The sequence below is a fragment of the Malaya genurostris genome, chromosome 3, assembly GCF_030247185.1.
Source record: "Malaya genurostris strain Urasoe2022 chromosome 3, Malgen_1.1, whole genome shotgun sequence".
NCBI lineage: Eukaryota > Metazoa > Arthropoda > Insecta > Diptera > Culicidae > Malaya > Malaya genurostris.
This window is the reverse complement of record NC_080572.1, coordinates 209,530,741-210,625,315: the sequence shown is the minus strand read 5'-3', so window position 1 is coordinate 210,625,315 and position 1,094,575 is coordinate 209,530,741. Positions and strand designations below refer to the sequence as shown.

At 36.8% G+C, this 1,094,575-nt stretch overlaps 19 protein-coding genes, 1 non-coding gene and 1 pseudogene across 34 annotated transcripts; 13 read left to right on the top strand and 8 right to left on the bottom strand.

Moving 5' to 3' along the window:
• Nucleotides 1-2,775: 2,775 nt before the first annotated feature.
• Nucleotides 2,776-3,639, top strand: LOC131435904 (transmembrane protein 70 homolog, mitochondrial). Its single transcript, XM_058604173.1, has 2 exons — nucleotides 2,776-3,341; nucleotides 3,398-3,639. The coding sequence occupies exons 1-2, from the start codon at nucleotides 2,901-2,903 to the stop codon at nucleotides 3,599-3,601; spliced, it is 645 nt and encodes a 214-aa protein (XP_058460156.1). The 5' UTR covers nucleotides 2,776-2,900; the 3' UTR covers nucleotides 3,602-3,639.
• Nucleotides 3,640-7,399: 3,760 nt separating this feature from the next.
• Nucleotides 7,400-51,319, top strand: LOC131434895 (catalase). 2 transcript variants are annotated; one of them, XM_058602141.1, is made up of 2 exons: nucleotides 7,400-7,561; nucleotides 49,603-51,319. In XM_058602141.1, the coding sequence occupies exons 1-2, from the start codon at nucleotides 7,508-7,510 to the stop codon at nucleotides 51,064-51,066; spliced, it is 1,518 nt and encodes a 505-aa protein (XP_058458124.1). In that variant the 5' UTR covers nucleotides 7,400-7,507; the 3' UTR covers nucleotides 51,067-51,319. The 2 variants fall into 2 exon arrangements, with proteins under 2 accessions (XP_058458124.1, XP_058458123.1); XM_058602140.1 differs by lacking the exon at nucleotides 7,400-7,561 and adding an exon at nucleotides 20,913-21,328.
• Nucleotides 51,320-64,694: 13,375 nt separating this feature from the next.
• On the top strand, nucleotides 64,695-90,215 carry LOC131434685 (deformed epidermal autoregulatory factor 1-like). 4 transcript variants are annotated; one of them, XR_009230379.1, is made up of 6 exons: nucleotides 64,695-65,157; nucleotides 76,783-77,449; nucleotides 77,516-78,109; nucleotides 78,328-78,560; nucleotides 84,667-85,060; nucleotides 85,130-90,215. XR_009230379.1 is itself a non-coding variant. In XM_058601676.1 (5 exons), exons 1-5 carry the CDS (start codon nucleotides 65,089-65,091, stop codon nucleotides 84,835-84,837), a joined length of 1,734 nt encoding a protein of 577 aa, XP_058457659.1. In that variant the 5' UTR covers nucleotides 64,695-65,088; the 3' UTR covers nucleotides 84,838-90,215. The 4 variants fall into 4 exon arrangements, 3 of the variants coding, with proteins under 3 accessions (XP_058457659.1, XP_058457660.1, XP_058457662.1); XM_058601676.1 differs by having other exon boundaries at nucleotides 84,667-90,215; XM_058601677.1 differs by lacking the exon at nucleotides 64,695-65,157 and adding an exon at nucleotides 65,285-66,317 and having other exon boundaries at nucleotides 84,667-90,215.
• A 4,969-nt stretch (nucleotides 90,216-95,184) lies between these two features.
• LOC131439366 (roquin-1) lies at nucleotides 95,185-156,653 on the top strand. Of its 2 annotated transcripts, XM_058610289.1 has the most exons (5): nucleotides 95,185-95,322; nucleotides 120,905-121,067; nucleotides 145,158-148,013; nucleotides 148,077-148,670; nucleotides 148,764-156,653. In XM_058610289.1, exons 2-5 carry the CDS (start codon nucleotides 120,906-120,908, stop codon nucleotides 149,172-149,174), a joined length of 4,023 nt encoding a protein of 1,340 aa, XP_058466272.1. In that variant the 5' UTR covers nucleotides 95,185-95,322; nucleotide 120,905; the 3' UTR covers nucleotides 149,175-156,653. The 2 variants fall into 2 exon arrangements, with proteins under 2 accessions (XP_058466272.1, XP_058466271.1); XM_058610288.1 differs by having other exon boundaries at nucleotides 145,158-148,670.
• Nucleotides 156,654-197,599: 40,946 nt separating this feature from the next.
• On the bottom strand, nucleotides 197,600-226,881 carry LOC131435408 (1-acyl-sn-glycerol-3-phosphate acyltransferase delta-like). Of its 2 annotated transcripts, none has more exons than XM_058603252.1 (5): nucleotides 226,647-226,881; nucleotides 211,640-212,130; nucleotides 199,440-199,969; nucleotides 199,016-199,373; nucleotides 197,600-198,947 (listed from the first exon to the last, which is right to left on the bottom strand). In XM_058603252.1, exons 2-5 carry the CDS (start codon nucleotides 211,821-211,823, stop codon nucleotides 198,817-198,819), a joined length of 1,203 nt encoding a protein of 400 aa, XP_058459235.1. In that variant the 5' UTR covers nucleotides 211,824-212,130; nucleotides 226,647-226,881; the 3' UTR covers nucleotides 197,600-198,816. The 2 variants fall into 2 exon arrangements, with proteins under 2 accessions (XP_058459235.1, XP_058459237.1); XM_058603254.1 differs by lacking the exon at nucleotides 226,647-226,881 and adding an exon at nucleotides 212,334-212,487.
• A 12,619-nt stretch (nucleotides 226,882-239,500) lies between these two features.
• On the top strand, nucleotides 239,501-240,579 carry LOC131437237 (transmembrane emp24 domain-containing protein 1). The gene is made up of 3 exons (XM_058606451.1): nucleotides 239,501-239,620; nucleotides 239,674-240,129; nucleotides 240,194-240,579. The coding sequence occupies exons 1-3, from the start codon at nucleotides 239,612-239,614 to the stop codon at nucleotides 240,413-240,415; spliced, it is 687 nt and encodes a 228-aa protein (XP_058462434.1). The 5' UTR covers nucleotides 239,501-239,611; the 3' UTR covers nucleotides 240,416-240,579.
• A 148-nt stretch (nucleotides 240,580-240,727) lies between these two features.
• On the bottom strand, nucleotides 240,728-243,068 carry LOC131437236 (F-box and leucine-rich repeat protein 13-like). The gene is made up of 2 exons (XM_058606450.1): nucleotides 242,089-243,068; nucleotides 240,728-242,022 (listed from the first exon to the last, which is right to left on the bottom strand). The coding sequence occupies exons 1-2, from the start codon at nucleotides 242,914-242,916 to the stop codon at nucleotides 241,165-241,167; spliced, it is 1,686 nt and encodes a 561-aa protein (XP_058462433.1). The 5' UTR covers nucleotides 242,917-243,068; the 3' UTR covers nucleotides 240,728-241,164.
• An 11,452-nt stretch (nucleotides 243,069-254,520) lies between these two features.
• Nucleotides 254,521-255,674, bottom strand: LOC131436794 (small integral membrane protein 12). The gene is made up of 2 exons (XM_058605710.1): nucleotides 255,396-255,674; nucleotides 254,521-254,721 (listed from the first exon to the last, which is right to left on the bottom strand). The coding sequence occupies exons 1-2, from the start codon at nucleotides 255,523-255,525 to the stop codon at nucleotides 254,588-254,590; spliced, it is 264 nt and encodes an 87-aa protein (XP_058461693.1). The 5' UTR covers nucleotides 255,526-255,674; the 3' UTR covers nucleotides 254,521-254,587.
• Nucleotides 255,675-255,861: 187 nt separating this feature from the next.
• LOC131434186 (transcription initiation factor TFIID subunit 2) lies at nucleotides 255,862-260,010 on the top strand. The gene is made up of 6 exons (XM_058600840.1): nucleotides 255,862-255,892; nucleotides 255,972-257,790; nucleotides 257,859-258,482; nucleotides 258,558-258,950; nucleotides 259,009-259,669; nucleotides 259,733-260,010. The coding sequence occupies exons 1-6, from the start codon at nucleotides 255,862-255,864 to the stop codon at nucleotides 259,961-259,963; spliced, it is 3,759 nt and encodes a 1,252-aa protein (XP_058456823.1). The 3' UTR covers nucleotides 259,964-260,010.
• Nucleotides 260,011-266,143: 6,133 nt separating this feature from the next.
• On the top strand, nucleotides 266,144-703,740 carry LOC131436744 (cyclin-dependent kinase 14). The gene is made up of 11 exons (XM_058605629.1): nucleotides 266,144-266,862; nucleotides 269,994-270,499; nucleotides 413,001-413,078; nucleotides 559,165-559,356; nucleotides 623,275-623,471; nucleotides 640,251-640,342; nucleotides 667,741-667,915; nucleotides 682,479-682,740; nucleotides 682,814-683,026; nucleotides 683,093-683,272; nucleotides 689,237-703,740. Exons 2-11 carry the CDS (start codon nucleotides 270,304-270,306, stop codon nucleotides 689,311-689,313), a joined length of 1,662 nt encoding a protein of 553 aa, XP_058461612.1. The 5' UTR covers nucleotides 266,144-266,862; nucleotides 269,994-270,303; the 3' UTR covers nucleotides 689,314-703,740.
• Nucleotides 696,258-696,403, bottom strand: LOC131439698 (U4 spliceosomal RNA). Its single transcript, XR_009231176.1, has one exon. It is a non-coding gene; the product is annotated as a U4 spliceosomal RNA (small nuclear RNA).
• A 2,136-nt stretch (nucleotides 703,741-705,876) lies between the features above and the next one.
• On the top strand, nucleotides 705,877-732,414 carry LOC131435230 (puromycin-sensitive aminopeptidase). Of its 4 annotated transcripts, none has more exons than XM_058602895.1 (5): nucleotides 705,877-706,070; nucleotides 709,404-709,999; nucleotides 729,307-730,944; nucleotides 731,019-731,296; nucleotides 731,354-732,414. In XM_058602895.1, the coding sequence occupies exons 1-5, from the start codon at nucleotides 706,004-706,006 to the stop codon at nucleotides 731,901-731,903; spliced, it is 3,129 nt and encodes a 1,042-aa protein (XP_058458878.1). In that variant the 5' UTR covers nucleotides 705,877-706,003; the 3' UTR covers nucleotides 731,904-732,414. The 4 variants fall into 4 exon arrangements, with proteins under 4 accessions (XP_058458878.1, XP_058458881.1, XP_058458880.1 ...); XM_058602897.1 differs by lacking the exon at nucleotides 705,877-706,070 and adding an exon at nucleotides 709,181-709,321; XM_058602898.1 differs by lacking the exon at nucleotides 709,404-709,999.
• A 3,474-nt stretch (nucleotides 732,415-735,888) lies between these two features.
• LOC131437528 (GATOR complex protein Iml1) lies at nucleotides 735,889-765,156 on the top strand. 2 transcript variants are annotated; one of them, XM_058606931.1, is made up of 13 exons: nucleotides 735,889-736,285; nucleotides 736,353-738,106; nucleotides 738,163-738,376; nucleotides 738,439-738,567; nucleotides 739,178-739,195; nucleotides 746,620-746,837; nucleotides 746,890-747,107; nucleotides 747,183-747,357; nucleotides 747,416-747,622; nucleotides 747,971-748,039; nucleotides 750,718-750,785; nucleotides 756,791-757,162; nucleotides 763,784-765,156. In XM_058606931.1, exons 1-13 carry the CDS (start codon nucleotides 736,240-736,242, stop codon nucleotides 764,931-764,933), a joined length of 4,638 nt encoding a protein of 1,545 aa, XP_058462914.1. In that variant the 5' UTR covers nucleotides 735,889-736,239; the 3' UTR covers nucleotides 764,934-765,156. The 2 variants fall into 2 exon arrangements, with proteins under 2 accessions (XP_058462914.1, XP_058462915.1); XM_058606932.1 differs by lacking the exon at nucleotides 739,178-739,195.
• On the bottom strand, nucleotides 764,994-900,782 carry LOC131437529 (sodium/potassium-transporting ATPase subunit beta-1-interacting protein). 4 transcript variants are annotated; one of them, XM_058606935.1, is made up of 7 exons: nucleotides 899,649-900,782; nucleotides 829,361-829,498; nucleotides 821,025-821,105; nucleotides 813,041-813,238; nucleotides 812,823-812,883; nucleotides 789,335-789,511; nucleotides 764,994-772,658 (listed from the first exon to the last, which is right to left on the bottom strand). In XM_058606935.1, exons 1-7 carry the CDS (start codon nucleotides 899,700-899,702, stop codon nucleotides 771,613-771,615), a joined length of 1,755 nt encoding a protein of 584 aa, XP_058462918.1. In that variant the 5' UTR covers nucleotides 899,703-900,782; the 3' UTR covers nucleotides 764,994-771,612. The 4 variants fall into 4 exon arrangements, with proteins under 4 accessions (XP_058462918.1, XP_058462919.1, XP_058462916.1 ...); XM_058606936.1 differs by lacking the exon at nucleotides 789,335-789,511; XM_058606933.1 differs by lacking the exon at nucleotides 764,994-772,658 and having other exon boundaries at nucleotides 781,083-789,511.
• A 7,624-nt stretch (nucleotides 900,783-908,406) lies between these two features.
• LOC131438213 (spermine oxidase-like) lies at nucleotides 908,407-910,162 on the top strand. The gene is made up of 4 exons (XM_058608082.1): nucleotides 908,407-908,597; nucleotides 908,650-908,871; nucleotides 908,923-909,142; nucleotides 909,198-910,162. The coding sequence occupies exons 1-4, from the start codon at nucleotides 908,425-908,427 to the stop codon at nucleotides 910,026-910,028; spliced, it is 1,446 nt and encodes a 481-aa protein (XP_058464065.1). The 5' UTR covers nucleotides 908,407-908,424; the 3' UTR covers nucleotides 910,029-910,162.
• A 6,541-nt stretch (nucleotides 910,163-916,703) lies between these two features.
• LOC131434185 (spermine oxidase-like) lies at nucleotides 916,704-919,776 on the bottom strand (annotated as a pseudogene).
• Nucleotides 919,777-942,223: 22,447 nt separating this feature from the next.
• LOC131435148 (putative mediator of RNA polymerase II transcription subunit 26) lies at nucleotides 942,224-951,367 on the bottom strand. 2 transcript variants are annotated; one of them, XM_058602736.1, is made up of 8 exons: nucleotides 951,213-951,367; nucleotides 949,418-949,654; nucleotides 945,349-945,638; nucleotides 944,955-945,283; nucleotides 944,540-944,662; nucleotides 944,354-944,475; nucleotides 943,942-944,265; nucleotides 942,224-943,861 (listed from the first exon to the last, which is right to left on the bottom strand). In XM_058602736.1, exons 1-8 carry the CDS (start codon nucleotides 951,223-951,225, stop codon nucleotides 943,746-943,748), a joined length of 1,554 nt encoding a protein of 517 aa, XP_058458719.1. In that variant the 5' UTR covers nucleotides 951,226-951,367; the 3' UTR covers nucleotides 942,224-943,745. The 2 variants fall into 2 exon arrangements, with proteins under 2 accessions (XP_058458719.1, XP_058458720.1); XM_058602737.1 differs by lacking the exon at nucleotides 951,213-951,367 and adding an exon at nucleotides 949,765-950,180.
• A 190-nt stretch (nucleotides 951,368-951,557) lies between these two features.
• Nucleotides 951,558-955,665, top strand: LOC131435147 (WASH complex subunit 5). The gene is made up of 6 exons (XM_058602735.1): nucleotides 951,558-951,889; nucleotides 951,942-952,236; nucleotides 952,306-952,789; nucleotides 952,846-954,466; nucleotides 954,521-955,345; nucleotides 955,410-955,665. Exons 1-6 carry the CDS (start codon nucleotides 951,765-951,767, stop codon nucleotides 955,561-955,563), a joined length of 3,504 nt encoding a protein of 1,167 aa, XP_058458718.1. The 5' UTR covers nucleotides 951,558-951,764; the 3' UTR covers nucleotides 955,564-955,665.
• Nucleotides 955,666-961,159: 5,494 nt separating this feature from the next.
• LOC131438699 (peroxiredoxin-6) lies at nucleotides 961,160-962,121 on the top strand. Its single transcript, XM_058608875.1, has one exon. The coding sequence runs from the start codon at nucleotides 961,326-961,328 to the stop codon at nucleotides 961,980-961,982; it is 657 nt and encodes a 218-aa protein (XP_058464858.1). The 5' UTR covers nucleotides 961,160-961,325; the 3' UTR covers nucleotides 961,983-962,121.
• Nucleotides 962,122-967,939: 5,818 nt separating this feature from the next.
• LOC131435555 (uncharacterized) lies at nucleotides 967,940-990,405 on the bottom strand. Its single transcript, XM_058603569.1, has 6 exons — nucleotides 990,303-990,405; nucleotides 987,739-990,202; nucleotides 970,923-971,098; nucleotides 970,657-970,867; nucleotides 970,454-970,597; nucleotides 967,940-968,727 (listed from the first exon to the last, which is right to left on the bottom strand). The coding sequence occupies exons 2-6, from the start codon at nucleotides 990,145-990,147 to the stop codon at nucleotides 968,572-968,574; spliced, it is 3,096 nt and encodes a 1,031-aa protein (XP_058459552.1). The 5' UTR covers nucleotides 990,148-990,202; nucleotides 990,303-990,405; the 3' UTR covers nucleotides 967,940-968,571.
• On the top strand, nucleotides 969,439-970,437 carry LOC131435556 (U-scoloptoxin(11)-Sm6a-like). Its single transcript, XM_058603570.1, has 3 exons — nucleotides 969,439-969,640; nucleotides 969,699-970,095; nucleotides 970,160-970,437. The coding sequence occupies exons 1-3, from the start codon at nucleotides 969,527-969,529 to the stop codon at nucleotides 970,360-970,362; spliced, it is 714 nt and encodes a 237-aa protein (XP_058459553.1). The 5' UTR covers nucleotides 969,439-969,526; the 3' UTR covers nucleotides 970,363-970,437.
• Nucleotides 990,406-1,094,575: the final 104,170 nt, after the last annotated feature.

Below are 1,094,575 nucleotides of genomic sequence, written 5' to 3'. Positions count from 1 at the left end.
ATTGTTGTGATTAGAAATATGTTTGGATTAAGTAACGATAGCTTATGAATTATATTTAATTCAATATGACACAAAGATGTTATGATTGGAAACCTAAATAACTGTTTCGTAACTAGTTTTTGTTATGATGAAACATTGCTGTCACCATGTTTTAACCAGTATAACATAAAACACATATTCGTGCTCTTGTTGCAACATAGTTTGGACTTTGTCGTATTAGAACTAGTTGCGGATTGCTACTTGGGATGTCTGTCACGTCATCATCAATCACTCATAATTTTTCGAAATTTCACTACTTGTAATATTCAGTCCTAAACATACATTATCAACTTTAAGCGCATACAAAAGTGATATTCCTTTGTTATGTGCTCCGAAAAAGAAGGCAAGAAAATTTATTTATTTATGTTAAAGCACGTAATTCATAATCAAAATAACAAAAAAATATATATCAGTTGATGAATAAGAAATGATAGTTCAACTGATGTTGTTCGAAATCGTCGCTGCGCTGGACTTCTCAGCGAATTGCAGTTTAGTGCTGCAGCGACAACAATGCTCGCGAACGACGAATTTGTTTCTGTGGGCGACATTGAATTCTCGCGGTACCTACAATGTAGGTATAACATATAACAAATGACACGTTATATTCATTCTAGTCAGCACCGTTGACTTTTTTTATATCCGTAAATAATTATTCAATTATTAAAGAACCTTTCGATATTTTATTCCGTTAAAATTATTCTAATTCGTACCGTGTGTGCAGGCGTACACCACGAGAGATGTCAGATCTGTAGATTTATCTGTAAATCTGCAGATTTCGTGTATAGTTGTGCAGACTTTTGCAGACTTTCGAAAATCGAGGTTTTCGCAGACTTTCGTCCAAATTTACTGATTTTTTAAATTGACGCGACCTTTTTTTGTTTTTTTGCTCGCCAAGTCAGTTCTGCGTGTCATACTTTATAGAGAAATTGCTGCCAACAAGACATACTTGCAGACTGCAGATTTGTTTTCAGATATACAGACTTTTGCAACCCTGTCTGCAGATATTTGAAATTTTCACCTGGCATCTTTGTACACCACAGACCCTGTGGTTGTGTTAAATGCGCAGGCAACTTTGTACATGCATTTTGGACCATTTACGCATCCATTCTACACCAGACGGCGCTTTTGGTGTCACGGGTTGCTCAACTACAGTACTAAAAAATACAAATTATTTGTATTTGGTACTAATACACTGGTGAATCTAGGTTTATTTGATTTATAACAGTAGCTAATGGAAAAAAGTACAACCGTTTCTTACTAGAAGCGCTGTTAGTCTTTCCATACAATGGGAAATCTATGTTTATTTGATTTATGCTATTACTCTGTCATATTAATTTGTGTGCTAAAATAAGTGGGAATTCATCGTACTTTAGTATAGAAGTACACCCACAGACTAACAGACAGGACACTCAAATTAGATTCTTCAATCATTTTAACGGTCATTTCGAATATTCCTTTATTTGGGACAGTACTCACATGTGTCATGATGGCGCCACGTTACTCTATCAAAAACATCCTGTCTGTCATCTAGACTTTGTTTATTATTTTCATTTACCAACAGAGTTGCCATTCATACAGAATTACCTGTAATGTATTGATTTGTATACGTCCATGCGAATTTCATGCAGGATACAGATTTAATACATATTGCCAAAACTATACACATAATTGTGCCTACTTCTCATCCTCCAACGCAATATTAAATCGAACCCGTTTTGTTACAATATTTACTTGCTTCTGGTCTGCCGCCACTTAATTTCGGGTGAAAACTACCAACACAATAAAAATAGTCTAGATGAACAACGTTGAGTCAAATAAATGGTTACCTTCCAACATCGCGAAAAAGTTAAACGTGACGATTCATTTTCAAATATTTTGATGAAATCAGGCATCCCTGCAAGCAGCTGATCGGTGTTGACAAACGAGGGGAAACCAACTAGTAAAAAAAACTTGTACATAACACAAGGGGTGTACAGATAGTAAATAGTTCGCGCAGTACAATATAGGTGGAACTAGTGCATAACGAAAAATTATTTTTATAAGAATTTACTCATACTGTCATGTCTGTTAGTCTGTGGTACACCGTTGCAATTCTGTGTGTAAAGAAATGAAGCCTTGCATAATTCATACTTTATATCATCCTATAAGAACGATTTTAGATATTCAGAAGTGTGAAGAAATTAGATTTTTTTCCAAAATAACTACTCGACTGTCTAAAGTTGAAAAGTTGAAATAATTCAAGAGATTGTCTACGATCAGCCCCTGTCAGCTTGGAGCGAAATCAATCTTCAGTTCAGCAACGCCATCGCATGGCATCACATTCAACATATCATGTCAATTGTATGCTGCTATTTCGGCGCGAACGAATTTGAAAATGATGTTGCCAATGATTTGTTCGGGAAATGTGAGAGCTGGATATCTTGTTAACATGATGTCTTTGCCACGACCTAAATTATGACGCTCTTGGCTTGGGGCTCACAGAGGTGGGCATAAATCCATCGCTGTAGCTAGCAGACCAACAAGATTTGCAAATCGATTAATTTACAGCATCGATACTACACAATAGATGCAATGGGGGTTTTTATAACATATGTCCGTTAAAATAAATGCTACTAATTTCATTTCTACGAGAATCCAGAAAAAAAATTTAACTTATCGCACTGGACTTCCGTTGCTGGGTACTTTTCTTGCTCCGTGTAGAAATCATCCCACAGTTTATCAAAACCGTCATATACAAAATTGGATTGTTTTGATTTTCTTCAGCTGTTCACTATTATACAACAGTCACGAAACACGAAAACAGTTGTACAAAAATTTAATAGATCATAAACAGTTTATTATTACTAGAAGTAGCCTTTGAAATGCTTCCTACACGGTTCTTTTTTCGAGGATATAGTAAACAGTTGCTTCATCAAGTGAACATCCAAGTTGCGAGCCTATCATGCAGCAGAACCGGTGTTATTCAACGTGTACAGGCAGATCGACAGTTTTGTTCAAATGCTCCTACAGACAATCAGATTTATCACGGTGTACTTTCGCCGCAAATTCGAGCAGTCAAGGTATTTTCTTTAGTCACCAGTATTGGTGGAATTGTGGCCCAACCGATACTGCTAGATCAGGCGAATAAAATTGGCGGAACACCGATGATAGTCGCAGTTTGTGGCATTGCCGGATTTTTCACATTCGTGACACCGTTTCTGCTTCATCTAATTACGAAACGATATGTAATTGATCTGCATTATGATGTGCTCAATAAGGAATACACGGCTACTACTATCACGTTTCTACTGCAACGACAAACGGTAAATGAGGATAATATACTAAACTAGAATTCGGTAATATTTTGTTTCCCCCGTAGACCAAGTTTAAACTGGAAGATGTTGTTGTACCGGAAGTACCCGGTATGTTTACCACATTCATAGTAGGAAACAAATCACTGTTCGTAGATCCGACGCTGTTCCCGGATCCAACGCACTACATAAAAATCATGGGATATGACAAACCGATTGATTTTAAATTTGAAGAAGCGCGACAAGGCTCTGAGTCCGAAAGTAAAAAATAAAGCTTTAATTTTAGGTAAATAAAATTATTGAAAAAAAATCAATATTTTATTTTTCATAAGTGAACTTCGTTTTAAAATCAAATTCACTTGTTAAAAGGAACTGACTGGAATCGGTTTAGTAGTATTAAATTAATTTAAATTCTATCTGATATATAGGATCTGAAATGCTATCATATACGTATTCATACAGATTTCTATATCATGGGATATGCGAAATATTATAACATTTTTTATATTTCATTGGTTCTGTTTTACGTTTCGTCTTTGATTCATCAGTGCCTTAGCAGTTTATGTTGAACTGCAAGCGCAATTTAGCAGTTCAGTATAAACCGCTAAGCAGACATAAAGTTTACTGGTATTTGCAAAAAACGAAATTAACAGTGAAGTTATCTGACATCACGGACGAAATATTTTTTGGCTCATTGTGAAGTCGCGCTAGTAATGAGTCGATGCCGAAACGTAATCCATAATCAAACGGGCTATGTGCATTTTTCAAATGATGTTTAGGGTTTACCCTAACTTTACGATAAGAATTGCCGCTGCTGCAAGATTTTGTATTATTTTCGTACTTTACATGCAAATTTGTCTACATCCCGTTATAGTGCAATCAATTAATTTTCTCTAAGAATATGTATTTTCATGGATACAATAAGACTGACGTTCAGCAACGATTTGTTTTCAATATACCAGTGAATTAAAAATAATAGTTCACTGGTTTTTTTTTGTATATGTTAAGAATTATTCAAATAAAAATCTAATAAATTAAACTTATTCAATTATTTGAAAATTTGACTGATTTTCATATTCAATAGCGATTCTTGTTAACCTACTTTGAAGATGTTTGTAATATAACAGTTAAACATAATATCTAATAAAATATAACTATTTTCAACACATTGGCAGTATGTGCTATGAGCTGAGTGTTAAGAGTAAAATATTTGGATTTAATCGGCTGTGCCTGAGATAAAATTCCAAATTTAAGATGATTCAATTTTAAAATTATTTTGAAATGATTTACATTTTAAATTATTTGATCAACAAATTGCCAGGTATTATTTTCTTTTTCTGATCGGCTGTCAACTTCTTTTTTTAAAAGGGACAAACCGTTGCAAATTAATAGTCTTAATATTAGCACCAAACGAAAGAGGAAACTTTTCTTTTTCGCTTACTGTTTTGACTTACTCTCAGCAAATACCAATACTGGCCATTATAACAAAGCGCGATTATTGTTCCATCAATTATTACATCGCAATGCGATATTTTTTAAATATGTCACGAACACAAATGTGTTCAAAGTTTTGTCGATAGTATTGAATATAACAACATTCTACAAAGGATATAAAAAAGAGAAACTGTCAATTGCAAATCGGAATAACGTGACAATAAGTGAAACCCTTTAGTTCAGGGGTTCCCAAACTATTTTGGGTCATGAACCCCTTTACTAAAATTAACCTAGGCCTCAGACCCTCATCAACAAATTTCTTTTGAAAATTCAATTTCTTGTTTTTTTTTTAATATTGATGTAATATACTTACCAATATCTGCGGATGGTCAAATAAACACAACTTTTTAGCGTAAATATTTCAAATAACAACTTATATCAAACAATAGGGGGTCGAATTCTAGACCTCGTCGACACCCATAGCAGACCCTGTCAGCTTGGAGCGATATCAATCTTCAGTTCAGTAACGCCATCGCACGACATCACATTCAACATATCATGTCAGTTGTATGGGTGCGCATTGCTGCTATTTTGGCTCGCATTAATTTGACATTTCTCTTCCATACTTCTATGTACTAGATTCGATGCGGACTCGCCTGAGGGCGCCGTGTTCGCAAAAAAGGATGTTGTCAATGATTTGTTCGGGAAATGTGAGAGCTGGCTATCTTGTTAATATGGTGTCTTTGCCCATAGTCAATTTTCTATATCGACCACTTTGGGAACCCCTGCTTTAGTTGAGCATAACGATTTTCTATCAGTGTACATGAGCTGGGATTGTCATTTATCTAAATTGTGTTTGGCATCCCTGGATCTAAGCTCGTCAAGTTAAAGCAGACATGCCAGGTCTGCAGATTTCTTATAAAGTGTTGCAGACTTGAATATCGAGAATTTCCTAGACTTTTGTCAAAATTTACAGACCTTCAATTAGCCGCACTGTTTTTTTTTTGCTCGCCAAACCAGTTTTGTGTGTCAAACTTAGGCTGTGAACCATTTCGTGGTTACTTTTAACTTTTGGTTAAAATCTGACACTCGAGCGGTTAATTTGATGTTGTCCAAACTAACCCTGCTCGAGAGCATGGTTATTTTTTACAAATCGATGGTTATTTTCCGACACTAAAAAAAATCTTGCAATGTAGATTCTAATATTAATTCTTCAGTTGAAATTATTGCCAGTGTAAAATAAACCCAAATAACTTTACGTCCGTCAAATTTTGAAATGGGCCGCAGTTTAAGTTAAATTGAACTGCTCGACACAAAATAACCACTCAAGTGTCAGATTTCAACCAAAAGTTAAAATTAACCGCGAAATGGTTCACAGCCTTAATAGAGGCTCATACACGAGAATTATTGATGTCATCTTTATTGATTACTTTAGTAATGACATTCTGAATTTGTATGGAGCAATCATAATGACTGCCCTTACACGTTCATTAAAAATAGCATTACTTTTTAGTAATGACACTTGTCCGTAATGACACACCTGTCCGCTTTAGAGTGCCTATAACCAGAGCGACGACTTCTCATCCGTAATGTTGGCAGCAATTCAAATCCGAAATGTTGGCGGTGTCGTTAGGTTTACATTATAATTGACAGGTCGTTTGCTCGTTTGGAGATGGAAGCTGTCATTCCAAAGAACAGCTGTCGTAACTCGGGTTGTAAGCACTCTACGTCACATTAGGGGTAGCGAGATAAAATTTTTCAAAATTAATATCTTCAGACAGGGTTGAAAAAGTCTATGAACTAAAAAAACAAAGTCCGTGTGGCTTCATATGCTTTGTAAACTACGTTGCATGGTATCATAACAAGCAAAAAAAAAAAGTTTGTATGTGTTGCCAAATGACTGCAAATGATTACGAAAAGCTTAAGAAATCTGCAAACCTGACATCTCTGATCACATTATCATAGAGATGACTGGTAAAAATTTCAAGCATGATACAAGAAAGTATGATACACTAAACTGACATGGCGAGCAAAAAAAAAATTCAAAAGCCTGTAAATTTTGTCGAAAGTCTGCGAAAAACACGATTTTCAAAAGTCTGCAACAATGTCTGCAGCACTTTATTCGAAATCTGCAGACCTGGCATCTCTGCATTATCACATCAGGGATGCCAGGTTTTTTTTCAAAAGTGTGAGAAAATCAAATATCGTTATATATCCCATAACATTGCAAATTGGAATCATTTTGTCGAGCAAAAAAGAAGGAATAAGTCACACCACTCATTTCTATAACCAAAAATAAGGTCTTGCCACTTATTTCTCTGAGCAAATATATGGTCTCAAAACTTCAAAAAATAAGAAAAAGGCTCGCCTTAAAAAGTAAGGTCTCGTCATTTCCGAACGCTCTGTATTTTCCACAGAGCGTTCGGAAATGGCGAGAAATTTGCACTACGTTTTTTCTCACTTTGAGGATTCATTGGCAGTCTGTGATCGATTTCAGAAATCTTTGAAAATCGGTGTTATTTTTAAAATGTGTGCAGCATATTGTGAATCTGCGAACCTGGCATCTCTGCATCACATTTATGTTTATTATATTCATATGTTGCATTTGAACTGGATGACTGTCAAATACATTCCGGTTTTGACATTCTTTTCCAATTAAAAAGAAAAATTAACTATATTTGTGTACTTCGTCCGGTAACATTTTTGGTGAATAAGTTAAGAAATCGGTTTGATACGAGTATAACATGTCACGTAATCCTGCCGAAAATCAATTAAATTTGTTCAAAGAAAATCAATCGGTAAGCGCAAATAAACACTCCTAAACCACGGAAACCAATCTGGAGCTCGTAGAATAATTGGTGAAAACGAACAATTAAAATATAACTAATGTTAATCGGAATGTTTCAGTAAAAATATTTCGCATAACCTTACAAAACATAACTATTTTTATGTCTATCACAACAATGGACCACTGTCAGAACCAAAATAACTTATAGTTGATAAATTTGGTATGATTTAATCAGCAGAAATAAATCTAAGGAATTGCACTGATCACATGCAAAAAAATTAATAATAATCGTCTAGTCGACCTACAAATCCTATTCATTGAACGCAACATGAAAGAAGCCGATAATTTAAATATTGGTTTCCAACGCCTAACCATTCGTTAATAATACCATTATTGTACATTATGTTAACCCTCTATCTACTCGAAAGGGCAAACCTTTTGAACCAGCAACGCATAAAAGTATAAAATCTCGTTCAATCACTTCCCATAGCCTACTCATTGTTACCTGGCTAGTGCTTATAAAATCGTTATCAAGGGTTGTTATACATGAACCCTAACCATATGTGCAATAGATAAGATGCAGAATTTGAGCAAATACAGCAGTGTATACAAAGCTCTTATCTTAAACATGGACACGAGTTCATCGCAGCAAATACATCTAAATTGTTGCAACATTGCTAGTTGGAACTGACTTGGTAACTATGGTTCAATCAGTACCATTAAGTTCACCAATAGTTGTGCAAAAATCAATAAATGATTGAAGCTGTTTGCAAAGGCTTAAAGGAAGGAGAGTCCTTTCGTATTGTTTTATTTTTAACCTTGGGACTAATTTTCAGATAGACCAATTTCATGAATAAAATACTTGGTTTACGACTGATTTAATGTTAGTCTTCAATAAGACTGATTTGTTAAGAAAACAATTCTTTAGCTAAGTGGCCCTAAGAAGGCTGTTCATTTATTGGACTCTAAAAAAACTCTTAGGGTTTCAGCATAAATCAAATAAACATAGATTTCCCAGTATAATAGTAATGTAGTTGAGCAACCCGTGACACCAAAAGCGCCGTATGGTGGAGAATGGGTGCGTAAATGCTCCTAAAATGCATGTATAAAGTTGCCTGCGCATTTAACACAACCACAGCAGCTAATGGAAAAAAGTACACCCGTTTATCGCTAGAGGTGCTGTTAGTGTCACCGTACAATGGGAAATCTATGTTTATTTGATTTATGGTTTCAGCATAAATTAAGTAAACATAGATTTCTCACTGTACGGTGACACTAACAGCACCTCTAGTGAGAAACGGGAGCACTTTTTTACATTAGCTACTGTGGTTGTGTTAAATGCGCAGGCAACTTTATGCATGCATTTTAGGAGCATTTACGCACCCATTCTACACCAGACGGCGCTTTTGGTGTCACGGGTTTCTCAACTACAGTACTATTACACTGGGGAATCTAGGTTTATTTTATTTAAGGTTTCAGGTAGCCTTGTCATAATCAAAGTAAATTGAGGTAGGCAGAAAAAAAAATCTAAACGTCAAGAATTATTCGTGGGCGATGTAATCGACTGTCCTACAATAACTAATCTAACTAGAAATTTGGTAGTCATTCACATAACCTACTCACCTGGAAAGTGTTTATACATAGTATATTGACACAATCGTTATCGAAAGATGTTTTGCGTGAACCATAACCATATGTGAATGAAATAGATAAGATGAAGAATTTCAGCAAATACTGCAGTATGAGTTATGCGCACAGCAAAATCTAGTCATGGTTTATTAGCCATTATATTCTATTTGTCAATATAAAGCGTTTGTGTGTAAATGTTTTGACATACGGTTTGCTGCCACAAAATAATTGTCTTAAAAATGACATCGATGACTCTCGATCGGGAACCATAATCTGGCGACAAGCGAAACGTCAGCTTCAATAAATCCCACCAGAATGCTAAACACAGTTGATGAAGCGAAACCTGATCATACCCGATCAGATGGTAATAACAGAATGATAACAACTGGAGTAATTTATTTCAGAAATATTTTGTAATAAATTTTGAAATATTTTTGGCTGGTAAGCTGTTAAAATAACAAAAATCATAACAAAAAAGACTCTAGCCGGAACAAAATCGTAACAGATTTTGAAACGTTCGTATCACAATTATTATTGAAATTGATATAACTACAGAAGTCCGAAAGCAGAAATTTATAACAATAGTTGTAATAAATTAGATAGCAAATTTAACACAGAAAAACTATATCACAGCCAACTGTTAGCATCGTTTCAATCCAAAATTGTTGAATGTTTTTTATATTAAGTTAATAATTTATTTAGTGATCTGGTTTCTTCTTTTAGTTTGTCGACGATACCTCTCGCCGATTAGATTCCACAGGGTATAAAAAGCAATTTCTAACAACCTTGACAAATGTCACTAGTGCAAGAATCAGATAAAGACAGTAAAAACATTGAAAGCGATCGTTTGTGCAATTTGTAGTCGGTTTGGATTTAATTTCAATTCAGTTTGGAATTTCTGAATCTAACTTGATTCATCCACGTAGTAAGTGGAACAGTTAGTACAATTGAGGTACGTTTAGAGTAAAAGAATTATTACATGTATTACTTACCTTACCACTAGTTAAATACTTACCACAAATGTGTGAATTAAAGCTTAACCTAAAACTTACCGTTGCTATTATAGATTACAATTAGTCATCCTTCCGCGGTGATACCTGAAAAGAAAGAAGAAGAAACACGGAAAATGTAAGAAACGATTATACTTACCCTTTATATATCTACTAAATAATTCAATAAATTACAGCCTTTTAGCTGCATAGTAAGGCAACTACAAAGACGGTGTTTACTTTCGGGAACATAGTTCTTTGAAATTATGATCATTATATTTCGATATGAAACAACGGAAGAACTCATTTTTTTCAATTAATGAACTTAATGAGTCTTGCAAATGAAAATAAAACATCATAACTGATTTTGTTATTATATAGTTGCCACAAGTTATAACTTTTAACTGTTCTCATTTGTTAAATATCTCAAAATAACACTAATTGTTATACATATCAACTGTTGATATACTTGTGTTATGATTTTGTTATGTGTATCTGATCGGGTACCGTTCGATATGTGTCAGCACGTCTTATGCATTCGCTTAAAAAGTAAAGCAATCAGCAATATATAGTTCATTCAAGGTAATTAAAACCCTAAACAGGAACAAAAAGCAGACTGCGTAGTTATGGATGGTGAATATTGTCAAAACAGACTTCTAGCAACTTCCTGGTCTTGAGACTCATACCGCAATAACACTGTGCTAAAGTCGGCGTTATTTTAAGGCCAGAAACTTGTCGAAGTTCTCTATTAAAGTACATGGTTTGGTAGGCTATTTATCATTGTAGTTTGAAGAATAATAGTTTCATATCTATTTCATATCATATCGAATCACCGTAGTGATTCGTGAATGATTTAATTATATTTTCATCAAGAAAAAAATTCCTACTGAATAAATTCGCAACTGTATCACATCTATTAGTGATTATAGAGACGAAAGGCTAATTCAATTTCAGCTGTACTATTTAGATTAAACCCAATAAATCGCTATCTAGCATGAATTTGATTCATAGAAGTAACAGGAGCGCAGCATAGTCAGCAAGTCTCGAACACGTTTGGTGCATTTGAATTGGCATAACAGTAGTCTGCGCTCCTGTTACTTCTGCGTACGTTATTCAAGCTAAATTGCATGACATTGCTAATATTTTTTAATCAGCTGCATAACATGCTTTGTGATAGTTTTTATTAAGGTTTTTATTATCATTACAACTATTATTAATCACATCACTTGCTTCTTTTATTAATGAATTTTATTAGTGCTCAATAAATTTCAAATATCACCACTATTGATCCACTTATCAATCACCCTACGCACACTGAACATTTTCAGAAAGGTTCAGTTTTTGTTCATCGGCACATTTATTCGCCATGTATTCTGTAAAGGGTTAAGATACAACGGCTATGAAAATTCATTTCCCAAAAATCTTCTGATCGAGAATCATATCAGATATATTCAATGAGCGAACTTTTTTCTTGAATATACACAAACAGAATGTTCGCTAGTGAACTTTTACAACTGATTTTTTGTCATGCAAAATCAGTTTCAGTGAGAATCACGTTGTCAAAAAATCAGTATTGGACTTTTCTGCCGTGATTTTTCTGATCGATGATTTCATTTCGCGATTTTCGAAATTTTGATTTTTTTTCCCAACACTGCTACTGAGAATCTTGGCAATTCTAATTTTGAAAGCTGTCAATTATGGGCGAGGTTGCCAGCAACAATTTTGCTGTTAACCTTCAGGATTAAATCATGAATTTCCGAGTCATCAGTAATCTTGCATAGAAAGGATTTTGCTTTATTTTTGTATGATAGCTAAGATTGGAGCAAATGGGAGTGAAAATTAATGTCTATTTTAAATAAAAATAGCAAAAGAAAATCAAACGAGAAAAAAACGTCTGTCTCTGTGTTCATCAGCGTCTCTACCTGGCAATAAGAGAACATTTTTAAGTATATGTATATAAAAAGTAAATAGTTTTCAATTTCACTGATCTTCTCACAAAATATCGGAATCTTTTCCCTCCACCCAACTCATATATATTTCCAGCTCCACAAGAAATGGCAACGAGATGTTTTGAAAAATCGACAGGTGACATTATTTGGCAAATGTCTAGCCGGATTTCAATAAAAGCTAGCACACTGTTCAAAATTTCGGTACATTTGTTGTCTATTGACAAGTTCAGCAATATATTATGCCAACTTCGGCAAAAAATGCGTTTTACCGAGATTTTGGAATTATTGAATTGAAAAAAGGAATGTGGTTTATGTGACAATCAGTCAAATCTCGTGTTGCCGATTAAATTTGTCGTCAAAAATAACCCTGCTCGAAAGCATGGTTATTTTTGACAGTTCGCTAGTTATTTTTCGACACCGAAAAAAAAATCTTGCAAAAGTAACTCTAATTTCAAAGTTTCAATACATTGTCAAACAGCGTATTTTTTCCGTTCTCTGTATCGCAATAATTATGTCAAATTCTCGAGAGTTAAAATAATTCTCGAGATGGTCCACAGCCCAAGTGTGTAGAAGCAATGTTGTACTGCGAGTTTTTCGTTGACTCGATTTTCCTGTGCGCATATCTTGCATAGCTCTTATCTCAAACGGGGGCTGATTCCATTGCAGTACATTCATTCAAACTGTTGCAACAGTGGTAACTTTTTGTGAAAGTCGAGTGGAACTTGCTTCGTATGAATCAATGTGTACCATTACAATAAGCAATAGTTATGCAAAAAATCATTCAGAGATTGGACACATTTTTCGAACAATAAATTAATTAGTGCATTTGCTTTGTTTATACAATATTTTACAAACAATGCAGTGTACAAAGGAACTGCGAGCGTTCAATTCACACAAGATAAGATGAACATCCAGAGCTAAGAGAACAATGTTCTACTTCATATAACACAAAATTCGACTGAGCGTGTCTGACTTTTCTGATTATGATAATATTTGCTTAAGTAGTACCACTAAAGAACGCCACAATGCCATGATATCCTTGCGTTTAATGCAATGGTACACTACATATAGCATTGAACCACTCTTGGATGGATGGCTATATGACTGAAAAAAAAGTTCGAATTTGTTCTGGTTCATTTGAGCTAGTGATTAGCATACTAATTAGTTGTAATGGTTTGCTGTATCAATGGTTATTTATATACAAACCAATTTGCTTTGTGTTATAGAAATCAAACATATTTATTAAGATGTTCGGACACAGATGATGATCATTAACGGACAACAATATTTTGTATGTCTTCATTGAATGACGGCAATCTGCTGATCACCGGTATGTTTTCACTTTGTTTCGTTCTTCTTTGGAAAAAAAAAACGAACTCCTCCGGTAGATAGTATATGCTAATCCTTCACCCGATTTCTGTGGTGAAATCAATCAGTGCAGCGCATTACATATCAGTTTCTATTGATGACTGAACTACCAGCAACCATAACATTTAAATTTGTTGTGCACTATAAATAACACAGATAACAAATAATATGCCTTATTTCAGTACAGAAAGCACCACAAAATCCTTTGAAAAAAAAACTTGCTTTGATTGATAAGCCGTCCGTGACGTGAATTGTCCCCTGGCTCTGAAGTGTGTGATCCCGTTTATAGTGCCTAAAACCAGAGCGACGACAGCCATTCGTTTGGGAGACATACACGGATAAAATAAAAATTTCTTTTTCAGGAATGTGTCGAGAAAAATAAAGACTGTCCCAGAAAGTATGGACGCACTTTGATTTCGCTGTAAATAATTCACAAGTGTTAGATATTCAAATTTTATTCGATATACTGATAACATTAGACTACAACAACAGAATATTATTCTCAACATTTGCTACTTAGCCATTGTAGACTAGCTGGTGCACCTTCTTGCGAACGTTCCTTATTAAATTCCGTACTGACTTCTTGGCGACAAGTTTTGACACTTTTTCCAATCTTTTTCGAACTGTTGAATGATTTCGGCTGCCGAGACATGTTTCCTAACATATGCCTTCGTTAATGCAAAAATTCCTCAATTGGTTGAATTTGTGGGCAATTTGGTGAATTCATGTCTTTTGGGACATTTTTGGTAGTATACCATTCTACCATTGATTTCGAGTAGTGGCAAGAAGCAAGATCTGGCCAGAAGACTACAGGATCCTTGTGGCTTCGAATCATGGGTAGAAGTCGTTTTTGTAAACATTCCTTGATGTATATTTCGCTGTTCGTTGAAGCAGTGGTGATGAAGGGTTTCGAAATCTTACCGCAGCTACAAATTGCTTGCCAGACCATAGCTTTCTTATCAAATTTTTCGACTTCAATCGATGTCTCGGACTGGTTTAACACTTGCCCTTCTCGCACCGTACAATATTGTGGTCCCGGCAAGGATTTGTAATCGAGTTTCACGTAGGTTTCGTCGTCCATGATTATGTAGTTCAAATTTCCAGCAAGAATCGTATTGTACAGCTTTCGAACCCTCGGCCTGATCGATGCTTCTTGTTTCGGACTACGTTTTGGTTGTTTTTGCTTCTTATAGGTTCGAAGATTCAAACGTTTTTTAGCACGAAGAACATTTTACTTCGGAGTGCCCAATTTTCTGAACAAAAAAGTTTGTTTGGAAATACACAGTGCGTCCATTAAGTTTCGCGACAGATTCCATAAATCGCAGAATAAATAAAATTTCATGAGTTTTTCAAATTTATGTATTCTCTCTTCGATTTAATGCATTTCTTACAGCGATTCAATAGCGATTCAAATGCGTGCTCCAGCTCATTTTGTGGAATATCATCCACTGTTCGTGTCGAAGCCGTTTTGATGTTTTCAACTTCTTCAAAAAGCTTCCTTTCAACTTCAACTTTGGAAACAAGAAGAAGTCACACGGTGCCAAATCAGGTGACTACGCTGGGTGGTCAAACACACAGACTTGATTTCAGCTCAAAAACTGACGAACAATGATTGATTTGTGACTTGTGCAACCAGCACCATTTCTCTGGATGACGATATTTGGATCGAGTTCGACGGATTCTGGCCATCAAATGCTTTAAAACTTCGATATAAAATGCGCCAGTGATTGTTTGATCAGTTGGAACGAACTCTTTGTGGATGTTTGATTCTTGAAGACTTTCGCGTTTTTTTTTTGCTTGTGAGTTTTTTTTGACTTCCATTCCGAACTTTGACGCTTAGTTTATGGATCGTACTGAAAGCGTCGCGTTTCGTCGCCAGTAACAATTAATTTCAGGAAGCGTGGATTATTTTTGGCGGCTACAACGACTTCTCTGGAATGATTGACACGAAGTGATTTCTGCTCCTACGTCAGTGTGTGCGAGACAAACTTTGCATAGACCTTTATTTTGCCCAAATCCTCGTGAAGAATGAGATGAATCGGTTCTTTACCAATATTCAAAGCCTCTTCTATCACTTTTAAAGAAGCATTGCGATCATTCGCAACATAATCACTAACTTTTGCAATCATTTTGGATGTGTGAGCTGAAATTGGTCTGCCTTCACGTTTATCATCCTTTAGCGACACTCGGCCCTTCAAGAAACGTTTGTGCCTCAAAAAACATTTGCTCGATGCAAACACTGATCCCCGCAAACTTGTTGCATCAATCGGAATATTTCTGATGCACTTTTACCAAGTGTTGCGTTTAATTTATTGATCGTTCTTTATTCTATGTTAGAATTTCAACGCCAGATGAAAAATTGTTTAGGGAGAACTGTCACATTCTTGTTATTTGAAGACGAACACGAGAAAAGGTCCTCTCTTTGTTTACTTTCTTTTTCGAGTATTACGGCTCAATCAGCAATCCTTCCATCTAACACTTCACATAGGACAATAGCAAAAACCATCAACTTTCGATAGAAACTATAGAATTTGTTGGAAATTATTGGAATTTACCGTAATAATTGAAAGAGAAAGTAAACCAAGAGAAACTTTTATTTGCACTTGGGACCTTGTCTAATGTTCATCGAGATTTGTCAATCAAATTTAATGAAATGTGACACGTAAATAGAGAAAGGTACAAGCTTGAAAATGCGCGTTCGAACACATAGATGCCGCTATTATCTACTGAGATATGATTCGCCTCATGAAACTTAATGGACGCACTGTGTATATTAGCATAACCTTTTCAAATTTTAACAGTTTTGACCCAAAGTAATAGGAATTATTCGTTGTTTGAATTTTCGCTCTGAATGAATGTTTGAAAGGGAGATCTGAAGAAAGGTCAAAAGCAGTCTATCTTTATAGACATTGACCCTTATTTTTGAGTCTCTTAGTTTGTGAAAATCGACTCAGATGTTTCTGAGAAAATGAAGAGTGCTCCGTTTCTGGGTTTTCGACTGCCATTTACGACTGCCTATTTTCCTATTAGTTGGACCAAATTCAGAAGATTTTCTACGGTATTTGCATTATCGTTCTATATGACAGGTTGCCATTTTATACAATCTGTAAAAAAAACTGCAAATTTTGTCATAAAAGTATATAAAACTGGGAAAGTAATTATCAGATCCATAAAACAATAGCGTACATACTTTTAGGAAAATTAAACTTTCATTAGTAATTAGTTTCATTAGTAATTAGTTCGGTCAAAATACACACACAGACATTAGCTTAGTTCGTTTTCCTAAGTTTGAGCGAATTCTATGCCTATTTTTTTATATTTATATAAATTGTAAACCTACATTTTGGGACCTCCGGTAAACAATGCTTCATAATCTCGACACCAATACATTTTAAAGAATTACATCAAGAGAAGGGGACAATTCCAATCAAAATTCTGAAGGCATTTAGGCTACAAAATCAACCTCTGAAGTGCAAACAGAAACACGTTTTGGTTTAATTGGGACCACTGCACGGAAAAGCCAGGGATCGCAAAACAACTAAAATGTTAGTTGTTTCTCTGAATTTGATTGTTTAAAATTTGGTACAACTGAACAATTGTTGTTTTAACTAAGCTGTCATTTTTTATTTATCGTGCGGGCAGTTTAGCATTGACATCCAGCAAAAACGAGTAATGAAACGTTACAGTTACATGCACCAAAAACGAGTAATGAAACGTTACAGTTAAGCAATGGCATACACCCTAAACAGAAAATGAAACGTTTCAACGAGGTGTCACTCGTGCAACTGAATAATGACACACTCCCAGCAAAGTTACCTGAATGCACGAAAGCAAAAACTGTCTCAGTTGTTTCAACCAGTTATTCAGTAATTTGAACTTAAGATATGTTTTTACTGTTAGTCTCTTCGGGGGCAGCTCATTCACAACTGAAACTACGAAATGTTGCCTAAGTAGCTGCTTATAGCTTTAACAGTATGATGTAGAAATGCGACAATAGATTATAATTCCGAAGATGGAATTAACCAGCAAAATGTCCACAGGGCATTAAGAAATTTTTACTCCACTTGCGGAATGGCTCGCTAAAGAGCATTTCTAATTCCGTTTTCAAGAATGTAGTTGATAAGCCTAATGCTAGAGGTGCACTTTCAGGAAAATACAAATACTACCGCTTCACTTCAGTAGTAAATTTTAAGTGTTCAGTGTAATTAATAACATTGACATGAACTGTCAGAAAATACATACCACGCAGATGAAATTGCACCATTTATACTGTATATCTATTCAGTACATGGAAAATATTGTTTTACAATTAATTCTTATGATCATTTGCATACTTTCACTTACATGAAAAGGCCACTACGTGACTGGCATAAATGACGTTCAATTGCCATTGAAAATTTTCAATATGAAACGTTTCTGGTGAAAGGAAGAGGATTTTTGTTTCGCGTTTGGCTGTTTTTGTGACGGTATTCGGATACATCGATTTCGTTTACCTGAATGGTCATGACAAAATCAACAGATATGTTAGTTAAATCAATAACAGTTTAGTTGAAACAACCAGGGCGTGAAACAACAATTGCATTATTCAAATTTTGTGATCTGCGGGTTCTCCGTGTGTGCACTGGAATAAGGGGAAAAATCGCTTGCACAACAGTATCGATATTTCTGTTAAAACTGGACGGATTTTGACAATTTAGACTTGTTGGATAGCTTTTACCGTGTAGAATTTAGGTCTCAAAACATATTTTCTTCACAAGGTCAGTTGTGACAGATATTGTCAAAAAATTGATGGTTTGGTCGAAATCGGTCCAGCCATCTCTGAGGAACACGCCTTTTTAATTTTGCACACACATACCTACACACACAGACATTTACCGGGCATCGGAAAAGTTTTCCGAAGTTCGAGCGAATGCTATATCTATTTTCTAAATTTAAAAAAAAGGTAAAACACACTCCTGAAAATGAAATTTGTATACCTATAAGCCTGTAATTCTGAAACCGGAAGTCGTATCCGGATGAAATTCGGCAGGCTTATATGGGGTTGTAAGATCTTTGATTTAAACCCTAACTTGTGAAGAACTGGAAGAGCGGTCTCTGAGAAAATCGAGTGCTCTATTTTAGTTCATTTTGCACGTTTTATCCCGTATCTCCGGAATCGGAACTTAGTTCTACATTGAATTGAATATAAATCTATGGGACTATAAGGTCTTCAATTTTACTCTAAGTTCAAGAAAGTCAGTTGTGCGATCTGTGGGAAAATCGAGTGTCTCATTTCTCGGAAGGACAATGTATGGAACACTTGTAGAACTAATTTGATACTATCATTTTGCCAAAGGAAGTATGTTGATACGTTAAGACGTTTAAAAGTTATGCAATGTTTTTGAGTTTTTTGACGGTATTTTTATAACTAATTTAAATAAGTTAAAAAAATAACACCCTTCCAATTTTCTCTTAAACTTTCACTTATATTTCAGGAACCGCATACTTACCTTTCAGGACCCTAATGAATATTGATATATAATCATAACTTTTTACTGGTAGCTCATATGAAAAGGCTTGGTTTAGCTTGGAAATTGTGCGCAATGATTAGTACAACAACTCTCTTGAAGACAACTTTTCCATAGAACGTTTCAGAAAAAAGTTAGAACAGAAAAAGTGAATTTTCAAGAGCAACCCTACTTTCATACGGGAAAATTGATGTAACTCTATCAAATGAAAAGCCAGAGAAGTGCTTTTTTCAGCAAAGTTGCTCAAAATAAAATTTCCTACAACTTTATTGTACAACAAAATCATTTTTGAGTTCAATTGGGAATGTTAGATTTCAGATTTCAGTCTAAATGAGGACCACCCTAGTAACATTTTTCATCAAAAGGAGCGCCATTTGATTACAAACAACTTTTGTGAAGACACCAACTACAAAAAACTTAAATATTAGTTTAAATATTTTTGTCACGCTAATTTCACGTTTCGGACCACTGTGCAATGGCTCGAACAACCTCATGGGGCTGATCCTTGTAGTTTTTTTTCAAAGATATTTTTATTCAGGCCTATTTGCGTACAAGCTTTACGTGGCAGAATTAGCCGATTTTTTAAATAAAGAATTTTTTGAAGTGGATCTCGTCACTCTTTTTCTCGGAGGAGAAGAGCTTCCATTTCCCTCCTGCGAGGGTTGAGGGGCACTTTGTTCGTGGCTCGTCTCGTCATCCATTGCCGCATCGGTGGTTTTGTTGTTGATTTCCGTCTTCTTTTAGTTTTCCTTGTTGTTCGCAGTGTTGAGCTCGTTGCTAGTTGCTGTAGATGCGCCTTGTTGTACATTGGTTGCAGTTGCTAATTGGTTTGATGGTGAAACAGGAGTACTGCGCTCACTAGTTTTCGTTGTTGAACGGTTGACCTTGTCTTTGGTTGAAGATGTTCTTTTCGCAGTGCAAGGTTTACCGTAGTGTGCAGGTTGTTCACAAAACTGACATGTAACCAGCTGATTTTCATAGGTGATCAGCGTTTTACACGGATGTGTCCCACCTTAACCACAAATGATGTAAGATGGAATTGCCTAGTTGCATACGTACCACTTGCACGCCATTCCGGATGCCGGGGAAATAATTCCGCCATACTTCTCTTTCGATGGAAAGAACTTCACCGTACTGCGACATGATTTCCCGAACGGACTGATCGCTCGTCAGCGGTAGAAGGTCATGCACGCGTACTTCTATGGCATTGTCCATCATGTGCACAGGGATTTTGTATTTAATGTTGTCACACTCAACGCTGTGCACCGCGTTGTTAACCGAAGCGAATGCAATTGCATCGCCTTCACGTTTAAACATAATGTACACACAGTTGGACGCCTTGATGAATTGAATCTCAGTTACATTATTAGCGTCTAGATGCATTCGTTCTTCAAGTAAGATTTCAATTTAATTTGCTGCTGGTCTAACTTTGCAACTTGGCCAAGTTTCAGGCTTTGTCAAATCGTATTTGACCATTCCGTATACTCTATTGTTCACTACACTGTATTGTCTTTCTTTCTGTTGTTTCGACTGCAAACGATTTTCGACTGTGTCGGGTGAGATGCGAGCACGAACTGTGTAAAGCGGCTTGCTATGACAAAATCTACATGTCCAGAAAGTTCTACAGAAATCTGAGAGTGGGTGCTGTCAATATTAGTTCGAGTTGACGCGAAATTCGTTTAATACCAATGGTTTTAAGAATAAAATTGAGAATATGAAACTAATTTGAAATCTGATCACATCTAAAGAGTTGCACCAATTCCAGCACTGCTAAATACAAGATGCTCAATAACAGTTCAAGCGCATCATTCACCGGGAATAGATAATTAACGTGTCTACTAAAACCACCGTGAGGTTCATTCGTGAAAGTTCATCGCATCCCTGGCCGCGTTGATCCATAAAAGCGCAATGTTTCGCCGCTAGTCGCCAGTCGAGTTCAATATTGCATACCAGTAACAACACCCAACTGCGTGAGGTTCTCATTTTTTTCGCGTGACTTAACTATTTGCTTGCATCGAACCATCTATATTTTTGTTTTACATTAAACCTTTCTTCTGCCCACAACCCCAACCCGATTAACACTGTTCCGCATACATTGCGGGGAGCTTTTTCTTAATTTGTAACCGGCTCCAGCAGAGAGTGTGTGAGTGTGTACGTGCCACCGTGGCCGGCTGTTTGCTTATCAAAAGATTGAGTTTGAGGTATAAAAACCGCGTTACGAACAAGCGGAACACTCAGTGGACCAAAGTGTAGTGCTGCAATTCGAAAGTGTTTGAGCAAAATGTCTCGCAATCCAGCGGAAAACCAATTGAACCTGTACAAGGAGGGCCAAAAGGTAGACGTAGTTTTCGTTTCGTTTATATCTCTGGAAACGATGTGATTTTTCGACGAGATGGGTTTATTTATTATAGTAAAAAAACGAAGAATGATCTGTGTTTTCAGTACTCTTCATGAACATGTTAATCGTTGAATGGTGCAATCGATCGCAATTCATCAATGATTCATGCGTAATTAGTTTCTGTGTTCTAACTAACAAACTGTTCAGTGAAATGTTTGTGGATTAGGAAAATAATGTCAGTTCTGTTAAAGTGAAATCTAGAAATACACATTTTTAAAACGTTTTGTTCTATGTTACCATTCTTCAACTCTTTTCGTTCGAGCTTTGAGCCTAAAAAGCAGTATGACTGCATTCTTTTCTTCAGCCCGGCAACCAGCGCATCCAGCCGGTTGCGACGCAATATTCTTCATTTCTGCAAGTAATGCTACTAAAAAAACATTCACACTACTATCCGTCTTCTATTTCTGGAACCTGTCAGAGGCTATGAATTCTTCATAACACGACTTAAGCTAGTGATTACATAAGACATGTAATAAACAAAAATGTGATTGTTTTTACGTGGTCAGTTTTGATAAGATATGTGTGTGCGTGTTATCACAACGCTGCTTAGATTATTGATAGCAGGCAAAGTGCAAAAACCAAAACACTGCCAACAAATTTCGATTCATTTCTCATGTTAATCATGGTTAATTCAGATAACACGAATTAGAAACACCTGACGGTAAAATGAACAATAAACGATGAGTGCGGTGGTTTTTCTATTTGGCGTTCAGTCCTAATTGGCTGATTGTCTGTTTTCTGTTTCAGGTGCACCCAACAATTCTCGATCTTTGTGGGTGGAAAGTATTTGGATTGCATCCTATTTAAGAATTATTTAGCAATTATGTAGATGATTGTATTGGATTTAGTTCTTACTTAAAAATCATCGTATTTTCCCGTTTAATTTCTGAAAAATTGATGAATTGTTTATAATATTTTATTTATTGAATTTTAGTTCGGTTTTCGCTGTCTAAATTAACAAAAATGAGTTTCGTTTTTTTAATTTTGCTCATTGATATTTAAAATTTTAAACATACTTCACCCTGTTGTGTTCGAAACCGGATGTCGGATCCGAATGAAATTATAAAGCAAATGTCTGATGTTATAAACTCTTTTATTTTTTAGTCTATGCTTGTGAAAATCGGTGAAGCCGTCTGAGAAAACGAAGTGAGTTTCCTTTTTTGAGATTTTGACAACTATTTCCCGTATTTCAAAAACCGGAAGCTGGTATAACAAATTTGGTTTGAGTTTTGAGTCTAATTTGGATTTTTTCTCCGGAGCCACGATGCAAAACGAAAATATGACGGTTTGAGATTTTAAACTTCATGTTGCCGTTCCGGAGCCGTTTTCAAGGGGGAAGTAAGGGACAATTTGAATCGAAAAACATTATTTAGAGAATATTTAGTTAAATTTCCGTATATTAATATTGAAAAATAAGGCGGTAACAGAGCATTTCCCAAAATCTCTTTTGAGAATCACGTTGCGCGGTGAACACGATAACTCGGTGTAGAATTATTTGAAATCAAATATGTTCTTAAATTTACTTAAAATGCGAGTTATTTCTCCCCCCTCCGTCGTTCTCAAGTTATTATTTTGATTTTTTAACAGTTCGTTATATATTTGAGCAAAAAATGCGATCTTACGAAAAATTGTCCACCATTTTTTAGCTTGAGCGACCACCCCTGGTTGCTACTCCGTTACTGATCGGGATTAGCTGAAATTGTAAAAGCAAAGCCTTGGTATTACATTCCTGTAGTGGAATTTGACCTTCTGTTTCAACAGACTTCGCAGCCAATTCAGAGTGTACAGAACCATTGCATGGCTAGTGCTACGATTCTACTGACACTACGAATCCTTCCAGGTCGGGGCTCGAACATACGACTACTGGTTTGTTAGACCAGTGTCCTATGCATTGAACCGCCAACCCGGGACAGGGCTGAAATTGTACAGGGAGTTTTTAGATGATCCGACCGGGGACTGGTAAATCATCCTTCAATGTACATCTTCTGGTAATCCCAGAATTCATTGATCAGTACCGGCGCCGGTCAGGCCCGAACGTAGATCGTCTAAGGAATGGGAAGGGATGTTAGTCCAACACTTGTTGTTACTAGAGGCCGTATATACTACTGCGCACTCCACAATTGTCACGGGAGAAGGATATTTGTTAGTAAAAATCTCAGTATTGGTATTATTCGCGCGCGACTCAATATGTTCCGGTTTCAAGATTTCCCGAGTGAACGTTTCAACAATATCCTATGTTGAAGTCCCGGGAAGTCTTGATTCACAGCTCTTATTCGTGGAAACTGAAGAAAAATTTGCAATACTATCGCGTAAAGAATAAAAACTTCCCTATTTTTTATAAATGAAATTACAAAATAAACGAGTGAACAGGATTTAGACAAAACAGTTGATTCATTGCTTTGACATATTCTAAGCAGTAGTTATAAAATCATTTTAAATCACCAAACAGTGATCTTTTACTATTTTAATTATTTAATAAGATTATTAATTGGTTATATTGGTTGATCTGGGCAGCCGGCTACCGAGAAAAATAATAATTCATTGTTTGAAATACTAATATCAAGTTTATTTTTACTATGTATTCAATATACCGAAATATGTTATCTCTGTTATTAACTTTGTAATATCAACGGATTTGCGCATTAGTTGATGTTTATCATTCAATTCACAATCCTGAAAGACAATCAATAATATAGAACATTCCAAATAAAACTTTTCTCCGAAGCTAGACGGAAATTGATAGGTTGAATGAAGAGATAATTTAGTAAAATAGAGTAATCAGAAGTGAAACATTGAAAATATCTGATAACTGAAAGGAAAAAGAAACTCCTGCAATTGTCGCCTCTTACGACATGGAAGCAGGAACCCACTGGATCTATTCTTGGTTCATTTTTTTTCCGCCAGATTCCACACGGCATCTAGGCTGGTACTGTCCGGAGAGAGCTAATAGGTACTATCAATCTCCTAGTGGACCTCAGTCCCTAAAAAAAATATTGTCCTCCATTTTTTGAGGTGAAAAACTACGATAATATGAAAATGGAAAAATTTCAAAAACGTCGGGGAAAGGCATTTTATACCAAGAAAATATGTTCCAAGTTTGAAAAGAATTGGTTCAGTAGATTTTGCAGGATCGTGTTCACGGACTTTTTTTTGTAATAAAATTTTTATTCTGGCCTTTTTGCGTAAAAGCTTTACGTGGCCGATTGCCTTACATTTTTGTTACTAAAAAAAAATTTTTTTTTTGCTGTTGGATCTCGCCCTTTTTCTAGGGGGAGATAAGTTTCCTTTTCCATCCAACGAGGATCGGAGGTCACTTCGTCTGCGGCTTATCTCATCATCCATTGCTTCATCGTCGGTGTTGTGTGTGATTCCCGTTTTCTTTTCGTTGTCCTTGTTGATCGTAGTCTTGGGTTCGTTGAGAGTTGCTGTAGATGCGCCTTGTTGTACATTGGTTGCAGTTGCTGGTTGGTTGAAGGGTAAGTTGTTAACTGCAGCTGGTGTACTTTGTTCTGTAGGGATGGTTTCGTTGAAGGGGATGCTTCATTGTTGTTGGTGGCTGTCACAGGTGTACTGGGGTTGGTGTGAAGGAAGCACCGTTGTCCTTTGGTGTAGTTGTCTCCTTGTCCAGTTTATCACATGGCTTACCGTAGTGAACAGCTTTTTGACAATATTGACATGTGGCCATCTGATTGTCATAGGTACCAAGTGATTTGCACAGAATTCTTGTACCTTGACCGAAAATCACATAAGAAGGTATAGGCCTCTTCAAATGAATGCGTAACAAACGTACGCCATTTAGAATACCGGGGAAAAAGTTCTTCAACATTTCTTTTTCGATAGAGAGAATCTCTCCGTATTGGGACATAGTTTTGCGAATATAAGAATCGGTGACGCTTGAGGGAAGATCATGCACACGCACTTCTATAACACTATCTTCCATATATACTGGAATGTTGTACTTAATGTTCTCGTGCTCCACATTATTATTGTCTTTAGCGAATTGAATTGCATCCAACTCTTTATAGAACTGGATATAAACAACATTATTGGTCTTATTGCATTGAAGTAAATGCACACGTTTAATGTCAAGATGCATTTGCTCCTTAAGCAAACCTTCAAGTTCTCGTATCGAAGGTCGAATTTTGCACTGTTTGAAGTCAACAACAATTGTATTCTTTTATATCGGCGGTAGCTTTTGTTCGTTTGGTTCACTCATTTCGAGGTCGTTCTATTGTTCACTACACAATACTGTACTTGGGTTCTTCCGTCCCGAACGTAAGCGGTTTTGTTACATCGACTGACTTGGGTGAGATGTGAAAGCGAACTAAGTGTTCACGGACTTCGAAAAATTGGTTTTTAGAAAAATGCGTATAATTTTTTTTCTCAAAAAGTTAGCAACAAATATTTTTGGTAACTTATACTAAATATTTTTACAATATTTTTGAAATGTTAAACTACAAGAAAATATAAAAAAAAACGATTTTCCGAAACTGTTTATCCCTTAATCCTCCCCTTAAAAACTGGTTTAATGGTTGGTGGGAAAATGAAGTGAGTGCCGTTTTTTGAGTTTTTGGAATATTTTTTTTCCTATTTTGCTCTCAATGTACAATGCCGGATCCGAACTAATTTCTACATTATTATAATCGCATACAAAATATTTTTATTTGAATCTAAATTTGTAAACATCAGTCTGGCCATTTCTGAGCAATTAGAGTGATTTTAGATTTGGAGTATACAATCACTTTTCCGGTATTTCCGGATCTGGGGCTGGTTAAAAGCATTTTTCAGTGTTTTTACACGCTCTTGGAATTGGAATTAGTATGCTTATCAGCCCGTAAATCCGGAACCGAAAGTCGCATCCGGATAAAATTCGACAGAGTTCTAAGACCATTCGATTCAAGCTGGTCCAGCAGAAATCAAGTGCACTTTTTTCATACTTTATCCGTTTTACCCCATTTGTTCCGCAAGCGGGAGACGGCTCCAGATAAAATTTATTCGTGACAGAGCTGTCATTTTCTATTCGATTGCAATGCGTATCGAATGTTTGTAAGCATGATTTGACGGCACTCGAGTACAAGGACATATAACGGTTATGACAAACACTGTTGGAAGTACACGCTTTTTTGTTCAAATATTTGTCGTTCACTTCATGAGACCAAGATATCAATTGATGAATCATGCCAACAATTCATGATTTTTCCTGCTCAAAGCGATTCCTCTATGACAAACGTGTCTAGTCTATGACGACACAAAATTGAATCAATCAGCACTTAAATATGTCGGGCTGCGTAATCCTACCGCGTGTAACTGGTAATAATACATGATTTTTAATGGATGTTAATTGTGAGTAATAAGTTCAAGATACTTTGTTTAAAGTAAAGGGTGATTTTTGCTGGTATCTTATTGGCATCACTGTTTTTGACAGAACACGCGTGAATCGTGCCTTGTGTCATTATCAAACTCGTTCATTTTGGTCTATGATTTAATCATGAATCGTCGTTTGGTCTATAATTCAATCATTAATGAGCGCTGGTAAAGTTGTTGGAAGATCTACTTTTTTATCGAAAAATTGTGTTCAGCAACGAAGCTCATTTCTGGTTGTATGGATACGTCAACAATCAAAATTGCGCATCTGAAGTGAAGACCAGCCAGAAGTATTGCAGGAGCTACCAATGCATCTAAAAAAAGTCACTGTTTGGTGTGGATTATAGGCCGGTGGCATTATTCGTGAAATACCGACCAATATGTTGGAGAGAGTGTGCCAAAATTGCGGAGCCGCGGGCAACATTTGCATGACATCATCTTCAAATATAATATTATTTTGAACGTTCTATCGATTCTAATATAGATTTCATCAATTCTCTCAATTTTTTTGATTATTTTTTTAAATCAATTCACCCTTTAGTTCCCTTCAAACGCTATGCATTTTTTTACATCCTTCCATCAACTCACGAACTCCACATCGAAAGAACTGTTGCGCTGGAAAACGACTTTATCATGTCTTGTGAAGAGATCTGTTCGTTTTTTGAGCAATTCTCGATGGAATTTCATCATTTGCTATCGGTGGCGCTTAGTATTTACTTTTTCCCCATGTTTCAGAAGCTCGAAGTACAAGACACCATTTTGACTCGTTGGGGAGGATCGAAACAAGATTTTCTGCACTTGGCTTTCTCAAAATAAATCCATTTCTCTTCTTTCGTCACAAGTTGGTGCAGAAAACCATTTGTTTCATGCCGAGAGAGCATAATTTTGCTCTTCCTACTGTCTATCATTCAGTTCATGAGGAACTCATTTTCCTATCTTCACAACCTTTCCCATGACGCGTAGACGATCAGAAATGGCTTGAAACTTCATTTTTACGCGTTTCATGCAAAGTTATATCGATAAAAGAGATAAAAAATCGACATTGCGCATTTAAGGGTTGAAGCACATCTACCACTAAAAAACGAGAGGTTTCACAATTTTTTCGACAAGGATACAATATATTCAGCCATCCATAATTTCGCCCAATTGCATAATACGAGCAAAGTACAAAGCGGAACCAGAAAAAAATGGAAAGAAAACTTAGAACGACACACAAGTAAACTTGATCTTCGGTAGAATTAACTAAATTTTCTGGTAGAAAAAGTTCAGTAATTATTGAATAAAGCGATACATTACCAATCTTCGAGCGAATGAATCATAATATTGTCATAAATAATATTTTGAGTCACACACTTAGGAAAATTTAATTTATGGTTAAGAATCAAGTGAGCATAAAAATTATGTATTTTTGCTTTCATCATATAGAAAGGCTATGCAATCACTGTGGAAACCAACTCTTCAACCGAGGCCCGATTTTTTACAAACTAAGATTCAAATAAAAGGTATTTGAAATTATTTAAAAATCCCCGAAAAATCAATGCGGATCTGACTTCCGGTTCCAGTATTACAACACGATAAGCGAAAAGTTTTCAATATCATTAGTATTTTTTCACAAGTGATGGCGTAACGAGGTGCAAATTTGTATAAAACTTACTGGTAAGTTCATCTAGTTGGCAGATCTTGTTAGTTGGTGGATCTGAAAATATACTTTGCGATTGCTATGTTCCCCCGGTATCCGTGAGGAGAAGCTCCAAAAACGGAAGTCACATCGATTTCCCAACAACGGTTAAACCGATTTTCACAAATTTTGATTCAAATTAAAGCTCTAATTGTCTTAAAAATTACTGAGCAATTTCATCCAGATCCGATTTCCGGTTCCGAAATTATATAGCGATGAGTGTCAAGACTTTCAAACCGTCATACAAAATGTCGAAACAAAACCGGGTACGCATCGATACGGAAGAAGAAAACACTACTGCCTTTGCGAATGAAGCACACAGCGTGCTTTGTTAGATTTCGAATAGCGTGCAGAGTTGCCGCATTTAAATCTATGTTTTTCAGGAGAAAAATCGATAAATCTGTATCAGGGAATCAAAAATCTGTATTGAATATCGGTATACGAAAATGATAAGAAATTAAAGCTCGCGTTGAAAAAGTCATTATATTGAATCTGAAAATAACAGCTAGTTGATTATAACGTAATCGGCAATCATTTCTTTTTACTATCTTACATTAAGACCAAGGCCATTATCTTTTCATCTTATCAAAAAAAATATTAAAAAATATGAAGAATTATGCTAAAATAATTGCAAAAAAGTTAATATAGATAAGCTGGGATTTGCCGATTGGACCATTTGTGGTGTTTACCATGTCTGATATTCTCTTTCAATCTATTTGTACCCACTTTTTAGTATTAACAAAAAAACATTATAACGATTCTATTCTATAAAAGTACACTTTATGTCTTTCTCATATAGAAAAGTTATCACTTGAAAAATTGACTAATTAAAATTTTCCCGAAGTGTTCGACACAGCTCATCGAGCTGAACAATGTCTGTGTGTATTTATGTATGTATGACACATAGTGAGTGTATGTGTCAAATAATGTCACTAAAAACTAATGGCTTGTCCGATTTTCACAAACTTAGGCTCAAATAACAGATCTTCTAGTCCCATAGGTAGCTATTGAATTTCATCATGCTTTCATAGGGTAAAGTGTGTTTAAAATTGCATATTGCCATTTAGAACGGCGATGCAAATTAGGGTTAAATTCTTCTAGAATTAATTCAAAACCTATTTTATTTGTAGGCTATATTAGTTATTTACTAATCGCACCGACCGCACCGAAGTACCGAAAGGAATGATTTGATCGATTTTCACAAACTTAGACTCAAATGAAAGGTTCTATAGTCTCATAGGTTACTATTCAATTTCATCCGGGTCCGACTTCCGGCTCCGGAACTATAGGGTAAATAGTATGTGTGTGTAAGTGTGTTTAAAATTTTAAACCGTCATTTAGTGCGATATGTTAGTTTATACCTTAATTCTAACTTTATTCAAGTTTTATTGATTTAGGAAAACAATCATTTCACAAATTGTTTGAATTGCATCACACATAGGGTATTCTGTTACCAGTAGAATTCATTTGTGTTGCGGCATGTTTGCAAAAACACCCAACCATTCTAATAAGTAACCATTTCTAATATATAATTCAGTAGATTGCGCAGTTTGCGGATGTGTGACTAATAGCAGAATAATATCGATTTTTGCCAGTTGAAACACGTGTTCGACATTCGCATTACACGCTAGGAAATGTATCAGAGAAAAACAGTAACAAATGGAATTTTCCGGCAGTTGAGTCAATCAGTTTGATTATCACAAACTTGAAATCAATTATAAATTAAGCTTACCATAATGGCTAATGTGTATTTAATCTCTCGCTAGCGTTGCGAGAACTATCGCAACCAATGCATACGTGTTAGGTTTGCAGGCCCATATCTGCTATGACAAAATAATTATCTTCACGATATTTTTTTTTACTTTTAATGTGGATTAAGCCGATGATCGATTCATTGTCATTTGACAGATACAAGTTTGTAAAACAGAATGTGTTTGTGTGTTGTCGAAGCATACTCTACGCTCGCCTAAACTATTTTAATGACGATTGTTTTCGAGTGATTACACACTTGGATAAAAAATTTTGGTAATTCGTATTCAGATATAAACCCGTGAAAAAATTTCATATTTTAATACCAAGAGCTGATAGGAGAAAGTTTACGTCATCATAAACTAGGCATGTGAACTACAGATATTTGATCAAAAAAGCATCTACTTCCATCTAAATTTGGCTAAAAACTGATTCGTTATGTTAGTTGCTGACCAAACGTATCGATTTTGACTGAACCAGCTTCCGGTTCCGAACATAGTGTTCAAAAACTCTAAATCCGAACTCGCTTTATTTTCTCACAGACGGTTCAACCGATTTTCGCAAACTCAAATGAAAATTGGTCTTATGATTCCATAGACTGCTATTGAATTTTATCCGAATCTGACTTCCGGTTTCAGAACAAACCGACGTTAGAATAGTTTTGCAAAATACGCAAACATGAATGCGATGGATTTTTAGTCGATTTGAAACTTTTGTTCTAGAGACGGGAAAATTGGAGCCGAATGTACCAATTATCATCTTATTATGGGAGTCAATGAACTGAACAGAGATAGTAGAGGAGCCGAAATAATAAAAAGTACGGTTATCTAATATACCAAGGGTATTTATTGAAGCTTGTCGGTTTGACTGTTAGATGTCGCATTTCTATGATTTGATATACGAGGTCTGTTCAAAAAGTTCCCGGAATTTTTTAATTGCGCGCGTCTGGAGAGTCCGGTGGTCAAAAATTTTTTTTTATTGTGTTGGTACATATGTCCCTAATGTATGGTGAAATTTTCAGCTGTATTCATTGTTTACATTCTGTCTTGTAGCGGCTGGTGTAGACGTGTTTTTTTGAGCTCGGCGATTTTTGTTATTTTAAACAATGGAAGAATTGACGAGTCAAAGAATTTGTATTAAATTTTGCGTAAAAAATGAAATAAAGTGTAACCAAGTGTGCGAAATGTTACAGAGAGCCTACGGTGAGTCTGCTATGAAAAAAAAACAAGTGTTTACGAGTGGTATAAGCGTCTCCAAGATGGCCGCGAAACGTTGAAGACGACGAACGCTCCGGTCGACCCAGCACGTCAATAATCGATGAAAATGTGGGCAAAGTTGAAAAAATGATTATGGATGATCGCCGAGTCACTATTAGAGAAGTTGCTGATGAAGTTGGCATATCAGTTGGCTCTTGCCATCATATTTTTTCAAATGTTTTGGGCATGAAACGAGTGGCAGCAAAATTCGTTCCAAAACTGCTGAATTTCATCGTTGCTTATTCGTGATTTTTTGGCTAAAAACAAGACTTTAATCATGCCCCAACCTCCTTATTCACCAGATATCGCTCCGTGTGATTTTTTCCTGTTCCCAAAGTTGAAGAGACCCATGAAAGGACAGCGTTTTTCATCGATTGAAGAGATAAAGGCAGAATCGCTGAGAGTGCTACAGAGCATTACAAAAGTGACTATCAGGGGTGTTGTGAAGACTGGAAAAAACGCTAGCATAAGTGTATTATATCTAGGGGGGATTACTTTGAAGGGGACCATATAGATGTAGACGAATAAATAAATATTTTTTAGAAAAATGAGAATTCCGGGTACTTTTTGAACAGACCTCGTACCTGTCATTTTTTTTCTGCTGGCATTAACCAAAAACAAGTCACAAAGTCGTCGTAATTGTTTACATCGGTAAATATGTTGAGTTTCGTTCCAAGTCGCACTGGCATTTGTGACGCATTATTTCACCAATAATCACATTTGCAACGCATTATTTAACTAAAAAATAGCTACCGAAGCTCATTGGTTGTTAGTAGAAACGTGTGATAAACAAGTTTCAGGTATTAGAATATAGGAGCAAGTTAAATTATATAGTAACATGAAACTTGTATTGTGAAATTAGACTTAATTTTCAATAATTATCTGCGGGAAATTCCAAAATTGTGTCACCAATATTCAAGTAATGATATTCCCGCTGTTTTGAAACGTTAACATGAAAGTTTTCATGTCACAGTTTTTCATTATATCGATGAAAGAATGAGAATTGAAATACGACTAATTCTCCCTGCCGACGTAATTGTTGTTTCGTCTTGTCGTAGAGTAACGAGTGACGTTAACATTGATACTCTCTTCTGTTGCAATGAGAGACGGAAATACTTTATTTCCAATGATTTCTTCTTAGACACCATAGTTTTCAAGTTACAACAATTTCAAGAAAAACAGCGCAAATCAACAAAAAACCCGAGTTCTTTGATTTGTCTGTTTCAATATTTTGAGAACGGCTACTTTTGGGAGAAAAGTCATTCAAAACAAATTTATTTCTTTTTAACTGTAGAATTCTAGTGACTTTTTTCATTAAAAACTGGACTTTTTCATTATCCAATTAAAGGCATTAATCAAAATAACATCGAATGCAGACTTTAATATTAAAACCTGTTTTAATCCACCTTATATCCATCGTTCTATCATATATAATACTGTGGAATTCTTTAAAATAATTTTCTTCGATTCTTGAAGGAATAACCGGAATCGCTTTCTTAGGCCGTCTACTGATAATGACTACCGATTTTAACAGTTTTGATGTCGATTTAGAATATTTGGTATAAAATTTTTAACACACTTTACCCCATAATTCCGAAACCGGAAGTCGGGTCCAGATGAAATTCACAAGTTTTGTGAAAACCGGTCACGCCATCTTTGAGAAAAATTAGTATGCCTACTTCCATTTTTTGCACATTTTACCCCATAACTCCGGCACCGAAAGTACTATCCAGACAAAATTTTGTATGGAATTTGAATCTAAGCTTGTGAAAATCGGTTCAGTCATCTCTGTTGGTGCACTTATTTCAGCAATTTTTTGCACATTTTACCCCATAACTCCGGAACCGGATATCGGATCCGGATTATATTCCGGAATTTGGTATGGGACCACAAGATCTTTCATTTTAATCTGAGTTTGTGAAAATCGGTTCATACGCTTCTTAGGAATTGGAGTGATTTCCGATTTGGTGTACACGATCATCGATTTTTTCGATGCTTCCGAAATCTGAAACGAAGATCCGGTATATCCAAAATCAATGTACTAGCCAAATCATCAACTAGCCAAATCTGACCGGAAGTGGTATCCGAAGACCTTTTATTTGAACCTTTTTTACCGCTCTAATGTATATAATGGTGCCAATATTTTGGGATCGCCTCTAATTTCATAAAGCGCTATTGTTCAAAAGTTTAAGCTCCTCTAAAAAAGTTCCCATGCAAAATTTGAGCTGAATTGAATATAAGCAAGGGGTGCTACCCGGCGGTTGAAGTTTGAAAATTTTCGATCTTGAAAAATCACCATTTCCGAAATCGAAAAAAAATTTCATGTCAAACGTCTTAGAATTGCATGAAATATTATTTCCAGCTACCAATATTACCTCCAAATTGGAACAGTTTTGAATCTAGTTAAACCTAGACTTACTATCTCATGCTCTATTTCGATTAAATCAATTAAACGAAATTTAACAAATGAAACGAACTTGCGTTTTTGTTACTTCTGCATATGTAAATCAAGCTAAACAGCATGAACCAGCAGGATAAAACATGTAGTAGGATTTTTATTATTATCACTACTATTATCATTATTATTGACATCACTATACCACCGGCACGGTATTGCTGCACTACCGGCTATGAAAATTGCATATTTTTTTCAAATAAACTTCAATTCATTGAGATTCTTTATTTTTCTATATATGATTTATTTTACCCCGGCTTTACATTCGTTTTTTCTTTCGGTCGCACTTATAAAAATAGCAAAAATATTTATCAACCGCAGCACCGTCTTATATCAATATCGCACACTAGTAGCAGACATCCGTAACCGTTTCGTTTTCTTTATAGCGTGTACGGAATAGTACAAAGCACGCATCGTTCGTTTTGTGTTTTCTTCTTCCACGCCGCTCGCAAGGGCGTAGAATTTATCTGCAAGTAAACTTAAATAATTACCTTCCATGGGAAATTTATCAAAAGCAATCACCTGGCTTAGTTTTTTTTATCACCATCCGAAAAAAGTCAATTGTTTTTAATGCAAACGTTATTCAAAATGGCGAATCTATCGAGCATCTCCCGAAATTGGTTTTAAAAAAGCCGACTTCCGATTCACACGATATCTTCCGAAATTTAACTCTGGTTTGAGCAGAAGAAATTTGTTAACTTCAGATACTTGGTAAATGTTCAATACTTAGGTGCTTGAACCGATCAAACTGCCATAGTAAATTCGACCAGTTAAAAATTTGTGGCGTGGGCGAAGGGACATTTTAGGGAACAAATCTTAGCCGCCGAAACAATTCAACAGTTTGAAAAAGAAGTCTGTGCTGAATCTAATGAATCACGTTCACTAGAAGGCGCGCTCGCTAGCTAACCTACACAGAATCGCTAGATAGCAAATTTGATAGCTAGATTTAATAAAAATCAAATATCCAACACTTTTGTATTGTACTTCCACTGAAAACAAGGCGCGTCCATGTTTTCTGGGACAGTCTTTAGACAAGCCGCAAATGATCCCAACATCGTCATATGAAAAAAAAAAAAACCGCTCTCGCCGCCGCAGCTCATTATCTCATTTTGTGACAACGTTTTTCCTCATTCGGTACATTACAACGAATGCAATTTCACACATCTTTCCGGTTACTTCATTCATTTTTTGCTAGCCATGCATGAAAGTTGGTTGCGGTTCAGAAAAACGAATAATAATTAGAATCCAGTCATTTGGGATACTTTCAGTTTATAATCGATTGGAATCGGGAGTTGTGAGGAACATTTTTTAATTTATATCGTTTATTTATACCCGGCTTTAACCTAGGTGTGGCCGTTCGCCGAGTTGTGAAGAACATAAATTGTTCAAAATAATCAATTATGCAAAATAATATTGTTTTCGACATGACCTTCAGCTCCAACAGACCGAATTAATTATCAATTATACATGCATCATAAATTTATAATATAAAATAATTATCGTTTTTTTCTCTTCTGAGGATGGTTGAACAATACATAAACTTGTTCAAAGTAGTTGTATATGGCTAAAGGATGTACCATTTGTTCTTACTTCCAACTGATGTGGTAACCAGGTTCAATTTCCCTAGACCGGCTCTATTGGCCTATTGGGTTTGGCGAGAAAACGCAAAACCGTGGTCTTATTGAACTATCAATTCCTTAATGCACAAACAAGACGGATACATAATGTTTATAGTATGTTGCACTTCAGCCCATGCTTGCTTCGGTATGTAGCCGGTTTAGATGGTCGCGGTTGTCTGACTGCGCACCGGTCGTCGTCGTCGTCGTCGTCGTCGGTGAGTAAACGGAGTAAGCCAAGCACCGAATACGAAAAAGGTCTTGTGTTGGTTATGTAATTATCGACGGTAACCACGTAAATAAGATTGGATCTTATCGCACGGTTCAGTGTAGTGTGAGTTTGCGAGTTTTTGTTCCATCGAACGAATCGTCATTTGATTGCTAACGATATTTTTGTGCTGGATAGAAAGTACATATCATGAATACGGCAGTCGTCAATATGCGTTCTTTGTAATGAATTATTAATTTATAACAAAAAACCACTTCACTTGAGTGTTTGCAGCCCAGTATGTGTGAAGGTTTCCTACCATTGCCATTGTCGGTCGGTGTGCAGGAGGATCCCTTTTCCGTTCAAACGTTTAATTATTCAATTACACATACATGGTTTAACACTGAACTTGGACAGGAAAAAAATTTGCTAACTCATCGGGTGTTGTACACTGGGATATTCCATTAGTAACAATTTGGATCAGAAGTGCACTATTGCTCATAGTAGACAGTGATGCAATGCATTCTCCAAGCAAGTAATCTTCATTGGAACCATCCCGGATTCCAGACAAAGCACATTCAATTAGAAGAAATACTAATGGGGGCTCATTAGCAAATAACTTGAATCTATTCGCTAAAAATATTAGAATTACGTAATCATCCATTACATGTTCCTGTCACTAGTCGTTGATAAATGAGTTGAGTTCCACTTTTTTCACAATGAGGTGTGACCTCACACAGTCACACAGGGCTTATCAGCAATCTTTAATGCTATCATTCTATTCTTGTTACCTTCCTAACTAAACCTAGCGTGACCAGGGACTATCTATGCTAATCGATTCCCAATAACGTTCTAAAAAGATACAAATCTGCTTGGCACACTATACTTTCAATAGTGCCCCCGGGGGGTAGTGTTACAATTTATCGAATCATTGACTCATTCGGTCTGCTGCCCTCGCTGGTCGGGTCACGAATTAACGACGCAAGTATGCATTTGGCGTCTTGGGATGTATGTGTTTTATAGAGCAGTGGATTGTCTTCGAAATTTAATCCGAAGAGAAAGTTAGCAAAATTCGGTTTTTACGTAACGGACAAATCCGTGGTACAATTGGTTCCATGATCATGTGAGCTGGTATAATGTCAACGAATATAAACACTAAAATGGCATTCTTCAGGGCATGCTACACTTTTATCTTATTTTGCATGTAGATGATCACAAATTTGAGAAGAGATTGAAGTTTTTTTCAGAGGGGCAATTCCAGAAATTACCTGTAGAAAAGATGGCTAAATCAAAATCGACTCTTTCCAATTTGAATGAAACTTTGCACTTTTTTTGTAGAATGGCAAACCAATTGTTTTGCACGTATGGAGAGACGCAGTTGTAGGAAATCGATTGGGCATTCTAATGAAAAAACATGCTTAATCCATCTAGCAGTGAGGTGATACCTTTTTTTTTATCAATCCTTCTGTGTTTTTGCATGAATATTCTTCGGTGTTTCAGTTTTCATGACGTTATTTTAAAGACCGTCGTTTTAAGCGACAATTTGAGATTTTATTCACTCATTATTCTATCTAAAAGTGGGACAATCGATTAAACATTCCATGATATATCGAAGTAAGTTCCACTTTAGAGTTTAGGGTAATTTAAGGTACTTTTCCAGAGTCGGTATTCAGTAACCCAAACCGATTCGTATGGCCATATGACGAATAAATAGCAATAGTTTTGAGTCCAACTTTAAAGCTTTTCGGGATTGTCATCTTCTATATCATATAATTCATTATCCTGTAATTCCAGAATCGGAAGTCAGAATTGAATAAAATTTTGTATGGGACTATAAGATTATTTTAATTTGAATTTTTGTTTCTGAAATACGATTTGGCTTTTTTTGAGAAAACGATTGAGCTTTGAGAAATGATTCGATACTGGAACCGGAATTCGAAATTCGGTGTAGTCGAAGTCAGACAAATTCACCTGAGTAGCTGTATAATTTACATTGGTTTCAAAATGTTTGAAAATCAATATAGACATATTTGAGGAATCGTAGTGCGAATTAAATTTCTGGGTGCCTTTCGAAACGAAAAATGAATACAACCAAAAATGAAATAAGTTTATTTATTTCGACTATCCAAATCTGCTAATCCGATAAACCTGATTAATTTATGTGAAATCGACATTTTTATACTAATCACCTAATTTTTATACTAATACTGTATCCGAAATCGGAAGTTGGATCTGACTGAAACAAGATGTTTTATAGAATCTTAAAACTTTTCATTTGAATCTCAGATGATTCTTAGATTTCATTTGAATCTTAGATCGGATCAGCCATCTACGCGAAAACTGAGTTACACAGTTTTTTCGTCTTACATATCATCCTGTAATTCCGGAACCAGAGGTCGGAACCAAACATAATTCAGGAACCTTGTTTGGGAGTATACCACTTTTCATATGAATCTGAATTTGTAGAAAACTGTTGAGTCATCTCCGAAAAAAATTTAGTGAAATTATTTGTCACACACGCATTTGCTGATGTCGACGAACTGATTCGAATAGTATATGGCTGTTATGTTCTTCCAGCACTTATTGCTGTAAATAGTTTAAATCAACATATTTATGGAATTGCTTCCAACTCGAAAATTCTGCCATCATCTGGTTTACATAAGGCATATTCGAACGATTATGTTGCCAAAAACGAACTGTGCTAAAATCGGTCCAAGGCAAAATATTATGCTGTATACAGTCTTTTGGGTACTTAGAAACAAATGTATGTAACAGTATAAAAAAATGTGTTTTATGTTGCTCTCAAGCATTTCTTTGCCAGACAGCGCTCAAAACTTCTACTGCTGGAATAGGGGAAGAAGTCGCTTACACAAAAATTTCGATATCTCCGTTAGAAATGGACGGATTTTAACAATCTATGGCTTGTTGGATAGGTATTACCGTGCGGAATCTAAGTCTGAAAATATATTCTGTTTTCAAGGTCAATTGTGACAGATACTGCCAAAAAACTGAAAATTTTGACATAAAACTTCGTATAACTCAAAAAGTAAACATCCGATCTCAAAACCATTCAATAGCGTTCAGGGTGACGGAGAGACCTTTCATTTGCGACTAGCTTGATCAAAATCGGTCCAGCCATTTCTGAGATCTCGACCTGTGTTGACAACACACAACTTCTTGTCGCTTCTGTTTTCGACGCGGCGGGGTGCCGTTCTTTGAACGCACACACTTCTGAACGGAGTTGCTTCACTGTTTTTACCATCACGATTAGAGTTCGACTGATAGAGCTGTCAAATTTTGTCTGCTGACTCATGGGTTACTATGATTGATGCTCCATGGATAGTTTCGTCAGTGCGGGTGAAGGTGAACTCATGGAAAATCGACAACTTTTGTTCATTTTTTTATATGCAAACGTTATTTTCATTATAAAAAAATGTTTTTCTTATCCTCAAATGTACATCTATAGATACTCAAAAAGAGATGTTCCTGCCTTCTCCGGTTTCTGTACAGTAAAATAATGAAATTTTGCCATATTTTCTACCGTGTCATGGAGTGCTCCCCTTAAGGCACATAACGTTAGTCTTACGATGTCGAGGGAAAGGATTACCAAATCTTACCGCAGCTACAAATAGCTTGCTAGGCCATAGCTTTCTAACTAAATATTTTGCCTTGAACTGATGTATATGAACTGGCCCTTGTCGCACCGTATAATACCGCCACAGTAAAGATTTGTAATCGAATTTCACGTAGGGTTCGTCGTTCATGATTTTACATGTTCGAATTGCCAGCAATTATCGCATCGTACAACTTACACACTCTGGGTCTTCGATCGATGCTTTTTGTTTGGGACTACGTTTCGGCTGCTTCTGTTTCCTATATATGAGCAGATTCAAACAATCTTCAGCACGAAAAATAGTCGACTTCGAAGTACAAACTTTTTTGACCCGAGCCCGCACTGAATGCCTTTAGTATACGTTTATTCGAACAAGGTTTAGCTTAGATGTTAGCATCACCTTCCTAATCGCTCTTCGCACTCTTCTGCTTTCTTAGTCACTCCTTCCATTTTTGATATTATTTTCAGAGACAGTCCGTGTTCTGTGCACAATTTTACGACGTTGTTCTGCTGAAAAGTGGATGGACAGATTCTCAATTATTGCGCTATGGCAGCTATTTTCGTCCTTACCTTCACGAACAATCTTTACTATTATATCTAACGTGTGATTTTTTTTATCATGACTCTGGTTCATCCTTTTTTTTCAAATAATCTCTGAAAACAACTACAAGGATCAGTCCCATGGGGTGTTCGAGCTGTGGAGTGGAGTAAGGCAACCAATATTTTAAATTATCAATATGTAACAAGTTCAATTAGTTGTCACAATATTTCTGTATTAATGTTCAATAGCGCGAACGCGACATTTAATCGATTCTTTTTTTTATATCGTTTCTTTTTACCCCGGCTTTAACTATTTTGGTCGTTCACCGGGGTAAATCGATTCTAATTCACCAAACAAAACTTTTAGATTTCGTGAAAATATTCGAAAAACATCGATCACGCGATACAGTTTTCCATGATTTATATTTGTTTTACCAGATGTGTCAGGAGAAATACTTGTCGATTGTAAGCATCAGGTTCAAGATACTTTATTCAAGGCAGATGCCTTCGAAAACTACGTTTTTATCTTTCCACCAACTCACGAATATCACGTCGAAAGAACTGTTTAAATTCGTGAAGTGATTTTTCCACTTTTTCATAGCCACTGAAGTGCTGTACAGCAAGTGTGAGAGACATCGATGCAAACAAATGATAATCGGAAGGTGTCAAGTCTAGGGAGTATGGCGTGTAGGGCAAATCTGAGTTCAGATTTCCATCAGAAATGATGTTTTGACCGCATTCGCTGTCCCAAATTAGCCTCATACCGTTCCAGCACACTTTTCCAATAATTGTATATAGCTAAATCAAGCAAAAATTGGGGTTTTTATAGTGCTACACTTAAAATTACGTTTCTGAAAACATTTAGCTCAGTGAATTTCACAATTGAAGTTCAGTAGATTTCATAATTGATGTGGCCTGTTTTGACGAACTTTTTACTTCGTTTTGCACAGGTGGAGATAATTGCCAAATAATTTGTCTAATATTTATCTAATCAAATTTATCTATTCCGATTTAAAACTCCTTTCGTGGATTTTTTTTGGAACACTGCACGGAATTTCACGCTCTTAATTGATAACTCATAGAAACGTGGTTTTTGAGGTACAGTATTTTCAGCAAAGTTGCTCAGAATGGCAGTCGCCATCTTTTGGCAAATTTTATTTATGTGATTAATCCCCCAAAAATAGAGGAAAATACTATTTTTGCTCAGGGCCAACATAGGGGCTAAGTTACTTTGACAAAGTTGTACAAAAAGTCATTTCAAACAAATTTGCTGAAGGTACTATTCCCGTAACTTAAGTGTATTTCATGATATAATGTATTTTCTGAAAAAGGTGTCCTAAAACAAGGTTCTAAGGGCAAATGGCAGTTTCTCTTTGTTTACATTCATATTCATTTATTACGGATTATTCCTGTATTTTTCGATAGTTTCTTCTTTAGAGATTTAACGATGATAGTTTTAGATATTATTTTTTGCAAATAGAGAAAGTGAACAAAAAGAATCTGTCATTTTCACTAATTCATCGAAACGCGTTTTTGACGCGGTCTTCAGATTGCTTCGATGCCATTGTCAAAACTGAAGAGCGAACGTCAGAATCAAATTGAAGCATTATTCCACACGCACACACATAAGATTTTAAAATGAGGGGTGTGCAGATTTTTAATGTACGATGAAGAAATACATCAAATTAAAGTTAACCAATTTTTAATCGTTACGATCCTTTACATAAATCATGTGTTTTGCACATTACATTTAAGTGAAAAACCACATGCTCGGTTCTTGAGAAAAGTGAACAAGTAAATTTCTTATATAATTATTTTCAAACTTCAAAATGGTTGACATCTTGCTTGCAGACTAGGACATTTCGTATTCTTTGTTGGAAGTTTCTAGACGTAAGTACAGTTTCAAAACTCGCGCAATACTTAGAATTCAAATTTTGTTTTATGTTATGGTTTGAGAATAGTCTGGTGAGTGGTGATTAGCAGATCGTGATCAAGAAGTGTTCGGCTTCCATGAGGTCAACTGCAAACATCGGCCTCAAGTCATTTTTATTGTGTAAATAAACTAATGTTCCATTTCACATTAACTTTAATTGAAATCCATTTGCGGTGAACTTATGCATCATTCCATTTCATTGTTATATGAAGGAATTCACTCAAATTTTTTTTTGTTAATACATGTTTAAAAAACACAGTTCTCTGTTAAATAAAAATTATGGTATATGGACAACATGATAAATTTCATTTGTCTACCTAATAGAAGCATTGTAGTTTCGATTAGCAGTCTTTATAAAATAGAAAATCACATTATTTATTGGAGTTGTAAAGGCGAAACAAAATGTACACATAACCGCTTGTGAGGAATTCTGGCAACCGTCAAAACCGTTACATTCCGGCTGTTGTCAAAATTGTCCAGGCGAAATTACGTCATTATCTCGCCGTACGTGTCTTGTTTATTTCTCTCTTCCTTCTTTTTTCTTTGTTTTTTATTCGACTTCATTTGATATTCTCCAATCCCGCATGTACATACAAAAAACGAATCTTGAGACGAGGTATATGAGATTGAAATGTTGGGTATGTTTGGTAGTAAAAAAGCAATGTTATTGACAATAACATTTTCCAAAATTAGTACATATGAAAGGCATAACTTATTGCCTTTCACATGAACTTTTTATTGAAAAAATAAAACCAAGACGCTAAAAATGTAGAACCGATTCAAAACGGTTCTACTAATCTTGTATGGCAAGAATCCGACAGGAACAGAACCGTTAATAACTGCTAGGCGAAATTCTCTGTCGGAAACGATTGGTGCATTGTTGCCAGACTTTCTGGAAGAATTCCGGCAAAAATGGCTGGCAGACATAACCAGTCGTCTTGGGGGAAATCTGCCCGCCGCGTACAAGTGGGTACGACTTGTCACAGTTGAAGGTGGCGAAATGGAAGCTCATACCCGCTTGTGAAGAATTCTGGCAACCGGCAGAAACCTGGCTGCATTCCGGCTGTTGTCGAGATCGCCCAGGCGAAATTGCGCCATTCTCACGCCGGACGTGTCTTGCTAATTCGCTCTTCCATCTTTTTTTTGTTCGAACTGTATTTGATATTCTTCAATATCACATCAATTCCACATATCATGTTTGGTAGTGAGAAAGCTATGTTATTACCCTTCATTGATACATCTCATGGAAAACAAAACCAAGGGCGCAAATAATGTAGATCCAATTCAAAACGGCTCTGTCAGTAATGTATGGAAAGAATCCATCGGTTGTCCACCGTTCCCGCCGTTTGGGGGAAAATCTGCCCTCTACGTGCGAGTGGCTCCGACCGATCATGCCCGCTTGTGAAAAATTCTGGCAGCCGGCAGAAGCCTGCCAAGATTCCGGCTACTATTAAAGTTTGATTTTATCTTCAACATGAAAGGTAAACAAGGTGATTATGTCTTTCATTGGATGATTTCATAATTCATCTTTTCCTGAAACTTTCTTGAAAATATACTTATCTAAAAAGGCAATCAAAGCTTCTAATAGTGCATATAATCCAACAAAGTGAGTTATTTTTACACATTTTCTAGCAAATTCTAAAGCGTTTTGATTTGTTCAATTAAAACTAGTTCCAGTTCCCAAGAAAACCGGTATATGTAGCACGCTTGACTGCAAAAAGAAAAACAAAATCGGTGGACGACAGAATAACAATCAATCACTTTTCTCTGTGGACCGAACCTGTCGCCCAATCACAGCTCCATTTGTCAACGAATTTTACTATCCTGTCAAATATTGTTTAATGATCAGTTTGCTTTTTGGAGCTTGTTTCATGTTTTCAATTTAAATATGCTGGACAGTGTATTCCGTTCCTCTTGGATATTTCTTCATTGCTCCTTTTGCACATATGTTTAAAGTTCAATCGTTAAACAATTATCATGTGATCATTACTACATTGCTACATTTCAATCTGATGAACGATGGAAAACGAATATTGCTTATGATGTGAAGTCACAAAAATAGTGCAGAATACAATTAAAACGTTAATAACGGGTTACTTGTTTCAATGTACATCTTATATTTCTACGTAAAGCAATGGATATTCTTGGAAGTTAGGTTAGCTTTGATAAAGAATGTTAGAAGAAGACATTTGTCAAACTAGAATGTGTGTAGAATTACTGCATATTTCTTTTTCAAGTTTATACAGAATTTAAAAATTATTCACTCAAGAGTCCACCTTAGCGCATGCGGAACAATTATGTAGTTTGGAAGAAGGCAATTGCCGTTTTTCCAGGCACTCCTGCACATAAATTTTCTGAATCAGGGTCATTTCGCCGAAAGAGTCATGTCGCCGAGTGCCATTTCGCCAAAAAGCAAAGTCTTGGCATTACATTCCCTTTTGTGGAATTTGGCCTTTCTGTTCCAACAGACTTCGCATCCGACTAATACCGTTTTCGCTTTTGAACCAACACGCGGGCGACTCTGACTCCGAGTAAAACGAACACGTGGTACACACCCTAAACAACAACTCATAGAAAAAAGAAAAAATAAATAAACTCGCATAGATATCGTGATGCGACCCGAGAAAATTTTCAAAGCGAAACTACGTGATTGGAGTCCGATCTAGAGCGACTCCAGGTTCCTTAAACAAACATCTCAAAAGTTGTTTGGGCGACTCTGAGCCAGCTCTCGGGCTGCTCTGATAAATAAAGGAAAACGGTATAAGAATCCTTCCAGGTCGGGACTCAAACATACGACCACTGGCTTGTAAGACCAGCGCCCTATGCATTGAACCGCCAACCCGGGCTGATTTTTTCATATCGTCGAAAGGGTCAAATACAGACAAATGAAACATGATATTGCCTACGACCGTTTTTAACTACAATTGTACTTTTTAAATTAAAAATAATCGATAAATTCATTTTCCCGATTTTATTCCAGGCAAACTTTTCGCTTGATTAAGTTTTTTAATCTGATTCATTGAGAACGGAACTTGTTGAATTTATAAACTACTAAGAATCAATATTTTCCGTCAACTGATTGCAAATCAAAAAATGTCTAATGCGGCTTCGCCACATCGTTTTTGCTCGTGTGCTGTCCGATCTCGCTGCCGTTTCGGTTATGTGGTTGCGTCACATCAATTTTCTAGTCAATATAAAACCAACAAAATATGTTTCATGAATTTTTGACGAAATGTCGCTTTCGGTGAAATTACCTTATCGTCGAAATGACACAGTCGGCGAAACGGCTTTCGGCGTAATGACCGGCTCCCAATTTTCTGATGGAAGGCCCCGGTCGCGATGTAAATGTCACTCTTCAAGCCACAGGATCAGATGGCTTGCCACACGAGATATATTTGTAATGATCAGTTTCCGCATATTATTTATATCCAGAAAGCTTCTAAAAGTCATCTTCACGTGCAGCTCCCGTGATCGTAGTCTGGTTGACTTGTTCTACTTATCACCACGATTTATAGTCACCGATTTCTTGTAAATAAATAACCTGGACAGTTTTTAATTCCATGCATGATTGTAGACAACACTTCCACTGCTTGTGACATCTTAGAACTTGAAACAGCTAACCACACTTTCCGGGAGTTTTGTGTAGAGATGGGCAATTCGTTCGCGAACGGCTCAAAAGAACTAGTTCTTTTGAAAGAATGAATGACCAATAGTTCTTTTTTTGAGAACGGTAGTTCTTTAGTTCAAAGTCGTGGACCTTTTTTTTGCTCGCTAAATCTTTTTCGAGACTCCGAAGCGAACGGTGTCTCGGTTATTGTCATTCGCGAAACAAGAGAACGAACGAACGGCTCTCGAGAACTAGTTCTTTTTATCGAACTCTGTAACACTGAACGGTTGTTTGAAATGAACTGTTTTGCCCATCTCTAGTTTTGTGGTCTCCAACTATTGGTTTTCCCCCCAATCCAGTCTTCCTGGCTATCGACTTACGTTCTCCGAACACTTTTATAACAAGTAACAATTTCGCCAACTTGGCGTGGAAGCAGTTCAGTTTTTCGCAAAGTACGAGCAAAATTTTGATGTGCTTGAAGAGAAGATTTAAAAATTTTAAAATCAAACCTTATCTGCCCATACTCGCATATCAGTCCCATATCGATTTTCGCCAATTTTGAGTTAGCTTGAGGAATGAAATCTATCCTCAACATACTCTCAGAAATTGCAATAAAAGTTGAGGGTTTGTTCAGTAAAATGTGAAAAAAATATCGACTCATGTCTGTCCCATATGCTAAAGTACCCGTCCCATTCAGTGTAAATTTCCATAATTTCATTTGTTGCAATATTGGAATAGCAAAGATGTATTACAGATATTTCATGTAATAATATCATGATTTAGCATTAGGTAGCACAAAAAATTAAAAAACTCGGAAATGAACTTTTGATCGTCTTTTTCTCGACATGCCGATTTTCCATATGGGACTGATAGGGCAGTTATGCACAATGCTAAACACGCAATTCTGAAATAGGGGTTATTCAGATTTTATTTAAATTGTCGATGAATCAAGTTGAAATTGACCAATGTTTTATCGTAACATTCTTTAGTTCTCGAGGTTAGAACTGGAACCTCCATCATAAGCATGTTCAATGATAATATCACCAAGATACTTATTTGTATGTATGTTTGTGTGCACATTGCTACGATGAAATTTTCGTGAAGATGCTTGAAATAAGTTCGACCATTTAAGTCTCGTTTGAAAGCTACTATTGGATTATTGATCAAATTCGAATGGCAAATAACGAATACTTCCGGATTCTAAAATATAATCGTATAAGTGACGTACCCGACAGACCACCCTTTTTATCTGTTCACCTAACTGTTTCAAAGACAAGCTTAAGCGTGTTTGAAAACCAATATCAGGTATTAGAAAAATTTTAGAAGACTCATGAAGAGTTCCGGTCCCTATCAGTATCGTATAAGTGGCATAACCGATAAACCGCGTGTTTTCGATTCGCTTAATTCTCTCGAAAGGTGGCAGAACTGATTTCGATTAACTTAGGTTTATTCGAAAGACACTACTTTTGCATTGATCAAGTTGGAAGGATGTTGGTGGACACTTCCGCTTTCGGATATAAAGGGTTTTAAGAGCTTGAGAACTTTTTTAAACAATAAAACGCATAAAATTTGCAAAATCTCATCGGTTCTTTATTTTAAACGTTAGATTGGTACATGACATTTACTTTTTGAAGATAATTTCATTTAAATGTTGACCGCGGCTGCGTCTTAGGTGGTCCATTCGGAAAGTCCAATTTTGGGCAACTTTTTCGAGCATTTCGGCCGGAATAGCCCGAATTTCTTCGGAAATGTTGTCTTCCAAAGCTGGAATAGTTACTGGCTTATTTCTGTAGACTTTAGACTTGACGTAGCCCCACAAAAAATAGTCTAAAGGCGTCAAATCGCATGATCTTGGTGGCCAACTTACCGGTCCATTTCTTGAGATGAATTGTTCTCCGAAGTTTTCCCTCAAAATGGCCATAGAATCGCGAGCTGTGTGGCATGTAGCGCCATCTTGTTGAAACCACATGTCAACCAAGTTCAGTTCTTCCATTTTTGGCAACAAAAAGTTTGTTAGCATCGAACGATAGCGATCGCCATTCACTGTAACGTTGCGTCCAACAGCATCTTTGAAAAAATACGGTCCAATGATTCCACCAGCGTACAAACCACACCAAACAGTGCATTTTTCGGGATGCATGGGCAGTTCTTGAACGGCTTCTGGTTGCTCTTCACTCCAAATGCGGCAATTTTGCTTATTTACGTAGCCATTCAACCAGAAATGAGCCTCATCGCTGAACAAAATTTGTCGATAAAAAAGCGGATTTTCCGAATGGACCACCTAAGACGCAGCCGCGGTCAACATTTAAATGAAATTATCTTCAAAAAGTAAATGTCATGTACCAATCTAACGTTTAAAATAAAGAACCGATGAGATTTTGCAAATTTTATGCGTTTTATTGTTTAAAAAAGTTCTCAAGCTCTTAAAAAATCACCCTTTATAATTTCATAGGTGACGTAACCGACAACGCGCATTTTCGTCTATTAGTGCAATTTCCTAGATGAAAGCACAGCCGATTTAGACAATCTTAGGCTCATTTGGAAGCTACTGTGGTCTCACATAAAGCTTATATAGATCAAGGTGGATAACACTTTTTGGGATCTAACATCCAAAAAATTGCTTCATCGAAAACAATCGCGATATTTTTCTTCATCCCAAGCCTCACAGAACTGATGAATATGACAAACAAAAAGCATACAATAATTCCACGCATCTGCAATAGCCGTTAACCTGCTACTTCAGAATCTGCAAAAGCAGAAACCGGTTGATATTGCTATATATTGCATATGAAGAGAGACAAAATAAAAAAATACAACGTCGCGCCTACCTCCTAATAATGTTTAAAAGGAGAGTAGGTAGTATTGAGTTTTCAGACTTTTGATATATTTAATGTGGCTTACATCGGAAAGCTGAGGCAGTTCGATCTCACGATTGATATTTCCTTCATTTTACTAGCAAAAAAAATGGATCGAACGTTTTAATTTAGTTTTCTTTTCTTTTCAAAACATTCATTTTTACACAATATTCGCGTTAAAATGTGTCAAATTGATCATGCTCCATAATTAATACCTGCTAACATGGTAACTCCAATAGCCCCAGTTCCCCTCAGTACCAGACACAGACCGGATTTTTCGAACCGGCACTATTAAAGTCTGCTCGAGGCAACAGTGAAAATAGCATTCCCAAACTGGTTGTGCACTGTCCGGCGAGATGAACCAGTTTTATGTTTTGTTTGCGAATCGGTATTTCAGTGCTGATCGCATCGTAAATTTGAATGGCCGCAGACGAAGGAACGAAGTCTTGTCAGCACAAATTCTTCTGAAGTATTGAATGTACAAATTGGGTAAAAGATTTCTTTTATTTTCATATAGAAAAGTTCGGAAATCTGAGCAAAATGTTGATTCCGTTCACCATAATGGATGAACTTTTTTTATCCTATGGTTTGTAATAATCAGTTTTTGAATGCAATATTCAACGTATTGTGCTTATGTAAAATATGTTCTACATATATGAAACTTGTTTAGTTCATCATTGCTATCTTTAGGAACCGTATCGTATATAAAATTGAGATGTTTGTCACTACTCAACCATCCGTTATATACCTAATTTCGGTAGAATTTATAGCCAATTTAATACTTGGAGTTCTTGAAAGATCTCTTCCGCTGCGCTGAGATCAACGAAAGTGAAGAGATCCGACAATTAACGCAGTGTGTTAAACAAAATTCAAAGGGCAAGTCCAGGGAAGCAAATCGATTATATTTCACGCAGCCTACCTGGATTCGACTCACAACCATGCATATAAGGATAGAATTATTTTCAGATCACAAAAATGACATGACAGTAATCGATCATGACCGACAGCATGCTGTGGATTACCTATCTAGCATACGTGTATAATTTCTGGTAAAACTGACCTTTCCCCTCGAAATTTTCAAGACAAATTCTTGGATGCTCGTAATTCTTTGTGTTCCGTACTGTTTAAATGCGTAGAAGTAGTAAGCATTTGACGTTCAGATCAACTTCACCATCTTACTGAAAACATCTACTAGAATATGATAACCTGAACCTTTTCCACCCTGAAATCGAGAAGTAACACAGACCATAAAAACCCATCACATCATAATCACTATCTGTACCTTCGAATATCACACTTGACTTAACAACGCATTTCCCTTTCTGGTCCTTTTCTAGGAGAAATCCGTCTCAGTCACCAGCAATGGCGCTCCGGTAGGAACCAAGACTGCCACCGCAACGGTCGGTGAGCGTGGCCCAGTGGTGCTGCAGGATGTGCATTTTCTGGACGAGTTGGCCCACTTTGACCGGGAACGCATTCCGGAACGTGTGGTACATGCCAAGGGAGCCGGTGCTTTCGGTTACTTCGAGGTAACGCATGACATCACCAAGTACACGTCGGCCAAGGTTTTCGAAAAAGTAGGCAAAAAGACGCCCCTGGCCGTGCGCTTCTCAACCGTCGGAGGTGAAAGCGGATCAGCGGACACCGCTCGTGATCCCCGTGGTTTTGCTGTAAAATTCTACACCGATGATGGTGTGTGGGATTTGGTCGGAAATAATACACCGATTTTCTTTATTCGTGATCCCATACTGTTCCCAAGCTTCATTCACACCCAGAAGCGTAATCCTGCTACCCATCTGAAGGATGCCGATATGTTTTGGGATTTCATCTCGCTCCGGCCAGAGTCGACCCATCAAGTTATGTTCCTATTCGCCGACCGTGGTATTCCCGATGGCTACCGATTCATGAACGGTTACGGATCACACACTTTCAAATTGATCAACGCCGATGGCAAGCCTGTGTACTGCAAATTCCATTTCAAGTGCGATCAGGGCATCAAGAACCTGGAGGCCAGTAAAGCTGATGAACTTGCTGGAGCTGATCCTGACTACAGTATCCGTGATTTGTACAATGCTATTGCTAAGGGTAAATTCCCCAGCTGGACTCTCAAAATTCAGGTTATGACTTTTGAACAGGCGGAAAAGCATCCGTTCAATCCATTTGATGTAACTAAAGTCTGGCCTCAAAGTGATTTCCCGCTTATCCCTGTTGGTCGTATGGTGCTGGATCGCAATCCGAAGAACTATTTCGCTGAGGTTGAACAGATTGCCTTTGCCCCGTCTCATTTGGTTCCCGGTATTGAACCATCCCCCGATAAGATGCTCCAAGGACGTCTGTTTTCTTACGCAGATACCCATCGTCATCGTCTCGGTGCCAACTACATTCAGTTGCCGGTAAACTGTCCGTACCGTGTTAAAACTACCAACTATCAACGTGACGGTCCAATGAATTCTACCGACAATCAAGGAGGTGCTCCCAATTACTATCCCAACTCTTTCAGTGGTCCAGAACCGTGTCCGCTTGCTCGTAAGCTTCAGAATAGCTCGTTCAAGGTGTCCGGTGATGTCAACCGTTACGAAACTGGAGAAAGCGAAGACAACTTCACCCAACCAGGCATTTTCTATCGCAACGTATTGGACGAAGCTGCTCGTAAGCGCATGATTACCAACATCGTAAATCACTTGAGCAACGCTTCATCGTTCATACAAGAACGAACAGTCAAGAATTTCACCCAGGTTGACAGCGATTTCGGTCGCCGTTTGACTGAAGGTTTGAAACTACGCCGCACCGCTAACCTTTAATGTGGAAAAATGTTTTGATAAATGGATTGCAATTACGCCTTATAAATCACACACATACAAATTTTATTTTTCAAATGATTATTATTTTATATTGTCTTTGCACACACGAAGGAGAGTATAGGGTTAAGAGATCATATTACGGGCGTTGATTGTTTTAATGGTTCTACAATCCGATTACAATTTTTACTTTGCTAGCTGTTATCAATCTTTGGGATAATATTTGATTCCAATAAAGGTTAACGATTTCCTAAAATGCTGTTCATAACATATATCACAATGTCCTACTAGCACTAAGCTATTGCGAAACTTAATTTAAGGAACAGAGTCAGTTAATTGTCGAATTAAGTAAAAGCAAAAATGATGACAGATCATTTAATCATACCACTTATTATGCTAGAACACGATACATTTTTCAATCTAATACCCAAATTATTCATGATTCTGTTTTTCTATTGGAAGTCAATACTTTTAGCCTTTCTCTATAGAAAGGTAATAGAATTGCTGGAAATATGGACTTTCGAACGATTTGTTCTTACAGCGCAATTTTCTCGAAAGTAATTGAAATGTTTCCCGCAAACTTAGACTCATTTGAAAGTTACTATCGGACCATTGATATAATAATACAAGTGACGTAACCGACAAAACACGTAGTTCTTCACCGCTCCATTTTCTCAAAGATGGTTGAAACGATTTCAACAAGCTTAGACTCGTTTGAAAGCAATTATTGATTTGAGAATCAAGTTTGAAGATCAAATGGCTGTCACTTCCGCTTCAGAAGATATAATGGTATAAGTGGCGAAAGCAACTAAACCCCCTTTTTTAACGCTCAATTTCATCAGAGATGGCTGAGCCGATTTTAAAACGTTTAGGCTCATTTGAAAGCTACACGCAGAGAAATGGAGCGGATTTTAAGTATTGGTTCGTTTGTGAGCTGTTATTGAGCCAAGGATCAAGCTCGAATTTTTTCCAAAGATTTCAATCAAATCGAAAGTTTGTGGTTTTGACTTTAGAGTTATGCGAAGGGTTAAGCTTCAAATATAAAAGAATATTAAAATGAACGTAAATCAAAATAAAAATGTAATCAAATTTTATTGTTACAAACATACAAACATGAATGATATTAACAAACAAAAGCGTAATTGAAAAAAAACTAATGTTAAATAAATATTAATTTCATCCTTTCAGTGATTGTAAATTTAAAGTACTACAAATATTAACTTTATCTATAATTCGTTCATTTCAAACTACATTTACTGGAAAATAGTTTGTCAAAAAATGGACAGGAACGCACAACTTAAATATTTGTTATCAAAATATTGATAGAAACAAACTAGAACGTTTGTCACTATTTCAATAAAATAAATAATATTGTGAATCTCAAACTTGTTTGGTTTTACATTTTTTTCTTCTGTGTGGAAGAGGTAAAACTGATACGATTCATTTGAACAATAAACTTTTTTGTAGCATAAATAAAAATAGTCATTTTTTTCTTGACATAAAAATAAGCAGAATTGAATCAACATAGGTATCACCAATAAGATCAACTGAACTTTTGTTGATCTATATATATAAAAATGGATGTAAGTTTGTATGTTTGTAACGCGATAACTTCGGAACTACTGAACGGATTGCCACCAAACTTAGCACAAGTACTTCTTGTATTCCAGAGATGGTTTAAGGAGTATATTTATATGGGAGAGAGCGTAGCAAGTGTCATAAACAAAGGGGGGTCATGGAAAAATTCATATAACTTGACAAGAATCGATGCGTTTTGAAGACCGTAGAACCATTTTGCATACTTTAGATATGACTATATGGGGGGTGGATGTAGCAAGTTTCGAAACTACTGAACGGATTGCCATCAAACTTGGCACAGATACTTCTTGCTCTTCTGAGATGGTCATAAGGATATTTTAATGGGGGAGGGAGCATAGTAAATGTTCTTAACAGGGGGAGGTCATGAAAAAAATTGTCTAATTTGACGAGAATCGATACTTTTGTAAGACCATAGAAACATTTTGCATATATTAGATATGATTATATGGGGGGTGTAATATCTGTAATGGCATAACTTCGGAATCTCTGAACGGATTGATATCAAACTTGGCACATGTACTTCTTGTTCTTCAGAGATGGTCATAAGCGTATTTTTATGGGGGAGAGAGCATAGCAAGTGTCATAATCAAGGAGGCATCATGAAAAAATTCATATAACTTGATGAAAACCGATATTTTTTGAAGATCTTAGAAACATTTTGCATATCGTAGATATAATTTAATGGGGGATGGATGCAGCAAGTGCCTTTAAAAAGAGGGGTGTAATGTTTGTAATTGCATAACTTCAAAACTACTTAACGGATTGCTATCAAACCTGGTACATGTACTTCTTGCTCTTCAGAGATGGTTATAAGAATATTTCCATGGGGGGAGGGAGCGTGGGAAGTGTCCTTAACAAAGGTGGTCATTAAAAATATTATCTAATTTGACGAGAATCGGAACTTTTTGAAAACACTTTTTGCACAACTTAGATAAGATTATAAGGATATTCTGTGGGGAGAGGATGTAGTAAGTGCATCTAAAAAAGGAGTGTAATGTTTGTAACGGCATAACTCCGGAACTATTGCACGAATTGCTATAAAATTTGGTACAGTTATTTCTTGCTCTTCAGAAATAGTCATAAAGGTATTATTATAGGGGGGGAAGCGTAGCAAGTATCATTAACAGGAGGGGCCATGAAAAAAAATTCAAAAATTTGACAAGAATCGATAATTTTTTAAGATCATGCAAACATTTTCCATACCTTAGATATGATAGATATGGGGAGTGGATGTAGCAAGTGCATTCAAAAAGAGGGATGAAACGGCATAGCTCCGACACTACTGAACGGATTGCTATCACACTTGGCATAGCTGCTTTTTGCTCTTCAGAGATAGTTGTAAGGGTATTTTTATGGGGGAGAGAGCGTAGCAACTATCCTTAACAGGGGTCATAAAAAAATTCATTTAATTTGACGATAATCGATACTTTTTGAAGACCACAGATACTTTTTGCGCAACTTAGGGTATTCGTGTGGGATGGATGTAGTACGTCTCTCTAAAAAGGAGATGTAATGTTTGTAACGGCGCAACTCCGGAACTACTGAACGGATTGCTATCAAATTTGGCACAAAGAAGCTCTTCAGAAATGATCATTAGGACATTTTCAGGGGGGAAAGTATGTAGGAAGTGTCCTTAACATGGGGGGAGAGGGTCAATGACGAAATTTGATGAGAATCGACATTTAGACTAGAAGGAACGTGAGTGTATTCAAGTCTCAGTATAACTACAAAACAACTAAACGAATCGCCACCAAGTTTGGCACATGTACCAAAGGTGGGAATCGATATTTTTTGAAAAGCACAGATACTATCTACACTACTCAGGGTAATCATGAAGGAGATCTGTAGTAAGTTCACTGACAAAAAGGAAGTTATATAAAAATAGATTATAAGGATATTTTAATGGTGAGAGAGTGAAGTAAATGCCCCGAACATGGAAAGTGAAAGAGAAAATTGATCGGGTTTTACGAAAAATTGGTACTTCTTTACGAGTACAATATATTTCTAGCAACTAAGTGAGGTTCACAAAAATGTTCACGAGAGTGAGGGAGAATAAGTATTCTCAACATTGATCTGAATTGACGAAATCATACAATCAATGTGCATTTTATTATGTAAATTGAAAAAACTGTCGACTCAAGGTAATGGAAATAAGTTTACAACCAGATTTGTATTAACTGGATCATTATTCCATAAGTTTTCCTCCCCGATAAACGGCCAAAATGGTTAAAACCTTGGTAAAATGAATTATATAAAAAGGTCATTCTATAGTACGAATGCAGTTATGATGTTAAACAACCTTTCGTTATAAAATAATCATTATCAGATGGAAAATTTTGAACCATTCATGATGTCATAAATGAACCATTCATGATGTCATAAAATTTTTATAAAGAGGAGGGAGTAGCAAGTGATTATATCCATGGAAGCCAAAGGCATTGTAGATCGATTGTGACGAGGAAGTACGGAAGTACGTTACAAGCACATATACACATGAAACTCGGAGGTTACTAAGAAGGTATTTATAGAGAGAAAGGTGTTCTAAATGTTTCTAACAAAAGGGTTCAAATATAAAACTGACCCAGTTTGTCGAGAATACCATGAAAATTCTGATTATTGTGAGATCTGAGATGGGACACTGATCATTCGCAATCTGAACATGAACGGAGTATTGTTCAATCGAGTTGCCGTCTAAGTTATGTTTCACTACAAGAGTATTTCACTAAGCAGGACAACTTCGAGAATTTTTTTTGGCCTTCCCTTCACGAAACATTTCCGAGCAACGCCGAGTAATTCAGATAGTAAGTGATAATTTCAACAATAAAATCAACTAGAAGAATTTTTTTTCGTTAGACTAGACCAAAATTTTGCTTTGAATCAAACAGAGTTGATGTCGAAGGGAGAAATTTGTTTGAAATAATCAAATTCTAGCTTGAAGTTGTCATAAACCAAAATCATAACCTGGAAAAATATGCATCAGTTTTCGTACCAAGTCGCGCAGAAGTGGAGCTAAACCGGACTCGTTATGGGATAAATTAGATTATAAGGCTTCACACTAAAATTACGAACGAGTTAAGTGCCAAATCTCAAGATATCTTAATTTCAACCTTTTGTGAGACTAACGTCTCAACCCTTAGGTAAATGACGTCTGTCTATCACATAAAATCGCGCTTACAAAGTCAAACCATGGATCGAAATAATTGCTGGTTTGTAAGATATTTAGGCTGTCCGGTTTAACCCCAAGTCCGGTCTAGTGTCTGGTCTTCCTAATTTTCTATTATTTTTTTGAGAGGAGAACTCCCCACAAGACATTAGAAAGTCATTTTAAAGCGTGACAGCACACACAGCGAAGGTGATCAAAACATCATTTTCGAACTCAGATGGGATCTTTTGTCCCATCCACCATACTCTTCAGACTTGACCCCTTCCGACTGTCATTTGTTTTCATCGATGTCTCACGCACTCACTGAGCAAGGCTTCACTAGCTGTGAAGAAGTGAAAAAATGGTTTCACAACTGACTCGTTTTAAAAGATAAACAGTTCTTTAGACGGAAATGTATGGTATTTGTGAGTTGGCGGAAAGACGTAAAGTATGCATAGCTTTTGAAGGCAACTACTTCGAATGAAGCGGTTCAATGCATAGGGCGCTGTCTTACAAGCCAGTTGTCGTATGTTCCAGCCCCGACCTGGAAGGATTCTTAATGTCAGTAGGATTGTAGTATCAGGTGTACAACTTTGCTTCCACCGTTTTCCGATAGATGGCTGTACCGGCTGAGGCTGATCAAAATACATAGATGATAATGCCTTTGAAGTAAGTGTGTACAGTACCTAACGAATTGTCATCGCCGTTTCAGTAACAGTTGTTCTTGTTTTCGTATTATTCACGCTCGAAAATGTCTGTTTATGTGCCCAATTCTCGCCATTTGCGGGAAGTTTTACTTTTATGTTATAATTCGAAAAAAATGCAGCTGAAGCGCATCGAATGCTCTCAGAAACTTACGGTGATGCTGCTCTAAGTAAAAGAACGTGTCGGAAGTGGTTTCAACGTTTTAAAAATGGTGATTTCGATGTCGAAGACAAACATGGTGGTGGAAGAGAAAAAACCTTCAAAGATGAACAACTAGCATTGCTTGATGAAGATTCGTGCCAAACCCAAAAGAGCTTGCCTATTCGTTAGTAGTGAGTCAGCAAGCTATTTCAAAACGTCTCTAGGCCCTGGGCATAATTCAGAGAGAAGGAAACTGGGTGCCGTACGAGTTGAAGCCGAGGGACATCGAGTGTATGTGAGCAACTGCTTCAAAGACAAAATCGTAAGGGGTTTTTACATCGAATCGTAACTGGTGATGAAAAGTGGGTTCGATACGATAATCCTAAACGCAGAAAATCATGGGGAATGCCCGGGCATACTACTTCGTCGGAGGCAAAACCGAATATTCACGGCCCCAAGGTTATGATTTGTATTTGGTGGGATCAGATCGGTGTGATTTACTACGAGCTCTTAAAACCGGGTAAAACCATCACAGGAGATCGCTACCGAACGCAACTGATGCGCCTCAGTCGCGCACTAAAAGAAAAGCGACCACAATATCAAGAGCGACATGACAAAGTCATCCTCCAACACGCCAATGCTCGGCCTCACGTCGCAAAAGTGGTTAAAAAGTACCTGGAAACGCTGAAATAGGAAGTCTTACCCCACACGCCGTATTCCTCAGATGTCGCCCCTTCTGACTTCCGCCTATTCCGTTCGGTGGCACACGGCCTGGCAGATCAACATTTTCAATCCTTCGAAGAGTAGAAAAAATGGATTGCCTCATGGATAGTGTCAAAAGAGGACTCCTGTTGTCGCTAACAACTGACAATACTTTGAATAATACATCTGAAAGCACTTTTTCGCAATAAAGCTTTTAATTTTGAAAAAAAGGGCGGAAGCAAAGTTGTACACCTGATACTAGCCATAAAATGATGCTGTACGATATGAGTCGGCTGCCGAATCTGTTAAAACAGGAAGGTCGAATTACACAAAATGAATGTAATGCCAAGATTTTTCTTTACTTCGAATAAAGTATCATGAATCTATTACTGATTATAATCATTTACCCATCCAAAAAAGCCAGAATTATAATATGACACACCGAGTAAAAGAAGCGAATTCTCGAAAACTGGTAAGCACATTCTTCTGATTAGCAGATTTTGTGTAGTGATTGCCAACAAACTCACCTCCCCAAAATTGGTTTCAGAAACAGTGCTAAAAACTCAAAAAATGGAACCTACTCATCACCCTTTAATTCCGGAATCGGGAGTCGGATTCGAATACAAAACAAGCCTGTGGAACCGTGTTGTATACGTTGTGCTGTAAGGACTTGTAAGCACTATACCAGAATCACCAAGAGATCCGTTTTAGTGTGGAATCAGGAATCCATACGGTAACACGAGGAAGAAGAGGTAGATGACGAAGATGAAAGACAAATCACAACGACAAGCACCTCTTTATCGATACACATCGAGAAGATAGCGGCCCTACAAATATGGATTCATTTGAGTTAACGGAAACGCTAACGAGAGCCTGTGACGCAACGATATCGAGGAGACTGGAGTCAATATGTAGCCGGCGAGCAGCTTACTGGTGGGAAGGAAATATTATCAGTATTCGTGTTACTGGTCTTCAAACCAGAAGAAACGTTCAAAGAAAAATATCTGAAACGGTTGAGGAAGAAACTAGAACATACAACAACTGGCCTGTAAGACAAGCGCTAGAAGCATTGAACCGTTAGTGATAATTGGAGATAAGCAAATCTCCAATAACGAGCTGTCATCGGTGGCGGAAGGTCTGAAGATAAATAAAGCTCCTGGTCCTGATGAACTTCATAATGACGCTTAGAAAACCGTGATAAGGTGCTTCCGGACGTATTCAGGATTGGGATACAGAAATGTCTGGAAGACGGCTACTTCCGGGAAAGTTGAAGATTCAGAAACTGGTGCTACTGCCTAAACCAGGAAAACTACCGAGGGATCCAACAACATTCTGGCCAATATGTCTGCTAAAGACATTGTACAAACTCTTGGACAGGTTAATGTTAGCCACGGAGAGCGAGAGCGTGTTGTTGAAAAAGCACCTTCGGACATCGGAAAGGCATGTCGACGGTGGATGCAATCAGGCTAGTAGTGGTAATCGATTCTGCGTTGTAGTAACAATTGACTTCAAGAAATTTTTTAACAGTGTCAGTTGAGAGCCCAACGTCACAGCGCTTGACAGAAATTCTAAGGCTGAAGCTATTTCCAGAACAGTTAAACTGCGGTTGGTTCACCACAAAACAGAAGTGAGGCTGGACAGCAACTGTAGAACGTTTTGGTGAGTGACAATTTGCGTCGGAGGCGTGCAGTTTCTGTGGCATCTAGGAGCGGTTATCGTCGACCAGTTGACGTTCAATACCCACTACTCCTAGAAAAGGATAGTTGAAATTATCAATACACTAGCAAAGATCATGCAAAACTTAGATGACTCAGAAGACAACAATAGGCGTCTTCTGACTAGCTAATACTGGGGAACATAACTAAACAACCGTAAATTCCACATTCCCTTTAAACATCTACGTTCTTGCTGCTTAAAAGAGTACGCGGAACTTTGAAGTACAGAAAAGATCCAACGTGAACTCTCCCGCTCCTAAAAAAAATACGTAGTTATTTTTTACAGCTGTTAAGTTGACATAACAAGTTCCACGTTAATTTTCTCGCTGCACAGAAGCGAAACAATGTATTCTAGAAGCTGCTTAGAAGTTTGATCGCTTGCGTAGGGTAAACTTTCAAGTGTGGATAATGAAAACCGAGCTGCTATTCATGATCTTTGTAAGATTCTTAAGCCAAATCAATCTCTTTTATCCAAACTTTTGGTTAGTTGGAAAACGAAGCGTAACCATATGACGAAAGCAAACACATGTATTTGGTTTTACTTGGATTGCTGAAACAAAGTCTATTTTACTAACACAAAAGTGTTATGTTTGCTCCACCTGTTTCTACCTCAATGATTTCCACCTGTATCACCCTGATAGAGGACATCAATGTTACCGGTAGAGAGGAATCAGACATGTAAGAAAGACGATAGTACTAGACTCTATGGTCAGAGCTGCAGCGAAAATGGTAAAGGAATCAACGAACAAGTGTCGCTTGGGTAGAACTTTTTTCATCGGGGAACTCTTTGTCGGTATACAGGGTCCGCCATGTAACTTTTTTTTTAAACATGCAATAAAACACAAACGGTTCATCCGATTTCAAAATTTATTTTTTCATATTAAAGTACAATCCTTCCGGTTAATTGTGGAATATAATTTAATCCAAATGGCTGCCTCGGCTGGCCTTGCAGTACGCCATACGGTCGGTCCAGTTTTTTAGTACATTTTCGATTGTATGCAGCTTTATTTCAGCTATGGTTGCACGAATGTTTTCCTTTAAGGCTTGAATTGTCTCTGGCTTGTCTACATAACACTTAGCTTTGACAGCCCTCCAAAGATAATAGTCTAACGGCGTCAAATCACAGCTCCGAGGCGGCCAAACGACATCCGAATTTCTACTGATAATTCGATCTTCGAAGACTGTGCGCAGAAGATCGATCGTAGCATTGGCTGTGTGGCACGGAGCGCCGTCTTGTTGGAACCAAATGGTGTCCGAGTCTTCCTCTTCAAGTAACGGAAAGAACCAATTGCTAATCATGGCGCGGTAGCGCTCGCCATTGACCGTGGCGGCGGCTCCTGCCTCATTTTCGAAGAAAAATGGCCCAATGATGCCGCCAGATCAAAATCCGCACCAAACCGTCACTCTCTGAGGATGCATCGGTTTCTCCATGATAACGTCCGTGTTTTCCGTCCCCCAGATGCGACAATTTTGCTTATTAACATAACCACCGAGATGAAAATGTGCCTCATCCGAGAAGATGATTTTTTGGCACACATTCCGCAAACTTACCATTATTTTCAAAGTAAAACTGCACTATTTTCACGCGTTCCTCAAGCGTATACACAACCATTTTCGTTCAGCGGAAGGATAAAACTAAGTTTCTGTCAAATCAGAAGTGACATTAAGGTTACCAATGTCGAAATAACCGCTAGTTCAAAAAAAGTTAGATGACGGACCCTGTAGTGTAGCGACGTAGCACCGACTAAAATTGTTGAGGCGCCATTGAATTGAAAGCCATTCTCCAACCAGAATCGCTTGACCAATCCGGACGTGTATCGGAGGCATTTTTTTCATAGGGTTATTCACCGTTGGTGTGGACTTGATCCTCCACCACGCACATCCCATCTTTAGTCGTCGGGTAGCCAGCGAACTAGAAGCCATGCTCCACAGGAATCGCCGGACTGTCTTCGGCATCCAACTGGTCGAACCCTAAAAGAGAATACAAAGAAGTCTTGCCTGAGCACAGCATCCCCCAAAGTATTGGGCATCGCTTAGTTCCGATCGGATCGAGGTAAGTAAACGGTTTTTTCCAGTGGGTAAGACTTGTCAGTCTTACACTCTGATTCATAATTGCGGTAGGTGTGCGAATTGCATTCAAATTCCTACAAGACAAAGAGCGGAACCGTTCGCGGAGTTGATGTTTCATGAATAATTGTATTTATTATTTTTGATATTTTTCCGCTGAAATTTGCCACAACTGCTGATGGGAACCCGGGTTGGCGATTCAATGCTTAGGGCGCTGATCTTACAATCCAGTGGTCGTAATACTAGCCATGCAACCCGATTCTGCCGCTATGAATCGGCTGCAAAGTCTGTCGATGCAGAAAGGTCAAATTCCACAAAAGAAATGTAAAGCCAAGACTTTGCTTTGCTTTGCTGATGCCCAGCAATTACTCTAACTCTTTTGCACTGGGATTAGAAAATAGAACCGAAGAATAAACATTATTTTTTGTGACATGTTAAAAAGGGTTTATCGTTCTAGATATACTTTTTACTTGCTAGTACCGGTTATCAACTATTGTACCCCTTAACTATACAATAAAAACTTAATATGACCATCAAGTGAAACAATAGAACCTATTTCCCAATTCAGCGGTTGATAGGAAAAACAATTTTTCCTAACTGAGCAATGAATACAAATGTTTGATAAACACTGTTAGAATTTCGCTAGGCTTAAAACCTAATACGAAACAGCTAGAGCTGGAAAAGAAATGTGTCTTTACTAGATGAATGATTTAAGTTTAACCATTACTTTTGCTTATAATTCCAGAATTTACAACGATTTCTTATATCACCAGTATAGAGAACAGAAATCCATAAACCGATTTCAATGAGTCGCTTACGGGCTCTTGCGTTTGAGCTTGCATACAACGGAAATTCAAGCGTGTGCGCAACGGTGTTATTTCAGCTGTTTTTTCAAAGAACGGTCAATGTTAGATTGACAGCAAATGGAGAAAATCATCGATGAATGTTTCGACTTTGGTTTCAAATCGTGTTTAGAAATTATCGTATATTCTCAGATCAATTTATGATTAGTCGATGAATTGTTAGTTTATATTCAAAAGGCATGCAAATGTTACCACTTTCCTTCTATAACCTCTGAATAAATCAACATAAAAAGAGTTTCGCCCTTTTTCGATTTGTTTACTTTTATGCTTCCTGTGCACTCAGGCAAAAAATATATGGAATTTCATAATGATTTCGTATGGTTTTTAGCCACAAGAATATTGTATGCGAATCATAAGATTGCCTTATGAAGTCACGAAAATTTGAATTCCAATAAAACGCCTTATGAAATTCATACGAAATTTTTAGGAACATTGTGCGAAATTTCTATGACAAACATAACTTCTCTCATATACTGTGGAATTCATAAGTTGTTCGTATGAAAACTATAATAGTGATAGATGAGATGTATACTGCAGAGGTATATTTTTCATATTAATCTTCTGAAATGATGATTTTAGTGATTTTTGATGCATCATAAGATTTGCCTTATGATTTTCACTACTCAATTTGCCTGAGTGTGTGAATTTTAAAGATACGCCCTTTTGCATTTTTCATGAAATTTGCTGGTTTTAGCGACTAAGACAAATCTGCGAGTAATTTTATTGTCTCCTTTACTATTTCCAGTAGTAAAAGGTTCGGAAACCTTCTAAAATATACCTATAAAATAAATAGTTTCGCCCTTCCTTACTAGCAATTGAAGTATCGTCATGTTTGTTGGCATGGAACACTGAGGGCGAAATTTGCGTAAACAAATGGAATGACAGTTTCGCCCTTTATAGTTCTTTGTATTACTAAGATTGAGATTTTTGTAGAATACGATTTTTAAGCATTTTTTGTTAGGAGAGAGAAACTCGATTTGTTTACTTTTGTAAGATTCGTCCTTCTTTGAAAAACAGCTGATTTATGCTATACATAGCTTTTTAAAAATTGTACTAACAGTTCGGCTGAAAAGTTCGTATCGTTTAATAGAAACACACATTTTTTTGCCAAAATTCGTTTTTATTATTCAACATAATTGCCATCAGAGGCGATACAGCGATTATAGCGATCTTCCAACTTTTCGATACCATTTTTGTAGTACGATTTGTCCTTTGCCTCAACATAGGCCTCAGTTTCAGCGATTACCTCTGCATTGCTTCTAAATTTTTTACCAGCGAGCATTCTCTTGAGGTCTGAGAACAGGAAAAAGTCACTAGGGGCCAAATCTGGAGAAGACGGTGGATGAGGGAGCAATTCGAAGCCCAATTCGTTCAATTTCAGCATGGTTTTCATCGACTTGTGATTGTGAGCTCACGCGGCACCCATTTTGAACAAAGCTTTCTCATATCCAAATATTCGTGAATAATATGTCCAACGCATTCCTTTGATATCTTTAAGGTGTCAGCTATCTCGATCAACTTCACTTTACGGTCATTGAAGATCATTTTGTGGATTTGTTTCACGTTTTCATCGGTAACAGCCTCTTTTGGACGTCCACTGCATTCATCGTCTTCGGTGCTCATATGACTAGTACGAAATTTTGCAAACCACTTACGAATTGTTGCTTCGCCCGGTGCAGAGTCTGGATAACACTCATCAAGCCATTTTTTGGTATCGGCGGCACTTTTTTTCATCAAAAAGTAGTGTTTCATCAACACACGAAATTCCTTTTTTTCTATTTTTTTTTCACAATAACAAAAGTAGCTTTACTCAAAATGCAATATCCCACAAACTAATAATCAGACAGCTGTCAAATTTATACACGTATCTTTTGAAGGTTGGTACTAACTGAAAATGGTATGGATTTAATTTTAGTGGCGCCCTTTCATAGAAACGATACGAACATTTCAGCCGATATGTTAGATTGGATATCGATTCTCTGTGTCACCATGATCGGTGATTCAAAGTACATTGCGCTGATTACCATATATTTGAGCCTCGACCAGGAAATATTCTTAGTGTCAGTAGAATCGTAGTATGTACTAACCATAAGATACAATAGCAGTGATATCTATTGAAAGAGAAGGTCAGTTTCCGCATAGGAATTTAGTACCTCAATTTTGCTTTGCATTGTCTATCATCTTATTAACTTTACTTCGATATGACTGTTTCGAGAATAGTGTATTAAAAATAGAATTAAAGTTATGAGAATAAATATACAGTAATGATAATAATAATAAACTTAATAATAATAATAATATGTATTCCAAAAATAAAAAGCATTAATTTATATTCCTATTAACTTAGCAGCATCACAAATAAAATCAAGTCATACTAATTCATTATTCAAAATTATCGACCTTGTAAAACTCAAAGCTAGAAAAAACAATTGTAAGATAAGATATGAAATATTTAATGTAATTAAATATGAAATAATAAATAATATAAACAAATATGATTGCAGTCGTAGTTTCAGTTATTAAAAACACATTTTGTAAAAAAAACAATAGCTTGTAGCGTTTTATATGGAGCGCCCCTTTATTCTGTGACTTTTACCATACGCACTCGAAAACAAAGCACAATTCCAACATGAATGTATTAACACCACTACACCAAGTACCGTTGGATTGTCCAATATGATACAATTCATTCAATCTAACTGGCAACGCTGTATGGAAGAGTGGTTGATTGCTGCACTTTTTTTTCTCTACGTCAGTATAGTTAACCATCGTCTTCGTGCAAGCAAATGGCATACAAAGAAGGCCAGCCACATTCGCGTAGTAAGTTTTGTAGTGGACTAGAGCAAAATTAGGGTCGTCGAAACGAACGCGTACTCGTACACATTCTCGCTTTGGTCGTGTCAAAAAGGCGAGCTTTTCCCGTATTTTTTCGCTTGTTCCGTCTCGTCGCCGTCGTCGTCGTCGTTGTCGTTTTCATCGGTGTGGTGAGTTCTACGGATATTTTATCCGCGCGCTCCACGATCGGGAGGCAATTAAATTATCGCTAGCTACATCAACAAAACTCCGTTCGCGTTCCCGAAACCCGAAAAAGATGGATTCGGAAATTCCGGAACTTTCCGACGAAGCCGAAGAACATGTCAAACTTGAAAATGGCGATGAGGTAATCAATGCACGAGCACTAGCAACCAAACCTGAGGGGAAATGGAAAAGTTGCGCTGCTTCGTTCCGCAACAATTTTTTGGAGGTCTGCCGCTGAAATTCTAGTAATGAATAGTGAAACATTCTGTGTATAGTGTAAAAACGGGATTTCCGAAGGATCTGCAATGATCGGGGATCGATGTTTTGTGCAATTCGCGTGTGTATTGGGTCACACGGGGAAAAGAGAAAAAAAGTGGACGTGGAAAAATGGTGCGCCGCGCGTTGGTAGTTGTGTCAGTGCGAACGAGAGGAAAGCAGTCGGTAGATCGACATCGCGACACGAAAATTCCTCCATCATGTGGGCCCCATTCGGGAACGACGAAAAGTGTTGCCAATCGACGTGTATTGTGCGAAATCGATTTTTTGACATATCTAGTATATGAAATGTGATCTGTGCGAAACACAACATTAAATGGAACCATAAAGCCAACAACAGCTCAAAACGATAACGAATTTCTACTTTTCAAATTACTAAATCAAACCAGTACATTCAGGCGAAATTGTGTATTTTTATAGATCGTTAGTAATCTTACGAAATCAATTTCTGTGTATCATAAGAAAGCGTTTTATAATTCTACTTTAATTAGCCTGATTTTACAACTGGTTTGAATAAAATAGTCGTAAGCTCAATATCCTGACATAGTGACATTCAAAACTGATTTTCTGAATGGGTTCCATTATTGTTCGAGCGTCCATTATTCTTTAAATATGTAGAGTGCCGCGGTGTATTTACTGATCAATGAATTTATTCGCAACGACCAAGGAAATGTTTCGTTCCCAAGTCTGCATATAAAACCCACACCAAATTTAGTGTCGAATAATGTATTGTGTACGAACACAATGTATTTGGCAACTTTGCCCTACCGGAGCCATTTTTGATTTTCGTTTCGCTGTCGCATTCGGTGTTCACGATTTCGATAGATGGCTACGAAGTAGCCAACATCGGTCGATGGCCACGACGACGTATGCGCTCTGAAACTGATGCGTGTGAGCGAGAGCGCATTGAACGAGCACGACCGAAAATGTTATGGGAACAATCTGTGGATGTGTGTTGGATAACGCGAAGAAGGCCGTGATCTTTCGTTCTTCACTCCGAGTGTCCGAGATATGGGAGTCGATGATGTACGAATATTTTTCAAAGTATTTTTGTTTACATTTTTTATGTTCGATGGTCGGTTTCTCGTGATTGCGCTACATCTGTTTTCGAAGCTCTTCGGTTTGTTCCTGCCACTGAACATGTGGCGATGGAAACAAATAAACAAACCGAAGTTCCGATTGAACTCGGTTTACCGCCGAGACGAATCCGTTCGGCCGCTAGTTTCCTATAGGAATTTTTGTTTACATTTTTAAAAGTCCTTTTCGTGGTTGAAAGCTTGGTTACTACTTCATGGAAAAGCGAACAATCCCTTTTAGTCAACAAGGTTACTAAATTGTTGAAAGTCGAGCAAAGTGTAACAGCTTTCGATTTCTTTTTCGGCATATGTATTAGTATTGAACTGTATTTTTATTGTGACCTACAATTTAACGTAAACCGATGTAGGGGAGTACGGAGAAAATGGACCACACAGTTGGATATGTGCAAATAGTAACCCGGGTCAAAGATACAGCAACGTAATAGAAACAATTCTCGATTAGTACCGAGTTTACCCCGATTTCTTCTATTTTGTTTCGCGAAACACACTGTACAGATAATTCGAAAACGGAGCCGCAAGCCAAGGTAGTCGACTTAGTTTTATAACAAATTTGCATATGCACTGAAATAGATTTCTGTGAGCATGAGCCCCATGCTAGCTAGTAGTGAGCAACATTCAATGAAATGTCTTGTTTTGTGTACGAGTTATAGTATAACAAAACGCTCGAACAAACGGCCTGCCACATGAACATGAAAGTGACAGCAAACTGGTATAATAATAGGAGAAACTTAAAAGAGTATTGGCAATATTGTTCCAGTACGGGTGTCGCAGTTAAGTAATCCCTAATCATAGTCAGTCGATTGATTGAATAGCAATCATACTCTGTGTATTAAACTTATTCTGTAGTTATGTTCTTGTTGGCCACAGTGCATAAAAATGTCAATCTCTGCAGATTGATGACTGTTTTTAAATGGCGCTCAGCGATGTCTGATTTTTTTCATGTAATCGATTATCTTATAATCGATTACTTGTTCGAAAGCTTGATTATTGTCGATTAATCATGTTCGCTAATCGATTAGTAGTGGAAAATATTTATAATTCAGTTTCAACGGGAGCATTTTAAATAATAGGGGAAAATAATGATCAAAAAAGTTCATTTCATTATCATTCAGTTCAAGAGATTTTCAAAAAAAACTCAGTGACTGGAAGAAATCACTTTCGAGATTTTCATTCACGAAACAAATATCTACAATAATCGGAAGCTCGAAGTTCACAAGAGATTTTTTCTGTTGGCGAAACTTGACGAATTTTTAACCTTTACGTTTTAGTTCGACACCGAAGTGATTCGTGCAAGATTTAATTATTATATTTTCATCATAAAAAAAAACTTCAGAATAAATTCGGAACTGAGAAATAGTTTTCAATGCACGTAGGTCGGTCGATATGAACAACAAAAATTTTGTCCTGGAATAATGATTATAGCGACGAAAGGCTGCTTTAATTCAAGCTGGTTGATTACACTGCACTATTTAGAATGAACCTTATAAAACGCTATTTAGCATGAAATTTGCCGGTTTCGAACACACAGCAAGCGCTGCGTTTAAACTGGCGTAGCGATAGCCTGCGCTCCTGTTACTTCCGCGTATGATGTTCAAGCTAAATTGACTAATATTTTTTAATCAGCTGCATAGCATGCTTTATGATTGTTTTTTTTTTCAATGTTTTTACTATCATTATAACTATGATTAATCACAGCACTTTCTGCTTTCATTGATGAAATTACCCCACCACCAAATAAATTTTGAATACATCACCACTTATCAATAGAACATCAAATTTCAAAAGCTCAAAATTGAGCACAGGAAGGTTCAGGTTTGTACAATTGATTTTTTGTTATATGATATCAGTTTCAGTGAGAATCGCGTTTGCAAATAATCAGTACTGAACTTTTCTGCAGTAAGTTTTCTGATCGATGATTTTTTTGTCTGAAAATCACTTGTGAAAAAGTTCTTTCGAAATTCTGGTTTTTTCCCAATACTGAAACTTAGTCATTTCATAATATAAGCAATAGAATGCAAAGTAGTACGCATGAATCTCACCTTTTTGTAGGGATGTTAGAACGATAAAGTAAATCTGAATCAATAGAGCACAAAGGGTTCTTGATGTCAACAGCTACTCGATTGATTAAAGTACTATACATCTAAGCTGTGCACGGTTGTGTAACATAAGTATTTACAAACTGTATGTCTTTATCGAGCGAATTATTTTTTCTTGCCTTATTCGATCGAACACTTCGAAATACGATTTCCCACTACACCTTCAAGTAGGCACAATAGGAAGAGCAGTTCCACCGATTAAAAAAGATTATAGTTAACCTAAGTTGATTACAGATAAAATACCAATCAAAATCTAACAATCAACTGGTTATGAACATTTTTGAATCTTGAAATTTAAATTTTAGAAAGTAATTAGCCTTGATCATCTTACATTACCAGCCAAATTTTATTTTCCCACTTTAAATAAAATCATATCGATCAATTCGATTAGCATTCGTGCTACTAATCGATTACAAGCTCTCGAATATTTCTCCCAATAAATCGATTATTTTCGGAAATCTTAAAATTTAACAAAGTTATTATTTAAACAAAAAAAAAATGATTTTTTAGATTACACCTGATCTAGACGTTTCAGGCATTTCTAAGGCATTTGGAATGATAATTTTTTTAGTTATTTTTCACGGATTTACTAAGTTACCCGTTTTTCTACGTGGATTTGAGAAGCTACGCGGTTTTTTAGGTGAATTTCCGAAGTTATGCGAGGTTTTGGCGTGATGTTTTTTAAGCAGTCCCCAAGTAAAAATTTTCTTAAAATCTCCCTTGCGTACGATTTTGCACGCATGAAGCGAGCTCGAGCGCATTGCTGGGCTGCTCAAAGCGCCTCTATAGGCGAATTTCTACTTGGTGATCACAATGCCAAACAACCGTTAAATTTCTTACACACACTGAAAACTCTACTTGACGTCTGTTCTCTGTGTTACGTAGAACCTAATGACACTAAGAAGAGATTGAGATGTGAAGAGGTTATCGAGAAAGCTTCCATGAAAGAAGTGCATCGACAAAGGATTATGGGTTGATGTTGCGGATAATTTAGATCAGCCTCATAGGGTTGCGCGAAACAGTTGCGAATCGACAATTCCACTGTGTCTTGTATGGTAAAATCGTTCAAGGATACCTAACCGAATCGGCAGCCGTAAGAAAATGAATTCGACCCCGTGAACGCAAGGAAGATGAGGGATTACTTCAAGTGCAAACCGAACTTTCCGACTCGGGACGTAGCCAAGAAGGAAATTTCATTTGTTTGGTTCGTTCGGATAACTGAACCAATAATTAGAATAATAAGGTGGGCAGAAAGCAGCACCGCGAGTGGTTTGTGCAGCCGAAATACAAAGTCATGGTACATTACATGTAGTACATTAAAGCAAAGACATCATATTAACAAGATATCCAGCTGTCACATTTCCCGAACAAATCATTGGCAACATCCTTTTTTGCGAGCACGGCACCCTCAAGCGAGTCCGCATCGAATCTCGTAGATAGAAGTAGGGGAGAGAAATGTCAAATTTGTGCGCGCCAAAACAGCAGCACTGCGCACTCATACAATTGACATGATATGTTGAATGTGATGCCGTGCGATGGCGTTGCTGAACTGAAGATTGAGATCGCTCCAAGCTGACAGGGTCTGATTAAAGGGAACTGCTGTCTGGAGTTTTTCATCGGCAACTCCCGCCCGGATGTTCCGAAGAAGAAGTCGACAAATTTACCAAAATTTTCTTGGTGTGTTAGTTGTATTTGTGCCGGAGGAGGCAAATCCACCAATCTCTCCAGAAATCAGAGAAGGTTTTCATAAAGGACTAGGATTTTAGGAAAGGGTGGAGGAAATTGTGTAACAGCGACTGAGGCCAACGTGCGGCAATTTAGTCTAGCAGAGGAAGTTGAATAAACTAACTTTGCAAAACCATAGCTAATATGCTTTTATGTGTTCCCTGTGAATTTCAAAATTTTCTGACTTGAAATGAGTATTTCGTTATCACTTTCTTCTGTAGCAGTTTCATCGAATACAGCCTTCATGTAGTTCAAAGAATATTGAGATTACGAAAATCGAAGTGAACTCAAGCTCGTTCGTCGGTAATGAACATTTGGTGTGAAGGATACTTAATTTTTTTGTTGGTATGACATCTGTCAAACATATTTAATACGTAGTTTGTTACTTATGTATTTAGCACTAAGTGTTGCTCGGTAGATTTGACGTTTCCATCATGAAGTTTGACATTTTTAATCATTACCATCTTCAGAACATGCTGTCATTTGAGCGCTATTTGTTTTGTGCGCGAGTTGAAAATTTTACCTCAGTAAAAAAAATAGAATTAAATCGTAAACATTTTTGTGCAATGATTTATTACGATTTTTTGTCGTGGATTATCAAGACAAGAGTGATCCAATCAACTTAGTTCGACTTTTGGCAATGTAGCACCATCCTATGCGACTGTAAAAAAAAACTGATATAACGAATTCAAAAGTAGTCTTAGTTCGCTTGCCAATAAATTAAAAAAAGGTTGTCTTAAATCAGTTGTTTTGCCAGAAACCATCGATGCTATGAATAATCTGATAATGGAATATCGCCATGTGACGTACCGTGAAATGGAGGCAGCCTTGGACATTAGTGTGAAAAGCTTATGTGTTATTTTGCATGAACATTTTGGTCCAACGTGAACAAAGGATACCACATAATTTATTTTAGTAAAAAATACATAACTAGGCGTTTCACTTGGTTGATGCTTCTTTAAAGAAATGTTTCCGTTTAATGATGGCTTTGTGTGTTCGGTACTATTCGATTCTACTATTACTACTTCATCAGTTCTTCCTAACAATATTGGAAACGATTCTAAATTGTGAAGAAAACCATTCTTCTTTGAATAAATTTTGAGTTATTCCAGTGGAAACTAGTGTTAGTTATCGAAATATCTTTAACTAAAAGAAACATTTCTAATATTCAAACGGCATTTTGAAAGAATTAGGTTACTGTCTATAGCAATACAAGAATTTCACTGCAAATATTTTTGTTTCGAACAATCAAAACTAAATATATCTGGATTGGTTGGTGTTGAATTTTTGTACGCCTCTCGGAATAGAAAAAAAAAATCCTGCAGGTGACGGATTGGTGTCTTTTAACTATTGCTTAGTACGTGTCAAATATGAAATAGGCAATAAACTTATAAAACCGATACACTGAAGAAGGATGTAAATAACATTCCAAAATACGTATCTGTATTATAGCGTTTGATACACTTTTATGAAAATCGTGACTTTGTGAGAGTATAATGACGTGACATATTGGAATTAAACGGAACAACAACAGTATTTTTATTGAAATAGGCGATAGTATCCATCAACAACATAAACGTATAACATTAGACTACCATTTTCAAGAAGGATTAATATCTTTATTTTGAATAACATCCAAATTTCCTAATAGGAAACCTCTAAGTCTCTTGTTGATTCCTGTCTCAGATGTCACCATTAACGTGAAATACTTCATCCATGCATATCTTTTACATTGCGATGGCGTTGCTGAACTGAAGATTGATTTCGCTCCAAGCTGGCCGTGTCTGGTGATAGGTAAGACCATCGACTTACACGCTGACTATCTGGGTTCGATTCCCTTTTGCGTTTCTCAAAACGCTATTGTTGCTTAGTTTGTTTTTAAGGAGTCTGACTGTCCTTTTCTGTGACTTTGACCCCATTTATCACATGAGTAAAATTGCATTCATACAAAATTGGAACAAAAATTGTTGGTGAATTGATTAAATAACGGAAGCCCGAACTCCTTAGGAACCGTTCATACACACTTGGAAAAATTTGCATGCACATAAAAGGAGCGTTACGATTCACTTACATTCACAATTCAAAACATGTATAGATAAGTCATATCGTTAACTTCACAGTTAGTTTACCTGAAGCTTACATCGATACAGACGCAAAATTTATGTTTACATGTTAATAGTAGATGTAATATTGTGTCATCACCGAAGAAATTACGTCAAGCGTAAATTTCATTTTTTCTAACCACTTAGACTGAAATTTTTCATTTTTAAACCTACAATTTTCTTTCAATCAGTGATAATATAGCTGGATCAAACATATTATCAGGCCACGTTTTTTCAATTAAAAATGATTGAAATTTTGATTAGTAGCGAGCAGTGTCATATTTTCTCTGCTAAAAATCTCCGGCATATCGGATTTCCCTGCCATAGACGACGGTTTTGAAAGAGTAAGTATATTAAAGGGACAGTATGCAAAAGCGAAACTGTTGGAAGCACGCGAATTTATAAATGGAAGCGAAATTATAGCTAACGTTTCAGTTCTACGCGTAGCGTCATTTCGCCTGAGAAATTGACACTGCCCCAGGATAAATTTTGAGTGCTTATGATTAATTTCTAATTTATATAAGATGAACTCGATTGATAATGATAAAACGTTTATCGTTTCAACCGAAACCGCAGAACGGTAGAAACTTAACGCTATAAAAACAACTGCTTGCATACAAAACTTGAACACAAGCTTGGCGAAGAGAAGCCTTAATATCGAAATCTGTATCGCAAGTATGTACAAAGATATAATTGCATACATTTGGGATATTGGTGTAATTTCGTCGGCTATAAAACAAATACAAATCAAGAGAAACAATGTTCGGTGTTGGTTCCAAATCAAGACCAATCTAAGCAAACTCTCGTGCAATTGCGGATTCAAAACAGTGACGATTGATTGAACTGTTTGATTGTAGATCACTAGAAATTTTGGTTGCCTTGTTCCACATCAATGGTTCGAACAACCCCATGGGGCTGATCCTTGTATTTTTTTTTTTTTGAAAAATCTGTATCCGGCGCAAAGATCGAATACGTGAATACGAATAAAACTGGCGTGTCTCTTTCATAAACATCCGAATATCGATAATCGTTCATATTAGTTGATTGATTGTGTGAATTTCGCAATTTTTCTTCTTCGCTTTCAGAATTGTTACGATGTATCACTTCTAAAATACGACTTATTTACGACAAATATAGTTAACCAAACAATTGAATAAAGCGGAACAGCAATTCATTCGCAAATTCATTTAAATATGAAAAATGCACGACAATACGTTTGTCATCTAGGTTCGCTGTATTAAAGTGAAGAATTAGTGGGACATTAATGTCAAAGACTTACTTGTCAAACCCGTCCGGAAAATAAAACAAATTATATAACGATTTAAAAGAATATCATCAAACCGAAAGCCGCCATTTTGAATTATACGCCAGCGTAATATTTTAGAAGTATGAAAGAATTTTGTCAGTTTTATTCGTATTCACGTCCACCAGTTATGTCTTTGACATTACCTACCCGCCTTTTTCGTAGCTTTAAATACTTAGTGGAGGAAAACTGCATAATTCGTTTGAAAATAGTTTAATGGTTCTAAAAAGAATCGATTTGTGGAATTTATCCGATGTTTACAACTGTTGCCTTTTTTCCTGAGTATTTTCTACCATCATTTGTTTATCTACACCAGAACCTGAATTCTTCACAGAATTTAGGAACTAAACGCAAGAGCTAAATTCGGAAGCTGGGACTGGCTCAAAATTCAGGTTCGGAATCTAGACCAAGTAGAGTTTCTAGAACTGCATTATGAACTTGAATTCCGAACCTGAGTTAATGAATTGAATTCAATTCCGAAATATAGTTCTAGAATCCAAGTTCCGTTGAGTTCTCAATTTTGCGAATCTGAATATTTGCGCTTTAAAACTGAATATAGAAATTTAATTCTGAAACTGAATTCAGGAATTTAATTCTGAAACAGAATTCAGGAAATGAATTCTAGTTCAGAAGTCAGATAAAAACTTCAGGTTCGGAGTTCAACTCAATAATTTAGCTTCAGAATCCAGATCTAAAAGTCATATTTTGACCCAAAATTTAGAAGTTCAGTTCTGGTTTTGAATTTCGAACATGAATTAAGGAACTAAATTCAGCTCCCGAATCTAGTTGAAAAACCATTTCCAAAAATCAAGTTACAGAATGCAGAATTAGGATTCAGTTCCAGAATCTTGTTTTTTAATCGAAACCTATATTCTGGAACTGGAGTCCAGTTTTTTAATTCAGTTATAGAAACCATGCCGAAATTCAGTTGCCGAATCCAGATCCAACATTCAGAAGCTGAATGCGATTACTAATGATCTGTTGTCGCTACTGCTAGGTGAGAACTACTCGTCACGACGTCCGAAAAGCGAATGAGTGCACGACCTGAGCGTTTGAGGCTTTATACAACGCAGAATGTCTGTTTTTTGCTGCTGTTTGTGGAAGCTCCGTCCTTACCACGACGTCCAGTTCCGTGTCAAGTCCAAGAAGAAATGATCGATTTTTTATCATGATTTTACTACATGGAATGGGAAGTCCCGGGCCTAACAAAGGAAAAGTCGATTTTTTACCGCGAAAACTATTTTATTCTTCAGTATAAGCTCCATCCAGAGCGATACACTTGAATCATTTCAATATTTTGATGTCCTTTGGAAAAGGCCTCCAAAATAGGCTTCCGTTTCTGAAATGACTACAGCAAATTTATTTCTCTGGACTAACGTTTTCAGGTTTGAAATAGATAATAGTCGCTGGGGGTCAGGTCTGGAGAATACGGGGGATGGTGAACCAATCCGTACCGCAAATCATTCAATTTCATCGTTGCTTTTATTCATATATGCTCTGGTGCATCTTTTTCCATAGCTTGATGAAAACTAGAACTCGTCGGACACGATCAGCTGTTATTCAAACACTAGTGGATGGATTGTCATGAAATTCGATATTAGGCCATCTAGAGGCTTGTTCTCAACAAAAATATGCACGGTTCGAAACTAAAACACACTGCCTTTTCTGTGAGAGGCCCGGGACTTTTCATTCCATGTAGTATACTTGACCAGTTGAACATCGGGACTGATATGTGCCTGACTATCTCACAACGTGATAAGTTTGCCTCATTGTTTCCAAAAATTTAAGAAAACCTAATTTTTGAGTTATTTGTGGTTGTCTCGCACTGTTAAAAATTTAATTATAGTTCATCATATTTCTAATAGCATGGTGAAAGAATTATATTGTTGCGTTTAATACAACTCGAAATATTCACGATTAAGTTCTGCCCATTCTTCCACAGGGCGAATGTTGAAAAAACGCCTCAAGTAAAGTAAGACCACCACCACCCTTTGTCATACCAACCTAATTCAAAACCGAAAATCGGTATTTATCTGTATGGACAGTGAATTATTTGAATTTTGTCGAAAATCTGTATTTGGCGGAAATATCTATCTCGAAAAATCAAACATCGATTTAGTGAGGAAACTGATTTTGCGAGCAAAAAAAAGAATGAAAATTGAAATATCGGTATTTTGAGGGAGAATATCTGTATTCCTGTATCGAGTACAAAAATCGGTATAAATACCGATGAATCGGTATAGTTGGCAGCGCTGGAATGGCCCCTCAACCAGCGCTCTAAATACACTGAAAATAATTTGCACGCTAGCATCATGTGCAAAACATTTGAACTATCATTACTTGTAGAACACATGAAATTCATAAAAATATACACTTAACTCATAAAATGAGTGTAAAAACTGTTAATATTTAGTGGAAATCATGCTACATTAATGTGAAATGCACATCAAAACGATAAAATATATCGTTACCTCTAGATGAATTTCATATGAATGTCACATTGTTTTCAATATAGATTTCAATTGAAACACGGTTGAGCGAATCAAGTGTTTTGCACATGCAGACATTTGAAGAGTTTAGCACATGTAGTTCGATTCAATAGCAAAACACATCACATCCAAAGGAAAAACTCATCAATGCTAAGTGAAAAATAATCTGACCTGGCATCTTAGTGAAATTGCACATGAAATCTTAAAACAAATCGCTTTGGTTGGAAGTGCTGCTTACATATGAATCGACCGTGCAAATTTTTATCAGTGTATAATTACACTGGCACTGATGTAATTTCGTCGGATAAAAGCAAATATAAAATAAGGCGAACAGAGTCTGTGTTCTCGGTTGACATGTTTGTGGTTTTTCAAATTTTCACACGAAAACTAAATGCTTTGTATTGTAGATCGATCAAATGTAATGCACAATACTTAATAGAAGACTTTAATAGAAAATATCAAACATTCAAAATTTTGGCGACCTTGGTACTATCAAAAATAATCTAATAACGCGATAAAAATAGGAAAGAAAATCTATTTCGTTAGCGGCAGACCTCCAATAAAAACCTGAAAAAAAAAACTAAAAAACTGTTCACGTGTTTTGCCTTTTATCAATGAAATCAACACGAGGGCAGTTCAAACGTGAACTTCAATGCATTACTAACAAAAATATCCGTAGGTTGCCTTACCTCCTCGAACGCGTCTCGTTACCACAGCCGATGTACAGTCGGGTAATACGGTTGTCCAGGTGCCGGTTTCGCTACCCGTAGGAACACTGATCGGCGGTACAACGTTCAATGTGCTCACTCATGATCAAATCCAGCACTTCAAGCCGATGATTTGTGTGGATAACAATGGTTTTGTGTCGGGAAGCACCGTTGTGGGGGACCTGACGGGTGATCTCAAGCCAACACATATCGTGATCCAACAGCAAGGATCGGACCAACAGCAGCAGATTAACGCTGGACAAGACGAACAGGATCTCGTGGACCAGCAGCAAATACAAGCACAGTCGCATTCCCAGCAGCAAGAATATCGCATAGAAACCAATAACCTGATTGATCGACTGAGTAACCTGGATGTACTGCCGGTACGATGTAAGACATCAACCGGTGACCTGTACAAAGACCGTCTCGGGTCTGGAGGGCGTGGGAAGTGCATCAAGCATAAAGACGTCTGGTACACTCCAAGTGAATTTGAAAATATCAGCGGTCGAGGCTCGAGCAAAGACTGGAAGCGTTCGATACGCTACGGTGGGCGCAGTTTGCAGGCACTGATCGATGAAGGAATCCTGACGCCACATGCCACCAGCTGTACCTGTTCGGCTTGTTGCGACGACGAATCTGGTAAGTTCAACGGAAAATCCTAGAAAACTGTTTCTAAGTACGGTTCTATATGTTTTCTAATTTCAGCCGCTTCTGGCCCTGTTCGACTGTTTACACCTTACAAGAGGCGGCGACGCAATCAAATTGAGCCAGATCAAGCAGAGAAAAAGAAACGAATAATTGTAAATAACAATACTAATACTAGTAATAACAACATCCACATCAACAACATCAGCAACAGTACGCTCAGCAACACCAGTACCACGACGGCAACCGTCAATCAGCAAAACACCACCGTTAGTCATCAACATGTCGTTCAGCAGCAACAACAGCAGCAGCAGCAACAACAACAACAGCACCACCACCAACAACAACAACAACAGCAGCAGCAACAACAGCAACAACAAGTCCAACAACAGCATCAGCAAGTTCAACAGCAACATCAGCAGCAACAGCATCAAGTCCAACAGCAGATCCACCAGGCGACGGCAACCATTAATGCAACGCCGATAATCACCAACAACACTAGTACAACTACAACTACGACGACGGTTAAAGTTGTACAACAAGAGCAGCAAGAGATTGAGAACGAAATGGCCATAGCTACCAAAGAGGAACCATGGCAGACTTTGACCGAAGGAATCGAAAGTGCCACAGAGTACGTCGACCAGACGACACAGTGTAAGTGTACTCTAAAGCTGGAGGTAATGGCCACAACAAACCACATTACCACCCCACATACACACACAAACATTGATACAAATATTTTGCAACGTGCGCTGTATGTTATTGTTTTTGCTAACTACTTGTGGGAACCCAATAAAATGCAGTGCATCCCTCTCTCAAACGTATCTGTTCTAATGGTGTTTGTTTTTTTTTTTTTTGCTTCTCCATTTCAGTGGTTGCGGAAGCCAATTTACCCTTTGAAAACCTGAAATCACTTTGCTCCCAGGTGGTCAAGGCGATGCAAGAAATGAAGAAATATATCGGTGAAGCCCGCGAGATTCATACCCGGCAGCTGGAGCGATTACAGCGCGAACGAGATGCTGCCATTTTGACTGTGACGCAGCTAGAGGAACAGAACAACATCAGTAGTCAATTACCACCCGGATCGGTTCATGCTAACAAAAAGGTACGGTTGAGTTCAATGTGATTATAGTAGAGATCTAAAATCAATTCGGTTTAGCCTAAATCTCGGTGATTGTGTTGCAAGAATCTTGAAAACTTTCAAGTAATTTTCAATCGAGTCGTTAAATAAGGATCTAAATTCACAACCTAAGCGCGCATTTCACAATGTAGCAATGTCTGGTCTGTTGCTATTTTCGATTTTCGTTAACGACCTTTTCCTACTGTTACCACGACGCTCTCATTAAATGCTTCGTTGTGTGAACTGTGCAAGATTTCACTTCGCATTCACAATTGTGATACCTCGCTATTTGATAAGACGGAATCAAATGAGAATAAAAAGTTGACCTGCTAAAGAACTGTGCGAATTACAACAGGTGAACATTGTGAATATGTTTACGCAGCCTTGGTCTGTAAGCTCGGAAAAAAAGCCAACGGACTTCAAGTTCTCTGTGAAGAATGATGCACGGAATCGGCTAAGTGAGCCAAAAAAAAACGTCCGCAGCGTATTTAAAAGTCTGTAAACTTTGATGATTTTCAAAAGTCTGACAAAAAAAACTGCCACAAAACCCTGGCATCTCTAGCTGACACCAGCTTTTAAATGGAAGAAAATAACTAGTTCTTTGAGATCGATATTGGGTTCTCACAAGAACAGTGCTGTCGCATTTCTTTCGTGCTAACAAGTTCGAGTTCATATTATTTGAATGCAAAGCCTCTGCTAATATATCTACCTACTGATTCTCTCTCGATAATAATAACGATGAAAAAATTTCAACATGTGTAGGGCGAATGTCGTTCAAACCAAATCGGCATTTGGCAGATGGAATTCAATGAAATGTCGCAGTTCTTTGGAGTAAATTTATTGGTTTTAAAAACTTTAAAAGTTATTTATGGTTGTCTCATACCACTGAAAGCTTTATCATAGATCGTTGATAATATTTCAAATGACCTGAATCAAAAATTATGTTGTAACTTTAAGTACAACAAGCGATAATAACGATCAAAAACTCACAGAGGAAAAAATTTGAAAAGGCTCCAGTGTTAAAAACCAAGAAAACGTGAAAAAAATCCAGTATACTTCAAGAAACCGAAAGTTTAAGAATTTGTGTAATTTTGTTGCCTGGTTCTGAAAACAACACTGATTTTTTACATGGTTATTATCATCGTGAAACGAACTCGATAAAATTCAAACTTTTGTTTAATTTCATTGTTTTTTTTTTTTTTCTATAAAATGCTTTCACGTCCAACATGTTTTCTCCATCTCTAGGGTAATTTATGGAGACCATCCGTAAAAAAAAGATCTTCTCCTTTCATTGACATGCACTCATCGAGTTAGAGTTGCTCAGCCAGTGCGTGTCCCAGGTGGTAATCAGAAAGTACCAGATCTGGTAAACACAGTGGGGTATGATAGAAGTTTCCAATCAAGCGAAGAAATCATTTCTTTGACCACTTTAGCTAGATGAACAGAAGCGTTGTCATACTGCAGAATGATTTTGCCATGTCTTCGAGACCATTCCGACAGTTTTTTATAATTATTACGTTCTTCAAGTTGATCATTTGTTGAAGGTATTAGCTGTTTCACCAGGTTTTGTAAACTACTTCCTTCTGATTCCACCAAACGTATAGAATGGTTTTATTTTACAAAAATCTGTAGTTCCTTCAGTTTATGTGAATCCCATTTACCAACCTTTTGAATTTTTTATCCCATGGCTCTCAAGCAATCAGAAATTGCTTGCTGAATGACATTCATTTTGTTTTTTGTGTTTGTGTATCATCTTCGTTCAATAACGATTGTAGTTCGTCATCTTCCACCGATTTTCGGGCGAATTTAACGTTCTAACCAGCGTTCACTTGTCGGGGATGTCGTAATATCGACCGAATCATTGAGTAAGCGAGAAATTTTTTACCGATTAGCTTGAACATAATATTAAACTAATCGAATAGTTTTAAAAATTCAATAACAATGATCGAGTAATTAATCGAGTAATCGATTAATAATTCAGAAACCTGTTTTAATCCATCTAGTGGTTCCGGAACCGGAAGTAGTATCCACAACAAATTTAGGAATTTCGTATGAAACTGAAAGACTTTTCCTTTGAACGTATAAATTTGTAAAAATCGATTTGGCCATCTTGAAGGAAAGTGAGTGAGATCCTTTTGCAGTTTTTAATCTTCATTTTCAATTCATCCGAACCCGGATTCAGATGGCCGGTATAGCCGAAGTTGGTTTGTTTGCCAGCAACAAATATGTCTTAAAAATTGGAACAGTTTTGAACCTAGTTAAACCTAGACAAACGAAGCGAGCCTGCGTTTCTGTTACTTCTGCATATGTAAGTCAATCTAAACAGCATGAATCAGCAGCATAAAACATGTAGTAGGATTATTATTTTGATTATTATTATTAACATCACTACACCACCGACACGGTATTATTGCACTACCGGATGTGAAAATTTCATATTTTTTTCAAAACAATTGAATTCATTGACATTTGCTTATTCTTTCGGTCGTACTGATCATAAAATAGTTATAATTTTTATCAACCGAAGCACCGTCTTTTACCAATATTACACACTAGCAGCAGATATCCGTAACCGTTTCGTTTTCTTCGTAGCGTGTACGAAATAGAACAAAGCACGCATCGTTTGTTTTGTGTTTTCTTCTTCTTTTGGTGTGGTACATATTGTCATTCTATATGGCGATCTGAAAACTTTGACAGTTATCGTCCTGTAACTGCGGAACCGGAAGTCGGATCCGGATGAAATTTAACAGTAGCTTTAATGATAATATGAGCTTTAATTCAATTCGAGATATGTGAAAATCGGTTCAAGCATCGCAGAGAAATCGAAGTGAGTTATATTTTTTAAGTTTTTCTGCACCACTTTCGGTGCTTCTGGAACAGGAAAAGGGAGGTCCAGTAGTGCCGAATTATTTTTTTAGGAAACTACAAGAGCTTTCATTCGAATCTTAGTTTGTGAAAATCTGTTGAGCTGTTTCAGAGAAAATTGAATGCACACTTTTTCTCTAATTTTCACATATTACTCTGTAACTCTGGAACCGGAAGTTAGACCCAAATGAAATTCAATAGCTGACTTTGGAACCATAAGACCGTTTATTTGAATCTTAGTTTGTGAAAATCGGTTTAGCCATCTCTGAAAAAAGTGAGTGCATATTTTTATCATTTTTTGTGCATATCATCCCATATCTCCGGAACCGGAAGTCGGATCGGGATGAAATTCAATAGCAGACTATGGGACTATGAGACTTTTTCATTTGAATCTTAGTTTGTGAAAATCGGTTCATCCATCTCCGAGAAAAGTGAGTGCATATTTTTGTTACATACATACACACATGCACACACACGGACGAACACTCACACATACACACACGGACATTCGCTCAGTTCGTCGAGCTAAGTCGAATGGTATATGACATTCGACCCTCCAGGCCTCGGTTAAAAAGTCGGTTTTCACAGTGATTGCATAGCCTTTCTATATGAGAAAGGCAAAAATCGATTTAAATTGAATCCAATAGTTTTAAATAGTTTGTGTCTAACACGTGAATCAATGAGTCCCGGTACTAACTTTTCTGGAAAAAGTTAACTTTATTCATCAACATAGTCCCTCTCTAGAGCATCACAAACAGTCCAACGATTCTCTAATATTATAATACCATTCCTGTTCCTGTGTTTATCTTTTACCTAGAAATAAGCGTTAGTTCTAGCGATGACTTCCTAGTTGCAGTAGAATTTCCATTGAGCATTTTTGAGGCCTCCTAACAGGTGGGGGCGAAATCCGGTGAATATGCTGGGTGCGGCAGCAATTCGAAGTCCAATTCATGCAATTTCGCCATTGTTATCGTTGCTGTTTTTGGGCCACCGTAAGTAAAGTACTGCACACCCTGTGATCAAAAACGTTTTGGTGTTTTTTTTCTCGGTTTCCGGTGTAATTACCTTATTTGGACGGCTTGACATTTCTGCATTTTCAGTGTCAGTACAAGCCCGTTTAAACTTAACATATTACCGACAGATGGCTGTTCGTTTCAGCAGAGTCCCCGTAGCTCTTTTTAAGCCATTTCTTTGCTTGCACTTGCTTTTATCAAAAAGCAATGATGAATCAACATACGAAGTTGTTTCGAAGCCATTGTTTTGAGAATGTCTAGACTACCGTCGTTCACTGCACCTCGTGGAACATACATCAGAATGTCATGAATTTTTGGCAGGTCATAAAAAATAATACTCAATACTTTGTTGGCAACTGCTGCGAAGCATTATGGAAAGCCAAAGTTCTTTTTTTTTTTATAAGCGACCTTTTAACCGACGTGTCATTCGGGTTCGGCCAAGGTTCTTGAAATCAACAATACCATTTACTTTATTTTCTTTGGTCAAAGAGCAATTTGTTAAATGCAGTGGAAAGAGAATTTTTCAGATTTGTTTGTGGAACTCTAACAGAATATTGAAAACTGTAGATTTTTCTATGACCAACAATGTTGAAAGACTGCGACATTCCGCAAAGAAATCAGATTAGGTATCGAACTAATGATTAATAAAATTGCACTATTAACTAAGCTCACTAGTTTACGGTTAATAATTTTATATTTTCCATGGAACGACTTTGTTATCTTTGCTTTCATAAACTTTTTCTTGATCCGATTATCGATTCCGTAGTTACAAGATGATAAATGAAAAAAAAAATAAAATTCAAGAGTGTGATTGAAGGATGTAAGTAGAAGTTAATTTTTGATAACAATTCAGTAAATTTTTCACGTCTTGTTTCAGTTAATGATCACACAAACTTACTTCGGCTATACTGGACCCTAGTTTCCGGATACTGAACACAGACTTAGATTTAAATGAATGTTGGAAATTTCACACAGTCACTTGAAGTGAATCATCCAATGATTTAGAATACCGGGTCAATATTCATGAACATTTTGGAAATAAAGGGTGATTTTTTCCTGGTATCTTTTTGGCAGCACTGGTTTTGACAGATCACGAGTGAATCGTTTCTTGTGTCATTGTCAAACATGTTTAATTTGGTCTATAATTTAAGTATGAATCATCGATTGATCTATAATTTAATAATGAATAGGTGCTGGCAAAGTTGGAGGAAGATCCACGTTTTTACTGAAAAATTGTGTTCAACGACGAAGCTCATTTCTGGTTGAATGAATACGTCAACAAGTAAAATTTGTGCATCTAGAGTGAAGACCAGCCAGAAGCATTGCAAGAGCTACCAATGTGTCCCAAAAAAGTCACTGTTTGGTGTGGATTATGGGCTGGTGACATTATTCGTGAAATACCGGCCGATATGTTGGAGAGAGTGTGTCAAAGTTGGACCTTGCGTATGGTTCATCTAAAGTGGAGCCGCGGCCAACATTTGCATGAAATCATCTTCAAACATTAAATTATATTGATCGTTCTATCGATTCCAATGAAGATTTTATCAATTTGTTCAAAATTTTTTGTGTTTTTCTTGAAAATCAAATCCTATACTGCTAAAAATCACCCTTTATATTGTTTTTTCAAGTGGTTTAATGGAAGGTTTCCATAGTAAGATCATGCAAACGTACTTCTATATCACAATTTCAAGTACACTGGAATACTGTATTTCACGTTCTCGTAATGCACATAGTGCACATTGTTTTTGATAGCGAATTCAATTGATTTTCCCTTTGTAGTGGATTGAATGTTCATAACACTATTAGTTTTATTCAATTGCAACAAATAGTTTTTGTTAGCAACTTCAGGGTTCTGCTCAATAACCAAATTTTAGATAAAGTGATTCTAAATGGTTTCCAAAAAACACTTACAATTTACTGAAAAGTACATCTACTCACGAGTAAGTTAACGGTTGAGTCGTATTGATTCAATCCAGGCTAAATGTTGTTTAACTAAGTTTAGCTCGCTCGAAAAATTTGAATGTTAATTATATTATTTTCTATTATAAACGTCAATGAGAAAGGCACATTTGTCATCGTCACTGAACTGATGGCCGATCGGATTATTCTTTTTAGATGGAGAATAAGCTGAGTGTTTTGGCATTAGGTGCATTTTTTCAAGCAGAGCACTCAAAACATATTCTACAATAACATTCCCATTTATATCATTTCAGTGCGCCAATTGTAACCGGGAAGCACTGGCAGAGTGCTCGCTGTGCCGGCGGACACCGTACTGTTCAACGTTCTGTCAACGAAAAGACTGGATCACTCATCAAAACGAGTGCGTGCGAAGTACGCAGGAAGCTACCCATCAGATCATGTTAATAGTGGACGAAACCCAATAACCTTTAATTTTCTAATTGCGATCGGTGCGAGCTGGAAAACGAAATATCGTTCAGAAACCGCTGAAAGACAGTCCCCCTGGTGGCTCAACCGTAATCGAAGCTGGTGTGTAATTGAAGGGGATCAAATTGCGCCGCCGATCAAACTAGCAAAAAGCACTACGAATTACGGTCGCAATATTGTGAGATGATCAACGGACGTGTTGCGTTGCTGGCCGGAGTAATGGTAATCCTGAAAACTATTTTTATATTTAAATAGTATAAATCTGAAGTTCTTTTTTTGTAAATGTGGAAGTCGGATCGAACTGGATTCACGTGGAAGGGATTAACTGATGGATGCCAAAGAGCATCTTCTCCTGTTCGTAATAGAACTTTTTTTGTTTTTATTTCACTAGGCAAATGCGGAAGTACATATATTTAAAGAGTAAAGTGTGTATTTAAGGACCGAAAAAGTTAGAAGAAACTTTATTTAAAAAATAACGGACATGAAGAATAATAAGAGATAACAACTCTTAAATGTTTTATTTTTGTTTATTGTTTTATTTTTGTTATATCACATCATTGTTTCAAACATTATGTTCGATTGTTATTGTTGTCATTTTGTTCTGTTATGATTTCCGTTATACCATATGGAATGGGAAATCCCGGGCCCAACAAAGAAATAGTCGATTTTTTACCGTGAAAACTTTTTTTATTCTTCAGTATAACCTCCATCTAGAGCGATGCATTTGACCCATCGGCCCTCCAACATTTGGTGCCCTTTGGCAAAAAAACAAAGATTTGTCAAGGCCTTCAAAGAAGATTTCCGTTTCTTCAATGATCTCAGCATACAACGAAATTTTTTTCCCGGAGAAACCTTTTCAGGTTTGGAAATAGTTATTAGTCGCTGAGGGCCAGGTCTGGAGAATACCGGGGATGGTGGACCAATCCATACCGCAAATCATTCAATTCCACCGTTGCTTTTATGCATGAATACGCATTCTACTATTCTATTCTATTCTCGTCTTTTCTATAGTAGGCCCGGGACTTTTCATTCCATGTAGTACTGTTAAAAAAACGGATACATCAACTACTCGATTAGATTGTTCTCAGATTCTGTTTCTAAAACGAATAAAATTATACCAACCACCAAAAAGATTAAGGTACCCAAAATTATCAGAACTTCTTCATTAAAGAATATTAGAAAGAGTTAGATCTGCTATATCTAACTAACGCATAGACTCAAAGGATAAAATGGAAATATGTGTAGTGCATATTTGACATTAATTAAGCTTTTACGCCGCAACCCGTTCTTTTTAGACTGAATCTAGACAATTTGGCAGTTGTTCTAATGAGAGTATCACAATGTTCAGTAAATTATTCTACCAAACTTCGCTAAACGGATGCGCTCTCCCGAAATAACTACAGACGCCCATACACGTTTAATTATACTCACAGTTTTCCGCCATTCTGAGACGAAATTCTTTACGATTCATTAATGAAAAGGATTCAGGTGCAACAATTAATTTCTAGTCCCGATGTGAACGATGAAACGCCATTTCGCCGAACGACATTTCGACGAATTAGTCATTTCGTAGAAAGCTGTTTCACATAACTTAAGTTTCACTTTTTTCAAACAAGATAAAAACGACAGTTAATACATACTACACTGTGCATTCGAGTCTAGTGGTCTTTTAAACAAGATCGGCTGTTTTACTGCCTAACGCTTCGAACACTGATTCTGCTCTTTAGGTAGGGAAATATTGAAATTACGATTTTCAGACGAAGAAATATGTTCCTCGTCTGAAAATCGTAAGCCCCGGAAAATTCGACGAACTCACGCTCACAAACCTGTAGCCACCTCGTTAGCACGGTTTACTCAAAGTTAGGTTCCTGTGCCTTTGCTAAGTCCGAACAAGCGGTAGCGAGGTCAGACAGCACACGACTACAAAACGATACGGCAAAGACGCATTAGTCATTTTTTTCACTAGCGCCCAGTTAACGGAAACGAGCTGCCAAATTTTGTCTGGTAGATACACCAATTATTTTGTATGTAAAATTAGAGCAACGTGCAAATGGCAAGGGGCCTTTTCGGTAAAATGGCATCCGGGGAAATGACACTAACGGCGAAATACCTCTGCCCCCGTTGAAACACTTCTGTTCTGTATTTCGTTCGAGTTCGTTTGTGGTATATGACACGCCGCCCACTCGGTTTTCACAGTGATTACATAACCTTTCTATATGAGAATGGCAAAAACTATAACCTTTCTCTTGTCATTCAAATAGTCTCATCAAAACATACTTTTTTCATAGATTCTGACACGACTTTAGGCTAATTTTTGGCCCAAATTCATATTCGCATCCCAAAAGCTGCTTTCAAACAAACTTTATTTTATTTAATTGTTCAGCCATTGCTACGAAATTTAAGTCAAGATGAAAATCTTTATATTGGTGCGACCGTACAGCTTAAACGCAGCGCGCTGATAGCAGAATCGATGACTATCTCGAGCTCGGTAAAGCAAAACGCTGAGACAGATCGACAACACACAAGTTTGCTGATTGTTCAGTAATCAATATTATGATTTCCTAGATTCGTCTAAAATATTTACTGTTTTTATGGCAAAGTGTATTTTTTTGCCGAAATTCGGCATAACTTTTTGCTGAACTCATCAGTGAATGACGATTATGCCGGAATCAGCAAATACGTTTGCCGAAATTTTGAAATATGTGGTAGCTTTTGCCGAAATTCGGCAAGACAACTGTCATTTACGCTTTACATTTTCGCTTGGAAGGAAGCAGTTATTTTCTGACGTAATATTTTACAGAAGTTTTCCTATGACCACTCGTAAAAATGAAGTTTATATTTTGGAAGTAGTCCAAAAGGAAGATGTGAGAATCTACTATCTTTTCAGTGAGTACAATAACTAAAAATTGTTATTATTATTTTTACGTTTCGTCTTTGACTCATCAGTGCAGAGCAGTTCAAATTGAACTGCGTAGTGCTAAACTCGGCAATTCAATTTGAACCGCTAAGCAGACGTAAAGTTTCTGCTATTTACAGAACACTTTTTGTTTTGCAACGGAGTGCAATGTCTTTTCTGACGTACCGAACGAAAACGTGTTTCGACTATTTCTGGCCGATGCAGGTTTGGTCATTTAGGGGTTAGCCAAATTTTGTGCTAGGGCACATAACCATTTTTATTATTTTTACGTTTCGTCTTTGATTCATCAGTGCAGAGCAGTTCAGCAGTTCGGCACGTCAGAAAAGACATTGCACTTCGTTGCAAAACAAAAAGTGTTCTGTAAATAGCAGAAACTTTACGTCTGCTTAGCGGTTCAAATTGAACTGCCGAGTTTACAACACTAAGCAGTTCAATTTGAACTGCTCTGCACTGATGAGTCAAAGACGAAACGTAAAAATAATAAAAATGGTTATGTGCTCTAGCACAAAATTTGGCTAACCTACAAATTGTTATTTATAGAAATCGCCTTACATAGCCTGCTTTTACTGTCAAGAACTTATTACGGGATTTACTGTCAAGAAGTTATTACGGAATTTGATGAAGGTGTTTGCTCTCTGGTCCGGAGGAGTATCGAAATCCCTATTGAATCGGATATGTTCACTGTGATTTGCGTGAAATGCGAGTCAACGGATGAACTATTTTTAATTTTTGATTTTTTAATTGAGTACTACCGGTTACAAATTCATTAACCTTCTTTTTTTGCATCTTTTGTATTTTTTCACGTTTATACTAGAATAGAACGAAACCTTAACCACACATTGAATATTTATAATTTCGATAAAATAGAACTGACTTTTTTGTTTACTTTCAATAGCTGGAATCTCGGTAATTGATCAATTCTTACTTGCTGGACATACAGTAAAAGTTTTGGCGAATGTACAGTAAAATTTTTATTTACAATTTAGATAATAACAGACGTTTGTCAAACTTGAGGTTGCTGAGACTCCACAATTTTATCTGCACCAGCGTAGTGCAATATAAAAACGGAAACATTACAAATTGCATGACTCAACAAGGAATGTAGGGTTTTTAGAATTATTCGATTATTAATTAATCGCATATAATTTTCCAACAAATCGAATATATTTTTTATCGATCGATCGATCATCCGACATCCCTCGGGAATCACTCCGAGTATCGCTTTACATCAGTTCTCGCTTTCACTGTAACGATTTGCAATTGAGTCGGGTATGGATGACGATATTTTATTTTTAATCAGATACGGGTCGGGATCGGATTAAACAATTTGAATTTATAATCGAACGGGTTTCGGGTATTCAACCCCGAAAAAAGATTTGCGGGTTCGGGTAAAAAATTTCATATTGTTTTTGGGTACGGGCCGGGTTTGAAAAAAACTCCGGGTTCGGGTTGCGTACGGGTAAAGATTTTTTATTTTCATTCGCATACGAGTCGGGTTCGAGTTTCAGAATTTACATACTCGACTTTCTCTTCTACGCTGATACATTCCCATCACTATTTTATTGTTTCACACTTGTTCTACCTTGGAAACTTTTGAAAAAATTAAAAAATCAATCTTTTCAGTCGAGTCGAGTAGTCACTGTATCCAAAATGAAAATCGGATTGTATAAAATTTTACGCAATAATATCAAACGAAATGAACCGACTAGATAATTTACCTTCGATTCGCAAATAAAGACATACGCAAAATAAAAATTCAACTACACTGTTGTACTTCCAAGAATATAAAAGATACGTGGTAGCTATTGAATGGTGCCATAAAAGCTCGCTCGTAGTAATTAATTTTAAACTTTTTTTTCTGTTTATATTCGATTATTTTCATTTATTCGTCGAACTATTAAAATTTCTTTGAGGTTTTACAAACGAAAAATGTTCTACAAACTGTTATCTATTTTGTAATTTAATCGTGAATTTTATCTTCGAGATTCAATCACAGTATGAGATCTTTGTGTTTTTCATCATCCTGCTTGTGTGTAACAAAGTTTGAAACGAAACTTCTCTTAGGTTTACGAACGAGCATACGCAAGGACAATGCATTCGAGAATTTATAAGCAGTAGGCAAACTAGCACAAATCGGAAGTATTCTCTAACACGAAACATCTAGAAGATGAGTAAAGCACTTGTATCAATTTCATTAGAAAGAACGTAAATTTAATCAATATATTTAAAATTTAGCATCTATTGCGAAAGATTCGATTGATGAAATTTTATAAAACTTCGAATTAGGTGAATAAATGTGTAAAACTTATAAGTAATTAAGAAATAAATTGCGAATTACAACCAATACATAAAATTACCAAATTTTCTATGTGAAATTGTGAAAATAGTAAAGAAACTTGATAAAAAAAACTCTTTAGTATAAAAAAAAAAAAAACAAAGTAAGGGCTAGATGTACGTAAACTAAATATACAATTCTGTGTAATAAACTTGGTTTTCATATTAGCAAATCATCCGAAACTTCTTTAATTCTTAGTTCAGAGTTGAAAATAAACATTATAATCATTGGTACCTGATCGTTCGATCGCGCACACAGACATTTTTGAATTTAGTGTCAGAAAGAATTAAATGTGAAGGTTAACGGTACCCCTATTCATCTCAGCTCCCCAACTCATTTTACATGAATGAAACAATTCTGAAAAATTCTGCCAGCACTGTTTGATTGTTTCATGGCTCTTGGTCCCATTGACCATCCAATTACCTCTAGCGACACCAGGATAGTCCCACGACAAAAGGGCAAATGAAAGCCTCTCTTTCTTTACATTCTCTTTCGATAATTACGGAGCCATTATTTCAATTTCGTGAAAGTTTCCAGTATAAATCGAAAGCTTGTGGTTTTAACTTGCAAGTATTGCTAAGAGTAAGGCGTCAAATATAAAATCAATCCAGTAAATCATGATAGAAAAAGTAAACAAAAAGAAACTATTATTTGCAGATAGGCCGTTTAATCGTGGGACTATCGATTTGTTCGTGAAGAGTGAAAGCTTGATATCTTGCAGATCCTGTCAACTTGAAGTGAAATCAATCTTCAGTTTGGCAACGCCATCGCACGGCATCACATTGAACATATCATATTAATTGTATGGGTGCGCTGTGCTTCTATTTTCAAACCCTGTAAATGCAAAGTCATTTACATTTATAAACACAGTGCTATTTTTGTGTGTCTGCATTAATTCGTCAAGATGATGTTATGGACAATCTAACGTTGTGTTTTACAACTAGAGCCATACACACTTAGTTTTCTTTACCGACTTCAGCAATATTCTACCGACTTTTACACAGCTGAACGTACGGTAATCTGTTCAGTAATTTATTAATTGACGAACGTTCAGTAAAACCAAAGACATCATATTAACAAGATATCCAGCTCTCACATTTCCCGAACAAATAATTGGCAACATCCTTTTTTGTGAGCATGTCGCCCTCATGTGATTCCGCATCGAATCTCATACATAGAAGTAGGGGAGAGAAATGTCAAATTCGTACGCGCCAAAATAGCAGGGCTGCGCACCCATACAATTTACATGACATGTTGAATGAGACGCCGTGCGATGGCGTTGCTGAACTGAAGATTGAGATCGCTCCAAGCTGACAGGGTCTGGTAAAACTGAAGTTTGTTCGAATTGTCATTTTTAACTGTACTGGTCAGCAAATGTTGATGAGGATTCAGTTAATATTGCTGTTTAGTCAGCATTTGTTTTACGTTGAAAAGTTACCGAACCAGCGGTTAAACCAACTGATTGAATCAGTAATTTTTACAGTTCAGTGCAGCAGAAAATTAATTTTGAATGATTAAAATATTTTATTTGAAATTTCGGAAAAAAAACTTGAACAACTGATTGCTCTACGTCCGTTTTATTTTTGATTTAAAAAACATTAATTTTCTTTCATCTCATAACTTCGGCGAAAGTTTTCACCCGTTGTAGTAAGAATTCCAATATCATATAAAGTGTTCATAATGAACAAATAAAACAGTTTATCTGCAGGATGGCTTTTACAGTTGAATACTTCAAAACACTGGCACAGCAATCCGAAGCAGTACAGAATATATCCCTCTACTGGAATTTTAAGATCGCGCCAAATAATAGCTCCTCCTTCAGCTTTGTAAAGTAGTATCAGGATATAATAATTAACCTCAGGAAACGGGTCATCAACCTGGAATAACACATATAAATTCACAGATATAACAGCGGAATTAATTAAAACTAATATTGTATTCGCTCTTTGTGATGGTATTAACAAGACGGAATTTAAAAAAACAAAAAATACAGTTATTTACCTTTAACCACTGAATTATACCGTTTAACGGGTTTATTTTTTCTGTATCTGCATCCTTTGTTCTTTTAGCGCCACGAGAATTTTGAATTTCATCCGTTTCGGTATGTTTAGTGTCTTCATTAATTGAATCTGCTGGCTCATTATCCGCTAGTTCCGCATATTCAAATGCAGATTGAAATGACGGGGAATTCACGAGAAATTGCGGTTCTCGGGGATGTTTATCCAAAATATGTCTTTTTTAAGACCAGAACCGACTATAACGCATATTAAATTTCGAAAATGTACAGTCGTAACGTACAGCGTCAGGAAATATATTCCATTTTACTCACTTCGATCACAGTATACAAAAACCAATATGGCGTGCTATGTGCTTGCGTTTTACAAATTGATTCGGTACTCTACCGAACAATTCGCTAAAAATCGATAAATTACTGAACGATCAGCACGATTTCTATTAAATTTACCGAATAATTTCAAAGTGAAGACAGTTCGGTAGATAATTACCAAATTTTCAGTACATGTTTTTGAAGAGCTGAATTTCGGTAACAAAATATGCTGAATACGTCAATTTTTATAAGAACAGCAGACTAATCGGTAATTTTTATAAAAATAGCGAATTTTCCAGTAAAAATATTACCGAACTGAAAATCCGAAAATAAGTGTGTACGTGTGCGAGGATGATGATTGCAAGTTTATCTGTCAAAATGGAAGAGAAAACAAATTTACACTTGTAAAATCATTTATAACTTATTTGCAACGTCATTTGTTCAAACCAAAAGTTAATTTTTGTGTGAGAAAAATCACAATCAGGCGGAAACCTCTGTTATTTTTGCAGCACCCAAGATTCTGTTTTAAACAATGAACATTTTCAGTTCCATTTTTAGCATGCAAGAAAGTGTTATGTTGATCATTTTCAAATGATTTTATTCGTCGCGTACGTACCTAATATGCGATATTTTTCATATTTGACAGTGTTCGTGACCCTGAAATTTTTCAAAATAATTAAAATTATATGATTGTTAAAAAAAGAAATTTTATAAATTGATTAATAGGAGATGTCAGTTCAACTGACGTCGCTCGGAATCTATGCTGCGCTGGACCGTGACAGGTAAGTGCTGCAGCGACAATATTTAATACGTTGTTTCGATGGACCAACATGTGATTTATCGTCAATATTTCTCGAAAACAGAAAAATATTGTGTTTGATGTTCAGTAAGGCTAAATTTCGTTTACATCGTAATTGTAACTCGCCTCGAGGTTGTTACATTCCTCTTTTTATGTTTATATGGAAACGTTCATTTCAAATATAGAAATATGGCACGACATCTTATCTGTTATGTTAGTAACAACTTAGAAGATTTCAATTGAAATGTTGTCAGTCTTCTATGATTAATTTTAAATTTAAAATATAGCCTACCTAGAATGACACAGTAAATATTTCTTCCAAACAAACAGCCGTCACTTTTCTTACATCCAATCTATGTTTAAGTTTATGTTGAAGGAAAGTCAATATACTTTGGAGACGCATTCAAAAGGATTTTTACGGAGAAACAGCTTAAACAAATTTATTCAAACTTTTTTTTTACATTATAAAATATCATTTAAAGAATATTTAGTTAAATTCCCGTATAATAATATTGAAAAATAAAGCGGTAAAAGAGCATTCCCCAAAACCTTTTCTGATCACGTTGCGCGGTGAACACGATAACTCGGCGTAGAATTATCTGAAATCAGCAATGTTCTTAAATTTACCTAGAGCAAAGATAAACTCAAAATGGAATAGTCTATGACTTTCCATATACCATTGAAATAGGACCCCTCGATTAAATGAAATGCAATTCACTTATTGTTAGAATTAATATAACAAGCGTCGAATCGTTACATGCGACAATGTTTGTTTATATAGAATTAATCTTAAGTTGAAATATGAAAGAAATCACTGTATTTTGCTGAATATCGAGTGGATCTTAAAACAGGAAAGCATGATTCAACTAGAATTATTACTAAGAATCTATTTAATTTGCTGTATTCTTTTCTCACGTGGCATTAAAGTGAATGGAAATAACAAAATATTGTGTGCGATATGTTCACATACTTCCTTCCAAACTTTGATTGTTGCTATGGAATTTTACCGTCGTTTTCCAATGTTTATCGACGCTTATTAACGAAGGGTCAACAAATTGCATTATTATACTAAGTTCACTGGTTCACGGTTACTGATTCAACATTTTTGGATGGACTGTATGGAGCATCGTAATCTTGAATTTATCTTTGCCTAAAACACGAGTTATTTCTCCCCCCTCCGTCGTTCTCAAGTTATTATTTTAATTTTTTTAACAGTTCGTGGTATATTTAAGCAAAACACGCGATCTCGCGCAAAATTTTCCTCCAATTTTGAGGTGAAAAACTACCATAATATGAAGATGTAAAAAATTTTAAAACGTAGGGGGGAGGCATTTTTTACCAATAAAGTATGTTCCGAGTTTGAAAAGAATCGGTTCAGTAGATTTTGCAGGATCGTGTTCACGGACTTCGAAAAAATTGGTTTTCAGAAAGTTTTTTTTTTCAAAAAGTGAGCAAATAAATTTGTTCAGTTTGATTTGAAATATTGACACAATATTTTTCAAATGTTAAACTACAAGAAAATGTAAAAAAAGCGATTTTCCGAAAATGTTTATCCCTTTCCCCCACACACATAGGGAATACCATAATATGAAATAAACAGTAAATATTTTTTTCAAACAAACAGATGTCGTCATTTTTCTTGCATCCAATCTGATAGTAACATTTCGAATAGAATTCAGACGGATAAAAAACCTGTATCCTTCGTCTCGTGTTAAAATTATGACTCAGAAAGTCATAGTTCGCATGCAATTTCTTTTCAAAGTGGTTGGTCTTTATCACAAAACAAGATCATTTGTAGATAATGTATTTTTTCCGTGTGGTTTCAATTACTAACACAAGCATAAACATGACATATTGTTCACCTGAACGAACAGAGTCTTCAGGAAACGTCAAAATAAGAAACGTGAACGACAGCAATGACAGACGAAAAGTAAAACGACAGCAAAAAGTGAAGGCGATCGCCAGTGTCAGAACAGCTTAGAAACGAAGCAGAAGTGTGAGACGTGTGTGCGAGCGTGTGAAAAGAGAAAAAATATGTCTTGAAAAATAACTTTTTTGCTTGCGCCAATTAGGAAATGTGTAATGTTTTTTAAAATTGCTGTTCAAGGTGAATGAAGAGCCCAATTTATAATCGAATCAAATGAGTGCTTTGTGGAAAAATCTGACCTGCTGCTGGGTGGTTGGTTGAGTTGGAAAAAAGAGTTTCATATGATGAAAATCTCGCCTGGTTGGCTACTTTAGGGAAAGGCCACAGGTGAAGGAGAAGAAAGAGCACCAAAAAGAGCAAAAAATTAATCAGGAAGAAGAAAATCCGTGAATGGTGCGTGTGTAGGAAAAAAATGTGAATCATGACTTCCGAAATCCGGGTGGAAAGTTGGCAGTTTGACAAATCAAGAATTTCCACTACGTCGACGTGCAAAATTGCTGGATTATTCGACGAATTCCGATAGCAAAGAAAGGTTTTTCAACAACGGATAGGCCGATTTGTCACATTCGAATGTGGTGTAATGGTCATATAAAGGAAAATTTCCGTCTTCCCAGATAATCTTTCTGTCTACAGTGCATGGATTGGAATGAATAGTGCCCCCACAAAGTAGCTGCAAACGCAAGAGGATATCACTTGAAAAAGTTAGCTCTCGGTCATAGTAGTCCGGCAGTGCTGTAAGACTGGCTGATCTCGTTAACACGTATACAATTCTCAGCGGCGACTGTCGAACTATAGACAACTTTGGGCATAAATCGTCGCCCCTCGTGACACATAAATATGGAAAACAAAACTTGTTTTCACTACACTTTGAGCATGATTCGCATTTCCTTACATTATTTGCGAATGATAGTGTAAGCTGAAATATGTTACACGTAGCTGCATTGCTACGCAATAGGCAGCACTGGTAATTAGACGACATTATCGAAGAATTTGCTGAACATTTGGTAGGCTGTGCAGAGTTAATGACTCAATTTTGAAACTCGAGACATTTTACATAGTTTACGAACTGAGTAGGAATAAAAATTCTTTAATGGCTAAATCTCTGAACCAACAACCTAATTTACAGTCATCACGGATATGCCATTTTTTTCTTCAACCATAATTTTCATATTATGAATAGTTCAAGGTAAACGCTGTTTACTACTGATTTTTCACAATTATGAGAATTTCTGTTTTTGATAGTTAATGCCAGTAACGATCTGGCTACGTTGATCATATTTGGTTATTCCATAGCAAGAAATTGATCAGGATGACTCATATGTGATACTTAAGCAATACTGCTGTTCAGAATAAGAATAATTGGTTTAAGTAAAACGTTCCCCTAGTTATTTACAAAACAAACACGTCTTTCGATCTGTACAGAAAAATTCAGAAATATTTCATAACAATCGAAGAAGAAGATAAAGAGAAACTTCAATTTTCAAATACAATCTTTTCTAATGAATGCAATGATAGAATGATAATAACTATACATTGCCTAGGAACACACGTGAAAAGTATAATTGTCTTATTAGGTGGATGATTGTATTTTTATTCTCGCTCGCAAGCTGATCCGTAACGCACGAATTCTAATGGTAGTGTTAATTTTAAATCTAGACCATAAAGGTGTAAGCTACTCATACCAGTTTAGTTTATGAAAGACAAAAGAACAGTAAGGCGCAAATTTGAACGGTGGTAGGGTAACTGTACCCTTTAACAATCTCTGCTCCACAATTCATTTCAAATACTAGCCCATTGTTGCCTAGAGTGAGATGTAAATTATCACTGACGAAATGTACCTATTTCATTGATAATTACATTCAGACTCAGAAAGGCGCGGAAACTATGGGGGGTAAAGCACTTTTTTATTGAAGTGGCCATGCCCTTCCAATATATTGGCAACTGGAATAAGTATTAGAAAATTTGCTAGAAATATCTTATGATATAACACTTCTTTCTGTTATCCCCGCAGTTCGCCTCCGTAATCCACATTTCTTACAAAAATATTTGCCGCCTCTCAGATGACTATGTGAAATAGAAATCTGTGACCTAAGGGCCCGGGCATAAATGAGAGCCTTCTAGTGTTTACTTTCTCTTCCGTGAATAATACGTATGCTTTTAACACTTTGCATAACATGATCAAAAACATACATAAAAAATAAACGGAATTTTTCTGGTTTCACCATAATAAACTAAAGTGAAAATAAAAAGAATAGTTTATTTGCAGATGCATTCTTTCGCTCATTCTGTGCTAGAACTTAGACTGCACCTTTTTATTGGATACAAGTTACTTTGGTACTTGTAAAATTACTCTGTACCGTTTCTGTACTGGTTGTGGTCCCGCTGGAAAAGGTTCCCACGGCAATTGGACAATCCAGTCTCGGTATAAGATAGAAAGAGATATCCGACGATGGTCGGCGAATAAATTGGGCACACAAAAGTGGATATTCCTTTCTCCGTTCGTAACAGTTCAATCGGGAAAAGCTTTACACTGCAGATCGTAGCTGACAAAGACTGTTTTCGGCTTCTGTGCGCGAACAGACCAGTGCCGACGCCTACCTTATTGAAATTCCATTTTTACACTGTTTTCGCTTTCATGCCGTTCAAACTCGAACGGGGTGGTAGATTGGTCTGTTGATTTGTTGGTATAGATTTGCCATAATAGAAAATTCTGTTGTTGCATGTGTAAGTAACAACTGATAGGGTTTTCTCTATTAAAACGTGAACCCAACATTCCATTATTCAGTTATCCAATGCCATAATAAACTTAATACATTGTTCTTAAGAATCTATTACTTTTAACATTTGCGCCTGCAACACACAATCCTAAACATCTGAGCACCGAGAAGTTCAGTTTATTCAGCTTCAAAAATTAGTTGTTTCAAACCAACCAAAAAAAGCAAAGCCATGGTATTACAGTCTTTTTGTGGAATTTTATCTTCTATATCAACAGACTTCGCAGTCGATTCTTAGCCTACAGAACCATTGCATGGCTGGTGCTACGATTCTACTGACACTAAGAATACAAACAATGAGAAGGTTTTATGCCTGCTGGAGAAAGAGATCACCAAATTTCATCTCCATCGGGCTTTTCGCTTGCTCCAAATAAATAAATAAAAGAATCCTTCCAAGTCGGGGCTCGAATATACGACAACTGGCTTGTAAGATCAGCTTTCTTCTGCATCAATTTGATACATGCCATCGAAATGAGTTACATTCATACCAAAAACGAATCAATAATAGGATCTTTCAAACTATTTTTATCGCAATGTTGTTACTGAACGATATGATATTTTCAAATATAGCCACCGGTCACCGATTTAATAACACCGATTAATACTCACTTGGATATCTAAAACTTTCACGACAATTTTCGTTTCATTATAATAATGTATTTTATCGGTGTTATAAATAAATTCTCTCGTGTGTAATGTACTCAAAGAAACTACAAATCGGTATTTACAGACACAGCCTACATCCTCTTTCTGTGATTCTTCGGCTACCTTGCGGATCATGCTTTCTTGTAAAGACGATCAGCTCTGTTTGCTCTGTGGAGAATACGAAACCAAGCGTGGTAACCACACTAATTGTTCAAGGTAATCTGGCAATGATTTTTGCAAATGGGTGAATTTTTTAAATTCCTTAATTTTGTTTGGATCTGACTTCAGGTTCCGGAATTATGGGGTAAAATGCCCAAAAAAATGAAAACATGTGTACGAATTTTTCTCCGAGATGGCTGAATTGATTTGCACAAAATTAGATATAATTCCGGAAGCATAGGGTAATCCGGAATTATAGGGTGATAATTGTAAAAATTTCAATTACAAATTACTTACCCATCTCGAAGATGTTCTTAGAGTTGTATACAAAACTTCTGAGTTTTATCTGGATTCAACTTCTGGCTCCTGAATAGCCGAATAAAGAATGTTGAACATTTCAAGCCGTTATATAGAGCAGTATTGCGAAACACGGAAAATGGACTCACTAGGGACTCAAATCAGTTCCAATCGATAAGCCTTGTCAGATGACGGCCATACGTATCCATTCCGGCAATATCAGTCCCCGGCTTCCGATTTCGGAAATAGTTATAACAAATTCTAAAATGGAATGAACTCACTTTTCTCAGCGATGGCTTGACCGATTTTAACAAACTTAGGATCAAATGAAAAGTCTTGTGATTCAATACATAACTCCTGAATTTCATCCGGATCTACATTCCGATACCCCAAAAAATTAACTGTGCTAACTTTTCCTGGACATTTCACTATTTATCCTATATTATCCTAAATTCCTGATCATATTTTTGATGGAATAGTAAAAGAATTATGTTGCTGCCGTCAATACAAGTCGAGATAGAGAGTTCTGCCCATTCTTCCATATAGCTAATTTTGAAAAGGCGCCCCATAGTAAAGTAAGTCGTATTCACGACAAACCTGCTGAATTTCATCTGGATCTGACTTCCGATTCCGGTGTTGAACATTTCAAGCAGTTCTACAGAGCAGTGATGCTAAACACGGTAAAATGGGGTTCCTAAAATGCGATGGTTTGGCCTTTCCCAGCGATAGTTTGGCCGATTTTGACAAAGTTAGGAAAAGTCTTGTGATTCCATACATAACTCCTGAATTGCGTGCGTATCTGAGTTCCGGTTCCGGTTGCGGAATTATAAGGTTACGAGTGTCCAAAATATTAAATCGTCTTATGACGGGCACCGGTACGGAAGAAGAAAACACAACACCGCCTCTACGAACGAAGCACGCAGTGTGTGGTGTTTGATTTCATGCACGCGGTAAAGAAAACGAAGACCAACATCGAAGCTCGATTTTGAAAACACATGCGAGTCCATCGGCATAAGCCCTAGTTTTCTACCGGTTTGAAGAAAACAAAATCACGGCACAGGCACGAATGTCTGCTACTGGTGTGTGATTTTTGTCGAATACGATGCTGATGTCGAGACAAATGATAGCTAACCTTACTAGAGACTTTTTTTCTGTAATCAATATCTAGAATGAAATAATCTTTGAATTTATTGTTATTGGATATTTAAAATGGAACAAATTCCTTAAAACAAGCTTATTAATTCTTCTAGCATGAAGGTCTTATTTGTTTATAACCAAACAAACTAGCCGTGACTGAACCGGTCGAACTTTAATTCAAACAATTGTCTTCTTATCCTATTGAATGAGACTTCCAGGATAATGAAAGATAAAAATGTTTAATTTTCATATAGTTGATGACACAAAAAAGTACGAAATTTTCGAAGCAGATTGTAGGCCTGGCTATCTTTTCGAACATGTAGGCCTGGCTATCTAATGACTCCTAAAACTTACTGCAACTGTGACAGTCTCCCGATTCCGGTTCCGGAAACAGTTGTTCAAAATGTGCAATATGAAACTAGCATCGATTTTTCGTGAATGTTAATGAGAAAGGCATCATGTGGATTAAAACAGGGTTCTTATTTTCAATCGGTGATGGGTGTGAAAGTTAGTGAAAACAAGAATCATACAGGAATTAATAACTAAGAGTAACATTTAAGATCATGAAAAATTGGCAATTTTGTATCGTTAGAAAAACAATAGTTACTGTCAATTTATATGCGTGAGGATGCTTGAATAGATGAAAATTTTTTACTTTGAGGAATTCTCCGTTAACATCCCCAGAGTTGAGAAAAATTTCACGCACGGTTTCGGTACGGCACGGTATATGTAGTTTCAATACAAGTTCTCATTTGACACACACCGCAACCGGTTGTTAAATTCGCAATAAAATGAATACTTAATGAAAGAAAATTAATGCTAAATGAATGTTTAATGAAAATAATCAGTTTGGATCTTAATCACATTGATCATGTTGATTTAACAGTTTTCACTACGCAATAGCAAATGCAAACTATCAGGTGTACAACTTTGCTTCCGCCGTTTTTTTTTTTTCAAAATTAGAAGCTTTATTACGAAAAAGTGCTTACAGATGTATTATTCAAAGTATTAGTCCGTCGCTAGCGACAACTTTCTCCCATCTTTCCGGCAATTTTCGGATCCCGGCTCGCTATCCATGAATCCGTGTGCCATCGAACGGAATAGGTGGAAGTCAGAAGGGACGACATCTGGGGAATACGGTGGGTGGGGCAAGACTTCCCACTTCAGCGTACTTTTTGAACACTTTTGCGACGTGAGGCCGAGCATTGTCGTGTTGGAGGATGACTTTGTCATATCGCACTTGATATTGTGGCAGCTTTTCTTTTAGCGCGCGACTAAGGCGCATCAATTGCGTTCGGTAGCGATCTCCTGTGATGGTTTCACTCGGTTTTAAGAGCTCGTAGTAAATCACACTGAGCAGATCCCACCAAATACAAATCATAACCTTGGCGCCGTGAATATTCGGTTTTGCCTTCGACGAAGTAGCATGCTCGGGCTTTCCCCATGATTTTATGCGTTTAGGAGGTTTCATCACCGGTTACGATTCGATGTAAAACCCCTTACGATTTTGTCTTTGAAGCAGTTGCTCTTTGTATGTGAGCACGGCATGCAATGTCCCTCGGTTTCAAATCGTACGGCACTCAGTTCCCTTCTTTCTGAATAATGCCCAGGGCCTTGAGACGTTTTGAAATGGCCTGCTGACTCACTCTCAACGATTCGGCAAGCTCTTCTTGGGCTTGGCACGAATCTTCATCAAGCAATGCTTCTAGTTGTTCATGTTTGAAGGTTTTTTCTCTTCCACCACCATGTTTGGCTTCGACATCGAAATCACCATTTTTAAAACGTTGCAACCACTCCCGATACGTTCTTTTACTCAGAGCAGCATCACCGTAGGTTTCTGAGAGCATTCGATGTGCTTCAGCTGCATTTTTTTCGAATTGCAACAGAAAATTAAAACTTCCCTCAAAAGGCGAGAATTGGGCACATAAACAGACATTTTCGAGCGTGAATAATACGAAAACAAAAACAACTGTTACTGAAACGGCGATGACAATTCGTTAGGCACTGTACACACTCACTTTAAATGCATTGTCACCTATGTATTTTGACCAGCTTCAGCCGGTACAGCCACCTATCGGAAAACGGCGGAAGCAAAGTTCTACATTTGATATTTTACCGCCGATGGACTCGATGATGGTTTAAAAACCAAGCTTCCGGGATCGGGTTTCATTTTCTTTACCTCATCCTTACCACATGTGCGACATCTTTCTGGCAATTTGTGTATACATTGCAAGTAGAATTGACTTTGCCCAGTGAGGCAAAGGGGTGGAAATCGGATGGGTCCAGATCTGGAGAGTAAGCCGCATAGTCAAGTGTTTCCCACTGGAGACTTCTTAGACTCATGAACGTCTTTAGATTTTTGCGATGATGCATTGTTATGAGGCAATATAACATATTCTGGTTGATTTATTGCAATTGCTCGGTTTAAAATTGTTCATTTGTTGTTGGTGACGAACGCCGTTGACAGTTTCACCAGAATTCAGAAACTCACAGTAGGTCACACCTATCTAGTGCAACCGCACACACACACATACCGTATCGATTTGGATCGATTATCAAATATCCATTGATACGAGTATTCTTCACTCTCATTAACCATTAACCAATGGTTCCTCATTTATTTGGTAGTGTTCCAATAAGAATGCTCATTGAGATCTCCATCCCCGACAAAGTGTCTCCGATTACTACACTTTGTATTCTAAAGACGAGAAATTTTAAAAATTCTCATGAGTTTCTCCGCTAGGCTTCAAAAACGCTATGTAAGCATATTTAGCATATGAACACTTTGTCCCACCAATGTTTTGAGATTCTCTATTGATCATCGGACCAGGAAATGACGTCGATAGGTGCCCTTGGAAAAGGATTGTTTGATCCATTTTTTAAATATTCTTGAAGTGTTATGGATTGTCTGAAAATATGGTGGTTTTAAACGAGGCAAATATTTTCATCTATTCAGTACTCGTTTTTTTACAAACTTTAACTTTCCTTGCAGAACTCGACGAGACAAGTTCTGATCGGACAAAGCAAGATCATCTATCAACTTTCTGGCATTCTTTCTAGTCACGATTTGAACATATCAACGATTGGTGTAAAAGTCGACGCATTATCCATCCAGCCCGTTACCATCGAATTAGAATGATTAAGTCACATGGGATCGTATGGGCAGCGTACGGCGGCGGCGGCGGGTATACTCGATCGATTACACGTCCTACATGCGGCGTCGAACACAGTTGGCAACAGTACGAGTACGCCCGAAACAAGTAAACCTAACACGGAGGCTCACGTAATGAACGGTAGTGCACCGCAGTGCCCTGTGTAATCAAAAAAACGTAAGAACAACAATGTACTCAATGAAACTCTGAACATAGAGGGACCCACGGTAGTAAATGGTACAAGCTATTACGACGAATAAAACCAAAGTTGTTTTTCGTTTTCGATGAAATAAATTTCCATTCGGCCTAGAGAAGGTCTCAGGTAGCGAAAACCAGCTAGGCCAACGAGTTGTGCCTATTTATGTACAAAATCTCCCAACCGTAGAGAGAAACTTTCACCTTGCAGTTTGTCTACTGGTGAAGTGACTTTTTGTCTCTTTTTTTTCTGTGTACCATTTTTACCGGAGGAACGACAACACAACATTGAACGACTTGTTGATGGGACACGCGTCTACTTTGGCTTGGCATATTATTTCTCTGCCTGTGTGCTTCATTTTGCCCGTGGCTATGAAGACGAATGAGTTATAAAATCACTAGTTGAAAAGAGTAGCCGACAACGTATCTAACTTTACAATAGCCCACTGTGGGACCAGGCTCGGTGCATTCGTTGCGCAATTTCCCAGCGAAGAATTTTCTATAAAACTATGTCATCCAACTGATGAATCATCCAAAACTCGTACTGTAACCGTCCGCAAGTTGTCATACGGCATGAACCGGTAACAATGGAAACTAGGACCCAACATTTAGGTTAGTTAATTTTAGGAAGACGATCAAAGGAAGGATGAATTCATTTTGTAAGGTTTAATTACTTTGATAGATAAAAAGCATATTTCTATTCACTCATATGTTTGAGTGATATAATTACGATATTGCTCGAAACATTTGCATTCGAATCAGAATGTAAAGTTTCTGTGTGAATTTTTTTTGGATATTCTTGTCAATAATATCCGCTTTACTCAGTATCACATCAGTACCAACTTATAGAAATGATGGATTTACTCCTAGCCCCGCAAGATCTGGGCCTAGGATGGGACGATTAAGGGGGCAGCAATTTTTGCAGAATGCCAATGAATTTAAAAATTGATTCTGTTTTGCCTTTCTCATAAAGAAATGCTATGCAATCATCGTGAAAACCGACTTTTGAACCGAGGGCCGAGTGTTATGTACCATTCGACTCAGCTCGTCGAGTACGCAAAAAGTCTGTGTATGTATGTAACAAAAATATGCACTCGTTTTTCTCGAAGATGATTAGACCAATTTTCACAAACTTGGATTCAAATGAAAGCTCTCTTGGTCTAATGACCTGCTATTGAATTTCACCCGGATCCAACTACCGGTTCAAGGAAAAAAAGGGTAAAATATGCCGATTTTTTATGGACCGCTTAGCCGATTTTCTTTAACTCTGAATCAAGTTAAAGACCTGATAGTCCCATAGCCTGCTATCGAACCTCATATGGATCCGACTTACGACTTCGGAGTTACGAGGTAAAATATGTCAAATGAATTAAACAAATTCACTCGATTTTTGCTGAGACCGCTCATCCAATTTTAGCAAGCTTAGATTCAAATGAAAGACCTTACAATCCCATATAACTCTACAGAATTTTATCCGGAAACGACTTCCGGTTCCTGAATTTCAGACTGATTAGAAAAAAATCATTTTCAGGAGCGTTTTTCTACACATGACACGGAAAAATCGAGGCATTGGGCTGGTTATTTTATGACCAAATACGTTGATTTTAGGTGTACCGAAACATCATTCCTGGTTCCGGAAGTCCCGAGAAACTGTTTGTGTGCTCGAAACCAGAAATCACTCCAATTTCTCAGAAACTGTTTGCAAACTCAGATTTAAATGAAAAGTATTATGCTTGCATAAGTTAATAAAGAATCTTAGTTAAAATCTGCCATGTAGAGCAATAATGCCAAAAACGTAAAAATTCTTCCAAATTTAGCTAAAAAATTGTTTCAATTTATCGGTTATGCTAGTTGCTGGTCAAACGAATCGATCTTAGCTATACCCGATCGCAGCTCCCGTTTCCAGAAGTGCCGGAAATAGTGGCCAAAAATTCAAAAGCGGAATTCTTTTCATTTTTTTCAGAGACTGCTGATTCAAATTACCCGAGTTGGCATAGGGAACTGGCCTTACAAATCACACTAAAAAAAATTGAATTTTACAGGTGACTTAATCTCTTATGCGATGTAATTCATAAAGACCTAATTTGCCAAATAACGGAAAATCTCATTTGTAATGACTTAATGTTAGATGAGCTTGAATTTTACTGGTTTCGACTGTAACTTGCATTATGCTAGCAGGTGCGACTGTATGAATTCAAATGCACCTTTTACCAGCCTAGCAGATGCATGCTTCTGTGGCTCATTCGATTAACAGACGTACTTGCGATCCAATGATTCTCGGTTCAAGTCGCGGCGTTGCTATCAGTATTCTTTTTTTTTTCAATGAATTTCATGGCATGGAGTTTTAGACACAATATTAAATGTTCTTCGACGTAAATTTGTGTGAACTGCGCCGCTCCATTTATGTGCATCTAATAAGATGTAAAATAAGATGTAATTATTAAAATAAAGTACTGCTGACAATAAATACATTATAAAACAAAAAAGTACATTAGCTAAATATCTCAGCCAGTCTGTGCATAAAATGGTCAAATATTTCTCAATTGGGTGTAAATTGAGGCCAGTTGGGTGATATCCAACTGCTCTCTGTTGTCTCGATATCATTGTAGCACCTTTCACCGCTCTAGCGACAGCTTGACAAATCAGGCCAAAACTAATGCACTTTACATGCACTTTTGTTTACACCTTTGGGAATCAATTGTCGTATTAATCACAAAACCTTGAGTTTTTTGTCCGCAGGTGCAAATACCTTGCCACAAGTTTTTTTTGCGAACTAATAGGCAAAAATGAATTTGCTAGTGACACCACCAAAAACTCGGCTTTATAGAACTTTTGTCCGGAAATTTACCCATGTTCCATCTTCGCGTACGTTTCGTTGTCCAGGATGATGCATCCTTCATATTTCGTAAGAACCCTCATTGCACAACTTTTCGACAATGTTTTTGGCGCTACTAAATGTTGTTTCAGTGTTCTGCTTTATTGGTTACTGAGCCCAAAAGAGCGAGATCCTTCTCTTGTTGACGGTATTTGATTGGAAGGATTGAATTTTATGGCGATCAAATTATATAAATTGAATGACTGAATTCTTGGTTCTCGACGAATGACGAAACGGTTAAAGCCGAGGTCAGATAAACGAATAATCATAATTTTAGTTTGACATAAACATTTTTGAAATGAATGAGCTGATCACCCCGATTCTATATTTCGTTCTAATCGTATTGTTTCGATCGAATACGAAATTTTGCATTTTGTAGTTCGATCGAGTTGGAATTTTCCATACAAAAGCATCACTCGATCGAATTACAGAATGCAAACTTTTACATTCGTTCGAAAAAATCAGATTCGTTCGAAATACAGAATAAAGGTGGATGAGTTGATTAGAGTTGGTGCTACTAATGTTTTTCAAGGTCCTGAACCAGCTTTACCCCCTGTCAACTAGTTGTGTTGAAACACAAAATACGTTCCTGGGCTGCATCCAAACATGCCAGCCACGGCAAGGCACAAATCTCTAAATAACTAGGGGAACGAGCCACTTGAGCCAATTAATTTTGATTTCTGATACTTCTCCAATTATGATAAAGTCAAAAACGGGATCGATTCGTGAATTGCGGCCAAACCAGTATCCAGAGTTTTTCAAAAAAGTTATCCATGAATTTCCAGAAAGATGGGAAAAAGTATATTTGGAAGCTGCTGTCAACATTCTAGATCTGACAACTAGGATCAAAAGTTTTGATTATGATTACGAATACGAATTCCTTCACGAAAATGTGTTTTTTCTATCCCAGCTACTTGAAACCTCCGTTATTTGGTTACGGTTTACTATAACTATAATCAACCTTTTTCATAACTGTACGATAATGTTGTTTAGTCTTTCATTTACATTTGAGCGTTATTTTTATTTCAACTAACCGGCTGAGCTATGACTTTTTTAAAGTTGGCCTGGAGTAGAAATGCACCCACGAGAGCGCTTACGTTAGTGTTTTGTTGTAAGTGAAAAATATGGAAATTTGATTATAACTTTTTTTGTGAGCAAAATGTCTACACATGGTAAGCGAGAAAAAAATGTAAAGGATATTGTCAACTATAACATTGTTGAACAATAGTAATGTCTATCTTGTATATTGAAGTAACCATTCGATAAAAACATATTAAAGAGTAGTGGCATATATGAGTGAAGCGATGTCAATATTTAGCTTTACGCAGGGGTGCGAAAATTTGACATTTTTTTATACTGTTGCCAAGCATAAGACAGTCACTGCCAACGATATGCGCAGCTGCTACGTTCAACAGTAGCCAACTCGCAATGACACGAGAGCTTGGCGCAATCATGAGAGCCACGACACACGACAGCAACATTGAGAGCAGTTAATTTCGTCGCACTCTCTCACAGCAGTCAAAGCCACAGCGTTCGCTTTGCAGTAGTGTAGGTACATACTGGATAAGTAGCTGCTTTGTTCATTTTTGGTCACGGGTTTCGAGAATGTCACGACATTTTCATAACGAGACTGTTATATCCGCTGTGATTGATCTGTGGCGATAAATTTAATGCGAACGGCGGTGCTTTTATTACCGGTTCAATTTCAGTTTTGAAAAAATTCAATCACAAAGCTTGTTCATGCAGATGTTTCAAAAATATTCCAATTATTTACATAAATTTCATACACGAAGTGTCAGGAGCGCAGCTTTTGCCTTTTTAATATGACGCAAAGGCAAGAAATCTTACAGCAGAGATAATAAGTTTTGCGCTCCTATTACTTCTACAATTCTGGTTCATGCTAAACGAGGTTTAATTGTTTGATCGAAAAAGTGCATCCAAATTCTGGAAGTCAGAGCATTTACTTTGCTTTTCTCACTGAACCGCTTCCTTCCAACGGAAGTGCAGAGAAACAAAACACGTAAGGATACACACAAAAAAACCGTCTGCATTGGGAAGCAAGACTTTCTTGTGCATGTCCCCCTACACCTCATGAGAATCGACATAAAACGAATTTCAAAGTTAAGCCTTGTTGGCGACTGTCTCTCGAAAGTTGTTGAAATTGGAAGGAGCTACTGTTTATTGTGCACTCTTAGAAAAAATGAAATTTACGCTTGACGTAAAACCAAATATGCCGTAATTTCTTCGGCGATGACACAATATTACATCTACTAACATGTGAACATAACTGTTGCGTCTGTATCGATGTAAGTTTCAGCTAAATCAACTGTGAAGTTGATGATATGACTTATCTTTACATGCTTTGTATTGTGAATGTAAGTGAATCGCGACGCTCCTTTTATGTGCATCTATAAAGATGTAACATTTTCTAAGTGTGTGGCTAGCCATTCTCAGATTGAAAAGATTAGAACAGCTATCGATGAGAGCAAACGGCGACACTCACGAGAAAAAATGTCATGAGACCTATGACATTTTTCATCTCCTGCAGTCGTGGCGAAGTACAATCGGCGACTGCTGTCATTTGTGCGGTTTGAATGTCTGCTGTTTCGTGTCATTCTCCAGTACCGTTCGCAACCCTGGCTTTACGAATAACCATGCTGCTGAAATTGGGTTTTCAGAGTTTGTAAAAACCTTAGAACGGTTTAGAGGATGATTTGATTTGTTCAGTGAATCTATGTTTAATTTTTTAAGGTTATCAGCTATGATGAGGATATTGATGTCGAAGTCGAAGATTGTCGATAGTAGGAGAATCAAATTTAGATCATCTCAGTCACAAGAGGCATAGACTAGAGGATTATGTTCTGTCTCGCAAAAACCCAACTTCGAAAGAATATCATATATGTTGTTAGACGGAAGCGGTTTTACGGGAGGAGAGTTGTTTTTTAGTTCATTCACTTTTAACCTTATACTTTTTCTAGACTATACTAGGCTAAAATAGTATTGGAATACACTAGAACTAGTAAGGAGTAAGTGAAGTGGAGAATGATAGTTCTATATTCTTCTCAATACAAATTAAAGTAATCGAATTCTTTGAATATGTATACAAATAAGTTGCAACTTTCGAAACGTTTGTTGGTTTGAGGAATCTGGTAGAAGTTCGTGAACTTTGAAAATGTATACAAAAGAGAATGGTAGGACACATGCAATAAGCACTCACTATTATTGAATCTGTTTACTACAAAATATAATTTGTAGATCGCATATTATTTTCAAAGAAACATACAACGTTTCGGAAAAACGAAAGAGTGGCTCAATAGAACTAATTCTTTTGGTACAACTATTAAGTTTTCAACGGTATTGCCCATCTCTAGAATACACTCCTAGTTTGAATAAGTTTTAGGGACTGATTTTCCAGATTGCCTTAAAAAGACTGATTCAGTGGCAGTCTTGCAAAAGATTGAATAGTTCGAACATATTTTTATTTGAATTGTAAGGCTTTAAATTTTATTTTTCATTATTAGGCTTTAAAATGTCGGATGATATTTCTGGTAACCTACAAAACACCAAGAATAATCGAATTTTATGTGAAATCTGCGTTTATGAGCATTATTGGAAAAAGCATGAAGTCTGAATAAAATGTGTTGATTTTTCGAGAAAATTGCAAGAATTTTGATCCTTCATTCCTTCGTGAAATGCAAGACTGGTCACTTTAATCAACGTTGGCCAGATATGTGATACTGTCTCCTCAGAAGATGAACGTTTGGACGAACTGTGGATGAGATTTTTGCACGTAGTTCCAAGGAGATACCCGAAAAATACTTAATTTCTCAACTCTAGATGTTCTTTTGGACATGGGGTTTCTACTTAAAGCTTGAATAAGAGAAATATTAAAAAAAAAATACTGCATCTAGGCTATTGGGCTGTTCTAAAAACCGGGAATTTTTTATATCGCGCACCGGGAAAAAACGGGAAATTGATATCGCTAATTCACTTGCCACCCTGATATTGTGTCTAAAATTCCATGACATGAAATAAAAAAAATGAATACTGATAGCGACTTGAACCGAGAATCATTGGATTGCAAAGTGCGTTTGTTAAACGACTGTACCACAGTTACAGTCGAAACCAGTAGAATTCAAGCTAATCTAACATTGAGTCTTTACAAATGAAATTTGCCGTCATTTGACAAATTAGGTCTTCATGAATTACATCGTATCACGAGATTAAGTCACCTGTGAAATTCAATTTTTTGGGTGTGTACATATGGCGTTAATGAATACATTGGTTGCTCATAAATACATCGGAATGGATACTTTTTTCAACTAGTTAGGAAAACATTTGCAATTCAGCAGAATTTTTTTTTCCAAACCTTTATAATGTCACAAAAATTTTCAAAATCGTTTGTGAAAGGCTAGAGTTATAGCAAAATTAAAGTAAAAAAGGAATTTTGACCTGTTTGAGGACTTGTTTTATGAAAAAAACTCGAATTATTTTATAGATGCTTTCTTGCGATTGGTTTTGGAATGAAGGTGTACCGTTTATTTGTGAATACATTGAAATTTAGTAATTATAGACAGATTTCAATTCTGGAGTAGAAATTTACCCCAAAGAGCGTTTACGTATAGAAAAAGTAATGAAGGCGTTCTAGGGTTAATCTTATATTTAACCGCTGAGTGACGAATGTTGAATTGAATATTGATGACGGGCACAAAATGATTGGCTTTTACGTAACTAACCCGGATTTGATTCCCAAATTCTCATTTTGACTCAGAAAATATACTGACCCGTGAGGACTTCAAGGTTAAAACGTTTATAATCGAATAAAAAAAAATGAATAGACAGCGAACATTTTCTATAAACATTCAGGATCCCTGCAAGCTTGGTTCGAATCTGTAGGTCAGTTTGCTGGTGGATTTTTCGAATTGCTTTTCACGAAGCCAAATGCGGCTTTCAGCAAAGCTGTGCTCATAAAGTTTTATTCTGTGAAATCAGAAGACCCCCTTCGAGCAGGAAAATAATACTCACAAGAAAATTTGGAAAAAAGACCTTTTGATTGGGTTGTAATACTGGACGGACAGAGCGACAACTACAAGCTTTTATATAAGTACGAATCGGTGTGCGTGAACAATGTATGTACATCGAAAAAGACGGTAATGCGAAAATAATGCAATCTGTGCTGTTGGCCGTTCTCACTTATCATTATCGCATGCCGCGTGAAGGCCTTTTGAGAGCCCCAACCCAATCGAGCGGAGGTGGATTTAAATTCACTTTCGGTACAACTCTGTTGAGTTGATTACGTCGGGTGGTGCGCCTACGGTCGGCAAACCGGGTGCTGGTTTTCCTTATTCGTGTCGTACCTAGCGGCCAGCAGACCATCCAAGGGTACCCGTGCCACGCCGGCTAGTGAAGGGGCACCTTTCAGGAATTGGCTAACCGTTTCCGAACACATCCTGCCCGACTCATTATATGCTGTACGTATTGCTGAAGCGACGTGAACTGGTTGAAATTGTACCGTTTCATGGTCTGATAAATCCATCGGTCGGTGCCGGTTGCACCCCTCATCCTAATCCGCGACAACAGATCAAAGATGGTTCGATTAATTTTCGTAGTCGCCTGGTCGTTGCGTGGTTTGCTGGCACGAATGAAACGAAAAAATCCTCACGCTATGATCAATCGTTGTTGGTGAGAAAATAAAACATAACTCTTCGGGCAAAAAGGTATAATATAACGAATTGTTTCATTCCGAACCTAATTGGTAGAAGAAAAAAAGACCTTGCAAGGTATTGCGTGATGCGCGAACGAAAGAAACAATCTGTTACGATACAGAAATTGTATAAACGATAAATAGGACACCAAATCGAGTCCGGCACTTCGGCGAACCACTCACGGATGGATCTGGGCCATAAGAAAGTGAAATATGTACTCGTCTGTTTGGGTTCCCCTTTAGTGGATTCGTGTCAGAATGGCCACGGTTTATTTCAATGATCTAAGAGTTACATTAATTATATACGACAGTTTTCGATTTCGACTGTTACTCGTATGTGGGAATTTTGTGTGGATGAACATTTAAAGATCTCACAACAAAACATTTTCCGTAATGAATGTTTTCTAAAGAATCTATTCGAGATATCTGCTATACTCGATCTAGTTCACGACGATATTGTGAAATATAAGGAGAAAATCTACTCAATGTAAATGTTTGCCCAAAATATATGCTTCGATTATGACAAAGAATGAAAAAAAATTGAGATACTCAAAGATACTTCAAATGAAGGCTCTTATGGTTCCATACAAAGTTCCTGCATATCATTTGAATCCGACTTTCGGTTCCGGAGTTACATGATTATATGTACTAAAAGTGTGAAAAAAGTGTCACTTTTCTCGGTGATGGCTGAACCAATTTTTACAAACTTAGATTCATCTGGAAGGTCTTAAATTGTCATCAATTTCGAATCAATTCCCAATCTGTTGCACTACAGAAAAGTCGGGTTCTAATCGACTTTGCCAACCTGCATAATTGTGAATAAACTTGCTTCTGATATCTTTGTGATATCAGCTATCTCCTAAAACTTCACTGTTCGATTTTCCATAGTGACTTAAGTTTTCGCAATTAAATTTAAATTTTAAATTTTTGAAATTTATAAACGATTACGGTTCCGTTCCACGGGGTTGATTTTAGAACCGAAAATTAGTGTTTGAAGCAAAATATCACATAGAATCTGAAAAGGCAACTCAAAATTATAAAAATAGCTGAAATAACCGAAATTTAAAAAAAATTCAAGGGAATTTCATAAATTTTTCATCATTTTTTAGCGCGCGCTGTTTCGTATGGTGGTAGTGTGGAAAATGCACAGTGGATTCGGTGGTGTTGTATCATGAGCAAAAATTTCATTTAAAAATAATGACACGATTTTATGCATTGGATTTTTTGTTGAAATAACGAGTTGAATTCAATAAAAATGAGTATTATAAGAAATCGTTCATTTTCTAAGACAACTGACGTTTAAAATACTAATGATGTCCTTCAACTCTGTTTAGCTCATTGCATTGATGTTGCTTTGTTGTGTAATATCATATACTATATATTGCTGCAGATTGTAGCAAAACTAAAAATTTAACCTAGACAGGCTACTGAATGGAATGAATTAAAACCAAGTATTAACATTCAATTCACTTGGTGCAAGAATCACAATTCAAAAATATATACGTTTATCGAAAATGTATTAATTTGATACACTTTCGTTGCCTAGTGAAAGTCCAGTAATTTCTTATATTTCTACAGTTTTTTAATCGATAATGAAATTCGACCTCGCTAATGAAATTAAACCGTGTAGGGGGCAACGCGGTGTACTTTATAAAATCTCACGATTATGCCGTTTACATTAACAAGTACTTATGACTATTTGAAAACCCAATACTTCATTTTCACAAGAACTGTTCAAAAATTATATCGAGTAGAAAATTGATTTTTTCGAACTTGTTAGTGTAAAAATGTTAGTGTCATAAACATAGTACTCATAGAAGAAAATTGACGAAAACGCATGGTAATGTTCAAGGGTATTTCAAAACTAAATTCGAAATGTTTTCGGTAGTTGGCATCCAGCCATCTGACACCGGTATGTGAGCACCAGCCATTTGAAAGTACACCGATTACGTTGAGCCCCTCGCGTTTCGAGACCCAAATACTGCGATGTTTTGATAATCATCGCGATTCTCAAATTGTGAAAATTACCTGCACTTGATTTCCCAAAACACTGTCTGCTGTATTTTAACTAAACCGACAAGATATTGTGAGAGAGTCGACCCTAAATTCACTAATTTTTGTGCACTAAACGAGGTAAACCGTAAAGCAATTGCATTACGGATTCTTTGTTTACGTTTCAATCAGCTGATTTTGAAGTTCCGATTTTGATCTCATCAAGATGGCGTCGTGACAGGGGGCCGTTGGCACCATAAACCAGAAGAGATATAAAGAAAACCCCGCTTTGCCCCCTTTTCCTCTACTTATGAACCGAATGTCATGGAAATTTGACAGATGACATCTGAAGAATGTCTCTATTGAAGCATGAGGTTTTTTTAAATAATGACACCATCAGTCTGTCAGACCGGGGACTTATCGACCGATGTGTTAGTTTTCCGAAACCTTAAGGGAGACTCTCTATGAAACGCCAGAAAAATGGTCAATTGAATTTGTTTTATTGTATAGAAACAATAAAAGTTAGGGAAATTCCGATTTAAAATATCATGCAAAGACATACAAATGATATATCAAATTTATCAGGAGACTTTAATCAAGTGCGTGAACCTCTAACACTAACTATATCAATTCTCGAAATTTAGCAATTGACGACAATTGACGTGTTTCCTTGATACAGAATAAATTGAGCAAAATAAAAACATTTTATTTCAAATTCATTCAATTTTACTTGCAAATAAATAACTTTTTGGGGACGGGTATAGTGTGTTGGGTAAGTCGATGCCTTTCACGCAGCCCGCCTGGGTTCGATTCCCATAGGAAACTTATTGTGACCCGAAGAAGCGGATGACCTTAAGGTTAAAACCTCTATATTGAAACAATCAAAATTTGCTGGTCACTGTTCGCCTTTTAGTTCAACTTGCCCGGAGATGACCAAGAGACGTATCATATGAGGTACTCAGGAACCCTCATATTTTATCCCACCGTCCAAAAAATGTTCCGCAATTATGAGCTGACTTTTCTTCAAGGAGACGTGCCCACGATTCTATGACGTTTTGTAGAATTAGTTTCCGATATGTATCTTGGTCCCACGGGGCAAAAACCAACGAAGCCCAGCAAACGTGGGCAATCCCTGCCAAAACCATCACTGATGCTGGTTACGTACTTTTTCTGGCAATCAAACTCTGTCGTTCTACTTATTCACGAATTGCTGTACGGCGAAGAGTCACCCGTTGGTAAACACGTCGTTCTCCAACTTTCTTTCCGTGTCACTTGAGAATCTCGACGTCCCTCGCAATACCGTTATTTGGCACTAACGGCCTCTAGGTATCAAAACTTCCAGCAAAGTATGAGTATTACATTCATTTGGTGAAATTTGACACTAAAAACCCTATAGGTCAGTTTGTTTAGAGTCTTTACAGTATTCGAGAAAATGCTCCTCAAATTTTAGGCGCTCCGAGATAGCTGTTCCAATGAAAGACCGTCTTATCCAATAGATTCAATCTAAGTTTCATCTGGATTCGACTTCGGTTTCGGAAGTACAACAAAAATTTTGAAAAATATGCACACACTGATCTCCAAGATGGCTCCACCGATTTTCACAAACTTATATTCAAGTGGAAGGTCTTACGAACTCATCTCAATCTGGCTTTCAAGACTCAACCAATTCAAGAGTGTTTTCATTTAAAAAAAGATGTGAAGCTCATTTCTCAAAAATAGCTACCCGAACAAAATAAAGTAGTAAGAAAATAACATGTTTGGTTACTTTGTTTCATTAATACAGTTTGATATGATTGATGATCCGTTAGTAACTTCAATTCCTTATTAGCCAGTTGTCGTATGTTCGAGCCCCGACCTGGAAGGATACCTAGTGTCAATAGGATTGTAGTTCTAGCCATTCAATGGTTCTGTACGCTGAGAATCGACCGCGAAGTCTGTTGAAACAGAAAGTCCAAATTCCACAAAAGGAATGTAATGCCAAGAGTTTAGTAACTTAATTAACAATATTGGCAACAAAAATCGTATAATCTTGATAAGCTGATAAGTCTGTAACAAAAAAAAACGATTTGACTAAAACCTTTTATGACGTAGAGTCGTCTTGAGCTAGTTTTAAATACGATCAGTATGTAACGGGGAAAACAAATTGGAAAATCGACATTCGAATGCAATTATGTAATGAAAACCGTGAAAATGTTACCCCAGAGACGGAACTCGAACCCATAGCTAACTCCTAATCGGGGAAATTAATTTACAAATTAAACTACCCTTCATATTTATTCAAATGTGAAGAGATAGCCCAATTGATTAGAATAACCAAACATGCTTCGCTGTACTTGGTCACCACGGCATCCACTTGCAGTTCTATATCTACGGAAACAAATTCAACAGAACACGTCTCTGCGGTAACTTTTTTGCGGTTTTTATTACATAATTGCATTCGCATGTCAATTTTCCAATCTGTTTTCCCGTTATATAATAATAATAATTTTAGGGGCGGGTAGGGTCTAACACTTTTGAAAAATCATTTATTATTTTCTTTATATTTTCTTATAGTAAAACATTTCAAGAATATTCTGTGAAATTTTAAAGTCTATTGGAACGAAACTCTGGAAGTTATGGACCTTTATCTATGGCTATCTCATTCTACGAAGAAGCAAGAGCTCGGCGCATAGGTCCAAGATTTCTACTTCGATTGATTTCAAAACTTGACAAAACATTCTTGAAATGTTTCGTTATAATAAATTATAAAACAAAAAATATGATTTTTTGAAAATGTTGTACCCTATGGGTTCGCTGGAGTAATTAATTGTTTCCATTGATTTGATAGACAAAAAACTTAAAACGCGTTTTTCTCGAAAGCAGGTTTTGAAAGTCCGTGTCCATCGTCATTCAAAAACTACTGCACCAATTTTTTTCAAATTTTGCACACACTTTCTACATCTAAAAAACCAGACCCAAACGTTTTCCTTTTCGTTGTTTGTTACTTTGAAGAGGTTTCACAGCTACAAAATTTTCACTTTGAACTCGTAGTTTTCACTTTGAACAACCACCAAAAATTTAAAAAATTAACAAAAAAATCAATCAGAAACGTTGGGGTCTAGAAAAACTTGTTCTCTTACTATGCTGCGTTGATTTGTTCACTTCTGATTAGTCAGCGCTGAGATACAGTGGACACCGCAAATCATGATTTTTAAGAAGCGTTCTCAAAAATACCTCTTCACCGACTTATTTCTCGATATTTTTCCGCAAAAAAATTACAAAATGTTGTTCGAATGATGCTTTTCATCATGCAAAACATTTAAATTTATTTTGTTGAACGATAATTCTGCAAAAAAAATTCGCAAATTGCCGATGCGATTGATATTATCTTCATTTCTCCTGTCACTGCATGAATACGATGTGACTAAATATTAATCAAACATCATAAACATTGAATTAAATTCATTTACACCAATAAACTCCGAAGTCCGATGACTTTTTGCAAAGAACAATGAACTTTATCAATTTATGTTTATGTTAGTACTCTCATGGATTTTTTTCACTTCAACAGAGAATAGGAGAAAGAGAGAGAAAACAAAAAAGTTCGTCTGTCTTTGACTGAGTATCTCATTTGACAGACACTTTGACCGTACCGATTACAGTTGACGATGATTTTAGTCAGTCTGTCAAGGTCATTTGACATGACTGACAATTTGCAGCTCTGATTCCAAGTCTTTAAAATGGCTTCACCTCACAGAAATCCAGTTTCGCAATTTTAATAAATTTTTCGCTCTTATTGTGCCTGTTCGCGTTTAAACAAAGCCCATTCATAACTCAAGAGTCGGTATCGAACCGACTCTCATAACCAACGCCAACAAATTAAACGGTCCTTTTGAGGCATACAAAAATTCTCAAAGAATTGTTTTCGAATAAGTATTTCGCATAGATACAAATAAGTTTATAAAAAGGGGCTGGGGTCCACTAGGAAATTGATAGTACCTATTAGCTCTCTCCGGACAGTACCAGCCGGCGGAATCCGGCGAAAAAAGTGAACTAAGAATAGATCCACTAGGTTCCTGCTTCCATGTCGTAAAAGGCGACAATTGCAGGAGTTTCTTTTTCCTTTCAGTTATCAGATATTTTCAATGTTTCACTTCTGATTACTCTATTTTACTAAATTATCTCTTCAATCAACCTATCAATTTCCGTCTAGCTTCAGAGAAAAGTTTTATTTGGAATGTTTTCTTCTTCTATGTTATTGATTGTCTTTCAGGATTGTAAATTGAATGATAAAAATCAACTAATGCGCAAATCCGTTGATATTACAAAGTTAATAACAGAGATAACATAAATCGGTATATTGAATACATAGTAAAAATACACTTGATATTAATATTTCAAACAATAAACCAATATAACCAATTAATAATTTTATTAAATAATTAAAATGATAAAGTGGGAATAATAAAGGATCATTGTTTTGTGATTTAAAATGATTTTATAACAACTGCTTAGAATATGTCAAAGCAATGAATCAACTGTTTTGTCTAAATCCTATTCACTCGTTTATTTTGTAATTCCATTTATAAAAAATAGGGAAGTTTTTTTTCTTTTCGCGATAGTATTGCAAATTTTTCTTCAGTTTCCTCGAATAAGAGCTGTGAATCAAGACATCCCGGGACTTCAATGTAGGATATTGTTGAAACGTTCACTCGGGAAGTCAGCGAGTTTAGTGGTGGATCCGAGCATCTTGAAACCGGAACATACTGAGTCGTGCGCGAAAACTACCAATACTGAAATTTTTACTAACAAATATCCTTCTCCCGTGACACTTGTGGAATGCGGAGTAGTATATACGGCTTCTAGTAACAACAAGTGTTGGACTAACATCACTTCTCATTGCTTAGACGATCTACGTTCGGGCCTGGTCGGCGCCGGTACTGATGAATGAATTCTGGGATTACCAGAAGATGTACATTGAAGGATGATTTACCAGTCCCAGGTCGGATCATCTAGAAACTCCCTGTACAGTTTCAGCTAATCCCGATCAGTAACGGAGTAGCAACCAGGGGTGGTCGCTCAAGCTCAATACAAATAAGTTTATAAAAAGCGAAGTCTACTGCCTAAATATTCAAAACAAAATTATTTAGACAGTGATTTTGAACATAGTTGTGTAGTCCTACGTCAACAGTTCGAACAACCCCACGAAATAATCTCCTTGGACTCCGCACAATCCCTCATAAACTTTCCTAAACCCGCAAAATCTTTTCAGAAGAAAACGCTTACGTCCCAATGGACTGCTGATCATATCATATCAATGGACATATAAAATAATCGAGTTGATGATCAAATGTTCGGATGTCGCATGTTTAAAACTAGAAAATTAGTTAAATTTAAATCCTCTAGTTTCCAAATCGACTATATAAACATTCGGCTCCGTTGTTTTATTTTCACGATAATGATCACCTTCCAAATCCGTCTTTTGATAAGAACGCAAAATAATCGACTCCTACGAATGTTAGTTGTATAACTCCATTCTAACCCATCTCGCTCTATCGGGAAATCTCTTGTGTTGAAATCAAAAACTAATTGACATTTATGTGTGCACCAACGGCTTCCCCCGGTTGGTGTTACCGCCGATCACCGAGAAATGCACCCTCATCAACCGGAGCTCGAACAGTCGAACGGGGCGAAAGTACGATTTACATCATCGCTGCCGTGGACCGTCGTGAGGCAACATCTCTGTATCATAGCCAGACGAGTTGAACTGCCATCAGATCAGCGGTCCGGATATGCCAACATGTTTAGCGGGAATGGGGTGGGAGGGAAAACAACAATCCAAGTGCTCTGTGCTTTTCCTTTCATTTGTCGAACGTGGCACACACACGGTGCTCGAAAGAGAGTAAAAACTTAAGCACGAAAAACATCCACGAGCAAATAAATCAGACCCTAACCGGCCTGGTGCTAGTCGCGCTTTCATTATAGTGGAGTGGAGGTTGAGAAGCTTTTAACGACGCGGGATGTAGTTGTGTACGCTATTGCTAGTTTATGTGTATAAATCTTTCTAGTTTCACGATTCACCACGACGATGATGACGTCTAATGCCAGTGTTGAAGAAAATGCAGAGAAGGGTGATATTTACCCGTTGAGAAAGAAATAACGAAATTACATCGGAATGTGATTCGTGGTGCAAATTTTCCCATGTGTTTAGAAGCAATGAAAAAAAAAAGAAACAGGAAATCCGATTTTGATAACTTTCTGGTATGACCTTCAGATCGGGTGAGTCGACTTATTAACCGCATGTCGTCCAAACCGCGTCTACGATATTATAGACATCGGTTTCACAACGAAACGCGTTGAAGCTGGTATTTTGAGACCAGAGCGAAAAGGTCTACCGACGATCACAAGCGTGTGTCAAGCGACAAAATTTTCTCTCTGAATGCAAGAAATCACCGCCATCATGGGAATTCCCTCGCCACCAACTTCCATTTTTACTCTTTCCGAATGTACGCCACATTCGAACAGTTGTCAACGTGGCAATGGACGTTAAATCGCAGACCGGTTGATTCATACTGCTCGATATGTCGCTCCTACCTGTTGCCTTTCGCGAAGAAGCTGCGTATTCGGCCTTGAACGGCCTCGACGCTTTCAAGTGTTGATATGTACATACATTACCAACAACGAACCAACACAACCACCAGCAAGCAACGGCAGATACATTTGGAATCCAATGAACTCGTTTATTATTAGAATCTAAGCTCCACGGTGTCTGATTTTCTAATGTTCTTTATTATTGGCACTCACTGTTCGGCTGATCGGCCGATATTACTGGTGCCACTGTTTGCCATTCTAGAATGCCGATTCAGGCGCCCCAATGGACAGAGTATCTCAGCTGTCCAGTTTGCTGCAACGAATTTGCGGCAAATCTACGTCCACCAATCAGCCTAGGATGTGGTCACACCATATGCCGTACTTGTTTGGCGACCTTGCACAGGAAGCAGTGTCCCTTCGATCAGGTAAGTGTTTCTGTTCTACAGCAAATGACAATTTTGGGTTATTAATTTCCTCGGTGACAAAGTGTACAAAACTGGAAATACAGTCTTGTTTGACATTTTAAAAGCTGCATGATATTTCGATTTTGGCGATTTTTGCCTCCCCCGTAAAACTCGTTTACAATTATTTCATTAGAAACGTGTAGGCACACAGAACGAAAAAAATGTGTAAATTTACGTTTCGATAGATGCACATAAAAGAAGCATCGCAACTGATCCAAATTTACATCCCAAAAGATGTAAAAATTTAACTAAATTTAAATCAGACAGAAAGCTCGCATTTTAATGTAAATCGATGTGATATCAAATCTTCTTTCCCATAAATACGGTGAAACGTAAGATTAGAAACATATTCAACTGACCTAGTTAATCACCCTCATTCTTGTTTACGGCCGTATGCGATACGTTCGAAAGTGTGTCAAATTTGTATTACCGTTTACGTTCGAATCAATAACACTTTCAAACATCGTAGATGCATAAGAACAATGCCAATCTAACTTTAAACCATCAGTTTTGGTACAAACTTAAGTAGTAATGAAAAATGCTTGATATCATTTGGTATTTGACTTGTTTTCTCGCTGGTTTTGTATAATCATGCTTGTTTACGTCCGTATCGACTATCCGACGAACACATACTTTCGAACGAATGCGAACAAGCCATTCTTATTTTCACTCGAATGTGTACCAACGCAATTCCTGTACAAAAGAAGGATCGACATCGGAGATAGTTTTTATGGAAGATTCCAAGCACCAAAGAAGTGACGAATGCTACATATTAAATAAATATCGCACTCAAGATCAATTTTATTCAAGTCAGTCAATAAAATTTTAAAATTAAACTTCGTGCAAAGCAAAAAGCATTGAAAATAGCAATCAAAATCAGTAGTTCCTGCGAAAAAATATGCTGCCTTTTTCTTGCAAGTTTGTCATGTTTTCGATAGTTTGCATATTCATTGCATTGGTAAAATCATGCATTTAATATACAATAAAGTATGTTTACCCATTGCGTATTTTCCATAAAGTGCCTTATAGATACGGTAAAATTTGATGCGTAAAAACTTGGAACCGCGCAAAAACAAGCATTTTACTATAACTGCTATGCTTTCTAAATGTTTTATTCACAAATTTGTCATTTGATTGCAAATCACATTCACATTCGGAAGGCAAGTTGTTGGAAATCGGTTGAACTGTTTTCAATGTATTCCAACGGTTGATTCGCAACATTAAACTGTCCAGTCCCAACCACGGCATTTCGTCTATTCGTCTGCAAACGAGAATGGGACTTTTCGTTCGTACGAATGATGCTCGAATACACGTATTTTTCGAAAATCAACTTCAATTTATTTGAAGAAGTTTAATGATACTTAAATATTTTGTGGCAAACAAGTCTTGTTCGAATTCATTAAAGTGAAACCAGGAATGATTTATTCATATTTGTTCGAAAGTATCCTTTCGTTGTAGGGTCGATACGGATGTAAACCAGAATGAGGGTGAATAGCTGTATAAGTTTCTAAATTGTGTAATTTTGGCACAGCGAAACCAAACCGAAGTAATAGTAGAACTCGAAGTAAAAGTATAACTCGAAAATATTCGACACGTATTTTTTTATTTCAACATGGTACGTGGAATTTTCTAGATATAATTTTTTGAAGTTTCGTGTTTTCAAAAAAGAGCCTTTTTTCAACAGCCTTTACTGTAAAATCTAATAAAGATACAAAAATTCGTCCAAGATATGAAATGTGAGCCTTTTCCTTAGTTTTCAAATAAGCGTTTTTGTAAAACAACTTATAAAGTTAATTTAATGAAAAAAGTAAAAAACTAATAAACAAATAAAAAAATTCAAACTTGGGCCTAATTGTTTTCTTTTTTTAGTTGAAAAAGAAACCCTAGGGGTTTAACTCAATCTTGGCAAAGTTTCAGAGTGGAAAGATTAATACTTTCGGAGCAGTGAATTTTTCAATCACGACCCGCACGCGCGAAGCGTACCGCAGCGCAAATCGCTCGAATACGGGCATAACATACCGACATATGTCGCGTCACTGATCGTATCCTAACTTTGACAATTTATTGTTATCAACGTTTCAGCTAAGATCGCGGTGTAAAAATGATTTCAAAAATCAAAAATCTTTACTGCAATCCGTTTAACTTTAACACTCATGTTAGCAAAAATCAATCGTTGCGTCGGGTTTCTTCTTCCCTGCTTGAGAAATTCGATTATTTGCAAGCAAATGGTGTTTTGTTTGCATCGTGTAAAATTGTTTGACTTTAATTGTTATTTCAGGGGAAATTATTTTTCTTTAAAATATGAATATTCATGATTTTTAATATAAAGACATCAAAAGTTTGATAAATCAGTTTTCACTTTTTGATCCCTGAACCGAAAATTTTTTTTCCCACGAGATTAGCTACTTTCGTAACAAAATATCTTGATGTGTTCGAATAGTTTTTTGGCAAAACAGATTTAGTTGCATCTTTTGCATGAAATTTTTGTTTCAATTCGGTAAGAAAATATGGTTCATTCTGAAAAGGCAATCGATGTTTTAAAATTTAAGAAATGCAATGTTACAATGTAAGTTCCGCTTTCTGCCTACACGGTGGACACAAAACATCATTTCCTTGCAAAAGATGAAGAAGGGAGAAAGAAACCCGATGCAACGAATGGTTTTGTTTTTTGCTAAAATGAGTCTTAAATTTAAACGGATTGCAGTAACGATTTTTGATTTTTGAATTCATTCTTACACCACAAGCTTAACAAAAACGATTCTAAAAATAAACTGTCACAGTTAGGATTCCATCAGTGGCGCAACATATGTCGGTACGTTAAGCCCGTATTCGAGCGAGTTGCGCTGCGGTACGCTCCGCGCGTGTGGGTCGTGATTGAAGAATTCACTGCTCCGAAAGTATTAATCTTTCCACTCTGAAACTTTGCCAAGATTGAGTTAAACCCCTTAGGTTTTTTTTTCAACTAAAAACAAAAAAAATAGGCCCAAGTTTAAAATTTTCTTCAATTTTTTATTAGTTTTTAACTTTTTAAAGGTTGTTTTATTTTAAACGCGAAACTTCAAAAAATCATATTTCGAAAATTCCACGTACCATATTGAATTAAAAAAAACGTGTCGAGTATTTTCGAGTTCTTTACCGAAAAATTATTTAGATAAAAAAATGGGTAGCTGATTTTGCGTGGAATGCCCCAAAAGTATAAGTGACATAACGGACAAAACGCGTTGTTTTTTACTGCTCAATTTTCTCAGAGATCGCAGAGCCGAATATTACAAGTCTAGGCTCGTTTGAAAGCTACTATTGATGTTTGGATGAAGTTGAACAATCAAATGGTTTCCACTTCCGGTTCTGAAGATATAATTGTGTAAATGACGTAACCAACTAACCGATCATTTTTCATCGGCTGAGTTTTCTTGAATTTCGATAAACTTAGGCTTATTTGAAAGCTAGCAAAGTTAATCGAATTTGGAAGAGTTATAGCGAACATTTTCGGTTCGAGAGATATTATGTTATATGTGACGTAACCGACAAATCCCAGTGATTTTTAATGTACCAAAATTTCTCAAAGATAAGAGAATCGATTCCGAAAGACGTAAACTCGTTTGAAAACTGCTATTAGGTTATTTGATTTGATAACTCACAATACTACCACATGTAATGAAAAGTCCCGGTCCTTTCACAGAAAAGGCATGAGTTGCATCGAACCGTGTATATTTTTGTTGAGAACAAGCCTCTAGATTGCTCAATACCAAATTTCATGACAATCTATCCACTAGTGTTTGAATAACAGCTGATCGTGTCAGACGAGTTCTAGTTTTCATCAAGCTATGGAAAAAGATGAGTTTCATATCCTGATAAAGCATGCAACGTTGAAACTGAATGATTTGTGTTACGGATTGGTCCACCATTCGCCACATTCTCTAGACCTGGCCCCCAGCGACTATTATCTATTTCCAAACCTGACAAGGCTTCTCCAAGGAAAGAAATTTTCGTCGAATGCTGAGGTCATTGCAGAAACGCAAGCCTATTTTGTAGGCCTTGACAAATCTTTTTTTTTTTTCAAAAGACATCAAAATGTTATAGGACCGATGGGTCGAATGTATCGCTCTAGATGGAGATTGTACTGAGAAATAAAACAGTTTTCACGGTAAAAAATCGTTAATTTTTAAATGGCAAGTGAAAGGCTTTATCGCACCACTAGGTGGATTAAGAATGACCTAATAGTAGCTTTCAAACGAACTAAGTCTTTCAACATCGATTCTGGAATTTATCGGTTACGTCACATATAACATTGCATCTCTCGAAACGGAATTGTCCGCCATTACCCTTCGAAATTTAATTGACATCGTTAGTCTTCAAATAAGCCTATGTTTATCGGACTTTGTTGTCATTTCGAGAAAATTCAGCTGAAGAAAATTGTGCGGTTATTCGTTTGCGTCACTTATACTATCATATGTAACCACAAGTGAGAGCCATTCGAACTTGATTCATAATTCAATAGTAGCTTTCAAATGAGCCAAGACATGTTAATATAGGCTAAGCCAACTTTGAGAAAATTATGTGATCAAATACCTTTGAAAATTGCACACATACATACATACACACATACACACAGACATTTTCCGATATCGTTGAGCAGAGTTGAATGGTATATAACACTATGGGTCTCCAAGGCTTACGATTACGCTTACGTCACTTATACAATCATATCTCCGGGACCAAAAGTCAGAGTCATTCCCGGGTAACCAGTAAGCACTAATAATGGCATTAAATTGGCCTTTTATGAGCACCAAAAATGCTTAAAGCCTTATATCTGCAATCTGAAAGCTCATCTATTGTAACTCAATCAGAATTCAGCTTTCAGAATGCACACCAGCCATTAATAAGCATTATCTATGAATAGCCGTATATTTGGCCAAAATCGGCCCTAATTCAGTCTCAAGTGCGATTGAAATGACAGTTAGCGATTATTTGCTGTCATAATGCGGCATTAGTATGTGCTCATTGGTTACCAGGGTTTGATCTTAGAACTTGATCAATGGCTCAATAGCAGCTTTCAAACGAGTTTACTTGGCTTTTCCGATACTGGAAATAGTTGTCAAAAATCTTAGAATTAACTTGCATCCATTTATCTTATTAGTGATTATTAGAAAGACATCTTGTACGTTTTAGGGAGTTCCGAACTTTGATCCGTTGAATCATTCCGATGCCTGTGTTGAACTGCTTGGCCATCCCGCGTCGTCGCCGATGGGTTTTTCCTGATGTACTCAACCACTTTTAAGTCCCGGCCGGGCTGGTTGGGACCCGTTTTCCTACCGGATTGGGGCAAATCCTTCATGGAAAGGGTCTTACCGAACTTCTCGATAATATTTTTGACACTGGTGTGGTGCACTTTCACCCGTTTTGCAATTTCGTTGTACGTGACACCACTTTCTGAGCACCAAGTGTGCAGATTTTTCTTTCGCGTTTCCGGATCAATTCGACTCATCATTGAAACGATAAACCGTACCGAAACCAATCGATTGCGCAGCTGTTATTGACATGTAAACAAACATGTCACCGCAACACACTCTGCAAAAATTAAGCCATTTCAGAGTAATAACTGTTTGAATGTTGCTAACTACTTATCGATACACTCCTTATTGAATGAATTGCATCAGAATCAGATAAAAGAAATACTTATGATATTATTCTATTCTGAATGCTAGAATATAAAACAACTGAAAACATCGTCTTCTATAAATATTTTGTTCTTGGTTTGATATTACAATGACAGAATTTTATATTTTGTTGCTGTTTTGTATTGTAGGCTTCGTTATGATTTTCGATATTTTAGCTCTTATTTTAAACTAAATAATGTTAATTTCTGCCATCGAGATGTTAGGTTTTAATAACAAAATTTGCTATTGGTACCCGGAAAGGCGGAGCTAACGAGAGCAAAAATACAACAAATAGAATTTTTTCATTGATTATTCTTGTGTAGAAATGGAAGAAAATATGAAATATATCTTTGAGATCGATTCCTTTTCTTTTATGTTAAGCAAAGTCGAGTGTTTTTTCGAATACGAAGATTTTACTGCTGAATATTAATCAAAATAATTGCCCTTTGCTCGGTGGAAATGACGCACGATGTGAATCGACTCATTATCCATAATCTATGTTAAGGATGATTCTTCTCCAGTGAGTGTCTTATTGTGTGAAACCGCTTGTCGCAGGGTCCCGTTCCGTCTAACTTTTTTTATAGGGGCGACCGGGGCTAAGACGGGCACCTTTTTGGAAATTGAAAAAAAAAAAGCATCCATTACAACTAGATTTGTACCCAAGTTATCTATACCGCTGCGTAGCTTGAACCTTCAGCTACGATTCCCAACTTGTGGATTAGAGAAATATGCATTTGTTTTCGTAAAAAGTCGCGATGAAGTGACCAACCCAAAATCCAAAATTTCAAAAACTGCGGAGCTAAACCGGACTTTAAGGTTTATCGATTTTTAAGAAAACTGAATGAGTGCAAAAGAAATGAAATCGTGTTCGAATGAGTTGTCTGTTGGTTTCAACCTTGCATAACATAATCCTGCTCACTGGGAACCATCCGAAACGCTTCTTGTCATCTCCACTGTTGTCGATTTTTCAATCTATTCGGCCCTAAAAGCAACTAGACGTACACGACGAACTTCTGAAATTTTTTCAAGAGCTTTTCAATCCGTTCTTTCGAAGATAATACGAATCTATCAATTGTCTCGAATTCATCATATGTTGCTTTAAGTTGGTCTTTTCAGTAGATGACAAACAGAATATTCCAACCACACGACTTTTAGAATATGAAAAATAAAATTCGAACTGAAAACTAACACAATTTAATGTCGCCATATGTCTAAAGCTGCAATGAATCAACCAAAGTGAGCTGCTGTCTCACCGTAACCGAAGTAAAACATGTTCACTAAAAGCGAAACCCTGTAGCATACTAGGACTAACATCATTATGAAAATGAAGTGAACCCAAGTTTTTCTTTTACCATGGTCGACAGACAAGTACAGTCCTTCCTTTGCCATGTCAGCTGTTGCTAGGAACTCAAGTGTTGGCTTCAAGTACAGTGCAAAAACAACTTCATTTCTTTCTTCCCAACATGATTATATGAAAGTTTTTGTTCTAGTTTATCGCTGTATGGTTATAACTGAATTAATCTAGTATATCCATATGTCATTCAGTTTCATTTGGTTCGATTTTTTTTGTCGTCTTTTGTCGCAAAAATTGAACAAAGAGAAATATTTACTGTTTAATTATCTGGAAAATTTTGAAGCTTATGATTTCTAGATCCTGATTTAAACAACATTGAAGAAAGTAATAAACAAACTCTTATATTAAAATTTGTATCTATGAAAAAGAATGTGGTTGATTTGATAGATCACTTCGACCAGACACCCATACTTCCTACGGGGTTGTTCGAACTGTAGGTGGCAGGACGCAGTTTTTTGTGTTCCAAAGCGAAGTTTTGGAATTACATTCCTCTTGTGAAATTTAATCATTCTGTTACAACAAACTTCGCAGCCGACTCTTAGATCCGTTGCATGGCTAGTTCTACGATGCTACTGCCACTAAGAATCCTTCCAAGTCGGTTGTCGAACATACGACTACTGGCTTGTAAGATCAGCACCCTACACGGAGAACCCTTCGGTCATAAAATTGCGATATCGCAGTTTTTGATTTTTGCGATAGTTGATTTAACTAATTTCTTTTTGATTCAACCAATATGGTTTTTGATTTGCATTTATTCAAGTAGTTGAAAAATATGTTGTTTTGAATGCTGTCAAATGCCGGAGACAGTTGAAAGCAAAACAATAATCGCAATGCAAAATCAACAACTTTTTTAGTTGAAATCTGTTCGCGTCGCTTCAAAATGTCAATGAAAACAACATCGATGGTTAAAGCGTTTGGTGAAATTGTGTTCATTCGATTTGAGAAAATTTATGATAACAAGTGTTTATCTAACAGCGGTGTTGTGATAAAGTTAACCTTGTTTAAGATGAAAAAGATTTGGTGACAAATTAGAAAATGTTAATGAATGATCATCTCGTAATGCTTCAGGTATGCGCAAAAATTTTATGCTTCAAATTCGATCATTATTTACTTCCAGCAGACTGTTTTAGTTCCAGCTGTTTGATACCGATGATGATGTTCATGGATTAGCAATAAAACGCTTTTTGACATGAATTGAATTTATGAAAGTAACAGGAGCGAAGGGTTTCAAACACATAGAACGCGCTGCGATTGAATGGCGCGTTTGAATTGCCGTCGCAAAATTCCAATTCCCAGCGGTTGATGCACCCAAGCTCATATAAATTGACTCAAATTTTCCCAAATCAATAACATTATTCGAATTGATTCAACTATTTGCAATGTCTAAAACAAATAAAACCGATTTATTTTTCAACTAACAGAATTTTGTTTCAATAACAACACCAGTTATTTCAACTAAAATATTTGTTGAATTGAAAGGTATGTGTCCTCACTAATTGACAGCATTTTTTTCAAACAGTTAAATTAGTTGTTTCAACCATCGTTTCTGCTAATCGAAAAACAAAAATGACAGTTTAGTTAAAACAACAATCGATTAGTTGTACCAAATTTTAACCAATCGAATTCAGAAAATTAACTAATATTCTGGTTGAAATGGGATCGCGGGTGGTTCCGTGTAGTTCTGTACCGATTTCCATTCACGGTAACGGGATGTCTTTCCTCATTTTTAAATAAATAAGGATAATTCCACTAGCCTATAGACCGCACCAAACAGTATATTTATCGGTAATTCTTGAACCTGCATGTGGATTATCTTTGCTGCAAATACGGCAATTTTGCTTCTTGACTTATCCATTCAACCGAAAATGCGCCTCATTACTGAGGAGAATTTGGCACTATAAACAGTTTTAATTGAACATTGATTTTGAAAATAAACAGCTAACATTCTGTTCAAAATCTCGACACAGGAGTTTCGGATTCCGGTTTATTTATAATTTACTGACAAATACAGCAAATTTTCATGCTAAACTTTGTCAAACAGATGCACTTTGTTTCATAAGATATCACAATATTACTTTAACGAATATTAGAAACGCGCGTTTGGATTACTGTATGCTTTAAATGCTGATTTGGCTTGGTGGATAATAAGCAACCATTAAACTTTACGTTATGTCTTCGACTCACCAGTGCAGCAGCAGTTTATGTTGAACTTCTTATGCCACCTCGCGGCACAACATAAATCATTAAACGCTGCGCTTAAGAGCATTATTGGAAAAAGCAAGAAGTTTAAAAAAATTGTGTTGATTTTTCAAGAAAATTGCAATAATTTTGATGCTTTATTCCTTCGTCAAATGCAAGACTGATCACTTTCATCACCGTTGGCCAGATATGTTTCTTGTTTTAATCCTATTGTTACATCGAAGTTACTGGCTAAGTAAAATACAAAATAAAGATGGAATACATTGGGCTGGATGATACTGTTAGTTCAGAAGATAAACGTTTGGACAAACTGTGGATGAGAGTTTTTTATCGTAGTTCCAAGGAGATGTCCGAAAAATACTTATTTCTCAACACTCGATGTTTTTTTGGACATGTAAAAAAACCGGGATTTTTTAGTCTCGCGCATCGGGAAAAACGGGAAAAAACCTGGAAATTGAAATCGCTAATTCACTTGCCACCCTGCTTAAATTACACTAAACTCTAAAGTGAAAATTACTTCGACATATCATGGAATGTTTAATCGATTGTTACACTTTTAGATTCAAACTCGATCCGATTTGCAGTTTCGACATTACAGAATAATTAGTGATTAAAATCTCAAATTGCCACTTAAAACGACTGACATTAGAATAATGTCATGAAAACTGAAACACCGAAAAATATTCATGCAAAAAACACATGCGGATTGATAAAAAAAGGTATCATCTCACTGCTAGGTGGATTAAGCACGTTTTTAACCATCGTTCGTGGAAAAATACTAATAAAATTTGTAATTTTCCACTTATCACGCTTTAGTTTCGAAACCGGGAGTTGGATCCTGATAAAATATTCCACAAATTTTTAGGATATTATAATACCTTTCATTTGAATCTTAGTTTGCAAAAATCGGTTTAGTTGTTCCAGAGATAATTGAGTGTAAACTTTTTCTCAAATTTTCACATATTACCATATAACTCCGGAACCGGAAGTCACATTCAAATGATATTCAATAGCAAGCTATGGGACCATAATACCTTTTATTTGAGTCTTAGTTTGTGAAAATCGGTTCAGCCATCTCTGAAAAAAGTGAGTGCACATTTTTTTCACTTTTATGGTACATATCATCCTATATCTCCGGAACCGAAAGACGGATCGGAATAAAATTCAATAGCAGACTATGGGAATATGAGACCTTTCATTTGAATCTTTGTTTGTGAAAATCGGTTTAGCCATCTCTGAGAAAAGTGAGTGCATATTTTTGTTACATACACACATACGGACCCATACACACACAGACATTTGCTCAGTTCGTCGAGCTGAGTCGAATGGTATATGACATTCGGCCCTCCGGGCCTCGGTTAAAAAGCCGATTTTCACAGTGATTGCATAGCCTTTCTATATGAGAAAGGCAAAAATGGAAAAATGGTTTCAAGTGATGATGTAATCTCCTCGTGCTGGCTTTATGTCAACAGACATTTTTAAACCATCAAAAAAATCCCCGAAAATCTTCGATAAATATGAAGCCTTCTGTACATTTCAACGATAATGACATGATTGGTACCGTTGAAGAAGGGTCATTTGAAATGGAACCTAGTTAGATTTAAACATTTCAACTAGCCGAGACATCCAGTGTACAATCAGTTGCTATTCTATTCTCAGCCTGTCAGCAAGAAAGTGGAAGAGAATTCCGAAAATAATAACCAATCGGAACTACTTCTGGAAATAGAGCTTTGAAAACTAAAACTACTACATCGCCACGCACACTTTAAAAAAATCCTGTGATTTTACATCTTAATAATAAAAGGAGCGTCACAGTTCACGCAAATTTACGTGGAAGACCATTTGATATTGTTTCTAAAATTCCATGATATGAAATTCATCGAAATAAAAAAAATGAATACAGATAACGACCGCCGTGACCTGAACTGAAAATCATTGGATCGCAAAGTACGTCTGTTGATCGACTGAGCCACAGAAGCACACATCTACTTGGTTGATAAAAAGTGCACTTAAATTCATACAGTCGTTAGCAGGATGCAAGTTACAGTCGAAACCAGTAAAATTCATGCCAATCTAACATTAAGTCATTACAAATGAAATTTTCCGTCATTTGACAAATCATGTCTTAATGAGTTACATCGTATTAGGGGTTAAGTCATCTGTAAAATTCATTTTTTTTTGTTGTGCGTGAGAAAGATTTGCATTCTGTCATAAAAGCTATAACACATGGATCAATAAGTTCCGAGACTAACAATGGAAACAACATTTTTTTTGCAAAATTTTTTTTTATTCATCAACATAATCACCTTTTAGGGTGATACAATGGTTCCAACGTTTTTCCAATTTTTCAATACCATGTTTATAAAAAAATGTATCTTTCGCTTCAAAATAAACTTCAGTTTCAGCGATGACCCCTCCTCATTTGAGCCAAATCTTTTTCCCTGGAGCATTTTTTAAGATCAGCAAAGAGCCAGTAGTCACTGGGGGCTAAATCTGGCGAGTATGGGGGGTGGGGAAGCAGATCAAAGCCCAATTCGCTCAATTTCGCCATTGTTTTCATCGACTTGTGACAGGGTGCATTTTGTCCCATCGAAAGCAATCGCGGCACCCACTTGGAAAAAACCTTTTTCATGCTCATTTTTTCATGAAGGATAGTAAATACACTTCCATATGATATCTGTGTCATTTCAGCAATCTCACGGAGCTTCACTTTACGATCTTTCATTATAATTTTTGTCACTTCACTTACATTTTCCGGTGTAACGGATTCCACAGGTCTACCCGAGCGTTCCGCGTCATTTGTGTCAGTACGACCACGTTTAAACTCGGCGAACCACCAACAAATCGTTGCTTTTGATGGACAAGAGTCCGGATAACATTTTTCAATCCATTGTTTCGCTTGCACGGTGCACCTCGATAACTCAGCTGTTTCTGGTCGGATCGACTTAAAATTTTGACCCGTTTCAAGCAAAAGTTAGTACTCTAGAAAGACGTGGTTACTGGTTTACCACGAGCGCCATCTCTGCTTTAGTCTCGGGACTTATTGATCCATGTGTTAACTTCGGATAGAGCTGCGGCAATTGAATCTACATCTACAGCATGTAGATCGCTTAAATAAGAGTGAATCCAGTTAAGATGATTTCGTTTGATTTTATCAGAGTATTTTTTTAATAAATATGAACATAAATAAATTATATTGTTTTGTTACTGCTATCGCTTTGTCTCTGGCTATTATCTCTGAAAACTTTCGCACTACGCATCGCGTCGCGTGTCGCGCCCACTCTGGCTTCACCCTAAGTTACAATACAATACAATAACAATACTTCGTATTTTTGGACAATGGCAACCGAGAAGGCAAAGCCTTACGGCATGCATATATTTTAAATAAATAACGATAAATCTCCATTCCTCTCACATACTAAAACGATTAGATAGAGTAAGATCTGCTACCTCTGTTCGATAATTTGGCTCAAAATGTAAGACGAAATAATTGCATTCGCCTGTCAGTTTTCCAATCTGCTTGCCCTCTGATCTGATCATATTCAAAGCTAACTCAAGACGGCTCTACGTCTTAACAAAGACTAAAACACAAATCGTGGCAAGATGGAGATTTTTGCAATCACTTCGAATTGTCGTGTCGCTAAACCGATTGTATTTCATATTTGTCGAAACAATTTTTCCGGGATATTACTTCTTAGAACCGAAGCGAAGATAATATGTCCGATTTTATCACAATTCGTTAATTGGAAGTTGAGTAAACCGCAAAATAAATTGATGAGATAACTATTGGTAAAATAACATCGGACGATGCGAAACTTCAAGCGTTGAGCCTTTTTTTCTTCTGGAATAATTGAGAACAGTTCTGCAATGTGCTACCGCGCGGAATATTACGGAAAACGTTTCCCATTTCATCAATTATGCGGTTCCCGGTCGTCGGAATAGGTATCAGATGAGATATAAATTTTTAAAAACTCGATCCCAATATTTAGCATTTTATACCTCTTTGAACGATAGTTTTACTCGAGGGAAATAACCCGAAACAGAATTTAGCACAAATTATTCATCCTCACGAGCTATCACTAATCGCATGTTTAGCCCATGTTTTACAGAAATGCTGTGCGCACAAAAGACTGTGTTTCGATTACTAAACAGAAAAGCTGTTAACCGAAAGTCAATGCTGTCAGGTGCTGGCAGAACGATGCTGCTGTAGCGCAATTCAGTTGTTTACGTCAGAAAGGAAAAAAAATACTGTGAATCATCATCTTAGCGTGTATTGAAGCCTCTGCGATATGAAGCTTAAAACATTCATAAAAGGACTATGAAAGATTCAGTCTGCCAATGGCAAAGGCAAGGCAATCTTTTGTCGGTTGTTTCTTCTCATACGTTCGATTCGGTGCGAGACTGCCTGCATAGTGGGAACAGCACTGAGGGATGTTGGTGATGACGTCAACATCAAAAACTGTTCGGAAGCATGATGTAATGCGCTTTGATTTCGTATCAATTCCAATACGTATCTGATTGTTTTGGTTGCAAAAAAAAGATTGAAGAATAACCTAAAATGTCAAAATAACGGGACAATATTTTTGTTGATACTCAGTATTGTCAATCCTTCGTCAATACGTCCAATCCATTTGAATGCACATGGGCATTATTCATCATACTGTCAATAATATTGTCAATATCACGAGTGTTGACAATAATATTGACTCGTGTGGGGGCCCGCTAATTAAAAACATAGATTTGTATCTCATGATTAGTGAACTAACTATTAATTCCTTTTTCGCGGGCAATTTTGTTCAATTACTCATATTATTATGACATGTGTCGCACCAAGTAAATTGAACTGAAAACTTGTGAAAATTTCACGTTTCTGGAATTTTTATTCATTTACTCTATCATCTATTGAACGAATAGATACTGTTTCCGACGTGAAGAACTATTTCGATTCAGCAATATCGCTTAGATCGATTCGGATTTGTTTGAACGAAAATCTCCTTGTGATACACAAGGTGCTTATCTAGTGCCACTTGTTTTTAATTTTTACATCCATGATTTCTGCAACTGTGTACAGTTTCGAAAAATGTTACACGAACTGAACTCATACAGATTCACATTTTGCATAGGGACTTTTTTGAGGCGATGAATTATTTGGGCACTGCCGATTTTGTGAAATTAGAGATGACCTTTTTTGTTAGGTAAACAAATAACTAAACGACAAAGTGTGCCTCATCAATTCAATGAGATAGTTCGTAGTAGCAGCGCTATGTATAACGCAACTCCCCCGTATAGAAAAATCTTGAAAAAATTGACTCTGTAACATAGGTATTAGAGGTGGGAAATATCGACTAAAATCAGATATCGATAATATCGTTGCACCTCTGCTTAATTCAACTAGTGCTGAGAAGATACCTTCCTCTAGTCATTCAAAAAGTCTTCCTTAAACATTGTATTTATTACGACAATTTCTGACACGAAATTTTTCTAATTTTTTTATGAATTCATTCAGATTGATCTTCTTGTCGGTTATCGCACTTGTATTATTATATCTCAGAAACTAGTGATCTGACAGCCAAGTGATCTGCGAACTTTATTCAAAACCCAAGAGTAGCTTTCAAACGTACATAAGTTTGTAGAAATCGGTTCAGCCATTTCCGAGCAAATTAGGAAGAGAAAGATCTATTAAAGGTCCACATTCATACATACACACACTTACTCGCACACACACACATTTTGCGATCTCGTCAAACTGAGTCGAATTGTATATAACACTAGGGGTCACCGGAACTTCGATCAACAGTCGGATTTCAAGCAATTCTATTAACTTTCTATAGATAAAGGCAAAAAATTATCATACTATCTCTAATTTTAGGAATACTTAAAAACAATAGCGCTTATTTACTTATTGCGTAAGCTTGTGTACTGTTTTGTGGTCACATGCCCAGCGACCAATACGTATTCAAGCTAATATTTTCCAGGGTCACAAAGCAGACAACTTCTCTTCCTCCCGTTTTGAGACTGCTCAAATATATACAAGGATTTCGAACAAGATATCTCGAAGACGCGTATGATTTTTCTTGAAGATGCGTTCGTATTACTCACTGTACTCTTTAGTCATTATTTTATTCTCCGACTAAAAGATGCTGTTTGGGGAGGGTCCTTCGGTGATTTTCCGATATCGGATGAACCATTCTTGTTTTCACTCCAATGAATTCGAACACGACTCGTTTGCCACAACATAGGGTAAGGGCTCCCTATTAGATTTTTTATCGTGACGTCACAAATGAACAAGAATTCATCCTTGACAGTTCACCAGTACTGTTTACAAACAAGCTTAAACAAAAATCGAAGAACACATCTCGAACAATCATCTTCACACTTTCCAACTAGTGACTTTCATTTAATAAATCTCAAAAACAAACCGTATCCAATCGTGAACAAATGTTTTAAAACTCTATTTGAGCGATATGGACCGTAAATGGTCTCATCAAATTTGTCAACAGACAAACAAACAAAAATATATGTTTACAAACAGTACTGCTGAACTGTTGAAATGTGTTCATTTGATTGAGGTTAGCAGTGACGGTAAAAAACCTAATTTCATCGCATTTGTAAGGACGTTGCCCTAAAAACCTTATTTAGCCACTAAAATACCACGATTTTTTCATAATCCTGTTTAGTTCACCTTACTCTACATTGGGAATTGATTCACATTCCTCGGAAATTGAAATAATATTTAAAAAAAATCAGCTAAAAACACTTCTGATATGTGCTCACTACTGTGCTCCTAATTTCATCGCAAAGGTTTTATATTCATTCTATAGTTGGTCCTTTATTCATCCCATGAATTAGCAATGGCGACAACAGAAGCAAAGCCTTGGTATTACATTCCTGTAGTGGAGTTTGACCTTCTGTTTCAACAGACTTCGCAGCCGATTCAGAGTGTACAGAACCAATGCATGACTAGTGCTACGACTCTACTGACACTGGCGACAGCAATCAAAACCAAAATATTGTACTATTACACTCTCAGGTTCAAAATGTCAGAATTTTCCTTAAAAAGGGCCTAATGCCAACTATGAGACAACACACGATATTTTTAGAAACAGTTTGGAATCATTTCGACGTTTTAATTTTTTTGGATCGTTTTCGTTACCTCTCGTTTTAAGTTTGAAATTTTACAGTGCAGTTAATTTGGAGAACTTAAAAAAACACAAAAAAAGAATTGTTCCTGTTTAGGCATTAGCCCTTCAAAAAACAAAATGCAGAACCAGAGATGCCATTTATACAGATTTATCTGTATTGTTTAGATTTTTGCGTTCGTATACAGATTTAAATCAGATTACATATTTTATACAAATTCTACATTTAATACAGATTTCGAAGCCGAAACGGTTTTATTGAAATATAAATATCAGCAATATAATTAAACTACTGTCACGGATACCATGGATGGACTTATGGATGATAGAAGGAAAACCATTTTTTTCGTAACATTATGAGAAAACTTGGCAACTTTGCGAAACCAAATGAGATGAAAAGAAAGCGCAACTAAGTGCACTAAGTGAAAAACTTTCATTTCATATTCTTCAAGACTTATCGCTTGTCGGGATATTTTTTTACCTTTTTTACCTTTTTTATATATATATAAAAAATAGGTATAGAATTCGCTCAAACTTTCGAAAAATTTTCCGAGTCATATACCAATCGATTCAGCTCGACGAACTGAGCAAATGTCTGTGTGTGTGTGTGTATGTGTGTGTGTCTGTATGTGTGTTGTCAACTAAGAGGTCGAGATCTCAGAGATGGCTGGACTGATTTTTAACGGAGATATCGAATTTTTTGTGTAAGCGACTTTTCCCCCATATTCCAGCAGTAGAAGTTCTGAGCGCTGTATGGCAAAGAAAGGCTTGGGAGCAACGTAAAACACGATTTTTTATACTGTTACATACAATAGTTTCTAAGTACCAAAAAGACTGTGAACAGCATTATTTTTCATGACATTTTGCCTCGGACCAATTTTAGCACGGTTCGTTTTTGGCAACATAATCGTTCGAATATGACATATTGGAAAGATGGCAGTACTTCCGAATTCTGAACAATTTCATAATTATATTGATTTAAACTGCTTACAGCAATAAATGCTGGAAGAACAAAACACCCATATACCATTTGAATCAGTTCGTCGAGATCAGCAAATGCGTATGTGACAAATAATTTCACTCAATTTTTTACCTTATTTTCGAAGATGACTCAACCGTTTTCTACAAACTCAGATTCATATGAAAATTCGTATGCTCCTAAACAAGGTTCCTGAATTATGTTTGGATCCGACTTCTGGTTCCGGAACTACAGGATGATATGTGAAACGAAATTAAAATTGTGTAACTTATTTTCCTCGTAGATGGCTGAACCGATCTAAGATTCAAATGATATCTAAGAATCATCTAAGATTTGCTGATTTGAATAGTCGACAACCAAATAAACTTATTTCAGTTTTAGTGGTATTCAGTTTTTGATTCGGAAGGCACCCAACAATTTAACTCGTACTACGATTTCTCAAAGATGTCTATACTGATTTTTAAACATATTGAAACAAATGTAAACTAATCAGGTGAATTTGTCTGACTTCGGCTACACCGATTTTTGAATTCCGGCTCCAGTATCGAATCGTTTCTCAAAGCTCAATCGTTTTCTCAAATAAAGCCAAATCGAATTTCAGAAAAAAATTCAAATTAAAATAAACTTATAGTCCCACACAAAATTAATTAATTTTATTCAATGCTGACTTCCGATTCTGGAATTACAGGAGGATGAATTTTGAAAATTCAAACCGATATAGAAGATGATAATCCCGAAAAGCTTGAAAGTTGGACTCAAAACTATTGCAATTTATTCGTCATATGGCCATACGAATCGGTTTGGTTTATGCTGGTTCCTGAATACCGGCTCTGGAAGTACCTTAAATTACCGTAAATTCTAAAGTGGAACTCACTTCGACATATCATGAAAAGTTTAATCGGTTGTAACCTTTTTAGATAGAGTAATGAGTGATTAAAATGTCAAATTGCAGCTTAAAGCGACGGTCATTAAAATAATGTCATGAAAACTGAAGAATATTCATGAAAAAAACACATGCGGATTGATAAAAAAAGGTATCATCTCACTGATAGGTGGATTAAGCACGTTTTTAAATTTTTAATCGTTATTTAAACAAGTGGCAAGTGAACATTACTAATTATGAAGTCTTCCAGCATTCAATAGTAGTGAAATTGTGCAAAATACTGATCATGTTTTGAGACGAATCGATTAGTAGATATTCAGTAACATGACGAACTGTCAATCTTGAGACGAAAATGTGTCCTAAATTGAAAAGTGGGTTTGTTTTAAAAGAAAAAAAACGATCACCGAAGAATTTAAAACCATTTCTTTCAATGAGAAAGTGTGACAATAGCTGGGTGGTTAGTGGTGGATGCTATGTGGAATTCGGTGAAAAAAAAACTTAACCAAGAATGGATGCACTGGGTTCCTGCTCGTAAAAGGCGACAATTGCAGCAGTTTATCTTTTCCTTCCTTCAGTTATCTGTTATTTTTTTCAACTCTTCACATCTGGTTACTTTTTTTAACTAAATTATCTTCATTCAACAGTTTTTGTTTTACAAAAATAATTTCTCATTATTCTGCGACAAAATTATTTCTTATCTATTTTAGTCTAGCTTCTGATCTTCTTTCATGTTATGTTTTGTCTTTCTAAATTATAAATTTAAATCAACTATCGTGAAATTTCGTCATATTGTAATGTTAATAACAGCAATAACATAGATCGATTTGTTGAATAACTAGTAGGGAAATTCTTGATATGTTTGATCGCCTAAGGCCTGATAATCTATAGAAGGGGTCACTGTTACTAGAAATTGTCTGTACAATTTCAACTAATCTCGGTTAATAATGGAGTGGCTCAAGCGCTTAAGCTCAAGCTCCAACGATGTGAGGTCGCTGAAAGCATAATTGGCATATTGTCGCGAAACTGAAATGTAGAGGTGCTGCTTGTTTAGAGATGATACTTTCAGCAAGAGCTGTCAAATCGGTAGGAAAATTTTTAATTTCTCCACCTTTTCAACGAAAGGCAAAAAATTATCATACTATCTCTAATTTTAGGAATACTTAAAAACAATAGCGCTTATTTACTTATTGCGTAAGCTTGTGTACTATTTTGTGGTCACATGCCCAGCGACCAATACGTATTCAAGCTAATATTTTCCAGGGTCACAAAGCAGACAACTTCTCTTCCTCCCGTTTTGAGACTGCTCAAATATATACAAGGATTTCGAACAAGATATCTCGAAGACGCGTATGATTTTTCTTGAAGATGCGTTCGTATTACTCACTGTACTCTTTAGTCATTATTTTATTCTCCGACTAAAAGATGCTGTTTGGGGAGGGTCCTTCGGTGATTTTCCGATATCGGATGAACCATTCTTGTTTTCACTCCAATGAATTCGAACACGACTCGTTTGCCACAACATAGGGTAAGGGCTCCCTATTAGATTTTTTATCGTGACGTCACAAATGAACAAGAATTCATCCTTGACAGTTCACCAGTACTGTTTACAAACAAGCTTAAACAAAAATCGAAGAACACATCTCGAACAATCATCTTCACACTTTCCAACTAGTGACTTTCATTTAATAAATCTCAAAAACAAACCGTATCCAATCGTGAACAAATGTTTTAAAACTCTATTTGAGCGATATGGACCGTAAATGGTCTCATCAAATTTGTCAACAGACAAACAAACAAAAATATATGTTTACAAACAGTACTGCTGAACTGTTGAAATGTGTTCATTTGATTGAGGTTAGCAGTGACGGTAAAAAACCTAATTTCATCGCATTTGTAAGGACGTTGCCCTAAAAACCTTATTTAGCCACTAAAATACCACGATTTTTTCATAATCCTGTTTAGTTCACCTTACTCTACATTGGGAATTGATTCACATTCCTCGGAAATTGAAATAATATTTAAAAAAAATCAGCTAAAAACACTTCTGATATGTGCTCACTACTGTGCTCCTAATTTCATCGCAAAGGTTTTATATTCATTCTATAGTTGGTCCTTTATTCATCCCATGAATTAGCAATGGCGACAACAGAAGCAAAGCCTTGGTATTACATTCCTGTAGTGGAGTTTGACCTTCTGTTTCAACAGACTTCGCAGCCGATTCAGAGTGTACAGAACCAATGCATGACTAGTGCTACGACTCTACTGACACTGGCGACAGCAATCAAAACCAAAATATTGTACTATTACACTCTCAGGTTCAAAATGTCAGAATTTTCCTTAAAAAGGGCCTAATGCCAACTATGAGACAACACACGATATTTTTAGAAACAGTTTGGAATCATTTCGACGTTTTAATTTTTTTGGATCGTTTTCGTTACCTCTCGTTTTAAGTTTGAAATTTTACAGTGCAGTTAATTTGGAGAACTTAAAAAAACACAAAAAAAGAATTGTTCCTGTTTAGGCATTAGCCCTTCAAAAAACAAAATGCAGAACCAGAGATGCCATTTATACAGATTTATCTGTATTGTTTAGATTTTTGCGTTCGTATACAGATTTAAATCAGATTACATATTTTATACAAATTCTACATTTAATACAGATTTCGAAGCCGAAACGGTTTTATTGAAATATAAATATCAGCAATATAATTAAACTACTGTCACGGATACCATGGATGGACTTATGGATGATAGAAGGAAAACCATTTTTTTCGTAACATTATGAGAAAACTTGGCAACTTTGCGAAACCAAATGAGATGAAAAGAAAGCGCAACTAAGTGCACTAAGTGAAAAACTTTCATTTCATATTCTTCAAGACTTATCGCTTGTCGGGATATTTTTTTACCTTTTTTACCTTTTTTATATATATATATAAAAAATAGGTATAGAATTCGCTCAAACTTTCGAAAAATTTTCCGAGTCATATACCAATCGATTCAGCTCGACGAACTGAGCAAATGTCTGTGTGTGTGTGTATGTGTGTGTGTCTGTATGTGTGTTGTCAACTAAGAGGTCGAGATCTCAGAGATGGCTGGACTGATTTTTAACGGAGATATCGAATTTTTTGTGTAAGCGACTTTTCCCCCATATTCCAGCAGTAGAAGTTCTGAGCGCTGTATGGCAAAGAAAGGCTTGGGAGCAACGTAAAACACGATTTTTTATACTGTTACATACAATAGTTTCTAAGTACCAAAAAGACTGTGAACAGCATTATTTTTCATGACATTTTGCCTCGGACCAATTTTAGCACGGTTCGTTTTTGGCAACATAATCGTTCGAATATGACATATTGGAAAGATGGCAGTACTTCCGAATTCTGAACAATTTCATAATTATATTGATTTAAACTGCTTACAGCAATAAATGCTGGAAGAACAAAACACCCATATACCATTTGAATCAGTTCGTCGAGATCAGCAAATGCGTATGTGACAAATAATTTCACTCAATTTTTTACCTTATTTTCGAAGATGACTCAACCGTTTTCTACAAACTCAGATTCATATGAAAATTCGTATGCTCCTAAACAAGGTTCCTGAATTATGTTTGGATCCGACTTCTGGTTCCGGAACTACAGGATGATATGTGAAACGAAATTAAAATTGTGTAACTTATTTTCCTCGTAGATGGCTGAACCGATCTAAGATTCAAATGATATCTAAGAATCATCTAAGATTTGCTGATTTGAATAGTCGACAACCAAATAAACTTATTTCAGTTTTAGTGGTATTCAGTTTTTGATTCGGAAGGCACCCAACAATTTAACTCGTACTACGATTTCTCAAAGATGTCTATACTGATTTTTAAACATATTGAAACAAATGTAAACTAATCAGGTGAATTTGTCTGACTTCGGCTACACCGATTTTTGAATTCCGGCTCCAGTATCGAATCGTTTCTCAAAGCTCAATCGTTTTCTCAAATAAAGCCAAATCGAATTTCAGAAAAAAATTCAAATTAAAATAAACTTATAGTCCCACACAAAATTAATTAATTTTATTCAATGCTGACTTCCGATTCTGGAATTACAGGAGGATGAATTTTGAAAATTCAAACCGATATAGAAGATGATAATCCCGAAAAGCTTGAAAGTTGGACTCAAAACTATTGCAATTTATTCGTCATATGGCCATACGAATCGGTTTGGTTTATGCTGGTTCCTGAATACCGGCTCTGGAAGTACCTTAAATTACCGTAAATTCTAAAGTGGAACTCACTTCGACATATCATGAAAAGTTTAATCGGTTGTAACCTTTTTAGATAGAGTAATGAGTGATTAAAATGTCAAATTGCAGCTTAAAGCGACGGTCATTAAAATAATGTCATGAAAACTGAAGAATATTCATGAAAAAAACACATGCGGATTGATAAAAAAAGGTATCATCTCACTGATAGGTGGATTAAGCACGTTTTTAAATTTTTAATCGTTATTTAAACAAGTGGCAAGTGAACATTACTAATTATGAAGTCTTCCAGCATTCAATAGTAGTGAAATTGTGCAAAATACTGATCATGTTTTGAGACGAATCGATTAGTAGATATTCAGTAACATGACGAACTGTCAATCTTGAGACGAAAATGTGTCCTAAATTGAAAAGTGGGTTTGTTTTAAAAGAAAAAAAACGATCACCGAAGAATTTAAAACCATTTCTTTCAATGAGAAAGTGTGACAATAGCTGGGTGGTTAGTGGTGGATGCTATGTGGAATTCGGTGAAAAAAAAACTTAACCAAGAATGGATGCACTGGGTTCCTGCTCGTAAAAGGCGACAATTGCAGCAGTTTATCTTTTCCTTCCTTCAGTTATCTGTTATTTTTTTCAACTCTTCACATCTGGTTACTTTTTTTAACTAAATTATCTTCATTCAACAGTTTTTGTTTTACAAAAATAATTTCTCATTATTCTGCGACAAAATTATTTCTTATCTATTTTAGTCTAGCTTCTGATCTTCTTTCATGTTATGTTTTGTCTTTCTAAATTATAAATTTAAATCAACTATCGTGAAATTTCGTCATATTGTAATGTTAATAACAGCAATAACATAGATCGATTTGTTGAATAACTAGTAGGGAAATTCTTGATATGTTTGATCGCCTAAGGCCTGATAATCTATAGAAGGGGTCACTGTTACTAGAAATTGTCTGTACAATTTCAACTAATCTCGGTTAATAATGGAGTGGCTCAAGCGCTTAAGCTCAAGCTCCAACGATGTGAGGTCGCTGAAAGCATAATTGGCATATTGTCGCGAAACTGAAATGTAGAGGTGCTGCTTGTTTAGAGATGATACTTTCAGCAAGAGCTGTCAAATCGGTAGGAAAATTTTTAATTTCTCCACCTTTTCAACGATTTCTTAAAACGGGCAAATTCATTTTAAAAATCATAGTAGAAGTTGAGAAAAAAAAAGATTCCGAAAGATTCCTCCTTTTCTTGGTTCAAATTTTCATTGGCAGGTGTCGCTACCGATAAATCAGCTTTGCGACAATGTGCCAATAAACAACACACAAATGAATCGAGGGATTTTTCATTAGTGACGCCATCTGTCTGTCAGATTAGTGACTTACTGACCGACGGTTTACACGCGTAAATATCTTGGTTAAATTTGAAAATTATTTTCATCAATAAAATACAACTGTTATAGTTTGGTTCGTCACCTTTCTTGCATATAATATTTGTTCTAAATATTTGCTATAAGAATCAGGATATATAATTATATTTTATAAATTTTATTGACTTTTTCTGTACCATTCAACAAAACAACTGTGCTTTTTTTCCTCATTCCAGACCATTATAAGTACAGAACTAGACAATCTACCGGTTAACAATGCCTTACTGCAGCTGGTCAGCACTAGCACCATCACCGGCACCAGTCCCGGAAGCGGCGGCGGTAGTGCAACGAGCACCTCTTCGCCGGGGTCGTCCCTTGGCGGCAGTGGGGGATCCGGAAGTACTGCAAATGATCCGGATATCAATTCGCCCAGCGTACAGAATCTGAATCCGGATGATTTGCTGTGCTACAAATCCGCTCGAAGCTGCATCGAAGAGCTGGCCCTTTATCTGAAGCCGTACCCGAATGGGAATGCCGGTGGACTCTTGTCGCGTCCGATGCAGCGCAAACTAGTCACCCTGGTCAACTGTCAGTTGATTGAGGATGAAGGACGTGCGCGATCGTTGCGTGCCGCTCGCTCGTTAGGCGAACGGACGGTCACCGAGTTGATCCTACAGCATCAAAATCCACAACAGCTAAGCACCAATCTGTGGGCAGCCGTTAGGGCACGTGGCTGCCAGTTCTTGGGACCAGCAATGCAGGAGGAAGTTCTGAAGCTTGTTTTACTCGCACTGGAAGATGGCTCAGCACTCTCTAGAAAGGTGTTGGTTATGTTCGTCGTGCAACGGTTAGAGCCTCATTTCCCACAAGCTTCCAAAACGAGCATCGGACACGTTGTACAGTTGCTCTATCGCGCAAGTTGTTTCAAGGTATCTAAACGAGAGGGAGACTCATCACTAATGCAGTTGAAGGAAGAATTCCGTACTTACGAAGCACTGAGACGGGAGCACGATGCACAAATAGTACAAATTGCAACCGAAGCTGGTCTCCGGATAGCTCCGGATCAGTGGTCTTCACTTCTTTACGGCGATACCGCTCACAAGTCGCACATGCAAAGCATTATAGATAAATTACAAACGCCGCAATCATTCGTGCAATCTGTACAGGAGTTGATAATTGCTCTGCAACGGACGGGGGATCCGGCCAATCTGTCTGGCTTGCGGGTTCATCTGAAACATCTTGCTGGTATCGATTCGAATGCCGAGAATCATGTGCCAACATGGCGTGAGTGCTCGACAGCACTGGAAGCGGTAAAACGGGTCGTTATAGGCCTGGTAGATTTTGTACAGCATCATGGCAACCGAAAGCTACAGGAACCAGGTCACTTGGCTCATAATAGTAAATATAAAATTAGTCTGTGTCGCGACCTGAATCTCCGAGGAACCTGTCCTCGTGGACCAAACTGTACATTTGCACATTCAGAGGAAGAACTAGAAAAATACCGTACTAAGCTGCGTAAGAATAACATCCGTACTCCAAATGGGAAAGATCATGGTGAATATATGGGAGAACTCGGGATGCCATCAGGATCACACGGATATCACTCATCCGGCGAAGAAGCTTCGCCAATGCGATATCCTAAGCCCACCCCTCCAATGCGATATTTGGATAAATCACCAATGAGCAATCACAGTCATGCAAGCGGCAGTAGCAATAGTAATAGTAGTCACAACAGCCACTTAGCGCCGATTCCACCCCATCAACACCCTCCATTTGCGAATGTTCCGCCTCCACCGACGGCTCTTCAACACGGTGCCAATGGAAGAAACTTCAACTTTAATCCTAACTTTGCCACCGGAAATAACAATAATTTACCATATGGAGCACGTCCTCCTCCTCCGCCAATGCCACCTCCTCCCGTTCATTCTTCAGCGGGTATTCGAGGAAACTTTATTCGACCTCCAAATGGGAACTTCATGGGTCATCCTCCACCACCTCCGCCCATGCAACATAATCCTGGCAATGGACCACCACCTCCGATGAACGTGTTACATGGTGCAAATCATCCTGCATATCCAACCGCACAGCCTCCACCGCTTGACCAGGTACATCCACCAATAATAAATGCACCGCCACCACCTTACGTCGGCAATCAAGGATTTTCCGAGTATCCAGATAAAATAGATCAAAGGCGAACCTTTAATCCATGGGATAATCAACCTGCTCCGGTGGTCAACAATCCAGTATCTGGCACTTCTGGTCCGCAGCAACATTCAATAGCTCCAATCAATCTCATTGGTCCACAGCATGCGTCCAAATCTGGAATTAATCAACCGTATCCTTCGTCTATGCATGGTACCAAAGGACATCTTGCTATGCCGCCTATGGTGCCACATTCACAGCATCCAATGCCCACACTGCCATCTCATCATCATCAGCAGCAGCAGCAGCAGCAGCAACAACATCAGCAAATACAACAACAGCAACATCAGCAGCAGCAGCAATCGCATCCTGTGCCGGGCAACGTTGGCAAATTTTTTCCAGGAAATGCCCAAATGCAACATAAACTGCGTGATCGTAGTAACAACAATGGGCGAATGCATTTATCTCATGCACATTCGCAGCCGCCACAAGGTGTCCCCTCGATGCACCAGCCAACATCATCATCGTATGGTAATGGTAGCAGAAGTAATTTGCACACACCACACTCACAATCTGCATCAGGCATGAACAGTAATGGGGGGATGGCTACTGGCAATAATGGAGTAACGAATGGCTATCATGGTAGCACTTTGCCATCCACTCGTAATGAAACTTTAGAATTGTTCAAGATGCTCAACTTGAACAGTGGATCCGACATAGCACATTACGTGGAAACAGCCAAGGATTTGTTTGTCCGTTCTGATTCTCTGCTAACTGATGATGATATGAATATTTCAGAGAATGATTTTGCTAATGCCGCCAACAACAAGTATGGTCCTATTTCGCGTATGAGTAACCAACCCGGTAAACAAAAGGGCGATTTCCCATTCGCTGCTAGTTTTATGGACAGCGAGTGGTTACTAAATATGCCACAGCAACTTTACAACGAGGTTGTCGCTTTAGGTGACCAATCTTCTTCTAATTGCTCATCAAATTCATCCTCGTTCTATCAGCACTCGCAGCAACAGCAACAGCAGCAGCAGCAGTCTACAATAACGGTTGGGACAGGGACCAAATCAGAGCCAAATAACAACACCCTGGAGCTGGATTTGTTCCAGGTCGATCATAAGCTTTCTGATTACGGTGGTGGTGCTGGTGTCAATCAAGTGAATACGTCCACATCACAGCTTCTGCATCATCATCAAGTTGAGGCCCAATTGTTGCAACAACAACAACAGCAAGAGCAACAGCAGCAGCAGCAGCAACAACAGCAACTACATCAGTCGCAGCATCATCTTCACGCGTCATCGACCCCCCAGCACATGGCACCAACAACTCAATTGCCAGTCCATCATTCATCTGACGCGGTGGCTGCTGCAGTAGCGGCTCTAGGGTTTCTGCAACAGCAACGAGCGGCCCACTCTCATCATTCGTCACCGCAGCCAAATCATCAACAGTTGCACCATCATCAACAACAGCAACATCAGATGCAGCAACAACAACAACAACAACAGCAACAAGTTGTGCGATTCAACAACCTGATGGGTACTACTGATGGAGGAGCCGATTTAAAGATTCACAACTTTAAAGAACTGAAGGATTTAAAGGTAATATTGTTACCCATCAGTTTTTTCATAATTTTTAATATCTCACTATGTTCGTATCCTGCTTCCACGTAACTATTCATTTACTTCTGGCAGAATCAACATGCGATGGTCGGATTATCACCCGTATCGGGAGTACTGACTGCATCCACCTCATCTTCATCAGTTGTGTCTGCAGTTACTCCACTGTGGAGCAATCTACTGGATCTTTCCGGCTTGAAACCATCGGCAGAAAGTGGTAGCGATCTAGTTGTGGTGGGACATGCCAACAGCGCCGGTTGTGGTAACAACAGTAGCCATACTATCCTGAACAGCAGTACTGCGAGTAGCAGCATCGGTAACCTTAACAACAGTAACAGCAGCAGCAACAACATCAACAACAACAACAACAACAATAATAATAATAGTAACAATGAAGATTCCTATGAAGCAGGAATCGCCGATGATATGCGCGAGCTTGCTCTTCGTCTCGAGTCCGAGTTGGAATTGGACGAGACCGGAGCATGAGCCCCAGCGTGTTCATACACTCATTATGTAAAAAAAACACACATACTTTGACTGATTGTGATCAATATCTACTAAATAAATTGTAGGCGTAGCTAGAGCGTAAGCTGGGAAACAAGGCTTACACACTCCTGAGTAGGTAAAATCTGACTAATCAACAGCAGAATAATATTTCATTAAATGAAATGCAAGATCGATACCAATTTTAAAAATTATGCAGGAAGAAACTATCCAGATTATCAGGATTACTGGAAGGACGCGCTATCGTGTGTTGCACAGTTTACGAAACACAAAGAAAAAAAAACATTAGATAAATAAGTTGCAAGTGAACTTGTGCGCGTAAAGATTAGAATGAGGAAACGCTTGGATTCAGGAGCGTTAACCTATTCAGTGCTTGTTTTAGTGATTTTTTTTTCTGTTTTGCAGAAAACAAGTGTTTTAGAGATATTTTTTCGGATCGAAACAAAACTGCTATTTAGAAGAAGAAGAAGAACAAAGAACGGACAGTATAGGTTTGTTTACTAAAACAGATGATGCACTCTACGTACGAAAACATTCAAGATGATTAGCTAATATAAATTGTAGATTGCGCTCGTAGTACACAGCCGATGGAGAAAGGTAAGCAAATTATATATGAGGAAATGTTAAGAACTAGTGACAAACAAATTGTATAGAAGAAGCCAAGCAACTGATAGCGTGATAGAACCGGAAAAAAGGTGATTCTTTATTATATTATTGATGGTTATATTGCAAATTAAAAATCTATTTATTAACGTTCATATTACTAATATTATCAATTATTCGCTATTCGTTCGTTGTAATTATTATTCCGATTCACTAAATGTTCTAATTCGAAACTATTGCTAAGGAGTGTTAGGGAAGATTTTCGATCAATTGAGAAGTGATTCGGGCACGTTTTAATTCATTGATGTTTTAGTTCATTTCTCGTTTTGAAACAACAGAAAATATAATTATGAATTATATTTTTCTCTATTATTCAAATGTATACATATTAGCCAATTATTAACCCTTTTAATTATACGTTTCATCGGTTTATTACAGTTGTTAGTGTAGACCCGTCTTTTATGCGACATTTTAATATGTAGCTCTTTTATATAATACTATTTTTACATGATTGCCGAATGGTTTGTGTAAAAGCAAGAGTAAAACTATGTTTTTTTATATATATTACGTAAACGTAAATGACTCTATCAGATAAAGTAACAGAAAATACTTACCGCCACTGTTTCCTGTAGTAATTGTTACTACAAATGGGTAGTTAGTTGTATTTTTTTCTTTTTTGAATGACGAACTCAAACGAATTGTTTTTTTTTTGCTTTCTTCTTTCACATCTGCAGAGAAAGGATATTTGCTTTATTGATAAACTTAACTGGTTGATTTTTATTAAATCGAACAATAGCTTTCTCCGAGAAAGACAGTTTTCCGCAGCGTCAGATAGATTATTTTCAAATTATCCGGAACACACAAACGTCCAAGGAAATCCAGTAGCAAAACAAAAGAAAAGTTAGCAGGCGAATTTTGGCATTCATACCACTGCAATATAGCTAATAGTAAGTGGTTCTAGCATAGCTTAATATAATTATAATTACTTCTTATGTTTATCCAAACAAACGAGAAAGAAAATATAATCGGAAATCGAAGGTTAACATGAGGAAGGGTTTAGAGGAACAAATATAAGAACGCGAATGAGATTGAAAAGTTTCTTGTTTTAGAAGAGATTGTATATTGAGAATGGTTAATGCAAATACTGTTGTGTTGCCGCTAATTCGGTTAGAATCCCTTTTTAGAAGGAACAGCATAATAATAAAGCATACAATAATTTTTAATAATAAAAATAAACAAAACAAAATTATATACTAATGAAAACGTACTATACACAAAACATATTTGTTTCGTTTACTATTGTTACTGAAAATGCAATGGCAAATTTTATTCAATTAGGTGACAGTTAGCAATATGCAGCAAAACGATGAAGGATCCACAAACGAACGCATAGACTGTTTTGTTGGGACATAGAAAACCAAGTTTTTTGTGTGATTCGCATACCAGAGCGTCCCATGCTTTCATGCGTTCCCATCCGGGCATCATGCACTTCTTGTGTGGAAAGAGAAAGAGATGCGACAAAATATTGATAAAAAATATCGCAAAATGACAAAATGTTTCGGCTGTTGAATCACAATGTATTCCGTGAACGGTGGGTGCAGGTGTGGGTGGTTGAGAACCGAGAGAGATTGTACCAGATTACCACGCAAAGGGCGATGAGAATATACTGCAGATCAGCGATTCGAGTTACAATTTTGTAATGTACATCTGCTACTAAATTAGCTGAAAATCATACGGTTTCTCAAATCTTCGAACTCTGCTGGGTTTTATTAAATATTAAGGAAAAAACAGATTGAAACATAGCAAACAAATTGAGCTCAGAAAAAGTATCCCGAAAAAGTAGGATCCTACTAATTTGACAACTCTCCCTCCGTCTAGAATGTGTCCCTCCGAAAACTGTTTGCGGAGAATTATAAAGCAGTATTTCTACTTCCCAGATACTGCGAATTTTACCTATGTGAGATACTGCTTCCTTTCCACTGCTTTAATCATACACTTTTTTGAACTGTTTGACTCAAGTCTATTGTAATGTTATGTCATACTTGGTCATTCTTTTTTTTTTAAGTATTTCCAAACAATTTTATCCCGGAACATCTACGTTTTGCAACTTTCCAATAAGTTCCGTGTTCAAACAGACATCACAGCCAGTGCAGTAAAACTTCATTCAATTCAATTGAAACTGAATGTGGAACACATTGACGATCTCTCTACTGCATTAAACTTCACACTCTGACAGACACAACGTTTGCTGATGGCTCGAACGGGCAGCATTCAGTTCATCACTCGTTTCTTTTCCAATCGAGGCTCAGTACTACCGTCAGTTGATATCATGAAGTAGCAAAATATCTCTTCCAATAGTGTGAGAGCGGTCTTCAAATGAGGTTCATGTAAACATTCGAATTGGTTCAAGATAATAGATGAAATACAAACCAGATAGCTAAAATATCAATTACAGAATAAACATAAATTCTTAGTTTCCTCCTTCAGTTTTCATTTTTAATACTTTACTCCATTTATAATTCTATTCATTCGAACTTGCTTACTACAAAGAGCGAAAACAATGAAGCAGCTAGACCACTTGGCACTTGAATCTGAGCAAGCAAAACTTCATATGACTAGGTACGATTATTCAACTGACGGTGAATTCTGGGAGCTTCACTTGAAAATGGCAGCAAAAATCTAATGAATTAGTAGGGATATGCTGACGGTCAGTGACCATAAATTTCATTTTCATCTTATATTATTCGATAGAAAATGAAATTTTACCGCACTGATCACGGCTATCAGTTAAAATTTGAGGTCATTGATTAACTCTGTGTTTGAGTGATCATGTTCGATTAGAGAATTAGTGAATCTGACTCCCTCCTATTGAGATATCAATGCTTTCTCTCATTTTTCTGGCAGTATCTGAGGTTTTTTCTTGATCCAACTAATTTTAGGAAACGTTGCCATGTAGCAACAGTTCATTCATGAAAAATCTTCGTTTAACGTTTTTTGGCTGCAATTGATCGATCCAGTACGACTTAGAAGAACTCCTTTATGTTGTACAGCTTCTGTTAACTTATATTCCTACGAATAATTGGGAATCCTCTACCTTTACGTTTCGTCTTCGACCGATTAGTGCATTAGCAGTTTATGTTGAGGATCAGCAAACCGTCACTAAATGTCGTTCTTTCGGCACTGCAGTAAAGACATGGTGTTTCTGTGCAAGTGTTTTGCAAATAACATTAACCTTATACTATGTTCACACCTGCAGAAAATAACACGTTTTAACGATAGTAATATAAAGTTAGAACCTAACTGTTCACACTTGTATTATGTTATACGCATGACATATTGTTTGTTATTGAGTTTGTTTATAAACAAACTGCAAAATGTTTACGTCGCAAATATTAAGCATTTGTTAAGAAGTAAATTACTGTGGAACTTTACTGGGTTCCGGAATTCTCATAGAATAGTTTGTAGTACTTCGGAATAGGAAAATCTACAGTGAAAAAATTGAAGATTGCATTCCCGGTTTCAAGAAGCATGGTTTTTCACAATGCCTCGGAAAAATTGGTAAAAATATTATGTCAATCGCTTTAATTTTTCCACTTCTTCACTCAGAAAGTTTTCTTCTACGTATTAAAAAGTCATTTTTGGCCATTTGTTGGTTTTAAATGTTTATATCACGTTAGTTGTCAACGTTTCGAAGGATATTTGCTTCGAAACTTTGACCATTCACGTGAAATAAATATTTTTAGCAATAAATGATGTCTTTAAACAAAAAAAAAACAAGCATGGTTATACAAGTTTTCTGTTCTGTTTTGTCATGGCTACTCTGAAGGAAAACTGTTTCGATAAAAGCTTGTCAATTGGCATAGTCGAAAAATGACGGAAAATGCTAGCAGGGTTGTGCTTGACTGATCATTATATCATGTTATAATGTTTTAATGTGACGTTTCTGAATATGGAATAACACGGAAGAGAAACATTTTATTTCGCTTAATATATGAAATCAGAGTTAAAACTCGTTTTAACTCGTAGTGTGAACGTGATATTACGTTAGCTTATCGGTTTATGTTGAACCGTTAGCAGTTCAACATTAACTGCTAATGCGCTGATGAACCAAAGAGGAAATGTATCAAAATCTCGGCCCAAAAACCAAATTATGGTAAAATTTTCTGTCAATCTTCCGTCAAACGAAGGAAATCTACCTGTACTTCTAACAGGATATTGATAGAAGTCTGCAAACCGCGACTGAGTTTTCATAATTAATTCACTTGGGCCGGTGGTTTGGAGCATAGGCTTATAGTTATCGTCATATCTTAGATATAAGATATAAGCCGATGATATGCCAAAATCCGAATATCTTTAAATCTATTTTTTCGGTTTTTTGTGGATACGTATTTCGAAGTGTCCAAGTCAGAATGGATAAAAAAGATAAAAGAAAAGGAATTTTATTTCTATTAAAACAGTAGGTCAAGTTCCGAAACGGAGGTGCTTCTGGGCCGTTACCCGAAGCAAATAGGATCCGAACAAAATTTTTTCATGAGTTCTGTATTCGGGAGTTTGAATTTGCATGCAATAAATGAATCTTTCTATGCCTTACTCCGGCGTAGCTCCAGCACAGAGAACCACTAAAAACAAAGCAATGTTTCAACAACGCTTACTATCCTCATATAAGGACTGCTTTCTAAATGATACTTTTCTCCGGATCGCTCCGAATGGTAAACGCAAGACAAACCACAGTCAACCACCTCACCTAAACCGACGGAATTACATTATCGTGGTGCAGTTTTCCTTAAACCCAATGGGTTCATTGTGAATGAATTACATTCATTATTATTTATGTTTATTATAAAGCAAAAAGCAAAAAAAAAGTATATATGTACCAAGAACAACATACGCAAATGGTGGAGCAAAAAGCTTGCAGCAAGGGTGATCATACAACGGAACTTACAGCGCCTAGAAGTGCATCACAATACTCTCTAGAAGTATAGAATCACACCGAGTAATTATTGCGAAAGGCATACTGAATTGTTTTTCCGTACATCGAAAAACGTATTACCTTCTCTTAAGACGATCCTAGTTCAATACATAACTGTTTGGTTTTCATGAAAATGTGTTTTGAAGACCTAAAATTTGCTTAATAACAAACAAATTGACTCATTATTTCTTCGCAATATGACGTGGATGACTCAAATGACAAAGCAGTTCTAGGTGATTAGTGTTTCACATATGCATATGACGAAATCGTTATTTTTCGTGTATTTCTAGTTTTTCCTGCTTCAGTAAAACTAAATCTGAATCCGTCGTCTATCCAATCGAGATTTAATTATCACTTCACTAGATGATAGTAAAAATAGGCGTTCTGAATAAGATATCTAGAATTATTCGACTAGAGGGTCGTTTTTTGTCTTCAGAGCATCATTGCCGTGGAGAGCAGTTGTGCAGAATAACTAAATCTTGGGTATGTAGCATTATGGGAACCGTTTTAGAGAGAAATGTTTCAATTCTGCTTTGAGTGATTCCGTACTTCCAGACGGTAGTGCAATTCTACAGCGAATCAAAGAAGCGATACAAATATCATGCTTATTCTAGAGAAAGAAGAAGAAAAAATGTATCAAATGTATATCCCATCACCCACCTATCATAGAGGGTGTGAATCGCAACACGTACTAAGATGGGATCAGTGAGAAGCACATTTCAGAAAGGAAAATTCTTACATATTATATAATTCTATGAATATAACATAAAAGTATCTATTGAAACTTTAAAACATAACTACTGGATGCGATGACATAACTAAAACATTTTGATCTTTACATTTATAAATAAATAAAGCTAAATTCAACAGTTAAACAAAATGTTTAAAAAAAAAATCTAGAAGTTAAAAGCAAAATTTAAAAAAAGGTTAAGGTTTATACATTAATACAACGCCTGTGTGTGAGCATTTTTGATCGTTTGGAACATCATAAGTAAACCAAGAACAAATAGAAGAAAGATAAGAAACTATATACATTTGATTATATACTAGGATTACTGAAAAGGAAAAAGAAAACAGTTAACATTTGATATATATTACGATGAGGAGAAAATGCATAGCAGAGTTAAACTTTATCAGAAAAGAAAAAAAAATATATGAACCATTTTAAGCATACCAGATAAACCCGAGCAAATGCAAAGTTACATCTTTTCAAACTGACAAACCGGTGATCGACCTAAACGGAAATCCCTCATCAGTACAAAACAACAGCAAACACATACCGACAACGACGGACCGATACAATCTCACACACACACACACACACATATTACGTCTACTGTGGCACAGACTGTTTTTTTGATTTGAATGAAATTCATGCGTCGCCTTCAGGTCTGATTTTATTAAACGTTGATAATAGCGAACTTCAGACGAGTAACATATAAATAACTGTACTAGTTTCGCATATTGTATGTGTTCTTTCATTTCTTTGCTCCGATTTGCTAAATAGAACAAGTTGTTAAACAAAATAATAGAACAAGGCGAACATGCCAGAGTGGGAAGTGGGAAGATTTTAAACGTTCTTTAGATTAAATTGTTTTCCACGTTGTAATGCTGCAATATAATAGGAAGAAGCTAGGAATCGAGTTTTTTTTAACCTACTGGGAATAAATTCAATCATTGGATATTATTTTAACTTATTGCCTAAAGCTTTTTTTATGTTGACCGCTAAAATGAACGTGAATTATCGCAATCAAAACAAACGACTAGCGAAAATATAAGATTATTTCCACACGACTTTATTTGTCTTTCTATACTGCGCTACTATCATTATTATTACTATAATTATTATGTTTATTACTAATAATATATTTTCTATTTGTTGGAATGTTTCCTTTGTCGTCTTTTCATTGTTGCTTACCGTTTAGCACCCGTCCCTTATCCAGCTCCCGGTCTTATGTTATCCGAAATGTCCTTCTTTAGAGAGCTATGTTTTGTATCCTGGTTTTGTTCCGATAGGTAGACTCCGTCTCGTAACGTTTTTTAATTGAAAATTTTAGCATATAGAAGAATAAATGCCGTAATGTTACGACAAACGAAGTTGTATTATAGAGGGTTATTACGAAAACGACATTAGAGTGTAGTGGATATTATTATGGTTCGGGATCAGATGAAATTATTCATATGACTTTTCCTTGTATGAAAATCTAAAGAAAATATTTGTATTAATCGTTGGAAACACGAGGTTTGAGAACTGAAAAAAAATTGTCAAAATTCGTTTTTAAAAAACTGGAAATTTTTTTAACTCCATGAACTTTTCGACAATATTTCCATAACGGAGCAGAGAGCAAAAAGGCTGGTGGATCTGACATTATCAAATCAAAAATAACCGGATGACGCGAATACGAATAAAATGTATGGTTAAGTTTCATTGGTGTTAAAGAATTTTAATTCTGGACCTAGAATTTTGGAGCCGACTGCTAGAGCTGAATTCTGATACTCAATTTTGATGCTAGATTCTGGAACTGAATTCCGAACCTGAACTCGAGAACTGAATTCTGGATCCGGATTTTTGAACTGATCACTGAACCTGTGTTATGGAATTGTATTTTAGAACGGAGTACGAGATTGAACACTGGACCTAGATTCCGGTCTGTAGCTGAATTTTAGTTCCAGAACCCCAGTCCAGAAATCAGTTTCCAAATTCGGAATTCAGCTCCAAAATTCAGTTCTATAATCCAGATCTGGAATTTAGTTCAATAAATTGTTCCTCAATTTCGTTTTTTTTTTCAGTAAACCCTGATCTGTACCAACGCATGTAGGTTGATCGACGAATAGTTGGGAATGTAAGGTCTAGAATTGCCACCACCGTGATTGCATCTCACACCAAGCTAAAAAAAAACGATTCGGACCCTATGATTTAGGGTCAGAATTTGTAAAATGGCTCAGAAATAAACTCAGTGTTGATAGTTTTGTTCTATTTGATCATTGAAATAATTTTTCTAAAGAAACACAGAAAAAAAATTATTGTTTGAATGAAATTTTTTGTCACAAGACAATCATGCCATTCGTTAACATGGCTTCGCTACACCCGACGCGTGTGAAAGCACCATGTCGCAGAGTCATACTTTTCGTCATAGTTTTTAAAATAATTGCTGGCCCACAAATTTTTCAACGGATTAAGATTTAACAATGTTTTATTGTACTAAGATATTTTTCCTGAATTTTCAACGGTTCAGAATATTGAAAACCAAAAATCAATTGTTTTCCAAAACTGTAGGGGAGACCGGGGTGAAAATAGTCACTCGAAATAATTCGAACGCTAAGTGTCACATCCCATCGGCTAAGCCAGTTGTAGAATATATTCCCAGACACAAGTAAGACCTAAAGTAGGTCATTTTCGCTCCGGTCTGCCCTATAAAAGAATTATTGAAAATAAATCATACATTAAGTAAGTTTATTGTACTATCTGCGATCAGAGAAAATTTTATTGAAATGTTTTTATTTGATTATGCTGAAAAAGTGGCGAAAAGAATCATGTACAATAACTTTTAGAAAAAAAAAAGTTTTTGAATGTTTCCTTCGGATAATAATATTAATGATCAAATAGAACCAAAATATCCACACTGAGGAAAAAGTAACTAAGGGTTTCATAAGACTTAGACTTATGAACCAAGCAGAAATCAATTCCATTAAAGGATCGAGATTATCATGAACAGTCTAATGATTTTCGTAATTATTATCTATACATGTTATAATTATTCAGTTTGTGTATTTTATTATTGGTTCGTCATGTGCAAAAGTCGGAATTTTTCTTAGAGTTTCATGATTTGCAAAAAAACGCCAACGAGGAAGGAAATTCGGATATGAACTTTTCGGTAACTTCAAGACAGTCAAAACAAAAAATGAGGTTATGTCGTCAATTTTGTTTTTCCACACTTGACACCAACTGTATGAATTAACTTTGGATTTTTCCGAGAACCGTGTATCAAGAATGTCTCATAACGACTGTGAAATCAATTGTCTTTTGATTAAGGCGAAAACTTGATTTGTTTGCTCAAGTTATGGAAACCACGAGTCGTCAAAATCGCAAATGCCTGTGATGACTAGTTTTTAGTATGGATTGGTTTATACTTAAAATATCTTCGAAATGTTTTCCAACAGTTGGAACATGAAATTTTAGTTCTGATTTCAATTAGAAAACAGAATTTACTATATTACAAAAAATGATTGTTACAGAAATATTCCAACCACATCAATTTGAACACTTCTTATGTGATTTCCCTAAGAGTAAAAGACAACTTTATGTCGATGTCGTTTGAATAACACGTGAATTCAATCGGAATAAAATAAAATAAACTAGTTATTTTAACCAACAGCAAAACAAAAATTTTGTGTGGAGTGAATGCAGCACCTAATAAAAAAACTGTGCAGTGATGTGAATGCTGCACTCAAAATAGTGTCGATCGTGGTGACATCAGCAAGTATTCGCCACGCTGCTTGAGTAAATTTTACACACAGTTCATATGGGAGCCAAACTCATACATTAATTATCCTTACGTCTGAAAGTCATAATTCGTTATTATGGTTTTCGGAGATCATTTTATCTGAGCGCACAATTGAACAGCAAATAAAAAGAGTCATTTTTTTCTGGGCGTTTTTACGAATACCTTCACCTTTGTAAGCAGGAGAGAAGTTTTTCATATGTAAAGCTGTAATGACATTTGATACTGAAACCGCTTTTACGAAATTTTCCACATCTCCTTTTTATAATCTGAAGTAGGGGCACAATTTCGATCTGATATTCAGCTAAATGTGAAAAAATAGCGACCTCATTATCGAAAAACCAACGGTGTGTTAGATCTGCGAATTGGTTTATTAGGGTGCGATGATTCTATACACAGCTCGAAAAAAATCTTGTGATTTTACATCTTACACGATGCACATAAATGGAGCGTCGTATTTCACTCAAATTTATGTTCGTAGAATTATGTCACCTGCAAAATTCATATTTTTTTCTGTGTATTTAACAATTAACAACACTTGCATCCCCATTGAATTGAATCTTCCACTGACTAAATTGCTAAAAGAAACCAGGATCCCGATAGTATATTCGTCCTGAAAACCGTGCATCGATCTGGACTTCATAGTACTGCGCTCGAAAGAGAATCAGAATGTCATATGAAAACAATTTCCAGATCACTCACAACCAACTTATCAAAAGATAATATTCCAACTCATAGAAGACAGCACGACAATTTCGTCATGGAATAGTTCGTTGCACAGAATATTCAAATTAAGCTAACTTTTTTTTTCATATTTAGCAAGTGATTTATACTTGCGTTTGAATTCACGCATTTGCGAGCTCAACAGTTAGGAGCAGGTTGAGGAAAAAGATATCTCTTATTTGGAAGTGAACTCCAACATTTCATTTTAAATGTACCGGATTGTTTGATTTGGGTAAAATATGTACCGTTTTGTGCTATAAATTGTTGCCATTTCTTCCCTCTTAGAAAAAAACGTTCAACGGTGGTCATTCAGTGGTCCAATACGTTGGATCATTGGTCCAATGAAAGTCCAATCAATCGTTCAACGGGAGGCCATCACGGGACCTTCGTTTGCCGATTTTGAAACAGACCGTTGAACCGAATGCCATTTTTTTCGTTCAACAAACCCGGCAGACAGAGGTCAATTGTTGAGCCATTTTTAACATGAGGAGTTGGAGCCCCGTTGGACTAGTTTTACTGCAGAATTTCTGAAGTTTTTTCCACTTATTTGTTTAAACTAACACTACATACCTGCACAATACTTCTACTTCACGTAGAATAACGACAAATTTTCTTTCTATGTAAAGGTAACACCTAATTTTCACACTATTTTTGCAAGAGAAAAAACAACAACAAACCGTTCCAGCAAATTGAACGAATATTTCGTGCAATATGTCGTTCAACAAGCGCTCAAAGACCAACAAAATAGAACGGCCTGCTGAGAGGGTTGTCAGAGTACTGGAAAATGGTTTCAAACAACTACCCAGTAAATCCGAACATCGGACGCATCGTGCAAGAAAGCTTTTGATTGCGTTTCGAGCTTACATTGTGTATCGGTAGAACAAAAGAGTGAAGAAATACCAAAGCAGAGAGCGGATGTCTGATACTCAGGGGATGGGATATACCGTAAGGTCAGTTTTTCTTGCCCTAAGAGACGAATGACCTTAAGGTTAAAGCCTCTATGATTGAAACAAAAGAATATATTTCACACCCTATCGGGGAGACGACGGCTCGAAAATGCCTTGTTTAATGTTCCCTGGCTCTGTTTCTATAGCGATACATAATGTAAACATAAAGCTTTTTCAGGTCGACGCGGTTGATGCAAATGGTGCAGAATTGTCCGATGACGGGCCGATCGAAGCGCTACGATCGGCCCCATATCGTGCTCAATCGGTCTGATAATCGGACCTATGATCGGACTTATGCGGGTCGACGAATTTCACTGGGTACATTTGGTTTGAAGGAAAACCATTCGTTATGTTGTTTTAAACAATAAAGATATATCTGCGTGTAGGGAAACAGGGACCCTCTCAGCAGGCGGTTCTTTTTTGTTGGTCGTTGAGCGCTTTTTTGAACGACATACTGCACGAAATATTCGTTCAGTTTACTGGAACTGTTTGTTGTTTTTTCTCTTGCAAAAATAGTGCGAAATCTAGGTTTACCTTCATATAGAAAGAAGATTTGTTGTTATTCTACGTGAAGTAGAAGTATTGTACAGCTATGTAGTGCTAGTTTAAATAAACAAGTGGAAAAAACTTCGGAAATTGTGCAGTAAAACTAGTCCAACGGGGCTCCAACTCCTCAAATTAAACTCTTTTATCTTTTGGCATTAAAAATGCCTTACTCTTCACTATATGGGGCCGGGTGTCAATTAAAAGTTTCAAAAATAGTCGCGTAACCTTTTTGTGTCATAATTTTGAACGTTAATAACTCGGTCATTTGTTGATGGATTGTTATAATTTAACAACCAATCGATTCGGAAACTTTTAACTTAAACATGTACGACGACGTCGTTTCAGTATTTCAATAGCATACTATTGAAAAAATGGTTAGAATCGACCTATGTTTTCATCCACCAATCCCCGTTGTGCAAAATGACGTCAACTTCTTGTTCGGCATAGGAGGCTTTGCGTCATGCATAAAAAACACCGCAACGTTATGCGTAGTATGAAGAGAAATCTATAAATATAGGCTGCACAATATTTCTTTGCCTAGTTGATGTTTGACTGTGAATGAACCAAGTAGCTCGTCCAGTGAGCTGATTACTGGATTGTCGCTTTTGCATTATGTGTTGGTGAAATTTCCTGTTGTCTGCGCAACACCGTGTTCGCTTGAGTATCTTATATATCATCTAGCTATTGAAGAACCGAATTAGCGTGGTTACCGATTCTTTTGAAATATCCCTTGTATTCAGCAAATTTTTGGTCGATTTTGCCATTAAAAATGCCTTACACTTCGCTTCCCGAGGCTGGGTGTCAATTTAAAACATGCAAAACTAATCGCGTAACATTTTTCTGTCATAATTTTAAACGCTTATAACTTGTTGTGTCATTTGTTGATGGATTTATATAATTCAACAACCAATCGATTCGGAAACATTTAACTTAAACTTATGAGATGACGTTATTTGAATATTTCAATTGCATACCTCGATGATTTGTTAATGGATTATCCTAATTTAAATGATTCCAAAGCTTCAATATTGTAAGCTTGAAAATGTTTTAATTTGTCAACGGATCGGTTTGCATACTTAAATCTCCATTCCCATACGAACAAAACGGTGGCGCGAAAATGGATTCAGTATAAAGTTGTGTTATGATGATAATCATAGATACTTTTTTTTTTTTTTTTTTTTTTTTTTTTTTTTTAAATAACTATTTATTGGAATATGAGTTAAAATTAAATTATTAAGATTTAAATTGGGTGTTCAGCCACAAGTGGTGACTTTTCAGCCCTGTTATATATATATATATATGATTTGGTTATTACCATGAAGACATCATTTGCTTCCGCAATTCTGAGATTTTTGTGTAGGGAAAATTCTAAACCTACTTGTATTGTGTAATGGGGAAAAGGAACTTATATACTAACTTACTAACTAATACAGAGATCGAATCGATTCAATTGAAGATTGCATCGATTTTTGTCGGAATTTGCTTATAATATTATGTGACATTACATCTAATGGTTCTATATTTGTGAGTCTGTGTAACTCATTTGTACTAAACCAGGGAGGACGCTTCAGAATCATTTTCAGAATTTTATTCTGAATCCTTTGAAGCGTTTTCTTCCTGGTGGAACAACAGCTTGACCAAATTGGTACCGCATAAAGCATGGCTGGTCTGAAAATTTGTTTATAAATTAACAATTTGTTTTTTAGACAGAGCTTAGAATTTCTGTTTATAAGAGGATATAAACATTTAATATATTTATTACACTTTGCCTGGATTCCTTCAATGTGATCCTTGAAAGTGAGTTTTTTGTCATACGTTAAACCTAAGTATTTAGCTTGATCAGACCATGTCAATTCCAAGCCATTCAATTTGAGAATGTGATTATTGTTTGGTTTAAGAAAAGAAGCTCTTGGCTTGTGAGGAAAGATAATTAATTGCGTTTTTGCTGCATTTGGTTTAATTTTCCATTTTGACAGATAATCACTGAAAATATTTAAACTTCTTTGTAGGCGACTGCAGATCACTCTTAGATTTCTACCTGTGGCTAACAGACTTGTGTCGTCACAGAATAGCGATTTCTGACAACCAACGGGTGGATTTGGAAGATCAGAAGTGAAAATATTATACAAGATTGGAGCTACACTCGAACCCTGCGGAACACCGGCTCGTACGGGTAGCAATTCAGATTTACAATTCTGATAGCTAACCTGAAGAGTACGATCAGTTAAATAATTTTGAATCATTTTGATCAAATAAATAGGAAACTGGAAATCAGACATTTTTGCTATTAAACCTTTGTGCCAAACACTGTCGAATGCTTTTTCTATGTCTAGAAGAGCAACTCCAGTGGATAACCCAGAAGATTTATTTGATTTTATCATGTTCGTTACTCTGACAAGTTGATGAGTAGTTGAATGTTCATGACGAAATCCAAACTGCTCTGGTAAAAAAATTGAATTCTCATTTATATGAGTCATCATTCTTAACAAGATAATTTTTTCAAAAAGTTTACTGATAGAAGAAAGTAAGCTAATTGGGCGATAACTTGATGTTTCTGCTGGGTTTTTATCAGGTTTTAGGATAGGAATTACTTTAGCGTTTTTCCATCTTTTTGGGAAGTAAGCTAATGAAAAACACTTGTTGAAAATTTTAACCAGGAGTCTCAAGGCAACATCGGGAAGATTTTTAATAAGAATATTAAAAATTCCATCATTACCAGGAGCCTTCATGTTTTTAAGTTTTCTAATAATTGATTTAATTTCATCAAAATTCGTCTCAATAATGTCATCGTGTGATAACACTTGAGTTGAAATATGATCATATTTCAGTGAGACTTCATTTTCAATAGGACTCACAACGTTCAAATTAAAATTGTGGACACTCTCGAACTGCTGAGCAAGTTTTTGAGCTTTTTCGCCATTTGTAAGAAGTATTTGATTTCCTTCCTTGAGAGCAGGAATAGGTTTCTGAGGTTTCTTAAGAACCTTAGAAAGTTTCCAGAAAGGTTTAGAATATGGTTTAATTTGTTCAACTTCTTTAGCGAAATTTTCATTTCGCAAAAGAGTAAATCTATGTTTAATTTCTTTTTGTAAATCCTTAACTATGTTTTTCATAGCAGGATCACGAGAACGTTGATATTGTCGTCGACGAACATTCTTCAACCGAATGAGCAGTTGAAGATTGTCATCGATGATAGGAGAATTTAATTTAGTTTGAGCTTTGGGAACTGAAAGATTTCTAGCTTCGATAATATAATGATTCAAATTATCAATTGCTGTGTCGATATCCGCAGAATTTTCTAAAATAGTTTCATGATCCACATGATTTTCAATGTGAGATCTGTAATCCAACCAATTTGCTCTATGATAGTTGAAAATAGAACTAATTGGATTAATTATCGCTTCGTTGGAAAGTCTGAATGTTACAGGAAGATGATCTGAGTCAAAATCAGCATGAGTAATCGGTTCACTACAAATGTGACTTTGATCTGTTAGAACCAGATCAATTGTAGACGGGTTTTTCACGGAAGAGAAACAAGTAGGATTACTGGGATGAAGAACTGTAAAGTAACCAGCTGAGAGTTGATTATGAAGTATTTTACCATTACTGTTATTTTGCCTACAATTCCACTGGACATGCTTAGCATTTAAGTCCCCTATTACGAAAAATTTCGATCGATATCTTGTAAGTTTTTGCAAATCGCCTTTAAAGAAATTTAATTGTTCGCCGGTGCATTGGAATGGCAAATATGCTCCAGCGATGAAATAAATTCCATGAATGGTTTCAACTTCGATTCCCAAGCTTTCAATAACTTTAGTATTGAAAGAAGGTAAAATTCGATGTTTAATTTGCCGTTGGACAAAAATGGCAACTCCACCACCAATTCCAGTAAACCTGTCAAATCGATGAACCACATAATGTGGATTACTTTTCAATTTTACATTTGGTTTAAGAAAAGTTTCTGTCACAATGGCAATATGAATTTTGTGATCTTTGAGAAAATTATAAAATTCATCTTCACTCGATTTCAAAGATCGAGCATTCCAATTTAAAATATTCAAATAATTATTTAACATCACTGTTAAATTTTAAATTCATTATAATATTATTTGCAAATTTCCATCCGATTTGAAATGCTTCAAAAAGTGATGAAGTCGAATTCATTTGGATGATCATTTGAAAAAGTTGATCTTGTAGGTAGATCATTTTATTTTCAGTTATATCGCCTAAATCGACTTCATTTAAAGAAGCGAATGGCATTGAAGGAATATTTGTAGGTAGACTGCCATTAGAAGAAGATGATTTGGCCGGTCTACCTATTAATAAATTGTTTTCGTTAGAAGAAGAACTGCAAGGCGGTCCTGTGTTTTGATTATTTACATTAGAAGAAATAGGAGATAGATTTCTACCTAATATACCAGCATAACTGACATTAGAAGAAGATGATGACGAGGTCGATCTACCTGTCAATAAATTGTTTTCGTTAGAAGACGAATTGGCAGGTGCCTTAGAAGAATTTTCAGGTATGTTCTGTAAATTTAAGGTCGTTGATTTGACTTGTTGTCTAAGCGAACGAGCGTTTAAAATTTTTTCCCTGACAGGACATTTCAAATAATTGGATTTATGATTTCCATTGCAATTTGAACATGAAAATTTATCAGTGGTTTCATTCATTGGACAAGCGTCTTTCGAATGCGATTTACCACAATTCAAACACCGTATATCCATATGACAATTTTTGGTTCCATGACCGAAGCCTTGGCAACGACGACATTGCGTTAAGTTTGCACTACGATTATGCCGTTTATAATGTTCCCAATGAATTTTAATGTGGGAAATGAAACGTACTTTTTCTAAAGTTTTCAAATTGTTTACATCACTTCGATTGAAGTGTATTAGGTAAAGTTCATGGGAAATTCCAGAGCGTGGTTTAGAAGTACCATTCGCTCTTTTTTTCATAAGTATTACTTGGGAAGGGGCAAAAACAAGCAATTCTTTTAGTTCATTTTTAATTTCATCAATACTTTGATCATTTGATAATCCTTTCAAGACAGCCTTGAAGGGTCTGTCTGATTTTATATCATATGAATAAAATTTATGAAGTTTTTCGGACAAATATCGAATAAGACGTTCGTAATCTTCCAATCCATCCACCAAGACTCGACATTCTCCTCTTCGTCCGATTTGAAATGAGACTTTTACTTCCGGGAGAAAAGTAGAAAGCTCAGTACGGAATGCTTTGAAGTCGGAAATCATCACCGTCACTGGTGGCATAGATTGATGTTTCTTCCCAGAACGACAAGCGTCCATTTTGGGAATTTTTGAAGAATTTTCTTCTATGTCGCTACAATCGGATTCAGGAAGAATCTCGTAAATATTGTTAGACGGCATAGGATCAACGGAAGGGAAATCCGTCCGTTGTCTTTTATTTTTACATTCAGATTCTATAAGATCGTGAATGTTATTAGAAAAATGTTGAATAACGGATTGTGATTTATTCCGTATTGAATTATTTTTAGCCTTAGGCTTGTTGCCTTTCCGGTTGGACGCAGGCATTTTTGAAATTAATGAAATTTTAAATTAAATTAACTAGGCTAAATTAGTCTTCGATTAGACTCCTAGCTAGCCTTAAAAAAGGCTGATTAATTTCTTAGTCACTCTAATATCACTCTTTGTATCACTTAGTCACTCTAATATCACTCTTTGTATCACTTAGTCACTTAGTTAGTGATTCAGGTAGCCTTGAAAAAGACTGAAGCCTTGAATCAATGAAACTCTAGGTAGCCAGAAAAAAAAAAAAATTCCAGGAGCCAAGAGCTATACGCGTGCGGTGCGAACGACTGTTCAACACCGACTGAATCATAGATACTTCTTCTTCATTATATGTGACTGAACAAGTTGTTGTCTCACCAGGAATTAAACGCTTCAAAAGATTCAAAATTAAATTCTGAAACTTATCTAAAAGCGGCCTCCTCGGTTTAGTAGTATAAATGAGTTCCACAGGCTCACATATACAGTTCAATTAGATGCAATATCATATAGTATCAAAGATAAACTAAAGGTAAGTTTACCTGCGGTTTTACATGTATCGTTTGAATAGGAACCCTCGCAGAATTTGGTTAACCGCCAGTTTAAGTTTAATTATTATTTGCTTCAAAACAATAAACGTCTGATGACTACACGCGTTGTAACTATGACAATGTTCATTCATATGTTAATAACATCAAGTTACAATATTAACAAAATTTCGGAATTTTGTTGCGTATCCATTCCGTATATTCCTAATATGCCAAAGCGAAAATCAATGTAAGTAACTAAATATTTTATGCGGACTGTTTCACATGCTTCCTTCCTCGTATTGTTGCCATATTATTTACCGACATTTTCCGAAGATTATTGACGATTTTGAAGAAGGATTAATAAAATTACACTATTACTGAGTGTACCGGTACAACATCTTTCGTTAAAATAAATAAAATCTTTTCTTGGATCAATTAACTGTTTATAAAATTAATAAGTTTGTACGTTTCTCGAAAATTATCATAAAATAAAAGTTTTATTTGTTCAGGTTTAAATGTTTAGGTTGTTTGTATCTAAAATTGAGCTTTCGGGTAACTTTGAATTCATCATAATTAACTTCTAGTTAAAGGACGTTATTCAAAAACTTAACAGTGTAAAAATTTGTGGAAAGGGATCAAAATTGAATAGAATCAATAATCAAGAAAGATTCTAATTGTCAATTTTATCATTCGCTAACAATCTCAGCGCTTAAACTAGAGCAAGTTTGTAATTAGTCAATTGAATATGTTTTTAGTCTAGTGTGTCATCATCATTATCATCTTTATTTTTGTATTAATTATGAAGACCCTAGAAACGTTTCATTTTTAATGTTATTGTGCTCGGTCGTATCTTGAATACAACCCTCTAATTTTTTTTTTAACGACTAAGTTTAGTAGTCAATATTTCGTTTTTCTTTTTGTGATATTCTCCTAACCAGAGACCTTTTTTTTGTAGAAACAGACAATGAAAATTATAGAATGATAGTACTCAAGGGAGAGCAAGGATGTGAACATATAGAACGGAAAAGTGAGACGTGACAGAGGGTCATTTAAGCAAGCAGAAATCTTCTAGTAACTTAACTTTTACCTTCTACCAGAGGAGTTGGGCTTAGGCATCTGAACAATGCGAATCACCCAAGTCTCTGGTATGTCGGAAAGTAGTGATAAAGGTCTTTTACCATTTACTATCCGAACCGGCAGATTAAAAATGGCTCAACAATGGACCTTTGTCTGCCGGGTTTGTTGAACGAAAAAAAATGGTATTCGGTTCAACGGTCTGTTTCAAAATCGGCAAACGAAGGTCCCGTGTTGGCCTCCCGTTGAACGATTTATTGGACGTTCATTGGACCAATGATCTAACGTATTGGACCAATGAAGGACCACCGTTGAACGTTTTTTTTTTTCTAAGAGGGGAAGACCAACTCAGAACTGCGTGTAAGCAAACTGCCTGAACCAACTCAGATCTCAAAATCCAGATTTGGATTCCGTTTAACAAATGAAAGTTTCCATAAATTTCAAATTATGTTTGAAAATATTATTCGACATGATATAACTGTTGTGCGATTCTAGAAACTAAGAGCAAAAAAGGTCCCAGAGTTGCGGAAGCAAATGTTGTCTTAATGGTAATAACCAAATCGGGTATATAATTGTGACTGATCACAGTACTTAAATCTAAATTGAAATTTAATTCATATTGCTATAAATAATACATGAAACAGCAGAAAAGGTGGCATCAACAATCGACTTGCTCCGATTTGGATGAAATTTTTGCACAGATGGAGAAATCAATTTGACTCAATATATTTTAAATACTTTTCAAATCGTTCAAACTCGGAAACTGTTTTTGGTGGAAAATTGGAAAAAAGAAGTGAGAGGAAAAACAAGTAAAAGGCTTTTTCATGAATTTAAAAATTGATTGAAAAAATATAATTATGAATAAATAACGCACTCGACATTTTATTTTCGATATTTTATTTGAAACCATTACATTGACAATAGTACGATCCGTGTCTTTTGAATAATTAAGTAGTTAGTTACTGATGAACAATGTTTTAGTTATTTTCAAGAATTGAAGTTCTTAATGAAAAACACCCAGGTAAACTTTTTTCCTAAGAGTAGCCGTTGTCAAAATATTTAGATGTGAACTTGAGAAAACTCAGTTTTTTGTTCTTTTTCGAAAACAGCGTCGATTTTACAAAAATTGTGTCGATGAAAAAGTTTTATGAAATTGTTCGGGCACTCTTATAAAGTATAAATTGAAGAAAATTACTAGATCTCCGTGACGTTAACGCATTCCTGGTTTAATGGATACGTTAACCAGCGAAATTTCCGCATCTGGAGTGAATACTAGCCAGAAGCATTGCAAGAACTACCAATTCATCCCAAAAAAGTCACTGTTGGGTGTGGATTATGGGTCGGTGGCAACGTCGGGCCGTACTTCCTCAAAGGCGACGATGGACAGAACGTTATTGTGAATGGCGAACGCTGCCGTGTAATTATTGATGATTGTTTTTGCCCAAAATGGAAGAATTAGACATACCTGACATGTTGGTTCAACAAAACGGTGCCACGTCCCACACGGCATCCAGTAACGATGTTGGACATGTTGGAGAGAGTGTGCCAACCTTGCTCATGGGTATGAAATCATTTTCAAACATTAATTTATATTGATCGTTATATCGATTCCAATAAAGATTTCATTTTTTTCTATTCTATACCTCTTAAAAATTCACTCTTTACAAAGAACTCAGATTCGGACTGCAGTCGGATTTTGGGTTTCCATCTGCGATAATTAATGTTTCGTCATATGGAAGACGTTTGCTAAATTTCATTTGCATCGGAGTATGTGAAGTCTGATGATCTGTTACACATTTCTGAAATTGCTTTATTGTATTGTTTTGCAATTCTGCTTTTTATTGCAATGAATTAAATGAATTAAATTTAAACTGTTAAGATTTACGTTGGGTGTTTAGTTACAAATGATGATTTATATACATGATTTAGTTATTACCATTAGGACATCATGCTTTCGTAATTCTGTGACATTTGATAGGGAAAATTATAAACCTACTAGTGATGCGTGAGGGGGAAAAGGAATTAATAAACTAACTTATTAACTAATACAAAAATCAAATCGATTCAATTGAAGATAGTGTCGAATTTGTCGGAATTTGTTTATAATATTGTGTGACATTACATCTAACGATTCTATATTGGTAGTCTGTGTAACTCATTTGTACTAAATTATTTTCAGAATTTTATTCTGAATCCTTTGAATCGTTTTCTTACTAGTGGAACAACCATTTGTCCAAATTGATACTGCTTAAAGCATGGCTGGTGTTTTCAAATCTGTTGGGTTCGAATACTAGGGCGCATTCTTAGGCCACGTATTAAATTGTTATAGTTGAAACGTTACGATACGAAGTCGGGTGAGTATATGATCGTATGTTTGATTGAAAATTGATTTTTTTTTTAATTAAAACAAATTACTGATTTTTACACGACACAACCGAACGCTGGAAAGATGTAAAGATTACTAAGATGAATGCTACTATCGTAGCCAGATTTATTTTTGAAAAATAAATATGAAATGCATTTTCGCATATTGAATAAAGAAAAACATTATAAACATCGTACATAGAACATTATCCATTCTAATGTAGCTGTAAAAATAATAGTAATTAAATAAATTAAAAAACATGCTAAACTAAATGTCTGTAGGACAATGTGGTAGAATCAGATCCTTCTCTTGGAGCATAAATAATAAAATAACGATAATATAGAATGTGCGTAATCTATAGCTTAAATATAATTGTTGTTCGTTAACATTTTGCTAATCACACTTATAATGAAAAACATAATCTAAACATAAACGATGATGAAGAATGTAATAAAAAATCAGATCTGTCTAAATAGCGTTACTAAAGCCTAAACACTAAACTAAGCTCACTTTTATACATGGACTGCTTTTAACTAAAATGTGGAACAAATGCATAAATCAACTTGCAACAAAAAAACATCTACAGAAGAGAAAAATTATATTTCATATTACCTTTTTCTATATTGTTAAATCGCCATAAGAGCTACATTGTTACATTGCATCTCGATTTAAAACCAATGACAAAACACTTACAATTCATCCAGTGTCAGAAACTGGTGTACGCTTAATTAAGAAAAACTAACAAACATTGTTACACGTCTCCCAATCCATCCATCTACGTTACTAGAAACCGTGTTTACTATTTCTCTCCACTACGTTTCATTTAATCTATCTTGCCCTCTTGCTCGCCTTAAACTAAATGAAATTCATTTTCCTACCAGTTTCCAGAATATTCCACCGTTGTTCCCTAAAATTCTCCTCTTGATGTACTTAGGCTTAGATGAAAGCACTATTTGTTAGACAATAATATTTCTACTAGTCCCACACGTGACCAGTTTAGTTTCCTGCTGTGAGCTCGGCTGTTTCTGGTTGGTGGCGATTCATTGCTCTAGCTGCGGTGGATTAATCATTCTTAGGATTGAGTTACTTTGATAGGTAAAATAATGCGCTTAACTTCATATTTTTTTTAATTTCTTATATTTATTTGATTTTAATTAATGAAAATGCAATGCTAGCTTAGCTCGTTGGATATAAATTTTTAACCCCGTTTAAAGGTTTTAATACTTATTATAATTTATACTTGTATTGGTAAACAACGTCACGGCAGAATGTTTTCATGCGGGGTTCATTCGATGCTCTTTTTCTTGGAGGAGAAGCCAGCCGTCTTGTTTGGTTCACTACTCGCCCCATAGTCCACCGTCCTCGTTTTTTCGTCGTCGCAGTTGTTGTTGACATAATCGTTGTAAGGTCCTTTTGTCTTACACATTGATAGCAGTTGATGGTATACAATGTAGAAGTCACATTGTCCTCGACTGGTCCAAATGATTTTAGCTTCGCGATTACGAACCGAACTCTGTCTGTTCCGTGCCTGAGAATCGCTCATCGGTAGTATTTTCGTTATTATTCGTACTGGAATCAAAAAGATGTCGCTTTAGTTTTCTGTTTGTTGGTCATGTTATCTCATGACGAACTTACCGATAGATGTCATCCAAATACCTTCTGCTTCAAAATACCATTAAGAAAATTTCTCGTAGTACCACTTGCAGACATGAAGTAAGAGCTTATGATTTGGATCGAGATTTTGAATGTGTTTCAAAGCCAACCCGTTCTCAAGCAATGAATCGCCATTAGTTATCAATGTACAGATGGATTGCAGGAACCAATGAACAGCAAATGTGATTACCTGGAAGCTATACCGTTCATACATGATACACTCACATTATGTCATTGGAGGCCGATAAAAGAAATAGAAATATCCAGCATAACATGTATGGAACAGAACAGATACAATTCTAAATGAAGGTGAAACTTACGAGTTGCAAGCCCGTAGAGAAAGTTATGTCATAGCCATAACGAGCAACAATCGGGTCTGTACTAAACTAAATGAAGTATGCTAGTATAAACCTCAAGTTTACCATAGTGAAAACGGAAGAGAATTACAATCAGCGATTAATACAAACAAGTTTTTCAGCCACAACCAGACATAGGACAACATTACCATCAAACACTATAGGCGTTGAACGATTGGTTGAGAAAAAGCTAACAATAAAGTCCAAACAACAGAAAATATCCACCTTAGCATTGTACAGTGTGTAACATCGAATCCAATTGCATGCATAAACATAGTTCCGTATTGTGTGACCATGCAGTAAAGTAACATTTAAATATAAAAGCAAAATATACATTTCCTACAATTTATACAAACCATTGCAACAGCATAAATGAAAAAAAAATAAGACAGAATGCCCAGTTAGGTTTTGCTCCCGATTTTTCCTTCAAACTTGTGATGTGAAATTTAGAGTTAACACACATTTTCTCCAGTTTCATGGAGGAAACATATTTAGGAAACATTATAGCTAATATACCAGTGAACAACAAGTGCGTAATACACCGTTAGTTCCATAATTCTATACAAAGAAGCACGTGCAAGCTTCATACACATACTGACAAGAGAATCCGAAAACAGAAACACTCCTGTAAAGCCATCATAGGTAGGATGTTCTATCGCAAACATAATAGAATTTAAAAAAAAACAATTTATTCGACACGTATTCCCGATGAATTGCGGTAGAAAAGGATGATTGTAATATTTTTGCTTAGATGAAGTGAACACGTAATAAGAGGAAAACCATATGAAATGATCAGTTAACATTTTTAGAGTTTCTCTGGCTGTTTTGTATACACATGAAACATTAAAAAAAAATAGACAGAATACTAAAAAAAATAACGTTCGAGCGAACAGAAAAATATATATATATTTATCATATTTACATTTTAGCTTAAAGTATATTTAGATGATGTAAGAAAATTTGTCGGAAACCTTTATCCAATTCAATATAAGATCCATTGTAAACAAATAGTGTTAGCCAATCTACAAACACTTGAAACTCATACTTACCAGCTCTAATTCTTCTAGAACTGTATTGTATTCTGATTTATATTACGATAAATCAAACCGTTCTTGGGGAATGTTTCGTATTTCTGTTAGTAAATGTTAAACTTTGTAAAATTATGCATAATACCTATGGTAGAAGTTTGTACGTTATAGTTCTTCATCGATCTGCCGCTTTCCGCCCTAACGGCTATCAAACCGTTTGTTTGAAGCCAATTCTGAATCTAGTTTCCAGGTTCTTATATCGGGTTTACTCACACCCCTGGGGCTAAATGCGAACCCAGGTCAGTTTCGTGAAAAGTATTTGTTTGATGAAACTGAGTCAGCATCAGTTTTCTCAAACGGAAACGACATTCAATCACTTTTATTTCTTTCGAAAAGATTCGAGAATTAACTTTCTTCAACAAAGAATTATTGTTCACTCATTCTTCCAGAAGAACTAGTTCTTTTGAACCGTTCAGGAACGGATTGTCGGAAAAAGAGAATCGATACAAGGCGTTATTGGATTTATGGAGAAAAATAATTCAGCATTTATGGAGAACATATAAAGTACAAAACTCTCACCGCATTGACTTTTGGTTATACATAATACATGTATACAAGTGATAAAAATGTCTAATCCAGTTTTTGGTAAATCGTAGAACTCCCATTTATTAAATGATTCATATCATCGTAGATTCAAAGATTCTTCTGTTGAACTGTTTATGTTTATGATTCTTCTGTTGAACTGTTTATGTTAACACACTACTAGCATATCATAGTTAAACCACGCGTATGATCGCAAGATGTACGAATCGGTTGAATAGGTAAACGGTTCATTGGCCAAGTTACATTCAAGGCGCGGAAAAAGTCGTTTCAGATTTTTTTCGTTTGAAGCTGAGCCTAACCCAGATTCAACCCTAACTGCCGTCAATTGTCAAAGGATATGACAGCTGCTTGTTAAATTCGGCTTCAAGCGAAATCGAAATACGATTTTCGTGGAATACTTGATCGAAACCGTGCAGACATTAATACTTGAATCAGAGTGGATGTAAGGAGTTGACAACAACTCTAAAAATTTCATCCGAAATATTGGAATGACACTGACAGTAAATATGTTTTTCAAACGAATCGCCACTCTCTTTACAACCACTCTGACGATTCTTACCGATCATGGCAACCTAAAACCAATATTTGAATAAAAGAAAAGTAATGACCAAAGAGTAACTTAAATAAGAATAAGTTTAGTAAATGGCTCATATTCTTCAATTATGATGATGTTGTTTCTATTTTGTTCGAAAACGATGGATTGTTTTGATTACATACAATTAACGCATTGTTTAGGATAACGGCAAGTAAAGTAATTCCGTTTACTTTTATGTTATGTGTTTCAGTAAGTACTGAAATTCCTCTTCAAAGTGGATGTTGACAGCGACTCATTGGCCGTGATGTTCATAACTACATCATATTCATCCAAGTAGTTACTTTTTTCTCTGAGGCCACAATCGTAATAGAGATACGTTAACTTCACTTGATTTACAATACATAATTGTAGCTATAATAAGAGACTTTTCTCCATAATAACTTCAATCATTTGTCTAACTGTGACAGTAAATATACACTGAGTTTCATTCACTGTTCGCTAGAAAGCTTGCAAGAGACAATTCCCGTGGATCAGACATTACAGTCTTATTAAAATCAGCTCCACCTTATTGGCACGAACGTCATGGGCCCCAAGAGGAAACACCTTGGATTCAGATTTTGTTACTTTTTACGACATGGAACTAGACACCAATGGATATATTCTTAGTCTCAACCATTTCGTTGAAACCATTTATGTCATCAGTTTTCGCAAATTTCACTTTTTTAATTATTCACTACTGAATTCTACTAGTCACGATGATGACTAACAAAGTTAAATTTGTGAATGAAAAGGTATGCGGCAAAGTCCGAACCAGTTAGTACATTGAACCTAACCTTAACCTTAACTAAGGAAGCTACAGAGAAGTAGACGGGCGAATGAAAATTCTAAACCTTGACCGTAGTATTTCCAGCCACCGGTAGGCACCGCTAACGACACTACATGGCTGTCTAAGTTGTTCGGAAAAGGAAGTTGACTTTGCGGGGATGATAAAGCAAGAAACAATGTGGTTCAAAACGCACAATTTCGGAGCAAAACAAATTGACACCCTGAATCTATTAACACTATCCTGAATTGACCTTTTATTTTGGTGTTTGAATCACACAAATATCAGCACAACCTTGAGTAACTCGAGAACCACGTGTCATCACCCTCTTTCTTGTTTACGGCCTTATGAGATACGCTCGAAAGTAAGTCAAACTCGTATTACCATGTACGTTCGAATTAATCACACTTTCAAACATCGTACATGCATAACAACAACGCCAATTTAACTTTAAACCATCAAATCTGATATAGACTCAAGTTGTCATGAAACATGTTTGATATCATTTGTTATTTGACTTTCGTTTCCGCTCATTTCGTATCATCATGCTTGTTTACATCCGTATCGACTATTCGACGAATACATACTTTCGAACGAATGCGAAAAAGTCATTCTTGTTGTTTCCAAGGAAACAATTATCCGTACGTAAACGAGAATGAGCACATTTGAACGGCTGGAAGCAAAAATCGGATAAGTGCAACTTAGTTTGGAAAACCGGATAAAAACATTGAGAGCAAAAACCGGACATGGATTGTGCAATGCAAGAATCGTTTAAAAACATCTTTTTTGAAAGAACCGGACAGAAAAACTTTGAATGCAAAAACCGGACAAAAACTTAACCGGTTCTTGCAAAACAAATGTATTTATCCGGTTTTTGCATTCAAAGTTTTTACAAACTGCCGCTGTGGAAACGCATCGAGAAGCATAGATCAAGTTGCCCGTAACAAACAAGCAAACCATGCTTCGTCCACTGCGACAGTCGATAAAAACTTTGAATGCAAAAACCGGATAGATACATTTGTTTTGGAAGAAGCGGTTAAGTTTTTGTCCGGTTTTTGCATTCAAAGTTTTTCTGTCCGGTTATTGCAAAAAAGATGTTTTTAAACGATTCTTGCATTGCAAAATCCATGTCCGGTTTTTGCTCTCAATGTTTTTATCCGGTTTTTGCATTCAAAAACACTTAAACGGGTTTTCCAAACAAAGTTGCGCTTATCCGACTTTTTCAATCAGTCATTCATTTGTTACGTACGTAAACAATAATATGAATTTATCATACTTTCGAACGTATCGCATACGTACGGGTGAATACATCTTTTAATTTAAAACTCAATATTTTTCGTATGTAAGTAACTAGTCATTGAACAGCTCATACTATAATTTCAACACGAATTGTTTCAATTTACCGATAGAATCTGTAAAAATTTAAATAACTATTTCCATCATCCACTTTTATAGCTAAAATGTAAGGAAATGGCGTACGTCACTTGACTTGCGAAGTAACCCGCTGGCACGTGCCTGGTAGATTTTCCCCCAGATGCCTGGCAGTGTCTGGCAGAATGCATTGCCGGAATGCTGACAGAATTCCGGTAAGAGTCTGGCAATAATGCAACAACCGTTTCTGGCAGAGAATTTCACTTAGCGGTTATTAACGGTTCTGCTCCCGCCGGCAGTTTGCCATACAAGACTGGCAGGACCGTTTTGAATCGGTTCTTCATTTTTAGCGAGTTTGGTTTTATTTTTTTCATCAAAAGTTTAAATTGAAAGCAATAATATAGCTTTTGCACTACCACTACCACATGATATGCAAAGCTATTTCTCTCCATATACCAGTATTTTCATTTCATTTACCTGGTCTCAATGTTCGTTTTCATTTTCTGATGTACATACCGGATTGACGAATATCAAATGAAGTCGAACCAAAAAAAAACTAGCTATCTTACAAGACGTGACGGGACGAGAGAATGACGCAAATTCGCCTGCAAAATTTTGCCAACTGACGGAATCTTGCCAGGTTTCTGCCGGCTGCCAGAATTTTTCACAAGCAGGAACCAGTGACTGATTGTATCATATGCGTAAATATTCCAAAAATGTGTGTATAAAGTTGGCTCCACATTTCACACAAACGCAGTATGTTTTGGAATCACTGTTAGTGTCTCCGTACTGTGGGAAATCTAGGTTTAATTCATTTATGGTTTTATCATAAGTCAAGTTAACCTAGATTTCCCACTGTACGAAGACACTGACAGCGCTTCTAGTGAGAAACGGATGTACTTTTTTCGGCCTCCTGTCACGACGCCATCTTGATAAGATAAAAATCGTAACTTCAAAATTAGCAGATTGCAACACGTAAATAAACAATCAGTAATGCAATTGTTTTACGATTTACCTTGTTTATTGCACGAAAATTAGAGAATTTTGAGTCGACTCGCTCACAATAACTTGTCGGTTTACCTAAAATACAGCAGATAGTGTTTTGCGAAGTGGAAGTAATTTTCACAATTTCAGAGTCGCGATGAGTATCACAACCAGCGTTGCTAGGTTCGCCAGACACTCTAACGAACCAGATCTTTTGCCAGATTTTACAAATTTTCCAAGATTTTGGTCAGATCTTACCAGATCTTAACGATTTTTGGTGAGACCTTTTTTTGCTCACTGAAAATGAAGCCCGGTCAAAATTTCCTTGTATGTAGTTGGACCCAGACAAATCCAGATAAATTTTTAATTCAAAGACAGATTTTTGAAAAAAAAATATCGCAGTGTTTGGGGCTAAGGAAAAAAGAGTATTCTATAATGATTTTGCTTTTTGAACAAAATAGAAACAACATCCAACAACAAAACTAGATCAGTCTTTAGGCTGAGCAGATTTTAATTTTCCACCCAATGCAATTCGTTTATTAATAGTTATTTCCATACCAAGAACTGTTCAACATTCCTATTCTATATTCCGATCGAATCGAATGGAAATTTTAACATTCGATTGAAATACAGGATAGGGGTGCAAACAAAACCTCTGCTGGTTTGATAATTGAATTACTGACACAGCAATCAAAGAAAACGACAGCTGATTGTTATTTCAAACGATCAGAGTTTTAGTCCACTTTTTCCCTAGAAGTTTGTTCAAATAAACGATTACTCTAGTTACAACTACTTTTAGTTTACCCAACAAACAACGTTAACAGAGTGGAAATATATTAAAGCACTCTTCTATACTGCTTCAAAATCGATGAAACGCGATCGTGAGTGGTTAAATCATCACATTTGCGTTTCTATGTTTGCAAAGAGTAATTAACAATCTTCAATGATTTCATTCTAATATAAACATAAAGATTAAATATGAGCGTTTAGAGAAAAATAAACCGTAACAAACAACCTAAAACTACGAACAACTCTATAAAAGTAAATGTTAAATATTCAAATATAACATTAGATTTTTATAACTTTATTTAGAAATGATAGATGTAAAAGAACTAGCATAACTATGAACAAACCCGAAAAGAACCACTTTTGAGTAGAATTAGCCTAAAACATAAGAGCAAGGCGAATACAACTAGCAAACAAGGTTTGTCAAAACTCTCGAATATATCAAATACTCTCCGAAGATATACAACACCGCATCTTGATTGTTTGGAGCATGATCTTTACTTGCATATAAAATGCATAATTATTGACAAATCAAGTAAATCAAAGTTAGCAAATTCAGCTAGATATTCAGTATAAAAACAATAAGGGTGCGGATTTGGATAGCTTTGAAGAGCCTAGACTCTTAGATAAACCAACTTCTTACGTGAATTATTCAATACAACAAACAGTCCATTGAACGGTTTAGCCAATTGCTAGACGAACTTCCTTTTCGGAAAGTTTTATCACAGAAGGCAATACTAGGAATAGAATAATAGAAACTACAGTCGAGTTGATAAAAAAATGTGGAAATGCCAGTTAACTAGCATGTAATCATAGCGGGTTTTGACAAATTTATTCGTTTCGTAGTTCTACTTTGGTTATACAAAGACACATGACTCTATTATGGAGATTTCGGCGAAAGATAATTGCGATGAAATGTTAACAAAATAATTAAGCATGCTTATCGACAAAGGAAAAAACATCAGTGAAGTTTGGAGATATAAATTAATATGATTACAAGGGACATGCCGGCTACTTCTAATCAAAAGTTAGACAACAAAAAGGACGAGATTATAAGAATCATAAATTATACTGATTACATTAATCACGAATATGTATTTGGTGGACAGTATATTCATTATAAATATACGTTATACGAAAACTGTGTTTTTTAATGCAATTCGAAATCATTTTCTCCGAACGGAAAGCGAAAATAGGGTGGAAACCCCAATAACAGAACTAGTAAGTAAAATGCACTGGTAGCCTTTTTGCAAACGTTTATTTCATTTATGATAATATGCATATTATTTTCTTCATCGAGCATAATTTTTTTTAGAATCCTTAGTAGAAATAATGTTTTTTTCTAAAAATAACTAAAAAATCACATTCATTGTCAAATAACATTGCCGTTTCAACCTTCTGAGCGAACAGACGTGATTTGGATTTACTGCGAAAGCATTGAAAACCAGTTGTGTGTGTGATAAAGTGGTCGGACGATATTGCGTGATAGACAATAGTGCTTTTTCCTCTGAGAGGTTTTTTTTTTCGCATTATATAATAGAACAGTGCTTTATTGTGAGCGGTCGATCGAAACGGTACCGTTAGCCGGTTATTGTTCCGCCGATCAAGGCCAAGTGTGCGGATTATAAACAAGCGGCCATTGTTCCCTGTGTCGATTGTGATCGAACATTGAAGTGAAGTGATACCGTTAGTCCATACAAACTATAAACAGTTTATTTGTGCCTTTTTCTCGGTGAGGTTTTTTGCACCTTCGCACCGAACCGTTAGCTGGTGCTTTGTGCTTTTCCTCGTAGAGGTTTTTTGGCATCAATTGAAGTGGCAATCGACCAAGAGCAGGTCTTGGCGACCGTTCCTTGCAACTGTACAATAAGCTAAGTATTGCTTTTTTCTTTATTCTGCCCTTATTACAGTTTATTGTTGCATCCCTCTTATAATTTACCACTTGCCTAAATATAACCTCGTGCTACAGTAAGCACAATGAGTCCTCCCCCTCCATACGAAGAAATGAAGACAGATCCTAATCCGCCTGTTGTTGACAGTAATAAAACCCCCCGGATTAAGGAATATTCCGATGAACCCTCGCTATCGACCGGTCCATATGTGGTGTACTTCCGGACCAAATCTAAAGATAAAGCATTGAATTTATTGACATTAAATAAGAACCTGACGTCACATTACCCGACTATCACACAAATAGTAAAAATGCGCTCCGACAAACTCAGGGTCTCGTTGACCAGCTTAAAGCAGGCTAATGAGATCGTTCGAAATGAGCTCTTTACGCGGGATTATCGCGTATATGTACCAGCCCGCGAAGTCGAAATAGACGGCGTGGTCACAGATGCAGGTTTGACTTGCGCAGATATTCTTGAGCACGGGGTTGGCGGTTTCAAAACCCCCTTACTCAAGAATCTGAAGATACTGGATTGCAAACGCTTGCATTTAGTATCGATCGCCGAGGATGGGTCAAAATCTTATCCTCAATCGAACTCGTATCGTGTGACCTTCGCTGGTTCGGCTTTGCCAAATTATGTCCTTCTGGACAGGGTTCGTCTACCTGTACGTCTCTTCGTGCCGCGGGTTATGAACTGTACTAATTGCCAGCAATTAGGACACACAGCCTCCCATTGGGCGAATCGGCCCCGTTGTTCGAAGTGTGGAGAGCGTCATGCGGATGGCTCTTGCGGAAGAGACATTGAAAAGTGTCTCTACTGCAGTGAGGGTCCGCATGATCTCTCAGCATGTCCCACCTACAAATTGCGTGGAGATAAGCTAAAGCACTCTTTGAGGGAACGCTCCAAGCGCACATTTGCAGAAATGCTAAAGAGTGCTACACCACCAAGCCCATCTGCAAATCCCTATGCTTGCTTGTCAACAGACGAGTGCGATTCAGACGACCCTCTCGAAGGCACATCTTCGGCCATCCCTCGTAGCAACAGGAAAAGGAGAAATATTTCCTCTCATAAGCTACCTAGTAAGGGTTCGAAGGTGGCCCTTGAGGGGCCTCCAAAAGTAACAGCTAATGGTAGTGTTAGTAAAACACCGAAGCAAAGAATAGCTCCTGATCTAGAAAAACTGAGATCTGATAAGGAGTTTCCAACACTTCCTAAGACAAACAAAAACTCAATTGCCCCTAAAGACCAGTCAAAGAATCAACCAAATGCTGGATTTATTAAATTCTCTGATATAGTGGACTGGATTTTTAAAACTTTCAATCTGACCCCTTGAAAGGTATTTTGATGACCTTTGTACCCGTAGCTGAGACGTTTTTGAAACAGTTGACTGTAAAATGGCCCCTTCTTTCAGCGATTGTATCCTTCGATGGCTAATTTATCCAATGAGGTCAAGGATTTGATCACTGTTTTACAATGGAATTGCAGAAGTATCATCCCAAAAATTGATTCCTTCAAACATCTATTATATACCACGAATTGCGATGCATTTGCATTGTGCGAAACTTGGTTAACTTCTGAAATATCTCTCAACTTCCACAATTTTAATATTATTCGTTTGGATCGAGAAACCCCCTATGGAGGAGTGCTTTTGGGAATCAAAAAGTGCTATTCCTTTTATCGAATTAACCTCCTCTCGATACCAGGTATTGAAGTTGTCGCATGTCATGTTACAATCAAAGGTAAGAACCTTTGTATTGCTTCCATCTACATTCCCCCTAGAGCCTCGGTTGGGCATCAGCGGCTCAGTGATATCATAGAACTCCTTCCCGCACCACACGGTACGGGATGGGGTTGTCTTCATGACGATAACAGATCAGCTATGATCCATGATATTTGTGACAACTTCAATATGACAATATTGAATACGGGAGAAATGACACGGATTCCTGCACCACCAGCAAGACCAAGTGCGCTGGATTTATCCCTTTGCTCGACATCGCTACGGTTGGATTGCAAGTGGAAGGTAATCCCCGATCCCCACGGTAGCGATCATCTACCTATCGTAATTTCAATCGCCAACGGATTAAGACCATCGGAGACAATCAATGTTTCGTATGACCTCACACGAAATATTGATTGGAAATATTACGCAAATTCGATGTCTGAGAAACTGGAAACAACACAAGAACTTCCTCCGGAGGAAGAGTACACGCTTTTGGCTGGCTTGATTCTCGACTCCGCGATTCAAGCTCAGACGAAACGTGTACCCGGCGCGAAAACTAACATCCTTCCTCCCAATCCGTGGTGGGACAAAGAGTGCTCATCACTGAACGCGGAAAGATCTTTAGCATTCAAAAAGTTCAGAAAATATGGAACACCTGATAATTATAGAAATTACGCAGCGCTAGATAAGCAAATGAAGAACTTAGTTAAAGCAAAGAAACTAGGTAACTGGCGACGGTTTGTTGACGGATAAACAATAGAAACATCGATGAGCACTCTTTGGAACACAGCCCGACGAATGCGAAACCAAAACACCACGAACGAAAGCGACGAATATTCCAACCGTTGGATATTCGATTTCGCTAAAAAAGTATGTCCAGACTCTGTTCCGGAACAGAAGATCTCCCGCGCCGCGACATCAAATACAAACGAAACACCGTTTTCGATGGTAGAGTTCTCACTTGCGCTCTTGTCATGTAACAATAAGGCCCCGGGGTTAGACAGAATCAAATTCAACTTGTTGAAGAATCTGCCTGACACCGCCAAAAGACGCTTGCTGAATTTATTCAACAAGTTCCTCGAGGGTAATATTGTCCCACACGACTGGAGACAAGAAGCTGCACCAGCATGGTCTTTCGCCGGTTTTGAACACCTTTTTATATAATCTATTGTCCGAGAAACACATGTATTTCGCACATGGTGATTTGTCGACAATACGATTTAGCTACATGGGTCTTCCTCAGGGCTCATGCTTAAGCCCCCTTTTATACAATTTTTACGTAAAAGATATCGATGAATGTATCAACACATCTTGCACGCTAAGACAACTTGCCGACGACAGCGTTGTGTCCATTATAGGATCCAAAACTGCCGATCTGCAAGGACCATTACAAGATACACTCCACAACTTGTCCACGTGGGCTCTTCAACTTGGTATCGACTTCTCTACGCAGAAAACTGAGCTGGTTGTATTTTCAAGGAAGCGAGAACCAGCACAACTACAGCTTCAACTAAGGGGTGAAACCATAGCTCAGGTCTTCACATTCAAATATCTCGGGGTCTGGTTCGACTCCAAAGGCACCTGGGGATGTCATATTAGGTATCTGAAACAAAAATGCCAACAGAGAATTAACTTTCTTCGTACAATAACCGGATCATGGTGGGGTGCCAGACCTGATCAGGCTGTACCAAACAACGATATTGTCCGTAATGGAATATGGATGCTTCTGCTTCCGATCCGCCGCGAACACCCATTTCATTAAACTGGAAAGAATTCAGTATCGTTGTTTGCGTATTGCCTTAGGTTACATGCAGTCGACTCATACGATGAGTCTCGAAGTGCTCGCGGGCGTCTTACCGTTGAAAAACCGATTCTGGGATCTCTCATATCGATTGCTAATCCGATGCGACATCTTGAATCCGATGGTGATTGAAAACTTCGAAAGGCTTGTCGAGCTCAATTCTCAGACCCGTTTTATGTCCTTGTATTTTGATTACATGGCTCAGAATATTAATCCTTCTTCGTTTGTTTCTAACCGTGCTCATTTGTTGGATACTTCTGATTCTACTGTGTTTTTCGACACATCCATGAGAGAAGAGATTCGTGGAATTCCGGATCACGTGCGCCCTCAAGTGGCCCCAAATATTTTTTATAATAAATTTAGAACAGTCAACTGTGAAAAGATGTTTTACACTGACGGATCAAACATCAACGAGTCCACAGGCTTCGGCATCTTCAATCAGAACATCACCGCTTCGTACAAACTCAGTGATCCGGCTTCAGTTTACGGGAAATGAAAAGGCAGACTCATTGGCTAAAGTGGGCGCATTAGAAGGTGATATTTATGAAAGATCAATCTGCTTCAATGAATTTTTCAGTATTTCTCGTCGAAGAGCACTTGAAAGTTGGCAAACTTCATGGAGTAATGACGAACTGGGACGATGGCTACATTCCATTATCCCTAGGGTATCGACGAAACCTTGGTTCAGGAGGATGAACGTGAGTCGCGATTTCATTCGTGTTATGTCTCGGCTCATGTCTAATCACTACACATTCAACGCACATCTTCGGCGTATTGGGGTCATGGAGAGCGGTCTCTGCACCTGTGGCAACGGTTATCAGGACATCGAGCATGTCGTATGGTCATGTGTGGAGTATTGTGACGCCAGGTCTGTTTTAAAGGACTCCCTCAGGGCCCGAGGTAGACCACCTGATGTTCCGGTTCGAGATGTGTTGGCGAGTCGGGATATATCATATATGTTACTCATATATAAATTCCTTAAACACATTAATATACAAGTGTAATCTGCGTTAGTTACCCCTGTTCCTCGACTGATCCTAAGAAGAAACTCCACCCACAGGTTCGACACTAACATCCGCCCGAATCTTCCCATCCCTCGTCTGTCCACCATCTTCATTGGAACTAACAAGATCTTTCTGCTGTCACTAAATTTTCTGCTTCCCCCCTCCCACGTTTTTTCACCATCTCGATGTCAACTAATTAGATCTTTGTCGTTCTTAGTCATTTTGTTCCCATATCCCCTTTTTACTCTGTTCTCCGTAATATTTACTTCTCTGTATTTTTTTTTTCTTTCATTTTCCTCCGTAACATCATCATCATTGCCCACGGACGGCCGCTGTAGTCTATGAGATGAATATGGGCCACCCGCCTGGTATTCGTAGCCTGGGGGTGTTCCCCGCGAACCCACACGGACAGAAAAAAGCGGCTAATACCAAGATACTTACCAACGTGTTACATTCAGTACGCCGGCCGGTGCCGATTGCCAGCTGAAGGCGGGATCTGCCAAAGTCATTACATTATCTTAATATACTATCCTAGTTTTAAGTTATTTGTTAATTAAAATTAGAAAAAGCCCTTGGCATCTTAGAGCTTAAGCAGTGTGCCTTAATAAATTATATAATTGAAAAAAAAATTGTCAAATAACATAGGTATTTATTTCAATCGCATATTATTTTTTATTTAAGTAGAAATATCGTAATATAAGTATACATGCTTTTTATTGAACTATTAATATGAATATTGTGAAACTTTTGATTATTCTCATGCACGGGAAGATATCCGAAACAAGCTCTTGAGTGCTCTTATGAAATCATGTCTATTATTCATGATTTTTGTATGAATATGATTTCTATCGTGATCGAAATATGCGTTACATGCGGAAGGTATTTTATGCTTAAATTCTTAAGTCCCATTTTCATCCTGGTTTCCACTCTGTACCTTCCGAATCTGATGAAAGCTAGTTAAAATGATTCGAGGTAAAATAATGAAAAGTAAGACAGCAAATTATAAAGGCAGCATTGAAACTGCTTATTTTGTTTGTTTCATTCTATGATTCACTAATTATAATACTGTGATTAATTCGCCTACATTGACAATGCGCATCACACAGGATGACAAACGAGCTAAGTATAGCAATACCTTATATTCGGCAAACATATTTTAATTATTCTGACATAGGAATACCATTCCGACAGCTAGCGAACTTCTTAAAATGATTTAGAATAATTGGATTCAAACTGAACTCCGGAAGAACAGACTGAACATATAAACGAAAAACCCAATCAAATAAGGAATCATACGAAAAAAAAAGCAACCGAACAATATTTCAATCCTGTTTTATGATGTCTTTCTCATATCACTCATACTCTCATAAATATTGGTAGTACAAATTAGTTCGGTCCATTTTCAAAAGCTGGCTCTGACTGTTATGAATATTAAACAGTTACAGCTGAAGTCGACAGTTTCAAGAGGTTAGTCATCTGTCATTAATGTTGAGTTCATTTTGCTTTGAGTTTTTTTTAAACCTTGTTTTTGACTGTGTTAATTATAAGCAATTTTGCGTTCAAATGTTTATGGTGATAATGCTGTTAATCAAGTAGGGAATGGTTTCGACGTCTCAAGAATGGAGATCTCAGCGTTGAAGACAAGCCTCACTCTGGACAACTAAAAAAAATCGAAGACAAACAGTTGGAGGCATTACTCGATGAAGATCCGAGTCAAACGTAAGAGGAGCTTGCAGAATCGTTGGAAATGACTCCACAAGCAGTTACTGTACGATTAAATGGGGAATGATACCAAAGCAAGGCAGTTGGATGCCTTAGGAACTGAAACCGAGAGACATTTAAAGGCGATTTTTCATTGGAAAGCAGCTGATCCAAAGGCAACAAAGAAAGGGGTTTTTACATCAAATTGTTACAAGGGATAAAAAATTGATATTCTATGATAATCCCACGAAGAAAAAATACTACGCTATGCCCGGTCAACTGTTGCCATCGACACCAAAGCCGAATATTGATCGTTTGAAGGTCCTGTCTGTTATGCATCTGGTGGGACCAAAAGGGTGTTGTGTATTATGACCTGCTACAACCAGGCGATATTATAACGGGCAATCGGTATAGGCTGCAATTGATGCGTTTGAGCCGTGCATTACGATAATAACGGCCGAAATACAAGCAAAGACATGATAAAGTTATTGTCCTGCATGACAACGGCCTCAAGTTTACAAAAGTCGTGGAAAAACGACAATTTGGAAACGCTCAAGTGGCACATTTTGCCGCACACGCCGTATTCTCCTAATATTGCTCTTTTTGATTACTGGTTGTTCTGACGGATGCAGCACGATCAGGCAGGTCATCGGTTTACTTCTTTCGCAGAAATCGAAAATTGGCTTCAAACTTCCCAATTAATTTGTACTCGAAATATTACTGTGGTATTGTTTTTTAAACTATTCATTGAATCTTCAAAATCAATTTGATAAAGTTTTACGGTTATTAGGTCCCATTTTGGAGTTTTTAACCACTATTTCCGGTACTTCCGGAATCGAGAACTGAGGATCAATAAATCCGAAATCAATTTTTTCGGCCATCAACTAACAAGACGTTCATAACACAAGAATTGTCAGGCTAGTTCAAAGGATTTTAGTCGTTTTTACAGCATCAATTTCGGAATCGGAAGTCGTATCCAATGAAAAATTTAATTCAATTCTATGGGTTTGAAAGACCTTTCATTCGAATCTTTGTGAAAATTGGTTTATTCATCTCTGAGAAAATGGAGTACAAATTTCAAAAACATTCTACGGGAAAGTAGGACCTTTCATATGAATTGGAGTTTTGGAGAATCGATTCAGCAATCTACGAGAAATTGAAGTGCATATTTTTGTAACATTCTCACATTTTGCGATCTCGACGAACTGATTCAAATAGTATACGGACACTCGGTATATTACGGTATATGCAGTACAAATTTCAAAAACATTCTACGGGAAAGTAGGACCTTTCATATGAATTGGAGTTTTGGAGAATCGATTCAGCAATCTACGAGAAATTGAAGTGCATATTTTTGTAACATTCTCACATTTTGCGATCTCGACGAACTGATTCAAATAGTATACGGACACTCGGTATATTACGGTATATGCCACTCCATTCAAAAAGTCGGTTTTTCTATATGAGAACGACAAAACATCACGCCTGAAAGTATACTGCACAAAAGAGCAACCGAAGTAAGCTTCAAGGTATATGGGAGGGTGTGCCAGAGGGGCACCACTATTTTCACATAGAATGAGCATTTATCATAAATATACCTATTTGGGTTTGTTTATTGAATATCCATTTATTTGGTGGTGAAATCCAAACAAACCAGATCGTGTAATTAGCACACCTATAATATAAGAACGACATCTTACAAAATGAGAGTTTTTCAATTATTCTTAATTTGCTAGGGTTTCATTTTAACGTCAGATCATTGGTATACATTTTAGTTGAATATTTGCTCAAAATTGAACATCGATAATTGATTTATTGGTGGTACCAGTGGCATACCGAGAAAACTTGGCACCCGGGACAAAATAAGAAATTTGCCGCAGTTCACTTTCAGTCGATATAACAAAACCGCTTACGTTCGGGACGGAAGAAACCAAGTACAGTATTGTGTAGTGAACAATAGAACGACCTCGAAATGAGTGAACCAAACGAACAAAAGCTATCCCCGCTACGAAAGAATACAATTATTGTTGACTTCAAGCAGTGAAAAATTCGACCTTCGATACGAGAACTTGGAGGTTTGCTTAAAGAGCGAATGCTTGACATTAAACGTGTACATTTGCTTCAATGCAATAAGACAAATAATGTTGTTTACAACCAGTTTTATGAAGAGTTGGATGCAATTCAATTCGCAAAAGACAATGACAATGTGCACTAGGTGAAGCACGAGACAATTAAGTACAACATTCCAGTATATATGGAAGATAGTGCTATAGAAGTGCGTGTGCATGATCTTCCCTCAAGCGTCACCGATTCTTATATTCGCAAAACTATGTCCCAATACGGAGAGATTCTCTCTATCGAAAAAGAAAAGTGGAAGAACTTTTTCCCCGGTATTCTAAATGGCGTACGTTTGTTACGCATGCGCTTGAAGAGGCCTATACACCCAAACCTCCATTTACTAACCTTATATATGTATGTATGTATGCTTACACACTCACCCGTCTGCATATACGTGTATATATTTATACATATAAATGATCGCTTTTACTTCACTAATATTTATATGTATTAAGAAATACAAATATTTGCACACATGCGTACGTATATTAATACATATATACATATATAAGTTACGTAAATGGAGGTTTGGGTGTACATTCTTATGTGACGTTCGGTCAGGATACAAATCACTTGTTACCTATCACAATCAGATGGCCACATGTCAATATTTCCAAAAAGCTGTTCACTACGATAAGCCATGTGATAAACTGGACAAGGAGACAACCACACCAAAGGACAACGGTGCTTCCTTCACACCAACCCCAAGCAACCCCAGTACACCTGTGACAGTCACCAACAACAATGAAGCATCCCCTTCAACGAAACCATCAGTATCCCCTATAGAACAACCCCCACCCCCTAAAAACGTTGCGCCCGGACGACTGCCCCCTTCGCTTCACCCATTGAACCCCCCCCCCTCCCCCTTTATACGCTACTGGATAGTACCATGATTTTGCAATCGGTACATGACGTAGCAAGTTCGCCATATTGCTATCGGCAGGTGATGATGATGAACAAACCTAACCTCAAAGTCGATCAGTCTTGAAACATTCAATGTAAACAAACAACTAAAAGCAGATTGTTAACGATGGTACGGACATATAGGAGGGTTTCTTCGCGTAAAAAGTGGTCAATTTCGGAGAAGTATGTCAACCTTCCGGAATCTGCATTGGAAAAATTGCACTTAGGCCGATTCGAAACAATTTTTACCAACCAGCAGGAAAGCGTGTTGATGCATCATATTTTGAAATTATAACAGAGCTGTTACGGTATTAGTACTCGAGACCTGCAGAGTTTGACGTTTGAGTTAGCCGAAAAAACGGTATAGAACATCCGTTTGATCGGGAGACTGGAATGGCTGGTAAGGATTGGCTCTACGGTTTTCGTCGACGATATCCTGGATTGACGTTACGGACCCCGGAAGGTACATTCGCGGCACGTAATCACGGTTTTAGCACAATTGCAGTTGAAATTGTTTTTTTCGACCTTTTGGAGAAGTGTTACGATGCTGAAAATTATTCTCCTAGTCGGATTTTCAATGTCGATCCCAAATAATTTTGGATTAATGCATTGCAGGTTCAAACGAAACATTCCAGGGTTATGGTCTTGAAGAGGAGGGGCCAAGTAGGAGCAGTTGCTTCTGCGGAACGAGGAATTTAAACTATTGCATGTCTTCGTAGGTTCGCTTCAGGGTACTTTTTACCACCTCTTATTGTATTTCCGAGAGAAAGAATGAGTGAATCATTACAAAAGTGAGCTCCGTCAGAACCGATATTTTGCTGCAACGGAAGTGGAAGGTGTTTAACGCTTGGTTCGATTATTTTTTATGCGTGTGAAGCCGTCGTCTTCCAATCCAGTGCTTCTACTGCTGGATGGATCACATACTAAAAATTTCGAGTTTGCAGAAAAGGCAAAACGAAATTTTGTAACCATCCGCAGCTTTCCTCTACATTGTAGTTACCGACTTCAATCACTCTATGTCTCATTCAAGGCCTCGCTGAATACTTATTTTTCACAGAACACAGAAACAAGTTTCCGCGAAAACAACCCGGAAAAGTTGTAACGAATAACTGTTGAAAATAACAAAGTAGGCAGTTGTTTATTTTTAGTCAACAACTCGTACAATAGCAACGGTTGCCATCAGTAACCAGATGATATAAAAGTAGTTGTCAGTCTTTGGAAATACTCAGTCGTTAAATAAACTTTGCTCTTAACGTTCAAACCGTATTTCTTTACAGGTTATGGGCCCAGTCGCGCCATACCTACGAGTAAAGTGATAAAGTTACGTTTCGTGAAGCTGTTACAGATTCAGGATGTCCAGTGCAAAGAAAGCAGGGATCACCCAGATTGCTGGTGAAGGTTACGATACGTGGAAGTTTCGAGTAGAGTCTCAACTTTCGGCTCAAGGAGTAAAAGAAGCGATTACGGAAGACCCACCTGAAGATGAAGAAGCTAAACCGGAATTCCAGGAAATGGATAACAAGGCCAAAGCGCTTCTGGTGGCGTATATTGCAGATAGTCATCTGAAATATGTTCGCGATAAGCAAACCGCGAAAGCAATGTGGAAGTCGCTAGAGAACACGTTTGCTAGAAAGGGATTTGCTGCTCAAACATACATCCGGCGTTCAATGGCCATGCTCCGAATGGATGAAGGAACGTCACTGGCGGATCATTTTCGTCGTTTTGATGAACTTGGACGACAGTTGAAAAATGCAGGTGCTACAATATCAGAGCTCGACATGGTGAGTCAGTTGTTTATTTCTTTGCCACCTAGTTACGATGTGGTTACCACGGCGATGGAAAATTTGGACAACGAGCAACTAACGATTGAAACCGTCAAAGCTCGTCTTCTAGCAGAGGAACAAAAGCGTTGTGGAAGGGAATGCAATTCGACTCCTACTAACGGATCAGATGGAATAGTGCTGGCAACCAAATTCAAAAAGCGAAACAGTAATCCATCGAAGTTTCTGGGAAAATGCTATCTTTGTGGAGAGGTTGGACACAAGAAATTTGCTTGTCCCAAAAGCAAAAATTCGATCTGGTCTAGCTCACATAACAAAAGATCCAATCGATAAGGAGATTGCACTAGTTTCCGGCGCGGTAGAACCATATAGTAATCAAGAAATCTTATGGGTTCTAGATTCAGGTGCGAGCAGTCATATGGTTAACAATGAACAATACTTTCAAGAAATCCACGAACGAAATGAGCCTTTGCATATAGACAGTGCAAAAGATGGTGAGACACTTACAGCAACCAAGGAAGGAACCGTAAAAGGCAAGTTATGTGTCAAAGGAAATCGATTTACGTTATCATTCGGACATGTGCTATATGTAAAAAAGTTGAAATACAACCTACTATCTTTGGCAAGACTGCTGAAAGCGGGAGTACAGGTGGAGTTTAAACCAGATCGGGCAATTTTGATAAAGGATGGCGAAACCATCGGTATTGCCAGTTTGAAGGGAAATTTATTCTATTTGCGAATGAAAAATGTTTCAATTGAAACAGATTTGGCAGCTGATTGCGATGCGGATCTACAGACTTGGCATAAACGGTATGGACATCTCAGTTATAAAAGTTTATTGAAATTAAAAAATTCGAAGATGGTAAATGGATTGAACGATATCATCAACGGTGATAGTAAATTTTGTGATGTATGTATTGAAGCCAACATGGCTAGACAGCCGTTCAACAACACAAGACCGCAAACGCGAAGACCACTGGAACGTGTACATACGGACGTGTGTGGACAAATAACTCCTCCTACATTTGATGGACATCGATATTTCCTTTCTTTCATAGACGACTATACACACTTCGGAGTCGTTTATTTGCTAAGAAGAAAAGATCAGGTATTCGATTATTTTGAAGCATATGAAGCAATGGCGACAGCAAAATTTGGTACAAAAATAGCAAATCTGCGCTGTGATAATGGTAGTGAGTATTTTTCAAAGGAACAGTTGACTTACTACAAGAGAAATGGTATTCAAATAGAATCAACGGTAGGATATACCCCGCAGCAGAACGGCGTGGCGGAACGTTTTAACCGTACCATTGTTGAAAAGATGCGTGCAATGCTGACCGAGTCAAACGCACCAAAATATCTCTGGGGAGAAGCAATATTGAATGCTGTGTATGTTACCAATAGAAGCCCGAGTGAAGCAATAAAAGGTAATCAAACGCCGGCGGAACGGTGGCATACGAGTAAACCGGATGTGAGCAAGCTGAAAGTGTTTGGATGTGAGACTTTTTCTTGGATACCGAAGCAAAAACGGAATAAGCTTGATCCAACGGGACAGAAATGTGTTATGCTTGGATATGCTCCAACCGGATATCGACTCTGGAATCGAGAATCACGAAAAATGTTTGTGGCTCGTGATGTCCGATGCAACGAAGTAGTTTTTCCATTCAAATCGTCGAACGACGATGTTGATCGTCGAATGGTAATTCCTGAGGAAATATCGCCAGTTTCTGAAAGGAAAAATGAACTGAGGTTAATGGATCAAAATGAAACTGTGGAAGATAATTCTCGAGATTCTAATACTCCAACTGAGGATGAAGGAAACAATGATGAAGGTGCAGAGGCACTCCCACCACAATTAAATAGGAACGAAACCAACGTTGATGTTCCAAGGTCTAGTGGTAGGGAGTGCAGGAGATCAGGTTGGTTTTCTGATTTCATTGCTTACGGAGCTCTTTCTGCTGGTGTAAATTCCTTACAGATTCCCGAATGCTACTCTGATGTTGACGGTCATCCAAATGAATCAGAATGGAGAGAAGCAATTTACGATGAATTGGAAGCAATGCGGAGGAATCGTACTTGGACTATAGTGAAATGTCCTACTGAAATACAACCCATACAGTGCAGATGGGTGTTCAATATAAAGACAGATGCTGATGGGAAACCTTTACGTTACAAAGCAAGGCTGGTCGCCAAGGGATACACACAAAAGCGACATATAGACTACGAAGAGACGTTTGCCCCTGTAGCGAAATTGACTACCATTCGAACGTTGTTAGCAGTAGCCACAATTAATAACATGAAAATACATCAGCTCGATGTAAAAACTGCTTTTTTTAATGGAAAACTTAACGAGAAAGTTTACATGCGGTGTCCAGAGGGGGTAACAATGCGTTCTGAAGAAGTATGTTTGCTGCATCGATCACTTTATGGACTGAAGCAGTCATCCAGGTGTTGGAACAGTTATTTCAACAATTTTCTAACCACCATGGGTTTTACACGGTCTAATCACGATTACTGTTTATATGTTGGAGCTCACGAAAAAGTTCGAAATGACGGATATGAAACAGCTCCATCATTTTCTGGGAATTAAAATTGATAGAGATTTTGATCAGGGACTAACGAAACTGTCTCAAAAAGGACATATTGAAAAGATACTTGCTCATTTTCCTTAAAAAGGGCCTAATGCCAAATATGACACAATACACGATATTTAAAAAAAACAGTTTGGAATCGTTTCGATGTTTAAAATTTTTTGGATCGTTTTTATTACCTTTCGTTTCAAATTTAAAATTTTACTCTGCAGTTAATTTGGAGAAATTAAAAAAAAACAAAAAAAGAATTGTTACTATTTAGGCATTAGCCCTTCTAAAAACAAAATGTAGAACCAGAGATGCCATTCATAGATTTATCTGTTTTGTATAGATTATTGCGTTCGCGTTCGTTAAATCAGATTATAGATTTTCTAGATTTAATACAGATTTGTAAAGGTTTGTTTAAAAAGTGAGAAGTAAAACCAGTAAGGATACCAAAAAATGCTCGTTGATGATAATTTAAAGAAGAAAATATAAGTTTTTTTATTTAACATTATGAGAAAACTTGGCAACCTTGCGATACGAAATGAGATGAGAACAAAGCGCAATCAAGTAAATTAAGTGAAAATTTTCATCTCATATTTTTCATTGCTTTTATTGTTTGTCAGGTAATTTCAGAAGTCTTCAATCGTTGAATAAACAAGTGGAAAGTGAACATTACTAACTATAAAGTCATCCAACATTGAATAGTGGTGTAATTATGTGAAATAGTGATCATGCTCTGAGACGAATCGATTAGTAAATATTCAGAAACATGATGAATTGTAAAACTTCAGACGAAAGTGGTTTCTAAATCAAAAAGTGAGTTTATTCTAAATGAAAAAAGCGATCGTTGAAGGTTTTTTAACTATTTTTTTCAATTGGAAAGTGTGTCAAAACCTAGAATAAATGTTTTAAAACGTTCAACAGTTTTGTTTAGGTACGTTTAAAGATATTATTAATGTTCAAAGTTATGAGGTGAAGGAATGAGATAGAAATTGGAGCTGAGATGAAATAGGGAGCCGTTACCCTACTGATTACCGAATTGTTTTGTTTATCAATAATGGGCCACATCGAGAGTATTCCTGAAAGTGCTCCATAGACGTATCAATTATCAAAATCAAGCGTTAATTTATTGTAGAAACACGAAAATTTTTAGTATGGCATACTTGCCCCACAATCCCTTACACACGTTTTTCTTTACGTTTCAGGGGTTGATTGGAGAATTTTGGTTTGGAGTTGTCCCCTTTTATTGATATAATCAAAGTTGCTACTTACCCACCTAGAAGTGAGTTAAAAAATAGCTTACATACATTACGAGATAGAAAATTAATGTCTTCAAAAACATTATAGACCATATTAGTACAAGAAAACATGCCGAAGACACAAAATCTTTAAAATGCATTGGTTTCGAGATATGAAGCATTGTTTGTTGGTGACTACCAGAATCAAGTTTTCCTATCATAACTTTTTCTATGGTTTTTTGAATTTTCAAATTTTCTACACATGTTTTAATTATTGAAATACTTATTTTTGTCGGAGGTTGCATATTTCCACGTTCACAAACTAAACACAATTTTCAAAGATAATGCTCAATGTATTTTTGACTACGTCATTCTTTACTTTGCTCACCTGGGTGCACTTTCAAAATTTCAGATCACGAAAATGCAACAAAATTACTCAAGATTTATTTTCTTAATAACTTTTTCCCTGTTCAAGTATTTTCTCTCCTTTCACGAAACGAATGGAAAAAGATGTAATATTGTTATTAATACTACGTTTATTACGAAAACATTGTTTAAGTAGTGAAAACGAAACATTAAAATCAACCGAATCTATGGGGAACATTATACAAAATCAGTCGTTCGAATGGCTCTAAATGTTATCTAAAGAACTATTAAGATTACTTTCTTTGCAAATCGAAGGTAAAAATCGTCAGTTTAGTGCAAATCTAGAATAATTTAATAGCTTGTGCACTTTTCGCTGTGCGAAATTCGCACCAAACGAATGCAAATAAAACCAGCATACGGTATATTAATATCGAAGAAAATAGCACATAGAACAATAGAATCAAGCAAAGAGTTAATTGTATTCCTCGTATACATTAATTTGGTTTTATGAAATCGATGGTTTGAAATTTCAAATCAAAATTCTTCTGAAGATATGAACCACTGAAGCACAAAGAAAAAACGCGTGTTTTGATAAGATTGGGACCACTGTGAAACCGTACCAAGTTATTACAAACAGCGTTCTGTTTGATCTCCATCTTTTTAATCGGTAAACCAGTTTCTCTAATGGATGAAAGTTCGAGCTCTGCTTTTGCGATTATATTTTCGCTATTTAATCCATGTAAATTTACTTAAACTGTATAGCAATCAAACTAGAATGTTGGCAAATACTTATTGTAACAACAAACAAGCTGCGAGAACAAGTGAAATATCTTTTAAAATTTTGAAAATGAACATAAGTCTACGTAAACCCTTTCCTATCCCATGAGTCTTTGTGGTTTATGAAAGACTCTTAATCTTCATGGAGTACCACGAGTCAGAACTATATTATCAAAAGTAATGCCTAAATTACATTGAGGATTTTTTTTATCAAATGCTCGCTGCCACTCGTTAGAATTAAACTAGCTTTTGGTGAACTTATCCAAACGATCAAACCTAGACAGGTTTATTTTCTGCGAGGGCTGTCCCCGCAATGGCCAGCGTTTCCGACTGAATCATCATGAGGAAACGTTTATAAATACATTCGATTAGGAGTCCTAGTGTGTTTATTCCGTAAAATTTGAAGTGCAGTTGTTTATTACGATTTTCTACAATCTCACCTGAAAAACTGTCCGGAAACGATATGCTCCATCATTTCGCTCCTACATTACAGCAATAGTAATTACTAGATCATTAGTCAAGCGAAACTCTCACAGTGAAAACATCTGAGCTTTTGAGTGAAGACTTTCTTTTTTGTTCTAACCAACCCATAGAGCGAACTAACAACTACAACATGATTTATTCAATTGTCTGCAGCCTTATCAGTTTTTAGTATGTAAACCTTTTTAAAAGATAGACATGATGCTAGTTGGGACACATGCAGGGACTCTTTAACAATGGCTCAGTCACGTTAATGGTTTGAGTTATTATCATGAACAGTTTGACTCTAGTACTCTCATCTCAACCGCATCTTAAAACTGATGTCGAACTCCGTCGGAAGAATGTTTTACGTGGTGAACCTAGGTTAAATCTAATCGAATTATAATGCGTACATTCTAATAAAATGGAAGCTCGGCTTCAGCATTCATAGCTTTGTCAGGGCAGCCGCAATAGTGTGCGATAATTTACCGTTTCGCTTTTGGCTATATTAAGTTTCTTTTGCATTCAAAATTCTAAACTAACAATTATTTTAACAAATTTGAACGGTTGTGTATGCAAACGAGTTGTTACTTGGATAACCGAAACATGGATTTTGGAACGCAACCAAAAAGAAACCCCGTTTTTGTCCTAATCACCTGGCAATGGTAATATTTCTGTGATAACATAGATATATGGTTTGTGCCGTTATACAAATGCGGTGAAAAGTCCAATGAACAAATATATAATTCAGTTTGAGAGAAAATTTGTACTGAGTATTCAAATTTTATGCATCCTTCCATCACTTTCAGTTTATTTCCTACCTCTAACTGTTTAGAAATCCATGTCATAATTTCATTGCATCGTGTAAAATATATTAAACCGAAAAGTCGGCTATAAATAGTACACTATATTTCCACTCATTTTGCGTGTTGATGATAGTTCATTTTATCCGGGCAATAGTTTTTTTTCTCTTTTGTATAAGGATATATACAGGTGTATGTAAATGATGTTATCTACAGTAACAGTATATCTTTGAGAAACTGAACCAAAAAAAAGTGCTCCGAGCTTCGCTGCTATCATCTGTTTAAAAACCGTTGAATATAAAATTGTGTAGCAAAACTTTGGCTCACAGGTTAAATGGTGGTTGAACGTGCGTCCGTGTTTTCTTTTTTTTTAGAAAATAGCAATTCAGCGAAAATGGTTTAAATTTGCTCATAGCAAAACTAGTCTCCAAAAATTGGAGCAAAATATTGTTCTGAGGTGGGGACACTAATCTACGATTCGGATATTTCTCGAAGGTCCAAAGATATACAACATACAGACCACATCCGTACTAGTGTGTACTACGACAGCTGGTTCTACGTGTCTTTAGACTTCTCATCAGACGTTGCTCCATTCTGGATACTGTTTCCACTTACCTTACCTGAACCATACGCGGAAGCTTTACTTATTTTCGACATACCAATCGCCTTCACCATTAGCGCATAAACTGAAGAAAACAAATAGAAAACGTACGATTAGCAGAAGGAATTATTCTTTTTAAATATGGTTACTTACAAGCAACTAGAACCGATGAACCAATTGAAAAGTACAAAATTTCTCCACTGATCAACAGCTGCACAAGATAGTACGACATGGGAACAACAGTTATCACATTCCATGCTACCATATTGACGAAGGAAGAAATACGTGGTTGAAATTTGATTGGCACCTTCTTTTCAACACCGGAACCGGTGAAAAAGTCTCCGTGGATGTGGAAACTATCCTGCATACGGTCCTTCTGACGGAAAAGTTCCTGCAACCATTCGGCGGCCTCTTCCTCTTTTTCGGGTAAAGTTTCTGTCGGGATGCGACGTACATGCATGTGCGCAGTAATGCCTTTTCCATTCAGAATATTAAAAATGGTGGGTTTAACCTGAGGAAAAATAGAACTTAGGTAACTGCCATCAGAACTTAATTCAAACTTGTAAATTTCTCTTACAGTTGAGTTTTTCGAAATAGCAAGCTGAATATCTAGAATTGAGCATCTTCCGCGCAGGTACGGCAAACTAGCAGTGAAACCCTTGGTGCGAGGAATCAAATGATGTTTTAACTCAACCATTCCGCGGTCGCGAGCAAATTTAACCGACGCTTCGTGTTTCTTCTCGGTAAAACGCGTACCTTCCGCGTTCAATAGCAACCAGCCCGGATCGGGGTAATCCATGATTTCCTTGATTTGAAGACCGATAATTTCCTTATCCTTATCAAACGAACGCTCCAGAAAAACGAATTCTGCGAACTTCCAAGCCCAACCAATTGCCGGGATGTATTGGATGACTTTTTTCGCGTAAGCCTTACAGTTGCCCAGCACACCGACCTTGTCGCAGAACATCCACCCGACAAGCCAGTCGATTTCGTATGTATGATTCATGAGCAGCAGAACGTGCTCCTTACCGCAATATTTCATATCTTCATCGCTAATGTACACGTATAATGTACAACCCGACCACCAATCGGCTAGGAAAACCAGCTCTGAAAAAAAGGATTAATCAGTATCAGAAAATAGATTTTTTGCAGAATATTAGACCCCTAATAATAATTATTATTATGCTTTAACCTCCTTTTAAACAACCTTTTCAATTATAATAATCTTATCAATGATTTTATAGTACTTGTTCTATTTTTATATCAAGATTCCATGAGGTATATTGGATCCAAAGCAATTATTATTATCATTGGTATGAGATAAGCATTGCATTATTTCATCACTAGTAAATTATTGATTTATTAAATATTTTGTGTTGAGGTGTAAAATTGTCATGGCCATTCGTAGCAACTTCTTCCAACATAGCCCCCCTTATCGTTACACCTGGAGATCACCACAGCAGACGGAATCGCAAATCGACCACGTTCTGATTGATGGAAGGCACTTCTCCGACATTATCGACGTCAGGACCTATCGTGGCACTAACGTCGACTCTGACCACTATCTGGTGATGGTGAAACTGCGCCCAAAACTCTCCGTCATCAACAATGCACGGTACAAACTACCGCCACGGTACAACATAGAGCGATTGAAGCAACCGGATGTCGCCTCAGCATACGCGCAGAATTTCGAGGCAGCGTTGCCAGACGAGGTCGAGCTCGATGTGGCTCCCCTAGAAGACTGCTGGAGTACAGTAAAAGCAGCCATAAACAATGCAGCCGAGTGCACCGTCGGGTACGTGGAACGGAGTCGACGGGAGGAATGGTTCGACGAAAAGTGGAGAGAGATTTTGGAGGAGAAGAACGCAGCGCGGGCGGTCAAGCTGCAGCATGGAACCCGGCAGAATGTGGAACGATACGAACAGAAGCGGAAACAGCAGACCCGCATCTTTCGGAAGAAAAAACGTCGCCTGGAAGAAGCGGAGTGCGAGGAAATGGAACTGCTGTACCGCTCTCAAGAAACACGAAAATTCTACAAGAAGCTCAACAAATCCCGCAACGGCCCTGTGTCGCGAGTCGAATAAGGATCGCAGGGATAAGGACGGAAGCCTCTTAACGGATGGACGTGAGGTGATTAAAAGGTGGAAGCAGCACTTCGATGAGCAACTGAACGGCGCTGAGAACGTAGGCATGCGGGTTCAAGATGACGGGAGAAACGACTACGTCAGTGCAGCAGAAGACGGAAATGATCCAGCTCCCACACTGAGGGAAGTTAAGGATGCCATGCACCAGCTCAAAACCAACAAAGCAGTTGGTAAGGATGGCATCGCAGCTGAACTCATCAAGATGGACCCAGAAAAGTTGGTTACGTGTTTGCACCGATTAATAATCAGGATCTGGGAAAACGAACAGCTACCGGAGGAGTGAAAGGAAGTGGTAATTTGCCCCATTCACAAAAAAGGCGACCATTTGGAATGCGAGAACTTCCGAGCGATCACAATTCTGAAAGCCGCCTACAAAGTGCTATCCCAGATCATCTTCCGTCGTCTATCACCTAAAACGAATGAATTTGTGGGAAGTTATCAAGCCGGTTTCATCGATTGCCGATTGGCAACGGACCAGATCTTCACCGTGCGGCAAATTCTCCAAAAATGCCGTGAATACCAGGTCCCAACGCATCACCTGGTCATCGACTTCAAGGCGGCATTCGAGAGTATCGACCGCATAGAGCTATGGTAAATTATGGAAAGCTGACTAGAATGATCAAAGCGACGATGGACGGTGTGCAAAATTGCGTAAGGATCTCGGGTGAACTATCCAGTTCATTCCGATCTCGCCGAGGACTGCGACAAGGTGACGGACTCTCATGTCTACTATTCAACATCGCCTTGGAAGGAGTAATGCGACGAGCCGGACTTAACAGCCGGGGTACGATTTTCACGAAATCCAGTCAATTTGTGTGCTTATCGCGAGAAACTTTGGAACGGTGGCAGAGTTGTACACACGCCTGAAACGCGAAGCAGCAAAGGTTGGACCGGTGGTGAATACGTCGAAAACAAAGTAAAGGGTGATTTTTTAAGAGCTTGAGAACTTTTTTAAACAATAAAACGCATAAAATTTGCAAAATCTCATCGGTTCTTTATTTTAAACGTTAGATTGGTACATGACATTTACTTTTTGAAGATAATTTCATTTAAATGTTGACCGCGGCTGCGTCTTAGGTGGTCCATTCGGAAAGTCCAATTTTGGGCAACTTTTTCGAGCATTTCGGCCGGAATAGCCCGAATTTCTTCGGAAATGTTGTCTTCCAAAGCTGGAATAGTTACTGGCTTATTTCTGTAGACTTTAGACTTGACGTAGCCCCACAAAAAATAGTCTAAAGGCGTCAAATCGCATGATCTTGGTGGCCAACTTACCGGTCCATTTCTTGAGATGAATTGTTCTCCGAAGTTTTCCCTCAAAATGGCCATAGAATCGCGAGCTGTGTGGCATGTAGCGCCTTCTTGTTGAAACCACATGTCTACCAAGTTCAGTTCTTCCATTTTTGGCAACAAAAAGTTTGTTAGCATCGAACGATAGCGATCGCCATTCACTGTAACGTTGCGTCCAACAGCATCTTTGAAAAAATACGGTCCAATGATTCCACCAGCGTACAAACCACACCAAACAGTGCATTTTTCGGGATGCATGGGCAGTTCTTGAACGGCTTCTGGTTGCTCTTCACTCCAAATGCGGCAATTTTGCTTATTTACGTAGCCATTCAACCAGAAATGAGCCTCATCGCTGAACAAAATTTGTCGATAAAAAAGCGGATTTTCCGAATGGACCACCTAAGACGCAGCCGCGGTCAACATTTAAATGAAATTATCTTCAAAAAGTAAATGTCATGTACCAATCTAACGTTTAAAATAAAGAACCGATGAGATTTTGCAAATTTTATGCGTTTTATTGTTTAAAAAAGTTCTCAAGCTCTTAAAAAATCACCCTTTACATGCTAGTAGACGGAACCGAGGAACGACAGGATTCGTCTAGGAGGTAATGTCACGATAAACGGGGATACTTTCGAGGTAGTGGAAGAATTTGTTTACCTCGGATCCTTACTAACGGCTGACTACAATGTCAGTCGTGAAATACGAAGACGCATCATCAGTGGAAGTCGTGCCTACTAAAGCTTGCTTCAGATAGAATTGGAACAAAGACAATTGTCTGTATTTCAGTTAGTTATTATTGAATTCAAGATCTTTTTTTTATACAAATGTAGCGTTTTTTTTTCATACTTTTAAGAAAAAATACGGATAAAATTATTCGTCACGGTTTCGAAGGAATTCTCGAATTTTTCCCGTAACAAGGCTCATTAGGCGACGCACACCTTCTTCGTCCATCGTTTTATCTATCTTATTTCACCAGGTCGTCATCTGATTGATGTCTTTGACAACCTTTCCCTTTGCCTTGAGTCACCTCTTCGTGATTGCCCAGTATTTCTCAATAGGAACTGGGGGCAGTTCGGTGGGTTAAGGTTGTTCGGAACAAACTAGACCCCTTTCTCTGCATACCATTCTTGAACGACTTTGCTGTAATGACAGCTTGCCAAATCTAGCCAAAACATTACGGGATGGTCGTGGGATCGAATTAACAGCAAAATTCGTTTTTGGAGACACTCTTTTTGGTATAGTTCCGATGTATTAGTATTATTTGTAACGAAAACTTTCGTTTTTTTGCCACAGCTGCAAATGCCCTGCCAAATCATAAATTTTCTTGCAAATTTGTCAGCAAAAACAAATTTAAATTTGGCTGGAACATCCCCCCGAGCCGTTACCAAGTAAAATTTTTGACCTGGGATTTGCCCGAAATCAGCCTTGACCCGTCGAACTTGGTCAGCACCTGATCATATAGTTTCCGAGCACGAATTTTGACCACACTATTCTGTTTTATGGTCTGATTTGGCTGTTTGCTAGCTCGATACGACTTGATTCCTTCCTGGAGTCGAGTTCTCCTCACGGTACTACGGGCAGCACCAAATTTTTTGGCCAAATCACGGTCCGACAGATTAGGATTCCTCCTAATCGTTTTCAAAATCTTACCACGCAGTTTCCGGTCGACAGTTCCACTCCAACGATTGGTTTGAGGCTTCCGAATCGTCGTCAATGTTTCCTTATACTGTTTGATAACGCGCCATACGGTATTTCTGGAAAATTTCAGCTGTTAAGCTAGCCTAGATGTAGATTTTCCAAATAACTGTGCACAATTTTTTCCCTTCTTTCGGCTTCCATGTTGATTGTTTACAAAGTACAGTCGATTTGCGGAATGTCAAAAATCATACGTGAAGCTGACGAAATTCCCGACACGTGGGCGCCAATAACTTCTAAATCCGTCCACCAGGAGCGCCACAATATGAGCAAAAGTTTGTTCCAATTCTAAATGAAGCCAGCTTTACGGGCATAAGAATCTGCGGTCAAAAAAACCCATGCACGAAATGTACCATGTACAAACCGCTTATAACACCGGTGATCCTCCACGAACACGAAGCATGGATCATGCTCGAGGAGGACCTGCAAACACTTGGAGTTTTCGAGCGACGCGTGCTAAGGACAATCTTCGGCGGTGTGCAGGAGAACGGCGTGTGGCGGCGAAGAATGAACCACGAGCTCGCTGCACTCTATGGCGAACCCAGCATCCAGAAGGTGGCCAAAGCCGGAAGAATGCGGTGGACAGGGCATGTTGCAAGAATGTCGGACAACAACCCTGCTAAACTGGTGTTTGCCACAAATCCGTTTGGAACAAAAAGCCGGGGAGCGCAGCGGGATGGATGGACCAAGTAGAACGTGATCTGGCGAGTATTGGGCGTGATCGAGGATGGAGAGAGGCAGCCACAAACCGAGTATTGTACACTAAGTATTTACACTTGGTATGTGATATTATAGTTCAAACTTCAGTCAAGTCAATTAAAAAAAAATTAGTTCCAGACATCGCCATTTTTCTTTTCCCAGAGTCGACATTCTTCAATTTTTCGTCTTTCTTTTATAGAAAGGCAATGCGATCACTGTGAAAACCGATTTTTGAATCGAGGCTTGTAGGACACTCGGTCCTCCACTACCATTCGACCCAGTTCATCGAGATCACTGAATGTCTCTAAGTGTATGTAACAAATAATGTCACTCAATTTGCTCAGAGATAGCTGAACCGATTTTCACAAATTCAAATTCAAATGACAGGTCTTATGGTCCAATAGACTGCTATTGAATTTTATCCTGATCCGATATCCGGATTCACAGGGTAATATGCACCTGAAAAATCAAAAAAATTGTCACTCACTTTTCTATAATAGTCCTTTAGCTTGTTACTGAATTTTATCTTAATTCGACTTTCGGATCCGGAATTACAAGGTAATCTACTAGAAAATGCGCACCCAATTTTCTCGGAATTTTCTTAACCGATTTTTATAAACTAAAATGCAAATAAAAATGAAAAATTTTCATTTTCATGAGTATTTTTACACAAGTGATGGCGAAACCAGGTGCAAATTTTAGGGCGGAAGGCATCCTTGTAAATCGCTGGTTACCTATGTGAATCAGCTGACTACATGTCAGTTTTGTGAACAACCTGCTCACTACGAAAAGCCCTGCACTGAAACTGCGAAAAAGACATCTTTAACCAAAGGCAACCGTTCAGCACAGGTATCTAGCGAGTCCCGTACTATTGGTTCAAGAAACAAAAATATTGCAATAACCGAACAAACTTCCCCAGCTAAAGAATCAACCGCAACCGTCGTGTAACAACACAAACCCACTTCAACTTACATACTACGGATGGTCAAGAGATGTACCAAAAAAATGTGTACGAAAACACTAGAAACAACAGCAATGACGACAACGATGATAAAATGGATGAAGATGCGACTCGCGAGCCAATGGCCCCTCAACCTATGGTGGATAGGAATGAGAGTAACTCTCCCCCGAGAAAAAGGGTAACAAAAAGATCCATAAAAATCTGTATCTTGATTTTATTTTATATATACCAATGTAATATGATAAACCGGCTCTGCTTAGCTGTTATGATCTTGAGCTGCATAAACAAATGTATGAATAAAAAAAATGCAAGATTGTTCATCAAAATCGATATTGTCTCCTATAAAGTACGCCCCATCGACTGCAACACACTTATGCCAGCGCTTGCCTCGAAGCATTTTTTATATTCAGTTTTCGGTATGGCCATCAGAGTCATCTGCGATTTTCCATAATCTCATCTCGGGTGCTGAAACGCGTTCCACGGAGCGGTTTCTTGAGTCTACCGAATAGGAAAAAATCGCAGGGAACCAAATCAGGTAAATTCAGTGGTTGCTGAATGGTATTCGTTTCGTTTTTAGCGAAATTTTCACGAATAACGATGACATTGTGTGGATGCAACATCCAAGAGTTGTTTGCCAACAAATCTGGTATTTTTCTGTGAATTGCCTCACGCAAATGCCTCATAACGCCCAAATAATACCCCTTGATGATGGTCTGGCCTTGTGGAGGAAATTCATGATACCCAAAACGGTGTACGCCATTCACTCGATTTCTGGATTGCGTGTCATACTCATAAATCCACGTCCAGTCTTCAGTAATAATCCGTTTGATGAATGTTGGGTTAGATTCGGCCTTGAACAGCATGTCTTTTGCGACGTCAACGCGATCCCTTTTTTGCATGAAATTATACAAATTCGAGGACACGCACAACCGCAGATGTACTCAATACATCGTAGCTTTCACAAATGTACAGGTAACAAGCTGAAAATTAGATAGAATATCAATGATAGATGTGGCAACCTAAAAAAATCGAATCGAGTGACTAAGAGCGCCACACGGTGGCGATTCCGGGATCTTTTTGATCAAGCTAGTAAGTAATATGAGAAAGGCTTCATTACACCACTAGGTGGATTGAAAAAGGTTTCTCTTCAGTATAACTCCAGACGTTTCTGGCATTTCTAAGACATCTTGCTTCAACAAAAAATCTATTTCGGAAATTTTATGGTGATTATTCAAGATGGAATATTCCCAAACTTCGATTCCGCATAAATTTGCATTAGGACTTTTTTGGGTGCTTAATCTTAACCTTGAAAACTTTTTTTTTCTTTTACTGAATGATTACGATCAAAATTGGTCCTTATCATGTATGAAACACCTGTGATCCAAATACATGTGGTAGAAATTACAGCACTTGAACAATTCACATCCGACTTCTTTCAGAATTTGGGTAAACATGATTCGTGCGGTCAATGAATTTATTTGTTTTCGGGAGAAAGTTTAAGTGAAGATATGGGTAATGAAAAAAATTGGGGTAGAACTGGTTAAACGGTTTAGTGTAGTAATTCCTACAGTATGTACTCGGCTCGCAGAAGTTCTCTACGTGCGGTCATTGAAACTGTCTGTTATCTACGTTCTAGGGTTTTCTACGTAATATAAATCGATCTTAGTCGTCTACAATCAGCCTTTCGAATTCCGAATAAAATAAATTGGGATGGTCTGGTGCTGTCGTCCCATGTATCACATTTCAACTGAATATATTTACTGAAGATAATTGGAGTAGAACGGTTCAACCGGTTTTGTACGGCCATTGAAAGTGTATGCATTCGATCTGTCAACGTTTTTTTTAATCAAAAACACTGTATTTAGTATTCTGTAGGTATCTCGGTTTTATGTTAGATAGTCAAACTAAAATGTAATCAGTGTCATTTTTTTAACAACCCAACCGGATGTGCAATGGCTGGGCCTCACCCTGGGGGAACCGCCTTGGTGATCACGGTAACCCTTGTGCCAGGTAAGTATGAAGGTTGGAAAAATCATGATCAGAAAAAGTTCATTTCGGTATCACTCGTGAAAAAATCGGTTCTAGAGAATTTCTAAAAATATCAGTGATTGAAAAAATCCTTTCTGAGATTCTCATTCATGAAACAAGCATCCACAAAACTCAGAAACTCGAAGTTAACAAGTGATTTTTTGTGTCAGCGAAACTTAATCAGGGTGGCAAGTGAATTTGCGATTTAAATTTCCCGGTTTTTCCCGGTTTTCCCGGTGCGCGAGACTAAAAATTCCCGGTTGTTTACATGTCCAAAAAAAAACATCAAGAGTTCAGAAACAAGTATTTTTCGGGTATCTCCTTGGAACTACGATCCAAACTCTCATCCACAGTTTGTCCAAACGTTTATCTTCTGAACTAACAGTACCATCCAGCCCAATGTATTCCATCTTTATTTTGTATTTTACTTCGCCAGTAACTTCGATGTAACAATAGGATTAAAACAAGAAACATATCTGACCAACGGTGATGAAAGTGATCAGTTTTGCATTTCACGAAGGAATGAAGCATCAAAATTATTGCAATGTTTTTTAAAAATCAACACAATTTATTTAAACTTCTTGCTTTTTCCAATAATGCTTTCACATCATATTCGACGATTATTGGTGGTGTTTTGTAGTTTTCCAGAAATATCATCAGTTATTTGAAAGCCTAATGATGAAAAATTAAATTTAAAGTCTTACAATTAAAATGAAATAATTATTTTTCGAACTATTCAATCTTTTTCAAGACTACCACTGGATCAGTCTTTTAAAGGCTATCTGAAAAATCAGTCCTTCTTAAAACTTATGCAAGTTAGGAGTGTATTCTAGAAATGGGCAAAACCGTTCATTTCAAAGAACTGTTGAAAACTTGATAGTTGTACCGAAAGAATTAGTTCTATTGAACCGTTCTTTCGTTTTTCTGAAACTTTGTATGTTTCTTCGAAATTAATATGAGAGCTATAAATTATATTTTGTAGTAAACAAATTCAATAATAATAAAGTCTTTTTGAATGTGTTCTACCAATAATCATTCTCTTTTGTATACATTTTCAAAGTTCGCGAACTTCTGCCGGATTCCTCAAACCAGCAAACGTTTCAAAAGACTATTCTATTGAGAAGAATAGAGAGTTATCGTTCTCCAATAAAGAACTCCAGTACACTCAATCTTCGAGGAAAACTAGTTCTTTTGAACCGTACGCGGACTGACCATCTCTAGTAACTAGTCCAAAACTTTTTTAGCCTGGTATAGTATAAAGTTAAAAATTAAAAATGAATGAACTAAAGCACAACACTCCTCAAACCCGATTACTTCTAACAACGAATGGCGTCTCGTGACAAAATTTACGGGTTGTGCACTGCTTATATGGTATGATATCAAAACCGTTTCGACGTTGCAACTGAGACAGCAATTTGTTTTCAATTGCCATAAGCATAAGCCACTGAAGCCTCTCCTGAATGTGTTCTCACACAAGTTCTCACAGAGCCTATTTGGCCAGCTGTGCAGAGCACGAGGTGCACATGAGGACGAGAGGACATTGCTAACAACATATACGATATTCTTTCAGAGTTGGGTTCTGGCGAGAGATCAAAATCCTTCTAGAATTCTTAAAATGTACGCTTGTCACTTTGGAAAAACAACAACAATCTAAGCCTCTAGTGACTGAGATGATCTAAATTTGACTCTCCTATCATCGACACTGAACAAGCTGTTACGAACTCTGAAAAACCCAATTTCAGCTGTCAAAGAAGGAAATCAAAAATACCTTGCAAACGGTGGATAAAATGAAAGCGACAGCTTTGTCGATTTTGCGAATCCCATTGAAATCAATACCAAGATTACTAAACAAGTATTGTCACAATTTGACATTACTGAGACAAATTTTGGTGAAATTAGGGAAACCATTGGTTGGCAACTAAAAACACGGCCCCAAAGAATTCTTAAAAAAATTATCAAACATGTTACCTGATGTTACATTTACCATTATGCGTACTTATTCTGAAATTTGAAGAAAAACACTAGAAAAGGTCCTAAGTGCAAATTACAGTTCCTCTTTCTTTACTCTTTCTTTCGATTATTACGGTCCTATAGGCGATCATTCTGTCCTACACTTTGTATAGAATAACGACTGAACCTATCAACTTTCGATCTGCTGTTAAACATTATAATTTAAAGAGAAAATAAACAAAGAGAAACTGTCATTTGCACTTGGAATCTTTTCAAATATTTTTCGAGATTTAATAGAAATCCAGCAGAAGCATCCAAATTATACTTATTTTTCATTATGAGCATTGATTATGCTGTTATTGATGACAATTAAGAAAGCTCTTATTGATTTAAAATTGCTGAGGGACAATAAGAAGTTTCAAAACTTGTACTGAACTTCTAGTTCAAATACAAATCTTCATCTTTTCATTTGTTGTATCAGGAAAATCATGACGCTGAAAATAATCGAAAGGGAGAAGAGTCTCCGATGATATTTCGGTGCTGAATTTCCTTTATGCTTCAGTTCGACACCGAAGTGATTCGTGCAAATTTAATTATTATATTTTCAGCAATAATAAAATCTCTGCTGAATAAATTCGCAACTGAGAAATAATGACTGCAATATTTTCACATTCCAAATAGTGATTATAGCAAAGAAAGGCTGTATTAATTCCAGCTGGTTTATTACACTGTACTATTAAGATTTAAATTCAGTAAAACGTTGTTTAGCATGAACTTTATTCATAGAAGTAACAGGAGCGCAGCATTGTCAGCATGACTGAAACACTCAAACTTGGCGAAGCGATAACCTGCGCTCCTGTTACTTCTGCGTACGATATTCAAGTTTAATAGGGTAATATTTTTAGTCAGCAGAATAACATGCTTTGTGTTTGGTTTTCTATTCATGTTTTTATATCATTATAACTATTATTAATTACAGCACTTGCTGCTTTTATTGATGATATTACTCCACCATCACGGTATTGCTAACTAAATCTCGATTACATTAACACTATAGATCCACTTATCAACCACCTTACGCGCACTGAACATTTTCAGAAAGGTTTAGTTTTTGTTCATCGGCGAATTTATTCTGCAAAGAGTTGAGATATCTGCTGATTGAGAATCATATCAGATATATTCAATGCGCGAAATTTTTTCTTAAATATCATCGAGCAGAATGTTTGCTAATGAGCTTTTCACAACTGATTTTTGCCATGTGAAATTAGTTTCAGTGAGAATCGCGTTTGCAATAAATCAACACTGAACTTTTCTGCAGTGACTTTTCTGATCGATGGTTTTTTTTGTCTGAAAATCACTTCTGAAAAATTTCAATCGCGATTTTTTAAATTTTGATTTTTTCCCCAACACTGAATTTAATACCAGTACAAAAAGGAAATCTGGTGATAAATGAGCATTAGAGCGAATTTTCAGACCAATTTACACCAAAAATGATCACGTCACGTTTTTTTATCCATTTTCCCCCTCTATGCATTGTTGAGATAACTTGACGAATGAACACTTTTCTTATTAAACTTTAAGAAATCGCGGTAACAGTTGACGGTTTTTTCAGTAAAATGCGGAAAAAATATCAACTCTTGTCTGTTCTATGTAAAAAATATCCGCCTACCAGTCCCATGCAGTGCAAAATACATTAAAATATTTGTCGTATATTATAAAGATTTCTGGAACAGAACCGAGACTTAGTGTCTTGTAGTACAAAACAAATAGACAATTTAAAAAAAAATCGAGTGTTGATATGCGAAAATGGGCAGTGTACTCCTACTTCATACATTCTGTCTAGCACTTTACTGAGCTCGACTGGAAGCCGTTCATCAAGTGAAAGTGACTTGTTCTTTCTCGCATTTTTCGTTTTCGCTGTGCCATATTTATCTATTCTAATCTGTTTCCCATTGAAAATTGCAAAAAAGTTTACAAAAAACATAATACGAAACACTCAGGTTGTATACTTACGACAGTAAAAGGAGTAACATAAATAGTATCCTATCTTCCTATAAAGTCGCTTGTTGAATGGCTTCAGTCCAAAGTACAGCACACACTGCGCCGAGTTGATGATCAAACCAGATGTGAAGTATGATATTGCGAAACAAAGATGCACTAACGTTGACTGCTTGATGAGTGACCACATACCGGCCATTATTGCACTGCTCGCGACTGTTATGATTCTGTATCTAAACCATTCACTATCGCAAACCGATGACGTAACTGATGAAACGTTTGTCCAAAGACAATCGTTATGCACACGACTTAGATTTACTAAAAATACGCTCCTATTTTCCAACTTCCAATTATAGTTCCCGTTCTTTGGCGTTAGGATAGCCAGGAGTGACGGTCTTGCAGAATCAATCAAACTGTTAGGTGGGCTACAAGTGATAAAATTGATTCTCGAAAAAAGCCGTTGGTTTTCACGAATGTGTATTGATATGAAGCGTATATCTGATCATCTGCAATGAAACGAGATAAGGAAACAAACATTTGTAAGAAACGAACGAAAACAAATGATTGAAATGCACAACACACAAGTGCAAGTGATGACACACACACAAACAATTGAGATACGACACAATATCAATCAGATTTTTAATCTAGGTTCAGCAACAGAAAATTGAAAACAGATTAAATGATAAGAACGACGGATTAAAGTTACCAATATTTCCTGGTACTGGTTGACGACCTCACGGTGTTTGACTTTATTCAAAACTGATTTGCGTATCTCTACTGCGTGTGTAATCGACACCGATGAGAACTCCAGTACACACATGACCTTTGTGTTGCCCACTTGAGGTGTGCGATTGTTGATTATAGTAATAAGCCCCTGCCTCATGACCAGTATCAGTCGCGAAGTGGTGAAGAAACCGAATGAAATATTGTACCGGCAGTGTTGAACTGAATGTCGACTAAATGTCCGTCATTGCTGCGTCACTTGTCTAAGTTTGATGAGTGGAAGAATCGAGAGATGTTGATATTGCAATTAAGAAAACATCATCTGTTTATAACCGATTATGGGACACACTCAACAAAAACTTTCGATTGGTTCAAATCTGATGAATTCAGACGCTTTTAATTAGTCAAATTAGTTCTAAGTTAGTTTATTCGTCGTGCTAGGATTCGACTTCGAATGATGAGAAAAATAACTACGTCAACAAAAAAAACGGTAATAGATTCCTATAAAATAATTCGAGGTGGCCATTTCAACATTTGATTAACGTGAAGGTACTCTCAAGTCTCCTTTTATGCGAGATATACGTGCCGCATAACAAAAATTGCATGAAAAAACGGCATAACTTTGAATACTCACATAAAAACTACAAAATGGGATTGTTCGAGCTATTGATGTGGAACAAGGCAACCAAAATTTCAAATGATCGACAATTTCAATCAAACGTCAAACTAGGGTAACGGTTCCTTCATTCATCTCAGCTCCAGTAGTCATCTCATATACAAACCTGCTTTTTATAACTCCTAGTGGTGCTATAATGCCATATAACAACATGTTTTCATTATTATTACTAACGGATTTTTCAAGACTTTTCTTTAAACATTGACATAAAGACTGTCCCAGAAAGTATGGACGCAACCAAAAACCGCTGCTATTTCGCAATGGTTCAGAATCTGTCAATTTTTATGGCTGCGTCCTGTTGTTTACACTCTTCTCTAATCACTTGTGCAGTTGTTTATTCGTTTTCATTAGTTTGTTTCGAAATGCGTGGACTTTCAGCAGAGCAACATCGAAAAATTGTGTACAAATGGCCGTTCCTGAGAAATTGAAGTGATTTCCGGTTTTGAGCACACGAGCACTTTCCCGGTACTTCCAGACTCGTGAGGGTCCGTGAGTGATTCACCTCCAGTTACCACAATATTGAAAAACCCCTTGGTAATTATCAATAAAACTATTTCCAGCAACACTTTTCCGGTGATCTCATTAGCAATAATCATAGCAACAAAAATAAACAAAAACAAACTGTAGTTTTGTTTCATTATATCAAATTTTCGATTCGGCTACGGAGATTTGATATAGTTTTATCTATATAAAATACTAGTATCTATAGTTCAATTAGAATTGTTGAATGGGCAAAATTCTATTGCAATTAATAGTCACCGCCGAAAATAATGTAAAACCACTATTAATTTGCAAGGGCAAGTAAGTTTATACTTTTCTTTGTTTCCAAAGACGTTCAGTCCATAAAACGATTTACTCTCGGTTTTGTCAGCAGAATAAAAACATCATTAAAGCATTGCGAAAGTCGTTGAGGTAAGACGAAGATCTACTGGCTTCGAATCAGTGGATAACAAAATACACACAACTGAATGGAGATGTATCAACCATTCTCAAAAAGTTTTTTTTGAATAACTGAACTGAAGGCTCACCTTCAGCAGGACATGCAACTGTTTTGATCTTCGTAAGACTCGACTCAGACCCAACGATTGATTCAACGGTAACAAAATGCATATAACAGAGAGATCAGATGATCATAAAAACCTTCGAAGAGGCCTTGAAATCAATGCAGAATGAAAAGAACGATATGAGACAGTTGATTCAAGCTATGCGTTTGTACCTGATAAAGGAACTTAACATGAGTATCCGTAATGTTGAGTAGATAATGAAATTATAGCTTTGAGCTTTGAAATATAGTTTCAATGTTGTATTGCTGTATACTGTTCATTGAACTCCAAATTATTATTGATAAGTAAGAAAGTGTTGATGTCACGTAATTTTCAATGTTATTCCATTGCACTGGTTTGTTTTATAGGTTTCCTTTTATTCATATTCTATTCATCATTCCAATTGCTATTTCTGTTGAAAGCAGGTCGAAGATCAAGAATTTTGGACTCCTATGTGTTTCTTACCAAATTAATGATGCAACTAAAACCAAAATTTCGAGTAGTTTTGTTAGCTTTTATTTCCATGAGAGTCCTAGCATATTAGCTCCTGTTCTAAATCTCAATTTACTATCGAAAGTCGGGCAGAAACAGTATGGATGATTAATTTTGGTGGGCTCGAAAGTTATTCAAGAATTCTCCACTTTAAAGATTTCTCCAACATTTTATACATTTTTTACATCAAAGATTTCACCACGATTTAGCACCTTTTTTGGTAGCAGTCCAGCTAAAATATAGTAGCAGCTTCATTCTTGTAGCCACTTGTTCATCTTTACTGATCATAGTATCGGATGGTTATGGATCGATTGTCTTCTGTTGGGTTTGATAACAATATTTGCTTGTGTCAATGAAACTGCAGAATTGTCATTAGAATCATGAATGAGCTGAACAGAAAGACTGATCTTAATTGGTTTTTTTCTAGAAGATACGTATTCCAATCAATTCCTTGTCGAATGTAGGAATCAATATCACATTGTTCGGTGATTTTAATTACACAGCTCCTCTGTAGGATTTGCTCCAGATTATCAATAAACAGTAAAATCAATGCAATATACTTTCTATTTGTGGGTTGTGTCATTTCAATACTTTGCTCTGCTTCTGGTAAAGAAGTGGTACTCAGTGATCAATACTTCCGAGACTACCTGTCAACATTTCTTTTCAGCCATGAAGGTGACCGCTATCAAACCATCAATAAGCTCAACGCGAAGCTTTATTGTTTTGAGGTTTGAGCAACAAATATCCCAGTCAGCAAATCGAATTTCATAATCCTACTCTAAAATCTCAGTCTCGCGTTCATGTTCTTAGTTCTTAATAAACCAAATTATTAAATTCTTGAAATTTTTATTAAATAATGCATCACAAAACGATTTTTTTTTGTCCAGCATTTTATTTTCTTGGTTGGTTGCGTTATGTTGACAATTCGTTAAATGTCATGAAAATATGAGGCAAATTTAGAAGAGATCGCATGAGCTTAGACCAAATACAAATTATAATACGGAGTACTCCGACAAATTTTCAAGGACACATTTTGCATCGTGATGTACATTGTCATGATACACTGTCAGAGTGACAATGTACTTTAACGAATTTCCTATAAAACTAGCAACACTGAAGGGTAAGAACAAGTTCACAATAGAGCTGTGCGCCGATCAAAATTGTCAACATTGGCGGCTAAAGCGTCTTTTTGACCAGCGGCGGCGTCGAATCGGCGTGACGCCATTTCCTGAAAATATCGGCGGCGGAGGCGGCGCGATTCGGCGTAATCAATTATAAACATATTATTAATTTTAATATTGATTCACACAGGACAATTTCCCTATCTTACTGTTTTGTCGACCTACAATCAACGATCCTAATGTTTATGTGATCCATTAAAGCCAACGTAGTGAATAGAGATCGTAAATTGTTTCGAATGCATCGAATTAGAGGAGAAATTGAGATGAAAATAAATACAAAGGGTTTTTTTTTATTATGAGCAAGAAATATGAAGTTTCATTCGGAACTATTTTTCAAATCGCTTTTTACATAGTTGATAATTATCATGTATAAAAATCGTTTTATCAACTCGTTTCGGGTTGATACTTGATCGTTTCGCTGAAACGGTTAGCCCAGCAATATTGAATACTCTCTCGCTTGGAGTACTAGTAGCAGGAATACACATAATTTTCATTGCTGTAGTTGCTACTAAGGCGAACTGAGTTTGACGTTGCTCCCAAAATAGAAGAATATCGGAATTTTCAACTTGATTTGGATGAGACGTAGATATGTAGCCTGTGACTTCCTGTTCAATCGCTGAAGTTGCGTTGTCTGTTGTGTCTGAATGCTTCAAAGCTAATCCAATAATTGATTTTGTAGTGGTATCCTGAGCCTTCATGTCAACAGTTGTTTCATGGGAGTTGATTTCTTGAAGTCTTATATTATCGTTTATATATTTTACAAGAAACTCAATTTTAGTTATTCCGCGAGCTTTCAACTCATTGCCAATACACGATAGATTATTGAATCGGGGGTCAACTAATGCAGCTACAAGCAACTTCGTAGAACTTTGCTCAAGACCGTCACTCATTACAAGATTGTGTAATCCATGGCCCAAGCAATGATGATTCTCTACGCCAGCCAATCTGCATGCTAATCTGACATTAGCTCCAGTAACAGCACACAATGTTTTGTTTCGCAGTCCGAAATCTTGACGCACAGCTATAATTTCATTACGAATATTTTCTCCAGTTTTCCGTTCCGACATAACTTTTGTGCGCAAGGTGACATCGTCCAGCGCATCTCTTGATATCGTGGTTCGATTTGGAAGAGTTTCATCGACGCCAACTATGCCCCATTTCTGAAATTCATTATTTTCGTGTATATTCAACAGAAATATTGAATAATTGAATAAATAAATGCATCTTACTCGCATAAAATCCAGCATCCCTTCATCACCAATGGCACTAAATGGTTGTGAATCACGACAAAACCAAAGTGCATGGTAAACTTACTTCCCAAATCGGTCCAAAGTAGTTGAAACAGTTTTCAGGTTAGAATTATCATCGCAGAGCTCCGTAGTATTTTCCTTAGAACATGATTTTTTTGCTTCCGCAAAACACAATGAGCAAAACACTTTATCAGTAACAATATAATCAAATTTTCATTCTTTATGTGCTGAAGTTTTCCGAAATAATTCCATGCGTTACTTGATTTTCTTACACAAGGCAAGATCCATAATAGGAACTTCGTTTAAATTTAAAATTAACGGCATTGCGTAATTAAAGTTTACAGCGATTAACTTTCGAAAGAAAATAAGTACACACTCATCCACAACTACTTAGCATGGTAAAAAATTAGAGGGTTGTATTCAAGACACGACCGAGCACAATAACATTAAAAATGGAACGTTTCTAGGGTCTTCATAATAAATACAAAAATAAAGATGATAATGATGATGATACACTAAACTAAAAAATTTTCAATTGAATAATTACAAATTTGCTCTAGTTGAGGCGCTTAGATTGTTAGCGAATGATAAAATTGACAATTAGATTCTTTCTTGATAATTAATTATATTCATTTTTGATCATGTAAAATCGCAAGTAAACTTACCTATAGTTTATCTTTGATACTATATGATATTGCATCTAATTGTACTGTATATGTGAGCCTGTGGAACTAATTTATACTACCAAACCGAGGAGGCCGCTTTTAGATAAGTTTCAGAATTTAATTTTGAATCTTTTGAAGCGTTTAATTCATGGTGGGACAACAACTTGTTCAGTCACATATAACGAAGAAGAAGTATCTATGATTATCATCATAACACAACTTTATACTGAATCCAAAATAAAATACTCAATTCAAATAAATTTTTCAATGGAATGCAATTGAAATATTCAAATGACGTTATCTCATAAGTTTAAGTTAAATGTTTCCGAATCGATTGGTTGTTGAGTTATATGAATCCATCAACAAATAACTGAGGTATGAGCGTTCAAAATTATGGCAGAAAAATGTTACGCGATTAGTTTTGCATGTTTTAATTTGACACCCAGCCTCGGGAAGCGAAGTGTAAGGCATTTTTAATGGCAAAATCGACCAAAAATTTGCTAAATACATGGGATATTTCAAAAGAACCGATAACCACGCTGATTCGGTTCTTCAATAGCTAGATGATATATAAGATATTCAAGCGAACACGAAGCGGTGTTGTGCAGACAGCAGGAAATTTCACCAACACATAATGCAAAAGCGACAACCAGCAAGTGAACGCATATACAATCCAGTCATCAGCTCACTGGACAAGCTACTTGTTTCATTCGCAGTCAAACATCAACTAGGCAAAGAAATATTGTGCAGCCTATATTTATAGATTTCTCTTCATACTACGCATAACGATGCGGTGCTTGTTATGCATGACGCAAAGCCTCCTATGCCGAACAAGAAGTTGACGTCATTTTGTACAGCAGGGATTGGTGGATGAAAACATAGGTCGATTCCAACCATTTTTACAATAGTATGCTATTGAAATAGTGAAACGACGTCGTCATACATGTTTAAGTTAAAAGTTTCCGAATCGATTGGTTGTTAAATTATAACAATCCATCAACAAATGACCGAGTTATTAACGTTCAAAATTATGACACAAAAAGGTTACGCGGCTATTTGTGAAACTTTTAATTGACACCCGGCCCCGTATAGTGAAGAGTAAGGCATTTTTAATGCCAAAAAAACTACTCAAAAATGAGTTTTGTTTTAACTGGGTATTACAATTTCTGATCATTAATTTTTACCCGATGGCACTACTGATGAACTATTGACAAATAAAGTTAATCTTTGACACCTTTCGGTGGTTTGATCATCCTGGAATGCAGTGGAATGACATAAAAATCTTATGAAACAGAATGGAATTAACATGCAAACAAATATTTGGCAGTTGGTAATCGATGATTACCAGCTTATTTTATGAGGTTATTTTAATTTCGTATAAAACCAAATTGTGTTTTTATCGTGACGTCAAAAATGAACAAGCATTCATCCTTGACATAGAGTATAGACTAAATTGAATTATAAAAGCGTTTTTAGATAAGACTGCTGAGACTCCTTTTTAAATTGAAGGGTAATGAGTGAAAAAAATAAGTATATCTTTTTCGTACGTATGTAATTAACATAAAATTGATTTGGCGCTCAAATTCATTCAGATATCATAATCAAATTTTAATTACTTTACATTTGTAACGATTTCTTATAAAAACGGGTAAAATCATTTGAAAAATCATAGTAGAAGTAGAAAAAAATATTTTTACTTTGAGTTGGTACCGTTGATCTTAATTTATTGTGCGAAAACTAATGTTTATTTAGAATGGAACATGAAACTTTGTTCAATACCATTTTTCAAATGCCCGGAAATAACAAATAAAGTATCCAAAATAAATGGTACTCGATCGCTAAACATTCTAGTACCCTAGAAATCAACACTACACTGGTTTCTAAAAAAATGTTATTCCGAAAAAAACCTAACATTATTTATTTTTTTCTACTCTGAGTTTACTTTTATTGCTGATATCTAATTTTACTCTTGAATAAACGAAAATCCTTTCCTTGGTTCCATTTTTCAGATGTCGCGACCGGTAATTCAGTTTTGCGATAATGTGCCAATAGCGCAAAACCTTTTAAATAAAGATAGAAAATAGACTTTGAATCAAATGACATTGGTTTCGGTTGACATCGGTAGTACTGATTTTCAGTATAAGTAGGCGGAAAATGCTTTAGTGACTGTACTGTAATTTTCAATGAATTTTCATGAAAACTGTAAACAATTTTTCGCATTGATAAAATCAATTTTTCGGCTGATGTAATATAATCGGCGGCATGATTGAAATGTGATAACCGGCGCGCTGATCATTTTTTTTTAAATTGGCGGCGTGTCGAAATTATCGGCGGCGGCGGCGCACAGCTCTAGTTCACAATAGTTACTGTTTATTATAGTGAAAAATATGTAAACATATTACTTACATATTCTGATCCTTAGGAAAACTATGGAGCGAAATTTCGGACGACCCTGTTCGTGTGTCACATCCCTCTACTAAGCAACTTCTCACCATTTCGAAAGCTTCTCGGTTTATTAGCCGGCGATATTTAGACTGATTGTTGCAGTTTAATACAGCAACGATAAACAAACAAGTTTGTTTTGCACCGTAGCAACTAGCATAAAGCGTTGCCAGAAACGATCTCCTTTCACATTTTCACACTATCGCAACGAAAGGGAGATAGTTGCTAGGCTTACTTGTTCATGCTGTGAACCAAACATTGGCGATTCGTTTATATGGGACTTAGGGGTATTATTATTTGTATTTGCTTAGACTTTCTTATCAACGGTTGGATGCGCTTTTGAACGGTTGGATGTTTAAATGAGGATAAATGCAATTTAATTAGTTTCCATCAACTTTTTGAGTTTTATTGATATTATCCGGATCTGTCGCCCCCCTCGCCAAAATCAACGTATTTGTTCATCAACTAACCATACCTGACTAGGGGACGGGTGTAGCGTAATGGGTAAGTCGATGCCTTTCACGCAGCCCACCTGGGTTCGATTCCCAACCCCGCACATAGGGTCAGAAAGTTTTTCTGGCCCGAAGAGGCGAATGCCCTTAAAGTTAAAACCTCTATAATCAAAAAAAAAAAAAAAATAACCATACCTGACTAATTGAAGAATTATGCGGCTATTTGAATGCATTGGGATTGATTTTTCCGTGTCATGTTTAAAACACGCTTCTGAAATTGAAATTTTTATACTTATCAGCCTGTAATTCCGGAAACGAAAGTATCCGGATGAAATTCGATAGGTTTATATGTGGTTGTAAAACTTTTCATTTGAACCTAAGATTGTGGAAATTGGATTAGTGGTGTCTGAGGAAATCGAGTGCACCGTTTTAGTTCATTTTGCACAATTTAACCCCATAACTTCGGAACCGGAAGTCGGATCTAGATTAAATTCAATAGCCAACTTTAAGACTATAAGACATTTTATTTGAATCTAAATTGAAAAAAACTGCTGACATTACTAATCGTTTGTGAACAATGAAGATTGAAGCGACCATTATTATGGATTAGTAAAAGAAGTAAGGCGGTTTTTATGAATTGACAATAATCTGAGTCATTAGGAAGAAATAACACGAGAATCAACAAGTACCGGGACTAACACATAAATGACGTAGCCAACAAAATATCCGTGGGCTAACCATAGAAAATTTCATGACATTCAGATGTTTGTTCAACGAGACACAGTGAGCGACGCTAGTCTCAAAACAATGGCTTCCGAAACAATTTCGTGGGTTGATTTATCATTGTTTTTTTCTAAAAGCAACTGTTAGCCAAGGAAACATTTGAAAAATGCTACGGGGACTCTGTTCAATCAAAAACAACCATTTGTCGGTGTTTAAACGTGCTTGTACTGACACTGAAGATGCTAAACGCTTAGGCCGACCAAAAGAAATAATAACACCGGAAGCCGTGAAAAACGTCCATTAAATCGATTTTGAAAACCGTAAATTAAAATCGTGCCATCTTGAAGATATCATACGGAAATGTGCATACTGTGAATATCTTAATATCCACCGAAAAGGAATATGCCGAAACACTTCTTACCTGTGTTACCGCCGTATCGAAAATGGTGGTAGCAGACTAGCAGTTGAGTGCTTGGAATAATCAAACGCAGCTGTACCCACCGTAGTAGTCATGGCTTGCTATGCATCGATTATTATAAAATCGTTTATACCCACACATTATCCCTCTTCCAAAAAAAATGAAAGCGATGTAGTAGGTATTCATATAGATAATAAATTCAAATGATCGTGTATTTCTTAACCGAAAGGTCGCGAGCATTGCCAAAGTTGCCATGACAACACTTTGGGTACTCTTTCGAATAATTCACCGAAATATTGAGGTCATCACTCGTTAGTCTGGTTTATGAAATACGCTAATTGCCTAAAAATGCAGATTGATTTTGGGTAGTAAGTGTGTGTTTCTCACTCAAATATTGCTCAGACCTATTTGGCGAATGTCATACACTCAAATAAAAATTCACGTTCGATTCACTTGAAAAATGAATGGTTTCAAATGTCAAATTGAATATTTTACGTGACGAAAATGAATGTTATACGAACATCCCCTAAAATGAATATAGTCATCACATAAGGTTTACGTGAATTGACCAAACGTGCAATGTTAACATTGTGTAAGTGACAGTAGTACACTGAGGAAAAAGCAACTCAGAGTTTCATAAGTCTTATGAACCAAGCAGAAATCAATGCCCATAGGGTGTAGAGATTTTCATAAACAGTCTGATGATTTTCTTAATTATTATCTATGCATGCAATTATTTGCTTTGAGCGTTGTTCCAAGTTTTTACGTATCAAATATTTTTTTGGCTTCCTTACCGCAATACAGATATGTACTCCCAAATACCGATAATTCAGGAATCCTACAGATAAATCGCAGATCGCATACGGCCGTAAACAAGAATGAGGGTGATTGTAACAGGTTTTCTCACAATTTTTTGATTGGAAGTCAAGTAATTCGCAAAATAACGTCATGGCTATGACTATAGGTTCAATAGCCCCAAGTTTGTATTACTTTCAATGGGTCATTCTTTAAACTTCATTGATAGCGTACTCTCTACCTCTCATTCGGAAGATTACCGCATTTATAGACAAAATTTATGTCGAAAAATGAAATACCACAATGGGTTAAAAAAGAAATCTCACGCTGCTGTTATACTGCGAAAAGCGATGAAATATGTGAGTAAACAATGCTAGCGTAAATATTTATTTTGCACAAACTGATAGGACCAGAGCGTACTACTTATCGGTTGTCAGTGTGACCCGAGGAGGTAAATTTTGCAACAACGATCGGACTAATCAATGTCGACCAAATGAATGCCACCGGTGTTCGTGGGAGGCCGTTTGCCGTTTCCGAATTGAACCTAAACCAATCAACGGAATCAGTCTGGACTCACGTTCAACCGATGACATATTGTCAACACCTAATCTATCGGAAACAAGTAAGGTTGTTAGCAAAAATGCAATCGCTAAGATGGCTCTGGAGTCTTATAGTCCATTAATATACATAAATTTCAGTAATATACATCTCTTTGTTTTGTCAGCCTATTTTTGTTTACGTATTTGACATCATGCTGAATACGGAAATCTACATAGTTGTGTAATGATGCCTTTCTCATTATCGTCAATATAAACCATTGACGCAAATTTCATTCAAAAATGAAAAATGATTGATCACTTCTGCCGATATTTCCGGAACCGGAAAGTACGATCATCACATCATATCATTTAATTCATATTTGAAATCTTCATATTTTAAAACATAACGCCTGAATTTATGTTGCAAAGACCACCATTGTAGCAGAGATACACCCATCAGTGCAAGGTGCGTTACGCTTACATGAAATTCAGATGCCCCGTTTACACTTCTGCTGGCTGCCAGCATGTTGGTGTCAGTGTACTGCCCTCTTAGGAAAAAAACGTTCAACGGTGGTCCTTCGTTAGTCTAATACTTTGGATCATTGGACCACAGTTGAACGTTTTTTCCTAAGAGGGCAGTACACTGACACCAGCATGTTGGCAGCCAGCAGAAGTGTGAACGGGGCATTAAGTTTCAGCAAAATCGATCCAAAAGGTTCATGATCCGAGAGCCAGAGCTGCTAAATGTCACTATCAACGAGCAACTTTGCACGACGAAGATTGGAAAGTTTATGTCACTGGCAGAGGTGCCAGATATTTTCATAAGAAATCTGTATTACGCTCTATAAAAAATCTGTATTTATCTGTATTCACTAACAAAATTAAATTTCAACAATAAAATGATGTTGAAAGATGTTATTTCAACACATTATTGCTGTAGAATGGTAGATTCGATGAGACCAAGACTTTGCTTCTCGTCACTGCAATCAAATACTAATAGATTGCTCATACGAAAAAGTTTGTATTTTGCTTCTTTTGAGATTCGTATTAAATTTAAGAAATCTGTATCAAATCTGTATTCTGTATGCGTATGTAAAAATCTGTATAATACAGATAAATCTGTATAAATGGCATCTCTGGTCACTGGACTGCTGCCAACCAGGCTCTACCAATCATCATAAGTGTCTGAGAGCCGATCTGTCATAACTTAAATTCTTTTGTTATTATACTCACCAGGACGCTCATTGATTGCCGATGCGATTGATATTATCTTCATTTCTCCTGTCACTGCTTGATTACGATGTGACTAAATATTAATCAAGCAGCATAAACATTGAATTAAAATCATGTACACCAATAAACTACGAAATCCAATGACTTTTTACAAAGAACAATGAACTTTATCAATTTATGTTTATGTTAGTACTCTCATGGAATTTTTGTACTTCAACAGGGAATAGGAGAATGAGAGAGAGAACAAAATGCGTCACCTGTCTTTGACTGAGTATACTTCTACTTGGTCATTGAACTATCGAGTATCTCATTTGACAGACACTTTGATCGTACCGATTACAGTTGACGATGATTTTAGTCAGTCTGTCAAGGTCATCTGACATGACTGACAATTTGCAGCTCTGCCGAGAGCTTTTAATTATTTTGTACAAAAATACAAAATACACTCTTCTCCCCAAATCATGACTCGTTTTGCTCATTTATAGAATCGGAATTTTGCCCGTGTAGTTACTTAAAAATAACTTAAAATTGAAAATTTTGCACTATCCACCCTGTATCTCCGCAACCGGACGTCGAATCCGGAATGTCACATACACAGATATTTGCCGATCTCTGAGTCGAATGGTAGATGACACTCAGTCTTCTATGAAGACATCTTTTACTGATTATTTGGGTATATTTGATTTCTGTGCTTTGTAATGACGGTCTGGTTAGTTCTGTGAAATGTTCATTCCGTGCGGAATCCAGTGATTCTCTAGTATTTTCGATTATGTGGAGAATGAACTTATTACATCTGGAAAATGAAGTGACTGCGCGATGCTAAACCGGACAAAAAAGTGGAGCTCAACTGGACACGTAATTTTCGACTTGAAATTCTTAACGGATTCTTGAAACATAGCTAAATATTGGTATCTACATTTGTATTCTACTTCTTATCACGTATTAATACTAGATTTACTATAAACTAGCGAAACAATCAAATAGTCTTCAATAAAGACTCTAGTCAGTTTCAACACTTTTGTGTGTAACTTTAAGGTCCGGTTTAGTAGCGCAGTTTCTGAAATTTTGGTCTTTGGGTTAGCTACTTCATCACGACTTTTTACGAAAACTAATGCATATTTTTTCAAACCATAAGTTGGGAATTTTAGCTGAAGCTTGAAAGTACACAACGGTATAGATCACTTGGGTAAAAACTGAGTTGTAATTGATGTTTTTTTCAATTTCCATAAAGTGACCGTCTTAGCTCCGGTCTCCCCAACTGAATGAATATTTAGTTAGTAATATACAAGTTTTGATTGGTTATTTTTTTTGTTGTCTTGATTTTCGCAAAAAGATGCCACAGCAACAAGGCTTCCCGGCAGAGGTTGATCTCTTCACTTTAGGTGACGCAGGTTGCTGGTACAGCATCTAAGCTCTTGTACCAGTTCATTTTCATTTAGAGTTCAATGGACTTTACTTTCACAGAAATATCCTCGCGATGCCGTAACACCGTGTCACCCCAGATCGAAAGGTTTTTTTTTGTTTTTCGACAATTACGCAAAAATTCACCACATTAGAAGTATTTCCAACCAGATGCGACTAAGTTGAACACGTCATTATACAAGCGCTCGTAGTAAAAACTATCAGTTCGACGCGCACGATGTGTCCCTAATTGCACTCGTTTCGCTAGTTATTACGCCTTATTACCTCACTGACCAGCGCAAAATCTGATTGGAAGCGTGTTTAATTTGGTAGCTCAGAACAGATCGAATCACAAATGCTTCTAGCTTTCGAAAATAGCTGATTATGTTACCTTCCGACAAAATATTGGAATAGATAAGAGACAAATAATTTAGTTTCGAATAAAAATTAGACGCAAAGATTAGTTATTAGTTTATCCTCAACCGGTTGCTTTCCTTCGAGCTTGAGTAAAGTAGAATGACCAAATCGAACGGGAATTTTGCAATCCAAAACATTCGATAGAAATAATCTGTTTTTAGTAGACTATACATTCGTAGACAGTACAATTAGGGGCCTCTTATATTTCTATTTCTGAGCTAGTGTAATAACGACGTAATACTCTTTTACGGTACTATGTTTATTATTTCAAATTGAACATTTCGAAATCTAGCTTTCGAAGATAACTTTTGGCTCACCAAACTACTCCTCTTCTATCATTTTTAGGTGCTTATTCATGAAACGCATTTTTTCCGAAAGTACTTTATTGGAATGACATGACGTTCATTACTGATATTTTCAAAACTTAGCAGAACCCATGTAAACTATATCATTTCATTACACGGTGATTAATCCGCATTCTTATCATTGCACATTTTCTATAATTTCGTACACCCGAGTTGAAGCAATTTCCAGATCAATCACTTTTGTCGTAATGCACCGTTACTCACCTTTCATGAAACAGAATACGAAACATGAGAATATCACACAATAGCTAAAAATATTTTCTTTTTTTTTAGGAAAGCAATGCACCATGCAACTTGGCTATAGAACTGACGAGTTGCGGATGAGGAACAAATGAAATCGCGAACAAAGTCCTAATCACGTCATTTGCGTCTGTTGAGCTGATTGTGATTCGCGAGATGTGGTTATGAAAAACAGTGGACAACAGGGATGCCAGGTCGAATTTTCGAACCATAAGCACAATTTTCGCATAGTTTGCTAACACGATTAGCCTCAAAGAGAAGAAATGAATTTCAACGCAAACACTAGCAATGTCATCTAAACTAAATATCATAGAAATTTGCAAATGTCAGTTCAATATAGACGAAAATACAGTAGAATGTAAAGCTACCCTTACACGAGACAATATTATTGTCAATACAAGGAGTATTGACAATACTTTTGATCGTGTAATGGAAACTTCATTGGATTGATGAAAATATTGTCAAAAAATCAAACCTGCTCATCAATCCTACAATACTTTCTCTCCAGAGGGGAAACAGTTAAATATGTACAATGACCGTTTCTCTCAATGTTACTATATTCAGTTGCAATATTTAAAGCTCCAAACGCATGATTTTTTCGAAAAACGCGGACTCAAGTTACCAAGCCAATTGGATTGACGGTATTGACAATAAGCAGCCCTTACACGAGACAATATTATTGTCAATACAAGGAGTATTGACAATACTTTTGATCGTGTAATGGAAACTTCATTGGATTGACGAAAATATTGTCAAAAAATCAAAACTGCTCATCAATCCGACAATACTTTTTCTCCAGAGAGGAGACTGTCAAATATGTACAATGGACTCTTCTCTCAATGTTTCAATGTTCAGTTGCAATATTTGAAGCTTCAAACGCTTGATTTGTTCGAAAAATGCGGACTCAAGTTACCAAGTCAATTGGATTGACGGTATTGACAATACTTTGGATTGACAATAATATTGTCACGTGTAAGGGCTGCTATACTTTGGATTGACAATAATATTGTCACGTGTAAGGGCTGCTTAAAGAGCACAGTAGGATGTAAGTAATTTCAAAAATACTGCAATTATTTAGAAAAATCCGCAAAAGTAGCATCACTGGAGCTTGGTGACGGATCAGTAAAGTTATGACAGCATTTTGAAATAGGGTTTCCAAATCACAATGTTCGCGTTGTGCAAGTCCACACTGATCAAAATTTGCACGTTCGATTCATATGTAAACAGCACTTCAATTTCATATGCTTTTTAATTTCAATACATAACCAAACCCAAATAAAAAATATTGTAGAAAAACAATACGCAGTATGTTGAAACAGAGAGGTAAAGTTCCACAAAAGAAATGTAATGTAATGTGGTTCGCCTTGCACGCGCGGAAATGATTTTTTCTCTCTCTGTGCGTGTGTGTTTGTGTGTGTGTGTATGTGTGTGTGTGTGTGTGTGTGTGTGTCTGTGTGTGTGTGGTGTGTTCGCGTATGAGAAAACCACTCCTACAGAATTATAATCAGTATCGAACCGACTTGTTCTTGGTGCGGTTGATAATGCGATAGAGAAGGTTGCTTGTACATTTTCAATGTCATCGTGGTGGTTGTACACAATCCTGTATTTTTTAAATTTCTTTGTCATTTGAAAGCTTACAGTAAGTTCAATGTGTTTCGCAGTGTTAACTATCAAAATTACTGAAAAAAAGTGTTTTAAATGTATTGGAGAAGGTCATTCAGCAAAAAAACTAATGGTGGCGGATTAACCCCACTTTACCTAACTTATTTTCATCAATATTGTGCATGCGACAGAATCAATGTCAAATAGCAAAAATAATGAAAATTGCTATGTATTATTCAAATTTAAATAGATTCATGAATGAATTTGAAGATTACATTTTAAATGTCATCATAATCGACCGTGTCTAGCTCGTAACTCTGTAATTTTTCGGTCTCGGCTTGTTTCGCTCTATATGTAAGGTAGAATATGTTCGTCATAAATAAATCGTACTTAAGTATAGATGCATCGTACACACGATTCTGGAAGCAAAGTAGTAGAAGCTTACATGGTGAAAGCGAGATCCAATAATAAAACGAATCGTTTTAACTAACAAAAAACAGTTTAATTGGCCACGTAAAGCTTGCACGCTGATAGGCCCTGATAAAAAAAATTTGGAATAAAAAGACTGCTCAAATGTCAAATTTTAACTAAAAGTTAAAATAATTCGCGAGATGGTCCACAGCCTTGTTACACACTAAGATTCGATTCCGTTGATCGGTAATTTTTTGGATGAAAACTTTCGGTAATCAATAGGAATTACTGATATTTCGGTACATGAACTTCATTTTACAACAATTATGCAAATTTTCACCGGACGATTAGTAGATATACAATTCATACGATAAATCTGAATAGTCGTCGAGTACGGTAAAAACCATACCATCCATATGGTAAAATTATCTTCCAATAACCGAACTTCTGTGAAAACTGATTATCGTGGAACTAACTGTCAAACAGTTATTGAAATTTTCAGTGTCTTTTTATTATCCAAACGAAAAAAATCTTGAAGAGTTCATCGAATGGATTGAGATACAGGTGCTAAAATTTTAAAAATATTTAAACCACTAAAAGCTTTTTGTTTACTTATAGGCGAAAAAAAATTGTATCACTTGCTACTTGCTGCCTACACAAATCGTTCGAGGGTAATTTCTGGTGGACTCGACGGATTGTGCAGTGTTCAGGAAGGCGCTAATAATTCCGGTCAACCGGAACATTTGACCCTTTTGTGGCTGACAGCTTCACCAGCGTGCCTAGATTTATGTCCCATACTATGATTCTAAATTTAAGCTAGCGAGAAATGAAATCTCCCGTATCGTCGAGCATCGGCATCGAATCATAAAATCCGTTAGAAATAAGTTTAAAGAGCTAAAGTAAAATAATGTAAGCACTTATCTCGGGCAGGGTTATGACCACAGACTAACAGACATGACAGTATGAGTAAATTCTAATAAAAATTATTTTTCGTGATGCACTAGTTCCACCTATATTGTACTGCGCGAACTATTTACTATCTGTACACCCCTTGTGTTATGTAAAAGTTTTTTTACTAGTTGGTTTCCCCTCGTTTGTCAACACCGATCAGCTGCTTGCAGGGATGCCTGATTTCATCAAAATATTTGAAAATGAATCGTCACAATGATTTATTGGATTACGTTGATAATATATTTAACTTTTTCTTGATGTTGGAGGGTAACCATTTATTCGACTCAAATTTGTTCATCTAGACTATTTTTTATTGTGTTGGTAGTTTTCACCCGAAATTAAGTGGCGGCAGACCAGAAGCAAGTAAATATTGTAACAAAACGGGTTCGATTTTTTATTGAGTTGGAGGATGAGAAGTAGGCGCAATTATGTATATAGTTTAGGCAATATCAAAGATAAACTCAAGATAGAGTAGTCTGCGATTTCTTAGGTATCATTTGAATAGGACCCCTCGATGAGCTCGGTTCACTGTCAATTTGAGTATTTTGAAGCAAAACAACAAGTGTCTGATCACTAGATGCGTCGTAACTATGACAATGATTGTTTATGTTTGGAAAAATATCAAGTTACAGTATGAACGATATTGAGAAATTTCGCTTTATATCAGTGATTCTTAGAATAAGAAAGTGAAAACTACTTAGAACCATTGTCTAGAATTTATTTAGTTTGTTATAGCCTCATCCCATGAAGCATCAGTTGTGGCAAGAAATCATTATATGCTGAATGTAAACATATGTGTGCTTCCTTTCTAACTTGTATTGTTTCCATGGCATTTTGTCGGAACTAGTCGACGCTTGTTAACGGAGGGTCAATAAAATTACATTATTACTGAACCAACTGGTTCACGATTACTGACCCAACATTTTTCAATGAAACGTATGGAACATTGTAATCTTCAGTTTATCTTTGGCAATATGTATTAAATCTGTATCCTGCATGAAATTCGCATGGACGTATACAAATCAATACATTACAGGTAATTCTGTATGAATGGCAACTCTGTTGGTAAATGAAAAAAATAAAGACAGTCTAGATGACAGACATGATGTTTTTGATAGGGTAACGTGGCGCCATCATGACACATGTGAGTACTGTCCCAAATAATGGAATATTCGAAATGACCGTTAAAATGATTGAAGAATCAAATTTGAGTGTCCTGTCTGTTAGTCTGTGTTATGACCTCCTCGAAGAAGGAAGGAATAGCATAAAACACATGCCTCGAGACAAGTGAATGACCTCCTTGAAGGGAGGAGAAGCAGCGTGATTTAACTTGTCGTAGTTGGGATCGCAAACTGAACAATGTAAGGGAAAGAAGGAAATAGGGGATCGTTTGTAACGCCTGTGTTCTCTCTCTTCCTTTTAGTATAACCGCGCATGCGCACAAGCCAAGGAAGGTAAGAAACACGAAATTCAGGCTTATGCGCAAGCGCAGAATAAAATAAAAACTAACATTAGACGTAAGTCTTTTCTAATTTATAGTATATAAGGAAAAAATTGTTATTAATAAAATGTAGTACAAAATTAAAACTTGTTGTGACAAATAGAAAGAACTCACGCAGCCAACACCTTTTTTCGTGGAATGAAACCATAGCCACAACAGGTTGGAATTTTCTTCATTCGTTTTTGTGAATTTGTGTTGTTTTTTAAAATCCGAAAATCCAGAATTTTAACCAAAGGAAAACAAAGAAACAAAAAATTACCAAACAATCAGTTAGATTCATTTGGTTTACAGTTTAAGGTAATTGTTTGACAGTTCAGCAATTACCGTACGATCGGTAATCAATTTAATTCCCGAACGTTCAGCTGTTCAAAATTCGGTGAAAAATTACCGAATTCTTCGAAATTTTCTAAGTGTGTAGATTCTTTTTTGTGACGTAACAAATGAACAAGAATTCATCCTTGACGGTTCAGCGGTAGCTCAAACAAAAATCTCAAACAATCATCTTTACACTTGACAACTAGTCAATTTTATTTAATACATCTCAAAAACAAACCGTATACAATCGTGAACAATTTTTTTTAAACTCTATTTAGACGATATGGACCGTAAATAGTCTCATCAAATTTATCAACAGATAAACAAAAAAATCTCTGTTTACAAACAGTACTGCTGAACTGTCAAAATGTGTTCATTAGATTGAAGGTTAGCAGTGACGATAAAAAGCCTAATTCAATACACTAATTTTTATCAGTGTACGAATCTTTCGGTCTCTCAGCAGGCTGTTCTATTTTGTTGGTCTTCGAGCGCTTGTTGAACGACATATTGCACGAAATTTTTGTTCAATTTGTGTAGCACTCATCAAAAGTTTGGTGTAGCTCTGTGCAATGGAATCGTTTATTGTAGTCAATGGTTACTGTTTATGTTTTCGTCATTTTTGTTCGTTTATTCATGCCTCAGTGTAGCACTGCACCGGTGTAGTGCAAATTAAAAACGAATACGCCATAAGTGTTACCTTTACATAGAAAGAAAATTTGTTGTTATTCTACGTGAATTAGAAGTATTGTGTAGTGTAGTACAAAATTAAAACTTGTTGTGACAAATAGAAAGAACTCACGCAGCCAACAACTTTTTTCGTGGAATAAAACCATAGCCACAACAGGTTGGAATTTTCATCATTCGTTTTTGTGAATTTGTGTTGATTTTTAAAATCCGAAAATCCAGAATTTTAATCAAAGGAAAACAAAGAAACAAAAAATTACCAAACAATCAGTTAGATTCATTTGGTTTACAGTTTAAGGTAGTTGTTTGACAGTTCAGCAATTACCGTACGATCGGTAATCAATTTAATTCCCGAACGTTCAGCCGACGACACGACCAGGCACTCCGAAGAAAAATCTGAACAAAAAGTGTTCGTGAGTGATTTACCGCCAGTTACCATAAATATAGCGACCCCTCAATAATCATGAAAATAAACTTCTTTAGCAACACTGTTTAAGTTGCTATGAACTAGTTACCAAGGAGCGCTATAATAAATAAACAAATCATTTGAGAAAGTTGTGAAACTTTTATATAAATTTAAATTTTGTTTCAACGTTCTTTTTAGATTTACACCGACCACAATAGTACAATAACCAAATCTGGTACTAGAAGTAGTGTTGCGACAGAAATGCGTCATCCTATATCATCCACAGCTACCCATTAGCTCTATCTTCAGTGTAGTCATCTAACTCATCCATGATTATGGTCTTTCTTTTTAGAAATAACCAGTCGAGTTTCCGAAACACGTCACTTTTGCTTAACATACTGTCTACCAACCCGGAAGTTAGTACCAGTCTTCACGAAATGAAAATGAGACTTCATTGTTAAATTGTATCCGATACTGTTTACATTCGACTACTTCAACAAGTTCCAGCAGCCTTACGGTAGACCTTAGTTACAGTCTGTTTTCTGTTTGAGACACAAATAATCAAATTATTTGAAGGAGACCTGTTTGCACTCTCCAGCTTGCGATGTGCACTTCAAAACCTATAATTTCGATCAGATCTAATATACTGAGAAATTTGATTCCCGTGCCTTTCATATTCATCAAGTATACACGCACTTTGTGAAGACCTCAAATCACTGAGAGTAGAAGTAGAGGAGTTTCCAAAATATGACAGCGCATTGTTTCACAACATGTATGCTGATTAGCAACGAGGGTTGAACGATTTGGAACAAAGGGGGAATTGAAATGGTTTTACTTTAGAAAGTCATTAGAAAATAACAAATATGCTTTTAATACCGAATTCTCATGATAGGACTGATTAAAAAATTTGGCAATGACGGATTGAATGACTGCAAAACTTAACACCATTTATAAACTCATTTACATAACAGAGAGTCATTATAGATCTAAGTATGGTTACGTTGAACTATTTAACAAACATCCATGAATATTGAATTCTCTGGAAGTCATTTTTAATATGTTCGAGCACCAGCAAGCTTTAACGAAGACCTCTATCCGATTAAACTAAATAATAATTCCACTCGAGACAGTTTGTTTTGTTTACATTTCCCAAGTTTCCAATATGCAGTAACCAAGGTTATGGTAACTGTTATTTAAAATCAATAATCTATCAACTTGTGTTGCCAGTTTCAATAGTTTTTCAGGCATTTTCGTTTTGACATTACCAGTTACTGAGGGGTAGTTAAATTTGCGAGACAGTTTCGATAGACGAGTGGCAGGTCGTGTCGTCGGTTCAGCTGTTCAAAATTCGGTGAAAAATTACCGAATTCTGCGAAATTTTCTAAGTGTGTAGATTCTTTTTCGTGACGTAACAAATGAACAAGAATTCATCCTTGACGGTTCAGCGGTAGCTCAAACAAAAATCTCAAACAATCATCTTTACACTTGACAACTATCAAAGACATCATATTAACAAGATATCCAGCTCTCACATTTCCCGAACAAATCTTTGGCAACATCCTTTTTTGCGACCATGGCACCCTCAGGCGAGTCCCCATCGAATCACGTATATAGAAGTAGGAGAGAGAAATGTCAAATTCGTACGCGCCAAAATAGCAGCACTGCGCACCCATACAATTGACATGACATGTTGAATGAGACGCCGTGCGGTGGCGTTACTGAACTGAAGATTGAGATCGCTCCAAGCTGACAGGGTCTGCAACTAGTCAACTTTATTTAATACATCTCAAAAACAAACCGTATACAATCGTGAACAATTTTTTTTAAACTCTATTTAGACGATATGGACCGTAAATGGTCTCATCCAATTTGTCAACAGATAAACAAAAAAATCTCTGTTTACAAACAGTACTGCTGAACTGTCAAAATGTGTTCATTAGATTGAAGGTTAGCAGTGACGATAAAAAGCCTAATTCAATACACTAATTTTTATCAGTGTACGAATCTTTCGGTCTCTCAGCAGGCTGTTTTATTTTGTTGGTCTTCGAGCGCTTGTTGAACGACATATTGCACGAAATTTTTGTTCAATTTGTGTAGCACTCATCAAAAGTTTGGTGTAGCTCTGTGCAATGGAATCGTTTATTGTAGTCAATGGTTACTGTTTATGTTTTCGTCATTTTTGTTCGTTTATTCATGCCTCAGTGTAGCACTGCACCGGTGTAGTGCAAATTAAAAACGAATACGCCATAAGTGTTACCTTTACATAGAAAGAAAATTTGTTGTTATTCTACGTGAATTAGAGGTATTGTGCAGGTATGTAGTGTTAGTTTAAACAACTAAGTGGAAAAAACTTCAGAAATTCTGCAGTAAAACTAGTTAAATGGGGTTCCAACTTTTCATGTTAAAAATGGCTCAACAATGGACCTCTGTCTGCCGAGTTTGTAGAACGAACAAAATGACATTCGGTTCAACCAAAGATAAACTCAAGATGGAATAGTCTATGATTTTTCATACACCATTTAAATATGACCCCTCGATGAAATCGGTTCACCGTCAGTCGGAGTTCAATGATTAGTTGAACCGAAACAACAAACGCTCAGTCGCTCTATACGTCGTAACTATGATGATGTTTGTTTTCATATTAGTAACAAATCATCTTAAAATATGCAACATATCGAACAATCTCACAACACTTTCTGCGGTTCTTTGTATTTGAATGTAGAAGTAATTTATTATATTCAACTGGCCTTATATTTAATTCGTTTAAGACGGTTTAATCTGCTTTAGAAGCAATCAGATCCAAAAAATTTTTACGCAAAACTTGCAAACTTTTGTTTATTTTCTTTTGGTTTTGTAGCGTAACCATGGTATTTTTGCGACGCATTTCTATGTTTATCGACGCTTTTTAACAAGGGGCTTCTAAAAGTATACCATTACTGAGTTCTCGGGTTCACGATTACCGAACAAGTTTTTTTCTTTAATTTATATGGGACTTCGTAATCTTGAGTTTATCTTTGGTTCAACGGTCTGTTTCAAAATCGGCAAACGAAGGTCCCGTGTTGGCCTCCCGTTGAACGATTGATTAGCGGCCCTTACACGAGCATTATTTTTGTCATTTTTAATGATCGAATCAAATCAGATAGAAATCTCGTCAATACTGCACCATTACACGTTCATTAAAATGATATTATTTTTTAGTAAGGACATTTTTAATGACTCGTGTAAGAGCCGCTATTGGACTTTCATTGCACTCAAAAAAAATGATCACTTAGTATTCAAATGCAAAAACAAATAAATATTTTCCATAATACTTTACACGTAGATATTACTTAGTTCATATATAATAATCATATGACTCATAAAATAAAAATCATTGTCGGCAACACGTATGGTTTATGTGAATTTCACATGCATTCTATTTGAAGCCGATATATCTTTTATCGGAATCTCATTTATCTTGTATATGTTGATTTAGTAAGCAAATGATTCTATCGTTATAATTGACTAAAGAAAAATTATTTAACATTCCATTCAGTGAGACATATATTTCCCAAAGAGCTCATTATTCTTATAGTATTTCTTATGAACACTCCATAAATGATTATGATGAAATGCACATTGAAACAAAACATTTCATTGCCTCCATTATACTTCAAAAGAAATCATCGTAATTCCGCATAGTTTTTGTAGGTTTCTAGTATGTTCGACCGTTATCGTGAATAATTAGGCAATATTTAATATTCTAAAACATAATCTAATAATTTCTATTATGATATTCGATTACAAGTATTAATTTACCTTCCAGAACTCAAGTAATTTAAATCAGTTCGAGAATCTCAAGCCTGCTAAAGCTAACTTCTATCATGCTAATTACCGCCATTGCTATTTTGAAGAATTTTTTCACAGCTTACAATCACATAATATGTATGTGCTTTAGACCTGAAACAAAATCTGCTTGAGTGCTGCACATATAAAGAGTAAGTGCTGCACACTTAAAAGTTATCGACCTATCATTTAAAAATTATGAATGTATATTTGTATTCTATATGATGCATATGAATGTTATGTGGTAGACTGTTTTAATTATTCATGTAGTTTTTCACATGAAACTAATGCGAGGGTTTGGCTCAGTGTGGACCAATGATCCAACGTATTGGACCAATTAGGTTTTGCACGAACATGACATAACCTCACAAAAATAAACAGAATGAACTTTTTTTGACAGTCGACGTGTACTTGTTTACAGTTTAAAAGTTCATCAGAAGTTCATCGTCCGAATGTAAAAATTGCAACTCGCCTCACACTTAACAGATTCATACATATATCGCTCCTTGATGCTGGAAACACATACAGTGCAATCTTTTTAGTTATTTTCACTGTGGAATACGTTTTTTAAAAGACACTTTTTCGTCATTTGTTCAATTTTTAACTTGCAGTCGCAAAACAAAACAAGTACACGGCAACTGTCAAAGATGAACTTGATTCATCGGCAGTTCATTTGTGTCGTCATCGTGCAAAACCTAATTAGGTTTTTTATCGTGACGGCCAGTGATGCCATTTATACAGATTTATCTGTATTATACAGATTTTTACATGCGCATACAGATTAAATACAGTGTACAGATTTTATACAGATTTCCCAAGTTTAATACAGATTTGTACAGATACCACAAAAAGAAGCAAGAAATAATGAAACTTTTCCATCTGAGCTATCTATTAGTGTTTGATCACAGACTAACAGACAGGACACTCAAATTAGATTCTTCAATCATTTTAACGGTCATTTCGAATATTCCTTTATTTGGGACAGTACTCACATGTGTCATGATGGCGCCACGTTACCCTATCAAAAACATCCTGTCTGTCATCTATATTGTGTTTATTTTTTTCAATTACCAACAGAGTTGCCATTCATGCAGAATTACCTGTAATGTATTGATTTGTATACGTCCATGCGAATTTCATGCAGGATACAAATTTTATACATATTGCCAAAACTATATACAGAATTATGCCTACTTCTCATCCTCCAACGCAATACAAAATCGAACCAGTTTTGTTACAATATTTACTTGCTTCTGGTCTGCCGCCACTTAATTTCGGGTGAAAACTACCAACACAATAAAAAATAGTCTAGATGAACTACGTTGAGTCAAATAAATGGTTACCTTACAACATCACGAAAAAGTTAAATATATTATCAACTTTTTTCTTTTTTTTTGCGATATTCTCCTAACCAGAGATCATTTTTTTTGTAGAAACAGACAATGAACATTATAGAATGATAGTACTCAAGGGAGAATCAGGAATCAGAACAAATTGGCTCAAATGGCACGTTCCCCTTGACTACAAAAAAAATGATCTCTGGTTAGGAGAATATCGCAAAAAGAAATATTGACTACTAAACTTAGTCGTTAAAAAAAAAAGAAAAAGAGTATATATTATCAACGTAATCCAAAAATTTATTGTGACGATTCATTTTCAGAAATTTTGATGAAATCAGGCATCCCTGCAAGCAGCTGATCGGTGTTGACAAACGAGGGGAAACCAACTAGTAAAAAAACTTTTACGTAACACAAGGGGTGTACCGATAGTAAATAGTTCGCGCAGTACAATATAGGTGGAACTAGTGCATCACGAAAAATTATTTTTATAAGAATTTACTCATACTGTCATGTCTGTTAGTCTGTGGTTTGATTGCACACAATAAAATTGAAATCTTTCGTGTAGCTATTTGATGATGAACACTGAAATACATTTTTATTGTAATTTTGAACCAATTTGAACAGATGTTCAAGGAAGTCATGGCATCATGAAATTTTTTTCAGACAGAAATTGTATGACCTGACTTGAAATGAATTTTAAAGTCAATATTTTCAAACGAAAAAAGGATTATGGAATTACAATTCAATTGTGGTTGATAACAAAAACTATTAAATTCCGTCGTTGAATGTTCTTGTGGGTGCGTCAATTACGGACAAGTATATGAAGGAATGTTCATTGAATCTACCATTCTATAACAACAATCTATTGGTATAACATCTTTAAAAATCATTTTATTGTAGAGATCTCGTTTCATTAGTAAATACAGATAAATACAGATTTTTGTTCAAAGCAATACAGATTTTCTATGAAAATATCTGGCATCTCTGGTGACGACACAAATGAACAAGTATTCATCCTTGACAGTTCAGCGGTACTGTTTACAAACAAGCTTAAACAAAAATCGAAGAGCACATCTAAAACAATCATCTTTACACTTTGCAACTAGTCACTTTTATTTAATAAATATTAAAAACGAACCGTATTCAATCGTGAACAAATGTTTTTAAACTTTATTTAGGCGATATGGACCGTAAATGGTCTGATCCAATTTGTCAATAAACAAACAAAAGAAATTTCTGTTTACAAACAGTACTGCTGAACTGTCAAAATGTGTTCATTCGATTGAGGTTAGCAGTGACGGTAAAAAACCTAATGAAGGACCACCATTAGGTTTTGCACGATGACGACACAAATGAACTGCCGATGAATCAAGTTCATCTTTGACAGTTGCCGTGTACTTGTTTTGTTTTGCGACTGCAAGTTAAAAATTGAACAAATGACGAAAAAGTGTCTTTTAAAAAACGTATTCCACAGTGAAAATAACTAAAAAGATTGCACTGTATGTGTTTCCAGCATCAAGGAGCGATATATGTATGAATCTGTTAAGTGTGAGGCGAGTTGCAATTTTTACATTCGGACGATGAACTTCTGATGAACTTTTAAACTGTAAACAAGTACACGTCGACTGTCAAAAAAAGTTCATTCTGTTTATTTTTGTGAGGTTATGTCATGTTCGTGCAAAACCTAATTGAACGATTTTTTCTAAGAGGGCGTGCATTAACTGAGTAGGTGAGTAAAATTTCACAGATTCAAAGTAGCTCAAAAGTCGGTTATCGTGTACATTATTAGTTCCCAGAATAGACTGAATGATTGTGTTTTGATTCTTCCGATAATTTATACAACCTTTACATTATCCTAATTTTCTGTTTCAGTGTCATAAACAATTAGTATATAATGCAACCGGTTTGTCAAATTTTGTTTTATATATTCTGTTTTAACAACGTCCGTTATTTTAGCCTCATCTGGTACTAGGAGCTGCTGCAATGTTGCTATTGCCGGTCATTTCTTGCTTGCAGAAGGATATGACCATCATCATTTCGCCGGGCGGTAAAGATTGTTTCTACGAGACAGCCAAAGCGGGCCAAACGGTTGATATTGAGTATCAGGTGATTGATGGGTCTCATGGTGATTTGGATATAAGTTTCAGTGTGGCAGACGCCTCGGGTCGTCTAATATATGCCGACTATAAAAAGTCGGATAACATTCACCGTTTCCAGCAACAGCATGACACGGAACTGACATTTTGCTTCAGCAACGAATTCAGTCGTATCAACAGCAAAACGGTGTTCTTCGAAATCATCATTGAGAAAGAAGACGAAGATGCCGGGTGGAGTAATTTCGATATTCTGGAAGGCCTAAGTCCGGAGGAGTTTTATGACATGAAGGTGCAGGATATAGAAGATATTATCAAGGTAATGATTTACAGTGCTATAGAAAATATAACGTTGACTAATTGAGTTCCGTTTGTTTCGATAGCGCGTCAGAAACAATTTAACAAAGGCTCGTCAGATCCAGGATATGCTTCGGTCACACGAAGCACGCGATCGAAACATTGCCGAAGAGAATTACTTCAAAGTAAATGCTTGGTCTTTTTTCCAAGTCATAGTTATGATAGGTGTAGGCTTTTGCCAAGTAATAATGGTAAAAAGTCTGTTCGATATCGATTCGAAAGCGCACAAACTATGGAGCAAAATGTGAAACGTCGAACATGCGACGTCCTTCTCCTGATATAATTTTCTGGATTTTTTCTTTCTACTCATACCGAGCGGGAGTGTAAATGGCGAAAAGCTCGAATATCTAATACCAAAGTGATTTTGAAATCGATTGAATGGTCAAATACATGGTGCCAGTTATTTTTAAAACTAGTCTTATTGATGATAGAGAAAATAAAGTTAATACTTTGGTGTTCGAGTATGAAATGCCATATGATACGAACATTGAGAGTTATTTGAAAGCAACGCTTTTTGGTTATTTATATCATTAAACGAATATTGGGCATTGTTTTTCTTGTCATTTGTATGGAGTTCATCTTATAACCAAACTACGAATAGAAGATGCTCTCTACATTGATTGAATTCATACGTTGAAACAAGATTAATTTAAAATATATATATATTTCGATATGCAAGTTTATGCTACATTCTCTACAACATGTAATGCGTAATTGATTCTTTCACGTCCGGATTCACTTTTTGCTGTACACGGAAATTGTGTAGACTAACCGGAACACACAATCAATCTAAAATTACGATTTAAAATTGTCTCAATTTCCGTAATCAAACCGTTCGTGAAAATGTTTGAGTTGTAAATAAGTCCGCTTCGAATCACACGGGTAGAGATTTGCTACTGGATGCAAATTTATTGTGCTCAGTTTTACGAGACTTCGGATCTACAATAAATAATTACCCTCCACCAACACCAGCATTCTATTTCTCATCACATTATTACTAAACATACAGCGATCGTATGCTTCTCATGTTTTCCAATCGATGCTTAGCATCCTCGCTTAACAGCGGACAGTTCATCATATTTAGCCACGCCAGCGTTCGTCCGTAATTCGCCACGTGATCTACCGAGGCATCCGTTATCGATCGACATCCATCTAGATTGAGCAGTTTGAGTCGCTTCAAGTCACGGCACAGCAACAGCACCGCATTGTCACATACTCGTTTGCAAGCATCCACATGGACATACTCTAACCGAGGACATTGCCGAACCAGCGCTCTGATTCCGAAGGCAGTGATGTTCAGACCGCGGAGGTCGATTTTTTTCAATCGTGGAAAACTCAACGCTACCAGTGTTTCATCTGAGAGATCCCTGCAGCGGCTCAAATTTAAATAGCACAGCTTGGTCAGATTAGTCACTGGATAAAATCGTATACGCTCGAACGGCATGTTTACGCTATCGAACACACTTCTACTGAAGAAACTGTCGTCGATATCGAACGTGCGCTGAAGGTTCAAGTATTCCAGTGCTTTCAGAAAAGCAAACGACAGCTGCAAATCGTGGATGTTTTCGTACGAACATTGATACAGCGTTAAGCTTCGAATGTTGGGTGTCTTTTCGAAAAATCGTGGCAAGGTGTTTCGTGAGAACGTTGCAGCCGAAACATAGAGCTTTTCCAGGTGAACGTTTTCGTACGCACTAAGATCCAGATTACCTGCCACGTGTGTGGCGTCTGTTATCTTCAGATACTCCAAGCGTTGCATGTTGCATAAAAACGACTGCTGTAGATTATGCACCCTACAAATGTGCAATTTGATTCGTTTCATGTTCGGAAGGTTTCGACTTATTTCACTGAGTATCTAAAACAAAATGAAAATCTCTATAAACAGCTGCTATCATGAACTGACATAATAATGAAAGTTTACTTGATCATCGGCCGGAAACAGGTTATCGATATTTAGGTGCACTATCGAGGGTTGAACTCTGCTAAGTTGAATGATGTCCCTCTGTTTCAGATCATAACTTGACTTAAGAGAAATTTTCTTCAACCTCAATCGTTCGATTGTTGAAATTTTGTGTAGTAGTGTTGCACCAACTTTGGTATAGCTTAAGTTGATTCCCTCTAATGAACTTCGTACCGTTTGAACAAACTGGACAAGCTTTTCGCCCCATCCTTCAAACGAAGAGTAATTCAATTTCAAAACTTTCAACCGTGGACATATTTTCATAAACATATCGAAGCATTCATCGTAAACGAAGATGGACCGAAGGGTGAGTGTTTCTAGTTTCGTTAATCGGAAGTCTACGGTGACATTTTGAAGCCGAAACTCCTCGAACTTGGTTGTTTTCAGGGCAAAGTATTTAAGGTGTGGCGTGAGCCGTAGCATCTGGACCATTGTGTCCCCCGAGAGAGAGCAATCGTTCAGGGTGAGGTCTTGCAAATGTCGGCCTAGTGATCGCCATAAGGTATCCGCATCTTCGATAGATACTGCCTTCAGTGTAACCTTGGAATAGCTGCTCTTAGTTTTCGATAGCACTCGTGTCTGTTCACAGCCTTCATAGAGACGGCAGTTTTTGAACGATAGCATAAATCTTTCCATTAGTGAAGAAGTATGGCAAACAGTGTCATACCAGTGGTGGCAAGTAATGCGCACCTTGGCCAAGTCGGACATTGGTAAATGTTGGAAAATCATCACCAAAATTTCCGTGGGTAATCGGGGCAGCAGGTTTGTTTCAACGTTAGGTGGCTCCATCGCAACGCTGACGATTGCTAGAACCCACGGATTAACTGGAAATGAGCGATAATTATATTATTATTGAAAATATGACACGAAGCAACAAAACAAAGCCGCAATCACGGACACTTTCACGGAATTAAATGTTTACAAATACCGAATGTCACAGAAAGATCATAACCAGTGCTGCCAGAAAAGGCAGGGATAACTGACAGCATACAATCTTTAGATTGCAGTCGATAATTACAATCTTTTGATTGTAGTCAGCAGCTCGGTGGCAAGGATAGGGCGCTGCAGCAAGTGCTAGCGTAGCCAACACCTGGGGCATTTGGTGGGCAATCAGAGCGCTCAGAGTACGGTAAACAAACATTCGAGCATTTCAATTCGAGTAAAATCTTAATTTTCTTATCGTAGTGATGATATTCTGATCGATTATTTGCGGGGAAGTGCTTTAAAGGGTACTGAATAAACAAGTAGTTTGTAATATCCAGTTTTTTGTTAGCCATTCTTCTTCATTGTTCTGGTTTTTGCTGAATGATGCCCCCTGCTATGACGTCATGAAACTGTGGCTAGCATCATTCAGCAAAAACCAAAACAATGAAGAAGAATGGCTAAAAAAAACTGGATATAACAAACTACTTGTTTATTCAGTACCCTTTAAAGCACTTCCCCGCAAATAATCGATCAGAATATCATCACTACGATAAGAAAATTAATACCGTTTTCGTTTATTGATCAGAGCAGCCCGAAAGCTGACCCAGAGTCGCCCAAACAACGTTTGATATTTTTGTTTTAGCAACCTGAGGTCGCTCTAGAGCGGACTCCAATCGCGTAGTTTCGCTCTGAAAATTTTCTCGGGTCGCACCACGCATCCAGCCGAGTTTGTTTATTTTATCTTTTTTTCATGAGTTGTTGTTTAGGGCGCGTAAAACGTGTTCGTTTTACTCGGAGTCGGAGTAGCCCGCGTCTAGGTTCAAAAACGAAAACGGTATAAGATTTTACTCGAATTGAAATGCTCGAATGTTTGTTTACCGTACTCTGAGCGCTCTGATTGCCCACCAAATGCCCCAGATGTTGGCTACGCTAACACTTGCTGGAGCGCCCTATCCTTGCCACCGGGCCGATTGTAGTCGGTAAATTTACCATACACGCTCTTTGAACATAACTCATGGTTTGAATTGCGATCACTCCAATTCATAAACATTAACAATATGTCAAAATTTGAATATGGATTTGAGTAAAATTTGCTCAGGCCATGAGTCACGCATTTAATCATACAACAGAGTAAACGTAGAGTTTTCAAACATTTGAGTGAAAAAAATACTTCTAGCAGTTTAGTGCGTTTTCATCATCGGAATATTCTAATCGAATTCAGGAATGCGTCGTCGAATTTACGAATATGTAATTCATTGCCGTTTCTAGATCCGGTTTTTGAAACCAGAAATCACCAATCATAGTTGTTTTCAATAGAAAATTTTATTAGTTGGTGGAATCACTTTGCCAAACAACCGTTAAATTTCTTACACACATTGAAATCATTATTTGGATGTCTGTTCTCTGTGGCTAAATTTCACATAATTTTCAATCGACCGGCATTCAGAAGTTATTCAAGGCATAATCCAGAAAGTTAAGTGTTTCATAGATAAAATGTAGGGGATGGTAATAGCATATATGGATTATGTTGATCCGCGAGGTCGCTTTAGCATAATGCACTGATGTGCCGATGGCGAAACATAAAATAAATTATAATTAGTAATGCATGCGGGCCACCCGCCGGGCCTTCGTAGCCTGGGGGTGTTTCCCGCGGACCCTCACGGACCGAAGAATGCGGCCAACATAGAAAATTACCATCGCCATCTGGAATCATCTCATCCTAAATTCAATTCACCGGCCACTACCGATCGCCAGATACTATATTACATAATGATACTACTCTAGTTTTAAGTTAGACGATAATTAAGATTAGTAAATACCCTTGGCATCTTAGAGCTTAAGCAGTGTGCCTTAATATTATATTATATTATTGAATAAAAAAAAAAAAAATAATTAGTAATGTGCATTTTAGCACTATATTATCCTTTATTAACACTTTCTTTTATACTTTTCAGCAAGGGTTTCGGACGATCGAAAACACGACTGTACTCAACGATTATCAAGAAGGAAGTAAGTATATTCTTTTTTTTCATTTCGCTTAATCCTATTCTTTTGTTTCTACAATTGGCAGCACTGTAGGTTGACAAATATATCGACCATGTATTAATATTGTGTAGGTATACACATCAGCTCTTCCCTTATTAGAGTTTTGCTTATAATATTTACATTATATTTTTAAATATTTACATTACATATTATAATTTTATTGTTCTAATAAACAAGTTCAGAATGGACTTATTCATCCAAAATAATTCATCAATGTTTTATAAATGAATATAAATATCCGAAATTCATGTTCAGAATGGACTAATGTTCGAAATAGTTGGTGTTACTAAATTTATCAATCAAAGAAATAATCAGGATCATCTTTCCGCTTTCGAGGGCGCTTTGAGCGTCTTAAATAGCTTCCCGGCAAGTTCGCCGTTGAAGCTTTCCTTTTCCGTCCAGCCTTTGCCAGATCTTGTTCCGAGAATCCCCGGAACAGGTTTTCCTCCGAACCGCTTTCGGTCCCGTATAAATTCTCCTCGCTTTGTATGTCGTCGCGCCTCTCCTGTTGTATACCCGGCATCATTATGATATTCGGCCTTGCATCCGGGTCGTATTGGTAGTAAGGTTTAATCTGTTCGCGATGCGCCATTATGGCCACGTTTCCAAGCCAAATCTGGAAAGTATTTAATGAAAACTGTTTTGAAAAGGTTGCCTTTACCCATCTGTTAGGTATGTGATGATGATGATTTTTGTACCAAACAGTATCCCCTTCCATCAGATCATCCAAGTTGTCATTTGACCTCTTGTTGATTTTAGGAAAATCATTTCTTTCATCATCAGGGGACTGTGGCAAATTTAAATAATTTTTATAATGACATTTAGGATTTAACAAATCAAGCATCGTCTTTGGTTTATAACTAAAAACTTTTTCAGAGGGGAATTGCCCGCTGCTGGTCACTATATTATTTCTATAGTTCATTAAAAATAAATTAATCTGATTCTCCATATCAACGTTAGCCAAATCCGGCTCTAATAAAAACTTTTTTAATACTTCTTTCGTTGTTCTTACAAGTCTTTCGGCTTGGCCGTTGCTTGAAGGGTTATATGGTGGACTTTTCAACACCTTAACTCCTTGCCTTTCTAAAAAGTTTGTAAATGAGTATGAATTGAATGGAGGACCGCCGTCAGAAACCAGAACATCTGGTAAGCCAAATCTAGCAAAATAAGCTACCAATTTCTTCACCACCTTTGCACAATCCGTGCCTTTCCTCATCCATTCTACCTCCAACCACTTTGAGAATGAATCAACAATCAATAAAAAAGTGTGGTGAGAAAAATGAAAAAAATCGATATGAATTCGACTAAAAGGTCTTGTAGTAGGTGTCCAATGAGACAAAACCTTTGTTTTTGGCACTACTACCATGCTACTACAAACTTCGCATGTTGTAACATAATTTTCAATATCTTTATTTATCCCAAACCAGTACACTTGTTTTCTTGCCAACTGTTTCATTTTAACCATTCCCGCGTGATTGGCATGCAAAAGTTTAAGTATCCCGCTTTTCATTTTATGTGGAATCACCACCCTATTTTGATACAATACGCATCCGTCAATTATCTCCAAATCATTCTGATTGGCATAAACGTCTAAAAAGCGTTTGTCCAACTTTTTCGGCCAACCATCACGCATAAAAGTCATAATCTGTTTTAAGAAAATGTCGTCATTTGACTCTTTGGCAATAATAACAAAGTCAATTGGGAAATCGTTGCTAAAATTTATGCTTCTTATAAAATTTTGATCTAATTCTACGGGAACCGACTGATCTAATGGGAATCGCGAACAGAAATCCGCATTACCCATTTTCGCAGAAGGCCTGTACTGGATTTCGAAGTCATAAATTGATAATTCGAGAATATACCTTTGAAGTCTTGTTACAAATATTGAATTTTTGCCTTCTTTGCCGAATATTCCTATCAATGGCTTGTGATCAGTGTAAGCGATGAACTTTTGCCCATAAAGGTATTTGTGAAACTTTTTAATTGTACAAACTAAAGCCAAGGCTTCTAAATGAAGAATTGGATATCGCTTTTGCGCGTCATTTAACGTAAAAGAAGTAAAGCAAATTGGCTTTTCTGTGCCATCTATCACATGTGCAATAACACCACCCAGACCATAGCCTGAGGCATCGGTCACGACCACAATTTCTTTCCTGGGATCATAAAACTCTAGTATGTTCGCTGATATCAAAGATTGCTTACTATCTTGAAATGCTTTTTCGCAATTTTTATCCCAAACGAATTTTACATCTTTTCTCAACAAATTGTAAAGATAAAACAATTTGGAAGACATATGAGAAACAAATTTATTATAATAGTTGATTAATCCTAAAAAGGATTTCAACTCATTCTCATTCTTAGGCACTTTTGCTCTTTGAATAGTAGATATTTTTTCTGGACTAGGTAGTAACCCTTTTTCACTTATTATGTGTCCTAAATAATTTAATTGAGAAACAAAGAATTTGCATTTTTCTAGATTTACTTTTATATTTGCCTTCGCAAGCCTATCCAAAACTAAATACAGTTTATCACGACAATCATTCAGGTTTTCACCCGCAATCAGTACGTCGTCTAGATAGCAATATACTCCAGTAATACCATTCAGTATTTGATCCATAACTTGTTGAAATATTGCGGCGCTAGAAGATGCACCCTGTGGTAACCGGTTATAAGTAAACAAACCTTTAATAGTGTTTATTACCATGAATTTCTTAGACCGCTCTGTTAAGGCTAGCTGTGTATATGCGCCTTGCAAGTCAAGTGAACAAAAAACTTTGCAGTTTGCCAATTTAGCAAATAAATCGTTAGCAGAAGGTAAGGGATAAGTATTCGGTATTAAAAGTTTGTTTACCGAAACTTTGCAATCAATTACTAGTCTAATTTGGTCATCTTTCTTTATAACTACTATCACAGGTGATGCCCATTCGCTGGTCTTTACCGGCGTTATCACATTCTCTTTCTCTAATTTATTTAAGTAAATTAAAACTTTCTCCCTCAATCTGAAGGGTACGTCGTAAGCTTTTTTAAAAATTGGGATTTCCTTCTTAAGAATCAATTCCGCTTCAAAACCTTTAATCGGAGTCGTAAAATCCTTCCGAAACACTTCAGAATACTTAGTTTTGATTTCATCTATAAAAATATCACCATTGGGTGTACTCATGTTGTTAATATGTTCGTTTATAATCAATTTGTTCGAAAATGTTTGCCTCCATTGAGGAAAGAAAATATCTAACCAGTTTCTACCCAGTAATGGTATAAAACGGTAGTCTGTATCTAAAATCAAAATATTTAAATGCTGCTGCAAACCATTTAGTTTCACCGAAACATTTACTTCTCCTTTTATTTTTAGTTTAGAACCATTTACTACTAAAAGAGTTGTATTGCATTTGTTTAGACATTTATCAAACAGTTTTTTGTATTGCATAAAACCCATTACCGTAACTGTAGACCCACAATCTACTTCCATTTCTATAAAAATATTATCAATCAACACATCAATTAAACAGGGTTTACTTATTTTATAAGTTGACTCAACATGCATGCATTGTAAATCACCTGAGTTCCACTCATTCCATTCCTCCTCACTGTCCGTGTCCATCCTGTTATCTGTCGTCATCCGGTTCATAAGAGAAGTCAGGTCTTTCTCTGCACTAGTTCCAGGTTTTACTGTATCTATAAACCTTACAGCGTCTCTTTTTAAATTTTTTAGCTTAAAGCATTTTCTCTTAATATGACCTCTTACCCCACAATGATCGCAAATCATATCTTTGTAATTTCGTTTAAATTTATCAAATTGATTGTCCTTGTATTGACTATTCCTGTTATCGTGAGGTTTGTATCTGTTATTATTTGTGTTATGACTGTATTTGTTATTGTTTCTAAATATTTCATGTGTGTTTTTATTGTAATTGTTGGTGCTGGGTCTGTTATTGTACTGTGTTTCCCTATTTTGTTTATATTTGTAACCTCTGTCACCTAAACGCTCATGCACTGGTCGTTTAATATAGTTTATGCTTTCAGGTGGACCATATTGACTATGAGTGGAAACCGTTCCATAGTTTGGGAAAAAACTATTCACTTTCAAGGTACGGGCATTATCTTTCGCCATGCACCATGTTGTAATGAATCTGTCCATTGTCTCCACGGTCAACTTTTCCTCGTTTAGCAATAATTGTTTTAAATTCTCATCCCTAAGACCCGCCAAAACTCTATCCTGTATCGCCAGGTTCTTAAATTCCCCAAATCCGCAGAATTCCGCTTGCAATTTTATTGCCTGTACGAAATCCTCGGCTGATTCGTCAGGTTGCTGAACCCTGCTAATGAACCGAAAGCGTTGAACCAGGTCTGGCTCCGTCTTATCTAGCTTTTGTTTTAATTTGTTAATTATATCAGCATAAGTTGCTGCTATAAGAGCGTCTTTTGTATACAGCATTTTTAATTGAGCATAAACAAATGGCCCACACAAGTTCATGAAATGTGATTTTTGTTTAGCTTCAGCCACCTCATTGGCTTCGAACGTAAAAGATAACCGCTCGGCCCAATCCCCGAAGGAGGTACCTTTACGGTATGGCTCTATTGTGGATGCCAAACTCATGGTTATGAAATAAAAAAAATCTTGCGAAAATATTCAGGGAACACTATGGGTTGAAGACGTGGTAAAATAAATATATAATAAATATAAATATATAAATATGACGCAATAATATTTAAGAAAATATCAATACAAAATGCAAAAAGGAGAAAAAAACACGAAATATTCAAATCAATTGGTCTCACTTTTATAAAATAAGTATAAAATGACTCACCAAAAATCGTGGTCCGGCCTTTGCCAGCTGTCTATTATGATTCAGTTAAAAAAATCCACTGGTTACTTATCATCAAAATTTCCGAAATACTTTTTCCGATTAGTGTGTTTCCTCTTTAAACTCGTACACTCTCTGCTTGACTTTTTTTAAACTTTGAATACCTATCAAAAGAAAACACTCTTATTATTAGGAACAATAATTGTCTTTATCAACCAACAGTAACAATATCAGAACAATAAAATATTGTTCAAGTATTGTAACAGCCTTTGTTCTGCTCGTTGTCTCAAATGAAACCTGCTTCCATTTGCTCAAATTTTCCTTTGAAAATTATTAAGAAAGAAATATATGTACTCCACAAGAAAGTAAAATAAAATAAAAAATTATAAAAAATACAACTTTTTTTTTTTTAAGAAAATTTTTCTTAAATCTTGCTTTTGGCTTACCGAAACACCATCGGATTCCAATCCGCCCTTAAAATACAATGGCTGCTAATTGTATAGCTGCACTTTTTTTTTTTTTTTCAATACCGTGATGCAAAATGTCTGCGAAAACGTCCTCGTGCAGGAGCAGCGTTGAAATCAGGAAATTTCCTAACAGCCAGAAAAAATAATGTTTGAAACAAACCGAAGTCGCTGAAACACGTTGAATCACAGACTAACAGACATGACAGTATGAGTAAATTCTTATAAAAACTATTTTTTGTGATGCACTAGTTCCACCTATATTGTACTGCGCGAACTATTTACTATCTGTACACCCCTTGTGTTATGTAAAAGTTTTTTTACTTGTTGGTTTCCCCTCGTTTGTCAACACTGATCAGCTGCTCGCAGGGATGCCTGATTTTATCAAAATATTTGAAAATGAATCGTCACAATAATTTATTAGATTACATTGATAATATATTTAACTTTTTCGCGATGTTGGAAGGTAACCATTTATTCGACTCAAAGTTGTTCATCTAGACTATTTTTTATTGTGTTGGTAGTTTTCACCCGAAATTAAGTGGCGGCAGACCAGAAGCAAGTAAATATTGTAACAAAATGGGTTCGATTTTGTATTGCGTTGGAGGATGAGAAGTAGGCACAATTATGTATATAGTTTAGGCAATATGTATTAAATCTGTATCCTGCATGAAATTCGCATGGACGTATACAAATCAATACATTACAGGTAATTCTGTATGAATGGCAACTCTGTTGGAAAATGAAAAAAATAAACACAGTCTAGATGACAGACAGGATGTTTTTGATAGGGTAACGTGGCGCCATCATGAAACATGTGAGTACTGTCCCAAATAAAGGAATATTCGAAATGACCGTTAAAATGATTGAAGAATCTAATTTGAGTATCCTGTCTGTTAGTCTGTGGTTGAATTTTCTCCGGATCGTTTATCACGATGGCCGCCAAACCAAAGGACGCCGATGAAATACAATTCTCTCTATGGCTGACAATCCGAAATTTTCCAATTTTTGTCTGAATCACGCCTACTGTTTTTCACTATCGTGGGAACATCAAATCACTTTTTCTGTGCTAAATATTCACCAAGCGCTTATTTGAGAAAAAAATTATCCGCCTCGTCGCCAGTTATATTATCCTTTATTAACACTTTCTTTTATACTTTTCAGCAAGGGTTTCGGACGATCGAAAACACGACTGTACTCAACGATTATCAAGAAGGAAGTAAGTATATTCTTTTTTTTCATTTCGCTTAATCCTATTCTTTTGTTTCTACAATTGGCAGCACTGTAGGTTGACAAATATATCGACCATGTATTAATATTGTGTAGGTATACACATCAAGCACAAATCAGGGTGGCAAGTGAAAGGGAAAAAGTCGAAAATTTCATTTCTCCCGGAAAAATCGTGAAAATTAATGTAAAACCGGAAAGAAATATTACTAGCCCAAATATGAGTAACAATTTTCAGCATCATCAATTAGTAAGGAGTAAGAGGCAATTACCGATTTTTCGTTGAATCGTAAATCATTGCTTTATTTAAAATCCTGGATGTTATTGGTAGATGATCTGAACTAGAGATGGGCGATACCGTTCTTTTGAAGAACGGCTCAGAATTTCCTAATTCTATCGAAAAACTAATTGTTCTGAACCGTTCTTTCGTTTTTGGAAAATTATCCGAAAATAGTAATTATTATCATTTTGTTGTAAGGAAATGCAGCAATGCCCAAGTAGCAATTCGAACTAGAGCTGTGCGCCGATCAAAATTGTCAACATCGGCGGCTGAAACGTCTTTTTGACCAGCGGCGGCGGCGAATCGGCGTGACGCTATTTCCTGAAAACATCGGCGGCGGAGGCGGCGCGATTCGGCGTAATTAATTATAAACATATTAAAAATTTGAATATTGATTCACACAGGACAATTTCTCTATCTTATTGTTTTGTCGACCTACAATCTGGTTTCACTGGTTTCTAGATCCTAATGTTTATGTGATCCATTAAAGCCAGCGTAGTGAATAGAGATGGTAAATGGTTTCGAATGCATCGAATTAGAAGAGAAATTGAGATGAGTATAAGTGCGATTATTTGGAGATGGTTGACTATTGTTTAAATAAATATTTCATTCATATACAAAGGGTTTTTTTTATTATGAGCAAGAAATATGAAGTTTTATTCGGAACTATTTTTCAAATCGCTTTTTACATAGTTGATAATTATCATGTATAAAAATCGTTTAATCAACTCAAAAAATAAGTATATCTTTTTGTACGTATGTAATTAACATAAAATCGATTTGGCGCTCAAATTCTTTCAGATATCAAAAATAATATCAAATTAACAAATTCAAATTTTAATTACTTCACATTTGTAAAGGTTTCTTATAAAAACGGGTAAATTCATTTGAAAAGTCATAGTAGAAATAGAAGGAAATGTTTTTACTTTGAGTTGGTAACGTTGATCTTAATTTATTGTGCGAAAACTAACGTTTATTTAGAATGGAGCATGAAACTTTGTTCAATACCATTTTTCAAATGCCCGGAAATAGCAAATAAAGTATCCAAAATAAATGGTACTCGATCGCTAAACATTCTAGTACCCGAGAAATCAACACTACACTGGTTTCTAGAAAAAATGTTAATCCGAAAAAACCTAACATTATATATTTTTTTCGGAAGAACCCTCCTTTTCTTGGTTCCATTTTTCATTTTCAGATGTCGCGACCGATAATGTTGCGATAATGTGCCAATAGCTCAAAACCTTTTAAATAAAGACAGAAAATAGACTTTGAATCAAATGACATTGGCTTCGGTTGACAACGGTAGTACTGATTTTCAGTATAAGTAGGAAGAAAGTGAGTGTACTGTAATTTTCAATGAATTTTCATGAAAACTGTAAACAATTTTCCACATTGATAAAATCATTTTTTCGGCTGATGTAATATTATCGGCGGCACTATTCAAATGGGATAACCGGCGCGCTGATCATCTTTTTCTTAAATTGGCGGCGTGTCGAAATTATCAGCGGCGGCGGCGTGGCGCGGCGGCGCACATCTCTAATTCGAACACCTCATGACAACTATAATTAGTATCTCGTGTTCATTGCTTCACTTAGGGATGTCGGAAATTTCGAATTACTCGATTATTTAATAATCGAGTATAATTTTGAAACTAATCGATTGTAATTTATTCGATTATCTAGGTTATTAATCGATTACTCGATTATTCATTCGATTATTACTATGGGAATTTTTTAACTATTCGATTAGCTCAATAATCGAATATTAGTTTTAAGCTAATCGATTAAATATTACTCGATTATCTGGGTTGTTAATCGATTACTCGATTAATCGATCGATATTACGACATCCCTAGCTTCACTCATAGTAAATTCGATGCTACTGAAGTAAATTTACAACACGTTTGTCGTGGTCTATTTGATTTATTACTCATTAGGTTATGCATTATGGAAAATGTCATGGCCACAATTTTGATGTTATATACCGTAGCCTTTATTGACATCGAATAAACTTCCAAATACAAAAACGAGGAAATATGATAGACTTTTATGACATGACACACACACATATTAAAAAAAAGTTATTAAAATGGCCAAAAATGCATCATGCCAAATTTTACGAAAATCGGTATAGCCGAAGTCGATTTGCTTGGCCGTCAACTGACAAGGCACGTCGACTGAAATTTATTTGAGCCGTTTTGAAATATATTTTCGTGATGCAAACCGCTTTGTATAACTGTTTTAAATTTTCAATACTATTCACACTGTAATTTTGAAACCGGAAATCGGATCTAAATGATGAACTTTGTATGAGGCAATTATACCTTTCATTTGAACCTATGTTTGTGAACATTGGTTCAGCGCTCTCCTTGATAAGTGAGTGCAAAGAACGTTAATAACATACGAACATACACACATTTTGCGTACTCGACGAACTGAGTTGAATGGTATACGGGCCTCGGTTCAAAACTCGGTTTTCACAATGATTACATAACCTTTCTAAAAACGCGAAAATAGCAAAACGTGCTTCTGAAATTGCCTTAATTGTGAGTCTTCTGAAATTCGCTTTAAAAAATTGCGACTATTTTTTATGTTAAATGAATGAAGCATAATATTTCTCATGACTGTATGATCGACGACGTATGATATTATTTTTAGATCGTTCAATTACTCTTTATTTACACATTGTTTATTTAAAACATAAAATCTTTACAGCTATTTTTTCTCGAGCGACGGAGAAAGGTTTCTTCCCAGAACATTCTCTTTGTAGACAAGTTTTTCCACATGTGTAGCATCCTTTAAATGCAGATCGTCCGTTACTCGATCAACTCGTTTTTCTTCAATGGATGCTGAAATGACACATTTTGTGGATTAGTATTTTGCATAATTCTTTTTTTATTTGTGTTAAATTACGATATCTATTACTGGTATTGCTGACAATACCTGTCAGACTTATTCAGAAGTCAAAATATCTTGACTAGGCGATAAGTAATTAAAACAAATATTCTTATAATCCTATAAGTTGTAACCGTTGATTACCACAACATGCAGGATTAAAATATAATTTCACCGACCATGCCTAGTGGCGATGTAAGTTTGTAAAATTCAGCCCAACTATTTCTTAAAGTCGGTTCTTACATTGATTGCATAATCTTCCTTTATGAGAAGGGCAAGACCAAAATGTATCTTTCAATATCATGAAATTGGTGCTTGACTGCATAATCTTAGGCCTAGTGGAAATTTGCACAGGTTATAAAACACAAAATAATCATTAATACTATGAAAATAATGTCTTTGAATTTAATAAAAGCGGCTTGGCAAAGTATTATAGTTCTGCAGATGGGTTTTTGGTGTTGGGTACATCGCTGCCCGGCCTGCGTTCGAATTTTCTCGGACCCTAACCACATGGTCAAAATCCACTGAAAGCTGAAATTGCAACCGCGTTATTTACAAAAAAAAAAAACGAGTTTCGGTTGAATTAACTTTCAATCATTAAAACTAAATATAATATCTGTATTCTTACGGCTGTATGGAGTGTATTTATCCGAAATTAGACTTTCGATGTTGTATCCAATAATACCGATTACCGCGGCAATCGGTAGCGTTACGTAAGGAGCTCTAGAACGTAGAAAACTCAGTAAAACGGGCCACATTTCTACAGATTTTTTTAAGTTCAAAGTTTCATAGAATCACAATAAGTTTAATACGATAAAATTTAATAAGCGCCGCGTGCAGCTATCGTAAGATGTAATCTATTTTTGTTTGTTGTTTCAATTATTTTCTGACCGGCTGTTTTTGACAACTTCACTGACAGCTAGCATAAATGAATGCTGTCGGTTTTGACATTAGTCTTATGTCTTAATACATTGTATTCCATGTTCGGAGGGTGGCGTCGTTCTATCGTGCAGAATGTAAACAAGTAGTTTTGGTGTGATTTATTTAGCAATTTGCGATTAAAAACGCATAGAATTGCATAAAAACTATCAATGATGCGTCGTGAAAAAACTGCCGATACTGTTCGTCCGTTTAAACTATAAGTATCAATCAAAATTTGTTTGTCTGAAAGTTTATTTTGATTGTGTTTTTTCGTCCTGCACAGCGCACCAAATACTCAGCTTAACCGGTATCAGTTTCGAGCGAAAAAGTATTATTGGATTTGTGGAGTTGACGATTGTTCCGGTGAAAGAAGTTCTGAAAATAATTCGGCTTAACTGTCGTCAATGCCGTATTTATCGAGTTATATTGAACGACAGTTATGAGGCAACTTTTCACTATTTTGACCCGTTCCTCGACATATGTCAGGGAGAAATAAAGTCCAAATCCTTGGATGTATTTTCAAAATGTCATCTGGAAGCAGCGAAAAAAACAGATCCGGACAATAATGCCGGTGAGCTGGTTATAGTTATTCCTGAACAGGCATCACACTTGATAGGAGAAGGCCGTGGATTACGCGTTGGAATCGAGTTTTCACTGGAGGATCCCTCCGGTGGAGTGCATTTTGTTATTCCTGATGGCGAAGGGACTATGGAAGAGCGAGCGGCACATATGTTCACCTACGGTCATGAGAATTCTTCGAGACTATGGTTCCCATGTGTGGATAGCTATGCAGAACCATGTACCTGGAAGTTGGAATTCACAGTTGATAAGAATATGACTGCCGTGTCTTGCGGAGAATTGGTGGAAGTCGTTATGACTCCTGACCTGAGAAGAAAAACTTATCATTATACTGTATCGGTTCCGGTTTCAGCTCCCAATATTGCGTTGGCTGTTGGTCCTTTTGAAATATATGTTGATCCACATATGCACGAAGTAACGCATTTCTGTTTACCTCAGCTGATGCCACTATTGAAGAACACGGTTCGCTATATGCATGAAGCTTTCGAATTCTATGAGGAGGCACTAACCCAACGTTATCCGTTCAGTTGTTACAAACAGGTTTTCGTTGACGAAATCGATAACGACGGAAATGCATATGCAACGTTAACGATTCTTTCAACACACTTACTTCATTCGATTGCCATCATCGATCAGACCTTTACTTCGCGCAAGGTAATGTCCAAAGCTATAGCAGAACAGTTTTTCGGTTGCTTCATCACTATGCAAAATTGGTCTGATGCTTGGTTGGCTCGTGGAATTGCTGAGTACATGTGCGGTTTGTATTCTAAGAAATGCTTCGGCAACAATGCCTATCGTGGGTGGATTCGGGATGAATTGGCTGAGGTGGTAAAATACGAGGAAAAGTTCGGAGGAATTATCCTGGATTGCAGCCAAGCGCCAGCTCCACCGGCGGTTTCCAGCATCAATCAATCACCAGCAGCGCCCGCTAAAGCCTACAACGATAATCCGTTTTACTTCCCGATCAAAAATTTGCACACTATTTCTCCAAAGTATGTGGAAATCATGAGGAAAAAAGCTCATTTGGTAATACGAATGTTGGAACATCGAATCGGCCAGGAATTGCTTTTGCAAGTGTTCAATAAACAGCTAGCGCTGGCTTCGAATGCTGCTTCGACGAAAATCAGTAGCGGTTTGTGGCATCACTTGCACATTTCAACCAACATTTTCACCAAGGCCATATTCACGGTGACCGGAAAGGATATGGCAGTTTTCATCGATCAATGGGTTCGAACGGGTGGGCACGCGAAGTTTACGATGACATCGGTGTTCAATCGAAAGAGAAACACTATTGAGCTTGAAATTCGCCAGGATGCTGTTAATCAGAAGGGGGTTCGGAAATATGTGGGTCCTTTGTTAATTCAGCTGCAGGAATTGGATGGAACATTTAAACACACCCTCCAGATCGAAAATATTGTTGTGAAGGCGGATATAACTTGTCATTCGAAAAGTAGGAGAAATAAAAAGAAAAAAATTCCATTATGTACCGGAGAGGAAGTCGATATGGATCTTTCCCCCATGGAGTAAGTCTTTTGTCTTATTTATTTCCTTAATTAAACACATATGCTTACTATTCCAACACCTATTTCAGCGAATCTCCTGTGCTGTGGATTCGTTTGGACCCCGAAATGACCTTGTTGCGTTCGGTTCACATTGAGCAGCCCGATTTCCAGTGGCAGTTCCAACTGCGTCACGAACGTGATGTCACCGCTCAGTTGGAAGCAATCGATGCGCTGGAGAAGTATGCTTCCCCTGCAACGCGCCTAGCGCTCACGGATACAATCGAGAATGAACAGGTTTTCTACGAAGTTCGTTGCAAAGCGGCTATTTGCCTGACAAAGGTTGCCAACGCAATGGTCACCTCCTGGCAGGGTCCTCCTGCGATGCTAACCATATTCAAAAAATTTTTCGGATCATTTAGTGCACCGCACATCATCCGGCAGAACAATTTCACCAACTTCCAGCATTATTTCCTACAGAAAACAATACCGGTAGCAATGGCAGGTTTGCGAACCGCACACGGTATTGTTCCGCCGGAAGTAATTCGGTTTTTACTGGATTTATTCAAGTACAATGATAATACAAAGAACCACTATTCGGATAACTATTACCGGGCGGCTTTGGTAGAAGCACTTGGAAACTCAATCACTCCGGTAATTTCTGTGGTGCACCAGGGAATGGCACTCACATCGGAGAATTTGTCGGCGGATGCAAAGTAAGTCCTTTATCGAATGATGCTTGTATGAGCTTTCTTTAAAATGTTTGTTCCAATACTCTATCTTGCCCGCAGATTGGTCCTGGAAGAAGTCACCCGAATATTGAATCTGGAAAAACATCTTCCCTCGTACAAGTACACAGTATCGATTGCCTGTCTGAAGGTGATTCGCAAACTGCAGAAGTGCGGTCATCTGCCGACGAATCCGAAAATATATCGCAGTTACGCGGCCTACGGACAGTACATTGATGTGCGTGTTGCTGCCATGGAGTGTTTGGTGGATTTCGTCAAAATCGATGGACGCTGGGAAGATTTGGAGCATTTAATTGATCTGCTGGAAACTGATCCGGATCCGATGGCTCGACACAAACTGGGGCGATTGCTAATTGAAAATCTACCCTTTGATAAAAGTAACAGACATCGGTTGGATCGTGAGGAGCTTGCTCTTCGAATTTGGAATAACATGAAGTTGATTTGAATGATAGTGAATCTGTGAAACAAGTGTTTTAATGCCTTTTTCTTCCAGTGGCTTGCTATCGCACGACACGCGACTCCGTTGCGATATGGTGGATTTATACTACACTCTGTACAACGTTCGCGTTCCTATTTGTCTGCCGAATCCGGAACTGGCGGCAATATTGAAGCCCCAAAAACTGGCTTCTTCTTTTGCTGTTGTAGCTGACCGACATCAAGAACCCGAGCGAGAAAAATCTGTTGAACTTGAATTGAATCCCTTTCCACCAAAACGGGCTAGATCTGTTAGTCCGTTGGATATTAAACCGCTGGATCTTATGGACATAGGACCGACTGAGCTGCTTCTGTCGAAAAGCCGTCCAGGATCCCCGATGTTGGAAGACATTCGAGAAGATATAATTCTGGAAACTGTTGACTCCACTATTAAAACGGAGATTGTGGAAACGGAAAAACCACCAGAACTAAAAGAGGAAATAATCGATCTCGAAGACAACAACTCAATGTCCCATGTCAGCACCGAGCAACCTTTGTTGAAAAAATCGAAATCGGATTTCTATTCGGACAACTCTATTTCATTGCCTGGAATAACTCCGACCAGCAGCTCGGTTACTGGCCCAACTGGTTTCGAGCCGGGTATGTTTGGTAATTCGTCGGAACCAGTACTCACGGTGCCATCTGAAGCAAGTATCAGTGGCAAATCGGACGGCAGCAAAGTAAGCTTCCAGATTTTGAAGTTTATTTTTATTTTCGTTTTGTTAATTATTGTATTTTTTCAGAAAAAGAAAAAGAAAGAAAAGAAGAAACACAAGCACAAACACAAACATAAGCACAACAAAGACAAGGATCGAGAACGAGATAAAGATCGTGACAGAGAACGAGAAAAAAGTAAAGAGAAAAAGGACTCCAGTGCGGTGCGTTCAATCAAAGAGGACACCCAGGAAACGTTGAGCTCGGCAGATAGTTCTAGTAGGGATAGCAACCCAACTACTTTGGATGTGACGTTGTAAAATGCAATGAGGAAATAAAATATATACATGTATTTTGGTACAGCCTACATTATTTCGTTTTTAGCATAAATTTTGGGAAGATTTGGTTACCATTCAAATTAATCATTTATTCATTCATTATAAACGTCATCACTGTGGTTCTATACATAACTAGCTGATCCGCCGAACTTCGTCTCGCCCAAAAATAATTTACTTGAATTCTGTGAATTTTTCAAATAGGTATATAGGCAAGTTTGTTTATCTTTTCTTCAATTAAGTACTAATCCGGGCCTAACTTTACGGGATTAAATGGCTGGCTACTCAGCAGAGGAATTGGAAATGTTCAAAATAACAACTGTTACAAGATTTAAAAATTTGATTTATGATGATTCCTAGCAACCCTTACACGATAATTATTATGGTTTTGTAAAGAATTACTGAAGTAATGACATTCCAAATTTGTATAGCGGACCTTACACGATCATTAAAAGTATCATTACTACAAAATAATATTTTAACGAACGTGTATGGTGCAGTAATGACGAGTTTTCTATGCTAATTTGAAATATCATTACTTAGTCATCAGCCGCCACAGCCAGCTATCGGAAAACTGCGGAAGTAAAGTTGTACACCTGATATTTGTTTTAAAATTCCTAAAAAACAATTATGTTTAATTTTGAAATTTTTTAAGACATTTAACCGTTTCGTCATTTCCGTTGCTTCACGATCGAATTATTCACAAACCACAGTAATTTTTTTTTAGCTTCCAACGATTCGGTCAAAATAGAAGAACCAAGTTTTTTTCTTTTTATAAAGGTATAGCAGGATTCAGTTAACAAGGACATTGCCGATAACATTAACTCAACTTTGGTTGACATGTAATAAATAGTTAGTTTATTTCAACAATAAGCTTAGCCAGAATAAATATATTTTTCGTTAGGTTTTAAACATTTTGAATTCTAATCAAACAGAGATCATTGTTTTTTGTTAAAGGGAGAAATTGGCTTGTAACAATCATATTCTAGCTTGAAATAAATATAAATCAAATTTAAAAATCTACTAACTGTTTTGTTATTTTAAACATGCTCAGTTTTTCTGCGTGAATGATCTCTGCTTGGTTAGAATTGAAACTTTGGTCTAGCCAAAAGAAGAATACATTTGTTCTGGCTGATTTTATTGTGGAAATAAACTGTTTATTACATGTTAACCCAAGTTGAATTGATGTTATCAATAGCTTTATGACAGTTCGAATTTTAAACCTTATCATCACTCATGTAATTTCGAAATTGGAAGTCGGAATCGGATAAAATTCACCAATTTCGAATAGGACCATAAGTTTATTTAAATTTGAATTTTTGTTTATTAAATTCGTTTTGACCTTCTTTTGACTTCTCTAGTCCCGATACTTTCGGAAACGGAAATCGGTGTAGCCGAAATCAGTTAAATTTGCTGAATATATTGTTAATCATTTCAAAAGATTCAAAATTTTTGAAAATCATTGTAGCTATCTTAGAGAAATCGCAGTACGTTCCACATAAATTTTTTAGGTATTTTCCGGAATCGGAAACCGAATATCGGTAAAACTGCAATAACTTTATTTGGTCGTCGACTCTCAAAATCTGTGAACCCGGAAAACCCGATAAATTTATGTGAAATTTTTACACTAATCACCCTGTATCTCAGACAGGGAGTTTTTATGGGACCTTAAGACCTTTAATTTGAATGTTAAATAGACGAAATCGAACCGAGTCATACTAGCAAAATGAGTGACATTATTTTAATTTCATTACATATATCAACCTGTAGTTCCGGAACCAGAAGTTGGATCCAAATAAAATTCAGAAACCTTTTATGGGAGCAAAGGACTGTTCATATGAGTCGAAGTTTGTAGAAATCAGTTAAGCCATTGCCGAGAAAAATATTTAAATTATGTTTCTCACACAAATTTGCTTACCTCGACAAACTTCTTCGAATTGTATAAGGGTGTAAGAAGTTGTGTTCTTCCAGCAATTATTGTTGCAAACAGAATAAATCAATATAAATGTGAAATTGTTTTATGTTTGAAAATACTGCAATTTTTCTAATACATATGACATGTTCAAACGATTATGTCGCCAAAAACGAACCGTGCTAAAGTCGAAACGTTATGAAAAACGGTGCTGTGCATGGTATTTTAGGTGTTAAAAAAACAATTGCATTAAACAGTATTGAAAATCGTGTTTCACTTTGCTCCGAAGCATCGCCTTATCATCAAGCGCGTGAAACTCCTATTCAATATTTCAGCTTGAGCTTGAGCTTGAGCGACCACCCCTGGTTGCTACTCCGTTACTGATCGGGATTAGCTGAAATTGTACAGGGAGTTTCTAGATGATCCGACCTGGGACTGGTAAATCATCCTTCTGGTACATCTTCTGGTAACCCCAGAATTCATTGATCAGTACCGGCGCCGGCCAGGCCCGAACGTAGATCGTCTAAGGAATGGGAAGGGATGTTAGTCCAACACTTGTTGTTACTAGAGGCCGTATATACTACTGCGCACTCCACAAGTGTCACGGGAGAAGGATATTTGTTAGTAAAAATTTCAGTATCTGTATTATTCGCGCGTGACTCAGTATGTTTCGGTTTCAAGATGCTCGGATGCACCACTAAACTCACTGACTTCCCGACTGAACGTTTCAACAATAACCCGATATTGAAGTCCCGGGAAGTCTTAATTCACATCTCTTATTCGAGGAAACAGAAGAAAAATTTGCAATACTATCGCGTAAAAAATAAAAACTTCCCTATTTTTTTTTATAAATGAAATTACGTAATACAAAATAAACGAGTCAATAGGATTTAGACAAAATAGTTGATTCATTGCATTGGCATATTCTAAACAGTTGTTATAAAATCATTTTAAATCACCAAATAAAGGTCAACAAATTTCACACGCGTCTTATTTTTTTATTATTTCCACTTTTTTATTTAAATTATTTATTAAAATTATTAATTGGTTATATTGGTTGATCTGGGCAGCCGGCTACCGAGAAAAATAATAATTTATTGTTTGAAATATTAGTATCAAGTGTTTTTTACTATGTATTCAATAACGGATATATGTTATTTCTGTTATTAACTTTGTAATATCAACGGATTTGCGCAATAGTTGATTTTTATCATTCAATTTATAATCATGAAAGACAATCAATAACATGGAAGAAAAAAAAAACAAATAAAACCTTTCTCCGAAGCTAGACAGAAATTGATAGGTTGAATGAAGAGATAATTTAGTAAAATAGAGTAATCAGAAGTGAAACATTGAAAATATCTGATAACTGAAAGGAAAAAAAACTCCTGCAATTGTCGCCTTTAACGACATGGAAGCAGGAACCCAGTGGATCTATTCTTGGTTAATTTTTTTCCGCCGGATTCCACACGGCATCTAGGCTAGTACTGTCCGGAGAGAGATAATAGGTACTATCAATCTCCTAGTGGACCCTAGCCCCTAAAAAATTTGTAGCAACCCACCGCGACTTGAACCGAGAATCGTTGGATCGCAAGTTCGTCTGATAATCGACTGAGCCACAGAAGCATGCAGGAACTCCTATTCAATATTTCAATTGAAAAATTTGATTATACAATTTTTCAATCTGCGCGCTATCATAAAAATTGATTCCACAAATTTTCAACTTAATCGCCATTGCACGTGCAGACGCAATATAACATTTCAAACCGAAAGTCGAATAGTTGGAGACCATCAGGAGGAAAACAATTTTTTTCACTTCCCTTTGAGAGTCCATCACCGCTAGTCTGGTGCCAAAACAGGGTAGGGTCTAAATGAAGAAAAAAAAATCATAATTTTTGCAAATTTTTTTTAGAACTATCGTTCAACAAAATATATTCAAATATTTTGTATAATAAAAAGCATAATTCGAAGAACATTTTGTAATTTTTCCGTGAAAAAATATTGAGAAATAAGTCGGTGAAGAGGCATTTTTAAGAACGCTTCCACGTGGTGTCCACTGTATCTCAGCGCAGACTGATCAGAACGTTTCTGTTGGATTTTTTTTTTAAATTTTTTGAATGTTTGGTGGTTGTTTAAATTCAAAAGTACAATTTTTCATGAAAAAATCGACAAATTTGTAGCTGTAAAACCTCCCCATAGTAACAAACAACGAAAAGGAAATCGTTGGGGTCTGGTTTTTTATATGTAGAAAGTGTGCGCAAAATTAGAAAAAAATTGGTGCAGTAGTTTTTGAATGACGATGGACACGGACTTTCAAAACCTGCTTTCGAGAAAAACGCGTTTAAAGTTTGTGTCTATAAAATCGAACGAAACATATTTTTTCTTTTGTATTTTGTTATAATGAAACATTTAGAGAATGTTTTGTCAAGTTTTTAAGTCAATTATCATGTATTTTTTTGTACAATGTGAAATGCATTTACGCACGGAGTGTGGGACTCTCCACAGGACTACCCAACTGTTGATTGGAACTACCCATCTCCAACCCAAGTATTTTGTGTCGAGTAGTTAAATTTTACTAAAACTGCAGCCCATTTCAAAATTTGTCGGACGGAAAGTTATTCGGGTTTATTTTCCACTGGAAATAATTTCAACTAAAGAATTTATATTAGAATTTTCATCGCAGGATTTTTTTCAGTGTCGCAAAATAACTATCGATCTGTCAAAAATAACCATGCTCTCGAGCAGGGTTATTTTTGACATCATCAAATTAACCGCTCGAATGTCAGATTTTAACTAGAAGTTAAAATTAACCGCGAAATGGTTCACAGCCTCAGCAAGAGCTGTCAAATCGGCAGAAAAATTTTCAATTTCTTCACCTTTTCAACGATTTCTTATGAAAACGGGCAAATTCATTTGAAAAATCATAGTAGAAGTTGAAAAAAAAGTTTTTACTCTGAGGTGATAATGTTGATCTTAATTCCTTGTGCGAAATCTATCGTTTATTCAGAATAGAGCATTAAACTTGGTTTGATACCATTTTTCAAATGCCTGGAAATAACAAATAAAGTAACCAAAATAAATAGTACTCGATCGCTATACATTCTAGTACTTGAGAAATCAACATTACACTGGTTTCGGTTTAAAAAAATGTTGATCCGCAAAAACCTAACCTTACTCAATTTCACACATTTCTGAAGATTTTCAATGTTTAATCGTAGTTTACACTAAAAAATGTAGTAGTAATCACTCTGAAATCGATTTTCTTCTACTCCGAGTGTACTTTTATTGCTAATATCTATATCTATTTGTACTATTAAATAAACGATAAAAATATTGAAAATCACTACTGTCGATATGAACATTTTCGAAAGAATCCTCCTTTTCTTGGTTCCAGGGATGCCTGTCTGTAAAAATCTGTGACCGTTTTCCGTACCCCAAGAGCAGTTCAAAATCAATTTGGTGAGCAAAAAAAAAGGTCTCTCTACCCATTATTCGTACCATTAATAGCAGATCGAATTTAATTTTGTGAGCAAATAAAAAAGGTCTCACTATCAAAACGCTCTGTACCTTTTTCCTCAACCGCTCAGTACTTTTTGGTGCTAAACTGTGCTCGATTTCCAAAATCTGTGATTTCCAGAATCTGTGAAACTCTGTGATCATTTTCAGAAATCAGTGAAAATCTGTGGCATTTTTAAAATCTGTGCAGAAAATTCAAAATCTGTGAAACACAGATTAATCTGTGAACCTGACATCCCTGCTTTGTTCAATTTTTCATTGACAGGTGTCACTACCGGTAATTCAGCTTCGCGGCAATATGCCAATCGAAGCAGATCTGTGGGCCAGTGTGCGCAGCTCTTATTTCTTCGTAGTATGAGATCGGCAAAGAGAAAGGCCCATAACTTGCTGAATTTTGTTCCGATATTCTTCAAAATTTCACAGAATATTCATGAAATGTTTTACTATCAGAAAATAGAAAGAAAATAAAAAATGATTTTTCAAAAGTGTTAGACCCTACCCGCCTCTTAAGAGAATTACATAAGATCAATTGGGAATCACTTGGATTTTGGTTAATATAGACATGTATATTAAATGTATGTATCGTTAACCATAATTAAATTGCATAATTCGTTTTCATCGGTTCTTCGTTGTATACCATTTTTTTCCAAAAAGTCACATGGCATCCCTGGCACTATGACTGCGGTCAGTTTTTACTTCACAGTCTGCTCGAATTATGTTGGACCGACAGTGAGAGCACATCATTCCGAGTGATCGAATATATTTCTCACAGCAAATATCGCCAAACAAAAGTTCTTACATTGATCAACCATTTGTCGTACGAAATATCTTGAACATCGGACCAACGTTAGGCTGTTCAGCCGAACGTCGCACGACACATCCGTGTGTAAATTTGTTAGTGTTAGGTGCATAAGATTTATGACGGAGGCGGAGATGTCTCTTGTGCTAGTGATGCTGTAGGTTGTGTGCCCGTCATCAGGTTTGCCTGTCGCCTTTCAGTGTGGTCGTCCACAAGTCGGAAGCGGTCGTTGTCTTGTTACCGTCGCGGTGCATTCTTTTCATTCAGTGCTATCAAATCAAAAATCCATTAAGTGAGTAACAGGATTGATAGGCATCTCATTCCAACAGTTTGGTTTCGAGAGGAAGATTCTGTCAGTGAATCCGGTAGGGTTCCAATTAATCGAACCAGTGTACGGATTATGGAGCCCGATTCGAACTCATTGCGTGGTGGATTGAAAATAGTAGCAAAAGTGTCACATTTTCTAGAGTTTGCCTAAAAGTAGCTGGAATATTTCATCCTGAATCGTGTGCTTGTGTAACATTTTATTTCCGGCAAGGTGGCTCATAGAAGCATTTCTACGGGATAGCACTGAACCGGAACTGGTGATTGATGCAGTATCAGTTTTCCTTTCTTGGAAAGACATTTTCGGGATTTGTTGAAGGCAAAAAGAGAATGGTAATCATTATTTAGATATGCATACATCCACATATAAAAATAAGTATTGGAGAAGTGTTGCAAGTTTGGTATATTTTTTCACCATAATCGAACTGAGCGATCTATTCTATAGTTTCTATACCTGTCACACGCAATTTACAAAAATTGTTGATGAATTTTTCAAACTAACGTATAAGGAAGTAATAGTTTATCCCTGTTTATGTTCTCTTCTATTGATTAATGATCCGTTTTCTCCTAAACTCTCTGGTTTCCTTCAATACTGGAAAGTTGTGAAATTCTTATTCCACAATAATTTAAAGAGAAAGTAAACAAAGACAAATTATCAGATGTTTTACGATTATTAGAATTTAAAAATTCATGGAATTTCCCATGTATTTATTACTACACGAATATTAAAAACAACCTAGTTTTGAGGTTTAACCATCCTACTTAGAGTTTCGTAAATTTAATTTTGTTTGATGCTACTCAATACTGTTTCCAAATTCTCATGAAAATTTTATTGAAAGTCAAGTTTCTACCCAATTTAAGATAGAATGCGCTAAAACTAACGGTTTTGGTTCTTTTTTTGATATCAATGGAAAACCCAAGCTAAACCTAAATTCCAATTAAAAGTTTCTTCTCTGGTTCTGTGCAGCAGAAAGGAATCAATCAAATCCAATGTATTTTTATTCAAATGTAAAATAATAAAAATTTCTTCGTAATCATTGTCAAATACTCAATTATCCGGTGACTTATCTTTGGATAGATTGGTCAAACGTAACAGTTAATATGCGCAAAATATTAAACACAATTTATGAAACTCCTTGTTGGAATATTCTAATCATCAAATCGGAGCGAAAATCATAAACTTCGAATTTATTTAATTTCAGTAGGATTAGACTGTTAATAATATGTTATTTGAGCCAATGAGAAAATTTAATTCGTTATAATAAACTTGGTTTCTCCATTGTACTAGTTCGGGTTTCTGACAACTCATTTACAGCTATAAACGTAAAGGTAGGGCCCCAAGTAGCAAACAGTCAAATAATTACAAGATAGACAAAAATCATTATATTTATACCGTTTATTTATACCTGGCTTTAACCTAATTTTGGTCGTTCGCCGGAATATCAATTTGAGAATACGTTATAAATTAGGATGTTTTCAGAATAGAAAATGTCCATAGTAAATTGCTTTCTTTGGAAGCATTTATTGAAGAAAAGAAAAACTTGACTCAAAGGAATACTATCGCAGGTATTACTCTCCCTAAACAAATAGCTAATAGAGAGGGTAATTTGTGAATTATTTAAAATACCGTTTGAAGTCTATAAAAACGACATTCAAATCAATTCAAATGTTAAATTTTGAAAAAGTGTCCTCCGTAGAACTATATGCAGTTATCGATACCTTTCTCTCAACCTTCGGGAAGAGACAATTTGATTTTTTTTTTATTTTCTTTCCATTTACCACTCGAGTATCCTTCTTCGATTTAATAGAAAAATGTATGACCTAAATCATATCTACAGGACATATGGAAAGCTCGATTATGAAATGATTATATTTACTTATTTAGTTCATTTATTTAGAAATTAAACTAGTATCAGACTAACATTCCTTTTCTTTCTCAGTAGCTCTGCATTTGATTATGATTGGTGTCCTTGTTTACCCTTTAATGAAAGTCAATGAGATATAGGGTAACAGAGGTATTTTGGCCCGCTTTAGGATCGATTTTATTTTGGCCCACTTTGTAAAAATATCCACCAGATGTTTTAATATCTTTGAAAAATCCTTCCGCAATAGGTAATTTAATGTGATTAGCTTCAGACAGATGCAACATGGGTTACCTAAGATCGATTGAATCCATATAGTTTGTTAGGTGGGCCAAAATATATGAAGTGGCCAAAATACCTCTGTTACCCTACTCAGTGATAATAATTTGCTTCCCCGAGTATAATTTACCTATTTCAATGTTTATTTTTACCCAATCGGTCAATCACGAAGCGCTACTAGAGGTAGTTTACCGCAACCTAATAGCATAATATGACTAATTCTCCCTGCGATTATAACACAATTAGTTTATATAAAGTACACCAGAGGTAATCGATTTATATGAGAATGATAGAATATGGAACGACAGACTTGTAACTAGTTGAACATTGTGTGTATCCTAGACTATTTAAATTCAAAGTTTTAGTGGAATTTGATTCATTGTATTCATTTTTGTTAATTTGTTTCAACTGACTTCGCAGCCGATTCTTAGCGTACACAACCATTGCATGGCTACTGCTATTTTCCAATATAAAACCTAATAAATCTATTGATTTTATTATTTACTTTTGCAATTTGTTATTGCGGAAATAATAGAAGCTTATTTGCATATATTTCACGCGTTTATTCCAATTTGAACGATTGCAAACGATTGAAACTTACATATATGGGTTGAAGAATGATTATTCAAGCGTTGTCATCAAACGTATGATTAAAAAACGCCGTATTATTTAATATTGTTTAAATACGTATTTGATTTGGATGATAAAGCTTGTCTAAACAAACGCATAAGATCAATCTCAATCAAAAATTTATCAAATCTGTATAAAATATTCAAACCGACGAATGTAACAATGAGACATTCTCTTTGTTCACTTTCTCTTTCGATTATTGCAAAATATTTCTGCTTTTTTCGGGAATTTCTTCAATGCAGATTAAAAGATGATAGCTTTAGTTATTATTTTCTGTAAATACCTGGAGAGAAGGATTGCTAATAGTACCGTAATAATCGAACGAGAAAGTAAAAACAGAGAATCTCTCATTGTTACATTCATCGTTTTGCACATTTTATACAGAAATAATCTCTAAATCCGACCAACAAAAACTAAGAAATTCCCGCGAAAAGTTTCTGAACTTCCATGATTCAGTATTTTTGTACCAGATGTTTACAATCATGAGAGTAAAATATGAAACAATTACACATTTTTCATTTCAAGATTGATCTGAAACTATCACCACTTGGACAATACAGCAATCGCAAAAGAGTTGGTTGAATTCGTCAATTGCACAGTCTTGAAAAAAAATAAACAATAATTATGTACAAAACATTCACAAACTTTATAAATGAAGTTTCTGATTTTGTGACTTTTCTCTATTTTTTGCAGGATTTTTGAATTGTCAATGTGATTCCAGACACAGCATATTTGGCAGCCCTGCACAAACAGGAATAAAGTGAATCAAGTGCGTATTGTGTGTGAATAATAGCAGCAGGAGTCGAGTGGTCATTTGGTCAATAAAAGTGTGTTAGTGTTTTCAAAGAATTCAGCAAAAGCAAGAATAGTGATAAATGAAAGGCTGAATCACAAAAAAAAAACAAATTCATACCCTGGAGAGAACGGGAAAATACTTCGGTGTTTTGTGTTTTGAGCATAGTTTATAGTCACGGGAGTGCAGTGCAAGTTACTAAAGTGAAATATGTATTGTTCAGTGGATAAAAATCAATCATCTGGTATTGTCAGTGGTATGGGTGGGGGAGGCGGTAATACGGTTGGTGGGAGTGCCGGCATAGTGGGTAGTGGCGGTGGTAGTGGCGGTGGTGGAGGTAGTGTCGGTAGTGGTAATGGCAACACGACCACACCACAGCAAAACAACATGAAGACTGTCAAAGAAGGTAGGAAATTATGACTCTTGTTTATCGAAAGTGAAATATGTTTCGAACACTTATTCATCAACTTAAGTTACATTTGTTTGGAAGGCATCCCAATACAGTTCTCATGAGAAACTTGTAAAGATTATTCAGAAGTGTGATAGTCGTAAAAGTTAAATTGTTAAAGTAGTATCAACATTGTAGCATAACAACATTAGTTGCCAAATTTCACCGGTTTACATTCGGCATGACATCTGATCTAGCAGCGGTGCACTCAAGTCTAGTGCATAATATGCATCTGTTTCATTGCTTTTCCTTCATGGCAACGTCATTGGGTTGATGGGCTCCGAAATTAGGGTAATCAAAATGTTGATAGTCTGATAAGACTAGTTCGTCGGGAATTCTAAGCTTGATGCTCATCCAAAACCTATCGAATCCGGTTCGAAATATTAAATTATCGATGTAATTGTGAAAGGACTTTTGTAAATTCTCAAGCACTAGCTTTTCGTACGACAATCGTAGATCATTGCATCACCTTATTTGTGCCAAAGCAAGTATGTATCGTGCTTTAATTGCGTTGCATTTAGGAATAGTGTGTTTGTGTAATCTTCTTTTTCACGAAAAAAAAAATGACCGATGAAAGCTGGCCGCTTTTTGCACTGGTTGCGTTTCACGTTGACGTCATTGCCATGCAGAGCGACGTGTGGCTATTAGTTTACGACAATTGTAGGAATTATTAGGTGCATATCGTGCAAATCGTTGTGCAAATTTGAAGTTTTATTCTTGGTTCAGTGAAAGCCAAGTTCGATTTGAAGTGTGTTGTTTTTATCATCGGCAATGCTTCGCTATTGTTATCCGAGAAAAGTCGAAGCAAATATCTGTACAGTTTGTGTTTGTGCTTACAAAATACTGTTACATATCCTCTCAGGTCATGAGATTTTCGCTGGTTCCTAAAATATTAGTAATTCTTTGTGAGGTTGAATAATTTGCTAATGCACTGATAAGTCGAAGACGAGACGAAGAAAAAATTAAAAAAATTATTGTTGGACGGGACAGAAGGTGTGGAAAAGTGGGCATCAAGCGGCTACCTTCTATCAGAGCTGTGGCACAACCAACGTGTTAGGAACGGTCGCTTCTTCAATTACAGCATCATTAACGTACACTGCCCACATGAAAACGAGACCCGATGAAGAGAACGAAGCATTCTACGCGCATCTGGAGCGAACCTAGGACAGCTGTCTACGGTGAGATGTAAAATTCGTCATCAGTGACGTAAACGCTCAAGTAGACCGGAAGGCAATCTACAGACCTGTGATAGGCCTGGAGAGCCTTCATGCTGCATCAAATGACAACGGACGATGTGTAAACTTTGCAGTCTCTCGAGGAATGGTAGTTCGAGGCATCTTCTTCCCTCGCAAAGATATCCACAAAACCTCCTAGAGATCACCTGATCAACATAAGGAAAACCAAATCGACCACGTTCTCATCGGCGAGAAATTCTTTTTCGATGTCTCTTATGTGCACACCTATCGCAGAGCCAACATATATTCCGACCATTATCTTGTCGAGGTTTTTATGCACTCAAAACTACTAGTCGAACACGAACGCTGAGACTCAATATGGAGTTCGATATCAACGGAAGAGCAGCTTGACGCGGCGACTCTTGAAGACGGCTGGAGGAATATAAGGTCCGCCATAAGTAACAACGCAGCCGAGGTTATCTAAACGACGTTTACGGCGAATGCCAATAGTTGGACGAAGAGAAGTATGCAGCAAGGACGAGGATGCAGCAACACCGCACGAGAGCGAATGAAGAACCATACGAACAGGAACGAAACAGACAGAACTTGGTTTCCGGAAAAAGCGCCACCAAGAAGATCGTGATCGAGGAAGCGATGAAACAGCCGTACTGCGTAAATAATACACGAAACTATTCTTTACGTTTCGTCTTCGACTCGTCAGTGTTGAGCAGTTCAAAATAAATTGCTTAGTGCAAACTTAAACAGTTCAATTTGAGCCGCTAAGAAGACGTAAAGTTAACGATGTTTGCGAAGTACTTTTATATTGCACTGAATCGCTTTCCTGACGTCCTGAAGGGAACGATTTGACGACTGAACTGGCCGACCAGAGATTTTGGTTATTTTGGGGTTTGGCGAAAAGCCCATAGCACAAAAATGGCTTTTAGTCAAACTCCAAAATAATGATACACGGAAGTTCTATAATAAGTGAATCGCTTACGTGGAGGCCATAGGCCGAAATGTGCAGAGATACCGGTAGTAATCTCCTCTCGAACAAATGGGAGGTTATCGACAAATGGAATCAATCTGGGAGCATGTTCAGCCAACGACAGCTTCCTAGCACCAGATCTATCGGAGATAAGTGAGAAAATCGGTAAGCTGAGGAACGAAAAAGACGCTGCTCAAACATGAAGGATAGGCACTGGCTAGAGCACTGCACTGGGTGATTTCTAAGATTTGGGAGGAAGAGATTCTACCGCAGGAATGGATGGAAACAGTGGTATATCTAATCTACAAAAAGGATGATAAGCTTGACTGTTGCTACTACTGAACGCTGCCTACAAGATACTCTCCCAAATCCTATGCCGTCGTCTATCACCAATAACCAAGAAATTCACTTGGACTTTTGTAAATTCTCAAGCACTAGCTTTTCGTACGACAATCGTAGATCATTGCATCACCTTATTTGTGCCAAAGCAAGTATGTATCGTGCTTTAATTGCGTTGCATTTAGGAATAGTGTGTTTGTGTAATCTTCTTTTTCACGAAAAAAAAAATGACCGATGAAAGCTGGCCGCTTTTTGCACTGGTTGCGTTTCACGTTGACGTCATTGCCATGCAGAGCGACGTGTGGCTATTAGTTTACGACAATTGTAGGAATTATTAGGTGCATATCGTGCAAATCGTTGTGCAAATTTGAAGTTTTATTCTTGGTTCAGTGAAAGCCAAGTTCGATTTGAAGTGTGTTGTTTTTATCATCGGCAATGCTTCGCTATTGTTATCCGAGAAAAGTCGAAGCAAATATCTGTACAGTTTGTGTTTGTGCTTACAAAATACTGTTACATATCCTCTCAGGTCATGAGATTTTCGCTGGTTCCTAAAATATTAGTAATTCTTTGTGAGGTTGAATAATTTGCTAATGCACTGATAAGTCGAAGACGAGACGAAGAAAAAATTAAAAAAATTATTGTTGGACGGGACAGAAGGTGTGGAAAAGTGGGCATCAAGCGGCTACCTTCTATCAGAGCTGTGGCACAACCAACGTGTTAGGAACGGTCGCTTCTTCAATTACAGCATCATTAACGTACACTGCCCACATGAAAACGAGACCCGATGAAGAGAACGAAGCATTCTACGCGCATCTGGAGCGAACCTAGGACAGCTGTCTACGGTGAGATGTAAAATTCGTCATCAGTGACGTAAACGCTCAAGTAGACCGGAAGGCAATCTACAGACCTGTGATAGGCCTGGAGAGCCTTCATGCTGCATCAAATGACAACGGACGATGTGTAAACTTTGCAGTCTCTCGAGGAATGGTAGTTCGAGGCATCTTCTTCCCTCGCAAAGATATCCACAAAACCTCCTAGAGATCACCTGATCAACATAAGGAAAACCAAATCGACCACGTTCTCATCGGCGAGAAATTCTTTTTCGATGTCTCTTATGTGCACACCTATCGCAGAGCCAACATATATTCCGACCATTATCTTGTCGAGGTTTTTATGCACTCAAAACTACTAGTCGAACACGAACGCTGAGACTCAATATGGAGTTCGATATCAACGGAAGAGCAGCTTGACGCGGCGACTCTTGAAGACGGCTGGAGGAATATAAGGTCCGCCATAAGTAACAACGCAGCCGAGGTTATCTAAACGACGTTTACGGCGAATGCCAATAGTTGGACGAAGAGAAGTATGCAGCAAGGACGAGGATGCAGCAACACCGCACGAGAGCGAATGAAGAACCATACGAACAGGAACGAAACAGACAGAACTTGGTTTCCGGAAAAAGCGCCACCAAGAAGATCGTGATCGAGGAAGCGATGAAACAGCCGTACTGCGTAAATAATACACGAAACTATTCTTTACGTTTCGTCTTCGACTCGTCAGTGTTGAGCAGTTCAAAATAAATTGCTTAGTGCAAACTTAAACAGTTCAATTTGAGCCGCTAAGAAGACGTAAAGTTAACGATGTTTGCGAAGTACTTTTATATTGCACTGAATCGCTTTCCTGACGTCCTGAAGGGAACGATTTGACGACTGAACTGGCCGACCAGAGATTTTGGTTATTTTGGGGTTTGGCGAAAAGCCCATAGCACAAAAATGGCTTTTAGTCAAACTCCAAAATAATGATACACGGAAGTTCTATAATAAGTGAATCGCTTACGTGGAGGCCATAGGCCGAAATGTGCAGAGATACCGGTAGTAATCTCCTCTCGAACAAATGGGAGGTTATCGACAAATGGAATCAATCTGGGAGCATGTTCAGCCAACGACAGCTTCCTAGCACCAGATCTATCGGAGATAAGTGAGAAAATCGGTAAGCTGAGGAACGAAAAAGACGCTGCTCAAACATGAAGGATAGGCACTGGCTAGAGCACTGCACTGGGTGATTTCTAAGATTTGGGAGGAAGAGATTCTACCGCAGGAATGGATGGAAACAGTGGTATATCTAATCTACAAAAAGGATGATAAGCTTGACTGTTGCTACTACTGAACGCTGCCTACAAGATACTCTCCCAAATCCTATGCCGTCGTCTATCACCAATAACCAAGAAATTCATACGGCCTTACCAAGCCGAATTCACTAAGGCCCTGGCCACTACGGATCACATATTCCTGAAAAGACAAGTACTTCGGAAGTGTCGTGAATACAACGTGCCCACGCATCACCTATTCATTGACTTCAAAACGGCATACGACACAATCGATCGAGAACAGCTATGGCAGATCATGCACGAATACGGTTTTCCGGATAAACTGACGCGATTGGTTAAAGAAACGATGGATAGACTGATGTGCTACGTCTCGAGTATCTGGGACGCTCTCGAGTCCCCTCGAATCTCGGAGTAGGCTACGGCAAGGTGATGTTTTATATTGCTTTGGAAGGTGTAATTCGAAAAGAGAGTGTAACGATCTTTCGGAAGTCTGTACAGCTTTTTGGTTTCGCTGACGACGTTGATTTTATGACATGTAACCTTGAGAAGATTATGGAAACATACATCGGACTGAAAGCTGAAGCTAGGCTAAGATGAAGAAACACTACGTCTCCCACCACGAATATTGATAGACGGTGACGATATCGAGGTGGTTGAGGAGTTCGTGTTCACTGGCGACTGCCGATAATGATACCAGCAGAGAAATTGAGAGGCGTATTTTTTCAGGATACCGTGCATACTTTGGACTTAGAAAACTCCTTCGATCGAGTAAAGTACGCCACCGCACGAAATTAACGCTCATTAGGCTGGCTGTTCTCTTTGGTCACGAGACCTGGACTATATTGGCAGAGGACCGACGTACCCTTTGTGTTTTCGAAAGGAAGGTGAAGAAGTGAAGTCTTTCTGTTTCAACAGACTTCGCATTCGATTCATGGCGTACCGAATCATCACAGGGTTAGTACTACGATCCTACTGACACTAAGAATCCTTCCCGGTCGGGGCTCTAACATATGCATTGAATCGGCAATCCGGGCTAATAATAAGGGAATTAGTGTAAAAAAGCGTAACCTTTCTTCAAGACTGTGGTTGAAAGCTATTCCAATTTATTGGAAGTACAGGACAATATTCCAAAGCGATTTTTCAGAGATTGTTGAGCCGATTTTATACGCTTAGAGTTAAATGACTGGTGTTATGGCTCCATATTATTTAATCGGAATCCGATTTCCAGTTCCGGTACGAGAGTTGTTACTTATGTATTTAGCCTAAAAATGAAAATAGTATGATATTTGATCGAAAATGGTTTCATTGTTTTTCAAAATATTCTTCAACATTATCGATACACTTTCGCCTACGCTTGAACCAATTATTTTTCCACTCTTCTCGAGCTACCCCCAAAACATGGTTTTTTAACTCTTCAACACTTTCTTCAGGAGTATTCGCGCTCTACGCAGTTTATTCGTCACGGAAGGGAACAAATAGAAGTCATTAGGTGCCAAGTCAGGACTATACGGTTGTTCGAGCCGATGTGTGGAGACTGCTGTTTAGTTTCGGGCTCATATGACTAAATCCATGTTTCGTCACCTGTGTAGATGTTATACACCAAATTAGAAGTACCACGATTGAATTTTTTTCAGCATTTCTTCGCACCAATTGACACGAGCCTTTTTTTGAGCGTTTGTAAAATTATGTGGGATCCAACGCGAACAAATTTTTTTCACGACTAAATGGTCATGCAAAATATCATATAAGCGTTTCACGCTAATGCCCAAGACTGTCTCCATTTCATGGTACGTCTCAAGGCGATCTTCCATTATCAGATTTTTCACAGCATCGATATTTTCTGGCAAAAAACTGATTTTGGACGACCTCTTTGAATTCATCGGCAAGCGAAGTCGACCACGATTGAATTCGTTATACCAGTTTTTTACAGTCGCATAAGATGGTGCTACACTGCCAAAAGTCGAACTATGTTGATTGACGCACTCTTGTTTAGATAATGCACGGCAAAAATCGTATTAATCATTGCACGAAGATGTTCACGATTCAATTTCATTTTTTTGCTGAGGTAAAATTTTCATTGCACTGTAAACAAAAAAAAGCGCTCAAATGACAGAATGATCTGAAAATGGTAATGGTTAAAAATGTCAAACCTTATGATGGAAACGTAAAATCCACCGGGCAACACTTAGTGTTGCCAAAACTAAATACATAAGTAACAGTCTATGTATCATAAGGTCGTTCATAGTGACATAGTTCATAGTGACGATGAGCAAAAACTGTTCTAAACTGTACCTGAAACTATTCCAGTTTAAGGATCTTTGTGGATGATATTCAAACAAACCGAAATTCGCTTTACAAGTTTCAGAAACTTCGAGGTAAGGGTTATCCGTTTTTCACGAACTTAAATTCAAATGAAAGGACCCCCAGTACCGGTATAAATGGAAATATAAAAAGGGTGATCCGGAGCCTAAAACTTTAAATACTGTTACAATATATGGGCATTGTTTGTGATGACCACTAGGTAGACTAAAACAGATCTTTTATTGTAACGTTACTTAGGCAAAGAACGTTAACACATTTTGATTGAAAAAGATCAAAACCAATATTCGAAAATTTGGGCAGTGTAAAACAAGCGTTCTAACTTAGGATACTGCTAAACCGGAAACTTATAACGTTATTTTTGTGAAAAAATGGAAAAGATTCGAAAATTATATTCATTTTTATGTAACTTCGATCCAAATGAAGATGTACATCTATGCATACATTAAAATGTACACACATACATTAACTCAGCGCCATTTTCTGCTCTTTTAGAGCTGGGTTCAATGGTATATAACATTAAGGGTCACCAAAGCTCTGATGAAAAAATAGGTTTTTCAGAAATTCTATTACTTTTGTATAGAGAAAGACCAAAAATTATGCCCGAAACGTCAGAAGGGATATTGCCAAAAATTTTGGAACCATCGACAAAACGGAATGAAAATCGAGACACCTCATACATCTTTGATCGTCGCATTTTCCTTCCGTTTTTGGACGGTTCCAAAATATTTAGGGATGCCGAACAAGAAATCTCGAAGACGCATACACACGTAGATTTTTTCCCACGGAAAGACCGAAATCAGCATTTTGGCGAAAAAAAATAGTTGATTTTCTGATTTTAGTTAGTTATTTTTTGAGACAACTTAAAAAATCTTACTTTTGCGAATTTCGATTTTCTAATTCTCATTCCCTTAATAATAATAAAATATTTGTTGAAACGACTATTTTGTTAGTTGAATTCACCAATTAAACGTGCTGTCATTTCTTAGCTAAGGCACACTTCATTTCAATTCAACTAATTTTTTAGTTGAATTAGAGAAATAAAACGTTATTTTCAACCAACATAAATGGTTGAATTGGCTTCTTCAATTTACACCTATATGGCGCACAGTCACCGAAAAAAAGTTAACACCGTAATGACTACTAGCCACTAGATGGCACACTACTACCGAAAAAAAATTGAGTCGCGGTTGTCTTTTCTATATTGGCAGGTATAAATACGATGTTGTATTGGAGAAAAAGACATGAACGAAACATAAACTTCTTTTTGAATTTTTTTCTTCTAAATCGCTGTTTTCTTCATTCGACTTCGCGAAATTGACTCACTCACTGAAAACTTTGAGCACACTTTGAGTGCAACATTCGAAACTCACTTAACTGTTCCACTTAAAAACATTATTACGCACAATCGCTTCAAATGCGCACCAATTGTGAATAAATACACTTTCCACTAAGAGTTTACGGCATTTTTACATATCGGTTTATATATGGATATATCGTAACACATGCGAAAAACATCAAAACAATTTGCAAGCAGTTTCAATAAGACTGTCCTTTTTAGCTTTTTAATGGATTGTTTTACTTTGACACTTCTCACACTCATTTTATTTTTGTTTTCTCTGTGCTGTCCTTCAGTAATGATGGTGATAGATAAATAGAAACAAATTTTCTGATTTTAATAACAAAATTAGTTGTCAATGAGAATTTCATGTTGGATTGAAATATTGCTGGTTTGTGTACAGGATATTCGCCAACTAAACACATTCCTAAAAATAAGAATTTTTTTCAGCAAAGTAAATTCTCAATTTTAACTAATTTCATAGTTATTTTGGAAATTTTGTTGTTAAAATTAACTAATTCAAAAACAGTAATACGAATTAGGCGCAGAGCTAATTCCGGTCGTTCCGTGCCGAATCTTTGTGCTCGGCAATTATTTCGGCAAACTTTTAACCAACTGAAACTTTCATCTGACAGGTAATTTGCATTTACCAAGATTTTTGGTTTCGAGAAGACTATAAGTTACCGAGAACTTCGTCGCTTCTGGAGAGAAATTACCGAAATTGTCGCTATTCATGCATTCAATAACTTGCCGAGATTTTAAGCAATGAATGAAAAATAAATTTTATATATGAAATAAACATTCCAGTTATCATAGATTTATTGATTTTAACATTATGTTGGCGGTAGAACATTTGTAGTAGCAAACACAATTGGATTTCCGCATAAAATCAGATTCCGGCTACAACGATAGTGATGGCTCAGTAAAAAATTGAATATTTAAGAGCAAATTCAGCAGCTGCAAGATTCATATGGGTGGTCTATAATGCACGGAACGACCGAAATTAGCTCAGCGCCTAATTCGTATTACTGTTTTTGATTTAGTTGATTTTAACAACAAAATTTTTTTTCGGCAGTAGTGTGCCATCTAGTGGCTAGTAGTCATTAAGGTGTTACCGTTTCGGTGACAGGGCGCCATATAGCTGCAGATTGCAGAAGCCAATTCAACCATTCATATTGGTTGAAAACAACATTATATTTCTTTAATTCAACTAAAAAATTAGTTGACTGGATATGAAGTGTGCCTTAGCTAAGAAATGACAGTACGTTTAATTTGTGAATTCAACTAAAAAAAATAGTCATTTCAACAAATATTTTATTATTATTAAGGGAATGAGAATAAAAAATCTAAATCAGCAAAAGTAAGATTTTTTTAGTTGTCTCAAAAAATAACTAACTAAAATCAGCAAATCAACTAAATTTTTCGCGAAAATGCTGATTTCGGTCGTTCCGTGTGTAAATGAAACTGAAACAAACGTATCCCCAGTAATCCGTTTTAGTTTTATTTATGTCGTTTTCGTTTTTAAATTGCACTACACTGAAACCGTTCGTTTTTGCCAATTGCACTACACCAGTGCTACACTTTTTCTGCACCGATACCACTGGTGTAGCACTCATCAAAAGTTTGGTGTAGCTCTGTGCAATGGAATCGTTTATGGTAGTCAATGGTTACTGTTTATGTTTTCGTCATTTTGGTTCGTTTATTCATGCCTCAGTGTAGCACTGCACCGGTGTAGTGCAAATTAAAAACGAAAACGCCATTAGTCGACCAGTTCTACTGTCAAATTTAAAACTGGTATACACTGCCGTTCTATTTTTTCTACATTTGAAACACAGATAAAACGCTGCTGGGGCTGCCAGTTTATTTTGTTATAATTTCTAGATTTAAATTTTAAAACTGACATAAATTATGCATCTAGAACTAGAACACTCCTGAATATGCCCTAAGAAAATATATCATACCGGAATCCAATCAATAATTTAATGCAATTGATTAACGTTACGAGGATCCTTTTTACGTGTGCGTTGGGATTCTCTGGGGGATTTCTTGTCACGAATAATCGCCGGACAAATTTGTTTTTAATATCACGATTGTTTTCTAAAATCGCGCATTTTTGCAATGAAAAAAAAAAATGGTTACTTTGATGAATATGATTAAGTATTTTGGAAGAAGCTATATTTACCGAAATTGTAGTAAAATATAGCTTCGCCGTTCGTTTTCGACATCTTTTTTCGCCGAAATTTAGATTTCACTCAACTCCACGGTTGTACTATCGAATATTGATATTTTTTGTCAACGCTGCAAATTATCGATGTCGTCGATTTTAAAATTATATTGATATTATTGCAATAGTGTCTCATATACTCTACGTTAATTGGCATCAGAAAATTTCTGTGCTCATTAATTCAGTATTTTGCTACATGTGAGCACCAAAAATCTACTAATTTCAGCAACAACAGAAAAATATATCAAGTACCCACAGTTCCAATTCGAACAACCAACACAGTCATTTTGCATCTTATGTTTGGATAATAAGAGAAAAATTCATACATGTCGCATTCCAGTGCCACAGGACAGGACATCAGGCATACATTGCTAGGCAAAGTGACCTATTTATTCGGTTGATAATTGCAGCACAATGAATACAATTACAGAAGCCTGGATTCAAACGGTACAATGGGCAAACAGAGCCTACATGTTTGCCAAAATGTTTTTTTTTCTCTTTGTGGAACCGTTCTCTTGTAGATGTGTGCAATTATGGAAATTCTCGACAAGAAAGAAAAAATAACTTTGAACGTCCAAATAAATTGAGCTTGTATTTAATAGAAACGCTGCTTCGAATAAATAATGTCTGTCTTGTACAATCGAGTGTAGTACTCTGTCTCTCAGTGAGATTTATTCTTCGACATCCTGTTTGGTTTCGGAATAACGTTTGAAACTCGTATTATGGAATCACTTTCTTCCCCTAAATATACAACATTTCAAATGAATAAAAACCTCACTATTGGTTGGCAAGATAAAACGATCCTTTCCTAGTCCTCTCGGCTAATTTCTGTTTTATTTTTTGGACTCATTTTTTGTGGACCAGCATTACATCCGTTAAATACCCGGTAAATTGTTCTCAAGTGTTTCTAAATTATAAAAAAAGGAAGAATGGTGCACTGAAATAAATTGCATCCAAATGCTCAGAGTGTTTATAAATGGTACGTGTTTGCCTTTTTTTTGTACTCGTTTGGATGTGGTGAACTACAAATCGGTTCCGTTGTTCGACTTGACGACTATAGAAGACAAAACTTGGTCGCCGTTCGACAATTTGTTTTTTTGCGTTAGATGCAATACTACAATTATTTGCTATCCGAAGAAGCATTATCGATTTTCACGAAGACCATCTTCAAAATCGTTCCATGAAAAAATTGTCATCCTCAGTTTATTGGCTGGTTTGCTTCGTGTACCAATTATTTTCGTTGATATGCAGCAGTAGACGCTTAGTATTCAAGAAAAATGCCCTCGACCTTGTTTATTATGGATCAATAGTATCAATTCGATCCATTTAAGGATCAGTGAAATATATATTTCAAATATTCCAAAGAATTTTTTTAACGAACCAGACAAATTTGTTTGAGTCGGATATTGAAAGAAAAATGACCATAATTCGAGATTTGACAGTATCTAGTTTTACACACGAATGCTCGGTTACATGATGCGACTTGCGTCGTAACCTACTTATAAGGAGTGTATCGATAAGTAGTTAGCAACATTCAAACAGTTATTACTCTGAAATGGCTTAATTTTTTGCAGCGTGTTTTGCGGTGGTATGTTTGTTTACATGTCAATAACAGCTGCGCAATCGATTGGTTTCGGTACGGTATATCGTTTCAATGATGACTCGAATTGATCCGGAAACGCGAAAGAAAATTCTGCACACTTGGTGCTCAGAAAGCGGTGTCACGTACAACGAAATTGCAAAACGGGTGAAAGTGCACCACACCAGTGTTAAAAATATTATCGAGAAGTTCGGTAAGATCCGTTCCATGAAAGATTTGCCCCGATCCGGTATGGAAAACGGGTCCCAGCCAGCCCGGCCGGGACTTAAAAGTGGTTGAGTACATCAGGAAAAACCCATCGGCGTCGACGCGGGATTTGGCCAAGCAGTTCAACACCAGCATCGCGATGATTCAACGGATCAAAGTTCGGAACTCCCTGAAAACGTACAAGAAATAGAAGGTGCCGAAAAAGTCCCTGGTACAGCAAGTTCAGGCCAAAACAAGAGCGCGAAAACTGTATAACCGGATTCTACAGAATAAAGACGGATGCATCCTGATCGACGACGGAACCTACGCCAAGGAAGACTCTCGAGCGCTGCCCGGACCGCAATATTATACGAAATCGGTGTACCAGGACCTGGACGACGCTGACACCACGGTGGCAGTGGAAAAGTTTGGGCAGAAGATGTTGGTCTGGCAAGCAATTTGAACCTGTGGTTTGCGGTAGTCAATTTTCTTCACGAAGGGCACAATTAACGCCAAGGTGTACGAGGAAGAATGTTTGAAGAAGAGAATGCTGCCACTGTACAGAAATCATAAGGCTCCTCCTCTCTTCTGGCCGGATTTGGATTCAGCCCACTACGCCAACTACGTTCTACAGTGGTTGTCAAAAAATAATGTACAATTCGTGGAAAAGGACATCAACCCACCGAACTGCCCGGATCTTCGGCCAATTGAAAGATATTGGGCAATTGTCAAGCGGCACTTTCGGAAGGAAGGTACAGTGTCCCAAAACATGCAGGAGTTAAAAAAAACTGGACAGCTGCCATCAGGAACGTCACAAAAGTAACTGTGCAGAATTTAATGAAGAATGTCAAGTCCAAAGTGCGAGCGTTTCACAGAAACTAGGATTTTCTTCAATATAATCAGTGAAATGCTTAAAAATGTAATTTTGCTACAATATATTGAAAACTGATGTCAAAATATGTTATTTTCGCTTTTTTATTCAACAATCAATGTTGTTAACCACACTCGATACACTCTTTAGAGTAGTGAAAAGAAAATTAGATCTCAAGAGGCATTGCAGTCCGCAATTGACGCCATCCAACTACAGTTTGTTGTTTTAATTAATGTGCAATGTTCATAGCGGAATACACATTATTTCGCTTGGTATGTGAAAAGACAAGATGGCTGAACTGATTTTCACAAACTCAGATTCAAATGAAAGGTCTTATGGTCCTATAGATCGCTATTGAGTTTTATCCCAATCCGACTTCCGGTTCCAGAATTACAAGGCAACATGTGCAAATCTATGAGAAAAAGCGCATTCAATTTTTTCGGAAATTTCTCAACCGATTTTTACAAACTAAGATGCAAATGAAAGGCCTTGAGATTCTTCAAAAAGTCCTCGAAAAGTTGATCCAGATTCGACTTCCGGTTCCGGTATTACAGCGAGATTAGTTCAAAATTTCAATTTCAAAAAGAATTTTTCATAAGCGATGGCGAAACGAGGTGCACATTTTTGTAAAATTTACTGGTAAATTCATCTAGTTAACAGACCTTATTAGTTAGTGGATATATAAATCTACTTTGGAACTATTGGTGCCCGGTTACCGCTACTGAACGCACCGGTAATATATCACTTCGATTTCTTAGCAACGGTTAAATCGATTTTCACAAATCATGATTCAAATTAAAGCTCTCATTGTCTTAAAAGATACTGTTCAAAGGACTATTAGCTCTCTCCGGACAGTACCAGCCTAGATGCCGTGTGGAATCCAGCGGAAAACAATGAACCAAGAATAGATCCACTGGGTTCCTGCTTCCATGTCGTAAAAGGCGACAATTGCAGGAGTTCCTTTTTCCTTTCAGTTATCAGATATTCTCAATGTTTCACTTCTGATTACTCTATTTTACTAAATTATCTCTTCATTCAACCCAGCAATTTCCGTCTAGCTTCGGAGAAAAGTTTTATTTGGAATGTTTTCTTCTTCCATGTTATTGATTGTTTTTCAGGATTATAAATTGAATGATAAAAATCAACTATTGCGCAAATCCGTTAATATTACAAAGTTAATAATAGAGACAACATATATCGGTATATTGAATACATAGTACAAAAAACACTTGATATTAATATTTCAAACAATAAATTAACATTTTTCTCGGTAGCTGGCTGCCCAGATCAACCAATATAACCAATTAATAATTTTAATAAATAATTAAAATAATAAAGCGGAAATAATACAGAATCAAGAAGCGTGTGAAATCTGTTGACTTTTATTTGGTGATTTAAAATGATTTTGTAACAACTGTTTGGAATGTATCATTTGGATGATTGTAATATGTTAATGCTAAAGATGAGGAGGTTTTATGCCTGTTGAAGAGCAAGTTTGACAGAAATTCACTCCACCGGGCTTTTACCTGCTCCAAGTAAACAAATAAACAATGCAATGAATCAACTATTTTGTCTAAATCCTATTCACTCGTTTATTTTGTATCACGTAATTTCATTGATAAAAAATAGGGAAGTTTTTATTCTTTACGCGAAAGTATTATAAATTTTTCTTCAGTTTCTTCGAATAATCAAAACTGTCCGGGACTTCAATATAGGATATTGTTGAAACGTTTACTCGGGAAGCCAGTGGCCAGGCCCAGAGTGGTGCATCCAAGCATCTTGAAACCGAAACATACTGAGTCGCGCGAATAATACTAATACTGACATTTTTACTAACAAATATCCTTCTACCGTGACACTTGTGGCGTGCGCAGTAGTATATACGGCCTCTAGTAACAACAAGTGTTGGACTAACATCCCTTCCCATTCCTTAGACGATCTACGTTCGGGCCTGGCCGGCGCCGGTACTGATCAATGATTTCTGGGATTACCAGAAGATGTACATTGAAGAATGATTTACCAGTCCCAGGTCGGATCATCTAAAAACTCCCTGTACAATTTCAGCTAATCTCGATCAGTAACGGAGTAGCAACTAGGGGTGGTCGCTCAAGCTCATTGTCTTAAAAGGTACTGTGCAATTTCATCCAGATCCGACTTCCGGTTCCGAAATTATAGGGCAATGAGTATCTAAACTTTCAAACTGTCATACAAAATGATGAAAAATCGGTACGCATCGGTACGTGCCTGGTACGGAAGAAGAACAAAACACATCCGCTTAGCACACAGCGTGCTTTGTTCAATTTTGTATAGCGTGCAGGGTTGTCACATTTAACTCTATATTAACTTGACATTTACAAATTGAAAAAGTGATGTTAGTTTATACAGAAGAAAGTTTTTGATTTTATTCAAGTTTCAAAAAAAGAAACTTGGCAGAATCTTCTAGTGGTGTATTTTGAAAATATAATTAATATGAGAAAGGCATCAGTACACCATTAGGTGGATTAAAAAAAGAATTTTTTTGAAAAGAAAAGTAGTTTTTTTTGCCGACTGACTGGATTGATTTTCACGAACTTAGACTCAAGTGAAAATAATTTCATAAAAAATTCCAGAATTTTATCTGGATTCTATTTCTGGTTCTGGAATTTATAAGCAACAAGTGGAAAAATTATAATTCCATGAGTATTTTGCCGTAAGTGACGATAGAAAAAGGTATAAATTCCATAAAACTAATTAATAGTTTTTTCTTCTTACGGATCTTGTTAATTTGAACTTACTTTGGTACTATCGGCTTTGCTCGATACCAATACCGACTTTCAGGAACTTAGATTTAAATTAAATGCCCTATGGTCTCATAGTCTGGTGTGCAATTTTATCTGGATTCGGTTTCTGGTCTCTGAACTAAAGACTGTCCCAGAAAGTATGGACGCACTTTGATTTCACTGTAAATAATTCACAAGTGTTCGATATTCAAATTTTTATTCGATATACTGATAATATTAGACTACAACAACAGAATATTATTCTCAGCATTTGCTACTTTGCTATTGAAGACTAGCTGGCGCACCTTCTTGCGAACGTTCCTCATTAAATTCCGTACAGACTTCTTGGCGACAAGTTTTGACACTTTTTCCAATCTTTTTCGAACTGTTGAATGGTTTCGGCTGCCGAGACATGTTTCCTAGGATGTGCCTTCGTTAATGCCCAAAATTCCACAATTGGTCGAAGTTGTGGGCAATTTGGTAGATTCATGTCTTTTGGGACGAAAGTGACATGTTTTGTAGTATACCATTTTAGCGTTGATTTCTAGTAGTGGCAAGAAGCAAGATCTGGCCAGAAGACAACAGGATCCTTGTGGCTTCGAATCATGGGTAGAAGTCGTTTTTGTAAACATTCCTTGATGTATATTTCGCTGTTCATTGAAGCAGTGGTGATGAAGGGTTTCGGAATCTTACCGCAGCTACAAATTGCTTGCCAGTCCATAGCTTTCTTACCAAATTTTTCGACTTCAATCGATGTCTCGGACTGGTTTAACACTTGCCCTTCTCGCACCGTATAGTATTGTGGTTCCGGCAAGGTATTGTAATCGAGTTCCACGTAGGTTTCGTCATCCATGATTATGCAGCTCAAATTTCCAGCAAGAATCGTATTGTACAGCTTTCGAACCCTCGGCCTGATCGATGCTTCTTGTTTCGGACTACGTTTTGGTTGTTTCTGCTTCTTATAGGTTCGAAGATTCAAACGTTCTTTAGCACGAAGAACATTTGACTTCGAAGTGCCCACTTTTTTGGCCACATCCCAAACTGAAACCTTCTTCTTTTGCTCGAACGCCTTCAGTATACGTTTATCCAACTGAGGGTTAGCAGGACCTTTTTTTCGGGCCGTTTTCGGTTTATCCTCTAAGGTGTTATCCTCACCGAACTTCCTGATTGCATTTCGCACGGCTTTTTCACTTACTTCTTCCATTTTTGCTATCTTTCTCAGTGACAGTCCGCGTTCTGTGCACCATTTGTACACAATTTTTCGACGTTGTTCTGCTGAAAGTCCAAGCAAACGTTCTGCTTGAAAGTCCACGAAACAAACTAATGAAAACGAATAAACAACTGCACAAGTGGTTGAAGAAGAGTGTAAACAACAGGACGCAGCCATAAAAATTGACAGATTCTGAACCATTGCGAAATGGCAGCGGTTTTTGGTTGCGTCCATACTTTCTGGGAGAGTCTTTACACGATGACAAAGTGACTATTTATTACTTTTTGCATTTTTTTTCGAACGGGATTTGAATCTGCTCAGATTTAGAGATCTTGTTAATTGATGAACAAACGAGCCGATTTAGGTCATACCAGCTCCCATGAAGAACGATAAAAATTGGTCGAATACTCTTAAATGGAACTCCTATTGGTTTCCTCAAGGTGACTGTAGCGGCTTTCCCAAACTCAAGATCATTTAAAAGGTTTGACGATCTTATAGGTTATTATAGAGTTTCATTCGAATCCGATTTCCGGTTCCAGAACTATAGGAATATGTGTGCTAAAAAATTCAAACCGCCCTTTAAAGTGGCGTTGTATAAAACGTGCAAAACTGTTTCTATTTGTAAGTCTATATAGTAGTTGGTCACGCAAACTGACTTCGGGTCTACCCATGCCGGTCACCAGTTCCGAAAATACGAGAAACAGTTATCCAAAACTTCGAAAGGAACTTTCCACTTTCGCGTGAAATGTTAATGTAAAAGGCGCCATTACACTAGGTCAATTAAAAAGGTTATTCAATCAATGTGAAAATCGATTTTTGAACCGAGGCCGCGTGTCATATACCATTCGAATCAGTTCGTTGAGATCAGAAAATGTCTATACGAGTGTGTATGCAACTATGTAACATTTTTGAGCAAAGTTTACAAACTTTACAAAGTTCCAGAGTTTTACACTGAGGTATTTTTTTGTGCGAGGATACATTCAGCGTAAAAAAACGGCGTAAAAAAACGCGTAAATTCAGAAATCCGCGTAAAAAAACTGCGTAAATTCGGAAATCCGCGTAAAAAAACGGCGTAACTTCAGAAATCCGCGTGCAAAAACGCACAAAAGAAAATCGTGTAACTTCTGAAATCCGCGTAAAAAAATCGCAAAACTAAAGAAATTATTTTATGCCAAATTTTTTTGTTTGAAAAAATCGATTTTAGGACTTGAAGAATTTTGAGATTTCGACGTGAACATTATTTCCTAAGGTCACATAAACGAGTAAGAGATTCTCTTTTTTACTTACTCTTCTGTTAATAACTCCTTAATTTTCACGTTTACTTACAAAATATTCATGTAGAATAAAAGAAAATATTTCCAGCTTTATAACAGTAGCATATATGTAACGAACAATAGCATAATAACGCTGATGTAGTCGAAAGAGAAAATAAACAAAGAAAATGTGTCAATTGTTTTTAGGCCCCTTTGAAATGTTCACGTCGATTTCCGAAATCGAATTTATTTTTTGATGCCAAATGTCTTAGAAATGCATGAAACGTCGAGATCTGGTGTAATTTGAAAAAATAACAATTTTTGGAAAACTCTAAAATCGACGTGAAATGCATTGCGAAGACAAAATACGCGTAACTTCGGAAACCGCATGAAGAAACAGCGTAAAAAAAACTTTAGCGTATTCAAATCCCATTTCAGCTTCTGAAATTACAGGATGACATGCGCGGAAAAAAAAAACTATGTGCTCTAACAATTTCTCAGTGATGGCTAAAACGATTTTCACAAACTTACAGTTTTTGATTTTTTCTCGAATCTGACTTCTGGTTCCGGAAATACAAGGTGATATGTGCAAAAAAAAGTTTCTGGTTCCGAAAGTACCGGAAATAGTAGTACAATATTTCCTAACGGAGCTCACTGCTATTTCTCAGAGATGGCTATCATAGTCATATACAAAACTACTCTATTTGATCCGGACCTGACTTCCGGTTCCTGACTAACAAGCAGCGATGCCAGATAGAAGTAGTGTCATTTCCGTAGATTGACATTTTTCTCGGATGCTCTCGCGGTGAAAAGCTTTTGTTTTGCTCGCCAGACAAAACTAGTTTCCGTAGGTCTCCGTTGATAAATATAAATTTCCGTAGATTTTCGCAGAAAAAATCCAATTTCCGTAGATTTTGTCTACGGATTCGTAGATCCGTAGAAAATGTTCGAATCCGTAGATCTACGGAGATTTCCGTAGATCTGACATCGCTGCTAACAAGGTGGTGAGGGTTTAAACTTTCGAACCATCGTGACTCCACATTGTTTACAAATTGAAAAGGTTCTACTATGTTATGATCAAATTAACTTTCTTGGTATTATGCAAGATTCATTGAAAAGATTTATGAAGAATCCTTTAGTGATATGTAACATGAGAAAGGTATCAGCACACCACTAGGTGGATTAACGTTGTTTTGCCTTTCTCATATAGAATCGCAATCGCTGTGAAAACCAACATTACAACCGAGGTCCGGAGGGTTGAGTAGACTCAGTTCGTCGAGATCACAAAATGTATGTGTGTATTTATGTTTGTATGTGACAAATGATATGATATGATATCAATTTTCTCAGAGATGGCTGGCTGAACCGACTTTCACAAACTCAAGATTCAAATGAAAGGTCGTACAAAGTTCCTGAATTTCTTTTGGATCTGACTTCCGGTTCCGGGGTTACAAGGAAATGTGTGCGGATTTATGAAAAAATGCGCACTTAACTTTCACGTAAATTTCTCAACCGATTTCCACAAACTAAGAAGCAAATAAAAGTTCTCAAAATTCTTTAAAAAGTCCCCGAAAAGTCGATCCGGATCCGACTTCTGGTTCCGCTTTAAATTTCATGAGCATTTTTTCACATTGATGGCGAAACGAGGTGCATATTTTTATAACAACTTACTGGTAAATTCATCTAGTTGGCAGACCTTGATAGTTAGTGAACATATAAATTTCTTTTGGAACTTCTAGTCGCCTGTTTCCGCTTCTGCAAGTACCGGTAATAGTGAAGAATAGCTCTACAAACGGAATTCATTTCGATTTCTCAGAAACGGTTGAACCGATTTTCACAAATTATGATTCAAATCAAAGCTATCATTGTCTTGAAAGATACTGTGCAATTTCATCCAGATCCGACTTCCGGTTCCGAACCTATAGCGCGATAAGTGTCGAAACATTAAAACCGTCATACAAAATTACTTGGAGCGCACGTAGACGAAGGTGATTTTATTTATTTATTTTGGTATAATCAACAGACACAATATGGTCCTAATGATAATTTCTAGTAATATATAAAAAATTTCCAAGTATCCTACTGCGTGATAGATTGAAGTCAAATCCTGATGAAACGCGGTTGAATGATCTCTGCAAGCCAATATTAGCATTGTTAGCACCGTAGTTAGTTCGTCGTAAAGGAAGTCGAAGAAATGCACTGTTGCGAAGAGCCCGGGGTCGGACGTTGATATTAATTTCACGGAGCAAAGCAGGGCAGTCAATTCTATCGGTCAGAACATCTGCTATCAATAAAGCACGTGCAACATCTCGACGAACTTGTAGTGTATCAAGACCGATTAATAACCCGCGACTTTCGTAGCTTGGTAGTTGGTGAGGATTGTTCCACGGTAAGCGCCGTAGAGCGAAGCGAATGAATCTGCGTTGTATCGATTCGATTCTAAGAGCTCCGTTTATGTAGTGAGGGTTCCAAACGACAGAACAGTACTCCAAGGATGAACGAACAAGCGAGCAAAACAGAGATTTTAAACAGTGCACGTCTGTAAAATGTTTAGCCATCCTCATTACAAATCCTAGGTTGCGAAAAGCTTTAGAAACGATATAGCTGATGTGTTGCTTGAATGTCAGTTGCTCATCGAGAAAGACTCCAAGGTCTTTAACAAACGTCGTTCTGACTATCGGGGATCCTTCCAGAAAGTAATCAAAATGAAATGGATCTTTCTTCTTCGAGAACGTGATGGTCGAGCATTTGTCAGGATTCAATTTCATACGGTTTACTTTACACCACTCGGCGAAGCTCAACAACTGTCGTTGAAGAAAGCCTGCATCTTCTGGGCTTCGAATGTAATAGTAGATCTTAACGTCATCGGCAAACGATAGACGAGGGCCCTCTAGAGTAAAGTTGACGTCGTTGAAATACAGTAAAAATATTAAAGGCCCGAGATGGCTACCCTGCGGAATTCCGGACGAAGCGATAAACTCATTGGAAACGTGATCACCGATTTTCACTGCTAAACGACGATCTATAAGATATGACTGCAGCCTCCGAAGGATGTTAGAGCCGAATCCAAGTCTTTCCAATTTAGCAATTGTTATATTGTGGTTTATTATATCAAAGGCAGCAGAGAGATCGGTGTAAATAGCGTCTGTTTGTAAACCTTTTGACATACCATCAGTCACGTAGCACATGAATGACAATAGGTTGGTGGTTGTGGAGCGCTTAGGCATAAAACCATGTTGAGTGTCAACAATATATTGCTTGCAGTGGTTGAAAATCGGTTACCATGCAAACCCGGTACACGTCGGCACGTGCTGGTACGGAAGAAGAAAAAACCACCGGCTTTGATCCGTTCGCAGCGTGCTTTGTACAATTTCGTATTGCTTTGTTCAATTTCGTGTTTCAGGAATTCTTATTAACTTGACATAACTGTTTACAAATTGAAAAGGTTATGTTAGTTCATACCCAAAGAAATTTTCTTATTTTATTCAAATTTAAAAAAAATTTTTTTGACAGAATCTTCTAGTGATATTTATGAGTACTATGAGAAAAACATCATTACATCACACTCGTTGGATTCAAAAAGATTTTTTGAATCAAAACACAACCCGTCAGAAAAATACGTGCGAAACCTATCGCTAGCGCTATAGGAAGGTCAACAGTGCTTTCAGATACTAAGTGAACTTAGACTTTGACTTACCTCAATCTAGATAATTAATTCTCTTTTCTCGTTTCGTCGGGCAAAAAACTTCTTCATCGATACCTCTTGAAATTTGCCATTCCCAAATCTCTAGTGTAATTCAATAGTAGAACAGTTCGACGGATATAAGAAGATTTGGCTTATATCCAAACTCTTATTTATTATTCGCTTTTGTCCTTCTCGTTACGTTTAGTCTCCGATTCGTTAGTACATAGAAATTTAAACAACTTAGCTGTAAACTTAGTACACTCAAGTTTCTTTTTGTGCGTTTCTTATACAGTTGTTTTAAGCGAATTTTCAAAGTTATGCGGTTTCTTCTATGCAAATTTTCGAAGTTATGTGGTTTAAATGCGTTCCGAAATATATGTGATTTTATAATTTCTGTAATATGTTAAATCTTAATCTGTATAATTAACGAATTACGTGTGGATAAAATTGCTGCATATAAAATGCACGTTCAACGTAGATGATTTATTTTACAAATGTAAAACCATGTAACGTGGTACGCAGAAGTAGAAGTGTAATGAACCCCCGAGTCTCGTTATTGGAATGCCCGTGAAGCAGTTCATGTGTATAACAGTGTTCGCTCCGGTAGCAGCAAAACGTGTAAGTCATACCTCATTTGCAGCGATTAAATATTCCAACGAATCGCGCTTCCGATGTGGCTTTAACATCGTTCACTCATTGAGCACGAGTACTGAACTTTATCGCTCCTCCAAATCGGCTGTGCGTCGTGATTCCACACACTCCTATCGCAAACGTAGCGTAAAATTTGTGCCCATTTTACCATCCATCTCACGAACAGCATCCGCCGCATCGTTTGCTGTGCGGCCGGGTTTTGCCGAGTGTACCCGCAAAAATTGGAGCAGTCACAAAATGAGGTAAAGCACTACCATGGGTATGCCATGCATTCAGCGCGTTACAATAATGCTTGCACATTGTGCATTTTCAACAACAGAACAGCTTCGCTCGCTCCCCCCCACACCAGAGATCGCAATCGTTTAGTAATTCCAATTCCGTTTCGATCTCGAGTGGAAGCAAAGGATTTTCCTACCCGTCTGACACGATACACTTATTGTGTAGGCTCTGCTCGAATGCATTTTGCTTCAATCTTACGTACATCCGTTTCTAGAGCGGTTTTTTTGTTGCGTTTCTGCCTTCTTGTGGTGTTACGTAAAGTATTTTTTATTCCTATATGCCATTCCTCTTGATAACATCGCACACGGACGGATTATTTCCGTCGATGTATCGACGTTTGCTTGAGTGAAATTTGAAGAGCGTTTTTATTCCCAGTCCCAGTATTTCGCTGTTTAGAAAGCTTCGATGTATGGCAGGGGTCTCTAAAGCATGCACATACCGTCCATTACTTGTCTTGCAATTACACTCTACCCTCGAACTCGTTTGATATTAGTAACGGAATGCCACTACCCGCCTATTTTCGCTGTCTTGAGGTAAGGTTGTCGTTACGGTTTCCTAATCTCTTTGCAACATTGATGTTTTTTTTAAATAAGAATGTTTGTAATCTGCAATCTAAATCTATTTTTTTGTAACAATAGTCTATGGTTTCCAGTAATTGTATTCAACATTCTAAATTATGCACTGTTCTAAACTTCCCTAATTGTAGAATTGATATTGATGAATTCCAGAAAAACTAACTGTTACTGCTTCGATTCTTTAGATAGCCTAGATCAAGAGTTGTTAGGAAATGTTAATGAATCACATATGGTGAAAGTTAGTATTTCCATTGATACTTCTAAATACTCTCTTTGCCATACAATCTTAAAGTCCAAATATATTTTTCTCCTTCACAATAAACTGTGTTTTGAAAGTTTAGACTTAATGTAAAGACATCAAATCTCGTTATGTAACCTTAACATCAGGTTGGCCTTTCAATATTGTTTTGAAACTAATTTTATCTCTTTCTGATCTGTATGAAGATTAGTTCCTTTTTTCCCTAAATACGTTTATTTCATAGACAATATACATAAGTTTGTCTTCGCCGTGGCATCCACAATACATATGTTAGTACTTCAAACCTAATACATTTCGAATATCATATTAGTATGTTTTTATCAAGTGATTTGTTATTATAAATTACATTAAATAAAATACATTTATTTTATGCATGACCTTATAACTGTTTCAGGTTTGTTTGCATTAGTTTATCACTTTTATTCATATAATATAGCTGGCTATTGTTTGAACTCATGGAAAAGAAAGGGATCTAACATAAAATAAAATTTAAATTGGAATTCCAATGGACTTAATGAAATGACAAAGAAGTTTCATGTTAGGAAGGTCACGACAAGCAAGAATGTCGCGAATTGGGGCATTGGGATAGTCTATCTTGGATACGCAAGGAATTTATTAGTTGCACGGAGAACCCGCAGATCACAAAATTACAATATTGCAATTGTTTCACGCCCTGGTTGTTTCAACTAAAATGTTGTTGATTTAACTAACATATCTGTTGATTTTGTCACTTGGCGAAGAACGAAGACAGCAAAACGCAGAACAAAAAACCTCTTCATTTCACCAGAAGCGTTTCATATTGAAAATTTTCAATGGTAAATGAACGTCATTTATGTTATGTTATGTAAGTGAAAGTATGCAGAAGAATATAACAGTTAATTGTAAAACAAGTTTTCCATGTGTTAAATAGATATTCCTACAGTATAAATGTTTCAATTTCATCTGAGAGTAATGTATTCTAGGACAGTTCATGTCAATGTTATTAAACCGCTTAATGCTTAAAAATTTGCTGCTAAAGTGAAGTGGTACTATTTGTATTTTCTTGAAAGTGTATCTGTAGCATTAGGTTTACCAGCGAGCCATTCTACAAGTGAAGGAAAAGTTTCCTAATTCCCTGTGACCATTTTTCTGGTGAGTTCCCTTTTGAGAATTGTTATCTTTTGGTTCATTTCTATATCCTTTGTGAGTTTAGTGATAAACATATAAGCAGTTAATTAGGTAAAATTTCGTTGTTCAAGCAGTGAACGATTAGATGACCCCCGAAAAGGCTAACAGTAAAACATATTTATTGCAATTGACGTCTTAAGTTCAAATAACTGAATAATTGGTTGAAACAACTAAGTGATTTTTATATCTTTCATGCATACAAGTAACTTTGCTGGGATTGTGTCTTTGCTCAATTGCACGAGCGACATCTCATTGAAACGTTTCATTGTTCGCTCAGGGTGTTTGGCATTGCTCAATTTTAACCAATCAAAATCAGAAAAACAACTAATATTTTAGTTGTTTTGCGATCGCTAGCTTTTCCGTGTGAGATGTCGCGATAACCTTCGCCACAAGCACAATGATTAGTCTTGGAAAGTTCAATTCGAAGGAGATGTGCATCTAACGTGTAGTGATTGGACATGAGTCTGGACATCACACGAATGAAATCGCTACCCATATCCAGATCATCTTTATCCCAAGAAGCTAGCCAGCTGGCAATTGTTCGTTGGCGAGACGCGCTATAGAATTCGTTGAAAGCAATCGGTCTCTCATAAATTTCACCCTCAATAGCACCACGTTTGGCTAAAATATCGGCTCTTTCATTGCCTGCCGGGACCCAAACTATTGTGATTTGATAATTATTATTCAATATGACGTTCAGGCACTGTTTTATTTTGCCCAAGAAAAACGGTTCATTTTTGCCAGCAGCGTTTGAGCGAATGGCTTCAATTGCAATTCACAGACTATCTGTGAAGAGAAAATAATGGTTTGGAGATAATGTGACAATCACACTCAAGCTATAATGAACTGCTGCTAACTCTGCTAAAGACTGTCCCAGAAAGTATGGACGCAACCAAAAACCGCTGCCATTTCGCAATGGTTCAGAATCTATCAATTTTTATGGCTGCGTCCTGTTGTTTACACTCTTCTCTAGCCATTTGTGCAGTTGTTTATTCGTTTTCATTAATTTGTTTCGAAATGCGTGGTCTTTCAGCAGAACATAGTCGAAAAATTGTGTACAAATGGTGCATAGAACGCGGACTGTCACTGAGAAAGATAGCAAAAATGGAAGGAGTAAGTGAAAAAGCCGTGCGAAATGCAATCAGGAAACTCAGTGAGGATAACACCTTTGAGGATTATCCGAAATCGGGTCGAAAAAAGGTCCTGCTAACCCTCAGTTGGATAAACGTATACTGAAGGCGTTCGAGCAAAAGAAGGATTGTTTCAGTTCGGGATGTGGCCAAAAAAGTGGGCACTTCGAAGTCAAATGGTCTTCGCGCTAAAGAACGTTTGAACCTTCGAACCTATAAGAAACAGAAACAATCAATACGTAATCCGAAACAAGAAGCATCGATCGGGCCGAGGGTTCGAAAGTTGTACAATACGATTCTTGCTGGAAATTTGAACTGCATAATCATGGACGACGAAACCTACGTGAAACTCGATTACAAATCCTTGCCGGGACCACAATATTATACGGTGCGATAAGGACAGGTGTTAAACCAGTCCGAGACATCGATTGAAGTCGAAAAATTTGGTAAGAAAGCTATGGTCTGGCAAGGAATTTGTAGCTGCGGTAAGATTTCGAAACCCTTCATCACTACTGCTTCAATGAACAGCGAAATGTAAATCAAGGAATGTTTACAAAAACGACTTCTACCCATGATTCGAAGCCACAAGGATTCTGTTGTCTTTTGGCTAGATCTTGCTACTTGCCACTACTCGAAATCAACGGTAGAATGGTATACTACCAAAAATGTCACTTTCGTCCCAAAAGACATGAATCCACCAATTTGCCCTCAACTTCGACCAATTGAGTAACTTTGGGCATTAACGAAGGCACATCTTAGGAAACATGTCTCGGCAGCCGAAACCATCCAACAGTTCGAAAAAGATTGGAAAAAAGCGTCAAAACTTGTCGCCAAGAAGCCTGTACGGAATTTAATGAGGAACGTTCGCAAGAAGGTGCGCCAGTTAGTCTACAATGGCTAAGTAGCAAATGTTGAGAATAATATTCTGTTGTTGTAGTCTAATATTATCAGTATATCGAATAAAATTTGAATATCTAACACTTGTGAAATATTTACGTGATCCGTCCGTGTAAAATATTTTCTCAGAGTCAATATGCCTGAACTTACTTGTAAATATTTTTGGGATATCCATCGAGCCTAGGTGTTCCGGGATTCCACGCACTTCACGCTGCATGTGGATGTGTCGAAAAATAAAGTTGAGTCAGGAACATTTAGGAGGCTGACGGGTAGGAATATATCTTGAAGGGTCGATTTCCTGTGACATATTGTTAAAATATACTGTCATGAATCTTGTTTGGGATTGAAGCTCGACTAGTTTTTCGAAGTTACTAATAACCAGGGGGATTAGTTCCCTTGTCGAGTATGATTTCCAAATAGGGTTGTTCGGTTAAACTTATATTATTTGATACCAAAAATTGGCGATGCTACGAGTTGAACCACTGAATTCCTGCTTTATGTCGTAAACTGCCACACATGCAAATGTTTTAAATCATATTTCTCTAATTTACATAAATATCTCATCTTTTAATAAACAATTTTTTTTCAAAAACTTTCATTTATATATTTTTTAAATAATTCGTTCTCATCTATTCCTTCGAGCTTTTAAAGCTGTTTTTATTGCCTTTCTCTATAGAAAGGTATTAGAACTACTGGAAAAACAGCCTCAAATGACTGTGACTTTTGGTTCCGGAGATATGATGATATAAGTGACGTAACCGACAGAACACGTTGTTTTTTACCGCTCTAATATATATAAGGGTGCTAATATTTTGGGATTTCCTCTAATTTCGTAAAGCAGTAGTGCTCAAAAATTTAAGCACCACGAAAAAAGTCCCCATGAAAAATTTGAGAGCTAAATCGGATATGGGTAAGGGGTGCTACCCTGCGTTTAAGGTATGAAAATTTTGGATCTTGAAAAAAAAGATGCAATGTTTGCATCAATTGGATTTATACGCAATAGAGAGACTTTCGATCTCTTGTGAAAGACAAGCAACCGATGCGTATCTAGTTTATATTTTCAGTTTCATATAGGCTTCCTATTTCATCTGAGCTCATATTTCCATCTCATAACATGAATGAATCTTTCAACGTCCCTGAACCAGACTGTTAAATGTTTTTTCATGTTTGTTCAAGTTTTTGTCACATTTTACTATTAAAAAAATGGTTTCAATTCCTTCTGTGATCGTTTTTTTCCATAAAAAAAAAACTCTTTCCAATTTAGGAAACATTTTCGACTTGTAAAACTAGAGTTTGCCATGTTTCTGAATATTTACTAAATGATTCGTCTACAAACATTTCACATAATTACACCACTATTCAATGTTGGATGACTTCATAACTAGTAATGTTCACTTTTAACTTGTTTAATCAATGATTGGAAACTTCTAAAATTACCCGCTCTTCAAAAATATGAGATGACAATTTGCACTTAATTCACTTGATTACGTCTTGTTTTCATCTCATTTCGTACCGCAAGGCTGCCAAGTCTTCTCATAATCATATGAAAAAAGTTTTTTTTTCTTCATTAAATTTCCATCAACAAGTATTTTTTTACATTAGTTAGTACTTCGCTAACTTCATATGAACTTAGTGAAGTACTAAAAAAACAAAAAAAAAAGACTAACCCCTAAATGACCAAACCTGCATCGGCCAGAGATTGTCGAAAACACGTTTTCGTTCGGCACGTCAGAAAAGACATTGCACTCCGTTGCAAAACAAAAAGTGTTCTGTACAGCGATGTCAGGTCTACGGAAATCTCCGTAGATCTACGGATTCGAACATTTTCTACGGATCTACGGATCCGTAGACAAAATCTACGGGAATTGGATTTTTTCTACGGAAATTAAAGTTTATCAACGGAGAACTACGGAAACTAGTTTTGTCTGGCGAGCAAAAAAAAAAGCTTTTCACCGTGTGAGCTTCCGAGAAAAATTCCAATCTACGGAAATGACACTACTACTACCTGGCATCGCTGGTTCTGTAAATAGCTGAAACTTTTCGTCTGCTTAGTGGTTCAAATTGAACTGCCGAGTGTAGCACTAAGTAGTTCAATTTGAACTGCTCTGCACTGATGAGTCAAAGACGAAACGTAAAAATAATAAAAACGGTTATGTGCCTAGCACAAAATTTGGCTAACCCCTAAATGAAAAAAAGAGAAACAAATTCAAAATTACCGTAACTCATTATTCATTGGGCTTCGATTTGTTTTGAAGAATATTTGGAAGGAGGGCTTCGCTAACTTCATATGAACTTAGCGAAGTACTCATAAAAAAAAGTGAGCAACAAATTCAAAATTACCGTAACTATTTAGCAACAAATTGCTCACCTATTTGCGTAATCATCGGCAAGAGGTGCCTCGCTAAGTTCATCCTCATCTTTTCAATTTGTAAACAGTTATGTCAAGTTAATATAGATTAAAATGTGGCCACCCTGGACGCTATACAAAGCAAACAAAGCATACTATGTGTGCTAGGCGGTGGCGTTTTATTCTTCCGTACCAGCACGTACCGATTTAGCATCATTTTGTATGACAGTTTGAAAGTTTTGATGCTCATTGCCCTATAATTTCGGAACCGGAAGTCGGATCTGCATGAAATTGCACAGTATATCTTAAGACACAGAGAGTTTTAATTTGAATCATGATTGGTGAAAAACGGGTTCCAAGAAAACTGAGTGCGTATTTTCTCATATATTTGCACATGTCGCCCTGGGGATTCTGGAACCGGAAGTCGGATAAAGATAAAATTCAATAGCGTTCTATAGGACCATAAGACCTTTCGCTTTAATCTAAGTTTGCGAAAATCGGTCATGCCATTTCTGAGAAAATCGACACATACATTTGCTCAGCTCGTCGAACTGAGTCGAATGGTATATGAAATTCGGCACTCTGGGCCTTGGTTCAAAAGTCAGTTTTCTCAGTGATTGTATAGCCTTTCTATATGAGAAAGGCAAAAAAAAATATTTGAAATATTTCCTCTGCCATTTTTATTTCGATAGTTATTCTTGAAAAAGATTTTTTTCTTTTGTCCCAACTTTAAATATAACAGTTTCAAAGTGACCTGTTTTTTAACTCATTTTTCCATTCACTCCAGTTCCAAAAGCACTATCTGAATGCTTCAGGTACGAAAAAAATTGTTTTAATTTGCTCTACAAATTGTTCAAAGACACCAAACACGAGAAGGGAAAAATATAAAATGTTAGAGAAAAAAGACTGATTTTCTCAGGAACACCCTGAGTTGCTTGATTAAAATAGCGTCTTCAGGAAAGATGTTTGATGTAAGTTGTTTCTCAGTTTTGCCGAAGAAAGTAAACCTCTATCTCAACACGTTCGGAAAATAATTTTTCGATCACTTCAATGATAAGAGCCACCCTAATACCGTATATATCCAAAGAAGGCTCCTTTGACACTGATCATTTGTCCTGAAGACATCACAGCTCTAAAATATAAGGCTAGGCCACACATATTTTTGACCGTCGAAATTGTGGATCTGGACCACTGTGCAATGTGGAGCTAGGTGAATTAAGCAGAAATATGAAATAATTATAGTAACTGATTTTTTTTTGTAATGTCCTCACAAATGAGATGAAATAGGGAGCCGTCACCCTATATATTGATGACATTTTTGGATCTTACCAATAGTCCAGCTAGGATCCAATGTTTTATTTGGTACCAATCGTACCCATACCTTTAGTCTTCATAACCAGCTAATTATAACGATTTGTGTTTTAGTCTTTGTTAAGACGTCTTAAGCACGTTTTAAATATAATCAGTATTTAACGGGGAAAACAAATTGAAAAATTGATTCTTAAAAAAAACAAGTTATAAATAAAAACGCGGTGAGCGAAACTCCAGTGTTCCATGATGGAAAACTACTAGATAAAAATAAACCTTAATTCTTCTACTTTTCGATGCCGTGTTTGGTTTCTTCCTCCCTTGTTTGTGTTCTAGTGTAACTAGAGAACAAAATGTGCCAGTTTCCTTTACGCAACCCTGTACGCCTAATTACATTCTGCCTACTGCATACTCCGAATCGACAAGACAATCAGTTTATCAAGTTGATAACGATTTTTAGGCATCCAGAAATAAAAGGCTTAAATAAACATTCTTCTCAGCGAGAGATGGTTCGATGATTGTGTATCTTTGTAGATGTTGCTTGCGATATAGCACCAGACAAGACCATTTTAATATTCGTTTCATTAATTTATCTTTTTCAATTGGTTTCGAGTTGGTTCGGGTCTTTTTCTGAATTTGCATATTTGAAAGCTTTCGTTATGTTTTACGGTAAGTAAAAAAAACAGTAAACGAGATATGGTTAGAAAACTGCAATACAGATCTGAAGCAAAATGATACGGTAACCAATCTATCGAGCTATCGGTTCATTCAAATAACTATAAGAATATCAAAGTATCGATCTCAATAGAAGTGAAGTATTCAAACTGTTTGAAGTAAAGAAAAATTAATAAAATTACGGATTTTTTTTTCAAAATTTGTCGTATATCTAAAAACTAATTTATCATGCCATTCTTCGAATGTGATGCTTAAAGCTTTGTTGAAAATCTGCAGCAGATGTTCCAAAATTCGCAAGATTTCTGCTTTTTTGCTTAAATACAACATAATGCTAACCGCATCGGAATCGCTCATTATTCTTTGCTGCATTCACAATTCATTAGACTGCGATTTGCTACCCACAGGAACGTTCCCTTCGCAAACGAGAAAGTGAAGATTATGTCGGTGGTACTTTTCCCCCTCCACCGCTGCACGTCTCGATGGCTTGCATTTTCACGGTGGTGCACTTTATGTTTCCCGTCGCGTTTTCTGCGGGTTAGAAAATTGTCTTGAGAAGGAAAACACTGCAATAATGGTGATGTAGGTCCACCCGGCCGCCTCCGATATGGCTGGTCACATTTTCGACTCAGTTTCCCTTTATTTATAGAGCGAGCGTGTCCGACGTGTTCTTCTAATTTTGAGCATTTACGAGTGCTATTTTCGGAACGAAGCAAGTCTTCTTCATTCACCACTGACTCCGATTTGGAGGCACTTGTTACTTCTCTTGGAACACCAATTCTTATTGATTTGACGATGACGATCCGGCAGGTCAATATAAACAACAACAACAACAACAAATATATTATTGATGATAGCTCAGCTCATTCAGATCTGTTTTTATGAATTTTTCAAGCACGTGATAAATGTTCCACTTGCTTTTCGCTAGAATAGTAAATCAGCTTCGTTCGATTTTCCACCGGAAGAGAATGAAAAGCGAAATCAGTGAAGATAAGAGATTAAGTTTGGACGCTTGTTTTTAATTAATGTCTTCCGATTCTTTGTCGCTTAGTCGTTTTCCGCAGGATACCATACATTTTTATGGCACTTTATGTTTGTGTTTCTTCGGTTGGTTGAGTGAACATCCTGATTTAGTATTCGGAAATCGTTTTCCTCAGTGCGAAAAAAAAAACACTTCTTCACCGGATTTGATCTTGGCTATTTCTTACAGTTTGCTCATTTTGACTGAAGGCAACGATGCATGGAGGGAGCGGGCGACATCGTGCGTGACTCCTGAACAAGATAAACATAAATTTCGCTATGACGGAGTAGGAAAAAGTAATTAACACTCGAGCGTAGGAAAGATATATTCATATCTATTGAGAAGATTTACCATCGAAAGCGTATGAGGTTGGGAAAAAAATGATACTTATTGATTATATTTCAGCACATTTAACAACTAATCCATTAAGATGATTATTGATTATTTGTTTCTCTGTGGTCATTACGCGAATTTATGTTTTTCTTCACTTTAAAATAAGATAATCAGGAAAACGAGTAATAAACGATCGAGGCTTTCAATTTATTTTCTTTGATTAAAATTCCTACTTTGTTCTGGAACATAGAATGAAGTAGATTTAACATTAAACCATCTGATGTTTTCTCTATTGGCAAACATTTAAAACAACAGATTTTCCCAAAATTTCATTCGACACTCTCTTGATCAAATATTTCAGAAAGCTTTGTGATTCTCAGATTCAGGTACAGAAATTCAACTTCATTGGTTTCAAGTGTTGTGAAGATTGGCATACTTTGCAACCAATATCAATTGAATATATCTGATAAAAAGTAGCGTTTCACGTCCAGTAATGCATTATTTCACAGTTATGTGTTGGATTACAGCATAATGAAACCTCATGGAATGGAAGACTCAATATCAAAACCAGCTGGATGAGTCAAGTACAAAATACAGAAAAAGAAGATCTTAAGAAGAAATACTCTGTTTTGTACTACCCATAAACTAAGATTTGGTGTAGCATTTCGGTAATTTTTGTTTTGAAGAAAACTTCCGGAAAACATAACACATGGACTGAAAAGTCCCGGGTATAATACATAGATGGCGCTACTTTTGGTGCAGTCAACTTTTTTTCAGGTAATACTAACCTTTAAAAGACAGCTGTTGAAATTTCATGATATTCTAGTTATTAGTTTGTGAGTTATTGTGCGAAGTGTGACGCTACTTTTGTTATTTTAAGAACAATGGATCAAATACAATTCTGTGTTTTAACTTTACACTGCTTCTTGATGGGCAAAATACCATTCAAGTGAAGTATTGGTTGTTATGGAGCCTTTGTCCCATCAGAAACAACAATATAACGTTGGTTTGTTGACTTTAAACGTGGTCGTAGAGACACCGATGATGCAGAACGCAGTGGACATCGAAATGAGACGGTACCACCAGCAGTTACGTGAGTTAGCTAACATCGTAAATATATCAAAAGAACGTGTTGGCTTTATATTGCATGAGCATTTGACTATGAGAAAGCTCGGTTCAAAGTGGGAGCCGCGTTTGTTCAGTGTTGAGCAAAAACGAGAACGTGTCGATGATTATGAGCAGTGTTTGTTTAAACATGTTTAAACGTAACAAACCGGAATTTTGGCGTCGATATGTGACAATGGATGAAACATGGATTCATCACTTCACTCCGGAATCAAAACTGGTGAACCTCATCCAAAGTGGCCGAAATCACAACAATCGGATGGAAAGGTTATGGACCCGATATTTTTGAATGTGCGTATTGTAATATTTATCGACTATCTTGAGAAAGGAAATACCATTAACAGTGAATATTATATAGCTTCGGCGCAATATAAAAAATATGTTTTGCAAGTAGCATTAACTTTTCGTCTACTTAACAGTTGGCCATATCATAATTTGGCATGTGTTTCATTTAGGTTTCGAATCAGCAAGCTCTTGAAAAACACCTTTTAGTAACATTCAAACGTGTCTAAGATTTTCGCAATCCGTACGGGCGCCTCCAAGAACATTAAGCGTGTTAGAAAAGCTGCGTAAGTTCGAGCCTCGACCTGGGAGGATTAGTGTCCGTAGAAACAGAGAAGTCGAATACCACAAAAGGAACGTAATGACCGGGTTTTGCTTAGCTACTTTCTCAAGAAAACTTTGTAATAATTTTGATATTTTATCTCTTGTTTCAAACGAAATAAAGTAAATCTCTTCCATAGAGATATTTGGTTTTAATAATAAAATTGGCTATTGCTTTGCAAATCATTTCTACCCGGGTAGCTTCCAAACTGGCTTAAGCTGGGGTTCATCCCCGCAAAAGTTACACAGAGACAGAAAAATACGTTTTGTCAGTTATGTCACTTATACCATAAAAACTCCGGAAACGTAAGTGACAGCAATTTGAGCATAGAACTTATTCAATGAACCAATAGTAGCTTTCAAGCGAGTTGAAAATTGTAGAAATCGATTCAGCCATTTCCGATATATTTTCGGATCTTCGAAACTGATCAATGAATCAATAGTAGCTTTCAAGTGAGCCTTGGATTGTTGAATTTTGTTTAGCAATCTCCTTGAAAATTGAGAAATATTCTGAGATGCACACATACACACACATATATAGAGACTTTTTCAGTCTCGTCGATCTGAGTCGAATGATATAGAATACTAGGGGTCTTCGTGGCTTCGATCAAAAATCGGTTCCGATAATTCTTTATCCTTTCAGAAATGAACATGAACATAGTGAGGCACCTCTCGCCGATGGTAACGCAAATAGGTGAATAATTTGTTGGTAATTAGTTACGGTTCATATGAAGTTAACGAAACACCCCTCCCAAATAGGATTGAAAACAAATCGAAACTCAGTGGATAATTTGTTGCTTATTAGTTGCTGATTAATTGCGGTAATTTTGTATTTGTTGCTCACATTTTTTAATTATTTCAAGTACTGTACTAAGTTCATATAAAGTTGACGGAGCACCTCTACCAAATAAGCTTGAAACCTAGTGGATAATTTGTTGCTAACAAGTTACTAATTAGTTACGATAATTTTGAATTTATTGCTCATTTTTTAGTATTTTGCTAAATCCATATGAAGTTAACAAAACACCCCTTCTAAATAAGCTTGAGAAAAAAAATAAATCCTAATAGATAATTTGATGCTTATTAGTTGCTGATTAGTTACGGTAGGTTTGAATTTGTTGCTCATTTTTTTAATTATTTCAAGTACTGCACTAAGTTCATATGAAGTTAACGAAGCATCTCTACGAAATTAGCTTGAAACCAAATCGAAACCCAGTGGATAATTTGTTGCTAATAAGTTACTAACTAGTTACGATAATTTTGAATTTATTGCTCAATTTTTCAGTACTTTGCTAAATTCATAAAAAGTTAACGAAACGTCCCTTCTAAATAAGTTTTAAAAAAAATTGAATCCCAGTAGATAATTTGTTGCTTATTAGTTGCTGATTAATTACGGTAGTTTTGAATTTGTTGCTCATTTTTTTTATTGTTTCAAGTACTGCACTAAGTTCATATAAAGTTAACGAAGCACCTCTAACAAATAAACTTGGAACCAAATCGAAACACAGTGGATAATTTGTTGCTAACAAGTTACTAATTAGTTACGATAATTTTAAATTTATTGCTCAATTTTTCAGTACTTTGCTAAATTCATATGAAGTTAACGAAACGCCCCTTCTAAATAAGCTTGAAAAAAAATTAAATCCCAGTTCAAAGGAGGTTTTCAACAATTCAAGTGTACGTATTGATAATTAAGAATATTTCACAAATTTGTATATCATTACATAATACATTTTTTTACATAAATTGTTTGATGCAGGATCTTTTTTTTGGCCGGATTGATGGAACATCGAACCGAATTGTGGTATGTGAATCGACCATCTAGCAACGGCAATGGTGAAACATCTTAAAAAATTTCAAAATTGAAAATAATTGTTTTTTTCAGGAATTTTTAAACGAATACAAATATTAATAAAAGTAGTATAAAAAACTACATTGTAAATTATTAGTTTGAAAGAAATCATTTTATTCTTAAAAAAAACAAAAATGAATGATTTCAACAAACAAAAGCGTTAGTTGAAATAGCTAAATTTAAGGTAATTTATTTCAACTAAAATGTTTGTGAATTTAAAGTGCAACAATTCTTAACTTTATCTAAAGTTCGTGCATTCATAACAAATTTTTCAAATTGAATTCACTGTGAAATTGTTTATCAAGAAATTGACAGGAACGCACAAGTAAAATATTTGTTGTTTTTATCAAAATGTCGTTCGAAACAAACTAACCCACTGAGTAAAATTGATTATCATGTTTAGTTGTTTCAAGCTGCAATGTTTTCTAAATCAAACCAGATTTTCTTTTGTCACTATTTTAACAAAAAAAAATAGTTGCGTGAAACCCAAATTCGGTTATATTTACAATTTTTTTCTCTGCGTGTAATTTTGAATCAAGATTTCAGATTGTGAATCAGAAATCCGAACACCGTGAATTAAAAATTGGGTAACAAAACTAAAATGGCGATTAGTTTTTAAATGGTGGGAACTGTATATTACACACAGTAGCGGCAGACCTTATCCATACGCGCTCTTTTTATTGCGAGACAAATTTGTTCTCATTCTCAGAAGACAACCATGCGCAGGCGAAGACCATTAGCTGCTCTCAAAAACACGTAGCTGCTCTCAAAAACACGTTCGCGCCTTTAAGTACCGCGGCAGAAATGGATGTACAACGCTTCGTTCGTTCTCAGCGCATTTAGCCAAGAAAGGAGTTCGAGTGTTCCATTCGCATGAGAACAGGTGTAATAACTTGTGCTAATTAAATCTCCGACAAGTCCCCGATCACAATGTAATATTCATACAGTTTTGTAATAGTATTAAATCCTACATTTTTTAGCAATTTTGTTTTCTGAGACTTGTTCAATTACTTTCCTTGGCGTACGGCACAATTGTTAATAATTAGGTTTTCGAAAGCGGGGGAAAATATCTGTAAATATTCAATCATTCTAAAGTTTTTTTTATCTACTTCTTGAAAATCCTGATGCGATCTTGCTCAAGATCACCTTTAGATTTATTTCAAATTGTTTACGTGGTCATACATAAAAACTATTCAAATACGATCTAGAATTAAATATAGTGATCACGTAAGTCATTTTAATTATATTAATCTATCTTTTAAACCTGAAAATATCGATAATTGAAGTAATTTTTGACACTTTTATGAATTTTGATTCCGAAAAATATTTTAATAGACATAGGGTAAGGGCTCCCTATTTCATCTCATTTGTAAGGACGTCGCCTTCAAACCTCGATTTAGCCACTAAAATCACTATAACTATTTCATATTACTGCTTCATTCGCCTTGCTCCACATTGAGATTTGATTCACATTCCTTGGACATTAAAATAATGTTCATAAAACAGCAAAAAACGCTTATGAAATGTTCACTACTCTGCTCCTAATTTCATCTCAATGGATTTTTATCCATCCTATCGTTGATCCTTCATTCATCCTATAAATTAGCAATGACGACAGCAATCAAAACGAAATATTCCACTATTACACTCTCAGGTTCAAAATGTCAGAATTCTTCTTAAAAACGGCCTAATGCCAACTATGAGACAATATACGATATTTTTAGAACCAGTTTGAAATCATTTCAACGTTTAAAATTTTTTCAGTCGTTTCCGTTACCTTTCGCTTTAAATTTAAAATTTTACTGAAAAGTTAATTTGATTAACTTTAAATAAAAACAAAACTGTGATTGTTACTATTTATTCATTAGCCCTTCTTAAAACAAAGTGTAGAGCCAGAGATGCCATTTATACAGATTTATATGTATTGTATAGATTTTTGCGTTCGCATACTGGTTTAAATCGAAGTACCGATTTTGTAAAGATTTCCTAAATTTTAAACAGATTTGTACAGGTTCATAGAAAGAAAGAAGTAAAAAATTAGACTTTTCTTTCTGAATATCTGTTAGTATTCGATTGCAGTGATTCTTTAAAAGTTTATTAATCAACGGACAAATTACATGTTAAAGTGGAAATCTTTTATGTAGATAGTTGATTATGAACACTGACAAACATTTATATTAAAATTTGGAACCAATTTGAACAATTTGAAGCCAGATAATTTCATAGAATATGTATTACGTTGCATAGAAAGTCTATATCTGGTCTATCTGTTTTCACTAATAAAATGATGTTAACAGATTTTATTAGTGAAAACAGATAGACCAGATATAGAGTTTCTATGCAACGTAATACATATTTTCTATGAAAATATCTGGCATCTCTGTGCGCAGCCGATGAAACACACACACACACTTCACAGCGTTATGTTGACGTATAGTGGAATGAAACCAGTGCTACTAGATTTGCCACAATGGTTATTTCATTAGTATTTAACATGCTCTTCCTGGTAATATTCGAAGCCAAAACAGTTTTATTGAAATATTAATATCAATAATATAATTAAACTAATGTCACGGATACCAAAAAACATACTTTTTGATGAGATTTTGAAGAAGAAAAACAATTTTTGTTTTGTAACATTATGAGATAACTTGGCAACTTTGCGAAACCAAATGAGATGAAAGCAAAGCGCAATCAAGTGAACTAAGTGAAACACTTTCATCTCATATTTTTAAAAACTTTTATTGTTTTTCGGGTAGTTTTTGAAGTATTAAATCGTTAATTAAACAAGTAGAAAGTGAACATTACTAATTATGAAGTCATCCAGCATTCAATGGTAGTGTAATTGTGCGAAAAAGTGATCATGTTTTGAGACGAATCGATTAGTAGATAATCAGAAACATGACGAACTGTAAATCTTGAGACGAAAATGTGTCCTAAATTGAAAAGTGAGTTTATTTGAAATGGAAAAAACGATAACCGAAGAACTTAAAATCATTTCTTTCAATAGGAAAGTGTGACAATAGCTTTTATAATCATTTTAAAACATATCACAGTTTGGTTCAGGTAGGTTTTAAAATATTATTCATGTTCAAAGTTATGAGGTGAAGGGATGAGATGGAAATAGGAGCTCAGATGAAATAGGGAGTCGTTACCCTATATTATAGAATTGTGATATTTCCCAATAAAGATCACTACTGATCTATTTTTTTAAGATCAGTTGATCAGTGATATTTGAATCACATCGATCAAAATCAATACTAATCTGTGGTGATTTTGAACTGCTATTATCACTGATTCCTGTAAGATCAAAGTACTGTACGATTCAGTCAGCGTTGAGCATTTTGGAAGAAAATCACATACGAGCAAAATCAGACATGAGTGCCGATAGATTTACATCTAAAATCGTTGATCTCAATGAGGGACGTGAAAATTAGTGGCACCAGTACTGCCCATACTCACATATCAGTCCCATATCGATTTTTGCAAATTTTGAGTTTGCTTGAGGAATGAAATCTATCCTCAATATACTCTCAGAAATTGCAATACGAGTTGAGGGTGTTCAGTAAAATGTGAAAAAAATATCAACTCATATCTGTCCCATATACAAAGTACCCGCATATCAGTCCCATTCAGTGCAAATTTCAATAACTTCATTTGTTGCAATATTGGAATAGCAGAGGTGTATTACCAATATTTTATATAATTATACCATGATTTAACATTAGGTAGCACAATAAATTAAAAAAAATTCGGAAATAAAATTTTGATCTCACCTCACCAAATAGTGATTATAGAGACAAAAGACTTTGTTTTATCTCCAGATGGTTGATGCTGATGATGCTAATGATGATGATGCTTATGCACTATCTAGATTAAACCCAATGAAACGCTATTTGACATGAATTTGATTTTAAGAGGTAACGCAGCATTTGACGTAGCGTGCGTGGTACGTTTGAATTGATGTTGTCAAATCCAGCACTCCTGTTACTTCTGTTTATGATATTCAAGCTAAACAGGGTAATATTATTCAACTCCATAGCACGCTTTGACATGTTTTTATTATAGTTATAATTATTATTCATCGCAGCATGTATGTTAATAATATTAGCTGTTTTACCTTTTTTTATATATATAAAAAATAGGTATAGAATTCGCTCCAACTTTCGAAAAATTTTCCGAGGCCCGGAGGGCCGAATGTCATATACCAATCGATTCAGCTCGACGAACTGAGCAAATGTCTGTGTGTGTGTGTATGTGTGTGTGTCTGTATGTGTGTTGTCAACTAAGAGGTCGAGATCTCAGAGATGGCTGGACCGATTTTGATCAAACTAGTCGCAAATGAAAGGTCTTCCCGTCACCCAGAACGCTATTGAATGGTTTTGAGATCGGATGTTTACTTTTTGAGTTATACGAAGATTTATGTCAAAATTTTCAGTTTTTTGACAGTATCTGTCACATTTGACCTTGAAAACAGAATATGTTTCCAGACTTAGATTTCGCTCAGTAATACCTATCCAACAAGCCATAGATGGTTAAAATCCGTCTATTTTTAACGGAGATATCGATTTTTTTGTGTAAGCCTTATTCCAGTAGAAGGGATTTTGAGCGCTGTATGAAAAAGCAATGCTTGGGAGCAACATGAAACACGATTTTTTATACTGTTACATATAATTGTTTCTAAGTACCAAAAAGACTGTGTACAGCATCCTTTTTTATGACAATTTGCCTCGGACCAATTTTAGCACGGTTCATTTTTGGCAACATAATCTTTCGAATATGGCATATGTAAACCAGATGATACCACCATTATCGAGTTGGAAGTAATTCCATAATTATATTGATTTAAACTATTTACAGCAACAAATGCTGTTAGAACATGACTTCCATATACCATACGACTCAGTTCGTCGAGATCAGCAAATGCGTGTGTGACAAATAATTTCACTCAATTTTCTCGGAGATGGTTAAACCGTTTTCTACAAACTCAGATTCATATGAAAAGTTGTATACTCCCAAACAAGGTTCCTGAATTACGTTTGGATCCGACTTCTGATTGCGGAACCACAGGATGATATGTGAAACGGCTGAACCGATCTAAGATTCAAATGAAATCTAAGAATCATCTATGATTCAAATGAGAGGTCTTAAAATGCTATAAAACCTCTTACTTTTTAGTTAGATCCGACTTCTGGTTTAGAAAATGCAGGGTGATTAGTATGAAAATGTTCATTTCACATAAATTAATCAGGTTTATCGGGTTTGCAGATTTGGATAGTCGATTACCAAATAAATTTATTTCAGTTTGAGCGGTATTCGTTTTTGGATTAGGAATGTACCCCCAAATTTTAATTCGCACTACAATTTCTCAAAGATGTCTACACACTCCTCAGGTGAATTTAACTGATTTCGGCTACACCGATTTTAGAATTCCGGTTCCAGTATCGAATCGATTCTCAAAGCTCAATTATTTTCTCAAAAAAGACCAAATCGAACTTCAAAAACAAATACTACAGGACTTAAGGTCCCATACAAAATTGGTGAATTTTATCCGATTCTGGAATTACAGATGATGAGTTTATAAATTTCATGTAAATTGTTTGGCGTAATAATTTATGGCCGTTCGAATCATTTTGGGCTATGCTAATTCCTGAATACCGGCTCTGGAAGAACCATAAATAATGACGAAAAACTCTAAAGTGGAACTTACTTCGACATCTCATGGAATGTTCAATCGATTGTCACACGCTAAGATTGAAATTCGATATGTTTTGCAGTTTCGGCATTACAGGGTAATGAGTGATTAAAATCTCAATTTGCCGTTTAAAACGACGATAATTAAAATAATGTCATGAGAACTAAAACATCGAAGAATATCCATGCAAAAACACATGCGTATTGATAAAAAAAGGTATCATCTCACTGCTAGGTGGATTAGTCACGTTTTTATTGGTGATATTACTCCACCACGACGGTATTTCTGAATAAATTTCAAATACATTACGAAACATGGAATTTCGATGCGACCGACGAAATAAACTCACTTAACTAGTCTAAAATTATTGATATCGGATAATTCATATCCGATAAAATTGAGCGGTAATCAGTTTCGACATTAACGTTACTTATACCACTACATCACAGGAACTGTAAGTGACAGCCATTTGAACTTCAAACCTGTTTAATGAACACATAGTAGCATTAAAACGAACCAAACTTTGTTGAAATGTTGATTCCGAATTAGACAGTAATACTGATAACGATGAAGACATTTATAAATTCTAATTAAAATCAAAATTTATCTTATCAAAAATCATTCGTTGCAGAATTCATTATAATATCTACTATAAATATGTGATATGAAATAATAATACTAACTATTTTTATTTGCTGTGAATCAAAAACTTTGCTTATTTCCACCTCTGTAATAAACAACAAATTATCCGCTGGTTTTCGATTTGTTTTCAAGTTTATTTCGGAGGAGCGCTTTGTGAGCTTCATATAAACTTAACGAAATGTTCGAAAAAATAAAAAAAGTTGAGCTGTAAATCCCAAACTACCGTAACTAATTAGCAACTAATGAGCAACAAAGTTTTCACTGGGTTTTGATATATTTTCAAGCGTATTTAGAAGAGATGCTTAGTTAATTTCATATGAACATAACCTTGAAAAATAAAAAAAATGAGCAACAAATTCAAAATTCCGTAACTAATTAGCAACTAATAACCAACAAATTATCCACTGGGTTTCGATTTGTTTCCAGGCTTATTTAAAAGGGGTGCCGTTCTTGAAAAAAATTAAAAAAGATTAAGCGAATAATAAGCAACAAATTATCCATTAGGTTTTGATTCGTTTCCCCGCTTATTTAGAAGGGGTACTTCGTTAACGTTAACGTTATAAACTTAGCGAAGCAATTAAAAAAAAAATTGTGCAATAAATTCAAAATTATTGTAACTAATTAAAAACAAATTATTCATCTATTTGTGTTACCATCGGCGCAAGAGGAATTTAGAACTGTTTTCATGATGTAAGGGTTTGGTTTCGGTTATCAGAGCGAGCGGTTCACAAACTTAACCGTGTCGAATTTACTTAAATGTTGCATGGATTTTTTTTATGGGTTTAATCTTTTGGCACCTTCCGCTTTGGGGAATTTCATGATTATCCATTTTCCCATAGGCACCCCCTAATCCACAGTGGTATGAAAAATATGCTCATCTTAATCATCATTTTGTTGATTCATTGTACGTCGTCATTCTTTTGGCCAACCTCGAAATGTAAATACGATCTATCTACTCCAGCTTTATTCAGTTTCAATAATTGATTTGCTTATTGATTGATCCCATTCAACGTCGCGCGTTTGATCAAACGTAAGCATGTGTAAATTTGACTATTCGAATGAATAAATATAAATACTTGTTCCTTCTCAAAGATATATCAACCGTCCCACTCTGAATGAGACAAATATTGCCGGTACCATTTTCCATACATCCGATTGCTTCCGTGTGATCGATATTTCCACGGCTTAGACACGCAATTGTTGATGGCACACGATTGTGGGTGCCGTCGAGCGAGTCGAGCTTATGCAAGGCGGGTGGCTTGTGGATAGAATTTTCCTCACGCATTTCCCTGATATTTCCTCACGCATTTCAAAGGCGGGAAACATCCGTGCTTGGGTCATCCATCATGGGGTGTGGAGTGCTGCCTTCCGTCATAAACCTCAACCTCAACTGTGTTTCCTTGGTCGACCGTCTCGAGAAAAATAATCGATACTATTTTGTTATGGCACATTTTCGGTGATTTATGCAACCGAGATTATTTTTCCGGGAACGTTCGTTTGTATCATAAAGTAACACTAGAATTATCGGGTAGTTTGCTGCTATGTGCTTCGCCTATCGCTTGCTCACCTTAAATATTGTTTTAACAGACAACTACTCAGAATGTGTAGATAATGATTGTGTGAATCGGAAGTAATATTTCATAACAATACCGTTATTTTGTATGAATCAGTGGCAGAATTGTATTGTTCTCTTGCACTGACTGCAAACTTTTAATTCTATATTTGTTCAAAATGATACGTCTGTCAGTTTATTGTAGAAAGTTATGAGTTGGTGCAAAGTAATTTGTTTTTTTTTGGGGTAGGGAAATTTGGTTTCCATAGGTATCCCTTACTATTGATTATGTGAATGACATATTAAAGCAAACTATAAAATGCTACCGAAAAACTGATTGACAGAGCCCATTAAGTCATATCTTGCTAATACTAACCTAAATGGTAGTGTCAGTACTCCAGCGCGAAACTATTCCTTCATCACTTACCAAAGAGCTTAATCGTAACCATCGGAAACTTTTCATACTAGTAGTGGCGACAACGAGCTACAACGACGCGACGTCGGATCTATGCTTCGCTTCAGACGGAAGCTCATGGGTTAATTACCCCATCACAGTGATAAGGGAGATAATGAGTGTTGATTGAAATTGATTTAAGTTTAAGGCGGCTACCTTTCCAACGGTTTGTCATTTCCTTGGAAGTGGTTTCACGTAGAAAAGGATCCCTACGAAATCTATAGTACCGGAAAAGTATGTGATCCGTCCCGTTATTCCATTCACGTCCACGGTCACCTTCGCTGATCGATTGGGCGGAGATGAGTTCCTAAACGAAGCGCGGGCTTCAACAACAATAGCGAACCTTTGTGAAATGTTTCACTTTTCCCATTCAACGTGATTACAACTCTAGTGAGATGACAACGTCGCACAATTTTTTCGATGATGTTAACAACAACAGCGGCGTCAGTGCGCTTCCGTGAGCACGTTATTGAAGATGACACGTGCTTAATCAGTGATAGCTTAGGGTGTTCTTGCTGTGAAAGTGAGTCTCGTAGGACTCACCCACCATAGCGCGGTAAATGAAACGTGAAATACGTGGCAACACGTGAGCAACATCGCGACCGGATTTATAAATTGTGCAGTGAAAAGTGCAGTGCAGTGCGAGTACAGCCACGTTCGTTGTATTTAAATCATCATTAACCCCTGCATATATTTTTCCGGTTCAAGTTAGCTTATATGAATTAAAGCAGGTTGTTAGCAGGTTCTTTAGGGATTGGTGAAACACTGCATAGGTTGCGATGAAATTATGTTTATGTGAATGTTACCTTTTTTTTGTTACCACGTGGACTTTGTTAAAAATGCGAAATGTACCTTTTTAAACGACTTTAAAATATTGGTAGAGAACCAAAATTTTTCGCTCAAACTTTGTACATCATTGAATGGCAAGTAATACACGACCCAATTGACACTAAGAATCCTTCCCTGTCGGGGCTCGAATATACGATAACTGGCTTGTAAGACCAGTGCCCTGGCATTGAACCGCCAACCCGGAACGGCAAATTGATAACCGAAAATTTCTACAATCCTATGTTTGGCAACTGTCAATCAAGGAGAGCATCTCCTGTAACGGGATTTTTCGTTCTTTTTTTCGAACGTGGAACAACTCGATATTTTTGCATAAAATTTACGTTTTGCATAAAATTTACGTTGTGGAATAATAACTATATAAAACCTGTTTTAATCCACCTAGTGGTGTAATGATGCTTTTTTCATATTACTCATAACATCAAAAATATTACTGTAGAATTCGCAAAAATAACTGTTCATTGAATAAAAATAGGAAAGTTTGTTCGGACTTAATCTATCAAACTCTACAAATCCTGTTTACCCTGTAGTTCCGGACATGGAAGTAGTATCCACAATAAATTTAGGAATTCCGTATGAAATTGTAAGACTTTTTCTTTGAACCTATAAGTTTGTGAAAATCGATTTGTCCATCTTGAAGAAAAGTGAGTGAGACCCTTTCGCAGTTTTTAATCATCATTTCCAATTCACCCGAAACCGGATTCAGATGACCGGTATAGCCGAAGTTGGTTTGTTTGCCACCAACAAATATGTCCTAAAAATTGGAACAGTTTTGAACCTAGTTAAACCTAGACAAACGAAGCGAACCTGCGTTTCTGTTACATCTGCATATGTAAGTCAAGCTAAACAGCATAAATCAGCAGCACTTCCGTTTATTCTTTTAGTCGTACTGATCATAAAGTAGCTATAATTTTTATCAACCGCAGCACCGTCCTTTACCAATATTACACACTAGTAGAAGACATCCGCAACCGTTTCGATTTCTGCGTGTACGAAATAAAACAAAGCACACATCGTTTGTTTTGTGTTTTCTTCCGCTTTCTGGTGTGGTACATTTTGTCATTCTAAATGGCGATCTGAAAACTTTGATACTCATCGCCCTGTAACTGCGGAACCGGAAGTCGGATCCGGATGAAATGTCACAGTAGCTTTAAAGATAATATGAGCCTTAATTCAAATCAAGTTATGTAAAACGGATTCCACAGGACTTTATTTGGAAGTAACGAACCTATAATTGCGTGCACACGAGCTTTTACTTCCGTTGAAACAATTTTCGAGTTTGATGAGCCTTCCCGTCGCTTCGCAGAAAGAATAAAACGAACTATATTATAAGGACATTTTTTATGTGTTAATTTATTTTACTTGACTTAAGACGCATTGTAAATACTTTTTGTTTTGCGTTTGTTGTTAAAAGATAGTGGTTTTTGCGCCTGTCTGAGACTGGCATGAAATTTGTTCAACTCATATAGACTTTTTCCCACTCTGTCGGTTCATTTAGATATATTTCCGATAAATCCAATAAAAAATAAATGAATAAATGAATAAAATCGGTTCAAGCATCGCAGAGAAATCGAGATAAGTTTTATTTTTGAAGTTTTTCTGTACCACTTTCTGTGCTTCCGGAACAGGAAAAGGGGGGAACAGTAGTGCCGAATTAAGCTTTTATGCACACAAACTAACAAGCTCTGCCAACAAGGAAAATTTATCAGACAGTTTTATGGGAATTGTACCTGTTTTTGACCATCGTTCGTGAAAAAATACTAATGAAATAGGTAATTTTCCCCTTATTACGCTTTAGTTCCGGAACCAGATGTCAGATCTGTATAAAATGTTTTACAAATTTTTAGGAAGCTATAAGACATTTCATTTGAATCTTAGTTTGTGGAAATCGGTTGAGTCGTTTCAGATAACATTGAGTGCACAATTTTTCTCTAATTTTGAATGCATATTTTTTACATTTTTTGGTGCATATCATCCTATATCTCCGGGACCGGAAGTTGGATCGGGATGAAATTCAATAACAGGCTATAGGACTATGAGACCTTTCATTTGAATCTTAGTTTGTTAAAATTGGTTCAGCCATCTCCGAAAAAAGTGAGTGCATATTTTTGCTACATACACACACATATACACACATATACACACACACATATACATTTGCGAGCTGAGTCGAATGGTATGACATTCGGCCCTCCGGGCCTCGGTTAAAAAGTCGTTTTTCACAGTGATTGCATAGCCTTTCTATATGAGAAAGGCAGCACTAAAGATCAAGCAATCCATAGTTTCGCTCGAGAAGATGGATTCCGTTTTTGAAGATTTACCCCCTAAAGTCCAGATTGTTCGCAAAAATTTTTTATTTTAAACTTGGCAAAAGCGCCAATTAATAAACCATTGCTGTGTCATCAGTTATAGATTTTGTTTTATTACTGTATGAAACAATGAACACAAAATCTGGCATTGAGAGCTATGTTTTAACAATCCTTATTTTCATTTAAAATGTACAAAATGAATGAAGAAACAATTGCCAAAAATTAGATAGCCTAACATCATTCGTTTCTAGTATTGCTCAATGCCTTTGCCATAAATAAGCAAAGTAAAGCAAAGTCAGGGTACTTCATACGGATTCTGTTTCAATAGACTTCTCAGTTGACAATGTAAAGGACAAAAAACGCAGTTCGAAATAAAAAGTGTATCGATCAGCCCCAAAGTTAGAAAGTTGTACGATGCGATGCTTGCGGGAACGTCGAATTGTATAATGACGGACGATGGAACTTACTTGAAATTCAATTACAAATCCTTGCCGTGGCCCTAATATTATACAGTACAACACGCGCAAACTTTGCGCCGTTTCGCCAAGTCGAAAATGTTGGTAAGAAATATTGGTAGGCTATTTGAAGTTGCGGTAATATTTCACAACTCTTCATCACAAGTGATTTGATGAAAAGTGAAATATACCAAGTATACCGGTATGAGTGAGCACATTTTGTTATTGTTAAAATGAAACTTATTTTTAATGGTAAAATAGAAAACAATATTCAAAGTAGCTTTCTACACGTCTTGACTACTTTTCTGTCAATTTATGGATACCACGCCAGCAAAAATATTGGTCTTTTGAAGTAAAGCAATCAGATACCCTATATTCGACTTCTTTGTTTGAATCGAAGTGCTGCTCAGCCAATGCATTACCCATCGATGAAAACAAATGGTAGTCGGAAGGGGACAACTCTGGTGAACACCGGGGGTGGAGTAGCAGCTTCTAGGTGAGTGGTTTGAATGGTTTTTTATTTGTGCGCAGGTGCATCGCTGTGTAAGAAAATTACTTTGTCGTGTCTTTTTGCTCATTCTGGCTGTTTTTTTTTACTATTTCGTGGTTTCACTTTTTGGCTATTGCGATTGACACAGAGCATTGCCTTCTTTTCGAAAAGATCCGGTTTGGCAGTCGATGTTGATGGTTGTCCCGGATAAACCCATGATTTTTTTCCGTTTAGGATTCTTGAAATACATTTTTCATCGCCAGTAACAATTCGATGTAAAACTGATTTTCATTCGTATTTTGCCTTTCTCATATAGAAAGGGTATGCAATCACTGTGGAACCGACTTTCGAATCTAGGCCCGGAGGGCCGAACGTCATATACCATTCGACTCAGTTCGACGAATACGCAAAATGTCTGTGTGTATGTGCGTATGAGTGTATGTATCGTTTTATTGCACTAACTTTTCACGGAGATGGCTGAAACGATTTTCACAAACGAAACGTCTTGTGGTCCCATACAAAATTCTTGAATATTATTTGGATCCGACTTCTGGTTTCAAAATTATGGGGTAAAATGTGCAATAAATGGTGAAAATAAGTGCACTAATTTTTCTCAGAGATGGCTGAACCGATTTTCACAAACTTAGATTCGAATAAAAGCTCTTCAGGTACTACATACTAAATTCCTGAATTTCATTTGGATCTGACTTCCGGTTCTGGAGTTATGGGGTAAAATTTGCAAAAAATGAAAATATGTGTTCTAACATTTCTCATAGATTGAAAGTTAAAATGAAAGGTCCTGTGGTTCCAAACATAATTCCTGAATTTCATCCGGATCCGACTTCCAAATTTGGAAATATAGGGTAAAGTGTGTTAATAATTTCATACCATCACTGAAGAGGGCAAAAATGTTTTTTCTGGTTTTTATGTCTTTCATTCAATTCATGTGGCACCCATTTTTCATAATTTTGTACCTTACTCTCAGCATGTAAGCGGTATGGTTTTCTTTTGTTGTGTAACATTTAACATTGCTTCCATTCGCTTCTGACTGGAAGTGTCATTTTCATCCGATCTTGCTGGCAATTCGGTCGGACATAACGGAAGTAAAGAAACCTCGCTTTGAATAGACTGGGCAAACGAGGCGGTTACTGGTTTGTATGCAAGAGGCCGCCGCTTCCGATGGCGGTTCGGCGGCCAGCTAAGCTGGCGTCGCCAAGCCATCTTGGTTTCGGTTAATTTTCCAGGAGACATTAAAGCAAATAGATAAATTTGATGAATAACCAGAATTTGCAGTTTTCTAATTCATTATGTTATATGAACGAAACAACCCTTTCGGCGAAATGGCATTCGGCGAAACGACTTTCGGCGAAATGACCCGCTCCCCTTTTGTATGATTTCCATTGAAAACTAGGTGCGTTCGGAAGAGTCAATTGTAAAAATCAAGAAAATTAGAGGTAGAGACTCTTTTCCTAAAGTTACGCCCTCAGGATTTCGTTTTCGCGAAGAGTTTACATCTGTGTGTAACTTTATTGTCAAATTTATTACTACCAATTCGTCCTTTTTCCTGAGCAATCGAGTACACGAAAGTTTATTTTTAAAGTTTTTTGTCGTGAATACGACTTACTTTACTATGGGGTGCCTTTTCAAAATTTACCCTCTGGGAGAGTGATAAGTTTTTGATCGTGAATATCTCTTGTAATACTTAACGCAAAACATAATTTTTCCTCCACGCTATCAGAAATATAATCAGGAATTTGTGATCAGATTGTCAACAGTGTAAAAGAACCATACTTAACTCAAAATCTATGTTTTCTCAAACTTTTGGAAACAACGAGGAAAACTCATCACGTTTGCTTGACTTTTTCGCACCAGGACGACGGTTTTGAGGTAGTCAGGCACATATCAGTTCCGATGTTCTACTGGCCGAGTGTAATAGGTAAATCTTAACCGAGAATTGTTCATTTTTTCTAGTACGTTAGATGGAACTGGATATCGTGCTGAGGTTCTTTCACCAACATCAGTAATAATGAGGTGGTAAAAACCTCAAATGCTCAGGTGGAATCAATGTAGCTCTTCGTCGCACGTCGCACGTCGGACGTGTCGTAGCTAGCAGTAAACCAGCAGTACTACAGCAGAGAACTGAATTTTTAGTTAAATTCAAGAACTAATCTCAGAAACTAGATTCTGGTCCACCTGAATTCTGAAGTTAATTTTAAGTTCATACTTCTATTTAAATATTTAGTTCCAGATTACTGATTCAGAATTTAAAACTATGACTCTAAAACTGAATCCTATTTCTGGATTTGGAAAATGGTTTCAAATTCAGTTCCTTATTCAGAGACTCGAATCCAGAGATATGATTTAGGATTTTTCAGAATTCATGAACTAAATTCAGGATATGAATTTTAGATCTGGATTCTGAAACTAAATATTAGGTCTGAACACCGAACCTTGATTTAAAAACTGAATTGAAAATTGCTAAAAATAACTTCAGTTCCTTACTTCTAGACCTAAATTTATGACCTGAGTTTTTAATCTAGATTCCGAAAATTTGCAGCTGAAATCGTAGCGTGCCCCAGATTTATATATTAGTTCTTTAATGTTGACAGTTATAACCATTTAACAGCGGTTTTATAGAACCACTAAAATTTGGCCAAAGGATTTTGAGAAGTTTATTTCTACTAGTATCTAAATCTACAAAACTGTACTTGTTCCGTGTTATTTAATTGTATGGTATAATATGTTTGCCGTCAATTAGTTGTACTGTAGTATAGATGCATCGTTAAAATTTTGGAAGTGAAGCAATGAAAGTTGAAAAATATACACAATCTAATACGAATGATGATCTTTATCCAGAAGTGAGAAAGAAACATATCAGTTTTATTCGTATTCACGTCCTCCAGTTATGTCTGTGACATTACCCACCCGCCTTTTTTTTGTTCTACTAAGATTAAACATTTTGGATAATCGAATTTTTTATATTTAATTGTTAAGGTTTAATTGACTGAAATGAAAGTTTTGTTATTTGAACCAAAGAACAAATCTAGTTCAAGTTTTGAATTCCATGAGTGAAGTGAAGAGTATTCCGGTAATAGTGTTAATTTTCAACAACGGAACAAATCCGGGAATACAATTTACGAACTTATCATCGGTATGAAGATTTTAAAGCAGCGTACGATTCAGTACGAATGGTACGTTTGAAGCGAATTGTGACAGATCATGGCATATCGGAAAAGTTGATTAAACGAATTCGTGTTACGATCGACGGATTCAAATCAAGCGCCATAATAGGTGGTATGACCTGTTTGGGAATATAAATTTGTTTCAGTAATTTTTAATTGATCTCGAAATGAATGTGTTAGTGCATGATAATACTCATGAACATTAACATAACAGACATCTGAAATAACTTCCACTTACGTAATCGAATTTTCAATCATAGTGATGAATTACTGCCAGGAAGAATGAAGAAATAAATATATTATGTAGTCCGAAACATGATTAACAATTTCTGCAGAGTTCCGGAAAACCGGAATACACGACGTATTGAGAAGCTCAAAAACAGTAGTAAAAATTTGTTAGACTTTCGGTGAGAACAGCAAATGGCGGCAAAGAAAGCGAAGTGAATAATCATAGCATTCGTAATTCAAAGCTGTACCATGTTAAGTAATTGTCCGCTTTCGCTGACGGCTTGTTTATCCTGTTAGCATAGCTTTTGTATTTACGATTGTAATGAAAAGATTCTTTACCAATCGTTTTATCGTTCAATTTTCAAATTGCAGGACTTTCGATTGTGCTCGCTTTATGATCCGCAATCTGTGGAAAAGATGAATTCAAGGATGCTTGTGTATACTGATAATTTCAATAATTTAAATGGTTCCACAAAAAAGATGTGTGTTCATACAAAATGGTACAAGTTTGACGATGCTACTGTACGCGTGACATCTCATGTATTCTGTTTATGTAGCGAAATCGACAAACTTTTGACAGTACAACTAATTGCACATACCGGTTTTGACAGTGTACCGATACGAACTCAGCTATCGCAGCATGTTTCTCGTGAGCTATGGTAAGGAAAGAGCATGGCGGGGCAACCGCATTGTTACAGGGAATCGTTTACGTTTGTGTTCAGTGGATTCCGTGATAGTGTTTTGCTAGCGCATACAATGCCTCTCAATTTTCTATACCGATGGTTGGGAATTCAGTTCAATAATTTCCGGCTTTGTTACAAGTTCACTAAAGTAATTAACAACTTCTTCTGTGTGGTGATTGATAGTATCCTGATCTTGTTTGTTCCTTTCGGTCTATAGATTGTAAATTGCAGCTATAGTAGTTGGCTTCTGTGTGCGATTCAGCGCGGGACCGAAACATCCTTCAGGAAAATTGTTTCTCTAATTGAACTACGCTGTATATGATGGAACACCGCTCAGAATGCAACCCGTATTACGAAAAACTTCCGTATTGTGTACATCTTGGCACGGCTAATGCGTGGTTCAATTTTTTTTCAGTTTTGTGGTTGTGTCCAAAAATAGAATAGGGGAACGGGTATAGAGTGATGCGTAAGTCGATGCCTTTCACGCAGCCCACCTGAGTTCGATTCCCAACCCCGCAGATAGGATCATTAAATTTTCTGGCCTGAAAAGGCGAGGTTAAAACCTCTATAATCGAAACAAAAAAAATAGAATAATCCCCACCCGCAATCATCATTAGATTTGACATACTACTCCCGCTAAATTCAGCATGAGAATTTCATTATGGTAACATACGACTTTTTTTAAGAATGCAGCAGGTTCATCATGCTAAGGACTGTGCTCGGAAAAAATGCATCAGACGAAAATAATCACCAAAAATTCATTTTAAATCGGATACTTTCGAAACTCTCAGGGAATATTTCAACACATATGACAAAAGTTTTTCAAATATAAGTTTATTCAAACTCTTTTACGAGGACAAATGCCTGGTTCTTGGATTTAACCATCAGATTCTGTGCAACACTTGTGCCATCTTTCTTACACACACTCATCCACTATATCTTCAAATCCTTATCGTTTTTGTTTTTGAAACCTTTTCTGATTTCCGATGCTTTCTCTTCGAAATTTCGAACGTGAATACGTCTTTCTTTACTATAAGGCACCTTTTCAAAATTTACGCTGTACAAGAATGGGCAGAACTTAATCCTGAATATCTCTTGTTGTATATAACGCAGCAACATAATTGTTTCTCCGTACCATCGGAAATATGATCAGCAAATAATGATAAAAAATTTTCAGTAGTACCACAGATAACTCAAAATCGAAATTTTCCAAAATGTTTGATATGAACAAGCATTAGGGTGAAATTCAGTGCCGAAGTATGGCGCGCAAAATTCCAACCGCATGAATTGAACGAATCATCGCACAAAGCGCATTGGGCAAAACCGGAGCATAGAAACTTTTTTGTGAAACTTGTTGATTTTGTCATAACCATTCAGGTAAACGAAATTGCTGTATTCAAATGCTGTCACTTGGTGGAGAATGAAGACGACGAAAGACAGAACAAAAATCCTCTTCATTTCACCAGAAGCGTTTCATATTGAAAATTTTCAATAACATATGAACGTCATTTATGTCAGCTATCTAGTGGCAGTTTCATACAAGTGAAAGTTTTCAGAAGAATATAATAGTTAATTGTAAAACAAGTTTTCCATGTAATAAATAGATATACCTACAGTATAAATATTTTAATTTCATCTGTGAGTAATTTTTTTTTTCGAACAGTCCATGTCAATGTAATTAAAAACGCTTAACGCTTATAAATTTGCTGGTAAAGTGAAGTGATACTATTTATATTTTCATGAAAGTGCATCTGTAGCATTAGGCTTATCAGTAACATTCTTGAAAACGGAACCACAAAAGCTCTTTGGAAGCTTTGGAGCTTAGTGATAAAGCTATAAGTAGCTATTTTGGCAAAAATTCGTTGTAAGTTTTACAAGCGGCGAACGATTAAATCCCCCCGAAGAGACTAACAGTAAAAAATATTTATTGTAATATGTATCTCAATTTCAAATAACTGAATAATTGGTTAAAACAACCGAGATATTTTTTGTTTTCATGCATACCGGTAACTTTGCTGGGATTGTGTCATTGCTCAGTTGCACGAGTGACACCTCATTGAAACGTTTCATTTTCCGATTAGGGTGTATGTCATTGCTCAACTGTAGCGTTTTATTACTCGTTTGTGGTGTGTGGCTTTGTTGGGTGTCATTGTTAAACTGCCAGCACGATAAATCAAAAATGTCAGTTTAGTTAAAACAACAATCGATTAGTTGTACCAAATTTTAACCAATCAAATTCAGAAAAACAACTAATATTTTAGTTTCGTAACCGCGTAACTTCGGAAATTCGCATAAAAAAACCGTGTAACTTCGGAAATCCGCGTAAAACAAAACCTCAAACTGAAGATAAAACATTTTTGATGCCAAATATCTTAGAAATGCATGAAACGTCCAGAAACGTTATTGGTAAAAATCGACTATGGAACTTTGAGAATTTGAGACCGCGTAACTTGGGCAATCCGCGTAGCAAAAACCCCAAAATGGCAGATTTGTTTTTTAATGCCGAATGTCTTAGAAATGTAGGAAACGTCCAGATTTAGTGTAATCTGAACATTTTTTTTTCGAAAAAATCTAAGTGTCAGAGTTGACTTTAAAATTTTTCGGGATAACACCAGATCTCGGAATTTTATGCAAGTTCAAAGACAAAACAAGAAAACCGCGCAACTTCGGACATCCGCGTAAAAAAAACCGAGTAACTTTGGAAATACGCGCAACTTCGGAAATCCGCGTAAAAAGAAACCGCATAAAAAATCGTGTAAAAAAGATCCCATGTAGATTAGTTTTTCGGTTGAGGAAATCTGGGGTGAAATATATTATTGATTTGTTTCATTTCGTTTTATTTACGTGCAAAAACCTTTGGTTATAAGTGAATAATATTTTACTATTTTTCATGACTTTTGGGAGGAACTATAGAAACTTTTTGTCCACGCTTGGCGAGTGGATATCAATAATTCATAGTTTTAGAATTCCAAAAACTTAAGATGGCGGCTTTCGGTTTGTGGAAATATTCTTTCAAATTGCTATATAATTTTTATTTTTGAGGCGGTTCGACAAGTGAATTATTGAAATTATTCTCATAATAATTCCTAACTTATATTCAAGAACCCTAGATGGCCACACACGATTTGTTGTGGATATTTTTCATTTGGATGAATTCATGAATAAATTTAAACATTGCATTTTCAATGTCATCATAATCGGTCTTGTCCCGTACAAAAACCCTGTAATTTTTTACCTGTCGTGTGTGTTCCGTCTTATACCGTTAGAATTCTGCCAGTAAAGCATTGAAAGTTCGAAAAATTTAATTATCGATACTCGGAAGTGTGGATAAAGCATGTCAGTTTTATTCGTATTCACGTCATCCAGTTATGTTTCTGACAGTACCCACCCGCCTCTTTTTTCTATTGGGTGAAATTCTGGCTAGCTTAGTGGATTTGCTATATTTGGAACAAAAACAATATCGCTGGTTTCGTATCATTCGGGTTTGCGTAATGGCACGATGCCAAATACTGTGTTACATTCGTGAAACCGGAGGAAAGACGGCAGGTGCTTCTGGAAGTATTTTTTTATATATGTATAACACATGGATCAATAAGTCCCGAGACTAACAATGGAAACAACATTTTTTTTGCAATTTTTTTTTTATTCATCAACATAATCCTTTTAGGGTGATACAATGGTTCCAACGTTTTTCCAATACCATGTTTATAAAAAAATTATCTTTCGCTTCAAAATAAGCTTCAGTTTCAGCGATGACCTCCTCATTTGAACCAAATCTTTTTCCCTGGAGCATTTTTTTAAGATCAGCAAAGAGCCAGTAGTCAATTGGGGCTAAATCTGGAGAGTATGGGGGGTGGGGAAGCAGATCAAAGTCCAATTCGTTCAATTTCGCCATTGTTTTCAGCGACTTGTGGCGGGGTGCATTGCCTCAATCGCGGCACCCACTTGGAAAAAACTTTTTTCATGATCAATTTTTCATGAAGGATAGTAAATACACTTCCATATGTTATCTATGTCATCTCAGCAATCTCACGGAGTTTCACTTTACGATCTTTCATTATAATTTTTGTCACTTCACTCACATTTTCCGGTGTAACGGCTTCCACAGGTCTACCCGAGCGTTCCGCGTCATTTGTGTCGGTACGACCACGTTTAAAGTCGGCGAACCACCGACAAATCGTTGCTTTTGATGGACAAGAATCCGGATAACATTTTTCAATCCATTGTTTCGCTTGCACGGTGTTTTTACCCATTAAAAAACAATGTTTTATCAAAACACGAAACTTGTTTTTTTTCCATTTTTTAAACAAACTTCAAAACGACTTTACTCTAACCTCGATAACTCAGCTGTTTCTGGTCGGATCGACTTAAAATTTTGACCCGTTTCAAGCAAAGGTTAGTACTCTAGAAAGACGTGGTTACTGGTTTACTACGAGCGCCATCTCTGCTTTAGTCTCGGGACTTATTGATCCATGTGTTATATGTATATAAGGAGTACCAATTAGTTCGATCCATTTTCAAAATATGGCTCTGCGTTTTATGAATAGTTTAATGTTTAATAGTAACAGCTGATGTCGATAGTTTCAAGAGGTTGGGTTAATATTCAATTTAAGGTGGATTTTTTTTAAAACCTTGTTTTTCTCTGTGTTAATTATGAGCAATTTTTTGTTAACTAAGCGGCATTTGCGGAAAGTTTTATTTTCTGCTTAATTGGATGAAAGTGCAGCTGAAGCGCATCAAATGCTTGTGGATGTTTATGGTGATAATGTTCCAACTGATAAATCATGTAGGAAATGGTTTCGACGTTTCAAGAATGAAGATTTCAGCGTTGCAGATAGGCCTCCCTCTGGACAACAACAAAAAATGTGAAGACAAACAGTTGGGGGTATTACTCCATAAAGGTCCGAGCCGAACGCAAGAGGAGCTTGCAGAATCCTATGTCCGGTCAATTGTTGCCGTCGACCTCAACATCAACACCAAAGACCATTGGTATAGGCTGCAATTGATGCATTTGAGCAGCCCATTACGAGAAAAACGGCCAGAATACAAGCAAAGACATCATAAAGTTATTCTACTGCATGACAACGCTTGGCCTTATGTCGCAAAACTCGTGAAAAAAATATTTAGAAACGCTCAAGTGGGACATTTTGCCGCACCCGCCGTAATCTCATGACATTGCTCCTTATGATTACTGGTTGTTCTGACGAATGGCAGGTCATCCGTTGACTTCTTCCGCAGAAATCAAAAATTGGCTTCAAACTTGGATCACCTCAAAAGACGAAACATTTTTACGAGATAGACATCGAAAATTGCCTGAGAGGTGGCAAAAAGTAGTTGGACGATACTTTGATTAATCTTCAAATTGCCTATACAATTGAAAGTTACACACGAAAGAATGCGTTGTATTTTTATCGAGTGGACAAACTTTGTTTCAATTGATTATCGTTGACCAACTAAGTTTAAAGATTCGGTTGTTACTATTATGTAGTAATGATGACACTCTTCTGTGAAATTTCTTGTAACAAAATGAAGCATAGTTCGGCACATCATGCGTTTTTCACTCGGATTCTATTTATACAGATTTAACGATCTTGACCAAAAATATATATGCTTTCGAAAAAAATTTTTCACATGGACATTTGTCTAAGTGTACGGTTCTAAGAACAAATCAGTTTTTCTTACACCTTTTATTTTAAATATACAAACTAGCTTCGGATACTGCCCTTCGTCCTCCTTGCTATGTTTGGATAATCCTGACAATTTAATAATTCACAATTACATGTACTAGAGGCCACTACGTACGGACTAACGGACTTGAATGAATATCATCATGAAATTTGGAAAGAAAATATTACCGTTAACATGACAATTTTTGTTGCCAATGATCTAAATATTTTTATTAATCAAAAATTTTAATTTTCTTCCTATATTTTCAGGTAAGACGCAATTCAAAATGAACATGTTTAAATGGAAAGGGTATTAAATTATTACTCGTGAAATCTGACATTGAATGCTTCACTATTATTTGGTAAGATATGACTAAAGTCCAGAAAAAAAAATCTTCAAAACTGAAATGGAAACAAAATCGTTTTTCGAGTTATTCTAGTGATAATAATTCTCTAGATTTATTACATTGTTTTTGGTCTTTGTTAAATATATAAGTTAAGATTTTCCCAACATTTGTTCTATGTATCTTTAACTCATAGAAAGTGGTACACAATACTCCTTTCGATGCATTTTGTTTGATAACTTTTATGAAGGAGAACTGTGCTTCATATTGTGCGATGCAAATTCTCTGCTGAATCCATAGATTTATGTACAAATAGACATTTGAAATGCTCCAACGAGTACTTCATTACCATTCTCAATGTTCTTCGAACTTAACGAATTTCGTTCACTCGTGAAAATAAATTGACCCAAATTCCGCCGATCAAAAGCAGTGCCATTTCTGTGCTGGAAATTTTTGGTTTTTTTTTTGCTTGATGAAGTTGTTTCTTTTCAGAACTACGCTCCGGCACAGAGCATCATCGAGCTTGCAAACGAAGCTGCCGGAAATGGTTCCGAGTTCAGTTGATTGGAATTTTGAATTAGTAGTAGGAGAATGGTCCACTGTCCGCGCTGGATGGCACCGTCGGTGCTGGTGCTGGCTATCAAATGGGGCATCAAGGTGAAGGTTTATCCATGAATAATGAACGATGTGATAAATTGTACCTACCAATTCTTGTAGGGCACCCTTTTTTCTGGATGACTCGTCGCTTTTTATGAGTTGACTTTTTTTTTATTATTGGTCCAGTCTATGAATAAAAATCGTTTGTGCACTGTTAAAGTGCGAAGGGTCGAAAAAAAAATCTAATTGGATTGCGCATCGGAACTGCCGCGTCTCAGCATTGTTAAATCGTTAAGTTTATAACAGCAGTCCGAGTTGATTAGGTGATATAGCGACGAAAATGCGGAAAGACAATCATGAAGTTGATTGCTGCTAATTTCCATACCATAGAAACTGAAACCCGCAGAAGAAAAATTAACTATAGCCAATAAATTTATCGTTCGTCGTTGAGATCTATATTTCTCTTTCTGATACTTTCTTTCGGTTGATGGGTGCTTAAGCATTTCGTTCATTTAGTTAAGCACTGTTCTTCCATTCTGCTTATTGACAATTGTCTTACGAGCCAACGCCATGTCGTTTGAATCTTCGACACAAGTAAACGAAGCATTGAATCTAATGATAGAACGTCCGTTAATCATCATTTGGACACTTAACATACATTGGTTACGTAGGGGAAAAATCGTATTTCATACTCAGGGCAGTCGGCTGCCCCGATCGTAAATAAAAAATAGCTACAATTCGGGTAATCATGTACACAAAAAATTATTCACATTTTTTTTCCCGCTGGAATGTTTTTGAATTACTCTTATGATGTTTGATCAATTACTCATACTGTTTGACTCAATCTAGATGGAGTACAATGATACTTTCGTATAAACGTAAACTATATTATAACCCCATGGAAACGAAAGGATAAAATGTAACATGAAAAGGGCTCGTGTGGTTAATTAAGTGAAAAGACAACACAAAACAAATAGAAAACATCGTTCTGCATATCTGGAAGGACGGTGGACAGTTCCTAGGTACCAAATGCACACTTTCCCAAAAAATCCGAGCCCTGGAAAGATTCCGAAATTTTGCAAGGAAGGCCACAGAACGATTGACAATATTTATGAGCCTGAATCCGGAACTCATCAACCAGAATGGCCCATTAAAATTAAGCATAATTTGAAATGTTTATGTACTCGATATAAGAACGATCACTAGATTCAACAGTGAATCGTTCAAATTGAGTACCTTCGAAGCAACCTGACTGTCGGAACAAAAATAAATTCATCCTCCACACAGTATCGTGAAGATGTCTGGTTGGTATACAGTACAGTATGCACCTTGTAAACGGGATTGATTTAATCTCATTTCACGACAGTGGACGCCAGCACCAGCGTGACCATCGAACGGAGAACTTCATAATTTCGAGAAAGGCATCTTGTTAGCTAAACAGTGCTTAACAAGATAAAGTAAGTAGCACATTTGAAAATATTACTCTACGAAAGCATCATAAAATATTCAATGTCCATCATTAAATAACTACATTTGCCAAATCTGAATAAAAAGAAAAAAATTGAAAGAGAATATCGTTAACATGTGATGAGCAGAGTTGCCATTTTAAAATCCGTGTTTCTATTTGAAAAATCTGTGTTGTATATTTTCGATCATAATCTGTGATAATTTGTGAAAAACATTTTGAAAATCTATCATTTTTATGAAATATTCAATAGGCAAAAAATCTGCGGTTGTCCAGAAAAATCTGTGAATGTGGTGACTCTAAACTCTGTAAAGCGGTAGTACTCAAAAGTTTAAGCATCTCAAAAAAGTACCTATGCAAAATTTGAGCTAAAGAACCATTTACTTATGTCAAGTTTAGCTCAAAGTTTGCATAGGGACTTTCTTGAAGGTACTTAAACTTCTGAGCATAACCGCTTTACGAAATTAGAGATTAGCTTTAGCTGTCCTTAAGATAAGTGGCTCTCCAAGCAGTTATTGCAATTGGTGATTGATACACCGTCTCCAAGTTCCGTGTTCCATCTGTACACCGCCACTTTTCTTTCGAAAACAGTCGGTCTAATAAGCGTAGATGGTCAATTTCGTGCAGTGGCGTACTTTTCTCGATCGAAGTGTTTTGATGAATCCGAAGCACGCACGATTTCCTGCCAAAATACGCCTCTGAATTTCTCTGCTGGTATTGAAGACTGTCCCAGAAAGTATGGACGCAACCAAAAACCGCTGCCATTTCGCAATGGTTCAGAATCTGTCAATTTTTATGGCTGCGTCCTGTTGTATACAATCTTCTCTAACCACTTGTGGAGTTGTTTATTCGTTTTCATTAGTTTGTTTCGAAATGCGTGGACTTCTAGCAGAACAACGTCGAAAAATTGTGTGCAAATGGTGCACAGAACGCGGACTGTCACTGAGAAAGATAGCAAAAATGGAAGGAGTGAGTGAAAAAGCCGTGCGAAATGCAATCAGGAAGTTCGGTGAGGATAAGACCTTTGAGGATAAACCGCAAACGGGTCGAAAAAAAGGTCCTGCTACCCCTCAGTTGGATAAACGTATACCGAAGGCGTTCGAGCAAAAGAAGGAGGTTTCAGTTCGGGATGTGGCCAAGAAAGTGGGCATTTTGAAGTCAAATGTTCTTCGTGTTAAAGAACGTTTGAATCTTTGGACCTATAAGAAGCAGAAACAACCAAAACGTAGTCCGAAACAAAAAGCATCGATCAGGCCGAGGGTTCCTTACAAATCCTTGCCGGGACCACAATATTATACGGTGCGAGAAGGCCAAGTGTTAAACCAGTCCGAGACATCGATTGAAGTCGAAAAATTTGGTAAGAAAGCAATTTGTAGCTGCGGTAATATTTCGAAACTCTTCATCACCACTGCTTCAATGAACAGCGAAATATACATCAAGAAATGTTTACAAAAACGACTTCTACCCATGATTCGAAGCCACAAGGATCCTGTTGTCTTCTGGCTAAATCTTGCTTCTTGCCACTACTCGAAATCAACGGTAGAATGGTATACTACCAAAAAGACTTGAATCCACCAAATTGCTCACAACAATTGAGGAATTTTGGGCATTAACGAAGGCACATTTAGGAAACTTGTCTCGGCAGCCGAAACCATTCAACAGGTCGAAAAAGATTGAAAAAAGTGTCAAAACTTGTCGCCAAGAAGTCTGTACGGAATTTAATGAGGAACGTTCGCAAGAAGGTGCGCCAGCTAGTCTACAATGGCTAAGTATCAAATGTTGAGAATAATATTCTGTTGTTGTAGTCTAATATAATCAGTATATCGAATAAAATTTGAATATCTAACACTTGTGAATTATTTACAGCGAAATCAAAGTGCGTCCATACTTTCTGCGACAGTCTTTATTATCTGCGGTCATCAGTGAGTACAAATACCCGAACTAGTCAATCCACTCGGTATTGTCACCGTCTATCAATATTCGTGGTGTATTTTGTTTTTTGTCGCATTTATAGCCAGTCCGATACGCCTGAGTTCGGTTCTAAGTCCGATGTATGTTTCCACCATCTCCTCTCTACCCTTTGGCTCAGAAAGGGGATTGGGCGCCTTGTATCAATTTGGTTGTGCCACAATTCGATTGTCAGCTAGTGTTTACTGGATGCGCCAAAGAGCCTGAGTAAACCCAGGCAACGACCAACTGAAGGTAATAAAATGTAACGTGCAATAAAAATAGCTTGTCAAATAAACACAGTAAAATATAAATTAGTATAATAAGATAATATTCAATTTATGTTACGTGACAAATTTATGATATGATCACGTTTCTTATCCGTTGAACCATTCTGAACGGCAATCGGTTGCGTATTCATAAATGATAAAATGCGAACTTACACTTATAATTCAAAAACCTAACCCCTGAAATTTCTTCTTTTTTATGTCCATCTTTTGAAAACCATGAGACATAATATAATGAGATAACATCGAGAATAATGAAAAATACTTTACCCAATTTCAAGAAGATTAATCAAAATTAAGCGAAAAGGTTTCTAAGTTATCTTTCTAATGATTTTTCAATGTGGTAAGTTACTACTCGATGTCAAAAAAGGGTAATAATAGTTTATTATTTTCATTCTTGTTATTATTATAACTCATATTACTGCCACTATCAATAATGAACTTGGATGTTATTTTATAATTTTATTTCAAGTTTTTTAAAGCCACTAAGTAAACTCATTATTATGTCGACGTGAACATTTCTGTTATTAATTGCTTAGTTTTCACGTTTACTTACAAAGTATTCGTGTAGAATGAAAGACAATATTCTCATCTTTCTAATAGTACCAAATAGAGTACCAGATATAGTCAAAAGAGAAAGTAAACAAAAGAACTCTTTCAATTGCTTTTAGGCCCTTTTGAAATGTTTACGTCGATAAATCTCGTTAGGGTATGTTCAGGAGTGTTCCATTTCTAGATGCATAATATATGTCAGTTTAAAAATTTGAATCTGGAAATTATAACAAGAAAAACTGGCAGCCCCATCACTCGTGTTTCAAAAATACAAAAATAAAGAAACGGCAGCGTATACCTGGCTAAAATTTGACAGTAGAACTGTTCAAATAAATAAAACTAAAATGGCTTGCTGGAGATACGTTTGTTCCAGTTTTAGTTCTATTATAGATCTACCATATAAAACTTCCAGCTGCTGAATATGCTCTCATAATACAAAACAAAAAAATAACATGTAGATGGATTATAACAAAAAAAGATACATAGCATTGACAAAAACTGCAACTAAAGCTATGAGACCGAAACAAGGACACACATAAAAACAAATTTTATATAGTCTATTCGAATCAGTGAAAAAGTAGACACCATAGTCTAGGAACGTATGTTTGTGGTTTTAAAATAAAAGCAAATCTTATCAAGGGCTCAGTGTGGAATTAGAGCAACGGTTTGCTGTCACTGTGACTACCTAAAAAAGATGTATGTTTCCATCATCTTTGCAAAGCTACGTGTCACAATCAGTGCAGTAAAACTTCATTCAATTCAATTGAAACTGAATGTGGAACCACCGTCAGTTGATCTCTTGAAGTAACAAAATATCTCTTTCAATAGTGTGAGAGCGGCCAAATAATCAAATGAGGTTCATGTAAACATTCGAATTAGTTCAAGATAATAGATGAAAGACAAACCAGATAGCTGAAATATCAATCACAGAATACACATAAATTAGTTGTTTCCTCCTTCAGTTTTCATTTTGTAATACTTTACTCCATTTATAATTATATTCGTTCGAATTTGCTTACTACCAAGAGCGAAGGCAATGAAGCAGCTAGACTACTTGGCACTTGAAACTGAGCAAGCAAAACTTCCAATGACTAGGTACGATTATTCAACTGACGATGAATTCCGGGAGTTTCACTTGAAAATGGCAGCAAAAGTCAAATGAATTAGTAGGGAAATGCTGACGGTCACCTGTCATAAATTTCATTTTCATCTTATATTATTCGATTGAAAATGAAATTTTACCGCACTGGTCACAATATCAACGTCATCGGATTGTACCACTCGTACCACTCTTGTCGATCCTCGCTCTTCGAATCACACCTTCCAAAGCTATATTAGGAGGGCCACGCTATGAACAAAAATATCTTCCATTTTTTTTTCACTATACAGAAACCGGCGAAGGCAGGAGGATAAGAAAAACAATTTTTATATAATAAAACTATTCAAAATGGCTAACATATCGAACATCTCTTGAGACTGGTTTTAAAAAATTGAGATTCGGAGATTCAAATGTCGTGCAAAACTAGCTGAAGTCTGAAAGAAGCAAAAACAAAATATTTGAGCTTGTTTTCAAAATACCGTTTTATCGGTAATTTTCTTCAATTTTTTTATATTCCAATACGATATACCTAACATTTATTTGGTTTAGGAAAGATCTTATATCTCTCTATTTCGAATGCCATAAAGCGGTCCGGCTTAGTTTCGATAGTCTTCGCTAAAAATCACATCGACTAAGATGTGCCCGGAATATCATAAAGCATCACATGCCCTTCCATTCCGGTACTTGAATCGGACCGCTTTGATCCAGTGGTAACGCGTTTTGCTTTCACACTTCCGCCTCACTCACCGGTGAAAATTGCTGTGTCTGCTAGCTCTCATTTCCAATCAAAAAAACGGTGCGATTTTTATTCGGTTTGTCACGGTGGCGTCGTGTTCGGTTTTCTAATAATAACGGATGGTCCAGACAGACGTCATGTGAGTTCTTTTCAGGGCCCGACGTGCAGAAAAATAACAACCAAGGTTTTTCAATCATAAATATTATCTGAATCTTTTTCGCAGCACTTCTCACGTGCAACGTTTTTTTTTGCCATTGCTAAGCCGCCACCGTGCTTGACGTCGGGCGTGTGAATATGGATGGATACGAACCGAGCCCGTCGGTGTATGCAAATGACATTGAAATGCAGGAGAATCAAAGTGCAAACGGAACCGAAAGGAAGGAAGTGTTTGTTGATTCTACCATTGCTCAGGGTTGCGAATCTACGCCAATAGTTCGGCTTCTGGAAGTAGACAGGAGGAGGTTCAATCAAGGAAATGCAAAGAATGGATGAAGTGCGGTGTTCGGAATATCTTTGAAGATGATACTCCGGGATACGATACAGTGATGAGTGAGGAAATTTATTTCTTCTTTGCTCGTTACTCGCTTCTGCTGGGTAAATGCATTTTTAAAGCAGGTGCTTGCGATGGCATGGTAATTTAATACGCTAACAATCATTTTTACGATTGTACCGGCAGTGGGTAAAACGTTGTGAATTAATCCGGTTCTTTGGTTAATTTGTATGATTGTATAAAAGTATCAGTTGAATCAAGTAGAATTCCCTTATTTGAGGGTTCATGCCAAATGAACAATTGGTGTCTGACAGTTAATTTCTGATTGTTAAGACTATAAATGAATCCCGTGAAATAAATGATCGATTAATCGTCTCAGCATTGCATTTATTGCGCATGAACCTTTTCATGGCAATGTTATTTTAACATAGCAATGTATCGATGACGCAAACGGCCAAACGATAAAATCACAGAAAATATACGAGTTTCGAAACAAAAGAATACGCCTAGTGTCTACTTCGATGCATAAAATTTACTCTGGACTAAGATTAATCGAAGATTATGAGTATTCAGGGTTTCTCGGTTAAAATATTCATCTAAGCGAAAAGTAATGAACTTTTTTTTAATTTTGTTCATTTTTTATGTTTGAATATAATTAACCTAAAAGCCGTATGTTATCCGGTAGTTGAAATATTTCAGCCAAGAATTGGTATACTGGGTTTCTGTTTCCATGTCGTAAAAGGGTACAAACTCAGAGGCTTTTTATCTTTTTTCATCCTTAAGTGGTAGTTCACTGTTTTGCGTATCACATTTAATTAAGTTTTCATCATGTATCTATTCCTCGTTTGTTATTGAACATTATAGTATTAAAGAAACTTCTTAATCAACCTAGTACTGTCTGAATGCCTCTTCTTGGCATTTAAATAGTTTCGTTAAAACATTACTATGGTAGTATTATCGGAACGAAAAAATAACATTATGATAGCTTTTAAACAAGTTGAAATCAACCGTCTCCGAGAAAATTGAGCGCAGGGATAGAAAAGTGCGCTTCGGCGGATGCGTCATTTATACCATTATATCTCCGGGATAGAAAATGGTAACCATCGAACTTGACCAATGAACCAATAGTAGATTAGAAACGAACCAAGTTTGTTGAAATAAGTTCAGCCTTTTCCGAGAAATTTGAGCGGTGTAAAAAATGCATTTTTCGGTTGCGTAATGCTATCTATTTAAACACCGATATTGATCGACAGATCAAGAGTAAATTTTGAATGAATCTAAGTTTATTTGAAAAATTCAGCAGAAAGAAAAAAGTGCGTTTTGACGATTACGTCATTTGTACCATTATATATCCGGAACCGGAAGTGACAGTAATTTGATCTTCAAACTTGACCATTGCACTAAAGCTTGCTTTCAAGCGAATCTAATTTGTTGAAATCGGTTTAGCTATGTTCAAGAAAATTGAGTGAATATTATTCTATGTTTGAACTTGATTCATGAACCAATAGTAGCTGTCAAATAAGCTCAAGCTTATTGAGATCGGTTTCTCTTTCATATGTACCGTAACCCCTGCGGCATTGTACCCAACGAAAGACAGGTGGTGGTGAGCTCAATTTGCCTCACTCATATAGAATTCTAATTTTTATCTTTCTCATATGGAAAGGCTGAAATCACTGTGACAACCGACTTTTCAACCGAGGCCCGGAGGATCGAATGCCCTGTACCACTCGAGCAAATGTCTGTGTGTGTGTGTGTGTGTTTGACAAATATTGTCACTCAATTTTTTCAAAGATAGCTAAACCGATTTCCACAATCTTGGATTCAAATGTAAGGTCTTTTAGTCATACACAAAGTACTTAAATTTCATTTGGATCCGACTCCCGGCTCCGGAAATACCGGGTGATATGCATAAAAAAAGTGAAAATAATGTCTTAAAAAAAATAAAAAAATTTCTCGAATATGGCTGAACCGATTTAAAAAAATTTAAGTTCAAACGGAAGGACTTACAGTCTTATACGAAGTGATATGCGCCGTAAAAGTGGAAATAATATCATTGAGAGCGGGTCATTTCGCCGAAAGCCATGTCGCCGAAAGTCGTTTCGCTATTTTGACAAAAATCGTTTCGCCAAAAGGGTTATTTCGTCGGAAGGGCCATTTCGTCGAAAAAGTCATTTCGCCGAAAGAGTTATTATAATTTGGTTTGATGTAGAGCACATCTTTATTTTCTATATAGGGGTGCAAATCAGAAATTCAAGGAATAATACACTTAGAAATGTCGCCAGGTTTTAAACACTTACAGTTCAGTCTATTCTTTATCATTTATTGATATTATTTCATCATTTGATTGGAAATATTTCGATTTAAATGAATAAAGCCACGTATTTTCAATTATAAATGATTGAAATTTTGATTAGTAGCGAGCAGTGTTTTATTTTGTTTGCTAAAAATCTCCGGAATACCGGATTTCCCTAGCATGGACGGCGGTTTGAAGGAGTAAGCGATATATCAAAGGGAAAGCATCGCGATTGGTCAATCGATGCAAAAGCGAAGCTGTTGGAAACACGCGAATTTATAAATAGAAGCGAAATTATAGCTAACGTTTCAGTCCTACGCGTAGCATGCTAGAGGTAGGTTGTTGCTAGACAGAAAGTGCTATAAAACGATTTGAAGCTTTAATTGGTATGCTCTGATCTTGTGTCATGCAAGCTCGGATGAAATTCTATGTTAGGTCGTTTCGCCTGAGAAATTGACAACTACCCCAAGGTAAATTTTGAGTGCTTAAGATTAATTTCTAATTTATATAAGATGAACTAGATTGATAATGAGAAAAATTTTATCGCTTCAACCGAAATCGCAGAATGGTGGAGAAACTTGACGTTATAAAAATAATTGCTTGCATACAAAACTTGAACACAGGCTTGGCGAGTAGAAGCTTAAATATCGAAATCCGTATCGTGAGTATGTACAAAGATATAATTGCATACATTTGGGATGTTGGTGTAATTTCGTCGGCTAACCGGCTAAACGTAACCGCCTCGTTTGCCTGGTCTACTCAAAATTAGGTTTCTTTGCTTTAGTTAGGTCCAAACGAGCGGTAGCGAATAGCACACGAACAAAAACGATGTGACGAAACCGCATTAGATATTTTTTCATTTGCACTCAATAAAAGGAAAATACTGCAAAAATTTGCCTGGTAGATATACTTAAGCAGATTCTTTGATGCTTAGTATCTGATAATATCAACAAGCTTACTTGGGAACTCCGTTCTGAAGATCATGAATCAATGTTCATTCAGTAGTCTTTCAGGGTTAAACGCGGGGACATGAATTTATCCGTTATTTTAAATATGAGATATTTCAGAAGTACAATTATAGATCAACAAAACGGGCGTTAACGCAATCATCTTTTGTTTGACTTCATTTTAAATCAATTCCAATTACAAATTACAATTACAAACTGCTTTCGGCGATATGACCCTGACCCGATTTTTCACGGAGACGGCAGAACCGATTTTCACAAACTTAAATTCAAATGAAAGCTTTTGCGATAACATACAAAGTTCCCGAATTTCATTTAGGTTCGACATACGGTTCCGGAATTACTGGGTGATATGCACCAAAACAATGAAAATAATGTCAGTAGCCTTTTTCGAAGATGACTCAACCGATTTTAACATCTTAACTTCAACTGAGAGGTCTTCAGATACCATATCCCGATTTTTATTCAGATCCAACTTCCAGCTCCAGAGATAGGGTGCATAGAGTGAAAATGTCAACTTAAAGAGTATTCGTTTTCATAAGTAATTCTTTAAATTGGATAATAAATTTCTCTAGTTTGTAGATCACGATAAACTCATATTAGATTTTTTTTAATCAAACTCAAATTAACCGGTCTGACAGTCCCATAAAAACATCCAAGTCCGAGTTCTGATTCTAGCATCACAAGGTAATAAGTATTCAAAGTTTCAAACCGTCATAGAAAATCGTATAATAAGGAGTGTATCGAAATATACACATTTATGTACGTATTTGTGATGGTTTTTTATGCTCAGATCATAGCATGCTGTTCGTTTGGCTGTCAGCTTTCGTTTGTGTACTTGTTTGTGCGGTTGAAATTCTGCGTTTTCAAAATGTCGCGTATTGAAAATTAAGGTTCTGGACTCATGGCTAAGTGCGAAAATTGGTGAAGCGGTTTGGAATTCATAATGCCAGTGTTAAACCCATCATTAATAAGTTTGGAAAACACTATCCTTGCACGGAGAACCCGCAGATCACAAAATTACAATATTGCAATTGTTGTTTCACGCCCTTGTTGTTTCAACTAAAATGTTGTTGATTTATTTAACTAACATTACTGTTGATTTTGACATAACCATTCAGGTAACCGAAATTGTTGTATTCAAATGCTGTCACTTGGCGGAGAACGAAGACAGCAAAACGCAGATCAAAAAACCTCTTCATTTCACCAGAAGCGTTTCATATTGAAAATTTACAATGGTAAATGAACGTCATTTATGTTAGTTACGTAGTGGTCTTTTAAGGAAGTGAAAGTATGCAGAAGAATATAACAGTTAATTGTAAAACAGGTTTTCCATGTGTTACATAGATATTCCTACAGTATAAATGTTTTAATTTCATCTGAGAGTAATGTATTCTAGGACAGTTCATGTCAATGTTAGTAAAACCGCTTAACGCTTAAAAATTTGCTGCTAAAGTGAAGTGGTACTATTTGTATTTTCTTGAAAGTGTATCTGTAGCATTAGGTTTACCAGCGAACCATTCTGCAAGTGAACAAAAAATTTCTTTATTCCCTGTGACCATTTTTCTGGTGACCTTTTGAGAATTGTAATCTTTTGGTTCATTTCCATATCCTTTGTGAGTTTAGTGATAAAGATATAAGCAGTTAATTAGGTAAAATTTCGTTGTTCAAGCAGTGAACGATAAGCTGCCCCCGAAGAGGCTAACAGTAGAAAATATTTATTGCAATTGGCGTTTCAAGTTCAAATAACTGAATAATTGGTTGAAACAACTGAGACATTTTTTTGCTTTTATGCATACAAGTAACTTTGCTGGGATTGTGTCTTTGCTCAATTGCACGAGTGACATCTCATTGAAACGTTTCATTGTTCGCTCAGGGTGTTTGGCATTGATCAACTGAAACGTTTCAATACTTGTTTGTTACTTGTTGGGTGTCGTTGCTAAGCTGCCAGCACGATAAATCAAAAATGACAGATTAGTTAAAACAACAGTCGATTAGTTGTACCAAGTTTTAACCAATCAAAATCAGAAAAACAACTAATATTTTAGTTGTTTTGCGATCGCTGGCTTTTCCGTGTGGGATGAGGAAGAGGCAGAAAACCCGGTTCTTCCAACCCGAAACTGGACCAGAAAGTGGTATCTCTAATCATGAAAAACAAATCAATGTCAATACGTGATTTGGCCAAAAATGCAGGAACGAGTATCGGAATGATCCATCGTATCAAGAAACGAAATCACCTGAAGACCTACAAGAAGCAGAAAATCTCGAAACAAAGTGTAGAACAGAAGAAGCGAACAGCAACAAGGACCCGGGAATTGTATTCGCGTCTTTTGCAGTGTCCGAATGCATGCATTTTGATGGACGATGAGACTTATGTTAGGGAAGACTCAAAAACCCTTCCAGGTCCATAATACTTTACTGTCGTCGTTGGGGAGGATGTGAGCGATGGGGACAGGTCGATTCAAGTGAAGAAATTCGGTCGAAAGGTACTGGTATGGCAACCAATATGTTCCTGTGTAAAAGTATTTTTTACACTACCGGAACTATAAATGCAAAAATCTATCGATCTGGGTGTCTCCAGAAGAGATTGCTGCCTTTATATAGGAAGCATAGTACACCTCCACTGTTTTGGCCGGATTTAGCGTCGGCTCACTATGCCAAAACCATTCTCAATTGGCTTGCGGAAAAGGGTTTAAATTTCGTTGAGAAAAATATCAATTCACCAAATTGCCCTCAACTTCGACCCATCGAACGTTACTGGGCAATCGCTAAGAGGGTCATTAACAAGACTGGTAAGGCAGCTGGGAACATGCAGGAGTTCAGAAAAATTTGGGCTCAAGCGTCCAAAAAATGCGATGCAACACTTGTCCGGAACTTGATGAAGACCGTTCGATTAAAAGCTCGAAAATTTGTGAAGGAATAATGCTCAAGTTTATTCTCGTACAATAAAGGATCAATTTTTTGTTGGAAAAAATATGGATTTTTATCATAGTTTGAGAGAAAAATTTGTGGATAGCTTATTTTCGATACATTCCTTCTCTTCTAAGTTGTGCTTGAAACTGTTCCAATTTGCATGTCATGTTAGTTTTTAGTTATACTGGACTGGTGTAATTTCATTCCAATTATTTAATGATAAAGTAGCTAACATAAAATGGGTGCTGTTGAAAAACAATCATTCAAAAGAGCAGTAAATTTGAAAAGTGAAGTTCTTAAAAAACTACGAAGGAGCCTTTTTGACTGTAAAGACGCTACGTTTAATTTCATCGGTGTGAAAATCTGCCGTTGAATCTTTGATCGTCTGTTCTTGGTCTTTTGTGAAAGCGTGTCCAGCTATTTTTGATTTATAATGATTTTAAATAGAAAAGTCGCCTTGATTATTTTAGCCATGTGATCTTTGAAGCGGGTTTCCGATGTTCTCTTGGTTTTCAAGAGATAAACACGGTCACAGTGAGAATTTGCTATTTAGTTGCAATGTTTCAAAAAAACCTTTTGTCGATTTTAGTTGAACTCCTACTGCTAAAAACAAGATCGAACAAGATGATCGATTATTCATTGATTTTCCATTTCTTGCGAAGTGGTAGACTCTCCATCCTGCGGATTATGTGGTGAAAAGCTGCCATTTTATGTTGGTGAGAATGATTTGAAGTTTTTGTACTAACCGTCTCCGCACGCTCAACCAAGGAAACTGTTTTCTGACTTCTCATTTGAAGAGAACTTCTAAGGTATTACCAATTTAAATAATCTAAATCTACATTTCACATACAGAAACACGAGTTCAGCAATGAGTTCATCGGCAGTTCGCTTATTTCACATAATAAACTCGTCAAGCAAGTAATTTAAAGAAAGATGTTTATTTCATAACCATGTAGCACAACCATGAACCCGAACCAACGAATCTGTTTTTTTTATTACATTGTATCCCATGGTTAGTTAGTTTGGTTCTAGTGCAAAAATGCTCATAGGTTTACGTTGTACGGACCGGTCGGATTGGGGATTGTATTTTTTCATATCCTCTAAATTGCCGTAACAGCTACTAGACTGAAATAAATTCAATTTTAACACTCTTTCCATTACTTCCAACAGTCCCAGGCTCTATCCCATAGCGCTACCATCGTAACTTTCAGAACTCTCAGTGAGAACCATTTCGTGGCTTCATTGGTCTCCGCTCGGTTGACGTGCGGGTCGTTGGAAAAGAAATCCGCAGAATAAAAAATCTCCATCCTTCCACATTCACATTCTATACTAACCAAGTCATGAAAAGCACGGTCTGTAACCCTCACCCGTTTCAGCTTTCCGTAACTGACAATTGTTATCTTGTTGGAAGTCCCTGATAGTCCTGGTCAGTACGGTCATCGTGGATTTTATTTTTCATACCTCACCTCTACGTCCGTATGTTCTTTGTCGAAACCTCGGTCCTAGGGTTAGAATAGGAGATCTAACCGCGCCAACGGTGTTCGTTCCTTAGTACCTTAGAACTCAGTTTTTCGCGTTGCTTGTTAAAATAATTCGGTTAGCTTCGTTCCAATGATGGAAGCGCAGAAAGTAGACATATTTATAAATAGATTTCACCATGCTATCGTCATGGTGGATTTATGGGTTTACGAGTTCGAGCTTCACTAAGCCACAAAGGTAAATTTTTAGCGATAGATAACTGAATCACTCATGGCTAGCGAGTTGACTCTTCCATTTGTGATCAGTTTAATTTACGCGTATTTATTTTTTCAATCTGTTGCATTTGGAATTATTTTTCCATTGCTATAGGAAAAAATCTTCTACGGCTGCCCTTTCGAAGTTGATATTCGTCACAATGAAATAGATTCTAGTTATCCATGTCATGCCAAATTGGTGTTATCCATGTGATTTGAATTAAAATTTCTCTGAAAAACCACCGCTCGCTGAATTTCTTGAAACCATGTTTCCAGGGCGGTTTCCTACTTTCGGCATTACGCAGATGTTCAGTCGGTCATACAGTAATCGGCTCATATCGGCGTCAATTGATTTCGAGCTTGTCTGCACGTTTTACTTAATTGAACGGTTACGTTTTCCTCGCAGAGAGAGAGATGAAGAAATGAAACTTTAAATTAACTGGAAATCATTCCTATAGTGATTTTTTTCTATCATTTTAATGATTTGATTAGCTACTTCCACTCATAATGTGAGCCAAACATGATTATACTGGTTTACGCTCGGTACGCTTGAACGGCACCATAATGGTTAAAGCCGGGTCTAAATAAACGATATAAAAAAACTTGAACGTCAATGGAAAGCGTGGATGGAAACGCGTGAAATATAAACGTCGAGCTAATTTGAAGGAGGAAACACAAAAAAGATTATACTCTCAAGTCTCGTTTCATGTATTGGCAGAAATCGCTTTAAAAACCCTTCTCAATCCACCTAGCGGTGTAATAATGCCTTTCTCTTGCCATTTAAATAACCTCATTAGAACATTTGTAAGATTCTATCCTTGGCCATTAGTATTGTGAGCTTCTCAAATAACTTAAATAGTAGCTTTCAAACGAGTCTAAGTCTTTCGAAATCGATTCTTTCATCACCGAGTAATTTTGCCATAACCCTTTCAAACTTCGATTGACACTGTTAGTTTTCAAATAAGTTTATCAGAATTGGATGAGACATTTTCGAGAGGATTAAGTCAATAAAAAATATGCGTTTTGTCGGTTACGTCAATTATACCATTATATCTTCTGAAAAAGAAGTGATAGCCATTTGAACTTTGAACTTGATCAATGGTCCAATTGTAGCTTTCAAACGAGCCGAAGTTTGTTGAAATCAGTTCAGTAATTTCCGAGAAAATTTAACGATAAAAAAACAACGCGTTTTGTCGGTTACGTCATTTATACCATTATATCTCCGCAACAGGAAATGCCAGCCATTTGAACTTCGAACTTGATCCACAACTTGATTCAATAGTAGCTTTCAAACGAGCTGAGGCTTGTTAAAACCGACTGAGCCATTTCTGAGAAAATTGAGCGGTAAAATAACAGTGCGTACTGTCACTTGCGTCGCTTACGTCACTTATACCACTATTTCTTCAAAAAAATTGAAAACTAAGCGGTAAAACAACAACGCGTTCTATCGCTTTCGTCACTTATACCATTATATCTCCGAATACTATTATATTTCATTCGATTCAGTTCAAAATTCGGAAAATGTCTGTATTTGGTATGTGTGTTTGTATGCTTTCTTCTATGATTTATTTATCCGCCATTTTCTCCAAAATAGCAGAATAAATTCCAACAATCTTCGACTTGTTTAAAAGCTACTACCGGGTCAAGTAGGAAGATACGTTCGGTTCCGGAGATATAATGCAATAAGAGGCGTAATCGTCAAACTGCATTTTTTCTATAAGCCCAATTTTCCCGGAACCGGCAACAGTCTTAGTCTCGTTTGAAATATACTATTGGACCTCACTCATAATTCCGCAGATGTTACGGTATATGTAACGTAACCGACAAGTAACATTTTTTATCTTTTAGATTTTCTCCGATCGGTTTAAATAATTTTGGGCTCGTTTGAGGGCTACTGTTAGGTCAGTGATCAAGTTCAAAGAACAAATAGCGAAAACTATTGCTTCCGGAAATAAAACGGATTAAGTGACTTAGCCGAAAAATGTTATGTTTATGATAATTAAGCTCTTGTTCTAGGAGATGGCTAAACCAATACCGTTTTAAGCTTATTCAAGAGCATTTATCAGGTCATTAATGAAGTTTGGAAGGTTAATGGTGATTATTTCAGGTTCCTGCAATATAATCGTATAAGTGACGTAACCGACAAGCCATACTTTTTTCTATCCGCACAACTTTCTTAGAGGTCATTAAACCAATTTGGACAAACTTGGACACATTTTAAAGCTACTGTGGGTTTACAGATCATGTTTCAATCAAATAAGTGAAACACTTCCGCCGGTTTTAGATAAATAATCGTATAAATGACGTAACCGACAAATGACACTTTTTTCTCAGAGAAAGCTACATTGATTTCGCTTAGACTTGTTGGAAAGTTGGAAATGGGTCAATTATTTAGTTTAAAAGTATTGTTGCTAATACTTTTGATTTCGACAATGATACTAAAGAAGCGAAGTACATAACCGAACATCAAGTTTTATTGCGTTGAGAAGCGCGGAGTAATATAATTCAATTTGTCAAAATGTCAGCAGCTGTCTATTCCAGCAATGAGTCAATCAGCATCGCAGGGCTTTCATACCTCAGTAGCTGTTAATGTTACAGGAATTCGGCATCAGTTATTTTCCGGTTTACGTTGTAAATTTTGAGATCATCAGCAAATGAAAACCGTGGTCTTCTCAGAGCAAAATGAACGTCGTTAAAGTACAGCAAAAATGATCAGTAATCCTAGATGGCTTCCTTGTGGGATTCACGATGGAGCACAAATATCATCTGTGTTCTGAGTGCGCATGATTATTTCCTATTCTTACGTTTCGTCTTTGATTCATCCGTGCATTAGCAGTTTATGTTGAACTGCTAATGCTACCTAACGGTTCTATATTAACCGCTAAGCAGACGTGAAGTTATAATAAAAACTGAGAGCTAAACTGGTAGAGCATTTTCGCAAGATAATGAAGAATTCAAGTAACTTCGATGTAATGCGTATATAAATCCCGGAAACTATATAGCATAACAGCAAATGATTCCCACATATTTCAACATGTAAGAAGCATTCCTAAAACCTGAATTGAAATTGAGCCACAGGTGCTTTCTACTGCACGTTCTGCAATTCAAAAGGCACATAATTCTCATGAATGGTGTCAACACTATCCGCAAATTATCTTAAACCAATCATAGAAATTTATCATCACAAACCAACCAAGCTGTCCTGTGAGGTAATGTTTTCATATAAGCTCAAACTGAACTGGTGATATCAGCTCTCTGGTCGTTATTCATCATGTATGAAGAACAGCAATTAGTAAACCACAACATGTAGTTGGTCTCCCATTTTCCTGAACCTCTGTAGCTCGGAGTATTTGATAAATTAATTTGCTGTTCAATTAAGACAACCCTGCAAGGTGCTTATGCTGACCACAGTTCACTGAATTAAGAGTCTGTTGCTATTTATAGTTCCATAACAGCTTCTTATCCGGTCGAAAAAGTGCCCTAGGCCAAAATTTTAATTGCTCTAGGCCTCCAATCTGTTTGAGAAATTTAAAAGCTGTTGAATTTTCGTCGGTTCGTTCAATTAGGCTGTGAGATCCTTGATCAGTAAGATTCTCCGCTTATTAAAAAAATAATTCACGTGAACAAAAAACGGCCTTGCTGTGAATGAGCCCCCTTACCAACGAGACCATACCCAACTGATTGAATGTTTTCGATTATTTAATGCCTCTGTCTTTTGGCACCGTCTGTTCCAGCATGAAATATTGGCAAGTGGTTTTGTAAAATTATTTGAAAAAAGTGAAACATGAAAACGAGACTAGACATGTCCATAGTCAGCTTCAAAAGAATTGAATGAATATATGTAATATTATGACCATAGTATTGAATATGACGTTAACGCTGCTCGTTTCATTGTTTCGTCATATATTGAAAATTCACGTTGAAAAAAAAAAACAAAATATAATCGTTAGGACAATCATTTTCATCTCAATGGCTTATGGAAAACAGATTGAAACTAATAGCTGATTGAATGACATCATAATATCCCATGAAAACTGGGTTTCAACTTGCAAATCTCCTTGCAAATGAAATTCGGTAGAAAAAACAATACCCGTGTTTCGGAGTAAGGGTAATTGAGCATTTAAGCGGAAACTATAAAAGTGACGGTGGCCTAAGAAGAAATTGACGATAGTGTTACGGTAGGCCTTAACGAGCATGGTTTTATAAATTCCGCGAAACTAAATTGCCCAATAAAAATAAAAATGGAATAGTATAAAAAACAAAAATCTGAATCAGAAAGTGAAAAGCTACGAAAAATTCCGGAAATGCAACTATTCGAGCTGTGCTTTACTGATACTGATGTACGACTTAATGTTGGATGCATACTGGGTTACACTGATTTGTTAGTAAGCTTAATCAAAATATATTTTGTGTTACAAGTTGCGAAGAATGTGAGATTTCGAATTCGATTTATTTTAATTATTCGTTTTATTCCGGATTTAATCACCGATTTTTGGTAGAACTGAGTATCACTGATTCGCATATAAAATTTACTTCTATATTATATTTGGTAGCCCTTTGACGTCTTCTTCGATTTGAATTAATTGTCTTTAATATCTTCCCAATTATCTATTTGACGCGGTCGTATAGGTCATATGAAACTGGATTGTCGTTATACATTTTCAAACGTATTAGTCAGCTGACCATCTCTTTTCGATCATAATGTTTGTAGAATTTTCGATCATAATGTTTGTAGATTTCCGGAGGAAGGTGTAGTACTTTCATGCTTATTCTAAAATTTGATGAATATATTCGACACTATACACTTTTTTCATTTGCAGCAACAAATCAAGTTGCTTCAAGCTTAGAGCTCGTCCGAAACGTATCCAAGTTCAGGCGAATTCTATGAAAACTCCGACTCTTACAGCTTCCGACAACGTTTTTAGCAAAAATGACATACGTCAAATTGTACCACACGACACTTCCAGGATCTAACACTGTTAAACACCACGGGATGAATGTTTCGAATTCATTGGTTTGGGAAGCGATTCGCGTATGCGGTGTAAAATCAACACATTTTTTCACGCTCGCGAATATGAACGCCGAAATGTAGTGGGAGGATTGATTTTAGAAACGAATTCTGATATATTTCTGAAGGCATGAAGGTCCGAAGCTATTTTGGCTTGATTTGGCATCCTGACACCATACGTGTGCCGCCTTAAAGTGATATTCATATAATAATGTCCAGTTTGTGACAAAGGATACGAATGCTCCGAATTACCCACAAATAAGTCCCAGTGAAAGAATTTGGGTTTTGATGAAAGGAAAGCTTAGGAAGAAGAAGAATAGAGCGTCGCCGATTAAGGTAGCGCATCGCCGTGGTCACGGGAGTTCGCTGCCTATCCCGGGGTTTCACGCACTTTACCCAAAATTGTGAGAAAACGGTAAAGAAAACGGAAATTCCAAGAACATACGATTCTAGATAATTAATTTTTCTATCGATTCGTATATAAACTGTGCCTGATAAACGTTTTTATCGAAAGATTTCGTGCGAGTTTTAAAAATAAATGAGTTTTTCCTTATTCTTTCGCACGCACACAATGTCAACGCATGCATTGGGGTGTGAAAAATGCCACATGCGGTAGACGCTAACAACATTTCTTTTGTTTTCGTTGTCCGTTCTCTCTGTGTAAACGTTGAATAAAGATGAGTAGAAAATGTAAGTAAGTGTTACTACTTTGTAAAATAATTTCTATTCATGTTTCAGTAGAACCAGAAATCAGTAATGATTTTCATCGCTACTAGCTTTGAAGCTTTGTTGAAAACGTAGCACATCCCTACATATGCGAGTTGTTTATAGCGAGAAATGGAAAAAAGAAAACAAAAGGTTTAACAAAACTCACACGAAATCTCGCGAAAGAAAAGCTTTCTAACTAATATTTTTCGCCAAATGCATAGTAAAATCATTTACCTACAATCGTATGTTTTTGATTTTTCGTGAATCGGGTTAGTATTGGAGAAATTTGCAATTTAGAGTGAAATTTCGGCGACAAAGCAAGAGGAAGCAGTGAGTTGTCTCGCTTCGACTTGACCACGGCGAAGCGCTACCTTAACGTCAATAAATCAAAAAAAAAACTGGATAAACGCAAGCAACGCCATCAATGGATCGGTTTTCCAAAACCTCCACCGCAAAAGGGCGAGAATTGTCTAGATCTAAGGAAAAATAAACGTGCTCTATGTGCTTCTTTGATGACCAATTATAAATATAATTTAATCTGGAACGAAAAATAAACATCCAAAAAGGATTCTTTTGTTCAGTTAAGCTGTTTCTTTGTGCGTTTTACATGCAGGGTAATTTAATTGGTAGGACGATTTCCCCGGAGAGGAGAAAGTTATGAGTATCTTTTTCGTAGATTTTTATTTCATATTCGTCAGTCTTTTTCTAACCCATTTTTTTCTCGCTTAATACAGATAAAAATCTTAAATAAAACATATTCAAATAGAGCAATTTCTGATGTGCTCTTAATTACCGATGCAGTTCTTAGCAATCTAAGAGTTTGCTGTTGGGGAGACAGGGGCAAAAAGTGAAATATTCAGCATTTCAGCATTCGGGTGGTAAATTAATTATTTAATTAATATAATTTTATTCATTTTGTAGGCAGATCTCTTCTCTATGCTTGCTAATAATATTTTATGATTATATTTCGAAGAATTTGTTTTAATCCTGGTTTCAAACCTATTGGTGTGATGGTGCCTCATATTACTCATATTTTCATGAATATAACTAAGAAATTATTCAAGCAACTTTTCATTGAATTTTGAATAAAAACAAGAAAGTTAATTTGGTTATAAAATAGTATTTCATTTTGTAAGCAGTGTTGAGCCAAATTTAATGGATTTTTTCCGTTTTCCACATCATCGCTCTAAATGACGTTATGAAAGTTTAAGCCCTCATCACCTTGTAATTCCGGAACCGGTTAAAATTCTAGAGTTTTGCATATGACTGTATTATCTTTCATTTCAATCTAAGTTTATGAAAATCGGTTTAGGAAAGGTCCAAGAAATCGGAATGAGCTTCTGTGGGGAATATTGGACTACTATTTCACGTGCTTCCAGAACTGGAAACTGAGGACCAGTATAACTGAAATGAGATTATTTTGATGTTTGACAACAAGGTGTATAAACTAGAGAATTCATGAACAATTTTCAAAGAAATTGTAACTCTTTACATGCATGGTCATTTATGAATAAACACCTTCAAAAATCACAATTTTTACTCTAACTATCCTGTTATTTCGAAACCGAAAGAGGTATCATAATAAAATACAGGAATGTAGTGTGGTTTTTTTTTAATACTTTTCATTTAAATCTAAGTTTGTGAAAATCGGTTAAGCTATCTCTGAGAAAAGTTAGCGCACAAATTTTCATTTTTTGTGAATATCACGAATATAATTCCAGAACCGGAAGTAGGATTCAAATAAAATTTAGGAACTTTGTATGGGACCACTTGACCTTTTCTTTGAATCTAATCTAGTGAAAAACGGTTAAGCTCTCGCTGAGAAAAATTAGTGCACACGTTCTCTTTATTTTGTACATATTATCCTGTAACTCTGGAACCGGAAGTCGGATTTGAAAAAAATTGAGGAACTTTGTATGGAACTACGAGTCGTTCATTTGAATATCGTTCAACCATCTCTGACATTTGAATCACATACACTTGCTTATCTCAACGAACTGATTCGAATAGTATATAATAGTCGGCTCTCCGAACCTCGGTTCAAAAGTCGGTTTCCACCGTGGTTGGATAAGCTTTCTATATCAGCAAGGGTATAGAATGTTATGGTCTTTTTTCCGCAGTGTAATTATTGAACCATTTTACTCCACCGCGAGGTAACTTTTTTTGGATATATTAACGAACCATTCTTGTGATAAATATGATAAAAAATTATTTCGACAAATTTTTGATTTTTATAAAAATGATGACATAAGAAAATAAAAGTTAGTGTATCGATTTGCACTATCAATTTTTTACCAACTTCCCTCACGGAATGTTTTAGCAACTACGGCAAATGCATACAATAGGTCGTCAAACGGTGAGATAACTAAGTCCTCACATGTTCCTATCTCATGCCTCCCCGTGTGTCTATGATGACATTGGTCAATAGAACGGCGTCGACTGGGTGCTATCGCCTTCTGCGTTAGTAGCAGAATAAGAGGGTACGAAATGGCTTATAAGTTAAAGCCCATCCTAAAGTGCAATATTTATCATAGTATATGGCAACGTATAAATCAGTTGTTTTTTACATTATTTATTATATATTGAATTGAATTATATTACATTTTATTTTATATTGTTATTATTATTATTATTATTATTATTATTATTATTATTATTATTATTATTATTATTATTATTATTATTATTATTATTATTATTATTATTATTATTATTATATTTTATTTCCTGCAGTACTGCGACGAAAGAAGAGTATAACTTACACTGCGACATCAACTGTTATATATTGTATATTATTTCATATATTATTGTCTTATCAGGTGTACAAATTTGTTTCCGCCGTTTTCCGATAGGTGGCTGTACCGGCTGAGACTGGTCAAAATACATAGATGATAATGCCTTTAAAGTGAGTGTGTACAGTGCCTAACGAATTGTCATCGCCGTTTCAGTGACAGTTGTTCTTGTTTTCGTATTATTCACGCTTGAAAATGTCTGTTTCTGTGCCCATTTCTTGCCATTTGCGGGAAGTTTTACTTTTTGCCCTGGGCATGATTCAGAAAGAAGGAAACTGGGTGTCGTACGAGTTGAAACCGAGGGACATCGAGCGCCGTCTATTTGTATGTGAGCAACTGCTTCAAAGCCAAAATCGTGCGGGGATTTTACATCGAATCGTAACCGGTGATGAAAAGTGGGTTCGATACGATAATCCTAAACGCAGAAAATCATGGGGAAAGCCCGGGCATGCTACTTTGTCGAAGGCAAAACCGAATATTCACGGCGCCCAGGTTATGATTTGTTTTTGGTGGGATTAGCTCGGTGTGATTTACTACGAGCTCTTAAAACCGGGTGAAACCATCACAGGAGATCGCTACCGAACGCAACTGATGCACCTTAGTCGCGCACTAAAAGAAAAGCGGCCACAATATCAAGAGCGACATGACAAGGTCATCCTCCAACACGACAATGCTCGGTCTCACGTCGCAAAAGTGGTCAAAAAGTACCTGGAAACGCTGAAATGGGAAATCTTGCCCCTCCCGCCGTATTAATAAATTCTTTATTATATTAATAAATTCTTTATTATATTAATAAATTCTTTATTATATGGCTGGACGTTCTTGCTGGAAGGCGCCGGGTCCTCAAAACCCATTTTGGCCTTCTTAACAGCAGTTATATGAAAGCTATCTGATAATCAAATTCGGATCTACCCGCATACACTGGTAATGCCTTGAAATGATGGTGGCTTCACACATACATACATACATACGTACATACATACATACTACGGCTAATGCGTACAATATGCGTATAAATGCATGGATAACTCTATTATATTCGTGTTTAGTAAATTAGCTGTGAAATTCACTGTTAGTGAAATCCGTTTTCAAAATGTGGTTTACAGGTTAAACAATTGGCAGTGAAAAATCGTGCGATTCCACTGTCAAAATACACGCTGGGTTATGTATCCCTCAATTTTCATGGGAACGATTAGGAACTTTCGTTGAATGTATCAAAAGCCACTCAAAACAGAAATTTCAAGTCGGCAACTGTTATCGATCGCGAGATAATGCAGATTATTGATTTCGACAATTTTCCATTTTGCCCCAGTCTCCTCTATTCTACGGAACTCAATAGGAATATAAAACGGAAATATTTCTTTCAAAAACACCTAGTATTTTGTCCCGGGTTGGTGGTTCAATGCATAAGGCACTTACAAACCAGTTGTCGTATGTTCGAGCCCCGACCTGGAAGGATTCGTAGTGTCAATAGAATCGTAGCACCAGCCATGCAATGGTTCTGTACACTCTGAAGTGAAGGCTGCGAAGTCTGTTGAAAGGTCAAATTCCACTACAGGAATGGAATACCAAGGCTTTGCTATTTTGAGTGCATGATAAATAAAGCGGGATATTTCTTTCAAAAACACCTAGTATTTCAAGTGCATGATAAATGTAACTCTAACTGTTCTGTTTGCATACTTTTGATACATTTTTCACTCGTTTACCACCAATTTGGATACGTCCTTGCGGTCATACAGTTCTGTTCCGTTTTGGAATTTTTCAATGTTAAATACAACATGGACGACAAGATACTTTCCGATTCAATTGAACATTAAACATTTTCGATCATATAACACAAAAAATCTTCTGTTGGATCCATATACGTATATCTCCTACAATTTCAACCGACTGAAACGGGAACCACTCGCGGTCTACGATGCATCCAGACGAACGCGACAGAGGCACCGAATTAATTCCACTGACACTGATGTCGCCAACGGACCGTCGCATTTTATGCGTTGTCGGATGCAATACCGACATGTTTCCTACTACCGAGTGCATAGCATCGGCATCGTTTGGCATGAATTAATGCATGCAAATATACGGAGGCAACACGATACACACTGACGGTGTCCGATGTTCGTGTATGTAGAGCTTGAACAGTTGAGCTCAGCGATTCTATCTTGGTTCCATGCGTCACATATGTTCAAGATGTTCAAAGTACGGTAATGTTTTCGAGATGTTTGAATTCGAAGTGCTATCCAAAGATGAGCCATTTGCCTGCAGGACGTGAAAAGAGAACGTGATTCGAACATAAGTGGCGCTCAGACGATGTCTTCAAAAAGATTGCTTCCTTGATGTTCATTTTGTTAGATAAACAAGAATAGGCTTTGATCAATTCCGTGAAGTTAATAAAAATGAAATTTCCTGCCATGCATTGCCCAACCAGCGCAAAGTGTACTACATAGGAATCCTTCTGGCATTCACCGGACGGTGCCTCTAAAATTAGCTCACCAACGCTGCACTTTGCAAGCTCCCACGCTCATTATGCTGCCCTCATAATTCAATTACCACTAGCGCTCGGAAAATAGCGTTCATTTACACCTTTGCTAATTTGCATGCTTCCAGGTATGCAACCTACGGACGCCGGTCAAGCTAGGCCACAAGGCGTAAGGAATTTCTTTCAAATGACGGCCAAGATCATTGCCTGATGTTGTTGGGTTTGGAATGTGCTTTCTGTATTACGTTGATCTGTAACCCACAATAGGTTTGATATTCAACCTTTTGTACCTACCAAATCATATAAATTTTAAAAGGGGTGGTAATTCAACGGAACGTATCTGAATTCCTTTCGAGCATTTTCCCTAAACCATGCGTAACAAATGCCATTTGTATTACTTCTGAGTTGCATCGCCAAAAATTTGTCATCACTTGAAATGCCAACGTTTGGCGTCATTTAAAACTTGAACCAAAAATGAGTTGGTGTTGGCGCGGCAGTAAAACAAACAATATTTTTGCTTCAAACAAATAAGCCAGAGTCAATGATCTATCTTTCAGAAACAATAAATAAGCAAAGTATGAAAATAAACAGCGAGCAGCGGGATTTTAGAAGTACGCTGGCAGCAGATCACTCGGTTGGCACTTGCAAGTTGGGTGGTGTCATAAACTGGGGAAGTTAGTATGATGGTGTGTAATTTCGCTTGTAACGCCGCCGTAGCAATTCTGCATTCCAAGCTCATAAATAATTGTTGGTGAAAAGTGAAAAAGAAAAGTGCAACATGTGCACTAGAAAATTAGGCATTAGAAAAAGACGAAGGTTTTCCAGCAAGGTGAAGTACACCTACGCAACGTGAAGACTAAAAGAAGGAGCAGTAGTTTGCCTACAGTTTGCTCTGTTTTGATCAACCTGAGTTACCGTATGGCCATATGACGAATAAATTGCAATAGTTTTGAGTCCAACTTTAAAGCTTTTCGGGATTGTCATCTTCTATATCGGTTTGAATTTTATAAATTCATCATCCTGTAATTCCAGAATCGGAGGTCATAATTGGATAAAATCAATTAATTTTGTTATTTGAATTGGAATTTTTGTTTCTGAAATTCAATTTGGCTTTTTTGAGAAAACGATTGAGCTTTGAGAAGCGATTCGATACTGGAACCGGAATTCGAAAATCGGTGTAGCCGAAGTCAGATAAATTCGCCTGAGTAGCTGTATAGTTTACATTTGTTTCAAAATGTTTGAAAGTCAGTGTAGACATCTTTGAGAAATCGCAGTACGAATTAAATTTTTGGGTACCTTTCGAATTGAAAACTTAATACCACTGAAACTGAAATAAGTTTATTTGGTTATCGACTATCCAAATCTGTAAACCCGATAAACCTGATTAATTTATGTGAAATAGACATTTTTATACTAATCATCCTGTATCCCCTAAACCGGAAGTTGGATCTGACTGAAAAGCAAGATGTTTTATATGATCTTAAAACTTTTCATTTGAATCTTAGATGATTCTTAGATTTCATTTGAATCTTAGATCGGTTCAGCCATCTACGAGAGAAATGGGTTACACAATTTTAATTTCGTTTCACATATTCACTGTAGTTCCGGAACCAGAAATCGGATCCAAACATAATTCAGGAACCTTGTTTAGAAGCATACGACTTTTCATATGAATCTGAGTTTGTAGAAAACGGTTGAATCATCTTCGAGAAAATTGAGTGAAATTATTTGTCACACACGCATTTGCTGATCTCGACGAACTGATTCGAATGGTATATGGGTGTTATGTTCTTCCAGCATTTATTGCTGTAAGTAGTTTAAAACAATATAATTATGGAATTGCTCTCAACTCGAAAATTCTGCCATCATCTGGTTCACATATGTCATATTCGAACGATTATGTTGCCCAAAACGAACCGTGCTAAAATCGGTCCGAGGCAAAATGTCAAACATTGCTTTGTCATACAATACACAAAAGTCCTACTGCTGGAATGGGGGAAAACGTCGCTTACACAAAATCTGTACGGCCAGCAAGCCGAAACTTGCTTCGTTCGAGACGTCAGTTTAGACGTTACACTACTTGTGTAATAAAAAAGTGTCTTGCAAATAGCATTAACTTTACGTCTGCTCAGCGGATTATGTTGATCCGGGGGTTTGCGTCAGCAGTTCAACATAATCTGCTGACGCACTGATGAGTCGAAGACGAAACGTAAACGTATGAATCTATTGCTTGTTGGATAGCTATTACCGTGCGGAATCTAAGTTTGGAAACATATTCTGTTTTGAAGGTCAAATGTGACAGATACTGTCGAACAACTGAAAATTTTACATAAAACATTGTATAACTCAAAAAGTAAACATCTGATCTTAAAACCATTCAATAGCGTTCAGGGTGACGGGGAGACCTTTCATTTGCGAATAGTTTGATCAAAGTCGGTCCAGCCATCTCAGAGATCTCGACCTCTTTGTTGACAACACACAACACACACACACACACACACACACACACACACACACACACACACACACACACACACACACACACACACACACACACACACACACACACACACACACACACACACACACACGGACATTTGCTCAGCCCTCCGGGCCTCGGAAAATTTTTCTAAAGTTTGAGCGAATTCTATACCTATTTTTTAATAAATGAAAACAGGTAAAATCTAAGCAAATATTTTCAAAGTTGGTATTTCTTATGCAAAAATCAATCCAAAAATCGTCGAATCCAATTTTTCTTTTTTCTGACGTTTCTTTTGTTTCGATTATAGAGGTTTTAACCTTAAGGTCATTCGCCTCTTCGGGCCAGAAAAATTTTCTAATCCCATGTGCGGGGTTGGGAATCGAACCCAGGTGGATTGCGTAAAAGGCATCGACTTACCCATCACGCTATACCCGTCCACCCTTTTTCTGACTTTACCAAGAAAACTAGCTGTGAAACTCTTAAAAAATGAATTCGACTAATCGGAAGCTACTCATGACATGTTCATAAGTTTGTTAAATTGATTGTTTTTAATAAAAATGACCGCAAATAACTGTATTATGTTTTACCCCAAATCATCTTCTTCTATGAATTTACAGAAAAAAGTTCTACTGATTGGTGTTTGGACCAATTATGGTCAAACAATGATGGTTCTATGTTTCGCATATAACCTCAAAAATAGTTAACAGATAGTTTCAATGATCGCATGCTTCGTGCTACATCGTTTTACCCCTATTTTCCCTCAAATATAATTTTATGTTGAATTCAGATTTAGATTCAGATCCGGAAGCAGATTCAATATGACCTAATAATATTGGTCCATATTGCGTAGAAAATTTCAGTGATCCAAGAACATGTAATAGAATGACAGTACTAGCACGTTGAACCCTCTTTACCCTCTTATTTATGTCATAATTTGTATCTCTGAGTGAACTTTATTTCGTATTTCGATTGGATGCTGATTGCGGTTGATGAAAATCGATTGATGTTTTGAAGAAAGACCTCAGTGGTCATAGTTCGTTCTAGCGGAAGGAATGCGTAAGAAAGGATGAGCTGGAAAACAACGTCGCTTATTCGATAGCATTTCCGTAATCGGATGTGTTAACAATAATACATTTGAGCTGAATTTTTTACCCATTTTCAGCTTACAAACGAGCTCAAGTTTTTCGAAATCGGTTGAGAGAGTAGTATTATTTATCGGATACGCCATTTATACGTTTATTTATCCAGAACCGGAAGTCCTGCATAATTCAGTTAAATATGGTCTGTGGCCACACTGTAGTTCTCAAAAGGGTAAGTTTATCCAAATCGGTAGATCTCTGAGAAAACAGTACAAAAAAAGTACGGTTTGTCGGTTAAGCCACTTATACCATTATATGAAGGAACAAAAATTATTCACCATTGTCCTTCTAATCTTGACCAATAACCTGATAATGGCTTTCAAACGAACGTAAGATTGTCGAAATTGACTCAACCGTTTCCGGAAAAATTGGGCGGGTGGAAGAAAATGCAATCGGTTACGATAATTATTCTATTACATCTTCGGAATCGGAAATAATCTCCTTGATATCAGGGTCATTTCGCCGAAAGGGTAATTTCACTGAATGTCATTTCGCCGAAAGGTACATTTAGCTGAATGCCATTCCACTGAATCGTATAATTTGCTTAATATCGTGTTGGACTTGATTTAAAACTAAGGAAAAATGAAAGTTGATAGTGTTCACACCCGTTTTGTTGACCTTGATGAAAATTTTGGTCTGATGCCAACAGTCTTAGAATTGCATAAAACGTCGAATTGTTTCAAAATTATTTTTCCGAGATGACACTAAATCTCGACTTTTTATGTAATTCTAAGACACTCGACCTCTGAAAAAAAAAAATTCGATCTCGGAAATTATCCCCTACGATGATTTTTCAAGATCGAAAATTTTCAAACCGTAACCGCCGGGTAGCACCCCTTGCCTATATCCGATTTAGCTCAAATTTTGCATGAATTTTGAACTTTTGAACAAGGTGCTTTACGATTTTAGAGGTGATCCCAAAATATTGACACGTGTTTTGTCGGTTGCGTCACTTCTACTATCATATCTCCGGAACCAGAAGTCGCAGTTATTTGATCATCGAACTTGATCAATGGTCCAATAGTAGCTTTCAAACGAGCCTGAGCTTGCTAGAATCGGTTCAGCTATCTGTAAGAAAATTGCGCGGTAAAAAAATTACGCAAATCGTCGGTTATGTCACTTTTACCATCATATCTTCGGGGCCAGAAGTCACAGACATTTGATCTTCGAACTTGATCAATAACCCAATAGAAGCTTTCAAACGAGCCTAAACTTGTTAAAGTCGGTTTTCCGATCTCGTCGAACTGAGTCGAATGGTATATAACACTATTGGTCTCCGAGGCTCCGATCGATAGTCGGTTCTTCCAGAAATTCTAATACCTTTCTATAGAGAAAAGCAAAACATATTCATACACTCCCAATAGTAATTATGTAAATTAGTTTTTCTTACATCAATTTTAACGATTATTTTCTTTCATTTCTTTGCAGGTAATGAACACATGTTTCGGACCCTTTTGCAAAGCTATAGAAATGCTGGCAAACTGGTGTGTGAATAAGAAAATAGAAACGTTTAGTTCTACCCGATGTTTGGAACAATCAATAAATTCGTGTATGTATTTAGGATTAGCTGCACCTGTGGTTAACCTCAATTTCAGTCAGTTTCAGTTTGGATTTCAAAACTACGACGGAAGTGGGTAATTTTATGTAACATTGCAATATACTATTTTGACAGTGATCGAACGACTGAGGGGTTGAACAAGTTGTCAGAAAGTCGGAAGAACAAATAAAAAAAGTTAAGAGTTAAACTAAAGAAATCCCTACTTTATGGACTTCTTCGTTCCATTCGATCACCAGATTTGAGAAATTTTTTAGTACATAACACAAAAACCAACAGCTACAGGGTATAACTCTATCCAATTTTCGAACCCTCCATTCAAATACTTTTTCCAGAAATTTCCCCTATTCAGCCTAAACATTGATGATGTTAGCAGCGTCTTTGATTCGTAGGACCACAGCAAATAATCCGGCTTTCCTGAAATCCACTGCACAGTACAAAGTACACCGTTGAGCACGAATGATTGAAAACAAAATCCATAACGTAAATATTAAATCAACCTCCCACGGTGAGCAGACTTCTCTTTCCGTCAATCCAAAGTTCAATCTCGCTCAATTTGTCATTGTTGACATCAGGATACCGAGGGAAGGAGCCTTGCCCGGATCGCTTGGTGGTCTGAAAAGCTACATAACGGACAAGACGCTGTGCGAATGAACAGATCCTCGCAAGATGTTAATTGACTTGGGATCGGAAGAGATTTTTCAAAGCTCGGTTTTAATTAACGACTTATGAATTGAAAGGCCTGCGTTAGTTTGGCAGCTTCACATCACGTATATAATTGTATGTACAGAGATAGCGATACAACTCGGCACAGTGATCATAATCTGTTTAGCGAACATGCATGTTTAGTGTGAGAATTATTTCTAATTAACAGGTTGATAACTTTTGCAATTGACACATTTATTGAACTCGTATTTCTATGCAGCTCTTTGTTTTTTAATGAATAGCGAAACTCACTTATGATGAAGATGTTTAGTTATGTCTTTATGTGTAGTATGTAGAGGTGTAGTGATATTTTTTTGAAACCGACAATTGGCAAGAGTCAAGTCATCAAAAACGGCCACGAGTGAATGTTACACATCATTATTGAGAAACTTAAGAGTCGTAGTTGAGATAAAACAACCCGAAATGAAAAACAAGAGTTTTCTCATCACGATAATCACGATCACGAATTGCTCTCACATCCACCATATTTGCCTGGTTAAGCCCTCAGCGACTGTTTTCTGTTTTCAGATTTTACAATGGAGCTTACTGGAAAGAGAAAAATAAAAGTGGTGTAGCAATATGATCAGTTTCTAACAGCGAAAAGAGATTGTAAAATTGACATGTGAAAGCAATTATGCAATGAAACCCGCGAACATGTTACTACAGAGACGGGACTCGAACTCCTAAACGGGGAAATTGTTTCCCCAATTAAACTACCCTGCATATGAAAATACATGAAGAGATAATTTAATTGACCAGACGAAACCAAGCATGCTCCGCTGTACTTGGTCACCACGGCATTCACTTTCCAGTCATATGTCTACGGAAACAAATTTAAACTAGCTCTACGTTCTAACAAAAATCAAAAAAAAGAAAACAAATCGTTGGTTCAGAAATGCTGGAACTTCGTTCGAATGATTGTTTTGCTCTCCAATGAAAATACATTGATAAAAATTTTAGAAAAACAAAAGATGTAGCTCTCTTTGTCAGACCGGGGATATCTCAAACGACGTGTTATGTTGTAGCTGATATTTGAAGGAATTTATTGTACTCCAGATCTAGATAGAGAAAAAATGGACAAAAAAGCTACATCCTTTTAACAGAACTGTCATAAAATTTGATCGAAAATTCTTTAAAAAGTATTACACAAATTTTCAAAAATCCACTTTTTGTTGTCCATTATATCTCCTTAAATACCTAGAGTGTAATTAAATTTTTCAATATATATGCTACGTCACATCAAAAATTACTGCATTGACATAATTGATTTTAAGTTTCATTTTCGATGTACTATATAAATACAACGGTTTTTCCGCAAAGCATGCTGTCTCTATATAACCTCAATAATTACTTAAAACATTGCCGAAGACACCAAATCAATCAGAATTTGCTAAAATTTTTGGTCTAAACCCTTCTCAAAGGCTAGTTTGCTAGTATTCACTAGTATTCACGCCGCACTTTACTATGGGGAACTTTTTTAAAAATTACCCTGTGCAAGAATGGGTAGAACTGAATCATGAGTATCTCTTGTTGTATTAAACGCAATACAATAATTAATATAAAATAATCACATTTAGATCAAAGTCCAAGTTTTCGAACATGTTTTGTTTCAACGAGCATCACAGAGAAAAACTCGTGACACCTGTAACTTTTTCGTGCTTGGGCGACGGTTTTGATGTAGAGATTTATTCCCGCGTTTTCAATTGGGTATGTATAAATGGTTAAAATTTGATCCATTTCATTTAATTAAACCTGCGCAAAACTCAGCTCAGTCCTTATTATTGTAGTTCGTACCGCGTGTTATTTTGCGGCTGGTCACTGTTTCAACTCTCGTTCCGTCTGGTAGAATAGGTCTTCAATCAGTCATACTTTAATATAGACGCTCTTTCACAATTCTGGAAGCGAAGAAGAAAAGGTTTAAAAATCCACATAATCAACTAATACAAACGATTTTCGATTCGGGAGTGTGAAAGAAACATGACTGCTTTATTCATATTCACGTCTTCCGGTTATGTCTCTGTCATTACCCACCCGCATTGTTAGTTATGAAGATTGAGTATGCCATATTTGAGTTGAAAAAAGTAGCCAAATTCGAGTAAAAAAAAGTGGCCACAAATCTCCAAATAACTTGGGGAACGTTTCACTTGAGCCAATCAGTTCTGATTCCTAATACACCGTTGAATATCTTAAAACGTCCTCTTATTTCAACACACAGGTTAAAAAGACAGGGCAAGAGAGAGAAAAAAATGTTCGCATGCACGGTACGAATTCCAATAATTTTAGGGGAAAAATATCAACACACTCTTTAATAATTGTTTTACTGATATTAACAGTGAACTGCGCAGGCTAGAATGAATGAAACGTGTCAATTTTTAAATTTTATACCTACCTAGTTGGTAACGCGAGATAGCAATGTCTCTCTCTGTATCAAAACTGTCGTCCCAACACGAGAAAGACAAACAAGCGTCATGAGATTTTGTCTTTCATACTCGTTGATACAAAACATTTTAGAAAACTTTAATTTTGAGTTATTGGATGGTAGTACTGAACATTTTCTCATAATTGCTCGTACGATTGCTGAGCAGGGAGAAAAAATATGTTGTTGAGTTCAAGGATGGCTTTTATCGTATCAAAGAACGCTCACTAGCAACTCTTCACACGATTGAATCAGTGCCATCAAAGAGAGACGGACATCATCGCAATAACAAAAACTTGGCATGGCTCATTTAACATAGAATAGACACCAGTGCGAAAGCGAATTTCTCTCGATGACATTTCTGAGAATCAAAGGTTAGCACGCTGCTGTGGGGATCCTCTCTGAAGCATCAAACGGTCGCTTATTCTCGTTTCGCGATTCGATTCTATACAGGCAGTTGATAATTGCGATAGAATTATTTTACTATTGCCGCTTATTCTAACTATGTGCATATAATCTTTGTATAAGTTGTGTCTATGAACATATCTGTGAATGCTCCACACAAGGGGTTTGAAATATTGCAACCTAGTATTAGAATCATCAAGTTGAATCATCGATTCGATTTTCTGCGATAATTGTCAACTTGCGATTCTCTCTTGGGAAATTCCACACAGCAACGATCATTATCAGACTGTAATTTTTTAAGGGCCGTGAAATACTCAGAGTATGTATTGGAGCGAAGAAATGTAGTAAAATTCTCTCGCGGTTCATGCATTGAGAGACTCGAGTTCTTGTAGCATCTTCTACCGGATTGAAAATGTTGTATACAATATAGATAGCAATATAGCAGCTTCTGTCAAATTTTCGGGAATCACCAACACTGGTTGAGTTGAGTAGAACAAGAGATTTTCACGATTGAGTTCTATCCACTTTTAAAAAAGTGAATTTTAAAAAGGTGCTCCATAGTAAAGTGAGTCGTATTCACGACAAAAGATAAAATCAATTTTCGAATTTAAATGGAATTTCTTTATATAGAGCGATATTTGACATCGAGAGAAAATTGCAGAAGAAATTTTCGCGATATTTTAAATGATGAGGATGTTTTGTCCACCGAAATTCCTTCTTATGTCATTTACGAAAGGCGTCCACGTGAATCGCTGGTCACATGCGAAAACCAACCAACCACATGTCACTTCTGTTCGAAATCCGTATACTACGTGTAAAAATAAAACAATAAGGCATCCATACCGAAAGATAACTTTTTCTACGGGTGACCCTAAGTAGCCCCAGTAATATTGGGACAGCAATTAACAATTAACTATCGCCTGCAACTAATAACGAGTTTAACACCCCAAAATTAATAAAAACTGGAAGAATCCAATAAAATGGCACAAAGATGTTATTCATCTCATCAAGAAAGTCATACTATCACAGTGAGAACCGACTTTTGAATCGAAGCTCGGAGTGCTGATTGTCTTATACCATCGGAAATAGTCGAGAAAATGTCTATGAATTAATGTTACAGTTTTGTTCTCTCACAAACCGAACTGAACCGAATAGTGTAAATAGTGAATACTATACAAATTTCTTTTTGTAGGTTTTCCTATAAATGATTTAAAAAAAACTGGTGAGTAAATTCTTCCAATTTTTGGTTATTGTTAGTTAATTCCAAAATAAACTCATGCCGGTTACGGAAGTTCGTGAATAGTGATCAAAAATTTGAAAATGGAACTCCGATTCCCAAATATGACTAAACAGATTTTCAAAAACTTATATTAAAAAAAAGTCTCTAGTAGAGCAATGTCTCTGTGTCAAATACTGTCACTCATTGTTGTCAGAGACGGTTACACCGATTTTCATAAACTTAAACTCAAATGGAAGGCCTTATAGTCCCATAGGTTGCTATTGAATTTCATCCGAATCCGACTTTCGGTTCCGAAATTACAAGATGCAGTGAGTTAACCGTTGCAAACCGTTATTTAGAGCGACGATGCACAAAGGAAAAAAATCGTCACAATTTGGCTTGAAACCATTTAAATTTGTAGGATATTTTAATTACTGCCGAAAGTCATAGAATTGCATCAAACGTTGAGATTATAACACTAAATCTAATTTTTTTATTTTTCAAATCGACTTTCTGGGACATAGAAAAAATATCAAAATATCAAGTCCCACAAAGTCGATTTGAAAACAAAATGGTTTTTTAGATGACACTAAATCTCAACGTTTCATGCAATTCTAATTCTAACCCCTTACCCATATCTGATTTAGCTCAAATTTTGCATGGGGACTTTTTTCAAGGTGATTGAAATTTTGAGCTGTACCACTTTACGAAATTAGAGGGGATCCCAAAATATTGGCACCCTTATATTTTGGTGTTTGTCGGTTATGTCACCTATACCATCATATCTCCGGAACCAAAAGTGACAGCCATTAGGCTTTCGAACTTGGTCAATGGCCCAATAGTAGCCTATGTTTGTTAGAATCGGCTTAGCCATCTCCGAGAAACGCGCGGTAATAAAACAACGCGATTTGTCGGTTACGTCACTTATATCATCATATGTCCGGAACCAAAAGTGACATTTTTGATCTTCGAACCTAGGTTTGTTAAAATCGGTTCAGCCATCACAATGCATATGGGTTAAACATATCTACCTCCTCATATTGTTCACCTAACCCGCAACAGTTTCATCTTGTGTACTTTACATTATAATTGCTGAGGTAAGTGTAAGCGTTTGAAGATCTCGTCTTTGTTTTCAAAGATGTCGGATATGTTTTGATGTGTGGTTCACCATATTCTCAAATCCGTTTGAATAAAAGGAAACATTTGCTGGCGAAGAACAAAGCATTGCAATACTGCGTTTTCCCTCCGTAGCGCTCCGCTGAGTAGTAAGTATTTATTGTATTCATGCTTTTATCTTCATGCTTCAAACATTGGGGAAAAGCCTTAATATTATTGACAGCCGACACCTTGTCAGCGTATATTTTTTATGCGACTCGTATTTTATATAAAACTTTTCAAATACATCACCTAATCAACATATTTGAAACACACACTTATTTTAAATTTAAGCCATGGCACTAAAAGTACTTTTCCTAAGTATGCCCTTTATTCCGAAGCGCATTCTTTCAGTGCAAAACATTTGCTATTTACTCCTTCGAAAATGTTGTCTAATATTTTCCATGTTTAATTACATAATAAATTGAAAAACCAGCTACACTGCACAATCGGCCCCATACATAAAGAATACACTTTCAGTAGTAGTAAATATACTACCTACCGCTGACTGGCAGTGATGTGGGTCTGGCATTTGCTAGTCTGATACGACAGACGTCAGTTAGTATGCAGAAGAGTGAAAACGCACAACCGACAGACCTGGCTGGTAGAACGTCGCTGTCTCGCATTTGCTCGGTAGAACCAAGGATGATTCATGCTTTTCGGTGCTCGCTGGAAACACAAAACATAGAGGCAGCACACGGTGTACTGCGTTGAGGTAAACGGTAAGGGGTTCGCCGAGCGCACGGGGCAAAACGTTAAACTCGCCGCTCACGTTCTCTCAGTGAGCAGGCTCGAATTGCCTGACAATTTATTTACATTTTCCAATGTACCCCTTTCGGAGGTGTCCGATGTTACCACTACAGATGTTCCTTCATTCACGGTTAACATACATACTTTAGCATTTTTGTTTGCCATCTAACGCTGTTGATAAAATCATGCCAGGAAAGCGCGTTGACTGGGAATCAATGTTACGTGTGCGGTTTGAGGCGGCCTTTTCTCTCGGTCGAACTGAAAAACAAATGAAAACATTGCGGGGTGATTGGTAAACTGTACCCTTAGAGAGAGAGAGAGAGAGAGAAATAACGTATCATACATAGTATAAGCTCAAAACATACACATATATTCGAATTTGTTAGGATCGGTAAACTGACTGATGTGGGTGGGCTGTCAATCAAGTCCCGGATAGTGGGTTTCTGCTATAGTTATTCGTAACATACTCGTTAGCTTATGGTTTAAGCTGTATCAACTCTTCATAAGGTAGTAACACTGCAACCGAACCTTCAGACGATGCATATTATGCTTTAGATATTCACAAATATAAAATGAGAGCCGTACGTATGACAGAGGATGCCAAAATTCAAATGTTTAGAGCAGAGTTGCACAAAAAGATTTGAAGAACTTTTCCTTTTTTGCGCTCGATAAAATCGAATACAATATCTCTGATTCGCCTATAAGAAGCAATAACTAAAAAAAACGATCGAAAATTGTGCAATACTGCAGTAATAACGTCGCGAAAACTCCAACTGAATGCACCTAAGTTCATACTACCCTCAAAGCCAATCTATCGAACAGAGACGGCAGGCCTCACTAATGGAATTCGTATATGAGATAACTACTGGAGCTGAGATGAATGGGGGTACCGTTACCCTACTGTTTTTAGATTCACGTGATACCTTCTTACAAGTGTTAAAAAACGACAATAACCGATCGTTTGAAATTATAAGCAGCACATTGCTGTGAATGATCTAGAAGTAAACAAACATGCGAGTAGTTGGGATTTTCGTGATGCGAGAGCAAATATTTTAGGTGTTACTTCTGCAGCTTCGATGCCATTTTCACAACTGAAGAGCGCTCTAAAACGAATAAATTCAAATGTTTTGCAAAATACAAAGCATTCACCATTCAAACAACATTTTGTAATTTCGTGGAAAAATATTGAGAAATAAATCAGCGGAAAAGTATTTTTAAAGACGCGTTTTAAAAATCATGATTCGCGCTGTCCACTGTATCTCAGCACAGGATTATCAGAAATCAAAGAAACAAAGCAACATAATTGTAGTAGATGTGTTTTTAGCGTTTTTATTTGATTTTTTAAATATTTTTGAGTTTTAAGTGGTCCCAAAGTAACAAAAAATTAAAAACGAAAACATCGGGGTTTCGTATTTTATATGCTGGAAGTGTGTCTCAAATTTGAAAAAAAAAATAGTGAAGTACAGTTTTTTTTCCGTTTCTTCTTTGACTAATCAGTGCGTAGCAGCTTATGTTGAGCTGCTAGCCCGACCTGGTGGCTCAACATAATCCGCTAGACAGTTAATATGTTGCGGTCATAAAGTTATAAATTCGAGGTGCCATTAGCGGTCAACATAATCTGCTAATGCACTGATGTGCTGAATGCAAAACGTAAAACATTTAAAAAATAAGCTTTTTTTCCTTTTCAAATTATCAAAATCTGTACGGCTAGATAGTCGAAATCTGTTTCGTACGAGACGTCAGTTCAGTATTACACTTCGGTGAAATAAAAGTGTTTTGTAAATAAATAGCATTAACTTTACGTCTGCCTAGCTGCCAGGTCGCTCAACAGAAGCTGCTACGCACTGATGAGTCAAAGACGAAATGTAAAATAACTGTGAAAATGGGTATGTGCACCTTGCATAAATTTGGAGGTTAAAAGAAAACTTTTTTTCCCCCTTCAAATTATTGGTAAAGTAGTTTTATTTATTTATTTATTTATTTATATATTTGGAAGCAGGGAAAAGCCCGATAGAGATGAAATTTAGCAATCTTTCTCTCCAACAGGCATAAAACCTCCTCATCAGTATCAACAGATTACAATAATCCAACAGATACATTTGAACTTAACACTAACAATTATAACTAACAATCAAAACTAACAATTAAAGCTAACAATGAAAACTAAATCTATGATCTTATAACTAGTTGATGACACCAAGCATTACATGGCAGTAATAGTGCTCTTTCTTAAAAGGTGAGAGAGAAGAAAAAGGTGGGTAGGCGAATGGAGTACCAGGGTTGGAGGAGGAAGTGGTAAAGGAGCGTGGACTAACGACGATGTTAGAATCGGCATGTAGATCTAATTAGTGATTAAAAAGGTGGTGGAAGGAAAAGAAAACGACGATGTTAGAATCGGCATGTAGATCTAATTAGTGATCGAAGAAAGCATGGTGATAGACAGAGAAAAAGAGGAAGGGACGACCGGGTTAATTTCTGCGAGCAAATCTAGTTAGTGTCCAATGAAGATGGTGGAGAGACGAAATGGGGGTTGAACGAAAAAATAGTATTGTTGGTTACAAAACAAATACTGATCTTAAGCCTAATCTGACAAGTGATTACGAAACAATCGTTTGATCATATTTCGAGATAAATGAAAGTCGAAAACATTGGAACAGTTGTTGAAAGTTCGGCACATACTGGAGAATGGTTCATTATACCCATAATTTGTTCTTGCAATAGATAATCTGAGAAAGGGGTGGGAACGTAGATTACATAGATGAATGTCGAGATTAATCAACTGCAATAGCTCGAGACAGTCGATATGTGATTGAAGTAAATCAGCAACTAAAGTTGCCTTGGAGATATTTCGACGAACAAATAACCGATCCAAGTCAATAAGCTTACAGCGATCTATGTAACTAGGAAGATTAGCAGGATCTCTCCAAGGTAGGTTACGCAGGGCAAATCTAACAAATTTATGCTGAATGGCTTCAATCCGCTCTATGTCGATTTGATAATGAGGTGACCAGACAACAGCTGAATATTCAAGTGTCGAGCGGACTAAAGAACAATATAATGCTTTTAGACAATGTACATTGACAAAGCTCTTGGTGATGCGGAAGACGAAACCTAAAAGCTTGGATGCCTTAGAAATCACATAGTCGATATGACTTTTGAAATCTAGCTTGATATCAAGAATTATACCTAGATCTTTAACGATAGACTCACGTTTAAGTACATTCTGCGAAATGTTATAGTCGTACCTAATTAACGAGTGTTTGCGAGTAAACGACATAACGGAACATTTCGAGGCATTTAAAAGCATTTTATTGCTAATACACCAGTTCACGAATATATCAAGCTGTGACTGCAAAAATATGGTGTCGTCAGGTGATTTTATTGGATAATATAGTTTAAAATCATCTGCGAAAGATAATTTGTGGCATTTCAATATAAAATTGAGATCGTTGAGGTAGAGCAAGAATAAAAATGGTCCCAAGTGACTGCCTTGAGGGACTCCAGAGCAGACTGCGAAAGGTGTTGTAATGCAGTCTCCAATTTTTGCTGACATTTCACGACCAATTAGATAAGACTGTAGCCATTTAAGTAGTGATCCGCCAAATCCAAGCCTATTGAGTTTTGCAACTGTTATTTGATGGTTTATTTTGTCGAAAGCAGCGGAGAAATCAGTATATATAATGATGGGCACAGATTTTTAGAGCGTGTTCTGAAGAAAAATGCGTTTAAATTTTATTGTCTGTTGAAGGAAACAATTTTTCTAGGGGATTTGTTTCGATAGGCTTGAAAATTTTACAAAACGTTCCTGAAATGTTTTATTATAAGAAAATACAAAGAAAGTTAAATGATTTTTCAAAAGTGTTAGAACCTATCCGCCCTTAAGTTTTCGAATCGTAACACTCTTTAATATAGCTGGTATGACATCCGATTAAAATTCCTTAACGATGATAATTTTTTTTTTAATTTTAGCTCATCGGTTCAAATCCATGTAACTTTTATTCCATAAGATTTGACCGCGGAAAAATAGTGACACTGTGAAACTTCATTCAATTCAATTGAAACCGAATGTGGCACACATCGACGATCACTCTACTGCAGTAAACTTCACATTCTAACACACAACATTCGCTGACGTACAGAATGGGTAGAATTCAGTTACTCATTCGTTTCTCTTCCAATCAAAGCTCAGTTTAACCATCACCGTCAGTTTCTTAGAATAAAATATCTCTTTCAATTGAATGAGAGAAAGGTTTCATGTAAAAAATCGAATTGGATTATGGATGAAAGATAAACCAGTCATGATAGCTGAAATATCAATTACAAAATAAACACCAATTAATAGTTTCCTTTTTCAATTTTCATTTTTAATACTTTGTAACACATCTCAGTACATTTCAAACAGTCGAAAATTATCGACTCAAACTTGTTGGTGATAATCGAAAACTCAAATGAAAACCGCCATCCTATATTTATAGTTCTGGCTGGAGGGAGTTTTTGTTATCTAGTTTATGTCCATACCTATTCATTCTAACTTGATCACTACCAACAGTGAACACAATGAAGCGGATAGACTACTTGGCACTTGAAACTGAGCAAGCCAAACTTCAAGTGACTAGGTACGGTTATTCAATTGACGATGAACTCTGGGAGCTTCATTTGAGTATGGCAACAAAAGTCGAATGAATATGCTGACGGTCAATGGCCATAAATTTCATTTTCAATATTATAATATTCGATTAAAATAAAGTTTTACCGCACTGGGTGAAACTATCAGAACTGTGTCAATGGATTAGGTAACCTTTTATCAATCCTCGATTTAAATAGAAAAATCAGTAAAAATTGTCGTTTTTCAAAAATTATCAACACAAATGGTCTGTTGTTCCATTTGCTGAATGTCGTGCATACTCATTTGATCGGAAAACAGAGTTTTTCTAACCATTTTTCAAGTATTTCCAGTAACAAAATCCTTACATCTAATTATATCGATCTCTAAAACACTAACCGAAACATTTCATTGACGAGTCTTGAACAAGATTCTGGTCCAGTTCGCATTCACATCTTATCCAAGTCAGTCGATAAAACAAAACCGCTTACGTCCGGGGCGGCAGAAACGATAGAGCGATTCCGAAATGAATGATCCAAATGAACAAAAGCCACAACGAAATAATACAATTAACATATTATTGTCTTCAGACAGTGCAGAATTCGACCTTTAATACAAGAACTTGAAGGTTTGCTTAACGAGCAAATGCATCTTTATCTAAAATGTGTGCTCGTTCTTCAATGCAACAAAACAAACAATGTTGTTTACATCCAGTTTCATAGAGAGTTGGTTGTCATTCAATTCGCTAAAGAAAATAGCAATGTGCACTACGTGGAACATGAAATCATCAAGTACAACATACCAGTGTATGTGGAAGATAATGTGTGAGTGCATGATCTACCCGCGTCAGTTAACGATTAGTATATTCGCAGAATTATGTCCCAGTATTGAGAGATTCTTTCCATCGAATAAGAAGTGTGGAAGAACCTTTTCCCCGGTGTTCTAAAGTGTGTACGTGTATTACGCATGCGCTTGAAATAGCCTATACCTTCTTATGTGATTTTTGGCCAGGATACAAAAGTTCCGTGTTAATCAATTCTTACTTACGACAATCATATGGCTATTTGTCAACACTGCCAAAACACTGCTGTTCATTGCGGTTAGCCATGTGATAAAGTGATATCTACATCATATACACCAAAGAACAACGATGCTTCCTCTATAGCAACCCCAAAATCCCCAGTACATCTGTGACAGCTATTAAAAAAACACATAAAAAACCCGCATAACTCTGAAAATTCTCATAAAAAACCGCATAATTCTGAAACTTCGCATAAAAAAACCGCATAACTCTGGAAATTCGCATAAAAAAGTCGCATAAAAAACCGCATAAAAAAGACCGCATAAAAAGACCTTAGTGTATTGCTTTTTTGTGTCTTTCGTTTACTATTGCGCAATTACCAATCCATTGTTTTTTTTTTATTCAATATCAATCGAACATTCGTGTTATACAATACAATGAATAAATGCTAAACGAAAACTGAGCAGTAACTGGAAAGAAAATAATAAAAAAACAGCATTCGTTTTTCTTCTTTGTTTCATCTGATGAAATTTTAAATTTTTCACTACTGAATCATACACGATTGCTTTGAACTATTTTTTCCCTTCAATATTAACAGTGTCCTTTGTTTGGTTTGAATGAAAATTTTGGTCAAGTCAAATGAGTAAACCTTTTTTAATCCACCTAGTGGTGTAATGATGCCTTTCTCATATTACTTATATTTTCAAAAACATCTCTAGTAGAGCCCCAAAGTAGATTTATATATTCAGTAACTAACAAGGTCTGCCAATTAGATGAATTCATCAGTAAATTTTATAAAAATTTGCACCTCGTTTCGCGCGTTTACTTTTGAAAAAATCCTCATGAAATTGAAAATTTTTCACTTATCGCGCTGTAATCTCGGAACCGAAAGTCGGATCTGGAACAACTTCTCGGAGACTTTCTAAAGAATTGCAAGACCTTTCATTTACTTCTTAGTTTGTAAGAATCGGTTAAGAAATTTCCGAGAAAATAGAGCACGCATTATCTCATAGATTTGCACACATTGCCTTGTAATTCTGGAACCGGAAGTCGGATAAAAATAAAATTCAATGGCGAACCATGGGAATACAAGGCTTTCGTTTGATCCTGAGACGTTTCGCCATCTCGGAGAAAAGGGAGTGACAATTTTTTTTTCTTTTTTTTGTGCATATCACCCTGTAACTCCGGAACCGGAAGTGGGATCGGGATAAAATTCAATAGCGATCTATTGAACTATAAGACCTTTCGTTTGAATTTTAGTTTGTGAAAATCGGTTCAGCCATCTCTTAGTAAATCGAATGACATTATTTGCCACATACACACGGACATACGTACATGTCGCACACACACACACACACACACACACACACACACACACACACACACACACACTCACTCACTCACACATACAGTAATGGTAGTATTCGCGTGCGAGCTAGTATGTTTCGGTTCAAGATGCTCGGATGCACCACTAAACTCACTGACTTCCCGAGTGAACGTTTCAAAAATATCCGACACTGAAGTTGTGATTCACAGTTCTTATTCGTGAAAATTAAAGGACAATTTGAAATTCTATCGCGCAACGAATAAAAACTTCTATATTTTTGCCTTTCTCATATAGAAAGGTTATGCAATCACTGTGAAAACCGACTTTTGAACCGAGGCCCGGAGGGCCGAGTGTCATATACCATTCGACTCAGTTCGTCGAGTACGCAAAATGTCTGTGTGTGTGTGTGTATGTGCGTATGTGTGTATGTAACGTTTTTTTGCACTAACTTTTCTCGGAGATGGCTGAACCGATTTTCACAAACTTTGGTTCAAATGTCTTGTGGTCCCATACAAAATTCCTGAATATTATTTGGATCCGACTTCCAGTTCCGGAATTATGGGGTAAAATGTGCAAAAAAAAAGAATATATGTGTTCTAACTTTTCTCATAGATGGCGCGATCGATTTTCACAAACTTAGGTTCAAATATAAGGTCCTGTGGTCCCATACGTAATTCCTGAATTTCATGCGGCTCCGACTTCCGGCTCCGAAAATATAGGGTAAAGTTTGTTAAAAATTGTAAACCATCACTGAAAATGGGGAAAAACCTTAAAAATATTTCTAAATCGACCTCAAATCTTTTCCAATTGATAGTTTTTATCAGTAGATGGTCAAACAAACCGATTTCGGTTATTGTTTTAAGAATCGAAGAAAATTATTTTGAAGAATACCACAGTATTATATATAATACTATGAGGCATCATTACACCACAAGGTGAATTAGAACAGGTTTTTCTAAATGGAATTATCGACTACAAAATAAACGAGTGAATAGTATTTAGACAAAATGATTGATTCATCGTAGTGACATATTCTAAAAAGTTTTTGTAAAATCATTTCAAATCTCCAGACAAAGAACAAATTTCACGCGCGACTTGATTGTTTATTATTTTCGCTTCATTATTTTAATTATTTATTAAAATTATAAATTGGTTATATTGGTTGATCTGGGCAGCCGGCTACTGGGAAAAAAATATTAATTTATTAAACAAACAAGTATTTTTTTACTATTTATGAAATATGTCGATATATGTTACCTCTGTTATTAATTTTGTAATATTAATGGATTTGCGCAATAGTTAATTTTTATTATTCAATTTATAATTTATATATCATTCAATCTTGAAATAAATGCACTGACATGGAAGAAGAAAACATACTTTCTCCGAAGCTAACCGGAAATTGATAAGTTGAATGGAGTTGAATGAAGAGATAATTTAGTAAAATGGAGCAATCAGATGCGATGTGGTCGAACATTGAAAAACATCTGATAACTGAAAGGAAAAAGTAACTCGTGCAATTGTCGCCTTTTACGACATGAAGCAGGAACCCAGTGGATCTATTCTTGGCTCATTTTTTCCACCGGATTCCACACGGCATCTAGGCTGGTACTGTCCGGAGAAAGATAATAGGTACTGTCAATCTCCTAGTGGACCCCAGCCCCTTGTTCCGGCTGACTTTACTGTGGAAATAAACTAACTATTTATTACATGTCAACCGAAGTTGAGTTGATTATATCGGCAATGTCTAAGGTGATTGAATCCTGCTTTTTGGTACGATTTATCTAGTATCTTATTTGTGTAATGATGAAACTACCCAAGTAACAATTTTTGTTACGCTAGCTTGTTTGTGACTAGTTTGCAACCAGATATTTGAGTGATTGTTACTAACATCTAACCACTTGCATGACTCAAAAAGCGCAGTTTCTACTAGTTGTTAGGTCGGCTAAAAATAAGTTGTCGTTACGTTGTAATGTCATACTGAAAGAACTTATCTTTTCATAACTTGAAAATAACTTGTTTTCAAGTAAACTAGTTGAAACTTAGTCACCATCGACATTATAAACATTGAATGAATCCAGAACACTTTTCTATCATCAATAAAAAAGTAGAGGAGTACTTTAAATCACAAACTTTATACAAGGTACAAATTTCACAACGATTTTGAAACTGTCGAGCGGAATTAAATTTTACTTAACTGTTTTTTATGCGCCTTCAATCAAAATCTGTTTATAAAGATATAAAAATAAACAGCAAAATAACACTATGTCCAGAATGCTCAAAATTATTCCAAGTAGAGTGATTTCTCATCATTTTAAATTCATATATCATGAGAATTATAATATTATCACAATCGATGTTCTTTCCCTATATTATTTTCTTCGTGTTTTTGACAGTGCATAGAACAAAAATGACTATTCTGCCATTCAGTATTTTCGGCAAAAAGTAGTTTTGAAACAAGTAATATCCTGATTTTATTTATGTTTCATACACTTCTTGAGATTCCATATTGTGTTCGCCATATTCAAGCCAACAAAGGTTGTTATGTTTGAATTTTCGTTATCATAACGTTGGGAAAATCTACCGATAACTATCTGAATCAATGAAGAAATTATATGTTATAATCTTATAATATCTAAGTTATTGTTATATAAATTCACAGTAACAATTCACATAAACGTTAACGTATTTATAATGGTTTCGCAACTGAAACTAAACCTGAAACTAAACTAAACCTTCAACTAGTAGCTAAACACATAACTGTGATTAAAGATATGTTAGAATCAAGTAACGATAACTTACAAATGATAGTTAGTTCAATGTTTACGTTATAAACAAACACTGCTGTCACCTTGTTTTAACCAGTATAACATAAAAAAACATGTTCGTGCTCTTGTTGCAACACAGTTGGGCTAAGTGGTATCAGAACTAGTTACGGGTTGCTACTATTGAAGTAAAACAAACTTGTTTTCAACTAGTAGCTAGAAACATTGTTGTGATTAAAGATATGTTTGGATTAAGTAACGATAGCTTATAAATTATATTTAATTCAATATGACACAAAGATGTTATTATTGGAAACATAAATAACTATTTCGTAACTAGTTATGTTATGATGAAACATTGCTGTGACCATGTTTTAATCAGTATAACATAAAAAACATATTCGTGCTCTTGTTGCAACATAGTTTGGACTTTGTCGTATCAGAACTAGTTGCGGATTGTTACTTGGGTAAGTTTACTGTTTAAATGCATCGTATTAGTTTTATATCTCCAAAACCAGACAAGTTTTTGTTCTCCCACCGATAAAGTTTGTGCACGGTCTATAATTAAAATTTTATCTGCTTCTTTCACCTCGTAGGGGTGGTTCAAAAATTTGAACGTATGTAAGGAGTGTATCGATAAGTAGTTAGCAACATGCAAACAGTTATTACTCTGAAATTGCTTAATTTTTCGCAGCGTGTTTTGCGGTGACATTTTTGTTTACATGTCAATAACAGCAGCGCAATCGGTTGGTTTCGGTACGGTTTATCGTTTCAATGATGAGTCGAATTGATCCGGAAACGCGAAAGAAAATTCTGCACACTTGGTGCTCAGAAAGTGGTGTCACGTACAACGAAATTGCAAAACGGGTGAAAGTGCACCACACCAGTGTCAAAAATATTATCGAGAAGCTCGGTAAGACCCTTTCCATGAAGGATTTGCCCCGATCCGGTAGGAAAACGGTTCCCAGCCAGCCCGGCCGGGACTTAAAAGTGGTTGAGTACATCAGGAAAAATCCATCGGCGTCGACGCGGGATTTGGCCAAGCAGTTCAACACCAGCATCGGGATGATTCAACGGATCAAAGTTCGGTACTCCCTGAAAACGTACAAGAAACAGAAGGTAACGAAAAAGTCCCTGGTACAGCATGTTCAGGCCAAAACAAGAGCGCGAAAACTGTATAACCGGATTCTACAGAATAAAGACGGATGCATCCTGATCGACGACGAAACCTACGCCAAGGAAGACTCTCGAGCGCTGCCCGGACCGCCATATTATACGAAATCGGTGTACCAGGACCTGGACGACGCTGACACCACGGTGGCGATGGAAAAGTTAGGGCAGAAGGTGTTGGTCTGGCAAGCAATTTGTACCTGTGGTTTGCGGTCATCGATTTTCTTCACGAAGGGCACAATTAACGCCAAGGTGTACGAGGAGAATGTTTGAAGAAGAGAATGCTGCCACTGTACAGAAAGCATAAGGCTCCTCCTCTCTTCTGGCCGGATTTGGCTTCAGCCAACTACGTCAACTCCGTTCTACAGTGGTTGCCAAAAAATAATGTGCAATTCGTGGAAATGGACATCAACCCAGTATTATATTATTCAATGTTAGATATTAAACGTGGATCCCTTAAAAGGAAACTTATTTCCACTGGGATTCCACACCAATAAATAAAAAAAAAAAAAATAAATAAATAAAAATAAAAAAAAAATAAAAAAAAAATAAACCACCGAACTGCCCTGATCTTTGGCCAATTGAAAGGTATTGGGCAATTGTCAAGCGGCACTTGCGGAAGGAACGTACAGTGTCCGAAAACATGCAGGAGTTAAAAAAAACTGGACAGCTGCCACCAGGAAAGTCACAAAAGTAACTGTGCAGAATTTAATGAAGAATGTCAAGTCCAAAGTGCGAGCGTTTCACAGAAACTAGGATTTTCTTCGATATAATCAGTGAAATGCATAAAAATGTAATTTTTCTACAATATATCGAAAACTGATGTCAAAATATGTTTTTATAATCAATGTTACTAACTACTTTTCTAGGGGCTGGGGTCCAGTAGGAGATTGATAGTACCTATTAGCTCTCTCCGGACAGTACCAGCCTAGATGCCGTGTGGAATCCGGCGGAAAAAAATGAACCAAGAATAGATCCACTGGGTTCCTGCTTCCATGACGTAAAAGGCGACAATTGCAGGAGTTTCTTTTTCCTTTTAGTTATGAGATATTTTCAATGTTTCACTTCTGATTACTCTATTTTACTAAATTATCTCTTCATTCAACCTATCAATTTCCGTCTAACTTCGAAAAAAAGTTTTATTTGGAATGTTTTCTTCTTCCGTGTTATTGATTGTCTGTCAGGATTATAAATTGAATGATAAATAAATAAATGATCTGTAACTATTACGCAAATCCGTTGATATTGCAAAGTTAATAACAGAGATAACATATATCGATATATTGAACACGTAGTGAAAAACACTTGATATTAATATTTCAAACAATAAATTATTATTTTTCTCGGTTGCCGGCTGCCCAGATCAACCAATATAACCAATTAATAATTTTAATAAGTAATTAAAATAATAAAGCGGAAATAATAAAGATTAATAAATAATAAATAAAGACGCGCGTGAAATCTGTTGACCTTTATTTGGTGATTTAAAATGATTTTATAACAACTGTTTAGAATATGGCAATGCAATGAATCAACTATTTTGTCTAAATCCTATTCACTCGTTTATTTTGTATCACATAATTTCATTTATAAAAAATAGGGAAGTTTTTATTCTTTACGCGATAGTATTGCAAATTTTTCTTCAGTTTCCTCGAACAAGAGCTGTAAATCAAGACTTGCCGGGACTTCAATATAGGATATTGTTGAAACGTTCACTCGGGAAGTTAGTGAGTTTAGTGGTGCATCCGAGCATTTTGAAACCGGAACATACTGAGTCGCGTGCGAATAATACCAATACATTGAAGTCTTTTTTTATGCGAATAAAAAACCGTATAAAAAAAACCGCATAACTCTGAAAATGCGCATAACTCTGAAATGTCGCATAAAAAAAACCGCATAACTCTGAAATTTCGCATAAAAAAAACCTCATAACTCTGAAAATTCGCATAAAAAAAGTCACGTGAAAAAAACCGCATTAAAAAATGACCGCATAAAAAAAAGACCTTAGTGTACTGAAAGTTTTACTAACAAATATCCTTCTCCCGTGACACTTGTGGAGTGCGCAGTAGTATATACGGCCTCTAGTAATAACAAGTGTTGGACTAACATTCCTTCCCATTCCTTAGACGATCTACGTTCGGGCCTGGCCGGCGTCGGTACTGATCAATGAATTCTGGGATTACCAGAAGATGTACATTGAAGGATGATTTACCAGTCCCAGGATGGATCATTTAGAAACTCCCTGTACAATTTCAGCTAATCCCGATCAGTAACGGAGTAGCAACCAGGGGTGGTCGCTCAAGCTCAAGCTCAAGCTCAATGTTACTAACTACTTTTCGATACACTCCTTATTTATGATTATTACCTAAAAAATATTTGATGCAGAGATCTTGACCGGACTGATGAAGCACCAAATCGATGCAATGGATACTAATTAAAATACCAGTGCGAGTAATTCGATCGTCTGGCTACAAAAGGACTAAATGTCTTGAATAGCGAGTGAAAATTGGCAATATCAATCAAAATCTTGGTTTTAAGGATTTAAACCTTGAAATGAAAGTGGTATCAAAAATAACCTTGCAAATTAGTTTGAGAATCATTTTATTCTTAAAACAAAAAAATGTATGATTGTAATAAACAAAAGCGTTAGTTGAAATAGCTAAATTTAAGATCATTTATTTCAACTAAAAGTTAGAAATTTAAATCTCTACAATTATTACCATTTCTAGAGTTCGTTCATTTAAAACTATTTTTAGAAATTAAATTTACTGTGAAATTGTGTGTCAGCAAACGGGAACGGCAAGTAAAAAATATTTGTTATTTTTATCAAAGTATTGATTGGAACAAAATAATCAATTAGGAAAAATTAATTATAATGTTTTATAGTTTCAAGCAACAATATTTGTTATATCAAACCATATTTTCTTTTGTCAATATTTCAATGAAAAATTCCTTGTGTGAAACCCAAATTTAGTTATGTTTACATTTTTTTATTTGTGTGTAATCATATCCGTTACGAAGTTTACGATGAATAGCCATAGTAGAACCAAGTATTTTGTCCAATTTATAACTCTTTTTTATGGCACTGTGCTATCAGCTGGCGCCGTTTCCAATGTAGAGAAGAAACTCACATGTAGAGCAATGTTTTCATGTAACCCAATTGAGAGCGAATCAGTAGTAGAGTATCAGTAGAGTGAAAATCAAGAGCGCAGAAGCATAAATTTCGCTGCCAGCTCGTGGCAACGTCATTTCAACAGTGGGAAAAAAATCATATCTGTTATACCCTCGAGATCCATTCTTGATAATAAACGATAGCCAGCCCGTACGCCTCAGCGGCCAAACGTCAGCGAGCTGCTGAGATGTAGTGATACCGTAACGTTCTCTCATTTCGATTGAATTTCTCTCTCCTCTAGCTGCTGCTACCAATGCCCAACGAGAACAATTTTATAGTGTGCGTTTCAGCAGCGCAGCAAAAATTGTGGGGTGGCTTTGCACTGAAAGTGTCGGAGAGCCAAGAGTAACAATCAGGTCAACAGCGCCTGGTAGGCATCACGATAGTAGGTTCCCAAGTTTGCTGTGTTCAGTAGCAATTTGTACTCCCTCGTAGAAGTGTCGTTATCGAACCGCGCACGGTGATTGCATTCCGGTTTGTGTGTGTATATGTTTGTGTGCATCATTCCTTCCTCCTGGGTAACAGCGATTATCCACTTTGCTGTTCAGAGTTTGCCGTTTGCGAAGAAAGTGATTGTGTGTGAAAAGTGGTGGCTGCGACAGTCCGTTCAGATCCCACTGTGTTCTAACGGAGCATGTGTCACGTCCGTTTTCTTGCATATTGCAGTGCAGATAAATATGATCGCTAATTAGTTAATTAATTTTTAACTCCTCTGGTAGTTGGTACCGGCAGGCTGACCATCCGTGGGGTGCGGAAAACCGAGTGTGTTAGTTATAATTAACAGTTTCATCAGGAGAATCATGAAAAATAGAAGTGCAAATTTGATAAACCTCTCGAGAGCTGCTAATGCAAAGTTGAGTGCTTTACCGTGCTAGTTCGGCTTCCGATCAAGGCAGTTGCAAGAATACAACAATTCACAAGGAGAGACCCACGCTCAAACGGCTTCGCCAACTGGTCCCATTTATGGCGCGTGGCTATTAGTCACAGTTTGTGTTGTTCAATCAGTACCGTGTTCGTAAACAGGAATATTTGCATGAATAACATTAAAAAACATTAGGTTGTCTTGGTCGGTGTCGTGTTCTGTGTGGTGTTCACCATTTACCAGCGTAAGGTGTCTTAACTGTCGTTGATTTAGGATCACGAAAAACTCAGAAAATCTCTGCCTCTGACGTTCTTCGTCGATGACGACGTAGAAGTGTGTTCCATTCCCAAGTACTTACTGCTTCCCTAGCCGAGGCATGTTCGAATAAAGAAAACCGAAATTCCCCGTCTGAAAGATTGTCAAAACAAATCACTATCAAACCGACCTTTCGTTAGAATTCGACCGTGTCAAGAGTTACGGTGTTTAAAAATTAATCTCACAAAAGTGAAAAAAGATTTATCCTGCCACTCGTTGAGTTACAAACACGTCTGAAGATCGAAAAGATAACAGTTTCACCAAAGGAAAGGCTTGACTGTCAGAACGCTGTTGTCGGTGGCAGAAACAGCATACTTGAAGATTGTAGCAGTGCAGAAACAACCGACAAGTGAAAGTTCGTGGAAGAGTTGTTCCGAGATGTCGGAGCTGTCTGATTGAAAAATTAATTATTAATTGATGTGTGGAAGAAAATCGCATTTTTCGGGAACCCAGTTGAGGTGTGGATTGCGGCTGTAGCTTCGTAGCAGTAGCAAGTGCGGTTGGAAACAACTACAAAATAAAACAAAAAAAAAGCAGAAGTATTGTGAAATTGAAGACATAATCAATAACCCGTTTGGTTATTACTTCATTCTGCTATTCAGTGTTCTGTGAAACGCGGAAAACGCGTTGGATTCGGTCATAATTGAGCCGCCTATGTACATCAAGAAGGAGCGGAAAAAAGAAGGTGCGTTGTGATTATTGTGGTTTACCATTTAGCTTAGTGTGATGGTTCCATTCCAGTATGGATCAAGCAGCAGTAAATGTAGCGAACTTTGTTTGCTAGATATAAGCTGTTTGCCTTTTCACTGTTCACTGGCCATATATTGTCTATAAGCCAAGGCATGGATTTGGATCGGAAACCAAATTGATATGACAATGACTTGGGGAATTTGCGAGTACCATTCTGGCACGATTCACTGGGAGAATGTACGCACGGATACAGCTTGTCTGTTGTTATTCTAATGATTATTGTTTTGTATTGAAATGTACGTTTCGTGTTTTTGATATTTAATAATCTCACTGCGGCATTCTCGTTTGCTTGAATTTTGTTATGAAAGTTATAGTTTAGCAGTTTAGGTGAAGGTTTCATGGGCTCCGCCTTTTTCATTTGTACATATTTTTAGCACGCTGTTGTTTATTATGTATCTTTTGTTCCACTCAAACATCTTGAGGGTTTATTTCGTATCACGATCACGAAAATCTTTTGCTTAAAATTGACATTGCGTGATTGTCATGAATCTTTGCTGATTTAAATACATTGTCTTAAAAATATCACCATAATTTTGTACAAAATTCTATATAATTGCAATACAATTTTGAATATTTCAAGTACATTTTGATATATCTTCGTCATACGTACCGTTTAGTTATAAGTTTTGTGATCACATGAAGCTTTACGTTCAGTTTTCTGGTCATACGAAGATTAACGTTTTAATTTTTAACCTATTTTTCGAACAATCTTTTCTTCAACTTCAGCTATGAAATATCACTGTATGCCTGAAACATACAGCGGATAATCTTTCCAGACTTTTTCAGCTCCCGCTCATCAATTGTCTAATATTTTTCGATCGAACGGAATTGAAGAGTATGGCTTGTTCGCGATAAAATCTGGACAGATTAAATTTGGTATAAAGTAAATTTTCTGTTAGTTCAATCCAAGATGTTTGTTTTTCAAATTTAATTGTGCGTTATTACTCATCTTAAAACTAATTACGACTACTCAATTAGGCTGTACGAAGAGGCTACGATTTTTTAGTTTACTCCAGTCATTACGGATTGTAAAGACTTCTCTGCAACCGATTTAGCTGCTTTAGTCCAAGATTTTCGAAATTTTCCCATATTTGTAGTGATAAGATGCCAAACCCAACCAAAACAGTGAGGGAGCGTAGCAATGGTAACAATCGCTTCTTTAGACATTCTTCGCGGTATGTTTCCTTGTTTAGCTTTCCGGTAGTGATGAAGCTTTGATTACTCGACCACAGCTGCAAATTGCTTGCCAAATCAAATATTTGTTGGGAAGTTGGGCCTTTTTTTCGCCACAGTACGTACGTTTTCGCCTCAATACGTACCGAAGGATCTGGTCTCTTCTGCTATATTTGCTTTACATTCACGTCCTTCTGGTGGTTCCTGAGATCCGTTTTTGTTCCGCATCCAGCCATCCTGGCCGTTGTCAAACGCGTATCGAAAGAATTAAGAACGTTATGAACAGTTTTTTTACTGGCAGATCCGGATTTTCAATGCGACTAATCATAATTGTTTTTCGCACATACTCTTCTTCCGACGTCATTATTGATCTAAAGCTTTTGATTTTGCACAATCATCAGTCTGCGAAATATTTCACTTGTTGATGAAGTATATCCAGAGATATACTATTTTAGAGGTGTCCAGATTTTGTCACGAACAAGTCTTAGTGTCAGTTTACCAAATCTGGTCAACGCATTACTAGGATCTAGTGTGCTTTTATGAATGGTAGTTTTTCAGGCACTTTTATTTCAATTTATTTTGGTAATGAAATTTTTTTTTATCCGCATCGCTTATCCAATTAGAAGTTTTTTAATAAACTTGTAGGCAAAAGTAGGATTCGAATTTTCATTTCTAGATTAATTAATTAACTATCTGTTCACGGAGAAAAAAACTAAATATCAAAGCGAAACCATAATTTTCGGTAATTTAAAAACAATTTGTGATTTTATTTGAATTGTTTATTTGGACTCAATGAGCGCAATTAATATTACATATGCCCTGAAAAAGGTTGAATGAGAACTGGAAAGTTGGAATCGTAATTTTTCTATTTTTTTTAGATTTAGACTTCACATTTGGGCATTTCCTGCCAGGTCTGCAGATTTGTCTGTAAATCTGTAGATTGCTTATAAAGTGCTTACTTTTTGCAGACTTTCAGGAATCGTGTTGTTCGTAGACTTTCGTCAAAATTTACAAACTTTTCATTTATCCGCTTTGTTTTATTTTTTGCTCGCCAAGCCAGTTTTGTGTGTCATAGTTTATAGAGAAATGAAAGCCCGCAGACCATTTCTTTGATTTACAGACTTTTGCAACCCTACCTGAAAATTTTACGAGTCATCTCTGGGCATTTCTAATTATGTTATTACCGGTTGTGCAACATGTGAACGAGCATTGTCATGCTGTAAAATTACATTGTCGTGTCTATAGGTGTATTGTGACTGATGTCTTGCAATGCTCGGCTCAAACGCATCAATTGTCGTCGTTAAAGTTTCCACGTGATCCTTTCACTCAGTAGCAGTAGCTCATAATACACCACACACAGCTGATCCTAGCATATCCTGAGCATAACCGTAATGGACCCACTTTTCAGAGGAACTCCCCGCAAAAACACTTTATTCATCACAAAATTCGACATTTTTATAGTGAAAAAAAATTCTTGTTTATGCTTCAGCAGAATGACACATACGGATTCTGAAGTTGTACGACAGTACCTATCTTCCCAACGCATATTTAAAAAGTCATGCATAAAAATCAAGTTACGCCATTTGTTAGAAACTGGGACGAACTTGTTTATACAACTATTGTTACACTTGCATACCTTCTGTTGCCATCTGAGAAAAGCGTTTTGAGATTGTCTCTCTGTGCACTGACGCAAAAGGACTGAAATCCGGCGGTATCTAAAATCATCTAAAAGTTGAAGTTTTTCGTGAAGAAATGATTTAAACTTATATGGAATACAACGCCTTAGCTGAGTGATTTTTCTCGGAAGAAGCAACTTCTTGGAAGTGGGTCCGGAAGAAGCGTGCCTGGTTGAGAAACAGTACCGATTTCACTCTCCGGTGAAGTTGAATGTTTGGGAGTGCTTCTTTGAGCGGAGATTCGGTTACATGGAGCTAACCACGCAGAAGTTGAATGCAGTGAAAATGTTCGCAAAATTTACAAATGACGCACTATGGAGTTAGAAAGCAGCTGTTTGGATTCGGTAACAGAAAATGGTTCGTTCAAGAGGACAACGATCCGAAACGCCGAAACTGCCGCGGTCGACCCTGGTAGATGGAATCTCCACCTTAAACTGGCACTCTCAATCGCTTGTCACACACCTTATGGGAAATGTTTGAGGTATCATGAAGAACACACATCGCACGAAATATTCATAAAGCCCCGTCTTACTTTCCATCGATTTCCTAATAAGGATATTTGAGCTTTTCTTAGGCTTGAATTGAATTCTTAGTGATTTACAAAGTTGCGAATCAAAAAATCGAAATGTTTTTGTATATTCAGAAATTACATACTTTCACAAATAGCTGTGAGAAATTTCATCTAGGTCAGAGCGCGTTTGCCGCAGCTGGAATAGCGGTTTTGAAAAAAATACCAAGGTGTACGAGGAAGAATGTTTGAAGAAGAGAATGCTGCCACTGTACAAAAAGCATAAGGATTCTTCTTTCTTGTGGCCGGATTTGCCTTCAACCCACTACGCCAACTCCGTTCTACAGTAGTTGTCAAAAAATAATGTACAATTCGTGGAAAAGGACATCAACCCACCGAAATGCCCGGACCTTCGGCCAATTGAAAGGTACTTTCGGAAGGAAAGTACAGAGTCCCAAAACAATAATCAATGTTGCTAACTACCTTTAGATACACTCCTTAGTATTAAGTCCTAGCAGAAGAGGTTGAATAAACCAACTTTGCGAAAACATAGCTAATTTTTGCTTCTTGTGCCTTAAGAATTTCAAAATATCCGACTAAAAATGAATTTTTGGTGATCATTTTTGTCTGTTGCATTTTATTCGAGTACAGTCCTCAGCAGAGATGGGCAAAACAGTTCATTTCAAAGAACCGTTCAGTGATGCAGAGTTCTGTTGGAAGAACTAGTTCTCCAGAGCCGTTCGTTCGTTCTATTCGTAGTTGGTTTGTTTGTTCAAAGACTAATCTAGAACTTACTTTTGTAAGCTTAAGCGAGGAAAAAAGGTCCCTCGAAGTAGAACTGAGGTTCCGTGACGAAACTTTCTTATTAGTACCATTCTTGAAAAAAGGTTGAGCGAGCTCAAAAAACAAAAAAAAAAGATCCCTTTACTTTGAACTGAGGAACTACCGTTCTCGAAAACAGAACTATAGCTCGTTCATTCTTTCAAAAGAACTAGTTCTTTTGAACCGTTCGCGAACGAATTGCCCATCTCTAATTCTTTGCTTATGTTTTGTCACGAATTGGTTGCCCAATTTTACTATTTCAGATTTCTTTATATTTTAGTCAATTGTAACCAAAATTGGACTAAAACGTTCGACGACGCGAAAAAAAATGTTTGGAAATCCCACCATCAGTAATTTTATTGGTTTTGATCTGCAAAATCATATTCTAGTGTTTATGTTTCATAAAAAAAACTTGAAAAAAGTCTTTCAGCTATAATTTATCTAGTAGTCGAAAGGCACTAATAAATATAACTTTATATGCTTGTTTTAATAACTAAAGATAAATAAGATTATTGTCAAACAAATTAAAGAGGCACTTATCTTAATTTTATTTTATCGGAGAATAGAGAAATATCCAATTTTTTGTTTGGTGTATATTTTACCTTTTTTTTTTACTATGCTTGGAAAGGTGTTCAAAGTGACAATTATTTTTCACAACTGGAAGATAGGTTTTATGAATCCTAAATCAGTGCGAGAACTGTAGGCATCGCCCCCAACAGCAACATTTTAATTCGCAATCGACATCATTTGCATAGTGACCCACACTTCTGAAGACGAGTCGACTGTTTCACTTTAAAGAATCTAGATGAACCGTTTTCATAAGGATTCGATTATAAATGCATCATTGAAAATACATACACATACGTACAAAACATTATAACAAAAGCAAAAATCTGCCGTAATTGATTAAAAACTGATGTTTTTTTCGATAAAAATGTTATTATCAATTTTTCTCCTTTAATTGGCAATTTTTATCGTTCGAAAACAGTCTCACGCTTGCTATTCGGTTACAGGTTTCCCTGCCATAGGAGCTGTCCGCGCGGGACGATTTAATTCCGATGGCCAATTGAGCATTTCCATCACTACCGAATAGCAAGTCCGAAAATTGATAGCTTTTTATTAATGAATGTGATCGTTTCACATACACACACACACACACACATACACTTTTACACACGTACTGCTTCGCCAGCGATAGCGTGCTTCACTTTCCAAGCGAATCCAATTACAGCTTCCCTCGCCTTCCACCGAACAAATTTCCGAAGGATTCATTTTTCGATTCGATAGCTCGGCTTTTTTCGCGCCCATGTATAAAGCTGAGTAATGACAGTAATTCATTATCGCATACAGCCTCGAACCCATCCAATAACCGACCGGAGTTGATCTGCTGACGCGAGAGGGAGAAAAAAATAATAACAATCACTATCATCACGTGGTTAGCCGGTCTTGCCCCGTCGGAAGCCTCCACGCTGTACGCGACACGATGTGGAGTAAAACTCGAACAAAGCAACAGCTGCCGCAAATTGGATGCGAAAAATGACTGAACGAAGCTAATTTCATACCAAAATGTGTAAATAAATGTCAAATTTCTCTAGGCTCATTCACGCTGGGATACGACGGTACGAATTCGGCCCGGTACCGTAATTGGAAACGTATTTCAGTCACCTTGCGCCAGGCCCTAATTATTGGTGGAGAGGTCTGTGAGTGTGAGGTTGTCTAGATTATGCATAGTTTCTCCGTCTACTTCTGAAACGATGGCCGTTACACCATCTGGTAGATTCAGTTGCATCGTAATTTTACTTTCAAATCACTGTCGGAGATAGTGGTTTTTCACCCAACTAACCACCCACCGCCAAGAGGGATAGTGATAGATATCGGTAGGAATCGTGAGAATGAGATCGTTCGGGCTAAATTATCGTGCTGGTGGAAAATCAAGATAGCAGGTAAAAGTTCTATTCAATCTAGTCAGGTGAAATTTTCCGGAATAGTTAATGCGCTGTTCTTATCAAAGTGATTAGTGTCATCGTATTATTTAGTCTAAGATAGGTTATCTAGATGGCGAATAATGTTGATTTCATTCGCCGAAAGATACGCTGTCGTAATTTATGACCATGCTTCACCGTTTGGAAAGGTATTCAAAACGACAATTATTTTCCACAACTGAAAGATAGGTTATCGAATCTGTGCAAGAATTGCAAAGGCGTTACCCGCTAAAACCACATTTTAATTCGCAATCGACATAATTTGCATAGTGACTAACATATCTAGAGACGAGTTAATTGTCTCACTTTGCAGAATCTATGAGAACCGTTACCATTAGGGTATGCTTAGAAATTATGACTTATAATTACATTATTAAGAATACATTGAAAAGTTAAGTAGATTTCTGGGAAGATGAAAACAAGCGAGTGTCTTTTGTGCACTCTGTTTTGGTACGCTTTCCATCGTGATAATTGTTTAGCCTGAGAGCATACTAATAATTAATAGTCATCTCATTAGTAGAGTCGTCATATTATTTTTTCCCGATTACTTGACATTCAATCAAAGAATGGTGACAAAATCGGATACAATATCTTTGCTTCGGTACTACACGGAGAACCCTTCGATCATAAAATTGCGATATCGCAGTTTTTGATTTTTGCGATAGTTGATTTAACTAATTTCTTTTTGATTCAACCAATATGGTTTTTGATTTGCATATATTCAAGTAGTTGAAAAATATGTTGTCTTGAATGCTGTCAAATGCCGGAGACAGTTGAAAGCCAAACAATAATCGCAATGCAAAATCAACAACTTTTTTAGTTGAAATCTGTTCGCGTCGCTTCAAAATGTCAATGAAAACAACATCGATGGTTAAAGCGTTTGGTGAAATTGTGTTCATTCGATTTGAGAAATTTAATATAACAAGTGTTTATCTAACAGCGGTGTTGTGATAAAGTTAACCTTGTTCAAGATGGAAAAGATTTGGTGACAAATTATAAAATGTAAATAAATGATCATCTCGTAATCTTTCAGGTATGCGCAAAAATTTTATGCTTCAAATTCGATCACTGATTTACTTCCAGCAGACTGTTTTACTTCCAGCTGTTTGATACCGATGATGATGTTCATGCATTAGCAATAAAACGCTTTTTGACATGAATTTAATTTATAAAAGTAACAGGAGCGAAGGGTTTCAAACACACAGAACGCGCTGCGGTTGAATGGCGCGTTTGAATTGCTGTCGCAAAATTCCAATTCCCAGCGGTTGATGCACTTAAGCTAAAATTATCAGTGCAGAACTTTAGTTCAACCGTTTGAAGGCATCATCTTCCAATACTCATTTTAGGTAAATTTAATAATTTCGCACTCGCCCCTCCGGGCACTTTTGCTGATTAAAAACGTTTTTCTACATCAATCATTTCCGATCGAATCAGAAGTATTTTTTTTTTAATTTAGATCTCGACTTGACATGATCATGATCATACAAAAATCAAAATCACTTAGAGATCAAATCAGTACTGATTTCGTAATGATAATTTATTCCAACTATTTGCAATGTCTAAAACAAATAAAACCGATTTATTTTTCAACTAACAGAATTTCGTTTCAATAACAACATAAGTTATTTCAACTAAAATATTTGTTGAAATTGAAAGGTATGTGTCCTCACTAATTGACAGCATTTTTTTTTCAAACAGTTAAATTAGTTGTTTCAACCATTGTTTCTGCTAATCGAAAAACAAAAATGACAGTTTAGTTAAAACAACAATCGATTAGTTGTACCAAATTTTAACCAATCGAATTCAGAAAATCAACTAATATTCTGGTTGGAATGGGATCGCGGGTGGTTCCGTGTAAGAAGTGATACCGCAGAAAAAAAATAGTTCAAAACTTGTTCAACACTGCTGTTGAGGCGTTGCGAAAACTCGAAGCGAATGCACTTATTTTCATCATATCCTTAAAGTTAATCTATCGAACAGAGACTGCTGATCTCCCTTTAACTATTGGTTTGCTTATATGAGATTACTACTGGAGCCGTTACCCTATTTTAGATAAAATAATTTAAAACGGTTTGTTTTTTGTTCGTGTTTCTCGATGTAATAAGTAATATAAGGATATAAGGATTCTTTCGCAAGGAGTCCAATGACAAGAAAAGATTAATTCTACATAGGAATGCAATATTTATTTGAAACCAATTCCATACATTCGATACTTCGAGGTTCAGTCGGTCCGGACCGCAGGCGTGAAACAGAATAATCAGCAAATTATTGAACAAATCAGTTTGACGATTGGCGTGAACTAGAGATGGGCAAAACAGTTCATTTAAAAGAACCGTTCAGTGATGCAGAGTTCTTTTGAAAGAACTAGTTCTCCAGAGCCGTTCGTTCGTTATATTCATAGTTGATTTGTTTGTTCAAAGCCTAAACAAGAACTAACTTTTGTAAGCCTAAGCGAGGAAAAAAAGGACCCTCGAAGTACAGGGTGATTTTTTAAGAGCTTGAGAACTTTTTTAAACAATAAAACGCATAAAATTTGCAAAATCTCATCGGTTCTTTATTTTAAACGTTAGATTGGTACATGACATTTACTTTTTGAAGATAATTTCATTTAAATGTTGACCGCGGCTGCGTCTTAGGTGGTCCATTCGGAAAATCCGCTTTTTTATCGACAAATTTTGTTCAGCGATGAGGCTCATTTCTGGTTGAATGGCTACGTAAATAAGCAAAATTGCCGAATTTGGAGTGAAGAGCAACCAGAAGCCGTTCAAGAACTGCCCATGCATCCCGAAAAATGCACTGTTTGGTGTGGTTTGTACGCTGGTGGAATCATTGGACCGTATTTTTTCAAAGATGCTGTTGGACGCAACGTTACAGTGAATGGCGATCGCTATCGTTCGATGCTAACAAACTTTTTGTTGCCAAAAATGGAAGAACTGAACTTGGTTGACATGTGGTTTCAACAAGATGGCGCTACATGCCACACAGCTCGCGATTCTATGGCCATTTTGAGGGAAAACTTCGGAGAACAATTCATCTCAAGAAATGGACCGGTAAGTTGGCCACCAAGATCATGCGATTTGACGCCTTTAGACTATTTTTTGTGGGGCTACGTCAAGTCTAAAGTCTACAGAAATAAGCCAGTAACTATTCCAGCTTTGGAAGACAACATTTCCGAAGAAATTCGGGCTATTCCGGCCGAAATGCTCGAAAAAGTTGCCCAAAATTGGACTTTCCGAATGGACCACCTAAGACGCAGCCGCGGTCAACATTTAAATGAAATTATCTTCAAAAAGTAAATGTCATGTACCAATCTAACGTTTAAAATAAAGAACCGATGAGATTTTGCAAATTTTATGCGTTTTATTGTTTAAAAAAGTTCTCAAGCTCTTAAAAAATCACCCTTTAGAACTAAGGTTTCGTGATGAAACTTTCTTATTAGTACCGTTCTTGAAAAAAGGTTGAGCGAGCTCAAAAAACAAAAGAAGATCCCTCGACTTTGAACTGAGGAACTACCGTTCTCGGAAAAAGAACTATAGCTCGTTCATTCTTTCAAAAGAACTAGTTCTTTTGAACCGTTCGCGAACGAATTGCCCATCTCTAGCGTGAACATTCTACACTGTACACTTCGGGTACGATTAACTCAAACACAAGAAAGAGAAAGGAAAACGAAATACAAATACAAGCAATAACCAAATCTGCTACTGATAGATTGAAATTGAAATTCACAAATTAAACACCATGATTGTGTACTGTACAGGCGATAACTTCAATTTAAACGCATTCTATTCTTTCTGTAGAGCATCAAAAGCTATTACGGTTAGTTTGTGTTTTTCTCTTTATAAAGGAAATACAATTCTTGGAAACCCGATTTTAGATCGGGTCTTCGGAGTCCTAGTGTTATATATCATTCGACTCAGCTCGGCGAAATCGGAAAATATCTGCACAACCTTTCAAGAATTTTTCACTCCGTTCGAATTTTCTCGGAGATGTCTGAACCGATTTCAACAAACTTGACCTCGTTTGAAAACTACTGTTAGGTTTACAATTATCGTTGCTCGAAGATCAATTGATTGTCACTTTCGATTCCGGAGATATAATGGTATAAATAACGTAACCGACGGAACACTTTTTTCTGCTCAAGTTTGAAGATCAATTGTCTGTCATTTTTCCTTCAACGAAACGTGTTTTTTCCTTTTTTCGGAGTTGGTTGAACCGATTTCAACAAACTTGAGCTCGTTTGAAAAAGTATGGACGCAACCAAAAACCGCTACCATTTCACTATGGTTCAGAATCTGTCAATTTTTATGGTTGCGTCCTGTTTTTTACACTCTTCGCTAACCACTTGTGTAGTTGTTTATTCGTTTTCATTAGTTTGTTTCGAAATGCGTGGACTTTCAGCAGAACAACGTCGAAAAATTGTGTACAAATGGTGCACAGAACGCAGACTGTCACTGAGAAAGATAGCAAAAATGGAAGGAGTAAGTGAAAATGCCGTGCGAAATGCAATCAGGAAGTTCGGTGAGGATAACACCTTTGAGGATAAACCGAAAACGGGTCGAAAAAAAGGTCCTGCTAACCCTCAGTTGGATAAACGTATACTGAAGGCGTTCGAGCAAAAGAAGGAGGTTTCAGGGATGTGGACAAAAAAGTGGGCACTTCGAAGTCAAATGTTCTTTGTGCTAAAGAACGTTTGAATCTTCGAACCTATAAGAAGCAGAAACAACCAAAACGTAGTTCGAAACAAGAAGCATCGATCAGGCCGAGGGTTCGAAAGCTGTACAATACGATTCTTGATGGAAATTTGAACTGCATAATCATGGACGACGAAAGCTACGTGAAACTCGCATACAAATCCTTGTCGGAACCACAATATTATACGGTGCGAAAAGGGAAAGTGTTAAACCAGTCCGAGACATCGATTGAAGTCGAAAAATTTGGTAAAAAAGCTATGGTCTGTCAAGCAATTTGTAGCTGCGGTAAGATTTCGAAACCCTTCATCACCACTGCTTCAATGAACAGCGAAATATACATCAAGGAATGTTTACAAAAACGACTTCTACCCATGATTCGAAGCCACAAGGATCCTGTTGTCTTCTGGTCAGATCTTGCTTCTTGCCACTACTCGAAATCAACGGTAGAATGGTATATTACCAAAAATGTCACTTTCGTCCCACAAGACATGAATCCACCAAATTGCCCACAACTTCGTACAATTGAGGAATTTTGGGCATTAATTAAGGCACATCTTAGGAAACATGCCTCGGCAGCCGAAACCATTCAACAGTTCGAAAAGATTGGGAAAAGTGTCAAAACTTGTCGCCAAGAAGTCTGTACGGAATTTATTGAGGAACGTTCGCAAGAAGGTGCGCCAGCTAGTCTACAATGGCTAAGTAGCAAATGTTGAGAATAATATTCTGTTGTTATAGTCAAATATTATCAGTATATCGAATCAAATTTGAATACCTAACACTTGTGAATTATTTACAGCGAAATAAAAGTGCGTCCATACTTTCTGGGACTGTCTTTATGGTATAAGTGGCGCAAACGACTAAACGTATTATTTCTCTCCGTTAAATTCGAAAAGTCTTAGAGATGATTTATTCGATTTTGATGATAGGTCTAGTTCAAAGATCAAATTGCAGGTACTTTCGGTTTCGAACATTCAATCGTACCAAAAAAAGGGGCATAATCGCGATTTTTTTCTATCCACACATGTTTTTCAGAAAGTGACTAATGATCACGTTCAAACTGATGCTTTTGGTTTAGAAAAAGTTGTCGGATAAGTGACGTAAGCGCTGTACCACGCTCTAAACGGCCAGAATTATTAAATAAAGAAAAAAACCGACACTCAAGTCAGCACATGAGCCAGCAGATGAGCCTGCATCGTGAGCTGGTTCTTCGAAGCATACGACTCCCGATCTAGCAGCAACACAACACACGAGCGTGTGCTTCAGACTTCGTGTGCGTCTTTCTGAAAAGGTACAGCACACGGGCTTTATGAGAGCTGGCTCGTGTGCTGGTCCATCACTGATTGGACCAGTCATCAAGTTAGAGAGTTAAATGGCTGCCACTTCTAGTTCTGGAGATATAATGGCGTAAGTGACGTAACCTACAAAACGCGTTGTTTTTTTCATCGCTCAATTTTCTCATAAATGGCTTTGCCGATATTTACAAGTATAGGCTCGTGTGAATGCTTCTATTGAATTGTGGATTAAGTTCGAAGATCAAATAGTTGTCACTTTCGATTCTGAAGATATAATAGTAGAAATTACGTAACCGACTAACCGCTCATATTTCATCGACTGAATTTCCTCGAATGAATTGACTCAATGAATTTTGATAAACTTATTTGAAAGCTAACAGTGTCAATCAAATTCAGAAGGGCCATGCCGAACATTCCCGATACGAGAGATGTAATGTTAAATGTGAAGTAACCGACCAATTCCATTGTTTTTCAATTCAACAAAATTCCTTGGAGATAAAAGAATCGATTTCGAAAGACTCGTTTGAAAGCTACTATTACTCACTATATTATTAACTAGGGGAACGTGTCACTTGAGCCAATTAGTTCTGAATTAGGACTGCCACTTTGAAGTCTATATTTTTGACGAATAATGAAGCAGATGCAGATTGCAATTTTTTTTCAACTCAAACGTCATGAATTTCCGTCCAACTTTGTGTTCATTTTTTATTCTGTAGTGACTTCTGAATACAACAACACTCAGTGCTTCTGTCCAATTCTGTGCTTCTAGTTCGCTTTCATATTTCGCCCTGTACATACTTATGTTTTACATTAAAGTTCACTGAAAGAAAGACAAAATTGGGGAACAAACCTAACAAATAAAAGATCTTTTCACGACCAAGATCAGTCGTTATTAGCTTACAGCGGTTTCTTCCCGTATCAGCAAGTAGAGCAACATTTATAACAAAAAGCTATTTCCGTATTAGATTCCAACATAAATCAGGTCTGGTTAGTAGTCATTAGTAGTCATATATTATATGCGTTATTTCATCTTTGGTACCAAATATAGAAAATTCGCTTAACAAGAAAATTCACACCTAGCTAAAAATACCTAAAAGTACCATATAAATGATCCCGTAATTGAAGTGCGTGGACATGATCTTCCTCCAGGCGTTGACATGAAAATTTGTTCGAAGTGGTATATCGCAATACGTAGAGTTTCACCTGTGTTTTTGGTGATGTGCATGCGCTTGCATGCGGGACATTAACTCCTTCGTATATGAGTTCAGATCAAAAGGAAAGGTGCCCATGTAGATCGCTTATCACCTAAGAAAATCAGTCTGTCAGGTGTCAATAGTGTCAGTCTAGCTTGCGCTATGGTCGATTGCATCTAACACAGACTGATAACAACAAGATCTAGCACGAAGAAAAAATTAATTTCTTCATTTATGAAACAATCGGTCGCGTTAAGCATATCGCAAATGAGCGATTGGGTAATGCCAGAGACCTAATTGGATGACGTTTATATAAATAAAACTGAAATGCTCTTTGAATATTTTTAGCTTAAAAGCAGTACAAAACAATCAACAACTGAAGTTGATATATTAAAACTTCAGTAGTTGATAATTTAAGTGAAAAAATGTTGTTAAGGTTGAAAATGCAACTGGTTGTGTGGTCTCAGTGTCGTGAATACATTGGTTTTCCGAATAGTTTTTTTTGGTTAGAGCAGTTTAGTAGAATTAGAGGTGAAAAAAACTCCCTTTTAATTGACGTAAAGTGTAAAATTATGTACTCTTCCAGAAAACAAAACACTTCTAAGTTAACAAGGTTCGAGAAACATTTGAAAACAACCGAAAGTTATAGATAGTTAATTTGAATTTAATGTATCTTGAGAATAGTAGATTTTAGCAGAATTTTGTTGAACATCATTTCGATTGAAAATTTGGTATTCCTTTACAAAAAAATCTTAACAATTTTCAAAAATTTAGTCATATTTAAGAGATTATAATATTTTAGCTCATTTTTCTCCATCTTGGGCTATAGTTAAATAAACTTCATCTGTGGTCAGCTAAAACATATCAAAAACTAAAATAAATCAACAAACTTTTTTTTGAGAAAATTGGTATTTACTTTTTCTGTTAAAAAAAAAAAAAACAAATACACTTATTTTACAGTGTATTCTGGTTCCATTTAGTTCCAATTTGCCTAAAGCATTGCCGAAAACACCAAATCAATATAACAAACCGTTTTTGAGATTTAGATGTAGCAAATACGTGAGTGAATTTCAAGAAAAAAAGTGTTTCCCGATGGAACCGGTCAATGGCAAGATACTAAATCCTTACCGACAAAATCGTGTCGTAAAACGCTAAAAAAATTTGAACAATTTTCAAAAATTTGTCCTATTTAAGAGATTATAATATTTTGGCTCATTTTGTCTCCATCTTAGGCTATAGTGAACTAAACTTCATCTGTGGTCAGCTAAAACATATCAAAAACTAAAATAAATCAACAAAGCTTTTTTGAAAAAATCATCAGTTACTTTTTCTTTAAATAAATAAAAACACTTATTTTACAGTGTATACTTTTTTCCATTTAGTTCCAATTTACCTAAAGCATTGCCGAAAACACCAAATCAATATAGCAAACCGTTTTTCAAGAAAAATTTTGCTCAGACCTTTCTCAAAAGTTAAGCTAGAATTAAAATGGAGAAGTGATGATGCAAATTGTTACTTTGGGTCATGAAGAATCCTTAAGAAAAATTTGACCCGATTAAAATACGTGAATGAATTTCAAGAATAAAAAGTGTTTTCCGATGGAACCGGCCAATGGCAAGATGCTAAATCCCTACCAAAATGGATCGGAACAATTCGATCGTCCCACGACGATTGGCGATAATTTCTGTTTGTTTACTATTTCTTTCGTGGATTGATTTTTTTGACATTTGATTCTGCGTATTTGAGCTAGAACCAACTGCTTTCGATAAACATCATACTCTTTGCATAAATTTCAATAATGACTCCGTAATAATCGAAAGACCCTTTTATCGTGGAAAGATCGAACTGTGCTGCCAAAGGCCAGCATACGATTCTAGAGGCACTCCTGCACATGAATTTCCTGGTTAAAATATCGTTCCTAAAAACACTGCAACAGATTATTTGACACACGAGATATTTCTTTGTGAATTACGATAGCTTAACATGTTCGAAAATCTCTGCCATTTTTTTTTTCTCCTAGTTGCCACATAATATTTCTGTTCAGTTTGTTTTGACGTAGATTTCGTCATTCAGGACATCGCAGTCAAACAAAATTTACAGCTTCCGCAATCGAACTCTAACCGATTTGTTTTGTTTATCGTCACGATTTCGAGTCACCACCTTTATTTATTTAACATGGGCAGCTTGGTTTGTTTTTCAGTTCCATGCACGGCATTAGACCATACTCACAGTTTGCTTGTGATCCCTCCGACAGGAGAGGTTGGGGCTCCTCCTGAGATAGCTGATTACTCTTTTCAACGCTTGTCGTCTTCCTAGCGATCGTAAAACGTTCTCCGAGCAAAATTATTACGTTGGTGACTGGTGGCCACATTCAACAATTTCGCCAACTGAGCTTATGAGTAGTTCGGATTTTCGCGATGCACGAGCAAAACCTTGACGCGTCGCTTCTCTTTCTTCGATGTCTGAATGTAGAAATCAATTAGTAGATATTCTGCTACACTTATCATTGAAATAAGGGTGTGCGAATTTTTTTAATGTGCGGTGTAAAAAAATGCGTCAAGTTCAAGTTGACGTTTTCAATTTGTCCTTTCGGTCGATAACGAATTCTTGAGTAACTTGGTAGTCATTCCACAGAACGATTTCCGTACCGTGTCGGCTGAGATACACCCTGTTAATCATTATAGTTGCTGTCGCTCTACCAGTGCGGCACTAATTTCATTGTTAAGTAATCGCCACTAATGAGAGGAAAATCAGTTTTCACAATACAGCACAAGCCCGCAAGAAGAAAGTATGGCGTGGAAATGTGTTTTCTGTTAATTGTCATAAAAAATCGCCTCAGCTATCCACGACGTTGAGCATTTTTTTCATCTCGCAAACATTATACGCTTGTTGGCTGTTATTACTCGTACTCATTCAACGGCACAACGTGGTTTCCGGTCGAAATATTGTTGGCAAAGTTTCCGGTGGCTGCGTGGTTAGAGCCGTCCAACGGGGTTCATAGATTCTCTAGCTCTAGCTAACGCACTGGCTCGGGTTCGGGTCTTTCTTTGAGTGTTCGAGGAACATCCATCGGCTGTCCCAGTAGCGAACACTAATGGAAAACGAATCCCATGCACTGCTGGGTAGTTTGACTGTAAGCAACTTTATTTTTTTTTGGTAAGCATTATACCATTTCAAACCAGTCGAGCGTAATTTGATGCACTTTGATTATGCGGTTATTGTTTCTCGCCGTCTGCTTTTTATTCGCCGACAACGATGATTAAATAAAGCCAATGCATGCGATGGCGATGATTCCATTTGTGCGAGCCTTTGGGAATTCAGCTGCAAATAAGCGCACAAAAATAAACTATGGCATTGCAAATAATTAAATTTTCTTCCGGCGCATTTGAGTCGTGGTGGATTCTCAATATAATTTGGTTCAATTGAGTTCACTGAACTAAGCCTTTAGTACTTGATATGGACTTTATTATAAATAATAACTTATATATGTAATATCAGAATGTTAGTTCCTGCATGCGTTATTTTAATCTATATTGGACAATTTAACAATTAACAACCAACCGATCCTCACTTTACGTACATGTCGGCCGGAATTATATCGGCTTCCATCGGATGGCCATCCAATCCTTGCTTCATCACGTGCAGAACCGTTTCCTTCGGTTGACATTGGAAAAATCTCTTTTCAACCAGAACGTAGTTGCATCCACATCCGCCGTTGGGATATCCACCGTTGGGAAACCCACCGTCGGATACAATTTGTTGACTGTAGATTTGTCTCTTACTGGTTCCGGGACTTTTGGTCTGGTCCTCCTCATCGAATGCCTGCTCGATAGGGTTTGACATCGGTGAATCGCCGTTCGGTTGAGGATTTCGGGCTGCATACATAAATGCTGGAGATGGTCGTCTCATTTGCACACCCTGCACTCCTGACTGTTTCGAAGGAGCCGCTTCTTCGGAACTATCGAAATCCATTCCGTTTGGCATCGGTAGTGATCGCTTGATGAATACTGAATCGATGGCATCCGTTTGACTAGGAAACACCGTCAGTGCCGTGATGAGGCACAGGAAAGCCATCGCCAACTTCATCGAGCTATTGTCCATGTTGGATTAACTTATTTTGGGAACTGGTACATTTTCGGGTAGTTTCAATTGTTTTTATAGGCCAGCAGGTTTTTGCGAGTACAAAACCGATTATGTCGAACTATCGTACGTACGTACGAAATGAACGTGCCGTTGAGTTCATTGGAACATTTATCAGTTTGGCAGTAGTTCGAGCTTGCCGCTTTTTGAATAATCAATGGTTTAGAATGTTGATACAAACTATTGATTGCCGTTAGTTGAAATATTCGACATAGATTGTTTTTTATTTGACGTTTTGAATTTGAATTTAGTTTCAATGAATCGTGAAGTACGGAACTTTTACCAATTTGTTCAGAAGGAAGCTCTTGAAAATACATGTCGATATCAAAGATCATTTTAGGTCCTTAACCTTAAAGGTTTTCCACGAATATGGTATATCTATAGATTGTATTCAGAGCATATATCCGTTTCTGTTTTTCTTGAGGTTTAGTGTCCGACTCATCAGTGCATAAAAGTTTACATAGAAAGTAATTTCAGAAATTATCAGCTGAAAAAGTGGGTAAATCAAGATCGACTTACTCTGATTTAGGTGATTGTACACCTTAAAAAAATCGATTTGATTCAACAATGTTTTTTTTTTTAAAGGACAGGATGCGAAAACTTAAAAAATAAAATTTAGTAGAAATGTATTTTGCCTTTTTCTATAGAAACGTAATAGAATTGCTGAGCCTCAGACACCCATAGTATTATATACCAACCGACTCAGCTCAACAAGATCCTAAAATGTCTGTGTGTGCACCTTTAAAAAAAAAATTTGCAGCTCAATTTTCTCGGAGACTCGTTGGAAAGCTATTGTTGGAGCTCGAATATCAAATGGCTGTCACTTCTGGTTCCGGAGATACAAACGTATAAATGACGTAAACGACAAAACGCGTTAGTTTCTCATATCTCATTTTTCTCGGAGATGGCTGAGCCGATTTTAACTAACTAAAAACTTGAAAACTTTTCTGTAACTTTTTTAACAATACGATCATACTATATTTAAACAAATAAACTAATTTGAATGAATAGGTAATACAATAAACTTTAACCCATAGTTTAAAAATTATGCCTGAAACTTGTCCTTCGTGATCAACTTTAATTTGTGTTTATTTCATGTACTGCAACGTTAGCCCGGCAACAAGTGAAATGGAAATTCTTGCTAAAAGAACGAATGCATCTTTATGTAAAAGATGTATATGCAATATTACTCCACAGGGCCTGTAAATCAGTGCATAGATGTGAACGAGACACACTTGTAATCGCTTCGATTAACAACAAGGTGCACAGTCTTGAGCAGTGGCGTCTCATCCTCATGTGCACCTCGTGCGTTGCACAACCGGTCGAATTGAAGGAATGAGCTGCGTCCCCAACTCTATCCAAATTCAATTATTTTTTTGAAACCTTTATTTATTCGATGAAAGCGCATCTCATATACATCAGACATAAAATTTCAAGTATCTGTTGTTATGTTGTATCTGTGTTAGTGTCTTTTCCGTGCACATGAGTTACTGCACAAATTCAAGAAGAGAAAGAATTACTCAGCTCAGCTCTGAGATTTGTTTGTTTAATATAAAATCCCATCCGAAAGTATATCGTTATCTCATTATATTGAAAAACACAAGCGAATTTCCATTCTTTAGTTTTCACTTACAACGAATCGTTACATCTGCTATCATACCACATAAGCAGTGCACAACTAATCAATATTGTCACGAAACGCCACTGGTCTTGAGTATGAATAGTGTGCGACTGTATAATGCAATTCCATCTTACGTAATTTGTGATTAGGGCGGAAGGCATCCTTGTAAATCGGTAGTTACCTGCAAGAATCAGCAGATTTCATTTCAGTTTGGTGAACAACCTACTCACAGTAAACAATGCACTGAAACTGCGAAAAGAACATCTTAAACTAAAAACAACACACAACCAGAACTAATGAACCTAGTTAGTATAACTAAAAACAGTTCGTATGGCCATTAACCAATATGATCTACAAATTGGAACAATTGGAAGATATTTTTCAATTTTCTATGCTAGTTTGAAATTTTAAAAACTTTTTACCGTGTCATGTTAGAATCGAAAGTCGGACTTGTATATTTTGATGGATCTTTCAGACATGTTAGTTTGAGTTTATTTTATGAATATCTTATGAGTTTATTTGGCCCTAAACTATATGATCTGCAAACTAGAGAGATGTATTAGCCATTTTGAAGAATTCGCTACTCATCACAATGTCACTTATGAAAAAAAATCTTGAAATTGACATGTTTACTCTGCTCTGGTGCCTACTTTATCTCCGGAACCGGAAGTTGAATCTGAATAAAAATAGAAATATTCTTATAGGATCTGAAGACTTCACAGTTCAATCTAAGATGGTAAAAATCGGTTGAGCCATCTCCGAAAGAACCGGAAGTCAGATTTCAATTCAGGAACTTTGTAAAGGACCATAAGTCCTTTCATTAGAATCTATGTTTGTGAAAATCGGTTCAGCCATTTTCGAGAAAATTGATTGACACTATTTTCCGTTTTTTGGTCCATATAACTTTGTAACTCTGGAACCGGAAGTTGTACCCAAATGAAAGTCAGGAACTTTGAATGGGACTATAAGATCTTTCAGGTTTGTGAAAATCAGTTCAGCCATCTCCGAGAATACTGAGTGACATTATTTTCACTTTTTTAGTGCATATCACCTTGTAATTCCGGAACCAAATGTCGGATCCAAATGAGCTTTGTAAGGAACCACGAGACCTTTCATTACAATCTAAGTTTGTGAAGCCTCACTGCAGAGCAGTGAGCATCATCAATACGATGCTGTTTAAAAGTAATAAATCAGATTTTTTGAGTCGATATGTGACAATGAATTCAACACGGATCCACAACTTTACTCCGGAGTCGAAACTGTAGACGGTGAACTACGACCGAAGCGTTCCAAGGCACAATAGTAAGCATGGAAGGTTATGGCTTCAGTATTTTGAGATGCCATGGTATAATTTTCATAGAGTATCTCGAAAAAGGAAAAAACAATAAATAGCGGTTACTACATAGCGTTGTTAGGTCGTTTGAATGCAAAAATCAACGAAAAACAAGCTCATATGACGAAGAAAAAAACATTATTTCACCAATACAATGAACCGACTCACAAGTCGATGGCAGCGATGTTTGAATTGAACAAATCGAAAAAAAATCTTAAAATTGCTTCCTCATTCACCGTATATCCAGAACTGGCCCCCAATGACTACTGACTATTCGAAAATCTCGCAAAAATTCTCGCCGATAAGAAATTCAACTCGAATGAAAAACCAAAAAGCTGAGAGCAAGGCATAAAGAAGTAGGAGAGGCGTTGGATTGATTGTATTGCAATTGAAGGAGATTACATTGATGAATAAAATTGGTTTTTGATAAAAAAATGTATTGTTCTTAGTTAGTCACACGACTTATTGAGTGATGTGTTATCCAGAGCTGCCATGTGAAAATTTTAAATATCTCCAGGCAGGCTTGAAAAAGGCTGTAAACTTGAAAAAAAGTCTACAAACTTCAAGTTTTCTATAAAGAATGATGTACAGAATTAGCACAGGTTCAGCGGGCAAAGAAAACATAAGTTTTGATTGTAAATTTTATACAAATGTCTCCGATAAACGTGATTTTCAAAAGTCTGCGAAACCAGTTTGTAACTAAAACATTTTTGCAGCTTATTTTTTGTCTTCATTGGTGTTATCTCAAGCTTCATTGTCTGGCATCGATTTAAAGCACAAAAATTAGTGTTGATATGTTTTGTAAGCTTAATCATATTCTTATCATTTATTTTGTGTACATTTCAATAACATTTTTTGGTTCTTGTCAAAACTCCAGCTTGCTTCTAATGTCCTAAGCAAAGCCTTGGTATTACATTCCTGTAGTGGAATTTGACCTTCTGTTTCAACAGACTTCGCAGCCGATTCAGAGTGTACAAAACCATTGCATGGCTAGTGCTACGACTCTAATGACACTACGAATCCTTCCAGGTTGGGGCTCGAACATTCGACAACTGGTCTAATGTCCTACTAATCGCAAATATTTGTAACTTTTACACATTATAGGATCTTGCACACATTGAATATCATTCTGGTTAAATACGAACTCATACTCATTATTCAAAATACCGAACTTCTACAGTATTCTAATCGAAAATTTTCCCGCTTTGTTCCAATGCACAGTTAAATCGTCTCCTTCAACTTCAACTTCCAAAATATAATGTTGTATCGTCGTAGCTAGGCAGATTCGACTCGGGTTGTATAATCAAACGAAGGCGAACAGTCCAAATCAAAAGTTGTGGAACTTCATAAAAGTGAGCTTACGATTCATCAAGTCTAAATGTCTGAAACATTTCGACAATAATTACTCCACTGGCATACTGAAATACGATTTCAAGTACGATGGCAAACTTTTTGCTCTACTCTTTTCTTTTATGAACAATCCGTCACTGCACAGTGAAGTATAGTTCAGCGAGCAACTTTCCACGATTCTATAAATCATATCTAACGGTAGCAGCAAGTTCTGCAATTAGCCTCTTTAATTGTTAATGCAACCTGCGATAGCAACGCCCAGGCAGGCACTTCGCGTTCACCCCTGAACCTGACCTTTGTCGAAGTTTTCTTCCGGAAGAGAGACAGAGAAAGAAGTACAAACTGCACGCCGCTTCAGAATCAGCAGCACACGCACACAATTTATTGTTAAGCGGAAGGTTACAGCGGTCGCAACTTTTCAGTTGACTCAGGCTACATGAAACAAAAAAACTGTTCGCAGTAAATTACCGTGGCAATTACAAATGCTCGCGATTAGCGACACATAGGGAACGAACTCTCGGTACCTGATTTATCAACTGCACTTGTTGATAATACTTTTTACTTCTATCGTGTTATCAGTATAAATCACAAAGAAGTACATTTTAAAATTGGAAAAGTAATAATTCTTCTGATATATAAAGTGTTTCGCAACAATTCCAATCGTGTTATTCAAAATAACGAATTCGTGAATTTGCTGTGACAAATCGTCCACTGTAGTGAACGTGTTACTGATGTGGAATTGCCAGTTTCAATGGCAAAAAAACGGAAGCAAAATGGAGCGATAAATTGCACACATTCATTCATTCATTCATTCATTCCAAAATGATGACGTCTGTCGCGATGATCCATTGTCAACTGCAGTGCATAGAACGAGTCACGCCAGTTGACTGATAAATGGTAGCAGCGGTGGTCAGTTTTGTTTATCATTTCCTCGATTTGTGTAGCAAAGTGCTCGAGGACACTGCAACCGATAGTGCTTAATGAGCTTTTACATGCTGTTTTTTTAAGCTAGGTGTGTTGTAAAAAATAGTTCTATGCTTAGGAAGCATTTAATGAGTGGCGGTTAATGGTGGGTTTGGAAAAAATGACCTCAATTTTGTCTTATGTTTTATGGTCATCCGTGAAACAGTGCAATTGCTGTATTAAATGCATGTGTCATTGTTCTGTCGATTGTTCTATACCAAATGATGGTACACGAATATCGTTGTTTGCAGTTTGTGATTTTTGTATATAAATTGTAATTATAGTGAAATTAGGACTGAGGTCGACTAGCAAATTGATTGCGTCGATTATGTTTCTCTGGATAGAATTAGTCTAGTGGCAGCGTGGTATATGGCTGAACAAATATAACAGCGTTGCCTCCCCGGTCAACGACTAAATAGTTAAAACCGGGGTAAAATAAATCTAATCTAATCTAAAATAATAGCGATCAATAGGCTACTGCTTCCATGTCCTAAAAAGCAACAGTTGCAGGATTTTCTCTTTCCCTACTTACAGTTGCTATATTCTTCTAATGTTTTTGACCTAATCGCAGTTTTTGCAAAGATTTTCATTCCATATTGATTTCGGTCATTATTTCTTATCAATTACTCTAAATTCAAGCATTCCGATGTTTTGCATCTATAAACATATGAAAATAATGTTTGTGTCTGTATCGATGTAAATTTCAGCAAAATAACTGTGATTTTAAAGATAGGACTTATCTTTACATGCTTTGAATTGTAAATTTAAGTGAATTACGACGCTCCTGTTATATGCATCTATAAAGACTTAAATTTACCCAATTTTTTCTAAGTGTGTAGTTTTACTTGAACAATTTATTTTTCACGTGTCAGACAATTTTACATCATTCAGGACTATGATTTTAATGATACAAATCATCTTTCGCGACAGTCCATTACTGTTACAATGTAATTTAAATAATTTGAGAAATTTAGCTTCACACCTAGAGAAATATCGTATAAATTTACGTCTTCTGAGACCGACATAATTGAGCGTCAGAAATGACTCATCTTTACAGTTGATTTAACACGTATTTGTTGCATTCTAACATATTTTTAAGTACTGGAACATATAAGTTTAGTCGGTAGTCGGCTGCCCAAATCAAACAATGTATTAAGGGTATATAGTGTGACGGATATTTTTAAAGTCTATTTTGGGGTTTTTTCTTCTGATGGATCAATATAATGGATATATTTCATGTTTTTAAGTACATTCAAACAATGTTTGGAATTTTTTGAGAGTCGTTACATAGAATATTTTCGGAGATACATTGATCAATAGGAACAGATGTAAAAGAAGAGGTGCTCCACTGCTGCCATGATTCCGACTGTTCTGTAAATCGGAAATCAAAAAACCATACACCATTTTATTGGTTTCTACTATGTTTGGAACTAAAATAATGAAAAAAATATTTGATTTGGATAGTTCGGATTTTTTCCTTTCTCTAAAGAAAAATAAAAAAAATTGCTGGAAAAACCGACTTTAGAGAATTGTTTCAGCATGAATAGTGAGGTTGATCATTGATGTTATTGCTGGAATAGACTAGAGTGTTTAATAATTCAGCAAAATTGTGCGCAATTATTAGCTTGATAATTCTTCGCAAGACGATTTTTTCGTAAAACTGGTCCCAAAAAAGTTAGAACAAAAAAGCGATTTCTCAAGAGCCACCCTACTTTTACTCAGAAAATTTATATAACTCGATTAAATAAAGATCTAGGGAAATGGCTTTATATAATTTATATAACTCGATTAAATAAAGAGCTAGGGAAATGGCTTTCTCATCATTTCAATCCAAACATGGGCAACCCCAATTACCATCTAGGACCACCTCCATTACCAGTTCTAGAAATGCTTACACTGAAAGAAAATTATGAATATGCAGGGTTGTTACGTCGCGCGGATTTCGCGGATTTGGCGCGGTTTCTGCTAAGGTTTTGATGCTATGGCGCGGATTTCGCGCGAATTTTGTTCGAAGAATAAAAGTTCTTTGTAAATTTTTAAGCTTGTGAGTTTTATGAAACCCTAAAAAATTAAAGATGGGCGACCGTTTCAGCAATTGGTCGAGCTGGCCGAATTGATGAATTTTCACTTTGATAAAACCAAAATTTACTAGAAGGTGGTTCTAGTAAATGTTTTCTTTAGTGGACAAAATTTCGATTTTATGCTTTTCGATTTCGAGTGGTACAAATTGCTATTTCAACAGTGATGTTACCAGGAATTACAAAAACTTTTCGATATATGTGAGCGTATTCCAATGCGGAAATAGAAAGAATATTTTAGCACTCAAAGATATTGATGTCTGATGGAAGATATCGTCTCAGTGAAAACACATTCAATAATGCAAATTTGAAATTATAGTTCTGGATTTTATAACACATAGTTGCTCTGATTACATATCTGAGACTCAGCATGGATTCATGCCAAAGCCTTCAACTTCCCCAAATTTAGTAACCCACACTTCCATAATCATACGTTCTTTACAAGCACGACAACAAGTAGATTCTATATACCGATTTTGCTGCTGCGTTCCACAAAATTAATCATCACATAACGATCTTCAAATTAAGTAGACTGGGATTAAACGGACCATTTTTAAATTGGTTTCGATCATATCTAACTGGCCATGAAATGATAGTGAAAATAGGAGACTGTACAACCTCACCATTTGCTGTTACCTCTGGAGTTCCTCAAGGAAGTCACCTTGGACCGTTTATAATTTTATTGTATTTCAACGATCTATTTTTTCGATCCAGTCTATGAAGCCATCGTTCGCCGATGACTTTCATATTTCATATTTCAAAATGGGTTTAAATGCCACTCAATTCTCCGTCATCTCTTTTAGTAGCAAAAAGTTTGTATTTAAGTTCGACTATAATATTCCACAAACTGTTCTCGAACGCGCATCGTCTGTTAAGGACCTGTTAAGGTCTGTTAAGGGTGTTCTTCTGGAATCCAAGTTAAATTTCAAAGAGCACATAGAGCTAAGCTATTAGGATTTATTTTCTGCGTTACTAAAAAATTCTCTGATGTAGATTGCTTGTAAGCTCTGTATTGCGCTTCGGTTCGCTCAACGCTCGAATATGCTGCTGTTATCTGGCCACCTTAGTACCAAAACGAAATCCAACGCATTGAAGCGATTCAACGCAAATTTGTCCGTTTAACTCTCGTCTTAGACGTCTTCCATGGGGATATCCTTCAAACTTACCGAATTAACATGACCGCTGCAAACTGATTGGTCTCGATTTATTATCTGTCCGTCACGATGTTTATAAGGCTAGTTTTTTGGCAGACATACTTCAGTCGCAGATCGATTGCTCCGAGCAATTGCAATTGTTACAATTTGACATTCGACGTCGTAATTTTCGATCCTATTTTTCCCTATGTTAGAACTTATTATGGATATAACAAGCCCATTGCTAGCATGTGCCGCATATTTAACAAATGTTCAATTCTTTCGGATTCCATTTATCACGTAATGTTATCAATAAATCTGTTTTTATGTTACTGTCTCATTAGATTTAGCTACTATAGAAGCACTATATTTAAGGAAATGTATCATTTGAATGATTTTAATCTATTTATACAAAAGATGAGGAGGTTTTATACCTGCTGGAGAACAAATTTGACAGAAACTAACTCCAGTAGACATTCAGAGTAAAATCTGACAACAGAAGAAGGCGCTATTATAATTGGAATTGAAAATAAAAAGAGTAAATCAGATCATCCTGATATGGTCTACCTTATAATTCTTCTTACAAAGGAGGAAATGCTTGTCGAGCAAGAAGATGCTGAAGCAAACAAAATGTCTTCGCTGAAATCTGAACTTCTTTCAAAATCGCAATTGTTAGCATTTTTATTTTTGTTGTAACATTTTCCGTACATTAGAGGGTTATAATTAACTTAGGACATCGTAAAAGATGTAGAATAAAAATGAAATCGTTTTCATGGGGTATATTTAAGTGAGTTTTCAAGTTCTGTGGTGGTGTAATGCTTCGCTCGAATATCGCGCGTTTTAGTTTCCAACTTCGCGCGGATTTCGCGCTTTTTAGTTTTTGGCTTCGCGCGGATTTCGCGTGTTGATTTTGAAATTTTTCGTAACAACACTGAATATTACAGCAAACAAAATTCTACAAACGATACAATTCACAACTACTTAATTTTTTAAATGACTCAATATTCCACTCGCACAGAAGTTTACACTCGGCTACCGAGTGCCGCTGTATGGATATATATGTATCAATTATCCTACGAACAGATAAGAGCTTGAAAGATGATTCTGTGGAAAGGTGAAGTAGAAAGGCTACTTTTAGAATATCCGTTGTATGAAAAGTTGTACAGTCCTGTTCCGTATCTTTTTCTAATATTCATCCACTTTCTAAGAATCCTTTATGTTTAGTCTTCATGAGTTTCCGCATAGCTAATAGTAACTCGAAGCAACTGAGTTGAAACAATGAAACTCATTTTGCATCATATCATTCCAGCAGACCCTCAGAATAGTGATTTGAAGCTAAATCTACCCAAAATAGGATTCAATTTATTTTGCTTCAAAATTTGCGAAAATTTCACGAGGTTTTTCTGCGAAATAAGATGTTTCAATGTGAATAGCGAAAGTTTTTTCTTTTTGAAACTTTATGTAAAAAGCTTCTTTGCTGGGGTATTAGCAGTAGCTCGTTGCCGTTAATCACGCTTATGTTGCAATAATTCCGTGTGCGCCCTTTGATATAGTGCCACTATTATTCTGCGGTCAAGTTTTATGGTAGAAAAAAAGTTTTCATTGTCGTTAAAAAATTTCAAAACCGTGAAAATTTTCTCATAAAGAAATTCTCAATTATTCAAGATACTCAAGCCGAAAATGAATACAAAATTCCTCACCCTTTTTACCGATTGAACGGTAGGAAACAATAGTGTATTTTTTTTTTCAAATAGTGGTTAAAATGAACAAGTAAACGGTTTGCATGTTCGAGTTTAGCCTCAAAGATGTATTTTTCCCAACGTTTTACTCTCAACAATCATACTCATTTATCCGAACCCTTTTTTCACTGAGTCACGTTGAGCTTATGATGGTTTCACGACATAACAAAAAATTGAAAAAAATTCTGACAGTGTTGGTTGAATATCAAAGTTATTTTTATTTTAAATACATGAAATTCTGAGAGTACGTGGATTTTGAACAAATGCCCCCTCATAGACAGACGTAGACTTTTATGAAATTTTTAGCGATTCTGTTCATCTAACCTGCCTTTGTTTAGTGGAATTGATTTTTTTTCACTTTATTCAATTTAAGATTCCCGTGTTTTGTGTTTACTAGCTGGCAATTAGGAAAAAATAATAAGCAACACAATAAAATCTCTTTGACATAATTTTTTTTTCAATTTTCTTTCTATATATTTCAGTTGAAGAATAGGTATTGACTTGCTCAATAATCGCATGTCCTTCAAAGCAAAAATTGATTGTTTAACAACACAAAACGATTCAGTATATTAGAAAACTATTGATTCATACTTCGTTCTAAGAAACCTGATTCTTACCGGCCCTTATAGTGAAATTGGTTTGTAATGACATTATTTTCGGATGAATTCAAGCTCACTTAATTGTTTTGCGGGAAGCCAAAAATTCGAGACCTCGCCTGGTGTGTAAATGCGTAAAAGGTTAGCTAAGCTCTTGCAATTAATTGCTTGAACACAATAACAATCGTTTTTTTTTTAATTTTTTAATGTGCAGCAAATCAATAAATTAGCTGTTTTTATGTCAATACTTTTTCTGGAAGTGTGAAGTGTGAAAATCACCGGCTAATTTAAATCAATATTTTGTTGACACTAGATCAACAACAAATGTTCTGTATTTGTTAGATTTGTCTGTGAGGAAACTTAGTTACGGGAACTACGATGTTATCATTGTTATTGTCAATATTCTATATATCGAATAGCTTGTCACACGTTTTTCTAATGTCAGCCTTCTTCAAATCTTGTTAGAAGCGAGTGCGTCTACTAGAAAATCTGCACGTGCATACAACTGGTACATATTTACATTCAGATTCAGTTAATAAGTTTTCGATTTGAAATACTTTACCTTGAGTTATGCGGTCGATTGTGTTTTGTTTGTTGACTTTGAAACGATCTCGATATTCCATTGCCCGGTGTTCCGAACTGCTAAATGTTTACAATTTCCATTCCACTGCCTTCATTCCCACCTCACTGCCAATCATCCATTGCTTCATAACAGCTCATACCAGCTCGATGCGATGCACGCTAATTTCATGCTAATGATTCTATCGTTTAGCACCGGTTACACTTTTTTTGCATAGTTGCTAACCAACTTCTCCTTTTTCACCGTAAAGCGTTCTTCGCGTGCTGTGGAATCCAAGAGATATGTTGACATTTTCTAATTCCGTGCTGGTTGAAATCTTTTAAAACGTGTAGCACGAAACCAGCCTTTGGATGATTTAATTTAGATTGATCTCAGTATTCAAGCAATTTAGAAAGGTTATGACAATCTTATGTTGCAGAAATAACACTTCGGATATAACATATTTAGATTGATTTCTAAAGTGACATTGATAGGAACTGCCACAGCTGCCGCTTAGTTTCATTATGAAAGCAGTGGTTGATTTGTAGTGGGTAATTTGAAATTGAATTCAAGTGCTTCGAGAGGATTGACTACAAAAACTGATTAAACTGCAATTGAAAATTCATTTCCCTTTATGTTGAAACTAATCCATTTACTTCTTTGGCAATGCACAGTTTGAATTGTTATACGACTGCTCTTCGGTGTTCGATATACATTATTCATTCACTTCGGAAGATGTCACAACTTGCATCCTTCCTACTCACCCATGTATATATAAAATCCACTTTTGTTCAACTCTCTTGGGTGTACCGATAGAAGCTAATGAATTCGTCTGAAGCTACGGCACTATTATTCGTTGATTGTATGCAGTGTATAATTAAAATTAACATTTTGCCTTTGCTCTTCTATTTCCAGGAGTAACAATGCGTGAGAAAAAAGGTGGAGCCCTGCAGAAGCTGAAAAAGCGACTCTCCCACAGCTTCGGTCGATTATGTAAGTACTAATGAAGCAATGGTTGGTTGGAACGCTACGTTATGGAAATGTTACATTCATAACGGGGCTAAACGTCATCCGAAATTAAGCTTTCCGATTTTCATTCTAGACAGCTTGTTGAAGCCGGGTGAGAAAACGTAGGTGTTATGAGTCAGCCTTTTTTTTCCAGTGGGACTTTAATGTCTCGTTGAGTAATAATAATCGGTTTCGTCAAATTATTCCTTGCATGCAGCACGAAAATATGAATAATTTAATGTCCACGAATGAAGATAATGGGATTTAGTTTTTTCCGAGTCACATGCTACTTTTCGTCACTTATTTTCTCAAAGCAAAATTTAACAAGATACCTAGAATATAACATATGCGATTTTTGTAGAAAACATTCTTAAACTTTGTATGTTGAGTGTGAACAAAAACAAAATAGGGGTGTTACATTCCGATGCGGAATTAACTGAAGCTTTTATTTCAGCTTGCTTCCCAGCCAATTTATAAATCTGCATCCGTTTGACACTACGAATTCTTACGGGTTGACTCTCAAACGTACGACGACTGGTTTTTGAAACTAGCGCGTCATATTCTAAACCACCGACCCAGTAAGAGTGGACATTTGAAATAAATAAAGTAATGTAAGGGCACTTCAAAATTTAGCTAAAGAAAAACTCGCAGTAAAACAATGCTCTGGTTAAATGACATCAAAGATTATTTTTCGGACTTGTTACATCCGAATGCTGTATCCTTACGTTCGATTCCACCCAATAAGTTTTATTCAGTATCCTCAGTCATCTGTCTGGAGGCATTTTCATCTGTTTTTGAGAATTGACATCCTCTGGTACAATAACACGTCGATCAATAAATTTCCGGTCTGACAGACAAATGGCGCACTCAATAAAAAAAACTAATAGAAACATAATTCAAATGTGATCTGTCAAAACTTCATGACATTCGGTTCATTGAATTTTCAATGACGCTACTATTAGATAATTCGAAAACCATGAAAAAAAAACGATTTCATTATATTACCAACAACAACACTATTTTTAATGAAAAACATATTGTGCAAACAACAATATGGCTCAATAAGCATTATCCGGGCTCAGCTTCAAGTTAATCAACCATGATTAACTGGTAAAGACTGTCCCAGAAAGTATGGACGCAGTTTGATTTCGCTGTAAATAATTCACAAGTGTTAGATATTCAAATTTTATTCGATATACTGATATAATGGTCGAAGTTGTGGGCAATTTGGTGGATTCATGTCTTTTGGGACGAAAGTGACATTTTTGGTAGTATACCATTTTACCGTTGATTTCGAGTAGTGGCAAGAAGCAAGATCTGCCCAGAAGACAACAGGATCCTTGTGGCTTCGAATCATGGGTAGAAGTCGTTTTTGTAAACAATCCTTGATGTATATTTCGCTGTTCATTGAAACTGCTACAAATTGCTTTCCAGACCATAGCTTTCTTACCAAATTTTTCGACTTCAATCGATTCCAGCAAGAATCGTATTGTACAGCTTCCGAACTCTCGGCCTGATCGATGCTTCTTGTTTTGGACTACGTTTTGGTTGTTTCTGCTTCTTATAGGTTCGAAGATTCAAACGTTCTTTAGCACGAAGAACATTTGATTTCGAAGTACTCACTTTATTGGCCATATCCCGAACTGAAACCTCTTTCTTTTGCTCGAACGCCTTCAGTATACGTTTATCCAACAGAGAGTTAGTAGGACCTTTTTTCGACCCGTTTTCGGTTTATCCTCAAAGGTGTTATCCTCACCGAACTTCCTGATTGCATTTCGCACGGCTCTTTCACTTACTCCTTCTATTTTTGCTATTTTTCTCAGTGACAGTCCGCGTTCTGTGCACCATTTGTACACAATTTTTCGACGTTCTGCTGAAAGTCCACGCATTCCGAATCAAACTAATGAAAACGAATAAACAACTGCACAAGTGGTTAGAGAAGAGTGTAAACAACAGGACGCAGCCAGAAAAATTGACAGATTCTGAACCATTGCGAAATGGAAGCGGTTTCTGTTGCGTCCATACTTTCTGGAACAGTCTTTATGCTGAATTTTCACGATCTCTATGTTCCGTAAATCGACTCAAAAGATAAAAAAATCAAAGTTGTAGAAGATAACTGACATCGTAAAGCTATCAAAGGGAAGTGTAGATACAATTTTAAATGATAACTGGAACGTTAAAAAAATGTTTGCAAAGTATGTGTTGCATTTTCTCGCAGTTGATCGAATGCCAACTTATGAATCATAAGTTGATCGCTGTGGATGGCTGAATTCAATGAACTGAATCTTTGCATCCACCGTATTCGCCAGATTCAGCCCCCAGAGACTATGTTCTGTTCTCTGATTTGAAAATGAAACTCGTTGGAAAGATTTCTGCATCAAATGATGGACCTTACTGAGATTGTAGTGTTTTTTTAGGCTAAGGAGAAACCGTGGTATAAAAATACGGTTAAAATACATGAAAATTGTATTGGTCTTCAAAGAGAACACATTGCTGAATAAAGTCGAAATTTGTAATATACAACACTTGTTCGACCGGTTTTTATTTATCAACGTATTATTGATGTTGTTTTCAGCATACCACTCCTAAGCTGCTTTACCATAATGTCAAGACGCTAAATCAGTTAAAAAACCTGTTTCAATCCACCGAGTGGTGTGGTGATGCCTTTTTATATTTCTAATATTTTTAAAAATGTTACTAAGGGATTCTTAACAAAATCGTTGAATCTTAATTAAAAAGTTCATTTGGGAATGAAGTAGTATAACCTTTTAAATTTTTTATGTTGTTGTTTTATGTGTTGAGTAAACATTAGAAGATATTTATCCGATTTTCACGTCGTTGCTCTTAACGAACGGAAGTTTAAGCCCTAATAATCTTGTAAATCTGGAAGCGGTAGTCGGATCCGGATAAAACTCATGTATGATCATAATATCTTTCATATGAATCTAAGCTTATGAATATCAGTTCAGCCATCTCTGAGAAATCGGAGTGAGCTCCGTTGTAGACCACTGTTTCTGGTATTACCGGAAACTGAGAATCGGTAAAACTGTAGTAGGATTATTTCGATATTTGCCACTAAAATCTACATACCTACTAAAGAAATTTATGAACAATTTTCAAGGGTTATTTATGATATAACATCTTTTTAAATCCAAATGTTTGTTATTTCAGAATCGGAATTCGTATCAAAATAAGACTCCGGAATTTTGTATGGCATTTTAATATCTTTCATTCGAACCTAAGTTTGTAAAAATCGGTTCAGCCATCACAGAAAAAAGTGTTTTATTTGTTTGGACATGTCACCCTGTAATTCCGGAACCGGAAGTCGGATTCAAATAAAATTCAAGAACTTTTTATATGACAACAAGGCCTTTCATTTGAAGTTTGCAAGGTTTTGCCATCTCTGAGAAAATTGAGTGCCTAAAAATATTGCTTACATACATACAGACAAACTCATACATTTACTGATCTTAATGAACTGATTCGAATGGTGTATGAAACTCGACTTGCCGAGCCTCGTTTCAAAAATCGGCTATTCACAGCGATTGCATAACCTTTCTTTATGAGAAAGGAAAAAAACAGAGCTCGTGTGCTTTTGTATGTATGATAGTACCTGTTTTTGCAGACACTCGTTCGCGTAAACTTGTTGGTTAATCATATCTCTAGTTATGACGATCTTACTCTTCATACCACTATTTCAAAACGCCTGCCAAACCATGTACTTTTAAAAGAATGTTTGGCATGTTTTTTGCTACTGTCGTCGACTATGCCACGTTGTAATGCAGCATAAACTCAAGAACATGATGCTGTTTGAAGTCTTCCTTGACGTTTGTTACAGCATCTATTTGTCATACAGATTGGGCGCTCTTGTTTTCAATCTGCTTTTTGCTTGCTTTCCGTTTCTGTTTGGAAATTTCATTACTTTGAACTACCTATATCCGATCTGTATCATTATTTTTTGTACGAAAACAGCGTTAGTACTGAATTCCGCAATGATTTGAAATTGCCGTTCCGCTTGCCGCCAGTCAACTGAACATAGAATCATTAAAAAATTTCTGCTTAGTATCGGACGAGGGACTCTAAGTACTTCTGCTGTATCATGATGTGAAATAGACGAATTTTCCATACTTCCGTGAATTTTTTTTTCACGACTCCATTTTCAAAGCAATGTTTTGTTTTATCGGAAAACCATATGTTAAACGTTAACCCACACAATGACACTGTTAGCAGAGTAGTAAGTGAGCCGTGAAATCGGGAAAACTAAAAAAAGTCGGGAATTTGAATTCATCTGGAAAAATCGGGATATTTTTATGCAAAACCGCTATACTAACCAAAATAAGGGTTGTTCGCGACCAAATCAGTCAATTTAAATTTGAAATAGAAAAAATTGAGGTTAGTTCAATCCAAGATGATTTTTTCTTTCAATTGTGCATTATTAGTCGTCTTAAAACTAATTACGGTTACCCAATTAGACTGCATGAAGACGCGACTAACTGTTTATATTGAGAGAGTTTTCTCTTCCCGAGAGCCCAATACCACTGGATAGATCGCAACTCCGGACAGTTGGGTGGATTCATCTTTTTCGGTACAACATGGAATCGACTCGCTTTATACCATTCCAAAACATCTTTGGCGTAGTGACAAGATGCCAAAGCAGACCAGAATAGCGAGGGAGCGTCATGGTTACGTAACAATTGCTTCTTTACGCATTCTTCTGTTATCAATAACAACACAATGGAAGCTCATGATGAAAAATAAGGATAACAATACTTCAATCCTCAACTAGCGGGCTAATTATAATTGAAAATCTTGTTTAAAGCTTGGGTAGAAGGAATATTGAAAAAACAAAAGAGACGATTTGGGTCTATTCAAACAAAGCGGGATTTTTTTATCTACCAAACCGGGAAAAATTAATGTAGCTAATATACCATGGCTAGATTTCGATGTGCGCAATAAAGGCAAAAAATAACAGGAAAGGTTCCAAGAATCGATTTACCTGGAATTTTTAGGGAATCATTCGAATCTGAAAACTATTATTACACTAGATAAGTTAATATTTACACACTAAATAAGTAGATTAATAAAAAATATATTGAATTATGGCCTCTATGGAGATTTTGAGGAGATTTTGATAATCGTAGCGTAAACGGAGGTAAGAGTTTGAGAAAGATTTAGGTTCATTCCAACGAGTCCCGTTTCGCCGAAGAATGTTTCGTAGAGTCATACATAATCTTACTTCTTCAAAGGCTATAGCAAAATAAGCATGTGAAATCTGCCCTCAAAGGGAATTCATATTGTTATACCATAATCGAAAGGTCATATACTGGAAACAATTGTCTCAAAGTTTCAACCCTTTAACTGCCATATTGACGAAGTTAGGGTGGTTCTATTGATTTTTATTTTATTTGATTTTCTAAGAAAACGCTCCTCCGAAAAATTAGAAAAAAAATGTTTAAGGCATTATGTGGAAGGTTGACTATTTTTTTCAAAATTTTTGAAGATGTATTTCTTTCATTAAAAATACTTGAAAATTTTGAAACATATTTTTTCCCTCTTCTAATTTTTGCACCACCTCAGATTTTTTGGTGATAAATAAAAAAAATTGGACATGTTAAAGTGGTATGTTTTCATATTTTTAAAAAATATTTGATTTTTTCCAATCAACACGTTAAAAACTGACACCTGCTCTAGTTCTTGACTGCCGTAACCGAATTTCATATGTGTGATATCGCGATGTTCATATATTACTACCATTTATATATAAACCACATACCAGTAAGTTATTGCTTTGTAGCTTTCTAGGTTGTACCCGAAGTATGATCTAAATTTGACAGCTGTCTGATTATTAGTTTGTGAGATATTGCATTTTTAATGAAGCTACTTTTGTTATTGTGAAAAAGAATGGAAAAAAAGGAATTTCGTGTGTTGATGAAACACTACTTTTTGATGAAAAAAAGTGCCGCCGATACCAAAAAATGGCTTGATGAGTGTTATTCAGACTCTGCACCGGGCGAAGCAACAATTCGTAAGTGGTTTGCAAAATTTCGTACTGGTCATATGAGCACCGAAGACGATGAACGCAGTGGACGTCCAAAAGAGGCTGTTACCGATGAAAACGTGAAAAAAATCCACAAAATGATTTTCAATGACCGTAAAGTGAAGTTGATCGAGATAGTTGACACCCTAAAGATATCAAAGGAACGTGTTGGACATATCATTCACGAATATTTGAATATGAGAAAGCTTTGTGCAATATGGGTGCCGCGTGAGCTCACAATCGATCAAAAACAACAACGAATTGATGATTCTGAGCAGTGTTTGGAGCTGTTGAATTGCTCCCTCATTTACCGTATTCTCCAGATTTGGCCCCCAGTGACTTTTTCCTGTTCTCAGACCTCAAGAGAATGCTTGCTGGTAAAAAATTTAGAAGCAATGAAGAGGTAATCGCTGAAACTGAGGCCTATTTTGAGGCAAAGGACAAATCAGACTACAAAAATGGTATCGAAAAGTTGGAAGATCGCTATAATCGCTGTATCGCCTCTGATGGCAATTATGTTGAATAATAAAAATGAATTTTGGCAAAAAAATGTGTGTTTCTATTAAACGATACGAACTTTTCAGCCGAACTGTTATGCAATCTCTTCCGTAAACACTTCAGCAGTGTTTTCTCCGACGAAACTCTATCTAATCTTCAAAACTCTGAAGCCATCAACAATGTTCCGCACCGCTCTTCTATCGGCCCTCACCCTATCATATTGACTTCTATGATTGAGTTAGCGTGCGTCAAGCTGAAGTCATCTTCGAACGCTGGACCAGATGGTATTCCTTCAATAGTGCTAAAAAAGTGTTCGAGAAGCCTTTTAGTCCCACTCTCACTGCTATTCAACTCATCACTCACCCTTAGGAACGTTTCCTGATATTTGGAAGAGTTCATATATCTTTCCAGTATTCAAGAAAGGAAATAAGACTGACGCTTCCAATTATCGTGGGATTGCGGCATTATACGCAGTTTCCAAGTTACTCGAAATCATTGTCCTGGATTTTATCACTCACAATTGCAGTAACTACATCTCCGAAACTCAGCATGGTCTCATGCCCAATCGTTCAACTTCAACGAATTTACTCTCCTACACATCTTTTATCATCCGTTCTCTTGAAGCACGTCTCCAAGTTGACGCAATCTATACAGATTTCTCCGCAGCCTTCGACAAGATAAATCATCAAATAGCAGTAGCTAAGCTCGACAGGCTTGTTTTCAATGGATCCTTACTGAACTGGGTCCATTCATATTTAACTGGCCACAAAATGTCTGTAGAAATTGGAAACTGCTCGACGACACCCTTCGCCGTTAGCTCTGGAGTACCCCAGGGCAGTCATTTGGGACCATTTATATTTATACTATTCCTTAATGATCTAAATTTTTTGTTGAAATGCTGTAAGCTGTCCTTTGCTGACGATTTCAAGCTATATCACCATGTTAAATCTCAAGCAGACACAATATTTCTACAATCACAGCTTGATTCATTCACCAATTGGTGTCAAATAAACAGAATGACATTAAACGCCTCAAAATGCTCTGTTATTTCCTTCTCTCGCAAACACTCGTTTATAAGATACGAATACAACATTACGGGAAAAGTGCTGAAACGCGAATCATTTGTAAATGACTTAGGAATTATTCTTGATGCCAAGTTAAACTTCAAAAACCACATTGATTATATAATTTCCAAGGCCTCAAAGCTTCTAGGATTCATTTTTCGCGTAATCAAAAACTTTGTCAATGTACACTGCCTTAAGGCATTATATTGTGCACTAGTCCGTTCGACGCTTGAATATGGCGCTATTATTTGGTCACCTTACTATCAAATCGACGATAAGCGCGTCGAAGCTATCCAGCGAAAATTTGTTCGGTTTGCTCTACGCAATCTACCATGGAACGACCCTGCAACTCTACCTAGCTACCAAGATCGCTGTAAACTTATAGGCTTGGATCTATTATCTGTTCGTAGGAATGTCTCGAAAGCAGTTTTTATAGCCGATTTGTTACAATCACGTATCGATTGTCCCGAACTCTTACAATTAATTAATTTCGACATTCATCGTCGTAGTCTGCGTTATCACCTCTTTTTAAGATTACCTTCCGCCAGAACAAACTATGGGTTCAATGAACCATTTACTAGTATGTGTCGTTTATTCGTTAACTTGTAATGTCTTCGATTTTCATGTATCTCGAAATGTAATCAAACGATTGTTTCTTAGTCACTTATCATGTTAGTTTTAGAATCAAAGAGTGGTACAAAGATGAGGAGGTTTTATGCCTACTGGAGGCAGAGGTTTAAAAATTTTCAACTCCAGTGGGCTTTTCCCTGCTCCACATACATGCATACATGCATACATACATTATTGTATTTTCGTTCAACCCCCACTCCTCTCCACCATTCTCCATTGGAAACTAACTAGATTCGCTCGCCGAAATTAACCCGGTCGTCTTTTCTTCTTTCTCTCTGTCTTCCACCATGCATTCTTCGATCACTAATTAGATCTACATGCTGATTCTAGGCCCGTCGTTTTCTCTGCCTTCCACCATCTTTTTGGCCACTAATTAGATCTTCATGCCGATTCTAACACAGTTGCTAGCCCACGCTCGTCTCTCCACCAACCCTTGTATACTATTCCAACTCTTTTCTTCTCACTCACTTTTTAAGCAAGAGTACTATTACTGCCATGTAAGGCTTGGCGTCATCAATTAGTTATAGGGTTATAGATTTAGTTTTAATTGTTAGTTTTAATTGTTAGTTTCAATTGTTAGTAATAAGTCCAAATGTATCTGGTGGATCATTGTAATCTGTTGATACAAATAATGAGAAGGTTTTATGCCTGCTGGATAGAGAGATTACCAAATTTCATCTCCATCGGGCTTTTCCCTTGCTCCATAAATAAATAAATAAATAAATAAACAATCACTATCTTGATGAGGTCGGTTCGTGAAGAGTTATAAATTCCAAAAATGAAAATGATAACACATAGTTTTGTTGAATTATGACACTAAATAATCATATCTTATGGTGTTTGCAATACCGTTAAATCCATCAACCATAGCAGATACATTACTATGATAGCAAGTACAATATACATGATGAGATAGTATACTGTTAATGTAAGCACTAGATATATGAAAAAATGAATCAATTACTCTACTATACAGTCTCCAGACTTAATCAGGAGCGTCATGCAACCAAACTACTAGGTGTGCGGTTTAGTAATAAAGCGATTCACAAGGTTTGTGTCGACAAATGTGATTTTTGGTCAAGTGTCAAGATTTTTCAACAGTCCCTCATCGTAGAAACAGAATACTGCGAAAATAGATAAGACTTGTTTAATAGCATAGTATCAATGTAGTATCGACAATGTTTGGTATATTTGGCGTAGTCAGAATTAGGAACAAACAAACCCATCATTTTCTTGCTCCTCTTCTGAGTATTTTTTTACCTGAGTTTGTCAGACATCACTCATGGCACCTTCAGTATGCATCTTTCTCCATTGTGCAAGGCGACATACAAGTCCAGGATTCAAGTTAGCATCATTTAATATGCCGTAAGCTTGTGCTCATTCCTAGCGGTTCTCTCTTTAATGAAACTTGTTCAAAACAATGTTTGATAGCTCATTTTCGAAACACTCCAATGAAATGTTGTACAAAGCATCAAATGTGCTAACGTGTCGATACATTGTAGCAAAATTGTAAATCGTGCATAACCGGATCCAGTTCGTTGCTCTTTTTCCACTTGTTCAAAGTTAATGAACTCATAGATGTATTATTCAGTTATTGTAATGGTATTGTAATTCTTTATCACTTTCGAGCTAATCGATGTGGTGACTGTTTTTTTTGTTGTTGTTCTGATAACAGAAGATGCACAGACAAAAGATATGATTGCACGGCGCGAGTTCCTGTGATTTACTTCCCGTCGGCTTGTTCTATTACGTCAGTGTTCTAATCAATGGTGGCTGCATCAGCCTGTCAGTTACGAACACATCGACCTGAGCACTATCAGGGAACCGGTGTCGATAAGTCAACGCAAATGTGTCAATCCGGTCACGCTTGATGTGGTTTTTGTTACGTTTTGTTAGCCATTCCCTCAGCACGGGTCGATTCCAGGAGCATGAACAAGAGATTCGATGGCAATGATGGGAGGTGGATAGTTGATTGAAAATTGTCACCTTCCATGTCCCCGGTGGTTAGTTTCCTCTTATACCTAGTTGGAACACGAAGCTGACAACGACAGTCTCCTCAGCAAGAAAGAAAACTTTCAGCATGATTTTCTGTTGTCGTTTTATACTAGGTTATGTACATTGTGTCGAGTGTTATGGCAAATATTGATGTTGGCAAGGATAGCATCTGAGGCGCTGTCTTTCGATTCTTGATGAGATCGGTCCATGAAGCGTACTTCATGCTGATAGGATGGTGTGTGATTTGTATCGAAAATTGGGAAATATATCGATGATGTTTGGGCGGCGACCGTCACACGTTCAAAAGGTCTACCGTTATTGGTTCAATGTATTTGAAAATTGAATTCAGATATATTTTATATACCCACTTCGATAAACAATCTTATCACCGTTATCGTCAAGCTGCAACGATTATCAAGCTAAAAAATTCGAAGAAATAATAAACGACTTATACATTCCAAGATGCTTTTTGTGTATCAATTTCAAAATTTCAAAGCCAGATTCTACCAAAATGGAATGCTGGGTAATCATTCTCGTGTTTATATGGGGGCCACAAAATGACGTTTGAAATCGCGGGGCACTTCCACCGGATATTGTGTTAACCATCTCTACCAGCACAATGACACCAGCACTCCACGAGCTACCGGCGCTAGAGATGTGGGTGTTACGTATTATAATTGAACGCGAGCCTGGACATCCCGCGAATGGAATTCCGATCCCCTCAATCATGCTTTTGTCGATATAACGAATTGTGTATTAATCAACATCAATCTATTCCGTTCCGTGGTGACGTGCGTAAAAATAGAAAATTCATCAATTTTTACCACCCACGTTTTCATTATACTAGCGATACCAAAGCTGTGGAATGATCCCAGAACGCCTGTTTTTATTTTTAAATGTACCCGAAAAATTACAAAGAAACTATTGAAATTCAAAATATATCTTGTATAGTTCAACAAGAGCTCGTTTCTTCCACTTTCGTAGCTAGGAAACAAAATTGTAGGTTAATCGTACTCATATTTATCTAACCTCCCCTTTTGTTTCTTACATTCTACAAAGTTCACTGGATTGATGTCTTCTCTTTCCGTTCAAAATATTGATGCAAATGGTATGATGAAAAATGTTGCACTCGATTGGAGTTTTTTGCTTTGCTGAAGCTCTTCGCATTTTTGTAGTAATATTAACAAACAAGCTGCTGATATCTCATACCAGTAGCTGTATGTTCGAGTCTTAACCACCTAGTGCTGTAATGACGTCTTTCTAATATTACTCATATTTGAAAAAATATGTACTCGGGAAAACATTTTTCATTGAATCTTGAATAAAAACAAAAAGTTTGTTTGGGCGTAAACTAGTGTAACTTTTTAAGTTCGTAACTTGTTATGAATCGAATGTATAAGATTTTTTTCGTTTTCTTGCATCATTTCTCTAAATGACAAAATTTTGTACGCACGCCGGAAGTCGGATCCGAACAAATTTCAACAGCAGCTTTACCTTTCATTTGAGCTTAAGTTTTCAAAAATCGGCCTAGGCTTCTTTAAGAAAATTGAGAGGGTTCTGTTGTTCGAATTTCGGAGCACTATTTCCGTTACTTCCGGAACCGAGAACCGCTATAGTCGTAATCCATTCGTTTGGCCAGCAAGTAACATAATCTACGTACCTAGAAAACATCGTGTAAATTTACGCCTTCTGAGACCGGCATATACGAGCGTCAAAAATTTACTCGTTTTTTCAGTTGATCTAACACATTTTTCATGGAATCTAATGTATTTTTAAGTACCGTTTTTTACCGGTACTTCCGGAACCGAAAACTACACACACTTCGAAAAAACTTTGTGATTTTATTTCTTATTAGATGAACATAAATGGATCGTCGCATTTCACGCAAATTTACATGGAACAACATTCAATATTGTGTCTTAAATTCCATGACAAGAAATTCATTGAAATAAAATAAAATTAATGCTCATTGCGACCGCCTCGGCTAGAACCGGGAATCATTAGATCAGAGAGTACATCTCTAATTCGACTGAGTCACAGAAGCACACATCTTGGCTTGGCTGGTGAAAGGTGCATTTAACGAAAGTGACATTGGTAGTATACCATTCTACCGTTGATTTCGAGTAGTGGCAAGAAGCAAGATCTGGCCAGAGGACAACAGGATCCTTGTGGCTTCGAATTATGGGTAGAAGTCGTTTTTGTAAACATTCCTTGATGTACATTTCGCTGTTCATTGAAGCAGTGGTGATAAAGGGTTTCGAAATCTTACCGCAGCTACAAATTGCTTGCCAGATCACATCTTTCTTACCAAATTTTTCGACTTCAATCGATTGTCTCGGACTGGTTTAACACTTGCCCTTCTCGCACCGTATAATATTATGGTCCCGGCAAGGATTTGTAATCGAGTTTCACGTAGGTTTCGTCGTCCATGATTATGCAGTTCAAATTTCCAACAAGAATCGTATTGTACAGCTTTCAAAACCCTCGGCCTGATCGATGCTTCTTGTTTCGGACTACGTTGTGGTTGTTTCTGCTTCTTATAGGTTCGAAGATTCAAACGTTCTTTAGCACGAAGAACATTTGAACTCGAAGTGCCCACTTTTTTGGCCACATCTGAACTGAAATCTTCTTCTTTTGCTCGAACCAGTATACGTTTATCCAACTGAGGGTTAGCAGGACCTTTTTTTCGACCCGTTTTCGGTTTATTCTCAAAGGTGTTATCCTCACCGAACTTCCTGATTGCATCTCGCACGGCTTTTTCACTTACTCCTTACATTTTTGCTATCTTTCTCAGAGACAGTCCGCGTTCTGTGCACCATTTGTACACAATTTTTCGACGTTGTTCTGCTGAAAGTCCACGCATTTCGAAACAAACTAATGAAAACGAATAAACAACTGCACAAGTGGTTAGAGAAGAGTGTAAACAACAGGACGCAGTCATAAAAGTTGACAGATTCTGAACCATTGCGAAATGGCAGCGGTTTTTGATTGCGTCCATACTTTCTGGGACAGTCTTTATGAGGTGTTAGGTCGTAGAAAAAATGAAACTTACTTTGACATAAATTCAACCAGGCCGTATATTCTCGGGCAATGACAAAATATTACATCTGTTAGCATGTGAACATAAATTTTGTGTCTGTTCCGATGTAAACTTCAGCTATATTAGCTGTAAAGTTAACGATATGATTCAATTCTACATGTTTTGAATTGTAAATTTAAGTGAATTGCGACACTTCTTCTACGTGCATCTATAGAGACGTACATTTACACGATTTTTTTTTCAAAAAGTATAGGAACCGATATGTCCGAAATTAGGGTTTTGGGTGTTAACTAACAAAACACACACAATTTAAAAATTGTATGACTAGTTAAGGGATTTTGTTCGATTCAATACATAGTCATATAGAAACATGCTCTTGAAATTGATTTTTTGTACTTATCACCTTGGGATGTCGGACTTTTTTAATTACTCGATTATTCAATAATCCAGTATTATTTTCAAACGAATCGATTATATCGATTACTCGTTTAATTATTCTATTATTATTATAGGTCTTTTCGAATTATTCGATTAGCTCAACAATCGAATATTAGTTTCAAACTAATCGACTAAATATTACTCGATTATCTGAGTTATAAATCGATTAATCCCTATTATCACCCTAACTCTGAAACCGGAAGTCGTATCCAAATAAAATTCAATGGCGTTCTATGAGGGCGTACTTTTCGTTTGAATCTAAGTTTGTTAGATTCAGTTTAGCCATCTCTGAGAAAATTGAGCGCATATCACCTTGTAACTCTGGAACCGGGAGTCGGATCCGGATAAAATTCAATAAGGATCTTTAACATGAATCTAAGTTTTGTAAAAATCGGTTCTTGCAACTCCGAGAAAATCTACTAATCCTGAAACTGAAACAGGTACTATACCTGAACCTACCATAATGGAGATCCAGATCCAGTAATATGGTACGATAAGATCTAATTCCATGATCTTGATCTGGAGTAAAATGGTAACTTTAGGGTCAACTGCTCTTTTGCATGCGAGTGTAGTGCCCTCAACAGTGTTTAACATTGAAGAACTTGTATAATTCTTTTTTTATTTTAATACACGTCATTCGGGTATGACTCTGAAATTTCCCACCCGCCTGTTTTGTTGAAGCAAAAAACGAAAATTCTTTGTTCGAATGCGATCATTTACGAGCTGAAACGATTCATTTTCTATTGAGTAGATAGCTTTGAATTACTTTTTGTTTTCATATTGTGCTAGTTTTATGTAAAGTATATCCTGTTTAGCTACAGCAGTAGTGAGTTGAACTAAACGTTGAACCAATTCAAATTTGGTTTATTCTGTGTAATACACGTAATAATCTTTCATTACGTCAACTCCGTGACCGTGAGTGACTCAGCAATTCCGTTTATAGATCCCACAAATTCGTCACATTGTCTCACTGCTCGTACGCTCATTTCAACATTTGGCTTCAAAGTTCAAGCGTCCAAATTCCTTTCATCAACTTGTCTAATCGACTGCGCTATTGTTTACATCCAGTTACATGTTAAATCATATGCATGAACAATACACATAACTGAGGAATCTGGCAACTAGAACCGAAATTTGCATTTTTCAGCATCATATAGGATTCCTTCTTGCACTGAAAGACTTCCCATTCACCGGAATCATTGACCTTCCTCTTAATATTATGCCATGCCGGCAATAATGTTCAATGTTTATCTTTACACAGCTATGATGCAAATAAATTCTATTTGTATAGTTTCGTGTGGTCACGGTGGGTACTGTTTGGACTGTGGCCGGCTGCATCGTGTTGAATGCATGTGGATGACGCTGTGGCAAACGCTGTCGTAAAAAAAAACATTTTGATGTTGTGTAGTGTTTACAGCACTTCTTCGACAATGTGCTTCAGATTGTTGATACAAGCATGAATGTTGTGCTGAATTCTGCTTAGTAATTCTGTACCATGTTCTTCTCCGAGTACAATAGATAACTCAAGTGTAAGGTTTAGGTACCGGTATGTGTAATTATTTGATATGTTGCCTTGAAGCCAAACTCATTTCATGCTGGAAAACAAATTCAAGTGGAAATAATAGAAAGGGACGTAACAAAGACTTGGTAATTCATTCCTTTCGCAGAATTTGACATTCCACAGATATTGCAACCGATTCTTGGTATATAGAATCAGTGCATGGTTGGTGTTACGATTCTACTGACACTAAGAATCTTTCCAGGTTGGAACATACGATAACTGGCTTGTAAGACCTGCGTCCTATTCATTAACCCGCCAAATGTTGGTTAAGCTTCTAAAATTTGCGGTTTTTTATGTGGTACGTGTCCACCACATAACACATGGGCTGAAATGTTCTGGGCTTAACAAAAAGAAAACACTTTATTCACCAACGTAATCTCCATCAAGAGCAACGCAATCATTCCACCGCAGCTCTAACATTTCAACATCACTTTTTATAGGGGACGGGTATAGCGTGATGGGTAAGTCGATGCCTATCACGCAGCCCGCCTGGGTTCGATCCCCAACCCCGCACATAGGGTCAGAAAGCTTTTCAGGCCCGAAGAGGTGAATGACCTTAAGGTTAAAATCCCTATAATTGAAACAAAAAAAACATCACTTTTATAGAACGATTTATCTTTTGCCTCAAAATAGGCTTCAATTTCAGCGATAACCTCTTCATTCGTGCGAAATTTTTTACCGGCGAGCATTTTTTTCAGGTCTGCGAACAGTCAGTAGTCGCTGGGAGCCAAATCTGGCGAATACGGTGGATATGGGAGCAATTCGAAGTTCATTTCATGTAGTTTTGCCATTGGTTTGGTTAACTTGTGACACGGTGCGTTGTCTCCATGAAACAACGCCATATGCGGTCGGCTTTCAAACGCTACAGTAACGCTATATAATATTCACTGTTAATGGAATTTCCTTTCACAAAATAGTCGATAAGTATTACACCACCCACATCCCAAAATACCGAGACCATTACCTTTCCAGCCGATTGTTGTGCTTTGGACAAGGTTCACCAGTTGCTGTCCACTCAGACCGTTTTGATTCCGAAGTGAAGTGATGAATCCATGTTTCATCCATTGTCACATATCGATGCAAAAATTCCGGTTTGTTACGTTTAATCAGAATCATCAACACGTTCTCGTTTTTGGTCAAGAGTGAGCAAACGCGGCATCCACTTTGAACAGAGCTTTCTCATAGTCAAATGATCATGCAGTATAAAGCCAACACGTTCTTTCGATATCTTTAAGATGTCATCTAACTCACGCAACTTCACTTTTCGATTATTCAAAACGATTTTGTAGATGTTTTTAAAGTTTTCTAATGCTACCGCCTCATTTGGAAGTCCACTGCGCTATGCATCATCGGTGTCTCTCTGTTTTATTGTTGTTCTTGATGGAGCGAAGTCTCCATAACACTTTTTAGGTCATCGCTTCACTTGAACCAATGTTGCACATATTCTTCGTGTAACTAATTCATTCACCCATCCTCGGTACGTATATCCTGTCTTCGAATATGCCCGTCTCGAACAACGTTGAACTATTCACTGCACGAAAGAGAGAAGGATGAAAATGAATAAGCAATAATCGTAGAGAACCCGAATCTACTAATACAATCTTCGCTGCTGGTATACATTGTGCATGTTCGTTTTATACTTTACTCTTCGAATTGGGTCGAATAGCGTCACACACACACACACACACACACATGACTATGATACTAATGCATGGGAAAACATCTTAATTTGCTTGTTTCAAAGACAGCACGAACGATCATCGCGAATTAGGTTTTGACGATGATCGCTGCATGAATATTCGTTCCATATTCGCGTTAAGTCATTTGGGGTTATTATGTTCAATGCGAATGACAACTGCAAGGAATATATCTTCGTACGAGCAACGAAGCAGCATCGGCTTCGCTCGCACCCGAATATACGGACAAGTCCGAATATCAAAGCGTTTATCGAACAAAGGCGAAGGAAAGCGAACGATGATCATTGGCGTACGTTACATTTTTGATATTCGAGCAACATTGGCTTGAACGGTATTTTTTCCCATCAAGAAGCAGTGTAAAATTAAAACACGAAATTGGTTTTGATCCATTGTTCAGAAAATAACAAAAGTAGCGCCATTCTGAGCACAGTAACTCACAAACTAATAAATAGAATATCATGAGCAGCTGTTTTTTAAATTAAGTATTAATTGAAATATTCAAATTCTCGTTGAAAGATAATCATTTAAACAGAAGAATATTATTCTACAGGTTAAAGGCAATAAATTTGTTCATGATATCCTTTCTTCTAAAAGTAGCTGTTCTTGAGATACTTGGATATTTAATTATAACACCATTTTTTATATTTCCATGAATTGTTTATTTGCTTGCTATATCTACAATTATTACATGTACATGAATAATTCTCAATTATATTTAAGGTTTTATTTCTGTCTGACGGAGCTGCCTCGCAGTACAAAAACAGAAAAAAAATTGCAAGTCTCTGTAAATTTAAATCAATGTATAACATTGATGATGAGTGGCATTTTTTTGCAACTTCTAATGATAAAGGACCATGTGATGCACTCGGGGGTAATTTAAAGCGACGTGAAAGCTTGGCTTAACTACATGAACACCCAATCACAACTGCAAAACAATTATATGAATGGGCAGAGACGTCGAGATGCATTGACGACCATGTTTTTTTGTTAAGTGTCACAAGAAGAATATGAACGGGGTGTGAACGAGTGGAATAGTGTGTATAAGGATACCAAAATGATTTCAAGCACACAGAAATACCATTCTTTCGTTCCGATTTCAGAAACCACAATCGTCACAAGACTGTATTTGAATGACGATGCACGTAGATTTGCAACTCATACAATTTTCAAAAACTTAAAACCTTAAATATAATTAAGAATTATTCATGTACATGTAATAATTGTAGATATAGCAAGCAAATACACAATTCATGGAAATATAAAAAATGGTTTTATAATTAAATATCCAAGTATCTCAAGAACAGCTACTTTTAGAAGAAAGGATATCATGAACAAATTTATTGCCTTTAACCTGTATCATAATATTCTTCTGTTTAAATGATTATCTTTCAACGAGAACTTGAAATTTCGAATACATCTGTCAATTGTTTTAGCTGTAACTTCTTCATTTTTCAAAAGGCACAGATGGAATAGCCATCAATCTGTAGATTTTAATAAGAGCTTTAAAATTCAAATTTTCAAAAAAAATCGAAACTCTGATTTTTTTTTAAATTTAATTTTTTTGGTTCATTTTTTAATTATTGAGAAAAAAAATCAAAAAGTTTTTTCAGTATCTATTTTATTTAGAGTGCCCTATTGATTCCCTACAACTTCTTCCTGAACGCCATTTTTGTACGATGAACGGTTTCCGAATTACAACGAGACCCGTAAGCTGTTTTAGCTGTAACTTCTTCATTTTTCAACAGGCACGGATGGGATAGGCATCAATATGTAGGTTTTAATAACAGCTTTAAAAAAAATTATCAAAAAAAAAATTAAAACCATGCCTTTTTTTTTATTTAACTTTTTCGGATTATTTTGTAATTATTGAGAAAAAAATCAAAATTTTTTCCAGTGTATATTTTTTTAGAGTACCCAATCGATTCCCTACAACTTCTTCCTGAACGCCATTTTCGTACAATTAACGGTTTTCGAGTTACAACGATTTGAAAAAGGCAATTTTGGTGAAATCCAAAAATACATACGCTCTTTTTAAAAATCAGTCGTGAGTCGGATTGACCTCTCAATCGGTTCATAACTTATGGTTTGCCATACTGAAGCCATGTGCAAAGTTTCATCCAAATCGGAGAAGGTCGATTCTGATTTTGTCACTTTTTCGTCTACTCGTTCCTGGAATTACTCTTATGTAGATGTATGAAACCGTCGTCTACCTCCGTGAATAGCAAAAATTGACAAAAACAAAATTTTGGCGGCAAAGTAGAAGGGAAGTTGGTCTTCCTCTTCATGTGTTTTCATATACAGGGCAGTTTAATTGGTAAAACAATTTCCCCGGTTAGGAGTTAGCTACGGGTTCGAGTCTCGTCTCTGCGGTGACATTTTCGCGGGTTTCATTACATAATTGCATTCACATGTCAATTTTCCAATCGGTTTTTCCCGTTAGATACTGATCATATTTAAAACAGGACCTAAGTCTTAACAAAGACTAAAACACAAATAGTTCGTACAGTGATTTTATTTTACTTTCCCGTTTTGTCTTTGACTCGTCAGTGCCTAATCGTTTGTGTTGAATGTTCTGATAAATGTATCTAACCATATCTAAATCATCATTATGCAAGATTGATCAGCAATGATTTCAAGGTTAATTTAATGATCAAGAAAGCATCTTCCCATCTATTTCGGGTATTTTCCTGAAAACTGTATTTATTTAAAATAAAATGGAAGAGGAACCAGAAAAATTTTATGATTGAAGAAACGAGCGCTGGTACCGGATGTTTATTATTTCTATTTTTTTTATAAAGTTTGGAACCACCATCCCACGATACCATCCACATCATACACACACACACACACACACACAATCGCGCTCGCTGGTAGAAGGAAACACATGCTGCTCATATTCGAGTTGCCTGCAGTATGTTTAAAAAAAGGCAACACTGTGTGTACCGAAGGAAGGAAAACAAGAACGCGGCTCTGTATGTAATATAAACATGATAGTATGTACTGACTAACGAACGCATGCTGGAATGATTTTGCATACACATGTTTGCTCAATCTCCCTGGTTGCTAGTGCTTTTCAGTTGTTATTAAATATCAGCTACTGGGGCCGTCGGGCTCGGCTCTTGACGTCGGCAACTGTAGCAGCCATAAAATCTTCGAAGTTCGAGGGTTGCTGGCGATACTCAACAGTGCATATTTCAATACACCGCAAAAAGGATCCGAAAACTTGACTCTTGTCGCTGTGTGTCGCTATGACGGATTCTCGAAGGTATAGCAAATGTATGTAACCATGTGTGCATAATTTAGCTACCGACAAACTGTGAGTAAGCAACTGGAGAACCAAACGAACAGGAAATGATTATGAGTTCGGAACATGAATTCGCATCGTGTATTCGTACTCTCCGGCTCTCCGATCTACCTCTATTCAACATCGGTTCAAACTACATACCCACACCACACTGGTTGTTTGATTGCGTCTGAGGTGCAGCAAAAAGAGGAAAGAACGATGACCTTTCCAAGGGTACTACGGGCATCGTCACCGTTGTCAAATTAATACCCGCAGGCGACTCGGCGATCAAGTATTTCTGTACAAACTTTATGAGCATGAAATGGTTTCCTCTTTTGGGAATAGATCCGATGTTTGTCGATGAGTTTTACTGCTTTGGGTGAGAAGAGATAGACCCGAGGTTAAGCGAGGAATCGATCAAGAATCGTTAAATGGCTTCTGGTACAAGTGCTAATGGAATATAAGCTAGGTTTGTTTGAATCAAATATAATATTTCTGGGACAATTTTTTTCTTTTTCGCGCACTCGTTTTTGTTATAAACATTGTTCAAAACATTTTCAGTTTGAATTTTTTTGTGTGTTCTTCTCTACAAGTCAGTCGAATTAATATCTTAGTGAAAGCACAATGAAACCTTCATTAATTCTATATCACGATTTATAAGGAAAATAGCGGCATTTTTGTACTATTCTGTCAACCACGTACTACTTCCGGCGTCACTCAAAACCCATCAGAAACAACAAAATGAAGATGAATCCAACGGATTCCATTTATCCTGCTTCCTTGAATTTACAGCTGTTGAATGCTGGTACTGGTGTGTGAGGAATAACAACGTGAGCACAGGGAACGTGATCCGACATAACATATACTTTGCCTATCACTCCGGCGGCTGATACCATGTGACGTAACATAACACGCTCGCTCAACCTTCATCATGCAAACCAGCTTACGGTGGCTATAAATGATGCTCCAAATTACCGAGCAAAAACATCAGCCCAGGAACTGAACGTGAATATTCTTGTATTTCGCGGAAATCATCTCTCAAGTATCGAGGGGAGAGATGATGTACGTGCAAGGGTTTTTTTTTTGGCATTTGATGGGTACAATTCCGGTCATTGAGCGAAATCATATCAAATTGTGATATCATAATAATGTTAATGAAATGTACAATATGATATGATTAAGATGTTAGGAATATTAGAACTTACATTGAGGATAAAACAACAATGCTCAACCCAATGAAACTTTTTCCTAGATCTTCCTTCGCACCTAAAATATGCCCTTCGAGCTCAGATGAAAATTAATCGAAAAATGTGATGTATTATCTTCTGATTTATACACGTCTTTTGCGACTATCGAACACCACAGAGCCTAGCCAGTTGGCAAGTGTGACGCGTTGCCAACCGCATTGAAGCTCCTCCCGATAACGAACTTCACCGCATAGCGCCACAAGGACATAGAATACGACATAATACCGGTGTCTGTCTTTCGGAAAACCTGGCAGGAACACAGCTTATGTGTGTTTACCTGTGTTCCCAGCTCGGTAAATCTGGTGCTGCTGGTGTTTGTCTTATGTTTTTTACCCATCCGAACTTCCCAAACCCGAATTTTGCCATCAGAACAGCGACTCAAAAAGGGAACAGCCCACGACAATGAAGCGGCATGCAGTGTCTTTTGTGTTGGATGCAGCTTTAACAAATCCTGTGGTAGGACCTTTCGCTCTTCGCCGACGGTTTTGAGCTGTCACAAAGGGGAATACATCACCAAACTCAATCTTTCGTCGGATGTTGGGTAAGCCGTAAATTTACAGTGCTAGTTGAAGCATAAATTCTGCAAGCTTTTCTGGGTCGCTTTCGGTATGTCGATTCTTGATGCACGTAGGTATTTTCAACTGCATACTAAATCTCCTCGAATCTTTGAATAAATGAATCATATTCTTTTTCGTAGACTGGTAGTCTACTCGAGGGAGGTCCCGTAGTCATCTAAATGCTGTAAGCCTAATATACATACATACTCTGCATTCAATCGAGCTTCTCAGTAAAAAAAACAACTCTCAGTTAGTTTACTTCACACAAACTGACCACAATGTGTCAATTTTTAATAAATCAATTTCGATATATTAACTAATGTTGCTCAATTCAATAAATATACTCCTGTCTTGGCATTTCTGTGTATAGAGCGCTGATCCTACAAGCCAGTTGTATGTTCGAGCCCCGACCTAAAATGTTTTTTTCTTTGAGTCTGTAGAATCGTATCACTAATCATGCAATGGTTCTGGACGCTACGAATCGGCTGATACAATAGAATGGTCAAATTCCACAAAAAGAATGCAATACAAAAAACATCATTTCAAACCACTTAGAGGTGTAATGATTCCTTTCTCATATTACTCATAACATCATAAATATTACTGTGGAATTCGCAAAAACAACTGTTCATTGAATATAAATAGGAAAGTTTGTTCAGACTTAATCCAACAAAATCTAAAAATCCTGTTTACCCTGTAGTTCCGGAACCGGAAGTAGTATTTCGAACAAATTTAGGAATTCAGTTCTCTTTCACATCTCATCCAAGTCAGTCGATAAAACAAAACCGCTTACGTTCGGGACGAAAGAAACCAAGTACAGTATTGTGTAGTGAACAATAGAACGACCTCGAAAATGAGTGAACCAAACAAACAAAAGCTACCGCTGGTACGAAAGAATACAATTATTGTTGACTTCAGGCAGTGCAAAATTCGACCTTCCCTCAAGCGTCATCGATCCTTATATTCGTAAAACTATGTCCCAATACGGAGAGATTCTCTCTATCGAAAAAGAAAAGTGGAAGAACTTTTTCCCCGGTATTCTAAATGGCGTACGTTTGTTACACATGCGCTTGAAAAGGCCTATACCTTCTTATATAACTTTCGGTCAGGATACAAGAACCCGTGCAAATCACTTGTTACTTATGACAATCAGCTGGCCACATGTCAATATTGCCAAAAAGCTGTTCATTACGGTAAGCCATGTGATAAACTGGACAAGGAGACAACCACACCAAAGGACAACGGTGCTTCCCTCACACCAACCCAAAGCAACCCCAGTACACCTATGACAGTCACCAACTACAGTGAAGTATCCCCTTCAACGAAACCATCCAACGTAACCCCTATAGAACAAAGTACACCAGCTGCAGTTAACAGCTTACCATCCAACCAACCAGCAACTGCAAACAATGTACAACAAGGTGCATCTACAGCAACTAGCAACGAAATCAACAACAATACCACGGTCATGGATGACGAGATGAACCACGAACAAACTGCCCCTCAATCCTCGCAGGAGGGAAATGGAAGCTCCTCTCCCCCTAGAAAAAGGGTGACAACGAGATGCAATACAAAAAAATTTAGCTAAAAACTCAGCTCAATCGGCCACGTAAAGCTTGTACGCAAATAGGCCTGAATAAAAATATCTTTCATAAAAAAAATAGGAATTCCGCATGAAACTGTAAGGTTTTTCCTTTTGAACCTATAAATTTTGATCAACCACAGCACCGTCTTTTACCAATATCATACAACATTTGCAGACATCCGTAACCGTTTCGTTTTCTTTATAGCGTGTACGAAATAGAACAAAGCACGCATCGTTCGTGTTGTGTTTTCTTCTTCCACGTTGCACGTACCGATGTTGTACATATTGTCATTCTATATGGCGGTTTGAAAACTTTGACACTCATCGCCCTGTAACTGCGGAACCGGAAATCGGATTCGGATGAAATTTAGGAGTTTTTTTTCACTACTTTCGGTGCTTCCGGAACAGGAAAAAGGGGAGCCAGTAGGACCGAATTAAGTTTATATGCCTACAAACTAACAAATTCGGCAAACTAGAATAATTTATCAGGCATTTCAGAGAAAATTGAGTACACATTTTATCTCTGATTTTCACATATTACCCTGTAACTCCGGAAATGAAAGTCGGATTGGGATGAAATTCAATGGCAATGGGATCATGAGACCTTTCATTTGAATCTGAGTTTGTTAAAATCGGTTCAGCCATCTTCGAGAATAGTGCGTGCATATTTTCGTTACATACATACACGTATACACACACCCACACACACACACACAGACATTTGCTCAGTTCGTGAGAAAGGCAAAAAATAATTTAGTAAAAACATCAATATGGCTGTAGATGTGAACTGTAAAATAATTTCGGTCGCATTAACTGAAATCTCATATTAGTTACATATTTCCCGGTACTAAACATGTTGGTACAAAAGATGAGGTCATCTCCATCGGACTTTTCTCTGCTCCCCAAATAAAAAAATAAAATAACGAAACCGCATTACTGTGTAATGGATGACGGGACATATGAGAAGGCGGATTTCAACCAGATTCCAGCAAACCTGTTTGTGACTGTCAAGGATAATTGTGATGTTTCCGTGTACCTGCGGACCCCGGAGATGTTGAAATTCGCCAAGAAGTTTCTAATTTTACTAGCGATTTGAACTTGCGAAAAATGTATTTTACATTTCGTTATCACAAGCACCATGAATGGAAAGGTTTATTTGGAAGAGTGTCTCCAAAAGCAGTTCCACCCTCTCCTGAATTCTCACTACAGTCCGACGATCTTTTGATTGGATTTGGCATCATGCCACTGATCAATGGACGTGCTTGAGTGATACAAGGCGAATAATGATGATTTCGAGCCAAAAAATCTGATTTCGTGCTTGACAATATGCTCATTATTATTTTCAGTAGAAAAAATCTGCATTGTACTGATATTTCAATTGTATGAAATATGAACTGCTTGGTTTGCCTAACTGTATTCATTCTACTTTTTTTACATAAAGATTCATTTGATGTTTAAGTCAAACTTTTAGAAGATTTTCAGTAGGATGAACACTGTGACGCTTAAAATTTAAAAAAGTCTTGCTCCGGCTTCTGTTTGCAGCAGCCATGTAGTGTCGGTAGCGGTTCCCAACAGGCTAAGGTGTTATCCCGGTCGCCTGTCTCGGTGGTATAAGCCGTTTGGCATCCGGTGGAATTATTTCACCCAAGAATTGATCCACTGGTTCCTGTTCCATGTCGTAAAAGTCCACTAAAATAGGAGCTCGCAAGACAAGGTGTATTTCCGTGCCGATGACTGAATGACTGCAAGAGCCCAAAATTATGCAGTCGTAAACGGAATATTTGTGGGCTTCACTCTTTCGGAGCCTTAAACTCTGTCTCACAGTTAGACTGACTGATTGAAGGCATAGACAGAAAGTATGTCTATTTTGCGGAATATTTTCCGTTTAACCGGTCTTCGCCGAGCAATGAGTTTTTTCTTTTTGTTTGGTCCTTTTTTCTACCTCACCCATTTCACAATTTTCTTCCATGTCCCTTCTATCCTTCCCTTTCCATCAGGAAAATGATGAGAAGCCACGGCAAGATGCAAATCTCCAAATAACTAGGGGAACGTGCCACTTGAGCCAATTAGTTCAGATTCCTGTATTTATTGTACTTTTCCTACATTAAGAGGTGGTAGGGTTTAACGGATGAAAAAAAATGCGGTGTCCACTGCATCTCAGCGCAGACTTATCAGAAGTCAACAAATCAAAGCAGCATAGTTACAGTAGATGCTTTTCTAGACCTCAACGTTTCTGTTTGATTTTTTCAATTTTTTTAAATTTTTTTTGTTGTTTAAAGTCAAATGTATAAAGTGTGCAAAGTTTGAAAAAAAATGTGAAATAGTTCTAGAATGACGATGGACACGGACTTTCACGGACGTGTTTTCGAGAAAAACGCGTTTAAAGTTTATTGTCTATAGAATCGAAGGAAACAATTATTTTTTCTAGGAGGCGCATAGTAATAGTAAAATCATAGTTTTTCTTTGCATTTTGTAATAATTAAATATTCCAATAATATTTTGTTAAATTTTCAATCGAAGTAGAACTCTTGGGCCTGTGCGCCGAGCTCTTGCTTTTTCGCAGTCCATAAAGGTCCATAACCTCCGGGCCACGTCTGGACTGTCCGGACACCAAAGAATGTTGAACGAGTTCGATCTTGTCGTTCTTTCCATCGAATGGTCAAGGAACATTTGTCCAAATACGATCATAATCAACCAGTAACTGAAACCGGTAGATTATTGTTTATCGTTCTTGAAGAAGATGCTCGAAACGCTAGGCAGCGGGGAGATTTCTCTAAGCGATATAATTATGAGCGACGAAGCCCACAGGTTGTGGAGCAGCTCCTTCATTCATTTAACATATACTCGCGAACTCACGAATAGTTATAACGTACGACTGATTCTCCAAAAACGAGTTATAAATAAAAACGCAGTGAGCGACACCCTAGTGCTCCATAATGGAAAATTACTAGACGAAAATTCAACACTTAGTCTTCTACTTTCCGATGCCGTGTTCGAATGGGTTCTCCCTCTCTTATCTGTTTCCAGTATACCCGGAAAACAACACGTGTCAGGTTCTTTTACGCAACCCTGTGTTATGATATAAGTGAAGTATCCGACAAATTGCACTTTTTTCACTCTCCGTTCAAATTTATTGGACCATCTTAGGCTCGTTTGAAAGCTAATTTCTCAGCTCAATTGGCTATCACTCCCGGTTCCGGAGATATAATCGTATAAGTGACGTAACCAATTCCAGCAATTTTAGGTTAAGTTTTGTTGAATTTGTCAGCAATCCTCAAAATCCAAAGTAATAGACTTTGGTCGAAAAATGTTCCCGGCCGGGGCTATTTTGCTCATTTCAGAATCTTATTCCTATGGTATCGGCTTGTGAAAGTATCGAACGAAACATCAACATTAACTTTAACCATATTTTTAACTCAATTTATTTAGATCGGAGTTTCACAAATAATTGAATTAAATCCCGATTGGTACTGATCTAGCTTAGGATGTAGTTTCGTATTAAAAATTGGAATGCTCTGCAGTTATATTTACGGGCTCTATTTATTGATTTGATATAGCTATATGAAAGTAGTGATAAAACAAGTGGGAATTCCCATCAATATCACTTAGGGTTAGTATACTAAACCACGTCGTGTAGTATCTACATAGAATTGTGTTGAAGGAGATGTTACGATTGTGATTAATGCGTGTACAGTAATCGGCTTACTAGTTACAGTATCTCACTTTTTCATATTTTCAGTTTTACTAAAATTTTTCACCTATTCAGGCCAAAAGTGATTTTCATTTCGTTTCTTAAAAGTAATAAACTTATAATTCCTTACGAAAAATGTTGAAATTTTTACTTGGGTTTTTTTCTGCAATAGGACTAGAGTGAAAATGAGTACCGTACCCTACACCGTACACGAAATGCAATGGTATTCATGCTAGGATCGATGCCGCACCTGCTTCGTTTGATTGGATTGTGGTTCGCAACCGTAATTCGTCCTATCTGTTCGAGTGCATACACCTACGACGCTGGGCCATTATATCGCTATTCCGACTGGGTCCATTCAAGTGCCGTGAGGTGACGTAAAACCTCAAAGTGTGTGAATGTGTGGCTGTATTTTCGAAACCGTTCGACGTTCCGTCGCTTTGAGTACGTGTTGATAAACCGGGATTCTGTGTTTTCCCGCTCTGTTATATAACGGGCGGAGTGGGATCCGAGGGATGCTGACTTTATTCCGAATTGATGGGGAATGTGATTGAGTTCCGCTTCGGTGCAACATTCCGTGCAGGTTGTTATACAAACTTGCGGTACAGCGGACTGGTCGGTTTCAATTTTAGCGTGGACGTGGAATTATTTCATAGATTTCGGTGCGCTTATTTCAGACCTATCGGGTAATAAATGCACAACTGTTTGCGTCTCATTTCCCAATCGTGTCGTTGAAACCGTAGCAGGTTTTGACATGAGAGAAAACCGAAACCTAAGTGCATAGTACCATAAATCATTCCCTCCAGTTATATGTTGGCAAGGTAAGCCGAAACAGTGATGATTCCTAAAAAGCAATCTCCGAGTGAACTTCATCTCTCCGGAGCAAAGTGATGTTTATGTTGTGACATTGCACTACTGGATCGTGACATGACTGAATGAGAACCGCGAATCGGTTATTCAACCTAATAAATTATTCAATTGAGCGATTCATTCCTTAAGTTTCTTTTTCGTTCACCGAAAATGTGATTTTCTTGATTTCTAACTGCAACGCTTGTTCGAACAGTCGTTAAGCTTTGCGGGAGACGGCTGACGTAAGTTTTTTTTTGGGAGCATATGTTCAGCTCTAGCAGTTGAAAAAGTCATTTTTTTCGATCAATCAAAATGCTGGCCGCAGCTACCATCTGCTGTATTTTCATCGTCTGATAAATGAATCATTCATTGGCGATATTAGTTTTTGATATAGCCAGGGTGGTTCAATGATATTAATAACGTCGGGTGCTTCGTAAATGTCAAACAAACATCCATTCGAGGTTGGAGAACCACCAAGCCCCAAAGCTATTTATCTTAGAATGATGCTTCTCGCCTTACTACGTTCAAGACCTACGCTTTGTGCGCAACGTGATGCGTATTTTGCTGTGTCAAAAATGTGTTGAACGAAATGAATCGTTTTTTGATTAGCTCCATCGAGTGCCAACTGCTGTTTCACTAGCCCACGGAAAGTAGGTTTCGCTATCATGTCGGAGAGATTGGCTTCAGAATTAATAACTTCATACGAAATACGAAAGGGTCACTCGGCGGTTGAAAATGTTTGTTTGTGGGAAGTGTTTGACAGTACCTGCCATCGGGAGATGTCACGATGTCCCATTTATTCGTTCATAAATAGTATGGCTCTCGAAATTTTCTCAGCTGTCCTATATTCATCCTTTGAGTTCTACATGAATTCGATTTTTTATCAACTACTTTGAATTGACATGTTCAGCGTTTAAAATTTAATCAATTTCAAAAAAGAAGTTAAAAGCTGATTACAAACACCGGCAATTTCGCCTGAAAATTGCAATCTATCGACACCAGGATTAACTATAAATTGTTCGTTTCATTCAATTTGCTCGTACGATCGGTAACACAATGTCGGAACAGAACGTTTCCAACTACGGTTTATGTCGAAAGTTACAAAAAAAAATATCGTTCCATCGGTGCATTGTTTATTGTACGCACTCACTGGCAATGGAAATGAAATTATATGCATTGTTGATGTGAAACAAAAAATGATTCTTTTAAGGAAAATTGAACATTTTCAAACTGCATGGAATAACCTTTCATTTACTAGCGAAACTCTGCCGGTATACTTGTATATCTCTGGGTGAAATGACTGATTGAGTGTTTGAAAAAGTGCTCTGGTTATGCCGCATGTTCACTATATTTCGTGCAAAAGTAATATGCGCACACAGGATACAATAGCTTCGAATGCTTTCCACAACCCGCCGTACAAGAGTGTGCAGTGCAGTGGAGCATGTATGGATGAAACTGGAGTAAATGTAAAGTAGAGGTAAATACAGTGCCGGACAGTACCGTATTATCTATTGGTGAGGTTAGTTTACTTTGGTGCTCGTATTTTAGCAATAATGGAATGAATTAATTGAATTTATTGTTGCCGCGCTTGGCTTTGTTAGTGTTATGGAAATAACACTGATAATACTTGTTCAGTTCGTACACAATATAAACTTCATTTTCCTCTATGAACAACGAATTAACATGATTGGATTTATACTATGAGTTCAGTCTGCTGAATAATTAATTTGTATATTCATAATTATATTAAATATCAAACATTAAATCGATTTAAATTTTCATCAATGCCTTATAAAATTTAGACAAAGAAATAATATACCATTTACTATCCGAGCCGGCTTTGGTAGAAGTTAAAAGTTTGTATGCTTGAAGCCTTCTGCTTACTTATCACTTGTCCTTGTCACGTCACACTTTATCTTCACATCCTTGCTCTTCCTTGAGTACTGTGACTCTATAGTTTTCATATTCTTTCTTGTTTCGTAATCTCTAGTTAATTTGGTATCGTCAAAAAACCGAAAAATAAAAAAGATTTTTGAATTACCAGAAGTTATAAATAAAAACCTCACTAAATTTCTGTTTGAGCTGTTAGTAGAATATTCTCACTAATAGTACTGTTGTTGTACCGTTGAATTCCACTATATCACGTCATTACACTCTCACAAAGTCACTATTTTTCCGAAAGTGTATCAAACGTTATAATATAGATACGTATTTCGGAATGCTATTTACATCCTTCTTCAGTGTATCGGTTTTATAAGTTTATTGAAAGAATGTTGCAGTGAAGTTCCTTTTATACAAACGTAAGTAGGTAGAAACCAATTAAACGTGCTGTCATTTCTTAGCTAAGGCACACTTCATTTCTATTCAACTAATTTTTTAGTTGAATTAGAGAAATAAAACGTTGTTTTCAACCAATATGAATGGTTGAATTGGTTTCTGCAATTTGCAGCTATATGGCGCACTGTCACCGAGAAAATGTTAACACCGTAATGACTACTAGCCACTAGATGGCAAACTACTACCGAAAAAAAATTCAGTCGCGGTTTTCTTTTTTTATATTGGCAGGTATAAATACGATGTTATAATGGATAATGATATAAATACGAAGGAGACAAAGACATAAACGAAACATAAACTTCTTTTTGAAATTTTTTCTTCTAAATCGCTGTTTTCTTCATACGATTTCGCGAAATCGACTCTCTCACTGAAAACTTTGAGCATTCGGAAAACAAAAACGGAATACAAGTAGTACACCGGACGGCGTATCCCGGAAGTTTGAAAGATACAAAAACATCATTTGACATATACAATTAGAGTGCAACATTCGAAACTCACTTCACTGTTCCGCGCAAAAACATTATTACGCACAATCGCTTCAAATGCGCACAAATTCTGAATAAATACATCTACCGCTAAGAGTTTACGTCATTTTTACAAATCGGTTTAGAAAATTATATATGGATATATCGTAACACATGCGAAAAACATCTAAACAATTTGCAAGAAGTTGCAATAAGACTGTCCTTTTTAGCTTTTTAATGGATTGTTTTGCTTTGACACTTCTCATGAGTTTTTGGCTAATAAACTTGTTAATAAAACTTTCTTTCTTTTTCTAATTGTTTTCTTTGTGATGTCCTTCAGTAATGATGGTGATAGATAAATAGAAACAAATTTTCTGATTTTAATAACCAAATTAGTTGTCAATGAGAAATTGATATTCGCCAACTAAACACATTCTCTAAAAATAAGAGTTTTTTTCCAGCAAAGTAAATTCTCAATTTTAACTAATTTTATAGTTATTTTGGAAATTTTGTTGTTAAAATTAACTAATTCAAAAACAGTAATACGAATCAGGCGCAGAGCTAATTTCGGTCGTTCCGTGCACAAACTAAGATGCAAATAAAAGGTCTTGAAAATTTTTAAAAAGTCCCCGAAAAGTTAATTCAGTCCCGACTTTCGATTTCGGTATTACAGTGCGATTAGTGAAAATTTTCAGTTTCATGAGTATTTTTTATAGCAAAACAAGGTGCACATTTTTATAAAATTTACTGCTAAATTCATCTAGTTGATAAATCGTGTTAGTTTGTGAATATATAAAACTACTCAGGGACTACTAGTCCCAGGTTTCCGCTTCCGAATGCACCGATCATAGTGAAGAAAAGCTCCAAAAACGGAACTCACTTTGATTTCTCAGCAACGGGTAAACCATTTTTCACGAATCATGATTCAAATTAAAGTTCGCGTTGTCTTTAAATATACTGTGCAATTTCATCCAGATTCGACTTTCGGTTTCGAAATTATAGGGCGATGAGTGTTAAACCATTTAAATCGTCATTCAAAATGACGATGCAAAACTGGTACGCGGTACGTGCGGCTTTGCTCCGTTCGCAGTGTGCAAGATTGCCACATTTATGGAAAAAAATTTAGTTTTATAAATCTTTTATTCAATTTGTACCTACTTGTTAGTGTTATTACAAAATCATGATAATGATGCTTTTCTATAAAAGTACACTTATTGCCTTTCTTAACAGATCGGCTAAAAAGTTCGTATCGTTTCTATGAGAGGGCGCCACTAGAATTAAATCCATACCATTTACAGTTAGTACCAACCTTCAAAAGATACGTGTATAAATTTGACAGCTGTCTGATTATTAGTTTGTGAGATATTGCATTTTGAGTGAAGCTACTTTTGTTATTGTGAAAAAAATGGAAAAAAAGGAATTTCGTGTGTTGATGAAACACTACTTTTTGATTAAAAAAAGTGCCGCCGATACCAAAAAATGGCTTGATGAGTGTTATCCAGACTCTGCACCGGGCGAAGCAACAATTCGTAAGTGGTTCGCAAAATGTCGTACTGGTCATATGAGCACCGAAGACGATGAACGCAGTGGACGTCGAAAAGAGGCTGTTACCGATGAAAACGTGAAAAAAATCCACAAAATGATTTTCAATGACCATAAAGTGAAGTTGATCGAGATAGCTGACACCCTAAAGATATCAAAGGAACGTGTTGGACATATTATTCACGAATATTTGGATATGAGAAAGCTTTGTGCAAAATGGTTGCCGCGTGAGCTCACAATCGATCAAAAACAACAACGAATTGATGATTCTGAGCAGTGTTTGGAGCTGTTATATCGAAATAAAACCGATTTTTTTCGTCGATATATAACAAAGGACGAAACATGGCTCCATCACTTCACTCCGGAGTCCAATCGACAGTCAGCTGAGTGGACTGCACGCGATGAACCGAACCCAAAGCGTGGAAAGACTCAACAATCGGCCGGTAAGGTTATGGCGTCTGTATTTTGGGATTCGCATGGTATAATTTTCATCGACTACCTTAAAAAGGGAAAAACCATCAACAGTGACTATTATATAGCGTTATTAGAGCGTTTGAAGGACGAAATTTAAAAAAAAACGGCCTCATTTGAAGAAGAAAAAAGTTTTGTTTCATCAAGACAATGCACCGTGTCACAAGTCGATTAAAACCATGCAGAAATTGAACGAATTGGGCTTCGAATTGCTCCCTCATACACCGTATTCTCCACATTTGGCCCCCAGTGATTTTTTCCTGTTCTCAGACCTCAAGAGAATGCTCGCTGGTAAAAAAATTAGAAGCAATGAAGAGGTAATCACTGAAACTGAGGCCTATTTTGAGGCAAAGGACAAATCGTACTACAAAAATGGTATCGAAAAGTTGGAAGATCGCTATAATCGCTGTATCGCCTCTGATGGCAATTATGTTGAATAATACAAACGAATTTTGGCAAAAAAATGTGTGTTTCTATTAAACGATACGAACTTTTCAGCCGAACTGTTATATAGAAAGTTTATACAATCACTTGAAAAATTGACTAGTGAAAATTGACCCGGAGGGCTAAGTGCTCTATACCATTCGACACACTTTATCGAGATGAGTAATGTCTGTGCCTGAGTATGTGTCAAATAATGTTTCTCATAAAATAAAAAATCTCATAGTCCCATAGGTTGCTATTGAATTTCATCATGCTTTAATAGGGTAAAGTGTGTGGGAAATTGTACACGGTCATTTAAAGCGACGATGCAAAAAAGGATAAAATTCTTCTAGATTTGGCTCGAAACTGATTTAATTTGTAGGCTGTATTAATTACTTACTAAACGAACCGACTCCGGCTATACTGGTTCCAAGTTTCCGGTTCCAGAAGTACCGGCAATAGTGGCCAAAAACTCTACAACGACACTCACTCAGTTTTCTCAGAGTTGATTTGATCGATTTCCACAAACAGGCTGAAATTAACGTTCCTATAGTCTCATAGATTGCTGTTTAATTGCATCCTGGTCCGACTTCCGGATCCAGAACTATAGGGTAAAGTGCGTTTAATCATTTGGTGCGACGATGCAAAATAAAGCAACATTCTTATGAACTTGACATAACAGTTTACAAATTGAAAAGGTTATGTTAGTTCATACCCAAAGACAGTTTCTTATTTTATTCAAGATTGAAAAAAAAATGTGCATTGAAAAATAAATTTACCCGATTACCCGATATGAAATTCAATCGCAGGTTATGGGACTAAAAAGTCTTAAATTTGAACCTGAGTTGAATAAAATCGGTTGAGCGGTTCCTGAGAAAATCGGTGGTACTTCTTCATTTTTTTGCACGTTTCACCCAGTTACTCCCGACCGGAAATCCGATCCGAATTAAGTGCATTAGCGACCTATGGGACCAAGAGACCTCTCATTTGAATCTAAGTTTGTAAAAATCGGTCCAGCCATGTCGGAGAAAATCGAGTGCGCATTTTTTTGTTACATTCACTCATACGTACACACAAACACAGTGACATTTCGCATACTCGATGAACTGAGTCGAAGGGTATATGACTTTCGGACCTTCGGGCCTCAGTTCAGAAGTCGTTTTTCACGATGATTGCGTAGCCTTTCTAAGTGAGAATGGCAAAAATGCAACAAACCAAAGTGATGTATGTATGTATGTATGTATGTATGTATGTGAGAGGCCATCATCAGTTCAAGGTATCACCAGTGTATGGGGGTAGACTTACAATAGATCCGAATTTGATTATCAGATAGCTTTCATATAACTGCTGGTAAGAAGGTCAAAATGGGTTTTGAGGACCCGGCGCCTTTCAACAAGAACAAGAATTTCGATGTACCAGCTTAAATCCGCCTAATGGTTTGTTTGTTAGAAAGATGCGGCGTCTTACTTATTTCAGACCTTCAGAGAGAAACACAAAGCTTTCTCCATGTGACTCAGGTTGGTAATCCACTCCATTATCCAGTCATTCACTTGTAAGATACCCTGATGTACTCTCTGTCCCTCCCCGTTGTCGATATAATTGAGCATAATATAATATAATATAATATAATATAATATAATATAATATAATATAATATAATATAATATAATATAATATAATATAATATAATATAAATTAATATAAAAAAATAATATAATACACTACAATATAGCATAATATAATGCAATACAGTAGACTAAAATATAATATAATACAATATAATATAATTTAATTTAATATAACATGATATAATATAACTACAGAGAACTTTGCACGCATGGATATCTGTTAGATATCTGTTCTCTGTGATATAACATAATATAAAATAATATAATATAGCACAATATAATATAACATTACACAATATAATATAATATAACATAATATAATATAATATAATATAAGACGATAATATATGAAATAATATGCTATGATACAGTATATAACAGTTGATGTCGCAGTGTGAGTTATGCTCTTCTTTCATTGCAGTACTGCAGAAAATACAATATTTGTTTTTTAATAATAATAATAATAATAATAATAATTGTTATTATTATTAATATTATAATTACAATATAAAATACAACGTAATATAATTCAATTCAATATATAACAAATAATGCAACAAACAATAGAACCACATGTTGCAATATACTATGATAAATATTACACTTTATAATGGGCTTAACTCTACAAGCCATTTCGCACTCTCTCATTCTACTACCAACGCAGAAGGCGATAGCACCCAGTCGACGCCATTCTATTGACCAAATGTTATCATAGACGCTCGGGGAGGCATGAGATAGGAACTTGTGAGGACTTAGTTATCTCACCATTTGACGACCAAAATGCAACAGACAAACATGATCACCAAAAAGTAATTTTAAGTCGAATATTTTAGAAATTCTCAGGAAATAAATAAACACGTATTATTTATGTTTTTAGAAAAGTTGATTTTTTCAATTTCCTCTCCAAAGATATATGTCCGCACTTTGGACCTAACACTATCCATTAAACTCTGAGTAAAACTTGTGCTACCTTTCACTTACTCTTTCTTCTAATCCTTATAGATTTTGAAGACCGCTCCTGTTTTCTACATCTTACCGTTCATAATTGCCCAGATTTTTACTATTGTGCGAGGCTCAGATGAGTTTGGCGGAATTGCTTCCTTTGGTACAAAACTACATCGATGGCTTAGAACCAATCCATCGCCAATGTGGCACGATGCCAGATCCGACCGCAACAGAGCGTCATTTACATGGGACCGGAGGAAGGGTGCCTTTTGGAGACATTCTTCTTTTTATATTTAGCCGTTGATGTTGTCGGTCGTTATGTAGGGCTTGCTGATTTTACTGCACCCTCAGATCGACTGCCACACCAAGTACTTCTGATCAAATTCCCCGTCATTACCTTGAAGGTATGAAGTCCGGCCCGCTTCCTTTGCATGTTGAGTATACCAGATGGACGAACTAATCTTTTTGGTTTCGTCACAAATCAAAAGAAGTTCCTCACCTTCCTTGCATTCACAAGGTTTCATTTCTTCGCTTCTGATCCGCTACCAGGCGCGGGGTTGTCTTGGTCTCGCTGAATTGTCGAATTGTCGATTCCCAACTGTGTCACGATCCACCTGAGAGACTGGCCTAGATTTTCCACAATTGCTCACAAAATTTGTTGTTGAAACACTTCTTACTGGGAAGGCATCTTGATTGCAATGAAATTTTGCATATGCTAACATTATACTCTAAACTAGTACTCAAGATTTCCCATCCAAAGTTATACACAAAAGAAAGTGCTGAATTCTTTTTCGAGTACAGTCCTTAGTGTGCATTATTTCATATAATGGTACCTAAGACATGATATCTTTTCATTTTCAAGGCCGTATAATGGCAGAGCTGCTCCATTTTTTTTAAAGATATTTTATTCAGGCCTATTTGCGTACAAGCTTTACGTGGTCGATTTTTTGTTCTGGATCTCGTTGTCACCCTTTTTCTAGGGGGAGAGGAGCTTCCATTTTCCTCCTGCGAGGATTGAGGGGCAGTTTGTTCGTGGTTCGTCTCGTCATCCATTGCCGTGATATTGTTGTTGATTTCGTTGCTAGTTGCTGTAGATGCGCATTGTTGTACATTGTTTGCAGTTGCTGGTTGGTTGGATGGTAAGCTGTTAACTGCAGCTGGTGTACTTTGTTCTATAGGGGTTACATTGGAGGGTTTCGTTGAAGGGGATACTTCCCTGTTGTTGGTGACTATCACAGGTGTACTGGGGTTGCGTGGGGTTGAGCAGCTCCATTGATTGATTCGTATTGCATTTATCCAAAATTAAACCCAAACTTGACGTATTATTTTTCTATCGTTCAATAAAAAATCGGCATACCGAATGAGGGATACAAGAAATCAATCCGCAAAAATTTTGCTTGCACATCACAAAAATCCAAACTATTCACTCACCAAGTTAGCAAAATTGTTGAAATACTGGACATGTTGGAGAAAGTTTGCCAAAATTGGACCTTACGCATGGACCATCTAAAGCGGAGCCGCGGCTAATATTTGCATGAAATCATTAAATTATATTGATCGTTCTATCGATTCCAATAAAGATTTCATCAATTTTCTCAATTTTTGGTGTGTTTTTTATGAAAATCAAATTCTATACCTCCTAAAAATTACCCTTTGTAAGGATGAGATAAAAATACTAATCTACGAATGTTATAAACGGCTTTTATAATATGTTCACAAAAAGTCTGGATAATTTAGACTACAATAAAGGGTTTAAATACACTTCAGGATTTTTTATAATTTTCGCATTCCAAATGAGTTATTACATGCAAACCAATTCGCACCCTCTCATTCTGCTATTAACGCAGAAGGCGATCGCATATTTTCGCCAATGGCAGGACCTTATTTAAAAACTGATCTGACATTGAAATATTCTGGAGTTGCGGAAATTCTCAGAAAAAAACTCGATGAGGCGACGCATTAGACTCTGTGTTCGGGTAATGAAGTTCAAATTTAGAAAAAAAGACTATGCAATCACCGTGAAAACCGACTTTTCAATCGACGTCCGGTGGGTCGAGTGTCATATACCATTCGACTCATCTCATCGAGATAGCAAAATATGTGTGAGTGTGCGTGTGTAAGTGCAAAAAATATGCACTTGAGCTTCTCCGAGTTGGCTGGTCCGATTTTCACAAACTTCGATACATATGAAAGGTCTTCTCGCAGTAATGTAATCGTAGATCTTGTAATTTTCTTCCTCTGTAGAGACGAATCATTATAATGAAGAGTCGCCCCTGTATGTTTGTAGCTTTCGAAAGACAACAAAATTGGAATTCATATGAACTTAGCGAAGTACTCAAACAAAAAAACTGAGTAACAAATTCAAAATTTCCGCTACTAATTAGCAACAAATGGGCAACTGGGCTTCGATTTGTTTTGTTTTTCATTGGGCTTCGATTTCTTTTGAAGCATATTTGGAAGGGGGCTTCGCCAACTTCATATGAACTTAGAGAAGTACTCAAAAAAAAATTATAATAAGTTGAGCAACAAATTCAAAATTACAATAACTAATTAGCAACAAATTATTCACCTATATGTGTTATCATCAGCGAGAGGCGAATCATTATAATGAAGAGTCGCTAAGTTCATGCTCATGAATACTTCCGGGTTGAAGCTCGAACATACAACAACCGACTTGTAAGATCAGGGTCTTACGCATTGAACTGTCAATCCGTTTGGATCAAATACTATTTTTTTTGTTTCAATTAGAGGTTTCAAACTTGAGTTTATTCGCCTCTTCGGATTAGAAAAGCTTTCTGATCCTATGTGCGGGGTTGGGAATCGAAATACAATTTTTTCAAATAATATGATAACTTATTCATTAATGTTTCGTTGTTGGTAGTAGAAGTGCCATTCATAGCTGAAATACTCAAACTTATTTCGATGTGCTAACAAATAGAAACAGTCTCAACAAATTTATAAAACAGTCACATTCGAATAAATAATAGAAGAACAGAATTTCGTCATGCGTTATTTCGAATACTTTCAAGAATGGGCGTGCATTATGCTATTATTAACGCGATCAAACCCCGAAACAGTGAAATAATTATCCATTTCTACTCAACTCAAAAAGCTGTTGACAAACTTTACAGCACGTGCAGACAACCACCGAGACTTGTTCTCAAATGAAACTAGCCGGTTTATGCCCGCGACAAATGAACAGTAATTGCGCTGAAAGTGTCTCTTTCAATCCACCCACCTGTCCGTGTCTAGAAAATTCAACCCGTTCCGCCAAATTGCCCTCGGCAAATTCTACGAAAGGTCTTTACTGGCTAAACGCGCTTTAACCAGCCTGACTGCTGCTGCTGCTGCTGTTGCTAATGAAAATGTGGGTTACTTTCCGCTGTGCTGATGAAGCAAATGCACTCCATTCATACCATAAACTCTTCTTTGTATAGTCCTGCCGCAGAGACGTATTGCCTGGCGAAGTGCACTGCCAACACCCTCGGTGCAGGTGTTTCCAGGTTTGAGCTTTGTGTCTCATTTATTCCCGGGTAGAAGTGTTTTGCAAACCAATAACAAATTCTGTTATTAAAACCAAACATCTCAATGGTAGAAATTAACATTATTTAGTTTGAAATAAGAGTTAAAATATCAAAAATCATAACAAAACTTGCATGAGAAAATAGCTACAAAATATTAAATTCTGTCATTGTAATATGAAACCAAGAACAAAATATTTATAGAAGACGAATTTCTCAATTATTTTATATTCTAGCATTCAGAATAGAGTAATATCATAAGTATTTCTCTTATCTGATTCTGATGCAGTTTATTCAATAGTATTTTATTTGAAGATAGAACTACTGGATCAATTTACTTAATGAAATTGGAATAGCTCATCAATAACGAAATAAGATATTATAACTAATTTTGATGTTAAACAGATATTGTATAATTTCTTGATTCCTTGGACGCAATATCATGAAAATATCAAGTATCGCTGTGATAACACAGAAACAGCAAGCCAAGATATGATGGTAAAAGTTGTTATTATTTTGATCTTTGTTTGCTATTTACACCTACCCGGGTTCACCTCACTTCTACTGCCCCTAGCCAGGACTGACGGTGGAGGAGCCACACTCGAAGTGCATAATGTATTTATTTATTTCTCCCATTTTCACGATGAATATATATTTTATTAGATCTATTTATACTGCTGCAGCACAATTGATGCTAGCTTACAGAGTGTATTTTCGTATCTAACCGTAAAGACACTGCTTGCTTTGGATGAATTGGTCGGGATGGAGGAATTGTGTACATATGCGAAAAGGGTTCACTTTCTGTTCAATCTATTGGCCAGGAATTTCTGCAATGTGTTGGCAGTAAAATGAAATATTTAATAAATGCACAATTTTTATTGCTTTATAATCTGGTGAGAAATTTCTTAACGATACTTTTGTTTCCTGTGTGAGTGTGTGTGCGTGTGTTTTTTGTAAACACATTTGAATAAGCAGACGTGTCTTTATTCTTACAATGCAACAATCCAATTGAGTTTGCATGAACTAATTACGAATGCGACACTGTTGGGAACACTTCCTTAAGAAATTGTTTCGTTTGCATAAAATGCACTTCCATTACCGGTTTGTATTTGCACAGGTGGGTAAGTATTTGTCCGTAGGATACATTGAATGCATTGCATTTGTCCTCATAGGCGTAAAATACTTCTTTCTTGCTAAGCTGCTTCTTGACCGGATACCGAGAGGTATTTGCAAAACAAACTCATGAACAGAAGTACAGAGACTACAGAACCAAACCGAGTCAATAAGTTATGCGGTAGCTTCCATAGAAAGGCAAATACTTAACTAGTGCTTTCGGCTGGTTGCCGTTTGTTGACTTTATCGTTGAGTCGGTATTTACAGTATGCAGCAATGTGATAAGATTAAGACGGTAAATTCCGCTTCAATATTTAGCAGTCGATTCTTAAACCATAAGCTTAGTAACGCAGATAATTTCATTGAAATTAAGGTTTACATCAAAATAAATAATTATTCTAGGTCTATGTACAGATATATTTTTGGCATCTATTTATTGCCTTTCTCACAGTGAAAGAGTATACAATCACTGTTAAACCCGACTTTTGAATCAGTTCGTCGAGATTGCAAAATGTCTGTTTGTGTGTATGTGTGCATGTAATATTTTTGTGCATTCACTTTTCTGGGAGGTTGCTGGGTTGATATCAACGACCTTAAATACAGATGAGTAGTATGGAACTAAATTCCTGTATTTTGTTTGGATCCGGCTTCCGGTTTCAGAGTGACATGATGGTAAGTGTAAAAATTTAAATTTCAAGCGTGTGTTTTGCAAAGAGGACTTTCTAAAAGAATCGGCTTCGTAGGAACTGGGTCACTGTAATATTCTAGATTACAAATCCTGTTAGTTGATAATAAAACAAACTCATTTCTGCAATATCGGCTGCCAGTTTCCAGCGACGTCAAGTATGTGGGGGGTGCCCTCCAACAATTTTCGTAACTGGAATAAGTATTGGAAATAAGGTAGAGATTCGAGCACTTCGCCTTGTGCACCGAAATTGCGTGTTTTCACACACATCTCATATAAATCCAACATAAAATTTCAAACATCTCGTGTCATTGTGTTAGTGTATTTTCCCTGCACATGAGTTACTGCACAGATTCAAGAAGGAATGAATAACTCAGCTTAGCTCTGAGATTTGTTGTTCTCTTAGTCACGTTTGGTTCTGTTTGGCTGCAGTGGTTTATGCTTATGGTAGTTAAAAACAAATTGCTGTCTCAGTTGTAACGTCGCAGCGGTTTTTTTTATGAAGTTAATAACAAATTTGCTCAACGTTCAGAGCGCGGTATCGATATAATAAAAATAGGTTTTAAAAAAAATCCCATCCAAAAGTAAATCGTCATTTCTGTGTATTCAAAAACACAAATGAATTCCTAAATCTTTAGTTTTCACTTACAACAAACTGTTATATCTGATGTCATACTACTTAATCAGTGCACAACCCGTAAATTTTGTCAGGAGACGCCACTGAATTTTTCACTAATTCACTACAATAACTGATCTGCCTTTCCCACATACATTTGAACAGATAAGCAAAAGTAAGGATGAGAAATATGGATGGAGGAAACATTAATTGTGCCGCATGGTATTTAAAAAATTCAATATCCTGTTTATATACCATCAACATATGATTTCATGCTTTTCCCTACGTTTCCCTAATAACCCTACCGTCTCCGTTCCTTTAAAAAAATGTTTTTGTCTTTCTCCAACATTTTTGGAATTAGCTTTCAATTCCGGGAGTACCGGAAATAGTGACAAAAACTCTAAAATGGGACGTGCTTCGATCTGTCGGAGTGTTTTGTGATTCCAAATCATTTGACCGCAACGTTTGACTGTTAGCAGGTTAGGTTAGCAAGTGGAGCAAATCGAAAAACATGTTCTCGACAAATGGTGACAAGATGGTGGCAGAAAAATCTCGATCTTTCTGTGTGAAATGTGACTCGTAAAGTTGTAAAGTCAAAATCGTACGTCCAAAAAGGAAAAAACAGAGGTAAGGACTGAAGTCATATAAGGTGAAAAATAACGGAATATTACTGCAGTGTACCAAGACCTATGCCAAAGTAAGAAATGTAAAATGGGAGCACTGCCCTCAGATGTCATACGAGCTGTAAAAACTTTTGCAACTTAAATCCAATTATCTGAAAAAAGTGAGAAAAAAAACAAATTATCTCCACCTTTTTGGTTTACCAAAGCATGTCTCTAGAAGAGATGATTCATTTAAAAGTTCTAATAAGAAATTATGTTGTGAAAATCTTCTGCATACTACTTGTCACATTAGATTTTGGAAAAGTATTAATTAAGGAGGGGTATGGTCTAAACGATGAAAAAAATCATCATTTTTGGAATTTTTTCCAGAATTATCGTTCAACAAAATAAATTCCAATGTTTTGCATGATAAAAAGCATCATTCGAACAACATTTTGTAATTTTTTCGTGGAAAAATATTGAGCAATGAGTACCTCTTCACCGACTCATTGCTCAATATTTTTCCACGAAAAAATTATTTTTGAAAACGCTTCTTAAAAATCATGATTTTCGGTGTCCACTGTATATCAGCGCAGACTAATCAGAAGTGAACAAATCAAAGCAGCATAGATAGAGTAGAAGTTTTTCGAGACCCCAACGTTTCTGTTTGATTTTTTTTAATTTGTTGAAATTTTGGTGACTGTTCAAAGTGAAAACTACGATTTTTCACGAAAAAATCCGCCAATTTGTAGCTGTAAAACCTCTCCAAAGTAACAAACAACGAAAAGGAAAACGTTGGGGTCTGGTTTTTTTTATGTAGAAAGTGTGTGCAAAATTTGAAAAAAATTGGTGCAGTAATTTTTGAATGACGATGGACACGGACTTTCAAAACCTGCTTTCGAGAAAAACGCGTTTAAAGTTTTTTGTCTATAAAATCAATGGAAACAATTAATTACTCCGGGGAGCCCGTAGGGTCTAACATTCTCAAAAAATCATATTTTCTGTTTTAATAATTTATTATAATGAAACATTTCAAGAATGTATTGTCATGTTTTGAAGTCAATCGAAGTAGAAATCTTGGGCTTGTGCGCCTAGGTCTTGCTTCTTCGTAGAATGAGATAGCCATAAATAAAGACTCATAACTTCCAGAGTTTCGTTCCAATAGGCTTGAAAATTTAACAGAAAATTCTTGAAATTTTTTATTATAAAAAAGTATAAAGAAAATAATAAATGATTTTTTAAAAGTGCTACACCCTACCCGCCCCTTAATCTAATTATGGGCCGCACCAAAACAATGGACCAAATATAATTCATAATTAATTAAACAAAAGAATCTGTTTTACAGAAGAAATTCCTATTTCACTAATATAATTAAATAACTTGTTTTTCACAAATTAATAGTCTAATATCTTCTTATTCGGTTTTTAATAAAGTTATGGAGAAACTTCTTCTGAATAGAATGCTCGACTTTGTAAATTTCAATAACATCTTGTATCGTTTCCAATACAGATTTAGATCCGGATGTAGTGTCAACAAGGCTTTTGACATAAGGGAGAGTGTTCGGTTACCGGCACCCTTTTATTTTAGGCTCATAACTTTTGACTTAGTGCACATTATGCGGACATCTATACATCAATGGAAATCTAAAGTCACTAGCTTAAAACTGATTTAGAAACTAATGTCGTTTTCGTTTTTAAATTGCACTACACTGGTGTAGCGAAATCTGCACTGAAACCGTTCGTTTTTACCAATTGCACTACACCAGTGCTACACTTTTTCTGCACCGATACCACTGGTGTAGCACTCATCAAAAGTTTGGTGTAGCTCTGCGCAATGGAATCGTTTATTGTAGTCAATGGTTACTGTTTATGTTTTCGTCATTTTTGTTCGTTTATTCATGCCTCAGTGTAGCACTGCACCGGTGTAGTGCAAATTAAAAACGAAAACGCCATAAGTTGATTCATTTGATTGAAAAAAATTATTATCAATTTAGTGAAGCGATAAATTTTGGCCATTTCAGAAACTGTGTTCGGTTACCGGCGCTTAAGGAATTTTACTAAAAATGGAAAAAATATAAGTAAAGACTGCAGTAATTCAAAGAAAAAACAGATTTTTTCCTTTTTGGGAGCGTTTTGGACAAAAGCCTTCATTGTCCAATGGTGACTTTGGCCTTGGCTCTCTTATTTGATGATTTGTAAGGTGGAGTCTTTGGTGTTGCTTTGGCCGGTCTTCCTCGTTTTTTCTTAGCCGGTCCATCTGCTGTATGATCAGCTAGGTGTTTGGCCAAAACTTTGAGTTGCTTTGTCTTGACAGCAGCCTGACAATTTTCCACGATTTGTCAAAAAATGTAGTGCCGGTAACCGAAAACGTTGGGATGCCGGTAATCGAAATCGGTAGACATTTTGAAAACGACAAAACAAATCTTTGGTTGCGAAAATTTTGATAGCATTCGATATAAATATTTAATCCACTCAGCTTTCCGATTGATTCTCTTCAATTCATGATACTATAAAAAAATCAGAGAAAGCTTTTGTTTTGATTTTCGCGCAATTGAAATTTGTTTTGAATGCAGCCAAAAGTACAAGCGTCTGTTTGCTTCGGTATTTGGCACAAAAAGAACGTGCTGCTATGACAATTTGTGAAATTTGTCGAAATGACGTTATCTGCTTTCTGTCAAAAGTTACGGTGTGCAACCGAACATCTTCCCCTACTAGATTACAAAATTCTTCTAAAAAACATCGATAGGATATGGGAGGGGTGGCAAAAGACATATGTCGTTTTCGTTTGAGAAAACTGAAACTGACCCAGGGTAGTTTCATCAAACAAACACTTCACGAAACTGTTTTGATTTCGCACTTAGCAACGAGGGTTTGAGCAAACATGATATAAAAACTAGGTTCGAAACTGACTCGATTTTCAGTTCAACATCGTTGAAACTAGGTTCGAAACTGGCTTCAAACAAACGGTTTGACAGCAGTTAAAGTGGAAACTGGGTTAGGTTTTCCATCAAGCGAAAACGACAATAGTAAATCATTATCTAACCATCCGAAAACAGTTTGTGTCTATTGGTCATTCCTATCCAGTTCCTATTGCTCTATTAGTGTAGGAGTACCGCAAATCAGTAATATCAGGCCGTTAGAATTTTTCATTTATATTAACGATATTGAGAATTTGAAACTGATAGGAATACGGCTGATGATACTGCTCTGTTTCATTCGTGCAATGAAGGTACAAACATTAATTGAGTATGACCTTCAGCACCTATTAAATTATTTTATTGTTTACTTGTCATATTTGAAGTTATAAAAGACGCAATACATGGCATTTCACTCTCCGAGAAAGAAACAACCAGTTCATTCTCATCCACACCTTGATACGACGACATTAGAAAAAGTGAGTGATCTTAAATACCTTGGTCTACATCTCGATTCAACACTTTGTTGGGATGCGCATATCGTCACTATCCAGAGTATGGAGGAAGGTTTGCTATTTTGTACCAAGGAGCAAACATTACTTCACCTGCAAACATTTTCACATTTAGTATCTAATAATTGCCTGGGGCCATGCACCCAAGTCCAGGTTGAAAAATGAGAAAAATGAGATATTGCAAAATAGATGCCTTAATACCATTTTTCAGTTGCCCCATTTGGATCCTACAGCTCTATTGTACTCCACTCATAGATCACTGCATGTTTCAGATTTTGGCGTTAAAAACATGCAAAGAATCTATACCAACAAGGAACTCATATTAATTTTCGGTTATAGGACGGCAGTAAAATAGCAAGTAAACTAGCTCTGGTACTGCGGTCTAATCTCGGTCGAAGTCGGATAATCTACCGATAGGACATTCTACACAAAATTAGCCACCAAGACTAATCATATTCTGAAATTCTGCGTTCACAGAAAAAACTTTCTTTCAAACGTATAAACTGAAAAATCTAATAAAGATACAAAAATTCGTCCAAGACATGGAACGTGTGTACTTTCCATAGCCTTTGAATTAGGGATCCTGAAAAAAAACCATATTGTTTATTGAAAAAAAAATTAAAAGAAAATAAACAAATAAAAAGGTTTCAAACTTTGATAGTAATTTTTCTTATTTTAATAGAAAAATTGAAACTTAGGGGTTTGTTCAATTCTGGTAACAATTTAGAGTGGAAAGATAAATAATTTCGAAGCAATGAATTTTTCAATCACGAATCTCACACGCGGAGCGTACCGCAGCGCGACTCGTTCGAATACGGACCTCACTTGTCGCGCCACTGATCAAATACTCAGTTTATCAGTTTATTGTTAGCACCGTTTCAGTTATGATTGCAGTGTAAAAATATCGTTTTCAAAATTCAGTATTTCAGAGCGGAAGTTACAGTATTGGTGCTACACATTCCTACCGTTAATTTCACATAATGGCAAGGTGCAAAATCTAACCAGTCTTGTGGAATCATGAGTAGAAGTAGTTTTTGTAAACATTCCTCGATGTATATTTTGCTGTTCATCGAAGTTCAATAATTTTTCTTTTCAAAACCACGTTAAACACCGCGGTAAATATAATGTAAAACACATAAATTCGTAAATTTTTGTTTAGGGCTGAGTTCCAATATAGTTTTGCGTTCCTTCTATTCCATCATACGAGTCTAACGTTTTGTGATTATCTAGCTGTTTATTCATTCATGGTGACCGAAATTTTTGTATTCAACTAGAATTAATAAAAAGTCGAAGGTTTTCGGTGGGAAGTTATTGCAAAACTTTATCTTCGAAATTGAAAAGCTCAATGAATAATCGGAGCGCACAATCCAAACAACCCTCGATAAAAAATTAAGACTTCTGAAAAAGCAATCGCTTACAACTTTGACCTTTTTTTCGGAAAATTTGAAAAGAATATCCCTAGACTTCAATCAGCAGTATGAACTACCAATTGAAAACTTTACTGGGTTCCACAAACGGTCCTGCAGCTAATTTGAAAAAAATCTACAAAATCTCGTGTTCTCTTTGTGATAAATTATACATGGGATAAACAAAAAGAACATTAGACATTCGTTTCGAAGAGCACATCGCAGAGATAGTGAAAACATCTAGAGAATCAGAACAGGGATTACCTCATTATTTCATATCAAAGTAGCAGAACATGCTTTTTCCGAAAATTATGAGCTCACTGTCAATGATTTGGTTTAGAATAGTTCCACTTCTTTATTAAACCGAGACTAAGGGAATAGATCTTCCTGGTTTTTCCAGTACCTACATACAATACACAAACAAACATCGGAAGCACTTAACCCTTCTAGTCCTAGTAACCTGTTTCTTTCAGTCCCTTCACTCTTCCAGTTCCAGTAACTGGGACCCAGATACTGTTACATTCCATTAACAGTTACCGAATAGATTAAAAGTTTCAGTTACAATTAGTGAAAATTGAACTAGCCAGAAAGGGAATTCATGTTAACCTCAACACGATCAAGTTATGCTTACAAGAAGCCATGCTGCAATACCGTTTTACAAGCTCAAAACCTTTGCTTGGTGCGACTCATGAGGAATAACACCTGAGTTGGGCGGAGATGCATAAGGATCGCGGTTGTTCGAAAGTGATTTTCTCGTATGGAAAAACATTTTAGGCGTGGGTTCCAGAGAAGCGTATCTGGTTGAGAAACGGTACCAATTTCGTTTAGTTCACCAAATTTTAGTTTCTTGAAGCTATCCAGTCGAATTCGAATGCAACAAATACGCTCTAAATTCGTAAATGATACTTTATTAAGTAGGCCGAGAAGATGTTTTTGGCCCGAAAACAGAAATTAAACGATTTAAAAAGATAATGACTGGAAGTCAGTTCAGTATCGCCAGATATCGGTGCCTTGGATGTCAGAGCCATCATGAAGAGCAAACTGGTAGATTAATTTGTTCACAATTTGAAGTATATTTCTCGGGAAATTCGAATTTTGCGTTCTCTTTCAACAGGCTGTGCTGATCATCTGATGACTCGAATATGCAAAGTTATTCTTAATGGTGGTGGTGACTTTAAATTGAAGGATCAATCGAAGAGAAAGATATAAAATTAATTTCGAGCAGAGAAAATGTAGTTAAATAATTTTCCACTAATTTATTTTGGATACTTTTAACCAATTAATTTTGGATACTTATCCGTTAGCCGGGCGCTTATATGCTTGGCATTCAATCTTTTGAAATAGTTTCCATGAGTTGCCATCCGGTATTACTAACTGTTACTAATATCCCATATCCCATTCTACGATGTTGAGGCAGCTGAATTTTCTCTTGCCGGTAGTACCGCCATTTCTTTTACAGGTAGTATTGCACAAATAATACCTCAATTGCTCCTACGTAAAACTTTTTTGATACACAGTTCGAAAAAATCTAGTGATTTTACATCTTATAACATGCACATAAATGGAGCGTCGTATTTCACTCAAATTTATATTCAAGAACATGTAAAATTATGTGATTTGAAAATCATATGGTTTGAAATCGAATGAAATAAAAAACAAAAGATCGATAGAAACAGCGCGACTTGAACCGAGAAATATTAGCTCGCAAAACACGGTAGTAATCGACTGTACCATAGAAGCACATATCGGCTCGATGGATTATTGATGCATATAAATCTACATAGCGACTAATGGTAGCCGAATGCAAATTACACTCGGAGCCTGTAAAGTAATGTGGGAATGGAATATTTAGTCTTTTGACAAGTTAAATTGCTATGAATTGTGTCGGTTGTAGAATTACATCACCTGTAAAATTCATAATTTTTTTCTGTGTAGCTTTGCTGAATTTTATCATTAAAAAAATTGTCTTTCAGAATTTCTTTGGCTACAACGTTGATGAGAAAATTAGTTTATTGTTCCTTTTCAAGAGTCATGAAATTTCCTCTGGAACTTGTCGGGAATTTCAAATAAAGTAAACATGCGAAATCTCCTTATAACTTTCTTTTCATTGAGGATTTTTTTTTATCAAAACTCGGGTGCTGAATTCGTTGAGACGAAAAAAACAGTTTAGTGAAGAGAAATACTTTTTAAGATTTTCGTCTGCGGAGATCGGCTGCAGTAATTTTAATCAGGTCTTGTATTTGCTGCATCGATTTCAAAGAGAATGTCATGAGAAGATTTACGTAGCCAATTACATAGAGCTTAACTTTATTCTCCTTCGTAAGATTCATATTCTATTTGCAGCATAGTTTTTCATGCACAATCGTAAATCCTACACCGAAAAAACTCTAACCATGAAGCAAGTTTTTGAAAACCAAATAATCTGTATATCTACAAAATATAGTCGAAGAATCCGACAATCTTTTCTTTGCCACTATAAATCAACACTATTCAAACCGCCATAGGATCACTTCCAAAGTAGTCAGCCACTATAAAATCTCACTATTGACTAGCAGAATCAAATTCTCAGCTCGTTGTCGTTGTCATTGTCTGGCTACCAGAATAGCTCTCCGTTGTAATCTAAAACCGAAGATGGCAGTCTTTCGTCATGCATATGGCGTTCTACTTGCATCCCTAGTTTTTTTTCCCTCTAGCTTGCCACATTATGCTAACCTCGTTTGACGGAGAAGATTTTCTCGAGTATCCTTTCACCACCACGATACAGGAACGGTTCGGTAGACAGTAATGGCATGTTCCAAGTTTCTTCTACTCCCCGCCACTCAGTAGGGATTGTGCGTTTTGTGGTCTCCAATGAGCATTGCATAATGCGCTTAAGTGCCAATTCCTGACAATATAAATATAAAATGATATCGATAGGAGTTTGAATTGCTGGGCGATGTATTCGCCGATAATGTCCTTGACTATGGGTGCCGACCATGAAGAGGAAAGCTTTTTTCACAGTCTGCTATTCACATTGAACTGTATAGCACCATACAGCGAACAGGGTATGGCAGTTTGTGTCACCATCATTCTTATTTTTTTTATCAGGATGAAAATTGATTTTCCTAGGGCACTCATCGCAAATGTTTCAATTTTCATTGTTTTAGGTTTGATTCTTAGATTAACTGTTAAACAATGATCTGTAATGAGTGCTTTATACTATGAAAATTGATTTTATATCATCGTTTGAAGTAAAATGTTATGAAAAATTTCTTTACTATAATGTTTTTCTCTTTTTTTCCAGGTGAGTACAATTGAAGTTTTATGCAAGGACAACTGGACCTGTTGGGGTATGATTTGAAAATAACTCTTATTTTTGTACTCAACAACTCTAGCGAACTGAAAACCGAAAAATTGATTTATCTTGAGACCATGCTAACACGATACACGGAAATAAATCCATTACTGTTGTCATGTTAAAAATTCATAAACCCCAGGTTTTATTTTCCCATGAAGTCATTATAATTGTTCATGATTTTGAGATTAAAAGAAGCAAAATCAAAGGTAAAAGCCTTCTCCTATGAAAATTTTGTCATTATAAGATAATGTGTTACTTGAGGAATGTATTTCATTCTTCGATTTTCGACCCGGATATCACTTTGAACCTTCGGAGTCAAGTGATAATGTGATAGATTTGGTTAATGATGAACGGGAAGACGCAGAGTAGGTATTGAAAAACAAGGACTACTTAAAATGTTTACTTAATTCCGAAAAATATTCATTTAAAAATTACAAATTAAGAATGATTTTTTGTACCGGCCGACAGAATTGACACCATAAAAGATAATGTACGGACTACGCCTTTTATTTAGCAAACAAATAGCAAAGTAATGTTTTGTGTGATTACATCTGAATGTATTGTTATATATGTATGTAGTTAATTTTATTAACATAACATAAATCAAATGAAAGTCAAACTAATTTTCTTGTTCAACAACATTGTTTAATTTGTTTCATAGATATGAAAACGCGAGCTGAAGCAGACACGCTTTTTTGAAAAAAATATCATTCTGCGGTTTAAAAAAATACAAAAGTATTGATAAAATTTCGATATGCACTCTATTTTTATAAGGTTTGCATCGCGTTTTTTTGTTTCGCAGTTCGTAAAACAGAATTCTCAAATACGAAATCAAGCCCGGAGTAATGAACTGTTTAAATAACACGTTATTTTCAGTGGTGTTCGAAAAAACCTCTATTATTGAAACAAAAAAAGAAATAAAATGAAATAATTACGTAAAAATATATTTATTTATTTATTTATTTTTAATTCATCCGACAATAAAAGGTCTTAATGAATATGATGTAGTCAAGTTATAAAAATGTGGATCGTAACACTTTCTGTGCAAATTTATGTGTAGGTTCGCCGAAATCGAAGAGGTGTTCAACGGTCCCAAATGTTCTGATGCATGCTGTTATCGGTTTATTGAATCCAAACGTCGTTCGGTGAAATCTCGGTTGAAGTAAACCAGTAGAACGTAGCGATCGTTGTGAAGCACGGAAGTCAAGACTAGATAAGAGCTTCGGAGAATCAATATCGCCGTTGAGTATTTTTGCAACAAAAATTGCTTGCTGAATTTTTCTGCGCCGATCCAGTGAGTCCAGACCAATCAGACCACAGCGATCGGGATACGATGGAAGATCATGCGGATGTTGCCAGGGAAGGTTTCTTAGAGCAAGTCGAACAAATCTTTTCTGCACACGTTCAATTCGTAAACTCCAAGCTAGCTGATATGGACTCCAAACTATGCTAGCATTTTCAAGTATAGGCCGAACTAGCGAGCAATATAACGCCTTCAAACAGATCTTTAAAATCCCGTCCGATTTTAGCGATAAAACCTAATTGTTGAGTCGCTTTTGTAATTAGTGCAGAACGATGCATATTAAAAGTAAGTTTAGAATCCAACAAAACACCAAGGTCATTAACACGATCAACTCTTTGAAGCGATTGTCCGTCAATTTTATAGTCGAGATGTAATGGATTCAATATTCGGTGGAATGTTATGACCTGACATTTTGCAATGCTGACTATAAGCCAGTTCCTTCGACACCAGGTAACGAATTCGTCCAGAAGCTTTTGAAGACGGATGCAGTCGTCAATAGAGCGTATCTCAAGGTATAGTTTCAAATCGTCGGCGTAGACTAATTTGCAGCCTCCACTGAGCATCAAAATAGCGTCATTAAAAAACAGCGAGAACAGAAGTGGACCTTGTTGCTGCCTTGAGGTACACCAGATATGTTCGTGAACGAAGATGACACACAGGAATCTAACTTGACTCGTAAGACTCTACCACTTAAGTAAGAGCATAGCCAGTCAATGACCTTATGTGTTGCACCGAGACGCGATATCTTGTACAAAAGAATTCGGTGATCAATTCGGTCGAACGCCGCTTTCAGATCAGTGTATACGGCATCAATTTGTACTTTTTCCTCCAGACGCGAAATACAGGTCGAGGTAAAATCCAGAAGATAAGTGCTGACCGAACGCCCGGGCATAAAACCGTGTTGATCAGTGGAGATGTAATTTTTTGTACCAGTGAACAGCTCATTACTCACTATTATTTCGAAGAGCTTTGAAGCAGCCGACAAATTTGTTATACCACGGTAGTTACTTACATTGTTACGATCACCGGTTTTGTACACAGGAAACATATAAGACTGCTTCCAAATCAACGGGAAAATTCCTTATGTTCTTCATACCATTGAATTTCATTTTAATTTTAAGCTTTTTTTAATCAGGTAAAAACTTTACAGGTCCATTGTGAGCTTTAACGTACAGAAGAATAAATACGCCAAGGCACTCCTGCTTGTACCTACAGTATTCTTTGCCACGAAAACTCGGATTTTTTGTCCGCAGCTGCCAATACCTCATCAGATCCTAAGTTTTCTTACTAATTTATCCGAAAAAATGTCTTTGAGTTTACTAAGGACCAAATTTCTGTGGGGCAAAAAAAAAATAAAAAAAACGTGACGTAATTTTTGGAAGCATAATACAGTTCACCAAAAATCATTCTTTTGTATAGCATTGTCAGAAAAATCGATTCCACAAATATTCAATTATAATGGTTGCTCTGGATTGTATTCTAGTTTCATTATATAACTTGAATCCGAGGTACCTGCAAATGATTAACTAAAGACTGTCCCAGAAATTATGGCCGCACTTTTATTTCGCTGTAAATAATTCACAAGTGTTAGATATTCAAATTTTATTCGATTAACTGATAATATTAGACTACAACAACAGAATATTATTCTCAACATTTGCTACTTAGCCTTCTTGCGAACGTTCCTCATTAAATTCCGTACAGACTTCTTGGCGACAAGTTTGGACACTTTTTTCCAAGCTTTTTCGAATTGGTTTCGGCTACCGAGACATGTTTACTAAGATGCCTTCGTTAATGCCCAAAATTCTTCAATTGGTCGAAGTTGTGGGCAATTTGGTGGATTCATGTCTTTTGAGACGAAAGTGACATTTTTGGTAGTATACCATTCTACTGTTGATTTCGAGTAGTGGCAAGAAGCAAGATCTGGCCAGAAGACAACAGGATCCTTGTGGCTTCGAATCATGGGTAGAAGTCGTTTTTGTAAACATTCCTTGATGTATATTTCGCTGTTCATTGAAGCAGTGGTGATGAAGGGTTTCGAAATCTTACCGCAGCAGAATTGCTTGCCAGACCATACCTTTCTTTCCAAATTTTTCCATACCTTTCTTTCCAAATTTTTCCGAATTTTTCGACTTCAATCGATATCTCGGACTGGGTTAACACTTGCCCTTCTCGCACCGTATAATATTGTGGTCCCGGCAAGGATTTGTAATCGAGTTTAACGTAGATTTCGTCGTCCATGATTATGCAGTTCAAATTTCTAGCAAGAATCGTATTGTACAGCTTTCGAACCCTCGGCCTGATCGATGCTTCTTGTTTCGGACTACGTTTTGGTTGTTTCTGTTTCTTATAGGTTCGAAGATTCAAACGTTTTTCTTTAGCACGAAAAACATTTGACTTCAAAGTGCTCAAGTGAAACCTCCTTCTTTTGCTCGAGCGCCTTCAGTATACGTTTATCCAACTGAGGGTTAGCAGGACCTTTTTTTCGACCCGTTTTCGGTTTATCCTCAATGGTGTTATCCTCACCGAACTCCCTGATTGCATTTCGCACGGCTTTTGCACTTACTCCTTCCATTTTTGCTATCTTTCTCAGTGACAGTCCGCGTTCTGTACACCATTTGTACACAATTTTTCGACGTTGTTCTGCTGAAAGTCCACGCATTTCGAAACAAACTAATAAAACGAATAAACAACTGCACAAGGAGTTAGAGAAGAGTGTAAACAACAGGACGCAGCCATAAAAATTGACAGATTCTGAACCATTCCGAAATGGCAGCGGTTTTTGGTTGCGTCCATACTTTCTGTAACAGTCTTTAAAGTGTTTTTGATGTAAAAATCTTTGACAAATTGAGTGCATGTGAACAAAAGTGGTTGATCTGTTTTACCTCAAATGTTCTCTATAAATAATATTTTGTTCCTACTAATAGTACGGTTGTTGTACCGTTTAATTCTACTATGTCACGTCATTACACTCTCACAAAGTCACTATTTTCACAGTCACTATTTTAACAAAAGTGTATCAAACGTTATAATACAGATACGTATTTCGGAATGTTATTTACATCCTTCCTCAGTGTATCGGTTTTATAAGTTTATTGAAAGAATGCTGCAGTCCTTTTATACAAGTGTAAGTAGTTTTGATATACTTCTGTGGAAATAGTGACTTTGTGAGAGTGTAATGACGTGACATAGTAGAATTAAACGGTACAACAACAGTACTATTAGTGACAACATTCTACTAACAACTCAAACGGAAATCTATTGATTATTCAGTTGCTTTTTGATAGATAATAAGAAATAGATCAAATACAACCTATCAGTTGCCCCCCTTCTCCATCTTTCAACCATCTGTGGAGTCAGTTAACATGATCTTTTACCTCTTTCAACTTCTTTCGTAAACGAATACCCCCCAGTCCTTCGAACTTCATCGCAATTCCATTTACTGCAACATTCACTTCTTTCTTTTTTTCTTCATCACTATCAATCAACGCTCGCCGAGGGCCGCTCTCAGCTCTAATCGATGTTCAGCATGCCAAGTTTTCGTGATTTGGGTGTTTCCCGGGGATCCACATGAACAGCAGAATGTGGTCTTCAACGACATGTACCAACGTCACCTGACTGAGCTCCAACCCATCATCAACTCTTGACCTTCGCGTGGAGGCATAATTTTCCTTAGTATTAAGCCCTTAGTATTAAGCAATATATCTGTAGGATTTTAAAATCTGTTCATATGAAAAGATGAAGAGGTTTTATGCCTGCTGGAGAGAAAGATTGTAAATTTCAGCTCCGGCGGGCTTTTCCCTGCTCCCAAATAAATACATAAATGTGAGTTCATGTTACGAAAAAGTACAGTACGGCTGACAGCACTAGACCATTAAACCCGATTTATCCCCATTCTTTTCATTATACTCAACGTTGTTTAAACTTTCTGCCGCATTTGGGAAGGAGACTGATTGTAGTTGATTTAAATTACGTAGATAACAGACAGAACTCGGATCACTATTGTTTTCTACGTAACCTGGACTAATTCATCTAAAAACTCAGTTTTTTGACAAAATGGAGGTTAAACGATATGTGCGGTCCTTGAATAAAATTTGTAGTCTACTTTTTAACGTTTTATACGTTATACAAATCGTTTTTGGTCAATCACAATCTGGTAAAATGGATTGTATGGTCCAGTGATGCCATTCTCACTGCATGAATTTTGATTAGTAGAGTTTTTGCTACGTAATATGGATAAATTCAGATCAGAATTTAACTTAAAGCTAAGTTCAAGGAAACATTGGGGTAGAATTGTATAACGCAATCCAATTACATTACGATCATTGAAACTTTCAATGATTTCGCGTTTTTTAACATGATCTTGACAGCTTCCATCACATCTAACTACATTTAAATGGGTCGTGACGAAATTTCAAATTGCAAAACGAACTGTTGTCAACATATTCCAGATCTAGGAGTTCTGCAACAAAATAAACACGAGTGTCTAGATATTGAATGACTTAAAATCTACACAATTTCAATGAGCGAATACCGGACGAAAACAGATCAAATGTTTCTTCAAGTAAGAATGAGGCCCGGGTTGGCGGTTCATTGCATAGGGCACTGGTCTTATAAGTCAGTTCTCGTATGTTCGAACCCCGACCTGGAAGGATTCTTAGTGTTAGTAGCATCGTATTACTAGCCATGCAATGATATGAATCGGCTGCGAAGTCTGTTGAAACAGAAAGGGCAAATTCCACAAAAGGAATGTGATGCCAAGAGTTTGCTTTTAAATAAGAATGCATTGGGTTTATGTGGCAAAAATTAGAATCATTGAAATTGACATTATTAATTTCAGTAAGGACTATACTGCAGCAATTACTCGACTCATTTCGTTATCGTTTATTAAACATTAAATCTGAAGAAACATTCGTACACGAATTGTTTTTTTTGTCCTGGAAATAATTCTTCCTTTCACAGCTCTTTTAAGGAATATTGAATTACAATCACGAATTGAAATCTCCAGAAATACCTGTCGTCCAGGTAACAAACTGCCTAGCCTATTGTTCTCCAGCACGAGACATACCCCAGGCGATAAACTTTTCTAATTTAGAGAAAGAAAATGGATCACTCGAGCAGTGAGTTGCTAAAATAAATTCACTAGAAAGTTTTATTCTCTTATACTCAGTAGCAGAATCAATCTTCGAAAGATTACTTTTCGTCCTATTAACTCATTTCCCCAGAGGGCAAAGCTGCCCCCCCCCTGGTCGAAAAAAGAAACAGCCTCCTATGTGTGGAGTCTGGGAGTGTACTTTTTATGCTTCTCTTCGGTACATTACACAATGCTTATCACGGCCCACAGAAAACATAACTTTGCCCAAACAAGACTCACGATGACGACGTTTGTTCGGTTTGGGGGCTGCGTAACCTGCTTGCTCCCACAGTTTGGTCGTGTCAGTGCGTCGGTCGGACTTTTATTCGCAATGACGAAGATGAATGGGAAAATGTTTGATCCAGCTCATTTCCTGGGGGGATTTCAACGCTCAATGAGAAGTGCTCACGTGCGAGGTGTTCTATCACCGGTCCTCGGAGTGTTGTTCCATGTCAGATTACTAGAGGTTTCTGAAGTCTTATCATACCCATAAGTGGAATGCTCAGCACATTCCCCTGCATTGTTTGTGATAAATGTTTGTTTCAAGATTTACTGTGGATGATAGCTTATGATTGTAAATGTTTTATTGATTCGGTTGGTTTTGTGAGATTTATGATGTCATTTGTTTCATGGACTGAATGCTTCACTAAATATTACTAAATTTTGAATGCGTTACCTAACACATGGATCAATAAGTCCCGAGACAAACAATGGAAACAACATTTTTTTTGCAAAATTTTTTTTTATTCATCAACATAATCACCTTTTAGGGTGATACAATGGTTCCAACGTTTTTCCAATTTTTCAATACCATGTTTATAAAAAATTTTATCTTTCGCTTCAAAACTTTCAGCGATGATCTCCTCATTTGAGCCAAATATTTTTCCCTGGAGCATTTTTTTAAGATCAGCAAAGAGCCAGTAGTCACTGGGGGCTAAATCTGGCGAGTATGAGGGATGAGGAAGCAGATCAAAGCCCAATTCGTTCAATTTCGCCATAGTTTTCATCGACTTGTGGCAGGGTGCATTGTCTTGATGAAAAAGGCAATCGCGCCACCCACTTGGAAAAAACCTTTTTCATGCTCAATTTTCCATGAAGGATAGTAAATACACTTCAATATGATATCTGTGTCATCTCAGCAATCTCACGGAGCTTCACTTTACGATCTTTCATTATAATTTTTGTTACTTAACTCACATTTTCCGGTGTAACGGCTTCCACAGGTCTACCCGAGCGTTCCGCGTCATTTGTGTCGGTACGACCACGTTTAAACTCGGCGAACCACCGACAAATCGTTGCTTTTGATGGACAAGAGTCCGGATAACATTTTTCAATCCATTGTTTCGCTTGCACGGTGTTTTTACCCATTAAAAAACAATGTTTTATCAAAACACGAAACTCGGTTTTTTCCATTTTTTAAATAAACTACAAAACGACTTTACTCCAACCTCGATAACTCAGCTGTTTCTGGTCGGACCGACTTAAAATTGTGACCCGTTTCAAGCAAAGGTTAGTACTCTAGAAAGACGTGGTTACTGGTTTACTACGAGCGCCATCTCTGCTTTAGTCTCGGAACTTATTGATCCATGTGTTATATTTTAAATGTCGTTTCGGAACCCGAAGTGAGAGCCGAACAAAGCTCAAAGGCAGTATATTTTTATAGACTTTGACCCGTTTATTTGAACCTAACTTTGTAAAAATCGATCTAGCTGTTTCTGAAAAAATGAAGTGAGTTCCGATTATGAATTTTCGTCCAATATTTCCAGTGTTTTCGGAACCAGGAGGTAGAGACCGGTATAGCTGAAATCGGTTTGTTTGGCCAAAAAAGCCTTGGTATTACATTCCTGTAGCGGAATTCGACCTTCTGTTTCAACAGACTTCGCAGCCGATTCAGAGTGTACAGAACCATTGCATGGCTAGTGCTACGTTTCTAATGACACTACGAATCCTTCCAGGTCGGGGCTCGAACATACGACAACTGGTTTGTAAGACCAGCGCCCTATGTATTGAACCACCAACCCGGGACCCGGGTTTGTTTGGCCAGCAACCTATAAATTGAAACAGTTTCGAACCAATCATCGCTCTATATAACAAATTGCAATTTCATACACGCCACTCTCTATATCCGGAACCGGAAGCCAGATTTGAATAAAATTTTACATGAAATATAATATTTTTTATTTAAATCTGAGTTTGAGAAGATAGGTCTGGCCGTTTCTGAAAAATATGGATTCCGATTTGGAGCACACGAGCACTTTCCCGGTACTTCCGGAACCAGGAGCAATGATCCGGTATAACCAAAATCAATGTATTTGGTCATCTACTGACCATACCTGCCTAATTGAAGAATTGTACGGCTACTTGAATGCATTTGGCTTGGTTTTTCTATTTCCTGTATAAAACACGTTCCTGAAAACGAAATTTTTATTCTTATCAGCCTGTAATTCTGGAGTCGTATCCAGATGAAATTCAGCAGGTTTATATGGGATTGTAGGACCTTCAATTTGAAGCTTGAAGCTTGTGAAAATTAGATGAGCGGTCGCGAAGAAAATCGAGTGCACTTTTTTAGTTCAAGTTGCACATTTTAACCCATAACACCGGAACCGGAAGTTTAAATTCAATAAATCCTGTTGAAATTCAATAAATTGATTTTGAAATTCAATACAAACCTTTGGGGCTATAAGGCCTTCAATTTTAATCTAAGTTTAAGAATATCGGTTCAGCACTCTCTGAGAAAATCGAATCTAAGTTTGTGAAAATCGGTTCAGACATCTCTGGGAAAATTGAGTGCGCATTGTTGTTATGTACGCACATACAGCTGATGATTTGGCAAGAGATATGCAGCTGAGGAGCAAAGACCAATGTGTTCGTGACGAATAAGACGAAGGATTCGAAGATGTACAAGGAAGAATGTCTCAAAAACCGTGTACTACCTTTCATTAAAGCTTATAAAGGTCCTGAAAGTTTTGGCGAGTTGCCACTACAGCTGGGAGGTCATCCAGTTAAGCAAAGTCTTGGCATTACATACATTCCTTTTGTGGAATTTGGCCTTTCTGTTTCAACAGACTTCGCAGCCGATTCTTAGTGTACAGAATCATTGCATGGCTAGTACTATGGATCCTACTGACACTAAGAATCCTTCCAGGTCGGGGCTCGAACATACGACAACTGGCTTGTAAGACCAGCGTCCTATGCATTGAACCGCCAACCCGGGTCATCCAGTGGTACCGCGATAATAAGATCGAGAGATTTTGGGCAATAATGACGCGGAAGCTTAAGAAAAGTGGAAAAACGATTCGGTACGCGACTCAGATGCCACATTTTGGGAATTAACATTAACAAATGTACCAAGTAAGTTGACTTCTGAGGTGTGCAGCCTTTTAATGGGAGAAGAAAGTTAGAATTATTATTGGATACGAAGAGAAATGATTTGTATTGATTTTTTCCCCTCAAGTACAGTGAATTGCTTTGGTTTTGATGTATTACCCTAATTTGTGCATCAATTCGTTACCGAGATACAGATGTTTTTTTTCATTCCGAATTCTAAATGACATAGCTTTAAGTGATCCTTGTAAATCGAATGAAACGCTTTTACTGTTTTTATGAGTGCATTTTCTTTGCTCTCTGATCGAGTAATTTAAATATCTAACCAAATACATTCAAGATCGAGTTATTCTGATTAAAATATTTGTTCAATTTTTGGATTAGTTACGTGATGCGTACCACAAAAAGGCGAATATGTTGAGGCCTACTCAGGCGGTCTTTTATTAATATAATATGTACTTCCATTTTATATGGGGAACCTTCAAGTGCCACTTACGATTGAAGCACCAACACGACAAACAGCAAGGGAAATGTATTTTCGTTAACTGGGAATGATTTCAACAAAGTCGTTACGCTACACTGATGTGACTGACTCTCAGAAAGTCTCTATGCACTTGCAATGGCCCAAACAGCAGATGTTGGCGGAAGTTTTGTGCAATGTTTTATGAATGGTTTAATTTTCCGCCTGCCAGTAAACCGCGCTGACACAGAGTTTTATTTTACGCCCCTAGTGTGGAATGATTCATCGTGTAGATGCAAATATTGAAGGTTAAATTTCAAGTATATTCAGCAACGAGTCCGAATAAACCCAACAAACAACAACTCAGTTCCCCCCGGAACGTTTCACGCAGAACACGTGTGCCCAAGATGAAAACGGGTGGATGAGTGATTTGTGAGTTGCTACCGTCCGAAGTACGGTAGACTTTTTATGAGTAATAATGGTTGTAATATTTCTTTTTTATATTCATGCTTTCATCGCAAAGTAAATTGATTTGGCCGCGAACGAACGATACCTGGAAGCTCGTTCGGGTTCCTTCCATAACCATTTGCGTCAAAAGATATAGTGCATAGTGAAATATAAAATTAGTTGTTTCAGGAAAACGAATCACCTGTGCTATCTTTCATCTAGAATACCGAATATTTTATTTTGTGAAACAGTCGGTGCATTCTGCTTCAAAAAATATATATATGTCAAGTGGTAAGAGTTGATTACATTTATTTCTTAAACAAGATTTTTCGTCTATCCGAGATGCTATCTACTGGTCCTACATAGACCTCAAAGTTCAAATGTTCGGTACGGAACAGCCAATGACTTTTAGACGAAATCAAATCTTGTAATATAATAAAGCTAATGAACTTACCTTTTACCTGCAACGACTTCTGTAGAACGAATGCACTTCAAATAGTTGATGTTTTCGAACCATTTATATCCAGAAAACGAAGTTTTGTAAATATATAATTACTAAAACTCTTTTATCGACAAAAAAAATCAAAGCCATTCCACCAAACACACTACAGTGCAGCGCTGTACAGGAGAAAGTAATCGTCAGGTGACATTCTGCCAGTTTGTAGTATGCACCTCTCACAGCTAATTAAATTTCTTTAGAGACCGGAACCTTTCATGTGCCAGTGTCCCCAAGAGGAGCAGTCACCATTCAGTCACGGTTTTCCTAGCAAACAGAATGCCGCACGTAAAAACCCGATTCAGCTCGGAACGGACGTCTGGTGGTCAAAGGACCGAATGGAATTTTAAAAATTTCATCCCAGACCGTCGCCGTTTTCGTTAATGACAACTTTTGTTGGCAGCCACTGGAAAGGTATTCCGAGGGATGTTTGGTTAATTTAGAAAAGCGAGGGATACTCGTAAATTCAGTTACCCATTGGGGATCTCTAATGGAGACCTAACTCAACCGGAATGAATAGGATGTTTTTTCTCGGGATCAGCAAGTTTTAAGGGCTGGTATAATTTGCATACGTGAATCTGGGAACCGAAGCTGTAACATGCATGTTTTATGTGTATAATACTGTTCTCTTGCGGGTTTATTCCATACCGGTCCGAACATTGATGCTCTACGGATGAATTTCAATACCTGAATTTTATACGTTGATTGGGGCTGCTTTTCCCCGAGCGATCGAGCGACGGGATGTAAAATCATGACATTTCGTACGATTGGGTGATGTGCAATGTGTGATGAGTAAACATCAGGAGCAATGAAATTGCATATTTTTTCTCCGGTATCAAACATTTAAACCCTACTGCTTTTTTTCGGATGGCATATGGTGGCTGGTACCTACTTCGGAACATTTCAAAGTAATACCTTTACCCCTTTTTAGCATTTTATTTGACAGCTTTGATTGCATGTAAACTTTTTACCGTTCAGTTTTCCCTACCTCTAGAAAATTTTCTTAATGTATAGAAGTAACTTTAAATCGGTTAACCGAGCATTTTCCATTTGATATTTATCATTAGAAGTTGGGTTGAAACCTTATATCAAAAGGTAAATTATGAATCAATTTGAACTTACTGTAAAGTTTTGTTTTGCAGTTCTATGAAGTGTGAGGTGAAATATTAAAGTATTGAAGCATACAAGTTTTCAGAAAAAAAGTTTCTGGCTTTATTGTACACGGATGACATTTTTGTGTGTTTAACCAATCTTACTTAGAAAATTTCTGAAAGAGCTTACTTTTGAACGAATCAAATGTTTATTTGACTGTTCTTTTCTGTACTATGCCCTTTTATCCATTAAGCAATAGTGCATTTGTTAGGGCCCGAAAAGTTTCAATTGGTCTTACCTCGGACACTTTGGAGGAATTAGCTCATTAGATACACATTTGACTCCGTTGATTTGTACCACCTTTGTAGATAACCGAAACCGATTGCTCTGATGCCAAATCCGGCCAATACAGTATTGTACAAAGGAGTTACACCACTGTAGAAAAAAAGAGGACTTTTTCTGGAAAATAAAGCACTTTTTATTATGTATATTTAGGTACAAAAAAATGATCAGTTTGATCAAAATGGCGTCTTGGCGTGCTGCATTTTGACGGCCGGAAATTCAGCTCTCTCAATTTCCGATCTAGAACAAAAAACAAAACATTTTCAATTAACAATTTCATATTACAGTGTGCATAGAGGTGTACGTAGGGGTTTTATTAATTAATTGATTTTCTGTAAAATGGCAGCCCTTTGAAAATAAAACCGCATTTTTCATCACAAAATTGTTCATAAAAAATTCACAATTTTATAAAACCCCTACGTACCTCTGTGGAGATAATCATCGAGAATTTTCCCGCTTTTGATCTTTTGGAATATTATTTTTAGACCATACATGACCTTTTGCAATGAAAAAAAAATTTCCGATTTTTTGAAAATTCTACAGTGGTGTAACCCCTTAAGATATTTTAGGATCATGGGGAGTACACGTCGGTGCAAGTATTCCCAAACGTAAACATTCGCCGTCATCGTGTTTTCATGTTATTACAATTGTATTCAAAAACATTCCCCACTCACAAATTACTTGCCAAACCAATGTTTTTCTTTTCTTATGTTTTTTTTTCTGTTTCATGAAAGTTCCCAATCAATTTCGTGTCTCTGCTCCATCGACGACGCTACTCTTGAAGATACCCAGCTTTTTTGGTACGTACGGATCTCGTACGGAAGCACCATTTTTGCGGATGAAAACTGGCACGATTTTCTGATACAGTTTTTGGTTAACAGAGTCAGATTTACGTCCAAATATTTCACTGTCCCGTAAGTTTAAACTCCATAACATACTTCCCAATCACGTTACGAACTGCTCCGGTGCTCACACCTTTCATTTTCGCCAACTGACTCGGCGAAACGTAGGGAATAGTGTATCATTTGTGCTCGATCTACTTGAGCTTTTCCGTTTCGCATTTTGGGTAAAACTGAATGCAACGGCAATTAAAATTTTTTTTGTTATTATAATGTCATTATAGAGGTTTTAACCTTAAGGTAATTCGCATCCTCGGACCAGAAAAACTTTCTGACATAAGGTGCGGAGTTCGGAATCGAAAAAAGGCGGGCTGCCATAATACCAGTCCCATATTCACAGTTTTACAGTCATCTAAAACAATAAGGATTCATCAACATTCGTTCTCAAATTTTCTGTGAAACCCTAACATATGATTTAGATCTTAATATAAAGTTAGGTGTTATCTCAATCGAAATCCGTTTTTCAATCACCTATACAAAGGAAATTCGAATTCCGAATTCATCTCTTCTTCGACCAGTCCCGTCTCAATGCAATTTTTGCTTCAAGTGGATTTAATAAATTACAAGTGGATTTAATAAATTACACGAGATATACAATCTCGTGTGGAAGGCAAGCCATCTACGTGTATTTAGTTTATATTTTCGGCAAAATATACATAAATAGTTTTGTTTTGGCCACCACTTGCAGCTTGTTTCTCTTACCAATCATATCCAAAACTGTAGTCTTCTTAACATACTAATTATAACTTCTGGACCTCAAATGATATTGCACTGCAATTCTGAAAGATGGTTTTAAAATATTTTCTTAGGGATCAGATAAAGTGAATCCCTAAAAGAACAAACCTGAATTGGCCAGTAAAAATCGAAATAAAAGTTTTTGTTAGGTACGTCAATAAGGACATTGCTCTTCGGTGCAAAACCAAAAAGTGTTCTTCAAATAGCAGTAACTTCGAACAAATCAGAAAGAAAAGCAGTTTTCACATTTACAATAGTGACCAACATTTGAGAGGGCGGGTAGGGTCTAACGGATGAAAAATAACACTATTCTTGAGAGTCCAAAAAATAAATTTAAATGTTTTGCATAATAAAGGGCATGATTCGAACAACATTTAGTAATTTTATCGCGGAAAAATATTGAGAATTAAAGCGGTGAAGAAATATTTTTGAGGACGCTTCTTAGAAATCATGATTTGCGGTGTCCACTGTAACTCAGCGGAGACTATTCAAAAGTCAACTTATCAAAGCAGAATAGTTGTAAAAGATGTTTTGCTAGACCCCAGCATTTTTGTTTGATTTTTTTAAATTTTTGGTGGTTTTTTAAACTACGATTTTTCACATAAAAATTCGCCACTTTGTAGCTAGAAACCTTCCCAAAGTAACAAAAAACGAAAAGGAAAACTTTGGGGTCTAGTATTTTACATATACAAAATGTGGAAAATTTGAAAATAATTGTTGAAGTAGTTGACGTGACGATGAACACCTGCTTCCGAGAAAAACGCTTTCAATGTTTATTGTCTATAAAATCGAAGGAAACAATTTATTGTTCTAGGGGGCCTGTAGGGTCTAACACTTTCAAAAAATCGTATTTTTTCTTTTATATTTTGTTATAATAAAACATTTCAAGATTGTATTGTCAAGTTTTTAAGTCAATCGAAGTAGAAATCAGGGGAAATGTTTTACTATATGGAAAGATAGAGAAAATAATAAACGATTTTTCAAAAGTGTTAAACCCTACCCTCCCCTTAAAGGGTAATAAATACAGTACAGCAACAGGTCGGCAAGCGTTGATATATGCGAAGCAATTTAAAATTGATTTCTAAATATCGAATGACTATCACATATAAAGTAATTTGCACCCTCTCATACTGCTACTAACGCAGAAGTTGATAGCTCACAGTTGTCGCCATTCTGTTATTATTCATTTATTCTCGATAAACAATAAAACAGGTCCCAAGTGCAAATGGCAGTTTCTCTTTGTTTACTTTCTCTTTCATTTTTTCCGGCAGATATTTTCCAACAAATTCTTAAGTGCAGATCGAAAGTTATTGGTTTCCGTAATTATTCTTTGTAATGTATTAGAGAGAGAGAGGGATTACCGATAGCACCGTAATAATCGAAAGAGATAATAAACAAAGAGAACCTATTATTTGCTCTTAGGACCTTTTCTAGTCTTCTATTATCCTATACAATCGAGGAGGCATGAAATAAGAACTTGTGAACACTTAGTTATCTCTCCTTTTGATGACCTTACTGTGCACTGTTAATCTTATTTACGAAACGATTTATGTCGTATATAACCATCTAACGTCTTATCGTTGGCAATCAACGTCTTTGACAAAAACGACATGACTAAATTTCCCTTGAGCCGAAACGTCCGGAAATCTTACAAATAAATCGTTTGCCAAGTAAAAAGTGGCTAAGAGAGACGTGGAAAATCATAAAAACGAACAAATATCAATTATTAACTATGAATTATTACCAATGTGACTCTTCGAATAATTTTAACTTTTGGTTAAAAACTGTCGGGTAGTTATTTCCTACATCTTAACGAAAGCAGGGTTGTTTTTGACAGTTTGATATACTATTTTCAGAAACTGGCAAAAATATTTTAAAAAAAGTTCAAGCAGATGGCGAATTTAATAGAAATTTGAAACAATTAATAAATAAGTGATTTTAGTGAATAAATCAGAGTTTTGAGGCAATTGTTTTTAGTGAAATTTAATTTGGGTCGTAGATTCAGTCTAATTTAACTGCTCTTTAGGAAAAAACTATTAGAATGTCTAATTTAAACCAAAAAAAACTAAACTGTGTTATGCTGGTTTCGCACTTAGCAACGGGGATTTGAGTAACAGCAGAATTTCAATTCTCATTCTTTCATCGATGTATTGAAAATATGTGACGCTTGGCTATAAAAAGTGACTAAAATATGACAAATCGAAGTAATTACATCCCAGAACTTCTTTTTAAACCAAAACTACTACAAATTCGAGCACCAACAGTTAAAACTTATTGTGAAACCTTTTTCTGTCGTTTTCAATTATCACAGCTTTGGTTCAATATCGACACTGCATACTATGGGATTTTCACTGAAAACTGCAAATGATTGAAAGGCCAATGAAGGAAAAAAAAACCAATTTTGAAACTACTATCCCGCTTATGTCATTGACTGGACATGGATTTCGTTCTCATAGTTTGCAAGCAAAGCTGAGAGTGACAGTGATTTCTTGTAATTTTCGTCTATTTTTCAGTCAATGAAAATGACTTTTATTAGCTCTGAACCTGATATAAGTATCAGGTTAAAAACTGACTCGATTTTCAGTTCAACAACGTTGAAACTAGGTCCGAAACTAGCTTCAAACAAACGGTTTGACAGCAGTTGGGGCGCAAACTGGGTTAGGTTTGGCATCATAAGAGCAAATTCAGCAGCTGCAGATTCATATGAGTGGTCTATAATGTAAATGAAACTGAAACAAACGTATCCCCAGCAATCCATTTTAGTTTTATTTATTCGACCAGTTCTACTGTCAAATTTAAAACTGGTATACATTGCCGCTACTGGGGCTGCCATAAAACGCTGCTGGGGCTGCCAATTTATTTTGTTATAATTTCTAGATTTAAATTTTAAAACTGACATAAATTATGCATCTAGAACTAGAACACTCCTGAATATGCCCTAAGTATGGATTTATACCAGAAGAGAAAAGATCGCAGTAGGCGTGCGCGTCATATGCGAAAAAAATCACTTTTGTCAAAAGTAAGTTTTGTAATTCTAGAACCGGAAGTCAGATGCGATCTCGACGAGCTGATTCGAATGGTATACTTGGTCACGCCGGGCCTTTGTTCAGGTGGTTTTCACAGTGATTGCATAGTCTTTCTTTACGAGAAAGTAGGTAAAACATCAATATATCTTCTCCTTTCATCCGTTATTTCCTGTGAACAAGACTGATGGGACCAGCCGGCAATGTTGGCTATCATGCTCATCATCATGGTGTTCTGTTTGATTTGAAATGGTATCAATTCCCAATACAAGTCAATCAGCATAAAACATGACGCAACGCAACACAACAAAGTGTGGGTTCATACCAGAGCCCTATGCCATTTCCGTCACTGCGAGGCCAGATCGAATCTAACACTGTAAACCGAACCGATCTCTTCATGCTTCTTCGTGACTGTTGGTTCATACCGAGGCCAATGCCCTCGGCTAGAGGATCGCCAATTGTGTAGGATGTCCGTTTCAATTGGCAGTGACATGAATTTTAAGCAGCTGCCATCGGTTGAATATCGGGTACACAATAAACATCAACAATCTTATCGACTCAAACATACGTACATGCAAATCAACAAACAGTTTTTCTATGAGCAAGAAGACACATTTCGCAGTCGAAAGCTAGAGTAAAAAAGTGATCGTTCGACTTAAACCAAACGAAAAAAATGAGCTTTTTAAGTTGAACGGATTTTTTTGAAATATTATATAAATTTACATCTATTTTCATGCACATATTTGGGGTAGGCAATTAGATGGAAAGTTACTTCATGATTTTTAATATTCAATATACTTTGAAAGAAAAACTAAGCGTCTTGTTAATTAAAAATCGATGATGCAATACAATTTAATTTTACATCGATCATGGTTTAAAATCGGATTTTCGAATCAACTGTTTTTCAATCTATTTTATAGTATTATTTAGTTACAAGTGGTATAAATTTCAAAACTTCCTGTCAATTATTTGTTGACTGTTATTTGAAAGTGAGGATATATCAAATTTCAAAGTGAAAATGCAGCTTATCCATAAAGAATAGTTTGCAGTAAGTTTGTTTGCAAGAGAATAGACATTTCAGGTATTCTGTTGGCACTAGACAAATTCCAACGGAAAATCGAAAGTTCAATGGCAAACAATTTTCAAACGTCTTCGAGACATACGGAAAGTGAATGTCGCACGAAAAAGGCGATTTTGCTCCACGATAGTGCACACATGTTTCTCGATATGAGTTTGGCTTGCGCTATACAGATCGAACAAGTTTTGTGATTTTACATCTTTTAAGATGCACATAAATGGAGCATCGTATTTCACACAAAATAAAATTCAAGAACATGTGAAATTGTTATTTGAAAATTACATGGCTTGAAATCGATTGAAATAAAAAACAAAAGACCGTTAGCAACAGTGTGGCTTGAACCGAGAAACATTAGATCACAAAGAACGTCAGTTAATTGACTGAACCACAGAAGCACATATATACATGATGAATAATTGATACATATAAATCGATACAGCGGCAACTGCAAATAACACTCGGATCCTGTAAAATTCTGTACGAATGGAATATTGCGTCATTTGGAACGTTAAGTTGTTATAAATTGTATAGTTTGTAGAATTATGTCACCTGTAAAATTCATAATTTTTTCTGTGCATGCTTGTCGATGCAATTTCTTTTGTTCGTTAGAAAAAAAAACTCAAATTAACACAAGCAGCTGCTACGTAATGTGCCCGATCAGATGGTGATAACAGAATTATAACAACTGGAGTAACTTATTTCGGAAATATTTTGTAACAAATTTTCAAATATTTTTGTCTGGTAAGCTGTTAAAATAACAAAAATCATAACAAAAAAGACTCTAGCGGGAACAAAATCGTAACAGATTTTGAAACGTTTGTATCACAATTATTATTGATTTGTTATAACTACAGAAGTCCGAAAGCAGAAATTTACAACAACAGTTGCAAGGATGGCTTTTATCGTATCAAAGAACGCTCACTGGCAACTCTTCACACGATTGAATCAGTGCCATCAAAGAGAGGCGGATATCATCGCAACAACAAAAACCCGGCATGGCTCATTTAACATAGAATCGACACCAGTGCGAGAGCGAATTTCTCTCGTTTCGCGATCCGATTCTATACAGGCAGTTGATAATTGCGATAGAATCATTTTACTATTGCCGCTTATTCTAACTATGTGCATATAACCTTTGTATAAGTTGTGTCTATGAAAAAGTCTGTGAATGCTCCACACAAGAATTTTGAAATATTGCAACCTAGTATGAGAATCGTTAAGTTGAATCATCGATTCGATTTTCTGCGATAATTGTAGTTGTAGTTATTTTTTTTAGGGCGTGAAATACTTTATTCATTATCAGACTGTAATTTTTTTTTAAGGCGTGAAGTGGAGTGGAGCGAAGAAATGTAGCAAAATTCTCTCACGGTTCATGTATTGAGAGACTCGAGTTCTTGTAGCATCTTCTACCGGATTGAAAATGTTGTATACAATATAGATAGCAATATAGCAGCTTCTGTCAAATTTTCGGCAATCACCAACACTGAATAGTTGTAATATATTAGATAGCAAATTTAACACAGAAAAACTATATCACAGTCAACTTTTAGCATCGTTTCAATCCAAAATTGTTGAATGATTTTCTTTATTAAATGAATAATTTATTTAGTGATCTGATTTCATCTTTCAGTTTTTTTGCAATTTTGATCATTATATTTCGGTATAAAGCAACAGAAGAACGCATTTTTCCAATTAATGAACGTTATCATAAGTCTTGCAAACGAAAATAAAATATCATAACTGATTTTGTTATTATACAGGGTCCGGAACTCGAAGTGTAACCAATTAAAAAGGCCATAAATTCAGTTTGGAAAATTACTTTTACTTAATTCAAAGTACAAAATGTGTAAAAATAATACAAAATTCAGAATCAATTCACTTTTGCTCGATATGACCACCTTTTGCCTTGACTATGGCCTTGAAACGCTCAAAAAACGAATCGCAAGCTGCCCGAATGTGACTTGCAGGTGTATTTTGGCCCACTCGCGGACAATAACTTTTTTCAGTGCCTCGAGACTGGTGTATCTTTTAGTTCGGACTTTGCTCTCCAAAATGGCCCAAAGAAAATAATCCATTGGATTCGCATCTGGTGAATTCGAGAGCCATTGTGTGGACGTGATGAAGTTCGGAACGTTGTTTTTCAGCCATTCTTGGTTCACTCGAGCTTTGTGAGACGGTGCCGAGTCCTGCTGAAACGTACATGGTCTGCCACCGAAATGTTTGTCTGCCCACGGCTTCAAAGCAACCTCCAGAATACTTTCCCGATAATATGTCGCATTTACCTTGACGCCAGGCTCGAAGGTCTGAAGTTGGTTACACTTCGAGTGCCGGACCCTGTATTGTTATCGTAAGTTTTAACTTTCAACTGTTTTCATTTGTTAAATATCTCAAAATAACACAAATTGTTATACATATCAACTGTTGCTATACTGCCCATACTCGCATATCAGTCCCATATCGATTTTCGCCAATTTTGACTTAGTTTGTGGAATAAAATCTATCCTCAATATACTCTCAGAAATTGCAAAAAGAGTTGAGGGTTTGTTCAGTGAAATGTGAAAAAAATACCAACTCATATCTGTCCCATATGCAAAGTACCCGCATATCAGTCCCATTCAGTGCAAATTTCAATAATTTCATTTGTTGCAATATTGGAATAGCAAAGGTGTATTACCGATATTTCATGTAATAATACCATGATTTAGCATTAGGTGGCAAAATAAATCAAAAAATTCGGAAATAAAATTTTGATCGTCTTTTTCTCGACATGTTGATTTTACATATGGGACTGATATGCAAGTATGGGCAGTATACTTGTGTTATGATTTTTTTTATGTGCATCTGATCGGGTGCGGGAAAGAAGAAGCAGCTTGTAAGCGAGTGGGTGAATCGTTCTAAAAGGGCGGTAACGGTGACGATTTCTCTATTCGATAGTGTCGAAGTGCAACTTCGAATCCGAGCATACAACATGCGAAGTACTCAAAAAAATTGAGCCACAATTGAGTAATGTTGCCGTAACTAATTAGCAACTTATTAACAACAAACTATCCATGGGGTTTCGATTTATTTTCAAGCTTATTTGGAAGAGGTGCTTCGTTAACTCCATATGAACTTAGCGAAGTACTCTAAAAAAATCAAGTAACAAATTCAAAATTACCGTAACTAGGTAGCAACAAACTATCCACTGGGTTTCGATCTGTTTTCAAACTTATTTGGGAGAGATGTTTTATTAACTTGATATGAGCATGCCGAAGTACTCTAAAAAATTTAAAAAAATTAGCAACAAATTCAAAATTACTGTAACTAATTAGTAACTAATTAGAAACCAATTAGCAATAAACTATACACTAGGTTTCGATTTTTTTCAAACTTATTTGGGAGAGATGTTTCATTAACTTTATATGAACTTAGCGAAGTACTAGAAATTGAGCAACAAATTTGAAATTACTGTGACTAATTAGCAGCAAATTATTCACGGGGTTCAGATTCGTTTTTAAGCTTATTTGGGCGGGGTGCTTCGTTAGCTTCATGAGAACTTAGCGAAGTACTCAAAAAATAACAAAAAATCGAGCAGAAATCAAAAATTGCCGCAACTAATTAGCAACAAAAGGTGTAGTCGGGTTTGCATATAAAAACTGCCCCCAAACAGAAAAAAATAATATACACTGTTTGAAAGGGTTTATATTGGAGATGTTTTTCCCAAAATTTTAACCCTTTAACTGCCATATTGGTGGAGTTAGGGTGGTTCTTCTGATTTTATTTCATTTAAATTTTTCAAAAATCTCTATAGCAAGAAAATTGAAAAAAAAAACAGGAATATTTTAAAAATTATGGGAAAACTTTCTAATTTTTATTCAGAATTTTTCAAAATGTATTTCATGTGAAAAAAAAAGTTCAATATTTTCGAATTTTTTTTTCTCACCTACAATTTTGGTACAACTTTAGATTGTACATTAAAAATAAATCGTTTATGAGTACATTACGCTGTAATTTTCTTAGATTTTCAAAAAAAGTGGACGGGGATAATATCAGACTTAAAAAAAATAAATCATTTAGAAAACCATGCGTTCCCATCAAATTGTGATCATCCGATGGAGACGCATGGTATTTAGTTCTAAAATTATATATCACATGCCCTTAGAACTTAATACCATGCGTTTCCATCTACAACTTGAATTCAGAGCTTAAGAAAGAATTTTCATAGTAAGGACCAGTGAGAGAAACATGAGTCAGAAAAGTAAGCCACCATAAGACATTAATCAACGGCGTATAAGCCACGGTTTTCAACAAGGACGTATAAACCACGGTTTTCAATCAGGATAACAGACGGCAAACATTTGAAAATTGTTCTAGAATGTGATTCGGAAGGCTCAAGAATAAAAGAAGCATAGCGAACAAGGTGGATGGAGGCAAAGAGTGGTCATAGTCTGAGCTGTATGGAGGCGACTTCTAGATACATAATAAACGGGCTTGAGCTGATGCGTGAGAAAAGTACTTCACGAAACACCAGAAAAGGACCACTAAGTGCAAGTAAATTCGATGAAGTATATTTGCGAAAGCGCTTGATTTCAATTTTTATACATAGCTTAGTTTCTCATTCATTCTTGGTTAATACATATTTCGATTAAAGCAATAAAACAATACAAGTTGTAGATGGAAACGTATGATATTTAGTTCTAAGGGCATGCGATATATGATTTTAGAACTAAATACCATGCGTCTCCATCGGATGATGACAATTTGATGGAGACGCATGATTTTCCGAATAATTTAATACAGCGTAATGTACTTATAAACGATTTATTTTTTATGTAAAATCTAGAGTGGTACCAAAATTGTAATTTTTTCACATAAAATACATTTTGAAAAATTCTGAGAAAAATCAGAAAGGTTTGCCATAGTTCTTAAAATATTCCTGATTTTTTTCAATTTTTTTGCTAAAGAGGTTTTTGAAAAATTAAAAAAAATGAAAATCTGAAAAACCTCCCTAAATCCTCCAATATGGTAGTTAAAGGGTTAAAATAAAGTTTTTATATGGAAACCCGGCTACACCCTTATTAACCCTTTTGCGTTTTTCTCGGCGAGAGGTGCCTCGCTAAGTTCATGTTCATGTTCATCACTTATAAGAAAAATGAGAACTAGTTCCTTCAAGATGACAACGACCCAATACATTGCTGCCGAGCGTGTAATAAGTGGAAAGGGCAAACCGGGATTGTCACCTTAGATTGCAGTCATCAGATTCAATAGAGAATGTGCACGCGGTAAAATTAACATTTAATTAAAAATTCTTTATAAATTCAAGCAAAACACTTCCGTATTCTTAAGCTTTGGTTTGGTTTTGTTTGTTCCTACTCATTTGTTGTTTTAGATCTCTTTCTCATTGTGTATAAACAAAATAATTAACATTCAAGTTTTAACTACTTCTTGGGACGAACAAACAAACAAACATTGTCATATTTTGAAAGTGCAGTAAAATCAACATGAAGGCGAGCTTTTTGGATTCATAATGTGTCCGCATTCTAACCGAACCATTCAGCGTTTCTAAAGCTATGCGGCAAATTCAGCACCGACGGCTCTCGTAAGCAAAGCCGAAACCCGCATCCAACGGAGCCAAAAACAACAGCGCCTGTAAGAACACACCGCAGACATACTGTCCCGAAATCCCAGGCGGCATTTCAGATCGATCCCGCCGACCCGAAGTGAGAGATTTTTGACCCGCACCTCCTCTGGTTGCAACGAACGTACTGCCGTTGTTCCGACGGTGGTCGTGGTTGCGTAGAATGCAAAATTTATTATCTTCCGTCTGCTACTTCATTTCCATATTCGCGTCTTATTTCGCATAGCAATCAATGAATTCAGAATGCGCTTCCACTTTGTCTGCCAGTCTCTGCCCTCCTGGGAGACATGCAATTGAGCGAGATTATTCTGTGCAGCAAATTCGTTGTAAGCTTGTACCAGCATACCCGATCAAAGAATCGTTTTAAAATGCCAACAGAATTGTATCGTTTGTAAGTGATGATTTTTCAATCTCCGGAGGATTTATTTTAAAATAAATTGAACAATGTTTTTGTTTTTGGTTTGATGGTTACAGGTGAATTACCTAGTAAAACTGAAAATAAATAAATTAATGTTTTCCATTCTATAAAACTTTTATGGTATAAGCAAACCTTGGAAATAGAAAAATTGTATTTCGTAAAGCGCTTTGGATGATCGGTGAAGTTTTTGTTATATCTTGTCTAACGGATCGTTTCATAGCGCAAGTAACATTGAAAACTATCTAACTAAAAAATCAAGTTATTTTCTTCTATCTACTCTTGGAGCAGAAATATTAAATTGTAGTTGTTTTTCAGCTGCCTTATTTTTGGATATTTAAAGAATCGCATTCATTTTTGTAATTTCACACTTCAATTTATCGCTTGTAAAAACAGTAAACGATTAATTAATCTTTTTATTTCTCTTCAATCGGGTGCCGATTTGTTTTTTCGTCCGCGTGGAAATTGGTATGCTCGGGACTGAAATGGGAAAAATTCTGCCAGTAAAATTGATTTCCAGCTTTCCTTTATAACCTCATTCATTGATCGGTGCTTCTGGCCATGGCCAATTTGTAAAAAGTGTCTATCCAACCATCCAGTTAACAAAACTGACACAGTGTCTTATACAGCGTTGTTATTGGGCTCTTTTTAGCCGACAGATACGCAGTGACAGAGCGCCAATGGTAAAACCAAAAGAAAAAAAAACCAATCCAATCTGCAATTTCGCTGCAGTCACGAAGGCTTGCTTCTGCTAATCCAACCGTGGCGCTTCCGGCGCGTCAGTATGCTCTCGTTCCCACTGCCATCATGCAGACGGATATCCGGAATCCGTCTACGGCGGCCCGTCTCAGGGAGAACTTTATTCAATTGTGAATCTGCAGCGAATGTGGAAACAATTGGTCAAAGTTTTGGCTGTGAATGAAATTGAATTTGCGACAAGTTAGTAAGAATCGCTTCGGATGCCACCAAAGAATCACATGCGGGTCCACGTTCGAGAAGTGAATCATTTTCCGGTTTGTTGCGGTTCAAATGGCAGGATCTCCAAATGGCCTGTTCTGGCTAGATGCGGGCGGCTACAAGTAGCAAGATGCCACAGACAAGCGATGATTCGTTCGTCGTGAAATTGAAATTGTTATGCGGTTGTTTGTTTTGTTAAATTGAATTCTATTAGAGAAGTGTTTCGTGGTAAATAAGGATAAAAAACATGACTTCACGCAATAGTTTCATAGAAGTACAAGCAAAAATTTCAAATTGAATGTCTTTTGTGCAAAAAATTCCATAGAACTGTATATCGATAGCTAGACTGGTCACAGGACTTACGATCATCCATGTTTTCCCGCATTTTTACCTTATTTTAAAAATAACATATATTACAAGTTTTGATGTTTTTGCGCTGTCATAGCAACACTTGATATTTTCTTGATATTTCATCGAAGGAATCAAGAAATTGTACCATATCAGTTTAACATCAAAATTAGTTTTTATATCTTATTTCGTTATTGAGGAGTTATCCCAATTTCATTATGTTCAATCTTCAAATAAAACACTATTGAATAATCCACATCAGCAGCAGCTAAGATAAATACTTATGATATTATTCTATTCTGAATGCTAGATAACCAATTAACTGAGAAATTCGTCTTCTATGAATATTTTCTTCTTACTTTGATATTACAATGACAGAATTTTATATTTGTTTGCTATTTTCTCATGCAGATTTATGTTATGATTTTTGATATTTTAACTATTATTTCAAACTAAATAATGTTAATTTCTACAATTGATAGTTTTGTTTTTAATTATGAAATATGTTATTGGTTTGCAAATCACTTCTACCCGGGTTGTGACAAATAATATCACTTCATTTTATCGCAGATGGCTGAACCGTTTATCGCAAATTTAGTGAAACTGATGTCCCTAAATTTTCTCGAAGATGGCCGATTTTTGCAAACTTAGATTCAAATGGATGTTTATCACCCTCATTCTTGTTTACGGCCGTATGCGATACGTTCGAAAGTATATCAAATTAGTATTCCCGTTTACGTTCGAATCAATCACTATTTTAAACATCGCACATGCATAAAAACAACGCCCATCCAACTTTAAACTATCAGTTCTGGTACAGATTTTATTTGTTATTAAAAATCTTTGCTATCATTTGTTATTTGACTTGTTTTTTTCGCTGACTTTGTATCATCATGCTTGCTTACGTCCGTATCGACCATACGTACGCGGTTCCTGTGCAAAAGAAGGATCGGCAGCGCAGGTAGTATTTTTTAAGGAAGATTCCAAGCATCAAGGAAGTGACGAATGCTACATAATAAATAAATGTCGTACTCAGGACCAATTTTATTCAAGTCGCAAATGAAATTTTCAAATTAAACTTCGTGCAAAGTAAAAAAAGCAGTCCGATCAGTACTATCTGCAAAAAATATGTTGCATTTTTCTTGCAATTTTGTCATGTTTTCGATAGTCTTCATATTTATTACATTGGTAAAATCATGCATTTAATATAAAATAAAGCATATTTGCCCATGGCGCATTTTCCAGTACCTAATGGATGTAAAATTTGATGCGTTAAAAACTGCGCATATATTCGAAGGCTCGCCAGAAAAAAAACAGCATTTTACTATACTGCTATGCTTTCTAAATGTTTTCTGCAAAACACAAATTTATGATTTGATTACAAATCACCTTTAGATTCGAAAATAAATTTGTTGGAAATCGCTTAAACTTTTTTCAATGTTTTCGAACGATTGATTCGCAACATAAAACTCACGAATCGAAACCACGTCATTTCGTCTATTCGTCCGTAAACGAGAATGGGACTTTCCGTTCGTACGAATGATGTTCGAATACACGTATCGTTTGAAGTTAAACTGCCATACATTCTAGTGTTTCGCATGTGGTTAATCACAAGAATTGGACTGATTTCATCAAGGTTTAGCATTTATTTGAAGAAGTTTACTGATATTTGAATATTTTGTGGGAGACGAGTCGCATTCAAATTCATTCGAGTGAAAACAAAAATGGCTTATTCGTATTCGTTCGAAAGTACCCGTTCGTCGTACTGCCGATACGGACGTAAACAAAAATGAGGGTGTATATTATCCAATATAAAATTCCAGAATTTCGTTCAGAACCGACTGCCGGTTTCGGAGTTACAGGGTGATGTGTTTAAAAATGAAAATAATGTCAGAAAGTAGGTAATCAAATAACTGTTCAAAAAGGTCTCAAAATTATTCCAGTCTATTGTCATTGTCAGAAGACGGCCAAGAAAATCGATTCTGGTTACTCTGATTCTCGGTTTTCGATTTCGAAACCTACCGAAATAGTGGTCATATCTTACTAAATAAAGATCACTCACTTTTTTCACAGATGGCTTGAGCGGTGTTCACAAACTTAGATTCAAATGAAAGGTATTATGGTTATATACCAAATCCCTAAATTTCGTCCGGATTCGACTGCCGGTACAGAAAATACAGGGTAAAAAGTATGAAATATCATGTACCGTAATTTATAGCGTCGTAGCAAAAAAACGTAAAAAAAATCAACATGTTTCTCAAAACTATTTCAATTGGTAGTAATTGTCAGTAGATGGCCAAGAAAACCGATTCCAGCTATAATGATTCTTGATTTCCGATTGCGATAGCACCGGCAGTCGTGATCGTATACTTTAAAATGGAACTCACTCACTTTTCTCAGAGATGACTTCTCCGATTTTCACAACCTTAGGTTCAGATGAAAGATTTAACACTCTCGTACGTAATTCCTGATTTTTTCCTGAACCGATATCTGGGTTCGGAATTACAGGGTGCTTAAAATGTCAAACCGTTGTTAAGACTTACCTTTCCTAACAGCTAAAGTCTTTGGGTGCCCTTTGCTGTATCAAGCATACGTCTCCACATCAGTGATGGCCTAGCACACGAGCCAGCTCTCATACAGTCCGTGTGCTGTACCTTTTCAAAAACACGCACACGAAGTCTGAAGCACACGCTCATGTGCTGTGTTGCTACTAGATCGAGAGTCGTATGCTTCGAAGAACCAGCTCGAGATGCTGGCTCATCTGCTGGCTCATGAGCTGGAATGGGGAGCTAGCTCATGTGCTAGCTCACGAGCTGAGTTGAGTGTCCGTTTTTTTTTATTTAATAATATAATATAATTTTTAAGCACACAGTGTCCGCTCTTGTATTGTCTCTTGTCAGTAGGTGGACTACACAAATAGCACACGCTCATGAGTCTGGTTTGAAAAGTACAGCACACGAGTTAAATAGGTCTACACTGCAGGTATAGCAGCTATAGCAGGTATAGCAGCTCGTGTGCTGAGCTCGGACATCACTGCTCCACATAACTCGGTCCATGGCTGCTCGTCGCCAACCACTCAAGGCACGGATGCTTCGTAGATCAACATATTCCTGGTCTCGTGGTCATAGAGAACAACCGGTCTAATGAACGTTTTGTAGATGGTCAATTTCGTGCGTTGGCGTACTTTTCTCGATCGAAGGGTTTTTCTAAGTTGCCAAAATACGTCTCTGAATTTCTCTGCTGGTGTCATTATTGGAGGTCACCAGTGAGCCCAATTACACGAACTCGTCAACCACCTCGATATCGTCACCGTCTATCAATATTCGTGGTGGAAGGCGTAGTGTTTCTTCTCTAGAGCCTCTTCCTTTCATTTCCTCTCATGTATTTTGTTTTTGACGCATTTATGGCCAGAAAATTCTTTTCATTAGGCTCAAAACAGTCTCAATTTGATGGCCATATTTGTTGCTGGCCATATTTGTTGCTGGCCATACGGACCAAATCCAACTATAACGGTCCCCGAAATCCGGTTCCAGAAGAACCGGAAGAAAGGCCAATAACTGCAAACTGAGTGAGATTCTACTCACTTTTTTCCAAGATGGCTAAAACGATTTTCACGAACTTAGATTCAAATCAAACGTCTTACCGTTTCATACGAAACTCTTGAGTTTTTTGCGAATCCTACTTCCTGCTCCAGGACTACAGGGTGTTTCGATTTGCAGATTATGCTAGTCTACTTTCATACAATTTATCAATGAACAGTTTTTTTTAGGAATTTCTCAGTATAATTTAGGTATTATTAAAGTCACTAGGTAGATTGAAACAGATTTCTTAATTTTTCGAAAATCATATATAACAAAAAAGATTGAAATTAGATAATAAATTTCTTCTCGAATAAGACTCAAAAACCAGTCATAAAAGGCCGAAAGTTTTAATTTTGTGTAAGTTATTTTGCAATCGCTACAATTGAAAACGGTAGCATTTAGCAAAATTTGAACATTACAACATGACCAAAGAGAATTTTGATATAATTGCTCCTACTGATTGGATAAATTTCTACGCATCGAATTAAAAAAATTATATATTCTAGGGCATTTGTGGTCGAAACTGCAATTAACAACAATCAATATGTAATTGATAATAGGTTCCCCTAACAGAGACGACAATTTGGACCGGTTCCGGAATTACAAGACAATGTGTGCAAATCAATGAAAAAAAGGTCACTCAATTTTCTTGGAAATTTCTTAACCGATTTTTACAAACTAAGATGCAAATCAAAGGTGCTGAAAGTTCCCGAAAAGTTTCTCCAGACCCGACTTCCGGCTCCGGTATTAAAGTGCAATAAGTGAAATATTTTAATTTTCATGAGTATTTGCAGATTGGCAGATCTTGTTAATTGGTGGATATGTTAATCTACTTTGGGACTACTAGTCCCCGGTTTCCGCTTCCGAATGTTTGGGACTAATAGTCCCCGGTTTCCGCTTCCATAAGTTTATGTTGAACTGCTAGGTTACATAACATTTCAACGTAAACTGTTATGTACTGACGAGTCGAAGACGAAATATAAAGTATATAAATCGGCCCTATGCACAAAACAGGATAACCCCTAAATGATTTACATAACTATTTACAAATTGAAAATGTTATGGTAGTTTATACCCAAAGAAAGTTTATGATTTTATTCAATTTTGAAAAAAAATCTTGATAGAATCTTCTAGTGATGGTTTTGAAAATACAAGTAATATGAGGCAATATTTTTTATGCTTTCATTTTTCCAGTTCGCTCGACTAAGTGAAATCCAAAAAGTAACAAAAAATATTGAAGAACAATGCAATGAGTAAAATTGAACAGTTCGGGCTCCTCAAATTTTTTTTTTCTATGAAAAAAAACCATGTTGACAGAAAATTCTTTTTTTGAGGTGTTAAAAATTCAAAAAAATAATGTAAGCAAAAGAAAAATTGTAATAAAAGTATTGTAGTCCTACGTAGATTTTAAACGTCGTTGTGTAGTCCTACGTCAACAATCTGAACTACTCCATATATGGTATTGTATTGAAAATTTGCATTTTTTCTTGGAATTGAATCAAGATTTTTTTTATATCATTCATTTTATCCAGGCTTTAATCTTTTTGGTCGTTCACCGGAGGGAGGAAATCATAAATCATTTTAAAAATATAATTTTATACTACTTCCATTCTTTCTTCATCTTGACCATTTTCGGAACTGGCAATTGAAAGGAAAATTTCTGTACAGTTCTTTAGTTTCCAATATACTTTGAAGGCAATGTTTTTTTTAAATATACAGTCTTGTTCATTGAAAAATATATGCATTTAAATTAAATTTTACATCGATCATGGTTTTAAATCGGATTTGTTATTCAACTGATGTCTATTTCATAGTGCTACTTATTTACATGTCGTGTAAATTTCATTATTTTTTCTATGTACTTCGTCGGCTACAATATTTCATAAAATACAAAATTAATAAAATATACATTTTTTGAGAGAATTGATTTTCAAGAGTTGTTTTCGAAATAGAATAAAAATATTATAATTTTTCAGTGGGAGACGTGTATAGTGTGATGGGTAAGTCGATGTCTTTCACGCTGCCCACCCGGGTTCGATTCCCAACCCCGGTTATAGGGTCAGAAAGTTTTTCTGGCCCGACGAAACGTCTGATCTCAAGGTTAAAATCTCTCTAATCGAAATAAAATAAATTACACTGAAAACTTTTGTTCACATAGTCCCATTAAGATTATACTTACAATCTTAGGGAAACAGCCATTAAAATTAAAACGCTGAAGCAGTTTTCTCCGCTAAAGCTTGAATCTTCAAGAAAAAAAATCAGTTTATTTAGGAAAATAAATTAAACAAACTGATATTTTCTCTTTGGATTTTTTTCCAAACGACAGCGAAAAAAAATGCTTCTGAATTTAGCAACAATTCCAGTTTTCCTAAGGTTGTAAATACCCGATCATCAAGCTGTTACAAGTTTATAACAAAAATCTGTTTTCGTAGCAAGTGCTGATATAAGTCTGGTCTCGTTAGAAGTTAGAATTTTAAAATTTTCTTGCAAAGAATCAAAAAGAGAAATGGGTACCGGAGACACAAAAAAATAATAAAACGATTCTGATGTATATATTTTGAAAATTTTTTAACAAGTTTTTATTTTTTTTAACAAGAATTTATCGAAAAAGTATCGCTAGAGTCAAAATGGCGAGCTGAAAATATACAGTTAATCTACGTAGTACACTGATGAATCGACTTTTTGTTGAACTTAGTAAACTGATAAATCGGAAGTCTGTTGGAACAAAAGGTCGTGGTGCAGATATTTGAAGTTCCCATAAAACTTATCCACCAATTTTCCGTTCGTTGTAAATAAATACAATCCTCGTTCAAACTTCATCAGTTTCAATCCCAAGTGGCTAGGTTTCAAAACGATTCAGTTGACTTGTAATCAGAGATTTTTTCACCCGCAACTCGTGTTTTGCATCTCGTAGGTTGCATCCGTTCGTTACTACGGTTGCGATGATTATGCTGGTATGCCTGTAATATAACATTCATTATCTTCCGTCTGCTGCTACGTCCTATTTTGCATATCAATCAGTACATTCTGAACACGCTTCAATTTCAGCTTCCTTTCCATACTGGGAGACTCTTGAGATTATTTTTGTACAGCATATTCGTTACGAACAAGCTCGTCGTGCAATTGTTGCTACCGTAATGGCATAGGAAGGTCGAAAAGGTCTTCTTCGTTTTAAGATTGCGATATATATATATATATATATATATATATATATATATATATATATATATATATATATATATTGGTCCAGCTCAAAAGATTTCCCAACTGACCAGAATCCATGCTATCACTACTAGTGTATGGCCCTTGTTTTGAACGATGGAAGTGCATGGTTAATTTTTAATAAAGAAAACGAGAAAAAATAAAAATAGTTCGAATGATTTTGGTTTTCATGAACAAATAGTCACATTGATCTATTAGGCAACAAGATCATTTCAATTAAAAACTTTCTATCGTGTTGGCATTGTTCAGAAATGCGAACCAAACACAGATAAATATGGGTCCTAAAATTCTGTAACAAAATAACAAGATTTTTAATGAATTGAAATGATTTTCATCTATGTTTGGTTATACATAACGCTCATATCCGTATTGTATTTTACAGTATTGTACTGAACTGAGCTGAGCTGAGCTGAAGTAGATCATCCGTAGTTGGACTTCGTGATTGACCGAATGAGTGGAAATGTACAATGAACCAAGAAAATGAAGCTTGGGAGAAGCAAATCATTTTCACTGTACATACCCACTCACTCCTAACTTTTTATTAAACGATCAATAAAGACGCTGGCTACGACCAAAGGATGTGCTACTGAGGGAAAGGAAGGAATGTTAGTCCGATACTCGTTGTTTCTAGAGATCGCATCGCACTCCCAGTGATGCAAACTCTCCTCATATTTTACTGAATTGTACTGTATTATTTACAATATTTTCGACCCAATTTTTTTTTCTCTTTCATGTACTGTATTTCAATTTTAATGCGAATATACGAGGTCTGTTCGAAAAGTTCCCGGAATTTTTTAATTGCGCGCGTCTGGAGAGTCCGGTGGTCAATTTTTTTTTATTGTGTTGGTACATATGTCCCTAATGTATGGTGAAATTTTCAGCTGTATTCATTGTTTACATTCTGTCTTGTAGCGGCTGGTGCAGACGTGTTTTTATGAGCTCGGCGATTTTTGTTATGGAAGAATTGAAGAGTCAAAAAATTTGTATTAAATTTTGCGTGAAAAATGAAATAAAGTGTAACCAAGTGTGCGAAATGTTACAGAGAGCCTACGGTGAGTCTGCTATGAAAAAAAAACAAGTGTTTACGAGTGGTATAAGCGTTTCCAAGATGGCCGCGAAGACGTTGAAGACGACGAACGCTCCGGTCGACCCAGCACGTCAATAATCGATGAAAATGTGGGAAAAGTGGAAAAAATGATTATGGATGATCGCCAAATCACTATTAGAGAAGTTGCTGATGAAGTTGGCATATCAGTTGGCTCATGCCATCATATTTTTTGAAATGTTTTGGGCATGAAACGAGCGGCAGCAAAATTCGTTCCAAAACTGCTGAATTTTGATCGTGATTTTTTGGCTAAAAACAAGACTTTAATCATGCCCCGACCTCCTTATTCACCAGATATCGCTCCGTGTGATTTTTTCCTGTTCCCAAAGTTGAAGAGACCCATGAAAGGACAGCGTTTTTCATCGATTGAAGAGATAAAGGCAGAATCGCTGAGAGTGCTACAGAGCATTACAAAAAGTGACTATCAGGGGTGTTTCGAAGACTGGAAAAAACGCTGGCATAAGTGTATTATATCTAGGGGGGATTACTTTGAAGGGGACCATATAGATGTAGACGAATAAATAAATATTTTTTTAGAAAAATGAGAATTCCGGGTACTTTTTGAACAGACCTCGTAAATACATGCAAACAGCAAATGGCGAGTTATTCATAACAACGGGACGAATGGAAATGTCACATAGTCTTTCCCTGCTTTTTAGCTTGGTCACAACAATCTTCGTCAAATCTTGTTTCTCTAAAAAACAGAAAAAGGATTTTTTTCCCTTGCAAGTGGTGGCAATTCCGATTGTTGATTAATTGTTTTTTGTTAGTGTCTATTGGACACCTCTTTTTTAATTGAAAAATTAGAAAAAAAAACTATTGAAATGATGAAAACAAATCATCTGGTATTTATTTTCTTTTGTTTTTATTCACTGTGCACATCTTTACACGATAAAAACCTGTTTTAATTCACCTAGTGGTGTGATTATGCCTTTCTCATTACTGTTTCACGAGATATCGATTCAAGTTTCACACTGGATATTTTGAAGAACTGTTTCCGGAACCGGAAACGGAAGACTGTTGAAGTTGCAGGTTCATTAAATAGTCATGTCAGTCATACAGTTTCAAAAATTTCGTACCTAGTTGTTTCGTAAACTATATGAATGTTATGCAGTTTTATCGTTCGTTATCCTGTATTTAACGCGGTGCTGAGTTAAATACAGGATAACGATAGATAAAAATGCATAACCTTCATATAGTCGACGACACAAAAAAGTACAAAAATTTACCGTTAACCGATATCCGTGTTTGTGACGTGATTCTGTTTTATTCAAAATGGTTGAAAAATCTGACTCATAAGTGCTCGGTGCCGACGGACTCGATTGTGTTTGCAAAATCGAGCTTCGGTGTTGGTTTTCGTTTTATTAATCGCGTGTACGAAATCGAAAACCACACACAGCGTACATCGTTCGTAGAGGTGGTGTTAAGTTTACTTCTTCCGTACCACCGCATATACGTACCGGTGCGCTTTATAAGATGGATGAAATTTCGGACATTTATCACCTTGTAATTCCGAACCAAAAGTCAGATCCGGATGAGATTCAGAAGTTATGTATGGAATCATAAGACCATAAGTCATCGCTGAGTAAAGTGAGTTCGTTTCATTTTAGAGTTTGTGAACAATATTTCTGGTGCTTCCGGCACCGGAAGTCGGGAACTGGATCAGCCAGAATCGATATGTTCGGTAGTCAACTGACAAGGCCTATCGATTGGAACTGATTTGAGTCCCCAGCAACCCCATTTTTCCGTGTTTTGCATGACTGCTCTGTATGAATGCTTGAAGTATTCAGCACTTTATCCAGTAATTCCGGAAGTCGGATCAAGATGAAATTCAGCAATTTTCACTTGAATCTAATTTTGAGAAATTTGGTTCAGCCATCTCTGAGAAAAGTTTTTACACATATTTTCATTTTTTCCACAATCGGTTAGAAAATTAGATCCATACAAAATTCAGGAACTTTTATGGAACCGCAATTAAATCTAAGTATGTGAAAATCGGTTCAGTCATCTCCGAGAAAAATGAGTGCAAACAACGTTACATACACATGTACACACACATGTACACACACATGTACACACACACTCACACACACTTACACACTTACTCACACACACACACACACACACACACACACACACACACACACACACACACACATGGTTTTTTCAAGTCCGAACCAGACCCGAACCCGACCGAATATAAAAAAAATTTGCCCGGACCCGACCCGAACTCGAGATTAATTTCCCGTACCCGATAAAAAAATAATATTCTTTACCAGTACCCGATCCAAACCTCTAAAAAGTCTCGAAATCCGACCAAATTATTTAACCCGACCCGCACCCTTTGAAAATAAAAAAAGAGTATCAGATTTTACAAGGTATATCCCATAGATGAAACTTTAATAATCCACATGTAATGGAGTGCATTTGGGGTTAAAACTAAGGTTAGTTTTTGCTCAGAATGAATCATTGCTCCTTTCATTGCAGATATTTTTAGTTTATTTAACGTGGAAATGTTTTTGATATGCTGCGTAAATTCTTGTCTTTACCTACATTACTTAATAGTCAAATCCAAATTCCGTACAAAATCTTGTGAGAAATATTTTTCATCGATAACATCGGAACATTTTTTTTTGTAAATAGACGAAGATTTGTGAATGTTGAATAGACTGGAAAAGATGAGATGAAAGATTCTTGTCAAAAATTTATTATAATTATCGTTTATTTATATCCGGCTTTTACCAAATTGTGGTCGTTTTAATGAAACTGAAAATTCATCATGACAAGATATTCATTATTTTTATGAGTTAATGGGTTATGAAGAGGATCAGCTCACGTAGTTGCGAGGAAATATTGCAATTGTCTCTTCAAGTGGGTGCCATTATGGGAATTATTTGAAAATCTGGATGTTAGGATTTATAAGGTAACCGTAAAATACAGAATAGACAGATAACATCACGTCTGACTTTTAGAATAGAATGCATAGCGGGAGACGGACTCAGCCTGATAGGTCTCACCGTATCCTACCTGAGTAGGCTCAGAATATGCGTTCTCGTTTGATCGACAGGAACTAGTTCATCCAAATATAGACATTTTTATTTTTGTTTCATGGGTCGCATCAATGCAATAGTTGGGCATGTCATTAAGATGATTGACGACAACCCAATGAAAATAGTTCTTAAATCAGATTCTGTAGGCACTATATAAAGAGATATCAATAAAACTGTTGATCATAATTGTTTTATGGTTCCAGACATCCTCTTTCAATGGCTCCCTTATGTAGCCTCTGGGTATTAATATTCATTGGAATCCGTTGATAGTGCCGAAGTTATGAATCAATAGGCGCGAAATGGGGAAAATTCAACAGATTTTTTGATTGATTTACTAGAAGTTAAAGTTCTAGCTCACAAAGCAACAATCTTAATCAATGTCTAGACTATAAATATACAGTCTGTATTATGTTGTCATACAAGGGTAAAATAAAAACTTGTGTCTATCTATACACATTTTTGCACGCACAAAACTACCTTGCACTTGATTCCAACGGTTGCGAACGGCTCTGCCAGATAGCATGTTCCAAAACCATACCATTTAAATGCAAAGCCTTCATGTTGCCTTATATCAGAATTCTTACTGATATTAGCTCGTTCACGTTTAGAGGCTTTCATTAAAAAAGTAAACGTTCCTCATATCGCTGATTTCGGTATGGTTCAACGACGTCATCCGACCGGTTGTGGGTGACACCGCCTGCTCTGTGCCCTCGGTTTGAGCGGGGAACAAAATCGCTCGCTTCGGGAATTTTATGTACCACGTACGCGCCGTGATGTTTACTGTTATTGTTATTATTATTATTGTTGCTATTATGGTAATTCCACGATTTGAACGCTGTAATTCGTGCCTGCATTGTAGTATTGTACGGCTAGGATACCAATATTTCATTTCATGTACGATTTTAGAACGCTCACGTCTGTTACGAATGAATAAATTTGGCTGTACTCGAGGGCACATTATTTCGCTACTATCTTAGGATTTATGATTAAGAGAGCCAACCCGACTAAAAATAATCTAAATTGATGTTATTCGATTTTGTGATCTATTTACATCCAAATCAAATTTGTATATTCGTGACGTCTTCGATTAGTCATTAATATCAAATATTCGAATCATGATACCAGTTTCCTGAATCGAATCATATGTGAATTGTTGGAGATTACCTTTCACGCAGTTTCTATGGGTAAAATAAACCTCTACGTAGGATCAGAAAGGTTTTCTGACCCGACAGACGTGCAACGAAAATGGGCGAAAAGGTTATGGCCTTTACGATCGAAATCAAACGAAATAAAAAAGGAACGATTCTAATAATTAGATGCAAAAAAAGTTACAAAATCAGGCTTGACTTCCCTCGATATGGACGTCTTCGGTATGACAAATCCTTTGTTCAGCAGCAACGGAGAGACCAATTCGACTCAAGCCTAATTTTCAAAAAAAATGCTAATGGTTTTGCATGAAGATTCGCACTTTTCTCGTTTGACTTAATCCCTAAATATTAAATCAAACCCGGAGCAATTAACGCAAAACTAATAAGAATACACGTTATTTCAAGCGTCGCTCTGCAAAATCACAATATTTTAATTACAAATTATAAATAAAAAAATTAAAATTAGAATAATTGAGGTAAATTGATAATTAGAAGAAAATCGCTTTTTGATACTCAATATTGAATAGAATCTCAAACATTAGTTAGTGTAACAAATTATTAATCCACTTAGTGGTGATAATCTTTCATCGAAACAGTCTCATTAAACTATTTATGCCTTTTTATTGAGATAGTTTCTGACATCAATTTGAGCTCATTTTTGACACGAATTCACTCAGATTGATTCGGGTAGTTTCTCTGAAATAATTATACGGATGAAATAAAATATTGTGTCGATTACGTCCCTTGTACGATTATATCTCCAAACAGTGCGGTAAAATTTCATTTTCAATCGAATAATCTAAGATGAAAATGAAATTTATGGTCACTGATCGTCAGCATATTCCTACTAATTCATTAGACTTTGGCTTCCATTTTAAAGTGAAGATCCCAGAATTCATCGTCAGTTGAATAATCGTACCTAGTCATTTGGAGTTTTGCTTGCTCAGTTTCAAGTGCCAAGTAGTCTAGCTGCTTCATTGTCTTCGCTCTTGGTAGTGAGCAAGTTCAAATGAATAGAATTATAAATGAAGTAAAGTATTCAAAATGAAAACTGAAGGAGGAAACTATTAATTTATGTATATTCTGTGAATGATATTTCAGCTATTTGATTTGTCTTTCATCTATTAGTTTGAACCAATTCGAATGTTTACTATTGAATTCACACTATTGAAAGAGATATTTTGTTACTTCAAGAGATCAACTGACGGTGGTAAAACTGAGCTTCGATTGGGAGAGAAACGAGTGAAGCTCTGAATGCTGCCCGTTAGGTACGTCAGGGAACGTTGTGTGTGTGTGTGTGTGTGTGTGTGTGTGTGTGTGTGTGTGTGTGTGTGTGTGTGTGTGTGTGTGTGTGTGTGTGTGTGTGTGTGTGTGTCAGAGTGTGAAGTTTACTGCAGTAGGGTGATCGTACATGTGTTCCACATTCAGTTTTAATTGAATTAAATAAAATTTGACTGCACTGTCTCCAAAATACAGCCTTGAACGAGCCTAAAATCATTGATATCGGTTGATTATTTGAGCGGTTATGAGTTTTGATGTTTACGTCACTTATGCCACTTATGCCATTATCACCGAGACCGCAAGTAAGTTACAACCTGTTCAATGAACCAATAGTAGTTTCCAAATGAGCCAAACTTTATTGAAATCGGTTCAGCCATCACGAGAACATTGAGCTAGGAGAGAAAATGCGTTTGGTTGGTTACGTCACTTGTATCATTATATCTCCGAAACTAGAAATCACAGCCTTCTGATATTCGAATTCGATCCCGAGCTCAATAGTAGCTTTCAAACAAGCCTAGGCTTGTTAAATTCAGCTCAGTCATCTCTGAGAAAATTGAGCGGTAAAATACAACGGGTATTGTGGGTTACGTCACTTATACCATTAAATCTCCGAAACCGAAAGTGCTAGCCATTTGATTTTCGAACTTAATAATTAATACTAATGGACCGTTGTATTTTTTCAAACGAGTCTGAACTTGTTGGAATCGGTTCATCCATCTCAAAGAAAATTGAACGATAAAAAGTAAAGCGTTTTGTCGGTTACGTTATTAACACCATTATATCTCCAGAATCAGAAATGACAGCCATTTGATCTTCGAACTTGATCCACAACTCAAAAGTGGCTTTTGAACGAGACCAGGCGTGTTAAAATCGGCTCCGCCATCGGTAAAAAATCAACCCGTTTGTCGGTTACGTCATTTATACCATCATGTCTCCGGAACCAGAAGTGACGAGCCATTTGGTCTTCGAACTTGATCCACAATTCAATAGTAGCTTTCAAACGAGCCTAGGCTTGTTAAAATCGGCTCAACCATCTCTGAGCAAATTGAGCGGTAAATACAACGGTTTTTGTCGGTTACGTCACTTATACTTATCTTTGAAATCGAAAGTGCCAGCCATTTGAACTCCGAACTTGATCAATGGTCCAATAGTTTTAACGAGCCTAAGTTTGTTGTAATCGGTTAGTTTTAACGAGCCTAAGTTTGTTGTAATTGTGTGGTAAAACATTAACCCGTTTTGTCGGTTACGTCACTTATACCATTACCATCCGGAATCAGAAGTGACAGCCATTTGATCTTCAAACTTGATCCACAATTCAATTCAAACGAGCCTAAGGTTCAGTGGAATAGGTTCAGCTATCTTCGAGAAAATTGAGCGGTAAAAAACAACGCTCTTTATCGGTTACGTCATGTACATCATTATATCTCCGGAAACAGGAGTGACAGTCATTCGATCTTTGAACTCGATCTACAATTCAATAGTAGCTTTCAAACGAGCCTAAGTGTGTTAAAATCGGCTCAACCATCTCTGAAAAAAATGAGCGGTGAAAAAAACGCGTTTTGTCGGTTACGTCACTTATACAATCATATCTCCGGAACCAAAAGATAACTATGTAAATAGTTCAGATGTAGTGTTTTTCTGTAAAACGTTATAACTCAGAAGCAGAAAATTGTATAAAACTGGTATTTTAAAAAACCGTATGAAATCGGTTATACATTCAAAATTAATATATTAGAAGAATTAGAAAGAAGCCGATCAATTCAAAAATTTTTACAGTTATTTTGTTTTAAACTTAAATGTTAAACTCTTTACAATACGATTAATGTATTTTTAAACATGAAGATTTTGCGATATCATTTTTGTACAATCTGCAGTTTGTCAAATTACAACGGTTTGAGAAAGTACAATTCTTTCAACTCTTTCCAAAAACCAGTGTTGTATCGAATTAGTCTTTCCATTTAGTTAAAACAAAGGGTTTGTTATACTGAAAGCGTGGAGAATGTTTCATCCAAATCGTATCATCCAAAGGCTTGTGAAGCGAAAATTCTTTTTATTATGCTACGTAATTTTACGATGTTGTGTGTCTTTGTTATATTTATATACCACAAATGTATTTTTCTTCCCTTTCAAAATAAATGAGGGTTATCTGACAAATGTCCAAATATTCTTTATGCTCAATATCTATGCGAATTTAAGCATCGGGCCTTTTCCCAACAGTGCATCGTTGTTGCTCATCACATATGACAGAGTGACTGTATGTTCCCTAGAAAAGGAAAAGATGAATAAAAATAATAACTTTCCGACAGAACAATAACAATCTTAAGATCTATCCTCAAAATTTTCGTTCCGATGTTCAGAGTAAGTTTGATTATTTTGCATCTCACTTTGTCTCATATCACATCTTGAATTAAAGTAATCAGAAACGTGCACAGAAAAGCAATAGCAAAACCATTCATTCGAATCCGAACTGGCACTGAAAGTATCTCAAGAGGTTCGCCCAATAATCAGACATTCCTTCTTTAATTGGTGAATTTTACCCTTGTGCTTCCCGTTCGATCGGGCAAAAACTAAGAAGAATTTTATCCATTCCCGATAATCATTTGCCAGGCAATAATTCACACCATAATGGAAGTCGACTCTTTCGCTAATTTCCTACTTGAAACAAAGCAAGCGAAGCGATCTGCTTGTCGTAACTTTTTGCCACCCAACTAGGCACAATTGGGATCGAATTCACCATAAGTAGTAATTGAATTATACGTCTGTGAGCGTATAGCTTATTCCTTCCGGAGCTAACTTTTTCCCTCCACAGGTGCCATTTGCCGTTACTCCGAGCCGTCCGTCGTCTCTGGGTCGCCAGCTCAGCAGTGGGACATAGCTACGATTTGTTCGCCCAGGCGATAACAATAAACTGTACGCTTGATTTTCGCAGCAAATTCCTTAGCACCACCCACCCAAGCCGATCCAACTTTTCCATTTGGCAGTGAGGATGCCGGCTGGAAATAACATTTCCAATGATTGGTCTTGGTCGGCAGTGCGGCCCGGTTGGGGGATAATTTTATTGGGATTTCGTGCGGATTTATTAGGGAATATTCACGAGTAATCATAAATGTAAAAGTGGTGAGAGCTGAGCTATATTCAGATGATTACCACAAATGTATGTTTATGAATATTAATTCGAAAAAAAGATTTGATTGGTTGAATCAAAATGACGATAGATGTTACCAGATTATTTGGAAATTATCAGTTTCGAGTATTGAAGGACTATCATGTTTCCGGTTCTTTATTACTCTGAAAGTTATAATATGCGTGGATTGATTTGAGAATCTCGGTTTACCGAATGTCCATTCTACTTCTTGGGTTCGTTTACTTTGATGATAATAGGATACGTAAGTTTGTGATGATGATGAAAATATACTGTCTTACTTGATAAAAAAGTGCACTATCGATTACTGTTAGATTTTATTCATAATACTTTGTAATTTTTCTTCAACTCTAATCTTAGGACCGGAAAGTCATCATTTGTGACTGAGTATCCAGATTGATACACCGATCGAAATAATCTTGCGATTCTATATCTTATAAATACAAATAAAAAAACGTGATTAATCCACCTAGCAGTGAGATGATACCTTTTTTTATCAATCCGCATGTGTTTTTTGCATGAATATTCTTCGGTGTTTAAGTTTTCATTACATTATTTTAATGACCGTCGTTCTAAGCGACAATTTGAGATTGTCACTCATTACTCTGTAATGTCGAAACTGCAAATACAATCGAATTTAAATCTAGAAGTGTGACAATCGATTAAACATGCCATGATATGTAAGTTCCACTTTAGAGTTTACGGTAATTTAAGGTACTTCCAGAGCCGGTATTCAGGAACCAGTATAACCCAAACCGATTCGTATGGCCATATGACGAATAAATTACAGTTTTGAGTACAACTTTGAAGCTTAATTGGATAAAATTCATTAATTTTTGTATGTATGTATAAAACTAATTAATTTTGTATATATGTTTAATTCAATTTGAATTTTTGTTTCTGAAATTTGATTAGGCTTTTTTGAGAAAACGATTGAGCTTTGAGAAACGATTTTATACTGGAACCGGAATTCTAAAATCGGTATGGCCGAAGTCAGATAAATTCACCTGAATAGCTGTATAGTTTACATTTGTTTCAAAATATTTGAAAATCAGTGAAGACATCTTTGAGAAATCATAGCACGAATTAAATTTTTAGGTGCCTTCTGAATCGACAACTGAATACCACTAAAACTGAATCTTAGATGATTCTTAGATTTCATTTGAATCTTAGATCGGTTCAGCCATCTACGAGAAGAATGAGTTACACAATTTTGATTTCGTTTCATATATCATCCTGTAGTTCCGGAACCAGAGGTCGGAACCAAACATAATTCAGGAACTTTGTTTGGGAGCATACGAATTTTCGTATGAATCTGAATTTTTAGAAAAGAAATTTTCAGAGAAAATTGAGTGAAATTATTTGTCACACACGCATTTGCTGATCTCGACGAACTGATTCGAATGGTATATGAATGTTATGTTCTTCCAGCATTTATTGCTGTAAGTAGTTTTAAACAACATAATTAAAAAAAAATCTGCCATCTTCTGGTTTATATATGTCATATTCGAACGATTATGTTGCCAAAAACGAGCCGTGCTAAAATCGGTCCGAGGCAAATTGTCATGAAAAAGGATGCTGTACACAGTCTTTTTGGTACTTAGAAACAATTGTATGTAACAGTATAAAAAATCGTGTTTTCCGTTGCTCCCAAGCATTGCTTTGTCATACAGCGCTCAAAACTCCTACTGCTCGAATAGGATGAAAAGTCGTTTACACAAAAATTTCGTTAAAAATGGACGGATTTTAACAATCTATGGCTTGTTGAATAGGTATTATCGTGCGGAATCTAAGTCTGAAAACATATTCTGTTTTCAAGGTCAATTGTGACAGATACTGTCAAAAAACTGAAAATTTTTACATAAAACTTCGAATAACTCAAAAAGTAAACATCCGATCTCAAAACCATTCAATAGCGTTTTGGGTGACGGAGAGACCTTTCATTTGCGACTAGTTTGATCAAAATCGGTCCAGCCATCTCTGAGATCTCGACCTCTTAGTTGACAACACACATACAGACACACACACATACACACACACACACACACACACACACACACACACACACACACACACACACACACACACACACACACACACACACACACACACACACGGACATTTGCTCAGTTCGTCGAGCTGAATCGATTGGTATATGTCATTCGGTCCTCCGGGCCTCGGAAAAATTTTCGAAAGTTTGAGCCAATTCTATACCTATTTTTTATATATATAAAAAAAGGTAAAACGGTGCTATTCATGCAATTCACCATTCAAGAGCGTGTTAATTAAAGATGTGGGATTCAAGAATTACTTGGCTTGAAATTGAAGCGAATTAAAAAAAATGACAACGACTGCGACTTGAACCGGGAATCTTTCGATCATAAGGGACGTCCCTTTATCGTCTGAGTCACGGAAGTACATATCTGCTAGACTGGTAATTGGATCATATAAATTCATACGATATCAATTGTTAGCTGAGTGCAAATTATGGTCAGCACCTGTAAAATTCATTCAAATGTTACATAAAATTATTACGAATGGAATTGGGTTTTATTATATGTAGCGTATGAGGATATGTATTTTCATATTCAGCATATATTGAAGTTTTCAAACAGGATGTTGTAAATGCGATACCCTGATCGGAACTTTTAATGAATCCTACATGCGTGCGCTTGTGTCAATAAACTGTAATATGCGCAAAACTGTATTGCAAAAATATTGATTGTCTCTCAGTGGCCATCATAAATATCACTGTTTTTCAAGTTTCCATCGTTACTCAACGAGAAAGAGAATGTTTCTTTCGATATCGAATTCAGTGAATTTGATAAAAAATTAGTAAAAATATGTAACAGTTCCATTTGTGTGTCCTCATATCGCTAGTGACATTCACAGTTTGTATAACTGTCATCGGTCCATCTCTCCCCATCGTTCGTTGAATTTATTTGGAATCTTTCTCGTGAAAACAGCACCGTTGGACTTTTAGTTACCTTATTGAGAAGATTGTTTCAGCAACAACCTTTGACGATGTTTGTAATCATTTCTCGAAGCTAATTACTCTAAGCTAAGTACTCTAAGAAAAATGAAAAAAGCTTAATCGCATCTGAATTTTTCCCCTGTATAGAAATGCAACTAATAAATAAATAAATACTGCGAAAAAGTCATCGTAGAGACGGAACTCGAACTTGTAGCTTTCTCCTAGGCAGGGAAATTGTTTTGCTGATTAAACTACCACTCGAGAAAAAAAACAGCCTAATAGAAACAGAAGAACCGAGCATTTTGAGGTGTTCTCGGGCGTCACGCAGTTCAGTTTTAGTCATTTTTCTATGGTAACCCCTCAGCTAGCAATCGCATCGCAAATCTATTTCAAACTCCGCTTTGCAGTCAGACGCTGATTTAAGATTTTTGTTTGTCAATTTCGATTTCCCCGGATAGAAGAAAGTTATGGGTTCGAGTCCCGTCTCTGCGGTGCAGTTTTCATTAGTGGCATTCCTATGTCTTTTTTTCAATATGTTTTCCTCGTTAGGAACTGATAAAATTTAAGACTAGCTCAAGGCAGTTCTTAATAAGACTAAAACAATTTGTTACTTAGATTTTAGTTGAATTGTCCAGATTCAACAAACTTTTACATAATGTATATTTAATTTTACTTTACTTTTACTTAAATTTTACTAATTTAAGCAAATTCATTACTTTAGGTTAGTAGAATCATATTCTAGTATTTTAAAGATTATTTTGCACCAACAGCTTGAAGGTTTGCAAGTGCCTGTAAATACTAAATACTGTAAATAGCTGTAAATACTGTAAGAAGGGGCTAATCGCAAGAGCATCTAGAGTTGACTCAATACCTCATTTCAAATTTAAAGGTAAGGAGACACTTTTCCTCTCTTTGTTTTATAACGACTAAGTATAATAATGATAATTCCTTTTTGCGATATTCAGCTAAGACGAGACTATTTGGTTGAAAGACCAAATGATAATTGTAAAAGGTGATTATTTTGTTTGTATCCTTTTGTCAACACTGTTTTTGACAGTTCACGCGTGAATTGTGTCTTGTTAAACTTGTTCAGTTTGGTCTATAATTTAATCATGCATGCGCGCTGGAAAAGTTGGATGAAGATTCACTTTTTTATCGAAAAATATTGCTCAGCGACGAAGCTCATTTCTGGTTGAATGAATACGTCAACAAGTAAAATTGCCGCATCTGGAGTGACTGGTCTTCACTTCAAGTATTGCAAGAGCTACCAATGTACCTCAAAAAAGGTCACTGTTTGGTGTTGATTATGGGCCGATAGCATTATCAGGCCGTACTTCTTTAAAGGCGACGATGGACGGAACGTTAGTATGAATGGCGAGCGCTACTGTGTGATGGTTGACGATTTTTTTGTGGTCCAAAATGAAAGAATTGGACATGCCTGACATGTGGTTTTAACAAGACGGTACCACATCCCACACGGCACGCGAAACAATGACCAAATTGAGAGCCGCCTTCGGTGAACAGTTTATCTCACGTGTTGAGCCCGTCAATTGACCGCCTAAATCGTCTACAAGGATAAACCAGCAACAATTGACGCACTGGAACCCAATATTAAAGTATTTATTTGTGAAATACCGGCCGATATGTTAAAGATGGTGTGCCAAAATTGGACCTTACGAATGTGTAATCTAAAGCGAAACCGCGGCCAACATTTGCATAAAATCATCTTCAAACATTAAATTATATTAATCGTTCTATCGATTCCAAGAAAGGTTCCACCCATTTTCTCAATCTTGTTGTGTTATTTTTTGAATCCAAATCCTACACCTCTTAAAAATCACCCTTCAGAATGATAGTACTCAAGCATTTTATACAACTGCTTCGTAGACACCCTTGTCGTACAAACAATGGTTTCCGAATTACAATAATTTGAAGAATGCACATGCCAAAGATATTTGCTCTTTTTAAAAGTCAATCTTAGATCATCCTGGCAAAATAAATGGTTTGCCATGTTGACGACGTGTGCAAAGTATGTATGAGGAGTTCACATTAGCTAGTATTACTAGTACTATCATAAACCGTATCGGACATGTTCATGATTATCTTCACGCTAGAGCATCTCATAATTTTCTCCTAGCTGCCAGAGACCCTGTAGTCTCATAGCCTGCTATTGAATTTTATTTGGATCCGACTTTCGCTTCCTGAGTAACGGGTTGAAGTTTTGGAAAAAAATAAAAAAAAAAATTCACAAGCTTAGGTTCAATTGAAAGGTCCTAATTGCCATTCTATACTGACTTTTGTTCGGATGCGACTTCTGGTTCCACATTTTCCTAACTCTGGTTGTCGCTTTTCTTACAACGACTGTAATAATCGCTATAAGATAGATTTATACTTTTATCCATTGCATGAAATTATAAGCACGATAACTAAGTCAAAATCTCCCACATTTCACGTGATACAACTTTTAAAAAAAACATAGAGCATCACTTCATCCCACTGGTTCTGGCAACACGTCTCGTTGGCTTCCGGCATCGCTTGATCTACTTGTGCCGAAAAATGTGAAGTAATCCTCCCTAAATGAGCCGTTCTCTCACCTTTTTCGAGTGACATCCTTTGACCGAGCAACGGCAGTAGGCAGACGAGACATTTCGTTGTCTAGTCAACCTGTGTCCGCTCCCGATAGGGGAGAATGAAATGCCTCCGGTGAAGGAGCACAGCTTTCACCGCGTACGGAGGAGGGAAAAATTCAAGAGGATTGCCTGAAGAAGTTCTTCTCTTTGCCATTTTCATTACCGAAACCAACAGTAGCAACAACCGAGTGCCTCCGGGTGACACGTGGCTTTTGTCTGTTGGCACCGAGGGCTAGCAACAGTAGCTCGGAGGGTGGATGGACAAAGTTTATCCACAAATTCCAATGATGATGTAGCGACGACGGTTGGTGTTGTTGTTGTTGTTATTGGTGTTGCTATAGTTGTAGATGGGTCTTAGTCCGAAAGAAAAACTCAACACGGCTTTTCGTTTCTGCTGAGTTAATTCAATTTGACACTGCACTGCTCCGAGCAAAAGACAAAAGTGCCGATAAGCGAACGACATTCAAAAGAGCAATTATTTTGTTTTTGGAAAGTTTCCTAATTGGAAGGGATTTGACAGAAGGAATTGGAAATCCTTTAGTGAAGTTATTTTATATGCCGCATGATGGATTCGTTTAATCCAGCATGATAAATTGAATTTCAGAATTTACTTTATTGCTTAATCTTGGAGAAAGATTTCAAATTATTGCTGTCTCTAAATTTATTCCTAATTTTTAGCATTAATATTAGAGATCGCTTGCGTGTTGTTACTCCGTTATTGAGCTTGCAAAAAAATTTTTTTTTCTGAAACAACATGCTTGGGAATAACATGTTCAATGATTTGTTCTAGTCTTGTTAAGAGTCTTGTTAGATACGAATTTGATCAGTATCTAACAAGGAAAACAGATTGAAAAAATTACATGTGAATACAACTATGTAATGAAAACCGCAAAAAAAGCTACCACAGAGACAGGACTCGAACCCATAGCTAGCTCCTATCCGGGGAAATTGTTTTGTCAATAAAACTACCCTGCATGTGAAGAAACAGTCTAATTGACTAGAAGAACCGAGCATGCTTCGCTGTGCTCGGGTGCCGCGGCATTCAGTTATACTTATATCTCTCATATCTCTAGGGAAACTTTTTTAAAGGAGCGATCTTACCAGTGTCTGGCAACACCGATCTCAAGCTATTTCCATAATGCTTGAATTTTAGAACCCCGATAATGATGTGCCGATGGCACTTTGATCGGTTATAATCGTTTACTTTTGGGCGGTAAATTCTCAGTAAGTTTTAATGTTTCGCAACACAAAATGAGACAAGAAATAACAGTTTTAACACTTTTAGCACTATTAAACAAAGTATCACCAGCCACTGTGTTCAATGTGTTTAAATATTTTATTTGAAATTTATTTCATTCGAAAAAAAAAATGAAATTTATTTCTTTTGAAAAAAAAAAATTCCGACACTAATAATCCGTGTTTGTCAATATGGCATAGTCCGAGCATAATGCAATACAAAGCTAATTAACAAAACACAACAAAACGAATAGGAACGCATTAGAAAAACTTTATTTATTGAAACATTGATTAAACAATTGCAAATCTTGTTTAGAAAAAAATACTGGAGCGAGCGGAGTGTATTTGTGACCGACGCACACGCCTGCTACGACCCACTCCGGTACTAAATTTATTCCATTATTTTATTACAAACAACTAGGCGTTGCTCGGAAATGTTTCGTGAAGGGAAGGCCGAAAAAAATTCTCGAAGTTGTCCTGCTTAGTGAAATACTCTTGTAGTGAAACATAATTTAGACGGCAACTCGATTGAACAATACTCCGTTCATGTTCAGATTGCGAATGATCAGTGTCTCATTTCAGATCTCACAATAATCATAATTTCCATGGTATTCTCGACAAATTGGGTCAGTTTTATATTTGAACCCTTTTCTTAGAAACATTTAAAACACCTTTCTATAAATACCTTTTTAGTAACCTCCGAGTTTCATATATATATGTGCTTGTAACGTACTTCCGTACTTCCTCATCACAATCGATCTACAATACCTTTGACTTCCATGGATATAATCACTTGCTCACTTGCCCTCCTCTTTATAAAAAAAATTATGACATCATGAATTGTTCAAAATTTTCCATCTGATAATAATTATTTTATAACGAAAGGTTGTTTAACATCATAACTACATTCGTACTGTAGAATAAAATTTTTATATAATTTATTTTACCAAGGCTTTAACCATTTTGGCCGTTCAACGGGAAGCAAAACTGATGGAATAACGATTCAGTTAATACAAATGTTGTTGTAAACTTATTTCCATTACCTTGAGTCGACAGTTTTTCCAATTTACATAATAAAATGCACATTGGTTGTATGATTTCGTCAATTCAGATCAATGTTGAGAATACTTATTCCTCCTCACTCTTGTGAATATTTTTGTCAACCTCACTTAGTTGCTAGGAATATACTGTACTCGTAAAGAAGTACCAATTTTTCGTAAAACCCGATCAATTGTCCCTTTCACTTTCCATGTTCGGGGCACTTACTCCACTCTCTCATCCTCAAAATATCCTTATGATCTATTTTGATTTAACTTCTTTTTTGTCAGTGAACTTACTACAGATCTCCTTCATGATTACCCTGAGTAGTGTAGAAAGTATCTTTGCTTTTAAAAAAATATCGATTCCCACCTTTGGTACATTGGTGGAGATTCGTTTAGTTGGTGGAGATTCGTTTAGTTGTTTTGTAGTTATGCTGAGACTTGAATACACTCACGTTCATAGGCAGACAAAGATTATTTTCCCTTAATTCTTTGAATTCCCCGGCAAAATGGAACCAGATCATTTGAAATAATTTAAAGAAAAATACGACCTTGAAATTCTTGCCACTCTCTTGTTTTATATAAAATGGGAGATTAAAATTTATTTTCAAAAACCCCTCCTTCTAGTCTAAATGTTGATTCTCTTCAAATTTCGTTATTGACCCTCTCTCCCCATGTTAAGGACACTTCCTACACACTTTCCCCCCTGAAAATGTCCAAGTGATCATTTCTGAAGAGCTTCTTTGTGCCAAATTTGATAGCAATCCGTTCAGTAGTTCCGGAGCTGCGCCGTTACAAACTTTACATTTCCTTTTTAGAGGGACGTATTACATCCACCCCACACGAATACTCTAAGTTGCACAAAAAGTATCTATGGTCTTCAAAAAGTATCGATTCTCGTGAAATTAAATAAATTTTTTCATGACCCCTGTTAAGGATAGTTGCTACGCTCTATCCCCCATAAAAATACCCTTACAACTATCTCTGAAGAGCAAAAAGCAGCTATGCCAAGTGTAATAGCAATCCGTTCAGTAGTTTCGGAGCTATGCCGTTACATCCCCCTTTTTAAATGCACTTGCTACATCCACTCCCTATATCTATCATATCTAAGGTATGGAAAATGTTTGCATGATCTTCAAAAATAATCGATTCTTGTCAAATTTTATGATTTTTTTTCATAGCCCCTCCTGTTAATGATACTTGCTACGCTTCCTCCCCAATAAAAATACCTTTATGACTATTTCTGAAGAGCAAGAAATAACTGTAGCAAATTTTATAGCAATTCGTGCAATAGTTCCGGAGTTATGCCGTTATAAACATTACACTCCTTTTTTAGAGGCACTTACTACACCCTATCCCCTCAGAATATCTTTATAATCTTATCTAAGTTGTGCAAAAAGTATCTTCAAGAAGTACCGATTCTCGTAATATTTTTAATGACACTTCCCACACTCCCTCCCCCCATGGAAATATTCTTATAACCATCTCTGAAGAGCAGAAAGTACTTGTACCAGGTTTGGTAGCAATCCTTTAAGTAGTTTTTAAGTTATGCAATTACAAACATTACACCCCCCTTTTTAAAGGCATTTGCTACATCTATCACCCATTAAATTATATCTACGGTATGCAAAATATCTCTAAAATCTTAAACAAATATCGGTTTTCATCAAGTTATATGAATTTTTTCATGACCCCTCCTTGGTTATGACACTTGCTACGCTCTCTCCCCCCATAAAAATACGCTTATGACTATCTCTGAAGAGCAAGAAGTACATGTGCCAAGTTTGATAGTAATCCGTTCAGTGATTCCGGAGTTATGCCATTACAAACATTACACCCCCCTTTTTAAAGGCACTTGCTACATCAACCCCCCATATAATCATATCTAATATATGCAAAATGTTTCTATGGTCTTAAAAAAGTATCGATTCTCATCAAATTAGACAATTTTTTTCATGACCTCCCCCTATTAAGAACACTCCCTGTTAAGAACACTTACTACGCTCCTACGGACCATTAAACTATCCTTATGACCATCTCAGAAGAGCAAGAAATATCTGTGCCAAGTTTGGTGGCAATCCGTTCAATAGTTTCGGAATTATGCCGTTTTAAACATTACACCCCTCTATTTAAAGGTACTTGCTACATCCACCCCCCATATAGTCATATCTAAGGTATGCACAATGGTTCTACGGTTTTCAAAAAGTATCGATTCTTGTCAAGTTATATGAATTTTTTTATGACCCCCCCCCCCCTTGTTTCTGACACTTGCTACGCTCCCTCCCATATAAATATACTCCCTAAACCATCTCTGAAATACAAGAAGTACTTGTGCCAAGTTTAGTTGCAATCCGTTCAGTAGTTCTGAAGTTATCGCGTTACAAACATACAAACATCGTTACAAACATATTACATCCATTTTTATATATATAGATTGAGTTGACAAGTCATGTTCGAATTTTTTGCTCAAATTTGGTAGGAATTTATTATCACAATCCTTTTTTTCGATGTTTACAGAAAAACTGAATACATCCCCATGTGAATCTGGAAAGAGTGAAACAAATGATAATCTAACAGTGCAAGTTGTGGGTCATACGATGGATGCGGCGATTCCATTTTCATTTTGATTTTTAACAGTTCGTGGCATATTTAAGCAAAAAACATGATCTTACGCTAAATTTCCCCGCCAATTTTGAGGAGAAAAACTACCATAATATGAAAATGGAAAAATTTCGAAAAATAGAGGGGAGGCATTTTAAACCAAGAAAGTATATTCCAAGTTTGAAAGGAATCGGTTTAGTAGGTTTTGCAGGATCGTGTTTACGGACTTCGAAAAATTGGTTTTCAAACAAAAATACGTGTTTAATTTTTCTGTTTCTCAAAAAGTGAGCAAAAAAATATGTTTGGTAACTTACACTGAATCATCGATCCCATTTTTAAAACGTTAAACTACAAGAAAATGAGAAAACCGCTTCTCCGAAACTGTTTGTCCCTTACCCCTTCCTTAGACCCTATACATGACGTTAGGAATCGAATCCAGGCAGGCTTTGTGAGTGGCTTCGACTTACCTATCACTCTATCCCCATCTCCTTCATTTAAAGTTTTTTTAACCCATCACTCAATAAGTCATGTGACTGACTCACACCATTGCCAAATCCAAATAATCCATATAATGGTTAAATCTAATCTTAAATTGATATTGCGTGAATTAGCTGAGGCCGTAACGATATCAGAAGACAGTGTGTTTCTAATTATACATGAGCATTTGACCATGAGAAATTTGTTTTCAAAGTGGGTGCCGCGTTTACTCACAGTCGATCGAAAAACAACAACCTGTCGATGGTTCAGAACAGTGATTGGTCATGTTTACAAGTAATAAATCAGATTTTTGCGTCGATATGTGACAATGGATGAAACAAGGATCCATCACTTCCCTTCGAAATCAAAACGATTATCATCTGAGTAGACTGTAGCCGATAATTGGTTTTCGCGTTTTTTGGCTTGTGGTGAGTTTTTTGTCTTCCATTCCGAACTTTGACGCTTAATTAATCGTACTGAAAGCACCGCATGTTGTCGCCAGTGACAATTGGCTGCAACGACTTCTCCGGAATGATTGACGCGACGTGATTTCTGCTCCTCTGTCAGAGACGAATCGTTTCTTCACCGATATTCAAAGCTTCTTCTATCATTTTTAGAGAAGCATTGCGACAATTCGCGACGTAAAAACGAACTTCGGAATGTTTATGATGAACTATTACCAAGTTTTGCGTTGAATTCAATGACCGCTCTTTATTCCCAAAAATTCGGGAATAAGATAAATTATTAATGACGACACTTTAGCATTCTTCGACGGTTGGCGCTCAAACTGAGCGGACGATAAGTCAATTTAAAATTTTAGCAAATGTTCGAGCCCGCGTACAGAGGGCTTACCCATTGGGATGTGTCATTTAGTGTTCGAATTATTTCGAGTGGCTATTTTTACTCCAGCTTCCCCTATAAAAATCGCAGAAAAAGAGACTTTCTAACGTAATTAATATAATATGGATAATGTTCTTCTGATTAGGATTACGTGATTCGAATAAAAAAAATGTAGTCCTACGTCAAAAATCTTAACTTAAGTGATATAAAAATAGTGGAGTCCATCAAAAATTAAAATCTGACTTTCACATTCACCTGAATTCACCGTTTCACATTCACCTGAATATATATTTTAATTCGGTACTGAACAGTAAAAACGGAAGATTATTTTTTTACTGTGGCATCTAGTTCATTTTTACGATAGTGAATTTATCCGAAACACTATTCAATTCATGCGATATCTGATTTTGTTTGCACTTGCAAAATCGATATGGTATATCTGCATTGATTCTCAACAGACTACGGCTTTCTGATTCAATGTCACGCACCCGAATGATACACCATATCGTCAATAAACATATCGCCAAAATGGTCCTAACAGCAGAAACGTGTCCGGAATATTGGTCACCGTACAGTGAAGTTATATCAAGTCGTTTTTGTTTGTCATGCAGTTGGAAAGGTAGAACAACGGAGCTAGGTTAGTCAATTTCTAGCAAATTTCCCAGCTGAAACTGTTATGTTTGGAAGCGGTGATTACAATAAATATCTCACTTTCAGAGTATATTGCTGGCAGAGCACGATAATCGATTTGATCGATAAATATTAATGTTGCCATAATTACTAATAAAATGTCTTTTGCGAGTGACGGCATCGATTAATAAGCGAGCCTTCCTAATATACAATAACGGGCTGAAACATTGCATTTATATTTCATGTGTACGCCGTATATAAACACAATTTTATTCTAGCCGGGAGTTCCGTCACCACTTCCGACCATTCTATTAATCATGGTAACGATCTGCTAAATCTTGTTGGCAACTATGTTGCTGCTGCCTGCTACCTTTGTGCTCGCCTGACATTATTCTGTGAGCAACGTAGCATGAGTACGCGTTGGAGCCACTTATAAATTTAATCTCCGGTGCGGTCTGGCACAAGTAGAGCTGAAATTGTGAACATAGGAAACGGTTCGTTTGAAATGACTAATTAGGTGGTCGACCACGACTTTTTCCCATGTATAAATTTAAACTGAAACTTATTATCATTCATCTTGATTTCAGTTATTATTATCATTCATCTTGATTTCAGTTCCAGAAAAAATTTTTTTTTGTTCGGAATACCAGAAAACACTTGTCGGTGCAATAAATAAAACTTTTATTATAGTATGGTCATACTTTACGCCTGTCAAACGATTCAAAATGAACTGATATGATGCACTAGTAGTTCAAACGAGTCGGAGACAAAACCTGAAAATAATTAATTAGATTGATAACTGATAGCTTCTTACTTCACGAGTCACATATTCAATTTAAATGTATGTAAATTAAATACGTTTGAATGAAATGTTTTCACGAGGTTTGCTAGTAAACAAATGTTTACTCCTACATTGAAATGAAAAGTTTTGTGACGTCGATCCTCTCTGTTTGTAGTGGTTCTTCCCATTCGGCTGAAACGTAATTTTCAAACACCAACACAATCACTGCTATGCTGGGTGGAGTTCATCCGTTTCATCACCCCTAATATATGAAGTGCTAGATTAATTTTGATTACATTTCTTGGTGTAGATTTATTCGCTTATTTCCTTCTAACCTTGCCAACTGGATGAATTTTCTAATTTCAAAAGATTTTTCGTAATGGAGATATTTTTTTGTAGGACGTAGCAATGAGTTAGGGAATTGCGGTGGAAAGCGATGCTAATCTCTAAGTTTTTTTTTCTAAAACAATAATAAATCGAATAAACAAATTCAAAAATAATGTTATCCAAGTTCAAATCGGACAAAATAAAGAACAAATATTCACTCTTGCATCCTTTCTAATGATTGCGAATTGACTCCTTTCATCAAGTTTTGCATAGCCTCTTTGGCCATTTTCCTCGCTGCAGAACGCCAGATTGCCTTGAACTTCATCTCGCTGACAACAGTTTCTCGCGTCTTATGGTTTTGCTTGACGATAGCCCCGATATAGTTCTATTCTATAGAGATCTGGCACGTTGGGAGGGATCATGTCTTTGGGCACCATCTGGAAGTTGGCCTCTTTTATGTAATGGTAAGATAACAAATCTTACCAAAAAAAAGTACGGGTGTGTTATGTCAGAGATAACTGGATGTCGTGAATACGAATAAAACTAACACTCTTTCTTTATGCTTCCGAATATCAATTAGTCGAACGATTGTGTGAATTGTGCAAGCTTTCCCCTTTTTCACTACTAGAATTTGAAACGATACACATACACTAAAGTACAGATTAGCTACATTAACATTATTCTGACATAAAATTAAATATAACGAAATAACCAGTATAATTCTTTACGATAAAATAATGGTGGTTCCTAAAATAACCTTTTGTGAGTACGTTCGTGATGGAGAGTGACGAGTTGAGTTTGAATCTATTCTAAGTCGGTGCTATGCATTTTATATAGCAAATCAGCAAAAAGTTTTACTACAAACTACAACTTGTTGAAAATGGGCTGTATACAATATAGTGACAGAAAAATTCGCATAATTCTTTGGCTATTCAATTATTGTTCTAAAAGCAATATACAGAATAGCATGTCGATTATTTCATTTCGACTTTGAATGTTTCAATGAAAGAAACTGTAAAAATTATGTACGAGATAAATTTCTGGCATTCAGAAGGGCCAAATTGTGTAATTCTACAGTATCAAACACTGTTCTGATATTAACGATTCTTCTAGATTTGCACTTCACTGATGGTTCTAATTTTCGACATGCAAAGAAGCAATCTTTATAGTTCTTTAGATGACATTTGGAGCCAAAAGAACTGATTTTACATAATGTTCACCATTGTCCGTTTTTCGATGTATTTTGCTTCAATGCAAACGACCAACAGCAGGTAGATAATCGGATCTGATATTTGCCTGACTACCTCAAAACCGTCGTCCGGGTGCGAAAAAGACAAGCAAGCGTGATGAAATTTCCTCATTATTTCCAAAAGTTTTTTTTCAGGTATTTATAGTTACCTCACGCTGTTGAAAATTTAATCACAAATTCCTGATCATATTTCCGATAGTTTGTAGTAAAAATTATGTTACGTTATGTTAATACTAGAATCCGCATGATGGTTTGTTTGAGGAGGGCGCTTCAGATTCGTGTCAAATTTTTAGAAGGAAACAAGTTTCAAGTGATATGGGCTGGTTAATCACAATTTCCTCCTCCAGTCATCCATTCGTTTGATGCCCTGATGCTGATATCCTCATATTTTTAATCATTTAGTTAGGTGAGTCATGACACAATGGAATTATAATTATAAAAAAACTGTTTTAATTTACCTAGTGGAGTAATGATACCTTTCTCATATCAATCATACAACATATATAATACTGTGGTATTCTTTAAAATAATTTTCTTCGATTCTTGAAGAAATAACCGGATTCGCTCTGTTTGGCCTATCTACTGATAATGACTACCGATTGGAGCAGTTTTGATGTTGATTTAGATATTTTTTTACGTGTTTTGTTTTGCCTCTTCAAGTGATGGTATAAAATTGTAAACACACTTCACCCTATATCTCCGGAACCGGAAGTCGGATACGGAGAAAATTCAGGAATTCTTAATGGGACCACAGGACCTTTCATTTGAATCTAGGTTTGTGAAAATCGGTCAAACCATCGCTGAGAAAAGTGAGTGAGATCCGTTTGGGAAAATATGACCACTAATTCCGGAGACGCCGGAATTGGAAACCGGAAATCATGATTAATTATGAAATCATGAGAATTACTATCGAATAGAGTAGTTTTGAGCAGAGCTAATAAAAGTCATTTTCATTGACTCAAAATAGACGAAATGACGAGAAATTAATATCACTCTCAGTTTCGCTTGCAAGCTAGGAGAACGAAATCCATCTCTAGTCAATGACATAAGCGGAACAGCAGTTTCAAAATTGTGTTCTCTCTTTCATTTGCCCTTTCAGTCAATTGTTGTTTTCAGTTAAAATCTCATAGTATGCAGTGTTGGTATTCAGCCAAAGCTATGAGAATCGAAAATGACAGAAAAAGATTTCACAAAGAGTTTTATCTGTTAATGCTCAAATTTGTAGCATTACCATATTTTAGACACTCTATAGCCAAGCATCGCTGATTTTCAATACATCGATGAAAGAATAAGAATTGAAAGTGTGCTGATGCTCCCTGCAGATGTTGGTTTGATTTCGTCTTGTCATAGAGGAAAGAGTGACGTTGGCCATCATACTCTCTCATTTTTTCGATGAAAAACGAAGATGCTTCGTCTCTCTTCGTTTGTTATGGTGTCGGTCATTTATGAATGAGACAGTAAAACATTAAAAATGAGACTGTTGGAATGGTTTCTTTCATTGAGAATGCGTGACAATTTTAAGCTCTGGTTTTGAGACAAGCTTAGAAAAATTTTCAAGTGTTTGTTTCTCCCACTTAAGTGATGGTATAAAATGGTTAACAAACTATACCCTATAATTCCGAAACCGGAGGTCGGGTCCAGATGAAATTCAGATGTTTTGTATATAATCATAAGACCTTTAATTTAAATCTAAGTTTGTAAAAATCAGTCACGCTATCTTTGAGAAAAATTAGTACACATATTTTCATTTTTTTGCACATTTTACTCCATAACTCCGGAACCGGAAGTCCTATCCAAACAAAGCCTCAGTTCAAAAGTTGATTTTCACAATGATTGCATACCTTGTTTATATGAGAAAAGCAAAAATGATGTTTATACGTTATGTACAACAAGAGATATTCACGATCAAATATTCAACTTATTTTGAAAAGGCGCTCCATGGTAATTAACGACAAAATCGGTTCACCGGTCTCCTAAAAATTCGAGTGCACTTTTTCATATTTTTGCACATTTTACCCTGTTACTCCCGAGCCGAAAGTTCGATCTGGATAGTATTCAATAACAGGCTGTGAGACTAAGGACTATTTAAGATTATGAGAAATGATTCAGCCGTTTCTAAGAAATTATAGTGATTTCCGGTTTGGATCACATTTTTTCGATGCTTCCGGAATCTGGAACGAAAATCCGGTATACCCAAAATCAGTGTATTTGGTCACCAACTAATCAAATCTGTCCAATTCAAGAATTATACGGCTATTTGATTGTATTTAATTGAATTTTATGTGTCATGTATAAAAACACGTTCCTGAAAATGACATTTTTATACCTATTAGTCTGTAATTCCTGAACCGGAAGTTGTATCCGGATGAAATTCAATATCAACCTACAAGGGACTACAAGACCTTTCATTTAAAATTGAAGAAAATCGGTTGAGCGGTCTCTGAGAAAATCGAGTGCATTTTTTATTCATTTTTTTGCGCATTTTACCCCAGTACTCCCGAACCGAAAATCCGATCCGGATAAAATTCAATAACACCCTATGAAATCAAGAGATCTTTCATTTGAATCTAAGTTTGTGGAAATCGGTTAAGCCATCTCCGAGAAAATCGAGTGCACATTTTTGTTACATTCGCACATACGTACACACACATAGATATTTGCTCAGATCGTCGAGCTGTGTCGAATGGTATATGGCTTTCTGCCCTCCGGACCTCGATTAATAAGTCGGTTTTCACAATGATTGCATAACCTTTCTATATGAGAAAGGTAAAAATGCAATATAATATAATATGATATAATATAATATAATATAATAGATGTAATACAATAAAATAAAAAATAGCATGATTAGTTGCAATATATGATGATAAATATTGACATGTCGAATGGGCTATAACTTTTTCACACTCTCTCATTCTGTAAGAAAACTTGCATCCTCTCATTCTGCTACTAATACGTAAAGCAATAGCACTCAGTCGATCCCGTTCTATCAACCAAATGTCATCATAGACACACCGCGAGGCATTATATAGGAACTTGTGGGCACTTAGTTAGCTCACCTTTTAACGACCGGAGTTTTTCGAAGTTTATTTACATTAATATTCTCAAGAACGCTTCTTTCTAGAAGAAAGCTGATAATGAACAAATTTTTCGCCATGGAGTTGTAGAACATCAAGAACATTAACATCAAGAATTTGAAGGGTTTCAAATACCTATACATTGTAGTTTTAACCAATTTCGGTTTTTCAGTTGATTTCTATGAGAAATTTCAAGTTTTACAAATGTTTTTTGACTGTTTAGTTGTTATTCCTGTTTCAAATGGTTGTGATAAAAACAAATTTGAAATAAAAATATTTCATGAGAAAATGTAAAACCTTTTTTTAAATTTATTTTTTATCTCATTTTCTTATTCTGAAAAAAGTAATATACTTTTTTTCTTTCGGTGTATGATTTGTTCAGAGTGTTCAATCGATTTCCTACATCTTGTTCTTATACATTATTTGTGAACAAATAGCGACTTCGGAGTTACAACCATTTTAAGAAAGTACCTGAAAGAAATGCATTCGCCGTTCTTAAAAATCAGTCTCAAGTCGAATCGGTGCCTCTATTCGTACAAAAGTAATGGTTTACCATACTGAAGACGTGTACAAAGTTTCATTCCAACCGGAGCAAATCGATCTTGATTTTATAAATTCCTGGATTATCTCAAATGAATTAAAAATTATAATTAAAATAAAGTGGCATTCACATTTGACTTAAGGAAAAAAGAGAGCCGTATACTCTAGAAGAAATTTGAAAAATTACACATGATTTTACGTATTTTTGGGAATGAAGACTTGATATCGCATCGATTAACATTTAAATGTGAGCTTTCGGTCAGCTTTGATGTCAAATTCAGTTAAATTAGCTATAGAATTACTTACTTGAGATATTGTTACATCTTTTTTTATGTAAATTTAGATCAATTGCGACGCTCCTGTTTTTGTGCATCTATCGAAACGTAAATTTACCTGATTTTTTCGTACTATGTAGACTGTGAGAGTGAATTGCGTTGCTTACTTTTCGTCAAAGATTTTTTTGTTTATATATGAAACATTTGTGTTATCATAATTGCAATAGTCAATTTTTCTTAATTATGTAGTTTTTCACTACTGTGATAGTTTTAATTTGAGCAATGTAATTTGAGATAGAAAGGCAAACAAGAATGCAAACAATATTGATAAAATTTACTTTAATTGTGTTTAAATTTCAATGCTATCGGAAGTAAATGTTACGACAGCTTCTTACAGATGGGGACTCGAACATACATTTGACTTGTGAGACCAACATCTTGTCTCAAGATTTTCAACCCAAGATACTTTACGGCATGTAAAACATAATTGATTCTTTCCGTTATTATGCAAATACAAGTACAAGTGTAAATTTATGTTGATCGGGCCATCTATATGTGCATGTGAATTTGCTTATATTTACATTTTCTTATGAGTATATTTATCCTGAAAAGAAGAACCACGCGCATCCCTTCAATAAATTTTGAGTCAGAATCAAGGCTTCCGAGATTTGTTATGCGAAACAGAGCTGCTGGAATAAAGTGTCTCCCATTGTTAATTCTTCTAATTCATTATTTTGATAGTTCTAGTATGTGGTCTCAAATTGATCAGTGCACGGTTTATACTTTTACTGATAAAAATAATTAATAAACAAATAACGTATAAAATTACTAAGTTTAAAGCTTGATTTCTTAATCGTTAACAATGACAGTATGGCACTACATTTCTATGCGTATATAGAATAAATGCAGGACTGTGTCTAACAATCTACTGACATTTAAAATATCTTCCCGATCGAAATTGGCTTTCGGTCGGAACTGGCTTTCTTGGCCAGCACCTTGAGCTTCCATGTAATAAAAACAAAAAAAAACAGTCTTTTCCAATAGGTTTGATAATAAAGTTATGTGTATATATTAATAACTTCCCCAATTATCAAGACGAAATATGAACAACATTAATCATTACGTCTCGCGCAATTTCATTTTATGTATATTGCCGAGGCTGCCAAAAATGGACGTGGCAGAACGAAAAGCTAGGCGTCTCAATAAAATCGCATGGTTCAAAGCACCAACCATGAATAATGAGAAAATAGCTGGCCAATAATCCACGCTGGCTGGTTAGATGCTCCATAAATCTTATGTTTCGCTCAACGGGCAGTCCCAAAATACGGATTTTTCGCTCCAATACTTTCCGTATGTTCAAGGTTAGCATAAATGTTATCACTTTTATTTGTACTTCGGCGCAGTGCAGAAATGTTTTAATACTCTAGTCACCATACTGTCACATTGTGTTGCCGCCATGCAGGCCTAGATTTACGCAACTTCACGTGGTGAATAATCATTACACTCAATGGTTGCGTCGTTTCATTCCTTCACTACCAATCGACTCGCCATCCGATGGTGAATGGAAGGGGATCAACGTTTAATGAAGGGTAGAATAAAATCTCCTTCCATATCCTATTGTATTAGTAATCGTATAAGCTTAGGGCTTGTATCAGTTTTACTCCCTCGCTCGTTTTTCATCCACTGTGAACAGTAACCCCAACATTTTTCAGCGCCTGTCGGTGCCATCCTTACGGCTTAAACGGATGCCTATCTTTGGGATGCCAAGGGACGGTATCATTCGTCACACATTTTTATTCATTGAAGAAAATTTTTGCTAAAGTTGTACCAGAGTTGCTAATTTTCTGTTTCGTGTGTTTTCATTATCAAAACATTTTGCAGACCTTCATAGAACGAAGAAAGTTCCAATATGACGTCCGCCAACCGTAGCTGCTGTCAGCAATTGAGTATATTTCCAAAGTTTGGCTACACTGTTGGATTTATTGTGCCAATGATGGCGCTATGCGATAATCCAGACTTGGGGTCATTGTAAAATTTTCCCCCTTCGAATAAAACATTCACATTCCCGCTGAATGCGAACCGTTCGAGAGCTCTATACATTCTCCCTTAACATTTCACCAGCAGCACACAAACCCCGCTGTGAGCACCGACGGATTGCATACCAAACAGACGTCCTTCGGTTATATCAATCATTTTAAACAATTTCCAAATGTGATTTCGACCCTCGTCCCCCCTCTCTGTTCGCACTGACGGTTTTCCTGGCAATTCACCACCGACAGCAACATAAAAATGTGCGGAAGCCATAAGATTAAACGAAACGAATCGGCGGGGCGACGCTGCGGGCGTCCGAAGTATTCAAAGACGATCCATTCGAACTTCTTGCCCTGTAGGCTTCCGGAAAAACGATGCTTTCATTGATGTCACAAATTGCACTTTTCGGAGTGCTTGGGTGGCATATTTCGGTCCATGGGATGCCGTGGATTTCCGACGGAGGGGAAATTCAGCCAAGATTATCGCGAAGGTCTAACGCACGTATTTAAGGTTTTCACGACCGGATAGCCAATATGATACTGGGAAAATTGTTTTACTTTTATGTTTTTTTCATGACTTAACGGTTGGAGTATATTTTATCGATTCGTTGATTTATTAAATAACCGAAAAAGTAATGGTTCTTTTTTTTCTTTTTCTTTGCAGGTGAGTTTAACCAATGGATGCTGTACATAAAACTATGTAATTGTCATTGATGGCTATCATTCCTTCGAAGTGACATCGCTTTTGAATTCATTTGATTTGTATGTATATTTGTGGCCAAAGAAAATATTATGTATTTAAGTAAGCACTTTTCTTGTTCCATGGATAGTCAATAAAAAAACAGTGGGTAGATCATTGCTAATCAGTGTTATCAGTCTTATAACTCAGAATGGATGCTTGCCCAATTCGTTTATTCAATCCTCCATTAGCGGGGTATAATAATAGTAGGAAATAACTGTGTTACCTGTTGTCCTTGGGAACAAAGTTACCAATGCAGCACGTTTATAGATTGGTCTCATTCCTTTCCAGCGCACTTTTGGTATGGACGGATACAGCTAAATCCGCCCAAAATAGTGTTTTTGAATTATGCTGCACCAAAATCGGCAAAAGACGTTTCCGGACACATTTAGTTTTGGCGGCTCAATGCATACGACGCTGGTCTTACAAACTTGTTTGCTCAATCCTCGACCTGGAAAGTACCTGTATGCTGCAAATGGTTTGCGGAGTCTGTTGAAACAGAATGGTCAAATATGGGTCAGGAAATATGATACCAATTTCAAACTAAACTACCTTCAATGTTCGCCTTTGTCTATCTACCTACTGTTCTCGATTTCTTCATGCTCCGCACTTTGTTTGGAGATTGTTCTGCTGTTTTTGTTCATAAAATTTTGAATTTCGACTCATTTATGTAGGCTAGTGTGGTGAACATTTTCAAATAAAGAAAGTACTTTGTTTTACTAAACCTTGTTGCTATCCTATCCCTTGTGGGAGATGTTCTTTCGAACAAACATCCACACAGCTTTTGAAGGAATGTGTTTTACTTCACGGTTTCATGCATGTTTGTTGGTATTGCTGGTATCAGCAGAAAATTGAATGTGTATTGTGCTTTTAATTTTGTTAAGTTGTACCTCAAAAATATTCTTTGCGCAAATAAGCTTTCGCTTCTTAAGTAGGATCTCTAGTTCTTGTAACGAAGGTCGAATGCGATACACTTTGAATTCAAATTTTCGGTCGTTAAGTTTGCTCATTTCGAGATAATACAAATGTACCCAACACTTTATTCTATATCGATTTTGATTGGTTCTGGGAGAGGCGAAAGATATGAAATGAAAAGTCGGATAGGTATTCTAGATTGAATCAGTTATAAATTTAGAACGGAAAAGCTAGCCTATATATTGATAGGTCGCATTTGATCTACTTCAGTATTATAACACATGTGCTGAAAGTCCCGGGCGTAACATATAGAAGACGCTAGCTTTATTGCAGTCACCTTTTTTCAATTAATACTAACCTTTAAAAGACAGCTGTAAAAATTTCTTGATATTCATGATATTCTATTCATTAGTTTGTGAGTTATTGTGCTAAGCAGTGTTGGTGATTGCTGAAAATTTGACAGAAGCTGCTCGATTTTTATCTATATTGTATACAACATTTTCAATCCGGTAGAAGATGCTACAAGAATTCGAGTCTCTCAATGCATGAACCTCGAGAGAATTTTTCTACATTTCTTCGCTCCACTTCATACTCTGAGTATTTCATGCCCCTTAAAGAAAATTTCAGTCTGATAATGATCGCCGCTGTGTGGAATTTACAAAGAGAGAATCGCAAGTTGACAATTATCGCAGAAAATCGAATCGATGATTCGACTTGATGATTCTCATACTAGGTTGCAATATTTAAAAACCCTTGTGTGGAGCATTCACATACATTTTCATAGACACAAATTATACAAAGGTTATAAGCACATAGTTAGAATAAGCGGCAATAGTAAAATGATTCTATCGCAATTATCCACTGCCCATACAGAATCGGATCGCGAAACGAGAATAAGCGACCGTTTGTAGCTTCAGAGAGAATCCCCACAGCAGCGTGCTAGCCGTTGATTCTCAGACGGTTCACCGAGAGAAATTCGCTCTCGCACTAGTGTCTATTCTATGTTAAATGTACCACGCCGGTTTTTTTGTTGTTGCGATGATTTCCGATTCTCTTTGATGGCACTGATTTAATCGTGGAAGAGTTGCGAGTGAGCATTCTTTGATACGATAAAAACCATCCTTGGTGCTAAGGATGACGCTACTTTTGTTATTTTCAGAACAATGGATCAAACACAATTTCATTTTTTTTATTTTACTCTGTTTGCAATGGCAATGTTATGAAGAATCCGCTCTATTAGAAAAAAAAACAACAAAACGTTAGTCTGCTGGCTTCAAACGTGGTCGTAGAGACACTGATGATACAGAACGCAGTGGACTTAATGAGGCAATAACACCAGAAAACAAAAAAAAAAATCACAAAACCGTTTTAAATGATCGAAAAGTGAAGTTGCGTGACATAGCTGACATCGTAAAATATCAAAAGAATGTTTTGCATGAACATTTGACTATGAGAAAGCTCTGTTTAAAGTGGGTGCCACGTTTGCTCACTGTTGATCAAAAACGAGAACGTGTTGATGATTTTCAGCAGTGTTCTGCCATGTTAAAACGTAACAAACCTGAATTTTTGTGTCGATATGTGACAATGGATGAAACATGGATTCATCACTTCACTCCGGAATCAAAACGATCGTCATCTGAGTGGACAGCAACTGGTGAACCTCGTCCAAAGCGCCCGAAAACACAACAAAGGTTTAATATTTCTCGACTATCTTGAGAAAGAAAATACCATTAACAGTGAATATTATATAGCGTGGAATTTGGTTCATCAAGACAACGCACCGGATCACAAGTCAATCGAAACAATGGCAAAACTACATGAATTGAACTTCGAATTGCTCGAATAAAGAGGTAATCGCTGAAACTTGACGCCAATTTTGAGGCAAATGATAAATCATTCTTCAAAAGTGGCATTGAAATGTTAGAGCGCCGCTGGAATGATTGCGTTGCTCTTGATGGAGATTACGTTGATGAATAAAGTTAATTTTGAAACAAAGAAATCGTGTTCGCTTTGTTAACCCTGGGACTTTTCAGCCCATGTGTTAACATAAAACTACTGAGCCAATTGACACCATTTTATTCTATTTTGTCTATATCTAAGTATAGGGAAAAGATTGCAAACCTCTGAAATGCATTTGTTTTGAATATTTTATTTTTAATCAAAACAACAAGAAAATATTTTTTTACTGGCAGCTATTTACTTCCATTTTGATGGAAAAATTGTCCTGATTCAACGAAGTTTTTTGAAAAAAGTTCAACCCTAACTTCAATTTCTAGTTTTCCAAACTGTAATTGTACTGAATTGCATAGCACCGCTACATATTTCGAAGAGACTAACAGTAACAAATATTTATCACAAGGACAATGAAATTAAAATTTAGAATAAAAAAAACAAACAACTTTTGTGTATAGCTAAAACAATTTATAAGTATTTGCACAACTTCATTTTCTTGATATCATTTTAAGGTTAAAATTTACTCATAGTGATATATTGCCTAAAAACCCTTCTCGATTAGCTTTTGGAGTTCCCTATCGACTTCCTACAACATCTTGAACATCAATTAACTGTATCCGAGTTACAACGATACAACGAGGTTCATGCAAAGATACCTCCGCCATTTTTACAAATCCATTGTGAGTCGAATCGGTCTCTTCGTCCATACAAAACCAATAATTTGCCAAACCGAAAACGTGAGCAAAGTTTGATACGAATCGGAATATGCGATGTTTGTGTTATTACCCATTTCTGGAATTGCTCTGACGCATAATTTCCTTTCATTCCATACCCTTCTCTGAATCCCAAATAGCATTCCCAAAGCAACTTTCATAAGTACATCAGCAAGATACATGCGAGAAAATAAGTGTACAACACGTCAAGAGCATCGTCCTAACTTCAGGATCAAGAATAAACCAAGTTTATTTGGGTTGGTAATTTGTGTATTACGTACATTTCATTTGATACGTATGTCATAGATCTATGTATTCATATATCAAGTGCAACTAGTTTATCAAAGTGGCTTGCACGATTGAGTTTCAAACAATCTTTTTTAACAATAATTTATTCTTAAATGAATGTTAAGCCTGACTTTTTGGATGGAATATCAGTTTTGATCAATTTTTCACCATTGATTTAACTAATTTCTTTTCGATTCAACCAATATGGTTTTTGATTTGCATATATTCAAGTAGTTGAAAAATATGTTGTTTTGATTGCTGTCGAATGCCGGAGACAGTTGAAAGCAAAACAATAATCGCAATGCAAAATCAACAACTTTTTTAGTTGAAATCTGTTCGCGTCGCTTCAAAATGTCAATGAAAACAACATCGATGATTAAAGAGTTTGGTGAAATTGTGTTCATTCGATTTGAGAAATTTATAATAACAAGTGTTTATCTAACAGCGGTGTTGTGATAAAGTTAACCTTGTTTACGATGAAATAAATTTGGTGACAAATTAGAAAATGTTAATGAATGATCATCTCGTAATCTTTCAGGTATGGGCAAAAATTTTATGCTACAAATTCGATCATTGATTAACTTCCAGCAGACTGTTTTACTTCCATCTGTTTGATACCGATGATGATGTTCATGCATTAGCAATAAAACGCTTTTTGACATGAATTTAATTTATAAAAGTAACAGGAGCGAAGGGTTTCAAACACACAGAACGCGCTGCGTTTGAAATGCCGTCGCAAAATTCCAATTCCCAGCGGTTGATGCACTCAAGCTCATATAAATTGACTAAAATTATCAGTGCATAACTTCAGTTCAACCGTTTGAAGGCATCATCTTTCAATACTGATTTTAGGTAAATTTAAAAATTGCGCTAATTTACTCGCCCCTCCGGGCACTTTTGCTGATTAAAAACGTTTTTCTACATCAATCATTTCCGATCGAATCAGAAGTATTTTTTTAGAATTTAGATCTTTACTGATCTCGACTTGACATGATCGTGATCATACAAGAATCAAAATCACTTTGAGATCAGATCAGTTCTGATTTCGTAATGATAATTTATTCCTTGGTTAAGATCACTTGAAATCAGCAGTGATCGGTGGTTTTCCCAGCCCTAATGATATTACATGTCAATATAAAATACTGTATTTTAACAACGATGTTTATTTCATGAATCTCAACATACCGAACTTATTTCAAATAGATTGTGACGTGTATCAGTAAGTATATTTTGATTATATTCGCAAATCAATAACATTGTTCGAGTTGATTCAACTATTTGCAATGTCTCAAACGAATAAAACCGGTTTATTTTTCAACTAACAGAATTTTGTTTCAATAACAACACCAGTTATTTCAACTAAAATATTTGTTGAAATTGAAAGGTATGTGTCCTCACTAATTGACAGTATTTTTTTTTCAAACAGTTAAATTAGTTGTTTCAACCCTTGTTTCTGCTAATCGAAAAACAAAAATGACAGTTTAGTTAAAACAACAATCGATTAGTTGTACCAAATTTTAACCAATCGAATTCAGAAAATCAACTAATATTCTGGTTGAAATGGGATCGCGGGTGGTTCCGTGTACCAATAGTCATCTCATTAGTAGAGTCGCCATATTATTTTTCCGGTTACACGACTTTCAATCAACGAATTGTGATAAAATCGGATGCAATATCTTTGCTTCAGCTCTAAGAAGCATTTCCCTAGAAAAAATTGTTCGAAAAATGTTCATTGCTGTTGTTATGCCGACGCAATAACTCAAAGCGAATGTATCTATTTTCATCTTATCCTTGAGGTCAATCTATCGAACAGAGACAGCAGATTTCACTCTAAGTATTGGGTTTCGTCTATGAGATAAATACTGGTGCCCTGCTTACCCTACTTTGTACATGAATGATTTTAATCTTCCATTCGCTATTGGTCAAGATGAAGAGCATAGTTTTTGCATTTCCTGTGAGCGCTAGTCGTTGCTTTCAACATCAACGCTACGGAAATTGTGTATAAACTGATGGGAGCCTTTGCTAGTAATATTGATAAAGTATTTTGAAATTGCATCGGCAGGAAAACAAACCAACCGAACCGTTTTTTTTGTTCAATATTTGAAGTGTTCATAATCCATAATCGATGAAGTATATTTTTATACAGCTGCTGTTTTCCGCAACGACAAAATATTTTTCAACAGGATACTTCCTAGCCAAGTAAACGGTAACGCCAACTCTAGAGAAAGCAATAAAAATACATCCTAGCATACTGCAAAAAAGTGAGGGAAGTACATTCTCCATAAGATGATAACAGTACGTTCCAGGCACAACGTCTCAAGTGAGCGTCTTTTCTCCAATCTAGTTGCATTTTACTTTTCAATGGTTTGTTATTGATCGATAAAGTGTATTGTACACAGCAGAGCTTCTTCCATGCACTTGGTCAGTGGAGAATAAATTTTCGCCCCTTCGACGAGTTAACCCGTAAACTTTTCCATGGTGAATTGCTCAATCATCTGTTCGTAGGAGGGCTTTTACAAAGTTCAGTTTATTGCTAAGGAACTACTACTCGGTCATTGTGTTTTAGAAGTTCTGAGAGTAAGACTGTTACCTTGAAGCATACTTTCTTGTATGCTATATTTTTCTGCTATCAAGTTTAGCATTTTTTCACCTTCTCCACGTGTGTGTTCAATATATCCCAAATCCCAGGTCTCTAAAAAAATTGTTTTATTTGCTGGTCAAATCAAAATCCGATGAACAATTTCGTATAGAGAGCAAAACGTGTTCTGAGTTCATAGTTCCATCGATCAGCCCCCTCTCAATCAACAAACATGGCCTATAACACATGGATCAATAAGTCTCGAGACTAACAATGGAAACATTTTTTTTTGCAAAACTTTTTTTTATTCATCAACAGAATCACCTTTTAGGGTCATACAATGGTTCCAACGTTTTTCCAATTTTTCAATACCATGTTTATAAAAAAATTTATCTTTCGCTTCAAAATAAGCTTCAGTTTCAACGATGACCTCCTCATTTGAGTCAAATCTTTTTCCCTGGAGCATATTTTAAGATAAGCAAAGAGCCAGTAGTCACTGGGGGCTAAATCTGGCGAGTATGGGGGGTGGGGAAGCAGATCAAAGCCCAATTCGTTCAATTTCGCCATTGTTTTCATCGACTTGTGGCAGGGTGTTTTTGTTCCATCGAAAGCAATTGCGGCACCCACTTGGAAAAAAACTTTTTTCATGCTCAATTTTTCATGAAGGATAGTAAATACACTTCTATATGATATCTGTGTCATCTCAGCAATCTCACGGAGCTTCACTTTACGATCTTACATTATAATTTTTGTCACTTCACTCACATTTTCCGGTGTAACGGCTTCCACAGGTCTACCCGAGCGTTCCGCGTCATTTGTGTCGGTACGACCACGTTTAAACTCGGTGAACCACCGACAAATCGTTGCTTTTGATGGACAAGAGTCCGGATAACATTTTTCAAACCATTGTTTCACTTGCACGGTGTTTTTACCCATTGAAAAACAATGTTTTATCAAAACACGAAACTCGGTTTTTTCCATTTTTTAGACGAACTACAGAACGACTTTACTCCAACCTCGACAACTCAGCTGTTTCTGGTCGGATCGACTTAAAATTTTGACCCGTTTCAAGCAAAGGTTAGTACTCTAGAAAGACGTGGTTACTGGTTTACTACGAGCGCCATCTCTGCTTTAGTTTCGGGACTTATTGATCCATGTGTTACATTGGATTAGTTTTTAGTCGAATTTAGAAAACTTTCCGAGTTTTTGCATATTGCTTCCATCGACGGTTCGAAATTTCAATCACTCATCATCGAGTAATTCCGAAACCTGAAGCCGGATTCGAACAAAATTCAGTAGCATTGTTTAAAACCGTAAAATCTTTCATTTGAATATAAGCATTTGAAAGTCGGTTATTTTTATCGGTGATGATTTTTAACACTATTTGCGATACTTCCGTAATCGGAATCCGGGGTCCGGTATAGTTGAAACCGGTTCGTTTTGCTGTCAACATAATTTACAAATTGTACAAATTGTGAGTCCAATTTAGAAAAAATTTACGAATTTGGAATCATCGTTCTAGACAACAAAGACAACAAAGTGCTCGCAAGTTTCTATCTCATGCCTGCTCGTGTGTCTCTATGATGACATTTGGTCAATAGAACGGCGTCGACTGGGTGCTATCGCGTTAGTAGTAGAATGAAAGGATCCGAATTGGTTCATTTGAAAAGCGATAATTATTGAAAATTCTTCAAATAGGTTATGTACTTCGCCTTGACGTCCTATTGCTGAAGTGTATTTAAGCCCTTAATGTGACTTTAAATTGTCAATTTGTTTTCACGAAAACCGTTTGCAGCATTCCTTGCAATTCATAAATTAACATTTTGCATATCATCCTCATATAATTTGACGCATAAAAAAAGACGTAAGAATAAGTTTTTGTGCGTAAATAATAATTCTATTTTTATTAGAAGTGTTCTATGCAGGAGCGTCTATTCCAAGGATGTAATTGGCTGGTTTAGAACATTGAAGGTTAGGAAATTAAATATTGAATGAAAACTCGAGTATTGGTAAAATAACAAAATGTGAATTATTCATTCAAAACTGAAGAACATAAACTAATTAGGCATCGATTGCTTGTCAATGGCAAGGGATCGAAAGTCTATCTGTAATGTAAGAATCCATTTGATGCAAACATTTAATTAAGGCGGGGCTGGTCGATGGAACGGTGATCCCGGAACACGATTTGCTCTGTATATGAAATGGGTAATCGAAATTCGATTGAGTCAACACCTCGCTGATTCCTGGACTAAAGTTTTTTGCATGTATTAACCTAACACATGTAAACATTTTTTTCTGTAACACGGCTAGACAGTGGGACAGTGACAGTGGGGCTTGGGAATTTTCCGCACTGATCACTCTGCAATCCAGGAGCCGGAAGTCGGATCCGGATAAAATTCAGCAGATTTATATGGCACCATAAGGCCTTTCATTTGAACCTTAGTTTGTGAATATCGTTTCAGTCATCGCTGAAAAAAATGAGTGATTTACGTTTTAAAAATGTGACCACTACTTCCGGGTCTTCCAAAACCGGAATTCGGGAGCCTGAATAACCAAAGTCAGTTCTTATAGCCAGCAACTAACACACGGGAAGACATGTAATAGGATCTTGTGAGCATTCACACCCGTTTTATCACCTTTAGTCGGTTAATTTTTCACCTGTTTAAAACTTTATGTCGACTATGGCACAGTACTGAGGTTAAGGGTGGTATGAACATCGATATGATTTTCAAGAAAATTTTTTGATCATTTATATATAAGTCACAATTCTTTGAGTTTTGTGTCCTCTTATCAGATTAGTTAGATTGATGATGAAATTAGATTAGATTGACGATGAAATAGCTAGAGAAATTATTGGATTTAGTTCTTTAGAGAAAGAATTTTTACTGGAAACATTTAAGGCACCTGCAAAGACATCCCAGGTAGCAATCAAAACTTGTTAAAATTGACATATTTCACAGAAGTACTTGATGACCCTGTCGAGCACCAAGATTAGTTGTGCTAGTTCCTGTTAACTGATAGTGAAGCATATTAGTGAACGTTTCTATTTCATAATTTAGAGTTGGCAATCAAAGTATGTCATTAGAAAGTTACGCAAATGGAAGCGGAAAAAGTTACTTGAGCAAAACTGAAATCTATTCCACTCACAGAACTCACCACTCTACATTTTCGTTAGAATTGGATTTGCCACAAAATCAATGCCCTATGGAAAAAGTCTTAAAGACCTGAAGATGTTTTCGGTGATCACACAAAATTGAAACGATTCATCAACAATTTTTAGCAAACTGAAACACATTTCAATTCAGAACAGCTTTCGTTATATGAGTAATGAAGTTTTATTTTTGCGAGCGCTCTTTGTTGAACATTAGACAAAAGTTTGGTATCGATCAGTGTTTCAAACATAGTTCAGTCAACATACATTTTCCACCATGAGTTAAAGTCTTGCGAAAATTTACCCGAAAAATATTGCAAGATGCACAGTTCAACTGACACAATTGTGTTGCTTTTCCGCTAACTTGGTCATCGAATTTTAATAAGCAGTTTCCTTGGTATCATTTGTTTCGAACAAAAAAGTCTTCTTTCATTAAACAACCGGAGCGGACTATAAAATCCATCATCAGCGAAGCGAAAGGCGAAGGCGATAAGGTAGGGGAGTGGTATCGTTCGATGATAAATTACCTGGGAAAACGGGCTCTCAACACCAGCTTGAGCGGATATCAAAAACGTTCCACTCACCATTTATCTTGCTTCGGGGTAAAAGTTTCCATTCTGAAGTTGAAAGGATTAGGATCCAGCCGAGCTACGAACAGCCGTGATCTTTTTAATAATGATGCTGGGGTCGCAGTTATGCTGCCAGGTCGGTTGTTTCATGGTAATTAGGACGAAGGACAAGAAAATTCCAGTAAAAGTCAACCGAAAATTAGGATATAAAAGTAATATTTCAAAGATGATAAAGCTCGTAGAGCCTTCAAATTGATGAATCTCAGATACGTCTTGATTGCTGTACAGGAAATTGGCCTCCTTGAAATCCAGGTACAACACCCATTTATCAAGAAGTACCTTTTGAATGCTTAGTTTCGACGAAATAAAAGACGTCATCCGGTCAGGTTGAATTTTTGACTAAGAAATTGATCAGCAAGCTGTATGTCAGTTCGTGTAAACATCTCATCCGATACAGTAGAAAACCAGCAGCAAAAAAATTAAATCTTTCTAAATGAACGAATGTTTCAATGCACAAAAGATGTATATGAAATACAATTCAAAAACGATTTGTAATTTACTTTATATCAAGCATAGACATTATATTCGAGAAAATATGTCGCAAAACGAGGGTATTCTTTCCTTCGATTGGAAAGTGTGGCCGATTTTTCCCCGGTATCTGCAATGGTGTGCGAGTGTTGTTACGTATACGACTACAAAAAGCAATTCCATCTTACGTGATTTATGGTCACGGTGGGAGACATCCTTGTAAGTCCTAATAAACTAACTCACTCACTTCTGAATTTTATCCGAATCTGACTTCCGATTCCGGAATAACAGAGTGGACAGTAGGAAAGTTTGTATACCATCGCTTAAAAAGGTGTGCCAAAAAGTTATTATGTCGTTTATTTAACCCTGGTTTTACGAAGCAAAAAACGTAAAAAAATCTAAACAGGTTTAAAACTTATTACTATCGATAGTCAATTTCAGAAGAAAGCCGAACAAAAGTATCCTGTTTTCCGACTCCAGAAGCACCGGAAATAGTGGAACTCATTTGTATGTTGTACTAGTTGTATTTTGTATGTTGTACTAGTTGATAAAAAAAATAAAACATCTGAAAAAGCTTTTTTGTTCTCTTTCAAGAAACAAAAGAAATAACGTCGAAGAATCTCACATTATCATATGTAGGAATAAGAGAAAGGCATCTTTACACCACTAGGTGGATTAAACTGACGAGTCTTAGACGAAACGTACGGATAATGAAATTGGTTATATGCAAGTAAGGTTAATCCCTGAATGACCATCCGAATCGGCCAGTGTTAGCTGGAACATGTTTTCGTTCGGCACGTCAGGAAGGAGTTGGCACTTTGGTACTATTTATTGTAATTGTATTGTAAGTAGCAATAACTTTAAGTCTGTCTAGCGGTTTATGTTGAACTGAAAGGTGGCATAACAATTCAACACAAACTGTTATGCACTGACAAGTCTAAGACGAAACACAACAATAAGGTTTTTATTATCAAATAGATTGTATTGAAAATTCATCATTCAACATGTCCCACAATATTGTTTGTCTTTGTAATACATCCTTCTTCGAATCACACAGTGCTGAATCAATTGATATTCTGCAAATAACTTGCCTTTAAAAAACCAATTTTATTTGCAAGTTATGGGTCGAGTTATTGTTGCTTGTAGTTCATCTGGAAATCGATTTGATTTCCAATCATTTTAATAACCCCATTGTAGACTGCTCTGTAGTGGAAGTAATATAAAAAATTTCCTTAGGGACATTTCCGAAGCTATTTTGTAGCAATAAAATAAAACGATTTGAATTTCTTTTTAGTTTAGAAAAACAGATTGAAGAAAGTCTGACGAAAGTGGAAATTTACGAAAAATTTATGGCATAGCATAGCGCAAAAGCTTCAATCTGTTTTTTCTTTAGATTGTGATAAAAAAAACTTAAACCAAAATCTAGATGATAATAAAAGAAAACGGATGTTAGGTAGCATGTTTTAATTCGAGTTCATATTTTTTTATTTCTGATTGTTTATCTTTTCCTCGTGCAACATTTATAGCTAAAAATCAGAAATGTACAAAAAACATAGTCGTGCAAAATGAAAAGGCTTATTCAGCTGAGATTTAAAGAGCCGATAATATCCAAACATTATCATAGTTTCGCTCAACTATGACTAATCTGATGACGTTTGATCCGATGCTAAGAAGTGTGGAAAAACGTCCGGCTATAGACACCATATATATAGCATTCTTCGAAGCTCTAGACAAAGTCCCTGACAAAGTAAACGTAACGAAAATGAATTCGATTGAAAAATGTTTATATTCCTATCTAGACGGGTAATAGGCATTTGTAACATAGAAACGCTATCGCAATTACATTCATTTTTATTTTGTTGCCTCCGAGTTTCCAGAAGGTAGGCATCTACGTCCCTTGATATTCATTCTATTCGTAAACGATATCTGTAACATGATTGGGTCTAGAGAATTACTTTATTTCGATGAGCTCGTTCGATTTCCGTGCTCTCCAACAAGTTCTTCAGAACAAGCATTCTCTTGATTTCAATCATGTTTTTTTCCATATTTTTATGAACCTCTGGATTCAATTTCCAGGAAAGCTAGTTGACTTAATTAATTATAAAGCATCAATATATTAGCCTGAATCAATCATGAAATGGAAAAAGTCCTTCGTCATTCGCGCAGCCTAACGGGGTGGAATTACATCCCTGCACAAAGAGCCAGAAATTATTATTCTATCGATTATTCAATTCCGATTTTAACCTTACAGGTCGTTCATGTTTTCTAACCCATGAGTTGAATTATCATAAGGTCGACACTTCTAAAATCTAAATTTAAAAAAGCTAAAAGTTAAATTTTTCGGTTCTTTACTGTTAACTGAATTTACCTTTCTGTTAACTGAGCGCAAGCGAAAAATTTAATGCTGTCCGACCTTACTGCCGCTTGGCATTTCCAAGGCTTAGAAAGCTAGGTTTGAATGCCAGAAGCCGTCGTTTCCGATATGATTTCCGGCGAAATGGCTCACTGTCAATTTAAATCTCGATTAGACAACCAGTCGGTTTTTGATGCATCTATAGTATCTATTTTTAATTGAAATTACTTTTGATTGAAAGTTTAAGTATTCTTCATTTGTCCACTTTTTTCGATATTTTTTAAAACTTTGATCGTGTTTAAACTGCAGTGCAAATTACTGTGAATAAGTAGGATCAATAGTCTTCTCTCAATTCATTGTCTTCTTGACTAAGTTATACGAAACCTAACTGGGTTCTTTTTTCAAGTGATTATTAGATATAGTCAGAACATTCATCTGACCCGAGATGTTTTAACCTCTATAATCGAAACGAATGGAAACATTTTTTCAAGCTCTATAATTTCTTGATGAGAACATACAGATTGCGCCAAATACTATGTTTTACAAAAATACAGACGAAAGTCTACAAAGTATTCTTTCAATTAAACTGGCAAATAATCGTTCCAGATAAATTCTTCTAGTAGAACTGAAACCTATGTCCGATATCTAATCTATAAATTTTGAATTGAATAAAATGATAATCGATTTGGTCCCAAGCTGATTTTGACTCATTAATAATCTACATTTCAAGTGGTTTTATCAATTGCACTGTAACCGTTCCCAGAAACGCTTACGAAAAACTTCAACAGTATTGGAATATCAAGGAAAGAAAAGATAATCTATCCAGATAATGCTATCGAAATAAAATTTTAATTAGGTGACAATTATTGCTCCGAGACAACGGATCCCCGGCTACCGTCGACGCCTATGTGTTTACACCCGTCGCCGCCCACGAGCAAAATGCGAAACAAAATCAAAGGACGAAACAAATACCGTAAACAGTTTCCTGCTGCTGCTGCCGCCACTGATAACAAACCGCGTGCTTCGGAATCTGTTTACGTATGCAAATGCTTGTATATAAAACGAATGACTCGTTCCTTCCCTTCGCTGCTCCCCCCCTCTTGTCGGCTACGGAACAGTTTTGAACGAACTTCTTCAGTACTTTGAATCATCTGTCACTTGGGGAGAAACGACGGTATCCATTGCGATAATACAAATTTCCACAGAGAACTTGCCAACTAGGGTGAAATTCGTATCCGCGTGGATTGAAGTTGTAATATCTTGTTGATGAGGAGTCTTTAGGCTGAGTTGAGTAGAACAAGGGAAATACCAAATTTCCACAAAAAGTGTACATGGAAAACCTTTTCAAATTTACCCATGGCAAGTTATCGTTAGTATTGAGTGTGCTAATAGAATATTTTATCACGGATTAAGGGGTTGGGAATATTGCTTCCAGATGGTTGAATTCTTTCAACAAACGCTCTCGTTATTCTCAAAGAGGTTGGAGTAAAGTGTGTCGTCCATCAGAAGATTGTTGCCATAGATACGAAGAGGTTGTTTGATAATAATATGATACAGTTTCAAAAGAGGTTTCTTCGTCGAAATTTTTAAAATATACCCTTTGAAACATAACAATAATGAAAACAGCAAAGGTAAGTAGACTGCACATTGTGTAAAAATAAATAATATTAAACCATAGAATAAGTGGTAGTTAGAGATACACTCCTAAAAAATTTCGCATGACGTAAATCGAAGCATTGAAATCTGAATTTTAGGTCTGCTATGATGTCGAAGCCAGTTAAATTAGCTGTGAAATAACTGAAGTGACATATTTCTTCATCCTTTGAATTGTACATCTGGATTGTTTGTGACGCCTATAGTTATAGCTGCTGACTTAAAAGGTCAATTTTTTTGGCCTTTTATGACATGAAACAATAAACCAATGGATGAATTTTTGATTAAAACAATTTTACTGGATATTACTTGGTGAAAATGTTTTATACTTCTGTTATAGCACAAATTTCAAATGTACCTGTTTAGAATTACCATACTTACCCACCGAATTACCTGCTAAAGAAAAATTTGAGTGTAGAGTATACCTTGTAACCCCAGTTTAATTTTTTGATCGTACATGATTGACATTCCTTCTCACACTTTCGTTGCACACTACTACTACCGTGATTTACTGCTGGGGTGAAGCAGAAAATTAATAGAGTAAACTTATTATAGTCTGACCGTCTAAGAAAGCACATCGCTGAAAAATAAAAGTTGCTGTTAAATTATTGAAATCCTGTTTCTTACTTGTTACCGAAGAGTCCGTTAAGGGTGAAGGTGCGCGATTTTTCTCGAATAATTATACCGGATACAACAGTACCATTTTTTAATCATATGATCCCACGCATTGAAAAGAAAACCACATCTCATTCTAATTAGCTATTGCAATATATTACATCTGTAATTCCCAAACTGGTCTTTACTGCCGCTGCCTATGGGCGCTAGCTTATTTTTAGTGGACAGTAAATCAGAATTCTATCTGAGAAAGGGTCAAAGTAAATGTACCTATTCATGACAAGTTTACATAAACATGTAAAATTTTTTTTTAAGAAATCATTACTAAATCCCGTTCAGGATCAAGCCAGCATGTTATTTGTGAATCATTCAAATCTTGTAAGATTTATAAGAAAGACAATAAAAGCAAGCATTTAAAAGCTGAAAGGGTGTTATGATCGAAAGTTGATCAAACAAGATTCGAATCATATTCGTATTCCAAGTTCCATTCATACAGAGAACAGAAAAAAATATCCTGTAAGCTTTCTTCTTAGCAAATGAAATTATTTGGGCACTGCGTCAGTTTTCTTCAGGCGCTGACATCCGCTTGTCATTTCTTAAGTTTTCACTATATACCATTGCATGATGCCGAGATGACAAATCCAGCCAAAACAGAATTGCTTGAGGAAAGGTAACAAAAGTATGTGCGGGCGCTTCGCTTATCAAGTCATTTGAACAGATGGCTTGCTCGTAATTTGAATATCCCTCTTCCAGTAGCCGTTGAATGTTCCTGTTCAGGAAGCTCTTTAAAATTTGGATGTAGGTCTCATCATCCTATACCCTGAAATCAAACTTCTTTAGCTACTTGCACGACCGACCGATTTTATTTGCTTATCGCACGATTCAGAGTTATCACAATCTTGGAAGTCGTCAGTTCTGCTAGTTTGCGAAATCTTTAATGGGAAAGTTTGGGTTCCGCTTGAAAAAGATTACCTCTTTTCGACAATTTTTCGACATTTGGTATTCGATTTCAATCACATTATCTTTCATTGCATTAGTAACAGTTAATTTTGTCACATAAATCAATTTCGATTCCTTCCCGTGGGAGTAGTTTGGATTTTCGCAATGGGCGAGCAAAATTTTGACATGTTTTAACTCTTGCTTCGATGCCATTCTAACAACCGAGAAGAAAATGTCAACATTAAACAGTAGACATTATGTTTGATTAGGTCGAAAGCGACAAAGGGAAATCTAAGTACTTAAGTTAATTTACAATTGCAACGCGATCAATTTAATAATGACAAAACCTTTTAAGCTTCACATGCAAACTTTTGAAGCTTAAACGCAATATGGGATGTGGGAAGTTCACACAATCTCCGTATCGTGTCCAACGACAGGCTGAAGATGGCGATCTGCAGGAATACTGCCCACATTTAATATTCCCCCAATAGGACATTATTTCTAGATTTGATGATATCTTTAATATGTTCGATAATATATGGAGATAACGGGTAATAAAAATTTTTCTCCTATAAATCGGTTCAATTGCGAAGTCAAACTTATTCAACGTTTGCACCAAAGAATTAGCTATTTACAAATTTAAACTACTGATGGTTAGCTGTTTTTTGGGATGTTGTGGATTTACTTGCGAAAACCAATGGATTGTATGAAACTGTTAATATTTTTGTATCAGTTCTACACCAAAATTTTAGAAAACTTTCCCGCATCTAAGAAAAATACACCGTTTTGGTCACATATGTGTAAAACAATACTTGGCATGGTAACACACTCAATGTTTATCTTTGATGCATTGCCCAACAAAAAAAACAATGTTTAGCTTTGAAGCATTGCCCAACAAAGACTGAAGAAAAGTCTAATAGTCAATTGTCAATTGAACTATACTAGATGTGATGAAACACAATTTAGTAGACTCCCTGGTGAAAAAAAAAACTTGGCATATGGTCTGACAGTGCACGATCAGTGTGGTTCAATTCAAGTCTCAAACCGATGAACTAACACGCACGCAAACACTTATCATCAGTGTTGGAAAAAAAATCAAAATTTCGAAAATCGCGCCTGAAATTTTTCGCAAGTGATTTTCAGATCGAAAAAAATCATCGATCAGATTCTAACTGAAACTGATCTCATATGAAATCAGTTGTTAAAAGTTCACTAGCAAACATTCTCCTCGATAATAGAACAAAGTTCGCACATTGAATTTATCTGATATGATTCTCGAACAGAAGATTTTTGGGAAATGAATTTTCATTGCCGTTATATCTCAACCCTTTGCAGAATACATGATGAATAAATTCACCGATCAACCTTTCTGAAAATGGTCAGTGCGCGTGGTTGAAATGAAAAAACTTGTTTCAATCCACCTAGTGGTGTAATGATGCCTTTCTCATATTACTCATTACATCATAAATATTACCGTGAAATTCGCAAAAATTTTGTTCATTGAATAGAAATAGGGAAATTTGTTCTGACCTAATCTTACAAACTCTACAAATTCTGTTTACCCTGTAGCTCCGGAAGTAGTATCCATAACAAATTTAGGACTTCCGTATAAAACTGCAAGATTTTTCCTTTGAACATATAAGTTTGTGAAAATCGATTTGGTTATCTTGAAGTAAGTTTGGTGATTTGCAGAATTTCAATCACCATTTCAAATTCTTTCGAAACCGGATTCAGATGACCGGAATAGCCGAAGTTGGTTTGTTTGCCAGCAACCAATATGACCTCCAAATTGTAACAGTTTTGAACCTATTTAAACCTAGACTTACTATCTAATGCTCTATTTCGATTAAACCAATTAAACGAAATTTAACAAATGAAACAAACCTGCGTTTCTGTTACTTCTGCATATGTTAGTCAAGCTGAACAGCATGAATCAGCAGCATAAAATATGTAGTAGGATTATTATTATAATTATCATTACTAAGTATTATTATTATTACTATCGACATCACTACACCACCGGCACGGTATTACTGCACTACCGGCTGCAAAAATTGCATATATTTTTCAAATAAACTTGAATTCATTGACATTCTTTTATTTTTTTATATAATTTATTTTACCCTGGCTTTTCATTCTTTTATTCTTTCGGGCGCTCTTATAAAATAGCAAACATTTTTATCAACCGCAGCACCGTATTTTACCAATATCACACACTAGTAGCAGACATCTGTAACCGTTTCGTTTTCTTTATAGCGTGTACGAAATAGAACAAAGCACGCTTCGTTCGTTTTGTTTTTTCTTCTTCCACGTTACACGGTATTGTATTGTCATTCTATATGCCAGTTTGAAAGCTTCGACACTCATCGCCCTGTAACTGCGGAACCGGAAGTAGAATCCGGATGAAATTTCACAGTAACTTTAAAGATAATATGAGCTTTAATTCAAATCAAGATTTGTGGAAATCGGTACAAGAATCGCAGAGAAATCAAAGTGAATTCTATTTTTGGAGTTTTTTTATCACCACTTTCGGTGCTTCCGGAACTGGAAAAGGGAGGATCAGTAGTTTAAGTTTTTATGCCTACAAACTAACAAGCTCTGCAAACTAGAAAATTTTATCAGACAGTTTTTTGGGATTTGTACCTGTTTTTGACCATCGTTCGTGAAAAAATACTAATGTTATTTTTCACTTATCACGCTTTAGTTCTTGAACCGGATGTCGGATCCAGATAAAATGTTTTACAAATTTTATAAGACTTTTCATTTGAATTGTAGTTTGAGCTGTTCAAGAGATAATTGAGTGCAAAATTTCTAAAATTTTCACATATTACCATATAACTCCGGAACCGGAAGTCGGATCAAAATGAAATTCAGTAGCAGGCTTTGGGACCATAAGACCTTTAATTTGAATTTTCGTTTGTAAACTCGAAGCCATCTCTGAAAAAAGTGAGTGCATATTTTTTACATATTTTTGGTGCATATCATCCTATATCTCCGGAACCGGAAGTCGCATCGGGATGAAGGTCAATAGCAGGCTATAGAACCATGAGACCTTTCATTTGAATCTTAGTTTATGAAAATCGATTCAGCCCTCTGAGAAAAGTGAGTGCATATTTTGGTTACATACATACACACACAGACATTTACTCAGTTCGTCGAGCTGAGTCAATGGTATATGACACTCGGCCCTCCGGGCCTCGGTTAAAAAGTCCGTTTTCACAGTGATTGCATAGCCTTTCTATAAGAGAAGGGCAAAAAACCTGAATTGTATTCGAAATTTATTCAGTAATACCGGGATGGTGGAGCAATATCATCACTAAAAGCAGCAAGTGTTGTGATTATTAATAGTTATGATGATAATAAAAAAAATAGAAAAATAAAACAATCACAAAGTATGTTATGCAGCTGATTAAAAAATATTACCCAGCCTTGCTTGAATATCATATGAAGAAGTAACAGAAGCGCAGGTTATCGCTACGCCACTTGAAATGCGCCATTCAAACGCTACGCCTGCTGTGTGTTCGAGACATGTAAAATGCTGCGCTACTGTCACTTTTGTAATTCAAATTCATGCTAAACAGCGTTTTATTGGGTTCAATCTAAACAGTGCTGTGTAATCGACCAGCTGCAATTAAAACAGTATATATAATAATTAAATCTCGCACGAATAACTTCGGTTTCGAACTGAAGCGTAGTGGGAATTTAACATCGCAATATCATCTGAAACTCTTCTCCTTTTCTTTTATATCTAAAGCGATATTTCTGTGGGTGAAAATTCATCATCAAGTTTCGCTGACACAAAACATCACTTGTGATCTACGAGTTTTATGTTTTTTTTTAATGAAAATCTCGAAAGCAATTTTTCAATCACTGAGTTTTTTTAGAATATCTGTTGAACTGGCTTTTTCATAACGTCATTATCACGTGAAGTTTTTCTGATCGTGATTTTCCCAATACTGCTTATCATTCATCCCAATCAAATATCAACAAAGTTAGATTTTGCTGTGACTTAGTCGTCTAGTTCGCTTACCCAATGTTTGCTCGAAAGGACTAAAATTAACGTTCCATTTTTTGTAGGAATGAAAAAAGTAGCCTTTTTTACAATTTCTCTCTATTTTACATTCGAAATTTGAGTCAACTCCAAAATAGGCTAAATGTTAATCTATCAATCCAAAATTTAAATATGTTTAAACTTGGTGGGTAGAAGAAAGAACAATAAATCCAAAGTGGGCATTCGACCAAAAATGTTTGCGAACCACTGATCTAAGTACGGTTATCTTACAAAAATATTTTCATCACTTATTATGACATGTGATCATCAAGTTCAAATTAATCATTTTTTGGTATATTTTGAAAGACACTAAGCCGCCTTATCAACTCGACTTAAACGGTAGCGTGTGAACGGAATAAAACATTGAAAACATAAATCCAATTGATCAACTTCAAGTATAAATCAAACGAAACCTTAATTGTTGGAACAATGTACAGTAAATATGATTGAAACAAACATTGACTATACAAACTCAATTTCCACATCATAACTACGGTAATGAGATCCTCTCGAGCGGGGTAATGTCATATTAATTATGGTTGTCATTCGATAGTTCAATTTGCACATAATCACGTTTCGAACATTCGTTCGAAGTGATTTTATTTTGAACGATGATTACAGGTATGATGCAAAAAAAAATTACATTTCCAAAGGATGATGGATTGCAATAATGATATGTCAGGATATCACACTGAAACGTATGTATGTACAATCGGTGTTGCAGATTTACTGGAGTGCCTCGTGATATTTTAACTTTATGTCACATTCCACTATTCTCCACGTCTGACCTCTCGATGGCTGAAATCACAGGGTCAGATACGATTCCGAACGGCATCACATCTCCGCGCGTGCTTTCAATACAATTAAACTAATTGCAATTAGACTAATTGCAAAACGCGCGATTTGCATTCAATTACAGCATCTATCATCCCTAACGCAACCACAGCAGAAATCGTAGCATGCAAAATTGTCCACACCAATTTATAGTGGTACGTTCGTTAGGTTCGCCCAAGTAAACAAATTATGTCACGTAGATTTTTCCCCCACTTACCTCGCTTACCATTTTGACTACTGTGTTTTTTTAACAATAATGTATAAAAGTTGTACGTAAAAAAGTTGAACTGAAACAATGTTTCCGGATCATAAAACATAAAACATATGATATCAAATTGTATCTATGAACAGATCCAATGCTTTCCAGATTCTGCAACGTTGTCAGAACGCTCAACCAGAAATTTGATTCAATTGGGTATCATCGCCGAGTTCTCTTTGTCCAGAGGAGGCCAACAATGGCCACAGTAAGTTCTCGACCGGGTTTTTTGATGTGGGAAAACTGTCCGACTAACGCTTCAATAACTCTCTCATCCGGATGAGTCGTAAACAGTCTGCATAATTTTCCCCATTGCATCGTGGAAAGCTGTTGTATATTTTTGCTGGAAACTCCAACTCTATGTTGGACTTCCCGTTGGGGTTTCTCGATTTGCGAGGACGAAGGAGGAAACACTACAACCGGCGGTTACGGTGGTTGTCTTCTGTGGTGTTGTTAATAAAACATGTGAAAATGGCTTCAATTTCCGCTCAGTAGAACGTGATTCAATTGCTAAACGGAATCTAGAGAGATAGATTTTCTAACTGTCTATCGTTGGCTTAAAAATGGATCGAGAACGATAAACATTGTGTGCAGTGAAACAATTCATGCCACGTATACAAATTTGTACAAATTTACCATATCCGGTGTAATTTGCACGTAATCGAATTTCAATCAGGAAGTCTAACCTTTGGAAGGTCACCACTAAACGTTAACAAGTAGAGTTGCTCACTTACCGCCGCACGTGCCGCTAGTGCGAACCGCAATCCATCGCTGCAAATGATCGCATTTTAATTAACAATCTCGGTAAACCGTTGAGTGGTACTGAATTTGCAGTCATTAGATAATGTAACTATAACATTGCAGTGCAAAATCACATTTGCCGGTGGAAAGCAGCGACATGACAGACACAAGAAAACAATAAAGCGTAAAATTAATAACATCCTTCCGCCCCATAGACGGGGAACCGTAGCTGCTTGCTCGGTCGGGAAAACTGTCCGAAGAGAGGCACTCGAGGCTAAAATGCTAATATTGTTGATGAGTGGCTGATGAGAGTGAAAGTAATTGTGCACACTTGAATGCTTTGTCTTCCCGAAATGATTTCATGGCATCACCACCACTACCATCATCATCACCATCATCACTACCATCATCGTTTCTTCGACGAAGCTTTCCTGACGAACCAAATGAAGAAAACTCGTGGCACGTGAATGCAAAAAAAAAAAACGGAAGCGTGATGATGGAAGTAACGTTTAATGAATATATGAAGTAGTGCATTAGTTTATTTGTTTGAATCATCAGTTATTGCACCGAAGCATCTACAATATTCCCATCGCACCTGAAAAATAGCGTGAGCAACAGCCTCTGTTCACTTCCGCATACTTTCCAGTGTTAAGTCGAAAGTTTGAAATGCCTATGAAATGTACAATTTAAAATTCTCCATACTGCAAAATGGGCTTGTGATGTTGGTTTCCGTCGTCAACATTGCTGATAGAATTAATTATTCAGCTTAACAGCCTTTCAATTGTGTCGAGTTCAAAAACTGGGACTTCCACATCCACAGTTCCAATACGGGCTAGCAACTAGCTTGCCTCCAGATCTGCCAGGAATCGGGTCGTTTTAACTTCATCACCTACGCCGGGTCATTCCAAAGTAGACTTCTGACTCATGAATGAATAATCATCTCCACGGGGCAATCATGAGCGCCATGCCGTATCATATTTATGGGTCTTTATAGTTAGCTGGTACCGACAACGTCTGCACACAGATTCAATGGTGCCTGTACCATAAAACCGGCTTTTCCGTATCACGTGGAACTGACACACGACTGCCGTGCAACATCGACAGTCTGTCAGTGGCATATACCTAGAGCTAAACAGTGCTCAAATTGACATATCACTCTCTGTCAGGATTTTTTTTTGTCGGCCACTAACTAACTAACTGAGCTGGTTCTGAAACGGCACTGTAGGAAAACTGGGTCAATTACTTACATAAACTATGCGGCGAACTGGCTGGATTCTATTTTCCCCCTTTCTCCCTGACTGACTTTGGTTTTCAACTATTTTGGGTGAGAAACTATGGACGAATTTAAATTTAAATTGAAACTGGCTGCTCCGTGCAGTCTTGGGCTTAGTGTGACCAAGTACGCATTGTTGATGTAAGCTCCTCCCAGTCAGTCAGTATGCAAATGTGGCTAAACTTTGACGAACATTATTTCTACAAAAAAAAACACATAACTAATTTTGGCTGTCTTTTCCAGTGACAAATATTTATACTTTTCTGTTGTCTCTTACTGTAGGGTGTGGCACGATTCTGTTTACTTTGTTCACTATACGGTAACTCCACTGTACTCTGCGTGGAGCAAAGCGCACTTTCATATTGCATCAGAAATGCTTGCTATTAGGTCAAGTATTTTGACTCTGACTGTTTCAAAGGTTCGTTGTTTTGCAAAGATGAAATTATTTTCATGAGATCAGCCGGTGTTTGCAGTCGTGGACTTCTGTACAGTTTGACATGATTGTTATCGGTTATTTAATTGTTCTAATATTCTCGGGAAGGTAAGGATTAACAAATGAAAAATACTTCCTTTATATGTTTCGTCTTCGACTCATCTGTGTGTGTGTGTTTTTTTTTAATAAAAATTTTTATTCAGGCCTTTTCGCGTACAAGCTTTACGTGGCCGATTGGATTACATTTTGTTTATTTTTTTGCTATTGGATCTCGTTGTCACCCTTTTTCTAGGGAAAGATGAGCTTCCACTTTCATCTAACGAGGATCGAGGGTCACTTTGTCCGTGGCTTATCTCATCATCCATTGCTTCATCGTCGGTGTTGTGTGTGATTTCCGTTTTCTTTTCGTTTTCCTTGTTGATCGCAGTCTTGGGCTCGTTGAGAGTTGCTGTAGATGCGCCTTGTTGTACATTGGTTTCAGTTGCTGGTTGGTTGGAGGGTAAGTTGTTAACTGCAGCTGGTGTACTTTGTTCTATAGGGGATACTGATGGTTTCGTTGAAGGGGATGCTTCATTGTTGTTGGTGACTGTCACAGATGTTCTGGGGTTGCATGGGGTTGGTGTGAAGGAAGCACCGTTGTTCTTTGGTGTAGTTGTCTTCTTGTCCAGTTTATCACATGGCATACCGTACTGAACAGCTTTTTGGCAATATTGACATGTGGTCATCTGATTGTCATAGGTAACAAGTGATTTGCACGGGATTCTTGTATCTTGACCGAAAGCCAAATAAGAAGGTGTAGGCCTCTTCAAGCGCAGCCGTAACAAACGTACGCCATTTAGAATACCGGGGGAAAAGTACTTCCACTTTTCGTTTTCGATAGAGAGAATCTCTCCGTAGTTTTGCGAATAAAAGGATCGATAACGCTTGAGGGAAGATCATGCACACGCACTTCTATAGGACTATCTTCCATATATACTGGAATGTTGAACTTAATGTTTTCGTGCTCCACATTAGTGCACATTGTTATTGTCTTTTGCGAATTGAATTGCATCCAACTCCTTATAAAACTGGATGTAAACAACATAATTTGTCTTATTGCATTGAAGTAAATGCACACTTTTAATGTCAAGATGCATTTGCTCCTTAAGCAAACCTTCAAGTTCTTGTATCGAAGGTCGAATTTTGCACTGCCTGAAGTCAACAATAAATGTATTCTTTCGTAACGACGGTAGCTTTTGTTCGTTTGGTTCACTCATTTCTAGATCGTTCTATTGTTCACTACACAATACAGTACTTGGTTTCTTCCGTCTCGAACGTAAGCGTTTGGTTTTGTTTTATCGACTGACTTGGATGAGATGTGAAAGCGAACTGAAATCATTTGTGTGTTAGCAGTTTATCTTCAATTACTAACACCATTTCACTGTTTTTAGATAAACCACTGTTTCGTTCAGCTCGTCAATAAAAACGTTGCACTTAGGGGTAAAACAGTTCAAGTAGCATTAACTTTGTGTCTGCTTACCGGATAACATAATCCTACGCTACGAGTGCCACTGCGCAGTTCAACATACAGGGTGGCAAGCGACCGGGAAAATCGGGAAAACCAGAAAAAAGTAGGAAATTTTAGTGCAAATCCGGGAAAAAAAATTACTTATCCTAATCTTAGTAACGATTTGCAGCAACATGATTTTCCTTATACAACAAATGAAACGTTGAAGGCAATTTTGTGTTTGAACTAGAAGTTCAGTACAAGTTTTATGACATCTTATAGTCCCACACAGGTTCAATGGTGCACAATCCATTGAAAATGGGGCCAACAATTCATGTCTCAATGGTTTTTGTATGCACGGAACCACCCGCGATCCCATTTCAACCAGAATATTAGTTGATTTTCTGAATTCGATTGGTTAAAATTTGGTACAACTAATCGATTGTTGTTTTAACTAATCTGTCATTTTTTCGATTAGAAAAACTATGGTTGAAACAACTAATTTAACTGTTTGAAAAAAATGCTGTCAATTAGTGAGGACACATACCTTTCAATTTCAACAAATATTTTAGTTGAAATAACTGGTGTTGTTATTGAAACAAAATTCTGTTAGTTGAAAAATAAATCGGTTGTTTCAGACATTGCAAATAGTTGAATCAACTCGAACAATGCTATTGATTTGCGAAAATAATCAAAATATACTTACTGATACACGTCACAATCTATTTGAAATAAGTTCGGTATGTTGAGATTCATGAAATAAACATCGTTGTTAAAATACAGTATTTTATATTGACATGTAATATCATTAGGGCTGGGAAAACCACCGATCACTGCTGATTTCAAGTGATCTTTACCAAGGAATAAATTATCATTACGAAATCAGAACTGATCTGATCTCTAAGTGATTTTGATTCTTGTATGATCACGATCATGTCAAGTCGAGATCAGTAAAGATCTAAATTCTAAATAAAAATACTTCTGATTCGATCAGAAATGATTGATGTCGAAAATCTTTTTTAATCTGCAAAAGTGTCCGGAGGGGCGAGTAAATTAGCGAAATTATTAAATTTACCTAAAATTAGTATTGAAAGATGATGCCTTCAACCGGTTGTACTAAAGTTATGCACTGATAATTTTAGTCAATTTATATGAGCTTGGGTGCATCAATCGCTGGGAATTGGAATTTGGCGACGGCAATTCATACGCGCCATTCAATCGCAGCGCGTTATGTGTGTTTGAAACCCTTCGCTCCTGTTACTTTTATAAATTAAATTCATGTCAAAAAGCGTTTTATTGCTAATGCATGAACATCATCATCGGTATTAAACAGCTGGAAGTAAAACAGTCTGCTGGAAGTAAATCAATGATCGAATTTGAAGCATAAAATTCTTGCGCATCACCAAATCTTTTTCATCCTAAACAAGGTTAATTTTATCACAACACCGCTGTTAAATAAACACTTGTTATCATAAATTTCTCAAATCGAATGAACACAATTTCACCAAACGCTTTAACCATCGATGTTGTTTTCATTGACATTTCGAAGCGACGCGAACAGATTTTAACAAAAAAAAGTTGTTGATTCTGCATTGCGATTATTGTTTTGCTTTCAACTGTCACCGGCATTTGACAGCATTCAAAACAACATATTTTTCAACTACTTGAATATATGCAAATCAAAACCATATTGGTTGAATCAAAAAAAAATTAGTTAAATCAACTATGCCCAAAATCAAAAACTGCGATATCGCAATTTTATGATCGAAGGGTTCTCCGTGTGGGTTTGACAGCAATCTTAAATCAATAAGAGCTTTCTTAGCACAATGAATGTTCATAATGAATAATAACGATAATTTAAATGCTTCCGCTGGATTTCTATTAAATTTCGACAAATCTTAGAAAAGGTTCCAAGTGCAAATAACAGTTTCTCTTTGTTTATTTTCTCTTTCAATTATTACGGCGTATTCTTGTATTTTCCAAAATTTTTGTTTACAGCAGATCGAAAGTTGATAGTTTCAGTCGTTATTCTCTGCAAAGTGTAAGATAGAAGGATTGCCAATAGGACCGTAATAATCGAAAAAAGAGTAAAGAAAGAAGAACTGTCATTTGCACTTACGACCATTTTTAGTGTTTGTCTTAAAATTTCAGAACATCATGTAACATGTTTAATTTGTTTTTAAGAATTCTTAGGAGCCGTGTTTTCAATTGTCAGCTAATGATTCCCCTAATTTCACCAAAATTTGTCTCAGTAATGTCAAATTGTGAGAATATTTTATCCTTCTTTGACAGCTGAAATTAGTTTTCAAGAGTTCGTAAGAGCCTGTTCAGTGAATCTATGTTTAATTTTTTTCGAAGATTATCAGCTATGATGAGGATATTGATGTCGGCGAAGGAGCAGTCGAAGATTGTCGATGATAGGATAATCACATTTATATCATCTCAGTCACTAGAGGCATAGATTGTTGTTGTTTTTCCAAAGTCACAAGCGTACATTTTAAGAATTCTAGCAGGATTTTTCTCTCTCGCCAAAACCCAACTCTGAAAGAATATCGTATATGTTGTTAGCAGTGGCGTTTCGTCCTCATGTGCATCTCGTGCTCTGAACAACTGGTCGAATAGGCTCAGTGAGAACTTATATTCAGGAGAGGCTTCAGTGGTTTATGCTTATGGCAGTTGAAAACAAATTGCTGTCTCAGTTGCAACGTCGAAACGGTTCTGATATCATACCATATAAGCAGTGCACAGCCCGTAAATTTGGACATGAGACGTCACTGGTTGTTAGAAGGAATGGGGTTTGCGGGAGGAGTGTTGTTCTCTAGTTCATTCATTTTTAATTTTTAACTTTAATACTAACTAATAGACTATACCAAGCTAAAAAAGTATTGGAATACACTAGAGATGGTAAGTCCGCGAACGGTCCAAAAGAAGTAGTTCTCCTCGAAGATTGAGTGAACTGGAGTTCTTTATTGAAGAATGATAGCTCTCTATTCTTCTCATTGGAAATGAAAGTAATCGAGTTCTTTGAGTATGTATACAAATAAGTTTCGTCTTTCGGAACGTTTGCTGGTTTGAAGAATAATTGTTGAACACATGCAAAACGCACTCACTACCATTGAATCTGTTTACTACAAAATATAATTTGTTGCTCTCATATTATTTTCGAAGAAACATACAAAGTTTCAGACTGATCACTTACATCACCGTTGTCAAGATGTGTTTCTTGTTTTAATCCTATTGTTACATCGAAGTTACTGGCGAAATAATAGACAAAATAAAGATGGAATACATTGGGCTGGTACTGTTAGTTCAGAAGATGAACGTTTGGACAAACTGTGGATGAGATTTTTAATCGTAGTTCCAAGGATATACCCGAAAAATACCTATTTCTCAACTCTCGATGTTTTTTTTTTTTGACATGGGATTTCAACTTAAAGCTTGAATGAGAGAAATATTTAAAAAAACCTGAGCATATTTTGGGCCTGTTAAAAAACCGGGAATTTTTAGTCTGGCGTACCGGAAAAATCGGGAAATTGAAATTCACTAATTCACTTGCCCCCCTGAACATAGAACTGCGCAGGGTCATTCGTAGTTCAACATAAGCTGCCAATGCACGGATCAGCCGAAGGTAAAATTAGTCAAAAAACAAAAAGGTAAAATATGTCATGTGCATTTCGCATAAATCTTCTGAATGAATTAGGCATACACGGATAAAAATCTATTACCGGTACCATGATTTTTTAATCATGAAATCATAAACTATGCCTTCTCATGAAATTTCATGAGCAAAATTATTGATATCATGAAACTTTTCATGAATGATGTGCTATTGTTCATAATATCAATCATTTTTCTCATGAAATCATGACTTATTATTCATGATACGCATGATTCATGATTTCATGATTTTTAATCACCCGTGTACATGGAAATTCAATTTTTGCGCAGAATCGGCGGTGCGTAAATCAAATCCAATTCGCGTTATTTCGAAAAGTTTTTTAAATATCATTTGATGTAAGTATAAAAAACATAAAAAATTTAACTACGCCCATGAGGAAAAGTATCGAGGGGAGCCCGTATGAGATGAACAACTAGGTGTGTTGTTCTCAGAGTTGACACTGCTCCTCAGTAGGAAATAAAACAACTAATGTCTATTTTTTGTTCGCTCTTAATAGTTTTGGAGCAACATACTGCTTACTTGTACATTTTTATCTGTTATACGGATGTTCGCAGTAGTCCAATTTAACGAAACATTTTTGGAATGTTTTTTAATAACAAAATACGAAGAAAAAATATGATTTTTCAAAAGTGTTAGACCCTGCGCGTCCCCTAGGAAAATGAATCGTTTCCTTAAATTGTATAGACAATAAACTTTAAACGCATTTTTCTCGAAAGCACGATTCGGAAGTCCATGTTCATCGTTATTTAAAAACTAATTCACCAATTATTTTCAAAATTTGCACATTTTTTACGTATGAAATATCGAACCCAAACGTTTTCCCTTTCGTTTTTGAGGCCTAAGTTAATTTTATTAAAGTGGTCCATGACTCAACATAGTTTGGGAACCCCTGTTCTACAGCATTCTAGAAACCAAAAGTATCTGCAATAATATATTTTAACTTGATCAATGGTTAGTTTTATAAAAAAGTAGGAATAGAAAAAAGCGCGTTTTGTCGAATACGTCCGAAAGTGATCTTTGAGCCTGATTCACAACCCAAAAGTAGCTTTCAAACGAGATTAAGCTTGTAGAAATCTGTTCAGCCATCTCCGAGAAAATTGCGCGGAGAGCAATTTTTAAAAAGGTACACACCGACATTTTCCGATCTGAGTCGAATGATACATACCACTAGAAGTCTCCACAGTTCCGATCAAAAATCGGTTTCTCCTGCAATTTCCATAGAGAAAGACAGAAAGAAAAAAATCTTCTGAATTGAACTCAACACTTTTCGAACAAATTTTCTTGTTTTATGTTCAAGTATCAAAGAAAAGCGTTTACAGAACAAACAGCTTTCAAAGATGAATATGCTGTTTTACAGTATCTGTCACAATTCAGTACCGAAGTTTTTATTTCATTCAAACATTCTCAAAATTGAAAATGTTCGATCTTGAAAAATCACCAGAGGGGAAATTTCTGAAATCGAAATTTTTTAAATTCATAATACACAGAAAGAAAAGATGAAACTTACACGACATGTAAACCAATAATACTATTAAACAGACGTCAGTTGAAACGAAAATATGATTTAAAACCATGATTGATGTAAAATTACATTGAAATGCATTTACTTTTTCATTGAACAAGGATGTATATTTACAAATCGCTTAGTTTTGTAATGTAACTTTCCATTTAATTACCTGCTCCAAATATGTGCATTAAAATAAATGTAAATTCACAAAATATTTTTATCTGTGTAGCAATAGGACGTTAATACGGAACAGTTGATCTATTTGAAGAATTCAAAATAATTTTTACATTTCATAGGAGCTATTACATACAAATCAATTCGCACCCTCTCATTCTGCTACTAAGGCAGAAGGCGATAGTACCCAGTCGACGCCATTCTGTTGACCAAATATCATCATAGACACACGGGGAGATAGGAACTTGTGTGCACTTAGTTATCTCACCTTTTGACGACCTACCGCTTAACAAAATTAGAGATAATCCTAAAATGTAAAAGCAAAGTCCTGGCATTACATTCCTTTTGTGGAATTTGGCCTTTCTGTTTCAACAGACTTCGCAGCCGACTCTTAGTGTACAGAATCATTGTATGGCTAGTACTATGGATCCTACTGACACTAAGAATCCTTCCAGGTCGGGGCTCGAACATACGACAACTGGCTTGTAAGACCAGCGTCCTATGCGTTGAACCGCCAACCCGGGACGGTCCTAAAATGTTGGTACCCTAGTATTCATGTGTGATGTTAAGAAGAGTTGGTTCATATTTTTTTAACACAAATCCAATTTAGCTGTGTTATCTTCGGCTCAATTCTATGGTATAATAACTTTGGAAATAAATCGGCTGTACTTTCAGATTCTTTGTTAAGGTATCTTACAAACTGTGAATTCATCGGATGGTAAGCAAACTGCTGAATTTCTTAGTTCATTGCAATATACATATTTTTTGCGAATCACCTTATCCACTCAACCCTTATAATCCACATTTCGGGTCGAATATTTTCTGAGCTCTAAATGCGAATTCCGAAAGCCCACCCTAACTTGACTCATCAAATTTTGTCATAATTGTGACCGATTTTGTTTGTGCTATCTCATCATTTCCCCGTTAACTGATATTGATTTTGTCAACAATCGAAGGATAAGCTTTCTGAACTAAAACAACAAACACTGAGCCAAAGTCATTTTCGTTGTTGCTCATGACACTTGTTTCTTTTCCCTCCTCTCTTCCAGCGATATCACGGGAGGAGAACGATGACAGCACCCAGCACAATAACCACCATCTTCCTCACCATCACCACCACCATCACGGACATGGTCACAATCGTGGCGGTAAAGTGCCCTTCAATGGTTACACATCCGAGGAGTATCTGGACCGGCTGGAGCCGAACGGAAACATCCCGGTCGACAAAACGTACAACAAACGTAAGCATTTTTTTATTTGTCATGGAATATTTTGACGTAGTCGTATTATGAGAACTCTGGTTAAGAAATCAGTTTTAATTTGGTACATGTGAGCAGCATACATCGCTACTAGATTACATTTATGCTCGAAAGAGTAAAACATTTGGCTTCAGTGTCACAGATACCGAGCATCTGAAGCATCAGTAACGGGTTCAAAATAAGACTGCCTGTTTCGGCAGTAGCAGAAACCGTCCTCAATCCAGTAACATTTTTCATAGAGGAATCTAAAAAATTTGCTCAGGGCGTTAGGGATTCCGAGAGCATTTAAGCTTTTCTTTGAGAATGCAGAATAGCTATAGCAGACTTGACATTTCCAAATCCCATTGTGGTTGATTATTTGGCCCAGCAGAGCATTGAATATTTCCTCCGTCGTACAGAATACTTTATTAATGATCTCTATTTGTGTTGTTCCCTTTTCTAAACATCCCCATCCCAGATTCCATTTCCACCGGGAAAAAATGATGAGAATACATTCACGGCAAAGCACAAATATCCGATAAATTTGAGATACGTCCCATATGAGCCATTATGTTATGATTTCTGATTTCTGATTCCTGATGACACATCGATCATTTGGCACCGATAGCGAGACCGATTTGATTGAAGATTAATTTTTAAATTAGTTACTCGGAAATATGTACAAAAAATGGTGCCCGAAAAGAAATTGCAGGAAATCAATCGAACACTCTAAAAAAATATACATACACTGAAAAAACCTAAATGCTTTTTCAAGAATTTAAAAACTTAGGAGAAAAATTTAAAAAAATGCGTGGAGACGGGTATAGCGTGATGGGATAGTCGATGCCTTTCACGCAGCCCACCTGGGTTTTATTCCCAACCCCGCATATAGGGTCAGAAAACTTTCCTGGCCCGAAAGCCCGAAAATGGAATGTCTGGCATATTTTTTTACATATTTTTAGGATTTTTTGACTTTAACTAATATTTGAAATATTCGAAAAACGAAAGAGTGAATCAAAAATCAAATCAAATTCAATTAATCTGAATCATATCAAAATAAAAATACTAAAATTCCGTGTTCTCTGAACATACGTTCGTTTCTTGTTACTGATACGGTTTCGTACTGTTTTGCACAAACTTTCAAGAATCCACTCAAATGAGTTGCGAGAAAAACAAAACGTAGGTTATATCAAAATTTTGAATTTTGTTTTGCTTCAAACCGCTGTACTTAGTCTGTTCAGGATATTTTATCACGTCAATTTTCTATCGATCGGTTAATCAATTTATAATAATAAAATAAATATTTCTCAGCGCATGTACTTCAATTGAAGGCAAACATCACCTTCTACTTTTTCGATTTGTAATCTATCGCATTATCACTTGATTAAAAAGATTGAAAGTATAATTGGTTTCATGAATTCATATAGAAAAATTCTGCACTCAATGTGAAAACCGACTTTTGAACTAATGCCCAGAGGGCCGAGTGTCATATACACAGAAAAAAATTATGAATTTTACAGGTGGCAGAATCCTACAAACGATACAATTCACAACTACTTAATTTTTTAAATGACGCAATATTCCACTCGCACAGAACTTTACACGCTAGGAGTGAATTTTGCAGTCGGCTACCAAGTGCCACTGTATGGATTTATATGCATCAATTATTCAATGAACAGATATGAGCTCTGTGGTTCAATCGAGTAAGCTTGTGATCTAATGTTTCTCGGTTCAAGTCCCGCTGCTGCTATAACGATCTTTTGTTTTTATTTCGTTCGAATTCAAGCCTGTAATTTTCAAATCACATAATTTTATATGTTCTTGAATGAACATTTGTGTGAAATACGACGCTCCATTTATGTGTATCTTATAAGATGTAAAATCACAAGGTTTTTTTGAACTGTGTATCATTCGGCTTAGTTTGTCGAGTACGCAAATTGTCTGTATGTGTATGTGTGTATGTAACGCTTCTTTGCACTAAGCTTTCTCAAAAATGTCTGAACCGATTTTCATAAACTGAGGTTCAAATAATAGGTCTTGTGGTCCCATACGAAATTCCTGAATATTTTTTGGATCTGACTTCCGGTTCCAGAATTATGAAAAAAAATGTGCAAAAAAAATGAAAAATGTGCACTAACTTTTCTAGGGTATGGCTGAATCGATTTTCACCGAAAATTAGATTCAAGTGAGAGGTCTTATGATCCTATAGAAATTTCCTGAATTTCATCTTGATCCGATCTCTGGTTTCGGAATTATAGGGTGATCAGTGCAAAAAATAAAAAAAAAACTTTTCTCTGAGATGGCCGATTTTCACAAACTTAGAAACTTAGAACTAGTCATATACAAAACTTTCAATTTTCATCTGGATCTGACATCCTATTTCGGATTTACAGGATAAAGAGTGTTGAACATTTCAAGCAGGTTGCCGGGGGCTCAAATCAGTTCCAATCGACTATTCCGACTATACCACTCCCCGGCATATGGTCTTATGATTCCATACGTAACTCCATAGTTTCATCCCGACTTGACTTCCGGTTTCGGGATTACAAGGAGATGAGTGTCCAGAATTTAAAACCGTCTTATAAAACGCACCGGTACGTACATGCGGTGGTACAGAAGAAGAAAAAACAACACCGCCTCTACGAACGTAGCACGCTGGTGTGGTGTTCGATTTCGTACACACTATAAAGAATACGAAAACCAACACCGAGGCTCAATTTTACAAAACCCAAAAAGGGTCCATCGCACTATGGTCCGAAACGGGAAATTACCGTGACAAAAATATTTTCACTATTAAATATTAGTTTTTTGTAGTTGGTGTCTTCACAAAAGTTGTTTGTAATCAAATGGTGCTCCTTTTGATGAAAAAAGTTACTTGGATGGTCCTCATTTAGATTGAAATCTAAAATCTAATTTTCTTAATTGAACTCAAAAATGATTTTGTTGTACAATAAAGTTGTAGGAAATTTTATTATGTGCAGCTATAGTTCGGCTGTAGTTTTTGTGTGTCTCATTTCTCGAAAGGACAATGTATGGCGTTTAGGAGTTATGCAATGTTTTTGAGATTTTTGACCCTTCCAATCTAATGAATATTAATATTTGAAGCTTGCCAAGTTTTTGGTGAAAAAAAATAATAACTTTTTACTGGTAGCTCATATGAAAAAGTTTGGTTGAGCAAAATTGTGCACAATTGTGAGTCCAACAACTTTTCTGAATACAACTTTTCCATAGAACGTTTCACAAAAAAAAATAAACAAAAAAAGTGATTTTTCAGGAGCCCCCCCTTTTTTTACTCAGGAAAATTGATGTAACTCGATCAAATGAAAAGCTAGAGAGGTGATTTTTTCAGCTAAGTTGCTCAAAATAAAATTTTCTTACAACTTTATTGTACAGCAAAATCATATTTGAGTTCAATTAAAAAAAATAGATTTCAGATTACAATCTAAATGAGGACCACCATAGTAACTTTTTTCATCAAAAGGAGCACCATTTGATTACAAACAACTTTTGTGAAGACACCAACTACAAAAAACTAATATTTAATAGTGAAAATATTTTTGTCACGGTAATTTCCCGTTTCGGACCACTGTGCATCGGCATCGAGCACAAATGAGTCCGAGTTTTCAACCATTTTGATGAAAACATAATCAATGCACAGTCCTGTTACCGGTGTGTGATATTTGTTGAATACAATGCTAAGGTAAAGACAGGGGGTTGACAGATAAAAATGCCTAGCCTTCATATGGTTGACGACACAAAATAGTATGAAATTCGAAACAGATTGTAAAACTATTCGAACCTGTAGGCCTGGCTATTTGATGGCCCTAAATACTTACTACAGTTTCGACAGACTCCCGATTTCCGTTCCGAAAACAATTATTCAAAATGTCCAATATAAAACTTGCATCGATATCTCGTGAAATGCTAATGAGAAAGGCACCATTACACCACTAAGTGAATTCAAATAGGTTTTTTTATCATGACAACGGTAATGGATTTCTTTCCGTGCACTTAATACATATTAAAAGTCAGTCAAAATTTGAAACAAATCTCAAAAAAATGTCTTTCAAATCATCAAACGTTCGACCAACAATTCATCTCGTTCGAATTGAACAAAAGCAAAAAATACGCCTAACTTGGGTAAAAAGAGAAACTAATTGAGCGGAACAGTTTTCATCTCAACGAAAGTAGTTTTCGAGATTAATCCAGCTCATTCTGTTGGAAGTGGAAAATTCGAAGTTTGAAATGATTTCAACTTTTCTCGAAAACCCCAGCCAAAAACTGTTTAGCCAGATGACAAGTTAAAATGTAATCTTGAGGGATCTAGCAAATTAAAGACATAAACCTGACTTTTGTTCCACCACTGAAAGTGGCGAAACACCATCAGAGCATCTCACCGAAATGATTTTTCTGCGGCACATTGTACGCAGGACTCTCTGTAACGAACCCAATCAACTCGATTCCATTTGCTACACAAGTACAGACCCACACACACACATCCACCGACGACCTAGTTTCGCTCAAAATCCGGTCTTCGAGACATTTTTCCTTTGATAAAAAGGAAGTAAAGTAGATGGTAAATCGAGCGGAAAAACAAACCTAAATTTGGTGAGGAATGACGCTATCAACACTCCATTTGGATGACCTTTCTCTTTTCGTTCTCCTTGATAGTTTACTGTTTGAATATGAATATATGGTTAACCTTCACCCTTCATTTGGATTTACAATACTGAGATCTTGGATAGGCGAAGAAGAAAACAGAACTAACGATGGTAGTTAGACAGATTAACACGCAAAGCAAGCACGCGATGGCCTTAAGGAAAAAGCTTGCTGTCATTCAATCAGGGGGCAACACGAGAAAAGGAAAAGTTTATTCAGAGGTAAATATCCGAATAATTATAGAATTCTCGAGGAAACTTTCTCTTCTCTTCTCTTCACATTACCGCCGAGCTCGCCGTTCGTCATCATTCATTTAGAGGTAGGATGAAATGTCGTGACAGAAGTGACATTTATCGGTTTCAATCAGATGTTAAGTACCATGCGTTTCCATCATCATTCAAAGTTGATGGAATTGCGATGTTTGCCACTAAGATTTCATACGTGATATCCGACGTGATCCGAAGCAACACCGAAATCTCCACCTTCATCATCATGTTGATTTCAGTTGACAAATACTATTTTTTGAAGGCAACAATTTCGGCTTTCCCGAACCAGAATGCCCTGTCAGACAAACAAAACCTCATTACTGGACAGACTGGCGCCGTTGGTCTGACACGAAACACGACACTCAAATCGGGCACGTTCCTTGGTCAGCTTTAAGTATTTCCTATCGGCTCGTATCGTCCGGTATCGCAAATAGACCGTATTCTGGTAACACGTTTGGCTAAATTTTGGCTCAACTCCATAACCTTCGGAGCGAATCCGCTAACAAACAAGCAAATGGATCGGTTGGCGTTTTTCGACAGGGAAAGTTTGTGGGGAAGACCATAAACATAAATTTATTCATCCAAACACATTCTTCCTACCCGGGATTACTTGGCTACGGGGACATCGTCGGTACTTTGTTGACTTGCTCAGTGAGTGAACTAGAATCGACACAAAATTCCTATCGATCGCATCACCTTCATCTGCGAGGCTATTCCGGGCTAATTGTTGTTGATGACATTCGAATGTGTGCGAAGAACAGTCGATTTTAGATAATGGAATGACTATTCCGAAGATTTATTTTATTTCAAAATATTGTGTATCTTTCCCTCAATAGAGAGGGCATCGTAGCATTTCAGTAAACTGTGAAAACACTCTTTTAATAAACATGTGCATAAATTTAATAGCAATTACTCAAATTACAAATTACAAATTACAATTACAATTTACACCAGCAAAACCAACTACCGCTGACAGGTCGTCATTTATAGACGCCTCCGCTCCCCTGTTTTGTTGTATTCGACTCAAAAAGTAAATAAACTTTGTCTAATGATTGTGCAAAATTTCAGCAAAGTGTACCTCTTATATATAACCGTAAAAAATCTATAAGAAATAACATGATTCCGGTCCCACAGGGTAGAATGTCGTCAGAGGAAAACAGTTCAAGTTATTCAATTTGAACCGCTAGGCAGTGCAAATCTACTTGAGTGTCACTATGTGAAATGTCCATTCTGGTGTTCCGATCGAAAAGAATGTACGTCTTACTATTCGACCCCAAATTGTGATTAGTAAGGGTTAAGAGTGATCGTTTTGCGCTAAGGGCACTTTTCATTTCCTTTCTTTATGTTTCGTCTTCGACTCAATAGTGCAAAACAGTTCAAATTAAACTGCTAGTACTCCATAACAATTCAACTTGCATCGCTAGGTAAACGTTAAAAACAACTCTACTTGGCAATAAATATGACATCTTTTGATCATTTCGTCAGCGAAATACGTTTGATGGAAAATTATTACTTTAAAGCTAGGTTCCTGCAAATAATAGATAAAATTTTTTTTACCGTTAATTGGTAGGAATTTCTCTTAGAAATGATATAGAATTAGTCCCGAAGATACACGCGACCGAGAAGTTGATAGAAAAATTGAGGGACGGTGCGCGCCCATGCAGGTTTAGTCGCAAATAAAAGCTTTGTTCGAATTTTTCTTGAAACTACGTTTTTTCAACAGGATGTCACTCGTATTCCAAAACTATTGCACGTGTCAACCATGAACTTAACGGCATTTTACTCGTGAGAGGTCTCTCTATGGTCGGAACTACAACCAAAAATATACATTGTTATTGAAAATAGTTATTAATAAATAAAAGTGCAAAAAGGGGTTGAAAATCGAAAAATTACCGTCATTTTGTTTTTTCTCGGTGGAAATTTCCGACCATATCCAATTTGATACAGAATATGAAACTGTTTAATTTAATATAAATACTTTTATCTGTAAAAAGTATAATCTGGAAATATTGTTCAAACAATTAGTGGCATTTAAAATTAAACACATTTTTGGAAGAACCTGGCCTTAGGAGTCCTTAAAAAATATGTTTTTTCGTGTAGACTTTCGAAGTGTTGTGTTTTGAATTATAAAGATCCCTATTTTTTTATATATCACACAAATTCACGAACTTAGGTGTTTTTATATTACTTTATTGTATTTTATTACATGAGTGTTTCTTCATTAAAGTATTTGCCACCTGCCTCATTGCTTTGAACATGGTTTTAGCATATTTTATAGTTAGTCGGAGAAACCATTATCGTTGAATCTTTAGTTTAAAGGGCGTATTCGTTTAAATTGTAACATGTACTCTCCAAAACTAAACCGATTATCTGATTTTAATGAATTTTTCAAGAAATGAAAAACTAGTTACGGTGAAATTAGTGAGTTCATATTTGTTGACCTAAATAAACTCCGTTGGCTCGGTATCGCTCCAACATGTTTCAACCGTAGTGGCATGATGCTAGATCAGGCCAAAACTGAGAAACACTTTTTAATGCACTCTTTCGTTTGTTGATTGTTTCCCCACATCCAAAAATCATCTGACAAATCAGGAAGCTCATTTAAAATTTTAATATTTTTATCGAACAATACTGCAATTTTTCCTTCGGCCATGCCGTACAGTTCTCAATGTATTTTGTGCTAAACGTTGGCATTTCCACCATTTCACTTTATTTGCCAGAAAATGACTTTAAACCGTTCCGCATTACAAGCCAAAACTTTTTGCTCTCAATTTCTCAGCATCGCTGCGTAGAATTGGGTCTTTCTAAAACCCTGTGCAAATTTTTTATTCCTCGACATTGTCGATCTTTTCGTAGTGAATAATTCTTCAATAAAGTTGAGGTGATTCTATGTAATAGAGAATGAAATGAATCGCTACGATTTTCGTATTTACAACATTCACTTCAACATTCATTGAAATTATCTTTAAGGTTATCTTTGTCTTAGACTCGTTAGTTAGAAAAAAATATTCTGCATACGAACGAAATCTGCGGGATATGGGAGAGTTTAATCTAGTGAATCGTCTGGATAGAAGTTTTAAGACCTTCAAGATTTAGGCTAAGAAAGTCCAGAAATTAACAACAGAAAAGAATTTGGATCGACTTATCTAGATTTGGATAACGTTTCGCACATGCCCGCAGTATGCAAACCAGTTGTCGTGTACGAAATCAATTCACCCCAAGACTGAAAGGCAAAAGAGCGATTGTGTTTTTGCGTGCAATTGATTCAAATCGGTATATCTCAAAATAATTAATAATTGAATAAAAATGATGTCCAGGAAACAGGTGTCAAACGTCGAATGGTACTTCTGAATGTAGTAAACACTGAAAAAAGTTGAATTCATTTCCGAGTTTACCGAAAAATTAAATTTTAGAAAAACAGCATCTCTAATTTCTTTGAATATTTTCAATTAATACTTGTTATTAAAATCAACATTTAACGTAATTTTAATTAGTGCCTTTTACAAATGAAGAAGTTACTGCTACAACCATTTACAGACACTTGGCAAATTTCAAGTATTCGACGGAAACTAGTCATTTGAATGCTACAGATAAGAATCAATAAATTTACTCATAATGACCTTTCTCCTAGAAGTTGTCGTTCTCTAGATTCTTGGACTTTTTTTTATAAAATTTTTATTCAGGCCAATTTGCGTACAAGCTTTACGTGGCCGAATGAGTCATGTTTTTATTAGATAAAATAATTTTTTTACCGTTGGATCTCGTTGTCATCCTTTTTCTAGGGGGAGAGGAGCTTCCATTTTTATCTTGCGATGAGCGAGGGTCACTTTGTTCGTGGCTCGTCTCGTCCTCCATTGCCGCATCGGTGGCATCGTTATTGGTTTCCGTTTTTTCTTCGTTTTCCTTGTAATTCGCATTCTTGGGTTGGTTGTTAGTTGCTGTAGACGCGCCTTGTTGTGCATTAATTGCAGTTGCTAGTGGGTTTGATGGTACAACAGGAGTACTGCGCTCACTAGTTTCCGTTGTTGGGCGGTTGTCCTTATTTTTGTTTGAAGATGTCCTTTTTGCAGTTTCAGTGCAAGGTTTGCCGTAGTGTGCAGGTTGTTCACAAAACTGACATGTAACCAGTTGATTTTCATACGTAATCAGCGTTTTACACGGATGTATCCCATCTAGATCACAAATGATGTAAGATGGAATTGCCTTACTTAGTTGCATACGTACCACTCGCACGCCATTCCGGATATCCGGAAAAAAATTCCGCCATACTTCCCTTTCAATGGAAAGAACTTCACCGTACTGGGACATACTTTCCCGAACATACCTATCGCTGGTCTGCGGGGGAAGGTCATGCACGCGTACTTCTATGGCACTGTCCACCATGTACACAGGGATTTTATATTTAACATTGTCATGATCAATACTGTGCACCCCGTTATTATCCGAAGCATCTTTTTCACGTTTGAACATAATGTACACACAGTTAGACGCCTTGTTGAATTGAATCTCACTTACATCAGTAACATTTAGATGCATTCGTTCCTTAAGCAAGATTTCAATTTCGGTTGCTGCTGGTCTAACTTTGCAGTGCTTGAAATCAATACAAATTGAATTTGGCCAAGTTTCAGGCTTTGTTAAATCGTTTTTGCCCATTTCGTACACTCTATTGTTCACTACACTGTATTGTCTTTGTTTCTATCGTCTCGACCGTAAGCAATTCTCGACTGTGTTTGATGAGATGCCAGCACGAACTGAGATTCTTGGACTTGAAATTCAAAGAACTTGGGTTATTGTTTTGAAAAGTTTTTTTCAAGTCTAGTGATTCTATCAAAATTACTTTTTTTTAAATTTTTTGAGCGGTTAGTGGAATGAACTTAATCTGTTTATAAGAAACTAAATTCCATTTAATTCCACTTCATTATATATAGTGGAAAAAAATGGAATTTATTTAATTTAAAGTGATTCTTTCGAAATTTGAAACTTTATTGATAAAAAGTGATTACAAATTGAATATTCAAAGTATTGTCCATCGCTAGCTATCCACACCCGGCTGGTTTCACCTTATACAAAGCATAACCTTCAGGTCATGATTATTCTGAACGGACGTCGATGATGATGCATGACCGGGATATTCGACATTTCGGATTATCGTAATGAAACCACTTTTCATCACCAGTAACAATTCGATGCAAAAAAACTTTTTCTTTATACCGTTGAAGCAGTTGTATGTGTAGACGGAGTTCGATATCCCTTGTCTTCAACTCATACGGCGTCGGATTACCTACCTTTCGGATCGTTTCCATTAATTTTGAACGTTGACTGGCTGAGTAGTTGATTTAGCAAGTTTTTCTTATGCAAGTTTTTCTTATGTTTGCGACGGGTCTTGATCGAGCAATTCCTTCAATTCTTCATTTTCAAACTTTGTTGGTGCTCCGGCTTGTATTTCGTCTTCCAAATCGAAATTGTCATTTCTAAATCGTGCAAACCACTTCCGACACGTTCGCTCAGGTAGACCATGCTCACCATACTCTTCCACCTAAATATGATGGTTTTCGGTGGTTGTTTGCTTCATATTGGAAAAACAGTTTATTCGAAATTTTCATACTGATTAGGAAAGTTAAATCACTGGAATAAAAATCAAGGCATGCCACCTATTAAACATAGAGTATTTTTTCATACGTTTCGTGATCGTGAAAGCTTAACAGAGCTGATTTATCGTATTAAATTGTTTGTAATATTTTGGAATATTTTTTCGCGGGATTTTGTTGAAACCCGTGTGCCTGGAGGAGAGATAATCTCACTCCTACCCAGTATGGGATCCGGGGGCAAGGGAGGATAACCGGCGGCTCACAAAGTCGCATCTTCATCCATTTTTTTTGACATCGTCATTGTTGTTGTTGTTTTTGGAGTCGTCTAGATCACCCGTAGCACTGCTCGAAATGTTCAAGTCAATGTCAGTACCATATTTTTGCAATCACTTTTGTCGGAGATGGCTGGACCGATTTTCATAAATTTAGTTTCAAATGAAAGGTCCTATACATAATTCTTGAATATTATTTGGATCCGATTTCAATTTCCGGAAATAATTAAACAATTGTGAAAATAAGTGCACCAACCTTTCTCGGAGATGGCGTAACCGATTTCCACAAATGAAAATAAAAGGTCTTATCATGCCATACAAAATTTCTGAATTTAGTTTGGATCCGACTTCCGGTTCCGGAGTTATTGGGTAAAATGTGCGCAATGATGAAAATATGCGTACAAACTAGATTCAAATGAATGGTCTTATGGACCTTTACAAAACTTCTGAATTTCACTTAATTTCAATTTCAAATTTCTTACTCACTTTTCTCAGAGATGGCGTGACCTATTCTCACAAACTTAGAATTAAATAAATGGTATTATGATTCTATACAAAACTTCTGATTTTAATCTGGATCTGACTGTCGGTTCCGGAATTATAGGGTGAAATATTGTAAAATTTTATACCATCACTTATAGGAGCGAAATAAAAAACTTAAAAAAAATTCTAAACTGGTCTTAACACTACTGTGTTTGATAATCATTAGCAGTAGACGGTCAAACAAACTGATTCCGATTATTCTTTCAAGGATCGAGGAAAATTATTTTGAAGAATACCACAGTATTATATATGATAGTATGATTGGTATGAGAAAGACATCATTACACCACTAGGTGGATTAAAACAGGTTATTAAATATTACTCATTCTGAGTTTTGGTTCCGAAATTTTACGAAATAAGCAGGCTGTTCACAAAATTGACAAAATGTTAGCTGATTATCGCTGGCTATCAGCGATTTAATAGGATACCTTCCGCCCTATTCAAATGTCGCATAAAATGGAGTAGTCTTATGTAGCTACATGCGTAACATACGTACGGCGTTTTGGATATTAGGAAGAAATCCGTTACACTTGCTGTTCGACAAAAGAAATGTCTTACTGTGACTAGGGATGTTGGATTTTTCGAATCACTCGATTATTTAATAATCGAATATTATATATCAGACTAATCGATTATCAGGGTAAGTAATCGATTACTTCAATTGAGAAACTTATTCGTACGTGATCTAAAAAAATCATCTAGCCTCATGCCGTACTATTCAATACTATTGTCTATCTATGCATTGTATTAATCCTTGCAAAATTTGTTTCGTAGTTCAAATTTGATATTTGGCAAACCAAGGAAAATATCCGTTGAAACATTTTCTTGTGATAGGAAAACGATAGATCACACAAAGGGTATTTAAAGTTGGATTGTGTAACATGCACAATTCTCGCGTGTGTGTGTGTTTTTTTATAGTCAAATGAACACTATAGGTAATGTAATATGAAAAACCATTCTCATTATTTATGGAGCAAAAGTTTACCACAAAGACCACCGTGTCCATTATTTATTCCATTACGATTTCCTTAGTAACTCCATAATTCTACAACTTTGCTACCAAACGACACTACCGAATCGCAGGCGAAAAAAGATTTCACCAAGTAAAAATTAAGTGCCTACATTAAAAATTTCCCTTCGCATTATTCATCCGAATTTCGTGCATTGTCGGGAGGTGTCATTGAGTTTGTGGCTTTTCTTGGGCATCGGACCGAAAAGGTTTTCATTCTGGAGAAAGAAGCCTACCAGAAAGATGCGATGATTTCGTTGTGGTTGTGGGTTAGCAGCTCCGGTGGTTGCTCATTCCTGTAATGAAACCACAGTCCACAGAAGGTCGTCTTCGGCCTGTTAGCGATGTATGTTTTTGAAACTCCTGAGATGTAAATCGTTGTCATCGCCAAAGCTTGCGGTTTCTGTGACCGAACAACGGTGTTTCGTTGGGTGGAGGTCGTTAAGGCTAAGATTTATGAACCATTTAGTCAGATCCTATTTCGGTTGTTGGAAACAGTTAATGGTACTTGGACTTTCCGGTCTCGTTCTGGTTGCTTTTTACATCACAGGTTAAGGTGTGATTGCCGTGGGGTAGATTATGCTTTCGGATCTAAGGTACATGAGTTCTTAAGTTTAGATTTCACTCCTTTCAGGCGATGAGTTCGTTATGGAGTCGGTTGATGGGATGTAAAAGTATACAAGCTATCATTTTGTGTCATTCAGCCAACCGTTTTAGATGAGAACTTGCTTAATGAATCTGTTGCTTGTGCTAGTGGTGTTTCGATGTGTAATGCAGCTTTTTCCTGTACTGTCCAATGCTGTCAATGCGTTAGGTAAATTTTCAAGGGTTAATTGAAAACAATAGTAGTAATAATATCAGAATTAAATCAACCGATCACAGTAACAGACTGGAACATTTTATTGCCATTGAGCTCACTGTAGTCGTTGTTTAATGCAGTTCACCCGTGAACTACGTATTTTATTGCTATCTAGTAATATCTAACCACCCGGAACGACTTGGTCCTTTAATTCCACATGGAAGCAGAAACCTGTCAAGTCATCTGTACGGGTTGGCAAAATAATTTATGTTACCGATGCTGCTTTGCGAGAAGTAGGACTCTCTCGGTATCTACTATCATCCCTAGTTCGACTACGTATCGTTGCTTAGTGAGATTGAATTATGGAATGAGTGAGGGCTGATTCAAGTTTGGTTAATTTGCTCAACGACGGAGTAATAACAGGATCATCGTCAAGCTTGTAAATTGATTTCTGATAAGCTTCAGACTGGTACCAGTAAAACCAAAAGTTGTGTTATCCCTCGATTACCGAACTTTGGTTATTGTTTAGATTTTATTTCAATTGGCAAATGGTACTATTAATGAAAGTCGTCAAACCCTCTCATTTGGCGTTACGTAAGTTGTGATTTTCTAAAACTATTTCTTTGGGTATTAAGAGTGGCGGTAACGCTACAAGCGCTACAGTTCGCTCAAGAACGCGATTTCATATTTTACTGAAATATATCTCATCAATTAAATCGAATTGCTTTTTGAACATAACGTAATTTGGCAATGAAAGTTCTTTGACGAAGACAGGTAATTTTAATAGTATAAAAATATAATATTTTCTTCTATTGCACCTGTCTAAATCACAGAGAGTCACGAAAACAAAGATTCGTGACTGAATAATCCGATAACAACAAAACAGGAAATAGATATAGAATACGCTCAAAACCTGGAAAAATTTTCCGAGTCTCGGAGGGCCGAGTATCATGTACCAGTCGATTCAGCTCGACGAACTGAGCAAATGTCCGTGTGTGTGTGGGTGTGTGTGTGTTTGTGTGTGTGTTTGTGCGTGCGATTTTGATCAAACTAGTCGCAAATGAAAGGTACCCCCGTCACCCTGAACGCTATTTAATGGTTTTAAGATCAAATGTTTACTTTTTGAGTTATACAAAGTTTTACGCCAAAATTTTACGTTTTTTGACAATATCTGTCACAATTGACCTTGAAAAGAAAATATGTTTCCAGACTTAGATTCTGCACGGTAATAGCTATCCAACAAGCCATAGATTGTTAAAATCCGTTCATTTTCAACGGAGATATCGACATTTTTGTGTAAGCGACTTTTCACCTTATTCCAGCAGTAGGAGTTTTGAGCGCTGTATGACAAAGCAATGCTTGGGAGCAACGTGAAACACGATTTTATATACTGTAACATACAATTGTTTCTAAGTACCAAAAAGACTGTGTTCAGCGTCTTTTTTCGTGGCATTTTGCCTCGGACCGATTTTAGCACGGTTCATTTTTGGCAACATAATCGTTCGAATATGACATATGTGAACCAGATGATGGCAGCATTTTCGAGTTGAAAGTAATTCTTTAATTATATTGATTTAAACTACTTACAGCAATGAATGTTGGAAGAACATAACATCAATATACCATTCGAATCAGTTCGTCGAGATCAGCAAATGCGTATGTGACAAATAATTTCACTCAACCGTTTTCTACAAACTCAGATTTATATGGAAAGTGGTATACTACCAAACAAGGTTCCTGATTTATGTTTGGATCCGACTTCTGGCTCCGAAACTACAGGATATGTGAAACGGAATTTAAATTGTGTAACTCATTTTTCTCGTAGATGGCTGAACCGATCTAAGATTCAAATGAAAAGTTTTAAGATCCTATAAAACATCTTGCTTTTTAGTTAGATTAGACTTCCGGTTCGAGAGATACAGGGTGATTAGTATAAAAATGTCTATTTCACATAAAATAATCAGGTTTATCAGGTTTGCAGATTTGGATAGTCGATAACCAAATAAACTTATTTCATTTTTAACGTTGTTCAGGTTTCGATTCGGAAGGTATTCAAACATTTAGTTCGCGCTACGATTTCTCAAAGATGTCTACACCGATCTTAAAACATTTTGAATCAAATGTAAACTATACAGCTCCTAAGGTGGTGAATTTAACTGACTTCGGCAACACCGATTTTCGAATTCCGGTTCCTGTATCGAATTGTTTATCCAAAAAACCCAAATCGAATTTCAAAAACAAAAATTTAAACTAAGGATTTATGATCCCATACAAAATTAATGAATTTCATCCAACTCTGGAAGTACAGGGTGACGAGTTTTTCAAATTCAAACCGATATAGAAGATTAGCATCCCAAAAAAGCTACAAAGTTGGATTCAAAACTATTGCAAGCCATTCGCCATATTAGTTTATGGCAATACGAATACTTTTAGGTTATGCTGGTTCCTGAATACTGACTCTAGAAGTACCGTAAATAACCGTAAACTCTAAAGTGGAACTTACTTCGCCATCTCATGGAATGTTCAATCGATTGTCACACGTTTAAATTCGAACCGATTTGCAGTTTTGACATTACACGGTTTTGGCGGAATGACTGAAATCTCAAACTGTGTCTTAAAACGACGGTCATTAAAATAATATCATGAGAACTAAAATACCGAAGAATATTCATGCAAAAACATATGCGGATTAATGAAAAACAGGTATCATCTCACTGTTAGGTGGATTAAGCACGTTTTTTCAATACATCTCCACAAAGGTAATATTGTCTGAAATATTATCATTACAAATTTTCACTAAAACTTAGATGAAAAACATATCTTAGATGTTAAGCTTCAGTTCGATGGAATCAAACAGTGATTTTGACAGTGTGTTTGAAAAACAATTTTTCGTTTGCGATACCGTTTTGGTAGCGATTTCGATCTTCAATCTCTCTATTGATACGCAGTAATATTCACTGTTTTTTGTATGCAATTGCAATTCCAGAAAACCAACACTACACTTTTACTTTTACATATAGACGACATTTCCTTCGTACTCAAATATCTAAAAGTGCTTATATATGCAGACGATATGAAACTCTTCTTGGAAATTGAAAATATCAACGACCCTGTAATATTCCAGAATGAAATCAATCTATTCCAAATTTGATGCAAAAAAAAAGTCTACTCCAACTCAATATAAAATAAATGTAACTCAATACCTTTAAGTAGGAATAACCCAATCTATAGACATATATTTAGGGAATCAAATGGTGGCAAAATGTTAAATTTTACGAGATTCAGGCGTAATTTTAGATTCCAAGCTCTCATTTGTGGAACATTACAATACAATAAATAATGAAGCGTATAGCATTTTGAAATATTGCAGCCTAGTTCATGATCCATATAATATTGCTAGTAAAGAACGCATTGAATCGATCCAATAACGATTTCTTTTATACGCACTTCGTAAATTAAACTGGGCAGCATTTCTTCTACCATCATATAAAGCACGCTGCATGCTCATCAATGCAATTTTAAACAAATTACAATTGCTACTTCGGACTCGCAGTGGAATATTATTTCTATTTTTTTGTACATCCGAAAAATATCGTTGAAAAGAATTAATTGGCGATACATTTACATCAAAATATGATTATTAGAACTTTTTATGTCCGTATACACTAACTTTACGGTTGATTCCTCCCATTAAGTTATAAACAGTTTTCTCAGTCACTTGTCTGGAGCTTTTTTCCACTTTTTAGTAAAATCTTTCTGATTATCTACCTGTTCTTCCGCTTCACAATGACCCAATATTTCTCTATTGGACGAAATTTCCGGGTGTTTTAAGCAGTCATTTTGATACAATGTTAATGTCGTTTCCTGAATACCATTCCTGAGCCGCTTTAGCATAATGGTATGACAACAAATCAAGACTGAAAAACACAGCATTCATGTTCAAAATTACCATTACTAATTAGCAACAAATTATCCACTGGGTTTCGATTTGTTTTAAAGCTTATTTAGTAGCGGTGCTTCGTTAACTTAACATGAATCTAGCAAAGTACTTTAAAAAAAATGAGAAACAAATTTAGAATTACCGTAACTAATTAGCAATAAATTATTCACCCATTCGGGTTATCATCGGTGATAAGTACTTCGCTAAATTCATGTTCATACCAATGACACATAAATGAAATATGAAGTTTTGAGATTATTTTGATCCGCTGAGCAAGTAATGAGCATGTTTATAACACAACGAAGTTTTCTTTTGAGTTCTGATATGAGTCTGATCTTATTAGTCGGTATGAAAATAAAATAAAAGTTGAACATAATATAAAAAATCGATATAATTTTAACATAATTTTAACATAATTTTAGGGAACGTTATTAGTATTCAATCGCTCAAGAACATCATCTGCACCTTCGGAGCAGAAATGCCTGTGAGTAATTCTTATCCCCTACTCAAGAGACGCGAATGACCACAAGATCGTAACTTCTGTAATAGAAACAGAAGCAAGGAACAGCTTCACATATAATCTGATACATGTATATTTAGTAAAGCAATGTTCTCTTTATTATTCAGTCCGCTGCAATCTACATAAAAAGAAAACTCGTAAAATTTAACGTTTTAACTTTTCTCTCTGCTTTCATAACCTGACAACGAGAGTAAATCGTTTCATTGTAAATAACTTGCTTTCAGTGTTTAAAGCTTTATGCATTCAAACAATGAACGACGTATGTTTCGTAATGAAATAAATTTGAAGGACTTAAAAAAGCAGTAAAATTTTTGTTTAAGATTTGTGGAAGTTTAATCATGAATATTGTAAAGCATAATTTAACAGTTTAATTCAGTTGCATATGATTCGATCTGACATAGCATGATATAAATGGTTGAATGAATGACACTGGATTCTCAATTTACGATACGATTTTGATGCCAAAAGTCTTAGAATTGCATGAAACGTCGAGATTTAGTGTCATCTCGAAATTTTGTTTTTGAAAATATCGACTTTCTGGGACTTAGTAAAAATATCCAAATTTTTCTAAGTCCCAGAAAGTCGATTTTTTCAAAAATAATTTTGTTTGAGATAACACTAAATCTCGACGTTTCATGCAATTTTAAGATTTTTGGCTACAAAAAAAATTTTCGATTTCGAAAATTTTATGTACCATAGGGGGCCTTTTACAAGATCGAAAATTTTCAAACCTTAACCACCAGGCAGCACCCCTTACGCATGTCCGATTTAGCACAAATTTTGCATGAGGACATTTTTCGAGGTGCTTAAACTTTTGAACAATAGCGCTTTACGAAATTAGAGGTGATCCCAAAATAGGAGCGGTAAGAATCAACGTTTTTTGTCGGCTACGTCACTTATACCATCATATCTCCGGAACCAAAAGTCACAGCCATTTGATCTTGTAACTTGATCAATGGCCCGACAGTAGTTTTTAAACGAGCATAAGTTTGTTCAAATCGGTTCTGCCATCTCTGAGAAAATTGAGCGCGTAAAAATACAACGCCTTTTGTCGGTTACGTCACTTATACAATCGTATCTCCGGAACCAAAAGTCACAGCCAATCTTTGAATTTGATCAATGGCTCAACAGTAGTTTTCAAACGGGCCCAAGTTTATTAAAATCGGTTCAGCCATCTCTGAGAAAATTGAGCGCGTAAAAATACAACGCTTTTTGTCGGTTACGTCACTTATACAATCATATCTCCGGAATCAAAAGTCACATCCGTTTGATCTTCGAACTTGATCAATGGCCCAACAGTAACTTTCAAACGAGCCTAAGTTTGTTAAAATCGGTTCAACCATCCCTGAGAAAATTGAGCGCGTAAAAATACAACGCTTTTTGTCGAATACGTCACTTATACAATCATATCTCCGAAACCAAAAGTCACAGCCATTTGATCTTTGAGCTTGATCAATGGCCCGACAGTAGCTTTCAAACGAGCCCAAGTTTGTTAAAATCGGCTCAGCCGGTTCAGTAAAAATACAACGCTTTTTGTCGGTTACGTCACTTATGCAATCATATCTCCGAAACCAAAAGTTACAGCCATTTGATTTTTGAACTTGATCATTGGCCCGACAGTAGCTTTCAAACGAGCCCAAGTTTGTTAAAATCGGTTCAGACTTACACACAGACAGACATTTTTCGATCTCGTCGAACCGAGTCGAATGGTATATAACATCTTGATCTTTGAACTTGATCAATGGCCCAATAGTAGCTTTCAAACGAGCTTAAGTTTGTTAAAATCGGTTCAGCCATCCCTGAGAAAATTGAGCGCGTAAAAATACAACGCTTTTTGTCGGTTACGTCACTTATACAATCATATCTCCGGAATCAAAAGTCACATCCGTTTGATCTTCGAACTTGATCAATGGCCCAACAGTAGCTTTCAAACGAGCCTAAGTTTGTTAAAATCGGTGTAGCCATCTCTGAGAAAATTGAACGCGTATCTTCCAAAAGTACACACACACACACACATTTTCCGATCTCGTCGAACCGAGTCGAATGGTATGTAAAGTCAATTCTAATACCTTTCTATAGAGAAAAGCAAAACCCAAACAAATCTTACAACCTTCATACGCAAAAGCACCTGGAACCATCTGAGTATATTTTAAGACTACAGAAATCCGTAAGAGATACTCCAAGTTCCGAGAACTACATGGAATATTGTCCTACACTCTTACTAGCCGCTACCTAATTTTGGGTTAAAACCTACCCAAAATGAAGTGCATCTCCCAAATTTTAAGTAACGAGTGATGACCTCAAAATTCAGGTAAATGTAGGTTTGCCCAAAGTGTTCTGCCATAACAAAGCACGCTACCCATTTTTTACGATCAAGTCAAAAGTTGAGTAGATAACGACCTAATTTTGGGTGGCTTATAGAAGATACAGGGTCCGTCATCTAACATTTAATTTTTGAACTAGCGGTTATTTCGACATTGGTAACCTTAATGTCACTTCTGATTTGACAGAAACTTAGTTTCATCCTTCCGCTGAACGAAAATGGTTGTGTGGTTGTGTGCCAACTGGACTTGCGATCAGCTTGAAGAAGACGTCGATTTTATGTTAATAAGCAAAATTGTTGCATCTGGGGGACGGAAAACCCGCACATTATCATGGAGAAGCCAATGTATCCTCAGAGAGTGACGGTTTGGTGCGGATTTTGGTCTGGCGGCATTATTGGGCCATTTTTCTTCGAAAATGAAGCAGGAGCCGCCGCCACGGTCAATGACGAGCGCTACCGCACCATGATTAGCGATTGGTTCTTCCCGTTACTTGAAGAGGAAGACTTGGACATCATTTGGTTCCAAAAAGACGGCGCTCCGTGCCACACGGCCAACGCTACGATCGATCTTCTGCGCACAGTCTTCGAAGATCGAATTATCAGTCGAAAATCGGATGTCGTTTGGCCGCCTCGGAGCTGTGATTTGACGCCGTTAGACTATTATCTTTGGGAGACTGTCAAAGATAAGTGTAATGTGGACAAGCCAGAGACAATTCAAGCCTTGAAGGACAACATTCGTGCAGCCATAGCTGAAATAAAGCTGCATACAATCGAAAATGTACTAAAAAACTGGACCGACTATTTGAATGAAATTATATTCCACAATTAACCGGAAGGATTGTACTTTAATATGAAAAAATAAATTTTGAAATCGGATGAACCGTTTGTGTTTTATTGCATGTTTAAAAAAAAGTTACATGGCGGACCCTGTATATAAAATTCAAAAAATAGGTAAAAATTTATTTTCAGTGTACACTGTGCCACAACCAGAACTACAACGGCTAATACCTATTTTTTGTTTGCTCTTCATATTTTTAGAGCTACACATTGCTTACTTGTCTATTTATAGCTGTTCCAGGTATGCTCTCAGTAGTACGGTCTTAAGATCTTCACGAGCAATCAGAAACTTATGTATAATTTTTCAATGCTGTTCCTAGTCGTGGGGCTATAAGTCATCCAAGAATATCAGTAGCTCTGGGTCACATAACAGTTCAACATAAACTGTTATGTACTGACGAGTCGACGACGAAACATAAAGTATGTAAAGGGACTGATTTTATAAAAAAAAATCAAATCGGTATTTTTTACCACAAGAAGTTTTTGGAATGTGGAAAGCAAAAATTAATATAGTAGAATCTAATGGTACAAAAAAGTGAAAGTTGTCAAGAATGTGTTTATTAAACGAGATCAACGGATAAGTGCACCAACAGTTACTACAGCACTGATGAGCCAAAGACGAAACGTAAAGACAAAATAAGTTCAAAGTGTTAGTGTTAATCATTATTCTTAAAATATGACATTGGATATAAATGTTTCTCCAGCGGCATCGATGTAAACTTGCAAATATTCCCCAAACCGCCATAATATTATTTTAACGAACCGCAGGCAACATTTGCAAACCAACCCTTCCTGAGGTTATGGGTGTAGTTTTAGGCAGTGCGTGCTCCTGCAATAAATTAATTTATTTATTCCGGCAGCCATCCGTGGAAATTGTCAGAAGGACATACTTAGAATAATTGAATTTTCCAAGAAGGCTGGTGAACCAAACCTCTTCCCATCAGCAGTGTAGTATTCTCGGTAGACACTTAACAAAGTTTGTCTGCTTTCGCACGTTTCAGTTGAAGGATATTCACTCCTTCGTTGCGTGGGTCCTTCGTTCGCACTCAACCCATTCAAAAGTTAATTACGAAGTTTTTTAATAATTAATATAGGTTATAACAGTGTATTCGCAGTTTCCAAGCACTGCTTCGGTTTGTTACTCTCAAAGGCGCACCCGACTGAAGAGCAGCCTCAAGGATTCCACCGGGTAGAGTATAAAGGATCCTCTGTGCGTGAACCAGAACTCTTCAAATCCCCACCACCAGTTCCGAAAAACCGACTACAGAGCTGTGATGTACTTGCACTGTTGCATTAAACTTTACACTGAACTGAAGAAACAAGTTTCCAGACGCGGGAGTGTTTGTTGGGCTACAATTTCCAACTTATACAGTATATACAGGACACGAGTCATGGCTTTGTCTGGATTAAGGAAGTCCTCTTCGTGGCCTCGGGGAGTGGAAGAAATCTTGTTTGTCGAGTGCTGTTAATGGAAATTGAATACAATAATGATACCTCCCGGAACACTTTGTCGTCACAGTTTTTTTTTCTTCCCGCTAGCTTTCACTGGATTTCAATGTAGGACATTTTCAACACTTTCTGAGCGACACGGCACTTGAGTTGCTCAGTTTTGTTGTTTCTGATGTTTTTTTTTTTTTTCAAATAAAATTTTTATTAGGCTCATTTGCTTTAGCTTAACGTGGCCGATTGTCTTGTTGTTAGGGGGAGAGAAAGGGATGCCGTATTACGGGGCGGCATACTCCCCAGTTAGTAAGGGGACATAGGGAGGGTGGGACCTACACAGTATTGAATTGAAATTTGAATACATCATTGGTTTGTGGCATACATCTTTTAGACACATTTTGCGTTCGATGAATCTTCATGTTTTTCAGCTTGTAGCAATGAAGAGATTATTCTGGATTGGGATGCTTCGTTGGTGTGTTCTGACGTTGATGTGACGTTTTTGGGTAGCTTCCAGCAACTCAGTCAGTTCAAGGCAGGTGCATGCTCCGAAGCATCGTTTACACAGGCCATACTTCCAGCAACGTAAAGAAGAGTGCGGTAGAGCTGTAGACGAGAAAGAGATAGGGAGAGCACTAAATTTGAGCATTGATGGTTTTCAAGAAGTTATAGATGAGAGTCATATAAGGAAGATTTCGAGTTGCCAAGACGTCGCGGACTGGTACGAAGGGTGGTATACCTCGGGCCCGAAGGGAACCTATGAGTTGGGACCTGGCATCACAATACTCGACACATGTCCAAACAACATGTTCGATGTCATGATAACCCTCACCGCAAACGCAGACACCACTCTCAGCGAGCCCCACACGACGGAGATGCGCGCTGAACATATAATGATTAGACATGAGCCTTGACATTACACGAATAAAGTCTCGGCTCACGTCTAACCCCCGGAACCAAGCTTTCGTCGATACCTGTGGGACTATTGAGTGTAACCATCGTCCCAGAGTTCCACTATTCCATGTATTCTGCCAGCTGGCTAGAGTTTTCTGACGACAGCAACTGAAAAATTCATTGAAGCAGATTGGTCTTTCATAGATATCACCTTCTAGTGCGCCCACCTTGGCTAACGAGTCCGCCCTCTCATTGCCCCGTATGGAACAATGTGAGGGGACCCAAACCAAGGTAATCTGGTATGATTTTGCAGATAAAGCACTCAATTGTTCCCGTATTTTCCCCAGGAAATACGGTGAGTGCTTTCCAGGCTTCACTGAACGGAGAGCCTCAATGGAACTGAGACTGTCCGATACAATGAAGTAGTGATCTGTGGGCAGAGTGTCAATGATCTCAAGGGTATACTGAATTGCAGCTAGTTCTGCGACGTAAACTGAAGCTGGATCACTGAGTTTATAGGAAGCGGTGAAATTTACATTGAATATACCGAAGCCAGTGGACCCGTCTAGATATGATCCGTCAGTGTAAAACATTTTATTACAGTCGACTTCTTTAAATTTATTATTAAAAATTTTTGGGATCTCTTGAGGTCGTACAGGATCCGGGATTCCACGAATTTCCTCTTTCATGGATGTGTCGAAAAACACAGTAGAATTAGAAGTATCCACAAAATGAACACGATTGGGAACAAACGAAGAAGGATTTATATTCTGAGCCATGTAGTCAAAATACAAGGACATAAAACGGGTTTGTGAATTAAGCTCGACGAGCTTTTCAAAGTTTTCTATCACCATCGGATTCAAAATGTCGCATCGGATTAGCAGTCGATATGAGAGATCCCAGAACCTGTTTTTCAACGGTAAGACGCCCGCCAGCACTTCAAGACTCATCGTATGGGTTGATTGCATGCAACCCAAGGCAATACGTAAACAACGATACTGAATTCTTTCCAGTTTAATGAAATGAATATTCGTAGCGGAGCGGAAACAGAAACATCCATATTCCATTACTGACAATATCGTCGTTTTGTACAACCTGATCAGGTCTCCTGGGTGAGAGCCCCACCAAGTTCCGGTTATTGTACGAAGGAAATTGATTCTCTGTAGGCATTTTCGTTTCAAATACCTAATGTGACATCCCCAGGTACCTTTGGAATCGAACCAGACCCCGAGATATTTAAATGTGAAAACCTGAGCTATGGTTTCACCCCCTAGTTGAAGCTGTAATTGCGCAGGTTCTCGCTTCCTTGAAAATACAACCAGCTCAGTTTTCTCCGTAGAGAACTCGATACCCATTTGAAAAGCCCATGTCGACAAGTTGTCGAGGGTATCTTGCAATGGTCCTTGGAGATCGGCAGCTTTGGGTCCTATAATAGACACAACACTGTCGTCGGCAAGTTGTCTTAGCGTGCAAGATGTGTTGATACATTCATCAATGTTATTTACGTAAAAGTTGTATAAAAGGGGGCTTAAGCATGAGCCCTGAGGAAGACCCATGTAACTGAATCGCTTTGTCGTCAAATCACCATGCTCAAAATGCATGTGTTTCTCGGACAATAGATTATATAAAAAGTTGTTCAAAACTGGTGAAAGACCATGCTGATGCAACTTCTCAGATAGAACGTTAATGGAAACTGAATCGAATGCCCCCTTGATGTCGAGGAAAACTGATGCCATTTGAATTTCTGTTGAGAGCAACGCTAGACAATCGTTCGTTCCTTTGCCCCTGCGGAACCCAAATTGTGTACCTGAAAGCAATCCATTTGTTTCGACCCAATTGTCTAGACGGAAGAGAATCATTTTCTCCAACAATTTCCGGATACAGGAAAGCATAGCAATCGGCCGATACGAATTGTGATCGGAGGCTGGTTTTCCAGGTTTTTGAATAGTAATAACTCTCACTTCTCTCCATTCGTGTGGGACAATATTACCCTCGAGGAACTTGTTGAATAAATTCAGCAAGCGCCTTTTGGCAGAGTCGGGCAGATTTTTCAACAAGTTGAATTTAATTCTGTCTAACCCCGGGGCTCTATTGTTACACGACAAGAGCGCAAGTGAGAACTCTACCATCGAAAACGGTGTTTCGTTTGTATTCAATGTCGCGACGCGGGATATCTTCTGTTCCGGAACAGAATCAGGACATACTTTCTTAGCGAAATCAAATATCCAGCGGTTAGAATATTCCTCGCTTTCGTTCGCGTGATTTCGATTGCGCATGCGACGGGCCGTATTCCAAAGAGTGCTCATTGCTGTTTCTCTCGTTAATCCGTCAACAAACCTTCGCCAGTAACCGCGTTTCTTAGCTTTAATAAGACTTTTCATTTGAAATTCTAACGCCGCGTATTTCCGATAATTATCTGGAGTTCCGTTCTTTCTAAACGAGATGAAGGCTGAAGCTTTTTTCGTTTTCAGCTCTGAGCACTCTTTGTCCCACCATGGGTTGGGAGAACGCATACTAGTTTGCGCGCTAGGTACTCGTTTCGTCTGAGCTTGAATTGCGGTGTCAAGAATCAAGCCAGCCAAAAATGTATACTCTTCCTCCGGAGGAAGCTCCTGTGATGTTTCTAGTTTCTCAGATATCGAGCTCGCGTAACGTTTCCAATCAATGTTTCGTGTGAAATCGTACGAAACATTGATTGTTTCCGATGGTCTTCCACGGTTGGTGATAGAAACTATGATCGGCAAGTGATCGCTACCGTGAGGATCACAGATTACCTTCCACTTGCAATCTAACTGTAGCGAAGTCGAGCAAAGGGATAAATCCAGCGCACTTGGTTGTGCTGGCGGTCTAGGGTTCCGTGTCATTTCTCCCGTGTTTAGAATTGTCAAATTGAAGTTGTCACACAGATCTTGGATTAACGAAGAACGATTATCATCATATAAGCAGCCCCATCCTGTACCATGCGAGTTAAAGTCCCCTAAAACCAGCCGCGGTGAAGGAAGAAGTTCTATGATGTCTGCAAGCCGACGATGCCCTATCGAGACTCTGGGAGGAATGTAGATAGAAGCTATACATAGATCTTTGCCTTTAATATTAATTTGGCAAGCAACAACTTCAATTCCCGGTGTCGAGGGGAGGTTAATACGATAAAATGAATAGCACTTTTTAATCCCTAAAAGTACCCCTCCATAAGAGTCTTCTCGGTCCAGGCGGATTATGTTAAAATTATGGAAGTCGAGGTTGATGTTAGAAGTAAGCCAAGTTTCACTCAAGGAGAATACATCGCAATTATGAGTATGTATTAAGTGTTTGAAAGAATCAAGTTTTGGGATGATACTTCTGCAATTCCACTGAAGCACAATGATCATATCTTCGATTCTCAGTGGTAAATTATCCATCAAAAGATACGATCGCTGCAAGGAGGGGCCATTGTTCAGTCAACTGTTTTAAAAATGTCCTTACTGTTGGCAGTAGAGCAGTTAGGAAGCTTTTCAGAGGATCAGTAATATTGAAGGCTGTTAATATCCAGTCCACGATATCAGAAAATTTCAATAATCCAGCGTTTGTTGGATTTTCTGGTTGTGCTTTGGGGTCATTCGGGTTTTTTGATGCCCCAGGAAGTGCTGGGTACTCCTTATCATCCCTAAGTTTTTTGAACCCAGGAGGTGTTTGCTTCGGTTTTGAGTCAGCACTTTTTGTTTCCGTTTGGTTCTTTTGTGACGAAGAGGACAGTCTGAGGCCTTTACGAGGAAGCTTGGGAGAAGCCAGATTTTGTCTTTTACTGCTTCCTTCAACCTGTGTGTAGGAAGGTCCTTCGCCTGGGTCGTCAGAGGTATCCTCTTCAACTGGCAAGATTGCAAACGGGTTCTCAGGGGTCGATGGAGTGGTTCTTTTTAAGATTTCCGCATAAGAACGTTTGGAACGTTCTTTCACGGATCGCTTCAATTTCTCCGCACGCTGTATGTACGTAGGGCACACCGAAAGATCATGAGGATTCTCCCCGCAGTAGCAACACTTTTCCACTGCTCTTCTGCAGAGATCGTCCTCATGGGCCTCTCCGCATTTGCCGCATCGCAGTTTGTTGCAACAATAGGTTGCCGTATGACCTAACTGTTTGCAGCTTGTACAATGCATTACCCGCGGTACATACAGCCGAACAGGTAGACGAACTCCACTCACTACCAAGTAATTTGGAAGTGCAGATCCGGCAAAAGTCACGCGAAATGAGTCCGATTGGTAAAATTTACCATCTATCGATTTGGAGTGCAATTGCTTGCACTCCAAAATTTTCACTGGATGAAGGTCGGGGTTTTTGAAACGGCCTACCCCGTCCTTCATCAGATCTTCGATTGTCAGACTTTCGTCACGGACCACACCGTCGATCTCCACCACATGAGACGGGACGTACACGCGGTACTCCTTCGTGAACAACTCGCTGGTAGCAATCGCGTTTGCTTGCTTCAGGTCGGACACAACAACGCGTAACTTGTTTGGCGAAACCTTATCTATTGTTTTTATTGCCGAGTAATGTTTTTCCAGGTCCCGAGCAATATTTAAAACTCTGAGAGACTTTAATTTGGGCCGGAAGTATACCACCCACGGACCCCCCGAGCCATCGTCTTGGTAAACTTTTTGGCGGGCAGGCAATATCTTAGAGGGAGATGGAGGCATCGGAGAGGGAGATGGCATCGGAGAGGGAGATGGTATCGGAGGGGGAGATGGTATAGGAGGGGTAGATGGCATCTCGGAAGCAAACTCAGCCTCTAAATGTTCTTCGTTCATTCGTTCAGCTTCGCCCTCCTCCGAGACACCCCCACTGTCATCAATATTCATATTTAAAGTGCGGGAGTAAAGAAGTCTCCCGCACTTGAAATGAGAAAGAAAGAAATAAAATGAAAAGAAAATATATGAATAGTAAAAGTTGAAAGAAAAAGTTTGAGAAAATACTTAACAGTATGTCACGGTAAGCTGTTAGGTGAGTTGCTCCTTCACTCCTTCGTTGTGCTTCAGCGTGACCTTGACTCAGGATTTGGCTGCTGCGATGCGGAAATAACTGCTGCCCGAGGATAGCACAATAGCGTCTACTGTTGATACCGATACAAAACCGGTGCACAGACAGAACTCACTTGCGGGGATGCTACTTTTTATCACTTTTATTTAATGCCTATACTACAGCCTCTGCTGTGATAGGCACCTTCGTCTTACCGATGTCGATTGTTAAAAAAACGCGTGTGCTCACTTCGAACATTCGGTTACGAATGTTTCTGATGTTGTAATGGCATTGAAAAGAGATCAACACTTTTCACAACACATTCTGTGGTTGTTTGATAGCGTTTACTTAATGGAGGGATATGTGGATATACAAAAAACACGCACTTGATATATTTTTGTTAATGTTTTTTTTTATTTTGTCTGTGTACATTACATAACTTGTGAAAATAGTTGAGATGGACACTACGAATTACTCACTTTAAATTTCATTGTGCACCTTTGTCTTTACAATAATTTGTATTGACACGTATTTCAGTCGATTAATCAGTGTTCTAATTCAATTGCAATGTTAGTGCTATACAACCAAATTCCAGTAAAAGGTTAAACAGTGAAAACATACATTTTTTATCTGTTCTCGAATCGTAGTTTAAAAACATTAACTAGTGTTGCTTTATAATGTTTATCATTATTGTAGTATTATTTTGTTTAATAAGTTTTCAGTTAAACTAACAAAGTACGGATTTGGACAGTAAATGAGTTTGGACGAATTTGGACGAATAAGATATTCAGAAGCTTTAAATTTCTAACGAAAGCAGCGTTATGTACAAATTTTAGATAGATAGTAGGGCACTGGTCTTACAAGCCAGTTGTCGTATGTTCGAACCCCGACCTGGAAGAATTCTTAGTGTTAGTAGGATCGTAGTACCAGTCATGCAATGGTTCTGTATGCTATGAATCGGCTGCGAAGTCTGTTGAAATTGAATTTCAAAATAGCAATGTAATTCCATGGTTTTGCTTTGGTACGGAAAAGTTGAGTTAAGCCCTTACTTTTAGACGACGAAGTCTGATGAGTTTCATTCCTTCACTCAAGGTTTCAATTAAACAAGAGCTAGTTTTTTTTAAAAAAATTCATTTTTTTCGCATCTAGAAGATTCTCGCATTTCTGAAACGTCCGGCATCAAACAAATACTTCTTCGATTACGCTTGTTTTACGCGAATTTTAGAAGCATGGCGGTTTTTTATGCGAATTCCCGAAGTTATCCCTCACATGAAAAAAATAAATCAGATTATTGCACAATCTGTTTTGTAGATGAGTTTTTTAAACTATAGACAATTAGTGTGCCCAGAGATGCTACACATCAAACGTGTATAATATAAACAACACAGACAATGCAAAAATAACCTTGAATCAGTTTATTTTCTGCGGACCGACGATGTAAAATTTCTCCAATACAGGGTCCGCCATGTAACTTTTTTGTTAAACATGCAATAAAACACAAACGGTTCATCCGATTTCAGAATTTATGTTTTCATATTAAAGTACAATCCTTCCGGTTAATTGTGGAATATAATTTCATTCAAATATCAATGTCAGTCCAGTTTTTAAATACATTTTCGATTGTATGCAGCTTTATTTCAGCTATGACTGCACGAATGTTGTCCTTCAAGGCTTGAATTGTCTTTGGCTTGTCCACATAACACTTATCTTTGACAGCTCCCCAATGATAATAGTCTAACGGCGTCAAATCACAGCTCCGAGGCGGCCAAACTACATCCGAATTTCGACTGATAATTCGATCTTCGAAGACTGTGCGCAGAAGATCGATCGTAGCGTTGGCTGTGTGGCACGGAGCGCCGTCTTGTTGGAACAAAATGGTATCCAAGTCATCAATACACTAGAAGTTATATCCTCCAACTCAATTTGCGTTACGCTACAGTTTCAGCCAAAAAAGATCAAATAATTCATGATCCGAGCACTTTCGATCAAGGTGTATAATCATGACATGAAAATAATTTTCTTTTTTCCAAATCATGACTCAATTGGCTCATTTGCAGAATCGGAATTCTGCCCGTGTGGTTTTTCCGTGAGTTGGAACTTCATAACTTCATGTTTATCAATAAAATCTGAACTTACATCAAGCTGCAAAATTTAACGGGTTTTGTGTAAAAAGGTGCTCGGATGAAAACATTCCATACGCTACCGAAAGCTTTAAAGCAATTTCAGAAATGGAAAACTAGTCATCTGACTTCATACACTTCGATTTTGATGTGTAGAATCATATTCTAGAGCTTAATTTGAATCATAATTGACTTTACGTCTTCTTACCGGATTATGTTGATCCGCGAGGTGGCATTAGCAGTCAACATAATCTGCTAATGCACTGATAAGTTGAATGCGAAACGTAAAACAATCAAAATAGTCATGTGTACTTTAGCACAAACAGGTACCCACAAGGTACCAAAACCTAAATGACTACCATTTGCACAAGTTTTTCCAAACATACACTGGCTACATTATTAACAGCTGCGATTAATGTGAACTAATACATTGCTCCGGTAGTTAGGCTCTCATTATCCTTATATATTGACTCCGGAACAAGCTAACAAGAGAAATTTTCTTTTTTTCATTCCTAGTTCGGTGCGGTAAATATAAAGAACAAAAAAGAGATTCAAATGATTCAGAACAATCTTTTGTAGAACTGACATTATAACAAACCACTTGAAACAAAGAAAAATCGGTTCAACCTTTATCCGTTGTTGTTCTTATAATACTATCGTTTTAAAGTGGTACTCCTACCGAGGGCAAAGGCCACACTCAGTCCAAAGTGAAAAGGAATATAAATAAGAAAAAAAAAACTTTTGCAATTTTTGGTCTGCCACAATGTCCAGTAGATGCTACTGGCTGCAAGTACTATAGAAGCTACGGGCAATGAATAAGAATTATTCTTTTTCCAAGAATAATGCCAATTACATTTTGAATCCATTTAGGTCTACCGTGTGATCTTGAATGCACAAGAAAAAAGAGGAAGGTAAAAAGAAAATTTGGTATCATTTTAATTGCATGCAGTTGTCCGTTCATTATTGAGGGTACTTAAGAGAAACCATCACAATGTCGTTATCATTCATTGCAGAGTTGGTCCAGGCTGTGATTGCCTTTCATAAGGGCTTAGCTGATCACCAAATCATTCCAGTTTTTTTCTGTCTATATCAAGAGCTAATTGTCCTAGAAGCCTGAAACTACGTGTCGTAAATGTCTAGACGCAATTACTGTTTTTGTTTCGAGCGAATTAAATCTTAGCTTTATATTATTCGCAAACATTTTGACAATCTGGGTTGCAATTTTATTCTGTTTACTCTTATGTGATGTCGGTTGATATGAAACGTGAGGGAATGTTTAGACCATGAATGCATAAAACGGAATAATCCAATCTGTAGAGATCCTTCGCGTATCGTTTCTGTTAAGTCTAGAAGACAGTTTCCAGTGTTTCATTTCAAAATTTGTATTGCGAAATAAATGTTACATTTTTTTTGTTAAAAGTATTTTTCTTTGATCAGAATAAGTCCATTTTGAGTCCAAAATAGAATGGAGCTAATTTTTTATTGCTTCTTATTAAATAAAGCGTGTCCCGAAAGTGCGTTCTGCTTTGATCGAAACAAATGGTGCTCGAATGGCATCCTTTCTGAGTTATAAAACGGAAGTTGCAAACTTTAATATTCACCGGAGCGTCCCTAGGCATATCTCAGACATGTAATACCGACGTTGGATATATCTCGACTTCAACCAGTACGGCATGCAATTCCCCACCTTTCGGTGAAATTCCGATGCTTTTAAGGAACATTCTTGTCTACTGATGACAGTAAAACGATCGAAATTCTCCTCTAGACCACCTATTAAAATAAACTTTTAAACGAAAATTGTTAGAATGAAACATGAAAAGATAAAATGTTAGTATTGAATTTTGCCAATCGGTTTAACTTAATACGTGAACATAACACCCAAACGGACTCGAAGAGGATAAAAAAAAGTAGCAGTGTTAATGTCCACAAGACGAAATCTCCAGTTTGCTGTCGCTTTTTGATAGATACAGTGCAATATCAAACCAGCCCCTGATATATTAAGCGGATAATCGGAGAAAAATAATGCATCACATCAAATTTGCGAACACAGGAAAGTTAAAAAAACGACTTAACCGAGTACACTGAAAGTTTGTCATTGAATATTTTGCCGAATATACCAACATGATATTCAAAATTCCGGTAAATTGAGATAAAAAGGTGACAGAATTATGCTCAAAAGACTTTTTTTTTGACTGTGTTAGGGAAAATTTGTCAATTTGATTCTCTATGATACTCGTAATTGTGTTCATTTAGAGTAAATACGCTTAGCTAAAATTCTTCCTTTCTAAAGGGTGATTTTTTAAGAGCTTGAGAACTTTTTTAAACAATAAAACGCATAAAATTTGCAAAATCTCATCGGTTCTTTATTTTAAACGTTAGATTGGTACATGACATTTACTTTTTGAAGATAATTTCATTTAAATGTTGACCGCGGCTGCGTCTTAGGTGGTCCATTCGGAAAGTCCAATTTTGGGCAACTTTTTCGAGCATTTCGGCCGGAATAGCCCGAATTTCTTCGGAAATGTTGTCTTCCAAAGCTGGAATAGTTACTGGCTTATTTCTGTAGACTTTAGACTTGACGTAGCCCCACAAAAAATAGTCTAAAGGCGTCAAATCGCATGATCTTGGTGGCCAACTTACCGGTCCATTTCTTGAGATGAATTGTTCTCCGAAGTTTTCCCTCAAAATGGCCATAGAATCGCGAGCTGTGTGGCATGTAGCGCCTTCTTGTTGAAACCACATGTCTACCAAGTTCAGTTCTTCCATTTTTGGCAACAAAAAGTTTGTTAGCATCGAACGATAGCGATCGCCATTCACTGTAACGTTGCGTCCAACAGCATCTTTGAAAAAATACGGTCCAATGATTCCACCAGCGTACAAACCACACCAAACAGTGCATTTTTCGGGATGCATGGGCAGTTCTTGAACGGCTTCTGGTTGCTCTTCACTCCAAATGCGGCAATTTTGCTTATTTACGTAGCCATTCAACCAGAAATGAGCCTCATCGCTGAACAAAATTTGTCGATAAAAAAGCGGATTTTCCGAATGGACCACCTAAGACGCAGCCGCGGTCAACATTTAAATGAAATTATCTTCAAAAAGTAAATGTCATGTACCAATCTAACGTTTAAAATAAAGAACCGATGAGATTTTGCAAATTTTATGCGTTTTATTGTTTAAAAAAGTTCTCAAGCTCTTAAAAAATCACCCTTTACCTCGCCTTAGATCATGATTATACTTACAAAAATAGTCAGTAAGCTATGATAATCGAATGGCTGCTCGTTAGTTTTTTTTTCATAAACCTATCATTTACGAAAGTCCTAGCGAACCAGGACAACCAATTAGGAAAATGAACAAAAATAAGTAAAAAATTTTCCGCATTCTCAGACAAATTACAGTCACCAAAAATTGATGCAACAAAAGGTAACGTTTAACTAATAAGACCAACCTAGAAGCAGTTGCTTCCAAGATTACAAGCTATAACAGTACTTTTTTATGTCTGTGACAGATTCCTTTTAGATTCGTTGTCGTAGAAAAATTACCCATTTCGTTTACAAAGCAATACATATTCCTCAACTATCTTTCTAACGAGCAGCCCCGCCCAAATGCAATGTTTTCTTCAAACGGATTCAAACGTTAGAGAAAGGCTTTCAAATTCCTAGATATCGCACGATATCAATGTGAAATGAATCCATACGAGATAATTTACTTGCAGCGTTTTTCCTTTCAATTGTGTATAGGTTTCCAGTTTAAAAACAATTGTCCTCAGATCGAAAAAAAAGCTTGTAACTTCACGTCGTGCTATATTCGGTTCTTTTAAAAACCCTTTATTTAATCACAAAGAACTCATGTAACTCGAACTCACAGAAAAGATGATTTTTAAGATAAAGATACGCTCAGAGGCAGGACTCGAACATGCGTTCTTATGAAATCCGTGCATACGCGTTTAGGGGCTGTCCATAAAAGACGTCACGCTTTTTGACGATTTTTGACTCCCCATCCCCCCTTTGTCACAAATTGTCACATAATCAAATACCACCCCCTCCCCCCCCCCCCCCCCCCCCCCTTTGTCACATGTCACGAATTCAAACTAAACAAAATTCATCTCAATACAATACAATACAAATATGAGGGAAAAATCGATTATTACATGCTGTCATTAGATTAAAAAATATCCCTAAAACTACAAAATCGTCGGAATTATTTTATTAATATCAATTATATAAATTAATAAAAGTATTTGGTTGGAATTGGTGAAACATTTAAATCATCTGTTTTATTCCTCCTAGGGGTACACAGATATATTATTGTTTTAGGTAAAGAATAATATTTCCTTAGTGTAGCATACAGGGCTGAGAAAATTAAGAAAATAAAGACCTCATCAAAACGAGATCACTGCCGAAAAATCTTTTCAAGATATGTTGATCAGTGAATCATATCGATCAATATCGGTACTGATCTTCCGTCACACAATAGGTAGTGATTTTAAGCTAAAATGATTCTTGATTTTTGTAAGTTCAATCATTGGATGATTCGATAAGCTTTGATGTTGGTGGAGGAAAATCACATATGATCAAGATAAGACATGACATGATCTACGTCTGAAATCGTTGATCTCCCGCCCTTTTTCAAATGGAGTACAATTGAATAGACTGCATCAGAATCAGATAAGAGAAATTCTTATGATATACTATTATTAATGCTAGAAAATCAAATTACTGAAAAAATTGTCAGTGCATAATTTAAGTTAAACCGTTTGAAGGCATCTTTTTCTTTTTTACTCATATTGGGAAAAATTTATTAATTTCGCTAATTTACTCGTTCCTCCGTGCACTTTTGCTGATCACAACAGAAATGATTTCCTGCATCATTCATTTCCGAATTTACAAGAAGAAGCTTTTACATCAACAAATACACATTTCCCTATAGAATGTGAACGTTTATTGTGTAGTATAATGTATAGTTCCGATGTAATGTAAATCATATTCAATACCAATCTTATGCAGTTAGAATTAGAGTGTAGGATGTACTGTTATGTTACCTGTTTGCAGTCAGCGTGTATGAAAAGCTGACCTTCCTAGCAACACTGTACCCCGGAAGTGGTGTTTACGAGGAAGTCAGAGAAAATCATTATACAGTTAACCTCGATCGCGTACACACGTAAAATGAAATCCGTGCGAAAACCACGTGTCCGTATTTAATTCTATCTGTTACAATTGTGGAGATTTTTTTCAGGAAATAGGGCAAAGCAGTAATATAATTAGGTATTTCAAAAATGCGCTCATTGAAAATATTGGACGTCACATTCCAAAAACCTCCCCCCCTTCCTCCTGTCAAAAAGGTCACGTTTTATGAAACACACCCCTCCCCCTTGCGGCGTGACGTCTTTTATGGACAGCCCCTTGCCATTTCCGCCACCCTAAGCTATGGTGTGACAATAGACAGGCAGCGACTGGCACTGTAGAAAAGGTTACAAGCGATTATAAATATAATATCCTACCCAGTGCTTGAACGGAAAATAGGTCTAGAGCGAGAAAACTAATGTTGCTTTTTTTGGTGTCTGATGAATAGAGAAGGTGTTTGGATATAAGGTACCGGTCGTGAGACGGTTAGGATTTAGATCATTGTTCGATGTACGCTTACCAACTCGGTGATGTTGTAGAACTGTGTCTACCAAAGCTCAGGGTGGCGGAAATGTATGCACGGATTGCATGAGAGCGCAGTTCCGAGCTCTGCTTCTGAGTGTACCTTATGATAAAAAAGAACCGGAGTTTTATTAAAAAACGTGCTTAATCCACCTAGCAGTGAGATGATACCTTTTTTTATCATCCGCATGTGTTTTTTGCATTAATATTTTTCGGTGTTTTAGTTCTTATGATATTATTTTAATGATATTCAAGCGGCAATTTAAAGTTAAATTCACTCATTAACCTGTAATGTCGAAACTGCAAATCGGATCGAATTTTAATCTAAACGTGTAATAATCGATTGAACCAAGAGATGTCAAAATAAATTCCATTTTAGAGCTTACGGTTATTCACGGAACTACCAGAACCAGTATTTCAGAACCAGCATAACCGAAAACGATTCGTATGGCCATAATTTAATATGACGTATAAATTGCAATAGTTTTGAGTCCAGCTTTGAAGCTTTTTTGGAGTGTCATCTTCTATATCGGTATATAGAAGATGACACTCCAAAAAAGCTTCAATTGAATTTCGAAAACTCATCACCCTGTAATTCCAGAATCGGATAAAATTCATTAATTTTGTATGGGTCCATTAATCCTTTAATTTGAATTTTTGTAGTTGAAATTTGATTTGGACTTTTTTTGAGAAAACGATTGAGCTTTGAGAAACGATTCAATACTGAAACCGGAATTCTAAAATCGATGTAGCCGAAGTCAGTTAAATCCACCTCAAAAGCTGTATTTGATTCAAACTGTTTGAAAATCAGTGTAGACATCTTTGAGAACTCGTAGTGCGAATTAAATTGTAGGGTACCTTCCGAATCGAAAACTGAATACCGCAAAAACTGAGATAAGTCTATTTGGTTATTGACTATCAAAATCTACAAACCCGATAAACCTAATAAATTTGTGCGAAATGGACATTTTTATACTAATCACCCTGTATCTCATAATCCGGATGTTGGATCTGCCTAAAAAGTGAGATGTTTTATAGGATCTTAAGACCTTTCATTTTAATCTTTTATGGTTCCTAGATTTCATTTGAATCTTAGTTCGGTTCAGCCATCTACGAGAAAAATGAGTAACACTATTTTGATTTGGTTTCACATATCATCCTGTAGTTCCTAAACCTGAATTCGGATCCAAACGTAATTCAGGAACCTTGTGTAGAAGCATACAACTATTCATGTGAGTCTGAGTTTGTAGAAAACGGTTGAGTCATTTCCGAGAAAGTTGAGTAGTGAAATTATTTGTCACACACGCATTTGCTGATCTCGACGAACTGATTCGAATGGTATATGGGTGTTATATTCTTCCAGCATTTAATGCTGTAAGTAGTTTAAAACAATATAATTATGGAATTGCTTTCAACTCGAAAATGCTGCCATCATCTGGTTTACATATGTCATATTCGAACGATTATGTTGCCAAAAACGAACCGTGCTAAAATCGGTTCGAGGCAAAATTTCTTGAAAAAGAATGCTGTACACAGTCTTTTTGGTACTTAGAAACTATTTTATGTAACAGTATAAAAAATCGTGTTTCACGTTGCTTCCAAGCATTGTTTTCTCATACAGCGCTCAAAACTCCTACTGCTGGAATAGGGGAAAAAACGCTTATTCAAAAATGTCGATATCTTCGTTAAAAGTGGACGGATTTCAATAATCTATGGCTTGTTGGATAGCTATTACCGTGCGGAATCTAAGTCTGGAAACATATTCTGTTTTCAAGGTCAAGTGTGATAGATACTGTCAAAAAACTGAAAATTTTGACATAAAACTTCGTATAACTTAAAAAGTAAACATCCGATCTCAAAACCATTCAATAGCGTTCTGGGTGACGGGGAGACCTTTCATTTGCGACTAGTTTGATCAAAATCGGTCCAGCCATCTCTGAGATCTCGACCTCTTAGTTGACAACACACATACAGACACACACACACACACACACACACACACACACACACACACACACACACACACACACACACACACACACACACACACACACACACACACACACACACACACACACACACACACACACAGACACACACACACGGACATTTGCTCAGTTCGTCGTGCTGAATCGATTGGTGTATGACACTCGGACCTCCGGGCCTCGGAAAATTTTTCTAAAGTTTGAGCGAATTCTATACCTATTTTATATATATATAAAAAAGGTAAAATGCAAAATTTCAATTTTTAATAAATTTATTATCGCCTTCAAAGTACTCTCCTTCTGCGGCAATACATGCATGCCAACGCTTGATCCAATTTTCCAAGTTTTATAGGCCGCCGAAGGTATGGCCTTAAGTTCACGCAGCGAATTTGAGCCTGGGGAAGAGGAAAAAGTCACACGGGGCCATATCTGGAGAGTACGATTCTTGGTTGAGTTTTTGCCCAAAAACTGCAACACAACCAACGCTGTGTTTTTTAATGAAATCCATTTGCAACACAAAATTTGATGCACGCACGTTGTTCTAAATTTTCATCCATTATAAAAATCGCCACACGAAAATTTTTCAACTTCTTTGTATAGACGCCAAACAAAAACTAATCGTACGATATGCGTAAAAATTTGACAGAATGTGTATAAAAGTGTTGCCAACGTTGAGAGAATAAAAGTTTACCGATTGGACAAGCGCGGGAATTTTAAAATGAAAATTCCGGTTCTTTTTCTATCATAAGGTATAAATTTTACAAAACAGAAAAGAGTGAGTTTCTCATTCATTTGGCCTCTTCGATATTTGTTTCCATTCTGTCATTGCAAAACTGAATTTATTTATGATTACTTTACGTCAAACCAACTTAAAATTAATAAATCGTGAATGAGTCGTTCCTTAGTATAGATGCACTGTTCAATTTCGCACGTTTTCAGTTTGCGCAATTCACTCAAACAATCAATATATTTGCATTCGCATCCGAATCTTTTTAAAATAAAATAAATTCCATTTAATTCCATTATGAAATCTTTACTATTTTCCCACTTATGTCACTCGATAATAACAGTCACGTCATCCAGTTATGTCTCTGACATTACCCACCGGTCACTAAGTTATTGTACTTTTGTAGCTTCTATGTGTCTTTTGAATGAAAATAATGTTGGTTGTCTTATTAGAGCAATATTCAAAACTATTTAAACAAACCTGTGTAAATAAAAAATATCACATGTTTCAGTAAAACATATCAGAACGATACCGTGTGCCGCTACAGAAGGGTATGGACCAGGGTTATTTCGACAAATGTTATTCCATCAAATGTCATTCAATTGAATTTGTTGTATGTCTTGAACGATCATTTTGTTGACGATGATAATGATGAAGTTGATTTGGTAATTCAAATTAATCTTAATGGTTGAATACATTTAGTCAAAGTTTGGAATTATTTGTTTTGCTATTATGCGACCAATATACAAAATCCAATCTTGAATAAAAAAAATTGAATAATGTGAAAAGCTATTATATTTAATCTAATGTATTTGTTAATTTGGTTGTTGAAGAACGTTCCAGAGAATCGTTCAATTTTCTTGAATACCAAATATAGAATTCAGTGGCTACTTGGTCCGACTAATGTTAATTTGATTTTAACGGGCTCATTTCGCTACCCTTCAGCAGTTGCCTTAATTCCGGAAGCCATTCTCGAGCTCATTTAAATGGTAATCATCCGACCAACCGCATGTCGTTGTCGTCACCGTTGTGTAGCTATTTTGACCGGAAAAGATTTCCGTTCTCGTCAGTTTTCCTTTCTAAGCGGGCGTCACAAACAATAGCAACACTTGCACACCGTCTAACTTCTAGGAGAAGCGGAGGACGATTATAAAAGGGTCTGTTTTAATGCCCCATTTAAAACAATGATTTTGTGCAAGTGATGAGCATGAAACCTGCGGTTATGAATTTTGTTTCTGCCTATGTCATGAATACCATCTATATGACCAATAAAAATTTGTCTTGGGTTGCCCACAATGAGCCTCCGCAAGACAGTACCGAAATGGTTTAGGAAACGACCGTTTCTGATAGAATGCGAAATTAGGTCATACCCGAATCTACTGCTGATTCCAGGAATAAACCCCACCGCGCTTCGTTCTTATTTATGGCTGTTCGGCACGACATTACGCCATCAGCCTCCCAGGACGGGCCGGTGCAAAGGATCAATTAGTTTGAATAATAACCCTCATCAAATAACGGGCAACCTGTGACCACTTTGAATCATTATGGGATCGGTAGCGTTATAATCTTCTAATGGAGTACACTTTCTTTAATGAATATTTTTGTTTCTTCAAATTTGTGTATTAGAAACGGTATAATCAATACAAAGGAAAATTACTTTTCGTTGTCGTAAATCGGACACATTCTAATATTAAATTCTTTGGGTGTTCTATAGTGAAAGTGTTTGGTTTTCCATTGCCTATTGCACGTACTATTTTACCAGTCAAGGTCAAGGTATTCTTAACAAGACTTTCGTCAATTGCTATTCCTTTGTTTTCCTGCAGCTCAGTATTGTCGATTCCAAAAAGCGACATTCGTTTCAGCAATCACAATAAACCTCATGCAGCTTCAGAAATCATTACGAAAAAAAATTCTGATCAAAAGTTTCAGAATATTCTAAAGTGCGGATTTCACTTCGCAGCAACAGATCGCTTGCCAAATCAAAATATTTGAAAGAAATTCAGCTTCTTTTTCATTTTGCAGCTAAGAAAAGTCATTTGAACGCCATACGAGGTATAAGGAATTGTTTTAAAATGGAAATGAGTGTCATTATGCATAAAAAGCTTTTTTTTCAGAAAAATTATTTACTAAGGCACTAATCTGCTTGGAAAGAGTCTTATAAATTTGGCCATAATGATCTAACAAACATCAATTTCAGTACTTCTCTAAATTATATGCCGATTTGATTATTAAAATTGTTTAGAGATTATACCTTTGTACTGCATAGCAACCATCTTTGGATAATTGTAGCTTTTCACTAAAATGAAATATTCACTTCATAGAAAAAATACATTTCCAAATGAGAAACAGTTCTCTATTAAAACATCTTATGAACGCCAACTCTATGATGCTATCTTTCTTCCATCATCATCGTGCCACCGAAAAAATCAATTCGATCGAATAATCGAACTCTGGTGGTAATAAATTTTGCTGTTATGATTTTTCTTGAAAAAACACCAAAAAACCTCGTTGCAACGAATCAATCAAACCCCTACGAAGATGACTGAAATTGAAACTCTTTGTTCTGACAGTGAAAATGGTGTTCGTTCTCGAACATCGTGCTCAAGTGGAAGGCTGATGTTTCTCAGGGGGAAAAGCTGTCAAGCAAGCTGAAATCGGTGAGATAATTCATGCGAACGAAAGCGGATTCATGTTGAGACACCTGTCCTATTTGGCATCGTATTGAGCCCAAACGTGTTCATTCATATGCGACAGCGGACTGTTCCGCGTTCAACTACTGGTTCAATGGCACCACAATCGATCGGTCTTCCATCTTGTCGGCAGGGAGTGGATTGAGTTAGGAACGACGACACACAAAAAATGTTGCCTTCCCAAAAGGCAACATTTTTTCAATGACATTTTTATTTTTTCCAATATTTTAGGGTGAGTCGACGCACGAAGACGATGGGAACTGGCTAGAAGGTTGCCGGTGTCTGGGGACTTGCTATTGCTATTGAATGGGGGGAAAATTCGATTTACTTCGAATCATGTGTCAAAATGTGCTTGTAAATTAAGATTGATTTAATAAGTAATGAAAAGGCTCTTGAATGATGCTGTCGTGGTGGATGGGTATAGACATTTTTTTTCTTACAAAATTATTAAAATTCTGCACTTATTTTTGTTTGGTTGTTTTCTGCAAATGTGTGTATAATAAAGTTAAAGTTGTCAAATTGAAAGTCGGATTGCTTATCAATCATGTCTGGATATTCAAGTTACAGCTCAATGACTCTCAGTTGCAAGAATAATAGATTTAATTGTGATTAAAGCCGTTCAGATTGAACTGCCATCTCCGCCTAGCAGTTCAATTTGAGCCGCGAAACGCGAAAAAATCTAAGCAAAATGTGTACTTTTTGCACAAATTAAGAAATCCCTAAATATTCACATTCTCCGACGGCCAGTAATAAGTCGTCTGCTTAGCAGTTCAAATTGGACTGCTAGGAGGAGATGGCAGTTCAATTTGAACTGCTTTAAGCACTGATGAGCTGAAGGCGAAACGCGAAGAAATCGATACTGAAGGGTGTTCCGTTTAAAACCGCACTCACTCAAATTGCTCTAATTTCTTATCAATTGGGTAAAATTATGAGGATCTTGCGTAGACCTAGTTTAATGTGTATTATTAACTCTCTATAACCTGATTTTATCGAGTGTTTAACAGTTTATGAAATGGTGACAAAAAAACACTGCGTTCGCGAATAAGTTTAGCACGAGTACTTTGAAAATAAGGATCTGTCTCATCGCGCCAGCGGAATTTTTTTTTGTTTCAAAAAAGTGGGGGGGTATATCAGAGACATAACTGTAGTACGTGAATAAAAACAAAAATGACATGCTTCTTTCACACTTCCGAATATCAATAATCGTTCGTATTAGTTAATCTTTTGTGTGAGTTTTGCTACTTTGACTGCTTTGCTTCCAAAATTGTAACGATGCATCTATACTAAAGCATGACTTGTCGACGAGAAATATATACTACCACACAAATAACGCTGATTAAATAAAAGTAAAACAATACGACAAACAATATTATTGTTCAGTTTTTGCAATGACTGAGTGGAAATATATATTGGAGAAGCCAAATGAATGAGAAACTCACAGAAAAGATTATTTTTTGGAAAAAGATACGCTCAGAGACAGGACTCGAACCAGCGTTCTTATGCATTCCGTGCATACACGCTACCATTTCCCCACCCTAAGCCTTGTGACAGACACAGCTTCAACACACGACTGGTTATGATGAAGCGTAGCCGCCTCACGACCAATATCCCATATGCAAACATCTTCTCTGTTCATCAGACAACACACATTAGTCTTATTGCTCTATATCTATTCTTCCGCTCAAGCACTGGGTAAAGCAAAGTCCTGGCATTACATTCCTTTTGTGGAATATAGCCTTTCTGTTTCAGCAGACTTCGCAGCCGATTCTTAGTGTACAGAATCATTGCATGGCTAGTACTATGGATCCTACTGACACTAAGAATCCTTCCAGGTCGGGGCTCGAACATACGACAACTGGCTTGTAAGACCAGCGCCCTATGCATTGAACCACCAACCCGGGCCGCACTGGGTAGAAGAATACATTTACAATCACTTCCTGCCTTTGTCATTTTTCTTGTAGATTTACTCGACTCAACTGGTGGAGTACTCATCTAGTCGGCAGATCAATTATGTGTTCGTCTGCGCACGACATTGCAATTCGCTATCAATTATGGCTCACCGGTTAACGATGGGGTTGAAGAAAACGCTGTACTTACATAGTAGAAACACAATTACCGTAATTTTAAACACTTCTAACTAGGTGATTTGATGCTGGATTTATATTATTCCTCGATGAACATTCGTTTAGGTTCTAACTGAAAATGACAGAATTTCTTTGTTTGCTTTTTCTTTCGATTATTACGGTACTCTTAGTAATCCATATCTCTATTTGCAGAGAATAATGACTATCATATTTTAATCTGCACTGAAAAAATTATCGAAAAATACTGGAATACTTCGTATTCATTGAAAGAGAAAGTAACCAAAGAGAAACTGTCACTCGCACTTAGGACCAATGTTGGTGATTGCCGAAAATTTGACAGAAGCTGCTCGATATTTATCAATATTGTATACAACATATTCAATTTCATATTCAATTGTATACAACATAATTCAATCATATTCAATTTTTAAATATACTTAGAAACAATCATTAGGACTTAAATTTGTCTGTTGATTAAATAAATAAATAAATAAAATAAATAAATAAATAAATAAATTCAATCCGGTAGAAGATGCTACAAGAACTCGAGTCTCTCAATGCATGAACCGCGAAAGAATTTCTACATTTCTTCGCTCCACTACTTCATACTCTGAGTATTCACGGCCCTTAAAAAAATTATAATCTGATAATGATTGATGCTGTGTGGAATTTACCAAGAGAGAATCGCAAGTTGACAATTATCGCAGAAAATCGAATCGATGATTCGACTTGATGATTCTCATACTAGGTTGCAATATTTCAAAACCCTTTTGTGGAACATTCACATACATTTTCATAGACACAACTGATACAAAGGCTATATGCACATAGTTACAATAAACGGCAATAGTAAAATGATTCTATCGCAATTATTCACTGCCCATACAGAATCGGATCGCGAAACGAGAATAAGAGACTGTTTGTTGCTTCAGAGAGAATCCCTACAGCAGCGAGCTAACCTTTGATTCTCAGACAAGTCATCGAGAGTAATTCGCTCTCGCACTTGTGTCTATTCTATGTTAATCATCATGCCGGTTTTTTGTTGCTGCGATGATATCCGTCTCTCTTTGATGGCACTGATTGAATCGTGTGAAAAGTTGCTAGTGAGCGTTCTTTGATACGATAAAAGCCATCCTTGCTTAGGACCTAAGCTAATGTTCATCGAGGAGTATTATAAATCCAATTTTCAAATCACCTAGTTAGGATGGCTTGGAATTACGGTAATGCTGAGCCTGTTCATCGCGATTTATCAACCAGTAGGTTTGAAAACATTCAACCTAAACAAGCATAGCAAAAGTATTTGCTATTTATAATAAGTAATTATAATAAACTGGATTGAATTAACTCAATCAAAGCACGCCAACCATCTTGATGAGTAGATTTCCATGATTATTGTCGATACTGTTTCAAATCTCTACACATGAGTATTTTGAAATGGGTTCGACGATAAGGTTTTAGTTTATCAAAAAGTGATATTGATGTCAATTAGATTGTAGATTTGTGATAAGAAAAACCGGCGAGAAAAATTGTTCTTTAATTAGGCATTTAAAAATTATATGATTGAATAACTCTCAATTTCAATTTTCTGTATTATCTTGGAAGGAAAGGAAACAAAATGTGGTTTTTCGTTTACCCCCAAATTTATGCTAGGTACACATACCCATTTTGACTAATTTTACGTTTTGTCTTTGACTCATCAGTGCGTAGCAGATTATGTATGGGTATGGGGGTACGTGCACCTAGTATACATTTTTCTTCCTTTTCCATCAAATTACCTCAATCTGTACGGCTAACAAGCCGATATTTTTTTCCTCCGAGACGTCAGTTTATACCAGAGATTCCCAAAGTGGTCCCTACAGCCCACAGGTGGGCTCTAGCTCATTTTAGTGGGTAGTAAACTCAAAATTGACAACATGTAGGCAATGAGTCGCGAATAGTAGGCTTCACGAATTGAAAAAATCTTTCTGAGATAGGCTCTGAGTAAATGTGGAAAACTTTTCAATATATCATTGCAAAATACAATCCAGTATCAAGTCAATCTATTAGTAGTAAGAATAATGTGATTAATAAATCATTGAATTCTTGTGAAATTTATGAGTAATAAAATGAAAGTGAGAAGATTAATGCTTAAGTGGTGTTGTACGGCCAAAATTAAGACCCAGAATCCTGCTTTCCGGATCAGAATTTAGGTTCAGATCCAAAATTTTTCCAGGAATTCAGATTCAGAATCTAGGTCTGGGATAAGAATTCATGTCCGAAACTGAAGTCTAGGTCCATGTTCAGGTCACGGAATCCCTGCCAGGAGTTCAAGTCTAGAACCCAGGTACAAAATTCAGGCCTAGAATTCGGATCCCGATTTTCGCTCTGGAATTCAGGTCCATGTTCTAAAACTAGGCCCAGAATTCAGATGAAGAGGCAAGGTTCAGGATCTAGTTTCAGGTTCCAAAACTCTGTTAGGAGTTCCGGTCCTGAATTCAAATTCGAGATCAGGATTCTGGAAGTCCAGGCTGAGAATTATTTTCCAGAATCCAGGTTCATGTACAAACTTTATCAAGAATTTTGGTCCAGAATCGAATTCCCGAATTTAGGCTCAGAATTTAGATTCTGCACTCAGATCTGAAATTCATTCTTGAATCCAGGTTTTGGTTCAGAATTCAAAATCAGGATCAAGTTCCAGGTTCACGATTCTGGTGCATGTCAAATTATCAGAGTAAAAAAACTTGTTTAGAATCCTGAATCCAGGTCCGGAATCCTGCTCCAGATTTAGACTCAAAATCTACGTCAGTAGTTCAAGTCAAGAAACTAGGTTCAGGTCTGGAATCCGAATCCATGCTTAGAATCCCAGTGCAGATTTCTGCTTCAGGTTCAGAACTTTTCTGTTAGAATACTGGTAAAAAATGCATGTCCAGATGCAGTGTTTCAGATCCAGAAAACTTGTCGGACCCTGGGGTTCAGAATCCTAATCTAGATTTAGAATCTCTGTCAAAGGGCCAGGTTTAAGTTTAAAATGGAGGGATCCTAGAACACTCAGGTCCAGAATACAGTCCAAATTCACAGTTCAAGGGCAAAATACTGGTCAAGAATCCAGAACTCCAGAGCTCAGGTCCACAGTCTAGGTTCAAAGTTTAGTTTCAAAAACTCTGTCAAAAGTCCAAGTCCGAGCCCATGTTTCGAATTCAGGTTCAGGTTTAGAACCTAGGTTAAGGTCTCTGTCAGGAGTTCAGGTTCACAATCTCGGTCCAGGTCTAGAATCCAGATCCATGTTCCGAATCCAAGTACTGAATTTTGCTTCTGGATAAAGAATCTCAGAAATTCAGATTCAGTATTCTGATTCAGAAACCTTTTCGATAACCAGATCCACTGTTCAGGATCAGAATACAGATCTAGATATCGCCTAATTATTAATTGAATGAGAGGACTTGCGAGTTTTCCTAATAATCATAGAACCAAATACTACCAAAAGTAATACACACAATCATTCACATCTTTACCCTCAAAACTTCAGTTTTGTCATTATTTTCTCCGTAGAACCTTGTTTGTCGCAAATAAACTGTTTGATTTCAAATGTTTTCGTTTGTGTCTCTAACACAAGTAAATCCAAAACCATATATGACCCGAAAAACCCGAATTCTCTCAGAGACAGTTACAAATCGAATCGTTCTGCCAACTGAACTACTGTGGATGTGATAATACACAACTCCCGGTAGAAAAGAACTTGGTATTTGATCTGACTGTACATGGCCGGTGTGGTTCACATTTTTGTTGATCCCCTGTGGTAGAATTTCGCACACAAACACTTATTGCACATTTCCCCAACCAGGCGATCTCTGTTTAATGTACCCGGTTGGCCAATTGTGTGTTAGATTTCGTTGTGTCTCAATTGACTTTTATTTTGCTTACCCAAAGATCGATAGGATCTTGAATTAATCATTAATCTTGACCGCGTTGAGAAAATTATTTTTTGTGCTATTTCTATCTATTTTATATTTTAATCTTGAGTGTACTGTAAAACGATGATTTGTTTGCCGGAGAATTTTAATAACTTTATTTTCTACTTAGTCGGCAGTAGAACGAATAATATATTCAAAATGGGCATTCGACCAGAAAAGTTTGGGAATCACTGGTTTAGACCTTATGCAAGTGTTTTGCAAATAGCATTAATTTTACGTCTGCCTAGCGGTTTATGTTGAGCTGTCAGGTCGCGGTAGCAGCTCAACATAAACTGCAACGCACTGTCAAAAACGAAACGTAAAATTTCCTGTAGTTTTTTTAAAAGCTAGTTCTAAGAAATAGATCCGTAGAGAAAGCAAAATTCCGTAGATATGCATCAGCGTTGGGAATTTTTATACAGGCTTGGCGGAAACACCAATCTGTTGTGGACTTTACGTACGACCATTATTCAAAGTTACCCAATAATATGCACCAAACACAGCAAACAAATCACCGGTGGCGCTTGTTGTGAACAGAAATCTCTATTTACGAACGGATGTTTGAAAAAAAAACTTTTATTATGATTATTATTATAAATACTTTTTGAACACACTTGACAATGATATATTAGTAACTGAAGTTCTAACCTCCTAAAATTAGTCTTAGAATCCTAGATAGAGTTTCACAATTATTTGCCTATTTTTTAAATTTAAATCTGTTTAAAGAGAGAGTTTTTTAAATTGGATTTTTAATGTCATTATGGTCGGTCGTGTCTCGCACACAACCCTGTAGATTTTTTTCGATTTGAAGTAGTCATCACACCGAATTCAAGAAAATTAGTGGCACAAACTGGATGCATGTGGGCCTAGATTTGTGTACACTTTCTTCTGATACATTCAAGGATTTTTATGAAAGTATGATGATTAGGGTTTTATGGTACAGTACAGTGTGTTTTGAGTCGGCGATGTTGCGGTTAGGACGCTTGTCAAGCCGCTTGTCGAAAGATTGATCTTTGACATGGAAAGATTCATAGCATTATTAAGGAGTGTATCGAAAATAAGCTATCCACAAATTTTTCTTTCAAATTATGCTAAAAACGATATTTTATTCAAACTAAAAATTGATCCTTTATTGTACGAAGTTAAACTTGAGCATAATGAAAACCGGATTAAATTTAAGTTATTTTTTCACGAATTTACAAACTTTTGATGGAACGCTCTTCGTTAATCCGACCAAAACAGTGGAGGTGTACTATGCTTCTTATATAAAGGCAGCAATCTCTTCTGGAGTCACTAAGATCGAAAGATTTCTGCATTTATAGTTCCGGTAGTGTAAAAAATGGTTGACTTCAAACCACTGGAACATATTGCTTGCCATACCAGTACCTCTCGACCGAATTTCTCCACTTGAATCGGCCTGTCCGCATCGCTCACATCCTCCCCAACGACGACAGTAAAGTATTGTGGACCTGGAAGGGTTTTTGAGTCCTCCTTTACATAAGTCTCATCGTCCATCAAAACGCATGCATCCGGACACTGCAAAAGACGCGAATACAATTTCCGGGCCCTTGTTGCTGTTCGCTTCTTCTGTTCTACACTTTGTTTCGAGATTTTCTGCTTCTTGTAGGTCTTCAGGTGATTTCGCCTCTTGACACGCTTGTCATTCAGACACTCGTTCCTGCTTTTTTGCCAAACCACGTATTGACATTGATTTTTTCATCATGATTAGAGATACCAACTAACTCATCCAAAGAATAGTGTTCCCCAAACTGATTAATGATGGTTTTAACACTGGCATGATGAATTCCAACCGCTCCGCCAATTTTCGCATAGTATTATCCTTCTCACTTAGACAAACTGACATCTCACTTGTGTCCAGGATCCTAATTTTCACTTCCTTTTCAATACGCGACATTTTGAAAACGCAGAATTTCAACGCAATCTGAGCATAAAAAATCATCACAAATACATGCGTACAACACAAATGTATGTGGATAGCTTATTTTCGATACACTTCTTAGGATAGTTACTAGTCATACAATTGTCTTGTGGACTAATATTCCACTACGCAGTCTTTCGACACACTTTGGAGTACCGAAGTGCAGTACCTCGACTTTTTCTTTACGTAGTAATGTATTCAACTAGTCGCAATGTTTGTATTGTTCCAAAGCAGCTGACACGATTTAAAAATCAAAATGAGCTCAAAGAAAATGAAAATAATTCTCATAATTAGGTTAAAACTCGAAAATTCCGTTCCATTCGTAACATGAGCATTACATACCATGATGGACCGACTCAAATGCATGTACAAAATTTTGTCTTTCCATCAATCTGGTTTGTTGTTCTAGTACTCTAGTAACTCCATGTTTACACGAAGGTATCTCGCATAACATCTCACGAAGATGTGCAGGTGCTAGTCTAGCCACAAGATTTTCGTTTCCCGTCTAGTGCGCATTTGTTTGTTTGTTTGCTCCAATAATCATTCTTACCGACTGCAGTACGCTTCGACATAGGTTCTGACACAACAGAACAAACAAACAGCACTCTCAAACGGAAAGCAAGCAAACAGAGTTTGCTTCACTTTTCGTACTACCGTTCTTGGAGTAGCGGTAACAAACTGTTGTTCTAGTTACCCAGCAATCTGGAAAAAAATTTCTCATATAATTACGTAAAATGATTAATGTATTTATAAGGAGTAAGATAATAATATGTTTTACTTTTCTTTAGAAGAATTTTAAACAGAACTCTCACGACAGTACGACAGCGATTAAAAAAAAGGTAACATGCAAATGTCATAGAAAGTTATTTGATACCAGATTAAGTTGGGATTTAATTCGTTCGGAATACTAGAGTTTTTATTTTTCAATTTTTAATCAGGTCTGTGCTTTCCATCTTCAAGCAGGAGAAATAAATAATGGAAATTAAGTTTTTGAAACTTCATCAGTTATTCGCCAGCGAGACAGACAAGCATATGGCAAAGTACATAGCATGCCTGCTTCCTAGCGCAAACAGCTCTCAAAGAAACCGTAAATTACCGACGAATAACTCAGACAACACATAGCGCCTGAGAAAAGAATGAAAATTATACCAATGATTTCCCCTCAACATGGGAGGGGCTGGTTTTGACTGAATTGGCTGAATTGATAACGTCGTACATTGAGGTAGTTTTGCTGCGTAGAATACTGAAACATCGAGCAAAGACATTAGTGACCCAATTTTCCTGTGTAGCATGAATTTATCTCGAATATAAGAGCCACCGAATGCATCGTCACATCAAATATAATGGGGAAACTTGGTGTCGTATGTATGATGCGGACGCTCGGTGGCTCAAACATAGCACCAAAATATTGCCTCAACGATCATAGTATGGATCCTAGTAGGAACGTTAATGCTTTTACATTGAAACACGAAGTGATGTGGAAACTTTTCCGTTTCAGTTGGCCCAATTTGTCTTTCAAATTCGTGAGCCATGCAAAATTACCATTGATGTTGAATTGTGTGAACAAAGTGAGGGTGAGATAATTTATTCCGTACAGTCATCGTGTTGTCAATAGTTATGGCATTACGTATTATTGTGATTTTGTTCGTGTTCAAGCTTCTGGGAGGGATGTTCAGATGTTCAACAAGGTCACGCTGCCATAGAAAACCGAAGTTCGTGCCGAACGTCTCGTAGCAGAGTTGTGAGTACGCTATATATTCTGGTTACGCGGGGTACAAAAAAAACAGAAGAACGAATCTCAGCGTTCAGCTTAGTATTACATAAAAACTTTGCATTTTCGCGAAAAGTTTGATTGAATAAATCATCTCTCTTTTTTATCTGAAAGCGAGAAGAATACTTGCATGGCTACAGTAACTATGCTGTAGCACAAACATGAAAGATTCAGATCCATGAAACACTGAAACTAAGATTAATTTGGTGAATGTTTCAGACTTAAAACGATTTAAAATTTAGTTGTTACAAAGTTTCGCAAACTTTTTAATGCATTCCTGTCTACTCAATGTAGAATTTAATAGTTCGTATCTAATGAGAAAACAACTTGTTGAAAGATGCATTCATAACAAGGCGTAACCCGGGTCAGTGTGAATACCAAGTGAAGACAAACCGATTTTTTCCCCTTATTTACCTTTTCCTTCAATTATTTCGGTACTATTCGGTAATCGTTATCACTTCTTATTTTCATATAATGTGATTAACACCATCATCTTTAGATCTGACGACACACTATTTTTTATAATAATTAGTGAAAATTTGATATAAAAGTTATCTATAGTAAATCTGTCGTTAGCCCGTAGGATCAATTGTAATGAAAATCTCATCTTACCTTTTCTTCTAATACAAGAGGAAATTACTTCAAATTTTAGAAAACCATGTTGCTATGGTGGAATATCATACTTTATGATATTTTATTACAGGATTCACTTGCTATGAAAATTTATTTACTTATCTCATTGTGTAATTAACGAAATCTATCAAAGTCTCTCTAAATGTTAACTCTATGAAAGTTATCCATTTTATTAATCTTTTGTAGGGAAACACAAAAAAAGTTGTCAAACTATTTTTAGAGTTTTGAGTTTGAAAGAAAATAATGTATCAAATAAAAAATCAAAATGGCGAAGGTGGCTGTGAAAATGTCTTCTTCCCATTCACAGAATGTCGTTCAAAGTTGAACTCTGAAACACACAAATGATGTATCATATCAAACAGACTTGTTCCCAGTGCTTCAAGCTCAAACACTACATGAATTTTCTAAATTTTGTCGATTTATAAATTTTCTAAATTCTTTCGTTAATTTTTTTTTTGTTTTCATACGTCTTAGTCCAAAAGTCTCTATTCAATATCCTACAAAATGAAAAAGGATGTCATGTCGGTTAGTTTGCTAGTACTTTTTAACAGTGGAACGGGATCTAGTAAACTCGCTTCAAAGCCATGGGTGAACGCTATTTAATTCGAAGAACTAAATCTTTGAAATCATTCGAAATTTGGATATGAGGATTTGAAATTACACAGAAAAAAATTTTGAGTTTTACAGGTGACATAATTCGACAAACGATACAATTTACAACTACCTAAATTTTCATATGACGCAATATGGATTTATATGTATCAATTATTCAACAAACAGATAAGTGCTTCTATGGTTCAGTCGAGTAACGGGTGAGCTTATGATCTAATGTTTCACTGTTCAAGTCGCGCTGCTATTATCGATCTTTTGTTTTTTTATTTCATTAGAATTGAAGCCATGTAATAGTCGAAACAAACAATTTCACATGTTCTTGAATATAAATTTGTGTGAAATAAGACGCTCCATTCATGTGCATCTTATAAAATGTACAATCACAAAATTGTTACGAACTGTGTATATTCTCGCTCAAAGCTACGAAAAAACAAAAACAAAATTGGTTGTCCATAGAATGATCCCCCTGAAGTATAAAGTACCTGGTAATTCTAACTTAGAGTAATAAACAATGAAGGATTTATTTATTTTGCTCATCTTGAACACTTTTATTCGTACTCAAAAAGAGAACAGATGAAAAAAGCCTGATTATAGAAATAGCAAAAGTGGAAATTTCCTTTGAATAATCTGGATTTAAAATTCAATTCCAGAATCCAAGGCCTGAATCGAGCTCCAGAATTCTGAAGCTGAAAGCTAAGCCAGGGTTTGGAAACGAAATGTGGGTCTGAGATCAGGATCTTGATTCTAGACCTAGACTTTGGAACTAAATTTCGGAAATGAATTCCGGACTTAGATCTCAATTTTGAAACTAAATTCTGGATCATAAATAGAGGCTCGGATCAGAATTCAGTTCCAAAATTTCTGTTCGGAACTTAATTAAGTTTCAGCATTCAGAACTTAATTAAGTTTCAGCATTCAGATTCATATAAACTGAAATTCTAGAATTTAAGACCGAAATCCAGGAACAGAACTCAGATCCAAAAGTAAATTGTATTTCCAGAATTCAGTCCCAAACTTTAGTGTATATGTTTGTATGTGACAAACAATGTCACTCGATTTTCTCAGAGATGGCGTGAACGATTATCACAAACTTAGATTCAAACGAAAGGTCTTATAGTCCCATAGATCGCTACTGAATTTTATTCCGATCCGACTTCCGGTTCCAGAATTACAAGGCAGTATGTGCAAATCTATGAGAAAAAGCGCACTCATTTTTCTCGAGAATTTCTTTACCGATTTTTACAAAGTAAGATGCATAAAAAAGGTCTTGAAATTCTTTAAAAAGTCCCAGAGAAGTTGATTCAGATCCGACTGCCGGTTCCGGTATTACAGTGCAATTATTGAATATTTTCAATTTCATGAGTATTTTTTCACAAGCGATGGCGAAACGAGATGCACATTTTTATAAGGTAACGGCTCCCTATTTCATCTGAGCTCCTATTTCCATCTCATCCCGTCACCTCATTACTTTGAACATGAATAATATTTTACAACCTACCTGAACCAAACTGTGAAATGTTTTAAAATGATTATAAAAGCTATTTTCACACTTTCCCATTGAAAGAAATGGTTTTAAATTCTTCGGTGATCGTTTTTTTTCATTTAAAATAAACTCACTTTTCATTTTAGAACACATTTTCGTCTCAAGATTTACAGTTCGTCATTTGTCTGATTATCTACTAATCGATTCGTCTCAAAACATGATCACTATTCCGCACAATTACACTACCATTGAATGCTGGATGACTTCATAATTAGTAATGTTCACTTGCCACTTGTTTAGTTAACGATAAAAAACTTAAAAAAATATCCGACAAGCAAAAAAAGTCTTCAAAAATATGAGATGAAAGTTTTTCACTTAGTTCACTTTATTGCGCTTTGTTTTCATCTCATTTGGTTTCGCAAAGTTGCCAAGTTATCTCATAATGTTACAAAATAAAAATTGTTTTTCTTCTTCAAATTATCATCAAAGAGTATGTTTTTGGTATCCGTGACATTAGTTTAATTATATTATTGATATTAATATTTCAATATCACTTCGCTTTCACATCTCATCCAAGTCAGTCGATAAAACAAAACCGCTTACGTTCGGGACAGAAGAAACCAAGTACAGTATAGTGTAGTGAGCAAAAGAACGATCTCGAAATGAGTGAACCAAACGAACAAAAGCTACCACCGACACGAAAGAATACAACTGTTGTTGACTTCAGGCAGTGCAAAATTCGACCTTCGATACGAGAACTTGAAGGTTTGCTTAAGGAGCAAATGCATCTTGACATTAAACGTGTGCATTTACTTCAATGCAATAAGACGAATAATGTTGTTTACATACAGTTTTATAAAGAGTTGGATGCAATTCAATTCGCAAAAGACAGCAACAATGTGCACTATGTGGAGCACGAGAACATTAGGTACAACATTCCAGTATATATGGATGATAGTGCTATAGAAGTGCGTGTGCATGATCTTCACTCAAGCGTCACCGATTCTTATATTCGCAAAACTATGTCCCAATACGGAGAGATTCTCTCAATCGAAAAAGAAAAGTGGAAGAATTCTTTCCCCGGTATTCTAAATGGCGTACGTTTATTACGCATACACTTGAAGAAGGCTATACCTTCTTATGTGATTTTCGGTCAAGATACAAGAATTCCGTGCAAATCACTTGTTACCTATGTCAATCAGATGGCCACATGTCAATATTGCCAAAAAACATGTGATAAACTGTACAAGGAGACAACTACACCAAAGGACAACGGTGCTTCCTTCAACCCCAACCCCAAGCAACCCCAGTACACCTGTGACAGCCACCAACAATAAATAAGCATCCCCTTCAACGAAACCATCAGTATCCCCTATAGAACAAAGTACACCAGCTGCAGTTAACAACTTACCCTCCAACCAACCAGCAATTGCAACCAATGTACATCTACAGCAACTAGCAACGAAAAGAAGACGGAAATCGACAACAATACCATCGATGCGGCAATGGATGACGAGACGAACCACGAACGAAGTGCCCCTCAATCCTCGCATGAGATAAACGGAAGCTCCTCTCCCCCTAGAATAAGGGTGACAACGAGATTGAACTCAAAAAAAAATATTTCAAAAATCGGCTCAATCTGCCACGTAAAGCTTGTACGCAAATAGGCCTGAATAAAATATCTTTTGAATAAAAAAAATTTAATGAAACTGTTTCGGCTTCGAATATTACCAGAAAGAGCGTGTTAAATACTATTGAAATAACCATTGTGGCAAATTTAGTAGCACTGGTTTCATTCCGCTATATGTCGACATAACGCTGTGAAGTGTGTGTGTTTCATCGGCTGTGCACAGAGATGCCAGATATTTTCATAGAAAATATGTATTACTTTGGATACAAAGTCTATATCTAATAAAATGGTGTTAATCATAATCAATTATTTGCATAAAAGATTTCCACTTTAACATGTGATTTGTCCGTTGATTAATAAACTTTTAAAGAATCACTGCAATCAAATACTAATAGATACACAGAGAGAAAAGTCTAATTTTTTACTTCTCACTTTTTATGAACCTGTACAAATCTGTAATGAATTTAGGAAATCTGTATAAAATCTGTACATTGATTTAAATCAGTATGCGAACGCAAAAATCTATTTAATACAGATAAATCTGTATAAATGGCATCTCTGGATCTGAATTTTGTTTTAAGAACGGCTAATGCCTAAAGAGTAACAATCCCGTTTTTGGTTTAATTTAAAGTTCACCAAATTAACTTTGCAATAAAATTTTAAATTTTAAGCAAAGGTAACGGAAACGACCGAAAATTTTTTAAACGTTGAAATGATTTCAAACTGGTTCTAAAAATATCGTGTGTTGTCCCATAGTTGGCATTAGGCCGTTTTTAAGAAGAATTCTGACATTTTGAACCTAAGAGTGTAATAATGGAGTATTTTGTTTTGATCGCTGTCGGCAATTGCTAATTTATAGGATGAATAGAGGACCAACGATAGGATGGATAAAAATCCATTGAGATGAAATTAGGAGCGAGTAGTGAACACATCATAAGTGTTTTTAGCTGTTTCATGAATATTAGTTAAATATTCAAGAAATGTGAATCCATTCTCAGCGTGAAGCAAGGCGAATGAAGCAGTAATATAAAAAAGTTATAGTGATTTTAGTGGCTAAATCGGGGTTTTGAGGCGAAGTTCTTACAAATGAGATGAAATAGAGAGGCTTTACCCTATAATTTTGGTTGGTGGCTTTTTGACTACTAGTGCCCGGCTTCCGCTTCCGAACGCACCGGTAATAGTAAATAAATGCTCTAAAAACGGAACTCACATCGATTTCTCAGTACGGTTAATCCGATTTTCACAAATCATGATTCAATTAAAGCTCTCAGTGTCTTAAAAGATACTGGGCAATTTCAACCAGATCCTACTTCCGGTTCCGAAATTATAGGGCAATGAGTATCAAAACTTTTAAACTTTTTAAAGAAGACCGGGGCTAAACCGCACACTTTTTGAAAATTGAAAAAAAAAATCCATTACAACCAGGTTCCTACTCAAGTTATCTCTACCGTTGTGTAGCTTCAACCTTCAACTGAAGAAAATTATTGACATTACAATCCTCAGTTTTTGCAATGATTAAGTGGAAACATATAATGGAGAAGCCAAATAAATGAGAAACTCACAGAAAAAATAATTTTTTGGAAAAAGATACGCGAACCTGCGTTCCTATGCATTCCGTGCATACGCGCTACCATTTCGCCACCTTATGCATGTGATAGACATGGCTATACCACACGACCGGGTTTGGTAAAGCGTACATCTAACATGATCTAAATCCGAGTCGCCTCACGACCGGTATCATATATTCAAACATCTTCTTTGTTCATCAGACAACAAACACTAGTCCTCTCGTTCTATACCTAGTCTTCCATTCAAACATTGGGTAGGAGAGTATATTTATAATCACTTGCTGATTTCTCAATTGTGCCAGTCACTGGCTAGTTATCGTCATAAAAATTTGCGTAAAATTACTTTTGAAATGATTTTGAAACTCAAATCCGCAACCTTCTGCTAGCAGGTGAAACCGTTCTGCCATTTGGAACATCCGTTCAAAGAAAATGATCTCGCCGATGACTCGCTATCCGAAGCATCGGCTCCATGCAATATCATAGAAATGCCATGGCGTATCATGGGAATTTTTTCGAGTGTTGTACTAACAATAAAAGTAACGTATCATAATAGCCTATCAATGTGGTAACCGAGCAGCATTCAATATCCGAGTCGGCCGCACGTTGACGTCTGGTCTACTCAAAACTAGATTTCTAGTTAGGTCAGAACGAGCGACAACATGGTCACACAAACCTAAGTGCTTAGGTCGTTTTTCATTTGCGTCCACCGAATAGTACTGCGAAAATTATTATTCAATTAGGAGGATGATTTTTATGAATAACAGTCTTATAACTTAAAGTTGAGCAAAAATGCAAAACCTCTAATCGGAGAAAACCAGAAGTAGTAGAGTCTCTGGGAATAAATGCTACACACTGAACAACGAAATTAAAAAGTGATATACTTCAATCTTTGTTTTAATTGAAAAGATTTATTATCCTTAAGTGAACTCAAGAACAAATGATCCGGTCTGATTTATCCGATAAAAGCACGCACGTTCTTCCACGGTCATTCACCATATCCATCTTATTTTCCTGGATATACGTTGTGCTTCTATCAAAATTCTATTCGGCTGAAGAAAGCCTGTTACTGTAGTTTCTTCCGCCTAATTAATAAGATTAGCGAAGACAGGCTCTTGATGTTAATTATTTTGATCTTCCCACCTACCAAGCACTCGCTGCGACTGATCGGAATGGCAGCAAATTTCTGGAAGGCTAGCTACCTACTTACTTTCGCGATAATGTTCTGTGTTCTACGATGGTACTTTGCTCCTATTTGATTAATTGTTGTCGAGTGCTTATTAGGCAAAATTATGGTTGACGTTTTCTGGTTGTAGCTGAAATCTGCGCGACCAACATGGAAATCAATTTTCGTTTCGTCAAACATCTTCTACAGAAGCACCAAAACCTCAATAGTATTTGCAATCCACTTTTGACGTCTTCGTCAAATTTTGTACGTCCGAATGCATACACCAGTCTTGCAAATGTTTGTGTTTGTTTGTGCATCTCTGTTCGGAACTGAATTAATGGAATACAGCAGGTACATTTCCATTTCCGAGACGTTTCAAAGAAGTTACACGGAAATCTTGGAAAAAGCTTTTACTTCACTGTTTCAGTTCCTTTTCACATTGCTCGATGAGGATGGGCGTTTTGCGTGTTGTGTTACCTTGGCTGAATGTGCAAACAAATTAAGCTGAGTGAATTTCTTGCGCTAAAATTGTTAGACAAATATTTGAACGTTTTTCTTCGGTGTGCAGTTACAGTATCGCATCGTGGTTGTTTTAGTCGATTAAATCGATTCTCGCGCTGCGGAAATAGCACTTGACACAGTTGGCAAGCACATTGTCGGCGCAATAAAACCGCACGTAGAATAAATAACTTGGCGTGCGTTATCTTTTTGTGCCAACGTGATCGTGTGGTCTTCGCTTGCTGGAATAACCCTGCTACAAGAACCCTTTCATCCTAAGGATCAAGAGTAATTGCGTGAGAAGAAAAGTTTTGTTGGTATACGCGCAGACAAAATGTCCCCTAGCATAGAGATTAAATTAACATTGTTTAAGGTTATTGTACCGATAGTCATCTCATTTGTAGATGTTACTTTGCGAATTTAATCAACGATTATTCCAGAAATTAACAGTAGTTATGATGGCAAAATCAGGATCGACTTTCTCCGATTTGAAAAAAATGTGTACACGTCCTCGGAATGGTAAACCATTAACTTTTCACGGATCGAGAAATCTATTCGACTCAAGACTAATATTCAAATAGACGAATGAATTTGTTTATATTTGCTTTCTCTTCAAATCGTAGTAACTCAAAAAGTTGTGCAAAGATGGCGTACAAGGAGAAGTTAAGGGAATTCACTTCAAAAAGATTATACATTGAAAAAATATTTTCAATATTTAGAAAAAAAAATTTAATCCACCTAGTGGTGTAACGATGCGTTTCTCAGATTACTTATATATTCAAAAATATCACTGGAAGATTCCGTCAAGAAATTTTTTTCAATCTTGAATAAAATAAGAAACTTACTTTGGGTATGAACTAACATAACCTTTTCAAGTTGTAAAAAGTTATTTCAAGTTAATAAGAATTTTTCTTTATTTTGCATCGCCGCACTAAATGGCTAAACACATTTTACCCTATAGATCTAAAACCGGAAGTCGAACCAGGATTAAACTAAAAAGCAACCTATGAGACTATAGGAACTTTTATTTGAACCAGTTTGTGAGAATTGATCAAATCATCTGTGAGAAAATTGAGAGAGTCTCGTTTTACAGTTTTTAACCACTATTTCCGGTACTTTTGGCACCGGGAACTTTGAACCTGTATAACTGAAGTCGGTTCGTTCAGTAAGTAACTAATATAGCTTACAAATTGAATCAGTTTTGAACCAAATCTAGAATTTTACTCTTTTTTGCATCGTCGCTCCAAATGACGGTGTGAATTTTTAAACACACTTAACCCTATGAAAGCATGATGGAATTCACTAACTATCCATGGAACTATGAGATTTTTTATTTTATGAGTGACATTTTGTGACACATACTCACACCCATACACACATACATAATTGAATAAAAAATTTTCAGATCTACTAATTTTTCACCTGAAAAATTTAGATTTAAATATGGCAACCATGCACGCTATACGAAATTGGACAAAGTACGCTGCGAGCAGAGCAAAGCCGCACGTACCGACGCGTACCAATTTTGCATTGTCATTTTGAATGACGATTTGAATGTTCTGACACTCATCGTGCTATAATTTCGGAACCGGAAGTCGGATCTAAATGAAATTGAAATGTATATTTTAGGACAATGAGAACTTTAAATTGAATCATGTTTCGTGAAAATCGGTGCAACCGTCGCTGAGGAATCGAAGTGAGTTTTTCGAGCTTTTCAAAGTAGTTTTATATATTCACTAACTAACAAGATCTGCGTCCTAGATGAATTTGGCAGTAAGTTTAAAAAAAATGTGCACTTCGTTTCGCTATCGCTTGTAAAAAAATAATCATGAAATTGAAAATTTTCACTAATCGCACTGTAATACCTGTACTGGAAGTCGGATCTGTATCAACTTTTCGGAGTTTTTTTTAAAGAATTTCAGGACCTTTTATTTGCTACTTAGATTGTAAAAATCGGTTTGAAATTTTTCATAAATTTGCACATATTTTCTTGTAATTCCAGAACCGGAAGTCGGATCCAAATGAATTTCAAGAAAATTGTATGAGATCATAGGACCTTTCATTTGATTCTAAGTTTGTGATAATCGGTTCTGCCATCTCAGAGAAAATTGAGTTACATTATTTGTCACATACACATATGCATACATACATACACACATACACACACAGACATTTTGTGATCTCGGTGAACTGAGTCGAATGGCATATGACACTCGACACTCTGGGCCTCGGTTGTAAAATCGGTTTTCACAGCGATTGCATAGCCTTTCTATATGAGAAAGGCAAAAACCAATAAAAATTCAACAATAAAATTTTTTCGTCATATTTTATTCTATACTGGTTTTTTTACCGAAATTTGATTAGTGTCATTCAAAAAACTAAAAAGTTACTGCTGAAACAGTTTACATCAATTCACAAAGCTTTTGATAAAAAAATAGTCGATTGAACACCGAAATACATTTTTACAGATTAAATGCAATAAATTTGCTTATAGAGATTTCCTAAGTGGAGCCGTTCTCGAGGTATTTGGATATGAAATTTAAAAAGCTCAAATTTTTTTAAATTACGCCGGATTTCATTAAAGTGTTCAAAAACTTGTAGAACTATTGTGCCAATAGCAGGGTTTGGAAGAAATGAAGCAGTGAAGATGAGCATACATGCTTCACGGCGTATGATATTCATGAATATACCTGCTTTATGAACCATGTCGCTTTTGAAGAAACGTGAACCTTGTTGCTTTATTGGAATGGCTGTCCATGCACGAGAGTGGAAGAGAGCAAACGATATTCACCCCTACTACTGTTTTTCCTTCTCACGGTTTCTCAATATTCACGGGGCTAGAAAGTGACGAAGATTATATATTCAGTTTTCGCTAACAGACTGATGACTGGCTCTTAACTGTCGAATCGCTATTCAGCAGGAACTTGATTTACAGAAGTAACAAGAGTGCAGGAGCTAGTTTCTCTATAACACCCAGCAAACGAAGCGTTTGTTCGTTTGCAGTATTTGCTGAGATCACCAGATCGCCATTGCTAATTGCTGCACTCCTGCTACTTGTGCTTCTTATATTCAAGTATAACTAAGAATTCTCACCCTCTATTAACTTGACACGAATTAAATAAGTGATATGCAACAGTTTTCGTGGCAAAAAGTCATCAATAACATCCGTTCGCGCTCGGAGAGCCATTCATCAGTCTGTTAGCGAAAACTGAATATATAATCTTCATCACTTCCTAGCTCCGTGAAGATTGTTAGCTTGCAGTTAAATATTTTGTGAGAAGAACGACGCTCAAACCAACGAGAGAGAAAATTTTAATCACGGCTTCTGTGCTTTCTTAAGACTCTAACACCAGCACACTGTACCATCTGTGCATATATGGAATAAATGTGCTTCCACTAGCGTTTTGTTTGTGTGGTTCTTTTTGGATGGAAAGGCGTCCTCTTTGTGAGCGGTGGATTTGTTCATTCACAATGCAATGGAAACTATATATTCATTCACCGGTGAATTAATATTCCGAACCCTGGCCAATAGTCATCTCATTAGTAGTGCCACTATGTTATTTTACCGATTACTCGACTACGAATCAAAGAACTGCGATAAAATCGAATACAATATCTTTGCTTCGACCCTGAAAAGCAATACACTCAGGTCTTTTTTATGCGTTTTTTTTACGCGACTTTTTTATGCGAATTTTCAGAGTTATGCGGTTTTTTTTATGCGAAGTTTCAGAGTTATGCGGTTTTTTTATGCGAATTTTCAGAGTTATGCGGTTTTTTCATGCGGTACGTAAATTCGCATAAAAAAGACATCAGTGTACTGCCGAAAAAGTAGTTCGAACATTGTTCAATGCTGCTGTTATAGCGACACGAAACTTCGAAGCGAATGCTCCTAATTTCATTTTAATCTTGAAGTCAATCTTTCGAACAGAGACAACAGATCTCACTCTAACTAATGGTTTTCGTATATGAGATGACTGATGGAGCTGAGATGAGTGGGGGTGCCGTTACCCTACATTAATGATTTTCAAGAGGATTTTGTACGAAATCAAACTTAAAAAAAATGCACTGGAAAAAAGTGGAATGTTATTTCCTCTAACCTGAAAATTATTCGAAAAAAAACTGAAAATACTTACACATCTTGAATTTTTATTGCAATATTTTTAGTTTGAACGTAACATTTGATTAGTGTCTTTTTAAAAATTAATAAGTTACAACTAGAGCAGTATAAAGATACCTGTTAAATTTCAAGTGTTTAAAAAGTCATTTAAACATCAGACCATGATTTTAAAGGCTCAAGAGCAATACATTTGCTTATGGTAATTTTTCTCCTAGAAGTAACCGTTCCTGAAATATTTAAACACGAAATTCAAAGTACTAAGATGTTCGTTTAATTGCGTTATTTTAACAAATTTTATTTGGAATTAGACTTTTTAAACAAACGCAAATAATCGAAAACCGTAGCTCCTCGATTTTCATATCTAGATATGTGGATGAAAGTCACTAAGTGTTGCTCTCAAGTTGTGAAATCATACTCTGGTGTTTGATTGAAGAACTCGAAGTTTTGTGAATTCTTGTAAATTGTTCCAACTGTAAATTCGTTTTTGAAAAGACACTGAACTTATTTGAAAAGACACTAAGCTAATTAAAAATATTTAATTTTTTTTATTGTTTTCTCATTGAATGAAAAAAACACCAACTTTTTTTTAGTGAATAATTTGTTAAGAGATTTGAAGAAAGTACCGACAAAATATATCCGTCCTTTTGAAAAGTCGAATTTGGTATTTCGGATTGAGCAAAACAAATGTTTTTTTATGTTGAGGACGTATAGCCAGAGGATTTGCTACTTATTTCTGGAATTGCTCATACATTTGATGATCTCGACGAACTGATTCGAATGATATACGACAATCGGCCCTCCGCGTCTCAGCTGAAGAGTCGGTTCCAGGTGAAATCATTGCCTTTCTTAATGTGAAAGGCAAAAATGTGTCCCAAAAACTGTTTTTTCATATGGGTTTAATGAAAACATTGACTTCGACCTATTTTTTATCTCTATCGTTCGTTCGATAAAGATGTTTGATTTTTTTTTTGCTTGTTGCTAACTGGTTGGAGTTTTGCCTCTAGGGGGAACACTGATACATATCGCAAACAGTGTCCGAAATACTTTTTTCCGTAATTATAGTTCAACTACTGTCGTAGCTTATGCGCATAGTGATAGTATATAAATGGTATAATTTTATGAAAAAGGAAAATTAATCCCGATTGAAATAACAAATAAAAACAGTTTTCCGTTTCAAAGCCGTTGATAGTAGCAGTTAGTTTACATGGTATTAACATGGTCTTTCTGTTTTCTCCTCTGTTTCAGATTGGAACCGTGTCGGAGATCACGAACGAGTTCACCGGCAGCTGTCAGTATCCTCCGATAGCAAACTGCTAGACGACGACATTCGGGAAGAAACACGTGTGATAATGCGACCTAAGAAACCACCCCGACCCAAATCGGAAGTGTTCCTGAACAAACATGACCCGCATCCCAGAAGGAAACGGTTTAGTGCATTTGGGGTAGGTTGATGCGCTCAGATAGATGGGGCTGATAAATAAATTCACAAACATACAGGGTAGCAGCACAGTGATTTTTCGGTATAATACCTCCAAATGGCAGCTTCTATATTTTTTAGGAAATGAATGCCTAGACAGTAGAAGCGTGCCAACCTCTGCTATCCGGCCACTTTCTATGTTGGCAAAAAAGCTGTAGAAGACAATTTACATTCAAACGTCATATAAATCGTAGCACTTGTTAGCTCTTTTGTCTGCTCTGAATAGAAAGGAAGAATCACATGAACGGTATGTTTGTAGTCGCACCCTTTTGAGCATAGACAAGCTTTGAAGAAAAAAAAACTTTGCGAACTGAGAAAGACTGGCAAAATAACAGAAAATGTTTCCTTTGAAATTCGTGATTACTGGTCTTCGATTTCGATTTCCGCCGTTGTTCAAAAGGTTCTTTTGAACATTTTCGTCTTGAATCGAACAGTGGTTTAGATTTTTTATTGATGACTTATTTGTGATTGATTCTTATTGTTTTGAGTTAAATGTTGAGATCAAGCGCATTCTTTTCTAAATTCAAAATTCTATTATAAAATTGTACTTCAACCATGCTGTGAACATTGGAGTCACTTTTTATGCGGGTTCCATTTTATTTAAATGTTCTCACTAATTTCATGCAATATTTGAATCTGTTCCAATTACGATGTTTGTTGATGAGCCTTCGCTCATTTAATGTTGTGTGTTTTTATTCTACACCGCACGTATTTCTCGCTTAACTAATACTTCAGTGTATTGCTTTTGTGAGTGCAGAAAGTGCTCATTTTTTCATGGCTGATATGATCTGACATCCGGTGGGAGGCCGGGTGGCAATGATACTGATAAAACATAACTACAAACACAGGACAGGATGACGTTCATAGTTATGAATTATATCCCTAATGGTTGCTATTGTCATATAGTCGCTGCTCGGCACGGCTGCCACTGATGTTGAAAAGGATATGAATACACGCTGTGCTTCGCAATTGTCAACCATGGAAGGATGACAATATCAGCAACTAGCATAAATGTTAACTATGCACTGCATGCTGATTTACAGGAAGACAAATGCTTGCACATTGTATTTTTTTCCGAGGCATTGCAGTAAAAGCAGCGCAAGCTTTTTTGACTAAGTGCCTTGTTGTATAGTCCCACAATATATCATTGGTCAACTTCCGATATCAAGTGAATGATAAACACAACGAAGTAAATCTCTGTGCAGTCAGTTTCCTAGTTGAACGACCTAATAATCTGGAAACACTCAGGTTTTCGGTTATCGTTATGTAAATTATTGTTTCGGTAAAAAGTTGTTGGATCGATTTTATTGACTGTCAATTGAAATGGTATTGCACTAATCTTAAGTCTTATATTGGTAGGGTTTGAATCCATTTTTTATCAATGTGATACTTTATTTATGGGTAACTGTAACTCCTTAATTCGTTAAAAAGGGCTGACGATTTGAATAGCAGAAATGAAAATATGCGGAACAATACAACAGATGTAAGAATCGATTGCGCAGTTTTCACTATACGAAAAAGTGGTATTTTTCGCAAATTTTCATTTCTACTGTTTCATTCGTCAACTTTTTTCTACTTTGTTCTCTCTTTGATTAACGATAAAAGATAAAACTAAGCTCAAAAAAAAATGTATCATGAAAAATCGTTCAGTTATTCATATTGCATATTGCAAAACCAGATACGGTAAAATATTTCTTGAATCAGTAATAATTATTCAAACAAGTTCCATATAATTCTATATTCATATTGAATTACAATTTATATGACAGACACTACTTTATATAGCGTCGAAAAATTTCATCTGTGTAATAACAGAGTCATGCGATTTTTACGAATTGTTAAAAAACTGTCCTCAAAAGTACGGACGCAGTTGAACATCACTGCCTTTCACAAAAAAATGAAAGTTTGTCAATGGTTGCACCCTTTTGTTTACTCTTTTTTCTCACCACTTGTGTATCCGTTCATTTGTTTCCATCTGGTTGTTTCAAAATGTGTGGAGTTTCAGTGCCGAATTATTGTGCACAAATAGGTCTCTGAATCCGTACTACCACTGAGAAAGATAGCGAAAAATTAGTGAGAATGCCGTGAGAAGAGCGATCAGGAAGTTTGGTGAATTTGATGTTATAATATCTTTTAGGATAAACAGAAAACAGGTAAAAAAGTGGTCTTGCTAACCCTTTGTTTGTATGAAAGGTAAACTGAAGGCGTTCGAGAAGGTGTCAGTGCGGGATGTGGTCAACAAAGTTGGCACTTCGACTCTGCAAGAAGCAGAAACTATCAGAACACAGCCCGAAACAAGGACTATCGACCAGACCCAGAAAGTTGTACGATGCAATGCTTGCTAGGAATTCGAGCTGTATAATCAAAGACGAAGAAACTTACGTGAAATTCGAATACAAATCCTTGCCGAGTCTTCAAAATTATAGGGTGCGAAAGGGGTAAATATCAAACCAGTGCGAAATATCGATTCAAGTCGAAAAATATGGTAAGAAAGTTATGGTATGGCAAGCTATTTGTAGCTGCGGTAAGATTTTGCAACCCTTTACCACAGCTGCTACGATGAACAGCGAAATATGCATCAAGGAATGTTTACAAAAACGACTTCACGACCAATGATTCGAAGCCACAAGGATTCTACTGTCTTGTGGTCAAATCTTGCGTCTTGCAATTATACTACATCAACGGTAGAATGGAATATCAACAAAAATGTTATTTTCCCATAACATGAACTCACTAAATTGCTCGTAATTTCAACCATTTCAAGAATGTTGGGTATTGACGAAGGCACGAAGAAAATGTCGAAATTATTAAGCAGTTTGAAAAAGTTTGGAAAAAAGTGTTAAAACTCGTCACCAGTGTTGGTGATTACCGATAATTTGGCATAGAGCGGCTTGATATTTATCTACATCGTATACAACATCGTCAATCTAGTAGATGTTACTACAAGAACTCGCTGCCTCTCAATGCATGAACCGTGAGAGAATTTTTCTACATTTCTTCGCTCCACCTCATGCTCTGAGTATTTCACGGCCCTTACCAAAATAGATACAGTTTTGCAATGATCAGCGCTGTGTGGAATTTACCAAGAAAGAATCGCAAATTAATCATAATCGCAAAAAATTGAATCGATGATTCGACTTTATGATTCTCATACTAGATTACAATATTTCAAAATCCTTGTGTGGAGTGTTCACATACATTTTCATAGACACATCTTATACAAAGGTTATATGCATACAGTTAAAATAAGCGGTGAAATGATTCTATCGCAATTATCCACTGTCCGTATAGAATAATCGGATCGCAAAACGAGATTGAGCGACCGTTTGTTGCTTCAGAGAGAATCCCCACAGCAGCGTGCTAATCCGTGATACTCAGACGGGTCATCGAGAGAAATTCGCTCTCGCACTAGTGTCCATTCTAAGTTAAATGAACCACTTTTGTTACTGATATGATATCCGTCTCTCATTGATGGCACTGATTGAATCGTGTGAAGAGTTGCTAGAGAGCGTTTTTTGGATACGATAAAAGCCATCCTTACTCGTCACTAAGAAGTCTGTGCATAAAGAAGATGCGCCAGTTAGTCTACAATCGCTAGATAGCAAATGTTGAGAATTCTACCCTGTTATGCTAGTCTAATGTTAACATATTAAAAAATCTATAACAGTATTTATTATGTTCATTTTTTCGGACCCAAATTCTCCATGAACTTTTCATAACCTTTTTTGCTTCCAATCGCCAATGATCCACAGTTATACTCGATGTTTGTGGTTTTAACTGTTGTGAGATAAAAAAAAATATACCGTGACAATCCCAGAAAACTCTTTAGACCGCTTTGAAGTACTCGTGACGGCTTCAGCCCATTGCCGACAATTCTTCGGTTCTCTAGCTTGTAAAAATGAATAAAGGTTGATGAAACACATCATCATGGCTATATACGCTTCCGGAGTACGCTAGTGCTCATGTTTTTGGTTCGAAGTCAGTCTATGGAAAATCCAGCAGCAAGAAAAATCTAACCTAGAATGTATTGTGTAATGTGTATTTGCTGTATTGAGTAATGTGTATTTGCTCACTGTAAATCCTTGTGGCATTCGATAGTTTGCGCATTTTCACTTTCCGGTCGGTAAATTCCATGTACTTTTCAGAATTTGAAATTTTTGATCGCTTCGGAGGGCTTGCCGTTGCGGACTTTGGTAGAGCATTTCACGGCTTTGTATGAAGGGGCACTAGCTTCATAATATTCCTCCAACTAGTTTTTGGTTTCCTTCACTGTTTTGACTTTCAAAAGATAATGTTTTACGAAAGCACTATGGTCCGAAACGGGAAATTAGCGTGACAAAAATATTTTCACTATTAAATATTAGTTTTTTGTAGTTGGTGTCTTCACAAAAATTGTTTGTAATCAAATAGTGCTCCTTTTGATGAAAAATGTTACTAGGGTGGTCCTTATTTAGATTGAAATCTGAAATCTAACTTTCTTAATTGTACTCAAAAATGATTTTGTTGTACAATAAAGTCGTAGGAAATTTTATTGCGAGCAACTTTGCTGAAAAAAGCACCTCTCTAGCTCTTCATTTGATTGAGTTACATAAATTTTCTCGGAAGGACAATGTATGGAACATTTGTAGAAGTAATTTGATACTATTGTTTTGCTGAAGAAAGTATGTTGATAGGTTAAGGCGTTTAAGAGTTATGCAATGTTTTTGAGTTATTTGAAGGTATTTTTAAAACTAATTTTAATAAGTTAAAAAAATAACACCCTTCCAATTTTCTCTTAAATTTTTACTTATATTATGACCTTTCAGGAACCGCATAGCATACATTTTTATCGATCTGGCATCTAATGAATATTGATATTTGAAGCATGACTAGTTTTTGATGAAAAAACAATCATAACTTTTTACTGGTAGCTCATATGAAAAAGCTTGGTTGAGCAAATTTGTGCGCAAAAATTAGTTCAACAACTCTTCTAAAGACAACTTTTCGGTGGAACGTTTCACAAAAAAGTTAGAACAAAAAAAGTGATTTTTCAGGAGCCACCTTACTTTTACTCGGGAAAATTTATGTAACTCGATCAAATGAAGAGCTAGAGAGGTGATTTCTTCAGCAAAGTTGCTCGCAATAAAATTTCCTACAACTTTATTGTACAACAAAATCATGTTTGAGTTCAATTAAGAAAGTTAGATATCAGATTTCAATCTAAATAAGGACCACCCTAGCAACTTTTTTCATCAAAAGGAGCGCCATTTGATTACAAACAACTTTTGTCAAGACACCAACTACAAAAAACTAATATTTAATACTGAAAATATTTTTGTCACGCTGATTTCCCGTTTCGGACCACTGTGGAAAGGAAAAATATTTTTCTGTTCTCGATTAAAGAGGTTTCAACCTTATGGTCATTTGCTTCTTCGGGCAAGAAAAACGTGATGGGCAAGTCGATGCCTTTTACGCAGCCCGCCTGGGTTCGATTCCCAACCCCACACATAGGGTCAGACAATTTTTCTTGTCCGGAGAGGGTAATGACCTCAAAGTTAAAACCTAGAATAATCGAAACAAAAAAAATGCAGATTTGCGTTCAGATTGTTCATTTAGAGCTAGAAAAGTGTTTGGTGCCTAATAGATGTTACTTTACTGCCAATTTAATGAATTTATTAAAAAGTTCGCTTTCGTGTTTCGTTCGATGTATCTATAAACCACCTTCAGTTGATACGAAAAAAAATTATTAAGGAGTGTATCGAAAATAAGCTATCCACCAATTTTTCTTTCAAATTATGATAAAAAACGATATTTTATTCAAACTAAAAATTGATCCTTTATTGTACGAGGTTAAACTTGAGCATAATGAAAACCGGATGAAATTTAAGTTATTCCTTCACGAATTTTAGAACTTTTGATCGAACGCTCTTCATCAAGTTCCGGACAAGTGTTGCATCGCATTTTTTGGACGCTTGAGCCCAAAATTTTTTGAACTCCTGCATGTCCCCAGCTGCCTTACCAGTCTTCTTGAAGACCCTCTTCACGATTGCCCAGTAACGTTCGATGGGTCGAAGATGAGGACAATTTGGTGGATTGATATTTTTCTCAACGAAACTTATACCCTTTTCCACAAGCCAATTGAGAGTGGTTTTGGCATAGTGAGCGAGCGCTCAATCCGCTCAAAACAGTGGAAGTGTTCTATGCTTCTTATATAAAGGCAGAAATCGTTTCTGGAAACACTCAGATCGATAGATTTCTGCATTTATAGTTCCGGTAGTGTAAAAATGGTTGACTTCAAACCACAGGAACATATTGCTTGCCATACCAGTACCTTTCGGCCGAATTTCTCCACTTGAATCGACCTGTCCGCATTGCTCATACCCTCCCCAACGACGACAGTAAAGTATTGTGGACCTGGAAGGGTTTTTGAGTCCTAATTTACATAAGTCTCATCGTCCATCAAAACGCATGCATCCGGATACTGCAAAAAACGCGAATACAATTTCCGGGCCCTTGTTTCAGCTCCCTTCTTCTGTTCTACACTTTGTTTCGAGATTATCTGCTTCTTGTAGGTCTTCAGGTGATTTCGCTTCATGATACGCTGGACCATTCCGACACTCGTTCCTGCTTTTTGGCCAAATCACGTATTGACATTGATTTGTTCTTCATGATTAGAGATATCACTTTCTGGTTCAGTTTCGGGTTGAAAGAACCAGGTTTTTTGCATCTTCATGGTAGCTCATCCAAAGAATAGTGTTCCCCAAACTAATTAATGATGGTTTTAACACTGGCATGATGAAATCCAAACCGCTTCGCCAATTTTCGCATAGTAATACCCTTCTCACTAAGCCATGTGTCCAGAACCTTAATTTTCACTTCCTTTTCAATACGCGACATTTTGAAAACACAGAATATCAACCGCATAAACAAGTATACAAAAGAAAGTTGACAGGCAAATGCACAGCATGCTGTGATCTGAGCATAAAAACTATCACAAATACATGCGTACAACACAAATGTATGTGGATAGCTTATTTTCGATACACTCCTTAGCTCGAACAAGATTGTATTGTGAATTATGAGACGAGTCCCAATTTTGCTTTCTATAAATGTGGTACCAATATTAAAATGTAAAATAAAATGTAAAATAACCTAAGAGAATCTGCTGATAACTGATCTAAAATTAAAACCACTTCCTCCTGTTTGAAATTCCTTTAGCAACAGGTAAACCGAAAAAAACAAATTATGTTTACGATATATTTATTAAATTAATAAAATTACTTGCCGCCGGTGTTCGTTTTTCAACTGATCGTTTTTTGTTGCCAACAATATGACATATCAAACCATAAGATCGCATTTTATAGGTTTGATATATATCTAATAATCTTTCATAAACAAGATAAATGTGGCAGCAATCGCCAATATCATTCAACTGAAATAGGTGTTTTTTTATTACGTGATTCAATACAAGTAATTTGTCAATGTAAAGTAATATATGAAAGCAGGAATTCATCAGATCAAAATCATATCCTCAATCCCATCAAATAAACACAATCGTTCCTGGTATTCTGTCCGTTCATTCCACTTATTACGCTCAATTTCCTTTTTCGATTATAGCTAAAATGGAAAAGAAGCATGAAAAATCCACTTTGCTATATTCGTGCTTCGACTGGATGGAAAATTCCTATGGATTCCGTGTCCTCGCCGATGTGCTTTTCATTTCCAATGTCAGCAAGCTGGAAATTGATTTTCCCACTCTCCTCAGATTCAGTTGAACTTATTGCTGCCTGTAAATCTCTGCATAGAGGGGGAAAATATATGCATAAAAGGGGAATAATATGAAGCGGTTTGAGTTCATTGTTTCAATCATAATTGTAATGTGGTCTTGGCTTTGTATGTAGCTGTTTCATTTGACGTACCCAGTCGTTGGACAGAAGCTAGCACCAAGAACTTATCGGCAACGGAAAGAGGAATAAAATTTGTCATCTCGTGGGTGCACTCATTTTCCAATGCCTTCAGGGGTGGTTTGAATAGTTTATATTACTTCATTTCTGTCGCTGTGCTACATACGGAAATGCAGTAAAATTTTACCCAATGGGTGGTAAATGTAGTGTCACCGATCTGTATGTACTTTCCGAACCGACCAATAGAAAATTATTTCTACCTGAATTCTATAAAACTTGTAGAATAGTAAAAGGAGCTTATGTTTGAAACTGATTTTTTCATTTGCTTTTAATAACATTCAACGTAACTTGCATTTACTCAGAAATTTTCTCTTTGAGGAATCGTAAAAAACACACACCGTGAAACCTAATCTTGCTCTTTATATATGTTCGGATTTTTAATTATGGTTCTATTTCATACACCATTTCACTGATTCGGAACACATATAAAGAATTGTTTGTTCAAATGAAGCAGTTTTGTTTATTTCATTTATACGTAGAAAATCTGTACATTACTTGTTTCAGTTTTATAAATTTCACGAAGATGCATTCTCATATTTCTCTTTTTCTTGTTACTACCTCACATATTGGTACCTAAAACCTGTTTCCAGGATACTGAGAAGATCAAAACAACCGCTTAAATTTCGGAACGAAACGGCTTTACACAATTGTAACAAATTAATGTATACAGGATCAATCCACCCGTTGTAGGTTGGATGGCATCAAACAATGAATAGAACCGGAAGCCACAAAATTCATTTCCTGTAGGCAGTCGTTCCAGATCACTTGTAACGACCTAAATCAAAGTGATAATTTCCTTCCGTCGGTGTGTGGTTTGGTTGTTTCAAATTTTCAAACCCATCCCGCGTTTTAGTCATGTAGCTTTTCTCTTTATATCTAATTCAAATACCGCAGCGAAATTTGCAACGAGAGAACTTGAAGTGAATGCACTAATTTTCAATTTATCCTTCGAACCAATACATTGAGAAGAGATAATAAATCTCACTCTAGTCAATTGTTTCAATACATGAAAGGGAAGGTAAAGTTGAGATGATTAAGTCTATCTTTACCCTAATTGATAGTGTGAATTTAAGGTTAGGTTGATGGTAAACACAGTAAAAAAAATTATTATATCAGAATTTCATTTGATTATGATGACATAAAAAGTAAAAATTATAATTTGGGCTAGACATAATTTTCCATAAGATGTATTGTAAATTTTGAAATAAATCAAACGCATATTTATGTTAATTAACTGTATTTTACGTCATCACTGATTGAATTTTACATGTTTACCATGTAATTCTCCCATACCTAGCACTAATTCTCAAACAGATATGTGTTTCCGTTTCTCAGTGGACAAATGGACGTGTTTTGTGATCTAGTGATTCTCGGTTCAGGTCGCAGTTGCTACTGTTTTTATTTTGTTTTATGTTTTATTGAACTTCGAGTCATGTATTTTTTTCAAATGGTTCTTAATGTTATATATAATTGATGCCTTTTTTTACAGTTGACTCCATGGAATTTTACAGGTGTTTTTCGAACTGTGTAGCATGCAACTATTATCTGAACTGATTGATTCGATATGGAACATTAGAGATTGAAATTATGTGTAAGGACAGAGTACGATAACATAGAAGACAAGAAGCCCTCTGAGATTTATTTAGTGTAGTTCCGCTACCACATGAGTAACCGGTTTGTGCTAAGTGCATATGACTAGGAAAGCCTGGGACAATTTGGTAAATTGTCAAAATCCGGAAATCTTCATTGTCTTTAAATCGATAAAAGTAACTATTATACTGTTTTAATGTAGGTACCAAGAATGATTGACGAAAATTGTGAATCGTTCCCTTGAATATTAAGGTCTAATGTTGTATAATGTTGAAAATTTACCCAATTGTCCCAGTCTCCGCTATTTTGCTTGTTTTTCGTTTCGTCTTCAACTCATTGGTACCTTAGCAGTTTATGTTGAACTACTAACGCCATCTCGCGGTTCAAATTAAACCGCTAAACAGACGTGATGTAAATGCTATTTGCAAATCACATTTTTCACGGAAGTACAATATCTGTTTTTTAAAGAGAGTGATTTCACAAGAATTTTTTCATCTTTCTAATGTATATTTTCTGATTTAACTTAACTATAGCATAAGCATTCTTTATGGTAAATATTAAGAGTACAAATAAGTTCGGTCCGTTTCAAAATATGACTCTGACTGTTATGCATTTTTAACCATTACCATCTTCAGAGCATTCTGTCATTTGAGCGCTATATGTTTTGTTTACAGTGAGTTGAAAATTTTACCTCAACAATAAAATGGATTTGAATCGTGAACATTTTCATGCAATGATTTATTACGGTTTTCGTCGGGGATTATCAGTTACTTCCATCAACTTAGTTCGACTTTTGGCAGTGTAGCACCATCCTATGCGACTGTAAAAAACTGATATAACGAAATCAATCGTGGCCGTAGTTCTCTTGTCGATGAATTCAAAGAAGGTCGTCGAAAATCAGTTGTTTTGCCACAAAACACCGATTCTGTGAAAAATCTGATAATGGAAGATCGCCATGTGACGTACAGCCTTGGGAATTAGTGTGAAAAGCTTATATGCATGAACATTTAGTCGTGAAACAAATTTGTTCACGTTGGATCCATTATAATTTGACAATCAATCAAAAAACACTCGTATCTATTGGTGCAAGGAAATGCTGAAAAAAATCAATCGAGGTGCTTCAAATTTTGTGTATAACATCTACACAGGTGACGAAACATGGATTTACTCATATGAGGACAAAACTGAACAGCAGTCGACTGTATGGGTGTTCCAGGAAGAACCAAATCCAACAAAAGTTGTTCGCGCTCGAAGCACTTTAAAGAAAATGGTAGCTTGTTTGTTTCGGTATAAACGGAAATATCGCTACGGTTGCTTTAAAGGATTGTAAGACCGTTAATTCTGATTGGTATACAACCATTTGTTTGCCAGAAATTTTTCGTGAAATAAGGACAACAAAAGCAAGACGCAAAATCAATCTTCATTACGATAATGCCACGTCGGCTCAAACAACCGAATATTTTAGCACCCACAACGTCGAGTTTATGGGCCACCCGTCGTATTGTCGTGACTTGGCACCCAACGACTTCTATTTGCTCCCTTCCGTGAAGAACAAACCGAAACCTTGTTTTTACTCTGTGTTAATTATGAGCAATTTTACGTTGCCTAAGCAGCACTTGTGGGAAGTTCAAGTTTTCAGTTTTAAATGAAAGAAAAGAGCAGCTGAAGCGTATCAAATACTTGTTGATGCTTATGGTGATAATGCTTCAACTGATAAATCATGTAGGGAATGGTTTCCACGTTTTAAGAATGGAGATTTCAGCGTTGACGACAGACCTCGTTCTGGACAACCAAAAAATTCGAAGGCAAACAGCTGGAGGAGCTTGCAGATTTATTGAAAGTGACTCAACAAGCAGTATCTGTACGATTAAAATTCATGGAAATGATCCTAAAGCAAGGCAGTTGGGTGCCTTATGAACTGAAACCTAAAGGTATAGAAAAGCGATTTTCCACTTGCGAGCAGCTGGTTCAAAGGGAACAAAGAAAGTTGTTTTTACATCGAATTGTTACTATGGATGAAGAACGAATGTTCTATGATTACCTCAAGAAGAAAAAATACCACGCTATGCCGGGTCAGTTGTTGCCATTGATCTCAACATCAACACCAGAGCCGAATATTCATGGTTCGAAGGTCATGTTGTGCATCTGGTAGGACCAAAAGGGTGTTGTGTATTATGAGCTGCTATAACCAGACGATACTATAACGGGCGATCGGTATGGGCTGCAATTGATGCGTTTGAGCCGTGCATTACGAGAAGAACGGCCGGATTACAAGCAATTACAAGAGTAGAAATCGAAAATTGGCTTAAAAATTGGATCACGTCGAAAGATGAGATATTTTTTCGAGATAATATGCGAAAATTTCCTGAGTAGTAACTAGCGATGGACGATTTCCTGATTGATCTTTGAATTTTGGCCTTTCTCATATAGAAAGGTTATGCAATCACAGTGAACAGCGACTTTTGAACCAAGGCCCGGAGGGCCGAATGTCACATACCATTCGACTCGGTTCGTCGAGTACGCAAAATGTCTGTGTGTGTAACATTTTTTTGCACTAACTTTTCTCGCAGATGGCTGAACCGATTTTCACAAACTTAGATTCAAATGAAAGGTCTTGTGGTTCCATACAAAATTCCTGAATATTATTTGTATCCGACTTCCGGTTCCGGAATTATGAGGTAAAATGTGCAAAAAAAATGTGAAAATTAGTGCATCAACTTTTTCCGGAGATGGCTTAACCGATTTTCACAACCTTAATTTGAAAAGATAGCTCTCTAGGTTCCATACTAATTTCCTGAATTTCAGATCTGTGGCTCCATACTAAATTCCTGAATTTCAGATCTAGATCTGATTTCCAGTTCCAGAGTTATGGGGTAAAATGTGAAAAAATGATAAATTCTAACTTTTCTTATAGATGGCGCGACCGATTTCCACAAACTTAGGTTCAAATGAAAAGTCCTGTGGTCCCATACGTAATTCCTGAATTTCATCCGGATCCGAATATTTAGAGTAAAATGCGTTAAAAATTTTATATCACTGAAAAGGGCGAAAAACCGTAAAAACAAATCTAAATCGACCTCAAATCTTCTCCATTTGATAGTTTTTATCAGTAGACGGTCAAATAAACCGATTTCAGTTATTCTTTCAAAAATTGAAGAAAACTATTTTGAAGAATACCACAGTACTATATATGATAGTATGATGGATATGAGAAAGGCATTATTACACCACTATGTGGATTAAATCAGGTTTTTTGCCTTTCTCATATAGAAAGGTTATGCAATCACTTGAAAACCCGACCAGTGAAAATTGGCCCGGAGGGCCAAGTGTCATATACCATTCGACTCAGTTCATCGAGCTGAGCAATGTCTGTGTGTGTGTGTGTGTGTGTGTGTGTGTGTGTGTGTGTGTGTGTGTGTGTGTGTGTGTGTGTGTATGTATGTGTGTGTGTATGTGTCAAATAATCTCACTAGGTTTTCTCGGAGATGGCTGAACCGATTTTGACAAACTAGGATTCAAATGAAAGGTCTCGTGGTCCCATACGGAATTCCTGAATTTCATCCCGATCCGACTTCCGGTTCCGAAGTTATAGGGTAAAGTGTGTTCAATATTGTACACCGTCACTTAAACCGGCGAAACAAAAAACGATAAAAATTTTATAAACTGGTCTCAAAACTACACAAATCGATAGTCATTATCAGTAGGCAACTAAACAAACTGTTTCCGGCTATCTTGGTTCCCGGTATCCGGTTGCGGAAGTACCGGAAATAGTGGTCATATATATAAAAATGAATCTCACTCACTTTTCTCAGCGATGGTTTGACCGATTTCCACAAACTTAGATTCAAATGAAAGGTCTTCCGGTCCCATACGGAATTCCTGAATCTGGATCCGACTTCCGATTCCGGAGTTATAGGGTAAAGTGTGTTCAATATTGTACACCGTCACTTAAACCGGCGAAACAAAAAACGTAAAAAAATTTATAAACTGGTCTCAAAACTACACAAATCGATAGTCATTATCAGTAGGCAACTAAACAAACTGTTTCTGGCTATTCTGGTTCCCAGTATCCGGTTCCGGAAGTATAAATAGAATACCACAATATTATATGTACATGAGAAAGGCATCATTACACCACTAGGTGGATTAAAACAGGTTTTTTTATTATGAAATAAATGCCTTTTTGATTCCAGAAATGGACCGAATTAATTTGTATTCCCAATAAAAACGATTTGCATCGTCGGTTCGCACATTTAGCCTTACATTTAAGAAGAGCTAAGATTTCCTAAATATTTAAAAGATATATCTTGCGATTAGTACGATTGATGTTTTCTCAATGTTTTGTGTAATTATAGGTAATGTGGACAAAAGTATGCACTGTAATAAAAATTTATGTTAGTAATTAAATGAAATGTTAAAAGTTTTCACATTAAAGTTTCACGTGTTTGAATGTTTGACAAGAACTAGCTCCCGTCAAAAATAATCCGGAAATACCATTCCGAGAAATTATATTCTTTGTCTACAAGATGTTTTCATTCATATGTCCAGTAGAAATCGGCGAATGAAGATGTGGACAGTGGTCCGAAATGGGAATTAGCAAGACAAACATATTTTCTATTTTTAAATATCATTTTTTTTTAGTTGGTGCCTTCACAAAAGTTGTTTGTATTCAACTGGCGCATCTTTTGATGTAAAAAATCATCAGGGTGGTCCATGTTTGGATTTGAATATGAATTCTAACTCTCTTAATTAAACCTTAAAATTTTTGCTCTCCACAGCAAAGTTGTAGGAAATTTTATTTTACTCAAGAAACCATTTTCTCTCTACCTCTTCATTTGATCGAGGTACATCCAACTTTCGGTGTAAAAGTAGGGTTGCTCTCAAAAAATCATCTTTTTTGTGAACAGTTTTACGAAAAAACTACAAGGATCAGCCCCATGGGGTTGTTCGAGCCATTGATGTGGAACAAGGCAACCAAAATTTCTAATGATCTACAATCAAACAGTTCAATCAATCGTCACACTTTTGAATTCGCAAATGCATGAGAGTCTGCTTAGATTGAACTTTATTAGGAACCAAAACCGAACACGCGAACCCAGAATATAGACTTAATTTGTCGTGATTTGTATTTGTTTTGTAGCCGACAAAATTAAACCAATAGCCCAAATGTATGCAATTATGTATTTGTACACGATATGGATATCGATATTTAAGCTTGCGATATGAATATCGATATTTAAGCTTCTCTTCGCAAACTTGTGTTCAAGTTTTGTATGCAAGCAGTCATTTTTATAGCGTTTCTCTACCATTACAACCATTCTGCGATTCCGGTTGAAGCGAGTTTCTTATTATCAATCGAGTTGATCTTATATAAATTGAAAATTAATCCTATGCACTCCAAATTTACCCTGGGGTAGTTGTCAATTTCTCAGACGAAACGACATAACATGAAATTTCATTCGAACTTGCTAGGTGGATTAATCACGTTTTTTAATTCAATTAAGAAAGTTAAAATTCAGATTTAAATCTAAACTTTGTCCACCCTATTGATATTTTACATCAAAGATGCATCAGTTGAATACAAACAACTTTTGTGAAGACACCAACTACAAAAAAATAATATTTGATAGCGAAAATATTTTTGTCTCGCTAATTTCCCGTTTCGGACCACTGTGCAGTGGGAAGGAAATAATCTATTGTTAAAAAAGATGGCGAAGTAAATGCTAGTAAATGTAAACTATACGTTCCAAATGCTCTGAAGTGAGCAAAGTGAAATTAGTTTTTCTATAGATGCCGAGGCTTTAAATAATGCCAAACTTTATTGTTCGGTAAAAAGTAACTTAACTTTTTTCAAAAAAAAAAATCTTTTCGGTAAGTTTCACTTGATCTTTCAATCTTTTTTTGTGCTCAAGCATTGCAAAGTTAAACACAGTTATGGTGACTTTACGACCAACCAACTGAAATATTTAAATCGTAAAAAGTCTTCTTTCATGTCGTCACCAGTTCTTGTAAAGCTATACTACATCGACGACATCGGAGAATTTTTATTCATCCCTTCATCAATGAAAATCGAAATTTGTGTCGGTTGTACTGTTGCACTAGCACTGCTTCGCACAAAGAATCTACCTTACAGCTAGACACATATGAATACCATATTAAATTTTGCCCCGTAGTACCAAAGGCGTTGCCTTTTTTTTGTTTGATAAGATAGGACACGAAATGTGTGACTCAGGAACATACGAAATTCGCCCTTGGCTACAATAACCTCGTGAAAACAAAAGTGTGGGTTATCTTAAGATTGAACTCGAAAAGGCTAACCGAAAATGACCAGCAAACAGAAGATCAAACCGACAAGATAGGACAACTAAACCGAGAGCTTTCCTCAGCAGCATCACAACAGTGTCTTTACAAAGCACTGAGGAGCATCAGAGCATTCTTCTTGTCATATCAAAGCAACGTCGTTATTTACTGCCCGGAGAGAGGGTACTGGGCAAACACAAATAAAGCTTCCTTATATATATCTGGGAGCGTTAATATCTGAGCAAACATTCGCCGGAGATTTTCTTGCAAGTGAAACAGAGCATTGTTGACAACGGTGATAGCGAGCCCGATGATCGTTCTGCTCCTTCGAGGACGTCCCAAGTATTCCGATGGGGACGCATGATGATTGCGTTGTTTCGCTTGAGAAGAGTTCGTTTGGATTTTATGCAAGTCAAAATAAATATTTACCATCATTCAAATAACCGCCGAAGAAAGTTGCAAATTCAATCTTGATTGAGGAGGGATTGTGAGCAGAGTCGATTCTTTAATTAGGGACCTAGGGCGTATTTTGATTGCGAGAGATAACGACAGCACGGTTTCAATCCGGTTTACTCATGCATCCCGTCGATGTTTAGTAATTATTTATCAATGAGTATAGCTACTAAAGTTTTAAACGTTTTGAGAATTTTTAATAATTTGATCCATTATGGAACTTCTCGTCCAAAACAATGTTAGTACATTTTATATTCATCTCAGTTGAAACGAATACGTTTTAAACCATTTCAATCTAATATTTTTTTATGAACGGCTTTAGAATAAACTATCTGACTATACTATACTATATTATTTTACTGATTAGATTTGGCAAAAATGTTGTTGATTCAAAATTGCAATAAATCAATCATATACTGACATGTATTAAATTATGTACATTTCTTTTTTTCTTTCAGGGAGACTCGCCTTTCGGTAAAACAGAAGCATATATCAAACTAGAACAACTTGGAGAAGGGTCTTATGCAACGGTATTTAAGGGTTATAGCAAGTAAGTACCACTGACTTTTTCAGTTTGTCATGTAGGAGATTGGAAAAAGAATCGCAAATAATCGATTTCCTTCGATAAACGACAGCCAAGTCATAATTTGTTGTGCACAGTTTGAAGCCTTGTTAACCATGAGCAATCCAATTGTACGGTTGAGCAACGAACAACTCGAAGCGATGGAGGCTGTAACGGGTGCAAAATTTTCGGTATATTTTATTACATTATTTATGAGCACAACACCATTTGACCAATAAATTTAGTCGAATATTTCAGGCCCTCGAAACAAAGCAGAGATGACGATGCTTGTGTCGTCTAGTAGCAGATTTTATTTTTCATATCCAACCGACAAAAACCGTTTCTTCGTATGTACAGGTTTCCCATTTTCTTTCGGGTTACCGACTAAAGCCACTGACATAAACACTAGTAACGTAAAGTAGACGGCTGGAATAAGTAGTATGCATTTAAAAATTTCGCTATATTGTGAGCATATGAGATATAAAAACAGAAAATTGGCAATTGGACTGGTCTAACATGAGCTTTTCGGAACTGCATCTTTGGCATGTCCGTGGACAGGATAAATAAGACATCCTCCACAGACAGCGCGTCTACAGTCTAACAAATGGTCAATGGCTTTTGGCATGTTTGTTTCAGTTATTTCAAACAATTTTCCCCTTTATGGATGCCATAAATTATGTCCACATTCTTCCGCCTCGTTTCGTCATACGATTCGTGCCTGCAGTCTCCATGGCTACCAGTGTGTTGTGCAAATTCTAATAGTTCATACAGAAGCTAGGCGAATTCGAGCAGCGTAGCACGAGACATAAATTTTGTTGAGCTCTAAATAAATTCCAAGATGTTCTTATGTATCCTACATCGTAGGTTGCGACACTGCAGACGAGCGATAAAAACTGAGATTAAAGTGTGTTTTAAAGATCTTAGATATGTTTAAACGCTAATTGAAAGCTTCAATCGCATTCGGTTTATCATACATGATAAAAACAGAAGATATTAATCAGTATCACGCATTATCAGTGCCTAGATAGCCAAACATAGATTGCATTAGGTTCGGTTAATTTGTGTAGGACATCCTGAATGGAATAATTCCAGGGATTGAGGCTGTTGTTTAAACGGCCGCAGCACTCGTGCTTCCGTCTAAAAGTTTCCGGCCTGACAAAGAGACAATACAACTGTTTCAACGACATTCCAATATTCTAACGCCACATTCTATAAAGTTATTTCTTCTGAGCCTCAAAAAACCACTTCAGGTTCAGTGACGACTTCATCATCCGATGCAAATCTCTTCACATGAAAGCTTCTTTTTTAAATCTGAGAACGGAACTTTACTTTGCTAACTGACCGAATGTCATAATGACTTCTGAAGGATGTCACTAATGAACGCTTAATTGATTTTAATGTGGAACACATTTTTGTTTTCTATATAGGAGTGCAAATTAGAAACTCAAGAAAAATACACGTAGAAATGTGGTCAGGTTTTGAACACTTACAGCTCAGTCTATTTTGTATTAATTATTAATATTATGTCACCATTTCATTGGAAATATATCTACGTATTGATTGGAATGTTCATAGCCATGTATTTTTAATTGTATATCTTTGAAATGTTGATTAATAGCAGTGTCCTATTTTGTCTGCAAAAAATCTGCGGCATACCGGATTTCCCTGCCATAGTCGACGGCTTTGAAGAAGTAAGCGATATATCAAAGGGAAAGCATCGCTCTGATTGGTCAATCGATGCAAAACCAAATCTGTTGGAAGCACGCGAATCTAGAACGAATCTAGTAACGTTTCAGTCCTGCTCGTAACATGCTTGAGGTAAAGCTTGCTTCATTTAGAATTGGAACAAACTTTTGCTCATATTGTGGCGTTCCTGGTGGACGGATTTGGAAGTTCTTGGCGCCCACGTGTCGGGAATTTTGTCAGCTTCACGTATGATTTTTGACATTCCGCAAATCGACTGTACTTTGTAAACAATCAACATGGAAGCCGAAAGAAAGGAAAACATTGTGCACAGTTATTTGGAAAATCCATTGTAGTCTGCATCTAGGCTAGCTAAACAGCTGAAATTGCCCAGAAATACTGTATGGCGCGTTATCAAACGGTATAAGGAAACATTGACGACGATTCTGAAGCCTCAAGCCAATCGTCGGAGTGGAACTGTCGACCGGAAACTGCGTGGTAAGATTTTGAAGACGATTAAGAGGAATTCTAATCTGTCGGACCGTGATTTGGCCAGAAAATTCGGTGCTGTCCATAGTACCGTGAGGAGAACTCGACTCCGGGAATGAATCTACTCGTATCGAGCTAACAAACAGCCAAATCGGACCATAAAACAGAATAGTGTGATCAAAATTCGTGCTCGGAAACTATATGACCAGGTGCTGACCAAGTTCGACGGGTGTCTTCTGATGGACGATGAAACCTATGTCAAGACTGACTTCGGACAAATCCCAGGTCAAGAATTTTACTTGGCAACGGCTCTAGGGGATGTTCCAGCCAGATTTAAATTTGTTTTTGCCGACAAATTTGAAAGAAAATTTATGATTTGCAGCTGTGGCAAAAAAACGAAAGTTTTCGTTACAAATAGTACAATGACATCGGAACTATACCAAAAAGAGTGTCTCCAAAAACGAATTTTGCTGTTCATTCGATCCCACGACAATCCCGTAATGTTTTGGCCAGATTTGGCAAGCTACCCCAGGGTAAATTTTGAGTGCATAAGATTTTATATTTTTCGTTATATTGATCTGCTAATGCTACGTCACGGATCAACATAATCCGCGAGGCAGACGTAAAGTACTTGCTATTTACAAGTCACTTTGTTTACATCGAGGTGTAAGGTCTTTCCTGACGTCCCGAAAGAACGAAACAAATTGACGGCATTCTGACCGCCAACAGGTTGTAGTCATTTAGGGGTTTTGGTACCTCATGGGAATCGGTTTGTGCAAAAGTACACATGACTGTTTTCCATTTTCTACGTTTCGCCTTCGGCTCATCAGTGCAATAGCAAGTAAATAGCAAGTACTTTACGTCTGCTTAGCGGATTATGTTGATCCGTGACGTAGCATTAGCAGATCAACTGTGTAACAGTAGTAGTTTTGCTATTGTTGCAAAGACAGCAGTGACGTAAAATAATGTTGCGCACATACCTTGAAACTACGGATCTCTCTCTCTCTCTCTCTCTCTCTCTCTGTTTCTCATGAGTTCGCTGTGGAAAAATTGAGGCGAAGTGGATTTCCTGATTGGTTAACCAATTGAATTCTGTCGTATCTCACGTCATAATGCCTCCGTACGAATCGGATCTATACTCTCGGATTCATTTCTTTGGGTGTACCCCAAGGAAGCCATCTCGGACCACTTCATTTCGTGTTATTCGTGAACGATCTTTACAGTGAATTGTTATCATTTAAAGTAATTCATGCTGAAGATCTAAATATTTACCTTTACAAGCCTTGTGGATTACTGAATATTGACCGATTACTAGATGGAAGTGACAGAAACGGCATGACAGTAAACGTTAAGAAATGTAATTTGTATATTTGTATATTTTTAAAACTTCATCTGACATATGTTGTCTTAATGAATAAAAGCAGTCAATTAAAAATTAAAAACTAAACCAAACTATCACTATTAACTACGTGGAAATTGTTAATTGGAAACGTTTATGAAACACGGTTGACGACACATTAAAATCGAATAGTTGAGAGAATTCGTTGAAACTCATACAAACTGTCCGAAAAGGCTCATGTTGTCCATACATTCTATTTCGTGGTTCAAGAGACAGGATGTTCCGCTGGCGAAGTGATCTTTCAGGTGCGTAGAGGTTTAGGCGCATGAGTAACGTTATACTATTCATGTCGCCCAAAAGTAGTTTGGCAGCGAAAGTTGCTTGAGCAGTTATGTGTCGTACCTCCAATGGCTCGAGATTCAACAAACGGCAGCGGTCTTCGTATGATGCTAGGTTCATAGGGTCACGCCACGGTAACAGGCGCAGAGCGTACCTCACAAATTTACGTTGAACAATCTCAATCCTAGTGATCCAGTAAGCATGGTAGGGGCACCAAATCACAGCTTTTGACTCTAATATTGAACGAACAAGTGAACAGTACAATGATCTTAAACAAAGTGGGTCTCGAAACTCTTTGGCTACCTTGAAGATGAAACCAAGTTGACGGTTTGCTTTGGCCAACATATCGTCATAGTGCAGTCTAGAGGTAATTTCACGATCTAGAGTGACACCAAGTTCCTTAATACATTCCACTCGTGTCATGGACCTTTCTGAGATTTCATAGCCATACAAGATAGGATCAGTTTTCCGGTGGAAAGATTTGATCTGATACGATCTAAACCACTCCACACTCATCGTTGAGACATCCAGTAGTTGAACCTTGGACAGAAGTATTTTGTTTTCTACTCGATCAAATACCGCTTTAAGATCCATACACGCTGCATCGATTTGCCATCCAGAGTCCATGGTATGCACACATTTTGAGGTGAATATCATAAGATTCGATGTAACCGATTGCGTCGGGTAAAACCAGTGCTGTTTATTATCTATGTAGGTTCTGCTACTGGCAAACAAAATATCGTTCACGATAATTTCGAATAGCTTCGAATATGCACACAAAGACGTAATACCGCGATAGTTGGAAATGTCACGTTTATCGCCCTTTTTGTGAATAATATATTATATTGTGATAATATGGTGTTCATCAAAATAAAACGAAGAGAGTTCCACTATTGCAGATACTTCCGGAATCAAAATCCGGGAAACGGTACAATCGAAGTCGATTCGTATGGCCATCAACTAACATGACCTATAAACTCTAGGAGTTTTTAGTCAACTTAAGAAGATGTTGGCATCCTACTTTTAACGACGATTAGAACTTTCAAACACTTATCATCGGGTAACTTCAGAGCCGGAAGTCGAATCCGAACAAAATTCAGGAGTTTTGTATGAGACCATAAGACCTTTCATTTGAACCTAAGTTTGTGAACATCGGTCATGTCTGAGGAAAGGAAGTAATCAATTTGAAATTGAAACTTTAACACTAATCACCCTTTATTTTCGGAACTGGAAGTCGGTTCAATATGAAATTCAAAGAATTCGTTATGGCATCTTAAGTCCTTTCACTTGAATCTTAATTTGTGGTTCAGCCGTCTCCGAGAAAAGTTAGTGCACATGTTTTCTTTTCTTCACACATATAACCCTCTAGTTCTTGAAACCGGAAGTCATATTTCAGTAATATTCAGGCATTTTGTATGGGCTACACGGAGAAATTGCCTTCTTGCCGAATCGATCGGAATTTGCAGTCGATGTTGATGGTTGTCCCGGATAAACCCATGATTTTTTCGTATAGGATTCTTAAAATTCATTTTTCATCGCCAGTAACAATTTGATGCCGAAATGATTTTCTTTCGTGTCTTTGAAGCAAGTGTTTTTAAGGTTTTTCATCTGTCTTTCGTTCATTTTATGTGGAATCCATTTTTCACACTTTTAGACTTTTCCCGTAGTGCAAGTTGCAGCGTGGTATTTCTTGAGAAGATTTTTAATTCATCAATTAATCATCATTGAAATGAAATAGGACTGTGAATAAAGCAGATTTTCATTGAAAAAAAGTGCGGTATTTGTCATCTCCTGAAACAAAATAATAACAGTATTCAACGGGCTATTGGACAATAAACGATTATATGTTTTACCACAAAAGAGCCTCATCTAAAAATTCTTTCGTTGGCCTGTTGACAATTTTTATCTTCTATGTTTTTCTTATTGCAAGCAGTGCCTGAGATAACTTTCTTCTCAAGTTTTATTTCTTTCAAGTACTTTCCTAGTCGTTTCAAATTCAAGTGTAATATTTGTCTCCCATGCATTCTATATTGATAACAGTGTACAGCCCAAAGTTGAAGTTTTGGCTCGCTCCGCACCAATCAACAAGATTACGATTCAGATTGTTGCTTATCTCACGCACGAAAAGTTGGAACTGTCCAATTGGGAATAAAGCGATAGCTGCGGATTATATATCTCTGAATGTGTAGCATACAACCCAAAAATAAGACGTTCTTGGATTTTTTTTTTCCATAAATACGTTTATTTCTTAAGGCAGTTTACATAAGTTTTTCTTCGCCGTAGCATCACTTTTACATAATATTCTTATACTAATTTAATTCTAACATAGTCACAACGTTTTGAATTTATTAAAACATATTCTCTTATAGCTTAAATATCATCTTAGGTAACTCGTCATTAATTATGAAATCTACTCGGAAATATTATTTGAACCAAACGATTAACTTCTATAAATTATAAAATAAGCTGTTATTTTCAGACATTTTGTTGATAATTTCATAAACTGTTTCGAGTTTGTTTGTATCATTACATAATTTTTATTCTAATTTAGCTATTGGTTGAACTCATGGACGCAGCTGGGATCAGAACTAAGTCTTAAAAGTGGCCTTTATTAAATTGAAACTCCAATTTTCTTTATGAAATGATAAATAAGTTTCATGTATGAAAGGTCACGACAAGCAAGAATGTCTCGAACTGGGATATTGGATAGTTTATCTTGGGTACGCAAAGAATTTATTAGTTGAGATCTGACATCACGATACTCCACGCATGTCCAAACGACATGATCAATATCCCGATAACCTTCTCCGCAAGCACAATGATTAGTCTCGGAGAGCCCAATTCGAAGGAGATGTGCATCTAACGTGTAGTGATTGGACATGAGTCTGGACATCACACGAATGAAATCCCTACTCACATCCAGTCCCCTGAACCATGCCTTTGTCGATATTTTCGGAATAATTGAGTGCATCCACCGACCCAGATCATCTCTATCCCAAGATGCTTGCCAGCTGGCAAGTGTTCTTTGGCGAGACGAACTATAGAATTCGTTGAAAGCAATCGGTCGCTCATAAATTTCGCCCTCAATAGCACCACGTTTGGCTAAATTATCGGCTCTTTCATTGCCTGGAATGGAGCAATGAGCCGGGACCTAGACTATAGTGATTAGATAATTATTATTCAATATGTCGTTCAGACACTGTTTTATTTTACCCAAGAAAAACGGTTCATTTTTGCCAGCAGCGATTGAGCGAATGGCTTCAATTGCACTCAGACTATCTGTGAAGAGGAAATAATGGTTTGGAGATAATGTGACGATTACACTCAAACTATAATGAACTGCTGCTAGCTCTGCTATATAAACAGATGCAGGTTCTTGAAGCCTAAATGAGGCCGAAACATTATTGTTGAACATACCAAACCCTGTCGCTTCTTCAATTCGCGATCCGTCCGTGTAAAACATTTTCTCAGAGTCAATATGCCTGAACTTACTTGAAAATATTTTTGGGATTTCCGTCGAGCGTAGATGATCCGGGATTCCACGCACTTCACGCTGCATGGATGTATCGAAAAATAAAGTTGAGTCAGGGGCACTTAGGATGCTGACACGGATAGGAATATATCTTGAAGGGTTGATTTCCTGTGACATATGGTTAAAATATACTGTTATAAATTTTGTTTGAGATCGAAGCTCGACTAGTCGTTCGAAATTATTAATTACCATGGGATTCAGCACCTCACATCTTATTAGCAGGCGTGATGAAAGCTCCCAAAATCGATCTTTTAATGGAAGAACTCCCGCCAGAACTTCAAGACTCATTGTATGTGTCGAGTGCATGCAGCCTAAGGCAATTCGCAAACAACGGTACTGAATTCGCTCAAGTTTGATAAAATGAGAGTTTGCAGCGGAACGAAAACAAACGCATCCATATTCCATCACTGAAAGTATCGTTGTTTGATACAATTTTATTAGATCTTGCGGATGAGAACCCCACCAAGATCCTGTTATTGTTCGAAGAAAATTTACTCTTTGTTGGCATTTCTTTTTTTTTTTTATTCAATAATATAATATAATATTAAGGCACACTGCTTAAGCTCTAAGATGCCAAGGGTATTTACTAATCTTAATTATCGTCTAACTTAAAACTAGAGTAGTATCATTATGTAATATAGTATCTGGCGATCGGTAGTGGCCGGTGAATTGAATTTAGGATGAGATGATTCCAGATGGCGATGGTAATTTTCTATGTTGGCCGCATTCTTCGGTCCGTGAGGGTCCGCGGGAAACACCCCCAGGCTACGAAGGCCCGGCGGGTGGCCCGCATGCTGGTCATTGACTGGAGCGGTCTTCCGGTGATGGTGATGTTACGGAAGAGAATGAAAAAAAGAAGTAAATATTGTGGGAAACGGGGTAAAAAAGGGGTGTGGGAACAAAATGTTTGAAAACGACAGAGATCTAATTAGTTGCCATCGAGATGGTGAAAAAACAGGGAAAGGGGAACGAAAAAGTTAGTGACAAAAAAAAAGATCTTGTTAATTCCAATGAAGATGGTGAACAGGGACGGGGATCGAGAGAATCGGGCGGATGTTAGTGTCGAACCTGTAGGTGGAGATTATATTTTCTGAGCGAGGAATAACACATTACACTTGTATATCAATGTGTTTGAGGTACTGGTATATGAGAAGCATATATGAACTATCCCGACTCGCCAACACATCCCGAACCGGCACCTCAGGCGGTCTACCTTGGGCCCTGAGGGATTCCAGTAGCTTCGACCTGGCGTCACGATACTCTACGCACGACCACACGACATGCTCGATGTCCTGATAACCGTCGCCACAGGTGCAGAGCCCGTTCTCCACGATCCCGATACGCCGGAGATGTGCGTTGAATGTATAGTGATTTGACATGAGCCGTGACATAACGCGAATGAAATCACGACTCATGTTCATCCCCTTGAACCAAGGTTTCGTCGATACCTTAGGGATAATGGAGTGTAGCCATCGTCCCAGTTCGTCATTCGTCCATGAAGTTTACCAACTTTCGAGAGTTTTCTGACGAGAAATACTGAAAAATTCATTGAAGCAGATTGGTCTTTCATAAATATCACCTTCCAATGCGCCCACTTTAGCCAATAAGTCTGCCTTTTCATTGCCCGGAATGGAACAATGCGAAGGGACCCAGACTAACGATATTAAATAAGATCGTTCAGATAAAGTTCTCAAATGTTCCCGTATTTTCCCCAGGAAATATGGGGGATACTTTCCTGGCTTCATTGCCCGGAGAGCTTCTATTGAACTTAGACTGTCCGTGACAATGAAGTAATGGTCTTTGGGCATGGTTTCAATGATCTCGAGGGTGTACTGAATAGCAGCTAATTCTGCGACGTAAACTGAAGCCGGATCACTGAGTTTGTAAGAAGCGGTGATGTTTTGATTGAAGATGCCGAAGCCTGTGGACTCGTTGATGTTTGATCCGTCAGTGTAAAACACCTTTTCACAGTTGACTGTTCTAAATTTATTATAAAAAATATTTGGGGCCACTTGAGGGCGCACGTGATCCGGAATTCCACGAATTTCTTCTCTCATGGATGTGTCGAAAAACACAGTAGAATCAGAAGTATCCAAGAAATGAGCACGGTTGGAAACAAACGAAGAAGGATTAATATTCTGAGCCATGTAATCAAAATACAAGGACATAAAACGGGTTTGAGAGTTAAGCTCAACTAACCTTTCGAAGTTTTCAATCACCAGAGGATTCAAAATGTCGCATCGAATGAGCAAACGATATGAGAGATCCCAGAACCGGTTTTTCAGTGGAAGAACGCCTGCCAGCACTTCGAGGCTCATCGTATGAGTCGATTGCATGCAACCCAAGGCAATACGCAAACAACGATACTGAATTCTTTCCAGCTTGATGAAATGAGTGTTCGCCACTGATCGGAAGCAGAAGCATCCGTATTCCATCACGGACAATATCGTTGTTTGATACAACCTGATCAGGTCTCCTGGGTGGGCACCCCACCATGATCCGGTTATTGTACGAAGAAAGTTGATTCTCTGCTGGCATTTTTGTTTCAGATACCTAATGTGACATCCCCAGGTGCCTTTGGAGTCGAACCAGACCCCGAGATATTTAAATGTGAAGGCCTGAGCTATGGTTTCACCCCCTAGTTGAAGCTGTAATTGTGCTGGTTCTCGCTTCCTCGAAAATACAACCAGCTCAGTTTTCTCCGTAGAGAACTCGATACCCATTTGAAGAGCCCATGATGATAAGTTGTCGAGAGTATCTTGTAATGGTCCTTGGAGATCGGCAGCTTTGGGTCCTATAATAGACACAACGCTGTCGTCGGCAAGTTGTCTTAGCGTGCAAGATGTGTTGATACATTCATCGATATTACTTACGTAAAAATTGTATAAAAGGGGGCTTAAGCATGAGCCCTGAGGAAGACCCATGTAGCTGAATCGTATTGTCGACAAATCACCATGCGCAAAGTACATGTGTTTCTCAGACAATAGATTATGTAAAAAGTTGTTCAAAACTGGCGAAAGACCATGCTGATGCAACTTCTCAGATAGGATATTTATAGAAACTGAGTCAAAAGCCCCCTTAATGTCTAGGAAAACTGACGCCATTTGTTCTTTACGAGCAAATGCCATTTGAATTTCTGTTGAGAGCAACGCAAGACAATCGTTCGTTCCTTTGCCCCTGCGGAAACCAAATTGTGTATCTGAAAGTAAACCATTAGTTTCGACCCAATTGTCTAGACGAAACAGAATCATTTTTTCGAACAATTTCCGGATACAGGAAAGCATAGCAATCGGCCGATACGAATTGTGATCGGAGGCTGGTTTCCCTGGTTTTTGGATGGCGATAACTCTGACTTGTCTCCAGTCGTGTGGGACAATATTACCCGTGAGGAACTTGTTGAATAAATTCAGCAAGCGCCTTTTGGCGGGGTCAGGCAGATTTTTCAACAAGTTGAATTTTATTCTGTCTAATCCCGGGGCTTTATTGTTACATGACAAAAGTGCAAGTGAAAGCTCTACCATCGAAAACGGTGATTCGTTTGTATTTGGTGTCGCGGCGCGGGTGATCTTCTGTTCCGGAACAGAGTCTGGGCATACTTTTTTAGCGAAATCGAATATCCAGCGGTTGGAGTATTCCTCGCTTTCATTCGTGGTGTTATGGTTGCGCATTCGTCGGGCTGTGTTCCAAAGAGTGCTCATAGATGTTTCTTTCGTTAAGCCGTCTATAAACCGACGCCAGTAACCGCGTTTCTTGGCTCTAATCAAGTTCTTAGTTTTAACGTCTAACGCCGCGTAATTCCGGTAATTATCAGGTGTTCCATTTTTTCTGAATTTTTTATACGCGGAGGCTCTCTCCGCGTTTAAATTTGTGCACTCATTGTCCCACCACGGGTTGGGAGGACGGATGTTAGTTTTTGCGCCGGGTACACGTTTCGTCTGAGCTTGAATCGCAGTATCGAGAATCAAGCCAGCCAAAAACGTGTACTCTTCCTCCGGAGGAAGTTGTAGAGTTCTTTCAAGTTTCTCAGATATCGAGGTCGCATAGCTATTCCAATCAATATTTCGTGTGAGGTCATACGAAACATTGATTGTCTTCGATGGTTTTAAGCCGCTGGTGATTGATATTACGATCGGTAGATGATCACTACCGTGGGGATCAGGAATTACCTCCCACGTGCAATCCAACCGTAGCGATGTCGAGCAAAGGGATAAATCCAGCGCACTTGGTCTTGCTGGTGGTGCAGGAATCCGTGTCATTTCTCCCGTATTCAAGATTGTCATATTGAAGTTGTCGCAAATATCATGGATCATAGCTGATCTGTTATCGTCGTGAAGACAGCCCCATCCCGTACCGTGTGAGTTAAAGTCTCCTAAAACCAACGTCGGTGCGGGAAGGAGCTCTATGATATTACTGAGCCGCCGATGCCCAACCAAGGCTCTAGGGGGAATGTAGATGGAAGCAATACAAAGGTCCTTACCTTTGATTGTAACATGACATGCGACTACTTCAATACCTGGTATCGAGGGGAGGTTAATTCGATAAAAAGAATAGCACTTTTTGATCCCTAAAAGTACTCCTCCATAGGGAACATCTCGATCCAGGCGAATAATGTTAAAATCGTGGAAGTTTAAGGATATTTCAGAAGTTAGCCAAGTTTCGCACAATGCAAATGCGTCACATTTCAGATCATTTACTAGAAACTTAAAAGAATCTATTTTTGGGATGATACTTCTGCAATTCCACTGTAAAACAGTGATTAGATCCGTGACCTCGGTGGATGATTTAGCCATCGAAGGATACAATCGCTGAGAGAAGGGGCCAATTTGCAGTCAACTGCTTCAAATATGTTTTTACTGTTGGCATGAAAGCAATTAAAATGCTTCTAAGAGGGTCTGAAATATTGAAAGTTGTAAAAATCCAGTCCACAACATCAGAGAACTTGATAAGTCCAGCACCTAGTTGGTTCTCTGGTAGATTTTCTGGGACGCTTGGGGATTTTGTAGTCCCGGGAAGTCGTGGGAATTCCATCTCGGAATTGAGTTTTCCGAGACCAGGAGCTTTTTGCTTCGGTGTTGTGTCCCGATTCCCGTTAGCTGTAACTTTTCGAAGCCCTTCGGAAGACACCTTCGAACCCTTACTAGGTAGCTTATGAGAGGATTTATTTATTCTTTTCCTACAGCTATGAGGGACCGCCGAAGATGGACCTTCCAAAGGGTCGTCAGAATCGCTCTCGTCAGTTGACAAGCAGGCATATGGGTTCGTTGTCTGTTTAGGAGGGGTGGCACTTTTAAGCATCTCTGCGAAAGAACGCTTGGAGTGCTCCTTTAGGGAACGCTTCATTCGATCACCTCGCAGTTTGTAAGCGGGACAATCAGAGAGGTCATGCGGACCCTCCTTACAGTAGAGACACTTTTCAGCATCCTTACCGCAAGAGCCGTCCGCATGAGCTTCCCCACAGTTAGCACAACGTGGCTTATTGCTGCAATGGGTAGCTGTATGCCCCAGTTGTTTGCAATTAGTACAGTTCATTACTCGGGGTACGAGTAGGCGAACAGGCAAACGAACACGGTCCAAGAGGATGTAGTTGGGCAAAGCAGAACCGGCGAAGGTCACACGATAAGAGTCTGATTGGGGATAGGACCATCCCCGGCGATCGATACTGAATGCAATCGCTTGCAATCCAGTATCTTGACATTCTTAAGTGAGGGATCCTTAAAACAGCCCACCCCGTACTTAAGAACGTCCTCGCAAGTCAAACTCGAATCGGTGACCACACCGTCGATTTCTACTTCGCGAGCTGGCACGTAGACGCGGTACTCCCGCGTAAAAGGATCATTTTGAACGAGCTCATTAGCCTGTTTTGAACTGGTAAACAGGACCCTGAGCTTGTCTGGACGTATCTTATCAAAACTTTTTATAGTATTGTATCGCGAGGACAGGTCCCGCGATATTTTTAAAATATTTAATTTTTTTTCTTTCGATTTGGTCCGGAAATAGACCGCATAAGGACCGGCCGGTAGTGCGAGCCCATCCGGATAGCTCTTTATGCGAGACTTTTTATAGTCAAGGGAAGTCTCCATTTGATCATCGGGAACGGGGGGGTCAGAATTTACACTAGACATGTTGCGGAGCTACCTCCGCACAGAAATAAGTGAATCGGGGAGAAATAGAACAGTCGAATGCAGGAAGGAAAAAAAAAACTAAATAATGATACTTAACTTAAATCCAACGGGGGCCACCAAGGCCTAGCCCTCGTCGATCGGCGTATCGCCGCTGCGATGGTGTGCAAAAAACCTCCGAGAGGAAAAAGCACACTCTTTTTTAATCCGCACAGTGATATCACGTACACCGCTGGGCCTGTTTTGATCGATCGAACAATCACCGGCTAACGGTACTGTTTCGATCGTCCGCTCACAACAATACACTGCTTCAGTATATAATGTGCATAAAACCTCTCACAGGAAAAAGCACTATTGTCTATTACACAATAGCAATCTAGTTTTGATCGTCCGGTCACTTTATCACACACGGCACTGGTTTTCAACGCTTTCGCAGTAAACACAAAGCACGTCCGTTCACTCGGAAGGTTGAAACGGCAATGTTGTTGGCATTTCGTTATCAGATACCTAATGTGTCCTCCCCACGTGCATTTGGAATCGAACCACACCCCGAGGTATTTAAAAGTTAAAACCTGTTGGATCATTCTTCCCATCATATGGAGCTGAAGCTGCGCGGGATCATGCTTTCTTGAAAAGACGACTAACTCTGTTTTCTCCGCAGAGAATTCGATACCAAGATGAACAGCCCAAACGGACAAGTTATCTAAGGTATCTTACAATGGTTTATGCAGATCAATAGCTTTGGGCCCAGTAACTGAAACCACGCCATCATCTGCCAATTGCCTTAGTGTACATGGGGTTACTAGACAGCTGTCAATGTCATTCACGTAAAAATTATAGAGGAGCGGACTGAGGCATGAGCCTTGCGGGAGACCCATGTAGCTAATTCTGAATGTTGCCAAATCACCATGTGAAAAATACATGCACTTCTCTGACAAAAGGTTGTGCAAATAATTATTTATAACCGCTGGAAGTCCATGTTGGTGGAGCTTGTCTGAAAGAACATCAATGGAAACTGAATCAAATGCTCCTTTAATGTCTAAAAATACAGATGCCATTTGTTGCTTTTGAGCGAAGGCAATTTGGATGTCAGACGAAAGTAATGCAAGGCAATCATTCGTCCCTTTATTTCTACGGAAGCCAAACTGAGTATCTGACAACAAACCGTTCGTCTCGACCCAAGTGTCGAGACGTCGTAGAATAATTTTTTCGAACAATTTTCTGATGCAGGACAACATCGCAATGGGTCTATATGAGTTGTGATTGGAAGCTGGTTTCCCCGGCTTTTGAATGGCGATAACTTTCACTTGTCTCCAGTCAGGCGGAACAATATTTTGCTCAAGAAACTTGTTGAACAATTCCAACAAACGTCTTTTTGCGAGGTCGGGCAGATTCTTCACCAAGTTGAATTTAATTCTGTCCAACCCAGGGGCGTTATTGTTACAAGACAAGAGTGCTATAGAAAATTCCATCATTGAAAATGGGTTATTAATAAAACCATTATTTGGAGGAGATTCCCGTATAATGCTTTGCGTAGGAACAGAATCTGGGCAAACTTTCCTAGCAAAGTCAAATATCCATCGGTTCGAGTATTCATCACTCTCATTGCCCACGTTACGATTACTCATTCGTCTGGCCGTATTCCAAAGAGTGCTCATTGAGGTTTCTCTTGACAAACCTTCGACAAAATGTCTCCAATAGCTACATTTTTTGGCTCGAAGTATGCTCTTGTACTTGGTTTCTAAAACCATAAGTTTTTCAAAATTCTGAGGAGTTCCTCCTCCCCGTTTTAGAAACGTCTTGCAAGCATTTTGTTTTGCGAGTTTAGCCTCTGAGCACTCTTTGTCCCACCAGGGGTTGGGAGGCCTTCTGTTAGTCGTTGGCCCAGGAAAGCGTTTAGTTTGGGATTGTTCTGCTGCCTCCAGAATCGAACAAATGAGGAAGTCATATTCTTCAAGTGGAGGGAGCTCTTCCATTGAATTCAATTGAAAAATTCAATTCAAAATACTAGAGATTCTACTTTGGTATTTAATCCAGTCGATATTTTTTGTCAAATCATATGGAATACTAGCTGAATTAGCAATACATTTGTTACAGCTAATTGAGATGATGATTAGTAAATGATCGCTACCGTGTAAATCAGGCAATATTTTCCAGGTGCAATCTAGTCGAATTGATGTTGAGCAAAGAGATAGATCTAATGCACTTGGGCGTGCAGGAGGTCTTGGGATCCGTGTCATGCTACCCATATTTAATACCGTCATGCTAAAATTGTCACAAATGTTTTGTATTAAAGATGATCTGCTATCATTGTAAACGGAACCCCACATCATTCCGTGCGAATTTAAATCCCCCAGAATCAATCGTGGAGCAGGAAGGGCTTCAACCATTTCATTAAGCTGTCGCTGTCCAACTTGTGCTTTTGGAGGAATATAAATCGAAGCTATGCAAATATCTTTGCCTTTAATGTTTATTTGGCAAGCAACAACTTCTATACTAGAAGTTGAAGGGATGTTTAATCTATAAAAGGAACAGCATTTCTTAATTCCCAAAAGCACTCCACCATACGGAGAGTCTCTATCGAGACGTATACAAGGTGAGATGAAAAAACTGCAACCAACTTCAGACTGCTGTCATTTCTAAACCGCTCGTCCCACAGCTGTCAGATTTATTCTAGTGACAGCTCATTATATTATTTACAAGCGCACAAAAGCATTTTGGTGGGAATTTTTCAGAAAAAAAGTTATTTGTGATGGAATTCAAGTGTGATAGTGTGATTGCTTTGCATTTGGCTGGAAAACCACAAGTGGCTATCGTTAGAGCCCTCCAGCATTTAAAAGTGAATAAATCTTTTGTGTCTCGTACCATCGCTCGTTACCGTGATACTGGTAGCGTAGCCCGACGTCAAGGAAGTGGACGAAAAAAAACAGCAACATCGGCAGAAATGGTTCGAAAAGTGAAGAAGCGAATTGAACGAAATCCGCGTCGCAGTGGCCGAAAAATGGCTCGTGAGCTGAACATATCGCAATATGCCATTCGGCAAATATTGAAAAATGAGCTTGGACTAAAGCCATTGAAGTTCCAAAAAGTGCAAGATCTTACTGATGCGCAAAAAAAAGTTAGACTCGAAAAAGCTAAAGAGTTGCTTCGCTTGGCCGAAAGTGGTGAACTGCCGAATTTGGTTTTCTCCGATGAGAAACCATTCGTTATCCAGCAGTTTGTAAACAAACAAAATGATCGTGTTTACTTGCCAGAGAGGTCAGCTGAAAATTTGCAACTTCGGTTGGCCACCAGAACTCAAAAGCCGGCCATGGTGATGGTGTGGGCCGCCATAACAGCCGATGGTCGCTCGCCGCTCGTATTCATCGACCGTGGGGTCAAAATAAATGCGCAAATCTATCGCGAAAATATTTTGGAGGGAGTTCTGAAGCCCTGGGCACGCAAACATTTCGGCCGCAGACCTTGGACATTCCAACAGGACTCAGCACCATCGCACTCAGCACGCGCCACCCAAGAATGGTTAAGAAATGAGGTTCCTCGCTTCATTTCCACCGCACAATGGCCACCAAAATCTCCGGATGCCAATCAGTTGGACTATTGTGCCTGGGGTATTTTGGAAAGCAAGGTTGGCACTAAAAAATACCAAAGTGTCGATCATCTCAAGCAAGCGCTTCGCCGAGAATGGGACAAAATACCGCAGAGCCACTTTCGGGCAGCGTGTGATGGTTTCATTGGCCGTTTGAAGGCCATAGTTCGTGCCAAAGGTGGCCAATTCGAACAAATCTAAACCGATTCTCAAATTTGATGTTATTTCCGACATTTTTTGCTTTCATTCAATAAAATTTAAAAAAAAAATGAAAAAATTATGGCGTTTTACTTTGTTGCAGTTTTTTCATCTCACCTTGTAATGTTAAAATCATTAAAATTTAAAGCTATGTTTGAAGTAAGCCATGTTTCGCATAAAGCAAATACATCACATTTTTGACTATGCAATAAAATTTTAAATGAATCAAGTTTTGGCATGATGCTTCGACAATTCCACTGCAGGACAGTGATTGTATCATTTGCGGCGGGTGATAAATTATCCATCAAAAGATACAAAACCTAAGACAATTGGCCATTGAGCTGATAACTGCTTCAAAAAATTTCTAGCTATTGGAAGGAATGCCATTATGAGGGTCTTTAAGGGTTCAGATATATTGAATGCTGAGAAAATCCATTCAACAATTTCCGAAAACTTCAGTAATCCTGTTGGTGGCTGTGAAATGGAGCCCACAGGATTATTACCTTTTTCTGTGCTAGATCCTGGATTGGTTTGTGAATTTGACAAACCAGGAGGCACAGTCTTTGGTTTTGACTTTTTTTGTTTAACACGGGGATCTTTTTTTGAAGATGAAACTTTAGGTGTCTTTTTTGGTAATTTGGAAGAAGACTTCTTTCTCTTAACTGACCCTTGGGTAGTGATAAACGAATTACCTTCACTATTTTCGTCAGAGTCAGAGTCCTCTGTTTCCTCTAGATTTGAAAACCCGTTTTCGGTTTCCAAAGGGGGGACATCAATGACCGTTTTAAGCATTTCTGCATATGTGCGCTTAGACCGTGCTTTTAAAGAAAGCTTAATTTTGTCTTTGTGCACTTTAAATGCAGTGCATACTGAAATATCCTCATGAAGACTTTCCCCACAATAAATACATTTTTCAATTTCCTTGTTGCAATCATTATCTTTATGAGGTCCTTCACACTTAATACATTTTGGTTTATTACTACAGTAAGTAGCTGTGTGTCCGAATTTTTTGCAGTTCGTACAATTCATTACATTTGGAACAAAAAGCCGAACAGGGAGGCGAATTTTATCGACATAGACATGCAGGGTTGTTACGGTCGCGCGAATTTCGCGGTTTTCGCGAATTTCGCGATTTTCGCGGATTTAGCGCGGTTTCTACTAAGATTTTGATGCTATGGCGCGGATTTCGCGCGAATTTCAAAAACCATCATTCCACATTTGTGAATCATTTGTTCGAAAAAAAAAAGTTCTTTGCAAATTTTTGAAGCTTGTGAGTTTTATGAAACCCTAAAAATTAAAGATAGGCGAACGTTTCAGTAATTGGTCGAGCTGGCCGAATTGGTGAAGTTTCACCTTGATAAAACCAAAATTTACTAGAAGGCGGTTCTAGAAAATGTTCAGTGGACAAAATTTAGATTTTTTGCTCTTCGATCTCGAGTGAGACAAATTGCTATTTTAACAGAGCTGTTATCAGGAATTACAAAAACTTTTCGATATATGTGATTGCGTTTTCCCATTTCAATGCAGAAATCGAAAGATTTTCGCACTCAAGGATATTGATGTCTGATGGAAGATATCGTTTCAGTGAAAACATTTCTTCAATAATATGGTCACAAATTTTGAGTGCGATAAAAATCGCATTTTTGAAGCAAAATTTGCACGACAGACTTAGCGAAGTTAGACAAGAAAAGAAACGAAGAAGTTCTGGGATTCCGTTCGTGGTGATAAGAAATTGTTCTAACAGTTTGTTGGTGCCACTATCCAACATTTTCAATTGTTCTTTGCGTTCTGGAATATTTCTTGAAGTATGGAAGAAATTCTATGTGAACAATGACAACAATGTGTGCTGTATCGAAGCTGTTTGAAATTATAGTTCTGGATTTTATAATACATAGTTGCTCTGACTACATATCTGAGACTCAGCATGGATCCATGCCAAAGCCTTCAACTTCCCCAAATTTAGTAACCTACACTTCCTTCATCATACGATCTTTACAAGCACGACTACAAGTATATTCTATATACACCGATTTCGCTGTTTCGTTCGACAGAATCAATCATCACAAACGATCTTCAAGTTAAGTGGACTGGGATTAAACGGATTATTTTTTAATTGGCTTCGATCAGATCTAACTGGTCATGGAATGATATTGAAAATAGGAGCCTGTACAACCTCACCATTTGCTGTTACCTCTGCAGCTCCTCAAGGAAGTCACCTTGGACCGTTCATAATTTTATTGTATCTCAACGATCTAAATTTTTCGATCAAGTGTATAAAACTATCGTTTACCGATGACTTTCATATTTCATATTTCAAAATGGTTTTAAATGCTACTAAATGCTCCGTTATTTCTTTTAGTAACAAAAAGTCTGTATTCAAGTTCGACTATAATATTTCACAAACTGTTCTCGAACGCGCATCGTTTGTTAAGGACCTGGGTGTTCTTCTGGAATCAAAGTTAAATTTTAAAGAGCACATAGAGCTTATTATGTTCTAAACCTCTAAGCTATTAGGATTCATTATTCGCGTTACTAAAAAAATCTCTGATGTACATTGCTTGTAAGCTCCGTATTGCGCTTCACTTCACTCAACTGGAATATGCTGCGGTTATCTGGTCACCTTATTACCCAAACGATATCCAACGCATTGAAGCGATTCAACGCAAATTTGTCCGATTAGCTTTCCGACGTCTTCCATGGAGATATCCTTTAAACTTACCGCGTTACCATGACCGCTGCAAACTGATTGGTCTCGATTTATTATTTGTCCATCGAGATGTTTGTAAGGCTAGTTTTGTGGCAGACCTACTTCAGTCGCAGATCGATTGCTCCGAGTAATTGCAATTGTTACAATTTGTCATTCGATGTCGTAATCTTCGATCCTATTTTTTTCTTCGGATTCCCTATGTTGGAACTAATTAACTGATGTTTAAATTCTTTCGACTTTCATTTATCACGTAATGTTATCAAGAAATCGTTTCTTATGTTACTGTTTCTTTACATTTAGTTACTATAGAAGCACTAGATGTATCATTTGGGTGATTTTAATCTATTAATGCAAAAGATGAGAAGGGTTTATGCCTGCTGGAGAACAAGTTTGACAGATACAGAGTAAAATCTGACAACAATAAAAAGAGAAAATCAGATCATCTTGATGTGGTCTATCTTAAAATTCTTCTTACCAAGAAGGAAATGCTAGCCGAGCAAGATGTTGAAGCAAAAAAAATATCTTTGCTGAAATCTGTTTAACTTCTGTCAATATCACAATTGTAAGCATTTTTTTATTTTTAATTATTAATTAAGCATTAATTTAGCATCGAAAAAGCTGTAGAATAAAAATGCAATCATTTCCATGGGATTTCTCGAAGTGACGTGTTGTATGCGGACTTATTTATTGCGTTCATATGACAAACTTATGCAGATTTTTAAATTATATTTAAGTGAATTTTCAAGTTCTGCGGAAATTATAACCTGCATAAAGATGGTTGTCTTACGATTCACTCAAACATCGCGCGTTTCAGTTTTACATTTCGCGCGGATTTAGCACGTTTTAGTTTTTGACTTCGCGCGGATTTCGCGCGTTTTGATTTTGAAATTTTTCGTAACAACCCTGGACATGGGACGGCAACGCAGATCCGGCAAATGTCACTCGAAACGAGTCTGATGGGCGATAAACTTTTTTTCCCTCTTCATAAACTACTGAGTACAGTTGTTTGCACTCCAGTATTTTCACACCCTCAAGCATAGAGTTCTTGAAACGACCAACACCATGCTTGAGTAAATCATCTACCGAAAGACTCGCTTCGGTAACAACACCGTCAATTTCGACATCTTTGGAGGGTATGTAAACTTTATACTCTTTAATGAAATGTTCCGAAGAGACAATATCATTCGCGTGTTTCAAATTATTTACCACAACACGAATTTTATCGTTATTTACTTTTATGATCTCTTTGATTGAAGAGTATCGTGATGTCAAACCTTTAGAAATTTGGTAAATGTTTAATGGCTTTGATATACGTCTAAAAAAGACTATCCAAGGCCCAGAAGAGCTCTCCTGATATTTTTTCGTTCGTGGGGGTATAGGATTCATGCTAGGATTTACGTCCATGGATTCATCCATCACATTAAAATTTTTAATCAAACTTTAAAATAAAAAATGAAACCAACACTACACAGTACTCAATCAAAAGGAAAAGAAAAAACTTCTACCTTGAAATTGTTGTCTATCTCCGTTGCACTGCCGTGTAGATCCTCGTTGCTCTAGATGTTCTTGTTGGATGCTGATTGTTGGATGTGATGCTACTGCTACCTGACATCCAGCACCACTCGATTTTCGATTTACTTTTGTCTTCGCCAGCTGCAACCAGCGCAGGTCACCGGTGTATACCTGCGTGTTGTATGGCAGTGGAAAGACCGAGTTGTCTTGTCTCCTTCTTCCTTGTGCTCCGCACCGATATGCTTCTGCACCGAAGTGCCTTCGCACCGGTGTGCTTTTGCACTCTCCTGCTTTTGTGTGCCTTTGCACTCTTCTTCTTCAATGTGCCTTTGCACTCTCCTGCTCAGCACTTGTGGCTGTATATTGTGGCCTGGGTAGAGCTTGGGAAACGCCCTTTTTTGTTTCCTTCACCAGCTTGGCCCAGCACTAGGGCTCTCTTATGCAGCACGATTTTACGTTTTAACGGCTGCTGCCAACAGGTCTCTACCTGTAGTTCAACCGTTGTCGTATTTAACGCGTGTAAACTAACCAGCGTTATTAAACTGTACGCTTCTATACACAACCTTCTCGGTTGAACGGCTATTACTGAATGAACGTTCTTGGATTGGAAACTTTTCTTTTACGAATTTTCCCGCCAAGCGAATTTAGGGCACAAGTCATTCTGTATTGTAAAAATTGTATTAAGGTGAACGGAAGAAAGAACCGAATGTCATATCCGTATAAAGGAATAACCAATTCAATTTCATATCCCCCGAACGAATAATATTTTATTTCATTTCGTTAGCTCAGATGATTTTTCTTTGTGATACCTTTTCGTAGTTCTGTGATTTTCCTGTTTCTCGATGAAACGACAAAAAAACGGCTTCGGTATAATCTCAGCAAAAGTTAATGCACGCTTATCCTAAATTTGTCAAATATCCAAAATCCTGTTCACACAAAACATCCACAGAGGTTAACCTCTGTCTAAGTTTCGACGGCAAAGGATTTCGACATGTGCAAAACTGGACAAAGCTTGAAATTTCCCCAAAAGCAAAAGTTTCACTCTCACTTTTCTGTGCTAACATGATGTTATGCTGTCCCATGCCAGGGATTTTCTAATGGATTGAACAAGGATCAACATTGTAGATATGCTAGCCGAGGGGCACGCAGTACACGTGGAGTAAGCGTAGAAGATTACTTTTTATGCCACGAAAAGTTTTTTGGCGGCATGAACTGACGACGGTCATATCAGCATAACACACAACTTTTGGCTGACCCTCAAACTGGATTCTTCAACAAATTAAATTATGATTCCATTTTAAGATTGAATGCCATTAGTAATATTGATGTTAGTTCATTCAGATTTTTCTTTTGTTTACCTTTAACATAAATTTTACTCCAATTTTGTTTGATTGTTTGAATATTATACTTATTATCTAAAACTTCCATGTTTCTGGACTGCGTTGGACTTTCGGACCGATTAGTGACAATTTAATGGGAATTCAAGTTAAAAGTTTTCGTGGACTTCTCAGATTTTTATGCGATGGCGCGGATTTCGCGTAAATTTCAAGAAACATTATTTCAGATTTGTTAATCAAATCTGAAAAAAGTTCTTCACAAAATTTTTAAAGCTTGTGAGTTTTATGAAATCCCAAGAAAAATAGAGATGGGCAAACGAGCATTTGATCGTACTGGCCGAATTGGTAAATTTTCACTTCGATAAAACCAAAGTTTACGAGGAGGCGGCTCTAGTCAATGTTTTCTTCGGTGGACAAAACTTCGATTTTTCTCCTAGTTTCGATTGTACAAATTACTGTTTCAGCAGAGTTGTTACCAGAATTACAAAAATATTTCGATGTCGCTAGCGTTTTCTCGAAAGAAGATTTTCGAAGTCAAAGATATCGAAGTCTGGTGGAAAATATCGTCTCAGTGAAAAACGCATTCAATAATGCAAAGAACGTAATAAATGGAATGCCATTCTTCGATAATATTATCACAAATTTTGTTTGCGATAAAAATCTCATTCTTAAAGCAAAATTTGCACGACAGGCGTACGAAGCGAGATTAGACAAGAAAAGAAACGAAGAAGAAAAAGTTAAAACGTTCATCTAGTGCTAGACCCGACGGGATTTCATCCATGGTGATAAGAAATTGTTCTAATCGTTTGGTTTTGGTTCTACTATCCAACGTTTTCAATTCTTCTTTGCGTTCTTGAATTTTCCCCGAAATATGGAAGAAATCCTATAGTATAGTATCCAACTACCGTGTAATTGCTGCTTTCTGCGCTTCCAATTTTATTTCTCTCTCCTTTTTCAGAATGCTATCAGGAAACCAAAGCGAAAAAAATGACGGATGCATTGAAACTTTATTTTTATCGCGATAACATATATGTTTTTATGTACTAATCGCATCTATACTAAATTATCTAGACTTTGTCACGGTAGATTTATGATACAAGCCTTCAAAGCCGCGATATTCGATGAACAAGTAGAGGTATGCATTTCCAAGCGTTCCAATTTTCAGCAGTTCTTCAGTCAGAAAAAAATACAACACGACCGCTAAACTCAATGAATCATTCCGAAAATTTCACAGAATATTCTCAACTAAATTTCGAAGACATTGTCAGGTGGATTTTTCTATATTCTGCACCGTTTCCAAGAAAGTTTAATTTGGAACGGAAAAATAGTCCTCAATACCTGTGTGTTCTTCTGGATTCCAAGTTAAATTTAAACCAGCACATAGAGTTTACTATCTCTAAGCCAAGCTCTAAGTTGTTAGGTTTTATTTTCCGCGTTACTAAAGAATTTTCTGATGTATATTGCTTGAAAGCTCTGTATTGCGTTCGCTCAACTCTCGAATATGCTGCTGTTATCTGGTCACCTTATTACCAAAACGATATCTAACGCAGTTCGCTTTCACATCTCATCCAAGTCAGTCTATAAAACAAAACCGCTTACGTTGGGGACAGAAGAAACCAAGTGCAGTATTGTGTAGTGAACAATAGACCTCGAAAATGAGTGAACCAAACGAACAAAAGCTACCGCCGGTACGAAAGAATACAATTATTGTCGACTTCAAGCAGTGCAAAATTCGACCTTCGATACGAGAACTTGAAGGTTTGCTTAAGGAGCAAATGCATCTTGACATGAAACGTGTGTATTTACGGAAGGGGGAGGGGGGGGGTTTAGAACATGGTGATAAATCAACACATGTACAATTTATAACACAATGTTTCCCATGGGTTATAATTTTTTGTTTCCGGGGGGGCGGGGGGGGGGGGGGGGTTTGAACCCCTAAACCCCCCCACCTGTGTACGCGCCTGATTTACTTCAATGCAATAAGACCAATAATGTTGTTTTTATCCAGTTCTATAAAGAGTTGGATGCAATTCAATTCGCTAAAGACAATAATAATGTGCACTATGTGGAGCATGAAAATATCAAGTACAACATTCCAGTATATATGGAAGATAGTGCTATAGAAGTGCGTGTGCATGATCTTCCCTCAAGCATCATCGATCCTTATATTCGCAAAACTATGTCTCAATACGGAGAGATTCTTTCTATCGAGAAAGAAAAGTGGAAGAATTTTTTCCCCGGTATTCTAAATGGCGTACGTTTGTTACGCATGCGCTTGAGGAGGCCCATACCTTCTTATGTGACATTCGGTCAGGATACAAGAATCCCGTGCAAATCACTTGTTACCTATGACAATCAGATGGCCACATGTCAATATTGCCAAAAAGCTGTTCACTACGGTAAGCCATGTGAATAACCGGACAAGGAGACAACTATACCAAAAAACAACGGTGCTTCCTTCACACCAACCGCAAGCAACCCCAGTACACCTGTGACAGTCACCAACAACAATGAAGCATCCCCTTCAACGAAACCATACAACGTATCCCCTATAGAACAAAGTATACCAGCTGCAGTTAACAACCATCCAACCAACCAGCAACTGCAAACAATGTACAACAAGACGCATCTACAGCAACCAGCAACAAAATCAACAACAATACCGGCAATGGATGACGAGACGAACCGCGAACAAACTGCCCCTCAATCCTCGCAGGAGGGAAATGGAAGCTCCTCTCCCCCTAGAAAAAAGATGAAAACGAGATCCAATACAAAAAAATTTTATCTAAAAACTCAGCTCAATCGGCCACGTAAAGCTTGTACGCAAATAGGCCTGAATAAAAAATCTTTTTTTTAAAAAAAAGATATCTAACGCATTGAAGTGATTTAACGCAAATTCGTCCGATTCGCTATCCGACATCTTCCATGACCTACTGAGTTGCCATGACCGCTGCAAACTGATTGATCTCGATTTATTATCTGCCCGTCGCGAACTGATTGCTCCGAACTATTGCAATTTTTACAATTAGACATTCGACGTCGTAATCTTCGATCCTATTTTGGCGCATATTTAACTAATGTTTCAATTCTTTCGACTCTCATGTATCACGTAATGTTATCAGGAAATCGTTCCTGATCGTCTTATTTGGTTTAGTTACTATAGAAACACTAGATTTAAGGAAATGTAGCATTCGGATTATTGTAATCTTTTTATGTGAAAGATGAGGAGGTTTCACGCCTCCTGGAGAGCAAGTTTGACAGAAACTAACTCTAGTGTCCGTTTTCCTGCTTCAAATAAAAGAATAAAATATGAAGAGGAAAAGAAAGAGATTCAGAGTGAAATTCGACAACAGAAGAAGGCGCTGCATCGGGAAACAAAAGCTAAACAGAAGGCAATAAATTTAATTGAAACTGAAATTAAAAAGAGTAAATCAGATCATCCTGATGTGGTCTAACTTAAAATTTGTCTTGCCAAGAAGGAAAACCTTACCGAGCAAGAAGATCTTGAAACAAAAAAAAATGTCTTCGCTGAAATCTGTTTAACTTCTTTCAAAATCACAAAATTGAGGGCAATTTTTTTTTCGCTTTTACATTTTCCGTACATCAGAGATCAGAGATATTAACTAAGAACATCGAAAAGAAATGGAGAATCAAAATGAAATCGTTTTCATGGGATTTCTCAAAGTGACGTGTTGTATGAAGACTTTATTGTGTTTATATGACAAACTTATGCAGATTTTTAGATTATAATCAAGTGGATTTTAAAGTTCTGTGGAAAGCAACACCTGCATAAAAATAGTGGTGTAAACGCTTCGCTCGAATATCGCGCGTTTTAGTTTACAGCTTCGCGCGAATTTTGCGCGTTTTGATTTCGAAATTTTTCTTAGCAACCCTGTAATTTTTAATACAGGAATAACAATGTAAATATAAAAATTAATTCTATTATACGGTATTTGCCCTATCTTAATATACAATGCTTCAAAGGTACATGAAACCAATGTCTTCTATGAAAACATCACTATTGAATCATGACACTCGGGAATCTATTTATATTTTTTGTTATACTCGGAATCCGATTGAATACCAACCATTCCAAGCACAATGTTTTGAAGCATGATGGAGCTGAAGTACACGAACTAGGACACACAGAAAAAAAATGTATGCTTAGCCAGTGATCAACGGCTGTTTACGGTCACCGCGCACTGCCCACTGACACCGTGAACCGTAAATAATCACGCGTCTCCATCGGTTGCTTCGGATTTAGCTCCTTAGCATCGCACAGGAGCACTGGTTGCTCAGGACTAGCAAATTTATTATACCCCACACTCTACCGTTTATCGTGCAAGGCATCAATTTGTCTTCCACTGCCAACCAATCCATCACGGTGAGCTTTAATCGAATTAAACTTTCTGTCCCGTCTGAGCCCATCGTCAAGAAGGGGGAGAAAAAGTTTGCTCTCTGCTTTGATATGTTCGTGGGCTTAACAGCAAAGCCTTCGGAGGTTATAAATCATCTAATGTAGTGTATTTTTCTTTTTTCTTACAGTTTAACAAATCAAGTAGTAGCGTTAAAGGAAATCAGGTTACAGGAAGAAGAAGGTGCCCCGTTCACGGCAATCCGGGAAGCGTCCTTGCTGAAAGAACTGAAACATTCAAACATAGTAACATTACACGATATCGTCCACACGCGGGAAACGTTAACATTCGTGTTTGAATTTGTGGTAAGTTCGTGTTCTTTGTGTCTAGTTCTCTGAGAAAAAAAATCAGTATTTTTGTATAAATTTTGTTGTGTAATTTCTTTGAACTAATGGCGTTTTCGTTTTTAATTTGCACTACACCGGTGCAGTGCTACACTGAGGCATGAATAAACGAACAAAAATGACGAAAACATAAACAGTAACCATTGACTACAATAAACGATTCCATTGCACAGAGCTACACCAAACTTTTCATGAGTGCTACACCAGTGGTATCGGTGCAGAAAAAGTGTAGCACTGGTGTAGTACAATTGGTAAAAACGAACGGTTTAGGTGCAGCTTTCGCTACACCGGTGTAGTGCAATTTAAAAACGAAAACGACATAAAATTCATGTCTTTTGAGGTATTTGCAAAATATTTGATACCATTATATGTGGCGCTGGAGAAATTTTACAGAATTGTTTCTAATTTTCATATTTGAGGAAAATTTAGTTTTTGTATATATCTCATTAGTGGGAGCTGGTCATTTTGCCGAAAGCCATCTCGCCGAAAGTCGTTTCGTCGAATGGGTCATTTGCACGCGAAATGACCCTGTGGGCGAAATGGCTCTTCCGGCGAAATGGTATTCGGCGAAACGGCTTTCGGCGATATGGCTTTCAGCGAAATGATCCTGTTCCCTCATTAGTAGACTCTCCAAGTTATTTTGCGGATTACTCGACTTTCAGTCAATCAATTATGATAAAATTGAATACAATCTTTGGTATGTTCGAGGTGGGAGAACGATTCATAGAGTCAGTAGGATCGTAGCAGCACTATGAATCAGCTGCAAAATCTGTTGAAACAGAAGGTTAAAAAAGGAATGTAATATCAATCCTTTGCTCTTATATCTTCGCTTCGATCTGAAAAACAAAACGACAGAAAAAATTGTTTGATAATTTTGCAGCTATAGCAACGGGAAAACTCGAAGCGAGTGCGCATATTTTCATCTTATTTTAGAGTCAATGGATCGGACAGAGACAACAGATCTCATTCTAACTAATAGTTTTAGTATATGAGATTTATAGTGGAGCTGAGATGAATGGGTTTACCGTTACCCTACGTATGATATTATAAAGGATTATTTTATTATAAAGGATTATTTCTAAAGAAAAAGGGTTTCAGAATGAATTTAAATTTAAATTCGAATGGATGATATGGAAGTTTGCGTAGACATACGATTTCAGTCTATTTCAAAAACATATAAAGGGATATAAATCTCGCAAACCTGAAAAAACCGGGAAATCGAAACCTTACCACCCTGTATTTAGCCTTGGCAACACTGCCCAATAGATTTGACGGTTGCATCATAAAGTTTGACATTTTTAACCATTACCATCCTCAGAACATTCTGCCATTTGAGCGCTATTTGTTTTGTTTACAGCGAGTTAAAAAATTTACCTCAGTGCAATGATTTATTACGATTTTCATCTTGGATTATCAAGACAAGAGTGCTCCTATCAACTTAGTTCGACTTTCGGCAGTGTAGCACCATCATATGCGACTGTAAAAAACTGGTATAGCGAATTCAATTGTGATAGTAGTTCGCTTGCCGATGAATTCAAAGAAGGTCGTCAATGCCACGAGATATCGATGCAGTTAAAAATCTTATAATGGAAAATTGCCTTGTGACGTACCGTAAGATGGAGGCAGCCTTTGGCATTAGTGTGAAAAGCTTAAATGTTATTTTGCACGAGTATGTTTTTGAGCGATAGTCAAATTACTTGTGATCCAACGTTAACCAATTTTGTTTAACGACTAAATATAGTCGTGAAAAAAATTTGTTCACGTTGGATCACATGTAATTTGACTATCCCTTAAAAAACTACTCGTGTCGATTGGTGTAAAGAAATGCTGAAAAAACTCCATCGTGGTGCCTAAAATTTGGTGTATAACATCTTCACAGGTAACTAAACATGGATTTACTCATATGAGCCAGAAACTGTTCCAGGAAGAACCAAATCCAACAAGAGTTTTTCGCGCTCGAAGCACTTTAAAGAAAACGGTGGCTTGTTTTTTCGATATAAACGGACATATCGCTACCGTTGCTTTAGAGCACCGTTAGTTTGTAATTCTGATTTGTATATGACCATTTGTTTGCCAGGAGTTTTTCGTGAAATAAGGAAAAGAATCGCAAGAGGTAAAATCATTCTTTATAACGATAATACAAGCTTTCATACATCGGCTCAAAAACTGAATATTTGAGCTCCCAAAACGTCGAATTGATGGGCCACCTGCCGTGTGGCACCTAACGACTTCTATTTGTTCCTTTCCATGAAGAATAAACTGCGTGGAGAGCGATTCAATACTCCTAAAGAAGCTGTTGAAGCATTCGAAAACCATGTTTTAGGGGTATCTCGAAAGGAGTGGAAAAAATGTTATGAAAATTGGTTCAAGCGTATGCAAAAGTGTATTGATCATCTAGAAGAATATTTTGAAAAACAATGAAACCATTTTCGATCTAATATAATGCTAAATACATAAGTAACAACTCTCGTATCTGTAATAACTGAGAATTGATGGCACCACCCGGTCGAAGACTTTCAAAATTAAGAACGATATAACAAAATTAGCTTCCAACATAAATAGTACATTGTTGCGCTCGCTTTGTGGCTTGCAATATCATCCTGCTGCAAAGCAAAATTTATCTAGACCACTTATTAAGTGTCGCTAGTGACACTAAGGCTGTGGTCCATTTCGTTAATTGTTTTAACTTTTAGTTAAAATTTGAAAATCGATCAGTTAGCAGTTTGTCGTTTTCTAGAACAACCCTGCTCGAGAGCATGGTTATTTTTGGCAGTTCGATTGTTCGAGTATTCGATATTTCTGATATTGAAAAAAAAATTGTAAAACAATTCTAATTTCACGCAGCCCATCAGGGTTCGATTCCCAACCCCTTTTTATAATTTCAGTATGAGAAATACCTCATAAAATTTTTCATTGCTGCTTGGAAGACGTCTGAGTTAGGCTTGAATTTTCGTCCCGCATAATTTTTTCGAAAATAATTTGAGTTCTTTGTAGAATTGTTAATTGGCAAGATGACAAGATTGATAAGATAGTAGATTGAATTTAATGAAACCAAAACAAAAAGCGACGGGATGATGTTGTTGTGGGTTTACGATTCATCAACTAGTTACCAATCAACGACAGAAGTCCTCTTACTTTCGCATTAGTATAGTCGAACACTCTGCCAAAGTGCGCTCGCGTTTGTATTTTGGTTCGGAGTTTGCATGCACTGAGCGGAAAGATAGTTTTCTATCTACAAAATATCGTATAAAATATGGCGTTTGTACAAAGTTGTCAAGCCATTAGCTCGCGCACTTTTCGGTCGACCAACACTATTTCATTTATCGGAAGGTTTGTCATTTTGGAGGGCCTATCATTGCGAACTTCAAGGAGTTCCGACCTCCACGAATTTTTAGAAACCAGCATTTCACAGTGTAATCTGAATGAGAGCAGGACCCATAATATTCAACCAATCTTTCATAAACTAAAATGCAAATAAAAGATCTTGAAATTCTTAAAAAAAGTCTCCGAAAAGGTGATCCAGATCCGACTTCCAGTTTCAGTATTACAGCGCGATGAGTGAAAAAAATCATTTTCATGGGTATTATTTTAACAAGTAATTCGACGTGAATATTTTTTAAGTGACAGTAACACATGAGCTGGAAAGTCCCGGGCCTAACAAAGAGAACACGTTTTTTTGTTCAAAATTAACTTTGTTCATCAACGTAATCTTCATCAAGAGCAACGCAACCATTCCTGCGCCGCTTCAACATTTCAATACCACTTTTGTAGAACGATTTATCTTTTGCCTTAAAATAGGCCTCAGTTTCAGCGATAACCTCTTCATTCGTGCGAAATTTCTTACCGGTGGATGTGGGAGCAATTCGAAGTTTTATTCATGTAGTTTTGCCATTGTTATGATTGACTTGTGACACGCTGCGTTGTCTTGATGAAATAAACATTTTTTCTTTGCCGTATGCGGTGGTTTCTTTGCAATTTCAGCCTTCAAACGCTCCAATAACGCTATATAATATCAGGGTGGCAAGTGACCGGGAAAACCGGGAAAAGTCGGGAATTTCGTTTCACCGGGAAAAACCGGGAAAAACTCTGGAATTTTAGTGCAAATCCGGGAAAAAATTTATTAGCCCTAATCTTAGTAAAAATTTTCAGCATCATGATTTTCTTGATAAAACAAATCCAAAACCAACACCAACACTATTTTGTGTTTGAGTGAGAAGTTCAGTAAAAATTTTGAAACATCGTATTATCCCACACAGGTTTTATGGTACAGAATCCATTGGAGATGGGGCCAACATTTCGTTCAACAATTTTGGTAAGGGTTTGGCAGAAATTTTTAATGGATTAGAAAGCATTTCTTAGTTGTTATCAACAACAGCAGATCGAACGGATGCTTTTGCTGGATTTCTATTAAATTTTAGAATAAGTTTGCATAATATGATTGCAAAAGAAGTGTCAGGTAACATGTTTAATAAAATTATGAAAAATTCTTAGGAGCATGTTTTTGAGTGGGTTAATGATTGTCCTAATTTCATCATAATTTATCTCATTAATGTCATCTTGAGACGATACTTGTGTTGTAATCTTGGTATTGATTTCAATAGGATTCACAAAATTTAAAAAGCTGTCGACTTTGACCTTTTTTTTTTTTTTATTCCTAAATATAATTCTATTGTTTGGGCTCGGCAGCCGACTAGCGTTAATGAGCCGTGTTATCGTGACGGAGTGTATTTCGTCGAATGTGGTGTCTTCGCCTTTTTGGATGGGCCTGTGCTGTGGATGCTGACTCGTCTATGATTTTCTCCACCGTTCGATTTGAACCTCAGAGCAGACAGACTCATTTTCGTGTTACCGGTTGAATACTTAACAGATTCTGAAAATTCACATCATATTAATGTTTCTAGATGACTATGTGGGATGATTTGAGGAAACAGTAAATGGGAAAAAGAATTTGAGTGTCAAAAGTTGCGAGTGCGTCTCGGATTGGCATATTAGGAGGTCTTTTCAGGGTTTGAAGGAGATTGTTCAATTTTTCTCTGGCTTTCTGTTGTTCTGTATCGAGTTTTGTACATGTCCAGACAATATGGTCAATATCTTGATAATTTGTACCACAATGGCAAAGGGCACTCTCGGCTAATCCTATACGAGAATGATGAGCATTGCAGGTATAGTGATTTGCCATTAAACGGGACATGACTCTAATGAAGTCCCTTGTCAAGCTATATTGCTTAAACCATGGCTTAAGTGAAACTCTTGGGATTATAGAGTGTAATAATCTACCTTTATCACTCTTTGTCCATCTTAATTGCCATGCAGCTAAAGCTTTTTCCCGAGGAATATTAAGGTATTCGTTGTACGTAATGGGTCTCTCAAATATTTCTCCTTCTATGGCACCCTTTCTAGCGAGTTTATCGGCTTCTTCGTTACCCGGTATTGAACAATGTGCGGGTACCCACACAAATGTCACTTGAAATGATTTGTCTATCAAAACACAAAGAATCCTTCGTATTTCCGCTAGGAAATGCGAGGGATACTTAGCTGGTTTCATTGATAGAAGGGCTTCAATAGCACTAAGACTGTCCGAAAAAATGAAATATTCCGAAGAAGGCAAGGCCTTCACTAACCCTAAGGCACAGTAAATTGCTGCCAACTCAGCAGTATACACGCTACAGGGATCTTCGAGTTTATTAAAAACGCAACGGCTCTCGTTGAATACTCCAAAACCAGTACTCCCGTTAATACTGGATCCGTCTGTGAAGAATTGTTTGCTTGGGTCGATATGGTTGTAGCTGGCCAAAAAAAAATTTGGTATAAGCCTTGGACGCAGGTGATCGGGAATATCTTGTACGATTTTTCTCATGGATAAATCAAATGTTATGTTGGGGTTGTTTAAATAGTTCGGTATGCTTTCACATACTTTTTGTGTTGTTGGACTTGACAAAGTTAAGTTTTCATAGTATGGTGGCATACGTTTGGACTGTACTTCTAAATTCCGCAGTGTTTCGTGATTGTTGATTATTAGAGGATTCATGGTTTCACTTCGAATGAGTAAGCGAAGTGCAAGCTCGTAGAACCATTCCGAGATAGGAAGCACTCCTGCTAATATTTCTAGACTCATTGTGTGGGTTGAGTTCATGCATCCAAGTGCTATGCGTAAGCACCGGTACTGAATCCTTTCAAGCTGCAGTATATGTGTTTGAGCTGCCGATCTGAAGCAAAAACTTCCGTACTCAATCACAGATAAGATAGTTGTTTTGTACCATTTGATTAAATCGAGTGGATGAGCTCCCCACCATGTACCGGTGATTGAGCGAAGGAAATTCACTCGTTGCTGACACTTCTTTTTTTTTAAGTGACCAACTTGTTTTTCCCATGTTCCTTCAGAGTCGAAAATAATCCCAAGGTACTTGAAAAACATTGAGTGGGTAATTGGTCTATTACTTAGGGTTAACTGAAATTTTGCTGGTTGGTGTTTTTTCGAAAACACAACCATTTCTGTTTTTTCCGGAGAAAATTCGATACCCAGTTCATTGGCCCAATTTCCCAGATTGTCAAGGGTGTCTTGTAATGGTTTTTGCATATCGGTGCCATTTTTGCCTATTATCGACACTACGCTATCGTCTGCGAGTTGTCTTAGTGTACAATTATTTGTCAGACAATCATCAATATTGCTGACATAAATATTGTACAAAAGCGGGCTGAGGCAAGATCCTTGGGGTAGACCAGAGTAGCTAATCCGTGAAGTTGACTTATTTCTATAAGTGAAGTTCATATGTTATTTAGCTTAACTGAAAGTCCTTTTATATGCAGTTTTCCTGCAAGAATCTCGATGGAAACTGAATCAAACGCTCCTTTGATGTCTAGGAAGACCGATGTCATTTGTTGGCGCTTAGCAAAAGCTATTTCCATTTCCGTAGCAAGTAAAGCCAAGCTATCATTTGCTCCTTTACCGCGTCTAAATCCAAACTGAGTTTCGGACAGTATTTGTTTGGACTCTACCCAATTATCTAGTCGACGGAGGATCATTTTCTCTAATAACTTCCTTATGCAAGATAACATAGAAATTGGCCTGTACGAGTGATGATTCGAAACTGGTTTACCAGGCTTTAGGATGGCGATGACTCTAATTTCTCTCCATTCTTGCGGAACTATGTTATGCTCTACAAAATTGTTATATAGGGTTAGCAGTCGTTTTTTCGCTGAACTGGGCAAGTTTTTCAGCAAGGCGAACTTTATTTTATCACAACCGGGAGTATTATTATTGCATGATAGCAGTGCTAATGAGAATTCGGCCATCGTGAACGAAAATTGTGGTTCATTTGATGTATCTCGATTGATTTCTTTTGGAGGTACCGAATCGGGACATACTTTTTTTGCAAAGTCATAGATCCAGCGATCTGAATATTCGACATCTTCGTTAGATCTGTGTCGATTACGCATATTCCTGGCGGTTTTCCATAAAGTATTCATAGAAGTTTCATTGGATAACTCTCTGACGAATTTGCGCCAATAGTTTTTCTTTTTAGTTTTAATAAGACTTTTTAGTTGACGATCAAGTGCGGTATATTCATTGTATTTTTCTCGTTTGCCTGTTCTACGCCAGGCATAGAAGGCATTTGATTTATTTTTATACAGGTTTGAACACTCTTTGTCCCACCATCGATTAGGAGGTATAGTGCGAATGGTATCTCCAGAGAAGTGCTTCGTTTGTGCTTCGATGGCACATTTGTAGAATGAGCTAACAAGAAAATTGTGTTCTTCCAGCGGTGATAGCTGTTTCTTTGAGTCTAATGCTTTCACTACTAAATTTCCATATTTCTGCCAATCTATATTTTTCGTAAGGTCATATTGTATATCTACTGGTGCTTCTGCGCATGGCCCATTGGAAATAGAGATTGCAATTGGCAAATGGTCACTACCATGGGGATCCTGAATAACGTTCCATGTGCAATCGAGCAACATGGAGTTAGTGCATAAGGACAAATCCAATCTGCTTTCCCTTGCAGGGGGAGCTGGAACTCTTGTGGGTTCTTTCGTATTGAGAATTGTCATATTGAATTCATCACATAGGTCGTAAATGAGCGGAGCTCGATTGTCATCATATGACTCCCCCCATGCGACACCGTGTGAGTTGAAGTCTCCTAATAACAATCGGGGCGCAGAAAGAGCCTGTGTTATGTCTACAAGTTGCTGAAAGTTTACTGGTGCTCTAGGGGGAATATAAACGGAGGCAACGCATAGGTCTCTTCCATGAATTTGAATTTGACAAGCTACTACTTCAATACCTGGGTAAACTGGAAGATTGATCTTGTAAAATGAATAACATTTCCGTATGCCCAGCAGTACACCTCCATAATGGTCATCTCTGTCCAGTCTAATGATGTTAAAATCATGAATATGAAAATAAGTTTCCGGCCGAAGCCATGTTTCTGAAATTGCAAAAATATCGCATTCTGTGTTGTATACAAGTTGCTTAAAAATATCCAGTTTTGGAATAATGCTCCTGCAGTTCCATTGTAGAACAAGGGTTTTCTTCTTACGGTTTGGTGTATTATTCATTAAAATCAATTATTGAAGACAAGAGGGGCCATTTGGTGGTTAGTTGCTTAACTAATTCACTAATTGTTGGGAGCCAAGTAAGGATGATACTCTTAAGTTGATCCGGAATTTGGAAAATATTGAATACCCATTCTACAATTGTTTTGAAAGAAATCAATCCTGAGGTTTTCTTGGTTTCTAACTGCTGTTTATTCTTATTATTTTGCATTTTTGATGGTCCAGCCCAGTTTATTTTAAAACCAGGTGGAATTGATTTGTTCCCTTCTGATTTCTCGACCTGTAGTTTAGAGCGTATTGTCCCTTTTTTTCGTGGATACTTGAGTGAAGAGTTCGTTCTTCTATTCCTTTCGACTCCAGGAATTGGTACATATTCTGTGTCTCCTTCCGAGCTACATTCATCATTTTCAGACAAGTCGGAAAATCGGTTTGATAAGATAATGGGATCGGCAGCGGACGCTTTCAGTATTTCGGCATAAGTACGTTTAGATCTTTCTTTTGTAGATTTCTTGAGTTTGTCCGATCGTAATTTGTACGTGGGACAATCTTGGGTCGAATGAGGGCTACCCCCACAGAGGAGACACTTTTCTAACCGCTTTGTACATGTGTCATCCTTGTGTGATTCCCCACACTTGGAGCACCTAACTTTATTACAGCAGTAGGTACTCGTGTGTCCAAGCTGTTTGCAGTTACTGCAACTCAACACTTTCGGTATATACATACGAACGGGAAGTCGTAATTTATCTAGTTGGGCATAGTTAGGGAGGGCAGAGCCTTCGAATGTTATACGGAAAGCGTTCGAGGGTATCAAAACTTTTGAGTCTCCCGAGCCTGAAACCGAGTTCAATTGTTTGACTTCTAGAATCTTGACTTTGGGGACATTAGGAGACTTGAAAATGCCAAATCCATCCTTTAGTTCATCTAAAGTCATTGACTCTTCAGTTATAACTCCATCGCATTCAACTACATTGGCAGGAATGTACACTCGATACTCAACGTTGAAGCGTGGATCATTAACAATAGCGTTCGCTTGTTTTCTGTCTGACAGAACAATGCGAAGTTTATTGGCATTTACCTTAGAAATTTCGGTAACGCTTGAGAAATTAGTGGTCAAATTTTTACTAATTTGCGATACTCGCAAAGGTTTCTCTTTGGGTCGGAAGAATACTACCCATGTATCGCCCGAACGGTCGTTATATTGTCGCAGTCGGGTAATAGGTTGTGAATTTACACTGTCTCGTTGTTTAAAAGAAATTTGCGTCAGTTTTAATGGACCATCAGTTGTGTTCTCGGCTTTCGGCAAGGAGGGAATAGTTACTTTTTTATTTTTTGGTTTCGCACCAGAAAACTCTGGAGATAGGTTGGGTTGTGTCACGTAGTGATCCATGTCGTCGTCGTCACCCATTACGGAGGACGAAAACACTGTCACTAGTGATTAGGATAGAAAAAAAAACAATTGATCACGAGAAAAGAAGATACTTATCTGTTCACTACGTCTACTCTCGCGTTTCACCACCTAAGATCAGCGTCGTTGTCGGTGCTGAAATCACCAACACACAACCACTACAATGCCACGCATTCGCTACTACAGTCTCCAATCGTAATCGCTCCTCCACACTAGCGACTCGTACACCAACACAGTGCGAGTCAACACCGAAGGAAGAACTACCACTCTAATACAAACTATGATACAAGAGAAACACCAAAACGCGTGCGTCTTACTCGAAAGCTCGACTGGTTCTGACTTTGACCTTGTCCACCATTTGAATAGTATTTGATTTCCTTCTTTGAGAGCTGAAATTGTAGGGGCTGGAGTCCACTAGGAGATTGATAGTACATATTATCTTCCTCCGGACAGTTTCAGCCTAGTTGCCGTGTGGAATCCGGCGGAATAAAATGATATGTTAACGTTTCGTCTTTGACTCATCAGTGCATATCAGTTCAAATTGAACTGCTTTATGCAAAACTCGGTAGTTCAATTTGAACCGTTAAGCAGACGTAAAGTTTCTGCTACTTACAGAACACTTGTTTTCTTTGCATCGAAATGCAATGTCTATACTGACGTGCCGAACGAAAACGTGTTTTCGATTTTTTCTGGCCGATGCAGGTTTGGTCTTTCAGGGGTTAGCCAAATTTTGTGCTAGGGCACATAACCAAACCTGCATCGGCCAGAAAAAGTCGAAAACACGTTTTCGTTCGGCACGTCAGTATAGACATTGCATTTCGATGCAAAGAAAACAAGTGTTCTGTAAGTAGCAGAAACTTTACGTCTGCTTACCGGTTCAAATTTAACTGTCGAGTTTTGCATAAAGCAGTTCAATTTGAACTGCTATGCACTGATGAGTCAAAGACGAAACGTTAACATATCAAAATCGGTTATGTGCCCTAGCACAAAATTTGGCTAACCCCTGAATGGAAAAAAATGAGCCTTGAATAGATTCACTGGGTTCCTGTTTCCATGTCGTAAAAGGCGACAATTGCAGGAGTTACTTTTTCCTTTCAGTTATCAGATGTTTTTCAATGTTTCACATCTGATTACTCCATTTTACTAAATTATCTCTTCATTCAACTTATCAATTTCCGGTTAGCTTCGGAGAAAGTATGTTTCCTTCTTCCATGTCAGTGCATGTCTTTCAAGATTATACTTGTTTGTTTGATAAATTAAACATTTTTTTTCTCGGTAGCCGGCTGCCCAGATCAACCAATATAACCAATCAATAATTTCAATAATTTAAATAATGAAGCGCAAATAATAAACAATCAAGTAGCAATCGAGAGTAGAATTGTTTCTTGTTCATTTTTACCCTTAAGTATACTTGTTTTAGACTATACTAGGCTGATATAGTATTGGCATACACTAGAGATGGGCAATCCGTTCACGAACAGTTCAGCGAGAGTGAGTGAATTCAAGAATGATAGTTCTCTATATAGAAATGAAAGTAATCGAATTCTTTGAGAATGTATACAAGTTAGTTGCGTTTTTCGGAATGTTTGCTGGTTTGAGGAATCTGGTAGAAGTTACACACATTCGTGACCTTTGATAACGTATAAAAAGAGAATGATTGTTGGTAGGAACACATGCAAAATTGCAATATTGAATCTGTAATCTGTAGCTCTCATATAATTTTCGAAGAAACAAACAAAGTTTTAGAAGAACGAAACCAAAAAGCTTAAAACCGGGATAAAATAAATGATATATAAAAAAAGAAGAACGAACGAACGGTTCAATAGACCTAATTTTTTCGGTAGAATTATTAAGTTTGGAGCGACTCTTTGTAAAAAAAGGTTTTGCCCATCTCTAGAATACATTCCTAGTTTGTATCCTAAGAGTCCTAAGAACTACTGATTTTCCAGATAGCCTTAATAAGACTTATTTAGTAGTAGTCTTACAAAAAATTGAATAGTTAGGAAAATAACAATTTCAATTTTAAATATAATGCTTGCTTAAATATTTGGCTTTCAAATGACTGATGGTATTTCTGGCAATATAGAAAACACTAACAATAAACGAATTTGGGGTAAAAGCTGCACTTAAGAAAAAGCACGAAATCTGAATAAAATGTGTTGATTTTTTAAACAAAATGGCAAGAATGTGAATGCTGTATTCCTTCGTCAAATGATTTATCACTTTTATCATATCCAGCTATGTTTCTTGTTTTAATCCTACTGTTACCTCGAATTAATTTGAAATAGTAAAAAAGATTGAGTTTTTATCTTGAAGAGCTAGTACATACGAATAACATTAGTAGCGAAGTTACAAACAAAATAAAAATGGAATACATTGAGCTGGGTGGTACTGTTGGTTCTGAAGAATGAATATTTGGACAAATTGTGGATGAAGTTTTTAAACGTCGTTCCAAGGATTATTTAAATCTTAAATCTTCTATTAGGCAAATCCTCATACTCTCGAATAAAAACGTTTTGAAAGTTTTGTGGCTCAGCGTTTCGTTGATATTGCTATTATTTGGTTGAACCGCATTGGTTACGATATCGCCACTGCGCAAAGCTTTTTGATGCTGAGAGCGTAATCAAGGAGGCTGTCGAACCGAAGAAACAGTTTCTAATCAAGATTAGAGCTTATATTTTCACTCTGCAGATCTCCACCTTTTCACTCTTTTCACAAACGAATATCGGATTCGGATGAAATTCGTATGGGACCACAAGAAAATCGGTTCAGCCATCTCTGAGAAAATTGATCAATCAAAAACGTTACATGCGTACATACACAATTTCTTATCTTGACGAACTGATTCGAATGGTTTGTAACACTCAGCCCTACGGGCCTTGGTTCCAAAATCGGTTTTCACAGTGATTGCATAACTTATCTATAAGAGAAAGCCAAGAAAGACTTCTTGCCATTGTTATGTGCACTTGGCATAATGAATATTTTCTATTTCTAAATCGAGATACCCAACGTAGCGTAATCCAAGTGTGAACAGTTCGGTTTTAACTTTATAATACTATCAGGTGTGAACATAATATTAAATTCAAGATTTTAATATGCATCAACAATGAATCAATCGTTTGGCATACATCGGTTGCAGTCGTTTCTACTGTAGATACTGTAGATGTCAATCTTATTCATAAAAATAAATGTGGGTGTCATTACTCGCTCTGTGATAGCTCTTAACGTTTTCCTTCCCTCATAGGTTTAGTTCCTGTGAATAAACGTTCTACAAATAAAAATTTCTGTAAGATTAATTGCATTTACCGAAATATATTTACCATCCCGTCTGAAAGCTTTAATCCTATTATCCTACGGGGTCATTCATAATTGTGAGATATTCTATTCATGAACGGAGTCTTCCAACAATTAGTGTGAAGGACAATTATAAGGCTGGTTAGACATTTATACTATCTGTAGACATGCTTTTGTGAAGCTGTTCCATCGCTTCCATCATGTATAGCAAGATTGTAATTCCATCGTATAGAACCAAGAGGTAGCCACATTGTAGCAGCAACAGGAGATCAGGATCCAATATTCAGCAATATTATACTAATTTTATCCCATTTCCCATCTCACGGTAGTCCATAGTGAACACTTCTATGCACCTTGGAGGCTAGTATCAATTTCCCACTTCTATTTGATTTATTGTTTCTGGCACTGGTAGATGGTTCTAATGTTCTACTCGATTGCTCTGCGGTGGCCTGGCTTTCCGCAGCATCTGCAAGGAAGCGCATGGAGTTTTCCCCCATTTCTCCCCGACGGGCGTTGAATGATTCATAGCTGTACATCTTGGATTGTAACATTAGAAACAGCAGTGGTGTAAGCCGGCGATGTTGATGATCATCATAGCGATAGCGATGATGGTGGTGATGATACCAGATAGCAGATGTAAACATTTGCGAAAATGGGAACCACCTTATGGGAACTCGGGCATGCTTTCGGCAGGAGTCGTAAGGGTGAAAAAAATACATAAATTACTTGGTGGGATTAATCAACAACAGTTGTATCAGTTGCCATTATGCCTAACTATTCGTTCGGTACAGCATATTTTTTTTATCAAAGCTGGGAATCGAGAAAAAGCATAATCATTTTCACTGCTGGATGTTTGCGCAAATTCATGCTCTGGATAAAGAGACTAGCCCATAATACGGACTGAATGTGCGATTTGTGTATGACGTACACATCACTCATGTTGATTAATCGAGGAAGAATCTTTTATATTTTACTATTAGATAGTTTCTTGAATTGATCGTAATTTCCAAGAAGTCGATCACATCACATTATTGTAAAGAAATGGATATCAATTATTCTGACTTTTACTTTGAAGCGTTCGTCTTTTGAGAACCAAGTTCACAGTCTTGGGATTGTTCCACACGGCAAATAATCGTTTGAAAATCGTGTGAAGAATAAAAAAAAAATTAAAAGTTTCGTTCAACCAAAATGTTACCTCATATATTTTTTGCGTGAACAATAAAACATACCATTTCATTGAAATAATGACGATTTTCTTTTTCGATTCTTCAGAATACCGACCTCTCACAGTACATGGAACGGCATCCGGGTGGACTGGACCATCGAAATGTGCGTTTGTTCCTATTCCAGCTTCTACGTGGACTCTCCTATTGCCATAAAAGACGTGTCCTGCACCGAGACGTGAAACCGCAGAACCTGCTCATCAGTGAGATGGGTGAACTGAAGCTTGCCGATTTCGGATTGGCCCGTGCCAAGAGTGTTCCAAGTCATACGTACTCGCACGAGGTGGTCACACTGTGGTATCGACCCCCAGGTATGCGGAGAATGGCTATTCAAACTATTAGGTTTTTACTTTTTTTCTTATTATTATTGTTTTTCGATTGCAGACGTACTGCTAGGCAGCACCGAGTACTCGACCTCCCTCGATATGTGGGGTGTGGGATGCATTTTCGTTGAGATGATCACCGGTATGCCAACATTCCCCGGCATTCGGGACACATACGACCAGCTGGACAAAATCTTCAAAATTCTTGGGACACCAACGGAGGATTCGTGGCCAGGCGTAACGCATTTACCAGGTTATAAACTACATATGCTAGGTAAATGTTAATGTCAATTAGCTTTTCGACTACACTGAATTCAAACTGGTTTTTCTTATGTGATAGGTTTCTTCAAGCCCCGCAAGCTAGGATTAAGTTTCCCCCGCCTGTACGATATTATCGAAGGTGAGACAATGGCATGTGCATTACTGCAACTGAATCCGGACAACCGGATAAGTGCAGAAGATGCGCTGCGACATCCGTACTTTGCTCCATTGCCAAAAAAATTGTACGAACTGCCGGATGGTAAGTTGATTTATTAATTTTTTTTCAATAATTTTGCTTGACATAGTTTAAGAGGTAGGCTACAATTGTACTCAAGATAAATAAAATCATTGAGTGCTTTTTAATTGGTTTTCGCCAATTAAAACCTCCCGCAATAATTTTTATTTCTCTAGTAGTTTAGATATATCTTCACTAATTGTTGATCAAAGCCTTACATTGTTCCTATGATGGTTCTTACTGTATAAAATTTACGTCTCGTAATAATTCGGTCCAGGGCTATTCATAGTCAACCACCACAATATTCTTCACATGAGCGTTCCACATCGATCACAGAGTGTTTTTTTCATCTTGTGCATACGAAATCTAATTTTAACTTCGTTGTTTTCCGATATCCCAATTACATGCCGACCCCACGTGGTTTTTATTGTTAATTTTTTGACAATTTCATAACGTATTCATAGTAATGAAATCAATTTCATTCAACCACTTTATGAACTGTATACGACACACGAATTCTATGTCAGCGCAATGAAATTTAAAGTTGCATCTTGTGTGAAGAAAATTTCTGACGCGTATGAAACTCGCAACGTGTTACAAATTAACGTAGTCAGCGAAACCAAAAAGCTGAAGGTTTTTTCGGAAGATCTTACTACTTGAATCGACCCTAATTTTATATTTTTTTCAATGTTCACAAAATTCACATTGCTTTGGTGACAGAAACATTTCCTAAACCAAATGTCAAATTGAGAAGCAATCCACATTATGTGGTTCATCGATTCAACAGGTTTACTGGATTGGATGGTGGAGTTGCCATTTTTGTCCAACGGTGAATCAAACATCGAATTTTACCTTCTTTCATTATTAAAAGTTATTGAAACCTTGGGAATCGAAATTGGAACCGTTCGTGGAATTCATTTCATCGCTGGAACATATTTGCCATTCCAATGCACCGGTGAGCAATTAAATTTCTTCAAAGGCGATTTGCAAAAACTCACAAGATATCGACCGAAATTTTTCGTAATAGGGGGCTTAAATGCTAAGCATGTCCAGTGGAATTGTAGGCAAAATAACAGTAATGGTAAGAAACTTCATAATCAACTTTCTACTGGTTACTTTACAGTTCTTTGTTCCAGCAATCCGACTTGTTTTTCTTCCGTGAAAAACCCCTCTACAATTGATCAGATCAAAGTCACATTTGTAGTGAACCGATTACACATGTTGACTTTGACTCAGATCATCTTCCTGTAACATTCAGATTTTTAATCCAATTAGTTCTATATTCAACTATCATGGAGCTAATTGGTTGGAATACAGATCTCACATTGAAAATCATATGGATCAATGAAATTATTCTGCGAACATCGATACAGCTATAGATAATTTGAATCATTACATTATCGAAGCTAGAAATCTTTCAGTTCCCAAAGCTCAAACTAAATTAAATTCTCCTATCATCGATGACAATCTTCAACTGCTCATTCGGTTGAAGAATGTTCGTCGACGACAATATCAACGTTCTCGTGATCCTGCTATGAAAAACATAATTAAGGATTTACAAAAAGAAATTAAACATAGATTTACTCTTTTGCGAAATGAAAATTTTGCTAATGAAGTTGAACAAATTAAACCATATTCTAAACGTTTCTGGAAACTTTCTAAGGTTCTTAAGAAACCTCAGAAACCAATTCCTGCTGTCAAGGAAGGAAATCAAATACTTCTTACAAATGGCGAAAAGCTCAAAAACTTTCTCAGCAGTTCGAGAGTGTCCACAATTTTAATTTGAACGTTGTGAGTCCTATTGAAAATGAAGTCTCACTGAAATATGATCATATTTCAACCCAAGTGTTATCACAAAATGACATTATTGAGACGAATGTTGATGAAATTAAATCAATTATTAGGAAACTTAAAAACATGAAGGCTCCTGGTAATGATGGAATTTTTAATATTCTTTTAAAAAAATTTCCCGATGTTGCCTTGAGACTCCTGGTTAAAATTTTCAACAAGTGTTTTTCATTAGCTTACCTCCCTAAGAAATAGAAAAACGCTAAAGTAATCCCAAACATCAACATGAACATGAACATTCAACAACTCATCAACTTGTAAGAGTTACGAACATGATAAAAGCAAATAAATCTTCTGAGTTATCCACTGGAGTTGCTCTTCTAAACATAAAGACTGTCCGAGAAAGTATGGACGCACTTTGATTTCGCTGTAAATAATTCACAAGTGTTAGATATTCAAAAAATTTTTGATATACTGATAATATTAGACTACAACAACAGAATATTATTCTCAACATTTGCTACTTAGCCATTGTAGACTAGCTAGCGCACCTTCTTGCGAACGTTCCTCATTAAGTTCCGTACAGACTTCTTGGCGACAAGTTTTGACACTTTTTTCCAATCTTTTTCAAACTGTTGAATGGTTTTGGCTGCCAAGACATGGATTCATGTCTCTTGGGACGAAAGTGACATTTTTGGTGGTATACCATTCTACCGTTGATTTCGAGTAGTGGCAAGAAGCAAGATCTGGCCAAAAGACAACAGGATCCTTGTGGGTTCGAATCATGGGTATAAGTCGTTTTTGTAAACATTCCTTGATGTATATTTCGCTGTTCATTGAAGCAGTGGTCTTCATCACAACTGCTTCAATGAACAGCGTTGCGAAATCTTACCGCAGCTATAAATTGCTTGCCAGACCATAGCTTTCTTACCAAAATTTTCGACTTCAATCAATGTCTCGGACTGGTTTAACACTTGCCCTTCTCGCACCGTATAATATCGTGGTCCCGGCAAGGATTTGTAATCGAGTTTCACGTAGGTTTCGTCGTCCATGATAATGCAGTTCAAATTTCCAGCAAGAATCGTATTGTACAGCTTTCGAACCCTCGGCCTGATCGATGCTTCTTATTTCGGACTACGTTTTGGTTGTTTCTGCTTCTTATAGATTCGAAGATTCAAACGTTCTTTAGCACGAAGAACATATGACTGCGAAGTGCCCACTTTTTTGGCCACATCCCGAACTGAAACCTCCTTCTTTTGCTCGAACGCCTTCAGTATACCTCTATCCAACTGAGGGTTAGCAGGACCTTTTTTTCGATCCGTTTTCGGTTTATCCTCAAAAGTGTTATCCTCACCGAACTTCCTGATATCATTTCGCACGGCTTTTTCACTGACTCCTTCCATTTTTGCTATCTTTCTCAGTGACAGTCCGCGTTCTGTGCACCATTTGTACACAATTTTTCGACGTTGTTCTGCTGAAAGTCCACGCATTTCGAAACAAACTGATGAAAACGAATAAACAACTGCACAAGTGGTTAGAGAAGAGTGTAAACAACAGGACGCAACCATAAAAATTGATAGATTCTGAACCATTGCGAAATGGCAGCGATTTTTGGTTGCGTCCATACTTTCTGGGACAGTCTTTAGAAAAAGCATTCGACAGTGTTTGGCACAAAGATTTAATAGCAAAAATGTCTGATTTCCAGTTTCCTATTTATTTGATCAAAATGATTCAAAATTATTTTACTGATCGTACTCTTCAGGTTAGCTATCAGAATTGTAAATCTGAATTGCTACCCGTACGAGCAGGTGTCCCGCAGGGTTCGAGCGTAGCTCCAATCTTGTATAATATTTCCACTTCTGATCTTCCAAATCTACCCGTTGCACAGTGGAGAAAAAACGATCAAAAACGACTTTGCTCAATAATTTTATAAAAACATGAGCAAATATTTTCAAAATTAGTATTTCTAATGCAAATTTTTCTGTAGAATCGATTTATGATAGTTAGAATATCCGCAAAATTCACTATCATGCCCGTTTTGCTCCAATTACTCTTTTTTCTGACTTTACTTTGAAAACTAACTGTGTAACTCAGGAAAAAATTCAATTCCACCAATCGAAAGGTATTCCTGACATGGTCATAAGTTAGATAAATGGATTGTTTTTAATAAGATTGACCGCAAACAACTGTTTTCTGTTTAACACCCAGTCATCTTTTTCGATGAATTTACAGAAAAAAAAGTTCTACTGATCGGTGTTTGGACCAATTTTGGTTAAACAAGACACTTCGGTTAAACAAGACTGTTTCGCATATAACCTCAAATAATAATTTACAGATAGTGTTCATGATCGCATGCTTCGTGCTACATCGTTTTACCCCAATTTTCCCACAAATATAATTTTATGTTGAATTCAGATGTACAATCCAAAAGCAGATCCAATGCGATCTATCAATATTGGTTCATAATACGTGCAAAACATCTGTGATTTTCAGTTCTTTCTTCGTAATATCAATCGATTTTCATCAACCGCAATCAGCCTGCTTCCGGTATGCGAGAGAAAGTTTAACCAGAACTACGACTTTTGATATAAATTGGGGTAAAACGGGTTAAACAGGCTAGTACTGTCATTCCCATTGTGTTTAATTGGATCACAGATGTTTTGCACGTATTATGAACCAATATTGATAGATCGCATCGGATCTGCTTTTGGATTGTAGATCATATTTCAACTGAATATTATAACTAGAAAAGAAATGGGGTTAAACGGTGCAACGAGTTTTCTGCTGTCAATAAAACTACATGCAATCGATTTGTTAGATTTTTTTTACATCGGAAACACTCTATTCGCTCATCTGCAAGTTCTTCGGTTTCATGTTATATTTATAGTTAAGCTTGAATACAATGCAGTATAAAAAGGGAACTTGGGGTAAAATGAACATGATAGCGTTTCGTGCGGTCCTTCTAAATACATGGAATCGATTTTATTGACCTTTCTACACCAAAAAAGTGCTTTGTGGTCAGCTGTTTCATACCTCCAAAAAATCGTCGCGTTTTTGGTCCCTTTTTCCCCACTATGCGTTGGTTGTCAGAAATCTCTTTTCTGTAACAACGCAAGTCTGTTAGCAACAGGTAGGAATCTAAGAATGATCTGCAGTCACCTACAAAGGAGCTTAAATATTTTCAGTGATTAGCAAATGATGCAGCAAAACGCAATTAATAATCTTTTCTCATAAGCCAAAAGCTTATTTTCTTAAATCAAACAATAATTACATGATCAAATTGAATGGCTTGGAATTGACATGGTCTGATCAAGCAAAATACTTAGGTTTAACGTATGACAAAAAAACTCACTTTCAAGGATTACATTGAAGAAATCCAGGCAAAGTGTAATAAATATATTAAACGTTTATATCCTATAAAAAGATATATTAAGCTCCGTTTAGAGAAAAAAATGATATTGTTTATAAATAAATTTTCCGACTACCCATGCTTTATGCAGTACCAATTTGGTCAAGTTGTTGTTCCACTAGGAAGAAAACGCTTCAAAGGATTCAGAATAAAAGTCTGAAAATGATTTTGAAGCGTCTTCCCTGGTTTAGTACAAATGAGTTACACAGACTCACAAATATAGAACTATTAGATGTAATGTCACATAATATTATAAGCAAATTCCGACAAAAATCGATGCAATCTTCAATTGAATCGATTCGCTCCCTGTATTAGTTAGTAAGTTAGTATATAAATTCCTTTTCCCCATTACACACTACAAGTAGGTTTACAATTTTCCCTACACATAAATCACAGAATTGCGGTAGCAAATGATGTTTTTATGGTAATAACCAAATCATGTATATAATAGGGCTGAAAAGTCACCACTTGTGGCTGAACACCCTATTTAAATCTTAATAATTTAATTTTAACTCATATTTCAATAAATATTACATTTAAAAAAAACCTCCCAATGCAATATTAAACAAGATACCTTGCCGTAGTCTTCTCCGAAACTCGATGCGACTAGCAGAATCTTTGAACTGTTCGAAAATTATTTCCTTTCAATTCGAATTGTTTGTATATAGATTCGATCTCTAACCACCGCAAATAAGGATCAATTTTATTTAATCGAAATACGAATTATTATAAGCTTAAAATTACACGTTTTCAAATCAAAGCTCAATATTGTCTTAACATTTCGTTCACAGAGATGTCCATCTTCTCCGTGGAAGGTGTTTACCTGCATCCCGAGCCAAATCGTCACCATCCGTCGCACCATAAATGAGAGTTAAGACAAAGTAAAACCCTAGATGCAATACGTTATTATTGTTAGTAGTGAATACAAGTGGAGACGAAGCGTAGGAGGAACGAAACTGATAGAAAAAAAGTCTGTAGACGTAACTGTTCTGCGTTCTGTGATCAAGCAAAGAAGCTGAATGATTAGTGGAATAACGTGATATGGATCTTTCCGGTGCATTCTTTTCCCCTAATGGGGGTGCAGTTGTGGACATCATTTTGTCGTATGGAAGAATGCGCCACAATGGTCAACGGTGTTAGTACATGTTGGCAAGTGAACTGCTCCACGATACCCACTCACGTTACAATTATTAAACAAAATTCAAACATTAAACTAAAGCAGAGGACCAGTGCATCGCATTACCGCTAATATCATCAGGGCACGGCTGTTTAGCAAACGCTCCAGGTTAACTAGCTAATCGGTTATTAATCATACTTATAATGAGAATGAAGACCACTGAAGTGCCGAATCTGGCAGGATAGTGCCCATTGGTCGCTGTGTAACTGGTGGTTGTCGCCACCAAGCGCAAATAGAACTCTTCACACGTATAGATCATTCTACCTTATTTTGTAGCGATGCATAGTTTTATTAACTCAATTAACGAACCATGTATTATTCGGTTGGATTTTTATTACTTTTTATCCGCATCCAACGTACCCAGATTGTATAGTTTAGTTTTTTCTTCCCGAAAGTTTATTTTAAATTTAGTTTCTTTGAAAATTGATTTTAAACTATCTTCTAGTGAAACGTATTAAACAAAGTTAAAAACAAATTATCGAACATATTGAAGCAGGTATCGTTCAGTTCCTGTTGAGATCTCACACGGAACTGAAAGCAATTGTAAAGCTAGGAAGCAAAGTAATAACAATCGTGATTTCAATTAAGCGTATATTACTATATTATGTTCAGTTAAGTCGATAACAATTTTTCGTTTCCAGCTCGGACATTTAGAGTCAAAATTTCCTGTCCAATTTCTCGGATAGCTGTTGAACAGCTGCTAGAAAAAAAAAGTACGAAAGCTTAGACAAAAATCAGTACCCGTTATGATTTGAAATGACTATAAACTGTTCAAACGTTAGCAAAGCCTATTCAAAGATAGTAAAAGTTGTATGAATGAGAGGAGTGATAGTGCTAGGCAGATAACACAGATTAATGAGGTTTTTATACTAAAAAGTGATTACAGCATGATGATTTTAGGCAAACAACATTTAGAGGAGCTATTAAACTGAATAAACAATTCATTTCATTTATAAGTTTTCGTTTTTCAATTAAATTTTATTTTCTAACATTCCGAAACTTATTTTTTTTTTGGTTTTTATAAAAAATCATTATCTTATCTTTATGTTGTGAAAGTAATTCCTTTAGGTATGAATATACAGTCGAAACATAAACCAATATTAAAAAAGAACTAGTTAAACAACTAAACAACCCCCTCAGGGAGCGAACATACGATTGATGTTTTAGTATGTGTTTTACTGCGAAAGCCAACCGTATTTTCAGATAAGATATCACACAGTCGATATCAAATATCAGAACGGAACCCAATTCTTATTGTGAACTATTGACTAAGTTTTCCCGCCCAGTAACTGTAGTTGTAACTAATTCCTAACTAGAAAACATTCATAGAACTATTGACTATTAAATCTATAACGATTCTCAACTAAAATGAAATAGTAGCAACAGAACCCATTCATAATGTTTAGAATGTCAAGAAAAAAAAATTCAATCAACTATCCTACAATATTCTGTCAATGTAGTCAATGAATCACCATTCCCGAGGAATGAAATTAGGTAAAGTAGTAGGTAGAGGTAGGAACTTGTTCGAGTGTTTATGAGATAACGGTTCATTTTTGCTCAAGCTCCGTTCGTTAAAACTTCAAATCGTTCATTTCGAACTCTTGTATTGAATTGTAAAAAACAAATGATAGAATGCAGGAACACAACTCTCTGAAATCAAAATTTATACTTGCCTGTAGACGGCCCAAAATCCGTTGATGATAGACAATTAGTGCTGTTGTTTGCAGAGTGCATAATTTCAATAGTTATGTGATAGGGGACATGAGATATAGAAACAAGGTCTATATGTTTGTACCATTGTAGCTCGAATCCTGAAGAAATAGTTTATCTAGGGTCAATCAATTTAAATTTATACCGAATATGATTACTTAAAATTCATAAATTCTTCGACATAAGAATAGCCTAGTTTCGTTTTCATTACTTCATTGCTTACCGGGAAAATGTCTTCATATAATAAATAAGTACGTTGAAGAAAATTTATAATTTACCTGGAGTTATCAAATATTTTGATACGAAAACTAACTGCATCAAAACCATTTTAGTGATGCTCTTAAAATAATTAGTGTTTCGATTCTGAACTGGAACCTTTTAAAATTGGCAAGCAATTTTTCTACAAAGATCATTAGTTTGCATTTTAGGTACTGCAATTCACTACATCAAACCAGTTCAAGAGAAATTTGATATCCGACTTGATTTAGCTATGACTTGGTCTATAACGAATTCGTTATCATATCCGCAGGAGCGACTCATTTCTCCGAACGCAGTTTCACAGAAAACCAATCCACTGATTTTTACCTTTTTTATATATATATATAAAAAATAGGTATAGAATTCGCTCAAACTTTCGAAAAATTTTCCGAAGCCCGGAGGGCCGAATGTCATATACCAATCGATTCAGCTCGACGAACTGAGCAAATGTCTGTGTGTGTGTGTGTGTATGTGTGTGTGTCTGTATGTGTGTTGTCAACTAAGAGGTCGAGATCTCAGAGATGGCTGAACCGATTTTGATCAAACTAGTCGCAAATGAAAGGTCTCCCCGTCACCCAAAACGCTATTGAATGGTTTTGAGATCGGATGTTTACTTTTACTTTTTACGAAGTTTTATGTCAAAATTTTCAGTTTTTTGACAGTATCTGTCACAATTGACCTTGAAAACAGAATATGTTTTCAGACTTAGATTCCGCACGGTAATAGCTATCCAACAAGCCATAGATTGTTAAAATCCGTCCATTTTTAACGGAGATATCGAATTTTTTGTGTAAGCGACTTTTCCCCCATATTCCAGCAGTAAAAGTTCTGAGCGCTGTATGGCAAAGATAGGCTTGGGAGCAACGTAAAACACGATTTTTTATACTGTTACATACAATAGTTTCTAAGTACCAAAAAGACTGTGAACAGCATTATTTTTCATGACATTTTGCCTCGGATCAATTTTAGCACGGTTCGTTTTTGGCAACATAATCGTTCGAATATGACATATTGGAAAGATGGCAGTGCTTCCGAATTCTGAACAATTTCATAATTACATTGATTTAAACTGCTTACAGCAATAAATGCTGGAAGAACATAACACCCATATACCATTTGAATCAGTTCGTCGAGATCAGCAAATGCGTATGTGACAAATAATTTCACTCAATTTTTTACCTTATTTTCGAAGATGACTTAACCGTTTTCTACAAACTCAGATTCATATGAAAATTCGTATGCTCCTAAACAAGGTTCCTGAATTATGTTTGGATCCGACTTCTGGTTCCGGAACTACAGGATGATATGTGAAACGAAATTAAAATTGTGTAACTTATTTTCCTCGTAGATGGCTGAACCGATCTAAGATTCAAATGATATCTAAGAATCATCTAAGATTTGCTGATTTGAATAGTCGACAACCAAATAAACTTATTTCAGTTTTAGTGGTATTCAGTTTTCGATTCGGAAGGCACCCAACAATTTAACTCGTACTACGATTTCTCAAAGATGTCTATACTGATTTTTAAACATATTGAAACAAATGTAAACTAATCAGGTGAATTTGTCTGACTTCGGCTACACCGATTTTCGAATTCCGGATCCAGTATCGAATCGTTTCTCAAAGCTCAATCGTTTTTTCAAATAAAGCCAAATCGAATTTCAGAAAAAAATTCAAATTAAAATAAACTTATAGTCCCACACAAAATTAATTATTTTTATTCAATGCTGACTTCCGATTCTGGAATTACAGGAGGATGAATTTTTAAAATTCAAACCGATATAGAAGATGACAATCCCGAAAAGCTTCAAAGTTGAACTCAAAACTGTTGTAATTTATTCGTCATATGGCCATACGAATCGGTTTGGGTTATGCTGGTTCCTGAATACCGGCTCTGGAAGTACCTTAAATTACCGTAAACTCTAGAGTGGAACTTACATATCATGGCATGTTTAATCGATTATCACACTTCTATATTCAAATTCGATCCGATTTGCAGTTTCGACATTACAGAGTAATGAGTGATTAAAATCTCAAATTGTCGCTTAAAACGAGGGTCATTAAAATAATGTCATGAAAACTTAAACACCGAAGAATATTCATGAAAAAAACACATGCGGATTGATAAAAAAAGGTATCATCTCACTGATAGGTGGATTAAGCACGTTTTTTACAATAAAATAATCTTTTCCATCATTGGCCTAATTTATGGTCAGTCCACTTTTACATCATCCGAGGCAGTCGACAGAAAAAAATCGCTTACGGCCGAGACGACAGCAACAAAGTGCAGTATAGTGTTGTGGACAATAGAATAATGGGGATGAACCGTCAACCCGGACTAGCCCCGGATGAACCAATCTAACGAATAAAAACTAATTACCACGAAACTATACAATTATTGTTGACTTAAGATATTGCAAAATACGACCTTCAATACGAGAAGAATTCAAAATTTCGTATCTCGATAGACAACTGTGTTTGCTTCAATTGAACGAGACAAATAGTGTTGTATACATCCAGTTCTAAAGGGAGATTCTTTTAAGAGGTATAGGATTTGATTTTCAAAAGAAAACAAAAAAATGGGAAAATAAATAAAGGAGAGGAGCTTCCATTTCCCTCTTGCGAGGATTGAGGGGCACTTCGTTCGTAGTTCGTCTCGTCATCCATTGCCACATCGATGGTATTGTTGTTGGTTTCGTTGCTAGTTGCTGGAGATGAGCCTTGTTGTACATTGTTTGCAGTTGCTGGTTGGTTGGATGGTAAGTTGTTCACTGCAGCTAATGCACTTTGTTCTATAGGGGATACGTTGGATGGTTCCGTTGAAGGGGATGCTTCACTGTTGTTGGTGACTGTTAAAGGTGTACTGGGGTTGCTTTGGGTTGGTGTGACGGAAGCACTGTTGTCCTTTGATGTAGTTGTCTCCTTGTCCAGTTTATCACACGGCTTACCGTAGTGAACAGCTTTTTGACAATACTGACATGTGGCCATCTGATTGTCATAGGTAACAAGTGATTTGCACGGAATTCTTGTATCTTGACCGAAAATCACATAAGAAGGTATAGGCCTCTTCAAGTGTATGCGTAATACACGTACGCCATTTAGATTACCGGGGAAAAAGTTCTTCCACTTTTCTTTTTCGATAGAGAGAATCTCTTCGTATTGGGACATAGTTTTGCGAATATAATAATCGGTGACGCTTGAGTGAAGATCATGCACACGCACTTCTATAGCACTATCATCCATATATACTGGAATATTGTACCTAATGTTCTCGTGTTCCACATAGTGCACATTGTTATTGTCTTTTGCGAATTGAATTGCATCCAATTCTTTATAAAACTGGATGTTCACAACATTATTCGTCTTATTGCATTGAAGTAAATGCACACGTTTAATGTCCTGCTGCATTTGCACTTTAAGCAAACCTTCAAGTTCTCGTATCGAAGGTCGAATTTTGCACTGCCTGAAGTCAACAACAATTGTATTCTTTCGTGTCGGCGGTAGCTTTTGTTCGTTTGGTTCACTCATTTTCGAGGTCTTTTGTTCACTACACAATACTGTACTTGGTTTCTTCTGTTTCCAACGTAAGCGGTTTTGTTTATCGACTGACTTGGATACGAGGTAAAACCGAACTGATTGAAGATGGTTTCTTACAAATGTTGGCTACGACTTCGCTTTAGAAGGCCCATGCGCAAGGTCCAATTTTGGCAAATATTCTCCAACATATCGGCCGGTATTTCACGAATAATGCCACCGACCCATAATCCACATTAAACAGTGACTTTTTGGGACGAATTGGTAGCTCTTGCAATGATTCTGTCTGGTCTTTACTCCGGATGCGGCAATTTTGCTTGTTGATGTATGAGCTTCGTCGCTGAATACAATTTTTCGATAAAAAAGTGGATCTTCCTTCAACTTTGCCAGCGCACATTCATGATTAAATAGTAGACCAAACAACTATTCATGATTAAATTATAGACCAAACTAAATATGTTTGACAATGACACAAGACACGATTCACGCGTTGTCTGTGAAAAACAGTGTTGCCTAAAAGATACGAGCAAAAAATCACCCTTTATAAGCAATTCATTCGCCAAAAACTATAACAACGTGCGCTATCTGGAGCATGAAAATAACAACAAACCAGCATAGAAATGCATTTGAATGATCTACCTTCAGTCGCTAGCAATCAATTTGTTCGAAAAACTATGTTTCAGTACAGAGAAATTCTTTCCCTCGTAAAAGAAGCGTGTAGATGTTTTTTCCCCGGTACCCTCAATAACGTACGTTTGTTACGCAGACTGCTTAAAAAAGACTTCTTATGTAATTTTCGAACACGGTTCAAGGCTCCCATGTAAATCGCCTGTCACCTACGACCATCAACTGGCCACGTGTCAATATTGTCATAAACCTATTCATTAGGGTAAGCCTTGGCAGAAACTGGACAAGAATACATCTTCACCCATAGACATCGATACTTCTGCTACTCCGACCCCAATCAGCCCCAGTAATTCTACGACAGAGTTTAACCACGATAAAGCAATCTCATCAACGAAACCATCATCTGCAACCAACGTACAATAAAGTACTCATGCTTAACTAAAGAAAACTAATTGAAATTTAAAACTCACGGTTCCTACTTCTGGACTGTATAACCGCTTCGGAGTTTCGGTTACCACGAAATAGCCAATATTTAATGGTGTAGTTTGAAGGAGTGTTAGCCTCTTTATATTTATTTAATTAGTTTTCAACTAGTAATAATCGCACCTCGGTTGTACCTCATTGGTTACGATATCGCCACTGCGCAAAGCTATTGAATTACTTTTTTTTTAATTATTTTTACGTCTTTGACTCATCAGTGCAGAGCAGTTCAAAATGAACTGCTTAGTGCTAAACTCAGCAGTTCAATTTGAACCGCTAAGCAGACGTAAAGTTTCTGCTATTTAGAGAACACTTTTTGTTTTGCAATGTCTTCTCTGACGTGCCGAACTAAAACGTGTTTTCGACTATTTCTGGCCGATGCAGGTTTGGTCATTTGTCAGTTCAAAATGAACTGCTGAGTTTAGCACTAAGCAGTTCATTTTGAACTGCTCTGCACTGATGAGTCAAAGACGAAATGTAAAAATAATATAAACGGTTATGTGCCCTAGCACAAAATTTGGCTAACCCCTAAATGATACTGAATTACTGTCTGATACTGGTCGCGATTCACTTACATTCACAATTCAAATCATGTGAAAATAAGTCATATCATTAACTTCACCGTTAATTTAGCTGAAGCTTACATCGATACAGACGCAAAATTTATGTTTATATGTTAATATATTGTGTCATCGCCGAAGAAATTGCGGTATGCTCGAGTTTACGTCAAGCGTTATGAAGTAGTTATTAGAGATTGAAATTTTTTTATACTCAACATGATGCCTAACTCGTAAACAAAGAACGGCGAACAAAACAAAGCAAATAGCTATATCTAGCTGAAACTTGACTGATTCGCCTATTTTTTATAGACCAAAAGGCGCCATAATCTTTTAAGCGATCGCAGAGCCTTTTTGGGGGGTCAAACATGTTACTTTGCACGCCAAAGGTGGGTATAATAAAGCGTTCCGCAAAATCTAATTCCGTATTTATAGCGGAAAAGCAATAATTTGCCATTCCTAATGCGTTTTGGTCGCAACACGTTATGAGAACTGATTTCAATATGATATTTTTTACATTTAATGGAACATGTAAACAAATATTAAAAGTGGAACATCGCAAAGGCGTAATTTGGATTGTTCTTCATACATCATTCTAGTTCGCGAGTTTTGCCGGTCATCCGATACGATACGATAGCGATGGATACGATTAGAAACTGTTCAACGGAATTACGAAAAAAAAATAATGTGGATCATTTTTCATGAGTCTGATAATGACCGTTCGTGATGGCAAGAACTTAGCCATGTACTCAAATCGTTTGCTGAATAAAAATAGAGAGCTATTGTCGATATTCTTTTCATTCGAAAGTTACCTTTATCGTGATGCATCTCAACTTCATGAATTAAAAGGTAATTGTGAGTTTTGCCGTGATGTTTTGCTGTTGGTTTAAACTAGATTTCATAGATTTAATGAAGATGATGGTTTGAGCCGTTTTGCAGTAGAGTCATTACGAAATATGACTAAACTTGAAAACGGATTTAACACACTCTTAGAAAAAATGAAATTTACGCTTGAATTAAATTCAAGTATACCGTAATTTCTTCGGTGATGACAAAGTGTTACATTTATTAACATGTAAAAATAAATTTTGCGTCTGTATCGATGTAAGCTCCAGCTAAATAAACTGTGAAGTTAATGATTTGACTTATCTTTACAATGCTTTGAATTGTGAATGTAAGTGAATCGTGACGCTCCTTTTATGTGTGTTTATAAAAATGTAAATTCTTCTAAGTGTGCAGTACTATATTTGAAAGGAACGAACCTAAGTGTGCTGTACTATATTTGGAAATACACGAGCTATTACTTCTGTTGAAAAGATTTTTGAGTTTGGTGAGCCTTACCGTCGCTTCGCAGAAAAAATGAAACGAACGAACATTGTAACAACAATTTTTAGTGTGTTAATTTATTTTACTTATCGTAAGACGAATTGTAGTTATCATCTGTTTTGTGTTTGCTGCTTTAAAGATAGTGGTTTTTGTGCCAGTTTCAAATTGACTATTGCCAAATAAATAATATTACGTCAGCTGTTTCTTTCCAAATACAGCTCTTCAATTTTACTGGTGTTTGAAACCATTGTTTTCTAGTTTTGAAAACATTACATTTTTAACCCCCGAAACATCACTTACGAATTCAAATCTTGTTCCGAGTTGGCGGTTCAATTCGTAGAGCACTGTATTACGAACCAGTTGTCGATTGTTCGAGCTTTAACCTGTAAGGATTCTGAAGAAATAATGTTCGAATTACACAAAATGAATGTAATACAAAATCTTCGCTCATATTGTTGCTCTCATACGGCTATTTGTTTATAAAATTCAAATGTGACGCAAAAGTGACCGAGAACTAGCGAGAGTTCACAAAGTCATCTTTGCGCTATCGCACATTGAAGGTGTTGTCAAAACTAAGCTCCAGTCACTGCAAGAAGAAGTGATCGGAAAAAGTGTTATGAAGTACCCCTTCCTTTTTGAAGCATTCAAGACTTTTATAAATAAAAGTTTGATCACTAAAACTTTCTCTTCATAGGATATTTCTACTGCGCAAGTTTGGTAGTTGTCATCTGCTGCAAAACATGAAAAACTGAAAATATCATTATGCAACTTTTCGAAGTGAGAATAAGCGTCGACTAAATACGCATTTTTTCCGTATAAAACGGCTAATAGTCGGCTGCTATTTAGTAACTAATGTTCAACAGTGCTAATGTGTTTAAACATGCAAAGAAAAAAATTATGTCTCTCAGCCGTATTGCTGTTCTCTATTAGAAATATTGTAATATTTTCTAAAGGAGGGCATACTGAAACACTTTACCCTACCTCACTCACCATACAGCCCTGAATAGTATCCTCGTATTTATATCTCTATCGATAACAGACGCATGGCTTTGCTGGACAAGGTAGTGGATTGACTCGAAATCACTAAGTTTTTGTTAAAAGGAGATCAGAAAACTGCAGAGGCAAAAGTGGTAGAAATGATGGGAAGTACTATGCATGAAATGCGTTATCTTGATCTGACATATTAATATCGCGTTTGAGTTCCGTAAACATTCTTACACTAGCAAGTCAGTATAGCGTTCAATTTTAATAATAATTTGCTCATCATAATTACCCCTATTCTGTATTTCGATCAAATCGGGTTTTGTCGAACGAATGTAAAAATTTGCATTCTGTAATTCGATCGAGTAATGCTTTTGTATGGAAAACTCGAACTCGATCGAGCTACAAAATGCAACATTTCGTATTCGATCGAAACAATCCGATTCGAACGAAATACAGAATCGGGGTGAATGACTGTTTCAAATGTTTATTACGTAATGTAGTGATGGCATTTCACCAGAGTGATCCACGCTGGTGTAAGATTCTTGTCTACACAGGCGATGCAAGAAGCGAAACATCACACAAAAAGGAAAGCGCACTTCTTCTCAGTGTCGAATAGACAGAATTTGAGTGTGTGCTTGTTGTTAAAGCTGCGAATACAGTATGACAATATTTTTCGCAGCAAGGAAAAACTAAATTCACTATCTTCATCCACCTCAGAGAATTTCAGAGCTCTGCTCTAGAAATTTAGTGTGATCCAGTGCTAGAGTTGAAAAAAAAATAAACACTCGCTCTCATGATGCGTGCACACTTTATATAACAGTTGTGTATATGTGTGAATGAAAAGAGCTCTCGTTGATGTTGTCAGTGCGAGGGGAGAAATTATACTTGCTCTTCGTCACACAGAAGAGATGGACATCTCTGACGTAATGAATGAAAACCGACTATATCAAAGAAGAGAATTGCAGAAAATAATGAACAACGATTATGTACACCAACGACTTACCGCCAGTAATCAAAATGCTTAACTCAAATAAAACTTGTATCAAGAAACAGGCTCCATCTTGGCACTATAAGAATATTATCAATTTGATAATTTTTGGTAACTTTTCAGAGCAAGTGAACGTCTCCCCTTGTATTCTTTCTCTTTCAATTTTTTGATACGCGACTATTATGATTTACTTTAGATTTCCTGTCCTGACCAAAGTTTTTTTTTTATTTAAAAGATATTTTTATTCAGGCCTATTGCGTACAAGCTTTACGTGGCAGATTGAGCCGATTTTTTCAATAGAAAATTTTTCTTTGTGTTAGATCTCGTTGTCACCCTTTTTCTAGGGGGAGAGGAGCTTCCATTTCCGTCCGGCGAGGATTGAGGGGTACTTTGTTCATGGCTCGTCTTGTCATCCATTGCCGCATCGGTGGTATTGTTGTTGATTTCCGTCTTGAGTTCGTTACTAGTTGCTGTAGATGCGCTATGTTGTACATTGGTTGCAGTTGCTGGTTGGTTGGAGGGTAAATTCTATATAGGATACTAATGTTTTCGTTGAAGGGGATGCTTCATTGTTGTTGGCGGAGGTGTACTGGGGTTACTTGGGGTTTGTGAGAAGGAAGCACCGTTTTCCTTTGGTATAGTTGTCTCCTTGTTCAGTTTATCACATGGCTTACCGTAGTGAACAGCTTTTTGGCAATATTGACATGTGGCCATCTGATTGTCATAGGTAACAAGTGATTTGCATGGGATTGTTGTATCCTGACCGAAAGTCACATAAGAAGGTATAGGCCTCTTCAAGCGCATGCGTAACAAACGTACACCATTTAGAGTACCGGGGGAGAAGTTCTTTCACTTTTCTTTTTCGATAGAGAGAATCTCTCCGTATTGGGACATAGTTTTGAGAATATAACGATCGTTGACGCTTGAGGGAAGATCATACACACGCATTTCTATAGCACTATCTTCCATATATACTGGAATGTTGTTCTTGATATTTTCATGCTCCACATAGTGCACATTATTATTGTCTTTTGCGAATTGAATTGCATCCAACTCTTTATAGAACTGGATATAAACAACATTATTTGTCTTTTTGCATTGAGGTAAATGAACACGTTTAATGTCAAGATGAATTTGCTCTTTAAGCATACCTTCAAGTTCTCGTATCGATGGTCGAATTTTGACCTGCATGAAGTCAACATTAATTGTTTTCTTTAGTACCGGCGGTAGCTTTAGTTCGTTTGTTTCACTCATTTCGAGATCGTTCTATTGTTCACTACACAATACAGTACTTGGTTTCTTCCGTCCCGAACGTAAGCGGTTTTGTTTTATCGACTGACTTCGATGGGATGTGAAAGCGAACTCCTTCCTGACCAAATGTTGAACATTTGCACAAATATGAAATTATCCATTTCTACATTCGTTCGTTTTTTTGTGAGTTATAAGGTTCTACTCAAGTTTCAATTGAACTTATTGTTTAATGTGCCTAAACTTCGGGAATTCGAGCAACTAATGAATGGTAAAAAAATTAAATAATATAAATACCAATCTGAAAATTAAACTTGGAAAAATCTTCATCCCGTTCTTTCAGTAACCCTAACACTGTTTCGAAGATTTAATCTTAACGACCTTTGAAAAGCCCTGATTTAATGAATATTATTTCCTGAAAGTTGACATACGACAGACAAATTGCACACCTGGAAAATCACTTGAACTATCTGAACGCCGAAAAAAAGATAAAATAGAACTCACCACAGACAAAATAAAGCAGCTAGCATAGGCTGACAACGGTTTAGATGTAAAGATGTTTGAATTTATGATAGTTTAAAGAGATTGATTTCGTTCTGAATTGAATGTGATAACTTGATTATATTTAAACGAGAAGTAAGAACAAAACAAGACCCTAAATATAAATCTACAACAATTCACAGCGAGAAACACTAACTCAACTTTGAAAATACTAGGATAACACAAGACAAGAGTGAACAAAATGAAAGAAGAAAGTCGAGTCACTACAGTGACCTTAAATGTATTAGCAAACGAATGCAAGGAAAGCAAAGAAATACGTTTTATAATAAAAATAAATAGAACGGTATTTTTAATAAAAACTACTTGATAATAAAAATTCAGTAAAAAAAACTTTTGACGATTATGTACATATATATGAGATATAACAGAAACGTAGTGAACAGTTTCTCCCAAATTACTAGCAGGATTCAACAAAATAAAAACGTTAGTGAAAGGAAGCCACAGTACTACTTGATGATAAATATTAAATTACTAGATGTAGTTGTTGCGAATGATTATGAATGGTTGGATTTAAGTCTGTTTTATATTCACTGTGAGGCGAATCGGACAAAACAAGTTGTGTTTTGGTATGTCGAGAATTAGTACGTTCTTATTTGATAGCACAGAGTCATCAGATTTTATTTAGCTAACAGCCAAACAAAAAAGTGATCTACGTTGTTGTTCCTCAGTGAGACAGGAAATGTCGGAGTGACATACAACTGCATGAAAATGAAATTATTTCAGTAGACGTAGACAAAACATAGTCATATTGAAAAGGAATAATCATTAAATTTGAGACAAAATAAACAATCAGCACAACATTAAATCTTCACACAACAACGGTTCATAGTAAACTAAAATCAAAGCAGCAAGCATGCAAACAAGTACATTGAACTAAAAGTAGAATACGACAATTAGTGGAATAGAAATAACGGATTAGTTAAACCATTAAAGACTCTCAGATGTGAACGAACTCTACCAACAGCAATAGCTCCCAAAAAATGTCTCTTTCTACAGACTAGATAATATTATTAGAGCTTATATTTTACGAGGAAAAAAAACATGCAAAATTTTACTTTACGAAAACAACACTCATTTCTAGACACGGTTTGAGTACAGTAGCAGAAAAATGATTGGCCATAGTACTGCGATACTGTCGGAACTCATAGCACTTTTTTGCACGGAACACATCAGGCCGCAAAATTCTTGTAATAGAATCGCACGCACGTCCCATCCCGTAAATTTCGTCCATAGATAAACTGAAAGATAACAAAAACGAATATGGTCTAATTGTAAGAAACATCTATGAAACAATTTCATTATTATCTGTTGTTTCAGTTGAATTGCAACTCTTTTTAATTAGGGCACAACTAAATAGTTTTGTTTTTTCAATTAGCTTACACGAAAGTAACTGGCCGTTCGATTCACGTAGTTCTGGAAAAAAATACATAGAATAAACCCTATTCTCGAAGTAATCTCATCTCGTAAGGTGGTCTCACAACTGACGACGTAAGTTGCACTGGAGTGATAGGAGGATCTGTTTCAGATTGTAACTTCAATTATTTTAGTGAAAACTTTCTAATGTTGTTTCGGGACACCTTTCCGTAAGTGAGGGACTTGTGCAAATAGGGTCCGGAAACAAATTCAACAAATTTAAAGATGTTTCTCTGGTTGAAGCTGTTGTGTATTTTTTCACACGATGACATAAAATAGTCAAAACTGTCAACATTGGATGGAAAAATTTACTGTAGATGAAATAAGGAAGTAATCTTAATTCGATTTTGTAAATAGTTTTAATAACATGAAAATATTGTTTATATGATAAACTAAAAGCAAATTATATATTACGATTAAATGAAAAGATTGAACAAGTAAATAAAATATATGATTGAATTAGAACTGCACACGTGGTATCCGTAATACATCACATGTCCCGCTTAAATGCAATATGCCACACTGAAAATAATAGGAAATGTCACTACTTTGTAACATTCTGTTACAAACCCATTGAGTCCTAAGAAAACATTATCAACTATAAAGGCGTAAAATTGCTTTGCCGTGAGCTTCGAGGGTTAATGTAAGAAAATTTATTAATTTCTCTGAAGGCACGTGCGTAATAATGAAGATTAAAAATATTTATGGATCAACATTGAATCGAACTGTGAAATGACTGTTCAACTGACGTCGCTCGAAATCATCGCTGCGCTGGCCTCGCTAGAGACTTGTACGTTAGTACTGTAGTGACAATATTGGTTGGATTGTTCGTATGCGAATGGTTTCTTATGGATTTTATCTATACATTACATTTTACATTCATATATAAGTTTGATTATAATAATTATATTAAGGTCGTGATGAATACATCGACAAGTGACATTATTTTTTTATAAACACTCGAACTGTGAAGAATCGGATTTAGATTAATAATATGATGAGAAGTTTGTAGTGGCGTACCGAGGAAATTTGGCGCCCGGGGCAAAATAAGAGATTTGTCGCCCCCATCGTTCAGTGTGCAAAAAAAAGGTCCCAAAGATTACTTTGCCCCGAATACCCCCTTCGATTATTTTCATCAATGTATTCTTAAGTAAACGGTTACGCCTTTGGAACAATTGTTTTGCTTCAATAGGTCCAACATTTCTACGTATCACTTTCATACCACAATTTCTCCTTAGTCTAAGAAAAACGCTTTAGTTTTATTAATGCAAGCTACTGTTTTAGACTAATAGAATATAAAACAGAAGCGTTGAGGGCTAAATCTGACGACTATAGTGGATACGGTAGCAATTCGAATTTCAGTTCACGGAATTTAACCATCATAACAATCGGTTGGTGATGCGGTGTATTTAATCAGTAGCGAGAAAAATGCGGTACCCACTTCGCAAACAATTTTTTCATATTCACTCATGCACAAATGTGAATATACTTCCTTTTGATATCTTTATTCCCTGCAAGTTCACTTTTTGATTTTCCATAACGATTAAATCAACTTTGAGACGATTTCCGAAAAAACAGCCAACATCGGTATTTGCTCGACCACGTTTGAATTCTGCTCACCAGTCAATAATGGTTTATTTCCTTGATTGTTTTGATAGCACAGTATTTAGTTTTATTAGAAACCAGTTTTATCAACACACAAAAAATTTTTTCTCTATTCTGTCTATTAATTTTCCAATTTTCCAGAAGTAGCGTCACTGAAAACACAATAACTAACACACTAATGTCATGAAAATTTGACAAATGAAATCTGAAGGATGTATCTATTAAACGTTAGATGATTTTTAAACCATTTCTCTGTCAGATCGGGGACTTATCAACCGACGTATTATATCATATACGCAACTACTTCACATAACTACCTAGTGCAGATTTTTTCTTGGAATCGTGGAAAAAGTATGCTGAGATAATGTACCCGATGACCTTTAAACTTTGATTGCGAAAAGTCTACTTATTTCAATTTCTTGTTACTATAATACTTTGCCAAATGTGCGTAAACGCATAACTTTTAAATGGGATGAACAACCGTATAAATACTGCTTACAAAGAGACTTGAGTGAAAATTCGAATAAGCTAACTATCGTCATAAATCAAGTAAACGTAGATTTCCCACTGTACGGAGACACTACAGCGCTTCTAGTGAGAAATGGGAGCATTTTTTTCCAATAGCTACTTTCATAAATCATAATCTTAACATCCGCTGACAATTATGAATTAAATTGATAGATATCCGTTTACGATGTAAGGAAATATAGGTAAAGGTAATAATTGAGCCACACCGGCAGTTCAAAGTTGGCATGAACAGCGATTTGTTCGAACCGCAATTGAACTCCGAATTACAGTACATTGACATTTCAAGAAATAAGTATACGTTTATGCAGACTCTTATTGCAAGTTTGGTTCTACGTCGAGTTATATGGCAACCCTGGCGGTACGTAGGAAACATTTCTCCAGAAGCAAACTTCGCGTGAGGTGAGCAAGAGAGAACAAAAATTGGAAGTTTAATCGAAGAGGGCTGTCATTTCTCTCCAATATCAGTGAAAGTGGTTGACGACAGGCTATGGAAGTTAGTTCGAGTTCTTTCATTCGTAACTTATGAGTGTATGATAAATTAGTAAGTTTAACTTTTAAAGAATGCATAGACAAATTAGTAAGAATAAATTTCATTTTCGCAAAGCGTGGATTTCATTGAAAACATTCGGTAAGTGTATGTTTATTCTCACCGGGAAGCTATCAGTGTTGCGAGATAAGTTTTCTTCAACAATAGAGTGTTTATTTACATTCATGTAATACTTTTTATAAAAATTGCATGTAAACAGCTGAAGAAAACTGAGACCTATTTTGAACATTCGATGCCACAATTTGTCTTTAACTGTTGTGAACAAACCGAAACATCCGAATTTCTCAAATACTTGTTCCTGCTCAATATTAATTATAGGTCCAGTTTAAACGTGTACCAATTTGAAATCAAAGCCGAATCTTTTTCGGCATGAATTTTGATTAGATAACCGGAAGTTTAATTCAGTGCTATAATAACAGTTTATGTTAAACTGTTATACCACCCAATAGCTCAACCGAAGTACCATGCGCGCGGGTGGTTTTAAGAAATTTTCGATGGAAATTTTGAAAAATTTGACAAAACCAAAAACATACAGACCTTTGAAATACTTTTATCTATCTACAGGGTGAAAATGGCTCGAAAATTCGGAGGATTTTCCGAGTCTTATCAAAAATAGCACTGAAAAAATGAGCTTTTTTTGTAATCTTTCACAATTATTTAAACAAATAATTCGATGGAATGAAATTTTTTTTTTCAAAAAAACTACGCTGGCAACTAGAATCACATTCGGGCACATTTTACAAAACCTTTTCACGCTTTTCATGGAAAATCAACGAATTTCATATAACCGATTTCGAGGAAATTTTTGAAATTCGTGGATTTTCTATGAAAAGCGTGAAAAGGTTTTCCAAAATTGTGTTCGAATGTAATTATTGTATCCATCATAAGATTTATTTGAAAAAAAAAAATGTATGTCATCGCATTATTTTTCCAGATAATAGTGAAAGATCACAAAAACACTCATTTTTCAGAGCTATTTTTGATAAGGCTCGGAAAATCCTCCGAATTTTCCAGCCATTCTCACCCTGTAGATAGATAAAAGTATTTCCAAGGTTTGTATGTTTTTGGTTTTGCCAAATTTTTCAGAATTTCCATCGAAAATTTCCTAAAACCACCCGCGCGCATGGCGATGGCCTTAACGGTTTATGTTGCAGTACTGGGTGGTATAGCAGTTCAACATAAACTGTTTTGCACTGACTCGAATACGAAACATAGAGTGTTTAAAAATGGTTATATGTCCTATGCACAAGAATACACAGAAAGAAATTATGAATTTTACAGGTGACATAATACTTCAAACGATACAATGCACTGAACTTCTCAAATGACACAATATTTCATTCGTAAAGAAATTTACTGGCTCCGAGTGTAATTTGCACTCGGCTAGCAAGTGAGACTGTATGAATTTATATGTGCATCTGATAAGATGTAAAATCACAAGAATTTTTCGAACTGTGTAGGTTAACCCCTAAATAACGTATCATTGAAGTTTTTTTCCACTGTGTAGCACTAATTCATAAAAAAGTGGAGTCAGGGTACTACAATCCGATGCGGAACTTCACCTGTTTTAATAGACTTCCCAGCCGACTCTTGAGTGTACATGATTGTTGCATGGACAGTGATTCGATTCTACGGACACTAAGAATCCACGACAGCTGACTTGTTAGACCAGTGCATTATACCGTGAACCGGCGACTCGGGGTACTTAAATTAAATGTGTTAACTGATTAAATTGTACTGCCTTGATTGCTGCAAAAGTACCAACCAACACGATGTTATGTAATATGTTATGAACATTATCAACCAAATTTTTCCACTTGGCAGTGACCTGTGGTTTTGCAACATCTTCCGATGGGACAGTATATAAAAAATGTTTTTATCATTTCAACATTACACAGAAAAATCATGAAATTTACTCGACATTTAACTTCACGGTACTATGAAATAGACATCAGTTGAATCAAAAATCTGATTTAACACCATGATCGATTTAAAATAATTGGACTACATTGATTTTTCAATGAACAGGGCAGAATATTTAAAAAGAAACGCTTAGTTTTGCTTTCAACGTATATATATACAAATGAAGAATTCGATAGTCCCACGACAAAAGGGCCTAACTACAAAATCGAAAGATTGTAGTTTTACCTTGAAAGTTTGGCGAAGAGTAAAGCGTCAAATATAAAATCTGTTCGGTAAATCGTGAAAGAAAAAGTAAACCAAGAGATCCTGTCATTTGCAGTTAGGCCCTTTTGTCGTGGGACGGTCGAATTGTAAAGTAAAAGTTCCATTCAGTAACCTGTTTCAAATATGTGCATTAAAATTTTTGCTAATTAACTAATTATTTTTACGTTATTTACATTATTATATGCAGAGCCGTCTTGTGAGCTAGTTGTAAATTTAATCAGTATCTAAAGAGAAAAATAGATAGAAAAATGACATGCGAATGCAACCATGTAATAAAAAATCGCGAAAAGGGGGATTGAATTTACAAGACGATTTCCTCGGTTAGGAGTTTGAGTTCCGTCTCTGCGGTAACATTTTCGCGGTTTTCATTACATAATTGCATTCGCATGTCATTTTTCCAATCGGTTTTCGTCGTTAGATACTGATCAAATTTAAAACTACCTCAAGACGGTCCTATGTCTTAAAAAGACGAAAAACAAATCATTACATTATTTTAGACAAAAAAATTCTCGGTCATATCGAACAACTGAATCAGTAATTTGACTTGAATAATTATAGCTTGATTTCAAACAGAAATAATGAACATATAATTAGCTGATTGCTCTACTCTCAACTCTACTCTGCTTGACTTGGACTAGTTGGTTTTTATGTAGCGAATTATAAACATCATTCAAATTTAACAATTTTCGGTTTAATGTTTTTCCGTGCTACAATTTATTCTCAAAATTCAATTCAAATTCAAATTGATCATAATCATAAAGTTTCTTCACTTCTTAAGAAGTATGATACTGTCACATTAATTTTTGGTGGTTCATAGGTCTAAAATATAAAAAGAAAAAAAAACAGTAATTTCAAGCCAAATCGATTCAAATGTAACTGGAAATAAACGTGTGATTACTTTTCATGACGACTTCTTAAACTCCAGAGTCAAATAAAACACACGAATCTGGACTCACTGAAGGCGCGTGAGCAGCAAGTTACTTTTAGAAAGAGTCATATTTAGTTCTCTCGCCAAAGAGATTTCGCCATTATTCCGAACGAAAGCAATTTAATGCGACAGTCTATCGCGTTACCTTTTACTGTTAGTATCGTGGTTCGCTTGGATTCGGTTCGAAGTTGAAGTTGAAGAATTCTCTCGTTTCACTGTATGTAAAATAACTCAAACCCCATTCTAGATAACAGTAACAGCTTACGTCATCCTTTCCGTATCTCCCGAACTGTTTGTAGTTGAAGGCGATGCAGTAAAATGTCAGAATTGCAGTAATTTCACTAAATTCCATTCATCAGTGCAAGTGACAGTGTCTCCGTGGCGCTTTCAACAGCAGTTCCTACGTGAAAACCATTCGTTTTCAATCCTAGCGCGCACTCTGCCTACCCCTTTGTGGTTCACGAATCTACCCCTCGTGGTCACAAATCCAAGTCGGTCAGTGTTGCAGCAACCGTGTCGTGATCACTGCGGATTGGTTGCTCGTAGACCACACTCACTTCCATCGACAGTGCACGGAATTGATTTCCACAAATTTTGCATATGTGACCGGCTTTATCAAAATATCAGTCACACGATATACAATTGCTCTGTAGTGCAATTTTGTAGCGTGTCAAGTCGGACTGATAGTTGTATGAGTAATCACCCGTCGGTTCGAGATAAAAGTACTAGTAACACAAGTGAGAAATTTCCTGTCTGCGGTGAATCCGACAAGATGTCATCCAAACCAGCTTTCCAGAGACTGCCTACAAATGTGGTACCGGAACATTACAATCTGTCGTTGAAACCGAACCTAAAGTCGTTCACGTTCGAGGGAAAAACTTCGGTTCAAGTCCAGGTAAGTCTCCAAGCTATACAATACAGCAATTATTCTACAAGTCTGATTACTGTTGATTATTTAACGATTGCCTGTGTCGGCATCTGATAATGGTGATAATAGTAGGCATGTGGACATTATTAACCAAACTTTTCACACGTGGACGTGGTAGTGGCGACCTATGATTGTACATCCCTTCGTATTTTGGACATGTTTTCTGTTTAATAATTTAATAGAAACGTTTGAAAATCACTCAGAGGATATTCGTTGGAAACATATTAATGTGCAATTGGACACAATAATCACACACATTGTACGGTGCTAACACGGGGAACAGTTCTTTTGTGGAAGTGAGTTTTCATTCTTTTGATAAAGTGATTTTTCCGATTTGACGTAGTTTTTTTTTTCGTGAAAAATTATTCTACAATACTATACAAATTTTTATGTATTGTAAAACCAACACACATTGTGTATTTTATCAAAATAAGAGCACTTGGAATTGGTGAAGCTATATAGTTTTGGATAAAATATCAATTCTGCAAATCGCAAGGATGTTTTTATTTTAAATTGGTGAAATTTACATATTTAGTTTAAAAAAACTATAAGAGACGTACTTCTTGTATCGTTAATGCGGAATATAGACAACAAAATCCAGCTGTTTTGAAATCTTAATATTCAAATTTCTTCACACAATGATTATCGAATTGAGCTTTGCCAACAATAATCGACGATTGATTACAAACAAATTTTTTTATTCAACAATATAATATAATTTTTTAGGCACACTGCTTAAGCTCTAAGATGCCGACTTTTTCTAATTTTAGTTAACGACTAACATAAAACTGTAATATTGGTGTTGAAATTGTCTATTCTCGAGAATCCAGTCTACAGCTGGCAATCCGCAGTGGTTGATGAACTGAATATAGCGTGTGTCTTCCAGATGACGTTGGTAAATATTTATGCTGGCCGTATCCTTTGGTCCGTGATTACAAACAAATATAAACTTCTATCAAAACTAAGGGTAGCAATATTGCCAGTGTTCAAAACCGAATCACTTCTCGACATCTTGAAATTGAGGATAAATAATCAAAATCGATTTTTCTTTCGTTTTAAAATTTGCCTCAGTTTTAGCGATAACCTCTTCATTCGTTCGAAATTTCTTACCGGCTAGCACTTTTTTAGGTCTGCGAACAGTTTCCTTCTTTACCATATGCGGTCATTTCTTTGCAATTTCAGCCCTAAACGCTTCAATAATGCTTTATAATATTTAATGGTATTTCTTTTCTCAAGATAGTCTATCAATATTACACCGATTGTTGTGCTTTCAGGCGCTTTGGACGAGGTTCACCAGTTGCTGTTCACTCGGATGACGATCGTTTTGATTCCGGAGTGAAGTGATGAATCCATATTTAATCCATTGTCACATATCGACGCAAAAACTCCGGTTTGTTACGTTTAAACAAGGCCAAACACTGCTCAGAATCATAAACACGTTCTCGTTTTTGGTCAACAGTAAAGAAACCATAATACTCTTCATTTGATCCTGATGTTGGGAATATCGGCTCTGCAATCTCTGAGTGGGTGAGATCCATTTTTGAGTATATAACTACTATCTCCCGTCGTTAATCGAAAACCGGGAACCAGGATGGCCGGAGTCGTTTTGTTCGGCTGTCTACTGATAATTACCATCGATTGGAGTTGATTTCGAGGCCAGTCTAAAATGTTTTTACGTCTTCTGTTTCGCCGCTTCATGTGACGGTGTACAATATTTAACACACTTTACCCTATAACTTTCATGTAATTCTAAGACATTCAGCATCACCAAAAAATTTTCGATTTCGGAAATGGTGATTTTTTAGAATCGAAAATTATCAAACCTTAACCGCCAGGCAACACCCCTTCTATCCATACCCTATTTAGCTCAACTCTCGCATGTGGACTTTTTTCGAGGTGATAAAACTTTTGAGCACTACCGCTTTACGAAATAAGAGGTGACCCCAAAATATTGGTAACCTATTATATAAACTAGAGCGGTAAAAAACAACATGTTTTGTCGGTTACGTCACTTATACCGTCATATCTGCGGAACCAGAAGTCACAGCCATTTGTTCTTCGAACCTGATTAATGACCCAAAATTCGTAAAAAGGTGCACGCACATACATAGACATTTCCAAATTTCGTCGAATTGAGTCGATTGGCATACAAGTCTATGGGTCTCCGAGGCTCCGTTTCGGATTTTCCAGCAGTTCTAATACCTTTCTACATAGAAAGAAAAAACAGCTAAAAACACTTCTGATATGTTCACTATTCTGTTCCTAATTTCATTTCCATGGATTTTTATTCATCCTATCGTTGGTCTTATATTCATCCTATGAATAATTGAATTGCGATAGCAATCAAAACAAAATATTGCACTATTACACTATCAGGTTCAGAATGTTAGAATTCTTCGTAGAAGGGCCTAATGCCAACTGTGAAACAACACACGATATTTTAAGAACCAGTTTGGAATCCATGCGACTTATTAAAATTATCGAGTCATTCCCTTTTCCTTTCGTTTTACATTCAATGTTATACTGAAAAGTTAATCTGGATTGGCCCTTTTAAAAATATGAAAATATCAGATACACAGCCGATGAAACACACATTGAACAGCGTTATGTTGACATATATTGGAATGAAACCAACATTACTAACTATGATGTCATCCAACATTGAATGGTTGTGTAATTATGTGAAATAATGATCATGTTTCGAGACGAATCAATCAGGTCATATTCAGAAACATAACGAGCTGTAAAACGTCAGACGAAATATTTTCTAAATTGGACAGCGAATTTATTTTTAAATGGTAATCGATCGCTGAAGGATTTAAAACCACTTTTTTTTAATGGGAAAGGGTGACCAAAACTTAAATAAACATTTTAACAGTTTGGTTCAGGTACTAGATATGATTCATGATCAAAGTTAAGAAAAAAGAAACTCAGATGAAATAAGGAGCCGTTACCCTATGTGTTGAATATTTGGAATGTGTTTAAAGTATAAAGCAGATATTCTAATAATTTCCGATATTCCATGGCGGAGATTAATCCAAATATGAAAACATCTTACAGTAGAACAAGCTCAATAAGGCAATACGAAACCCGATTTACCGTAATGTTTTCCAACAGAGTTGTCTTTAGCACCTATTCAACGGTTTCGAGCAATTTCACTTTCAGAGAAGGTCAACGAAACATTTTGCGTAGCGGTCATTGTATTCCGTGGCATGTTTTCTGAAATATATCTCGTTTTTGTTGATTCATTTTAATATCGTTCTGTCTGTGTAAACAAGAGCGCTAGACCTAGTCGTGTTGGTGATGCCATATTGCTGGCAATGCAACAAGGGTAAGCGTACCATTATTTATCTCGGTTCAGTATTGATGCGATGATTTTTACTGAATAGTTTCAAAATTAATTTGATTTTTAGACCTTCATCCTATTTATGGTTGATTCTGGTGACTCATTCTATGATTCAAAACTTTTAGTATGACAACTTTATTCCAACTAAGGGACGAGTATAGCGTGATGGGTTAGTCGATGCCTTTCATGCCACCCACCTAGGTTCAATTACCATAGGATCAGAAAATCCGAAAATTTGCTCTCTGCCGATTGAGCTGAGGTTGTAGGATAGGCAAAACCGTGTACAGCCCGCCTAGGATCAACTTACCTGTAATCTAATCTGGAAAAATGAATTAGCGATAAGATAAATCCTACATAATCGAAATAAAATAAAAGTTTATTTATTATCATATCTCTGTAATTCGTTCGGAAATGATATTTGAGGTTTGTTCAGCCGGATTATAGACTAAAGTAAAAAACTTGCCTTGCTCAACAAAAAAAAACTTAAAAACTTCCAGGTTCGAAACCAGTTGTGGTAGCTGCGTGACTTTTTTATGGCAAGTCAAATCGCCTAAAAGTATACAATTTCATCTTTGCTTCACGTAATCAATTTTTAAATTTGCACGGTAAAACCTTTTCCCCCAAAAATTAAGTAATAATAGTGGTAAAGCCAAACAAAATGTGTAGCAAATTTAGATATAATATTGTTTTTTACATATCAACGTTTGTAACAATTTTGTTATAACCTATGCCAAATTTAGTTATAATTTCTGTGCTGAGCTGAGCTGAAGTAGATCGCCCGTAGTTGCACTTCGTGATTGACCGAATGAGTGGAGATGTACAATGAACCAAGAAAATGAAGCCTGGGAGAAGCAAATCATTATCACTGTACATACCCACTCACTCCTAACTTTTTATTGAATGATCAATAACGACGCTGGCAACGACCAAAGGCTGTGCTACTGAGGGAAAGGAAGGAATGTTAGTCCGATACTCGTTGTTTCAAGAGACCGCGGGTACCACTGTATCTCCACGAGCATCACGGATAGGAGATGTGTTAGTAGAGAGTGAAAGAGATCCGGATATGTTTTGGTAAACAATATGATCTCAAAAAAACCTGATTTTGGAGTAGGAGAAATATAATAAGTAAGAAAAATATAAAATATCTCCAAGGAACGATCTCACCAGTATCCCTTTTTTCCTGCTCGCTCTGCTGTCAGCAACGCGGGATGAAACACGACCACTGAATGAATAAAATAAAAACACTCGCGAATGGATCCGGAGCAGACCAACCCTAGACCTTCAGTCTGAATTAAGTTATAATTTCTGTTATTTCAACTATTAACGAGACCAAGATTATGACTGATTCAGTTAGGAAAAAAGAAACAACCTCAGGAACAGTTTAGTTTCCTCTTGATAATCGGAATTAATAATTTTGTATGGAATCATAAGACATTTAACTTCAATCTATATTTTTAAAAATCGGTTCAGCCATCTCCGAAAAATCGATGTCAGTTCTATTTTGTTTTTTTTCCTTATACTGAATCCAAGACCAGATAGCATACACTCAGTGGCGTATCTAGGGGGGTCGAAGAGGCCACTCGCCCCGGGCGCAACGTTTGGAGGGTGGCGGCAAACCAATCGTTGGGATCTTTTTGCTCGCCCAAGTCATTTTTCCGGAAATGGAGCTTACCTTTTTTTTGCTCACTAAACCAACGATGGGGGCGGTAAATCTTGGTACGCCACTGCATACACTAATGTGTACTGAAACTTTGGTTAGTTATTTATCGTCAAAACTACTGCTAGTTTCAAGCGCACATTTTTGTTACATACGTATTGACGTCGTGAACATTGCAAATGGGCCCAAAATGCAATGACAGATTCTGTTTGTTTACTTTTTCTTTCGATTATTTCTGTTATTATACAAATGTTCGTTAATTATTTAGTTTTGATATCGAAATGTTGAGTGCTTTTCTATACAAATGAATGGTAAGTAAACGTGAAAAATGAAGATATAAAAAGAAGAGAAAGTAAACAAAGAGAATATGTCATTTTAGACCCTTTTGAAATATTCACGTCGATATACATGCATAGAGATGTCGAATTTTTTAAATTACTCGATTACTCAATAATCGAGTATAACTTTTCAAACTAATCGATTAAATTTTAATAGATTTTCTGAGCCATTGATCGATTACTAGATGAATGATTCGATTATTAATATTGCTTTTTTTGACAGCTCACTCACAACTACAATTGCAAATGAGATTGGTTTGTTTTCATCTAATATTACTCACGTACCGGACGTCAAAATGTTCCGTGAACTTGACATTGTGTGCCTCCATATGAACTGCTTACAATTTATGTTGTTGTTCCAAGCCGGCGATAGTCACCTGATGCCACGTGTGAATCGCTCTTACATATTGTTTTGTTTTCATCACGAAATATATTGGCCAGCAATTTTTCACTAGGTTCGACGTTCGTTTTTCACCGGGTATAGAAACCACAATTGGATTTTTCGAGTTATTCGATTAGTTTATTAATCGAACATTAATTTCAAACTAATCGATTACAATTACTCGATTAATCGATCGACATTTCGACAACCCTACACAATATACTCAGCGATCTCGACAAACTATTTCAAATGATTTATGCTACTAGTTTCCTTTTAGATTCAAATGATAGGTTCTGCTCTATAGGCTGTCAATCAATTCTATACGGATTTGGCTTTTGGTTTTGGTGATCGGTCGTAACTTTGTTAACGGTAGTTTCAAAAATTGTATTATTATGAATATTTACCTAATCGGTGAAAGTTTTTTTTCGTGCGAACCAACGGGTTAAACCTGTTTTTCACCCTTTTGTTGAACCAAAACCTGCTGTGATGAATATACGGCAAGTTTCCTATGGCGTGCAATTCAATGTCACTCGTAATGCATAGTGTCATCGAACCGGATCTAAATAGGTCAAAATAACCTTTTCCTGGTTATTTAAAATGTTTGATATCACAAAAAACCAATTAGTCTAGTATTCAACTAACAAACAATATTTCTGATATCAATAAAGTCCCCACTGTGCGATGTGATATGAAAAATTGTAAACCGATCCCAGCAGCTGTTATTGTACACCTGCCGTTTCGGCATTAAAATGGTACGTGCCATACTACCAAGAACTACTCACATCATGTGGCACCATACAAGCCGGCTGCTCGCGGGGTACCTATTGGAATTGGTAAAGTGTTACACAACTTCATACTCTATTTGTTTCCTTTATGTTTTGATCTTGTTGTTCGTTGCAGCGGTTGCGGTTCGCTCCAGGGATGATCAAAACGATGTCGTTTCAACGGGTTTAAAATAAGTTGTTAGTTTTGCACTTACTATGTTTTGACGTGAATACGTCTTACTTTACTATGGGGCGCCTTTTCAAAATTTACTCTCTGAGAGAGTGATAAGTTTTTGATCGTGAATGTCTCTTGTTATGTTTAACATATTAACATAATTTTGCTACATGCAATCGAAAATATGATCAGCATTCTATAATAAAATATGCAGTTGTATGACATAATCACAAATATTTCAAAACTAAAGTTTTCTAAAGTTTATGGTAGTGAGTATCAAAGAGAAAGCCTCATGACGCATGTTTGTCTTTCTCGTAGCAGGCACGATGGTTTTGAGGTTGTAAGCGATATTTCATTTCTACCTTATCTACTAGGTCGGTATAGAAGGTTAACATTTGATAAGCAGCCCTTACACGAGACAATATTATTGTCAATACAAGGAGTATTGACAATACTTTTGATCGTGTAATGGAAACTTCATTGGATTGACGAAAATATTGTCAAAAAATCAAAACTGCCCATCAACCCGACAATACTTTCTCTCCAGAGAGAAACTGTTAAATATGTGCAATGGCCTCTTCTCTCAATATTTTAATATTCATTTGCAATATTTAAAGCACCAAACACTTGAATTTCTCGAAAAACTCGGACTCTAGTTATCAAACCAATTGGATTGACGGTATTGACAATACTTGGGATTGACAATAATATTGTCACGTGTAAGGGCAGCTATATATTCCGAACATACTAGCCTGAGCAGAAAGCAGCGATGCCAGAACGTGCGCACTGAATTTCTGTATTCTATATAATATCGGGGTGGTGGTAGAGGAAGCAAATCAACATAAATTCGTATTACTTATTTTACATTGATTACATGTTTTTTATATCAATTATTGCGTAATTTATGCAAGGGCGTTTTTCTGGTTTGTGAACGATTTTTTATTATTTATTACGAAAAAATGTAGTTCAATCCAGAGTAAATTATCTCCATCTTTATGGCACTATAAATATAAAAATCAGTATTTTTTGCGAAATCCGGATAAAAATCAGTAAATTTTACCAATGCACTTGAAAACCAGTAGAATACTGTAAAATCCGTATATCTGGTAACTCTGGCTGGAAGTAAAGCAAATGCACCATTTAGGTTGGTTCTGATTCAGATCTCAGTTCCAGTTCCACTATCGAAGGTTCAGTTTCTGAACATAGTTTCAGGTTTCAGAATTCAGTTCTAATGCGGAACGGATTCTTTTTGTGCACCGTTCGCAGTGTGAGTTTAGTTTTGCCTTTCTCAAATAGAAAGGTTATGTAATCACTGTGAAAGCCGACATTTGAACCGAGTCCCGGAGGGCCAAGTGTCATATATCATTCGACTCAGTTCGTCGAGTACACAAAATATCAGTTTGTGTACGTAAGTATGTGTGTATGTAACGTTCTTTTGCACTACCTTTTCTCAGAGATGGCTAACTCGATTTTCACAAACTTAGAGACAAATAAATGGTGTTGTAGTCCCATACAAAATTCCTGAAGATTATTTCGATCCGACTTCCGGTTCCGGAATTATGGGGTAAAATGTGCATAATTTGTGAAAATAAGTCCATTTTTCGGAGATGGCCTAACCGATTTTAACAAATACCATGTTCACATTAGCGCTTATATCACTTGATATACCGAGATGATATGCATATCACGTGGAAGTGTTCACATATGATCGAAATGATATCGTTTGACAATCAAGTTGTCATATTGAATGTTCCCATTAGGAGTAAGATCAATAATATTGCTTTTCTCTCCTACAATTCAATCAATAATTTAAGTCTTGCATTTAATGGTCTCCGAACGCTAGTATTCGTTGAAAAAATCTAAATTATAATGATTGTTTATTATCACACTCGAAGTGACGTTCATAAATGAGTGCGTTCAATGCCATTATCCGTGTTGCTAGTTGCGATTTTTGACAACTCGACATGATATCGTACATGATATCCCGTATATCATGTCAAAATGGTGATACGCGCTGACATCAAATTGTATGGGATATCATGTGATATCGCACATGATATCATCGGATAACAAGTATATCCGTATATCACTGACATCAGCGCTAATGTGAACATACTAAAACTCTCTAGGTTCCATACTAAATTTCTGAATTTAGTTTGTTCGTATCAGACTTCCGGTTCCGGAGCTTTGGAATAAAATATGCAAAATAATGAAATTTTGTATACTAACTTTTCTCAGAGATGGCACGACCGAATTCCACAAACTTAGCCTTATAGTCATTTACGAAACTACTGAATTACATCTGGATCCGACTTCCGGAATTATAGAGTGATTAGCGAATAAATTAAAATTTGGAACTACTTACTCATTCTTCTCAGAGATGGTGTGACCAATTTTTACAAACCTAAGCTCAAAAGAATGGACTTACGGTCCTTTACAAAATTTCTTAATTTCATCTGGATCCGACCCTCCGATTTCGGAATAATAGGGTAAAGTGTGTCAAAAACGGTATACCGTCACTTAGTGCTATCAGTAATCATATTTTCCCATATGGATCTCAGCAATGGTTTGACCGATTTACACAAACTTAGGCTCAAATGAAAGGTCCTGTGGACTCATACGGAATTCCTAAATGTCATCCGAATCCGACCGACTTCCGGTTCCGAAAATATAGGGTAAATTTTATACCATCACTAAAAAGAACGAAAAAACGTAAAATTTTTCTAAATCGACCTTAAAACTATTCCGATTGATAGTTTTTACCAGTAGCCAGCCAAAAAAACCGATTTCGGTTGTTCTCTCAAGAATCGAAGAAAATTATTTTGAAGAATGCCGCGGTATTATATATGATTGTATGATTAATATGCGAAAGACAGCATTACACCACTAGGTGGATTAAAACAGATTTTAACAAGACAACTACATCAACATTCAGCTGCTGATCTTTTGCATTGGATCTAAACAAACCGAAATGCAGACAACGACCGTAGAACCTGCCCTTTTAAGGACTATAAATGTGAGAGTGATAAATTTTTGATCGTGAATATCTCTTGTTTTACTCAACGTATGAACTTTTTTTTCTCTACGTCATCGGAGATATCAGGTGTACAACTTTGCTTCCACTGTTAGGTGGCTGTACCGGTGGAGGCTGGTCAAAATACATAGATGATAATGCCTTCAAAATAAGTGTGTACAGTGCCTAACGAATTGTCATCGCCGTTTCAGTGACAGTTGTTCTTGTTTTCGTATTATTCACGCTCGAAAATGTCTGTTTATGTGCCCAATTACCGCCATTTGCGGGAAGTTTCACTTTTCTGTTACAATTCGAAAAACAATGCAGCTGAAGCACATCGAATGCTCTCAGAAACTTACGGTGATGCTGCTCTGAGTAAAAGAACGTGTCGGGAGTGGTTTCAACGTTTTAAAAATGGTGATTTCGATGTCGAAGACAAACATGAAGATTCGTGCCAAACCCAAGAAGAGCTTGCCGAATCGTTGAGAGTGAGTCAGCAAGCCATTTCAAAACGTCTCAAGGCCCTGGACATGTTTCAGAAAGAAGGAAACTCGGTATCAACAACACGACAATGCTCGGCCTCACGTCGTAAAAGTGGTCAAAAAGTACCTGGAAATGGGAAGTCTTGCCCCACGCGCCGTATTCCCCAGATGTCGCCCCTTCTGACTTCCACCTATTCCGTTCGATGAGAAAGTTGTCGCTAGCGACGGACAATATTTTGAATAATACATCTGTAAGCACTTTTTCTCAATAAAGTTTTTAATTTTGGAAAAAAACGGCGGAACCAAAGTTGTACAATTCATATGATTAGGAATTTATGATACACTTTTTTTAAAATGCTTTATAGGTAATGAAATAAAAAATTCGATGGTCCAAAACTGAATTCTAGAGTTTAGTTCTGAAATTTAGTCTTATTTTTCTTTCATAACAAGAGCTCAGATCTAAAATTCAGTTCCTCGTTCAGAATGGATACCAGAATTCTGAAACTAAAACCGAATTCCAGAACTTGATTCTAAGCCGGGATTTTGGAATTGAACACAGTTTCAAAATTTAGGTTCAGAACTTTGGAACAAAACCCAGATCGCAGATTCCGTTGTATTTCCAGAACTCAGTTCGGAATTGCATTCCAGAGTCCAGGTCTAGAGTTCTAGACAAGAAAGCAAGTCTAGAATTTTATTCCAAAATTTAGACAATTCTAGAAATGTAATTGAATTCAATTTCCTAGCTGAATTCTGGTTCCGAATTTAGAAACGAAATCCTGTAACTAAAATTCATCTGCAGATCAGAATCCCGGTCCCGAGTTCGGTGCTATGGTGCAGGTTCAGAATTTAGTTCCGAACCAGAATCTTTGTCTCGAATTTCGTTCCAAAACACAGGCTTAGAGATCAGTTTAACAATTCAGTTTCGGGTCCGAGTTCAGGTTCAGAATTTGCCGAGTTCAGGTTCAGAATTTAATGTTTGACTCTAGCAACACCTTCGAGTTTCAGGATTCAGTTCTAGGACTTGGCAGAAAAATTCAGTTCCAGAATTTCAGGTCCAGATTTTTTAATATCAGAGATACTTTATTTGCATTCACGTCATCTGGTTATGTATTGGACATTACCCGCTTGCCTTTTTTGACTTTCGATTTCCTGCGTGACGTATGGGACTTTCTCTTTGAATGATATTGGTGTAAATCTATTTTTCTTACTGTGTCTCACAGTTATACCGGCTTATCGAGTACCACCAATAGGTAAGTGTGAGTTAGAATTTTTTTGATAGGCCAGGAAATTCGAAGTCTTTGGGCAATAATTTTAAGAGATTTTGAACAATTTTTAGAAACGAGAAAAACAATTAAAATATTTAAACAATCGAAAATTATGTGTTTGGACAAAGTCGTGATGCAAATAACTATTGAAAGAACTAAGAGAGGTGTTACAATAAAATATATCTGAAATTTATTCGAAAGTCGTTTGAAATTTATACTCACAATTTCAAACGACTTTCGAATAAATTTCAGATATATTTTATTGTAACACCTCTCTTAGTTCTTTCAATAGTTATTTGCATGGGTGCAATGGGTGAAATACGTTTGATTTGAAGGAAGCTATTTTGGCGAGGAACTGAGATCGATCCAAGAAAAATACAAAGTGGACATTTTTTAGTTACCAAAGACTGTCTCAGAAAGTATGGACGCACTTTGATTTCGCAGTAAATAATTCACAAGTGTTAGATATTCAAATTTTATTCGATATACTGATAATATTAGACTGCAACAACAGAATATAATTCTCAACATTTGCTAGACTAGCTGGCGCACCTTCTTGCGAACGTTCCTCATTAAATTCCGTGCAGACTTCTTGGCGACAAGTTTTGACTCTTTTTTCCAATCTTTTTCGAACTGTTGAATGGTTTCGGCTGCCGAGACATGTTTCCTAAGATGTGCCTTCGTTAATGCCCAAAATTCCTCAATTGGTCGAAGTTGTAGGCAATTTGGTGGATTCATGTCTTTTGGGACGAAAGTGACATTTTTGGTAGTATACCATTCTACCATTGATTTCGAGTAGTGGCAAGAAGCAAGATCCGGCCAGAAGACAACAGGATTCTTGTGGCTTCGAATCATGGGTAGAAGTCGTTTGTGTAAACATTCCTTGATGTATATTTCGCTGCTCATTGAAGCAGTGGTGATGAAGGGTTTCGAAATCTTACCGCAGCTACAAATCGCTTGCCAGACTATAGCATTCTTACCAAATTTTTCGACTTCAATCGATGTCTCGGACTGGTTTAACACTTGCCCTTCTCGCACCGTATAATATTGTAGTCCCGGCAAGGATTTGCAATCGAGTTTCACGTAGGTTTCGTCGTCCATGATTATGCAGTTCAAATTTCCAGCAAGAATCGTATTGTACAGCTTTCGAACCCTCGTCCTGATCGATGCTTCTTGTTTCGGACTACGTTTTGGTTGTTTCTGCTTCTTATAGGTTCGAAGATTCAAACATTCTTTAGGACGAAGAACATTTGACTTCGACGTGCCCACTTTTTTGGCCACATCCCGAACTGAAACCTCCTTCTTTTGCTCGAACGCCTTCAGTATACGTTTATCCAACTGAGGGTAAGCAGGACCGGCTTTTTCACTTACTCCTTCCATTTTGCTATCTTTCTCAGTGACAGCCCGCGTTCTGTGCACCATATGTACACAATTTTTCGATTCACAATTTTTTTTCTTTCATAAATACGTTTATTTCTTAAGGCAGTTTACATAAGTTTTTCTTCGCCGTAGCATCACTTTTACATAATATTCTTATCCTAATTTAATTCTAACATAGTCACAACGTTTTGAATTTATTAAAACATATTCTCTTATAGCTTAAATATCATCTTAGGTAACTCGTCATTAATTATGAAATCTACTCGGAAATATTATTTGAACCAAACGATTAACTTCTATAAATTATAAAATAAGCTGTTATTTTCAGACATTTTGTTGATAATTTCATAAACTGTTTCGAGTTTGTTTGTATCATTACATAATTTTTATTCTAATTTAGCTATTGGTTGAACTCATGGACGCAGCTGGGATCAGAACTAAGTCTTAAAAGGGGCCTTTATTAAATTGAAATTCCAATTTTCTTTATGAAATGATAAATAAGTTTCATGTATGAAAGGTCACGACAAGCAAGAATGTCTCGAACTGGGATATTGGATAGTTTACCTTGGGTACGCAAAGAATTTATTAGTTGAGATCTGACATCACGATACTCCACGCATGTCCAAACGACATGATCAATATCCCGATAACCTTCTCCGCAAGCACAATGATTAGTCTCGGAGAGCCCAATTCGAAGGAGATGTGCATCTAACGTGTAGTGATTGGACATGAGTCTGGACATCACACGAATGAAATCCCTACTCACATCCAGTCCCCTGAACCATGCCTTTGTCGATATTTTCGGAATAATTGAGTGCATCCACCGACCCAGATCATCTCTATCCCAAGATGCTTGCCAGCTGGCAAGTGTTCTTTGGCGAGACGAACTATAGAATTCGTTGAAAGCAATCGGTCGCTCATAAATTTCACCCTCAATAGCACCACGTGTGGCTAAATTATCGGCTCTTTCATTGCCTGGAATGGAGCAATGAGCCGGGACCCAGACTATAGTGATTAGATAATTATTATTCAATATGTCGTTCAGACACTGTTTTATTTTACCCAAGAAAAACGGTTCATTTTTGCCAGCAGCGATTGAGCGAATGGCTTCAATTGCACTCAGACTATCTGTGAAGAGGAAATAATGGTTTGGAGATAATGTGACGATTACACTCAAACTATAATGAACTGCTGCTAGCTCTGCTATATAAACAGATGCAGGTTCTTGAAGCCTAAATGAGGCCGAAACATTATTGTTGAACATACCAAACCCTGTCGCTTCTTCAATTCGCGATCCGTCCGTGTAAAACATTTTCTCAGAGTCAATATGCCTGAACTTACTTGAAAATATTTTTGGGATTTCCGTCGAGCGTAGATGATCCGGGATTCCACGCACTTCACGCTGCATGGATGTATCGAAAAATAAAGTTGAGTCAGGGGCACTTAGGATGCTGACACGGATAGGAATATATCTTGAAGGGTTGATTTCCTGTGACATATGGTTAAAATATACTGTCATAAATTTTGTTTGAGATCGAAGCTCGACTAGTCGTTCGAAATTATTAATTACCATGGGATTCAGCACCTCACATCTTATTAGCAGGCGTGATGAAAGCTCCCAAAATCGATCTTTTAATGGAAGAACTCCCGCCAGAACTTCAAGACTCATTGTATGTGTCGAATTCATGCAGCCTAAGGCAATTCGCAAACAACGGTACTGAATTCGCTCAAGTTTGATAATATGAGAGTTTGCAGCGGAACGAAAACAAACGCATCCATATTCCATCACTGAAAGTATCGTTGTTTGATACAATTTTATTAGATCTTGCGGATGAGAACCCCACCAAGATCCTGTTATTGTTCGAAGAAAATTTACTCTTTGTTGGCATTTCGTTATCAGATACCTAATGTGTCCTCCCCACGTGCATTTGGAATCGAACCACACCCCGAGGTATTTAAAAGTTAAAACCTGTTGGATCATTCTTCCCATCATATGGAGCTGAAGCTGCGCGGGATCATGCTTTCTTGAAAAGACGACTAACTCTGTTTTCTCCGCAGAGAATTCGATACCAAGATGAACAGCCCAAACGGACAAGTTATCTAAGGTATCTTGCAATGGTTTATGCAGATCAATAGCTTTGGGCCCAGTAACTGAAACCACGCCATCATCTGCCAATTGCCTTAGTGTACATGGGGTTACTAGACAGCTGTCAATGTCATTCACGTAAAAATTATAGAGGAGCGGACTGAGGCATGAGCCTTGCGGGAGACCCATGTAGCTAATTCTGAATGTTGCCAAATCACCATGTGAAAAATACATGCACTTCTCTGACAAAAGGTTGTGCAAATAATTATTTATAACCGCTGGAAGTCCATGTTGGTGGAGCTTGTCTGAAAGAACATCAATGGAAACTGAATCAAATGCTCCTTTAATGTCTAAAAATACAGATGCCATTTGTTGCTTTTGAGCGAAGGCAATTTGGATGTCAGACGAAAGTAATGCAAGGCAATCATTCGTCCCTTTATTTCTACGGAAGCCAAACTGAGTATCTGACAACAAACCGTTCGTCTCAACCCAAGTGTCGAGACGTCGTAGAATAATTTTTTCGAACAATTTTCTGATGCAGGACAACATCGCAATGGGTCTATATGAGTTGTGATTGGAAGCTGGTTTCCCCGGCTTTTGAATGGCGATAACTTTCACTTGTCTCCAGTCAGGCGGAACAATATTTTGCTCAAGAAACTTGTTGAACAATTCCAACAAACGTCTTTTTGCGAGGTCGGGCAGATTCTTCACCAAGTTGAATTTAATTCTGTCCAACCCAGGGGCGTTATTGTTACAAGACAAGAGTGCTATAGAAAATTCCATCATTGAAAATGGGTTATTAATAAAACCATTATTTGGAGGAGATTCCCGTATAATGCTTTGCGTAGGAACAGAATCTGGGCAAACTTTCCTAGCAAAGTCAAATATCCATCGGTTCGAGTATTCATCACTCTCATTGCCCACGTTACGATTCCTCATTCGTCTGGCCGTATTCCAAAGAGTGCTCATTGAGGTTTCTCTTGACAAACCTTCGACAAAATGTCTCCAATAGCTACATTTTTTGGCTCGAAGTATGCTCTTGTACTTGGTTTCTAAAACCATAAGTTTTTCAAAATTCTGAGGAGTTCCTCCTCCCCGTTTTAGAAACGTCTTGCAAGCATTTTGTTTTGCGAGTTTAGCCTCTGAGCACTCTTTGTCCCACCAGGGGTTGGGAGGCCTTCTGTTAGTCGTTGGCCCAGGAAAGCGTTTAGTTTGGGATTGTTCTGCTGCCTCCAGAATCGAACAAATGAGGAAGTCATATTCTTCAAGTGGAGGGAGCTCTTCCATTGAATTCAAAATACTAGAGATTCTACTTTGGTATTTAATCCAGTCGATATTTTTTGTCAAATCATATGGAATACTAGCTGAATTAGCAATACATTTGTTACAGCTAATTGAGATGATGATTGGTAAATGATCGCTACCGTGTAAATCAGGCAATATTTTCCAGGTGCAATCTAGTCGAATTGATGTTGAGCAAAGAGATAGATCTAATGCACTTGGGCGTGCAGGAGGTCTTGGGATCCGTGTCATGCTACCCATATTTAATACCGTCATGCTAAAATTGTCACAAATGTTTTGTATTAAAGATGATCTGCTATCATTGTAAACGGAACCCCACATCATGCCGTGCGAATTTAAATCCCCCAGAATCAATCGTGGAGCAGGAAGGGCTTCAACCATTTCATTAAGCTGTCGCTGTCCAACTTGTGCTTTTGGAGGAATATAAACCGAAGCTATGCAAATATCTTTGCCTTTAATGTTTATTTGGCAAGCAACAACTTCTATACTAGAAGTTGAAGGGATGTTTAATCTATAAAAGGAACAGCATTTCTTAATTCCCAAAAGCACTCCACCATACGGAGAGTCTCTATCGAGACGTATAATGTTAAAATCATTAAAATTTAAAGCTATGTTTGAAGTAAGCCATGTTTCGCATAAAGCAAATACATCACATTTTTGACTATGCAATGAAATTTTAAATGAATCAAGTTTTGGCATGATGCTTCGACAATTCCACTGCAGGACAGTGATTGTATCATTTGCGGCGGGTGATAAATTATCCATCAAAAGATACAAAACCTGAGACAATTGGCCATTGAGCTGATAACTGCTTCAAAAAATTTCTAGCTATTGGAAGGAATGCCATTATGAGGGTCTTCAAGGGTTCAGATATATTGAATGCTGAGAAAATCCATTCAACAATTTCCGAAAACTTCAGTAATCCTGTTGGTGGCTGTGAAATGGAGCCCACAGGATTATTACCTTTTTCTGTGCTAGATCCTGGATTGGTTTGTGAATTTGACAAACCAGGAGGCACAGTCTTTGGTTTTGACTTTTTTTGTTTAACACGGGGATCTTTTTTTGAAGATGAAACTTTAGGTGTCTTTTTTGGTAATTTGGAAGAAGACTTCTTTCTCTTAACTGACCCTTGGGTAGTGATAAACGAATTACCTTCACTATTTTCGTCAGAGTCAGAGTCCTCTGTTTCCTCTAGATTTGAAAACCCGTTTTCGGTTTCCAAAGGGGGGACATCAATGACCGTTTTAAGCATTTCTGCATATGTGCGCTTAGACCGTGCTTTTAAAGAAAGCTTAATTTTGTCTTTGTGCACTTTAAATGCAGTGCATACTGAAATATCCTCATGAGGACTTTCCCCACAATAAATACATTTTTCAATTTCCTTGTTGCAATCATTATCTTTATGAGGTCCTTCACACTTAATACATTTTGGTTTATTACTACAGTAAGTAGCTGTGTGTCCGAATTTTTTGCAATTCGTACAATTCATTACATTTGGAACAAAAAGCCGAACAGGGAGGCGAATTTTATCGACATAGACATGGGACGGCAACGCAGATCCGGCAAATGTCACTCGAAACGAGTCTGATGGGCGATAAACTTTTTTTCCCTCTTCATAAACTACTGAGTACAGTTGTTTGCACTCCAGTATTTTCACACCCTCAAGCATAGAGTTCTTGAAACGACCAACACCATGCTTGAGTAAATCATCTACCGAAAGACTCGCTTCGGTAACAACACCGTCAATTTCGACATCTTTGGAGGGTATGTAAACTTTCTACTCTTTAATGAAATGTTCCGAAGAGACAATATCATTCGCGTGTTTCAAATTATTTACCACAACACGAATTTTATCGTTATTTACTTTTATGATCTCTTTGATTGAAGAGTATCGTGATGTCAAACCTTTAGAAATTTGGTAAATGTTTAATGGCTTTGATATACGTCTAAAAAAGACTATCCAAGGCCCAGAAGAGCTCTCCTGATATTTTTTCGTTCGTGGGGGTATAGGATTCATGCTAGGATTTACGTCCATGGATTCATCCATCACAATAAAATTTTTAATCAAACTTTAAAATAAAAAATAAACCAACACTATACAGTACTCAATCAAAAGGAAAAGAAAAAACTTCTACCTTGAAATTGTTGTCTATCTCCGTTGCACTGCCGTGTAGATCCTCGTTGCTCTAGATGTTCTTGTTGGATGCTGATTGTTGGATGTGATGCTACTGCTACCTGACATCCAGCACCACTCGATTTTCGATTTACTTTTGTCTTCGCCAGCTGCAACCAGCGCAGGTCACCGGTGTATACCTGCGTGTTGTATGGCAGTGGAAAGACCGAGTTGTCTTGTCTCCTTCTTCCTTGTGCTCCGCACCGATATGCTTCTGCACCGAAGTGCCTTCGCACCGGTGTGCTTTTGCACTCTCCTGCTTCTGTGTGCCTTTGCACTCTTCTTCTTCAATGTGCCTTTGCACTCTCCTGCTCAGCACTTGTGGCTGTATATTGTGGCCTGGGTAGAGCTTGGGAAACGCCCTTTGTTGTTTCCTTCACCAGCTTGGCCCAGCACTAGGGCTCTCTTATGCAGCACGATTTTACGTTTTAACGGCTGCTGCCAACAGGTCTCTACCTGTAGTTCAACCGTTGTCGTATTTAACGCGTGTAAACTAACCAGCGTTATTAAACTGTACGCTTCTATACACAACCTTCTCGGTTGAACGGCTATTACTGAATGATCGATTCACAATTGGTCAGAGAAGATTGTAAACAACAGGACGCAGCCATAAAAATTGACAGATTCTAAACCATTGCGAAATGGCAGCGGTTTTTTGTTGCGTCCATACTTTCTTGGACAGTCTTTAAAACGTGCTTTTTAATTGCTGGGACAGACCCGACTTGATATATTTTTTTCATATTACACTGAACTAACCCCAAAATATTTTTGCTCAAATGTAGGATAAAAATAGACGTTATCCGTTGGGCAAACTCAAAAGTAACCAGAACCCATATGGGACTGATATACGAGTAGTGAATTCAATATTTTAATGCAAGTGATTTAATTCAGTTTTTTTTCGGATTTTACAGATAAAGTCTCCCACCGATCGAATAACACTAAATGCGCTGGACTTGGAAATTCGTAAAGCTTCAATTAAGCATGGCACCGAGCAAACTGTATTGGTGGCCAGCGAGACGCAGTTCTGCGGTGATCAGGAAACGGTGTGTTTCATTTTTCCATCCGAGATTCCGGCGGGATCAGCAACGTTGGACGTGGAATTCACCGGAGAACTGAATGATAAGATGAAAGGATTTTATCGGAGCAAATATTTCTCACCATCTGGTGAAGAGAGATTTGCCGGAGTGACACAGTTCGAGGCAACGGACGCACGGAGATGCTTTCCATGCTGGGATGAACCTGCAATCAAGGCTACCTTCGACATCACACTAACAGTACCAAAGGATCGCGTAGCATTGTCGAACATGCCAATAGTGAGCGAAAGCGAATGTGACGATTTGAGAGTGTTGAAGTTCGATAGAACTCCTATAATGTCTACCTATCTGGTAGCTGTCGTCGTCGGAGAGTTCGATTTTGTGGAAGGTAAAACGAAAGATGGAGTGCTCGTACGAGTATACACACCGATTGGGAAAAACGAACAAGGTTCATTCGCACGTGATGTTGCTATTGAAGTTCTTCACTATTACAACTCCTATTTTGCTATTGATTATCCTTTACCGAAGATGGATTTGGTAGCAATATCCGATTTTTCGGCTGGTGCTATGGAGAATTGGGGTTTGGTAACCTACCGGGAAACGTTCGTTCTGGTCGATTCGGAAAATACTTCACTGATCCGAAAACAATCAATCGCTCTGACCGTTGCTCACGAAATTGCTCATCAATGGTTCGGAAACCTTGTCACGATGGAGTGGTGGACCCACCTGTGGCTCAATGAAGGCTATGCCTCATTCGCAGAGTTTTTATGCGTTAATCATCTGTTTCCAAGCTACTCTATTTGGAACCAGTTTATAACGGACATGTATACGCGTGCCTTAGAGTTAGACTGCCTCAAAAACTCTCATCCCATCGAGGTTCCTGTCGGTCACCCAGCTGAAATCGACGAAATTTTTGATGAAATCAGCTATAATAAGGGTGCCAGTGTAATTCGGATGCTTTATCATTACCTTGGTGATGATGACTTCAAACGAGGAATGCATATTTATCTAACACAACATAAGTATAAAAACACCTGCACTGAAGATCTTTGGACTGCGTTTGAACAAGCGAGTAATAAACCGGTTGAAAGTATTATGTCCACTTGGATTAAACAAATGGGATTTCCGGTAGTGAGGATTGTTGCTTCCGAACAGAAAGGGAACACCAGAACCCTCAAATTGGTCCAGGAGAAATTCTGCGCCGATGGTTGTCAGTCGGAGAAACAGTGCCTCTGGATGATCCCTATAATAATCTCAACCTCGAAAAAGGCTCACGCTCACTCGTTTATAATGGACAAAGAATCGGTTGAAATTACCATCGATGCCGTCGAACCGAACGAGTGGGTAAAACTTAATCCTGCATCTATTGGATACTATCGAACCCAATACACCGCAACGCTTTTGGATCAGTTTCTACCAGAAATCAGTAGTAACAAAATGCAGCCACTGGATCGACTCGGATTGCTGGACGATCTGTTTGCCTTGGTACAAGCTGGTAGGAGCTCTACGGTTGATGTAAGTTGATTTTCAAATAATTTTTGTTAATTTCAAATTAAATTAAATTTATAATAATACCGCATTGTTTTCAGGCGTTAAAAGTGATGGAGGCTTGTCGGAACGAACACGATTACACTGTATGGTCATCGATAACCAATTTTCTGTCCAAGCTGCAGCTACTGCTGGCTAACACTCCGGTTGAGAAGCAGCTATTGCAGTACGGTGTCCGACTCTACCAAACGGTAGCCGATGAACTTGGCTGGACCGTCAAACCGGATGAAAGTCATTTGGATACTTTACTGCGCCCACTTGTTCTTAGCCGACTTGTTTCGTTCCACTGTCCTAAAACAACGGCAGAGGCTAAAAGGAGGTAGTGTATAGAAGAAGCATTTCCATTGGTTGAATGTGACCCTTTGTACAATTTCAGGTTCGAGGAACATGCGAATGGTAAAAACATACTGCCAGCCGATCTGAGAAGCACTTGCTACAAGGCGGTACTGCAGAATGCCGATCTGACAACGTTTAACGAAATGTTACGCCTGTACCGTGCCACAGATCTTCACGAGGAAAAGGATCGCATTTCCCGAGCACTTGGTTCAATTGGCGATGTTGATATTCTTCGCAAAGTAATAGATTTTGCCATGTCGGATGAAGTACGAGCCCAAGATGCGGTTTTCGTTATCGTCTCAGTTTCGATGAATCCGAAAGGGCGCGATATGACATGGGATTATTTCAAGGAGAATTGGAAAGTTTTGCTGGATCGTTATGAGGGAGGATTTCTACTGTCAAGACTGATCAAATACCTTACCGAAAACTTCTCAACTGAAGAACGAGCGCTGGAGGTGGAAAAATTCTTTGAAGAGCACGAATTCCCAGGAACGGAACGCACAGTATCGCAATCTATCGAGACTATTCGACTGAATGTAGCATGGTTGAAGCGAGACCTTGAGGGAATATCCGGTTATCTAAAAGAATAGATCTAATTGGTGATTCAACATCTAGTTTGGTACAAAAAAATCTGTCGTATTCTATTGCATGAAAACCATATTAGTCTATTGCATGCCATCCATTCTTATTCCAGGATATTTTGGAAATCCATATCCTGTTGTTTTTCCTTTCATCCAAGATGAAAGCCAAAGCTTTGCGAACTAGCAGTGCCAGTAGTTTAAAATTTGAAAAACAGCATCATGCTTTATATAAATTGAATGCATTTTATGTAGCTATGAAATATTGTTTTATTACTAATATATTGCGACAAGAGTTTGTTAAGAGAAGCTTGGTAGCATAGTACAGTATACTCAAAGTCTTCGTATTTTAGTCGAGAAAATACCTTTTTTTTTCGGAATAGCAGAATGTCGTAATTATTTGTAAGTTGTTGAGACATGCAATTGAAAATTGTAAAAGTACTATGCTCATATTTGTTGTCTGTAGTGAAATACCTACTAATCACATATAGATAATAAACTAATTTTGAAGCAGGATATCATACATACTTGTTTTATTCACTATCCACCTGGGTTATACTATGATAACATTCATATGGAAAATAGTACCCAACAAACAATGCACACTTTCTTGTACACAGTCACTCTTATTCTGAATAACGACGTTTTCAGTCAATGCATGATGAATAAATTCTGGTTATTTTAAGAAGACAATTGGACAATAGATAGTTCCTTTTAGTTTGAAAGGTTTACTTTGGCCACTTTGGCATTATGAAGCTAATGTCGTTTTCGTTTTTAAATTGCACTACACTGGTGTAGCGAAAGCTGCACTGAAACCGTTCGTTTTTACCAATTGCACTACACCAGTGCTACACTTTTTCTGCACCGATACCACTGGTGTAGCACTCATCAAAAGTTTGGTGTAGCTCTGTGCAATGGAATCGTGTATTGTAGTCAATGGTTACTGTTTATGTTTTCGTCATTTTTGTTCGTTTATTCATGCCTCAGTGTAGCACTGCACCGGTGTAGTGCAAATTAAAAACGAAAACGCCATAAATTTCCAAAAATATATCCCCCCCTCCCGATCAACGATCTAAATTATTTCTTTTTTTGATACTTGTTAGAAAATTTTGATATTTTAACTACTAATGAGACCAGACTTATATCAGCACTTGCTACGTAAATATCTTGTTGATCGGGCTCTCTTTGTCACATTTAGTCGATAACATTTTTTTAAATTCTTTTCGATGCCTTTCTCAAAAAATTTTCAAACCCCTACGAAAAAATACATATGTGGTTGACTGTGGGCAGTGCAAAGTTTGAACTTCGATACGAGAACTTGAAGCTTTGCTCAAGAAACAAATGCGTTGCTTAAGGAACAACAATTTTGTTTCAATTGAACAAAGCTAATAATGTTGTATACATTCAATTCGTTAATAAGTGTAGAGCAATTTTCTGAAACAACCACAACTAGTGCAAGTTGTGGAACGTGGTCACCTTTAACGTTGACGGAAGTTGACTGATATCCCGTTCACGTTGACGGAAGTTGACTGATCGTCTGAACCGTACTTAAAACTGTTTTACGGTAGGTGTTTCCTGATAAAAACAAATACATTTGAAAATGGCGACTAAGTATTTGCGGTTGTAAATGAACTGTAAGGCAGTGATCCATTTCGCGGTAATTTTAACTTTTGGTTAAAATCTGACACTTGAGTGGTTATTTTGTGTCGAGTAGTTAAATTCAACTGAAACTGCGGCCCATTTCAATGTTTAACGGATGGAAAGTTATTTGGGTTTATTTTACTCTGGAAATAATTTTGACTAAACAATAAACGTTTGTTTGTTTGTTTGTCCAGTAGTGTAAGATAAAACATATTTTAATAATTACTACCTCCGATTTCATCGTTCGCAACTACATTCTTATATCTAATTATAATTTCCTATTTTAACAATTAAAATACTACTATGTACTAGTTACAATTGAAAAAATCGATGCAGCCAACTTTAAAAAAAATTTCCGAGGGAGAGCGTCTTACTACAGGTGACAACAAGTTCCAATTGATGACACCTCGAACGAACAGTAAACTAGCGTAACACACCGTATTGTTCGCAGGAATCACTAAGTTTTCCAAACGACGTGCTCGAGTTTGAACAAGTTTTCATAGAGTGCAGCAGGGAACAGAGTTTTCTGAAAACCTATAAGGAAAACACAGGAACGATATGCATAAAATCAATTTAGAGTACGTCCAATGAGATTCTGTTGCAGATGACTAACGTGGTCGAAGCGATTCAATCCATTTACGTATCGATCACAGCAGTTCAATGCTACGCGTAGCTGATTAAACGAGTTGGCACTAGGGGAGACATGAAGTACATCGCCGAACAAGAAATGTGTCAAGATCAATGATTTAAATAGTGATGTGCAGCAATTTTGATGTAATATCACAAATGTGTTGGTGTCGTTCTAAAGGTTGTAATAGTAATATTACAGAAGTTATTATCAGAACCGTATACAGTATTCCGTCACGCTGGTGTAATCTATACTCAATACGTTGCTTCAGAAAACTGAAAATTATTCCTTTTTATGTTCAGTACGCTTAAATTTTTTTCACATCAATTGATATCACATTGAGATTGTTACAATTCTTTTTTTGCTATGATACCACCACAACAATATAAACAATTAAATTAGGTATGCATACGACGATTCTAGCTCCATAAATGCCATTAGCTTTAACTTTTTGTCCCAGAACCGACGGACAACTACGACCGTTCACGGTTCTTCTTGTCACAACATACAGGGTCCGCCATCTAACTTTTTTTAAACTAGCGGTTATTTCGACATTGGTAACCTTAATGTCACTTCTGATTTGACATAAACTTAGTTTTATCCTTCCGCTGAACGAAAATGGATGTGTATACGCTTGAGGAACGCGTAAAAATAGTGCAGTTTTACTTTGAAAATCATGGTGATGTTGCGGAATGTGTACCAAAAAATCATCTTCTCTGATGAGACACATTTTCATCCCAGCAGGTATATGTTAATAAGCAAAGTTGTCGCATCTAGGGGACGGAAAACCCGCACGTTATCATGGAGAAGCCGATGCATCCTCAGAGAGTGACGGTTTGGTGCGGATTTTGGTCTGGCGGCATCATTGGGCCATCTGTCTTCGAAAATGAGGCAGGAGCCGTCGCCACGGTCAATGGCGAGCGCTACCGCGCCATGATCAGCGATTGGTTCTTCCCGTTACTTGAAGAGGAAGACTTGGACACCATTTGGTTCCAACAAGACAGCGCTCCGTGCCACACAGCCAACGCTACGATCGATCTTCTGCGCACAGTCTTCGAAGATCGAATTATCAGTCGAAATTCGGATGTCGTTTGGCTGCCTCGGAGCTGTGATTTGACGCCGTTAGACTATTATCTTTGGGGGGCTGTCAAAGATGAGTGTTATGTGGACAAGCCAGAGACAATTCAAGCTTTGAAGGACAACATTCGTGCAGCCATAGCTGAAATAAAGCTGCATACAATCGAAAATGTACAAAGAAACTTGACCGACCGTATGGCGTACTGCAAGGCCACCCGAGACAACCATTTGAATGAAATTATATTCCACAATTATTCGGAAGGATTGTACTTTAATATGAAAAAATAAATTTTGAAATCGGATGAACCGTTTGTGTTTTATTGCATGTTTAAAAAAAAGGCACATGGCGGCCCCTGTACTAAGTCATCTGGAGGACGCTATTTATATTTTGTTGATTTATTTTTTTTTTTGGTTAGAATTAAAAAACCTTCATTTTTGATTTTTGTACCCCATTACCTTTTGGCTAAACAAAGTAAGCAAAGAGAATCTGTCACTTGCTCTTACGGTCAATTAAAAAATCAACCGAGAATTATCGATTTTAAGGATTTATGATTAACACTAATGTTTTTATTATTTTCTTTGGAACGTGTAATGTCTTTTATTTTCAACCCTGATTATATAAATATGTCAAAAACATATGATTCGTGTGTCTCTCGCTTCATGCTGTCAATTGCAGGTCTATTTTCACCAGTACGGTAAAATTATTGTGATTTATGTATTTTCTACTCTCGATTGTCCAGTTTACCATTTTTCAATAATATTCCAATAGTAAAATATAGTGAGTGACTATACTGGTGTGCGTAATCAAAAGAAAAATCGGTACAGAGTGTGTAGTGGAATGTGATTATGCTAAAATGTAATGTAAACAAGCAGTTGTGATAATGCAATTGTGATAATAGGTTCTGACATTGGCTGCCCTATCAACATTCGTTGACTGAACTAAATTTGTTTGAATTTATTCGTTATCTGTGTTCAACTCGTCAACGAATACTTGGGTTCAAGATGAAAAAATTGTTCAAAATTATTACCCATCAAAGGAGTTTTAATTGTAAGTTGACCACTATTCACAATCCATATAAGGAAGTATTTCTAATTGCTTACTTTTTATTTCTCAGCTGAAGATTTGCTACTTAACTCAAAAGATCATCCAGATTTGAAGCTCAATGATATTGTCGAAATTTATCATCCGGAAGATGATAACATCCGTTTGCTACTACAGGTGAAGTATCTAACTGAAGATGTGATGAACCGGGAAACCATCAGTGTTGAGGCGAATATTGCCGTGGCCTTTAATCTGAAACCATACAAAGATGTTTTCATGCAGAAAATGGACCCTACTGAAGTGGCGTTAGATTCCGTAGAAATAACATTCAAGGATCAGTACATGGGCAGGTCCGAGATGTGGCGATTGAAAACTTATCTCACCAATACTTGTGTTTATCTGAACAAAAAAATCGAATACTGCGAGGGATGTATCCGATGTCAGGTTTACGAAATGTGGTCACAGGGAGATCGAGTTGCCTGCGGTGTGATCACGGAAGATACCAAGGTCGTTTTCAGAAGCAACACGTCGATGGTTTATCTATTCATTCAAATGTCGTCTGAAATGTGGGATTTCGACATCCATGGTGATTTGTATTTTGAGAAAGCAGTGAACGGGTTTCTAGCAGATTTGTATACAAAGTGGAAGAAGTTGGGCAGTAATCATGAAGTGACCATTGTGATGTTTTCTCGAACATTTTACGCTGCGAAATGCTTGGATGAGTTTCCGCTGCACATGCGAGAGTGTCTCCAGGTGGATTACAAAGGTCGATTCTATGAAGATTTCTATCGTGTTGCGATTCAGAATGAGCGTTGTGATGATTGGAGCTCAACTTTAGTCCAGCTCCGACGTCTGTTTACTGGATATCGTGACGTAGTTCTAAAGTATCACGTACGACCTAATTTGGATGTGAAAGTCCCGCAAGCAACAAATTCTACTGCTGCTCAGGGTAATTTTCTGGAAGTACTGAATATCTCGCTGAATGTTTTCGAGAAACACTATTTGGATCGAAGTTTCGATCGAACTGGACAACTTTCGGTAGTGATTACGCCTGGTGTAGGTGTTTTCGAGGTAGATCGAGAATTAACGAATATCACTAAACAACGAATCATTGATAACGGTGTTGGAAGTGATTTGGTGTGTGTCGGTGAACAACCGCTTCATGCAGTACCATTACTGAAATTTCATAATAAGGATTCTCTTACATCTATCGATGATTATTCGATGCCACATTGGATCAATCTTAGCTTTTATTCAACCAATAAGAAAGTAGCGTACTCAACGTTCATTCCAAGGATAAAACCACCTCCCTTAGCGCAGGAGACAACATCTCAGGAATCTTCGGATGCATTCAGGTTAAAACTTCCGAAAAAAGAAAACAAAAATGAATACATTCACAATTGTCTTTTCGATTATGATGCGTATGACGATCAGATCTTTCAAATGCCCACGGTACATGGGACGTGTTCCCTGCAACGTGTGGCCCGTACGAAGAAAACTTCTGTTCCTAGTTTAGACGGTTTCGGGATGTATGGAAACAATCGCGAATGGGATAGTTTGTCATCTCCATCGGATCTGCGGAGGAAAATGTCCGATCCGGATATACATCATAACATTAATAACATGTTGAATTTGAGTGTGACTTCCCACAACAGTTCCCTTAGCACAACGGAAAACGCACGCGAAAAGAACTTGAATCGTAGCTTCGGATCGTCCAGTGGACCAGTTGTACGAACTGGTCGAGCGTTGATAAATCCGTTTGATCCATCGCATGTGACAATCAAGCTGACCTCCAACAGGCGACGATGGACGCACATCTTTCCAAAGGTATTTAATGCAACATAATTCATTGAATGATCGAATTTACATTGGCTTATTCGTAGGGTCCACAAGGTGTGCTGATTCAGCAGCACCATTATCAGGCCGTCCCGACTACTAACAAGGTTGTTAACTATGCTGCTTTTGATCTGGATACAAGTAGCGAATATGCACATACATCAACCTGCACATGGGGACAGCAGGGTCGACATGGCAGTATCGCTTCGTCGGATAGTCGACTGAATGATGAAGACTTGAAGTGGATTGCTGAAAACAAAGGTAATTCTGAATGACATATTGACCGTTGTTTGGTGTTTTAAGCACACTCTCTTACTTTTCAGGTAATCGTAAAAGGTCAGGACTGCTGCATTCGGCTGCTGGCCCAACTGTTACGGTTACACCATCAAAGAGCCTCACTCTTCTGTGGGGTGTCACCGGCGAACAGGAATGGACTCCCTCACTTACCACAGGTACCATTGGGACGAGTCCCTCAGCGGCTTCCCGATATTAGTTTTTATTTTCAGATTTCCACATAGTAACGATTGTTTTCTTTTTATTTAATCAAATCACTCATAAATTAATACATTTTCTTAGAATCAATTAATGAAAATAATCTAAACTTTTACGTTTCATGTGCTTTCATCGTTCCATCCATCAATATGATTGATTCAATGAAATGTTGATGTTTTACTTGAATTTTTCATGTTATTCTTCATTATCAATAACAAATGTGCGTATTCCGAAAATGTGACTTACGCCAATTGAAACAATGTCAACTACCAACAAAATGACTGTTTTGTGAATTACACACTTACGACATAATTGATATTCGGCAACGCAACGATATGGGGCTACGCGGGACCCCCACCGTCTTCGATGGTTTCACATACCAAATGTTGCTATCCGTGCTACGAACACACAATTGTTTACTACCAATTTACCGATCATCTATCACACGTATTCTTTTTTTCTTCCACTGAAAAAAATAATAAATACGAATCAACTGTGCTACCTACATGTGCTACGAATTCGACTGCAATTATCTAAATGTTGCTACTTCGTGTGATCCCTGTGTTGCAGCTGGAAGAGTCATCATAGGTTGGAAAGTTTCTTATCTTAAGACATATATTTACATTTCAGAACGCTATAGCTATTTGAAAATTCGTTTTCCTGTGCTTTTATATGTTGCTCATATCCTCCCGTTAGTTGCTTTTGTGATTTTACTTATGTTCTTTCTATTATTTTTATTATAAATGTACTTATCTACACTTTTATATGTATTTCCTGTAATTTTGGCGAGTAGCAGTTAGGTATCCAGTGCGAATAAGCAGTGTGTATATTTTCATGTTCAACCCCACATGCGTTGCTGTAGATTTTGCACTTTATGGTCGTGGATTTTGTATTCCAGTTTCAACGTATTGTGACTAACTTTTTTGTTATGTACATTGTAGTGCAAATTATCCTCGAATGAACCGGAAGGAAAGCTAGCTTTCACTTAAGTATTACTTAGAGAATCTTCATCATACTTCTTACCATGTCCCCATCGAATGACCGGGTAAAAATCGGTGTGAAAAACAAAACAAGAAACTTATCCTGAACTAAGGAATTATTTATTCTATACTTGAAATTAAAATGGGATTCATTTTGGTACTATACAGACACAATGTGGTCTCTATGATATTTTCTTGAATATATAAAAACAAGTCGAGCCCGGATGGTACTCTGCATACCGATAATAGCTGATACCACCTAATGGGTAGCCGAGGAAAGACGCTGTTGCGGGAAGAAGGAACACCAAAGAATTTGCAAGTGAGGTAATTTGCTAATCCAAATTACCGTCCCATAAAAAAAAATTAAGAAAATCGACAAAGAAAATACACAGTTCTGTCCATACATACTACGAGAAACCACACTCAAGGTAGAACTTTTCCCTATTACACAACGGAAAAACATACTTAAAATACGACAGGTAAAATGAAAATAAGGAAAAACGAATGGCGACAAAAGTTCCGGAGAAATCGTTCTGCCAGCTGAACTCAGAAGACTACCCGGTAGAAAAGAACTTGGTAGATGATCTGACTGTACACGGCCGATATGGTTAAAATTTTAGTTTGTAATCTATAATCTAATTTGTCTGCAATCTGCTACCAACACTTATCAAGCTTTTTCCTTACCAATCGAATCTCTCTTTGATTCTTCGACTGGGGAGTGATGTGAGATTCTCTTGAGTCTCTATTGCCGTCTATTTTGCTTACCCAATGTTTACCCGTATAAAAATTTAGTCGGTTCTTTCAAAGCACAAGTTTTATCTGTTTTTTTTTTGCGGTCAATTTTTTTTTCAATTATGATGTTGCTAAACAATGTTTGCTAAAAAATGTTTGCATTGTATAATCCGGATCCGGTATTTTGCACTCAATGTTTTTGTCTTTGTCCGGTTTTGATATATGTCCGGTCAGATATACTTAAACGGGATTTCTTTTGCATTCAGTCGACTCATATTGAATTTTATGAGTTGAGCTGAGCCAAAGACATCATATTAACAAGATATCCAGCACTCACATTTCCCGAAAAAATCTTTAGTAACATCCTTTTTTGCGACCATGGCGCCCTCAGACGAGTCCGCATTGAATCACGTACATAAAGGGTGATTTTTTAAGAGCTTGAGAACTTTTTTAAACAATAAAACGCATAAAATTTGTAAAATCTCATCGGTTCTTTATTTTAAACGTTAGATTGGTACATGACATTTACTTTTTGAAGATAATTTCATTTAAATGTTGACCGCGGCTGCGTCTTAGGTGGTCCATTCGGAAAGTCCAATTTTGGGCAACTTTTTCGAGCATTTCGGCCGAAATAGCCCGAATTTCTTCGGAAATGTTGTCTTCCAAAGCTGGAATAGTTACTGGCTTATTTCTGTAGACTTTAGACTTGACGTAGCCCCACAAAAAATAGTCTAAAGGCGTCAAATCGCATGATCTTGGTGGCCAACTTACCGGTCCATTTCTTGAGATGAATTGTTCTCCGAAGTTTTCCCTCAAAATGGCCATAGAATCGCGAGCTGTGTGGCATGTAGCGCCATCTTGTTGAAACCACATGTCTACCAAGTTCAGTTCTTCCATTTTTGGCAACAAAAAGTTTGTTAGCATCGAACGATAGCGATCGCCATTCACTGTAACGTTGCGTCCAACAGCATCTTTGAAAAAATACGGTCCAATGATTCCACCAGCGTACAAACCACACCAAACAGTGCATTTTTCGGGATGCATGGGCAGTTCTTGAACGGCTCTTGGTTGCTCTTCACTCCAAATGCGGCAATTTTGCTTATTTACGTAGCCATTCAACCAGAAATGAGCCTCATGAGTGAACAAAATTTGTCGATAAAAAAGCGGATTTTCCGAATGGACCACCTAAGACGCAGCCGCGGTCAACATTTAAATGAAATTATCTTCAAAAAGTAAATGTCATGTACCAATCTAACGTTTAAAATGAAGAACCGATGAGATTTTGCAAATTTTATGCGTTTTATTGTTTAAAAAAGTTCTCAAGCTCTTAAAAAATCACCCTTTAGAAGTAGGGGAGAGAAATGTCAAATTCGTACGCGCCAAAATAGCAGCACTGCGTACCCCAAGTCCCTGCTGGGCCGCCATGTTTTCGTGACCATCATCTTTTTCGCAAAGACGAAAACAACGAAGAAGTATGTAAACATAAATAAAAAATTGTTGATGCTAAATATCTGTGATTTGTTGAAATAAAATTGATTTTTATATGTTTTATTATGAATGTGATATCGTTATTAAACGTGCGGTGCCAAATTGCAATACTGACTTTCACAATCGATGAAGTGTTGCATTTGTTTACTTTGCTCTCACTGACTTGCTTTGAAGGCCCCGATGGACCGAGATGTTGGTTACGATAGCACTGGCTAGAGCACCTTATTGTTGCCACCGGGCTGACGCACCCATACAATTGACATGACATGTTGAATGAGACGCCGTGCGACGGCGTTGCTGAACTGAACATTGAGATCGCTCCAAGCTGACAGGGTCTGGGTGAGCTGAAGTGGATCGTCCGTAGTTGCCTTTCGTGATCAACAGAATGAATCAAAATGCTCAACTTACCAAGAAAATTAAGCTTGGGAGAAGCAAATCAATATCACTGTTCATATCAACTCGCTTAAAACTTTCCATTATGTGGTCGATAACGACGTCGGAACAGATTAAACTCGGCCAGTCAGCAGGAAGACCGAGATCATGAAGCGATGGTTCCGTGCTAATGACACAAGAAAGTTGTACGAGAAGGAGATATGTGCAAGGACACCAACGGAAATCTTCTTACGAACGACTGTGACGTGATCGAGAGGACGATAGACTGCCGGTTCCATACCTCTAAGAAATCTAGGAAAAAAAATAAGGCTGCTGGCGTTGACCAACTGCCAAGTGAGCTACTAAAACACGATGGTGATGCACTAGTGAAAGCACTGCAATGGGTCGTTACCAAGATCTGGGAAAACGAAATTATACCGCAGGAGTGGATGGAAGGATTCATGTGTCTCATCTACAAAAAGGGTACCAAATTAGATCTGCTTAACGTCGCCTACAAGATACTCTTCTAAATCTTATGCCACCGACCTTCACCTATTTCAAACGAATTCGTGGGACGATATCAGGAATGATTCATGGGCTAATTTGCTATCACGGACCAAGTGTTCGCCAGGATTGCAGAAGTGCCGTGAATACAATGTGCCCACACATCACCAATTCATCGATTTCAAATCAGCCTACGATTTCCGGACAAACGTATTGTGCCAATAGTTGGTAGAGGCTACGATGCATCGAGTGATGTGCGTTGTTCGAGTATCGGAGATACTCTTGCTTACTTTGGACTGCGCAGGACGCTTCGACCAAGCAAAATTCGCCGTCTTACGAAGTATCTACAAAACTCCGATTACACTGGTTATTCTCTACGGGCATGAGTCCAACCCGCTTAAAATGGCCCTCGACAATGATCCAACCAATATAAGAAAAAGAGACGCGCAGCGGGCAAGCGATCAAGTTAAGGACGACCAGCGAACTCTTCGCAGCTACTGAGGTTGGAAGCGAACAGTCATGAGACCCGCGTGTCCTACGACTGAAAGAGTAAGGAGTGTATCGAAAATAAGCTATCCACATACATTTGTGTTGTACGCATGTATTTGTGATGTTTTTCTACTGCTCAGGTCACAACATGCTGTGCGTTTGGCTGTCAGCTTTCGTTTGTTTACTTGTTTGTGCGGTCGAAATTCTGCCTTTTCAAAATGTCGCGTATTGAAAAGGAAGTAAAAATTAAGGTTCTGGAAACATGGCTTAGTGAAAAGGGTATTACTATGCGAAAATTGGCGAAGCGGTTTGGAATTCATCATGCCAGTGTTAAAACCATCATTAATAAGTTTGGGGAACACTATTCTTTGGATGAGCTACCAGGAAGAGGCAGAAAACCCGGTTTTTCCCACCCGAAACTGGACCAAAAAGTGGTATCTCTAATCATGAAGAACAAATCAATGTCAATAAGTGAGTTTGAATAAAATATCATCATAATTTGAAAGAAAATTTTGTGGATAGGTTATTTTCGATACACTCCTTAAGAATAAGTACATTCATTATCTTACTGAAACATCAGGAAAAGGATATTCGTCATTTTATCGAAAAATAGGATGAACCAAATTCATAAGTTTTATCAGCACCCAATGTAAAAACAGATTGAAAAATGTTTGAAGACAAATTTATCAGAAATAAAAATTTGAGAAAAAAATTACCATAGAGACGGAACTTGAATCCGTAACTTTCGCTATCAGGGAAAAGTTTTAGTTTTTCTAATTAAACTACTTTAAATGAGATGAAACAATGCTTAAGGGGCGGGTAGGGTCTAACACTTTTGAAAAATCATTTAATATTTTCTTTATATTTTCTTATAGTAAAACATTTCAAGAATATTCTGTGAAATTTTCAAGCCTATTGGAACGAAACACTGGATGTTATGAACCTTTATCTATGGCTATCTTATTCTGCGAAGAAAAAAGAGCTCGGCGCACAAGCCCAAGATTTCTACTTCGATTGACTTCAAAACTTGACAAAATATTCTTGAAATGTTTCATTATAAAAAATTACAAAAGAAAAAATATATTTTTTTGAAAATGTGGGACTTTTCGGGCTGCCTGTAGTAATAAATTGTTTCCTTTGATTTTATAGACAAAAAACTTTAAACGTTTTTCTCGAAAGCAGGTTTTGAAAGTCCGTGTCCATCGTCATTCAAAAACTACTGAACCAATGTTTTTCAAATTTCGCACACATTTTCTACAGTTAAAAAACCCGACCCCAGCGTTTTCCTTTTAGTTGTTTGTTACTTTGGGGAGGTTTAACAGCTACAAAATGGCGGATTTTTTCGTGAAAAATCGTAGTTTTCACTTTGAGCAACCACCAAAAATTAAAAAATCAAACAGAAACGTTGGGGTCTAGAAAAACTTCTTCTGTAACTATGCCTCGTTCATTTGTTCACTTCTGATTAGTCTGCGCTGAGATACAGTGGACTCCGCAAATCGTGATTTTAAAGTGGCGTCCTCAAAAATATCTCTTTACCGACTTATTTCTCAATTTTTTTCTATGAAAAAATTACAAAATGTTGTTCAAATGATGCTTTTTATCATGCAAAACATTTGAATTTATTTTGTTGAACAATAATTCTGGAAAAAATCGCAAAAACGATGATTTTTTTCATCGTTTATCAGAATTCGAAAATTCATTAGTTCAAAGAAATCAAACACTATTCACGGAAGATGTCAATTATACGGAGATTTGGAATCTCGATATAAAGTTGTAATAATTCTCTCAAAATATGATATGAAATGAACGCGCCCCTTGTTTTTTGGAAGACAAATCAGCTGTTTTTCAAAGGAGGACGAATCTAACATTGGCATCAAATGCAGAAAAACATCGACGAATATTTCGTTTTTGGTTTTAATTCCTATTTAGAAATTATCGTATATACATAAATAATATTTTTGATAAGTCAGTGAACAATTTCCCAGAATAGGAAAAGTTCCGTCTATGTGGTCAGTTTTTCAAAAAAAAATCTGATAATATCATTTTGTAACATTGTTTTTGACAGATCACGCGTGAAGTGTGTCTTGTGTCATTGTCAAACTTGTTCAGTTTGATCTATAATTAAATCATGAATCGTCGTTTGGTCTATAATTTAATCATGAATTGGCGCTGGCAAAGTTAGAGGAAGATCCACTTTTTTATCGAAAAGTTGTATACTGCGACGAAGCTCATTTACGTCAGCAAGTAAAATTGCCGCATCTGGAGTGAAGATCAGCCAGAAGCATTGCAAGAGTTACCGATGCATCTAAAAAAGTCACTGCTTGGTGTGGATTATGGGCCGGTGGCATTATGTACGATTCAGACGGTCCGTCACCTTCCGTCACAGTCAATCTCCGTCACCGTCACCGTCAAAATTAATTGCATGCATTTTTATGGATACACTCATACATAACGTCACCGTCGAGGAACACATTGTTGGACGGAACGTGTGAACGTTTCGGTAAAGAAAGTATTAAACTAATTTTGAAGAAAGCTGACGTTGCAGTGACGGTGACCTTGACCATGGGCCATCTAAAGCGGAGCCGCGGCCAACATATTGATATTTATATTGATAGTTCTACCAGGATTTCATCTATTTTTTGTGTTTTTTTTTGAAAATCGAATTCCCTTAAAAAATCATCCTTTAGTTTCGCCCTTTCTTTCAAGTGATTGAAGTATCACCCTGTTTGTTGGCATGGAACACGAAGGGCGAAACTAACGAAAACGAATGGAGTGGCAGTTAGGCCTTTTATAATCCTTTCTATTACTAATATTGATTGTTTGTAGAATCGAAATTTCTAGACAAAATTGCAGGATTTTGAAACATTTACTCGTATGAAAGAGAAACTCGATTTGTTTACTTTTGTAAGATTCGCCCTTCTTTGAGAAACAGTCGAGATAAGGTCTTTATCGCAGCACATACGTGTCTAATAAACCATGTCTGTCGATTTTGAAGCAGTTCACTATAGAAATGTATTAGACTAACATTCATACAATTCTGGGATCGTGAGTACTTACGTAGAAATTGATAATATTACATGTTTGGAATGCATATTAACTGCATGTGATTAATGTATTGAGAAAATTTATGTTTGTGTTATAACATCGAAAAAACTTGTTCTCCGTTTGCAATTCCTATTAACAAGATAAAAATTTTTTTTAATAAATAGTAATTTTGGTAGTTGGATCTCGTACACCCTATACTTACCTTTTAGCTAATACCTAATAATTGGTGCATCTGCGCTAGCATGCGTAATTGGAACTCACAAAATTCGGCGCTTTAACTGCTTCTAATACATGTTTTATTCAGGGCATTCACTAGATTTTTTAACTTTGTTCACTTAGAGAGTTCAGCAAACAAATTTTGCAGCATAGTAATACGTTTATTAAAATAACACAATTTGTTAGGCGTTGATTGGAAATCGTTAACCATTCCGGCATGCCTGCCAATCACAACGGATTACTTCCCGGATAAACGTTCCCTGCACAATGACTATGTCGTGTCGGACTACACTCTACTGCCGGATGATGTGAATGCTGATTTTGCACAAAATCGTGCAATTTACAAGAAACCCCTTTCTACGGATGAAGTATTCAAAGAGCTTGTTTCACAACGATTAGCACAGGTAAAGACACGGTAAATCCTTAGAATTCTGTTCTTCATGATTTGATTTTCAGGGGTTCCAGTTGATCGTTCTGCCGGATACTCCGTCGCCAAATCCGCAACAGGCTCCTTGCTGCGGCGGTCAATTGCAAAATTCCTACCAGTCTAGTTCCGTCCTCAGAATTCGTGCTCCTCAGGAGCAATCTCAAGAGTATCTTTTGTCGATCGGTCGGATCTTCCACAAGATATCGTTGAGTGGATCAACTATCACAGTCACTAGGTATCGACCAAGGTAAGTGAAAGCGAAATCAATCACTTTTTTACTTTTTTCAAATCACGCTTACACATAATTTGTCTCTCGATTTAGGCACCCGTATCCACCGATCAACGTAGGATATCCATATCGATTTCATGCTCCTCAGCACGACACTTATGAGATATCCGGTGTTAAATTCGCCACTGAGAAGTTGGAGAACTTTAACTGGAACTATATGGATCAGTATATTTGTACTCGTGGTGATACGGATTTTCAATTGCTCGAGGTGGAATTTCGAAGCTTTTCCGAAATATTAGTAATTACTAATACTAAAAACATTCTAGAACATGAAATACTGGCGCTATCGAATGTATCTTCTTCCACGGGAGGATCCTGCCATGAAGAAAATCCTGGACGGAACGGTGAAGCGTTGCGATATTTACACGGAAGATAAGCCAATCCAGTCGGAGAAACACGTGTGCAATGAATTCATTCGATTTGTGGAGTCTCATCTGAATAAAATTAAAAAAATTTCAGCCAAAAAGCCAAGGGTAAGTAATAAGCGACTATTCGAATGTTACCAAGTGTCTGAATTTAATTCATTAATTTGTTACTAGAATCCGAACAGCGTTTTTTTTTTGTTTGTGATACTAATTATTGAAGGTAACAATTTTTGTAGTTGAAAACAGTGATGCAGCGATCATCAAACATCAACGGCCGTTTTGTGTTAAAAGTGATAATTTGACTGTGCAGTTTAGATTTGCTGTTTCTCCTATTTTATGCCACTTCTTTTTTTATCATCAAAAACCATTTATCTCCTCTACAATCACAGTCACTGAACTTTATATTTCTAATATCTATAACCAATGGCGGAAATTCCACCCGATATCTCTTTTCAGGGGATGCAGTCCCATTTAACCCGAAGACGACACAGTACCAGTATACTGTCCCGGCCACCGACTAATCAGGTGTGCAACTACTGACAACAATATCATTCCTAGGAGTTGTATATGCTTGCGAAACACTTTTGCTTTTCTTTTTTTGTTTTCTATTCGACCTCTTACCAACATTCGCAATCTTTATTAGTTGCTTTTTGTTTAAACGTGGTGATAGATAATGATTATCCGAATATTTAAAAATTTGTTTATCAGCAAAAAAATTATTTTTGAAAACTGGTAGTTGGGGGACATTTTTGAAGCTTAATTCCATTCCACACGAGGACCGTATTATTTGTCAGGGGCACAATGCAATGATTACTCGACAATTAGTTCAGTAGGACAGGTGCTGAGATTCTTCTGCATCGATGCATTTGAGCACATCCGATTTTGAATATATAATTCTTATACCCGACGAAACCGAATAAACTGCTCCGTTTTCTCTGAGTTGAGCTTATTTGAAGGCTCTTCTATGGCGATTGGCGTTCAAACATCGTATAAGTGATGTAACCAACAAAGCGCACTCTTTTTTTACTGGCGCAATTTTCTCGAAGATGGCTTAACCGATTACGACATACTTGAGCTGGTTTCATAACTGCGAAAGGGTTAATGATAGATGTTAAACAATCTGTAGTTCTAAAGAAATAGACTGGGAAAAGACTAGCGAACGGAATAGTAGTTATTGAAATTTGCGAAAAAATATTACGAACCTAGTACTCGAACACACATTTTTTCTTATCCATAGAAATTGTTTTATCACTACAGCCGGGTATAAATAAACGATATAAAAAAATTAAACTACTCTGAATGTGAAACACAAATGAAAAATTGAAGTTAGTTTTAAATAATTGTTTTCCCCAGATCACGCTGAGAGAATTCTTCGAAACTTTAAATATTTCACTTTATTTTGCAACTCTTTGAAAGGGGGAAACGCGTTTTTTTTTGCGAAAATCTAGTCAATTTGTCATAAAATAAAAATTAAGAACGAATTTGCACACAAAAAACTACAGTGTTATCTCGTAAATTATGTACCGAGATATAGTTGATATTTTCAAAAACGTGAACTGTGAGGAAAGCGCTTTAAAATTTCGATACAACATTTACTGCTACGCTAGAGTAACTACTACTACTATACTGACAAAATATATAGTTTAGATATAAACTGGTTGAAATTTTTATAAATAGAACTGGAGAGTAATGTTAGGCATTATACAGAAAACGAAGCATCTGTCAGGTAATAATTCCGCGTTCGGGTCAGGTATTAACATTCGACAGGTATAAAAACACTCTTAATTTTGTTCTAATCGACTTGAAGTTTGACGCAGTATTCTTAAGATATTATGCATTCAATGAAATATATTTTTGTTTGTTTGAAAAGTCATTTTCTGGGATATTCTGCCTCAGTTTCTTACGTTTTCACCGAATTTATTACTACTTCAAAATCTTTAAACATATGCTGAGTCTGGAATAGAGATGGGCAAAACAGTTCATTTCAAAGAATCGTTCAGTGATGAAGAGTTCTATTAAAAGAACTAGTTCTCGAGAGCCGTTCGTTCGTTCTTTTCATAGTTAGTTGGCTTGTTGAATGACTAACCGAGATCCCAATTAGGAGGTTTTGTAGTTTTCTGATTAAACTGTTCACGACTTTGAACTGAAGAACTACCGTTCTCTAAAAAAGAACTATTGGTCATTCATTCTTTCAAAAGAACTAGTTCTTTTGAACCGTTCGCGAACGAACTGCCCATCTCTAGTCTGGAAGTTGTATATCTGGATCTCAAAAATTAGTGGCAAGAGGCATGTACCTGATCATCCCTTTCAAAATCTGCATTAAAATACTTACACAAAAGGATCTGCCGACACACGTAATCTGCTTAGGGCATAGCTTTTCTAGGTATTAAAACGTCATGCGCCACTTTCTACTACATGGAATGAGAAGTCCCGGGCCTGTCAAAGAAAAAGTTGATTTTTTACCGTCCACTTGATCCATTGGTCCTCCAACATTTTCATGCCCTTTAAAAAATGATTTGTCATGATACCTTCAAAACAGGTTTCCGTTTCCGTTGGGGGCCAAATCTGGAGAATATGGTGGATGGTGGACCAATCCGTACGCGAATCATTCAATTTCACCGTTGCTTTTATGTATGAATGTACTGGTGCATCTTGTTCCATAGCATGATAAAAACTAGAACTCATTTGATACGATAAGCTGCTATTCAAACACTTTTGGATAGATTGTCATAAAATTTGGTAATTGGCCATCTAGAGTCTTGTTTTCAACAAAAATATTACACTATTCACGTCTTTTCTATGAGAAGTCCGGGACTTTTCATTCCATGTAGTATAGCTATGGTTCAGAATAACATGTAGTGCGTTGATTTGCTGAAGAAAAAATCATTTCACAAACACTAAAATTTCTAAAATTTGTGTGTCTATATATATTTTACCTCATTGAGTTGAGACACATTACACTTGATCTGACTGCCCAAAGTGGTTTTACAATAATTCGGTTTAAGATCTAACAAAAGTACAGACACTGGTGAAGGAGTTAAGGCTTCGTAACTTTTTTATTATATTGATATAATTAATGCATCTGTGCCCAAAACTATTGATACGGTCCCACAACGTAGACAACCCAGCACATCTCCCTTAGATTATATTTTCAATATTTAAGCGTTTTTTAATATCATATATGTGACATTTCCCTCCTCTAGGTATCTCAAGCGCAACCCTATCGGGAACGAGTTGGAAGCAATCGACTGCCGGAAAAGCCTCGTCTAAGGTTTACAACTTTATTTTTAATACATTTTTTCTTGTTGCTAAACAATGGTTTTTGGCTTACTGTTAGCTTGTGGCTTACACGATTTGCGTACTTTGAACTGCTTGTCTGCTTTTTTGGTCTCAGCAAAATATGTTTTAAGCATTTGTTCCGCACCGAGTACATGTAAATAGAGTAACGATGTTTCACCTGAATGATACTGCAAACCAAAATCTTGTGATATTACTACGTCAAAAAGTATCCAGGCACACTGGGTTTGAATTGATGCGTAGAATTACATTCTTATAAAGTTACACAAAAATGACGCAACAGACGATACATTCGCATATTTTTCGTTGTAATATTACACGAAATGTAAAATAAGTTATTTCCGGGATTAGTATTTTAAATCGTTTCTGCTTTTCTTTATAGAAAGGTAAGGGAATTGCTGGAGAAACCGACTTCTGATCGGAGCACTGGAGACTCCTAGTATTATTTACTATTCAACTCAGCTCGGAAAATGTGTGTGTGCACTTTTTTTAGATTTTTCTCGATATGGCGTGTACGCTTAGGATTTTACAGAAACGAGATATGATTTTACTGTAATGATAGCAAAGGCTTTTGACATCATGTATTTTGGTAAAAATTTTTGAAAAAAAAATTGAATGAAATTGATTGGAATATATACTAGGAGAAACAAATTTAATTTGGTTTTACTTTTTCCAATTTTTATTATTATTATTTCCAACATGTTTCCGAAAGAAATAAAAGGACACTCATACAATCTTGGGTCCCGAAGCGTTTACATGTGCACTAAGAAGTTTTTCACTCTACAGTTTTTGTACACAGTGTTGGTGATTGCTGAAAATTTGACAGAAGCTGCTTGATTTTTGTCTATATTGTATACAACATTTTCAATCCGGTAGAAGATGCTACAAGAATTCGAGTCTCTCAATGCATGAACCTCGAGAGAATTTTTCTACATTCCTTCGCTATACTTCATACTCTGAGTATTTCATGGCCCTTAAAAAAAATCAGTCTGATAATGATCGCCGCTGTGTGGAATTTACCAAGAGAGAATCGCAGGTTGACAATTATCGCAGAAAATCAAATCGATGATTCAACTTGATGATTCTCATACTAGGTTCCAATATTTCAAAACCCTTGTGTGGAGCATTCACAGACATTTTCATAGACACAAATTATACAAAGGTTATATGCACATAGTTAGAATAAGCGGCAATAGTAAAATGATTCTATCGCAATTATCCACTGCCCATACAGAATCAGATCGCGAAACGAGAATAAGCGACCGTTTGTTGCTTCAGAGAGAATCCCCACAGCAGCGTGCTAGCGGTTGATTCTCAGACGGTTCACCGAGAGAAATTCGCTCTCGCACTAGTGTCTAGTCTATGTTAAATGTACCATGCCGGTTTTTTTGTTGTTGCGATGATTTCCGTTTCTCTTTGATGGCACTGATTCAATCGTGGAAGAGTTGCGAGTGAGCGTTCTTTGATACGATAAAAGCCATCCTTGTTTCTACGACAGAATTATTTCTTCTATTTGAAATGTACCTTTTTGCCTTCCTTTTTAGAAAGATAATAGAATAGCTGGAAAACCGAAATATGAAAGAAGCCTCGGAGACCATTTAGTTAAATACCATTTGACTCAGCTCGACGAAATCGGAAAACGTCTAATTTCTTGGAGATCGCATAACCGATTTTAACAAGCTTTGGCTCGTTTAATAGTTTGATTGATCAAGTTTGAAGAGCAAATGGCTGTCACTTCTGGTTCAGGAGATATATTGGTAAAAGTGACGATACCGACGTAACGACGCGTTGTTTTTTAACACCTAATTTTCTCAGAGATGAGTGAGCCGCATTTAATAAGCGTATGCTCATTTGAAAGCTAATGTTAGACCATTGATTTAGTTCGAAACTCAAATGGCTATTACTTCTAGAGACATAATGGTACAAGTGACGTAACCGATAAAACGCGTTTACAACGCTCAATTTTTTCGGAGATGGCTGAACTGATTTCAACAAACTTAGGCTCGTTTGAAAACTAATATTAGACAATTGATCAAGTTTTAAGCTCAAATCAGTTGTTTTTCAAAGAGCGGCGAATTTTACAAAAGTAAACAAATCGAGTATTTTTCTCCTACCAATAAAGGCTTCAAAATCCTACAATTCTGCCTAAAAATTCGGATTCTACAAAAATCGCAATCTTAGTAATACAAAGAACTATAAAGTGCGAAACTGTCATTTCAATATAAGTTTCACCCTCCGTGTTACAATCCAACGAACAGGGCAATACTTCAATTGCTAGTAAGGAAGAGCGAAACTGTTTATTTTCTTTATTTAAGATAGTTTCCGAACCTTTCACTACTGGAAATAGTAAATGCGAGGATAAAATTACCCGCAGATTAGGCTTAGTCGCGGAAACCAACCTATTTCATGAAAAAAGCACAAGAGCGTAACTTCATATTGCACACAGGAAGCATAGAAGTGAATAAATCAAAAAAGGGCGATACTCTTTTTATGTTGATTTATTTAGAAGGAAAGTGGTAAAATTTGCATGCCTTTTAAAGATAAACCTACATTCAATCAAAAATTAATCTGAGAATATACGATAATTTCTAAATAGGATTTGAAACCAAACTCAAAACATTCATCGATGTTTTTCTCCATTTGGTGTCAATGTTAGATTCGCCCTTCTTTGAAAAACAGCTGAAATGGCTGTCACTTCTGGTTCAGGAGATATATTGGTATAAGTGACGTAGCCGACTTATCGTACATTTTTCATCGGCTGAATTTTCTCGAAGATGACTCAACCAATTTGGATAAACTTAGACTCATTAGAAAACTAACAAAGTCAATCAAATTTGGAAGGATTATGGCGAAAATTTCCGGCTCGAGAGATGTAATGTTATATGTGACATAACCGACAGTTTCCAGTGGTTGTCATTGCAACAAGATGATACAATCGATTTCGAAAGAGTTAGACTCATTTGAAAGTTACAATTAGGTTATTTAATAAGCTCACAATACAAATGGCCGAATCTTACAAATGTTTTAATGAGACAATTTAAATGGCAAGGGAAATGCATTATCACATTTGAATTTTACTTTCGGAACTTTCCACAGCCGTCGAAACGAAACGCAAAATTCAACACGGTGAGTCTTAAACTTTGACATGTGTTTGGTGTCAATACTATTCCACGTAAAATAGTGTAAAATTATTGGAAGGTAAAATCGTGTAAAATTATTGGAACGTGAAATCGTTTAAAATTATTGGAATTGTGTAAAATCTCAAAGAAACTGTCAAACATTTGTGAGGCCAAACCGAAATTTACTTGATTTGAAGCATTCAATACATTTGCATGACTATTGAAGCTGAGGTCAAATAAACGAATAATATTGCGTAAGTTGCGTTCGATTCCCAATCCCACACGTAAGGTCTAGAAGATTATCTCAAACCCCTATAATTGTATATATATCAATTATCTGCCGAGCAGATATCGACTTCTGTGACTCAGTCAAATAATGGACGAACTTTGTGATCTAATGATTCTCGGCTCAAATTTGGAGAGAAAGATTTTTTTTTTATTAATTCAATTTCAAGTCATGTATTTTTTCATATTACGCAATTTCACATGTTCTTGAAAGTAAATTGCGTGACGCTCCATTTATGCGCATCTTGTAAAATGTAAAATCACAAGATTTTTTTCGAACTGTGTATGCTTCAAATAAAATTAACAAATCTGTTGGAATAACACTGAGTAAAAAGACCAAACTTAACGCTTTCGTTACTCTAGTTACTTATACTCTGGATTGGCATATGTTGTATGTTAGGTTTATATTGAATCTTGTGGCATCCAGATACCGTAAGTATGTAGATTACTTTGCGTTTGTATATAATCATTTTAATAATTAAAGTTGTATAAGTTTTCATATTTATGCCATAAAAAATTTATTGTTCATGAAAATTCTTTTTTTCGCTGTGTATATCTGGGAAGTTACTAATCACTTACAATGCTTGTTTCGTGAAATATTTCGATCCGTAGCGCAGGATGAGTTTTTCGATGTGTATGGGGTTATTACTGTCCCAACCATTGTTAAAATCAAAATTTAAATTTGGTTTGACTGTTCAAATGGGTGCATTTTTTGTGTTTTAAAGAAAACTTATCTATATCTAAGCGAAATACTTTTATTTTTCATATAAGGTGAGAAACCTTAAAACGGAACATGTAATCGTACGAACAATGGTTTGCAGATGGACTTCTACAGATCAATCGATTTTAAACAGGTTTTCGATTGCATTAAACTTACTACTTGGAAATATTTTTTGTTTTGTGAAGGGGTTTCTCGTAAATACGAGAACACACTGTCGTCTCTGTAAAGGGAAACCAAGGACAAAATGGAATATTATACATTTCTCACAGATAAAAATATTTTGTGAATTTACATCTATTTTCATGCACATATTTGGAGCAGGTAATTAAACATAAAATTACTTTACAATTCTGTACGTTTCAATACAATTTGATCGCAAAATAAGCGTTAATTGAAAGATACAGTTATATTCATTGAAAATTCAATGCAATTCAATTTAGTTTTGCATCGATGGAGGTTTTCAATCAAAATTTCGATTCAACCCATGTCTATTCCATGTTACTATTGATTTACATCACGTGTAAATTTCATTATTTCTTTCTGTGTTCGTTATTAGTTGAAATTTCAATCTTCAATTCTCTAAAATATATCATTTTATATCGAAAATCTGTTTAAAATCAGTTGAGTTGTTCAAAAGTTGACCACTGTTTGTACGGTTTCATTTTGCGTGTTACTTCCACCGCTATATAGTAAACAAAAACGTAGTCCTACGTAAAACACTGAAAACTGCTGAGTTGATGTTCCACAATATAAGAAGCTGGCCACGTGAGTCTGTTTCCGTCTGTTCGAGTTCCAGATTTCAACCAAACCCGTCATACTAACATACAATTTAAAATTGCATACATTGAATCATAAATCAAATAAACATAGATTTCTCACTGTACGGTGACACTAACAGCACCTCTAGTGACAAACGGGTGTACTTTTTTCCATTAGCTACTGTGGTTGTGTTAAATGCGCAGGCAACTTTTTGCATGCATTTTAGGAGCATTTACGCACCCATTCTCCACCAGACGGTGCTTTTGGTGTCACGGGTTGCTCAACTACATTACTATTACACTGGGAAATCTATGTTTATTTGATTTATGATTGAATTCAAATTGACAACAAATGCCTACTGGGATCCTACGAAGTGAAATTTAGAGAGTATTTGTTAATAACACTAAAATAGTATTTTTCGTTTGGTAGTTTTTGTTCCGCTATCTTTTTAAAAATAGCGGATCGATCGATTTTCCTATGTATTCTTTTCAATTCAGACGTTATTTTTAACCATTCTTATCTTGGAAGAGTTTGTCTCCTTTTGCCATTAACATACGACCCGGTAATCGTTTTCGGAGTAGCAGGGATTGAACTGATTTGTTTGCGGAACCGTTTACTGTTATGTCAATCTTTTTTGCTAAACTAATCTTGATGCGTTATAGTGTTATAATTTATATAATTTTTTTTTATTTGTTTTGTAGGGCCGTTGATAGCACTGTTTCTGCTCGTCTATTGCTTCAGAATTTCTGTTACTTTTGCATCTATTGATCAGTTTTCAGTTTTTATTGCACTTTTCAATTTTAGTTTCCTCAACGGCCGTGTTATCTTCTTTTTTATTGCAGTACGGTGTTTGCGCTAAATTGTATTATATTGGTAATGGCCATGGGCATAGTGCTAACAGTTTGTATCAAGAGCGCAATCATAACAATAATGGTACCAGGTTAGTCATCGCAATTGGTGTAAATTCTCAAAATCATTCAATCATAAGCGCACTAGTTTTCTGGTTGGCTTTGTGGCTAATAGTTTAGCAAAGTTGTTTGTTTTTTTTTGCCATGGGAGGCATGACTCTTACTATCTCATTCTTTCACTTCTTAGCATACTTACCAGATCGGGTTCCAAAGTGCTCGATAAAGCGAACATCCAGGCGACAGTGGCGAACCAAATCAGTTCCGTAGGAGGTAAAACCACAGTCGATGGGATTCCTCTGTCGACACTCAACTCTGCTTCGGAACAAGGTTTACCCGAGGATAGCGATGACTTTTGCACGGAAAGTAGCAAGCTGAAGCAATCAGCAACGCTGCAGGAAATATTCGAAGCCTTTCGAAACCCTGACCACGGAGTTGGATTTCTCGGACCGGCACAGAGTTTGCCTTCGTGCACTTTCGTGTCTTACGACGCCATCACTTGGCTGCAGAACCGAATCGAGGGACCGTCTAATCCGCTGAAGATCTTGGAAGATATGAGAAGGTAAGTGGATAATAGACTGAAGTAGAAAATGTTTTCAACAATCCTTCGATTTGATATACGAAAACGTTTTGTCATCTCGACAGACTGATTCGAATGGTATATGACACACAACCCTCGGTTCAAAACCCGATTTTCATAGTAATTGAATAGTATTTTTTTTATGAGTAAAGTCAAAACACAACCACGGTAACATGTTAACTTACAGTTAGATTTGAAGTAGAGCTGAGCAATTCCACACGAAACCGAAGGTCGTTGCGTATGCGTTCTTTTTGATCAAAGGAGACGATTAGCGTCATAAGTTTGCCATTTTTTCTGTAGCCTTACTTTTGAGAAAGGACTTAGAAAAAATCCTTTGAAAATTTTTATTAATATATATTTTAGAAACGGTGGTTCCGTTCGATTTGGTATCTTCTGCAATGATTTAGGTAATTATAAAGACTATGTAAAAAATTGAGTATCGTTGAAAAACATATAGTTTTGATATTTTTATATGTTGTAGGTAACGTTCAAAATAAGTAGCAGTCTTGATATTACATTCCTTTTGTGTAATATTTGAAAAAAGTTACATATTCCAAAAAAAATGAAAATTTTTGAAAATCATGAAAAAAATTTTTTATATATTCTTCAACAAAATTTTATCAAAGAACGCTAAATTTTCAATCAAATAGATGGTAATTAAAATGTCGCTAAACGCTACCGTCGTCGAGAAATTCGAAGAAAAATTTCTGGATATTTTCCTTTTTGCCTTTCTCATATAGAACGGCTATGCAATCACTGTGAAAACCGACTTTTTAAACGAGGCCCGGAGAGCCGAATGTCATATACCATTCGACTCAGCTCGACGAACTGAGAAAATGTTTGTGTGTCCGTCCGTCCGTGTGTGTGTATGTGTGTATGTATGTAACATAAATATGCACTCACTTTTCTCGGAGACGGCTGACCGAAACTAAGATTCAAATAAAAGGTCTCATGGTCCCATAGCCTGCTATTGAATTTCATCCCGATTCGACTTCCGGTTCCGGAGATATATGTACCAAAAAATGTGAAAAAATATGCACTCATTTTTTTTTCAGAGATGGCTTAACCGATTTTTACAAAATTAAATTCAAATAAAAGGACTATCAGTTCCATAGCCTGCTATTGAATTTTAATTGGATCCGACTTCCGGTTCCGGAGTTACATGATAAAATTAGAGAAGAAGTGTGCACTCATTTTTCTTTGAAACGACTCAACCGATTTTTACAAATCAAGATTCAAGTGAAAGGTCTTATAGTTTCCTAAAAAATTTTAGAACATTTCATCCGGATCCGACTTCCGGTTCCGGAACTAAAGCGTGATAAGTGGAAAATTACCAATTTCATTAGTAGTTTTTCACAAACGATGGTCAAAAAAAGGTGCAAATCCCATAAAAATGTATGATAAATTATTCTAGTTTGCAGAGCTTATTTGTTTGTGTGTATAAACTCTAATTCGGTACTACTGCTCTCCCCTTTTCATGTTTCGAAAGCACCGAAAGTGGTGAAGAAAAACTCCAAAAACAGAACTCACTTCGTTTTCCCTGCGATGCTTGAACCGATTTTCACAAATCATGATTTGAATTGAAGCTCATATTATCTTTAAAAACACTGTGAAATTTCATCCGGATCCGATTTCCGGTTCCGCATGTGTCAATGTGTGATGAGTGTCGAAGTTTTCAAATCGCCATATAGATTGACAATATGTACAACACCGAAAGAAGAAGAAAACACAAAACAAACGATGCTTGCTTTGTTCTATTTCGTACACGCTATGAAGAAATCGAAACTGTTGCGGATGTCTGCTACTAGTGTGTAATATCGGTAAAAGACGGTACTGCAGTTGATAAAAATTTTAGCTTTTCTATGATAAGTTCGATTGAAAGAATAAACGAATGCCATTGAATTCAAATTTATTTGAAAAAAATATGCAATTTTCACAGCCAATAGTACAGTCATACCGTGTCGGTGGTGTAATGATGTCAATAATAATAAATAATAAAATTAATAATCCTACTACTAATAAAAGTAATAGTCCTACTAATTCCTACATACTAGGAAACGAAAATTTGTGTTAGTTGTTCCCTCTTTCACTTTTGAGACCAATCGAAGACTTGCCCTTGTAGCCATGCGTTTTATTGTTCCCTCTAATGCATCCCATGTTCCATTACCACGTGTTGTTGCGAAAAAACCTTTTTTAATCCACCTAGTGGTGTAATGATGCCTTTCTCATATTACTTATATTTTCAAAAAAATCACTAGAAGATTCTGTGAAGATTTTTTTTCAATTTTGAATAAAAGAAGAAATTTTCTTTAGATATAAACTATCATAACCTTTTCAATTTGTAAACAGTTATGTAAAGTTAATAAGAGTTTTTCTTTATTCCGCATCGTCGCACTAAATGATTAAACACACTTTACCCAATAGTTCTGGAACCGGAAGTCGGACCATGATGAAACTAAACAGCAACCTATAAGACTATAGGAGCTTTTCTTTGAACCTGTTTGTGGAAATCGATCATATCATCTCTGAGAAAATTGAGTGAGTTTCGTTTTTAAGTTTTTGACCTCTATTTCCGGTACTTATGGAACCGGGAACTGGGAACCGGTATAACCAAAGTCGGTTCGTTTAGTAAGTAACTTATATAGCCTACAAATTTGAGCCAAATATAGAAGAATGTTAGCCCTTTTTGCATCGTCGCTCTAAATGACGGTGTGCAATTTTAAACACACTTAACCCCACACCCTCCCTTTTTTTGACACATACTCACACGCATACACGCACAGACACATACATTACTAAGCTTGATGAACTGTGTCGGAAGCTATAGAACACTTAGCCTTCTGGGCCAATTTTCACTAGTCAATTTTTCAAGTGATTGCATAAACTTTCTATATGAGAAAGGCAATAAGTTTACTTTTATAGAAAAGCATCGTTATCATGATATTTTAATAACACTAACAAGTAGGTACGAATTGAATAAAAGAAGTAGAAATTTACATTTTTTCACCTGAAAATATAAATTTTAATGTGGCAACCCTGCACGCTATACGGAATTGAACAAAGCACGCTGCGAACGGAGCAAAGCCGTACGCACCCTCGTGTACTAGTTTTGCATCGTCATTTTGAATTACGAGTTGAATGTTTTGACACTCATTGCCCTATAATTTCGAAACCGAAAGTCGAATCAGGATGAAATAGCACAGTATATTTAAAGACAATGAGAGCTGCAATTTGAATCATAATGAAAATCGAGCTAACCGTTGCTGAGAAATCGAGGTGAGCTCTGTTTTTGGAGATTGGTGCTTTCGGAAGCGGAAACCGAGGACTAGTAGTCCCTAAGTAGATATATATATATATATATATATATATATATATATATATATATATATATATATATATATATATATATATATATATATATATATATATATATATATATATATATATATATATATATATATGTATATATATATATATATATATATATATATATATATATATATATATATATATATATATATATATATATATATATATATATATATATATATATATATATATATATATATATATATATATATATATATTGACTAACTAAATCTAGCAACTACATTAATTTAGCAGTAAGTTTTATAAAAGTGTGCACCTCGATTCGCTATCACTTGTGAAGAAATACTCATGAAATTGAAAATTTTCACTAATCGCACTGTAATACCGGAACTGTAAGTCGGATTTGGATTCTTTTTTTTTGAAAGAATTTTAAGACCTTTTATTTGCTTCTTAGTTTGTGAAAATCGGTTAAGAAATGTCCGAGAAAATTGGGTGCGCATTTTTTAATAAGTTTGCACATATTCCCTTGTAATTCCGGAACCGGAAGTCGGATCGACTAACTGAGTCGAATGATATATGACACTCGGCCCTCCGGACCTAAGTTGTAAAGTCGGGTTTCACAGCGATTGCATAGTCTTTTTATATGAGAAAGGCAAAAAGCTATTCAACATTTATGTCATAGTTATTCTTACATTGTTAAATTGTTTATATGCAATTGCTTTTCTTGTTGTATAAAATCAATCAATCGTGACGCAAATCTTCGGAAATAACTACAAAACTCAAATGATTGAACATGTCGTTTCACTTAAAATAAATCGCAAATGGATGAATAGTGGCTTGCTGTGCATTGAAAATTCGCATAAAAAAATCCGCATAACTCTGAAAATTCGCCTTAAAAAACCGCATAACTCTTAAACTTTGCATAAAAAACCGCATAACTCTGAAACTTCGCATAAAAAAACCACAGAAGGGAAACCACATAACTCTGAAAATTCGCATAAAAAACCGCATAACTCTGAAAATTCACATAAAAAACCGCATAACTCTGAAAATTCGCATAAAAAAACCGCATGAAAAAAAAACCTCAGTGTATTCTGAAAATGAGTCACTTTTTTAAATATTACTTCTCTATTCTAAAAATTTTACTGTGTTTGAACTTCAGCTACAACATATCAAAAAATAAAAAATCAATAATACATTTTTTGAGATATTTTTTTTTATTCCATAATATCATTTTTAAGGCACACTGCTTAAGCTCTAAGATGCAAAGGGTATTTTAAAATACAAATTAAGTGTTATTTTTTAAAATAAAAAAAATACTAATCTTTTTTTCAAAATCCTTATAATTACCTTAGCCATTGCAGAAAATATCGATCGAACCCACCAAAATGGTAAACTGATAATGCCAATTTTTTCGTTTGGTTATAAATAACGCTTATGCAAAATTTGAGCCAAACAAAAAAAATCTGTCATTTGCGGTAGAATTGCGAAGAAAATTCGAGGATATCAAATGCACATGAAATAGACAGACGCTGACGTTAACTGAATATGACTGATCGTCTGAGTGGTACTTGCACCTTCATCCTTCAACATCTGGCCTACTTTGCTTTATATATATTCACCCTAATTCTGAATAACGACGTATTCATCGTTCGATTTTGCTAGCGCCCGCATACGCATGGCTGCCAGACGGCTGACTAAACGCTGCCAGCGGGCAAAATATGGCTGGCAGCCATTCTGGTGACCGACTGTCACACCGCTGCCAGACCTTGTGTTTCGTTTGAGGTGATAGGTGAAGATGGGGTAAACGCATTCCCGAGGCATAATGCACCTTTGCGTTTCTCAAAAGTTACCATTTTTTTTACTGAAATTTTAATGAAACTGAAAGTCCGCCATAACAACAGATTACTATAAAACTTTGATAGCGATGGTCATATCTAAAAAAATTATAAAAAACCAATTATGTCTCTGTTATAAATAATTTTTGATGTTCATTCCATAGTAATTTTCTAGGGTGATGGAGGACGATTTTAATTAGGTAACCAGTGAACTTCTTTGCCAATCATTCGGGTTTCTAAAATTAGTTCTAATACAGACGATGTATTTGCAATTTTATAGAAAAATCGTCAAATTTATCGTCTCATATTTTTGGGGGCAAAATGGCCTAAATTGTGTGAGGCAAAATGCTCAAGTAGTCGCTTACAAAAATTATCCATAAGTTATCAATTTAATGAATAATAGTGAACAATCGTCCACCTGGAAAATATTTCGTCAACAAAAAGTCTAAAGCATGTTGCCCCGTGGTTGTCATGAGCTTTAATCCGTTGTTTTGATGGATGTTTACCCGTTGTTTAAGATCATCCTGCCTCTATGTTCAGATAATCGCACATCGCGTAATTGAAATATTTCATGTTTTCCACGATCGGGCGTCATGCCCCGGGTTTTGGAAAATAAGATATTTCATGTATTTTCAATGCATTCAGCGAGTATTTGTACGTAATTTTGAGAAATAATGATTACGGAAGATAGTCATGCATGAAACTCTTCCGTGTTATTCTCTATAGTTAAAATATAGCAACATTTCCTTAGAGGGTGCGTTTTACCCCATCTACCCCTACAACCGTATCCACTAGGAGTTTTCCACATCGAAATCTTTGACATTTTAAACGAAGGTGAAAATATGAAAACGCTCGGCTAACTAAGATACAGGCGGCTATGTTTTGCTAAATTGGATTCGACAGCCGTCACTGAATCAATTTTGGTAGTCGTCTGGTGGCTAGGTAGCCAAAAGGCCGTGCGGGCATTATTACGAATACAAAAGAAATACGATAGAAAAGTCCATACGAAGTTCTTTATAATTATATTTTGAATGTTAGTTTAACTTGTAGTAAGGGTCGTTTTCAAAAAATTTTGATTTAATTTTAAATTTTAATTTTAATATATACCACACAAAATTTGAGTTCTTTTTGCATTTTTACTAAATTCACTAAAAATTTCCATAAATTCTAATAAAGTTATCAAAGTTTTTTAACAATTTATTAAATACGTTGGTCTTATGCCCACATTAACTATATCATCCCCAAATTGCGGAATACGTGCGAAACAAGCTATTATACCAAATTGAAGCAATATTTTGTCAATTCAATAATAAAATAATGCCTAAAAGGGCAATAATAATAAAAAAATTACTATGATATAAGTTTGTTATCGCTTGTTAAATTCGGGTCATCATTTGTATAAACTAGTAACAAACCTACCTTTTATTTTTCACAGAGCTCGCATGATTTGCCATGCATCAGGCGATGCCGAAAAACCGGTAATTCCGGGATTCTGCCTGTACTACATCATGATGCAGGATAAGGAATCACGAGACTACACTCCCCCGCTCGGTGACCTGGAAGCATTTGAGAACGAATGGATGGAAGTGGAGCTCCAGCATCCCGATCTGCAGAAACCAGTTGACCCAATAGATGTCGATGTACCAGCATTCCTGCGTGAAACAATTGATTTGAACGAAGAATTCGTCAATGTTCCTCTGTATAAGCAAACTCATTTGGACATTGACGTGAACAACAAATCCGACCGTACGGAATGGGGACATGCTCGGTATCATCGAAAAATGATTCCGGGTCACGCGTATGAAATCGTAGTGCAATGGATAACTGCTTCGGGACCAATCGTATGCGATCTTATTAGTGGTTGGTCTCGAAGAGCCCAGGGATGCGGGTTTCAGCTTGTATCAATACCAGCAGATCCTCTGGCCGAGCCGATTACGGAAAAAAGTGATCCTTTGCGTGGACCCATATTCGTACCTTTGGACATTGAATGTCTGAAGCAACATAGAAGTTTCCTTTTCGAAGAGTTCAAAAAAGAGACGTGGCTGAAAAGATTGCTTCTGTTTCAGGAAGCGATTGTTACTCGGTTCGGTTTCATGAGATGCGCGGTTGAAACGAAAATTGGATCAAATGAAGCCTCGCTAGTCTATCAATACGTTCATTGCACTGGAAATATGTTCATTCTGGTGACTAATTCTAACCACGGAAAGAAATCCCGCCAAAGACTTACCTCCGGTGGAAGCAGCATAACAAATTTCATTAATCGTTATTCGGCATCATACGAGTCTCAGGTGCAGAATAATATATCCTCCGGTGCACAAGAGTCCTACATAACGCGTCATGTGACCGGTAGTAAAAACAAAGAAGACTGTGAAGTCATCCGACGAACGGGATTTCTCTGGTCCTGGAATCATATGATTCCGAACAAAAAGTGGAAATCGCTGGCGATCGCACAATCGGAAGAGCTGCTTCAGTTGAGAATGTTGAGAGACTTCAAAGACTTTTGCGCCAACAGGGAGGAACGACTGGTGAACTTTTGGGAAGAGTGCTGGGAGGCGAAGGTAAAATCGGCAATGGCAAGAACGTAGGTGGCGTCGAACGGTATCAGCAGTCGGTGATATCATGTAGATAAATGAAACACATTTCAGTTGTTTGTTATCGTCGAATTTTATTCTTCCCAAAATGAGGACGTTTACGTTTGTACAAATTGTTGTTAAAAATGCCATTTTACCTATTAGTTTCGTTTTGTAAACAACTTTTTTATAGAAGAATACATAAAGCTTTGTGATATCGTTACAGCTATTAAATCGAGATTACGGTCTTTGATAGAGCGAAAGAAACTCCGCTGATCTTGTTAAGATCGTTGCACACACTAAATAGTTTTAAAATTATGTTAAATTAAAAGCATTTCAATAAAACCATTAAAATCGTGAACAGGTCATGTACAGTTAAAGTTTTGTAAATTATTTTGTCTTTTCATTTTTTGTTTTCTGCTGTGATGGCTTACCATCACATCGATCGTGCTTTGGTATCACAAAGATGTTAATTAATTTCAATCACTAGTAGTTTTGTTGTTTTTCGTTTTCCTTGACGAACTGTTTTATCTGCTTATTTACACTGATTGTGAAGATAATTTGGCAAGACAGTCTATAGTGCCACATTGTTGGGAGTAATATATCACAAACGCACATGTGCTCAATAGAACATTAGTAATTAATGGTAGGATTATAACGAAATTTTTTATATGTTTCACCTTGTTTGGATTAACAAGTCAGAAACTGATTTATTTTCCTTCCGACACTAAAAGTAGGACCTAGTACAAATTCTCAAGGTGGACCAAAACATACTTTTATTGTTGCGGAAACGTTGCCGCTGTGCAATGGAAACGGGTAAGTATAGTTAATTATTTGATCATAAAAAAGAGAATTTTCGGTGTTTCTTTCAAAACACTGTGTTGAGTCGGGCATAGCATGATTTTAGGGCACGATTTCCAATCAGTTTTTAAAAACAACCCTCAATTTTTGCTGCAAATTTAACTCCGCACTTCTGATTTTTTCGATGCGTATTTAATTACGGTTTTGCGTGGAACCCAGTCATTGTTTCGGCCTCTAAACTGCTGACAATTGTGTGAATTTGAGTGAGCTAGTTCCGATTTCAAGCAAAAGTGACATCAAAAGGGACCTTTTTGAGGCCTCAGAATGAGTGTTCTTTGGTAATAAACTGCGATTCTGATTTTTTTTTCATTTCGAAGACACGTGTTCGGAATTTTCAATTTAGCTTTTGAAGATGAAAAAAGCTCTCGTGATCTTGAAACACCTGTAGAATGATTTGTTAAGTTTGTTGGGTTTTTCGAAAAACGACACTTCTCCGGAATATGCCAATTTTTTATTCAAAGTAATAATTTTATAAATTTACACATTTCGCAATCTCTAGGCAAAATATGGAGACAATTAATTTAAAGATCCATTTGATAACTTACCTAAAAAGTCGTACGGAACGAGATCTAGAAGTACGAATAGTGCGATAATATTTAATAATCAAGTAGGACGGCGCACTATCATCATGCAAATTATTAGTTTGTTTTCGGCAGTAATCCTCATTGAATATTTGATTACGTTTTAAAAACTCGTAGTATACCACATCACGCTGTTCTCGTGAATGAGATTTACTTGAAACGAAACTCGACATATGACACTAAAATTTCAAAGAAATTTTACTGGTGTATTTTTGAAATTTAATGTCAACAGAAAAAAGTCGGGTGGATAATGTCGAAGACATATCGGGATGACGCGAATACGAATCAAACTGATACTTTCTGCACACTTCTCAATTTCAAAAATCTTTCACGTTCGTTGATTGATTGTATGAATAGTTCAAGTTATCACTTCGTTGCTTCCAGAATTGTAACGGTGCATCTAAGGTGAAGGTGGAATAATTTTATCACACGGTTAAATACAGGAGACCTAACGAGAGCAAAACCAATACACCCACTGTAACTCAAAATTTGAGATATTTCATTGGGATCGATTTAGGGTTTTTAAAAGAATCGAATTGTTGGATTTTTTTCATGTTAAATAAATTCGTTTGCATCTCACATCATATCGGCTCTATCGCTTTTCAATAGATCTCAGCTTTCTGTTGATGAGAAGATGAACAATGCAATATGTAGTCTCCAGTCACTTGGCTCTAACTACTGAAAAGTTCATCCTAAATTTTCGATCACAGTTCCGATTCCATGGAAAAAGATTGATTTTGCTATCTTTGGAAAAACTATGTGGATATTCGATATCAAAAGTTTATCACTCTCATGGAAAAGGCACCCCACAGTAACGAAGGATTTAGTCGTGTCAGAATGACACTAGTGACATCTAAACGTGAAATCGAAAAACTTCAAATTTTTCAGATCTAGTATTCTTTCGCAATTTATTTCCCAAAAAAATCCGCTCACCCTCACGCCTCTAGAGAAAAGAACTCATTTAATGTGATAAATATATCACATGACTCATATCAGAGCACACTGCGTTATTTAGAAGGTTTGCATTTCAACTCCATTTGAACGTCCTAAGTAAACCTAGATTTTCCACTGTACGGAGACACTAGTGAGAAGTGGGTGTGCGTTTTGCATAAGGGAATCACTGTGAAAACCGACTTTTGATTCGAGGCCTGAAGGTCTAAGTGGCATATATCTTTCGATTCAGCACGACGAATTGAGAAAATGTCTGTATGCATGTATGTGTCAAAAATATGCACTCACTTGAACCGAGATAATTGATCCAGTGTTAACAAACTTAGGCTCAAATAGAAGCCACTCTTGCCCTATAGATATTTTTTGAACTTCCGGTTCCGGAATTACAATGGAAAGTGTACGAGAAATTGCACAAAATATGCACTCACTTTTTTCCGAGATGGCTTAACCGATTTTAACAAACTTAAGCTCAAATAAAAGCCACTCTTGTCCCAGAAATTTTTTAATGGATCTGGCTTCCGGTTCCGGAATTACAGGGGGGCGAGTTAAAAAAACTGCAAACTGAATAGTTTGCTTTTATAGAAGAATGATAAAGGTGAGCTAATTTCTCAAAAATAGTACATAAATTGCTCTGTTTCACAGGTCTGGTAAGTTGACGCAGAAAATCATGTCGGATATACTGGTTGCGGAATCCGTGTTGATGGTTCAGAGCAGTTACAACTAGGTTTTTACCCAAGCCATCTATACCGTTGTATAACTTCAACCTTCAGCTACAATTCCAAACCTGTAGTTTGGAAAAATAAGCATTAATTTCCGTAAAAAGTTGCGATGAAGTGACCAACCCAAAACCCATAATTTCAGAAGCTGCGCGGGGCTAAGTCGGACATTCTACGGGGCGAAACCGGACACTTCTTGGAAATTTAAAAAACACTCATTATACCTAGGTTTATTAGGCCCATTTTTCTACCCAGTTGTGTAGCTTCAACTTTTAACTACAATTTCCAATTCATGACATGGAAAAACATGCGTTAGTTATGGTACCAAGCCACCATGAATTGATCAACCCAAAATACAATATTCAGGAACTGCGGGAGTAAACGTCCCTATAGAGCTATACCGGACTATGAAATTTCACACAAAAGTAGAGAACGAACACAAAAAAAATGCATGAAATCGTGTGGATAATTTTCGTTGAAACCTGTGTTGGTGATTGCCGAAAATTTGACAGAAGCTGCTATATTGCTATCTATATTGTATACAACATTTTCAATCCGGTAGAAGATGCAACAAGAACTCGAGTCTCTCAATGCATGAACCGTAAGAGAATTTTGCTACATTTCTTCGCTCCACTTCATACTCTGAGTATTTCACGCCCTTAAAAAAAATTTACAATCTGATAATGATCGTTGTTGTGTGGAATTTCCCAAGAGAGAATCGCAAGTTGACAATTATCGCAGAAAATCGAATCGATGATTCAACTTGATGATTCTCATACTAGGTTGCAATATTTCAAAACCCTTGTGTAGAGCATTCACAGACAGTTTCATAGACACAACTTATACAAAGGTTATATGCACATAGTTAGAATAAGCGGCAATAATAAAATGATTCTATCGCAATCATCCACAGCCCATACCGAATCGGATCGCGAAACGAGAATAAGCGACCGTTTGTTGCTTCAGAGAGAATCCCCACAGTAGCGTGCTAACCTTTGATTCTCAAAAATGTCATCGAGAGAAATTCGCTCTCGCACTGGTGTCGATTCTATGTCAAATGAGCCATACCGGGTTTTTGTTATTGCGACGATAGCCGTCTCTCTTCAATGGCACTGATTCAATCGTGTGAAGACTTGCCAGTGAGCGTTCTTTGATACGATAAAAGCCATCCTTGGTTGAAATTGACTTTAAAGTCTATATTGAAGACTATTTGATTGCCTCGTTACATATAATGAACGTTTTGATTGAATTTATAGTAAACTTAGTTTCAAAAAGCGATAGGAAGTAAAATTGAAATATAGATATCAATATTTAGGTATGTTTAAGAATCCGCTAAGAATTTCAAGTCAAATTATGTGCCCAATTGAGCCTACCTCTTTTTTGTCCGGTTTAGTTCCACACAGACAATTCATTTTCGAGACTCAATAATAATTTTATTTTCCACGTAATCGAAAGCACTCAATAATCACTGGATTCAGCATGAAATAAACATTTGAAAGCACTAACCAGACTGTCAATGACTATGCACAGGGATCTAATATACTCAAAAAATTAGAAAAATAAACTGTAAAAAATGTACGTACTTTTGACACGATTGACACCAAACTGAATTGACTCAGCGTCATCCACCTAACTGGCGTCTATCTGTCACATGAAATCGCGTTTATAAAATCAATTCATGGATCGGAACAACAGCTGGTTTAGAAGATATTTAAGCTATCCGATTTAACCTCGTTCCCGGACTAGCCCCAGTCTCCAATACAAATAATAAATCCGATTTTTTTTCATCGATATGTGACAATAGATGAAACATGGATCCAACGGCATCGAGATGAGAGATGCTTTGGAATGATTGTATCACTCTTGAAAGTGATTACTTTGATGAAAAAATCGATTTTTGGCAAAAAATGTGTTTTTCTTATGTCGTTTTCGCTTGATGCCAAACCTAACCCAGTTTCCACCCTAACTGCTGTCAAACCGTTTGTTTGAAGCTAGATTCGAACCTAGTTCAATTTTGTTGAATTGAAAATAGAGTCAGCTTCGAATCTGGTTTTTATATCAGGTTTGCCCAAACCCCCGTTGCTAAGTGCGAACCCAACATAGTTTCGTGATGCACTGGAAGTTAGATAGGAAGCAATTTTCAAACGTCTACGAATTAAGGAAAAATATTCAGATAGAAAAAAAAAGATGATATTGGTCCACGATCTGTTGCACCTTCGCACAAGTCGTAAGACGATCGCGACACATTGAGAAGTGTTTGACAACATCCACAAAGAGTTCGATCTAACTGGTCAAACGATCACTGGCTATATCGAAGTTTTGAAGCATTTGATGGCCAGAATCCTCGACCCGAACATCGCGATCCAGAGAAATTTGGCTTGTTGCACGACAATGCACCGAATCACAATTCAAATATTGTTCGTCAGTTTTCGGTCCGAAATCAAGTCTGTGTGTTGGACCACTCACCGTATTCACCTGATTTGGCGCCGTGTGACTTCTCTTTGTTTCCTAAGTTGAAGTTGAAAGGATGCTTTTTTGAAGATGTTGAGACATTAAAACGGCTTCGACACGAGCACTGGAGGCTATTCCACAAAATGAGCTGGAACACGCATTTGAATCACTATTGAATCGCTGTAAGAAATGTATAAAAATCGAAGGAAGAATACTTCGAATAATAAATTTGAAAAACTAAAAAATCTGGTTTATTTTGCGATTCATGGAATCAGTCTCGAACCTTAGTGATAGAATAGCGTTGTGAACGATCGAATAATTTATTTGGCGTATGGAAAAATAGCTTTTATTGAAAATACTGAAGCAGTTTTTCTCGCTGCTGTTAAGTAAAAAATTAATAAAGCGATCAGTTCAACTAGAGATGATTGAATTATTGTCAAACAAACAATGCTCGAAAGGATGTTTTTGACGCTACCGGACTTCATTTGATCCCCAGCCCGTCATTGGCAATAACTTTTTATTATAAAAAAGAATGCAAATCCCGAGGTCTTTATTTTTTCACCAACGCTGAGAGTACTTCTTCTACTAATGATTCATCCTTCATGACACTTGACAGAATATATGAGGCTAAATAAAAACTTTTCTAAAAACAACAAACTCTTTCCATTCCCGAACAATCCTTTCAAGTTCCTTATTCTATTCCGGCGACTGTTGCAAGTACCAGGTTTCATGACGCACTATTCTATAGTCTTTCGTGTGTGCTGTAAAATATTTTTCCTAGATACATTTTCATTTAAGAAAGTTAAAATTATTCGAGATCAAAATAAAACATATCGTTAGCCGGATTTGTTCAGCCAGTCAGTATCGGACAAAATAGTTCGTTGTATCAGTGTAATGACATTTAAAAAATTGTTAGTCACTTAATATTTTTATTTACAAAGCTCATTTCGTTGTTATCTTTTCTTGCGCATTCAGATCATTCACTAACAGTGCCAGGATACTACTATCTACACAACCCTCAGTTACCGAATACTTTAGGACGGAATTATACCATATTTCGGTATTCTAAAAAGCCCCATCTGTTTGCAGTCGAAAGTTGTATTAATCTACGTCCCCGGTTTTTTTTCTATCTATTTACATTGTGGTCTCCGAATCCGGCGGCGTGTGATAGTTGAGATTGTATGCCGGAGGTCCACTGTTAAGGAACTGCATCGCACGTAAACTTTCTCGCGAAACGGATCGTCGGTGAGGCAACTGCGGAATTGCCATCGGATCGCTGCTGACTCCGGAGGTCGATTGGGGTTGCTGTTGTTGTTGTTGCTGCTGCTGCTGTAGATTAACTTGCTGTGGTTGATTAGTTAGACTTGCGAATACATTTTCTGTCGTGGTACCACCAGCTTGGTTTATATTAAGATTCGTGCCGGGTGTGGCATATGAACTAAGAGGTCGAGTTCCGTGGAAATTCGAATAACTGGAACGGACGGACGGAGGACGATTGTTTGTGTAGTACTCGTCATTCAACTCTGGGCTGTGGTTCAGGTTGGAAGTTGAGTGTTGATACGTTGGATTAGAATGGCCACCCGGATTTCCAGATGCCCAAGAGGTCTGTTGCTGTAGGAGGGGTGACGAGGAATTCATGTTGTAATAGATAGGATCAATCGGACTGCCATCGGGTAATGTTGGAGTGTGCGTGTTGTGTCGGGGTGGATGATTGAAAGTGTTAAGGTTATTTGATTGGGCTTTACTGAAATTGTTCAGCATCGATGCAGTGCTGTGGCTCATGATGTAGTCATTGTTCAGGGATTTAAGATTGGATTCGGTTAGATCGGGATTTTTGTTGTGCACAAATTGAGGGAATGTTTTCGTCAGTGTCATCGTTCCGGCACTCTGTTGGTTCATCAATTTGGTTACCGGGTTTTGGTGGATTTTCCGGCGGGAGCTTCTCGCACTACTCCGGTGGTTGGAGTGACTCCGCCGGCTGGTCGTACTCTGGCGGCTTGTAGTGCCACGTTGCATCACAGATCGTCGCTTGACACGGCGTGGAGTCATCGGTTTAGGGCTAAGCGACTGACCCCGCAGATCATCGTCGTCGTGGGCCCCCCGAATCGCGTCTACCGGGCGGCTGAACTCGATCGAATAGAGCGATTGACGGTGCTTGGATTTTTTGCTATTTCTGCTGGCTGTGAGTGGATCGCGCCGTGGTTCCGGAAAAGAAAGAGACCAGGGAGAAAAAAAAACGGGGACAGAAAGAAAATTGCCGAATTAGTGTGTGGAAGTTGATTATTTACATTCTAAGCTGTAGGTTGGTGGTTTTTGCCGGAAGAATTGCTTATGTATCCAATAGTCCGAATTGTGTTACCTTGTGATATCTGTTTTTTTGTTGTTGGAGAATTCGAAAAAGTTGAAGCTGAGTTCTAGGCCTACGAAACAACTGAAAATCTAATAAACATTGTTCAAAACAAAAAAAGCAATAGTTGCAGATAACCAACATGTTTTTTTTTAATTCGAAAATTTAAAAATTTATGTTTTTATATTTGTGTTTATTTTCTCCATTAAGGGCTAAGGCCAATGTGTTTTAGGGTGATTTAGAGGGCTATTTTCACGCTTCAAATCTGATATTCTCAGAAACGGTGACGAATATCAAAAAACCCAACTGACAATCTCTTAGAAAAGTAGTTTAGTTTATTCTGTGCAAATTTCAGAATGATTCATTGACTTTAGCGGTCGGGAAAGTCTTTTTTCTGAAGGAAGAATTGCAAAGCTGAAAACGGCAACTTTTAAATTGTTCATTGAATATCCCGCCTTCAAAAGCATGGATCTAAAAATCTATCCTGACAATGTCTAGATAATTTAATTTAGATACGATTAGTGCATAAAACATATATGTTGTCGCAATAAAAATGAAGTGAATGTTGTTTTTGTAAAGGTCAGTCGATTTTTATGTACGCACCATTGTTTCTGCTCCAGTTTCCTGGTACCGGAACGAAAAATGAGAGTGAAATAAAATCGGCTCAGCAAGGCTGCCAAACAAGCGGTAGCTTTATTGGATGCAGACACATTTTATGCAAACTTGTAACTGAAAACTTTTCTGGTCACCCGGCCCATCGAGAGTCGTGGTTATACGCGACCTACTGGCCTCAGCCCTTAAAGTTCAGTTTCAATTGTAATACAGTATTTGATATAATGTGATTTGAATCTTCCACTTAATATGAAGTTTTTGAAATTGACTAAATCGGTCGATATAATTTTTTTAAGCAGTTTGCTCAACAATGTTCTATTTAAAATTTAATACTCTTTTATCTGAAGTAAAATTTTTGTTTAAATCGATCAAGCAGTTCTTCGCACACCGGCTTGACAGTTTATCCCATTTTGAGCAATCATATCTCAGGTACAGCTCGATATTTTTACATGAAATTTACTTCAGCACCTAGCATAGTGGCGATCGTAGCGGCATCTGCAAGTGTTTGCCTAGCTACTCATTCTCAATTTTACATACAGTTGATATGCGAGCCAGTATATCTGTTCTCTGTGCCTACTGTTTGATTGTGACATTCGCTATCCAGTTGTGAAAATGAATTCGAAATAAGAGGAGCAACGCGTAAAAATTTTGCCCGGGCATAGCGAAAATTCGAACTATTCACAAGCTAAGTTGGCCAAATTTTTTAATGTTACCATATCAACTGTCGACAGTCGGAAAAATAGAATCGGGCAAAATTCAGGAACCGGAGGTCGCAAAAATTGAGAGAAGAATGAATAGCTGTTTCAAGCGGAACCCCAATCTCTCCGTTCGAGATGCAGCTGCTATACATGGGGATGCTGAAGAAGTTAGATTGCGTGATAATGCGTTTGACATTAGCACCTCGCTTATTTTCTACTTCAATACTCTTTGAACTACCAAACAAAGTCAGGGTACCACATTGACCTTTTGTTTCAACGGATTTTGTAGCCGATTCGTGTGAGTGGACTAGGTACTAACACTAAGAACAGGCATCCAAGTTTTTTTACGCAGATTTTTTATACGCGGTTTTGTACGCAGATTCCCGAAGTTTCGCAATAATTTTACGCGGATTTCTGATTTTTCGGATCCCGCTAATTTTAAGGGTTGTCCGTTATTTTTGTTTTGTCTTAGAAATGCATAAAACGTCGAGATCTGGTGTTATCCCTATTTTTTGAACGCTAACACACAATTTTCGATACTTTTCAAAAAAACATTTTTTGAGATTATACCAGATCTCATAGTCCCGGGTTGGCGGTTCAACGCATAGGACGCTGGTCTTACAAGCCAGTTGTCGTATGTTCGAGCCCCGACTTGGAAGGATTCTTAGTGTCAGTAGGATCCATAGTACTAGCCATGCAATGATTCTATACACTAAGAATCGGCTGCGAAGTCTGATGAAACAGAAATCCAAATTCCACCAAAGGAATGTAATGCCAAGACTTTGCTTTTTTTTACCAGATCTCGACGTTTTATGTATTTTTGAAACATTTGGCATAAACAAATTTCGATTTCGGATCTCTCAAAATTTTTAAGTCGAAGTTTTATGCGTATTTGAAACCAAAATTTCGATTTCGGAAATTTTAAAATTTAACAAAGTTATTATTAAAACAAAAAAATGATTTTTTAGATTACACCTGATCTAGACGTTTCAGGCATTTCTAAGGCATTTGGAATGATAATTTTTTTAGTTATTTTTCGCGGATTTATTAAGTTGCCCGTTTTTCTACGTGGATTTGAGAAGCTACGCGGTTTTTTAAGTGAATTTCCGAAGTTATGCGAGGTTTTGGCGTGATGTTTTTTAAGCGGTCCCCAAGTAAAAATTTTCTTAAAATCTCCTTTGCGTACGATTTTGCACGCATGAATTGTCATTGTATGCGAGCTCGAGCGCAATGCTGGGCTGCTCAAAGCGCCTCTATAGGCGAATTTCTACTTGGTGATCACAATGCCAAACAACCGTTAAATTTCTTACACACACTGAAAACTCTACTTGACGTCTGTTCTCTGTGTTACGTAGAACCTAATGACACTAAGAAGAGATTGAGATGTGAAGAGGTTATCGAGAAAGCTTCCATGAAAGAAGTGCATCGACAAAGGATTATGGGTTGATGTTGCGGATAATTTAGATCAGCCTCATAGGGTTGCGCGAAACAGTTGCGAATCGACAATTCCACTGTGTCTTGTATGGTAAAATCGTTCAAGGATACCTAACCGAATCGACAGCCGTAAGAAAATGAATTCGACCCCGTGAACGCAAGGAAGATGAGGAATTACTTCAAGTGCAAACCGAACTTTCCGACTCGAGACGTAGCCAAGAAGGAAATTTCATTTGTTTGGTTCGTTCGGATAACTGAACCAATAATTAGAATAATAAGGTGGCCAGAAAGCAGCACCGCGAGTGGTTTGTGCAGCCGAAATACAAAGTCATGGTACATTACATGTAGTACATTAAAGCAAAGACATCATATTAACAAGATATCCAGCTGTCACATTTCCCGAACAAATCATTGGCAACATCCTTTTTTGCGAGCACGGCACTCCCAAGCGAGTCCGCATCGAATCTCGTACATAGAAGTAGGGGAGAGAAATGTCAAATTTGTGCGCGCCAAAACAGCAGCACTGCGCACTCATACAATTGACATGATATGTTGAATGTGATGCCGTGCGATGGCGTTGCTGAACTGAAGATTGAGATCGCTCCAAGCTGACAGGGTCTGATTAAAGGGAACTGCTGTCTGGAGTTTTTCATCGGCAACTCCCGCCCGGATGTTCCGAACAAATTCACCAAAATTTTTATGGTGTGTTAGTTGTTTTTGTGCCGGAGGAGGCAAATCCACCAATCTCTCCAGAAATCAGAGAAGGTTTTCATAAAGGACTAGGATTTTAGGAAAGGGTGGAGGAAAATGTGTAACAGCGACTGAGGCCAACGTGCGGCAATTTAGTCTAGCAGAGGAAATTGAATAAACTAACTTTGCAAAACCATAGCTAATATGCTTTTATGTGTTCCCTGTGAATTTCAAAATTTTCTGACTTGAAATGAGTATTTCGTTATCACTTTCTTCTGTAGCAGTTTCATCGAATACAGCCTTCATGTAGTTCAAAGAATATTGAGATTACGAAAATCGAAGTGAACTCAAGCTCGTTCGTCGGTAATGAACATTTGGTGTGAACGATACTTAATTTTTTTGTTGGTATGACATCTGTCAAACATATTTCATACGTAGTTTGTTACTTATGTATTTAGCACTAAGTGTTGCTCGGTAGATTTGACGTTTCCATCATGAAGTTTGACATTTTTAACCATTACCATCTTCAGAACATGCTGTCATTTGAGCGCTATTTGTTTTGTGCGCGAGTTGAAAATTTTACCTCAGTAAAAAAAAAAAGAATTAAATCGTAAACATTTTTGTGCAATGATTTATTATGATTTTTTGTTGTGGATTATCAAGACAAGAGTGATACAATCAACTTAGTTCGACTTTTGGCAGTGTAGCACCATCCTATGCGACTGTAAAAAAACTGATATAACGAATTCAAAAGTAGTCTTAGTTCGCTTGCCAATAAATTAAAAAAAGGTTGTCTTAAATCAGTTGTTTTGCCAGAAACCATCGATGCTATGAATAATCTGATAATGGAATATCGCCATGTGACGTACCGTGAAATGGAGGCAGCCTTGGACATTAGTGTGAAAAGCTTATGTGTTATTTTGCATGAACATTTTGGTCCAACGTGAACAAAGGATACCACATAATTTTTCAAACGCTCAAATAAAAAATTGTGTCGATTGGTGCAAAGAAATGCCGAAGAAATTCAATTGTGGGGCTTCAAATTTGGTGTATAACATCTGTGTTTCACAGATTTTCAACCTTTTGCACAGATTTAAAAAATGGCACAGATTCTCACAGATTTCCGAAAATAGTCACAGATTTACACAGATTCTGAAATCGATTATAGAATTTTAAAATTGATCACAGTTTAGCACTAAAAATTACAGAGCGGTAGGAAATTTAGAGAGTTTTTGGATGGTCACAGATTTTTTAAAAAATGAGAAGAAATGTGTACATGAGCTTTTGTTCGTTCTTCCAAATGTGTAGGTATCTATCCTTCTTTAACAGATTGAATGAGCCATTGTCAATAAGAAATCTTACCTCTCACTCAGTAGGCTAAGACACATTCAGGAATGCCACTTTTGCAGATATTCTCAAATATGACATAATAATAATTCGCAGACAAGTTAGTTCGCATAGCATTGGTCTTTGTGCATCAATGATTTCGATCATGCATATGAAAGAAAAACGGAGTAAGAAAAACGGCGCTCGAAACAAACATTCAGTTCAATCTTAATGATCTGATGAGCTGATACATTGAATCAATTTCCTTTAGTGAGCTGATCTTTTCGGAGCTGCTCACCGGTATGAGCTGCTTAGCATTTTAGTGAGCGTCGCACGATCAACATATCGTCTTAAAACACGTGTTGCTTCGCGATATTTCAATTTAAAGATTTGTACTTTTACAATACTTTTTCATATTTTGTTTGGAAAACATTTTTCCATTTTTTTAATATGTTGAACTTTTGATAATTTTTCGGATTTCCAATATTTAAAACTAACTTTGAAAATGCCTAAAAAATTGCATCGAGTTCCACTTAGATTTTTTTTAATATTGGTAATTGTCAAAAAGTAAACAAAATAATAATCACAACAATTGGCTTAAGTTGCGCGTGCAAGCATGAGCTTGTTTATGCGCACTTTGTAGTAGATACTTAGGTAATAGAGGTAGATTCTACGTAGATAAAACCAAAAAAAACTGTTTTTAAAATAAAGTGAATATATTTCAAAAAATATTTTTTTTACATTATTTATATCTTGAGCAAAAATACTTCAAATGTTTTTTTCTTCAAAACCCTTGTGAATTTTTTTTTCGAAATTGGTACTATCCCCTCAACAAAAATTAAGGTGCCACTTTCAAAAGAAGCGTAATATAATCTTGTACAAGTTCTTCGAAGACACGTTATCGCTTAAAAATCAGTAAAAGTCAGTACAGACTTTTGACCGTCTTTTTACAGTTTTGGACCGTATAGTTCTGATTTGGCACCTAACGATTTCTATTTGTTCCCTTCCGTGAAGAATAAACTGCGTGGAGAGCGATTCAATACTCCTAAAGAAGCTGTTGAAGCGTTCGAAAACCATGTTTTCGGGGTACCCCAAGAAGAGTGGAACAAATGTTATGAAAATTGGTTCAAACGTACCAAGCGAATTTTGCACCAGAAAGTGATGATCTCCGAAAAGTATAAATCATTTGAACAAAACTGCAGCAAAGTGGCATCGAATGCATATGGTGATAATGTTCTGTCAGAAGCTAAATGCAAAAAAAAAATGTTTTAAACAGTCCAGAGAAAATGATTTTGATGTGAAAATGAAGAGCATGGAAGATAATCAAAAAAGTCAGATAAATCAAATTGCAAGCAATAAGGAGTGTATCGAAAATACGCTATCCACATACATTTGTGTTGTATGTATGTATTTGTGATGGTTTTCTATGCTAAGATCACAGCATGCTATGCGTTTGGGTGTCAGCTTTTGTTTGTTTACTTGTTTGTGCGGTTGAAATTCGGCGTTTTCAAAATGTGACGTATTGAAAAGGAAGTGAAAATTTAGGTTCTGGACACATGGCTAAGTGAGAAGGGTATTACTATGCGAAAATTTGCGAAGCGGTTTGGAATTCATCATGTCAGTGTTCAAACCATCATTAATAAGTTTGGGCAACACTATTCTTTGGATGAGCTACCAGGAAGAGGCAGAAAACCCGGTTCTTCCAACCCGAAACTGGACCAGAAAGTGGTATAACTAATCATGAATAAGAAAACAATGTCAATACGTGATTTGGCCAAAAAAGCAGGAACGAGTGTTGGAATGATCCAGTGTATCAAGAGACGAAATCACTAGAAGACTTACAAGAAGCAGAAAATCTCGAAACAAAGTGTAGAACAGAAGAAGCGAGCAGAAACAAGGGCCCGGAAATTGTATTCGCGTCTTTTGCAGTGTCCGGATGCATGCGTTTTGATGGACGATGAGACTTATGTAAAGGAGGACTCAAAAACCCTTCCAGGTCCACAATACTTCACTGTCGTCGTTGGGGAGGATGTGAGCGATGCGGACAGGTTGATTCAAATGGAGAAATTCGGCCGAAAGGTACTGGTATGGCAAGCAATATGTTCATGTGGTTTGAAGTCAACCATTTTTTACACTACCGGAATTAAAAATGCAGAAATCTATCGATCTGAGTGTCTCCAGAAACGATTTCTGCCTTTATATAAGAAGCATAGTACAGCTGCACTGTTTTGGCCGGATTTAGTGTCAGCTCACTATGCCAAAACCATTCTCAATCGGCTTGCGGAAAAGGGTATAAATTTCGTTGAGAAAAATATCAATCCACCAGATTGCCCTCAGCTTCGACCCATCGATCGTTAATGGGCAATCGTGAAGAGGGTCTTCAAGAAGACTGGTAAGGCAGCTGGGAACATGCAGGAGTTCAAAAAATTTTGGGCTCAAGCATCCAAAAAATGCGATGCAACACTTGTCCGGAACTTGATGAAGAGCGTTCGATCAAAAGTTCGAAATTTCGTGAAGGAATAACTTAAATTTCATCCGGTTTTCATTATGCTCAAGTTTAGCCTCGTATAATAAAGGACCAATTTTTAGTTTGAATAAAATATCGTTTTTTATCACAATTTGAAAGAAAAATTTGTGGATAGCTTATTTTCGATACACTCCTTATTGGATGAAAATGATACAAAAGCCAGCCTAGCAAAAAGCGAATGACAGCAATGTTGAATGCTGCACAACAAACAATTTTTCGATCGTTTAAAAGTTTAAAAAAGTATTGAAGCATTTCTATTGCTAGAAAGGTGGTTAAGGTGTGCAGAAAGGAATGATCAATAATTCGGATTTTTTTTTATTTCATAACAAAAAAAAACACTCACTTCATACCGATATACCTGGTGAATACTGCAAATATTTAGGATTTATAATAAATTACAGACGAAGTTATTCTACCGTTGAGGTCAATAATCACGTGAATAGATTTCAAACGAAAAAAAAACAAATTGTAACACCTGTAGTAACGTGTCTATGTTCACCTTCGGACTATAAGATACACAATAAGCTGTTGATTTTTTTTTATTTGATTTGATCAGCGGAGAAAATAGGAAGGATCTAGGGAATGGGATCTGCTGTGAAAGGGTAATTTGAATGTTAGTACACCAATAAACAGTAATAATTTGCTAATTCTATTTCTACATATGTTAATGAACGTGAATAAGTACCTTTGAGCGTCCATCCATGGTTATGGCAAAAGCTAAGAAGTTATTTAGGAAGAAGTAGTACTAGTAATAGTCATGAAAACCGAAATGTGTAGAACATGTTGCTATAAAGCATGTTTCATTAGCTACTATAAAAAACCTTTTGAAAAAAAAACCTAATTTACGAGTACCAAAAATTCTATCGTTGCATGCATCCTGTTAACAATTCAAACTTACAACAAAGTGACGGCAAAGATGAATAAACGATTCCCAGCCCCGGCCGGCTACGGAAGAAATGAAACTACAAGGTAATGTTCTGGTAGAAACCAATGAAAACAAATGATTGCTTTATTTTTCCACTTTACTAAAGTTATTGATAGCTTAATTTATTTATTTTCACTTTCTATATTCTTAGGTGGAACAATATTCTATCATAACACTGTTATCGTTTGCTAATACAAACATATCAACATAACTTAAGTACAACTATGACTTCTATTAACTAGTACTAAATGCGTAAACTAGTCGCGTTCGCTTTAGCTATAGTACGTATGTCTTTTAATCATAACATGAGTAGCAGCTAGTGATACTGCTTCGAATGTGGCAATCGCTAGGGGGTTTGATTTTGCTTGCTGTTTGTACGAATAAATGTTGTACATTTATTTAGAAGCTATTCGATTGTGTTCTAAATCATCTACTGTTTTGTTTGAAATCTACACTATGAATCGTTAAACAATGTACTTGCTATCAGATGAAAAAACGAAACAATAGTTTAAGTTCGCTATAAGTTCTAACAGTGCTGAATCACTTGCTTTAGGTTGTCTAACTGTAACAAGAACTGCTATACAGTAAAGTGACCGTTTGACTACAACTTACATGGTACGGGGTCGTATTTAACTATCGATTCTGTTCCACTAATAGAGTTTGTCAACTATCAAAAGCAACGGGATTATCGATTTTTTCTACTTAATTAGCATAAACTTTTACAAAAGTAGTAGTAAGATAAGGAACATTGAGCAGTTTTATTGCTGCGTGAATAACGTTTATAAGTTTAGTTGTTAAAAAAGGTTTCAAATTGATTTGTTTTAAATAGTGAAATAGTGACACAATATACTATAGAATAAATTAATAACATTAACCTTACGTGAATATAATCTCTTTGATACGGATATCCTTCCGAACCCAACAAAGTATTTGTAACCACAGGCATGTCCACAACACTATCGAAGATTATCGGTCACAATGCGGTGGCATAAAGAAGTCTCCTTCTTACCAGACATGCGATATTTTTACTGTTGACATTCGATACCATATCGGGACACGTTAAATTCGAGAATCAATAAACTACACCGAGAACGAAATGTTCTCCAACGGTTGCAGCATAAATAAGGTGAAATTTGCCGTTGTTTTTTTGGTTATTCGTTTTATTGCTTCAATTTCTCTGGCTAATACAAAATTGATTGATTGTTTAACAAACAATTTGTGGCAGATATACGCGCCGTGTGACCATGGGAAACATTCCATATGGTCAACAAATACTGAGAAGTTATTGAATCAGATCGATAATGAAAACTTGCTGTCTTCACAAACATGATTTTGTTTTTTTTTTCGCTCAGAGCTTCGGGAATATATTGTTTTTGTTGTTCTCTGTAATGGCAAATTTCCACGAAATGAAATTTCAACGAACAGAATATTCTAACAATATTCCATTTCCTGGTAAAGTGTAAAGTACAAATAATTTATGCAAAGAACAGATTTTTTGATATTTTGCACATTTGAATAAGTGTGGTCCCAAGTTCCATTTTTTATCATATAGCGGAACCAGGCATTCAGAATTTCGAGTAAAATAATCATTATGAACTAAAACAAAAAATGATATACTTACAATGTGAGTATATTCTACAGCCAAATAATGTTATTTTGTATCTTGCAGTATATCATAATCCATTTTATTTTATACGCGAGCGCCTTATGTTGCATATTTGCAAAAATACGGTTTCATAGGAATATGAAGTAAATTATAGTCTTTTACTAATTGTTTTTGATTTTGGAAAGCTCGATTTACTCCAAAAATGATTCTTCATAGGAAAACAAAAATGACATGCGTTTGAATATTTGAAATAAAAAAAGATAAAAAATTCAATTTGAACGAAATCAAAAAAATGATTTGTCAGTATAAAAATATTTCAAAATTTTGACGATCATTAACACATGGGCTGAAAAGTCCCGAGCCTAACACATAGATGGCGCTAGTTTTATTGCAGTCACCTTTTTCAGGTAATACTACCCTTTAAAAGACAGGCGTTAAAATTTCATGATATTCTATTCATTAGATTGTGAGTTATTGTGCTAAAAGTGACGCTACTTTTGTAATTTTTAGCACAATTTCGTGCTTTAATTTTACACTGCTTCTTGATGGAAAAAATACCGTTCAATCAAAGTAATGGCTTGAAAAGTGTTATGAAGACTACGCTCTATCAGAAACAACAATTAAACGTTGGTTTACTGACTTCAAACGTGATCGTAGAGACACCGATCGTTTTGAATGATCGAAAAGTGAAGTTGCGTGAGTTAGCTTACATCGTAAAGAAATCAAAAGAACGTGTTAGCTATGAAAAAGCTCTGTTCAATGTGGGAGCCGCGTTTGCTCACTGTTGACCAAAAACGAGAACGTGTTGATGATTCTGAGCAGTGTTTGACCAATTCGAATTGCTCCCATATCCACCGTATTCGCCAGATTCGGCTCCCAACGACTACTGGCTGTCCGCAGACCTGAAAAAATGCTCGCACGAATGAAGAGGTTATCGCTGGAATTGTGGCTTATTTTGAGGCAAAAGATAAATCTTTCTACAAAAGCGGTATCGAAATGTTAGAGCGGCGCTGGAATGATTGCGTTGCTCTTGATGAAGATTACGGTGATGAATAAAGTTAATTTTGAACTAAAAAATCGTGTTCTCTTTGTAAGGACCGGCACTTTTCAGCCCATGTCATAAAATTTCTTGATTTCTTGAACTTGTTTTGTTATGCGACGTAGGTTTATGTTGATGTCATACTCAATCATATCAGAAATCATGAAATTAGAATCTCTAGGTCCAAATGTAAGATAATGATCAAGTTTTCAATTCTTCAAGATTCTAGTTGGATAATGGTTATTGAAATGAACATTTTAGTAACTTTTATTTACTTTTTAGCTATCATAATCCGTTGTATTGACCAATGAAAAACTCTTCGTTATTGATTTTTGGATTTAGCTGTAGCGCACAATCACGATTACTTTCAATCGCTAGTTTTTTTCATAATAACAAGCCAATTCTATCTGCATTTGAGCTGATACCTGTCACTATCAACTAGCAACATTGTATGATAAAGATTGGATACAATGACTGAGTGGAAGCATATATTTGAGAAGCCAAATGAATGAGAAACTCACAGACAAGATGATTTTTTGGAAAAAGATACGCTCAGAGACAGGCTGGAACCTGCGTTCTTTTGCATTCAGTGCATACGCGCCACCATAAGCCTTGTGAAAGACACAGCTTTAACACACGACTGAGTATGGTAAAGCGTACATCGAACATGTTCTAAATCCTAGCCGCCTCATGACCGGTATCCCATATCCAATCCATCAGACAACAAACACTAGTCTTCCCGCTCTATACCTATTCTTCCGCTCAAGCACTGGGTAGGAGAGAGAGTATATTTATAATCACTTGTTGCTAGTACTCTCTTTGTTTTTTTCTTCAACAGGAAATAGGAGAATGAGAAAACAAAAATAGTCGCCTATCTTCGACTGAGTACACTTCTACTTGGTCATAGAACTACCGAGTATCTCACTTTCACAGTACAGATTACAGTTGATTTTTTTCTTGAAGATTTATCAAGCAGTTGTGGAGAAAACTGCTGTTACGTCTTTCCTACAATGGTCGTTTTACTAAGACTGTAAGTAACCTTAACGGCAGGATCCAGGTCATCCAGGTTCATGTAAAACCTGGATGACCTCTTTACATTTTAAATTAACATTTGGTTTGATAACACGCAGTGATGGCATTTCACTAGAGTGATGCACCAGTGCGTAAGTTTCGTTTCTACACTGCGGATACATTCGGTGTACTCCACACAAAGAAAAAAGCACACTTCTTCTCATTGTCACTTTGAGTGTGTGCTTGTGTTGAAAGAAATTGGTGTGAGAGAACCTGCTCTCGCCTAAATACACCCAAGTGATCACTGGCGCGTGATGGTGAGCAAACACTTTTGTGAACTTCAAGTAATAGAGAGTAGATCTGGCCTTGCTATGAACAACTTGCAAGGAAAACGAAAATTCAACGATAAATTGTTTTATTTTGTTGATTTTGCGTGCCCACGCTTCTTCTACACAAACCATACACCAGAGTGCTCACCGGCGTGTACACCTCTGTGAAAGTATCTGCATCCACCTCACACAATTGGAAAGCTCTGCTCTAGCACTTTGGTGCGAATCAAAAAAAAAAGGAAAGAAAAAAAGCACGCGCACTCATGACCGGTATCCCACTCACATTACACAACAGTGGTGTATATATGTAAAAGAGAGAGCACTCGTTGAAGTTGTCATTGCGAGGGGAGAAGTTTTGCTTGCTCTTCGTCACGCCTAGGAGATGGACATCTCTGATTACACGTAAATACATTCCAATTGAAAGGCATGTCATTGAAAATGTAGATAAACCACTGCATCGTGGTCCGAAACAGGCAATTAGCGAGACAGAAATATTTTCAAGAATAAATATTATTTTTTTGTAGTTATTGTCTTCACGAAAGTTGTTTGTATTCAACTGGTGCATCTTTTGATGTAAAAGATCATTAGGGTGGCCCATGTTTAGATTGAAAATTGGAATCTAACTTTCTTAATTGAATTTGGAAACTATTGTACTTCACAGTGAATAAATTTTATTCTGAGCAATTTTGAAGAAGCCATATTCTTAGCTCTTCATTTGATCAAGTTACATACATTTTTGGAAGTAAAAGTAGGGTACCCTCGAAAAATCAGTAAAGTAAAAGTAGGTACCCTCGAAAAATCATTTGTTCTAACTAACAAATCGGAATAATTTTTCCTTTAAAGTGCAATCAAGGACCATAATTTTGAGTAATCAACATTGTTATTCCATTCACATGGTTCCGAGACAACCCAGTTTTTGAGTCAAAATTATTAATGACTCAGACTTTAATGCGCTTAAATGATGAACAAAAGATGAAATACAGCTCATCGTTCAAATTGACACTAATTCAATATCTAGCATCGATTTGTTTCATTTCCTAGATAATGTAAGATTTCGTTCTGAATGGGATTATCTGGTATGAGAGGAGATCGATATAATTACCATTTTATTAAATCTTACTTCACAGAACAGATAAAGAGTTACTTGAAGTTAATATTATTGCTACGACCCTAAGAAGTACAAATAATACCGACAATCAGAAACAAAACTGGAGCGGGTCATTTCGCCGGAAGTCGGTAATTTTGAATACATCATATTATTTTTTTGAGTTATTATGCCTCCTGGATAACTGATGTGGTGCAGCCACATAACCGAAGCCAAGATGGCTCGGCGGCATAAAGCCGCCGAGGCGACCCCGGATGAGTTGGCCGCCGACCCGCTGTCGGAAGCGGCGGCTTCTTGCATACAAACCTGTAACCGCTTCGATTGCCCTTTCTAGGTCCTTTGCTTTAGTTAGGACAGCACACGAATCAAATCGATGTCACTTAGTACACGGAAAATACCACATACATTTGCTTGGTAGATACACCTATGCAATTGCTTTGATGCTTAGTAAGTAATAGTCAACAAGTTTCCTTGAGAACTCCGTCCTGAGGTTCATAAATCAATCTTTATTCAAGTACAATTGTAGGTCAAAAAACGGGAGTTGACGTATTATCATTCATTCGTGTTTATTTTAAATCTATTCCAATTATAATATTAACACAATTGTAGGAATCGGCAAAATGGCCCTTTGGGCGAAATGTCATTCGGCAAAATGACCCTTTCGGCGAAACGGCTTTCGGCGAAATGACTCTTTCGGCGAAACGGTTTTCGGCGAAATGGCATTCGGCGAAATGACTCTGATCCAAGAAAATAAGTAAAATTTGTTATAGCGACGAAAAATTTCAATTTGTTTTTAAATGATACTTTTTTTTCAGCAATTTTTTTTCAGATGAAAAAAAACGTTTTATTTCAAACAGATGAAATAAAAACGTAGCTTTCAGCTTCACAGGTTCATCGTTGCTTTTGGGTATTAGGATTCTAACGCTACGGTGGTCTTTGAGCCCGATGACATTCCATTAGAGTTTTTCAAATTTCAAAGTTCAAATGCCATTTTAGGATCTATCACTGTATGTATTCCTATTGTGTTCCTAGCACACTGCAACAAATAAATTCATTTGTTTGTTTTTTTTTTCTCGTTCACTAGCTTTTATCAAACAAGAAAAAAACATGAACAACAAATTTTGTCTTTGAGTCTCCGCATAGATTGGAAATACACGTAGCTTCAAAAGCAGCAAGTTCAAGAAGATTTCCGGTTATTTTATGTACAGATGTCAGAACTGAATAAAACAATCATAAAAAATAAAAATAATAAATTTTTAAAAAAGGAACTCAAATGTTTCTTCACTATTTATAGTGCAAGTGTTTTTAACTGCAAACAAAAATAACTGTAATTTAGTGATAAGAATGAGATGTTTTCAACCGAGAAATACTTCAACTAATTTCAAATAAACCTGCCAGTGTAAGGACGATTTACAGTAATTCATAATAATTACGAGTTCTTGCTCTAACTAAGCGAAAATAATGTTTTGCTGTGAACATGTCGAATATAACTAAATGGCGAAATTTATACAGACTCGCAGTTAATCTTTTTCAATTTAGAAAACATTACTCCATTATCTAACATCTCGAAACATTTACAAGTGCACTGAACTATCATGAAACGAACTATGTTTGAAATACATCTCTCTTGTCGCTTCAGAATAATAAGTTTCCATAATTAAATCCATGGATCGACAGCACTAGCAAAGCTGTCGAGCTGTACACTGAAACAGAATTGACGCAAATTACTGTCTGTCTTACAAATAGACAATAAATTCACCCGGAAAGCGATTGCAGTCCACATACCGAGGCCAATTTTGTGATTAAACTTACATGACCCCCCACCCCACCCGACATCGGAGACATACGGGCGCCTGCCACTATTTCACGTCTAAAACAAAATATCAATGTGAAACAAAAAGAAAAGTCAAACTGAGAGTTGGTTGGAACTGGTCTCCGGTTGGCGGCCTCAGTTGTTCTAGCTGTCGGGATGTTCCATAATCACATAGTCCGGATAGACTCCGTTGTTACTGCAGAAGGAGCGGGGCCGTTGCTGTTGGGCAGCGTACGAACCACGCACCCCACCGTGATGCCGTCGGCTACGATGGGACAGTCGATCCTGGGACTTTGCCCGGTGCATAATCGGCACAGGATAACCACCACCAACCGATGCAACCGAAGGTGGAGGAGGGGGTAGCGGGTAGTTGTTGTTCTCGTGACCGGGATACCCAGGGGGTCCTCCTGGTTCTCGGATTTGATCACAGTACTTGGGACTCATAACACGGCTATTGTTACTGTTGCTATTACTATTGTTGCTGCTGCTGTTGTTGTTGACTAAATTCGCATTATTTCGTCTTGCGATGCGATTTAAATTCGGAGATCGCGTTATATACTGATAAGGCATTCGATAGTTCTCGGTGCCATCCAAATGCTGCTGCAGGTGTAACGGTGGCAGTGGGGGCACTGGCGGTGGTAAAGGTTGTACTGATTGATGTGGTTTAGCAGCCCCTACCCGGTGCTGATGAGCGATGAACTCGACTCGGGGCCCATGTGAAATGCTACGCTCGAAAGCTAAGGAGTTATTTTCGTTCGTTGGTGTCGTTGTGTTGTTGCCAACGCCGATTCCGACGTTGTTCGAAGTAACTGAGGGATTTCGTTTCAGCGGCGTCGAAAGGGATAGCTGCTGGGTGGAACCGGTGATTAGACGACTGTTGTCGTCATCGTCGTCAGCTCGTGTATCGCAGTCGCCATCGCGATAGTACCGACTGCAAACGTTGTTGAATGGATTGCTGATACCGAAGTTATTCCGACAGGACGAGCTCTTCGGTATGAAAAACGTATCGTCCTCATTGGGAATTATCAGTTCGTCCTGCTGCTGAATAACGTCGGTGTATCGAACACTGATACTGCTGCTATTCTTACGTAATTGCCCACTGCGGGTCTTGCTAAAGCTAGAATTTCGACTCAGCGGATGTGGAAGTGGCTGTTGGTGGAGTGGCACGTGTGCTTCGTGGGTCTGTCCACCGAGTGCGGATGGTGGTCTGCCATTGCCAATACTACCGCTACCGTTTCCGTTGCAATTGGTGAATGTCGATGACGGTGACGAGGATGACGACAGTAGTGTGTTAGTGTTGGAGGATGAATTTGCATTCCTGTTACCGTGACCGTTAATCGACATGAGTACAACACCGAGCTTAGCGCTAGAGTTACTAAGGCAATGGTTATTACTACTGTTATGATTGTTGGCGGCGATGACCGTAGCTGATGGGGCGGATTTGGCAGCGATTGCTTGCTTCAGTTGTGTTGATGTGGCGCTATTCGTGGTCGGTAAACTCGTATAGCTCACGTACATTGGATGCACTGCGGTGTGCTGGGGACTTTTCGCATCACCACCCATAAAGTCGACTGCGGGAAAAGAGAGAAATTATTCCATACTTAGCGCCCAGTTGACTTGGCAGATCATTGATTGATACAATTTCGTTCTATCAGACTGTGAATAATATTACTCTATTTGGGACGTTTGCGTGCGGTTGTGATGGAAACAGAAATTTATGCATTTATTTCGACACAAACTCAAACGAGTATGATTTTTTCAGAAGGCTCTTTGTCGTCCTTACTTGATAAAACCGTTGTTGTGGTTTTATGGTGAGGGAATGTAGGATCAAATCATACCACAAGACAGCAATCTCAGGTGAATGAATACACGAAGGGCGCAGTAAATGGTAAATAATTACAGAAAATGTCTTATGTACTGTACAAAATGATAAATCGATGAAACAAATAGTAAAGTAGCGCCAGGTTGGGTTCAGTGTCTGATTTCCGGTTTATCAAATTTGGCATATTTACCCATATTAAGACCAACTGATGAAATGAGCATGCATTATAAATATATTTTTTTAGAAAATGTAGTAATTTAACCGATCAACATACCCATTGAAGAACAATTATTAGAATCTAAATAGTGGTGTGATGATGCCTTTCTCATATCACTCATATTCTTACATATAATAATGCGGTATTCTTCTGCGCTGCACTGGTGCATTGTAACACCGACTATACTCGATCTTATTTAAGATGTAATCAAAGCATTCTTTTCTGTTTACGCTATTAGATGCAAATGAAGGGTCTTATGGTCCCATAGCCTACCGTTAAAATTTTTCCAGATCGGAATTTTAGTTGCGGAATTTCAGGGTAAAATGTGCAAGAAATAGGCATCAATACAATGTGCAACCGTGTGTGTCTCAGAGATGGCCGAACCGATTTTCACCATGTTATAGTAAAATCAAAGTTGTTATTGATTTTTTTCCGAATCCAATTTTCGGTTCCGGGATTACTGGGTGATAAGTATTAAAAGCATCAATTTCAAGATTCTGCTTTTTTGTAAGCAGTGATGTCCGAGCACATCACACCACGAGCTGCACGGTACCTGCTGTGAGTGACTATGAAGCTCATGTGCTGTGCTTTTTCAGACCAGACTCATGAGCGCGTGCTTGCCAGAAAAGAGAGCCGCATTGATAGAGCTCGTGGCTCGTTCAAATACGAAACACGCGAGCTAGAAGAAAACACACACACGAAGTCTGAAGCACATGCTCGTGTGCGATGTTGCTACTAGATCGTCGTTTGCTTCGTAGAACCAACTCGAGACTCGACTCGTGTGCTGGCTCATGTCCTGGCTCGTGAGCAGGATCGTATGCTGGCTCGTGTGCTGACTTTAGTGTCCTCTCTTGTCTTTTTTCTTGTCACTAGTGGGACTACACAAATCAACATTATTGTCAATCAAAATGATTAGAGGCGATACTATTGAAGGGTGGCTTCAATTTCCCGATTTTTCCCGATTTTCCTGGTTTTTCGAGATATAAATTCCCGGTTTTTGGAAAAGGCTCAAATCGTCCCTGTTTAGTTGTTTTTATATTATTTAATTCAAACCTTAAACAGATATCCCGTGTCCAAAAACGATCAGCTAATTGAGGATTGAAGTACTTTTCAGGCACCTCGCAGTATAAATAGGAAATATTCATTATTACATGTGCATATAAGAGAAGCGTAAAACCTTTTTCTAGTCATGAAGGGGTTTTGGTTACACGTAACCGATTTCTTCCGAGTGCACATGACTTTTTTATTATTTTTCTGGTATACATATGATTGAAAATTAATCAATAAGGAACAGCAATCCCAAAAAAGGACGTTTGTTACTCTGAAAAAACAACAATCTATGCCTGTAATTTGAAAGCATTTTGTACAGAGTGTTCTTGGCTCCTCCTGTGAAAGTGGAAATCCCAGTTCGGCGGGAAAATTATAAATTTATATTATTTCGTTCGGCACGTCAGAAAAGACATTGCACTTCGTTGCAAAACAAAAAAGTGTTCTGTAAGTAACAGAAACTTTACGTCTGCTTAGCGGTTCAAATTGAACTGCCGAGTTTAGCACTAAGCAGTTCAATTTGAACTGCTCTGCACTGATGAGTCAAAGACGAAACGTAAAAATAATGAAATTATAAACGGCATGATGGCACAGCGAACTCAACACAATATCGTCATTGCCAGGGCTTCGACCATGGTACATCAAATTGCCATATGGACATACGATGTTTAAATTGTGGTAATTCGCTTGCAAGCATATCTGTTCAATGAACGATACCCTCAGATGAATTGTCATGCTGCGATTGTGATGGAAACCATAAAACCAATTATTAACAATGTCCTATCAGACAAAAATTTTTAAATTTTCATGTAATGAAATTCAATTTAAAATCATTAGATGTACATATACCTAAGGGACATCAGTCGTGTCATCCCATTTTCGAAATTCAGCATGTTTACGATTTCAATGCGTTGATGAGCAAATAAATCAAATGATAGCTGTAAAAACGCACAAGATATCGATCTATTTTTTCCTTACAAGATTCTAAACACTCGTGGAGTAATCAGAAAAATAATCAGAAAGTACGAGTTCTTCATGATCCATTTGTTTTAAGCCAGTTTTATTTCCAATAGTTCAACTAATTCATGTTCTTCGAGAAATCTTTCTAGCAGAACAATGTAACATTTGTAGTTGTTCGGATTTTCGGACAAACAATCCTTATAGCAGTTCTTTTTTTCATTAGCGGCAGCTTAAAGCTGTGATAACGGTTTATTTGAAATATAGTCTTCATTTTATGCCAATATGCTTACTTATTTTGTTTCTTCAGTCTTTTCACACGTTTCCCGAGGAAAGCAGCGAGTCGTTATCACCGGAATCCGTGACGAATATTACGACCAGACTAATGCCTGTAGTTTTAATACACTTCAATAGTTTAAACTAATCTTAAAATTGATGGCGCAAATCCTGTGCCACGTGAAAAAGGTGTGCTCCGAAAGCTCTCCTGTATCCAAAAATTATTTGCGAATATATAAATTACAATGAATCTAGCTAAACCCCGATGTGATAGTGACTTTGATTCAGATCATCAACCAATACCATTCAAGGTTTCAAATAAAGCAATGATTAGTTCAACTAGTTATATATTCTACCACATCAGAACTAATCGGCTAGGATACAGATCTCATATCGAAATCAATGTAAACCCTGAAATTGTTTTGAGAAATATCGATACAGCCATAAATAATTTGAATTATTACATTCTTGAAACTCCAAAAGCTCAAACCAAATTCCATTCTCCTTCATCTACATCAATATCAACGTTCTTGTGATCCTACTATGGAATATTTGAGGACCTTTTAAAGGAAATTAAACGTAGACTCACTGAACAAATCAATTTATATTCTGAATCAGTGGCGTCTCGTGACAAAATTCACGGGTTGTGCACTGCTTATATCAACCATTTCGACGTTACAACTGAGACAGCAATTTGTTTTCAGCTGCCATAAGCATAAGCCACTGAAGCCTCTCCTGAATGTTTGCATACAAGTTCTCACAGAGCCTATTCGACCAGTTGTGCAGTGCACGAAGTGCACATGAGGACGAGACGCCACTGTTCTGAATCTTTCTAAGATTCTATACTGTTACTCAGAAACCATTTCCAGCTCTCAAAGAAGGAACCCAAATACTCCCTGCAAATGGTAGATAAGATCAAAACCGATAACTCTTCCAATATTGTGAGTCTTACAGAAATATGAGCATAACACAAGTATTGTGTTATGCTCATATTACTGAGACAAATTATGTTGAAACAAAAGCAATCATTAGCTAACTTAAAAAAACATAGTGAAAATTTTCCCTATGTTACATTCAGACTTAGCCAACAATTTTGCAAGTGTGTTGAATACTTATTCCAAAACTTAATAAAAACCCAACAGAAGCATCCAAATTATCCTTATTTTTCGAAATGCGCTTTCATTGTGCTGTTATCGATAACAACTAACAAACCTCTGTTGGTTAATGATTGATTTTAAACTTTAATTTCCAATGGAATGTTTAACATAGAACCTGTATGGGACAATAAGTTGTTTCAGCACTTTTACTAAACATCTCGCTCAAACGAAAAATTGGGTGTTGTCTCTGCCTTTTCATTTGTTGAAAAAAAACCATTATGCTAACAACTGTTACTCAGTTATATTTTTCCCGGTTTTTCACTAAAATTCCCAACTTTTTCTCGGTTTTTCCCGGTGACACCAAATTCCCGATTTTTTCCCGGTTGCCCCGATTTTCGCGGTCGCTTACCACCCTGCTATTGTCAATACTCGACATTTTGACATGCTAACGATGATGAATAATTGTGTACATTCAAAAAGGGAATGACGTATTGACGAACGATTGACAATACTGAATATTTACTATAATAATGCTTCGTGTAAGGGCTATTGTTGTCAATACCGCTTCAAGATATCAATCAATTGGCATAAAATGTTCTTTCATATGTGAGTTTAAGCAACGTTACTATAGTGATATTGAAAGGATTGAGATTTTTCACATTTTTTGTTCCGAAATGGTTTGAAACGTGGTTGTTGACAATCCTTTTGATAGTGTAGTGGAATCTACACAAGTCGTTTAATATCACATACAACTCTCCCATGAATGTTTAGGTGTCGATTTCAATATTGAATGCTCTGAACGCCTGATTTTCTCGAAAATTGAAGAAATAACACTCTATACCAATTGATTGGTCCCGGGCTCAAGGCATAGGACGCTGGTCTTACAAGCCAGTTGTCGTATGTTCGAGCCCCGACCTGGAAGGGTTCTTAGTGTCAGTAGGATCCATAGTACTAGCCATGCAATGATTCTGTACACTAAGAATCGGCTGCGAAGTCTGTTGAAACAGAAAGGCCAAATTCCACAAAAGGAATGTAATGCCAAGACTTTGCTTTTTTTACCAATTGATTGATATATTGAAACGGTATTGACAATAATAGCCCTCACACGAGGCAATATTATAGTCAATATTCAGTGTTGTCAATACATCATTCCTATTTTAAAGCACACGATTATTCATTATTAATAGCATTGTCAAAATGTTGAGTATTGACAACAATATCGCCTCATGTGAAAGCAGCTAATCATTTTGATTGACAATAATATTGGTTGGTGTAGTCCCACTAGTGACAAGATACAAGACAAGAGCGGACACTCAAGTCAGCACATGAGCCGGTACCCGAGCCAGCACGTGTGTGTTTTTCTGCTAGCTCGCGTGTTCCGTATTAGAACGATTCACGAGCTCTATCGATGCGGCTCTCTTTTCTTGCAAGCACACGCTCATGAGTCTGGTTTTAAAAAGTATAGCACACAGGCTGTATGAGAACGGGCTCGTGTGATAGACCATCACTATTTGTTAGTGACAATGTACCGAGAAGCAGATAATAAGAAGTAATTTTAATACGACACCAAAGTCGAACTCACACGGTTTCTGAACCGATTTCCACGAATTCATACCTAATTGAGAGGACCTATAATCTCATCGGCTGCTGTCCAATTTTACTCGGATTCTACTTCCGGCTCTGGGATTACAGGTTGATGAGTTTAAAAAAAATCAATCTGTCATATTAGTGATGTAAACAATCCTTCAAAACTGGTATCCAAACAAATTTTTAGATCTTGTTAGTTTGTAAGTTTTAAAAAACTTATACTTTTCCGCTCTGGTTTCAAATGCACCGAAATTGGTAGTCAAGATACACCAACAGAATAAAACGCAAATTGATTTTTCAAAAACTAATGCTAATGCTATCGATTACTATTCAATTTCACTTTCGGTTTCGGAATTGAAGGGTAAAAGTGTTGAAAGAAACATTCAAATGAATCAAATCTGTACACCTTGCAATTTGATGGACAAACAAACTCACTTTTGTTATATCATTCTACGGTTTCCGGTTCCAGAAGCAGGGATCAAACATTTTCGAAATGATTTCTCTTATTCTCGCTGATCATTTCCACTTGGTGGATTGAAACAAGTTGCAACAAGTCTGTTGCATTTTATAATTATACAATATGAGTGAGTCGTTTGTTTATTTTTAACGAATTCAGCTTTTTAGCAATATTCTATTTCCCTTTTCGCTGCAATTTCTTTTCAAAATGATTATGGATATCCAAAAGATAATAGTTGTATTTCAACATCTCAGAAAAACCGCATAAAAAAAGCGTAACTTCGGAAACCCGCATTTTACGCGAATCTGCGTAAAAAAATCCGCATAAAAACTGCGTAGAAAGAGTCTTCAGGGTACTCGTCAAATTAGTTGAAGAGTTTTTTTCTGCAACTCTTTTTCACAGAATATTTACTAACCGTTTTCTTTTCAGATTAATTTTAAAATACTTTCAAATGATACCTACTCGTCACACCCGTTATCGAAACAAGCAGAAAATTAAACTTTTTTGAAGATTCCAAATTTCATCTACGTCCTGTTATCGTTTATGAGCGACTTTAACCACGTGTAGGCAGTTCAATCTACGTTCTGCCGTAAAGTTGCAATATCAAAAGACAGAAATCAGACATTACAAATGTGCTCTGATTTGAGTGAATAAAGTTTTTTCCTATTATTTTTAGTAGCACTGAAATGAGTTTATCGTTGTACGAAGCAGTTTTAGTTAACCTGCTAGACACATGTAGTAGAACGGATGGTTTCATTTAGCGGAGCGCTATACAGAATTAGCTTGACAGTCTAGTTTTAATGGGAATTAATGAATTAATTGCGATTGTTCTAATGATTGACCGAGTTGACCGTAATTCCGAAGGTATGGGATAAGTGCTAAATTGTATTGTTTCTTTTTGTTCTTCGTATACGACGGAATAATAGACCAACGAACTAAATGTGTATTTTAACCATGTTCAGAGCCGTTGACTCAAGAATAGAAAGCGAATTTTCGTTCTGGTTGCAGTTTCTTTGGATTTTTGTTGTGTTTCAACGAAGAGTTAGTATCAGTTAAGAAGATGTCAAATAAACGTTTTAGCTAGTACAGTCTGAAGAACATTTATAAAAATCTGTAGGTATTGTATATAAAGCAATTAATAAGGTAAAACGAGTCGTTCTTGAATGAACCGTTTTTGTTTGAACTACACCAACAAAAATAACATATCATGGAAAATTAAGAACAGAATTCACTGAAGACAATTATAACCTAAAACAGCTTCACAGTAAAAAAAACACCAAAAAATGATTTAAATTCATTCTTCATTATTTGTTACACATGTAAACATCAATTTTGAATAAATATGAACGGCTGAAAGCAAAAATCAGATAAGTGCAACTTAGTTTGGAAAACCCGTTTAAGTATTTTTGAATGCAAAAATCGGATAAAAACATTGAGAGCAAAAACCGGACATGGATTTTGCAATGCAAGAATCATTTAAAAACATCTTTTCTGCAAGAAAAAACCGAACAAAAACTTAACTGGTTCTTCTAAAACAAATGTATTTATCCGGTTTTTGTATTCAAAGTTTTTACCGACTGTCGCTGTGGACGAAGCATGGTTTGCTTGTTTGTTAAGGTGAAATTTATGTAAGCTGCATTCCCACAGCGGCAGTTTGTAAAAACTTCGAATGCAAAAACCGGATAAATACATTTGTTTTGGAAGAACCGGTTAAGTTTTTGTCCGGTTTTTGCATTCAAAGTTATTTTGTCCGGTTTTTACAGAAAAGATGTTTTTAAACGATTCTTGCATTGCAAAATCCATGTCCGGTTTTTGCTTTCAATGTTTTTATCCGATTTTTGCATTCAAAAATACTTAAATGGGTTTTCCAATCTAAGTTGCACTTATCCGATTTTTGCTTTCAGCCGTTCATATATAATTAAAATTGGCTTGTGACGGAAGTAATATTTTAAGAGTTGTGACACTTTCAAATTGAACAGATAAAAAGGATTAGCTTGATAAATGCAGAAAGATAGTTTTTTTAGATATTCTAACAATTGTTTGTTTGGAACAACCATGTTACTGAATTTTATTTGGATCCGACTTCCGGTTCCGGAGTTACAAGGTAATATGTATAAGCAAATTTATGAGAAAATGCGAACTCAATTTTCTCTGAAATTTCTTAACCAATTTTCACAAACTAAGATGCAAATACAATGTCTTTAAATTCTTCATGAAGTCTTTGAAAAGACGATTCGGATCTGATTTCCAGTTCTGGTGTTACAGCGCGAAAAGTGAATAATTTTTATAAAATCGATTGGTAAATTTATCTAGTCCGCAGATCTTGTTAGTTGATGGATATATAAACCTACTTTGAGACTACTCGATTTCCTGTTCCGAAAGCACCGATTACAGTGAAGAAAAACTCCAAACACGGAACTCACTTCGATTTCTCAGCAACGGATATTTTCACAAATCTTGATTCAAATTAAAGCTCTCATTATTTTAAAAGATCCTATGCAATTTCATGCAGATCCGACTTCCGCTTCCAACAATATAGGGCGATGAGTGTCAAAACTTTCAAACTGTCATATAAAATGACGATGCAAACCCGGTACGCATCACTACGTGCTGGTACGGAAGAAGAAAAAAATGCCTTTGTGAATGAAGACACAACGTGGTTTGTTCAATTTCGCATAGCGTATTCGAGATAACAAAAAGAGAATAAAAATTTACAGCGTTTTCGAAACACAAGCGAACTCATCGGCAGTGATTACAAATGATTATATTGATAATAATAACAAAAATAAACATCTAATCACAAAGCATATTTCATTACGCTGCTTGAAAAGTATTACTTGAATTTCTTATACAGCAGTAACAGGTTTTCGTTTGGTTTCATTTTCGTTTTATTGACTCAATCGAAAGTGTGCATGAGAGGTGAATCAAGCAGCTCTTTATCTCTATAATCAACATTTGAATGGAATAGTTTTTTCGCTGAACGTATTTTATGTTGATCAGAATGTTAAATCGTCATAAAATATACGACACAGATAAGTACGAAATTTTCAAAGCAGATTTATAACTATTTAAACTTGTAGGCCTGCCTATCTGAGGGCCGCTTTTACGACTTTCTACAACTGTGAGGTCTTCGCGGTCCGGCTCTGGAAATAGATTGTCAAAAACTCCTGCATCGATTTCTAATGTTTCATGTTAATGAGAAAGGTACATTAAAGCAAGCTTTTTTTATTGAACCTACGATATCTTGGTTTGAAACAACTATTCATTTGGTTTGATGGTCAACTAATCATTTGAATTTTTATTTTCGGTAGAAAACTGTAGTTCTAGATTTAGAAGCTTAAATTTTTGCCAAATTCACTACGCAATTTTCCAGAAAATTACATTAAACACTTGCATGAAACGAAACTGCACATAAAATTATTCGTATTCAATCGTACACAAAATGTTATTATAACATATATCAAATTCGATGGTCCCGTTTTGTTTGAGTATCGAAAAATACCAAACTCTTTACCTTACGTGAGATTTTATTCGATCCATTAAACATTACTGGACATATATTTCTTATTATATAAGATATTCTCATTACCAGCTCTCAATAATGTTCAAGTTCATTTAGGCACAGGCACTTAGATAGAATTACCCCAACCATTCAGTTGAAGGAAAATCATTTACTCTCCAACTACTGAACCCATTTGTTTCATATCATATTACACGGTCCATCACTTATTCATTGCTGTCTATGTCTCGAGCCTCAGTTATACCATTCAAAGTCATGACCAGTAGTGACCGTTTACTGAAAGACAAACCTCGAAGGAAGCCTTATCATAGTATAAATATAGGACAAGTGGATGACCTATAAGCTGGACATTGCTAGGAAATCTCATCTCATGTGAAAAGACATGCTATAAATGGTACGATTTTCCTTCACAAGCAAACCGAGTGAACGCCGGTAAAGCCTTCTTGATTTCAGAATACTCGCGAATGTTGCCCACATCACTCCGAGACATTCTCAGCCTATTTGAGGCGTACATACGAGCTAAATAGCACAGCCCTTATTCACGCACCAGTTAAACGCGTTCGGGCCACCAGCACCATTAAACGATAACGATAGCATAAAACATAAAACGCATCATCAGGCTCCATGTTTTATGGTTACCTTCAGTAGCTACGATAGAAGTACAGTGTACTATCGTCGTTCCACCAGAAGATCCCAATCTCAATTCCTCTTTTGACGTCTCCCCGGTTCAAAAGAATGTACACTCGATGGCCTTGTTCGCCGGAAGTCAATGTCATCTCGTTCATCATTATATCGCTTGCATTTTCCATCGTCGTTTTTGAATTGCAAAAAATGCTTTCACATGTTGACCAAGCCATATCAGGTTTGAGTGAGCAGAATTTTTAATTCAATTCAATCTGAGCCATTTTAGGGTGCGCTGGATCCGGGTCAACGAACAGCCGTTTCGGTGTATACACATATTCGACAGTCTAGAACTATTTGAAACTGTATGGAAAATAGTTTAACTAAAAATTGTATATATTTAGGTTTTTTGTTAGTTGAATGATATAATCAACTAACATGTGAACATTGCTTCAATTTTTTGTCATTATCATAAGGAAAGGCTTTGCAATCGTTGTGAAAACCGTCTTATGAACATGATTGCAAAATGCCTATCTGGCTGTGTGTGTACGTTATAAAAATATTCACTCGATATTCTCGGAAATAGTTAGAACGATTTTTACAAACTTAGATCCAAATGAAAGCTCTCGTGGTCTCATAACCTGCTATAAAATTTTATCCGAATCTAGCTTCCAGGTTCGAAGAAGCAGGATGAATGAAAATAAAAATAATAAATGTGAACTCAATTTTCTCAAACACCACTAAATCGATTTTCACAAGCTTAGATTCAAATACTTCCATAGTTTGCTTTTGAATTTTATTGGAATCCGAATTCCAGTTTCGGAGTAACACGGTATAATGTGGAACACAATGGAAAAAAGTGCACTCGATTTTCTTAAAAAACGGCACCGATTTCCACAATCTAAGGTTCAAGTCAAAGGTCTAATAATCCTATAGTACGCGATAAAATTTTATCCAGATACCACTTCCGGTTCGGGAATTACAGTCTAAAAACTATGAAAAATTTAATTTCAAGAGTGTGTGTTTTAAACATGACGTTTGAAAAACGATCAAAATCCTTCCAAACAAGCTGTATAGTTTTTGAATTGTGCAGGTCTGGCTAGTTAAAGGCAACAATCGAAGGTATACCGGATCTTAGTTCCCGGTTCCGGTAATAGTGGTAAAAAACTATCAACTTACTTCATTTCCGCATACCTTTCTTATCCATTTTTGACAAATTTAGGCTCAAATGAAAGGCTCTCATACTTTGCTATTGAATTTTATCAGAATCAAACTACCGGTTCCTGAATTACGGGATGAAGTGTGTTAAAAGGTTCGAACCATCATTTGCAAAAATCGTAAAAATCCTTCAAAAATGATTTTTTTAGTAGGTTATGTTACTGACAAACTTTTACTGGCTTTTAATGAAAAGTTTGTGAAAAGTTTTTTGAATAATTCCACACTCATACATTCAAATTGAACTGTTATTGCTTTAAAGTAGTTTAGCTCGAATCATTAAACAGACTCAAAATTATTAAATGGGTTTTATGATACTGCGCAGAAGTCTTCTCTGATTTCTAGAACGTATGTAGCTTGAAATTGTATAGAAATAGAATAATTTAAAACTTTTTATTAATATGAATTATATAAATGAAGCTAAAATTTCATTCGCAAAAAAGTATCCTTACGAGAAAGGAGCCTGCAAAACTTGTCTAACCCTTCGAAAAGCTCTGAAAATTAGCAACTCTAAAAAATGTTCAAAAACCATCACTCCGAAGCCAATAAACTCCAGAGTCCCGTTTACATATTTTGGTGACGACCAGAAAAGTTATGAATTATCGTCAAGTAACAGTTAGAGTTGTACTAAATTATAACTCTCACTAGATCATAAAACTGTTTAGCTGATTTCTGACAAGACATTACTACTGAACAAATGCGAATGATTAACGTTGCGAATGTATACAAAGTATACAATCTACATGTCAGTAGATAGAAAATGGAGTGACACGGGAAATGAATTACTCTTATTTAATTTTATTCAGAAGCAGAGAAAAGTCTAGGGGAACTTAAGGGGTTACACCACTGTAGAAAAAAAAGAGAATGACTTTTTTGGGGAATTATTTTGGGATCCGAAAAATGGAATAATCCGAATTTTGTATAACACACTTTTTAATAAGTATATTTAAGTACAAAAACGTGTTTAATCCACCTAGCAGTGAGATGATACCTATTTTTATCAATCCGCATGTGTTTTTTGCATGAATATTCTTCGGTGTTTAAGTTTTCATGACATTATTTTAATGACCGTCGTTTTAAGCGACAATTTGAGATTTTAATCACTCATTACTCTGTAATGTCGAAACTGCAAATCGGATCGAATTTGAATCTAGAAGTGTGATAATCGATTAAACATGCCATGATATGTAAGTTCCACTCTAGAGTTTACGGTAATTTAAGGTACTTTCAGAGCCGGTATTCAGGAACCAGCAAAACCCAAACCGATTCGTATGGCCATATGACGAATAAATTACAACAGTTTTGAGTCCAACTTTGAAGCTTTTCGGGATTGTCATCTTCTATATCGGTTTGAATTTTAAAAATTCATCATCATGTTATTCGAGAACCGGAAGTCATAATTGGATAAAATTAATTAATTTTTGTATATAAGTTTGTTTTAATTTGAATTTTTGTTTCTGAAATTTGATTAGGCTTTTTTTGAGAAAACGATTGAGCTTTGAGAAACGATTTTATACTGGAACCGGAATTCTAAAAGCGGTATGGCCGAAGTCAGATAAATTCACCTGAGTAGCTGTATAGTTTACATTTGTTTCAAAATGTTTGAAAATCAGTGTAGACATCTTTGAGAAATCATAGCACGAATTAAATTTTTAGGTGCCTTCTGAATCGGAAACTGAATACCACTAAAACTGAAAAAAGTTAGTTTTTTTTATCGACTATCCAAATCTGCTAACCCGATAAACCTGATTAATTTATGTGGAGTAGACATTTTTATACTATCCCCGAAACCGGAAGTTGGATCTGACTGAAAAGCAAGATGTTTTATAGAACCTTGAACCATTTGAATCTTAGATGATTCTTAGATTTCATTTGAATCTTAGATCGGTTTAGCCATCTACGAGAAAAATGAGTTACACAATTTTGATTTCGTTTCACATATCATCCTGTAGTTCCAGAACCAGAGGTCGGAACCAAACATAATGCAGGAACTTTGTTTGGGAGCATACGACTTTTCGTATGAATCTGAATTTGTAGAAAAGAAATTTTCCGTGAAAATTAAGTGAAATTATTTGTCACACACGCATTTGCTGATCTCGACGAACTGATTCGAATGGTATATGGATGTTATGTTCTTCCAGCATTTATTGCTGTAAGTAGTTTAAAACAAAATAATTAAAAAAAAATTCTGCCATCATCTGGTTTATATATGTCATATTCGAACGACTATGTTGCCAAAAACGAGCCGTGCCAAAATCGGTCCGAGGCTAAATGTCATGAAAAAGGATGCTGTACACAATCCTTTTGGTACTTAGAAACAATTGTATGTAACAGTATAAAAAATCGTGTTTTCCGTTGCTCCCAAGCATTTCTTTGTCATACAGCGCTCAAAACTCCTACTGCTGGAATAGGGGGAAAAGTCGCTTACAGAAAAATTTCGATATCTCCGATAAAAATGGACGGATTTTAACAATCTATGGCTTGTTGGATAGGTATTACCGTGCGGAATCTAAGTCTGAAAACATATTCTGTTTTCAAGGTCAATTGTGACAGATGCTGTCAAAAACCTGAACATTTTGACATAAAACTTCGTATAACTCAAAAAGTAAACATCCGATCTCAAAACCATTCAATAGCGTTTTGGGTGACGGGGAGACCTTTCATTTGCGACTAGTTTGATCAAAATCGGTTCAGCCATCTCTGAGATCTCGACCTCTTAGTTGACAACACACATACAGACACACACACATACACACACACACACACACAGACATTTGCTCAGTTCGTCGAGCTGAATCGATTGGTATATGTCATTCGGCCCTCCGGGCCTCGGAAAAATTTTCTAAAGTTTGAGCGAATTCTATACCTATTTTTTATATATATAAAAATAGGTAAAAATGATCGGTTTTAAAAATTGAAAAACAAAATGGCGGCTTGGTGGCATTTCCGCTAAAGTGCTGAATTTTGACGGCCGGAAACATAAGTCAAGTAAATCTTGACCAATCGATTCAAAAATTTTACAGAATATTCTCGATAGTTATCTCCACAGAGGTACGTAGGGGTTTTTGAAAATTTTAAATATTTTTTTTATGAACAATTTTTAATGAAAAAATGCGGTTTTATTTTCAAAGGCTGCCATTTTACAGAAAATCAATTGAATTAAAAACCCCTACGTACCTCTGTGGAGATAACTATTAAATTTTTGGATCGATTGGTCAATGTTTACTTGACTTATGTTTCCGGCCGTCAAAATTCAGCACTTTCGCGGAAATGCCACCTAGCCGCCATTTTGTTTTTAATTTTTAAAACCGATCATTTTTGTACTTAATTATACATATTAAAAGTGCTTTATACAAAATTCGGATTACTCCATTTTTTGGATCCCAAGATAATTCCCCAAAAAAGTCATTTTCTTTTTTTTTTCTACAGTGTACACCACTGTTACACACCCCCTAAACCTCATAGTACCGCTCTTTTCGGTTCGTTTTATCATGTTTACTGCATTGATTATCTCAAAAATAAAACAAACTTGAGTTGATGCGGAAATAGCGCTATTTTGCAGAAGTAAAAGCTTTTGCATGTAAACAAATTTGGGGTTTTTAAATGTATAGGAGGTTGATTACCATTTAAACTAGAAGAGTGGACCATTAAAATTCTTACATTACATATTTGTTGTGCGCCCTTAATCGACCAAGCATTTAATTATGGTGCTATATTGACAGTAAGTCGAACAATGTTTAGATGGCAGCAAGGATGGCTTTTATCGTATCAAAGAATGCTCACTCGCAACTCTTCCACGATGAAATCGGTGCCATCAAAGAGAATCGGAAATCATCGCAACAACAAAAAAACCGGCTTGGTACATTTAACATAGAATAGACACTAGTGCGAGAGCGAATTTCTCTCGGTGAACCGTCTGAGAATCAACGGCTATCACGCTGCTGTGGGGATTCTCTCTGAAGCAACAAACGGTCGCTTATTCTTGTCTCGGGATCCGATTCTGTATGGGAAGTGGATAATTGCGATAGAATCATTTTACTATTGCCGCTTATTCTAACTATGTGCATATAACCTTTGTATAATTTGTGTCTATGAAAATGTATGTGAATGCTCCACACAAGGTTTTTTAAATATTGCAACCTAGTATGAGAATCATCAAGTCGAATCATCGATTCGATTTTCTGCGATAATTGTCAACTTGCGATTCTCTCTTGGGAAATTCCACACAGCGGCGATCATTATCAGACTGAAATTTTTTTAAGGGCCATGAAATACTCAGAGTATGAAGTGGAGCGAAGAAATGTAGAAAAATTCTCTCGAGGTTCATGTATTGAGAGACTCGAATTCTTGTAGCATCTTCTACCGGATTGAAAATGTTGTATACAATATAGATAAAAATCGAGCAGCTTCTGTCAAATTTTCAGCAATCACCAACACTGGATGGCAGAACAGTTCAACATAGACAGTTATGCAGTGATAAGTCGAGGACGAAACGTGAAGAAAGTTAAAAACGGTAATGTGCCCGGGTTGGCGGTTCAACGTATAGGGCGCTGGTTTTACAAGCCAGTTGTCTTATGTTCGAGCCCCGACCTGGAAGGATTCTTAGTGTCAGTAGGATCGTAGTACTAGCCATGCAATGATCCTGTACGCTATGAATCGGCTGCGAAGTCTGTTGAAACAGAAAGGCCAAATTCCACAAACGGAATGTAATGCCAAGACTTTGCTTTGCTCAAACCGAAAAAAGGCAAATCCCTAAATGTAACTCCACCGACTGTACACATTGCACATGTACGGAGCATTGCTCCATTGTATTTCTTCTGTCATGTGAAGAAATGGCTTCTGCGAGGTAGTTCAATGACAGTAGAGTTCTACGAAATAACGAAGGTTTACTCTTTATCGGTGTGTTTCTTCTTTGCTATCTCGAAAGTTCATATAATAATAAAGAGATGATAACAACTTCGCAGTCTTGCAGAAAATAAAAACAGTTCATTCATTCACAAACTGTATAAACAAGTTCACATCTCCAAAACGACTCAACCTTTTTTTGATGAGTTCTACTAATCGGATCAATGCAATTTTACACAAAATCTTCTTTGTTACAAGAGCTTACTAAACAGTATTATAATAATTTTAATTGTATTTATTAACTTATTACAATAATGATTCAACTGTTTAAACAATATTTCTATATTCCTTCCAACAACAAAAAATTGAAAAAGTACAGTTGTATACACTGATTTTTAAACTGAAAACCCTCTTCTTAATCAACCTAGTGGTGTGATAATGTCTTTCTCTTGTCATTTAAATAGTCTCATTATAACATACCTTTTTCATTAAGAACAATTTCATTTATACTGATTCGATCAGTTCACTTAAGCAGGTTTCAGCGCGAACTTGATTCGTAACCTAAAAGTAGTTTTCGGACGAGCCTAGGAATGTGAAAATCGGATTAGCCGACTCCGAGAAAATGGAGCAGAGAAAATTTGCGTTTGGTCGGTTGCGTCACTTATACCATTATATCTTCGGAACGAAAAGTGATAGAAACTTGATCTCCGAACCTAATTCACAACCTAAAAGTAGCTTAAAAACGACCATGAGCTTGTTAAAAACGGTTCTCCCGTCTCCAAGCAAATCTAGCAGCGAGAAAAAAAGCGTTTTGTCGGTTATGTCAATTATACCATTATGTCTCCGGAGTCAGAAGTCACAGGTAATTTGTCTTCGAACTTGATTCACATATCAAGAGTAACTTTCAAACGAGCCTAAGGTTGTTGAAATAGGTTCAGCAATCTCCCAGAAAATTATGCGAATAGAAAAATCTTTGAAAGGTGCACACACACATTAAACGCACATTTGCCTACCTATAACATTAAAGGTATTCGGAGCTCCGATCAGAAATCCGTTTTGCAAAAAATTCATATATATTTCATAGAGTGAAAGGCAAAATGCATATTCTGGAAAATTGGAAATTTCATTAGATCGATGGATATAAAACAAGATATTAATTGTTTGAACGCGCCGGATTCAGTCCAAGTTTAGAAGCGTTCAAACAAGCCTCTTTCGACTTCCATTTCCCATTCAAAATTAGTGTTTCAGTTTAACGAAAACGCTCATTTCATACCGGTACAGCGGTGCTGTGTCGAAAGAAATATTTAATAAACGTTTGCTACAATATATATTTCTAACTTTATTTCAAATTCCATGAAAAATCTGACGAATTTCGCGTTCAAGTATAATTTAAATATCTCAAAAAAATCGCCTCCAGCCAATCGGCATAACATTGCATCTAATTTGAAATTCCATTTGCATTCATGAATTGTAACATTGGCTGTTCTTTATGTTATCTCTATAGAACTTCTACTCAATAGCTATCCTAAAAATGACTTCTGATGAAGAGCAGAACAGAGAGTAGGGGATAGTAAAAAAAAACACAGATGTATATCATGGAGAACGCTGCAGGCAATTTTTATGAATTCATTCGAGGCATAAACATGGTCTCATCATATTAATCTGCATAAAACTGTGATACATGATAACCCAGTTTTCGTGTTCAATATGATAACATTGAACTTTTCGTGTCAAAGTCCACTGTTAAAAGAAAGAAGCTTTTATTTCTTTCACCTTGCCTCGGTTGCACATCGGCAGGTGGTGTAGCGATACAGCCCTCGAAGATACGAAAACAAGTAGACTTTTCACTCAAACTACTTGCGAAACAGGTATAAGACAATGCAACTGGTCATGATTGAAATTGTGTTTTGCCTTTCTCGTATGGAAAGGTTATACAAGGGCTTTAAAATTCAAAAACATCAGGAACCCCGAGAGTTACCGTTTTTTTTTGCAATTTAAGTTGGGTGTTCAGTTTGAAGAGGTAACTTTTCAACCTTAATATACACGATTTGGTTATTAACATTAACACATCATTTGCTTCCACGGCTCTGTAATTTTTCGTAGGAAAAATTGTAAAACTATTTGTACTATATATACCTCATTACACCGTTCGACTTGGTTCTTCGAAAATGTGAGTGTATGTGCTTGATTATGCTACTAACTTTGCTCGAACTTGGTTGGATCAATTTTCACAAAGTTTGAACGGTGTGATGAATCCATTGATTGCGATTGAATTTCGTCTGGGCGCACGATCCTATTTCAGAGTTACAATTGAATGAAAGCGAAGTATACATAACTGATCATCATACTACTCTGAAGTGGAACCCGTATTGAAACCACACAAGTAATTGAATTTCATCCGGATACGATATCTGATTCCGGTGATATTGAATCGATTGGTGCGATCAGTTTCGAATTTTCAGCGTATTTAAAAAAGTAGCAGAGGTTCAGGAACAAAAAAATTTATAAATTAACACCTCTTCAAATTTTTAGAGATTAAACTGCCAATTTTCTCAAATCTAAATGAACGATACGGTATCTCCGAATATAACGATTTTCATCGATTAGGCGTGTTCATCTTATATGGGATAAAATTTTGACCGGAATCGATTTCCAAGCCCAAGAGTCAAACAGTTGTTACTGAAGAAGCGGAAACCCACAAGTTATAAATCTCAAGATATTCTATGAACTGAATATTTCACAGGTCATATACGGTATTAGGGGAAAAAGGGAACAATATGAGACTCGCAAGCAAATACTACCTGGTACTACAACTACATAATGATAATCGTAAACATTTCATTTTCTTCAAACAAAATAGCTTTGGTATCCGTGTTAAGAGCAAGAAGAGGTTTCTACTTTGGGTGTGACATAAAAAACCATTTCGTGCGACTAAAAACATTGGGGTTCTTGCAAAAGATTGGAAATGGGTGGAAATACGTGTTGAATCCGCAGGATGTCGAAACGTAATGTTGAATGCCCGAAGTGTAGTAGGGTCGGCATAAAAATAATTCATTTTTGAATTGTCTTGTCGCTGCTGACGTAAAGTTTTGATTGATTTTGGTATTTCCAAATGTAACATAATATACCCCAACTTCGTTGAGCTTGCTGACTCGACAGTAAGCGATTGAACTGTGCGGACAAATATGGAAAACGATGCAGTAATTTATGTTCACGACAATGCCTTCCTCATATTACTGATATGTTCATAAATATTACCAAGGAATTCTTGAAAAAAAAATCATTTTATTTTTGATTAAAAACAAACACCGAGAACATGTAGCCGAAATAGGTTCGTTTGGCCAGAAACCAAATAGAATACAATTTGTAACCGGTTTTGCCCCAAATTTGAAAGAATTTTTCCGTTTTTCTGCATCGTCGCTCTAAATGATGGTTTGTAATTTTAAAACACACTTCACTCTGTAATTTCGGAATCGGAAGTCGGATTCGGATACAATTCAATAGCCGCTCCGTAGAACCTTTAATTTGAATATTCGGTACTTCCTGAACCGATATAACCAGTTGTACGACATGACATAATCACAAATAATTAAAAACTAAAGTTTTTTAAAATGTTTGGTATCAAAGAAGAAAACTCATGACGCCTTTCTCGTACCTGTGTAAGTATAAAAGGTTAACCCTTGTAGGAAGTAAAGCAAGTGCATAATTCCGGTTGGTTCAGGTCCAGAGCTCAGTTCCAGCTCCAGTATCAAGAATTCAGTTCAGTATTAAATCAATTGCGGTTCGTTCGCGGTGCCAGTTTCCCTTCAAAGAAGATCGATTGCGTCATCCTGCTACTGGTCATTTGCATTGGAGCCAAATACAACGAAAAGTGGACAACAATAGGAAACTTTATGCGAAATTAGCCCTTCTAATGGCTACAAATGTTATCTTAAGTAATATAAGGATTGCTTCTTTGCAAATCAGAGATAAAAATCATCAGTTTAGTTCAAATCTAGAATAATTTGATTGCCTTTGTGCACTTTTCGCAGTGCAAAATTCGCACCAAACGAGTGTGAATAGAGTCAGCATTTGGCTGCTTCGCCTACGATAAACATGCGTCGAACAGTGATTAATATCGTAGGGAATTCCACAATTTGGCCCTTCTGAATGCCACAAATGAATCCCGTACAGAATTTTGATAGTTTGTTTCCCTGAAATATGCAAATCGACATCCAAATTCTATATGCTGCTATTTTTTACTCTCATTTGTTCTGCGTTATTTAATTGTGCGGTAGAAAATGTTTGTCGCAAATGTGTCAATCTTTAGTATGATTACACCGTTACAATTCTGGAATCGAAATTTACACAATCAACTAGAACGACGATCATCATTTTCATTTGTATTCACGTCCTCTGGTTATGTTTGTGACATTAATCACCCACCTTTTTTGGCCATCAACTAACAAAACATACACAATATAAGAATTATATGGCTAGTTTAGAAAACTTCATTCGTTTTTGCGTCACATGTATATATAAATTGTCCCGGATTGGCGGTTCAATGCATAGGGTACTGGTCCTAAAAGCAAGATGTTGTATGTTTAAGTCCCGATCTATCACCTGTTATTCCTGAACCGGAAGTTGTATCAATATGAAATTCAATAGCGTTCCATGGGATTGTAAGGTCACATCTATTTGAATTTAAGCATGTTAAAATCGATTCCATCATCGCTGAGAAAACTGTTTGCGTATTATTTGCAATTTTTACACATATCACCTTTTAAATCCGGAACCAGAGGTTATATTTGGATTAAATTCAAAAGCGTTATATGGAAAAGTAAGATCTTTCCTATAAATATAAGTTCGAAAAATCGATTCAGCACTCTTCGATAAAACCAAGTGTATATTTTTTCACATACATTCGCATACACACACATACACTTCAATGGTTTACATACTCCGCGTTTCGTGAAATAAAAAATTAGTTTCGATTTTGTTATAAAAAAGTATCTACTAGAAGTTGATATAGTTGACGATTATTCTCTAATTTGATATTTTATATATTGTGTCATAACGAACAACAAAATTTTGATCATTTTTTTAGTATAAAAAAATGTTATTAATTCACCTAGCAGTAAGATGCTAGCTTTCTCATCATTCCGCATTTGAATATTTTTGCATAAATATTTAATTGTGTCGATCGTTTTCAATTAAACTATAAAAATGTCAATAGAAAATTTTATTAAAGTCTTTTATTTTTTTTTCTCTTTTTTTTTGTGCTTTTACGGACTACTCAGGCCAAGGGTAAACATAATTTTATGTTATCAAAATCAAAATGTTTCATCAGCAGAAATCACGCGAATTCTTCATATTTCATAGGTATCTGGTGTGATTAGTAAAGGAACATTTTTTACACTTTCCGAAAGATTTTGTGGGCACTATGCATATTATCCAAAATTAAGTAATACAGCCACATCTAATTTCTGTTTTTACACGTGAAAGACAATCCAAATAACATTCGGGAAAAATGAATTCGTGTTCTAAAAACTAAACCTTGCAAAAAATGGTGTATTTTCGGGAGAAAAATGCACGGTTTCTGAAAATAACACGGATTGGCATTTGTTTTTTTATACGAATACGAATCATCAATTATGATTATTGATTAGGTCACTTATGATGTTTACTTGAAGAAACGTGTAAAAAACGTGCGTGTAAAAACCAAAAAATTTCGTATTCGAACTATTGTGCAATCAAAACACAAATCGTGCTAAAATCGAAATGTGCCAAAATGCAATGACAAAAAGTGTCGAACATAGTCAACTACTTAGAACATATGGGATATGAAGGAAACGTCGCTTACACAAAAATATTGACATTTCTAAAAAAATAGACGGATTTTAACAATCAATGGCTTGTTGGATAGGTCATGTATCTTAAGTTTTAAAATATATTTTGATTTAAAGGTTAATCGTGATAGCTATTGTCGAAAAACTAATAATAAAGTTTCTTGGTTGTATTTTTTTTGTGCAAGAAGTACTAAAATTACGCTTTTTTATCGAGCAGTCTTCGAAGTTTATTCTGTAAGACATTTGTTTTGTCTCAGTTAATTGATAAAAATTGTTCTGTTAACAGGCCCAAATTAGTTTATAAAACCAAACCGTAAAATTCAATCTTTCAGTTCTTTACTTAGTTTGTTGTTTCCTAGTGCAAAAGAGTTGATATTATGTTATGACTACAAGAGTCTTAGAAATAGACAAGCATGACAACTCAAAAACCCGAGAAATCCTTCCTTTCAATACTGTTTTTATTCCTCATATTTTGGACAGACACGTATTTCTTATACTTTCTGTAAACATCTTCAGTTAATATTCTGATTCAGATACTGAAAAATCCTACAAGTAATAGATGAGATTCGTATTTGTGCAGTAAAATAATAGTTTTAACATTTATAACTCGATAGGAATGAATTAACAAGTGTATATTCAACTAAAAATGCTTAAAAGTAATGCTGTAAGAACCGTTAGACATTTGACGCATTCTTTTTGTATTGAAAAGTCAAATGACCACGGTTTTCCACCAATTATCCGAAATTAGTGTAGCACGTGTTATACGGGTGATATCATTTGTGTTGGTGAATAATGTTACATGATTATCAAAATAAAAAGTATGCAAATCACCACAGAAAATTAATTCCTCAAGAGCAAACGCCCACCGGAGGCCTTCATATGCTTGCATATGTAACTCTCAGAGTCGTCGCATGAAGAAACAACACGATACATAATTTAATAAGCTGAGGGCAAAATTATTTTAGCTACTCAATGTTTGTCGCTGGTACCAATTTATAAACCCTGCCGGCGCTACTTTTACGGTGTTAATGGATTACAATGATATGACTTGGTAAAAGGATTCAAGTTTATGGTAGATAGTTGAATTTGACAAGGAAATAAATAACCGAAATTAAATAACAGAAACTCCACATTATTACTACAAAACTCGAGGTTGGTGAGTAAAATAGCACCAATAAATGTTAGTAATTAGTTCGAATGTTCCTAGCCTAGAGACGAGTTAGTGAATGAAATTGAGCGAAAATTTGTAACCGAATAAACCGAAAGAAATGCTAAAAAGAAATGGTTTGGGATGTGCTCTATAGGTGGAGGAAGATTTGGGGATTGTAAATAAAAACGAGTTGGCTAAATTGAATGGAGAACATTTTGAGAAAGCATGCATTCGGCCACTTACAGCTATCGTCCTCGTCTAGATACGTATGTCCCAAACAGATGGCTCCAAAGAAACCAAGTACCTGAAACGAACAAAATACTATGATGAGCAAGCTTATCTTCACTTCTTTTCACAATCTCTGACAGTGGAAGTTTGCATTTTTTTTGTGTTTCTTGATACATTGTAGCTATTTGCTATTCTGAGTTTTTTTTAAGACATATAAAAACAAATTGACTTACCGCTAGTGCACATTGTACGCTGGAATGGACAATCTCCACAATGTGGTAGTCCAGAAGACAACCGTCGACCCGTTCCGGTCGGACTGGCCGGTATGGGTCCTCCGAAGTGATGTTCATCGGATAAGTTGGCTTGCAGCCATAGCCGTTCACCTCGAACCATGACACACTTCCGGTGCCCAAATTTAATAAGTCGCTATCCTGTAAAAGTCAATGACAAAATTGTTAATACAGCTTCTTATTATTTTGGTTGTAAGTCAAATGACAATATGTTTAAAAATATTCGTAATTTGCAATACACATTGCAATGTTCAAACGCTTCTAATTAGCGTAGCCAAACAATTGAAATATTCAACCCAGATTGTGGAACACTACAATACCATAATCAATAAAGCTAATAGCATGCTGGGCTTTATTAAACGCTTCAGTCATAACTTTCAGGACCCATACACAATTAAATTATTATACACTACATATGTCAGACCTATTTTGGAATATTGCAGCCTAGTATGGAATCCATACAATATTATTCACGAAGAACGCATCGAATCTATTCAAAAACAATTTCTTTTATATGCACTTCGTAAATTAAACTGGACAGCATTTCCTCTACCATCATATGAAGCACGCTGCATGCTCATCAATATACAAACACTTATAGAACGCCGCGACTTTGCAATGCTTTATTTTATCAGCGACATTATTTCTCAACGCATTCAATCAGCTCCATTATTATCGCAATTAAATTTTTATATACCTAGCCGTCAATTACGTTCCAGGAAATTATTTTTAGAAAAACAAGCTACAACAAATTATGCAAAATACAGTCCAGTCAATCGAATAATGCGCCATTACAATCAATACTGCGAACATCTTGACCTTACTATGTCTAAAAATCAAATCAAATCTCAGCTTTGTCGTAGAAATAATGCGTAGTATGTAAGTGAACATTGTAAATATGTAATTTATATGTAGTCTACATTTGCTTGACGAAATAAATAAATAAATAAATAAAAATGTAAAGCACAATAGGTTCAGTTCACCAGAATCAGCAACGCACTTCGATGCTACAAACAAGACGAGATAGTTATGTGTTGTATACTGGAATACTCGGCAAAATGTGTTTACTACACGAAAACATGTGCTGTGCGATTTTCGAGCAGACCCCCGACGCAGTAAAAAAAAATCATCAAAAATCATTCTGGCATTGGGCCAAAACAATCAGACTCGTGGTGTTGAACTTACGGAATATCTGCATCAGTCCAAAATTGGCGATTGATGTTGGGTGTTTGGCAGAAAGCTCAAACCGCAAACCAATTAATGCGTGTATCTTTGAGTTTTGGTGGAACCATTCCACGCCCATTAGTTCAATCGAAATAAACAACAATTTTTTTTCATAAATACGTTTATTCCATAAGTTTTTCTTCGCCGTGGCATCCACAATACATAGTACTCTAAATCTAATACATTTCGAATATTATATTAGTATGTTGGTATTCATTAGTTAATCTAAACACTGTTTTTATCAAGCATAAATTTCATTTACCAAGTTAAATTACAGCTAATCTTAAGTAACGCTTGCCTAATAACTAGACATATGGGATCAGCTCTATCTCGGAAAGGTTTAATTGAAATAAAAGAGTTGAGCAGTCAAAATAAATATTTCATTTGCACTTTCAAAAACAAAAAATGAACAGTCTTATTTTTTTCATTCACCTAAACAATAGTTTAGGCACATATCTAACCTCGCTATGTTTGATGCAGGCATCGAATCTTTAGTTCATATCTGAAGTTCAATTCGCTGTGAAGGAGATAAGATTCAAGTTTCAAGAGTGTCGGTCCCAAGCCCAGAAACGTACACAGTGTTGAACTAAAGACTGTCCCAGAAAGTATGGACGCATTTTTATTTCGCTGTAAATAATTCACAAGTGTTAGATATTGAAAATTTTTTCGATATACTGATAATATTAGACTACAACAACAGAATATTATTCTCAACAAGGATGGCTTTTATCGTATCAAAGAATGCTCGCTCGCAACTCTTCCACGATTAAATCAGTGCCATCAAAGAGAATCGGAAATCATCGCAACAACAAAAAAACCGGCATGGTACATTTAACATAGAATAGACACTAGTGCGAGAGCGAATTTCTCTCGGTGAACCGTCTGAGAATCAACGGCTAGCACGCTGCTGTGGGGATTCTCTCTGAAGCAACAAACGGTTGCTTATTCTCGTTTCGCGATCCGATTCTGTATGGGCAGTGGATAATTACGATAGAATCATTTTATTATTGCCGCTTATTCTAACTATGTGCTTATAACCTTTGTATAATTTGTATCTATGAAAATGTATGTGAATGCTCCACACAAGGGTTTTTAAATATTGCAACCTAGTATGAGAATCATCAAGTCGAATCATCGATTCGATTTTCTGCGAGAATTGTCAACTTGCGATTCTCTCTTGGTAAATTCCACACAGTGGCGATCATTATCAGACTGTAAATTTTTTTAAGGGTCGTGAAATACTCAGAGTATGAAGTGGAGCGAAGAAATGTAGAAAAATTCTCTCGAGGTTCATGCATTGAGAGACTTGAATTCTTGTAGCATCTTCTACCGGATTGAAAATGTTGTATACAATATAGATAAAAATCGAGCAGCTTCTGTCAAATTTTCAGCAATCACCAACACTGATTCTCAACATTTGCTACTTAGCCATTGTAGACTAGCTGGCGCACCTACTTGCGAACGTTCCTCATTAAATTCCGTACAGACTTCTTGGCGACAAGTTTTGACACTTTTTTTCAATCTTTTTCGAACTGTTGAATGGTTTCGGCTGCCGAGACATGTTTAATAAGATGTGCCTTCGTTAATGCCCAAAATTCCTCAATTGGTCGAAGTTGTGGGCAATTTGGTGGATTCATGTCTTTTGGGACGAAAGTGACATTTTTGGTAGCATACCATTCTACCGTTGATTTCGAGTAGTGGCAAGAAGCAAGATCTGGCCAGAAGACAACAGGATCCTTGTGGCTTCGAATCATGGGTAGAAGTCGTTTTTGTAAACATTCCTTGACGTATATTTCGCTGTTCATTGAAGCAGTGGTGATGAAGGATTTCGAAATCTTAGCGCAGCCGAATGGGTCATTTCGCCGAAAGTTGTTTCGCCGAAAGGGTTATTTCGCCGAAAGGGTTATTTCGCCGAAAAAGCCACTTCGCCGAAAGGGTAATTTTTTTTTTAGGGTCAAAAATATTTTTTTGTACTAAATCTCCGCATGTGGCGCAGCCACATAACCGAAACCAAGATGTCGGAAGCGGCGGCCTCTTGCATACAAACCTGTAACCCCCTCGTTTGCCCGGTCTACTCAAAGCTGTTTTTTTTTTACTTCAGTTAGGTCCGAACGAGCGGTAGCGAGGTCGGATAGCATACGAACAAAACGATGTGGCGAAGCTGCATTATATATTTTTCCATCTGCACTCAGTTATCGGAAAATTCCGCAAACAATTGCCTGATAGCTACACTAATAAAGTCAACAAGTTATTTTGGGAATTCCGTTCTGAGGATCTTTATTAAACCTACAAAAATTATTCAAGTCTCTGGATCGTATCAGAAGTACGATTGTAGGTCAACAAAATGGGAGTAAACATAATCATTTTTTATTTGTCTTCTTTTATCAATTCCAATTACGATATTAAGACTAATGATGAATTCGACAAAATTACCCTTTTGGCGAAATGGCTTTCGGCGAAATGACCCTTTCGGCGGAATGACCCTTTCGGCGAAATGGCTTTCGGCGAAATGACTCTTTCGCCGAAATGGCATTCGGCGAAATGACTCTTTCGGCGAAATGGCATTCGGCGAAATGATCCTGATCCCTCCTGAACGTCTCTACTTGGAAATTTGTATTAGCTTTCTGTAAGTGTATATGAAAAACATATTGTTTTTGATTTCACTTATATTTTCACGAGATAACAAAATCTTTTTTTTCCATCCAATTTATATATTTCTCAGCTCCTTCGAGGTGTTTTGCAAAATCGACAATAAATGACAAGTGTCTCACCGAGTTTCAGAAAAAGCTAATACACTGTTCGAAATCTCGGCTGATCTCAGTATATTTTTGGTTCACTGACAAGTTCAGCATAATATTATGCCGAACTTCGGCAAAACAACGCGCTTTACCGAGATATCCGAATATTCACCCACATTCTTGTTTACGGTCGTGTGCGATACGTTCGAAAGTATATCAAATTCGTTTTACCGGTAACGTTCGAATCAATCACACTTTCAAACATCGTACATGCATAAGAACAACTACTATCCAACTTTAAACCATCAGTTTTGTTACAGACTTAAGTGGTAATCCAAAATGTTTGATATCATTTGTTATTTGACTTGTTTTTTTTCGCTGATTTTGTATCATTATGATTGTTTACGTCCGTTTCGAGTATCCGACGAACACATACTTTCAAACGAATGCGATTCCAAGCATCAAAGAAGTGCTACAAAATTAAAAAATGTCGTACTCAAGATAAATTTTATTCAAGTCAGTAAATAAAATTTTGAAATTAAGCTTCGTGCAAAGTAAAAGCACTGAAAGTAGGAGTACGATCAGTACGCATTTTTTCGGCAATGTTTACGATAGTCTACATATTTATTCCATTGGTAAAATCCTGCATTCAATATAAAATAAAGCATGTTAACCCATGACGTATTTTCCGTAAAGTACCTAATAGATATGGAAAAATTTGACGCGCATAAATTCGAAGGCTCGTCATAAAAAAAAGCATTTTACTATCATTGAAATGCTTTCTAAATATTTTATTTAAAAAGCAAATGTATAAATTGATTGCAAATTACCTTTACATTCGAAGTTGTTGGAAATCGGTTAAACTGTTTTTAATGTTATCGAACGTTTGATTCACAACATTCGACCTTATTCTTAATAACGACGTATTGGTTTTTTCGATTGAATATGGTTCGGTCGAATCCTCGCTACCTTTGATTTTGCTAGCGTTATTGGGAATACGAATGAAATACGATCGAAAAAACGATACGTCGTTATTTAGAATAAGGGTGATTAAACTGACGAATCCAAACCACGGCATTTTCTCTATTCGTCTGTAAACGAGAATGGAACTTTTCGTTTGTACGAATGATGTTCGAATACACGTACGTTCGAAACTAAACTGGCACACAATCTAGCGTTTCGCCTATGGTTAATCACAAGAATTGGAGTGATTTCACCATAGCTTAGCATTTATTTGAAGAAGTTTACTGATATTCAAATATTATGTGACAAGAGTCGGGTTAGAATTCATTCGAGTGAAAACAAGAATGGCTTATTCGTTCGAAAGTATCCGTTCGTCGTATGGTCGATACGAACGTAAACAAGAATGAGGGTGATTACTTTAACGGATTTCAGAAAAGAACATGTGGATTTGCAAGACAAATGCAGTTGTGGAGAGAGATCAACACTTTTCTTTGTGTTCATCGGTCCCGTGAAGGTCTGACCTCGCTTACCTAGCTGCTACTACAGCCGAGATATCATCGAATGGTATAAGTGGAATGAATCGATGGTGATTGAGAAATTTTTGAATCCACCCAATTGTCCAAATTTTCGTTCAATCTAAAAATATACGGAAATTGTTAAGTGTAAACAGAAGAACTTTGGAAAAATATTCGAAACAGATGACTGATAAGGTTGACAGTACAACTGTGCAAAAAATGATGGAAGGTATTCCAGGTAAAGCTCGATAATTCATCTGAAAAGCCGATCTTTTTTTTTAATTTTCTCATAAAGTTAAATGAAAACCCTGCCAAACACCCTTAGCGTTTTTGTATGTTTCCTACTGTTGGAGAAAAACCCATATTATGTCGGCAAATTTCAAGTGGAGCAGTTTAAAAAATGAGCCAAAATATAATGCTATAACTTTCAAACGAGTTCAAAATGAAAAAAATATCTCTTCCGTTTGGGTAATTTTGGTTAAAAATTTTTTCTAATTAGGTAAAACCATAAAGAATTTCATAAATTTCAGTTCACCAAAAGAGGCTACAGACTTTAAGTTCGGAGACGATGTTTCGCGTTCATTGATCAATGGAAGCCGTGATTTTAAATTTCGGCATGATAAAAATATCATCGCAATTAAAAAATAACAAGAAAATTTGACAATCTAAACTGGAAGTTTTTATATCATTTCATCGCACCGAAAATATTTCTCAAATTTCGATGTACTTTTCACTAAATCTGAAAGAGCCTCCCCTCTTGCTTTAGGGTGCGGATCATTTCGCCGAAAACCATTCCGCCGAAAGGAACATTTCACCGAAAGGAACATTTCGCCGAAAATGATAATTTCGAATGCATCACATTATTTGTTTTTTGTCTCCTTGATAATTGATGTGGCGCAACCACATAACCGAAGCCAAGATGGCGACGCTAGCTGAGTTGGTCGTCGACCCGCATACAAACCTGTAATTATATCGTTTGCTCGGTCTGAGTAGAGTAGTAGAGCTTTCTTTGCTTTAGTTAGGTCCGAACGAACGGTAGCAAGGTCGGACAGCACACGAACAAAAAAGATGTGGCGAAACCGCATTAGATATTTTTCATTTGCACTCAGTATGGAAATGAATTTATTTGTTATTTTATATATGAGATATATCAAAGGTACGAGTGTAGGTCAACAAAACGGGCGTTTACGCTATCATCTTTTATTTGTCTTTATTTTAAGTCAATTATAATTTCAATATTGAGAAAACTGGAGGACTCGACGAAATAGCTTTCAGCGAAATCGCATTCGAAAAAATAGCTCATTCAGCGAAATGTCACTCGGTGAAATGATCCTTTCGGTGAAATGATCCTTTCGGTGAAATGGCTTTCGGTGAAACGGCTTCCGGCGAAATGACCCTGACACCTTGCTTTGCATTGCTCTATAATTAAGCGGGGTTACACCGGAAATCACGATTCTTATCTTGAATTTAATTTCTGTATGTTTATAATTTGGCTAAAATTAACAGATGTTTTAAAATTGTTGATTTTTCAAATGATTTTCGGCGCAATTTTTATTAAAGCAAAATTTCAAATGAGAACAATGCAAATCGATTTTTTGCCAAATGCTGCCGTTCCCAAGATACAGTGGTAATGAATTCAATAGCAACTAGAAATAATTTTGTTCTTATGAATTTTAGATTAAATTAGATTAAATACCGTTCATTTTACCTCGGTTTTGACTTAAATAGTCGTTCACTGGGGTTATGAATTTTTAGTTCCTAAGAATAGACATTATTCCATGCACATACACAGATAGTATGTCAGCCTGAGCTTCAAAATATTGTCAGATATTCAAAATATTCAATAAACTTTCCAGATAACGTATTAACCACAAAAAGTTTTTTTTCGGAAAAAAATATGAAAGCATGGTTAAAGAAGTTTTCATCTCTATGTTTTGGCAATATACGGTAAATCTAGATTACCAGCAGTGGATCGACAACAGACATACAATCTTTAAGTTACGTTTATACACCATCAAAAACATTTTCTTCCTTACAATCATTCGAAAAACTAATACAGTCAATATTCCAATCTATAGTTTGCTCATTCAATCGCGCATGTAACGATGTTTTCTCTGAGCTTATCTAACTTTGCCTCTTTTCATCAGCATCGTATATGTCGCACATCACCATTTTACGACGGACATACGAAAGTACGAAACTTCTGCTAAGAATTAGAGCAAAGATTTTAATTGGATTTTGCAGATAGAACAAGTGAGCCAGTGCGGACGGATGGAATTGAACGGTAGTTCACTTCCAACAGGGGAAATTGGTTGGATTCACAGAACGAGTGCGAGACAAATTAAGTGAAAAGCTAATTGTGCACTTTCATAAATTATGATGACATTTGTGTGTCTACGCCTCGGCACATTCGGAGAGAAGAATTTCTTGAGACGCATTATTCTAGCTATGCTTGTTGTTTTCTGTCAGCAGCTTGGCTATACTTACCCTATCTAAGATTCCTGCGTTTAAATAAAAGCATATTAAAAATACATTCCATCCTATCCATAGAAGATTCCATAGCGAGTACTGTAAAATAAAGAAAGGAAGAGTATTAGAAGATACAATACGATTGCTGTTATTTTCATTTATTAAAAAACTAGGACGAGTTACATTGAACGGCTTCGAACAATTTGAGCAATTTATTTTATCCCGGTCTATTTATAGCTTGTTTCTCTTTAACTCCTTTTTTCATTGAGTTCGTCTTCATACTATTAACCTCACTATCAGACAACATAGTACATCAAAAACATGCACCGTGACAGGTACAATTTTGCTATGGTTCGGAATTTATAAGTTGAAATAACCATTCCATGTCAGTATAATGCTACCTATGAATGTAGAAGAAAATTCAGTTTAAGCAATACTTGTTCAAACCACCAATCTAAGAATGCCACGAAGAAATCAGTTCTATAATGAAACATTCTACAGACGCCCACATTTCAAGTCAACTACTGCGAGACAGTAAAGTTATATGCTGCTACGACTACCAGCAGTGTAAGTAAACACCACCTGTTCTTAGAAGTGGTGAGCTGTTATTATCAAGTCAAACGTCCTAATTAAATCGCCTACTGTCGTTTTTCCACAACTTGTCTTCATATGCCAACCACGTATTTATTCTGCTAGAAATATGATGGGTTATTCGGAACATTTCATGATGAGGGTTCTTCAACCACATGACATGAACTGAATCTGGAGACCTATCGGGCGTTTTAAATAGATACGTAGAATCTGTCGGTTTGATAACGTCAGGAAAACAGATAACTGTGAAAAAGGAAGGACGTGAATGACGGTTTCAGGATGGAATGAATAAACCTCCACTAAAGAAAAATATCCCACGCAGTTTGTCGTGTAAGAATAAACCGTTATTCAAAAATTAAAAAAAAAACATGGGATTGTCGAAAATTAGAATGAAATGTAGACCCAAAAATAGTGAACAAAATTTTAACCGTGTGAGTTAAACGAATCGTCACACAAAGAATAACAGGCAAAACCGACACATAGAATCCAGGAAAATTTTCAGTGATTGAGTGCAGTGGATTTACCACACGTTTTGTTGGCTTGTAAATCAGACTTTTATTGATTCGTAAAATTTTTTTTAATATTTCACATTTTGAATATATCCTAATTCAATCTTTATTGTTATTGATTACTGTGCGGTAAAATTTCATTTACAATCGAATAATATCAGATGAAAATAAAATTTATGGCCACTGACCGTCTGCACATCGATAAAATTCATTTGACATTTGCTGCCATATTCAAATGAAGCTCCCAAAATTCATCGTCAGTCGAATAATCATACCTAGTAATTTGAAGTTTTGCTTGCTCAGTTTCAAGTGCAAAGTAGTCAAGCTGCTTCATTGTCTTCGCTGTTGGTAGTGAGCAAGTTCAAATGCATAGACTTTTAAAAGGAGTAAAGTATCAAACATGAAGGTGGAAACTATTAATTAATGTTTATTCTGTAATTGATGTTGCAGCTCTCTGGTTTGTCTTCCATCTACTATCTTGAACCAATTCGAATGTTTACATAAACCTCATTTGAAGGCCGCTCTCACACTATTGAATGAGATATTTTGTGACTTCAAGAGATCAACTGGCGGTGGTTAAAATGAGCTTTGATTTGAAGAGAATCGATTGAAGAACTGAATGCTGCCGGTTCGGTACGTCAGCGAACGTTGTGTGTGTCAAAGTGTGAAGTTTAGTGCAGTAGAGAGATCGTCAGTGTGTTTCACATTCGGTTTCAATTGAATTGAATGAAGTTTCACTGCACTGACTATTACACTAGAATTATGAACCTTGCGTATTTTTCCGAATGTCATTTTGCCGAAAGCCATTTCGTCGAAAATGCTGTTTCGCCGAAAGTCGTTTCATCGAATAGGTCATTTCGCCGAAAGTCGTTTCGCCGTGGGAACTTCGTTTTGAGGTTCATGAATCAATCTTTATTCAAGAGTACAAGAATTAATTTTTATTCAAGAAGTACAATTGTAGATTAACAAAACGGGCGTTAACGCTATCATCTTTCATTTGTCTTTATTTTAAATCAATTCCAATTACGATATTAAGACAATTGCAAGATTCGACGAAATGGCTTTCGGAGAAATGGCATTCGTTAAAATGTCATTCGGTGAAATGACCCTTCCGGTAAAATGACCCTTTCGGTGGAATGGCTTTCGGCGAAATCACCCTGATCCCAGTTTCCGTATTATTCCAGTAATAACCAATATACGAAAGTGGATATGACTATTGAGTGCGGTATGTACTCGTAGTACTATTCACAGAAAATTGACATACTGTGATAAGATCTGTAGAATAACTTGAATATCCAAAACCTTCTCGGAAAAGGCCTTAAGGCCTACCAATGTAACCAGGTGGTTTTTAGATGGATCATCTAAAAACCACCTGAAGTTCAGACCTTGAGATCTACCAGTGTAGTGAAGTGCATTAACTAACTTATCATTCTCGGTCCATACTCGTGATGCCACATGCAATCAATAGGACAATTGTAATTGCTCTAGGCCATCCAAAAACTACCTGGAGTTGTAGCTCTACGACTATAAACAGCATTGAAAAATTACACATAAACTGCTGAATGTTCGTGTAGATTTGTTCTCACTGAAGTTCTTAGACGACAAGGAATGTACCGAAATAAGATCAAAACACACAAGTAAGCAGTATGGAGCACTACGACTATGAGCAGCATTGAAAAACTATACAAAAACTGATGAATGTTCGTGTAGATCTTAAGACTTGTTTTCACCGAAGTTCTTGGACAACTAGGAACCTACCTAAAACAGCTATAAATAGACAAGTAAGCTATGTGTAGCTCTAAAAGTATGAACAACAAACAAAAAAGGCATTAGCCGTTGCAATTCTAACTGTGACACAGTGTAGTCCCTAAGGACAGTATTCCAAGTAGTTCTTGGATATTGGAACATCTCTTAAGCATTTCCATAGTCGCAGAACATACTCAGAGGCAAAATCATCGGACATAGTAGTATTGTTCATGTTATTTACAAGAAAATCAAACGAAATTTGAAAAACCTTTTTTGACGCGAGAAATTTAAAATATCGCGATGTTTTATTTAATTTACGCACCACCGGCTCTGCGCGTAAATTGAGGTTCCAGTGTATATGTAATGCTAACAACGTACATGCCTTAGCTCAGTAGCAAGCATAGATTCTCCTTCTGAAGAACGATTAAAGACACATAATATTCAAGTATTGTCGGTATCTTCGTCAGTACCAAATAGTTGTTCACCACGCCCTTCCCGCCGATGAGATGAAATTTACGTAAAAGTATTCACTTGACATGCATGAGAGAACACTGTGCAATGAACCACAAGCACAATACTATGTACAAGCCATCGTGTGTTCCCGTCGATATTACGTTATAGTTTCTGACATGACCAATCGTTAGTTATCAAATTTGAAGTCAGAATCGTTAGTTTCAAAATTTAAAGTTGTTATTTTATCGTTCATTCAAACCAATAATCAAGCATCGCATTGTACATTGTAGATAGTACAGAATCAGAATTTGGTATTAATCGACATATACCCGGAAAATACGGTAAAGACTGTCCCAGAAAGTATGGACGCAACCAAAAACCGCTGCCATTTCGCAATGGTTCAGAATCTGTCAAATTTTTATGGCTGCGTCCTGTTGTTTACACTCTTCTCTAACCACTTGTGCATTTGTTTATTCGTTTTCATTAGTTTGGTTCGAAATGTTTGGACATTCAGCAAAACAAAAATTGTGTATAAATGGTGCACAGAACGCGGATTGTCACTGAGAAAGATAGCAAAAATGGAAGGAGTAAGTGAAAAAGTCGTGTGAAATGCAATCAGGAAATTCGGTGAGGATAACACCTTTGATGATAAACCGAAAACGGGTCGACAAAAAAGGTCCTGCTAACCCTCAGTTGGATAAACGTATACTGAAGGCGTTCGAGCAAAAGAAGAAGGTTTCAGTTCGGGATGTGGCCAAAAAAGGGGGAGCTTCGAAGTCAAATGTTCTTCGTGCTAAAGAACGTTCGAATCTTCGAACCTATAAGAACCAAAACGTAGTCCGAAACAAGAAGCATCGATCAGGCCGAGGGTTCGAAAACTGTACAATACGATTCTTGCTGGAAATTTGAACTGCATAATCATGGACGATGAAACCTATGTGAAACTCGATTACAAATCCTTGCCGGGACCACAATATTATACGGTGCGAGAAGGGCAAGTGTTAAACCAGTCCGAGACATCGATTGAAGTCGAAAAATTTGACATGAATCCACCAAATTGCCCACCACTTCGACCAATTGAGGAATTTTGGGCATTAACGAAGGCACATCTTAGGAAACATAGGAAATTAGGTCTCGGCAGTCTAAACCATTCAACAGTTCGAAAAAGATTGGAAAAAAGTGTCAAAACTTGTCGCCAAGAAATCTGTACAGAATTTAATGAGGACCGTTCGCAAGAAAGTGTGCCAGCTAGTCTACAATGGCTTAGTAGCAAATGTTGAGAATAATATTCTGTTGTTGTAGTCTAATATTATGAGTATATCGAATAAAATTTGAATATCTAGCATATGTGAATTATTTACAGCGAAATCAAAGTGCGTCCATACTTTCTGGGACAATCTTTATAAGAAAATGGTTTGTTATGTACTACTTATTTCTAGGCGACGAAAGCAGTCAAGATGTCAATTAGATTGTGGATTTATAATAAGTAAAATCGAGGAGAAATATATTTCTTTAATAAGACATTAAAAATATGTATGATTATAATAGACAACAGATCCATGGAAATGGCAGAAATCCGTGAATATGCGTCAGTGTTGGGAATATTCACATAAAATTTCCATTTATGAACGATGGTGGAAGTTCGCAGAAAAGTTTTTGTTTGATAAAATACAGTAAATTGTATGCTCTAAAATCAGAATGGTTATTTCAGATTTGTGTTTTGTTTCTATATAATAAATAATTCTAAAAATCATATTATTATTATTATTTCGAGTAGTTTCGGAGCGAGACAAGCAAGTTTTAAAACTGATGTCATCCTAACATTAGCTTTAGAATCCTAGAAAGTGTCATGCAAGTTATTGTCTATTGTTCAAATTTGAACATGCTGAGTGAGTTTAAAAATTGTATTTTTAATGTCATCGTGATCGGTCTTATCTTGTATACAACCCTGTAGTTTTTTCTATCCGCTCAATTGGGGCTCGGATATGGCTGAACCGATTTCCACAATCTTAGGCACGTTTTAAGGTTACTGTTGAGATCGAGATCGAAGATCGCATGACAGACACCGGTGATATAATGGTATAAGTGACGTATCCGACAGTGACATGACTGAGCGCAAGTAAGTTCAAAGAAATTTATCTCCGAAAGCACTCGAAGTTCGAATTTGAAACATTACTATTACTATTTAAACAATAATTAACCTTAAGTCAGTTTTCAAAATCAATATTGATCGTCAGTTTGAAATACGGTTCTACAAAAAAAAATAATGTCTTTATTCACCAAATGGTGTAATGATGCCTTCCACCGTTTATAGAAAAAATTCAAGTGAGTTTGTAATTTTTGACCACTGTTTCCGATACCTTCAGAATTGGCAACCGGAGACCGTTATAGACCAAAGTTTGGACACCAACTAACAATACCTACAAATTGAAACAATTTGTGCATTCCATTTACGAATTTCTCACCACTATTGAGCCAGTTAAGAAATTTTGTTTTACCTTTACTTTTGGAACCGATATCCGGCAACCGTTATATCCAAAAGTAAAAAAAAGTTTTGGCTATCCACAAACAAATACCGCAAAGGGGGACATATTCAAAACCAGTTTCGAATATTTCGTACCCTTTTCGAGTTGCCACGTAAACGTATGACCACTTTGAATAATTTGTTTAGTCCATTTCGCGAATATAGATGAACTATAGCCCGCAAACTTATTCGCGCCCTCTCATTCGGCTACTAAAGCAAGGTATTGATAATTCAACAAGCAGTTTATACCGCTCTGTTGGGCAAGCGTCATCACTGACATGACAAGGTATGAATGTATAACCTGTGAGCACTTGGTTATTTCACCATTTGACGACCTCGGCGTCTACTTATCATGAGTTTTTAAAAATAATAACATATGGTTATGGTTTTTGAAAACGGATAGATAAACCAAAAGTTGCCAAATTAGATTTGAGAATGACAGGAAACACTGGAATTTTTTACGCGTTACGCGGCTTTTTTTACGCGAATTTCCGAAGTTACGGGGTTTTTCTTACGCGGATTTCCGAAGTTACGCGGTTCTCTTGTACAGTCTGCTGTTATCCCGAAAATTTTTTTGAAGTCAACTCTTTGACACTTTCGATTTATTAAAAAAAAATGTTCAGATTATACCAGATCTGGACTTTTCATGCATTCCTGAGACATTAGGCAACCAAAATTTTTTGTTGCATTTTGCGATTTTTTCTACACGGATTTCCTGAATTTTATTCGAATCCGACTTTCGGTTCCAGAATTACAGGGTGATATGTGCACAAAAACGAAAAAAAGTGCACCAACTTTTCTAACTCACTGGAAATAGTGATTGTATACACAGATAAAAATATTTTGTGAATTTACATTTATTTTCATGCACATATTTGGAGCAGGTAATTGAATGGAAAGTTACATTACAAAACTAAGCGATTTGTAAATATACAGCCTTGTTCAATGAAAAAGTAAATGCATTTCAATGTAATTTTACATCAATCATGGTTTTAAATCAGATTTTCGTTTCAACTGACGTCTGTTTAATAGTACTATTGGTTTACATGTCGTGTAAGTTTCATCTTTTCTTTCTGTGTATACCAAAATGCTATTTTTTCTCAACGATGGCTTGATCGATTCGCACAAACTCAGGCTCAAATGAAAGATCTTATAGTTCCATATTGAATTCCTGAATTTCGTTCGGATCCGCCTTCCGGTTCCGGAATTACAGGGTGAAGATTGTTCAAATATGTATACCGTCACTAAAAGCGGCGAAATAAAAAACGTAAAATTATTTCTAAACTCGCCTCGAAACTATTCCAATCAGTAGTCATTGTCAGTAGACGACCTTACAAATTAATTCTGGCCTTCCTGGTTCCCGATTTTCGATTAACGAATGAAGATTGTAGCCGAAATTGGATCCGAGTTCTTTTTCTTGAACCGACTTCGATTATACCGGTTTCCGGATTCCGATTTCGGAAGCACCTGCAATAGTGGGACTGATTTTGTTTTCTTAGATATGGCCTAAACGATCAGAGTACTGATTACCTCTGTAAATTATACTATTTCATGGACAATCCTTTTTGTTTTTCAAGACTCAAAAGAAATTATTTTGCAGAATACCACATATTTATATATGAGAATATGTGAGATATGAGAAAGGAATCAGTACACCACTAGGTGGATTAAAACAGGTTTTCAAAATGATATCGTATAAATGGCCACCTTTGGCCTTGAGTACCAAATGTACTTTTTTTCTAGTGTTTTCCATCGTTTCGGCCAATGTATCGGTCAATATGGCGGCGATTTCACGTCGTATGTTGACTTTGAATTGAGCTTTGATTCTAGGCTTATCAGTGCTTATACTTTAGATTTCAAACAGCCCCGCAAAAAAGTCTGGTGGCGTCAAATGGGTGATCAACGTTTGTCGACAAGACTCATCCGGGGAACAATGGTCGTAACAAATAGATTGTTAGTCGAATTGAATGTAAAGCTGAACAATTTCAGCGCGTTTTGTTGGTGTGTGCTGTTCCATGGTGAATTTGTCTTGAAATGACGTTTCTAACGCGGTTGATCTGAAAATTCTGTCAAAAATTATTGGGTTGCTCAATGCTTCCACTTTGAATGGCCCACCCTGTAGTATATAAAACATCTTTTAAGTTAAAGAAAAACTTGTTTTAAGTAGGAGGTTTTCAGACCTTTTTGAGCTCGAAAATTTTTTTTTGTGTATGTCGATGCATGATTCTGGCCGATATCGGCCACTTTGGGAATCCCAGATTTTAGCTTATCTAAAATTAGAATGATTGACTAAACAATGACAACGGTGTTGAAGACTATAGGTGGGATACAACTTTTCAAACAATATTTTTTAAACTTTCAAACTTCAATAAAGATAGAATCACAACTTTTTATCGGAAGGTTAGTCATTATCTTACGACATAGGGGATGAAGCCTTTGATTTGGAGTACAAGTCGAATAGGATGTAATTTTAACTATTAGACAGAATTATGAGGGTTTGGTAACAGAACAAGATTTAAGTAAATACTTACCGTTATTAAATATTTTGGACGATATTGATAGGCACCGAAAAATCCAAATATCACAAATATTATATGAAAGAAGTTCACCAGTATCGGTGCCCACATGTACCCGAGGAAGTCGAACACCTGCCGCTCGATGATGAATAACTGAAATGGAAAAGAGAAAGGGGAACACGAAGAAAGACATTAATTATCAAATTATTATACATCTATGTTCAGTATGATGATGACGGAGCTAATGGGTGAAACTTTTCACAGACACAAAGCATTGTTCAGTGCGGAATGAGCTATCACGAGCGGAAGAATCAATTTTGAGTTAATTTAATCGAAAGATGGTTGGTAGCGCACTGCTTCTTACTAACCAGAAGTAATTAACATCTAATGTTGTAAGTGTTCATGTGGCATATGCATATAGAAAACATTTTAAGTTAGGGGTGATATATGCATAAAGTGTTACATAACATATTGGAACTACTCAGACTAGTACTAAAATCAGAATTCGGTACAAAAAAATCGAATTCGCACATTGTGAATGTTTATTTATTTCGTCAAGCAAATGTAGACTACATATAAATTGTTTACAATGTTCACTTACATACTACACATTATTTCTACGACAAAGCTTAGATTTGATTTGATTTTTTGACATAGTAAGGTCAAGATGTTCGCAGTATTGATTGTAATGGCGCATTATTCGATTGACTGGACTGTATTTTGCATAATTTGTTCTAGCTTGTTTTTCTAAAAATAATTTCCTGGAACGTAGTTGGCGGCTAGGTATATAAAAATTTAATTGCGATAATAATGGAGCTGATTGAATGCGTTGAGAAATAATGTCGCTGATAAAATAAAGCATTGCAAAGTCGCGGCGTTCTTTAAGTGTTTGTATATTGATAAGCATGCAGCGTGCTTCATATGATGGTAGAGGAAATGCTGTCCAGTTTAATTTACGAAGTGCATATAAAAGAAATTGTTTTTGAATAGATTCGATGCGTTCTTCGTGAATAATATTGTATGGATTCCATACTAGGCTGCAATATTCCAAAATAGGTCTGACATATGTAGTGTATAATAATTTAATTGTGTATGGATCCTGAAAGTTATGACTGAAGCGTTTAATAAAGCCCAGCATGCTATTAGCTTTATTGATTATGGTATTGTAGTGTTCCACAAAAGTGAGCTTGGAGTCTAAGATTACGCCTAAATCTCTTACAATTTTACATTTTTCTACAAGTTGATTTCCTAGATGTATGTTTATAGGTATAGTTTCATTTTTCCTACTGAAAGTTATTGAGTTACATTTTTTTACATTGAGTTGGAGTAGACTTTTGCAGCACCAAATGTGGAATAGATTGATTTCGTTCTGGAATATTACAGCGTCGTTGATATTTTTAATTTCCATGAAGAGTTTCATGTCGTCTGCATATATAAGCACTTTCAGATTTTTTAGTATGAAGGAAATGTCGTTTATATGTAAAATGAAAAGGAGAGGCCCTAAGTGAGAACCCTGAGGTACGCCAGAAGTTACATTAATTGGTTCAGACAGTATGTTTTGGAAGCGGACTACCTGTACACGATTCGTTAAGTATGATTTGAGCCATTCAAGAAGAGTATGTTTTATGCCATATTTTTGTAGTTTGTGTAGAAGTAAAGGTATGTCAATACGGTCGAAGGCTTTGCTAAAGTCAGTGTAAAGAGTTTCTACGTAGTTGCCAGCGTCCATTGCATTCAGTGTGAATGTCATAAATTCTAAGAGATTTGTTGTAGTTGAGCGGCCTTTAAAAAAGCCATGTTGTTTGTTTGTTATTACATTTTTAAGTTGATGAAAAAGTTTTTCGTTTACAATTTTTTCAAATAATTTTGGAATGCATGAGATAATTGCTATTCCACGGTAGTTCCGAATGTTAGATTTTGCACCAGATTTAAATATTGGTACAAGAAAGGAAGATTTCCATGCTTTAGGGAAAGTACATTTATTAAGTGATAAGTTAAAAAGTAGTTGTAGTGGTAGTGTAAGTTCTTCAGCAAGATTTTTTAAAAATATTGGTGGTATGCTGTCAGGTCCAGGCCCTTTTGAGGCGTCTAAGTTTTTCAGTGCTGTCGAAATATCATGTTCTGATAGATAGTTTACAGAGATAGAGTTGGAAAATGCAGGTATGAAAGAGAAGTATTCACGGTCACGGTCAGTTTCTGAATAAGATGTATATACTTCTTGGAAAAAATTTGCAAAGTGATTGCAGATTTCTGTACTATTTTTCCCTACATGTTCGTCGAGGTGCATTTGAGATGGAAAATTGTTGCTTTTTAGTTTAGTTTTCGTGTAGTTAAAAAAGTTCTTAGGGCAAGTCTTTATTTCGTTTTCAATTTTGCGGTTGTATTCTTCGTGTGCTGTGTTAATGGCTATTTTGAGTTGATTGCATAGATTTAAGTAATTTTGAAGATGGGCGTCACTTTTTTCTTGTTTGTAAGTTTTGTGCGCTTTTTGTTTCCTATTTTTCAAATGTTTTAGTTGTGAATTGAACCATACAGGTAATTTGCTGTTATGATTTTTTCTTCTTCTTTTCATGGGCAAAGTTTCGGATAATATTTTGTTTATAATGTGATAGAATTTGTTTATTTCGACGTCGACATTTCCTTCTGTACTCAGTATGTTCCGCCAATTTATTATACTTAGTCTACACTTGACTTCTTCAAAGTCAATTTTATTGTATTCCGGCACTTCCTCATATTCCAAGTCGTAGGGAAGGGATGCATTGTGTGTAAATAATGAATATTCAATTGCAGTGTGAAATGCTTCATTTTTCCATAATGGCAGGTTTGATGCATTCACACAAAAGTCTTCTGTGCAATTTGTGAAAAGAAGGTCTAAATATGCGTTTTGTTGATTTTTTACGGAGTTTACTTGATGTAGGCCAAAATTAGAAATTTTGTCGAAAAAGTAATGCAATGTTGGGTTTTCTCCTACGACTGGAAGTAAGATTGATTCATTTTCAATGTCAGAAATGAAGTCCGCATTACGTTGATTGAAGTCGCCAAAAATATGAAGCTTTACTTCAGGTTCCATATTCGAAATAATAGTGTCTAAAGATTGAAAGAAAAATTCAAAAGAGAATTTGTTCGCATTTTCGGGTGGGAAGTAGACAGAGCAGTAAATATGTTCTTCTCCCAATATTGAGACTTTGGCCCATACATGCTCAAATTCTTTATATTTAGGAGTAATAATTTCTTCAGAAGTAAAGCAAGAGTTTATGGCTATGAGGACTCCACCTCCAGATTTTTTCTGACAGAGAGATAAATTTCGGTCGTGCCGGAATACGTTAAAATTATTTCCAAATACTTCTTCGCTTCTAACACTTTCATCCCAGCTGCTTTCAGTTCCAAGGATTACGTCGAAAGAGGAGGTTATTAAATTTTGATGAATTTCTTTCATTTTGGCCGGGCTTTTCATGCGGTTGAAATTTTGGCAATAGACCAAAATTTCAGTCACATTTTGTCTATGAAGCGAAGAAGTTTTTGAGAATTCTGGAATACTTACATTACTAATTTCGGTGTCTATTCCTTCGTCAAAGGGCGTCGTTATTTCCGAAAATTCGGCCTTGTAAAATTGTGTTCGGCTTCCCGGATTAGTTGGAGTCGGCGGATGTGTTCACTTGTCAAAAATTTCCCATAAGAGTCCAGGTCGGCCTGCGCTTCCTTAGGTTCCATTCCATATTCCTGATGCACTTCGATGAAGATTCGTAGGAGGTGGTCAGGTGTTGTTGGAAGGCCTTCTGATGCTAATAGCATTTTTATACTAGTTGGTGTCATACCCTCGATGCATACTGTAGGTTGTTGATTTTTCATGTATGACAAATACAGACGGACGACGTGCATTATTTTCGGGTCACGAAGTCTTGCTTTCAAGAAGCGTTCGTCGCCATTTGCAGATTGTGAAGTAAGACGTACAATGGGAGGACGCATTGGATCAATTTCGAATTGGCTGTCTGTATTCATGTCCTGTGATATTGCAGACGTATTTATGTTCTGTGATATTGCAGATGTGGGTGGGGCAGCTTTGATGTCATTACTTCCTAAGACCGGAGTAGTGTTGTTTTGAATACTTCTTGTTCCTTTGTAAGGGTTGATTGTTTCACCTTTTTGAAAATTTATGAATTTTGAGGCAATATCTGCACCTGGATTCCCGGAGAATTGAACCCGTGCAGCTGCTAGTAAGTCTTTGTCCAAGGGTAAGGTATATTGTAATGACACATTATTGTTATTGTTGTGGCAGGTATTGTTACTGTTAGTGTTCAAGTTGCTGTTGTAGTGCACATTATTGTCGTTGTTGTTGTTGTTGCTGCTGTTGTTGTTGTTGTTGTTGCTGCTGCTGCTGTTGTTGTTGCTGTTGTTGTTGTTGTTGTCGTGTTTGCTGTTGTTGGTGTAGTTGTTGTTTTTACTGCGTATACTGTAATTTGTATTATTTTGTTGTTTCCGCTTCCGTTGTTTTCGTCTGAGGTTTGCTTTTTCTGCTTGTTTTTCTTGCAGCCGTCGAGTGCGCTGTTTTTTATCATACACACTCCAGTCTCGTTTCCAGATTTTTTTACTTCCAATGAAGCGCCAGCCACTGTCGCATGTTTGATTTTCCTTCTCCTTGAGTTCTTCAGCTAGAGACTTAGGTTTGGTATTTTGGTCTTTGGTTCCGATACTGGAGATTGAAGTCGATATTGCTTTGACTTCATCTCTCAATTCTTCCAGAATAGTGTTAGGTATTATTGCAGGGACTTCAGATTTGGTAGGTCGTAAGAATTTTTCTTCGAGGCGAAGAAGCCGTTCGCTCATTTCCTGGATGTGCTGGTCATTTACTTTACTAAAATCGCTAACGTTTTTTATGGCACTGTGTAACGAGGCCTCGAATGACTGCATGCGCTGACCTACTTTACCGCAAATGTTGTGGTCGTTTCTGCTGATACTGGACAATGACTGCTTCACGTCGATGAGCAAGCGCTCGACACTGTCGAATATTTCCAGGTAATGGGTTTTCATGTCTGCAGTGGTCCGGTGATACGTTTCCGTTTGATTTTTTGTGTACTTAAGAAGTTGCTCCTGTTGATGAAGTAGCTTTAGAGTTTCAGCTCCTGTCCTTATTAAATGTTGACAGTCGGCACACACTGGTACCATAAATGCCAGAATAAAATTTTCTTGATGCCGCTGCACGCCGATGCAGGCTGAATGGTACGATTTTTCACAGAATTCGCATTTCCAAAGGAAGCGATCGTCAATATTAACACACGATTTTACACCGCACTTCATTATTCTAGATAGAATTTGTCCGAAAGGCTATAAAAAAAAGCCCGCGCGCGACGTAGACTACGCGTCAAAAAATAAATAAATATAAATTACTTGCGGAGCGCTCGAAAAAGCGAACCGCGCCCGATGACTGTTCGAGGCGAAAAAAATTGAAAAATTAAAAATTAAAAAAATTCCACCAGTTTGTGCAACCATTTACAATTGATTTAGTTGTAGTTTTTATTTGAAATTGGTTCCAATTTACCTAGATTTTTCGTCAATTATTCGATTCCATTTATTATTCACAAAAACTACGAGTAATTTTTTCTATAATCAATATTCTTAAATATTATTGTATGAAGATATTACGAAATATGTCTTATGAATAAAAGTATCTGTTTGAGTATACACTTTCTTGCCATATTATTTTTTTAAAACCGGACGGTCTATCCGAATGGTATTCAGATGTGTGGAATATCGCTACGCTTGGATACATTTGGTAAGAAATAGGATATTGGATGAAAGTATTGGTAATAACAAAAATTGGTAATGATGTATATGAACAAAACAAACTAAAAGTGCGTCGATTGCTTGCCATCTATAAGAGATTGAAATTTCATTTGTAGTGTTAAAATCCATTTAATGCAAACATTGCATTGAGATGGGGCTTATAATTTTCGAAGCTATATATATATATATATTTGTTCTGTACACGAAAGACATAATTCGATTGGACACTTGCAATTAAAATTATTTGCATGTGTAAACAAAATATATGGAAACATCTTTTTCCTGTAAACCACTATCGAGTACTGGGGCTTGGGATAGGTTAAATAAACACACAGTTTGCAACCATAAAACAGGTATATTAGAATCTCAATAGATGCTAATTAGAGAAGCATTAAAATTTACTTAAACTTACACCCCAAAACGAGTTGTAAAGTTGACAATTAATTTAGCTGAAGTTGGCATCGAAAAAAAATATTTTAAATAAATTTAAATAAATTAAATATTCTGTCTTCACGATTCTAGCGAGGTATCCTGAATGCTCATTGATGAACGAAAAAACGAATGTTAGATGGACTTCCCTGACAGATGTTATATGTGACCACTACCCGAGAAAATGTAGACGATTCACTAGACAAATTCTTATTTGGCAAGCGGTTTGCAACTGCGGACAAAAACAACAGTCTTTGTTTCAAACGTTAGAAGTTATCAAAGGAAGCGTGCATTAGAATTCGTATTCAATCTTTTCTTAAAGTACTCAGTTGTCCAGTGGAGTTTCTGACCAAATTGTGCAAGCTGCCAGTACAATCGAGAGACTATTCAGTGGTATCGTGACAATTGAACGAATTTCATAAAAAGACCTGCTACATGCACCACCTGGCTGGAAAGGTGAAACGGGATGCTTCAGAGATAAAGATTAACGATCAATGGCATTTCATGATGTGTTCGTCATGTTATCGAAAACAAATTGTTGATTTCTTTGAATGCAATTAAAACGTATATGTTGACTGTCCAATTGTTTCTTGTTTTCAGAATGATCCTGAAAAAAGTGAATCGTATTTTAGATGCTCCCATGAAGTTAAGTAACTATAGATGTTCACAAAAATTAGATAGAAGTACACTCTAAGACAGTCTTCGGTTTGGAAAATCTCTACTAAGGAGTGTATCGAAAATAAGCTATCCACTTTTTTTTTTCAAATAATGAAAGAAAAACGATATTTTATTCAAACTGAAAATTTATTCTTTATTGTACGAGGTTTAACTTGAGCATAATGAAAACCGGTTGAAATTTCAGTTATACCTTCACGAATTTTCGTACTTTTGATCGAACGCTCTTCATCAAGTTCCGAACAAGTGTTGCATCGCATTTTTTTGACGCTTGAGCCCAATTTTTTTTTAACTCCTGTGTGTTCCCAGCTGCCTTACCAGTCTTCTTGAAGACCCTCTTCACGATTGCCCAGTAGCGTTCGATGGGTCGAAGCTGAGGGCAATTGGGTGAATTGATATTTTTCTCAACGAAACGTGTCCCGGGTTGGCGGTTCAATGACGCTGGTCTTACAAACCAGATGTGGTATGTTCGAGCCCCGACCTGGAAGGATTCTTAGTGTCAGTAGGATCCATAGTACTAGCCATGCAATGATTCTGTACACTAAGAATCGGCTGCGAAGTCTGTTGAAACAGAAAGGCCAAATTCCACAAAAGGAATGTAATGCCTAGACTTTGTTTTGCTCAACGAAATTTATACTCTTTCCCGCAAGCCAATTGAGCCAGTGAGCCGACGCTAAATCCGGCCAAAACAGTGGAGGTGTATTATGCTTCTTCTATAAAGGCAGCAATCTCTTCTGGAGGCACTCAGATCGATAGATTTCTGCATTTATAGTTCCAGTTGTGTAGAAAATGGTTGACTTCAAACCACCGGAAAACATTGCTTGCCATACCAGTACCTTTCGACCGAATTCATCCACTTGAATCGACCTGTCCGCACCGCTCACATCCTCTCCAACGACGACAGTGAAGTATTGTGGACCTGGAAGGGTTTTTGAGTCCTCCTTTACATAAGTCTCATCGTCCATCAGAGCGCATGCATCCGGACACTGCAAAAGACGCAAATACAATGTCCGTACCCTTGTTACTGCTGGCTTCTTCTGTTCCATACTTTGTTTCGAGATTTTCTGCTGCTTGTAGGTCTTCAGGTGATTTCGCCTCTTGATACGCTGGATCATTCCTACACTCGTTCCTGCTTTTGTTTGCCAAATCACGTATTTACATTGATTTGTTCTTCATTATTAGAGATACCACTTTCTCGTCCAGTTTCGGGTTGCAAGATACGGGTTTTCTGCTTCTTCCTGGTGGCTTATCCAAAGAGTAGTGTTCCCCAAACTTATTAATGATTATTTCAATACTGGCATAATGAAATCCAAACTGCTTCGCCAATTTTCGCATAGTTATACCCTTCTCACTTAGCCATGTGTCCAGTACCATAATTTTCACTTCCTTTTCAATACGCGACATTTTGAAAACGCAGAATTTCAACCGCACAAACAAGTAAACAAACGAAAGCTGACAGCCAAACGCACAGCATACTGTGATTTGAGCATAAAAACCATCACAATAGATGCGTACAACACAAATGTATGTGGATAGCTTATTTTAGATACACTTCTTAACACATATACCGAGGTTAAACAGATAATCAGAAGTATTGAAGTGCCGGTTGTCGCTCCAATGCATGCTGCTAAGAATGTTCGGCATGATATGAAAACGGGAACCGAAGAATCCTTACGAAGTAATTGGAGGTTATTGAAAAAAGCCCTGAATTGTCAGGTCAATGCATAGGACGACACGCTAGTTGTCCTACGATCGAGCTTTGATAAATGTAAATGGGATTTTTAGTATCAAGTATTTAGGGATCGTAATGCTAGTTCTTGAAAGAATATCTACGCTAATAATTGGCTATTAAATTTGTTATAACAGAACGGTCAAATTTGATTTAAAGATAATAGTTGTGAAGAAGAAGAAGGAAATGTCGACCAATAGATAAAGGAAGTTATGACATATGAAAATCTCTTTAAAAATGTAGAACAATGCAGAGTTCAGACCTGAAATCGCTAAGTTGGAAGCAGAAATCGTAAGTGCTATTGATAAAATGCAAGCTGCAGATAGATTACCAGATGAATAAATAGAAGACGCAGGAAAACTTAAGGTAATACCATTGCAGAATCAATTCCAACCGGCAATGCACGGCACCTGGAAATCTACCTAGTTACCAAGATCGCTGTAAACTTATAGGCTTGGATCTATCATCTGTCTCAAAATGGAATGTCGCAAAATCAGTTTTCATAGCCGATTTGTTACAATCACGTATCGATTGTCCCGAACTCTTACAATTAATTAATTTCGACATTCATCGTCGTAGTCTGCGTTATCACCCCTTTTTAAAATTACCTTACGCCAAAACAAACTATGGAATCAACGAACCATTTACTAGTATGTGTCGTTTATTCGTTAACTTATATAATGTCTTCGATTATAATGTATCTCGAAATGTTATCAAACGATTGTTTCTTAGTCACTTATCATGTTAGTTTTAGAATCAAAGATTGGTACAAAGATGATGAGGTTTTATGCCTGCTGGAGGCAGAGGTTCAAAAATTCTCAACTCCAGTGGGCTTTTCCCTGCTCCACATACATGCATACATACATTATTATATTTTCGTTCAACCCCCACTCCTCTCCACCATCTACATTGGAAACTAACTAGATTCGCTCGCCGAAATTAACCCGGTCGTCTCTGTTCTTTCTGTCTGTCTTCCATCATGCATTCTTCGATCACTAATTAGATCTACATGCTGATTCTAAACCCGTCGTTTTCTCTGCCTTCCACCATCTTTTTGGCCACTTATTAGATCTTCATGCCGATTCTAACACAGTTGCTAGCCCACGCTCGTTTACCACCTTCTCCACCAACCTACTACTATTCCCACCCTTTTCTTCTCACTCACTTTTTAAGCAAGAGTACTATTACTGGCATGTAAGGCTTGGCATCACCAACTAGTTATAGGATTATAGATTTAGTTTTAATTGTTAGTATCAATTGTTAGTAATAAGTCCAAATGTATCTGTTGGATTATTGTAATCTGTTGATACAAATAATGAGAAGGTTTTATGCCTGCTGGAGAGAGAGATAAACAAATTTCATCTCCATTGGGATTTTCTCTTGCTCCATAAATAAATAAATGGGAAGCCAGGTAGTAGAGTCGATGTTGTCAATTCTGCTTCAATTTATGTATGACAACTACCCAATATTTTTCAATTGGGTGGCACTTGGGTGGGTTTATATACTTTCCAGAGAAATTCACCCGTTGTTCCGATACCACAGTAGCACCTCTCCGCTATAGTGGCAAATTGCTAAATCAGGCCAAAACAGTACCGGTCCACAGTGGGTATAAATGAACGGAGGAGTATGCTTCATCAGGCAATTTTGTTTGTAAATTTTGGCATCTATAGCATTATTTGTCATGAAACCTGGTGATATTTTCGCTGCTGCAAAAATCTAGCCAGATCTTAGGTTTTTTGTGAATTTAATGGTGAAAACGCATTATAACTTGCTAGGAAAATTACAACGCCCAATGGTTTTAAAAACTTTTGTCTGGGAAGCTGCCCATAATCCATCTTCTTGTATATTTCGTCAACCACGAGGATGCATCCTCTGTAGAACGAACGAACAATTTTAGCAAGAAATTTTTTGTCAGAGCTGTGCATGCTTGCAATGGACCCTCAGGAACGTTAGCGGATGAACAGACGACACTACTGATGAGAAAGTGGAGCCAATGATTAGGAAAAATCCAGCTAACTAATATACCGAGACTTCTCGGTTGATTTTTCAATAGGGCGTATAAGCAAGTGACAGTTTCTCTTTAATCACTCTCTCTTTCGATTATTGTGATGTGATTAAAAAGATTTTCCTTGATATCACTATTCTGTTTGAAAGTCGAAAGTTTCGGGTATCATTTCATGCAAAGTGTTGAGTGATAAACGTGGGAACCGCTTGGTAATTAATAGAAGAGAAAGTAAACAAAGAGAAACTGTCACTTGCTTATACGCCCTATTGAAAAATTAACCGAGACTTTAGTAAACTCTGAACAGACTGCCTCATAGAGCGACGAAAACCATAAGAAATGATCCGCAAAATGGCATAAGTTGGAATAAGTTGGCTAAGGGGTAGTTCTTTCGAAACGATATGAGGATCGATTGATGGACGCATCAGTTAATCCTCATTTTTTCAAGTGGGTAAGTAGGAAGCATTGTTGAGGTTAACTTGTATCTGGCGCAATTCTTGTCTAATCATAGCTGCTTCAGGAAGAAAATATACAAGTTCAGGCACGCACGTGACTTTGTCGGGATATGTGAATACAAAAAAAAACATGTTGTTTCTGGTTACCCACGCTTTAACGCAGTACGTAACGAAATGCATGTCGTTTCCCGGGCTGAAACCACCCTGATCAACTTGATACCGAAGTAAACGAATTTTAAAAACCACATGCTAAATGGCTAGAATGAGAAAGCTAAAAATCATTGTAAAATACAGTGCAACTTCAATTTGTCAAACGACGGAGTCTCTGCGGTACGTAAATTAAACCGAATCGTCGCAAGCTCAAAACTGGTCTCCGATATTAATCTACCGGAATGACAAAACTAAGCAGATCTGTAATCAATATTCGTCATTTGATACTTGTTGCCGACAACATTTCCGGACGATTTTAACACCACTGTGGGAGTGTTATGATGCAAACTAACAATTGACTTAATTAATTATGCGAGTTATAACTGAGCAAAAAATGAACTCAATTAGTTGCTGTAACTCGTGAACTAGTTTTGCTGTCGAGGAACGTAGATAGAGTGGAGAAACTTTGAACGAAAACAATAAGCGTTTTGACTAATTTTTCTGCGTGAATAAGCGGGAAGTATCAGCTTAGGTTCACAGAAACAGAAAGAAGTTAGAGAAATTCCGCAAATTGACACAACCTGGCGTGAATCTAATTATTCCATAATTGTGTCAACCGGTACGGAGCGATTTTGTAATCTTAGGCCTATGGGAGCATTTCACATGGCATTCTTTTTCTCAAATGTCTCTATTGTTTCATATCGCTTTGCTGAGAAACCTTGTTGTAACGGTGTTTGATTGTACTGGCGTTTCAAGTTCAATAAAAGCGAACAATGGAAGTAATCTGTTTAGTACTAGTTTTGTAACGTTTAGTTCGACTTAATATTTCAAACACTCAAGTAGGGAAGAGCTTTTGCTGTTTACACAGACACAAAGCTTAAAGTATAGTACAGAAATATTGATGTTCAGCAGATATTTTGAGCTCAAAGAGACCTACAAGCTTATTTAACATTGAAGAACAATACATATGACAATCGAACAAAAATATCCAACGAAATCAGCTTTTAATAAGACTTAAAAATCATATAGCACAATAACGCTATTGAAACTAGAGGAAAAAAAATTGATGAAGATGATGATTGTCTTATATTACTAATTTCCTCATAAATATTACTATGATATTCTTCAAAGAACATTTTACTGAATCTTGAACCGACCTTTTATTGGAACCAAAATTCGAAAAAATAAGATTAGCTATCTCTGAGAAAATTAAATGAGTAACCCTTTACATCCGGAACGGAAACGGGCGAATCTGAATGAAAATCAGTAGCTTTTTTTTTAAAACCGTAAAACTTCATTTGAACCTAAGTTTGTGATAATCGGTTTTGCCATTTTAGAGAAAATTGAACCAGTTCCGTAATATAATCTGCAAACTGAAACAATTTCGTATGAAAATAAAAAAAAATGCTTCACCCTGTAATTTCGTGCACATTTATTAATTCAATAGTAGCCTATGAATCTGTAAGACCTTTGATTTGAACTTAACTTTGTGGAAATTGGTTAATCCATCTCTGAGAAAATAAAGTGAGTTCCGCTTAAAAGTTTGTTACCAATATATTCGCTACTTCCGGAACCGGAGGCTAAAAATCTATACATGTAAAATCAAAAGTTCTTTCCCTCAATTGAGAAGACGTGCTCTATATAAGAATTATATGGCTAATTCAGTTTACTTGTTATTACATCGCCTTTTTATGTACACGTTACTGAAAAAATGATTTGATGGACTCTCTTGTTTCTTGTTCAATATTTCTTTGGAAGACGTGATTCGAAGAACGAGGATCGACACGAGTGGTACGATATTCCGAAAGTCCGTACTACTCTTTAGCTTCGCTGACTGAAAGACTGAAATTCGTGTACTTGGGCTCACTGGTGCCTACCGACAATGATATCAGCATATATAATCAGGACATTGAGCCTACTTGGACCCCCTGACTTTGGACATCTGACCACTTGCAAAAAAAAGCTGGCCTCGAGATTTAGACTATACTCACCCTTAGAGCAAATTCAGCAGCTGCAAGATTTATATAGGTGGTCTATAATATAACTGAAACTGAAACAAACGTATCCCCAGCAAGCCGTTCTAGTTTTATTTATTCGACCAGTTCTTCTGTCAAATTTAAAACTGGTCTACGATGCCGTTCTATTTTTTGTATATTTGAAACACAGATAAAACGCTGCTGGGGCTGCCAGTTTTTCTTGTTATAAATTTCAGATTTAAATTGTGTAACTGGCATAAATTATGCATCTAGAACTAGAACACTACTGAATGTGCCCTTAGAGCAAATTCAGCAGCTGCAAGATTCATATGGGTGGTCTATAATGTAAATGAAACTGAAACAAACGTATCCCCAGCAATCCATTTTAGTTTTATTCATTCGACCAGTTCTACTGTCAAATTTAAAACTAGTATACACTGCCGTTCTATTTTTTCTATATTTGAAACACAGATAAAACGCTGCTGGGGCTGCCAGTTTATTTTGTTATAATTTCTAGATTTAAATTTTGTAACTGACATAAATTATGCATCTAGAACTAGAACACTCCTGAATATGCCCTTAGGGCATGTTCAGGAGTGGTTTAGTTCTAGATGCATAATTTATGTCAGTTACAAAATTTAAATCTGAGTTTCATAACAAGAAAAACTGGCAGCCCCAGCAGTGTTTTACTCGTGTTTCAAATATACAAAAAATAGAACGGCATCGTAGACCAGTTTTAAGTTTGACAGAAGAACTGGTCGAATAAATAAAATTAGAACGGCTTGCTGGGGATACATTTGTTCCAGTTTTTGCTCTATTATAGATCGTCCATATAGAACTTCTAGCTGCTGAATTTGCTCTTAGTGTTTACTAAAGTAAGATCTTTGGCAGAGTGCGCATGGATAACGGTACCACCATATAGTTGTTGTTGTTGTTTGAACAGCAATTGTTGACAACTACGGACTGGAAATATCATTAGTAGGTGGCTGGTCAATCTCACTTTTGAAATTTACTTTTTGTTTGCTAAGATATTTTTATTCAGGCCTCAGGTTCGTGGTTTATTCAGGTTCGTGGTTCGTCTCGTCATCCATTGCCATGGTATTGTTGTTGATTTCGTTGCTAGTTGCTGTAGATGCGCCTTGTTGTACATTGTTTGCAGTTGCTGGTTGGTTGGATGGTAAGCTGTTAACTGCAGCTGGTGTACTTTGTTCTATAGGGGTTACGTTGGATGGTTTCGTTGAAGGGGATACTTCCCTGTTGTTGGTGACTGTCACATGTGTACTGGAGTTGCTTGGGGTTGGTGTAAAGGAAGCACCGTTGTCCTTTGGTATAGTTGTCTCCTTGTCCGGTTTATCACATGGCTTACCGTAGTGAAGAGCTTTTTGGCAATATTGACATGTGGCCATCTGATTGTCATAGGTAACAAGTGATTTTCACGGGATTCTTGTATCCTGACCGACAGTCTCATAAGAAGGTATAGGCCTCTTCAAGCGCATGCGTAACAAACGTATGCCATTTAGAATACCGAGGAAAAAGTTCTTGCACTTTTCTTTTTCGATAAAGAGAATCTCTCCGTATTGGGACATAGTTTTGCAAATATAAGGATCGATGACTGGACTGTAAACAACTTTATTTGTTATATTGCATTGAAGTAAATACACACGTTTAATGTCAAGATGCATTTTCTCCTTAAGTGAACCTTCAAGTTCTCGTATCGATGGTCGAATTTTGCACTGCCTGAAGTCAAAAGCAATTGTATTCTTTCGTGTCGGCGGTAGCTTTTGTTCGTTTGGTTCACTCATTTTGAGGTCGTTATATTGTTCACTACACAATACTGTACTTGGTTTCTTCCGTCCCGAATGTAAGCGGTTTTGTTTTATCGACTGAGTTGGATGAGATGTGAAAGCGAACTGGTGAAATTCGTGGTGATTGATCAACCTTGTAAAATCATTTTACATGACGACTTATAAAACGTGGAAATTTATTCTGCGAATACATCGGTAATTTTTACTGTGTAGTTACTTCAATAGTTAGAATGTATGCAGAGTTAACATTTGGCTTAGGGGAAGATAGGGTAAAACGCACCCCTGAGGCATAATGCACCTTTTGCTTTTCTCAAAAGTTACCAATTTTTTTCACTGAAATTTTAATGAAACTGAAAGTCCGCCATAACAACAGATTACTATAAAATTTTGGTAGCGATGGTTCAATCATATCTGGGAAAATTAAAAAAAAACGAATATGTCTCTGTTATAAGTAATTTTTGATATTCGTTCCATAGTAATTTTCTAGGGTGAGGAAGACGATTTTTATTATGTAACTAGTGAACTTCTTTGCAAATCATCCGGGTTTCTAAAATGAGTTCTAATAAAGATTTTGCAATTTTCTTAGAAAAATCGTCAAATATATCGTCTCATATTTTTGGGGGGCAAAACGACCCGAATTGTTTGAGGCAAAATGCTCAAGAATTCGCTTACAGAAATTATCCATAAGTTATCAATTTAATGAATAATAGTGAACAATCTTCCATCTGGCAAATATTTCGTCAACGAAAAGTCTAAAGCTTTCTTTAATTAAGAAGAAAAAGCTTTATGAGGGTGTACATTGCCCTGTGGTTGTCATGAGCTTTAAACGGTTGTTTTGATAGATGTTTACCCGTTGTTTAAGATCATCCTGCCTCCATGTTCAGATAATCGTCACTTCGCGTAATTTAAAATGTATATTTTTCATGTTTTCCGCGATCGGGCGTCATGCCCCGCATATATTTCAATAGACAGTTTTTAAGGGTTTTGGAAAATAAGAACGTAATTTTGAAAAACAATGATTACGGAATATAGTCATGCATGAAACTCTTCCGTGTTATTCTCTATAGTTAAGATAGGGGGTGCGTTTACCCATCTATCCCTTTTCTTAGGGGGTACGTTTTATCCCATCTACCCCTATATGTAACACGTATGCCTCTGAAGAACGAACTCACTAACTAATTTAACAGGGCTAGTTATTCTGACGGAAAGCCCATTTTCCTAACTGAATAGCAGAAAATTCATGTTTGGAGATTTTGTTCAGTTTTTCGTTCTGCAATCATTAGAAATTCTAAATAAACACACATCAATTGATATTAATTCGAAACGAAAAGCAACGAATGCAATTCGCTGAATGCCGTCGTGCGTTTATCAGATTTCTTTTAATCAAGCAAATTGCATCATCAGCGCCGTTATTTCTTATTCGCATCCTCTGCCATCGGAGCGGTGACACTAGAAGGACCCTGCATTATCTAGCGCAGTCTGGCGACTCTTTTGTCATCGTCGAGTTGGAAGTGGACATTTATTGGAAACGTAAATTATATCTGAATCTTCTCCTTGTCTTTATCTTTCAATCTTTAGAGACGGGGCTGTCACATGGGAATTCTAAAAACGACTTAATGATAGCGTACTTCGTGGTATCCAACGGTGGCAGAAGACATTAAGAAATCGTAGAAACGACAACGGTGCTTTGGAGTTGGGTAGCTGGTCCATTGATTAGTCATGAGCCACGCGCATTCATCGTCATAAATTATGTAAAAATGCTGGCAGAACCCGAAGATCTATACATTCTGTGAGGTCAACCATCGTAATTAACGAACGGCAGAGAAAGACTTTGAATAGTATAAGAATTGTACATATTGTTCGGAGTTCTCTTGTTGATTTGACTGAATTTTAACTGATTTTATTTCTATTAATAAATAAGCATCGAATAGTACATTCTTTATTTTAATGAAAAAAATTATCGTGTTATACGGAAAATTGTGGAAAATTTGAAGAATATTGATCGGTGATTAGTAATGTTTTTTCCCGAAAAAATAGATATTCGAATATAACTGGATCATTGAAACACTTCAAGATTTGTGGCAAATCATGTCAGAACATGTTCTCCAAAAATTTGGATTAAACTGATTCGACGCTATAAGATAAATTGTATGGAAACTGAAGAAGAACGAGGTAATTTAAACGATGTTCATTTCGAACACAAAAAGAAGGTTGTCAATGAACTTATATATTTTGGAAGACAATTGACAACAAACATTAACGGCGAAGTGTAAAGATCAAGCACAAAACTTGATCTGCATAAATCTATGCTACTAGCTATCCAGTGACGTTGAAGTCAATTGACTGGTAATTCTGAACTTTATTAAGATTCAAAAATATGAATGACAGTCTCACCACTCTATTTTTTGTTGTTCTTTAAAAATTCTTGAATCCAGGCACACGGTGTCACAATTGTTTTGTCGTGAATACGACTTGATTTAATATGGGGCGCCTTTTCAAAATTTACCATGTACAAGAATGGGTAGAACTTAATCGTGAGAGTTATGTTGTTGGGTTAAGCGTTGTACTTAATCCAGCAACATTTTTTTTTTGCGAGCTATAGGAAAAATGATCAGTAATTTGTGATTAAATTTTCAACAGTGTGAGATAACCATAAATAACACAAAAACGAAGATTTCTAAAACTTTTGGAAATAATAAGGAAAACTCATCACGATTGCTTGTCTTTTTCGCACCTGGACGACGGTTTTGAGGTAGTCAGGACATATCAGTTCCGATGTTCTGCTGAACAAGTATAAAAGGTTAATTTTGATCGAAAATCGTTCATTTCTTCTAGTGCTTTAAACGGAACTAGATGTCGAGGTGAGGTTCTCCCATAACCCTCAGTATGAACAAACCAGGTATAAGACGCGAATTCTTAAACTGAACTCCGAATCTCATCTGGTCCACCTGAATTCTGTACTTGTTTTCAGGTTTAGAGTTTAGTTTCAAAATTCTGTTCCAGAATTCAGAGCCTGCATGTTAAAACTGAATTCTGGAACTGGATTTCGGAGCTAAATTCAGTTTCGGATTTCGGAATTGAGAATTCAATTCTAGCATTGAATTATAACTGAACTTTGAGCCAGTTTGGCTCTTGAATTCAGGTCCAGTTTCTGAATTATATAAATCGGAATAATATAAATCGGTTTTAGAACTATTAATATAGAACTGTAAGAACTGTACGAAGCTTTCCTACTATGTAAATCTATCATGCCGGTTGGTTCCGGTCCAGAGTCAGTTTCCCTTCAAAGGAAATCGATTGCGTCATCCTACCTCTGGTCGTTTACATTGGAGCAAAATACAACGAAAAGTGAGCAATGATAGGAAACATTATGCAAAATCAGCCCTTCTAATGACTCCAGATGTTATCTAAAGGACTATAAAGATTACTTCTTTGAAAATCGGAGACAAAAATCTTCAGTTCACTGAAAATCTAGAATAATTCGCTTAGCTTTGTGCAATTTTCGTTCGTTCAGTTACCGGTACCCCATTTTTTTCGACAAATCGCGAAAAATTGTCAGTAATATACAGAGATGCCAAGTCTGCAACTTTGACTGTAAATTATCCAATTTCTTAGTTAGCATGTGAACCTTTTTTCGTCTAAAGACTTTTTACAGACTCTTGAAACTTCAATTGTTTGCAGACATTCGTCAGAAATTTCAGACTTTTAAAAATTGGCGCGATCTTTTTGTTTTTGCGAGCTAAACTTATTGTATTACCTGGCATTTCGGGTGATATGCAACACGTGGACAACTTGACGGCTTCAATACATCCGTCATATAAGTGAAAACTTTGGTTCTCTAGTTCTGTTAGCCACGACGACTTCAAACAAATTGTCTATGTCAAGGAAAATAAACTTTAATTCACTTATTAATGCCATTAAACGTTGCTTAATGGATAAAACGCCAATAAATTCGACTGCAGCAACGTATTCAATCCCGCGAAGCCGGTGGAAGACCGGCCCAATCAAGACCAAAGGCGCCACCATACAAATCATTGGCCAAGAGAGCCAAGGCGAAGTCACCAACAGACAATGAATACTTTTGTCCAAAATGTCTCCGAAAAGAATAAATTTCGTTTTTTCTTAGAATAATTGCAGTTTTTACTTATATGTTTTTCCATTTTTAGCGAAATTTCTTAGGGTGCCGATAACCGAACACCTCTTTTGAAATGGCCAAAATTTATCATTTTACTAAATTTATAATAAAGTTTTTTAAATCGATTGAATCAACTTAGTTTCTTGTTCAGTTATTAGCTAGGGACTTTAGCTTTCCATTGATGTATAGAAATCTGCATAATGTGCACTTAGTCAGAGGTTATAAGCTTAAAAGAAAAGGGTGCCGGTAACCGAGCACTCTCCCTTATATAAGAATTAATGACCAAATTGTCGAATCAAAATATAAATAGTGCAGTAAATAAAGTAAATTGGTACGTACAATAGAACCTATAATTCGTAGTACAACAAGCTCAAAAAGTCCTTTAAAGGTCCTTTAAATTTATCAAAACATCATGAAATGGTTACAATTCTTCAGTTCGAACGAAATCTCAAATCTTTTTTCGATTGGTCGGAATTCCGGGCTAATCGTAGAATTCGTAAGCTTGGGGACAAAGTCCTTCTTGGTAGCAGCATGCCACTACAGAACCATCTTGGAGTAGTGACAGCAGGCCAAATCGCACCATCTTGTGGATAAAAAGCAATACTAGGATTTAAAGACTTTTTTGGGATGTAAACGTCGAGTGCGTGACGATTGAATTCATTTTCAGGCAACAACAGCATATAGCTTGCCAAATCGTGGCTTTTTTCGTGAATTTGTCAGCAAACATGACCTTGAATCTTCCCGACACGTCCAGTCGCGATGTAGAACATTTGAATGGAACGCTGCTTAAAGTCGAGTATGACGTATGTTTCGGCATCGATCAACGTGAAACCCTTGTGTTTTACCAAAACACGGTCCGCTGATTTCTTTGCATATTCAGCGTTTCCTGGTAGGTTTTGAACACTCGACAAACTGTTATTCTCGGAATTTTCAGTCAGCTTGAAACCGTACCGGATTTTCCAGGTGTTTGTGCCCAATAGTATTGCGAGTGCCATTTGACATTATTTCCGAACGCGATCGACTACTATGATCAAACTTGCACCAGTTGTTCGTGTTATAGAAATGTTATCTAATCACCGTCGAAAATTTTCGATTCCCAGCACAAAAGGCGTACCATTTTACTTGTAGTCAGTCTTTGAATGACGATTGATTGAAGGAGTGTCAGTAAAATTCAGTAGTCGTTCGACATTATTCACTTTAATGCTACCATTAGTCTAAATTTCACGAATAATGACCCATTTTTTTCGACAAACGAAATAGAAAACTTCACTTTTCTTCTATCCTACAAACAGGCGTCGTTTATGTTCATTTTATCTGCGCGCATCTCAACCTTTCCTTTTCGTTTATTTAGATTGCGGATAGTGGGTTAATAGTGGTTCGCTCCATTCAGCTACCGGTCAACACTCCGTAGTATAGACTATTCGTTTTTTTTCGATTTCAACAACAGTCAAAACATTTGACGGCTCGACGGCAGCACCAACATCGAGCTGGTGGTTATTGAGAAATGCCGAGGCAATATGAACCATAAGCAAGTTTGAAGATTGATTATCTCCTTCAACCCAGCCTGTCGTTTCTTTAGTTTGCTTCGTATTTTCAAAACGTTGACTTAAATTCACCTGTGCGTGATAAATATACCACAAATGTTCGGAAGTACAGCAAGTATCGGCGGTGCACCAGAAACATAAGGCAATTTCGAACCATTATAATCATACCAGTTGTGCGAACGAAATGGATAAATGGAAAACATTTGAAAAATGTTGCAATGCGTGTTAATCTATTTCATAAACATTGCATATGGAATGTGCCAGCTGAGTCAGTGTTTTCCGATGGACCGATCCGACAGAAATATTCACACGCAAATACGCAGTCAGATAAGTTAACACCTGCAGTCGTCAGCAACATACAGAAATTCATTACCAACACAACATCTTTCGGTAGGAAAAATAATTCTCACCATTCTCACCTTGCTATATTTGTTATGGTCCGTCGAAAATGGATACGTGACGAAACACCTTTGAAACGGAGATATCTTGATGAGGTGTTCTGGTTTCCTCTTTACGCTGTTCTTAATTACTTTTATTATTGGCATAGTCAGCAAACCGTAATCAGATAAGGTTTGAGTGAATGAATAAAATTTTTAATTCGCTATGGATTCATCCAAACCAAATACTAGCGATAGCACCTTTAATTTGAGTGTGTGATTCGTATTAAGTGTATGTACTTTAAATATTTCAACCATTAGTACATAATCAGAAAATTTTATCAACTTATTAATAATTATTCAATATATAAAATTTATACCCGCCAAAATGGAATTAAATAATAAATTAGTTACGATTTATCATTTCAAATAAGTTCAGTATTTTTAACTCCTGTGAGATTATTTTTATTCCGATTTATCTTTAGATATGTCGAAACTGTTACATGGTTGTCTAGGTTTCTGGAAGCATCATAGTTTGTTCAACTCGGCAAGGAAGATTTTTTAAATTCTTGGAAAATGATTTTTAGTTATATATTATGAAAATGATGAAAAGTCGGTTCCAACTCAACAAAATATATATATAAAATTTATACCCGCCAAAATGGAATTAAATAATAAATTAGTTACGATTTATCATTTCAAATAAGTTCAGTATTTTTAACTCCTGTGAGATTATTTTTATTCCGATTTATCTTTAGATATGTCGAAACTGTTACATGGTTGTCTAGGTTTCTTGAAGCATCATAGTTTGTTCAACTCGGCAAGGAAGATTTTTTAAATTCTTGGAAAATGATTTTTAGTTATATATTATGAAAATGATGAAAAGTCGGTTCCAACTCAACAAAAGGTGAAAAATAATCGGTGTACTTCTGATGTAGATGCAATGTATATGTAAAGACTAGTGCAAATACTCAGTATTGGTTTAAAGAGAAGATTTAAGAGAAAATCATCATACATTCTAGTGAAACGTAAGAAAAATATTGCAGGCAGAATATACAATCATTACATAAAACCGTAAAAAAAGAAAAACAATCTAGATATTATATGTTCTTTTTCAATATAGTGTTCTACGTTCGGGCTTATAGAAACGATAATATTATAAATTATTCATATAAACTTAACAATATTGCATTCATAACTTTTTAAAAAGTGTTCCTGATTTCTATAAAAAGGGAATGGTCCTTCATCAACTAACAATAATACTACTTCACGCAGTAACTCATGATTTTAGCTTTGCGTTAAAGCATCATAAATTGGTACTTGAACACGTTTTTTACCTTCCTCGTATACTTATTACTTGGAAACTGTGTGTCGAAATTCATGCATGTGCGTGTAAATGTGCACTCAATATTTGATTCAAATGAAAGGTCGTAATGTCGTATAAAATGCTATATAAAAATCCGCTACAGTGACACATGTTAAAATTTCTATCTTAAGCATTTGTTTTTAACACATGAGCTGAAAAGTCCCGCGCCTAACACATAGATGGCGTTAGTTTTAATGCAGTCACCTTTTTTTCGTTAATTCTAACCTTTAAAAGACAGCTGTTAGAATTGCATGATATTCTATTCATTAGTTTGTGTTTTTTTTTTAAATAATGGATTAAAAACAATAACTGCTCTTGATGGGGAAAAACCGTTCAAGCGAAGCAATGGCTTAAAAGTGTTATAGAGACTCCGCTCTACCGCTCTACGTTGGTTTGCTGATTTTTCACGTGGTCGTAGAGACACCAATGACGCAGAACGCAATGGGCGTTCAAATGAGACGGTAACACCAGAAAACATATAAAAAATCCACAAAATCGTTTTGAATGATCGAAAAGTGAAGTTGCGTGAGTTAGCTGACAGCGTAAAGATATCAAAAGAACGAGTTGGCTTTCTATTGCATGAGTATTTGTCTATGAGAAAGCTCTGTTCAAAGTGGGTGCTGCGTTTTTCACTGTTGACCAAAAACGAGAACGTGTTGATAATTCTTAGCCGTGTTTGGCCATGTTTTAACGTAACAAACCGGAATTTTTGCGTCGATATGGGACAATGGATGAAACATGGATTCATCATTTTTCTCTCTGAATCAAAACGATCGTCATCGGAGTGGACAGCAACTGGTGAACCTTGTCCAAAGCATCCGAAAGCACAACAATCGTCTGGAAAGGTTATGGCCTCGGTTTTTTGGGATGTGCGTGGTGTAATATTTATCGACTATCTTGACAAAGGAAATACCATCAACAGTGAATATTATATAACATTGTTGGAGCATTTGAAGGCTGAAATTTCAAAGAAACGATCGCGTATGGCATCATTTATTTCATCAAGACAACGCACCGTGTCACAACTCAATCAAAACAATGGCAAAATTACATGAATTGAACTTTGAATTGCTTCCACATCCACCGTATTCGCCAGATATGACTCCCAACGACTATTGACTGTTCGCAGACCTGAGAAAATGCTCACCGGTAAGAAATTTCGCGCGAATGAAAAGGTTATCGCTGAACCTGAGGCCTATTTTGAGGCAAAAGATAAATCGTTCTACAAAAGTGGCATTGAGATGTTAGGGCGGCGCTGAAATGATTGCGAGATTACGTTGATAAATAAACTTAATTTTAAACCAAAAAAATCGAGTTCTCTTTGTTAGACCAAGGACTTTTTAGTCCATGTGTTATACGTATCTTAACACTCTGAATAGCAAGTTACGCGGACTACCAAGGGTCCATACAAAGTGGGAACGCTAAGTTTGATTGACTATATCTCAGCTAGTTTATGACCAATTTCAAAAGTTTCATCACCATTGGAAAGATGCATTCATTGAGAATGAAATAAATTAAGGGTTATGGAATATAGTTGTGTACCCAAAGGTATCCGACAAACCAAAATCTTTTTAAAAAAGTGAGAACGTTTACCTTGACTGACCATATCTCAGTCGTTAGAAGATCGACTTTCAAAATTTTATGATCATGTGGCCGATAATTTTTTGATGAAATAAATAAATGATGATATCCCTCAATTACACATAGCTAATAAAACTTCTGATCAGTGTTGGTGATTGTCGAAAATTTGACAGAAGCTGCTATATTACTATCTATATTGTATAAAACATTTTCAATCCGGTAGAAGTTGCTACAAGAACTCGAGTCTCTCAATGCATGAACCGTGAAAGAATTTTGCTACATTTCTTCGCTCCACTTCATACTCTGAGTATTTCACGCCCTTAAAAAAACACAGTCTAATAATGATCGTGGAATTTCCTAAGAGAGAATCGCAAGTTGACAATTATCGCAGAAAATCGAATCGATGATTCAACTTGATGATTCTCATACTAGGTTGAAATATTTTAAAACCCTTGTGTGGAGCATTCACAGACATTATCATTGACACAACTTATACAAAGGTTATATGCACATAGTTAGAATAAGCGGCAATAGTAAAATGATTCTATCGCAATTATCAACTCCCACTGCCTATATAGAATCGGATCGCGAAACGAGAATAAACGACCGTTTGTGGCTTCAGAGAGGATCCCCACAGCAGCGTGCTAACCTTTGATTCTCAGAAATGTCATCGGGAGAAATTCGCTCTCGCGCTGGTGTCGATTCTATGTTGTTGCCGGGTTTTTGTTGTTGCGATGAAATCCGTCTCTCTTTGATGGCACTGATTCAATCGTGTGAAGAGCTGCCAGTGAGCGTTCTTTGATACGATAAAAGCCATCCTTGCTTCTGATTCCAGTTATAAGTAAAGGAAAACTTCATATTTGACCCGTATTTTTAAATTCAGACTGATGACACCAATAAATAGCGTTTGATACCAGTTTTAAGAAATAAATAAAAACTTTAGAATATTAGAAATACTCGGCACTTTTTGAGGATTGCTAAGCTAATAGATAAGCTCTTTTACATTCTCAATGATTGATGTTGATACAAGCCATAATTTCCAGATGAAAATTGTTTCAAAGTTGCTAAAATATAGAAAAAAAATCAGCACAGAAATATTATAATATTTCAATGTTTCACACTCTACAAGGAATTCAAAGAAACCGTCTAAGCATTTTTGTTCACCAATCGATTGAAGTTAGTACCTGCTGAAATATGTGGAAGCAGTCACAGATTCTAAAATATAGTCACAACATTTGGTATTTTTACAGAAATTTTAATACTGCAGAAGTTAGAGGCTCAAATGTGAAATTCAGAACGAACATCTAAGCATTTTTCAAATAGATCGATTGAAATTAGCTGCAGGCAAAATAATCTAATATTTGCTACAAAATCTAAAAAAATCGATATTTTCCAGGAAAATTTAGAAATATACGGAACATAACTAAGAATACAAAGGAAACTTTTATGAAATTTGGTGTACTAAAGACTGCACTCGAAAAAATAGCTTATACTACAACGTTTAAATGTGCAAAATTTTGTTACAATCAGTCATCAGGTCTCACAAGACTTTGGAGCAAAAAAAATACAACAAAAAATTAGTGCTTTATTGTGGAAAATCCAGGCCAGTCCCACAGGTGAATCATGGAACAGCTAAGAATGGACAATTCAACCATGTTCTTTGTGGTCAAATTGTTCAAGGAGATCCAGATGACCCCGCAGCGGGATGGTAGCTGAACAAAAGCGAAAAAATGCAATGACCATTGGTTGATTATCCAATCTTTACTAAGGTTACTCGCAGCCCATCCGACCCTGCGGATAGAAACGTATTCCACAATCCCCGAATCATCATCCAATTTGATCTTCAACACCAAACTTTGAATTTTCTTAATTGCACACTAGTGACATAACAATATGCTGATATTTTCAATAAACTTATTCCTACCATTCATTATGGTTGTTAGATGATGCTAGAAACGGGTGAAGAATTTAATTATTCAACTTTCAAGTTTCGAAGGCAAAACAGCTACAGTAGACAGAATGTAAATAATACTTCGTTCAATAACAGGAACGGTTCCAGTGGGACGTAATGCCAAGAGTAAACGAAAAATGATTCCACACCTTTTTCACTTTTACGGTATACATATCATCTGCGGTAACCAAGCCGACGGCTGGCGACGGCGTTTTAATAAAGGGTAACTTTCCTTGCATTCACCATCATTCGTGAAACCGTACTGTATCAATGATTAAAAGGAACAGTTTTATCTCGGAAACAGTTTTATTTAATTGTTGTATAAAATAGATAAATCACCTTTAACTCTAAGTAATGGTATTATAAGGATGGACATAGTTCGAAAGGAGTGATTATATATACGACTACCCTAAAGTTGTTTGCTTTTACCGATACCTGAACGTGTTTTGTTTCCTGATACCGTTGTTGTTTGTTGCATAACAATACTGGATCGGAAATACACTGATGTTTCCATTTTGTCGATGAACTGACAAAATCGGAACGTAAATCATTTTGCTCTTCCTTACAGAAAGGTAATAAAATTGCTGGAAAAAACGATTTTTGAACGGAGCCTCGGAGATCCATAGTGATATATAAATATGTATATCAGCTCGACTAGATCGGAAAAAATATGTGTGTGTATGTGCGTGCACCTTGAAATGAATTTTTACCGCTCAATTTTCTTGAAGATGGCTGAACCGATTTCAACAAACTTAGGCTCGTTTGAAATGTACTCAAAGATCAAACGGCGGTGTCTTCTGGTTTCGGAAATATGATGACGTAAACGACAAAACGCGTTGTTTTTTACCACTACAGTTCTCAGAGATGGGTGAACTGTTTGAAAATTAGACCGATTTGGAAATTGATCAAGTTTGAGAATTAAATGGTTGTGATTTCTGGTTCCGGAGATATGATGGTATAAGTGACGTAACCAACAAAACGCTTTATTTTTTCTCGCTCTATTCTCTTCATAGGTGAGCCGATTTAAACAAACTTAGGTTCGTTTTTGTGCTTTTTTGGATCATTGACCAAGTTCGAGGATCAAATGGTTGTGACTTCTGGTTCCGGAGATATGATGGTATAAGTGACGTTACCGAAACAACGCGTTGTTTTTTTAACGCCTCATTTCTCAGAGATGGCTGAACCGATTTCAACAAACTTACGTTCATTCGAAAGGTAATATTAAACCAAATCAAATATCTGTTACTTCTGGTTCCGGAGATATGATGATACAAGTGACGTAGACGACAAAACGCCCTTTATTTCTCTACACCGATCAATTTTCTCGAAGAACTTAGGCTCGTTTTAATGCTGCTATGTGTCCATAAAACAGGTTTGAAGTTCAAATGTCTATCATTTACGGTGATATAATGGTATAAGCAAGGATGGCTTTTATCGTATCAAAAAACGCTCACTAGCAACTCTTCACACGATTTAATCAGTGCCATCAAAGAGAGACGGATATCATCGCAGCAACAAATAACCGGCATGGTTTATTTAACATAAAATGGATACCACTGCGAGAGCGAATTTCTCTTCTCTGTCTGAGAATCAAAGGTTAGCACGCTACTGTGAGGATTCTCTCTAAAGCAACAAACGGTCGCTTATTCTCGTTTCGCGATCAGATTGTATATGGGCAGTTTATAATTGCAATAAAATCATTTTACTATTGCCGCTTATTCTAACTATGTGCATATAACCTTTGTATAAGTTGTGTCTATGAAAATGTATGTGAATGCTTCACACAAGGGTTTTGAAATGTTGCAACCTAGTATGAGAATCATCAAGTCGAACCATCGATTCGATTTTCTGCGATAATTGTCAACTTGCGATTCTTTCTTGGTAAATTCCACACAGCACCGAACATTGTCGGACAGTAATTTTTTGAGGGGCCGTGAAATACTCAAAGCATTAAGTGGAGCGAAGAAATGTAGAATAATTCTCTCACGGTTCATGCATTGAGAGACACGAGTTCCTTTAGCATCTTCTACCGGATTGAAAATGTTGTATACAATATAAAAAAATATCGAGCAGCTTCTGTCAAATTATCGGCAATCACCAACACTGGGTATAAGTAACATAAACGTCAAAGCTCTTCTACCGCTCAATTTTCTCCGATATGGATTAATTGATACGAATAAATTTAGGGACGTTCGATTCTAAAAATTCGGAGAGCATTTGGCTGACACGTCAAGTTTCGGAGATATAATCGTACATACATACAATCGTGAAATTATTTTTTTCTATCCACATAATTATTTCCGATAGTGACCTATGATCACATTCAAATGTATTATTGCTGATGAGCTTAGTCTGAGAAATGTTACCGAATATGTGACAAAAACGTTGAAACATGCTCTTATGAACTATTCGTATCATTAGCTCAATGCTCCATTCCAGACAAGGAGAGAGCCGATACTTTAGCCAAACGTAGTGCTATTGAGGGTGAAATTCACGAGAGACCGATTACTTTCAACGAATTCTATAGCGCGTCTCGCCAAAGAACACTTGCCAACTGGAAAGCTTCTTGGGATTCAGGGGACTGGATGTGAGTAGGGACTTCATTCGTGTGATGTCCAGACTCATGTCCAATAACTACACGTTAGATGCACATCTCCTTCGAATTGGACTATCCGAGACTAATAATTGTGATTATGGCGAAGGTTATCGCGATATTGATCATGTCGTTTGGACATGCGTGCAGTGTCGTGATGTCAGATTTCAACTAATAAATTCCTTGCGTACACAAGACAGACTATCCAATGTCCCAGTTCGCGATATTCTTGCTTGTCGTAACCTTCCTTACATAAAATTTCTTTATCATCTAAAAGATGAAAAAATCATCATTTTTTCGAATGTTTTTCAGAATTATCGTTCAACAAAATAAATTCAAATGTTTTGCATGATAAATAGCATCATTCGAACAACATTTTGTAATTTTTTCGTGGAAAATATTGAGAAATAAGTCGGTGCAGAGGTATTTTTGATGACGCTTCTTAAAAATCGTGATTTGCGGTGTCCACTATATCTCAGCGCAGACTAATCAGAAGTGGACAAATGAACGCATAGTTAGAGAAGAAGTGGCGTCTCGTCCTAATGTGCACCTCGTGCTCTTCACAACCGGTCGAATTTAAGGAATGAACTGCGTCTTCAATTCCATCCAAACTCAATTATATTCTTGAATCCTACTTATTCGATGAAAGCAGGTTGGATCGCATCAAAATTGCGTGTATTTACACGCATCTCATATACATCAGACATAAAATTTCAAGTATTTGTTGTCGCTGTGTTAGTGTCTTTTCCGTGCACATGAGTTACTGCACAGATCCAAGAAGAGAGAATTACTCAGTTCAGCTCTGGAATATGTTTGCTTAATAAAAAATCCCATCCGAAAATATATCGATATCTCCTTGTATTGAAAAACACAAGCGAATCTCCATTCCTCAATCTTTAGTTTTCACTTACAACGAACTGTTACATCTGCTATCTTACCACATAAGCAGTTCACAACTAGTCACTTTGTCACGAGACGCCACTGCTAGACCCCAAGGTTTCTGTTTGATTTTTGTTTAATTTTTGAAATTTTTTGTGGTTGTTCAAAGAGAAAACTACGATTTTTCATGAAAAAATCCGCCATTTTGTAGCTGTTAAACCTCCCCAAAGTAACAAACAACGAAAAGGAAAACGTTATGTAGAAATTTGTTGAAATGTTTTACTATAAGAAAATATAAAGAAAACAATAAATGATTTTTCAAAAGTATTGGACCCTACCCGCCCCTTAAGTCCATTGGAGTTCCAATTTCAATTTTCTTTTATGTTAGACTCCTTTCTCTCCCATAAGTTCAACCAATAGCCAGCTATCTTATATTAAATAAAAGTGATGAACTGATACAAACAAACCTGAAATAGTTATAAGATCATGTACAAAATAAATGTATTTTATTTAATGTAATTTATAATAGCAACTCGCTTGATAAAAACAGTGTTTAGAATAACTAATGAATACCAACATACTAATATGATATTCGAAATGTATTAGGTTTAAAGTACTATGTTTTGTGGATGCCACGGCGAAGGAAAATTTTTGTATATTGCCTATGAACTGAACGTATTTATGAAAAAAAAACTATTCGAATCAGTCTGAATAAATTGGTGTCGAAAGGAGCTCGAATTTGTGTCAGAAATTATCATAATAAAAAGGCAATTAATATTTTAACGAGACTATTTCGATGAGAAAAAGCCTTTATCACACAACTAGGAGGATTAAAAATAGGTTTTCACTTTAGTATTGGGAACTAATGTTGTTGATTTAGAATATTCCTGTGCCAAAAAAGAAAAAAATCTGTATAAAATGTTCAAAACGACGAATGTAACAATGAGAGATTCTCTTTGTTTACTTTCTCTTTCGATTATTACGGTATTTTTAGCAATTCTTCTCTCCAATCATCTTTTTATCTGCACTGACGAAACTACCGAGAAGATCATGAACATTTCGCAATAATCGAAAGATAAAGAAAACAAAGTCTCTCATTGTTACATTCGTCGTTTTGAACATTTTATACAGAAATAGTATTTCCGATCTCGAAATATCCTCTTTGACTTATGTATCAACAAGGAAACATGGGAATTGAGATTGGATACATTCCATCATAATAAAATTTTTTTTGAATATGAATGAATTAATGAAAGCAGTATTCTGAAAACATTTAACAGGAATTGTACAAAAATGTTTGGAAGGCTTAGATACACTCCTTTGATTTAGTCTGGATCCGTAATTATCATATCGCTGGTGCCGCAGTTGCTGACTTCCGATCAAAGTCACGATCGCATTTTGGATTTGTGTTTTGACATGTGACCAGAAAGCTGATCAATAAGGTAAGCCTTACGAGAAACTATAAAAGAAATTATCATCATCATGACTATCACCGAAAGTATTCGATGACTTCATAATTATGTACTCCATCAATTGAAGCAAAAAAACTTTTTTTTATAATAAATAGTCAATTTAAGTGAAAAAATTATGCTATGCAAACTTGTCGAGCATAACCACTCTGACGATTGTTCTTTTCAAAAATAAAGATATCCATGTATACAGCATCAACAAGAATTTTCACATCGGATGATGTAAGATGAGTTGTTTATATTTGGTTATGAATAATAATATGTAGACACGAACTGTTATTCAAATATTGTCGCAAAAGAGAGCCGTCCTAAATGCATGTGCATTGTCATGACCATCTAGGAAATTTATTTTGTTTGTCCATAAGGCTCATATGTGTAACTAAGAATTCCATTCAGCAGGGTTTCATTTGAATGATGCCGACCGGTTTCCATGTCAATATAGCGGTTCCCGATAAATTTTTGTGAAAATATCCAAAACGAATATGATCGTTACATCGTTTCAATTACATGGTTTCAATTTAGTAAAAGCATTTAATGCGTTTTGATATTTGAAGCGTTTAAAGCAAGAACATGTTTGCTTTTCTAACAACTTCGAGCGCGTTTGAAATAAAACGCTTAATCCAATTTAAAGTTTTTTATGGCTTTACGATTTATTATTCTAATATTCGGTATCACAATATGTACAGCGAAATGAAGAGAATTAAAAGTTTTTTTTATTCTCAACTCAAAATAGATTAGACCGAAACATTATCATTGATAAATAATACAGTTTTAGTCTACGCAAAATTAGTTACACGATTAAATCCTGCCAACATAGTCCGATATCAAATATCACACAAAAGTACAACGCAAAATACATGTTTCGATAATAAAGCGTTCAGGACTTATGAGCAGCCAACGTACGTATTTTACTTTTTGGCTCCTACAAACCCTTGTTGGGACTGGCAAAATATGTCTGAGTGCCGTTCCCCTACCTTGTAGGTCCGTATGCATTTTTCTGTCGTTTTGGTATCGCGTAATCCTAGAACGAGCTCTTCCATAGCAATAAACAAGTGTTGTGGCAATGCAGACTGAACTGGTAAATTGTCAGCTATGTGCTAAGTTGTATGTGGATGCCAATATCCTAGCACGGTCGCATGCCAGCTGTCGTTGAACTGACAGACTGCAGTGGAGACAGGAGAATTGCGAACCCGAACAGGCACCTTGGCAGCCAATGTCAGTATATGCAGAGTTTGACGACCGGAAAAACGTTGACATTGCGGTGCGGACCTTTCGGGTCAAGAAAAAAAGTGATACCAAACTTCCGCACAGGAACATAATCCAATTGGGCACGAGGAAAGCCCGTTAGGAAAACCTCCCAGGAATATAATCAAAGCCGGTTGAAGGCGAAAGTTTGATTTTTTTCGGAAATGTTCTGATACCTATTTCGAGTAATTTTCTAGATTTTGTTTTTGTGATAATTTTTACAATACTGTCAAATGTTGCCTAAGAAAAATTGTAGATTAGCCTAAAATTTTGTTCTTGTCATGTTTAACATCATATCAAAAATGAACACTTATTAGATTCAATTGATTAGCAAATCTTGTTTAAATAAGGCAACTGAGCTGATCTTCCCTATTCTATCGTTACGAATGGAGAGGTAGTATGCAAAAGATGAAAAAGTAGCTGCACTATTATGCAGACATGGAACTATCGATGAGTGATATGCTCAGACAATGTGTCTGAAAGTTGGATTTCGCTTCTGCTTTTTTATGCCAGTAGGGTTGTGATACCAATGTTTGAGATAATTGGGAAAATCAAAGTTGAAGCAGGTATGAAATCATCAATGATTGATGTAAGACTAAAGGTTTTTCTATGCGGAATATTCCATAAAATGGCACACACATACTTACTCAACAAAATAAAATCAGTTTTTGCAATGACTGAGCGGAAACATATATTGGAGGAGCCAAATGAATGAAAAACTAACAGAAAAGATGATTTATTGGACAAAGATACGCTCAGAGACAGGACTCGAATCTACGTTCTTATGCATTTCGTGCATACGCGCTACCATTTCGTCACTCTGAATCTGGTTTTAGACACTCTAAAACGCCAGTCAGACATGGTAGAACGAACATCGAACATGGTCTACATCCTGGCCGGCACCCGACCCGATCCATACATCCAAACATTTTCTCTGTCCATCAAACACTAGTCTTCTCACTTTATACGTATTTTTCGTTCAAGCACTGAGTAGGAGAGTGTATTTATAATCGCTTGTCACCTTTTTTAATGGTTTAATAGTTGTTTTATTAGATTTGAAATGTTTGCAAAGTTCTGTCTTGATGATTGTCCAAAAGTTTTCACAGTTGTGTCTCGTCCTCACTGCATCTCCATCCGAATTTAATTATTTTTTAAATTATCTATTTTTTCGATGAAAGCAGGTTGAATGGTACCGAATATAAACTAATGAGCGATTTTGTCCACATTACAATATGCACCGAATTCACCCTAAGCTGCTTGCGCATGCTGATCAACCAAACAATCTTTCCATATTGTATTGCCTTAGCGCTATGAACTCGAGCACTTTGCCTTGTACACCAAAATTGTGTGTTGTCACTGTGTTATTGTCTTTTCCATGTACATGAGCTTCCGCACACATTCAAGAAGAGAGGGAATTACTCAGCTCAGCTCTAAGATTTGTTGTTCTCTCAGTCACGTTTGGCTCTGCGAGAATTTGTACCTATGCACACCTTCAGGAGAGGCATCAGTGGCTTATGCTTATGGCAGTTGAAATCAAATTGCTGTCTCAGTTGCAACGTCCAAGCGGTTTTTTTTATGAAGTTATTGACAGATTTCCTCGTCGTGCAGAGCGCAGAACTTTTCTATTATATCGATGAAACGAATTAAGTTAATAAAAAATTCCCATCCGAAAGTATATCGTTATTTCATTGTATTGAAAAATACAAGCGAATATTCATTCCTCAATCTTTAGTTATCACTTACAACGAACGATTAATTCTGATATCGTAACGCATAAGCAGTGCGCAGCCCGAAAAATTTTGTCACGAGAAGCCACTGAGTTTTCAATTGGGCGAAGTTGGTTCTTTCATGCCTTTTGGCACAAATTTGACTACGTTGGCTCGGTACCACTCTAATACATTTCGAACGTAGTGGCATGATGCTACATCCAGCCAAATAAGCTTCGATCCATTTTGTTTCCTTATGAATGGCAAGAAACGCTTCTCAAGGCACTCTCCAGGGTAAATCGCATCATTGCTTGTTCCGGAAGTTATGAAAAAAGCAAAGTTTTGGCATTACATTCCTTCTGTGGAATTTGGCCTTTCTGTTTCAACAGACTTCGCTGCCGATTCTCAGCGTTCGTAATCATTGCATGGCTGGTGCTACGGTCCTACTAGCATTAAGATTACTTCTAGGCCGGGGCTCGATCATAGGACAACTGGCTGGTAAGACCAGCGCCCTATACAATGAACCGCCAACCCGGGCAGAAAGAAGTTTTGAAAAGAGCGCTTATTCTACTATATTCGCAAATCGCCTGCCAGAACAGGAACCTCTTTACAAATTTCGATAATTTATTCTTCCGCACAACCTCTGGAACATCGAACATCACGATGCAACACAATTTGGTGAGCAAATTGGTGAAAAGTTTGCGGTAGCGGGTTTTCGCAGTAATGTTTCGCTTTTCATTCTGGTTGGGGGGTTTGAAACATTTGAAACATGTAAACTAGTACGTTTCATAATTTTCTGCGCAATCCCGGCTGACACCTCGAACTTTTTAGTGATATTTCAAATTGACATCTTTGGACGGTTATAGGACTGCTGCATCTCTTTCCTGGCTTTTTTCCATTGGACCAAGTGTACGATCACTGTTTTTCTTCATTCGAGCGCTGAGGCGCTCCTTGAAGGTTCTTAACATACGAGACACAGTTGTATTTGTAATTCTAAGCTTTTCAACGATCCATCAGTTGGACACCACTGGATTCTGTTTGTAAGTACACCAAATTTTTTCGCGGAAAATTTCTTATTTCGACGACATGACTGCATGAAAAGCAATGAAACTTGGTAGATGTAAACAAATTATTATAAATAATATTTACTTCTATTTTCTGATTTCTAACTCATACAACTCAAAAGTTCCAGAAGATTTTCAATTTGCCAGTCAGGTCAGAAAAAAAAACAAACAGAGCTTTAATACAGTTCATTTAGTACTCACAAATCCGACTAGTACTGATAACACTTCCAAATACGAATTACATAACATGATTTATGTTTGGCACAACTATTCGGACATCTACCGTACATGGTTTTTCGTCATCAGGACAACGGTCCGAAGTTCGCATTGAAAACCGAACGACTGATCCAATTTTTCACTTTTTGCTAACGTTTGAAACCGGAACATGAATGCTATACCGAAATGTAAACGTTCTTCATACAACACTGATCAGTGAAAATTTGCCCAGATGTTTCATGAATTGATTCCGAGCAGCTATGTCAACTGGGATTGATAGGTTTGCTAAATAGTATTGGCAACTTTAGTGAAAGCATTATTTGAAGACGAAAAATTTGGTATTGACCACATGGAAAAATTGAATTCAATATATGGTGTGTGCCGGTTCGGATAGTAAATGGTAAACGACCTTCACCTTTACTTTCTGATATATCAGAAACTCGGATGATTCGCATCACTGATGTCTAAGTTCGAATCCTCCGGTAAAAGGTAAAAGTTTAGATGCGAGAAGCCTTCTGCTTACTTAAATGATCCTTGTTACGTCTCACTTTTCCGCACTTTATCTTCACATTCCCACTTTGAGTAAAATGGCTCTAACCTTTTCATATTCTTTCTCCTCTGACAATCTCTAGTTAGTTTGATATCGCTGAAAACCGAAAAATGAAAATTACTGAGAAGTCATAAAGAAAAAATAAGTTTTTCGAAGTAATTGGCATTATTCAGTGCGCTAGGCATTACCTACTGAATTCAAAATATTATTTATTTATGTTGATGATTTATTTTAGACTTATCGGTGCGTTACAATTAATCACATGATGACCTAGGTTTGGCAGTTTAAACTGTATGCAAAAATTATTTATTCTCGGCGAGTTCGCTTTGTTCCAATAAAACATATATTGATAACAGCAATGCAGCTTTTTCCTAGTTTTTCACTCACCCTCACTCGTTGGAGTACGTTGGTTCGCTATTCGCTGTTTAAAGGCAATTCATGCTTGTACAACTGGTATAACAGTTTTAAATTGAACTCAACCGATATGGGTGTAAATTTCTGTAACATTCTAGTTCTAAATGCATAATTTATGTCAGTTTTAAAATTTAAATCTGGATTTTATAACAAGAAAAACTGGCAGCCTCAGCAGTGTTTTACTCACGTTTAAAATATAGAAAAAATAGAACGGCATCGTATGTCAGTTTTAAACTTGACAGAAGAACTGTTCGAACAAATAAAACTAGAATGGCTTGCTGGGGACACGTTTGTTCCAGTTTCAGTTCTATTATAGATCTTCCATATAAAACTTCTAGCTGCTGAAGTTGCTCTAAGAATATACCTTTGGTGAAACATATAATGTTTTGGACTTCAAATGATATTTTGTTTCTATCGCAAGCCCTATCCAATTACGGCCAAAAATCGATTAAGTTCAACTTAACGCATTTTCTATTCATCGTGCATTAAAAACCTGTTTCAGTTCACCTAGTGGTGTAGTGATGTCTTTCTCATAATACAGTGGGAATGATCCCAATTTAGAAAAATCTTTACATTTTTTTGCACAGTGCCTCTAAATAAAGGTTTGTAGCTTTTTTGTATCAGATTGGGTATTCAATACACTGAGGTTTTTTTTACTCGGTCGCAGTCATTTATTCTTCGAATTTCTTTCTATCACAGTATCCCCTATATTTAGTAAGTATGGCAATCACTACCATTCGTGTTAATGTGACGGTAGCTTCACAGATTTCGATGTTTATTTTGGGTACTAACAGAGGACTAAGTACAAGTAGCGTTCAAATGTGATGAATTCGGGTCAGGGTCATTTCGACGAAAACCATTTCACCGAAAGCCAATTCGTAAAAAGCGTCAATTCAACGAATGACATTTCGCCGAATGGGCCACTTCACCGAATGCCATTTCGTTGAAAGTCATTTCGCCGAAAGGGTCATTTTGCCGAATCCTGCAATTGTCTTAATATTGTAATTGGAATTGATTTAAAATACACTGAGGTCTTTCTTATACGTTCTTTTTTATGCGATTTTTTATGTGACTTTTTTATGCGAATTTTCAGAGTTATGCGGTTTTTTTTTCTATGCGATGTTTAAGAGTTATGCGTTTTTTTTTATGCGAATTTTCAGAGTTATGCGGTTTCCTTTCTGCGGTTTTTTTAAGCGAAGTTTCAGAGTCATGCGGTTTTTTTATGTGAAGTTTCAGAGGTATGCGGTTTTTTATGCGAATTTTCAGAGTTATACGGTTTTTTATGCAGTTTTTTTTAAATCGTAAACTCGCATAAAAAAAAGACTTCAGTGTAAAGATAAGTAGACGATAGCGTTAACGCCCGTTTTGTTGACCTTCAATTGTACTTCTTGAATAAAGATTGATTCATGAACTTCAGAACGGAATTCCTAAGAAAACTTGTTGACTTCATTAGCTACTAAGCATCAAAGCATTTGCATAGCTTTATCTACCAGGCAAATGTTTGTGGTATTTTCCGTTTACTGAGTGAAAATGAAAAAAAAAATCTAATGCGGTTTCGCCACACCGATTTGGTTCGTGTGCTGTCCGACCTAACTAACCTATCTAAAGCAAAGAAACCTGTAGTCCGGGCAAACGAGGCGGTTACAAGTTTGTATACGAGAGGTCGCCGCTTTCGACGGCGGGTCGACGGCCAACTCAGCTGGCGTCGCCTTGGCGGCTTTATACCGTCGAGCCATCTTGGCTTCGGTTATGTGGCTGCGCCACATCAATTATCCAGGAGACATAATAACACAAAAAATAATAATATGATGTATTCGAAATTACCCTTTCTGCGAAATGACCCGCTCCCATTGATTCATTGGCAAATTGCTCAAAATTGGCAAAATCATTGACAAATAATCAAAACCATCTAACAGATCGGCTGAAAAATTCGTATCGATTCTTTGAGAGGGCGCCACTAGATTTAAATCCATACCATTTTCAGTTAGTACCAACCTTCAAAAGATACGCGTATAAATTTGACAGCTGTCTGATTATTAGTTTGTGAGATATTGCATTTTGAGTGAAGCTAATTTTGTATTGTGAAAAAAAATGGAAAAAAAAGGAATCTCGTGTGTTGATGAAACACTACTTTTTGATGAAAAAAAGCCGCCGATACCAAAAAATGGCTTGATGAGCGTTATCCAGACTTTGCACCGGGCGAAGCAACAATTCGTAAGTGGTTTGCAAAATTTCGTACTGGTCATATGAGCACCGAAGACGATGAACTAAAGATATCAAAGGAACATGTTGGACATATTATTCACGAATATTTGGATATGAGAAAGCTTTGTGCAAAATGGGTGCCGCGTGAGCTCACAATCGATCAAAAACAACAACGAATTGATGATTCTGAACAGTGTTTGGAGCTGTTATATCGAAATAAAACCGATTTTTCTCGTCGATATATAACAATGGACGAAACATGGCTCCATCACTTCACTCCGGAGTCCAATCGACAGTCAGCTGAGTGGACTGCACGCGATGAACCGAACCCAAAGCGTGGAAAGACTCAACAATCGGCCGGTAAGGTTATGGCGTCTGTATTTTGGGATTCGCATGGTATAATTTTCATCGACTACCTTGAAAAGGGAAAAACCATCAACAGTGACTATTATATAGCGTTATTAGAGCGTTTGAATGACGAAATTTAAAAAAAAAAACGACCTCATTTGAAGAAGAAAAAAGTTTTGTTTCATCAAGACAATGCACCGTGTCACAAGTCGATGAAAACCATGCTGAAATTGAACGAATTGGGCTTCGAATTGCTCCCTCATCCACCGTATTCTCCAGATTTGGCCCCCAGTGACTTTTTCCTGTTCTCAGACCTCAAGAGAATGCTCGCTGGTAAAAAATTTAGAAGCAATGAAGAGGTAATCGCTGAAACTGAGGCTTATTTTGAGGCAAAGGACAAATCGTACTACAAAAATGGTATCGAAAAGTTGGAAGATCGCTATAATCGCTGTATCGCCTCTGATGGCAATTATGTTGAATAATAAAAACGAATTTTGGCAAAAAAAAATGTGTGTGTTTCTATTAAACGATACGAACTTTTCAGCCGAACTGTTAACTTACTATACTTTTAAACGAAAACTTATCTTCGTCACACCGTCACGCCAGCATTTTTCAAAATGAAAAATAGAAAAACTTGATGAATTGACTATTGACTACTACTCTTAAGTGAAATGAAAATTTATGATCGTTTAATAGATACAAACAATCGACACATTCCTCATGCCATGGTGAGATTGGTGCCATCGATTAAACTTCCATATAAACTGTTACTTCTATCTATACCTTTCTTTCACTGCATAGTGATGTTCGGAACGGTGAACAGTAGTAACACAATAAACATATTGCTACATAGCACAGCGAATCGAAAAACTCGGTCGAGTGTGTTTGTTTTGCAGTTTTAATTTGAACGACTCTTCTGAGCTGTAACAATTGTTGCTGCAGCGTTACTATCGTGCAAAAAAGGCGGGTAGGGAAAGCAACATGACAAGATCAAATAGAATAAGCACAAACATCGGTGGGATATGAAATTTTACCGTTTGTGAACAACGTCACCAACCTTTTGTCCTTGGCACTTGATGTCTGGGGATCTGGTCCCGATGCTGTTCTAGTCGTTTGCCAACATTCGCACAGGAAAAATTATTTTTCTCCGAACATTCTTTTTTACTTGAAGGTAGACATTTTATATCGCGAGAGAAACGTGTTGATGCAAACAATGACTCCTAAAAGTACATTTTAGTGTTCGTTGTAAACACGTTTGAATTGCTTCAGTAATGTATTTTCTAAAATTATCATGCTCTCAAAATCTCTCCCAAAACCGACATGCAGTGATAAATGTATCCAAATGAGTCATGCAAACTTCAACGTCCTATTGAAATAGTAGTCCCAACGTGCTAAGTGCTGTTCCTGAACAAAATGCATTTCTGATAGTATTTTCTCGCGTCGCCACACGTCGACGGACGACATTGTCGGCTTACTCATGTAAAGCATGCCTCGTTTTTTGTTCCTTCTATTTATAAGGCAATGCAGTTCCCGACTAAATGACGGTGACGACGGTGTGACTAACGATGGTATCATTCATAAATTTCACACAAATGTAAACGACGTGAACCAGACCAGCCGTAGTAGAACTTTACAGACATGGTCTATAGATGACTGTTATGAATACACACGTTTGCTGTTTTTTGTTGTCGTCAGGTAGACTATTAGGAACGTGGTTCGCTAGAATTATGCTGAATGCTTCTTGCTATGCATTATTTTGCGACCAAACACGCGAGGGCACCTTCTCTGTTTAATTTGCATATTATATCACACGTATTAGCGTCACCTTGACAATGGTCTGCCTGGCCAAGTGATACCAGCTTTCAATGAATTTACATTTAATTTCAGTCGCACTAAGCGCATTTTAAATGCATCACTGGTAGTATTACCGAGAAGGGAAAATTTTAATTGGATGAAATTATTTTCAAGCTTTTGCATTTTCTGTGGAGCTATAGTAACAATAAGAAATGTATGTATAACCGAACGGATCGATCTTATGCGGGCAAAATACGCACTGATTTGGCTGAGCGGCTCTGACCTAGGGTGGCGGTTCAATGCATAGGGCGCTGGTTATAAAAGCCAGTTTTTATTTGTTAGAGCACCGATTTGACTAAACTCTTAGTGTCAGTAGAATTACAGCACGAACAATGTTATGGTTTTGTATACTCAGAATCAATGGGTAAATGCTTTAGAATGGTGAAATTTCACGAAAGTAATCTAATATTAGGTGTACAACTTTGCTTCCGCCGTTTTTTTTTCAAAATTTAAAGCTTTATTGCGAAAAAGTGCTTACAGATGCATTATTCAAAGTATTGTCCGTCGCTAGCGACAACTTTCTTCCATCTTTCCGGCAATTTTCGGATCCCGGCTCGAAAAAAGGAGTCCTTTTTTGACGCTATCCATGAAGCAATCCATTTTTCCAACTCTTCGAAGGATTGAAAATGTTGATCTGCCAGGCCGTGCCATCGAACGGAATAGGTGGAAGTCAGAAGGGGCGACATCTGGGGAATACGGCGGGTGGGGCAAGACTTCTCATATCAGCGTTTACAGGTACTTTTTGACCACTTTTGCGACGTGAGCCGTTTTTCTTTTAGCGCGCGACTAAGACGCATCAGTTGCGTTCGGTAGCGATCTCCTGTGATGGTTTCACCCGGTTTAAGAGCTCGTAGTGAATTGTTATTCATCTTTGAAGGTTTTTTCTCTTCCACCATCATGTTTGTCTTCGACATCGAAATCACCATTTTTAAAACGTTGAAACCACTCCCGACACGTTCTTTTACTCAGAGCAGCATCACCGTAAGTTTCTGAAAGCATTCGATGCGCTTCAGTTGCATTTTTTTTTTAATTGTAACAGAAAAGTAAAACTTCCCGCAAATGGCGAGAATTGGGCACATAAACCGACATTTTCGAGCCTGAATGATACGAAAACAAGTACATCTCTCACTGAAACGGCGATGCCAATTCGTTAGGCACTGTACACACTCACTTTAAAGGCATTATCATCTATGTATTTTGACCAGCCTCAGCCAGTACAGCCACCTATCGGAAAACGGCGGAAGCAAAATTGTACACCTGATACCAAAACTTTGACTTTTTGTCTAAGCAGAAATACTGTTTCTGAATTGATGAGGGACAAGTAACATCCGAATTTCAAGATTCATTTGTTAGGGGAATGTCGTCAGGGTTGGGCCACTGTCTAGGGTTTTCTTTTATATGACACGTGCTGCCATCGATGTTATATCATGGAAGTATTATTGTCAAAGATAGCTAACATTTCAGTGCATTGTTTGTCATGAAGAATGTTTTGTGAAAGTTTTGTTCATTTGTCTTGTTTTTGGCAGTCCTAAAAGTTTCGGAATAACCGTGAAAAACAACTCAAAGCTTGAACAAAAATGATGACACCTCCAAAGTAAGTATATATTTCCATTGACAAGTTTTTCAAGAAAAAATATTATTTTTTTAACCGGTTCGCATGTTGTGTTTCGCGATAAGAAAAAAAAAAACGCTTGTTGTCTAGGTTGGGCCACTCATGTAGTCAGGGTTGGGTTACATCACTTTTTTTTTCGTTTAGTGCCTTGAGACCGTTTTTCGCTTGTTTCCAGATTAACGGTACATCTGAAAAAGGGAAATTTCATGTGAACGATGTTTCTCGGGCTATCAAGTCTGTAATGTAGGAAAACGAATCCATAAGAGCTGCTGCAGGGCGGTTGCTTTTTTGCTTCAGTGACCTTACAATTCTTATTGATAGTCTATTAAAACTGATTGACGTTCCATTAAAATAACAATAAATAGTTCCATGTTTGATCATTTGAAATTATTTAAGTACATATTTCGTCCAGAATCAATAGTGGTCCAACCTAGACTGCAATGGCCCAATCTAGACTACTTCTTTAGTTTTGTTAATAACTTTTTTATGTAATGCGCAGCAATTCACCTTAATTAGAAGTTTCTTATGGCGGACTAAACTATTAAGTAAGACATCAATATTGAGAATATTCCAATATAAACAAAAGATACAGGACAAATTCTAAAAGTGGTCCAACCTAAACGACATTCTCCTATATTGAGTAAAAGATTTATATGTATTTCAACTCAAAGGTTTTCAGTACAGTTTCGATCATTTTCCGTAATACTCAGCCTAAATGTTTCATTTGATCAAGCGCTAGTTTGCATGTTGTTGGCGATCTGCCTATTCGTACCTTGCTTTAAAAAAAAATTGTAATAATAAGGCTTAACGGTGAATCATATCGCTTTTTGGTGCAGTACGTCCTCCATATTTTCGACAACATGCACGCTGGGTTAACACAACTAATCGGTTATATTCAATGTAAAGCTTGGTCCACAGGCTTCGGAATCTTCAATCAGAACATCACCGCTTCGTACAAACTCAGTGATCCGGCTTCAGTCTACGTTGCAGAAATAGCTGCTATTCAGTACACCCTCGAGATCATTGAAACCTTGCCCCCAAAGACCATTACTTCATTGTTACGGACAGTCTAAGCTCAATAGAAGCTCTCCGGGCAATGAAGCCAGGAAAGTATCCCCCTTATTTTCTGGGGAAAATACGGGAACATTTGAGAACTTTGTCTGGACGGTCTTATTTAATATCCTTTGTTTGGGTCGTCCCATCGGGCAGACTCGTTGGTTAAGGTGGGCGCATTAGAAGGTGATATTTATGAAAGACCAATTTGCTTTAATGATTTTTTTAGTATTTCTCGTCGGAGTACACTCGAAAGTTGGCAAACTTCATGGATTAATGGGGAACTGGGGCGGTGGCTGCATTCCATTATCCCTAGGGTATCGACGAAACCTTGGTTCAGGGGGATGAACGTGAGTCGTGACTTCATTCGTGTGATGTCTCGGCTCATGTCAAACCATTACACATTCAACGTGCATCTCCAGCGTATTGGACTCGCGGAGAGCGGTCTCTGCGCTTGTGGCGATGGTTATCAGGACATCGAGCATGTCGTATGGACGTGTACGGAGTATCGTGACGCCAGGTCTTTATTAAAGGACTCCCCAAGGGCCCGAGGTAGACCACCTGAAGTTCCGGCCCGAGATGTGTTGGCTAGTCGGGATATCTCTTATATGCTTCTTATATATCATTCCTCAAACACATTAATATCCAAGTGTAATGTGTTATTCCTCGCTTAGAAAGTATAATCTCCACCAATAGGTTCGACACTAACATCCGCCCGATTCTCTCGATCCCTGTCCCTGTCCACCATCTTCATAGGAACTAACAAGATCTGTTTTTTGTCACTAACTTTTTCGTTCCCCCTTCCCCCGTCTCTTCGCCATCTCGATGGTAACTAATTAGATCTCTATCGTTTTAGACATTTTGTTCCCACACCCTCTTTTTACCCCGTTTTTCGCAATATTTACTTCTCCTTCATTCTCTTCCGTAACATGACGAGCATTCCGTCGATGATCAGCATGCGGGCCACCCGCCGGGCCATCGTAGCCTGGGGGTGTTTCCCGCGGACCCACACGGACCGAAGGATGCGGCCAACATGGACATTCACCAACGCCATATGGAAGGCCCTCATGCAATATTCAATTCACCGGCCACTGCCGATCGCCAGCTGAAAGCTGAATTCCCGATACTACATTACATAATGATACTATTCTAGTTTTAAGTTAGTCGTAATTAAGATTAGTAAATACCCTTGGCATCTTAGAGCTTAAGCATTGTGCCTAAAAATATATTATACTATTGAATAAAAAAAAATGTAAAGCTTAACTCTTTCAACGCTTTCTGGGTATGCAATTTGATACATGGATAAAATTATACAGGATAAATGTTCACTAAATCGAATTCACTAAGCCAAATGGTTAATAATGCACGAAGTTATTCAATCGCTTCCGTTGATGTGATCTAAACAACGCACCATATGCGAAATATCAGTTTTCATTTTATACTTAAATTCGAGTACTAAGCAGCAAAACAAAACATCAAGAACGTGAATCGCTTTGAATAAAAATAAATTTCCTCTAACTCTACTTTATGACATATTTCATCACTAATGTAGTGGAATAGTAAAATGCAAAGATGCTAGTATTCCTGCAGCCTTCATCAGTATATCAGTTACCCTTGGCATCTTAGAGCTAAGGTAGTGTTTGCCATATTAAATATATTGTTGAATATAAAAAAAATCAGTATATCAGTTTTAAATCCAAATTATTGAATATAAAAAAAATATATATCATATATATTTTTATATCAGGAAGTTTTCAAACATATATAAATTCAGAAATTGAGGGGCGGTGTGGTAATTCATTTAACATTGATTTTCGACTACGAAATATTCATACCAGGACTACTGACTCCGGCTAGCTCCCAAATAGCAAATGATAAAATTGTACATTATGTACGGATAAAACCATCGCAAAACAACTTTCGAAACAGCCAGAACAATTGTGCAGGAAATCACCAACTTTAATCTGTTACACTAGCAGTTCTAGAAGTTTTACAGAAATACTTACGCCATTACCTTGTATAAATTGAAAAGAAATCAAAATGGCATAGATATACAGGATGCGAAAAAATCGCTCACGCGACGTCGTACGGAATTAAAATCTGAACTTTCAAATCTTAATGGATTTCTGGCCTTATAAACAAATATATGCACTAAACACGTGCTTCAAAGGCACGGTTGAACGTTAGTAAATTCAAAGAACTACATCTCAAAGTTTTCAGAGATCGATTTTTAAATATTGCGACAATGTTCTGAGATAATATATTTATTTATTCATTTATTTATTTGTAGCAGGAAAAAGACCACTGGAGTTAGTTTCTGCCAAACTTGCTCTCCAGCAGGGATCAGGGTCATTTCGCCGAAAGGGTTATTTCGCCGAATGGGCCACTTCACCGAATGCCACTTCGTCGAAAGGGTCATTTTGCCGAATCCTGAAATCGTCTTAAAATCGTTATTAGAATTAATTTAAAATAAAGACAAATGAAAGATGATAGCGTAACGCCCGTTTTGTTGACCTACAATTGTACTTCTTGAATAAAGATTGATTCTTGTACTCTTGAATAAAGATTCATGAACCTCAGAACGAAGTTCCCAAGAAAACTTGTTGACTGTTAGCTACTAAGCATCCAAAACAATTGCATAGATGTATCTACAAGGCAAATTTATGTGATATTTTCCGTTTAAAAAGTGAAAATGAAAAAAATATCTAATGCGGCTACGCCACATCGTTTTAGTTCATGTGCTGTCCGACTTCGCTACCGGTCGTTCGGACCTTACTAAAGCAAAGAAACCTAGCTTTGAGTAGATCGGGCGTACGAGGCAGTTACAGGTTTGTATGCAAGAAGCCGCCGCTTCCGACGGCCTTTCGGCGAAATGACTCGCTCCCCTCCAGCAGGCATGAAACCTCCTTATCTTTTGCATCAACAGATTGGAATCATCCAAATGATACATTTTTCATAAATCTTGTGCTTCTATAATTACTGAAACTAATTAGACAATAACCTGAGAAACGATTTCGTGATAAATGAAAGTCGAATGAATCGAACCATTTGTTAAATATGCGGCAGATGGTAGCAATGGACTCGTTATATCCATAATTAGTTCTAGCATAGGAAATCCGAAGAAAAAAAGTCGGTTTTCACAGTGAATGCATAACCTTTCTATATGAGGAAGGCAAAAATAACCGATAGAAGCAATAAAAAAATACGATTTTTCAAATGCGTTCGATAGAATGCCTTTTCAATAGCGGAGATTTGAGCTTCCCTGTTAACATAATTTCTATAGAAACTATGCAAAATTAAATAACTAATAACAAGTGTCGTTATGAACGACTATCACCAGCAGTAATGCTAGAATTATATATTTATTGAGGCACTAATAGGTTTTTGTTAAAAAAAATTGGTGCTTTTTCGCTCCACACTACGAACTAACACATTTGTCGAGTTGAGTATTTTTTTAAACCTGTGCACACTTTTCACTAATATACTAACTAATGAAAATCCGGTGCTGTTCGGAGAACGAAACGAAGCCTCATGGCGTTGAGAACGAAAACGGTGGCGATCAAATTTTGCATAATAATGAGGAAAGCTAAAAAACACTTGTTGGGTGGAAATTCAAAACGTGTTCATTATACAGCATGAGAAAATAGTCGATATGATTTTTTTTATATTTCGAAGCCAACCGTCTCCCATTCTAGATTTTTCAAGGTCAAATAAAGTTATCTGAATTCAGTTTTCAGGTTGAAGCTTGAAACATTTTAGTATAATAAGATGTGAATGACTAACGAGTATGTTTTCTGCGGTGGATACTTTCATCAGAAAAATGTTGGAAAAACCTCTTCCTATTCCAGTTAGTACACTATAATGGTGTGATAATGCTTCTATCGTATCATTTAAACAATCTCACTAAGAATATTTTTCACTTGACGGTTTTTTGACTGAATGCGTTTTTTCGGTAAAACTTGCCCAACCGAAAGTATTCGTCATAATAACTTCATCTGAGTAAAAAAAACAATGCGAATAAAAAGTGTGACTTGTCAGCTACGTCATTTATAGATTATATCTTTGGAACAATAGCGTGATGGGAAATACCAAAAAAAAAAAACAGTTATAATCCACCTAGTGGTGTAATGATGCCTTTCTCATATTACTCATACCATCATAAATATTACTGCACAATTCTTAAAAAAAACTATTCATTAAATAAAAACAGGAAAGATTGTTCGGACGTAATCTAGCTAAATCTATAAATCCTGTTTATCCTGTAGTTTCTTAACCGGAAGTAGCTAGCGGACGTAGGTCAACAAATTAAGAAATTCCGTATGAAAATGTGAAAGTTTTTCCTTTTAATCTTCAAATTTGTGAAAATAGATTTGGCCATTTTACGGCATTTTTAAAGCTCAACCCTGTAATTACGGAACCGGAAGTCGGACTCGGATGAATTTTACGAAAAAGGCGAATTCAAAAAGATGTAAAACCTTTTAAATAAAAACAATCCGATCAAATCCTATCGCTAGGAATTATAAATTTTGTAACCTTCGGGAATCTAATGATAAGTTGTAAGGATTATAGACCACACCGGTACGTACATGTGCTTGTGAGGATTTAGAAAGCACAACTGATAACTGTTAACAGTGTTTGCTTTCGATTGTACACGGTGCAAAGATGAAGGAAAATCACAGCTACTTTACGAGAAGTATGGCAGAATGATAGACTTCCAATGAGTTTATTTGGTCGGTCCATGCTTTGTGATGCATTTGAAATTTATTCAGCAATACCGTGTTGGTGGAATAATATCATCAATAAAAACAACAAATAATATTAACATACATGCTGTGATTAATAATAATTACAATGATAAGAAGAATGTCCAATCACAAAGCATGCTATGTAGGATTAATATTAGCCTACTTAGCTTTAGTATCATATACAAAAACAACTGGAGCGCAGGATTTTGCTATGCCAATCCAAATGCGCCATTCAAATGCTGCGCCTGTTGTGTGTTCGAGACATCCAAAATCCTGCGCTCCTTTTATTTCAAATTCAAATTCTTGTCAAATAGCGTTTTCATGGGTTTAATCTAAATAGTGCATGAACATCATCATCAGTATCAACCAGATAGTAGTCAAGCAAAGTCTTTTGTCGCTATAATCACTATTTAGTGTGGAATATTTTGTTCACAAATTTTGCATTGCGTATCAATGTAATTACGATCCAATCTGATTATTTTCATAAAACCTTCATCTATCATTGATTTCTTTTCATCATTGATATTGATTCAAAAATCACAGATCAACTGATCTTAAAAAGAAAGTGGTCTTTATTGGGATACATCACAAGCATACATCATCTTCGATAGTGATTACGATGTAATGATTTTTGGATTTTGATTTTTACAGCCATGGTTTTGAAGCGAGTTTTGGCTTATCAATCAAGGAAAAACGGCAAAAACGATGCATTGTTTAGATGTCGGACATTGTTTTAACTGCACTCACCTAACTGATAAACTTTAAAATAGACCATTATTTCTCCGGAACCGGAAGTTTGATCTTCGTACTCGATCAATGACTCTAACGTTGCTTCCAAGCGAACAAAAATTGTTGACATCGGTTCACTCGTTTCCGAGGAAATTGAACGAGTGAAAAGAGTTCTCTACGTCGGTTACGTCACCTATATCTCATCATTTTCGGAACCGGTGGTGCACGCCCTTTGATCCTTGAATTTGATGATAGTAGCTTTAAAATAAGCTTATAATTGTTGGAATCGGTTCAGCCAGGGAATTTGAGCGGGAGAATTGAGCGGTTAGAAAAATCTTTGAAAGATATCTACACATACATACTTACATAATTGTTCTTGAATCACACAGCTTGCCTTAAATAGGATGCCATCCATATATCACTCGATACACTTAGTCGAGATCGACTGTCATTTTGTGAATTATGATTCCTAACAGCTTGAGATATTAACCCAGATCGGTGTTTAGGAGTGTTTATATCTAAAAGTTTTCCAGACAGATTTTTACGAATTCAGATTCCCAAGAAACGTTACGGAAGTATAAATTTTTGGTGAGCTGTTGAATATGTCTACAAGAATTATGTAGCCAGTGAAGATGATGAGATTTGGTGCTCTATTTGTTCTATCTGCAGGTTTCAATTAATCATTACCTGTTCTGGAAATCTCGGAAATAATAGTCAAAATACTACAAAATGATTCTGACATAGTTGTTATAGACAAAATGTTTCATCTAATGAGTTGACAACTGGTACTATAACCTTATATTAATGCATCGTGTACTTTTTAAAGCTGACGGATATCGACGTTCTAATTGGCTCAAGTGGCACGTTCCCCTAGTTGTTTGGAGATTTATTTTGAATGGAGCAAAAGGGACATCATTCCAACCCATGGCTTTGATAATTAAGATACAGTTTTAGAATCTTTTCTATCTTTTTCAAAAATTCTACGAACCAACCATGATTGTTTATCACTCCCAACGAGAAACAGACGGAGAGAAAATATGAAAATGAATGAAAAGACGAAAAATGAAAATTTTCGAAAAAGTTTCACCCAGAGGAATCCTTACCTTTCTGTTGGGACCATAAATCGAGTTATTGATCTAATCTGGACATCGATTCTCCGAACAAGTTCAGCATCTTTGTCGCTAATACACCTGATGAAAAAAAAAGATGATATCTCGCTATTCCGACTTGTAGAAAGCAGAAAGAAGCGACAAGCACTGGACTTCGACCTAAATTGTTACCGGCGCCAGAAGAACATAAACTCTCCAATTATACTACAATGATCAATTGATAACTGTTATTCACTGGTTGAGCAGCTTTTAAAATATTTGCTAATGGTGGAGAAAGACAAACAAGTGAAGAGCAACCACGACGATAATGCCAACTTCTCTATGAGCGCTTGTTCCAGTTAGCTTCAAAGGCCGACGGGCAACGAACCAGTCAAAGATCACGCTTTCACCGCTTTGTGTACATGTTTTATGTTTTATGAAAGGAAGCGTCAAGTATGCAATCCATGATCTAGTTCAATACCCCACAGGCCAGCCTCCGAGCAAAGTGAAGAGCAACCACGAGAGATGGCAGACGAAATAACAGAAAGAAACAGGAGTACTAAAATTAAGACCAACTGGTTTTAGATATGCAGTGGTTTTTAGTATTTCTAAACATGTAGTTTACTTATGTTGTAAAAATAACTTTTGGTTAAACTGTTCGATACAAATTTCTTATGATTTGACTAGATTACAAACATCGAAGAGTAACACGAGCACCAGCTCGGACGCAACGAAGGAGTAATGTCCGTTGACTGGTAATTATCAGCAAATCCACTGTGTGTCGTATTCACGACCACTGCACGCGTACATGAAAGTCTAAACCGGTTCGGCATCTCGTACCGGAAGTGCTATCGGCAAATTGATTCCTTTGCTTGCTTTCGCCGATTCTTGATTGGTTCGGAACGAGCGGACGCGCGCCGCTTCATCATCGGGTACGTTGCCATCAAGTGCTTTGCAATTTTTCACATGTATCCATGGTTCAGGTTTATATAAATGGAGAATGAACTAATAAACGGATTTATTTATTGAATAGGAATAATTTTCACAAATCATTGCATTGGTTCGAAAAAGGTTTGATTCCAGTGTTCGTTCACTACATATATACAGAGCTTTTGAAATCCTCGATTCCGTAATTTAATATCTGGACACATCACTTATTTTTATACAGAGCTCCTACTAGTCGGTTTGGGTGATGTTTTAACAACTAACTGTTTGGGTAACTCTCCTTTTCCGGTGGTTAAAGTTTAAAAGTTATAAAAAGTTTTGACAAACGAATGCCGACAGAAGGAAATTGTGAAATTGAAGATTTGTCTGAACCCTACTCGATCGTTTCCACAAATGGAAAACTATTATCGGAAGGCGTATCATCGTTCTGGTACGATCGGTAACTGCATTTGAAGGTATCTTCCCAGCAAGCAAGCAAGCAAATCAGACATTGAAATATTACCATAAATGTAAATTATACAGAAAGATTTTCAGGTTTCATCCTGATGAACGACGAAACATGATAATGTAAACATGAACTTCAGTTAGCTGCCCGGGGAAATGTTTTAAGTGGCCAAGACACGAGGACATTTACGACGAAATTAATTTTTGCAGATAAATTTGTCTCAATTTTTCTTTATGTTTAACAAGTGATCTACAAATGTGGAAAAATCTCAAATTTTCGTTGCAAATGAGATTTTTCAAAATAAGATTAGAAATGTTATATACGATAAAAACGTAATATTGAACAATTTATCGATTCCAGAAAGTAAGAACTATTAAGAAAACAATGCTTCATAATAATGAGCAAAGAAATAAGGATAATTTTCAATTCAATGTGAGATTAAAATAGGTGATTTCATTGATTTGTTTGGGAACATCATTTTGTTCGAAAATCAGATTTTCATTGACTTTTATGACCTTCTTATCCGAATGAAATCATTAAAAAAGATCTACTAGAATTTGTTAGACATTTTAAATCAAAATCGTTTTGCATTACTAAGACCTTTCATTGAGCCGGATAGTTTGCATGTCATGCTACTAGAGATAGCAAAACAGTTCATTTCAAAGAACCGTTCAGTGATGCAGTGTTCTATTAAAAGAACTAGTTTTCGAGAGCCGTTCGTTCGTTCTTTTCATAGTTAATTTGCCTGTTGAATGACTAACCGAGATCTTAATTAGAATTGAGGTCTCGTAGATTCAAAAAGGATTGCGCGAGCAAAACAAAAAAAAGGTCCACGATTTTGAACTAAAGAACTACCGTTCTCGAAAACAGAACTATTGATCATTCTACTAGTTCTTTTGAACCGTAAAATTTCAGGGCGGCAAGTGTATTGCCGATTTCAATTTCCCGTTTTTTTTTCGATTTCCCCGGTTAGTGGAATAAAAATTCTCGATTTTTAAGTAAAAATTTTTCATAATGAACTTTCCGCTTGTTTCTCGTCAGTTTTATTTCCGAGTAGCCCAACTGGTTTATCTTCTAGTAGAAACCCTTTTATAATTGATCAGATTCCAGCAGATCAATGTCACATTTGTAGTGAACCGATTGATAAAACAGACTTTAATTCAGATCATCTACCAATAACATCCAGGATTCAAATAAAGCAATGATTAATTCAATTAGTTCTATGTTCTACCACCTTAGAAGTAATCTAGCTAGCATACAGATCTCATACCGAAATCAATGCGAACCATAAAATTGCTTTGGGAAATCCGGTTGATATCGACACAGCAATAGAATCATTACATCAATTGAAGTTAAGAGTCTATCAGTTCCAAAAGCTCAAACTAAATTAAATTCCCCTATTGTCGACAATCTTCAATTGCTCATTCGTCGAAACCAATATCCACATTGTTGTAATTAAATTATGGAATTCATTATTGAGGATCTTCAAAAGAAAAATGAAAATAGATTTACTTACCAATTTGCAATGGATAGAACAACATAGAATTTTTTACTGAATTTCTCGTTGAAATGCAAATTTTAGTATTACCTTCTGCTTTTCACTTGTTTGTAAAAAAAATTGTGATGCCGGAAATTCTTACTCATATTTGGGTTAGTAATAATTTACCGGGTTTTGCATTGAAATTCCCGGCTTTTTCCCGGTGAAAATAAATTCCTGACTTTTTCCCAGTTTTTCCGGTTTTCCCCCCTGAAATTGTCGACAGCGCATGAATATGACTTCTACTTAATACTTTTTTCAGAAAATGTGAAAGTTTGTTGAAATTCGATTGCATTGAATTCATGAGGCCGAATATCCCAATTACTGGCTGCATAAAATGAGAGACTGTTTCGCTTCTAGTTTCTGTATAGCAAAACACCTTGTGGAAGGAAGGGAGCGTAGCAAGTGTATTTAACAAGGGGGGACATAAAAAATCATTTGTATAGACAAGAATCGATACATTTTGAATACCATAGAATCATTTTGCATACCATAGATTTGATTATATGGGCGGTGGATGTCCCGGGTTGGCGGTTCAATGCCGGGTTGGCGGTTCAATGCATTGGACGCTGGTCTTACAAGCCAGTTGTCGTATGTTCGAGCCCCGACCTGGAAGGATTTTTAGTGTCAGTAGGATCCCTAGTACTAGCCATGCAATGATTCTGTACACTAAGAAACGGCTGCGAAGTCTGTTGAAACAGAAAGGCCAAATTCCACAGAAGGAATGTAATGCCAAGACTTTGCTTTGGCGGTGGATGTAGCTAGTGCCTTTGAAAAGAGGGGTGCATTTTTTGTAACGGCATAACTCCGAAACAACTGAACGGATTGCCACCAAACTTGGCACAGGCGCTTCTTACACTTCGGAGATGGTCATAAGGGTATTTTAATAAAGAGGGAGCGTAGCTAGTGTCCTCAACAGAGGGGATCATGAAAAATATTATCAAATTTGACGATAACCGATACTTTTTGAAGACCATAAATACATCTTGCTCCACTTAGATATGATTATAAGAGTATGTTTGAAGTAAGTACCTCAAAAAAGGGGGGTGTAATGTTTGTAACGGCATAATTCAGGAACTACTGCACGGATTGCTATCAAATTTGACACAAGTACTCCTTGCCCTTTAGAGATGATCATAAGGACATTTTTAGGGGTGATAGTGTGTAGCAAGTGTCCTTAACAGGATGGTCAAGACAAAATATATCTAATTTGACGAGAATCGATACTTTTTGAAGACCATATAAACTTATAGTAAAACTCAAGTGTGCAGCAAGTGTTTATAACCATGGCAGCCTAAGGTATTGTAGATCGGATGTGACGAGGAACGTTAATACAAGTACGTTACGAGCACTTATACTTTTTGGAACTCAGAGGTTACTAAGAAAACAGTTATAGAGAGAAAGGTGTTTTAAATGTTCTTAGCAAAAGGAATCAAACATAAAACTGATCCGATTTGTCGAGAATACCGTGAAATTTATGATTCTGAGATGGAACATTGGCCGTGCGCAATCTGAACATGTGCGGAGTATTGTTCAAACGGGTTGCCTATGTAGTGTTTCACTACATTCGTAGTATTTCAATAGGTAAGACATTTTTTTTGCGGCCTTGCCTTCACGAAACATTTCCGAGCAACGCCGGGTAATTCAGCTAGTATGAAATAAAACCATAAACATATCTACCTGTTTTTCTAAAAAAAGGGACAACCGTACTCACACGTAAAAAAAATCTCACCACCTGTTTCAATTCTCTTAGTGGTGTAATAATACTTTTCTTATATTACTCATATCATTACTATGATCATTGAAATTTGCTTGGATAATAATCTACAAATAAGATAGTTCCAGAACCGGAAGTAGGATCCGTAAAAAAATCAGGAGTTCCGTATGAAACCGTAAAGACTTTCCATTTGGAATCTAAGTTTGTAATAATCGGTTTAGCCATCTTGGAGAAAAATGAGTGAGATCCTTTTTACTGTTTTTGACCACTATTTTCGGTAGCTTTGGAACCTGATTCCTTTTTATTTATTTATTTGTTCAATCAAAAGAAGACCATAAGGATAATTACAATAATCGTCTTAAGTTAGTAAACTATTCTAAATAGATCACTAAATAATGTATAATTTAGTATGAGTTAAATAATAATAATTAGCTTACCGAATAGAACTGAAATATTGTTTTAGTTTGTTTTTAGACATAGTGAAATCGACAGCTTCTGAATGCTTGTTGTATACAGCCATCAATTGATTTATTGGCCCATTTTTTGCATAGTTTGTTCGCTGGTGGTTTGTAATAAAAATATTTCGATTTCTTAAAGGCCGAGATGGTGATGTGATGTGATGTGAAGTGAAGCCACCATCAGTTCAAGGACTTGCCAGTGGATGCGGGTAGACTTGCAGTAGCTCCGATATGACTCATCCATTCACCTTCTTACTACAGCTGTTGACGACTATAACTCTCTAGCGAACAAAAAGGGTTGGGCGGATATGTAAGTAGAGTCACTTACTCGTATTCCGCGGGAATAAAAGATGCTCTTCCAACCATAATATCCAGTGCATGGATGAAGCATATCGCTATACATGCTTGAACCCGCCTGATGGTTTGTTTGAGAAGGGCGCGTCAGACTCATTTCAAACCTTCAGAAGGAAACAAGTTTCTCAAGTGACTTGGGCTGGCTATCCACAATCCCTCTTCCAGTCATCAATTCGTCCGATGCCCTGATGCTCCCTCCTCTTTACGTCCCCGTGATAAATGTTTTATATTGATAAATACGATGAAACATAGTGTAATAAAATTAATATAACATAAAATGATATAAGATATTACAAAATAATGTAATATAATATAATATAATATAATATAATATAATGCAACACAATATAATATAATTTAATATTATATAATACAATGTCATACAATATAACATAATATACTATAATTAACTGTTATTTTGTATATTGTTTTATAATATATTATTTACAAATAATATACAAAATAACAGTTAATGTAGAGTGTCAGTTATGCTCTTCTATCTTCGCAATATTGCAGGAAGTAAAATATTTCTCTTCTAATAATAATAATAATAATAATAATAATAATAATATCCTCAACTATAAAAATAATACATGGTATTATTATTGATCACAAATTAATACTAATAACAATAAATATAATAATGACAATAATAATGAAAAACAATAAAATATAGTACAATCAAATATATAATAAATAATAGAATGAAAAAAAAGATATGTTGCGATATGCTGTGATATATAATGGGCTTGAATTTATTGACCATTTATTCCATTGACCAATTGTCACCAAAGACACACGTGTAGGCATGAGACAGGAACCTGTGAGGACCAAGCTCACCTTGTGACGACCTTGATATTTAGTTAAAAGATTATTTTAAAAGTGATGACTTATAAAGAAAACAAATTTATATGTTGCGCAGTGGTACATAGTACTCATAATAAACCCTATAATATAATATAATATAATATAATACAATATACTACAATATAACATAATATAATATAATAATATATAATATGATATAATGCAATGCAGTATAATAATATACAACATATATAATAACATAAAATAATGTAAGACGATAGTATATAATATGCTATGATACAATATAACAGTTAATGTCGTAATGTAAGTTATGCTCTTCTAATAATAATAATAATAATAATAATAATAATAATAATAATAATAATAATACACGATGCAATAAACAACAGAATTATATGTTTTAATATACTATTATACATACTTTAGGATCGGCTTTAACTTATAAGTCATTTCGCACCCTCTCATTCTGCTACTAACGCAGAAGGCGATAGCACCCAGTCGACGCCGTTCTATTGACCAAATGTCATCATAGGCGCTCGGGGAGGCATGAGATAGGAACTTGTGAGGACTTAGTTATCTCACCATTTGACGACCTCGATTTCTTAAAGGCCGAGATGGTATGTAAAAATTTAGTTTGGACAGGAGTTGACTGGAATCTATGCGATTCGAGACAATGTCATTTACAAATGAGATCATTGAAAATTCTCTGCGTTCTTTTATTGTTTGAATACTGATCAGCATACAGCGGGCTTTATAGGACGGAAGAGGAAGTCTTTTCCAACCTAATTTACGAAGTGCAAATAACAAAAATTGTTTTTAACTGATTCAATTCGATCTTCCCATGTGATTAAGTAATGTGACCAAACTAAGCTACAGTATTCTAGTACTGACCGAACATAGGCAATGTATAATGTTTTAATTGTATACGGATCGTGAAAACAGTAACAAAATCGTTTTATGAATCCTAGCATGTTATTTGCTCTGTTTATGATTGTATTACAATGGTCAACAAAAGTCATTTTAGAGTCTAGTATTTTTCCTAAGTCCCTAATTCTTTCGCATTTTTGAACTGTTTGACTTCCAAGAGTAAGTATCAAGTCACGTGTATTTCGTTTTTTACTGAATGTTATTCTACTGCATTTTTTCACATTTAGTTGAAGAAGACTTTTGTTACACCATGTATAAAAAGAAAGAATTTCTTCTTGATAAACCTTGACTACCTCACTTTTCTCTATTTCTAAAAATAGTTTTATATCGTCTGCGTATATTAGAATTTTTATTTTTTTTAAACAAAGGAAATGTCGTTAACAAACAAGATAAATAAAAGAGGACCTAAATGAGATCCCTGGGAGACACCGGAACTGATGTGAATGGGGCTCGACTTTTTACCCTTAAATTTTACAATTTATTGACGATTTGTTAGATAAGATTCCAACCTTTAAGAAGACCTGGTCCGGCACTTTTAGAGACATCCAATTTGTTTAGAGCATCTATCATGTCTAGCACTTAGATTTGATTTACATTAATATCTTCAGTAAACTCTGGAAAGAAATTAAAATATTTACGATCGTCTTCAGAAAACTTCGTGTAGATTTGTTGAAAAAAATTAGCGAAAAGATTACAAATTTCTTGTGAGTTTTTACCAATGTTTTCTTGTAGATACATTCTTGACGGAAAGTTTTCTGATTTCAATTTGTTTCTAACATAACTAAAGAATTTTTTTGGGCAAGACTTTATTTCCTGTTCAGTTCTTGAGTTATACTCTTTGAATGCAGTATCAATTGCTAAACTTAGTTGGTCACAGATGAGTATGTAATTCGATAAATTGTCACTATTATTTTCTCTTTTGTACTTTTTATGAGCTTTTTGTTTTCGATTTCTTAGGTTTCTAATATTCTCGTTATACCAAACAGCATACTTTGAATTAATTTGTCGCCTAATTTTCTTCAATGGGACATCTTCATTTATTATGTCGTACAGCAGTGTGTAGAAAATATCGACAGAAATTTCGACATTTCCTTCCGAGGAGCGGCATAACTGACGTTGGTTCGTAAGTCCAAAATAGGCAAATATAGGCTTCAAATTGAAGCAGTTTTGAGCCTAATTAAAAATATTTCTCCCTTTTTCGTTTCGCCGCTTCAAGTAACGGTATAAAACGTTTTAACACACTTCACCCAGTAATTCCAGAACCGAAGGTCGAATCCAGATGAAATCCATGAATTTGGTATCTGATCATAAGACCTTTCATTTGAATTTAAGTTTGTAAAAATCGATCCCGCTATCTTTGAGGATAGTTAGTGCACATACTTTCATTTTTGGGTACAAATCACCCTGTAATTCCGGAATCGGAAGTCATATTCAAATAAAATTCTAGAATTTTGTATGGGACTACAAGTCCCTTCATTTGTATCTAATGGGTTTGTGAAAATGGGTTCAGCCATCTCCGAGAAAAAAGAGTGCAAACAATTTTACAAACCACACAGACATTTTGCATACTCGAAGAACTTATGTTAGACAAATAGAACGGATTGTAGCTTACGTCATTTAAACAATATCTCAAGAACTTGAACAATGACCCAGTAGGAGCATTTTGAAATAAGTTGGAACGATTAAAAGATGGTTTTTTCAACAACTATATCTCAATTATATAAAGAAATACAGTAAGAGAAAGACATACATAAAATTCAGCTAAATAATAAAATAACCTTACCGGAAATAAAGTACGATAAATCGTTCAGTTTATACAATTCGAATAAATTTGAAACTTCCAAATCACATTCGTAATTCGTCTACTGATGTTAACCTGTTTATGAGCACAACTATTTTCACACAGCCAATTCCGGTTAATGAGGATTCATGTGCAATTTCCGCAAATTTTTCACATGCACCGTACAATGCGACTCAGAAGATGTTTACGGCAATGAAATATGTTATGACGGTATGACCTCATATGTGTTCCGTCACGGAAGTATCCATCGAGATAGGCATTCGCAAAGTTTTTCAGCATTCTTTGTCTCGCTATCTTAAGAAGTTATATAGAAAAAAAACAGAATGATGCGAGGTAGAGGATTTTTACTGCAGTAGTTAAAAATTCTCCGAGCCTACCGACTTGAGCAATGAGACAGAAACGGAGAAGCAGGACGTTACGCTTGCTCGATCAAGAGCAACGAACATGGGAATAAAGCGAAAAAGTCTTGAAAAATTGCAGGAAAGAAAACAATATCCCGAGAGTCGAAGAGTAAAATGCTAATGTGAAAATATAAATAAACGGCGAGAAAGGCAGTTGATAGAATCATAACCTCGATGTAGCTCTCGGCCGCCTCACAGAAGTAACCGCCGAGTCAGAGAAAAACGGCCAACTAGACATTGGCAGGATGTAAATAAATACCTATCTTTCTTTCTGTTTTGTTTGACTTGGCTTTGGCTTTTTTCAGGCTTCTCTTTTGCCTCGGCATTTGTTTCATTGCTTGCAGGCCTCGCAACGGACGACGATTTCATTCAATCGAAAAAATACCGAGAAACTTTGTTGGAGTTCAATCGAAATGAAAAGTGCTCCATCAGCATTTAAAGTATTGCCATTTTCACTTTGTTGGACATATCTTTAGCAGTTGGCATCTGTCCAGTACCTATGTAGCTATACTTACTGAAATTGAATGATAGCACTGGAGATATCTTTTTCTGAGTGTATTTCGTGTTATTTGAAAACCAACAAAATAAAATCAGCCCAGTAAACATATCAATCTACATGCATATCTTTATATGTACACTTTGTAGACAATGATCGGTTGATGTAGTTAAATAAAGTGGTCGAGAAAAAGTTGAATGGATTCTTAATAATCCTAAGGAAATGAAGATCTACGCTGAGTCATGCCAGATACTCAATTGGTTTCCATTCGGAGGGAAAGGAAGTTTTTAAATATGATTTAAAAAAACTAGTTTTTTTATAGATATTTTATCGCATCATTTCCGTTCATTTACTCATTACTTTCGACCAACAAATGTACAAAACTAGATATATATTGGTTTAGCAATACCGATTTAGGCGTGTAACGCTAATGACATATATAATTCCATAAAGTTTATCTACTTTCACCCTTTTTGTGCCATCCACTAGAAGTGATTAGATAAACTCGGTTATATGGTAAGCCAAACAAAAAAATCAATATCAATCGCTTTTCCGGTAAAGCATGAAATTTACCGACTGTTGACGAAATCCCGACCTGGTACGAATCTGAATGCTCTTTTTCAAGCGAAACTTTTATATGCGGAACCTAAATATACAGAATACTGTTCCACCCGCCAGTTTTCGTGAATTTGAAAACGATAACTCAGTACCTAATCAGAGTAGAATTATTTATAATGAAAAGTTAGAATGCCTCCCGGGAAAGAAAAGTTGGACAACAACCGAAACCGGATAAGAAAAGTGTTCCGGAAAGGTCTCGTCAGTTGGTACAGTTCGAATTATGTATGATACCGGGAGGCTAGATCCGTATGTCAGTCAGCTCAACAAAACATTTATTTCGCTTATACACCATTGTTCGTCCTGACAGATGGTTCATGTAGGACGTATTATTTACACCCCGCTGACATCGGTTGCTTAATGTTTCTTGTAACAATTACTGCAGAATACAGCGGATCCATCCAAGTTGATTGAAATGTTGATAGCTTCCTGCAAGTGACAGATAGGACCACTTCAAACCATTGGGGGTTTCACTTTGGCCGCCGTCAGATAGGATGTGTGAAACTGAACGTGTATTGTTAGTCATCACAACAATCAGGGTGATTGGTACGGAGTTCTCAGAGAAGTGCGAGGGCACACAATACTAGTGGTACTCGATTACTACTACGTCTGCTGGTAAGGACGTCAATTTGCTACGCGGATATTTTTATCATTTGCATATTCTACACTCTGTGTTTATGTTTGATGGGTTGTAGAAGAAACACTCTACAGAGCAGGTGTAGGAAATGATAAATTCCCATTACGTGGGGTTGTCCGATGATCTAAATTTCATTTTAGTAAGCCTAATTGGACCCAAAAAAGGATAATTTCTCGGTTGGTTTTTGAATGATTAAAACTCTATTTCCATATAAATTCTCTTCCCTTATAAAGGGTGTTGTTTTAGGAGGTTTGTTTAGTTTCTACAGGGATTACTCTATTGTCTGAAAGTTGTTATGACAGTGTAAAGTGAGGTCTCTACTCGGTATTGGTTACCAAATCATCATGAATAGGTTAACTCCAGAACAACGCTTCCAAATCGTGAAAATTTTTGTTTCAAAATCAGTGTTCAATTAAAACTGTTTATAGAGCTTTGCCCCCCCATAGTTGCCGCGCCTGACGGAAGGGGTTTTCACAGATATTACAACATTTGGTGGATATTTTTACAAAGAGGGCCAAAATAGAAACAAACTTAAAGTGGGCCAAAGTACCTCTGTTACTCTATATTGTTTTCTGCGCGTTGGTGTGCAAGATTTCTCGAATGAAAGTAACAGGTTCAAGATACTTTGAACAAAGTAGTAACATTCGAAAGAACTGTTCCTCATTTGAAGCGATCTAGTCGTGAAGCCATTTTTCCACGTCTTCATAACTGCTTAGCAAGTACGTTAGACATCGATGAAAACAAATGATAGTCGGAAAGGGCACAGTTTAGCGGGTATAACGCGTAGAGTTAAAGATCATACCTTAGTTCAGAAATGATGGTTTTTACAGTTTTCGCTGTGTGTGCGAAATCGTTTTTCTGCTACAAAATGACTCCTTCATGTATTGTTGAGCATGTCGTTTTCCAAGCAATGCATGAATTAATTTCATCAATTATTATCGGTAATGGTTAGTATTTAAAGATTTTCCTGATATGAGAAGCTCGCATTTTCGATACCACCAAATGCACAACATTTCCGAAACGATTAGGTTTTACAGCTGATGGCGATCTACGCTTTTCAGTGCTTTGGATTCTCAAAATAAATCCATTTCATAAATCTCGTTGCGATCCGGTACAGAAAACACCTCCTTTTAAGCCGAGAAAGAAGAATTCCGCTCACCGTTTTTCGCTTTTCCTGTTGTCTTACATTCAGCTTATGAGTAACTTATTTTTCCACCTTCTGATTTTTTTCCATGACGCGTAGTTGATCAATCGTAGTGGCTTCGCCAAACGTTTAAACTCTTCGCCATTGGTTTCTGAGTTTGGGTATTGTCTTCGTTCAACAATCCTGTGCGTTCTTTGTTTTTCTCACTGAAATCCGTACTTTTAGATCGTTTAAACCATTTTTTACTAGTCGCTACCGCTAGAGCATATTTTCCGTAAGTTTGAAAAAAATTCATTTAGTAGCACTGTTCTTCAAAACAATTCACAGTGGTTCGAATCAATAAAACGTGATTAATCCACCTAGCAGTGAGATGATACCTTTTTTTATCAATCCGCATGTGTTTTTTTGCATGGATATTCTTAGGTGTTTTAGTTCTCATGACATTATTTTAATTATCGTCGTTTCAAACGGCAAATTGAGATTTCAATCACTCATTACCCTGTAATTTCGAATCTGCAAATCGTATCGAATTTCAATCTTAACGTGTGACATTTGATTGAACATTCCATGAGATGTCGAAGTAAGTTCCACTTTAGAGTTTTTATTCATTATTTATGGTACTTCCAGAGCCGGTATTCAGGAACTAACATAGCCCCTAAATGATTCGAATGGCCATAAATTATAACACCAAACAATTTACATCTTCTATATCGGTATGAATTTTAATAACTCATCATCTGTAATTCCAGAATCGGATAAAATTCATAAATTTTGTATGGTGTATTACAGGACCTTAAGTCCTGTAATTTTTGTTTTTGAAGTTCGATTTGGCCTTTTTGAAAAAATGATTAAACTTTGAGAAACGATTCGAAACTGCATCCGGAGTTCTAAGATCGGTGTAGCCGAAATCAGATAAATTCACCTGAGGAGTGTGTAGACATTTTTGAGAAATTGTAGTGCGAATTAAAATTTGGGGTACATTCCGAATCCAAAAAAGAATACCGCTTAAACTGAAATAAATTTATTTGGTAATCGACTATCCAAATTTGCAAACCCGATAAACCTGATTAATTTATGTGAAATGGACATTTTTATACTAATCACCCTGTATCTCCTAAACCAGAAATCGGATCTGACTAATTTTTATAGGATTTTAAGACCTCTCATTTGAATCATAGATGATTCTTAGATTTCATTTGAATCTTAGATCGGTTCAGCCATCTACGAGAAAAATGAATTGCATTATTTTAATTTCATTTCACATGTCATCCTGTGGTTCCGAAATCAGAAGTCGGATCCAAATTTGGAAGTATACTAGTTTTCATATGAATCTGAGTTTGTAGAAAACGGTTTAGCCATCTCCGAAAAAATTGAGTGAAATTATTTGTCACACACGCATTTGCTGATCTCGACGAACTGAGTCGTATGGTATATGGAAGTTATGTTCTTCCAGCTTTAATTGCTGTAAGTAGTTTAAATCAATATAATTATGGAATTACTTTCAACTCGAAAATGCTGATATCATCTGGTTTATAAATGCCATATTCGAACGATTATGTTGCCAAAAACGAACCGTGCTAAAATCGGTCCAAGGGAAATTTTCATGAAAAAGGATGCTGTACACAGTCTTTTGGGCACTTAGAAACAATTGTATGTCACAGTATAAAAATCGTGTTTTCCGTTGCTCCCAAGCATTTCTTTGTCATACAGTGCTCAAAACTTCTACTGCTGGAATGAGGGAAAAAGTCGTTTTCACAAAAATATTGACATCTCCGTTAAAAATGGACGGATTTTAACAAACTATGGCTTGTTGGATAGCTATTACCGTGCGGAATCTAAGTCTAAAAACATATTCTGTTTTCAAGGTCAATTGTGACAGATACTGTCAAAAAACTGAAAATTTTGACATAAAACTCCGTATAACTCAAAAAGTAATCATCCTATCTCAAAACTATTCAATAGCGTTCTGGGTGACGGGGAGACCTTTCATTTGCGACTAGTTTGATCAAAATCGGTCCAGCCATCTCTGAGATCTCGACCTCTTAGTTGACAACACACATACAGACACACACACATACACACACAGACAGACATTTGCTCAGTTCGTCGAGCTGAGTCGATTGGTATATGACATTCGGCCCTCCGGGCCTCGGAAATTTTTTCGAAAGTTTGAGTCAATTCTATACCTATTTTTTATATATATAAAAAAAGGTAAAAACGACATAAGTCAGTAGCTGAAAAATCGTTCTTTTAATGCATACAGTTGCTTTCAAGAAATTATTCACAAATATATACCGCGTGACATGATTCTATCTCTAATTGCTCATGGCCTACTTTGACAAAAAATACAACCATAACTTTTTTTTCTGAAGAGATAGAAATTTTTTTTCTTTTACAAAGTTTTAGAACTATTGAAAATAATTTACTTTGCCAAAAAGACCAAAAGTCTAGGTCGCACCGTTTCGGATATACAAAGCGTTTTTATGGCACCCCTTTTAAAATCAGTTTTTTATTCATAACTTGTTTCGAGTTATTTTGTTATGCATTTTTTCGTTGGAATAATTGTAGAAAATAAAAAATCCCAAATTTTTGTTGAAGGTTGTGCATAGGTTTGTTCTTTCATGGCAAAGTTATACAACATTTTACCTTTTTCTACCTCAAATAAAACCTTGCACCGAAGCGAAATATGCAACGTTATGGAGCTGATTTTTACAAAAATTATAGGAAAAGATATACCCAATACAATAAAAAAAATCAAAGTGGAACTCGATGGAACTATTTTTTAGACCTTTTCAAAGTTAGTTTTGGTTATTGAATTATGGCAACCCCGTTAAAACTAGTTTTCTAATCATAACTTGCTTCGAGTTATTTTTTTATGCATACTTTGTTCGGAATAATTGTAGAAAATATAAAATCCCATAATTTTGTAGAAGATAATGTATAGGTTTGTTCTTATCTGGAAAAGTTATACATCATTTTCCCTTTTTTTACCTAGGAAACCTTGTGCCGAAGCGAAATATGCAACTTAATGCAGCAAAGTTTTACGATACTTATAGGAAAATATATTCCTAATTCAATTTATTTTCCAATGAGAATATCTTGAGTACTATTCGTGTGACTCATTTTCACTATGGCCATGCTATTTCTGTAACTCACTTTTGAAGTGAGCATCGCACGATCAACATCTCGTCTTAAAAATCGTGTTGCTTCGCGATAACTCAATTTAGTTACACGTTTAAACATGGAATCTCTTCTACTTTAACAATACTTTATCATATTTTGTTTAGAAAACATAATTTGATTTGACTTTTGAAAATGTTTCGGTACCCAAAAGAAGTAAACATCATTTGCAAAGCTAAGTTCTTCGATTTCAGAGTATAAGGCGCTGGTCAAACAGGCCAGGTGTCGAATGTCCTGACTTGGGGAAATGGTTCTTAGTGTCCGTTGGATTGTGGTTCTGGCTATCCATTAGTCCTCAACACTTACGAGTCGGTTGCAAAGTCGGTTGAAACAGAAGGTCAAGTTCCGCATCGGAATGTAGTATCCTGAGAATGCTTTTGCGATTACTAGATTCGACCGTCAATCATTCGAACTAAATTCATCACAGATCCTATACTAAAGTGCCGATTCAACATCACTCAGAATCGCGATGATTTCATTTGAAAGTATCTTAATCTTGTTTCACTAAAATAAGTGTTTATCAAGTTTACATTTCGAACAAGCAGAATATCTCAAAGTTAATGTTTCGAACGGAAAACTACATTCGCTTCATAATATTTCTTATTATTTTCCAATAATTACCTTTGATGGAAAACAACTCTTATTTTACGTAAAAAAAAGTTAGAATAAAGAAAAACATAGCAAGGACTTAAAGTAAGGACCTGGGCAAAATCTGAGGCAAACATAATAAGATTAAATTTTACCATGAAATCAGGGAAAACAAGTACATATACCAAGATCTAAAAACTAATGTCGCAGTTCACTTTCGTACCTAATCCGACACAGTCGAAAACACACAGACATAACTGGGGGACATGAATACGAATAAAAGTGACATTCTTCTTTCACACTTCACCGAATATCGATCATCGCTCGTATTAGTTGATTGTGTGAATTTTGCCACTTTCACTGCTTCGCTTCCAGAAATGTAACGGTGCTTTTATACTAAAGCTCAACTCTTTGACGACAAACATATTCTACAATACAATTAAATAACACGGAACCAATGAGATTTATAAAATACTAGAAACAAAGTTGTAGTAGTTTTATTTGTGGATTTATATAATCAGTTGAGGAAAACTTTGCATAATCCTTTGCGAATATTTAAATGGTTCTAAAAAGAACCGTTCTTCGGTATTCATCCGACGTTTACAACTGTTGAGTACTATTTGCCATCATTTATTTATCAGAACCACAATTCTGGACCAGGGCTGAATTCTGGTGCTGGATTCAAAAACTAATTCCGAAATCTAGGACAGGTACAGGATTCAGTTGCAAAATTCAGGTTAGAAATCCAGATCAAAAATCCAGCTCATGAATTTAGTTCTAGAATTATGAAACTGAACTCATTTTCAGTTCTAGAACTGAATTCTGAACCTGAATTCCTAACCTAAATAAAGGAACTGAATTCAATTACAAAATCTAATTCCAGAATCTAAGTTTCAAATTTGATTCCAGAATTTGCATTCTCAAATCTGGAAATGAATTCTGAAACTGAATTTAGGAATTATATTATGAAACTGAATTCAAGAACTAAACTTTGGAAGTCAGTTCATAAATTCAGGTTCAGATCTAACATTTAGTTCTAAGATCCAGATCTAAAATTCATATCCTGATTTTGTAACAAAATTCTGAAGTTGAAATCCGAAGTCAGAATTCTGGATTTACATTAGGAATATAAAGTAATGTCCAAAATCTAGCCAAGAAAACAATTCCAAAAACCAGAATCTGGATTCCATAGTCAAAGATTTAATTTCTAAAGCTGTAATGTGGAACAAGAAACTGAATTCTGAAACTAAATTATTAATCTGAGATTTAGTTCAGATTCCAGGAAAACCAGCATCCAGATTCTCAATTCAGTTTTAGGATTTGGTTCCAGAAATGCAAATGATAGCGCGACCTGAGCGTTTGAGGTTGAGTACATAAATTTTTTTCTAAAAGGCATTTCTAAATATAGAGTGATTGTCTTCGACGAGAGGACGGTGGAAGATTTTTTTTCGGTTTTCTGATTGTGTTGCCCTCTTATGTAACCTTCAAGCACGTGGAAAGGTGGTCGTGTTGATAGTTAATCACCTACGAAAATCAGCATGTCACGAATCAATACTGCCAGCAAACCGTTCATTATGGCTAGCCTTGCGGAAAATTGGACAGAAAATTCCTGCGCTCGACTAGTATACTTAAACCTAGATTCTATTGGACTACATTCGAAATCCACAAACAAATAACAGCATACATTCGAGAATTTTCCAAAGTTAAGCATCTTTTCGATTTTGGTTAACCATCGCATAAGCTTGTACAGAAATTATCAATTGTTTCTTTGTTATAAATTGACCGTTTGTATCTCGTGCTTTTGATTGAGACTATTGTTTGTCAGATGAGTTATTTCATCAAATAAAATAATTTGCACTAAACGAAAAGAGTTGATATTTTTTTCACACTTTGCTGAAAAAACCTACAATAATTTCTGCAATTTCTGAAAGTATATGTAGTAGGGAAAGATTTCATTCGTCATTTTTGCTATGTTGCGACGAAAATGCGAAGCTGATTTTCGTCTCATAATTTAAAGCAAAGACATCATATTAACAAGATATCCAGCTCTCACATTTCCCGAACAAATCATTGGCAACATCTTTTTTTACGAGCATGGCGCCCTCAGGCGAGTCCGCATCGAATCTCGTACACGCAGAGAAAAAAATAGTAAAAATAATCAAATTTGGGTTTCACCCAACGAATATTTTTGTTGAAATAGTGACAAAAGAAAATCTGGTTTGATATTGTAAATATTGCTACTTGAAACTACAAAACATGATCGTTTATTAGTTTGTTTCAATCAATAGTAAAATAACAAATATTTTACTTGTGCGTATCTGTCAATCTCTTGACAAACAATTTCACGGTAAATTCAATTTAAAAAAAATTTAAATGAAACGAACTCTAGCTAAAGTCAATAATTGTAACGCTTAAAATTCACAAAACTTATTAGTTGAAATAAATTTCCTTGAAATTAGTTATTTCAACTAACGCTTTTGATTATTGAAACCATACATTTTTGTTTGATTTTAAGAATAAAATGATTTCTTTCAAACTAATTTACAAAGTAGTATTGGATACAACTTTCGTTTGTTTTCCATTTCCTAACATATTTTTTTTTAATTTTGCATTTTTTCAAGGCTTTTAGCCGTTTTATCGCTAGACGATCGATTAATTTACATACCACAATCAAGCCTTGATTTTTTAATTCTTATAGCATCCAACGATTCGGTGCTCCATCAGTCAAAATAGAGATCCTGCATGAAAGATTTTTTGCAAAGAAAATGTGTTATGTAATGTTTTGCAATTTTCAAAATATTCCCAATTATCGATACATACGCTTGAATTATTGAAAATCTCCTAGGAAATAAAAGAAGCGGATAAACGTTACTTATAAATCTTGTAAAAAACTTTATCCGTTTATTAGAAATAAGACTGTTATGGTTCATTTGAACAGTAAACTTAGTTCTATCAGTACACAATTATATTGAACCTATTTGTTTCTTGAAATAAAGATACAGCAGGATTGAGTCAACACGGATATTTCGATAATTCATTCAACTTTCATCGGGAGCAAATAAATTTTTCGTTTAGTTAAACCAAAGTTTAGATCCAAATCAAGCAGTGAACATTTTTTATATTTAGGAGAGAAATTGGTTCAAAACAATTATATTCTAGCTTGAAATGAACATAAATCATATTAAAAATTCTACTAACTGTTTTGTTATTTTAAACATGCTCCATCTCTCTGCGTGTATATAGAAGTTGGGGAGAGAAATGTCAAATTCGTGCGCGCTAAAATAGCAGCACTGCGCACCCATACAATTGACATGATATGTTGAATGTGATGCCGTGCGATGGCGTTGCTGAGCCGAAGATTGATTTCGTTTCCAAGCTGACAGAGTCTGCTTATAGTCAATGTATCGTACAGAGATAACAGATTTCACTCTAACTAATGATTTTAATACATAAGATGAATGATACAGTTGGAATGATTAAGGGTACAATAACCTTGTTATATGTTTAGACATTTCAACGGTTATAGAGATCTAAACGGTGGTCACTGAATTGTAACTTTGTGGCCTCTAATGAATGGGAAATTAATCCAGGAAGGCTTTGTGAATATCAGTCGACTTAACAATTTCATTATTACTCTTTTTTGGTTCATGCACGATATATTCACTCAACTATTTCGATTCTATACTGCCCATACTTGCATATCAGTCCCATATGGAAATCGGCATATCGAGAAAAAAAAGATCAAAATTTTTTTTTCAAAAATTTATTTTTTGATTTATTGTGCTACCTAATGCTAAGTCATGGTATTATTACATGAAATATCGGTAATACACCTTTGCTATTCCAATATTGCAACAAATGAAATTATTATATGCTTTGCATATAGAACGAACATGAGTTGATATTTTTTCACATTTTGATGAACATATCCTCAAGTTTTATTGCAATTTCTGATAGTATATTGAGGATGGAATTCATTCCTCAAGCTATCTCAAAATTGGCGAAAATCGATATGGGACTGATATGCGAGTATGGGCAGTATACCAGAGAGTCAATATTGACTATCACATCCAACTTTTTGTTTGTGGTAATTCATTTTTCCCATTTCGACGTGAACATTTCATAATGTCATACAACCAATGAGAGTTTCTCTTTGTTTACTTTCGCTTCGGTTAATAACTCCCTAAGTTTCACATTAATTTACAAAATATTCGTGTAGAATGAAAGATAATATTCCAGCTTTTCTAACAGTACCAGATGTGTAGCGAATATTTGTATAATAACGCAGATATAGTCGAAAGAGAAAGTAAATAAAGAGAATCTGTCGATGAATTTTAGGTTCTTTTGAAATGTTTACGTCGATTTGAGGTGTGAAGCCCTATTTAAATATTTATATTCAGATATAAAGAAATAATCGTATTACAGTATTAAATTTATCTTATAAATAAATTCAATGATTTTTTTAAATTAAATTGAGTGAGTTATCAGAAAAATGTGTACTTACCAGTTGCAGAAAGCATGTTGACAACAAAAAATGTCGTCTCGAACAGGATCCCATGTCATAGTTGTTATTCCATCAGTATGTACCTATCAAACTCTGACACCGTTTGTGCCGATATCTCTCGAATCTGCTACGAAGAGAAGCCTCGCAAAAAATAAGAATAACCCTAGGTTGTCGCGACTCGCTTTTTTACACTGCACGTAGAGCGAGAAACGTATAAAAATATTTACGCTCAATGACCTTTGTCGTCCTCTTCTTGGTTTCACTCAGCTTAACCTTCTTTCCTGATGTGAATCACGCTTTCCCTGCTCCGTCGCGCCAACACTTCAGCAAGAAACCATTAAAGTAGATCACCGAATGCTACACATTTCGTATGAAAACGCACGGCACATTCAACCTTAATCAATGATCAGCTTTCTTGCACAGTACTGAGTCGTACATCACACATCTTTGGCGGTGCACTTTTTCAAGTGCTCTTTTGGCGAAAAGTTACCCCTACACACTCACACACACAGAGGTATAGGCCGTTTCCTGTGCTGTTATTTCCCAATCGCCAGTACCAACTTCGAGTAAGCGACTGCTGCTGTAGTGCTGGTACTGGTTGTGATACACGCGCTAAACAAAGGTGACTTAATTCATGTTACCTTTCTTGTTGATTCATCTGACCACCACATGAAACACTTCCCAAGAATAATACATGAGAAAAGACAAAACGCAATCAGCACAAACACTGGCACACAATCAGATTAATTATGTAAACTCTAGGAACAATTCTGCACATAGAAGGCTTAGCTTCCATGTAACGAGTTCTAGATTCGTGGAACAATGGAGCAGCCGTAGAAGAGCAGGCGAGTCGGGAACTACCGTTAGCGAGTGTGACTGATAACCACTTAAGTGCAACTCATCAGCGAGAGCCCAATAAGTAAATCGCGATTTCACACGAGCTGTATGCAGACAACTACCAGTAAAACGGCACTGGTCTATCTTTACCAGAGCAGAAAAGCCTATCGAGGATCTGCAGTAAAGTAACCGAAACAACAAAGCGACTTGGCCTCGTCCAACAGTGTGAAGCACAAAACTGAGGCATGGACGTATCCACGTACTTTTGGCTGTACAGAAAACGAACCGACTTAAACGACGAACGTAAATTGACTGAATGAACGGAACAGACAATTTTCCGTTGGAGAGTGTTTGGCTGAAGTTTTCTGTTTTGTTACTCATTCACATTCTCCGTTCCGCTGGAGATGTTCATATTATACTCTTTGCGAAGATTAAAACAACATAGCTTTAGCATCTGAACACAAAGTGGTAACGAAGTCTCGTATTACAATACAATTTACAATAATGAGAAAATAAACTTTGGTGAAATAAACAAAACCAGTTTTTTCGCTTTTGTTAGATGAATTGTTGTGAAGACTACATCATTGTATTGACAATAAAGTATTAAAAGTTTCTATATTTGAATTTCAAGATAGAAGGCTGAACCTTAAAATTCGCAGTTGTAAGACTTAACCATCCATGAATCTATTTTTTTGGTGTCGTTGTTGGAAGAAGAATTGAACCCTTATAACCTGACATGTAATTTTGAAATGTTTTTGTTATAGCATCTGTAAAATACTATGAATACTATAGACACTACGAATGTAGTGCAAAATACTATAGGCACTAAGAATATAGTTTTATCGACAAAAAGTTGAATCATAAAAAATATTGAAAATTATGCAACTGTTAGTCCTTTCTCTGAAGCGCGTTTTTCAATGCACAAACTTACGGTGAACATTTTTCAAGGCGAATCGCAGAGCTGATATTAAATAAGAAAGAAAATCATTTAAAGAAAACGTATTATTGTGTATTTTTGGATTCCAAAAACATTTCATTTTCCATAAAGAATTCCTATTGACGAAAGCTTGAAAGGTTAAATATTCTTAACAAAAAACCATTTCCAACAATTGAAATCTTCTTGATGAAAAATAAAATGGTTCAAATACACGAGTTTTTGAATACGAACAAATAAAAATAATTGGAAATTGGTTGGTTACAGTGTTTATCCAAAAATGATATTTCGAGATAATCGAGTTCAAAGCTTTATTTGCCACATGCTTATGGATAAAATCAGCGTACTGCAAACGGCTATCATTTGAAATCTATAGTGTTCCGATCTGAACGAATCACGAAATTGTAAGAGCAGAAAAAATAGTATACTAGATTTAAACATTAAATGTTTTGCTCTACATACGACTGTTTTTTGTTGATTTTTGCTTGCATTTAGACTATTCAATCTTGAGTTTTGTTGTGGCAATATTTTTTTTATAATTTCAAATAAAGCACTTTGATGGCATCAGACCAATAAAAAAAACATTGTTAATTCATACCCAGATTGAAATAACAATATTTAATTCTTCAAGTAGGATAACGAAGATATTTTGGCCCACTCACAAACTTTATGGATTTAACCGATGTTAAGTAACCCATGTTGCATCAATTTGAAGCTAATCACATTAAATTACCTATTGCGGAAGGGTTTTTCGATGATATTACAACATTTGGTGGATATTTTTACAAAGTGGACCAAAATAAAATAAATCCTCAAGTGGGCCAAAATACCTCTGTTACCCTACCAATAATAGCGCATATTCAAAAATCAAATGCTTGTGACGAGCTGAACAATACTGTATATTATTTGTTATTACCGATTTATAGTTTCTTCATTTCTTTTTTAATTAGTCCTGGAGTTATTGTTGAAATCTCTAGTTTCTCATTTTCATGTTAAGAAGCCCAGGTTTATTGATAAAATAACTCATTTCAGGATATTTTAGTTGATTTATGGTATTCGTTTATGCAAGTCGATATAAATTAGTGACCCTTTCTCTTCGACAATATGTTCAAAACTTTATCGAGTTTGTCACAACTGATAATCCATTGAACATCCCTTTTCTGACTCATTGCTTCAAGTGTGTGTCAGGTCCATGCTTTCGTGAAGTGCTGAGAGGAAATTGAGCGAAATAGAGAACGAACACCCACTTGTTGGATTGCATGTACGCCGGTGTTGCTGCTTCTCTTCATAGTAGGAGTGAACGAGCAGGTGAACTTTGGTGAGGTAAACAAAACACAACTACTATCATTTAAACCACGAGACGTTACTCATAATTCAAAATGTAGAATTTCAGTTCATTGGCTGTTGATTCACCGGATCGAAACTGACGATAGATGATTAATTTTAACCTTTAGCAAAGTTTCAAATTTGTTTATTTTGAAAAATTGATTTCACTACATTAAAACTTGTTAGAATAACACAGATAAAAAATTTACATTTATTTTCATGCACATATTTGGAGCAGGCAATTGAATGGAAATTTACAAAACAATTGAATAGAAATTTACAAACATTTACATTACAAAACGAAGCGGTTTGTAAATATACAGTCTTGTTCAATGAAAAACTAAATGAATTTTAATGTAATTTTACATCAATCATGGTTTTAAATCAGATTTTCGTTTCAACTGATGTCTATTTCATAGTACTATCGGTTTACATGTCGTGTAAGTTTCATCTTTTCTTTCTGTGAACTTTATAAAACTTTTAAACGTAACTAAAAAGATCGACCCATGATTATATTAACAATTTACGATTTTATCGGATGTTTCAAACCAACTTGCAATAAACTAAATCGCACCCCCTAAGGAAATGTAGCTATATCTTAACTATAGAGAATAACACGGAAGAGTTTCACGCATGACTATCTTCCGTTATCATTATTTCTCAAAATTACGTACAAATACTCACTAAATGCATTGAAAAATACATTAAATATCTTATTTTACAAAAACCCTTAAAAATTGTCTATTGAAACATATGCGGGGCATGACGCCCGATCGTAAAAACATGAAAATATACATTTTAAATTACGCGAAGTGACGTTTATCTGAATATAGAGGCAGAATGAGCCTAAAAAACTGGTGAACATCCATCAAAACAACGGATTAAAGCTCATGAAAACCACGGGGCAATATGCACCCTCATAAAACTTCTTCTTCTTATTTAAAGAAAGCTTTAGACTTTTCGTTGACGAAATATTTGCCAGGTGGAAGATTGTTTACTATTATTAATTAAATTGATAACTTATGGATAATTTTTGTAAACGAATTCTTGAGCATTTTGCCTCACACAATTCGGGTCGTTTTGCCCCCAAAAAATATGAGACGATATATTTGACGATTTTTCTATAAAATTGCGAATACATCGTCTGTAATAGAACTAATTTTAGAAACCCGAACGATTGACAAAGAAGTTGACTGGTTACATAATTAAAATCGTCTTCCTCGCCCTAGAAAATTACTATGGAACGAACATCAAGAATTATTTATAACATAGACATAATTGTTTTTATTTTAATTTTCCAGATATGATTGAGCCATCACCACCAAAATTTTATAGTAATCTGTTGTTATGGCGGACTTTCAGTTACATTAAAATTTCAGTGAAAACAATTGGTAACTTTTGAGAAAAGCAAGAAGTGCATTATGCCTCGAGGGAGCGTTTTACCCCATCTTCCCCTATTCCTACGTTATTTTGATCAAGGATGTATCAACCCTTAGATGTTATGTAAACACTTAGAGAAGTTCAATCATATAAACTAACGGATAATATGGCTCACAAAAAATGTCTTTTAGACCGATGATTTAATTAATTTTCGTTTTTCAAATTTTTACATACATTTTTAAATCATTCAAAATTTTGCATGCCTTATATAGCAAAAATAACTGAAGACGCTGTGTTAAACAGATATCGATGTTGTCCGCACATATCCGGAAACGTGCTCTTGGTAAAGAAAATATTTTACGGTGACCTGAGAAACACTGATAAATTAAAGAATATTACCTGTATATGTCTATGCAGCGCTCATCTTTTCGTTGTGGATACGACTTACTTTACTATGGGGCGCCTTTTTAAAATTTATCCGGTACAAGAATGGATGGAACTTTATAATTTATATCTATTGCTGTCCTTAACCAAACCACATAATTCAACATTCTATTTATAGTTATTTTTAACGATTCATTCGGTATGTTTTACCGTACTTGGCAACTTCGCAGGTTTACCGTGTAAATTGTGTTATTCTTTTACAGAATTCTTTAAAATGGTAACTGAACGATACTCATAATTTCAGTGAAGTAAATTGCACTTATCGTAAAATCGGTAATTCTGATGTTTACTGTAAATTTTCGTTTAACCGAACATCGAAATCAAATCTTAATTTGTAATACAACAAAATCGATATCTCGTGAAAGACCAAACTAATGGACACGATTTTCAAAACATTTTAAGCATAGTGTGTAAAGGTGGGTAAGATTTTCGCACTTTTCTATTTGTTCAATAATGTAATATAATCTTAGGCACACTGCTTAAGCTCTAAGATGCCAAGGGTATTTTCTAATCTTAATTAACGACTAACTTAAAACTAGAATAGTATCATTAGACTATGTCATCCCGGGTTCTCGTAAATCCAGCTTTCAGCTGGCGATCAGCAGTGGTCGATGAATTGAGTATTGCACGAGTCTTCTTTTCTATTCGTTGGTTGAAGTATAACTCTACCTAACGAATTTGCTAATCAGAATGACCGACAGCTGGTTTATTTTTTCGGGAGGGTAACCAAATTTGTTGATGATTTTTTCTGATCATGGAAACGGATTAAGTATTATATGCTTTCAAGTTTCAGCAAGCTTTTAATTTTTAAATCATAATTAGAATACAAACTAAAATCTTATTTATGTGTATGAGTAAGGATAACGAATAGGTAACAAATAAAGATAATCTAATTATAAGTATATTTTGATAACTTGCCTTGGAAATATCGTGTTTCAGATGCATGAGCCTAGATTGTTAAGAAAAATTTAGCAGGTATATCACTTTTTATGTTCTAATTATAGAGCTTTTAACCTTAAGATTTTCGGGCCAGAAAAGCTTTCTGACCCTATATACAATCGACAACATTTTAATTAAACAATGTTTGTACTAAAACTACCGAGGCCAGAAGCAACCATCGCAATGTTATTTTTTATTAAAGAGAGTTATATGCGAAAGTAAAAAGAGATTAATTTTCAACTTCCACGTTTGCTAGATAACACTGAATCAATTAAGTTCGACGTCAATTGTGTTCATGTTTAGAAGTGCACGTTTTTACGGCATTTAAAAAAAACAAAATTTTGTTTGTTTGGGTATATTAAAAAAAAGTTCATATTGCACTGAATCCAATGGTTATTGAGTGTTTTCGTTTATGAGGAAAATGAAATTATTATAGCGTCTCAAAAATAAATTGTCTGTGCGGGACTTGATCGGATAAAAAAGTGGGACACATAATGAAATTCTCAACGGACTCTTGAAACTCTATTCTATTTTATATAACTTGTTAATACAAGATTTACTGAAAATTTAAGCAAAACGTTCATTATATGTAGCAAAACAATCAAATAGTCTTCAGTGACTCTGAAGTAAGTTTCTACATAAAAAATTTGTACAGTAGAGCGTTAAGTTAAGGGTTATGTCTCACAAAAGGCTGAAACCAACAGACGATAAATTCGAGCTTGGTTTCATTTTCTTTCCGCTCATTAAGGTTTCTTAAAACTTGGCGTTCTACTGTATTCTTCCTACACTTTTTTTGTAAAATTAAGCCACATAGGGTGTCTGGTTTAGCCCCGCGGTTTCTGAAATTTCAGATGTTGAGCTGGTCATATCATCACGAGTTGATACGAACACTAATACATGTTTTTTCCGAATTACAAATCGGTAATTCAAGGGGCGGGTAGGGTCTAACACTTGAAAAATCATTTATTTTTTCATTATATTTTCTTATAGCAAACATTTTAAGAATATTCTGTGAAATTGACTTAAAAGCTTGACAAAACTTTCTTGAAATATTTCATTATAATAAAACAGAAAAATATGATTTTTGGGAAATGTTTGACCCTACGGGCTCCCTGGAGTAATAGTTCCATTGATTTTATAGACAAAAAACTTTAAACGCGTTTTTCTCGAAAGCAGGTTTTTAAAGTCAGTGTCCATCGTCATTCAAAAACTACTGTACCATTTTTTTCGAATTTGCACACACTTTCTATATATGAAAAACCAGACCCCAACGTTTTCCTTTTCGTTGTTTATTACTTTGGGAAGGTTTTACAGCTACAAAATGACGGATTTCGTAGTTTTCACTTTGAACACATACAAAAATAAAAAAAAATAAAATCAAACAGTAACGTAGAGGTCTAGAAAAACTTCTACTCTAACTTTGCTGTTTTGATTTGTTCACTTCTAATTAGTCTGCGCTGAGATACAGTGGACACCGTAAATCATGATTTTTAAGAAGCGTCCTCAAAAATTCCTCTTCACCGACTTATTTCTCAATAATTTTCCACGAAAAAATTACAAAATGTTGTTCGACTGATGCTTTTCATCATGCAAAACATTTGAATTTTTTTGTTGAACGACAATTCTGAAAAAAACTCGCAAAATTGATGATATTTTTCATCGTTTAGACCCTACCCCTCCTTTAAGCTATAGGTTGACCCGGGTTGGCGGCTCAAGGCATAGGGCAGTGGTCTTACAAGCCAGTTGTAGTATGTTCGAGACCCCACCTTGAAAGATTCTTAGTGTCAGTAGAATTGTAATATTAGCCATGTAATGATTCTACAGAAACAGAAAGGCCAAATTCCACAAAAGGAATATAATTCCAAGACTTTTTTCTAGTTAAAGATAGAAGCAACACAACGGTACAGATAACTTTGGTAAAAACTTTGTTGTAATAGTGTTGGCCAAACGCGCAAGGTCCAATTTTGGCACACTCTCTCCAACATATCGGCCGGTTTTTACCACCGATAATCCACACCAATCAGTGACTTTTTTTAGATGCATTGGTTGCTTTTGCAATGCTTCTGGTTAGTCTTCACCCCAGATGTGGCAGTTTTGCTTGTTTACATATTTATCCAACCAGAAACAATTTTTCGATAAAAGATTGGATCTGCCTCCAACTATACCAACGTCCAAATGAATAAATTATTGACCAACCGACGATTCATGATCAAATTATAGAATAAATTGAACAAGTTTGACAATGGCATAAGACACGATTCACGCGTGATCTGTCAAAAACAGTGTTGCCAAAAATATACCAGCAATAAAATCATCCTTTTTAATGAAAAAAATGGTTTCTTTTGGTTGATTGTTTAGCTGCTTTAGTTTTGAGTAGGAGGTTTGAAAATGTGACTTCGAAAAATGCGCTTCATTTTCTGGGAAAGATTGAACGCGAGTAAGTTCAAGTAACTTTTTCAAAGTTCGACCTTGAAACTACTCAATTATGTTAGTAACTAATACGATTTTGTTAGAATTCAGCACGATAGTTTATGTATTATGTACATCATATCGCTATTAAACCAATTGAATTTTAAAACTTGGTAGAGGTTGTATATTGTTGATTGTAATATTCGTTGGTACAAAATTAAAGCTTGAAGCACGCAACATTTTCGTTTCGATTCATTTCGCTCGAGAATTTTTATACTCACACCATTTAAATGGCAAACTCATTTTCACCAGAACCACGATGTTTGCTTTCATGTCAAATCAAATAGACTGACAACCGAATACCCAAATACGACAGACAGAGATAATAACATTCAATATCAATCTCCGACCGAGCACTAATTCGCGACGACTCATAAGACTAGTCCCCGCACATGGTATTTTTCTCAGTTACTGGTTGGTATCAGATACGTAAAGTACCGTGACATAATGGCCCCGAAAATATTAATCATTGGTGCTGGTGCTGCCGGCATTGCAGCTGCCACACGTTTGCACGAGACAGGCTACCGAAATTTCATAATTTTAGAAGCAGAAAATCGGATTGGTGGCAGAATACACACCGTTCCGTACGGAGAAAATGTTCTGGATTATGGAGCTCAATGGTGCGAATATTTGCGTGATACAAGCATAAATATTCATAGACAAATTTTCTAGGGTTCACTCAAATATTGACAATATTGTTTATGATATGGCTGCCGAGTACAATTTGGTCGAAAAGGAATCCTATCGTGAAAATGGATTATTCATAAAATCAAATGGAGAAGAGGTTCCGGAGAATCAAGCAAATGAAATCATGGACTTATTAACAAATTCGATTGCGGATGAAGAACGATTGAAGGCATATTCCGGATCATTGGGCGACTTCTATTCAGAATTGTAAAATTAATATCTGCATAACTTGATCTGTCTCTGATATTCGAAATGCAGTTTTCAGGAAGCGTTGCAAACTGGTAAACTCGGCCACATCGACACCGAGACGTGCTATCAAATGTTCGATTTCTTTCGAAAATATCACAATACATTCAACGCTGTTGATAGCCTGTATGAGGTATCTGCCCCCGGATTGCTAGAGTTTACAGATAATCAAGATGAATATCTTATCAACTGGAAAAGTCGTGGTTTTAAAACCATACTTGATATATTGATGGTATGTTATTTACTGATAATGTGTGAACACTTGATAGCTGATAGATTTTTTTTAGAAACGCCTCCCGGAACAAAAGGCTGTGCCCATTCCGCTTGAAAATTTTATCTCGTTCAACAAGACTGTTGTCAACGTCAATTATCCGTCAAATCCTGATGTTCCGGTTCGTGTCACGTGCTCGGATGGTAGCTTGTTTTTGGCGGATCACGTGCTTATTACCGTTTCCTTAGGAGTTTTAAAGGAAATCCATCACACAATGTTTACTCCAAAACTACCGTTAACAAAGATAAATGCGATCGAGGGTCTCTATATTGGTACTATTGATAAAATGGTGCTCGAATTCGAGAGTCCTTTCTGGCCTGTCGATTGGCATGGTTTTGGTATTCTATGGAGAAAACAAGACTTGGACGAACTACGAAATACGGATTTGAAATGGGTCGAAGGTATTTGTAGCTTTTTTGTGACGGCACATCAACCGAATCTTCTAGTAGGATGGATTTATGGAAAAGATGCTAGAACAATGGAGGCTTTACCAGAGAATGAAGCTGTTCAAGGGTTACTATTCGTGCTTCGAAAGTTTTTGAAAAAGTATTGTGTGCCAGAGCCGAAGACTTTTTCTCGTACCACTTGGTACAGTAACAAAAATTTTCGAGGAGCATATTCCAGCCGATCCGTTATGTCGGATATCCTAGATGCTAAAGCCTCGGATCTGGCCTTACCTTTGGTCAACTATCTTGGCAAACCAGTTGTACAGTTTGCAGGAGAGGCCACCCATCCGCATTATTTTTCCACGGTCCAAGGAGCTATAAGCAGTGGTTGGAGGGAGGCAGATCGACTTATTGAACTGTATACGAAGAAGACAATGAATATGCATTTCAGCAAACTATAAAGTAGCAACTAGAGTGATATGATTATAGTAATGTTATGCACTTCTTATTGAAAATATGGAACAAGAAAAACCTTTTTTCGGTGGACCAGTAAGTTATAATAGAAAAACGTATTATTAACGTAGCAAATAATGTAATGAAGAGTTTAAATAAAAACGAACATGAAAATTCAAAAACTCATTGAAAATCTTAGTTTGGGGTGCATCAAATGTCGTAAACTGCTTTTTAAGACATATTCATTTCTCACTTTCCGTAGTAGAAAAATTCAATACACGTATCTACGTTTCTCAAGCAGTAGAATTGTATTGAGTATTTTTTTCTTTTTTACAATGTAGCTGTTATGAAATCACTGCGTGAAAACTGATTTTTCAGCTAAGTGTCATATACCATTCGACTCAATTTATCGAGGATATGGTTAACAAAATGTTTAAGTGTATGTGGGAGTGTGTGACTAAATCTTCAAATTTAATCTAAGATCTTTTTAATTGAAAGTCAAACAAACTCACTCCTATTAAGCCGGTCTTCGATTTCCGGTTCCGTAAGCATTAAGTTTGGGTTTTCTATATGCTCTTGACTTTCTCAGGGATGGTTAAACGAGTTCCCAATAACTTATGCTTGTTTGAAAGCTTCTTTGAGACCATTTTTTTGCTCAATCCGCACATTTTACTCAGAGATCACTGTACTTATTTGGACAATCTTGGAATCGATTGAAGCCATTTCTGGTTCGGGATATATAATCGTATAAGTAACGTAGCCTACCAATCGCATTACTTTAATTCATTTTGTTTCAACATATTTCGCAGCGGATTCTTAGCGTACAGAACCATTGCATGAACCTTTCTGACAGCTTAATTACAACCACAAATGCTCAATCGCCATTTTGAAATTAGTTTGTTTTCATAACGAAACACCTACCTTCAAACAGTTTCAAATACCAGTCGAACAGTCAACTTCCGTCAACGTTAACGGGACATCGCCATTAGTTTAGATCAGGCACGTACCAAGAAGGTACGCGGCGAGAGGCCCTTGCCCCTTTCCGAAATCAGTAAGAAAAACAGAATCGAAAAAAAAGTTTGAGAAATATTATGGGGCTGTTGAGGTTTTGAGAGTTTCGTGATGGTCAAAACTTCACGCCGATAAAGCACGTAGCGACAGGCCCTACGAAGCGGTCACACAGAACATAAGACACGCACAAAACCACATAAAATGGAGGATGATACCGGGGCAAAATTATAAAAATACAGAAAACTGTACTGAATGACTGAAAAAAGAAAGTTCGCGAGCTTGCCTTAATTAAATAAGATTCAGGAAGGATGAGGAAGATATCCTGTCGCTGAATCCCGCACATACTAATTTCGATCTAAAAATACGGACGCAAGCGCACTTCGAGTACATGTTTGGCTGGATTCATTGTTATACACCAGAGAAAATGATTATTACCCGACAATAGACTGAAGTGTTTTGAAGCGGCACGAGTGCCTCGAAGGGTGGATCAATGGGTCGAAAAGATCCGGTTTTCTGGGATCGTCATAGTATACTTTTGGAGGACTATCTCCAAACAGAAAAAAAAGTAACATATTGAAGACCGAAATCGCTGTGGAATGGCCTTACATGAAGTACATGAGCATCGCTACCATGGTATAAATCACCGGTTTAGGTTATAATTACTTGGCCATCCAACTTGTTCACCTGATTCGGCTTTCTCAAACTATTATCTGTTCTCAAATCTCATTCTCATCTCTCATCTCTGAAAAATCGATGTGAGATCGCTACTTCCGAAACCTGAAACCGAAACCAGTATAGCCAAAAAAAGTTCGCACGACCTATAAAGTTAGAAGATATTTTCCGTTCTCCACGAATCGGCTGTGCAGTGAATTGTCGTCGTTTAAAGAAGGAATGTAGATGATCTCAGAATATAATCACACCATCACAAGTCTTGTGGATTCTTGTGCTATATAAACATTTAGAAGATTTTTGACATGTGTGACATTTGGTTGGTAAACGACTGGACAATGCGCAATTCAGGCCCCAATGTGGTTCTTAACCTCTTGTCCAGTAACTCCTATCCCTACCTCCCCGCGGTGCCGGCTGGGGTACGAGCAACCATAGGAAAGATCGGGTAACCAATCCTGGTGGGACCTTGGTCGTATGCTGACAGGGAAGGGGGGGCTTGCCTTCTCTTTACAGAGAGCGAGCCTTCCCGAGCGTCTGTTCCCCATGTTGGGGAGGCTGATTACCGTCCTTGTGTCAGTGTGGGACTCTAAACAGTGCTGACACGATGGCCCTCCGGCGAGACAGGAGGTTGGTGCAGGCCTAACAAGCCGCCCGGAAAACACTTGTTACGAATAATCAGGATATAAATACGACTCGGAATAATCGGTAAAGACCAACGCGACGAAATAAGGACTACGATTGGAAGCTTGGCACATGGAACTGCAAATCGCTTGGCTTCCCAGGATACGACCGAATGCTGCATGATGAGCTTCAAATCCGCGGCTTCGATGTCGTAGCACTGCAGGAACTTTGTTGGACGGGACAGAAGGTGTGGAAAAGTGGGCATCGAGCGGCTACCTTCTACCAGAGCTGCGACACAACCAACGTTCTAGGAACAGGATTTGTAGTGTTGGGCAAGATACGCCAGCGCGTGATTGGGTGGCAGCCAATCAGTGATAGAATGTGCGTATTGAAGATCAATGGCCGTTTCTTCAATTACAGCATCATCAACGTGCACTGCCCACATGAGACGAGACCCGATAACGAGAAGGAAGCATTCTACGCGCAGCTGGAACAAACTTACGACAGCTGCCCATGGCGGGATGTAAAAATCGTCATCGGCGACATGAATGCTCAGGTAGGCCGGGAGGCAGTGTACAGACCCGTGATCGGGCTGGAGAGCCTGCACGCGGTAACGAACGACAACGGTCAACGATGCGTAAACTTTGCAGCCTCCCGAGGAATGGTAGTTCGAAGCACCTTCTTTCCCCGCAAAGATATCCACAAAGCCACCTGGAGATCACCTGATCAACATACGGAAAATCAAATCGACCACGTTCTCATCGACGGGCGATTCTTCTCCGACGTTATCAATGTCCGCACCTACTGAGTGCCAATATTGATTCTGACCACTACCTTGTCGTGGTTTGTATGCGCTCAAAACTATCGACGGTGCACAATACTCGTCGCACAGGAACGCCGGGACTCAATCTCGAGCAGCTACGTAGCATTCGTACTGCAGAAGAATACGCGCAACAACAGGAGCTAGTGCTACCAATGGAAGAGCATCTTGGCGCGGCGACTCTTGAAGACGGCTGGAGGAACATAAGGTCCGCCGTGAGTAGCACTGCTGCAACCGTTCTAGGTACGAGGTTATCGAATCGAGGAAATAACTGGTTTGACGGCGAATGTCAGTAGTTGGTCGAAGAGAAGAATACAGCAAGGGCGAGGATGCTGCAACACCGCACGAGAGCGAACGAGGAACGATACAGACAGGCGCGGAACAGACAGAACACGGTTTTCCGGAGGAAAAAGCGCCACCAGGCAGACCAAGATCGCGAAGCGATGGAACAGCTGTACCGCGCAAATGACACACGGAAGTTCTATGAGAAGGTGAACCGCTCACGTAGAGGCTACACGCCACAGACCGAAATGTGCAGAGATACTAGTGGTAACCTTCTCACGAACGAACGTGAGATGATCGACAGGTGGAGGCAGGACTATGACGAGCATCTGAATGGCGAAGCACAAGATACAGAGAACGGTACAGGAATCAATCTGGGTGCACGCTCAGCCGACGACAGATTTCCAGCCCCTGATCTGTCGGAGATAAGTGAGGAGATCGGCAAGCTGAGGAACAACAAAGCCGCGGGCAATGACCAGTTGCCAGGCGAGCTGCTCAAACATGGAGGAGAGGCACTGGCTAGAGCGCTGCACTGGATGATTTCTAGGATTTGGAAGGTGGAGATTCTAGCGCATGAATGGATGGATTGGGTGGTATGTCCCGTCTACAAAAAGGGCGATAAGCTAGACTGTTGCAATTACCGCGCAATCACATTGCTGAACGCCGCCTACAAGGTACTCTCCCAAATCCTTTGTCGTCGTCTATCACCAATAGCTAAGGAATTCGTAGGGCCGTACCAAGCGGGATTTACTGGAGCCCGCGCCACTACGGATCACATATTCGCGATAAGACATGTACTCCAGAAGTGTCGCGAATACAACGTACCCACGCATCACCTATTCATTGACTTCAAAGCGGCATACGCCACAATCGATCGAGAACAGCTATGGCAGATAATGCACGAATACGGTTTCCCGGATAAACTGACGTGATTGGTCAAAGTAACGATGGATAGAGTGATGTACTACGTCCGAGTATCTGGGACGCTCTCGAGTCCCTTCGAATCTCGGAGAGGGCTACGTCAAGGTGATGGACTTTCTTGTATCTTGTTCAATATTGCCCTGGAAGGTGTGATTCGAAGAGCGAGGATCGACACGAGTGGCACGATCTTCCGAAAGTCCGTACAACTTTTTGGCTTCGCTGACGATATTGATAGTATGACACGTAACCTTGAGAAGGTGACGGAAACCTACATCGGACTGAAAGCTAAAGCTAGGCGTATCGGACTGGCCATAAATGCGTCGAAAACAAAATACATGAGAGGAAGAGGCTCTAGAGAAGAAACACTACGCCTCCCACCACGAATATTGATAGACGGTGACGATATCGAGGTGGTTGACGAGTTCGTGTATTTGGGCTCACTGGTGACCGCCGATAATGACACCAGCAGAGAAATTCATAGACGTATTTTGGCAGGGAATCGTGCGTACTTTGGACTCAGAAAAACCCTCCGATCGAGAAAAGTATGCAACCGCACGAAACTGACCATTTACAAAACGCTCATTAGACCGGTTGTTCTCTATGGCCCCGAGACCTGGACTATGCTGGCAGAGGACCAACGCGCCCTCAGTGTTTTCGAAAGAAAGGTACTGAGGACCATCTATGGCGGAGTGCAGATGGAAGACGGAACGTGGAGACGGCGTATGAATCACGAATTTCAACAGCTTCTAGGAGAACCACCCATCGTACGGACAGCTAAAATCGGACGTCTACGATGGGCTGGGCATGTCATAAGGATGTCGGACGACAGCCCAGTGAAAATGGTTCTTGAATCTAATCCGACTGGTACAAGAAGAAGAGGAGCGCAGCAAGCAAGATGGATCGATCAAGTGAAGGGTGATATCAGAAGCATCCGTGCCTTGAGTGGCTGGCGATGAGCAGCCATAGACCGAGTTATATGGAGACGTATGCTTGATACAGCAAAGGACACCCCAGGCCTATAGCTGTTAGGTAAGGTAAGTAAGACAGAAATGAAATGACGCCAAACGTTGAGAAATGTAATACAATAACCTTCTCTTAGGCACAGTCACAAATTTTATTTAAATACTCAATAATAACAGTTCCAGTGGAAAAGTTTAAAGTGTAAATGGCGGTAAAAGGCACATCGAGGATGGGGCACATAAATAACTTCCAGTAAAATTATTTTTTTATCTGAAGGCCCCTCCCGAAACGAAATTCTGAATACGGGCCTGGTTTAGATTAGTTAGGTTTCCATTATTGAAATGTATATACGTTCTGGACGTAAAAACGTTCCGTGAGGTTGACATAGCGTGCTAATAAGTGTTATACACAGCTCCTTCCCATTGGCATTGCTTTTCGGTAACGGTCAGCTGATAGAACGTGTGAATCGTACTTCAGCCGACAACATATGATTTTTGTTTTCATCACGAAACTCCATATGGTTTCGAGATCTCTCTTCTTATCAATGATTTGCCACAAGGGTATAGAAAGTTCTATAGCTAGTGCTACGATTCTACTGACACTAAGATATTGTAGGATCAGCGTCCTATGCATTGACTTATCAACACGAGACAAGTGCCCTTTAATTTCAACCATTTCTGTAAACCTCTCTTACTAAGCGATGATTTTGTTTCTGTTCTGTCATTACACTTCAAATGGACTCATTGATTATGCAACAAACCCAGGTGGTGCGCCATGTCAGTTTCGGAAGAAAAATGTTATTTAACGAAATTTTTAAAACAGATATTAATAATGACGAGATTCTCATTTTGTTGTGGTCTTCAATAGCTAAACTACAGTTTCTATTTTTTAACAAGAAACATACCCAAAAGGCAGATAGATTAACGAAATTTCGATTGAATGAATTCAAAACTGCGAGAAAGAATCGCCAGTGAAGGAATCTTTACCAACTAAGACTTCAACCAATTATTTGAACAAATTCCACAAGGCAATTCGACCGCTATGGACTAACGAAATCACATTGAGGCTCTTCATACAGATTTCAGCAAAGCATTCAATCGTTTTGACATATCCAAGTTACAAAAACTGGGAATAGAGTCAGTTCTCAAAAGGATGGGTTCTTATCTAACAAATCGTCAACAAGCAGTAAAATTCAAGGATTACCTCATTAACGTCACTTCCGAGGTCCCCCAAGGAACTTATTTAGGCCTTCTTTTATTCATATTATTAGTTAACGACATTTCCAACGAATTGATGTTCTTATACGAGCATAGTTTGGGAAAGTAATTTTTTTATAACAACGTTTTAGTAGAGTAAAGATGGCGAACCTTAAATGGTATTATTGAAACTACTGCTAATTATTGATTCGTTTTCTATACGTTGCGATTCTATTTAAACAACTGGTTGGTAGAATTAATTCAACTTGAGTGCTGAAAACTGAAAAATCAAAGACAAAAGGTAACACTACGTTCACACTATGTCTTTAAAAAGTTTTCCTGGGCTATCTGGATGACTTTTTCCTAGTTGGTAATTATACATGTTTTGACCATGTAGTGTGAACGTAGTATAAGGAATGCTATTGTTACTTTCACACACTTTTTTTTTGTCTTTCAGTGTATTTTTTCCGAATAGCTGTAAAGATTATCGTGAATCTATTGCTTATACAATTTAACTAAGCGATCTGCTTCACGCCATCCACTCTCAATAGCTCCATGAACGGTACTATAATGCAATCCATTTGTAGCTTCACCGGCAAACAACAGTACGGGTGTTCCGGAAGAGTCTGTAAGAGGACTTTCCATTTCTTCGTAATCTGCTTTTAGAAGCTTTGAGGTCACCGTTGGGCTGGAGTATGATCCCCGGAAATTTGGGTCGCTGTTCCATTGAGTCCTGGATGAAAAAACAGGGTTATAAAATACTTCATCAAACGAATATCAGATTACCTTATTATTTGCAGTGGTTGGTCGATTTTCTTATTTTTGAAAAACATTTCCAATAAGAACACCATACCCTCAGATATTTCCGAATCGGAAATTAGTTCTGCTTGACGACTTTCTTTACCCACAATCCAAGCTTACAAAAGCTTTGGCTGACGATCAACTTTGAAGAAAGCCGAGACTCCCTCTGCCCAAGCATACTTCGAAGAACGTATCTTTTCCAGTTCTTCGGAATTCCAAAGTAACCCAAATGAGTTACCCATTTCGGTCCAAAAGGGTGTCTCAAACTCTATGAAAATTTTATTTACTGTTCCGTATTTAATGCTTTTGATTGCATCCTGTTTGACCGTTGGCAGTGCCGGTGTAAAAAGTGTGTCTATGTTATGCTTCAAAACGCCTAGAGAAACTGTTATTATGGCGTGACTAGTTTCGTACACACTTCCGTCGGTGCAATAAATTGCTATGGGCTGGCCAGATCCTTTGTTCCATTGGATGTTTTCGACTAATTTGTTGAACTCTATGTCTTTTTCAATTGGAATCGGTTCCGCATTTTGAGCAGGATGTTTTTTCTGGAAGAAATTAGTTATCTTAACATGCTTAACATCAATTTCAAAGGAATACCTTACCATCAATAAATCCAGTACGCTTTTGTAGCTTTTGCCCATCCAACTGAGTGAATCATCCCCTTCACATACCTCAGAATCGTCAACCGCTGGAAAATCGTACCACGAATCTGTTGCGATGTGCCCTTTCTGGTAACCGCGATAGAATTCTAAAAATGGTTGCACCAATTTCCTGTCAATATCTTTCATTTCATCTTTATTGACTTCCTCCGTGAACCGTTTCACAAAGAAATCGCCCAAATTTCCACCAGAATTGTATAGATCTTCGGATCCGACGATTTCTTCGGCCAGAGCCATTAACCGATCGCTGTATCCCTGCGGCACCACTTCTCCGTCTGATTTTTTTAGAATATTCTTCTCGGCAACCACTGAAGACTCGAGCAATCCCAGTGGGCCAGCCATTCCATAAACCACATTATTTTTTTCGCCATGGCACCACTGAGCACCGCGATCGATTACGTTATCACCGAATGGTATAGTATTCACCCGACCTCCAATTCGACTCGTTGCTTCTAGAATCGCAACATTTCGGAATCCTTGCTCGTACAGCCGAGTAGCGGCAGCGATTCCGGCTGAACAAGCACCGATTATCACCACTCTCGTAGATATATCAGCCGCATCTAAATAATTGGAATATAATTTTAATACTATTCAATATGGATAGTGGTTTCGAGAGAAAAAGAGTTGGTGTTGTCAGACGAACTAAGTGACATTTTGCTGATTTTGTGAGATTAGTGCTTGAAGTATGATTTTCAACGATAGGTCAAACGGAATTTATGTCATAACTCTTCTTGTCGGCAACATTTACCAAAATCGCATAAATGTGAAATGTGGCTTAGTATATTCTTCTATTTTGCAACTTAGCTATCTCCTAGTCACAGCTGATAATCAGAACGAAATCAGCTGAGGTGGCAAGCTTTATGCTTGTGGCCGAATGACTAACTGTTAAAGTTTAAAAAAAACTAAGACAGATAATTCCTTTTGATAAATTTTCCATGGAAGGTAATTATTCAAGCTTACTTGCAAAAAAAATCTACGCCTTTGTGGGCGGCCTTCCGGCAGTTGGAATGTGAAGAAATGTTTTGAGTTCTTTTTCGTTTTATTTTTCAATTCCTCCTTAGTTTTCGCGACAAAATTGTTCGATTAGATCTTACGCTTCAGGTTGACCCAGAAATCCTCGATGGGACGTAGCTGGTGGTCGGAGGGGGGGTTGACGACTTGGGTATCACATCTATATTCATCCGCTTCATCTTCTCCAACGATCGCTTTGAGTAGTGGGCTGACGCCAGATCCGGCCAGAATACCGCCTCTTCACCCCTATAGTCTTTCTTGAAGAACGACGCAACTTCCGGCAGGCATTTTGTACTATAAATTTTCTCCGTTCACGGCCAGTCCGGAGCGAAAGAAAAGTGAGTTTGACATCCTCTTCTCGCTGATTGTCAACCACATCAGTACCTTTTTAGGGAACTTCGTGTATGAAATAAACTTCATATCGTAGCTCAGTTCCTTCGTGGGGGGAAGTAAAAAATTAAGTGCCCTGCCAGTCGTTACCATCCAGAGTGAGATAGATCTTGTCGTCCATCACCACCGCCACGTTGCGATTCGCCGGGAAAATCAAGTTGACCATCTTATTCAGCCGCTGCATTATTGCCTGTAGCTCCAAACCAGTGGACATGTTCGCCAGGTACTTTTTCACTATCACTTTTCTCTCGGTATTCCTCTTCAACTTTCTTTGAAGCTTCCTTTCGATGCTCTGGTTGCTGTTTAATAGCGATAAGGTGTTGTAGATGCCGGAACCGGCGTATACAGTGCGTACAAAGTGTCGCACAGTTTCCGTTTTCGACACGGTGGGGTGCCGTTTATTGAACGCCATACTTCTGAACGGATTTACTTCACTATTTTTGTCATCACGGTTCGACTGATAGAGCTGTCAAATTTTGTCTGTTGACTCATGGGTTACTATGAGTGATGCTGCAAGGGTAGTTTCGTCAGTGTAGGTAAAGGTAAACTCATAAAAAATTGGCAATTTTTATCCATTTTTTAATTGCATACCTTTCAGGATTCAGATACTCGAACAATAATGTGTGTACATTAAACATTGTACCGTATTTCTATGTTTTATTCTTTAAAGAACCATGGCCTCTCCAGCGTGGATTTGGAGAACTAAATAATTCCCGAAATCGAATAGGTTCAAATGCAAAGTAGGTGTATGAAGATAATGATAAGCATACACATATTTAATTTTACTAGTTCACGTTTAGAAAGAGCACGAGAGCAGAGCTGATCAGAAAGCTGAATATGACATTCAAGAAACGAACAATGGTAAAGTCACTCACTAAAGGGTGTAATCGATAAAAATGGTACACGCATACTTTCTTACTAAATTTCGCAGTGATGATTTGCTTTTAAATAATTCCTATTGGGGCTTTTTGCACCTTGTGAACATGTAACCCTAGTAGGCTTCATGGTTTTCTACACAAAACCATATGGCACCACACCTTGAACTTTTTAATTCTCGAATTGATATGTATGCACGGTTCTTGAGCATTCTACTGAATGTTACGACCCTTACAGTGGATTGCATATAGAAATGATATTCAAACACTGTGAAAAACTACTTTTCAACCAAAACCCGGAACTCACTTCACTTTCTCAAAGATCCCAGAACGTTTTTTTTTTACAAACTGATGCTCGAATAAAAGGTCTTATGTTCCCATAGACTTCTGTAGAACTCTATCCGGAACCGACTTTCGGAATTACAAAGTACAATGTGTTTCGAAAGTACCGGAAATAGTGATCAAAATCTTCACAACTATTTTCATTATTTTTACGTTTCGTCTTTGACTCATCAGTGCAGAGCAGTTCAAATTGAACTGCTTAGTGCTAAACTCAGCAGTTCAATTTGAACCGCTAAGCAGACGTAAAGTTTCTGCTACTTACAGAACACTTTTTGTTTTGCAACGAAGTGCAATGTCTTTTCTGACGTGCCGAACGAAAACGTGTTTTCGACTATTTCTGGCCGATGCAGGTATGGTCATTTAGGGGTTAGCCAAATTTTGTGCTAGGGCACATAACCGTTTTCATTATTTTTACGTTTAGCACTAAGCAGTTCAATTTGAACTGCTCTGCACTGATGAGTCAAAGACGAAACGTAAAAATAATGAAAACGGTTATGTGCCCTAGCACAAAATTTGGCTAACCCCTAAATGACTTCACAACTATTTTTCACAAACTTTGTGTCAAATGGAAAGTCGTATATTCTTATAGACAGCAATTGAATTTCATCTGGATCCGATTTCTTGTTCCGGAATTACTGGGTAAAGTGTGTAAAAAAGGTGATTTTTTTTTGCTTGGTTTTGCCCCTTCCCAAGTAATACTTATGAAAAAAAGAGCGAATGGTACTTCTAAACCACGCTCTGGAATTTCCCATGAACTTTACCTAATACACTTCAATCGAAGTGATGTAAACAATTTGAAAACTTTAGAAAAAGTACGTTTCATTTCCCACATTAAAATTCATTGGGAACATTATAAACAGCATAATCGTATTGCAAACTTAACGCAATGTCGTCGTTGCCAAGGCTTCGGTCATGGAACCAAAAATTGTCATATGGATATACGGTGTTTGAATTGTGGTAAATCGCATTCGAAAGACGATTGTCCAATGAATGAAACCACTGATAAATTTTCATGTTCAAATTGCAATGGAAATCATAAATCCAATTATTTGAAATGTCCTGTCAGGGAAAAAATTTTAAACGCTCGTTCGCTTCGACAACAAGTCAAATCAACGACCTTAAATTTACAGAACATACCTGAAAATCAAAAAACCGTTACAAATGCCACGCCTAATTCTTCTAAGGCACTGATTTCTTCGAAACAAAAAACAGGTACGCCTGCCAATTCGTCTTCTAACGAAAACAATTTATTGACAGGTAGATCGACCTCGTCATCATCTTCTTCTAATGTCAGTTATGCTGGTATATTAGGTAGAAATCTAACACCTATTTCTTCTAATGTAAATAATCAAAACACAGGACCGCCTTGCAGTCCATCTTCTAACGAAAACAATTTATTAATAGGTAGACCGGCCAAATCATCTTCTTCTAATGGCAGTCTACCTATAAATATTCCTTCATTGCCATTCGCTTCTTTAAATGAAGTCGATTTAGGCGATATAACTGAAAATAAAATGATCTACCTACAAGATCAACTTTTTCAAATGATCATCCAAATGAATTCGACTTCATCACTTTTTGAAGCATTTCAAATCGGATGGAAATTTGCAAATAATATTATAATGAATTTAAAATTTAACAGTGATGTTAAATAATTATTTGAATTTTTTAAATTGGAATGCTCGATCTTTGAAATCGAGTGAAGATGAATTTTATAATTTTCTCAAAGTTCACAAAATTCATATTGCCATTGTGACAGAAACTTTTCTTAAACCAAATGTAAAATTGAAAAGTAATCCACATTATGTGGTTCATCGATTTGACAGGTTTACTGGAATGGGTGGTGGAGTTGCCATTTTTGTCCAACGGCAAATTAAACATCGAATTTTACCTTCTTTCAATACTAAAGTTATTGAAAGCTTGGGAATCGAAGTTGAAACCATTCATGGAATTTATTTCATCGCTGGAGCATATTTGCCATTCCAATGCACCGGCGAACAATTAAATTTCTTTAAAGGCGATTTGCAAAAACTTACAAGATATCGATCGAAATTTTTCGTAATAGGGGACTTAAATGCTAAGCATGTCCAGTGGAATTGTAGGCAAAATAACAGTAATGGTAAAATACTTCATAATCAACTCTCAGCTGGTTACTTCACAGTTCTTCATCCCAGTAATCCTACTTGTTTCTCTTCCGTGAAAAACCCGTCTACAATTGATCTGGTTCTAACAGATCAAAGTCACATTTGTAGTGAACCGATTACTCATGCTGACTTTGACTCAGATCATCTTCCAGTAACATTCAGACTTTCCAACGAAGCTATAATTAATCCAATTAGTTCTATTTTCAACTATCATAGAGCTAATTGGTTGGATTACAGATCTCACATTGAAAATCATGTGGATCATGAAACTATTTTAGAAAATTCTGCGGACATCGACACAGCAATTGACAATTTGAATCATTATATTATCGAAGCTAGAAATCTTTCAGTTCCCAAAGCTCAAACTAAATTAAATTCTCCTATCATCGATGACAATCTTCAACTGCTCATTCGGTTGAAGAATGTTCGTCGACGACAATATCAACGTTCTCGTGATCCTGCTATGAAAAACATAGTTAAGGATTTACAAAAAGAAATTAAACATAGATTTACTCTTTTGCGAAATGAAAATTTCGCTAATGAAGTTGAACAAATTAAACCATATTCTAAACCTTTCTGGAAACTTTCTAAGGTTCTTAAGAAACCTCAGAAACCAATTCCTGCTCTCAAGGAAGGAAATAAAATACTTCTTACAAATGATGAAAAAGCTCAAAAACTTGCTCAGCAGTTCGAGAGTGTCCACAATTTTAATTTAAACGTTGTGAGTCCTATTGAAAATGAAGTCTCACTGAAATATGATCATATTTCAACCCAAGTGTTATCACACGATGACATTATTGAGACGAATTTTGATGAAATTTAATCAATTATTAGGAAACTCAAAAACATGAAGGCTCCTGGTAATGATGGAATTTTTAATATTCTTATTAAAAATCTTCCCGATGTTGCCTTGAGACTCCTGGTTAAAATTTTCAACAAGTGTTTTTCATTAGCTTACTTCCCAAAAAGATGGAAAAACGCTAAAGTAATTCCTATCCTAAAACCTGATAAAAACCCAGCAGAAACATCAAGTTATCGCCCAATTAGCTTACTTTCTTCTATCAGTAAACTTTTTGAAAAAATTATCTTGTTGAGAATGATGACTCATATAAATGAGAATTCAATTTTTTTACCAGAGCAGTTTGGATTTCGTCATGAACATTCAACTACTCATCAACTTGTCAGAGTAACGAACATGATAAAATCAAATAAATCTTCTGGGTTATCCACTGGAGTTGCTCTTCTAGACATAGAAAAAGCATTCGACAGTGTTTGGCACAAAGGTTTAATAGCAAAAATGTCTGATTTCCAGTTTCCTATTTATTTGATCAAAATGATTCAAAATTATTTAACTGATCGTACTCTTCAGGTTAGCTATCAGAATTGTAAATCTGAATTGCTACCCGTACGAGCCGGTGTTCCGCAGGGTTCGAGTGTAGCTCCAATCTTGTATAATATTTTCACTTCTGATCTTCCAAATTTACCCGTTGGTTGTCAGAAATCGCTATTCTGTGACGACACAAGTCTGTTAGCCACAGGTAGAAATCTAAGAGTGATCTGCAGTCGCCTACAAAGAAGTTTAAATATTTTCAGTGATTATCTGTCAAAATGGAAAATTAAACCAAATGCAGCAAAAACGCAATTAATTATCTTTCCTCACAAGCCAAGAGCTTCTTTTCTTAAACCAAACAATAATCACATTCTCAAATTGAATGGCTTGGAAATTGACATGGTCTGATCAAGCTAAATACTTAGGTTTAACGTATGACAAAAAACTCACTTTCAAGGATCACATTGAAGGAATTCAGGCAAAGTGTAATAAATATATTAAATGTTTATATCCTCTTATAAACAGAAATTCTAAGCTCTGTCTGAAAAACAAATTGTTAATTTATAAACAAATTTTCAGACCAGCCATGCTTTACGCGGTACCAATTTGGTCAAGCTGTTGTTCCACCAGGAAGAAAACGCTTCAAAGGATTCAGAATAAAATTCTGAAAATGATTCTGAAGCGTCCTCCCTGGTTTAGTACAAATGAGTTACACAGACTCACAAATATAGAACCATTAGATGTAATGTCACATAATATTATAAGCAAATTCCGACAAAAATCGATGCAATCTTCAATTGAATCGATTCGCTCTCTGTATTAGTTAGTAAGTTAGTATATAAGTTCCTTTTCCCCATTACACAATACAAGTAGGTTTAGAATTTTCCCTACACAAAAAGCTCAGTCTTCATGGTAATAACCAAATCATATATATATAACAGGGCTGAAAAGTCACCACTTGTGGCTGAACACCCAATTTAAATCTTAATAATTTAATTTTAACTCATATTCCAATAAATAGTTATTTAAAAAAAAAAAAAAAAAAAAAAGGTGATTTTTTTATAAAACTGACTCATAACTATCGTAAATTTGTAGTTTATGGTAGTTTATGCCCGAACCAATTTTCAGGTTTTTAATCAAGATTCAATGAGTTGTTCAATGGTGTCACAGTAATATTTATGACAATGTGCAAAATGAGGAAATCATCGGGGATTGAGAAATAAGTCGGTGAAGAGGTATTTTTTAGGACGCTTCTTAAAAATCATTATTTGCGGTGTCCCCTGTATCTCAGCGCAGACTTATCCGAAGTCAACGAATCAAAGAAGCATAGATAGAGTAGAAGTTTTCCCAGACCCCAACGTTTCTGTTTGATTTTTTTTTAATTTTTTAAATTTTTGGTGGTTGTTCAAAGTGAAAACTACGATTTTCACGAAAAAATCCACCATTTTGTAGCTATAAAACCTCCCCAAAGTACAAAACGTCGAAAAGGAAAACGTTGGGTTCTGATTTTTTATATTAAGTGCGTGCAAAATTTGAAAAAACGGTGCAGTAGTTTTTGAATGACGATGGACACGGACTTTCAAAACCTGCTTTCGTGAAAAACGTGTTCAAAGTTTTTTGCCAATGGCTTGAAAATTTCACAGAATATTCTTGAAATGTTTTACTATAATATTAAATGATTTTTCAAAAGTGTTAGACCTTACCCGCCCCTTAAACAGGTATATTTATACGGTTCAAAAGTTACCGAAACTTTTCGGTCTGCCATTGTCGTCGAATACTCCCTTATCGCTTCCACTAATATTATTTCAATTCTATGAAACTCTTGCGAACTGGGTACGTACCAAACATCGACATATCCGAAAAAAGTTGTGCAACAAACAGCAAAATGGTGTTTTTCATTTGAGACATTTTCTCGTTAAAATTATTCTCATCAGCTAATGTCCAGTAACTATTCCATACACATACACACTTCCATGAGACCATTATTGACAGATGAATGTCTTGAAAACGGTGCAGAGAGAGAGAGCTTCAATCGCTCGTGTAAGCTTGAAAGATACGTTGTATTCGCGAAATTTCTGGAATACTTGTCTTGTCGCGAGCACCAGTAAATCCCACTTGGTACGATTCTACGAATTCCTCAGAGAAAACATTCTATGCCGCTATGTCTAAGTTCAGGACATATTGGAATGATTTTCATCTACTTAGCTTGAAACCTGGAGCATGATGTTCATTTCCGAACGCTAACAATTGAGAAAAACTTCTAAGGCGCAGAAATACGCAGGGTGGCACAATAGATTTTCGAAAAGTAGAAGTAAAATAAAATAGTAAAAATGCTACAAAATCAATTACTTGTGAACAGTTACAGTCGTTTTTTTCAACCATTTGAAAATCTAGATACAAAACATAGTCTTTGCGGCAAACATTTCATTTGAAAGCATTATTGTTTAATATGTAAAAAATAGTTTGTTGGGGTTTTGTCACCTTGGCATCACTGTGCAACGTGAGAATTCGAAGTATATCCACCAAATTTCACCGCAGCCTTTGATCCAATGCATTAAACAGAGAAAACAGATCTCAATTCGATAGTCCCACGATAAAAAGGGCCTAACTGCTAATGAGAGCCTCTCTTTGTTTACTTTCTCTTTTGATTATTACGGAGCCATTGTTGCAAATTCTCTAAAGTTTTCAATATAAATCGAAAGCTTGTAGGTTTACCTTGAAAGATTTGCGAAGAGTAAAGCGTCAAATATAAACTTAGTTTGGTAAATCGTGGAAGAAAAAGTAAACAAAGAGAAACTGTCATTTGCAGTTAGGCCCTTTTGTCGTGGGACGGTCGAATTGACAGATTTTTAAAAGTTTGAGATGAATAATGAAGTTGAAATAGTTATCGGTACGGCAACCCTATCTACACGCAGCTTGATGTGTAGTTTTATTTTGATCTTACAAATTGAAATATTCTTCGTAGAACATCCAGAACTTATTAGGGCAATCTCAATTCCACTATGGTAATAATCTTCGAAGCTGGAATAAAATTACCGCAGATTATGTGCGTTTTATGGAAATAAATAAATTTCATGGCAGAGTAAACGACTTCAAGAAGACTTAATCTGTCTAAAGCAAACTATCCGGGAGTTTCGTAAATATTTGGATTCTATTCGAACTTCATTCTCTTTTCGTATTTGTTTTGAGTCAGCCATACTCGCGTTATTCGTAGAAGAACTCATTTTGATTTGCACGCTAATCCTTTCGTTGATTCGTATCGTAGTTCTATGATTTATTCGACTCATAGTCAATATTATTAATCTATCTGAAGGTACCGAATTATTCATCTAACTGAAGGTACAACGCACAATCGATCAATTTCGGTAAACGATATAAAAATTTTCTTCCGGCCTACAATGGCCATGAGGTAATACTACTAGTAATAATTTTTGTACACTAATAAATGTGCGGTTCGAAATGGTGAATAGCATGAATTAAGCATGTATACACTGATAATAATAAATACGGTCAAATCATTTAAAGTAACACTTCAATTTGATGTACTTTATAATACCAAGTAAAAAACTAATGAGCATGAGTTCCATTGAAAGCTCACAATTTCTATACTTGTTCTATTCAAATTTTCATGAATTTCGTGTGTTTTACATGGAAGACAGTTTAGGTGCTTTGCAAATGATGTCATCGTCATGGTTCAAATGTTTTTCTTAACGATCTAGTTTTAAATATTCTTGTGGAAAACTGGATTTTATCCCAACCATTTTATTCTAAAACGGCACTGATCTATCTTTACCACAGCAGGAAATCCTATCGTAGACTATCAGCAAACAAATAACCGAAGCAACTAAGCGAGTTGGCATCGTCCAACGATGTGAAGCACTGAACTGAAACATGGATGTATCCTCGTACTTTGACTACACTGAAAGTAAACTGACTCACACGGCGACGGGAAATTGACTAAATGAACGGAACAGACCATCTTCCGTTGTCGATTTTTTGGCTGATGTTTTCAGTTTTGTTACACATTCACGGCTGACGTTTCATGTTTCACTACACATTCACATCCTTCGTGACACTAAAGATGTTCATTTCATAATATAATCTTCGCGGAGTCCACATTTTAAAGCAGCAATTTTAGTAACTGAGCACAAATTGTATCAAAATAGGCTTCAAATACTATAGATAAGTTTGGAAAGATTTGTCATCAATCAGACAGTCAGTCAGTTTTGTCGTCCTTTATAGAAAGAATATAGAATTACTGGAAAAACTGATTTTTTCGGTACCCCGGTTTTCAGACTTGCTAGAAAATTACCTCCCCTAGGTACGCCACTGATTATATCATTGATCAAATGGCTTACATTTCCGGTTCCGGAGATATAATCATAGAGGTGACGAATCGACAAACCGTACATTTTGTTGACACTATAGTTTTAGGTTCGATCGAAAGAGTGTCGAATAAATCAATAAATTACGAAAGAACCAATCAATGGATTAGTGCACAAACTACAAGTAATTTCTATCACGAGGTACGAATGAAAACCAAACATTAACCAAATCCCCGAATAGTTTGCTATAGACAGATTAGGTGTCCAGCAAGCTGTTGAAATTTCATGGATTTGCCTTCAAATTAATCCATTTTTATAAAACACACATAATTATTGGCAATTGAATTCCAGCATCGGAGATTATTATCATATTGAAACGAGACTGTTCTTACAAATTTTAGGTATTTGCGAAGGATAAGTATTTAGGTTCGTAAGATCCAGATGCAATTAAATTTAACGCGGCATCCCTGTTCCAGTACCAAATGCAGATACATCCAAATTTATCGATTGGGTGATTCGAGAACACTGTGTGCATTGTTCTAATACAAAATTCCGGTTAGCGGACATATTATTCGGTTTCATAGCTGACGTGAATGATAATATCAGCGAGAATTGGTAATTTCGCTACAAGGTCAAACCACATGCTACGTGTAGATAGAGTAACCGAACCGTTAACCCTCTCAACTCTCATACATTAAAATTATAATTATAAATGGGATCTGATCCTAGGATTACCTTTGCCATCAAACGCAAGATACGGGCGAATCCAGTGCGTTCAATGAGCAAAAATACAAGGGATCAAAGACTTCACGGCACGAAAGACTGAGCATCGAAGGTACGGAAAACATGGCACGACTACCAATCGCATCCGGGAGTCAAACGATCTTGCGATAAAGCAAAAAAAAAATGGTAATCCTGTTCACCAACGAGAACATGTATATGTGTCAAATAATCTCACTAGGTTTTCTCGGAGATGGCTGAATCAATTTTCACAAACTTAGATTCAAATGAAAGGTCTTACGGTCCTATACAAAATTCGTGAATTTCATCTGGATCCGACTTCCGGTTCCGGAGTTATAGGGCTAGGTGTGTTAAATATTGTACAACGTCACTTAAGGGGCGGGTAGGGTCTAACACTTTTGAAAAATCATTTATTATTTTCTTTATATTTTCTTATAGTAAAACATTTCAAGAATATACTGTCAAATTTTTAAGCCCATCGGAACAAAACTCAGCAATATATTGGCCTTCATCTATGCTTAACTCATACTGCGAAAAAGTAAGAGCTCGGCACAGGCCCAAGATTTCGTAATAACAAATTATAAATGAAAAATTATGATTTTTTGACAATGTTACACCCTACGGGTTCCCTTCAGTGATAAATTGTTTCCATTGATTTTAAAGACAAAAAACTTTAAACGCGTTTTTCTCTAAAGCAGGTTTTGAAATTCCGTGTCCATCGTTACTCCAAAATGACTGCACCATTCTTTTTCAAATTTTGCACACATTTTCTACATATAAAAAACCAGAACCCAACGTTTCCCTTTTCGTTGTTCGTTGTCCATTGGGGAGGTTTAACAGCTACAAAATAGCGGATTTTTTTGTGAAAAATCGTAGTTTTCACTTTAAAAAACCACCAAAAATTTAAAAAAAAATTAAAAAATCAAACAAGAACGTTGGGGTCTAGAAAAACTGAACCGATCGACTTTCGATCTGTAGTTAAGTAATTGTTGGAAAATACAGGAATATACCGCAATAATTGAAAGAGTCAGTAAACAAAGAGAAACTGTCATTTGCACTTGGGACCTTTTTCAATGTTCATCGAGATTTAGTATTCAATTCGCTTGACACTTACAGTCGAACTGGAAAAAAGCTTAGATTTGCAAAGCATTTGAACTATCACTACTTGTAGAACACATGAAATTCATGAAAAAATACACTTAACTCATAAAATGAGTGTAAAACATGTTGAAAAACATGATTTATCTGAAATGTACATCATTATGATAAGATATATCGTTACCACTAGATTCTATATGAAGTTCATATGAATGTCACATTGTTTTTCATATAGATTTCAATTGAAACACAGTTGACCGAATCGTGTGTTTTGCACATACATTTGTGCTGTACTCATTTCTACTAGGAAATGAAGTGTTTAACACACGTAGTTCGATTCAACAGCAAAAAACATCACATCCAAAACAAAAACAAGTTAAAGTTAAGTGAAAAATAATTTCATCTTGCATCTTAGTGAATTTGCACATGAAATCTTAAAACAAATCGCTTTGGTTATGTATTGAAATGAAAAACCACATCAAATTGAAGTGCTATTTACATATGAATCGATCGTACAAATTTTTATCAGTGTATAGTTCTTTGGATATATATTATTAGTTCTAAAAAAGCGATTTATAGAATTCAGTATATGGACCTGAGTTCAACAGGATCGAAATTCAGTTGCAATTTAGTTCTAGAACTGAATTCTGAATTTGAATTCTGAAACTAACTTTGGCCCGGGTCGGCAGTTCAATGCATACGGCGCTGGTCTTACAAGCCAGTTGTCATATGTTCGAGCCCCGACCTGGAAGGATTCATAGTGTCAGTAGGATCGTAGTACTAGCCATGCAATGATTCTGTACGCTAAGAATCGGCTGCGAAGTCTGTTGAAACAGAAAGGTCAAATTCCACAAAAGGAATGTAATGCCAAGACAAAAAAACTAACTTTAGCTCCGAAATCTAGTTCCAGCATACAGGATCTGAATTCTAGAACTAAATTCTTAAACAGAATTCTTAACATCCTGTAGTTTCGGAACTGAAAGTCAAATCCAGACAAAATACAACAGCAGCTTGTGGGACAGAAAACCTTTCATTTGAGTTTAAGTTTATGAAGTTTCAATCGTCTCTGAAAAAAAGCTCAGTATTTGACCACTATATCCGTTACTTCCGAAACCGTAAACTGGAGATCGGTTTAGCAGCAGTTATTCGATTATCTGCTAAATAGATCTACAAGCTCAAGAAGTTTATAAGCGATTTCCTTTGAAAATACAGCTCTTACACGGTATTTTATAAAAAAAAACTCTTGCAAATTGAATTTTTAATTTTAATCACCATATGATTCTCGAACCAGAAGTCAAGTCGGAATACGATTTAGTATAGCAATTTATCCTTCATTTAAATATTAGTTTACGAAAATCTCGTAGATACCTGAACCAATTTCAACAAGATTAGGCTCGTTCAAAAGTGACTTCGATAAATCAACAAATTATGAGACGAATCATTTATAAGAGTGGGGAGCAAATCAAAATGAATTCGAAAAACACGCGTATGATTGACTGAATACAAATATAAGCAGAGAATGTAAAACGTTGAAATTGAATGGCTTTACCTTCAAATTAATTTGGTTTTTATGAAAAGCACTTAATCAGGGGCATTTCTAGCGTCTGAGATAATTACTGTAGTGGAATGAGACCATTCTTACAAATTTTGGATATAAGTGAAAAATATTTAAATTCATAAGATTGAATTAAATTCAACGTGGTGTCCAAGAGGGTGTGTCAATGACATCTTTACGTACATGTCAGTATTGCTTAGGAAACAATCAGACACTTATTCTTAATAAAAAAGACCCACTTGAGCATATTTGTTTGTATTCTGAGCTAAAAGACGCTCTGGGGCACAATTGTTTTCGTTTTGATGAGTGAAGCCGCACAGTTTATCATTTTTTCTCAGCAGGCACAAAACCGTTTGTGTTAAGCCCCTGACCAAATGTCTCTGATCCAAATGCACATCGCAAATTTACCGATCGGGTTATTCGAGAACACTATGTTCATTGTTCTAAAACAAAATTATGGTTAGGGCACATATTTGTCGTTTTCATTGCAGGTGTGGCAGAGAGAATTGATCTATGACAGTGGTTCCCTAGCTTTTCTGTTCGTAAGCTCACTTTTGATACACCATTCTTCCTACTACCCATCAAATTTGAAAACTTTAAAATTATGGAATTATGGAGTTTCGAATGTAAAATAGAGAGAAGTTGTAAAACAGACTAGTTTCGTCCAATCCTACAAGGCTAAAATGCAATGCTAATTCTAAATTCTATCGAGCAAACATTAAGGCTGTGAACCATTTCGCGGATAATTTTAACTTTTGGTTAAAATCTGACACTCGAGTGGTTAATTTGATGTCAAAAATAACCCTGCCTGAGAGCATGGTTATTTTTGACAGATCGATAGTTATTTTCCAACACTGAAAAAAATCTCGCAATGAAAATTCTAACACTAATTCTTTAGTTGAAATTATTTCCAGTGGAAAATAAAACCACATAACTTTCCGTCCGTCAAATTTTGAAATGGGCCACAGTTTTAGTCAAATTTAACTACTCGACACCAAATTACCACTCAAGTGTCAGATTTTAACCAAAAGTTAAAATTAACCTCGAAATGGTTCACAGCCTAAGTAAGCAAAATAGACAAAAACATCAGAATATAACATATCATTACCGGGGAATCAAAGAGAGATTCGATTGGTATGAATGATAAGTGTTTGCTTGTGGCATTAGTTCACCAGCTTGAGACTTGTATTTGAACCACAATGGGCGTGCACTGTCAGATCATATTTCAATTTCTTCTTTACCGAGGAGTTTTCTAAGTTGTGATCCATCACACCCAGAGCAGTTCAATTGACAGAACGATTTCTCCGGATCAGAGAAAGTTTCGAATAAGGATCTGCTTGATCTGAATTCATGTCACTAGGTTATGTGTTTCGTTATTTTCATGTTATAAGTAATATTTTCTGTCCACTCTTTCGATGGGTAATGCATCAAAGCTAAACATGGGGTGTGTTACCATGCAACGTATGGCTTAGGGTGCACTCAAAAAAATCTACACGTTAATTTTATGTAAAAAATCACATAGATGTCAAAAATGGCTTTGTCATCGGAGTTTACGTGATGTTTTTAACAACCATCGGATCATGATTGAATATGAAATGGACCGTATGTTAGAATTATTGGTGTTTTCACATAGCATTGAAGTGAAGATTTTTCTGAGTGTGTGTTTCCATACAAAGTATGGTGGGATATAGCTTTTCTAAAGTTTTGGTATAGGGCTGAGACAAAAATAGCAAATACTTCCTTTCGACCCTGTCAGTTATCAGTTATCGCAACTAATTCCACATCATCCGAAATAACAGCTAACAGCTAAGCGTAAGTAATTTATATTTGCAAAGGATTTAAGGGCTGAGGCCAGTAGGACGTTTTAAAGGGCTATTTTCACGCTTCAAATCTGATTTTCTCAGAAACGATAACGAATATCAAAAAACCCAACTGACACACTTTTAGAAAATAAGTTTAGATTATTCTGTGTAAATTTCAGAATGATTCATTGATTTTAGCGGTCAGGAAAGTCTTTTTTTCTGTAGGAAGAATTGCATAGCTGAAGACGGCAACTTTCAACTTGTTCATTGAATATCTCGCCTTCAAAAGCATGGATCAAAAATCTATCCTGACAATGTCGATATAATTTAATTTAGAAGCGATTAGTGCATAAAAACATACATTGTCGGGATGAAAATGAAGTGTACGTTATTTTTGTGGAGGTAAGTTGATTTCTTTGGCGGTGCCATTTTAGTTTCCTGGCAACGAGAGACATGAGAGAGAAATAAAACCGACTCAAAAAGGCTGCCAAACAAGCGGTAGATTTCTTGGATTTTATGTGATGTAGTCAAACTTGTAACCGAAAATATCAAAATTTTCTTGGTAACCCGGCCACATCAAGAGTCATTTTCAACATTTGCGAGAGAGCATGGAGAGACATGTAATACGCACAGTGAGCCACGTGGTTTTACGCGACCTACTGGCCTCAGCCCTTAAGAGAACATTTGAAAGACATCATCACACCACTAGGTGGATTAAGGCAGGTTCTTAATTTGGTGTCATTAGAAAGTTTATATAAAATGTAAGGTAGACATGAGAAAATCGTGTGGAATCCTAGAAATCCGTTCAACTCTGATCCAGAAAAAGGTTATGGCCCTAATTACCGGTATCACTATACGGTACGACGACAGATTCCCAGCACCTGATCTGTCGGAGATAAGTGAGGAGATCGACAAGCTAGAGGAACAACGTACTCACTTAAATTGGATTACCGACCTCAGCTGTTCAAATCTCGGTAGGTGATTTTATCGGTAAAATTCACGTTTTATCACTGCGGTACCTTGAGGTACTGCTGCCAACAAATGTTCATTTGTGCTGATATATCAGTAGATTGGAAATATTCGGTAGTTCGCCTGTTCAAAACTCGTCAAAAGAGGCAAGATTTGCCGAACGAAATTAAGTGTGTACCCACGCATCACCTATTCATTGACTTCAAAGCGGCATACGACACAATCGATCGAGAACAGCTATGGCAGATAATGCACGAATACGGTTTCCCGGATAAACTGACGCGATTGGTCAAAGCCACGATGGATAGAGTGATGTGCTACGTCCGAGTATCTGAGAAGCTCTCGAGTCCCTTCGAATCTCGGAAAGGGCCACGGCAAAGTGATGGACTCTCTTGTATCTTGTTCAATTCGAATGCGAATGTGATTCGATGAGCGAGGATCGACACGAGTGGCACGATCTTCAGAAAGTCCGTATAACTTTTTGACTTCGCTGACGATATTTATATTATGACACGTAACCTTGATAAGATGACGGAAACAAGGATGGCTTCGTATCAAAGAACACTCACAGGCAACTCTTCACTCGATTGAACCAGTGCCATCGAAGAGAGACGGATATCATCGCAACAAAAAAAGCCGGCATGGCTCATTTAACATAGAATTGACACCAGTGCGAGAGCGAATTTCTCTCGATGAAATTTCTGAGAATCAAAGGTTAGCACGCTGCTGTGGGGATCCTCTCTGAAGCAACAAACGGTCGCATATTCTCGTTGCGCGATCCGATTCTATACAGGCAGTTGATAATTGCGATAGAATCATTTTACTATTGCCGCTTATTCTAACTATGTGCATATAACCTTTGTATAAGTTGTGTCTATGAAAATGTCTGTGAATGCTCCACATAAGGGTTTTGAAATATTGCAACCTAGTATGAGAATCAAGTTGAATCATCGATTCGATTTTTTGCGATAATTGTCAACTTGCGATTCTCTCTTAGGAAATTCCACACAGCCACGATCATTATCAGACTGTAAATTTTTTTTAAGGGCCGTGAAATACTCAGAGTATGTTGTTGTGTTTACTTGTTTTTGGCTCGAGGATCGTAGCCTCATATCCGCCACTGACACTCAGAGTATGAAGTGGAGCGAAGAAATGTAGCAAAATTCTCTCACGGTTCTTCTACTGGATTAAAGATGTTGTATACAATATAGCAGATTCTGTCAAATTTTCGGCAATCACCAACACTGGACGAAAACATACATCGGACTGAAAGCAGAAGCTAGGCGTATCGGACTGACCATAAATGCGTCAAAAACAAAATACATGAAAGGGGGAGGCTCTGGAGAAGAAATACTACACCTCCAACCACGAATATTGATAGACGGTATCGAGGTTGTGTTCGTGTATTTTGACAGGGAATCGTGCGTACTTTGGACTCAGAAAAACCCTTCGATCGAGAAAAGTACGCCACCGCACGAAATTGACCATTTACATAACGGTTGTTCTCTATGGTCACGAGACCAGGACTATGTTGGCAGAGTGTTTTCGAAAGAAAGGTAATTATGACCATCTATGGCGGAGTGCAGATGGAAGACGGAACGTGGAGACGGCGTATGAATCACGAATTTCAACAGCTGCTAGGAGAACCGCCCATCGTACGGACAGCTAAAATTGGACGTCTACGATGGGCTGGGCATGTCATAAGGATGTTGGACGACAGTTCAGTGAAAATGGTTCTTGAATCTTATCCGACTAATACAAGACCCAAGCAGCATGTTAAGTTGCTGTCCTGTATTTTTCTACTGATTGTGCAATTTATCAAGTTAGTTTATATCACTGTTCTAGTATCTAGTGTGTTATGGAAAAAGCGCAATTTTTTTGTTTTGTGTAAAATACTTTCAAGTTCATTCGTTATTACGAACATTTATTCACAACGATTGTGCAACTGATACAAAAACTCATGCGTCGATCCCATCACAAAGGCAGTAATAAAATCAGCGAAAAAACAATTGTGAAACTCGTGAGAACTACTACGTAATGTGAACAAGAAATGGAATGACGTTTACAAAAACATGCAAACTTAATTTCTAACGAATAAGTTTCACATTTGATTTTCAATACAACGGCTCTTAACACAAACATGAATCTTGTTAATTAATCTGTTCATGAAAAATTATAATGCAACATATTGTACACTCAAAATAATAATCATATTATAGTTACGTGAAAAGTTATGTGAATATTTTCTGTGTGGGTATAAACGATTTTATAATAATCGATGCATAGCAAGCCATGACTACTACGGTGGGTACAGCGCTTGATTATTCCAAGCACTCAACTGCTACCACCATTTCGATACGGATGTTAACACAGGTAAGAAGTGTTTCGGCATATCTCTTGGGGATTCCTTTTCGGTGGATATTAAGATATTCACAATGGCGATCCTTTGCCAGGTGTTGCAATTTCGTTGCAACAATGTTCAGAACCCTTAGCTTAGCAAGTATATTGTAATTGCAATTTTCACCGGAAAAGGAATCCCAGAGAAAAAAAGTGTGTAGCAAACGTTGCAGTAATTAGGCGCCTCGTTTTATTTCATTTTTCAAATAAATAAAATGGTCGCCTAAATTACGTAACATTTAAAACGAATTGGAAAAGCGGATCACTGTGATCGCGCATTATAAGCGGACCAGGAAGGTCGCGCATTATTAGCGGACCATGTAGGTCGCGCATTCTGAGCGGACCATGTAGGTCGCGCATTCTGAGCGGACCAGGATGGTCGCGCATTCTAAGCGGACCAGGATGGTCGCGCATTCTGAGCGGACCAGGATGGTTGCGCATTACACGCGGACCAGAAAGGTCGCGCAATAATAATAATAAAAAAAGCGGACGAAAATGGTCGCGCATTAAATTAAAATTAGCCGACCAGAAACATCGCGCACGAGAGACGCAACTGATTTCAATATTCGATATTGCTATAGTAGCTCGCATTGTTCTTGATGCACATATTTGTGTTTATAACAACAAAGTACGTAATTTAAAGCAATAATATGGCGAATAACGGGAAATATGTCCGATTGACCAGGCAGTTCAGATGATGAATCCGTATCGGATGAATCAATTAACCAGGTCGACAAGGAGTTGTCGCATTATGTAACGTCGTGCCCTTCAAGTTCGTCATGCACTTCTAGCACGTCATCGACTTCGACTTCCGATTGTGTAACCAATATCGTCAACGATGTGAACAATGAGTCAGAAAATATACACGAAAATATAAGAAGTGATTCCGCATCGCAATCATGAAACACCAGAAAATATAAGTAATGCCGAAAGAATTGAGCGTATGAAAAAAAAAATGATCGCGGGCTTTAACGAAGTCTTGAGACGTCTTCAACCTAAACCAATTTCAAACGACTGTACCGATAGCAGTTGGAACCTATCGAACGATATAAGTTAGTCCCCAGCCAATTTTGGCAGTGCATCCTCCAGTATTCGTTGGGATCATATTAAGCCGTTCCCGAGCGGAATCCCCGCAAACCGAATGTGGGAGGAATGGAATCGTTACATTAAAAACTCTGAGATAGCAACATCTCTTAGTAACGTGTGTATAAAACATCATGTATGTTACGATAGTTAAATAGGTCAACCATTAATGTATCGAATTTACTACTTACCAAAGTATATATATATATATTTAATTTCTTTAAAATGTCTAATTCTTCTATAGAGATCTAGTCTTATTTCCATAATATAGTTTCTAGAAGAGTCCGCGTGAAAAATTATAAATTTAGAGTAACAATTTTACAATCCGATTTCTGAAACTGAATAGCATAATTATGAGATAATACCTTCTACAAAACCAGTAGTTACCTGCTAATACCCAGTTTCCCTTTATAAGTATTGAAATTTTGTTAAACTTAGCACCGTTGTTTTTCCAATTTTCCAAAACATTGCAGAGACCAAGCTAAAAGCGATGCCAAATAATTGTAGTGTCATTTCCACAAAGTGACATTTATCCCGGGAACTTTAGCACGAAATGAGCAAGATAAGACCATTTGTCTTTAGTCACTAGACAAGATTCCGTAGTTTTCTGATCAAAAATTCAAAATTCTGTGAACTCAAATTTCCGTAGATATTCTTCACGGTTCTAAAATTCGTTGAAAATCTCCAAATTCAAATATACGGATATTTTCGTAGATCTGACATCGCTGCCAAGTTCTATAAGTATGACATTCGCCAAATAGGTCTGAGCAATCCCTCTCAGCAGGCCGTTCAATTTTGTTGGTTTGTTGAACGACATATTGCACGAAATATTCGTTCAATTTGCTGGAACGGTTTGTTGTTGTTTTTTCTCTTGCAAAAATAGTGTGAAAATTAAGTGTTACCTTTACATAGAAAGAAAATTTGTTGTTATTCTACGTGAAGTAGAAGTATTGTGTAGGTATGTATTGTTAGTTTAAACAAATAAGTGGAGAAAACTTCAGAAATTCTGCAGTAAAACTAGTCCAACGGGGCTCCAACTCCTCATGTTAAAAATGGCTCAACAATGGACCTCTGTCTGCCGGGTTTGTTGAACGAAAAAAATGGCATTCGGTTCAACGGTCTGTTTCAAAATCGGCAAACGAAGGTCCCGTGTTGGCCTCCCGTTGAACGATTGATTGGACTTTCATTGGACCAATGATCCAACGTATTGGACCAATGAAGGACCACCGTTGAACGTTTTTTTCTAAGTGGGATATTTGAGTGAGAAATACACACTTACTAGCCGCTACTTAATTTTGGGTAGAAACCAACCCAAAATCAATCTGCATTTCTAGGCAATTAGCGTATTTCATAAACCACTACATCACTTTCATTTTTTTTTGGAAGAGGGATAATGTGTGGGTATAAACGATTTTATAATAATCGATGCATAGCAAGCCATGACTACTACGGTGGGTACAGCTGCGCTTGATTATTCCAAGCACTCAACTGCTACCACCATTTCGATACGGACGTTAACACAGGTAAGAAGTGTTTCGGCATATCTCTTGGGGATTCCTTTTCGGTGGATATTAAGATATTCACATTTTCCACCCTACTTTTCACGTAGGTTTTAATGAACTGGCATTTAAAAGCTGTTTAATGCATAATCCAGTAAAAGTTACGTGTTTCATAGGTCAAATGTAATGTACTGTTCATATCACATTTATCCATCAGTTCATATCAAATTTAGATACCAGAAAATTACTATTTTATATATTGGTTGAAGTCGAAAAGGAGATTCCAGATTTTGATATAAATCTGTGAAATGAAAAATGCCATGAAATATAAAACATTTATTTCAGAAAATTGTCATATAATTCCAATGGCTTAAGAAGCAACTAATAACGTCGTGGTATCTCAAATCGACAAACCTCCAGAAATCGTTCATGTTGTCACTGCCATCCAACCGAAGCCGAAGTCGAGATCCAAGAACTTCCACAACACTACCGATGCAGGTTGAAGTCGCATTACATGGTTCCAGTGTCTCTAGCTTCATACCGACGGCCTGTTTGAAGCATTCGGCAGGAGCGGGTAAACTTCCGGACTCACGCAGGCACTCGGTCCAGTTGAACACATGGAAACTTTCATACTTACACTTCGAGGGCCACTGCTCGCCATTTTCAAAATCGAGTTTTTCACACTGGAAATTCACGTAGATTGTTTGACGTTTGGTCAATTCACGTAAACCTTATGTGATGACTATATTCATTTTAGGGGATGTTCGTATAACATTCATTTTCGTCACGTAAAATATTCAATTTGACATTTGAAACCATTCTACGTGATTTTTCAAGTAAATCGAACGTGAATTTTTATTTGAGTGTAGGATTGATCTTTTGCGTTTTTGTAAATGAAAAATCGACAACGAACTGCATTTTTATGGTGTATTCGTACGCTCGAAATTTTCAAGCGCCTTTGAATTAACGCGTTTTATTTCTAAACCAATTTCTGTGAAAATAACAGTCTATTATTTTTAATGAGAATCATCGGAATGGTGTTTAAAATACGTGTATTCAAACATTCTTTAAAATTCTCAGACGATTTTGATCAAACTAATGTGTAATCTCGAACTGATTTTTTCTTGAATATTTTCCAATATGGCATCGATGGTAACAGTGAGTTGAATAGAAAATGGTTCACCCTACGTAATGACATATATTCTCTAAATAACAGGAAACATTACCATGTTAATATTTCGGAAAGAAATGCTCTACGTTTTGTTTTTTTATCAGTTTAAATCTTCTAGTTGAATTAAACAACAATGCAGTATAGTCATTCATCTTAGCGGCCCGGCTTTTGTGATACGCACTGTAGGTATTATTTTGGTAAGTCCGTGTGCTGGAGTTGCAAAAACAAGTTGCACAACCGGTAATATATAATTATGGGAGTAACTATGATGAAATTAACTTTTCGTTCAATATCTTTGAAAAGTGATGTCAGGTCTGCTTTTTTTCGCGAGATGAAAACCGAATACAAATTATCTGATTGATTCTTGTTTCCTTTGCTTATATAACGCTGTATTCCTGCAACTTTTATGATAATAATCTCATGTCTGCTAGTTTTGTGTTCAATTCAAACAGATAAATCTTGCACAATTTTTTTGCCAGTTTCGAATTTTATATCAATGTTTTTCTAAAACTGTAGAAAACTGCACACACTGATCTAAAAATTCATGAGGCAGCAAAAGCAATACGAACTCTGCAGGAATATTTTTTTTACAGCAACGTTATCAATTCGGCTTAGCCTTTTTTGCCTTGCGGAGAACATCAATCATTTCACTAATTTTTCTTCCACAAGAGATTTATAGCAATTTCGACGTATATTGTGTCCGGTACAATTATGACAGCCGTTTGGAAAGTTTTTGATAAGTTGCACAATTGTTATAGTTACTCCCGTTTTACATGACGATGTGAAATTTTTTGTAGAGCTTCTAGTGAAACATTAACAAGTTGGTGATTTACTGCACAATTGTTTTAGATGTACTTAAAGTTGTTCTACAGTGATTTTTTCGGTAGTATTGTGAAACTTAACAGTGATAAGTTGCACAACCAATTTCAATATATATTTCTAAACATATCTAACATAAATAACATTTCTAAATCAATTGTAAAACATATTGAAAGTTCAATAAGTTACATTTGCTACTTGGGGAAGAAGAGGAGCGCAGCGAGCAAGGTGGATCGATCAAGTGGAGGGTGATCTCAGAAGCATCCGTGGCTTGAGTGGCTGGCGACGAGCAGCCATGGACCGAGTTATGTGGAGACGTATGCTTGATACAGCAAAGGACACCCCAGGATTGTACCTGGTAGGTAAAGGTAAGTACTACACGGCGAAAACCAAGTGAAGTGATTGTGACCCTTATTTTCGGTATCACTTCACGGTGAAAATCGAGTGAAGTGAATGTAAATATTTATTACGGAAGTCGCTTCAAAGACAAAAGTAATTACTTCACTGCGCTATACTGGTAATAGGGAAAATCAAGTGAAGTGACATGTAAGTGAAGTGAAAGCGAAACCGGTAATAAGGGCCTATACAAACGACGTGGAGTTTATTTCAGATTCTCAAGAGTAAAAGACGTAAATTAGACAAAAGAAAAGTTATCAATGGTATTTTCTCGTTAGCTCATTTTGTAAGCGAATAAAGAAAAGCATATACATAGATTTTCAATATTTTCCGTAAGGATTTTTATTTAAATTGTTTTTGATTATTTCTATGTAATAGAGTTTTTTTACATTTATTTATAAAACGTACTTACTTATGAGAGTTTCTTCTTTCTTCTAACTGTACCGAAGTTTTTTCCCTTACTTCCTTTCCGACAGAACAAGAACATGATAAATAAGTATATAAAAAAAACAGAGCCAGACCGTGTATAATTGAACCATAGAAAGCCCTTAGAAGTTGGCTAAAATTGACTCGAATCAATAGGAAACACTTACTGCTGAATGACTACAATATGAAACGATCTCTCATCGCATGAATGAATTACGAAACTGGTTACGAAACAGTGCTTGGAGTTCCTGTCGGAGGTTTATAGATGAAGAAAAAAAAGATAATATTTCTCGCTTACATCGTTGCCTATTTTGAACGAACGAACGAAATTCCATTTCCAGAAACACAATGGTAAAATGACGCGCTAACACAGGTGATGGAAATGACTTATCACTACATTTTCCTCTTAACAAAACCGCGAACGTCCACATTGAGCCGTGTATTATTCGTCGCATTTCGTCACATATTGAGCAGAACAACGCTTCAAGGAGGTTCAAATTGCTGCCTAACTGTCTGTCTTAAGTTAACTTTTTGTTCTTGATTTTTGCCTGAAGCGGAAGGTAGAAGCGATTAGTGTTGGGAATCGACAGCATACGAACTGGGTTGGTTGGTTTGTTTACAGCTTTTTTTTTCGACCAATGAAAATTGACACCAGTCGAAGATCAGATAGATAGGTCCAGGACTGCCTGGGAAGTTTTGAAGATATTGCTCGGATACACGCAGGTTCAGTTTGCTTGGATGTCGAAAAAATTTCAAATAACTGACTTATTTGCTGTGAATAAGAGGAAGGCCGGAAGGAAGGAATGGAAAAGAGTAATCAGTTTCTGAGCAATTTTGGGATGGTTAAATGTTTGTTGAAGAACGAAAGGGATTTTCTTGTAAACTATATTACGACGAGAAAAAAAATAGACTAACAAATGTGTTATTTGTTTAAAAACTGCAGTCAAAAATCAAAGAAACGCGTTCACTCTCTGTGTGCTCTCTACGGTCTTACTAACTAGTAGTAATAATTAATCTTTAATAGTAGTTTTGTTTTCTCATGATGATCCTTTTCTGCATTATTCGTACGCTCTACGTTTAAGAGTAAGTGTATATAATTCATGTATATACAGGTTTTGCTCTATTCAGCAGTGAATCGTGTGTGTTGTGTGTGGGTGTTTTATCTTCAGAGTGCGCGATTTTACCTCATATTATCACCTAGCTTAAATCTGTCCTTACTTACTTTAGTAAAATTCTCTTCAATGTTTTGTTTCGCTTTCTAAATTGGTTTTATAGAAAAAATAACGAATTTTTCTTCTAGTTTGCTTAAACAATGACGTCGTGTTACGGGTGTTTTGTGTACGGGGGACGAGTGGGTGGTAAAAGAAACGGGAAAGGATGTTCTATTTGAATGGGTTTTACTTTTGCTTTTAATTGCCAAGTACGTGCACGTCGTCCTGTTCTTTTTCCCGCTGACGCACCGCTACCGCTGTTTCCACTAACAAGTACAGACATTTGAACTGGTCCTTATCGTCGCGGATGACACCTGTAAGAGTATGGGAACATGCGTGAAATCGACATGCAAACGCCAATTACTAATCACTAGTTTGTTTTCTTCTCACGAACCTTTAACTTTGACTGCAGTCGTCGTATGCTGAGAGTTGTTCTGAGTGTTGTTATTGCTGCTGCTATTGTTGTTATTGTTGTTGTTAATGTTGATGTTCGAGTTGGCCGTTGTTAGCACGGCTGTCACTGTCGTCGGTACGGAAGGTTTGGTGTTCGTTTCCGACACCGGTGTGGTAAAAATCTTCTTCACCGTCGTCCCCTTGCCAATAGTAATCGGCGTTGTGAGAATGGTGGTACCGAGCGGTTTAACAGTCGTCACAACTGGATTCGAGATGGTGTTGACGACACTGGACACCACTTGAAGCCTGGTAAGTCCAGCGGGAACTGAAAAGGAATTAAGTGTGTTACATTAGCACTCGCGAAAGTCCTGTTGTTTTTGTTTTTAATCGAACAAAAATCTTCTACTACCTACCGACGGTATTGGTTGTACTCGGTGTTTGTGGCAATTGTGACTGATGAGTGACATTGGTGTGGGTTGTGGTGAAGAACTCGTTTACGGGACTGTCGGAAGCAATCACTTCCTCTTCGGTTATTCTGAACAAGAAACAAACAAAAAACTTGTTTGAAACTTTAGTATATTGTACTTGCTCGAACTTACTCTTCGGGAATTTCATCATCTTTATCGTTGGCGTATCGAATGATTCCGTCCCATTCGGTTTGCTCCGTTTGTAATTCTTCCTCCTCTTCCGGGTATTCGTACTCAATATTGCTTTCGTCTGACCTGTTAAAATGAAATAACAATACTAGTCGTGAGTAGGTTGCCAAAAAACATTGGAACGAATTCAATTGTCAGAATTACTATGACCTTTTGATTTTCGTTTCACGCTTGACAAAGGCTTGAAATTTCTTGCGTTTCTGATATTTTCTTGATTTCTTGGGTAAGGATTGAAAAACTGGTTGCTGAGCTCGATGGGAATGGATATTATAGGAATGGCTTCAACAGGCGTTTCGATTAGTAAATATTTTGATTGGGATAGTGGTCAGCATGTCAGGGTGAACCATTGATAACCTACCGATAGATAATATGGTCCTCGAAGTCTACGTCCTCCTCCACTTTCACCAGCCCACTCGGTGTCTGTACGTATTGCTGACCAATGCTCGAAGTGATGATATTGGGAACACCTTCCTCGATGACTTCTTCCTCCTCGATAATCTCCTCAGTGGCGCCAACAATGACTTCGGAAGCAGGACTCATAGAGATAGGATTTGGCATCATGTTGGCCAGTTGATTGTTAAGCTTTTTACCCCGCCGTGAGATAGTGTAGTGCAGAGGGTCGTGGCCCTCCCGCCTTATCATCTCGGGTAAAATTCGACGGCGCGCATTGATGAACCAGTTACAAACCTTGATTTAGGTGCAAATAATTCAAGTAAGCAAAATTTCAAAGACAAACAGAAAAAAAACTTCACCTGTAGCACCGTAAGATTGGCTTCCTGCGATAGTGTCACCTTCTCCGCATCACTCGGGTACGCATTGTAGCGATGCTCGTACAACCATCGTTTAAGAATCTTCACCGAATGTTTCGGCAAATTTCCTCGCCGTTTGCGGATAGCGGATTGCGTGTTTGGACTGACTCCTTCCATATCCATTTGTTCACCTTCATGTTCCGTACTGAAGTTATGCTCACCCATAGCATGTTCCTGGTCCGATCCTTCCGTATCCTCCGCACTTGAAGCCGGCTGAAAATTGAGCTCTTGGGCTGCAACAGATCAGGAATGTGAAAAAAATTGTTTTGATTATCTGTATAAAAATTGTATTCATTGAAAAAGGTCCAAATCCATTCCATTTATTTTAAACTGACTAATGAAGAAAAGAAGGATATCTCATAATGGGATGTATATAAACAAAAACAATCTTCACCGGTCGGCATTATAACTGTTATCTTCGTTGTGCGCTTTGTATACGTAAATTGACATATTACGATTTTACGAAGTTCACAACACTGTTCAATGATTTAAACCAACTGAAACACTTGATTCTGTCATATCCGTGCGAAAGCATAAAAGCATTTCTAACACCATCAAATACCACAAATAGTGTGAGTGGGAAACGAAATTTGACAGGTGAACGAAGTTTGACAGATGTCGCAGAGGAAAACGAAGCCGATGAAAGCTTTGTTCAGTCGTCGTGCGCTTTCAAAAATAAACACGAAGCGACAGCAAGAGAAAATAGCGAAAAGCAATACCGATTACGATGGAATACACACACACTGTTTCAGGAATGTTTTGTGAACGAATACGCTTATAAAATTGTCATGATATATTGGGGAAAAGTTAAAAAATTCGTTCCGCAGAACAAGTTTTGCCGTGCACCCAGTGCAATTTGTGCATAGAAAAATGAAATTAATGAAGTTCAATCTAACAATTTTCATGAAACGGAGTAGAATTTCCCTGATAAAAATTTAATAAATTGGTAACATGATTTTCCGTGTTATAGTTGCAGTAAGTTTTAAATAATTTAAAACCAAGTAAACTAATAGCAAAACAAACTTAAACGTTTCTGTAACAAATTAGAATGTAGAAATGATTTTGCCTGTAAAAAAAGAATGTAATGTACTTTAACAATAAAAATAAATCAATTTTTCCATACATTTCGTTTCTGGAAACAATGATATTCAAGATAATTTGTTTCTTTTTTTTACGAACGGTGATTTTCTTAGTGATGCAACTTGGGAATTATGAGTATTACATTATTAATTGCTCCTTCGTAGTTTGTAAGATGTTATTTTGTAAATTTCTATTCGAGTTGCTATATAGAGCGGCAGCTTCAATTGCTAGGGGCAGAGCTTAAAATTGTCACACATTCTCTATGAAAGAAACGATTCCAACAACCTCATTTTCAATATTTTACTGTATCATTCGCAAATGACCGACATCAGTACAAACGAAGAGAGACGAAGCATTTTCGTTTCTCATTGAAAAAATGAGAGTGTAGTTGTCAATGTCACTCTTTCCTCTATGACAAGACAAAACCAAACTAGCGTATGCAGGGAAGCATCAGCAGAATTTCAATTCTCATTCTTTCATCAATGTATTGAAAATCTGTGACGCTTAGCTATAAAGAGTGACTAAAATATTACAAATCGAAGTAATTACATCCCAGAAACGTTTTGGAAACCGAAACTACTACAAATTCGAGCGCCAACAGGTAAAAGTCATTGTGAAACCTTTTTCTGTTATTTTCGATTCTCGAAGCTTCGGTTGAACACCGACACTGTATACTATGGGATTTTCACTGAAAACAGCAATGACTGAAAGGGCAAATGAAAGAAAGAATACAATTTTGAAACTACTGTTCCGCTTATGCCATTGGCTGGACATGGATTTCGTTCTCACAGTTTGCAAGCGAAGCTGAGAGTAACATTAATTTCTAGTCATTAGCTCTGGCTAGGGGAAAAGATTTTTTATGTATTTCAAATGTTTGTCCAACTTTTTAACATTGTACTAGCAGAAAAAAAACATAAATAGATTACGGCTAGTTCTAGCGATTTTTTTTTGTGTAATGACAATAACAAACTCTGGTTTGATTCAACCGATGTTTTTAAAACTACTAACATTTGTTTGAACACCTTTATTTCCTGAATTTTGATGGTAACACTAATCGTTTTGTTGCTTTAAACAACCTAGATTTGTCTGCGGGTGGCTAGGACTACTTGCCAGAGTTCATGTGTTTTTCACCGGACTACGAAAGAAAACCAGCTTTTTTATTCTCTAGAGAAACTAAGAACTGACACAAAGCAGTTGTATTAAATAAACAATTTTCACGACTCGAGTTGGACCAAAAAATTCGAAGCGAATGCGTCTATTTTTATCCTTTATGTTTAAATTCAATTCATCGATCAGAGACAGCAGATCTCTCTAATTACTGTACGAGACGACTACTGAAGCAGAAATAAATGGGGGCCCGAATAAAAAATATTGTAGAAAAACAATACGATTTGTTGATACAAAACCTTCCACAATTTAGCTTTGATCATTGAAAAATATTTTAATATATTGTTATACACTATTCAATTAATTGTGAACATGCTTTTTACAATAGAATAGGTTGTTAAGTATCGTAACAATTCAAATCATAAAATTTTCTCATATGTGTTTTCTTGGAAAATAATCAAATCTACAGTTTGCATGTTGTTTGAAACACCACGTGTACAATAAATTCAATTGTGAATCGTAGAAACAATATATTAAATGGATGGAAATCTTGTCAACATACAATAAAACGTATTGTAAACCATAGATCTAATCAATTGTTTATTGTTTATGCTGTAAAATCAATAGTTTATTTTTTTAAAGGGGTGCTTCTACATATGAAAAAGGCATTATAGACTATCAGAAATTAGATAGAATTGACGGAAGTGGCACGTTTCTTGTTAACTTGAATATGTGCTATTGTTACTGTTGTTAATATATGTACCGCGCAAAAAAAACCGCATAATTTCGAAAATCCGCGTAACTTCGGAATAACCGAAAAACTAAAGATTTTTTTTATGCCAAATGTCTTCTGAATTCATGAAACGTTGAGATCTGGAATAGTTTGATTTGTTTTGAAAAAAAAAAACGAAACTTTTTTAAGTGTCAGAGAGTTGACTTAAAAAATCGGTAAACATCAGTTCTCGAGGATTCCAAGCATTTCCAAGACAAAACAAGAAAATCACATAACCAGATGGAAAATTCGTGTAAAAAAATCCGCGATCGGATATCCGCGTAACCGTGTAACTTCGGAAATCCTCGTAAAATAACAGCATAAAAAAGATCAGTGTATTGCAATATTGCAAAATTTAACATCGATTCGCAATTTTTTTCCTAGTGTTATACAAGATGGACTGGCAACACGGCTTCCGTGCGTCACTTTACCGATGTATAAGAGCGTGTTGGAAAAAAGGCACCACTACTAGTGCATTGAAAATGACACTGTTTTCTACGGTAGTAGCGAAAATTATGAAGATTTTTATTCAAATATAGAACATAATTTTCAGCTGAGGGTTTCATTTCACTTTCAGATGACAAATAGTATTAATAACGTTTGTCAGAAATGCTCGAATTATTGTATTTATTTGCGTAAATCATTGCGAACTGTTGATGCAAACACGATACGAAAATAACGCAAATTTTTCCTTGGTCGCCATGTTGAAAATTTTATGTCACGAGAAATCTGTCAGAAATGATGAAAGTTTTGGTTTTAGAAAAAAGCAGCTAAACCATAAGTTTTTCCTAACAAACTGTTTGAGATATTTCCAAATTTTGCTTAAACATGTTAATTATGACACTCAATGAGCATAGTTATTAAAAATATTGCTTTTGTCGTGAAGCGATTATCCGACTGCGATAAAGCTTGACGTTTGACAGACATCAGCGACATTAGTAAAGTCCAAAATCAGCTCGAATTATCTGACAAATTATGCAATAGATGTTGATAGATTCTTGTTTACGAACGGAGAATCAGTAATATAACTAAAATAGTTGAAGAAAAACCTACCTTCATTTTCCTGTTGTAGCAGCTTCGTTTGAAAGTTTGCTTCGCGGGCCAGATCACGTATGTCGGTGCGCTTGACAGGAGTCGTTTCTATCGGAACCGATGTAATCTCGTACTCATGTTGCATTTCATCTGGAGAGAGGATGACCTCCTCGGTCTCCACGATTTCTTCTATTTCCTCAATCTTGACGACTTTAGATGCACTACCTCCAAGAAAAATTGTGCTATTTTGTATTCGACCTGCAAGCAATTTGACAATTGGCCTCTGAACTGATCTAGCTTATTTTGTAGCAATATTGTGGCAGCAGGAAACCAAGGCTTGCTCAGTTACTTCTATACACAGCACGCACTTCACCATTAAGTAAAACTGCTTTCGCCGAGCGAATATTTTGTTGTCCTGTACTAGCAATGTTCCGGTGAAATTTATTTGAAAAATACGTGTTTCTCGTCTTGCTGCTTCTAACCACTAACTGGAAAATGTTTTCACACAAAATTAATCGGTATTCATGCCATAAAATCCACTTTGAAAAATTTAACTTTTTCTCCAAACGCTATATGGAGCTGTCAAAAAATGTGACGAACTACGCGGAGGAATAACAAAAAAAAGCCTTCCACACAATGCAACATAAGCTGTCAGAATGACAGCACCAGTACAGCGTCCGCGGTAAAACACGACGACGGTAGCCGAAGCATTCGGAAACAAAATGGCGGCTTGGCAGCGACAAGAGCTTTTTGCTGTGGCACACCAACACAAATGCAATCATCGCAAACGTACTCAGGAACATTATGTGTATGTAAAAACATATCCATGAAGTCGCGGGTAATAGTAAGCATAGCTGGAGAGTTTATGTTGAATGTTGTCAAGAATAGATAGTTCACGGATGACGACGAAAAAGGTTTCCAAAACAGATTTCCCACTCGTTTTTCACTGAGGGAGACCTTAAAGCTAGAAAAACCAGTTTATGTGAAACTATATCTGAATTGAAGCTGGTTTTAAACTTTCTTGACACAAGTATTGAGTATTTTTCCCTAGAATAGATTTATTGTTGAACGAATTTACTTGTATAAATATAACAATTTTCAGCTGTTGATTGGAACATGGCTGAGTAGAAGAATCATTTCATTTGTTTATAAGTATTCGCTCGTCTAATTTTTGCTATGTCTCACCAACACCAGCAGCAAGCTGATGAGGTGCCAAACGGAAACTTGACAGCTATCACTTTGAATCACATATTTTGGTTTGTCCGATGGTAAAACTTATGGCTTTCTTTATTTTCATAACATTTATGTTTAGGATACCAGCATTCAATGGATTTTTTTCAATTTACGGGATAATTTAAAGAATTTCCTTTCGGCTTTGCACTAACAATAAGTTTCTTAATTTTTAGATCTAGTCCAAAATGGCTTCCATCAATATGATCCACTTAATTTCACTAAGATTGAAAAAAAAATGGACTGATTAACTAGATAGTAAATAAAAAATATCATTGAAAAGCTGAAGCATACACACTGCATTTTTTATCGATCAATCTAGGCAGAGTAATTAGAACCGAGAATGCAAACTGATACTGATTTTGTTATTTCTAAATGCGTTGAGTTTTTATTGATTACATTACGTTTTGAGCAATCGATAACAATTCGAATTGTCCACAACATTGTAACATCTGTAGAAAAATGCCTAAGCATTCATAATGTTTTGTTATAAGTTCCAATCTTTCAGTACTGGCACATAACCCGCAATTTTTAGGGAAAAAGGAAAATATGTTTCAAGATCTGCGAGAAAACTTTGTTTACATACCAAGCATTGTCATGTAGAATTTCACTCAAACGGTCACTATTTTCCTTTTCAATCGCATAAATTAAAACGTTTAGTTGATAACTGTAGTTTCCCGCACCTTTCACGACGCGAATATAAATGTTTATTTATGGACGCTGGTTTGACTAGTCAAATGTCAAAAGTTGCCATTATTTTTCCACCCGCGTTGATGGGTTGTGTTTCCGCGGTTTCTATCACAACATCACGTACATTCTCAACATAGAATATGTATTTTGTCATAATTTTGGTAGAAATGCAAGCGTGTATTAGTGTGTCGAACAGTCAAAATGAAAGCTTTTAGCTAGGTTGCCAATTTTATGCTCAAATGCTGCCGGGTCGTTATGATTTCTATGCTGCACTTCGGCTCACTTTTCGATGGGGATGTTTGTTTACTTTTTTTATGCTTTCGTGATAGTATTGAATGGTGGGATATGATGGTTTTGTCCTAATTATGATTGATTGAATCATTTTAGAGTGCTTATATGAAACAGCTGATGCCTTGACAGTTGTGCCGTGTGCCGACCAAGTGAAACAATGGCTGCAGAATTCTTAGCAGAAAACAATGTCTGCGGACAAACAATTTTACAGATTGTGGCAGAGGGTAATACCATTATCTGTGAGTTGTTGCGTCTAAACGAATTCATACCGGAAATTTTCTGGTAAGTTGTGCAATGTACAGTGCGAATGAAATTATGATATTTGTTTTTACAGTTTGAAAACTAAAGAGGAGCAGCAGAAATATGCTGAGATAATCATGGATTTTAGCTATTTCCAAATTTCTGATGCACAGGAAGCGAAGATCGAAACCGACGATAAACTTCAAGCACTAGATGAGGAAATACGCGAAAGTTATCTTGTTATACTAAACAGATTCTACATTGTATTTGAAAGCATTCATAAATATATCAAGGAATTGAACAGCTTTATTACCGAGCTTAACACGGGAATGTTTATCCAGCAATCGATGGAAAAGGTATTCCAGGACGAAGAAGGCAAACAGTTGATGGTAATTTACTGTCAAAGTGGAGTTTTATACGCTAACTGCTTTGACTGGCTCTATTTCGTATGATTTTAGTGCGAGGCCCTATATTTGTACGGCGTGATGCTACTGGTAGTAGATTTGCAGATTCCTGGCCTAGTTCGCGAGCGTATGCTTGTAGCTTACCACAGATACAGTGCACTGAAAACTGACGGTGACAGTAATATAGACGAGGTTTGTAAACTTCTTCGGTCAACTGGGTTTAACGAGGGATCAAGCATCAAAAAGTCCAACTATCCGGAGGACTACTTCAATCGAATTCCGGTGAATGCCACTTACATAGAGATGGTGATCGGTCGACTTCGTTCTGACGACGTGTACAATCAGATATCCGTCTATCCCCTGCCGGAACACCGCTCGACTGCGTTGGCTAATCAGGCGGGAATGTTATATGTGTGTTTATTCTTTGCTACGAATGCGCTACACAACCAAGCGGCTCGGATGCGCGAGATTGTAGATAAATTTTTCTCCGATAATTGGATTGTATCGTTCTATATGGGTATAACGGTTAACTTACTGAGTGAGTATGATTTGGTAGGTAAAGTTCTCCTCTCGTTAACTTGAAATATTTGCTAGATGCATGGGATTCGTTCAAAGCAGCAAAATCTGCGATGCTCAACACATTTGATAATACCAATTTGAAGGAAATCTGCACTCAACAGAAACGCTCTATGGAAACATTGTTGAATCGAACCCGGAACATCCTGAAGGAAGGAAATTTGACCGAGCAGAAATTGTTGGATAACATTCCCAAGGTGACGGCCCTGATACGGGAGTGTAACATCACTGTTCGCTGGGTAATGTTGCATACCGGGCAACCCGTGATCGACATCGGCAGTCCAGCTTCCACGAAAAAGTGTCAACAGGTAAAGGCACTGATTGAGAGTGAAATCAATTTTAAAGGGATTGAATTTTTCGAATTGCTTCTGAATACGGCTCAGCTGGAAGTGAAGATAAGAGAAATCCTAAAAACCATCCTGGACGAAAGGGTGAAACGATGGGATGAGTTTAAAAAAGAATCCTGTGAACGGATTCAAGAACTGGCGGATGCATATTCAGGTGCGAAACCTTTCGGTAAGATGAAAAAGAATGATAGTTTGAGCAAATGGTTTTTAAACATTCAGAAGGAGATCACGAAGCTAAGTAATGAGGACAAAGATTTGAGTGTTTCCGGAAGAACCATTATTCAGTTGATTCAAGCATTGGAGGAAGTGCAGGACTTTCACGATCTCAACAAGAACATGCAAGTTAAACAGAACATGCTCGAGACACGACAGTATCTGCACCAAATGTTTCACACAATAAACATACGAGAAGACGATTTAATCAATTTACAACTGATAGGAGATTTCAGTTATGCTTGGAGACTGATTGACAGTTACGCTCCGATGATGCAGGAAAATATAAAAAAGCAACCGAGTTTGGTTATAAAGCTGCGATCGACTTTCCTGAAGTTGGCCTCTGCCTTAGAGATTCCACTACTTCGACTGAACCAAGCGGAAAGTGAAGATTTGATGGATGTTTCCAAATACTACAGCAACGAGTTGGCTAACTTTGTCAGAAAGGTAGTGCAAATCATTCCGGAAACCATGTTTTCCATACTGGCTCAGATCATCGAACTGCAAACGAACGTAATCAAGCAAATTCCAACGCGAATGGAAAAGGAAAAGTTGAAAGAATATGCTCAATTGGAGGAACGATTTGTGATCGCCAAGCTGACCTATTCGGTGTCGACGTTTACCGAGGGAATTCTAGCAATGAAAACAACGTTGGTCGGGGTTGTTGAGTTGGATCCGAAGCAACTGCTCGAGGATGGCATACGGAAGGAGTTTGTTAAAAATGTGTCCGATGCTTTTCACAAAAATCTCACATTCAATGCCAAGGCCAAAGAATCCGAACTGGACACCAAATTGGCTTCACTCCACAAGATAATCGATGGTTATAAGCGATCGTTTGAGTACATCCAGGATTATCTGGATATTCATTGTTTACGTATTTGGAATGAGGAGATGCAACGAATTATTGCTTACAATGCGCAGCGCGAATGTAACCCGTTCAACAAGAGTAAAATCCAGGAATGGGACTCGGAGTATCAGAGCAGTACGATACCGATTCCAAACTACGAACCAATCGACATGGCATCGATTACGTTTATAGGCAGGTTGGCGCGTGAAATTTTGCGAATTACTGATCCCAAGTAAGTTGTTTATGATTACCCAATTGCCCACTACACTAATAATTACACTTTCAGGATTACCACTTATGTTGAAATCTGTAAGACCTGGTATGATCAGAAAACGCACAAAAGTATTCTTACCAACAAGTTTGCTAGTCGGATAATCGAAACGTTGGGCCCACCTGGTTTGATTGGCATTGATAAGCTGTACTCGTTTCTGATAATAACCGAAATGGAAAACTTTTTGATGACAATACACCGCAAACTGGAGCAGGAAAATGTTTGGTATGACGCGTTGAGCAACGTCGAAACAGAGTTGCACAAATCCGACTATGTGGAAAATCCTGTCAAAACCTACACCAGTCTTATGTCAAATTTTACCCGCATCTGGTCTCAGCTGCAGGATTGGATACTGCGGATAGGTCAGAAGCAGATCCTCCGAACGCATGTTGCATTTGAACTGAACTGCAGTTGTAAGTTGAAATCCACCAAACTGGAATCGTCTTTGCGGGCTCTGAATGATGCCATTCTATTGGACGTGAAACGGCATTCCTTGGATGACGCGAAACCTCTTCCCAGTTCAGATTTGGTGTTTGAGCTGAACAAATACCTCGAATGTGCCGGATTGTACGATCCGCATCGAAAAATCTACACCACCCGTAGATGTCCGCAATATTTATCACTTCTGGCATTTTTGTTTGTGATCGCACATTTACCACGTTTTCAATACATGAAGAATGTGAACAGTTTGATCGCGAAGAAGAAAAACGACCCAATCGATGGATTCCCCGTTGTTGTAGGATTGCTAGCGATTTTCAGACAGTTTCAGGACGGCGAACTGAATTTGTTCATCCAATATATTTGTCAGTACGTGATGTCTTATGTTGACGTGAATTTAAAGTAAGATCAAAATCTCGGCTTTGAAGCATTAAGTGAATCATTTCAAGTTAATTTCATTTTACAGGTCAAAGCAGGAAATTTGCATAGACGCTATTATGGCCATACGATTTCTGGAGATTTTCACTCGAATAGCGGATATTCCGCGTAAATATCTGGAGCAGTACATTCCGGACTCGGTTCTAAATCAGTATGAATTCCTATCAGGCGGCAAATCTTGACCCACCCAAGAATGGTGGTGTTTTGGAAGTTAAACTTGCTGACATTATTCAATGGTTTCTAACTGCATGCCATAAAATGTGCTACATAAGTGTCAATAAGAATCCGATCATTATCTATCACAGAATCCCAAAATCCTTACTTACTTAAATACATAGGAGCTAAAGCCCTGGGGTGTCCTTTGTTGTATTGAGCATTCGACTCCAACTAGTTTGGCCCATGGCTGTTGTTCAAGGTACGGATACTTTAGATTTCACTCCACTTCATCGATCCATCTTCTACTTTGACCCGAACATGTTCAAGACCCATTGCCATAGGTCTGCGGTCTCGTATTCTTGTGAAAGATCCAACTCATCGAATCCGTCCAATTTTTGTTGTGCGTAAGATAGTTCATACCCAGGGTCGGTGAAACCACAGAAAACAGATATACAGGCTCACATATGAACTGTATGTAAAATCTGCTCATTCAGCGTGGCGAACACTTGCAGATGTCACCGCGATCGACACAATTTTGGGAGTAGCACTCACTTAACGGTAAATTTTTGTTTTTGCTGGTGGTTAAAAAGTTTATCTTTGTTTTATTTCGATTATGTGATTTATACGACAGGAAAAGTAAGTTGACTTTTACACTTAAGGAAATCGTTGGGGAAGTGTACAAATGATTGTAGTTGGAATAATTTTGTTGTTGTTATTGTTTCGGAACGTAGTGGAAAGTTTTGAAAGATCGCGGCGAATGGTCGAGTAGGTGGCAGTAGTGTTTCCAAAGCAAAGTCGCAGATTTATTTGCTTCGCTCTACGATTATTTCGCTGAATCTCGGTAAAATAATTTCCGAGATTTGCACCACCGAGTACTCGGTAATCATATCGGCAAAAGATAAAATTGCTGAGTGTTTCGGTAATCTCTAATTTGACAAACGTCAGTTATTACCGAAATCGTCAACAAAAAGATTACTGTCTGCTCGACCTAACCTGAATGTTCGGCAAAAGCAACGAAGTGGAAATCATGAATTACTGAAAGCAGTTGAAAGTAAAGAATTTGTTTTTTTTTATTGTAAACATTCAATTGGGGATCAAGATATAATTTTATTTCTTTATAAACGTACAAAAAACACCACATTGCTTGTTGCGGGGACGTATAATTGTAGAATATATAATTCGGACTAAACACCGATTATCGATTATGTTGGTTGACATGTCGTTGAAGTTCTTCGGCATATCCTATAATGACTTCCCGGCAGTGAAAGTAGGATCTGGAAGGAGCTTTCTATAAACAATCAACAGTAATTTGGAGTTATTATACTTACTGGATTCTCATGTCTTCCTTTTAGACCAAATCCATTTATGCTAATGACCATCGGAAATGTTCTCCGAAATATTTTGTTAGAAAATAACTGCGCAGTGTTAAGCGAAAATGTTAAACGTAAGTGACAGTTGTTAAGCCGAATTTCGGCAAAAGCCAACACATATTTCGACTTTTCGGCAAACGCATTTTCTAATTTCGGGATAATCCTTAATTACCGATGAGTTCAGCACAAAGCTTTGCAAAATTTCGACAAAAAGATGCACTTTGCCGAAAAATCAGTAAAGCTACACTCTTAGAAAAAATGGAATTTACGCTTGACGTAAATTAAAGCATGCCGTAATTTATTCGGTGATGACACAATATTACATTTTTTAACATGTAAAAATAAATTTTGCGTCTATATCGATGTAAGCTTCAGCTAAATTAACTGTGAAGTTAATGATATGACTTATCTTTACATGCTTTGAAATGTGAATGAAAGTGAATCGCGACGCTCCTTTTATGTGCATCTATCAAGATGTAAATTTTTCTAAGTGTGTACACTCCTAAAAAATCGTGTAAATTTACGTCTTCTGAGACCCACATATACGAGCGTCAAAAATGACTCATTTTTGCAGTAGATCCAACACATATTTCATTAATTTTGAAATATTTTTAAATTCTGAAGCATGTGAATTTACACGTCTGCTTTAAAAGTAGTGTATGTTCGACACATATGTTAATAATTCTTGTAAAATTCAGCCATTTTACAAAACACGTTCTTATAATTTGAGTCATACGAGGATTTACGTCACCAGTAAATTTCATAATTTTTTGTTGTGTACTAAATGTATCTCGGAAAACATAATATAGATTACTGAGCAATCTTCAAAATTGCGTGTTGCCGATCTGTTTCGGCCTTACCGAGCTCGAGAATTGGTTTTAAATGTCAAATGTGCAAGTACCTTGTGGTTGTATTGTATTTTTGACTTCTCTCGTAACTATAGTTTTTTTTACATATTAGAAGATTTAATCGACGACATTTAATACTCTGTCATTACCATAAGACATTACGACAGGCTTGAATTTACTTCAAGTCAACTGTTTTTTCAAAGAAGGACGAATCTATCTTTGACAGCAAATTGAGAAAAACGTCGATGAATGTTTCGATTTTGATTTCAAATCCTATTTAGAAATTTTCGTATGTTCTCAGAACAATTTTTGATTAGACGATGAACTGTTGGTTCATCTTTAAAAGGCATGCAAATTTTACCACATTCCTTCTATATCTACTGAATAAATCAACATAAAAGGAGTTTCGCCCTTTTTCGATTTGTTTACTTCTATGCTTCCTGTGTGAATTATGAAGTTTTATCGTCTCATTTACTATTTCCTGTAGTAAAAGGTTCGGAAACCATCTAAAATAAAGAATATAAATAGTCTCGCCCTTTATAGTTCTTTGTATTGCAAATATTGAGATTTTTACAGAAGCCGAATTTTTAGCAAAATTGTAGGATTTTTAAGCATTTATTGGTATGTTAACTTTTGTAAGATTCGTCCATCTTTGAAAAACAGCTGAAGTGTAAGTTTCATTTTTTCTAAGAGTGTATTCTATCATTGAAATAGTGCACGTTTGCTAGTATGTTGTGCAACAAGTATATGTTTCTGAATCTATTATCCGTAATTAGTATGTAACATATCAAACTTCTCGGTAGATCTCCAAATAGTTTTTATATCGTTTATTTATACCTAGCTTTAACCTGTTTGCGGTCGTTCGCCGGGATTTCCGAATAGTAATATACGTTTAGTGAAAATCAAATATGACAACCACTTAAGCCTGCTGGCGTTAGAAAATGTTCCTCAACGATTCCGGTTTCAACAATCTTAGGCTCGTTTGGAAGGTATTATTGGAATTTGTTTCGATAACATTAATATAATTAATGGTATGATGATATCACATTAATTGTTTTAGATATGATTCAAACTCAAACAACGGAAAGAATGTGCTAGAAATACTAGGATTAGCAAACATTTGTCTTTTTGCAGGACTTCCGGTCAGCGATGCCAAATCTATGGGACTATCCTTAAATTTACGGACACGTTTACACTTGTGTGTTGAATGTAGGAAAGTTGATGTATTCCTCGATGTATTTTTTTTAAATACCCAGAGTGGTGTGCAGTTCAGTATAGAAGGTCCTGCGGCTCAATGATTCATATTCAAACATTTTTTCAATTCTATTCTTCACCGCTTTTTTCAAATCTGCTCACTCTAAATGTATCAGAAATCAAAAATTGAAAATGAAAGAGGTTTCCATTGTCTTGGCTTAGTAGTTTAGTTTAGAGTATTAGATGCTGTTTGCGCAAGCCCATATTCGTATGTTCGGGCACAGTTCTGGAAGTCCATTGTTTCATCATCGCTGCTGTTGTTGTTGAAAATATCTATACTTGTCGCAGTTGATCGTTTAGATCAGGCAGGGGTTTCCAAACTATTTTGGGTCATGGGCCCCTTTACTAAAATTAACTTAGGCCTCAGACCCCCATCAACAAATTCCTTTGAAAATTCAATTTCTTGCTTTTTTAATATTGATGAAAAATAATTACCAATTTCTGCGAATGGTAAAAATACACAACTTTTTTAGCCTGAATATTTCAAATAACAACTTATATCAAACAATCGGGGACAATCGAATTCGATTCCTAGACCTCGTCGACCACCATAGTCAGTTTTCGTTTACGTCGACCCCCGCAAAAAGGATTTCGACCCCAAGGGGTCTATATCGACCACTTTGGGAACCCCTGGTTTAGATGATGATGATGATGATGATGAGAAAGACCATGTTTTTCCCTGACAAAGTCCTCCTCATGCATTAGTATGGTATATTTGAACTCTATTTACGAATTGAATACTTTCAATTTGTCGCGCTCGAGATCAATAAGAATTAACCGTGGTTGCGGGTGTTTAAATTTTGTAGAAAAGTTAAACAATCACACTGAAAACCGACTTTTGGACAGAAGCCCGGAAGGCCGTATGTCATTTGCCATTCGCCTCAGTTCGTCGAGATCACAAAAAATCTGTTCGTAACAATGCCACTTGATTGCATCGAAGACGGTCGAAGCGATTTGCACTAACTTATACTCAAATGGAAGATCTTTTGGTTATCGCTCGGTTCAAGAGATTTTCTAAATAAAACTCCGTGACTGAAACTTTCACTTCCGAGATTTTTATTAATGAAACAAACATCCACAAAACTCTGATCCTCGAAGTTCACAAGTGATTTTTTGTATCAGCGAAACTTGACGACGAATTTTTACCCATAGAAATGTCTCTAAAGAGAATACCAAAAGGGAGCAGAGTCTCCGAAGTAATTCGAGCAAGATTTAAATATTATATTTTAATCTATAAAAAAATCTATTGAAAAAATTCACAACTAAATCGCAACTGAGAAATAATTTCTGCGATATTCTCGATGCACTTGCGATGCGATACACAAATAGTGATTATAGCGACGAAAGGCTGTTTTAATTCCAGCTGGTTGATTACACTGCACTATTTAGATTAAACCCAATTAAACGCTATTTAGTATGAATTTGATTTATAGAAGTAACATAAATGCAGCATGTCTCAAACACACAGCAAGCACAGCGTTTGAATGGCGCGTTTGAATTGGCGTAGCGAAAGCCTGCGCTACTATTACTTTTGTGTATGATATTCAAGCTAAATTGGCTAATATTTTTAATCAGTTGCAAAACATACAATGTGATTGGTTTTGCCTTTCTCATATAGAAAGGTTATGCAATCACTTGAAAAACCGACTAGTGAAAATTGTGTGTGTGTGTGTGTGTGTGTGTGTGTGTGTGTGTGTGTGTGTGTGTGTGTGTGTGTGTGTGTGTGTGTGTGTGTGTGTGTCAAATGTAATAGGGTAAAGTGTGATCAATATTGTACACCGTCACTTAAACCGGCGAAACAAAAAACGTAAAAAAAATTCTATACTGGTCTCAAAACAACACAAATCGATAGCCATTATCAGTAGGCAACTAAACGAACCGATTCCGGCTATCCTGGTTTCCGTTATCCGGTTCGCAATGGAAATTTTATTGATTTCTCTTATGAAAATTATTGAGAAAGTCACCAGTACACCACTAGGGGAATGAAAACAGGTTTTATGATAACGAACAGTACACCATTTCTCAACATCTACTTTGAAAAGAAGGCAAATTTTTATCAATCATGCATTTTTTTTCTCTGACTTTTACTGGCTCAGACCATCAGATCCATAAAGTATCAATCATGCATATTAATGTTATATCTACCAACGAACTGGCAACACGGCGAATTCTAAAGCACATGGCATGTGGAAACATCGCAGTTCAATTATCTGTTTACATTGCCGGCATATATAAACAGTATCGAGCTTCATTCAACGACAGTGCATTGCTGCTATCGCTTATCAAACGTTGGTTGATTGTAAAGTTATTGCCGAGATGGTTCTTAACTTAGGCGACAAGTTTCCAAACTTTACCGCGGATACTACGATTGGTCAAATCGATTTCCATAAGTGGGCCGGCGACTCATGGGTTGTGTTATTCTCACATCCAGCAGATTTCACTCCGGTGTGTACCACAGAACTGTCGGCTGTCGCTCGATTGGTTCCGGAGTTTGCCAAACGAAACGTAAAACCAATTGCTCTGTCGTGTGACTCAGCTGATTCGCATACGAAATGGATTGATGATATTAAGGCTTACGGTAAGCTGACTGAATTTAATTATCCCATTATTGATGACGAGAAGCGCGAATTAGCGGTCAAATTGAACATGCTGGACAAGGATGAAATCGGAGCAGCCGGTTTACCATTGACGTGTCGAGCTGTTTTTATCATTGATCCACACAAGAAACTTCGATTATCGATTCTGTATCCAGCCACCACGGGGCGAAATTTTACTGAAATTTTGAGGACAATTGACTCGATGCAACTAACGGATCGAAGCAAAGTGGCTACGCCGGCAGATTGGGTCCAAGGTCAGGAATGCATGGTACAACCAAGTGTCAAAGAGGAAGAATTGGCCTCTCTATTCCCGGGCGGTGTTTCGAGTGTTGAGCTACCCTCGGGTAAAGCATATCTTCGAAAGACCAAGCTGTAGGTGAATGTGCTGATAGAGCATTACACAGCATTCCTGCGAAAACATCATCTGCTTTATACGAGCCGTTTACTTATAATTGATTGATCTGTCTCATGTTACTTACAATGTCAATAAATAATGTACACAAATACAACAGCAATATTGATTATTATTCATGTTGCATATCTAACGGAAGCTATTATAATGAACAGGTGTAGGTCTATTGTACCAATCAATTCCACCTTAGTCCTCCTTTTAAGATTTCACACACTTTCCAAGAAGAATTGTTGTCATGATGCAGAATGACTGGTCGTTTTTTGATTAATTCACTACTTCCTTCTGATCCCACCACTCACCAGCGTTGTTCTTTTCCCAAAACGATTCGGCCTTACATTCGATGTTAGTGATTGTCCTCAAGTTGTTCATGATTTTTTGCATGTCGGAAAAAACAACATGTAAAAAAAACTCATGCCTTTTTCATTTGATTGGACAAGAAAACTATTAAATGCTGAAAATACTCTCCTGGATTGAATTTCGATATGTTAAACAAAGAATAAAAGTATGTTTCCTGCTTGAAGCCAATAAACCAACCTACAAATTAGTGCTTCAGGTTCGCAATATATTTAAATGAATTGTATGTGCCATTTGTTGACAGAATAACGACATTTTAAACGTGCCCACTTGATAACTGCATACGTACAATAGAATAACGAATTAGTTAATACAAATGTTAACGTAGATTCATTTTCATCATCTTGGTTTGCACTGATTTGACCTTACGCACTTCATGTTATGGGCACTTATTACACTCCCTACCACTAAAATATCACAATTATTTCTGACGTATAAGTAGTATCTGTACTTATCAAGAAGTAATGTTTCTCGTCGAGTCCGGTCAATTTCACTTTAAAATCCTACCTGTAACCTCATCCAAAAGTATCAATTCTCTCCAAATTAGATAACAAGAATTACCTGTGGCAATCAATCTATTAACTCCGGAGATATGCTGGAACATACATACAAACATCCATCCATTTCTATTAATATAGATTTTAAGAATAAATACAATCACTGCAGTTTTTCTTTATAACGGGTCTCATCGATACTATCCAGTTAGGTTTGTTGGGTTGTTGATTCATTTGTCACCCCTACGTCTATCGATTCGTCGTTGTTGATGCCGCTTTAGTTGTAGTTGTTGTTGGATGAATCGTAATAATTTTCAATTTTATCGAAACTGGATAAACCTATAATCGTAATCATTTAGGTTTTGGTATCTAATCAATACCGGTTTGAGCTAAACTCTGTGCATAACTCTTTCAATTGTCGTACGTTTTGCCTTCGGCTCATCAGTGCATTAGCAGATTATGTTGGATTTCTAATGCCCCTTGGCGATTCACAACAACCCGCTACGCAGATGTGAAGTAAATGCTATTTGAAAATTGCTAAAACGATTTTTACAATATTAGATTCGAATGAAAGGCTTAATAAACTTCCGGTTTCAGAGTTCTAGGGTGATGAGTGAGAAAAACTTCAATTTCACCAGTGCAGTTTTTAACATAGCGATGTAAGAAACAGCAACTTCATAGAAACTGAATGTTAATGTTTTCTAGATGGCGCAAATGGTGTTCAAAATGCATCATGCTTTGAGGTACATCGATTTCTCATATAAACTCTGCTTAGGAAATAGTACTGGGGATTGATATCATTCCCACCCAAACTCTCAACAACATGATGGTAACCAATGGCGATCAAACATACATAAAAAATCGAATTTACTTGTTTTTTTAGGAGAAATCGCTCATTATCGAGCTTTTCTATGAGCTACTCAAAATTGGGTAGAAAAAAATGTGGGTATTATATAAATAACCGATTACTTTTTTTGTGTTTATAAGGGGTAGTGAATAAATCATTATCTACTAACTTTGATTTAATCGTAAAAAATAGGTAGCGAGTGATTGTGAGTAGGTTTCTCTACCAAAAATAATGTAACGGCTGATAAGAGTGCAGGATAGGATAAAGAATAAAGAGGAGAGTTCAGTTTGATGCATTACCTACTTTCCGAAAGGCTGACGACTCATGGACTTGCATATGTGTCGCATATTTTAAAATTCGGGTAGATATGATGTTTAGGATTCGCTCTAAGCTATAGATGACGATGATGAAGAGACTTCATGAGCCATATTAATTGTATTTTTTTTCGAATTACTCGCCTCCATACGAAAAATAAATAAAAATTAACGTCTACTTAGCAAAGTAAATGGCACATAATTGCAATCTTAATGACTTCATTCATTATATTCAGTAATTATTTACGAGTGATCAGAGAGCCTTTGATATAATTACCAACGACATTGCGATAGCAGATGAACTTGGCATCGGCTCAGGTGTGGTTCATTGGATTATCTCTATAATTGCCACCTAGTTGCCAAATTGAACAATTGTGTTTCCAAAGAGATACTTGCTTATTCTATAATTCCACAAGGAAATCATTTTGGATCTTGGTTCTTCGTTTTAGTCTTTATCATAAATAAAGACTATGCAATCACTATGAAAACCGTCTAAAGTCCCGGAGGCCCGAATGTCATATACCATTCTATTCAGCTCGTCGAGTACGCAAAACGTCTGTGTGTGTAATAATAATAATAATTAATTAATGACTGATTTTTACTAACTGAGATTCAAATGAATCTTATGGTCCGGTTCCGAAAGCATAGGAAATAGTGCTTACAAACTCTAAAATGGAACGAACTCACTTTTCTCAGTAGTGGTTTGGCCGAAGTAAAAACTAACTTAGATTCAAATGAAAGATCTTATGATTCCTTACATATCTCCTGAATTTCATCCGGATCTGATTCCCGGTTCCGACATTACAAGGTGATGAGTATCTTTTTGCCTTTCTCTATAGAAAGGTATTAGAATTGCTGGAAAATCGACTTTCGAACGGAGCCTCGGAGACTCATAGTGTTATATACCATTCGACTCAGTTCGACGAGATCGGAAAATGTCTGTGTGTGTATGTGTGTGCACTTTTCGAAGATATTTGAACGCGCTCAATTTTCTCAGAGATGGCTGAACCAATTTTAACAAACTTGGGCTCATTTGAAAGCTACTGTCGGGCCATTAATCAAGTTCAAAGATCAAATGGCTGTGACTTTTGGTTCCAGAGATATGATTGTATAAGTGACGTAACCGACTTTTACAAATTTATGCTCGCTTGAAAGCTACTATCGGACCATTGATCAAGTTCGAAGACCAAATGGCTGTGACATTTGGTTCCGAAGATATAATGGTATAAGTGACGTAACCGACAAAACGTCGTTTTCTACCGCTCTAATGTATATAAGGGTGCCAATATTTTGGGATCCCCTCTAATTTCGTAAAGCGCTACTGTTCAAAAGTTTAATTACCTCGAAAAAAGTCCATGGGTAAGAGGTTAAAGTTTGAAAATTTTCGATCTTGAAAAAGCACCATAGGGGTGAGTACATGAAATTTCCAAAATTGAAAATTTTTTTCGATGCCAAAAATCTTAAAATTGCATGAAACGTCGAGATTTAGTGTTATTTCAAAAAAAAAATTTTTCGAAAAAATTGACTTTCTGATACTTTTTTTTCGAGATGACACTAAATCTCGACGTTTCATGCAATTCTAAGACTTTTGGGATCAAAATTTTTTTTTCGATTTCGAAAATTTCATGTATCTTCCCCTATGGTGATTTTTCAAGATATATGAAAATTCCACTAAATGGACTAAGAAGGGTTTTTTTAGATTAGCATCACTCTTGTCATACAAAATGGCAACGCAAATGTCAAACTCTAGTTTGGGAAAATTATGCTGACTGTGTGACATAAACACTGAAGCATGTTTTTGTGAACTACTCTAATCAATCTGAATCAATTGTTGTCAACATTAGTATCGGAATTTATGTAATAAAAGTATGAAATATATTTTCATGAGACTGTTATGAAAGAAGAGAAAGGCATTATCACACCACTAGGTGGATTAAGAAGGGTTTTTTGTAGGTAGTCACAGTGGCAGCAGTCCCTTGCTTCAGTTCTACACCCTTGATTAGATTTGCTTCTATGAGCTTCTATTTTAAATCAACACACAGAGGTTCCTAGGCTATGGTGCCCACTTGATCACTGTTTCTTTGTGCTGATTCAAATAGATTGTATAAAACTGTCCTTATAATGTGTGGTTGTGTTTTATAGTTTAGTTGTTTTTGTAATGACAATGGTCGTAGATCTGATTTGTGATAATGTAAATAGTCGTATGTGGTTCTTGTAATGGTCTGTATGAAATGTAATGGTATTAATTGTAATAGTAATATTATAATGTAATAATGGTTATGGTAATAACAATAATAATAATCTTTTAAATGGGTTTACCTGTTGGGTACTTGATGTTTTTTAATATACTTATCTTATTCGCTATACTTATCCGTTATTTTTCCGTTTCTTTTTTAAAATATATCTGATATTTTGCATCATTCTTCCTTTCCAAGTTTAAGAGCTTCTCTTAGTTCGATTTTTCAGTTTTCTCAGCGTGAATTAATTTCATATGGAATAGAAATGTTGAGTTAGTAATTATGTACACGCAAACATACTCACACACACACATACATACATGTACTCCACAAGCAAACATCGTAACATTGAGGTACTGTTTCTATTCTAATAGATTCTGACTAGGGTTAATGTACCAATAATCATCTCATTTGTAGAGTCACCATGTTATTTTAGCGATCACTCGACTTTCAATTAATCCATTGTGATAAAATCGAATACAATATCTTTGCTTCGGATTTGTAAAGCACTATCGCAGAAAAAGTAGTTCGAAAATTGTTCAATACTGTTGTTCTAGGGACGCGAAAACTTAAAGCGAATGCGCTTAATTTCATCTTACTTTTGAAGTCAATCTATCGAACAGAGAAACAGATCTCACTCTAACTAATGGTTTCCGTATATGAGATGACTAATGGAGCTAAGATAAATGAGGGTACCGTTACCCTACCTTTATCTCTACTATTGGTCGATCGTTAGTCCTGAGCGGAAACGGTGGCCTTTATTATCGTTCTTGCATACTCTTCACTCACAGATTATCTCACCCATCAGGTCTCACATGAAAACGACACAACCTCAAAAAATGAACTGGATGAACATCGTTTGACAGCTATCAATGGTTTGCTCATTTGTTCAGCCTGTATTATTTTATTCTATTCTACAATATTCTATCTCATTCCACAGTATTCCATGGTACACAAGCCACCTATAAACGTCAAAGATGGACTAGATTTACCGTTAGTTTATTGTCATCGTGTGAAACCCAATTGGGATACGTTCAATTTACTTAATTTCCACTTCACACTGGTAATAAGGGCCGGTAGTATAAAAATGAAACATAAAACAGAGCTCAGTTAAACCCTACCGGCCTCTCCAAACCTCGGATGTTTGAAGCGTAATGCAATCAACATCTTATTGAAATCGTTCCGTATTTCATCCATTAAATTCAATAATTAAGCTAAAGCTGTAACATATATCTATATTAAATTCTAACTCTAATTGATTGTATCTGATGATGTTTGCAATACCGTCAAGCCCAGCAACCACGGGAGGGCATTACAAGGTGATGTGTGTCTAACCAAAACAAACTAACCGTGACTGAACCGGTCGAACATTGATTCAAATAATTGTCTTATTGCCCTGTTGAATGAGGTTGAATTTTATCCGGATCTGAGTTTCAGGATAATGACTATTTGTAAAACTATTCGAACTTGTAGGCCTAGTTATTAACTGTCCCTAAAAACTTACTGCAACTGTGTCAGTTTCTGTTAATGAGAAAGGCGCCATTACACCACTAGGCGGATTAAAACAAATTTCAATTCAATGACGTGAATTTACGCATGGAGGGTCCACGAGAATCATTTACTAATGATCTCAAAATATTCTCAACTTTTCTAACAAATAATACGACGCACAAGGTTAAATCTAAATTCATGTTAACGAAAATCTTTATTCTGTAGTTCTCAAAGTACAATTATGTGGAAAACGCAATGATTTTTTTCAATTTGAAACGTTTTCCTCTGCATACTTATTTAACCTAACAGATTTCATAGAACAGAACGGTTTTCGTATATTTTCTCCGTGTGATTAAAAAATATTTGCACTAATGTCTGACTATCAGAAATCTTTTCACCGATCATCATACTTCAATATGTGCATTGGAAGTACGTTAAATCATAAACATCTTTTATCATAACCATGAACAATGCATGAAATAAGTTTTAATCCTAAACTTAGGAAGTGCTATCTTGCCTAATGCACTGAACCCCTCGATCGCTTTGTTAAACGGAATTTAATTGGTAGAGGAAAAAAAACAATCCAAAAAAGTTAATTTTTTATGAACGATATCGTTCTCCGGCCCTTTGCCTTTAATTTTTCTTCTTTGAGTGTTCGAAATGTGAATCATCTAAACAAATGGTGTGAGTATTTTTACTCACCAGACATTCGATCGTCGAACGAATTCGACCGGTAAATGTCAAGTAGATTAATTATGTAAAATAAGGTAAAATGAAGTAAAATATGGTTGTCACTTACTACGACAGGTCGGTCCATCACCATTCACCGCCTTTTGACAAAAATTGTTTAAACTTATCCTGACACTCGACCGTAATCCACTGTTGAGAAAGTTTTTTCTGTTCGGCGATGAGATGCTCATCGAGATGGGCTAACAGTTCCTGGCGAAGATTTGATTTAATCGATCTCAGCCCCTGGTAGATGAGATGGGAAAGAAAATTTTAAAATTTATGTCGTACGTAAAAAAGATTGTCATTAATGGAGGAAAAACAAAAACACATTCGATGAGCACCTAATGTTGGGAAAATTAACACTTAAATATACATAACGGAACACATTCGCCGTCCATGTCATCATACCGCGTTCAGTTCATGTTTTCCATTCGCTTTTGAATCATTCCATACCTGCTCATGCTAGGCGAAGTTTATTTATGTCTCCCATCTGTCTGACACACCGGTCCATGCTTCATTTCTGTTTCAGCAAGATCACCTTCTGTGCAAGCAGCACCTTTTAACCGAGAACGAACTGATTGATGGAACAGATTTTCACAGTTTCCATTCCTTTCAGTAACTTGCCGTTTTAAGTGGCCTAAGTGACCGAACAGTGACGGCCAGAAAAGTTTGACCCACATTTAAAAAGTTTACGTGGTAGTGGGTGGGATTACTATAAATTTTCAATTTTTTCTTCTAATTTTTGGAAACATTAAATGACACACTTTAATGCTTCTGCTGTGTGTTTTTACTAATCTCAAAATTGATGGCGAACAGTTCAACAAATTGGTTTCCATATGGATCACACTACTTACATACCGCGGCTGCATGATGCGGTGTTATTCGCTTTCCTGACTGATGCCAAAATCAGTCACAATTAGCGCGTACATCTTTACGTTGGTTTAAAGATTTTCCTAGAAATGATTTCCTGTATAACACAAACACCTGCAGCAGTTTTCATCTGACATTCAAGCAAGACATTTGAGTGTTTTCCGGAAGCACGATGTATTACGAACCAAAATTACTTCTGATGGAGAGGAAATTCATGTTTGTAATACTGCCGATTATCTTGTGCACTTCGGCCGTTGGAGCGTATAAATATCACTACGAAGATTACGTATATCTTTTGTTCTATTACTCGTTGTGTTATACCGAAAAAAATGTGCTTGTTCCAGGATACCTTCATGGGGATCTGTCACGAACACGAGGCTTGCAATATCGTGCACCATCGCTACTGGATGCCGAGTGCAGTGGAGAAAATTTGTCGCTGTCCACTGAACACACCAAGCTGCCCTGTCACCCATACCAAGCATGGCCACATTATGAACGTCAACAGCCGTACGCAGATGAAGTTTTGTTCATCAACGAAAAATTTGATCAACTGCACGGAGAATGATATTGCTTTACAGAAGAAAACTCTTTACCAGAAGTATGGTGTAAAAAATGTTTCGATAGTGGTGCACTGTCATTGCGATAACCAGCAGCAGTATTGGGTATTTGTGAATCAAACAGGTGAAAATTTTAACGACGCACGACATCAACTGACGGTTGTGGATAATTATAGATGTGTCGGTAAGTTTTTTACTTTGACGATACAATCAATGTCAAACCGATCTGAACGTCGTTTTTTTTTAAGAAATGGAACGATGTCAACCGTTGGATTTCTGTGGTTACGCACGTCGCGATTATGGATTCATTTTTCACCGGTGTACCTGCCCACAGTCACATCAGTGCAAGTTCGATTTGGATGAGCACCAGAACGAAGTTAGCGAACTGTTTTATAAGGGACCGGCTTATTTAGCCCGCTGCGTACCGATACACGATTACGATTGGTGGTGAATGAGTTCGTGCCGTAAATCGTTTCTTCAATTATCAGCCTATTTTCGATTCGACAACACATCGTTTTGTTGTACAGACCTACTGATCTTACCTGTAATGAAAATGATGACAGCCTCTTGGTGACGCTATTGGCTCTGTCCTGCATCTTCTCGGGAGGGACCACCTCAGTGATCAATCCATAGTCCAAAGCTGTAGTCGACGATACCTTCTTATTAAGGTAAAGTAAGTCCGTGAGCTATAAAAAAAACGAACTTTGTTATTTTACTAGTTATTCTAGTTTGCACTAGAACTTACAGCTTTCGGTTTCAAGTTTTTAGCAGTACTAAAAATTTTCATTGCCTCCGGGAGGTGTCCAAACTGTGCGTACGGGGTGGAAAAAGTTGTACTGTCGGGTGCGATGACACACTCGAATAACGGCAGAATGGTCACACCCAATCCAAGAACATCGCCATGAACTGCTGCCACCAACGGTTTGTTGAACATTGCCAGTGTTTGTAGAAAATTTCTGCACAAAGAAAAAGTTTAGTTTAGAGCAGTCGTTCGAGCAAAGTCATACATACCTCAAGTGACCGCTGTAAACCTGAGCTGCGGTTCTCCGTTTTTCCCCGTTCGTTTGGATGAGATAAGATACATCTATTCCGCGGCAAAAATGCTTTCCACTAGAGCGAATTAGTACTGCCCGTACCGACGGACTACTCTTCAACACGATCAGAACCGACTTCAGCTCGTTAATCAACTAAAATTGTTGTGAATAGAGGAAAATACTTCATTAGATGTTTTGATAAGCGGATTGTTTAATTTGCCAATAAATTGAATCCAGTTAGACACTAAACTAAAAAAGCGAATCGATGTTGAATAGTACTTCGCACCGCACGCTTAGCTAGGTAGCTCTTTTTTTTTTTCCATAAATACGTTTATTTCTTAAGGCAGTTTACATAAGTTTTTCTTCGCCGTAGCATCACTTTTACATAATATTCTTATCCTAATTTAATTCTAACATAGTCACAACGTTTTGCATTTATTCAAACATATTCTCTTATTACTTAAATATCATCTTAGGTAACTCGTCATTAATTATGAAATCTACTCGGAAATATTATTTGAACCAAACGATTAACTTCTATAAATTATAAAATAAGCTGTTATTTTCAGACATTTTGTTAATAATTTCATAAACTGTTTCGAGTTTGTTTGTATCATTACATTATTTTTATTCTAATTTAGCTATTGGTTGAACTCATGGACGCAGCTGGGATCAGAACTAAGTCTTGGAAGGGGCCTTTATTAAATTGAAACTCCAGTTTTTTTTATGAAATGATAAATAAGTTTCATGTATGAAAGGTCACGACAAGCAAGAATGTCTCGAACTGGGATATTGGATAGTCTACCTTGGGTACGCAAAGAATTTATTAGTTGAGATCTGACATCACGATACTCCACGCATGTCCAAACGACATGATCAATATCTCGATAACCTTCGCCACAAGCACAATGATTAGTCTCGGAGAGCCCAATTCGAAGGAGATGTGCATCTAACGTGTAGTGATTGGACATGAGTCTAGACATCACACGAATGAAATCTCTACTCACATCCAGTCCCCTGAACCATGCCTTTGTCGATATTTTCGGAATAATTGAGTGCATCCACCGACCCAGATCATCTTTATCCCAAGAAGCTTGCCAGCTGGCAAGTGTTCTTTGGCGAGACGAGCTATAGAATTCGTTGAAAGCAATTGGTCTCTCATAAATTTCACCCTCAATAGCACCACGTTTGGCTAAAATATCGGCTCTTTCATTGCCAGGAATGGAGCAATGAGCCGGGACCCAGACTATAGTGATTAGATAATTATTGTTCAATATGTCGTTCAGGTACTGTTTTATTTTGCCCAGGAAAAACGGTTCAGTCTTGCCAGTCATGTTTGAGCGAATGGCTTCAATTGCACTCAGACTATCTGTGAAGAGGAAATAATGGTTTGGAATTAATGTGACGATTACACTCAAACTATATTGAACTGCTGCTAGCTCTGCTATATAAACAGATGCAGGTTCTTGAAGCCTAAATGAGGCCGAAACATTATTGTTGAACATACCAAACCCTGTCGCTTCTTCAATTCGCGATCCGTCCGTGTAAAACATATTCTCAGAGTCAATATGCCTGAACTTACTTGAAAATATTTTTGGGATTTCCGTCGAACGTAGATGATCCGGGATTCCACGCACTTCGCGCTGCATGGATGTATCGAAAAATAAAGTTGAGTCAGGGACATTTAGGAGGCTGACACGGGTAGGAATATATCTTGAAGGGTTGATTTCCTGTGACATATGGTTAAAATATACTGTCATGAATTTTGTTTGAGATCGAAGCTCGACTAGTCGTTCGAAATTATTAATTACCATGGGATTCAGCACCTCACATCTTATTAGCAGGCGTGATGAAAGCTCCCAAAATCGATCTTTTAATGGAAGAACTCCCGCCAGAACTTCAAGACTCATTGTATGTGTCGAATGCATGCACCCTAAAGCAATTCGCAAACAACGATACTGAATTCGCTCCAGTTTGATAATATGAGAGTTTGCAGCGGAACGAAAGCAAACGCATCCATATTCCATCACTGAAAGTATCGTTGTCTGATACAATTTTATTAGATCTTCCGGATGAGCACCCCACCAAGATCCTGTTATTGTTCGAAGAAAATTTACTCTTTGTTGGCATTTTGTTATCAGAAACCTAATGTGTCCTCCCCACGTGCATTTGGAATCGAACCACACCCCGAGGTATTTAAAAGTTAAAACCTGTTGGATCATTCTTCCCATCATATGGAGCTGAAGCTGCGCGGGATCATGCTTTCTTGAAAAGACGACTAACTCTGTTTTCTCCGCAGAGAATTCGATACCAAGATGAACAGCCCAATCGGACAAGTTATCTAAGGTATCTTGCAATGGTTTATGCAGATCAATAGCTTTGGGTCCAGTAACTGAAACCACGCCATCATCTGCCAATTGTCTTAGTGTACATGGGGTTACTAGACAGCTGTCAATGTCATTTACGTAAAAATTATAGAGGAGCGGACTGAGGCATGAGCCTTGCGGGAGACCCATGTAACTATTTCTGAGTGTTGCCAAATCGCCATGTGAAAAATGCATGTGTTTCTCTGACAAAAGGTTGTGCAAATAATTATTTATAACCGCTGGGAGTCCATTTTGGTGAAGCTTGTCTGAAAGAACATCAATGGAAACTGAACCAAATGCTCCTTTAATGTCTAAAAATACAGATGCCATTTGTTGCTTTTGAGCGAAGGCAATTTGGATGTCAGACGAAAGTAATGCAAGGCAATCATTCGTCCCTTTATTTCTACGGAAGCCAAACTGAGTATCTGACAACAAACCGTTCGTCTCGACCCAAGTGTCGAGACGTCGTAGAATAATTTTTTCGAACAATTTTCTGATGCAGGACAACATCGCAATGGGTCTATATGAGTTGTGATTGGAAGCTGGTTTCCCCGGTTTTTGAATGGCGATAACTTTCACTTGTCTCCAGTCAGGTGGAAGAATATTTTGCTCAAGAAACTTGTTGAACAATTCCAACAAACGTCTTTTTGCGAGGTTGGGCAGATTCTTCACCAAGTTGAATTTAATTCTGTCCAACCCTGGAGCGTTATTGTTACAAGACAAGAGTGCTATAGAAAATTCCATCATTGAAAATGGGTTATTAATAAAACCATTATTTGGAGGAGATTCCCGTATAATGCTCTGCGTAGGAACAGAATCTGGGCAAACTTTCCTAGCAAAGTCAAATATCCATCGGTTCGAGTATTCATCACTCTCATTGCCCACGGTACGATTCCTCATTCGTCTGGCCGTGTTCCAAAGAGTGCTCATTGAGGTATCTCTTGACAAACCTTCGACAAAATGTCTCCTACAGCTACATTTTTTGGCTCGAAGTATGCTCTTGTACTTGGTTTCTAAAACCATAAGTTTTTCAAAATTCTGAGGAGTTCCTCCTCCCCGTTTTAGAAACGTCTTGCAAGCATTTTGTTTTGCGAGTTTAGCCTCTGAGCACTCTTTGTCCCACCAGGGGTTGGGAGGCCTTCTGTTAGTCGTTGGCCCAGGAAAGCGTTTAGTTTGGGATTGTTCTGCTGCCTCCAGAATCGAACAAATGAGGAAGTCATATTCTTCAAGTGGAGGGAGCTCTTCCATTGAATTCAAAATACTAGAGATACTACTTTGGTATTTAATCCAGTCGATATTTTTTGTCAAATCATATGGAATACTAGCGGAAGTAGCAATGCAATTGCTACTGCTAATTGAGATGATGATTGGTAAATGATCGCTACCGTGTAAATCAGGCAGTATTTTCCAGGTGCAATCTAGTCGAATTGATGTTGAGCAAAGAGATAGATCTAATGCACTTGGGCGTGCAGGAGGTCTTGGGATCCGTGTCATGCTACCCATATTTAATACCGTCATGCTAAAATTGTCACAAATGTTTTGTATTAAAGATGATCTGCTATCATTGTAAACGGAACCTCACATAATACCGTGCGAATTTAAATCCCCCAGAATCAATCGTGGTGCAGGAAGGGCTTCAACCATTTCATTAAGCTGTTGCTGTCCAACTTGTGCTTTTGGAGGAATATAAACCGAAGCTATGCAAATATCTTTGCCTTTAATGTTTATTTGGCAAGCAACAACTTCTATACTAGAAGTTGAAGGGATGTTTAATCTATAAAAGGAATAGCATTTCTTAATTCCCAAAAGCACTCCACCATACGGAGAGTCTCTATCGAGACGTATAATGTTAAAATCATTAAAATTTAAAGCTATGTTTGAAGTAAGCCATGTTTCGCATAAAGCAAATACATCACATTTTTGACTATGCAATAATATTTTAAATGAATCAAGTTTTGGCATGATGCTTCGACAATTCCACTGCAGGACAGTGATTGTATCATTTGCGACGGGTGATAAATTATCCATCAAAAGATACAAAACCTGAGACAATTGGCCATTGAGCTGATAACTGCTTCAAAAAGGTTCTAGCTATTGGAAGGAATGCCATTATGAGGGTCTTTAAGGGTTCAGATATATTGAATGCTGAGAAAATCCATTCAACAATTTCCGAAAACTTCAGTAATCCTGTTGGTGGCTGTGAAATGGAGCCCACTGGATTATTATCTTTTTCTGTACTAGATCCTGGATTGGTTTGTGAATTTGACAAACCAGGAGGCACAGTCTTTGGTTTTGACTTTTTTTGTTTAACACGGGGATCTTTTTTTGAAGATGAAATTTTAGGTGTCTTTTTTGGTAATTTGGAGGAAGACTTCTTTCTCTTAACTGACCCTTGGGTAGTGATAAACGAATTACCTTCACTATTTTCGTCAGAGTCAGAGTCCTCTGGTTCCTCTAGATTTGAAAACCCGTTTTCGGTTTCCAAAGGGGGGACATCAATGACCGTTTTAAGCATTTCTGCATATGTGCGCTTAGACCGTGCTTTTAAAGAAAGCTTAATTTTGTCTTTGTGCACTTTAAATGCAGTGCATACTGAAATATCATCATGAGGACTATTCCCACAATAAATACATTTTTCAATTTCCTTGTTGCAATCATTATCTTTATGAGGCCCTTCACACTTAATACATTTTGGTTTATTACTACAGTAAGTAGCTGTGTGGCCGAATTTTTTGCAGTTCGTACAATTCATTACATTTGGAACAAAAAGCCGAACAGGGAGGCGAATTTTATCGACATAGAGACATGGGACGGCAACGCAGACCCGGCAAATGTCACTCGAAACGAGTCTGATGGGCGATAAACTTTTTTTTCCTCTTCATGAACTACTGAGTACAGTTGTTTGCACTCCAGTATTTTCACACCCTCAAGCATAGAGTTCTTGAAACGACCAACACCATGCTTGAGTAAATCATCTACCGAAAGACTCGCTTCGGTAACAACACCGTCAATTTCGACATCTTTGGAGGGTATGTAAACTTTATACTCTTTATTGAAATGTTCCGAAGAGACAATATCATTCGCGTGTTTCAAATTATTTACCACAACACGAATTTTATCGTTATTTACTTTTATGATCTCTTTGATTGAAGAGTATCGTGATGTCAAACCTTTATTAATTTGAAAAATGTTTAATGGCTTTGATATACGTCTAAAAAAGACTATCCAAGGCCCAGAAGAGCTCTCCTGATATTTTTTTCGTTCGTGGGGGTATCGGATTCATGCTAGGATTTACGTCCATGGATTCATCCATTACATTAAAATTTTTAACTAAACTTTAAAATAAAATTTGAAACCAACACTACACAGTACTCAATCAAAAGGAAAAGAAAAAACTTCTACCTTGAAATTGTTGTCTATCTCCGTTGCACTGCCGTGTAGATCCTCGTTGCTCTAGATGTTCTTGTTGGATGTATCTGGACGTTGATACAATGCTGAAGCTCACTGTAGCGATAGAATATGATGTGATGCTACTGCTACCTGACATCCAGCACCACTCGAATTCCGATTTGCTTTCGTCTTCGCCAGCTGTAACCAGCGCAGGTCACCGGTGTATACCTGCGTGTTGTATGGCAGTGGAAAGACCGAGTTGTCTTGTCTCCTTCTTCCTAGTGCTCCGCACCGATATGCTTCTGCACCGAAGTGCCTTCGCACCGGTGTGCCTTTGCACTCTCCTGCTTCTATGTGCCTTTGCACTCTTCCTCTTCGATGTGCCTTTGCACTCTCCTGCTCAGCACTTGTGGCTGTATATTGCGGCCTGGGTAGAGTTTGGGAAACGCCCTTTGTTGTTTCCTTCACCAGCTTGGCCCAGCACTAGGGCTCTCTTATGCAGCACGACTATACGTTTTAACGGCTGCTGCCAACAGGTTTCTACCTGTAGTTCAACCGTTGTCGTATTTAACGCGTGTAAACCAACCAGCGTTATTAAACTGTACGCTTCTATACACAACCTTCTCGGTTGAACGGCTATTACTGAATGATAGGTAGCTCTTGGCTGCTGGAAATTTTATTGGCTACACAAAGTTGCTTCGATTTTTACAGTCTTTCACGAGGTTACCTTAAACATTAAAAGTCTTTTTGAAGACTATAGATAAATAAGACTTTTTAAAACTGTTGATTCAAAGAATAATTTTCCGAGCTAATCAGTTCTTTCAACACTACCACTAAATTCATTTTTTGTTTTTCAAGGCTATCTGTAAAATTAGTATCTAACGAACACAACTGTGAAACGAAAACCCGTTGCTTTCTCCAATAGGTTAAGGGAATCGTTTGGCCTGGATAGGAGGAAATTACGGGTCAGAATCCCGTCTCTGCGGTATTTGTTTCGCATTTTTTTCATTTTATTGTTATATTCGTAGGTATAGTTTCCAATCTGTTTTCTTGTTAGCAGGGGGGGCAAGTGAATTGCCGATTTCAATTTCCAGGGTTTTCCCCGGTTTACGAAATAAAAATTCCCGGTTTTTGGAATAGGCTCAAATCGGCTATCTTTAGGTTTTTTTTTCATTTTCCTTTAATTTAAGCTTTCAACAGATATTTCGTATCCGAACAAGACCATCATAATTGGCCCGCTAATTGAAGTATTTTTCGGATATGTCGAATATTCTGGCCACGCTGGAAAACCAACAATTTATACCTGCAATTTCGAAGTATTTGTACAGAGCATTCTCGTTCCTTCCGGAAGTGAAAGTGTAAATCTCAGTTCGGCGGGAAAATTATAAACGACATGATCAAAAACCCAAGAACAAAGAAAGCCACAATGTTTGGCCGTGACTACCGATTGGAATAGTTTTGAAACAAGTTTAGACATTATTTTACTTTTTATTTCGGGTGCTTCCGGAATCAGAAACCGAGTACCAGTATAGCCGGAATCAGGTTGCTTGGTTGTCTATTGAAAATGGCTACCGATTGCAATAGTTTCGAGACCAGTTTATACTTTTACCTTTCTTATATATAAAGGTTATGCAATCACTTGAAAAACCGACTAGTGAAAATTGGCCCGGACGGCCAAGTGTCATATACCATTCGACTCAGTTCATCGAGCTGAGCAATGTCAACAAACTTAGATTCAACTAAAAGGTCTCGTGGTCCCATACGGAATTCCTGAATTTCATCCGGATCCGACTTCCGGTTCCGGAGTTATAGGGTAAAGTGTGTTCAATATTGTACACCGTCACTTAAACCGGTAAAAAAAAACGTAAAAAATTTCTAAACTGGTCTCAAAACTACACAAATCGATAGTCATTATCAGTAGGCAACTAAACAAACCGATTCCGACTAACCTGGTTCCCGGTATCCGGTTCCGGAAGTACCGGAACCGAGTGTTGAACCGGTCGTCGGATCAAAATAAAACGCAGGAACTTTGTAAAGGCCAATTGAACCTTTCATTTGAATCTAAGTTTGAAAGAATCGGTTCAGCCGTCTCTGAGTCTTTGAGAAAAGTAAGTGCACTTATTTTCTTTTTTTTTGCTTATTGTATTTGCATTTTTGCAAAATCATTTTTATGCATTTTTTTTTGTAATTCCGGAACCGGAAGTCGAATTCGAATAAAATTCAGAAATTTGTGTGAGGTTACAAGACCTTTTATTTAAATCTAAGTTCATGAAAATCGGTTCATCCATCTCCGAGAAAAGTGAGTGCAAAAAATGTTACATACACACACATACCCACATTCGCACACAGAGAGAGAGAGAGAGAGAGAGATAAACATTTTGCGTACTCGTCGAACTGAGTCGAATGGTATATGAAATTCGGCCTCGGTTAAAAAGTCGGTTTTCACAGTGATCGCATAACCTTTCTATATGAGAAAGGCAAAAACAGCTTATTTTTAAGCCCCAAATTTTTGTAAGGTGCACATACCCATTTTCAACGTTATTTTACGTTTCGTGTTTGATTCATCAGTGCGTAGCAGCTTATGTTGAACCGTTAGTGCGATCTGGTGGCTCAACATAAACTGATAGGTAGACGTAAAGTTAATGCTATTTGCAAAACACGTTTTGCTATTACACCGAAGTATAATGTCCAAACTGACGTTTCGGACGAAATAGATTTCGGCTATCTAGCCGTACAAATTTTGATAATTCAAAGGGAAAAAACGGCTTGTTTTTTGCATAAATTTGGGGGTTAAAAATAAGCTGTTTTTCCCCTTCAGATTATCTAAATCTGTACGGCTAGATCAACCCGTGGACAATTTGACAGCTCCCATACATCGAGAATATAAGTAAAAGTTTTGGGTCTCTGGTTCCACAATGGTGTCGTATATGGAATAACATTTGGAAACAATGTATCTGTTTTTCGACAATCTGCGGTTTAAATTTTTATATTTAAATAAGTAAAATAAATTTTGCTAGCATTTCTTGACAATAATAAAATAATTATAAGTTACTATGGTTTAGTATAAGTATAATTTTTCTCTTTTCATCAATAGGTTCAAAAGTAGCTCATCACATTTCAATGAACAATGAACGTGAAGTAATTTATTCTACAGGGTCCGGCACTCGCAGTGTAACCAATTAAAAAGGCCATGATTTCAGTTTGGAAAATTACTTTTACTTAATTCAAAGTACAAAATGTGTAAAAATAATACAAAATTCAGAATCAATTCACTTTTGCTCGATATGACCACCTTTTGCCTTGACTTGATGACTTGAGAGAGCGAAGGAGTTGCTTCGTTTGGCCGAATGTGACTTGCAGGTATTTTGGCCCACTCGCGGACAATAACTTTTTTCAGCGCCTCGAGACTGGTGTATCTTTTAGTTCGGACTTTGCTCTCCAAAATGGCCCAAAGAGAATAATCCATTGAATTCGCATCTGGTGAATTCGAGAGCCATTGTGTGGACGTGATGAAGTTCGGAACGTTGTTTTTCAGCCATTCTTGGTTCACTCGAGCTTTGTGAGACGGTGCCGAGTCCTGCTGAAACGTCCATGGTCTGCCACCGAAATGTTTGTCTGCCCACGGCTTCAAAGCAACCTCCAGAATACTTTCCCGATAATATGTCGCATTTACCTTGACGCCAGGCTCGATAAAAACGATTGGAGAGCGCCCATCTGCGGTTACAGCGGCCCAAACCATTATCTGTTGCGGGTGCTGCCTCCTGGTGGCCAATCGATGACTCAAATTCTCGTATGAACGGTCGGTCAAGTAAACCCTATCGTTTTGAGGGTTTACGAATTGCTCAATTGGAAAAATTTTCTCGTCAGAAAATACAATGTTCGGAAATTGACCGCTTTCGGCCAAACGAAGCAACTCCTTCGCTCTCTCAAGTGATCAAGTCAAGGCAAAAGGTGGTCATATCGAGCAAAAGTGAATTGATTCTGAATTTTGTATTATTTTTACACATTTTGTACTTTAGATTAAGTAAAAGTAATTTTCCAAACTGAATTTATGGCTTTTTTAATTGGTTACACTTCGAGTGCCGGACCCTGTACTGAATCTTGAAGAACAATACTAAAGACAGTCCCTGAAGGTATGGACGCAACGAAAAACCGCTGCCATTTCGCAATGGTTCAGGATCGGTCTATTTTTATGGCTGCGTCCTGTTGTTTACACTCTTCTCTAACCACTTATGCAGTTGTTTATTCGTTTTCATTAGTTTGTTTCTAAATGCGTGGACTTTCATCAGACCAACGTCGGAAAATTGTGTACAAATGGCGCACAGAACGCGGAGTGTCACTGAGAAAGATAGCAAAAATGGAAGGAGTAAGTGAAAAAGCCGTGCGAAATGCAATCAGGAAGTTCGGTGAGGGTAACACCTTTGAGGATAAACCGAAAACGGGTCGAAAAAAAGGTCCTGCTAACCCTCAGTTGGATAAACGTATACTGAAGACGTTCGAGCAAAAGAAGGAGGTTTCAGTTCGGGATGTGGCCAAAAAAGTAGGCACTTCGAAATCAAATGTTCTTCGTGTTAAAGAACGTTTGAATCTTCGAACCTATAAGAAGCAGAAACAACCAAAACGTAGTCCGAAACAAGAAGCATCGATCAGGCCGAGGGTCCGGAAGCTGTACCATACGATTCTTGCTGGAAATTTGAACTGCATAATCATGGACGACGAAACCTACGTGAAACTCGATTACAAATCCTTGCCGGGACCACAATATTATACGGTGCGAGAAGGGAAAGTGTTAAACCAGTCCGAGACATCGATTGAAGTCGAAAAATTTGGTAAGAAAGCTATGGTCTGGCAAGCAATTTGTAGCTGCGGTAAGATTTCGAAACCCTTCATCACCACTGCTTCAATGAACAGCGAAATATACATCAAGGAATGTTTACAAAAACGACTTCTACCCATGATTCGAAGCCACAAGGATCCTGTTGTCTTCTGGCTAGATCTTGCTTCATGCCACTACTCGAAATCAACGGTAGAATGGTATACTACCAAAAATGTCACTTTCGTCCCAAAAGACATGAATCCACCAAATTGCCGGCAATTTCGACCAATTGAGGAATTTTGTGAATCTTAGGAAACATGTCTCGGCAGCCGAAACCATTCAACAGTTTGAAGAAGATTGGAAAAAGTGTCAAAACTTGTCGCCAAGAAGTCTGTACGGAATTTAATGAGGAACGTTTGCAAAAAGGTGCGCCAGCTAGTCTACAATGGCTAAGTAGCAAATGTAGAGAATAAATTTGAATATCTAACACTTGTGAATTATTTACAGCGAAATCAAAGTGCGTCCATACTTTCTGGGACAGTCTTTATTAATTTGCAAACCAAGATTAAATCTATGGTTCTCTTATCTTTATCCGAGTCGTTAGAAGATCGTCCAATGATAGGACTAAATACGTTAGGTACTCTTTAGTCACACACAACATTTCAAAAAACACTTAATTTCTAGCTCTATCAATTACTATTAATTGTTATATTTTCAGAACAAAGAGAAAACGTTGTGCAGAGTGAATTAAAAGATAGTAAAATACGAATGTTTGTAGATCTATGACGGGAGTTATGGATGAGTTTTTTGCTATGCAGCGCTGTTAGAAAAAAATCGCAATATTTTCATTTCATTCAGGAGTTCTTGCGTGAGTCACAATATGAAAATTACGCTCCTTTTGAATATATTGCTGGAACCATACACAGTAACCGTCAATAACGTAATGAAGTACTGGTTTCTCTTGTAAACTTTTTGTTTCGTAATTCATTGCACCCGTATTGTTTTCTGTCAGGTTGTGTATGGGTTGGGCTAGATAGCCGAAATTTGTTTCATCCGAGATGTCAGTTTGGACATTACACTACGGTGTAATAGCAAAAAGTGTTTTGCAAATAGCATTAACTTTACGTCTGCCTAGAGGTTTATGATGAGCCGCCAGATCGCGCTAGCAGCTCAACATAAACTGCTACGCACTGATGAGTCAAAGACGAAACGTAAAATAACAGTCTTATTTCCAAATAGCCCAACTAATTTATCTTCTATGAGAAATCAATCAATCAATATCGCATGTGTAGCGAACTGATTACTCACACTGACTTTGATTCAGATCATCCAGTAATAACATTCCGGATTTCAAATTTAGCAATGATTAATTCAATTTCGTTATATATTCCACCGGCCACAGATCTCATATCGGAAGCAATGTAAACCCTGAAATTGTTTTGGGATATATCAATACAGACGTATACATATTATAAATCATTACATTTTTGCCTTTCTCATATAGAAAGGTTATGCAATCACTTGAAAAACCAACCAGTGAAAATTGGCCCGGAGGGCCAAGTGTCATATACCATTCGACTCAGTTCATCGAGCTGAGCAATGTCTGTGTGTCTCTCTCTCTCTGTGTGTGTGGGTGTGTGTGTGTGTGTATGTATGTATGTATGTGTGTGTGTATGTGTCAAATAATCTCACTAGGTTTTCTCGGAAATGGCTGAACCGATTTTGACAAACTAGGATTCAAATGAAAGGTCTCGTGGTCCCATACGGAATTCCTGAATTTCATCTGGATCCGACATCCGGTTCCGGAATTATAGGGTAAAGTGTGTTCAATATTGTACACCGTCACTTAAACCGGCGAAACAAAAAACGTGAAAATTTTTCTAAACTGGTCTCAGAACTACACAAATCGATAGTCATTATCAGTAGGCAACTAAACAAACTGATTCCGACTATCCTGGTTCTCGGTATCCGGTTCCGGAAGTACCGGAAATAGTGGTCATATATACCAAAATGGATCTCACTCACTTTTCTCAGCGGTGGTTTGACCGATTTCCACAAACTTAGATTCAAATGAAAGGTCTTCCGGTCCCATACGAAATTCCTGAATTTCATCCGGATCCGACTTCCGGTTCCGGAATTATAGGGTGCGTACTAGAAGAGTTTGTGTGTCATGTTAGTTGGTGGCCGTACGAACCGACTTCGATTATACCGGTTCTCGGGTTCCGGTGCCGGAAGTGCATATAATAGTGAACCCATTTCGTTCTCTTGAGGATGGCTTACGCAATCAAAGCACTGTTTTATTCTGTATGTTATGCAGAAACAATCACTTGGTTTCTTTCAAAAATCGAAGATAAAATTTGAATCGAATACCACAATATTATATGTACATTAGAAAGGCATCATTACACCACTAGGTGGATTAAAACAGGTTTTTAAGTTAGGAGTCAGTTTCAAAAGCTCAAACTGAATGAACCCTTTATTATGGAATAATTGAGGGCCTTTGAATGAAAATTGAATATAGATTCACTGAACAAATTAATCCATATTCTAAATCTTTCTAAAATTCTATACTGGCCCTCAAAAATCAGTTTCAGTTCTCAAAGAAGGAAATCAAACACTCCCTGCAAACGGTTGATAAGATCAAAGTTTACAACTTTTCCAATTTTGTGAGTCCTATTGAAATCTTACACAAGTATTGTCTCAAGAGGATCAACGTTGGCAAACTTATAAACATAAAAGCTCCTAAGAAATTTTGAATAACTTGATACTCAAGTCAAGTGTGTTAAATATTTATTCTAAAACTTAATAAGTCCAACAGCATCCAAATTATGCTTATTTATCAAGATGAGCTTTCATTGTGCTGTTCTTGATAACAGCTAAGCCAGTTCTGATGCTTTCTATTCAATTTAAAACTGCTGTTAAACCCTTTAAAATCGTTGGATGAGACATGGGATGTTGGCCCAACTTCCAATAAATTGTTAAACATAGAACCTGTATGGGACAATAAGCTGTTTCAAAACTTTGACTGAAGATTTTGCTCCAACGGAAAATAGGGTATTGTTTACTACTTTTCACTAATTGAATAAAAAAAATCACGATGCTAACTATTGTTACTCATATTAGGGCTAGTAATATTTTTCCTGGTTTTCCACTAAAATTCCCGGCTTTTCCCCGGTTTTTCCCGATGAATTTGGTTTCAACTTTTTCCCGGTCTGCCGTTAGATACTGATCAAGTTCGAAACTAGCTCAAGGCGGCTCTAATCTACAACAAGACTTAAATAAATCGTGGAAAATCATTCTTTCTCAAGATTAGGAGTCTATTCCAGGACAAATTTAGTCTAGCTAAAATTTAGTCTAGTATTTCCAGAAAAGAAGGCATATAAAAGATTACGAAAAATCTTGTCTCCCATAAAACCAATTGTTTCTGACAATTTAAACGATTATTTTTCAGATTCGCATAGTAGCTTTAAGTTTGCCCTCTACAATTTAATCCAAGAATCTAGAAAAGGTTTATTCATATAACATGAAATCCAACACTTTTCTAGGTTGTCATGAATTAGGAATTAGAGAAAATTACTTGGTTTTGTCCCATCCCAAGTAATACTTATGTGTTTTTTGAAAGCTTGCTGATTTGAAATTCCAATTAAACACATGCCAAATTATGAAATGGTCAAGCTTTTTTTATTTGGTAGATAATTTCTTGGCATTTAACATTTAAATATGATATATGGCATATGGCAACCACGATTATTTTTCGCAAAGCTCATTCTGAAGGTCCAACTTTCGACCACTTTTTCAAGCATTTTTGGGCGTATTTTAGCAATGACTAGCTAAATGTTGGTTTCCAAAGCAACAATCGTTGCTGGTTTATCCACATAAACCAATGATTTCACGTATCCCCACAAAAATAACCGACCCATTTCTCGAAAAAATGTTGTCATTGAAATGTTCTTTCAATAATAATCGCCCTTATTCTGAATAACGTCGTATTGGTTTTTCGATCGAATATGGTTCGGTCGAATCCTAGCTACCTTTGATTTAGTTAGCGTTATTAGGAATATGAATGAAATACGATAAAAAAACGATACGTCGTTTTTCAGAATAAGGGCGAATCAGTCGATTGTTTCGGCCGCAGTATGACAAGTGGCACCATCCTGTTGAAGATTTGGCAACAAAAATTCGTTGATCATGGTTCTGTATCGATTTCCATTCATGATAACACGCCGTACTTCCTCATTGAAAAAAAGGACCGATGATTCCACCAGCCCGTAGACCGCACCAAACTGTACATTTATCGGAATGCATCGATAATTCTTGAACGGCATGTGGATTATCTTTGCTCCAAATACGACAAGTTTACTTGTTGACGCATCCATTCAACCAAAAATGCACCTTTTCACTGAAGAGAATTTTGCGCTATGAAGTTTGAAAAGAAATTTCCATGGATACTGAGTAGAGACGTCACTTTACACTGTCAAAACAATTTTTAGACAATAGAGTAATCCCTACTGAACAAACAAACCTCTTAAAAAAACAGATTATGTTGAACTGCTGATGCAAACCCACGGATCAACATAATCCGTTGAGCAGAAGTAAAGTTAATGCTTTTTGCAAAACACTTGTTAACAACGAAGCGCAAATGTCTAATGCCGAAAGAATGAAACAAATTTGACGGCATACTGACCACTTTTTTGCACTCAATTTTCTCGGAGATGGCTGAACCGATGTTCATAAACTTAGATTCAAATGATAGGTTTTATAGCTACAAAGTTCCGGTTCCAGAATAACAGGGCGGTATGTGTATAAATAATGACAATAAGTGCGCTAACTGTTCTTCGAGACGGCAGAACCGATTTCCACAAACTTAGATGAAAATGAAAAGTATAATTGTCTCAAACGAAGTTCTTGAATCTTATTTCGATGCGACTTCCGGTTCCTGATTTACAGAGTGACTAGTGTATAATTCCAATTTCAAATTACTTCCTCACTTTTCTCAGAGTTCAATTTCAATTAAAAGTTCTTATGATCCCATATAAAACTTTCTCCAAATTTTATACGGATTCGACGGATCCGGAATTATAGGGTAAAGTGTATTAAAAATTTGATACTGTCACTCAAAGTAGAAACGTAAAAAAATCTAAACTGGCTTCGAAACTACTCCAATCGGTAGCCATTATCAGTAGATAACCAAACAAATCAATTCAGTTGATCTTACACACTTTTTCCAGAGATGGCGCGACAGAATTTAACAAAAAGTTCAAAACACTTAAATTTCTTCCGGATCCGACTTCTGGCTCGGAATTATAGTTTAAAGTGTTAAAGATTTCGTACCCTCGCCTCAATCGGTGAAACAAAACACGTAAAAATATGAAAAAGGCAAAAATTTTAAATTGGTCTCTGAACTAATGAAGCCTTTATCAGTAGACAGCCAAATAAACCGATTCCGACTATCATGGTTCCCGATTTTCCATAAACGTCGGGTGATAATATTCATATACTCAAAAAAGGATCTAACTTATTTTCCTCAGAGATGGCATCGTTCAAAGTACGTCATATCATACGTTTACAAACGTTTCGTCTTTGAAAACACTTTGCATGTGGCATTTCTATGCAAAAAGTGTTTTCAAAGACGAAACGTTTGTCTTTACTGGAAAGCCGGAAGAAAGAAACATAGTGACGACTTTCTGGTGCTAGCTGTTCAACATAAACTGCTAATGCACTGATGGGTCAAAGACGAAACGTGAAACTAAAAGAAATAGTTGTGTGCACTTAGCACAGATCGATGTCCATGCGGTAACCTAAACCTCTAAATAAGATTAATGTTGCTTCATGTTAAGTCGAATCGTTCTTAAAGCATCCATTTTAGATTCACCTTCCATCACCATCCACTAGTAAAATACAATCGATAGCGAGCCGAATAAAACCAAACTTGGAGTGCATCTACTGAAGATATATCGAAGTGTGAACCACTTGCTGGAAACAGTCAATCGTGTTAGGAAATTAAGTGATTTTCTGAATCTGGTGTGCTGATTGACTCGAAACATAAATAATTCCAAACAGTTTGTTAAATAGCGTAATATTGAAATGCTTTTGCATGCTTAGATTAAAAGATGTCAAATTGATTGGTAGTTTAATCACAAAATTATGTTGTAATAATTGTCATCCGGTTCCATAAATGCCAAAAAGAGATTATTACGGTGAAAAAAATTGATAAAACTCACCTCGATAGTGAAGACATCTTTAAGTTTCGTCTCCCTAGGAGCGAGAACCACTTCAACGTAGTTGCCGCACTGGTTACATCTGAGCTCCTTCAACGTCAACTCGTTCAGTTTACTCTGCAGTGTTTCTCCCGGTGACATAACGCTAGTGATTTCCTTTTCGTTAAGCTTGATAGTTGTGACACCGTCACTTTTGATGGACTTCGTTGGCTTTGGCGAAACTTTGTCTTTTTTCTCCGATGACGAAGGGATTGATATGCTAAGCTCATCTTTTTTGGGCTTACTGCCGAGTACTTTGCTCAGCTTGCCCTTCATGTTGGCCACAAGCGACGAGTCAACTTTGAGATTGCCATCTTTCGATGGGCTTTTATCGTTTGGTTTCACGAACTCAAATGTGCTGGATTTGTCGGCAGAGGTTTCGTTACTGGTGTTGAGCTGTTCGACACTAAGTCTTCGGGGGCTAGTGGAGCTGGAATAAGAACTGTTGGAACGTCGGCGAATGATCATCGCATCGTCACAGGTTTTGCGCGATTTATAAACATAATCCCAATCATCGGATGCGGTGTTTGTTTGCTTGCGTTTACGAGCAGCACCGTTAGAAGGGCCTGCACTTTTGCGTGAGGTACTTGGAGCGGTGGCATTAGTCGCGGGGTGGACAGTCATTGGTGCTGGACTAACCGAAGTCTGTTGCTGTGGAGTAGAAGCTCGTTTTGTTCTTACTCTCGGTGCTACCGTTGCGATATCTGTTGGAGACGTTCCTTGCTTGATGACAGCATCGGTGATTATCTTTGCCTTCGCCAGGAGTTTTTCATCTTCGTCATCGGAGTCCAAGGTAATATCTGAATCTTTCAGTAGATCCTTATTACTATTCTCACACTCTACATCGTAAAGCATATTGATGGCACCCTCATCGCCTAGAAGCTTCTCGATTTCACTTTTCTTCTTGCGGCCAATGATGGACCCCTTTGAGATCTGCGTATTGCTCGTTAACGGTTTCTTGGCAACCGGTTCCGGGGTACGAGCCCGCTTTAAATAGTGTTGAGGAGGTGTGTATGGTGGGTCCTTCATCATATGCACAGCTACAGATTCGGCACGTTTTCGCCGAATCCCGGTACCAGGAGGACGAAACACCGGTGCAGGTTTTGCCAATACTTCTTGTTTGGGTTTAGGTTCTTCGATGATTTCCTTTGTACGATTGGATTTTATGAAGCTAGCAAATGACATATGAGTTTCTGGGTTATCGGGATCCCAAATAATTTTCTTTTTGATGATTCTGGATCGCTTGGGTTGCTCTTCAAACGGCGGTGGTGGTGGTGGAGGCAGCATTGGTAACGACTGCTTCGGAATTGGTTTTACGGGACTAACGGGTTCTTCTTTGAATACAACTGGTTCATCGTCCCAATCCGACACCAAAGAACTGATCAATTCATTTGGGGAACTCTTGATATCACGTGGTGACGTTTTCAAAACAGGAGATGTAACGATTCTGTTTTTAAGAGGACTTGTAGACGAAACAACTTTCGCTGCAGGTATAACAAATTCATCAACCGGTTCTTTTTTGGGAATAAGTAATGGTCTAGGGACAGGTTTGATAGTGGTTTGCCCTTTAATCGTAACCTTCGGCGTGGAATCCATCTTCAGCGTTGGAGTAGATGTGGCTGTAGGGTCTTGCAATCTCGGTTTCGGTCGGCGTCCTTTCGGCAGAGTAGGTAAATTCGCCATTTGCCTCATTGCGATTTCTTTTTCGCGTTCCTTCTGTTCCGTCTCTATATCTTGCTCATCGACAAAGGATATCTGAATCTCTTCCAGTACTTGGCCTTCGTTATACATTCCGGCTTCTCGTGCACCAACTGTTACTTCAATCTCGGTAGCATTCTCTGTAATTTCAACGTCATCACCTTCGAGAATTGCTATTAGATCATGATCTTCGAGTTCCCCTTTCGCAGCTCCACTTGCCAACGGCGTTGCTGGTATGTCGCTTCCCAGTATCAAATCATGAGGAATTTCAATTGATCCGCTAGTATCATGTTGAGATTGCGAAGACTGGCCTTTGGGAGTAGTCGGTACCATTTTTAGATCAATTTGCTTGCTCAGACGGCTTTTCATCTTAGCCAACAGGTCATCCTTCTGGGCCTGCGTTGTTGGACTGGGACCATTTCCCACTACACCCGCCGGTTTAATGATAGTTTGGCTGTGAATAATAAGTCTTTCCTTAGGAACCGACGAAGGTTTAGATGATTCTAAAGTTGTCAAAACTTTTCCCTCGTCGTCGCTCATGAAAACATCCCCGTCAGTGGATGACTTCCCTACTCCAACGGCTTTGGGGGAAGTGAGCATGTTTTCCTCGTCTGTTATATTAGCAAAAGCGTTTGAGCTCGTAATATTGTTCTGCTCAGAATCTTTTGAGCTCATTTTGAAATGTTCATTCGATTTTTAGCGGACAATTATGAAGCGTTAGGAGTGATATCTGAAAGCATAATCACAATTATTTCGACTTATTGTTTCAACTAATTTATTAAAAAAACACTATTAATTGTAGGCAAATTGCTCGAATGAATGATTATTACCTTTTATACTGCACTTTGAGGCAGTGGAACACAATATTAATCCAGAAATAACGAAAATAGCAGAGGAGCTACGACAATGTTTTCCTCCGTTACGGCGTTGTCAAAATTTTTGGCATCGCTTTGGGTTGGCTTATTTTGCTCAACGTTGCTCTACGAACTGTCAGTTTTCAGCTAAACTGCCAAGGAAGTCGGCAAGTCGACAGCGTAAGGTGGGGGCTCAATAATTACTCACGATGTAAAATACACTGGTGGCGTGATAAGACATTTTTGGTTGTGTTGGTAATTCTCTCACGAAATTAAGTATGGCGCGCCGGGATTCAAGCATGTAAACATAAACAAACGACCAGTTCAGATCGGGATTTCACTGTTAAGTTACTCCGGTTGTCGCGCAGTCTGGCGAATCTTTGGCACTAATAAATTTGGACATTTTTTGCAAGGTAACGTCGAAATATAGAAAATTGTACACACATCCGATTCTGTTCATTTCGTTGAAGGAAGGATTTGGCGAATTGCACTGTGGAATCTATTACATTTATCATGGATAATGAAGTGATTGTGCTGTGGCTGGCATTTCAAACGCTGATGATGCTCTAAATGATTCCGAATTGGATGAGCAAAATGTTGCACTTATCGATAATTTTATTTGATACACAATGAAGACCACACGTTGATTGTCGCTTCCCGAATAAAAAATATTGTAGAAAAATACGATTTGCTGCTACAAAACCTTCCACAATTTTGCTTTGACCATTGAAAAATATTCTAATGTATTGTTATACACTATTCAATTAATTGTGAACATGCTTTTTACAATAGAATGTATAGGTTGTCAAGTATCATAACAATTCGAATCATAAAATTTTCTAATACATGTTTTCTTGGAAAACAATTAAATGTACAGTTTGCATATTGTTTGAAACACCACGTCTACAATGAATTCAATTGTAGAATCGTAGAAACAATATATCGAATCGTTGGAAATGAAAAAAATCTTGTCAAAATACAATAAAATGTATTGTAACCCATAGATCTAATTGTGAATCAATTGTTTATGCTGTAAGATCAATGGTTTTACAGTTCCTAATTGATCAAACAATATCTGCCTGTAGCTCTTCAGACTCTTAAGTATGGTAATTTGAATGGGACAAAGGTTTTTACACCCAAATTTATGCTAGGCGCACAAAACCATTATCATATGTTTACGTTTCGTCATCGACTCATCAGTGTGTGAGCAGATTATGTTGAACTGCTGACGCAAACCCCTGGATCAACATAATCCGCTGAGCAGACGTGAAGTTAATGCTATTTGCAAGACACTTTTTTTTACACAAGAAGTGTAACGTCTAAACTGACGTCTCGAATGCAATAACACATAGAAAAACTTGATCACCAGAGTATTTTACATCGTCATATTTGCTAATGACCTTTCTGACAGCCCACTTCCAAATCAACAGTTTTTCAAAGAAAGGCGTATGTAACATTTACAGTAAATGGAGAAAAACATCGGTGAATTTTACAACTTTTTTCCATCAATTCCTATCTAGAAATTATCCTATAGTATCAGATTATTTTTTGATAAATTGATGCACTGTTGGTTTATCTTTAAAAGGTATCCAATTTTGTTCACTTTTCCTCAATATTCACCTTATAAATCAACATAAAAATGAGTTTCGCACTTTCTTCTTCTATCAGCCCCTGTAAGCTTGGAGCGAAATCAATCTTCACTTCAACAACGCCAACATCATCTAACATTACGAAAATAAACAATTTCGCCCTTTCTTTCTAGCAATCGAAGTATCGCCATTTTTGTTGGCATGGAACACGGAGGGCGAAATTTACGTAAACAAATGGAAAGACAGACGAACCTTTATAGTTCTTTGTATTACTAAGATTGCGACATCCGTAGAATCCGATTTTTTAAGCAAAATTGGTGGATTTTTAGCATTTATTCGTAGGAGAGAAACTCGATTTTTGTAAGGTTCGCCCTTCATTGAAAAACAGCTGAAATGAACCTTTACCATTTTAAGGCTGTGAACCATTTCGTGGTTAATTTGAACTTTTGGTTGAAATCTGATACTTGAGCGGTTATTTTGTGACGAGTAGTTAAATTTAACTTAAACTGCGGCCCATTTCAAAATTTGACGGACGGAAAGTTATTTGGGCTTATTTTCCACTGGAAATAATTTCAACTAAAGAATTTATATTAGAATTTCCATTGCAAGATTTTTTCCAGTGTCGGAAAATAACAATCGATCTGTCAAAAATAACCATGCTCTCGAGCAGGGTTATTTTTGACAACATCAAATTAACCACTCGAGTGTCAGATTTTACCCAAAAGTTAAAATTAACCGCGAAATGGTTCACAGCCTAAAAACTAGTTTGTCTCATCCCAGGATGTAAAATATCCTGGTGATCACGTTTTTCTATGTGTTAGTGCGGTTGTCATTTTATTTCGGAATAACAAAGAGACGTGAAGAAGAAAAAACATAAACAAATGACGTTCCGGGAGTTGCTTTTATGAAAATATTTAGAGTTGGTTCTGTTTGCGAAAATATTGACAGTTAAATGCGGTGTTTTGTTCCGGGATGTTTCAACCATTTTCATCACCTGCATTTGAAATGCCACCCACAGCACAATCACTCCATTATCCATAATAACTGTAATAGATACCATAGTGCGATCCACCAAATCCTTCCTCCAACGAAATGAACAAAATCGGATGTGTGTAAAATTTTCTATATTTCGACGTTACCTTGCAAGCCCTTGAGAAAAAAAATGTCCAGATATTCAATTAGTGCCAAAGATTTGCCAGGCTGCGCGACAACTGGAGTAACTTAGAAGTGAAATCCCGATCTGAAGTGGTCGTTTGTTTATGTTTACATGCTTGAATCCCGGCGCGCCATACTTAATTTCGTGAGAAAATTGCCAACACAACCAAAACTGTCTTATCACGCCACCAGTGTATTTTACGTCGTGGTCTCGGTCTCATCATAAAATACCTAATAGTATGTTCACATTAGCGCTGATATCAAGTGATATACGGATATACTTGATATCCGATGATATCATGTGCGATATCACTTGATATCCCATACAATTTGATGTCAACGCGTATTATCATTTTGGCATGATATCCGGGATATCATGTACGATATCATGTCGAGTTGTCAAAAATCGCAACTAGCAACACGGATAATGGCATTGAACGCATTCTTTAAGAAACGTCACTTCGAGAGTGACAATAAACAATCATTATAATTTCGAGTTTTTCAACGAATACTGGCGTTCGGAGACCATAAAATGCAAGACTTCAACTATTGATTTAATTTCAATAGAGAAAGGTAATATTATTGATCTTATTTCTAATGAGAACATTCAATATGACAACTTGATTGTCAAACGATATCATTTCGATCATATGTGAACACTTCGACATGATATGCATATCATCTCGGTATATCAAGTGATATCCGCGCTAATGTGAACATGGTATAACCACAGACTAACAGACATGACAGTATGAGTAAATTCTTATATAAAATAATTTTTCGTGATGCACTAGCTCCACCTATATTGTACTGCGCGAACTATTTACTATCTGTACACCCCTTGTGTTATGTAAAAGTTTTTTTACTAGTTGGTTTCCCCTCGTTTGTCAACACCGATCAGCTGCTTGCAGGGATGCCTGATTTCATCAAAATATTTGAAAATAAATCGTCACAATAAATTATTGGATTACGTTGATAATATATTTAACTTTTTCGCGATGTTTGAAGGTAACCATTTATTTGACTCAACGTTGTTCATCTAGACTATTTTTTATTGTTTTGGTAGTTTTCACCCGAAATTAAGTGGCGGCATACCAGAAGCAAGTAAATATTGTAACAAAACGGGTTCGATTTTGTATTGCGTTGGAAGATGAGAAGTAGGCACAATTATGTATATAGTTTTGGCAATATGTTTTAAATCTGTATCCTGCATGAAATTCGCGTGGACGTATACAAATCAATACATTACAGGTAATTCTGTATGAATGGCAACTCTGTTGGTAAATGAAAAAAATAAACACAGTCTAGATGACAGACAGGATGTTTTTGATAGGGTAACGTGGTGCCATCATGACACATGTGAGTACTGTCCCAAATAAAGGAATATTCGAAATGACCGTTAAAATAATTGAAGAATCTAATTTGAGTGTCCTGTCTGTTAGTCTGTGGTATAACATCAAACAGTTTTATTAAGTACACACTTAGAAAAAGTTATTCAGAGTTTGAGTACTGGGTACTTGTTTTCAAATGATACGTTGAATTTTGTAGCTACCAGCAATAATAATGAGTAACTCTCAATTTAAATTTGAGTTTAACATAAGAACTGTTTTTATGTTACTATTCAGATCATTCTTACAGTCGTACCAATTGTAGCAACAGGTGCTATTTTTTGTTAGTAATATCGCGTATTTCAATTAAAATTCAATTATTCAGCAATTTTTACGAAAGTTTGATATATGTGAAATAAAATTTCACTCAAAATTTGAATGCTAATTACTCAAATTTTGGCTCATGTACAAATAAAGCATTACTCAGTAAATGAGGAGATTTTACACAAATGTTTCCAGTGGAAGAACGCAAATTTGAGTAGCTAATGAGTTACTCTAAAGTTCGAATTTTTCTGTAGATGAGTGGGATTTTCCTCATTTTTGAGTAACTATTTTTAAGCGTGTACAATTCAGACGACTGATCGTAAACTTCGGTAAATGTTAATGGGACTTGATAGTTTAGATTAGTTTTAATCTTTCATTATTGAAACAAATACACATATCGGTCGTAAAAACGTTCCGTGATATTGACATAGTGTTTTAATAAGTGTTACACACAACTCTTTCCTATTGCCATTCCTTGTTGGCAACGATCATCTGATAGAATGTGTTAATCGCACTTTAGCAGACAACATATGATGTTTCTTTTTATCACGAAACGCCATATGATTTTGATATCTGGCAGCTACGCTTGAATCACAGAAAACAGACATATAGACTCACGTACTCAGAATAAAATAAAGTTGGTTAATTCAATAAGATCGTTAATAAATTTGAAAGTTTTCGTTTGTTCATTTTCATGAGAGTAAAAACTAACAATTTTTGAACTGGAAAACTTTTATTTCGAAAGTAGTTCTTCATTGAGTGTGAAGCACTGATCTTATCAATTGAGAGCATGTTTTTGTTAGAATAATAGTGTGATCATACTGAATAACAAAAATGATTAATGTAGTTGATACTTTTTTTAATTTTCATATATACAAGCAGGATTTTGTTATCGTTCCGGAACGTAGTGCAACGTTTTGAAATATCGCAGTAAATAGTCGGGTAGATGGCAGTAGTTTTTCCAACGTACTGCAAATTTGAAATTTTAACAGGATCTTGAAAAATTTTGATCAAACCTGTATATCTGTTATCTGTGATCCAACTGTTTTATCGACAGTGTCAAAATGCATAGGAAAATACATTATCAATGTTTTGCGTTTCTCACGTTTCATTCATTAAACGTTGATTTCAAATTTATCGATGAATGCCAATCTGATGGAATGCTAGAGAAGATCTGATGATGACAAGCTGCTTAATTCAATTGAGCTATAGCTGTATTTTAATTGGTCATACATTTCTCCTCAAAATATATTCCACATTTATGCCACTTTCTGAAATTTCAAACTTTACATATTGTACAGCAACCATATATGTACTAGGAAAACAGAGGTTTTTTGGTCACTTCATATATTTTGGCCCAACTAATAAACTTCATGGATTTAACCGATGTGAGGTAACCCGTGTAGCTTCAATATACAAGGTGAGATGAAAAAACTGCAACAAAGTAAAACGCCATAATTTTTTCATTTTTTTTTAAATTTTAATGAATGAAAGCAAAAAATGTCGGAAATAACATCAAATTTGAGAATCGGTTTAGATTTGTTCGAATTGGCCACCTTTGGCACGAACTATGGCCTTCAAACGGCCAATGAAACCATCACACGCTGCCCGAAAGTGGCTCTGCGGTATTTTGTCCCATTCTCGGCGAAGCGCTTGCTTGAGATGATCGACACTTTGGTATTTTTTAGTGCCAACCTTGCTTTCCAAAATACCCCAGGCACAATAGTCCAACGGATTGGCATCCGGAGATTTTGGTGGCCATTGTGCGGTGGAAATGAAGCGAGGAACCTCATTTCTTAACCATTCTTGGGTGGCGCGTGCTGAGTGCGATGGTGCTGAGTCCTGTTGGAATGTCCAAGGTCTGCGGCCGAAATGTTTGCGTGCCCAGGGCTTCAGAACTCCCTCCAAAATATTTTCGCGATAGATTTGCGCATTTATTTTGACCCCACGGTCGATGAATACGAGCGGCGAGCGACCATCGGCTGTTATGGCGGCCCACACCATCACCATGGCCGGCTTTTGAGTTCTGGTGGCCAACCGAAGTTGCAAATTTTCAGCTGACCTCTCTGGCAAGTAAACACGATCATTTTGTTTGTTTACAAACTGCTGGATAACGAATGGTTTCTCATCGGAGAAAACCAAATTCGGCAGTTCACCACTTTCGGCCAAGCGAAGCAACTCTTTAGCTTTTTCGAGTCTAACTTTTTTTTGCGCATCAGTAAGATCTTGCACTTTTTGGAACTTCAATGGCTTTAGTCCAAGCTCATTTTTCAATATTTGCCGAATGGCATATTGCGATATGTTCAGCTCACGAGCCATTTTTCGGCCACTGCGACGCGGATTTCGTTCAATTCGCTTCTTCACTTTTCGAACCATTTCTGCCGATGTTGCTGTTTTTTTTCGTCCACTTCCTTGACGTCGGGCTACGCTACCAGTATCACGGTAACGAGCGATGGTACGAGACACAAAAGATTTATTCACTTTTAAATGCTGGAGGGCTCTAACGATAGCCACTTGTGGTTTTCCAGCCAAATGCAAAGCAATCACACTATCACACTTGAATTCCATCACAAATAACTTTTTTTCTGAAAAATTCCCACCAAAATGCTTTTGTGCGCTTGTAAATAATATAATGAGCTGTCACTAGAATAAATCTGACAGCTGTGGGACGAGCGGTTTAGAAATGACAGCAGTCTGAAGTTGGTTGCAGTTTTTTCATCTCACCTTGTATACCCTATATTACAACAACAAACCGTATCATCTGAGTACAATACTTTGTAATTGAGAATAATCGTGTTTATCTTTAAAGCAACAACACATAACAAATGCGGTTACCACAATAGGAAAATTTTTATATAGGGTAACAGCTCCCTATTTCATCTGAGCTCCTATTTCCAACTCATCTCTTCGTAATAAAACTTTGATCATAAATTATATCTTTCAACGTACCTGAACCAAGCTGTGAAATTTTTCAAAATGTATAAGTTTTTGTCACGCTTTCCCATTAAAATTAAATTCTCCAGCAATCGTTTATTCCATTGAAAAATAAATTCACTTTCCAATTTAGGAAACATTTTCGTTTTAAGTTTTACAGTTCATCATGATTCTGGATATTTACTAATTGATTCGTTTCAAAACATGATCACTAACACTACAACACTATTCAACATTGGATGACTTCACAATGTGTAATGTTCCTTTATATTTGTTTAATCAACGATTGAAAACTTCTAAAATTACTCCTAAACAATGAAAATCTTCAAAAATATGAAATGATAATTTGCACTTTATTCACTTGATTGCGTCTTGTTTTTATCTCATTTTGTATCCCAAGGTTGCCAAATTTTTGTCATAATGTTATGAAAAAAAAACATGTTTTCTTCCTTATCATGAACAAGTATTTTTTAGTTACCTACTAACATCGTGACATAAGTTTAAGTATATTATTGATATTTATATTTCAATAAAACTGTTTCGGCCTCGAATATCTCTAGAAAGTGCGTGTTAAATACGAAAGAAATAACCATTATGGCAAATCTAATAGCACTGGTTTCATTTTGATATATGTCATCATAACGCTATTAAGTGTGAGTGTTTCATCGGCTGTGCATCTGATATTTTTATAGTCATAGTATTATGACTTTTATAGTTTTATAGTTAAGTTTGCAGTAAAATTTTAAATGTAAAACGAAATCCACCCAACAATCTTTAAAAGTCAAATTGATTTCGAACTGGTTCTAAAAAGATAAATGAAATAAAATAATGAGCCGTTACCCTAATTATACGACAAGAAAATCAAGTTACGCGTTTTTTTGAGAACGGCCAATAAGCCACCTATCAACTTCCACTTTCGAAAGAAATTGCAAGCGAGCTATGAAAGACAGAGTACTAAATTTAACATCAGACGAAAGAGAAAACTTTTCTCTGCCGTTTACTATTATACCTTACTCTCAGCGAGTGCCGAGTCATTCGAAATTACTCTTTAAATTGAATGTTGATGGATGGTTTATTGGCCGTTCTCAAAAAAAGGCGTGAAGTTAACTTTTACCACAGATAAAAGATATACAGGGTCGAACATTTTTTTTCAAAATCCTGTATAAGCTTCAAATTCGTTATTAGGCTTTCTGACAGCTCACTTACAACCACAAATGCAAATGAGATTGGTTTGTTTTCATCAGGAAACGTTTGCATCAAACACGATTCAGATGATCAATCAACTTCGGTCGATGTCAAGATTAATTTAATATTTAATATAGCACCCAAATAGTGTCGCGATGTGAATGCTGCTCCCTAAATTGTGTCGATCACGGTCACGTCTGCAAATGTTCGCTTCGCTGGATGTGCAAATTTTAAACACAGTTCGTATGTAAACTGTTTTATGGGTGCACTGTTTTGAAAAATCGCGGCGAATCGTCGAGTAGGTGGCAGTAGTGTTTCCAACGTATAGTAAATTTGAAATTTACACAGGATTTTGAAATATTTTGCTAGAGCCTGTGACTAAACTAAACAGAATTGAAGAGTCCAACCAACTCTTTTACGATCGCTGCGCTACCCGAGTGACGAACTTTGAACTAAGCGATGGTGATAATTTTCAGATTTTGCTTGAAGATTCGAACGAAATGCAGGGTTTTTATTTTTTTTCTTATGAATCGAATACTAACATACAAAAACGTGTGAAAATTTGGTAAAAAAATCGATCATTAATAATTCATTAACTTTCCGTGGTATGTTTGATTGATATTTATGGAGAAATCGTAACATGAAATACCAAATTCGAAGAAGTGAGGTTGGGTACTGTTTTCATATCTGGGATATTCTATGTTTTTTGGGTTGGATTTTGGGATTAATTGATGAATTATGATCAAAAGTTTTATGACTAGTCTATTAACTCATGTTTTATCATCTAAATCAATCTGTATGTGAACTGAAAATTTCAAATTTCATCCGAGATTGTCAAGAGTATAGGACAATTTGAAATCATATGTTTGATGACAACACGTAAATAATCATTTTTCTTACCCATATTTGTAAGGTTTTGCCATCTGCATTCTTTCAATCTTAAGTAAATTGAAACATTCGTCAAAAATTTTTCTAAATCATGGGATATGTCAAAATAATCACCAAAACGCTATCTCGTGGTGACCACGTTGATTGGATTGCTCAACTGTATTTTCATCACACTGTACATCTATAACAATCTATAAGTCTTTTTACGCTCGGTTGTACAGGATCTCATCAGAAGAAATAATAGAGTGCCAAATGTTTGGTAATCTCAGCAAAACCATTTCGTTAGGGCAAAGAGAACATATTAACAAGATATCCAGCTCTCACATTTCCCGAACAAATATTTGGCAACATCCTTTTTTGCGAGCATGGCGCCCTCAGGAAAGTACGCATCGAATCTCGTACATATAAGTAGGGGAGAGAAATGTCAAATTCGTGCGCGCCAAAATAGCAACACTGCGCACCCATACAATTGACATGATATGTTGAATGTGTTGCCGTGCGATGGCGTTGCTGAACTGAACATTGATTTCGCTCCAAGCTGACAGGGTCTGGTTAGGGTCAATTTTTTTGTTTAGCGTTGAAAACAAAACTGCCCTTCTTGGACTTCATTGGAGCTATGAGAAATACCAGCATACACTCATACACTTAAACGAGCTAGCGCGGGATGGCTGGTTGCATACCATGCACGAGTGGGTGATTGTAAATTAATTTTCCAAGATACATAATTCCTTGAAGCTTCTCTTGAAAGTCAGCGTTTTATGCTGGCAATCGTTTGCTCGAGTCGTTGATCCATCTATCTTGTTTCTTGAAAGCTCTTTGGATGGCACATATAGACAGCGAATGCGGGCAAAGGATGATTTGAGCAAAGTTCAAATTGTTGGCAAGGATCGGGCGGGATTGAGCGTTGATTAATTAATGTTTTTGTATCGGGAGTTACATCCACAGCGTTAACTTCATTATGCTTCATTTCATAATATAAATTGCTCAGGGCACCCGGCAAGATTAGTGGAATCAATCAAGAATGGGATAGTATAGCGCGAATGGTATTTTGTTTGTTTTTGCAGAAGGAAGTGTGATGTAGATTTAAAGGTGAAATTCTCAAAGACTTGATAAAATTTTATACCCTATCATCTGTGAGGGACAACAGAATACAACTCAGAAACAATTTATTTTTGCTGAAAGTTAGCATTTTCTTGTACTTCCAAACATTAAATTATTTAAGGGCATATACACGCAAAACGGATCAGGGCCCTTTCGCCGAATCCTTCAATTGTTTTAATATCGTAATTGGAATTAATTTAAAATGAAGACAAATAAAAGGTAATAGTGTTGCTCGAATCGTACATAATGGGCCGTATGGATAAAACGTAGCTTTCTCTGCTTTTGACAGGAACGTGATCCACATGTAGCATTTACTACCGAAATTCAAGCATGCTACATTTTATTCATACGGCCCAATGTTTCGACTGAACCAAAAGTATAAGTAATAGTGCATTTAAATTTTATCACACTGAAAAGAAAAAATGCGGATAGAACAAACGCGACTTGTATCTTACGTCCTATATTCGATTGTATATTCGAAACAAACAGTGTTCGTCATGAGCATTGTGAACTTATCAAATAATCATATAGTAGCTCTCATACGGAAAAAAACGGTATTGTGTCGGTTACATCACCCATAAGAGTTAATCATCTGAATTGCCATGACCCCTCCGAACTCGATCATTGACCGCTTTCAAATATACCTCAGTTTATCGAAAATCGTTGACCCATTTACGAGAAAACAGTAATGCATTTAACGCATCATAACACCTTTAACTTACATAAAAGTAACGCTCCGTCACGCCTATAACTTGTTATAAAGAAACGTATGTAACGCTTCGTAACGTCTATGATTTTCAAAAAGTAAAGCAAGTAATGCTTCTTAACGCCTATAACTTACAAAAAAGTAACGTTTTATAACCTGTTCTAAAAATATTCCAACTACAGCAATATTAACACTTATCACACGATTTCCTTAAGTGTTAAAGGCCATGTCGCATGAATCACTCGAGAATTCGATCTGTATAAAACAAAAACAAACTTGTTATTTTAACCAACAGCAAATCTAAAATCCAACGTGAAGTGAATATTGCACCCAAAATTGTGTCTCATGTGAAAGGGACACAGAAATCGTGGTGGCACCTCGTGTCGATCATGGCGACATCTGTAAGTGTTCGTCATGCAGATTGAGCAAATTTTACAAACAGTTCATATGTGAGTCTGTATGTCTGTTTCCTGTGCTATAACTTATAGAAAAGTAACGCCCTCAACGCTTGTAACTTACAAACGAGTTACGCTTGCAACGCCTTATAACTTACCGCCTGCCTCATTAACTCATAAAGAGTAACATATGTAACGCTTCGTCACGCTTATATATCACAAAAAAGAAACGCATGTAACGCTTCGTAACGCCCAAAACTTATTTGTAACGCCTATAACTAACAAAACAATTACGTTTGTAATGTTTCAAACAGCTGTAACTTACAAAAAAGTAACACATGTAACACTTCGTAACACCTATTAATTCATTAAAAGTAACGCATCGTAATTCGTTTACCGCAAGAATCTAACCCTTTTAACGGTTTTTTAACATACATAATTTCCACAAACTAACTCATATGATTTGTAACCCTCAGTTTAGGAAAATTATCGTAAGCAACGCTTTCTAACTTCTTTAACTTAACGTAACGCTTCCATATTGGGAACGGGTAACTCGATGCCTTTCACGCAACCCGCCTGGGTTCGATTCTTAACCCCGCACAGTTTTCTAGTTCGAAGAAGCGAATGACCTTAAGGCCTTGACTCAGATAGGCCTCAAAAAACTTCGTAACGATTGCCGTTTCAACCTTCCGAGTGAACGGACGTGCTTTGTGTTTACTGCGAAAGCGTTGAAAACCAGTGCCGTGTGTGATAAAGTGACCGGACGATCAAAACTAGATCGCTATTGTGTAATAGACAATAGTGCTTTTTCCTGTGAGAGGTTTTATGCACATTATATACTGAAGCAGTGTATTGTTGTGAGCGGACGATCGAAACAGTACCGTTAGCCGGTGATTGTTCGATCGATCAAAACAGGCCCAGCGGTGTACGTGATATCACTGTGCGGATTAAAAAAGAGTGTGCTTTTTCCTCTCGGAGGTTTTTTGCACACCATCGCAGCGGCGATACGCCGATCGACGAGGGCTAGGCCTTGGTGGCCCCCGTTGGATTTAAGTTAAGTATCATTATTTAGTTTTTTTTCCTTCCTGCATTCGACTGTTCTATTTCTCCCCGATTCACTTAATTCTGTGCGGAGGTAGCTCCGCAACATGTCTAGTCTAAATTCTGACCCCCCCGTTCCCGATGATCAAATGGAGACTTCCCTTGACTATAAAAAGTCTCGCATAAAGAGCTATCCGGATGGGCTCGCACTACCGGCCGGTCCTTATGCGGTCTATTTCCGGACCAAATCGAAAGAAAAAAAATTAAATATTTTAAAAATATCGCGGGACCTGTCCTCGCGATACAATACTATAAAAAGTTTTGATAAGATACGTCCAGACAAGCTCAGGGTCCTGTTTACCAGTTCAAAACAGGCTAATGAGCTCGTTCAAAATGATCCTTTTACGCGGGAGTACCGCGTCTACGTGCCAGCTCGCGAAGTAGAAATCGACGGTGTGGTCACCGATTCGAGTTTGACTTGCGAGGACGTTCTTAAGTACGGGGCGGGTTGTTTTAAAGACCCCTCACTTAAGAATGTCAAGATACTGGATTGCAAGCGATTGCATTCAGTATCGATCGCCGGGGATGGAACAAAGTCCTATCCCCAATCAGACTCTTATCGTGTGACCTTCGCCGGTTCTGCTTTGCCCAACTACATCCTCTTGGACCGGGTTCGTTTGCCTGTTCGCCTATTCGTACCCCGAGTAATGAACTGTACTAATTGCAAAAAACTGGGGCATACAGCTACCCATTGCAGCAATAAGCCACGTTGTGCTAACTGTGGGGAAGCTCATGCGGACGGCTCTTGCGGTAAGGATGCTGAAAAGTGTCTCTACTGTAAGGAGGGTCCGCATGACCTCTCTGATTGTCCCGCTTACAAACTGCGAGGTGATCGAATGAAGCGTTCCCTAAAGGAGCACTCCAAGCGTTCTTTCGCAGAGATGCTTAAAAGTGCCACCCCTCCTAAACAGACAACGAACCCATATGCCTGCTTGTCAACTGACGAGAGCGATTCTGACGACCCTTTGGAAGGTCCATCTTCGGCGGTCCCTCATAGCTGTAGGAAAAGAATAAATAAATCCTCTCATAAGCTACCTAGTAAGGGTTCGAAGGTGTCTTCCGAAGGGCTTCGAAAAGTTACAGCTAACGGGTATCGGGACACAACACCGAAGCATAAAGCTCCTGGTCTCGGAAAACTCAATTCCGAGATGGAATTCCCACGACTTCCCGGGACTACAAAATCCCCAAGCGTCCCAGAAAATCTACCAGAGAACCAACTAGGTGCTGGACTTATCAAGTTCTCTGATGTTGTGGACTGGATTTTTACAACATTCAATATTTCAGACCCTCTTAGAAGCATTTTAATTGCTTTCATGCCAACAGTAAAAACATATTTGAAGCAGTTGACTGCAAATTGGCCCCTTCTCTCAGCGATTGTATCCTTCGATGGCTAAATCATCCACCGAGGTCACGGATCTAATCACTGTTTTACAGTGGAATTGCAGAAGTATCATCCCAAAAATAGATTCTTTTAAATTTCTAGTAAATAATCTGAAATGTGACGCATTTGCATTGTGCGAAACTTGGCTAACTTCTGAAATATCCTTAAACTTCCACGATTTTAACATTATTCGCCTGGATCGAGATGATCCCTATGGAGGAGTACTTTTAGGGATCAAAAAGTGCTATTCTTTTTATCGAATTAACCTCCCCTCGATACCAGGTATTGAAGTTGTCGCATGTCATGTTACAATCAAAGGTAAGGACCTTTGTATTGCTTCCATCTACATTCCCCCTAGAGCCTTGGTTGGGCATCGGTGGCTCAGTAATATCATAGAGCTCCTTCCCGCACCGACGTTGGTTTTAGGAGACTTTAACTCACACGGTACGGGATGGGGCTGTCTTCACGACGATAACAGATCAGCTATGATCCATGATATTTGCGACAACTTCAATATGACAATCTTGAATACGGGAGAAATGACACGGATTCCTGCACCACCAGCAAGACCAAGTGCGCTGGATTTATCCCTTTGCTCGACATCGCTACGGTTGGATTGCACGTGGGAGGTAATTCCTGATCCCCACGGTAGTGATCATCTACCGATCGTAATATCAATCACCAGCGGCTTAAAACCATCGAAGACAATCAATGTTTCGTATGACCTCACACGAAATATTGATTGGAATAGCTATGCGACCTCGATATCTGAGAAACTTGAAAGAACTCAACAACTTCCTCCGGAGGAAGAGTACACGTTTTTGGCTGGTTTGATTCTCGATACTGCGATTCAAGCTCAGACGAAACGTGTACCCGGCGCAAAAACTAACATCCGTCCTCCCAACCCGTGGTGGGACAAAGAGTGCACAAATTTAAACGCGGAGAGAGCCTCCGCGTATAAAAAATTCAGAAAAAATGGAACACCTGATAATTACCGGAATTACGCGGCGTTAGACGTTAAAACTAAGAACTTGATTAGAGCCAAGAAACGCGGTTACTGGCGTCGGTTTATAGACGGCTTAACGAAAGAAACATCTATGAGCACTCTTTGGAACACAGCCCGACGAATGCGCAATCATAACACCACGAATGAAAGCGAGGAATACTTCAACCGCTGGATATTCGATTTCGCTAAAAAAGTATGCCCAGACTCTGTTCCGGAACAGAAGATCACCCGCGCCGCGACACCAAATACAAACGAATCACCGTTTTCGATGGTAGAGCTCTCACTTGCACTTTTGTCATGTAACAATAAAGCCCCGGGATTAGACAGAATAAAATTCAACTTGTTGAAAAATCTGCCTGACCCCGCCAAAAGGCGCTTGCTGAATTTATTCAACAAGTTCCTCACGGGTAATATTGTCCCACACGACTGGAGACAAGTCAGAGTTATCGCCATTCAAAAACCAGGGAAACCAGCCTCCGATCACAATTCGTATCGGCCGATTGCTATGCTTTCCTGTATCCGGAAATTGTTCGAAAAAATGATTCTGTTTCGTCTAGACAATTGGGTCGAAACTAATGGTTTACTTTCAGATACACAATTTGGTTTCCGCAGGGGCAAAGGAACGAACGATTGTCTTGCGTTGCTCTCAACAGAAATTCAAATGGCATTTGCTCGTAAAGAACAAATGGCATCAGTTTTCCTAGACATTAAGGGGGCTTTTGACTCAGTTTCTATAAATATCCTATCTGAGAAGTTGCATCAGCATGGTCTTTCGCCAGTTTTGAACAACTTTTTACATAATCTATTGTCTGAGAAACACATGTACTTTGCGCATGGTGATTTGTCGACAATACGATTCAGCTACATGGGTCTTCCTCAGGGCTCATGCTTAAGCCCCCTTTTATACAATTTTTACGTAAGTAATATCGATGAATGTATCAACACATCTTGCACGCTAAGACAACTTGCCGACGACAGCGTTGTGTCTATTATAGGACCCAAAGCTGCCGATCTCCAAGGACCATTACAAGATACTCTCGACAACTTATCATCATGGGCTCTTCAAATGGGTATCGAGTTCTCTACGGAGAAAACTGAGCTGGTTGTATTTTCGAGGAAGCGAGAACCAGCACAATTACAGCTTCAACTAGGGGGTGAAACCATAGCTCAGGCCTTCACATTTAAATATCTCGGGGTCTGGTTCGACTCCAAAGGCACCTGGGGATGTCACATTAGGTATCTGAAACAAAAATGCCAGCAGAGAATCAACTTTCTTCGTACAATAACCGGAACTTGGTGGGGTGCTCACCCAGGAGACCTGATCAGGTTGTACCAAACAACGATATTGTCCGTTATGGAATATGGATGCTTCTGTTTCCGCTCCGCTACGAATATTCATTTCATTAAACTGGAAAGAATTCAGTATCGTTGTTTGCGTATTGCCTTGGGTTGCATGCAATCGACTCATACGATGAGCCTCGAAGTGCTGGCGGGCGTTCTTCCACTGAAAAACCGGTTCTGGGATCTCTCATATCGTTTGCTCATTCGATGCGACATTTTGAATCCTCTGGTGATTGAAAACTTCGAAAGGTTAGTTGAGCTTAACTCTCAAACCCGTTTTATGTCCTTGTATTTTGATTACATGGCTCAGAATATTAATCCTTCTTCGTTTGTTTCCAACCGTGCTCATTTCTTGGATACTTCTGATTCTACTGTGTTTTTCGACACATCCATGAGAGAAGAAATTCATGGAATTCCGGATCACGTGCGCCCTCAAGTGGCCCCAAATATTTTTTATAATAAATTTAGAACAGTCAACTGTGAAAAGGTGTTTTACACTGACGGATCAAACATCAACGAGTCCACAGGCTTCGGCATCTTCAATCAAAACATCACCGCTTCTTACAAACTCAGTGATCCGGCTTCAGTTTACGTCGCAGAATTAGCTGCTATTCAGTACACCCTCGAGATCATTGAAACCATGCCCAAAGACCATTACTTCATTGTCACGGACAGTCTAAGTTCAATAGAAGCTCTCCGGGCAATGAAGCCAGGAAAGTATCCCCCATATTTCCTGGGGAAAATACGGGAACATTTGAGAACTTTATCTGAACGGTCTTATTTAATATCGTTAGTCTGGGTCCCTTCGCATTGTTCCATTCCGGGCAATGAAAAGGCAGACTTATTGGCTAAAGTGGGCGCATTGGAAGGTGATATTTATGAAAGACCAATCTGCTTCAATGAATTTTTCAGTATTTCTCGTCAGAAAACTCTCGAAAGTTGGCAAACTTCATGGACGAATGACGAACTGGGACGATGGCTACACTCCATTATCCCTAAGGTATCGACGAAACCTTGGTTCAAGGGGATGAACATGAGTCGTGATTTCATTCGCGTTATGTCACGGCTCATGTCAAATCACTATACATTCAACGCACATCTCCGGCGTATCGGGATCGTGGAGAACGGGCTCTGCACCTGTGGCGACGGTTATCAGGACATCGAGCATGTCGTGTGGTCGTGCGTAGAGTATCGTGACGCCAGGTCGAAGCTACTGGAATCCCTCAGGGCCCGAGGTAGACCGCCTGAGGTGCCGGTTCGGGATGTGTTGGCGAGTCGGGATAGTTCATATATGCTTCTCATATACCAGTACCTTAAACACATTGATATACAAGTGTAATGTGTTATTCCTCGCTCAGAAAATATAATCTCCACCTACAGGTTCGACACTAACATCCGCCCGATTCTCTCGATCCCCGTCCCTGTCCACCATCTTCATTGGAATTAACAAGATCTTTTTTTTTGTCACTAACTTTTTCGTTCCCCTTTCCCTGTTTTTTCACCATCTCGATGGCAACTAATTAGATCTCTGTCGTTTTCAAACATTTTGTTCCCACACCCCTTTTTTACCCCGTTTCCCACAATATTTACTTCTTTTTTTCATTCTCTTCCGTAACATCACCATCACCGGAAGACCGCTCCAGTCAATGACCAGCATGCGGGCCACCCGCCGGGCCTTCGTAGCCTGGGGGTGTTTCCCGCGGACCCTCACGGACCGAAGAATGCGGCCAACATAGAAAATTACCATCGCCATCTGGAATCATCTCATCCTAAATTCAATTCACCGGCCACTACCGATCGCCAGATACTATATTACATAATGATACTACTCTAGTTTTAAGTTAGACGATAATTAAGATTAGTAAATACCCTTGGCATCTTAGAGCTTAAGCAGTGTGCCTTAATATTATATTATATTATTGAATAAAAAAAAAAAAAAACTTCGTAACGTATATAGTTTCAAAAACGAATGTACAATTTTATGTATTTTATATTTCCAGGCAGGGACGCCAACATAATACAAATGGTTATTAAGACCAGCGTTCTATACTTTGAACCCAGAGGGGGCTCAATAATCAAATTCAAATGTATTATTACTGAAGTATTTGGTTCGGTAAATGTCACCGAATAAACGACGCACGAGTTGAAATACGTTTTGTGTGGATTATTCGAATCATTCTGAATGGATCCGAATGATTCTACCTGTATTTGTATCAAAAGTTAATTCAATGAAATAAATGTTTTATTGAGACGTTATGCAAAGTTTAGTAGCTTCGAAGGCATGACTGAAATTCGCATTCGCTTAAAGAAGAATATCTTCGAAAACATTCGAAGTACGTGTTTATAACTGTACATTTTGGCTCAAATAATATATCTATCTATTGAAGCAATAAAATCGATTATTCTTTTAATACCAGCATAGATCAGTCCTTTCGTGACAATCAAATAAAACCCTGCTTCGTCGGTCCCGAAACTATGAATATAAAAACCAAGATTTGTTTCCGAAGAACCGGCGCAGTTTTAAACCTATTTAACATAACAAAATCCATGTCCTTTGCACTTAATCTTTTCCTATTTTTGCAATCAGCTACTGATATCTGTTCTAACGTTCTCCAGAGGAAGTCAATGTTACTGTTACAGGGATCGTCACATATTCGAAGGAAATTTGAATAGGTTTGCTTAGTAGATTGTTTGAATTCTTGTTAGAATTAATTTCACGTTCAAACCGGATGTGTCACATCACAATGCAGCCAATGTCATCGCCGGATAGCCTTGAAATGCGCATAATGGAATAAATCTGCTCTGGAAGTTTTACAGGATTGATCGAAGTTTTAATCGAATTAGGATGCTGTCAGTTACACTCCTCTTAGTCAAACATTTTCGTTGTTCGGAACACTTTTGCTTAAATTTTTCTCAGCAGTATGTATGTGGTGCGAATGGAGTTTGAAATTGAAAAATCTACTTTCTAAATGAGTTTTACAAGTTAAATTGGATAAGCAAAAAAAATTTATTGAAGTCGTGCAAAAAAAAACTCCACATATTGAGAGATGCACATAAGATTCGATCTGTTCGTTAGATTGTCTTTCAGAGTAAGATGAAAGTAGGCGCATTCGCTTCGAGTTTCGCGTTGCTATAACAGCAATACGGAACAATTGCTTCCTAGAGCCGTAGCAAAAATATTGTGTCCAATTTTATCACAATTCGTTGGTTGAAGGTCGAGTAATCGACAGAATATGAAGCGCCGAAAACAGCTGATCGCATCGTCGTGATGTCAATGAATAATTTATTCAACATTTCACGAGGATTACAAAAATTATAAATGTTTATTATAAAGTTTGGGTTATATGACTTTGGAGAATCCAGACTAATTTTAAAAAAGGGCGTATTGTCATGAAATATCAATTTTCTCGATTTAGTTCCTCATATATATTGAAAATAACTGCATTTAGGAAGTAGTTTTCCATGAATGAAAAAGTACCAAGCTTGGAGAATAATATTTCATTGCTCAGACCTATAAAAACTCGGTCCTATAAAAACATCGTTTTTCGAAATTTTTAAAAAAGTTTTTCCTTGGGAAGCTTTTATTTATCATCTTTCCAACTTTCTAAAACATTGATTAGTTTCCTTTGACGTTTTATATGATATAAAATTTAACAAAACTGTAGTGTAAAATAACTAAGCATTTTGAAAAATAAATTTTATTTTCGATTTTACGAGAAATCGGAAGATATTTTTTCAGTGTATATTTTTTTAGAAAGTTCAGTTGATTACTCACATTATCAGATCCGAATGAATTCCGAATCAAATCCGAGTCGGCGAGAAGCTTTCATTCGGAATTCCACTTGGAAATCATAATGAATTCCGAATAAATTCCAACTCCAGTGCAACAACCGATTCCGAATGAATTTCTCCTGCAACCGGTTGATTCGGAAATCTGTCGGAATTGAGTGAGAAGATGCGGACTGAATTGTCAATTCGTTTTCTTCTTATTCTTTCCCGATTTAGCACGTTTTCGTGCTGATTTTTAGTTCATTTTTAAATAAAAACATTATATAACTGAAAATATAAATTTGAATCTTCCAATTTTTCGGTAACCTAGTAAACTAGTAAATAACCAGTTTTTCTTAGAATTCCAGCATAAACTATTGAAGTTCGCTGGAAATTACCAAAAAGGTCTGCTTTAGTCAGCATCATCCATTCCTCTAACTGAAAAGTAGTGAAATGGCGTTAGTCGCCTAACTTCTACACTAACACATTCATAAAATGAGCGAATATTCAATAACATTTATAATGCCACTGTCAATCGGGTTGATCGAACACTCAATTCTACCCACATTAGCAGATCCGAATGGATTCCGAATCAATTCCGAATCGGCGAGAAATTTCATTCGGAATTTCATGTGGAAATCATAATGAATTCTGAATCAATTCCAACTCCAGTGCAACAACCGATTCCGAATGAATTTCGCCTACAACCGGTTGATTCGGAAATTTTTCGGAATTGAATGAGAAGATGCGGACTGAATTGTCAATTTGTCTTCTTCTTATTTTTTTCTAAATTGCTCGTTTTCGTTCTAATTTTCAGTTTATTTTTAAATAAAAACATTATATAATTGAATACACCCAAACCTCCATTTACGAACCTTATATATGTATGTATGCATGCTTACACACTCACTCGCTTGCGTATATGTGTATATATTTATACATATAAATGATCGCTTTTACTTCACCAATATTTATATGTATTAATAAATACAAATATTTGCACACATGCGTACATATAATAATACATATATACATATATAAGTTACGTAAATGGAGGTTTGGGTGTATACAAATTTAAATCATCAAGTTTTTCGGATATACAAAACTGATAAATAACCAGTTTTTCTTCGAATTTTCTGGAAATTAACAAAACAACCTACTTAATATCGTTTTCGTTTTTAAATTGCACTACACTGGTGTAGCGAAAGCTGCACTGAAACCGTTCGTTTTTACCAATTGCACTACACCAGTGCTATACTTTTTCTGCACCGATACCATTGGTGTAGCACTCATCAAAAGTTTTGTGTAGCTTTGTGCAATGGAATCGTTTATTGTAGTCAATGGTTACTGTTTATGTTTTTCGTCATTTTTGTTCGTTTATTCACGCCTCAGTGTAGCACTGCACTGGTGTAGTGCAAATTAAAAACAAAAAACGCCATTAGTCAGCATCATCCATTCCTCTAGCTGGAGTGTAGTGAAATGGCTCAAGTCGCGTAAGCTTTACAATAACACATTCATAAAATTAGCGAATATTTAATGACATTTATGTCACTGTCAATCGGGTTGATCGAGCACCCAACTCAGGCGAAAATTCTAGCACTGAACCGAGTTGAGTAAGAATTCATTGCTCATTCCATCATTTCGACAATGTGGGTACCTACAACTTCTCCTTATATCGTTTTCGTTTTTAAATTGCACTACACTGGTGTAGCGAAAGCTGCACTGAAACCGTTCGTTTTTACCAATTGCACTACACCAGTGCTACACTTTTTCTGCACCGATACCACTGGTGTAGCACTCATCAAAAGTTTGGTGTAGTTCTGTGCAATGGAATCATTTATTGTAGTCAATGGTTACTGTTTATGTTTTAGTCATTTTTGTTCGTTTATTCATGCCTCAGTGTAGCACTGCACCGGTGTAGTGCAAATTAAAAACGAAAACGCCATTAGACATATGTTTTGTAGTAGCTACAGATTTCTTGTTATAATTGTTTGGAAATAATGTGACTAAATACACATACGCCCTTTTCATAATTTAGTCTTGGGTAAAAAAAATCTTTAGACCAGTGAAAAATACTTCATTTGCTATAACGAACACATATGAAAAGTTTCATGCAAATCGAAGGGGGTCGTGCCAACAGTCAGCCGATTCCGCATGGACCCACATTATCAGATCCGAATCGGCGAGAAATTTTCATTCGGAATTTCATGTGGAAATCATAATGGATTCCGAATCAATTCCAACTCCAGTGCAACAACCGATTCCGAATGAACCGGTTCGCCTACATCCGGTTGATTCGGAAATCATTCGGAATTGAATGAGAAGATGCGGACTGAATTGTCAATTCGTCTTCTTCTTCTTCTTTCCTGATTTTGCACGTTTTCGTGCTGATTTTCAGTTTATTTTTAAACGAAAACATTATATAACTGAATATACAAATTTAAATCTTCATGTTTTTCGGATATACAGAACTAGTAAATAACCAGTTCTTCTTAGAATCCCAACATAAACTATTGAAATTCGCTGGAAATTAACAAAACGGCCTACCTTAGTCAGCATCATCCATTCCTCTAGCTGGAGTGTAGTGAAATGCCTTAAGTCGCTTAAATTTCACACTAACACATTCATAAAATGAGCGAATATTCAATGACATTTATAATGTCACTGTCAATCAGGTTGATCGAGCAGCCAACTCAGGCGAAAATTCTAGCACTGAACCGATCGAGCACTGAAAAATCATGCAGTCGAGTAAGAATTCATTACGCATTCCGTCATTTCGATAATGTGGGTAGGAGATAATGCATCATTACACCACTAGGTGGATTAAAACAGTTTATTGTTTTGTTTCTACGTTAGGCAATTTAACCGTAGACAGGAGAATTTCTATAGTCAATCGATCTCTTAAGCGCCCCAAAATGCTAGGTACTTGCTGTCAAACGATGGCACAATGACGCTGCAATAAAATGTAGAGGCGCTGCTTGTTTAGAGATGATACTTTCAGCAAGAACTGTCAAATCATATGGAAATTTTTTAATTACTTCACCTTTTTAACGATTTCCCATAAAAACGGGCCAATTCATTTAAAAATCGTAGTAGAAGTGTAAGAAAAAGTTTTTACTCTGAAGTGGTAATGATGATCTTAATTTATTGTGCGAAAAATAACGTTTATTTAAAATTGAGCATTAAACTTGGCTCAATACCATTTTTCAAATGCCCGGAAGTAACAAACAAAATATCAAAAATAAATGATAGTCGATTGCTAAACATTGTAGAACCCCAGAAATCATTATTGCACTGGTTTCTGTTTAAAAAAATGCTGGTCCAAAAAAAAAACCTAACCTGATCCAAATTCACACATTTCTTAAGATTTTCCATGTTTATTCGTAGTTTACACTAAAAAAAGTAGTACACGCTTAGAAAAAGTTACTCAGAGTTTCAGTACTAGTTACTCATTTTCAAATGATACATGGAAACGTCAAAAATTGAGTAGTTATCTTCAATGATTTGAGTAACTCCTACTCTAAATTTGAGTTTAACGCAATAACTCGTTTTTTTGTTACTATTCGCAAGATCAGTCTAAAAGTTGTAATAACCATTTGTAGCAACAGGTTGTATATTTTGTTAGTGAGATCGCGTATTTCGAGGTCGCTCAACACAAACGGTGTTGTGTCTGCAAAAACCGGAATGATAAACTCCGTGTTGTGCTTTAGAATGGAACCGAATATGCTCAAATGTCATTTATGAGGAATAAGTGTATGATTGGTGCCTAAGCATAACTGACATGTATGTTAATTTGCGATTGACACACTACTCCAAGCAACCACCACTTGATATAGTATTGAGTTCAATTACTTAATATTTTAATACAGTACACTCAGAAAAGAAGCAATTTTTTTGCAAATTTGGTATATGTGAAAAAAAATTTCACTCGAAATTTAAGTGATACTTACTCTATTTTTGGTACATGTACAAATAAAGTATTACTCAGTAAATGAGTAGATTTTACCCAAATATCGTATCCAGTGGAAGAACTCAAATTTGAGTAACTTCGGAGTTACTCTAAATTAGAGTTGTTCCACATTTTCTGTAGATTAGTGAGATCTTACTTATTTTTGAGTAACTATTTTTAAGCGTGTAGTAGGGGAATGTCATCACGGTTGAGCCACTGCAGACCCTGTCAGCTTGGAGCGATCTCAATCTTCAGTTCAGCAACGCCATCGCACGGCGTCTCATTCAACATGTCATGTCTATTGTATGGGTGCACAGCCCTGCTATTTTGGCGCGCACGAATTTGACATTTCTCTCCCCTACTCCTATGTATGAGATTCGATGCGGACTCACCTGAGGGCGACATGCTCGCAAAAAAGGATGTTGCCAATGATTTGTTCGGGAAATCTGAGAGCTGGATATCTTGTTAATATGATGTCTTTGGCCACTGTCTAGGTTGGGCCATTACTTTTTCTTTTATATGACACGTGCTGCCATCGATGTTATATCATGGAAGTATTATTCTCAATGATAGCAAACTTTTCAGTGCATTGTTTGTCACGAAGAATGTTTTGTGAAAGTTTTGTGCATTTGTCTTGTTTTTGGCAGTCCTAAAAGTTTCAGAATAACCGTGTAAAACAGCTCAAAGCTTGGACAAAAATGATGACACCTCCAAAGTAAGTATATATTTCCATTATGTGGTTAACCATTAATAAGTTTTTCAAGAGAAAATATTATTCCTTTGACCTGTTCGCATGTTGTGTTTCGTGATTAGAAGAAAACGCTTGTCCAGGTTGGGCCACTCATGTAGTCAGAATTGAGTCACATCACTTTTTTTCGTTTAGTGCCTTGAGACCGTTTTCTCTTGTCTTGAGATCGTTTTTCGCTTGTTTTTAGAATAACGGTACATCTGAAAAGGGCAAATTTTATGTGAACGACGTTTCTCGGGCTATCAAGTCTGTAATGTTGGAAAACGAATCCATAAGAGCTGCTGCAGGGCGGTTGCTTTTTTTCTTCAGTGACCTTAAAATTCTTATTGATAGTCTAGTAAAACTGGTTGATTTTCCATTAAAATAACAATAAATATTTCCATGTTTGATCATTTGAAAATATTTAAGTATATATTTCGTTCAGAATCAATAGTTGGGCAACCGAGACCACTTTTTTATTTTTTCGTTTTGTTAACATTTTTTTTGAAAATAATGCGCAGCAATTCACCCTAATTAGAAGTTTCTTATGGCGGACCAAACTATTAAATAAGACATCAATATAGAGAATGTTCCAATATAAACAAAAGATACAAATTCAAAAAGTGGTCCAACCTAGACGACATTCCCCTAATCATTTTGAAGTCGATTTTCTTCTACTCCGAATTTGTTTTCATTGCTGATATCTATTAATACTATTGAATAAACAAAAAGATCGTTTCAGAATCCTCTTCTTGGCATTTTCCATTGGCAGGTGTCGCTACTGGTAATTCAGCTTTACGACAATGTGCCATTGAACATTGATAGAACTTTTTCACGCATTTGTCGTTCCGTAAAGCGAACCGTACATAAAAACGTTCACACATACAATGACATTGCGTTAGTAGTGTTAGTTAGTACTAAACCATGAAATGTTGAAATTCTATTCACAGTTTCAAACGGTTCTTGTTATTCAAAGTGATTCTGTATTACTTTCGCGGTCATAGTTTCCATTCAATATTCATATTCCAAATCCGAATTGGAGCACAGTTTATTATCCGAAATTGTCCGATTAGTCTTTTAATTGATTTGCACAGAGTGTGAAGTAATACAAAGCTGCATTAATTGTGGTATGTTAACTGTGCACAGCTCTACCAATAATTTTTGAGGTCATGATTTCGTTTTATTGTCGATTGTTTTACAATGAAATGATGCTTCCCAGGAAAAAAAAGAATTGTTTTAACATAGCGAATATGCTGTAACTGGAGCCTTTATCTGCATCGTAGACGGTCCGGAATGCAGTTCATTTTGCTGCTTAATTATGTAGTACTTGTTAATGTAAGCATTGTGTAGCATGTGATACAATGTAATCTACTCGCAGAATATGAACGCTATGCTCGGCACTCGCTTTATGTACCTTAATTTATGGAAAATTTCCCAATTAGTGTCGTAGCTTGTATTTCTGATGGTAGGTAACAGTGTTAGTGAAAGATACGGAATAGAATTCCCAACACGGATTTGAAAATGGTTGAGAAAAAACACATTGTCAAACAGCAACCATGATTGAATAAACAAAGAAATGAAGCTAGTGCGAGGAAATTCCAACCTGTTTCTTGCCACATGAAACTATTTGTGCTAAGGGATCAACAGTCATCAAAAGATTTCCTTAATTATACATCCGTGCAACGCTATTTAAACGAGGGTTTATAAGCGTAGTATTGCGTCACAGCGTCAACGGTCTCAGAAATTTCTTTTGTGACTTATAAGGGTGAAGTAATTATTTTTTGCTGTCTGTTAAGAATTATTGAAAGTAAATATGTTAAAGTATAGAATAAAGCAAAATCAGGATGAATATCACGTCGATAATTATTGTTTAATTCAAAGATTTTTGCCTCTCTTACATATAAAGAATTTGCAATCACTGAACAATTTGATTCAGATTTCTCCAACAAGGGCGAGTTTTACCACACGGAACGACCGAAATTAGCTCTGCGCCTAATTCGTATTACTGTTTTTGAGATAGTTGATTTTAACAACAAAATTTCCAAAACAACTATGAAATTAGTTAAAATTGAGAATTTACTTTGCTGAAAAAAACTCTTATTTTTAGAGAATGTGTTTAGTTGGCGAATATCATGGACACAAACCAGTATTACTTCAATCCAACACGAAATTCTCACTGACAACTAGTTTTGTTATAAAAATCAGAAAATTTGTTTCTATTTATCTATCACCATCATTGCTGAAGGACAGCACAAAGAAAACAAAAATGAAATCGTTTTTTAACAAGTTTATTAGCCAAAAACTCATGAGAAGTGTCAAAGCAAAACAATCAATTGAAAAGCTGAAAAGGACAGTCTTGTTGAAACTGCTTGCGAATTGTTTTGATGTTTTTCGCGTATGTCACGATATATCCATACTAGGACAGGACCTGACAATTGTTAATCCACTTCTAGGACCAATTTCGGACCAGTTCGTGATTGGTTGAAATTGACATAAGCAAGTACAAGTTGATGAAATCAATATTACTGCAGGGTGGAAGAAAAAGTGTTGTCAGTATCGTCGGTAACAATGTTGCTTGATATTGGATATTTTATTTTTCGGATCATCTTTTCAAAATTATTAATTTCAATAAGATTTAAGTTCAATTTGTTTTTAAGTCCTGTAAATGTGGAAAGTATACAAGTACATTTAACAATCAATGGATGATACAAAGAGAAAGCCTGAAATTACGAAGTGTGATATGGACGAGAATATTGATTATGTTGGTTGAGAATAGCACCGAATCTTCGGATACTTCTGTATTTTATTATTTTTCTCAAATAGAATATGTTGAATACTATAGTTAATAAAACTGCAAAAATTAATTACCCAAAATTGAGTGTTTTAGAAAAAATTTATTAAGCTGTTTCAACTAAACGTTTTCTTCAAAACTAATATCTGATCAAAATGAATCCAGAGCTATATTTTTGACCGATATAACATTTGTCTAAGTGTTTTCAAATAATAAATAATCGCATGTTATAAGGGGAGAAAGTTTTCAGAATGAATAATTATCTTCACTGGCAACAGTGATCGCGAGGCATTTATTATTTACAGCAGGGAGCAACCGGAATAAGAAGAGAAATATTTTTCTGGAAAAAGAAGCCAGTTGTCTGGTCCTGTGCTAGTATCCATACATAAATTTCTAAGCCGATATGTAAAAATGACGTAAACTCTTAGTGGAAAGTGGATTTATTCTGAATTTGTGCGCATTTGAAGCGATTGTGCGTAATAATGTTTTTACGCGGAACAGTATTCGAATGTTGCACTCTAATTGTATATGTCAAATGATTTTTTTTGTATCTTCCGTCCGGTGTACTTCTTGTATTCGGTTTTTGTTTTCCGAGTGTTCAGTGTTTCCGAGTGTTTCCGAGTTTTCAGCGAGAGAGTCGATTTCGCTAAGTCGAATGAAGAAAACAGCGATTTAGAAAAAAAAATCAAAAAGAAGTTTATGTTTCGTTTATGTCTATTTCTGCAATACAACATCGTATTTATACCTTCCAATATAGATTTTTTTCGGTAGTAGTGTGCCATCTAGTGGCTAGTAGTCATTACGGTGTTAACGTTTCTTCGGTGAAAGTACGCCATATAGCTGCAATTCAATTATTTATGTTAGTTGAAAATAACGTTTTATTTCTTTAATTCAACTAAAAAATTTGAAAAATAAGTGTGCCTTAGCTAAAAAATGACAGCACGTTTAATTAGTGAATTCAACTAAAAAATAGCGATTTCAACAAATATTTTATTATTATTAAGGGAATGAGAATTAAAAAATCTAAATTAGCAAAAGTAGGATTTTTTTAGTTGTCTCAAAAAATAACTAACTAAAAACAGAAAATCAACTAATTTTTTCGCCAAAATGCAGATTTCGGTCTTTCCGTGCATAGTTCATTTCATTTCATGGTGAGCTGAGCTGCTGTTTATTCATACAATTCCGACGGAAATGGCAAAATTTGTCAGGATTACTGTAATTATCTTAGAATAAATCAACCAGCACCAATGGGTAATTATTTATAGCATCATGAAGCTAAACGATTCGGATAAAAGTTCAATAGAGAGTAATCGGATCGCCAAAAATTTATCATACGGTTGAATTAAATTTAGAGTTTAGAAAAAACGGAAAAAATGCTTTGCATTTAGTAATAACCTGTTACATACTGGGTTGTATAAATAAAACGTAGCAAGCTTTGTTTTCGGTATACTGATAAAAATCGACACCTTGAAATGAAGTGTTTTACACTTAATTACGCGGCATGTGACTCGATACTTTAAGCTGTAGTGTAAGCCTTTTCAGTTAATCATATTCAAATCAAATCATATTGAATTCTTTTGCTAGTAGTTGTCCATTTAGAATCCGGAATGATGAAATCATTTGTATTTAGGTAACGAATAGTCGTCCAAATAAAGATATTACGTCAAAACAAAGGTAATTCACAGAACTTTAAGGAAAAAATATCAATACAAATCTCTTCGTTTCTAATGAAACTTCGCCATTTCGTCTTGATTCCTGCCTTCAAACGCTGCATACCTCCGCAGTAGAGATGGTCGGGTCTCGGGTATTTTACCCGAAACCCGACCCGTACCCGACGGGTTTTTGGTCGGGTACGGGTAAAAAAATTTTTTTTTCAATTGGGTACGGGTAATCACTCGGGTACGGGTCGGGCTCGGGTATAAGAATTTCTATACCCGACCATCTCTACTCCGCAGTCAACTACTTTGGCACCTTTATTCCACACTTTGGTAATTTGAGCCGTGTCCCGAACCGGTTTTTCACTTTTCTTAAGCTTCCGCTTCATTATTGCACAAAACCTATCAATTGTCCGGAGCTGCGGGCAGTTGGGTGGATTTATGCTTTTATCGATGAAATCTACGTTATTATCTCGGTACCACTGGATGACTTCCCGGCTGTGTTGGCAACTCGTCAAATCTATCCAAAACTTCGCGGAACCTTTATGGACCTTGATGAAAGTTAATATGCGGTTTTTGAGGCATTCTTTCTTGTACAGCTTCGAGTTCATCGTCTTATTCGTAACGGATACTTTGTCTTTACTCCGCAGCTACATATCCCTTGCTAAATCATCAGCTTTTTTGGCAAATTAAAGCATAAAAGCAAACTTAAGTTTCACAGGAACATCTCCTCGTGCCGTCGCCATGTAGAATTTTTGGACAGGAAGCTGTCCGAAATCCATTTTGACGTCGGTTCCATCGTCGATGAGCAAGTATCCTTGGTACTTCGTCAAAACCTGCTGGTAAAATATCCGAGCTCGAGTTTTGGTGATGAAACTTTGCTTCAACGTTCTGTTGGGTTGCATGCTGGTTCGATGAGAACGATATCCTGCTCGCAAACGAATTCTTCGAAAGGTTCTGCGAGTAGTAGCGTATTTTTGTGCGATTTTATTATCTGATAGTCCAGTGTTTGCTCTGAGGGTTCTCAACACCTTCTGGTGCAACTTGCGGTAATATATCTCACTACGATGCTTACCTTGAGGCACTCGATACCCGCTCTTTCACTCCCTGAAACCTTTGAGCACATCGTACACGGTTGATTTGGCGATTTTCAACGTTTTTGCGATTTTTATTGCGGACCACGTTGGGTTATTAAAGTAGGTGTACAGAATTTCTATCCTCCGGCTTCCATCGGGAATAACTTTTGACTCATTGCACGAAACACCGTGAAATTTGTACCGCAGAAAGTGGGCGCCTTGGTAAACAAACCGCTGTAAAATAATTCCTGCAACACAATAAGTGATTCCGGATTCTAACTAAACAGAACTTTATACTTCAATTTCAGCCACTAAACAGTAGATAAACTGCAAATGTATGACACTTATTATTCAATTCGCTTGATACTTACAGTCGAATTATCAGACAAATGCATAAGAATCAGTGGCGTATCAAGGGGGACGGGTGAAGGAGGCTTTCTCCTCGGGCGTAACGTTTTTTGGGGGCTTTTAACCAAACTTTGGGACCTTTTTTTTGCTTTCGCCAAAGTCATCTTTACAGAGATGGAGTTAATCTTTTTCTTCTCACTAAACAAACGATGGGGCTAATCTTATTTTGCCACGGGTGCTAAATTTATTCGCTACGGCAGAGATAAGAAGTAATAGTACATAATATTAGGTTCAAAATAATTTGCTGAATATGGTTTATTTATATATGTTATGTCATATAATTTTGAAAGTTTCTTTTTTTAAATTTTCGTCTTCAAGTTCAAGTACCAACTGTTTATATTTTCATGTTTAGTTTCATTCATGGTGATAGAGATGAAAATAAACAAATAGAATCTGTCACATGCTGGCACGGTATTTCGAAAAGTCACCGATAATTTTAAAGAATATACTTAATGTAGTCTTCACATTTTAATATAAATGGTAGAAAACTTGATTCACTTTCACGAAGGTTCTTACAGCTATTTTGTGTAATTTTTTTTAATTATATGCTTGACACTTAGTATTGCCGAAATCGTCAGGGAATATAATAATTATTGAGAAAACATACATACATCAATACAACGACACTTCAAATTGACATGTAATGACATTGTCATAAAGTTACACACTTTAGTGTTATGTTCAAAGCATTCGATATCAACATATCCACACTTCAGATTAAATGTAATGGCATATGATTGAGCCAATTGACGACACACTTTACATTTATGTGTCAAACTTTTGAAGCACAAATGCAGCGTACTTGATATCACAATGTGTCTAAAAATTTGAAAAGCTTTTAGAGAAACACATTTTAAGAAAGTGTCAGAAGCTCGAAAGCATTTACTACATGACTTACTGTTTTTATCCATACCAATGCTGCAGTTTACTTTGTCGATTTTGTTTTTGAAAAATTACACCACGTTTTGTCGTGAAAACTTTACTTTACTATGGGGTGCCATTTCAAAATTCACGCTCGAATCAACAAAATTTTTTCTACATGCTACCGGAAATACGATCATCAATTTATGATAACATTTTCAGTTGTATGTGATGATCACAAATAATTCAAAATAAAAGTTTTCTGAAAACTCATGACGCCTTTCTCGTACCTTGGTAGGTATAAAAGGTTAACAATTGATATGAATATTTCGTTCATTCTAGCCTGCGCAGTTGACTGAGCAGGAAGTAAAGCAAGTGCATCATTTCGGTTGGTCCAGGTCCAGAGCTCAGTTCCAGTATCACGAATACAGCATTGAATCGATGACGCAGTGGCGTACCGAGGAAATTCGGCGTCCTGGGCAAAATAAGAGATTTTGCCACCCCCATCGTTGGTTTAGTGAGCAAACAAAAAAGTTTCCGAAAAGATGACTGACTTGGGCGAGTAAAAAAAGGTCCCAAGGATTAGTTCGCCGCCCCGCTAAAAACGTTGCGCCCGGGGCGAGTTTCCTACCCGCCTGTTATTTATAAGACCCACTGTGTCTACAGAACACTACACGAAACAAAATCGTTTCCAAATTCATGAACAAAAAATCATGATGAAGAAAATAAATTACTTTATGATATCATGATCATTGTTCATGATATCATGATTGAAAAGGCGAATTTCATGAAAAATAAAGAGCGCGTTCATACGCAACTTTCATGATTGTTATAAGCGTTACAAGTACTTGTCAAATCATGTTCAAATTATTTCCACGCTAAGCAGATTCCCATATTCATTTTATTCGTTGGCTGTTCCAGCGCTCAGTAAATTGAAATCAACATTAGATGTCGTTCTGTTGCGTAACATACACGTATCCATTGTTCTTTTTCTTTATTTATAACGGAATTCGTTTTTACCACAAAAACCAGGTAAGTAACATTCGCTTCTTGCATTGGTAATTGGAAGAGCTTGTGTCAGCAGTTAACAAACAAGAAATGTTCTCTCTTTCGTCTGATGTTAAAATAAATATTCTATATGCAACGATTCGCCTGCAGCTTCTCTCGAAAAATAAATTAACGGATGACTTATTGGCCGTTGCAAAAAACGCGACCATAGTACATTTTTTATTTTTGCAAACTTTGCGCTAAAAACGTTGGCATCCCGGCGTGTATTATTTTTTTCTTCTGAATTCGTAAATTTATTTGTCACAATCACCGATTACAGTTGGTCTGTTAAATGGATAAAGAAGCGCAAATCGAGTGTATCCACTTTGCTGGATCTAAATTACCGTTAGTGTCAATTGAAATTACCGATGAGCAAAAGACATATAATCCACGATTTGACCCAGAAATTCCAAAATTAGATTTGGAGAATGTTTTATGGCGAGCTGGTCTTGACAATTACATAGGTATTGTAACTGGGGATCATGGTATAATAACAAACGAAGAATTTAGTGAATTGGAAGAAAACGATCTTAAGCTTTTCTGTAGAGTGGCCCGTGATCGTATAGTGTTTCGCAAGCTGCTGAGAAATTTGGTAAGAAATAAAACCATGCATTCGTAATGTCATTTCCATTTCATTAAACAAAATCCACTTTAAGAAAGTGCTATTTAGTAAACCAGTATATAAAGATCATTTAGCACCTACGACGTCAGAAGATCCTGATACTCAGAGCAAAATTTCAAAAAAGGTATGCTTCTAACCTAAAATTGAAAAAAATAACTGTGTGTTTTTCATTCAAGTTCAAGCAGTTCAAGAATTTTTCCGAGTATATGAACAGCCGATCATATGGGAAAGCAATTGTCAAATATTACGAGGAAAACCAAACTCTTACAAACGGATTAAGGAATGGGATGGTCAAGATGATTCTCATGGACGCCGCCGTTGAAGAAATTGAACTAAATGCAAGATTCAACGAATTCGTGAGTCAAAAGATCGCAACATTGTTCCCACGAGAAAATCATGTTAGTATAAAATACATAAATGTAATAAATTATTTGATTTCGGAACACGCCATATTTCAGGATACCTATTACAAATGCGGCCATACAACTGCAGAAGGGACTAGAGTAGGCCCAACAGGAAAATTGTTGAAACGGAAGGGGATCGCACTGTAGTCTTTGGGTTTGAAAAAACCAAAGGAGAGGAAAACTAATCCAGTGCACTCTTCAGAGAATGTCATAGGTAAATCCATTCAATCTAGCTTGACACATACTAGTTTCAGAAAATATTTTGGAAAACTGGTATGTAAAACATTTCCGATAATCGTTAATTTTATATTTTTTTTACTTCCGTTTGTAGACCGCTCGCGACATTGAAAGGAAAATCGAACAACGGATGCATTTCCTACGCAGCAAATTCGGGGTTGTAAACATTCAACCACAAATGGTAACCGTGGGTACGGCAAGGTCAACCATATTTGTTATGATCGGTGGAGCAGAGTATACAGCTGAAAATATTATTCATGCAATATGTCTATGCATGAATATAATATATGTCAGGCCCGTGCGCAGGGGGGGTTTTGGGGGTTTTAACCCCCCCATGAAGAATTTTTTTTAAAATTAAGTTTCATGAACAATGGAGTACTTATTATATTAAAGTGCAAATGACTTGACAATTCTTATTTTTACTGACATTTACCCCCCCCCCCCCCCGCTTTAATGATTTCTGCGCACGAGCTTGTCCGAATTCGTTTTACATTGTCAATATAGTGGATGACACGCCTTTTTGACACCCCCCTCTCCCCTTGAAACCCTCCCATGGATGATTTCTGCGCACGGGCCTGATATATGTATTGCATTTAGAATACGCTTCAGATTGCAAACTTCTGTGGGTCTTCATTCAAGCATATTTATTCAAAATTCCCGCATCAATAATAGAAATGCCTAAAAGTACACACGATCTTCTACAGGAAATAGACACATAATTTTTTTTAAATTACATATTACAAAGAATAAAATGTTGAGTTTACCTTTTGTTTATTTTTACCTTTTTTTATATATATAAAAAATAGGTATAGAATTCGCTCAAACTTTAGAAAATTTTTCCGAGGCCCGGAGGCCCAATGACATATACCAATCGATTCAGCTCGACGAACTGAGCAAATGTCCGTGTGTGTGTATGTGTGTGTGTCTGTGTGTGTGTTGTCAACTAAGAGGTCGAGATCTCAGAGATGGCTGGACCGATTTTGATCAAACTAGTCGCAAATGAAAGGTCTCCCCGTCACCCAGAACGCTATTGAATGGTTTTGAGATAGGATGTTTACTTTTTGAGTTATACGAAGTTTTATGTCAAAATTTTCAGTTTTTTGACAGTATCTGTCACAATTGACCTTGAAAACAGAATCGTTCGAATATAACATATGCAAACCAGTTGATGGCATTTTTGAGTTGAAACCAATTCCACAATTATATTGATTTAAACTGCTTACAGCAATAAATCTTGGAAGAACAAAACATTTATATACCATTCGAATCAGTTCGTCGAGATAAAAAAATGCGTATGTGACAAATAATTTCACTCAATTTTTTCTACTTTTCTACTAATTGAGATTCATATGAAAAGTCGTATGCTCCCAAACAAAGTTCCTGAATTATGTTTGGTTCCGATCTCTGGTTCCGGAACTACAGGATGATATATGAAACGAAATCAAAATTGTGTAACTCATTTTTCTCGTAGATGGCTGAACCGATATAAGATTCAAATGCAATCTAAGAATCATCTAAGATTAAATTGAAAAGTTTCAAGATTCTATGAAACATCTTGCTTTTCAGTCAAATCCAACTTCCGGTTTCAGGGATACAGGATGATTAGTATAAAAATGTCTATTCCACATAAACTAATCAGGTTTATCGGGTTAGCAGATTTGGATAGTCGATAACCAAATAAACTTATTTCAGTTTGAGTGATATTCAGCTTTCGATTCAGAAGGCATCCAAAAATTTAATTTGTGCTACGATTTCTCAAAGATGTCTACACTGATTTTTAAACATTTTGAAACAAATGTAAACTATACAGCTACTCAGGTGAATTTGTCTGACTTCGGCCATACCGATTTTAGAATTCCGGTTCCAGTATCAAATCGTTTCTCAAAGCTCAATCGTTTTCTCAAAAAAAGCCTAATCAAACTCCAGAAACAAAAATTCAAAATTAAAATAATAATCCCATACAAAATTAATTAATTTTATCCAATTATGACTTGCGATTCTGGAATTACATGATGACGAATTTTTAAAATTCAAACCGATATAGAAGATGACAATCCCGAAAGGCTTCAAAGTTGGACTCAAAACTGTTGTAATTTATTCGTCATATGGCCATACGAATCGGTTTGGGTTATGCTGGTTCCTGAATACTGGCTCTGGAAGTACCTTAAATTACCGTAAACTATAAAGTGGAACTTTCTTCGACATATCATGGAATGTTTAATCGATTATCACACTTTTAGATTCAAATTTGATCCGATTTGCAGTTTCGCCATTACAGAGTAATGAGTGATTAAAATCTCAAATTGTCGCTTTAAACGACAATATTCATGCAAAAAACACATGCGGATTGATAAAAAAAGATATCATCTCACTGCTAGGTGGATTAAACACGTTTTTTTTACGAAAACGAAATAATCGAATGAACTTGCCTAATTGATTTCAGAAGAATTCCAACCCAATTACAAATATTCCTGGAATCATGAACAATCTCAGTCAAGGTTCGGAATATTTCTTCTAGTTCTAATGATTTATGATCATGATATCAGTCGGAATTATTCATGGTCTTCGTTAGAGAATAACGTAACGCTTATATAGCGTTACCGGCGAAAAAATCATGATTTCATGAATATTATTCATGGTGTATATTCATAACATGAAAATACAGTATTTTCCTGAAATCGTGACTGATTTAGCTTATTTACGAGATCGATTTTATACCCGTGTATGGAATAATGTTTCAAACAAAATACCTCCTGGTAATTGGTCGATGTTTTCGCGAGGGGAATGTTACAAATATGAGAAGATTTTTCAGCAAAATTTTCGAACTGTTATTGGATATCAATACTACTTGTGATATTTGCTAATATTTTTAAACTTAGTAGTGTGAGAAAAAAATTCGTTAGTCAAATGTAAACAATATTAAACTTACAATTGCATAATTTACCATACGTAGTTGCTATGACTTTCAACAAGAAATGTCACGATGCATCTAGAATATAATGAATTAAACAGTGCTCTACAATATTTACAGACCACAGTAAAGAATTTACCTCTTTAGGAAGTTAAATTTTCTTTCAGTCTAATAATAATGCCAGTCACTGTAATATACAGTACTACATCTTCATAGAGGCACATATTCGTTCTGGAAAACAATCTCGCTAATTATGCTGCTGAGGGAGCTGCTGGATGATGAGATGCCAGCTTTTATTCCCAAGAGCTCGGGATGATTACGCTTCATCTGTTCTTTCCGTTAGCTTCTCAACATCCTGTATTTCTTTTCCGAAGGGTATGTACCATTGAACTGGCTATTTCTGATTTCAACTATAGTAAAAAGTATATCTAATTAAGATTTAAGATGATCTATCATGCTGTTTTGACCTTTCGGTCGGTTTCAGTGAATATGGATTAATAGTTGAATAATTTTTTCGATTTATATTTATATTTATATTTTCGATATTTTCTCTTTTCATGACCTTTCATAATATTAAACACTCTGATCGTTTTCTTAATAAATTGGTGTTTTAATTTAATGCCACCGTCAGTTATAAGCAAACCTTTCCCCTCAGTGTTATTTTGAAAACTTCCGTTTCCATGAGCTAAGTCAATGCCAAATGATTTCGGTTAGAAGAAATGTTCTAAAAGTTTGAATTGTTGTAATACCCAGCAATTAGTATCTAGTTCTGATACGACTAAGGCCAAACTATGTTGGATCAAACAGCGACATAGATATTACAAAATTATAACATACTATTCTTGCATTGATTGAGATAGTTAAAGTTATTCAGCGTGGCAAAAATTGTACTGAATTGAAATTTCCAAAACATATCTGTTGCAAACGCTCGGTTGGTAGATGTTAAAGTTTTTTAGCGTTTACATACCGACATAAAAGATGGAGCACCCTGTACGATTATTGTTTTATTTCCGATGTTTTATTACCGATAGATGTTTTCGCAACGTAAAAATAACAAATATACAACTTGGAGAATAGAATTATAAATGGAGTAAAGTATTAAAAATGGAAACTAAAGGAGGAAACAATTAATTTATGTGTATTCTGTGATTGATATTTCAGCTATCTGGTTTGTCTTTCATCTATTATCTTGAACCAATTCGAATGTTTACATGAACCTCATTTGAAGGCCGCTCTCACACTATTAAAAGAGATATTTTGACATTTCAAGAGATCAACTGACGGTGGTTAAACTGAGCCTCGATTGAAGAGAAACAAGCGATCAATTGAATGCTGCCCGTTCGGGCCGTCAGCAAACATTGTGTGTGTCAGAGAGTGAAGTTTACTGCATTAGAGAGATCGTCAATGTGTTCCACATTCAGTTTCAATTGAATTGAATGAAGTTTTACAGCACTGAATATGATACAACTATATTGAATGAGAAGTCACGGGCCTAGCAAAGAAAAAGTCGATTTTTAACCATGAAAACTGAAGAATTCAGTATAATCTCCATCTGCAGTGATACACTTGACCCATCACCCATCTGACTTTGAAAAAAAAACTGTTTTAATCCACTTAGTGGTGTAATCATGCCCTTCTCTTATCAATCATACTATCGTATTATTTTTCGTGTTTTGAATCGTTGCTTCAAGTGACAGTGTACCATTTTTGACATATTTTTCCCAATAATTTCGGAATCGGAAATCGGATCCAGATGAAATTCAGAAGTTTTGTAAAGGACCATGCCACCATTCATTTGAATCTAAGTTCGTGGAATTTGGTATCACCATCCAGTACATAGTACACATTCTACCCCATAATTCCGGAACCGGAAGTCGGATCGAAATAATATTCAGGAATTTTGTATGGAACAACAAGACCTTTCATGTGAATCTAAGTTTGTCAAAATCGGTTCAACCATGTTCGGGAAAAGTAAGTGCAAAAAAACGTTACATACACACAGAGACATTTTGCGTAGTCGACGAACTATATGACACTCTGCCTTCCGGGCCTCGGTTCAAAAGTCGGTTTTGACAGTTATTGCATAACCTTTCTATATGAGAAAGGCAAAAAAGATTATCCAAGATCTACAAAATAGGGTTCGGTTTATGCAATGACCTCAGCATTCGACAAAAATTTGTTTCCCTGGAGAAACCTTTTCAGGTTTGGAAATAGATCACTCAAATTTCTTGGTGCAAACTAGTCACAAATAAGCTACCATAACAAAAATTGTTACTTGGGAATAAAATAATGAGCTTTCAAACTCCGAGCAAGAGTTGTCAGAGTCAGGAAGACTGAGGCTGAGAAACGATGGAATAGCCACAGACGGTAATGACCGAAAAAAGCGGATGGGTAATGTCAGAGACTTAACCAGATTGACGTGAATACGAATAACAATGGCTCGCTGAAACTCAAACTGTGCCCTTATAAAGCACGATATCAACAGGTAATATAATAATAATATTAAAAATAATAATATTATTATTATTAATAATAATAATAATAATAATAATAATAATAATAATAATAATAATAATAATAATAATAATAATAATAATAATAATAATAATAATAATAATAATAATAATAATAATAATAATAATAATAATAATAATAAGAATTATAATAAGTTCAATATCAAACATGATAACACACAATGAAACTATACGAAATATTAGAAATAGTTCTTTACAATAACGCATGCGCTATACAATATAATAAACATTAAAACTAGAGTTGTTTTACAAAGCAGTGGAAGTATTCTGTGAAGAGTAATTAAACTGTAATTATTCTAATAGTCTAATACGATTAAAATGATCACTTGGTGGATGTTAGCATCCATCAGTACCTCATACATTAAAATTCGAAGAACGCATAGTAGTTCCCAATTTTCGTCTAATACGTCAATGAAGATATGCGTCAGGGAGCAAATAATAGTGTTGCTTAAGTGAAACTGAATTTCGCCTCATTATAGGGCACCAGGTTTTGTCAGTTTTAATTTTCGAAATATACATATAATACAATATGTGTAAGGACAGCAACGGGAATCTTCTCACAAATGGAAGTGAGATATGCTCAAAATAAAAAAAAACGGTCGTCACACTAGCTGACCCCTTTAAGGCGTCTATGTTATTGGTTCGCGTGTTCGTTTTTCTTTGAATTTTCACATTAATTTTATCAAGATTGGATTGGATTGGATTGGATTTAGGTCGTTAAAATGTAGCGCATAATAATAATCAAGTATTATGACGACTGATTGTACTGTTCAATAGAAATTGATGATGATGATGGTCCCACCTCATACCCCTACAAAGGTGTGAGCAGAACGAGTTATCTAAATGATAATTAATATTTTTGCACATATCTTAACCAGTAAACAAAATAAAACGATCCACAGAAAACAGATATACAGGCTCATATAAGAAAAGTGTGTAAAATTTGCTCAATCTGCATGGCGAACAATTACAGATGTCACCACGATCGATATGAGGTGCCACCACGATTTGGGTGTCCCTTTCACGTGAGACACACTTTTGGATGCAACATGCACTTCACGCAAGTTCATTTTTGTTTTATTTCGTTCGAATTTTCGTGTGATTTATGTGACATGGAAATAAATTTGTCTTTAACTCTTAAAGCCTATTCGCACTATTCCGGGACGGGACCATCCGGGACTATCCGGGACGTTTTTTTCCTCATCGGCGATGACTGAGCTGCCGGCGTGTGCATGTATTGGAATCCCGGATCCGGGATAAAATCTATTTGTTGCCACCGATATTCCTCTTTTCCCGGTGCCGATGGTGCGAAAAACTCGGCGAGGCAACCAAATGGATTTTATCCCGAATCCGGCAGCTCTGTCATCGCTGATGAGAAAAAAAAACGTCTCGGAATAGTGCGAATAGCCTTTCAGGGAAGTCGTGTGATAAGTTGTTGAATTGTTGTAGTTGGAATATTTTTATAGCAGGTTGAAGGATTTTGTTATCGTTTCGGAACGTAGTGGAACGTTTTGAAAGATCGTGGCGAATAGTCGATGATTTTTTGTCCCTAGTCTTCACTTAGCTCTTCAATCGGTATTGATGGTAATTCTTTTGCAAATTTCGCTGATGCATAGTTAAAAGAAATGGTTAAATTAATTAAAAATAAATTAACTTTTGACTCTAAAGGAAACCCTCTCCCTTTCGCAAACTGACTTAAGTCTGAGCCGTTTATGGTCTCTTTTTACGCGGAGGATATCGCGTAAAAAACCGCACAAAAAACCGTGCAACTTTGGTAATTCGCGTAAAAAACCGCAAAACTGAAGAATTTTTTGATGCTAAATTTCTTAGAAATGTATGAAACATCCAGATCTGTTTAATCTCAGAAAAAAAATTAAAAAATCAAATCTGAAACTTAGATAAATTTTGAGATTTTTTAAATCGACTATTTTTTAGGTCGGATGTCTTAGAAATGCACGAAACTTCGAAATCTGGTGCACAAATGTCAGAGAGTTGAATTGAAAAAAAATTCGAGATAACACCAGATCTCGACGTTTCATGCATTTCTAAGTCAAAACAAAAACCGGAATTTCTTAAATCCGCGTAAAAAAACAGGTAAAAAACCACATAATTTCGAAAATCTACGTAAAAATAGCCGCTTAAAAAACGCCTGAAAACTGCGTAAAAAAGACCTCAGCCTAAAACAATTCAAGATAAGTAATAAACGATGAAGGAAACTTTTCGGTGTAGTGCGATATAGTAATGAGTAATCGATCAATCTTTAGTCATATGGATGTCCGCTACTAATAGGGTATTTTATAGCTCTGTTTTTATAGAAAGGTCGTAATATTCAATTATGTAAGATAAATATTGTCTACCAGTTCCTGACATAAAACTTAGACTATTGTTCGGGTACGTATCACAGACAATCTTTTGGTAAACATTTATATCTGTTGCCACGTGCAAATTTGCTTACACCAGTGAAATTATACGCAAATTCACTCGAATACCTTATTTTGATCTGTCCCAATTTGCATTTTTCTGTAGAAAAATATAATTCCCGCTCTTTACATTTGTTCTGAAAAGCACTCTGGCGATGATTTGGCCGGTAAGTGTAGTACACTTCTCCCACGAATTTGAAGCAGTCTGACGAATTGCATCGTTTGCAGTGGAACTGTACACAATTTGTACTTGTTGGATAGAGTGTTACACTGTGTGTACTACGTTCACACTGTCGCCTTGAAACGAGTTTTGAGACCACATTTATGACATTTTTTCTCAGAACATCGTACTAAGCAACCACAGATAACAGATACATATATATTAGGCTCGCATATGGACTGTGTGCAAACTTTTGAATGAACAGCCTGGTGAACACTTGAACATGTCGCTACGATCGACACTATCACGTTACATTTTCGTTGCAGTGACCCTATTTTATTTTATTTAAGATTCAAACGACATTGACCTTTCTGAATTAGTTTCTTTTCATCGCGAAACACCTGACATCGTACAGTTTTAAGTCCGATTCAGGTTATCAGTCAACTTCCGTCAACGTTGAAGGGTATTTGCCTGTAGTTTAGATTAGTTTAAGGCTTTCATTATTGAAACGAATACACGTTCCGGACGTAAAAACATAGATTGACATAGCGTGTTAATAAGTGTTACAAAAATACCTGGTGCAACGCGTGAATCGTACTTTAGCCGAATAACATATGATGTTTGTTAATACGAAATACCTAAAAAATATCTTATATTTAAAATAAAAGAGGAATATAATATGATCAATGTCTAACGGGAAAAACAGATTAAAATATGACATGTTAACCCAATGATGTAATGAAAACCGCGAGAAATGTTACCGCAGAGGCGGCACTCGAACCCGTAGTTAACTTCTAACCGGGCAAATTATTTTACCAATTAAACTACCCAAGTAACAATTTTAATACTAATAAATACTTGTAGCTGTCTTCAATGCTACATAATAAATCTTGCATTAAAACTACTGAGAACCTCTATAAGAGCATGTTCCTGCCAAGTGGACCATTCTTCATATGGTTTATAAAGCAAAGTGAAGAATTAGCATAAACCTGCGTTAAAACTCCAAATTCAAGAAAATTTTGAAACCAGCTTTACGATCAACATTTAATTTATTCGGAAGGAATGAATTCCGCTATGAATAAATTGTCGTTTTGATAATATTTTTCATGGCTATGTGTGTGTCATGTCTGCTTTGAATGCAACCAGTAAGAATATATTAGATTTTATTTACAAGTTTGAGGTTTTTTCCGAACGTAAAAACTTTATGCGATTTTATTTTTATTGTGAATGTTTGGATAAAAATAAGAATTATAACTAATCGCCTTGAAATAAATACAGTGTTTGCAAAAATCTCCATGATTTTTAAAAATTATTTGTTGTGATTCTTCGTCATTTTTGTATAAAACTATTTCGTGACATTAAAACTTGTGTATACGTTCTGAAAATGAATCATTAAAGCACATCATTTTTATTCGTTTTTGCATTTCGAAGTATATTTGATGTCAATAAATGCTACGGTATAGGACATCATAATGGCGGCCATGAAATTTTATTTAATGCAAATAACGCTTAACCCAAGAAGCAGTAAATCAAATAGCCCACAACAAATGTGTCATAAATATACTTTAGAACCCTCAAATTTGCTCTGAGTGAAACTGTCATCCAATGAACTCGCACACACACAAAACTAGATTTATGAAAGAATTTAACTGACAATAATGTTTTAAAGAAAATGTTTGAAAGCAATGTTAAGAGTGTTTGCATGGTTTTATTCTAGTACACATTGTTTTATTTTTAGTCCAGTTTTTGGTCTGGGTAAAAAGTTTTATAGAAGCTTTAAAAACTATGATATTACTTGTCAAAAGAAACATTTATTATAGTCGTCATAAAACAGATAGTGATTGAAAAATCAATTACAAAACTCCTATAAATTACAATCAAAACCATTAGACATTCGAATTGTTACTTGGGTACCCTGCATATATTCAATTCGTAAAACAATTTTCCCTGTTCCGTCTCTGCGGTAACATTTTCGCGGTTTTCATTACATCATTGTGTTCACATGTCAATTTTCCAATCTGTTTTCCCCGTTAGATACTGATCATATTACAACGAGCTCAAGACGGCTCTACGTTTTAACAAAGCCCCAAAAAAAAAACAAATCGTTTAAGAGTAATATGTTTTATTAAATTCAAATCGTTGTGACTATATTAGAATTATATTATGATAAAAATTCTATGTAAAAGTGATGCTACGGCGAGGAAAAACTTATGTAAACTGCCTTAAAAAATAACCGTATTTATGAAAAATATGATGCTAATTTTTTTTACGAAACGTTCCAGTGGTTTTTAATTTATAGGCAGTTTTTTCTTAGTATCAATGATTTGCTACAAGGGTATAGAATGCTTTATTATTGTTTCGGAACGAAGTGGAATGTTTCGAAAGATCGAAGCAAACAGTCGAGTAGGTGAGTTCCGTATTCTCAACGTACAGCAAATTTAAAATTTACAGTTTTTCTTAAATTTTTGTTTGAGTCTGTATATCTGTTATTTGTATATTATATTTCATATTGGACTATTAGCAGTTGACGGCCGCGAATTAAAATATTTGTTGCAATTATTGATTATGATGATGATGATGATGATGATGATGATGATAATAATAATAATAATAATAATAATAATAATAATAATAATAATAATAATAATAATAATAATAATAATAACCTTTTTCAAATCACCTAGTGGTGTAATGATGCATTTCTCATATTACCAATATTTTCAAAAATGTCACTACAAGATTCTGTCAAAAATTTTTTTTTCTATCTTGAATAAAATAAGAAACTTTCTTTGGGTATGAACTAACCTCACCTTTTTAATTTGTAAACAGTTATGTCAAGTTAATAAGAATTTTTTGTTTATATTGCATCGTAGCACTAAATGATTAAACACACTTTACCCTATAGATCTGGAACCGGAAGTCAGACCCGGATGAAATTAAACAGCAACCTATGAGACTATAAGTACTTTTATTTGAGCCTAAGTTTGTGGAAATCAATCAAACCATGTCAGAGAAAATGGAGTGAGTTTCATTTCGGTTACTTCTGCAACCGGGAACTTGGAACCAGTATGGCCGAAGTGGGTTCGTTTAGTAAATAACTAATATAGCCTACAAATTTAATCAGTTTTGAGCCAGAATTAGAAGAATTTTACCCTCTTTTGCATCGTCGCTCTAAATTTTAAACACACTTCATCCTATGAAAGCATGATGAAATTCAATAGTAAGCTATGGGACACACTTAGCCTTCTGGGCCAATTTTCACTAGCCAATTTTTCAAGTGATAGCACAATCTTTTTATATGAGAAAAACATTTAGAATACTTTCATAGAGAAGCATCGTTATCATGATTTTGTGATAATACTAACAAGTAGGTACAAATTGAATGAAAGATTTACAAATTTGCATATTTTTCACCTGAAAAATATGGATTTAAATGTGACAACCCTGCACGCTACACGAAATTGAACAAAGCACGCTGCGAACGCAGCAAAGCCGCACATACCGACGCGTACCAGTTTTGTATCGTCATTTTGAATGACGATTTAAATGGTTTGACACTCATCGCCCTATAATTTCCGAACCGTAGGTAGGATCTGGATGAAATTGCTCAGTATATTTAAAGTCAGTTTTAGCTTTAATTTGAATTATGATTCGTGAAAATCGGTTAAACCGTTGCTGAGAAATCGAAGTAAGTTCCGTTTTGGAGCTTTTCTTCACTATTATCGGTACTTTCGGAAGCGGAAACCGGATACTAGTAGTCCCAAGGTAATTTTATATATTCCTTAACTAACAAGATCTGTCAACTAGATGAATTTAGCAGTAAGTTTTGAAAAATGTGCACCTACTCATGAAATTGAAATTTTTTTTGCAAATCTCACTGTAATACCGGAACCGGAAGTCGGATCTGGGTAAGTTTTTGGGACTTTTTAAATAATTTCAAGACAAATACAAATCATTTTGAGTGAACGCATCTTAAATGCATTACAGTGGATGTCTCAGATTTATAGATAACAATACGGATATTTTCAAAAATAACTCATATTGCGTTAATTTTGAAAATAATTCAAGCATAGTTTTCCATTAGGAAATCGTCACATCCGCTCCGAACGTCGTCATCTTGGATGTTGAGACGACCTCAAACATCATATCTCGAAGTAGGCTCGTAAAAAAGATTTAGTTACTTGGAATTTAATTCGCAAAAGAAGTTCATGTTAATTAGAATCTAGTTCGTGAAAACAGTTGAGTAAGTCGTACACGACGTGATGCATGACTATCATAGTTATGTTTAGTGTAATATCTGTAATTGAACAAAGGAAGACGAACATTGGAAAAGGTTCCAAGTGCAAATGACAGTTTCTCTTTGTTTACTTTCTCTTTCGAGTATTACGGTCCAATCAGCAATCCTTCCATCTAACACTTCACATAGAATAATAGCAAAAATTATCAACTTTCGATATGCACTATAGAATTTGTTGAAAATTACTGGAATTTGCCGTAATTTAAAGAGAAAGTAAACCAAGAGAAACTGTCATTTGCACTTGGGACCTTTTTCAATGTTCATCGAAAAAGATTTTCAACTCCCGATAAACCTTGGTTTCTCACTGTAGGGAAATACTGACAGCGCAACGCGCGAGAAATGGATGTAGGGGAAGATGTTCGGTTGCCGGCAGTGTTCAGTTGGCGGCACCCCACTGTAACTTTTGACTAAAATCAATTAGCGTCATTCCGACAAATAATAGCTGCTCGTTCTTTTTGTGCCGAATACTGAAGCAAGCAGACGCTTGAACTTTTTACTGCGTTCAAAACAAATTTTAATGGCGTGAAAATCAACACAAAATTTTTTTCGGACTTTTTTATAGTATCATACATTGAAGATCATCAATCGAAACTGTGAGTGGATTGAACATGAGGTGGAATCGGTTTAGTTTTGTGATATTATATCGGATGTTATCAAGATTTTTGCAACCAAAGGTTTTTTTTTGGCATTCTCAAAATGTCTACCGATTTCGGTTACCGGCACCCCATTTTTTTCGACAAATCGTGAAAAATTGTCAGTGATATGCAGAGATGCAGAGGACAAAGCAAGCCAAAGTTTTGGCCAAATATCTAGCTGCTCATACAGCAGATACTAAGAAAAAACGTGGAAGACCGGCCAAATCAACACCAAAGGCGCCACCATCTAAATCATCGACCAAGAGAGCCAAGGCGAAATCACAATCAGACAATGAAGCATCCAAAAGTATAAATTCCGGGTTTTGGTTGTGTGAAATGAGCAACTTAAAAGAAAATTCAGCAGCTGGAAGTTTTATATGGCAGATCTGTAATAGAATTGAAACTGGAACAAACGTATCTCCAGCAAGCCGTTTAAGTTTTATTTCTTCGAACATTTCTACTGTCAAATTTAAAACTGGTATACGTTGCCTTTCTATTTTTTGTATTTTTGAAACACGGGTAAAACGCCGCTGGAGCTGATAGATTTTCTTGTTATAATTTCCATATTTAAATATTAATACATACATTTTAGAATCATTCATGCACTCATTTTTCGTCAGACTGCATTTTAGGTTTCATTGAAAGCTCTATTACATTACTTTTACACTCTAGTCTTGAGATTGTTTTGATTTATGGTAAATATTGTTGCTAAAATGACAACCTATGAACGATGCCTAGTATGACAACCTTAGTATTTGGTGAAAAGTTTGCCATTCAAGCAAATAATATTGTTACATAACAATTACTTGTTGATAAATAAATTTAGATATTTACTTGAAGTGAAAACACACTCTGTTCTTAAAGTCGAATGAAAACATGATCTTTCTAACATACAAAATTATATTGTTTGTAACAAATAACACTTGAATTATGTAGCTTTAATTATTGTCCCTTGATATACGATATATTTACTGTGCGAAACTTTTAAACTTACAAAAATTACTTAATTAGAAGAAAAAAATGACAGCTGTGAACAATTTTCGTATTTTACATAGCACATTACAACAGATTACTTCAATCAAACGGAAAAGCGTTTCCTGCTCAGATCCTTAGAATAAGGTATGCATAACTGTGGGTGAAGTGTGAAATCAGACTGCACTAACCGACGCCTTGCCACGAACGAGTTTTGCAACTTTATATCCTGTAGCTGTCACTTTTGTCGCGGTTTGGCACTGTTCGCCTCTGAACTCGGAAAGCTCGCGGAACCAATATTTACTTTCATGAAATTGGAAAAGTTTGGATGAAAAGAACTGCAGGATGACATCGTGGCACCTTGATTAAAGTTTTAGAGCTGGCGCAGCATGGATGGCGGTATTACAGTGTTCTTTACAATGGAGGTGTTTGAGAGTGGTTTGTTCCGTGAAATTATTAGTTTGTTTTACGGTATTTATGCTGCTTCAGTAGAAAATTATGTTGCTTGATATAGGTATCACAAATAAACGACAGGGCCTGACAGCTGAGAGTGAAATCAGTCTTCAGTTCAGCAACGTGTGTTTTTTCATCTATGTATTTGTATAGACGAATTTCGATGCGGACTCACAAAAAAAGTATGTCGCTCATGATTTGTTCGTAATATTTAAGAGCTGATTATCTTGGTAATATGATGACTTCGCTTTCATCTAGGTTAACTTGCATCCTCGCATCTTTTCCACTCCTATTCATTTTAGTCCGCAAACCAATTAATACAGGATTTCTAACTTGGCTCGTATCAATTTTGTTGTGAAGCAAAACTTATGATACCAATAAAGAAAATTCATCGATTTCTGTCGAAGCTATGCAGTGCGGTCTGATATGATAGTAATCGATGCAATGCCGCTTCAGTTTGTACGAAACACTATAGCACATTGTTTCCCTTCATTATATCAATTGTATGCATTAAGCAAGACTTACTGAATCCTATTTCAAAGCAACAACAGCAAGGATATGTACAAACTTCCACATCTTGCAAGATCTGTTTTTGTTTTCTCTCCGGTAATTGAATGTGCATAATAATGGAGTGAGTAGGAACATCAGAGATTATATACGCTTCGGTTATTCTGTTGTACGTGGCACCGGTGTACCGGTAGGATTTCAGATTGTCACCATGTGGAGCATACGGATGATATTGCTAACAAGTTCTATAGCGATGAGGTAGAAACAGGTGAAGCAAACATAACAGTTTTGTGTTAGTGAAATTAACTTTGCTTCAGGAAGCCAAGTCAAATTAAAAACCACGTGGTTGCTTTCGTCAGACCGTTCGAGCTAGTTGGCGTTGAATCAAAGCATGTTTAATTTTCATGTATATTGTCATACCGAACTATTTACAAAGATTTGATTAGCAACACAAGCAAACCGTGTGGTTTGCACCACCTGTTTATTTCACCTTGGTTCTGTAGGGGTGTGGTATTGTTGGGTTGATAAGACGTTCAACTGTTACGAAAGTCCCTCCGGTATCACATTCTTGAGCTCAACATTAAACAATTTCTTGTGAGAATATTTCTATCAATCAATTGCTTTCATTCAATTCTACAATACAGATCAAGCGTCGCTTTTTGACCATAGTAACACAAAATAAGTTATTTAAATGAGACTGTATTCTTTTGGAAGCAGTTTCCATAATTTACCTTACCATTGGCAGAAATAACATAGAACAAACACATAGATTGGGAATATCGGTCCTGCCATCTTTGCGAAAAGTGAGTAAGATCCATTTTTGAGCATATGACTATTATCTCCCATCGTTGTTCGAAAATCTGGAATCAGAATAGCTGGAATCGGTTTGTTTGACTGCTTACTAATAACGGCTACCGATTAGTGTACTTTTCAAGCCATTTAAAAAAAAATTCACGTGTTTTGTTTTGCCGCTTTATGTGACCATATAAAATTTTCAACGTACTTTACCCTATAATTCCGGAATCGGAATTTAGGAATTCCGTAGGTAACCACGAGACCTTTTATCTGAACCTCAGTTTGGAATATATGACCACTATTTCCAGTGCTTCCGGAACTGGAAACTGGGATGTAGGATAGCCGGAATCGATTTTTTTGGCTGCTTACTGATAATAGTTACCGATGGTGTGGGTTTAGGGCAGTTTCGAAAAATTTTTAAGACTTTTGTTTCGCCCGGTGTACCATTTTCAATACACTCTTATAATTCCGGAACCGGAAGTCGGGGACCAAAATCGGTTCTGCATCTCTAAGAAAACCTAGTGAAATTATTTGAGACATACACATATAAGGAGTGTATCGAAAATAAGCTATCCACACAGTTTTCTTTCAAATTATGATAAAAAACGATATTTTATTCAAACTAAAAATTGATCCTCTATTGTGTGAGGTTAAACTTGAGCATAATGAAAACCGGATGAAATTTAAGTTATTCCTTCACGAATTTTCGAACTTTTGATCGAACGCTCTTCATCAAGTTCCGGACAAATGTTGCATCGCATTTTTTGGACGCTTGAGTCCAATTTTTTTTAACTCCTGCATGTTCCCAGCTGCCTTGGCAGTCTTCTTGAAGACCCTCTTCACGATTGCCCAGTAACGTTCGATGGGTCGAAGCTGAGGGCTATTTGGTGGATTGATATTTTTCCCAACGAAATTTATACCCTTTTCCGCAAGTCAATTGACAGTGGTGTTGGCATAGTGAGCCGACGCTAAATCGTGGAGATGTACTATGCTTCTTATATAAAAGCAGCAATCTCTTCTGGAGACACTCAGATCGATAGATTTCTGCATTTATAGTTCCGGTAGTGTAAAAAATGATTGACTTCAAACCACAGGAACATATTGCTTGCCATACCAGTACCTTTCGACCGAATTTCTCCACTTGAATCGACCTGTCCACATCGCTCACATCCTCCCCAACGACGACAGTAAAGTATTGTGGACCTGGAAGGGTTTTTGAATCCTCCTTTACATAAGTCTCATCGTCCATTAAAACGCATGCATCCGGACACTGCAAAAGACGCGAATACAATTTCCGGGCCCTTGTTACTGCTCGTTTCTTCTGTTCTACACTTTGTTTCGAGATTTTCTGCTTCTTGTAGGTCTTCAGGTGATTTCGTCTCTTGATTCGCTGGATCATTCCGACACTTGTTCCTGCTTTTTTGGCAAAATCACGTATTGACATTGATTTGTTCTTCATGATTAGAGATACCACTTTCTTGTCCAGTTTCGGGTTGGAAGAGCCGGGTTTTCTGCCTCTTCCTTTTAGCTCATCCAAAGAATAGTTGTCCCCAAACTTATTAATGATGTTTTTAACACTGACACGATGAATTCCAAACCGCTTCGCCAATTTTCGGGTAGTAATACCCTTCTCACTTAGTCATGTGTCCAGAATCTTAATTTTCACTTCCTTTTCAATGCGCCACATTTTGAAAACGCCGAATTTCAACCGCACAAACAAGTAAACAAACGAAGGCTGACAGCCAAACGCACAGCATGCTGTGATCTGAGTATAAAAACCCATCACAAATACATGCGTACAACACAAATGTATGTGGATAGCTTATTTCGATACACTCCTTACATACATACACAGACATTGCACAGCTCAACGAACTGAGTCGAATTGTATATGACACTTTGGCTAGCTGTCCAATTTTCACTAGTCGGGTTTTCAAGTGATTGCATAACCTTTCTATATGAGAAAGGTAAAAACTTGTAATTTGAGTTTTAAAGTATGTTCTGGCATGTTTCTCTGCGTATTTTGGTGATAGTTTGAAGTTAATATTATAATATATCGTTTATTTATATGAAAATTCTTTTATAAATAACCTAAAGTAGTTCTTTCGATAAATAACCTTAAAAAGCCTTATTTAATCCACCTAGTGGTGTATTGATGACTTTCTCATATTACTTATATTTCCTAAAATACCACTAGAAGATTCTGTCAAGGCAAATTTTTACCAAGCTTAAATACAATTAGAGATTTTCTTTTTTTTTTTTTTATTCATTAATAATATATTTAAAGGCACACTGCTAATGCTCTAAGATGCCAAGAGTATTTTCTTATCTTGATTAACGACTAACTTAAAACTAGGGTATTATCATTAGGGTAGTGACGTATTCCGGTCGCAATGGTCGATTCTGGCAGATTCAGTTGCAGTTGCAGTTGGCGATCGGCAATGGTCGATGGATTGAATGTAATACGAGTGTCTTCCAGATGACGATTCTACGTGGGTCCGCGAGAAACACCCCCAGGCCACGGATACCCGTCGGGTGGTCCGCATGTTGGTCATCGATTGGAGCAGTTTTCCGTGGACGATGATGGTGATGTTACCTAAGAGATTGAAAGAAACATGGAGAAGTAATTTTGTGGAAAACGGAGTGAAAAAAGGGAGTATGGGAACGAATGACTGAATACGACAAAGATCTAATTAGTTGACATCGAGATGGTGGAGAAACGGAGGAAAAGGGAACGAAAAAATTAGTGACAGCAAAAAGATCTTGTTATTTTCGACAGAGATGGTGGACAGACTAGGGATTGGGAGAATCGGGCGAATGTTAGTCTCGAACCTATAGGTGAAGATTATTCTTAGCCTCGACAAGAGAGAGGATATTACGAGTTACACTTGTATATTAATGTGTTTAAGGTACTGGTATATTAGAAGCATATATAAACTATCCCGACTCGCCAACACATCCCGAACCGGAACCTCAGGCGGTCTACCTCGGGCCCTAAGGGATTCCAGTAGCTGCGACCTGACGTCACGATACTCTACGCACGACCACACGACATGCTCGATGTCCTGATAACCGTCGCCACAGGTGCAGAGACCGCTCTCCGCGAGCCCAATACGCCGGAGATGTGCGTTGAAGGTGTAGTGATTTGACATGAGCCGCGACATAACACGAATGAAATCGCGACTCACGTTCATCCCCCTGAACCAAGGTTTCGTCGATACCTTAGGGATAATGGAGTGTAGCCATCGTCCCAGTTCGTCATTGCTCCATGAAGTTTGCCAACTTTCGAGAGTTTTCTGACGAGAGATTCTGAAAAATTCATTGAAGCATATTGGTCTTTCATAAATATCACCTTCTAATGCGCCCACTTTAGCCAATGAGTCTGCCTGTTCATTGCCTGGAATGGAACAATGCGAAGGGACCCAGACTAACGATATTGAATAAGACCGTCCAGATAAAGTTCTCAAATGTTCCCGTATTTTCCCCAGGAAATATGGGGGATACTTTCCTGGCTTCATTGCCCGAAGAGCTTCTATTGAGCTTAGACTGTCCGTGACAATGAAGTAATGGTCTTTGGGCAAGGTTTCAATGATCTCAAGAGTGTACTGAATGGCAGCTAGTTCTGCGACGTAAACTGAAGCTGGATCACTGAGTTTGTAAGAAGCGGTGATGTTTTGATTGAAGATGCCGAAGCCTGTGGACTCGTTGATGTATGATCCGTCAGTGTAGAATATCTTTTCACAGTTGACTGTTCTGAATTTGTTATAAAAAATATTGGGGGCCACTTGAGGGCGTACGTGATCCGGAATTCCACGAATCTCTTCTCTCATGGATGTGTCGAAAAATACAGTGGAATCAGAAGTATCCAAGAATAGGACACGGTTGGGCACAAACGAAGAAGGGTTAATATTCTGAGCCATGTAATCAAAATACAAGGACATAAAACGGGTCTGAGAATTGAGCTCGACAAGCCTTTCGAAGTTTTCAATCACCTTCGGATTCAAGATTTCGCATCGGATTAGCAATCGATATGAGAGATCCCAGAATCGGTTTTTCAACGGTAAGACGCCCGCCAACACTTCGAGACTCATCGTATGAGTTGACTGCATGCAACCTAAGGAAATACGCAAGCAACGATACTGGATTCTTTCCAGCTTGATGAAATGAGTGTTCGCCGCGGATCGGAAGCAAAAGCATCCATATTCCATAACGGACAATATCGTTGTTTGGTACAACCTGATCAGGTCTCCTGGATGGGCACCCCACCACGATCCGGTTATCGTACGAAGAAAGTTGATTCTCCGTTGGCATTTTTGTTTCAGATATCTAATGTGACATCCCCAGGTGCCTTTGGAGTCGAACCAGACCCCGAGATATTTAAATGTGAAGACCTGAGCTATGGTTTCACCCCCTAGTTGAAGCTGTAATTGTGCTGGTTCTCGCTTCCTTGAAAATACAACTAGCTCAGTTTTCTCCGTAGAGAACTCGATACCCATTTGAAGAGCCCATGTCGACAAGTTGTCGAGGGTATCTTGTAATGGTCCTTGGAGATCGGCAGCTTTGGGTCCTATAATAGACACAACGCTGTCGTCGGCAAGTTGTCTTAGCGTGCAAGATGTGTTGATACATTCATCAATATTGCTTACGTAAAAATTGTATAAAAGGGGGCTTAAACATGAGCCCTGAGGAAGACCCATGTAACTGAATCGTATTGTCGACAAATCACCATGCGCGAAATACATGTGTTTCTCGGACAATAGATTATACAAAAAGTTATTCAAAATTGGTGAAAGACCATGCTGATGCAACTTCTCAGATAGGATGTTTATGGAAACTGAGTCAAAGGCCCCCTTGATGTCGAGGAAAACTGACGCCATTTGTTCTTTACGAGCAAATGCCATTTGAATTTCTGTTGAGAGCAACGCAAGACAATCGTTCGTTCCTTTGCCCCTGCGGAAACCAAATTGTGTATCTGAAAGCAAGCCATTAGTCTCCACCCAATTGTCAAGACGAAAGAGAATCATTTTTTCGAACAATTTCCGGATGCAGGAAAGCATAGCAATCGGCCGATACGAATTGTGATCGGAGGCTGGTTTTCCTGGTTTTTGGATGGCGATCACTCGCACTTGTCTCCAGTCGTGTGGGACAATATTACCCGTAAGAAACTTGTTAAATAAATTCAACAAGCGCCTTTTCGCAGGGTCAGGGAGATTTTTCAACAAGTTGAATTTAATTCTGTCTAGCCCCGGGGCTTTATTGTTACACGACAAGAGTGCGAGTGAGAACTCTACCATCGAAAACGGTGTTTCGTTTGTATTTGATGTCGCGGCGCGGGTGGTCTTCTGTTCCGGAACAGAGTCTGGGCATACTTTTTTAGCGAAATCGAATATCCAGCGGTTGGAATATTCCTCGCTTTCATTCGTGGCGTTTTGGTTGCGCATTCGTCGGGCTGTGTTCCAAAGAGTGCTCATCGATGTTTCTTTTGATAATCCTTCAACAAACCGTCGCCAATAACCAAGTTTCTTTGCTTTGACTAAGTTCTTCATTTGCTTGTCTAACGCCGCGTAATTCCGATAATTATCGGGTGTTCCATTTTTTCTGAACTTTTTGAACGCTAAAGATCTTTCCGCGTTCAGTGATGAGCACTCTTTGTCCCACCACAGGTTAGGAGGACGGATGTTGGTTTTCGCGCCAGGTACACGTTTCGTCTGAGCTTGAGTCGCGGTGTCGAGAATCAAGCCAGCCAACAACGTGTACTCTTCCTCCGGAGGAAGTTCTTGTGTTGATTCTAGTTTCTCAGATATCGAATTTGCGTAGTATTTCCAATCAATATTTCGTGTGAGGTCATACGAAACATTGATTGTCTCCGATGGTCTTAATCCGTAGGTGATTGAAATTACGATAGGTAGATGGTCGCTACCGTGGGGATCGGGGATCACCTTCCACGTGCAATCCAACCGTAGCGAGGTCGAGCATAAGGATAAATCCAGCGCGCTTGGTCTTGCTGGTGGTGCGGGAATCCGTGTCATTTCTCCGGTATTCAAAATAGTCATATTGAAGTTATCGCAAAGATCATAGATCGCGGTTGATCTGTTGTCATCATGAAGACAACCCCATCCCGCACCGTGAGAGTTAAAGTCTCCTAAAACTAACGTCGGTGCGGGAAGAAGTTGCATGATACTGCTGAGCCAGTGGTACCCAACTGAGGCTCTAGGGGGAATGTAGATGGAAGCAATGCAAAGGTCCTTTCCTTTCATTGTGACATGACATGCGACAACTTCAATACCTGGTATCGATGGGAGGTTAATTCGATAGAAGGAGTAGCACTTTTTGATCCCCAAAAGTACTCCTCCGTAGGGATCGTCTCGATCCAGGCGAATAATGTTAAAATCGTGGAAGTTCAGGGAAACATCAGAAGTTAGCCAAGTTTCGCACAATGCAAATGCGTCACATTTCAGATTATTCACAAGAATTTTAAAAGAATCTATTTTTGGGATGATACTTCTACAATTCCACTGTAAAACAGTGATTGAATCCGTGACCTCGGTGGATGAGTTAGCCATCGAAGGATACGATCGCTGAAAGAAGGGGCCATTTTGCAGTCAACTGCTTCAAAAAAGTTCTAACTGTAGGTATCAAAGCCATAAACAGGCTTTTAAGGGGATCAGAGATATTGAAGGTGGTAAAAATCCAGTCCACAACATCAGAGAATTTTATGAGCCCAGCACCCAGCTGATTCTCTGTTGGGTTTTCAGGGGCACTTGGGGATTTTGGTGTCCCGGGAAGTGGTGGGAATTCCTTCTCAGAATTGAGTTTTCCGAAACCAGGAACTTTTTGCTTCGGAGCTTTTTCTCCACTACTCCTAAATATAAATGTTGGAGGCCCATCGGAAGACATCTTCGAACCCTTACTTGGGAGCTTATGAGAGGATTTGTTTACTCTTTTTCTAAAGCTATGAGGGACCGCCGAAGATGTACCTTCCAATGGGTCGTCAAACTCGCTCTCGTCAGTTGACAAGCAGGTATAGATGTTCGTTGATTGTTTAGGGGGTGTGGCAGTCTTGAGCATGTCAGCAAAGGAACGCTTGGAGTGTTCCTTCAGGGAACGCTTCATGTTATCCTTGCGCATTTTGTACGCAGGACATGCCATTAGGTCATGCGGACCCTCCTTACAGTAAAGACACTTTTCAGTGCGTTTACCGCAAGAGCCATCCGCATGAGACCCCCCACAGTTAGCACAACGGAGCTTATTGCAGCAATGGGATGTTGTGTGTCCCAGTTGCTTGCAGTTGGTGCAGTTCATTAAACGCGGAACAAAAAGACGAACAGGGAGGCGCACTCGGTCCAGGAGGACGTAGTTAGGTAAAGCCGAGCCAGCGAAGGTCACCCGATACGAGTCTGATTGGGGATATGATTTGGTACCATCCCCCGCGATCGACACTGAATGCAATCGCTTGCAATCCAGTATCTTTACGGTCTTAAGTAAGGGGTTTTTAAAGCAACCCATCCCGTACTTAAGAACGTCTTCGCATGTCAAACTGGCATCGGTGACCACGCCGTCAATCTCGACTTCACGAGCGGGGATGTACACACGATATTCCCGCGTAAAGAGCTCGCATTGAACGATCTCGTTAGCCTGTTTTGCACTGGTTAACGAGACCCTAAGCTTGTCTGGGCGCACCTTGTCGATACTCTTAACGGTAGAGTATCGCTTTGACAGTTCTCTCGATAATTGAAGAGTGTTCAATTTTTTTCCATTTAATTTGGGCCGGAAATAAACCGTATACGGTCCGGCCGGGAGTGCAAGTCCGTCGGGATAATTTTTAACGCGGGGTTTGTTGCTATTAGCAGTTGTATCCATTTCATTATCTGGTGGATCAGGATTATGTTTCTCAATGTTTATCATGACACGGAATTGTATCCGTGCGGGTAAGAGATCTGGGGTACTATCAGGTAATTTAAACGACAGATAAAATAGGAAAAGAGAATATTACTTATCTTAAACAATAGCCACCAATGCCTGGCCTTGGTTAATCGGTGTGCTCCGTAGCAAAGCTCGGCCGCTGGGGCCACGCGTTGATTGAATTGTAACTGTGCCCGTGTGCAAAAAAACCTCTAGGAGGAAAAAAGCACACAGCACCGGGTCACGGCACCACTCCAAACGTTCGATCACTATTTAAAGTCTACAGACTTGCACTAGCACTTGAAATCGCCTAACGGTATTGTTTCTATTGTTTCGTGTTTGTCTGGTACACTGCTCACAGTAACAAAAGATTAATCTTTGATTGACCTTGAAGCGGATTAGCACGGCTATATACACACTTGCTCTACCACGAATTAGCATCCGAACGGTACGACGGTCGCGTTAGGAATGAGAGATTTTCTTTGGGTATAAACTAAAATAACCTTTTCAATTTGTAAACAGTAATGTCATGTTGATAAGAATTCTTCTTTATTTTGCTTCGTCGCACAATGACGGTTTGAAATTTAAGGCACAGGAATAGCCGAAGTCGGTGCGTTTAGAAAGTAACTAGTATGGCCTACAAATTAAATCAGTTTTGAGCCAAATCTAGAAGAATTTTACCCTTTTTCGCATCGTCGCTCTTAATGACGGTGTACATTTTAAACACACTTTTCCCTATGAAAGCATGATGAAATTCAATAGTAACCTAAACTGCCCATACTCGCATATCAGTCCCATATCGATTTTCGCCAATTTTGAGTTAGCTTTAGGAATGAAATCTATCCTCAATATACTCTCAAAAATTTCAATAAAAGTTGAGGGTTTCTTCAGTAAAATGTGAAAAAAAATCAACTCATTTCTGTCCCATATGCAAAATACCCGCTTATCAGTCCCATCAGTGCAAATTTCAATAATTTCTTTTGTTGAATGATTTAGTATTAGGTAGCACATTAAATCAAAAAATTCGAAAATAAAATTTTAATCGTCTTTTTCTCGACTTGCCGATTTTCCATATGGGACTGATATGCAAGTATGGGCAGTAAAGGACTATGAGATTTTATATTTGAGCCTAAATTTGTGAGAATCGGTCAAGCCAACTCTTAGAAAACTGAGTGACATTAGTTGACATATACTCACACACATACATACATTTATAGAATAGAATCGTTGTCATAAAGGTGATAATACTAAAAAGTGGGTACAAATTGAATAAAAGAGAATATCAAGGATGGTTAAAACTACAAATGATTTCATCTGTTAATGGAGGCTTATCTATATTAATTATTTTAGCGTAAATCTTTATGTTTTTTAAAATTTCTTCTGATAAGATGGAAAGATGGTGGCGTTGGGAACAATGTGATATATTAAAAAGAAATGATTGCCAATTACATTACAATAAACGCTATCTCTTAACAAAAAATAGCTGTCATTTTCAGCTGCAATATGATAACTTTTTCCTATTGTTGCGCTTTTCTTTCTTATCATTTTCATGTACAGATTTTCAATACAAAATGTTGATCCCCCGGTAGAGATTTACAGAGTATTCTCCTGAAAAATACATATAGCAACTCTGTCGAAATGAAGCACACGGTGTGCTAGGCGGTGGTGTTTTCTTCTTCCGTACCAGCACATACCGGTGCGCACCGGTTTTGCATTGTCATTTTGTATGACGGTTTGAATGTTTCGACACTCATCGCTATATAATTTCGGACCCGGAAGTCGGATCAGGATGAAATTGTGTTGTATCTTTTAATGCAATGAGAGCTTCAATTTAAATCAAGATTTGTGAAAATCGGTTTAACCGTTGCTGAGAAATCGAAGTGAGTTCCGTTTTTGCAGCTTTATTTGTCATTAACGGTGCTTTCGGAAGGGAGAGCTAGTAATCCCAAAGTAGGTTTATAAATCCATTAACTAACAAGATCTGCCAAAGTTTGTAAAAATCGGTTCAGCTATCTCTGAGAAATTTTGGGAAACCTCGTTTTAAGAATAACGACGTTTTGATTCATCGTGACTCTCAATGTCAATATCTCAGAGGCTCAAATGTTTTTTTCCTGTATGTATAAGTACACTCCTCTTAGAGATGAGTAAAGAAATAAGCAGCCAGTTCAGCGTATATTGAAAATACGAGTCACAAAACTAACAACAAATAATCAATTCATTGAAATGCTGGACTGATTTTTACTACAGTTCCAAGCTACGGTAGGATTATTTTACCTATTTGTCACTAAAGACACTAAAGTCGATTTTCCAGCAATTCTATTCGCTTTCTATGAAGAAAGGCAAAATCTTTTTCAATCTACCGAGTGATGTGATTTATTTATTTTTTTATTTTTTATATATTTATAATTATGAAATTCATCTGACAATAAAGTGGTCCTAATGAATATGTATCAGTCAAGTCATAAAATTGTAGAGCGTAGTACTTTCTGCGAAAATTTGTGAGTTGGTTCACCAAAATCGAAAAGATGTTCAACAGTGCCAAACGTCCTCAAACAAGATGTTATCGGTTCGTAATACCCGAACGTCGTTCGATGAAATCTTGGCAGCATGGTGGAGCGCAGCGATCGTTGTGAAGCACGGAAATCAAGTAGAGACAGACGCCCTTATTCTGTATAACGTCGTATCGATTTTACGGTCGTATTTCATTTGAATTCCTAATAACGCTAGCAAAATCAAAGGTAGCTAGGATTCGATCCAACCATATTCGATCGAAAAATCAATACGTCGTTATTCAGAATAAGGGCGAGAATCTTCGAAGAGTCGATATCACCGTTAATCAGTTTTACCACGAAAACAGCTTGCTGAGTTTTTCTGCGTCGTTCCAATGAGTCGAGTCCGATCAGTCGACAGCGATCGGGATACGGTGAGAGCTCAAGCGGATTTCTCCAAGGAAGGTGTCTTAGAGCAAGACGAACAAATCTTTTCTGTACGCGTTCAATCCGTAAGTTTCAAACCAGCTGATACGGATTCCAAATTAGGCTAACATTTTCCATCATAGGACGAACCAAGGAGCAATATAACGCTTTCAAGCAATGTGGATCCTTGAAGTCCCGCCCGATCTTCGCAAGGAAACCTAATTGCCGTGTTGCCTTTGAAATTATAGATGAACGATGTAGATTGAAGGTAAGCTTAGCATCTAACAAAACACCAAAGTCATTAACATGATCAACTCTCTGGAGCCTTTGTCCATCAATTTCATAGTCGAATCGAATTGGATTCAGTATTCGGTGGAACGTTATGACCTGGCATTTTGTAATGCTGACAATAAGCCAGTTTCTATGACACCAGGCGACGAATGTATCAAGAAGATTTTGAAACCGGATGCAGTCGTCGATAGAACGAACTTCAAGATACAATTTCAAATCATCACTTCAATGGAATATGACTTCATCGTTTGTTCGATTCTGGAGGCCGCAGAACAAGCCCAAACCAAACGATTTCTTGATCCATCGTCTAACAAAAGGCCTCCAAACCCTTGGTGGGACAAAAAGTGCTCAGATGCTAAGCACGCGAAACAAAATGCTTTCAAGACGTTTTTAAAACGAGGAGGAGGAACTCCTCAGAATTTTGAAAAATTCTTGACTTTAGAAACCAAGTGCAAGAGCATACTTCGGGCCAAGAAAGCTATTGGAGACGGCCAGACGAATGAGGAATCGTAACGTAGGAAATGAGAGTGAGTAATACTCGAACCGATGGATATTTTATTTTGCGAGGAAAGTTTGTCCAGATTCTGTTCCTACGCATAGCATTATTAGGGAATCTTTTCCAAATAATGGTTCCATTGATAGCCCCTTTTCAATGATCTAATTTTCCATAGCACTCATGTCTTGTAACAATAACGCTCCTGGGTTGGACAGAATTAAATTCAACTTGGTGAAGAATCTGTCCGACCTCGCAAAAAGACGTTTGTTGGAATTGTTCAACAAGTTTCTTGAGCAAAATATTGTTCCACCTGACTGGAGGCAAGTGAAAGTTATCGCCGTTCAAAAGCCGGGGAAACCAGCTTCCAATCACAACTCATATAGACCCATTGCGATGTTGTCCTGCATCAGAAAATTGTTCGAAAAAATTATTCTACGACGTCTCGACACTTGGGTCGAGACGAACGGTTTGTTGTCAGATACTCAGTTTGGCTTCCGTAGAAATAAAGGGACGAATGATTGCCTTGCATTACTTTCATCTGACATCCAAATTGCCTTCGCTCAAAAGCAACAAATGGCATCTGTATTTTTAGACATTGAATGAGTATTTGATTCAGTTTCCATTGATGTTCTTTCAGACAAGCTCCACCAACATGGACTCCCAGCGGTTATACATAATTATTTGCACAACCTTTTGTCAGAAAAACGCATGCGTTTTTCACATGGCGATTTAGCAACATTCAGAATTAGCTACATGGGTCTACCGCAAGGCTCATGCCTGAGTCCGCTTCTTTATAATTTTCACGTGAATGACATTGACAGCTGTCTAGTAATCCCATGTACACTAAGACAATTGGCAGATGATGGCGTAGTTTCAGTTACTGGACCCAAAGCTATTGATCTGCAAAAACCATTGCAAGATACCTTAGATAACTTGTCCGTTAGGGCTGTTCATCTGGGTATCGAATTCTCTGCACAGAAAACAGAGCTGGTCGTCTTTCCAAGAAAGCATGATCCCGCGCAGCTTCAGTTTCATATGATGGGAAGAATGATCCAACAGGTTTTGACTTTCAAATACCTTGGGGTGTGGTTTGATTCCAAATGCACGTGGGGAGGACACATTAGGTTTCTGATAACAAAATGCCAACAAAGAATAAATTTTCTTCGAACAATAACAGGATTTTGGTGGGGTGCTCATCCGGAAGATCTAATAAAATTGTATCAGACAACGATACTTTCAGTAATGGAATATGGATGCCATTGCTTTCGTTCTGCTGCAAAATCTCATATTATCAAATTGGAGCGAATTTAATATCGTTGTTTGCAAATTGCTGTAGGCTGCATGCATTCGACACATACAATGAGTCTTGAAGTTCTGGTGGGAGTTCTTCTATTGAAAGATCGTTTTTGGGAGCTTTCATCGTGACTGCTAATAAGATGTGAGGTACTGAATCCCCTGGTTATTAATAACATCGAAAGGCTAGTTCAGCTTCAATCTCAAACAAGATTCATGACAGTATATTTTAACCATATGTCACAGGAAATCAACCCTTCAAGATATATTCCTATCCGTGGCAGCCTCCTAAATGTCCCTGACTCAACCTTATTTTTCGACACATCCATGCAGCGCGTGGAATCCTGGAGCACCTACGTTCGTTGGAAATCCCAAAAATATTTACAAGTAAGTTCAGGCATATTGACTCTGAGAAAATATTTTACACGGACGGATCACGAATTGAAAAGGCTACTGGGTTTGGTATATTCAATCATAATGTTTCGGTCTTATTTAGGCTCCAAGAACCTGCATCTGTTTTTATAGCAGAGTTAGCAGAAGTTCATTCTTTTCACAGATAGTCTGAGTGCAATTGAAGAATTCGCTCAAACGCTGCTGGCAGAAATGAACCTTTTTTTTATGAACCTCATAATTATCAAATCACAATAGTTTGGGTCCCGGCTCATTGCTCCATTCCAGGCAATGAAAGAGCCGATATTTCAGCCGAGACCGATTGCTTTCAACGTCTCGCCAAAGAACACTTGCCAGCTGGCAAGCTTCTTGGGATAAAGATGATCTGGGTCGGTGGATGCATTCAATTATTCCTAAAATATCGACAAAGGCATGGTTCAGGGGACTGGATGTGAGTAGGGATTTCATTCGTGTGATGTCCAGACTCATGTCCAATCACTACACGTTAGATGCACATCTCCTTCGAATTGGACTTTCCGAGACTAATCATTGTGCTTGTGGCGAAGGTTACCGCGATATTGACCATGTCGTTTGGACATGCGTGGAGTATCGTGATGTCAGATCCCAACTAATAAATTCCTTGCGTACCCAAGGTATACAATCCAATGTCCCAGTTCGCGACATTCTGGCTTGTCGTGACGTTCCTTACATAAAACTTCTTTATTATTCCATTAAGTCCATTGGAGTTCCAATTTAACTTTATAATTTTATGTTAGACTGTATTCTCTTCCATGAGTTCAACCAATAGCCAGCTATCTTATATTAAATAAAAGTGATGAACTGATACAAACAAACCTGAAATAGTTATAAGATCATGTACAAAATAAATGTATTTCATTTAATGTAATTTATAATAGCAATGAGAAGATTCATTGTATATCAGATCAGATTTCATTTTGAGCAATTTGTTGAAGATACTGTATCTCAAAAACCACGTTTCTATGAGTTATCAATTAAGAGCGTGAAATTGCGCGTTTGAATCACTGTGCAGTGTGCCCGTTGAAAATGAAAATAATTGGTACTCGTAACCGACCCCAACCCGACAAACATATAACTTTTTGTACACGAACCCGACCAATACTCGTCGGGTTCGGGTCAGGTTTCTGGTACAAATACCCGCAACCTAATCAGCTCTAATGTGTATACAGAACAAATAAGCGGTGATCTCAGAGATGGCCGGGTCATGTCTGATTCAACTAATATCGATATCGAGCCGTATGTATCGCACAAAGTTTGAGTTTTTTTTGTATTTTTACTTATTTGAATAAAAATGTCTGAACCATTTTAAAAAGTTTTTCAAATGTTTCTAACAATTTATTAAATACGTTGGTGTTATACATAAGTTATATTTTTTTCTAAAACGCAGAATAATAGCAAAACACGTTGTTGTACCAAATTGAGGCGATATTTTGCATTTTAATAATCAATAATGCCTAAATAAGCAATTATAGTCAATCGCTTTCCTGACAAATTCAATCGAAAGATGATAAATTTATCTAAGAAGTTCAATCAAAGGAGAACTCGTTCTAAAAATATACGCAAGTAAATGATTTCATCGTTTAATTAGGAGAATCAAAATTTAAACACCAAAATATGTAAATTTGAAATAAATTCCAATATCATTTCGATTTATGATCAATGCAAAAATGTCTATTTTCTTTCAATCAATCACATGAACTGAAGGAAGGAAATGATATGATAGATGTAAGAAAATTCTGCGCACTTAACATTATTGCACCATGCTACCGGGAACTTGATAATATTTCAAACCAGCAGAACTGGGCTGAATGGGAAAATTTAGTACCATTTCGAACGTGCTCAAAATAAACGCGATGTTAGGGGGAGAATTTTCTGTAGGTGTGTAGAGTAGGTGGTGGTGCGTGAGCTTTTTAGCCATCCAAATATTTTAACAGAGGAAAGGGTTAAAGTTCCGGGACGAGACGATTAATAGAAGTTGTCAAACTATTACGATCATTACAGCGGACTAGTTAGATTTATCAGATTTTTAAACGCGTTAAGGCTTCAACTTATTCTGCATTGTAGAGAGCGGAAGAAGCCTAGAAGGTAACAAATAATTTAACTCCATAGCAGTGAATCCCTTTTCGTTTAACGGGGTGTGAAAATACTTCGGTGGAACTAATTCAATTTGACCAGCTTGTATGTGTTTGCCCAGCAAATTTGGGGCGTCGGAGCGTTCAGACGAACTAAAAGCCTTCAACTGGAGGGGAGAAAACGTATTACAACCATTAGCACATGCTAACACTAGGGTCAGAAATTAGAGAACTAGAGCCAAAAAATACGAGACGGAAGGGTAATCTCAATTGGATTAATACTTTGTGAGCTCGTTGTCTGGCGGTGCGTTTCTAGCTTTGGGTATTTTGCTCCAAACATTAGAAAGTTTTCTAAACGTAATACGATAATATTTTATTGCTGCCAATTAGATAGCTTCTAGTTTCAGGAAGCGGATATGGGTTCGGTATTCGTCGTAGTTTATAATGGAATTTAAATGATTTTCATTTTGCCAAGCGTCTGGTGAAGAAGAATCAATTTATTTTCACCGGTGGAATTCCATAAAACTGTCAATTAAAACAAATCGAAATGATTTCTCTCTCTCGGATTCAGGCAGATAAGCTCCTTTTAATCGTATCAATCTTCAAGCAGAAAACGGATACCGGAGGGATAGAAGAGTTCGTCCCAAGAGGCGGTGCACAGAAAATTTTCTTATCGTCTTCGGTTGTTTTCTTTTCGATTTGTGACTGTAAGTTTCAAAGCAGGAAGTACTGGTTCTCCCCTAACAGTATGGCCTCTTGCGGGATGCTGGAAACTCTTCCATCGACCAGCTATTCGAAATGCATGCAATTGAGAAAGGGCAGTTTGGGAAAGTTGATCAAATTTCGTCTTTGGTGGAATATCGAGCTTTTCTGCTGACCAACGCACAATTTGAAAAGTTTCGAGTGGTCGGTTGGAAAGCAAAATTGTTTCAGAAGTTCTCCCAAATTGCAATTCACACAGAGTGCTATCGAATTGTCGATTACAGTCGATTAGAATGATAGTTTAAATGTGGAAATATGGAGAATGCTTCCTCGAATGCGACTGATAATGTTCTGGTGTGATGCTGACGGTGCGCGGAAACCTTCCGAGACGGCTGAGTCTCTTTTATTATTTATCTATTAACGTTTCGTTGGTAAAGAAAAGCAACCAGAAATAGACTGAAAATTTTCCGCCTTGTCAATTTCTTTCAACGGCAAACTATTTTTTCTTATCGTAGAAACTGTCTCGTTGCAAATATGCCATGGTGAACATGGTTGATCGGCTGGAAAAATGCCATCTCAGACACATAGAGAGAACACTTAATCTTTTCTTTTTCCGTTTTCGTTCTCCCAGCATATGCCTATCAGTTATAGCAGAATGGCAAAATAAAAAATCAATTTATCAAACTGGTTTGCCCGCCTTACCGTCCTTTTTGGTACAGTTTCGACAGAGGAAAGTAATGTAGAGCACTGTGAAAGGTGAAATACGTTAGTGGTTCGTTATTGAAAAGCATACAAATGCAAACTAGCGCATAAAAATAAATTCATAATTCTGGAAATCTGCAAATAATGCATAACTTCGGGAATCTGCATAAAAAAGACTACAGAGTAAGGTGAAGACAATACAAGACAGACAAGACAAGACAGACAAGACAGACAAGACAGACAAGACAGACAAGACAGACAAGACAGACAAGACAGACAAGACAGACAAGACAGACAAGACAGACAAGACAGACAAGACAGACAAGACAGACAAGACAGACAAGACAGACAAGACAGACAAGACAGACAAGACAGACAAGACAGACAAGACAGACAAGACAGACAAGACAGACAAGACAGACAAGACAGACAAGACAGACAAGACAGACAAGACAGACAAGACAGACAAGACAGACAAGACAGACAAGACAGACAAGACAGACAAGACAGACAAGACAGACAAGACAGACAAGACAGACAAGACAGACAAGACAGACAAGACAGACAAGACAGACAAGACAGACAAGACAGACAAGACAGACAAGACAGACAAGACAGACAAGACAGACAAGACAGACAAGACAGACAAGACAGACAAGACAGACAAGACAGACAAGACAGACAAGACAGACAAGACAGACAAGACAGACAAGACAGACAAGACAGACAAGACAGACAAGACAGACAAGACAGACAAGACAGACAAGACAGACAAGACAGACAAGACAGACAAGACAGACAAGACAGACAAGACAGACAAGACAGACAAGACAGACAAGACAGACAAGACAGACAAGACTGACAAGGCAGACAAGACAGACAAGACAGACAAGACAGACAAGACAGACAAGACAGACAAGACAGACAAGACAGACAAGACAGACAAGACAGACAAGACAGACAAGACAGACAAGACAGACAAGACAGACAAGACAGACAAGACAGACAAGACAGACAAGACAGACAAGACAGACAAGACAGACAAGACAGACAAGACAGACAAGACAGACAAGACAGACAAGACAGACAAGACAGACAAGACAGACAAGACAGACAAGACAGACAAGACAGACAAGACAGACAAGACAGACAAGACAGACAAGACAGACAAGACAGACAAGACAGACAAGACAGACAAGACAGACAAGACAGACAAGACAGACAAGACAGACAAGACAGACAAGACAGACAAGACAGACAAGACAGACAAGACAGACAAGACAGACAAGACAGACAAGACAGACAAGACAGACAAGACAGACAAGACAGACAAGACAGACAAGACAGACAAGACAGACAAGACAGACAAGACAGACAAGACAGACAAGACAGACAAGACAGACAAGACAGACAAGACAGACAAGACAGACAAGACAGACAAGACAGACAAGACAGACAAGACAGACAAGACAGACAAGACAGACAAGACAGACAAGACAGACAAGACAGACAAGACAGACAAGACAGACAAGACAGACAAGACAGACAAGACAGACAAGACAGACAAGACAGACAAGACAGACAAGACAGACAAGACAGACAAGACAGACAAGACAGACAAGACAGACAAGACAGACAAGACAGACAAGACAGACAAGACAGACAAGACAGACAAGACAGACAAGACAGACAAGACAGACAAGACAGACAAGACAGACAAGACAGACAAGACAGACAAGACAGACAAGACAGACAAGACAGACAAGACAGACAAGACAGACAAGACAGACAAGACAGACAAGACAGACAAGACAGACAAGACAGACAAGACAGACAAGACAGACAAGACAGACAAGACAGACAAGACAGACAAGACAGACAAGACAGACAAGACAGACAAGACAGACAAGACAGACAAGACAGACAAGACAGACAAGACAGACAAGACAGACAAGACAGACAAGACAGACAAGACAGACAAGACAGACAAGACAGACAAGACAGACAAGACAGACAAGACAGACAAGACAGACAAGACAGACAAGACAGACAAGACAGACAAGACAGACAAGACAGACAAGACAGACAAGACAGACAAGACAGACAAGACAGACAAGACAGACAAGACAGACAAGACAGACAAGACAGACAAGACAGACAAGACAGACAAGACAGACAAGACAGACAAGACAGACAAGACAGACAAGACAGACAAGACAGACAAGACAGACAAGACAGACAAGACAGACAAGACAGACAAGACAGACAAGACAGACAAGACAGACAAGACAGACAAGACAGACAAGACAGACAAGACAGACAAGACAGACAAGACAGACAAGACAGACAAGACAGACAAGACAGACAAGACAGACAAGACAGACAAGACAGACAAGACAGACAAGACAGACAAGACAGACAAGACAGACAAGACAGACAAGACAGACAAGACAGACAAGACAGACAAGACAGACAAGACAGACAAGACAGACAAGACAGACAAGACAGACAAGACAGACAAGACAGACAAGACAGACAAGACAGACAAGACAGACAAGACAGACAAGACAGACAAGACAGACAAGACAGACAAGACAGACAAGACAGACAAGACAGACAAGACAGACAAGACAGACAAGACAGACAAGACAGACAAGACAGACAAGACAGACAAGACAGACAAGACAGACAAGACAGACAAGACAGACAAGACAGACAAGACAGACAAGACAGACAAGACAGACAAGACAGACAAGACAGACAAGACAGACAAGACAGACAAGACAGACAAGACAGACAAGACAGACAAGACAGACAAGACAGACAAGACAGACAAGACAGACAAGACAGACAAGACAGACAAGACAGACAAGACAGACAAGACAGACAAGACAGACAAGACAGACAAGACAGACAAGACAGACAAGACAGACAAGACAGACAAGACAGACAAGACAGACAAGACAGACAAGACAGACAAGACAGACAAGACAGACAAGACAGACAAGACAGACAAGACAGACAAGACAGACAAGACAGACAAGACAGACAAGACAGACAAGACAGACAAGACAGACAAGACAGACAAGACAGACAAGACAGACAAGACAGACAAGACAGACAAGACAGACAAGACAGACAAGACAGACAAGACAGACAAGACAGACAAGACAGACAAGACAGACAAGACAGACAAGACAGACAAGCCAGACAAGACAGACAAGACAGACAAGACAGACAAGACAGACAAGACAGACAAGCCAGACAAGACAGACAAGACAGACAAGACAGACAAGACAGACAAGCCAGACAAGACAGACAAGACAGACAAGACAGACAAGCCAGACAAGACAGACAAGACAGACAAGACAGACAAGACAGACAAGACAGACAAGACAGACAAGACAGACAAGACAGACAAGACAGACAAGACAGACAAGACAGACAAGACAGACAAGACAGACAAGACAGACAAGACAGACAAGACAGACAAGACAGACAAGACAGACAAGACAGACAAGACAGACAAGACAGACAAGACAGACAAGACAGACAAGACAGACAAGACAGACAAGACAGACAAGACAGACAAGACAGACAAGACAGACAAGACAGACAAGACAGACAAGACAGACAAGACAGACAAGACAGACAAGACAGACAAGACAGACAAGACAGACAAGACAGACAAGACAGACAAGACAGACAAGACAGACAAGACAGACAAGACAGACAAGACAGACAAGACAGACAAGACAGACAAGACAGACAAGACAGACAAGACAGACAAGACAGACAAGACAGACAAGACAGACAAGACAGACAAGACAGACAAGACAGACAAGACAGACAAGACAGACAAGATAGACAAGACAGACAAGACAGACAAGACAGACAAGACAGACAAGACAGACAAGACAGACAAGACAGACAAGACAGACAAGACAGACAAGACAGACAAGACAGACAAGACAGACAAGACAGACAAGACAGACAAGATCAGTTCGTGCTCGCATCTCATCCGACACAATTGAAATGGCGTTACAAAGTTAGGTAATTCCATCCTACATCATTTGTGTTCAAGGTGGAATATATCCATGTAGAACGCTGATTACATATGAAAATCAGCTGATTACATGTCAGTTTTGTGAACAACCTGCACACTACGGCAAACTTTGCACTGAAACTGCGAAAAGGACAAGACAGACAAGACAGACAAGACAGACAAGACAGACAAGACAGACAAGACAGACAAGACAGACAAGACAGACAAGACAGACAAGACAGACAAGACAGACAAGACAGACAAGACAGACAAGACAGACAAGACAGACAAGACAGACAAGACAGACAAGACAGACAAGACAGACAAGACAGACAAGACAGACAAGACAGACAAGACAGACAAGACAGACAAGACAGACAAGACAGACAAGACAGACAAGACAGACAAGACAGACAAGACAGACAAGACAGACAAGACAGACAAGACAGACAAGACAGACAAGACAGACAAGACAGACAAGACAGACAAGACAGACAAGACAGACAAGACAGACAAGACAGACAAGACAGACAAGACAGACAAGACAGACAAGACAGACAAGACAGACAAGACAGACAAGACAGACAAGACAGACAAGACAGACAAGACAGACAAGACAGACAAGACAGACAAGACAGACAAGACAGACAAGACAGACAAGACAGACAAGACAGACAAGACAGACAAGACAGACAAGACAGACAAGACAGACAAGACAGACAAGACAGACAAGACAGACAAGACAGACAAGACAGACAAGACGGACAAGACAGACAAGACAGACAAGACGGACAAGACAGACAAGACAGACAAGACAGACAAGACAGACAAGACAGACAAGACAGACAAGACGGACAAGACAGACAAGACAGACAAGACAGACAAGACAGACAAGACAGACAAGACAGACAAGACAGACAAGACAGACAAGACAGACAAGACAGACAAGACAGACAAGACAGACAAGACAGACAAGACAGACAAGACAGACAAGACAGACAAGACAGACAAGACAGACAAGACAGACAAGACGGACAAGACAGACAAGACAGACAAGACAGACAAGACAGACAAGACAGACAAGACAGACAAGACAGACAAGACAGACAAGACAGACAAGACAGACAAGACAGACAAGACAGACAAGACAGACAAGACAGACAAGACAGACAAGACAGACAAGACAGACAAGACAGACAAGACAGACAAGACAGACAAGACAGACAAGACAGACAAGACAGACAAGACAGACAAGACAGACAAGACAGACAAGACAGACAAGACAGACAAGACAGACAAGACAGACAAGACAGACAAGACAGACAAGACAGACAAGACAGACAAGACAGACAAGACAGACAAGACAGACAAGACAGACAAGACAGACAAGACAGACAAGACAGACAAGACAGACAAGACAGACAAGACAGACAAGACAGACAAGACAGACAAGACAGACAAGACAGACAAGACAGACAAGACAGACAAGACAGACAAGACAGACAAGACAGACAAGACAGACAAGACAGACAAGACAGACAAGACAGACAAGACAGACAAGACAGACAAGACAGACAAGACAGACAAGACAGACAAGACAGACAAGACAGACAAGACAGACAAGACAGACAAGACAGACAAGACAGACAAGACAGACAAGACAGACAAGACAGACAAGACAGACAAGACAGACAAGACAGACAAGACAGACAAGACAGACAAGACAGACAAGACAGACAAGACAGACAAGACAGACAAGACAGACAAGACAGACAAGACAGACAAGACAGACAAGACAGACAAGACAGACAAGACAGACAAGACAGACAAGACAGACAAGACAGACAAGACAGACAAGACAGACAAGACAGACAAGACAGACAAGACAGACAAGACAGACAAGACAGACAAGACAGACAAGACAGACAAGACAGACAAGACAGACAAGACAGACAAGACAGACAAGACAGACAAGACAGACAAGACAGACAAGACAGACAAGACAGACAAGACAGACAAGACAGACAAGACAGACAAGACAGACAAGACAGACAAGACAGACAAGACAGACAAGACAGACAAGACAGACAAGACAGACAAGACAGACAAGACAGACAAGACAGACAAGACAGACAAGACAGACAAGACAGACAAGACAGACAAGACAGACAAGACAGACAAGACAGACAAGACAGACAAGACAGACAAGACAGACAAGACAGACAAGACAAACAAGATCAGTTCGTGCTCGCATCTCATCCGACACAATTGAAATGGCGTTACAAAGTTAGGTAATTCCATCCTACATCATTTGTGTTCAAGGTGGAATATATCCATGTAGAACGCTGATTACATATGAAAATCAGCTGATTACATGTCAGTTTTGTGAACAACCTGCACACTACGGCAAACTTTGCACTGAAACTGCGAAAAGGACAACTTCGACCTAAGACAAGGTCAACCGTTCAACAACGGAAACTAATCAGCAACCGCAAACAATGTACAACAAGGCGCATCTACAGCAACTAGCAAGCAAGAGCCCAAGGCAGAGAATTACAAGGAAAATGATGAGAAAACGGAAACCAACAACAATACCAACGATGCGGCAATGGATGACGAGACGATCCACGAACAGAATGCCCCTCAAACCTCGCAGGATACAAATGAAAGCTCCTCGCCCCCTAGAAAAAGGGTGACAACGAGGTCCAATAATAAAAAAATATTTTATCCAATAAAAACATGGCATATTGGCCTGAACAAAATTTAAAAAAAGTTAAAGACAGATGCGTCACGGAAGCTAAATAAAACAAATATGGGCTTCGTATCGATTTGTTATTCAAACTTTTATTTTTACTAACATTGCAATCAAATTTCCATTTCAAGCGATGTACAGCAAATATATTCCATGCATCTTTAGCAAACAATTTATCTGTTTGCCTACTGTGCAGTCTGCGAAGAAAGGTCTGATGCAAAGATGTACTGCATGTAGCTAGCCTATTTTTCAGTGAATGCCGGCTGTCTATAGAGAATATAGCTTGTGTGTTTATGCTGCAAATCCATGAATAATGTTTATGTCCTTTGAGATCATGTGTATAAAAGCGATGTACTTGGCATGCACTGCCAATCGCATGCCTAGGAATGGGGTGGAAGCAACAATTGTGTGATGATAATTCAATTCATTTTTTGTATCAGCTTTAAAGGCATAATGTGTTGCACTGTAATAATTTCAGTAGAATTAGAAAGAACTAAAGACATGTTTTCTCGAAAAATTTTATTTGATTTACTCAGTTTATTAAGCAGTCGTACTGCGTGAGTTTCAACTTTACCAGAGATACTGTTCCGCGATTTACATTATTTATGTACGAAATTGTCTGGGATTCGAAAACTCTGTCCAGTGATAAATCTAGGCTACGATAGTCAGCTGGCCTGTTGGGTTTGAGATAAACAAAATACCTCTTTTGCAATTCCGACGAAATTAAGAAAAAATATTCCTTTGAAGACCTCCAAAAACTTCCGTAGAGTGCAATTGAGGTGAGGGTAACCCCATGCGACTTCGATCGTGTAAAATATTATTCTTGGTCTTGGGAGAAATATCTACGGGGATTGGAGCAGACTTTTTGAAGAAACCTCAACAACAGATTATACTTGTAGATTAAATTTTTAAGCACTGATAATTATTATTTTTTATTTCGATTATAGAGGTTTTAACCTTAAGGTCATTCGAAAAGCTACGAGAAAGGTATCGACTTACCCATTTCGTTATACCCGTCCCCAAATTAATTAACATTAAAGCTAGCCTTATAGAAAAATCAAGCATCTTAGCCAAGAATTTGCAAATTTACTTGAAATTGAGATAGAAAACAAACTTTTTATCGTGTTGCGAGACTGGAAAAAATCAAATACGTGGGAACATTGATTGAATAAACGACAGTAACTGAAGAAAGGTTTATTATAGACGTAATTAGTGTAAGTGGATTCAATTCTAAGGAATTGATGAGGTCGGTGATTAAGAGAATGGATATCTCAATACAGTTTTCGTATTTACTCAGGACAATCAATTCGAGACTGTTTCTAATCTGCCACGAAAATTGCGCTGGAGAGATGTTGATAACAGGTCCAGATCGATACGCTTACAGCATTCCTGATAGATCGGAATATTGTAGAGATCCCTCCAAGAAAGATTACAAAGAGCGGAACGAAGAAATTTATGCTGAATGAATAGCTTCGATGGGTTAGATGTCGAGTTGATAATAGGGGGATAAGTCGAAATAAGCGTTTTCATGAATAGATTGATTCTTAGAGATCCTAAGTTCTTGACAGTCGATTCTCACTTGAGGACAGTTTAGAAAATAGATCATGGGTATCTTCATCAATGGTTTGGTAATGAATCTTTGTTTTTCTGAATTCTGGGGCAAACCTCGGGAAAAGATGTTTTTCAATGCCATTAGAAATAATTTATATTAATGCAACTGGAAAACAGGACAACTGAAATGAGTTTTTTGTTTATCAACTAATAAATCGTGTAAAACTAGAATAATGCATTGATGCAAATTGAAATATTTTACCCAAACTAGAATCGTAAGTAGGATCTGTATAAAAATCATAAGTCATCTATGGGATCATGAAACATCTCATTTGAATCTAGTTTTGTAAAGTAAAAGATTACCTGAGAGAGTATGGAAAAAAGGTGGAGGAAGTATAAAAAAAAATTTCACTAAAAAGTTCAATATTTGGCAGGCTATCTGTGAGTGCGGTCAAATCAGTTATTAGTACATCACGACGGGTATCATCAACCAAAAATTCAACGCGATAAGTGCCTACCCCATCGTGCAGCTACTGTTATACTGGTATAGAGCCAACAACGTTATTTTGTACCAAAACACGTCAACTCATCGAATTTACCTGAAATAAACAGAAGACGGCCTCACTAATGCCAAATGGTGATAAATGAAAGTTGCGGACATGCGGTTATTGGGCGGATGAATGAAGCAAAACCTTATCCGTATCATTAAAATTTATTCTATAAAAGTTCGAAATTCACCCAGATTGAAAAAATTTTTGGCGATAATTTTTGAATATCTCATGGTTTTCAAACACAGAGTCTCAAGTTAAAAGTTTAAATAAATCAGTTAGTTAGCTAAACATCTGAATTCCAATTGTTATTTAGATCCTTTTAATCAATACCCATAAGTCTGATTTCGTTTTAATTATGAAGAAACATGAACTTTTCGTGTCTAGTGCTGACATTCTATTCTCAATTCCATTCGTCGATCCGACAAAATTGAAGGATGATTTGAGATAAATTTTCGATGAATTGTTACGGTACCTCCGGTTGTAATGGCTGGCAAGCCGAAATTTTTCAAATTTGTTCGGTATAATGTGAATCTTTTTGCAGACACTCTTCCCTGAAATTTCGAGTTCATATACCAATTTGTATCAAAAATTTGTGTTTTTGTTCTTAACTGAAAATTGCTTGCCAAAATCAAAATTTTTCGCGAGTCACCTGAATTGAAATAGCCAAATTCAAATATTTCGCAATTTGTGAAATCGACAATTTGGAACTCAAGGAAGGTGTACTAAATTGAATTTCATTTTTCCGACTTTCAACTGTCAACACTATTTCAAATCTTAAGAAAATTTTACTACTGAAACATGTGAGCTTTCCAAATAATCTGTTGACTGTTGTTCGCCAAAATTGACCAGTAAAGTAGTAAAGTTTTTTAAACTATCGATATTTTCTAGTCCGTGAAGATTGACTAGATCATTCACGTTACTCTCACCACTTCATGACTTTTTTCAATAATAGTGAGATTCTAAATCCAACAAAAACATACAGTTGCAACAGTTGTATTGCTACAGGAAATATATATTTTTCCAGGCACTCCTATATTATGTTACATGATATATTTATTGGCAAACTAGCTTAGTAAGATTTTGGAAATCTATGTCTCATTTCCTTTTCCAGTTGCTTAAAAAACTCTTGTACATTAAGCTGTTTAAAGTCGGTCCTCATGTAGGTTTCATCATCCCGCACCATTCAATCAAACTCAATCAAAGCTTTTGCGATCGTACTCTGGCAGAATTGTTTTCTTACGATTTGAGGTTACAACTTTCTTGTAAGTCAATAGTAAGTCCAGATTGTTTCTTAGCTTGATGCACGGTAGTAACTAGTTACTATTTTAGACATTTTTGTGGCCTTCGGCCTTAAATTTCACACCGATGCAGATTTGATCTATGTTCTATGAATAGTTTTTTTTTACGTTGATACGATTTTGTCACATTTGCTGTTTGGCAAACTTGACGGGCGAGTAGTTCAGATTTTTGCGATGCACGGTCAAAATTTTGATGCGTTCCGTTTGTTTCCATGTCATTTTCCGACCTGAAGAGTGAGTGCCATAAAATAAGAGCAGTCTGTATTTCGATTTCTTTTTCTATAAATTTCTTTCATAGAACATCCCAATGTTAATTTACATATAGTACTAAACCCGTCACACACAACCTACCAATTTTCCATTTTCTAGTTCTCGTTATAGGTTCATCATCAGTAGCGAGTATTATTTTCGTTCCAGATACAAGGTCTATGACGATGATTGGTAAAACACGATCATTCATGTTTAAAGACATAAGCAAACATCGTAGTAGAAGCTGCAGCCGGTGCAAGACACTGATTCCGAAGGACCAATATTGTACTTGTATCCCGGTGTAATAATAGCACCATCTAAGGCTATGAAGAGTAATTGTACCAATAGTTATATCATTAATCAAATTATTTTGCTGATTTATTGCTCTGATAACGTCGAAGAATCTCACATAATCATATGGGAGAATGTGAGTTATATGAGAACTAGGTGAATTAAACTGACAAGTCTTGGATGAAACGTACAGATAATGAAATTGGTCATATGCAAGCAAGGTTAATCCCTAAATGACCATCTGAATCGGCCAATGTTAGCTGGAACTTGTTCTCGTTCGGCACGTCAGGAAGGACTTGGCACTTTGGTATTATTTATTGTAATTGTATTGTAAGTAGCAATAACTTTACGTCTGCCTAGCGGTTTTTTTTGATCTGCAAGGTGGCATACAAGTTCAACACAAACTGTTATGCACTGACAAGTCTAAGACGAAACACAAAAATAAGGCTTTTATTATCAAATAGATTGTATTGAAAATTTCTCAATTAACATGTCCACAATATTTTTTGTCTTTGTAATACTTTCTTCCTCGAATCGCACAGTGCTGAATCAATTGATATTCTACAAATAACTTGCCCTTAAAAAATCAATTTTATTTGCAAGTTATGGACCGAGTTCTTGTTGCTTGTAGTTTATCTAGAAATCGATGTTATTTCCAATCATTTTAATAACCCCATTGTAGACTGCTCTGTAGTGGAAGTAATATAAAAAATTTCCTTAGGGACGTTTCCGAAGATAATTTGTAGGAATAAAATAAAACGATTTGATTTTATTTTTAGTTATATTAGGACGTAGACTGGCGAACACAGTAGAAGTGTAAATTTACTAAAAATTTATGGTAAAGATGGGATTCGAACACTTAACCTTTTCTATCCGGCTAAATTAAACTACCCTGCAAGTTAGAAATCATTCTGAATCGGGAAAAATATTTTCGTCTCGGTCCCGAAAAACAATATCATAGAAAAATTAGGGTGAAAAATGTGCAGTATTACTTACGGCGACGCAAACATTTTTATGTTGTAGAAAATCTCACTTCTTCTAAATGTTGAAGCTGATATGACATAGAGTACGAATACCCTAAATAAGGTTCATGGAAAATACTTCTTGTGATTTATATGCATGAACCAGATAGCAAAATTAGATCCATTTTGCGGACTCTTGCTTAGAAATAGAAGCGTGAATAATAAGTACTCTATAAAATCAAACACCGCACTCTGGGGCTGACCGTTTCAATTTCAAGGCAAATGCTTGGTCGAGAAACTGTGCATCACTTAGTTACTTTGAAGCCTAAATTGAAAGTTACTTCGAAATCTGAATTTATACCTGACAAAGACGGATGCCATACTGCCGGTATTGCCACTTTTGTATTCAGATTTCAAATTGATTATCCAAAAATATAGCCTTTAACCGTTTTTATTATTTTTACGTTTCGTCTTTGACTCATCAGTGCAGAGCAGTTCAAATTGAACTGCTTAGTGCTAAACTCGGCAGTTCAATTTGAATCGGTAAGCAGATGTGCCGAGTTTAACACTAAGAAGTTCAATTTGAACTGCTCATCAGTGCAGAGTCAAAGACGAAACGTAAAAATAATAGCCTTGAAGAAAATTACATTTGATTCTGAAAACAACTTTTTCAAGAAAAAGTAATCTTCGCACAAATATGCCTTATTTAAACTATTAAAAATTAAGTCCATCAAAAGCAATGCAATCATTCCAGCGCCGCTCTAACATTTCAATACCACTTTTGTAGAACGATTTATCTTTTGTCTCAAAATAGGCCTCAGTTTCAGCGATAACCTCTTCACTAGGTTATTCTTGTGAGCAGACAGTAGTCGCTGGGAGCCAAATCTGCGAATACGGTGGATGTGAGAGCAATTCGAAGCTCAATTCATATAGTTTTGCCATCGGTTTGATTGACTTGTAACACGATGCGTTGTCATGATGAAAACTAATATTTTTTGCCTTATGCGGTAGTTTTTCTGCAATGTTAGCCTTTAAATGCTCCAATAACGCTATATAATATTCATCGTTAATGGTATTTTCTTTCTCCAGATAGTCGATAACCTTTCCAGCCGATTGTTGTGATTTCGAACGCTTTGGACTAAGTTCACCAGTTGCTGTCCACTCAGATGACGATCGTTTTGATTCCGGAGTGAAGTGATGAATCCATGTTTCATCCATTGTCACATATCGATGCAAAAATTTCGGTTAGTTACGTTTAAACAAGGTCAAACACTGTTCAGAATCATCAACACATTCTAGTTTTTGGTTAACAGAGAACAAACGCGGCACCCACTTTGAACAGAGCTTTCGTATAGTCAAATGCTCATGCAATATAAAGCCAACACGTTCTTTTGATATCTTTACGATGTTAGCTATCTCACGCAATTTCACTTTTCGATCATTCAAAACGATTGGATTTTTTGAATGTTTTCTGGTGTTACCGTCTCTTTTGGACATCCACTGCATCATCGGTGTCTCTACGACCACGTTTGAAGTCAACAAACCAACGGTTTATTGTAGTTTCTGATAGAGCGGGATCTCCATAACACTTTTCAAGCCATTGCTTTGCTTGAACAAAATGTTGTTTCATCAAGAAGCAAAATTTAAATACGAAATTGATTTGATGCATTGTTCAGAAAATAACAAAAGTAGCATCACTCTTAGCACAATAACGCACAAACTAATGAAGAGGATTTTAACAGCTGTCTTTTAAAAAAATGTGACTGCAATAAAACTAGCGCCATCTATGTGTTAGACCCGAAACTTTTCAGCCCATGTATTACAAGCTCCCTCAATTTTCGTATCGTTAAAAAAAAATCTTTCATAATCCACCTAGTGGTGTGATAATGATAATATTTACGTTTCGCATTCAGCTCATCAGTGCATTAGCAGATAATGTTGAACTACTTATGCCACCTCGCGGATCAACATAATCCGCTAAACAAACATTGCTATTTGCGATTTGTTTTACACTAAAATTGCAATGTCTATTCTGACTTGCCGAAAGTAACGAAACCAATTGACGACAATGCCGGCCGCCAACAGAAAGTAGTCATTTGGTGGTTTGGAACCGCTTGGGTTCCGGTTTGTGCATACGACTAATTTTAAATATTTACGTTTCGCCTTTACACTTGCCGTTTAAAAAGTCCCATCGAAACATTCATAGGATTATATTCTCAGCCATTAATGTTATAACCTTTCAAACGAATCTAAATTTCTTCGAGAAATTTGGTAGCATTGTTAAACACTGGGCTTTGTCGCTTACGTCCCATATAACATTACATCTCTTCAAATGGAAATGCTCGCAATTACCCTTCAAAATTTGATTGGAATTATTATCTTTCAAAAAAGTTTATTGAAATTTGTTAAGTCATCTTCGAGAAAATTTAGCCAATGAAAAAAAGTGTGGTTAGTCGGTTACGTCACTTATACCTTTATGTGACCGGAGCCAGAAGTGGTCCATAATTGAATAGTAGCTCTCAAATGAGCCTAGTCTTGTTAAAATCGGCTCAGCCCTTTTTGTAAAAATTGAGCGTTAAAAAAACAACGCGTTCTGTCGGTTACGTAACTCATATCATTATATCTCCTGAACCAGAGGAGACAGCCATTTGAGCTTCAAACTTAAGCAATGATACAACAGTAGCTTTCACATGAACCTATGCTTTCTGTCGGTTACGTCATTTATACAGGATGTCCCACGAAAAACTTTGAATTAAAAAATGCAAAATTTCATGAATTTCATGAATCAACTTTCCAAATAAATGTATAATCATTGAAATCTATCGAACCGTTTTTTTATTATTGCATTTTTAAATTCGAAAATTTTTCGTGGAACACCCTGTACCATTATATCTTCGGGCCCATGAATGACATCCGTTAGCTCCTTAAACTTGATACAGAATTCAATAGTCGCTTTCAAACGAGCCAAGTCTTGTTAAAATCGGCTTAGCCATCTCTGAGAAAATTGAGCGGTAAAAAAACAACGCAGTTTGTCGGTTACGTCACTTGTACCATTATACCATCGGAACCAGAAGTGACAACCATTTGATCTTCGAACTTGATCAATGCTGTAATAGTGATTTAAAAAAAAAGTCTAATACCTTTCTATAGAGAGAGACAAACACATTGGAATGATATAGCAGAATTACCACTAAAGTGAACGAAATAAGTTATGCTCTAAAAGTACTGTATATTTGTTCGTCTAATAAATGGGATGATGGGTGATGAAATAATCATAAAATACTGCGTATAGCTTTTAGTATCGTTGCCTGAAATTGATTCAAAACTTTTGTCGGAATTTGACATAAAACTTTTCCTTCTTCGTTACACCATCTCCTCATGTAACCGCGCGGTTGCTCCATAAAGGATAGCACGTTTTCAGGCGACCTACAGTTGAAGGCCATAGCTGACAATGCTCTGCAGTCTCTTTTGATCGTGAAACTGGAAATGTCCAAATGTTACCATGAATGAAAATCATTTTCAGTGAGTTGAGCTTATTAAATGAAGCTACATAGAGTATGCTAAGACCGCTGTGTGAAGTAGAGACTGGAATACAGTTTGAGCGATGATTAAATCGGATAAAACTTGTTGAACGGCTTCATTCCACCCTCAATTTATTTTAAAAGGTCTGCTGCTAAATCTTCTTCCCTTGTTCCACCGTGGGAAAAGCAATCTGTGCCGCAACAGTACCGTCGTTTGTTTCAGGCTTGATGATAGCGTAACCCTTTTTACACAAACTTTTTTTTTTCACAGCAAAGGGCGCGGTGAGAAGGAGTAAGCTGAAAAGAGCCCAAGAGGTCTCCGATCCTCAAAAGTAATTTGTTTAATGCGTTTTATGTAAAATAGGGTTAAAATATACTACGTCCAAGCACAGGTAAATCCCAACTCTCATTTCGCTGTATGCGATTTATGTCAGTAGTTCATGGCTGCCGTAACAAAAATAAATATTACCTAACATATTTTACTACCATGCACACCGAAAAAAATGCGATGCTGCTGTCATGCATCCCCAAAAATAAAGAAAATGTTGATAATCTTAAGCTATGCTTGTTTTGGAAATTATTGCGAAGGAAAGGATAGGGTTGAATTCTAGTTATGAGATTCAAATTCCAACACGGAATAATTTGCATTTGGGTCCAGCATAAGCGGCTAATCTATGATCAGCTTTTTCAAATACATTTCCGTGCTTATTATTTACGCCATAAATAAATGGCCAATCTGGTAGCAATAGTAACTTGATTTTTTTTGCCTTTCTCATATAGAAAGGCAATGAAATCACTGTGGAAACCAACTTTTGAGCCGAAATCCGGAGGGCCGAGTATCATATACCATTTGAATCAGTACGTCGAGTACGCAAAATGTTTGTGTGTGTATGTTTGTATATGTATGTGAGTATGTAACAAAACTGTGCACTCGATTTTCTCAGAGCTGGCTGGACCGATTTTTACAAACTTAGATTGAAATGAGAGGTCTCTTGGTCCCATAGGTTTTTTTTTCATTCAATATTATAATATAATTTTAAGGCACACTGCTTAAGCTCTAAGATGCCAAGGGTATTTACTAATCTTAATTACGACTAACTTAAAACTAGAATAGTATCATTATGTAATGTAGCGGTAGCGGATTCTCGAGAAGCGATCGGTAGTGGCCGGTGAATTGAATATTGTATGAGGGTCTTCCATATGCCGTTGGCGAAGATCCATGTTGGCCGCATCCTTCGGTCCGTGTGGGTCCGCGGGAAACACCCCCAGGCTACGAAGGCCCGGCGGGTGGCTCGCATGCTGGTTTTCGACTGGGGCGGCCTTCCGTGGACGATGATGGTGATGTTACGGAAGAGAATGAAAAAAAAAGTAAATATTGTGGAAACGGGGTAAAAAGGGGATGTGGGAACAAAATGTTTGAAAACGATAAAGATCTAATTAGTTGCCATCGAGATGGTGAAGAGACAGGGAAGGGGTAACGAAAAAGTTAGTGACAAAAAAAGATCTTGTTAGTTCCAATGAAGATGGTGGACAGGGACGGGGATCGAGAGAATCGGGCGGATGTTAGTGTCGAACCTGTAGGTGGAGTTTATACTTTCTGAGCGAGGGATAACACATTATACTTGTATATCAATGTGTTTAAGGTACTGGTATATGAGAAGCATATATAAACTATCCCGACTCGCCAACACATCCCGAACCGGAACCTCAGGCGGTCTACCTCGGGCCCTAAGGGATTCCAGTAGCTTCGACCTGGCGTCACGATACTCTACGCACGACCACACGACATGCTCGATGTCCTGATAACCGTCGCCACAGGTGCAGAGACCGCTCTCCGCAAGCCCAACACGCCGGAGATGTGCGTTGAAAGTGTAGTGATTTGACATGAGCCGCGACATAACACGAATGAAATCGCGACTCACGTTCATCCCCCTGAACCAAGGTTTCGTCGATACCCTAGGGATAATGGAATGTAGCCATCGTCCCAGTTCGCCATTGCTCCATGAAGTTTGCCAACTTTCGAGAGTTTTCTGACGAGAGATACTGAAAAATTCATTGAAGCAGATTGGTCTTTCATAAATATCACCTTCTAATGCGCCCACCTTAGCCAATGAGTCTGCCTTTTCATTGCCTGGAATGGAACAATGCGAAGGGACCCAGACTAACGATATTAAATAAGACCGTTCAGATAAAGTTCGCAAGTGTTCCCGTATTTTCCCCAGGAAATATGGGGGATACTTTCCTGGCTTCATTGCCCGGAGAGCTTCTATTGAGCTTAGACTGTCCGTGACAATGTAGTAATAGTCTTTGGGCAAGGTTTCAATGATCTCAAGGGTGTACTGAATAGCAGCTAATTCTGCGATGTAAACTGAAGCCGGATCATTGAGTTTGTGAGAAGCGGTGATGTTTTGATTGAAGATGCCGAAGCCTGTGGACCTGTTGATGTTTGAACCGTCAGTGTAAAACACCTTTTCACAGTTGACTGTTCTAAATTTATTATAAAAAATATTTGGGGCCACTTGAGGGCGCACGTGATCCGGGATTCCACGAATTTCTTCTCTCATGGATGTGTCGAAAAACACAGTAGAATCAGAAGTATCCAAGAAATGAGCACGATTGGAAACAAACGAAGAAGGATTAATATTCTGAGCCATGTAATCAAAATACAAGGACATAAAACGGGTCTGAGAATTGAGCTCGACAAGCCTTTCGAAGTTTTCAATCACCATCGGATTCAAGATGTCGCATCGGATTAGCAATCGATATGAGAGATCCCAGAATCGGTTTTTCAACGGTAAGACGCCCGCGAGCACTTCGAGACTCATCGTATGAGTTGACTGCATGCAACCTAAGGCAATACGCAAACAACGATACTGAATTCTTTCCAGCTTGATGAAATGAGTGTTCGCCACTGATCGGAAGCAGAAGCATCCGTATTCCATCACGGACAATATCGTTGTTTGATACAACCTGATCAGGTCTCCTGGATGGGCACCCCACCATGATCCGGTTATTGTACGAAGAAAGTTGATTCTCTGCTGGCATTTTTGTTTCAGATACCTAACATGACATCCCCAGGTGCCTTTGGAGTCGAACCAGACCCCGAGATATTTAAATGTGAAGACCTGAGCTATGGTTTCACCCCCTAGTTGAAGCTGTAATTGTGCTGGTTCTCGCTTCCTTGAAAATACAACCAGCTCAGTTTTCTCCGTAGAGAACTCGATACCCATTTGAAGAGCCCATGTCGACAAGTTGTCGAGGGTATCATGCAGTGGTCCTTGGAGATCGGCAGCTTTGGGTCCTATAATGGACACAACGCTGTCGTCGGCAAGTTGTCATAGCGTGCAAGATGTGTTGATACATTCATCAATGTTGTTCACGTAAAAGTTGTATAAAAGGGGGCTTAAGCATGAGCCCTGAGGAAGACCCATGTAACTGAATCGTATTGTCGACAAATCACCATGCGCGAAATACATGTATTTCTCGGACAACAGATTATACAAAAAGTTATTCAAAATTGGTGAAAGACCATGCTGATGCAACTTCTCAGATAGGATGTTTATGGAAACTGAATCAAAAGCCCCCTTGATGTCTAGGAAAACTGACGCCATTTGTTCTTTACGAGCAAATGCCATTTGAATTTCGGTTGAGAGCAACGCAAGACAATCGTTCGTTCCTTTGCCCCTGCGGAAGCCGAATTGTGTATCTGAAAGTAAGCCATTAGTCTCTACCCAATTGTCTAGACGAAACAGAATCATTTTTTCGAACAATTTCCGGATACAGGAAAGCATAGCAATCGGCCGATACGAATTGTGATCGGAGGCTGGTTTCCCTGGTTTTTGAATGGCAATAACTCTTACTTGTCTCCAGTCATGTGGGACAATATTATCCTCAAGAAGCCTATTGAATAAATTCAATAAGCGCCTTTTGGCAGAGTCAGGCAAATTTTTCAACAAGTTGAATTTGATTTTGTCTAACCCCGGAGATTTATTGTTACACGATAAAAGCGCAAGTGAGAACTCGACCATCGAAAAAGGTGTTTCGTTTCTGTTTGATGAAGCGACGCGCATGATTGTCTGTTCCGGAACAGAGTCAGGACATACTTTTTTAGCGAAATCGAATATCCAGCGGTTAGAATATTCCTCGCTTTCGTTTGTGGTGTTTTTGTTGCGCATTCGTCGGGCTGTGTTCCAAAGAGTGGTCATTGATGTTTCTCTCGATAATCCGTCTACGAATCGACGCCAATAACCGCTTTTCTTCGCTTTAATCAAGCTTTTCATTTTAGCGTCTAATGCCGCGTAGTTTCTAAAATTATCAGGTGTTCCGTTTTTCCTAAACTCGACAAATGATGAAGTTCTCTCCGCGTTTAATTCTGAGCACTCTTTGTCCCACCACGGGTTGGGGGGACGGATGTTAGTTTTCGCGCCGGGTACACGTTTCGTCTGAGCTTGAGTCGCGGTGTCGAGAATCAAGCCAGCCAAAAACGTGTACTCTTCCTCCGGAGGAAGTTCTTGTGTTGTTTCTAGATTCTCAGATATCAAATTTGCGTAGCATTTCCAATCAATGTTTCGTGTGAGGTCATACGAAACATTGATTGTTTCCGATGGTCTTAATCCGGTGGCGATTGAAATTACGATAGGCAGATGATCGCTACCGTGGGGATCAGGGATTACCTTCCACGTGCAATCCAACCGTAGCGATGTCGAGCAAAGGGATAAGTCTAGCGCACTTGGTCTTGCTGGTGGTGCAGGAATTCGTGTCATTTCTCCCGTATTCAAGATTGTCATATTGAAGTTGTCGCAGATATCATGGATCATAGTTGATCTGTTATCGTCGTGAAGACAGCCCCATCCCGTACCGTGTGAGTTAAAGTCTCCTAAAACCAACGTCGGTGCGGGAAGAAGCTCTATGATATCATTGAGCCGCCGATGCCCAACCGATGCTCTTGGAGGAATGTAGATGGAAGCATGCGACAACTTCAATACCTGGTATCGAGGGGAGGTTAATGCGATAGAAAGAATAGCACTTTTTGATCCCCAAAAGTACTCCTCCATAGGAATCATCTCGATCCAGACGAATAATGTTAAAATCGTGGAAGTTTAAGGGTATTTCAGAAGTTAGCCAAGTTTCGCACAATGCAAATGCGTCACATTTCAGATTATTTACTAGAAATTTGAGAGGATCTATTTTTGGGATGATACTTCTACAATTCCACTGTATAACAGTGATTGTATCCGTGACCTCGGTGGGTGTCTTAGCCATCGAAGGATACCATCGCTGAAAGAAGGGGCCATTTTGCAGTCAACTGCTTCAAGAATGTTTTAACTGTAGGAATAAAAGCCATTATCAGGCTTTTAAGAGGTTCAGAAATATTGAAAGTAGACATGATCCAGTCCACAATATCAGAGAATTTAACAAACCCAGTATTTGGTAAATTTTCTGACTGATCTTTAGGGACTTTCGGGGGTTTTGAAGTCCCAGGAAGTGATGGAAATTCTTGCTCGGAATTTAATTTTCCAAGGCCTGGAGCTTTTTTCTCTGGTTTTTTGCCATCACTACCAGTTGTTGTAATTTTTCGAAACCCATCAGAGGACATCTTCGAACCCTTACTAGGGAGCTTTTGAGAAGATTTATTTCTTCTCTTTCTAATTGATGAGCTATGAGGGACAGCCGAAGATGTACCTTCGAGGGGGTCATCATATTCGCTCTCGTCAGTTGACAAGTAAGCGTAAGGATTTTCGGTAGGTGGCGTAGCACACTTCAACATTTCCGCAAAAGAGCGTTTGGAATGTTGCTTGAGTGAACGCTTCATTTTATCCTTACATGCCTTTATCCTTTATCCTGTCAGTCCTGGTTCTGGAGATATAATGGTAACCGACTAACCGCACATTTCTCATCGGCTGAGTTTCCTTGAAGATGACTCAATGAATTTAGAACATAACTGACAAATCCCAATGTTTTGCAATGCAACAAAATTTCTAGGACAATCGATTTCGAAAGACTAAGATCCGTTTGAAAGCTACTATTAGGATATATGATAATCTGATTTCTTATATAGAAAGATTATGCAATCACTATGAAAACAGATTTTTTAACGGAGGCCGGATGACCGATGTCTGTGTGTGTATGCATGTATATCGAAACCTCCATTTACGAACTAAACGGGGGTTCGTAAAAAGAGGTTGTTCGTAAAAAAAAGTTTACGTTATTTGGGATTTGGTTCGTAAAAAAAGTTTTGTGTAATGATAATGGTTCTGAAATACAAGATGGCGACTTCCGGGTTGTTTATATTCCTTGAAAACTTTTTCAATATAAGTATCTTCGGAACGGAATTGACGAGTAGATGTCAGAAAATGGTGTTTGTGGTGGTTCTGAAATTCAAGATGGCGACTTCCGGTTTATCGATATTCCTTGAGAAATCTTACAGTATGGGTATTTTCGAAAAGGGATTGATGAGTAGATGTCAGAAAACGATGTTTGAGGTGGTTCTTAAATCCAAGATGGCGACTTCCGGTTTCTTGATATTTCTTGAAAACCCTTACAATATGGGTGCTTTCTGAACGAGATTGAAACGTAGATGTCGGACTAGCTCAAACATCATGCTCCGACATAAACTCATCAATTTCGTTCCGAAAGTACCCATATTGTATTGGATTTCAGAACCACCTCAAACATCGTTTTCCGATATCTACTCATCAATTCCGTTCCGAAATTACCCATATTGTTAGGGATTTTAAGCAATATCAATAAACCGGAAGTCGCCATCTTGAATTTCAGAACCACCTCAAACATCGTTTTCCGATATCTACTCATCAATTCCGTTCCGAAATTACCCATATTGTAAGGGTTTTCAAGGAATATCAATCAACAGGAAGTCGCCATCTTGGATTTCCAAAATAGCTCAACCACCATTTTCCGGAATCTACTCTTTAAATCCGTTCCAAAAATATCCATATTGTAGTAAATTCCATGGAATATAAATAAGTCGGAAATCGCTTTCGATGTATGCCAAAACCTCTTTTTACGAAGTAGGTTCGTAAAAAAAGTTTATCCCGATCCGACTTCCGGTATGCACCGAAAAAATGAAAAAGAATGTCACTCACTTTTCTCAAAGATGGTGTGACCGATTTCACAAACTTAGATTCAAATGAAAGGTCTTATGTTCCCATAGATTGAATTTGAATTTTATCCCGATCCGACTTCCCGTTCCGGAATTACAAGGTGATATGTGCAAATCTATGAGAAAATGCGCACTCAATTTCCTTGGAAATTTCTCAACCGATTTTTACAAACTGAGATGCAAATAAAAGGTCTTGAAATTCTTTAAATTTTTTTTGAAAAGTTGATCCAGGTCCGACAACGAGGAGCGAATTCTTATAAAACTTACTGGCAATTTCATCTAGTTGGCAGACCTTGTTAGTTAGTCGATATATAAATATACTTTGGGACTACTAGTCCCCGGTGTCCGTTTCCGAAAGCACCGGTAATCACTTCGATTTCTCAGCAACGGTTGAACCGATTTCCACAAATCATGATTCAAATTAAAGATTTCATTATCTTAGAAGATACTAAGCAATTTCATCCAGATCCGACTTCCGATGAGTGTCAAAACTTTCGAACTGTCATACAAAATGATGCAAAACCGGTACGTGCTGGTACGGTAGAAGAAAACAACACCGCCTAGCAAGGTGCTTGCAGGGTTGCCACATTTAAATCTATATTAACTTGACATAATTGTTTACAAATTGAAACGGTTATGGTAGTTCATACACGAAGAATGGTTTTGATTTTTTCAAATTTGAAAGAAAAAATCTTGAGAGAATCTTCTAGTGACGTTCTTGGAAATATAAATAAAGTGAGAAAAGCATCATTACACCACTAGGTGGATTAAAAAAAAAAGTTTTTGACTCTAGTCTTACTCTTGGGAAGGGTATAAGAGAAAAATCTTTGAAAATAAGAAAAAAAAATAAAAAATCTCATAAATGATTGGTTCGATTGAGTAGGTGTCGACGGAAATGTTTCAGATAATTTTCGGAACTATGAACTCCATTTATTCCGTATTGTAGCTGTCAACCGGCGAAGTGAACAACAAAATCTAAACTTTATAAGGATAGGTAAAATTTAGAAAAATTTTAAATATTTTTTTTTTGTGTTTACATTTTATGGCAAGAACTCAAATCTTTTAATTGATAAGAAGCTTACCTAGAAGCAAATTTTCCTGGGAGAGAAGAAATTTTTTTCCAGTGATATTTTTCACTGTGAAAACCAATTTTTCCACCGATGCCTGGACGGTCGAGTGTCATATATTATTCCACTCGATTAGTTGAGATTTGTAAATTTTCTGGCTCCGGAACTATAGGATGATGAGTGAAAAGGCTTAAATTTTGAGAAAACATTTATGAGCGCTGAATAGCAATTTGTCCTAGTTTGCACAATTCGATGGTCCGGAAATCTCATTTTCGCTATACCGGCTTCGGAATATAGTTATTACAATGTTTTGTCTGTTTGGGCATCGCAGTTCCCGGCCATAGTTTTGTTTCTTGTACACAAACTTAACGTTGGTAACGCTGAATCTACTGCGTGGTAAACAACAGCACGTACGCCACGGCATCTCAGGTGTTCCCAATGGATGTCGTCGAAAAGCAAACCGTCTCTTTACTGCATTTGTTTCGATGAAAAAAAAAATGCTTTTCGGTAAATTTACTCACGACCCACGAAATGAAAGAAATAACATTTCACGTCAGCTTTACACAAATAACTGTGACACATTTACACGAGTGTGAGAAAATGTGTGTTACTCCGGTGTATTTTCCACCACTTCATTCGTAGCGTTGCACATGGGCTGAACGAAGTCATGACTCGAAACCAACTGACAAAAGAAAAGGAAAGAAAAGCCATTCTTGCTGGGGGTGGCGTTGAAAAAATCGGAATGAAAATAGTTTATGCAATTTACAAAGTGTCAAGTGGAACTGGTGGGGCAGTGTTTGCTCACCGGTTCCACTGTGCAGATTGCACATTCAGTGACAGCGGCAGTAAGTATGTTGGTACCGCAAGGAAGAAGGAAGTTCGGTCCACGTCTGTTGATTTTCACATTAAGAATAGGTAGGGTAGAACAAGGTGAAATGTATCCTGCAAAAGTATCTATTTGACGAGAAAGAGCTATTCCCATTATGCAATTTATGTTTCGCATCAAAAAAATGTTAAAAACTTGACTGAACTTTATTTTATGAACCATTCCAATCATAAAGGGTTCCATAGTTATTTGATTTTACCTGGGAATCGTTTTACACATTTCAACCGTACGTGTTTCACAGCGGTAAGTATCGTGCTCTGTGGGACAGGGCAAGCAATTTTGTCGCCCGTGAATAATGCACTTTCTGCAGCATTGAAGGCGTGCGACGTGTTAATCTTCTTTCAGAAGTCTGCTAAAATGCTTTTAAACGGACTGGTACTGACGTTGGGCGCTGCCTAATGAATGACATCATTTTGCTAATAAGAAGAGACGATGGCAAATAAACACTGAAGAACTGTGGAACCCATCTGAATGGAATTGAAAAAAATCTGTTATGAAATGTTTGCATCGTGGTGCATCTTTAGGAAACGCCAGCTTGTTTAATGGAAGAATAAATAGAAAATTATAATGAGATTTACAGTGATTTTTGCAAACTTTGTAATCAATAACTATCGTTTAGAATGATCGTACTGAGAACAAACATAATTTCACGTTAGAAACAGAAGTGTAATGTACAATTCAAATCTGTTCGTCAAGATGTATGAATATGAATTTGTATCTTAGCATGCAACATTTTCTGAAATTCTAAAGTTGAAAAATTATAGCTGAGAGTAAGTTTAGGCGATTGTTGTATAAATGTTAAAAGTTCATTTCTAAAAAGTTCCATTTGTTCATGGAACCTGTTCTTCCAGAAATTTTGAGCAGTGAATAATTTATGTAGAATATATTGCGAAGATATTGTCAACTCTTCAGAATACAATATAGTTTTTTGAATTGAGTAGTCTTGTTTTCAACAACACTTCAAAAGACAAAGACTTCAAAACACTTTTCAATAAAGTCTCAACTGTGTTCAAATAAAAAAACTATCGATGATAATGTTAAATCGACCATTCCTTTGACACCCATACCTTTCCCGATAGAGATGCAAATTTTGATTCTGCAGAAATGTCATGTCAAATTTCAGAATAACTGTGTATCATTTATTCAGAAGGAAAAGACGAAAAGTTTCTATACAACTTGAAAAAGGAAAATAATATCTTTTGAAAGACGACCAAACGAAATCGAGTCGAGTGCATTTTTTTTCCTTTACAAAGTGGTGATGTTTTATGCATGTTTGTAATGTAAGTCTATGATTCGCAGAATTTTTGATCATGAAAGTATCCAGAACAAACTCATTCATCTTTGAAATCCGACGTCCTTCAACACAATTGTTGTTCATTCAGACCTAAATCCATCCACGTTTTATACGTCCTATGGATGCATACCAGTCACCATATATCCATTCAGCTCAGTGTCATAGCGAGGTTCCCATTTCTGATGGATCAACCTTATATCGCTGCAAGTTGGGTCATATTTATTCATATACGACCGAATAAAATATACACAATTTGACCGGGATACAACCACGACAGTTCTGTGCGATGCATTCCGTTCTTTCCTATCTAAAAGCCATGGCTCAAAAGCTCTAAGCATATGTTGTTAGATGTATCTCATGCATTCTACCGTAAGAGCATCACGCATTCGTTCGTCCCATTCAGGGAATATCACGTTGTTCTCGGTTCGGTATGGTCCCGGTGGACGGGATGTGCTGTTGACATGTTGTACGATAAGCTTTATCCAGGGGAAACTGTGCAACTCAGTTGTGATTTTCGTGTACGGGAAACCCACACTCGCACTGCATCACTAGACTGAGCAGGACAATATTTGTGATGGATTTGCTTTCAACGCTTCATCCAAATGGGGATGGCGAAGAACCGGTCTCCGGGGGGAAGTCTTTTTCAAGTGCTTTTCAACATCAGCACGTATGTAGCTTTGAGATAAGGACCCTTTGCTACTGGAGGGTTCTCAAACTGTCTCGCCTTGGTAGTTGGCACAGAACTATGTGGGCTATTTTGGTGGGATTTCTACAGGCGATATAGTCTAGTCTGTTGTTGGGTCGGAACAGTGATTAAATCCCTGTGCAGTATTCTATAGAGTACAATTACACATATTTAAATATTCTCGTTTGATTCACTTGACGCTTCGGGTCAATTATATGTTGCAATAAATTTAGAGATGAAAAAATACAAATATCTAGCAAGCAGTCGTGACTTTCATCAACGTAATCTCTATCAAGAGCAACGAAATCATTCCAGCGCCGCTCTAACATTTCAATACCACTTTTGTAAAACGATTTATCTTTTGCCACAAAATATTGTGCTTTCGGGCGCTTAGGACGAGTTGCTGTCCACTCAGATGACGGTCGTTTTGATTCCGGAGTGAAGTGATGAATCCATGTTTCATCACATATCGACGCAAACATTCCGGTTTGTTAAGTTTATATATGGACACTGCTCAGAATCAACAACACGTTCTCGTTTTTGATCAACAGTGAACAAACCTATTTGAACAGCAGAGATGACAGGTAAAAATTTCAAATATCTTCAGACAGGGTTGCAAAAGTCTGTATATCCGAAAATAAATCTGCAGTTAGCAAGTATGTAGCAAATTCTCTATAAAGTATGATACGCGAAACTGACTTGGAGAGTAAAAAAAAAGGTCGCGACAATTTCAAAAGTCTGTAAGTTTCGACGAAAGTCTGCGAAAACTCGATTTTCAAAAGTCTTTACAACAAAAAATGTCTGCAGCACTATTTACAGACAAATCTGCAGATCTGGCTTTCTCATAGTATAATGCTCATGTAATATAAAGCCAACATGTTCTTTTGATATCTTTACGATGTCTAACTAACGCAACTTCACTTTTCGATCATTCAAAACGATTTTGTGGATTTTTTATATGTTTTCTGAAGTTACCTTCTCATTTGGACATCCACTGCGTTCTGCATCATCGGTGTCTCTACGACCACGTTTGAAGACAGCAAACGGACGTTATATTGTTGTTTCTGTTTGAGCTGTTCTCCATAACACTTTTCATGCCATTGCTTTGCTTGAACGGTATTTTGTCTCATCAAGAAGCAGCGTAAAATTAATACACGGAATTGTTTTTGATCCATTGTTCTGATAATAACAAAAGTAGCGTCACTCCTAGCACAATAACTCACAAACTAATGAGTAGAATATCATGAAATTTTAACAGCTGTCATTTTAAAGTTAGTATGAACTGAAAAAAAGGTAACTGCAATAAACAAGCGCCATCTATGTGTTAGGCCTGGGACTTTTCTGTCCATTTTAGTGAAATGATCATTGCGGTGGCACTGCTACTATTTATCTAGTCATTTAATTTTATGCATTTGATTATTATATTAAAAAATATTAAACTATTCTGAGAAAGTTTATAAGTTGACAACTTCAAATCATGCTTTACAATATCGTTCGACACACGATTAGAATTACTATGCTGCCTACGAGCATGACGTTTATGTCCACATACACCACTATTTTTTCTCGAAAGGTTGTAGAAACTTCGTTCATGACAAGAAAAAACATCGTTCGCACTTGTACACGCAGAGAAAAAATTGTGAACCTAACTGAACTGGCCTATCACAACGATTTATTTTATTGAAATAGTGGCAACAGTAAATCCCATGGGACTTCCGCAAGGCTCATGCCTCAGTCCGCTACTCTATAATTTTTACGTCAACGACAATGACTGCTGTCTAGTAGCCCCATGCACACTAAGGCAACTGGCAGATAATGGAGTGCTTTTAGTTACTGGACCCAAAGCTTTGATTCTGCAAAAAAAAACATTACAAAATACCTTAGATAACTTTTTCGTTTGGGAATTATGATCGTTCAGGTTATGACTTTCAAATACCTTGGGGTGTGGTTTGATTCCAAATGCACGAGAAGAGGTCATGTTAGGTATCTGATAACAAAATACCAACAAAGAGCTAATTTTCTTCGAACAATAACAGGATCTTGGTGGGGTGCTCATCCGGAAGATATAATAAAATTGTATCAGACAACGATACTTTCAGTGATGGAATATGGACGCGTTTGCTTTCGTTCCGCTGCAAACTCTCATATAATTAAATTAGAACGAATTTAGCACCGTTGCTTACGCATTGCTTTAGGCTACTAGCAAGCCAAAACTTGTTTTATCAGAAACGTCACTTTAGACATTGTACTTCACTTGTGTTGGTAATTTGTGTATTACGTACATTTTATTTGGCACGTATGCCATAGATCGGTGTATATATCTGCAACCAGTCCATCAAAGTGGCTTAAACTATTGAGTTTCAAATAATTTTTTAGCAATAGTTTATTCTTATACGAATGTTAAGCTTGAATTTTTGGATAATATATCTGTTTTGATTAATTTTTCACCAATGTTTGATGGAAAATTGTTTACATCTTATGAATGTAGATTTTAATTCGCTAATAAAAACAGTTAATAACACTGCTTCAATGAATTTGTATTAGATCGCACTACACAAAATTAAATACTTTCTGTTAAAAACGCAGTTTTCCGTATTAAATCCGTGTTAAATTCCGTGTTAAATTACAGGTACCTATTTTTGGGGATTACTATAAAAAGGTACGTAAATCTTTATTTCGCAATAATTTCTGCAAGAGAAAATCCAGTTAGTGTGTTAGTGTAAGTAAGCTGAAACTGAAATAATTTTTCTCAAACTGTTTTCAGAAAAACGAAAGTGTTTTAGATTACGATTTTCGCTTATTTATATACCTATTTTAAGCGGAATGAACTGATTTGTTTTTTTTTTTCAACAATATGGAAAGATTTATTGATTAAAATCAGAAAAAAGCGCTTTTTGTGTTAAGCCGTCAGGTCGCGCTAGCAGTTCAACCTAAACTGCTATGCACTGATGAGTCAAAGACGAAACGTAAAATCAAAGTTAAAATTAGGGGTAAACAAAACATTTTTATCTTCCCCCTTTAAATTATCACGTTTCTGAGTAATTGAAAGATTGAATACAGTTTTTTTAGCATAGTATTATAGCTTCCTTTGACTGTGACTTGTCTAATTTGGGAATTCAGGATAACCATATACAGAAAAAAATATGAATTTTACAGGTGATGTAATTCTACAAACGACACAGTTCATAACAACTTAACTTGTCCATTCGCACAGAATTTTACAGGCTCCGAGTGTAATTTTCATTTGTCTATCATTAGCCGCTATGAGGATTTATATGCATCAATAATTCATCGAGCAGATATGTGTTTCTATGGCTCAGTCGATAACTGTCGTGCTTAGCAAGCTAATGTTTCTCGGTATAAGTCGCGCTGTTTCTATCGATCTTTTGTTTTTTATTTCATTCAATTTCAAGTGATGTAATTTTCAAATCACATAATTTTACATATTGTTGAATATAAGTTTGAGTGAAATAAGACGCTCCATTTATGTGCATGTTATAAGATGTAAAGTCACAAGAGTTTTTCGAACTGTGTACATTTTTACAACTAGATCGAACCGCCGAAAAATCGTAGTACCATTTTACTCAAATATATTCAAGAAATTTGCAACCTTCTTTAGTGTGTCAGTTCTGTTACTATCTCGTGACGTTAGTGGCGAAATAGTAAAGACTTTTAAATATAGTGGAATTAAATGGAACTCATTTTTTTCTTTTTGATCGATTTAGTGCATTCCAGTAAACGCTCAAAAAGTAATAATCAAGACTGAAATATATATCTAAATTTTGACTTATTTAAGGCCGCAAATGGGGGATCCAGTTTCCAGTTGGTGGTCGGCATCTGACATGGGGATTGTCCAGATGTTATGGGTACTTCGATGGTGGCGGTATTCTTTTGTAACTGTGGGGGGATGCGCGTTTAACGTGTTATTCTTTGACAATTGATGAATGACGAATTACAAGCAACATAATAAACTGCCTCAAAACAAGATATGAGAAATGTTTATAATAGTATTACATTCTGAATAATCAAATGATAACTCTCTGAGAAATTGGTCTTCTAGAAATATTTTACTCTTGGTTTTATATTACAATTACAGAATTTTCTATATTGTTGTAATTCTCTCATGCAGATTTAGCTACTATTATTAATATTTACCTCTAATTTCAAACAAAATAATGTTAAGTTTTACCATTAGTTACATTTGTTTCTAAGTACCCAAAAGACTGTGTACAGCATGATATTTTGGCTCGGACCGATTTTAGCACGGTTCGTTTTTGGCAACATAATCGTTCGAATATGCCATATGTAAACCAGATGATGGCAGAATTTTCGAGTTGAAATCAATTCCATATTTATATTGATTTAAACTAGTTACAGAAATAAATGCTGGAAGAACATAACAGCCATATACCATACGATTCAGTTCGTCGAGATCAGCAAATGCGTGTGTGACAAATAATTTCACTCAATTTCTTCGGAGGTGACTCAACCGTTTTCTACAAACTCAGATTCATATGAAAAGTCGTATACTCCCAAACATGGTTCCTGAATTATGTTTGGTTCCGACCTCTGGTCTCGGAACTACAGGATGATATGTGAAACGAAATTAAAACTATGTAACTCATTTTTCTCGTAGATGGCTGAACCGATCTAAGATTCAAATGGAAAGTTTTAAGATTCTATAAAACATTTTGTTTTTCAGTCAGATCCAACTTCCGGTTTCGGAAATCCAGGGTGATTAGTACAAAAATGTAAACTTATTTCATTTTTGGTTGTATTCAGTTTTCGTTTCGGAAGACACAGAAAAATTTAATTCGCACTACGATTCCTCAAAGATTTTCAAACATTTTGTAAACTATACAGCTACTCAGGTGAATTTGTCTGACTTCGGCTAGACCGAATTTCGAATTACGGTTCCAGTATCGAATCGTTTCTCAAAGCTCAATCGTTTTTATCAAAAATAATTTGAAACAAAAGTTCAAATTAAAATAAATCCAATTTTATCCAATTCTGACTTCCGATTTTGGAATTGTAGGATGATGAATTATTAAAATTCAAAGCGATATAGAAGATGACAATCCCGATAAGCTTTAAAGTTGGACTCAAAAATATTGCAATTTATTCGTCATATGGCCATACGAATATGGTTCCTAAATACCGGCTCAGGAAGTACCTTAAATTACCCTAAACTCTAAAGCGGAAATTATTTCGACATATCATGGAATGTTTAATCGATTGTTACACTTTTAGATTCAAATTCGATCCGATTTGCAGTTTCGACATTACAGAGTAATGAGTGATGAAAATCTCAAATTGCCACTTATAACGACGGTTATTAGAATAGTATCATGAAAACTGAAGCACCGAAGAATATTCAAGAAAAAAAACACATGCGGATTGATAAAAAAGGTATCATCTCACTACTAGGTGGGTTAAGCACGTTTTTATGTTTTATTTTCATACTAGCGGCCCTTATTACCAGTGTGAAGCGGAAATTAAGTGGAATGAACGTATCCCAATTGGGTTTCACACGATGACAACAAATGAACGGTAAATCGAGTCCATATTTGACGTTTATTGGTGGTTTGTGTACAATGGATTACTGTGGAATGAGATAGAATATTGTAGAATAGAACGAAATAATAATGACTTAACCAACGAGCAAACCACTGATAGCTGTCAAACGATGTTCAGTATTGTGAGGATGTATCGTTTGGGACCTGATGGGTGAGATGATGTGTGAGTGAAATGGCCACCGTTTCAGCTCAGGACTAACGATCGACTATTAGAAGAGATAGAAATTGGGTAACGGGTCACCCATTCATCTCAAATCCATTAGTCATTTCATATACGAGAACCATTAGTTATAGTGAGATCTGTTATCTCTGTTTGATAGATTAATTTCAGAAGTACATGAAATTTGGAGCATTTTGCTAAAACAGCAGTATTGAACCACTACTGCTATGCGTTATTGCTTCTTAGAGGCAAAGACTTTCTATTCGATTTTATCACAATTCATGAGTGATCGCTAAAATAACATGGTGACTCTACTAATGAGATGACTATTGGCACACTAGTTTTAGTAAGGATCTATTATAGTAGAAATAGTAACTCAATGTTGTAATACTTGCGTGTGGAATACATGTAGGTATGTATGCATGTGTGTATGTGTGTGTGCCTGTGTGTATGTATGTATGTATGTGTTTTTGTGTGTATGTACAATATACATTTTACCGTGCCTTTGGGTGCGTTGTATCAAATTGGTAGTGATGCATTTCGATTGTGAGTCAGTGTACACCAGATGCCCAAAAGTGCCTGAGCGGATGGTAACCCTGTCAAGGATCAACCGAAGATAACGAAATGTGAACATGCTGTAGTAATACTTATGGGACCCAAGTGTCAATATAATTTAAATAAAAACGCACATCCTCAGTTCTTTTCCGTCAAACCATCATGACCGTCTTTACAAAGATGTTACTAAACAACACTAATCCATTTTTTCGGAAATGGATGACTGAGAGTAAATAAGAAAGCTGAAAAGTTGGAGAATAATTCAATTAACACTCTTAGGAAATCTTACAAAATGAAACATGGGTAAGAATAAAAACACATACAACTAACTTTTACATTTAAGGAAATAAAATAACATATGAGCAAAAGTACGGAATGGAAATAAAATAGAATGAAAACAAAAGACACTCACGAAACACAATTGAATAGAACCACTGGAATTAAGGTAAAACAGTATATAAACAATGACCAAAGGTAAGAAAACCAACATAATTAAATAATAAAAACTGTTGGGTAATAATATAATTTCATCATATTGAAAAAGGTGTTTATATGTACTCCAAAAAAAAAAATAGAATTTTACAGGTGACTTAATCCCTCATACGATGTAATTCATAAAGACCTAATTTGTCAAATGACTGAAGATTTTATTTGTAATGACTTAATGTTAGATGAACTTGAATTTTTCTGGTTTCGACTGTAACTTGCATTCTGCTAGCTGGTGCGACTGTATAAATTTAAATGCACCTTCTACCAGCTAAGCAGATGCATGCTCCTGTGGCTCAGTCGATTAACAGACGTACTTGCGATCCAATGATTCTCGGTTCAAGTCGCGGCGGTTGCTATCAGTATTTTTTTTTAATTTCAATGAATTACATGTCATGGGGTCTTAGACACAATACTAAATGTTCTTCGACGTAAATTTGAGTGAACTGCGAAGCTCCATTTATGTGCATCTGATAAGATGTAAAATCACAGGATTTTTTTTTAAGTGTGTGGCGCGCATGCGCTAATTCGGCCTGATACAAACTAACGGGGAGGGAAACACATTTTGGACAGGGCTGTAAAGCTGATTGGAACCCTTTTCCCACCAAAATGCGATATAAGGAAACTATAAGGATATCGTGTTTTTTTGTTTATATCCTGTTATCCTGTTCACCTGTTTTGAAACGTTGATTCACAAGTTTGGATGGATGGAGCCATAGAATAGCATTTCAGGTTCGGATTATACTGTTTAGATTCTTCTGTAATAAAATAACGACATTCCGCACCTTGTAACAATGCATTGCGTCAATTGAATTTATTTTCTCTGAGATTGAAAATTGAAATGAACTGGAGAATCACCGATGCAATGCCTCATTTTTGTCCTGTCGATTTCGGAGTCTTTCGATAGTTTTATCCTCCGGTCAGAAAAAAATATCATTTGTAACTGTGGAATTGAACCCTGGTATGCTAAGTGAGAGGAACACGTCTAGAATACGTATCTAGAATAGCTGGAATTAAATTATAATTTGTAAGTATTTCAGCGGACTAGAACACTATTATTTGATTATTCGGTGCTTTATTAGAGCTCATTTCCTATAGTTTTACGTGATCAAAAGCATTTTGTGTAAATGGGAATCGCATTCTGTTACATATAACTTTTCTATTTTTCCGGCACAACTTGTGCTTGCGTTCCCAGGACGAAGTTCTTAACATTCATAACTTAAATGGAATAAGACGCTTTGCGTGGACAGGGAAATAGTTTCCTTTGTTGGGTTGCTCTGATGCTAGTGTGGCGTTTCTGAGGTCCATCAACAGGATTCAAACAGTTCAGTTGGATAGATGCTCATCATATGCCATATCTTGCAATAGCAGGAAAGTGGGTAAACTATCCGTTGTTGCATGATATTGAAACATGCTGAATTGCAGTCTTCCAGTGCCTGTGAAAGTTACTCTTTTTCTGAACATTTGAAATCTTATTTTTAATTTTTTCGCTTTCAAAAAGAAATCGTACATCTTAAAAAACAAGCTAAAGAAAAGAATTCAACAGAATAGTTTTGAATAAATCTTTCCGTTATTACCAAAAACTGTCACCACCCTCTTGAAGGAAAGACTGTGAACATTGCCTTGAACGAGATTTCATTGCAATTCTAACAACATTACGCTTGAAGATAAATTACTCTTCCTCCACAAGTACGGTAAGTGTATGGATATGTACGCTGTTAGGAACCATTAGGAATGCGAATTGTATGTTTTGTTGCACGCGCAAGCTCATGCAATCTCATGGGCCCAATAAATAATTCAGCTCATTTTTTACCATCCAATTCACTTGAGAGTACATTCTCCGAAACCACAGAACATAAATTGCGATTGGATTCTAGTTTATTGTGGTACCGACTGTAAGATTCCCACAGTACTTTGCGTTCTACTTTCAATTATACAATACGGTCTGCTTACTTACATTTTAAGAGCAACAATAAAGGTTCTTCGAACCGCGAGTGTTGAACATTTTCGCTTTTCAACTTAGACCGACTACTTGACAACTGTTCAAGGAACCAGTGATTAATAATGTAACATGTTTAGCAGATGATAACTTGAATTGGAACAAAACTATGTGTCGTGCCATCATATCCATCATAACAATTTCCTATGCTCAGCTCCGGTGCGGCAGTAGAGCATCTTTGACTGACAGGAAACACAATAACAAAATTAACCTTTTTATGGAATGATTTATCGCTGTACCTCCGACGCGAGACAGATCTACTGAACTTCGCTGTTTGCTCGAGTTTGTCAAGTATTTAACAAGACTGTCTGTTTGTCATATACGAAAATATTTACGCTGTAAGAATCTCGTAAGAAATTCAGAGGGCTGAACCGCATGATGCCAGTGAGTTAACTTTGAAAGACCACAATGATCCGCAAATAACCGTTACAGTGAAGTGTACGATTAAATTGGTTTTGCTTTACCAGGTGTTTTACCATACGCTGGATGAAACGTGTAGGGTAAAGTGGGGTGAGATGCCACATTTTCGAGTTTGTAGTGCTCTAGACTTGTGAGCGTCAGTGTGAATTCACCTCGTGAGACGATAAAAAAAGGTAAGTAAAACTAGTAAATTATTAGGAGTACAAATGAATTCGTTTTTTTTTGTTCAAAAATGTATTTGTTTATTTGAACAGGGAAAATCCCGGTGGAGTTAGTTTCTGTCAAACTTGCTCTCCAACAGGCATAAAACCTCCTCATTTTTTGCATCAACAGATTACAATCATCCAAATGATACATTTAACTTAAACATAGTATTTCTAAAACTAAAACTAATGAGAACTCGACAGCGTTTCGTGATAGATTAAAATCGAATGAATTGGAAATATGGTTGAATATTCGGCACATGCTGGCAAAAGGCTTGTTATACCCATAATTAGTTCTAGCATATGGGGAATCTTAGAAAAGAATAGTTTCTAAGATTACGGCGATGGATATCAATTTGTAAATGCTGTAAGAGCTCGGAGCAGTCTATTCTTGATTGGAGGAGATCTGCCACACAAGTAGCCTTGCTGACATCGCGACGGACATATAACAAATCGAGATCAATCAGTTTGCATCTGGCAAACTTGGAAGGTTCCAAGCGTTTTTCCAAGAAAGCCGACGCAGAGCAAATCGAACAAATTTTCGTTGGATTGCTTCAATGCGTTGGATATCGTTTTGGTAGTACGGTGACCAGACAACCGAGGCGTATTCGAGCGTAGAGCGAACTAAGGCACAATATAATGCTTTCAAGCAATGTACATAATCAAATTCTTTAGTAACGCGGAAAATAAATTCTAGCAACTTGGAGGCTTTGGAGATAGTAAACTCAATGTGCTCCTTGAAATTTAACTTTGAGTCCAGGAGGACACCAAGGTCTTTACAGACGATGTACGTTCCAAAACAATTTGTGAAATATTATAGTAGAAACCGACTACAGACTGTTTGTGACTAAAAGAGATGATGGAGCATTTGGAGGTGCACAAAACATATTACACCAAATATTTAACTGCTCTTGTAGGAACTCTGTGTCAGCTGTGGATTTGATGACATGAAACAATTTTAATTCATCGGCAAACTACTGAAACTATTTCATTCACTTGATCGAAAAATTTAGATCGTTGAGATAAAGTAAAAATATAAACGGTCCAAGGTGACTTCCTTGATGAACTCCAGATGTAACAGCGAATGGTAGGGTTGTACAGTCTCCTATTTTCACTATCATTTCGCGATCAGTAAGATATGAGTGAAATTAAATTCAGAAATGACCCGTTGAACCCTAGTCTATTTAACTTTGAAATTGTTATGTGATGATTAATCTTGTCGAACGCAGCGGAGAAATCGGTGTAGATAGATTCTACTTATTAACTTAACTTTGGTACTTAAGTTTTATATATCTCAAAATAAAGAGAATTTAAGGATTAATCAAAGTATCGTCCAACGCTAGTTACTACTTTTTCCCATCTTTCCAGCAATTTTCGAATTCCATCCCGACAAATTGTCTCGTCTTTTGAGGTGATCCAAGTTTTGATTTCTGCGAAAAAAAGTAAGCCGATGACCTGCCAGATCGTGCTGCATCCATCGGAGCAACCATTAATGAGAAGGAGCAATATCAGGAGAATACGGCGGGTGGGACATTTTACGTTTCCAAATATTTTGCATTCGAAATCCATATCAAAATATAAGTCTTTATATCTTTGTGATAGATAGAACGTAATCTAAGATATTTTTTTAAATCACATGCAAAGTTTTATTTTTCATCGTCATTTCGAACCATACCTACAAACCTGTAGAGTCGCACAAAAATAATGGGAAAAGAACGCTTTTCCTATAACGCTTGACATAAAATGCGTATAATACTAGAAAAACCTGATCGAAGAATGTTTTGTTTCTTATTTAATATTTTTATTTACTTAAAAGAAAGGCTAGTGGAATACGAAATCGGTGGTCACCTGAAAATTTAGAAGCAGTCATGAAATGTGTCGAAGAAAGACAGTAGCAATTTTCAATTTTTTTTCATCTCAAATTTAGATCCTATATACTGTGAAAATGGTTCAAGAATAACATAAATAGGGTAACGGCTCCCTATTTCATCTGAGCTCCTATTTCCATCTCATCCCTTCACCTCATTACTTTGAACATGAATAATATTTTACAACCTACCTGAACCAAACATTGAAATGTTTTAAAATGATTGTAAAAGCTATTGTCACACTT

Bases quoted from the DNA above. Each gene is read 5' to 3' on its own strand.
- LOC131434685 (XM_058601676.1), top strand. From the start codon at position 65,089: ATGGATTCGGAAATTCCGGAACTTTCCGACGAAGCCGAAGAACATGTC. The intron at 65,158-76,782 runs GTAATCAATGCA...AAATATCCGTAG, and splicing joins AACTTGAAAATGGCGATGAG to GTTGCCTTACCTCCTCGAAC. The intron at 77,450-77,515 runs GTAAGTTCAACG...TTCTAATTTCAG, and splicing joins TTGTTGCGACGACGAATCTG to CCGCTTCTGGCCCTGTTCGA.
- LOC131437528 (XM_058606931.1), top strand. From the start codon at position 736,240: ATGAAAAAATTGTTCAAAATTATTACCCATCAAAGGAGTTTTAATT. The intron at 738,107-738,162 runs GTATTTAATGCA...GCTTATTCGTAG, and splicing joins GGACGCACATCTTTCCAAAG to GGTCCACAAGGTGTGCTGAT. The intron at 750,786-756,790 runs GTTTACAACTTT...TTCACTTCTTAG, and splicing joins CCGGAAAAGCCTCGTCTAAG to CATACTTACCAGATCGGGTT.
- LOC131435230 (XM_058602895.1), top strand. From the start codon at position 706,004: ATGCATAGACAAATTAGTAAGAATAAATTTCATTTTCGCAAAGCGTGG. The intron at 710,000-729,306 runs GTAAGTCTCCAA...CGGATTTTACAG, and splicing joins AAACTTCGGTTCAAGTCCAG to ATAAAGTCTCCCACCGATCG. The intron at 731,297-731,353 runs GTAGTGTATAGA...GTACAATTTCAG, and splicing joins ACGGCAGAGGCTAAAAGGAG to GTTCGAGGAACATGCGAATG.
- LOC131435904 (XM_058604173.1), top strand. From the start codon at position 2,901: ATGCTTCCTACACGGTTCTTTTTTCGAGGATATAGTAAACAGTTGCTT. The intron at 3,342-3,397 runs GTAAATGAGGAT...TTTCCCCCGTAG, and splicing joins TTCTACTGCAACGACAAACG to ACCAAGTTTAAACTGGAAGA.
- LOC131434895 (XM_058602141.1), top strand. From the start codon at position 7,508: ATGTCACGTAATCCTGCCGAAAATCAATTAAATTTGTTCAAAGAAAAT. The intron at 7,562-49,602 runs GTAAGCGCAAAT...GTCCTTTTCTAG, and splicing joins TGTTCAAAGAAAATCAATCG to GAGAAATCCGTCTCAGTCAC.
- LOC131435555 (XM_058603569.1), bottom strand. From the start codon at position 990,147: ATGAGCTCAAAAGATTCTGAGCAGAACAATATTACGAGCTCAAACGCT. The intron at 971,099-987,738 runs GTGAGTTTTATC...CAACAATTTTAG, and splicing joins AAGATGTCTTCACTATCGAG to TTGATTAACGAGCTGAAGTC. The intron at 970,868-970,922 runs GTATGTATGACT...TTCTTTGTGCAG, and splicing joins GTTTACAGCGGTCACTTGAG to AAATTTTCTACAAACACTGG.
- LOC131437237 (XM_058606451.1), top strand. The intron at 240,130-240,193 runs GTAATGATTTAC...TTGTTTCGATAG, and splicing joins ATATAGAAGATATTATCAAG to CGCGTCAGAAACAATTTAAC.
- LOC131436794 (XM_058605710.1), bottom strand. From the start codon at position 255,525: ATGTGGCCCGTTTTACTGAGTTTTCTACGTTCTAGAGCTCCTTACGTA. The intron at 254,722-255,395 runs GTAAGAATACAG...GTGTCATTTCAG, and splicing joins TAAATACACTCCATACAGCC to CATCCATTGAAGAAAAACGA.
- LOC131438213 (XM_058608082.1), top strand. From the start codon at position 908,425: ATGGCCCCGAAAATATTAATCATTGGTGCTGGTGCTGCCGGCATTGCA. The intron at 908,872-908,922 runs GTAAAATTAATA...TTCGAAATGCAG, and splicing joins GGCGACTTCTATTCAGAATT to TTTTCAGGAAGCGTTGCAAA. The intron at 909,143-909,197 runs GTATGTTATTTA...GATTTTTTTTAG, and splicing joins CCATACTTGATATATTGATG to AAACGCCTCCCGGAACAAAA.
- LOC131439366 (XM_058610288.1), top strand. From the start codon at position 120,906: ATGCCGATTCAGGCGCCCCAATGGACAGAGTATCTCAGCTGTCCAGTT. The intron at 121,068-145,157 runs GTAAGTGTTTCT...TCCTCATTCCAG, and splicing joins AGCAGTGTCCCTTCGATCAG to ACCATTATAAGTACAGAACT. The intron at 148,671-148,763 runs GTAATATTGTTA...TACTTCTGGCAG, and splicing joins AAGAACTGAAGGATTTAAAG to AATCAACATGCGATGGTCGG.
- LOC131436744 (XM_058605629.1), top strand. From the start codon at position 270,304: ATGTATTGTTCAGTGGATAAAAATCAATCATCTGGTATTGTCAGTGGT. The intron at 270,500-413,000 runs GTAGGAAATTAT...TTCTATTTCCAG, and splicing joins CATGAAGACTGTCAAAGAAG to GAGTAACAATGCGTGAGAAA. The intron at 640,343-667,740 runs GTAAGTACCACT...TTTTTCTTACAG, and splicing joins GTATTTAAGGGTTATAGCAA to TTTAACAAATCAAGTAGTAG.
- LOC131435147 (XM_058602735.1), top strand. From the start codon at position 951,765: ATGGCTGCAGAATTCTTAGCAGAAAACAATGTCTGCGGACAAACAATT. The intron at 952,237-952,305 runs GTAATTTACTGT...GTATGATTTTAG, and splicing joins AAGAAGGCAAACAGTTGATG to TGCGAGGCCCTATATTTGTA. The intron at 952,790-952,845 runs GTGAGTATGATT...AATATTTGCTAG, and splicing joins TATAACGGTTAACTTACTGA to ATGCATGGGATTCGTTCAAA.
- LOC131434186 (XM_058600840.1), top strand. From the start codon at position 255,862: ATGCGTCGTGAAAAAACTGCCGATACTGTTC. The intron at 257,791-257,858 runs GTAAGTCTTTTG...CACCTATTTCAG, and splicing joins ATGGATCTTTCCCCCATGGA to CGAATCTCCTGTGCTGTGGA. The intron at 258,951-259,008 runs GTTGATTTGAAT...TTTTTCTTCCAG, and splicing joins CGAATTTGGAATAACATGAA to TGGCTTGCTATCGCACGACA.
- LOC131435408 (XM_058603252.1), bottom strand. From the start codon at position 211,823: ATGGCCGGTATGTGGTCACTCATCAAGCAGTCAACGTTAGTGCATCTT. The intron at 199,970-211,639 runs GTAAGTATACAA...CCTTTTTTTCAG, and splicing joins ATGTTACTCCTTTTACTGTC to AGCTGGTTTTCCTAGCCGAT. The intron at 198,948-199,015 runs GTAAGTAACCAT...TGTTTTCTTCAG, and splicing joins TTCATCGGTTCTAGTTGCTT to TTTATGCGCTAATGGTGAAG.
- LOC131435148 (XM_058602736.1), bottom strand. The intron at 945,639-949,417 runs GTAGGTTTTTCT...GATCTGTTGCAG, and splicing joins GCTACAACAGGAAAATGAAG to CCCAAGAGCTCAATTTTCAG. The intron at 944,663-944,954 runs GTAGGTTATCAA...TCATTTTAACAG, and splicing joins GAGGACCATATTATCTATCG to GTCAGACGAAAGCAATATTG.
- LOC131438699 (XM_058608875.1), top strand. From the start codon at position 961,326: ATGGTTCTTAACTTAGGCGACAAGTTTCCAAACTTTACCGCGGATACT.
- LOC131435556 (XM_058603570.1), top strand. From the start codon at position 969,527: ATGTATTACGAACCAAAATTACTTCTGATGGAGAGGAAATTCATGTTT. The intron at 969,641-969,698 runs GTATATCTTTTG...TGCTTGTTCCAG, and splicing joins AATATCACTACGAAGATTAC to GATACCTTCATGGGGATCTG. The intron at 970,096-970,159 runs GTAAGTTTTTTA...TTTTTTTTTAAG, and splicing joins GGATAATTATAGATGTGTCG to AAATGGAACGATGTCAACCG.
- LOC131437529 (XM_058606933.1), bottom strand. From the start codon at position 899,702: ATGGGATCCTGTTCGAGACGACATTTTTTGTTGTCAACATGCTTTCTG. The intron at 829,499-899,648 runs GTAAGTACACAT...TTTCCATTTCAG, and splicing joins CAACATGCTTTCTGCAACTG to TTATTCATCATCGAGCGGCA. The intron at 812,884-813,040 runs GTAAGTCAATTT...TGTTCGTTTCAG, and splicing joins GCGTACAATGTGCACTAGCG to GTACTTGGTTTCTTTGGAGC.
- LOC131437236 (XM_058606450.1), bottom strand. From the start codon at position 242,916: ATGGAGCCACCTAACGTTGAAACAAACCTGCTGCCCCGATTACCCACG. The intron at 242,023-242,088 runs GTAAACTTTCAT...ATTTTGTTTTAG, and splicing joins TGTTTCCGGCCGATGATCAA to ATACTCAGTGAAATAAGTCG.